At 44.3% G+C, this 1,146,086-nt stretch overlaps 3 protein-coding genes across 6 annotated transcripts in view; all 3 read right to left on the minus strand.

The window, feature by feature from the left end:
* Positions 1-88,225, minus strand: part of dgkb (diacylglycerol kinase, beta) — a 975,484-nt gene extending 887,259 nt beyond the window's left edge. For all 3 annotated transcript variants that reach the window (XM_041184471.1, XM_041184469.1, XM_041184470.1), the window contains exon 1: positions 88,156-88,225. In XM_041184471.1, coding sequence (XP_041040405.1) covers positions 88,156-88,225 — 70 coding nt within the window. The remainder of the gene's footprint in view (positions 1-88,155) is intronic.
* A 377,993-nt stretch (positions 88,226-466,218) lies between these two features.
* On the minus strand, positions 466,219-954,204 carry agmo (alkylglycerol monooxygenase). Of its 2 annotated transcripts, none has more exons than XM_041183159.1 (13): positions 953,986-954,204; positions 923,776-923,906; positions 836,505-836,656; positions 677,621-677,724; positions 671,916-672,011; positions 652,668-652,734; positions 636,307-636,372; positions 624,519-624,598; positions 610,070-610,204; positions 596,801-596,917; positions 594,446-594,528; positions 592,824-592,917; positions 466,219-467,021 (listed from the first exon to the last, which is right to left on the minus strand). In XM_041183159.1, exons 1-13 carry the CDS (start codon positions 954,106-954,108, stop codon positions 466,965-466,967), a joined length of 1,305 nt encoding a protein of 434 aa, XP_041039093.1. In that variant the 5' UTR covers positions 954,109-954,204; the 3' UTR covers positions 466,219-466,964. The 2 variants fall into 2 exon arrangements, with proteins under 2 accessions (XP_041039093.1, XP_041039094.1); XM_041183160.1 differs by lacking the exon at positions 953,986-954,204 and adding an exon at positions 948,534-948,590.
* Positions 954,205-992,435: 38,231 nt separating this feature from the next.
* On the minus strand, positions 992,436-1,056,395 carry meox2a (mesenchyme homeobox 2a). The gene is made up of 3 exons (XM_041185174.1): positions 1,055,629-1,056,395; positions 1,051,777-1,051,949; positions 992,436-994,931 (listed from the first exon to the last, which is right to left on the minus strand). Exons 1-3 carry the CDS (start codon positions 1,056,131-1,056,133, stop codon positions 994,707-994,709), a joined length of 903 nt encoding a protein of 300 aa, XP_041041108.1. The 5' UTR covers positions 1,056,134-1,056,395; the 3' UTR covers positions 992,436-994,706.
* Between the last annotated feature and the right edge of the window lie 89,691 nt (positions 1,056,396-1,146,086).

Below are 1,146,086 nucleotides of genomic sequence, written 5' to 3' on the forward strand. Positions count from 1 at the left end.
CAGGTCTGGATGATTTGTGTCCCAGACTGCTGAGGGAGGCAAGGGAGAAGATCGCAGGGCTCTGACCCAAATTTTTAATTCCTCTCTGGCCATGGGGGAGGTGCCAGAGGACTGGAGAACAGCTAATGTGGTTCCGCTATTTAAGAAGGTTGTAGAGATAAGCCGGGGAATTACAGGCCAGTGAGTCTCACATCAGTGGTACAGAAACTATTGGAGAAATTTCTGAAGGAGAGTATCTTTCTCCACTTGGAGAGGCAAGATTTGATCAGGGATAGTCAGCATGGCTTTGTCAGAGGGAGGTCATGCCTAATAAATTTAATTGAATATTTTGAGGAGATGACCAAGTGTGTAGATGAGGGTAGTGTAGTTGATGTAGTTTATATGGATTTCAACAAAGCCTTTGACAAGGTCCCACATGGGAGACTTATAAAGAAGGCAAAGGCACATGGGATACAGGGTAATTTGATAAAGTGGCTTCAAAATTGGCTTAGTTGTAGGAGGCAGAGGGTGATGACAGAAGGATGCTTTAGTGACTGGAAGCCAGTCTCCAGTGGCGTACCAGAGGGATCTGTGCTGGGTCCCCTATTATTTGTCATTTATATAAACGACATAGATGACTATGTGGGGGGTAGGATTAGTAAGTTTGCGGATGACACAAAGATTGGCTGGGTGGTTAACAGTGAGGTTGAATGTCTTGGGCTCCAGGAAGATATAGATGGGATGGTCAAATAGGCAGATAAGTGGCAGATTGAATTTAACCCTGAAAAGTGTGAGGTGATACACTTTGGAAGGAGTAATTTGACAAGGAAGTATTCAATGAACGGCATGGCACTAGGGAATTCTGAGGAACAAAGGGACCTTGGCGTGTGTGTCCATAGATCTCTGAAGGCGGAGGGGCATGTTAGTGGGGTGGTGAAAAAGGCATATGGGACACTTGCCTTTATCAATCAAGGCACAGATTACAAAAGTAGGGAGGTCGTGTTGGAGCTGTATAGAACCTTGGTGAGGCCACAGCTGGAGTACTGTGTGCAGTTCTGGTTGCCACATTATAGGAAGGATGTGATTGCACTGGAGGGGGTGCAGAGGAGATTCACCAGGATGTTGCCTGGGATGAAATATTTAAGTTATGAAGAGAGGTTGGATAGACTTGGGTTGTTTTCGTTGGAGCAGAGAAGACTGAGGGGCGACCTGATCGAGGTGTACAAGATAATGGGGGCCATGGACAGGGTGGATAGGGAGCAGCTGTTCCCCTTAGTTGAAGGGTCAGTCATGAGGGGGTATATGTTCAAGGTGAGGGGCAGGAGGTTTAGGGGGGATGTGAGGAAAATCTTTTTTACCCAGAGGATGGTGACAGTCTGGAAAGCACTGCCTGGGAGTGTGGTGGAGGCGAGTTGCCTCACATCCTTTAAAAAGGTACCTAGATGAGCACTTGGCACGTCATAACATTGAAGGCTATGGGCCAAGTGCTGGTAAATGGGAATCGGTAGGTAGGTCAGGTGTTTCTCACATGTCGCTGCAGACTCGATGGGCCAAAGGGCCTCTTCTGCACTATGATTCTGTGATTCTGGTGATTCGTTCCACCAACATGATATGTCCTTTAGAAATTCTACAGTATCTTCTTCATAATTCCCAATGCTTTCAAGTTCGGAATCATCTGCAAATTTTGAAATTGTGCCCTGTACACCAGTTTGAGGCCATTAGAAAAGCAAGAGTCCCAACACTGATCCCGAGGGAACACCCAATACAAATCTTCCTCCAGCCCGAAAAACATACATTATCACCGCTTCCAGTTTACTGGCACTCAGCCAATTTTGTATCCATGTTGCTACTGTCCCTTTTATTCCATGAGCTTCAACTTTGCTCACAAGTGTTGTGCAATACTTTCTCAAATGCCTTTTAGTCCATGTACACCACATCAACAGCATTGCCCTCATCAACCCTCTTTGCTACCTCTCAAAAAAGTTCAGCAAGTTAGTTAAGCACGATTTTTCCTTAATTAACCCACATTTGTCCATGTGACTATTAATTTTGTCCCGAATTATTGTTCCCAGAAGATCCCCCACCAGCAAAGTTAAACTGACTGGCCTATAGTTGCTAGGCTTATCTTTGCACTCTTTTTTTTGAACAAGGGTGTAACGTTTGCAATTCTGCAGTCCTCTGGCACCACTCAAGTCTAAGGAAGAAAAATTATGGCCAGTGTCTCTGCATTTTCCACTTTCAATTATCTCAGTATCCTTGGATGCAACTCTGCCGCTTTATCAGCTTAAAGTACAGACAGCCAATCCAGTAACTCCACCAGATGAATTTTAAGTCCTTCTAGAATTTCCTCTTCTTTCACCGTAGCCTGGGTAGCATCTTCTTCCTCGGCAAAAACAGCTATGGCCTCTGCCTACATGTGTATATCCCCTTTTTGGCCCCTAATTGGCCTTACTCCTCCTTTTCCTAGCCTTTTACTATTTATATGGCCGTAGAAGACTTCGGAATTCCCTTATGTTAGCCTTCAGTCTCTTTTCATGCTACCTCTTTGCTTCTCTTATTTGCTTTTTCACCTCCCCTCTCTATATTCCGCCTAGTTCTCAAGTGCATTTTCTATGTAGCATCAGTCACAAGCACACTATCTTCTTTGCCTTAATTTCCTTTTTTTAATCATCCAGGGAGCTCTGTTTGCCCAACTGTTCCCTTTCAAGGGAATATACCTTGATGGCCCAAACTCTCTCTTCTTTGAAGGCATCCCACTGTTCAGCTACCGTTTTTCCTTCTAACCTTTGAATTCAATTTATTCAACCCAGATCTGTTCTTACCCAACTGAAGTTGGCTTTCATCAAGTTAATTTTTCTTACTCTGGAATATTCTTTGTCCTTTTCCATAGTCAGCCAATACCTTAAGATACAATGATCATTCTCCACTAAAATGTTCTCCTACTCACATTTAACCTACTTGACTCACCTCACTTCCAAGAAGGAGGCCTAGAGTCCTTTCTCATTGGACTGGTACCATAATGCTGTAGAAAATCTTCCTGAACATGGTCTAAGAACTGTTGGCCTTCTCTGCCCTTTACACTATTACTATTCCAGTCTATATTTGGATAATTAAAGTCCATTCTTACCACTCTATAATTCTTGCACCTCTGTGTAATTTCAAGATAAATTTGTTCCTCTACATCCTTTCCACCAGCTGGTGGCCTAAAGACTACACCAGAGTAATGTAATTGCACATTTTTTGTTCCTTAGCTCTAGCCAAATAGCTCTAGCTCATATCCAGAAATATTTAACATCCAGTCCTGCCCGTTTTGTTTCTTGTTTTAATGACACACATTACAGACTATTGACATTGTAGCTGAGCTTACTTTATTGATAATAAATTTTCCTAACATGAACACATATCTGCAGTGTCTGAACTCTATCAAGGCAGGCTCCTACATGTGCTATCTGACCTTCAACTCCCAGGTCAAGTGACTCCATATCTAGTACACAGTAACATATAGTATCTAATACTGGAATCCACAACTACCATTAGTTATTATCATGACATTTTCTTTTTTAAAAAAACTTTTATGCAACTCAAGTACACAAAGTCTCTTACCTATTCTTTCTCATTATGTTTAGATCAGTCTGTTTTGTTTTTTACTTATCTCTGTATCTCTGGTTTTTTTCACAATTCTTCCACTGGATGCTCTGAATGGTGACTGAAGTGATTTTGAAGGGCAAGGGGCTTTTTACAGCTCTGTGTCACTGTCACCCATTGGATAGTTTTCAGGACATTCAGGCTTTGTCTGGTTATCCATTGCTTCACTGGTGCATTCTGGTTTTTGATCTTCAGCTACACTTTCTGGTTCAGAACAGGGTTGCGTTTCATTTGTTTTCCGTAAGAATTTCCGGTTTCTCCTGTACTGTTACCTGTTTGGAGTCTGTACTATGTAAGACGGTGGTTCTCCTGTGATTCCTGTGACGACAGCAGGACTCCAGATCCCTTCATGCTGAATCCTCACCATCTCTCCCATGTTCAGGTCAGGCAGAGGTCAGGCATCTCGATCAAAGTACTGTTTCTGCTTCTGTTGTCTCAGTTTGAGCAGGTACTGCACGCTGCAGCTCACTGGCTGTGGAAATAACAGTTGGGGCGCAGTTGGAAACTTAGTTCTTAGTCTTCTGCCCATCCGAAGCTGTGCTAGAGATGATCCAATGCCCTCTAATGGAGTTTTCCTGAAAACCAGCAGAGCCAGGTAGGAGTCTCTTCCGTCTGCCTTTGCTTTCTTCAACAGGTGTTTTAAAGCCTGTACAGTACGTTCCACCATTCCATTGGATTGTGGATATTTAGGACTTGATGTAGTGAGGCAAAACTCCCAGTCCTGTGCAAATTTGCAAAGCTCAGTGCCTGAGAATTGTGGACCATTATTGGATGAGCACTTCAGCTATGCCGTGGCGAGCAAAAATGGATTTTATATTATTTATTACAGCAATGCTCTTACTCTCATTTCTCAGCAGCACAGATTCAAAAAACTTTGAGTAATAGCCTACTGCTAGTAGGTACTCTTTTTTGTGAAATGCGAACAAGTCCACTCCAATTTTCTGCCAGGGCCTCTCTGGAGCACTATGTGTTTGAAATGGTTCTTTTTGTTGTGATTTACTGTACTTTTGGCACACTGCACATGCAGTGACCATTTCACTGATTTGTGCCCCCATTCCAGGTCAATACATTACATCTTGAGCTCCTCTCCTGCATGTTTCTATGCTGAGGTGACTTTCATGCATGCGCTGCAGCATTTCTTTCCTCAGTGTTGCAGGAATTTTGATATTTTCTCCCTTGAAAAGTGTTCCTTCTGCTACATGAAGTTCCTCACGAAAGTTCCAGTACTTCTGTACAGCAAAGGGGCTCCACTCCTATGTGCTGGCCAGCTAGTCTGCACGAGCTGCTGCAGTTTTCTCAAGATGGCGTTGTTCTTGGTTGCTTCCCTGATCTCATCCAGTTTGGTTACAACCACAGATAAGGTCTGAAGAAGAGTCATATGCAAGCGAAACGTTAACTCTGTCTTCCTCTCCACAGATGCTGTCAGACCTGCTGAGTTTTTCCAGCAATTTTTGTTTTTGTTTCAGATTTCCAGCATCTGCAGTATTTTGCTTTTATATTATACAGGTAAGTTCTTTGTCAGCTTGTGAACCTGTGCTTCTGTTTCTTTATCCTCTTCCTCTGTGATGGGTAGATATTCACGTGACAGAGTGTCTGCAATGTACACTTCTTTGCCCGGCTTGTATTTCACTCTGACCTGGTACCTCTGCAGACCAATTAGTAATCTTTGGATTCTTGGTGGTGCACAATTCAGGAGCTTTTTTAAGTATAGCTTCCAAAGGCTTATGGTCAGACTCTACCTCCATGTCTTTGCCATAGACAAACAGGTGGAAGTGTTCTAGGCCAAACACAATTGCGAGCATTTCTTTCTCCATTTGGGGACACTGCTACTGTGTTTCAGTCATTGCCTTTGAAGAGTATGCCACTGGTGCTTCATTTTGCAAGATGACAGCTCCCAGGACAGGCTTTTAAGTATCCACTGAGATCTTGACCAGCTGACTGACATCGTAATACTTTAACACTGGTGCCTGTGTCAGTGTTCTCTTCAGGCTGGTCAAAGCTTCCTGGTGATTTTGTTCCCAGTGCCATTCCACATCATTTTGTAGAAGTTCTGTGAGAGGTGCTGTCAAGTCGGATATGTTCAGAATGAATTTCCCAAGATAGGTCAACATTCCCAAAAACCTCTTCAAGTCTTTCTTTCATTCTGGGGTGATATGTTCACAACTGCTTCAATTTTACTCGGGTCCAGCTTCAATTCCTCATTTGTTAGCATATGACTCAAGTACTTGATTTCATGCTGTACATTTTGCAATTTTCCTTCTTCAACTTGAGATTCCTTTCTCTAGCTCTGGCCAGCACCTGCCTCAGTCTGTGGTCATGTTCTTCTCGTGAGGCTTCCCAGACCAGCACATCATTGATATAGATTTCCATGCCCTCTAACCATTCAAACAGCTGCATCACTGTTCTGTGGAACACCCCCGGACCTGAATTAATAGCAAAAGGTAAACATAAAAACCTGTATCACCCGTATGGCATGTTGAAGGTACATAGATAGGAGCTGCGTTCATCCAGCCTGACCTGCCAGAAATCTGAACTGACATCCAAGGCTGAATAGTATTTAGCATCAGCTAGCTTACGTGTGATCTCTTCTACTGTGGGCAGCTGGTAATGTTATCTTTGTACTTCCTGGTTTAGGTCTCTGGGATCCAGACAGACTCTCAGATTCCCATCTGATTTTTCTACAATTACAATTAGATTAACCCGCTTCATCGATACATCAATTTTCTTGATGACATGAAGTTTCTCCATTCTGTCCAACTCTGCTTTTAGTCGATCTCTCAGCCTTACTGGTATTTTCCTGGGTGGGTGTATTTTGGGTGTCACAGTTTTTTCAATCTTGATGGTGTGTTCTACTTTTCAGCAACCAATCCCCTGAAACACATCTTTATACTCGCTCAGAATGTCATCAATGGTGACAATCATTATTCTCTTGATTAGCTTCAGATTTTCACAAGCTTTGATTCCAAGAATCGTTTTGCATCAGTTTTCACCACAATGAACGGAAGTGCTTGAGACTTTTTTTGTAGTTCACTTTAAGTGTGCATTTGCCTTCTACTGCAATTTTTCTACCTGTACAAGCAGACAGCTTCACTTTTGTTTTAGTTAGCTGTTTATCTTTGCTTATCTTATGTTACAGGCTTATGGGATTGACATTTGCTTGTGCACCTGTTCAAGCTTGATGTTCACCATCATGTTGACAATTTTTAAATCAACCTTTCATTCATCTTCTTTGGAATCTGTTGTTTTTGCACCAATAAGAACTTCAGTTTCAGCTTTCTACCAGCTGCCCACAGTAGAAGAGGTCACAGGTAAGCTAGCTGATGCTAAGTACTATTCAGTCTTGGATGTCAGTTCAGGCTTCTGGCAGGTCAAGCTGGAGGAACGCAGCTTCTATCTATGGACCTTCAACACACCATACGGGCGATACAGGTTTTTATGCTTACCTTTTGTGTCATCATCTGCAATCGTGTGCACTTCCTTCAATTCACACATCTTAGTGAAGTGATTTAGTTTATCACAGTTCCTACACTGCTTTCCGTAGGCTGGACAACTATGTGGTAAATGCTCCATTCCCCATTGGGTGCATTTAAATGTTTTAATAGTAGTATTGTTCTTTTCACTTTTAGGCTGTCTATTTGTTCTTTCCCGGGATTGTTTCTGTTTAAATGCATCTAACTGCTTGCGCATGTGCGGCTTACCTTTGGCATCTGTTTAATCTAGTATTTTATTGGCTCTGCTGCTCTGCAGGTATTTATTGCTTTCTCCAGCTTGCGATCAACTACTCTCAAAAGCCGTACTATCAGAGTCATTTGCAATCCAGCAAATGATTCTATTTTGGATTAGTGATTCTTCAAGCTCTCTAAATTCACACGATTTAGCTCATTTTCTCAGCCCAGTTACATACTGACTAATGTTATCACTGCCTTGCATGTACGTAAAAAAATTGGTATCTTTCATACATGATTTTTTTTCGGGCTGCAGGACGCTTTGGATTTTTCCATTATTTCTTTCAAGTCATTTTGTTTTTCATCACTTTCAAAAATGAATGTGCTATAGACTTATAGGGCTTCTTCCTCGCTATGTGAAGACAGATGGAAGGCTGTACCTGAGGGCCTTTTTTATCACTGCCTGTCACTGTGAGGTACAGCTCCAATCGCTGCTAGTACCTCCTCCATTTTTCGACGAGATTGCCCTCCAAACTGAGCTCTGTCGGTGGTTTCTGAACCTCCATTGTTGGGTTTAGTTTACTTCTGACACCATGTCTTATTTCTTTTTTTAATGATGCACAGAGGCCGTCGACATTGTAGCTGAGCTAACTTTATTGACAACACGTTTTCCAACATGAACACATATCTGCAGCATCTGAACTCTATCAAGTCAGGTTCCAACATGTGCTATCTGATCTTCAACCCCCAGATCAGGTGACCCCGTATATAGTACAGAGTACTGTACAGTATCTAATACTGGAATCTGCAACCACAATCAACTATCATCATGACACTGCCCTTCTTTGAGCCAGGTATCTGTTATAGCCACAATATCACATGGCAATCTGCACCAGTAGTTCACCAATCTTATTAACCATACTCCGTGCATTCATATACACGTGCATTAGATTTAGGCTTTATCACTTTCTCCCTTAATCTGGCCCCGCATACTAATTTACCATTTCTTACTCTAGTGCTATCTGAGCTATGTCATACCATTTATTACCTTAAGTTGAGCTCATCCAAGTCGCATGTGCCTCTACCCTAGCACACACTATTATGATCCTTGTAGGGGTCCTTAACATTTAAAAATAAATCCCTACACCTCTTTTAACTAACAGAACTACACCACAAAGTTTTGCTTTTTTTAAAACAAAACAAACTTTGTTGTATATAAAAGGCAAACAAGCACAATTAACTTAATAATATGATTTATAACTTTGTAGGTTACGCAATCAGGCTTACTCCTTACCTCTCCCAAGAATTCCCTTATAGGGCACTTCAATCTTAGTTACTTACTCTTGTAGGGAGCACCCATAAGTGTGCCACTATCCTCTAGATGCTAGCTTTAATTTTCCTCAGCTCCAGCTGTTCTCAGAAGTAAAGCTTTCATTTACCATCTCTTGACTGTGGATGCCTCAGCCTCTTGTTCCGGTTGCTTTTTGAGACTTCCAAGTTATTTATTTTGCAGTAAGACACTATGAGGTCCATTATAGGTTCTCCCACTAGCTTCAAACTGGTAATCTTCCAGTTTCTGTTCCCTCAAGATCTAAACTGAGATTAAGCCTTGACCTTGACTTTGTGTGCATTCCACACAGCCAACAATGATGTTAGGCTTTTACTCTGATTACAGTGCAGGTCTATCTAATGGTCATTTACTTTGGCTAACTTCTCTGAGTGAGCTGCAAACCACATGAGGTCCAAATTGCAACTAACTCTCTTAGAAAACAGATAAATTGAAACCAGAGGAACTCCCTAGGTTCTGCCCATCTTGCATGACAATGTAACCTGCTCTGACCACTCCTCAAACTGAACTTCAGATTAATTAGCCCTCACTTACAATTTCTTATTCGATCTGATGAAGTGAATGGGTTTTAAAATTTTCAGAGTTTGATGAATGTTTTTAAACTGGACTTCCTTACAAGCATTGCAGACATCCCACCTTCAGCTCTTTAGCTAAGTCCACCTGCTGCTTTATAGCTCTATCTCTTCTATTCTGACTTTATTAAAACAAACATGTATCACCTTTTGAACTGATATTTCTTTAGGTGTTCTGGCAATCTCTAAAGCTCAGCATTTTAAACATCTTACCTTTTAAAACAACATAGCCCCAACATTTTAAGTATAACAGATTCCAAGTTTGCTCTAATTGCACCTATCCCATTTTATATAAGTAAACTTTAACTCCTAATACTAAAAGATATAATCTAAAACAAATGAAGAGATTTGTCCCATTCACTCATTATCCCTGCGCTCATTGACATAATTTGGCTCCCGGTCCACCAATGCTTCAAATTTGAGATGCTCATGTTTACACTCAAATCCCTCCATAACCTCACCCCTTCTTAGCTCTGCAACTTTCTCCAGCACTACAGTCATCCAAGAAGTCTAAATCACAGTATCTCAGTACCTTTACAGTGTAGAAGGAGATCATTCGGCCCTTTGACTCTGCACTAGCTCTCTCAAAGAGCATTGCACCTAGTCCCACTCCCCTGCCTTGTCCCCATAACTTTGCAGATTCTCCCTTTTCAGGTAGCAGCCCAATTCCTTTTTGAACATCTCGATCGAACCTACCTCCATCACCCTTTCAGGGAGTTTGTTTCAGATTCCAACCACTCTCTGGATGAAAAAAAAATTCCTCACATCACATTTACTCCTTTTGCCAATTATTTTGAATCCATGCCCTCTAGTTCTTGATATTCTCTTGAGTGGGAACAGTTTCTCACTATTTATCCTGTTCATACCCCTCAGGATCTTGAACATGTCTGTCAAATCTCCTCTCAGCCTTCTTTTCTCTAGGGAAAACAATTCCAACCTCTCCAATCTATCCTCATGGCTATGGTTCTTCATCCCGAGAATTATTCTCGTGAATCTGGTCTCTTGTATAGAATGTGGAACTTAGATTGAAGGAGCTTATTCTGCCACTGTATAGAAAATTGATCAATCACAGTTGGAAGTATTCTGTGCAAATCTCAAACTGTATACTGGTGCAGAGAAGAGCTCCTAGAATGATTAAGGAGCTGCAGAATAAAATACATAAGGATAGACTCACAGGCTTGAGACACTTGTAATTGGAGAGAAAACTGAAGGTAAATATTTAAATTACTGAGGCTCAGACAGTTGATTAGTCAGAGTTTTTTTTTATATAAAGAGGATAGCAGAATAATGTGCCAATGCCACACAGACTGCAACAGTCCAAGGGAGGAGCTTACCACCACCTGTTCAAGGGCAATTAGGGATGGGCAATAAGTGTTGGCCCTGCCAGTGCCACTCGCATCCCATGAGTGAATAAAGAGAAAGGGAACAGGAGTATACAATGAAAAGAGGTTGATTTTGGAAGGGCACAAGAAAATAATACTTCTCTGGGAGGCAGCTCGGTTTCTGAAATAGTGGGGAGAATTTTCGGCTCGGCGAGTGGGGGCAAGGCCCACTCGCCAAGGCGTAAAATGTCATAGGGTGACATCAGGCGTGCGTCCTGACTTCACTGCGCGTCATTTTGAATTTCAGTTCGGCGGGCGCGCAGCCGACTCGCCAAACTGTCTAAGGGCTGTTAAGGCCATTAATTAACAAATTAAGGCTATTGAGAAAGCTACCTGTCCAACCTTAAGGCTGGTGGGCAGGCAAAGATCCCAGGCGGCCTTCGCATTTTTCATGGAACCTCATCCACAGGCGGGATGAGGTTTCATGAAGGGTTTATAAATGAAATAATTTTTTTCTGAAGTTCGTTGACATGTCCCAGCTGATGTGATACTGTCACATGAGGGGGCATATCTTAAATTTTTTAACTTCATTAAAATTTTTAAAACTTAGAACTTATCTTCCTCAAACACCTTTGTGCCTCAGGGAGATTTCTGCGCTCTTACATGCGCATGTGCTAAAGAGAGCACTCCCAACTCAGGGACCCCCGCCCCGCCCGCACAGGGAGCGCACAGCACTTCTGGGCACGCATCATGCTAGGCGGGCCTTAATTGGCCCACCCACGTAAAATGGCAGTGCAGCCCTGATCAGGAGTGCCTATTCGGTTCATGCCTGCCTGCGCCCACCCCCACACAGCCCCCCGTCCCCCCACAACGGGGGGAAAATTCACTCCAGTATATCCGATTGCCCAAAGATGTTTTACCAGTACATTAGGAGCAAGAGAATAACTGAGGAAAGGGTAGGGCCTATCAGAGATGTGCATGGTAACTTGTGCGTTGATGCTGAAGATGTGGGCAAGTTCTCAATGAATACTTTGTCTCCGTCTTCACTAAGGAGAGGAATGATGCACACATTCTAGTTAATGAGGAGGAGTGTGAAACATTAGATACAATAAGCACAGTGAGAGATGAAGTACTGGAGGGACTGACTTGCTTGAAGGTGGATAACGTCACCAGGGCTGGTTGGATTGTATCCCAGGCTGTTAAAGGAAGCCAGGGAGGAATTCAGAGTGGATGCTCTGAGGATCATTTTCCAATCCTCATGAGATACAGGCAAGGTACCAGAGGACTGAAAATGTTGTACCATGATTTTAAAAAGGTGCAAGGGTTGAGGTCAGAAAATTAGAGACCGGTCAGTCTGACTTCAGTGGGGGGCAAATTATCGGAATCAATTCTGAGAGACAGGATAAACTGTCACTTAGAATGGCACAGGTTGGTCAGTGACAGCATGGTTTTGTTAGGGGAAGATCATGTCTTACTAACTTAATATAATTTTTTGAGGAAGTAACAAGGAAGGTTGATGAGGGTGGTGCAGTGGCTGTTGTCTACATGGATTTCAGTAAGGTATTTGACAAGGTCCCACATGGCAGACTTGTAAGAAAAGTGAGATCCCATGGGATACACTGGAAGGTGGCATGTTGTATCCAAAATTGGCTCAGCGACAGGAAGCAAAGGGTAATGGATGTCTTTGCGAATGGAAAACGGTTTCCAGTGGTGTTCTACAGGGCTCAGTGTTGGGGCCCTTGCTGCTTGTTGTATATATTAATGATTTAGACATAAATGTGGAATGGGAAATTTACAGATGACACAAAAATTGGCCATGTAATTGATAGTGAAGAGGATAGCTGTTGACTCCAGAATGATATCAATGGTTTGGTTGAGTGGGCAGAAAAGTGGCAAATGGAATTCAAGCTGGAAAAAGCATGAGATAATTTATTTGGGGAGGGCAAACAAAGCAAGGGAATACTCAATAAATGGGGGGTTATTGAGAGGCATTGAGGAGTGAGAGATCTTGGAGTGCAGGTCCACAGGTCCCTGAAGGTGGCAGGACAGATGGATAAGGTGGTAAAGGAAACATATTGAATGCTTACTGGATGAGGTATTGAATACAAAAGCAGAGATGTAATGTTGGAACTGTATAAAATGCTGGTTAGGCCACTGCTGGTATTTTGAGTACAGTTCTGGTTACCACATTACAAGAAGGAAATAATTGCTCTGGAGAGAGCACCGAGAAGATTTACAAGAATGTTGCCAGGGATTGAAAATTGCAGCTATGAGGAAAGGTTGGATAGGCTAGGGTTGTTTTCCTTAGAACAGAGGAGGCTGAGGGGTGACTTAATTGAGGTGTAAAAAATTATGAGGGGCTTAGATATGGTAGACAGGAAAGACTTGTTTCCCCTAGCTGAGGGATCAATTACCAGGGGTCATAGATTTTAGGTGATTGGTAGGAGGATTAGAGGTGGCATGAGGAAAAACATTTTCACGCAGTGGGTGGTGGGCGTCTGGAATTCACTGTGTGAATTGGTGGTAGAGGCTGAAATACTCAACTCATTTACAAAGTACTTGAATCTGCATCTGAAATGCTGTAACCTGCAATGCTACAGACCAGGTGCTGGAAAGTGGAATTAAAATGAGCGGCTAGTTTGTTTTTCTGGCTGGCACAGATGTGATGGGCTGAATGGCGTCTTTCTGCACTGTAACTTATCTTTGGTTCTATTGCTTCAGAGTCAAAATGGACAAGCATTTAAAAATAAGAGATGCATTGGCTACAACTGCCAGGAAGGTAGACTGGACAGAATTATTATCTTTGCCAGCTTTGAGATTTCCTATCATTTAATTCTGTGCAAAGTCACAACGAATGTTTATTTTATCTGAATGATTAGAAATGAAATTTAGATTGCCTTGGTTAGGTTGTTAATTTAAACAGTGGTACAATGTGGAAATTGTAACCAGCACTGTAATTGTAACCAGGCCAACTGTAAATAAACTCCTTAGTTAGGCACGTTGAGATAAGTGTTGAATGCGTGACTTTTGTGTTTAAAAAGGCTTACAGCGCTCCAAAAATAGATTCATGACTGTGTTCAGGTTTCGTGTATAGCTATGGATGAAGGGGCACTCAAGTATCATATTTGCTAAGATGTTAAAAACTCCATCTTTGAAAGCTATCACTTTCTGATAAGTCCAATGAACAATAATGAAACCTGTGAATAGCATTCTGGTAACAAGCAAAGAGTTCAGGGAGGTTTCCAGGAAGGGTTTTTAGAATCAACAATAAGATATCTTGTTTGAAGAAATAATTGCACTGGTCTACATTTACTGTTCATTTAATTACATTAATATGGGAACAGATTACTGTGAAGGTTCCTTTGTCATTCACTATACAGCTCCAAATTGCCGAGCCAACTAACTACCAATTTATAAGAACTTTAACAGGAGCTACATGGATAATTGTTGGGTGGGGTGCAGACCTAATTGTTACAGCAGTCAGGTATTTTGAATTTCCTCCTCCCTCCCCAGTTTTGTCCCTATTATACTTTGTTTAATTGCACAGAACTGAATGCTGTGAGTTATTATGCAGCAGTATGTGGAAATGCTCTCAAGTCATGCTCACATTTGGAAGTTGATTTGATTCAATGTGCATGTGTAGTGACATATAGATCAGGTGTTATAGGATTCAGGTCTTTGAGTACCTTCGGGATGATAGCAGTAAACATGAGTGACTGTTGGGGCAAAGGGTTGACTTTAGAAATTAAAGTTAATGTAAAGCAGGGATTCTCAACTGGGGATCCGTGGCTCCCTCAGAGTCCATGGAAAGGTTTCAAGGGACCTGTCACTAGTTCCCTGTATCCATGGCAAATTTAAAGTCAACTTAACACCAAACTGAAAGGTTACTGTAGCATAAGGATCTGGCACATGTAGGGTTAATGTGGGACTGAGTACAACATCACCCACACAATGATGTAAGAGAGAACCTGACCTGCACCAGAGTCAGTTGAGTATTGGACAGGGCTGTGTGTACCAGCAAGTATGGAGACAGTTCCTGGATTGTACCCTTTACTGTATATTTGTAAATAGTTCTAAGAGTCAGTAAAGACTTACAGTTAACCTACATGTGACTACAAAGACCTCTTCAGGCCCTCCAAACTGTATACAACACTCTGCAACATGGTGGCAGCTTGTGAAAAATCCAAATTGTTGCAGAAAATGCAGAGAAAAACGAAAATGCTGGAAGACTGACAAAAAATTAACAAAGCATTCTGACCTAAAAAGAAGCTTCAGAAGCAGAGAGAGAATTGACAGGAGAAAACTCAAAAGAAAGGCTTTAAAGCTGAATGCGGAAATTTAAAATGCTTTACTGCAGCAGAAAACTCCATTGAATCTCCTTTGGAAGTCCAGCTTCAAATCCCAGAGTCAGCATTCCAAGTAGGGGTGAGCAATATCTTTTAGAATTCCAGACTACAGCAAGTCCTGAGGAAACTTTAAATAATTCAGAGTCAGGAATGCAGTTTGGAAAAACCTGTCACTAAAGCTCGATGCCCGAGTTGGCATCTGAACATGTAACATCTGAGCTCGCTGCAAAACAGAAAAAATAGTTAATTAAAAAATCAGGGAAAATCGCAATTTCTAATCTGAGAGCATGCAAAAGCCAGGATTTTTACAAATGTGTGCCTGAGCAGGAGAACTCTGCAGACAGTTGATCCAGACAGCCATTGTTCAAATTTGTTTTATCAAGCAATCACCACTGTAGCAGAGCCCGCCAAAACCAACAAGCGCAGGAAATCCCTTTGTCCTCCAAGTGAATGGCAACTCCATCTTAAAAAGTCAGAAGCAGAGCAGGTTAACACACTGTTTTACTCGGTAAGCCTGATTGCGGATGACATTATTGCAAGACAGGGAATCAACGAATCAATGTTAAATCTGAAGAAATACTAAGATCATTTGATATTTATTTTAATCTAAGAAGCAATAAAATACTTAAAAGAACTAAATTTAACAAGTGAGTCCAGCAGCCAGGAGCACCTGTTGGTTCATTCATCAATGATCTGTACAGAATGGCAGAAGGCTGTGAATATAGAGATTTCCAGCATCCGCAGTATTTTGCTCTTACCCTACAAGAGGTACACCCCACTGCATGCCTTCCAGCCCGAGTCACCGATCGAGCCCAGCATAGTATTATTCTAGTTCCTGGTCCTAGACACGCACAGGATGAGAATAACTGGAAACTGCCACTTGTCCCCAGTGGTCAATGGTTATCAGTTGTCAAGATGACAGTGACCAATCTCAGCAGGCACACTCTGCTTGGCTTGGTAGTAACAGCCAAGAGGAGAAGTGATAGTTGGTTGTCAATACCATCAGTCTCATCAGCACTTTATCAACTCCAGTGACACTTTATCAAACACAGTGACAGTCTACTAACATCAGTATAACTCTACCAACTCCAATGACAGTCTGTGAGCCTCAGTATAACTATCAACCTCAATGACAGTCTAGTAATTTAAGCAGAACTCCACCAACTTCAGCGATGATCTACTAACATCGGTATAACTGAGTCAGGTTGACTGTTAACCTTAGCTGTTGTTTCTGCTCGCTGAAGTCACTGCAAGGTCTTGACAGAATTGTTGCTCGTCACAAGAAAGAAGATTCATATTGAGAAATATAATGAAAGTAATAATGAATATTTTATAACTAGTCTTTATACAGAAAAAAACAATCCTGTTATGTTACAAGGAGTGTGTGAAATTTCTACATTACTGTAAGGGGTCCTCAGAAGCATAAAGGGTGAGAACTCCTGATGGGAACCTCAACTTGATGGGATTGTAGAGGACATCCGAATTCATCTAAAAAACACTGTATCAATAAGTTCTGATGCTTCAATTTTCTGTTTGATTAAGTGTTTTTACAAATCAATTTAATCATTTTTTTCATGTTTAAAATCTTTAATAATAGACTTACAGGAGCAGTCACCTAGCTACCCAACAGAACCCTACCAGATACCCCAGATGATGAACATGGTCACCGACAAACAAGAGACAGTAAAAAGATGTTAGAGGTGCTGGATTGAATGCTTATTATTCCAATTATTCAATAGTGCAAAGCTTAAAATATTGGAGGTGAAGTCTGTAAAAAACAGATTCAAAGGTTTGTTATTCTGAAGACAAAGGCCTTGAAACCTCTTGGCACCTGTAAAGAGATTAGCATGAAGGAAGAATGCTGTTATGACGTGGCAGATGATGTGTGCCAGGCAGATCAAATCCACGAGGGAAACTTGATTATGCAGTCACAACTGCTTTGCAATTTGTATCTTATTTTGAGATGCATGCCCTAAATTCAGAAGTTATAAGACTACCACGACTTCAGAGGGTTTAGAAAACTAAATTAAACATTTATCAACAAAAGAAAATGTTTCAAACACATACATAGGTCTACAGATTACTACTATAACTCCTAAAAACCCTAATTAATCTGGCTTCCAGTTACACCCCCATTAAGGCAATAATAAAAACAAATAGATTTAAACAGAGCCACGCAAAGCAACACAATATCCTGGACAGTGATATCCAAAGTGAGTTTTCTCAGCTACGGTTCCTGTATACATCAGCTTGATATATAGAGGCTGGAGGCTTTTCACATTTTAGATCTTAGGATGCCTTCACCACTGACACAAAGCCTCATTTTCTTTAGACATGTTTCTCCCTTTATATTGCAAATTCCATTGTTCCGATATGTCTTTGGAACTTTACCTTTGTCATAACATAAATCTTATCATAATGTTCTTATTATCAGTAACCTTTGGGGGAAAATAAACACACTGTTTAGTTTAGCTCCTCTAGCTAGGTGTCACATCCTACCACCTCTTTGAAATTTAAACTATCCTAATTTATCTAAAAATGCTAATTTCCTCACACCTCACATTCTAAAACTTTAGCCATGTTTATGTATTTAGCATTTCAAACCTAGCTTCTTGTTGATGACTCAAAACCTCCAGACCAGCTGTCTCCAATTCAATTACATCCCACACACAGACACACACATAAACACAGGGAAACTATCCAAACCCCACTATTAATCTACCTTTACAATAAATCCAATAATATTATGAAAATCATTATATTTCCATGACAATGCAAAGGGATAGATTGTGTCAGAAGGTGGTCAACAGTAGGAGGAGAAAAGCCAAATTCTGAAGCACCCCATGTCAATAATAGCTAAACAAACTCAACTGACTTTAGCTATTCTGTTTAGCTAATCAATATTCTCACTTGAAAGCTCACCTGCACACCTATAATCAAAAACCTACTGTCATTCAATGGTATTTTCCTTGTTGGTGACACATATCTTGTGTCAGTTTACATAACCAATATTTTTATCACTTGTTGCTGACAATTTTGACAGTGGTTGTTCACTTCACCATAAAATGTTCCAAAAGCCCTCATTTTAGTATTCTCATCCTTGGGTTCAAATCCCTTCAGGCACTTATCCCCTCCATATCTTTAATCTCTTCCAGCCCTACAACCCTTTGAGAAATCTGCATTCCTCCACCTCTGGCCTTTTGTGTATCCCCCACTCACTTTTCCTCGACCCCTTTGGCAGCATTGCGTTCAGCGATAGGACCAAAGCTCTAGAATTCCTTTCTACATCTCTCCATCTCTCTCTCCTCCTTCATGACACTCCTTGAAACTTATCTCTTTCACAAAACTTTCAATACAATCCTAGAATAGCACAGAAGGAGGCCATTTGAGGTGGCTATCACCACCTTTCTTATTTACTATTTTGACCACTTATCTTAATGTCTCCTTCTTTGGCTCTGTGCCATTGAATCTGCATTAATTCCTTAAGGGCAGTCCAATTCAGCCAACTCCCTGGTTCCTTCCCCATGTTTTTATCCTTATATTGTTCCAATTCCCTATTGAAAGCCCCAGTTGAACCTGCCCCCATCACCATGTCAGGCAGTGCATATCAAATCCCAAACACTTAAATGTTAAGAAAAACTGTTTCTTCATGCCATCTCTGGTTCCTTCCCTGTGGCCTAAATCCATGCCCTCTGGTTATTAACTCTTCAACCACTGGAAACAGTTTCTCTTTATTTACTCTTTTGGCCACTTAATCTAATGTCTCTCTCTTTGGCTCTGTGTTAGTTATTTAATCTGGCTATGCTTTTCTGAAATGCTTTGGGGTATCGGGGTATGTTATGGCATCATATAAATGCAAATTGCTCTTAATTTATTAAAAGAAACTCCATTCTTTCCATCGGTCATACTAAATCAAAGTTGGTTTCATTCTTTTTTTATTCTTTCCAATTTTGCTTCACTCCTTTCTTAAAAGCTTTGACTCCTTCTCAAGTGTGTTTCCATGGCAACTGCCACCTCAGCACTACCTTAATCTAACATAACTGGAGACAAAACTGAGCTAAATCCTCTGCTCACCTCATCCAGCATCCTCCAACATGCAATTCCAGCAAGAATGGTGATGGTGAGCTAGACATCTAGCAAATCAGATTCCCACTAACCTTGCAATGGACCCTTCCCTTTCCAAACCTCATCTCCTTGGTGACATGGCTCATGTGGACCTTGTATCCAGATAGAAATGCCAATTAACTATAATTTAACAACACCGCCCCCCCCCCCCCCCCACCCCCCACCCCACCCACCTCACCAACTCTATTCTATCTTGGAATTACACAGTTCAAAGTATAACCATTTATAAAACTTGACATTCCTAACACCTCCCTGTGAGACCTGGACAGTAACAGTTTACCCACAGTCAGAGCAACTGCCTTGCTATTTTCTATAGCTATTAACATCTGGCACACTCTTTCCAGTAAGACAACCTGGGGCCCCCTTTAATAACCAACCCACCCAGGCTTGTTGTTGGACAGAATTCAGAGAAGGTGACAAAGCCCCAGCATTCCTTCATTTTACCTTAAAGAGAGAGTCCCAAAACATAATAGTATTATAAACTTAATATTTATATCATAGGACATACACAAGATCGCAGATGACTTTGATGGGCGACTTTTAGAGAAGGCTGATAGACATACACATGAAGATGCTTGGTATACTGGCAAGCCTGGTGGATGGCATGTTGTCCCTGTCAAGGAACACAGTGGAGTCTGGCTCCAACTTGGCAAAGAGCTTTGTGCAGAGTTTGGAGCCCATCCTTCCCAGCGTGGAAGAGATAGCCACCTCAGTTTCTGCACTTGTGGATCGAGTTGTGATGCACATCTGATGACTGCTGGATATCATGAGAGCCATGCTAGGTGCCATGCAGGATCTGACTGCTGCCATCATGGCTGCTGATTTCGGTGCTCAAAAGGGGCATGCAGCTTCATCCAGCAGTCCAGCAATTTGTCCTCCAGCAGATTGCTCGGATTGCTGAGGCACCACCCCAGGGGTAAGGTGGATCCGCTTTAGAGCACAAGCCTGTGTCCTCTCTCACAATAACAACATTCATCTTCCCACTGCTGCCACTCTGCCAGGCCCTTGCTGTGCATCTCAGACTGGACTGTTGCTGCCCATGTTGAAGTGATGCAGGTGAAGCTAGACAGGCCATCTATCAGTGAAAGTCAGCAGCCTTTCACCTCCTCAATGGGATAGCACTGCATGGGAGCACTAGGTAAAGTCCTCAAAGTTTCTGGAATAAACATTTGATAAGAGCATACTTCCAGAGCTATTTAAAGGCTGCTTGAGTAATATGATAAGAAAAGCAAATCAAGGCTCTGGCAGTTACCGTCCTTCCCACTGTTGCAGTAACCTCCTGCCTTCTGCACCACACCCTGAAGTAGCATCAAAATATAGAATTGTCTGAGCAGGGAATCATGAGGATACATACAAGCACATGAATTAGGAGCAGGAGTAGGCCATTCAGCCCCTCGAGCCTGCTCCGCCAAGGTTACATAACACTCTACATCACATACATCACTACATCAATGAATACGGTAAATTTACAGATATCAAAACAGTCTGCCACCATCTCGCACAACACTGGCAGATATCAGGGAGTTTGTGCGACCCACCATGAGGAGGTTAGCCACTTAATTCACATATTTAAATTGGGCTCCTACATTGCAATTGGGAGTCTGATTACAGATCACAATTGCAGATCTAAGAATGTCCAATGAACTATGAAAACTATAATTTATCAACCTTTCCAAGGGTGCAATTACATTCCTACTTTCACATCGATGTTAACTAGTGTTCAGTAATCCAGCCAGAAATGCTTGAATAACTGAGGCGTCTACTCCATTCCTCCACTCATCACTATCCTCTGCCTCCATAAAAAGTGAAACATGTAGCACAGTACTTCCTTTTTACGAAACCAAATAATTGGGGTATCCAGCTTTCCTGCCATGAAGAGATGGGGCCCATGCTCAAACCTAGCTCTGACAGTGCGACCAGAAGGCTAATTTACAACTTACTGCTGCTGCAGGACATGAAACTCAGCAACTGAAGGGAAATGGGAGCTGCTGGTTCCACAGTGGGCCAGGAGGGACAGGAGTGCTTCCCCAGATCTGTCAAGGAAGCCTTAAGCTTCTCCCAAGCCCAACTACGCCACCCGCTCACTAACCCCCAGATCTGATTGCCAGCATCCCCCCAGCCCCTATTTTGCAGCGAAGACAAAATGGTTGCAATGAAATCAGGACAAATGTGTCACGGCCTATAGGATGCCTAAATGATACCCGACCCAATACTGTGTCAGGTGATTTTTCAAGATTCCTGGCAGCTACACAAAACAGGAAATAGATCCCTGTCATATGTAAACAAGGGGCCTCAGAGCAGAAGAGGAGCCAAACCTTAAGTGGTCACTGGATGGCAGCCGCCAAAAAGTGAGTTTATTTGCTAAATGATGTATTTCACAGGTGCCCTTATTGAAATATTTATGGGGATGACGGTTGTGCTTGAATTGGGGAGATTCATCATTGAGCTGGCTGCTAAGAGTAAGAATTGTGCAAATCTCATCATGCACACTTCCCTGCTCATCCATCAAAATATGTTAACCCACCCAATAGCCAATCGTACACATTAAACTAAATGCAAGTGCTTAGTCATTCGCGATGCATCATGACTCATGGTACTAGATAAGCCTTGAATATCTCCAGAAAAACAGAAACTCTGCAAATCTTATTTGCTATTTTCATTGTTACTTGGTGCAAAATGACGACAGTTGAGGTTTAGCTGTTTTGTACTCATTGCAAGCAATTTTTCCATCTGTACAAAATGGTTCTGCTTTTGTTATCGGGAGGAGGCGGGATGGTGGGGGGGAGCGGGTGGACTATGGCATAATTTAGCCGGTCTCAGTTTCAAGATTGAGTTAGAGATGAACACACTAGCCAAAGCAGATTATTTTTTCCCCCAAACCTGTCACTGTTGACATCAAGGAGAACACAATTGGTTAGAAAACAGTCCACACCACTTTTTTTGGGAGCAGGAATCATGATTCATGACCTGATCGTGCCATTGAGGTAGGTAGTGTGCATTCTTTGTGCTGTCTCCCCATTTATCCAAGCGTAGTGCTGGTCTAAGCAGGGACCATGTTGCTGGGTGCCTGAGCATTCAGCAGGGGGATGAGCAGTGTTCACAAACAGAACAAGGTGCAGACAGGCTGCTTCTCTGAAAGGCAGTCTGTCCCTTTTAAAGTGAAGCTGCAGTAAATCACAGGATGCTACTATTAAATATGAATGCTGCAATTCTAAATAAGGAAAATAGGACAGAGAAAGGGTTAAGGTTAGAGAGGAGGCTCTCTCATGGATGCGGTGCATGGGGCCTTAGTGGTGGAGAAGGAGAGAAGCCATATTTCTATGGTAGACCAGAAGGCCCTCAAGAACCACCCTCAGAAGGAAATGTGCCGGGTCTCAATTCCCAGTATCTGGGAGAATCTGGCAGTAGCACCACATGAAGTATAATGATCTCAAGTCAATGGTCAAAGTCAGTGAATGCACCTGCACAATACATCTCTCACCCAGCACTCCACTAACCTTTTATACTGCTCAATGCACACCTTCACCAACTGGCAATCTCTGGCACTCAGAACTACACCTAACATCACCTCACCCTCCACCTCAGCATCACATCTACCTCTCGCTGCTTCCACATTCCTTCAACTGTGGCTGGCCCATCACCCAAACAGTGCAGCACAATCACGGACATTCTTCCTCTTCTCTTGCAAAAGGAGGTTGCTCCTAACAGGAGGGAGCAGAGCAGAACAGGTGGAAGCCTGCATCTCCGGAATCTTATGGAGGAGATGGTTCCCCATCTCATGGGGCAGACTGCAACACAGCCTGTGGTACCTGACATTGCTGAGAACTTTGAAAATGATGGTACTGCCTTATGCCTCTTCTAAACTTTCAGCTCATCCTTGTCCTGCTATTTAACATGAGCGAGCTGCAGGATTTTTTTCATGGAATGAGGGCATGGCCATCACTGACTGCCCAATCTTAATTGTCCTTGAGAAGGTGAGGGTGATTACAAGAGCAGGGAGGTTATGCTAAATTTAAATGAGACACTCGTTAGACCTCAGTTGGAGCACTGTGTACTGTTCTGGGCAGCACACTATAGGAAGGATGTGATTGCATTGGAAAGAGTGCTCAAGAGGTTTACAACAATGGTTCCAGGGATGAGAAACTTTAGCTATGAGGATATATTGGAGAGGTTGGGCCTGTTCTCCTTGGAGAGAAGGCAGCTAAGAGGAGATTTGATAGAGGTGTTCAAAATCATGAGGGGGCTGGACAAAGTAGATAGGGAGAAGCTGTTCCTGCTAGAAAAGGATCAAGAACAAAAGGACCCAGATTTAAGGTGATTTGCAAAAGGAGCAAACATAACGTGAGAAAAAATTTCTTCTCACAACGAGTGGCTCGGGTCTGGAATGCACTGCCTGGAAGTGTGGTGAACGCAGGTTCAATCGAGGCATTCAAGAAGGTATTAGATGATTATTTGAATAGAAACAATGTGCAGGAGTACGGGGAAAAGGCAGGGCAATGGCACTAGACAATGATGTTTATTTGGAGAGCCAGTGCAGACACGATGGGCCGAATGGCCTCCTTCTGTGATGTTAAAATTCTGTGATTCTGTGATTCTTGAATTGCTGCAGTTCACCCACAGTGCTGATAGGAAAGGAGTTTCAGGATTTTTTTCCAATGATAGCAAAGGAACAGAGATATAGTTCCAAGTAGAATGATGCATGACTTGGAGGGGAACTTGCAGGTGCTGGTGTTCACGAATGCCTGCTGTCCTTGTTCTTCTAGCTGGTAGAGGTCACAGATTTGGAAAATGCTGTTGAAGAAGCCCTGGCAAGTTCCTACAATGCATCTTGTAGATAGCACACACTGCAGTCACCGATGCTGCAGGGAGTGAATATTTAAGATGGTGGATGAGGTGCCAGTCAAGCAGATTGCTTTGTCCTGGATGCTGTTGAGCAACTTGAGTGTTGCTGGAGCTGTACTTGTCCAGGCAATAAGGGAGGATTTCATCATATTCCTGCCTTGTCGATGATGGAAAGAAGTCGGGAGGCAAGTTACTCACTGCAAAATACCCAGCCTCTGACCTGTTAGTGCAGCCACAATATTTACACAATAACATCTGCCAAACGAAGTGGAAAATTGCTCACATATATTCTGTCCACAAAAAGCAGGAAAAATTTCATCTGGCCAATTACTGCCCCTTCAGTCTATTCTCAATCACCAGAATTGTGATGGAAAGTGTCATTGACAATTCTATCAAGCAGCGATTAATAGTCCATTAGGACAACTTGACGACGGAAACAGATCTCTTGCTTTCCATCCCATCTCCTCTTCCCTCACCCCAACCCTTTCCCTTTTCTCTAGGCCTGCTCACAATCACTTGCACAGCCAGGGCATGCCCAGGGGGAAGAGAGAAAGCAACAAAGCACTGATGACAAGGAACCATCATTTGATCTGACATTCACAGCCACCAACAGATACTGACATTACATGTACCTTAGAGGCTAACGCAGAGTTGGAATCTGCATGCAAGTCAGCAAGCATGAGTGGGTTGCAGACAGGCAGGCGGTGAGTGTGCAGGGAGCAACGGGGAAAAAACAAAAGTTGCATGCCAGCTCACTAGATGGAGAAGCCGCAGATGAGTTCTGCAACAGTGGACTCCGATGAGCACTTCAATGCAACGAGATCTCCAATGGACCGGAATTTCATACTCGAGGCATCCTGGCAGAATCTCAACTTTTAGTAAATCATGTATAAAATTGCTAGGAAAAGTAAGAAGACCTATTATAATTAATGATAAGTGTTAAGAAAATAGTTTGCTATAGCTAAATTTCTCTCCTGAAAAACAATTACTTGAAAAATATATTTATCTAATTAACTAAATAACAAAAAATGTACTTTTCATACAGATGAGGAGGTAGTCAAAGAGGGTCAGGCTGAATAGTAACAGTGCATATGATTACAGGCAAAAGTAACTCGATGCAGAATTAGGGTTGGAAGGATTGACACAGCCAGCTCAACTGCAAGCTGGGGAGTTCAATAGGATTTCAACATCTGATGCTGGAAATCAACTTGCCTAAGTATATTTGTCAGATGAATTTGCTATGCCTGTCCTAGTTAGTGATCAAAGGGAATTACTCAGAACCCAGGATGCTGTAACCAATCTCTAGTGTACTTTATGGGATAAAAGCAGACAGGCAGCTCAAGTTCGAGACAATTTTTGCAGACTGCCAAATAATATGTGCTACATGGAATCATGCTAAAGTTTTGAAATAATACTACTAGGATGATCTTTCTCTCAATCTCCCACTCGGCTAAAGCCTCTTATCCTCCGCAGCAAACTTAAGGGCACTAATGCAACAATTCCTTCATTGATATAGGTGAATAGAGCAGAGATACTCATTCAAAATCATCAACAAGAAACCTACACAATGTGCTTCCTTCTGTTGTATGTATGAGGTGAAAACAGCTCTAGGAAGATCTGCAGTCTGATCATCTCTACACTCTAGACTTGCCACCATTGTATGAATCAGTATTCATTGAACTATGAACTCAGCAACTTGCAAAGTTGAGCTCAGTTTTAATGACACCATGTATGCCCAAATAGATGGTTTTGCCATGGGATCCCCTCTAGGCCCCGCTCTTGCAAACACCTTTGTTGCGTTCATTGAAACATGTGTCTTCGATAGAATAACACCTTACCTCCTGCTCCTCGCATATTTCAATACGTGGATGATACATTTCTTATATTTAAATTCGCAGCTGCACATAACAATTTCCTTACATGTCTTAATGGACTCCATCCTGCGCTCAAATTCACCTTTGAAATGGAGCAGTCAAATGAACACCCTTCCTTGACATACTAGTGGAGAAATCTGCCAGGGGATTCTCTACCACAGTCCACCGCAAGCCTACCTTCACTGGTCAATACACGCATTGGCATTCTTACAGTTCCATATGCTATAATATTGGTCGTGTTGGCAACCTTGTAAATAGGGCCCGAACTATTTGCTTACCATGCAAGCTTGATGCTGAAATAGGGCACATCAAAGACATCCTGCAGGATAATGGCTACCCTGATCAGATCATTTCGCACTATGTATTGCACAAACTCACGAGCGGGCCTAAGGCCTTCACTTTCAGACCTGAAAAGTGTCCATTCTACCTCAGATTACCCTGGAAGGACAAGGTCTCTCAAAATTTGAGCAACAGTTGAAGCTAGCTGTTTCACGCTGCTACTATGCAATAGCAGTATGAGTGGTATTCGGCACCAGCAGGATGCTGCCGTCAAGCCAAAAAGATTCTGCCTATCACACAAATGAGTAATGTGGTAAATGAATTTCAGTGCCAGTGTGATGCCAGTAGGCCATATGTCCAAAAACTGGCGGATCGTATAAAACAGCACGTCCCAGCCACAGTTCGCAACAGGCAAGGTACAAACTGTACTCAACCAGCCCCTGATTGCAAAACTCTAAACACATGATAGATGTGATTCTGCGATTTTAACATTTGCTAAATAACTCTCAGAATGCTAAGAATAATGCTGACAACCAATTCAAGATTGCCAGTCAGGCCACAACGTGGCACATTTGCGTGTACCGGAAGCTACATATATTAATACACAGGGCCCTGTACCTTGCAGACAGAAAGAACACGTACATACTTTGTGCCTGTTTCAGCTAAACAAAGTAAGTGACAGCCATTCGCTGACTCATTCCCAAGGGTAATGCCTTGACCAATCAGGGCCAAGCCACCTGGTTTAACTTTCAGGCAATGCATGGCATTCTTCCATCAACATCTCAGTTGCTCAATATACCATACTCTATCATTCACCCATTAGCAGTTCTTGGCACTCAGGAATCACACACAACATCCAGATACTGCACCTCAGCCTCACAAACCAACAAAGCTGCCAGCCTCACAACCACCTCTTGTTGCCTCTGAATGCCCCCAGCTATTCAGCTATGGCAGGCACACCACTAAAACACAGTACTACACGACCACTGACATTCTGGCCTCTCTCTTGCAGGCCAAGGTGGCACAGTGTAAAAGGAGCAGAGCAAAACCAGCAGTGGACAAGGACATTGGCACCCCCTGAGCACTACAGAGGAGATGTCTCTCAGCATCATGGGCCTGCCTTGGAGCTCATGGTACCTGCCATCACGGAAGACATTGAAGATGACATTACGTTCTTGCCTTATGCTGTTAATTGTATCAATTGAAGTTAATTATATTTGGATGGAGGGCCTGATTGGATGGTTACTTCAACACTTATAGAGAGACACTTACTGACACAGGGTGTGGGTCATATGAAGAGGTATAAACTGTACTGTATCACTCTGTGAATAAATCTAATCTAAGTAAAGACCAGCTGTTGTTTCTTCTTTCATTTAATTGGCTTTCAGGAATAAAATATGGTACCAGAGGATGGTTGCCTAAAGGTAAAGGCTGGAAACATGAAAAATGAACAATTTTCTTCAAAAATAAGATTACAATTCTAGTGGCCATTATGGAAAAATGGTGGAGAGCAAGTGTAAATTGTCATGGTAGGATTATCCATTGATGTACTCAGAGACTGGGCCATATGACTTGTACAAGAATGAATGGATATGTGAACACAGAAAATATCCCTAAAAAGGAGGAAACAAGATATGGCCCTGGTGGTGTTGCTACTTAACAAAATAATTAATCAGAAGTGATGTATTTTGTGAGCTGGTTGACTGCCAGTTGACTACTGATGAAGGTTTGGATCTTCTATTAGGGTTCATGGTTGAAATTCGCAAGATGACCTACTGGATGCCTACGAGGCATAGTCAGATTTGATAGATACTGAAAGACAGATGGTCATTCAATGGAGGAATATATCAGGGACTTTGAAAGACTATATAGAACACTGAAGTAATTCATTTCAGAGATCCCTGGTTCAGTGCTAGCATTTAAATTTCTGGCTTGTGCTAAGGTGAGACAGGAATGCACAGATTCTTTAGTAGATCTGTATATCACAGCAGAAGACAGGATTGAAACAGCAATAATAGGCAAATGAACCCAAGGAATGCCCAGGCAACAGTTAACAGGTGCTTCAGCTGCGACTCAAAATATCGTGCTGAATCGCCCAAGGCAGAAAGTAGGGTCTTTGAAGTTACACCTGACACCTAGAACTCTAAGGCTGAAGATGATAATGATCAATCAAAAGCAGTTGTACTAGTCACAAGGAGCTTTAGTCCGGTGATGAGTGTTAGTCATGGTGTTATGGCAGGCAGATGGTAAATGCCAAACTGCTCAAATCACAGAGGAAACTTGAAGCCACAGCTATTTGCAATTTGTATTTATTTCGAGATGTGGCTTTGAATTTAGGAAGGACACTGAGGCTTAGAGGTTTCTTACAAAACTAAATTAAACCTTTATTAACAAAAATGATTTTAAGCACATACTTAAGTTTACAAATTACTACTATGGTAACTCTTAGCTCCTCTAGTTCATTTAAGTTCCAGTTACAACTCCATTAAGGCAACAATAAAGCACATAGGTTTTAAAAGACCCAGGCAAAGTAACACAATACCCTGGACAGTTGAATTCAAAGTGAGTTTTCTTCACTTCAATTCATGTGGACAGCAACTTGAAGGTTAAAGGCTGGAGGCTTTTTGCACTTGTTAGATCTTAGAATTCCTTCTCTTGCACTCAAACTTCTCTCTTTTATACATATTTTTCCCTTTGAATGCAAATTCCTATTGTTTCAATGGGAATTTGTCTTTGCAGTTTACCTCTCTAATAATAAAAATCTATCATGCTACCAATTTTACCAGTAATCTTTGGGAAACATAAACACACTGTTTCTTAACTTCTCCTGGCTGGGTGAAACATTTCACCCCCTCTTTTGAATTCAAGCTACTCTGGTTTATTTAAAAATGCAAATGTTCATTTTTTACACCTCACATTCTAAAATTTCACCCATGTTTATCTATTTAGCGTTTAAAACCTAGCTTTTCTTCTTACATCAAAGCCTTCAGACCAGCTGTCTTTAATTCAATTAAGTCCCACACACACACACACACACACACACACATGGACATAGACCCCACTATTACTCTACAATAAATTCCAAATAATATGAAAATTATGATATCTTTCTGGCATACCCCTCCTTATTGAAAAATGAACTGTCATAATTTAAAAATACGGCTTCATTTTATTAACCCACCTTACACTACCTCCTATACTTATCTATATACTTAGACTATTACATCACCAGAGGCATGCATTCACATAATACATATAAAAATCCTTTGCATTAACATAAATCATTCCAATTCAGTGTCCAGGTTTTTAAATGTCCAATTTCCCCTTTAACCTTTAAACTCTTGACAATGCATCTGCAATCAAATTTCCTCATCCAGCCACATGTATAATTTGTAGATTAAATGGTTGCAGTAATAAACTCCACCTGAATATCCTTGCATTTCATCCTGAAATTTGTCCAGAAACATTGAGTGATTGTGGTCCGTATAAACAATTATTTCTGACGAATTATTTGCAACATAAACCTCAAAATGCTGCAACGCTTACACCATCCTGAAGTTTCCTTTTCGATCGTTGAATATCTTCTCTGTTGTACATTTCATTTTGTGAAAAATACCCTGTCAGCTTTTCAATTCCAGTGTCACATTCTTGTAACAGTACAGCCCTAATGCCTATATCACATGTGTCAACAGCCAAGTTAAATTTCTTGGCGTAATCGGGTAATGCCAAAACTGGTGTCATAGTTAATACAGTTTTCAATGTCAAATGCCTTCCGACATTCCTGTGCCAACTGAACCTTCTTGTCTTTTTTAATAGTTCAGCCAATGGAACAACACACGGCGAAAATTTGGTACAAATTTCCAGTAAAACCCACTCATGCCCAGAAATCTCAAAACTTCTCATTTTGTTTTAGGCACTGGGAGATCCATGATAGCTTTGACTTTCACATCTCTCGGAGCCACCTTACCATGTCCAATAGTATGGCCTAGATATGTAACTTTTGCTTTTGCAAATTCACTTTTAGTTAAGTTCATCACCAAATAAGCTTCTTGTAGTCAACAAAACAATTCTTCTAGATGCTATAAATGCTCCCCCCCCCCACATCTAACTGAAAAATATCGAGACATGAATATAAACAGTACAATGGGCGGAAGAGCCTCTTCTGCACTGTGATTCTGTGATTCTGTGAATTACCCAGACATGCAATTACTTTGTTACTTTGAAATGTTGCAGGTGCATTTTTCATACTAAACGACATGATTTTAAACTGATATGGTCCATCTGGCATCCCAAAAGCCAATAGCTCCTTTGCTCTCTCCGATAACGGTGCTTGCCAATATCCTTTTAACAAATTATAAATTTTGATTGTCCCACTTTCCCAATGCAATCTTCCAACCTTGGTATAGAATATGAATTTACTTTTGTCACCACATTCATCTTTTGAATGAACACAGCCTTTGTGTTCCATCCTGTTTCAGTACCAGTACAATAGGTGAACTTCCCAAGCTTGGCCTAAATAGCCAAGTGGTTATGGTACTGGGCTCACAACCCCAAGCTCAAGAGTTCAAGTCTCACAATGGCAAACTATGAAACAATGTAACTTCATCTGAAACAGATGGAAATGGGTTTGTACTCAAAAGAGTTACAATAGGTGAACTCCAGTTACTGCACCTAGACTCAATGATATCATTTTGAAGCATAAATGCAATTTCTTTCTGTACATGTGATGACTTTGCCAGATTTAATCTATAAGGTTGTTGCCTTATCGATGATGAAACTTCTACACATACATCATGTATAGCTAAATTTGTCCTCCATAGCTTATTCCCACAAATGTGTGACTGCAACAGCTTCACCAAATCACTGACACTTGTCTCGAAGGTAACTCAATATTACATTTAAATTTTTAAGTGCCCCCTCATTATCCAACTTGATTAGAGGAAAATTAATTTCAGAATCCTGAATTCCTACCTCTTTCTGCCCCCACTAATATCTCCTTTTGGTCCTCTTCCCTGTCAAAGTACTTTTTAAGTATATGTACATGGCACCCTCTGCTTCTTTCTTCTATCTGGAGTGTTTATTAAATAATTTACTTCACTCAGCTTCTTTCCAATCCTGTAAGGCCCAGTAAACTTTGCCTTTAACAAGTCATCCAGTACTGGTAACAGGGCTAACACTGTCTCCCCAGGAACAAAGCTATGAGCTGTAGCTTTCCTGTCTGCCTTCACTTTCAACACTTGCTGTGATATCTATAATTGTTCCCTAGCTAATTTACATGCTCTATCCAATCTCTCTCTGAAGTTTGATACATAGTCCAAGAGAGTAGTTTCTGAATTTTGACCCACCAATCTCTCATGAATTAATTTCAGTGGTCCCCTTACCTCATGACCTTAAGAATGAAAGCCAGCCAATGCATTAGGAGCATCCCTAATAGCAAATAACAAGAATGGAATTCCCCCAGCTCAATCTTGGGGATAATCCTGACTATACACTCTCATCATAGTTTTTAAAGTTTGATGCCATCTTTCCAAAGTCCCTTACAATTCAGGATGGTAAGCTATTGATTTAAATTGTTTCATCCTCAAACTGTTCATTACTTATTTAAACAGCTCTGACATTAAATTTGAATGCTGATCTGATTGTATTTCCTTAGGTAAACCATATCTTGTAAAAAAAAATGTATTTAACTCTTCCACAGTTTTTTTGTTGTAATATTTCTCTAATGTATCACTTCGGGAAACCTTGTAGACAGATCCATTATTGTAAGCAAGTACTGATTTCCACTTTTAGTCTTAGGGAGGGGTCCTACACAATCAATCATAACCCTGGTAAAAAGTTTTTCACATGCAGGAACGGGAAATTAAAGATACCGTTTTAATCACTGCTTGTAGTTTCCCTATCACCTGACATGTGGGACACGTTCTACAAAATTTGACTACATCCCTATGCAATCCATTTCCTCAAACTTCAGAACAGCTTGTACAAATTTAAACATCTCCCCACTGGTTTTTATCTTAAATGTTTTTTCATCATAGAACTTTCCTCAGAATCAGAGATCTCTTTGTTAATTTCCAGCCTTTTAAGCTAGTATTCCCTTTCTTGTTCCTTCACTCTTTTCCTTGGGCAGGATTTTCCCCTCAGCAATTTGGGGGTGGGGCCCACTCACCAAGGGGAAAATGGCGTGGGATGACATCAGGAGGAATCCCCAACATCATCCCGGTCCCTTTAAATTTTTAGAAAAGCGGGCAGACAGCGAAATCAGCTGTCCGCCCGCCGACCGGTCAATGGTCAATTGAGGCCACTGACACACTCATTAAGATAATTAAAGACGTGCCCGTCCAAGCTTAAGGCTGGCAGGCAGGCCAGGAACCCCAGCGGACTCCAGATTATTCATGAAACTTCATCCCGTCCGTTTTATAAACATTTAATAAATTTTATGCATTTCTTATTAACATGTCCCATCTCGTGTGACATTGTCACATGAGGGGGACATGTTAACAATTTCAATATTTATCTATTTTTAGACTTTACTTACCTGTCACAAATCTCCCTGGGACAGGACTTTGCCTCAGGAAGCAGTGCGCTCTTTCGCACGCATGCACGAAAGAGCACATGTTGACAGATGGGGATTCCCTCCCCCCTCCACACAGGAAGCGCATAGCACTTTCTGTCAAGCAGGCCGCTGTGCGGGCCTTAATTGGCCCGCCCACTCAAAATGGCATCGGGCCCCGTTTCAGTGCCGGGGGTCGGCTGTCCACCCGCCACCGAGCCGGTGGGGCCTGCAAGCCATCCGAGGGCACAATTCTGCCCCTTGCCTCTCTCCCGTTATCCTTCTCTCTTGCCTGGAATTCCAGTCCCAGCTTCCTTTCTTTCTCCTGCCTTTCCGCTTGCTCCCTTTGAAATGCCTTTCACTTTCTTTTTCTTTTGCCTTTGCACCTAATTCATGCTTTTTCAGTTCCTTTGCTTGTCCAAGTTCAAACTTCTTCATTTGTAATTGAAGCCTCAGTAACTCCAGCTGTGACTCACTAGTGTCAGGTATCACTTCCAACTTTAAATGCTGTGTTATCACTTCGATTATGCCTGCTTTCTTTGCGCCGACAGGTAGCTTCAACTGCAACTTATGCGCCAACTCTGTTAACTTACCCTTAGGTAATTTTTGTAACCCAATCAGTGTTATATCTTCTACTTCCAAAAATGTTTTAGCCATGGATACATATTTGCAGTCTCACCACTTTAAAAATCCCTCACACCAACTCCTGAATTCAAAGTGCTTCTCACACTCGTAACCTTAAGATTCACCAACTCTAAACCAATCAGGAAATTTCAAATATATCCCATAAAGATCCCCCAATTTTGTTATGGCAGGCAGATGGTAAATGCCAAACTGCTCAAATCCCAGAGGATTGAAGCAACTTGAAGCAACTGCCACAACTATTCACAATTTCTATTTATTTCGAGATGCAAGCTTTTAATTCAGTAAAAAGACCACCAAGGCTTAGAAATTTCTTACAAAACTAAATTAAAACTTTGTTAATAAAAAAAATGATTTTAAGCACATACACAGGTTTACAAATTATTACTACGATAACACCTAGCTCGCCTAGTTAATCTAACTCACAGTTAGACCTCTGTTAAGACAACAGTAAAGCACATAGATTTTAAAAGACCCAGGCAAAGTAACACGATACCCTGGACAGTTGAATTCAAAGTGAGTTTTCTTCACTTCAGTTTGTGTGGACAGCAACTTGAGGTTTCAAGGCTGGAGGCTTTTCACACTTGTTAGTCCTTAGAACGCCTTCTCTTGCTTACAATCTTCTCTTCTTTATATATACTTTCCCCTTTGAATGCAAATTCCCATTGTTTCACTATGTCTTTGCAGTTTACCTCTCTAATAATAAAAATCTATCATGCTACCAATTTTATCAGTAATCTTTGGGAAACATAAACACACTGTTTCTTAACTTCTCCTGGCTGGGTAAAACATTTCACCTCCTCTTTTAAATTCAAGCTACTGTGGTTAATTAAAAAATGCAAATGTTCAATTTTACACCTCACATTCTAAAGCTTAACCCATGTTTACCTATTTAGCATTTCAAATCTAGCTTCTCTTCTTACATCAAAGCCTTCAGACCAGCTGACTTTAATTCAATTAAGTCACACACACACCGACATACACACAGACGTAGACACAGACCCCAATATTACTCTACTTTACAATAAATTCCAAATAACATGATAAAAATTATTATATCTTCCTGACAATTGACTGATTTAACTGTGTTGTCAGATAGTGCTTGAACCATGACAGTATGTGGAACAAGTTGGTTAAAATGTTATCTAAATTCACTTAGTAGTGAGAATTGAGGCTAGGTTAAGGAGTATGAAATTTTGATTTACTTTTGTTTTGATGATGACAACATATTGAGTTCACTAGAAAGACAGGTGATTCAATGCAAACTGGCTGGAGGAAGCCACTTTCTCAGTACTGACGTAGTCTCTACTGAGATCCCTTGCTGTTGAGTAAGCCTTCCATGAAAAGGCACAAATGAAACTGGACAGGAAGCATGATAAGTCACTGGATCTGCAGTTTACTCAATCAGGGCATTATAGAATCCCCCAACAGTACCTGATATTTCTATCAAAGTGTTAGAGAAATTTTAGTGGCATCAGATAATAAGAATGAGAGAGAAGAAAAAACACAAACTGTCTTAAAGTTACACAGACAATGTGCTCACCCTTCTTGTCAAAGAATAAAAATCCTACTAAAAAGTGCAGGTCTGGTTAAAGAAGAGTATATGAGGCTCAGTTAAGACAGTTGTGCAGTGTGAAATCTGGATAAAATATTGAAAACACCACCATGTCCACTGTAAGCCTTCCATTGGCTTCAATTGGTGAACTCAATGAGGCACTTGTCCTGGATCTAAAGGAACAGGACAAGGATAGGACAGTTTTCATTGTACCCTTTATAGACATGGTAACTAGATTTAGTCTTTCTGCATTTATACATGAGGAGGAAAAAAGAGTGATTATGGACAAAGTTCAGAGGGAAATGGATAGGAATAGACTTGGGGAACTGTCTAAGTTTCTGACCAATAAATGAGGGGAATTAGCTAATGAGTTCAAAGCAGGCTTGTCCAAACTTCTCACAAGGGGGGAGCCACATTTCATTTTTGCTCACATTCAGGAAGGCTGATCAGCAAATTTCGGAAAGGTAAAGTTTGGCACAACATTAAACATGGATTTCAAAAAAGAAAAGCTGATGTTTGAAAAGAAACAAATTGCTGAGCAAAAGTCAAATCACCAATAAATTGATTATTTCTTACTACTTTTTAAAAAAAAATGAATATGACCATTCGAGTCTGAAAACGAGAGAGCTCCCTCCCTGTCCCGGGGCACTCACTTCCTCACACACAACACCAGGAGAGTGGGTGAGAGTGCCTGTTGGTGTGTGGGGGTTAGGGTGAATGACAATCCTGAGGCTGTCTCGCCCACAGGCACACAGACACTCTCACCCTCACCCACACACACACACACACTCACCCCTCCCCCCCCCCACACACACACACACACTCACCCTCTCGCACACACACACACTCACCCTTTCCCCCACATACCCTCTCACCCTCTCCCACACATACACACACACAAACACACACTCTCACCCTCTCCCAAACACACACACACACACACCGTCTCACCCTCTCCCACACACACAGTCTCACCCTCTCCCACACACACACACCCTCTCACCCTCTCCCCCCCACAAACACCATCTCACCCACTCCCACACACACACACTCTCACCCTCTCCCACACACACACACACACTCTCTCTCACCCACTCCCACACACACACACTCACCCTCTCCCACACACACTCTCTCACCCTCTCCCCCACACACGCACACTCTCACCCTCTCCCCCACACATGCACACTCTCATCCTCTCCCCCACACATGCACACGCTCACCCTCTCCCACAGACACACACTCTCACCCTCTCCCCCACACACACACACACTCTCTCTCACCTTCTCCCCCCCACACACATCCTCTCACCCTCTCCCACACACACACTCTCACCCTCTCCCACACACATACACACACACATACACTCTCTCTCACCCTCTCCCACACTCACTCTCTCTCACCCTCTCCCCCACACACACACACTCTCACCCTCTCCCCCACACACGCACACTCTCACCGACACACACACACTCTCACCCCCTCCCACAAACATACACACACTCTCCCTCATCATCTCCCACATATACTTACTCTCTCACCCTCTTCCACACATACACAAACAAACATACTCTCCCCATCTCCCACACACTCGCACTCTCTCACCCTTGCCCACAAACACACACACACATGCTTTCTCAGCCTCTCCCAGACCACACACTCTCTCTCTCATCCTGTCCCACATGCACACACAGACACACTATTGCCTTCTCCCACGCCCACACACTCTCACCCTCTGAGGCCCAGACCCACACATTCTCACATTCACACATGCATAAACACTCTCTCTCTCATCCTCTCCCACATATGCACTCTCTATCACCCACTTACACAACACACACTCTCACCCTCTCCCCACTCCCACACACACACTCTCTCTCTCACCCTCTCCCACACACACTCTCTCCCCCCTCTCCCACACACACACAATCTCTCTTTCATCTATCCCACATGCACGCATGTACACACACACACTCGCCCTCTCCCACGCCTACACACTCTCACCCTCTGAGGACCAGACCCATACACTCTCACATTCTCACACACACACACACACTCTCCCTCTCTCATCCTCTCCTACACATGCACTCTCTCTTTCCCACACTCACAAACACACACTCTCACCCTCTCCCCAATCCCACACACGCACTCTCTCTCACCCTCTCCCACACACAGTCCCTCTCACCCTCTCCCAGACACACACACTCTCACCCTCTCCCCACTCCCACACACGCACTCTCTCTCACCCTCTCCTACACACAGTCCCTCTCACCCTCTCCCAGACACACACACTCTCTCTCTCATCCACTCCCACATGCACACATACACTATTGTCCTCTCCCATGCCCACACACTCTCACCCTCTGAAGCCCAGACCCACACACTCTCACACTCTGCCCCCCACCACAAACACACACACAAATACACACTCTCACCCTCTCCCCATTCCACACACACACTCTCACCCACTTCCACACACACTCAGACACACACTCTCTCTCTCACCCTCTCCCTTACACACACACTCTCTCCACTCTCTCCCACACACACACACACACACCCTCTCACACTCTCCCACAGACACAATCTCTCACCCTCTTCCACACATGCACTCTCTCTCTCACCCTCTGCCATACACACAGAAGCTCTCTCACCCTCTTCAATACACACACACACTCATCTTCAGCCTCTCCCACACATACACACACATTCTGACTCTCTCCCAAACACACACACACGCAGACACTTTCTCACCCTCTCCCACAAACACACACTCTATCACCCTCTCTCAGACACACACACACTTTCTTTCATCTCTCCCACATGCACACATATACACACACACACTCTCGCCCTCTCCCACGCTCACAGACTATCACCCTCTGAGGCCCAGACCCACACACTCTCACATTCTCCCACACACACACACACACACACACACACATTCTCTCTCTCTCATCCTCTCCTACACATGCACTCTTTCTCACCCACTCCCACAAACACACACTCTCACACTCTCCCCACTCCCACACACGCACTCTGTCTCACCCTCCGCACACACACACACTCTCACCCACTCCCACAAAAACACACACACACCCAGCCACTCCCACATACACACTCTCTCTCACCCTCTCGCACACAAACACACTCTCTCATCTTCTCACACACATATACACACTCTCACCCACTCCCATGCCCACACACACACACACACACTCTCTCTCACCCTCTCCCTTACACACACACTCTCTCCACTCTCTCCCACACACACACACACACACTCTCTCACCCTCTCCCCCCCCACACACACTCTCACCCTCTGTCACACCCATGCATTCTCACACTCTCCCATGCCTACACTTACACACTCTCACCCACACCTACGCACTCTCACCCTACACACACACACAAACTCTCTCTCTCTCCCCCTCTCCCACACACACTCTCACCGTCTCCCGCACACACACACTCTCACCCTCTCCCACACCCATGCACTCTCACCCTGCACACACACACTGACACACACTCTCTCTCACCCTCTCCCACAAATATACACACTCTCCCATACACACACACACACTCCCTCACCCTCTCCCACACACACACACTCTCTCTCACCCTCTCCCCCACACACACATACTCTCACCCTCTTCCACATACACACACCCTCTCACTCTCTCCCACACAGACACAACCTCTCACTCTCTCCCCAACACACACCCTCTCACTCACACCCTTTCACTATCTCTTACACACACACCCTCTCTCCCACATGTACACACTCTCTCACACTCTTTCTCTCACATACATACTCTGCCTCTCTCTCATATACATACTCTTTCCCTCTCTCACATACATACTATCTCTCTCTGTCACATACATTCTCTCTCACACACCTACTCTCTCCCTCTCACACATACACACACACAAACGCGTGCGCGCACACTGAATGGTGCTAAGCTGAGTGATCCTGACGTATGCGACAGGACTCCCCCTTCTTCAAGTACCATGCCTTAAGAGGACATTGGCAATCATGGACTTCCTTTGGATTGGTCCATGATCATGCTGGCAAAGTACTACAGTGGTTTGCTGCATTGGACAGGACAATCAGACTATAAGACCAAATGCCTAGAGTAGGAAATTAGATGACGTATATTCCAGAGTGGTCTAGAGCATGGAGGAATGTAATATTTGAAGGACATGCAAGAAAAGCTACTGCAACTTTAAATACTGGTTGAATGTTCAGGACAATGGCCAAGAAGTGAAGTCCATGGCTGAGCAGAAAGGGGCAAAAGAATGAAAAGTAAGGAAGTGCAGTGCAAGTTCTAATAATGGGTCGGAGATGGACTTATGTTAGAAAATGATCATGTACCAGTGAAACAGCCTCTGATAATGCAAAAGAGATCTTACAAGTATTAGTCCTGAAAGACATCAAAGTGCAAGTAGAGGCCATAGCTTGAATAGATTACACAATGACTGAGGATTAGAGAACAGTCGCAAAACAGAAATAGAAGCAGAAATCCTCATGAGGTGAATTTTTGATGGCTGCCATTAAACTTAAAGATAAACTAAAAAGAAAAACAAAAGGAATTGGATAGTTGGAAAGAATTTGGGGTTTTTTCTGAAGTACCAGATAGGAGGCAGCCACCCTTTTCACATCGATGAGTTTGTACTGAAAAACGTCCTTACAGTTGGGGGTTAAGGCCAAAGTGAGGCTGGTTGCTTGGGACTTTGAAGAGCAATTGGGCAATCCAGATGTTAGAGCGGACTCTCCCACAATGGGTAATGTAATTCTCAATACACTTTTAGCTCTTTTGGCTACAAATTTGCGTGAGTGTAGATCAGTCAACATAAAAGCCTGTGTGTGCAGGCAGTGTTTTTGAAACTGCCGAAAGAGGCGGGTGATACAGCATGGAAGCTGTGGAAATTAAAGAAATGTGTTATAGTGTATTAAAAATTGCATTGTGCAGTTTGTCACTTGAGGCTACCAAACACATATGTACCAGCAGAGGGAGTCTGCAAGGAAGAAATAATAAAGGATCCACATATAACAGTTCATGCAGTTCCAGTTCTAAATGTCTCTGGCTAAATATATAACTCTGTCTGTCCCAAAAAACTTCACAATGGTGACAGTATGGTGAAAAATAAGAAACATTGCTTTTAGGTACGAAACTTCTGGAGGTATTAGCCTACTTTCTGCAAACAGCATTTTAAGTTGTAGATTTAGGGGTACACTGCGACAGTGCTAGAGGCACACACAAAGGGAATTGTAGCTTGGGTTTAGCTACAGGAAAGCTTGCCACAGACCCACACACAGACTGCATGATGGCATTGCTGATGAATATTGCATTGTCTATGCTCAATAATAACATGTTTTGATGTGCAATTGAAGCAAGCATCTATATTCCCATATTGGCAAAAGTGGCTGTGATGCTTCAAAGGCACGATGGCAGGTTTTGCGATCACAGATGATAAAAGGTCTTAACAAGAAAAATACAGTTTACAAAAAAATTTTCCTCAGACACACTGAGCAAAAAACAAGCAATTGACCAATATTCCAGAGAGCATGTTTGAGGTAACTAGCAACCAGATGTGACTTTGATGAAGTTGAATGGGAAATCAAATCACAAATAACCAAAGGTTGTCCCTCTAGTCAGCTATGCCAAAAAGCACTCAAAAAAAAAGACAAAGCTGCAGGGAGTTAGCAAGATCATTATTGCTTTTTTGAATGAGGGCAATTAGGAATGGGCAATAAATGCTGGCCGAGCCAGTGGTGCCAATGAACGAATAAAATAAAGTCCTGAGTTACTAAAGTTGAGGCTGCCAAAAGTAACTTTCACACTCCCATGTTCAACTTCCGAGAAGAGTGTTCGGCACTCATCTGCAAAGCAACAACAGCCTTAAAAACAGAGCTCCAACTTGTCCAAGCAATGTTTCCACTGTGGCGGTGTTTACCCTTACTGAACAGAGTGTCCCGCTACTGGTAAACAATGTAAAACCTGTGTAAAAACCAACCACATTGCACGTGATTATTGCTCATCAACAAGGTCAGCTACTCAGACCAATACCAACACCAACAGAAGGGTGCCACGTATGTGTACTACAGCAAAAGGGTGAGAGGATGTAGCCAATGTAGAGGTGGTTGACCCTGAAAGTATTTTAGTGCTCTTTTTTGGATACAACAACCAGCCACATGTGACAGTGACCACTGGCTGCTTGAATGTAGATGTTCTCATAAATATCGGAGCATCTGTCAATGTCATGGGAGATAAAACATGCAACAAATTTCAGGATTGCCCCATTCTCTGCAAACCAAGGAATACGAAAAATTTCCCTTACAACTGAGACAAACCACTGAAAGTTCTCAGGACTTTTGAAAGAGACTAAACCAAATGTTGTGTTCTACATCACATCTGGAGAATGTGACACGCTCAACAGTTTCCACACAGCAACAGATCTGCACATGATTGTAGTCACATTTGCAGTTCCTACGCATACCAACAACATTCTTGAATTGTGTGCTGACCGCTTCACTGGTATCGCCAAAGTGAAAGATGTTACATGCAAGCTGCATGTAGACCCCAATATGCCTCCAGTCGCGCATCAGTGGCAATGAATGCCATTTCGCTGCAGGAAGCAGACAGAGAAGAAATTTCTGCTCCTACTTGACTTTGACATTTTTGAGAAAGTTGAAGATGAGCCTATCCATTAGGTCTCACCCATATAAATCATCAAGAAACCCAAGAGTGAGAACTAGATTAGAATCTGTGTTGATATGTGGGCACCAAACCAAGCCATACCACAAGACACTTGACACTGACAGTCAATGATATCATAGAGAAAGTGCATGGTGATAAACACCACTAAACTTCACCTCAATGCAAGATACTACAAATCAAGCTTGCAGAAGAGCTAAGGTATCTTACAGTATTCTCCACTCACAATGCACTTTTTCAATACAAGAGTCTCAACTTGGGAGTCATCTCAGCAGCTGAAGTACCTCAGCATATGATTCAGTCTGAATTTCAAGGGTTTGAAAACATGTTGAACATAACAGATGACACTCTCATCTACGGTCATGCTGAAAGTGAATTCGAGACACACCTGCATGCATGCCTACATCTCAGAATGTAAACTTGCCTTGAACAAAGGCAGTGCTTGTTCAATGAAAGCAGAATTGAATCTTGCAGTCCTGTGTTCAGCGGTGAAAAGGTATTACCTGATCCATGGAAAGTTGAAGCCATCGCAAATGTTATGGATTTCTGCAAATGTGCAGGAAGTTCGGAGTCTGCTAGGACTTGCAATGTACTCTACTCGCTTTATTCCTGACCTCACAAAACTACCTGTCCCCAAATGCGATCTGACAAAAGAGACCACTAAGTGGGAGTGGACTACATGGCACACACAGGTTGTATATCAGGTCAAACAATGGTTGTCAGAAAGCTGCACAAACACCTATTTTGACACTGAGAAAACCACCCAGCTAGTCATGGATGCAAGTCCAGTTGGCTTAAGCACAATTATCATTTAAAAACAAGGCAGGTAACCCAACAACTGTTGCATTGGCAAGCAGGTTGCTTACTCCCGTAAAGCAATGTTATTTGCAGAACAGACAGTAGCACTCTATATCACTTAGGGTATATTTTCATCTCTATTTGTATGGAAACGATTTTGAAATTATAACCCATCACAGACCACTAGTAAGATTGTCCAACAAGTGACATAGCAAACCATCTACTCAAATAGAGCATGGAAGGCTCAAACTACAAGAGTATGAGTTCCATGTTCAGTATCAGCCAGACAAGTTCAACTCAACGGTCTGTCTCTCGCGACATCCATTGCTGGTTTCCAGTCCTCCGAGACATGAGGAAAAGGTTGCCGAGCAACATCTTAACTATGTAAGCTTATATGTGGTGCCAAAGTCACTAAAACTAATTGACATTAAAGCAGCAACAAAACAAGATGAGGTGTTGTAACTATAATAGCTATGGAAATACAAAACTGGAAAGACATGATCAAGAGAGCATCTTGATATCAAAATATATTAAAATATTAAGAAAGGTAAACAGATGTCCCAACTGTCACAGCACACACATGCACGCATGCGCACAAACACACTCACATGCATTATCAAGTAGGAGGTTAACTTTTGACCAAATTAAGATTCAATGATAAAAGGCGATACAAAGAGTTAATTGATTATGAATCCTTTGCTGTTGTTCATGGCTGAGGCATTTCTTAAAGCTGTAGTCCTTGTTTTCTTCCCTCTCCTGGAAAAATTGCTTTGGATTTGAAGTTTGCTTAGGAATTTCTCTGTCCACTGTCCACTGTACAATATAAGCGGGCAGGGTCCCGGTCATTTGAAAGGAGAGAGAGAGAGAGGGAGAGAGAGAGGCAATGAGCCTTTTAGCTGCCTTCAGATGTTCCTTCTCCAGACTGCTCCAAGGACTGAAGGATTTTGTAATAAAAGACATTCAAAATCAAAGCCTGAGTCACTTGATGACTAGCCACTGATACGTGAAAGAAAACAACCAAAACGAAGGAGTTTCCACCTCCCCCAGTCAAAACTATCGACATACAATAGAGGCAGATAGGCATCCTTATCGCTCCTCTTCTGTGTAATCAGTTCTGTGATTTCTCCTTTGTTACATGGTAATCCTGGAGACATAAAGTCTGAGACATTATTGCCCTTGTTGTTTTGGGCTAAGTCCTGACAAAGGCAGGTGCGATATTTCGCAAGGATGTGGTCCAAGCATGTGCATTGTAATCCACCTTTGAGAGACTTCCAGAAGCTGGGCCAACTTGCAGTCCCAAATGCCAGGTGATATGTAGCAGCCATCTTAAATCAGTATTTCTGTTTAACAGTTGAAACTGCCATTTTTCAAAAAGTTCCATATTCGAGTCCAGCAGATGAAATTAAAATTTAATACTTGACATCAACACACCTCTATAACAATGGTAACCGTTAATTTTTATTTAAAGAAGGGAATCTTAATTGTAACAGTTGAGGTTGAATATGTACATGCATGTGGAGGGCACTGATTGCATGGTTATTTGAGCACATAAAAGAGACACTGACACAGAGCATGGGTTGTATGAGGAGGTATATCCCTGTAAGGTTTCATACTGTGGGAAAAAAATGATTCTAAATAAAGACTGGCTCTGGTTTCTTCCTTCACTATCTGGCTATCAGGAATAAAACATATGCCTCTTCTCGATTCTCAATTCATCCTCACCCTGCTATCTGACATGATGAGAAAGCTGCAGTTGATATGACCCATGGACTGTTCTGCACCAACCCCTCCCCTCTCCCCTCACCCCAACCTTTCCCTTTTGAATTTCTGATTTCAGAAACCCAAGAACTGTTGCCTCCAGCCACAGCAGCTCCTAAGGGAAGGAGATAGCGAGAGAATGACACTGATGAAGAGGCTGCTGGGCAAGAGTAGACTGCAGCCAAGCAAGGAGTAATGGATGGTTCATTTGCCAGCTGAAAAGAGGGCAAAATCCCAGGCTCATCTCCTACAGAGGGCTCAGATGAGGAGCTCGATAGGAGCGGCATACATGAAGGGCAAGCACACTGAGGTGCTGGGTGCATTGGCTGGCCTAATTGACAGCCACCTGTCACTGACAAGGAGCATGGAGGAATCCAGTTCTAACTTGGCAGGGGGCATCGCACACAACTTTTCCTCTCGAGGACCCCTGCTCCATCTCCCCTTTGTGCTGCTGATCCAGAGGCACTGGCACTGCAGCCCCCATACCTTTAGCAATCTTTCTCTGGACTGGTCACCTACTCCTGTGGCCTCCTTTTGAGGATGCAATAATACTTCTTGCCAAATCCAGGAACTGACCACAACACCTCCAAGAACACACCACAGTACTTATGTAGCTACAAGTTGCATGTCTGACTCTTTTACTGGTCCTGGACTCAGCTTGCAACTGAATGCTTGATCTTTGGTGAGTGATGTGTGAATTCTTTAAATGGACTTACTTTGTCCAAATTTGGAAAGTGGGCATCACATCAACTGTTTAAACTGTATGATATCATATCACTAGCTCACCTGCTACCAGTGCACACAAGGGACATTCTCACAATCTCTTTCCCAGCATGGTGCATCAAATGAACCATGCTGGAAATGGCTGTCACTGCAGCACACACCCCTTGGAAGGGATTCACTCCTGTTGTGCCATCTCCAACAGTGCCAAAGCAACAAATTTCATGTCCAAGCTCTTGATTCCTTTAGTTCTGCACTCATGGTCTAAATCTAACAAGTTGATTTACATTCAAAAGCAACGATGGAACATGAAAATGCCATCTAACAATGAATAAGGAGTGCTGCAAAAATTAAAGATTTGCATCAGCTTCTCAACAAAAATATCTGGAATCACATTTATATCGTATGCCATTGCTTAACAAGCGGACATAGATATAAGATTGCCACTAATAAAACCCATCAGGATTTCAGGGGAAACATCTTTTGGAAGGATCTGTTTATAGGTGAGATGAAGTTAGACTTGTGTGGAGCATGAACACAACATGGACCAGGTGGGCCAATTCACATTATCAAGGGCAATATGATGTTCTTCCTCTTCTTTTTGAAACCCAAGAGGGTGACTTGCACATTCACTGGTATGGGAGCCAGATCATGGGACAAGAGGTTATAGGGCAACCAGAAGGTAACTGCTTGTGCTCAGCTTAGTGATGATTAGCACGTATGCAAGCTCATATTTGTAAGTTTAGGGGTTTTGAGGTATAAAACCCTTTGAATTAAAATCTCTAAGCTCCAAATTCTTAATTTCTAACAATGGTCCGTTGTACTTAGTACCTTTTTGTGGCTAGTATTTATGAATCAAGTAGAATTTATTAAACAAGATGTTCCATATACTTAACAAGAACCGTGAAAATAACATGGAGGTTCCTTATCCCTCAAGGTCCTCAGATTCCGAGTGCTACCAGCACAGGTGATGCTTTTCTTCTTTTGTTTCTGGAGAAATGTTACATTGAACTGTGTCTCAGAAGAATTATACCACAAAAGCCATGGTAAAACTGTGCCAATGAAGACTTTGATTTTCCAACTATTATCCCTACTTCTCATCTCTTACTCAATAGTACAAATTAATCCCTCTCATTGGTTTAGGATGAGGATCATCTGGTGTCACCCCACATTTGTAAATACAATCATGTAGACTGAAGACAAATGTCCATCCCTTATTCTTTGGGCCCTAGAGGTACATTCCATTGTGAACAGATGACACATCCTCGTGGATACAGAGTTGTACAAACAATGTTCCATCCTCTTATCAATAACACAACCTATCGTAAACAATTCACATCAACATGTTTTAACCCAAGTCCCACAATACTAAAACAAAAACAGAATTACCTGGAAAAACTCAGCAGGTCTGGCAGCATTGGCGGAGAAGAAAAGATTTGACATTTCGAGTCCTCATGACCCTTCGACAGAACTGGACGACAGTTCTGTTGAAGGGTCATGAGGACTCGAAACGTCAACTCTTTTCTTCTCCGCCAATGCTGCCAGACCTGCTGAGTTTTTCCAGGTAATTCTGTTTTTGTTTTGGATTTCCAGCATCTGCAGTTTTTTGTTTTTATCCCACAATACTAAAGCCATTAAGAACAAATAATAATAAGCTTCCTACCATAATATCAAGAAACAAAATACCTTTCTGTAGTACCGATGTTGTGCCCTACAGATATGGTTAATCAATTAACCCTAATAACACATGGCTTTGTTTAAAGATAAGGTGTCATCCTAAATTCACCTCGCTGAGTTCAAACCTTTTGTTTATTCCTTTAAAGCTGACAAAGAAGCCTTCAATTGAGCAGTGTAATTAGAACAAATACAATTCCTTGAATGCTGACTTTTCAGTACCTTTAAAGTAATTAAGTAAGTAAACAGCTGCCTTAACTGTAAACTGGTCCACTAACAGAAATTCAAACTGAACTTTAAAAAGGTGGTTAAGATAAAATCCATAAATGTTACTTCAGACTAACATGGAAACTTAAAAATTGGAGGTATTATCAAAATCCTACACGTTAAAAATACGTTTCAGATTGTAGTGCTGGAGGTAACAGTTAAGCCAAGAAATTGAAAAGGAAGGAACAAAGCAAGAGGACTAGCTTTTGCTAAAGGCTTGAAGGATTACTAGATCAATAGGAGCTACAGGAACAAGAGAAGCTTTGAATATTGTATGCGAACAGCCTTCTAGATTAGTGTTGGCAAATAAAGAATAAGTAGCCCAAGTACTCTTAATAGGCCATAACCCCAAATGGAGAGCTCAACAATTTGGGGAGCAGGAATGAGCAAGTCTGGAATCAGTCTGGATTTGCTCTGTCATCTCATTTCCAGTGAATAACAATAGCTGGTGAAGAGTGGCTGCAAGATGAACTGGCATGAATGCTGTGGTTGGATTTAAAGGCTTTTGGAGGACTGAAGAAATTTGATTGGCTGTCAGCAAAAGGATAGTGAGCTGGAGGAAATCAAGTGGTGGTGGGGGAAAGCTTTACTTAGGACTGAATTATGCAGAGTCTCAAACAGGAACATAGGAAAATGAAAGAGATGGACAGGGCAGTGAGCAAGAACTTAAACAGCCACTACAAAAGCATTTAATGTAGGAAAAGTTGCGAGGTCAAGCAAAGAAAGAAGAGCCACCAACATCTCAAAGAATGCACATAACTGAGCACGTCTGCCATTTATGATGATCACCCCTCACATGTGTAAAAGTACTAAAAGTGTTTATCCTCAATGCTCAGAAGGAACACAATGATCTCTTCATTCTCAGTTTTCTCCTCCAAAGGTTCGTTCATTCACATTCTTAATATTTGCACAGTATATCGATGTCTGTTGGATGCATACATCTCATCACACCTGTCAATGGTGGCATGCACATTGAGAAATCTGCATTACAGCATGTCATACATTACAAAAGGCCACTGACTCTCTTGCTTTGTTTTTCAAGTGAAGGCAGTCCGCAAAAGGTAGGAGAGTTCAGTCATGAAACTCATGAGCTCTCACTGGCCATGAGGAGGAATCACTTCAAATCCTGGGAAAGAGGGCCAGAGTGTGGGAGGTAGGAAATAAGGATGGGCATATGTTATCTGTAGGTTCTGCTGCTCTTCCTCAACCAATTATACTCTCCATTAATAGTCAGTGAACCATATCATGAGATAAAAACAAAAAACTGCGGATGGTGGAAATCCAAAACAAAAACAGAATTACCTGGAAAAACTCAGCAGGTCTGGCAGCATCGGCGGAGAAGAAAAGAGTTGATGTTTCGAGTCCTCATGACCCTTCAACATAACTGAGTGAATATTAGGAGAGATGTGAAATATAAGCTGGTTTAAGGTGGGGGGGGGGGCGGTGGGGGGAGAGAAGTTGGGGGGGCGGTTGTAGGGACAAGCAAGCAGTGATAAGAGCAGATAATCAAAAGATGGCACAGACAAAAGAACAAAAAGGTGTTGAAGGTGGTGATATTATCTAAACGAATGTGCTAATTAAGAATGGATGGCAGGACACTCAAGGTACAGCTCTAGTGGGGGTGGGGTGGAAAGACTAGCAGGGCATAAAATATTTAAAAATAATGGAAATAGGTGGGAAAAGAAAAATCTATATAAGTTATTGGAAAAAACAAAAGGAAGGGAGAAGAAACAGAAAGGGGGTGGGGATGGAGGAGACGGTTCAAGATCTAAAGTTGTTGAATTCAATATTCAGTCCGGAAGGTTGTAAAGTGCCTAGTTGGAAGATGAGGTGCTGTTCCTCCAGTTTGCGTTGGGCTTCACTGGAACAATGCAGCAAGCCAAGGACAGACATATGGGCAAGAGAGCAGGGTGGAGTGTTAAAACGGCAAGCGACAGGGAGGTTTGGGTCTTTCTTGTGGACAGACCGCAGGTGTTCTGCAAAGCGGTCACCCAGTTTACGTTTGGTCTCTCCAATGTAGAGGAGACCGCATTGGGAGCAACGAATGCAGTAGACTAAGTTGGAGGACATGCAAGTGAAATGCTGCTTCACTTGAAAGCGGTGTTTGGGCCTTTGGACAGTGAGGAGAGAGGAAGTGAAGGGGCAGGTGTTGCATCTTTTGTGTGGGCATGGGGAGGTGCCATAGGTAGGGGTTGAGGACTAGGAGGTGATGGAGGAGTGAACCAGAATGTCCCGGAGGGAACGATCCCTACAGAATGCTGCCGGGGGGGGTGAAGGGAAGATGTGTTTGGTGGTGGCATCATGCTGGAGTTGGCGGAAATAGCGGAGGATGATCCTTTGAATGTGGAGGCTGGTGGGGTGATAAGTGAGGATAAGGGGGACCCTATCATGTTTCTGGGAGGGAGGAGAAGGCGTGAAAGCGGATGCGTGGGAGATGGGCCGGACACGGTTGAGGGCCCTGTCAACGACCATGGGTGGAAAACCTCAGTAAAGGAAGAAGGAGGACATGTCATAGGAACTGTTTTTGAAGGTAACATCATCAGAACAGATGCGACGGAGGCAAAGGAACTGAGAGAATGGGATGGAGTCCTTACAGGAAGCGGGGTGTGAGTAGCTGTAGTCGAGGTAGCTGTGGGAGTCAGTAGGCTTGTAATGGATATTGGTGGACAGTCTATCACCAGAAATTGAGACAGAGAGGTCAAGGAAGGGAAGGGAAGTGTCAGAGATGGACCACGTGAAAACGATGGAGGGGTGGAGATTGGAAGCAAAATTAATAAATTTTTCCAAGTCCCAATGAGAGTATGAAGCAGCACCGAAGTAATCATCGATGTACCAGAGAAAGAGTTGTGGGAGGGGGCCGGAGTAGGACTGGAACAAGGAATGTTCCACATACCCCATAAAGAGACAGGCATAGCTGGGGCCCGTGCTGGTCCCATAACCATATCATGAGACTTATACTGAAAATGTCATGTGAAATGCCCTCAGGCAACCATTAATCACTCTTTCTGCTCTAGACTTGCCAGAGGAAAATGGCACAGACCCACACTTCACCTATTGCTGCCACTGCTCACTCCATCCTCCCCATGCACCAGCTCAAAGATCTTCAGGCAGAAAACATTCAAGTGATCCAAAGAGGAATGCACAGAGTGATACAAAGAGCATCACTGATGAGCAGTAGCTAGTGGTGAAACTTGAGAAGGATATTACTGTCTGGAGGGCAAGCATATGTGGCCTTTTGACTGATGCCGTAATGACAGTCTGCACTTATTCCATGTATGCTCGTACTAATGCCATAGAGGCTGAGGAAGCAATATGGGAAAGGACTGTTTCTCCCAACCACAACAGATTCACTGACAAAGCAAGGCTTCAGTAATCTCATTGGTAACATTTAGTCAGCTTTCCTATACACAATGCCTGTACTGAGCCATATCTAGAAATGGTATATCAGGTCAGTAAGAGATACTGTTGTCTCTGAATGGCAACATAGGCATGTTCTCTCACAGGCTCCCCATTACACGTGTGAAAAGGATGTATGGCAAAGCTGCCTGTGCAGCAATAAAAGAGATGCTACCTGCAACAAAACTACTTGGAACTTTGCAGCCCTAAAACAAGGGCCACCTCAGTCAACCAGGAGATTCTTATTGTTACACAGCAGACTGTGACCTCTTCCACCCCTTTCACTGATGCAGCAGTTGTGGGATGCACAAGACTAAAGTTATAAGCATACAACTAATGCAATGAACCCAAGAATCATACACCCTAAGATAGTTTCAAATTAAAATTACAATAGCATTAAAGTTGTTATGTGAGTAAGCAGTGGCCAGGAATTTTCTTGTAGCCTCTCCCACCCTGCTGCGCTTATAACAAAGTTACAGCAGTGAACAGGATCAGCTGAAAGAAAATTGCTGGCCTTCATTCCTGGAAAGCTGTAGGAGCTGCATTCATGAGCTAGCATGAAGAAGAGCATTCTGAGATGTGCAAAAAAGATAAGCCTGTATCTGATAACATATTGTGGAGGGAAGAGAAGGATGCACACAAAACTTTTAATGTACTGGTCACACAATTTCACATGAAGTAGCCTCATTTATAAGAATGCCATGAATGCTTCTTACAACCAGCAAGCGATTGTTCTCCATTTCATCTTCATGTTGCTGCTATTATGTTGATGAACATGCCAGTCATAGAGGTCTTTCACCTCTGAGGTCTCATTATAAGGTAAAAATGTGTAGCTGGAGCATACAACTATAATGCTTCAAACTCTGGTGAGACTATATTGAAGAGCATCCCTAAGCTTATCCAGACATCTGAAGCATGACCCCAAAAATCCAATGATATGCTTAATTATTTCTCTGGCACACAAATAAATTTCATGGTACTGATGTTCAACTCAAACTGAAAGGGCAGATAATTATTATGATTCAAAACAAAATAGAACATACTTGACCTATAAGACTGGTAGGGCAGTGGATTGCCCAAAATATATTGTCTCAATTTTCAGGGAAATGAGCATTCACATGCTCGATGTTATATTGCTGGTCACAAGTAAACTGCACATAAAGAAAGTGGCATAGGTTGTGGCATTGAAAAGGTAATCCATCTACAACCACAAACTGTAACTCCTTGCACCTTTCTGAATCCTGCCACTTCGTAAAAGTGAAGTGCAGTGCTGTTACTCCTCTTGGCTGTCTGTGGAGAAGGAGATGATTTGATTGCTCTGAAAAACAATGCATCCAAGATTTGCTTAACACATTGGTGCATAGATGATTTGCTAATCTTCATCGTGCTTCCCAGCAGCAGTCTGGAATAACCCTACTGCACAAAGGGTAGGGTGGTTGAAACCGTAACAACCACAAGCAACATGGTGCCTGGATGAGTGCGGCTCAACCAGCACTCCAGAAGCTCGACACTATCCCAGACCAATTAGCCTGCTTGATTGGTAACCCTTCCACCACCTTAAACATCCACTCCCTCCACCAATGATGCACAGTGGCAGCACTGTGTAACATCTACAAGATGCACTGCAGCAACTCACCAAGGCTTTCCTGAGACAGCACCTTCAAAACAAGCAATCTCTATCACATAAAAGGACTGGGGCAGCTGATGTATGGGAATATCATTGCTTGCAAGTTCCCCTCAAAGCCACATACCAACCAGACGTGCCTCTCCTTCACTGTCATGAAGTCAAAATCCTGGCATTCCCTTCGTAACAGCACTGTAGGTGTACCTACACCACATGGACTGCAGCGGTTCAAGGAAGCAGCTCACCACCATCTTCTCAAGGGCAATTAGGGGTGGGCAATAAATGCTGCCCTGGACAGCAATGGCCACAGCCCATGAAAGAATAAGTTTTTAAAAAATGATAAGGTCGGACTCTGTGCGGTGTAATGAGGTGACATAACTCAGTGACAGTTTTCTTTCTAAAATAAGCTTCTGCAGTCTCTGCTCATCCGTTAAGTGGAATTTCTGCCCATAAATTCTGGTGTCAGAGTATTGACAGCTGGTTGCTGTATGCTTCCATTGCTACATGACCAGCCTGGTAGCCTTCTGTTCCTCTCCATCTTCAAAAAAACAAAAGACTGGGCAAATTCTAATGGGAAACTCATTGTGCCCATCTGAAATGGTGGAGCCAAAAATGGTAGCTCCATAATAAGTAACATCAAACAGATGATGTTAGCCATGTTCGATATATTATGATGACCTAACTCAAAAACCATTTTGCATGGACTTATTAAATAAATTCTTTGAACTTTGCAGATAAGAGCTACAAGTTCTAACATTCCATTTATTTTGTTAATAATGTGGTAGCAATTACCACCACTGTCAGCACTTTATCAACTCTCTTTCGAGCACCACTTTAATTATATATCCATCACTCTGAATCCCATGTTATTCTTAGCATCAATAAGCATCACCTTATGGTTTGAAATTTAAATGTCATTCTCAATGCATCTAGCTAGCTGCCAAGTGACTACTATTTTTGATTGAAATATAGTAGTATCTTCTAAAATTCTGCTAGTATCCACAAATCCAGATGACTTGACGTATCTTCATTGATGTCATTATGTTTAATAGGAGGCACTCCAAATCAATCTTGCAGGGTTTACTGGTCACAGTTACTTAAACAGAACTGTTACTATCAAACAGATACATTATCCAATTTTCACCTGATTTAATGAGCTTTCACTGTAACCCAAGTCTTTGCTTCACAGACCATGTCAAAATCAAAATAGAGCTAATATCTGCCACCTTACCCTCATCCACTAAATTTGCAATGTATGGTTTATGTTACAGTTAATTTGCTCTACAACCTTTCAGAGGTAATCAGGCAAGTCCAAGAAGGTGCAACCCTATTTGCTATTTTCCAGAATTTTTAGATATACCTTTCACATGCCATGATAATTAATTTTTTATAAATGCATTAAACACATTTTGAAGAACTGCAATAACCTAAAATAAAACTGAAGTCAAAGGAAAGCAAAGGGGAAACTATCCAGTGGCTGGACCTATACCAACAAGATGTCATTTTTGTTAGAGGCCAATAGGCTTAGCCCCAGGGCATCACTACAAGAGGTTCTCAGGGCAATGTCCAAGGTCCAAGTGTTGTCTATTACTTTGTCAATGATTCTCCCTCCATCACAGGGTTAGATGTGGGGCCTTTCACTGATGATTGCACAGTTCATTCACATTTATAGCTCCTCAGCTATGAGGCAATCCATGCCCACATGCAAGATCTGGACAACATCCAGGTTTGGAGTGATAAGTGGCAAGTAACACTCCCACTGCACATGCCCGGTAATGTCAATCTCCAACAAGAGAGTTTAACCACCCCACACTTGAAATTCAGTGGCATTAGCATTGCCAAATACTCCACCAATGTCTTGGTAGTCACCACTGACCAAAAACTCAACTGGGAAAAACAGGGCAGTGCAACGGCTACTAGAACAGTTCAGAGGCTGCGTAATCTACAGCAAGTGGCTCACCTCCTGATTTCTCCACCATTCACAAGACACATGCAAGAAGTGTGTACTTGGGTGTGTACAGCTGCAACAAAATTCAAGAAGCTCAACATCATTTCCTTGCACTGCAAGAGAAGGTGTTGTTGGAAGGGGAGGTGTTGGGAAGTCTCCATCAACAACACATGAATTTGATTACACAAACTCACATCTCACAGGCCAAAGCAGTCCACTTGATTAGCATCCCACTCACCACCTTAAACACACATCCCCTCTATCACCAGTGTCATGGCTGCAGAGTAAACAATCTATAGGAACCACTGCAGTAACTCACCATGACTTCCTTGAAAGCGCCTCAAATGGGCCCAGAGGAGCTGTAAGTGATAACAGAGAAACCACCGCCAGCACCTGTTAATTTAACAAATGAAACTATTAATGAAGGGTGGAACAGGCTATCATGGAGGAAACAGTCTTTTTGAAATGCTGAAAGGGAAGAGAAGGGGCAGATGTGTTTGGAGGTAGAAACACACTGGCAGAAATGGAGGAGGATGATCCATTGCATGTTGAAGCTGGTGGGGTTGAAGACAAGGGAAAGGGGGAACCCTACTGTAGTTCTGGGATGGAGTGGTAAAAATTTAGGAAATGAGATGAACAGGGTTGAGTGCTCTGTCAATCCTGACAGAGGGAACACTGGGGAAGAAGGAGCCATATCAGAAGTACTGGCATGGGAGGTGGCATCTTCACAGCAGATGCAACAGTGAAATAAGGGGCAGAATCTTCTGGTTGGCATGGGCCCAGCACGTAAAATGACACACATTCTGACGTCACCGCACATCATTCCGATCTTCAGTTCGGTGGGCGGGCACGGGAGTCGGCTGCGGCCCTCTCAACTGTCAAAGGCCTATTAAGGCCATTAGTCAAGTAATTGAAGTACTTGTCAGGGCTGCCCATGGGCAGGCGAAGAGGCCTTTACATTTTTCATGGAACCTCATCCACGGGCGGGATGAGGTTTCATGAAGGGTTTATTAATTTAATAAAATGTTTCATGTAAATTCAGAAACATGTCCCAGCTCATGTGACAGGTAGCGCTGAGCGCTTCTGGGTGCGCATCACGCTGGGCAGGCCTTAATTGGCCCGCCCACATCAAATGGCAGTACGGTCGCAGGTGGTGATCGGCTGTGCACCCGCCCGCGCCCACTCCTGCCCAGCCCGCCCAACAGGAAGAAAATTCTCCCCATGGAGAATGGAATATAGCCCTTCCAAGAAGCAAGATGTGAGTTTGTGCAATCAAATTCATGTGTGGTTGACCTCCGAATACCTGTTCCCCTTCCAACAACACCTTCCCTTGCAAGTACAATTGATGCAACACCCTAACTCCATCCCATTATAAACGTTCCTTTTTGATCTTTCTTTATCAACTCCCCAGCCCCGTTTTCCCTTTTGCTCAACAACTGTTAAATCTCTTTTTCCAGGTCTGATGAAATGTCATCAACCTCAAACCTGAACTCTCCACAGATGCTGATTGACCTGCTGAGTATTTCTTGCAATTTTTCTTCTTAATGCACATGTATCTACATTGAAAGAGATATCTGCCAATCTTGGACATATTTACTCAATCACAGAATAATAGAATGGTTGCAGCACAGGAGGAAGCTACTCAGGCCATCCTGTCTATGCCAGTTCTCTGCAAAAGCAACTCAGTTCCATGCACAGCCACCACCACCACCCCAGCCCCCCATCCTGCCCACCCAAACACCACAGTGTCAGCCTGCAATTTTTTTCTCTTTTCCTCATGTTGCTGTTGCTTCTTTTGCAAATCTCTTGAACCAGAGGACACTGATTTTCGACCATCCCACTAATGGGAACAGTTTCTCTCTATCCACTTTGTCCAGCCCGCTCGTGGTTTTGAACACTTCTACCAAATCCCCTCGAAACCTTCCCCTCTCCAAGGAGTAACAGCCCCAGTTTCTCCAATCTATCCATGTCCCCAACCCCATAAATATTTGCTGGGCCCCCTCCTCCTTTCCTTCCTTCCCTATCTCCCCTGAACACCTTGAATCCAGGAATATTCAGTATACAGTTTTTGCCCTTCTTTAAGCCAAGTCTCCTTTATTGTCACAGCATCATAATCTCACGTGGGTATTTGTGCCTGGAGCACATTAACTTTATTTATCACACTATGTGCTTATATACATACTTCCCATATGTCTCCACATCCAGTGTATTCAGGTATTCTTCTAAATTCCAGATAATTTGACATAATGCATAAATATTATCACTGTACAGCCCAAAGGTGACCTAGCTCCAAATCGTTGAGCACCCTACTGATGGCCAAACCCCATAACAAAGCTAAAAGCAAAATACTGCGGATGTTGGAAATCTGAAACAAAAACAAAAATACCTGAAAAACTCTGCAGATCTGACAACAGAGAGGAATACAGTTGACGTTTCAAATCCGTATGACTCTTCATTAGAACTAAGGAAATAGAGAAATTAGGTGAAGTATAAGCTATTTGAGGGGGGTGGGACAGGTAGAGCTGGATAAAGGGCCAGTGATAGGTGGAGGCAAAGAAGAGATTGCCAAAGATATCATAGACAAAAGAACAAAGGGGTGTTGACTGTGGTGATATTATCTAAGGAACATGCTAATGAGGACAATAAGGATAGCAAGCAGGACAAGCTAGTAGCAGATGGCCCTAGTGAGGGTGGGTTGGGGTGAAGGGATCGTACTGGGCTAAAAGGTGGAGATAAACCAATACATCAAAATAAACTTAAAAATAGGTGGGAAAAGAAAAATATATATGTTTTTAAATTATAAATTATTGGAAAAACGGGGATCGGAAAGGGGATGGGGATGGAGGAGAGAGTTCATGATCTGAAATTGTTAAACTCAATATCAAGTCCAGAAGGCTGTAAAGTGCCTAGTCAGAAGATGAGGTGCTGTTCCTCCAGTTTGCATTGAGCTTCACTGGAACATTGCAGCAGGCCAAGGATGGACATGTGGGCATGAGAGCAGGGTGGTGTGTTGAAATGGCAAATGACAGGGAGGTCTGGGTCATGCTTGCGAACAGACTGAAGGTGTTCTGCAAAGCAGTCACCCAGTCTGCGTTTTGTCTCTCCAATGTAGAGGAGACTACATTGGGAGCAGTGAATGCAGTGGACTAAATTGAGGGAAGTACAAGAGAAGCGCTGCTTCACTTGAAAGGAGTGTTTGGGCCCTTGATGGTGAGGAGGGGGGAAGTAAAGGGGTAGGTGTTGCACCTTCTGCTGTTGCATGGGATGATGCTGTGGGAGGGGGTAAAGGTGTAGGGGGTGATGGAGGAGTGGACCAGGGTGTTCCGGAGAGTGAAGGGAAGATGTGTTTGGAGGTGGCATCATGCTGGAGTTGGCAGAAATGGCAGAGGATGATCCTTTGAATGCAGAGGCTGGTGGGGTGATAAGTGAGGACAAGGGGGACCCTATCATGGTTCTGGGAGGGAGAGGAAGGTTGAGGGCGGATGCGCAGGAGATGGGCCGGACACGGTTGAGGGCCCTGTCAACCACTGTGGGTGGAAAACCTCAGTTAAGGAAGAAGGAAGACATGAAGAAATTCCAGACATGGAACGTGGCATCATCAGAACAGATGCAACGGAGGCCAAGGAACTGAGAGAATAGGATGGAGTCCTTACAAGAAGCGGGATGTGAGGAGCTGTGGTCGAGGTAGCTGTGGGAGTTGGTAGGCTTGTAATGAATATTGGTGGACAGTCTATCACCAGAAATTGAGACTGAGAGGTCAAGGAAAGGAAGAGAAGTGTCGGTGATGGACCATGTGAAAATGATGGAGGGGTGGAAATTGGAAGCAAAATTAATATATTTTTCCAGATCCAGGTGAGAGCATGAAGTGGCACCGAAGCAGTCATCGATGTACCAGAGAAAGAGTTGTGGGAGGGGGCCTGAATAGGACTGGAACAAGGAATGTTCCACATACCCCATAAAAAGACAGGCATAACTGGGGCCCATGCAGATACCCATAGCCACACCATTTATGAGGAGGAAGTGAGATGGTTTTAAGGAGAAATTGTTCAGTGAGAGAACAAGTTCAGCCAGACGGAGGATAGTAGTGGTGGATGGGGATTGTTCGGGCCGCTGTTCAAGGAAGAAGCTGAGAGCCCTCAGAACATCCCAGTGGGGGATGGAGGTGTAGAGGGATTGGACGTCCATGGTGAAGAGGAGGCAGTTGGGGCAAAGGAACTGGAAATTGTTGATGTGATGTAGGGGGCATGAGAGGAATCATGAATGTAGGTGGGAAGAGACTGGACAAGGGGAGAGAGAATGGAGTCAAGATAGCAAGAAATGAGTCCCATGGGGTAGGAACAGGCTGACATGATTGGTCTGCCAGGATGGTCCTGTTTGTGGATTTTGGGTAGGAGGTGGAAGCAGGCCATCCGAGGTTGGGAGACTATGAGGTTGGAAGCTGTGGAGGGAAGATCTCCAGAGGAGATGAGGTCAGTGACAGTCCTGGAAACAATGGCTTGATGTTCAGTGATGGGGTCATGGTCCAGGGGGAGGTACGAGGAAGTGTCTGCGAGTGACGCTCAGCCTCTGCGAGGTAGAAGTCAGTGCGCCAGACAACAACAGCACCACCCTTGTCAGCGGGTTTGATGACAATGTCAGGGTTGGACCTGAGAGAATGGAGTGCGGCAAGTTCAAAAAGAGGCAGGTTAGAGTGGGTGAGAGGAGCAGAGAAACTGAGATGACTGATGTCACACTGACAGTTCTCAATTTTTCTTTTCCCACCTATTTTTAAATTTAATTCAAACAATTGTTTTTTCTCCACCTTTTAGCCCTTTTCAATTCCTTCCTCCCACCCCACCCCCACTAGGGCCATCTGCCACTAGTTTGTCCTGCTTGCTACCCTTAATGTCCCCATTAGCATATTCCTTAGATAATATTACCACCATCAACACCTCTTTGTCTTTTTGTCTATGACATCTTTGGCAATCTCTTCTTTGCCTCCATCTATCACTGGCTCCCTATCCAGCTCTACCTGTCCCAACCCCCCTCTACCAGCTTATATTTCACCTCAATTCTCTATTTCCTTAGTTCTAACGAAGAGTCATACAGACTCGAAACGTCACCCATAACATAGCTATTCACATAAAATCACCTTCTACTTAGCCAGTTTGTGATCCACATGATTATCTTGCCCTTTGCATCATAAACTAGTTCTTGCATACAATTCAAAGTATTTCGCCAAAAGTCATTTGTTCATAAATCCAAATAGAGGATGTATATCTCCAGTCTGCAGGACTAATTTTTCTAATTGTGGAGGTACTCTCTAGCCAAGCACTTGCTTTTTGCAACAAAAATAGAAAATGCTGGAAAAACACAGCAGGTCTAACAGCATCTGTGGAGAGAAAAGCAGAGTTAATGTCACAAGTCTGTTTGGCTCTTCTCCAGAGCTAGAGAAGTAAAAATGTGATTAAATTTATACTGTTTAAGGGCAGTGGGGCCAGTGAATCTGGACAGAAGGCCAGCGATAGGTAGGGGCAAAGGAAAGATTGACAAAGATGTCATGAACTAAAGGACAAAGGAGCGTTTAATGGTAATGGTAAGGGCTAAAGGAGGTGCTGATGGTGGCACTAAAGTAAGAAAGCAGATTAGTATCTAACATTTCCAGAATCTGCAGTATTTTGCTTTTATACTTGCTTTTTGAGTTCCCTTCCCAGTCAAATATACTGTTGGAGTTCAGACAACAAAATAAGTAGCCTTCTTCATAAGTTAGTCTGCAAAATGAAGGGAAATGGGTATATGATTCCAATGCCTCGGAATTTACAATGAAGCTATTTAATTTTCAGTTTTGTGACTTAAAGGACCAACAAGCCAACGTGCAACCTCACCAAAATAGTAAAACAAAATATGACTGAAATTCTTCACACTAAGTTCCGAATTTTGGCTATACTATTAGGGTTGTGTGTAAAATGGATTGCAGGCACATCCCACAGGGAGGGACAGAAATATGTAATTGAAAAGATTAGGATCTGACATTGTCAAGGGATATGACAGTTCTAGAAACAAATGAATAATGGATTTTAGACCTAAATATAGAATTACAAGAATAGAACCACAGATAAAAATACTCAGTGCAAGTTTTTCCATTACTTTCTGTCTCCATAGAGCTTGCCTGAGGCAGCTCATTAGTAGGAATCGTACTAAACCTGCATCACAGAAAGGCACCAACTGAAAATGAATATGGAACAAGCACACTGTGAACAACAAAGTAATTGTGTTCATGCTGCCTTTAATTATCCTTGAGGTTAATTTCAGAATAATTTGACCTATTTGGGTACATTTTATTGAGACTGTCCATTTTGCGCTCATCAATAAATGAGAACATTTTTAGTTTTATTGTGACTTATGGTTATGGTAAGATGGCAACCTAGTATTAATGTCACTGGACTAGAAGTTCAAATCCCTTGAAATTCAGAAGCACTAGCCAATATCTGGGGGACATGGGTTCAAATCCCACCAAGACAGCTGGTGGAATTTAAATTCAATGAATAAAATCTGGAATATAAAGCTAATCTCAGTCACGGTGACCATGACAACTACTATGGATTGTTGTAAAAACCCATCTGGTTCATTAATGTCCTTCAGGGAAGAAAATCTGCCATCCATATCTGGTCCAACCTACATGTGATTCCAGACCCACAATAATGTGGCTGACTCGTAACTGCCTTCTGCAATGGCCTAACAAGTCACTCACTTCAAAGGTAATTAGACATGGGTAACAAATGCTGGCCTCGTTAGTGACACCCTCACATCCCATGAAAGTATAAAAAAAAATAAATTGAAAGTTACGAGTGATTATTTATGGAATTTGGGAAATATCCTATTCTGGAAAATAAAGGCTTATGTTATGGAGTTATTGTAGTGTGGCCTTGTCACTTATTTGTAATAGAGTTGATCTGCAGACAACTTTACAAGTAGAAACATTTGGTTTATTAACAATACAGCCAGCAGCAACTATACATGTTGCTTTCAACTCAATCTCTATCTCTTCATTGCCTATGGAGGTAGCCCACGCTACTAACACATTGGTTTAGATTGGTCATGTGATCTTACATCATAGGGCTATTCTTAAAGGTATGGACCAAAATTTAACAAAACTATAATTACTACAGGAATCATAACTGAAACAAGTATCAATCAATGTATCTCATCGGTAGCTCGAAGAAAAGCACAGAATTGGGGTCAAAGGTTTTCTGCCTCTGAAGTGTCAACTTTGCAGGACAGAGCCAGGAACCTCACAGCAGTAAATTTGAATGATGTTGCTGGTTTTGGCATAAGGTATGACAATATGAAACTAGACCTGAGCAGTAACGAAAATGGATGATGGCAATTTAGAAAGCCAGTTGACATCCTGAAATGTTAACTTCCAAAGGAAATCAGGCAGGGTGTAAAACAAGTTGCAGGCTGTTTACAGACCAAGACCAGTTTTGCTCTCAAAATATCTGAAAAGTGAGAATTAATTTCACAAGCTGTTGTTGGTTGGTATTAACTTTATCTAACCAGGTTTGACCTATTTAAGTTCTCATATATTTTGGCCATTAGGAATAAACTCAGCACATAATTGATCTCACTGAATTTACTCCAACTAGCAGAGAGAGAATTACTGTTTCCACCATTATGACTCTCACCAACTTATGAGATAAACTGAGAAAGGTGACTAAGTGCAAGTAAAATTTGTAAAGGTGATTTCATTGAGAATGACATTTTAAAAACTGATAAGATGCCACATAAAAATGTTACTGCACAAAATAAGAGCTCATGGCACACTGGCTGATATATTAGCATGAATAGAGGATTGGCTAACAAACAGGGAAACAGAGTCAGGATAAATGGGTCATTTTCAGGTTGGCAAACTAACTAGTGGAGTGCCAAAGGGAGCAGTGCTGCAGCCTCAACTGTTTACCTTAAATATTCATGATTTGGATGAATGAACCAACAGTATTGTAGCCAAAACAAAAATAAAAATAAAAATACCTGCAAAAACTCAGCAGGTCTGGCAGCATCTGCGGAGAGGAACACAGTTAACATTTCAAGTCAGTATGATTGCTGATGATACAAAAATAGGTAGGTAAGCAAGCAAAAATGTTGCATATTTATCTTTATGCTTCCTTCTCTGCCTTTGGAATTTCTACACTAGCATTGCTCCAACAACAATAGTCTCTTTTTATGCTAAAAATATTCCATCAAAAAGTGTTAGTTACAACATTGTTGAAAGTGATTAGACGTGCAATTGCTTGGTGATAGCAAAGACCGATAGAAATAACAAAATGTCTACTGTCAATCTGGTCATTAAATTGTGGTAGCCTTTGGATTAAAACATTAGCGATTTCCTGTACCAAACTGTAAATTGATTTATAAAGACTTACAATTTTGCTAACTGGATTACATAAAGGAAACCAGTCCACCTTGTTTGATAGGAGAAATGGATAGTATATTTTTAAAGGCTGTCAGCTGTAGTCAGCATTTGTCAGTAAAAGGGGAATGGTCCTTCACTTTGCACTGAGATGCGCAATTATTTTCTCACCATATACTGCACATGGCAGCATCTGTGCCACTGATGACAGAATCCAGCCAACACGATTGTTTTTATTCTTTCATGAGATGTGGGCGTCGCTGGCAAGGCCAGTGTTTGTTGCCCATCCCTAATCTCACTTGAACTGAACATTTCAGAGGGTACTTAACAGTCAACCACAATACTGTGTCTCTGAAGTCACACGTAGGCCAGACTAGGTGAGGACAGCCAATTTCCTTCCCTAAAGGACATTAGCGAGCAAGATGAGATTTTACAACAATCAATGATAGCTGAGATCAGCTTTATATTACAGATTAATTAACTGAATTTAAATTCTACCAGCTGCCACAGTGGGATTTGAACTAAATTCCCAGTATCTCACAAAAGACATTTACAAACCAACATGATATATCTTTTTTGACAATAAACATAAGGAAAAACAGTAGCTCTCAATCCTTTTTACAATCTATTCTATCAAATAAAAACTCAGCCTCTCATATGCTTATAACTAGGGTTATAGTAACTAGGGGAAAATAACATAGCCTGGGCTCCCAGATTACTAGCTCAGTGACATTATGACAACGCCTGAAATTCATAACTGCTGTATAACCTTCAAAAGTTGCATCCAACACCAGCCCTGGTGCCCAAAAAACATTCCTCTTTAAGGTTGCTAGTACTAACAGGTACTTCTCTCTGAGACAATTACCCTGTAATGTTCAAATGTTAGATATACTGTTCAATTACACTTGTGTGTTTATCTTAGAATCATTTCTGCACAGAAGGCAGCCATTTGGCCCATTGTGCCTCCATACTGGCTCTCCACAAGAGCAATTCATCTAGAGCCACTCCAATGCCTTTTCCCCATAGCCCTGAAATTGTTTTTCCACTTCAGATAGTGATCCAATTCTTTTTTGAAAGCCACAAATGAATCTGCTTCCACCAGACTCTCAGGCAGCACATTCCAGAACCTAACCACTCACTGCGTAAACATTTTTTCCCTCAGGTTTCTTTAGCCAACCACCTTACATTGAGAACCAGAGGACACCAATCTGTCCATCAGTGGGAACAGTTTCTCCCTACCTACTCTGTCCAGACCCCTCATGATTTTGAATATCTCTATCCAATCTCCCCATAACCTTCTCTTCTCCAAAGAGAACAGCTGCAGCTTCTCCAATCCATCTAAGTTCCTCATTCCTGGAACTATTCTTGTGAATCTTTTCTGTGCCTGATCTAATGCCTTCACATCCTTCCTAAAGTCTGGTGTCCAGTACTGGACACAATACCCCAGTTGGGGCCAAGCCAGTGTTTTACGCAGGTTTATCATAGCTTTCTTGCTTTTGTACACTGTGCTCCCATTTAAAAGGCCAGGATGTCATCTGCTTTATTAACGGCTTTCTCAACCTGTCTACAACCTTCAATGACTTATGCATTTATGTAAGCAGATCCCTTAGCTTCTGCACCCCTTCAGGATTTTACCCTTTATTTAATATTGCCTCCTCACATTTTTCCTACCAAAATCAATCACTTCACACTTCTCCGCATTAAATTTCATCTGCCACTTGTCCACCTACTCCACCAACCTATGTCTTTTTGAAGTTCGATACTATCCTCCTCCTCCTCACAGTTCATAATAATTCTAATTTTTGTGTCATTCACAAACTTTGAAATTCTGTCCTGTACACCAAAGTCTAGATTATTAGAGAGCAGTGTCCTAAGATCAATCCCTGGGGAACTCCACTATAAACCTTCCTCTAGTCCGCAAAATAACCGTTAGCCACTACTGTCTGTTTCCTGCCGCTTTGCCAATTTCATATCCATGTTGCTACTGTTTCTTTTATTCCACGAACTCTTAACTTTGCCCACAAGTCTGTTGTGCAGCACTTCATCAAATGCCTTTTGGAAGTTCATGTACATCACATCAGCAGCATTATCTTAATCAACCATTTCTGTTACCCCAAAAAACTCAAGCAAGTTAGTTAAACATGATTAGCTTTGTTATTGAAGACAATGCTATAGCATTGCTTGTTGCCCACTTTATCAATAGCATGTATTTATTCCAGGGATCTAATCTTTGCACATATGTATGTGGGTGATTTTTCAGATCATCTCCAATGTGCTTTGTGATGTGTTATGTGAATATTTGTTGAGTACAATCATTTTTCACTTAATACAATTTTATTTGAATGCAACAATTTGATTTCTAACAAAATAAATGGTATTTTGCAGTCCATAAGAATCATGTGAACTTCATTGCGTCTTCATGGCAATTTAACTTGGATTGCAGATAAATATAAAATAGAACTGTATCATTCACGGGCCAAGACTTCTTGTTTATTTCACAAAACAGCACATACAAGAGAAACCCTGCAGAAGCAACAACTAAATTCCCATTATCTCACAAAATACATTTAAATACCAACATCATATATTTTTTTTAACAATAAACATTAGCAAAACAGTAGCTCTCAATACTTTTTACAATCTCTTCTATCAAATAAAAAGAGCCTCATTTGCTTATAACTAGGGTTATGTAATTAGGGAAAAATAACTTCTATGTATGTACTTTTCTCATACTTTCCCTTTTATTTTTGTCCTGCCTTCACTTGTATTTACCTCTCCTTTTTTGTTTTTCTCTTTCTGTATCTCTCCTTTTTCCATCTCTCCCATCTTACATTCCATATTCTTTATTTTTCAATTGCTTCCCTATTTGTCACCCTCTTTGTTCCATCTCTCCCTTTGCTCGTCCTCATCTATCTGGCTCTCTTCTGCTTTCCTTTTCTGTCTCTCGTCTGTTTCTATTCTGTACATCCTTCCTGTCTCTTATTGCTCTCTTTCTTGTTGCTCCTGTTAGAATTGTATGTCTAAGACTGAAGCTTCTCTTTTACAAAATGGAAGGATTTAGCATGATCTGGACATGCAGATGCTAACCTGGGATTTTTTTAAAAAGGTCATAAGTTCACCTTGGAACTGTAAACAAGCAGCCCTCTTCCAAGAAATCACCAGGCTGATATGGTACTTGAGAAGGAGTTGTTTGTTTGAGCTGAACTGCAATGCTCTTTAATTTATGAAAAGCTGAGAGACAAAAGGCAATCACATGGGAGAGAGAAAAAATCTCAAGTTGTGAACCTGCTTGTTTTGAAGGCAGTTTTGTTAGAGACTAAGCTGAGGAAAGAAGGCTACCTGACTGGCTCCGTCTCTCTCTACACTGCCTAAAATTGTGTGTGGCTATTAACTTGTAGCCAGAGAACCCTCATCTGAGTGTAACTAGTCTGCACTTGGGCCGGCAAAGCCAAGACTAGTGGTGAAAACATTCAGGCATCCACCAGGACAAGCGGCCCAACTTCACACGAGAGATCTCCCGGTCGACAGGGTCAAGACCCTCCAGACTTTATCCTTTATTTTATAACGCCCATCCTCTAACGCTTATTTCTGCAGAGACTCTATCTGTTTGTCTTTTGTTTGTCTGTACGTATGATTGTGTGTGCTGGGGGAATTGTTTAGGAAGAGACAGATAGTTGTACTTCCCGATTACCATTGTGTGTTAATCAACTTGTTAAATGAAGCTTTGTTTTAGAATTAATTATTCATTCTTAGTTTTTGAAAGAAGCCTGATCAGAGTCTCTTTTCTTCTGGGTACTAGAGGTATAGGTACACAACTGACCATTTTGGTGAGAAAATTAAACATTTTAATTAATGGTATGGCCTGCAGAGTATGGGGCTGGATCATACACGCACTCCTCCCATCCTGGTCGTAACACTCCTTTCCTTTCAGCACCGTCCCTCTGCTCCTTCCCGCACCGTCCCTCTGCTCCTTCCCTTCCATCTCTCTCAGATCACCCCATCTTTCTCTTCCCTCCACCAAGTCTTTCTCTGCTTGATCCCATTTCATCTCTCATGGTTTTGTCCTTCTTCTCACTCATCAGTTTCTTGTATTTCACTTACTCGCTTCCCTTCTGTATACTCTATTTCCCCTCTTTTGTTTATGTCCTTCTCTTGGGTCACTTCTCACACCCTTATTTTTTTCCTCCATTTTGTCTCACAGTTCTCTGTCTCGCCATCAATAGTTTGCTCATTTTCCATTCTTGTTCTCTCTTTGTCTGCTTCAAGTCTCAGCACCCTTTTTCCACTTTGGTCTCTCTCGCCCCTTTTCTTGTTTACTTTCTCTCAATCCCTTCAAGCTCCTATCATTTTAAAACAACACTAAAATGAGAGCAAATTACTGCGGACACTGGAGATCTGAAATAAAAACAGAAAGTGCTGAATAAACTCAGCAGGCCTGACAGCATCTGTGGAGAGAGAAACAGAGTTAATGTTTCGAGTCCGTATGACTCTTCTGCGAAGAAGAATCATATTGGACTCAAAATGTTAACTCTGTTTCTTTCTCCACAGATGCTGCCAAACCTGCTGAGTTTATCCAGTTTTCTGTTTTTATTTTAAAATACATTGTCTTCCAACTCTGCATTAGCAAGCAAGAAGAGAAATGCTAGTATTTATAAACTTAAAGGAATAGGTAAAATACCTAAGATTGTCCAAGGATGAAAGTTAGCACCAAATGGGGTTTAATAGCAAATTACGACTTACACGGAAATTGAAAACCCAAATGGAAAAGCTTGGAAAGAAAACATCTCCTTTAAATAAGTGAGGATAATTGCAAACTTAAAGTTAATTAACATTTCATAAAGGACATATGTACTTTGAATTTTTTTGAAGTTTAAAGCGGAAATAGTATCTGCATGTAGCATTTAATTGGAAAAGGCAGCAATAGCGGTTGGGGCGGAATTTTCCCCCCGTTGGGGGGTTGGGGGGGGGGGGGGGTGGTGGTGGAGTTCAGGAGCAGGCACCTGAAGGCGCACCCCCAATCGGAGGCGCGCTGCCATTTTACATGGGTGAGCCAATTAAGCCCTGCACAGCATGACGTCCACAAGGAAGCGCTATGCACTCCCTGTGCGGGCAAGGGGGGAGGGGATTCCCTGAGCTGAGAGTGCACTCTGTCACGCATGCGCGTGAAGCAGCGCACTCATCTCCCTGAGGCTAGTGCTGCCTCAGAGAGATCGGCTCCACAATAAAAAATCATAAAAACAGAAAAAAAAAATTCCCTGACACTGTCATATGAGTTGGGACATGTCCATCACTTTTCAATACACTTTTATTAAATTTTTGTTATTATTAAATTATTAAACCTACATGAAAACTCATCCCGCCCGTGGATAGGGTTTCATGCTTTTTCCAATGCCCACCAGGGCTCCCGGCTTGCCCGCCAACCTTGAGGTTGGACAGGCAAGTTCATTAATTACGTTAATTACTTTGACAATGGCCTCAATTAGCAATTGACAGGTCGGCGGGCACACAGCCGATTCGGCTGAGCCCTTGCCGACCTGAAAATTGAAATGGGGCACAGTGAAGTCGGGAGTTCCACCGAACGTCATCCCGCATCAATTTACGCTTCTGCGAGCAGGCCCCTCCCCACCGATCGCCGACTGAGAAATCCTGGCCTTGGTCAACACCCACAATCAATGGAAGGATTGATTAATACTTAGGAGCCTGTTTAAAATTAAACGCAACAGTGAAGGGAAAATATTGTTTAGACACTGGCAGAAACTTGCATCATTGCAGCATAATTAATGTGATGAATGAACTGCAGCAATTTACAGAAGAGGTGGAGTAGAGGCTGGGTGTGGAGACAGTTGTACAGAAGGCCACCACTAGAAGAAAAGGAAGTAAGCTGGGATGTCACAACGAAAGTTGGTGTCGAGTTTAGTATAAACAACTTTGTCAATGACCTCATGGAGCCGGATTTTATAGGGCACCATGGCACCTGCTGCTCCCACGGCCACCACTACCCCCCAGTCCCCCTGCACTCAGCTAAAAAGTCATTGGGGGTGGAGCCCACCCACAATCATGATGGCTACCCAACAGCAATTTAACACTGGAAGCTGTGTTAATTGCTTTAAGGCAGGATTTCCACCCCTTTCTCGGGAGGAAGTCCCGCCTCAGAGAGATACTGGCTCATTAGATGGCTGACAACTCTGCTGTCCCAGCAGTGACAACAATAGCCACTGCTGGGATTACAAGCAGTCCCCAATGTTGAGGAGCATGGGCTGACAGACAAGTCCAGGATTGGGGGTCACGGTGAGGGATTTGAGTGGGGGGGCAAGGGGGATGAGTGAGGACCCAGGTTCAAGAGGTCAGGAAGGAGGGCTAAATGATTGGGGGGGGGGCGCGCGGCAGGAGAGTGCATCTGATGGACCCAGGCAGTCCCCAAAGGAGGTTCCCCCCACCACCTTTGCCTAATACCAGCCTGCGCAGCTAAAGGTATCGGACTTCCTGTGTAGCTTGGGCCTCCCCATTACAAGTAAAATACCTGCAGCGGTGCCATGCAATGAGGCCCTTAAGTGGCTATTAGTTGGCCGCTTAAGGGCCTCAATAGGCAAAAGGATCAGCGGGCCATCCAATATCTCCAAGATCCCACTCCATAAAATTTCAGACAGGTCAGAAGTGAGCAGGTAGGTAGCAGGAAGGCCACCTACTGCAAATCCCCTGTCAGGAGTGTGGAACGTTTGATCCATGATGTCTCAGAGTGGTTCATAGCCAATGGAGCACTTTTGAAGTGAAGTCACTGTAGGAAATGGAGCAAGCAATTTGAGCACAATGAGGTCCCACAATAGCAATGCAATAACGACCAGGTCATCTGTCTTTGTAATATTGGTCGAGGGATAAATATTGGCAATGACATCATGACAACTCCCTTGTTCTTTTTCAAAATAGTGCCATTGGACCTAGGTGGGGCTAGAGTACAAATTGCTTTGGCTCTGGTACTACATTGAATTTGCTACATAAATGCACATTTCTACTAGAATTGACTCAATATTTTCCCTGAACTGCTGGAGCTTGCATATTAATCAATCGCTCCATAGTTTGTGGATGTTCATGAGCTGCATTAGGATCTATGAACAAGTACAAATCACTCTGATGGAGAAAAACTACCACTCGCATCTGCTGAACAAAAACCTAGAAGCTGTATGTATTATTGTGCTATATCTGATAAATTCATGTCCGAACTCAAAACATTAAATGAAAGAAGAAAGATTGTATTGTTTTGCACTCAATGTTGGCAGATTTTTAAAGTAAATGTACACATGAAGTGCTGTTTTGTATGAGGCCCAGTTTAAACTCAGATTAATGCAATGGTTAAAACAATGTCACCAAAGCGATACATGTGAGTAGTCAACAATTTCTACTGAACTAGAAGAATAAAAACTGATAATGCAGGTCATACTCAAAGTCTAACAACATATGTAAAGAGTAAAACAGAGTTAATGTTTCAGGTCTGTAACTTTTCATCGAAACTGAGAAAAGCTAGAAATGCAATAGGTTCTGAGCAAGTGAAAGTGGTGGAGGTGGTGGAGGGTGATGGGGGGAGGGGGGAGCAGAACAAAAGGGAAGCTTGGTGATAGGGCAGAGGGCAGGAGAGAAGGCTTCATGGTACAAAAGCCAAAGGGAGTGGTAATGGGTAAAGTAACAGAGCAAATGATGTGTCCAAATGAAGCGTAAATGGCTGTATAGCAGCAGTCTAAATGCAAAGTAAAAGAATAAAGAAACAAGAACAAACCAAACCAGCATAATAAAGGACCACAGACAAGACAGAGACAGAGGTTATAATCAAAAATTGTTGTACTCATGAGTCCAGAGTTCAAATTTTTCAGACACAACCTTTAGTTCCAGGAACTGTGTGAGATGTCTATAATGATATCTTCTCTACCAAAGGTGTCATATAGGGAACTCAGGGCCCCTCAGGGGTTCATGAAAAGGTTGAGGGTTCTGCGAAAAATGATTACAGGATATAGAGCCTCATTTGTATTTGGGAAGTCCTATTGGCAAGTCCCAGAATTGATTACACTATGGGAAATATTTTCCCCTCATCGGGTGTGTGTGGGGGGGGGGTGAGTACGGGAGTGGGCACGGGCGCGCCTCCAATCAGTGCCCCTAATTGGGGCGCATCGCTATTTTACATGGGTGGGCCAATTAAGGCCCACCCAGCATGATGTTCACTCGCAAGCACTATGTATGGGCGGAGGAAGATTCCCTCAGCTGGGAGTGCGCTATTTTACGTGAAAGAGTGCACAGATCTCCCTGAGGCTAAGTGCTGACTCAGGGAGATTGGCTCAGAATTAAAATTTTTAATACAAATGATAAAAAAATTTCCCTGACATGTCCCCTCATGTGACACCGTCACATGAGTTGGGACATGTCCATCACTTTTATTGAAAGATTGGATAAAAATTTAATTACTCTCATGAAATCTCATCCCGCCCATGGATGAGGTTTCATGCTTTTTTCGAAGCCTGCCAGGGCTCCCGGCCTGCCCACCAACCTTAAGGTTGGACGGGCAGGTCCATTAATTACCTTAATTAGTTTCTCAATGGCCTCAATAGGCTGTTGACAGGTTGGTGGGCACGCACCTGACTCGGCTGCGCCCCTGCCGACCTGAAAATGGAAATGACGCGGGGTGACGTCGGGAGATCCACCCGATGTCATCCCATGTCATTTTACGTCTCAGTGATTTTGTCTCTCCTCTGGTACAGGGCAGTGATTTTTTTTAAATTACCAAACTACTATATCTCCCTTAGTAATCTTTCTCTAATCACCAAAAATATCCTCAACAAAGCAATTCAATTTTTTGATAGACAGATTCCTTTTCCTGCTATCTTCACATCACTACACCCCCGCTCTCCACCAACCACTGTACATTTACTCCTTTTTACACGGTTATCAAAACTCATCTAACTCAACTTTTAAAACAGATAAGGGTTGGATTATATCTATCCATTCTAAAACTTACTTTTACTATTTGCCTGTTCTTAAATCAAACATTTGCCTTCGAAGAAATATGTACACATTCCTCCCCTTTATTCATTCAACTTGCTGCCAATCATTTTCACACTTTTAATATCCATGTTCAACAATATTCAACCACAGTTTTTATTGTTTTATCATCGCTGTTCAGATTTTTAAAATAAAAATGTCATTGTCTCAGAATTTACCGTTGCAAGAAAAAAAATATTCAACACAGGGACCAAGCTGAATAAATGTCCATCTTTTATCTGTCAATCAGTTTTAGTTCTTATTTCCTAAAAGTCTGCATCCTCTTGCATATATTTTTCAATCCAAATATCTGATCTTTGGATACAGGCCCAACCTCCCCTTTCCTCACAGGATAATGCCCTCATTCAAGGGATCAGTTCAGTGAATCTTTTGTGAACTGCTTCTCATCAAATTATGCTCTCTGTTAAATAAGAAGGCCAAGCTATACATAACAATGCGGTCTCACCAATACAACTGTAGCAAAACATGCTTACTTATATATTCCATTACCTTGCAATAAACAACAGCATTCCATCTGGCTTGCTAATCACTTTTTTTATCCATTCATGGGATGTGGGCTTCACTGGCTCAGCTAGCATTTATTGCCCATCCTTTGTTGCCCTTGAGAAGGCTGTGGTGAGCTGCCTTCTTGAACCGCTGCAGTCCATGTGGTGTAGGTACACCCACAGTGCTGTTAGGGAGGGAGTTCCAGGATTTTGACCCAGTGACAGTGAAGGAACAGCGATATATTTCCAAGTCCGTGAGTTACTTGGAGGGGAATTTCCAGGTGGTTGCATTCCCATCTATCTGCAGCCCTTATCCTGATAGACGGTAGCGGTTGTCGGTTTGGAAGGTGCTAATGAGCCTTGGTAAGTTCCTACAGATGTTGTAGGAACCTTGTAGATGTTGCACACTGCTGCCACTGTGTGTCGGAGGAAGGAGTGAATGATTGTGGATGTGGTGCCAATCAAGCCAGCAGATTTGTCCTAGGTGGTGTCGAGCTTCTCAAATGTTGTGGGAGCTGCACTCATCCAGGCAAGTGGGGAGAATTCCATCACACTCCTGACTTGTACCTTGTGGACATTGGACAGGCTTTGTGGAGTCAGGAAATGAGTTACTCGCTGCAGGATTCGTAGCCTCTGACCTGCTCCTGTAGTCACAGTATTTATATGTCTAGTCCAGTTCAGTTTCTGGCCAATGGTAACCTCCCGGGATGTTGATAGTGGGGGATTCAGTGATGGTAATGTCATTGAACGTCAGAGGACGATGGTTAGATTCTCTCTTATTGGAGATGGTCATTGTCTGGGACTTGTGTGGCACGAATGTTACTTGCCATTTGTCAGCCCAAGACTCGATATTGTCCAGATCTTGCTGCATTTGGACAGGGTCTGCTTCAGTATCTAAGGAGTCGCGAATGGCGCTGAACATTGTGCAACCATCAGCGAACACTCCCACTTCTGACTTTATGATGGAAGGAAGGTCACTGATGAAGCAGCTGAAGATAGTTAGGCCTAGCATATTACCCTGAGGAACTCCTGCAGTGATGTCCTGGAGCTGAGATGATTGACCTCCAACAATCAAACCATCTTCCTTTGTGCTACGTATGACTCCAACCAGTAGGGAGTTTTCCCCCTGATTCCCACTGACTCCAGTTTTGCTAAGGCTTCTTGATGCCACACTTTATAAACGCGGCCTTGATGTCAAGAGCAGTCACTCTCACCTCGCCTCAGGAGTTCTGCTCTTTCACCCATGTTTTAACCAAGGCTGTAATGAGGTCAGGAGCTGAGTAACCATGGTGGAACCCAAACTGGGTATCAGTGAGCAGGTTATTGCTAAGCAAGTGCCACTTGATAGCACTGTTGATGATCCCTTCCATTACTTTACTGATGATGGAGAGTAGACTGATGGGGCAGTAATTGGCCAGGTTGGATTTGTCCTGTTTTTTTTCTGTTCAGAACATATTTGGGCAATTTTCTGCATAGCTGGGTAGATGCCAGTGTTGAAACCCTACTGGAACAGCTTGTTTAGGGGAGTGCCAAGTTCTGGAGCAAACGTCTTCAGTAGTAATGCCGGAATATTGTCAGGGCCCATAGCCTTTGCAGTATCCAGTGCCTTCAGCCATTTCTTGATATCACGTGGATTGAATCAAATTGGCTGAAGACTGGCATCTCTGATGCTGGGGGCCTCACAGATGATGGATGGATCATCCAATCGGCACTTATGGCTGAAGACTGTAGCAAATGCCTTATCTTATGTATTGATGTGCTGGGCTGCTCCATCATTGAGGATGGGGATATTTGTAACAGACTCCTCCTTCAGTGAGCTGTTTAATTGTCCATCACCATTCACGTCTGGATGTGGCAGGACTACAGAGCTTAGGTCTGATCCATTGGTCTGTCCATCACTTGCTGCTTATGCTGTTTGGTGTGCAAGTAGTCCTGTGTTATAGCTTCACCAGGTTGACACCTCATTTTTAGGTATGCCTGGTGCTGCTCCTGGCATGCCCTCCTGCACTCTTCATTGAACCATGATCGATCCCCCGACTTGGTGGTAATGGTAGAGTGGGGGATATACCGAGCCATGAGGTTACAGTTTGTGGTTGAGTGCAATTATGCTGCTGTTGATGGCCCACCGTGCCTCAGATGCCTAGTCTTGAGTTGCTAGGTCTGTTTGAAATCTATCCCATTTAGCACGGTGGTTGTGCCACACACATGATGGAGGGTATCCTCCATGTGAAGGCAGGACTTTGTCTCCACGAGGACTGTGCGGTGGTCACTCTTGCTGACACTGTCATGAACAGATGTTTCTGCGGCAGGCAGGTTGGTGAGGATGAGGTCAAGAATGTTTTTTCCTCTTGTTGGTTCCCTCACCACCTGCCGCTACCCAGATTTGCTCTACCACATATTAACTTTTTGTGATTCACGTACTAGATCCCGCTAACTACTGAGTTCTACAAATTCTCCCCATTTAAATAATAAGCAGCTTTTTCATTCTTCCTGCCAAAGTGGGCAAGTTTGCACTTTCCTACGTTATAATCCTAACTGCCAAATTTTTGCCCACTTAGTTAATCTACCTATATCACTTTGCATATTCCTTATGTCCTCTTCACAACATACTTTCCTACCTATCTTTGTGTCATCAGCAAATTAGCAACCATACATTCTGTCACATCATCCAAGTCGTAGTTGAGGCCCCACTCGTTACATCTTGTCAACCTGAAAACGACCATGTATGCCTTCTCTGTTTCCTGTTAATTAACCAGTCCTCTAACCATGCTAATATGTTACCTGCTACACCATGTGCTCCTTTGTGTAGTAACCTTTGATGTGGCACAATGTCAAATGCCGTCTGGAAATCTAAGTACACCACATCTGCGGGTTCACCTTGGTCCAGGTTGCTTGTAACTTCCTCAAAGAACTCTAATAAATTAGTCAAAACCAATTTCCCTTGCACAAAGCCATGTTGACTCTGCCTGATTTCATTGAGATTTTAAGTGCCTGATTTAACCTCTTCAATAATAGATTCTAATATTTTCTCCATGCTGGATGTTAAGCCAAGTGGCCTGTTGTTTCCTGCTTTCCATCTCCCTCCCACCTTGAATAAAGAAGTTAGATTTACTATTTTCAAATTTAATGATACCTTTCCAGAATCTAGGCAATTTTGGTCTTTTAAGACCCTAGGTTGAAGTTCATCAGCAGCCAAGGACTTGTTGGCTTTTCATTCCAATAATTTTTTCAGTACTCTTTCCCCGGTGATTTGAATTGTTTTAAGTTGCTCCTCCTTTTCACCTCTTGATGCACACTTACTTTTGGGATGTTATTTGTATCCTCTACACTGAAAACATACTAAATATCTGTTTAATTCATCTGCCATTTCCTTGTTTTCCATTATTAATTCCGCAGGCTCTCTTTCTGTGTAGAGGATCAATGTTCACTTTACTTACTCTTTTCCTTTCTAAATTTCTGTAGAAACTCTTACTGTCTGTTTGTATATTCCTAGCTAGCTTTTTCGCATATTCTAATTACTCCCTCCTCATTTTTTAAGCCATTCTTTGAACAGAATATAATAAAAAACAATCTTCTAATCTGCCACTAGTCTTTATGGAATTGTGTGTTTTTCTTTCAATATGATACTGTCTTAGTTAGCTATGGATGGTATGTCCTTCCTCTAAAGTCTTTCTTTCTCACTGGCTGAGTATGATGAAATATCTCCTTAAAATGTCTGACACATCATCTCAACTCTCCGTTAACCTAATTTTCCAATTTGCTTTAGCCAGCACTCTCTTCACACCCTCATAATTGCCCTTATTTAAGTTCAAAACACTAGTCTTAGACCCACCCTTCTCTACCTTAAACTGAATGAGAAACTCAACCATGTTATGATCACTTCCACCTAGGGGAACCTTTATTATGAGGCTACTGTTATGTAGAGGTGCTTTTACTATAAGTCCACATGCATGACAGCTTTCATGCTTGGGCTAGTTAGTGGCAAGTAACATTTGCATCACACGAGTGCCAGGGAGTGACTGTCTCCAACAAGAGAAAGTCTAACCATCTCTCCTTGACATTTAATAGCATTACCAGCACTGAATCCCTCGCCATCAATATCCTGGGAGTCATCATTGACCAGGAACGTATATAGACCAGTCACATTAATACCATGGCTACAGGATCAGGTCAGAAACTAGAAATCCTGCAACAAATCCTGCCTTTCCAAAACTTCTTCACCATCTATAATGCAGAATTTAGTTGTATGATGGAATATCTCCCACTTGCCTGGATGAGCTCAGCTCCAACACCACTCAAAAATTTCAATGCCATCCAGGAAAAGCAGCCAGCTTGATTGACACCCCTTCCACCACCTTAAGCACTGGCCTGGATTTTCACAACAATGGAGAGCCTCTTCATTGTTGTGAAAAATGCAAAAGAGATTGAAATCCAGAAGTTCCACCCCTGAACATGGCACCTACCAGCTTCATGGGGACAGAATGGGCCTGGATCAGGATTTGCAAATGCACATTCCGTGCAGGTAGCTGTCCATATAAATCAGCAGCTGCTCAACTCATGTCTAATTTTGATGACCTGGACTTGTGAAACATGACATGCACAAATTAGACCTGTTAGGAGCAGGTCTAAACTTTTTGGGCTTCATTGGAGAGGTGTGATACCCTTTGGATATGGTCCTGGGGCATCCTTCAGAGATCAGGTGTCCCTTGGGATTGTTAAAATTAGGCAGCAGTGTGCAGAAAAAGTGTATAAACTCATTAACTGTCCAGTTCAGTGGAACTGTCAAAAGTGTCAACATGAAATGTCAGTCTGTCAAGGCATTTACAACTCCTGCTATTTAAATTTTTCCAAAAAAAATCTGGAGTATTTTGAAAATAAATCATTGTTTGCTATTTCACTCTGTCTGATGGCATACACCTGAGGGTCACCATTACTGAATTAGTGCTGCATGACTGATTTCACAACCTTCCATTATCACAGTAGGGTGCCTCCCATTTCCTAGTTTGATTGACAGCTCAAATGGTTATAGACTCTTTGAAGTGGGACAATGAATTCCAATGCTTGTTTAGTTGAACAAATGTAAACGTAGTGAATGAGTTTTTTTGAATGAGTGCTTTTTTAAAAAAATGGTAAATCTACATTAGACAGTAAGAACCTTATTTGATTTCATTTCAGCATGGCTCCTGATGTCTGCCCTCTGTGGATACTGGGTGAGTTGGCATGGTAGGTATAAGGGCAAAGAGTAGTGATTTGGGGGCATGGGCTTGCATGAGTTGGCACTAAGTTGGCACTGGGTCAATAAAAGGCTATGGGGTGGGCACAAGGGCATACATTGGCATAGAAGGTATGGGGCCCATGGGATTGGATGGCAGGCATGAGTTGGCATGGATGGGGATTGGGAACTGCATATGTGAGGTGGGGGGTGGAGGGTGGGTGAGTGCTGTTTTACATTTTACTTCTGCCCAGCCTGCCTCTGCACCCAGCAGCGTCCATGCTCATTCCAGGGCCTCCCTGCCCATCTCTCAGGGAACCCCACCACCCTGGAATGAAAATTCCAACTTCTGGAGCATTTTCTTCCAAATCAAGTTTGCAGAACTAGGAAACATCCCAACTTGCGATCCCAACCCAGGAGTGAAAAATCCAGGCCATTCACTCCATCCACCATCGGCAAACCACGGCCGCAGTGAATACCATCTATAAAAGGCACTGCAACAACTTACCAAGGCTTCTTCAACAGTACTTTCAAAACTCACTCCCTCTACCACCTAGGAGGATGATGGCAGCAGATGTATGGGAACACCATCATCTGCTAGTTCCCCTCTAAGCCACACACAATCCTGACTTGAAACTATACCACCATCCCTTCACTGACACTGAGTCAAAATCTTGGAACTCCCTTCCTAACAGCAAACACCGGATGGACTGCAGCTATTCAAGTCAGCGGCTCACCACTATCTTCTCAAGAACAATTAGGGATGGGCAACAAATGCTGAGAAGTCAGGTGACTTTTTCTTTCCTGTCAATACACATAGAGCTGCACAAGACCACTTAACTATCCTTCATGTCTAGACAAGACATTAAATTGCAAATGAACTTGCAGGATATACATTTGAAGAGTCATTAAAATGCAACAGACCTTTCCTATGGTTTCACTCTACTGCTTGGAGGTTTTTCAACTTCGGAGTTGAAATCCAGAGAACGGCTGTGGAAGAAAACCCTATTCTGTCACAACGGTATGCAAGTGGGTGAAATTCAGGTGCCAATATTTGACAATGGCTTACCTGTCAGAAACCATTTGTGGGAACAATGGACAGAAATATCTGGTCATGTGACAAAAACCAGGTTTGGATAAGGAGCAGCAAGAGGAGAAAGCTCCAGACCAGGAAAGGAACAACACGGTGCTTAAGAATCATCAGTGGGCAGAGAAATCGGATCAACCTTTATCTCTCTATTTGAGAAGCCAAACCAGGGCTCTGTTACAAGGCTTCAATTGCACTTTACTGGGGTGGAATAACAGAAAGCTTCTACTGCAAGCAATAAATCACAGCAAATTCATCTTCCCAAATCACCAGTGGACCAGAAAGGAATTACAGGCATGTAACATTTCAACACTTAATCTCAGGAAAAGCAAGTGTGAAAGAGAACTCTTGAACTTAAGACCTAAATGCATGCTGCCTCTTGTAATCACAGTCTTTTTTCGAGTGTATATTAATCTATGTTAGCTGTAAATGGGCATGATAGCATATCCATTCGGGTGTTGAATAATAAATATTTATCTTTCTTCTAAAACTTACAAGAAAACCTATCTTTTGTCTGTTCTTGAGAGCACTCGGAGTTAAAACAATTTTTATTTTAAAACACATCATGAAGGGTGGGAAAAGGAGGAACCATATTATCATCTCTCCCCTGTCCGTAACAATTTTGCTGTGGACAAAAGAGCAAGTCAGAGTTTGGGAATACTGCGGTGAGTAACTCACCTCCCAACTGTCCAAAGCCTGTCCACCATCTACTAGGCAGAATTCAGGAGTGAGATGGAATACTCTCCACTTGCCTGGATCAGTGCAGCTCCAACAACATTCAGAAACACCATGTAGGACAGAGCAACCAGCTTGATCGACACCCCATCCACCAAGGTAAATATTCATTCCCTCCATCACTGCAGCAGCGGTGTGTAGCATATACAGCCACTCACAAAGGTTCCTTCAAAAGCGCCTTCCAAACCTACGATCTCTACCACCTAGAAGCACAAAGGAGCAGACACATGGGAACACCACCACCTGCAAGATCACTCCCACAAACCACACACCATCCTGTCTTGGAAATATATCGCCATTCCTTCATTGATGCAAGATCAAAATCCTGGAATTCCCTTCCTAGCAGCACTGTACTGCAACAGATGGGCTACAGTGGCTCAAAGTGGTGCTCAAGGACAATTAGGGATGGCAACAAATGCTGGCCTTGATGGTGACATCCACATCCCATGATAGAAAAAAGCATCTTCTTCCCTGCAATATCAATTTTTCTGCAGCAGCAGCATGATTTTTGCATTTGTAAAACAGCACAGTTTATGCTTTATTATCCACATTTACATACATGTTAATCTTATCTAAATTTAGAGTTCTCTTTGTGTCATTTACATTCTCATCCACTGGTTCAGTTCCATCTTTCTCCACAGGAGACAGTTCTTGTGTAATTATTTGGCTTGTGATAACATAATGCTGGCATTAGTTTCTGATAGGCAATCCCTATTCTGAAAGCTAGTAATCACCCCTATTAGAATGCCTGATATTGCACTGATCAGGAGACATCTTTCAAACCTCTCAGTATGCCCAATCTCGCGATCCAGAGACAGGGTGCAGCTGACTATTTTAGGGGACAAGCTATCCTTGTTGCCCAAGGGGGTTGCTGTGTTTGAATCAGGTTTGCTAAGTTAATCTTTCTCTTGCCTTGACGTGCACTTGTTGCATTCCTGATACGTAACAATTATATTCCTGGACCAACAGTGTGGAAAAATTCTGATGTCACCAAAACTGTTACTGTTGGCATGCCACACATACATTTGTGAAATGCCTAGTTTTCCCAGATTTGCCAATATACAATAGAGAACTATACTATCGTTCATACAGGAATGGAGATGCTCCTAGCTATTTTTATTGATTAAGTATTCCTTCTCTTTAAAGCCACATTCTTGGTTAAGAGTTAGGGAAATAGGCTAAAAAAAACACTATTTTGATCAAACAAAAATGCTTCATATAAAGAAGCAATAACATGGAAAGCTTAAAATGGCAAATCATTTCCATAAGTGATGCTATTGATTCTACAATTGATCACCTGAAACACAGTAATATGCTGCTTCATGAAATTCTACAGCCAGACAAATATTTCTGAACAAGAATCAAAAAAATCCATGTTGTCAAGCAAACGGTCTTGCTTTTCTGATGGAAATCATCCTACTGGCAGTGTTGTTCTTTGTTCCGTCGGATTATGGCTGCTCTGTATTCTGTTCCCTGTGATTTTCCTTTAAACTTTTATTGGAAAGGTTACGATAGATGTTCCTAATCTTTCCTTCTTTGCATGGCATCCATTTTTCTTTGCATATCCCAAATGTTCTTCTACATTAAAAGGTGCTACACAAATGCACAATGCTGTTCTTACCTGAAAGCATTAAACTTCTGTAATGTCACGGCTTGAAGCTGAAATTCTCCTTTAGTTATTTGAAGGAGCTGAACAGCTTAGCATTATGAAGTTGACCAAGGCCAGAGGAAGAGGAAGCACTGCTTTGGTCAGTGAAACACGCAGAATCAATTAATTATGTGCCAGCAACACTGAAATTTCAAGAATAACAGATGTCCTCTGCCAACACCAACTGAAGCCTGCAAATGTGGTGAATAAATTGCTAAAAAGTCACCCCTGCTCCTGATCTTGGTCAGCCATCAGGAGTGCTCCAGTGGAGACAATCTATCTGATATTCTCCTTCCTGTCTCTCACCATCTCATGATGCAGCATTGAGACTGGAAATTCAGCAAAGTGGAGGGAAAATCAGCTTCTATTCCACCATGCCCTGACTCTGCGAGTTTGGGCTCCAAAAACAACATTGTGAAGGACCTTTTAATGGAGTATAGTGTATCCTAATCCCCTCTTGAAAACCTTGTTCTAGAATGTTCTTTTAAAAAAAATCAAAGTGTCTGCTGCACTATGTCAGCTGGTTCCATAACTCCAAGCCAGATGACATGACAGGTTACAGCAAGTTTCATTCCAACAGCCCTGCTGCACAATGACCTTGCACTGTAGATACGCAGCAAAACTCAAGAACATAACTAAATGTGGATTAATTTACCTTAACATATCTGTTCTCCCTGAAGACCATGTAAAAACTGCTCTATTACTAACAAGATAGAAGGAACTCTTAGTGCAAGGCATAGCCTCTCTGCCTCTGAGCCAGAAGCTCTGGATTCAAGTCCCAATCCAGGACTTTATGGTCAAGGAAGGTGCATTCACAATGTGGCCAGAGTATCAACCCGTAAATCCTTCCAATATGTACCAATGACAGCGGTGAGAGCAGAAGAGATTCCTGATCAACCGTGTGATGGAAAGAAAATTGGAGCTTCTATCATCACTATCCATAGCTCCATAATACAACGTGTAAAAGTGCATGTTGCCACAACACCTCAGACTCCTCAGTGGCCAGTTGGCTCAGTTAGCTGGATGGCCAATGTGGATCAGTTTGGTGCCAACAGCACTTGGTTTGATCGCTGCAACAGCTGGAGTAGATTCAGGACCTGCCTCCTTGTTGTACCCATGGTGGAGCTTGCGGTGTTGTGGGTTGATCCATCCTTTGAGCAGAGAACTGAAGATGATAACTGACATGGTTTAAACCCATTTAATCTCATAAGACCATAAGACATAGGAGCAGAAATTAGGCCATTCGGCCCATCGAGTCTGCTCCGCCATTCAATCATGGCTGATAAGTTTCTCAACCCCATTCTTCTGTCTTCTCCCCATAACCTTTGATCCCCTTACCAATCAAGAACCTATCTATCTCGGTCTTAAATACATTCAATGACCTGGCCTCCACAGCCTTCTGTGGCAATGAATTCCATGGATTCATCATTCTCTGGCTAAAGAAGTTTCTCCTCATCTTTGTTCTAAAAGGTCTTCCCTTTACTCTGAGGCTGTGCCCTCGGGTCCTAGACTCTCCACCTAATGGAAACATCTTCCCCACGTCCACTCTATCCAGGCCTCTCAGTATTCTGTAAGTTTCAATCAGATCCCCTCTCATCCTTCTAAAATGCATCGAGTATAGACCCAGTCCTCAAGCATTCCTCATATGTTAAGCCTTTCATTCCTGGGATCATTCTCCTGAACCTCCTCTGGACCCTCTCCAGGGCCAGCACATCCTTCCTGAGAAACTGGGCCCAAAATTGCTCACAATATTCTAAATGTGGTCCGACCAGAGCCTTATAAAACCTCAACAGCAAATCCCTGCTTTTATATTCCAGTCCTCTCGAAATAAATGCAAACATTGCATTTGCCTTCCTAACTACCGACTCAACCTGCAAGTTAGCCTTAAGCAAATCCTGAACTCCCAATTTGCTTTGCACTCCAGATTTCTGAATTTTCTCCCCATTTAGAAAATAGCCTATGCCTCTATTCTTCCTACCAAAGTGCATGACCTCACACTTCCCCACATTGTATTCCATCTGCCACTTCTTTGCCCATTCTCCTAACCTGTCCAAATCCTTCTGCAGACTCCCCACCTCCTCAATACTACCTGTCCCTCTCACTGCTCTTCGCAGTATGCTTTCTCTTTAGCTTTTATGCTGTCCCTGACTTCCCTTGTCAGCCATGGTTGCCTCGTCCTCCCTTTAGTATGTTTCAACTTCCTAGGGATGAATTTTTGCTGTGTCTCCCAAATTACTACCAGAAACTCCTGCCATTGCTGTTCCACTGTCTTTCCTGCTAGGCTCATCTCCCAGTCAATTCTGGTCAGCTCCTCCCTCATGCCTCTGTAGTTGCCTTTATTCAACTGTAATATCGTTACATCTGATTCCAGCTTTTTCCTCTCAAATTCCAGGGTAAATTCTATCATATAATGGTCACTTCCTCCTAAGGGTTCCTTCACCTTAAGCTCCCTCATCAAATCTGCCTCATTACACATCACTAAATCTGGAATTGCCTGTTCCCTAGTGGGCTCCACCACAAGCTGCTCCAAAAAGCCATCTCGTAGACATTCCACAAATTGCTTTTCTTGGGATCCACTACCAACCTGATTTTCCCAGTCTACCTGCATATTGAAATCCCCCATGATCACTGTAGCCTTGCCTTTCTTACACACCTTTTCTATCTCCTGGTGTATCTTGTGCCCCACATCCTGACTACTGGTCGGAGGCCTGTACATAACTCCCATTATGTTTTTTTTTACCTTTGGAGTTCCTCAACTCTACCCACACAGATTCTACAAAATCTGACCCTACATCATTTCTTGCTATCAATTTAATTTGATTTCTTACTAACAAAGCAACCCCACCCCCTCTGCCAACCTGCCTATCTTTTCGATAGGATATTTAGCTCCCAGTCCTGATCCCCTTGCAGCCATGTCTCCATAATACCCACCACATCATACCTGCCAATTTCAATCTGCACCACAAGCTCATTTACCTTATTTCGTATACTGCGTGCATTCAGATACAACACCTTCAGTCCTGTATTTCCCATCCCCATTCTCATTGTCGTCCCTTTATCTGATGTGCTTAAAGTTAGATTCCTGGCCCTTTCCAAACATTCTGTCGTATTTTGTGTTCTGAAGATTTTAATAGCCTCTCCTGGGCTCTCCTTTCTTTTCAGTTTTTTCATAATTTTCCATGAAGTTGAATCCACCCCCCCCACATGCTAACCTGCTGCTTTGTTTCCCATTAGTCATACTTCTTGGAGTTTTAACCCCCACCCCCCGACACTTTCTAGTTTAAAGTCCTGTTGGCCACCCTATTTACGCTTTTCGCTAGAACATTGGTCCCAGATCGGTTCAAGTGGAGACCGTCCCAACGGTACAGATCCCTCCTGTTCCAATACTGATGCCAGTGCCCCATGAAATGGAACCCCTCTTTCCCGCACTACTCCTTTAGCCACGTGTTTACTTCCCTTATTCTCGCGTCCCTATACCAATTTGCATGTGGCTTGGGTAGTAATCCGGAGATTATAACCCTTGAGGACCTGTTCTTTAATTTAGTTCCTAGTTCCTGATAATCCCCAAACAGGTCCTCCTTCCTCTTCTTACCTATGTTATTTGTCCCGACGTGGAGCACAACAGCTGGATCCTAAGGTTAATTAGTCACTGGCAAAACCAAGTAGTAAAATTTCTCTTCAAATATAATCATGATATAAATTCAACACCCCAGCCAATCGGTTATCATAAAAAATATAGCCTGAAATGGGCTCCCTGGAGCATTTGTTTATCAATATTATTGACTTATCCCGATAACCTTTTCAATATATTATCATGAAAATGTAGATTCTTTCTCTAATCTCATCTGAACCTCAGTAATGTTGTACTTTGTCCTCCAGTTTTGCAAACACAACCTACATTAATGATATACTTATATATGTGTTATTCATGCCTCAAAATTTTAAGGGCCTAGATCATATCTCCTTTCAATTTTCTTTTCTTCTTTGAAAATCAGTTCTGATTTGCTGGTTTTTGCAACATAAAGCCTCACGTGTCGGAATCATCACTATTGTCCTTCTTTGATATCTCTACAATGCATCAGTGTTCCTCTGGAGGCAGAATCCCAACATTTCAGTCAATGTTAATCTTGATTCAAAGTCAAAATAGATTGCATATCCATGTGTAACTTAAATGTCTTTGAGAAAAAATCTAGTGCTTGATAAGTTCTACTGATAAAAATATCACAATGCCTGGACCCTTTCAGTAAATGGTGTATAATCAGCACAACAAAATCACTAAGGCATCCTTTCATTGTGTACATTTTAAGATTTCTGCTCTGACGTGCATTACCTTGCAGAGAGCTGCATTTAATGCTGCATTTGTATTACAGAAACCGATTCCATTCTGCAAATGTTATTAGCAACTACAGTTGTTATATAGTCCACACACACCATTTCAGCAGAGCAGGTGGTCACTCTCAAACTCCCAAACCAAATTGTTGTACTTTTGCACTTAAATATATTTATGATGCAAAATGCTCAATGGTTGTTAACTGATGCTGCACTAGCTACAGGGGTTTAGGAGTAGGAATATCGGGTATGCACTTGAATGGAAGGATGTGATTAGTAGTGTTGCACAAGGATGTGTTCTGGAGCTTTAACTATTCATTATATTCATTAATGGCTAACTTAATACAACAGACAACCATATACACATGTTCACCAATGGCAATGATTGGCAGCAGAGAAGATAATGTAGATGGCAGCAGAAAATTACAAAGGGGCATTGATAAAATTAAGTGAGTGAACAAAACTGTGGCAGATGGATTTCAAAGCAGGTAAGTGTGAGGCTATCCAGTTTGGTCCAAAAAAGATAGATCCTGACATCTAAAAAAAGAACTTGGTGAAAAGCTGAGGACAGTGGAGATTAAAACATTTTAGTGATTCACGTACACAGATCTCTACACATAATTTGTAATGAAACCATAAAGACATTCTCTGTACCTCTGCTAATTGTAGCAAATAAGCAAATACAAGTACCTTTATGACTTCAGTACAAATAGCAAATAGAGATACGTTTCCTCCATTGTACTTTCACTTCACACTTACATCCTTCCTGACACAGCAACTTATTCCAGAGAACTGTACTGTTTATCCTACTCAGGTGAAAACCAGTTTCCATGTCATAATAGTGACAGAAGAGTTGCGCAAATTTACCTTTTTCTCCACACGTGGAGAAATATTGGACCAATTCCTCTGATCAGGATCAGAATCCCTATTTCCCAACCCAGATCAGAAAAAAAATGCTACTTACCTTCCTCTGATTTTTCTAAGCAATCTTCAATTGAAGGATACCTCCAAACTGACTCAGCGCAGGAAACCTCAGAGACATCAGCAGAGAGAATCCGCGCCTTTTTACAGCACTAGCTGTCGTATTCTTCTAAGAGTTTAAATATCCCAAAGCTTCTTCAGAAAGGAGAGAACATAAGTGTGTATGGGGTTAGGGTGGGTAAGGTTAGTGGATAAGGGGATAGGGTGGCAGCTGAGTAGGGTGGTAAGGTTGGATCGGGGGGAATTAGGGAGTCATGATTGGGGGGGTGGAAGTCAGGTGGTGGGGTTGGGTTGTGGTGGGGGGGAGCTATTCGGAGGGTGGGGTCAAGTCGGGTTGGAGGGGACTTGGGTGGTCCGGGGGTGGCACTTGGGTGGTGGGGTCAGGTCAGGCTGAGGAGGCCAGGAGTGGGGAATCAGTTGTATAATTACGCAAGAGTTAGACTAGGGTTTTTCTGATTAAACATTTCCTGGGCAACTATCCAGGTGAGTAAGTCGGAACTATCCAAAATCTCCAACTCTAACTCAGGGTTGGAGACTTTTCTGGAGGGTCCTGAGGAGCAGGGGAGTTGCCCATGAGGGATCCCTTAGCGCATCTTAGTTGGAGACGGAGCAGGTCACCCATCTGAAGACCAGAAGATTTGGGCCAATAACAGTTTCTTCAATGGCGCGAAACCACCTAAAGGTGGCGGTCACTTGCTGTTACTTATGTGCATTAATGGACCTCCTCCCATTCCTGTGTTTACAGGTTTTCCTCTGCTATTTCTGGCAAAATGGTCAATGTGGACACAAAGGATGTGTATATGACTTCACTACAAATAACAAGTGATGACTTGTGTACATGGACCTCTAAATCTTTTTAACCTCCATTGTTCCCAGCTTTTCACCATTAAAAAAAAAGTCAGGATCTATCTTTTTTGTCGAAACGAATGGCTCTCACACTTACCCACATTGAAATCCATCTGCCACAGTTTTCCCCGTTCACTCTATCAATGTCTCGGTGCTCCCATCTGCACTACTTACTATGTTACCAATCCTTGTTATCAGCGGTAAAAGCACATTTTTGGTGCTCCATTACATTAACTAAATTGTTAATATAGTGAATAGTTGAGATCCCACAGCACAGATTTTTGTGCGGCACCACTAATTACTTCCTTCCAATTCAAGTTCATACTCTTAATCCCACACTACCAGTTTCACTGCCACTGACAATTAAAACATGAGTTTCTTCATAGCAATCTTACAAGAAGTAGGAGCTGTTGGAGTTTGAGTCACTGTTTTCAGTAACAATCAAAATTGTTTGTTGTAGTTTCACCACAAAAATTTCAGCAAGATTTTTTCTGACAGGACCAATTTGGTTTGAACCTGGTGTGAATTGATATTTTTTGACTGATTAGTGCATTCACAAAATTGTTGAGGATAGCAACAACTGGTAACTTATTCTATTACATTCATAATTCTGTTTGGCTAGTCACACAGACTATAAAGAGGGATATACTTTGAACCCATTTGAAGAAACAGTTCACAAGCCACGAACTCTGGTATATATACCATGGGAATGTCAAAGTCCCCCTAATACATCAACTGCTGGGGCAAAGAATAGAAATAACTGAGGCTTTTCCAAAGCTACACACTGATTTAAAGAGATAAAAATAGGGATTGAGGTTTTTTTCATGCACATGGACAGCATGTGGACACTGAGGAAATATACTACCCTATTAAAATGAATAATTCAGCGCTTTTTTCCAAAACTGAAGTATAAGAAAAATAGGTACAAATAAAACAAATTTGAAAAACCGTTTAAATCCAATGCAGCTGGTTTCCTCTTCCTGGTTCTCTCATGAAATAATTGGTGGCTGCACTTCAGGCACAGGCAATTGCGCTTTAAATAATTGTGATCCTTAACATTGCAGCACAACATTACATAACATGTACCAAAATCTATGAAGCTGTTGATGCTGAAGCGAGTTGGGGTTCACAGGTACGCTACTGTTGCTGCTCTAGGTCGACGGGGGAATATGAGCAATGCTCTTGTTTCGTGAGCAAAAATTCAAAAATGTGAATTTTAACAGTGCTCCTTCACTTAACAGCTTGGGAATGTGCTCTTAGTGCAAACGCACATGACGCAAAGTGGAAGGATGGGAGCAATGAGCAACATTCACCAAGAGCAGGCAGGTGCTCAGGGGCTACGAAATAAGATTCATATAAGGCTTTGTTTGAAATGCAACCCTGAGTGAAAGTAATTTAATTTGCAATGCAAAAATAAACAGTTCATTCACTATGTTAATAAAGGAAAAGGGCACTGCATAATTCATAAACACTAATATACAACACTCTCAGTTGTTATATCTCAATAATGCAACGGTTAGCAATCTCAAGTGTAGACATTAAGTAGCACTTGGGTTTGTATTACATATCACCATTCCCCTCCTGTCACATCGCGATTTCTTGTACGCTGTTATCCCTCAATGTGATTCTAATCTATTTTAAATCAAATCTATTACTGTACAATCAACCGGCGAAACGTGCATACAGCGTGAGCTTCCGAAGCAGCAGCCTTACCAGATCAACTGAGTGTCTTGACGGATTCTTTAATACTTACACTGGGCGTACTTCTGTAGCTGCGAGAATTCTGCAGGGCTGAGGGTGATCCACTTTTCCTGGTTAGTCATGGTGGTCCTCACACTCATTTCCGTGACATCCCAGATCCGCGTCTGAATCAACTAATCGCTCCGCGTTGGGATTCCTCCTCTCCAGCACCCACCTTGGGCTTCCGAAGATTTCATTTGTTGAGTGAAACAGGGACTGTGACTGCACAGAGTGGTGGCGTGAACCGGTCTGCGGGAAGAAGCGCCTCCAGATTGAGCTGCTGCAAAGATCTAGGAATAAACAAAAAGCGAGGGGCAGTGATGCATTTGTTCATCAGACTAGAACTTGTTTCAGCAGTGAGCACAAACCCACGGTAAACATGTATCCGTGGTGACCCCAAGCCTCAGTCTTAACGCAACATTTACTACAGCTTTAATTTATAAGCAATAGTTCCGGGCCATTTTTGCTCTTGCTTTTGCGTTTCAACATAAACATATCTGCTACTCTTAGCCAGTTCCAAAAGTCGGTATAAACTAAGAACTTGTAGGAAATCACATCAAACGGTACAGTAGTTTCTGCCTTTACCACCTTGGGGTGCCCAACCCTGGCAGTAATAAGCCACATTTCTTTGAAAGCACTCTGTTCCTTCATCGCTTAAGACATTAAAACAAAGTCTGTAATTGATGAAGAATGATTTGCTGTGATTAGTCAACAATCCTATTTTATCATTCACCCTGTGACCACCAGAAAGACCCTGGCCCCTTTCATTTAACAGTTTCTATTCCCCTTTCTCTAACATTCTCTTTGTAGAAATCAATCCATACAAACATATGCTGCATTGACAATTTGCAACAAAGTATGTAAGCCCCTTTCATTTAACAGTTTCTATTCCCCTTTCTCTAACATTCTCTTTGTAGAAATCAATCCATACAAACATATGCTGCATTGACAATTTGCAACAAAGTATGTAAGTTGTATATTGTGGTTGCTGTGCTAATGGCAGTTTATTTTAACAGTGTTAATCTCTAAAGTGTGAATAACTTACAGTATTCTTAGAGCTCTATAGATTGTTCCAAAGTGGGCGTGAAAAGGTAACAAAATGATAACTATTGTGGGTTGCCTACTCTTTACAGCTTTGAAAACACATTCATTTTGCCCTGATATAACCACAAAAAGTTTTGACAGACTGGAATTCTAAGTTGTATTGTCTATTCATGGCAATATTTTCACTACATACATGAATTGCATTCTTCCTCCATAATTCTAAACAGTAGATACATAATAACTGGTAAGAATTCTTTTAAAATGATGCTTGGAAATGATGTATTGTATCTCCAACAAGAGATCATCTAAACATCTCCCCTTGACATTCAATGGCATTATCATCACTGAATCCCCCACTATCAGCATCCGGGAGGTTACCATTGACTAGAAATTTAATTGGACCAACCATATAAATATTGTGGCTACAAGAGCAGGCCAGAGGCTGGGAAATCTGTGGCAATAACTCACCTCCAGACTCCCCAAAACCTGTCCGCCATCTACAAGGCACACAAGTCAGGGCTGTGATGGAATACTCCCCACTTGCCTGTCTGTGTGCAGTTCCAACACTCAAGAAGCTCAACACCATCCAAGACAAAGCAGCCCAATGAGATTGGCACCCCATTTACCACTTTCAACATTCACACCCTCCACCACAGATGCACAGTGGCAGCTGTGAGCACCATCTACAAGATGCACTGCAGCAACTCACCAAGTCTCCTTCGACAGCACCTTCCAAACCAGTGACTTCTACCACCAAGAAGGACAAGGGCAGCAGATGCATGGGAACACCACCATTTGCAATTTCCCCTCCAAGCCACACACCATCCTGACTTGGAACTATATTGCCATTCCTTCACTGTTGTTGGGTAAAAATCCTGGAACTCCCTCCCTACCAGTACTACAGATGTACCTACAACACATGGATTGCAGCTGTTCAAAAGGCAGCACACCATCACTTTCTCAAGAGCAATTAAAGATGGGCAATGAATGCTAGTATTGCCTAGCTGGCAATACCCACATTCCATGGACAAATAAAAAAATATATAGTTGTACCGCATGAAAGTGCTGACAGAGGATTTGATCCAGGATGCTAAGTCCAAAATACAATAAAACGCATTGATTAGCCCATGATTAAATTATCCAAAAGTACGCTACATCCCAAATAGAAGGCAGAGTGCTTAGAAATATAGATAAATATGCATATTATAACTAAGGCTAAATTGCAAACATTTGCTAGTAGTTAGTCCTATATAGTCAAGGAAAACAGTATTGAGAAAACTAGAGCATCAAGAGATATGGGAATAAGGCAAGAAAGTTTATCCATGATCTTATTGGATGGTGAAGCAGGTTGGAGGCAGCCTATGGTGTATTCCTGCCTCTATTGCTTACATTCTTAGAGCCAGAAAAAAAAATAAGAGAGTAAAGGAGAGTCAGGGTTGTTTGGTGGTCCAGTGAATGTGGGAAAAGATTAAGGAGTGAGTTAAAATCCAGTTTTTGGATGGCAACTATATTTGTCACTGGTCCATAGAACATTAAATTATCTATTGCGCCCCTCTACCCCCAGATGATAAACACTTTTGAAGTGTTCAGTTATTGCAAGGAAATTCTTTCCAAGATCTGAAGCGTTAAACTCTTTTAAATTGTTTGTCTTTTTGTAGCGTGGACTTGTGCTCTATTATGAGAACATAATTTTTAAATAAATTTGTAGTGCAGCTGGGTTCATTTCACATTCCTGTCAGGTGCGGAGTGCGTAGTTGCTTGCTGAAGTGTAGCTCCCTGCCATTTGAAAGAAAATCAGTTGCATTTATCTAGAACTTCAGCACTTCACACACTGTCTATTAATTTGAAGTCTAGTACCATTAAAATCTTTGCAGTATCCTGTATATACTGAACTTCGGAAAGAGAGAAATCAGATTTTGTTTATTAGTAAGTTGAAGCATTGGTCAGTACCATTTCCAGAATGGACCTGTACTATTAATTATTGAAGAAAACTGCCTACAGTGAATTGGAATGTGTTTCACTCTCTCAATAACAGGCTTGTGGCAAGAACAGATAAACTGTGCAGCAGTTCTGCTACTGCCAGTGCCACAATTAGGATTTTGGCAGCCTCCAGAGTCAATTATGCAAGTTCTGTATCAAGCCTGAGTACTTAGTTATTAAATGTATTATCAGTCTCACATCAGTCATGCCACAACCAATGTCAGACAATGCTCACTTTATCTGAAAGCCACAGTTTTACCAAATTAAAGTAATTGATTCCTAACCCTTTGTAATAATCTCAGTCCATACTAACTCCACAGTCTTGGGGCACAATTTTATGGCTGACGTGTGGGAGGCGGAGCCCGAATGTTAGCACTTAAAATGTCGCACGCTGATGTCAGGCGAGCGTTCCGATGTCAGCGCATGGCATCACGATACTTAGGTGGGCAGGCGCGCTATGAAGCGCGATGCGTGCCCGCCACTACTTAAAGGCCTTGTTAAGGCCCTTAACTCGGCAATTGAAGCCAATTTTGAGGAGCCCATGCGATCTTCGCCTTGGTGCACGGGCCCAACGGTCAGGCGGGTAACTGATTTTTTAACAAATCTCATCCACAGGATATGTGTGCTCAGGGGGGTTGTTAATGTTTTTTCTGAAATATTTAATGCAGAAAGTGTTTTAAACTTGCCTGTGTGATTGGTAGCAGTTCAGATCGATTTCCAATAGCTTTCTCTGTACTTTGAAGCTTCAGCTCAGTAGTCTGCAGACAGTAATCTTTATTGGGCCTGCAGCTTTCTGGAGGCCTCCATTTAGCCTGGGTATAAGTTCTAACATCTCCACTAGAGGCAGCTCCTCTGAGGAGGAAGGGAGGGATAGAATAGCATCCAAGGTGGAAGGGGCCGCAGAAGATGCCACTATCCTGCTGCCAGGGTGTACAGGCAGTGAAGCAGCTACCTCAATATGATTAAGGTGCAGTGCCAAAGGAGGCTCTGTCTGTCAAGGGAGACAGTCAACTATATCTGTCAGATGATTGGCCCTGAGATCTCTGCTAACTGTGTGGGTGAACACCCCATGCCAGCAGCTCTGAAGTTCACAGTTGCCCTCCAATTATATGCCTCTGTCTCCTTCCAGGGCTCAGTGGGTGATCTTTGCAGTGTCTCCCAATCAGCTGTACACACTTGTGTCAAGCAAGTTACAGATGCTCTGCTCAGATGAGCATTGACCTTCACCCACTTCCGCTGCGACTCCGCAAGTCAGATGTAGCGAGCCAGAGACTTTGCAGCCATTGCTGGCTTCCCCCGCATCCAGGGTACTACAGACTGCACACATGTGGCCATCAAAGCACCAGCAGGTGAACCTGGTGCCTTTGTCAACAGGAAGGGCTTCCATGCCATGAACGTGCAGATATTGTGTGATCATTGGATGCTGATTCTGCAAGTCTGTGCAAGGTACACAGGCAGCTCCCACGACGCCTACATCCTCAGGCACTCCCAGGTGCTGAGGCTCTTCAGTGCTCCGGCTCGGCTGGATGGATGGCTGGTGGGTGACAAGGGCTATCCCCTCCGAAGGTGGCTCATGACGCCTCTCCGCCATCCAAGAACAGAAGCTGAGCAGTGCGACAATAGGAGCTACGGCACCACAAGGTCTGAGGTGGATAGAGCCATTGGTTTTCTCAAGATGCGCTTCCGTTGCCTGGACCGCTCAGGGGGTGCACTCCAGTACCCCCCAGATCGCTTCTCTCTGATAGTGGTAGCATGCTGCGCTCTGCACAAACTTGCGCTGGAAAGGGGGGGGATGCAGTTGACGATGAAGACATTGACGCCCTGGATGAGGTTGCACAGGATGAATCCAGCAGTGGCTCAGGGGATAAGGAAGCACAGGGCAATGTTGAGGGGCAGCACGCCGACCCACTATTACACCAAGGAGGCAGGGACACCTGGGACACTTTAATCCAATGAACCTTCAGCTAGCTCCACACACATGAATCAGCAGGACCAGCATTGCCTGATGCTTCCACACGTGGCACTTAGGTACCACATCTTCCACCTCATCAGCTGCAACTAAGGGCTTAGTACAGAAACATCAATGTCCACTCAAACACTCATGATATGTCTGTGAAACATACAAATGCGGCACAAAGGAAACACTCTCAGCCATGTTCAGAAAAATGGACTTTATTCCATCCAAAATAAAACACAAACGTTGCTTAGACGTACATAAGTATTTTTTCCCTAATCTAGGGCCAACACAAAATCACCAGCGACAAACACATGGAGTGCCTAACATGCTTTCATTTGTCTAGGTGCCGCCCCATCGCTCATAGTGGCTTGAGAGACAGCCTGCTGACTCTGCTGTCCCGTTGGCCTCGAAGACCTTGGTGGCTGTCCTCTGGCCGTGGTACTTGTGCTGGACCCACCTGGGAGGGAGTGGCTAGTTCCAGAACTGGCACCTCCCCGGTTGTCACAGCCTCAATGAATGCAATGGTCACTGGCAGAGGGGCAGAGGAGCTGCTGCCCTCATCCGGAGCGCCCTGCGACGAGCTTGCAGCGATGACAGGCAGCAGCTGCATCGATGTGAGGTCCAAATCTACCTCCCTGTTCACCACAGATGGATGGGCACTGAGCGGTGACACTTGGTGCCCAGAACATCTCCCACATTGCGAATGACCACCTGTGGCCATTAGCGCTGTGAGGGCTTGCAGGTCCAAGCGTAACCCAATCACAAGAGTCTCAATCTGATCGAAGCCTCTCCCCATGAGAGTCACCAATCTCTCAGTAGAGGAAGCCTGCAGCTCTGTCCTGAAGTTTATGCCTTCACTGACACTCTGCCTAGACTCCTCCACCACAGAGACCAACTGAAGCACACGCTCATGCAACCCTGGCAGATGCTTCCGCACACCCTGTCACTTGTCCTGCAGCTGTTGCATGGCGGACATCTCCAGAGGCACATCATCACTGCTGGACTCAGTATGTGCCTGGTCCCTGCAGTCCTCCGGCTGCTGGCGCCATCGGCACTCTCTGTCCGTGCCATTTCCTCCAGCAATTGTGAAGTGCCCTTTCCACTGTCCCTGGGACACTAGTCGATGTTATATTCCCCACCAAAGTGTTTGTCCCTGCGCTGGTGCCTGGCTGGCTGAAATGATATGCTGCAAGTTGCAAGTCTTGGCCCTCAGGTGTGGAGAGGGCACTCCGGATATGTTGGGGGAAGCCATGCGGTGGTGATGCTGAAATTAACAACAAGGACAGTGCATCAGTTAGCGCTCAGTCAGTTAAACATTTCATCCCTTTCGCACCCCCTGCCGCCGATTCCATTGTACATGGGAGTCGCTAACCCACTGGGCCGGCCTTAATTGGCCTGCCCACATAAAATGACGGCACAGCCCATTTCAGCGGCAGGGATCGGTTGCCTGCCCACCACTGAGTCGGTCGGGCCCACCCACCCGTCAAACGCAAAATTCTGCCCTTGGTGTTTAACTTCAGGTACCACAGCATTTCTTCTCTTGATGCTGAAAATTTACCTTTTGAATATTCCTCTGTCTACAGATGCTGCCAGGCCTTCTGAGTATTTCTAGCATGTTCTGTAATTGTTTGTCTTAGTTTTGATTCAATATGATATGTACAATTAAGTTGGTACATTTTTGAATTGCCCTTGTTATCAGTCAGAAATCAATAAAATTAATAATCAGGTTAATTTATTTATTAACTAAATAAGGATAGTTTTTTTTTTAAATGACCATATACTATGTTTAATAAATATATATGTTAATGACATTGATTCTTTTGAAATACAATATTGGGTTCTTAATAACTAGCTAAATAAATGCAACTGCTAACCATTTGTCAATGAGAAGTGTTGACATTAGCTTCACATTCATAAACTGTTAAGAGAAATTGTGATTAGGTGCAATTAATTAATTATGTGGATCACATAATACTGGCAAAACTACATTTATTATCCATTCCTAACTGTCCTGCAAAGGTGATGGGTCCTCTTACATAGCGGTTGCTTGTACAATAAAGAGACTTACTGTACTGAATCATTTCACTGCAGCCACATGGTGAAGGACTGCAGTCACATATAGGTCAGCCCAAATAGGAGTAATAAGTTTACCAGTAAACATTAGGGAGCCATTTGTGATTTTATAACAATCTGGTAGCTTTCAGTCATTTTTTCTTGCTGTCACAGTAATAAATGCAATTTTACAGATTGCCATGGTCATGCTTGCTGGGTTGTTAGGCCAGTACAAAAACTATCAGGCTCTTCTGCCAAACGTAGTCAAGATCCTTGTTCATTTTACATAGGTGAAGATAAAATGTGCCTGAATGAATACAATGCAAATAAATTAATAAATGAATTAAATAAAATGTTCTGGTAATTATGTTTTGCTGTACTTCATAGTACACCTGGCGGTGAGTTAGAATTTAGTACATTGGATTAAACAATTCATTCTTTTTGATTAAGCCCTTTATTTGTATAGTATTTGTAATATGTCTTTGAGGTATGTGTTTCACAGTTAATTGTCTAAAGACAGCTCTAGATTCTTTGAAAATGATTATGTGGTAAAATAAACATTCCAGTTTGACCTGTTTTGTGGTCTCTTTCCTGTCTGTCCTTTTTTCCCATGAGGATAGTCAAATTCTGATATCAACCCATTCTCTATTTTTGATCTCATATTTTTCCCACAGCTTTTTACTCGATCTCAAAAGAACAACAGTCTTGAGTTGCGCACCACAGATGCTGTCAGACCTGCTGAGTTTTCCAGCATTTTCTGTTTTTAATCTTGCAAGTGCATTTTGACAGTGATAAAAATTAGCAAAGTGATGGTAGGTGTTGTTGACATTGCTATCAAGCGACACATACTCAGCCATAACCTGCTCAACGATGTACAGTTTGGGTTCAGCCAGGGCCACACAGCTCCAGAACTCATTACAGCCCTGCTCCAATCGTGGGCAAAAGAGCTGAATTCAAGAGGTGAGGTGATGGTGACTGCCTTTGAATGCAGCATTTGAATGAGTGTGACATCAAAGAACCAAAGCAAAACTGTAGTCAAAAGGACCTGGGGAGAAACCTCTCCATTAGTTTGAGTCATACCAAGCACAATGGGAGATGAGTGTGGTTGTTGGAGGTCAATACTCTCAGTCCCATAACATCACTGCAGGAGTTGCTCAGGGCAGTGTCCTCAGCCCAACCATCTTCGGCTGTTTCAACAATGACCTTCCCTCCATCATAAAGTCAGAAGTTTGCTGATGATTATGCAATGTTCAGTGCCATTCACAACTCTTCAAATATGGAAGCAGTCTGTGCCAACATGCAGTAAGGTCTGGACAACATTCAGACTTGGGCTGATAATTTGCAAATGACATTGATGTCACATAAATGCCAAGCAATGATTATTTCCGACAAGAGAGAATCTAACCACGTTCACTTGACCTTCAAAGTCATTACCATTGCTGAATCCCACAACATCATCATTAGCCTGGGGGTTACCACTGGCCAGAAACTTAACTGGACCAGCCGTATAAATACTGTGGCTACAAGAGCAGATTAGAGGCTGGGAATCCTATGGCAAGTAACTCACCTCCTGACTTCCCAAGGTTTTTCTACCGCCTACAAGGCACAAGTCAGGAGTGCAATGGAATACTCCCCACTTGCCTAGATGAGTGCAGATCCAACAACACTCAAGAAGATTGACACCATCCAGGACAAAGCTTGGTTGGCATCCCATCCACCACCTTAAACATTCACTCCCTCCACCACAGGCGCACAGTAGCAGCAGTGTGTACCATCTACAAGGTGCCTTGCAGCAACTCACCTCAGCTCCTTCAACAATACCTTCCAAACCTGCAACTTCTACGACCAAGAAAGACAAGGGCAGCAGATGCATGGGAACATCACCACCTCCAAGTTCCCCTCCAAGCCACATTTCATCTAGTCTTGGAACTATATCATTGTTCCATCACTGTCATAGGATCAAAAATCTGGAACTACCCTCCTAGTAGCACTGTGGGTGTAACTACACCACATGGACTGCAGCCAGTCAAGAAGGCATCTCAAGAGCAATTAGGGATGAACAATAAATGCTGGCCCAGCCATTGTCTCTGACATTATAGGAACAGAGATTTAAAAAGAACCCTGATTTCAAAAAAGTGAAAAAAACTGAATGGAGTCATCTGCAATGCCCAAAGATTGAAGATAATATATTGGCCCAGATTTTGCTTCAGCAGGGCATTTGCAGTGTTGCCTAATAATTAGATTAGTTCTCTGACTCATCCAGTGGACTTTCCAGCTGATAATGGGGCAGATGGGTCCTTGGTGAATGACAGGACTAACAACGTTTCTCCTAAATCAATAAGATTTTTTATTTTGTAACAAATTGAGATGGTAGGATTGAATCTATCAACTTCCAATCCTCAGCAAGGTGAGCTGCTTAATGATTCAACAATGTAACGTTCTATAAACATATTGCAGTAAAAGCTTTAGATCAATGAGAGATTTTATGTTATCTCCTTGTTCGTTAGAAGGCTACGTGATATGTTTGCAATGTTGTTGCCAAAAATAAAACCGACAGTTTGAAAAACTTACCATCAAATCGAAAATGCTAGTGAAATGTGAAATTCCACAATATTTACAATCCGCACAGCATAATGGACAAGGAAAACAGAGATATTGAGATACAATTAAATCTAAGTATGAGTGCTGATAGCAAACAATATATTGACATTTAGGATTTTAATGTTTTTTTTTCCAAAATAAAAGTATAATTTTAGATTCAAATATTCCAATGACAGACTTAATGACATCAGGACTTAAGCACAGAAAAATGTCATTACTGCACAGTGTGCCTGTGCCTCTCTTAGTTTCAAACTGGTGTTATTTACAGGACTGTGGTTCCATTTTCTAGGTCTTTTCCTATATCCTATTATTTCCCCCACTCCACTCCCAATGGCATAATTCCTTAACCACCATGATCAAATTGGCAGAAATAACTGTTGCATTATTAATGTTTTATAATCTAATAATCTTGTGCTTGGATACATTTCCTTGACCTCCATCATTATGCTTCCTCTAATAATCCTCACAAGGCTTTTAATAACTTATAAGACTTCTAAGTGAATGTCCTTAATCTTCTCTGCTGCAGTAAATGCTGCTTTGGCTTTTCCAAGTCTTTCATCATAATTTCATTTTCTCAGCCTTTAGCATCTACATGCATACGTCTAATATTAATAGTTGTTTGGTAATACAGAACTGAGTATTGCTGAAAAAAGAGACATATAATTTCAAAACTTTTCATTTTGCACTCATCAGGACAATTCACATGAATACTAAATGTAAAGTGAACAACAATTTACATTATACGAGAAGAGAGAGCTGACTGGCCCACAAGTAGACTCTGACCAGTAGTGGCGTTGCCATGGAGAATGCACCAGATGATGTTATGATAGGAAACAGTTAAGAGACAACACATAATAAAATGAGTAATTAGAGGTAAATTGGTTAAGCATATCACTGGGTGCAAATAAATGGGAACAGGTGGTGATCTAGGAAGGGAGTTTTAAGTCAGTGGAATAAAACTCTTTGGAATAAGTCACAACTTGGGTTCTTTCGTTATTACCATTGTTTGATAGTTAACTGTCAGTCACTATTAACTGGTGCATTCTCCATGGCAACCATGCCTCCACTGGTCAGAGTCCACTTGCAAGCAAATCAGTGCTCTCCTCTCATATTGTGTAAATTGTTGTTCCCTTTACATTTGGTATTCTTGCAAATTGTTCTGATGAGTGCAAAACAAAAAGCTTTGACAAAAAATGTTTCTTTTCTGAGCAATACTCGACTCCAATATTCTTTCAGCAACTGCACACAGTACTTCGAATGTGATGGAACCAATTTCTGGAACACAATCATTTCCTCCTTTCTTTCATTAACTCTACTAATAGTAGCAAAACTACTGGATTCTTTAAATCTAAAAGATTGTACTCGATCTTATTTGGTAATCATGGTTAACAGATGATCTTATTGAACAAATTAATCTTGCTACATTGTTAGTGACTTTGTTTCAAAGTGGTCCTGGAAGTGAAAAATGGTTTTAATGAGTCAATAGCTAGATGCAGAGGGTGTAACATAATGGCCTTGGCAGTGGGCCTGTCCAGTGGTTGGAGGGTTCATGGCAGCCCTGCTACAGACATTTCTGGGAGCCCCATTGGAATTAAATCCTAATTCGACAGTCTGCTGGCTGCCATCGGTGTTCCCAGCTAAACCAGGTTGATTTCCTGCAGCACTTTCTGGTGCTGTGCAGATGTCCTACCTCTGAGAGCTGCTAGCCAATCAGAGGCTGGCAGCACACCAGTACAAACAGTGTCACCGGGAGCAGTGGCCACTGCTGCTACTGCAGGAGGCCCTAGGCTGAAGCTTGTTGTCGATGCCCCCAAGAGGGTAAGCGGGGCAAGATCACTGAGGTAAGATGGTAAGGGGAGGATGTGTCATTGTGAAGGGCAGGATAGCGGCTTCCCACAGGTCCCTCATTTACCATCTCCATTGAGCAAAGGGTGGCTGGGAAGGAGGGTCCCCCACCAGGACACAGCCCTACATGCCAGGCTTTACCTGGTGGTTTACCCACATGGCCCACTTAAGGGTCTCAGTAGGCCTCTGGGTAGGATGGCCCTTCTCAATCCTTCCCGCCTGGCTTCAGTTGCAGGGCTTCAGAAAAGTGACGGACAGCCCACCCTCGCATCTTCCCACCACATTATACAGAACACACACCTCTCCATCCCTGCCCTTCAGCCTGCCTCTTAGGGGATTGTTATGTCCCACCCAGAATATAGAACCGATTATAAAAGGCATGTGAAATATTTTAAAAATAAATTAGAAGAGTTTCAGGAAAGAGTAGGGAAATGGGTTTAAATGGAGAATTCTTTCAGACCCGAAAAAGGGCCGATTCTACAATCATTAATTGTGCTCTGTATCAAATTGTCTTCGTTCACAGATGTGGTTGGCCAGCCTTTTAAATACTCCTCTGTTTTTATTGCTAGGAAATGACGAACCTAGTAATTTATCTCTTCCTGTGTAGAAGGACCTTGATTCTCCTCAGTACCTTCCCAGAGACCTGGTTAAATTCAAGAGCTAACCATTTATGAACCGAGTGTTAAACATTAATAATATTATATATTATTATTGGCATAAATAGCATTTAATCACGCAAATATTTGCCAGCAACTAAATACACAAATTAGAAATCTTTTCCATTAAAACCAAAGATCTGGTTGTTGCTCGACTATTTAAGAAAAACATACTAATCAAATAATCTATTTAAATTGGATTTCTTGGAATTTAATAAATTACACCATTAATCTGGTTGCACCAATAACTGAGTATGTTTCAAATAATTTTATACAATAGGTCAAAACAAAAATCCTAATAATGAATCATATCTGAAGTTTTTATCATTGTACCATTATTGGGTACGGAGAAGAAATGCTTTGAAGTTAAAAATGCTGCTACATTTATTGGTTAGTGCAGAAGTACACTTGCTTATAATTAAAATTAAAAAATCATATTATGCCCATAAAGGCTAGCCAGGCAGTCTCCTGGAACACAGCATGGCAAATGATTAATATGTTATCACATATTACTCTGTTTATAATATGTGTGTATGAATGTGTGTAGACCATGGAAACATTCATATTGGAGGAACATATTTCTTCACCTGGATGAGCAAAACAGGTCAACAGGTTAACATCCAAGTCAGAATTTGTAGTAGTGTTGTATTAGTCCTTTCTATTGACTCACACACTTATCAAAGCTTAGTACTTCTTCTACTTTCCCTTCCTGCTCTTTTTTCATGACATATTATCACTCCTATTCTATTTTTCTTCTTCACTGTAGTTAAGAAGGAATTTCAGCAAGAATGATCAGAAGTGGAAACAACAGCAGCATTTCGGGATATTGCAGGATCTAAGACTCAGTTGGGAGTTGTCTACAGGCCTTCTGATGATAATGATGAGGTGGAAGCAGGAGAGTGGGAACCGCAGAATCTGGTCCTGTCCAACAGTAACAAAGTGCTTTTGGCTTGTGAGGGTAAGAAAAGGTGCCAGAATGAGTGTCAGAATGCTAACCAATGGTATAATGAAGCAGGAGATAATTCAAGGGGGTGATATGTGGATATGGAGTAGCAGAATAGAAAGATTGTAGTTGTACAGAATTTGCTCATTGGGAAAAAAGAGGATATACATTGCAATCAGAACAGATACTCCCGAGGGTGGTGTCTTTAAAATGGTAAACTATTTCCTCTGTCCTTGAAAACTACCACTCTATCTCTACCCTCCCTTTCCCCTCCAAAGTCATTGAGCGTGTTACAGACTCCCAAATCCATATCCATCTTTTCTAAAGCTCCATTGTTGAACCCCCCCCAGTAAGGTTTCCACTCCACCACAGCACGAAAGGGCCTCATCAGTTACAAAAGACATCCTCTGTGACTGTGACCATGGTGCAGCAATCTTCTTCATTCTTCTCGACCTGTCTGCAGCCCTTGGGCAGAATTGCCTATTCCTGTTGGTGGCCCATGTCATGGCGGTGGTGAGCAGACAATATGGTGAGAAGGCCAAAAATTGGTTTTGTGCACCGTGAAGCCAGTTTGCGATCGTCTGCTCAATCTGTCAATGGTGGGTCACATTTCCCATCGCTGCCGCACATTGGGAACCTAATTTCAATACTTTAGTGTCTCATTATAATCCCTGCTTGCCGGAATCAATCCCCGCCATGGCAAATTACTGTCCATGTCGGCGTGACTTCAGAACAGTGTGCTTCACGGCTTCCTTACAAAAGCGTACACCTGGTGAGCTGAACTTCGAAGGGAACTCAGGGGTGAGTGCACAGAACCTTGCGCAATACTTTTGAGCATTGCCCGTAGTACATCAACGAAAAGGAGCCGTGCATGTGGGGAGGCTGGGCTGGGAGTGGGTGGGCAGGGTGTTCAGGCAAATCACTTTTTCCCTACTGGCTTTCAGTGCAATGCCAGGGCAAAGGCTGCAGTGCAGGTGAGGTTGAGGGAGGGGGGGTTGGGGGCAAGGCAGCACAGAATTAAAGAAGTGCACAAGCACATGCCGGGGACGGGGGTGGAGGTGGAGTCTTGATATAGGTGAGGGAAGTGGCCATGCACATAGAAGCTTGTCAAAAGTGAGCATTCTTCCACAGCTGAGACCGTTCAGCTGCAGCTCCATTGATATGCTTGGAGTTGAGCCTCTGAAGCATTTCTGCCACTCAAGCAAGGCAAGAGCATGAAACTGCCACCAAATGTTCTAGAACCTTTCACCCCTGATGCAGACCGTAAATTAATGTGTATTTTCAAGGGCAGAAGAACAATTGGCCGACTAGGCAAGCTGTCGAACTCCTTTGCTAAAGCTGGCCATGGCACATTCACTGATAGAGGCACTCACAGCCCCTTGCATTGTCTTTATTAAGGTTTGGACCAGTATCCCTGATGGTTCAAGCTAACAGTGCAGCCTTGCAGCATGGGTTAAGAGAATGCCTGTGCCTGAACTGAGAGCACAGCATACAGTCCAGTGGGCAAATCTGCCGCCAATCAGCCAAGTGGAGTGGGGTGGGAGTGGGTTGGGTTTCAGACAGGCATGAAGCACACTACACACTGGCCATCCAAATGGTGGCCAGCCCTCTCCTGCATGTGTGAAGGGGCCTTCAGATTTAACCAAGACAGGTTCTTAGGACACATATGCTAACCCACACATCTTTCTCCTTGATCCTGTAGGAGGAGAACATCAGGATCATGGAGTCTAGTGATTTAACGTTATGCCTCAGGGCTTACAGGGAGCAGGGAAGAAGAATGTGGCAGAGGCGCCTGGTTCGGCAATGGGCGGAGCACCTCCCTCAAGATGAAGGGGCGGGAGGGCCTGCTGCTCATGCAACTGAAGATCCACAGAGATCCATCACTCATAGGTGCTTCACTAGACCCAGGGTCTCTTGATGGCGTTTGTCATTTCTGCAGATGACTGAGAACCGGCGTCGCTGAAGACTGCGCATGTCTAGGGAACTGGTCGGACACATGTGCCACCTGCTGCAGGATTTGATGCCATGGGGACATGGAGGGCATCCACTGCCAGTGGCCGTGAAAGTGACCTTGGCACTCAATTCTTACTCCAGTGGCTCCTTCCAGGGCTCCACAGGTGACCTGTGCAGGATCTTGCAAGCCTCCATTCACAAGTGTATCCAGGAGGTCACGGACACCATCTTCGTGAAGGCACAGAGCTTTGTGCATTTCGACTGGGATCAGGAAAGCCAGGAAGCAAGAGTGCTGGGTTTGCACAGATCTCTGGTTTTCTACAGGTGCAGGGTGCCATCAACTGCACTCACATAATGCTTAGATCTCCATGGCAACAAGGGGTCAACTACATTAATTGCAAGGGCGTCACTCACTGAATGTTCAGCTGGTGGACAACCACCACAAACGCATCCTACAGGTCTGCGCACGACTCCCAGGGAGCGTTCATGACTCCTACATCCTTAACAGGTCTCAGATCCCTGGCATCTTCCAGGGTCCACAGAGGCTGCAGGGTTTGCTCCTTGGGGATAAGGGCTGCCCACAAAATATGTGGCTGAAGATGCCAGTGTGGCGGCCTCAGACTGCAGCAGAGCGATGGTGTAACGAGGCTCATGCTGCGATGAGGACTTTGGTGGAGCAAATGATAGGCATTTTAAAAATGTGGTTCTGGTGCCTTGACAGTTCTGGTGGAGCACTGCAATACAGCTCCCAGAGGATGGCACACATCATTGCCGCTTGCTGCGTGCTATACAAACTGGCGCTGCAATGGGGGGAGGACCTGGATGAGGAGGAAATGGAGGAACTGCATGTCTCCTTCAATGAGGAAGATGTCGAAGGTGATGATGGTGAGGAGGTCCTCAAAAGCGAGGATGCTGCTGATGAGGCTATCACACTGCCCAGATGAGGTAGGCACACTTGGGAGGCCCTCAGAGCCACAAGGTTCATGGGGGATGATGACGAGATGCAGTGAGTACAGTCCTGACATCCTCACCTTGCACCTGTGAATGTTTGACTCCTGTGCAGCTGATGGCAGAGCACATACCCTCAGTGCTCAGGCTCATGTCATGGAGATGCAGCAAAGGCCCTAATAGTCGATAGATTTCAGGAGGACGATGACAACATTCAGTGAGGACACTCCATAGATTTTCACATAGCCTCTGAGAATGTCTGACTCCTGTCTGGTTGGGAGCGGTTCGCTTGCGCTCCATGATCTGGGTCATATCATGGAGATACAACCATGAAATTTTAAATGCACCTGATCCTTTGTCCATCTTCAGCACCTAACCCCTTCAGGAGCGCAGCTTCATTGGTCACAGATACTGAAGAGATGGGGGCCAGCCCTACCTCAAAGGTGCTGAGAGCACACAGAGAGAACGATGGAACTCTGTGACTCCTGCCCATGACATTCTGGCAGCAATGACAAGCACCATCGAGATGCAGACATCACTGTTGTGTCCAGTGATTGTGAGGTTGGACCATCACTTTGGACTGAAGGCTGCACAAAGCACAGGGAAGAGGACCTGGACTGGGACACCTGCCTTGATCTGGTGCAGGGACTAAAGTTTGACATCTGAGTGACATGAACACAGCTCATCTGAACAAGGAGCCTAGGCAGGGAAACGTTCTTGGGAGTTTATTGAAAACAGTGAACAAGCGATTAGCACCCATGCCCAGGCTCTGCAACTATATCTTCTTAATGCTTGGCCTAAATAGCCAAGTGGTTATGGTACTGGCTTTATAACCCCAAGATCAAGAGTTCAAATCTCACAATGGCAAACTATGAAGCAATGTAACTTCATCTGAAACAGATGGAAATGGGTTTGTACTCGAAAGAGTTATATCTTCTTAACCAGGCTCCTGATTTGTTAATTTCGTTTATTTGTTTTGTAACAAAAGAGTTCCATCTTCTTAACCTTCGTAACCCTGCTGTTACGTCTGTGTGCTCCTCGGACGTACACAGCAGAGGTGGAGACAGCCTGCTGACTGCTAGGCCCTGTCTCTGATGACCTTGGCAGGTGTCCCCTGGAGGGCCAAGATGGGGAGGGCCCTGACCTGCTTTCAGGGTTCTGCTGTGTGGCAGTGGCACCCTCCTCTGCCTGTGGAGCTGGAGCTGCTGGGGTCACAGGAAGAGGGGATTCGGATGGGCTGGACACACATGGAGTCATCTGGGCGGATGGCCCCAGAGTTTACACCTGCTTATCCTCCTCCCTATGGGTGCCCAAGGGTCCCTGGTTGACTGCTTGAAGAGAAGGGGAAGCTGGAGTGAGATTGGGCTGCCCCTTGCCCCTCTCATGTACACGCTGTTGGAGGCCAACCATGGCATCAGCGGTGGAGTTCAGCCCGTGCAGCAGTGCAGGAGCAACATCCTGGATGAAGGTCTCCATGGCAGCTGTCATCCTACCAGTGTTGACCTTGGTGAGTTGGCACGTTCGCACTATCACCTCAGCCTGAAGATGGATGGACCTTTGTGCTTTGCAATCTGAGGAGTGCAGCGGACATCCCCTCCTGCTGTTTCCGAGCTTGCCTTTTCAGCTCCAGCAGCTGTGATATGACCGAATCCAGAGGTTCATCATCTGACTCAGACTCAGCAAATTTCTGGTCTCCAGCAGTCCTCCGAATGATGGACATCTGGGAAGTCCTTGCCTCTGCCTGCTGTGGATCAGACAGTGTGATGTGCTTACCAGATTGTGATCCCGAGGCTACTCTAAAGCTAGGTCCCACCGAGGTCCTGCACTGGGTGAGTGCTGTGATGGGTCTTCAAGGAGGGTACCTTCAGATTCCTCTTAAGAAGTTTCTTCGGGGCTTGATTGGAGGCCTTGAGTCATGGACTCTATCGGCTGTTCAGCAAATATGCCTGTGAAAGCAAGGGGAGTTAATTAGTGCATGGCAGTAGCCTGTGAAACAGGACACATCATACACAGTATCTGATGGATGTTGCACTGCTGGATCCTCACTGCGTAGAGCACCACCAATCTCACCATCAGCACAGGAATTGTCCAGATCTTCGCCAGCTAGCTGGATGGCTTTGTTTTCAAAGTCTGCAAGGACCTTAATTTCAGGCATTCCTCCACTGGTAAGCGACCTCTCCCTCTTGTGTGCCAGCCTGTCCTGCATGAATTGAGGTGGAGAGAGTGTAAGCAGGACAACTGCCAGGCCAGATGTAAGTATGCCTGGCATGGGTTGGTGGTGAGTGGACTCATGTACAGGATGAGGGCAATGAAGGTTTGTGTGAGAGTGTGAATGATGATGTCCGTTGAACTGGCAGTGAGTGAGGTCCCTGTGGATGTGTGCTGGGTTTGTGAGTGTGTGAGTTGAGAGTGATGAGAAGAGGGAATTACCTTCATGGAATGGAGGAGATCATTTATCCTCTTGTGGCACTGGGTGATTGTCCTCTTTTGAAGATTGTTGGCTCTGAACGCCGCTGCCACTGCCTCCCAAGCCAGATTAGTGACATTGCTGCTATAGAGGACATCACAGCGAGCCTCCACTGCATCCAAAAGGCACTCGAGGGACCTGTCATTGAACCTGGGGGCTGCAGTCTTATTGCCTTTTGGGGCCATGTCTTCTTTGCAGCAGTCCTGGGCTGGAAGCACCGAGATGTGTGTGCAAGGCCCACTTGATATATATTGCTTGGCATGATGAAGCAGCAAGATGGATGGCGTGGTGGGCGAATGAGAGCTAATCATCATGGAAACGGCATATTTCCTGGGAATGCATAATTAATGCAGTGGGTTTGGGACGATTCGGCATGAAAGGCCAACACTCTGCCCATTGTGTTCTGCATGTACCCTGAAGAAACCAGCTCCATCTCTCCATGATTTCTCATAATCCTCCCATGGCTCCTGACTTGTGAGACTGCTTGTTTGTGTTACAGTATTAGATGATCAGAAATGTCTTTAAATTAAATCTTGAGGAAGACCATTTTGTTCCATTCTGGCCACAAATTTCACCTCCACAAGACATTTACAAATCCATCAGTAAAATACAGAATGACAACAAATATACTGTGCTGGAAATCTGAAATAAAGACAGAAAATGCTGGAAAAACTCAGCAGGTCATGCAGTTCTCAGTTCTGACCAAGTGTGGGAAAATATGACTTTGTTTTGGAAGTTTCTTATATGTAGAATTGAAGAGATCAAGGGTGCCTTGCAAATCTGGTGCAGGTTGGTCAATGACACTGCAGTCATCCGCAAACTGTAGATCACGTTTTCTATGATTGTCAGTTTATTTTGACACAGAGGTGACTGAGGTTAAAGACTTCTAGATGGGATTTAACATGACACCACAGGGCGGTTGACTTTTGAGAAGAATAGCTACTGTCAGATGGATTGTAAATAGTTTGGGGGCTTTGACACTGCCTTGCTTGACCACAGTGTGGATTTTTCAGGTATCTGTTTCAGATCTCCCACTGAAGACAGTTGCAGCTATAACATCATGACACAATTGCCAGATTGTGATGAAGTTTCTTGGACATCCAAATTATTGGAGCACAATCCACGGAGACTCACGATGTCCTCACAGCTGAGTTATTGAAACTGTTATTTTCAGCTTTGACAGATGGCATGTCTCCTTAAAAGGCTGTGAATGAATAGGACCATGCTGTGCATGAAGAGGATTTTGCCCATTTGACCTTGGTCTATAGATGTGCCTGATGGCTTCAAGAAAGCTTTGCATGTCATGATGGTCAGCATATTGTTGGACCTCTCGGCTTTCTCTTCCCACCACACACCCTTTAGAATAGTGCCTTCTTGACTTGTGACCTTGTGTGGTTTTGGCAGGTAATGAAGGCTGCTTGGTTTTGTTCTAGGAAGTCACATATTTGAGCTTAATTTTCAAACTGTTCCTGGTGAAGATAGTGCTCAAACTCAGTGGTCTGGGCACAGGAGGTTAGCACAGCTGACTTTATCTGATCCCACTGTTCCAGAATTGAGTTGGATGTGCAGAGATTTTCCAGATTAGTTGTGAGCTGCTTTTGGGCTGAGATGTTGATCTTCTTCCACTTGGACTTTTGCGTCTTGTGATGTCTTGGTGCTAGATCAATGTTCAACATTGATTGAAAAAGCCAATGAATCCATCCATCAGGAATCAGTCCATCATGGATCAAGTGATGGAAATATTAATTAGCCCTTTGCCTCGAACAATGACATAATCCAGGATGTGCCAGTGCTTTGATTTAGGATGCTTCCATGTAGTTTTGTATTTGCCCCAGCGCAGAAGAGAGTGTTTGCCTAGTAAGGTCATGCTGAGCACACTTTTCCAACAGGATGACATCATTTGTATTGGCTTTTTCTTCTCTATTTTTTCTGATAGATTCGCTCCAGATCTTGGAGTCATGGCCAGCCCTGGCATTAAAGTGCCCCAGGAGGATTTTTTTTTCTTCTTTTGGGATGGTAGTGAGGACTTCAACAAGGTCAGAATAGAACTTTTCCTTAACATCTTCATCAGAGTCAAGAATTGGGGCATAAGAGCTGATGACGATGGCCTATTGTTTATGGCTGAGCTGTAGGTGAAGTGTCATGAGTCTTTTATTTATGTAATTAGAGAGCACTGGCAATGTATCCAAGATCCTGTTGTGGTTGGCAAAATCAACCCCTCGACATGAAGATCGCTGTCAGCCTTTTATTTCCATTTGAAAGTGTATACCCCGCTTGTTCCTTCAGCAGCCCCTCCCCAGGAAGATGGGTCTCACTGAAGGTGACAGTGTCAATTTGGAGTCTTGATAGCTCACGTGACACAATTGCAGTTCTTCTTTCTGAAAGATCACTCTTGAGATTGCCTATGAGTGTTCTAATATTCTAAGTTCATAAAATGTAAAGTTATCTTTTTCAACCACAGGGATGGTGATCCCAATTTGTTCCCCAGCCAGGAGAAAGTAGGACAACCTATCTTTAGGGCATCTTTTCTAGCCTCTTCACCATTTTGGGTGAGCAGAGGGTATCCTAAAGAGGACTGCTGAATCACAGATGCTGCTGCCCAAAAACATCTCTGTCCCAAAATTGCTGTACAACAACCTTAATGCATCTGTCACTTGAGTGCAGATTCTTGACTAAGGACTCCCAGATTCAGAGGCCTGTCCCTGTTGCCAATTCTCCATCACCACAGGTACAGGCAAATGATCCTGGTACAAGTCTGCACATGACCACATTAATGTGGGGACCTTGGGGAGCCCTCATTGTCCACACATGTGTTCATGGTCAGGTTTTGGTGCAATGTCAAACCAAGATGATCAGGCCCACCTAGCCGCCTTCCACCTTTGCAGTCGGTGAGATATGCAGTCTTCCTTTGCTTGTTCTGCTGTTGAGGACATTTTGGGCCACACTTTGTCTGGCACCTCCATCACCTGACCTTGCCACCATGGTGACCTCACCAGGAGCAAGAAAAGCCCGACGGCGTCGCTCATGGGGTTATTGGAATGCATAAGTTTCCTCAACACATCAAGGTGGTGATCCACAGAGAAACTTTTACCCTTTAGCCCTGTGCTCACTGACCTACATTGGCCCCCAGTCAACACCTTAAATTTAAAATTCTCTTTTGTTCAAATCCCTCTGTGACCTCACCCCCCCGCTCTCTCTCTCTGTATCTTCCTCTGGCCCGAGGATTCTCCGAGGGCTCTGCATTCTTCAAGCTTTGGTCTCTTGAGCGTCCCCAGTTTCCTTCACTCAGAATTGGTGGCCATGCCTTCAGCTGCCAAGGTCCCAATAAGGTCTGGAATTTCATCCTTAAAGCCCTCAGACTCTATTCCTTTAAGGTGACCCTTAAAACTTACCTCTTTGACTAAGCTTTTGATTACTGATCCTAGAACCTCCATACGTGGCACTGTTTCAGAGATTCTTAGACAATAGGGCAGGTAAATTGAGTGAGGGACAAATGTGACATGATCAAACAAATAGTGCTGAAGGCTGCCAACAATTTCATATCAACAATTTCCAGTTCCCCGGCCCAACCGCCTCCTCTTCACCAAGAACATCCAATCCCTTTCCACCTCCATCCCACCAGGATGGTCTGAGGCCTCTCCATTTCTTCCTTGAACAGAGGCCTGAAAAACTTCAATCCACCAGCACTCTCCTCCATCTGGTGGAACTTGTTCTCTCACTGAACAATTTCTCCTTAAACTTGTCTCACTTCCTCCAAATAAAAGGTGTGGCTATGGGCACCTGCATGGGCCCCAGTTATGCCTGTCTCTTTATGGGGTATGTGGAACATTCCTTGTTCCAGACCTACTCAGGCCCTCCCACAGCACTTTTTTTGGTACATCGATGACTGCTTCGGTGCCGCTTCATGCTCTCATCTGGACCTGGAAAAATTTATTAATTTTGCTTCAAATTTCCACCCATCTATCACCTTCACGGGTCCACCTCTGACACTTCTCTTCCTTTCCTTGACCTCTCTGTCTCCATTTCTGGTGATAGACTGTCCACCAATATTCACTGCAAGCTCAAGGACTCCCACAGCTACCTCAACTACAACTCCTCATACCATGCCTCCTGTAAGGACTTCATCCCATTCTCTTGGTTTCTTCGCCTCCATCACATCTGTTCCAATGACACCACTTTCCAAAACGCGCTTCTGACATGTCTTCCTACTTCCTTAACCAAGGTTTCCCCACCCATGGAGGTTGACAGGGCCCTTAACCGTGTCCAACCCATCCCCCATGCTTCTGCCCTCACACCTTCCTCTCCCTCCCAGAACCATGATAGGGTCCCCCTTGTTCTTACTTTTCCCCCCACCAGCCTCTGCATTCAAAGGATCATCCTCCGCCAACTCCAGCATGATGCCACCACCTAACACATCTTCCCCTCACTCCCCCTGTCAGCATTCTGTAGGGACCATTCCCTCCGGGACACCCTGGTCCAATCCTCCATCACCCCCAGCACCTCATCTCCCTCCCATGGCATCTTCCCATGCAATCCCAGGAAGTGCAACACCTGCCCCTTTACCTCCTCCCTCCTCATTGTCCAAGGGCCCAAATATTCCTTTCAGGTGAAGCAGCGCTTCACTTGCACCTCCTACAATTTGGTCTACTGCATTCGCTGCTCCCCTACATTGGAGAGACCAAACGCAGATGGGTGACCACTTTGCGGAACACCTTCGGGCTGTCTGCAAACATGACCCAGACCTCCCTTTCTCTTGCTATTTCAACACATGACCCTGCTCTCATGCCCACATGTCTGCACTTGGCCTGCTGCAATGTCCCAGTGAAGCTCAACGCAAACTGGAGGAACAGCACCTCATCTTCCAACTAGGCACTTTACAGCCTTCCGGACTTGACATCGAGTTCAACAACTTCAGACCATAAACTCTCTCCTCCATCCTCACCCCCTTTTTATCCCTTTTTGCAAAATTCATTATTTTTATATCCACTTATTTTTACTTTTATTTATTTTCATTTTTATTCATTGATTCATTGTTTTAACCCCACCTTTTTTCCTATTTTTGATCCTTTTGCCCCACCACCATCCGCTCCCCCTCACCCAACCTGCACAAGGGCCATCTGTCACTTGTTCATGTTGTTCTTTCCAGAGTGCTTACCCCTGTCCAGCCATTATCACATTCTATTTTCTTACCTTAGTGCCACTCTCAGCACGTCCTTTAGCCTTTAAAACTACTATTAACACCCCCTTTGTCCTTTTGTTCATGACATCTCTCCTTTGCCCTCAACAATCGCTGGCCTTCCATCCAGCTTCACCTGATCCACCCCTCCCCCCTTTAAACAGTATACATTTCATCACATTTTTAATTCTCTTTAGCCCTGAAGAAGAATCATACAGATCTAAATGTTAACTCTGTTTCTCTCTCTACAGGTGCTGTTAGACCTGCTGAGTTTTTCTAGCATTTTCTGTTTTTGTTTACATGCTGAAGACTGATTGGGCTACTCCTGTTCTTTTGTACCCCAGTTTCTATTTTTGATTATGTCCAAAATTGAGATCAGTGAAATACAAAGACTGTAAACTGACATTAAACAAAACAATTAATAAATAGAATAATGATCACAGAATCACAGAACCACACAATCACAGTGCAGAAGAGGCCCTACGGCCCATCGAGTCTGCAGCGACACATGAGAAACATCTGACCTACCTACCTAATCCGATTTACCAGCAGTTGACCCATAGCTTTGAATGTTATGACATGCCAAGTGCTCATCCAGGTACTTTTTAAAGGATGTGAGGCAACCCGCCTCCACCACCCTCCCAGGCAGTGCTTTCCAGACTGTCACCACCCTCTGGGTTAAAAAGTTTTTCCTCACATCCCCCTAAACCTCCTGCCCCTCACCTTGAACTTATGCCCCCTTGTGATTGACCCTTCAACTAAGGGTAACAGCTGCTCCCTATCCACACTGTCCATGCCCCTCATAATCTTGTACACCTCGATCAGGTCGCCCCTCAGTCTTTTCTGCTCCAGTGAAAACAACACAAGTCTATCCAACCTCTCTTCATAACTTAAATGTTTCATCCCAGGCAACATCCTGGTGAATCTCCTCTGCATCCCCTCCGGTGCAATCACATCCTTCCTATAATGTGGCAACCAGAACTGCACACAGTACTCCAGCTGTGGCCTCACCAAGGTTCTATACAACTCCAACATGACCTCCCTACTTTTGTAATCTATGCCTCGATTGATAAAGGCAAGTGTCCATATGACTTTTTCACCAACCCACTAACATGCCCCTCCGCCTTCAGAGATCTATGGACAAACACGCCAAGGTCCCTCTGTTCCTCGGAACTTCCCAGTGTCATGCTGTTTATTGAATACTTCCTTGTCAAATTACTCCTTCCAAAGTGTATCACCTCACACCTTTCAGAGTTAAATTCCATCTGCCACTTATCTGCCCATTTGATCATCCCATCTATAGCTTCCTGTAGCCCAAGACACTCAACCTCACTGTTAACCATCCAGCCAATCTTTGTGTCATCCACAAACTTACTAATTCTACCCTCCACATAGTCATCTATGTTGTTTATATAAATGACAAATAACAGGAGACCCAGCACAGATCCCTGTGGTATGCCACTGGAGACTGGCTTCCAGTCACTAAAGCATCCTTCTGTCATCACCTTCTGCCTCCTACAACTAAGCCAATTTTGAATCCACCTTATCAAATTACCCCGTATTCCATGTGCATTTGCTTTTTATATATGCCTCCCATGTGGGACTTTGTCGAAGACTTTGCTGAAAACCATATAAACTACATCAACTGCACTACCCTCATCTACACATCTGGTCACCTCTTCAAAACATTCAATCAAATTTGTTAGACATGATGCTTGCTTTCATGACACAAAATTGGCTAAAAAGTTGTTTTTTTCATTTTAAATAGGGCAGAATTTTGCCCTTGATGGGCGTGCGGCCCCCACCGGCTCGGCGGGTGGACAGCTGACCCCTGCCACTGCAATGGGCCCTGCCACCATTTTGAGTGGGCAGGCCAATTAAGGCCTGCCAGCGGGCTGCCCAACTGGAAGCGCTATGGCGCTTCCTGTGTGGGGGTGGGGAGGGATCCTCCAACTGTCAAAGTGTGCTGTTTTGTGCATGTACATGAAAGTGCGCACTGCTCCCTGAGACTAAGTGCTGTCTCAGGGAGATTACTGACAGTGCAAAATACTTTAAAAATAGAAAAATTTTAAAATTATTAACATGTCCCCCTCATGTGACAATCTCACACGCGATGTGACATGTTAATAAAGAGGACATAAGCATTATTACACTTCTTAAAAACAGATATGAAACTTCATCCTGCCAGTGGATGAGCTTTCATGCTTTATCAGAAGCCCGCTGGGGCTCCTGACCTGCCCACCAGCGTTAAGCTTGGACGGGCAGGGCCTTTAATTATCTTAATTGGCCTGTCAATGGCCTCAATTGGCCATTGGCGGGTCAGCGGGCGGACAGCTGATTTCACTGTCTGCCCGCCTTCCTAAAAATGTAAAGAGACTGGGATGATGTCAGGGGTTCCTCCCTACGTCATCCCGTATTATTTTCCCGTCGGCAAGCTGGCCCCGCCCCCAAATTGCCGATGGGAAAATTCAGGCCATACTCAGAATATAAATATGGCTACATAGAGTATAAAATAATTACTGGATTCTTTTAGACAACACCAGTCACTTGCATAATCAAAATATTTCTCTGTTCTTGGGTCTGGTAATAAGATCACTGAAGTCACTTACAAGAATGATTCATAATATTGCTATCCACTAAAGTGCTGCCAAAACATTGCATGTCCACCCTCTGCTGCATACAGGTGATACAAGCTGTGTTGTGAAGGTGAGCGAGAGTTTAAGACATGTCCACTCTTTGCATCAGGTGCTGATAGCATTTCAAAATGGTGACCACCCACACACCCACACTGATTGTTCATTTTTATACTTAACATATAAGTTGATTCCCATTTTTAGAAGGACATTTTCGAGGCTTCAAAGCTCTTGTATGCCGACATCTATGGTAACGTTTAATTGCAATGACACACCTAAAGTATGCAGTTAAACCTTATGTTTCTGTGGTATAACATTTCACCTTATTTCCGATAGTATTTCTCCACATTCATTGCTATTCTTGTTCTTAAGATCTTTAAGAGGTTAGAAAACAAAAGGACCAATGTTTCATAATTTTTTTATATAAAAGTTCATAACCCCATTAACAAAGGAATGATTATGGATAGAATGTACTGCTTTATAATATCTAGCAGGCATGTATTCAAAACACTGTTCTTTTCTGTCATTGATGAAAATGGATGGTCTTCACCTCCAGAAAGCATAACTCAGAAGTAGCTGAGGGTATAAGCAATAAATCAAGTAGAATTCAAACCCATTATGAGGGATAAGTGATAAAGAGGGAGTGCTCAAAAATACAGGAACTGTTTTTGTTCACAGGAGAAAGACATTAGTCTGTGGCACAAAAATATTTATAATTTAGTTTCCTGCTGCTGGGTGGATTGAGAAGAACATTGAAAGAAGAAACAGTATGCAACTTTCTTTTCAAACAATTCAGCATAGTTTTTATTTTTCAAGGCATCATCTGAGTGCCTAATACAGTTGCAACCATTCTAATGTCATTTCTGACCTCAGGTAACTTGTGAGCAATCTCAACAGGAGAGGAGTAGTTTAATTCTTCAAGTGCTCCTCAAGACCCACATTTTTTATACACTTTGTAATGATCCCGTATTTGTTGGTTGACAGGAAGAGTTTTCCCTGAGTGCTCATTGACTAGTGTGTGAAAGAACAACAGCTAACAATTGAGACGCTTCAGCAAAGTTTTGTACCATGAAGGTAAACAGCATTAATTCCGGAGTCCCCATTTTGGGCTTCCACCATCAGTATTGAACATTTCCATCTCAATACAGTTGATTACATGATCCAGTGGAAGTTCTGTACATTCCACTTTAATTTTGTACCTGTGTGGAATTCCTTCAAACTGGAATAGCTCCATGCTAACAAAGTAATTTTCTAAGGCTGGACACAGGGCTTGGTTCCACCAGCATGGGATGCAGGTGAGGGAAAGGGCATCATGGAAGGTGTGAATGGCTTAATGAAAGATGTTGATGAAAGGTCATCCACATGAAACTTTGACTCTGTTTCTATCTTCAAAAATGCTGCCTGACCTTCTGAGTACCTTCCAGTAGTTTCTGTTTTTACATCAGAAGTACCTTTTGCCAAATCTCCACTCAGTTCGGACAGCAAGGCCTGAATTTTTCCCTCGTCAGGCATGCGTGATCTGCAGGCCAGACAGCAGTTGAGAAACGGGTCCTTGAGCATGGTCAGCCCCTGACCACGATTTCACATTGGCCGGACAATTAACGTCCAGCCAGCATGAAATATGCGCTGAAAAGCTCAGCGCTGCTGGAGTGGGGGTGGGAAGAGGGGAGGTGAGGATGTCACCGTGGGCGTGGGTGAGCACTTCCACTGAGCTCCTTGAAAGCACACAGCTGCCTCAGGAGCTGCAGACCTCCAAATAATAAAATAAAGTGCAAAAAAGCTGCAAAAAAAAATACATGAAGCACAATCAAGCATCTGAAAATGTGTCTCATAAAAATGCGATCCCCAGATATTTATTTTTATTTTATTTCCTAATGGAGATTTCATCCCACCCTTGGATGAGGTTTCATCAAAAATGTAAAGACTGTCTGGCCGATTGGCCTGTCTGCCAACTGTAAGGTTGGACGGGCCATGAGGATTCGCTGACAATTGCACTGTTAATGGGCTTAATTGCCTGCTTAGTTGTCAGCAGGCGCGGTTTTGACTGCTGCGTGCTCCTGCTAAGCAAAATATCGTGTGAGTGGGCGATGGTGTTGGGACACTCGCCTGACGTTATCTCGCACAATTTTATGCCTGTTCGGGTCAGGCATGCACCCACCTGCATAACATAAAATTTTGCCCCAAGTGGTTTTGCAGGTGGCTTGTTTGGTCAGCCCTAAAGTATGAAAGCTTCATTTTAATATGATCATACACGTTAATAACCTGAGTCTATTTCCTATCTGTTTAGGGACACTGTGTTCTCTGCTTGACAATTTGAACTGATTGAAAAGGGAAGTCTATTGTGCAAGGGAGCTTTTGAAAGGGGGAAGGTTTGTTTTCCCTGATTTATTGATTTCAGTTTCTCAATGACATCTAACTGCTTTTTTGGCATCAGTACATTTTGAAAATGTTTGTGTAGAATCAAAAACAGATGAAGATTGCAAAATCATCAAAAAGTCAACTGTAATTGAAGCATGAAGCACTTATAGGAACTCAAAACCAGATGAATGCTGTCTGCACAATCATCAGAAAGTCAACTGCAATTGAAGCATGAAATATTTATAAGAACTCAGTAGAATAGGAAAAGGATAAAGGAAAAGGAAACAATGCTAACTTCCATTATACTGCAGGACATCGGAACACAACAGAGTTCCATCCATTTGAGTTAAAATTAGTGATGCGGCTTGCTTTCAAAGTGCCCCAAGTACAGCACTTCATGGGAGCAGATTTTCATTTTCAGCACTTGGGCAGTAATCTGGTGCAGCAAATGACTGCTCATTATAGAGCCCATCTTATTTTCATTCCATCGATTTCAATGGAATTTAAAAAAAATCAGAAGAGAAAAGATATAAGATAGCAAGCACTGAAAATTTCTGGGTATTCACAGTGCTAAGAGGCATAGATAATACACAAGTGAGCAACAGGCAACAAGACTTTGAAGGCAAGGATAAAGCTAATAGGCTTGAAATCAGGCTAGAGATTAAAAGAATTTCTTCTTCCGTTGTGAAATGTTACAGGCTCCCAGAACAAGCTAATATTCAGAAAAGAGCTGGATAAATATGGAACTAGGATCGAAAGTTATGATGTCAAGTATAAACAAAGATGATCAATGATGCATAGAATAGAATGGTTTCTGTAAAACAGAAGGAAATAAAATCATAAACTGCACTGTCAGCATCTTAGAGAGACATTATGACATTTCAGCTTATGATATTTCAGGCAGTCTTCACCAGAACAGAAGACCTAAAAATAAACACATTTTAAAAGGAAAAAAAGGGGAGGGAAGGAAAAAGAACCAACAAATACACCTGTCATAGACAGCAGTTAGTTAACTGGCCTGAAAACTATTTGATAGTTAACCATTGATACAAAAGATCACCATTGAGATAATACTGACATATAAAAAGGAGGAAATAATATATAAATGATGTAAGATGAAATGAAATAGAAGAGGTCCATACAATCAATGAGGAAATAGGGCAATATGGTGAAAAATAATTAAGGTACCAATGGTGCAGATCTGAAAACACACCAGAAAATGCAGGTGACACATACTGGGACTATCAATTGTAAGAAGAAAAAAGGTATACATCCACATTGTGGGCTCAGAACTCAACCATTGTCAATGCCTCACAAATCTTCTCTGAAGCCTCCCTCAACACTCTAAAATATATAGCCTATTTTGGGAAATTCCTTTTTAATCTGCCTGGGAAAATCTGTCAAAGTCTTTAATTTTGCAAGTTACAAGCAAGGGGGTGAAAAATTATCGGGGTTAGGCTGGAATGTCAAGTTAAGATTACAATCAGATCAGTCATGATCTTATTGAATGGCAGAGCAGGCTCGAGGAACCAAGAGGCTTGCTCCAGATCCTAATTCGTATGTTATCTCTATTTGTTTGCTTTTATTATGATTCTTTGGGGTGAAATTGGTCTTTAATAGTAGTATCAAGCAGGTTTTAATTGGCTGAACTTTGCCACAGACTGACCAGGAATCTCTCCCATGTTTACCCCCTGCCATTGGTGCATGTTGGAAGGATTTGCAGTTTAGTACTCAACCTCTATGGCCACATTATGAACACGGCTTCCATAACCATCAAGTCCTAGGCTGGGAGTCAAACCCAGAGATTCTGGCTCAGAAGCAGGGACACTCCCCACCGCTCCACAAGATCTCAAATTTGCAGTATGCATCCAGGTGGTAGAAAGAATGTCAGAGTCTCTACCATCAGTATCTATAGCTCCAGACTACGACTTGCATGTAAAAGTGTATGTTGCCATAGCAACTTGGACTGCCTGAGTGAACTGTAACACCATCAATATTGCAGATTTAGGCAAAGATTTTAACAGAAGTGGGTAAGGCCCAACATTGTGATCATATGCAGGTCCTAAGCCCACACAAGTGGGATCCAGGACCACAGCAGCAAATTTCCCAGAGGTAGTCTCATGATCAGCTACCACCAGGCCTGCAATCCAATTTAGGATGGCAGGCTGGCTCTCCACACTGCTAGCCCAATTAGTGGGCCAGCAGCTCTGCAGCTCCAGCAGTGTCACTGAGAGTGGTGTCCACTTCTGAGGGTGCAAGGAGAAGGAGAGGGTGCCTGCATTTTGAGATATCCTTGCAGGGGAATCAGAATTATTTTTCTCTCTGCTGGAACCAGGCAATTAATGGGGTAACTCTTCCAGTGGGGAGAGGAGTGGTCTTTGCCGCCAATGTTCCCTCGGGCCTTTAATTGGCCAAAGAAGCCAAGCTAGGAATCTTCCCCTGGAGCTGGACTGTATTAGGGAGCTTCCAACTCAGCTACCTGGCATTTTATTGGCCTCCCCCTAACCCAGCACCTCCTAGCCTGCCATAAGGGAGCTGGTAAAATCTGACTCTTCATCCCACCAGGGCCAAATATAGGGTTAACATGTTTTCTCTGCTATATATGCCAACATTGTTTTTGTAACCTTGGTAAGATTGTGCTGATGATTTCAGTGACCAGACTACAAGATCTCTCTCCAGCTCCAGTACTCCTCTTCACATTTAGCAATCTACATCAACCTTTCCTCTGCCAAAATATATACCTTACTTCTGCCCTGTTACTAAATTCTATCTGCCATTTCTCTGGCCACTGATCAAGCTTGTCAAGATCCTTTTCAAGTCTTTGATCATCATCATTTGCTAATGGTCCCATTTTGGTATCATTTTGTATATTCAGCTTTATTTCTATATGTCTCTTTGCTCCTTTGATGCATTTCTGCATATTTCGCTATTCATTGCACAAAATACTTTCTCCTTAAACTACTTATATGTTATTTTCTCTATTTCAGATTTTTAAAAATAGATTTAGAGTAAGATTTGTTTAGTCTGAATTGGATCACTCTAGATGTATAGTTATCCTGCATGCTCAATGTTATCCTTTGAAAAATATTCCAATTGCCCTGAACTGAAATGTTATTGAACAACTACCCATAATCTCTTTGCTGAAGTTATTTCCTCATTTCTTTGAATTCAGCCCTTTTAAAGTTATATACCTGGGTTCTGGTCTTTAATATTTCTCAATCCTACCTCATTTCCCACTCACTCATTCAGTGATCATTGAACCCAAGTGGCCATGACTTTAATTTTCTGTACACTGACAGCTTCATTTAAGAATATCAGGTCAAGATATGAAGATCTTCTGGTGGATTCCCTGAGTCACTGGGTTCATGAAGCAGTCAGGCGTTACATTTACCAACTCTGACTCTAATCCACTGAGATTTTCTAGGTTATGTCTGGTTGATTGAAGTTGTCCATTAAAATGACTTTCCCGTTTTCACACAAAATCCTTCTCTCTTTCTAGAGCAAACTATCTTTGTTCCTAGCCGATGTTGTGGTCTGTAACAACATGGGTGCAATGAGCAAATGACAGGACAGATTAAAACCCCATATGACTATCTCTTCAATTTAATTAATTAGAGATGCTTTCAATCAAAAGAATGTTCATCAATTGTGTGATGCTAATTACTTTATTGCATAAATTAATAACTGATATCCAGGAAGCTGTCATGACAATTTTACTATGCAACAATTCACCACACCAGCCGTGGTGACTCAAAGCCATATATCAGGATGGCTGATTGATGAGGTATATCCCCATAGCTTACAGCCCCACTAATGTATCTGCAAGCAGATGGCAAAAATGAAATGAGGAGGCCAGTGAGATTATGGGCAGAATTTTCCCGTTGGCGTGCAGGGGCAGGCCCCGCACGCTGACGCATAAAATGACATGAGGTGGCATGCATCCCGATGTCACCGTGCGCCATTGCAATATTTGGGAAGGTGATCGCTCTATAAGTTCAGATGCTCCCGCCATTATTCAACAGGCAGATTAAGACCCTTGCGGCAGCAATTGATTTTGATTTTTTGCTGCCCGTGCGATCTTCAGGACGTCACATGGGTGCAATGGGCAGGCAGGTAGGAGATATTTGTATAAACCTCATCGATGGGTGGGATAAGAGGGGAAGTGGTATCGCAAATGTGATCTTTCGGGTATTTAAGTGTGAAAGTTACTGATACTTGCCTGTGTGAGCAGGAATACTTCAAAACTCACACCAGCTGCTTGGACAGGAGTAAAAACCTTGGCCAGGACTCTACAGTAAGGATCATTTTTGGGGCCTGCAGCTTTCAGGAAGCCTTCCCTTAGCCTAGGAATGGGAGTTGTGCTCTCCACTAGAGGCACCTCCTCTGAGGAGGAAGAGAGATGCAGAAGGGGGAGGAGGCCAGGAGTTCACATTCAGCCTCCAGGGTAGCCACCTTTGGGAGGAGAGGTGCAGACACAAGGGGCACAGGGCCAACAGGAAGTGCAAGGCGGAAGGAGCCACAAAATACACCAATATCCTGCTGCCAGGGTATACAGGCGGCGATAAAGCAGCTACCTCAATATGTCTGAGGTCCAGTGCCGAAGGAGGCTCTATCTCTCAAGGGAGACAGTCACCTCCATCTGTCAGTTGATAGGCCCTGAGGTCTCCGCAAACTGTGTGGGTGGATACCCCATGCCAGTGGCTCTGAAGGTCACAGCTGCCCTCAACTTCTATGCCTCTGGCTCTTTCCAGGGGTCGGTGGGTGACCTCTGCGGAGTGTCCCAATCAGCTGTGCACACTTGTATCAAGCAGGTGACAGACACTCTATTCAGGTGTGCATTGACCTTCATGCACTTCCGCTGTGACCAGGCAAGTCAGACAGAGCGAGCCAGAGGCTTCGCGGCCATTGCTGGCATCCCCCACGTCCAGGGTGCTATAGACTGTACACATGTGGCCATCAAGGTGCCAGCAGGTGAGCCCGGTACCTTTGTCAACAGGAAGGGCTTCCACTCCATGAACATGCAGATAGTGTGTGATCACAGGACGCAGATTCTGCAAGTCTGTGCATGGTACCCAGGCAGCTTCCATGATGCCTACATCCTCAGACACTCCCAGGTGCCGGGGCTCTTTAATGCTCCAGCCCGGCTGGATGGATTGCTGCTGGGTGACAAAGGCTATCCCCTCAGATGGTGGCTTATGATGCCTCTCCGCCATCCAGGAACAGAGGCTGAGGAGTGGTACAATAGGAGCCACATCTCCACAAGGGCTGTGGTGGAGAGAGCCATTGGTTTTCTCAAGATGCGCTTCCGATGCCTGGATTGGTCAGGGGGTGCACTCCAGTACCCCCAGATCTTGTATCACTGATAGTGGTTGCATGCTGCACATGCCCCACAATCTGGCGCTAGAAAGGGAGGACGCAGTGGACAATGAAGATGTAGATGCAGTTGGTCTGGATGCACACTATGAATCCAGCAGTGAGTCCGAGGATGAGCATGCACAGGGAAATGCTGAGCGGGTAGACGCTGACCTGAGCATACTCCAGGGAGGCAGGGACACCCGGGAGGCTTTAATCCAAAGAACCTTCAGCCAGCCCACCACAGATAGACCTTCAACACATGTCTGGGTTGCAGGCTCCATACTCGATGCCTGAGTGCTAAATCTGCCTGGATAATAGCATTAACTAAGGCCCTTGTCAATAAAGCTCAATATCAAACAACTCACTCATAACATCATGGGTTCCCGTTCACTTGTAGAAGAAAAGAATCACTGTGAGTCATGGCAACCATGTCAAAATTTATTGAGGGAACAAATGTAACTTCATAAAGCAAAAAGAAAACGGTGTTGGACATCACACCAAGGCTTCCAGAAAGTACTATGGACCAACATCAAAACACCAGTGAGAAACCTTGGTGCCTAAGGTGCCTTAAATTTACGCTTATTGGTGCTACGTCTAGGTGCTGTCCCCTCAGTGGCACTGGCACCTGAGACCGCCTGCTCATTGAGCTGTCCTGTTGGCCTCGATGACTTTGGAGGACATCCTCTGGCCTGTGGAGCATTTGATGGCCCTGCCTGGGAGGGAGTGGCCAGTTCCACAGCTGGCATCTCCCCAATCGCCTCAGCCTCATCGGATGCCATGGTCACTGGCAGACGGGCGGAGCAGCTGCTGCCCTCATCTGGAGCACCCTGAGAGGAACCTGCAGAGACAACAGGCAGCTGCTGTGCCAATGTGAGATCGCTTCAGACCTCCCTGCTCACCGTAGATGGATGGGCACCGAACTGGAATACCTGGTGCCCAAACCATCTCCCACACTGGCATTGACCAGCCGAGCTCAATGCCGCTGTGAGGGCTTGCAGGTCCGAGCACAACCCTAGGAGGCCCTGATTTGTCTCCTGGAGGAGCCTCTCCATGAGAGTCACCACTCTCTCCATGAAGGAAGCATGGCACTCAGCCAAAAGGGTCATTGCATCGGTGATGTTCAGCATGGGTGACTCCAGCGGCACATCATCAGCCATCATCCAAACATGTACCTGGTCCCCAGCAGTCGCTGACTGCTGGTGCCCTGGGCACTCTCTGTCTCTGCCTGCACCTCAAACGAGTGTGAAGTGCCCTCACTGCCGTGCCCCAGGACACTAGTCGGATATCTGATTCCCACTGAGGTGATAGTATCTGTTCTGGTGCCTGCCTGGCTGGGATGGTGTGACGCTAGTGAGTGGAGTTCCTCAGGGGCCTCAGGGGTGAGAGGTGGGCCCTCTGCTCGTCCTCCCGGCCCTGCTTCAGTGATGCTAAAAGGAAGAAAAATAACATTTGATTAGTTACAGTGCAGACAATGTCAATGCGTATCCCTGTCCCCCAGATCATTTTGCGCTCATCCTTCAATAATCAATGGTCAACCCATGTTGCAAACTTTAATCACTGAACATTCAGCAGTGCCACGGTTTCTGTGACACAAATGGTGACCTGCATGCTCACCAAACATACCTCCCCATGGCACCCCAGCCTCACCACCACTGGTGGACCTGGGTGCATGGCGCCTCTCCAGACCCATGGCCTGCTACTCGTAAGGTGTTAGGATTGCCCACTGGGCCTGGCCTCCGCTAGTCCCACATCCACCCTGTGGAATTGTGCGCAGTCTTCTCCTGAAAAGGAAAGAGGAGCATTGATTGGTCCAGCCTGTCCCTGAATTCCCATTGCATCCCTGCCAACCCAGCCAGACTAGGACATTGCAGGACTCCAGTTCTTCATCATCCCACAGCTGCCGCACACTCACCCAAACAAGCCAGGGCTGACTCCCCCACCCCCCAGCATAGCCCATTTTGCTAAGCAAGAAGGCACAAGCATGTGGAGCGCAAAGACCAGCAGATGGATTGGGGGAAAGGGTGACGGCTGCATTAAGTGAGTTGAGGCACATGGTACTCACCCTTCCTGAGCGCATGAATCTTTTGCGGCACTGGACCCATTTGTGACGCACCACACCATGAGAGCTGACACTTTCAGCCACCTCCTCCCACGTACGTTTGGTCAGGTGGGAGGGGGCCTCAGCCTTCCATCCCTCGGAAGAAGGACCTCCCGCTGCGCTGCCACCTCCTCCAAGAGGGCAGCTAGGCACTCGTCTGAAAAAAGGGGGGAGCACACTGCCCCGCTGGTCTACCCTCCGGCCTGTCCTGCCCCGATGGCCTACCCTCCAGCTTGGCCTTCCCCGCTGGCCTACCCTCCGCCCTGGCTTGCCCCGATGGCCTATCCTCCGGCCTGGCCTGCCCCGATGGCCTATCCTCCGGCCTGGCCTGCCCCGATGGCCTACCCTCCGGCCTGGCCTGCCCTGATTGCCTACCCTCTGGACTTGCGTCAGGCACATTGCCCCTCTGATGTGCCCTTCTTCCAGCCATTGTGAGCAGCCTTGAAAAGACTGTCAGGCCTTCATTTAAAAAGGCTGCAGGGTCACCATTGGACCCGGCGTTCTGAGTGCACCCGCTGCCGCCTGCCCACTCCCGCTATCCACAGGAGCAGTGAAGTACACTAGGCAAGCCTCAATTGCCCGTCTGCGTAAAATAGCAGTGCGGACCTGATCGCGGGCGGTGATCAGGTCCGCGCCTGCTCCAGCACGGCCCACTTGACATGGAGAAAATTCTGCCCTACAAGAATTTCCACAGAGCAGACCATTTTGAGGACTACTTTTAACCAGGATATATCTGGTGGAACCTTGCGTACTGTAATACAAGAATATTGTTGTTGCTTTTATGTTTTAGATAATATCACTATGCAGGAATGATCGGTATTCTCTGAAGTGGAAAAGGAAGATGACGACAATGAAGATTCTCCATTCCCACATCAGGTGGAACGTACGCATAAAAAAAAAGGAGATAGAACAGGAGAGTTGATCTGAAACAAAATCCCAATCTCTACCTATTCCTCTCCCTATCGCTTACTGCCTCAAAGAATCACACGTTCAGAAATGGTCATATCACACTTTAATTTAATTAGCTGCTACTTCACTGTTCATCAAACGATGAATTACAACTGAAGAAATAGAGAACAATTGAAATTGACAAAGCAGGCACAGGCCCTGAAAAAATATATTCACAGTGCTGGGAATAGCTAATTCAGAAAAGGCTTCCAAAAGAGAGGGGAAACCATGAAATTTGAGAAGTACTAAATTAAAATAGCTTCAACTGCCATCATAGCGTGGCCGCTCAGCTTAGAAATATGAGGGCCAATTTTAATTTGGGCCAGAAATCAAGGGCCAAAGTGGGTGATGCAATTCAAAAGACTCAGGAGATTTTAACTCACAAGCCCTATTGGCAGGGCTAATTCTGCCTCCCAGCCAAAGCCGTTGACCGGGTGTGGAGGATGGGGATTAGATCACTACTGGGAACCCAGAGAAATGTAGCTTTTGATCTGTAGTAATGGCGGAGGCCATTGATTTGTATTGGCACAAATTTTCAAGAAAATCCTGCTCAAAAGTTTTGGCATTGATAGCAAACTTCATCAGAAATATTTAATTAAATACTGCAAAAATAGCCCTTTATATTTGTAATCTTTGTCAACTTTAATTGGCATCTCTTCAACTCCCACTCCAGGAGACGTACAGGCAGTATGTGAACGTTGGTAACCCTGGACTGCTAACACATGTCCACCTTAGGCTTTTTAGTGCACCCTTGGGCCACAAAACCAGGAAAATGAGGCGGGAAACTGGGAATGCACTTTCTTTGTTCACATACATATGTCCGTTGGGTCTGCGCCTATCACGGGCCCATTTCCTCCTCTACCCCTTGGGAACATAAGAAGAGCAGTCTGAACCAGACAAGTCTCTGCTGATCTTTTTATCCCTTGATCTGAAAAATGAATTGTTTTCTTGGGGAAATGACAGGAAAAGCACCCTCACAACATTGTTCTAGTTAGTTGATCAGCAAATATGGATAAAGCTCAGTTGTGAAGGGCGAAATTCTGACTTAGCAAATTGGAAGAAATTTGTGTTTATCTACTGAGACAGAAGCCTGTGTTTAATTTTCACCTGAGTTTATAAATTGTTTCCAATGATAATTAATCTACATCAGGGCCTAAAATTATGGGTCAATGTTTTATTTATCTATAATTATTTACTCGCTAATTTGTTGACAGTTGGTAAACAATCCTTATTCCCAAAGACCAGCACATGCATAAGATAGCAATCTTGTGTGTATCTGATCAATATAATTCTGGGAAAATTTAAAATACATAATTTTATGTCTTGGGTAAATGGGTTCATTGGCCAGCTGAACTCTAACTGCACACCTTCCTATGTTCTCATCAATTGCTGCTTGCAATCAATAACGGGGAATTAACAGTGATGGCTTATTGAGACATAGGTCAAAGCACCAGGTCATTTGTGCTCGCTCAGAAACCTCTGGAACTAGATTGACAGTTCCCAGTTCCCACACTGTACAGTGATTCATCAGTGCTGTCACATGATCGGTACACTTGCATTCTCTTAAAGGGACAGGGTGCCTCACTTTACCACATCCCTCCACCTTTACTTAAAAGTACAGCTAACAAGATTAAAACCCATTAACAATTTATACAATAACTATTTGCAGATCAAGTCTCTCAGGAGGCTTTCAGTGACGTGTCCAGTGCCTCAGTTCCACCTCAGCTGGTTTTTCCAAGACCTCCTTTTCAGGGGACAGTTGTCCACCAGGTTCCTCATTGGAAATTGGCAGGTTTGTCTCTCTGACCCACTCGGGTCCCACAGGCACACCAGTATTTCCCAATTGCGTGACCTGTCCTCTGCATGCGACACAAAGTCAAGCATAGATGAAGACTGCATTTCTTCTTATGGGATTGGTATTGTTTTGCGGAGATGATCATGTGTCAAAAAATTATTTGGATACATTATAGGAGAGGCGTCCAGTTACGGCACTCACCTCTCCTAACAGCCAATTGGACCCATGTCCAAAGTTCTTCATGAGGACTGCATCTCCTGCCAGAAAAGTTCTTTCACAACCATGACCATTGTGCCTGGTCTTCAGCGCCACTTGGCTTTTCTCCACCTCCCCTCAAAATTCGGCCAGTTAAGGGTCAGGTGCGGAGATGCCTCTTCATTCGTAGTTCTGCAGGGGCAATGCCGGTTGTCGTGTGTGGTGTGGCCGGGTAAGAACAAGAACCAGGACAATCTCATGCTGATGGGAATGCCTTCCATCCTTTGCATCCTGGATTTAAAGGTTTGGACTGCCCGCTCAGCCATGGTGCTCGATGCTGGGTGGTAGGGTGAGGTTTTGATTTTGGTAATGCTGTTAAGAGTCATCAACCTCTGGAACTCCCCACTGTTAAAAGCGATCCCCTTGTCAGACATGAGGACCTCCAGCAACCTGTGCACTGCAAAATGCTTCTGCAAACAAATACGGTGGCAACTGAAATGGGAGACTGGACTTCAGAGATGTCCATCCGATTGGAGTGGGAGTCAATCAGTGAAAGGAACATTGTGCACAAGAAGGGTCCCTTGTAAGCGACATGGAGGTGGACCCATGGCCTCCCCAGCCATTCCCATGGTGCAATGCAGCTAAGGTGTGGTGGGGGGAGCTTTTGCACCTGCTGTCATTGAGGACAGCTTTAGACCAGGGTTTCTATGTCCAAGTCTATGTGTTGCCACCACAAATAGCTGCATGGAGCATCTTCGTTCTGCTAAAGACCGGGTGAGTGCTACGTAGCTTGGCTAATAATGGCCTGCGCCTCCTCGGGGGCATGATAACCCTTGCTCCCCAGAGTAATATGGCCTCCTGACAGGAGAGCTCATATGTGCGATCAGAATAGGGCATCATCTCCTCAGCTGTAGATCCACCTGACCAACCATTCAAGACCTGCTCCCGGACATTAGACAATAATGGATCCCGTCTTGTCCACTCACAGATTTTTCTGGTCTGAACAGGGGAGGAATCCAGAAAATCTATCACTATGACCAGTTTCTGGGGAATTGGAGCCTCCCTGTTATTAGTTGGCAGGGGAAGGCAGCCTAGTGCGTCAGCATGTGCAATTTGAATTCCCAACCAGTGAACAAAAGTGTATTCATAGGCAGTTAATATTAGTGCCCATCACTGGATGCGAGGCGATGTGATAAGTGGTATCGCTTTATCTTCTCCAAATAATCCCACTAGGGGCTTGTGGTCAGTTATAATATGGAAATGGAGACTGTGGAGATGTCAAAGAAGCTTCTGGATGCTGAACACAATAGATAAGCCCTCCTTTTCAAACTGGAAATATTGTCATTCTGCGACACTGAGTGCGCGAGATGTATATCCAATGGGCTGTTCGGAGCCATCTGCCATCCAATGTGAAAGGACAGCTCCTATTCCATAACCCATAAGGGGTTGTATTACATGTTAAAATTAACTACTTCTTGGGTTCAAAGCGGATGTAGGTGGGAAGAGACTGGACAAGGGGTGAGAGAATGGAGTCAAGATAGCAAGAAATGAGTTCCGTGGGGCAGGAACAGGCTGACATGATCGGTCTGCTGGGACAGTCCTGTTTGTGGATTTTGGGTAGGAGGTAGAAGCGGGCCATCCAAGGTTGGGAGACAATGAGGTTGGAAGCTGTGGAAGGAAGATCTCCAGATGAGATGAGGTCAGTGACAGTCCTGGAAACAATGGCTGGATGTTCAGTGGTGAGGTCATGGTCCAGGGGGAGGTAGGAGGAAGTGTCTGCGAGTTGGCGCTAAGCCTCTGCAAGGTAGAGGTCAGTGTGCCAGACAACAACAGCACCACCCTTGTCAACGGGTTTGATGACAAAGTCAGGGTTGGCCCTGAGAGAATGGAGTATGGCAAGCTTAGAAAGAGACAGATTATAGTGGGTGAGAGGAGCAGAGAAATTGAGACAACTGATGTCATAGCAACAGTTCTCAATGAAAAGATCAAGAGAAGGTAAGAATCCAGAGAGAGGGGTCCAGGTGGAGGGAGAATATTGGAGGTGGGTAAAAGGGTCCGTTGAATGGGGAGAGGACTCCTGCCTAAAGAAGTGAGCATGGAGACGAAGACGGCGGAAGAAGAGTTCAGTATCGTGCTGAGCCCGAAATTCATTGAGGTGAGGGCATAAGGGTATGAAACTGAATCCTTTGCTGAGCACTGAACGTTCACCATCAGAGAGGGGAAAGTCAGAGGGTATGGTGAATACACGGCCAGGGCTGGGATCGGAAAATGGGATAGGGACAGAGGGATGAGCAGGGTGGAGGGTCCTAGATGGGTTTTGGTGTCGATGAGTTGTTGGAGCTTGTGTTCCTTTACATCTGAAAGAAAGAGACAAAGTTTCTTGTTAAGGTGTCGGATGAGATGAAGAATAAAATGAAACTGGGGGCAAGGACAGCTTAGAGATAGGGTGCATCGGTGCTGCTGGAGGGAGAGGTCGAGTATGTTCATATGGCGGCGCATGGCACTGAGTGTGGATCTCAGGATGTGACAAGAACAGCAGTCCGAGAAGCGTTGTATGTCCTGGAGATATCTGTAATCCTGGGTGGGTTCGAAACGTGAGGGATGGAACTTCAGTTGGAATCCACGTGGGGTAAGTCGGAGATGGAGACAGTCACTGAGGAATGAAATATGGCTGTCAAAGCGAGTTTTAGTAAACACCTTGTCAAAGACCAGAGAGAAATTGAAAGCAATGAAGGTGAACAGGGCAAAAGAGACAGGTGGAAATCCTGCCAGAGAGAAGAGCAATACTTCTTCAAGGTAGAAATTCCTTGAAGAGAGGTGGCAGTCAATTAAACACTAAGATAAAAGCAAAATACTGAGGATGCTGGGAATCTAGAACAAAAACAAAAATACCTGGAAAAACTCAGCAGGTCTGACAGCATCTGCGGAGAGGGATACAGTTGATGTTTTGAGTCCATATGACCCTTCATCAGAACTAAGACATATAGAAATGAACCATATTAGCAGTTAGCTTATAGTCACCGCATAAACACATGCTTTGGTCCAGCTTCAGTACAGGTACAATGGGTGCCGCCCACTCAGAAAAATTGCACTGGTTGTAAGATGCCCAATTTTCCCAGTCTGTCCAGTGCGGTTTCAAATCTGTCCCATAGAGCATAAGGGATTGGCCTGGCTCTTAGAAATTTGGGGGTTGCATTTGGGTGTGCATGGATCTTGGCCTGTAGCCCTTGAATCCTTCCTAACACATCATTGAAATCAGAAATAAAATAATAGAGATAAAAACAAAAAACTGCGGATGCTGGAAATCCAAAACAAAAACAGAATTACCTGGAAAAATGCAGCAGGTCTGGCAGCACGGGAGGAGAAGAAAAGAGTTGACGTTTCGAGTCCTCATGATCCTTCCACAGAACTGAGTGAATATAAGGAGAGGGGTGAAATATAAGCTGGTTTAAGGGGTGGGGGGTGGGGTTGGGGGAGAGAAGTGGGGTGAGGGGTGGTGTGGTTTTAGGGACAAGCAAGTAGTGATAGGAGCAGATAATCAAAAGATGTCACAGACAAAAGAACAAAAGAACACAGAGGTGTTGAAGGTGGTGATATTATCTAAACGAATGTGCTAATTAAGAATGGATAATAGGGCACTCAAGGTACAGCTCTAGTGGGGGTGGGGTGGAAAGTGAAGGGGCAGGTGTTGCATCTTTTGCGTGGGCATGGGGAGATGCCACAGGTGGGGGTCCACTCCTCCATCACCCCTACTCCTCAACCCCCACCCTATGGCACCTCCCCATGCCCACACAAAAGATGCAACACCTGCCCCTTTACTTCCTCTCTCCTCACCATCCAAAGGCCCAAACACTCCTTTCAAGTGAAGTAGCATTTCACTTGCATTTCCCCCAACTTAGTCTACTGCATTCGTTGCTCCCAATGCGGTCTCCTCTACATTGGAGAGACCAAACGTAAAATGGGTGACCGCTTTGCAGAACACCTGCGGTCTGTCCGCAAGAATGACCCAAACCTCCCTATCGCTTGCCATTTTAACACTCCACTCTGCTCTCTTGCCCACATGTCTGTCCTTGGCTTGCTGCATTGTTCCAGTGAAGCCCAACGCAAACTGGAGGAACAGCACCTCATCTTCTGATTAGGCACTTTACAGTCTTCCAGACTGAATATTGAATTCAACAACTTTAGATCTTGAACTCCCTCCTCCATCCCCACCCCCTTTCTGTTTCTTCCCCCTTCCTTTTGTTTTTTCCAATAATATATAAAGATTTTTCTTTTCCCACCTATTTCCATTATTTTTAAATCTTTTATGCCCTGCTGGTCTTTCCACCCCTCCCCAACTAGAGCTGCAACTTGAGTGCCCTACCATCCATTCTTAATTAGCACATTCGTTTAGATAATATCACCACCTTCAACACCTCTGTGTTCTTTTGTTCTTTTGTCTGTGACATCTTTTGATTATCTGCTCCTATCATTGCTTGCTTGTCTCTACAACCACACCACCCACCCACCCCACTTCTCTCCCCTCCCCCCCGAAACCTTAAACCAGCTTATATTTCAACCCTCTCCTTATATTCACTCAATTCTGTGGAAGGATCATGAGGACTCGAAACGTCAACTCTTTTCTTCTCCGCCCATGCTACAAGACCTGCTGAGTTTTTCCAGGTAATTCTGTTTTTGTATTGAAAACAGAAGCATGCTTTTGCAACAATTCTGTCAGCTTTTCATTGCAATTTGAAAAATTTCGGCTCATTTTAATTGAAACTTTTCAAGCCAATTGTGCCCTATTAAGCTGGGACCCTCTTCAGCTACCACGAACAAGCAACCTTTCAGATTGAACTCCATACATTGCCGAGAGTTGACATAACCCTTTCTGTCTTATTTCTTCACCCGTGTATGTCCTCAGCTTTGTATCTGAAACTTCTAACTTCAAAGGATGGGTTTCTTTATTCAGATATCTAAATGTATACTCTCCAATGACTGACATCAATGTTCCTGTATGAACTTCCATCATAATGGGTTGCCCGTTAACTGTATTGATTATGTGGATTGGCTCGGTTCTACACAGTCATATAAGGAATGGATGTCTGATTCTGTTTCTTCTGGCTTTTCCATGAGGCATATTTCATGGTTTTGCCTTTTGCCTTTATGGTGTTATTTTTAGCGTTTCTCTGCAGTGCCACCTTATGTGGCCAGATCGGTGGCATAAAAGGTGCTCGACTTGTTTGAGTTGCCATTCAGTCACTGGAGGCCTGGATGCATTTCTCTCATTCATTTTGTGGGTTTTCACTGCAGAACCATTGTTTTTCAATGGTCTGGAGCTAAAGAGCATTTCCCGCCTTACCGTGGAGTCCGAAGTTTTTGCACCTTTTGTTGCCAGATTGTCCCGCTTGACCAGGTGGATGGTACCATTTTATGTCACTTTTATAACTTTGGAATTTCTAACAGCACTCTCCATCACGGTAGCTAATTCTAATGCCTTATTGAAGTCCATACTAAGTTCGGCTAGCAAAAGTCTTTGGGTAGTATCATCTACAATCCTGTATATCAGCCAGTCTCTCAACATCTCACTAATGGACGTTCCAAATTCGCCTTCAATTAATGCCTTTAAAATGGCCACATAGACAACTATTGTCTCCTGTAGAAGCCTGTTCTTTGAATTGAACTTGAAGCACTGCATAGTGACTGAGGGCTTTGGTCTCAGTTGGCTCATACAATTTTTATTAACTCATCGAAAGGCTTCAAGTCTGGGGTGCTAAGGCTGTGGATCAGCCCGTATGTTTTGCTCCCGCATGAAGACAAAAGAATCGCCCTCTTCTTCTCCTCCCCCGCGATGTTGTTAACGATAAAAAAGATATCTAGGCATTCGATGTACTGAGGCCAGTCACCTGCAATGGGGTTGAATAGATTGACATGCCCGAACTGTGGCATCATGAATGACTGCAAGGGGACGGCACTTCTGATAGGCTTCCCAGTTAATGATGAATTAAGGTGTTTGGCTTACCACCTCTCTGGGGTCTCATAATTTTCTGCCCATAGCCATTTTTCGTGTATTTGCCAGTTTAAATGCATTGCCGCTTTAAGAATGGTCACTGGCTATTTTTAGACTGTCTCTGCAGCTGTCAGCTTTTCTCTGCTGGGTTTCACGCTTTCTTTGAGTTTTAGCAGGATCCCCACAATCGCGATTCTGCATGGTTTAAAAAAATTTTTAAACTGCAGAACTGCTTTCTACTCAATTGCCAGATGTTGCCCATTTTATAACAGCAGTACAGATGCTCTTTCCAATGCTTTGCTCACCGGTCTCAAAATTTATTTTCTTTTGTTTTTATCCTTGTTGTCATTTTTATGTCTTGGGTAAATGAATTTCTTGGCCAACAAATTCTAACTGCATGACTTCCTACATTCTCCTCAATTGCTGCTTGCAATCAATAACAGAGAGAGACTGATGTAATAGTAAACAGTGATGGTTTATTAGACATAGGGCAGAGCACCAGGTCATATGTGCTCCCTCAGAAACCCCCAAAACTGGACTTACAGTTCCCAGTTGCCTGTGCTATACAATGATTAATCAGTGCTGTCACATGATCAGTGCACTTGCATTCTCTTGAAGGGATAGGGCACCTCATTTTACCATATATAATTAGAGAAATTATTTACGTGCTGTAACCTCAATACATCTATGTTGGCACAATTGTATTGTGAGATGGCAATAAAACATCTTTATACATTGTTTATTATCTTGTCGTGAAATGTGACTTCAAAATGTAATATATAATGGACATTATTTCAATGCAACTAATGTAAATGTTATATGTTTATGTTTTGATTTTTGATTCTTGCATGGAACAGAGACAAAACGGAAAGGCAAAATACATCAGACTGGATATATGCATTTGTCTCAGTTCTATACAATACTTGGAAGTAAAAGGAAGGTCTAGAAGAAACCAGTCACTCAAAGGAAAGACAAGTGTTTGATGGTGAAAGGTAGTAACTAAGAAAGTTGTCATGAAAAATAAAATACAAAAGTGTGGAGAGTGAGAGAAAAACATAATGGAATTGGTAACCAAGATTGGAAGTCAATGAAGATAAGACAACAGAAAACTGGAACAAAAGGATAGAGTAGATGAATATCCATCTGGTGAGGGGGAGATAAGAGCAAATATATATACTACAGGGTGGAGAAAACAAATAGATCAAAATGGGAAGGAAACAGAAAACAAATGAGTAACCAGGAAAAGAGTAAAAAAAATTGAAGTAGATATTTTGAAGAAAAAGAGTAAATAGATATCTGAGGAGAAAGTTATAGATTAATCAACTTCCCAGGGAGGGAAGAGATACAGAAAATGGATCTGAAGATGGAGAAATTGAATAGTTACCCAGGAGAGGACCGAAAGATTGATAGCTAGCTTTCCTGGTTTTTGAACATAATCAAAAATACTGAAAAGAGAGACATGTTGCTAAAGATTTTCATCTTGTCCTCATCAGGACAAATGCAAGAATGCCAAATTTCAAATTATCACAATTTATACCGGAGGAGAACAGGATGCTGATTGGTTGATAAGTAAACTCTGATTGGCTAAAGCATTGCCATGGAAAAAGCAATAGAGAACTACAGGCTCCCCAAGCTTCTGGATAATTCAAATAAGGTGCAAACCTTGAGCATATTCCTTTTGTGTACAGAAAATGGTTCCCTGAGTATGAATGGAAGTAGCTACTATCAAGCGTAAATGAGCCACATTATGAGTTTGACTGATCATCTTGAATTGGACTAGAATTTTCTGGCCCCTTTGACATCGGGCATCATGGTGTGTGGGGGCGGTGCAATGTTGCAAAAAAGCAAAAAATCAGTTTCGCGCTGTTGTGAAACTAGTTTGTGATTGTCTGCTCCACCAGTCAATAATAGGACGTGTTTCCCACCACCACCTGTGAGGACCCTAATTTCAATACTTTAGCAACCCATTATAAGTCCTGCTTGCCGGAATCATGCCCCCACACTGGATCATCCAAGCACGTGGGCATGATTGCATGGCAACGTATTTCACAGCTGTACATAAGCAAACTGCACATGGCGAGCTGCAATTCGCTCAGAACTTAGAGATTTGTTTGCCTACCTTGCTTCGAACAGCACTTGCAGTCTTCAGCACCAGGACTTGCAGGCAGCACCACATCACTTTTAGGTGTCTCACGGGCAGGTCTCTACTACCAGGTCAGCCATAAGGTGGAGGTGGCTTTTCAACGGCTGCAGGGCTAGGGCTTGCTGGGGGAGGGGCTGAAGTGGCCTCAGGCAAGGGAAGAGGCTGAAAGGTGAGGGCTATATTGGGGAAGGGGGTATCCCAGGGTTTTTGTGGGGGCTACATGTTGATCTGTGCAAGCGGCTTCAAGATGGTGAGGGCTGAGGAGACCGTTTCCAGAGGAGATGAGGCCAGATGGAGATGTGAGGGCGTGTGTGAGAGAGTGGTGATGTCCCTTGAACTGGCAGTAAGTGAGATGCCAGTGAATGTTTGATGGCCTTGGGATTGTGTGTGTTTAGAGTGATAAAATGGTTTCCTTACCCTGGTGTATGAGATAATTCATTTGTTTTCTGCACTAGATGGCCAACCTCCTGTGGTCAGTGCCAATGCTGCACACCTCTGCCACTGCATCCCAAGCTGGAGTGGTGAGATCGATGGGCCTCCTTTGGCCAGAGCGGGGGGTAGAGGACATCATGATGGGCCTCCGCGGCAGAAGATGTCCCAGGGATGTATCACTGAATCGGGGGGCTGCACTCTATTTGACTTTTGGGACCATGTCTTCACCAGACCAGTCCTGGGCTGCAAGCATTGAGAAGTATGCAGGCGGCTGCAGTTTAAATATGGCGTCCTGCGTGAGGAAGCAGTGTGGTAACAGCATGTCGGGCAAATCGGAGGCCACCTGCCAACAAGGCAGCGTGTTTTCTGTGGCTGCATGATAAGTGAGGCAAGAAGGGTACAATACAGTGCAAAAACCCGTCATTGCAGCCGGCTGGTAAAACGACTCTTTTCCTGTCTGCCACCCTACTTTGTACAAATCTGGGACGATTCCGCCCTTGATCTTCAGTGTGGCTATTAGTGCACTCAGGATTGTGCAGCTGCCCAAATGCAGAATCACAACTGATGGTCAACCTTTTTGTGGAGGTTTTGCCAGGCATGGGCTGGTTGAGTACAGTTTATACTTTGCTGATAATGAACAACCGAAGGATTGTGCTAAAATGAAAGCAAAATACTGTGAATGCTGGAGATCTGAAATAAATTGGAAAGGCTCAGCAGGCCTGGCAGAATCTGTGGCTTAGTGTTTTGAGGTGATGGTGTAATGGTATTGTTGCTGGACTAGTAATCCAGAGACCCAGGGTAATGTTCTGGGGACCTGTGTTCAAATCCTGTCATGGCAGAGAGTGGAATTTAAATTCAATAACAATCTGGAATTTAAAAAAATAAATTAAAAGTCTAATGGTGACCATAAAGCTATTGCTGATTGTTGTAAAAACCCATCTGGTTCACTAATCCCCTTTAGGGAAGGAAATCTGCTGCCCTTACCTGGTCTGGCCTACATGTGACTCCAGATCCACAGCAATGTGGTTGACTCTTAAATGCCCCCTGAACAAGAGCAATTAGGATTGGGCCATAAGTGCTGGCTCAGTCAGTGATGCCCACATCCCATGAACAAAAAAAAAATCCTGTATGATTCTTCTTGAGGATTGAAGAAGGATTCCAGAGGTGATGGCATAAGGCAGGGAGGAGAGACGTTTACTGGAGATGCATTGGTATTATCCAAATAGATTGGAGTTGAACCATAGACAGCAGTCCCAACAAAGGAGAGGCATGGTAACCTTTGTCAAATGCTATGGAAAGGCTGAGGATAACAAAAAGGAATAATAAGTGATACAGCTCAGTGATCAGGAATGGAATGGAAAGGAAATCAAGGGAACAGGTTGTGGGACACGTAGAAGAGATGAGATTGGAAAATACAAGAGTTCAGGAGTGGTATGGGGGTGAAGTGCCAAAGCAGCAGGAGGTTAGGTCTAAAGTGGTTGGTAATCTGAGAGAAGATTTAAGGATGAGTGAGAGAAAAATAAGAAAAGGTGGCAGAGGCAATTGTGCAAAAGCGTCAATGTCAAGAAACACAACAAAAAAGCCATGGGCAGGATTTTATGTTCCATGGGCAGGCATGCGCCTGACCCGATCAGGCGTAAAATTGTGCGCAATGACTTTGGCCAATATTTTGGTCAGCAGGCCACGAGATTCGGCAGCATGCCTGCTGACAATTAAGAGGCCTATTAAGGCCGTTAATTAATTAACTTAAACATATTTTTCACTGCCAGGCCAATCTTATGGCTTTTGGGCTGGCAAATCGGCCAGGCGGTCTTTTGATTTTTTAGTAAACCTTATCCACGGACGGGATGAGGTTTCCACAATTAAATATAAAATAAATATAAATTTTGAGGCAGAATTTTTATTATGCTCATGTTATTTTGAGTGAGTCCCAAGTTAGGACATTTTTTTCAGATTTTCAAAATATTTATTCTTGATTTTAAAATTGTTCAGCTCCCTGCCTTCAGGGAGCTTTCGGTGCACGCTCCCCTGCACATGCGCAGACTTTTGCTCGTACCCTCCTCCTGCCCCTGCCCTGACAGCGCTGAGATTCTCAGTGCATCTTTCACGCTGGCTGGCCGCTCATTAGCCAGCCAATGTGAAGTCACGGTCGGGGACCAATCACGGGTGGCTGACCTTTTCCCGGCCACTCGGGGGCCCGCCTGACAACCCAAAAATCCTGCCCCATGAGTTCTTCACACTTGGAAAGTGAAAGAAGAGGTGATGGGTGATAAGAACAGTTCAGGTCACAGCACACGCTCTGGCACCAATTAAACTCAAAACTCAAAGGCCCCTATTGCATTCCAGCTCCTGTGTGACTACCCTTTGCTCCCAATTAATAATCCACATCTTAGCTTTTGCTACTATTTTAAGGAGTCTCTCATGCAGTGCTTTGTCAAAGCCCTTTTGCAAGTCATGGTATACAACATCACTGGCTTTCCTGTGATTAGAGTCTAACTTCTTTTCCAAAATCCCAGATGCAAAACCCTTAAAGATAATGCCAGGGATAATCAGGTCTGAGAATATAAGAAATAAGAAAATTTGGATATGCAAGTATTGAAGTATAATTATAACAGTTCTCGATCATTTAGGACCGATGAAGAGAAACTACTTCATTCAAAGGGTTGTGAATCTTTAGAATTCTCCATCCCAGAGGGTTGTGGACGCTCTATCATTAAACATATTTAAGGCTGAGATAGATTTTTGGTCTCTCAGGGAATCAAGGAATGTGGGGAGTGGGAAGGAAAGTGGAGGTGAGGCAGATCAGCTTTGATAGTATTGAATGGTGGATCAGGCTCAAGGGGCCATATGATTTACTCCTGCTCCTATTTTTTAAGTTTTTATGTTCATTGAGAGTGCACGTTCTTTACATCTGAATATTCATTAGTAAGGTTTGCTGGGATTCTGGCACCAGCAAGCATTCACATTGTATGCAAATATTTATTCTTTTCCTCCTTGGAGCAGCGAGGATGTTTCATCCATTAACCTTGTAGACATATATGGTGAGTAAAGTGCCTGCGGGATGAAATTTCAAGGTGACTCTTGCATGTGTCAACAGGACAAAAACAGGCAAACGTACTCCCAAAATAGTTTCCATCGCTCAACCAAGCAATTGACATCCCTGGACCAGAGCATTTTTCAAAATCTGTAGCGACTACTGTGACACTTTGAGCTACACAATGAAACTACATTCAATTAAATCTGACCTTTAATGTTACATACAAAGATGGAAGATGAAAAAATAGTTGCAGTAATGAAAAATAGTTCTGGAGTACTATTGACTCTTTTTTTGTCCCCTTTCCAAATACAAGTGTAGTTTTGAAATTGTATTTCACATACTCACTCATCCTCCAGACCCTTTCTCACAATGCATTCTACATAACCAGGTGAATATGCATTGTCAGAAAGATCAACAACACAATAATTAAACTTGCAGGTCATTTTTTAAAAATATATTCATGGGTTGTGAGCATTGTTGTAAAAGTCAGCATTCATTGCCCAGCCCTATTTGTCCTTGAGAAGGTGGTGGTGAGCCACCTTCTCGAACCCTTGCAGGTACACCGAGTGCTGTTAAGTAAGAAATTTCTTGCATTTTGTTCCAGCAACAGTGAAATAGCAATTAAATATTTTCAAGGCAGGATTTTATACTGACAACCTTCAATCCCAGTGAACAAAATATTTTTGTATGAAATATTCTCCCAGTTGTCCACCAACCCCATCTCCATACACTCGCACTAGCACCCTTACCTGCAATGTAATAAATTCATACATAGGAACACTGGAGCAGGAGTAGGCCATTCAGCCCATCGAGCCTGCTCCACCATTCAATACGATCATGGCTGATCATCCATTTCCCCAATCTCTCTTCACAGGACAGTCCTGCCATCCTAGGAACAAGTCTGGTGTACCTTCATTGCACGTCCTCTATGGCAATAATATCCTTCCTAAGGTAAAGAGACCAAAACTGCACACAGTACTTGAGGTGCGGTCTAACCAAAGCTCTGTACAATCAAAGCAACACTTCACTACACCTGTACCCAAGTTCTCTTACGGTAAAGGCCAACATACTATTAGCCTTCCTAATTGCTTGCTGCACCTGCATGATAGCCTTCAGTGACTTATTGGCGAGAACATCCAGGACCTTTGATGCATCTACACTTTCTCAGCTTTTACCATTTAGGAAATACTCTGCACATCCTTTCCTCCTACCAAAGTGGATAACCTCCCATTTTTCCACATTATATTCCATCTGCCATGTTCTTCCTCACTCACTAAGTCTATCCAAACCCTCCTGAAACCACTTTGCATCTTCCTCACAACACACATTCCCACTTAGCTTGTGTCATCGGCGAACTTAGAAATATTACATTTAGTCCCCACATCCAAATCATTGAACACTAGTTTTGCACTACAAGTCCCTCCTTGGCTTTGTCCCACCCTATCTCTGCAGTCACACCCGACTGTATTTACCTTCTGAATGCTCCTCTGACACCAGTCTTCTCCTCCCTTTATTCCAATATTGACAGAGTTTTCAGCCACCTTAACCATACACTCCGGTGTTCCCTTCTTGCATACACTACTCAGCCTTCTATCTCTCTCCACCTTTACAGGCCTCAAGTCCAATACCTTTGACTGAGTCACCCTTGCAAAATGAGCAATTGTTTTTTTCTACTACCTGGTTGTGAAGCTTCTGATCATTCACAAAGGGAGATCAGCACAAGGAAATGGACTTAACTTAGTTCAGGGAAGGCCAAACTTCTGGAATTATTAACTCACAATTTGATTTTGTAAAAGTTAAGGGGCTGGGTTGTAGTGCATTTAGACATGGAAGGGAAGACAGTAGGATCATTTTTGATAAATGATTTGTATTAAACGTGTAAATTCAACAGGAATTGTGCATGGAGGATATATCACTGCTTCACACTTCAAGCTTGCAAAAACATTCCCCTATATGTTCATGATGGCTCATTAGCTGGCTTGTTAATCACTAGTTTATTCACAGCACTTTCAGTGTACCTAACTCAATGGATAAGTTTATTATGACTGAGTGCTTCACTAAACACTGGAACTTCGGCCGATCATACCTTGAGTGCAACTTTAACATCAAGCTCTAACTCCCTCAACAGTCTCTCTCCCACACATTAGTTTCTAATTCCATTTTATCATGAATTTCACTGACTCTTTCAGTTCATCAAATTCTTCAAGGTGACAATCAATCATCAGTTCTCCAGTCTCTTGAATTGAACAGCCATTTTCTATATATATAGTTTTCTATCCTGGAAGCTATAATTTTAAAACTTCCTGTATTTTTTTATAATCACCTGCTATATCCCAAGTATGCTATATCCCACCAAAAGATTTATCACATAACAAGGTAAAAAGTAAAATATTTCTGTTTGCTCTGCAGCACCTATAACTGGTTTAGAATTCATCCACCTTTGCATAATCTTTGTCCAGTTCTGCATTGTTTCCCAGTTAGAAGTTGCAATTGTTCCTCCTGCAGCCATTTTTGACAGTCTCTTCTAATTACCTTTAGTCAAGACCGCTTCTCACTTCTGTCAGTAAGTATGACTCCCTTTCACAGTATGCTCAGCAAATACTTTTCTACAACTTTAACTTTCTACACCATCTGGTTCAAAGCAGTTGTACACTTAACTGATTACACCTGATGACCAGCGATTACAAAGAATATACTGTTGCCAGGTGTCAGTTTATTCCTATCTGTGAATTATGCAGACTTTGTTACATGGCTTAGGAAGAATATTGAGAAATAAATTACTTTTTGACCGTCTTTTGCTTTCTTACCTATACCTTGCCAAAGTGCTTAACTCCCATATGTGAACATAGGTAATAAATGTTGATAAGCAATTCCAACATGGGAAAATCACAGTCAAACCTGGCCCTGCACACAGCTAATCTCCTTTTCTGCATTGTCCAGCAGAAGTCACTACATAGCAAAGGCAGGGCAGATTGAAGTCCCTTGGTACCCCAGGGACACTGATATCAATTGTTTCACCGCTACTGCCACTCTGCTGAAGTCGACCAGTTCCATATAGACTGGAGATCAAACCTGTTAATGTTCAATCTGTATGGCTTATTTCCATGCTGGATTTTTACCAACTGAGACACAGAGGGATCCTTATCTAGTGAGTATTTAACAATCAGAGAGCCCCGCTGAAGGGTCCAGCCTGGGCTGTTATTTTGTTATCTGATAACTGATTTCAGCCACCCCAACTTACTATTAAATCAATTCACTTTGGTTTGGACAAGACTTAACTAATTAAATCAAGACAACTCTTTGGATAGTATGTTTTAAAAGAAGTTTATTCAAAATAAAAAGCTTCACTTAACAACTTTAAGACAATGGCTGGAATTTTCCACTCCCACCAGAGGCGGGAATCATGAGGCCTGGAGGCACTTAATTTGGCAGGAGGTAAAAAATCTATTTCCCAACGGTGGAATAAACTATGCAAATTTTGTTCTCTCGACTTTCAAGGCAGGTTAAAGGCAGGTCGAATTCCCCGATGAGGAAAGTTGGGACCCCCATTTGCATTCATTAGCATCCTGCACACACTCATTGAAAGATCACCCTGCTGGAATTAAGTTCACCCTCAAAATTAAGTTTTCCACCAGTGAGAATTTAGTGCGTTCAGTTTTACGACTGTCTATAAGTGGTGTGCATCAGGCAAGCTTAATTTCTTCCACAATTTTGAGGTCTGTAGATGTTGCTTTCACCTTCTTGGGGCCTCACATAACTTCACTCGAGTGCCTTTAGCAAACGCTGTGCCAAGGCTGGACAAGGGGGGCTGGTGAAGGCTGGAATGGGGGTGGGTAGGGCGGAAGGGTGGAGCAAAGGCTGGGCAGGGGAGGCAGGCTTGCAGGGAAAGGGTGATGAGAGTGCCTAGGGGAAGAGCGAGAATGTCTGGGGAAGGGGAAGAGTGTCCGGAGAAGTGGGGGGGATGTCTGGAGAAGATGGAAAGTGTCTGTGGAAGGGATGGAGGGGGGAGAGTCTTAGTGGATGGGGTCAGTGGTGTGAACTCAGGATATTGGTGATAGAGGGAACAGTCACAGTCAGAGTGGGGAGTGGGGTGCGGTAGGGTGGCAGGTCCAGAGTGAGAGTCTGGTAGGTGAAGGTCTCATCAGGTGGGTCATGGAGGGGGACTACACAGGCAGCTTGGATAATGGAGGGGCTAGAATCAGGATGGGCATGGGGATAATAATGGGTATTAGCTCTGAGGGTAGGAAAGTCATATAGAGGTGGATCGTGATAGGCTCCAGGGTAACTGGGGAGGTTCAGAGGGGAGGAAAATGGTGACATTGGGTAGGTCTATGATGATGCAGGGAAGGTGGGTGGGTGACAGTGGGAGGGTAGAAGGTGGTGGGGTGAGTTTGAAAGGTAACATGCACCATTTTTCCAAACTGATTTTGACCATGCAGATAGTCAGTCAGTGAGATGCCTCGAGGTGGGAGAAGGGTCTTTTTGGGTGGGTGGAGTTCACGGTCAGCACAAGTGTCCAACTAAATAGACATCTTAATGATTATGAGGCAACTGGATGTCAAAGATGCTTGGTTGTGTTAATCTCTCTATGGTGAAGCCCACACAGCAACAGGTTTGTTCCCAACTCCTGGGTCTCATAACATCAAGATCCCAGCAAGGTATGGAGCTGCCGTTCATTCAGTGCTATTTACCATTTGCTGCAGTCAGAGGTAGGGATGAAGGGAGGGAAGGATGTGGAATGCTTTCAAGGGGCACGGCTGGTGGAGGGAGGCCAACTCACTTCCCAACCTCCATCCTAGCAGGTCAGTCATCATCATGGTTGTTGAAGGCTCATGCAGTTAGTCTTTCTATGCTGCTCAGGCAATGGTCTCTCTATAGAATCTCGAGGATGGTGGAAACAAGCAGGAAAGTGTCCAAGTGAGGCATCTTGCACTTGGATCTCATCACCCTGTTCAAAGAGCAATGTCTGCATACACATTCATGTATGAATGACATGAACACCCATTTCTGGTCCCTTAGGATCTCCTTGGTATGGAAGGATTGGGGGTTGGGGTTGGAATGCCATGTCTAGATGTAGGCACATCCACTGATGTGTCGATGATGCAGGCTGCAGGCAAACCTGCCTTGGTAATGGCTGTCATCCAGATAAGAAGAAGGAGGGCCCGTCGTCAGTTGGTACAAGACAATGCACAACAAAGGCCTGAGCAGCAAGTGACAGCTTGGCCTCTAGACAGTCAAGAGGCTGACAAGCATGGACCACTGCAATGGCAAGCATTGGTTCAACCATGGGTGAGATGCCAGAGGTGCTTTTATCTCAGGATGATGCTGGAGGTGCCCTTACATGTCCCTGATCCAGGATGAGCTATGGTTGTAAGGACCTTGGACAAGTAATTTGAAGCTCCTGGTCTGCTTTGAGTGATGTCCAGATGCTGTTTAAATGTAGTGCCAGGACATTTGATCCCAAGAGGTAACAGCTGTGTGGGCGACTTCCTGCCCATCGCACCACGAAATTTGCTGAGCTCGTTGTGGATGCATAATTAATGAGCTGAAAAGTGGACGATGAAGTGTGTTCACCCACCCCGCCATCCAGCGGGAATCGCGCCAACTATCCTGTTTACCACTGGACTTCAGGTGGAATTTTCCATGCCCGCTGGCATCAAGCGTATTCGGCAGCAAGAATGCCAAAAATCCGTTTCACGAGTTTGTGAAACCAGTTTGCAATCATCCGCTCTGCCCGTCAATGGTGGCCCGGTTTTCCTGCTGTCAGACATCGGGAAACTCATTATAATACACCTGCATATTATCATAAAGCCAGCCCACAGGAATAATCCCCCCACACTGGATCATCCGAGCACTTTGGCATGATTGCGTGCCAACATATTTCACAATAGCATATGTAAGTGGTGCACTTGGCGGACTGCACATTGAGGGAAACTCGGAGGTGAGTTCACAGTAATGTTGTGGAGTGTTCGCGAGTGTCGCCTATTGGACTTCAAGGTTGGGGCAAGTTGAGCAAGGAGGGAAAGGGCTGCTCCATGGTTGAGGTGAGCGGGGGCGGGGTGAGCAATGGCTGCACTGTGGTTGACGGTAGTGCACAAGCTTGTGTGGCATTGAGGGGAGGGAATCAGCCAAATGTCAGGGAAATCGTGTATAAAGAGACCATTCCTCCGCAGCTGATATAGTTCAAACACAGCAATATTAATGTGCTTGGAGTCAACTTATCTGCCCAGCCAAGCAACACAGAGGCATGAAAGTGCCAGCAAGTGCTCCAGAGCTTTTCACCCCTCAGGCCACAGACTGAATGAGTGATTTCGTGGATTGCAGAACAGTTGGATGACTGTGCACATTGTACAATCTTATTGCTAAAGCTGGCCATGAGGCAGGCACTGGCAGAGGCATTTATAGCCCCTTGCAAAGTCAGCATTCTGGCTTGGACAATCTTCCTCATTATTCAAGCTAACAGTGCAGCTTTGCAATGTGGGTTTGGAGAATGCGTCTGCCTGAGCTGAGAGCACAGCATGCAGTCCAATGGGCAAAGCTGCTGCCAATCAGTCAGGTGGAATGGGGCAGAGGATGGTGGTGTTTTGGGCAGCCATGCAGTCCACTAAATTCCAGACATCCATGTGGTGGCCAGCACTCTTCAGGTTGCGTTAAGGGGCCTTCAAACTTAACCAACGCATCTGTCTCTTTCTTCCTGCAGGAACATGGAGCCAGGTGAACCAATTGTATGCCTTATGACATAAAAGAGCAGAGACAAAGGAGAAGAGAGCAACAGAGGCTCCTGGCTGCACAGAGGGAGGAGCAGCACCCTCAAGAAGAAGGGGTGGCTGGGGCTCCTGCACATGCTGCTGAAGAGCCACAATGAGCCATTGCTGGTCAGCGCCTAGCTCAACCCAGTGTCTATAGACTATGCCTTTTATCCCTGCAGATGACTGAGAACCAATGTTGTCGAATACTGCACCTGTCTGGTCACATCTGCCACCTGCTGCAGTATTTGGTGCCACAGGGATGTGGAGGACATCCACTGTCTGTGGTTGTGAAAGTGACCATGGCGCTCAATTTCTACGTCAGTGGCTCCTTTCAGGGTTCCACAGGTGACCTCTGTGGGATATCACAAGCCTCTACCCACAAATGCATCCTTGAAGTCACGGACGCCATCTTCATGAAGGCACAGTGCTTTGTGCATTATGCCTGGGACCAGGAAAGCCAGGATGCAAGAGCAATTGGATTTGCCCAGATCTTGGATTTCCCACAGGTGCAGGGTCCCATTGACTGCACTCACATGGTGCTCACATGTCCATCACAACAAGCGGTCAGCAATGTCAACCACATGAGCTTCGACTTGCTGAATACTCAGCTGGTGTGCGACCACCACAAACACATCCTGCAGGTCTGTGTATGATTCTCAGGGAGTGTTCACAACTCTTACGTTCTCAGTGGTCAGGGACAAGGGCTACCTGCAGAGGACGTGGCTGATGACACCAGTTTGGTGACCTCAGACTGCAGCACAGTGAAGATTTAATGAGGCTCATGCTGCAACTAACAACTTGGTGGGGTAGACCATCAGGAAGCTGATAATTAGTTCCCGGTGCCTGGAGCGGTCTGGTGGAGCCCTGAAATATAGTCTGCAGAGGGTGTCAAGCATCATCGTCGCCTGCTGTACCCTTTACAAATGGCACTGCAACAGGGAGAGGAGCTGGCTGAGGAGGAGATGGAGGAGCTGGAGGCCTCCTCGGATGAGGAGGACGTTGATCGACTAAGGGTGAGGAGGTCCTCGAAGGCGACGATGATGGGGATGAGGCCATCACACAGGCTAATGAGGCAGGTGCGTTTGGGAGGCCCTCATAGCTGCTAGATTTGTGGAGGATGACGGTGATATGCAGTGAGGAGACACCTCACAATGCCTCTGTGAATGCTCGACTCCAGTCTGGCTAACGGCAGCGCACATACCCTTTGTGATAATGCTCCTGTCATGGAGATGCAGCGGAGGCCCTAATTGTCACTCAATTCCAGAAGGATGATGACAACGTGCACTGAGGACACTCCATAGATCTTCACAGATCCTCTTTGAATATCTGACTCCTGTCTGGCCGAGGGCTGCTCACTTGCCTGTGATCAGGGTCATATTATGGGGACGCAACCATGAGACTTTAAATGCATCTGATCCTTTGTCAGCTTTCAGCACCTGACCCCTTCAGGAGCACAGTGTCACTGGTCACAGCTGCTGATGAAATGGGGGACAGCCCCACTCCAAAGGTGTTGAGAGCCACACAGAGAGAATGACGGAACTCTGTGGTGCCTGCCCACAACATTCTGGCAGCAATGACAAGGACCATCAAGGTGCAGGCATCAATAATGTGTCCAGTGAATGTGAAGGCAGACCATCACTTTGGTCTGAAGGCTGCACAAAGCACCGGGAAGAGGCTCTGGACTGAGACACCTACCTTTATCTTGTGCAGGAACCAAGGGTTCACATCTGAGTGACAAGAATACTGCTCATCAGAACAAGAAGCCATCGGCAAGGAGACATTCTTAGGAGTTTATTTACAATAGTGAACATTATGTAGAAGTGATTAACATCTGTGCCCAGGCTGTGCAACTATATCTTCTTAACCATCCTAATCCAGCCATCTTGGTGCTCCCTGGATATCCACAGCAGAGGTGAAGGCAGCCTGCTGACTGCTATATTCTGTCTGTGATAACCTTGGCAGGTGTCCTCTGGAGGGCCCTGACCTGCTTTTGGGGTCCTGCTGTGTGGCAGTGACACCGTCTTTGGCTTGTGCAGCTGGATCTGTGTGGGTCACAAGAAGAGGGGACTCGGATGGGCCAGACACTCACTGAGTTACCAGGGTGGATGGCCCCAGAGTGCACACCTGTTCATCCTCCACCCTATGAATGGGCGAGAGTTCCTGACTGACTCCTTGGGGAGCAGGGGTTGCTGGAGTGAGATTGAGCTCCCCTACACCTCTCTTGTGCACACACTGTTGGAGGCCAACTATGGCATCAGCGATGGAGTTGAGCCCATGCAGCAGTGCAGTAGTGATGTCCTGGACTAAGATTTCCATGGCGTCGCCATCTTAACAGTGTTGACCTCGGTGTGTTTCAATGCCGGCACTATCACCTCAACCTGAAGGCAGACAGACTCCTCCCGTGCCTTGCCATCTGAGGAGTGCAGCAAAAATCCCTTCCTGATGTTCCTGAGTTTGCTTTTGCAGCTCCAGCAACTGAGGTGAGACAAGGTCCAGAGGCTCATCATCTGACTCGGACTCAGCAGCTTTCTGGCCTCCGGCTGCCCTCCGAGTGCCGGACACCTGGGAAGTCCCTGCCTCCGATTGCTGTGGATCAGAGAGTGCGATGTGCTCACCAGATTGCGATCATGAGGCTACTCTAAAGCTAGGTCCCACTGAGGTGTGTGTCTCTGCGCTGGAGGGCATGGGTGAGCACTGTGATGGGACTTCAATGAAGGTGCCTTTAGCTTCCTCTTCAGAAGTTTCTTCAGGGATTGATTGGAGGCCCTGGGTCATGGACTCGGTTGACTGTTTCCCAGATGTGCCTGTGAAAGCAAGGGGGGATAATTAGTGCATGGCAGTGGCCTGTGAAACAGGACACATCACTCACAGCATGGTTGTCTGATAGATGTTGTTCTGCTGGATCCTCACTTGTAGAGCACAGCCGACCTCACCATCAGCACAGGAATGGCCCAGATCCTTGCCGGCCAGCTGGATGGCTCTGTTTTCAAAATCTGTAAGGATCTTGATTTCAGGCATTGCTGCACTAGTCTGTGACCTCTCCCTCTTGTTGTGTGCTAACTTGTCTTGCATGATAGGAGATGGGGAGAGTGTAAGCAGGACATCTGCCAGGCCAGATTATAAGTATGCTTGGCAAATGTGGGTGGTGGGTGGTCCCACATATGGGATGAGGACAATGAAGAGAGTGAATGGTGATGTCCCTTGAACTGGCAGTGAGTGAGGGTCCTATGGATGGTTTATGAGTGTGTGAGTTGAGAGTGATGAGAAGAGTGACTTACCCTGGCGGAACGGAAGAGATCATTCATCCCTTTGTGGTACTGGGTGGCTGTCCTCTTTAGTTGGGCATTGGCGCTGACCACCACTGCCGCTGCCTCCAGTGCTGGATTGGTGATGTTGCTGCTACCCATAGCTAGAGTGGAGGTAGAGGACATCATGGCGAGACTCCACAGCATCCAAAAGGCACTCGAGGGACACAGCCGTAAACCCATGGGCTGCAGTCTTCTTGCCTTTCAGGACCATGTCTTTTGTGCAGAACTCTTGGGCTGGGAGCACTGAGAGATTGCACATGGCTGCACTTTAAATATGGCGCCTGACATGATGAAGTGGCGAGGTGATGGCATGGCATGCGAATGAGACCCCGCCCGCCATCGGAACGGCATGTTTCCCAGGAATGCATAATTAATGTAGCAGGATGGGGACGATATGACATGAGAAGCTGCCATTACGGCGGTGGGTAAAACTTCGTTTTCCCTTCCGCTACTGCACTTAGTGCAAATCTGGGACTATTCCGCCTTTACTCCCCTCAATGCAAAATTCCACCCAATGATTTTATAAACTTCATCTGGTTGATCAGTCCTTTGAAGTGTAACCCTCTCCAAATCCTTCTTTGACAATAGTTCTCTTGGAAATCTGTCTTGGGAGTTTTCAGTATTGGACTAGCAAAGAAGCCCCTCGGAACCTCTGCTATTAAACCCTAATGGACCAGTACTTTACATCAGAATTGGATTTGTTCTAACTGAATAATTGGTCCTCACTGTAGCTGAGTAAATATATTTTGTTGCGAATTATATACCTTGCCTGTTCCCATTATCTTAGGCAAGACTAGAATAGGACTGTTACATATTTTCTCTTTGTCTGGTCTTGTAAAATTCACTATTAATAACATATTAACCAATGTTTCATTTAATTCAGTTCTTCCTAAGATCTGAGGCTGATCAGAGTTTGAAGGTACAATTGCTTACTCATTTCATTTGCATTACACATTCCTTTTCATTGACACAGAGGCTTTCAATTAATTAGTGACTTTTTGCAGACTTGCAGTAAAAATGCCTTGAATAGAATAATGCGTGTTTTAACAATAATTTGCCTTGTCTGATCATGTATGGGTGAGATGATGGTGTAGTGTTATGTCATTGGATGCATAATCCAGAGATTTAGGCTATTGCTCTGGGCAGCTGGTGGAATTTAAATTTCATTAATCGATCTGGAATATAACGCTAGTCTCAGTGATGGTGCCCATGACAACTATCATTGATTGTTGTAAAAACCCATCTGGTCCACTGATGTACTTTAGGGAAGGAAATCTGCCGTCCTTACCTGGTCTGGTCTACATGTGATTCCAGGCCCACAGCAATGTGGTTGACTCTTAAAAGCCCTCTGAAATGGCCCAGGAAGCCACTCAGTTCAAGGGCAATTAGGAAGGGGCAATAAATACTGGCCTCGCCAGCGACATCCTTATCCCATGAAGAAATGAAAAAAATCATGATCTACAGTAGTCAGGATTGTTGGTACAGAGGAGCAGATAGCAAGTTAGTTAAGTTTAAAAAATACCCAGTCTTTCTAATATTGATTCACTATATTGTAACTGAGTGAAGTTGCACTACTTATTCAATCATCTGTTTCTGACTGTTAAATATCTCAATACAGTAATTTTATTAAGACGTTTGCTTGATACAAAACACAAAATATAGACTATAAAATGTTTTCTCAACTCAGTATTAGTATTAAAATGGCTTCCTTGACCTTATCAGTTTACTACAGTGGATACAAAATGAAAATGCCTAAAAATAGTAAGGCTAAACTAAAAGCTTACTACTCAGAACAACTTACAGGGCTCAGAGTATTATTTTTTTTTTTCTATTTATGCTGTATATTCTGTTGTGCATTTTCAGTTTTTGTTAGTTTTATTTAATAGCCATGCAGTGTTTTTTTAAATATGATCCTGATTAATATTGCACCATAATGTATAGCAGATTAATGCAGCAAAGATGCAAATTCTGTGGAGTCTAAATAGCCACCAGATATTTGGTTTGCTCATTATACATCTGTCACTGTACAGGACTGTATCAAACATGCCATCTGTGAACTACCACATTGGAATCAACCACATAGGTTGAAAGAGGAATCAAGTTCTGCTCAGAGAGTTTGAGAAGCTCGGGTTGAAATTAAAATGTGAAATCACAAAAGTGATAATTTCTGCTATGTATAAATTGGAAAAGGGAGAAACAGATTAGAAAATTAAAAGTATGGCTGAGGAATGGTGTGGAAGGCAAGGGTTCAATTTATGGGCCTGTATTGGTGAAAGAAGGAACTGTTCCATTGGGATCAGTTCCACCTAAACCAGGCCGGGATCAGGATCCTGGCAAATTGAACAACTAGATTGGATTTCGAGCTATAATCTAACAATGTGGAGGTGGTAAGAAGATTTAAGAAAGCATAAATTTGAAAGCAGGAGAAGAAATGTCAAGGCTGTAAAGTTGTGAATTTGGTAAAAGATTAGCAAAGGGAGTCAGGAAGGTAATTGGGCAATAGAGACTAATCTGGCACCAGGGAACAAGAGAAAAAAATTCAAACTAATGGCATCATAACTCTGAAAGCACAAAGCATTTGGACAAAATAGATGAATCTTTAACACTGGAGGCAGGGGTTCCTGGTAAAATAAGGGGAACCATGTCAGAGTAGCCTGGGAAGCAGATGGGTACCTGCTGGAGGCAGAGAGCCAATTAACATAGTTAAGGCCCAAATTAGGGATGATTTTGCTGCTTCACTGGCAATTTACAAATGGCCAAGTGGCCCTCTGCTGTGTGGAGAGACCATCATCTCATTGGATGCAGCCAACCTGTCGCAGGCCAGGGAACCAATGAAGCCAGAGCCTCCATGCTGCAATGATGGGCATGTGAAAAGCAGTGCCCACAGTCCAAACAATTCTGCTGGAGGATTTCTTCTCTGCTGCAAGGGTCCTGCCAGTTTTGACCCCATGAATTTGTCATTTAAATCAATGCCTCCAAGGGTGCTTCTATTTTGAGAAAGTTGGAGGAGAGAGAAAACAGGTATTATAGGCCAGTTAGCCTGACTTCAATAGTAGGAAAAGTGATAGAACCTATTATCAGTAATATAATAACAGGGTACTTAGAAAATCACAATATGATTGGCCAGAGCCATATGAAGGGAAATATGAGGTGACCGTGTAATATATCCATATTTGCTGCTGATGTACATTTAAATGGGAAAGTAGGCTGGAAGGAGGATGCAATGAGTCTGCAAAGGTATAGGGACAGGTAAAGTGAGTGAGTTGGGAAATGACAGGTTGAATATAATGACTAAAAATGTGAAGTTCAGGATCTGGGTAACCTAGTACACAAATCATAAAAGTTAACATGCAGGTATAGCTATCAATAGGAAAGCAAATGGTATGCTAGCTCTTATTACAAAGGGTTTGGAGTACAAGACTGAAGAAGGCTCACTGCAATTATATAGGGCTTTCGTGAGACCATACCTGGATCCTGCCTTAGAGGAAATGTGATGAAGATTCACTAGACTAATTATTGGGATGAGAGGATTGCGCTATGAGAAGAGATATGGGTGGAATTGTCCCAGATTGTGGTAATGGGCGTGAAAAAAGATATTCTATCCATCGGCCGCAATGACGGATTTTCATGCCGTGTAATCCCATTCATAGCACAGCCCACCTCATTAATAATGCATTCATGGGAACCACTCTGGATCACTGTGGGTGGGCTCGGATTTGCCCGTCACGCCGTGACCTCAGCGCTTCCTTGCTCTAGGCGCCATATGTAAAGTGCACCAGAGTGCATGCCTACTTCGGGTCTACAGACCAGGACTGTACCGGGTGACAGATGGCCCTGAAAGCAAAGGTGTGGGTCGCCCTTAAATTTAGTGATGCCTCTTTCAGGTGCCTGCTGGACTCAGCCCACTGTCTTCGTCTGCAGCAAATGCGGCTGAGACTGCCATGCCAGAGTGGGGCTCCTGAGCCTCACCAGGCGATGCTTAACACTGAGTTGACCACCACAGTGCTTATCTTCTTATAAGACAGAAAACTGTCATCAGATATTTTTCTGCAGCAGTAATGCTGTTATGTTATGGAAAAGGATAACAAAGAAAAAAACTGCCCTCTTCTTGTCACAACTGCACATATGTTACAGAAAGAATATCATTGTGAGCATTGAGCAAAATGGCCCAAAACTCTTCTTGACTTACTGCACAAAATCTGGCTTAGAGAGTGAGAGGCAAAAGACATTGTTTCAATGCTTTCCTCAACAATTTCTGCAATGAGTTTTGCACACCTTTTGTTTTCAAAAAGGCATTGGCCATGAAAATCAGTTCCTTCACAGGACAGAATGTGAGTAGTGGAGCCATCGCAAGTTGGAGTGGAATCCATTTCCTATATGGCTCTGTCCTCTTCTTGTTTCATCACTGAACTTTGTCAGAGAGGATGGGTGCTTCTTTTACCTGTGCCCCTCTCTGTCCAAGCTTCAGTTTGAGGGCATGGAATAGGGTCCCTGGTTGTCTCAGAAATCCTGTCACGTACATTGTTGTTATCGCCCAATGGTAAGTATAGCTGCACGTCCTTCAGGGAGAAATCAAATACCTTCCTGCTTTCTCTCCTGAATGAGCCAGCTGTAATTTTAAAATTATGCCCAATTTTTCTTGACTCCCCCACCATTTAGAAAATTCTCATATTTATCTTTCTTAGGTCAAAAGGTGATGCCCTAACACATTCTAAACCCGAATCACTTGTTGCATAAAAAAGTTTTTCCTCATGGCCAGGATTTTTCAGATGATGTGGCTTCCAGCCCTTCAAGGAGCATTGATTGACTGAAGGCAGGACTTTTGCCCCTCAGCCAGGAAGAAATCCTGCCTCAGAGAGCTCCAGTACGATTGGCCAGCAGCTCTGTAATCCTAGCAATGCTAGAAGCAGTAGTGGCCAAGCTGGAACTACAAGCAGTCCTCAAACTCCTGGAGTCCAGAACCAAATAAGTGTAGAGGGTTGGGAAGGGTAAAGTGAGGCCTGGAGGGCTGGCAGAGTGGGTGGTGGGGTTTTTATAGAGAGACCAAGGGGTGAAGGAGCACCCAAAGGGGGAAGACCATGTGGGGTGGGGGTGCCCGATGTTGAAAGGAGACCATTAATGGAGGCCCCATGCCTCCCATTCTGCCCAAGGCCTAAGCAGGGTCACTTTCTAGCCTTCTCCACTACTCCTGAACTCCTCTTGCATGCATCAAAATTGAGGTTGGGTGAGAATTGACCCTTAAGTGATCATTAATTGCTGACTTAAGGGCCTCAACTGAGGCAAGGGTGGGTGGGCTGTCCTTGGCCTCCCCGTCCCACCATAAAATTGAGGACAGGTCCAGGAGAGCGGGAAAATGTTGGGAAGGCCATCCACGGAACCTTATGCCCCCCTCCCCACCTGCAAACTCAAAAACTATAAAATTATGCTCCATATTACTGTTGGCTCTTTTGCCAATCTCCTCAAATTGGTGTCATCTGGTTCTTAATCCTTCCATGAATGGGAACAGTTTCTCACTATCAACTATGTCTAAATCCCTCGTGATTTTGGATGTTTCTATCAATTATCCTCTCAACCTGCTCTTCTTCATGGAGAACACATCCCAGATTCTCCACTTTATCCAAATAAATGAAGACCCTCATTCTTGGGACAATTCCCATAAATCTTTTCTGTATCCTCTCTAAAGCATTCATATCTTCCCTAAAATGCACTGTCCAGAATTGGACACAATACTTCTGTTGAGGCTGAATCAGAGTCTTGTAAAGGTCCTTCATAACTCCTTTGCTTTTGTACTCTTTCTATGTCCCTATTTATTATGCCCAGGATCGCATAATCATTTTTAGCCACGTTCTCAACCTGCCCTGACACATTCAACAATTTGTGTATATTTATCCCCAGGTCGCACTGCTCTTTTGAACCTCTTTAGAATTGTGTCTATTGTTTTATATTGCCTCTCCTCATTTGTCCTACCAAAATGTATCACTTCACACTTCTCTGCATTAAATGTCATCTGGCACATGCCCACCCATTCCACCAGACTCTATATGCCCTCTTGAAGTCTAACACTATCCTCCTCACAGTTCACAATACTTCCAAGTTTTGAATAGTCTGCAAATTTTAAAATTGTGTCCTGCATAAATCTAAGTCATTAATATATATCAAGAAAAGCAGTGGTCCTCGTACCTACCCCTGAGAGACCACACTGTATACCTTCCTCCAGTCTGGGCACCACGCCTCTCCATTTCCTGGCACTCAGTCAACTTCTTATCCATGCTGCCATTCTGACATTAACAACAAATTGTCTTTTACAGTGCATGTTTGCATATTTTAGATCAGAACGACTGCAAGGGAAAAATTGCAGGCTTGAGTTAATATCCTACCACTCTGTGGCACGACATTTTGGTGCAGCAACACATTTTAACGCCAAGCAATTTTGGCACATTTTAAAATGGAGCTTTTCAATGCTATAGTGTTCATTGCGTATCAATTGCAGTGCAGAAGGAGGCCACTTGGCCCATCATGAATGTGGTGGTCCTCTGAAGGAGCAAAGTATTTAATATTAGTAACTTTATATTTTCAAGTTTGTTGACAGTGTCAGTGAAAACCAAGTGAGCACACCTAGCAAGTGAAAGGATTATTTTATACAATGCAGCTTGCACTGATTTGATTCAGACCACAACATACAATGTATATTAACTCATTAAATAATGGCTTGTGAAAGTAGATTCTAAAAAAAATGCAAATTAAAATATTAGCATAATTCCATGTAATAAACACAATTTCATTTTAAGCTTCAATTATAATATTTGATTTGCATTAATAAACTTTAACTTAATTGACCTGGCAAATGGACAACAAATGAAATGAGGTTATACAAAACAATAGTTTGGCTGCAGTCTTATCAACCAGCCCAGATTCTACCAATATCTTTAATCTGAGCCATCTGTGCATTTGAATATCATTTTAAAATTGAACAACATAAATTGAAACAATCCATGTACTCACAAACCAACTTTATGACATACCTTCAATATTGTCTGAAAGAAGTAGAAGAGAACTTATTTTTCTGTTCACCAAGAAGGCACTAAATAAGAAGGCTGCTGTAAAGTGGCGTGGTCCACAAGTGACACTGCTAAATTACATGAATGCCTCAAATCTGAGCTGCTATTAGCATCAGGAAACCATCCCAATTTCACAGAACAATGTAAAAACAGGACCCACAACCAGTTGTCTTTCGAATGGGTGCAAAAATCCTGTCAAAGCTAGCAGACAGTGAAGCAGTGGCTTGCTAACGATGAACTGTGGGTGTGTAATTATTTCTCACAGTATTGACGTCAGACTCAGCCTCCAAAGCTTATAATGAATCTATTTGATTGATGTTTTGGGCTAAAATACTTTCAGGAAAGGCAAGATCTCAGGGCACAGCCAAGTGTCGTGCAACATTATTCTTCAGCATCCATACATCTGCCATGTTTTAAGTTTATTGATCATGCTCATGTAAAGGATTTCTCAAGCGATTTGTCGAGCAACCTTGTGAAACAACTCATTGTGTAATCTGCATTAGAGTCACTGGAGCTTTTGAAAATTAGCCAGAGGCAACTATCAGACAAGTTAATGATAACATCACATTGATATGCTATCTAGTATATAGTGGGCCTTAGAACAGGCTGTCAGTCCTCAAATGTATTTTCCTTCACTTTTCAATATAAAACTTAATACAGCTTGAACAAGGATCTACAATAGAATATGCCAATGCACAACTGGAAGGATGGTGCAGAGGTGAGGGATTCATATTCCTGGGGCACTGGTGGCAGGCATGAGTTTACAAATGAGATGCCTTTATCTATATCGGGATGACACCCATGTTGTTGCAAAAAGGGCAATGGAAAAGATTTAAATGAGGTGGGGGAGAGGTGGTGGTGAGAGGGAAAACTCAACAGAATAAAGCAAAAGTATAAGAAAAATAGCAAAAATATATATCAGCAAGATGTGGACAGCTACTCAACTAAGAGTTATAAACACAATCAGATGTAGCACAAAAAATAAACCACGTGAATTAGAAACACAAATTTAGCCTAGAGTATGCTACAGCAGCTGTCACAGAGACCTGGATATAATCTGAGCACAAATGGGACTAAATATTCTAACAACAGGATCTTTAGAAAGAGCAGAAAATTGGGAAAAGGCTAGAGTAACAACATTGGTAAAAGACACAATTATGGAAGTAAAAAAAAGACATTTTAGTAACGCTAATGGTAATAGTGCAAACCCTATGCGCAAAATCAAGGGATAGGAAAAGATGCAAAGCTTTGCTGGGAACTGTCTACAGCCCTCCTGATAGTAGTAATGTAAGTTAGTGATGTAAAAATATGGAGCCCTGAGAAGCATGCAGCAAAATGGGAGATTTTACATTTTCCACTTAGTTTAGGTGAGGCAGAATAGTCCAATTAGTAAAGGCAGTACCTTTCTGGAACAGTGACCCCAATATTTAGAGGGACGTGGGGAGGATAGTTTAGCCATCAGGAAATCCTGAAGAAAGGATTTTGTTCAGGCTCTGACTAATTTAACAGCAGGACCAGAATACCATTTTTGGAATTTGCTTCCTGGCTGTAGCCAATCAGATTGAGAAGCTGGCAGCTCATTGGTTGGGTAGGCCTGTGGCACCAAACTGCAGCCAGGAAACTTAGAGAAGGGGGTGCAGATTGATAAGCCAACCAGAGAGATAGGGGAACATGAGGAGAAGATTGCAGGAAGGCCCAGAAAGGGGTTTGTAGGGAAGCCATTGAGAAGTTCATGGTGAGGCTGTGGAGGAGCTGCAGGAGAGCTATATAAACTGGGAAAACTAGGGAAACTGTGTACAAAGGGAGGAGGAGGGCTCTCAATTAAAGACCATGCCCACTTAGGGTCTTCAGAGAGAACTTCTTCTAGCTCCATCTCAGCCACGACCTGTGTCTGGATTGGCTGCTGTTCACCAAGGAGGTGGTCACTAAACTGTGCCACCTCCTCCAACCAGGCCTGAAGCTGCAGAGGAGTGTGAGGACAACATTGCCAGTGGTTGTCAAGATCACTGTGCCCTTCAATTTCTACACCTAGGATCCTTCTGGGTTGGAGCCAGCATTTCACAGTTTGCCATGCATTGCTGCATCAGGGAGGTCAGGAGTCCTGTGCATAAGGAGAGGGACTTCATTGTATTCTCTCTAATCAGGCACGTCGTTTTGCCCAGGTGCAGGGGATCACTGACTGCACCCTGGTGGCTCTGTGGGCCACCCATCTCATAAGGCAGCTGTACAGGAATTGAAAGGGGTACCACCTACTTAATGTACAGTTAATGTGTGACCATGCACAGCGCATCAAATTGGTGAATGCCAACTATCCTGGCAGTAGCAACAATACTTTTATCCTGTGACAGTTAGCCGTTCCTGCTGTATTGAAGCCATTGTGAATAACAAGAGAGTGAGTGCTTGGTGACAAGGGCTACTTGCCCTACGTGGCACCTCCTGCCTCTAGTGTGCTTCTCCATTTATACTCATCCCTTCCCTGAAACACTTTTTGACATGGCTCCACCATCTGCTGTAGCCAGAATGCACCTCTCCTTTAAGAAATGCAGGCTGGCTTTAAGAGCTACTAGCTAGCTGTACATTGTGTTCACCACAGAAGCACCTGAGCCCCCTGCTAAAGGTACAGCCAATCAGAAGTTAGTGCCAGACTGCACACAACAACCATGTCGATGAGCTGCAGCACAAAGTTTGTCCGCCGCCTGTATCATCCTGACAGGGAGCATTGCAATGGTGCGTCATGTTGTAACACCTGAAAACCAGTACCATCAAATTTATAGCCCATTCATTGGCTTTGGAGGGAGTACAACAAAGATTCATTAGCGTTATGCTTAAAGATTTATTCTATTGAGGAAAGGTTGTATAAATTTGGCTTATATTGCTTTGAGTTTGAAAGTTTGAGGAATGATCTGATCAACATTTTTAAAATGACAGGGATTCAATAATGCAGACCCAGAGAAACTATTTCCTCTGAAACAAAAACAAAAATGCTGGAAAAGCTCAGCAGGTTTTCCAGCATTTTTTGGTTTTGTTTCAGATTTCCAGCATCCACAGTATTTTTCCCTTAAACTATTTCCTCTGTTTGGGGAGTCTAGAACAAGAAGATTTGGCTTAAAATTAAAACTAGGAAATCAGTAAGCATTTTTGGACAAAAAGAGTAGTGGAAATCATGATCTCAGTGTGGATGTTGGGTCAATTAAAATGTTCAATATTGAAATTGATAGCTTTTTGTCAGGCAAGGCTAAGAGCTATTGAGAAAAGACAGGTAAATAGAGCTGAGCAGCACACCAGCCAATATCTAATTTAATAGGGTCAAGGTGCTGAATGGTCTACTCTTGTTCCTGTATTCCCATCACATATTACCTTCATACATAGATAAACACATATTATTGCTGCTTTAACATTGGAGTTATAGCAGTTGATGCTTTCTTTGATATATCTGATATAGAAATGGAACACTTCTTTCTACAAGCCCTACAAAAAGAAATATTTATGACTGCTTGGTGCGAGGGGCTGCTGCCCTTATGAAGACATCATACAATGTACATACAAGGCTTGTATAGTGTTACAATCATTTTCCAAAATAACTTGAATATTGCTGAAAAGAGAGACATGTTGCTAAAGCTTTTCATCTTGCTCTCATTAGGACAAGCGTACGAATTTCAAATTTCAAATGATCACAATAATTTATACCACAGGAGGGCTCATAAGTGGCTCATTCACAGTTTCTAGAAGTGACGTACATTCATACGCAAAGACGCGTTCTCTGCAAACAAAAAGAATATGTTCAAACCTTGCATCTTTTTTGAGAGTTTGGAGAAGCTTTAGTTCCTTGTTGCATTCTCCATGGCAACACCTCAGCCAATCAGATTTAATTTGCTAACCAAGCCTCACCCTTGTCTCCTGCAGGATAAATCATTGTGGTTTTATTTATCTTTTGTTGAAAATATCACAAGCTATTGAACTATACTTCATTACATTTGAATCAAGCATCCTCCCTACATTGCAATAGCATCCTTTCATTCGGACTGCACCCACCCTCAGTTCATTCCCAAGGAGGCAATCATTGTCTCCCCAGACTCCTGCCTTGCACGTTCAGCTGGACATCCCCCTCCCCTTCCTCTCTCCTCCAAACTTACTGTCTCCTCTACCTTTACTCCCTCCAAACCCCTGAATACCTTGCCCCCTTCGAACTCTCTCCTTCCTCTAGATACCTTGCCCCACCCTCCACCCCTGAACTCCATCCTACTCCCAAACACCTTTCCCCCTCCGAATAGCCCCTCTTACATCTTTCTACCCCCTTACACCTACCTCCCCACTTGCTGCATTCTCCCCCAAAACACCGCCCTCCTCCCCCTGCTGTTCTCCCTCCACCACCCAAGCTCCACCTCCCTGACACCTTCATTCTCCCGCCCCAACCTCACCACCCCAACAACTTTGTCTCTCCCCACCACTCCAGTACGCCTTCCTCTTCCACCCACAGCTGGACCTTCCTCTCCTCCACTTCACTGATCATCTGTGGCAGCCCACGGCCAAGACCGTGATGTTCCAAAGCAGACACGAATCATCAACAGAGACTTCCCACCTTCCGGAAGCAGCCTTGTGGTGGAGCCATATCCATGAGGATCCACCCAGCACGTGATGCATGTGTTCCTCCAGGGTCCGGTATCTGTAGGGCTCCAGCATTTTCTTCTCCTCGGATGCCATCCTGAAGTTGTGAAGGCATTAAATAAATGTAAAAGTTTCTTATTTCTCAAAATGCCACTTGCAATTATAAATCTAGGAGTAAAATAATGGACAGAATTTTCCGTTCTCATGAATGGAAGAATCATCCAGTCCCGTTGGCGATGAGCGTCATGGCAGGCAAGGGGGAATGGCAATTCAGTGTGAGGAACAGAAATCGGTTCCACTCTGGCATGAAAACACAGCGGAATCCTCCAATGGTGTCCACCACAGTGGGACGTGAATGCTGCTGGAGGCCGGAGTGAACCTGATTTCCTTCCCAGCAATGGGATGCAAAGTGAGGCCTGACCGGAAATGCCTCTCCACGCCCAATTTACCGCTATGCCAGCGGGAAAACACAGTAGCCCAGAATACGTCTGGACAAGCGAGAGGTGCAGAAGTCGGGACTCACCTTTAGGGCCTTGCTCAGATCACAGGCATCCGAGGAGAAGAAGATGCTGGATACCTACAGATACCGGACCCTGGAGGAACACATGCATTGCATGCTGGGTGGATTCTCATGGACATGGCTCGGCCATGAGGCAGCTCACGGAAGGTGGGAGGTCTCCGTTGATGCTTCAAGTCTGCTTTGGAACATCATAGTCTTGGCCATGGGCTGCAACAGATGATCGGCACATTGGGCAGATGGGGGGGGGGGAGAGGAAGATCCAGCTGTGAGTGGAGGAGGAAAGTGTACTGTATGTGCGGAGGGGGCGGGGGGAGGTGTGGAGACAAAGATGTCGGGGGTGATGAGGTTGTGGGGGGAGCAAAGGTGTCAGGGAGGTGAGGTTTGGGGGGTGTGGGAGGAGGATGGGGGGGCGTTATATTGGGGGAGAATGCAGCAAGTGGAGAGGTAGGCGTAAGCGAGTAGAAAAGTGTAAGAGAGGCAGTTCAGAGGGGGAAACGTGTCCAGAGGAAGGGGGGAATTCAGAGGGGGAAAGGTGTCTGGGGGGAGGAGGGAGTTCAGGATGGGGGGAAGGTGTCCAGAAGAAGGATGGAGTTCGGAGGGGGCAAGGTGTCCTGGTCGAGGCGAGAGTAAGCGTGGAGGAGGGAGTAAGGGTGCAGGAGGGAAGAAGGGGAGGTGGATGTCCAGCTGAATGTGCAAGGAATCTGTGGAGCCAATGACTGCCTCCTGGGAAGCAAACTCAGGGTGGATGCAGTAGGAGGGAAAAGTGAGCGACAGAGGGGTCAGAGGGAGCCAGTAGTGTGGGAGATTCTGGGTGTTTTGGTAGAGCTAGAAGGGATGGCGAGAGTGGTTGATGGGTACTTGGAGGTAAACACAGACCCAAGGGTGGGAAGGAGGAGGTCGGGGATGTCAACGTGGATGGGGTTGAGATTCTCAGGAAGGTAATAAATGTGTACATTCGGCTGGACATCCTGGAACAATAGGGGTTCAGGTTTCTAGTGATGCTGGGGAGTTGATGGCAGGGGGCTCGATAGTGATGTGGGAAAGGACATGGGTGACTGGGGGTGGGGAAAGGATGGGGAAGCTGATGATATATTGGTCACAACCATGGCTGTTGAAATTGAAAGTGAGCATAGCCTTGTGTTGGACAGGCACAGGTGCTACATGGGAGTGCAGTGAGTGGGTGGGCAGACATGCAGGGCAGTCAGATGGCAACTGAAAGAGAACCCCATCAGGCAGCAGGACATTGAGATGAGTGTGATGGATGAAGGCTCTGCGTGCGTGGGACAGTGCTTGCACGAGGCTCTGCCCCACACACACACTTCTCTTTCCAGAATCACTCGTGGTCTGGCTGCATGCAGCTGAACTGCTAGTGGTGGGGGAGGGATAGAGTGGGAGGACTCGTGAAGCTGACAATGAAGCTGAAATTACACATTATTCAGTGAAAGTGAATATATTTTCAGATTATAAAGTGACAAAATGTGTTCACCTGTGCAACCACTTGTGATCAGAATTGCTTAACATTTCTGTGCCTACCACTTCTTCTAGGTGCAGCCCTGACATCCGCAGCAGGGGTGGAGAAAGCCTGTCCAGTGGCTGGCCCTGTTGCCTCTGATGACTTTGGCATGCATCGAGAGCAAAGACCTTGAGGGTCCTTGCTTACTTTGGCTGTCCTCATGTGGGCCAGCTGCTCCCTCTGCAGTGATAGAGGCTAAGGTTGAGGGAGTCACTGGAAAAGGGGACTTGGAAGGAGGGGACAGCTCTGAGATTTCTGAATGGATGACCCAGGGTTGTCCAGCTGCTGTTTCTCCTCCCTATGGGTGCCTGAGGGCCCCAGCCTGACACCTTGAGCGGAAGGAGCACCTGGAGGGACACCAAGGTGCCACACTTCCCTCTTGTGTTGCCACTGCAGGAACTCACCCATGACTCCCATGATGGAGTGCAGGTCTACACACATCTGCTGGACCAGGGTCTCCATGCCATCAGCCATCGTCTACATGGTGACCTCCATGTGCGCATATGTGGGCACCACTTCATCAAAGAGTAGGCAGACACACTCCTCCAACTCACATGCCACTCTGTTGAAGGCTTGCTTGATGTTCACCTGCCTTCTGCTGAATCTCAATGATGAGTTGGAAGGCTGAATCCAAAGACTCGTCATCTGACTTGGACCTCGCAGGTGCCTCTTCGCCAGCAGCCTCCAAGTGCTGGGGAGCTCAGCTGAACCTGCTTCCTTCTGCTGTGGGCATGTGTCTGTTCAGTGATCACCAGATTGTGAGCCCAAGCCTGCTCTAGATCTAGGTCCCACCGAGGTGCATGTCCCTGTGCTGGTGTAGGGTGTGGGTTAGCGCAGCGACAGATCTTCCAGGATGCTTATTTCCCGTTCTTCAATGGAAGAGGTGGCCCCTTGGCTGGAGGTGAGGACATGGATGGAGCTGAGTGACTGGCTGGCTGAGGGTGTCGGTCACTTGGCAGAGCTCCCTGTGAGCCAAAGTAGAGGTAATTAGTGCAGGGCACCAGATTCAAAAGAAGGAGAGAGACCACTCACAGTTGCATTGAGGGAGGGATGATGTGATGCAGGCTTCTCATGTGGGTGTTCACCGCCAACCTCACTGTTGCTGCAGGCACAGTCCACGTCCTCACCAGTTATTGTGAATAAGGGGCCTAATGTGGGCTACTGCACCACCAGCTGGGACCTCTCCCTGCTTTTGTGAACCAGCTTCTCCTGCATGAAAACAGATGGAAAGTGTGTGAGCAGGACACATGGCAATGTGTGGAATGATTGTGTGGTGAGCAGAGCCATAGAGGGCATGAGGACACGAATTCCAGAGGATATGCACCTGTTGGAGATTTGAGGGTGTGTGTGAGAATTAGTGGTGTTGTCCCTTGAGGTGTGAGATCCGTGTAGATGTGTGATAGGTTTGTGCATGTGTGAGTTGAGAGTGATGAGGTGGTTGATTTACCCTGGCAGAATGGATGAGAACATTCATCCTCTTCCTGCACTGGATAGCTGACCTCCTCTGTGCTCCGTTGGCACTGACCCCCACTGCCGCCATCTCCCAGCTGGATTGATGACTCTGTGGTTCTCATGTGGCCAGAGAGAGGGTAAAGGACATTGTGGTGGCCTTTCACTGCGCACAGTAAGTGCCTCAGAGGGGCGTCACTAAATTTACTGGCTTCCATCTTCTGTGCTTTCAGGGTCATCTGTTGCCTGGAGCAGTCCTGATCTGAGGACATGAAGTAGGCATGCGCTCTGGTGCGCTTTAAATATGATGCACGGAACAAGGAAACGCTGAGGTCACAGCGTGGTGGGAAAATCTGAGCCTGCCTGCCAGCGATCTGGAGTGTTTCCCGTGAATACGTTATTAATGAGGTGGGGCACACCAGTAAGGTGATGATATGGCACGAAAACCTGCCATTGCGGCCGGCGGGTAAAACGGCTTGTTTCTCACTCTCTACCACAGTTTGTGCAAGTCTGGGACAATTCTGCCAAAATAGTCAAATGAGAACAGTTCACTTTCCCCCATTTGAACTTGTGTACATGATGAGAGCCATGTGCCAGAAGCGTCACGTAGTCAGCTTTCTGCTTCTCTCTACTACACTCAGACTCTATAGAGAGACCATTGACTTGGCAGCATAGAAAGACTAACTACATGATCCCTTGTCAGTCATGGGCATTCACCCGGGAGGATGGAGGTTTGAAGTCGCAAGCTGGCTGCCCTCCAGCAGCTGTGCCCCTTGGGGGAATTCCCCCTCCATCCTTCATCCCTGCTTCTGACTGCAGCCGGTGGCAAAAAGCAGCTCCACACATTGCTAGGATCTTGATGTTATGAGACCCATGAGTCGGGACCAAACCTGCTTCAATGCTGGCTGCACCATAGAGAAGAGAACATAACCGAGCATCTTTGACATCAGTTGCACATAATCATTAGGATGTTCGTTTAGTCGGTCACTTGTGCTGACCTTGAACTCCACCCACCCCCAAAAAGAGCCTTCTCCCATCTCGAAGGATCTCACTGACTGACTGCGCGGTCAAGGTCACTTTAGAAAAATGATGTGCTTCACCTTTCAAACTCACTCCACCACCTTCTACCTCCACCTCCCTGTGATCCACCAACTTCCCCCCCCATCATCATAGACCCACCAATATCACCATTCCTCTCCCCTCTGTCGTTCTTGAACCCCACCTGTTAACCTGGACCCGATCCACCGCCACAGGCCTTTCCTCCACTCAGAACTGACACTTATCACTGTCCCCACACCCAGCCTGACCCTTCCCCTTTCCATTATCGGAGGCACCTACCTTGTCCCCCTCCATGACCCACCCAATGAGACCTTCATCTACCGGTCTCTCACCTGGGACCTGCCACCCTATTGCATCCCACTTCCCCCTCTGACTGTTTCTCCTAGCACCAGTACCGAGTTCTCCCCTAAGGACCGCACCATCGGCACCACCGACCCCACTCTCTGAGACACTTCCCTACTTCCCTGGACACTCTCCCCACCCTTCCCCCATAAACCTGCCTCCCCCGCCCAGCCTTCGCTCCACCCTTCTATCCTACCCCATCCCTTCCAGTCTTTGCCTGCCTCCCTTGTCCAGCCTTGCTGCAGTGTTTGCGAATGGCACTTGTGAAGTTATGTGAGGTCCCCAAGAAGGCCCAAGCAGCACCTACTCTCAAAGTCATGGAAGAGGTGAAGCTCGCCAGGTGCACGGTACTTATGTACGGTCATGAAACTGAATTTTCTAAATTCCCAGTGTTGGGGAACTTAATTTGGAGAGGGAGCTTAATTCCAGCAAGGTGGCCTTTTAATAAGCATGCATGAGATACTAATGTGTGCAAATGGGGTTCCCGACATTATTTGATGGGAAACGCGACCTACCTTTAACCCACCTTGAAAATTTGGAAAACAAAATTCCAACAGTTTATCATACCATCGGGAAACAGATTTTTTTTGCCTTCCCACCAAATAAAGTGCCCCCACCTGCTATGATTCTTGCTGCAGGCAGGGCCGCAAAATTCCACCCAATATCAATGACAATTTAAGAACAGCATAACAATAGTAATAACGACTCGGTTGCTATGCAGTTCCTGATGGCTACAGAAGTGGTTCATGGAACTCATTAAATAATCAGGAGGAATTGTTCCTCAAAGTCTACTGCACAATGCGTCATGTAAAATACAACCTTTAGAAACAATCTAAATTTTCACCAGCTGTTACTTTCAGAATTGTGAGCTTACTCAGTAACAAAGACCTTTTCTTCCCTCATGTTCAATGATTTATTATTTATCATAAACTTTTAATACAGCAATAACTTGTACTTTTTAAATACCTTTAATGTGGACAACTGTCCCTAGGCAATCCTAAAGGGAGGAAATTGACACTGAGGAATTGGTTAGAGTTAGAGGATATGATTGAAGTTGTGGTTAATGGAGGGGTTTTTTCTCCCTGTGTGTGGAATGGGCAGTTCCAGGGCTGGATTTCAGTCTGCTCCTCTACACTCACTCCTGTCCTAAATTATTTTTGTGGAATGAGGTTCATTAAGTATGCGCGTTGGTCTCCCAGCAGGAGGCTGCCAGTGTAAAGGAGGAAACTTTGATGAAGCTCTAGTGAGACACTATTGCAGCAACAGCAAAACCAACAAGGATCTTAAAAGAGTATAATCACGCCAGAGATCAGAAACGAAGACCCACTGTGGCCTTGGCAGAGGTTGGGGCTTTCTGCAGGTTACCCATTAGAGACAGAATGGTGGGATAGGAGGCTACTTCATGATAATTACCACCATTTCCTGTGGTCTATCACCACCTTCCACATGGTGGACCTGGGAAGTAGCAGAAGCAAGGGTGAAAGGATTGAAAATATGCCATTTTTATGCAATGGCTGGAAAAGGAATGTGAAGCAGTGCCATTGTTGGGATTGGTGGGGTAGAAATTTTGATCAGGCAGTATAGGCCTCATTGCCCCATTTATACCCAATTTCAACAAAATCCCATCTGATTTGTGGTGTGTTGTGGCGGGAAATCCACCCCGGGTTCTCAGGAGCCAGTTGAAGACTGTTGGAGGTCTTGAGAAGGGAATTTCAGAATGCAGGGCCGCTGATGGTGGGAACACACAGTTGGCTAAAGCCTATCTCACAGATGGTACAACCTGGTGGTGCTGGAAGGCTGATGGAGACATGGTGGGCCAAGAACATGAACTGAGAAATTGCATGGCCTGTTTTGAAAACTTGAAACAGACATCTAGCTGTCTAAAGATGTGGGCAGGGTGCACATGCACATCTCAAACTGGAAGTACACCAGCTGCTATATTGTAGCAAGTGCCATCCTGGTCTTGCCTGAAGTATTCAAAAACTGTCATTATCATTAAAATAAAAAAAGGTCCTATGCTGGTTGTGGGACCCTTTTTGTGAAATTGTCCTGCCCCAGAACCTGACATGTTAAATGATTAGAAGTTAAAAGCATGAGAACTTGAGAAAAAGGAGGAGAAATAAACCATATGGGCCCTAACGTCTGCTCTGCCATATCATATGATAATGTCTGTCCTTTAGCTTCAGATCCACTTCCCCACTCATTCCCCATTTCCCTTGATTCCCTGAGAGATCAAAAAACTGTCTACCTCAGTATTCAATAATGGAGCATCCACAACCCTCTGGAGTAGCGAATTAGCATATCCAGCAAATCAATGCACTGGTTCACCAAGGACCATGCACGAGTCCTATTTAATGGGCTTATCCCCCCAAACCATCCCCCGGCATGCACTTCCCTTCTCAGATGAGGGATAAGAGGGTGTGCAGCTGTCCCTGAAGTGTATTTTCCACCATATTTCAGAATTTTTGGCAGGAATTCAGTCTGCACCAGAGGCCTTGTTGTTCAGCTGTCATCGGTTTTTGTCAACTTCACTCAGGGCTGAGGTAGTGCTGAGACTGAGCTGGTTGGGTATTGAGCAATGGAGCTGAGGAGACAGTCGAAGACCAAGGCCCAGATTTTCGTCCCCAGGTCGGGTTTGCAGAGTTGGGAGATTTCCCAGCTCTGAAAACCAGGCCTTTAAAAATGTCTGCCCGCAGATTGGATTTGCGGTCGGGGGACTGCTACCCCAGCAGTGGGGCAGGCTGAAATAGGAGTCCGGCAGGCCATCCTGGAATGGGTGCAGAAGCAGCCTGGTGTGGAGGCGGGCTGGGTGGAAGGTCTGTCTCTGTGCACTGGCACTGTGTTTAAATTTGAAAAAAGTCAAACAAAATACATCCCTCCAGTTCTTACCCCTCACCCACCCACACCTCCCCCAGGCCCCATCTATGCCAACTCATGCCCTCGACCCAAGCCCATGGTCCATCATATCCCCTATGTCAACCCATGCCCCCCCCCCCACCAAAACCCCATGGAGACCCATGGCTCCTATGCCAACCCATGTTCCCTCTACCCACCCCCAATGGCCTTTGCACCCTCCATACCAACTCACCTAATATTCCTTTACAGCATTGACACTTCCTTGGCAGTTTCTTGAGAGCTGGACATTCTTCAACAGCTGGATAATTTCTTGACAGCTGGGCAGTTCCTTGACAGCTGGACAGTTCCTTGACATTTCTTTGACGGCTTGACAATGAGATTGTGCGTTGAGAGTGCATAATCATCCTTAATTTTAAAAAATACCTCTCCCAAAGGGTGCCGTAACAGTGCCTTACCTCTCCCAAAGGTGTCATAGGACTCTTTCCAAAGGAGTGCCTTACCTCTCCAAAGGGTGCCCTGGCTATCTAAACTAATCCATCAAGGTCATACCTCCTCTTGCCTTGTCTAATTAACCCATTCTGGGTTTCACACTCCAGGCCTTCCACATTCCTACCTCAGTGGAGGCAGCTGCCTCCCCAAATCATGCATATGCAAACCCTGGCCCACTCCAGTCCCGTCCCTGTGAAGATGGAAAATGACACGATCAAGGGCAGGACTTAGAAGTTTCGGCTATTTCTGAGATTTTCGCCATGATAGAGACGCTCTCCACCATGGCAAAAATCTAGGCCAGAGTCTCTGTTGAGGAGTTCTTCAAAATGTTCCCTCCACCAGGCACTGACTGTTTGCCTGTCCTTGATGAGCTCCCTCCATGTTTGGCTCTCATGGTAGAGGCCATAGATCATCTTGACGGGGCAGAATAAACTGCGCACGTCATTGGTGTCTGTGAGTGATTGGATCTCCCACACTCTTCTTACCCACCATTTGTTCTCTATGCTACGGTTTTTATGCTGTACCACTGCCTTCAGCTACCTGTTATTTCTTGAGGTGTGATGAAGTTTTCAGTCAATGGAAACTTTGTGCTTATGCTTGATTAGATCTTGTACCTCCATTTTCATCAAACCAGTCATAAAGTTTCCTGGTAGAGAGACCAAGGACCTCTTCACAGCTTCTTGTTGTGGTGGCCTTTATTGTTGACCAGGCACTGTCACTCATGGTGGCTGAAGGCTGAGAGGTTGGCAGTGAGACACTTGTTGTGAAGGGCTCCCTTGATGGGATCTTTGAGGCCTTTAATGTTAATATTCTTGTGGCAGTGCTTCTGTTGTCGTCGCTGTTTGGGGGCCAGGCTGATGGATGTGGTAGTCTGGATAAGGTGATGATTTTCACTGAAAAGACATGATATTTGTAAAGCAGCAAAATCAAGAAAAATAGAAGGAACAGCACTAATTCCTGTACATGGCCTTTTCCAACACCACCAAAGCCTTTTACTCTGTTAATCACAAAGGCTTATGAAGTATCCTCCCTAAATTTGGCTGCCCTTGGAAATTTGTCAGCATCATCCCCCAGGTTGAGATGCTATGATCCTCATCAATGGAACCACCACAAACCCTATCTCAGTGAAGACTGGGGTCAAACAAGGATGTATTATTGTACCAACCCTCTTCCACATTTTCTTCACTGTAATACTGCACCAGCACAACAAAGTACCCACAGGCATGGAGATAATTTCCAGAACAGGCAGGAAAGTTCAACCTGCGCTACCAAAAATCCAAACTCAAAATCACTCCAACCTCAGTCATTAAGCTTAAGTATGCAGATGACATGTGTATGGGAGCTCACTCAGAATTTGAGCTCCAGGCCATTGTCGATTCCTTCTCTGAATCATGAGAAAATGAGCCTTTCAGTAAACAACAGGAAAACTAATCTTCTTCCAACCAGCTCCCACAGCAAAGCACTTCACATCATTGATTAAGATCAACAGCAAGATTTGGGAAAATATGGGCCACTTTCTGTATCACAGAGTCACAGTGCAGAAGAGGCCTTTCGGCCCATCGAGTCTGCACCAACACATGAGAAACACCTGACCTACCTACCTAATCCCATTTACCAGCACCTGGCCCATAGTCTTGAATTTTATGATGTGCCAAGTGCTCATCCAGGTACTTTTTAAAGGATGTGAGGCAACCCATCTCCACTACCCTCCCAGGCAGCGCATTCCAGACTGTCACCACCCTCTGGGTAAAGATTTTTTTGTCACATCCTCCCTAAACCTTCTGCCCCTCATGTTGAACTTATGCCCCCTCATGACTGACCCTTCAACTAAGGGGAACAGCTGCTCCCTATCCATCCTGTCCATGCCCCTCATAATCTTGTACACCTCGATCAAGTCGCCCCTCAGCCTTCTCTGCTCCAATGAAAACAAACCAAGTCTATCCAACCTCTCTTCATAACTTAAATATTTCATCCCAGGCAACATCGTGGTGAATCTTCTCTGCACCCCCTCCAGTGCAATCACACCCTTCCTATAATGTGGCGATCAGAACTGCACGCTGTACTCCAGCTGTGACCTCACCAAGGTTCTATACAACTCCAACTTGACCTCCCTACTTTTGTAATCTATGCCTCAACTGATAAAGGTAAGTGTCCCGTATGCCTTTTTCACCACCCCACTAACATGCCCCTCCACCTTCAGAGATCTATGGACACACATGCCAAGGTTCCTTTGTTCCTCAGAACTTCCTAGTGTCATGCATTCATTGAATACTTCCTTGTCAAATTACTCCTTCCAAAGTGTATCACCTCATACTTTTCAGGGTTAAATTCCATCGGCTATTTTTCTGCCCATTTGACCATCCCGTCTGTATCTTCCCATAGCCCAAGACACTCAGCCTCACTGTTAACCACCTGGCCAATCTTTGTGTCACCCGCAAACTTACTAATCCTACGTTGTTTATATAAATGACAAATAATAGGGGACCAAGCACAGATCCCTGGACACTGGCTTCCAGTCACTAACCCATCCTTCTGTCATCACCCTCTGTCTCCAACAACTAAGCCAATTTTGAATCAACCTCATCAAATTACCCTGTATCCCATGTGCATTTGCCTTCTTTATAAGACTCCCATGTGGGACCTTGTCAAAGGCTTTGCTGAAATCCAGATAAACTACATCAACTGCACTACCCTCATCTACACACCTGGTCACCTCCTCAAAAAATTCAGTCAAATTTGTTAGGCATGACCTCCCTCTGACAATGCCATGCTGACTATCCCTGATCAAACCTTGCCTCTCCAAGTGGAGATAGATTCTCTCCTTCAGAATTTTCTCCAATAGTTTCCTTACCCCCTGACCTGAAACTCACTGGCCTGTAGTTCCCTGGCTTCTCTCTACAACCCTCCTTAAATAGTGAAACCACATTAGCTGTTCTCTGGCACCTCAGCGTGGCCAGAGAGGAATTAAAAATTTGGGTCAGAGCCCCTGTGATCTCCTCCCTTGCCTCCCTCAGCAGTCTGGGACACAAAACATCCAGGCCTGGAGATTTGTCCACTTTTAAACCTGCCAACACCTCCAACACCTTGTCACTCCCTATATCAATTTGCTTAAGAAACTCGCAGTCTCTCTCCCCGAGTTCAATACCTTGAATATGTGAAATATCCATTCAAAACTCTACTGATGTCCTCTAGCTCCACCCGTAGATTGCCCCCTTGTTCCCTAATGGGCCCTACTCTTTCCCTGGTTATCCTCTTCCCATTGATATACTTATAGAATATTTTGGGATTTTTCCTACTTTTACCAGCCAGAGCTTTCTCATATCCCCTGTTTGCTCTTCTGATTGCTTTCTTAAGCTCCACCCTGCACTTTCTGTACTCCACTAATGCCTCCACTGATTTCTTTCCCTTGTACCTGCTAAAAGCCTCTCTTTTCCTTCTCAACATATCTTGGGAGCCTCCTCTTGATGAAAATAGACATAGATGATGAAATTCATCATTACCTCCATTGTGCCAGCTCAACCTTCAGCTGAATAAGAAAAAGATTATTTGAGGATTAGGTTCTCAAACCTGAGACTAAATTCATGGTTTACTGGGTAGCAATGATGACACCACTATGCTTTGAACACTTGGAAAACCTACAGCAGGCCTATCGAAGCACTGGAGCAGTACCACCAGGGCTGCCTTCTCAAGATCCTCCAAACCTGGTGGCAAGAAAAGTGATCCAACAGCAGTGTCCTCTCCCAAGCCAATACGCCCAGCATCGAGGCGCTAATCACTTAATACCACTGGGCGGGACATGTCATTTGTATGCCTGACACCGGACTCCTAAAGCAACTGTTCAACTTGGAACACAGTCATGGCAGGAGACAAACAGAAATGCTTTAGGAATGTCCTCAAAACATCCCTGAAGAGATCAAACATCCCCACTGACTTATGGGAGACCCTGGCTTGTGGCTGACCAAAATAGAGAAGGCTTATTCCAGAATGGACTCAACACATCAAGGGACTTTGTCAGGAACATGCTGAGGTGATGTCAAGGTATCAGAGGGAGCGCACTGTCCTCCCAACACCCCATCCACCCAACCCTTCATGCCCCGCATCTGGCAAAGTGCGCAGATCATGAATTGGACTCTCAAGCATCTCAGAACCCATCGAACCAAAATGGAAGCAAAGCATCCTTGATACGAGGGATAAGAAGAATCAATCTGTTCAGTCAGACAGATCACAGACTTTTGGCTATTCTGCTGGCTTATTGCTTTTCACACCCAACCACCACTTTAAAAAAAACAGAAAATTTGCTAGAAAAATCTCTTAGACAGTTTCTGTGTAAAGAAAACAGAGTTCAGGGCCAGAATATTGCCGTCACCATGCGGGGGTGGGCACGGCACGCCCTGATACGCAAAATGATGTGCAATGGTGTCAGGGGTGTATCCCAACGTCATTGCGCATCATTTAGATATTTTGTTCGGCGGGCGCGTGCCGGAGGTGGCTGCGCACTGGCCAAACTGTCAACAGCCTATCTAAGGCCATTAAAAAAACAATTAAACTTATTAGCAAGGCTACCCATCCAACCTTAATGTTTGTGGCAGGCGAAGAACCCACGAACAGGATAAGGTTTCCTGAGCATTTAATAAAATAATTAAATAAATTTTGGGAGATGCACAAACATGTCCCAGCTCATGCGACGCTGTCACATGAGGGGACATGTTTAAATAATTTTTAGGCCTTTTATTCAAGATTTTCATTACTAACTTAATCTGCTTGAGGCAGCTCCGTGCCTCAGGGAGATTGCTGCGCTCTTTCGTGCATTACGCGGGGTGGGTCTTAATTGGCCTGCCACCTAAAATGGGGACGCAAAGCCAATTACGGGCGGCAATCAGCTCTGCACCCGCCCCGGCTTGCGCCCACCCAGCCTGCCTGACATAGGTAAGATGCTGCCCCAGGTCTTTGGTTCAGGCTTAGGTCAGAACTGGGAAAAGTTGGAAATAGTTGACAGGGCCCTCAACAGTGTCTATCTCATTACCCACATTTCTGCTTTTACCCCTCCCCCTCCTTTCCAGAAACACAATAGGGTTCCCCTTGTTCTCACCTTCCACCCCACAAACCTCCATATTCAACAAATCATTATCTACCATTTCTGCCACATTCAGCATTCAACATGAAACCACCACCACACACATCTTCACCTCCCCTCCCCTTTCAGCATCCTAAAGGGACCATTTCCTCTGTGCTACCCTGGTCCACTCCTGAGTCATGCTGAACACTCTGTTTCTTCCCACGGCACCTCTCTATGCAATCACAGGAGATGTAACACCCGCCTTTTATCCTCCTCTCTCCTCACTGTCCTAGGCTCCAAACAGTCTTTCCAGGTGAAGCTATGATATACATGTACTTCTTTCAATCTAGTCTAGTGTATTTGCTGCTCATAATGTGGTGTCCTTTACACTAAGGAGACCAAACACAGATTGAGTGACTGATTTATGGAACACCTCCGTAAGCATGACCCTGAAATCAGGTGTGGCCTGTAATTTTAATTCTTCACCTTGCTCGCACACTGACATCTCTGTCCTTGGCCTACTGCACTGTTCCAGTGAACCTCAGCTAAGCTTCAAGAGCAGCACTTTATATTTCAGTTAGGCCTTTTACAACTTTCCGGACTCAACACTGAGTTCAACAATTTCATTCTGTAAACTTTGTCCTCCCATCATCCCCACTCCCCATTCTGTTTTGTTTCCTTTTCTTTACTTGTTTTGTTGTTTTTCTTTCAGTCAGCAGCACACCTGTTCTAGGCACAACTTTTGTTTCTTTGTTTCTTCTCTTGCTCCATCACCATCCCTTTGGCCCTGGAAGACCAACTCTTCTGTCATTCAATCTCTCCTGTCTTTCACCCGATTGCAGACCTTCCTTAGTCTTTATCCCAACCACCCCTTGCTCAAAACCTATTAATTTATAATTCTGATGAAAGGTAACAGATCTGCAACATTAACTGTTTCTCTCTCATGTGGTGGTGGTGCTGCCTGATCTGCTGAATTTTTTCCAACATTTTCTGTTTTTATTTCTGATTTCCAGTATTCTGCTTTTCAATTAATGCCACCTCAAATAGCTTGGCTCCAAGTTCTTTCGAAGAGTGCCTCACATGTGCCTGTATATTTTGCATCTATTTAGCATTTCAAAGATATGAGGGAGTTTATAATGGAATTAACTTGTGAGCATATACAATGACTACCCTCCAATAAATTGGTTGACCCAGATGGTTTTCCATAAAAATATAGATACACCTAGATAACATGTATGCAATACTATCTTGCGTATAGAAAAGAACATGTTTAAACATGTACAAGGGCTAATTTTAAACAGGGCCAAATGGTGGTAACTGGGTGGGCAGTAAAAGGCATTGTGGCACTTACCCACACTGATACTGCTACCTTCCCTCCACTTAAAATCTTAAGCAAGAAAGAGGGACAGCTGCTGAAAGGCACCTTCTTTAAATACGCAGATCATTAGGGCTGGGCAATAAATGATGGCCTTGCCAGTGATGTCCATGAATGAATTAAAAACAAAAATCAGGCTGCAAGGATATCACCAGGCCATTTGAATTGGATTCCTGCCTTGGGAAGCTGTTGTGTCGCCACCATCAACGCAATCTGGAGATAAGAAGAGTTGGGGCCATGCCTATAAAAGACAAGAGGATTATATTTTTGTTTAGTACTGATGTGGGCTAGGAAGAACACATGTGCTCCTTTGGCCCCGCAAAGATATCTTAGGTTTCCCCTGCCTCAGGCCTTCTTCCCCTTCCAGCATTTGAGATCTCGATGCCGAGTTCACTGAATGGAGCACATGCAACTTTGTCATGTCAGTAAGCACTACTGACCTGCGGTGCTCCTGATTCTTTATGATTGGGCAATTGTGTGTGCAAGAAATCAGGGGCTGAACAGTACAATGTAAAAACGGGAGTGTATACGCCTGTGTTGACCTATTATTGAGCGCGATGATGTTGGGTCGCGTTCTTGACCTCACCACGCCCGATCTGAATAAAACAGCAGATGGGCAGGGCTAGAAATCGAGGGCCCACCCACATTATTCAAACTTAATCAAATGGAATATTTAAGATTTTAATGTCCCAAATGACTCCAACACATGGTGTGAGGTTATCCACTTTGGTAGCAAAAACAGGAAGGCAGATTATTATCTGAATGGCTATAAATTGAGAGAGGGGAATGTGCAATAAGACCTGGGTGTCCTTGTACACCAGTCACTGAAGTTAAGCATGCAGGTGCAGCAGGTGGTAAAGAAGACAAATGGTATGTTGGCCTTCATAGCCAGAGGACTCGAGTACTGGAATAAGGATGCCTTGTTGCAATTGTACAGGACCTTGGTGAGACCACACCTGGAATATTGTGTGCAGCTTTGGTCTCCTTATCTGAGGAAGTATGTTCTTGCTTTAGAGGGAGTGCAGCGAAGGTTTACTCAACTGTTTCCTGGGATGGTGGAACTGACCTATGAGGAGAGATTGAGTCGGTTAAGATTATATTCACTGGAGTTCAGAAGAATAAAGGGGGATCTCATAGAAACCTATAAAATTCTAACAGGACTAGACAGGGTAGATGCAGGAAGGATGTTCCCGATGGTGGGGGAGTCCAGAACCAGGGGTCACAGTCTGAGGATATGGGGTAGACCATTTAGGACTGAGATGAGGAGAAATTGCTTCACCCAGAGAGTGGTGAGCCTGTGGAACTCACTACCACAGAAAGTAGTTGAGACCAAAACATTACTTTCAAAAAGGAGTTAGATATAGTTCTTGGGGCAAACGGGATCAAAGGGTATGGGGAGAAAGCGGGAGTAGGCTATTGAGTTGGATGATCAGCCATGATCATAATGAATGGTGGAGCAGGCTTGAAGGGCCGAATGGCCTACTCCTGCTCCTAGTTTCTATGTTTTTATGTTTCTATGTGTGAGCAATATAATGCTTGGAGAGTGTGTTTCATGCCAGGTGGGTTTCTTGTTTTTTTTTTAAAGTTAGCTTGTCAGGGTGGTGTAATAATTATGGTTTTATTTAGTATGTAATGTATCTTTAAGAATAATACTTGTTAGGTGAGATCACATGATCTGTAGTAACCAATAGGAGAGCAGTCACTGTGGAGCGATCATTAGAGTTGAAAGCACATGTGTAGTTGCTGCTGAGTATATTGTAAATAAACTTAATGTTTCCACCCAAGAATTGTCTGCAGATCAACTCTATCAACAATAGCACAACTCGACCACCCTACAACAAACTGATGATGAGGATAAAACAGCATTGAACAGGAGAAATCAAGTCAGAAGGACCCAGTGATTGTAAGTAGCAAGCTCTGTTAGAATTGAAGAAGTTATCTCTTCTAAAAATGCCACAATTTGGGAGAATTGATCCTTTCGAATCTGCCACGGATAATTGGTCTCAATACATAGAACGCCTCATGTTCTTTTTTAAAGTGAACGAGATTACGGGGGAAGAGAAGAGATGAGTGATCCTCTTGAGTACTTGTGGGAGCAAAACCTACATTCGAAGTTTGACACACCCAGTGCCCCAGATTCAAAGAATTTTGATGAATTGGTGGACCTCGTGAAGGGTCACTTTCGACCCAAGCCCTCAGTCACAATGCAGAGGTTCAGGTTTAATTCACGATATAGAGCCCTAGGTGAGACAATTGCATCCAAGCGGCAAATTTCAAACAGCTAACGGAACATTATGAGTTTGGTACAACTCTGAACAACAAGCTCAGAGATCATTTAATATATGGTGTGAAAGCCGACACTATTCAGAAAAGATTATTGTCCAAAGTGAATCTGGATTTCAGGAAGGCGCTAGAGTTAGCGCTGGCCATGGAAGTCGCAGTTAGAGATTCAAAAGCAATACAGGGTGCGCAAAATGGTGCCATGCTCCACATCGGGCGGAAAACCCCAATGGAAAGAAATGTGAAAAAGTGAGACTCTGCCGAGAAGTGGGAAACAGCCACCACTAGCCAAAGAATAAAGAAAAATAACATAGCAGCGAAATTGAAGATAATTTTGATAGAGGCGGAAACAATCAGTCTTTTAGCCATTGGCTGTTTAAAAAAATCGAATGCTGCTATTATCATAGAAATGTACATATGATGAGGCAGTGCAAGGAAAGATTCAAGCAGGCTTATAAACAAAATAAGAAACCTAATGAAATCCACAATGTAGAAGAGTCTGAAACAACAAATTCAGACATATATTCTAATTCAGACTGTTAGACCTGCTGAGCTTTTCCAGCATTTTCTGCTTTTGTTTCAGACATTTGCTCATTGTTTAATCTGAAAGCTGGAAAGACAGAACCAATGTTGGTCACTGTGAAATTAAATGACAAACCTGTTAGAATGGAAGTGGACATGAGAGCTTCCACTACAGTAATTGGGGAACATACCTCAGACATTTGAATAATGGTGAACATCAATTATGTTTAGAAGAAACAGCCGCCAAGCTAAAAACATATATGGGTGAAGACATTCAAGTAAAAGGCATAAGCAGAGCAACTGTCCATTATGGAAGCCAATTGGCAAAGCAACCAATATTAGTATTGAGAGGCAGAGGACCAAGCCTTTTAGGGTGAAATTGGCTAAGAGAAATTGATTGGCCACTGAGATTCCAAAAAGAAGCTGGAAGCATTCCTGTTTTGGAAAAGGAGTGTGTAAGGACTCAACAGCCTGAAGAAATGAAGGCTGTCTTAAGCCAAAACCTGGACGGACAGCAGGACGAACTCAAAGAGACCCTGCTTGATGACAGAGTTCAAAACGAGGTGAGTAATCTTTGAAGGGAAAAGGGAAACCTGTTGAAAGACTTTCACACACTACAAGATTCCCTCTGGTCAAAGTTTGTACCTCTGGAAAAGCATGAAGAGAAATGGAAAGAACTCAGCACTTCTCTGAACAAACTGACTAATGAGTTGGGAGAGAAGACACAACAATGTTCAATTTTTCAGGAGGCAGCAAACAAGTACAAAAAAGAGACTGAAGAGCTGAAGAATCAGCTAAATGAAGCCAAAGAGGCCTTGGAAGCAAAAGTCGCAGGATTTTCCAAGAAACAGACAGATAATGAAATTTTCAGAGACTCAGCCATTGAGGTCAGACAAGTTGAGCTTGCATCAGAGAGAAGTCCAGCCAACAGTGAAGTCAAAATGAAGTCCAAGATTAAAGTCTGCACTAGAAAGACGGCGCGTAGAAAGAAGTTACAGAAATACTAATAGTGCTTTAATTCTGGCAGCGTACAAATACAATTTCATATGTAGGCATTGCAATAAAACCGCAAATGCCAATGCCCTTAATTGTTTGCCTTTACAAGAAAATGATGAGCACGTTGAAATTCCACAGGAGCTTGTTTTACTGTTAATTTTCTTAGATTCCTCATTGGTATGTGCTCGTTGGAGGAGACAAGATTGAGGGGCGACCTGATCGAGGTGTACAAGGTTATGAGGGGCATGGACAGGGTGGATAGGGAGCAGCTGTTCCCCTTAGTTGAAGGGTCAGTCACAAGGGGGCATAAGTACAAGGTGAGGGGCAGGAGGTTTAGGGGGGATATGAGGAAAAACAGTTTTACCTAGAGGGTGGTGACGGTCTGGCATGCCATGCCTGGGAGGGTGGTGGAGCCAGGTTGCCTCATATCCTTTAAAAAGTACCTGGATGAGCACTTGGTATGTCATAACATTGAAGGCTATGGGCCAAGTGCTGGTAAATGGGATTAGGTAGGCATGTCAGGTGTTTCTCACATGTCGGTGCAGACTCGATGGGCCAAAGGGCCTCTTCTGCACTGTGATTCTGTGATTCTGTGTGACAGATCAGAGACAGGACAAATCAGGACCTAGTCCTATTTCAAGTATGAGAACCAGTACTACATGGTTGGTCACAGGAGCCCTTACCTGATGAAATGAAACTGCACTTCAGCTGAAGGCATGAAATAACCAGCCAGGAAGGCATCTTATTGTGGGGAGCACGAGTGATAGTTCCTCCAAAGGAAAGACAGCCACTTTTAATTGAACTTTAAAGTGCTCTTCCAGGTATTTCCTGAATGAACATAGCACACAGCTATCTATGGTGGCCTGGAATGGATGGCGAAATAGAGTGTTTAGTAAAGCACTGTGTGCAACGTTAACAACTGTAAAAGTTGCCAGCAACAGCTCCGTTACACCCATGGGAGTGGACAGGTAGACCCTGGGTGCAGTTACACATTGACTACATTGGATCTTTCCTGGGAACAATGTTCCTGCTTATTGTCGATGCCCATTCAAAATGGCTGGACATATATGAGGTGAAGTCACCAACGCTGGCCAATACAATTGAGAAACTATGTCAGAGTTTTGCCATTCACAGACTACCAGAAGTAGTTGTTTCTGACAATGGCACGGCATTTATGAGTGCTGTGTTTCAACATCTTATCAGCCTCAACAGTATCACTAATTTGTAAACTGCACTGTACCTCCCTTCCTCAAACAGACTGGCTGAAAGGGCAGTTCAAACGTTCAAGGCAGACATAAGAAAGCTAACTGGTGATTCCTTGGCAACCAAGCTAGCATGCTTTCTTTATCATTATAGGACTACCCCTTATACAACAACAGATGTCACATCTGCGGAGCTATTGTTAAAACACTGTCTCAGGACGAGATTGAGCTTAATAATGCTGAATTTAGAAGGGAAGGTGGAAAGGAGTCAGGGCAGCCAGAAAACTAGACACGAGCTGATATATATGAAAAATTTCAGGAAGGACCAAAATGGTTACCGGGTGAAATAAGTGCAGTGACTGGACCTCTATCTTACCACATGGAGCTGGAAGGCTAGATCATCCATAAGTATGTGGACCATTTAAGGAAGAGAGAGACAAATCACCAAGATTTGGTTCCACCAGTGATCATGACTGAGTCTGCATTACCTGATGAGAACACTGAACACAGGACTGACATGTCCGATTTTCCTGTAAGAGTTGAGGATACAGAACTGCAAGTGCCCATCGAAACACCTGATGTTTGGGCAACTCCGGAAAAGAAGGTTCCTGACAAAGAACCTGAAGTTGTGGAGCTGCGACATTCCCCACGTACCAGGAAACCACCTGAAAGACTGAACTTGTAAATTCTTTACCCAGTGTAAATATTACATGCCTTGAAAAATATGTACTTGTAAATATAATATGTATAGCCGAGTTAAAGGGGGAGGAATGTAATAATTATGCTTTTGTTTAGTGTGTAATGCACCTTTAAGATTAATACTTGTTAGGCAAGATTACATGATCTGTAGTAACCAATAGGAGAGCAGTCAGTGGAGAGATCGAGTTGGAGTTGAAAGCACGTGTAGATGCTGTTGAATATATTGCAAATAAACTTAATGTTTCCAAACAAGAAGTGTCTGCTGATCAACTCTAACATTAATATTACATCTCGGCCACCCTACAACAGGTGGGTTTAAAATCTCCAGTTGAATCCTTTGTTTGAACTCAGCAGTTCAGGGTGCTATGACTGCTGACAGTGCTTTGTAAAAAAAAAACAGAGCTTCCATTTGCATACTTCTCTTATTTTGAAACCTTATTTTCCTGCTGAGAGGTCAATTTTGACTCTCACCAACACCACAGCCTTCTTATGAGGGAAAACGTGGGAATAGTTGTGGCAGAGAGGAGGATGAGGAGGAGATTGAGAGTGAGAGGAAGAAGGGCAGATCAAGAGGCCCAGGATGTTCTGGTGGTGTATGAGGGTGCAGAGCTGTGACAGATGAAGAACGTGATGCAGCGAAAGTGCAGAAGGACTTGTGAAGCCCTCAAGTATAAAGGCAGAGACTGAGCTGCCTGCAGATGACTGAGATGCAATGCCAGAAGATGCTCAGGCACTCAAGAGCCACAGTCAACTCTATTTGTGACATGCTGGCAGGGGAGATCTTGTCCAAACGCATTGGGGCTCACCCAATGCCTGTAGCTGTAAAGGTCACTGCTGCGCTGAATTCCTTTGCCACAGGATCATTTCAGGCTGCATTTGGAGAGCTCAGTGGCATTACACAGCCTGCTGCACACCACTATATCAGGGTCTTCACAAATTCAATGTTCAAAAGGGCAATTAATTACATTACGTCCTCAATGGACCGCCAGAGTCAACTCAAAAGAGCCAGAGGGTCTGTAGCAATCACAGGTCTCCGCAGGGAGCAATTGACTGTACACATGTCATCCATAAAGGCTCCAGCTGGCCAGCCTGTACATTTAATAACAGGAAGGGATTTCACTCATTGAACATCCATCTTGTCTATGACTACAATCAATGGATTAAGCGGGTATGCGCGAGGTACCTGGGCAGCAACCATGACTCGTACATTCTGTGTAACTCTCTGGTACCAGGCCTGTTCAGTGGCCCTGGTGCCCTGAATATTTGGCTTCTAGGTGTCAAGGGTTATCCATTGAAGAGATGGCTCTTGGCTCCATTGTGGGCCCCCAGAATAGACATGGAAAAGAGCTAAACAACAGCCATGGAAGCACCAGAGCCATCGCAGAGCAAATAATTGGGCTTCTGAACATGAGGCTCAGATGCTTTGACAGATCAGGAGGGGCGTTACAGTACACTCCATCATATGTGTCATTCATGGTATGCTGCGTCCTTCATAACCTTGCTATTCAGAGGGGATGCCCTTGAAGAAAAGGAGGCGCTAGTGAATAGACATTTGTCCAGGGCTGAGGGGAAAGAGGAAGGGCACAGTAATCCCAGATTAGCACTAAATGTGGTAATGGGCAGGTAAAACAACATTTTACTCGCTGGCTGCAATGGCAGTTTTTCACACCGTATTGTCCTAAACCCGCCGCATTAATTAGGCATTCCCAGAAATCTTTTCCATGGTGGACGGACTCTCGTTCGCCCACAACGCCATCACGTCGCCACTTCATCAAACCGGGCACCAGATTTAAAGTCCTCTAACCCTCTAAAGAGCTCTGAAGAAGAGTCATATGGACTTGAAACGTTAACTCTGTTTTTCACTCTCCACAAATACTGCCAGGCCTGCTGGTTTTTTCCAGCATTTTCTGTTTTTATTTTATATTATATTTAAAGTCCAACCACATGCATAGCTCCCGGAGCTCCCAGCTCACGACTACTGCCGTGAACACAGGATGGCTGCGAAAGGCAAAACGACTGCAGCCACCAGGTTCAATGATGCATCCCACAAGTGCGTTTCGGAGGCCTGGAGGCCCACTGTGATGTCCTATACCCCTGCTTTGGCTGCAGGAGGGGCAGCTGCATCACCAATTCAGCATGGGAGTTGGTGGCAGCGCTGGTCAGTGCTAATGCCCTGCAAAAGCGGACAGCCACTCAGTGTCACTACAGGATGAATGGTCTCATCTGTTCTGCCAACGTAATACAGTCTTCTCATCATCTCACTCACACACTCACAGATCCATCACACATCCACAGGGATCTCACACCTCAAAGGACAGCCTTGGTGGAACTTAGATCTAGAGCAGGCTCAAGTTCACAATCTGCTTGTCACTGCACAGATACATGTCTACAACAGCAGGGGGCAGGATTGTGTGAGCTCCCTGGCACTCAGAGGACTGGGAATCAAGCATCTGTGAGGTCTGAGCCAGAAGACGCACATCTAGATTTGGCCTTTCAACTCAGCCTGGACAGTAGGCAGAATATGGGGAAACATCACACAGAGCTGTTAGAAGCCCTCAGCAGCATGGCACATGAGTCAGAGTGCGTACCCCTGCTCCCTGATGAAGTGGTTCCCACATGTGCGCATATGGAAGTCTCTTTCAGGAGGATGGTGGATGCCATGGAGCCCCTGGCCCAGCAGAAGGCGGAGATGCACGCAGACCTGCACTCTATCGTGAGACCCATGGCTGAGTTCCTGCAGTGTCAACACGAGAGGTGGCAACAACGCGACACCCCTCCAGGTGCTCCTTCCCCTCAAGGAGTCAGACCAAGGCCCTCAGGCACCCGGAGGGAGGAGAAGTGGCAGCTGGACACCCCTGGGGCATCCACTCAGGAATCTCAGACTCTCTCCACTCCCTCTGATTCCCTTTCCCCTGTGAGCCTCTCAAGCTCATCCTCTGTCACCACAGAGGGAATATCTGGCCAAGGAGTGAGTCTGGAGGGAAAAAAGTGCTTATGACAGGGCCTTTTGGAGCTTTGTGCAAGCACTCTCCCACACACGCGGATCCTCCATGTATCACACTCACCTGAATGTCCTGAGCGTTTTCAATGCTGCCTGCTGGGGTTCATTTTCAGTTGACCACCTGAGCTGAGCTGCATCTCCACCCACCCAATGATCACCATCCCATGCAGCACCTGACCTCACCCACCACAACTCTTGTTTCACTTTCGATTTGGACAGCATGGTTTGGGTTCACTTTTTCTTCAGCTCCCCTGGCTTTTCCCCTCCCCTAGTCACCCATTTCCTTTCCCCCATCACAGTTGACCCCCCTGGCATCACCCTCCACCTCCCCTCCGTGACCTACCAGCCACAACCCTTTTCTTTCAGGAACGTCCAGCTGAATGTGCACATTCCCTTCCTTTCCAAAAATCCTAACCCCATCCACATTCACCTCCCCAACCTTGTCCTTCCCACCCCCAGGGTCGCTGCCTGCATCTGAGTCCCCAACAGCCACCCTTGCTGTCCCTTCTACTGCTACTGTCGAACCCTCACCTTCCCACCCTACCACCTCACTCTAAGCTCAGCCATTCTCACTATTTCCTCAAACGATGCTCACCATCAGTTCACTCCCTAGGAGGCAGTCATGGACCCATTAGAACCCTCCCTTGCACATTCATCTGGACATCCCCCTTTCCGGACCCCTTCACCCGGAACCCCACGCCCCCCTCCAGACCCCTTCTCCCCTGGAACCCCTCCACTCCCAGACCCTTGCCTCCCAAGAAACCCTGCCCCCTTCTGGACCCCTAAACTCCCCAGAACTCCTTCCCCCCTCGGGACCCCTTCCCTTCCCTCAATCACTTTCTCCCACCTTAGCCCTCCCACCCTGCTGGAATCCCCCCGATTTGTCCCTGCCCCTTCTTGACTACCTTAGGTATCCTTAATTCTTGCACCACCCTTAGTCCTTCCTCCCTCCTGATTCCTTCCTCCAGCCTCACTTCTTCCTCTAGCCTCACTTCTTCCTCCAGCTTTACTCCTTCCTCCAACCTTACTTCTTTCTCCACCTTTACTCCCTCCCCTCACCGCACTCCCTCCCCCCTCCAAATTCCTTCCCTTACACCTTCCACCCCGCTTACATCTCTCTCCCCAGTTGCCGTCTTCTCCCCGTTTTCCCCCCTTCCCCCGTACTCCCTCCCCCTTCCAACCTCACTCCCCCGGCACCTTCATTCCCCCACTCCACCTTCATTATTCCCCCCAGCCTTAACTCCCTGGCACCTCTTCCTCTCCCAGTCAATCCTAGGCCTTCGCCTCCTGCCCCCTTGACCATCGTCTTCCATGAGCATCAACAGTGACTTTCCAACTCCTGTGAGCTACTTCACAGCAGAGCCATGCCCATGAGAATCCACCCATCATACAATGAACGTTGCTCCAGGGTCCCGTTGCCTTCAGGCTCCTGCTCATCGGATGTCCGCGATGTGAGTGAAGCTCTGGTGGTAAGTCCCGACTTTTGTGCATCACAGTTATGAAGATGTGTTCTGCACCGGCCTGGGGTGATGAGTTCAGTGGGCTGGCCTTATAATAATATGCTAATGTGGTTACAATGAGGTTCCCGATGTCTGATGGCGGGGATCGCAGCCCACTGTCGACTGGCTGATGGACGATCGCAAACTGGTTTTACAACATCATGAAACCAATTTTTGGCTTTCTCGCCATATTGTCTGCTCATGCCACCAAACATGCTTGACGCCAGTGGGCATAAGCGATTCTACCCAAACTGAGGGAACACCCTGTTTTGGAGATGCAAAGCCCTGGGCATGAGCACATGGATAGCCATGACACAAGGGATTCCTTGATAAAGCAGAGGGTCCAATAGTTTATGAAGTCCTGGCCTCAGAGCTGTATGCACTGCATGTGTCTCAATGTCTTTCCATGTGGAATGTGAGATTCATGTCACAGTCCTGTTAGCATACTAACTATGCCCAGTCCTTGCCATTCGATGCATCCTGCCCCATCTCCAATTATTAAAGGTCACGCTTATCTCCCAAAAGAAGTTCAAAGGCAAAGACATATTGAAATAACCTCTGTATGAGGGACAGTAAAGTTAGTAACAAAAACAAAAATAGCTGGAAAAACTCAGCATGTCTGACAGCATTTGCGGAGAGGAATACAGTTAACGTTTCGAATCCGTATGACTCTTCATCAGAACTGAGGAAAAATAGAAATGAGGTGAAATATAAGCTGGTAGAGGGGGGTGGGACAGGTAGAGCTGGATAGAGGGCCAGGGATAGGTGGAGGCAAAGAAGAGATTGCCAAAGATGAAGAGTCATGCGGACTCAAAACATTAACTGTATTCCTCTCCGCAGATGCTGTCAGCCCTGCTGAATTTTTCCAGCTATTTTTGTTTTTGTTACAGTAATGTTAATGTTTATTCACATATGCAAGATGAGGCTATCAAGAATAACCAGGCTAAACGCACCCATGTGATACTTTTGGCGACTACTGTGGAGTTTTCTTAATGTGTCTCCAGTGCCATGCTCCCCCTCCCACTTGCTGCTGTACTGGAGAGATGCTCCTGATCTGCTTCTCCCCTTGCCCTGGATGACTTTGGGGGGTGTACTCTCTGCGGCTGAGGCCTTGAGGGCTCTGCCAAAGTAATCTAATTAGGAGACTCCTACAGACTGGCAGGAGGAACACCTGCCACTGTGGCACTAGACCAGGAAAGGAAAGTGTCAATAGCAGATGGATGGAGGAGAGGCTGTAAACAGTAAGGTGAAGGATGCATTTGCAATTTGTTGAATAAGTTATTCAAAGATTGAGGGTGAAATCTTGCACCTAACTAGGAGACACCAAGCAATATGTTTATATTACTATTAAAATTGGTACTATGAAAGGGGTTTTATTATTGGGAGAGATGGAGTTCAAAGGGACTAGTGACACAATGAGAATTTGCATTCAAAGGGAAGGCTGGGTATAACAAAAAGGAATTTGTGTGTGCAGGACAGAGGCATGTAAGATCTAAGCAGCTGTAAGCCTACAACTGTCTGCAAAGGAACCTAATTGAAAGGAACCTCATTTTGAATGCATAAGTTGAAAATGCTTTGCCTGATGTCTGCTTAAAGTCTATGGGTTGTTGTTTCCTTAGTGGAGATTAATTTGGGAATTTGTTAAAAGTTATGGTGGTAGTAATTTTCAGCCAAGTGTATATGTTTAACTTGTAAATTAATAAATGTTTCATTTAGCTTGATATAAGAACCTTTTGAGAACTGATGGTCCTATTCCTGAATTTAGAGCTGCAACTCGAAAGATACCAATTGAAAATATAGGTTATGACAGTTGTTTAACGTTTCCCTCTGGGTTTTTAAATAACAGCCTTTACAAACTATTGTGTTATAACACTGAGCTTATGTGATTGTGTGCAGGTTAGGGCGCATACCCACGCTTGTGTCCACGGCATGTTTGGTTTGCCCCTGCAGGGCAGTCACCTGCCTGTCCATGGAGGAAGCTTGGCATTCCGAAGAGTGGGTGATTGTAGTGCACATGGCGTGGATGGACACTTTCACAGTCCGGTTTAGAGCACACAGACCCTCTGGCACACCTGTCAAATCTCCATGCACCTCATGCTGGTTCTCCAGCATCTTCCATCTTACGGATGAATCCAGGGGCTCAACATCTGACTTGGAATTAGTCTCTGTATCACCTCAGACTTTCATCTAACTGCCCAAGGCCTGCTCCATCACACTCCCCAGCAGCTGCGAGTGCGACTGTGAAGTGCCTACACCAGATTGTGCCTGCCCTTGTCCTCATGCGCTAATCCCTGCTGAGGTGCAAGTATCTGTACTGGTTGTTGGCACAGAGAGAGAATGTGATGGTGCTTCCTTCGAGGGTGCTTCTTCATCCCCGGAGGGAATTGTTGATCTGGTATCAATATCATCGTTCATGGAAGAGGCTTCACCTGTACAGGAGACACAGAAAAAAGGGCACTAGTTGTCACTGGAAACCTTTCACGGCCATCCAAGGTCACAATGCTCAGCACCATTACAGCCATGTGCAAAATGAGATATGACACAATGCAATCATTATAGCGCACTTGCAGCCACATCACAAGCTTTCTTCTAGGATGTGCCCCTGGCTTTGAGCACTGAGATGACAGTTTTTACATTTGTTGAATCACGCAAAGGATCAGTCCCCTTCCCACTTGCCTTCTCCCCCTGTGATTCAGTTTTAGCCACTTGCTATCTCACCAGACCCACGCCTTCCTCCAATCTCACCTCTGCCAATCGACCTTGAGGAATCAGCTGAGGAGAGCAGGTGAACCTGCTCCTTGTGCGGCATCAGGTTGGCCAGTTCAGGGACACCAACTCCAGTTCTGCCTCTCTTCCTGTCACTGTGGGCATTACTCCTGAAAGTGGGTGTAACATTGCAATGACTAACACTGTTAGGTTAACTGATGTTATCCCACCTTCAAGGTGACAGAGAAATGCATGATCAGCACAATGCTGTGCTCCTTCCTCATATGTACAGGCTACCTCCTCCCTCCCCTCACACTGAACCAAAACGGCAAGCCCACAGAGGCGTCATGCTAACACTAATACCATTGCTTCATAATGCTGCCTTGGACCTCCGAACATGTCACAAGCCATGGGCATTCTTGAGGCTACCGTGTAGCTTTCAGGTGCAAGGATACACATAGTGAGGACTTATGTATCCTAGTCAACCTCTAGAGGTCATTGAGCCATTTCTGGCATTGTGGCCCAGAGAGAGGCACTAGCCTTATGCTGCTGACCTCCACTGCAACCTCCTCCTAGGCTGCACATCCAACCAAGGGTGCTCTCCTCTTCCCGTCAAATGGTATTATTTGCTCACGCCTGGTGGATGCGGCCTGGAGGAGGGCGCAGAGAGATTCTTCATCGAACCTTGGGACTGCTTTTGCCCTTCTTCCCAGCCTTTCCCCTCACTCCCTTGCGACAGCCATCTATAGAGGAAAGTATGTTATATCTAAGATCTTGAAAACATGTTCATGTTCAAATTGAATGCCACCTATGGTCAATGGCAATAAACAACTTAGACAATGGACATTTCAGTGAAATATTAAAACATTCACACTTAACTTAAACCAAGCCTGATAATATATCCTCGATATAAAATCTCCAAATATATGTAGAAGGCACACATTTGCTGGGTCACCTGACACTGCCCCCATGTCAGGTGGGCCTTTAACTGAGTGGCTGTGACCTCTTTCTGGGTCACAGCCAATGACTTTGGACACTGGACATTTTTATTTATTTATTCAAGGGATCAGGTCATCGCTGGTTCAGCCAGCATTTATTGCTTATCCCTAATTGCCCTTGAGAAGTTGATAGTAAGGTGCTGGATAGAGGGCCAATGATAGATGGAGGCAAAGAAGAGATTTCCAAAGATGTCATAGACAAAAGGACAAAGGGGTGTTGACGGTGGTGATATTAGCTAACGAATGTGCTAATGGTGACATTAAAGGTAGAAAGCAGGACAAGCAAGGGGCAGATGGCCCTAGTGAGGGAGGATGGGGGGAAAGGATCGAAATAGGTTAAAAGGTGGAGATATAACAATGGATGGAAATAAATTTAAAAATAATAGAAATAGGTGGGGAAAGAAAAAAATATAAAAAAATATATATATATAAAAAAATTAGAAAAAAGCAGGATCGGAAAGGCAGTGGCGATGGAGGAGAAAGTGCATGATCTGAAGTTGTTGAACTCAATGTTAAGTCCAGAAGGCTGTAATGTGCCTAATCCTCCAATTTGTGTTGAGCTTCACTGGAACATTGCAGCAGGCCATGGACAGACATGTGGGCATGAGAGCAGGGTTGTGTGTTGAAATGGTAAGCAACAAGGAGGTCTGGGTCATGCCTGCAAAGTGGTCACCAAGTCTGCGTTTGGTAGAGGAGAGTGCATTGGGAGCAGCGAATGCAGTAGACTAAATTGAGGGAAGTGCAAGTGAAGTGCTGCTTCAATTGAAAGGAGCATTTGGGCCCTTGGACGGTGAGGAGGGGGAAAGTAAAGGGGCAGGTGTTGCACCTTCTGTGGTTGCATGGGAAGGTGCCGTGGGAGGGGTTGAGGTGTAGGGGGTGATGGAGGAGTGGACCAGCATGTCCCGGAATACTTAGCTTTAAACATTCAGGGCGAAAAATTGGATAAGATTTGAAAACTGGCGTAATGATCTTGATGTCCAATTAACCCTCACCTCAGTGCAGGCAGCATATGAACTTCATACTACCTGCCTATTTACATGATTGTCTCATGCAGACGGCACCGAGTGCACTGCTGAGTGGCTGTGCATCTGAGCAGGGGTGCAAAATCGTGAGAGGCTAGCATGAGATCAAACTAGTCTATGCTACTTAAAGGAATCCTCCATGTCTTAAAGAGGAGGTATATTTTGGCTGGAGCCAGCAAGCTCAGGAATTCTTGCACAAGGAAGACACAACATGGCAGAGTGTGGACTCTAATGTTCTCTGCTGCAGCACTGATGATCTTGGTGCAGGAGGTTGACAGGAGGAGAAAGGTCCTTTATCCTCAGGGGGCCAGGTGGCCCTTCAGACAAACTCTGAGAAGGCAATGGGAGCAGACAGCCGCTCAGGTCAATGTCAGCAATGTAGCCCTGAGGACCTGGATGCTGTCCAGAAAAATGTTCAATGACCTTGCATGAGTGGTCAAGGTCAGCCAATGCATCTTCAAATTTCACCAACGGAATGGCTAACTTCATGGTTCTGCATATAATTCTGGGTATATGCATAAACATATATATCTGATTTATGATGAAGCATTTGCTTAAGAGCATGGATTGTTGATAATTCATATTTTATGATACTACTTATTCCAGAAAAAATGTGCAGAATATTGAAGATTAATGTGTTTTAGTTATTTCCACCCGTATTGTTTACATTATTTTACATAGTAATGTGATGTAGCTATTCAATTAATTGTGAGCAAAATTCTTATTGCACCAAAAATAAGGTTACTGCTGAAGTAACAATTCCATTACTAGAGTAATCAGCAATACCTCTATAACAGAGCAACAGTTACAGAATGCAAGGAGATTAAAAGAACAAATAATATATCAAAAATTAAATTAATTCAATATACAATGGTGTTTTAATGACAAGCTTGCAACATTAATAAACTTAAGTAACAGTCTTTATTAGCCAGCTAATAAGTGCAAATCAGCAGTTCAAAATGAGATAAGCATTATGGTGAGAGACTTGATAAGAACTAACCCTATTTCGGTCAAAAATTGATAGATGTGGTGGTTGGAAATAATTGACATAGAGCTTGCAATACCTTGGCATGACTTTCAGATCACGCAAGTTTGTATTCCAGCAAATTTCTTTCCAAATAGAAAGCACTTTTAGACAGAGTTTAAAATTTAAAATGTGACACTAATGAACTGACACCTAAGAAGAATTTCATCCCCGATGTTCACTGTGGCAAACAGTCATAGTCAAGGTGAGCATGTACGGATAATGGTGTGATGAAGGTGAAAACACAATAAAGATGATAGTTACATAGAACTGATAGTTCATGAATTATGGCTGCTTCAAAAGGGCAATAAAGAAGTCTATAAGACAACTATGTAGAGCAGGCTGGGTTTCAGTAAAAAGACCACATGTCTGCATAGGTATCTGTCATAAAAGGATACTAATGAGTATAATATTATTGGAAATTATTTTTAAATTGGACTAGTAGTAAGACCTGTGTCTATATAATTGTCTGATTGCGTCTTAACTGGGTTAAAGCCAGCTAGTCTGGGATCTTTGATGTATAGTAGATGTTAATTAGATAAAAGTAAGGGTAGAAGGTAAAGAGTGCATTTGCATTGGTTGAATAAACCATTCAAAAGAATGAGTAAAATCTTACACTGAGCTGGGAGACACCAAGCAATGTCTTTATATTACTATTGAAATTGGTGGAATGAAGGGACTATTGTTAAGAGAGGTAAAATTAAAAAACCTTGTAATACAATGGAAAATTTATATTCAAAGAGGAAGCTAGGTATAAATCGAAAGGAGTTTTGTGTGTGCAGGCCAGAGACATGTGAGATCTAACCAGCCTGTAAGCCAACAGCTGTATCTGCAAATTGAAAGGAACTTCATTTTGAATTTGTAAGGTCAAATGTGCTTTGCCTGGTATCTGTTTAAAGTCTATGAGTTATTGTTGCCTTGGTGAAGATTTACCTGGGAGTGATTAATTTGGGATTTGTTTAAAAGTTATCGTGGTAGCAATTTATAGACATCTGTATGTATTTAAAGTTATTGTTAAATTAATAAATGTTTAAGTTAATTTTATATTAGTAAAAACCTCTTGAGGCTTGATGTTTTTATTCCTAAATTCAGAGATGCATATCAAACACACCAACTGAAAATATAGGTTATGATAATTGTTCAAGTTTCCTTCTGGGATTTAAACAACTCAGACTTTACCAACTGCTGTGTCATAACAGTGTCTCTCTGCTACCTCTTATTTTTAAGAATAAAAATGGAGTACATTCCATGTCCTAAACCATTCTCTGGATAGGAAGAGTGGGAAGAGATTACAGAGTAGAAATGGGTCCTCATTGCGCCTCGCTTCTAGGCAGAAATTGCCCAATTTCAAAGGGCTATGCCCTGTACCCCAAGAATGCCTGAAATGGATCCAATGCCATACATTGACCTCAGAGGAGTTTCACACATCTTGAGTGGCTGCCTTAAACTCATGTTGGATCTCTTTAATATGTTAATGAGGAGCACAATGCTTCTTTAGGTGCCATTTATGAAATTATTCAGTGACCTGCAGAGCAAGCCTTTGATTCTATGGGAAAAAAGGGTGTTTTACCCGCCAGTTACCATGACAGCTTTTCATGCTGCATCATCCCATTCCCACTTCATTGAAAATGCATTCCCAGGAAACATGCTGTTTCACTGGTGCGCAGCCTCCGATTCGTCCAGCAGACCACCGCCTTGCCACTTCCTCATGCTGGGCACCATATTTAAAGTGCAGCTACGTGCACACTATTCAGTGCTTCCAGCCCAGGACTGCTGCACAAAAGACATGGCCCCAAAAACTAAGGAAGACTGCAGCCCTCTGATTCAGTGACGCGTCCCTGGAATGCCTTTTGGATGCCATGGAGACCCACCATGATATCCACTACCACTGCTCTGGCCATAGGAAGGGCAGCAACATCACCAATCTGAGTTGGGAGGTGGTAGCAGCAGTGGTCAGTGCCAACAGTGCCCACAAGAGGTCGACCATCCAGCGCAGAAAGAGGATGAATGATCTCATTAATGCCGCAAGGGTAAGTCAACCAACCATCCCATCACCCTAAACTCACAGCTCATAAGCCCATCATAAACTCACTGGTATCTCACCTTCTGCCAGTTCAAGGGACATCACCACTCACTCTCTCACACTCACTCTCACATCTCCATCTGGCCTCATGTCCTCTGGAGACTGCCTCCTCATCCTGTCAATGGCTCCACTCAGCTCATAGACACACACACCTGACATGCTTCTCATTTGGCCGGGCATATGCCTTGCTCACACTTCCTCCATTTATCTTAATGCAGGACAAGATCATGCACAATTAAAAGGAGAGGGCTCAGGCTGGGGGGTGGAGTGCCAGACACAGGCACATCTGCCAACTCGCTCTCAGGCAACCTTGGCCCCAACTCCAGCGCTGACAGCACCTTGGATGAGGACCCTGAGGACAGCACTCTCGAAGGCCCATCACAGTGCTCACCCATACCCTCCACCAGCGCAGTGACACACTCAGTGGGACCTAGTGGTACTGCAGGCTTGGGTTCACTATCTTTTGGGCACAGCACACAATCTTTACTACAGCAGGCGGAGGCAGGGACACCCGAGGTTGCTGGCACTCAGTGGACTGCTGGAGGCAAGGGATCTGCTGAGTCTGAGTCAGATGATGAGCCTCTCCATTCGGTCCTCAATCAGTTGGTGGAGCTGCAGCAACAATCACAGGAACAGCAGGAAGGGATGTCGGCTGCACTCCTCAGATTACAAAGTACGATGGAGGATGCTGTCCACCTTCAGTCCAAGGTGATTGTGCCGTCACACCAATGCACTGAGATCAACACTGGTAGGATGGTGGCTGCCATGAAAACCTTGGTCTAGGACATGGGCTCTGCAATGCTGTGCGAGCTGAACTCCATCGCTGATGCCATAGCTGGCAGGGCAGCTTGATCTCACTCCAGCTTCCCTTTCTCCTCAAGGAGTCAACCACGGTCCCTCGGGCACCCATAGGGAGGAAAATCAACAGGTGCACACCCTGGGGCCAACAGGCTGACTCCGGAAGTGTCCGGCCCATCCAAATCCCCTCTTCGTGTGACCCCAGCAGCTTCAATCCCAGGCCGAGGAGGGTGCTATCACATATCAGGACACTGAAAGCAGGCTGGGGCACTCCAGGTCTCGGCCCTCCAGCGGATGCCCGCTAAGATCATCACAGACAGGCCGTGGCAGTCAGTTGGCTGCCGCCACCTCCACTGTGGATGTCAGGAGAATAACAAGATGTAGCAGCAAGTTTAGGAAGGTTAAGAAGGTGTAATTGGGCATGGATGATAATCACTTGTACATAATATTCACTATTGTAAATAAACTCCCAAGAATGTCGCCCTGCCTATGGCTCCTTGTTCTGATGAGGAGTGTTCATGTCATTCAGATGTGAAACCTTGGAGCCCACACAAGATAAAGGCAGGCGTCTCAGTCCAGGGCCTCTTCTCTGTGCTCTGTGCAGCCTTCCCAGCACATTGATGGTACGCCTTCACTGTCATGGGTCACATCAGTCATGCCTGCACCTTGATGGGGCTTATCATTGCTGCCAGAATGTCCTGGGCTGGCAGCACAGAGTTCCGTCCTTCTCTCTGTGTGCTCTCAGCACTTTTAAGGTGCAGCTGCCCCCCTTTCTCATCAGCATCTGTGTCTGGTGACAGTGTGGTCCTGAAGGGGTCAGCTCACGAAGGATGCCCTAGGATCAGGATCTCCATGAAGTGATAAAAGCAAAATACTGTGGATGCTGGAAATCTAGAACAAAAACAAAAATACCTGTAAAAACTCAGCAGGTCTGACAGAGAGGGATACAGTTGACTTTTCAAGTCCGTATGACCCTTCATCAGAACAAAGATATCTAGAAATGAGATGAAATATTAGCTGGTAGAAGGGGATGGGACAGGAGAGCTCAATAGGGGGCCAGTGATAAGTGGAGGCCAAGAAGAGGCTGCCAAATCTGTCATAGACAAAAGGACAAAGGGGTATAATAGGTGATATTATCTAAAGGATGTGCTAATGGGGATATTAAGGGAAGCAAGCTAGTGGCAGATGGCCCTAGTGTGGGTGGGGTGGAGGGATGGGAGTGAAATGGGCTAAAAGGTGTAGATGAAACAATAGATCGAAATAAATTTAAAAATAGGAGAGAAAAACAAAAAATATTGTTGTAAAAAAATTATAAATTATTGGAAAAAGGGGGATCGGAAAGGGGGTGGGAATGGAGGAGACAGTTCATGATCTGAAATTGTTGCACTCAATATAAAGTCTGGAAGGCTATAAACTATATATTTTTTCTTTTCCCTCCTATTTTTAAATTTATTTCGATCTATTGTTTCATCTCCACCTTTTAGCCCATTTCGATCCTTTCCCCCCACGCCACCCGCACTAGGGCTAGCTGTCACTAGCTTGCTTCCCTTAATGTCCCCATTAGCACATCCTTTAGATAATATCACCACCATCAACACCCTTTGTCCTTTTGTCTATGACATCTTTGGCAGTCTCTTCTTGGCCTCCACCTATCACTGGCCCCCTATCCAGCTCTACCTGTCCCACCCCCTTCTACCAGCTTATATTTAATCTCATTTCTAGATGTCTTCGTTCTGACGAAGGGTCATACGGACTCGAAATATCAACTGTATCCCTCTCCGCAGATGCTGTCAGACCTGCTGAGTTTTTACAGGTATTTTTGTTTTTGTTCTCCATGATATGACCCTGTTCACAGAGCACAAGCAATCTGCCACCAGCCAAACACGAGTGAGACATTCACATAAGCTATTTGAAGACCTATGGAGTGTCCTCACTGCATGTTGTCATCATCCTTCTGGAGTGTAGGGACTATGAGCATCCACTGCGTCACCATGACAGGAGCCTTATCACAGAGGATATGTGCACTGCCATCAGCCAGTCAGCAATCAAACATTCACAGATGCAATGTGAGGATTTATGGTGTCTCCTCATTGCATGTCATCATCATGAATCTAGCAGCTATGAGGACCTCCCGACTGCGCCTGCCCTGACTGGTCCGTGCAGTGGCCTCATCACTGTCATCCTTGCCTTTGAGGACCTCCTCACTTTCATCCCCTTCAACGTTCTCCTCATCGGAGGCGATGTGCAGCCCCTCCATCCCTTCCTGAGCCAGCTCCTCTCTCCATTGCAGTGCCATGTTGTGAAGGGCGTAGTGACGAAGACGATGTGTGACACCCTCTGCGGATTATATTGCAGGGCTCCACCAGACCAGTCCAGGCACCGGAACCTCATTTTCAGCATCCCAATGATGGTCTGCCCCACCAAGTTGTGAGTTGCAGCATGAGCCTCATTATATCTTCGCTCTGCTGCAGTCTGAAGCTGTCGCACAAGTGTCATCAGCTACGTCCTCTGCAGGTAGCCCTTGTTCCTAAGGAGCCATTCCTGCAGCCTCTGGGAACCCTGGAAGATGTCAGGGACCTGAGACCCACTGAGAATGCAGGAATCATGGGCACTCCCTGGGAACCGTGCGCAGACCTGTGGGATGTGTTTGCACACCAGCAGCATATTCAGCACGTGGAAGCCCTTGTGGTTGACATAGTTGATAACGGTATGTTGCGATGGAGATCTGCCATGTGAGTGCAGTCAATGGCACCCTGCGCCTGTGGGAAACCTGGCTACTGAGCAAATCTAACCGCTCTTGCTTCCTGGCTTTCCTGAGCATGGACAAAATGCACAAAGTTGTGTGCCTTCACAAATATGGCGTCCGTGACCTCATGGATGCATCTGTGTGTGGAGGCTTGTGATACCTCACGGAGATTACCTGTGGAGCACTGAAAGGAGCTACTGGACTAAAAATTGAGCGCCATCGTTACTTTCACGGCCACTGGCAGCTGATGCCCTCCATGTCCTGGGGCCCCAAATCCTGCAGCAGGTGGCAGATGTGAATAACCAGTTCCTGAGACTTGTGTAGATATTAGTTCTCAGTCATCTGCAGGAATGAAAGACCCTGGGTCTAGCTAGACACCGAGCAGCGACGGCTCCCTGTGGCTCTTCAGGGGCATGGGTGGGAGCCCCAGCCATCCCTTCTTCCTGGGGGTGCTGCTCGTGCCTGTGTCCAGCCAGGCACCTCCACTGCTCTTTTCTCCATTGTCTCCTTAAGGTAGCAGGACAGGTAAATAAGGTGGTTAAGAAGGCATATGGGATACTTGCCTTTATCAGCCAAGGCATAGAATATAAGAGCAGGAAGGTTATGCTGGAACTGTGTAAAACACTGCTTAGGCCACAGCTAGAGTATTGCGTGCAGTTCTGGAACCTGCATTATAGGAAGGATGTGATTGCACTAGAGAGAATGCAGAGAAGATTTACCAGGATGTTGCCTGGACTGGGGAGTTTTAGTTATGAGGAGAGATTGGATAGAGTGGAGTTATTTTCCCTGGAGCAGAGGAGATTGAGGGGGGGGACATGATTGAGGTGTATAAAATTATGAGGGGCATCGATAGGGTAGACAGAAAGGAATTTTTCCCCTTGGTGGAGGGATCAATAACCAGGGGGCATAGATTTAAGGTAAGGGAAAGAGGTTTAGAGGGGATGTGAGGAAGAGTTTTTTCACCCAGAGAGTGGTGGGGATCTGGAACCCACTGCCTGAAAGGGTGGTAGAGGCAGAAACCCTCATAACATTTAAGAAGTATTTGCAAGTGTACTTGTGATGCCATGACATACAAGGCATGGGCCTAGTGCTGGAAAATGGGATTAGAATAGCTAGGTACTTGTTTGACTCGATGGGCCAAAGGGCCTTTTCCTGTGCTGTAGACCTCTGTGACTCTATGACTCTATGACTCCTACATCATGTGGCACACAGTTAGTTCACCAGGCTCCACGCTCCTAAAGTACTTCTCCTGCAGGAAGAAAGAGAGACGTGTGGGTTAGCATGGGTGTACTAAGAACCTTGCTTGGTTAAGTCTGAAGGCCTGTTAACCATCCCGGAGAGTGCTGGGCTTCACTCTAATGACCAGAGTTTAGTGCACTGCATGGCTGCCTGAAACCCCACCCACTTCCTCTCCGTTCTACCTGACTGGCAGTAGCTTTGCCTATTGGACTGCATGCTGTGCTCTCAGCTCAGGCACAGGCATTCTCCTAACCCACACTGCAAGGCTGCACTGTTAGCTTGAACCAAAGGAGAGATTGGTCCAAACCTGAATGATGCCATTACAAGGGGCTGTGAATGCCTTCACCAGTGACTGCTGCATGGCCAGCTTTTGCAAGGAGATCATACAATGTGCCCAGTCATCTAATTGTTCTACAGACCACTAAAATACTCATTAGTCTGTCCCCAAGGGGTTAAAACTTCTGGAGCATTTGGTGGTACTTTCATGCCCCCATAGCTTGAGTGGGCATATAAGTTAGAGGCCCGACTCTAAGCATGTCAGTGTGGCTGCATCTGAACTGTCTCAGCTGCAGAGGATTGGTCACTTTATACAAGGTTTCCCTAACATGTGACCACTTCCCTCACCCCCGCTCCCATATGTGCTTATGCACCACCATCAGATCTGGCTGTCTTGCATCCCCAAGCTCACCTCAGATGTAGTGCAGCGCTTGTATTTCCCAACTCGTCCAACTGCAGGGCAGCCCTTGCCCTGGCAATGCACTGTCAGCCATCTGGGAAAAAGCGACTGGCCTGTGCCCTTGCATAATTTGTGGTGCCTCCACCTTGAAGTCGAACGGGCAACCTTCGTGAGCGCTGCGCACTGTTAGTGAGCACTCGCTCCCTAATTTCCCTCGAAGTTCAGCTCGTGAGGTGCATGCCTTTTAAATGCTGTTGCAAAACACATAGACATGCAATCACGCTGACATGCCCAGAAGATCCAGCATAGGGGGATGATTCCGGCTAACAGGGGTTATAATTAGATGCAGATGTATTACAATGAAGTTCCCGACATGCAGCAGCAGGAAAGGTGGCCTGCCATTGATGGATGGAGCGGACAATCACAAACTAGTTTCATGTCGTTGTGAAACCGATTTTTGGCCTTCCCACCATATTGTCTGCTCACGCCTGCCACGACGCCTGATGCCAACAGAGACCGGAAATTCCATCCTGCATACCCAAGGTAAATAAAGTTTTTGAAGCTTACCTTTACTAGAGTTATCTAGACTACACCATTCCTGAATGCTGCTTCTTGCCCATCTTTAAACTCCTCCCATTCACTTGTCCTTCCTCTAAGAAGCTATTAATTGTTGCAGAGATTTTCAGTCCAAACTGATCCTTGTGGAACTGGTTACTCGATTTGTATCCACATCTTTCCAACAATTTGCTAATGAGGTTCAATCCTGAATGAACCTTGGCCTTCACCTTCTGGTGCACAATCTCAACATACCATTTATTTTCACCCCCGCCTGCTCCAACACCTCGGCTTATGCAAATGCCTCTGAGAGGATTGCCCTGATGGCTTCCTTGGTAAAGACAATGAATAACACAGCCATATAAATCAGAAGATTCAATTTCCAATTTGTGCCAAATTAGCTGATCTCAATCACGGTGACAGTGCTTTGTAAATTAAGACCTTTAAAAGAACTAGCTGCATGGAAGTTTAAAGTTGTGTTTCCACTACTGTAGTATTGATTAAAGGTGGTCTAACTTTGCACTTATTCTGGAGTTAGTGTGTTCTGAGGTTAGGCTGAATCTGGAGTTGGTGGTCTGGAGTAGGTAATCACAGTTTGTTGTCTCATTTGAGCCAGATCAGGCTTTACCATTCAATTTACACTACAAGTTACACATCAAAAACAGAATTACCTGGACAAACTCAGCAGGTCTGGCAGCATCGGCGGAGAAGAAAAGAGTTGACGTTTCGAGTCCTCATGAACCTTCAACAGAACTGATCTTTCTTTACAAGGAGAAGGAAATATAAGTTTCACATCACATGAATTTGCAGTGTAATTGTCCCTTAAGATCAGAATGAGGTTTATAGGGAAAAAAACTGATTTTCTAGTACTCATTATAGAGGCTCCTTTTAGGAATGGCTGTGAATAGCTAACTTCCCCTGTTCTTGTTCTGTTTTCTCATATAGATTTAGACCTTCCATTAAAGAAGAAAGGATGACTGTAATAATAAAAAGGTTCATTTTTATTGTCAGAAAGTTGTTTCTTTTTCTGATTGTTTATTACTGCGACAGGTGTAAAATGGATGCAAGTGTGTAAAAAAAACAATTTTAAGCTGTTTCTTTTCAGTATCTTAGAAGCAATTATCACTCTCAATGCATTCGGAAATTTGGATGTGGATGTTGGGAATTGTGCACTGTGTTTCCTCCACATCGATTATTGTATTCTCCTTTTCTATTCTAACTGATGTGAATATAAATTATGTGCTATGTTCTTTGGGGATAAATAAGATGATTCAAATCTGCACAGAAGCAGCAAGATTCAATATTCACATAAATGCTCTTTTTATTTGTTTCTCTTCCTGTTTCTGATTCTGCTTTCCGTGAACTGTACCTGAATGCGGTGTTGACTCTTTCTTATTCTATTGATTATGCAGCTGTGCTCACGAACTAAGCTAACATTGCTTTTCGGAAATAAATTTGATCTGACAACCAGGGACCATTACTTGTTCCACCAATGAAAGCAGGTTAAAAAAAATCTGTAATGGTTCTTACTTCTTGTGGATTATACTGAACCAGGACTAGGCAAGAAAAATGCCAGCAGATTTCAGAAGGTACAAAGGGCAAAACAAACATCCTTCTTGTTGGACTACAGCCTATTTATGGAAGCATAACCTTTTAAATAAAGAAAATCAGAACCAAGTAACAGCATGCATAATCCACAAATTTAAAATACTTCTGATTACAAAAGTTAAAACTGTGTTAAAGAAGCATTTCATTAAATGATCTGTATATTCTTCATAAGGAACTTATTCAGTTAAATGACTGTAAAAACAGATAAGTACAGGAGGCACTTTCTGTCACTGAATGAAACCAGATTCAAAAACATAATTACAGCTCAGTTATTTTTTGTAAGTCATTAAGCATGAGAGGGAAGCACACTGATTTTGTCATGATAGTTTCTATGTTACACATTGAAAGCAAACAACTCTGATTATCTCCAACATCTTCAATACTTTTAAATTCTAATGACTTGTTGGCTTATTTAGAACTTGTTCCAATATGTTATTTGTGTTGCATTAAAATATATAAATAGATTTCTAATAGAATTTTAACTAGAAATCATGGTATCTATATTGACGGAATGATGGTTTCAGGAACAATGGCTGGAATTTTCCGTGCCCGCTGGTGCCGGGCATGTTTGGTGGCGTGAGCAGACAATTTGGCGAGAAGGCCAAAAATCGGTTTCACGATGTCGTGAAACCAGTTTGCGATCGTTCTCTCAGCCCATTAATGGCGAGTTGCATTCCCTGCCATCAGACGTCGGGAACCTCATTGTAATACATCGGCGTATTATAAGGACAACCCGCTGGACTCATTCCCCCTGCCCCTGACTGGATCGTCTGCCCATGTTGGCAGGAGGACACACCGGTGCAGAACACATCTTGATAACTGCGACGTACAGAAGTCAGGACTTACCGCCAGGACCTTGCTCACATTGCAGACACCTGAGGAGTAGAAGATGCTGGAGTCCGACAGCAATGGGATCCTGGAAGAACGTCCATGGCATGCTGGGTGGATTCTCATCGACATCGCTCTGTTGCAAAACAGCTCACGGAAGTTGGAAAGTCATCGTTGATGCCCACAACAAATGATGGTCAGGGGCAGGATGCGAGAGGAAGGTCTAGGATTGACTGGGAGAAGAAGAGTTGGGGGGGGTGAGGTTGGGATGGGGGAATGAAGGTGTTAGGGGGTGAGGTTGCGGGGGAATGAGGTTGTCGGGGGAGTGAGGTTGGGAGGGGGGAATTAGGACGTCAGGGTGGTGAAGTTGGGAAGGAGAGAATGAAGGTGTTGGAGGGGTGAGTTTTGGATAGGGGAATGAAGGTGTAGGGGGGACGAGTTTGGGAGGGGGGAAAGAAGGTGTCAGGGGTGAGGTTGGGAAGAGGGAGTACAGGAGAGGAGGGGTTAACTGGGGAGCAGATGGCAACTGGGGCAGTAGATGTAAGGGGGCTGGAAGGTGTAAGGGAAGGAGTTTGGAGGGTGAAAGGAGAGGGGAAGCAGTCTGGGGGGAGGAAGGACTGTAGAGACGGGTTGGAGTCTGGGGGGATGGAAGGAAAGGTGGAAAAGAGAGGGATTCCAGAGGAGGAAGGAGCGCGGAGAGGGGAGGGAGTCCAGGGGGAGGAAGAAGTGCGGAGAGGGGAGGGAGTAAGGTTGGAGGAAGAAGTAAGAGTGGAGGAAGGAGTTGGGAAGGGGGAAGGAGTAAAACAGGAGGAAGAAGTGAGGCTGGAGGAAGAGGTAAGGCTTGAGGAAGAAGTCTGGGGGGAGAGGATAATTGGTGGCGGAAGAAGTAAGGGTGTCTGAGGGAGTCAGGAAGGGAAAGGGGCTAAGCGTATATGGAGTCTAGAAGTTTGGAGGACTAAGTGGGCGGAAGGGGTTGTGAGGGGGGGAAGGAATTCCGGAAGGGGTGGAAGCAGACTGGATGGGGGGAAGGGATTCCAGGTGTGGAAGGGGTTTCGGTGGGGTCAGGGGGTCCGGGTAGGGCATGTCCAGGTGAATGTGCAAGGGAGGGGTCTTATGGGTCCATGACTGCCTCCTGCGGAACAAACTGAGGGTGGGTGTGGTATGAGGGAATGGTTAGAATGACCGATGGCAAAGTGAGGTGATAAAGTGGGAGGGTAAGGATTTGCTGGTAGCGGTAGAAGGGACGGCGATCATGTTTGGTGGGGACTCGGAGGCAGACATGGATCCTGGGGGTGGGAAGGGGGAGATTAGGGAGGTGAATGTGGATGGGGGTGGGATTTTCAGGAAGGAAGGGAATGTGCACATTCACCTGGCCATCCCCAAAGGAAGAGGATTATGGCTAGTAGGTAATGGAGGGGAGGCCAGGGGGGTTAACTTTGATGGGGGAAATGAAATGGGTGACTGGAGGAGGGGAAAAGACAGGGGAGCACACGAAAAACCGATTCCAGACCATGCTGTCCAAATCAAAAGTGAAACGGCGGTCGTGATGGGTGAGCTAAGGTGCTGCATGGGAGTGTGATCATTGGCACAAACACACTTCTCTCTCCAGAATCACTCATTGGCCAGCTGCTCCCTCTCCAGTGATAGAGGACGAGGTTGAAAGGTTCACAGGCAAAGAGACATGGAGGGAGAGGACAGCCTCTGAGATTCCTGTATGGATGGCCCAGGGATATCTAGCTGTCATTCCACCTCCCTTTGGGTGCTCAGGGGCCCCGGCCTGACTCCTTGAGAGGTAGGAGCACCTGGAGTAATGTTGAGCTGCCCCGTTTCCCTCTCGCGTTGCCATTACAGGAACTCACCCATGGCTCCCATGATGGAGTGCAGGTCTGCACACATCTCTGCGTTCTGCTGGACCAGGGTCTCCATGGCATCCTTCCCATGGAGACCTCCATACATGCACATGTGTGCACAACTTAGTCATGTGCCACTCTGCTGAAGGCTTCCAACAGTGCTGCATGATGTTCCCATGCTTTCTGCTGACTCTCCACGATGAATTGGAAGGCCAAATCTAGAGGCCCATCATCTGACTCAGGCCTTATGGATGCCTGAGCCCCAGCAGTCCTCCGAGTGCCAGGGAACTCATACAAACCTGCCTTCTGTTGCTATGGATATGTGTCCATGCCGTGACCGCCAGAATGTGAATTTGAGCCTGTTCTAGATCTAGATCCCACCGAGGTGTATGTCTCTGCGCTGGTGCTGGGTGTGGGTAAGCACTGTGACGGGTCGTCCAGGCTGCTTATTTCCAGCTTTTCAATGGAGGAGGTGTCCTCTTGGCTGGAGGTGAGGATCTGGATGAAGCTGAGGGACTGGCTGGCTGAGGGTTTTGGTCGCTTGACAGAGCTCCCTGTGAACCAAAGTAGAGATAATTAGTGCATGGCAGCAGAGTCAAAAGCAGAAGAGAGAGGGATGATGTGGTGTAGGATCCTTACGAGGGTGTTCGCCGGCAATCTCACTGTCACCGCAGGCACGGTCCACGTCCTCACCAGTCAGCGTGATGGCACACTCCTCAAAGTGAGTGAGGGGCCTATTGTGGGCCAGTCCACTCCCGGTTTGGGACCTCTTCCTGCTGACGTGAGACAGGTTCTCCTGCATGGAAACAGATGGAGAGAGTGTGAGCAGGACGCATGACACAATGTGAAATGTTTGTGTGGTGAGTGGAGCCATGGACAGGATGATGATGCGAGCTCGAAAGGCTATGAGCCTGATGGGGATGTGAGGGTGTGTGGGAGAGTTAGTGGTGTTGTCCCTTGAGGTGTGAGATCCTTGTGGATGTGTGAAGGGTTTGTGAGTGTGTGAGTTGAGAGTGATGAGAAGAATGAATTATCTTGAGACCATTCATTCTGCAGTGGCACTGGGTGGGTGTCCTCTTTTGCAGGGCAGTGGTGCTGACTGCCCGCTGCTACTGCCTCCCAAGCTAGGGTAGTGAGATTACTGCCCCTCCTGCAGCCAGAGCAGAGGTGGAGGACATCACAGCGAGCCTCCACTGCATCCAAAAGGTTCTCAAGGGGCATGTCTTTGAACCTGGGGGCTGCAGTCTTTTTGCCTTTCAGGGCCATGTCTTCTTTGCAGCAGTCATGGGCTGGAAGCACTGAGAGGTGTGCATGTGGCTGGACTTTAAATATGATGCCCGGTGTGATGAGGCAGCGAGGTGATGGCGGGCAAATGAGGGCCCACCCACCGTGGAAAAGGTGTGTTTCCCGGCTACGCATAATTAATGCAGCAGGTTTGGGACAATACGGCGTGAAAACGCACCATTGCAGCTGGTGGGTAAAACATCGTTTAACCTGCCCGCTACCGCACCTAGTGCAAATCTGGGATGATTCCACACAATATGTAGTTACATTAAAACACATGCAGGAGAAAGACTTTTATTACACGTGAGTAAAAAATGATGTATTGTCTCTTTGGACAAATGAATATTATCTCTTAGGCCAAGGAATGAATCAGTCATCAGTTAAAATGAATTCTTTAATATGGGTGGAACTCCTATAGAGGATGGAACTCAATAAGAAGTTGATTTTTTTTTTGCATATTGTGCTTACCAGATGGGCTGTGGGCTGTGTGTATGTCTGATGAATGTTCATGGGCCTCCTTTGATTGCAAATTGGTCAGCTGGCATCAGCAATTGCCCTTATTGCAGAACAGGCCTGAGGGGGCTGAATGGCTCCTGTTCCTATAGGTAGCTTATCAATTGGAAGCGTGGAAAATCTGAAAGGACAGTTGCTACATAAATACAGCTTGCAGCCCCTTATAAGGAAGATGCACTTTGCAAAGATGGTTAATGGAGAGCAAGTAATCTCAGTTATAGGCAGACTGATATTGCCCAGACCCATGGATTCTCAAATGCTTCATAGAGATTCTTGTGGAGCAAATGAGGAATAGGAAGAAGGTCTTCTTTCCTTCAGGTGGGCAACAAGTGTACTGGCAACTTAACGAAGAGAAGTGGAGAAAGATGTCTGGGATGTCAGCAGCATAGTTCATTTGATCTACTAGTTCTGCCAAAGTAAAACTCTTCTTCACTGTAGTATAAAGAATTAGCAGAATGGATATACTAATATATCAAGTAGGTTATGATAAATCACAGATATCAGTCAATAATATATTAGACTTGAGAGAGAGTGAAGCTGGAACACCATGCTCAGGATCAATATGCCTACAATATGAAAGCAAAAAACTGCAGATGCTGGAAATCCAAAACAAAAATAAAAATACCTGGAAAAACTCAGCAGGTCTGGCAGCATCTGCGGAGAGGAACACAGTTAACGTTATGAGTATGACTCTTCAACAGCACTAAGTTAATTGTGTTCCCCTCCGCGGATGCTGCCAGACCTGCTGAGTTTTTCCAGGTATTTTTATTTTTGTTTTGCCTACAATATGACCTGCTTAGATCTTGTACTAATAAACAAGTGTTAAGCAAGTACCAGAGCATGACTAGTCTGCGCAGTAACCATGCATAGAGTCCGCAGATCAGGAGGACCATCTCGAAACATGGTGGCAGTAGTGCAGACATCAATATAAAAATACTTTGGTGTTATCAAAGGAACCAGAGAGAGAAGGAAAACTTGATAGCAGCTCACACTTACAACTCGATGGAAGGGTTATTCAGTGCAGTATTCCTAGCCTCTGACCTGCTTTTGCAGCCATAGTATTCTGTGGCTCAAATGTGGCCTAGTTCAGTTTCTGGTAAATAGTAACCCCCAAGATGTTGATAGTGGGGGATTCAGTGTTGGTAATGCCATTGAATGTCAAAGGGAAGAGGTTAGATTCTCTCTTGTGGAGATGGTCATTCTCTTGCATTTGTGTGTTGCGAATGTTACTTTCCACTTATCAGCCCAAACTTGAATGTTGTTCAGGTCTTGCTGCATAGGGACATGGACTGCTCCAGTATCTGAGGAGTTGCAAATGGTGCTGAACATTGTGCAATCATCAGCGAACATCCCCACCTCTGACCTTATGATATGAGGAAAGTCATTGATGAAGCAGCAGAATATAATTGGGCCTTCAACTACCACTGTAGTGTAAAGGGTTAATAGATGGAAAATGCTAATGTATGACATTAGATTATGTAGATGATGATGTATCACTGACACTCATCAGTCATGTGTTAGACTTGAGAGAGGTTGGAATCTATCTAAGAGCTACGTGCCTACACTGGAACCCGTTTAGAAGTAATGCTAATAAACATGTGTTAAGCAGAGATCAGAGTATATCTACAGTCTCAAACATGGAGTCCAAGACAGAAGGACCCAATCTCAGAGCATGGTGGCAGCGATGGAGACATCGATGTAAAAGACACATGGGTGTTAGCAAAGGAACTACAGGGTGAAGAAACCATTGAAAGCTGCTCAAAAAATTTTGGTAGTTGAAAGATGCACACTGGTAGAGCCAATGATGACCATACCAAGTGAGCCCCTGCCCTTTCCCCTCCCGTTTGACTGCCCCATGGGCCTGCAGAGAGGCCAATAGTGGGAGATATGGAAGTACCATTTTCTGCAGCACTGAGCAGCATCAGGTCCTCAAGGGAAGGAGCCAAAGCTTCGAGTTCCTTTCTTTATGCGTCCAGTAGCAGACGACGCTCTCTTAAGGCAGCGTGTGCAGGAGTCCACCACGGATTTTTATTCCGTTAGTAAAGCCTTTGATGGTTTAATTGCCAAGGAACACCATTATCGAGCAGGCCGTTCCGTGAGTGAAGCAGCCCCAACTCAGAGCACAGGGCTATAATTTGTGGCGACACAGACTTCATATGACTCCATAGGTTGGATAGGCCCACAGGCAGCGGCATATACAAAAGCCCACCAAACAAACCAAAACGGCGGGAAACTCCATACCGGCAGCCATGTTGTAGTGCGAAAACCGAGCTTAGACACATAGACTGTACAGCAGGGGACACAAAAGGCATCCAGTATGGCAAAAATGGATATTTCAAGTGTTTCTGCAAATACAAAATCACAGACCAGCAAGTATTTATGACATTTCTTCCCAGAAATGGAAAGTCTGGAAAAAGATAAAACCACAGATCTCCTAGGGGAAGCAGTTGGTCTTAATCCAGGTTGTTGTAATATGGCTTTAAGTGATAGCAGCATGACATCACTTGAAGGGAAGTGTGTCTTGCGATTCAGTCGGAGTTTTTCTTTTGCCTTTGAGCAGAGCACACACACACATACGCACACAGAGCCCTGCTGCTGATGTCTTCAAGCTTTCTATCCATGTACAAATGTTCCCATGTGCCTAGTCTAAATAAAGTAACCCACAACATGTTCAGCCAGTCCCTCTTGAGTGATTCATGCCTTTGTATCATTATAACAACACAATGCAGTCTACTGGTCAGTTACAGTCCAAGTTCAAGGCCCCAGTACTACTTTTAAAATTCATACAGGAGCAGATAACCTCAACTGGCTTCAGCCAATGGCACTTCATTCATCAGGCATCAAGTTACAAGGTCTAGGTGGCATGGACCTTCCAATTAAAGGCAGGATTATTGCTCCTGTTGGCTACAGGCGGGTGACAGGTTATTGATTCTCTTTATGTTCTTAATCAAATACATCCTTATTGAGAGGTGATGTTGGTGTGCTTCTAGGAATCCTAGAAAAAACAGATGATGCCCATCATTTGAATGACTCACTGTATTTCATGCAACAATCTTCAACCTTTCCTTTAGAAGCCGTGGAAATTGGGTCTTCAGAAGCTGAGGAAGTTTATACACTCAGCAGCAAATTATTTTCTTTCACAGAGACACCATCCACTAGACCCAGGACAGACATGGAATTTATGAATCTCTCAGTGCTTTACCAAGTAAGGCCATAGATAGAGAATACAGAAAGCACTACAGCAGATGGTAAATACCCCCATGAAGAGCAGCTGGACTTGAATTAGCTCTTGCTAGAGAGTGATGAGGAAGAATCCCTTGCAGCATTGAGTGATCTCTGGGAGATTGAGGTCCTAAAGAATGATCCATTTTTCTCGTTATTGGATGCATCTTATGATGTTTCTGTTTCTCTTTAGAAGAGTCAGCTGTGCTTTTAGTGGCTGAGCAGCATTCAAATCTTAGCTCCACTGAATCTACCAATGTATTGCTTACTTTATCTCCTGGTGTCCATGAAGAGTCTCTCATAGAGAGTGCATTGCCTGAGTCCAGGTTAGAGTCCATAGAGGATGACATTGCTAAAGAGCTGGTACCTTCCCAGAGTGAAAGTCAATGGGTAGCCATACTTCAGTCCCAGTTGAAAGACTTTTTCCCTTCAGAGCGGTGGTCAGCACAGAAGCTGCAGTAGAATCTTTAGCAACTCTGAAACTGCAGAATCCTATACAGAAATCTTGCCTTTGAGTTGATTTCTTATGAGAAATTTGTCCCATTGCAATGCCTATAGTGGAGCAGCAACGTCCTACAGAGAGAAATGTGGGTCTCTTACTACTGCCTACAGAAAGTAGACAGTTCTCCAGTAAACCTATTGAGAAATCATCTCCTCTTTTCCTGAGAGCCTTATAAGAAGTTGGTTGTTTTTCCCTTTGTCATCTAAGTTAATGGAAATCTCAGATCTTTACTGCTCTTTCTGTCTTTGATAAAGCTGTGATTGTCTTCCCTGAGTTTGAAGATCATTCCCCTTCTGAAGCTTCTTCCAAGGCATCTTTTGAGGGAGCAATAAGTTCCTCAGAGTGTCCTGAGTTCTTCTCTTTTGGTCCCCAAGGGTCCAAAGGTCCATTCTCTTCAGTCCTCTCTTTTGGAGCATTTGTCCATTGCAAAGTCTTTGTGGTCCTTGCAGTTCAGTCATCCTGAGGTGCCTCAGGGAGATCAGTTTGATGTTTAAAAACTGAAATAAAGTAATTAAAAACTTTTAAAACATGTCCCCTCATGTGACAATGAGCTGGGACATGTCAAAGAATTATTTTTTAAAAGTTTATTGAATTTTAAAACACTTCATGAAACCTCATCCCGCCTTAACGTTGGATGGGCGGCTCATTTAATTGCTTAGGTTCGGCGGGTGTGCAGCACACCCGCCGAACTGGGAGTCTCAATGACGCATGGTGACATCAGGACATCTGCCCGATGTCACCGTGCATCATTTTACGCATTGGCGAGCAGGCCCCACTCCTGTTCGCCAACCGGAGAATTCAGCCCATAGTTTTCTGTTGTTAAAAAGTAGGATAGCATACTTGTGGGGATATGCAGTATAAAGGGTTAACAGATGGGATATGTTAATGAGTGACATAGATGATGATTTATCACTGCCATCAGTCAGCTGTGCGTTAGACTCGAGAGAGAGATGTTTGAATCATGTCTAAGAGTTATTTTTAGATGTAGTACTGATAAACAAGTGTTATGCAGATGCCAGTGTATGTCTACAGTCTGTCTACAAACAAAGGCCTGAATTTTTCAGTTGGCCTACGGGGGTGGGCCCGACACGCCGGTGCATAAAATGACGCGCGATGACATCGGGTGTGCACCCAGATGTCACCGCCCTGTTTCTCAATGTTTCATTCAGCTGTGTGCCCGCTAATATTTAAATGGTACATTAAGGAAGTAATTAAGGTCATTGTCTACGCTGCCTGTCCAACCTTAAGGTTGGCGGGTAGGCGAAAAGGCCAAGCGGCCCTCACGATTTTTAGGAAACCCCACCCACAAGCGGGATGAGGTTTCCTAAAGGTTTTATGAATTAAGTTTTAAAAACTTCTGAAATATAAAAACATGTCCCAATTAATAAAATTTTTGATCCACTTATTTATTTATTTCAAAAGCACTTCAATCTCCCCGAGGCAGCTCTGTGCCTCAGGGAGACTGAAGCACTCTGTTGCGAGCATGTGCTAAAGAGTGCTGACCCTGAATCTCCCTCCTTCCTGTGACCGCACAGTACTGCTGCTCACATCTTATGCTGGGCGGGCCTTAATTGGCCCACCAGTGTAAATTGGCAGCACGGAACCAATCGCGGGTGGCGGTCAGCTCCACGACCACTCCCATCCGTTCCTGCTGAGCTCCCCCAGCTGACTGAAAAGTTCAGGCCCAAGTCCCACACCGAGAGTCCAAGACAAATGGACCCAAGCTCAGAATAACCACGACCATCATCTTTTGTGCTAGGTATGACTCCAACCATGTTAATGCAGTTGATATCCAAGAAAACATGGCATTATTGAAGTTATGCCTTAGGAATATAGGAACATAACAATCGGAGTAGGACATTTAGACACTCAAGCCTATTCCACTATTCAGTGAGACCATGTCTAAGCAGGGAACTAACTCCAGATACCCACTTTTGGCCCATAGTCCTTAAATTCTTTGGTTAACAAAAATCTTTCAATCTCAGTTTTAAAATTAACTACTGATCCAGCATCAATTGCCATCTGTGGAAGAGTTCCATACATATATTGCCTTTTGTACATAGAAGTGTTTCATAATTTCACTCCTGAAAGGTCTGGTTTTTATATTTGCATTATTTCCCTATTCCTAGGCTCCCCAACCAGTGGAAATGGTTCTATTTGCTCCTGTAAAATCTTGAAAACTTCAATCAACTGACCTCATAACATTCTAAATTCTAAGAAATACAATACTAATTTGTATAATTTCTCCTCAAAATTTAACCCTTGGAGTCCACGTATCATTCTGGCAAACCCACACTGCACCCGCTCCAAGGCCGATATGTCCTTCCTCAGGCATGCTGCCCAAAACTGCTCACAATACTCCAGGTGTGATGTAACCATGTCTTTGGGCTCGATAATAGGTGGTGAAAATGGCTCTGTACCGCACCCATACTGATGTAACTCTTTCCAGTACAAACACTTTTCCATCTGTTTAGTCAGATGAAGTTACGTTGTTTCACAGTTTGCCATTGTGAGATTTGAACTCTTGATACTCTTTTGAGTAAACCTGTTTCCATCTGTTTCAGATGAAGTTACATTGTTTCATAGTTTGCCATTGTGAGATTTGAACTCTTGATACTCTTTTGAGTAAACCTGTTTCCATCTGTTTCAGATGAAGTTACATTGTTTCATAGTTTGCCATTGTGAGATTTGAACTCCTGATTTGAACTCTTGATCTTGGGGTTACAAACCCAGTGCCATAACCACTTGGCTATTTAAGCCAAGCCACCTGTACTGCTGTATTATTACAGGTTGTGTTCCTGACATCATCATGCTGTAATAGGGAGTCCACTCACCTTATTCAAATTGATTTAAATTGGTTTGTTAAGCTTGCTAAAGTGGCAATTGACTGGAAGAATGCATGCTGGGAGCAATGAAAGAGAGTGTGAAGCACGCCAGGTGGGGATCTTGTGTTTTGCACCGAATGATTGTAAGGGTGAGTTAAAAGTCACCAGCTGGGTCCTTTGTATGTCCTCAGCAATTCAGGCTGCTGTGGGTGCTGCTATCATTTGCTATTGGAAGCTATGGTTTGAGAAGATACCTTTGCTGTTTTAAGTTCAATGAACCTGCAGAAAAGCGTAGTTAGTGACACATTTGCACCTCAGCTGTTTAGTTTTTAGAATATGGGGATAATGGTCTCTGTGGGAGACATATGTTCCAATGAGGAGGAGAGGAAAAAGAGGAGATTGAGAGGGAGAAAGCCAGATGGGCAGGAGCAGGATGCACTTGAGGTGCATGAGGGTGGCAAACCTGTGCCAGAGCAGATAGCTGATGAAGGCTGTGCTGATAAAACAGAAGTGCAGAGCAAGGACTTATGCTGCCAATAGGGTATATAGGTGGAGAATGGGTTACCTTCAGATGTCTGAGACACAGTGCCAGAGGAGACTCAGGCTCTCCAGAGCCACAGTGACCTTCCTCTGTGAGATGCTGGCAGGGGAGATAGCATCCAATTGCATTCCCTTACCACCGCCACAAACCACCCCACTGCAGCCCCCCACCCCGCCCCCCCCCCCCCACCCCCCCCCCCACCAACCCTTTCCACCGTCCCTCTAAAATTCCCTATGCCTCATGGTGGTGTCAGAAAACTGACACACCATCCCTAGTGCACTATTTCAAAAGCGTGCTTGTACCTCACCTCACCTCTTTAGGAGATTGAAAGTCCAGCCCATTCTCTCTGCAATGCTTTCAAAACCTCCAGAATACAATCTGCAAGGACAACCATGAGGTACTGAAAAAATGGATTTGGGACTTTTGGAATGCCTCCAGTGCCACTAACTGTTAAGGTCGTTGTGGCGCTGAATTTCTTTGTCACCAGATCCTTTCAGGCAGCCTGTGAGGATTTCAGTGGCATAATGCAGCCTGCTGCACACTGCTGCATTAAGGTCTTTTCAGATGCAATGTTCCGAAGGGCAGGTCAGCACATTGCATTTTCTTCAGATCTCCACAATTAACTTGAACAATCTATAGGTTTTGCGGAGATCGCTGGTTTTACCAGGATTCAGGGAGCAATAGATTGTACTTATGTCACCATAAAGGCTCCAGCAGGTCAGCCCTATATATTTATAAACAGAATGGGTTATCACTCCTTAAATGTCCAGTTGGTATGTGACTACAACCAGAGAATTATGCATGTCTGTGCTAGATACCTGGACAGCAGCCACAACTCCTGCATTCTCCAAAACCCTCAGGTGCCAGGCATGTTTAATGAACCTGTTGCACTAGATGGTTGGCTTCTGGGTGACAAGAGTTACCTTTTGAAGAGATGGTTCTTGATGCCAGTGAGGGCTCCTTGAGCAGACATGGAGAGGAGTTATACCAATAGCCATGGCACTACCAGGGCCATCATACAGCAGACAATTGGGCTGCTAAAGATGAGGTTCTGATGCCTGGATAGATCAGGAGGAGCATTGCAATATGTGCCATCCAGAGTTACACTGATGATCGTTTTGTGCTGCGCTCAGCATAACCTTGCCATTCAGAAAGGGGATGCCCTGGAAGAAGAGAAGACACAAGATGGCAGGCATTCCTCTGATATTGAGGTCAATGAGGAGGTGAGGGAACGCCCCAACAGAGAAGTGCAAGGGAATGTACAGGAGCACATGATTGGCAATGACACATGGGAGGCCTTAATGAAACAGAGGTTCTGGCAGGTCAGGTATTCTTGGCCTCTGAAATGCCTGTACTGCCTGTGCCTCAAAGTCATTCCATCAACACTACAATCTCACTGAGGAAGTCCTATCAGTACATTCACCATCATGATGCCTTGGGCATTGCTGCATCCTGAATAACGTTCACAAATGAAAATGTATGAATCTTTTCTCCAGACATTTCAAAAATCACTCACAGATAAACTCAACCTCTGCATGAGGGATAATACATAGAAGGTTTATTAACAAATGGGCAATGGCCCATCATGAGAACATCTACAGAATGCACCCATGTAACCCAGTTTGTGACTACTGTGAAGTTTTCTTAATTCTTTTCCCTTTGCTGTGGCACAGTGCTCCCCCCTGGCTTGCTGCTGCATTGGAGAGAGGCTGCTGATCTGCTGGCCTCCTTGCCTTGGATGTCTTTGCTGGGTGATCTCGATGTGGCTGAGGCCTTGAGGTCTCTGCCACATTAGAAAACTCCTGCCGAGTGGCAGGAGGACCTTCTGTCACCCTGGCAATTGAGGTGGACTGTGTCAATGGTGGAGGGGTGGCGAAGAGTCTGCCCCCATCAGAAGTGCCCTATTGGTCCTTCCTGCCTTCCCATGAGGTCCCAGGATCTGGCACAGTATCCAGGCTCCCAATGCCCCTGTTGTCCTTGCTCTGGGCCGCAGAGCTCAGACCCAGGGCCTTGGTGCGCATGACGGACTGCATACCCATAATTGCTTCTGCAATCTAGTGGTACTGCCCCTTGAGGATAGTCGTCAGTCTATCCATGGAGGAAGCTTGGTGCTCGGGCATGGGTGACTGCACTGCATATGGTCTGGATGGACACTTCCACAGTCTGGGTCAGAGTGTGCAACCCTTCTGGCATACCTTCCATACATTCATGCACCTCGTGCTGAACATCCAGCATCTGCCATCTCATGGACAACTCCAGAGACTCATCATCCGACTCCAACTCATTGTCTGGATCACTTCGGATACCCTTCCAACTGCCCGCGGCCTGCCCCAATACAATCTCCAACAGCTGCGCTTGCGAATGTGAAGTGCCCTCACCATGTTATGCTTGCCCTCACCCTACCATGTCAATCCCTGTCGAGGTGCCAGTATCTATGCTTGGTGCAGGGTGAGGATGTGATTCTGCATCCTCCAAGGCTTCCTCTTCCTCCTCGGAGGCTAGTGTCCGTCCCTCAGAACTGGTGGGGTCAGCAGCAATAGTTCAACTGCACAGGAGACACAGAAGAAAGGGTGTTAATTGGCCTTTTGCAGCCTTCATGGGGTATGCAAGGACACAATATTAAACACCATTAGCAGCATGTGGTTAGGAAATATGACATTTTGCAACCATTAAGCCACACTTGTAGAAAACTCACAATGTTTTTACCAGGAAGCTTCCTGGCATTTGAACACATAAACCACACATGTTCAATTCATGTAACCAGGCCTCAGTCACCCGCCTCCAGTTATAAATAGCAAACAGATTGATTCAAGAGAACATAGTGACGGACTGTTATAAGTCACTGTTTGTAACTTTTTTTTTCTATAGTAGCAGATGCAGTGGATGCAGCTAAAGCTTTACAAAAGGATTTTGATCCATCATACAATTAGGCAATCATATGGTAAATGAAAGTGAATTACAATAAACATTAAATAATTCAAATGTAAAAAAAATGTAGGTCATAAATATAAATTTGTGGAATTGAATTAGTACAGGTGAACTCAGCAAGGGACCTTGCAGTGATCATTGACGCACTGTTTTGATGTCTAGAGAATATACAATGCTATTTAAAAAGCTAATAATGAAATATATAACTGTAATAGTGGAATATGAGGTAAATTTGCAACATTATGTCCAGGCGTAGATCTTAAATTACATATTGGCTGCTCATTGTAGAAAATACCCGATTTTCATTTCCATTAATTTTAAATACAACAAACTTTGAGGTTATTGGCAAAGTAATTAATGTAATTAGTGGACCTGTCTATCCAATCTTAAGGTTGGTGGGCAGGCTGTGAGACCTGGTGGGCATTGGAAAAAACATGAAACCTCATCCACAGGCGGGATGAGGTTTCATGTAGGTTTTTAAAAATTTAATAAAAGTGTAACTAAAAGTGATGGACATGTCCCAACTCATGTGATAGTGTCACATGAGGGGACATGTCAGGGATTTTTTTTCTTCTGGTTTTACCAATTTTTAATGTGGAACCGATCTCCCTGAGGCAGCACTTAGCCTCACAGGGAGCACATAGTGCTTCCTTGCGGACGCCATGCTGGGCAGGCCTTAAATGGCCCGCCCACATAAAATGGTGGCGCGCCTCCACGCTCCCACTCCTGAGCTTCCCCCCCACCGATGAAAATTCTGCCCATAAAGATTTATGGTACAAATGGAGGCTGTTAAGCCCATTATATCTGTGGCAAACAAGAAAGATGTATCCCATTTTCTTGGTTCAAGGCCCTGGAAGTGACAGCTCTTCAAGAGTGTAAGTACTTTTTAAATGTGATGAGGGTTTTCACCTCTATCACCCTTTCAAGCAGTGAATTTCAGAACACCAACACTTCTGGGTGAAAAATATTCTCCTCAACTCTTTAATCTTTCTACCAATTACTTAAATCTATTTCCTTGGTTATTAACATCTCTGCTGATGGAAATAGGTCTTTCCTATCCAATCATAATGTAATGTACCTCAATTTAAACTCCCTTCAGCCCCTTCTGTTCAAAAGAAAATAACCCAGTCTATCCAATCTCTCTTCAAAGTTAAAATTCTTCAAGCTTGGGAATATCTTTGCAAATCTCCTCTTTCCTCTCTCAAGTGCTATCACGTCCTTCTGGTAATGCCATGGCAAGAACTGTATTCAGTACTCTAGTAATCATTTAACTAGTGTTTTGTGCAGTTTTAACATAACCTCCCTGTTCTTATACCCTAGCCCTCAGCCAATTAAGGGAAGTATCTGCATGCCTTCTTAAACATCTTATCTACCTATCCTGCTACCTACAGAGATTTGTGCACATGTGCTTCAAGGTTCCTCTGGTCCTCTACACTTCCCAGTGTTTTACCATTCATTGTGCATTGCCTTCCCTTGTCTCCCTCCCTAAGTGATTAGCACCCACTTCTCTGGATCGAATTCCATTTCACACTTTTCCTACTACCTCATCAATCCATTGATATCTTCTGCCTACAGCTTTCTTTCCCACATCAACCACTATCACCTGCAAGCTTCTGAATCAGCCTTCCACATTTAAGTCAAAATCATTGAAACATACGACAAAAAGCAAGGGACCTGGTACTGAACCCTGAGGAATCCCACTCAAAATAGGCTTGCGGTCACAAAAAGCACCTGTTGGCCTTTGCTTCCTGCCATTGAGCCAGGTTTGGATTGAACTTGAAGTTTTAGATTAAATTTGATGGAATTTTACTTTTTTCGCCAGTCTGCCATGTGGGACTTTGTCAAAAGCCTTGTTAAAATCCATGTTGACAACATCAAGTGCCTTACCTTCTTCAACTCGCATTGTTACCTCCGCAAAAAATTCAATCAAGTTGGTCAGGCCCAACCTTTCCTTAACAAATCCATGGTGACTGTCCTTGATTAATCCATGCCTTTTTAAATGGCAACGGACACTGCCCCTCAGAATTTTTTTCAGTAATCTGTATCACTGAGGTTAGGCTGATTGGCCTGTAAGTACTCATGCTATCACTTTCTCAGTGTTCAAACAATGGTACAACATTAGCAATACTCCAGTTCCTGAGCACGACATTTATGGCCAGAAAGGATTGAAAAATTATGGTCAGAGTTTCTGCTATTTCTTCCCTTGTTTCTCTTAACTGCTTGAGATACATTTTATCTGGGGTTAGTGGTTTATCTGCTTTCAAAGGTGCTAAACCCATTAATATTTCCTTCCTCACTATGCTTACCCCATCCAATATTTCATAATTGTCCTTCTTAACTACAATGTCTGCATTGCACCCCCCCCTCTTCTGTGAAGGCAGCTGCAAAGTATTAAGTAAGAATGAGAACTTCCACCTCCACAGGTGGAAGAAAGGAAGTTGAGATGGATCATCCACTTGGCATACCTGGCTGAAAATGGTTACAAAAACCTTGTACTTTGCACTTAAGTACAAGCCTCCCCCATTGTTGAAGATGGGGATGTTCTTGCAGCCTCCTTTTCCACTCAGTTGTTTGATTGTCCACCACCACTCACAACTGAATGTAGCAGGACTGCAGAGTTTTGATCTGATTATTGGTTATGGAATTGCTTAGTCCTGTTGCTGATGTTGTATGTTATTTCTGCTGTTACCATGCATGTGGTCCTATGTTGTGCTTCACCATGTTGGCACCTCATTTCTCAGTGCACCTGGTGCTGCCCTGGCTTGTTTCCTACACTCCTCATTGAATCAGGGTTGGCCCCTTGGCTTGATTGTAATGGTAGAGTGAGGGATATTATAGAGCATGAGGGTACAGGTTCTGGTTGAATACAATTCTGCTGCTGCTGCTAACTCCAACCCGGCCAAATACCTCCCCATCACTCTCCATCATGAGTAAAGTGATGGAAGGGGTTATCAACAGTAATATCAAGGGGCACTTGCTTAGCAAAAACCTGCTCACTGATGCCCAGATTGGGTTCCACCAGCATCACTCAGCTTCTGACCTCATTACAGCCTTGGCTGAAACATGGATCAAAGAGCTGAACTCCTGAGGTGAGGTGAGAGTGACTGCCCTTGACATCAAGGCCGTATTTGACCAAGAGTGTCATCAAGGGGCGCAACCAAAACTGGAGTCAATGGGAATCATGGAGAAAACTCCCCAGTGGTTGGAGTCATACCTAGCACAAAAGAAGATGGTTGTGGGTGTTGGAGGTCAATCATATCAGTTCTAGGATATCACTGCAGGAGTTCCTCAGGGTAGTGTCCTAGGCCCAACCATTTTCAGCTACTTCATCAAAGACCTTCCTTTCATCATAAGGTCAGAATTGGGGATGTTCACTGATGATTGCACAATGTTCAATGCCATTTGCAACTCCTCAGATACTGAAGCAGTCCATGTCCAAATGAAGCAAGACCTGGACAATATCCAGGCTTGGGCTGACAAGCGGCAAATAACACTACACCACACAAGAGCCAGGCAATGACCATCTCCAAAAAGAGAGAATCTAACCATCACCCCTTGACACTCAATGGCATACCTTTGCTGAATCCTCCACTATCAACATCCTGGGGGTTACCATTGGCCAGAAACTGAACTGGACTAGCCATATAAATACCGTGGGTACAAGAGCAGGTCAGAGGCTAGGAATCGTCCAGCGAGTAACTCACATTCTGACTCCCCAAAGCCTGACCACCATCTACAAGGCACAAGTCAGAAGTGTGATGGAATACTCTCCGCTTGCCTGCACAGGTGCAGCTCCAACAACACTCATGAATCTTGACACCATCCAGGACAAAGCAGCCCACTTGATTTGCATCCCTTCCACAAATATTCACTCCCTCCACCACTGACGCACAGTAGCAGCAGTGTGCACCGTCTACAAGATGCACTGCAGGAACTCACCAAGTCTTCTTAGGCAGCATCTTCCAAACCCATGACCACTACCATCTAGAAGGACAAAGGTAGCAGACACATGGGAACACCACCACTTTGAAGCTCCCCTCCAAGCCACTCATCATCCTGAATTGGAAATATATCACCATTCCTTCCCTGACACTAGATCAAAATCCAGGAACACCGTCTCTAACAGCACTGTGGGTGTACTTACACCACAGGGACTGCAGCATTTCAAGAAAGCAACTCACCACCACCTTCTCAAGGGAAATTAGAGAAGACCGTGAAGAGGAGGACCTAGAGGAGAGTGCGAGAGAAAGACCCTGGGACAGGCAGTCAGCAGCACCTTGAGGATCTAGTCTGTCTAGAGGATTTAGCATCTAGCCTATACTCAGGTAAAAGTAAAAGTAAAATAAAAGCAAAGGTCCATATTCTGTTTAATTAAGATATGTCTGGGGGGCTCAGTCCTGTGATTTGCACACCCTGTGCTATGTGGGAAATCCTAGATACTCCTGGCGGTCTGGATGACCATGTGTGCAGGAGGTGCCTCTGACTGGAGCAACTCGAACTCTGGATTTGGAGCTTGAGCGGCAGCTGGGGACATTTTGGTGCATTTACGAGGCTGAGAGGTTCATGGATAGCACATTTCAGAACGTGGTCACCCTGCAGCTTAATGAAGTGCAAGCAAAGAGGGAATAGGTGACCACCAGACAAAAGAAGGGGACCAGGTGGTAATGAGGGAATCCCCCGATTGCACCTCACTCGCAAACTCATTTTTGGCCTTGGAAAATGGTGAGAGTGATGGTTCCTCTGTGGAGGCCAACCAGAGCCAAGGCCATGGCAATGTGGGTGGTCCAGCTGCTCAGTGGGGCAGGAAGAAAAGTGGAAGGGCAATAGTGGTATGGATTCATTAGTGAGGGGAATAGACAGGTGCTTCTGCAGCTATAGACTTGACTCCAGCATGGTATGTTGCCTCCCATGTGCCAGAGTCAAGCATATCATGGAATGGCTGAAGGGCATTCTGAAGGGGGAGGGTGAACAGCCAAAGGTTGTGGTCCATGTTGGGATCAATGGCATAGGAAGAAAGAGAAACAAGGTCCTGCAAGCAGATTTTAGGGAGTTAGGTAGGAAATTGAAAAGCATGTCTTCAAAGGTAGTAATCTCCAGATTACTCCCGGTGCCACGCAATAGCAAATATAGGAAAAGAAGAATAGAGCAGATGAATACATGGCTGGAGAGATGGCGCAGGAGGGAGGGCTTTAGATTTCTGGGACATTGGGACCATTTCTGGAGTAGGTGGGGCCTGTACAAGTTGGACGGGTTACATCTGAATAGGAATAGGACCAACATCCTCGCAGGGAGGTTTGCCAATGCTGTTGGGGTGGATTTAAACTAATTTGGCAGGGGGATGGGATCCTGAAAAGTAGTTCAGAGGGGAAAGAAGCTGAGATGGAATTAGATGTTAAAACACGAGTAAGTGAGTCTGGAACGCAGAGGAAATATAAGTAGATAAGAAAGAATAGAGTTTAGCAAGGCTAAGTGGAATATATTTTAATGCAAGGAGCTTGAAGAATGAGACAGATGAGCTGAGGGCACAGATAGGCACATGGGAGTATGATATGACAGCTATGATTGAGACTTGGCTGAAAGAAGGGCAGGGTAGGCAGATTAATATTCCTGATTATAGGGTATTCAGATGAGATAGAGAGGGAGATAGAAGAGAAGGGGGCATCACAATATTGATCAAGGAATCAATTATAGCAGTGAGGAGGGATGACATCCTGGAAGGATCATCAAATGAGGCCTTAATGGTAGAAGTAAAAAACACAAAAGGGGCAAACACACTGTTGGGTGTGTACTATAGGCCCCCAAACAGTCAGGGAGAGATAGAGAATCAAATATGTAATCAAATTTTAGAGAAGTGTAAGAATAATAAGGCAGTAACAGTAGGGGATTTTAACTACCCAAATATTAACTGGGATAGTTTTAGTGTACAAGGGTGGGGAGCAAAATTCGTAAGTTGCATACAGGAGAATTTTTTAGCTAGTACGTAGAAAGCCCAACAAGGGAGGGGGTAGTTCTGGACTTAATATTCAGAAATAAGCCCAGGCAGATGGAAGGCGTATCAATAAGGGAGCATTTTGGAGATAGTGACCATAACTCAGTTAGATTTAGGGTAGCTATGAAAAAGGACAAGGTTGAGCCTGGAATAAAAGTTCTATACTGGGGAAAGGCTAATTTTACTAAGATGAGATATGATTTGGCCCAAGTGGACTGGGAGCAATTACTTGTAAATAAAACTGTGTCAGAGCAATGGGAGGCATTCAAAGAGGAAATAGCAAGAATACAGGTAAAGGCAAAGTGGTGGGACCAAGTCTGGAGAACCCTGATGTCAAGGGATGTAAAGCTTAGGATTAAGAAAAAAAGGAAATGCTTATGGCAGATACCGAGGGCTTAATATGGCAGAGTCCCTAGATGAGTATAAAAAGTGCAGGGTGGATCTTAAAAAGGAAATTAGAAAAGATAAGAGAGTGCATGAGAAAGCATTGGTGGGTAGAATAAAGGAAAACCCAAAGGAGTTTTTTAAATATATAAAAAGCAAGAGAATAACTATGGAAAGAGTAGGGCCAATTAGGGACCATAGAGGTTATCTATATGTGGACCCGGAAGATATGGGTACAGTCCTCAATGAATAATTTGCATCGGCCTTCATAATGGAAAAGGACGACACAGGTATTAACATCAGAGTGGAGGACTCTGAAATATTGGAGGAAATTAACATAGAGAGAGAGGAGGTATGGGTGGGTTTAGCATCTTTAAAAGTGGATAAATGCACAGGCCAGGATGGGATGTATCCCAGGTTGTTGAGGGAGGCAAGGGAAGAGATATCAGGGGCCATGGCAGTAATTTTCAAATCCTCTCTGGCCACAGGTTAGGTGCCAGAGGACTGGAGGGCTGCTAACATTGTCCCATAATTAAAAAAAGGAGGAAGGGATAGACCAGGAAATTACAGGCCAGTCAGTCTAACCTTGATGGTGGGGAAGTTACGAGAAAGAATTCAGAGGGACAGAGTATATCTGCACTTGGAGAGACACGGATTAATCAGGTATAGTCAGCATGGATTTGTTAAGGGAAGTTCATGTTTGACAAATTTGATAAAATTTTTTGAGGACGTAACCAGGAGTGTTGATGAGGGTAATGCATTTGACGCTAGCTACATGGACTTTAGCAAGGCTCTTGATAGGGTCCCTCATGGCAGACTGGTCAAGAAAATAAGAGCCCATGGGATCCAAGGCAAAGTAGCACATTGGATCCAAATTGGCTGAGAGGCAGGAAGCAGAAGGTGATGGTAGAGGGATGCTTCTGTGACTAGAAGCTTGTTTCCAGTGGGATTCTACAGGGCTCTATGGTGGGGCCCTTGCTGTTCTGATGTAAATAAATGATTTGGACTTAAGTGTAGGGGGTGTGATCGAGAAGTTTGCAGATGACACGAAAATTGGTAAGGTGGTAAATAGTGAGGAGGATAGACGTAAACTGCAGCAGGACGTCAATGGGCTGGTCAGGTGGGCAGAGCAATGGCAAATGGAATTCAACCCGGAAAAGTGTGAAGTGATGCACTTGGGGAAGGCTAACAAGGCAAGTGATTACACTATGAATGTAGGGCCCTGGATAGTTCTGAAGATCAGAGGGATCTCGGTGTGTATATCCATAGATCCCTTGAAGGTAGCAGGGCAGGAAGATAAGGTGGTTAAGAAGGCATATTGGATACTTTCCTTTATTAGCCGAAGCATAGAATACAAGAGCAGGGAGGTTATGCTGGAACTGTATAAAACTTTGGTTAGGCCACAACTGTAGTACCGTGTGCAGTTCTGGTCACCACATTATAAGAAGGATGCGATTGCACTGGAGAGGGTGCTGAGGAGGTTTACCAGGATGCTGCCTGGGCTGGAGGGTCTGAGCTATGAGGAAAGCTTGGATAGATTGGGGTTGTTTTCCTTGGAGCAGTGAAAGTTGAGAGGGGACCTGATGGAGGTGTATAAGATTTTGAGGGACATATATAGGGTGGATAGGAAGACACTTTTTCCATTAGTAGAGGGGTCAATAACCAGGAGACATAGAGTTAAGTTAAGAGGTAGAAGGCTAAGAGGGGAGCTGAGGAGAAATTTTTCACCCACAGGGTGGTGGGAGTCGGAAACTCTTGTAACATTAAAGAAGTATTTAGATATTTGCTTGCATTGCCATAGCCTCCCAGGCTATGGGCCAAGTGCTGGAAAACAGGATTAGTGTAGTCAGAGGCTGAAAGGCCTCATTCTGTGATATAAACGTCTATGAGTCTATGGGCAGAATTTTGCCCTTGGAGGGCGGTTGGGCCTCACCGGCTCGGCGGCGGGCGGGCAGCCAACCCCCGCCACTGAAATGGGGCCTGCCGCCATTTAAAGTGGGCGGGGCAATTAAGGCCCGCTCAGCACCATCCCTGACGGAAAGCGCTATGTGCTTCCTGTGCGGGAGGGGGAGGGAATCCCCATCTGTCAAAAGTGCGCTCTTTATGGGATGCGCATGAAAGAGTGCACTGCTCACTGAGGCAAAGTCCTGTCTCAGGGAGAATACTGACAGTGTCAAAGACATTAAAAATAAAAACATTAAAAAATTATTAACATGTCCCCCTCCTGTGACAATGTCACACAAGATGGAACATGTTAATAAAGAACATATACATTTTATTAATTTTTTACAATACGGACATGAAACTTCATCCCGCCAGTGGATGAAGTTTCATCAATAACCCGGAGCCCGCCGGGGCTCCTGGCCTGCCCGCCAGCCTCAAGGTTGGACAGGCAGGTCTTTAATTACTTTAAATAGCCTGTCAATGGCCTCAATTGGCCATTGGCAGGTTGGCAGGCGGTCAGCTGATTTCACTGTCTGCCCGCCTTCCTAAAAATTTAAATGGACCAGGATGATGTCGGGGATTCCTCCCAACATCATCCTGCGTCATTATCCCCTCGACGAGCAGGCCCCGTCCCCAAATCACCGAGGGGGAGATCCTGGCCTATGAGTCTAATTAGGGATGGGCAATAAATGCTGGCCTAGCCAGTAATGCCACATTCTGTAAATGAATTTTTAAAAACTTCAGTCGGAATCCAGAAGTTTAAGTCAGAGACAGACACGATGGCTGAGGAAGGAGATGTGGCTGTGAAAGTGAGTTTTGGTAAACACCTTGTCAAACACCAGGAGGGATATGGAAAGCAATAAAAGTGAGCAGGATGAAAGAGACAAACGGAAATCTTGTCGGAGAGAAGAGCAGTACTTCAAGGTAGGCATTCCTGGAAGTGAAGTGGCAATGAATTAAACATTAAGATGAATGCAAAGTACTGCGGATGCTTGAAATCTGAAATAAGAACAAAAAGTGCTTTTGTCATGCCCAGTGCCTGGGTTGATTTGGGTCATCCATCCGGGTTTATTCTTCTTAGGCATTTGCATAGCAGCTTGATGTAACTGAATTGTTGGAAGGCCAATTCAAAGGGCAGTTATAAGCCAACTACATTATTGTTGGTTAAAGGCAAAATACTATAGATGCTGGAAATCTGAAACAAAAATAAAAAAATGCTGGAAAAACTCAGCAAGTTTGACAGCATCTGTGGAGAGAAAGACAGAATTAACGTTTCGAGTCCATATGACTTCTTCAGAGTTGAAGGGAAGTAGAAATGTGGTGAAGTATATACTTTTTAAGGGGGTCGGAATGGGTGAAGCTGGATAGAGGGCCAGCGATAGGTGGAGGCAAAGGAGAGATTACGAAAGATGTCGTAAGCAAATGGTCAAAGGGTTGTTAACAGTGGTGGTGCTGGCGGCTAAAGGAGGTGCTAATGGTGACATTAAGAGTGGAAAGCAGAGTGTGATAATGGCAGGACCAGGGTAAGCACTCTGGAAAGTGACAGATGGCCCTAGTAGGGGTGGGGTCGGGGGAGGGGACGGTGGTGGGAAAAAAGATTGAAAAGGCTAAAAACTGGGGATAAAACAATGAATAAAATGGAAATAAATTTAAAAAATAATAATAATGAAAATAAAAGATAAAAAATAAATAAAATAAATAAATGAATAAAAATTTTAAAATAAAAATGAATAAGAAAAAAGGGGGGATCAGAAAGGGGTGGGGATGGAGGAGAGAGTTCATGGTCTGAAGTTGTTGAACTCAATGTTAACTGCGGAAGGCTGTAAAGTGCCTAATCGGAAGATGAGGTGCTGTTCCTCCGTTTGGGTTGAGCTTCCACTCTTAATGTCACCATTAGCACCTCCTTTAGCCAGCACCACAGCTATTAACAACCCTTTGACCTTTTGTTTATGACATCTTTTGCAATCTTTCCTTTGCCTTCACCTATCGCTGGCCTTCTATCCATCTTCACCTGTTCCGCTCCCCCTTAAACAGTATATATTTCACCACATTTCTACTTCCCTTCAGCTCTGAAGAAGACTCATATGGACTCGAAATATTAACTCTGTCTTTCTCTCCACAGGTGCATTATTGTTGGCCTGGAGTCTCATTTAGACCAGACCAGGTAAGGACAGCAGACTGTCTTCCCAAAAGGATGTTTGTGAAGCAGGAGGATTTTTACCAGGATTCAATAGTTTCATGGTCACCATTACTGGTACCAGGGCTTTGGAGGGTATATAGAGAATAAATCTCAATGTTCCAATAGAATGATGTGATGTTTTGACTTCCTATGGTGTAATATATATATGTACATATTTACATGCACACAAGGTTTAATAATATTTGAATGATTAATACCGATTAATAATAAGTTTGTCTAATTTCAGATCTTTACTCACCTTTCATTTTCTTACTGAAATACTCTCATTGCATCTTGCCTCACACTTTGGGCAGTTCCCCTTGCTGTTTGAATATAATCCAAACTAAATTGTTGTTAAAACCAGATTAATTTCCTCTAGTTCTTTCTTAAATTTCACCTAATGGCATATTTTGGTAGGCTGAACTAGAAATCTATGTTGTCAATGCAAAAAGGTATATTTCAAAAATCTTAGACTCTGTACAATTGCTTCAGAAGCTAAGAGTGTAACTAATATATATGAAGTTCTAAAATACAAATATTCACAGTAGTAAACATACAGCTCTCCAACACAGTTATCCAACATTCAAATTTAAAAAATTGATAAAGTAGGCAGCAATGTTTTTCCTAAATACATCGATAGTAACTTGCCATTGTGAAAATCTGACTTTGGATGATAACACTTTCCTTCTGCATCTAACTGTTGAGGAAAGGACAAAATAAATGTTTCACAATACATAAATATTAATTAATAAAAGCTTTAAAGGAGTCGGGGAGGCTGCAGAAGGATTTGGACAGGTTAGGAGAATGGGCAAAGAAGTGGCAGATGGAATACAACGTGGGGAAGTGTGAGGTCATGCACTTTGGTAGGAAGAATAGAGGCATAGACTATTTTCTAAATGGGGAGAGAATTCAGAAGTCTGGTGTGCAAAGGGACTTGGGAGTCCTAGTCCAGGATTCTCTTAAGGTTAACTTGCAGGTTGAGTTGGTAGTTAGGAAGGCAAATACAATGTTAGCATTTATTTCGAGAAGACTAGAATATAAAAGCAGGGATGTGCTGCTGAAGCTTTATAAGGCTCTGGTCAGACCACATTTAGAATATTGTGAGCAGTTTTGGGCCCCATAACTCAGAAAGGATGTGCTGGCCCTGGAGAGGATCCAGAAGAGGTTCACGAGAATGATCCCAAGAATGAAAGGCTTAACATATGAGGAACGCTTGAGGACTCTGGGTCTATACTCGATGGAGTTTAGAAGGATGAGGGGGGATCTGATTGAAACTTACAGAATACAGTGAGGCCTGGATAGGGTGGACGCGGGGAAGATGTTTCCATTAGTAGGATAGACTAGGACCCGAGGGCACAGCCTCAGGGTAAAGGGAAGACCTTTTAGAACAGAGATGAGGAGAAACTTCTTTAGCCAGAGAGTGGTGAATCTATGGAATTCATTGCCACAGAAGGCTGTGGAGGCCAGGTCATTTAGTGTATTTAAGACCGAGATAGATCAGTTCTTGATTGGTAAGTGGATCAAAGCTTCCAGGGAGAAGGCGGGAGAATGGGGTTGAGAAACTTATCAGCCATGATTAAATGGCGGAGCAGACTCGATGGGCCGAATGGCCTAATTTCTGCTCCTATGTCTTATGTCTTAAAGGAATTTGTTAAATCTATCTAAGTGAATCTCGAGTCTTTTATTGTAATATTAAAAGGTTTATTTAATGAAAAATAATAAGACAAAAATTGTGAACTACCGCTTAGGGAATGGCTGTAGTGGATTCCACAATTATTTCTGCAAGCAAACTGAGGAGGCAGATTGCTTTTTTATTTATCAATGTTTTTAAAAAAAATTAATTTCATATTTCTGTAAAGCAGCACCTTCAACTAATTTGTAACTAATTCATATTTTTTAAAATGATAGGTGAAAAACAATGGATGTCCATGTTGCATTTTACCGGGAGATGTCTACAACATCATTTGCTGGATCTACCAATGTCATAAAATGGGCTGTATCAATTCAAACGCCTATTATACATCTCTCCCAGTTTTCCTTTACATTTAAGTCCATGGAAGAAAAAATTGGGTTGGGTGTATAACAGTCACCCATTACAATATTTCTTATTTTATATCCTCACCGAAGTTAAAAGCTCCACCTATTATTTTGTGACTGTGTTATTTAGTTTCTGACCAGCCTAATAGTCAATCGAATACTGCATTTGGCTCAGTTAGCAGGTCTGATCTATATTTATATGTAAACAGAACTCGACTTAAGACACCATGCCCTTATCAGTTCATCTCATATAATCAATGAGTATTAAAGGGAGTCATCAGTTTAATCCACACACTCACTATAGAGCAACCCAATCTCTTCACCTTGACCTTGCCTCCACTCTAAGTCCTGTTTGACTTGGTTGAATCGGGAATGTCACCACTGTTCCAGATGAAATGTTTAGCACAGTCCTACAAACAAGTGCAGTATATATATTTTTATTTATTCACAGGACGTGGGCTTCACTGGCTGGGCTAGCATTTATTGCCCATCACTTGTTGCCGTGGAGAAGATGGTGGTGAGCTGCCTTCTTGAACCGCTGCAGTCCATGTGGTGTAGGTACCCCCACAGTGCTGTTAGGAAGAGAGTTCCAGGATTTTGACCCAGCGACAGTGAAGGAACAGCGACATATTTCCAAGTCAGGATGCTGACTGGCTCGGAGGGGATCTTCTAGGTGGTGGTGTTCCCATTTATCAGCTGCTCTTGTCCTTCTGGATGGTAGTGATCGAGGGTTTGGGAGGTACTGTCTAAGGAGTCTTGGTGAATTCCTGCAGTGCATCTTGCAGATGGTACATACTGCTGCTACTGTGTGTCAGTGGTGAAGGGAGTGAATGTTTGTGGATGTGGTACCAATCAAACGGATTGCTTTGTTCGGGATGGTGTCCAGATTTTTCAGGGTTGTGGGAGCTGCACTCATCCAGGCAAATGGGGAATATTCCATCACACTCCTGACTTTTGCCTTGTAGGTGGTAGATAGACTTTGGGGAGTCAGGAGGTGAGTTACTACGATTCCTACCCTCTGACCTGCTCTTGTAGCTACAGTATTTATATGGCTAGTCCAGTTCAGTTTCTGGTCAATGGTAACCCCCAGGATGTTGATAATGGGGTTTCAGTGATTATAATGTCATTGAACATGAAGGTTGGATTGTGTCTTGTTGGAGATGGTCATTGTCTGACACTTGTGTGGCACGAATGTTACTTGCCACTTGTCAACCCAAGCCTGGATGTTGTCCAGGTCTTGTTGCACTTAGACATGGACTGCTTCAGTATCTGAGGAGTCGTGAATGGTGCTGAACATTGTGCAATCGTCATCGAACATCCCCACTTCTGACATTATGATGGAAGGAAAGTCATTGATGAAGCAGCTGAAGATGGTTTGGCCTAGGACACTACCCTGAGGAACTCCCGCAGTTATGTCCTGGAGCTGAGATGACTGACCTCCAACAACCACAACCATCTTCCTTTGTGCTAGGTATGACTCCAACCAGCGGAGAGTTTTCCCCCGATTCCCATTGACTCCAGTTTTGCTAGGGATCCTTGATGCTTCACTCAGTTAAATGCTGCCTTGATGTCAAGAGCAGTCACTCTCACCTCAGGAGTTCAGCTCTTTTGTCCATGTTTGAACCAAGGCTGCAATGAGATCAGGAGCTGAGTGGCTCTGGTAGAACCCAAACTGAGCATCAGTGAGCAGGTTATGGCTAAGCAAGTGCCGCTTGTTAGCACTGTTGATGACGCCTTCCATTACTTTACTGATGATTCTGGGAAGTGTATCCTCTGCAGTCACTGTCACCATGAAGCAGTCTGGGAAGAGTGTCCTCTGCAGTCACTGTCGCCGGGAAGCAGTCTGGGAAAAGTGTCCTCTGCAGTCACTGTCGCCGAGTGAACAAAAACCAAGGAGTAACATCACAGGAAACCTGTAAGTTCATTGGTTGGTAAGTAACTGCTAGTTTGAACTACCTATTCTAAGTTGATTTCAGATTAAAGGTGACTACTGGGGCCAAGGATCGGAGGCCTAACGCTTCAGCTTCAACTCAGCAGAGAGAGTGAGTTCCAGTTGATTTTAAAAAGTGTATTTTGAATCTCTATTCTAACTTGCTTTCAGATTAAAGGTAAATAGGAGAAATATTTTACAGATTGATAAACTAAAATCCAGTGGGAAATTTAAAAACAAATTGAAAAACTAATTAAATAAAATAGAGATGCAGGGCCAGGTGATGTGTTGTAGCTACATGATGTGGGAGCTGGTGGACCCCATTGTGGTTCCTAGTGACCATATCTGTAGTAAATGTTGGTTGCTCGAGGAACTCCAGCACAGATTAGCTGGAGTCAGAGCTTTGGACACTGTGACACATCAGGGAGGGAGAAAGTTACCTGGACGCTGTGTTTCAGGAGACAGTCATGCCCCTTAGATTAACTACCTTAAATTTGGCCAGTGGTCAGGGACAGAAGGGTGTGACTATGAGTGAGGCAGGTAGAGGGATCCAGGAAATAGCACTGCAGGAGCCTCAGCCCTTGCCCTTATCCAACAGGTTTGAGATTCTTGCTTACTGTGTGGACGCGAGCAGGTACTGTAGGGAGGATGAGCAAACTGACCATAGTACATGGTACAGGGAGCCATTCAAGTGGAGGGAGAAAAGTGAAATGTAGTTGTAATTGAGGATATTATGGTTTGCGGAATAGATACTGTTCTTTGTAGCCAGGATCGAGAGTCCCAAAAGCTGTGTTGTCTACCTGGTGCCAGGGTTAAGGATATCTCATCTGGGCTGCAGAAGAACTTGGAGTAGGAAGGGAAAGATCCAGTTGCCGTGGTCCAAGTAGGTACCAATGATATAGGTAGAATGAGGAAAAGAGGTTCTGCTGAGGGAATACGATCAGCTAGGAGCTAAATTAAAAAGCGGAACCAAAAAGATAATAATCTCCAGGTTATTACCTGAGCCATGGGCTAATTGGCACAGGGTCAATAAGATTAAAGAGGCTCAAAAATTGGTGTGGGAGAAATGAGTTCAAATTCATGGGACATTGGCACCAGTACTGAGGAAAGAGGGAGCTATTCTGTTCGGATGGGCTCCACTTGAATCATGTTGGGACCAGTGTCCTGGTGAATTGCATAACTAGGGTAGTAGATAGGGCTTTAAACTAAATAGTTGGGGGGAGGGTTCAGTTGCATGGAAATATAAAAAATCAAAGTTTAAGGAGAGGGTAAGAGTGCAGGTTAGTGACGAGGCTGATTGTTGCCAAAAAGCGAAAGGAAGGGACAGAATGTGTGAACGCTATATTGCACCAAAGAATCATATAGGAGTTGGGAAAATTGACAATAGGGCAAACTTAAAGGCTTTGTATCTGAATGTGCATAGCATTCAGAATAAAACTAATGAGTTAACAGCGCAAATAAAGATAAATAGGTATGATTTGGTGGCGATTACTGAGAAGTGGTAACAGGGAGAACAGGTTTGGGAGTTGGATATCCAAGGGTACTCAGTGTTTCGGAAGGATAGGCATGAAGGAAAATGAGATGGTGTAGCTTTGTTAGTAAAGGAAGAGATCATTGCTATGGTGAGGGATGATGTAGGTACTGGAAAGCAAGACGTAGAGTCAGTCTGGGTAGAAATAAGAAATAGCAAAGGAAAGAAGTCCCTGGTGGGAGTAATCTATAGGTCCCCAAAGAGTAGTTCAGCAGTACGGCACAGTATAAACCAGGAAATACTGGGAGCATGTAAGAAAGGCATGGCAATAATCATGGGTGATTTTAATATGCATATAGACTCGACTAATCAAATTGGCAAGGGTAGCCTCGAGGGAGAGTTCATAGATTGTTTCTTGGAGAGATATGTTGAGGAACCAACCAGGGAGCAGGTGTTCTGGATTTGGTTTTGAGTAATAATATTAATTAATGCTTTCAGAGTAAAGGATCCCTAGGGAAGAGTGATCATAGCATGCTAGGATTTCAAGTTCAGTTTGAGAGCGAGAAGCATGAGGCCCACACTAGTGGAGTTAAACAAAGGTAACTACATAGGCATGAGGGCTGATTTGGCCCTAGTGGACTGGGCAGGAAGACTACAAGATAGGATTGTTGATGAACAGTGGCAGATATTTAAGGAGATATTCAATTCCTCCCAAGTAAAATATATTCCAAAGAGGAAGAAAGATGGTAAGAGGGAGAAAAAGCATCCATGGCTAAGCAAGGAAGTTAAAGATAACACAAAGGCAAAAATAAATTGCAAAGGTCAGTGACAGGCTGGAAGATTGGAAAACTTTTAAAGATCAACAAAGGTAAATAAAAAGGGCAAAGGTAAATTATTAAAAAAAACTAGTGCAAAATGTAAGAACTGATAGCAAAAGCTTCTACAAGTATATAAAAGGAAAGAGAGTAGCTAAAGTGAATGTTGGTCCTTTGGAGGATAAGACTGGGGAATTAGTATTGGGGAATGCATAAATGGCAGAGACACTTAATCAATATTTTGCCTCAGTTTTCACATGGAGAACACTATTACCACCCCAATAGTAACAGGTAGTGCAGAGGGTACAGAGAAGGAGGAACTTAGAACAATCAACATCACTAGAAAAAAAGTACTGAGCAAACTATTGGGATTAAAGGGTGACAAGTCCCCAGGACCTGATGGTCTACATCCCAGGTCTTAAAGGAAGTGGCAGCAGAGATAGTGGATGTATTGGCTATAATATTCCAAAATCCCCTGGATTCTGGAAAGGTTCCAGTAGATTGGAAAAATGCTAATATAACGCCCTTATTCAAAAAGTGGGGGAGGCAGAAAGGAGGAAAGTATAGACCCGTTTGTTTAATGTCTGTCATTGGGAAATTGTTGGAATCCATTATTAAGGAAGTAGTAATGGGGCATTTGAAAAGTCAAAATGCAATCCATCAGAGTCAGCATGGTTTTATGAAGAGTAAATCATGTTTGACTAATTTGCTAGAGTTCTTTGAAGATGTGACAAGCAAAGTGGATAATGGGGATCCTGTAGATGTAGTATATCTGGGCTTCCAGAAGGCCTTTGATAAGATTAACACACAAGATAAGATCACTCGGTGTTAGGGGTAATATATTAGCTTGGAAAGAGGATTGGCTAACCAACAGAAAGCTGGGAGTCTGGATAAATGGGTATTTTTCTGGGTGGCAAGCTGTAACTAGTAGGGTGCCACAGGGTTCGGTCCTTGGGCCCCAACTATTTACAATCTATATTAATGACTTGGATTCAGGGATAGAAGGTACTATAGCTAAATTTGCAGATGACACCAAAATAGGTGGGAAAGTAATTTGCAATGAAGAAATAAGAAATTTACAAATGGATATGGACAGGTTAGGTGAATGGGCCAAAATTTGGCCGATGGAGTTTAACGTGGATAAGTGTGAGGTTATCCATTTTGGTCAGAAGAATGAAAAGGCGACTTATTATTTAAATGGAGAGAAACTTCAGAATGCTTCAGTGCAGAGGGATCTGGGTGTCCTTGTGCATGAATTGCTGAAAGCTAGTATGCAGGTACAACAGGTAATAAGGAAGGCAAATGAAATTTTGGCATTTATTGCTAAAGTAATGGAGTATAAAAATAGGGAAGTGTTGTTGGTGAGGATAAGGTCAATTATGTTTCTCCCTCTTGTTGGTTCCCTCACCTTCTGCCGCAAACTCAGTCTAGCAGCTATGTTGTTTACGACTCAGCCAGCTCGGTCGGTAGTGCTGCTACTGAGCCACTCTTGGTGATGGACATTGAAGCCCCCCACCCAGTGTACAGTCTATAGCCTTGTCACCTTCAGTGCTTCTTCCAAGTGCTGTTCAACATGGAGGAACACTGGTTCATCAGCTGAGGGAGGGCAGCACATGGTAATCAGCAGGAGGTTTCCTTGCCCATGTTTGACCTGATGCCATGAAACCTCATGGGCTCCGGAGTTGATGCTGACATTCCTCTTGACTGTACACCACTGTGCCACCACCTCTGCTGAGCCTGTTCTGCCGGTGGGACAGGACTTACCCAGGGATGGTGATGGCAGTGTCTGGGATATTATCTGCCATGTATGATTCCATGTCGGGCTGTTGCTTGACAAGTCTGTGAGACAACTCTCCCAATTTTGACACTAGCCCCCAGATATTAGTAAGCAGGACTTTGCAGGGTCGACAGGACTGCAATTGCCTTTATTGTTTCCAGTGCCTCGGTCGATGCCAGGTGGTCCGTCCGGTTTCATTCCTTTTTCGAGACTTTGTGGTGGATTTTTACAACTGAGTGGCTTGCTAGGCCATTTCAGAGTCAACCACATTGCTGTGGATCTGAGTCACATGTAGGCCAGACCAGGTAAGGACACCAAATTTCCTTCCCTGAAGGGCATTAGTGAACGAGATGAGTTTTTTTTTATACAACAACTGGTCATCCTTAGACTTTTAAATGGCAGCTTTTTATTGAATTCAAATTCCACAATCTTCTGTGGCAGGATTCGAACCCAGGTTCCCAGAGCTTTACCCTGGGTCACTGGATTACCAGTCCAGCGACAATACCACTACTTCCTCACCTCCCCCTAACATGCAAAGTGTTGCATGTTCAGTAAGTCTCATAAAGAGGTTCTGAGTCTTGTATGGTTGAACATTAAGTGTTTATTGATAACACATAACTATGTACATATATACAGGGTCTAGCCTGAGCTATGAGCTTCTACACAGGTTTCTGTCCAGACCACAACTTATTCCAGTCTCAAGTCATGTGCCTCTTTACATTACTGTGGGCGGTGCTGTTTCCCAGTTCCACATTAACCCTCACTTCCCACATTCCCTTATACTACACAAAGAATTGGCCTTTTCTAGAACTAGTAAAATAAAGGCAAAATACTGGAGATGCTGGAAATCTGAAACAGAAACAAAAAGCGCTGGAAAATCTCAGCAGGTCTGACAGCATCTATGGAGAGAAAGACAGAGTTAACGTTTCGGGTCCTCAAACAGAGGCCCGAACAATCCCTAACCACCAACACTCTCCTCCATCTGGCTGAATTTGTTCTCTCACTTGTTTCTCACTGTGGTTTCTCCTTAAACTCGTCTCACTTCCTCCATTACTTTCACATGGTCCATCATTAACACTTCCCTTCCCTTCCTTGACATCTCTGTATCAATTTCTGGTGATTGACTGTCCTTCAATATTCATTACAAGTCCATGACTCCCACAGCTACCTCGACTACAACTCCGTTGCATTTGTTCCAATGATGCCACTTTCCAAAATATTTCTTCTGACATGTCTTCCTTCGTCTACTGAGGTTTCCCACCCACAGTGGTTGACAGGGTCCCCAACTATGTCCAACTCATCTCCCGTGCCTCTGCCCTCACATCTTCTTCTCCTTCCCAGAATCATGAGAGGGTCCCCCTTGTCCTCACTTTTCACCCCACCAGCCTCCACATTCAAAGGATCATCCTCTGCCATTTCCGTCAACTCCAGCGTGATGCCACCACCAACACATCTTCATTTCACCTCCACCTGTCAGCATTCCATAGGGATTGTTCCCTCTGGGACACCCTGGTCCACTTCTCCATCACCCCCAATACCTCAACCCCCTCCCAAGGCAGCTTCCCATATAATCGCAGAAGGTGTAACATCTGCCCCTTTACTTCCTCCGTCCAAGGGCCCAAACACTCCTTTCAAGTAAAGCAGTGCTTCACTTGCATTCCCTCAATTTGGTCTACTGCATTCACTGCTCCTCTACATTGGAGAGCCCAAACGCAGACTGGGTGACCACTTTGTGGAACACTTTCGGTCTGCCCGCAAGCATGACCCAGACCTTCTTGTCGCCTGCCATTTCAACACACCACCCTGCTCTCACGCCCACATGTCCGTCCTTGGCCTGATGCAACGTTCTAGTGAAACTGAACCTAAACTGGAGGAACAGCACCTTATCTTCTGACTAGGCACTTTACAGCCTTCCAGACCTAACATTGAGTTCAACAACTTCAGATCATGAAATCTCTCCTCCATCCTCCCCCCTTTTTGATCCCTTTTTTTCAAATAGTTATTTTTTAAATTTTATATATATAAATATTTTTTTCCCTCCTATTTTTATTATTATTTTTTAAATTTATTTCCATTTTTTTCATTGCTTTATCCCCATCTTTTAGGCTATTTCGATCTTTTTCCCCCACTTTGTCCCCTCCCCCCACCCCACTCCCACTAGGGCCATCTGTCACTTGCTTATTCAGCTTTCTACTCTTAATGTCACCATTAGCACCTCCTTTAGTCAGTTTCACCACCATTAATACCCCTTCAACCTTTTGTTTATGACACCTTTTGCAATCTCTCCTTTGCCTCCACCTATCACTGGCCTTCTATCCAGCTTCACCTGTCCCACCCCCCCTTAAACAGTATATATTTCATCATATTTTTACTTCTCTTTAGTTCTGAAGAAGAGTCATATGGACTCGAAACATTAACTCTGTCTTTCTCTCCACAGGGGCTGTCAGGCCTGCTGAGTTTTTCCAGCACTTTTTGCTTTTCTAGAACCATTTTACCTTCAACCAAAATGGTTATAACAAAACATAACAAAAAAATCAAAATGGCATAAAACAAATATAAGTGATACTCCTCATCTTGTACTGAGCATAAAGAACTATACAATGAGAATAGATCATTCATCCCATCTAGGTTGTTCCTTCCACTGGCCATGAGCAACCTACTCTTTCCTTGTAAGAAAGTTCAACATAATAATCACTGATCCCCAAAGGCAATCAAGCAAACTGCAGAACATTTATTCATGTCCACATCCCATTCCTTGACTCTGGCTTGCTCTCATCCACAATTATCAGCACCTGCACCAGCATCACAGAAAATAAAATGCCCATGCAGAGCTTGATCATCCTGGTCCAAACTCCCAGTAAATTTCCACATTTTAAAAGAAACACCAAAGGAATAATAATTGTCGGAAAATCTCAATTACATAGCAAATCCACATTCCTTTTTTCATATGGTTTTCTGTATCATCTCTATAATCACTGACAAGGTTGAAATATAGAAGGAATATGATGTGTTTAGCTTACATTATTTTCAGTGGTAAGACATTATCCATTGCTGTAAAGTCACTCAGAAGAGAATGCAAGGGGAAATCAAAATCTTCCCTGTACAAATGCTAGAGGCACAAATCATGCCAGAATATTGTAGTGGACACTAATACATTCCCAAAGATCAAATTCTCCAGCTTCTAATATCCAAAAATACTAATGAGTCGTTTAGCATAGCAGGTCCTGGAGTTCACACTCGAATTCTTCACCCAGATGGAACATCTCTGTTCACTACTAGGTAAGCGTTTTAAATTTACACTGCTGCTGTGAAATTTATCCACTAAGAGTGCACATTAAAAATTCAAGAAGGGAAGTCAATGGGTCCCTAACAACTATACACCCATCAATTTTATTTGATGCTAAATACTTCAAACCCCAAGTCAAAATTCCTGATATGCAACCTCAGCAAGTGATGATATGTGTAGGGTTGCAAATTCATGAAATCTACCATTATTTGGAATTAAATTGTAAATCCATTGAAAAGAGTGCATTTATGTTTTTGCTAACCACAGCACAGAGAGTAAACTTTCGCCCATGGCGAGCCTTGAATCTCATCTATGTTAGGGTGAAGCGTTGATATACAAGGGCTAATTTCCTCATTGTGAACTTCCAGTTTGAACTGGTGTTCACAAAAAGGGCACCGGTTAGGAAATGATGGGCTCACATTGAATGATTTTTCATCCATCTAAATTAAAGAATGGAAAATCAGAACAAGGACAATTTGCACTTACATCACACATTCCAAGGAAATTTGCAGAGGTATAATCAGATAAAAAATGGACAGTGAGAAAAAAGAAATACTGGGAAAGGCGACTAAAAGATTGGAATCAAGGTCGTGTATTTATTGATAGAATTCAAGAGTGTAAGGCCTAAATAGATGAAGGCGTTGGAGAGAGTGCAGAAGAGATTCACGAGAATGGTTCCAGGGATGAGGAACTTCAATTATAAAGACGGATTGAAGAAATCGGGATTGTTTTCCTTAGAGAAGAGAAAGCTGATAGGAGATCCGATAGAAGTATTCAAAATTATGTGGAGTCAGAACAGAGTAGATAGAGAGCGAAACTGTTCTCATTTGTGAAAGGATTAAGAATGAGAGGGCACAGATTTAAAGTAATTGGCAAAAGAAGCAAATGTGGCACGAGGAAAATCTCTCACACAGTGAGTGGTTAAAGTCTGGAATGTACTGGCTGAGAGTATGGGCTAGACAGGTTCAATTTAAGCAGTCAAAAGGGAATTAGACTGTTACCTGAAAAGGGAGAATATGCAGGGTTATGGGGAGAAGGCGAGGGAATGGCACAAAGTAAATTACTCATTCAGAGAGCCGGTGCAGATACAATGGGATGAATGGCCTCCTTCTGTGCTGTAACAATTCTATAATGCTGTGAAGGTCCTTACAGACCCTCAATTTCCCCACAAGCATGCTCCATGTACCACTCAGTATCGGGAATGCTAGATCAGGAAGTCAGCCCTATACAGAATATATAGCCCTATACAGTATATATGAAATATATGAAACATGAAAACATTTCCTTCAAGAACTGTCTGCAATGTCATGAAGATATTTTTATTATTCACTTGTAAATATGTGTCATGTCCATGGATCATAGCCCCAAATTGCTTTTAAGTAAGACTTTTTAAAAAAACGGAATTTAAGCAAAAGCTGGTTGAGACTGTAAAGCAACCACTTGCTGGAAAATTACTATGTGGATTACCCTTGGCCAACTAGTCCAGAGAATATGTGGCATCTAAAAATGTGTCAAGAGCTACTTTGGACAGAGACACTTCAAAGGAAAAGATGCAATGAAAAAACTGAACTAATGAACTGTAATCTCCTGTAGTTGTGAAGAGAGTGAAGTCCGATTACCATCTCAGCAGAAACCATTTCCTCGGAGTTATATCCCAAACTGTGGACATGATGTGAGTTGAAAAGAAAGCAGATCTGGGCGCAAATCATGTTTGTTTTTTCTATTCCAGGAATACACAAGAAAGGGTGTTCAAAAGCCAACTGTGTTAGTTTAGGTGTTGCAGGCTTGGTGTGCTGTGAAGAACATCAATTAGGCATCCCTGTGCCCACAGGTAAAAAGTCATCTCTCTCTCTGATTGCTAGAGGCAAGTCACAAGTCAGCAAAGCCACAGTTGAAAAGGAAACAGGGCAAATCTTTTCAGCTAACCTGCAGAACCAAGAATCTCCAAACCCACCGCTTAACTTCCAAAGTCAGCTCTACCGGAATCTTCTAACTTAACAGCCGCAATGTTTCGCCATCTACTCCTCAAGGACATGCTAAAGACTGATTCATACATCTTTTTAACTTTTATTTCTGGGATCACTTCTCATTTCTAACCTTAGTGTATGTGCGTTGCATTTTTATTAATTTTTCTTGCATTTTAGTAACTGATAAATTCACTCTTTCTTTGACACAAGAAAGCCTGGCTGAATTAGTACCTTCAAAAACACAAATATACCTCGACTGGGCAAAGGTGTCCATGAGGGAAGGGATCATCTTTAAGTTAACCTTGTTGTGGCCAACCGAAGCGATTGAATAAAGAAGGAGAGCCAGTTCATCCCTCCTGACCTGGGAGCATAACAATTTGGGGTACCTTGTCTGGGATCACAGCAAATTGTGAGACCTCAACTGGGTACCAGTTGTAACAAATGGTATTTTGTATAATACTATTTGGACTATAATGGTGTACGTCTGATTTTGTGGCCATAAAGAACTGTAGTTCAAAATATCGTAACAAACAAATTAGACCTATATACTACCTTAAACAGAAGACCATGAGACAGCTATTGATGAAGAAAGCCATTCAGCACATCCTAGCTCATTTTTGCAGGACAAACCTGGTTGACATGAGTCCTAATTTTGCCTGATGCATCTTTCCTACCGTCATTTTATAACTTAAAGTGCTGTTGTAGCATTATGTTGTCAATATTGTTTACTATAACATATTACTATGATATCCTGTTTATGTTTTCATGTTTGGTTACCCTTTTAGTTTGGATGTTTATAGCTTTTGTGTTTCACATTATTCTTATAGATGATCTTCAACTCTTGTGTATGTTCTTGCTTTTTCAGATAGCTAATAGTGTTTGCATTAGTAAGCACTATAACAGGGAAGGATCCCAAGTCCTCCTTGATTTGATCTTTCAAGGTGTTCATCACAGAACGCAATGCATGGAACTCAAAACCTCCTCCATCATTGCAGCTGTGAAGTAGCTGAGCTGAAATTGTGACGTGTGAGTCTGCATCACATCCAGTCAGATGCAACATAGACAAGAAACCTAGAAGTAAAGTGATATTGTGGCAGTCCACACTCTCCATGAAGCCTGAAGCAAGGAAAAGGTAAGGAGACATAAGAAATCAAGTGAAAAATAAAATAAAAAGATATTAGAATAAATAGGAGGAGCTTGGAATCCACATCATGAAGCTATGTATAATGTAAGTGGGTGTTGAAGGTCATATAGGTACTTGAACAGGAACATTGGAATGAATGTAATGCCCTCCACCCTGGGGAGTATGGTGGTGGGGGAAATTTAATTGGGTGAGAGGGTGGTGTATGGGGACCCCAACATCTTCCCTGGTAAGTCGTGGTGGGAAGGCCCACGGACGGACAATTAATACCCATTAAGGGCCTCATCCTGCCACTACCGTATTCACCCAGCAGTGGGTGGGGAACTTGTCATGCTGAGAGTCCAAAAAACTACCCCTGTCAGAGTTGCTTGTGGGCTGCAGTAGAGAGTCTCTTGTTCAAAGATGCTCAGTGCCTGATTGAGGGATCCGGCATCTGGAAGGGCAGAGGGCTCGCGGATAGCCCTTTCTGCTGACTTCCCTTCCCCATCCCCGCAAGCCCCGCCCCATGAATCCCACCCCTCCTGTCATGACTCACCTTGCCTGGGTCCCTTAGCAATCCTAGGCCTCATGTGGATATAGTACTGACAGGAGCCACTACCTACCTGATGGCGCTGCTGAACAATGAAAAAACTGTGGGCCTTTGATTGGCCGGCAGCTCTCAGTGGGCAGGACGTCTGCCCCAGGGTCTTTGATTCCAGGGAAGACCCGCCACTGTGCCCCTGAGTGATAAGTGCCTGGGTGGCACTTAATAGAGCACAACTTCCAAAAACAAGTGATGCAGAGCTCTTGCTGACTCTTCAGCCAGTGGGAAAGAACCCCATCGTCTCCATTAAACATTGCCCATAAGGGAAACCTACCTAGCAGCCTTTTTGCTGGCTGAGGGGGGAGAGTGATTTGGGTTCAGGTATCCTGTGCCCAACTGATGCCCTCTACCCTATATACCCCCACACTGCCCTCCCAAACCAAGTACTCCATCCCCCTCACTGGGCCTGCCAGACTGACCCCTGCAAAAGATCCCAGCTTACCTTCTCATCCAGTTCCAGTAATGATTGCCACTGGGACTGCCTGCAGTCCCAGCAGTGGCCACAGTTTTGGGTGGCACTGTTGCAGCTAGAGAGCTGCCAGCGATCTGATTTTCAGGCCTCAGAGACAGGACATCCTCCAGATATGGGTGGAAATCTCACTCCAAATCAATTAACAATGTGATGGCCATAAAATCGGCTTGAGGCGATCCAGCCAAGTGGAGGCAGTCACGTCCATCTTTTCATCCTGGCGGGTGGAGCCATCGCCTCAACGTAAAATTCAGCCCTTTGCATGGGAAGGTCAGAGCAGGTTGAAGAAAGACAAATATTTTAAATACATTTTTCACACCAGTCTTCACAAACCAAAGACTATGAATAGCATATAGGTCCAACAAAATGACTTTGGAATTTATAATTGAGATAGAGGTCAACAAATCAGGAGTTGTGACAAAGCTTAAAGAATTAATTATTGTACCAATGAGACATTTAAAATACAGACAAAGCTCTCTCTTCTCCTTAGAGAAATAAATGAAGTAGGTTAGGTCCTGATTATTATTTTTGGAAGCTTCACAAATACAAGAACTGCAGTCAAGAATTAGAGGGCAATTTTTATAATCCCAAGATTGAAGAAAGAGAGTTTGATATGAATGAGGCTAAATAAGGCTAACAACAATCTTGCAAAAATGCTGAAGAGCATTTTACAAGACATTATTGGTGGTTATCTAAAAGAAGCACAGAGTAGCATCTGTTGCTAGCAATAGGTCATGCTTCTTAAGCCTTCTGGAATAATAGGTAATAAAAGCAAAAGGGGCTGTCACATGGATCTAATATACTTGGAATGAATTTTACCTAGCAATTGATATATTTCTACATTATAAGCTTTTAAAAACAATCAAAATACATGATACATGGAAATTTACTGGATTAAATTTGTAAATAAAATGCTACTGCATGATTTTACACAAAACCAAGCAGGTAAGAAAAGTTCCTGTTTGATTCCAAGTGCTGAGTTTTGGTCATGAAGATGGGAAAGATGAGCCAGGTTTGATTTCACGTCAGGAACCCACGTCCGGTGGGAAACTGATTAAATTTAAGATTTTCAGAGGGGGATCCCTTACTTGAATTGGAGATGGGGTTCTTGTCCCATTAGAGCCAATGGGAGAAGGAACGGAGGCAGGCCAGATGAATTGGGGGAATGATTTAGACTCCCCAAAGCAGTCATTACTGAAACTTCTGGCTGTCCTAAGGGAGAAATCTGTTGATCGTAACAAAGCCTTCCACAACACCAGATGGCAGTAAGGTGGCAAAGGAGACCCAGAGAGACCTGGAATTCAGAACAGGTCTGTCCCACATTTCATCACTGCCAACTTGGGTCTAATGTTGGAGCATGTCAGGGAGAGGAGGGTGGTCCTCTTCCTAGAGGGTGGCTGGAGGATAAATTATGACACTTTAAGCCACACATCTGTGACTCCTTTTATTGCTGAAGTAGGTTAGGTTGTGAAAGGAAAAATAGGGTTAGGTTGTGAAAGAGATAACAGGTTCTTCGACAGTGAGGCAAGACCGTGAGACAGATGTTTTCTTCATTGGCGGTAAGTGATTAAATGCTCCAGGTTGAGTCTTCCATGCATATGTGAGCATATGTATCTCAGACTCCATTCCCTGCCATGTCCCTCAACCTCAGTCAGAGGGACTCAATTGAAACATTTGTGAATCTGGACATTCATTACATTCTCATGAGCCCTTCTTTCCTTGAGCCTTGCCCAGCTGCCTCATCATACAGGAGGGGTAGCAAGTTCCACAGCTGATCCTTGGAAGGGGCCAAAAGCAAAGAGGTTCAGCCATGGTGACTTAGATAGCTACTGGAATAGCATGGCAGCCAGTGCTGCGGGTTGCGACGTCTTGGTCTGGGAAGAGTGTCCTGCAGTCAGCATCGCAGTGAAGCAGTCTGGGAAGAGTATCCTGCAGTCAGCATCACTGTGAAGGAGTCTGGGAAGAGTGTCCTGCAGTCAGCATCGCAGTGAAGCAGTCTGGGAAGAGTGTCCTACAGTCAGTTCTTGTTGAAAATAACATGGGTGAAAAAAACAAGAGTGACATCACAAGACAGTGCGAGAGAGCGGCAGAGAGATCAGAACCAGTGCGAGTGTGGGTTCAAAAAGTGATGTCAGCACAAAGGTGAGAGCTGATTGGTGAGTAGTGGGTAAGTGCTTTACTCCAGTTTTTTCTCCAGTTTAAAATAGATTAAGCTAAGGAAAGTTAAGAGTTCTAGATCTTATTTAAAGTACTTAAATAATGTAACTTTTTCACTGTGCTTAAGTTAAAGTAAGAGGTTTTTTTTCAACTAGAGGCATGGCAGGGCAGCTCAGTCCCGTGTTATGCACCACCTGCAACATGTGGGAAGCCCTAGACGCTCCTTGCACTCTGACCAACCACGTGTGCAGGAAATGCCACCAGCTGCAGCTACTTGAGCTCTGAGTTTAGGAGCTTGAGCAGCAGCTGGAGGCACTGAGGTGCATCTGCGAGACAGAGTTTTGTGGATGGCTCGTTTTTAGACATGGTCAGCCCACAGCTTATGGAAGTGCAGATAGAGAGGGAATGGGTGACCATCAGTCAGAAGAAAGGTGTCAGACAGGTAGTCAGGAAATCCCCAGGTGCATCTCACTTGAGAACCATTTTTCTGTGTTGGAAAACAGTGAAAGTGACGGTTCCTCTGGGAAGTGCAGCCTTGCTCATGGCACTGTGAGTGGCTCAGCTGCACATTGTGGTGGGGGGGGAGGGGGCAGGAAACAAAGGGGAAGAGTAATAGTGGTAGAAGACTTGATAGTAAGGAGAACAGACAGGCATTTCTGCGACCATAGACATGACTCCAGGACGGTATGTTGCCTCCCTGGAGCCAGGGTCAAGGATGTCACTGAGCGGCTGCAGGCCCTTCTAAAGGGGAAGGGCAAACAGACAGAAATTGTGGTACATATTAGTACCAACAACATAGGTAGAAAGAGAGATGAGGTCCTAAAAGCAGAATTTAGGGAGCTAGGAAACAGATTAAAAAACAGGACCTCAAAGGTAGTAATCTCTGGATTACTTCTGGTGCAACACACTAGTGAATATAGAAATAGAGGTTATTTCAGATGAATGCATGGCTAGAGAGATGGTGCAAGAGGGAGGACTTTAGATTTGTGGGACACTGGGACTATTTCTGGAGACAGTGGGACCTGTACAAGGTGGATGGGTTGCACCTGCACCTGAGCCAGAATGGGACCGACATCCTTGCGGGGAAGTTTGCTAGCGCTGTTGGGGAGGGTTTAAAATAACTTGGCAGGGAGATAGGATCTTGAGAGGAGGTTCAGCAGGCGGACATGCACAGCCAAAATTAGAAGCGGAGCAAGTGAGTCGGGAAGGCAAAGAAATTATAGACCAGTTAAGGCACAAGGGAGTTTGGCAAGGTTAGATGGTATTTATTTTAATACAAGGAGCCTGACAAATAAGGCAGATGAGTTGAGGGCACAAATTAACACATGGAAGAATGATGTCATTGCTGTCATGATTGAGAGAGGAGCAGGATTGGCAGCTCAATATTCCAGGATATAGGGTCTTCAGGCGAGACGGGGAAGGAGGAAAAAGAGGAGGGGATATTGCAATATTGAGCAAGGAATCAATTACAGCAGTAAGGAGGGATGACATCTTAGAAGGCTCCTCAAATGAAGCCACATGGGTAGAACTGAAAAACGAAAAAGGAGCAATCACATTGCTGGGAGTGTACTATAGGCCCACAAACAGTCAGAGAGAAGTAGAAGAGCAGATATGTAGGCAAATTTCAGAGAAGTGTAAAAATAATAGATTAGTGGGGGATTTCAACTTCCCCAACATTAACAGGGTTAATCATAGTGTGATAGGTTTAGAGGGAGCGGAATTCTTAAAATGCATCCAGGAGAGCTTTTTAAGCCAGTACGTAGAAGGTCCTACAAGAGATGGAGCAGTCCTGAGCTTAATTTTAGGGAATTAAGTCGGGCAAGTGGTAAAGGTATCAGTGGGGGAGCATTTTGCAGATAGTGATCATAACTCCATTAGATTCAAGGTTGTTATGGAAAAGGACAAGGATGGGCCAGAAATCAGAGTTCTAAATTGGGGGAAGGCCATTTTTAATAAGATCAGATATGATTTGGCCAGAGTGAACTGGGAGCCACTACTTTTAGGTAAATCTGTGAGAGAGCAGTGGGACTTATTCAAGAAGGAAATAGGAAGAGTACAGGTCCAACATATTCCAGTAAAGATAAAGGGTGGGACCAGCAAATCCAGGGAACCCTGGGTGTCGAGGATTGGATAAAGAGAAAAAGGGAGGCTTATGGCAGATACAGAGGTGTCAAAACAGCGGAAGCTCGAGAGCAGTATAGAATGTGCAGGGGGGCTTTTAAAAAGGAAGGGCAAAAAGAGGGCTTGAAAAAACATTGACAGGTAAAATAAAGGAAAGTCCAAAGTTATTTTACAAGTACATTAAGAGTAAGAGGATAACTAGGGAAAGAGTAGGGCCCATTAAGGACCATAGTGGTAATTTGTGTGTGGAGCAGGAAGACGTAGGTAGGGTTCTAAATGAACATTTTGTGTCAGTGTTCACAAGTGAGAGGGACAACTGGGTATGGAAATCAGGCAGTAGGACTGTGATATAATTTTAAAAATTAGCATAGAAAGGGAAGAGGTTCTAAGTGGTCTGGCAGGCTTAAAAGTAGATAAATCTCCAGGCCCGGATGAAACGTATCCCAGGCTGTTGAGTGAGGCAAGGGAGGAGATAACAGGGGCGCTGGCAAAAATTTTCAATACCTCTCTGGCCACATGTGAGGTGCCAGAGGACTGGAGGACAGCCAATGTTGTACCTTTATTCAAGAAGGGAGGAATGGATAAACCAGGGAACTACAAGACAGTCAGTCTAACCTCAGTGATGGGGAAAATATTAGAAGCAATTCTGAGGGACAGAATTAATCTACATTTGGAGGGACAGGGATTAATCAAGGACAGTCAGCATGGTTTTGTTAAGGGGAGTTCATGTCTGACCAATTTGATTGAATTTTTTGAAGAGGTGACCAGGTGTGTAGATGAGGGCAATGCATTTGACATAGCCTGCTTGGACTGCAGCAAGGCTTTTGATAAGGTCTCGCAAGGGAGGCTGATAACAAAGATAAGAGCCCATGGGATCCAAGGCAATTTGGCAAATGGGATCCAGAATTGGCTGAGTGGCAGGAAGCAGACGGTGATGGTCCAGGGTTGTTTTAATAACTGGGTGCCTGTGTCCAGTGGGATTCCACAGGGATTGGTGTTGGGTCTCTTGCTGTTTGTGGTATATATAAATGATTTAGATTTAAATGAAGGAGGGTTGATTAGTAAGTTTGCGGATGACATGGAAATTGGTGGGGTGGTAAATAGTGAGGAGAATAGTCTTAGATTACAGGAGGATATAGATGGGCTGGTCAGATGGGCTGATCAGTGACAAATGGAATTTAATCCAGATAAGTGTGAGGTGATGCATTTGGTCAGGACAAACAAGGCACAGGAATACACAATGAATGGTAGGACCTTGGGAAGTACCGAGGATCAGAGGGACCTTGATGTGCATGTCCACTGGTCCCTTAAGGTAGCGGCAGAGATAGCTAAGGTGGTTAAGAAGACATATGGGATACTTGCCTTTATTAGCCGGGGCATAGAATATAAGAGCAGGGAGGTTATGCTGGAACTGTATAAAACGCTGGTTAGGTCACAGCTAGATTACTGCATGCAGTTCTGGAATCCACATTATAGGAAGGATGTGATTGAACTGGAGAGGCTGCAAAGGAGATTTACCAGGATGTTGCCTGGGCTGGAGATTTTAGTTATGATGAGAGGTTGGATAGACGGGGGGTATTTTCCCTGGAGCAGAGGAGATTGAGGGGGGGCATGATTGAGGTGTATAAAATTATGAGGGCCATAGATAGGGTAGACAGGGAGGAACTTTTCCTCTGGTGGAGGGATCAATAACCAAGGGGCATAGATTTAAGGTAAGGAACAGGAGGTTTAGAGGGGATGTGAGGAAGAATTTTTTCACCCAGAGGGTGGTGGGAATCTGAAACTCACAGCCTGAAAGGATGGTAGAGGCAGAAACCCTCATAACATTAAAGAAGTATTTGGATGTGTACTTGCAATGCCATGGCATACAAGGCCATGGGCCTAGTGCTGGAAAATGGGATTAGAATAGTTAGGTACTTGTTTGACCGGTGCAAACGTGATGGACGGAAGGGCCTTTTTCTGTGTTGTAGACCTCTATGACTCTAGGACTCTAAGGTCACATATGTCTGTGACCATCGGGCTGGATAGTCACAGTCTCCTGTGACATTGGGTCTCAGACATCTGCAAGTAGCCCCTTCTTTGCTGATCGATCCTGTGTTGAGAATTTAGCCTCCATTGCCTTCCTGCCCCTTTTTCCTCTCCTATGTATTCCTGCTGATGGAGATCTCTCCTTTCCTGCAGAGTGTGTTGCTCCTCATTTCTACTGGACCCATATCTGACAGTTATGCTCCATTGCCAACTGCAGTCATCCTTTTGGAAAGATAACTGGTCAATTATCCTTGGCAGCCCTGCCCCGGACGTTCTGCCACATGGTGCGACTGTGGATTGGGGGGGTGGGGGTGGGGCGGAGGGGGTGGGGGGGGCGCGATGAGGAGTGGGTTTCAGCTCCATTCAATGCCTGAGCACTGAGTGCCCACTCTCCCTGCCACCTGCACAGCACCAAAGACACCTCCTTATTGAATGCTGCCTTCCTCTTTGCCTGGCTAACCCTCTTATGGGTCAGGATGGTGATTTGGGGCAGAAGTGACTGGCTCCCCACTTTGTCCCTTAATCTGCAACAGAAACCTCCTGAAACCCATGCCGCCACCACCCCACCCTTTCAAAATTCCACCCTCCCCCTCCAACAAGTTCTTCACGAGCTTGTCAGGGAGAATGTTAAGGAGGACAGCAGGATCTCTCTGCCACTCTTGCTCCGCTCTGTTTCACATTGCTGATGCTGATAACAGCATCCTGAAACTGACGCATTGGCTGGCACTGGTGTTTTTGGGCTCCTCACCTTCCCCCCTCCATTCTCGCCCTTGAGGGGTGCCCAACTGTGTCAAGTCCCCAGTGATGAGGAGGAGGGTGTGGTAATGATTAATATCAATGGAGGAAATCCTGGGACCCTAGTTTTTCTTGTGAAGCCAAGAAATGTTTTCCTGCTCCTTCTGCCCCTCAAGCAAACATTTTTTTTTTAAAAAATTGAGTTACTTCCCTTTTGTCCCTCTCTGGTACTGCTGAGTGCTCATGCCGTGTGCTCCTGGTGCAATTGGCATGGGGCAGCAAATATAGTTATTCAGCATTAAGATATAGATAGCATCTCAAAAGCATCATCAAAGTTTGACATTCGCATTTCAATGAGACCCTCACCTGTCTGGTGTGAGGGCCTCACTGGCTGGGCGGACTGCATGTGTCTGTTAAAATGGTACATGGTGGGAGGCCAGGATGAATCGGGGGAGTAGGTCATTGCAAATATTTTAATCCCCTGGAAACACTCTTCTCATGGGCAGGGGCCATGGAAGGATGGTTAAAATCAAATCATTCAGAATTACTCCATATATCCTTTTCATTGGTGTCTCAGTACAGTACAGAATTAATATCTGTCACAGGATTAAATTCATCTTGACATGGCATTGATCATAATTCCGCATTTTTTGTCTCATTTTGATTATTTTGACATTTTCCTCCCAATTATTGTTAATGTAAGTTTTAGAGACATTCCCAGCATTCACCGGGATCTTTGGGGCTACTTGCAAATGCTTCAACTTCCCAACTTCCAGTTGCATTCATCTGGGCTATTCAGCAAATTATTTCCCTCCAGTTTGGGATACTTTCCCTTAATAATTCATATTGCATGCTTATCATCAACAAGGTCTAATATTTATATTGGCCAACACTTTAACTATGTACTTGACTTAGTCTGAATAATATTTCAATCCTTACTCAGCAGGAAGAACTGGCTTTCACTTTGCTCACAAATGAGCTAGTAAGTGTGGCGTAGAAAAATTATTTCGACAAATTATGAAGGTCAGGGCAATTTCACAAGGAAGCTCCCAAAATCCTATGTTCTATTGATTATTAATTTACCAAAAGAAATAACAAAAGCTTTATAACTTTACTTAATTGTAATTCACAGAAAGGAGAGAGAATTGATTATACAAGTTAGGTGTTGATGTTTGAGCAATATTTTACAGGCTCATAGATACATTAGAAAGTTAAGTGATAAACAACAAATAAGGTCAATAAGCCCATTTAACAGCCTGCTCCAGGGCTATTTTATTCCCGCTTCATTTAATTTATTCCTGTTAATTTTAGATGTGATATTGATTAAGTGCCATCTCAAGACTGCTGTGAGTAATTGAAATATTTAGCATGGCATAGGGATAATACAATGAATAGACTTTAAATTACATTGTGAAAATGAAGACTTATTTGTTACATATTCCAAGATACCTTCCTGTACAAAAGACATACAATTTTTTACAGAAAAAGAACGTGATTAGGACTCTCAAGAGAATAACAGGCATCCTAGGCAAATAGCACACAGAACTTCATGGATTGTTAGACAGTAATTTAAATAAAGTGGATTGTCTAAATAAAGCCTTGTATGTCAATACAATTTTCACAGTTAATCCGTACTTTGCAAATATAGCATAATCATCTTTTCCATAGTCTTCTTATTCTTAGCTGAGGTGAGGATAATAGAAAAGGTGGAGTGTTCAAATCAGTTAAAAATGTTTTAGATTCTAATAATTAAACAGACTTTTAAAGGCAAAATAAGCCTACCAGGTGATATTTTCAAATAACCTATTATGCAGGGAGGGGGCATTAGGAATTAGCAAATATGTTGAAATGAATTCATTGCATCAGCTTTCACAATTGTAATTTTAATAGATTCCTGATCCACTCAAGTAGGTTCAGGAAACTGTAGCAAACACAGTATTTGAAAGAAATCCAAGAATTTGAATATTTGAATTGTTGTTAATGAGTGGAAAATTACATATTAGGTAGAAGGGATACTTTTAATGGTGTTTCTGCTAAAAGCATTTTTTCTGGTATAGGTTCAGCATTGTGGAAAGCAGCACTTATTAAATATCAAGTCTGAGAGAGAAAGGGAAAGGGAGAGATGCTTTTCTTTCAGTATCTATATATTGTATATTTCTAATTCTGCTTTGCTCTCTCTCTCTGCATTTCTTTGACTTCCACATCATTATTTCTGTGTTTGCGAATGACTCTTTCTCACTTTTTTTTGCACAAATTTCTTCTCATCTATCTTTTCTGTGTGTATTATTATTATGCTGTTGGTCCCCAGCAACCTCTTCTGCATTGTCCATGTCATGAGTGTCTCATGAGGCTGAAGGCATTCTTCTCGCCACAGCTCCTTGTATAATTTTTGTTGCAGAAAAGATTGTGAAGCACAGCAAACCATAATGCTGCATGACACTTTTAATAGGCTGCATTGAAGGATGCCCCAGACTCTTCATGGTGTCAAATCATTAAATGGGCTGAATTTTAACTTTCAGACCTGCTCACAGCAGGGGAGCTTGCAGCATGTTGGGAGTTAGAAAGTTTCGGCAGCACGTTTTTTAGTGGCTTTTTAACCCAGCTATTAAATTTGCATCTGACTTCCAGTTTCCCTGAACAATTAGAGCAAGTAGGCGTAATGCACAAAACATCAGCCAATCTCCATCGTTACAGCCTCAAAATTATTCTGTACAATTTGGGCAGTTAACATGTTCCTAATCAAATTGCTCGGTTTGCGTCAATGCATTTAAAACAAATAAGCTAACACTTAATTAATTAAGTGGTTGAGGAACTTAATATGAGCTCATGAAGAATTCAAATGATTACACAATATAATTTCCAGTTTTATATCTGCGTGTTTACGGAAATGGTAAGCATTAACAAAGGCCAGAGTGGTACTCATTACATGATTTTGCAACAAACCAGTTCATTTTGGCATGGTTTACCTTGGATAACTCCGAAATTCCTGTAGCCTACCAAAAATTTCCAAAACAACCTCTTAACACATGTGTGGCTTCATTGACCATAGCAGCTCGGAAGATATTTCAAGCCGAAGAGTGATTTATTTAGTACCATGTCTTCTCGCCAAATGTATGAAAAAGTAATCAAAAATTTCTAACGAAGAATTATGGAGCTGATTCATTTTTTTATAGATGACAACTGCTTTTGACCTACTTTTTGGAACTTTTCTCTTAGCTTCTCTAACAGGAACAGAAATTTGGCTGCAAATCTATCAAAAAGTTCAGGAAAGCATAAACATTTGGTCTGGCTGTGGCCTCGACTGGCTACACAATAGAAATGAGCATCTAGCGTTGTTCAAAATTCAACTGTACTGATGGCAAAAGTAGAATGATCAGAAGTAGCACAGAAATTACAACAATGAACTGTGGCTCACAGCTGTCAGTTCCTTCTCCCTCACTGGAGTCTCCCTGACCATCTGTACTTTCCTCCATTATTTTTCACACCTTCCCCCATTCTTCTGGTATCTTTCCACCTTTCAGCATCTCATCCTGTTCCGTCCTTCACGCTTCAATCAAAATGCTTGTCATGCACCATTGTCTCATGCTCTACACACCAGCTGAAAAGTCGGGGGCATCCCTGCCTCCACTGACCCTGGAAGCCACAACTGTATTTTACATTAAGCTGGCAGTTAATTGCCTGCATTTGTGGCTTCCACCCCTCTAAGGCAGGATGTCCCACTTCCAAGAGTTGCTAGCCCCGATCCCAGCAGCACAACTGGGAGCACTGGCCACTGCTGGGACTACAGTAAGCCCTGAAGCAGCAGCCATTGAGGAGGCCCAGAGTGCGGGTAAGTGGGGTTGGTGCTGGCTTGGGCCAATCAGATAGGTCCAGGCATAGCAGATGTGTCTACTCACAGGGGTGGGGGAGGGCCTCCCCTCTTCTCACCTTGGCTCAGGGAGTCACCAGGTTTTCTGGGCAAACATGGCAAGAGGCCCATTCGCTGATGGTAAAATACCAGCGGTGTTGTGGAGTACCTAAAGATACTTGACAAAGAGTCAGCTGTGGATGAATCAAGCAACAGTTTATTCAATACAAATATGTGCACAGGGAAATGCACTCTCAGAATGCTCTAAGAGGCTATTCAAAGATACAGAGTTTCCATCATGTATTTATACAATCTTTGTGACACTTCGGATTAACTCTCATAGTTCTTATCCTGTATGTCTAGTTCGGTATGTCCACAATTACAGGTGCATTTCAAAATAGTTACGGAATGACTTGAACTTTAACGCAAGTGATGCCCACTGTTTAGTGAATAACGAATTTTGCTTTATCCATTCTGACGATTTACTATATTGTCCAGTCATCTGCATATCTTAGGCTGTTCCTGAAGGTCACATTCCATATCATATCATGGCCTGATCTATAGTTCAGTCATCAACTTCCTGGCTTGACCCAAAGGTCATATTCCTTGCTACATCTACATGACTATTTTTTTACTGCAAGAACTTTTAAATCTTAAAACAGAATTTGGTCAAGCCTGGGTAATCCCATGGTACACCAATTAAGTCTCCTCTTTTGGCCCTTGGCTACTAACCCCCAAGATGGCCTAGTAACAGTAAATTACCCAGTGCTCCTCACTCAATCACTGCTGGCCATGGAAGCAGGGTTAGATTCGCATGGTTGCATTTTCCTAAACTACATCTAGCATTTTCTGTTTCTTCTCAGGATTGCACAGTGCTTTGGTTACTTCTCCAGCAATGGCTAAGTTCCAGTGTCGCTGGTATCAGGCACAACATTTAGTCATTAGTCTGGTAGCAATTGGCAGTTAGTTGCACCCGTAACTATTTTGAAACTCATCTGTAATTGGAGAAATAGCAAACTAGACTCACAGGATAAGAACATTCAGAGTTAGTCCAAAGTATCACAAAGATTGTCTAAATACATAGGAAGCAATTCTGATCCAGGAGTGAATATCCACCCTAATACCCAGTCCCAGATTACCCACCACCATGATGCATCTTCCAGTTCCATTTCCACATCCTTACCCAGGTGCTTGACTTCCTGTTGGATTCAATGATACTGCTTCATTGCTGCCTGGGCCTCTTTCCTTAAATTCAGTGGATGTGTCAGCAGCTTTAGGATTCGCTTCCTCTTGGAAAGCAGGTATCTCAGTAAGTCCTCCTTGAATCATCAGTTATATTCATCCGTTACCTATGAGGAGGACAGATGTGTGTTATTGCTGAATGTCCAATTGGTGTTGGGGCCTTGGGATGGAAGCAGAAACTTGAGTCACTGGGCAGTGGATGTTACCATTCTGATATTGAGGTTTGTTGGTGGTCATGCAGAATTTCCCTTCTCCACAATATGCCACCTATGTCAGTTCATGGCGGGCAATGGAAATTTCAAGGGGATAGTTTAGGATGGAATTGAAATCGCACACAGCTCTCACCCCTATCCCACGGGATGGGGGCAGACAACATTTGAGTACAGGATAGTACCTGAGCCAATTGCCACATCTTATGACCCCAATATTTTCTACCTCAGAGGGGCTTGATGCCTCTTCCTGCAAACTTGGCATAAGCAGGACCATTCCCATTAATCTCAGGTGGGTGGTGACCCAGTGTTTAGCTATCAGGTAAGCTTGTATCAGTCCTCTCAGGGTACAAGGAGCAATTTCCATTTTTGGGCACCCTGATCTGCAACATGTTATCTGTGATCCAGTCTGGCACATCACCGTTGGGAAATTGAGCTTGATTGTGCCGGACCTCTCCTACCAACCATATGCCATAGGCCCTGCATGTACAGTCTCTGCCCTTGTGTGTGTAAGCCTGGCAGAAGGATGCTGAGTCCTGTTTGATAGTGTGGGCATGGTCTTCTAGAACCTGCATGGATTCTAATAAGGTTCCGGCCAGACTTTCTCCTGTTTGTCCCTGCTGCCTTTCCAACTGATTGGCTCTTAACATAAAGTCCCACAATGTGGAGGTCAAGTGATTAACCTTGCCCACGCTATGTCCAGGGAGTTAACAGTGGGTGTCCCTGTGCCATAGATGGTAGCCACATCATTAACTAGCTCTTGTTTACGGTGGGACGTATTTGGCTGTGAGTGTGCCCCGGGGGTTCCACAGGGTTTGGAGACTACCATTTTGAGAAGTCAGCGATAGAAATACGTCATCTGTGTTTTGCACCATTCTGGCAGTTCCATCTGATTATTATTTAGTATGAACAAGACTATCTTGTGATGTACGTTCTCAAACAAGGTTCTACCAGAGTCCCAAGCCACAAGCCAACTCTGGCAACATGGCAGACTCGGGGGCACCTTAAGGGCTCCTCAGTGGTTGTAGTTGTAGTTCCAGGGGCTGATGGTCCCTGTCTGGACACAAATCTCCCAATCCCTTTGGTTACTGCGTGGAGAGAGTGTGGACCAGCTACTAGCTGATACATGTGTAAGGTTAAAACACCTACTATGTTTAATACCAATTTGTTATTACATATTCTTCCTTAAATTTATCTCCTACCTCAAAAACCTATTGCTCATACAATTTACACATCGTATTAGTTAGTATCTGATCTCATACATGAGCATTGAAGAAACTTTGCTGTCCACTACAACAAAAATGTTTTTTTTTAAAGAAATCAAACATTTCATCTGATTCCAGGCCTTGGAATGTCTGTTCATTTACTCATTTAATTCCTTAGATAATAATCCTTTCTTTTGTCTTTGTCATAGCTGTGTAGATCCAAACTGGTTTAAAACAGAAGGTAGATTTCCTTATAGCTGAACTAATTCTTGACCCACCTCTGCACCTTCATACTATAGAGGAATGTTTAATTATCATGAGGATTGATTTAAGCATTCATAAAAGCATTCTCAGAAACTTAAGTTTCCTACAGGACAAGACCTTACTCTTCCATCATCTCATCATTATTGCTGACAACTCTTTCTTTTCTATTGTTGAAAAAAGAAACTTTCTTTGTCAAAGCTTTTCATCTTGCACTCATCAGGATAATTCTCAAGAAAGTATTAATGTCAGGGGAAATAACATATTTATCCTGTATGTGAAGAGAATGCTGATTCATTGGCAAGTAGACTGTGATTGGTACAGGCATTGCCACGGAGAATGCAGCAGTTGATGGTGATTGACAGTTAACTGCCATGCATTATTTGAAATTTAAACCAAGCGGCTTGACTCTAATTGGCCAAGACATTGTGCTGGGGAATAAATCAGCAAATGACTGTCACTTATTTTGTTTAGCTGAAACAGGCACAATGAAGCTATTAATGTATATAATGTTTTTGGATTTTTTTAAAATAGTGGTTTAGTCTGTGGGTGTGTCTGTGTGTGTTTTAACTGGATTAAAGCCAGTCAGTCTGGGTGCTTTGATATATATTAGTTTTGAGATGTAAACAGAGGTAGAGGTACATTTGCATTTTGTTGAATAGAGCATTCAAGAGTGGGAGTGAAATCTTGCACCTAGCTCGGAGACACCAAGCAATGTTTATATTACTAATAAAATTGGTATTATGAAAAGAGTTCAAAGACTCTGGTGATACAATGGAAATTTACATTCAAAGAGAAGTGCTGAGTATAACAGAAAGCAGTTGTGTGTGTTCAAGGCAGAAGCATGTAACGTCAAAGCAGCTGTAAGCTGATAACTGTTTGCAAAGGAACAAAAGTGAAAGGAACCTCATTTTAAATTTGTAAGGTGAAAATGCTTTGCCTGGTGTCTGCTTAAAGTCTATGGGTTGTTGTTGCCTTAGAAGAGATTAGGTTGAGATTTTTTTAAAAAGTTATGATAATAATAATTTGTAGCCATGTGTATGTGTTTAACTTGTTTAAATTAATAAATTTCTCATGTAGTTTGATATGAAAACCTCTTGAGAACTGGTGGCCTTATTCTTGAATTTAGAGCTGCATCTCAAACATATCACTTGAAAATATAGGTTATGACAGTTGTTTAAAGTTTTCCTCTGGGATTTTAAATAACAGCCTTTACCAACTGCTGTGTCATAACAGTGTACATGCTCTTTCTGTTTGCAAAGAACAGGGCCCTATGTATTCCAATACATGTAAACGCACCACACTGCGAGCCCAACTAGCAATCTTAAATTGGTTGTACGCATAATTCTTAGCAGGCTGAGGATTATTTAGCAAATTCTGTCCAATTGTGGAATCACATCTAATGTTCGACACTGTGTATTGAGTTTTGTAAGCACGGGCTGGTTGCTTATGGTCTATACTTTTCCTATTGCAAACAGTGGCTGGGATATGCTGTTTGATCCAATACGTCAGTCTTTGGGATGTACGGCCTACATACCTAGCATCACACTGGCACTGAAATTTATACGCCACATTACTCATTTGTGTGATAGGCAGAACATCTTTTGACTTGACAGCAGCATCCTGTTAGTGACAAATACCATTCATGTTGCTAGTTCTTTGTGGTCTGGTTCCTGAGTGGTCTGATCTGCTCAAACTTTATATTTCTTCTTTTTCAAAAAAAAAACTCAGTCTCCTTTCCATAACCCTGACCCATTATTATTCATTACATCTTTACTCCAAATTACCTTACACAACAACATGCCTAATCATTACAGGAGTAATGTTAATTCCCAAGCTATTAGCAAATAAGTACATAAAATCATGGTGGCTTGTTCTTTACCTTAGTTAACCTTTTACTAGGTAACCCACTAAATTATACTGGCTACAAGATATTGTTTCTCTATAAATTGTCTGAAATTCAAACCATAATATCATTGTCTAACAATATATTCAATTTATTTATCTTCAAGTAATAAGATTCTTCCTTGAACCACCTGGACTTATTATTAAATTATTTTAAAAAATAAAAATACCATTTATCTCTTTAAGCTCAAATAAATTCCCTTTTCTTTTGAATGCTTGGAACAGCAACTCATATCAATTTAAATTTCAAAAATGTCCAGGCTTGGTCTTTTAAAATCAACTTATCAAGGTCAAATGTGAGTGTGCTAGACCTGTAAATGGAGTATAATGTGGGAAAATGTGGAATTGTCCATTTTGGCAGGAAGAATAAAAAATAAGCTTACCATATAACTGGTGAGAGATTGCAGAGCTCTGAGATTCAGAGGGATCTGGGTGTCTGAGAGCATGAATCACAAAAGGCTGGTATGCAGGTACAGCAAGTAATTAGGAAATTTAATAGGATGTTATCATTTATTGCGAGGGGAATTAAATACAAAAGTAGGGAGGTTATGCTTCAGTTGTACAGGGCACTGGTGAGACCACATCTGGAGTATTGTGTACAGTATTGGTCAGCTTATTTAAGAAAATATGTAAATACATTAGAAGCAGTTCTGAGGAAGTTTACTAGACTAATACAGGAATGGGTGTGTTATCTTGAGGAAAGATTGGACAGGTTAGGTTTGTGTCCACTGGAGTTTAGAAGAGTAAGAGGCAACTTGATCGAAACCTTTAAAATCTTGAAGGGTCTTGACAGAGTGGATATGAAGAGAATGTTTCCTCTTGCAGGAGAATCTAGAACTAGGTTCAGGATTTTCCAGCCCCGCCATGGCGTGTCTCCCCTCCCCCCCCCACCAGTTGGATGCTGCTAGCCACTTACATCTCCATTCAGTTTGGCAGGACCATAATATCCCACCAGGCAGGAGGGGCCATAAAATCCTGGCATGGGGGTCACGTTTAAAAATAAGGGGGTTGTGAGCCTTTGGAAATCCCTTCCTCAAAAGGCAGTGCAAGTAGGGTCTTTGAATATTTTTAAGGCAGATCTAGATAGATTCTTGATTAACAAGGGGATGAAAGGTTATCAGGGGTAGCGGGGAGGTTACGATCAGATCAGCGATGATCTTATTGAATGGTGGAGCAAGCTTGAAGGGCCGAGTGGCCTACTCCTGCTCCTAGTCTGTATGTTCATATGCACATATGTAGGGAAGTCGACTATAACTGAGTTACAAACACTTTAAGCCTCGAACAATAACAAATAGTAACAAATCTGAATGAGTTTAAAGCCAACTCTTTTTTTAAAAGAAAGGCAAATCCTTCAGTGCAAACTATCACAATACTGATCTTTAAACACGTTACAGTTGCTTGCGCATAGCATATCAGCATATGATTGCATAGTCCATCTAGTTAAAAACAAACACAAGATCCATTTCTGAAATCCACTTGGAGAAGCATGGTTTGATCAGGGATAGTCAGCATGGCTTTGTCAGAGGGAGGTCATGCCTAACAAATTTGATTGAATTTTTTGAGGAGGTGACCAGGTCTGTAGATGAGGGTAGTGCAGTTGATGTAGTTTATATGGATTTCAGCAAAGCCTTTGACAAGGTCCCACATGGGAGACTTATAAAGAAGGCAAATGCACATGGGATACAGGGTAATTTGATAAGGTGGATTCAAAATTGGCTTAGTTGTAGGAGACAGAGGGTGATGACAGAAGGATGCTTTAGTGACTGGAAGCCAGCGTCCAGTGGAGCACCACAGGGATCTGTGCTGGGTCCCCTATTATTCGTCATTTATATAAACGACATAGATGACTATTTTGATGGGGGGAGGATTAGTAAGTTTGTGGATGACACAAAGATTGGCCAAGTGGTTAACAGTGAGGTTGAGTATCTTGGTCTACAGGAAGATATAGACGGGATGCTCAAATGTGCAGATAAATGGCAGATGGAATTTAACCCTGAAAAGTATGAGTTGATACGCTTTAGAAGGAGTAATTTGACAAGGAAGTATTCAATGAACAGCATGACACCAGGAAGTTCTGAGGAACAAGGGGACCTTGGTGTGTGTGTCCATAGATCTCTGAAGGCAGAGGGGCATGTTAGTGTGGTGGTGAAAAGGCATATGGGACACTTGCCTTTATCAATCGAGGCATAGATTACAAAAGTAGGAAGGTCATGTTGGAGTTGTATAGAACCTTGGTGAGGCCATAGCTGGAGTACTGTGTGCAGTTCTGGTCACCACATCATAAGGAAGGATGTGATTGTACTGGAGGGGGTGCAGAGGAGATTCACTAGGATGTTGCCTGGGATGAAACATTTAAGTTATGAAGAGAGGAGAGGTTGGGTAGACTTGGGTTGTTTTCGTTGGAGCAGAGAAGATTGAGGGACGACCTAATCGAGGTGTACAAGATTATGAGGGGCATGGACAGGGTGGATAGGGAGCAGCTGTTCCCTTTAGTTGAAGATTCAGACATGAGGGGACATAAGTTCAAGCTGAGGGGCAGGAAGTTTCTGGAGGATGTGAGGAAAAACATTTTTACCCAGAGGGTGGTGACAGTCTGGAATGCACTGCCTGGGAGAGTGGTGGAGGCGGGTTGCCTCACATCCTTTAAAAAGTGCCTGGGTGAACATTTGGCATGTCATAACATTCAAGGCTATGGGCCAACTGCTGGTGAATGGGATTAGGTAGGTAGGTCAGGTGTTTCTCACATGTTGGTGCAGACTCAATGGGATGAAGGGCCTCTTCTGCACTGTGAGTCTGTGATTTGGCTTGAGGCCAAATTAATTAGTTCAGTCTAAATATATCTTAGCAAGCGACTGGGGTACATCATCACCTGTGTGAACAATATTTTGATTTGATTTTGATTTGACGTTTTGAGTTTTGCTGCAGTGCCCTATCAAGTGCTGTCTATCCCCTTTTTGATGATTTTGTTTTACTGATCATTTGCTTTTGTTTATTGTTCTTAAAAATACCATATATCTTATCAATTTAAAAAACTTAAAATTCTATATGTTCCTGCAGGCAGCTGAAGGCTGCATTGTAAAAATGGGCGGAGCTATTCAACTCAGACAATTTCCAAATTGTCCTTTTTTCCCAACTTTTAAACCCTTTTTGTCAAATTATCCCTTTTTTCAGTCTGAGCTTAAAACAGTTTGGGCTTTTTGTTAAATTCCAATTAACCACCGCCAAACTTAAAAAGATTTACATGTAAGAACATATGTCCAGATTAAGATTCCCATGTGTTTAACAAAATAAAATTTAACTTTTATCCTTGATCAGAAATGTTAACTCGAATTTATAACTTAAAACATTTACTTTGTTTCAATTACTCCTTCCTTAATCTAGATAACAATTCCCATCATGAAATTGATTTTAAATTCAAGAGTGCTGAGACAAAACTTAAAACATTCATCAACCAAACAAAATCTTTTCTTTTTGACACACACATGTTTTCTCTGGAAGCTTCTCAGACTGCACTTTGCATTCTCCGTTCACACAACTTAACACCTTAAGATTAAATCAAAAACAATAGAAATAGTATGTGCTTTTTTAAAAGAAGAAAGCAAAGGATTAACTTTAACTGTGACTCTTAATTCTTTCCTCTTTAGCTCTTCTTTCTTCAAGGTACCTTTTCAAACAATGTAAGTAAAAACTCAAGACAAAGTAAATTTTTGACACAGGCTTAAATCTACAAACTTTAACAACAGCCTCACACAGCATAGGGGAGACAAAAGGCGTCATCGAGAGTTCACTTACAGAACAAAGTAACACAGCCAAGCTGCCCCTAAGCGCTATTGCTCACTGACCACCAAGAGAAGTCCCATCGCTCTCTCTCAGAAAAAACAATTGCATTCACTCCTTAATCAGCAACTGAAACAACAACTGATTTGACTGTCCATGACAGTATCAGCAAGAGTGACCACCGCGCAGTTGTTGTGGAGACAAAGTCCCGCCTCCACATTGAGGATACCCTCCATCGTGTTGTGTGGCATGACCAACATGCTAAATGGGATAGATTTCAAACTGATCTAGCAATTCAAGACTGGGCATCCATAAGGTGCTGTGGACCATTAGCAGCAGCAGAATTGTACTCAAACGCAATCTGTAACCTCATGGCCAGCATATCCCCAACTCTACCATTACCATCAAGCCAGGGAATCAATCCAAGTTCAATGAAGAGTGCAGGACGGCATGCCAGGAGCAGCACCAGACATACCTAAAATGAGGTGCCAACCTGGTGAAGCTATAATACAGGTCTACTTGTGTGTCAAACAGCATAAGCTGCAAATAATAGACAGAGTAAAGTGATCCCACAACAACAGATCAGATCCAAGCTCTGCAGTCCTGCCAAATCCAGCTGTGAATGGTGGTCAACAATTAAACAACTCATTGGAGGAGGAGGCTCCACAAATAGCCCTATCTTCAATGATGCAGGAGCCCAGCACATCAGTGCAAAATATAAGGCTGAAGTATTCGATACAATCTTCAGCCAGAAGTGCCGAATGGATGATCGATCTCGGCCTCATCCAGAGGTCCCCAGCATCACAGATGCCAGTCTTCAGCCAATTTGTTTCACTCCACGTGATATCAAGAAATGGCTGAAGGCACTGGATACTGCAAAGACGATGGACCCTGACAATATTCCAACAAAAGTATTGAAGACTTGTGCTCCAGAACTGGCTGCGCATCCAGCCAAGCTGTTCCAGTACAGCTACAACACTGGCTATGTGGAAAATTGCCCTGGTATGTCCTGTACACAAAAAGCAGGACCAATCCAACCCAGCCAATTACCGCCCCATCAGTCTACCCTCAATTATCATTAAAGTAATGAAAGGGGTCATCAACAGTGCTATCAAGAGGCACTTGCTTAGCAATAACCTGCTCACTGATGCCCAGTTTGCATTCCGCCAGGGCCACTCAGCTCCTGATCTTACTAAAGCCTTGGTTTAAACATGGACAAAAAAGCTGAACTCCCGAGACGAGGTGAGAATGACTGGCCTTGATATCAAGGCAGCATTTGACCGAGTGTGGCATTAAGGAGCCCTACAAAACTGGAGTCAATGGGAATCAGGGGAGAAACTCTCTGCTGGTTGGATTCATACCCAGCACAAAGAAAGATGGTTGTGGTTGTCGGAGGTCAGTCATCTTAGTTCCAGGGCATCACTGCAGGAGTTCCCCAGAGTAGTATTCTAGGTCCAACCATCTTCAGCTGCTTCATCAATGACCTTCCTTCCATCATAAGGTCAGAAGTGCGCATGTTCACTGATGAGTGCACAATGTTCAGCACCATTCACGACTCCTCAGATACTGAAGCAGTCCATGTCCAAAAGCAGCAAGACCTGGACAATATCCAGGCTTGGACTGACAAGTGGCAAGTTAGATTCATGCCACACAAGTGTCAGGCAATGACCATCTCCAATAAGAGAGAATCCAACCATCACCCCTTGATGTTCAATGGCATTACCATCATTGAATACCCCACTATCAACAGCTGGGGGTCATCATTGACCAGAAACTGAACTGGACTGGCCATATAAATACTGTGGCTACAAGAGCAGGTCAGAGGCTAGTAATCCTGTGACAAGTAACTCACCTCCTGACTCCCCAAAGCCTGTCCACCATCTACAAGGCACAAGTCAGGAGCGTGATGGAATACTCTCCACTTGCCTGGATGGGTGCAGCTGCCACAACACTCAAAAAGCTTGACACCATCCAGGACAAAGCAGCCCACTTGACTGGCACACATTCACTAACATTCACTCCCTCTACCACCGACACACAGTAGCAGCAGCAACTACAAAATGCACTGCAGGAATTCACCTAGGCTTCTTCAACAGGACCTTCCAAACCCACGGCCACTACCATCTAGAAAGACAAGGATAGATGGAAACAGCACCACCTGGAATTTCCCCTCCAAGTCACTCATCATCCTGACTTGGAAATATGTCACCGTTCCTTCACTGTCACTGGGTCAAAATCCTGGAACTCCCTACCAGCTCTGTGGGTGTACCTACACCACATGGACTGCAGCGGTTCAAGAAGGCAGCTCACCACCACCTTCTCAAGGGCAACTAGGGATGAGCAATAAATGCTGGCCCAATCAGCGAAGCCCACATTCTGAGAATGAATAAAAAAAAACTTAAACCAACACACAGAACCATACCACAAAGAGTTAATCAACCTTTAAAGTCAGTGACAAACATGTGGACACTGTCTTACAAACACACAAGGAAAATCAGACAGACACAGTAATTACAAATATCCTTATAGCTTATGCACACAAAATTTCCTTTTTACATTTTCACATGCAGCAAAACTTGCCGCGGGTTATTTCCAACTTAACTTACTTTAACCATTATCTTTAACTTCGAAGCTTACGTTATTCTCTCACCTTCTCCGTGTACAAAAAAAACCCTACAGCTGCAAAACTAGTCAGTTTAATGTTAAAAACACTTAAGCTGTATCACCCATTTTATACATTTACTGAATCCTTAGCAGCTACAATTAGCTATAATCATGCCTTTTTCTTCTTTGTCCACTTTCTGGGCACCCTACCATCCTTTCTGCTTAACCGTGGGTAGTGGAGGGGGGCGGGGCGCGGTGGTGGTGGAGAGGTGGGATGTGGCGGGGGTGTCTCCTGGATTTTATCTTTTCTTTCTCATCTTTATTGGTTTAACATGTTTATCTGTTATAAATTTGCTTGTCAACCCTTCTAGTCTCCATTGATTCTTGTCTAGTCCGGACATGGTTATATGGTACCTTGCCTCTGGCCTGTCACCTCGGGATAGGTCTGACCTGCCTACTAGCAGCTCGTGGCTACCTGTGCAGTTCCTGCTTCTTCACCTTTCAACCAACTCTCAGATTTGAATCTCCGTCGACTGTATCACATGAATGCTGGACTTACTATGGCTTGTAATAGGTATTCAGCTGCCTGGTCGCTAGTGGAGTCCCTGCTCGCAGCGCCAATTATTTTGGAGTATTTAAAGCCACTCGACATAGAGTCAGCTGTACGTGAACCCAGAAGCAGTTTGCATTCAGGTGAGTGCACTCTCAGAATGTTCTAAGAGGCCATTCTAATATACACAGTTTCTTTCACATATTTATACCATCTTTTTGATACTTCACACTAACTCTCATTGTTCTTAACTTGTATTTCGAATTCAGTACGTGTGCAATTACAGTTGAGTTTAGAAACTAAACAGGGAATGACGACTCTTAACACAAATGATGCTCACAGTTTAGTAAATCAAAAAATTTGCCTTGTCCATTCTGACGATTTACTACATTGTCCAGTCATCTGCATACCTTAGCCTGGCCCTGAAGTTTACGTTCCTTAGCTTGTCATGTCCTGACCCATACTTCAGTCATAAACTTCTTAGCCTGACCCAAAGGTCACATCCTTATTACATCCACACTTTTGTTTTATTGTGAACACTTTTAAATCTTGAACCAGAGTTTGGTCAAGCCTGATAATCCCATGATACACCACTTCAAGCAGCAATGGGAAGAGGCTCTTAAGTGGCCATTAATTAGCCATTTAAAGCCCTCAATTGATCTAAGGGTGGATGGACCATCCATCACTTACCCTGTCACTGATAAAAGCCCTGTAGGTGCAGGAAGATGATGGACATGGTACCGCTCACCATGTCAGCCAATTTTATGTTCCACCTGACACTCAGCACACTCCAAGGGAGTTGTGGGGGGCTAAACACCCGCCCAATATTCCTCTCCAAGATAACCTCCCTTGTTCTTTAATAATGTTCGTTGAGAAATAAATGTTGGACAAGCCGCTCCTAAAGTAATCTACCTGAGTATAAAAGGACAGAGAATTCATAGAAGAGAGCAACTAAAGTTGTTTTTACATTAAGGTCACTGAGAACCAGAAGATGTTCATTGTAGATTGTGAAGGGAGAAGGGAGGTTACTTCAGTGATGTTTGTGGAATCTTTGCTGTGCACCAAGCCACTCAGTTCAAGGGCAATTAGGTAAGGGCAACAAATGCTGGACTTGCCACTTCTCATGAAAGAATAAATTTTTTAAAAGTGCAGAAAAAGTGTGAATGACCTACCCCACACCATAAGGGTGAGTTTTAGTGAGTGACATGCACACTGTGGTTCCAGAGTGGGAAGGAAGTGAAGGGTCGCCCCTTGGGAAGCGACCAGCCATGCAGCTGCGGATCCAGAAGATTCCGTCTGCAGCTAGTTGCATGTGGGTAAAAGGTATTTCTCAGTGCCAGTGTCTTCCATGACCTGCGGCAATGATTGTGTGGGTGACGTGTGCAAAAAGACCCAGCATGAGCCTGAGGGAGGGGGAAATAAGGGATCCAAATCATCAAGCTCTGGACATCCACTCTCCCCTTCTGCCTGCAGGAGAAGAGGGCCCAGAACAATGATGAAGGAATGATTGGAGGAGGAGAAAGAGACATCTGAGCCCTCACCTGCGCTGACATGGAGGCACTGAGATGAGAGCAGGGCAGCCGTTTCATCTCTGATGCTGGTGGATGGTGCAAAGTAAGGGGCATGGAGATTGAGCAGGACTAGAGCATATTTACCACCTCTGGGCACAAAAAGAGAATGCTGCACATGTGGGTGGGATTAGGTCAGTGAAGGTCAGAGGAGCTAATTGTTTGAGTTCTAATTTTCAGGATTTAAAGCTCCTGAGGGATGAGGAGGGACAACCACAGAAGCTGTTTGGACCCCTTCTGAGGAAAAGAGTGATTACATCTCAGAGGATACGGTGTCCCATTTTTTCCGTACCATCCACCAGCACAGATACAATCATCTTGGTAGGAACGCGCTCACAATTCAGCTGGGGGTTACAATCTGGAGAGGAACTTAGTGAAATGCAGATTCAGTTGACGGAAGCTGTGACAACTGAGGGCCCCGACAGTCAGAGGATCATTTGAGGCCAGGTTCATGCTGCACTTGAGGCTGGTGAAGGGCTTCTGATGTTGGCTGCACACGATATCTCGGAGCTGCACCACCAAACAAGGGAAATACTAGTGGAGGCATTGAGCAGACATACATTTACAAAGGAGGATTCCATCTAGACCATGGCCTTTGTCACGTTTCAAGCATATAAGCACATGGCTTCCTCCGTAGAAAGATTGATGAGTGTCGTGGAGAGGTGTATCCAACAGAGTACTCAGTGGATACCCGGTGTGAGTGCTCACGTGCAGTACATCTCTGAGGCCAAGAGCTCAGTGCAGCAACGGGCCAACGAGAGGTGGATGATACCCCTGGACACCCCTCCAGGTGCACCTCCATCCACAGAAAACAGGGAGGTACCATTGCGCATCAAGAGGTCAGAAGACCTGCGGATTGACACACCCTCTCAGGGCTTTTCAAGGTTGAAAGGAGCTCCCCAGCCCCCCTGCCAGTGACTCCAGTGGAAGTGACCATTGATGCAGGAGCACCCCCTGTTTATCAGAGCCCTCCTGGCCTCGACGACACAGAGAGTGCCCAGCATGGTCATCACAGGGCACAGGGCATGGAGATGAGCAGCCTGTATCCACCCCAACGGCAGGTGCTGGGGATGCACCTCACTAGAGCAAAAGAAAAAGCTTTAAAAACAGTACTTAGGTGCAACAGGCTGACATGGGTGTTTACATCTTTGTGTTAACATAATGCTGCTTGTCTATGATTGAACTGTGATTTTGTCTTTACCAATATATTATTCATTCATTGGTGGCTGGTTACTGACTAAATGATGAACCCTTGAATGCCCATATACAGATGGGCAAGGTGCATCCTGGCACTGGCTCCCTCGAGGAATGGTACGTCAGAAGCAGAGGCTGTCCTATAAGATTGCTTCATTCCAAGGAAACCTGACATTTGAAGATGTCGATCCGGTTTGAAGTGCGGCTGCACCATCATGAGAAAGATGGAGCTGGAAGCTGGCAAGTATTACGTTTTCACAGGCCTCCTGAGCACATATCTCCATCTTCTGATCTCTAATGTTGAACTACTGCCTGCTAAAACTCCTTTCTCCATCGTTCTTGTTCAGTGAGGATTTGTATCCTGCATGTCCACCGGGTGCAAATCTTCATCCCTGTGCTGTGTCAGGCTGAGCAGGGCACAATAGACAATGATGATTCATGACAACCTGGATCACACTATAGAGCTCTCCCAGAATGGTCCAGACAACGGAATTGCATTTTGAGCAGGTCCATCATCTGCTTTTTATGGCCCCTGGGGAGCCGTGACTTGCTTTGTACCTTTCCTCAGCCTCACTGCGAGGGTTCCTGACTGGCAGCATGAGCCAAATCTAGAGAGGGTGACCCCTGTCACTGAGGATCCATCCCTGTAGCTGCAGATGTGGCAGAACACATGTGGCACCTGGGAGTGCTGAAGCACTGAAACATCATGGCTGCTCCTGGAAATCAAACACAGACCTGCAGAATGCACTTCCTGTGGTCGCACACTATTTGAGTATTGATTGAATTAAAGCCCTTTCGATTGATGAATTCTGATGGATGGTCAGGTGGTGCATTTATTGCCACGTGTTCAGTCAATGGCACCCTGCATACATGGAAACTCAGCTATGGCAGCGAAACCTACAGACGTCTCCTCCTGCCTGTTGGGGCAGCATGTAAAGGCATTAATGCTCTTAATAGGACATTGATGACCTCCCTATATGCAGTGCTTTCTGGAAGATCCCACACATGTCCCTGTTGGAAAGAGCCAGAGTGTTGAATTTGGGCCATCACTGGGATAGGGTGGCCACCCAATTGTAAGAGATTCCATTCCCATCCCCCCCTCTTACTATAGTTCTTGGACTCCAGGAATTATGAGAACATAATGCACATGACACAGGGTTTGGCTCAACCTCAGATTCATTTATTTATTGAACTCACAAAAGTCACCCCCAACAACCAAACGCAAACCTCTCTGTGATTTGACCAGAAATTACAACAGTACCTCACAGTACAAACCTCGATACAAAAGGTTGACTGAAATTTACAAAATACCTCACAACACAAAGCCCCTGACGATTTGGCTGAAACTTACAATCACCCACACAACTGGTCGTTTCCAGTGTTGATTGTAGGCCTGGATGTGGAGATAATTGGTCTCCATCCTTCTTCTCCTTGACTGCGGTGTGTGCTCTCTGATGTTGTCCACTTTTATGATGATTCCTATCACGCTGTCATAGGCACAGATCATGTTACCATTCCGCTGACTCGCACCTCTTTACCTCTGGTCATTCACTGCCCTGGCCTAGAGAGGACTGTACGGACATAGCCAATTCTTCTGCTATTTACACAACAGAAAACAATGTGGTCCCTGCCCCATGGTGAGGGATACCTGGATCCAAGGTTGACTGATGTGTGAATGTTTCTTTCTTTCCTGGCAGGAGCTAATTGGTCTATGTAATGGCAGTTTCCCTGTGTCATTGTCCATGATGGCTCTCTTTGTCTCTTGATGAGCCAGAGTTTCAGTTAGCTCACTCCTGTGTGTTACAGTTAACCCCTTAGCTTCTGTACAGTTCACCTCTGTGTCTGGTTTTGGTTTAGCTGCTATATATTCTTACAGCTTGGGGGTCATGTCCTCCATTTGTTGCACTGCCAGATCTCCACTGAGGGCCAGGCCGAAGGAGTTCCTTACCCAGAGACACTTTGTCCCTAGCTTCATGCATCCCCGCTTCTTATGCTGATGGCTTTGTAGGGGTGGGCTGTGGCTTCAGCAAACTTCACCTGGACTCGATGTACCCAGTACCAGGGCTCCAGCAGAGCTTGAAGCATTCTGTCATGTTGGAAAAGTCATGCATATCAGCTCCAAATTTTTTTTTACAAGTAGAAATTTAGCAGATCCTATGTTACCTTGAATTTCATTGTGGAAATTAGGAAGACAAATGGCATGTTGGCATGTCAATTATAAGGGGATTGGAATACAAAACAATGGAAGTCTTGCTACAATTGTACAGAGCTATTGTGCCACCACACCTAGCAAACTGTATGCAGTTTTTGTTCCCAAATTTAAGGAAGAGTATACTTGCATTGGAAGCAATGCTGCAAAGGCTTACTAGATTGGTTCCTGGGATGATAGGGTTGTCGTATGATGAGAGGCTGAGTAAATTGAACCTATATTCTCTGAAGTTTAGAGGAATAAGAGGTGAAGTGACTATAACATACAATGTTCAGAAGGTGTTTGACAGAGTAGATACTGAAATATTGTTTACCCTGGCTGGGGAACCTAGAACACGGGGCACAGTCCCAGCAGGAGGGGCCAATCATTCAGGACTGAGATGAGGAGAAAGTTCTTCCCTCAAAGGGATCTGAAGCTTTGGAATTCTCTACCCCAGAGGGCTGCGGGTGCTCTGTCGTTGAGGATGTTAAAGGCTGGGATAGACAGATTTTTGGCCTCTCAGGGAATCAAGGAATATGAGGAACAGGTGTGAAAGTGAATTTAAAGCTGAGGATCAGCCAAGATTATGTTGAACAATCAAGCTCAAGGGGCTGTATGGTTTACTCATGCTCCTATTTCCTAAATTCTCGGGTTTGCCTTGAGGCTTTTCTGCTTCAAGTTGAATGAAGAGCGAAGAATAGTAATATCTGATTCTGAGTGACCCTTTCAAATGATCTGGTTGTTTCTAACAGCCTTCAGTCATATCTATTCATCAAAGGGACCTCCATTCACGTAGATATAATCTGTTCATAGCTAGACCTGTGGAGTGCCGATGTCATCTGATTATATCCATTTTCCCCCTTCCAGCCCCCATCTCTTTCCCGAAAGGTCCTGGGGGGATGGGAAGCTGTTTTTTTGTGAAGCACTAAAACGCTGATTGAAAGATTTTCAGCTGAAATGATGACTGTTGCTATGTAAATTATTTTCCCATTTTGGGTTGCCAGCGTAACTTATATATAGATGTGTTTTTTTTTCAAAAATGGCAACTGTAACATAAAGGAGAGGAGAACATTGCTGATCCAAACTTACATTATTTATGTCTTGTCAATCATTTGTGTTATTCCCAAAAATAACATGTTGAACAATTCAGCTGAACTAGGCATATTCATGAATATTTAAAATAAATCAAACAAAATTGGTCAAAGACTATTTGACTTAACTCCAGTAATTTATCAAATGATTGCAAAAGAATCTCAGTTACAAGGAAATGATTGATTGTTTGGAAATGGAGCGGTGATGGGGAAGAAAGTTAAGCTACAATTGCAAACAAATTGGTTCAGCTTGTCTTAATTCAATGAGATTAGACAGAAAACTGGAATGACTTCTGATTCTTTAATCACTGCTAATCATTAATAACTGACAACTTGAAATATTTGAACCGGCCTTGGATCTTTAAGATGAAATGCAAACATTAATTTAAAGAAATTCCATTCGCTTCCCCAAAAAATATGTTCTTCTGACTTCGAAGATTCATGTTACTGCCAACTCCATTCACAGTTAACCTATTATCCTTACATATTCACATACTATATCCAAAACAATTATTCTCAAAGTGTAGGTAACTGAAAACCAGCATTATCTGTGAAAAGGCAACCTTGACAGTTCTCTTAACTATGGCATCTGGGGATGGGGACCTCAAGTGATAATGTTGCTCTGGTGACAGTGACGTCAATATATGTGTGTAGCCATCAGTGCTGTAATTTGTCGGAAGCATACATCAGAGGGGCTTTAGTTGCACATTTTGCACAGATCTTTTATACTTTGACTTTTTTTTGTTCAGTCATGGGATATTGCCATTGCTGGCTAGGCCAGCATTTATTGCCCTTGAGAAAGTCGTGGTGAGCTACCTTCTTGAACCGTTACAGTCCATGTGGTGGACTGTGGGGGTGTGTGGAACACAAAAGCGGAGGGGGGAGAGAGAGGTAGGGCAGGGGGGAAACGCGAGAATGGAGGTAGGAGACAGAGGCAGGACTGGCGGGGGTGAGGTGTTGTGTGGAACACTAGGGGTTGGAGACGGAGACAGAGCAGGGGAGTGTTATGGAATACAAGCGGGGAGAGGGAGATGGAGGAAGGACTTGGGGAGTGTGTGGAGCACGAGAGGGGGAAGATGGAGGCAGGACAAGTAGGATGTGTGGAACACAAGAGGGGAAGGGGGAGACAGAGGCAGGACTAAGGGGTGGCCAAGGAATAGAATTGGTTAGTGAGCGATTGTCCTGGGCCAAGAGTTATAAGACTGTCCAAGGAAGACCGCCCTGGGCTGAGACCACACTGTCGGGGGCATATTGAAGAGACCATCCTGGGTCTGTGCAGGCCATGTTAGAGGGCTCTGCAGGGCAGTCATGTCTTGGTTGCAGTCTTGGGTGGAGGACGCCTCTCTGGGCGGTGACAGTTGTGCACAGTATGATGTGCAGGGCGTGGTCAGTCACCTAAGGAATTTGGTCCAGGCAGTCTGAATCATGGTGTTGTGAGGCAGAGGGTCCAGTAATGTTCAGGGGAGGCATTTGGATCCTGTAAGTCGGTGGCTGAATAGTCATGGGGGGTATTGGATGGTCTCGTGGCAGGCGGTCCCAAAAAGTAAGGGTGCATGTGGCCTCAAGAAGAAGAGGGGTCAGGATGAAAAAGAACATGGGGTCATCAACATTAAAGGGTTCGGGGGAAAACAGGAATATCCTCATGGACAATGATGGGGCTAAGGGTAACAAGGGAAGATTGGATAGTAACTGGAGGAAGAGGACTTAGGAGGCAGTGAGAATGGTAGAGAGTGGGATGAACTTGGTGCCTGATAGCAGGTTAGAAGCTGGTCTCATGGATGAAAGCCAGCACACCATTTTTGATTTCATCTAAGAATGACACAGTCCAAAAAACAAGCTGGAAAAAAATTGATTGGGGAGGGGTGTCAGGGAGTCTCAGGAATTCAGCAAAGCAATTTTTGGCTGATTGGAGGGGCACCCTATAAATGTCCTGCTCAAACCATGGAGAATGTGGCTCAGCTGAGTGCTGGACTTGGGGGTCAAATGCTCAATGAACCATCTTGGCTCCTTTAATCATGTTTTACACCTAGACGAGAATCTTTAAGTTTAGGTGCTGCTGTGCATATGGTCTTCATTGGCATTTGATACTGACAGAGACACGTGGGAATGGATGTAGGTTCAAACAATCAAGGGCCATGGCTGTTGCACAAAGGCAGCATGGACCCTTCAAGCCTCCATGTTCCCAGCGCACTGGTCATGGCATTCAAGGCACCACGCTTGCAGTCATGACATAAGTGCAAGATTGGATATCGATAGTTATTGTCAAGGCCACTGAAGGACAACCACCAGAAGCCTGACTGTGGACCCAAGACTTGGGTTTTTTGACTCTAATTAAGATCCTCATTGTGAATATGCAGTCACCTCTGAGGGGGAAGCTCAGCCACCTGTCATCCTCCAGGATGATCTCATCCTGCAAGGAATTGGCCTTGGTATGCCAAGTGCAGACTGAGGACAAGTCAAGGGCTAGAGACCTTCCTCCCTCCCAGATGGAGGGAGACCATCCCAATGGGAAGTACCATTGATTTCTCAATTGTATCCATTCACAGATACAAGTAGGAGTGGAGAATACAGGCTGCATGCAATGTTGCCTTCTTGATAGCTTTAATTAGAATGAGGAGAATAAGGGCCAGTTGCAAATTCACACAGCTCAAGGAAGACCATCAGTCTGAGGAACAAGAGCCAGCAGTGCCCCAGAAGTCCCAGATGCTGACAAGAATGAGCGAAATCCATGAAGATGTTTGGCATAACCAAGGGCCTGCTGAAGACACATATGTGGAGATGAGTGAAAGACAGCACTGCAAGCACCTTTGCTTATCTAGGGATGTGGTAGCTCATATTTGCCACATTCTCTGTGAGGAACTCATGCCGCACAGACTTGGAGGACATCCAATGCCAGTTATTCTGAAGGTTACCGTCGCACTGAACTGTTTTGTCAGCAGGTCCTTCCAGGGCTCCACTGGGAACCTTTGCAAAATCTCACAATCAGTGACACACAAATGCATAATGGAGGTGACAGATGCCCTTTTCAATAATGCTCACTATTACATGCAGTTCCACATGGATGAAGCAAGTTAGGCTGCCAGAGCTGTGGAATTCATTGAGATCTCAACTTTTCCACAAGTGCAGGACACCATCTACTGCAGACATGTGGCCTTGAGAGCTCCCTGGCAACAGCCTGTGGGATTCATTAATAAAAATGGATTTCACTGTCTGAACATTCAGATAATTTTTGACCACACAAAGCAGATCCAGCATATTTGTGCTAGGTACTCAGGGAGCTCACAAAACCCTATATTTTGAGTCACTCCCAGGTGCTGAAGATATTTTAGGGAACTTGGTACTTAGAGGGTTGGCTCCCCAGTAATAAAGGGTACCCCCTAAAGACATGGCTAATATCTACGGAGTACATCTGAGGAGAGATACAATACTGCACATTCCACCAGAAGGTCCTTAATAGAGCAGATTATTGGCTTGTTAAAGATGCGTTTCCAATGTTTGGACCAGTCAGGCAGGACTCTTCAATACTCACCACAGAGAGTATTCCACATCATTGTTGTTTGCTGAGACCTGCACAATCTAGCACTGTAAGGGGGAATATATTGCCAGAAGAAGTCCTTTAAGTGACTTGAAGAAGCTGGACATCCCCTCGGATGAAAAGGACTTGAAAGGGGATGAATCTGAAGAGTGCAAGGATTCAGGTAAGCCACATGAGGATGCCATTGCATGGGCACAATATGGTAGACATGCCCATGACAACCTCACTGCTACAGGGTTTCAAGATGAATAAGGTGAAGACAAGCTTTCATGATCGAAATTCTCTTCAGGCTTTGATGCAGAGGACACAACAAAACCTTCATTGTCAGCATCAACATAACATGTAAGGTCATCAGTCTCACAATGATCATGGAGGCAGTATTAGTCACCTTCATCCCTAAAGATGGGGACATCCGTGGAAGGTGCAGTGGCCTAGGGAACATGTGGCCACTGTAGAATGTGATCAGCACTCCACGCACACACCTCCTTAATATAGTGCAATCCTTTCAACGAGGGTGTCAGCAAGTCAGTGGGAATGACAGCCATTCATGTGAACATCATTCACTGTGATGAGATTGAGTGAGACTTAATGGAACTGCAGCTAGGGGCTTCCCCGACTTCCGCAGCAGAAGTGGAGGCAGCCTGCTGATTGTTATTACCTGATATCTGAGATGACTTTGGCGACTGTCCTCTGGTGGTCCAAGGCCTGGAGGGCCCCGGCCTGATAAGGGTCTCCTGGTCTGGGGCAGGTAAACCCTCCTCGCCTGACCTACTGGAGTTGATGGGGTCACAGGCAGAGGGGATTTGGAGTGGCAGGACACTCTTGGAGGAAGGTCTAGAGGCCCCGGCCCCTTTTGCTTAGCCACTGCTGGAATGCACCCATGGCTGGAGCAATTATGTGTAGGTTTGAGCACAAATCCGGCAGTTCCACATCTGCGACATGAACAAAAGCATATGTGAAAATGATGGCTGGACAATATACCTGTGGCTCTTGCATCTCAGGCAGACACTATGTGGCCTCAGGAGAATTGGTCATCAAAGTTAGTGATTATCCTGATGTTGTCGCACTGAAGTCTGGAGTTTGTGGATATAACAAGTATTGGTCATGACCAACATCCACAAGGATTGAGGGGTTCAAAGGCCATTGCACACATGGATGCACTCATGCCAGTATAACAGCAGCTTAACAAGGCAGCGCCAACAGGAAAAACATTAGTCAATGTTAGCGCTTGACTGTCTCAAGAAGGAGCTACATCCAGACAGCACCATCTCTCCAAGCCACAGATCTCATGCATCAATAAAGCAGAGGCCTCATCTTGCTACTGAGCCACAATATACCTTTGGACAGCAGGATGCAGTGACCTGCCATTCTACAGCATGTGCCCAAAGCTGAAAATTATGTTACATTGTCCTCACAGAGAGTGGCTCAGCAGGACCATAGTTTGATTATTTGCAAATGCTCATGACTCTGCATTCATCAGAAACCTGCCAAGTTTATGTCCTGCATTTCCTTGGCATTTTGGAGAGAGGTGGCCCAGTCAGTATTGACTCAGCAATCATTGCCAACTTCTTCCCTTCGTAGATCCCTGCTGAGCACTCAAGAGAAGTGCCGGAGCATCACTTTCATAGCATTGCAGTCCTCAACATTGTCTGTCTCACAAAGGGCAATCCTTTCTATCTACCCTAAGTCAATGAGTCCACAGTCACGCACCGAATTCCATATCAAGTTGTCTTTACTGAAGGATTCCATAAAGCACCACTCCGCAGCCATTCAGGAGCAAAGTGTGATCCTCACAGGTAAGTAGACAGCTTCATTGGGACGAGAACACATTCTGACATCACACACTCATTCCCCTCAAACAGATATTTCAAAGGACATCGAGTGGAAACTACTTTAATCGTTAAGCATCATGCATGGAGAGAATGGGAACTAGGGAATGAATAATGTTCAGCCTTAAACACGGAGATGAAAATACGTTGCAGGGAGTCATGAAAGTGCTTGATGATGAATACGACTTTTCTGAAAAACTCAGTCATAAAATAAATGGCATTGCAAAGTACACTTGGGAGAAAAGACTCTAACGTTGGTCATGACAAATACTTGTTACATCCACAAACTCCAGACTTCAGTGCGACAGCATGTGGATAATCACTAACCTTGATGACCAATTCTCCTGAGGCCACATAATGTCTGCCTGAGATGCAAGAGCCACAGGTATATTGTCCAGCCATCATTTTCACATATGAAGTGCTTTTGTTCATGTCGCAGATGTGGAACTGAAGGCGTTCACTGTGATGAGATTGGGTGAGACTTAATGGAACTGCGGCTAGGGGCTTCCCCGACTTCCGCAGCAGAAGTGGAGGCAGCCTGCTGATTGTTATTACCTGATATCTGAGATGACTTTGGCGACTGTCCTCTGGTGGTCCAAGGCCTGGAGGGCCCCGGCCTGACAAGGGTCTCCTGGTCTGGGGCAGGTAAACCCTCTTCGCCTGACCTACTGGAGTTGATGGGGTCACAGGCAGAGGGGATTTGGAGTGGCAGGACACTCTTGGAGGGAGGTCAAGGGGCCCCAGCCTCTCTTGCCTAGCGACTGCTGGGATGCACCCATGGCTGGAGCAATTATGTGTAGGTCTGAGCACAAATCCGGCAGAAACTGCTGGACCTGGGTTTTCATGGAAGCCATCACACCTTCGATGCGCTCTCATGTCAGAGCCACGGCTACAGACAGAATGTGGATAGACTCCTCCATCCGACGGTCCAGTCTGCAAACGGCCTCTGACAACTCTGCCGCTGTTCTCCTGTCTGTCTCTACATCTCTAACATTTCTCTCAGGGCTAATTCCAGAGCCTTGTCATCAGACTTGGACTCAGCAGGGGCCTGGTCTCCATCAATCCCTTGAGTGTCAGAGACCTCAGCTGCCTTTGCCTCCATCTGCTGTAGACACGGGTCAGTGAGGTAATCACCAGATTGTGAACCTGAGCCTACTCTAGAACTAGATCCCACTGAGGTGCATGTATCTGACTGGTGGATGGTGCAAGTGAACACATTGACGGGTCTTCATCTGATGGTTGCTCTGCTTCCTGAGGTGTTCTGGGGGCTAGGGCTGAGGTACTTGCTGGAGCTTTCCCTAGGCCTTTTCTTGCTGGTAGCTGGAAAAGGGAGAAGAGATAATTAGTGAATGACTAGGCAGGCTCCAATATTGTACGTCAGACACAGCCATTGTCCACATGTGGCTAATGTATACCAGATACATCTTCATAGGCTTGTTGGAGGATGCAGATCATATCTACCTCACAGCAATGATCCTGATTCTCTCCAGCGAGCTCTGTTGACTGCACCTTATGGGAGGAGATTATCCTCAGCTCTAGGGTCCCCCACTCCAGTCTTCACCCTCTCCCTTCTATTGTGGGAGATCCTATCCTACATAAAGACAGAGATGGGTTGACTGTGAGCACTATGGGTGAAAAAGCATTTCAGAAGCATCAATAGCTGGCGTGACTGCTGGGTCCTCCCCATTCAGGGATTAAGATGACATTTGTGCAGGATCTTACATGAGATGGAAAGCTTAAAGTGGCTGGCAGACAATCAGTGCGGATGTCCCATCTGCTGGTTGTGTGTGACATCTGTGTGGGCTCTAACTCTTATACTGCCTGATGCCATTATGGGAGTGTGAAGTTGGAGTTAGTGGTAGTTTTATTTACACTGGCAGAGTGCACCAGATCGTTCATTCTTTTTCTGCACTGTAGGGTGGTATTTTTTTATTGGCCATGAGTGCTGACCTCCATGGCGACCTCCTCCCAGGTCAGTGTGGTCAGGTGGGAGGACCTCTTGCTCCCATCCTGAGGAAAGAGGACCTCCCGTTACCTGGGTGGCCTGAAGGAGAATACCCCTAGCAGAACCATGGAGAGGAGGGTTTTGTTCTTTTGGATGCCATGGTGAAGCCGAACTAAACAACATACCTGGCCTGCAGTGAGTAAATGTCTGTGCGGGTGGCTTTTAAATATGGCGCCAGGACCTTTGACTCCATGAGGTAATGGCAGGGTGGACAAATCCCTGCCCACCCCGCCATGAGATTCGCTGAGCTCCTCTTTGGTACATAATTAATAAGCTGAAAAATGGAAAATCGCGCTGATCAACCTGACCTGCCGCCCAACAGGAATCACGCTGACTTTCCTGCCCACCACTGGACTTAGTCTCCCGAATGGAAAATTCCGCCCTATGGCTGGGATTTTGGGGCCCCGTCTTGTTGGGACCTGCCTCAGGGTTGCAGTGGGCTAGTCAAAAGTCCACTGACTTTCAGCAGAACTGGAAGATCCTGGCAATGGGCGAGGCTGGAAGATCATGGCCTATATTTCACATCTAGAGGTAAGTTGGAGAAATGGATGCTAAGCAAGGAAAGTAAAGAAAAGGAAGCTTGTTTTAAAGTTTGATCAAAAAGGTGGCTTTTGAGGACTTTTATTTTAAATATGAAGACATTTCTAACCAGTTGATAATATATGATAAAAACAGAAAATGCTGGAAATACTGAGCAGGTCAAGCAGCATCTGTGGAGAGAGAAATAGAGTTAACATTTCACGTCAATAACTTTTCATCAGAATTGATTGTGATGAAACGTTATCAACCTGAATCATTAACCCTTTCTTTCTCCTGATCTGCTCAGTATTTCCAGCATTTTCTGTTTTTATTTCAGATTTACAACATCCACAGTGTTGCACTTTTCAGATAAGAATAAACGTCTGTTTCTGATTTATTTTACCCAAAGCATCCAAAGGAAATCTTCCTTTCATGGCTGCTTGTGGCACTGAATATCTATGTGATACAAGCTGCAACATAATTGAGCTATGCAGACAATGATTCAAACTGAGACACAAATCCAGCATCATAATCCCAAAATGGTGTTGCATGTGACATACTGAAATATTCCCAGCAATATATTAACTTGATACCACAATATATCCAACCATTCACCATCTTTCTCCACTGAGTTCTGGCATTTAACAAATAGCGAATATAACGTGATACAATACTCATGGCCACTCTTATTCACTGTTAGCTGCTAAGAATGAACGTTTACAAGGAAACAATGTTGAAACTGTCAATGACATATTTTCCAATGTAATCAAGGATCTCGTATTGAATCAACTCTGCAAAGGTGTTGCATTGATTTAATTGTGTTGCTTTGGTGTGTTTGCAGAAGATTAGTAGATTGTAATAGGTTATTGGGTGGGAAGAACCAACACTTAAAAAATATAAGGAGAGTTTTGAATCTCTTGACATTAATGTTGATATTCATTTGTAAGGAGCTGAGATCAGCACTATAATAACATCTCATAGTTTATGTATATTATAGGTTTCTCATAATTGTGATTATTGAGATTTATTTGTATACATTTTGTCCATAAGATGATTCAGCATGGATAATCATTTTTAAAGAATATATTTTACCCTTTTAGTTCTTGATAATGTCTTCAGATATAATGTCCATCTCGTGTTCGTAGCTTCATTATTACAGAGAAAGACTGGATCCTTTTAGGTAGAAAGTGCAATTCTTTAATATTTGGAATTTAGTTTTGTGCTCAGCCTAGACTACGAGATAAAATGCGTTGACAGGTGTAGTAATTATGGTTTTGTTAAGTGTTGGACTGTACCTTTAAGAATAGTCTTGTGATGTAAGATCTCATGATCTGTGTAAACCAACGTGTTAGCGGCATGGGCTACCTCCACAAGCAGTGTAGAAATAGAGATGGAGTTGAATATACATGTGTAGTTGCTGCTGCCTCTATTGTAAATAAACCTAATGTTTCCACTTAGAAGGTTGTCTGCAGATCAACTCTATTACAAATAAGGCCACACTCTAACAAGCTGGCAATGAGGATAAATCAGAATAAATCAAGATAAATCGGAATCGGTACTATACCTCACCTAGTGATTGTGAGTATCAACGTCTGTTTAAAATAACAGAAGATATACCCAAAATGCCACAATTTGGTAGAGTCGATCCCTTTGACCCAGCCACAGACGATAGGTCTCAGTATATAGAATGCCTCGCGTTCTTCTTTCAAGTGAACAAAATCACAGAAGAGAAGAGAAGAGGTGAGCAATCCTCTTGAGTACTTGTGGCAGCAAAACCTAGAGTTTGATTTGAAGTTTGACGGCACCCAGTGCCCCAGATTTAAAGAATTTTGGAGATTTGGTGGACCTCGTGAAGGGTCATTTTCAACCCAAGCCCCTCAGTCATGATACAAAGGTTCAGGTTCAATTCGCAAATAAAGCCCCGGGTGAGACAATTGCTAGCTACATGGTGAACTTGAAGCAATTAACAGAACAATGCGAGTTTGGTAAGACTCTGAACGACATGCTCAGATGTTGTTTAGTGTGTCGTGTGAAAGAAGATGCTATTCAGAGAAAGATTGCTGACTGAAGTGAATCTGGATTTTAAGAAGACATCAGAAGTAGCGCTGGCCATGGAAAGCACTGTAAGTGATTCACAAGCAATACAAATGGTGCCGTACTACAAATCAGGTAGGAATAGTCAGCCAAAAGTAATGCGAAAAAGCCAGACTCTGCTGTGGTGGAAAACAGCCCCCGCTAATTGAAAAATAAGAAGGAATAATTTAGCAGCTAAATCAAAGAACAACTTTAACTGATGTGGAAATAATCAGTTTTTAGTGATTGGCAGTTTAAAAAAGTAGAATGTTACTTTTGTCACAGAAGTGGACATATAATGAGACAGTGCAAAGAGAAATTTAAACAGGCTTGCAAACAACAGAAGAAGCCCAATGAAATCTACAGTGTAGAAGAGCCTGAAGCAACAAATTATGACATTTATTCATTGCTTAACATGAAAGTTGGGAAGACAGAGCCAATATTTGTTACTGTACAAGTGAATGGTAAACCATTAAAAATAGAAGTAGACATGGGAGCTTACACTACTGTAATTGGAGATTACACTTTCAGATATTTAAATAAAGGTGAACATCAATTAAATTTGGAACAGACATCTGCCAAGTTGAAAACTGTGGTAAAGTGGAATACCATCTACCTTTTAAGTGAATGCAAGTGGATTAACCATGTTACAGTACTATCCAATCACTGTACAGCGCGGGCTACTGGCTAACTAAGTCTAGAGCTGGAGGTGGTTGTGGGAGCACACAAGGGTTTAGTGCTCTGCCTTCTGTTGCAATAAACAATCACAGTTTGTTCTTATGTTGGTCTCTCTCCATTATTGATAGTGAGCATCAACTAACAGGCGTATATGAAGGTGTGGAATTCGAGTTTACTTGACTAGTGAATTCAGAATCAGGACATAAAACTGACAACGAGGATGAAAATAACAGAAAATAGCATCCTGAGTGAGAATTCATAAGACGGGTGAGCAAAACATTAGAAAGAGGATCTATACTCTGTTGTAAAATAGACGGCAGTCAAGAAAGCCGTGGTAAGCCAAACACCTGAATTCATCATTAACTGGGAAGCCCATTGGAAGTGCAGTCCCCTTGCAGTCATTCATGATGTTGCAGTTCGGGCATGTTGATCCATTCGACCCCGTTTCAGATGACTGGTCTCAGTGTGTCGAACACTTAGTGTTCTTTTTTAGCACTAATGACATCACGGGGGAGGAGAAGAAGAGGGCAATTCTTTTGTCCACATGCAGGAGCAAAATGTATGGGCTGATCAGCAGCCTCACATCACCTAACACCCCTGACTTGAAGCCTTTCGCTGAGTTAATAAAAATTGTACAAAGGCACCTGAGACCACAGCTCCCAGTCACAATGCAGTGCTTCAAGTTCAATTCAAGGAATAGGCTTCCAGGGGAGACAATAGCTGACTATTTTAAAGGCATTAACTGAACATTGTGAATTCGGAATGTCCATTAGTGATATGTTGAGAGAGTGACTGATATGTGGGATTGGAGATGACACTATTCAAAGGCGTTTGCTAGCTGAAGTTAACCTAGACTGCAATAAGGCATTAGAATTAGCCACAGCCATGGAGAGTGCTGTTAGAAATTCAGAAGCTGTAAGGGATGCACAAAATGGCGCTGTCCATCTGGTAAGGCAGGACAGACCGGCAACAAAAGACACAAAAACATCAGACCCCACAGAAAGGCAGGAAACACCCCCTGTGTACAGGTCAGTAAAAACCAGCAGTTCTACAGTGAAAACCCACAAAATGAATGAGAGAAATGCATCCAGGCATCCAGTGGGAGATCGACAATTCAAACAAGTCGAATAATTTTTCTGCCACCGCTATGGTTATATAATGTGGCATTGCAAAGATAGGCTGAGACAGCATTTTAAAGGCAGAACTCATTTAAAGAGAAATCATGAAATATGTCTCATGGAAGAACTAGAGGAAATAGAATCAGACATCCATTCATTATATAACCTGAAAGTGGATAGAATTGAGCCAATCCAAGCAGTCATTATAGTCAATGGACAACCCGTTAAGTTGGAAGTTGACACTGGAGTGTCGATGTCCGTCATTGGAGGACACACATTCAGATACTTGAATAAAGGAGCCTATCCTGTAAGATTGGAAATTTCGGACACTAAACTGAGAACATACATGGGTGAAGAAATAAGACCAAAATGAATATGTCAAATCAAGGTGCAGTATGAGGAACAGTCTGCAAAATTACCCCTATTTGTAATGTCAGGCAGGGGACCGATTCTCCTTGTCTGTGAGAGATAAACCTGGAGGGCCAATTAAGCTCCCAATTCGAAACCAGAAACGTTACTGCAGGAAAAAATGAGTGCGCGAACAGGAGAAGCCCATAGAAGTGTTACACTGGGACAGAATTCAAGCTGAAGCCAGCATCCTTCAAAAAGAAAAGGAAAACCTATTAAAGGACTTTCATGTGCTGCAAAATTCAATCAGCTCCTAATTTGTGCCACTGAAAAGATATTAAGAAGAAAAGGAAGAGTTAAGGCTCTGGCCGAGCTAAGGCTTGAATTAGCTGAGAAGGGGGCAACAATATGAGATTCTCCAGAAAACTATTAATGAGAATTGGAAAGAAATGAAAAAGCTGAAGCAGCAATTACATAAAAGCCATGAAATTTTAAAACTAGAAGGCCCTGAATTTTCAGAAGAGCTGACAGTAAACTCGACTATTGAGCTCACTCATGTTCAGTTCACGCCTGATTCTAGTCCAGCCAATAGCGATTAATATCCATTAAAGAGAAGACCGAGATACAGATCAGTGCTACCGAGAAAAGGACACGCAGGAAGAAAAAAGGAATTATTGACAATCCTCAAAGAATTTTTTTTTTTTTCATCCTGTATTGCTTTGTGCTTGTTGCCCTTTGTCTGTTTCAGCTTGGAGGGGTGGGGCAGCAGGAGTGAATGTGACTGCACCCGGAAGATGGTGAAATGATCTACTCAGGAACCTAATGGACAACCGTCCCCTGAAAAGGAGGTCTTGGAAAAACCAGCCAAGGTTGTCGAACTGTGCCGCTCAACACATCCGACAAAGCCTCCTGAGAGATTGATTTGTGAGTAGTTATTACTGTAAATAGTTCACATATTATTAAGTTTGTCAACTGCATTTTTTAAGTAAAGGGGGAGGGATGTGGTAAATTGGAGTACCATGCACCTTTAAGAGAATGCAAGTGGACTAACCATGTGACAATACTGACCAGTCACCGTACAGCGCAGAATACTGCTTAACTGCAAGTCTAGAGGAGGTGGTTGTGGGAACACACAAGGATTTAGTGCTCTGCCTTCTGTAGCAAAAAACAATCATAGTTTGTTCTTATGTCAGTCTCTCTCTCTATTATTGATAGCGAGCATCAACTAACAGGTGTATATGAAGACGTGCAATCCGAGTTTACTTGACTAGTGAACTCATTGACTCAAGACATAAAAACCGTACACAGACAAAGAAATCCAAGTAAAAGGTATCAGCGGAGCACATGTCCATTATAGAAACCAATCAGCATAGCTAGCCATGATGGTATTGAGATGACCAAGCCTTATAGGGTGAAAGGGAAATCAACCTTGATTGGTCGGTGAGATTTCAAAAGGAAGTTGGAAGAGTTCATATCTTGAAGAAGGAACAAGGCAAAGCATGGCAGAAAGAGCCTGGAGAGTCTAAGTACGGCAACAGGATGAAAAGGGATTGTGTAAGGACTCAACAACCTGAAGAAATGCAGTTTATCTCAAACAAAAACATGGAAGAACAGCAGAAGAAACTTAAGGAGACCCTGATGAATGACAGGGTTCAAGACAAAGTGAGTAACCTTCACAAGGAAAAGGAAAACCTGTTGAAAGACCTTCACACTACAAGATTCCCTCAAGTCAAAGTTTGTATCTCTGGAAAATTACAAAGAGAAACAGGAAGAATTTAACATCTCTCTGAACAAACTAAAGAACCAGTCGGCAGAGAAGACACATCAATGTTCAAGTTTCCAAGAGGCAGCCAACAAATACAAAAAAGAGACAGAAGAGCTGAAGAATCAGCTAAATGAAGCCATAGAGGCCTGGAAAGCAAAAGTCGGGGAGCTTTCCAAGAGGCGAGAAGATATTGAAATTTTGGGAGACTCGGCTATTGAATTAAGACAAGTTGAGATTTCACCTGAGAGAAGTCTGGCTGACAGTGACGTCAAAATGAAGGACAAGAATAAACTCTGTGGTAGAAAGAAGATGACAAAAAGGAAGACGGTTCCGAAAAGACAATAAAATCGTGGCTGGTAGAACCTATTAAACACTTGAAGGAGGCAATAAACAAATGATCAAACTATACCTACTTTGATATTATTTCAGTCCCTCACAATGGTTTGCTAGATGATGATGCTGAAGATAAAATCAAGAGGTACAAGTTACTTCCAAGGCCTTAACTGGAAAGAATTCTAGATGCTGTAGATAGAAATGAAGATGTTAACGGGGGATTCGTTGGAGACCAAGCTTGCATGCTTTTTTTTCACAACAGAATGACGCCCCACAAAATGACAGGAGCAACACCTGCAGAATTGTTGATGAGGTGCCACCTTAGGACAAGACTAAGCCTAATATTTCCAAATTTGGAGGGGAAAGTAGAGAACAGTAAAGGAAACCAAAAAGCTACTCATGACTTGTATAGCCGTGAGAGATTTTTTACTGTTGGAGAAGCAGTATATGTAAAGAATTTTGGTAGAGGACCGAAGTGGTTTCCTGGTAAAGTAAGTTCAGTGACCAGATCATTATCATACCACACGGAAGTGGAAGGCCGGGTCACCTGTAATCATGTGGACCATTTAAGAAAAAGAGATATATCTTAACAAAATATTGTACCACCTGTAACCATTAGTAAACCAGTGTTTCCTGTTGAAGATGCTCAACCAAGGACTAACATGTCTGATGTCACTATCAGAGCGGAAGACACTGAACTGTACGTGCCCACCGAGGTACCTGATGTTCATGCAGAGAATGTGGTTCCTGAAAAAGAATCTGAAGTCATGGAGCTACAACGTTCCACGCGAACCAGGAAATCACCTGAAAGACTGAGCTTGTAAATTTCATGACCAATGTAAATATTATAATGTCATGATATAAATATACTTGTAAATATAATAAGTACAGCAAAGTTATAGGGGGAGAATGTAGTAATTATGGTTTTGCTAAATGTTGGACTGTACATTTAAGGATAGTGCTGTGATGTAAGGTCACATGATCTGTGTAAACCAATGTGTTAGCAGTGCGAGCTACCTCCACAGACAGTGTAGAGATAGAGATGGCGTTGAATACACACATGTAGTTGCTGCTGGCTGTATTGTAAATAAACCTAATGTTTCCACTTAGAAAGTTGTCTGTGAATCAACTTTATTATAAATAGGTGACAAGGTCACATTATAACAACAGGCAAAGGGATTCAAGTAAAAGGTGACTGATCACCTTAATCTAGTTCCTAAGGTTTGTATATTAACAGTGTAAATCTGCCCATAATTATCTACAAAGTTAACAATCTTATCTGGAGACACCATAGATATGTCACTGTGGCTTTCTGCATATTTTCTCTCTTGGTGAATTTCCTAGACAGGTCTAGGGAATGAACTTTTTTCCAATGTTCTCCCCTCCCCAAAGGATATTTTTATAAAATTATATTCCCAGCTGGAAGCTCTGTGCTGGGAGCATAACTTTACAAAGTTACTCAGTTTTAATCTTTGTCTTCATTCATATATGACAATTATGTCAATCCTGTTCAAAAATATCTCTTTGTGTAAGCTTACTATACAGTTACAAATGTTGCATTGCTGTTTTCTAAAAAATACAAGAGAAACAAAAATATCTTTCAGAAACGTCAAATCGACTTCCAGAAAGACAGCCAAATTAGCTAGTGAAATGATTACATATTTAAAACAAAAATTATAAAAATAGCAATTGTGGATAGGTCATTTAACCATTATTTGGGAGAGTGTATCTGAACAGATTAGACAGTCACAAATTTTAAGACCTTTTCAGCAAATACCTCACACAAATTTTAAACAATTGTCAATTTGATAACCATAAATTAGATATTAAAATCTCTAATGTTTTCTGAAGTAGTGTTAAAAAAGAAAATAGAAAATTTATGTTTATTTAAAAGTAATAAACAAATACAAATATTTATGCATGTCACATTATGCTATCATGAAATTATTGAATTAATTTGCAACCTTTTATACTTTGAGAAATTTAAATGGCATTGAGCTAATGATGGTCAAGCTATTTTGAACAGCTAAAATTAATTTCTATGTGAGGTACAGTGGTATTCGTGTCTCTTTTAAGTTTTATTCATTTAAATTAAGAATACTCCTAATTTCCATTTAATTTATTTTTATTAAGAAATATGCAAGTTAATTCATTACAAACTGGTTTCAACAGTTTCTGAGCTGCAAATCTATGATGTAATTATTCAGTCATGGAATGAAAAATGCACCATCTGCTTGCTTGTTGCCAGTGAATCAGTAGATCACACATGTAAATATAGTTCAATGTGCTGCAGTTAGCTTATCACATCAGTAAAATAACTAATTTTAATATTTGTCGCTTTCACTGAAATCTGTGAAACTATTTTGGAATGACGCACAGTGGCAGTAATGTGAACCATATACAAGATGTACTGCAGCAACAACTCACCAGGCCACCTTCGACAGCACCTTCCAACCCATCTACAACATCTCCAACCTGGAAGTACAAGGACAGCAGATGCACGGGAATGCCACCACCTGCAAGTTCCCCTCCAAGCCACACACTATCCATATTTGGAACCATATCGCTGTCCCTTCACTGACACCAGGTCAAAATCTGATCCCTTACAGCAGTGTGGGTGTACCTGCACCAGGACCAGCTGTAGCGATCCAAGAAGGCAGTTCACCACTGCCTTCTCAAGTGCAATAAGGAATCGGCAACAAATATTGGCCTGTCCAGTGATGCTGGAATTAAAAAAAATGCATCTAAATATGGGCTTGCAAAAGCTTTATGAAACAATGGCTGAAATAGATAAAGATAATGCCCATCCTTGTGACTGAAATTAAAGGCCTTCCACCAGTTGCACTCCCAAGTGCTAACAGCTCCAACTCATAGAATATATTTCATGAAAATTCCCCAATCATTCCCATATCACACAACAAGAACATTAATTAATGTGTTGTTGCTTCATGGTGCAGTGTTATTTCTGGAGTGACATGTTCATTTACATTTATTGATGCTAAGAAAAATACACTAATAGATGATGCATTGGTACAGTGAAAAAAATACGTACAAAAAGAATGGCAAATTAAACCAAAGACCATAAAAATCAGTGCAAGGACAGGTCTAACATCAATAGCAAGTGTATTCAAAGGTGTTAGGAGAAACCAGGAGGATAAGCAGAACTCTTTCAACATATATTCTGAATGCGTGAAGAATACAAAACTGGAAGGAAACTGTTATGTTTTAATATTGGCATGGCCGATAACTTTTTAAAGACAAATCAATACTCAAGGAGGCATGAAGGTGATTGGGCATAGCAGCTTTCATTTACTCTACTGCAGTAACAGAAATAACAAAACAACATGAATTCTGAAATCCCATAATGCACTGGCGTGCAAATTACGGCAAGCTAAACCAGACATTCAATTCATAACATATTCCACCCCCATATTGGAAACGTCAGTTTAACAAAACATTTTCTGAACTAGGGAAAGAGGGTAGACTGCCTCTGTTCCTGTTGTACCCATCTCAAGTCTCTGACCTTATAAATTCAGATGCTCAGGAGGTATTCTCTCTCGGTGTGGGGTGCAGCAGATTTCTGGTGCTTTTACAGGGTAGTGTTCATCAGAGACTGTTGGCAATTTAGGACCTATAGCGGAATTTGAAGTTGTGCCTAATGCAGGTTAAGGTGAGACAACTTCAACTTCAGTTGAGGTAGACAGAGGAGGTGAGACTGGAGTCGGCATTCCTTGACTTGAAGATAGCTCTTTTTTTATTCATTCATGGGATGTGGGCTTCGCTGGCTGGGCCAGCACTTATTGCCCTTCCGTAGTTGCCCTTGAGAAGGTGATGGTGAGCTACCTTCCTGGATTGCCGCAGTCCATGTGGTGTAGGTACACCCATAGTGTTGTTAGGAAGGGAGTTGCAGGATTTTGACCCAGCAACAGTGAAGGAACGGTAAACAAAAACAGAATTACCTGGAAAAACCCAGAAGGTCTGGCAGCATCGGCGGAGAAGGAAAGAGTTGACGTTTCGAGTCCTCATGACCCTTCAACAGAACTGAGTGAATATTAGGAGAGGGGTGAAATATAAGCTGGTTTAAGGTGTGGGGGGGGGGTGGGGGAGAGAAGTGGGTGAGGGGTGGTGGTGTGGTTGTAGAGACAAGCAAGCAGTGATGGGAGAAGATAATCAAAAGATGTCACAGACAAAAGAATAGAAGAACACAGAGGTGTTGAAGGTGGTGATATTATCTAAATGAATGTGCTAATTAAAAATGGATGGTAGGGCACTCAAGGTACAGCTCTAGTGGGGGTGGGGTGGAAAGGCTAGCAGGGCATAAAAGATTTAAAAATAATGGAAATAGGTGGGTAAAGAAAAATCTATATAAATTATTGGAAAAAACAAAAGGAAGGGGAAAGAAACGGAAAGGGGGTGGGGATGGAGGAGTGAGTTCAAGATGTAAAGTTGTTGAATTCAATATTCAGTCCGGAAGGCTGTAAAGTGCCTAGTCAGAAGATGAGGTACTGTTCCTCCAGTTTGTGTTGGGCTTCACTGGAACAATGCAGCAAGCCATTTTGTTTAGATAATATCACCACCTTCAACACCTCTGTGTTTTTTTGTTCTTTTGTCTGTGACATCTTTTGATTATCTACTCCTATCACTGCTTGCTTGTCCCTACAACCACACCACCCCCTCCCACTTCTCTCCCCCCACGCCCCCTCCGCCCCACCCCCCCCCCCCCCACCTTAAACCAGCTTATATTTCACCCCTCTCCTAATATTCACTCAGTTCTGTTGAAGGGTCATGAGGACTCGAAATGTCAACTCTTTTCTTCTCCGCTGATGCTGCCAGACCTGCTGAGTTTTTCCAGGTAATTCTGTTTTTGGTTTGGATTTCCAACATCCGCAGTTTTTTGTTTTTATCTCTGTGAAGGAACTGTGATTTCCAAGTCAGGATGGTGAATGACTTGGAGGTGTTCCCGGCTATCTGCTGCCCTTGTCCTTCTAGATGGCAGTGGTCATGGGTTTGCAAGGTACTGCCTATGGAGCCTTGGTGAAAAACTGCAGTGCATCTTGTAGATGGTACACACTGCTGCTACTGTGCATCGGTGATGGAGGGAGTGAATATTTGTGGATGTGGTGTCAATCAAATGGGCTGCTTTGTCCTGGATGGTGTCAAGCTTTTTGACTGTTGTGGGAGCTGTACTCATCCAGGCAAGCAGGGAGTATTCCATCACACTTCTGACTTGTGCCTTGTAAATGGTGGATAGGCTTTGGGTGGGAGGGGGTGTGGGGTGGTCAGGCGGTGAGTTACTCATCACACGATTCCTAGATCCTGACCTGTTTTTGTAGCCACAATATTTATGTGGCTATTCCTGTTCAGTTTCTGGTTAATGATAACCCCCAGAATGTTGATAGAAAAAGAAGAGGTGTATCCTTAGATGGTACTTGACTTGTCAACAGTTGGTCAACATATCTCTGTCAGGTGAGATCTTTCGCAGCTTGGACTGTGTACGAAAAAAGTCCTATCTGAGCAATTTACATAGCAGGAATCCATTTGGCTCCGGTAGCATAATTACAAGCTAGAATGTCTAGTCCAGAACAGAAAATTCTTAGCTTTGATCTTTGTGCTCTTCTCTCCACTTAGTCGTGCTGTTGATCTTGCACAACCTGTTGTGTTATTGTTGGTTTCAGCAGATCAAAGCAAGTGTGCAGTAGCCGTCCCATTAGTAGGAATGCTGGAGATGCTTTCGTGTAGCATGTGGCGTGTTTTGGTATGTCGACAGAAATGCATCCAGATGTTTTTGAATGTCCTTGTGCCGAAAAGATCTCTCAGCTAATCCATTGGTGGATGGCTGATATGGTGCTCAGATGATATGATAAGTTCCATTACTTCTCAAAAAAATTCTCACATTCCTGTCTGACAAGCTGAGGTCCATTGTCAGTCACAAGTTGTTCTGATAACATGTAACAACTGTACATATCTCTTAACATTTGAATTATACTGTCAGCTGTAGTACAGGACATCACTGAAACTTCTAGCCATTTAGAATAAACACCTACAACCACCATGAACATTTTTCCTTCAAATGAACCAGTGAAATCGACATGGATGCACTGCCAAGTGTTTTCAGCTAAACCCATGGATGGAGGGGTGCCAATTGAAGCATGTTTCTCATACTCTGAAATGGAGAACACAATCTTGCCTTGGCTTCAATGCTTTGGTCCAGGCCAGGCCACCAAAAGTAGCTCCTTGCAATCTCTTTCATGTGAACTATTCCACAGTGTCCAAAATGCAGTAGGTCCAACACTGATTTCTTCAATGTTGGTGGAATAATAGCTTCTCTAAGAGCTGCATATGTAGTCACTACCTTTAATGCCCATATCCACCTGTCAAATTTACTTTGTTTTACTCTGTTAATCTCAATATAATTTTGCCCAGGCTGTTTCCTTATATTCCTAAATTTCTGCCTGTATGTCACAGGAACCACTCAAATGGACTCAAAATAGCCTTTTTCTACTACATCATAATCCACTGACACTACTTCTGACAGTGAAGCATAAACCTCATGAGCTCTACCTACTAAGCTAGACGGTAAAGGCAATATTCAATTTTCTTGTGGCCATTTCATCTGTTTAGCTATCTTTTCAAATGAAATGAAGAACGCCTCTACACCCCTTTCTTCAAACTTCAGAAGCGCTTACTCAAATTTAAACATCTCCCCACTGGATTTTAATTTGAAAATGTTTCCATCATCAGAACCTTCCATAGCACCTGAGGTCTGTGTTTTTAAAGTCCAGCTTTTTAACGCCAGTATTCTCTTTCTCTTTCCTTCTCCCTCTCCTCCATTGCTAACTTCTACCTCTGGAGGTCAAGTTTCCATTCATCTTTGAAACACTCTCTTTTCTCTTTTTTCTGTTGCCTCTAGTTCAAATTGTTTTCATTTCCATTGTTTGTGCAAGTTCAAACTTCTTCATTTCTAACTGAAGTCTGACTACCTCCAACTATGACTCACTAGTGTCAGGTATGACTTCCAACTTCTTATGGTTGCTATCACTTCAACTATGTCTGCTTTCTTTGCCCCGACAGGTAACCTCAACTGCAAATTATGCACCAATTTTGTTAACTTACCCTTAGATACTTTTTGTAAACCAATCAGAGTTATATGTTCCACTTCCAAAATAATTAGCCATAAATACAGCCATTTTTGAGTCTCACCACCATTAAAATCCCTTACACCAATCTCTGAATTCAATGTGCTTCTCATACTCATAACTTAAGATTCACCAACTCCAAACCAATCAAGGATTTTCAAATATCCTGCAAACAGCCCTCAATTTGTTGTGACCTGGCAGATGATGTGTGCCAGGCAGACTAAATCCACAAGGGAAACTTGGTTGTGTTATCACAATGGTTTTGTAATTTGTATTTATTATGAGGTGTGTACACTGAATTCAGAAGTAATAAGTCCACCAAGACCTTTCGAGATTTGAAAAATTAAATTAAAATATTTATTAATGAAATATAGATGATTTAAAGCACATATGTAAGACTACAGTTACTTCTTACTATAATAACTCCTAAAATTCCTATTTAACCTGATTCCCAGTTACATTCTCTTTAAAGCAACAGTCCGAAATAGATTTTAGATATAAAACAAACTCAGCAAGTTAACAATACCCTGGACAGTGGAACTCCAAATGACTTTTCCCCAACTTCAGTTTCGTTATATAGCAGATTTATGCACAAATGTTGGAGGTTTCATTAAGGCTATTGCACACACTCCTGTTAAGATCTTACATGACCTTTGACACATAGCCTTTCATTCTCCTTTACATATGTTTCTCTCTTTTTAATATGTAAATTATATTGTCCTATATGTCTTTGAAACCGCATCTTCCTCACAACATAAATACTTTCATATTGCCACTATTGCCAGTAACCTTTGGGAAAAATAAGCACATTCCTTAGCCTTGCTTATCTGGCTAGTTGAAAACAGATTAAGATCCCTTTGAAATCCAAATATCCCTTCATTTATCTAAAAATGCAAATTCCCTTCACACCTTACATGATAAGCCAGCATCCATGTTTATTCATTAGCATTTCAAGCACCTAGTTTCTTTTCATGATTTCAACTTGCAGTTTAATTGACACTAAATGTAATTACATCACACACACGCCCAACTATACTTACTCCCATGAAAAATATTATGAAAATTATTATTCTTTCATCACAAATGCCCAATGCTGCATCCTGCTTGCAGTTAAAGAAGGGATGTCTGTGTATGGATCGAATATCGAGGTGAGTGGTCGATGATCAGTCAGCAGTGTGATTTCCATCCAAACAGGTACTGGTGAAACTTCCAGATTCCAAAAATGATTCCTAGTTCTTCGCATTAGATTTGAGTGTATTGGCTCTCTGCTTTGCTTAAAGTCCATGAAAAGAACGCTATGGGCCTCTCCACACCCGAGGGCGTTATGTGTGAAATAACGGCCCCAACTCCATCAGGCGATGTATCACATGCAAGTTGTAGAGGTAGGGAGGGGTCATAATGTGTCAATACCTTGGAATCTGTCAGCGTTGCTTTAGCCTTGTTGCAGTGTCACAGGCTTCTATCCATTTCCAGGCTTTGTGTTGTCACAGAATTTCATGCAGAGGTTTCAGGAGGGTTGCCAGCTGTGGAATAAATCTCCTGTAATAATTCAGCAGCAATGAATGAGCGAAGCTGGTTGGTTTTCTGAGGAGCTTGAGCATCAACAATAGCCTTGACCTCAGAGGGTGCTCTGTGAAACCCAGCAGCGTCAATGACATGCCCCAAATATTCCACACAGTGCTGAAAAAAACTCGCATTTGTCTTTGTGAACCCATAGGCCATACTCCTCTAACCTTTGTAGGGTGACATACAAGTTCTTGAGATGATCCTCATCAGTCCTGCCCATTACCAAGATATCATCAAGGTAGCACTGAACCCCAGGCAAGGCACTCAGAATCTGGTCCATGGCCTTCTGAAACAAGGCTGGAGCTGATGTTATTCCAAAAGGCAAACAGCAATATCGGTACAGTCTCTTGTGTGTTGTTATGGGCAGGTATTCTTGTGACTTCTCATCAACATGCATTTGTGAGTAGGCCTGGAATAGATCTAGTTTGTTGAGTTTCTGTCCACCAGCGAGGCCAGCAAAAAAGATTCTCAATACGGGGAAGTGGATATTGTTCAGCACACAACACAGAGTTAAAAGTAACTTTGAAATCTCCACAGGTGCGTATGGAGCCGTCTTCCTTGATGGGTGTTGCCCATTTGCTAAGGGAGGCAGGTACTGTAGTAACTGAAGGTATAACCTCTCCAGCTGTCTATCAGGGGTCACCTGATGTTCTTGGAGGCTCCGACCAATGAGCCCTAAACACAGGTAATCTGGGGGCAATGGGGGCCGGCGGGGCTTCCTGACAAGGGTCCTGATTGAGCAAGAAGCATCTGAAAAGCTCCCTGTAATAAAAGTTTATCTGTTTCTTGTTGAAACATGTCTGGCCCATCAAGTTATGACATTTGGCGACAAATAGCTCTGACGCTGCACCTTGCCTTGTTAACCTGAGTAGATAGAATCTTAAAAAAAAAGAATAGACTACTCACCAGCCATGCCATTCCTCGGCAGAATCAATCCTTATGATGCAGGTATGGGATCCTAGAGCCAGTATATAGAGTCCCTTGGTTTTTGTTCCATGGCAAACAAAATTATCATGGAGGTATATGTGATAGGAAGACATACAATCTCACCTGCAGTCTGATGGCCCCGAACACTCCCAATTCTAAATCCTTTAATGAATTAGTGGACTTTGTGAAAACGCATTTCCAGCTGAAGCCATCAGTAATAATGCTAAGGATTAAGTTTAATTCCAGAGTAAGGGCCCCAGGAGAGTCCAATGCAACCTATATGGTGAAGTTGAAGCAGTTGGCATAACACTGCCACTTTGAACACACACTCAACGATATGTTGTGGGACCAGATCGTTTGTGGAGTTTATGCCGACCCATTCAGTGCCGTTTACTTGCAGAGATCAACAACAATTTGAAGCGTGCCCCAGAAATAGCACTAGCCATGGAAAGTGCTGCAAGAGACTCACAGGCTGTACAACATATACAACATGGCGCTGTTCTACAGTTAGGGTGGGAACCTACCGCTGGGCCTGGTGCAAAAACCAGAGACACAGCAGCGAAGCGAGAGGCAATGTCCCCTGTTAGAAACATGAAAAGGCCGAATAGGAACACTTCAGCAGCAACTCCAAGGTTAACTGGTTATAGATGTGGGGGTGACCATGGACTGGACACCTGCAGATTCAAGGAGGCAGAATACCATTACTGCCATAAGAAAGGTCACATAGTAAGGCAATGCAGGGCAAAGTCAAAACAGCCCATAAAGCAGCAAACCAACAAGACTGAATTGAAAAATACCCCAGAACCTGAAGCTGCTGATACCGACATCTATTAATGTATAATATCTGTATAATGTTACCACTGTAAAAACAAATCTGTTACTGTCACAATCCAAGTGAATGGGGAGCCATTATTAATGGAGGTAGATATAGGAGCCTCAACCACAGTGGTGGGACAGCACATATTTAAATACCTAAATGAAGGTACCCAGGCACAGAATCTGCAATGGACAACTGCTAAATTGAAGACTCACTTGGGGAACCTAAACAGGGAAGGAGCATCACCACAGTACCAGTGTCTTATAGCTAACAGACAGCCCAGCTTCCAGTGATCATAGTGACAGGTGAAAGACCTAGGGCAGAATTTTCCATGCCCACTGGTGGCAGGCGTGATAGGTGGCGTGCGTGGAAAATATGGCAGGACCCACTTCACAATGGCGTGAAGGCAGGTCGCGATCTTGCGCTCAGCCCGCCTTCCTGCCAGGCTCTTGGAACCCCACCATATTGTTCGTCCATGTCGACAGGAAAGCACGCCGATGTATTGCACAACAGCACACAGGTGACATGTACTTGGCGGCTTTCACTTTGGGGGGACTGAAGTGAGTGAGGAGCAGTGTTCACCACAGCTCGCCCATTGTTTACAGGTCCCAGGGGCACCGGGGGTCTGGGGAAACTGATGCCTGACCTTGCAGGCGACTGCAGAGGGGTAGGTGTGTCTGGGGGCAAGTGCTGGCCAGCCTCGCAGGCGACTGCTGGGTGGGGGTGTGATCAAGTGCTGCCCTGGCACTCCATCCCATGGATAGGTGGGGGGGCAGGGTAAGTGAAGGAAGTGGCCATGCATTAGGGACACCTGTATAAACTTACCATCCTCATCAACTAAGACAGATTAGGTGCAGCCGCAGTGAAATGATTGGGTTGAGGCTTCTGCAAGCAACGCGGAGACACCAAAGGGCCACCAAGCGCTCCATACCTTAGTACCATTGTCCCCCAACCCCCTGGCACAGACGTCAAGTCTGTCACCACTTTATTGGACTGTGGAGCAGTTGGACTGCACACGTTGTAAATCTTCTCGCTAATGCTGGCCATGTAGCAGCTACTGGTGCAGTCACTCACAGCCCCTTGCAATCTCAGCATCCTGGTTTGGATCAGGATGTCCTCCATGTCTCAGATTGACAGGGCAGCCACGCAGCGCACTCATCTCCGGCCATCCGAGGGGTGACCAGCACTCACTGGGAAGCGTTAAGGGGCGGTCACACAGGGCTAGGAAAGGTACTAAATACGGCCATGATAACCACATCTCTCCCTCTTTCATGCTGCAGGAGGACCACGTCAGGATCATGGATCCTGGTGACCTAGCTGTGTGCCTAATGGTCTATGGACACCGTAGAAGATGGAGGAAAGAGTGACTGAGGCTCCTGGCTGCACAAAGATAGGAGCAGCAACCTCATGAAGAAGGGGCAGCAGGGGCTCAGGGGTGACAGCGAGCCATGGCTGGTCAGTGCCTAGCAACACCCACGGTGTATAGACACCGCCTGCCATTCCTGCAGATGACTGAGAACCAGTGTCACCAACGACTGTGTATGTCTAGGGACCTGGTGGCTCACATCTGCAACTTACTGGAGAGCTTGGTGGTGCCAAGGGGACATGGAGGGCATCAACTGCCAGTGGCTGCAACCACTAGAAATGCATCCTGCAGGTATGCACATGGCTTCTAGGGTATGTACACGATACCTACATCCTGAGTTGCTTGCAGATCCCTGCAGTCTTCCAGGGTCCTCAGAGGCTGCTGGGATGGCTTCTTAGGGACAAGGGCTACCCACAGAGGCTGCGGCTGATGACATCCATGCGGCGGCCTCAGACTGCAGCAGATTGATGCTATAATCAGGCTCTTACTGCAGCTCACACCTTGGTGGAGCAGACCATCAGGATGCTGAAGATACAGTTCTGGTGCCTGGACCAGTCTGGTGGAACCCTGCGATACAGTCCACAGAGGCTGTCATGCATTGTCGTCATCGTCTGCTATGCCCTTTACAACCTGGTGCTGCAACGGGGAGACGAGCTGGCTGAGGAGGAGATGAAGGACCTGCATGTCTTCTCTGATGAGGATGACGCTGACGAGGATGAGGGTGAGGGGGTCCTCAGTGGTGACGACGATGGGGATGAGGCTCTCGCTCTGCCTAGATGAGGCAGGCACACTTGGGAGGCCCTCATAGCTGCCAGATTTGTGGAGGATAATGACAACATGCAGTGAGGTGTCCCCATAGATCCTCACATCGCAGTTGTGAACGTTTGACTCCAGTCTGGCATATCGCAGCGCCAATACCCTCTGTGAGAATGCTCCTGTTATGGAGATGTAGTGGAGGCCAAAATAGTCACTCAATCGCAGGAGAATGATGACAACATGTAGTGAGGGCACTCCATAGATCTTCACATAGCCTCTGAGAATGTCTGACTCCTATCTGGCTGAGGGCAGCTTGCTTGCGCTCCATGGTCAGGGCCATCTCAGAGACATAGCCATGAAACTTTAGATGCATCTGATGCTTGTGTCCACCTTCAGCACCTCAGCCCTTCAGGAGCTGGTGCACAGTATCACTGGTCGCAGATGCTGGTGTGATGGGGACCAGCCCCACCTTAAACGGGCTGAGGGCACACAGAGAGAATGAAAGAAATCTGTGGCGCCTGCCCACTATATTCTGGCAGCAATGACCAGCACTGCTGAGGTGCAGGCATCAGTAATGTTTCCAAGGAGTGTGCCACCCCACCTTCACCTTGGTCTGAATGCTGCATGAAGCACAGGGAAGAGGCCCTGGACTGAGACACCTGCCTTTATCTTGTGCAGAATGGTCTCACACCTGAGTGACAAGAACACTGCTCATCAGAACAAGGAGCCATAGGCAGGTTTATGTTTCTTGTTGAAACCTGTCTGGTCCGTCAAGTCATTACAGGTACAAGAACTCCAATCTTGACCAGACGTTCTAGGTCAGCTTTGACTTTTGGTCCTATGGCATAAGGCACGGTTCGGGCCTCCAGAAATTTTGGTTGAGAGTCAGCTTTGATATTCAAATTTACAAACTAAAGAGGAGATGTGTGGGGCAAGTTTTTTACGCAGAGGGTAATGAGTGTCTGGAATTCGCTGCCAGAGAAGGTGGTGGAAGTAGGTACAATAGTGGTGTTTAAGAGGCAGATCGACAAATACACGAATAGGATGGAAAAAGAGGGATACGGACCCCGGAAGTGCAAAATGTTTTAGTTGATGGGCAATATGATCGGCGCAGGCTTGGAGGGCCAAAGGGCCTGTTCCTGTGCTGTACTTTTCTTTGTTCCTTGTATACCTTCTTTGAACATGACAATATTTATAACAGCTGTCAGACCAGTTTCTTCTTTTGCAATGCTATGTTTTTCTGCACAATTTATCTGCAACTTTTCAAGTCATGACCATCCAACTGAAGCTGGGTAGTTGTCTTTCACCATAAACAATGATACCTTAGCAGTCTGTCCATTTAGTTCCACTGTAACTTCTTTTCTACCCATTATAGGTACAGATTCCCCTGTACATGTTTTCAGAATGATTTTTGCAGGCGCCAATGGAAGATATTTAAGCCTCTCCTAATATACGGTGTCTGGGAGCAGAGAAACCACTGCCCCTTGTCCAGTTCCATATGTATTGGTTGGCCCTCCAGCAGTGGTGTTACCTGTGAACCATCCGCTACTGACAAGATGTTTGAGGGGCCCTTCTTCTTAAGGGCCTGTTCCCGTTCCTGCTTCATGAGATGCAGATTTTTCTTCTTGCTATGCCAGACAGCAGATTCCTTTTTCGCTGGTTTGTCTTTCTGATTCACTGCTACTTTTTGCTTTTTACAGGCACGCTCAATGTGTTCCTCCTTGCCACACTAACAGCATTCAATGTCCCTGCACCAACATTCAGATGGATGGTGACTGGGCTTCCTGCAATAGTAACATTCCCGGCTGCTTGCTGTCTTGTGCGCACATTATGCACTCAAGTTGATACACTCAGCTGCTGTGCTTCTTTTGCACCATGGAGACAGCTACCTCTATTGCTTTCTGCAAAATGAGGTTAGCCTCTGTCAGGAGGTGTTTCTGGATTGCTTCAGTATGAAGGCCACAGACCAACCTGTCACAGAGTGTATCGTTCAGTACTTGAATTCACAATGTTCAGTGAGCCTTTTAAGTGCTGCAACATACTGCGCAATTGTTTCCCCCTCTTGGTTTCTTTTGTGAAGCCTAAAACTTTCTTCTATGACAAGTGGCTTAGGAGAAAAATGTGTCTCCAGGACTTTTACAATGGCCTCATGGAATTTTGTGTTAGGTTTGTCAGGCTATACCAAGCTCCTTAATAAGGCAAAGGTTTTAGCTCCCAATTCCATATGCAAGAACAAAAAACTCAAAATGTTCAGTGTACATGCTCCACTGTTCCAACAGTGTCATTGAAATGTTCCATAGGTCTGGTAAGTGTAGTCATTTTCCAACTTTTTAGTTTCATTTCTTCGTCAGTTACTTTTTGTTCACTGTCATTTCTTTTTTTTTTTGCAGTTACCATTTTAAATGTTGTTACCGCTTATAGACAGTAACCTTTTTTTAAACTCAGGCTGTCAGCAGCTGTCGATTATGTCTCTGGTTTTTTCCCGTGCTTTTTGGGTTTTTGATGAGCTCTGCAGCGATTGTGGACCTTCCCTTTCTATGAGTTTTTTAACCTTTATAAACTACAGCACGTTCTTCTTTTTGGTCCCTGCATGTTCCGAATATTTAGAATTTCAGAGGGTGTCTGCAGCCGGTAACCCTGTGGTTGTATTTTTCCCGCGCTTTCTCGGGATACCCATGACCGTGGGTCTCTTTTTTTTCTGCAAAGGTGGTTGCTTCGCTTTTTTCATATAAGCTTTTTTTTCTAAATTTCTTTCCTGTTCAGAAAATCACAGCAGCAATTTATTTTCTTTTTGTCCTTTCATCTCCGCTTGCAGGTCCCTTTTGCCTGAACTTCAGGAGTGCTCCAAGAGAGTAGGAGTGCTTTATTTTTACTAATAATTTCCTTCTGCTAGTTGTTTCACTTTTTGAGTATCTTACTACAAATGTCCATCGTCCTCTTTGCCAATTTGTTATATTTTAATATTGGTACAGCCGATAACTTTCAAAAGACTAATCAATACCCACAGAGGCAGGGAGGTGATTGAACATTCCAGCTCTCATTTACTCTACTGCAGTAACAGAACTAACAAAACAACATGGATTCTGCAATCCCATAATGCACGGGCTTGCAAAGTACGGCAAGCTAAACAAGACAATCAATATACTACAGAAACAACTATACATTGTCTTCAATGGCTAGTCATCAAGTCACTACTCAGCTGGCCTTTGAAATTCCCTAACCAATTCCCTCCAACATGCTTTCTGTCTCCCTACAGATGTCTCACAGCCTTCCTGTTTGACTGTTGTATCACTTCCACATCTTAGCCTTTCCATTCTGCACCAGTTTTCCCCTGCTCAGACCTTTCTATATTCCTTTCTCCTTATTGTCAAGTACTTGCCTGGATTTCTGAATTAAATTCATATATAAATCACCATCTGTTTATAAGGAAAGTCTTCACTTTGGCCCCAAGATAAAAATGTGTATGTCCAAGCTTTTTAAAATCACAGCAATTGGTCTGTCATTCCTCACAGTGTATTTTCCGAACAATTTAAGGACAGGGCAATTAAGACATTAATATCATACTTTATATCTGAAGCAATCCATGACCAATGGCATGGGGAATCAGTCAATAATAATAAACTACCATAATAAACATTCAGAAGCTTGTACTGAAACAATCAAAAATGTTGAGTAATTCAGCTTTCTCATACCAGGCCAGTGTCCAGTTGACTGTGTATGGAACAGGTGCAGCCAAAAAGAATGGATATAGCCACTAATGATACGGCTGTTGATTACCCTGCAATGCTGTTTTTTTTCCTTTCATGGGATGTGGGTGTTGTTGGCCATGCGAGCATTGTTGTCCATTTTTTATTGCCCTTGAGAAGATGGTGGTCTGCCACCATATTGAACGGTTGCAGTTCTTCTGGTGTAGGTACACCCACAGAAGTTCTGGGAAGGGAGTTGGGATTGAGAAAGTTTTAAAAGTAGAGGATTGGGAAAGTTTTAAAAACCAACAAAAGATGACCAAAATTAATAAAGAGGGAGAAAATAAATGTTGAGGGTACACTAGCAAGTAATATAGAAACGGACTGTAAGAGCTTCTTTAAATATATAAAAAGGAAGAGAGAGGCCAAGGTGAACATAGGCCCCTTAGAGAATGAGGCAGAGGAAATAATTTTGGGGAACCAGAAAATGGCAGAGGAGTTGAATAAATACTTTGCATCAACTTTCACTATAGAAGACATTATTGGCATTCCAAAAATACTAAACAATCAAGAGGCAAAAGTCAGGAAGGGGTGGGGGAAACAGTGGTGGGAATACATACAATAACTATCACTAGAGAAAAAGTACTAGGGAAACTAATGGGGCTAAAAACCAATAAGTCCCTTGGACCTGTTGGGTTCCATCCTAGGACATTAAAGGGAGCAGCTACGCAAATAATGGATGCACTGGTAGTAATCTTTCAAGAATCCTTAGATTCTGGAAAAGTTGCAGAAGATTGGAAAACTGCCAATGTAATGACTTTATTCAAAGAGGGAGGGAGACAAAAACAGGTAACTATAAGCCAGTTAGCTTAACATCCGTCACTGGGAAAATGTTAAGAGTCTATTATAAAGGATGAAATAGCAGAGCATTTAGAAATGCATAATCTAATCAAGCAGAGTCAGCATGGCTTCATGAAGGGGAAATAATGCCTAACAAATTTATTCAAATTCTTTGAGGAGGTAACAAACGTGATAGATAAAGAGGAACCAGAAGATGTAATATATTTGGATTTCCAAAAGTTGTTTGATAAGGCTACTTATCACAAGGCTACTTAATAAGATAAGAGCCCATGGTGTTGGGGGTAGTATAATTAGCATGGATAGAGGACAGAGAATTGGGATAAGGGGGGCATTTTCAGGATGGTAACCTGTAACTAGTGGAGTGACACGGGGATCAGTGCTGGAGCTATAATTATTTACAATATATATTAATGACTTGGATGAGGGAAGTGAATGTACTATCGACAAGTTTGCAGATGACACAAACATAGGTGGGAAGGCAAGCGATGAGGATGACACGAAGAAACTACAGAGGGATATAGACAGATTAAGTGAGTGGGAAAAAAATTGCCAGGTGGAATATGGTGGTGGAAAGTGTGAGGTTATGCATTTTGGCAGGAAGAATAGAGGACCTGAATGTTATTTAAATGGAGAAAGACAGCATAAAGCTACAGCATAGAGGGATTTGGGAGTCCTCATGCATGAATCCCAAAAAGCTAACATACAAGTTCAGCAGGTAATAGGGAAGGCAAATGGAATGTTGGCCATTGTTTCAAAGGGAATGGAGTATAAAAATAGGGAAGTCTTGCTAAAACCAAACAAGGCACTAGTTAGATCACACCTAGGATGCTGTAAACAATTTTGGTTCCCTTATCTAAGGAAAGATACACTGGCATTGGACACAGTCCAGAGAAAGTTCATTAAGTTGTTCCCGGGTATGGAGGGATTTTCTTATGAGGAGAGGTCGAGTAGGTTGGGCCTGTGCTCATTGGAGTTTATAAAAATGAGAGGCAACCTTATTAAAACATATAAGATTCTTAGGGGGCTTGACAGGGTAGATGCTGAGAGGTTGTTTCCCCTTGTGGGAGAGTCTAGGACCAGAGGGCATAATCTCAGAGTAAGAGGTTGCCCGTTCAAGACAGGGATGAGGAGGAATTTCTTCTCTCAGAGGGTTGTGAATTTGTGGAATTATTTACCGCAAAGGGCTGTAGAGGCTGGGTTGTTAAGTAGATTCAAGGCTGAGATAGATTTTTAATCAGTAAGGGAATTAAGGGTTATGGGGAAAAGGCAGGAGAGTGGAATTGAAGATTATCAGATCAGCCATGATCTCATTGAATGGCCTACTTCTGCCCTTATGTCTTATGGTTTTATGGAATTCCAGGATTTTGATTTTGATTTTGATTTTGAAGAAATATAGATTCAAATCAAGATGGTGTGTTAGCCTGGAGGGGAAGTTGCAAATACTGATGTTTCCAATCAGTTGCTGCCCTTGTCCTTCTAGGTGATAGAGGTCATGGAATTGGAAGGTGCTGTCGAAGGAGCCTTGGTGAGTTGCTGTAGTGCATATTGTACATACCGCTGATACTGTGTGTCGGTGGTGGAGGGAGGGAATGGTTAAGTTGGTGGATAGGGTGCCAACCAAGTGGCTGCTTTGTCCTGGAAGAAGTTGAGTTTCTTGAGTGTTGTTGGAGATGCACTCATCCAGGCAAGTGAAGAATATTCCATCGTACTCCTGACTTGTGCCCTGTAGATGATGGACAGGCTTTGGGGGTCAAGAGGTGAGTTACTCACCTCAGAAGTCCCAGCCTCTGACCTACTCTCACAGCCACGGTATTGAAATGGCTGGTCCAGTTCAGTTTCAGGTCAATGGTAACCCCCAGGGTGTTGATCATGGAGGATTCAGTGATGGTAATGCCATTGAATGCCCAAGAGAGATGATTAGATTCTCTCTTACGAAGATTATCGTTGCTAAGCACTTATATGGCATGAATGTTACTTGCCACTCATCACCCCAAGCCTGAATGTTGTCCAGGTCTTGCTGCAAATGGGCATGGACTGCTTCAGTATCTGAGGAGTTGCGAATGAACATTGTGTAATCATCAGTGAACATCCCCACTTCTGGCCTTATGATGGATCATTGATGAAGCAGCTGAAGATGTTTGGGCCACTACCCTGAGGAACTCCTGCAGTGATGTCCTGGAACTGAGATCATTGACCCCCCACAACTACAACCATTGTGCTTTTCCTTTGTGCTAAGTATGACTCCAATCAGAGCAAAGTTTTCTCCAAGCTCCCATTGACTACAGTTTTGCTCGCGCTCCTTGATGCCACACTCGGTCAAATGCTGCTTTGATGTCAACGGCAGTCATTTTCATCTCTCTGCTTGAGTTCAGCTCTTTTATCCATGTTTGGACCAAGACTGTAATGAGGTCAGGTGCTGCATGGCCCTGATGGAGCCTAAACGGAGAATCAATGAGCACATTATTGCTATGTAAGTGCTGCTTGATAGCACTGTCAATGACACCTTCCATCATTTTGCTGATGTTCGAGAGGAGGTAATTGTTTGGCCATCAACCAAATTGGATTTTTCCTGCTTTTTCTGGACAGAACATACTTGGGAAATTTTCAAAATTGTCAGGTAGGTGCCAATGCTGTGGCTGTGCTGGAACAGCTTGGCTAGGAGCACAGCTATTTCAGAAGCACAAGTTTTCTGTACTATTGCTGGGATATTGTCTGGGCCCATAGCCTTTGCAGTATCCAATGCCTTTAACCGTTTCTTGATATCATGTGGAGTGAATAAAATTGGCTGAAGACTGGCATCTGTCTTGATGCTGGTGACCTCAGGAGGAGGCTGAGATGGATCATCCACTCAGCACTTCTATCTGGGAATTGTTGCAAATGCTTCAGCCTTATCTTTTGTACTGATGTGCTGGGCTCTCCCATCACTGAGGGTACAGATATTTGTGGAGCCTCCTCCTCCAGTTAAGTGTTTAATTGTCCACCACAATTCATGACTGGATGTAGCAGGACTGCAGACCATAAGACATAGGAGCAGAAATTAGGCCATACGGCCCATCGAGTCTGCTCTGCCATTCAATCATGTCTGATAAATTTCTCAACCCCATTCTCCCGCATTCTCCCCGTAACCTTTGATCCCCTTACCAGTCAAGAACCTATCTATCTCAGTCTTAAGTACACTCAATGACTTTCTGTGGCAATGAATTCCATAGATTCACCACTCTCTGGCTAAAGAAGTTTCTCCTCATCTCTGTTCTAAAAGGTCATCCCTTTACTCTGAGGCTGTGCCCTCGGGTCCTAGACTCTCCTACTAATGGAAACATCTTCCCCACGTCCACTCTATCCAAGCCTTTCAGTATTCTGTAAGTTTCAAACAGATCCCCTTCATCCTTCTAAACTCCATCGAATATAGACCCAGAGTCCTCAAACATTCCTCATATGTTAAGCCTTTCATTCCTGAGATCATTCTCGCAAACCTACTCTGGACATTCTCCAGGGCCAGCATATCCTTCCTGAAATGCGGGGCCCAAAATTGCTCACAATATTCTAAATGAGGTCTGACTAGAGCCTTATAAAGCCTCAGCAGCATATCCCTGCTTTTATATTCTAGTCCTCTCGAAATAAATGCCAACATTGCATTTGCCTTCCTAACCACCCAATCAACCTGCAAGTTAACCTAAAGAGAATCCTGGACTAGGATTCCCAAGTTGCTTTGCACTCCAGATTTCTGAATTCTCTTCCCATTAGTCTATGCCTCTATTCTTCCTACCAAAGTGCATGACCTCACACTTCCCCACATTGTATCCCATCTGCCACTTCTTTGCCCATTCTCCTAACCTGTCCAAATCCTTCTGCAGCCTCCCCACCTCCTCAATACTACCTGTCCTCCACCTATCTTTGTATCATCTGCAAACTTAGCCAGGATGACCTCAGTTCCTTCATCTAGATCATTAATGTATAAAGTGAAAAGTTGTGGTCCCAACACTGACCCCTGTGGAACTCCACTAGTCACCGGCCACCATCCTGAGAAGGACCCCCTTATCCCCACTCTCTGTCTCCTGCCAGACAGCCAATCTTCTATCCATGCTAGTACCTTGCCTCTAACACCATGGGCTGTTATCTTACTGAGCAGCCTCCTGTGCGGCACCTTGTCAAAAGCCTTCTGGAAGTCCAAGTAGATAACATCCATTGGCTCTCCTTTGTCTAACATACTCACTACCTCCTCAAAGAATTCTAACAGATTTGTCAGGCATGACCTCCCCTTGATGAAACCACGCTGATTTTGCCCTATTTTTATCATGCACTTCCAAGTATTCTGAAATCTCATCCCTAATAATGGACTCTAAAATCTTACCAATGACTGAGGTCAGGCTAATCAGCCTGTAATTTCCCGTCTTTTGCCTCACTCCCTTCTTAAACAGGGGCATTTCATTAGCGATTTTCCAGTCCTCTGGGACCCTCCCTGACTCCAGTGATTCCTGAAAGATCACCACTAATGCCTCCACTATCTCTTCAGCTATCTCCTTCAGAACTCTGGGGTGTAATCCATCTGGTCTAGATGATTTATCCACCTTCAGACCTTTCAGTTTTCCTAGCACCTTCTCCTTGGTAATGACCACCATACTCACCTCTGCCCCCCGAGTCTCTTGAACTTTGGGGATGTCACTCGTGTCTTCCACTGTGAAGACTGACGCAAATTACCTATTCAGTTCCTCCGCCATTTCTTTGTTCCCCACTACTACTTCTTCAGCATCATTTTCCAGTGGCCCAATGTCCACTTTTGCCTCTCTCTTACCCTTTATATATCTAAAAAACACTTTTATATTACTGGCTAGTTTACCATCATATTTAATCTTCTCCCTCCTTATTTCTTTTTTAGTAGCGGAAGAGGGAGACTTCTTAGTTGCATAAGGGGAACACTTTGTTGTTTATAACAATACCAATGTTATTTTGTCTGTGGAAATTTAAATGCATCAAACACTTCATTTGGACTCTATCTTGTCTTTACATTTCCATTGTTGCATCCCAAATTGCAAATGGACACTAGGGGCGGAATCATCCCAGGCTTGCACTAAATGTGGTAGTGGGCAGCTAAAACAACGTTTTACTCGCCAGCCACGATAACGGCTTTTCATGAAGTATTGTTCCAAGCCTGCTGCAATACTTCTGCATTCTCGGAAAACACGCCATTCACCACACCTACGCCATATTTAAAGTCCAGCTGTGCGCACATGTCTCATTGCTTCCAGCCCACAATTACTGCAGAGAAGATGTCCATGAAAAGCAAAAAGACTCCAGCCCCCAGGGTTTAATGGTGCTTCACTGGAATGCCATTTGGACACTGTAGAGGGCCACCATGATGTCCTCTCTCCCTGCTCTGGCCGCAGGATGGGCAGTGGCATCACCAACCCAGCATGGCAGTCGGTGGCAGCGGTTATTATTACATTCTGTGTCCTGTTCTTATCAAATAGTAAACTTCCAATTTACAAACTTCCAACTTATTAGTTATGGCCATACATTTCCTGTTAGTATTATAAAGATGATAGAAACAATTTTAAGGCAAGAATTTCACTCTTGGGTTCAGTTAATGAAAAGAATGTTGATTGAATTTCATGCTTGTGGTTTATCCTTAATGAGGCTTTTGACTCAAAATCGCTCCTTGGTGTTAATAGTTCTTTATACATAATCTACATTTACTACAGGAAACTGTGGTAAACATGTACTTGGTAAAATCAGGTCTCCTTCTCACTAGATGCTGATATCATATGTATCTCCATCTGTGTTACTGAAGCTCCCTTATCTTTGTCATGAGTGTTTTGTACACAATGAAATAAAATCAATGTCCCAACAAATATTACAGAATTAATTGCAGTATTATAGTGTTGATGCTCAGCCGACTATTTATACTTTTTGTCATCCTTGCAAATCGCTTAATTGGTGCAAAAGGGTGAACTGGAAAGCAGAGTAGGCTGCAGGTATGTACTGCTGATGCCTCACATGAATATTCCCCAGGCCTGGCTGGAATACAGAGAAGGAGCAGAAAATTGCTTGGAGATCAAGTGTTCCATGCTCCTGAATAAAGGAAGAGTTTGTGGTAAGAAGGAAACAATCAAAAACAGGGATAAAGTTCAAATGGCCATGAGGAAATAATGTGTTTTTTATACAGTGCCTTTAACTTCCTTTGAATACTTGCCACCAATTGCTTACCTTTGAAGTACAATTATTGTTCTTTAGACAAACGTAGCTGTCCATTTTCTCAATGCAAGTACAACAAATAAATGAATTTATTTTTGTTGCTTTTCTTTGAAGAAAGAATGTTGGTTAAGACTCTAGGGGAACTCATTGTTCTTCTTCAATAAGCACCATAGGATCTTATATATCCTCCTGAGCAAGCAAGTTTGAAATAATGAATTAGTTTGAATCAAGCTGACATTCAAAAATGAAGAATCACTCCAACAAATAGAAACAGACAATTTAGAAGCTCTCACTGCTGATCCCCATCCTCTCACCTAACATAGCTGCCATTCCTTCAGGCATTCCTCCACTTGTGGTTCCTGCTGTCACAATGGACATTAAGTGCCGTGTTTTGATGATGCATCAGCAGTTTTCCTCCTCTCTAATGGAATAAACTAATGAGAGGTCAAATTGCTACTCCCAACCTACCCTGCATACGTAAATAGGGCCCCTGGACTCCTAGAAGAAAAGCCGACAAGTTAGTAGCTGAGCCCCTTGGGCAGGTGAAAGTCCCACCCACCACCAATCAAAAGAAAATCCAGCATGCTGGTTCTGATTTAGAGCTCACATCTGAGCTAGCTGTAGCTGCTTTAATAGCAATTAAAAGCAATTGAGATTGCTGTGTGCTCCATTTGTTGATACTTCTACAAATAGAAAGTTGGAAGACGGCTTGAATTCTTCCCTGCTGTTTAGTTATTATTATTACCTGTTTCCACCATTTAATCCTTCCTTGTCTTTATTTCAGTAGTGTCTCATGTCAATCTGCATGTTCTGCTAATTCAGCACTCTAGTAACAGTACAACAGTTTCTTACATATTTCCTCAGCCCATTACTCAACTTTTACTGATAATTTACTGATAATTACTAAATAATTCATTAGTTGCTCCATAATACATGTTGATGCTATTCACAGGTAATCAACTGTTCACCAGTGCTCAGAAACATGCAGTAATTATGCGACAATCTTTATCAGCCAGTCTCGGAGTTACCACCTATGAACATGTAAAATAAGAGCAGGAGTAGGCCATTCAGCCCCTCAAACTGCTCTGCCATTCAATAAAATCATGGCTGATCTGTTTGCATTTCTAATTCCACATTCCCATCTACCCCTGATAACCCTTGCCGAACGAGAATCTATCTACCTCTGCCTTAAAGATATTCTGTAATCCCACCTCCACCGCCTTCTGAGGCAGTGAGTTCCAAAGTAGCACAACCCTCTGAGAGAAAAAAATTCTCCTTGGACGGGATTTTACATGCGGCGAGCGGGGGCAAGGCCCACTCGCTGAGGCGTAAATGGTGCGCAGTGACCGCCCCATTTAAATTTTCAGGTAGGCGAGGGCGCAGCAAAATCAGCTGTGCGCCCACCAACCTGTCAATGGCCAATTGAAGCCATTGACAGATCAATTAAAGTACATAGTGTACCTGCCCGTCCAACCTTAAGGTTGGGGGGCAGGCCAGGAGACCCAGCGCGAATTAGAAAAAGAATGAAACTTCATCCACGGGCGGGATGAGGTTTCATGTAGGTTTTATAAAATTTTAATAAAGATTTTGTAAAAATTATGGACATGTCCCAACCCATGTGATGGTGTCACATGAGGGGACATGTTAGGGAATTTTTATTTTCTATTTTTAGTTTTTTGACATTTAGAGCTGATCTCCCTAAGGCTGCACTAGCCTCAGGAGATGAGTGTGTTCTTTTGTGCGCATGTGTGAAAGAGCGCACTCTTGATTTTGGGGTTCCCCCAGCCCGCACATGAAGCGCATAGCGCTTCTGTACGGATGTCACGTTGGGCGGGCCTTAACTGGCGTAAAATGGCACCACGCCATTGGGGGCACCGATAGGAAGCATGCCTGTGTGTGTCCGCCCTTCAACTTCACCCCAAACAGGGGAAAATTCTGCCCTTCATCTCTGTCCTAAAGGGGCACCCCCTAATTTTAAAACAGTGCCCCCTAGTTCTGGACTCACCCACAAGAGGAAACATCATTTCAACGTCCACCTTGTCAACAGCATTCAGAATCTTATACACTTCAATCAAGTCACCCCTCACTCTTCTAAACTCCAGTGGAAACAAGCCTAGCCTGTCCAACCTAACCTTATAAGACAACCCATTCATTGCAGGTATCAATCGAATAAACCTCCCCTGAACCACCTTTGACGCATTTACATCCTTTGTTCAATAAAAGGGCCAAAATTGCACACAATATTCGAAATGTGGTCTCACCAATGCCTTGTATAACTGAAGCATAATATCCTTGCTTGTTCAATTCCTCTCTTGTAAATGAATGGCATTCCATTAGCCTTCGTAATTACCTGCATACTAACCTTTTGTCACTCATGCATTAGAACACCTAGATCCCTCTGCACCTCAGAATTCTGCAGCCATTTTCCATTTAAGTAAAATCCTGCTTTTTTATTCTTCCTGCCAAAGTGAACAACTTCACATTTTCCCACATTATACTCCACCTACCGGACTGTTGCCCACTCTCTCAACTTAGCTATATATATATAATATATACAGGTAATATGTTGCCCCCTACACCATGAGCTTTTATTTCAGCAATAATCTTTGATGTGGCACCTTATCAAATGTCTGCAACATCCTTATGTCCTCTTCACAGAATATTTTCCTATCTATCTTTGTGTCATCTGCAAATTTAGCAATCAATGCTTCTCTCCCCTCATCTAAATCATTGATGTAAATTGTAAAAAGTTGAGGCCCCAGCACATACCCCTGCTGGACTCCACTTTTTTTTTCCTGCCAATCAGAAAATGACCCATGTATGCATACTCTCTGTTTCCTGTCAGCCAGCCAATCATCTATCCATGCTAATATGTTGCCCCCTACACCACGAGTTTTATTTCAGCAGTAATCTTTGATGTGGCACCTTATCAAATGTCTTCTGGAAATCAAAGTACAGTACATCTTCAGGCTCCCCTTTATCCACGGCACAAGTTACTCCTTCAAAGAGCTCCAATGAATTGGTTAAACAGGATTTTCCTTTCAAAAAATTATACTGACTCTTCCCAATTTCCTTGGGCTTTTTTAAGTGCCCAGCTATAACATCCTTAATGATTGATTCTAGAACCTTCCCCATAACAAACACCAAGCTATAGTTTCCAGTCTTCTGCCTTCCTCCGTTCTTGAATAGAGGGGATATATTTGCTACTTTAACACCACCGCATCTACTACCTCATTAACCACCACTTTTACGACCCCAGGATGAAGTCCATCAGGACCCGAAGACTTGTCAGCCACAGCTCCAACAGTTTGCTCAGCAAGTCTTCCCTAGGGATTGTAATTTCACCAAGTTCCCCTCTTCCTTCCACCTCTTGATTTACAGCTATTACTGGAATGTTTTTGTATCCTGTGCAGTGAAGACAGAAGCAAAATATTTGTTCATTTCATCCATCATTTGCTTTTTATATACTATTAACTTTCCATTCTCACTCTGTAGAGGACCAACACCCACTTCACTTACTCTTTTCCTTTTTAGATATCTGAAGAAGCTCTTGCTATCTGTTTTTACATTTCTAGCTAGCTTCCTCTCATGGTCTAATTTCTTTCTCCTGATTAATCTTTTAGTCATTCTCCGCTGTTTTTCACATTCTGACCAATCACTGGATCTGCCACTCATCTTTGTGCAGTTATATGCTTCGTCCTTAAGTTTGTTGCTTTCCTTAGCTTTTTAAGTTAACTAAGGATGGTGGGTCCATCCCTTAGAATATTTCTTTTGAGTAGGAAAATACTTATTCTGAATATTCTGAAATATCCCCTTAAATGGTTCCCACTGCGCCTCTATTGATCTATCCTCCAGCCTAGTTTCCCAGTTCACTTCAGCTAGCTCAGCTGTCATTCCCACCTAGTGGCCCTTATTTAAGTTTAAAATACTGGTCTTAGACCCACTCTTCTCTCTTTCAAACTAGGTGTAAACTTCAATCATGTTGCGGTCGCTGATACTGAGAGGTGTCTTTACCCTGAGGACATTAATTAATCCTGTCACATTACGCAATACCAAGTCTAATATAAACTGCTCTCTGGTTGGTTCCAGAATATGCTGCTCTAAGAAACTATCTTTAAAACATTCTATGAACTCTTCATCCAGGCTACTACTACCAATCTGATTTTTCCAGTTTACATGTAGATTAAAATCACCTATTATTATTGCTGTCCCTTTATCACAAGCACCCAATATTCCTATTTGCTCCCCCTACTTGAGCAGCTTCCTGTACTATGGTGCATGGCCAGCCTACTCATCCACCTTGCAGATCTCGCCTTTGTCCACACCTCAAAACTGTTCCACAATTGCAAAGTATGAGGCTCCTCTACTCCTGCCTGCTTTGTCCCTTTACCTGCCTCACTCATGATCACATCCTCCTGTCCCTCGCTGCTGGCCAAAACAGTTGACCTTATTCTAATAGGTGTGACTGTCTTCTAGAACAAAGTGTCCAGGTATTTCTCCCCCTCCCTTATCTTGATCAGTGTCTGCAGTTCAGCTTCCAAATCAATAATCCTGATCCAGAATTTTTCTAGCTACTTACACTTTCTGTAGACATGTTTGTCCTGGATCGCTTTGGCATTCAAAAGCTCCCATATTCCACAGCCACAACATAATACCTACTCTGACATTGTTACATATGTTATTTAGTTAATTTAATTACTTTCTTACTTAATTTATTGTGCTCACTAAGTCCTAGTACCACCCACAAATAGAACTAAAAGTTATACAATTCTTAATTGCATTGTTATGTGCTTTAGGTATTTATTTTAATTATTTTATTTTAATTATTTTATCTAAACACTTTTATTTTATATTTATTTTTATTTTACTTTAGTTTTTTTTCATTTATAGATCTATCTTAACTCCTGTGTTCGAGCTCGGTTATTAATATGCTGTCCCTTCCACTAAGGACTTACCAGCCAATTAACTCACTAAGTTTCCTGTGATGTCACAATTGTTTTTTACTCAATTTCTTAGCAGCTGAGATGCTGCTCCCAACTCCTGACTGTCTCTTTTCAGCTCCCAGGTAGGAAAGGCTGCTCTCCGATCCCCGGGCTCTATCTACGCTGTTCCCAACTCCTGACTGCCTCTGTCTAGCTCCCAGGTAGGAAAGGCCATGCTCCAATCCCCAGGCTATAGAGTCATAGAGTCTTGGAGCTATACAGCACAGAAACAGGACCTATGGCCCGTCATGTCTGTGCCGGCCATCAAGCACCTATCTATTCTCGTCCCATTTTCCAGCTCTTGGCCCATAGCCCTGTATGCTATGGCGTTTCAAGTGCTCATCTAAATACTTCTTAAATATTGTGCGGGTTCCTGCCTCTACCGCTTCCTCTGGCAGTGTTCCAGATTCCAACCGCCCTCTGGATGAAAAAAGTTTCCTCAAATCCCCTCCAAACCACCTGCTCCTTATCTTAAATCTATGCCCACTGGTTATTGATACCTCCATTAAGCGGAAAGGTTTCTTCCTATCTACCCTATCTATGTCCCTCATAATTTTGTGTACCTCTATCCGGTACGCCCTTCAGCCTTCTCTGCTCTAAGAAAACAACCCTAGCCTGTCCAGTCTCTCTTCATAACTGAAATGCTCCAGCCCAGGCAATATCCTGGTGAATCTCCTTTGCACCCTCTCCAGTACAATCATATCCTTCCTATAATGTGACAACCAGAATTGCATGCAGTACTCCAGCTGTGGCCTAACTAGCATTTTATCCAACTTCAACATAACCTCCCTGCTCTTATATTCTATGCCTTAGCTAATAAAGGTAAGTATCCCATATGCCTTCTTAACTATCTTACCTACCTGTGCTGCTGCCTTCAGGGATCTATGGACACGTACACCAAGTTCCCTCTGATCCTCTTTACTTCCTAGGGTCCTACCATTCATTGTGTATTCGCTTGCCATGTTAGTTCTCCCAAAAAGCATCACCTCGCACTTCTCAGTATTAAATTCCATTTGCCACTGCGCTGCCCATCTTACCAGCCCACCTATAACATCCTGTAATCTAAGGCTTTTCTCCTTACTATTTACAACACCACCAATTTCATGTCATATGCAAACTTACTGGTCATACCTCCTATATTCACATCTAAATCATTAATGTACACTACAAACAGCAAGGGTCCCAGCACTGATCCCTGTGTGCACCACTCATCACAGGCTTCCAATCGCAAAAGCAATCTTTGACCATCACCCTCTGTCTCTTGTCACTAAGCCAATTTTGGATCTAATTTGCCAAATTACCCTGGATCCCATGGGCTCTTACCTTCTTTACCATGCAGGACCTTGTCAAAAGCCTTACTGAAGTCCGTATAGACTACATCAACTACACTACCCTCATCTACACAACTAGTCACCTCCTCGAAAAATTCAATCAACTTTGTTAGACATGATCTCCCCCTGACAAAGCCATGCCAACTATCTCTGATTAATCCCTGCTCTGCCTCTCCAAGTGGAGATTAATCCTGTCCCTCAAAATTTTTTCCAATAGTTTCCCTACCACTGATGTTAGACTCACTGGCCTGTAATTACCTTGTTTATCCCTACTATCTTTCTTGAATAATGGTATCACAATCACTGTCCTCCAGTCCTCTGGCACATCTCCTGTGGCCAGGGAGGATTTGAAAATTAGTGTCAGAGCCCCTGTAACCTCCTCCCTTGCCTCAGATAGCAGCCTGGGATACATCTCATCTGGGCCTGGGGATTTATCCACTTTTAAGCCCACTAAAAACGATAATACCTCCTCCCCTTTAATGCTAGTTTGTTCAAGTATATCACAGACCCCCCCTCCCAGATTTCTACATCTACATCATCCTTCTCCATAGTGAATACAGATGAAAAGTAATCATGTAAAACCTCACCTACATCCTCCGGCTCCATGCACAGATTGCCTCTTTGGTGCCTAATGGGCCCTACTCTTTCCTTGGTTATCCTCTTACCCTTAATATATTTATAAAATGCCTTGGGATTTTCCTTTATCTTGCCCACCAGTGTTTTTTCATGCCCATTCTTTGTTCTCCTTATTACTTTTTTTAAGTACACCCCTACATTCTTCTCTAGGGCTTCCTCTGTTTTCAGCCCTCTGTATCTGCCATAAGCCTCCTTTTTTTGCCTTATCCAATCCTCTATATGCCTTGACATCCAGGGTTCCCTCGACTTGTTTCTCCTACCTTTCACCTTTACGAGAACATGTTGGCCCTGAAATCTCGCTATTTCCCTTTTGAATGATTCCCACTGGTTGGATGTAGGCTTTCCTACAAGTAGCTGCTCCCAGTCCACTTTGGCCAGATCCTCTCTTTTCATATTTAAGTTGGCATCCCCAAATTCAGGACCTTTATTTCTGGTTCACCTTTGTCCTTATCCATAGCTACCTTACATCCTACAGAGTAATGGTCACTATTCTCGAAATGCTCCCTTGCTGACACTTCTACTACTTGCTCGGCTTCATTCCCTTAGATTAAGTCCAGTACCGCCCTTTGTCTTGTAGAACTTTCTACAAGCTGGCTCAAAAAGCTGTCCTGGAAGCACTTTAAAAATTCCATCCCCTCTAAGCCTTTCACATTAAGACTATCCCAGTTAATAATGGAAAAGTTGAAATTCCTACTATTATTACCCTATTATTTTTACACTTCTCTGAGATTTGCCTACATATCTGCTCCTCTATCTCCCCGTGACTGTTTGGAGGCCCATAGTACACACCCAGCAAAGTGATTGCCCCTTTTTGTTTTGAAGTTCCACCCATATGACCTCATTTGAGGAACCTTCTAAGATATCCCCTTTTACTGCAATAAATGACTCCTTGAGGAATAGTGCAATGCCACTTCCTCTTTTACTACAAAACCCCCCATCCCCACCCAGCCACCCTGTCACACCTGAAGGTTCTATACCCTGGAGTATCGAGCTGCCAGTTTTGTCCTTCCCTCAACCATGTCTCTGTGATAGCAACAATATCATGTTCCCATGTGTTAATCATTGCCCTCAATTCATCTGCCTTACTTGTAAGGCTCTTTGCATTAAAATAGATGCAATCCAGCCTTGCTTATTCCCTTGTGCCTTAACAGGTCTATATTTGCTCTGCCTTCCAGGCTGAATTAGTTTCTCTTCTTTATTTGGCTATGCATCACCCCCTACTGTGCCTCCACTCTGTATCCCATCCCCCTTCCAAATTAGTTCAACCACCCCCCACCCCCCACCCCCAAACAGCATTAGCAAATCCCCTGCAAGGATGTTGGTTCCATTCTAGCTCAGGTGCAACCCGCCCAACTTGTATGGGCCCCACCTTCATCAGAAACAGAACCAGTGATCCAGGAAACTAAAGCTTTCCCTCCTGCACCATCTCTTCAACTATGTATTTATTTTCTCTATCCTCCTATTCCTATTCTCACAAACAAGTGGCACAGGGAGTAATAGAATCTTTGAGATCCTGCTGTTTAATCTGCAATCTAGCTCCCAAATTCTTGATGCAGGGTCTCATCCCTCTTTATACCTATGTTGTTGGTGCCACTGTGAACCACAGCTGTTCAATCTCCCCCTGCAGCCGTTCTGTGACATCCTTGACCCTGGCACCAGGCAACATACCATCCTGGAGTCACATCTATGGCCACAGAAGCGCCTGTCTGCACCTCTCACTATTGAGTCTCCTACCATTATTTCTCTTGCACTCTTACTCCTTCTCCCTTGTGCAGCTGAGCCACCCATGGTGTCGTGAACTTTACCCCGGCTGCACTCTCCAGAGGAACCTTCACCCTCGCTGTTTTCCAACACAGAAAAATGGTCCTTGAGTGAGATGCACTCTGGGGCTTTCCTGACTATCTGCCTGCCTCCCTTCTTCTGACTGGTGGTCACCCATTCCCTCTCTGACTGCAGTTTCTTAAGCTGCGGAGTGACCACATCTGAAAATATGCTATCCACGCAACGCTCAGCCTCGCGGATGCACCGCTGTGCCTCCAGCTAACACTCAAGCTCTGAAAACTGTTGCTCAAGCTGGTCAAGCTGGTGGCACTTCCTGTACATGTGGTCATCCAGACTGCAAGAAGTGTCTAAGAATTCCCATATGCTGCAGGCCGTACAACACATGGGGCTGAGCTCCCATGCCATACTTTTTGTTTGTTTTTAATTAAAAGGCTATTTCCTTAAATTTAAGCCAAGTAGAAAACTATTTAGTCTTTCTTAAAAAAACAAATGCTGAGACTCTTACCTTGTGTAAAATTGTTTTAAAGTGGACAAAAACAACTAACCCACTACCTACCAATCAGCTCTCTCCCTTGTCCTGGCATCACTCCTTTCGAATTCCAGTGCCTCCGAGTGTCTGGGTGAGAACCAGCTCCCTCACAGGTAAACTCCACTCCGCTCTTTATATAGACACTCCACTCCCTCACAGATAAAGTCCCGCTCTTTATGCAGCCACTCCGCTCTGCTCTTTATACAGCCGCTCCGCTCTCACTCTTTTCGTTGTTTTACCTTTATTGAAATACTCACCAGCCAATCACCTGCCTACTCTTCTGTGACGTGTCATGTTTTCAGTGTTGGTTTGAATCACTGTTTTATACTGTAAAATTGTGGCTCTCCTCTCACTATTTTAAGCTGTAAAAATCCCAGCTCTCCTCTTGCTGCTTTAAACGGTGAAAATCCCAGCTCTCCTCTCACCATTTGTGCCGCTTCCAACTCCCGACTGCCTCTGTTCAGTTCCCAGGTAGAAAGGCAGCACTCCGATCCCTGAACTCTATTTATGCCATTCCTGGCTGTCTCTGTTCAGCTCCCAGGTAGGAAAGGCCACACTTCAATCCCTGGATTCTTTTTATGCCGCTTTCAATTTACGATTGCCTCTATTTAGCTCCCAGGTAGGAAAGGCTGCACTCTGATTCACTGGCACTATTTATGCCACTCCCAACTCCTGACTTCCTTAAGATAAAAGCAAAATACCGCGGATGCTGGAAATCTAAAACAAAAACAAAAATTGCTGGAAAAACTCAGCAGGTCTCAAAGCATCTGCAGAGGGAACGACAGAGTTAACATTTCGAGTCCATATGACTTCTTCATAACTAAAGAGTAGTAAAAATGTGGTGAAATATATACTGTTTAAAGGGGGTAGGAAAGGTGAAGCTGGATAGAAGGCCAGTGATTGGTGGAGGCAAAGGAGAGATGGCAAAAAATGTCATAAACAAAAGGTCGAAGGGTTGTTAATAGTGGTGGTGATACTGGCTAAAGGTGACATTAAGAGTAGAAAGCAGGATGAGCAAGAGACAGATGGCCCTTGTGTGGGTGGGGTAGAGGGAGGGGATGGTGTGGGAAAAAAGATTGAAATGGATCAAAAGGTGGGAATAAAACAACGAATGGAAATAAATTAAAAACTAATAATAATAATAAAAAAGGTGTAAAAATATATATATAAAAATTTAAAAATAAATATTTGAAAAAAGGGAATCCAAAATGGGTGAGGATGGAGGAGAGAGCTCATGATCTGAAGTTGTTGAACTCTGTTAAGTCCTGAACGCTGTAAAGTGCCTAATCGGAAGATGAGGTGCTGTTCCTCCAGTTTGCATTGAGCTTCACTGGAACATTGCAGCAGGGCAAGGATGTGGGCATGAGAGCAGGGTGGTGTGTTGAAATGGCAAGTGACAGGGAGGTCTGGGTCATGCTTGCTTCCTTGACCTCTCTGTCTCCATTTCTGGTGATATACTGTCCACCAATATTCATTACAAGCCCATTGACTCCCACAGCTACCTCGGCTACAACTCCTCACACCCCGCTTCCTGTAAGGACTCCATCCCATTCTCCAGTTCCTTTGCCTCCATTGTATTTGTTCCGATGAGGCCACTTTCCAAAACAGTGCTTCTGACATGCCTCCCTTCATCCTGAACCGAGGTTTCCCACCCACGGTGGTTAACGGGACCTTCAACCGTGTCTGACCCATCTCCCTCTGCCTCGGCCCTCACATTTTCCTCTCCCTCCCAGAATCATGGTAGGGCCTTCCTTTGTCCTCACTTTTCACCCCACCAGCCTCCACATTCAAAGGATCATCCTCCGCTCTTTCTGCCAACTCCAGCAATGATGCCACCACCAAACACATCTTCCCTTCACCCCCCTGTCGGCATTCCATAGGGATTGTTGTCTCCGGGACACCCTTGTCCACTCCTCCATTACCCCCAACACCACAACCCCCTCCCATGGCACATTCCCATGCAATCGCAGAAGGTGCAACACCTGCCCCTTTACTTCTCCCCCTCCTCGCCGTTCAAGGATCAAATGCAGGCTGGGTGACTGCTTTGCAGAACACTTTCACTCTGTCTGCAAGCATGACCCAGACCTTCCTGTCACTCTCATGCCCACATGTCCTTGGCCTGCTGCAATGTTCCACTGAAGCTCAACACAAATTGGAGGAACAGCACTTCATCTTCTGATTAGGCACCTTACAGCCTTCCAGACTTAACATTGAGTTGAACAACTTCAGATCATGAACTCTCTCCTCCATCCTCTCCCCTTTTTGATTCTCTTTTTTTCAAATATTAATTTTAATTTTTTACATATATATTTTTTTCCACCTATTTTTATTATTATTTTTAAAAAATGTATTTCCATTCATTGTTTTATCCCCAACTTTTAAACTATTTTGATCTTTTTTCCCACACCATTCCCACCCCCTACCCCACCTTACTTGGATCATCTGTCACTTGCTTATTCTGCTTTTTACTCTTAATGTTACCATTAGCACCTCCTTTAGTCAGTATCACCACCATCAACACCCCTTCAACCTTTTGTTTATGACATCTTTTGCAATCTCTCCTTTGCCGCCACCTATCACTGTCCTTCTATCCAGCCTTCACCTGTTCCACCCTCCTTAAACAGTGTATATTTCACCACATTTTTATTTGTCTATAGTTCTGAAGAAGAGTCATATGGACTTGAAATGTTAACTCTGTCTTTCTCTCCACAGATGCTGTCAGACCTGCTGAGTTTTTCCAGCAATTTTTGTTTTTATTCCTGACTGCCTTTGTTCAGCTCCCACGTAGGAAAATATGTTGGAAAACATGAAACATCTGGAAACTGACCTTCACTGAAAATCCTTTGCTGCAAAATTAATGAACTGAAAACAGGAAAACTGCACCAATTAACTCCACAGCATCTACAATTTCTTTCTATTAAGAAGGGAGAAAGGGTTCAGGCTCCTGCCCCTTACCCTGGCTTCCTTTTCCTTAAGATCCTCAACATCTCCAACCCCTCTTTTCTCATCTCCCCTGTTCTAACTCACAAAGGCTCTAACTCCACCACATTGCATCACACCTATTCTCCTTGACTTCCACTGGCTCCCAGGCCGTCAGCCATTTAATCCAAAATTTTGGTCTTCTTGGCAAATGCCTTCATAGCTTTGACCTTCCTCAACTCCTCAACATATTCCAGTACTATATCCCAGTCCTATGGCCCTCTGACTCTGGTCTCCATTGCACCTCTTCCTTTATTGTGCTGTTCCTCTTTTGGTGGTCGATGCTTCATTCATTCATTTCAGGCGTACCTTCAGGAACTCCTATCGAAATATGTTACTTCTCTAAACTTCTCAATAACCTTTCTGTCTGACCATATGTTTGGTTATCTGTCCTAACTCTTCTATTTGTGCTTGGTGTCAATACTCTCCACGTTAGGTATCTTGGGATGCTTTATTATGTGAAAGAGACTGCAGAGAGGCAAGTGGTTGACATTTATTGAGCTATGCTAGAAGTATGCATATGTAGATGTTGGGCAAGGACAGGATCAGGTTAAAATGTGATTCGCCATGTCTAAATGACCATTCACTGTCTCAATTCACATAATAGTAAAATACCAGATGGTGGCTTACAGCTGTGAATCGATACTCCAGCACAAAGTCAACAAATTGAAAAGAGAAAGGGAGAATATTGATGATCAAATGCTTTTTAAAAATTACAATGCCTTATGAAATACAAAGAGGTGACCATTAGAATTCTTTGAATAAAGCTGTATGTTTGACTGTAACAAATTGTTAGAAATCATTTTGACTTTAAAAGGCAGACAAATATTATTTTATTCAGTTATATATATATAGAATCTAGATAATCAGCTGTGATTATAGCAGTTTAATTATGCAGAAAATGGTTTGTGAAGTATACCATCAGGGCATTAATACTTTTAAGTAAAATGGTTTGAGAAAACAGTGTTAAGAATAAATTTAGATTTTCACAGGAATTGATGAAATCTCAAAGCAACAGCTTCAGTGAAATCTGTAATGATTGTAGCTGAAGCTGTAGTTCTAATTAAAACATGAACTGTGAGAAAAAAAAACAGCAGGAAATGATATTCAATGAAGCATGTGCTGATCCAGTTACCTCATATGCTGGCAAAACAACAAGGAATTAATTAATTCATCTTTTGTGTTTCACATCAAGCTAAAATTCCACATGTTTTGGAAGAGTTTGATTTTTAGTTTCCAACTCTATTATCATAATGATGCCTCCTAAGCATTACCTTTGATCATATTCCTTTGCAGTTCATGCATTCACTTATGATGCTATTGTGTGTTATGTGGTGTGAATCACCGATGATGCTGTTTAACCAGAAAGACAAGTCATGTTCCTCCTTTCACCTCTATTTAAAGAATGCTCATATGGTGTTCTCATCCCAGACATAATTGGTTACAGTTTCTATTCTTTACCAAAATATAGTGGCCCAAACACTACACAGCAGCCGTTATTTTTTTTTTGCACACTGTGCAGGCAGCTAAGTTCAGTGCCCATTATTTTCTGCGGAAGATTATCCTCAATTAGAATCAAAGTTGTGCGTTACTTAATTTCCTTTGGCATGCACAGGACATCCTTGTGGCAACCCTATTCACTACTCAATGGGTGAAGTGCACGGGAAGAACTCAGTGACAAGATACAACATATTATTGGATAGATGTTGAATACTGTCACCTGCTGAAGTTTTCACCAGAGTTTACCCAGATTTATTAACAGGCACATAAATTAACAATGGAGGTCGTGTGGTAGCTTCCCTGCCTCTGAGTCAAAAGCTCCAGGTTCAAAACACACTGCTGGATTTTTTAGGTGCGAAAGGTGAGTTTTTAATGCTGCCAAACAGGTTGAGGGTCAACTTATACATCCTTCCAACATTTGTCCCAGGTGGTAAGAGCAGGAGAGATTCCTGGTCAGCCATGTGATGCAAAGAAATTGCAGCCTTTACCATCACTATCCATTACTCCAGGCTACAATATGTATGTAAAAATTTGTGTTGCCACAACAACTCGGTCTCTGTGTGTTGGGGGGTGGTGGGGTTGTGGTTGGCTAGGTTGGCTGGACAGCTGGTGTGGATCAGGTTGATGCCAACGGTATGTGGTTTGATCCCCATTTTGGTTGGGGTGGATTCCAGACATGCTTCATGGCATTATGGATCGGACCTGCCGACGGGTAGAGAACTCAAAAAGAAGAAGAAATTAATAAAGAGATTCAAAATGTAACCAAGCTAGCTCAACAATAATCACTTCTATCATGGGACTTTGAGTGGCGGATTCAACTAGAATCAACATGGATAGAAATATTTTGAGAAAGGTTGAAATGCAGCAGATTTAGTATAAAAAAATTAAAACATCAGTTTACATAGGCTACAGAATAAGAAAAAAAACATTTGTGGCTGAAAGGATCATGACTAAAAGCTAATGGTTGCAAAATTCAGTTCCATAGTGCCCAGTTTCAGCACTATGAGTGTTATTTTGCCCCTAAAATATTGTCTGCAGAGCATGGCCATACTTCTGGTGCTAGCCACATCAGATGCCATTTTGGTGAAGGTGTTAGTGCATTGTAGAGGGAGTGTCCACCAGAAGAATGCAGAATAGACGGGTTTTAACATCAATCAGCATGTAATCCTAATTTGTTGGGATTCCACTCCCCCAGTATCCAACTGGAGTGTGACCATACTCAGCCAATCAAGAAAGCCAATGCCCTGTATGCTGACAGCATTCATGGGACTTTCATTGTGTGGCAGTCCTGTTATGATGTGGCAGGTGATGTGTGCCAGGCAGACTCATATCCATGAGGGAAACTTGGTTCTGTGGTCACAACAGTTTTGCAATTTATATTTATTACAAGAAGACTGAGCACTGAAATCATAAGTAATGAGTCTACTAAGACCTTTAGAGTTTTAATGTTTTAAATTAAAATATGTATTAACAAAAGAAAAGATGTCAAATATATACATAAGACTCCAGTTACTTAATACTATAGTAAATACTAAAACTCATACCTATCCTGACCCCCAAAACATCTCCTTGTAAGGCAACAGTCCAAAATAGATTTTAAACTTAGAAAAACAGGTCAGCATAGGTACCACCTTTAAGGGCTGGATGCAGCAGACTCATACAGACATGGCTAGAGGCTTTCCTGAGGCTGTTTCACAAGCCTCTGCTAGATGTCACAGGGACTCTCCCAGCATAGCCTTTCATTCTCCCTTATATATGTTTTCTCTCGCCTAAATCTTTCTGTCAACGGGCAGGCTCAGCAGGAGCGGGCGGGGATGGTTGCTGAGCTGACCGCTGTCTGCGATCGGCTCCACCAATTAAGGCCCGCCCAGTGTAACACGTGCTCTGTGCTACTTGTGCGAGCGGGGGGAAGGTGGGGCCAGCGCTCTTTCACACGTGCTGCTTCAGGGAGATTGAAGCGCTTTTGAAATAAATAAATAAATGGTCTAAAAATTTAATTAAACATGTCCCCTCATGGGACTGTGTCACATGAGATGGGACATGTTTCTTTTTTTCAGAATTTTTTTTAAATTTAATCACTAAAAGCTTTAGGAAACCTCATCCTGCTCATGGATGAGGGTCCTAAAAAACATAAAGGCCACTTGGACATTGTGCCTGCCCGCCAATGTTAAGGCTGGACAGGCAGTGTAAACAATTATATTAATTAATTCGTTAGTGGCCTTAATAGGCCAATCAGTTATCAGCGGGCACGCAGCTGACTCTGGCACACCCACCGAACAGAATATCGCAAGACAGTGCGATGACATCAGGACACACACTGTCATTTTATGCACTGGCGCGTCGGGCCCGACCCCGCATGCTGACTGAAAAATTCAGGCCTCTATTTTAATCTGTAAATTCCATTATCCCATATGTCTTTGAAAATGTACTTTCCCATACTATAAAACTTTTCATGGTGTTAATATTATCAGTAATTGTTGGGGAAATGTAAACATACTGCTTAGCCTTGCTTATCTGGCTAAGTGAAAATATTCTATTAACTCTTTGAAATTCAATCTGCCACAATTTATCTAAAAAAGCAAGTTCTCCTCAGCCCTTACATTCTAAGATTTCACCATGTTTACGTATTTAGCATTTCGCTACCTAACTTCTTTTGATACTTCCAAACCTCCATACCAGCTAAGCCAATACAATTAACACACACAGAAACTATCTAAACCCCACTATGAAGCTACTTTTACAATAAATCACAATAATATTATGAAAATTATTATAATTTTCTAATAGTCCGCTGTGCTGCCTGCATTCAAGCCATCACAACAAACCAAGTGGCTACTAGGCAGCAAGGGACAACCTTTGACAATACAACTCATGGAGCTGAATTTTTCCGTCGGCAAAAATTGAGGTCATTGACAGGATAATTTAAGCAATTAAAGGACCTACCCATCCAACCTTAAGATTGGTGGGCAGGCCAGGAGCCCCGGCGGGTTTCTGAAAAAACATGAAACCTCATGCACCAGCGGAGTGAGGTTTTATGTGTTCTTAAAAAGTTTATTAAAATTTTTGTGCACTTTATTAATTTGTCCCATCTCATGTGACATTGTCACATGAGGGGGGCAAGTTAATGATTTTTTTATTTTTCTATTTTTAAACTTTGAAAACCTTTCAGCGATCTCCCTGAGGCACTACTTAGCCTCAGGGAGATGTGTGCTCTTTCGAGCACAAGTGCAAAAGAGGGCACTATCGCATTTGGGGAATCCACCCCTGCCCACACGGGAAGCGCAAAGCGCTTCCTGGTGGGCATCACGCTGGGCAGGCCTTAATTGGCCCGCCCACGCAAAATGGCGGCAGGCCCGTTTCGGTGGCAGCGATCGGCTGCCCATCCACCGCCAAGTCGGTTGGGCCCACCCACCCGTCAAGGGCAAAAGTCAGCCCATTATTGCGCCAAGCAACTCACACATATGTAAGCAGATTGTATATAATGAGAGCCATACTGCCACACTGTCATGAAGCTATTAATGTATATAATATCATTGGAAAATGTTTTACTTTTAAAATAGAAGTTTAGTTTGTGGGTGTGTCTTAATTGGATTAAAGTCAGCTAGTCTGGGTGCTTCGATGGTTACTAGTTTTGAGATGTAAGAGAGGTAGAGTGCATTTGCATTTTTTGTATAGAGCATTCAAGAAGTGGGGTGAAAACTGACACCTATCTAGCAGATACCAAGCAATATGTCTGTATAATTAATAAAATTGGTACTATAAAAGGGGTTTATTGTTAGAAGAGGCTGGTGATACAATGAGAATTTACATTCAGTGGGCTGTGCTAGGTATAACTTCAACAGTTTTGTGTGTGTAGAGCAGAGGCAATGTAAGATCAGCAGCAGCTGTAAGTCTCCAACTGTCTCCACAGGAACCAAAGTGAAAATAACCTAATTTTCAATTTGTAAGGTGAAATTGCTTTGCCTGGTGTCTGGTTAAATCTATGGGTTGCTGTTGCCTTAATGGAGATTAATTTGAGAATTTGTTAAAATTTATGATCATAGTAATTTGTAGCCATGTGTATATATTTAACCTGTATAAATTAATAAAATGTTTAATTAGATTAATATAAAACCTCTTGAGAACTGGCGGTTTGATTCTTGAAGTTGGAGTTGCATCTCAAACATAAAACCTAAAATTATATGTTATGACAGTTGTTTAAAGTTTCCCTCGGGGATTTTTAAAAATAACTCAGTTTGACCAACTGCTCAATCATAACACACACAAACACATTATCAAGCAAACCTTTGGTGTGCTTCAGCAATGCTTCAGGTGTCTGGATCACTCTGGAGGACTTCTGCAGTAACTCAACAGAGTGCGTGTCAAGATTTGTTGTGATTTGTTGCATGCTGTGCAATCTGACCATCATGAGGGCATAGCCTTGCCAACAGGTATGCACCAAGCAGCTGAGGAGGAGGAGGAGGAGGAAGGAACACAATCACTTTCTAGTCGGGTTGGCTGTGATCAAGTTATTTAACTGCAATGCCAGTAAACACAACCCCAGTTCCCATTCACCAACCATCCCACACTTTACCTTCCCTCCATTACTGACTATCATTGAATCCTCTTGGCCATAATGCAAAAGTAAAAGCCACAGCAAAATAAACATTGCCAAAATGTATAATTCAACCATGCCATGTTACACACAAATGTCAATTAATCATTCTTCTGTAATTCCCTAGCCTCTGTCTTCCCTTTGTCTTTGTTTGTCCTAGTGCTTCTATGCAGTTCTACCCCCCTAGCTATAGTTTGGTTGATTGTAGCCTGCTGAGGTCCAGTGCGGGAGATTCTACTTGGCCTTGCAGGATGATTTCTAACAGCTTCTAACACCTAGAAGGTTTGGCTTTGGACTGTGCCATCTCGACATGGGTAACAGTAGTCTCAGCTGCCTGATTGACATGCAACAGCAAGTGCACTGGTAGGGCGACAGTGGTGAGAAGATGAGTCCTGAGACAGGACAGCAGATTCACATGCCACAGAAGTAATGCAAATCCTCCAAGGCAGTGCCTCAGCAATCCTAGTGATATGTTGAAGGACAAATTGTTGGACTGCTGTGACACCCTGCAAGCAAAGACAAAAAGACAAAGAGAAGACAGAGGAAAGGGACACTTTGAATAGTGAAATGGGTGGCCTGAGTTTGAGTGCTTTCCTTCTGAGCTTCCACTATAGCGTTCTGCCAGTGCTAAATAGAAGTTGAGCCTTGGTGATTAGATGCAGCATCATGGATGGATCACAAGCTATTGGAATTTTCCACCACTTCCAGAGCAGAAAGGGTGGGCTCCAAGCTATACACAAAACCCTATGACATTCAGTGCAAGCTTTCTGGTATGCCTGACAGTGCACCAATTAATTGTGAACACCACCACACACTGTTCCCCCACACTACACACTGTTACACTGCCCCCGCCACCACCACCACCAACATCTCTGGCAACAACCATTTCCTCTAGGATGTTTCACCCAATCCTCTGCAGTAGAATTTGTTTGTGCCCTCCGCCTTCAACAAGTTGGCGCTTGTGCTACCCTTATTCAATGCCCTAGCTGCAGCTAGACCACTCATACCCACAGTCTCACCACATTCAGCTGCCATTTCTGAGCTACTGTCTAAATTACAGACAGTGTCAGTATCTGAGCTAACGGCTGCAAGTGTGAGAGCAAGTGTTTCTTCTTCCTCACCGTCTTCCTGCTTTTACATCTTCCTGGCCACTACCTGGCCAGATTACAGTTCTTAGGTAATTGAGAGGTGAAAGCTTATAGCGTACGGTTGTGGTGAGGGGAGGAGGCAGGAGCATGCTTACACCAGCTGTAGCTTGCAAATCAAAAGAGATTGTGCACTGAATGAGGAATGGGATGTGAGAAGGAGGATTAGATATGAGCACACCCGGCCTCTTCGATGGTTTCAACTCCAGCACTGGCCACGCCTCAATCATGCCCACTCCTCCACTGGGATGAGGACAAACATTCATGCCTGTCCCCTTCTGGTTAAGTGGTGCTGCCTTTGTTGTACCCCCTTTTTACCCTGCAACAGGGAGGGAAGTTGTCAATGAGTGTTGTGAAATGTGTTTGGGTGATTGTCAAGAAGATATAATAATGTCCATAATGTTATTGGAAATTATTTAAAAATAGAGTTCTAGTGGCATCTGTGTCAATGTGTGTGTGTGTCTTACTTGGATTATAGCCAGCTGGTCTAGAAGCTTTGTTGTATAGAAGAGAAGGTTTCAAATATTAATTAGGTAAACATATGGATGTTACAAAATGAAGTGGAAAGGGGGCAATTTGCATTTTTAAATAAACCATTCAAAAGAATGGGTGAAATACTACACTTAGCCTGAAGAAGCCAAACAAATGTGTTTACTTTTTCTAACGCTTGCTAATAAAATTGGTGTTATGAAAGGGTTTTAGTGTTAGAAGAGGTAAGGTTCAAAAAAACCTAGTGATACAATGAGAATTTACATTCAAAGAGGAAAATACATATAAAGGAAGAGAAGGCTTTTGGTAAAAAGGGGGATTCAAAAATCTAAAGCCTCCAGCCTGTAAGCCTCAAGCCGTTGTCTGAAAGGACCCAGAGCTGAAAGAAACTCATTTTGAATTTGGCTGCCCACAGAGTGTGTATTGTCAGGGGTTTGTTTAAACTTATGTGTTTTACTGTTGCCTTAATGGAGGTGTAACTGAGAGTCAGATTAATCAGGGGGCTTTTTTGGAAGTTATTATTGTAGTAATTTTTATACATATATGTGTGCTTACAATCTTTTAATTAATAAATGTTTAATTTAGTTTTATAAAAACTCCCTGAGACCTGGTAGTCTTATTATAATTGAATTCAAAGCCTGCCTCTCAAAACATACAGATTGCAAAAATTGGTTAAGACAGTTGTTTCAAGTTTCCCTCTAGGATTTTAACAGCTCAGGATTTAACATCGGCTGTGCCATGATAGTGATGTAGCTGCCATGGTTGAATAGCTGGCATTGTGTTGAGCTGTGAGATTTTGGGGTGTAGCTTGTAGCAGTGCTAAGTCTGTGAGGGTGAAGCTTTGAATGTTATGTTTGAGTTGTAATTGATAGAGATTGTGATAGGGGTGTGGTGCTTTGAGCTCTGTGTGAGGTTAGAGGAACAGTTGGTGGGATATGACATTCAAGGATGCATTGCATCCATGTGCTCAGCATTGACCTCCTCAGCTGCCTGGTCCCACTGTCTTTGCAAAGTTTGTTTGGAAGGCCCCCAAAGCTCCTATGGATAGGTGACATCACTCCTCCTCTTCACCTTTCTTAATGCCTCCAGTGCAGCATTGAAAATTCTTGATGCTTGCTCTTTCTCAGGTTGTGCCATTCTTGTATCTTTTCCATGGCAATATCATTCCATGATCTGCTCCATCTTTGAGAAGTGCAGGTTGCTTTTATGTAGTGCAGGCTCACTTTAACTCATGCTAGCCCCTCACAATCTTGCACCCCCTGCAGCGACTCAACAGCACGCTTAGCACTAGCTGCACACCACAATAATTTATATTAGCATGCAATACAAAGCTCGTGCCTGTATTGGAAGCAATGAGCACAGGTTGATTGTGCTTTGCAATTTCTGCACCTATTTTCAGAGGTCATCAGGTTTTGCAGTCAATGTTTCAGCCTCTAGCCATTGGATAATAGTAGTTTTGTTTGAACTGACAATCTTCTTAACAGAATGTACATCTCAAAATGTAAAGGTCATCTACCAGCTGCTCCATTCGCCACCTTAGGTTCAAAGTATTTATATACAATTTTGACCAGTGGTCAAAAAACCGATTGTGGGTTAATTAAGGGCCTTCTGACTTAAAATGCATTAGAGCTGCCACCAGGTTTTTGCATTTCAAATCTTGTTGTTTAGTCAAAAGCAGCAGGTGGTGTTGTGACAGGTTGTTTTGGAATAGCTTGTATTGATTATTCTCTAGGATAGGGGCTCTAAAACTTTTTGCTTTTGATGGTCCTCCCATCTCACATCATAAAGTTTTCAAAGATTCCCTATAATACAGCACAATCATTTATTCCATATAAAACTCAGCTACACAGTAAAACAAAGAGCTGACATAGGCACAATGGGCCAATCGGCTACCTTCTATGCGCTGTGATTCTGTGAAATGCAGAACTATCACTTCTGTACAGCCTGAGTAGAAGTGATTTCATTCTTCAAATAGATGCAGGAAAATGCAGGAAAAGCTCAGCAGGTCTGACAGCATCTGTGGAGAGAGAAACAGAGTTGATGTTTCAAGTCCGTATGACCCTTCTTCAGAGCTACAGAGAAGTAGAAATGCGATGAAATTTATACTGTTTAAGAGGGGGCTGGAGCGAGTGAAACTGGATAGAAGGTCAAGGATAGGTGGGAGCAAAGGAGAGATTGACATGAACAAAAGTATAATGGGAGTGTTAATGGTAGTGGTAAGAGCAAAAAATGTGCTGATAGGGGCACAAGGGTAAAAAGCAGAATGTGATAATAGCAAAACAGGAGTAAGCACTCCGGAAAGAACAACATGAAGAAGTAACAAAAATAAAAACAAAAAACTGCGGATGCTGGAAATCCAAAACAAAAACAGAATTACCTGAAAAAACTCAGCAGGTCTGGCAGCATCGGCGGAGAAGAAAAGAGTTGACGTTTCGAGTCCTCATGACCCATCAACAGAACTAGGTAAATCCCTAGGATTCATGAGGACTCGAAACGTCAAGTCTTTTCTTCTTCGCCGATGCTGCCAGACCTGCTGAGTTTTTCCAGGTAATTCTGTTTTTGTTATGAAGAAGGAACAGATGGCCTTCGTGGGGGTGGGGTGGGAGGGAGAGGGCAGTGGTGGGGAAAAAAGGGTTTAAAATTAGATAAGGGGGGAGAGTAAAAAGGAGATAAAACAATGAATAAATGGATAAAATATAAAAATGAATAAAAATGAAAGCAAATGGATAAAAAATTGAATTTTGAAAAAAGGGGATAAAAAGGGGTAAAGATGGAAGAGAGAGTTCATGGTCTGAAGTTGCTGAACTCAATGCTAAGTCATTGAGTTCATTAACATTAATCAACATCAATCTCTCCTTTGCTCTCACCTATCGTTGGCCTTCTATCCAGCTTCACCTGCTCCACCCCCCTTAAACAGTATAAATTTCATCACATCTCCACTTCTCTGTAGCTCTGAAGAAGGGTCATATGGACTTGAAACGTTAACTCTGTTTCTCTCTCCACAGATGCTGTCAGACCTGCTGAGTTTTTCCAGCATTTTCTGTTTTTCTTTCAGATTTCCAGCATCTGCAGTATTTTGCTTTTATCATTCTTCATATAGCCTATCTGGATGGAAGACTCTCAGTATTTCATATAACAATATCTTAAATCCATTTATAAAGAGCGGATATATTATTTTAGCACAAATACACAGAAACTACACTCCCCCTCCCCAGAAGCCCCAGTAAAATAGAAATGTGTGACTCGGAAATATTGCAAAAATATTAGCATTATTTAGCAATAATTCTAGAAATTCCCCTTCCAGGAATGAGCATCTCCAGCAACATTAGATCTAAACTGATTTTATTTTTAGACAATTTATTTGCAAATAGTATTGAATTTATGCAAAGATTTGATTAATTCTGACATTATAGTCAGGGTGTACACATTGGAAAATTAATTAATCCGCGGCACAATCATTTACTCATATTTACATCTGTGATTTCAAATTTCTTAAATTCACAAGCTTAACTTACAAATCTCAGATAGAATCAAGAAGTCATGTGAGCATATTTGTTAGGATTCTTCATGATTTATTTACTGAAAATTGGCAAGCAAGCAATTAAGGTCTTTAATAAGTTAACACATCTTTTTAAACTTAACTACACTAGAACACATTATTTTTATTTGTAATCTATGATTTTAAAATGTTTGGTAACCAACATGCACCTATCAAACTGATTCCCAATCAGATAATTATTTGAATCCACACTTTGCAGTAGTCTCACAATGATATATTGGGATTCAGTTTCTGATGTCTGAAAACTTCCTGCAATACCAGATCAGTGAAACCTAGTATCCCAACATTCAATCTTAATATTTGTAAACTAAGCAGGATGATTGCAAATTGAGGGGGCTGGGGGTGCTATGTGACTTTAAAGCAGTAAATTATAGTTTTTAGCCAGATTGTGTCAAGCTTCTTAAGTGTTGTTGGAGCTGCCCTCATCCAGGTAAGTGGTGAGTATCTCATCACACTCCTGACTTTTGCCTTGTGGATGGTTGACAGGCTTTGGGCAGTCAGGAGGTCAGTTGCTCATCACAGGATTCCTAGCCTCTGGCCTGCTCTTGTAGCCACAGTATTTATATGGATAGTCCAGTTCAGTTTCTGGTCAGTGGTAACCCCCAGGATGTCGATAGCGAGGGGTTTAGCAATCCTAATGTCATTGAATGTAAAGGGGAGATAGCTAGATTCTCTCTTGTTGGAGATGGTTATTGCCTGGCACTTGTGTGGCGAGAATGTTACTTGCCACTTATAAGCTCAACCCTGAATATTGACCTGGTCTTTCTGCACTTGGACATGGACTGCTTCAGTATCTGAGGAGTCATGAATGGTGCTGAATATTATGCAATCATCAGAGAACAACCCCATTTCTGACCTTATGATGGATAGAAGGTCATTGATGAAACATCTAAAGATGGTTGGGCCTAGGACATTACCCTGAGGAACTCATGCAACAATATCATACAAGCATATGAAATAGCAGCAGAAGTAGGTAACTTGGCCCCTTGCGTATGCTTTGCCTTTCAATAAGATCATGGCTGATCTGTTTGTGTTTTTTTTTTAGTTTCGCATTCCTATCTACTCCCGATAACCTTTGGTTCCCTTGCCTAACAACAATCTATCTAGCTCTGCCTTAAAAATATTCAATGACCCCATGTTCACCACCTTCTGAGGCAGAGAGTACCAAATTCACACAACCCTCCTCATCCCTGTTCTAAAAAGGCAACCCCTAATCTTAAGACAGTGCCTCCTAGTTCTGAACTCACTCTCCAGAGGAAACATCCTTTCTAAATCCACCTTGTCAATACCATTCAGGATCTTGTATACTTCAATCAAGTCACCCCTTATTCTTTTAAAATCAAGTGGAACAAGCACAGTTTGTCTAACCTTTCCTCATAAGACAACCCACTCAATTACAGGTATCAATTTAGTAAACCTCCTTTGAACCACCTCCAATGCATTTACATCCTTCCTTAAAGAGGGAAACCAAAATTGCATACAGTATTCGAGATGTGTTCTCACCAATGCCCTGTATAACTGGAGCATAACATCCTTACTTTTATGTTCAATTCCTCTCGTAACAAAGGATAGCATTCCAGTAGCCTTCTTGATGATTATCAGTAATCACAACCATCTTCCTTTGTATTAGGTATGGCTCCAACCAGTGGTGGGTTTTCCCTCGATTTCCATTGACTTCAGGTTTGCTAGGGCTCCTTGATGCCACAGTCAAATGCTACCTTGGTGTCAAGAGCAGTCACTCTCACCTCACCTTTGGCGTTCAGATCTCTTCTCCATGTTCGAACAAAGTCTGTAATGTGATCAGGAGCTGTGGGGCCCTGGCAGAGCCCAAACTGAGGGTGGGATTTTCTATGCTGCTGGCGTTGGGCGTGTTCGGCAGCACAAGCGGACAATATAGCGACAAGGCCAAAAATTGGTTTCACAACAGTGTGAAACCAGTTTGTAATCTTTCGCTTTGCCCATCAATGGTAGGTTACATTTTGGGGACCTAATTTTAATACATCAGTATATAAGCTCAGTACACCAGAATCATCCCCCCATGCTGGATCATCCGAGCACGTCGACGTGATTGCACACCAATGTGCATATATAAAGCGTGAACTTGGAAAGCTGCACTTCGAAGAGACTGGGAGGTGAGTGCCCATTAACATTGCGCAATGCTTGCCAGTGTCGCCTATTTGACTTCAAGGTTGAGGCACATTGTGGGGGAAAGCGCTGCACTGCAGTTGAGGTGAGTTGGGAAGGGGGGCAATGGCGGTGAAATGGGCTGCACTGGAATTGATGGTAGCGCACACATTAGGGAAACCTTGTATAAAGTGACCAGTCCTCCGCAGCTGAGACAGTTCAGACGCAGCCACATTGACATGCCTGGAGCCCGGCTTTTAGATTATTTACCCACTCAAGTAATGCAGAGGGATGAAATTGTCACAAAGTGTTCCAGGGTTTCTCACCCCTTGGGTGCAAAGTAATGAGCATTTTAGTGGACTGCAGAACAGTTGCATGACTGAGCAGGTTGTACGATCTCCTTGAGAAAGCTGGCCGTACAGCAGTCACTGGTGGAGGTGCTCACAGCCTCTTGCAATGTCACCATTCCGATTTGGACCAGTCTCCCCTATGGTTCAAGCTAATGGTGCAGCCATGCAATGCGTGTTAGCAGAATGCCTGTGCCTGAGCTGAGAGCACAGCATGTAGTCCAGTGGGGTGGAGAAGGGTGGGATTTCGGGCAGTCACGCAGTGCACTAAATTCTGGCCATCTAAGTGGTTGCCAGCACTCTCTGGGATGCTTTAAGGGGCCTTCAGACTTAAACAAGAGAAGCTGTTAGAACACCCAAGCTAACCCACATGTCTCTCTCTTTCATCCTGCAGTTAAGTACATCAGGAGCATGGAACCTGGTGACCTAGCTGTATGCCTCATGATTTACAGAGAGCAAAGACGAAGGAGAAGAGGGTGACTGAGATGCCTGGCTCTGCAGAGGTCCTGCACACACCCCTGAAGAGTCACAGCGAGCCGTTGCTGTTCAGCACCTAGCTCCTAGCTAGACCCAGTGATGAAAGGCACTGCCTTTCATTCCTGAAGATGACCGATAACCAGTGTCGCCGAAGACTGCACATGTCTATGGAACTAGTCGGTCATATCTTCCACCTGCTGCAGGCTTTGACGCCACAGGGACATGGAGGGCATCCACTGCCAGTGGCTGTGAAAGTGACTGCTGCGGTCAATTTTTACACCCCAGCTGCTTTCAGGGTTCCATAGGTGACCTCTGTGGGATATCACAAGACTTCACCCGCAAATGTATCCATGAGGTTGCGGATGCCATATTTGTGAATAGCCAGGAAGCAAGAGTACTGGGGTTTGCCCAGATCTCAAGGTTCCAACAGGTGCTGGCTGCCATTGACTGCACCCACGTGGTGTTCACATCTGCCTGGCAACAAGCGGTCAACTATGTCAACCACAAGGGCTTCCATTTGGGTGTCCACGACTCCTACATTCTCAGTCAGTCACAGATCCCTGACGTCATCTAGGGTCCACAGAGACTGCAGGGATGGCTCTTCAGGCACAAGGGCTATCCGCGGAGAATATGACTGAAGACTGCAGCAGAGTGACAGTATAATGAGTCTCATGCTGCAATTTGCAACTTGGTGGAGCAAACCATTAGGATGCTGAAAATGAGATTCCAGTGCCTGCGCCTGTCTGGTGGAGGTCTGGAATATAGTCCACAGGGGGTGTCACGTATCATTGTCTGGCAGCAATGACAAACACCATGGAGGTGCAGGTATCAGGGATGTGTCCAGTGAGTGTGAGGCCAAACCATCAATTTGGTCTGGAGGCTGCACAAAGCACAAGAAAGAGGCTCTGGACTGAGTCACCTGCCTTTATCTTGTGCAAAAAGGTTTCTCAGAACACTGCTCATCAGAACAAGGAGCCATAGGCAGGGAGGCATCCTTGGGAGTTTATTGACAATAGAGAACATTATGTACAAGTGATTAATACCCATGCCCAGGCTGTGCAACTACATCTTCTTAACCTTCCTAACCCTGCCCCTATGTCTTGGTGCTCCCCAGACATCCACTATGAAGGTGGAGGCAGCCTGCTGACTGCTACGCACTTTCTGCAATGACCTTGACAGGAGTCCTCTGGAGGGCCGAGACTTGGAGGAGCCTGGCCTGCTTTGGGGATGTTGTTGTGTGGGAGTAGAATCCTCCTCGGCCTGTGGAGCTGGAGCTGCTGAGGTCACAGGAAGAGGGGATTCGGATGGGATGGACACCCCCGGAGTCAGCTGGGTGGATGGCTCAGTGTATGCACCTGATGATCCTCCTCCCTCTGGGTGCCCAAAGGCCCCTGACTGACTCCTTGAGGAGAAGGAGCAGCTGGAGTGAGGTCGAGCTGCCCTACACCTCCCTTGAGTAATACAGTTGGAGTCCAACTATGGCATCAGCGATGGAGTTCAGCCCACACAGCAGTGCAGGAATGATGTCCTGGACCAACATCTCCTTGGCAGGCTCTGTCCTACCAGTGTCGACCTTGGTGTGTTGGCTGCCAGCTCTATCACCTCAATCTCAAGACAGATGGACTCCTCAATCATGCCTTGCAATCTGAGGAGAACAGCGGACATCCCTTCCTGATGTTCCTGAGCTTTCCTTTGCAGTTCCAGCAGCTGTGACATGACCAAGTCCAGAGACCTAACTCTGACTCAACAGAATTCTAGCCTCCAGCAGTCCTTTGAGTGTGGCGGATGTAGGAATTACCTGACACTGCCTGCTGTGGATCAGAAAGTGTGACGTGCTCACCAGATTGTGATTCCCAAATCTACTCTAAAGCTAGGTCCCACTGAGGTGTGTATCTCTGTGCTGGAGGAGGGTGTGGGTGAGGGCTGTGATGGGACTTCAGGGAGGGTGCCTTCAGATTCCTTTTCAGAAATTTCTTCAGGGCTTTATTGGAGGCCCTGGGTCGTGGACTCTGTCAGCTGTTTCCCAGATGTGCCTGCGAAAGCAAGGGGAGATAATTAGTGCACGGCAGTGGCCTGTGAAAGAGGACACATCACTCACAGCATGGTTGTCTGATGGATGTTGAGCTGCTGGATCTTCACATGGTAGAGCAGTGCTGACCTCACCGTCAGCACAGGAATGGTCCAGATCCTCGCTGGACAGCTGGATGGCTGTTTTCAAAGTCTGTGAGGACCTTGATTTCAGGCATTCCTCCACCATTCTGCGACCTCTCTGTCTTGTTGTGTGTCAGCTTGTTCTGCATGAATGGAGATGGAGAGAATGTAAGCAGGACACCTGCCAGGCCAGATGGTATGTGTGGCTAGTGAGTGGTCCCACTGATGGGATAAGGACAGTGAGGTTTGTATGAGAGAGTGAATAGTGATGTCCCTTAAATTGGCTGTGAGTGAGGACCATGTGTGATGGGTTTGTGAATGTGTGCGTTTAGAGTGATGAGAAGACTGGGTGGCTGTCTTCTTTTATAGGACGTTGGTGCTGACCACAGCTGCTACCACCTCCCATGCTGAATTAGTGATGTTGCTGCCCATCCTGTGGCCAGAGTGGAGATAGAGGGCATCACTGCGTCCAAAAGGCGCTTGAGGGATGCAGCATTAAACCTGGGGGCTGCAGTCTTCTTGCTTTTCGGGGTTTTGTCTTTTTTGCAGCAGTCCTTGTCTGGGAGCACTGAGAGGTGTGCACATGGCTGCACTTTAAGTATGGTGCCCGTTGTGATGAAGCAGTGGGGTGATGATGTGGCAGGTGAATGACAGCCCGCCCACCATGAAAATGACATGTTTCTCAGGAATGCATAATTAATGAGGCGGGAATGGGACAATATGGTGTGAAATGCTGCCATGGCGACCGGTGGATAAAACGTCTTTTTTCCCACCCGCTACTGCACTTAGTGCAAATCTGGGACAATTCGTCCTGAGTGTCAGTGAGCAGGTTATTTCTGAATATTTGCTCAGTTATTGCTTGATAGCAGTGCCAAAGACACTTTCCATTGCTTCGCTGAAGATCGAGAGTAGAACATAGGAATTAGGAGCAGGAGTAGGCCACTTGGCCCCTCGAGTCTACTCCACAATTCAACAAGATCATTGCTGATCTGATTTTAATCCCAGCACCACATTCCTGCCCACCCCTAATAGCCTATCATCCTGTTGCTTATCAAGGATCTACCTCAACCTTAAAGATATTCAAAGAATCTGCTTCCACTGCCTTTTGAGGGAGAGAGTTCCAAAGTCTCACAATCCTCTTAGAGAAAAGAAATTTCCTCATCTCTGTCTTAAATATACAATCCCTTATTTTTTAACAGTGACCCCTAGTTCTAGATTCTCCTACAAGAGGATACATCCTTTCCACATCCACCCTGTCAAGACCCCTCAGGATCTTAAATGTTTCAATCAAGTCGTCTCTTACTCTTCTAAACTCCAGCGGATACCAGCCTAGACCGTCCCACCTTTCCTCATAAGAAAACCTACCATTCCAAGTTTTAGTTAGTAAAACTTCTCTGACCTGCTTCCAATGCATTTACATCCTTCCTTAAATAAGTAGACCAATACTGTACACAGTACTCCACATATAGTCTCACATATAGTCTTATACAGTCCTCTATAACAGAAGCATAACCTCCTTACTTCTGTATTCAATTCCCCTTGCAATAAAAGATAATATTCTATTAGCTTTCCTATTTACTTGTTGCCCCTGCATACTAACCTTTTGCAATTCATGAACTAGAACACCTAGATCCCTCAGCATCTCAGTGTTCTGTGATCTCTCAACATTTAGATAATGTGCTTATTTTTTATTTTCCTTCCAAAATGGACATTTTAACATTTTCCCACATTATATTCCATTTGCCAGATCTTTGCCCACTCACCTAACTATCTATATCCCTTTCTAGCTTCTTATGTTCTCTTCGCAACTTACTTTCCTACCTATCTTTGTGGCATAAGCTGATAGGGCGGTAATTGGCTGGGTTGAATTTGTGCTGCTTTTTGTAGAAAGGACGTGCCTGGGCAATTTTTCACGTTGTTGGGTAGAGACCGGTGTTGTAGATGTACTGGAACAGATTGGCTAGGGGCGTGGCTAGTTCTGGAGTATGATCGCCGGAATGTTGTCAGGGCCCAAAGCCTTTGCAGTATCCAATGCCTTCATCCTTTTCTTAATATCAGGTGGAGTAAATTGAATTGGCTGAAGACTGGCATCTGTGATGCTGGGGACCTGAGGAGGAGGGGGAAATGGATCATCCACTTGGCACTTCTGGCTGAAGAACACTGCAAATGCTCCAGCCTTGTCTTTTGCACTGATGTGCTGGGCTCCCCTGTCATTGAGGATGGGGATATTTGTGTAGCCTCCTCCTCCAGTCAGTTGTTTAATTTTCCACCACCATTCATTACTGGATGTAGCAGGATTGCAGAGCTTAGATCTGATCCTTTGGTTGTGGGATCACTTAGCTCTGCCTACCGTATGCAGCTTCAACTATTTGGCATGCAACTTCACCAGGTTGACACCTCATTTTTAGGTATGCCTGGTGCTGCTCCTGGCATGCCCTCCTGCATTCTTCATTGAACCAGGGTTGATCATCTGGCTTGATGTTAATGGTAGAGTGGGGGATATGCCAGGCCATGAGATTACAGTTGAGTACAATTCTGCTGCTGTTGATGGCTCACAGCCTCTCTCATAAATGCCCAGTTTTGCACTGCTAGATTTGTTCAAAATCTATCCAACTTAGCATGGTGGTAGTGCCACACAACATGATAGAGGATGTCCTCAACAGGAAGTCGAGACTTCATCTCCACAAGGACAGTGTGGTGGTCACTTCTACCAGTACTGTCTTGGACAGATGTACCTGTGACAGTTAGATTAGTAAGGATGAGGTCAATTAGGTTTTTCCCTCTTGTTGGTTCTCTCGCCACCTGTCGCAGGGTGCGATCGACTGCACCCACATGGTGCTCAGATCTCCATCGGAACAAGCGGTCAACTATGTCAACCACAGGGGCTTCCATTTGCTGAATGTGCAGCTGGTGTGTGACCAACACAAGTATATCTGGCAGGTCTGCATATGGTTCCCAGAGAATGAGCATGACTCTGTCATTCTCAGTCGGGCCCAGATCTCTGTCGTCTTCCAGGGTCCACAGAGGCTGCAGGGATGGCTCATTGTGTCAGGGGCTACCTGCAGACGCCGTGGCTGATGACACCTGTGCAGCGGCCTGAGACTGCAGCAGAGCGATGCTTTATTGAGGCTCATGCTGCAACTCGCAACTTGGCAGAGCAAACCATCGGATGCTGAAAATGAGGTTCCGGTGCCTGGTGGAGCCCTGAAATACAGTCCACAGAGGGTGTCACACATCGTTGTCTGCTGTGCCCTTTACAACCTGGTGCTGCAATGGGGTAGGAGCTGGCTGAGGAGGAGAAGGAGGAGCTGGAGGTCTCCTCCAATGAGGAGGATGTCGACGGGGATGAGAGTGAGGAGGTATTTGAAGGCAACGATGATGCCCCTAATGGGGCAGGTATGCTCATGAGGCCCTCATAGCTGCTAGATTTGTAGAGGATGATGAAGACATGCAGTGATGAGGCACCATAGATCCTCAAATTGCACCTGTGAAAGTCAGACTCCAGTCTGGCTTATGGCAACGCACATACCCTCTGTGATAAGGCTTTGTCATGGAGATGCAGTGAGGGACCTAATATTCGCTTGATCACAGGGGGATGATGGCAACATGCAGTGAGGACAATCCATAGATCTTCACACAGTCTCTGAGAATGCCTGACTCCCATCTGGCTGAGGGCAGCTCGCTTGCGCTATGTGATCAGGGTCATATCATGGAGACGCAGCCATGAAGCTTTAAATGCACCTGATCATTTGTCAGCCTTCAGCACCTGACCCCTTCAGGAGTACAGTGTCACTGGTCACAAATGCTGAAGAGATGGGTGTCAGCCCCACCTTAAGGGTGCTGAGAACTACAGAGAGAATGATGGAACTCTATGATGCCTGCCCATGACATTCTGGCAGCAATGACAAGCACCGCCGATGTGCAGGCATCAGTAATGTGTCCGGGGAGTGTGAGGCTGGACCATCAGATACCTGCCTTTATCTTGTGCTGAAAACTTTCACATCTGAGTGACACAAACACTGCTCAAAAGGACAAGGAGCCATAGGGAGGGGGACATAGGGATGTGGCCAGTTTGGTCAGTAGTGGTGCTACCGAGCCACTCTTAGTGATGGACATTAAAGTCCCCCCACCCAGAGTACATTCTTCATCGTTTCCACCCTCAATGCTTCCTTCAGGTTGTGTTCAACATGGAGGATGATTCAGCTGAGGAAGGATGATAGGTGGTAACCAGCTGGAGGTTTCCTTCTCCATGAGACCTAATGCCATGAGACTTCATAGGGTCCAGAGTTGATGTTAAGGATTGCCAGAATTTATGTTAAGTAACTCCCTCCCCACTGTGCCACCATCTCTGGCGTGGTGATGGGGGTGTCTGGGGCATTTCAAGGTACGATTCCTGAATATGACTATGTCAGGCTGTTGCTGGTCTAGTCCGAGGGATAGTTCTCCCAATTGTGGCACAAGCCCCTAGATGTTACTAAGGAGGACTTTGCAGGGTCGACAGGGCTGGGTTTGCTGTTGTCATTTCCGGTGCCTAAGTCAATGCCAGGTGGTCCTTCCAGTGTCATCCCTTTTAGGCTTCCTAGCAGTTTGATACAACTCTGTGGCTTATTAGGTCACTTAGGAGTCTGCTGTAGATCTGGAGTAACATGTAGGCCAGACCAGGTAAGGACAGCAGATTTCCTACTTAAAACAGTATTAGTGATCCAGATGGGCTTTTACAAAAACTGCATTACCACCATTAGACTAGCTTTATTAATTGAATTTTAATTCCACCAGCTGCCATGTTGGGATTTGAACCTATGCCCACAGAGTATGACCCTAGACCTCTAGATTACTCAGCCAGTGCTGTTACCACTATGCCATTGCCTCCTCTGTAGCTTCAGAGTGAGATTAAACTGATTATACTCCAATGTCTGATAAATTCACCTCTCAAAATCAATACCCTGACATTACAATCATATTTGAAACCAGGCGGTCTGTAACTTCATTGCACGGGCTGTCAAATCATTTCATGGGCAATAGGCTGTGTGCAGACTTAAAATGAGAAATGTTGCAAAACTGCACACCTTAACAATCATTCTGGCAAGCGTCAGGGTAAGATATTTGGTTAATCCCTTTGCATCGATCTGACACATTCAGGAATTAATTTTATTTAATAAGCTGACTACAAGGGCAAAATTCAAAGCCTGTCACACAGAATGGAAAAGGCAAAGGCGCTGCTGAACCAGAAATATCAGATCCTTCACTGGTCTGGGTAGCAGGCTGCCTCTGCACAAATGGACCTCTTTGTCTCTCCTGCATACAAGTACTAAAAGTCTGCCTGACAACTTCATCCTTGACAGGGGTTTTTCAATTCTTTAAATTGTAGGTCGAAAAGGTCTAAGGAATTGTTTCATCACCACGGTGGTGATCAAATATAAAGTGTCAGCAAGTCAACATGAAATAGTTTTAAAACAATCTGAAGATTTGGCGGACCCCTTGAAACCTTCTCATTGACCTTTGCAGGGCTGTGGACCCTCCTACAATAGGACACACTCTGAGGTGGCAACAAAACTTTCTTGTATAGCAGCCACAGGAAATACCTCTGACCTGTATCTTATGACAACTTCTGCAGGTATTGGAATGGGATGTCATACTTTGGGACAGAGTAGTCATGGGATCAGACTAAATTCACCCTAACCTAAAACCCTTCTTCCTGGATTGGGATTAATTAACCATGCAATGTAGCACCAAGTGGGAAGAGCCAACTTCAAGAGGGAGCTGACTGGTGCAGCAAGAGAAGACATCTCCTGGTGCAATGGAAGGGGAAGAAGAGGCCCATAGATATAAATGGACACATCTGTTTCTAGGTCTTGGCAGAGGCTATCTCTAAAATTAAGAACTGGGACTCTGAAAAAAGGGGAGGCCTCTTTTAGAATGCCACCACCTCCTCCATCAGCAGATAGTGGTATCAATGCACCAATACAGGTGGACCTACTGCCACCTTTAACCTGGTCACCCTGGAGAAATGCTGTAAAAGGGGCTGACTGAAGTAAATGCAATGGGAACCTGATCTCATCTACTGACCAATGGATGGCTGGGGATGGGTGGTGGGGATGGGGGAAGTGGTGAGGGAAAGAACAGTGAGCTGCAGCTGTGGCATGACTGTGAAAAACTGAGGTGTGGGTGGGGCAGCAGCAGTTGGAGACATCACCCAACTTTTCCACGATCCCTACCGCTATCCAACAATTTGAGGTGAAATAACAGAATAAAACCTAGCCCCATGCATTGTAGTTTTGGACAAACCCTTGCTAAAAGGTGAATCCAAAGAATATTTACTACTTATTTATTCTCTTTTTCTCCCACTCAATAGAGCAAAACTGATAAACATCCCTTATATTTTATGGTATTTACCAGCGTTGCTCTATGAAGATAAATATTGTCTGTTTGTCAACACCTGCACAGATTGCACCATCCATTTTTGACCTGGGAAATCTGCTTTCTCATGATCTGGATCAGCAAATGCTGAAGTGTGCTATATGCAGTAAGCAAACCTGCAGATGTTGACTCAGGGAGATATCACATATACGTAAAGCCAGCTTTACGTTTGGTTGCACCTTCTTGGTGGCATGATGCTGTTTTTCTTTATTCGTTCACTAGATGTGGGCGTCGCTGATACACCAGTATTTCCTACCCATTCCTATCCAATTACCCTTGAGAAGTTGGAGGGGAGCTGCCTTATTGAACCGCTCCAGGCCATGTGTTGATCTATTTGATTGCACTTTGATGGAGCAGAGTGTAATCCTTGCAAATTTCTCATGTAGGGCTGCTTTAACTCCAGTAGCCATCAAAGAGGACGTCCTGTGTTAACTTGCACCATCACTGGTCTGCAGACTCATATCTGTACTTCCCTTTGGCCAGCTGCATCTTCATTCTTTGACCCTTTAGCCGCGGAAAAGGCTGTGGAAGGGTTTGTAATGGTCTCCAGAAACTTTCAGAATTTTTATCCCTTTCCATGCGATACTCTCCTTTAATTGTCCCCAGCCTTAAATTTGACTTCTAAAACATTTCTTCACCAATAATATCATTCTTAGAGCCATCTGAATTTGCACCTGGAGTTGTGAATAATTATTCAAACAAGTTTAAACCATACAATTAAGCACAATTAACACTTAAGATTCTATTGAAGCTTAAAGCATTGCAAACTAATTTAGAACTGCTTTACACCTTGAGATGAAAATTTGTCTCTAAATTTGTTACTATACGATAAATGTGAAAAATACATTATTAATGATTTATACTTGCATGCTACCTTCTAATCATAGTTGCTGGTGATTTCCATGAGGTTACTTCCAATATCCCACCATAATCTCAATGGAACTTCCAGACTTTCAGTTTCTCTGACACTTTGTCAATCTTCCATCAAAGTTGCTGCAGGGATTGGGGATCCCTGGTGGAAATTCCATCCCAGCATATTTCTGTTCCATTTTTGTAGACATCAGCAGTGTTACATTACTTTCTGACAAATATCACCTCAGTCCTGTGCTGCAGAGACAGTGAAACATGAAAAAAATACACATTTTTTGGTAAATTTGGAATTCCTTTCAACCTGATATGTGCTGGATTTCATTCCCTAATTTGCATAACTCTGTGGAAAGTAAATGTCAGTAATTAATTTGTGCCACTACTAAAATCCCAGCACTCCATCACAGGATTATTATTCTCATCCATAACAAAAGGAGTTCTAGAAGTTATCTGCCATTGTAATTGTGACTACTCTATATGCTCGACGGACATGACACAAGACCAATTATCTCTGCATGTGGCATATTTACTGTAGTCAGTGATGTGGAGGTCAAGCAGGCTTTTTGTTATGACATTGCCTGAAAATTAAGATTCTGAGCAAGTTGATGTAGAGTTTATGTGCGAAGTGAGCTCAGTGAGTTCATTAATGATATGTGTCTAATATTGTCATTGTGTGAAGCACATGAAGGAATGGGCAAGAACAAAGTGTCCATTTGGAAGGCACACAGTGAATGATAACAATGATAAAAGCAATTAGATCAGTGGAATAAGGCAGAAAATTGGGACTCCAAACCAGTTCAAGATACTGGACAACGCTAAAGGTGCTGCTGAGGAGAAAAAGAGTGATTTTATTTTTAAAATTTTCATGGGGTGTGGGCTAGGCCAGCATTTATTGCGCATCCCTAATTGCCCTTGAGAAGCTGGTGGTGAACTGCCTTCTTGTACCCCTTCACCCCATATGCTGTTGGTATACCCACAGTACTGTTGGGGAGGGAGTTCTCGGGTTTTGACCCAGCAACAGTGAATGAACAGTAATATATTTCCAAGTCAGGATGGTGTGTGGCTTTGAGGGGAAATTCCATTTGATGGTGTTCCCATGCATCTGCTGCCCTTGTCCTTCTAGATGGTAGAGGTCTGGAAGGTGCTGCCGAACAAGCCTTGGTGAGTTCCTGCAGTGCATCTTCTAGATGGTAGACACTGCTGCCACTGTGCATCGGTGGTGGAGGGAGTGAATGTTGGAGGTGGTGGATGTGGTGCAAATCAAGCGGACTGCTTTGTCCTGCATGGTATCCAGCTTCTTCACTGTTGTTGGAGCTGCACACATCCAGGCAAGTGGAGAGAATTCCATTACTCTCTTGACTTGTGCCTTGTAGATGGTGGACAGGTTTTGGAGAGTCAGGAGGTGAGTTACTATCCACAGAATTCCCAGCCTTCTACATGATTTTGTAGCCACAGTACTTATATGGCTGCTCCATTTCAGTTTCTGGTCAATGGTAACCCCCAGGATTTTGAAGTGGGGAATTCAGCGATGGTGCCATTGAAAGTAAAGAGGAAATGGTTGGATTGTCTCTTATTGGAGATGGTCATTGCCTGCCACTTGTGTGGTGCAAATGTTATTTGCTGCTTATCAGCCCAAGCCTGAATGTTGCCCAGGTCTTGCCGCAAATGCTTCAGTACCTGAAGGGTTAGAAATGGTGCTGAACATTGTATAATCATCAGTGAACATCCCCACTTCTGACCTGATGAAAGAGGAAAGGTCATTGATGAAGCAGCTGAAGATAGTTGGGCCAAGGACACTACCCTGAGGGACTCCTGTGGTGATGTCCTGAAGCTGAGGTGATTGACCTCCAGCAACCACAACCGCCTTCCTTTGTGCTAGATATGACTGCAACCAGCAGAGAGTTTTCTCCCTGATTCCCATTGACTCCAGTTTTGATAAAGCTCCTTGATGCCATACTCAGTCAAGTGCTGCCTTGATGTCAAGGGCAATCACTCTCACCTCATCTGTTAAGTTCAGCTCTTTTGTCATGTTTGGACTAAAGCCGTAGTATGATCAGGAGCTGAGTGGCCCTGGCAGAAGCCAAACTGAGCGTCAGTCAGCAGGTTATTGCTAAGCATGTACTCCTTGTAGCACTGTCGATGACACCTTCCATCACTTTACTGATGATCAAGAGTAGATTGACAGGGTAGTAATTGGTCGGGTTGAATTTTTCCTGTTTTTTTGTGGACATTACATACCTGAGCAATTTTCCACATTGTCTGGTAAATGCCAATGTTGTAGCTGTACTGGAACAGCTTGGCTAGGGATGTGACAAGTTCTGGAATACTATTGTTCGAATATTGTCAGGGCACATAGCCTTGCAGTATCCAGTACCTTTAGCCATTTCTTGCTATCACGTGGAGAGAAGCAAATTGGCTGAAGATGGGTGCCTGTGATGCTGCGGATCTCTGGAGGAGGCCGAGATGGTCCATCCACTCAAAATTTCTGGCTGAAGATTGTTGCGAATGCTTCACTCTTATCTTTTTCACTGATGTGCTGGGCTCCTCCATCATTGAAGATGGGCATATTTGTGGAGCCTCCTCTTCCTGTTAGTTGTTTAATTGTCCATCACCATTCATGACTGATGTGGCAGGACTGCAGAGCTTAGATCTGATCCGTTGGTTGTGGGATCATTTAGCTCTGTCTATCACAAGTTGCGTTTGATGTTTGGCATGCATGTAGTTCTGTGTTACAGCTTCACCAGGTCGATACCTCATTTTTAGGTATGCCTGATGCTCCTGGGATGCCCTCCTGAACTCTTTATTGAACCTGGGTTGATCCCCCGACTTGATGGTGATGGTAGAGTAGGGGATGTGCTGTGCCATGAGCTTACAGATTGTGATTGTATACAATTCTGCTGTTGCTGATGGCCTGCAGCGCCTCATGGATGCTCAGTTATGTGTTGTTAGACCTTTTTGAAATCTATCCCATTTAGCACAGTGGTTGTGTTACACAACACAGTGCCGAATATCCTCAATGTGAAGATGAGGCTTTGTCTTCACAAGGACTATGCAGTGTTCAGTCCTACCAATGCTGTCATGGGCAGATGCTTCTGTGACAGGTAGAATGGTGAGGACAAGTCAATAGGTTTATCCTTCTTGTCGGTTCCCTCACCATCTGCTGCAGACCTAGTCTAGCAGCTATGTCTTTAGGACTCTGTCAGGAGTGTTGCTACTGAGCCACTCTTGGTGATGGACACTAAAAGTCCCCCACCCAGAATACATTCTGCATCCTTGCCACCCTCAAAGTGATGTTCTCCACAGAGGAGTACTGATTATACAGCTGATGGAGGGCAGTACATGGTAATCAGCAAGAGGTTTCCTTGCCCATGTTTGACTCCATGAGACTTCATGGGGTCCAGAGTCAATGTTAAGAACTCCCAGGGCAATTCCCTCATGACTGTATACCATTGTGCCCTCACCTCTAGTGGGTCTGTCCTGTCAGTGGGACAGGACACACCCAGGGATGGTGATAGTGATGTCTGGCATATTGTCTGTAAGGTATGATTCTGTCAAGCTGTTGCTTGACTAGCCTGTGAGACAGTTCTTCCAATTTTGGCACAAGTCCCCAGAAGTTAGTAAGAAGGACTTTGCAGTGTCAACAGGGCTGGGTTTACCATTGTCATTTCTGGTGTCAGGTGGTCCATCCAGATTCATTCCTTTCTGTAGGCTTTGTAGCAGTTTGGTACAACTGAATGGCTTACTAGGCTATTTCAGAGGGAAGAGGGAACCACATTTCTGTGGGCTGAAGTCTTTTGTAGTCCAATCTAGGAAAGGATGGCAGATTTCCTTCCCTAAAAAGACATTAGTGAACTAGATGTGTTTGTAACAACAATTGACAATGTTTTCATGGTCACTGTTACCCAGGCTAGCCTTTTAATTCCAGATTTATTAACTGACTATAATTTCCACCAGCTGCCATAGGGGATGGATTTGAACCCATATCCCCAGAGCATTAGCTCCCACCTCTAGATTACTAGTCCAGTGACATTACCACTATGCCACCGCCTCCCCTTAACAAGGCCACAGTGATACCCGGGGAAATAAAAAAGAAACAATTGATTAGAACGCAAAAACAATAAAAACTGAGAAATAAGAATATTGGTCTGAACTGTTTTTCCTTCCGTGAGAGAAGAGAAATGAGACAAAGGAATCTGAATTCTAAAATTCTCAATCCAGTATTCAATTATCTCCAGGGCCTCACCCACCCCTATCTCTGCAACCTTCCCCAGTCTTTCAACCCTCCAAATGCTCTGTGTTCATCCAGCTCTGGGCTGTTTTGCTTCCATCACTTCCTTCATGTCATCTTTGGAGGCCGAGCCTCCAAAATGTATGCTGGTAAACTATTTTAAACCTTCTTTAAGCTTATTGATCTCTTTCCCTCTCTCCTCCTTCTTTAAAATTCTCTTTAAATCTAACTGGCCAAGTTTTTATTTACCCTCTTACTATTATCTGGATTGGCTCATTGTCCTTTTTTTGTCTGATTATGCTCTTTTGAAGCTTTTTGAGGTGTTTTCATACATTAAAAGTTCCTATATAAATGGAAGTTGTTTCTGTTGAAAATCTGGTAGATTCTTTAAAAAATGTGCGATCCTCCTAGTCAGATTACCGTGAAGGCAGTCGAGACAAGAATCTACCCCTGTATGAACAAGAGATTTAGAAACTTTGTTTTGTCATAAGAAGTTGGCTAATAGGACAGTGATTTATTTGACAGTGCAAAAGTTGAAGATACTGAGGAGAGAGCGGATCAGTTACTATATGGAGGATGAGGTGAACTAACGGTGTTGCATATGTAAAAATTAACAAAAAGAGATTGATACTGAGCGATTACTCAAACGTGAGTTTGGCTACCTAGCTTGGAAAGTGACTAAAAAGGGATGCAAAAACTTCCTTTTACGCCTTGTTACAGATATTAATGAAATTACTGGCTAGAAATTTGGAGGCAAATGAACGGTTGCATCATCTGATGCCTTTCAGAACCATTCAGTATACCATGGTGATACATTTTAATCAAGTATGAGCAGTTAAATGGTCTTAAAAAATACCTGACATGTTTAAATAATGTGGCTGACTAGATCATAAGATAAAGTGCTTACAATGCAATATATATAGAAAAAAAACAGAGAGGCCCAAGAAATGTGGTTTATGCAGGGTATGTCCAACTTCATGTCGCCCCATAAGCTTTGTGCAGCAACCACCTCCCCCCTTCCTCTGCCACTCGTCCCCTGTGTAAGTGGCGGACCGCGCTTAGCTGCCCTTTGTGGGGTGGGGGCGGTCATCCCATTCTCCCGGTCTGAACAATCCTGCCCACACTTTGTTCTTTGAACACTATCATGATCAGCAGCTATTCTGGATTTAGTCTTTATTAACCAGGTATAAAACCTAGTTATCTAAGACAAGGGCAACAGATGCATGGGAACACCGCCATGTGCAAGCTTCTCTCCAAGCCACACACCTTCCTGACTTGGAACTATAGCGCAGTTATCATATAGACAGGAATCATCTCATCATTATAACTGCATGCTTATGCAAAAAGATCGTGCCAGCAAAATACGAGACACAAAAATATTAGACTTAAAAAGAGTGTACTTCACAAGAATGAAACAGGTTTTTAAAAATAAAGGTCAATTTGAAAAGAACAATGGTTGGCAGAACTATTGTAGAAAACTGGGAAGTATTTAACAACATATTTCCAAGGTTACCATCAAAATTATTTTAGCCTAATTAAAAAAAGACAACAGATATGTTTAAAATGGGAGAGAAGTATTAGGAATAGGGATAAGTGAAAGGTTTTCAAATCATTCAGAAGATTACTAGGCAGGAGGAATGGTTATATTACAAAGACAATTGAAAGAAAGTGATAAAGAATGTCAGAGAAGATAAGACAAACATTGAATGTAATTATTATTTAAAACATCTTTGGGATAATATAACATCTTGGTCCAATTAGGTAATCTCATCTGCTGGAAGTTTATAGCAGAAGTTCAGGTATCTGGTACAGATGCTTTTCTCATGCTCCATAAAAATTAGGCTACTTCGCAGAAGTACCAAATTGATTAATTGCCCCATTAATAAGAGTAAAAGGGCTTAAACCGCATTCCTGTGATCCCAGCAATACTCTTATGTATCCCTGCTCAGAGTATCAGGTCTACTCTGTTGTTATCCTATCTCTTACCCATGCTCCATGAAAGCATGGCTGCCAGCTGCCCAGGGGAACATTACACAAAGGGATTTCTTTTCTTTCATGGGATGTGGGTGCTGCTGGCTAGGCCAGCATTTTTATTGCCCTAATTGCCCTTGAGAAGATGGTGGCATGCTACCTTCTTAAACCGCTGCCGCCTCTGTGGTGTAGGTGCACCCACAGTGCTGATAGAGATGGATTTTTGAATAATTTGTTCATAATCAGTGCAAATGGAAGCGCAGAAGTATTGATTTGCTTAAATATTTTACAAGAACACTTGAACTTGGGAACATTAGAAAAGCTATTTGAATTGGCAAGTCACATTTGTCATTATGTGGACAAAGGAGGGAAAATTCAGACATGAAAGAAATAATTTTCTGACTTCACATTGTTGGTTTTTGCTAGTCAAGAAATTGTGCATGTGGATTTCTGATATGTGCTTCCAGTGGAAGAACTCAGCAATGTGAAGGCAGCAAATTGACCTCCATAGTTTCAGGAATAGCAAAGGAGAAGTAAGAGAGAATGCCAGTAAAAAAAAGGATATGGTAAGGGAGGTATAACATTCTCAGTAAGCAAAGGAAAGCCATAGGAAATGTGGAAGGGTGGCATTTCAACATGCTCAACATCACAACAACCCATTTCACTGTAGTTTCTGTTGTCAGCTAAATATAAGTATTGAGATCCAGATGTTCCAAACATATCTCACTTGCAAGTTATCAGCCATGTCTCAGTTGGTGGCACTCACACGTCTGAGTCAGGGTTGTAGCTTCAAGCCCTGCTTCAGAAACACCAGCACAAAAATCTAGGCTAATACTCCAGCGCTGTACCGGGGGAGTGCTACACAGTTGGAGCTGCTTGTTTCATAGAAGACATTAAAGCAAGACCTTGTCTGGTCTCTCAGGTGGACATAAAAGATCCCATAATGCAACTTCAAGGAAGAGAAAGATAGTTATTCCCAGTGTCCTGGTCAATATTTATCATTCAATTAACCACTAAAAAAATATTATTTAGTCATTATCAAATTATTCATTGTGGAAGTATGCTGAGTGCAAATTGGTGATGGTGTTTCCTTAAAAAACATTTAAAAAGTACTTCAGGCTGTAAAGCCCTGTTGGGGGTTGATTCATTGTGTGGTCAGTGTCTAGACTGGGGTTTCCAAGAATGTCTATTCTCCCAAAGAATGCTGCTCGAACGTATAGTTTCTCAAAATCATTACTCTATAATTACAGCATGGATTTACACATTTGGATCTCTACCTTCCAGGTCTCGCTTACTTCTCAGTCATGTGATCTGACATCATTATTACATCAGCATCATGTATGCTTCTGATGTTAACCCTTTACTCTACATCTCCCCTCAAGTCTTTGTCACTTTGGTATTTACATTCTCCTACGTCTGTCTCCAAGTCCTCAGTCTTCACAGGGTTAATCTCTGAGGTGCCTTGACCTATCTCCCTGCTCATATTCTAATCTCCTTTTGAGGTCAAGGATATTCCAGACTCTCCCTCTTTCAGTGTGAGTGTTCTTCTCCTGGGTGACTGTAAATGAGCTTATAGCCTTTGACCAGAAACTGAACTGGATTAGCCACATAAATATTGTGGCTACAGGAGCAGGCCAGAGACTAGTAATCCTGTGACAAATAACTCACCTCCTGACTCCCAAAGCCTGTCCACCATCTATAAGACAAAGTCAGGAGTGTGATGGAATACTCCCCACTTGCCTGGATAAGTGCAGCTCCAACAACTCTTAATACCATCCAGGACAAAGCAGCCCACTTGATTGGCAGACAATCCACAAACATTCACTCCCGCCACCACTGACGCACAGTAGCAGCAGTGTATATCACCTACAAGATGCACTGCAGGAACTCACCAAGCCTCCTAGCAGCACCTTCCAGAACCATGACCACTACCACCCAGAAGGACAAGGGCAACAGACACATGAGAACATCACCACCTGGAAGTTCCCCTTCAAGTCACTCACCAGCCTGACTTGAAACTATATTACCATTCCATCACTGTAGTTGGGTCAAAATCCTGGAACTCCTTCCCTAACAGCATTGTGCGTGTACCTGTGCCACAGGTACAAGAAGCGGTTGCAGCAGTTCAAGAAGGCAGTTCACCACCACATTTTCAAGGGGAATTAGGAATGGGCAATAAATGCTGGCCTAACCAGCGATGTCCACATCCCGCAAATTAATTTTTAAAAATTCCTTCTTCTTCTTCATCAGATTCTGAGTAGTAAGCCCAAGTTGGCTTTCTCTCCAAGAATATTAAGACGCAACAGTTTCTCTGTATGTTATCCTTGTCTGTCTCAATCTTGGCTTATGGAGTTTTTTCAACAACTGTGCCTTTTTTTAAATTTGTTCATGGGATGTGGGTGTCTCAGGCTAGGCCAGCATTTATTGTCCATCCCTAATTGACATTGTTCAGGGGGCATTTAAGAGTCAACCACATTGCTGTGGGTCTGGAGTCACATGTAGGCCAGATCAGGTAAGGACGGCAAATTTCCTTCCCAAAAGGAAATTAGTGAACCAGATGGGTTTTTACGATAATTGGTAATGGTTTCATGGTCATCATCAGACATTCAGTTCCAGATTTTCTGTTATTGAATTCAAATTTCACCATCCCAGAACATTTCCCTGGGTCTCTGGAATACTAGCCCAGTGAAAATACCACTATGCTTTCTGTTGGTCTTGGACCCATACGCTCTTTCCTTGGGCTTCAGCGCTGGTAACTCACATGCTCTATGCTTGTGATTAAAGTTCAAAGTCGAGTTGTTTCTCTGTCCTTCCTAACACTGTTTTACCCTCTTATGGTCATTCATGGTGATATTGGGTTTAAGTTTTTGTTTGAGAGATGGAGCTTTGTTCTCAATTTCCTACCCATTTGTAACTCTGATGGTAAGAAGACATTTTGTAGTGGTAAGGTTCAATAACTCAGAAGAGCTAGGTTAAGGTAATCATTTTTCTTGAATAAATCTTTGACAGTTCATACCTCTCTCTCTGCTCCTCCATTCTCTTGAGGATAGCGAGATGAACTGGCTACATGAATGAAGCCATGTGCATTTGCAAAATTGTAAAATAGCTCATTAGCAAATTGTGGCCCATTGTCAGACATTACGATGTCCTGGATGTCATGTGTTGCATAAATTCTCTTGAAGGATTGGATGATTGCTTCTGCATTTTTTTTCTTCAATCCACCGAGAGTAGTAAACAAGGACACTAAGGAAGGTTTTCCCTCTGAGTTCAAATAAGTCCATTCCCAGACATTCCCATGGCCTTGATGGAAAAGTAGAAGGTAATAGTGGGTTCTTTTGTTCTTGGCTGTTTACAACACAAGTAAGACAGTTAGAAATTATTTCTTCTACAGAGGGAGTAATGCCTGGCCATCAGATTGATTGTTGTACTCTCACATGACATTTTGCTATTCCTAGATGACCTTGGTGAAGTCTTTGAAGAATATCAAGCCAAAGTGTTCTCTGTATGACTATTCTCTCATTGATGACTAGTAAGTAGTCCATAACAGTGAGGTGCTTGCGCTCTTCAAAGTATTATCACATGATTGGATTAGAGGGGATATAGTCTGGCCATCCTTCTAGTCAATATTCTCAGATTTGAAATGATGAATGTTGATAAAAATAAAGTGTTGTCCGGCATGAGTGCGCAACATGTTTCCTGCTGGTTCAGTTCTTTTATGATATAAATATTGGAACTACACAGTAGGATTTTTAGATTTGTTGGATTCACTCCAGCATCTCTCTCAGTAAAGGCCTAGCTGTGTAGTGTAGTGATGACAGTTCTCCCTTTCATTTTGATAGGGGTATCTTGCTAGACTCAGTAGCTTTCTACTCAGGGATTTAAGGTAAATATTACTTTAAATATTGATGGCTATCTTAAATATTTCTCTGTATTATTAATAAGACTTGTATTCTCTAATAGGAACAAGATTCTACTTATCTTTCCTAGAACTGTCAATGTTGTGATTCCCACCAAAAGTGAATTGCGTATTTGCTTCTCTAATAAACCTTATGGGCAGAATTTTGCCCTCATTGTGTGGATTCAGCAGGGGCGAGCAGGAGTGGCCGTGAAATGGACTGCTGCCCGCAATCGGACAACTGCAATTTCATGCTGGAGGGCCAATTATGGCTTGCCAAGCATGAATGCCGGCTGCAGAATGTTCGAGAAGGGGCGGGCGGACTGGGGTGAAGTCTGAGTACCAACTGTCAATGACGCCAGAGCTGGCCAAAGGGATGAGCTCTGGTGGCTTGGACAGAGTGCATTGCGGCTCGAGGGCCACAACTCGGATGTGGTCTGCAAGGTGCTCCTCAGGTCGCAATGGCACTGCAGATAGAGAGTGGACTAATCAATGCTCCTCTGTCCTTTCAGGGAAGACATCCCATAACAATATTGAGAGGTCACGGGCTGGTGGTGGACCCACACCTCCTCATCCTCTGCAGGTACGAGCCTTGGAGCTCAAGAGATGCCATGAACCTCGGTCAACTGGCCGTGGAGAGGCTGGGCTGTCAGATGAAGGTAAGAGTTGAGAGTTTTGGATGGTGTAAACATTCTTCTGTTGTCTCATCACTGATGAGAGCCTCCAGGCTGGATTTCCCATTGATGATTGAAAGATGATGGCACCATGATGCAGATCTTCATTGTCTCACCAGAGTGCCTGGCATGCACAGTGACCGTGTGATGACTTTAACTAATGACATGTCCTTGTTCTCCCTTAAACCTGCCACCAAGCAGCCATTCTCAGGACCTCCAGGAGCTACCCCTGACACCGGAGGTCCACCAGGCTCCAGGAGTACTTGCATCACACCCACTCTTGGAAGCAGGCATCAGCGCAGGTACCTGAACATCAGTGGGCATTAGATCAGCAGCTAGTATCTCATTGCACATTGGTGAGGGCACTTCACATTCACTTGAGGTGTAGGTGGAAGTAGAGAGTACCCAGGGCATTGGCAGTCAGAGGACTGCTGGAGACCAGGATGATGTTCACTTGAAGGCTGATGCTGAGCTTCTGGAGTTGTCCATTAGGTGGCAGATGCTGGATGTCCAGCAGGGTGTGGGGAGGATCTGGCGGAGATCCATGAGGATCTGCGTGTCATGGTCTCTGTTGTGCAAGAGTCCATGTGGAGCATGAGCACTGCATTGACCCTCATTGAGAGAGTGGCGACTCTCATGGAGATGCTGCTCCAGAAACAGAACCAGGGGTTCCTGGGGTTGCGCTCGGACCTGCAAGCCTCACACAGGCACTGACCTCAGGTGGTCAGCGGACATGCGTGGGATGGACGAAGCACCCAGCATTCCATCTAGCTGCCCATCCATCAATAGCAAGCAGGGAGGTCCACAGGGACCTTGCATTGGGACATGAGCTGCTTGTCATCTCTGCGGGCTCCTCTCATGATGCTCTGGATGACGGCAGCAGCTCCTCTGCCCCTTTGCCAGTGGCTGTGGCATCTGATGAGACTGCAATGACAGGGGAGATGCCAGCCATGCCACTGGCTGCTCTCTCTCAGGCAGGGCCAGCACAGGCTCCACTGGCCAGATGACGACCGCCAAGGTCGTCAAGGCCAACGTGACACCACAGTCAGCAGGCTGGCTCCAATGCCGGTGCCAGCGAGGGGGTGGGGGACACCTAGATGTAGCACTGACAAACCTAGGTTTAAAGCACCATAAGCACAAGAACGGCTGGTCACGGGTGATCTTTTGTTCTCACTTTTTTTTTAATGGTGTGACCATCAACACCGTTTACAGTGGTGTTCATAATCTGTGAGTGCCAACATTTTATTACGTTTGCTTTTGTGTTATTGGCCTGAGTATGCCTCATTTGTTTTGTAGGTGCAGGGTACGCCTGCCTGTAATGCTGGATGTGAGTGGCTCAAAGCTTTATTGCAGAGGAATTGAGTGCATCTTGGGGCAAAAGAAAGGGTAATTTCTGAGATCCAGGATGGAGGCGGCAGCCCTGGCATGAGGTGCTGGCTCTTATTTGGCAGCGTAGCTGATGGAACGTTGGATCAAGGCATCCCTGGTGTCCCTGCCTCCCTGGAGGTTCCTGAGGTCTGCCTCCACACCCTCAGTTTTCTCCTCACCGTGCTCCTATTCTGACTTACTACTGGATTCATCATCTATTGCTTGTGGGGCTGCATCAAGATCCTCTTCCCCCAGTGGATCCCCCCTTGCCAGTGCCAGATTGTGGAGAACGCAGCATGCAACCACTATCAGCGACACCCACTCTGGGGATTTTTGTAGTGCTCCCCTGAATGGTCCAGGCATCAGAAGCGCATCTTGAGAAGAACAATGGTCCTCTCTACCACTGCCCTTGTGGAGGCATGGCTACCGCTGCTCTACCTCTGCTCTTGGATGGTGGAGAGGCGTCATAAGTCACCTTTTTAGCCCTCGTCATCCAGCAACCATCCATCTAGTCGGGCTGGAGCACTGAACAGCCTCGGCACCTGGAAGTGTCTGAGGATGAAAGCGTCATGGGAATTGCCAGGGTACCTTGCACAGACTTGCAGAATCTGCGTCTTGTGGTCACACACTATCTGCACGTTCATGGAGTGGAATCCTTTCCTGTTAACAAAGGAACCCGGCTGATCCGCTGGTACCTTGTGTGCAGTTGATGGCACCCTGGACCCGGGGGAACCCAGCGATCACTGAAAAGCTTTGGTTCGCTCAGCCTGGCTGGCCTCGTCCATACGATAATGAAGGAAAGTCAATATCCATCTGAACAGAGCTTCTGTCACCAGCTTGATGCAACTTTGGACAGCTGATTGTGACACTCCATACAGATCCCCCACTAAGCCCTGGAAAGAGGCATTGGCATAGAAATTGAGGGCCACTGTGACCTTCAGAGCCACTGGCATGGGGTGTCCACCCACACAGTCGGAGCTGATCTCAGGCTCAATCATCTGACAAATGGAGGTCACTGTTGTCCTTGAAAGGTGGAGTCTCCTTTGGCATTGCACCTCGGACATGTTGAGGTAGCTGCATCGCCGCCTGTAAACCCTGGCAGCAGAATAGTAGCATCTTCTGCAGCCCTTTCAGCCTTGGGCTACCTACTGGCCCTGCGCCCCTTGTGTCAGCACCTCTCCTCCCACATGTCACTCCACTGGAAGCTGCTTTGGGACACCTGGCCTCCTCTCCCTTCTGTCCCTCTCTTCCTCCTCAGAGGAGGTGTCACCAGCAGAGACCACAATCCCCATTACCGGGGTTACAGAAGGCTGTCTGATACCTGGAAGGGTCCTCATAGTCAAAATCCTCCGGGGGCCTTGGAGACACCAATGAATCCTGAAATGAAGCCCGGAAATGCTACGGCTGAAGCTCAGAGCTGAGATGAAGCTGTCAAGTTCAAATAAGCAACCAGCAGCAAACTATCCCCTAAACTCCTCTCTGCTCACACTGGCAATGCTGCTGACCATTTTTTATCCTGCCTGTGGATGAGGTTTCACAAATTGTGGGCTGCCCGCCTGAGCATTTTGCCCGTCCAACGAATGCAAAATCGCACTGGCAACGATAGATCAGTGTCAGTTGGGTTCTTAAGGGACTTAACTTGCCTCTTAATTAATGGCAGGCAGGACTCTAACTCCCGCGCACGCCCACGAACTGAAATATCATGCATTGGGACGTCATTGCGCGTCATTTTACGCTCGGTCGGTTGGGGCGCACGCCCACCCGACAAGCGAAAAATGGTGCCCTGTATAATTTTAAAATTATATTGTCTCTGATAGTCTTCTGTATCCATACTCAAAAAACTCATCTCCATACACTCTTCAGTGAAGAGGTACATTGTTGCAGAGAGGTGCCCGCACCCTTATAATATCCGAGTTGTTATAATCCAGCTAAAACTTGTTAAAAAGGCTATCCGGAGGTTGGTAATATTCTCTGGTGGTTCCTTTCCTTCAGGGAGAGTTCGATCACTTCTTCAGACCATTTAAGTGTCTGTGAGGCCTGTCTTTCAACCTCAGGTGAGAATCATTGTCTGAGAGATATGCCTGATCGAGAATAATCCCACATAGGGGCTAGGATTACAATCCGCTTCCGCACCCCTCTCATTGGTTCTCAGACTCATCACTGGAGGTAATGGTGAATGCTGTCAGAACAGAAGTCCTCTTCCCTGAGGATGGGAGGAGGAGGCCAACCAGCCTGACCAAACACGCATGACTGAAATAGCAAAGGGAGTGTGCGCACAGGACCTTATCCTTCCCTGTCAGATAGAGCTGCACTTTCTGCCTCCTGCCCCGATGACTGAGTCAGCCCCTGCATAGGCGCAGATGGAGCAGTATTGGAACCCTCACAACCTCCAAAATCTAGAGGACATCCGCCACAGGCATTTCATCTGTCAGAGCTGGGTAATGAGCAGCCTGCTGCTAGCCCTGCTGAAGCCATAGGGATAGTAACACACAGGAGTGATAGACAGTGTAAGAGGAAGGTGCAAGATGCACTGCAGCAATCTCTAAGGCTCCTTCAATAGCACATTCCAAACCCACATCCTCTACAACCTAGAAGGTCAAGGGCAGCAGATGCATGGCAATACTACCACCTGCAAGTTCCCCTCCAAGCCATACACAGTCCTGACTTGGAACTATATCATTGTTCTTTCATTGTCGCTGCATCAAAATCCTGGAGCTCTCTTCCTAACAATGCTGTGGGAAGGGCAATTAAGGATGGACAATAAATACTGTCCTAGCCAGAGATTCCCACATCCCATGAATGAATAAATAAAAAAGGGATGTCTTAGCTGAATAAGAGGATTCATCTGGGTGCTTATAGCAATGCTTCAATAATGCTTTTAATTTCAATGAAAACAAAAGCTGATGTGAACTCATTCCCAGGGCCTCTACATTGTTGTGCCATGTTGTGAAGGGCACAGCAGACCACAATAATCTTGGAGACCTTTGCTGGGCATATTTAAATGTGACTAAAAATCTGTCAAAGCACTGGAATCTCATCTTGAGAAGGCCAATGACTTGCACTATTGTTGCCTTGGTGCTGACATGGCTCCTGTTATGCATTTCCTGTGCCCCTGTGGAGGGGTTCCTCACTGTGGTCAGCAGTCAGATGTTCAGTGGGTAGCTCTTGTCTGACAAGAGCCAGCTGCTGAGGCTGTGTGGTGGAGAGGACACCTATGGTATATGAGGCTGCCAAAGCATGAAAGAGTCATGGAAGCTCCCTGGATACCTGGCTCAGCCTTGCATGATGCTTTTGTGGTAGTCGCAGGCCAGCTGCTCATTAAGGGAGTGGAAGCTTTTCTGATCCATGAAAATACTGCTGAACTGATGGCACCTTGATTGCGATATGACATGTGAAAATCCTGCCAACTATCTGAAACTGACAATTTTTGGCCTTGAGTGATTTCATCCATGCCAAAATGGATATAGTTTGGGACCTTGCAAACGAGGCATCAGTGACTCGGTGAGCCCTTTGTGAACTGCAGACTGGGAAATCTTGCAGATGTTACCAACAGATCACTGGAAAAAACAGGTTGCAAAGAAATTTAAGGCTGTGCATGGTGACCTTGACCACCATGGTATGTGACCACCTGCTCCTCTTGGCTGGAAGTCTGCTTCCAGAAGGCTGCAAATGTCTGCCACAAGAGTCGAGTGAACTCAAGCTGAAATAACCACTCTTGCCAACACAAAACCTTACACTGTGGCTGGACTCCTAGACATGACTCCTCTAATCTGATGAGATGTCAAAGCAGTGTGGAACCCTTACAGTGGCAGGGAAAATCAGAATGCAGGGTGAAAGAGAGACATAATTACTCCTTTGCGTTTTGTTAATGTGGTAATCTGATGAGTAATATATCTTTAAGAAGAATATTATAGTGGAAGATCACATGATCTTAGCATGCAATAGCAGAGTAGCATGGGCTACTTCTGTAGTTAGTAGTATGTAGTCAGTAGTTAGTAGCCAAAATAGTATAGAGATAGATTTTGAAGTGTTAGCACACGCTTAGTTGCTGGTGCGTACCTTTGTAATTAAACACAGCGTTTCTACCTATGAAGTGTCTGCTACTCAACTCTATCATCAGTACCAAATCAGCCCCCCATTACAGCAAGCGTGTGAACAGGATCCAACAAACTGGTGACTAAGATCCAACAAACTGGTGGCGAGGATTAAACAAGTTAAACAGAAGCAAGCAAGAGAAACAAAATTGGCACAGCAATTGTAAGTAGAAGTTCTATTGAAATTGTTGAAGTAACTCCCTCACAGCAAGCCGCAATTTGGAGGAATTGATCATTTTGATCCAGCAAAGGACACTTGGTCCCACTATACTGAGCGCCTCTCATTCTTTTCCAAGCAAATAAGGTTATGGGGGAAGAGAAAAGACGGGTAAACCTCCTAAGTACATGTGGGAATAAGACTTATGGTTTGATTCTAAGTTTGACAGCACCCAGTGCCACAGACTCGAGAAATTTTGATGAATTAGTGGATGTGGTGAAGGCCATTACCAACCAAAGCCCTCAGTAACAATGCAAAGGTTCAAGTTTAATTCAAGATTTAGATCCCCGGGGGACACAGTTGCAAGCTATGTGGCGAGCTTGAAGCAATTAACAGAGCATTGTGTGTTTGGTACATCGTTAAATGATATGCTTAGAGATTGTTTAGTGTGCGGTGTGATTGAGGACAAGATTCAGAAGCGATTGATATCCGAAACAAGTTTGGATTTTAAGAAGGCTCTAGAGATTGCATTGGCAATGGGAAGTGCAGTTCGAGATTCGAAAGCCATACAGGACCCAGAAAATGGCGCCGTCCTCCACATCGGACGGAAAGCCCCAGGCAAAAAGAGTGCAAAAATGCAATACTCTACTGAGAGGTGGGAAACAGCCTCAGCAGCAAAAACAAGGAGTAATATCAATGAAAGTGGAATTAACAATTGGCACTTTAAAAAAGTAGAATGTTTTTATCATCATAAAAATGGTCACATAATGAGACAGTGTAAGGAAAGAGTCAAGCTGACTTTTAAACAAAATTAAAAAAAAGTGCGATTTACAATGTAGAAGAGCCTGAAGCAACAGATATTTCTTTGTTGTATAACTTGAAGGTTGGAAGAACAGAACGAATCTATGTAACAGTGAAAGTGAATGGTAGAACTGTTCGAATGGAAGTGGACACAGGAACTTCCACTACAGTAATTAGGGAACATAGGTTCAAATACCTGAGTAATGGCGAACATCAATTACATTTGGAAGAAACAACTGCCCAATTAAAAACATACATGGGTGAAGGCATCCAAGTCAGAGACATAAGTAAAATAACTGTTCATTATGGCAGCCAATCAGTAAAGCTGCCAGATAAAAGCAAAATACTGCGGATGCTGGAAATCTGAAACAAAAACAAAAATAGCTGAAAAAACTCTGCAGGTCTGACAGCATCTGCAGAGAGGAATACAGTTAACATTTCGAGTCCATATGATTCTTCATCAAGAAAGCTGCCAGTGTTGGTATTGAGAGGCAGAGGACAAAGCCTCCTAGGGCAAAACTGGTTAAGGGAAATCAACCTTGAGGGACCATTGAGATTCCAAAAGGAAGCAGGAAGTGTTTCTGCTTTGGAAAAGGAGTGTGTAAAGACTCAACAACTTGAAGAACGGCAGGCTGTCCTGAGCCAAAACATGGAAGAACAGCAGAAAGACCATGCTTAAAGACAGAGCTTGAGACGAGGTGAGCAACCACTGAAAGGGAAAAAGAAAACCTGCTGAAAGACCTTCACATGCGACAAGATTCCCTCAGGTCAAAGTTTATACCATTGGAAAAGTACGAAGAGAAACAAAAAGAATTCAGCCCCTCTCTGACCAAAATAAAGGATGAGTTGACAGAGAAGACACAACAATGATTAATTTTCCAGGAGGCAGCAAACAAATACAAAAAAGGGACAGAAGAGCTGAAGAATCAGCAAATGAAGCCAATGAGGCTTTGGAGGCAAAAGTGGCAGAATTTTCTAAGAAGCAGACAGATAATGAAATTCTGGGAGACTCAATAACTGAGTTCACTCAAATCGAGCTTACGTCTGAGATTAGTCGGGCCAACATTGAAACCAGAAGGAAGGCCGAGATTAAAGTCAGCGCTAGGAAGAAGAAGGTACGTAGAAAGCAAACTCAGAAACACAAATAAGGCTTTAATCCTGGCGGCAGACAAGTATACTTTCATACATAGGCCTGGTAGTCAAATTGCAAACGCCAATACACTTAGTCATTTTTTTATTCATTCACGGGATATGGGCTTTGCCGGCTGGGCCAGCATTTATTGCCCATCCCTAGTTGCCCTTGAGAAGGTGGTGGTGAGCTGCCTTCTTGAGCTGCTGCAGTCCATGTGGCATATGTACATCCACAGTGCTGTTAGGAAGGGAGTTCCAGGATTTTAACCCAGCGACAGTGAAGGAACGGCGATATATTTCCAAGTCAGGATGTTGACTGACTTGCAGGGGAACTTCCAGGTAATGGTGTTCACATGTATCTGCTGCACTTGTCCTTCTAGGTGGTAGTGATCGTGGATTTGGAAGGAGATGTTGAAGGAGCCTTGGTGAATTCCTGCAGTGCATCTTGTAGATGGTACACACTGCTGCTACTGTGCACCGGTGGTGTAGGGAGTGAATGTTTGTGGATATGTGCCAATCAATTGGGTTGCATTGTCCCGGACGGTATCAAGTTTCTTGAGTGTTGTGGGAGCTGCATTCATCCAGGAAAGTGGGGAGAATTCCATCACACCCCTGACTTGTGCCTTGTAGATGGTGGACAGGCTTTGGGGAGTCAGGAGGTGAGTTACTCATCACACGACTCTTAGCCTCTGTCCTGCTCTTGTAGCCACAGTATTTATATGGCTAGTGCAGTTCCGGTTCTGGTCACTGAATCCCCCAGGATTTTGATAATGGGGGATTCAGTGACGATAATGCCATTGAACATCAAGGGGTGATGGTTGGGTTCTCTCTTGTTGGAGATGGTCATTGTCTAACACATGTGTGGTGCGAATGTTACTTGCCACTTGTCAGCCCAAGCCTGGATATTGTCCAAGTCTTGCTGCATTTGGACATGGACTGCTTCAGTATCTGAGGAGTCGTAAATGGTGCTGAACATTGTGCAATCATCAGCAAACATCCTCACTTCTGACCTTATGATGGAAGGAAGGTCATTGATAAAGCAGCTGAAGATGGTTGGGCCGAGGACACTACCCAGAGGAGCACCTGCAATGATGTCCTAGAGCTGAGATGACTGACCTCCAACAACCACAACCATCTTCCTTTGGCTAGGCATGACTCCTACCAGTGGAGAGTTTTCCTTCTGATCCCCATTGACTCAGTTTTGCTAGGGCTCCTTGATGCCACGCTCGGTTAAATGCTGCCTTGATGTCAAAGGCAGCCACTCTCACCTCACCTCTGGAGTTCAGCTCTTTTGTCCATGTTTGAACCAAGGCTGTAATGAGGTCAGGAACTGAGTGGCCTTGGCGGAACCCAAACTGGACGTCAGTGTGCAGGTTATTGCTAAGCAAATGCCGCTTGATAGCACTATTGATGACCCCTTCCATTATTTAACTGATGAGTGGGCTTTACAAGGAAAGGATGTGGAAGCCCCAGTTCCACAAAAACTTATTTAGTTGTTACATTTCTTAGATTCATCATTAGTATGCGCTCGACAGATCAGAGATTGGACAAGCAGGGACCCAGTCCTATCACAAGTATGAAAACAAGTACTTCGTGGTTGGTCAGAGGAGCCCGTAACTGATGAACTTTAACAGAAGACATGAAATAACCAGACAGGATGGTATTTTAATTTGGGGAGCACAAATGATAGTACCTCCAAAGGCTAGGGAGCCATTGCTAATTAAACTACACAGCGCACATTCAGGCATATCCCGGATGAAGACCATAGCAAGCAGCTACCTGTGGTGGCCTGGGATGGATGGTGAAATAAAGAGTTTCATGAAGAATCGTGTGCAATGTCAGCAACTGCAAAAGTTACCTTCAATAGCTCCATTACACCCTTGCAAATGGCCAGGAAGACCGTGGGTGCCATTACACATCGACTATGTAGGACCTCTCGTGGGAACAATGTTTCTGCTCATTGTTGAAGCCAACTCAAAATGGATGGACATATATGAGGTGAAATCACCAACATCTTCCACTACAATTGAGAAGCTACATCAACGTTTTTCCATTAATGGACTACCAGAAGTAGCTGTATATGATAATAGCACTGCATTTACAAGTGCTGAGTTTCAGCTGTTTATCAGCCTCAACGGTATCACCATGTAAAAACTTCACCATACCACCCTTCCTCAAATGGACTGACCGAAAGGGCGGTTCAAACATTCAAGGCTGGCATGAAGAAGTTAACTGGAGTTTTCTTAGCAACCAAGCTAGCACGCTTTCTTTTCCATTATAGGACCATGTCTCACACAACAACAGGCATCACACCTATGGAATTATTGATGAGACACATCTCAGGACGAGATTGAGCTTAATAATGCTGAATTTAAGGGGGAAGGCGGAAAGGAGTAAGGGAAATCAGAAAACTAGACATAACTGGCAGATTCCCCATAAGAAATTTACCATGGGAGAAAGGGTACACGTGGAGAACTTTGGAGAAGGATCAAAGTGGTTACTGGGTGAAATGAGCATAGTAATTGGACCTCTATCTTACCACTTGGAGATGGAAGGCCAATTCATACAGAGACATGTGGATCATCTGAGGAAAAGAGAAGCAATGCACCAAGAAATGATTCCATCAGTGCTCGCGACCAGGTCAGCATTTCCTGTTGAGAGAACTCAACCCAGTACAGACACCTTTGTTGTTCCTTCAAGAGTAGAGAATACAGATCTGCAGGAGCCCACCAAAGCACCTGATGTTCAGGCAACTCCGGAAAAGGAGATTCCTGATAAGGTATCTGAAGTTGTAGTTCTGCACGCATAAGGAAACCCCCAGAAAGACTGAATTTGTAAATTACTTACCAGTGTAAATATTTTGCTATTTTGAGAAGATTGTAAATGTAAGTATCAAATGTGTTTCTGAGTAAAGGTGGAGGGATGTGGTAATCTGATGTATAATATACCTTTAAGAAGAATGTTATAATGGAAGATCAAATGATCTTAGTATCCAACAACAGAGTAGCACAGACTATCTCTGTAGTTAGTAGTCTGCAGTTAGTAGCCACAGTGGTATAGAGATGAAGTTTGAAGTGTTCACACACGCTTATTTGCTGCTGAATACCTTTGTAAATAAACACAGCATTTCTACCTATGAAGTGTCTGCTACTCAACTCTATCATCAGTACCAAATCGGCCACCTCTTACAATAAGTGTGTGAACAGGATCCAACAAACTGGTGACTAGGATCCAACAATTAATGAGTTTCCTGACAGCTTGACAGGGGCTCCATCCTTGCATTAGAGTGCACCTGGGTGAAAGAAGGAAGGAGGTGGGATTATGTCAGAATCCCGACCCAATGCCACTTTTAGGGGATTTAACTACCTACCACACATATTCCCACTTCCCCTTGCCTGGGAAGACTCCCCCTGAGGTCATGAACACTTAAAAACATTAAATTTCCTAGAGGAAAATTTCTGCTCGTTTACCACATCAGCCAATTTAATTAGCAATGATTTATCCTGCTTTACAGTCAAACAATAAAATCTATGTAGTAAATATGGCAAATATTTAATGGGATTTCACATTTTCCTTGACACTTGCTATATATTTATGATGCTTATTATATGAGGCAATTAGCTTAGTACTTCCATTTACTGATTTTATTACAGATTTTATTGCAATATTTAGCCGTTTAGTGCACATAAACATTTTTCAAATGTGCAGATGTAAATTTGATGCTTATTTTAAACTGTTTAACCTATCCTAGTAATTACCAGTCATGTCATGCATATGGTCTTTAATAGTGCCAAAGCTTCAGTTCCTAATGTTACTCTTTAATCACTGTTACCATCTTCACTGCACTGAAAGATGCAATGATTTGTGAGACCATGAAGGAACAAAATAGTGGGCAACAGATGGAGGAACAGTCCATGTATTGTAAGTTGGTTTGCTTCTATGTCCTCAATCACTGTACCACAGATATAAAAAGAAGCTCCTCGTTTGTATGAGATCTATCAAACAAACAGCCAAACTGATGCTACTGTTGATTTCAGCAATATCCATCCCTCCACTGAGACCAACCTTATTAAATGAAGCCTCAATAGCCTGCTATTAATGGTTATTTGGTAGTACAGAACTTGAATATTGCCAAAAAAACAGACATGTCAAAGCTTAATGTCTTGCACTCATCAGGACACTTCGCAAGAATACCAATATAAGGGGAAAAATTTATATCTTTGTAGGCAGAAAGGACATGTACACATGCTGTGCCTATTTCAGCTAAACAAAATAAGTAACAGCCATTCGCTGATTCATTCCTCAGGGCAATCTATTGAAGCCACGGGGACTGCAGCAGTTCAAGAAGGCAGCTCAGTACCACTTTCCAAGGGCAGTTAGGGATGGACAATAAATGTTGCCTTAGCCAGCAATGCCCACATTCCGTAAAAAATGAATTTTAAAAGAAGCCATGTTCTCTGATATTTGTATAAATATTTATGACAACAGAAAGATAAAAATGATACATTACCATTATTAGTAGAAAATGCACTTTATCCACTAACCAAGGGTACAGAGTACTAAATGTGGACTTTTCAATCATGTTATCAGAGCCTTGAATGATCCACCTGGCAAAAAACATAGCCAGCTTGTTTTATCTTCACTCGCTATCTCCACCAAAGCAGGGCTGTTACTCTCCTACATTGTTCTTGCTCTATGGGCATTAATGTGATAACATTTTGTGCACTATCAGAACCAGGGCTAGGAATTATTTTATTCACTAAAGAGTTCAACAAAAGCTATGAACAGATTTGTTTCTAATTTAGGAATAATCTTTATCTACTATATATGTAATGACGTCAATAGGTTTTTTAAAATTCTGTCCTACAAACCATGTTTGAACCAATTAAAAGTTGCATTCAAAGCCATGGATCACAGGACAATGGAGGAACAATTCTTGCATGACAAAAGTAGAAACGTACAGTTTTGCACAGTTTTAATTAGCTCCAGTAACTCTAGTAGAAATGGTGTCAACATCTTTGAAATGTCGTTATGAAATATCTTTTGCCTTGCTATGAGGTTAATCCACATGGCTGACTGTGAATTTAATTAAGAATACATTGACCAAGAAATAAACTTGTGCTGGTCTGCCAATACAAACTAAGCACTGGGATTAAACACTGTGCTTGAATGTATAGATCCCAGGTACACCCAATATTGGGCACTGGCCCTTATTTAATTGAGATTAGCCAGCAGTGGAAGGGCCACTGATTAGGCCACATTTTCCTGAAAAAAGTTGGCTTGACAGCTGCAAGGATAAGAGTGGCCCAATTTTGGGAAAAGAGCCTCATAGAAACATAAGGATCTGTTTGCATATGCCAAGTGCTTTTCTTTCTCTTTCTCTTTTTCTGCTTTTACCCAAAGTAGCATGAACTTCACATCTAGTGCAGAATGTGTGCGGGCTTGCAGGTCCAAGTGCAACCCCAGGAACCCCTGAGCCTGCTCCCAAAGCTGCGTCTCTATGAGAGTCACCACTCTCTCAATGGAGGAGGCTGTGCAATCAGTGTTAAGGGTCAAAGAATCTATAGAGAGAAAGATTCTATTGAATGGTTACCTCAAGTACTCTGTATTTCAAATTGTCCAATTCAGCTGCATAATATCTTGCCTGGGAATTTACTTCCATAAATTATTGACCCCGTTATGAAGGTGGCTTACAAGCGGAGAGGGATGGGGTAGAATTACAAGCCAGAAGTCAACTGAACACATTGCAACTTGTGATCTCAATTCAACTAAACAAATTCATTTTGACCTCCAGGGTTTGCATCTGATGCTCAGTGAGTTTGATTTGACAGATGATGCAATTTCACCCGTAAGGGACAATGTACAGTGTAACTTGTAAGTGTTCGGTATAAATGTTGGGCATAGAGCAAGGGCTTCACTCAAATTCAATGAAGCCTTGTTGGAACTTCCACTGGGTACAGTCAGGATGAAGAGGAAGGGCATAATGTTCTTCAGAAATGGGAAGGACAAAGCAATAGCCCTCAGGAAGAAGGCAGACAAAGTGAACAGCAGGAGCATTGTGCTCAGGTTATTAATGTAATATGGAAAGAGTTTTAATGACCCAACCAGGTCAGAAGAAGTGAGTATATTTGTTGATTCAACTACATCCTGTGCTTTAAGCAGCCTGCAACCCACCACCCTACTCCATACCTTTCACTCTGTCCTGCTAAATGCTCTCCATGTGCCTATTGATCTTGCAGCAGCACCGAGGGTGCACTTCAACACCGCCTCATTTATCCATCCACTGTTGATATTCACCCCAATCCTTAGGCAATTTGATGTATATCCCATGCGGTCACCCCCACGGAATGCACCTGATTTGGCCTCACTCACACATCTGCTTTTCAGCCCCTTCGTAGAGAGCACAAAACATGGGGTGAGAGGTGGGACAAGAGCTGAAAAGCCATAAATAGTCTAGCTCACAGATGATTAGGAAGACACCCTAGAGATAAATGATAGATCTGCATCCTTTCAAGTTGGTGATGGAGAAACAGGGAGCTCACTGTTAGCTGGTGACAGAATCACAAATATCTTTTGTGAACGCGAGGTTTTATAAGAATTGTATTTTCAGACTGTCTCTTTAATTCACGGTAAGATAGGGTAGAGGAGAGAGTCATGTGACCTGTTCAGAATTCTGCCCAACAAGAAGCCTGGGCAGCTTGGTTACTTTGGGGGCGGTGAGGCCCAGGGTGAGACTTACTAGGAGCAAAGTGTAAAATGTCAATACCCGAAAAAGCAAAAGCAGCTAAGCTAACTATAGATACACTTGCACCTCCAAGTTTTTGGACAGAAAAGAGAGAGAGGAGAAGTCTTACAGAGTGAGACAAAGTCTGCAACTGGTGTGGTCAGCAGAGAGACTAAGGCTGCGAGTTCTCTGCGAATTACCAGGCAGAAAGTCAGGAAGAACAACAGTCTCTGGTCAGGGAGATGCATCCTGTGGAAATCTAAGGAATCTGGCAGCTTTGTCCTGGGGTGGAAGAATTGCGCAGTGGACCGCACCACTGGTATTCGGTTTGGAATTCTTCTATAAGCTGAGAGAAGCACCTTTTGATGCTCACTCAACATTATGACTTGGCAAAATGGAGAGAAGCGAACCCAATGGGCACTGGGAATGATGCTGGACTGGTTCCTATAAAAACTGCAATTGTGAGGATAGTGGGAGGTGAAATTTAACTGTTGTAGGGTTTTTGGTCATGTTCAAAGTTAAAAGGGGGATATTGTTTCTGTAGTTTAGCACATTAGTTGCCTACTAAATTGTACTTGGACATTGTTGCTTTTAGTTCATTTGTTACAGTAAAAATCTTATGATTTGAAATCTTGTTATGTGGTTCTTTCAGTCAGTCACTGGGAATTCAGATTTCCTGGTTAAAGTTATTGGTCTCTACAGGGATCGTAAAAACTCTGACAATTTTTTAATGACTGAACTATATGAACATTGAATTTGGTGACTGCAAAGATTGTGACTTTTTCACAATCATTTCATATCCCTTTCTTCTATCTTCCAAGGCCGTCACTCATGCAGCAAGAGTCACAGGGTATCCAACAGGATGATTCCTCAGATCTTACTCCTTCCGTGGGTGCAACATCACAGGACCTACAGTGTAAATGCTCGTATTTCAGTGGGTCCACTTCAACAAATAACTGGATTCTCACCTATGAATTCATACTGCACAAGTGAGCATGAGCAAACACTGGTGACAGGGACAGCTGTGGAGAGCGTGCATCGGGCTCCAAGCTCTGCTCAGCAGGACAAGATTCTGAGCTCCAGGGCTACTGTTAAAAAGGAGAATGCTAGAGTTAGCCAGGTACTGACATGTGTTAGGCACACTCTCTACTATAGCAGAGATGGTGAAGGAGTTCATCTCAATTGCTAGTGGATTGGTGACATAGAGCATTGTGAAAATGTTTGCCATGGGAACAGTGGCCGCCTCTTTGGAACTTCAATCACTGCTTCCAAATGAGTCCGTGTAGACCATGACTAGATCCATGCAGACTTTATGCCAACTTCTTTGTTGCCTTAGACAAGATGATCTAAAATGAATCCGTAGGGCTGGAAGCCCCATTCCCATATGGAAAATCTGGGGGCAACCCATCTCCAGTTGGTGGGCTCACCTCACAGCAATTTAACGGCTGACTAGACCCCTCAACAACTGAAGGTTCCGCTTCACAGAGCTGCTGACCAATCGGAAACTAGCAGCTCTCCAGTACAGGCAGTGCCACTAGGGGAGGTGGCCACTGCCAGTACTGGAGGGGAGATGGAACTTCACTTAAAGGATCCCCCTTCACACCTGTTGTTTGCCATCCCGCCTGCCCCCACCAAGCAGTACCCCATATGCTGTATCATCTCTCAATGGCTGAGCTGGCCTCTGCACAGGTACAGTTGGAATAGTCTTTAGCAAGGCTTCAAAACCCAGAGGTCATTGACCAAAAGCAGTTCAAAGGTCAAAGCAGGGATCTAAGCTGCATGCCTTTATCTATGTCGATGTGATAGGGAACACAAGTTGAAAGAATTGTAATTTACCAAAGGTGTGCACATGGATTTTTGTTAAGATGTTTGCAGTTAAGACTCTTTTATTTTAAATGATACCACATAAAATTTAATGATTTGCACCACTTTGTGTCCATTATTATGCCTGAGTGCCAACTCTCCATTTCATTTGTTTCCTGATGGATGCTAATACATGACAGGATTCACTGGACAGCTGTGCAATGGGTGGATGAATCTTTAGTGCAAAGGGCATCTTGGTGATGGGAGCGTATCAGAGGATTTCATTTGTGGGCCTGAATTTTCGCAAAATCAAAAGAGCTCAGCACCTTGTTCAAAATGGCGATAGAGCCTGGATTCGGGAAGTCCCACCTCTGAACCTGACACTGACTATTTTCACCTGGGGGTGGGAGCAGAGGGGATGACGGTGGGAGAGTCAAGTGGTGGAGGATGGGGGCAGCTTGTATATCCATGGTTCATGGATGCAGCTGCACATGTAAAAGTGCATTTGCCTTCAAACGGATGTAATTTTCTTAACTGGGATGTCCAAAACACAACTCATGGCCTTTCAACATTTGAAGAGAAGATCTAAAGCTGCAGGAGTTATTTGGACAGGTAGGGTGCCCTTTTAGAGAGGTCCAGATAGCCCTTTGGGAGAGCTAAGGTGTCCCTTTGGGAGAGGTGATGTACCCTTTTGGGAGAGGTCAGGTGCTTTTAGGATTGTTAAGACTGGGCATGAATATGTGTAAAAAGTAGATAAACTCAATGGAATTGTCAAGCTGTCAAGCCATTTAAATCTCCTTTAAATTTTTGAAAAAAACAGCTTGCTGTGGCTGCTTACAATTTCACTAGCTGTCTATTGACATAAGTTTGAGCGATTTCATTATTGGATTAGTGCTGCATGACTGATTCCACACTTATGATTATCACAGTGGGGGTGCCTGTAAGCTCCAATGGTTATCAAGTCTTTGATGTGGAGTTATAAATACAAATGATTGTTTCCATAATGTATTAACTGTGCAAAGAAATTTAAATATATTGAATGGGTTTTTATGAATGAGTGTTTTTTTTTAAATAGTGAAATCTGCAATGGGCACTTAGAACTTTATTTTATTTCATTTCATCATGGCTCCTGAGGTCTGCCCATGGTGGATACTGGGTGAGTTGGCATGGAAAGTGTAAGGGAAAAGGAGGTAGGTGGAGGGCTCATGAGTTGGCACTAATTTGGCATAGGTATGATAAAGACCCATGGTGTGGGTAGAGGGGCATAGGTTGGCATGGAGGGTATGAAGAACCATGGGAGTGGGGGCCTAAGGTGGCATGAGTTGGCCTGGATGGGGCATGGGGAGTGTGTGGGGGATGAGGGGATGAGGAGGTGTGTGAAGTGAGGGATAGTGGGCTGTATTTTTTCTTGTTTTTATTATAACCAGGATGAAGACCTAGAGCACCAGTGCAGGCCTTTTAAACAAGCCCGCCTTGGCATCTGACAATGCCTGTGGCTATCTCCTCACTGTTTCCGGGGGTGGCGGGCCAAATTCCTGTTAACACCCAACTCTCTCCCAGAACGAAAATCCAAAGATCCGGGGCACTTTCTCACCAGTCGGGTTTGCAGAGTCCAGGATTTTCCAGCCTCTGAAGTCTGAACTCGGGAGCAAAAATTCAGCCCATTATGTTTCACATGAATTGGTCCTTTGCAGTATGGGGTCATCCCTAACATTTAATTTTGTCTAATTTCTATTACCTTTCTAGTTTCAAGATGATTTTCAATTACATTTTTGTAAAGACACCTTTGTCTTTCCTATAACTGATGTTAACAGGTCTATGGTTCCCTGGACTGGTTCTTGTTTATTTTTTACATATAGGAATCACATTAGGGCTTGAATTTTCAGTCTGGGGTTGGGAAACTGACACTGGGATACCCACCCACATCCCCACCTCCGCCCCACCACCCCATGTCCACTGCATCAGTCATATGACAGTATTTTCATTGAAAAAGGCCCTACTTGGTCAAGAATTGACTTCTGTTACACCTCTCTTGAGTTCCGAAGAATAGTCATATTGGACTCGAAATGTTAATTCTGTTTCTCTCTCCACAGATGCTGCCAGACCTGCTGAACTTTTCCAGCATTTTCTGTTTTTATTTCAGATTTCCAGCATTCGCAGGATTTTGGCTTTTATTTATCAAATTCAGTGCCCAATACGTGGTTTCAGGCTTTGGGAGAAGGCGGGAACTAGTACAGCAGGGCAAGTTTAAAAGGCAAACAGCAGCCAAATACTGGGCTTGCCATTGCCTGGAGGAATAGAGCAGGCTGGAGAGCAGAGGGCCAGCAGCCTCACTGTAAACATGTGTCCAAAAGCTCAATCTTCAAGTACTAAGGCCGCTCTGTTTAAGTAATGGCAACTTTGTGCCACTCCATCAACAGCTCAGTTTGGTTATTCCTTTTGGATACAAGATTTCTCAGCAGCAGCCACTATCAATAATGGCTCCCTGCTGTACATCTGAAAACTGTACTCTGCCTCGGACCATGCACTCTTCCTCTATTAACATGGAAAATTTAATTCTGTCCCTCTCCAGCCTGTTAACAAGCTCTTCAATGAACTTAACAGGCAGATAATTGGAGGGGTGCAGATTTCCAGCTCCTCTGTCCACTCCATTACACCCTCCTTTTAAAAATTCCACACTTCACAAAGATGATGGAAGACTAATCCGCCATCTGAGTGCACTATTTTCAGAGTAGAACACACCCATCCTTGACCCCGCATCCATCCTGCCCTCTGTGTCCAACATTTTTACCTTTTCTAATCATTTTTTTGTGGGTAATATAGGTCATGTTGGCCATAACTTCTTTTAATTTGTGCAGAAGTAATCTATTTGGTCCAGAGGTGTTTAGCTTCCCAAGTTTGATCAGTTTATCAATTATTTTTCCTAATGTATCTTAAGAGTGAGAAAAATAATTGAGCGCATTGATCACACACTTTTATACCTTTTGTTTCAAGTTCTAAACACTTCAGGAAGCATATCAAATCAAGAGAGAGAAACAGATACATTTCCTCATTCTCATTTCATTTTACACGTAATTAAGCAGAATTTTGAAGCAAATAGAAAGGCACTTGTTATCTCAAACAAAAACAAACATAATGGAAAAACTCAGCAGGTCTGGCAGCATCTGCCGAGAGCAACATGGTTAACGTTTCGAATCCGAATGACTCTTCATCAGAACTAAGTAAAAATAGAAGAGAGGTGAAATATAAGCTGGTTTAGCGGGGGGGGGAACAAGTAGAGCTGGATAGAGGGCCAGTAATAGGTGAAGATAACCAAAAGATGTCACAGACAAAAGGACAAAGAGGCGTTGAAGGTGGTGATATTATCCAAAGAATGTGCTAATTAAGGGTAGAAAGCAGGACAAGCAAGGTACAGATAGCCCTAGTGGGGGTGGGGTGGGGTGAAGGAATCAAAAAAGGCTGAAAGATAGAGATAAAACAATGGATGGAAATATATTTAAAAATAATGGAAATTGGTGGGCAAAGAAAAATCTCTATAAATTATTGGGAAAAAAAGGAGGGGAATCGAAAGGGGGGTGGGGATGGAGGAGGGAGTTCATGATCTAAAATTGTTGAACTCAATATTCAGTCCGGAAGGCTGTAAAGTGCCTAGTCAGAAGATAAGGTGCTGTTCTTCCAGTTTGCAGTGAGCTTCACTGGAACAATGCAGCAGGCTAAGGATGGACATGTGGGCATGAGAGCAGGGTGGAGTATTGAAATGGTAAGCGACAAGGAGGTCTGGGTAATGCTTCCGAAGGTGTTCTGCAAAGCTGTCACCCAGTGTGCGTTTGGTCTCTCCAATGTAGAGGAAACCGCATTGGGAGCAACGAATGCAGTGGTCTAAATTGAGGGAAGTCCAAGTGAAATGTTGCTTCACTTCAAAGGAGTGTTTGGGCCCTTGGACGGTGAGGAGAGGGGAAGTAAAGGGGCAGGTGTTGCACCTTCTGCGGTTGCATGGGAAGGTGCGGTGGGAGGTGATTGAGGTGTAGGGAGTGATGGAGGAGTGGACCAGGGTGTCCCGGAGGGAATGATCCCTGCGGAATGCCACCGGGAGGGTGAAGGGATGATGTGTTTGGTGGAGACATCATGCTGGAGTTGGCGGAAATGGCGGAGGATGATCCTTTGAATGCGGAGGCTGGTGGGGTGATAAGTGAGGACAAGGGGGACCCTATCAAGTTTCTGGGAGGGAGAGGAAGGTGTGAGGGTGGATGCGCGGGAGATGGGCCGGACACGGTTGAGGGCCCTGTCAACCACCGTGCATGGAAAACCTTGGTTAAGGAAGAAGGAGGACATGTCAGAGGAGCTGTTTTTGAAAGTTGCATCATCAGAACAGATGCAACGGAGGTAAAGGAACTGAGAGAAGGGGATGGAGTCCTTACAGGAAGTGGGTTCTGAGGAGCTGTAGTCGAGGTAGCTGTGGGAGTCGGTAGGCTTGTAATTGATATTGGTGGACAATCTATCACCAGAAATTGAGACAGAGAGGTCAAGGAAGGGAAAGGAAGTGTCAGAGATGGACCACGTGAAAACGATGGAGGGATGGAAATTGGAAGCAAAATTAATAAATTTTTCCAGATCCAGATGAGAGAATGAAGCAGCACTGAAGCAGTCATCGATGTACCGGAGAAAGAGTTGTGGGAGAGGGCCGGAGTAGGACTGGAACAAGGAATGTTCCACATACCCCATAAAGAGACAGGCATAGCTAGGGACCATGCAGGTACCCATAGCCACACTTTTTTTGGAGGAAGTGAGAGGAGTTTAAGGAGAAATTGTTCAGTGTGAGAACAAGTTGAGCCAGACGGAGGAGAGTAGTGGTGGATGGGGATTGTTCGGGCCTCTGTTCGAGGAAGAAGTGGAGAGCCATCAGACCATCACGGTGGGGGATAGAGGTGTAGAGGGGTTGGACGTCCATGGTGAAGAGGAGGCGGTTGGGGCCAGGGAACTGGAAATTGTTGATATGATGCAGAGTGTCAGAGGAATCACAGATGTAGGTGGGAAGGGACTGGACAAGGGGAGAGAGAATGGAGTCAAGATAGCAAGAAATGAGTTCCGTGGGGCAGGAACAGGCTGACATGATTGGTCTGCCGGGACAGTCTTGTTTGTGGATTTTGGGTAGGAGGTGGAAGCGGGCCGTCCGAGGTTGGGAGACTATCAGGTTAGAAGCTGTGGAAGGAAGATCTCCATAGGAGATGAAGTCAGTAACAGTCCTGGAAACAATGGCTTGATGTTCAGTGTTGGGATCATGGTCCAGGGGGAAGTAGGAGGAAGTGTCTGTGAGTTAACGCTCAGCCTCTGCGAGGTAGAGGTCAGTATGCCAGACAACAACAGCACCACCCTTGTCAGTGGGTTTGATGACAATGTCAGGGTTGGACCTGAGAGAACGGAGTGCAGCAAGTTCAGAGAGAGACAGGTTAGAGTAGATGAGAGGAGCAGAGAAATTGAGATGACTAATGTCACACAGACAGTTCTCAATGAAAAGATCAAGAGAAGGTAAGAATCCAGAGGGAGGGGTCCAGGTGGAGGGAGAATATTGGAGGTGGGTAAAAGGATCCGTTGAACGACTTGTTAACTCATCTCTGTTTGGTTGACTGTTGGAAAATGTAAACATAGCTGACATCTGAGAGATAGATAAAATGGTGTGAGTACCAGTCCCTTGCTTTGCCTTATCCTATACCAATGCCCTTGTTTAGGATTAAAAAAGGAATAAGACTGGCATATATATATAGAGCCTTCATGATCTTAGGATGCCCCAAAGAACTTTACACAAATTACATCTTCTTAATATAGAAGCAAAATACTGCGGATGCTGGAAATCTGAAACAAAAACAGAAAATGCTGGAAAAACCCAGCAGGTCTGACAGCATCTGTGGAGAGAGAAACAGAGTTAATGTTTCAAGTCCACAAGACCCTTCTTCAAAGCTGTTGTTGAATTATATCTACTTGTTCATTCTTCAAGGCGCAGATGGCTGAGCTCATCATCTGGGGTGTTTAGTAGGGTTCCAATGGGTATGTAGGTGACGCCAAGACTGATCTGCACCTGGAAGGTCCTGCTGCAAGTCAGAAAGGATACCACAGATGACTGAGTTTTGGACAGGTTGCTGGCTCAGGATTTCTTCTCCTTGTATTTTCTCTCTGTCTCTGGTGTGCGCTTGCTTTCAAAGGAGGCCACACTGCTTTTTATTTGGTTGCACCAGGTACAGCAATCCTGGGCAAGCTTCTCCCAGGACTTGAAGCCATTATTAAAACATGTAAGTGATTCCTTCATATTGTCTTTGAATTTGATGTACTTTAGAAGTGTAGTCGTTGTGACTGTCAATTCGCACACAGCTGAGTGGAGCTCGCTCTCACTAACAATAATGTGAAAATGAACTGATAATCTATTGTAGTGATGTTGGTGAGAGATAAAAGTTGGCCAGGTCACCGGGAAAATTCCCCTGCTCTTCTTTGAATAGCGCCCTGGATTCTTTTATATGCATTAATACAACAATCCTGTATTTCTAATACCTGCCTTCCCAATTGCCTGCCGTACCTACATGTTAGCTTTCTATGGTTTTGTACAAAGACAAAATTCCTCTGAATACTAACATTTACTAGTCTTTCACTTTTTTTGGAAAAAAATCTGCTTTTCTATTCTTCCTACCAAATTTCAAACTTCCCCGCCTTATACTCCACTAACCATCTTCTTGTCTATCACTTAACCAGTTTAAACCCCTTTGTACTCTCTTTGCATTCTCATCAAAGCTTACTTTCTACCTAGTTTTGTGTTTTTAACAAACTTAGATACATTACACTTGGTACCCTCATCTAAGTAATTGATGCACATTGTAAATCGTGTAATATGGACAGAAAAGCCTGAATTGGTGATTTAACTGATTAATTTTCAGCTGCACATTATGACTAGAGTGATGCCTGTCACACTGTAAGAATGTACATAAGACACAATGTGGTTAAGTCAAATTGACCACTGTTGAATCTGTTAGCTTGATCTTTGTGAGAACACAAGGGATAAGTGAGTGAAAAATAGTATTGGTCAGTTAACTCATGCAGGCAAGCACTTAAACAGAAGTGCATTCCTAAAAGCAGTATATAGGCAACAAAATAACCAAGAAGCCTGTCAGGAGTCAGGAAGAATGTCAGTGATACTTACACCTATGATTATCAAGACACAGGAAGAATCTCATTAAGGAAATCTTGAAACTTCTTCTGACTTCATGGGGTAATCATTGTGGTCAAGGGAATGAGAAGCCTTGAAACAGTGTGAAGATACACCTGCACGATCCTTATCAATGTTATCAATCTGGAATGTTTGGGCATCTTGTAACAGTTAAAAAGGGTATTTTGAAATGGTTCATACAGACTCTGTTTATGAGGGGTGACATCACCTTTATCCACTCACAGAGTTGACCTTTCAAAGAGTAGCCAATCCCTGATTGCCACAGGTTCTGAACACATATACAGACGGGTATAAGGAAGGTATAGCTTTCCTTTGTTCCTTGCTGTACAGCCAAATATAGGCCAATATGTCTGAAGTTATGTTTTTCCCCTGTGGCTTATCAGTACCCCAGGTGTGAACAGGGTCTAGGGTGTTGTGAATATTGCTCAGGAAATATATAACCCTTTCATTTCTTTGTTGAATTAAAGAGAGACGGCCTGGCGAAAGAAATCAGTAGGCTTTCTGTGAGTTAAAGTAAAGAAATTGAAGTGCAAGGCTGGGGACTGTGTGAAATATTCAGCTTTGTGGTTATTGGCCAGAGAACTAAATCGATAAACTTTTGGTCTCTGTTTAAAATAGGAAAGGGAGCTGGCTGAAAGGGGCCAGTTGTTCGTGTAGTTTAAAGGGCAAAAAAAAAACTGGATTGGGAGGATTCAGTTTTCTGTGGGGCATTTGTAAAACGAGGGCACAATTGAATTGAAAGAAATCTGTTTGTAAGTTTTGTTTTTCATTGCTTGGTCCTTCATGGTGTTATTCACCTACTCATCAGCAATCTGTGTGCTTTCATATCCTTGTGATTTTGAAACATTTTTCGATAAAATTAGTTCAAGAATTTTATAATCAAGTACCTTTACCAGCATCATTATTTATTCTATTCAAGTCTGAAATCTTGTAACAGTTCAAGCGTTATCATAGCTGAGATCAAAGCAATGAGCAGAATTTTCTCCATTTCGGGCAGGCTGGGCGGGAGCGGGCGTGGGCGGATAGCCACCCACGATCAGTTGCGCGCCACCATTTTACATGGGCAGACCAATTAGTCCAGCGTGACATGCACCCAGAAGCGCTCAGTGCTGCCTGTGAGGGCTGGGGGAGGAGGGAGAGTCGGGGCCTGCGCTGTTTCATGCATACGCATGAAAGAGCACAGAAATCTCCCGGATGCACAGAGCTGCCTCGGAAATTATTCTGATCGTGAAAACTTGAAAAAAAAATTTTTTAAATTATCCAGACATGTCCCCTCGTGTGATAGCGTCACATGAGCTGAGATATGGCAACGGATTTTAATAAAAATTTTTATTGAAGTTATAAACCCTTCACGAAACCTCATCCCACATGTGGGTGAGGTTCCATGAAAAATGCAAAGTCCGCCTGGGCTCTTCACTTGCCCGCCAAGCTTAAGCTTGGATGGGCAGCCCTGACAGCTACTTCAATTAGGTGAGTAATGGCCTTAATAGGCCTTTGACAGTTCAGCGGGCGCACAGCCGACTCCGGTGCATGCCCACTGAACTGATGATTAGAATGATGCGCGGTGAGTTCGGGATGAATGCCCGATGTCACCGCGCACTGGTGTGTGGGGCTCGCCCCCACATGCCAACCAGAAGATTCTGTCCAATGACTCTTGCAGCACTCCACCACTTACACTCAGCCATCGCAATTCTCTTCCTTTAACAAACCCTCAATCCATGATAATATATTATCCCCAATCCCATGAGCCTTAAGAGTTACCATTTGATGGAAGACAAAGGACGAAATTTTCTTTCAGTCACAGAACTGTTGCAGATTTATCCATTCACTCTTTAGACTCCTCAAACTACTTGCATAATCTCCAGTCTCCTTGCATACCAATGATTATATTTCTGCATCTTTTCTTCAATGAGCATTTAATTGTTTTCTTAGGGACAGCCTGCATGCAACCATTTCAGCCCAGACACTGAGGGGACCACCTAATCTCAATGCCTCAACCATTGAACTGGATTTTCCAAGTTAATAGGAGGTCACATTGGGATGGCTTACTGATGCATTTCCACTATTGGGGAAGTTTCCAAAGAGTGGGCATGGAACAGGATCAGATTCCCTCATCACGGAAGTGGGCAGCCAATTAAGATGATTAAAGCCCAAATTAGGGGCGATTGTATGGTTTCACCCTTGTTTTCCGAGTGGTGAGAGGGGGCCCCTGCCTCATGCTGAGTCCACAACAGCTCCATAGAGGCAACCTCCCAACAACAGACTAACAGTCATCAGAGCCAGAGGCTCCGTTCCCCAATGACAGGGTTGAGGGATAACAAACTGTACCCGTGGCCCAAACAATCCGTCTAGAGAGATTTCCTCTCTACTCCAAGAGGCCTTATCAGTTTTTGCTTTCAGGACAACCTCCACTTTGAGGTGCCCTTGTGCTCCCTGACTTGACCTGCCCTTTAAATATTAGAAACAAATGTCTGCAGTATTTAAAAAAAATCAGTGCTTATGATTTCACTCTGTCTGTTGACATAAGCTTGAGGGTTATCATTACTGGATTAGTGCTACATAACTGATTTCACAGCCTATCATTATCACAGTGGGTTGACTGTCAGTACAGATTGATTGACAGCTCAAAATGGTTATAAACTCTTTGAAGTGGGGCAATGAATACAAATGCTTATTTTCATAAGGAATTAATGGAAATTAAGTACAATGAATGGGTTTTATTCAATGAGAATGTTTTTTTTGAAATAGTGAATTCATCAATAGACACTTGAGGGCATTATTTAATCTCAGCATGGGCCCTGCAGTCTCCCATGGTGGACACTGGATGAATTGGTCTGGTAGATGTAAGGGCAAAGAGTGATGGGTGGTGGTCATTGGTTGGTATGAGTTGGCACTAAGTTAGCATAGGGGATGTAAAGAGCCATGGGAGTTGGTGGAGGGACATACATTGGCATGGAGGGGATGAGGGGCCATGGGGGAGGGTGGGGGACAAAGGCCAGCATGGAAGGTACGAGGGCCATGGGGGTGGGTAACATGAGGTGGGTGTTAGCATGGATGGGGCATAGGAAGGGCATTGGGAGTGTGAGGGGTTGTGAGGGATGAGAGCTGGAGGGCTATTTTAGTTTTATTAAGTTTTGATAACGTCAATAAGGTGCCGGGGCACTGAGGCAGGCCTTGCATCCAGCCCGTCTCCACACCCAGCAGCCTTCAAACTCTTCCCGGGGTTGGCCAACCAGACTTCCATTTTTACCTGCACCCCCTCCCCACCACGCACCCCATCCTGGACCAATAATTGGAAATTTCAGGGTGGGGTTTATGGAGCTTGAAATTGTCCTGAGTCTGCGCTCACACCAAGGAGTGAAAATTCAGGCCTCAGAGTCTGCCCAGTGTGAACTCAGGGATTACTACCATTATCACCATCACCACAGGAACACAGGGTGGAATTTTACACCAGCAGGATTTTATGGTCCCGCTGAAGTCAACGGACTTTTGAATGGCTCAACGCATTTTATGGCCCCACCCCTGCCATGATGGGGCAATAAAATTTTATCCACAATTTGTGATTCCCTTTGACCTTTAGCTGGTCCAGGCTGAATCAGAACAGGTCACATGACTCCCTCCCTTTTACCTTAAATGTAAAGAAACAGCCCAAAACATAGCAATCTTACAAACCTCATAATTGTAACTTTGCAGATTTCTCATGAGCAACATGAGACACTGAGTTGGAGGTTTTATGAAAATCAATGAAAGCAATTATGGACAGGATTTTCCCTTCGTTGGGTGGGCACAGCGGGTGGGCCCAGGAATGGCTGCAAAACAGACCAGCCCGCGATCGAGCCTCAGCCTCGATTTTACGTTGGTGGGCTAATTAAGGCCCGCCCAGTGTGAAACACTGCTCTGCACTGGCCTATGGAACGGCCATGCGGGGGGAGGGGGCCTGTCGGTCCAATGGCAACCCGTCGGCCGGTTCAAAAGCATACCAGGCAGCCCCTGGAATTCTGCCATGGAGGGCATTCCCTGATGGACTTAGAGTGCAGCTGGACACAGCAGGCTGGGTGGGCATTTGGCACTCCGCTTCTCTGATGAGTACCTCGCCATCCTCCTGGAGGAGCTAGCTGCCAGGAGAGACACCCTTGTCCCTTAGGATGGGAGGAGGAGGACACTCTAGCTCACCAAGAGGGCATGGGAGAAGGTGGCAGCACTGGTTAGCAGCTATGATGTGGTATGGTGCTCCTGGGTGCAATGCTGGAAACGCTTCAATGACCTGCTGCACTCAGGAAGGGTGAGTAACATGTTGGCATGGGTCAGTGGGGAGAAGTGTTAAGGTCTGGCCCCAGTGGGCCTCAGTGGTGCTAGAGTCTGAGTGCCAACTGTCAATCATGCCGGAGCTGGCAAAGGGGGTGAGTCCTGGCTGCTTGGACTGTGCCTTCTGGCTCGAGGGCCACAACTCAGAAGTGACCGGCCAGGTGCTCCTCAGCTGGGGTTGGCCAGGCTGCAATGACACTCAGGCAGAGAGTGGACTAATTAATGCTCCTCTGTTGTTTCAGGAGAAGACGGCCCACAACAATATAGAAAGATTATGGACTGGCGGAGGCCCTGCTAGCCTCCTAGTCCTTTCAGGCATGAGCAAGATGCCCTAAAGCATGAGAGCCAGCACACCCCACGTGCAACCAGGCATGGTGAGGTGTGGTTGCCAGACGAAGGTAATAGTTTAGTGCACAAAGGTGAGAATTTCGGTTTGTGCAACCATTCTAGTGTAGTCTCTTCATTAATGTGATCCTCGAACCTGGAGTCCCCATTGATCATTGGAAGGTGAGGGCACCGATGATGCAGATCTCCGTTGTCTCACCAGGGTGCCTGGCATGCACAGTGATGGTGTGATGACTCTAACTAATGACATGTCCCTCTTCTCCCTTTAGGACTTTCCAGCACAGGTTTGATCTCTGGACCTTGAAGGGCCATCCCTGACACTGGAGGACCACTGGGTATCATTTTCACCAGCATTACACCCGCTCTCTGAAGCAGGCACCAGCACAGATACCAGCAAGGTGCTGGGCATGACTAGTATATCAGTGCACATTGGTGAGGGCATTTCACAATCACTTGAGGTATAGACGGTGGCAGAGAGTGCCCAGGGCAGTGGCAATCAGGGTACTGCTGGCGACCAGGATGATGCTCAGTGGAAAGCTGATGATGAGCCTCTGGAGTCGTCCATTGGGAGGCAGATATTGGATGTCTAGTGAGTTGTACGGGAGGATCTGGTGGAGATCCATGAAGATATGCATGCCATGGTCTCCGTGATCGAGGAGTCCAGAGCATGAGCACTGCGTTGACCATCATAGCCGAGCACACTGCCTCCTCTATTGAAAGAGTGGTGACTCTCATGGAGAGGCAGCTCTAGGGACAGGATACTGGAGCTGAATATTATTCAGAGTAAGGGGTCGGGGTTACGTTCAGACATGCAAGCCCTCACACAGGCGCTGACACCAGGTGGTCAGTGCCAGTGTGGGAGATGGATGAGGCACCCAGTATTCCAACTAGGTCCTGTCCATCAATGGCGAGCAGAGAGATTCAGAGAGACCTGACGTTAGCACACGAGCTGCTTGTCATCATTGGGCTTCTCTCAGCGTGCTTCGGATGATGGCAGCAGCTCCTCTGCCAGTGACCATGGCATCTGAAGAAGCTGTGAGAACTGGGGAGATGCCAGCCGTGGACTGGCCACTTCCTCCCAGGTCGAGCCAGCACAGGCTCCACTGGCCAGAGGACGACCACCAAGGTCATTAAGACAAACAAGACAGCAGAGTGAGCAAGCTGTATCACTACACCCCCCTTCCACTTCTCTCTCTTTCTCTCTCTCCGCCGCCCCCCCCCCCCCCCAAACACACACCTTAAATCAGCTTATATTTCAACTCTTTCTTGGACTCGAACTCAAGTTCTGTCGAAGGGTCATGAGGACTCGAAACGTCAACTCTTTTCTTCTCCGCCGATGCTGCCAGACCTGCTGAGTTTTTCCAGGTAATTCTGTTTTTGTTTTGGATTTCCAGCATCCGCAGTTTTTTTGTTTTAGTTTTTATTTTTAAGCTGTATCCAATGCTGGTTTCAGCAAGGAGGGAGCGCCTAGACATAGCACTCGCAAACATAAGATAAAGGCACCATAAGCACAAGAGGGACAAGTCATGAGTGATTTTGCATTCACTTTTGTTAACCTTATGTATACTGGTCCGATGTCGAATGCCAGAAACATTTCTGTTAAGGCTATTGAATTGTCAGAATGACCGATAAGACCATAAGACGTAGGAGCAGAAGTAGGCCATTTAGCCCATCGAGTCTGCTCCGCCATTCAATGAGATCATGGCTGATCTGGCAATGCTCATATCCACTTTCCTGCCTTTTCCCCATAACTCTTGATTCCTTTACTGAATAAAAATCTGTCTATCTCAGCCTTGAATATACTTAACGACCCCACCTCCTCAGCCCTCTGCGGTAAAGAATTCCACAGATTGACTATCCTCCGAGAGAAGAAATTCCTCCTCATCTCTGTTTTAAATGGGTGACCCCTTACTCTGAAGTTATGCCCTCTAATCCTAGGCTCTCCTGCAAGGGGAAACAACCTCTCAGCATCTACCCTGTCAAGCCCGCTAAGAATCTTATATGTTTCAATAAAGTCACCTCTCATTCTTCTGAATTCCAATGAGTACAGGCCCAACATACTCAACCTCTCCTCATAAGAAAACCCCTCCGTACCCAGGATCAACTTAGTGAACCTTCTCTGGACTGCCTCCAATGCCAATATATCTTTCCTTAGATAAGGGGACCAAAGTTGTTTGCAGTATCCTAGGTGTGGTCTAACTAATGCCTTGTATAGTTTTAGCAAGACTTCCCTATTTTTATACTCCATTCCTTTTGAAATAAAGGCCAACTTTCCATTTGCCTTCTCTATTACCTGCTGAACTTGTATGTTAGCTTTTTGGGATTTATGCACAAGGACCCCCAAATCCCTCTGTGCTGCAGCCTTCTGCAGTCTTTGTCCGATTAAATAATATTCAGCTCCTCTATTCTTCCTGCCAAAGTGCACAATCTCACAATTTCCCTCATTATATTCCATCTGCCATGATTTTCCCACTCACTTAACCTTCTATATCCCTCTGTAGTCTCCTTGTGTTATCCTTACCACTTGCCTTCCCACCTATGTTTGTGTCTTCCACACATTTGTTGATAGTACATTCACTTCCCTCATCTAAGTTATTAATATATATTGTAAATAATTGTGGCCCCAGCACTGATCCCTGTGGCACTCCACTAGTTACAGGTTGTCATCTTGAAGATGTCTCTTACCCTAACTCTCTGTCTTCTATTAGTTAGCCAATCCTCTATACATGCTAATATACTACACCTAACACCATGGGCTCTTATCTTAATAAGTAGCCTTATGTCTGGTATCTTATCAAACGCCTTTTGGAAATACAAATATATTACATCTACTGGTTCCCCTTTATCTATCCTGTTTGTTACCTCCTCAAAGAATTCTAATAAATTTGTTAGGCATTATTTCCCCTTCATGAAGCCATGCTGACTCTGCTTGATTGGATTATGCATTTCTAAATGCTCTGCTTTATATCCTTTATAATAGAATCCATCATTTTCCCAATGACAGATGTTAAGCTAACTGGCCTATAGCTACCTGTTTTTTTGTCTCCCTTCCTTTTTGAATAAGGGTGTTACACTGGCCGTCTCCAATCCTCTGGGACTTTTCCAGAAACTAAGGATTCTTGGAAGATTACTACCAGTGCATCCACTATCTCTGTAGTTACTTCCTTTAATATCCTAGGATGCAACCCATCAGGTCCAGACACTTATTGGCCTTCAGCCCCATTAGTTTCCCTAGTATTTTTTAGACTGAAGCAAAGTATTTATTCAACCTACATGCTGCTTTTTTTTATGTCTGTCACTCTGTCCATTCCTGTCACACTCTGGGTATCATTACCTAAATAACTGCCCTGCAAGGCTGCCATATCTTTATGCTTTGTAAGCCTACATATCCGCTTTCCAAAGCAGTCCCCCCTCTAATCAGTTTAAAGCCCTCTCTACAGCCCTAGTTATTTGGTTTGCCAGGACACAGGTCACACATGGTTCAAGTGAAGCCCATCCCACCAGAACAGCTCCCTTCTACCCCAGTACTGGTGCCAGTGCCCCATGAACTGAAACCCATTCCTCCCACACTAATCTCTGAGCCACGTACTTAACTCCTTGACTCTATTTACCCTATGCCAGTTTGCCTGTAGCTCAGCTAACAATCCCGAGGTTATTACTTTGGAGGTTATGCTTTTTAATTTAGCTCCTAACTGTTCAAATTCTTTCAGCAGAACCTCCTTTCTAGTAAATTATGTTTTTGTCTTCATGACCTGAGTATGCTTCATCTTTTTATTTCATTGGTGCAGGGAACACCAGTATATAATGCTGGATGTATGTCCCTCTGAACTTCATTGCACAGGCACTGAGAGTTCTTTGTGTTCAAATTAAAGGGTCCTTTCAGACATCTAGGATGGAGTCAGCAGCCGTGGCATGCGTTCAAAGCTGATCTTTGGTAGCCTAGCTGAAGGAGCGTTGTATCAAGGCATTCCTCATGTACCTACCTTCCTGGAGATTACCGAGGTCTGGCTCCACACCCCTAGCGTTGTCCTCACTGTGTTCATCTTCGGACTCACTACTGGGCTCATCATCTGTGGACTGTGCAGCTGCCTCAAGATCCTCTTCCTCCAGTGGGTCCCCCTTTGCCACTGCCAGATTGTGGGTAACTCAGCGTACGACCGTGATCAGTGATACCCACTCTGGGGGGTATTGTAGTGCACCCCATAAATGATCCAGGCATCAGAAGTTCATCCTCAGAAGACCTATGGTCCTCTCTACCACCACCCTTGTGGAAGCATGACTCATATTGTAATGCTTCTCTGTGTTTCTTGTATGGCGGAGAGGCGTCATGAGCCATCTTTTGAGGGGATAGCCCTTGTCACCAAGCAGTCATCCATCCAGTCGTACTGGAACACTGAACTGCCTCAGCACTTGGGAGTGTCTCAGGATGTATGTGTCATGGGAGCTGCTAGGGTACCTTGCACAGGCTTGCAGAATCTGCATTCTGTGGTCACACACTAACTGCACATTCATTGATCGGATTCCCTTCCTGTTGATGAAGGCACCCTTCTGACCCACTGGTGCCTCGATGGCCACATGTGTGCAGTCGATGGCACCCTGGACACGGGGGACCCAGCAATCGCTGCAAAGCCTCTGGCTTGCTTGGCCTGGCTGACCTCATCCATATGGTAAAGATTAAAAGGTCAGTACCCGTCAGAAGAGAACTTTTATCACCAGCTTGACGCAACTGTGGACAGCTGATTGGGAGACTCCACAAAGATCCCCCACTGGTCCCTGGAAAAAGCCAGAGGCATAGAAGTTGAGGGCTGCTGTGACCTTCAGAGCCACTAGCTTGGGGTTTCCACTCACACAGTTGGAGCTGATCTCAGGCCCAGTCATATGGCAAAGGGAGATCACGTTCTCCCTTGAGAGGCGGAGCCTCCTTCAGCATTGCACCTCAGACATATTGAGGTGACTGCATCGCTGCCTGTAAACCCTGGCAGCAGGATAGCTGCGTCTTCTGAGGCCCCTTATGCCTTGGACTACTTGCTGGCCCTGCGCCCTTTGTGCCTGCACCTCTCCTCCCACAGGTCCCTCCCCTGGAAGCTGCAATGGGACACCTGGCCTCCTTTCCCTTCTGCCCCTCTCTTCCTCCTCAAATGAGGTGCCTCCAGTGGAGACCACAAACCCCATTACCAGAGTAAGGGAAGGCTGTCTGATATCTGGAGGGGTCCACATGGTCTGAATCCTCTGGGGGCCTGGCAGACAGCAACAAGTCCTGAAATAAAGCCTGGAAATGCTAAGAATGAAGCCCCAAATAGCGATGAAGCTGCCAAGTACCAATAAGCAACCAGCAGCAAACTACCTGCAAAACTCCTCACCACTCACACTGGCAATGCTGCTGGCCCTCTTTATCCCAGCCTTGGTTGAGGTTTTTGAAAATTTGGACTGGCTGCCTGTCCAATTTGCTGGTGCAACGAGCAGGAAATCGCACAGGCAAGGAAAAATCTCATTCAGTTGGACTGTTAAGGGCCTTAAGTGGCTGTTTAATTAATGGCAGGCGCCGGTCTGGCAACTGTGTGCGCCCGCCAACCAAAATATCGCGCGAGTGCGCATTGACATCAGGACCATCACCTGACATCATCACGCACTATTTTACCCCCGTTCGGGCCGGGCGCGCACCCACCTACAGGACGAAAAGTTCTGCCCTATAAGTTCATTTGCTCTGAACATCACAATCTCACATAAAGCCACAATCCATCCTAAAAATTCCCACAAAGCTACAATCAAGTCTGTTTAGTCTGATTTCTCATTAAACCGAAAGGGTCATCTTAAAAGGTGTTATATCTGCATTCCTTCAGCTCACTAGGTTTTCCCTTATGAATACCAACTACAAACATGCTTTGGAACTTTAAAAGTTATGAGCTCCTTTTGGGCCATTGGGCCTTCATATTATGTGGTCAACTGCGAGTGTACAGTCTAGGCCCAATATTCCTTCAAAATAAAGTGTCCCAACCTGTGAAGAGCTGAGGCCAATACTTCCTTTACTTTTTCAGTTGCTTTTTCTAGCTCTTGGAGATTTGTAGGGTGGGCTAACATTATCAGCAGAGTCATCAGTTGAAAGTTTAAAATAATTGAAGGACAGAATGCATTTTAATTCAGTGTGGAAAAAATTTGCTGGGATATGGAAAAAGAGCAGAGAAGTGGGACTAATTGGATAGTTCTTTAAAAGAGCAAACATGTCACAGTGGGCCGAATGGCTCCTCCTGTGTATGATTCTGTGAAAATTGTATTAAATTATCTTCCATGAAGCATTTTGACTGTACTTTCCAAAAATAACCATTACACATCTTGCAGTATAATTTCTACATTAACAAAACCTAGCTGTGCACCTCAATATGATTACTGTATTGATATTTCTCTGAAGATGCAATCAAAAATGGACCATGAGTTTCTGGGAAACATTTTTTTATTGACAATCATTCATCTAGTCAGCCTGAGATTGCTGGGTTTTTATTATTCTGAAATAATTCCAACCTAAATTACCGTTATTTCTGACTGTTCATGTATTCAGCTTTAAGGTCAGGCACCAACTGATTCTTCCACTATATTTATCTTTCTTGCATAAATAAATCCTCTGTTGCTAAGGGTAAGTGAATCCAAAAAAGTCTGATATTGAAAATGTCAACAGCACACACAAAGGGCAGAATTTTGCCCTCGCCGGGAGGTCTTGGCGGGGGCGAGCTGGGGAGGTCGGGAAGTCACCCGCTGCTCGCAATCAGGTCAGGACCATGATTTCACACTGGTGTGCCAATTAAGGCCCGCCCAGTGTGAAATGCGCATGGCAGCGCTCAGTGCTGCCTATGTGGAGGGGGGAGGAGGCCGAGCATGCAAGTTCACTCATGCATGCAGGGGGATGCAGGAAAAGCTCCCTGAGGCACAGAGCTGCCTCAGAGAGCTGAAGGTGTAAAAGTGAAAAATAAAGAATTATAACATGTTTAAAAAAAACACATCCCCTCATTGACAGAGTCACATGAGCGTGCACATGGTCTTAATGAAATTTAATTTTTTTTTTAATTGCCATTGGAAACTTCATCTCGCCCATGGATGAGGCTCCCTAAAAAAATGCAAAGGCCGTAAGGTTGGATGGGCAGCAAAAAATAACATTTAATTGGGATTATAGTGGCCTTAACAGGCCTTTTAATTGTCAGTGGGCACGCTGCCGGCTTCCATGTGCACCTGCCGAACGAAATATGGCACACATGCACGATGATGTCGGGACGCTCACCTGATGTCATTGCACATCATTTTACACTCATTCGGGTCAGGCGCTCGCCATCCCACCAAGCATAATATTCTGTCAAAAACGTCGTTTTTATTCACAGTATCTTTGAACTGAAAAAAATTGCAATACAAATGTGAATGTACAAGCACTCCAGTCAAGAATAATATTCATATAAACAACAATATAACTAAATCTAATTTTAAAACTCACTGAAATCTTTTCTTTATCTTGAAAGGTGGACAAATGATACAATGATATTCATACCAAGTATCAGCATAAGTTGAAAACTTATCCTGCGGTAAGCAAATTTTCAATGTTAAGTATTTGTGTCAGTCTAACATGATTTCTAAATTCCCAAATACTGAAGTTAAAAATTGTCATTCACGGCACAGCTCTAATGTTGCTGAGATCAGAAGAAAATGAGGCGAGGGTTGCAAACCAACCTGCCTTGCATCAGATCAGGTTCATATTTCAAAGGACTGCAAGTTCTATTACCATACAGCTCTGCATGCAATTTAGTGATAGTGGTTCAAAATTAAGCTGTTTACATCTGGTGTTGCACCCTACCTTTCACACCACAGCTCCTCTATGGTCGTGCTGCTACATATAACAAAAAGGTTAAGAGAATGAAAAATTCACATTTATAAAACTTCTACTCCTCCTTCCCCCTTATCTCACACCCCATCACCCAGCTGCCATGCTCCCCCTTCCAGCCTCTCCCCACCCCGGCCCACATTCAACAATGTGACAAAGATCACACTTTTTCCAAATTGTTTATGGTGCGCTGCCAAACCCACCTTTTTTGTTACGGACGGAAAATGTAGGTTGGATGATTGCCCCACTGAACATCTCTGATCTGTCCAAAAGTGTGACCCTGGATTCCCTGGGGTTCTCCACATTAATTCCCCCTTCCATTTTGACCTTTCCATTTTCAGTCTCCTGCACTATTCCACTGAAGCTTAACACAAACTTCAGGAACAGTGGCTCATCTTTCTTCCGGGCATGCTACTGCACTCTGAACAGAACTTAATGGAGGGAGCCTAATGCACCATTAACTGGAGGTTAATGGGTTCCCAGTTATCTTTCTCCTGCCCCCTATTTGAAAACCATGGTGCTTTATGGAGGTGTTGGGATCCAGGGATGATGTGCTGGATTTTCATGGAGTTGGGAAGATTCCATGGGGAGTGGGACCACATTCCTGAATTCTCGACTCTATTCCCAGTAGTCCCAATTCTCACCACTGCAGCTAAGGGTGTGGGTTGGTGCGGGTCGAAAGATGGCACCCTGCACTCCCAACCTGGTAGGCTCCATAGTGGGGGATAAGCATGCCCTAATACCTCCAACTCCCACCCCTGCAATTTTCATGGAGTCAGGCCACCTTTTAAAGGACTCTTGTTTCACAGCCCCTCAGAGGGGTTATGAACCATAGCCTGGTTCAGAGAACCTTTTGATAGATAATTTCAAAAAGTCTCACCCATTCTCCCATGCCAAGCTATGCCCCCAACCCCCATGGGCTTTCATGCCTTCCATACCAAGTTATACCAACCACCCTCATGGCCCCTTATGCATTCCATGCCAACCTGTAGCACTTCCATTCCCATTCAACCACTATACACTCTGTACAATACTATATACAATCAACCTATTGCAACAACAGGATGCGTGAAAACGTGTTTAAAAAAAGTCATTCATTCATAACTTTCTATTTTATTAAAAATAACTTTTTGCTACTGTCCAATAAAAGTGTCAATCATTCAGACCCTTTAAAGTATCAATAGTAGAAACTGCAAGCACTGAAACCTATTTATCTTGTGCAAGTAAACATTGTGCAATTGATAGAATAGAATGCAGAGCAAAAGCTGTCAGTCGAGCAATATTTTCCTTGGGGTGCAGCTGTTTCAATAGTCTAGTGGATGTTTAGGGTGTCAACCAAGAATGCATAATGAGGCTTGCCCTGTTACCTGCAGAGATTTGTGGACTTGCACTGCAGTATTTTTCAGAATTCTACTCCATATTGGATATTCCTTTGCCTTTTTTATCCCCTAAAAATCATTACCTTACACTTCTCCAGACTGAATTCCATTTGTCACTTGTCTGCCCATCTGACCCATTCATTGATATCTTCCAGCAGTCTACAGCTTTCTTTCTCACTTTTAACCATAGACTGCTCTCATCCAAACAAGTGGTGCACATTCCATTATCCACCTGATTTGAGCTTTTGCAAGTCATGAAGAGATGGAAAATAAATCATACATCACAGGGCACCCAATCTCTCTCCATTTCTTGTAGCCCCATTGTTTTATATGGCTGAACAAGTTAAGGTTATGGTCCATGCTAACCACAGAATGTTAGTAGCTGGAACATTTGCAATGATGGCACCAATTCCGAGTTCTATAATTCCAAATTCTGTTACTCCTTGATTATTTTTGTGCTTTCATACACTCCACACAACCTAAACCCCAATGTCAAAGGGGTTGTGTTGTATTGAGTTTAAATTATTAAAATGTCACTGGCTGCTGTCTCACATTATGAGCTCTTGCCCCTCAGACTGTTCCATCAGGCCATCGCCCTCTGAACTGTACCCCTCGGACTGTTCCATTACTCCCTCCCTCTGAACTGTACCCCTCAGAATGTTGCATTACAAACTCCTTCCAGCCTTCTGAGAATGGTAGCTGCAAAATGGCTGACCTTGTAGCTCCCTGCCAGCTTTCATTTGTTGGGGATCTGACAGCCTATGATCCCTGCTTGCCACTCACTTAATTGCCAAAGGTACATTTAATCCAGTTCACCAGATACAGGTTATCCTCAACAACCTTCTAAACAATCTCATTTGGCTTCTCTCCACATTGAGTTGGGTTCGTCACCTTGCTGCCTTCCTGCCAGCTGTTTATTCATCCGTCATTTCCCACCATTCGGAATCCTTCCTGCCCACTCCTACCTGATTCTAAGGCCTTTCCCGCCATGAAATCTGCTTCAGTGTGTTGCACTAAATTCCTCCTGTGGTCTTTTTCTTTTGTTGGAATTGACCATTGATTGGCATTTATGTGGCATCAGTTTGGTAGATGTTGAATTTGGGGTCAAAAGCTTTTTGCTTCATTGGTAATTTGTAGTATTCATTGACCTCATTAAAGCTCCTAATTATAATTTCCTATATATAAATTGCTTCTATGCTTTCCCCTCCTCACTCTCCTAGTGCTGCTTGTCCACCTTTAACCATAGCTGCTGACCTTCAGAACTTGATATTCTTAAACCTATGAGTGATAAGTCACTATAGTGTGAATGAGGGATGATTTTATTTGTGGACTTTTCATGCTGTAGCTCCTGTATTATTTTTAGACCATCATTTTCTGCTGTTGTTTGTTATTTGCTGCATCATTCTTGCCCTGCAAGACTCTTTTTGCTGTGACTTTTGTCACAGCTGTTTTTCACAGCAGCTGTTTCCTTCATAGTAACCACTGTGCTCAGCATGTAATTTCCATTGGGCAGAAGGCAAGTTCAGGAAGAGGGAATAAAGACACATGCAGCTGTACCTTAACTGTACAGGCATACATTAGACTCCATCAAAGACAAAAAAATACACACCTAAGTTGAGAAATCTAAGGATACCTGTCATCTATACTTCATGAGGACAATTATCATGGAATTAATCCCATCTGCTCACAGCTGATGTGCAAATAAGATCTACCACATGGACAGCCCTATCCTTTACAGTGAAAGTTATTGCAGCTTATAATTAAAACACAACTTGATCCTTCTAAGCCATCACTGATGACATCTGCCACAGTAACTGGCAATAAAGCTGCAGACTACATGGTAATGAAGACACAAACAGTTTATTTCTTTATTGCTATTTAGCATATATGTGCTTTAATATTATTTCCTGGGGCTTGATGAGAGTGTAGGAGGTGCCTCCTGAGTAATCCTATGCTTCTTTTAACTTCTACCTCAGTGGGAAGAATAAGTGTGGTCATAGCCTTCTGTTCCTCAATGGAAGCCTCTTTATATGACTGTAACATTATATATCTTTGCCCTGAGTCATAATTAATTACAGCAGGCACTTTGATCCCTGCATGAGTTGGTTGCTCCTGCCCAGACTGACAGCTATAGCCCATTCTTTCCCAGATATGACTACCATTCCTTGTTCCACAACTTAAAACAGAACATCTCGAGACTCCTCATTGAATGACAGCCAGAGAAAACAACATTAGGCTGAATTTTATGAGCGGAAGCAGGTCCCCAACCCTGGCTTAAAATTTGGGCTAAGCCCGCCACTGGATTGGCCAGCCCCGTAGCCATTTAAACACTGTCAGACCTTTAATTGGCTTGAGGTGAAACTTCTGCCCCCATTGGGAAACCCACCTCTAAGGGCTGCCAGCCAATCAAATGGCCAGCAGTTCTCTGGTTCCATCAGGGCCACCAGGAGCAGTTGCCACTGCTGGGACTGCAGCAAATCCCCGTGGGAAGTGAGCTGTGATGGGGCCTGACCTGATGGTAAGTCCAGGGCTTCACTGGGACGAGGCTGGCAGGTCCAAATGAGTTGGGCGAGGGTGATGAAGGAGCTAGCGTGGGAAGGGAAATACACAATTGGCACAGGGCCCCAAAAAGGAGGCACCCCCCCCCCCGCCCCCCCTTGCCCAGCCACCAATTTGTCAGGTTTCACTGGGTGGTCTGAACACTTGGCTACAGTCATGTCCACTATAAGTAAAATCCCAGCAGCAGTGGGAGGATGACCATAATTGGCCATTTAAGGGCCTTAATTGGTCCACAGGCAAGGCCCCTCCCACCCCTCACTCCGCATGCTTCCCCACTGCTCAAATTGCAGTATGGTTATGTAGGCATCGGGAATGGCATGGCTTGGATGGCACCTAACTTTTTGGCCACCACTTTCTGCCATCCTGCTCCTAGGGGGGCCCTAAAATTCTGGCCATTGTTTCTGAAGAACAGCAGTGTTTTGAGAGCAAATATTGCTATTTTTCATCAACCTACAGCTGTTCTTGTTGAAAATGAAAGGAAAACAATGATAATTATTCAAATTGATGGACTTTACGAATTCAGCTCTTTACTCTCCTTCCTCCTGCCATGGTGGAAGCAGTTGGAAGCACAGAGCAACCCCTAGGAGTGCATTCAACTTCACCAGTGCCATCACTCATCTCCCTCTCTCTTGTCTACTGTGCTAGCTTCTCCTGCAATGGGAAACTACAGATCTATGAGTAGCTGTAAGGCATTCATTACACAATGAATGCAGTACATTTGGTGAGGGTGACTATAAGGCTGATACATTGCACAAGGGGTGGGGTGGGTGGCAGTGGGGGGTGGATATATGTGGAGATGAGGAATTGCATAGAAAGTGAATGATGAATATTCTTCAAACTCAACTGAGTGTGAGGGTGATGTCATGGAATTCACCAAAGCAGAGTCGATGCAGTACAGGATATTGGTGAACTTGCAACAGTACACATCTTACCTGAACAAAAACAGAATTACCTGGAAAAACTCAGCAGGTCTGGCAGCATGGGCGGAGAAGAAAAGAGTTGACGTTTCGAGCCCTCATGACCCTTCAACAGAACTAGGTGAATCCAAGGAGAGGGGTGAAATATAAGCTGGTTTAAGGTGGGGGGGCGGTGGGGGATGGGGGGAGAGAAGTGGAGAGGCGGTGTGGTTGTAGGGACAAGCAAGCAGTGATAGGAGCAGATAATCAAAAGATGTCACAGACAAAAGAGCAAAAGAACACAGAGGTGTTGAAGTTGGTGATATTATCTAAACGAATGTGATAATTAAGAAAGGATGGTAGGGCACTCAAGATGTAACACCTGCCCTTTCACTTCCTCTCTCCTCACCGTCCAAGGGCCCAAACATTCCTTTCAAGTGAAGCAGCATTTCACTTGCATTTCCCTCAACTTAGTCTACTGTATTCGTTGCTCCCAATGCGGTCTCTTCTACATTGGAGAGACCAAACGTAAACTGGGCGACCGCTTTGCAGAAAACCTGCGGTCTGTCCACAAGAATGCCTAAAACCTCCCTGTCGCTTGCCATTTTAACACTCCACCCTGCTCTCTTGCCCACATGTCTGTCCTTGGCTTGCTGCATTGTTCCAGTGAAGCCCAACGCAAACTGGAGGAATAGCACCTCATCCTCCGACTTGGCACTTTACAGCCTTCTGGACTGAATATTGAATTCAACAACTTTAGGTCTTGAACTCCCTCCTCCATCCCCACCCCCTTTCTGTTTCTTCCCCCTTCCTTTTGTTTTTTCCAATAATTTATATAGATTTTTCTTTTCCCACCTATTTCCATTATTTTTAAATCTTTTATGCCCCCCACCCCCACTAGAGCTATACCTTGAGTGCCCTACCATCCATTCTTAATTAGCACATTCGTTTAGATAATATCACCAACTTCAACACCTCTGTGTTCTTTTGTTCTTTTGTCTGTGACATCTTTTGATGATCTACTCCTATCACTGCTTGCTTGTCCCTACAATCACACCCCCCCTCCACTTCTCTCCCCCCACCCAACACTGCTCCCTCCCCCAACCGTAAACCAGTTTATATTTCACCCCTCTCCTTGGATTCACCTAATTCTGTTGAAGGGTCATGAGGACTCGAAACGTCAACTCTTTTCTTCTCCGCTGATGCTGCCAGACCTGCTGAGTTTTTCCAGGTAATTCTGTTTTTGTTTTGGATTTCTAGCATCCGCAGTTTTTTGTTTTTATCTCTGTGTTTAATTGACTGCCACTGCTCTTCAAGAAGTGCCTACCATGAAGAAGTTCTGTTTGTCTCTGCGACAAGATTTCCATATCTCTCTTATGCCTTGTTCACCTTCATTGCTTTCCATTTCTCTCCTGGTGTTTGACAAGGTGTTTACTAAAACCCGCTTTCACAGCCATATCTCCTTTCTCAGTGACTGTCTCCGTCTCCGACTTACCCCACGTGGATTACAACTGAAATTCCACTCCGCATGTTTCGAACCCACCCAGGATTACAGGTATCTCTGGGACATAAAACGTTTCTCGGACTGTGGTTCCCATCACATTCTGAGATCCACACTCAGTGCCATGCGCCGCCATATGAACACACTCGAACTCTCCCTCCAGCAGCACCGCCATACCCTTTTTCAAAGCTGCGCGTGCCCCCAGTTTCATTTTATTCTTCGTCTCATCCAAAGCCTCAACAAGAAACTTATTCTCTTTCTCTCAAGTGCTAAGGAACGCAAACGCCAACAACTCATTGACACCAACACCCATCTAGGACCCTCCACCCCTGCCTGTCCCTCCGTCCCCACCCCATCTTCCAATCCCAGCCCCAGCTGTGTATTCACTATACCCCCTGACATTCCCCTCTACGACGCTGAACGTTCAGTGCTTAGCAATGGACTTAGTTTCATACCCTTATGCCCTCATCGCAATGAATTTCGGGCTCGGCACGATGCTGAACTCTTCTTCTGCCGTCTTTGACTCCGGGCTCACTTCTTTGGGCAGGAGTCCTCTCCCCGTTCAACGGATCCTTTTACCCATCACCAATATTCTCTCTCCACCTGGACCCCTCCCTTTGGATTCTTACCTTCTCTTGATCTTTTCATTGAGAACTGTCGGCGCGACATTAGTCGTCTCAATTTCTCTGCTCCTCTCACCCTTTCTAATCTCTCTCTCTCTGAACTTACTGCATTCCATTCTCTTAGGTCCAACCCTGACATTGTCAACAAACCCAATGACAAGGGTGGTGCTGTTGTTGTCTGGCGCACTGACCTCTACCTCGTGGAAGCTGAGTGTCAACTCACAGACACTTCCTCCTACCTCTCCCTGGACCATGACCCCACCACTGAACATCAAGCCATTTTTTCCAGGACTTTCACTGACCTCACCTCATCTGGGGATCTTCCTCCCACAGCTTCCAACCTGATAGCCGTCCAACCTCGGACGGCCCGCTTCTACGTCCTACCTAAATCCACAAACAGCACTGTCCCGGTAGACCGATCGTGTCAGCTTGCTCCTGCCCCACGGAACTAATTTCTCGTTATCTTGACTCCCTTTTCTCTCCCCTTGTCCAGTCCCTTCCCACCTAGATCCGTGATTCCTCTGACACATTACGTCACATCAACAATTTCCAGTTCCCTGGCCCCAACCGCTTCCTCTTCACCATGGACATCCAATCCCTCTACACCTCCATCCCCCACCAGGATGCTCTGAGGGCCCTTAGCTTCTTCCTCGAACAGAGGCCTGAACAATCCCCATCTGCCACTACTCTCCTCCGTCTGGCTGAACTTGTTCTCACACTGAACAATTTCTCCTTCAACTCCTCTCACTTCCTCCAAATAAAAGGTGTGGCTATGGGTACCCGCATGGGCCCCAGCTATGCCTGTCTCTTTATGGGGTATGTGGAACATTCCTTGTTCCAGTCCTACTCCGGCCCCCTTCCACAACTCTTTCTCCGGTACATTGATGATTACTTCGGTGCTGCTTCATGCTCTCGTCAGGATCTGGAAAAATTTATTAATTTTGCTTCCAATCTCCACCCCTCCATCATTTTCACGTGGTCCATCTGACACTTCCCTTCCCTTCCTTGACCTCTCTGTCTCAATATCTGGTAATAGACTGTCCACCAATATCCATTACAAGCCTACCGACTCCCACAGATACCTCGACTACAGCTCCTCACACCCCGCTTCCTGTAAGGACTCCATCAAATTCTCTCAGTTCCTTCTCCTCCGTCACATCTGTTCTGATGATGGTACCTTCAAAAACAGTTCCTCTGACATGCCCTTCTTCTTCCTTAACCGAGGTTTCCCACCCCCGGTCGTTGACAGGGCCCTCAACCGTGTCCGGCCCATCTCCCGCGCATCTACCCTCATGCCTTCTCCTCCCGCCCAGACACATGATAGGTCCCCCTTGTCCTCACTTATCACCTCACCAGCCTCCGCATTCAAAGGATCATCCTCCGCCATTTCCGCCAACTCTAGCATGATGCCACCACCAAACACATCTTCCCTTCTCCCCCCGTGTCGGCATTCCGTAGGGATCGTTCCCTTCAGGACACCCTGGTCCACTCCTCCATCACCCCCTACTCTTCAACCCCCACCTATGGCACCTCCCCATGCCCACGCAAAAGATGTAACACCTGCGCCTTCACTTCCTCTCTCCTCACCGTCCAAGGGCCCAAACACTCCTTTCAAGTGAAGCAGCATTTCACTTGCATTTCCCCCAACTTCGTCTACTGTATTCATTGCTCCCAATGCGGTCTCCTCTACATTGGAGAGACCAAATGTAAATTGGGCAACCACTTTGCAGAACACCTGTGGTCTGTCCGCAAGAATGACCTAAACCTCCCTGTCACTTGTCATTTTAACACTCCACCCTGCTCTCTTGCCCACATGTCTGTCCTTGGCTTGCTGCATTGTTCCAGTGAAGCCCAACGCAAACTGGAGGAACAGCACCTCATCTTCCGACTTGGCGCTTTACAGCCTTCTGGACTGAATATTGAATTCAACAACTTTAGGTCTTGAACTCCCTCCTCCATCCCCACCCCCTTTCTGTTTCTTCCCCCTTCCTTTTGTTTTTTCCAATAATTTATATAGATTTTTCTTTTCCCACCTATTTCCATTATTTTTAAATCTTTTATGCCCCCCCCACCCCCACTAGAGCTATACCTTGAGTGCCCTACCATCCATTCTTAATTAGCACATTCGTTTAGATAATATCACCGACTTCAACACCTCTGTGTTCTTTTGTTCTTTTGTCAGTGACATCTTTTGATGATCTGTTCCTATCACTGCTTGCTTTTCCCTACAACCACACACCCCCTCCACTTCTCTCCCCCCACCCAACACTGCCCCCCACCCCCCCAACCTTAAACTAGCTTATAGTTCACCCCTCTCTTTGGATTCACCTAGTTCTGTTGAAGGGTCATGAGGACTCGAAACGTCAACTCTTTTCTTCTCCGCCGATGCTGCCAGACCTGCTGAGTTTTTCCAGGTAATTCTGTTTTTGTTTTGGATTTCCAGCATCCACAGTTTTTTGTTTTTATCATCTTACCTGACCTAGTTGGATCATTAAAACTCTTCCTGTACTGGATTCAGGTATGGGGCACAACGTATCTGGTGCTGACCGCCTTAACCTCACCTCCTTTGTGACTGCAGCAGGTTTCTTCTTCCCATTGTTGTGGAAAATTATCTCCTTCCAACTCCATATTGTTTGCAACAGTGCATCCTGTGAGGTGCTATTAAACCAGGGTGCAGTTGCTGAATGTCCTGAGTACATCTTGTAGTTTTATCATCTCTTTCCAAACTGTCCAAATCTTCCAAGTTTCATCTTTGGATCTGCCATTCTGATAGCCAAGTTGAGATCATGCCATGTGAGGGCTCATCACACCCATTGACATGCACTGGGGACCTGAAACCCAGAAATAAAATGATAATTGCACCAAAACTTCTTGCAAATCTTGCGCCTGCTATTGCCCCCCACCACTCAGAACCCAGTGTTACATTAGAAATAGGCCCTCTGAATAACATTGCTAATTTGATGTTGAATTGTTATCAAATTTGTAATGTTACCTTGCTAGAAAATGATCCGACATGTCCCGTCCTCACTTCTTATGCCCAAAATACACAAAGTCTATGAAAGATGCGCTAGTAATATTAAACATATAGTGGGAGAATTTATGTCTGATTCTCTCAATCTCCCATTAACACCTTGGCTGGAGGTCAATGGACAGACAGAGAAATGGCATAAAGAACCATTTTTAAAAATTCATCTCAGAATGTGGGCATCACTGGCAAGACCAGCATTGAATGCCTTTCCTTAATTATTTAATGTGCTGGTTCAGTTCAATGGGCAGACATTGCTTAGTTACATTTAGGCCAACCTGAGTAACAACAGCAGGTTTCCTTCCTGATAGGGCATTAGTGATCCAATTGGGTTTTTGTGACAAGCTAATAGCTGCAATATCACTCATGTCATTTTTTTACTTCCGGGCTCTTTAATAAATTGAATGTAAATTTTCAGAATTGCTATGATGTTGATGGTCAGGCTCATCCCGACTTACCGAGATGAGGTTTGGGCCATTTTAATTTGCTAAGCAATTGTGAATTGTGGTCGGGATCAGGAAGAGGGAAAATCTGAGGCACTAAGTTTTCCTGTGAGTCCCAGAAGCACTCATTCTCCTCCACAACACACAAAGACAGCATTTAGAAAGAAAATTACTAACTTCTCCAGCAGCTTCTGGGCCGTCTTGCCTGATACTCTTGGCAAGGTCTGAACTGAGCTCTGATTTCAACAACTGAAATATAGTTAGGGCCTGAATTATGCCTTTTGAATTTAAATGAGGCCTGTGCCTGCCTGGTACAAGTCTCATTCTCATCAAAGGTGGCAGAATTAAATTGAATCAAGAGCAGCACGTGACTCTAGGGAGATGCTGCTGAGATCAGCGGTAGCTTGTCTGTGCCAGGTTACTGACTCGCTCCACTGCCGCGGGGGCATCCCTGTGAAGAACACCTCCATTGAACCTGCCATCCTTTCTCTTTCAATCCTGAGGAATGATGCTCACACATTCTTGCCTCCTACCCTTCCTTCCTGCAGATCCAACACAGCAGTGGGCAGCAGATGAGGAGGAAAATGATGGTGAACAAGATGATAAGAGCCAAGGCACATAGAAGTCACAGTTGCATAACAGTTACAGGGGCAGATGATGGTGTAATGGCAAAGTCACCAGACTAGTAATCTAGAGGCCCAGGCATATGTGCTGGAGCTATGGGTTCCAATCCCGTCATGGCAGCTGGTGGAATTCAAGTTCAATAAATCTGGAATGGAAAGATAGTCAAAACTGTCATCAATTATTTTAAAAACCCACCTTGTTCACTCATATCCTTTAGGGAAGGGAAGCTGCCAATCTTATCTGGTCTGGCCTACATGTGACTCCAGATACAAGCAATATGGTGGACTCTTAATTGCTCTCTCAAATGACCTAGCAAGCCATTTAGTTCAAGGGCAATTAGAAATGGGCAACAAATGCTGATCTTACTAGTGACACCTACATTCCATTAAAGTATTTTTTTATTCTTTCAGGACAGCAGCATATACCATTCCCCTCAGAACATCATGCCAGTGGAATCTGAGAGATGAGACCAAGCTGCCCAGAAGCAGCCAGTAGAGATGCAGCTGGAAGTAGCTCCATGCTATAAGGCATCTGGAATGGGGCAAAGCCAACTTTGTTCCATGATCATTCTGTGCAACATGAGAAGCTAACCAATTGCCCTGATCCTGGCAGTCAGCTAGGCAAGGCATGAGAGCTGGTGCCCTCAGGGAACTCTGTACTTTTTCCTCAGTACCCATAATGTTGGATGGGAGGGGTTCCAAAATTTTGCCTGTGCTCTGACCCTCTATAACGTAGTCATAAATAAGTTCAGGTGTCTCTACACAGAATGCAAAACATTTTTTAAAAATACCTTCACTCCAGATCTTCAACCTGTTTTGTTTCAGGGGCTCCTCACTTCCTTTGTAACTACTGATTCTCATAGCTGCCGCATGACATCCCAGCAGTTGTAGGTTACCCTGAATGTAATAACAAATAAATCCAAGAAAGTCAGCCACACAGCATCACTGTGATTGAAGCTAGTGGGAACCCGCAGTAGAAATCCAATCATCTTAACAATTAAAGAAAATTTCAGAAGAGTCTTTTGATGGTGTACTAGCATCAGAAGGGCCTTCTTCATGCTTTCTATCATTAGAAAAGTTTCCAATGCCGTTCCAGTGCTGCTCAAGCATTGGAAACAATGAAGAACCTCTGGACCAAAATATAATACAGATTAAGTTTTGAACAAAGCTTTGTAATTTTAAATTGTTATAGCCCTTTTCTAACATAAAAATTTTACGAGCCACTGTTTTTACATTATATAGAACATTTCAGCCCTGTGTTTATCTGGGATGGATTTGGCAAGGCAGGGTGGGACAGGTGAGACTCTGCCACAGACTTTTGTCAGCATGATGACTGGATCATATAACTCCTAGGCCTCATTTTAATATTTGAGATGTATCTTCCACTTGAACCCAGCAGGATTGTTGTCAAGGCTGGTGATGGCGATCAGGATTGAGGTGGGAGCAGAAAGTGGGTAAGGAGTCAGATCTGGGATGGAGCAGGAATTGAGCTAAGAGTGAGAATTGGAGTCGGAGCAGGAATAGGACAGGAGCAGGAGTTGAGATGGGAGTAGGAATTGAGACAGGAGCAGGAATTGAGATGGGAGCAGAAACTGGAGTGGTAGCAGGAATTGGAACCAGAGCACGAAATGGGTGGGAGCGGGAGTTGGGACAGGGGCAGGAATTGGAACCAGAGCAGGAATTCGGTGGGAGCAAGAGTTGAGATAGGAGGCGGTGGTGTAGTGGTATTGTCACTGAGCTAGTACTCCAGATACCCAGAGTAATTCTCTAGGGACCTGGGTTTGAATCCCTCCATAGCAGATGGTGAAATTTGAATTCAATGAAAAATCTGGAATTAAAAGTCTGATGATGACCATGAAACCATTGTCAATTGTTGTAAAAACCCATCTGGTTCATTAATGCCCTTCAGGGAAGGAAACCTGCCATCCTTACCTGGTCTGGCCTACATGCGACTCCAGACCTACAGCAATGTGGGTGACTCTTAAATGCCCTCTGAAATGGCCTAGCAAGCCATTCAGTTCTCAAGGGCAATTAGGAATGGGCAATAAATGCTGGCCACATCCCATGAATGAATTTTAAAAAAGGGAGCAGGGGTTGAAGTGGAAACCATTGAGATCCAAGGGATCAGTTTCCAGCTTAATGTAGATGCTGTTTTTTTGGGGGGGGCTTGGTGGGTGGGGTTTGGGCAGAGGGTTGTGGAGGGTGCACAATTGATATGGGTCAAAGGAGGGAAAGGCACACTTGTGCCAGAAGAGTCAAAATTTCAAGCTCGGCCTCGAGAGCAGTCCTCATCTTCCAGGCACCCGCCACCCCACCCCCCTGCCACCCCCACCCCACACAAAGAACCTATCCAAAAATTAATTTAACATGGCCTCTGTTACTCCACGTTTGGTTTCATTGGCAGATTAACACTATTTGGACATCCCCCACTTTGAAATTAAAATCGCGTTGCCATGCCCTGGACATAATCTGGTCACAAATTTCATATTTTATTTCCTGCTCTATTCCTCTCAGTAGCAACTGGGAAATTAGTCTTCGCAAATGCTGGGAGAGCAATGTCAGGGTCATATAACTTTGAAAAAAACATGGTCTCAAGGGGTTCATGTGTTTTGCAAGCTTTGTTCTTACAATTTATGACATCCACACTCTCTTTAGTTTGTTACATCCTTGTAACACATTCCAATCCATCTACTATTATACATTATCATGTATCAAAAGAATTTTTCAAAGGCTGTTGAAATGATCCTGTAATCCATTAAATATTGGGCTAATGGGTTCATAAAAACAAAGTCCCCAAGGTGATAAAAATGTGATAAATTCAACAGCAACTAGCTAAGGCTCATCATTCATTTTCTTTTCAATCATTTTCATGACTATAAGCAATCTATACTGTGGAGAAGTGCATAATGCTTATAAGGCAATCAGCACCAGATAAAATGCCTACAATCCAACTGTATGAGGCATCTATTATTCAATGCGAGATGGAAATTAATAGATGTAAAATGTGAACATTAAACTTAAATAGTTGGATCCTACATTAGATTCTTGTGCATTTAATTTTCAGAGCCTCTGGCACAATTTGCTTATTACAGTCTTAACTCAGACTTTGTTCTTCAGTTTTTATGGTCCATGAATATAAAGAGTAATAACAGTAGCCCTTCCATTGAATTCCAGTATTTTGCTTACAACAGTTAAAAATATAAAAGAATACAAACAAATGCATTAACGTTAAACAAATTATTCATTGCATCAAACACTCTTTATACATGCGGGAATTAACAGGTGCGAGAGTAGCCTCAACAGCCGAATCAGATATATTTATCAGCATGTTTATAACACACTGGGTTAAAATGCTCTACATTTCTGAATGGACTGATATTTCAATTTCAATCATGGATGGTAGGGTGTTTTCATGGATGAAGCCTTAGTGGCAGGTAGGTTAATGCGGGATGGAGGCAGGCAAAGTAATGATGGGGATGGAAGTGCAAATCAGATTTAAATGAGATGAAACAAAGGCATGGGAAGAGGATGGAATCAATGGTGAGGAAACATTGTTCATGGCGGTGGCCAAAGACAATGGCTTTGATCTTCTTAATGTAAACTGTTTTAGATTTTAGATTTTATTTTAGTAGGATTTAGTGTGCTTGCTTAACTTGGCCATTTTGTACTAACATGTGAACAGAAAAGAAGCCATGTTAATGCTGCTAATCTTTTTCAACTAGCTAACTTAATATAGTACTGGGAAGTAGTCACTGACTAGCCACATATGATCGTATTAGAAGGAAATACCTCAATTACTCTGTAATCGAAGGATAAGCAATTAATAATAAAATAAGTGTCGGATTATATTTATTTCTATATTTTTCCATTAACACCCCCATGAAAGGATTAAAAATACGGTTACAGGGTCTGGGAAAGAAAAAGCCTGAACTCGTGGCATCCCACCTTGACTTGCTCAGTTCTGGTCTGATGACTGGAATGCTTGTAAGGCATTGTCTTAAGTTGAAGACAATTTACGCAATTAGCTAGAACCAATGAAATGACCAATTAGCCATTTCCAGCAACATTGGCTAAGGTGGGGGTGACACGTCATTTTAGGTATAAAAAAGGGTTATGGTAACCATGCAACCAATTTTACGCAGGTGGGATTTTGCAGTTCTGCTGAAGTCGATGGACTTGTGAGCGGCTTGCCACATTTTACAGCTTGGCCCCTGCCACAACGGTGCCATAAACTTCCACCCCATCTTGTTGTGTACAACAAATGAAGGGAAACCAGTTTAGATATTCAGTGATAGAGGTGAGAATTTCTGTCAGTGTGGATCCTAGGAAGGCGCAGTGTTCTTCAGAGTTAGTTGAGATAATTAATATCCTCGGGGACAGAGGATTTTCCCTGTCAGCACAAGCCTCAAGTCTGTAGGGTTTGTTTGAAAAGCATACTTATGTTTTCTTTTTGTTAGTTAACTGATAAGTCTTTAGTTAATTGCTAAGTGTATTGCTGCTTTCTTTTGTTCATGATCAGTAAATGTTTTATTATTATTTGCTAATTGAGTGTCTGAGTCTTTGCCTGCTGGTTATATCTCTGTCGAACTCAAACAGTTTAAAGCAGGCTTGTGCAACCCTTTTGCATGGGTTGGGGGTGTGGGCATATTTCAATTTTTTCTCACTCAAGGGGTGAATTGGCAACTTTTGGAAAGATAAGGTTTGGCACAAGTTCAATAAAATGTTGAGGAATGAGGAAAAGAAGTAGCTTGCTGAGCAAAAATAAAACAATGTCTGAGCAATAAATTGTTCATTTTTTAAAAAAAGAGTAATTAATAAAGATGGCCATTTTAGTGTGAGTGTCAAATTGTGTTTGTCCGGCTCAGGATGCTTACTCACTCCCACTCACCCACTGTTTGAGCTGGTACAAGTGTGTTGATATATGGGGGCGAGGGTGAGTGTGAACCCTAACAGTTGGAGTGAGCCAGACACACAAATTCTCATTCACACACTCTCATTCACACGCTGTCATGAAGCTATTAATGTATATAATATTATTGGAAATATTTTTCTATTAAAATAGAGGTTTAGTCTATGGGTATGTCTTAATTGGATTAAAGTCAGCTAGTCTGGGTGATTTGATGTACATTAGTTTTGAGATGTAAGAGAGATAAGTGTGCATTTGCATTTTGTGAATAGAGCATTCAAGAAGTGGGGTGAAAACTGATATCGATCTAGCTGCTAACAAGCAATATGTTTATATTACTAATAAAATTGATACTTCGAAAGTTTATTGTTAGAGAGGTTTAGTTCAGAAGGTGGTGATACCATGAGAATTTACATTCAATGCGGGAGGTAGGTATAACTTTAGCCCTTTTCGGGTGTGCAGCAGAGGCAATGTGAGATCAAAAGGCAGCTGTGAGCTTCCAACTGTCTCCACAGGAGCCTAAGTGAAAGGAACCTCATTTTGAATTTGTAAGGTGAAAATGCTTTGTTTGGTGTCTGGTTAAGTCTATGGGTTGCTGTTGCCTTAATGGAGATCAGTTTGGGAATTTGTTAAAAGTTATGATCGTAGTAATTTGTAGCCATTTGTATATATTTTTTAACCTGTGTAAGTTACTAAAATGTTTAATTTAGTTTAATGTAAAGCTTCGAGATCTGATGGTCTGTTTCCTGAATTTAGAGTCGCATCTCAAACATAACAATTAAAATTATAGGTTATGACAGTTGTTTAAAGTTTCCCTCTGGGAATTTTAGATAACTCAGCTTTACCGACTGCATTGCGATAACGCATATGCACACTCTCACACACATACATGCACTCAAGCGTGCACACTCATTCTCACGCAAGCACATTCACAATATGCACTCTTACACACAACACATTCTTTCACTCACACACACTCTCACACACACGATCTCACACACACACACATATGGTCTCACACACACACATACTCTCTCACTCTCTCACGCATGAACTCACTCTCTCACTCATGCATTCAAGCGCTTACTCACTCACACACTCAAGCACTCACTTAACCAAACATGCACTCACTCTTTCTCTCACACATACATGCACTCACTCTTTCACTGATACACACACACACACACACACGCACACACTTTCTCACACACATAAGCACGCATTCACTCTCTCACTCACATACGCACACAGTCACTCTCACTCACGCATGCACACACTCACTCACACACTCAAGCACTCACCCAAACACGCACTCACTCTCTCACATACACACACATGCATTCACTTTCCCACACACACATGCATGCACTCACTTTCTCACTCACACACTCACTCTCACTCACGCACAAACTCACTCACACTCACACATTCAAGCGCTTACTCACTCACATACTCAAGCACTCACTCAATCATCCACACACGCACCCACTCTCTCTCACATATACACACACGTACATGCACTCATTCTCTCACACACACACTCTCACATACATGCACTCACTTTCTCACAGACACATACGTGCACTCATTCACACACACATACACGCACACACTCTCACACACACATACATGCACACACACACACACATACATACACTCTCACACACATGCACTCACTCTCAAATGCACACTCATTCTCTCATTCACACACATGCGCTGACTCTCTTACATATGCACATACGTGCACTCCCTCTCTCATACACACACATACGTGCACTCACTCTCTCACACATATATACATGAACTCACTCTCTCACACACACGTACATGCACTCACTCACACACACGTACACACGCAATCACTCTCTCACACACACATTCACTCACTCTCACACACAAACACATACATGCATTCTCTCTCTCACACACACACATACATGCACTCACTTTCTCACACACACACATATATGCACTCACTCTCTCACACACGCACATACATGCACTCACTCTCTCACACACACATACATGCACACACTCACACACATACATACACTCTCACACACATGGACTCACTCTCAAATGCACACTCATTCTCTGACTTACACACATGCACTCACTCTCTCTCTTACATATGCACATACATGCACTCCCTCTCTCATATACACACATACATGCACTCACTCTCTCACACACACATATATGCACTCACTCTCACACTCACACATACACACACAATCACTCCCTCACACATACATGCACTCACTCTCACACACAAACACATACATGCATTCCCTCTCTCACACACACATACATGCACACACACACACATACATACACTCTCACACACATGCACTCACTCTCAAATGCACACTCATTCTCTCATTCACACACATGCGCTGACTCTCTTACATATGCACATACGTGCACTCCCTCTCTCATACATACACATACGTGCACTCACTCTCTCACACATATATACATGAACTCACTCTCTCACACACACGTACATGCACTCACTCACACACACGTACACACGCAATCACTCTCTCACACACACATTCACTCACTCTCACACACAAACACATACATGCATTCTCTCTCTCACACACACACATACATGCACTCGCTTTCTCACACACACACATATATGCACTCACTCTCTCACACACGCACATACATGCACTCACTCTCTCACACACACATACATGCACGCTTTCTCTCTCATACACACATACATGCACTCTCTCTCTCACACACACACATACATGCACTCCCTTTCTCACACACACATACATACATGCACTCCCCTTCTCTCACACACACAAATACATGCACTCCCTTTCTCACACACACACATACATGCACACCCTTTCTCACACACACATACATGCACTCCCTCTCTCACACACACACATACATGCACTCTCTCTCTCATATACACACATACATGCACACACTCTCTCACACACACACATACATGCACACACTCACACACACACACACGTACATGCACGCTTTCTCTCTCACACACACATACATGCACACACTTTCTCACTCACACACACGCAATTATTCTCTTACACACATGCACGCACACACACACACACACACACAGACACACACACTCTCTCTCACACAAAGATGCACTCACTAACTCCACCTGCAGATCCTCTTTTCCCCACCCGCGCCTATAGCCACTCTCCCTCCCCCCACCAGCAGCCACTCTCTCTACCCCACCAGCAGCCATTCTCTAACTGTCACCCCAACTAGCAGCCACTCTCTCTACCCCACCAGCAGCCACTCTCTCTACCCCACCAGCAGCCATTCTCTGTCACCCCCACTAGCAGCCACTCTCTCCCCCTCACCAACAGCAATTCTCTCTCTCTCCCACCAGTAACCACCCTCTCACCCACCCTTACCAGCAGCCACTTTCTGTCATCCACCAGCCACCTGTCTCTCCCCACCCCACCAGCAGCCACTCTCTCCCTGCTTGGTAGTCACTCTCTCTCCAATCCTGGCAGCCAGTCTGACTCTTCACCACTCCCTGAAAACCTCTCTCCCTCCCCAAGTCACTCACTGCTGCCGCTGCGCTATATTTTCAGGCCTCAGGCTGAAGGAAGCTGCCCCTCCAATCACAGACTGGTTCTCTCCCACATTTGCTGCTGATGGGGTCACTAGTAAGCCTATCAACAGCAAATGCGGGAGAGAAACAGCCTGTGTTTGGAGGAACGGAAACTCACAGAATCTTCAAATTTACTTAACAATATTTCAAACATGGGGTCCATGGACTGGATAGGAAGGCCTGTCAGGTCGCAAAGTGGCTGTAGATTGGACAAGCCTGATTTAACTGGTTAATTCTGGACCCAATAATTAAGCTGCATGCAACTAAATTAAATCAAGTTTAAATTTATCAAAATACCCTCCTTTAAAACTTATGAGTCGGAGCGTTTTTAAATTTTACTTTGACAGGGTTAACTACAATAAAGATTATCCTCTCAAGAAAACTCAAGAAAATCTGTCTGATCCTGTCTTTTATGGTCACAGCACATAAACCGTTAAACACTCATGAGGCAAAATTTTACACCTCGCGGCAGGCGCACGCCTGACCTTAATGGACGTGAAATGACATGAGACGACATTGGGCGAGTGTCCCAATGCATCCCGCTCACGAGAAATATTCAGGTCGGTGGATGCGCACGGGTTTCAGAGCCGCCAACAAGTAAAAGCCACTTAAGGCCATTAAAAAGGCAAATTTGCACGATTTTATGTTGCCCGTGTGATTTTGCCCTTGCTGCACAGGCAGGCGGGCAGCCCATTTTTGACAAAACCTCATCCAAGGGCGGGATAAAAAGGGTCAGCAGCATTGCCCAGTGTGACTAGTGAGGATTTCAGGGAATAGTTTGCTGCTGGTTGCTTATTTGAACTTGACAACTTCGTCTCTGTTCTGAGCTTAAGGCTTAATATTTCCAGGTTTCACTTCAAGACCCATTGTCAGGCCCCAGGAGAATTCAGACTGTGTGAACCCTTCCAGGCACCAGGCAGCTTTCTGGTAATGGGGTTTGTGGTCTCTGCAAGTGGCACCTCCTCTGAGGAGGAAGAGAGGGGCAGAAGGGAGAGGAGACCAGGTGTCCCAAAGCAGGTTCCAGGAGAGGGACCTGTGGGAGGAGAGGTGCAGGCACAAGGGGCACAGGGCCAGCAGGAAGTCCAAGGCGTAAGGGACCACAGAAGACGCCACTATCCTGCTGCCAGGCGATGATGCTGCTACCTCTACATGCCCGAGGTGCAATGCTGAAAGAGGCTCAGCCTCTCCATGGAGACTGTGACCTCCATTTGTCAGATGATTGGGCCTGGAATCAGCTCCAACAGTACGGGTATCACCCCATGCCAGTGGCTCTGAAGGTCACAGTAGCCCTCAACTTCTAGGCTTCTAGCTCTTTCTAGGAGTCAGTGGGGGATCTTTGTGGACACAGTTGTGTCAAGCTGGTGACTGATGCTCTGTTCAGACAGGTAATGACATTTATTCTTCACCATGCGGACAAGCCAGCCAGGCTGAGTGAGCCAGAGGCTTTGCAGTGATTGCTGGGTTTCCACATCCAGGGCACAATTGATTGCACACATGTGGCCATCAAGGTGCCAGCGGGTCAGACGGGTGCCTTCGTCAACAGGAAGGGATTCTATTCGATGAACATCCAGATGGTTTGTGACAACAAGTTGCAGATTCTGCAAGTCTGTGCAAGGTATCCTGGCAAGCCCCCATGACTTTTGCACCCTCAGACACTCAAAGGTGCCAAGGCTATTCAGTGCTCCAGCCCAACTGGATGGATGGTTGCTGGTGACAAGGGCTATCTGTTGAAAAGGTGGCTTATGACGCCTCTCCACCACCCAAGAACAGAGACAGAGCAGCGTCATAAAGAAGTCATGCCTCCACAAGGGCTATGATGGGGAGGAGGATAGGTCTTCTGAAGATGTGCTTCTGATGCCTGGACCATTCAGGGAGTGCACTACAATGCCCCCCCAGAGCGGGTGTCGCTGATAGTGGCTGCATGCTGCACTCTCCACAATCTGGCACTGGCAAGGCGGGACCCATTGGAGGAACAGGATCTTGATGCAGCTCCACAGGCCAGAGGATAAACCCAGTAGTGGTCAGAAGAGAAGCACGGTGAGGAGAACGCTGAGGGCATGGAGGCCTTCAGGGAAACAGGGACACCAGGGACACCTTGATCCAATGTTCCTTCAGCTAGGCTGCCAAAGATCTGCTTCTACCTCCTAGCAGAGCTGCCAGTTCCATCCCAGATGTCTGAAAAAACCCTTTCATTTGAACCCAAAGCCCCCTCAGTGCGTGTGCAATAATGTTTATAGCTACTCATATCCAGCGTTAGATATTGGCGTGCCCTGCACCTACAAAACAAGTGAAGCATGCTCAGGCCATTAAAACAGAAGCAAAATTTATATCATTTTGACACTCACATCAAATGAGCATAACAATTTCTGGCCACACCAGTAAATATATTACAAAAACATGGCAGAACAGATCAGCCGTGAACAGTACCTCTTGTGCTCATGGTGCCTTAAACTTATGCTTGGGAGTGCTGCATCTTGTTTACCGTCCCGCACCCCACCACCCTTCGCTGGCAGCGGCATTGGAGGCAGCCTGCTGACCCTAGTGTCCTGTTGGCCTTGATGCCCTTGGTGATCGTCCTCTGGTCAATGGAGCCTATGCTGGCCCTGCCCGGGAGGGAGCAATCAGTGCCATGGCTGGCATCTCCCCAGTCATCACAGCCTCATCAGATGCCATGGTCACTGGCAGAGGAGCAGAGGAGATGCAGTCATCGCCCAGAGTGCCCTGAGAGGAGCCTGCAGAGACAACAGGCTGCTCATGCGCCAACATGAGGTTTCTCTGGACCCCCCTGCAGTCTATTGATGGTCAAGCACCTGGCTGAGATACTGGGTGCCTCATCCATCTCCCACATTGGCATGACCACCTGAGGTCATTGCCCGTGTGAAGTCTTGCAGGTCCAAGTGCAACCCCAGGGACCCCTGATTCTGTCCCTAGAGCTCACAGCGGAGGAGGCATGATGAGGGTCATGCACTTCTCATGCTCTGCATGGACCTCTCCACAATAGAGACCTTGGCATGCATATCCTCACAGATCTCCTCCAGATCCTCCCACACATCTCACTGGACATCCAGCATCTGCCGCCTAATGGACAAATCCAGAGGCTCATCATCTGCCTTCTGGATTTCAACATGGTCCTGGTCTCCACCAGTCCTTCAACTGCTGGTGCCCTGAGCACTCTCTGCCTGCACCCCAAGTGAGTGTGAAGTGCCCTCAGCACTGTGTGCTGCCATTCTAGCCGATGATCTAACGCCCACCGAGATATTGGTATCTCCGCTGGTGCCTGGTTCAGAGAGTGGGTGTGATACAGGAGCATCTAAAACCCTGTGTTCCACTGGCATCAAGGGGGACTCTTTGGGGTCCTCCATTCGAGTGGGTGTTGGGGAATCTAAGGGAGAACAAACACATGTCATTAGTTTAAGTCATTACACAGTCACTGTGCATGCCGGGCACCCTGGTGAGAGAATGGAGATCTGCATCATGGTGCCATAGTCTTTCAATGATCAATGGGGATTCCTGGTTTGAGGCTCCCATCAAAGATGAGCCTACACAAGAAGGTTTGCACAATCCGACACTCTTACCTCTGTGCACTGCACTTTTACCTTTGGCAGAGACTCCTGCCTCTGACCAAGGTGGGTGGCGACTCTCCAGCCTCGAAGTGTCCAGTTCAAACCTCGTCATGATTAGAAGGTTTGGGGGTCCTCTCCCTGCCCTTGACTTCTAGATGGTGTTATGGCTTCTCTTCTGAAAGGACAGAGGAGCATTGATTAGTGCATTCTCTATCTGCAGCGCCATTGCATCCTGGCCAATCCCAGCTGCGGAGCACCTCACAGGGCACATCTGAGTTGTGGCCCTCGACCCGCAAGGCTCTCAGTCTAAGCAACCAGGGCTCACCCTCTTGGCCAGCTGCAGTGTCATTGACAGAACTCAGAGTCTAACACCCCTGAGCCCCATGAGAAAAGACCTTAAAATTTCAACACATGGATCCATGCCAAGTTGGTACTTGCTCTCGCCAAGCGCAGCAGGTTATTGAACCTTTTGTGCCATTGCACGCATGTGCGCTGCACAGCATCGTGGCTGCTGACCTGCTTCCAGGATTTCTTGGTTTGGTGTGGTGGCCTCCTCCTGCTATCCCTGGGCATGAGAGTATCCCTTCTGACACTGACCTCCTCCACAAGGACAGTGAGGCACTAATCCGAGAAATGCGGGGGGTGGGGGGGGGGGGGGGGGTGCAATTGCCCACCCAACTTGCCCTCTTGCCTGATGTTTCCTGCTGCTGGTGAGACCATTGTTCCAGTCTCCGGACCACCTCTAAAGATTCTCCCCTGGAAGCATTCGGGGAGCTTTGCCTGTTTTAATCTGACCTCCGGGTCACCATTGAACCCAGCACCCAACAGGTGCCCGTCCCCACTCGGCCCTTCCCCACCATTCAGAAGATACGTTCCATGCTGGGCAGGCCTTAGTTGACCATCCAAAGTGAAATCGCGTTTGCAACGCGACCGCAGCCCAAAGCAGATTCCACATCTGCTTTCGCTCCCGCTTCATTCAGGCCATGGAATTGGCAAGTATACCTGTTTAAATCAAAACTGTTGTAATCAAACATTGAGATGGAAGAGGGGAGCCATCCAACCCTCTTCACCTGATTGTAACAGAAATTTTGAGGCTGCATCCCATAGATAAATGAGAAATTGAAAACGGGAAACTAAAGTGATCGCTGGAACCCATTAAAAAATTTCCATACAGGTTTCTTTCTGGTCTGCAGTCAGTTAATCAATATCTTCCTAGAACAGAGTGAAGTAACTTGGACCATTTAAAAGTCCAATCCATTAAAGAGTTAAAGAGTTTAGCTTGGAATTTCAAGATAAATATCCATCCAAAAAGTAGGAAACCTGAAATCCTAAAACTTGTGACCCACCATTTTGTAATTGAACTTGAAGAACAGGAGACAGGCATAGAACCTAAAATGGACAGGTTGGAATTAGAAAAGCCACAGCAGGATAAGGGGAGCCTAAAGCTAGAATTCTAAGAAAAAAAGAAAGAAAGAGGCAGAAACTGTTGTAGGGTGGCTGAGTTGTACTATTAATAATAGAGTTAATCAGCAGACACTTCTTGGGTGGAAACACTCAGTTAATTTACAATATACTCAGCAGCAGCTACATGTGCGCTTTCAACACCAGCTCTATCTCTACACTGACCCCTGAGATAGCCCGTGCTACTCTCCTATTGGCTACTACAGATCATGTGATCTTCATTAACAAACATTATCCAATTCTAGTTGTTGATAAGCATGACTTATGTCAAGCTTCATGTACGCTGTCCCGCCTGCCAGCTTGGAATTTTTGGAATGGGGTGTTTGTCTAGCTCAACTACTTTATTAACCGTCAGTTTGTAGTCTCCACAAATTTGGACACTTTGGTCCCGTTTAACGACAGGAATTATGGGTGCTGCCCATTCTGAGAACTGAGCAGGTTGCATAGCGCTCAGTTTCTCTAGTCTGTTCAGTTCAATGTCGACTTTGTCTCACAGGGCATACGGCACCAGTCACGCCTTCATGAAGTGAGGGGTTAGTTCCAGATCCACATGAATCTTGGCTTGCAGGCCCTGGATTTTCCCCAGTTCGTGATTAATGATGGTGGCATACTTTCTAAGTAGCTCTGGTAGCTCACTTGCTCTCAACTGGAAAATTTCAGCCCATTCTAACTTTATCTCCATTAACCAATTTCACCCCAGGAGGCTTGGCCCTTCATCTGCTACCACCATCAAGGGTAGCTTTGCCGATTGGCTTCCATAATGGACAGTTGCTCTGTTTACGTCTTTTACTTGAATGCCTTCTCCCGTATATGTTTTTAACTTGATGGCTGTTTCTTCTAAACTTAATTGATGTTCACCATTATTCAAATATCCAAAGGTATGTTCCCCAATTACTGTAGTGGAAGCTCCTATGTCCATTTCCATTATAACAGGTTTGCCATTTTCTTTCACTGTGAAAAATATTGGTTCCAACTTGCCAACTTTCAGTTTAAACAATGAGTAAATGTCTGAATTTATTGCTTCAGGCTCTTCAACATTGTAGATTTCATTGGGCTTCTTATTTTGCTTACAAGTCTGCTTGAATCTTTCCATGCGTTGCCTCATTATATGTCCATTTCTATGACAATAGTAGCATTCAATTTTTTTAAACTGCCAATCACTAAAAGGCTGATTGTTTCCACCTCTATTAAAACTATTCTTTGATTTTCCTGCTGTAGTAATTATGGTTTTATTTAGTGTGCAATGTACCTTTAAGAATAATACTTGTTAAGGAAGATCTCATGATCTGTAGTAACCAATAGGAGAGTAGCACGGGCTACCTCATGAGGCAGTGCAGAGATGGAATTGGAGTTGAAAGCACATGTATAGTTGCTGCTGAGCATATTGTAAATAAACTTAATGTTTCCACCCAGAAAGTGTCTGCAGATCAACTCTGTCATTAATAGTACAACCTGGCCACCCTACAACAGCTGCTAAGTTATTTTTCTTTATTCTTCAGCTAGCGTGGGTTGTTTCCCACTTCTTGGCAGAGTCTCACTTTATCGCGCCTCTTTCGACTGAGGTTTCCTGCCTGATGTGGGGGACGGCGCCATTTGGTGCACTCTGTATTGCTTTTGAATCTCTTACTGCACATTCCATGGCCAATGCTATCTCTAATGCCTTCTTGAAACCCAGATTCACTCGGACAATAATCTTTTCTGAATAGTATCGTCTTTCACAGCACACACTAAACAATCTCTGAGCATGTCATTCAGAGTCATACTGAGCTCACAATGTTCTATTAACCACCTCACATTTGTTACGTAACATTCAATTGTCTCACCTGGGGCCCTATTTCACAAATTGAGCCTGAACCTCTGCATTGTGACTGAGGCCTTTGGTTGAAAATGAGTCTTCATGATGTCCACAAATTCATTGAAATCTCTTCGAATCTGGGGCACTGGGTGCTGTCAAACTTCAAATCAAGCTGTAGGTTTTGCTTCCACAAGTACTCAAGATAATCGCTTGCCTTTTCTCTTCCTCTGTAATCTTGTCGCTTGAAAAAGCATATGAGGCGTTCTATGTATTGAGACCAATCATCTGTGGCAGTTTCAAAAGTATCAGTTCTCCCAAATCATGACATTTTGAGAGGAGATAACTTCTTCAATTCTAATGGAGCTTGCTACTTACAATCACTGGGTGAGGTACAGTGACAATTTCTTTCTAACTTGATTTCTTCTGTTCAATCCTATTTTATCCTCATCACCAGTTTGTTGTAGGGTGGCCGAGTTATACTATAAAGTTGATTTGCAGACACTTCTTAGGTGGAAACATTAAGTTTATTTACAATATACTCAGCAGCAGCTACACGTGTACTTTCAATTCCAATGCTATCTCTACACTGGCACCTGAGGTAGCCTGTGCTAATCTCTATTGGTTACTACAGATCGTGTGACCTTCCTTAACAAGTATTATTCTTAAAGGTACATTATATACTAAATAAAACCATAATTACTACAGAAACATAAGGAGGAGAGAAAATTCCAGGAAAGGGAGAAAGAATGAGCTTTCCAGGGAGTAAAGCAAGAAAGGGAATGAAGGCAACTCAGTCGGAGCAGGGAAAGGCTCCCTGCATCCAGTAAGGACAGCACCAGTGAGGTAACTGTCCCCAGTTTAGGACTGAATGGTGTGCTCTTAAATACTCACAACTGATACCAAAGTTGGGTAAGTGGAATGTGGAAGCAATTTTTGTTCCATTTGAAAAGTTTACAAAACAGCTAAGTGTCCAGCAGAGGTTTGTACCTTTCTACTGAAATCAGAGAAACCCAGGCAGTTTTTTTCTCTATTGTCCAAGTTTGTTAAACAATGAGATGATCAAAAATACTATCCTGAGTGTGTAGTCGCTGGTAGCGGATGTAACCATCAAAAATTCCAAACTCACCAAAAATGGCCTGAGCAAACATACATTGAGCTTGAACTGGTTAAGTAACTTGCTTTCAACTGACAGGCATGGGCACTTAAGATAGATCTCACCTATGAGAACCTGACAGAGGTGATTATCATTGAGGAGCTCAAAAACTCATTTGCCCTCTCCATAACTCTGGAGCAGTGGTGGATGGGGTCTGATCCTTGCTAATAACCTAGTCTGGGGTGTGGGGTGGGGGTGAAGGTGTTAACTTCTCCAATGGTCTTAGTGCAACTCTGGCTGACAATTGTGAGCTTGTCCGCAAGTTCTTGTCCCAGGGAAAATCCTTCCCTAGTAATGCCCAAAAATCTGAAAAGGGTGGAAGGTGGGAGGGTGATAGGGGAATGAACAGCCATGGGCAATAAGGAAAAGCTGGAAGCACAGGGGGCCCTCCTCAGGCAAAAATTAAGTTGCTGAGAACAGGAGTGATGCCAAAAGCCTGAGTTTCCAATGCAACAAGGCAGGTTACCCCTGGGCTGTCTGCTGGAAGTTACAAGGGTGACAGTTAGCTTTGTCAGGGTACACCAGACTGGCGCAGGCAAAGGGGCCCTGATGGAAAGCACATCAGACAAGGCTATGGCTCTAACAGCAGAAGTTTATCCCTGTAAACATACTGCTCTGAGTGTGGTAGACTTTAACAAAATCCCTGGGAGTTACCAGGATCTTGCATCTAAAGGAGAACTGACCCCCATACCCCTTGAATGAGGCAAGTAAGCCCATAGTCATAATTAGAGATATCAGGGCCGCTTAATCCCTTCTGCTGGGAAAAGCGATGACCTCTCCACAGTGTTGAATGCCAAAGTGTTAGTGAAGAGTTGATAGAATGCATGGGGCCCCTGCCACAAACAAAAGGGAGCTAGAGTATCTTCTCATCATCATAAATGGGGTTACCCAATTTCCAGTGGCCATTCCCCTAAGAACTATCTCAGCCAAAGTAATGGCTGAGGAGCTGACTCAGCTCAGTACCTGATATGGGCTGCCTACTGGTGTCCAGTATTTTTCAAAAGGTCATGAGTAATCTGGACATACACAGCTATAGTGTCAGACTAGCACCCATAGTCATAAGGGGTTTGAAGTGATACCACCACACCCTTAAGGCAATGGTCAGAGCATAGCTATGAGGACCCCGATCACTGGGAAAAAGGCTGGGATTCCTCCTGTTTGCAACCAGGGATTAACCCAAAGAGTACACCGGTTTTAGTCCTTTTGAATTAGTTTATGGAAATGAGGTGACAGGTCCTCTTAAACTAATCAAGGAGAACTTTTTTGAGCCAAGGGAAGAATCTTCCTTCTGAACGGCTCATGAGATACTGTGGCTTAGGAGTACCTTAAAACCTCCCAAAGATCTATGAAATAGCAGGCAGATAAACATGCCATGGTCAGAATATTCAAGCCAGGAGACCACATGTTAGAGCTACTACTAATACAAGGTGAAATGCTGAAAGCCAAGTTCAGTGACTCATACAGTGTAGTAAAGAGGATTGGCAAGGTGAATTATTTGATTGACACCCCAGTCTGTAGGAAAAACAAAGTCTGTGCCACATCAATATGTTGAAGTAATATCACAGCTGGGAAGGGGACAAACAAGCAAAGGTTTGTCAGGCAGTGAGGAAAGAAGAGGGTGAAGGGGATAATAAGGACAAGTTAGAGGGAGAGGGAGGCCTGGGTGATTCTCAAATCAAACCCCCTATGATCCGGTTGGCCAACACAGAACTGTTAGAGAAGTTGGACACAATGCAATCTTAAACACAGGGCAGAGAGGAGACTTGACAAAGTTACTCACAGTGTTTACAGAGATCTGTAGAGACAAACTAGAATGCATCACCCTGGTTCCACACAATGTGGATGTTCCAGATGCTCCCAAAAAGCAAAATCCCTATCCTGAGAAACTGACCCAGGTTGGGGAAGATATTCAATACACACTGGAGCACAACTTGATTGAGCAGCTGGAGTTCCCCGGTTGTATTTGTGCCCAAACCCCATGTCTCAACAAGGCTTTACATTGATTACAGAAAGGTTAATGCAGTGACCAGATCTGACTCCTAACCAATTTCTCAACTGGAAGACTGTATCACTAAAGGAGGAAACACTACTTCCATAACAAAAATAGATGCATTAAAAGGGTTTTCGAAGGCCCCATAACCACCCAAGCTAAAGAGATCTCGGTTTTTCTCACACCTGATGGCTCATTCCAATGCCAAGTTATGCCATTTGGGTTAAAAAATGAACCTGCCACATTCCAAAGACTGTAAAACCAGTAGGGGCTGCCTGCTATCACCATGGCGGGAAATTGTGACTGAGTGAGATCTACCTAGAACTTCACTAGATAACCAAAAACATATTGAACTGCTTAAAGAGGACCTGTTTTTAAAATAAAAACAGACACTGAACAAAGATGTCTACCACCTGATGTCTGATATTGTAGATTGACAGCTTTTCTGGAAAGTTCCTTTATGGATTACCTGCAGACCTGCCCTGACATGTTGCATGGAATTTCACACCTGGGGGATGTCAAGGCCCACTTCAAAAAGGGGCTCTTAAAATGAAGGCATTAAAAATGCAAAGTGCTGGACTTTAATCACCTATAATCCTATCAAAACAATGGGAACTGCTAACCAGCCAGATACATTCAACAGACACCCAAAACCCCTGTGGGGGGTGAAATAACCCCATTTCCTGTTGGTTTCTATTATCTTGAAATGTGTCAAATATTTCTGAGATGAAAGATCAAAAATGTTATTACTTGTTCTACAACAATGACTGCAAGACATGTTAATTAAACTCCTGTCTTGAAACATACAATCAGGAGGTTTAAGAACTGGTTTTGCCAAGCAAGACACAGAGAGATGTCATTGAAGTCATCTGGAAAAACTGATGAAGGATATAATAAGGAATCTCTCTCACACTCACTCTCTCTCTCTGAAGCTAAGATTGCCTCCAGTAAAGTGCACTTACCTGAACTTCAATTCAACTCCAGGGTTTTAAAGGAAACAGCAAACTTCAAACAGCTGCAACGTTCAACAATGTACGATTCAAATCCGCTTGTAAAGGGGAAACAATGTTTTTTGGGGATACATGGGTCCTACTATAAGTTCATACCAAACTTCAGTGCTATAGTCATTCCACTGATGTACTTGTTACAGAAAAAAGTAAAGGTAGTGTGGTCCAGGAGGTGCGAAACAGCTTTTGAAAGGCTGAAACCCATACTAACCAACAAACCCATCCTGGTGGTTCCAAACATTAACCAACTCTTTAAAGTGGCAATCGATGCTCGTGACATAGGGATAAGGGGCCGCCCTGATCCATCCTGACCTGATGGATCAGGCATCAAGAGACCAGTTGAATTTTTCTCAAAAAATATTGAACAGACACCAAAAAAGATATTCCACGATAAAGAAGGAAATTCTGGGGCTGTTACTGGCTCTTAAGCACTTTGAAATATATGTTCAAAGTTACTATAGAGATACCTTAGTATATACAGATCACAACCCCTTAACATTTGTGGAGAAATTCAAAACCCATAATGCAAGGCTATGTCAATGGAGCCTGCTTTTGCAAGCATATCACCTAAGGATTATCCACATTGCAGGGAAAAACAATGTGATAGCATTGTGATAGGGGGGTTGTGCGAGGGCGAGCGGGAGCGGGTGCAAACCCGATTGGTGCCCCCGATTGGGTCAATGCCATCACTTTACATGGGCTGGCCAATTAACGCCCGCCCAGCATGACACTTGCCCGGAAGTGCTGAGTGCTCCCTGTCCGGGTGGGGGGATTCCCTGAGTTGGGGCCTGCGCTCTTTTGCGCATGCATGCGAAAGAGTGCAGAAACCCCCCTTTTGTGCCTCAAATAAAGGGAAAAAAAAACTTTTAAAATATGTCCCCTCATGTGACAGTGTCACATGAGGGTACATGTCAATGAATTTTTTAAATAATTTTTACTGAATTTTAAAACACTTCATGAAACCTCTTCCCGCCCGTAGATGAGGATTCATGAAAAATGCAAAGGTCACCTGGCCTATTCACCTGCTTGCCAACCTTAAGGTTGGACGGGCAGCTCATTTAACTGCTTTAATTAGTTTTTAACAGGCCTAAATAGGCCTTTGACAGTTTAGCGGGCCCTGCCGCAATGAAAATTGAAATGACGCGCAGTGACATTGGGACGTGTCATTTTACGCATCGGTGATTGCCCCCCACCCCCCTCCCCATTCACTGACTGGAAAATTCTCCACCCAGAGTTTAACTCAGCACAGAATCTTCCCAAAAGCTGTGGATAATGTGAAGCCAGTTCTGAGCTATACAGCATGTAGCCACATGTCTGATGTACATGTGAGTGAATGTTTAAATAAGAATGTATTTATTTTTTCGCAACCTTGTAATGAAATACTAACGTCGTAGCATTTCATTCCGGCTGTTGCAGAGATTTTTGAATTTACTGTTAGAAACCCCTAACTGATTTTTGAAAAAAGACTAAAGATACCTTCCGGTGACCTGGGATTACCTCCAAAGATGGTTACGCATTTTCGTCATGGTACATTCCGCATTCCAAAGCTATTGAATTGGAGACAACCTGTCTGCAAAGCTGCACTAGGCATAATGGCTTTAACAGAGATGAATGGGGCCAATCCCCCATCCCATTAGCAAGCATAGTGATAATCACCTGCATACTCAACTGGGTGGAGACAAACCAGTAGACATGACGAGTTGGACAATGGGACCTTGACTGAGGAAGATATTCCCGGTCATGATTAATCAAGTTAACTGGAATACAATAGCCATGATCATACTTGGTTCACTAGGTAGTTGGAGAGAGAAGGTCATGTGATAAGCCAACCCTTTGTGTGATTTAAGCACCTGTTTTCTCTGCAGGACAGGACATTGATGGACAAAGGCCTTGTGTGGGTTCCTTCCCCCTCTCTCTTTCTCTCTTTCTATCCAACTTTCAAGTTGAACCCTGCCTGTTTTTTTGACTGTCCAGATGAGATAGACAGAGATTTTTAAAAGACCTCAACCAGCCTGTTGTCTCTAGAAGAAGAGATAAATTGTCAGTCTACAGCTTGAAAGCACCTCAGTGCTGAAAAGCAGCAGTGCCACCGAGGTCAGTCTGAAGCCAGCTGAGTCACCAACATTCAAGAGCTGTATGCCTCTTTAACTTTACTGGACTTTAAATTATTGAATTTATCCTCCCCAGTATGTAACCTATTTGTGTGTCTGTGTGGACTTTGAATGTGTGACTGTGCGTGTGTGTGAAAGGCAGAGCATTTTATTATTTTATTTAGGCCAGGTTAAGTACTGTAAAAAATTTCTTCTCTTTTTTAAAACTCAAGACAACCTGTCTGGTTGTGTCTTTTATGTTCACAGCACCTAAACAGAATTGGCAAGTATATCTGTTTTAAAAAAAACCTGTTGCAGTCAAACAAGGAGAAGGGAAAGAGGGGAGCCGTTTGACTCCCCCTTGACCAGATCGTAACAGTTATTTCTTGTTAAATGATGATATTTTTGTTAAATATGTACTGGTGTTAAAGAAAAACTTTGTTTTTAGATGTAAATCACTCTGGTAATATCAATCATATACACTTGAGTTGTTATTACAGTAAAAATGAATAAGCAATCTAACCTGTTAAATTTCAGGAATTGTTGATGTTGGTTTAGTCATATTGTGTTCGAGGGAATTATGTATATATTGTATTTTACATTTCAATGTAGGGAATGTAGTATATTGCAAGATCTAAGACCCCTCTGTTGGGAAGGTGTAAATAAAGTTAGTTCAATAATGGCTGCCTACAGTTGAGCATGTATTAGTCTTACGCAGTGCAATACGCAATAGTGTCTGCCTCTCCACCAGAGCAGTGCCTCAGCAATTCTAGCAATATGTTAGAAGACAGATTGCTCAACTGCTGTGATACTCTGCAAGCCCATTTGAGCACTGGTATCTGCAGCTGATCTTGCATGACATCAGTCTGAATTCAGATATTGGGTAGTTTCTGCTTATGCTACAATGGGAGCTGAGACATGAGTAGAAACATTGTTCCCAGGAAAGATCCAAAGTAGTCAATGTGCAACTGCCATGAAGAGATATCATTGTCCATAATGTTATCGGAAATTATTTGTAAAAAGGAATTGTAGTGGGGTCTATGTCCATGTTTTTGACTGTGTCTTAATTGGATTAAAGGCAGCTAGTCTGGGTGCTGTGATGTATAGTGAGTTTTGAGATGTTAATTAGATAAACGTAAGGAGGAAATAAGGTAAAGTGTAAATTTGCATTTATTGAATAAAGCATTCAAGAGTGGGAGTAAAATCTTGCATCTAGCTGGGAGGTGCCAAGCAATGTCTTTATATTACCAATAAAATTATTGTGATGAAAATGTTAATGTTAGAAGATGTGAAGAAAAGCCGCGTGATACCACAGAAAATTTACATTCAAAGGGAAAGCTAAGTATAAAGAGGGAAAGGAGATTGTGTATAAGTCAGGGGCATTTAAGATCTAACCAGCCTGTAAGCCTCCAACTGTGTCTGCAAAGAAACCAAATTTCAAGGAACGTAATTTTGAATTTGTAAGGTAAAATGTGTTTGGCCTGGTGTCTGTTTAAAGTCTATGGGTTATTGTTGCCTTGGTGGAGAGTTACCTGGGAGTGATTAATTTGAGGATTTGTTTAAAAGTTATTATGGTAGTAATTTGTAGACATGTGTCTGTGTTTAATTTGTTGTAAATTAATAAATGTTTAATTTAGTTTTATATAAAAAACCCTCTTGAGGCTCAGTGGTCTTACTCCTGAATTCAGAGCTGCATGGCAAAAATGCCAATTGAAAACAAAGACAAAAATACCAGGAAAAACTCAGCAGGTCTGACAGTATCTGTGGAGAGGAACACAATTAAAGTTTCGAGTCCGTATGACTCTTCAACAGAACTAAGGAAAAATAGAAAAGAAGTGAAATATAAGCTGGTTTAAGGGGGGATGGGACAAGTAGAGCTGGATAGAGGGCCAGTGATAGGTGGAGATAACTAAAAGATGTCATAGACAAAAGGACAAAGAGGTGTTGAAGCTGGTGATATTATCTAAGGAATGTGATAATAAAGGTACAGATAGCCCTAGTGGGGGTGGGGTGGGGGGAAGGGATCGAAATAGGCTAATTGCCAAATTGAAAATATAGGTTATGACAGCTATTTCAAGTTTTGTTCTGGGATTTAAACAACTCAGCCCTTACCAGCTGCTGGGTCATAACAGTAACCGTGCCCAGGGTCTACCTGCCCACTCCCATGGATGGAATGGAGCAGTCTCTGGCAACTTTTGCAGTTGTTGACATTGCACACAGTGCTTTATTAAACTTCCTATTTCACCATCCATCCCAGGCCACCATAGATAGCTGCGTGCTGTGGTTGTCGTTCCAGAAATTCCTGGATGGGCACTGTGTAGTTCAATTAAAAGTGGCTCCCTTCCCTTTGGAAGAACTAGCACTCATGCTCCCCACAATAGGATGCAGTCCTGGCTGGTTGTTGTCTTCTGTTGAAGTACAGTTTCACTTAGTCAGATCCTGTGACCAACCATGTAGCACTTGTTTTTATGCTTGAGATAGGACTGGGCGCTGACTTGTCCAGTCTCTGATCTGTTGAGTACATACCGGTGAGGAATCTAAGAAATTTAACAGTAAAACAAGTTCCTGTGGGACTGGGACATGTTCATTAGTTTTTATAAAGGAAAATGAGTAAGGGCATTGTCACTTGCGATTTGATTACCAGGCCTATGTACGAAAGCATAATCGTATACTGCCAGAATTAAAGCCCATTGTTGTATTCTTGCTGAGGGTATGGGTGGTAAAGCCTTGTCCTCACTAAACAATGCTAGCAATGGTTTGTGGTCTGAAACAATTATAAAATGAAGGCCGTGTGCCTACTGGTGAAATTTCTTGACACCAAAGATGATGGACTGGCTTTCTTTTTTCTATTTGCAAGTATCCCTTTTCCACTGTGGTGAGCTTTCTTAATACATACCCTATTGGCCATTCCATGCAGTCGTCCATCCGATGGGAGAAGCTCCCACTTCATAGGAGGATGTGTCACATGTCAGCACCAACTCTTTTGTCTGGTCATAATGCACTAATAGATTGGACGAATGCAACAATTGTTTCACTTTTATGAAAGCTTATTTCTGGGGCGCCTCCCAAGACAAATGTTGGTTCTTTTTGAGTAGAGAATGCAGGGAGGGGAGGGGCCAGCACTATAGACAAATTGGGTAAGAACTGCCCATAATAGTTGATCATTCTTAGGAATGATTTGAGCTCTGAGGCTTTCTTTGCTGCAGGTTCCTCTCTTATGGCTCTCACTTTCTCCTCAACTGGCTGGCGGCTGTGTGAATCTACCCGGTGACTCAAATAGACTACCTCCCTCCCTTGGAACATGCACTTTTCTTTTCTCTAGCACAGACTTTAATCTCAACCTTTTTGGCTTCTCCATTGGCCAGACTTCTCTCAGATACAAGCTCAACTTGTCTGACCTCAGTGGCTGAGTCGCTCAAAATTTCATCATCTGTCTGCTTCTAGGAAAACTCTGTGACTTTAGCTTCCAAAGCCTCTTTGGCATCATTTAGCTGATTCTTCAGCTCTTCCATCTCTTTTTTGTATTTGTTTGCTGCCTCCTGGAAAATTAAACATTGTTCTGTCTTTTCTGCCAACTCATTCTTCAGGTTGTTAAAGCAAGTGCTGAGTTATTTCTGTTTCTCTTCATACTTTTCCAGAGGCACAAATTTTGACCTGAGGGAATCTTGTAATGTGTGAAAGTCTTTCAACAGATTTTCTTTTTCCCTTAAACTGTCATCAAGCAGGGAATCTTTGAGTTCCTCCTGCCGTTCCTCCAGGTTTTGGCTTAAGACAACCTGAATTTCTTCACATTGTTGAATCCTTACACACTCCTTTTTCAAAACAGGAATGCTTCCAGCTTCCTTTTGGAATCTCAGTGGCCAATCAAGGTTGATTTCCCTTGGCCAATTTCGCCCTAGAAGGCTTGGTCCTCTGCCTCTCAATACTAACGCTAGTAGCTTTGCCAGTTGGCTTTCATAATGGACAGTTACCCTGCTTATGCCTTTTACTTGAATGTCTTCACCAGTATATGTACTTAGCTTGGCATCTGTTTCTTCTAAACTTAATTGATGTTCACCATTATTCAAGTATCTGAAGGTATGTTCCCCAATTAATGTAGTGGAAGATCTTGTGTCCACTTCCATTTTAACAGGTTTGCCATTTACTTTCACTGTGACAGATATTGGTTCTGTCTTTGCTAATTTCAGTTTAAACAATGAATAAATGTCTGAATTTGTTGTTTAAGGCTCTTCAACATTGTAGGTTTCATTGGGCTTCTTTTGTTTATAAGCCTGTTGAATCTTTCCTTGCATTGCCTCATCATATGTCCATTTCTATGAAATGGTAGCATTCAATCTTTTTAAACGGCCAATCACTAAAAGACTGATTGTTTACACCTCGATTAAAATTATTCTTCAATTTTGCTGCTGTTATTTTTCTTTATCCTTTGACTAGCGGGAGCTGTTTCCTGCTTCTCAGCACAGTCTCGCTTTTTCGGTCCCCTTTTGGCTGAGGTTTCCTGCCCGATGTGGAGGATGGCACCATTTTACACATCCTGTATTGCTCTTGAATCTTCTACTGCACTTTGCATAGCCAGCACTACCTCTAGTGCCTTCTTGAAATCCAGATTCATTTCAGACAATAATCTTTTCTGAATGGTGCCCTCTTTCACACCACACACTAAACAATCTCTGAGCATGTCATTCAGAGTCGTATTAAACACACAATATTCCATTAGCAGCTTCAAATTTGCTACATAGCATGCAATTGTCTCACCCAGGCTCTACTTAGCAAATTAAACCTGAAAATTAGCATCCTGACTAAAGGCTTGGGTTGAAAGTGACCCTTCATGAGGCCCACAAATTCATCGAAATGCTTCGAATCTGGGGCACTGGGAGCCATCAAACTTTGAATCAGGCTGTAGGTTTTGCTCCCATAAGTATTGAAGAGGATTGCTCGCCTCTTCTCTTCCCCCGTAATCTTGCTTGAAAGAAGAACGTGGGGGGCATTCTATGTATTGAGACCAATCATCTGTGGCAGGTTCAAAAGGATCAATTATCCCAAATTGTGTCTTTTTGAGAGGGGATAACTTCTTCAATTCTAATGGAGCTTGCTACTTACAATCACTGGGTGAGGTACAGTACCAATTTCTTTCCAACTTGATTTCTTCTGTTCAATCCTATTTTATCCTCATCACCAGTTTGTTGTAGGGGATTTGTACTATTAATCATAGAGGTGATCTGCAGACACTTCTTGGGTGGCTCAGTTTACTTACAATATATTCAGAAGCAATTACACGTGTGCTTTCAGCTCCAACTCTATCTCTGCACTGATTGCTGAGGTAGTCCATGCTACACTCCTATTGGTCACTACAGATCATGTGATCTTCTTTAACAGGTATTATTCTTAAAGGTACATTACACACTAAAATAAAGCCATAATTACTACATCTGCCCTCAAGATCTCCCAGCCTATCTAATTGGCCAGCAGCTCTAGCAGTGCCAGAACTTAGTTGTGTGCACTGCTAGGACTGCAAGCAGACGCACAAAGAAGGCAGCCATGATGTCTGAACCCAAGTAAGTTGAATGCCTTGGATGGGAACAGATTGGGCAGCCCATCCAATGGGAAAAAAACAGTAAAAACTGGGAAGTAAGAGTACTGGTCCAAACTGACATTCCATTTCAGGGTATGCAAGACCAGTTTGAACCCTGCCGAACAGCAACAAGGTAAAGCTGCTTGGCTCTAGCCCTGCGCTACCCTGCAGTCATGCCTTGAAGATTGTAATTGTGACTTGGAGAATACAAGCAGAGACAGCAAAGGGGATAAAGAGGAATTATGCAAAGGATGACTCCACTTCAAAGGAACCAGCAGCAAAAATATAGAGTACAGTGATGACTTCCTTTTGTCAAGCTGAATTATTTGTCTCCTTGTTTCTAAATGGTAATATGCCACTAGATGGTGCTGTAGTTGAATCAGTTAGGTCACACACTGGGGTGTGGATCCTGGAACTGCTGATTTGCATGACTTATTTCTTTTCATACATACTAAACAAATTGCACCAAAGATATTTAACCAATATCGGCCTCCCTAACACAGGTTTAATTTTTAACATTAATTCCCCCAAGGCTGTCACCACCATGTCTAAATACCTCTCCCTAGAAAGACCTAAACTTCATTCAATTTAATGTGGGTAAGCTAAAGCTTTCTTCTTCAAGTTCCTTAAACATCATTACCCATATACTTGAATGCATCTCCTTCCCTGCTAGTTATTTCAGTTTTAGTCCTATGTTGATAACTCCAATAGCATTGACCATATTGAAATGATTGTAATGTTCATTGATTGTATTGATGCACCTTGCTGTCAGACCTGCTGAGTTTTTCCAGCAATTTTTGTTTTTGTTTTAAACTCTGCAACTTCTTATCCAAGTTCTTTCTAATCTCTACTGGTTTCCTGTGTCCCAGTGAATCTTAGAATCATGAGTATCTTACTGAACAAAGCAGCTATTCAGCGAATCAAATTTAATAGTCTTGTCCCTGTCACCATGATATCCTCTAACCCTATGTCCCTGCAAATGCACACCCCAGTTGTCTATTACTAATGTACCTCTTGTACCTCTTGTACCCCAACATCAGTGTCCTTTCCTTTAACTTTTTGTACCTACTCAATCTTCTTCCTACAATAACTGGTCAAATATGCCATCTCCCTCTCCATGTTCAAAAATCTTCACTAACTATGCTTTTCTGGTCCACCTTTTCTTCCTTTAATACATCCTTTCCATGCCCATTAATTATTCACAGCCTTATAAGGCACTCTCAGTTTCTCACTCTATCACTCTATACAGAATGAACCCTATAGACATGCTGAACAGTTGGTGCTATGCTGCCACATTCACTTTATTAACAGTATTTGTGTCCATTGAAATACAGAAAATCGATCATTCTAAAACAACTTTTTAGATTTGATTGTCCTTCTCAAGTAGCATGGTTAAACTAGTTCATAAGTTCTGATAAGCTTATAAGTGGTAACTTTTTGATTTTTTGCTCCTTCCCCATCGTAAGTACTATCAGAGACTATCAGACACAGACATACCCACAACTTTTTGTCCATGTAATATATTGAGTACCAACATTGCAAAATATATCCCTCTCACGTGTATCTCTGTTTTGCTGTCTATAAAGCAAAACAGCTCAAAAATCTTCATTAATAACAACTGAGTAAAATGAAAGCGCTTTAATCAACAATCCCTGAATCGTTAGTGAGTTAGAAGTTTGCTGTCCAACATTACTTTCTAAAATAAAGCACAATGCTTTGCATATGAAACAAATCAGCAACAATGTAATGTTATAGTACAATATAATAACAAGTTATTATACTGATTCAGCTGAACTGTAGATATCACTTTAACACACTTCTTCACTATGTAGCATCTTCAATTATTTGAGCGTCGACAAACCACAGCTTTTGCTATGGTTTTGCTAGAGATCAGGGTGAAGAGAAAAGCCTCCAAGTCTACCTCAGCCGAAACAGGGATCAAACATCGTACCATTTTAAACCACATACTAGTCATCTAGCCAACTGAACTAACCAGCCCTACTTTTATACTAGTCACTGTTTTAATGATACAAGGCAGTAGTATGGAGTTATACCATCGCAAGACTGTCAAGTTAGCAGAAGACACAGCAGTGAGCATGTATATGTAAATAATTGCACAGAACTCTGGTAACCAATATGCATTTGAGGGGTTATTGTTTAATGTGTAGGAAGGGCTAACTATCCAATCAGGTCTTAACTAACACTAACACTTTAACAATACTCCGGTGCACTACAATTGTAAAAGTCAAGCAAAGCCTACCTCCCTTAACTTTAACTTCATTTAATCTACACATTTGTTTAGCTGCAGAGTAAATTTACATTCACTTAACACAAAACACACTGCATAAATTGTTCTATTATTTAAAAATAAATTTTAAATACATTTAAAAAATAAAGAGAACAGAAGAGTAGAGAAAATTTGTGGGTATGTGTGGGCCTGATAGTCTCTGATATTACTTTCGATGGGCAAGGTCACAGACTCACAGAGCAGAATCTTATGCCCTTTGAAAATTTCCTGATGTCACGACAATTTCCACACAGGTCAGAGGTGAGATTACAGGGGGGGATATTCCCAGAGGTGACCCATTAACAGGCCATCTCTGCGTTTGCCAGTTTAGAATGGCTGGTGGGTTTCTGAGGTGGGAAGTCCCATCCTCAGGTCAGCAGTAATGGACGGATCAGTGGGAGGTTTGGGCACTGCTGAGGCATGTAGGGGAGCACAAGGGCTCAAAATAGAGGAACCCCCAGAAGTTTGCTCTGCCTGATATTTAAAAATGCATTTTAATTTCTTTTTTCACAGGATTTGGATGCTGCTGACTAGGCCAGCATTTGCTCTCCATCTCTAACTGCCCTCTGAAAGGTGGTGGTGAGCTATCTTCTTGAAGCACTGCAGTTCATGTGGTGTCGGCACACCCACAGCACTGTTAGGGAGTTCCAGGATTTTGAACCAGCGACAGTGAAGGAATGGTGATATATTTCCAAGTCAGGATCATGCAGTGCATCTTGTATGTGGTAAACAATACTGCAACTGTCCGTCAGTGATGGAGGGAGTGAATGTTAAGGTGGTGGATGGGGTGCCAAGCAAGCACGCTGCTTTTTCCTGGATGATGTAAAGTTTCTTGAATGTTATTGGAGCTGCAGCCATCCACTTAAGCGGAGAATATTCCATCACATTTGTCACAATCACATAAAAGGCATTTCCTTAAAGTGGTCCATGACTTAAGAATTTGTGTGTGTATATGTAGCCCCCTCTTAATTTTATGAGTGATACAATTTAAAAATAGTCCAGCAGACAAGATTTAGTCTTAAATGTGATAAAGGTTACTTAGTTTATTATAGAGCTATTGCTGAAAGTTATTTAAATAAAAGTGATAATGTCATTCACTAAAATGCAGAAACAAAGATTAAAATGCAGATGAAGGAAAAAATAATTAGAGACTCCAAACCAGTCTATGTGAGATATTGTTGTGGGCTCATTGTTTGACTTCCTTCTTTCCGAAGTGAAGGGGTTGAAACTTGAGGTTCTGTCTTCTGCAGCAAACTATTCAAAGACTTGCCTTTTCAGCTGGACTCAGCAGTTTAGCATATTTTTGGCAGAGACTAATTCTGCAGTTATGGCACTTATAGATTGCCTGATCTCCTTCAGCAAGTTAGCAGTTGATTTCTTAATACTTCCCTCTTTGTCCTCCCTTGGCCAAGAACCCTCTCTGAAGCTGTTTCTCAGAGCTCTTCCTGGGGATCTGAGCACAAAGTGACTGTTCTTAAATAGATTTTATATAGTTCCAAAACTTAAAATGGCTGCTATGTTAATTTTCAGGCAAAGAAGTGAGTTATATTGAGGTCCTTTGAAGTCTCTTCCTGTCTCCATTTCCCTCAGAAGTAAAAGGGTTTTTCACAGCTTTTAGAATTCAGTGGACATACCTGCAGGGGTCTTTGCATTTTAATGACACTTTGTAGACAGCTCTAGAGATATGAGTCTGACAAGTTTTGAGTAAACACCAGGGGCAGAATTTTACATCCCACAGGCACGTACCCGACTGAATCGGACATAAAATAGCACATGATGACATTGGGCAAACATCCCAATGTCATCGCACACTCGCATGATATTTCGGTTGGTGGGTGCATGCGGGAGCCGGCAGCACACTTGCCAGCAGTTAAGAGGCCTATTAAGGCCATTAATGTATTAATTAAGGGCGATTTTTTGCTGTTCATCCAACCTTACGGTAGGCAGGCAGGGGAATCGGCCAGACAGCCTTTAGATTTTTAAAGAAGCCTCATCCACAGGTGGATGTTTTGACAGAATTTTTATTTTCCATATGTTCAGGTGAGTGAGTCCTATGTGGGGACATTTTTTTCCAGCATTTCATAATCTTCATCTTTGATTTTAGAAGTCTTTAGCTTCCTGAGGCAACTCTCTGCCTTCAGGGAGCTTTCATTGCGCGTTCCCCCATGCCCACGCTGACTTCAGCGCTCGCCCTCCTTCCGCCCTCACTCCGGCAGCGCGGAGCTTCTCAGCGCGACTTTCACGCCGGCTGACTGTTAATTGGCCAGCAAGTGCGAAATCGCAGTCGGGAGTCAATTGCAGGTAGAGACCCATTTCCCGGCTGCTCCCGGGCCCACCCATCCACCCCAACCACCTGACAAACCAAAAATCCTGGCCCAGAAGGTGCTATGTTGTCTGTCCATACCTCCTTTTTGATAAACATCTTTAAACTCAATGTTAATGTTTGAAACCAGATATGTGCCTATAAACAGCTGTCCTTACAATATGTAATATTTTGTTTGTGACACACTCCTAGTTGTGCCTTGTAGATAATGGACAGGCTTTAGGGATTCAGGAGATGAAATATTTTTCACAGAATTCCCAGCTTCTGACCTGCTCTTGCAGCCACAGCACTTATATGGTTAGTCCGATTCAATTTCTGGTCAATGGGTTGATAGCGGTGGGGAGGAGGGGGAGTGTTCAGTGACGGTAATGCCATTGAATGTCAAGGGGAAATGATTAGGTTCATTCTTGTTGGAGATGGTCAATATTTGGCATTTGTGTGGTGCGAATGTTACTTGCCACTTATTAGCCTAAGCCTGGATATTGTCCGGGTCTTGCTGCATGTGCACTTGGACTGCTTCTGTATCTAAGAAGCTGTGAATGGTGTTGAACATTGTGCAATCATCAGTGAACATCCCTACTTCTGACCTTATGATAGAGGGATGGTCATTGATGAAGCAGCTGGAAGGCCCAGTGCTCTTAGGGCTATCAGGTTGATGGTTCAGTTTCGGCCTTTGGATTCATGTGGCTCAATGATGAACCCAGTGAGATGAGGCACTGCTGGCCCTTCAGGCTGTCATGTGGCGGCTGCGTCCCAGTTGCTGTTGGCCTCCCAAATCGGAGGGTAGCTGCTCCAACATCAAGGGAATCCCAGCAGTGTCTGCATCTTGATCCAAAATGGGTCCATAATCGAGCCGAATTGGATCTCTATTGCTGTGGCAGGGATCCCACCTCCAGCAAGATCGCTCAGAGGCTGGTCCGTGTTAGGGTGCCAACCTGAAGTGCAACTTTCAAAAGTTACTCCCAGCCCTGCCTCTAAAGCTGCCTCAATGGGGCTGGGAAGATTCCGCCCAAACACAACACACACAGACACAGATGTATACACAACTTCAAAGGGACATTACCTACCTTTATATAAAATAATTTATTGATCCCTGGAGACGTGTAAGTTGCTGGTGTATTGCTGAGTAGACAGGTGTACTTTACAGTTCATTCTAAACACAGCAGGGAGGAGAATATATTTTTCATGAAGATTATTTTTCACTCCACAGACCCCTGTTTACAAGTTTCTGAGATGACTAATTGAGCATCATACTGGAACTACTGATTTCTGTGCTACAGCTGTGTGCTGTAAGCTGGATTGATGCTAACAACAAAGCAGCATTGGAAGCTGCTATTTTTCTTGAGAGTAGAAACTGTTGAAAGCCCAAGTTAACAGGTGCAACTAGGAATGAACAGTATAATGTGTTCCTGAATCTGAAGTAATGTATTCAGAACTAGCTGAATGTTTCTCAACTGATTCTGGGGGGATTTGCATTTTGATTTGAGTGCCCCACATGGACAATTGAGAATTCAGAGTCAACACGAAGGCCCAGAAATTCCAACAGACCAAAAAAAGGGTGTTCACAGGCTAAGGAAGGCATTGAACTTGTCTATTAGTGTGCCAGGCAGCCTGTTATACCCATGCTGCAAACTCAGCCAGCACTATCTGTAATATTCATTGGCCACGCACCCGTTTGGGGAGGCTCGAAATCAGGGCCCCAACATTAACTGGGACACAGGGAGAATTCAGGAAGCTCAATAGCAAGCAATGAACTTGGCAAAGTCAGAGTTGTGGAGGCCCTGCTGATCCCCATTTAAATAAAAAAAATACAGTCCTTGAGCAAAACTAAGGAAATGGACAGACTGGCAGGAGTAGGAATTCATGGCAAGAGGCTGCCTTTGTGACTTAGGGTACAGTCTGTGGTAGGACGGGGGGAGCTGGGAGAAGTGTTCTGACTGCAATATGGGAAGATTATGGCCATGAATTGGAGTCGGCCATGGTGGCAGCTAGAATCACTGAATTGCAGAATTTTAACAGCACAGAAGGATGCCATTCGGCCCATCGTGTTTACACTGGCTCTCCAAATGAGCTAGTGCCATTGCCCTGCCTTTTCCCTATACCCTTGAACATTGTTTCTATTCAAATAATCATCTAATGCCCTCTTGAATGCCTCGATTGAACATGCCTCCACCACATATCCAGGCAGTGCATTCCAGACCCGACCTGAAGTTGTGTGAAAAAGTTTTTTCTCACATCACATTATTTTGCAAATCACTTTAAATCTGTGCCCTCTCATTCTTGATCCTTTTTACGAGCAGGAACAGCTTCTCCCTATCTACTATGTCCAGCCCCCTCATGATTTTGAACATCTCTATCAAATTTCCTCTTAGCCGACTTCTCTCCAAGGAGAACAGTCCCTACCTCTCCAATTTATCCTCATAGCTGAAGTTTCTCATCCCTGAAACCATTCTTGTAAATCTCTTCTGTACTTTCTCCAATGTGTTCTCACCCAGAACTGTGCACAACACTCCAGCTGAGGCCTAACAAGTGTCTTATATAAACTCACCATAACCTCCCTGCTCTTGTGATCTATAACCCTATTAATAAAGCCAGGATACTATATTTATTAACTGCTCTCTCCACCTGTCCTGCCACCTTCAATGATCTATGCATATATACACTCAAGTCTTTCTGCTCCTGCACCCCTTCAAAATTTAACCCCTTATTTTATATTTTCTGTCCTTATTCTTCCTACCAAAATGCATCACCTCACACTTCTCCACATTGAACTTCATCTGCCATCTATCTGCCCACTCTACCAACTATGTCTATGTCCTCTTGAAGTTCCACACCATCCTCCTCGCAGTTCAGAACACTCCGAAGCTTCATATCATCTGCAAACTTTGACATTGTCCCCTGCACACCAAGATCTAGGTCATTAGTATATATCAGGAAAAGCAAGGGCCCCAATACCGATCCCCGGGGAACTCCACTACAAACCTTCCTCCAGCTCGAAAAATATCCATTGACAATTACTCAATGCTTCCTATTTTTCAGCCAATTTTGTATCCACATTGCTACTGTCCCTTTCATTCCATGAGCAACAACTTTTCTCACAAGTCGGTTGTGTGGCACATATCAAATACCTTTTGAAAGTCCATGTACACCACATCAATAGCATTACCCTTATCAATCTTTTCTGTTACCTCTTCAAAATACTCCAGCAAGTTAGTTAAACACAATTTCCCCTTTAGAAATCCATACTGGCTCTGCCTTATCAATCCATACTTTTCCATGTGACTGCTAATTCTATCCTGAATAATTCATTCTAGAATCTTGCCCACCACTGAAGTTAAAATGACTGGTCTATAATTGCTGGGCTTATCCTTACAACCTTTTTTGAACAAGGGTGTAATGTTTGCAATTCTCCAGTCCTCTGGCATCTCCCCTGAGCCTAGGGAAGACTGAAAGATTATGGCCAGTGCCCTGCAATTCCTACTCTCACTTCCTTCAATATCCTTGGATGCATCTCATCCAGTCCCAGTATCTTGTCAACTTTAAGTACCAGCAGTCTATTCAACACTTCCTCCTTATCAATGTTGAACCCTCTCATCTGTCACCATAGCCTGGGTAGCACCTACCTCATTGGTAAAGACCTCCCCCAAGCCTCCCTTCTGGCCTGGAGGAGCATACCTGTGTTCCTGGCCCACAAGGAAATCTGAAAAATTAAGTTACAGCCTGCCCTCCAGTCCTCTTCTATCCCAGGATCCAAGCCTCCAGGATATTGGCCTGATGGTTGTAGCTGACACTGAGCCCCAATCTCCCAGACCCTCCTGTTCAGGCCTCTATTCAAGTTCTGCCATCATCATTGGAGCTGATCTGCATATTTACAACAAAAACCTGCTTCTTTCCTGTGTGTGTCCTGTTCACCTGCCAGACAGAAAGCAAATTATGTGAGCATGGTGGAAATTGGGATCTGAGAGGGTAGGACGCTCGCTATTTTAACAGCTCCCAGGCCAAGTTTCAGCCAGGTGGATTCAGTTAAAATCAAGCATTTCTGACACCATTGAAAGGCACCTGTTCAAGGGAAAGTGCACTTTAGCTTCAGAAGGAAGGAAACAGATGCATGGAGAGAAATGGCTGCTTGACCACTTTAAAAAGCTCCTCCACTTTAAAAATTTTCAGGCATGCTGTCCATCTGTGGGTCCCAACCCTGCCCATGTTGGAGGTGTACCAGGTGAGCAGATCTTATGCGAGGCAGCCAACTAATGGGCTGCTCTACGTGGCTATCTGTGGGCAGGATAGGATCATGAGGCCCAATGCAAGGGGCCTGTAGGACTGCCCAGCCAGTAGCCCACTGGGAAAGTTGGGCACTGTTGATTTGGATGGAAAGCACACGGGGCCTCAAAAATGAAAATTAAAATGAAAGCCTGGAGCTGTTAGGGCAATCAACGTATAGGCGGACCCCGCACAGGAATGTTTTTGGCCACAGCTGTGCTCATTTAACCCTTGTGGCTTCATGATAATGCCGTGGATAACAGCCTCTGATGTTTCTCTGACATTCTGCTTTGAGGCCACCTCCTGACATGGCACCGGGCCTGTGTACCTTCCTTAAAATGTAACGCTGCACACAGTTAAGGGCTAACTTCCTTTTAAAGTATCTTGATCGCCTACCTGCCTCAGATGGGCAGGCAGCCACTGCTGCAGGGAGCACAGCTACAGAAAAAGCTCTTGAAGTGAGAACATGTCAGGAAGCTTGCCACACCCTTGAAGTCTAGTGCCCTCTTATCCTGCTTTGCTGTATATTCATGAGGAAAGTAATGTTCATTCTGGCGTAGAGGGTCTTGATGACTGACCTGATACAGCAATGGACCAACAAATGGAAGATGCCACTGCTGTCTCCTGCTGCAGTCTGAAGATAGCCAGTGGAGTAAGTGTTCAGGACTACTTTGAGCTTGACATCCACAGGCACTGCTGTCCATACCCTGGTGTGTAGCTGCAGCAGGTGACATTGCTCAGTGACAGCACACATTGCTCCTGAATATGCACTGTGGATATGGCATTGGACAGCATACCTTTATCTGCCTCCCTCTTGATGCAGCAGCTCCGCCCATTTATGAATTGTCTCTTTCATCAGGTTGAAAGGCAGTCCCAGAATTCAACCTGTATAGAAATCAGCAAAAAAACAGCATTACACTAGCAAAAGTGGTGATGGTTAAAGGCCATCCCAGCCTGTTTACACCATGAGTTACTGCTGGTGAGACAGTCCAAAAAAGGCATCACAAAAAGGTCCACTTCCATAATTGGAATATTTTAGTCATTGATTCTGAGCAATTGTTATTTATTTAGTGACTCTGGGAAGAGTAGATTCTACTGATTCTGCATTAGCTTACATCATGTGCAAAATACCAAAGGGCAGATGTCCAAGGTTCCTAAAGGTCATAAAAAAATTGGAGCAGGAGTAGGTCATTTGGCCCCTTGAGTCTGGTCTGCTAAAAAGATCATGGGTGATCTGAATGTGGCCTTAACATCACTTTCCTGCCTACCTACCCCACCTCCTCCCCCATCCCTAATAACCTTTGACTCTCCTGTGGATCAAAAATCTATCTAACTCAGCCTTGAATATGTTCGATGACCCAGCCTCCACTGCTCTCTGGGGTAGAGAATTCCAAAGATTAACAACCTTCTGAAAGCAGAAAGTGCTCCTGTAAGGAATACATCTTTTTATTTCTGTTGGACTGTGGATTAAAATTATAGTGGCTGCAGGGTGAAAGATATGTCTACTGGAACAGGATGAGAGATATATACAATGTTGCAGTCCTGGAACAGAATGTGCCATGAAAGACAGGATGGTGCCAGAAAGGAGTCCTGGATCAAAGGAGCTGCCTGTCAACAATGTTTTAATTGGCTCCTGACCAGGGTTTGTGTGAGAGCAGTGCAGCAGATTAGCTCCTAGCCTGAAAGGAACAAGACCTAAAACCTCGTTTCCAATGTGTGCAGGATTCCAGCAATTCCACAATATCTTCTGTTTTTTACTTTTCATGCCTCAATGACGCGCTCTCTCTCTCTGAAAACTCCTCTCAAGAGGCAAAGGGGGAAATCACTGTTAGAGATATTGAAAGGCAAGTGCTCAACCAGCGAAGTAAATACTGAAAGTGCTGGAAGACCACCTCGTTTCATCAACAAAAACTGAAAGGAATTTGGAAGACGTCGATCAAAATCAATCCATCGAATCCTGTACTCTGGAATTGGTGCTATTGAATTGTTTTATCCCATCCTTAAAATCCATGTCATTGTGTGTCTTATGTGTCTTGTATGTGCATGTATAGGGATTTAAGAAGGGGTAGAGTTTAGGTTACAGAGTTAGAAATTAGCTGTTCATATTTCTTTCTTTTGCCACTGGCACATGACAGTTTGTTCAATAAATGGTTATTTACTTATTAAGTTTACAAACCTGGTGCTCGTATTCTGTTAACCAAAATTAAACAGTTAGGTAGAATTGGGGCAATCTGGTGGCTTGGTCAAACTTTGTAGTCACAGTTTGGGGGACAGTGGGGCTTAATATTACAGCACACTATCCCCAGTGAGTCGTGACACTCCTCATCGCCATCTTTGATGTGAGAACCCATATTTTGAACCAAGTCCTAGATTCCTTCTCAATTCCTCCATGTTCTATCAGCATCTACCCTGTCAAGTCCTCTCAGCATCTTATCACAGAATCAGAATCACAGAATCACAGTGCAGAAGAGGCCCTTCTGCCCATCGAGTCTGCACCGACACGTGAGAAACACCTGACCTACCTACCTAATCCCATTTACCAGCACTTGGCCCATAGCCTTGAATGTTATGACATGCCAAGTGTTCATCCAGGTACTTTTTAAAGGATGTGAGGCAACCCGCCTCCACCACCCTCCCAGGCAGCGCATTCCAGACCAACACCACCCTCTGGGTAAAAAGGTTTTTCCCCACATCCCCCTTAAACTTCTTGCCCCTCATCTTGAACTTATGCCCCCTAGTGACTGACCCTTCAACTAAGGGGAACAGCTGCTCGCTATCCACCCTGCCCATGTCCCCCATAATCTTGTACACCTCAAACAGGTCACCCCCCCCCAGGTCATCTCTGCTCCAACGAAAACAACCCAAGTCTATCCAACCTCTCTTCATAACTTAAAAGTTTCATCCCAGGCAACATCCTGGTGAATCTCCTCAGCACCCCATCCAATGCAATCACATCCTTCCTATAATGTGGTGACCAGAACTGCACACAGTACTCCAGCTGTGGCCTCACCAAGTTCCTATACAATTCCAACATGACCTCCCTACTCTTGTAATCTATGCCTCAACTGATAAAGGCAAGTGTCCCATATGCCTTTTTCACAACCCCACTCACATGTCCCTCCACCTTCAGAGATCTATGGACACACATGCCGAGGTCCCTTTGTTCCTCAGAACTTCCTAGAGCCATGCCATTCATTGAATACTTCCTTGTCAAATGACTCCTTCCAAAGTGTATCACCTCGCACTTTTCAGGGCTAAATTCCATCTGCCACTTATCTGCCCATTTGACCATCCCGTCCATATCTTCCTGTAGCCCAAGACACTCAACCTCATGCTTAACCACCTGGCCAATCTTTGTGTCATCCGCAAACTTACTAATCCTAACCCCTACATAGTCATCTATGTTGTTTATATAAATGACAAATAATAGAGTACTCAGCACAGATCCCTGTGGTACGCCACTGGACACTGGCTTCCAGTCACTTAAACATCCTTCTGTCATCAACCTCTGCCTCCTACAACTAAGCCAAATTTGAATCCACCTATCAAATTACCCTGGATCCCATGTGCCTTTGCCTTCTTTATAAGTCTCCCACGTGGGACCTTGTCAAAGGCTTTGCTGAAATCCATATAAACTACATGCACTGCACTACCCTCATCTACAGACCTGGTCACCTCCTCAAAAAATTCAATCAAATTTCTTAGGCATGACCTCCCTCTGACAAAGCCATGCTGACTATCCCTGAGCAAACCTTGCCTCTCCAAGTAGATACAGATACTCTCCTTCAGAAATTTCTCCAATAGTTTCCCTACCACTGACGTGAGACTCACTGGCCTGAGGTTCCCTGGCTTATCTCTACAACCCTTCTTAAATAGTGGAACCACATTAGCTGTTCTCCAATCCTCTGGCACCTCCCCCGTGGCCAGAGAGGAATTAAAAATTCAGGTCAGAGCCCCTGTGATCTCCTCCCTTGCCTCACTCAGCAGTCTATGACACTAATCGTGTGGACCTGGAGATTTGTCCACTTTTAAACCTGCCAACACCTCCAATAACTTGTCCCTCCCTATATCAATTTGCTTAAGACACTCGCAGTCTCTCTCCCCAGGTTTGATACCTTCATCCTCATTCTCTTTGGTGAAGACAGATGTGAAGTATTCATTCAACACTCTAGCGATGTGCTCTGGCTCCACCCATAGATTGCCACCTTGCTCCCTTATGAGCCCTATTCTTTCCCTGGTTATCCTCTTCCCATTGGTATACTTATAGAATATCTTGGGATTTTCACTACTTTTACCAGCCAGAGCTTTTACATATCCCCTCCATGCTCTCCTAATTGCTTTCTTAAGCTCCACCCTGTACTGACTGTACTCCACTAATGCCTCTGCTGATTTGCTTCACTTTTACCTGCTAAAAGCCTCTCTTTTCCTTCTCGTCGTAACCTGAATATCTCTGGTCATCCATGGTTCTCCGGGCTTGTTACTTCTTCCTATCACCCTAGAGAGAACATGTTGCACCTGTACCCTCCCCATTTCCTTTTTGAACATCCCCCACTGATCCTCTGTAGATTTCCCCACAAGTAACTGTTCCCTGTCTACCTTGGCCAGATCTTGCCTTATTTTACTAAAATCTACTTTCCCTGAATCCAAAACATTTTTTTGCAACTTGTCGATTTCTTTGTCCATAACAAACTTAAACTATACCATGTTGTGGTCATTATCACTAAAATCCTTGTCCACCACCACCTCAGCCACCTGTCCAGCTTCATTCCCCAGAATTAGGTCCAGCAATGCACTGTCCCATGTTAGACCCTCTACATATTGACCTAAAAAGTTCTCCTGTACACATTTCAAGAAATCCACTCCATCCAAGCCCTTAACACTATGGCCAGGATTTTCCCCTCGGCAATTTGGGGGCGGGGCCTGTTTGCCGAGGGGAAAATAACGCGAGATGACGTCGGCTGGAATCCCCGACGTCATCCCGGTCCACTTAAAGTTTTAGGAAGGCGAGCGAACAGCGATATCAGCTGTCCACCCGCCGACCTGTCAATGGCCAATTGAGGCAATTGACAGGCTAGTTAAAGTAATTAAAGGCCTGCCCGTCCAACCATAATGCTGGCGGGCAGGCCAGGAGCCCCGGCGGGCTCCAGATTATTGATGAAACTTCATCCACTGGCGGGATGAAGTTTCATGTCCGAATTGTAAAAAATTAATAAAGTGTATATGTTCTTTATTAACATGTCCCATCTCGTGTGACATTGTCACATGAGGGAGACATGTTAATAATTTTTTAATGTTTCTATGTTTAATGTTATTGACACTGTCAGTATTCTCCCTGAGACAGGACTTTGCCTCAGGGAGAAGTGTGCTCTTTCACGTGCATGCGTGAAAGAGCACACTTTGACAGGTGAGGGATCCCTCCCCCACCCCCTGAACAGGAAGCGCCAATTAAGGCCCGCCCACTTAAAATGGCGGTGGGCCCCGTTTCACTGGCGGGGGTCAGCTGCCTGCCTGCTGCCAAGCCAGTGGGGCCCGCACGCCATCCAAGGGCAAAATTCTGCTCTATGTCTATCCCAATTAATGTTGGGAAAGTTGAAATCACCTAATATAATTACCCTACTGTTCTTGTTTTTACACACCTCCACAAATTGTGCACATATTTGCTCCTCAATTTCCCGCTGACTATCTGGGGGTCTATAATAAACACCTAATAATGTGGTTGCCTCTTTTTATTCCTAAATTCTACCCACAAAGCTTCATTCGATGCCCCCTCCAAGATGTCATCTCTCATTACTGCAGTAACGGATTCCTTAACTAATAATGCAACACCTCCTCCTCTTTTACCCCTTCCCTTGCCACGCCTGAAGATTCTATATCCCGGAATGTTGAACTGCCAATCCTGCCCTTCCCTCAACCATGTCTCAGTGACAGCTACTCTATCATAAGCTACTATATCATAATGTCAATCCTCACCCTTAACTCATCTGTTTTACCTGTAATACTCCTGGCGTTAAAGTAGAGGCCATCCAGCCTTGCCTTACTCCCTTGAAGCTTATTACAGCGGTACTCCCTCTGACTTGATTGTTTTACTGTATTATGATGTGTCCCTATTCTGCTAACATTCCGTGTCCCCTGCCCCTGCCGAATTATATGTGTCATAATATCACCTCTCATTCTTCTGAATGTCAATGAGCATAGGGCTAACCTGCTCAGCCATTCCTCATAAGACAAACCCCTCATCCCAGAAATCAGCCTAATGAACCTTCTCTAAACTGCTTGTTATGAAACTATGCTCTTCCTTAAGTAAAGGGACCAAAACTGCCCGTAGCACTCGGTGTGTGATCTCATCAATGCCCTGTACAGCTGTAGCTAGGCCTCCCTACTTTTATATTTCATCCCCACTGCATTGAAGCTAACATTTCATTTGCCTTCCCAATTATTTGCTGTACATGCATGTTAACTTTTTGTGATTCATGCAAGAATTGTGATTTTGTGATTCATGCAAGGATGCAAGATTCATCCAATTCCCTCTGTACCACAACTTTCTGCAGTCTCTCTCCATTTAAATAATAATCTACTTTTCTATTTTTCCTGCCAAAGTGGACAAACTCACATTTACCCCCATTATACTCCATCTGCCAGGTTTATTCCCCCGCAGTTAACCTATCTATATTCCTTTACTGACTCTTTGTGTTCTCCTCACAGCTTGCTTTCCTACCCACCTTTGTATCATCAGCAAATTTGGCTACAGTACACTCGGTCCTTTCATCCAAGTCATTCATATAGATTGTAAATTGTTGTGGCCCCAGCACAAATCCCTGTGGTACCCCACTAGTAACAGTTTACCAACCTGAAAATGACCCAATTATCCTTTCTGATTCCTGTTAGTCAGCCAAACTTTCATCCATGCTACTGTGTTATTGCCATCATCATGAGCTGTTATCTAGTATAGTAACTTTTCTTTGTGACACCATATCAAATGCCTTTTGGAAATCCAAATATACTGCATCTACTGGTTCCCATTTGATCTATATTGGTTGTTATATCCTCAAAGAACCGAATAGATTAGTCAAACATAATTTCTCTTTCATAAAACCATGTTGACTCTGCTTGATTGTTTTATGATTTTCTGCATGTCTTGCTATTACTTCCAAAATAATGGAGCCCAGCATTTTCCTAATGACAGATAAGATGGCTGCTGCGGACCACATAATGGTAGTCCTGAAAGTTTCTGAGCAGTTTAAAAATGGACCAAGGCTAACACATCAAGTCCTTGGAATGTAACACTCCTTGCATTGTCTAAACATTCCAGCCAAGCCAATACAAAGGATAGTGGGTGAGATGTCTGAGCCAGCTAGCTATGGACAAAGGCAGAGCTATTAGTGACTCCACATCTCCAATGTTGTGCTAATGATTCCACAGTTACCTGCTCAAAACACAATGGCCAGGATTTTCAGCTTGGCATGCGGGTGCAAATCCGACACGCACAAGCATGAAATAGCATGTGAGGACGTCAGGCAAGCGTCCTGATGTCATCGCGCACTTGCATGATATTTCAGTTGGTAGGTGTGTGCTGGAGCCGGCAGCATGACCGTCGACAATCAAGAGCCCATTAATTAATTACATTGAATTTTTCCCTGCTCGCCCAACCTTATGGTTGGTGGACAGGCGAATAGGCCAGGTGACCTTTGCATTTTTTGTGAAACCTCATCCTTCAGTGGAATGAGGTTTTGACCAGTGATTAAAAGAAAATAAAACGTTTAAAACTCATTTTTAACATGCCCCTGCTCATGTGACAGATCACATGAGGGGACATGTTTTCCTTATTTTTCAATTCTTTATTTGTAATGTTAAAAATCTTCAGCTCCCTGGAGGCAGCTTTGTGCCTTCAGGGAGCTTTCACTGAGTGCACCCATGTGCATGTATACATTTAAGCATTTGTGCTTCTCCAGCCCCCACCCTAGCAGAGTTGAGGCTCTGAGCGTGCCTTTTACACTGGCTGGCCGTTAATTGGTCAGCCAGTGTGAAATCGCGGTTGGGGCCCGAACGCGGGCAGCGGTCAGTTTCACAGCCACTCCCAGGCCCACGCGCCGCACCAGCCTGAAGAGGTAAAAATTCCGCCCAATTCGTTTTAACAAAGGGCCTTGTTAGCTGAATAGCTAGACCCAGAATCACCCAGCCCGAGTCTTGAGCTGTTTGCATTGCTTTGATTATACAGCTTTTGAGTTTTGTCTTCAGTTGCTGTTCAACCTCAGAGGAGAACCAGGCCCTGAATTTTTGCTGCGTTGGGTGGCCTGAGCAGGAATGGGCGGGGCGGTCGTGGAGCTCACCCGTGATCGGCTCTGCACTGTCATTTTACACGGGCGGGCCTCTTAAGGCACGGAGCTGCCCCGGGAAGATTGAAGCGCTTTTGAAAAACATAAATAAATGTAACAAAAATTTATTGAAACATGTCCCATCTCTCGTGACTGCATCATATGATTTGGGACATGTTTTCATTTTTCAGAAAAACTTTTTATTTCATTCGTAAAAGCTTTAGGAAACTTCATCCCACTCATGGATGAGATTTCCTAAAAATATAAAAGCTGTTTGGCCTCTTAGCCTGCCCGCCAACCACAAGGGCAGCATAAACTTGAAATTAATTACCTAGTTAATGGCCTTTCAATTGTTGGCGGGCGTGCACCAGAATCGGCGGTGTGCCCGCCAAAAGACACATCGCAATGACGTCAGGATGCATGCGTAATGTCATCATGCGTCATCTTATGCACCAGCATGTTGGGCCTGCCCCCGCAAGCTGACTGAAAAATCCTGGCCCAGGAATCCAGGCTAGCAGCCTACCTCTGCCTGCCATTTACCGCCTAACAGAGCAGCAACGGAATCAGGGCTCTCTCCAGATTTTAAATTACCTGGCCCTCATCTACACTGGAACATCTGAACTTCTGTATCTGTGCCTAGAAGACTAATTCTGGAAAAGCAAATCACCCTGTAACAATTTCAGCTTATTAACCTCTAAAGGAATGCACCATTGGACTTTTTGATTCTGGACTCTAGACTCAGATGAAACCATAATTCTTATTTTTGTCTGTGGTCTTGGCCCTGAACCCCTTTCTTTCCCTCATCTCTCTTTACTTGTATGATTGCAAAAGTGGAAGACACTGCAAACTCATCTTCCCCTGCTTGAGTGTGTGTGTAAAATAAACTAACCCTCTGCTTTTACCCTATCTCAAGTTTGCTGTGGGATTAACTGGACAGGTAATGAGTGAGAGATCAGGGCCGTTCCAAATTAAGCGCCTCCTGCCCATAACACTATATTCTATGAACTCATCCTCAAGGCGACCTTTGCCAATTTAATTTGTCCAATCTATTTGAAGATTTAAATTGCCCATGATTATTGTAGTACCTTCCTTACAAGCCTCCATTATTCCTTGATTTATACTCTGTCCTACAGTGTAGCTACTTTTAGGGGGCCTATAAACTACTCTCACTAGTTTCTGCTTTCCTTTGCTATTTCATATTTCCAACCCAAACTGATTCTACATCTTGATCTACTGAGCCAGGTCATTTATCACAACTGTGCTGATCTTGTCCTTTATCACCGGAACTAGCCCACCTCTTTATCCTTTCTTCCTACTCCTCCGAAATATCAAAAGCCTTTGAATATTCAGTTCCCGGCCTCACTCACCTTGCAATCCCATCTCTGTTCTGGCTATCATATAATAACCATTTATGTCAATTTGTGACATCAATTCACCCATCTTGTTACAAATGCTGCATGCATTCAGATAAAGAGCCTCTAATTTTATTTTTTTTACCATTTTTCCCTACTCTGACCCTAATTGCTGGTGCATTTATATGTTTGTATGCTCCGTCCCTTCCTGTCACACTCTGGTTATTATTTCCCATATTATTACCCTGCACCATTGCAGGTCCTCTTCCCCAGGGATGGCACCAGCATCTCAAAACTAACACAGCAGCAATCCTAGAAAGAGCTTGCTAGGTTATCAATGCCCACAGCTTCATTCGAAGGACATGGGTTCAGAGTAGGAAGAAGTTTATTGACTTGACCAGAACAGTAAGAATGTGATGCAGATCTTCTTGTATGAGTCACTTTCCCATTACAAGTTTTTGCCATCCTACCATCACTGCCACCCCGATTCCACCCCATTTCATGCATAACTCGACTCTGAACAGCAGTCTAAAATAAATACCAACTTCCTACAACACTTTCTTCAGGAGAAAATGGCCCATAAAATAGTTAAAGGGAATGAACTGGTTACGGAGAGGGAGACAGGGCAGTGTGGAGGTAGACTGCTAGGAATCTCTGCCTTCAGTTACTGTCTTACTAAGAGGGAAGAGATCATGATCAAAATACCAGAGCAAGGAACAGGCAGAAGGAGTGGAGGTTTTGAGGCTGGCCAAGCCCACAGTGGCATGTCTGTCTCTGTTACTGCAAACACTCTCTCCTCTCAATATCCTGGGGGTGTGACACCTGCATAATTCATAGATGATGGTCACAACATGAGCTGCACATTGAGGGAATGGAATCTCCTCCCATTCATAAAAGTTGCTGGGTCACATGGCAGTGCCTTAATAGGAATATGACTACAAAGCCTGGACTTGTGGGATCCTTCCAATTGCTGCAAACTCCACTGCTCTGTCACATTGACTTACAGCATCCATAAGGACCTTGGTGTACTGGTTGTCTTATTGAACAGAGCATCTGTTGTTAGCTTAATGTTAGCTTGTGCAGCTACCTGCCTAATATGTGCCATGTAGCCCACTGCAGCCAGGAAATACCTTGGATCAAAAGAATTGAGCATGATTACCACATTAACTGCTACCGAGAGAGGAGCCAGGCCCCAGCATCTCCTGCAGAAGGTGCAGAGGTCTCCTCCTGTCTGCGGAGAGAACCTGAACCTCCTTACACAATGCCCCCTTGTGATGTTTTGGTAACTGATTCTGTGTCAATAGACTTTATGCGGGTGATAGAGTTGCCTGCAGATAGCCCTCCTCAGGAAGCATATGCTGTTGCTGCAGCATGTTCTGCCTGCTGATCCAGCTGGTAGTGCTGCTGCTTTACAAAAACAAAAACAGAATTACCTGAAAAAACTCAGCAGGTCTGGCAGCATCGGCGGAGAAGAAAAGAGTTGACGTTTCAAGTCCTGATGACCCTTCGACAGAACTTGAGTTCGAGTTTGAGCCTTGGACTCGAACTCAAGTTCTGTCGAAGGGTCATCAGGACTTGAAACGTCAACTCTTTTCTTCTCCGCCGATGCTGCCAGACCTGCTGAGTTTTTTCAGGTAATTCTGTTTTTGTTTTTGTTTTGGATTTCCAGCATCCGCAGTTTTTTTGTTTTTATATTAGTGCTGCTGCTTTACTTGCTCTTTCTCCCCCTCTTACACAATTGAATAGTCAAAATAGTTTTGATCCTTCGTCTCCCTACTGACCACACTCTTAAGATGCAAAAAGAATTCTGGCAGTGCAGATCAGGGTGCTTGTTCCTGCCTCTTTAAATTCTGTACCTAAATTTCAATTCTATCTTAAGCGCTAATGGTTGCTGGTCTGGCCTATCTCTCTGTGCCATTTCGGGTTTGATCACCATAAATCACAATGGAGTCCTAATCGCATCAAGGCACCCTTTTTAGTGTAACATTAGGAGGCACTTGTTGCCTTTAGGCAGCTGCACAGACCAACTAATGTAAGGACACCTGGAAAATAACACATCAGCATGATCAACAGAAATGCGTGTAAAGCCTTTTCGTGTGATTGCAAGGCCCTACTGCTCCGTTTGCACCAGGGCAGAAGCCTGATAATTCAGCTCATAGTGTCAGCTGAAGGGCGATAGTCAACTCGCACATAAACAGGCAACATATCAGCCAAAGGGTCATTCTCAAGTGACATACAAATATGATTAGCTGATGGGTCACAGTTGAACAGCATGAGAAGCCAGCCAAGAGTCTGACACAAATCAAAGCTAAAGCCCAAATTCCTGAAGATTGCTCCATTCTTGACATTGGCTGCTTTGCACTAGCTACTCGCTTTAAATTTTATTCAACTATGGCTATATTATTGTTCCAAGTATCTTGTTTCAGAGATCAGAGGTCCACTGTTGATGCTCATCATGCTGTATATGAATCATGCTGATTTTCAATTATGATTACACAGATATAATTGGGTAAAAACACTGAAGTGACATAAGAGCTCCTCTAGGGCAGAGGGGATCATAGAGCCTCATGAGGGTGTTTTTGGGAAGCCATGTTTCCTTGAACAACTGATTCCAATTGATCCATTGTTTGCTGTTGGGGAGAACTTGTGTTAGACCAGGAGCTTTATCTCTTACGATAATAACTTCCTTGTATTTATATAGCTTTTTTTTTTTACAAAAGCAAAGACAAAAAGACACATTGACAAAGAAATTACCAAAATTTTGATTAAAATATTGCAATTATATTTCAATTTACCACTTTCCGAAGAGCACGATGTGCTAGTGAAAGATTTAACATACAATTTTTTGCAGATCTAGAAAACTGTGTGCAGAGCTGACCTCCCCCTGAGGATGTGCGCCTGGCAGAAATTCATTTCTGTCATTAAATCAACACAACAAAAAGTTAAAGTGCACAAGAAATTTTTCAGGGCTCTAAATATCAAACTGTGGAAATGGGACAAAGTAAACTCTCAAGGCCCAGGGACCATTCATGCTTCACTGTTCCACTTTTGTATCATCCAGTGAGAATTAGCATTTAACTGCAATTCCTAACTTCCCGTAATTTTTAAGCCCCTTTGTGAGCTTTGGCTCCAGTTCCTCAGGGTCTGAGAATGTTCACAGTATTTGGGCTCGTTATCTTAAAGTGTCAGCCATGGCTGAATGGTAGCAGTACTCTGGCCTCTAAGTCAGAAGGTAATGGATTCAACCCTCACTGCAGAGGGTTAACACTACAGGACATTATCAAGGGGGTGCTGTGCTGTCAGAGCTACTGTGACTCAAGCAGGATGTTACGCTGAGATCCTGGCTGTCTCTTTAGGTGAATATAAAAGATTCTGCACGTTATTTGATTGAGACCAAGGGAGGGATTATTGCCAACATTTAACCCTCAACCAACATCGCTGCTTGTGAGACATTGCAGTTTAAAAATTAGCTGCTGTGTTTCCTACCTTACAAAAATAACTACAAGTAAAAATACTTAATTAACCATAAAGTGCTTTGGAATATCCTGTGGCTGTGTAAGGTCCAAGTATGTTTCTTTTACAGCACTTCAGCAATGCAATTAAAATTTAGGGGTGGAGTCGTCCCAGATTTGCACTAATTGGGTTGGCAGTTGGGATAAAGTGCGTTTTACCTGCTGGCCGCTATGGTGGGTTTTCACGTCATATCATCCCATTTCCGCCTCATTAATTATGCATTCCCAGGAAACACGCCAGGTCGCTGGCAGGACATCATCTCATTTGCCTCGCCGTCACCTCAGTCCTTGACTAAACCATGTGCCATTTTTAAATGCCGCCCCTGCACAGAGCTAGCACTCTTCAAGGGATAGGAAGCTCCTGGGAACTGATGGCTGCCAAAGGGAGGAAACATGCTGCCCCCAGATTTAGCGACACCTCCCTGAAGCACCTACTGGACACAGTGGAGGCCCAGCGCAATGTCCTCTTACCCATGCTCTGGGCAAAGGCCAGCAAACAAGGTCACCAATCCAACATGTGAGGATGTGGCAGCGGTGGTCAGTGCCAATACCCCACAAAAAAGAACAGCCATCCAGTGAAGGAAGAAGATGAATGATCTCATCCGTTCTGCCAGTGTAAGTCACTCTTCTCATCACTCACATCACACATCCACAGGGATCTCACACTTCAAGGGACAACACCACTAACTCTCACACACACCCTCACATCTCCATCAGGCTCCATCAGAATATGTGCGTGTACGGAGGTCTCCATGGGGAGGTGGTGAACACCATGGAGACCCTGGTCCAGCAGAAAGCAGGATGTGTATAGACCTGCACTCCACCATGGTAGCCACATGTGAGTTCCTGCAGTGGCAACATGAGAGGGAAAGGGGGCACCCCAGCATTCCTTCAGGTGCTCCTACCCCTCAAGGAGTCAGGCCGGGTCCTCGGGCACCCAAAGGGAGGAGGAAGGCAGCTGGACACCTCTGGGTCATCCACTCAGGAATCCCAGAGGCTGTCATCTCTTTCAAGTCCCCTTTGCCTGTGACCCTTCTCAGCCTCATCCTTTGTTACCACAGGGGAACAGTAAATGATGCATGTGTTCTTCCAGGGTCCCATAGCCGAAGGGCTCCAGCATCTTCTGCTCCTCGGATGTCCACAATGTGTGCAAGGCCCTAATGGTAAGTCCCAACTTCTGCATGTCCCACTTGTCAAGATATGTTCTAGGCTGGCATGTTTTCCCACCGACATGGGTGGTAAATTTGACGTGGAGAGATGTTTCCAGTGAGCAGGTTTATAATTAGAAGTATATGTATCCAAGTACCCAAGGCCTTGGCTCTCCAGGGGACCCACACAGAAGTCATCAGAGGCAACAGGGCCAACAATTACACAGGCTGTCTCCACCCCTGCTGCAGATGTCAGGGCAGCATCTAGAAGAAGTAGTAAGCCTAGAAAAGTTGAGGATTTCTGATCACAAGTGGTTGCATGGGTGAACACATTTGTCACTTAATAATCTGAAAATATATTCACTTTCACTAAGTAATGTGTAATGGTGTCTTTCAGCTTCATTTAAAGGCTTTGTGAGTAATCCTCCTGCACCCCCTCCACCGCTCAGCTGCCAGTCCATGAGTGAATTTTGAGGGGGAGGCGTGTGTGTGGCAGTGTCTTTCGGAGCCTCATGCTAGCATTCTCCCACACACGTGGAGCTTTCCTCCATCACACTCATCTCAACATCCCAAGGATTTTCCAAGCCAGGGATCTCTTTCTTTTTTCCATCTGAACTGACCTGCATCTCCACCCACCCACTGATCGCACTCCCATGCAGCACCTGTGACCGCCCAACATGAGGCTCTGCTCACTTTTGATTTCGCAAGATGGTTGTTGTGGGATATGTCTTCAGCTCCCCTATTCTTTCCCCTCTCCCAGTCATCCAAGTCCTCTCCCCCAGCTGGCCCCCACGGCATCACCTTCCACCTGCTCACCATCACCTACCAACCTTTTCTTTCTAGGATGTCCTGGTGAACCTGCAAGTTCCTTATCTTCCTGAGAATCCACTTTGACATCCCCTTCCCCTTCCTTCCCACTGCCAGGGTCCATGTCTGCCTCCGAGTACCCACTAACTACGCTCACCGTTGCTTCTACCGCTACTGTTGCACCCTCATCATCCCACCCTACCAGCGTACTTTGCCCTGTCTCATTCTCACAATTCCCTCCTACCATGCCCAATCTCATTTCACTCCCCAGGAGACATTTATCAACTCCACAGACCCCTCCCTTGCACTTTCACCTGAACATCACCCCATTTACTCCTTCCTCCACCTTTACTCCTTCCTCCACCTTTACTCATTCTTCCACCACTATTCCTCCCTCCCCCCAACTCCCTCCAGCCCCTGGAGTCCTCTCACCCTCCAAACTCCTTCCTCCCCTGAGTCCTTCCCCCCACTGAACTCCTTCTCCCTCCTGGACGCTTACCCCGCCCCCCCTCCAAACTCTTTGTTCTCCACGAAGTCATTCCCCCCTCCAATCTCCTTCCTCCCTCTGAATTCCTTCACCCCTCCAAACTCCTTCCTCTGCTTGTACTCCTTCCCTCCTCTGAACTCTCTCCTCCCCCAGAAGTCCTTCCTCCTGCACTCCTTCACTTAACTTTCTTTCCCCCTTACACCTACCTCCTCAGTTGCTGCATTCCCTCTGGTTACTCCCTCCTCCCTGCATATTCCCTCTCCCCCTTCCCAACCTGACCCCCCAACACCTTTGTTTCCCCCCCCCTCCTAACCTCACCACCCCCCTAACCTCACACTAACAGCCCCCCCACCTGCCACCGACACCTTTGTTATCCCCACCTCCAGTACACCTTCCTCTCCCATTCAAGCCTACACCTCCCTCTCCACCCCCTCGATGATCATCCGTAGCAGACCATGGCCAAGACACTGATGTCCTGAAGCAGATCCCAGATATCAACGGAGACTTTCCATCTTCCGTGACCCTCTTCATGGCGGAGCCATGTCCATCAGAATCCATCCAGTAAATGATGCATGTGTTCTTCCAGGGTCCCATAGCCGAAGGGCTCCAGCATCTTCTGCTCCTCGGATGTCCACAATGTGTGCAAGGCCCGAATGGTAAGTCCCAACTTCTGCATGTCCCACTTGTCAAGATATGTTCTAGGCTGGCATGTTTTCCCACCGACATGGGTGGTAAATTTGACGTGGAGAGATGTTTCCAGTGAGCAGGTTTATAATTAGAAGTATATGTATTAAAATGATGTCCCTGATGTGTGGCGGCAGTAAAGGCAGCCCACCTTGACAGGTGGAGAGGACGATCGCAAACTGGTTTCACAATATTGTTGAATTGATTTTTGACCTTCCCGCCATATTGTCCACTCACGCCTGCCATGACGCTGATGCCAACAGGGATGGAAAATTCCGCCCTCGGGCCAGATTCCTCCATTTGTTAATTAGAGAGTGTTAGCCAGAAAGCTGAATTCCTGGGAGAGCCTGGTCTGAGAATTCAACTGAAAACGTTGCCTGCTGCTGCTACTCTGCATCACAGTCCTACTGCATTAGAGTGAGTATTAATTTTTGCAGTGTGGCTTACACAATTTGAAGTATGAACACATACTCTTTAAAACCAGTGCACTGTCCCATTACTGTTTTGCCTGCCAATCTTCATTCCAATTTACCCAGGGCAAGCCAGTGAAACTGCTCCTCATGAAATAAGTATTTTTACTCTTGATTGCTCCTTGTCCTTCCCTATAGCTAATCTAAACCTTATGAATTCTGATGACTGTTCTTAAATGTTCTTCTCCTGACATTGATCCACTTGCCCCAACTCGTTCCCCAGAACCAAATCCAGAGATGCCTCCTTTCTCATTGGGTCAGAAATGCAAAGGTAAAGAAAATTCTCCTGAGCACATTTGAGAAACTCTTCTCCCTCTCTGCCTTTTACATTATTATTATCATCCTAGTCTACATTAGGATAATTAAAGCTCCCATTTTAACTAGTCGATGGTTCTGGCTCTACTCGGTAATTTCCCTGTAAATTTGCTCCTCTGTATCTTTCACACTAATTGCTGGCCAATAGAATACACCCGTAGTGTAATATATCTATTGCTTTATTTTAAAATAATAAGGTACCTGAAGCAGGTTTCAGACCTAAATTTTATAAAATGATGCAGTTTGCATCAAAATAGAATTCTGCAACAACAGTGACTTTTAGTCATATAGAAAACATCATCTACATTAAGGCACAGTACGCAAGAGGTCAGGATTATGTACCTAGGAATCTTTGTATTTACAGGGATGCAGGCAGCAAGTGGTGAGCATATTTGTGGGAGAAACTTAGAAATGCCGGGAATGGAAATGTCTTGATGAATTTAATGACAGAACCTTATGATCTTCATTTTACTCCATTTATTGGCTTACAGGCTGCGGATTGAGAAAAGGCCACAGCCTGGAATGGTTGGGGTCCCAGAGAACAGCAGATATAACAGGGCTTTTAGGTGGTGTCAAATCAGTGATTATGAGGAAGGGGGACCAGAAGAGATCACTGGGTGGGTGGGGTGTGCTGCCCAATTACAGAAAAGTACTTGCTTGATGGGCACAGGCCATGGATTCAGCTACTCCGACGTCCTTTTAGCTGCCTGGTTTTCTGAGCCCTGGGAAGCCATGCAAGAGGTGCTAAACTCAAATCATTGTCAATATATGAGGACGGAGCCTCATTTAAATATGATAATGATGGGCCTGCCTCTCCAGAGTGGGTCACATAGAGGGCCTGAAAGCCTTTGTGGTTAAAATGGAAATAGGTGGGTTCATGGACGGTTACCTGAATTTGACAATTAAACCAGTTCCCTCCGAATCCTCATGTGGGATTTTCACGGAAGAGGTGGGAAGGTTGAGTCTGTAAGCTTCCTGACACGGCATACTCATCCCCTTTAAATGGGCCCATGCCCACCATATTTTCATTCCAGTGGTATAGAGTTGGGCCTGCTGACTCCAGAGGCAATTTGGAGGCGATAAGTGCTGAGGTGAGCTGGTTAGAAGACCCACATCTGTCTTCTAGGACTTCAGACCAGTTGTATTAAAGGCTGCTAGACCCTCTGGCCCTCACCCCTCAGACCCTCTGATGCCCCACCCATCCCCTTGTCCCCTCCATGCCCCTAAGCCACCTCCATGCCCACTCATATCCCCATGTCCCTCCATGCCTTTTGTATTTCCCATGTCCCTCCATATCCCCATACCTCCCTGCCACTGCCATTCCCCCTATAGCCCCCAAGCCTCCTCTATGTCCCTCATATATCCTCCATAACCACCAAACCAGTATCCGCTATGGACAGACCTCATGAGCCATGTGTAGATGAAAAACAAACTTATAACAATCTAATATAGGCCTCACACAAACACACTTGATACAGAAAAAACTCTTATTCATGAACTCATTCAAAAAATTTAAATCCTCTTAAGTGGTCAATCTGTTGTAAAAACAAACACCTATTGCACTAATCATGTCAATGGCAGTGAATCCCTTAATAACCTCTTAAAACTGCCATCAAAATGTCAATACAGCCCACTGATGAGTAAAGTGGTTCTGGGCCTTTTGAAACTCAGACAAGCATTCATCATGACCTTAGCCATAATAACAAACCTTGGGAAATGTAAACAATGAAGCATGTTGAAATTGCAAAAAAAAAGATGGTTAATGGCTTTTTTCTAAGTTACTTCAGATGGCCTATCAATGAATGTACTCCAAGAGTGGGTCCCTGATTTATTCTATACTTAGTGAAAGCTGTAGATTTTTTTAAAAATTCAATTTTAAAGGGCTGGGGGTTTAAATCACTTCAGATTGAAACATTGAAACAAACCTTAAATTTGCCCTTCACAACTTTTATGTCTCCTCCATAAAATTGTGGTTCCCACACTGCAGGTTAAGACCCTTGGAACAGCAAAAATGGGATCTGTTTGAATTCACACTTATTTCAAATGGCCCAGTAGACTTGTGTGTCATGCCTTTGTGATTTATGCCCTGACCCCCTCCTACAGCTTGCAAAAGTGGAATTTCCCAGAAATTGGGGTAGGACTCTGCATCCGGGTCCCTCCTGCCATTTTTCAAGGTCTCCAGAATCATTCCGCCTCAGCAAAAATCCAGGCCAACATCTCCATTCCTCTCTCTACCCCAGATGAATTCATATGTTGCCAGACAGTGTTCAATTATTAGTCTGACATTATGCAATGTTTTTCTTTGAATATAATATGACAGCTGATGTTTATTAGCTTGCTTGTAGGAGCCGTGTGCAAATCCCTTGAGTATGGATGACTTCAAACTGAGTCTCCAGGGGTAGGAGTTTTCACTCGGAATTTTGACTGGTGCAAATTTGTGCCATTTATACTCAAAACTGTATTTTCAGCTTCAAAAGGGCTGTTTTCAATCCAGAAGTCAGGGTCATTACTTCAAAGTATATTTCAATACTTCAATGCCTAGGGATTTATAAAAAGCTGCTAAAAGCTGTTGCATTAGAAGTGAGCCATTGGCTTAGTGATATCATTCTTATGCCAGAGTTAGAAGGTACGGAGATCAAAACTCACTCCACACAATCCTGACCAGAGCTCCAGCTCTGAATTCCTGATTGACATCCAGAAGGACGCTTGTACCTGGTGGATATGGGTGACTCCCTGCCTTCGCTGTATGGGCTACAGGAGCCCAGAGAATTCTCCTGAAGTATTGGATGGTATAAAGATGGTTTCAGTCATGGAAGGAGCATTCATTATTGATCAAACTACAATTTTCTTGTTACAAATGCTGGACTTGATAAGGCAGATACATTTGAAACTGCTTCCTTTAACTCAGGTAAAATGGAATAGTGGGGGATGTGACCTCCTTTAAAATCTGCCCAGAGACAAGTCTACGTGACCTGGTTGCCATGGGAACAAATGTCCACGTCAAAACTTATTAAAAAAGTTCTAATATCTGGATACAAGAGAGAAGGCAACTGTTACAGACTCTCAGAATCAGCCAGAGGTATTTTGGAGAGAAGACTCACAACAGGTGCTGCTATGCCAGGCAGAAGAAAGAAACTGCTTTTGCTTAACCTCCATGCACAGTTCTGTTGAGGAAGAAACAAAGCTTGTGGAGTGTTAAAGATCAAAGAATCACCAGTGGGTGTCTTGCTCCTGGAAGCTTATTCGAATAGTCTCATCAAATTGGGTGAAGGGGACTTCGTTTAAAAGAACAGTGGAGGATTCAACCTGCTGGGACAGAGAGAAGAGATTGTGTTAAAGCTGGGCAAAGCTTGGAGACTTAATGCACAAGATTACATTTATGCTGAGAGTGCGGCTTAATGTATAAAAATGGCATGGGATTTTTGGTTGTGTTATGAAGTTACTATGGGGCAGAATTCTCCGTCTGGCAGGGGGGGTGGAACGGGAGCAGGCCCAGACCCAATCGCTGCTCGTGGTTGGGTCTGCTCCGCCATTTTATGCGGGCGAGCCAATTAAGACCCGCCCAGTGTATCTGCTGACTCCCGAGGATAGTGGGAGTGGGAAGGTGGTGTCGGGCGTGCACCGTTCGCCGGGCTCAATGGCAACCCAGCAGTCTGTTTAAAGAAAGGCCTGCCAGCCTCCTGTAGGCTGCTCAGAATGGTCAGTGCTAGGCTGCAGCAGAGGGGTTCAGGTGAGCAGGCCAGGCTGGAGGGTAGGACAGTGTATCCCTTGTTTTTCTGATGACTGCTTTGCTGCCCTCCTCAAGGTGCCTGGGAGGAGGTGGTGAGCTCCCGCCATGTGGTGCGGCCCACCTGGATCCAGTGCGGCAAGCGCTTCAATGACTTGTTGCGCTCTGGCAGGGTGAGTACCATGTTGGCATTGGGCATTTAACCCAGCAGGTCGGCTTACCCCCCTGCTTCCCGCCATCCCCCCCGGCACCAAGTCCGAGTGTCATAACTGCATTGAATCATTGACAGCATTTTTTCTTTGCTGAGTGGGCAAGCAGATATTGCCCATGCTGAGGTCAGCCTGAGTGGGTCATGAGGAGATGAGTTTTCCCCCGCAGCATGTGTTACACTGAATCCCACATGACTGAGGAGCTGCACCTTGACGCTGTGTTAGAACTGCAGGACATGTCCAAGTCAGGGTGATTACCTGCTGGGAGGGGAGCTTCAAGGTGGCGTGGCAATGAACCATCTGCTGCTCTCTACGCTCCATGTGCTTGCGCCTCAACAAAAACAAAAACAGAATTACCTGGAAAAACTCAGCAGGTCTGGCAGCATCGGCGGAGAAGAAAAGAGTTGACGTTTCGAGTCCTCATGACCCTTCGACAGAAATTGAGTTTGAGTCCAAGGTCCAAGGTTCAAATCCTTGGACTCGAACTCAAGTTCTGTCGAAGGGTCATGAGGACTCGAAACGTCAACTCTTTTCTTCTCCGCCGATGCTGCCAGACCTGCTGCGTTTTTCCAGGTAATTCTGTTTTTGTTTTTGTTTTGGATTTCCAGCATCCGCAGTTTTTTTGTTTTTATCTATGTGCTTGTGCCTCCTTGCTATGGAAGGATATATCGTGTGGTGCCTAACGTGATGTAGGCAGCATGTAGCCAGGGGAGGGTGGAGGGTGGGTGGGGAACAGACCTAGCACCTTTGTGTGAATGTTCGGCAGTAGCGGGGTGAAGAGACACTGGAGTCCTGATATGTCCCACTCTGCTTGGGGTGGGCCGTCCACGAAGAGAGTCCAGGTACAATTTGCGTAACTCAATGCACTTCTCTCATTTTCAGGAGAAGAATGCTCATAACGCGGCAGAGCGTGTGAGGACTGGCGATGGCCAGGCGCAGTTAGCCATTCTCAGCAAGCTTGAGCAGGAGGCCCTGGATTTGGAGAGGCGGCATGCGCCCAGGTGCACTGGTGTCGGTGAGGGTGGAGTGTCACGGCCAGGTATTTATGCCCAACAGTGAGGTCACCATTGTTCCCCCAACAGCCATGGCACTGCTGAATGTTAAATGATTTAATTTTGTAACATGGCTTGACCATTGCATATGGAAGGATGAGCGCAAAATGATTCGGGGGACAGGGATGCACTTTGTCATTGTCTCCACGTTAACTGATCCAATGTCCTTGTTCTTCCTTTTAGCATCAGCGGAGCAGGGCCAGGAGGAGGAATAGCATAGGCCCCCTATCACACCTGAGGGCCCTGAAGTCTCACCGGCATCACACCATCTCTGCCAGGCAGGCACCAGCGCAGCTACTAACACCTCAGTGGGAGTTAGTATCCCGGGACACAGTGGTGAAGGCACTTCACACTTGCTGGAACAGCTGGCAGGGACAGAGATTGCCCATGGCACCAGCAGTTGGAGGACAGCAGGGGACCAGGCATATGCTCAGTTGGTGCCTGATGATATGCCTCTGTGACCCAGCAGGCGCAGGAAATGCAGCCGGGTATGTGGGAGCATCTGGCGGTGATACATGAAGCTATGCTTGGCACGGTCTTTGTGGTGGAGGGGTTTACGTGGGTGCTCACTGAAGCAATGAGCCACATGTCTGAGTGCCAAGCGTCCTCCATAGAGAGAGTGGCGACTCTCATCGATAGCCAACTCCAGGAGACACACTGGGGCTTCCTGGGGATGTGCTCTGACGAGCAAGCCCTCACATCGGCAATGACCTCAGTTGGTCACTGCCAGTATGGGAGGTGGTGTGGGCATCAAACTTCCCAACTCATTGCCCATCCAGCCACGGCGAGCAGGGAGGTCCAAAGTGACCTTACATTGGCGCAGCTACTGCTTGTCATCTCTGCAGGCACCTCTCAGGGCGCACGAGATGAGGGCAGCAGCTCCTCCGCCCCTCTCCCAGTGACCGTAACATCCGGTGAGGCTGCGACGACTGGGGAGATGCCAACTGTGGAACTGGCAGCTCCCTCCCAGGTGGGGCCAGTACAGGATCCACGGGCCAGAGGATGATGGCCAAGGTCATCGAGGCCAACAGGACAGCAGAGTCAGCTGGCTGTCTCATATGCCACTCTGAGCGATGGGGCAGTGCCAAGATGTAGCACCCTTAAATGAAAGCATTAGGTGCCTTCGGCACACCAGGGGTTTTTCACTGGTGCTTTGTGTTGGCCCGAGATGAGGTCCTTATGATTTCTTTTTCATTGTTAACATTATTGTTTTCTCTTTGTGATAAGTTCTTTTGCTTCACACATTAAATGCAGATGTGTGACCATGGCTGAGGGTGCCTCATTTCTTGTTCATGTGTAACGAGTGATTTGTTTGACATTCAGCTTTATTTACAAGGCCCTTAGTTAGTGCTGCTGAACTGGCAGATTCTGCACTTTAGTGTCGAGTATCGAGGCGGCAGTGCAGGCTTGTCCTGGTGGTCCTTCTGTGTTGTGCTAGCTGAAGGTTCATTGGATTAAAGCATCCCAGGTGTCCCTGCCTCCCTGGAGTAGTCCGGGGTCAGTGTCTACCCCCTCCGCATTTCCCTGTGCATGCTTATCCTCGGAATCATTGTGTGCAGCTGTAGCCACTGCGTTGACATCTTCGTCGTCCACTGCGTCCTCCCTTTTCAGTGCCAGATTGTGGAGAGCACAGCGTGCAACCACTATCAGCGACACATGATCTGCGGGGTACTGGAGTGTGCCCCCTGAGCGGTCCAGGCAACGGAAGCGGATCTTGAGAACAGCAATGGCTGTCTCCACCACAGCCCTTGTGGAGTCATGGCTCCTATTGTACCACTGCTCAGCTTTTGTTCCTGGATGGCGGAGAGGCATCATAAGCCACCATCTGAGGGGATAGCCCTTTTCACCCAGCAGCTATCCATCCAGCCAGGCCAGAGCACTAAAGAGCCTCGGCACCTGGGAGTGTCTGAGGATGTAGATGTCGTGGGAGCTGCCTGGGTACCTTGCACAGACTTGCAGAATCTGCATCCTGTGATCACACACTATCTGCACGTTCATGGAGTGGAAGCACTTGCTGTTGACGAAGGCACCGGGCTCACCTGCTGGCGCCTTGATGGCCACATGTGTACAGTCTATAGCACCCTGGATGCGGGGAAAGCCAGCAATGGCTATGAAGCCTCTGGCTCACTCTGTCTGGCTGGCCTCATCCCAGTGGTAGTGGATGAAGGTCAATGCTTGCCTGAACAGAGCGCCTGTGATCTGCTTGGCACAAGTCTGAACAGCTGATTGGGAGACACCGCAAAGATCACCCACTGAGCCCTGGAAGGAGCCAGAGGCATAGAAGTTGAAGGCAGTTGTGAGCTTTAGAGCCACTGGCATGGGATATCCGCTCACACAGTTAGCGGAGATCTCAGGGCCTATCATCTGACAGATGTAGTTGACTGTCTCCCTTGAGAGACAGAACCTCCTTTGGCACTGCACCTCAGACATATTGTGGTAACTGCTTCACCACCTGTAAACCCTTGCACCAGGATAGCGGCATCTTCTGTGGCCCCTTCCACCTTGGCCTACCTCTTGGCCCTGCACCCCTTGTGCCTGCGCCTGTCCTCCCAAAAGTGAGTCCCCTGGAGGCTGAATGTGCCTCCTCCCCCTTCTAACCCTCCCGTCCTCCTCAGAGGAGCTGCCTCCAGTTCAGCTCCCATACCCAGGCTAAGTGAAGGCTTCCTGAAACCCGCAGGCCCAGAAAAGATTCCTCACTGCAGAGTACCGACCTGAAGATTAAGAGTCCAGAAAAAGCAGTTGGGATGTGTTCTGAAGTACTGCAGGTCACACGGGCAAGTTTGAAAAACTTTCAACAATAAATACTTCACAGAGCAGATTCATGACCCCACTGAGCCCTCTTATCCCGCCCATGGCTGAGGTTAATGCCAATGTCTCCTACCCGCCTGCTTGTTGCACCCATGCACCGACCTGAAGATCGCACGGGCGCCAAAAAATCGGCGTCGATTGAAGACTAAAGGACCTTAAGAGGCCTTTTAATTAATGGCGGGCACGCATCAGACTTCATCGCATGCCTGCCCAGTGAAATACCGCAATGGCGTGCAGTGATGTCAGGACGCTTGCCCGACGTCACCGTGTGTCATTTTACGTGCGGTTATGTGTGGCCGACCTCCCACACATCAAACGGAAAATTCTGCCCATGGAATACCTATTCTGCAGTTTAGTGCATTAGCTGCCTACTAAACAATGTTTAGTAAATGTTGATTTTAGCTTGTTTGCTACAATAAAATGCTTAAAACATGAAACCTTTTGTTGTGTGATTCTTTGTGTTGGGCACAGGAAAATTGACATCTCTTGTTAAAAGTTGTCTGTTTCTATGGGGATTTTAAAAACCTTCTGCTATTCTCTGAGGGAAAAGTGTGAAAATATGATAACGATTTGTAACATTTTTTAAGATGGGCAGTAATTATTTTGCTACAGGGTATCCCCATCTCAATGGGAGATTCCAACTGAAATTTCGATTTAATATTGGAAAAACTAGTCATTAACAAGGCTACATGACTTGGAGCTGTAGTAAATGACACTAATTCAACTTCCAGTCTCAACTGTCTCATGGGCTGCTCCATATTCAGTACAACATGATAGAATTGGACCCCAATTGAAACATTCCAGTTCTAATCCTAATATTGTTTGACACTGAGGATACTTTTCCTTTAGAGAATAGCAGAAGGTTTTTATAATTCCCACAGAAACAGACAACTCTTAACAAGAGATATCAACTTTCCAGTGACCAACACAAAGAATCGCACAACAAGGTTTCATGTTTTAATACTTTTATTGTAGTAAACAATATGGCAGTTCCCATTGAGAGACCCTGGGTTGGATTTTAAATCCCGATGGGAGCGAGCACAGACATGCGCAGGTTCGGAAACTCATGCCGCCGGACAGCGTGCCGGTTTGCCAGCGCCAACACATCTCCAGACCATTTTCCCGCAGGCGTGATTGGAGATGGCCTATAAGCAGCAGATAGCCAATTGAGCCACTTAAAGGCCAATTAAGACCCACTGACAGGGAAATGGATCAGTCATGTGGAAGTGGCTGCAAATTAAGGAGCTAGAGCTCCAGGCAAACTTTGAAGCCCTCACTGCCAGCCTTCTTCAGCTGCAGCATCAGGCCTCCATGTGGATGGTTACCCCCTCCAAAATGATGGCCTGGCTGCTGAGGGGAATTTTTATTTAACATTTTAAAAAGTTGTCAAGATGGTGCCTCCATCCTGAGACGTCCTCTCCCTTCCTCACCTGAAAAGACAGTGAGCTAGAGGGCCTTCTATGAAGAGGACATGAGGAGGTTGCAGATGGATATAGATAAGTTGAGTGAATGGGCGAAGATCTGGAAAATGGAGTTTAATGTGGGAAAATGTGAAGTTGTTTACTTTGGCAGGAAGAACAAAAATCCAGAGTGTTACTTAAATGGAGAACGGCTGCATAATTCTGAGGTGCAGAGGGATCGAGGTGTTCTAGTACATGAGTCACAAAAAGTTAGTGTACAGGTATAGCAAGTAGTTAAGAAGGCTAATGGAATGCTATCCTTTATTACGAGAAGGATTGAAAATAAAAGTAAGGATGTTATGCTTCAGTTATACAGGGCAATGGTGATTGAAGTATACAAGATCCTGAACAGCCTTGACAAAGAGGACGTTGAAAGGATGTTTCCTCCTGTGAGTGAATCCAGAACTAGGTGGCACTGTTTTAAAATTAGGGATCGCCCTGTTAGGACAGGGATGATGAAATTTTTTTCTCTCAGAGGGCTGTGAGACTTAGGAATTCTGCTTCAGAAAGGGGTGGAAGTGGGGTCATTGAATATTTTTAAGGCAGCGGTAGGTAGCTTCTTGTTAGGCAAGGGAATCAAAGGTTATCGGGGTTAGGTGGCAATGTGGGCCAGGATTTTACATTGGTCGGGCGGGCTCGGAGGGAGCAGGCGGGGGTGGTTGCGGAGCAGATAGCCACCCGCAATCGGCTCCGCACCGCGATTTCACACAGGTTGGCCAATTAAGGCCAGCCCAGCGAGGATCATGAGCGTTAGCGCTGAGGGCAACTATGCGAACAGGGGGAGGAGGAAGAGTCGGGTCCAGCGCTCTTTTGTGCGGAGCTGCCTAAGGGAGATTGAAGTGCTTTTTAATAAGATAAATAAATGCATTAAATATTTAATGAAACATGACCTCTCATGTGACTGTGTTTTTATCTTTCAAAGAAAGTTTTTATTTAATGCTTATTTGTTTTAGGAAACATCATCCCGCTCATGGATGAGGTTTCCTTAAAAAAAGGTAAAGACCTGCTTGGCCTTTTCGCCTGCCCACCATTAAGTTGGGCAGGCAATGTAAATCTGATGTTAATTAGTTAGTTCATGGCGTTAATAGGCCTTTCCATTATCAGTGGGTGCGCAGCTGACTCTGGTGCATGCCCGCTGAACAAAATATAGCAAGACAGCACGGTGACTTTGGGGCACATACCCGACGTCATCAAATGTCATATTACGTTCTGGCTTGTTGGGCACACGCCCACATGCCGAATATAAAATTCTGCCCATGGAAATCAAAACACAAGAAGATCAGCCATGATCTTATCAAATGGTGGAGCAGGTTCGAGGGGCCGAATGGCCTATTCCTGCTCCTATTTCTTATGCTCTTATGACACCCCACCTGCTATTTTCAATTGGACAGCGAGTTTGCCCTCTGACTACTGACTGGCTAATTCAGGGAACATTACTGCTGGATGACTGTTTCTTCCACAGTTTGGGCTTTTGAACACCATCTGATCCTCACGTCTGGGTCCGGAAGCCTGTGAGGAAAGTTTTGCCTCCTGTTTCAAATCCCAGTCTACAACTTGTGTCCATGGCTCGGAAATCCTAAATTCAAATTGTATTCTTGACAAGCATGTCAAAAGTGTGAAAAGGAATGGGATAAATCAAGAAGTGGCAATCATGAAGCCAATTTAGAGAGTTTGCAGAAGTAACATTTCTAATGAAGGAAAGTTTTAACAATATCCAGAGGTAGACTGGGATAAGGCAAAGATAGTGAAGAAAATGGAAAGGCGTTCTTAGAATACATTCAGAGTTTCCTTACTCAGAATGTTGCATGTCCAACAAGGTAAGATGGAAGTTGACTATATGATTTTGAGTCTAAATGGCATGAATTAGTTCCAGCAAAAGATCAGGGTAAAATTTTACACCACTTGATAGTGGGTTTAAAATCTGCCATAGTCAAGGGGTTTGAACATGACTGCTGTGGGGAGGCAAATCTGGTTCTGAATAAAACGGTAGGACAAGCAAGTGACATGAATGTGGGAAAGCACTAAGCTAACAGTGACCAAAAATTTACATTGAAAGTAGATAAAGAAAAAGAGCAGTTCAAGAAAGAAGTGTTGAACTAGAGTTTAGATCATGTCAGTGGTATGAAAGATAATCTCACCCAGATTAACTGGTGAGAAAAAAGGCTGATCAAGTAGTGGGATATTTAAATATTAGGTGCATAATGTTAAATATATTCTGACTTGGTTCAATATTTTCTGAGTAAATGGGAGCACCAAGATCCCATTGACACATATTGAAAGGTCAGAATGAAAATGGAGTTCAAAAGGAAACATCTGATAAATATAGGACAGATAATACAGAAACAAACTACAAGAAATATAAAAAGTATAAATGGAAGCTGTAAAGGAGACTGGGAAGACTGAGGGACCAAGAAAACATGTCAAGAGTTACCATAAAAGGAAATAGCAAGGCCTTTTATCAGCAGATAAGAAGTAAAAGGATGCTTAAAGAAGGGGTATCATCACTCAGAGGCAAAGGAACCACCTTGTACTTGAGGGTGTAGGGATGATTAATAAATATTTTTCCTCAGTTTTTATCTGAAGAAGGTGAAAGCAAGACATAAATATGGAACTATGATTACCTTCCAATTGATGACCAAAAACCATGCTAGAACTAACATTTCACTGTGATCTGGAAACATTACCAGCTATTCATTTCATTAGCACTTTCTGTAGAAATAAGTAGTTGGTCAAGTTTCCAGATCACAGTGAAATGTTAGTTCTAGCATGAATTATTTATTTATAGAAAAGACAAGGACCACAGAATCTTATGAGACAGGACACAAAAATGACACAAAACACCAAAATAGATCTCTAAGACTGAGGTACAAATGTAATCACATTGTTGCAGAGATTCATGAAATGTTTATTTGCATTAATTAAATTAGGTTTCAACAGTTATGGTTCATTTTTTAAAGTCGTAATATACTAACAAAATTTCAGGTTACCTTCAGCATTTGTTAATTTCATGCAAGCTACCAAATTGATTTTTTGAAATGATTGTTTGGTGTGCATAACAAAACTCTTCATATGATTTTTTAAAACAAAATTGGAGGTTTTGAACAGAATTTTATGATATATGTGCTACACAAATCAACCCTATTAAGAAGCACTATGCAGAGGGCAGAGAACAAATGCAGAGAATCCATAGTGGTACTATACTGCTGTTCTCAGTCATTGACTTTTGTTATATAAAATAACGGCCTGAGTTCGTATAGCCTGTGCTTAAGTTTTGTAAATTTTAGTATAGTTGGAATTAAATATCAAGAAAATTTATAGTCAATAAATATCACAACATAAATTCTTTCCATTATCTAATGCAAAATATCACAAATTACTATTCTTGTTGACTTCTGATTCTAAAATGTTAAATTATTTTATTTCCTATTAAGTTATTTGCAGTCAAAAACATATTTCTTGTTTCCCCTAAAATGTTACATTGTAAAATTATTTCTTTTTTGCTAATTTATATAGAGCCATGACACATTTATTACTGTCCCCAAGCACTTTGTGAGCTATGCATGCTGAAGCTGACCATGTTACAGTGTTGCTGCAGAGGTGGTTCATTCTCATACTGGTGTCCATTGGTAGATGTTAGATTTTCATTATACTTCGTATACCCCAGAATGCCAGGCATAGAGAAAATCCAACCTGAAAAAAAAATACAATTTAGTGTCTTGTTCTCGTTTTCATCACCGTAATTTAAGATCCAGTTGTCAACTAGTTTCATTAAATAATGGTTTACATTATGTGAGTGCTCTACTCATTATCTGCTGATTAATTGATACCATATTTATAATTTTTCTAGTTCACCTCCTATGGCATTGTTCATGGAAGTGAAGAAATAAAAAAGCCGCTTTTCCTGTTACTATCCCTTGTCCCAGGAAACAGCTAATGATGATTAATTCAAATACAAATCAGGCGGATTTCTTTCGGAAAATAATTTTCTGAGACACCATTTATGAGTAATTTGAGACAGGAGGTGTTGTAATTGTTTATCATTGTTGGTTGTTTCCTCACCTCATATCACTGTCTCTTGTAGATGACTGGATCACAACCATAGTTGAGTTGGAAACTAAACAAGGTAACACTGTAGCACCAGAAGGGATGGTGGGGGGTTGTAAATGGATAGAAAAACCCAGAAGATGGCAGGAGGTACAGCCATTGTAAACCTCAATAGAGGCAGATGCCAACACATTGAAGTGAATTCCTCTGCTGTCCATACAAATTCCTTGACTCAATGCAGCCCTAGTGTAGCAACAATTGACTAAATCTTTATAATCAAGGGACAGCAGGTTTTGGTACAGGATGGGAGGTAAATCAATATATATTGATGTTGGGTTGGAATCCCAATATCATTCTGCTCTTTTCCAAGTTTCGTTGAGACAGGATTGAAAGCAAGCAGCTAACCCCCTTGGATCTGTTGGTTAAGTAACTGAGATATTAAAAAGCCATTTTAGAACTTTTTTAACTCCAATTTCAGATTTTAAAACTAGCAAACCAGTTTCCTGATCTGTCATTAACTTGTCAGGGTGAGTGTAAGGCGGGAAGAGCTTCTTCAGTGTAGCTGATAACCTGGGAAGGCTTTGACCAGTGAAACTGAAGAGATCCAGCCATGGCCAGATGGAATATTTCTAACATGGTTTAGAATGTAGGCCGTAAGTTCAAAGCTCACATGGGACAGAATTTTGCCCTTGGCGGGGGTGCTCGGCGGGGGCAGTCGGGAAGCTGACTGCGATCAGTACAGCACCGTGATTTCATGTTGGTGGGTCAATTAAGGCTCACCCAGCGTGACACGCAAGTGGTAGCGCTGCGTGTGTGGGCGGGGAGAGGGCAAGCGGGCTGAGCATGAACTTTGTACATGTGCACAAGTGAGCACTGCATAATCTCCCTGAGGCAGCTCTGTGCCTCAGAGAGATGACGAGAGATGAATAAAAAATGTAATGAAATTATTTAAATTTTAAAACTTTTATTTTATTTTTATTTGCTTTTGGAAACCTCATGCTGCCCACGGGTGAGGTTTTCAAAAAAATGCAAAGGTTGCTTGGCCTTTTTGCCTGCCCGCCAACAGTTAGATTGGACAGGCAGTGAAAAAAATAATTTAATTGATTGTTTAATGGCCTTAACATGCCTTTTAATTGCCGGCAGGCACACTGCTGACTCCGCTGCGTGCCTGCTGACTGAACTATCACACGACTGCGCGCTGATGTTGGCACACTTGGCCGATGTCAACGCACGTCGTTTCACGCTTGAGTGGGTCGGTCGCATGCCTGCCCATCGAGTGAAAATTTCTGCCCATGAATGTTTTATATTACACACATTTTGGTAAGTCATCCCAGAATTTTTAAAAGTTCTTTCACGGGATCTGGGCATCACTGGCTGGGTCAGCAACCATTACCCATCCCTAATTGCCCTTGAGAAGATCGTGGTGAGCTGCTGCAGTCCATGTGCTGTACATGCACCCCAATGCTGTTTGGAGGGCAGCTCCAGGATTTTGACTCAACAATAATGTAAGAATGGCAATATAGTTCCAAGTCCAGGTGGTGTGTGGCTTAGAGGGAACTTGCAGAAGGTGATGTTTCCATACACCTGTTTCCCTTGTCCTTCTAGGTAGTAGAGATCTGGAAGGGTCTGGAAGGTGCTGTCAAAGGAGCCTTGGTGAGTTGCTGCAGTGCATTTTATAGATGGTGCACAATGTTGCCCCTGTGCATTGGTGGTGGAGGGAGTGAATGTCTAAGGTAGTGGATGGGGTACCAATAAAGCGTTAAAAGACCAGTCGGGATGATCTGCATATTTAAAGAAGGATCTTGGTGGCTTTGGGAATGTGTGAACAACTTAGATGTATGTCGAGAGGGTGGCTAAAAATCTCAATTAGCAGGATCCGACAGCTTTCCATCTCATAAGTAACTCGGGGCATTTTAACTGCCCACCTCTCCGGTTTCTGCCAGTTGGTAGCAATATGCCAGGCTTGGCAGTCCCTTATCTTCCTCATTTCAATCATGTCTCAGCTATGGGCCCTGCTGGGCTTTCAATTAACTGGTTAAAATAGTGCACTTCCTGTTTGCAAACCTCGTTTCCTATTATTATGAGTTTTAGTTACACGTTTATGTCAACATTTATCATTAAAACTGCCCTTGACTGATATAATTTCCTATGTAAACAATTGATTGTCATGGTTTTTTGATTAATCGAATTACTCAAACAGCTTTTTACAAAAAACTTCTAATACCCAAACTAAGTTTTTTTAGTAAAATTAGTAAACAAAAACCTCATTGCTTACATTTCCCAATTGAACTGTTTTTGTACATTCTAATATCTTCATAATGTTTTTACTTGAAAACTTCAAGTTACCTCTGTTAACTGAAGGCAGTTCTTGTAGTCTGAGTGTATTTCTTTTTTTTTATTCATTCATGGGATATGATATGTCACTGGCTAGACCAGCATTTATTGCCCAACGCTAATTGCCCTTGTTCAGAGGGCATTTAACGCCTGAATCTTCTGGTCGGCGTGTGGGGGCGGGCGCAGCTCGCCGATGCGTAAAATGATGCACGGTGATGTTGGGCATGTGTCTCGACGTCACCGCATGTCATTCAGGTCTTCAGTTCGGTGGGCGTGCACTGGAGTCGGCTGCGCGCCCGCCGAATTGTTAAAGGCCTATTAAGGCTGCTAATAATCTAATTAAGCTGGCTGTCTGGACTGGCAGGCAGACAAAGTGTCCAGGCGGCCTTTGCATTGATCATGAAACCTCATCCAAGGGCAGGATGAGGTTTCCTGAAGTATTTAGAAATTGAATAAAAAATTTTTATTATAATTCATTGACATGTCCCAGCTCATGTCAGACTGTCACATGAGGGGACATGTCTGAATTAATTTTTTTTTTCTTTATTTAAGCTTTTCATAATCAAATTAATCTCCCTGAGCACGTGCGAAAGATCGCAGGCCCCAGCTCAGCCTCCTCCCCTCCGCCTGCATAGGGAGCGCTCAGCGCTTCTGGGTGCATGTCAGGCTGGACTGGCTTTAATTGCCCCACCCATGCAAAATGGTGACGCGCAGCCAATCGGTTGCGCATCCGCTCCTGCTCAGACCCCCGACGGGGAGAAAATTCTCCCCTAAAAGTTAACCACATTGCTGTGGGTCTGGAATTACATGTAGGCCAGACCAGGTAAGGATGGCAGATTTCCTTCCCTAGAGGGCATTAGTGAATCAGATGCGTTTTTACAACAATTGTCAATGGTTTCATGGTCATCTTTAGACTTCAAATTCCAGGGCCAGAATTTTCTGCTTGGCAAGCGGGGTTAGGGCCTGCTCGCCAACACCTAAAATGATACATGGTGATGTCGAGTGTACGTCCCGACATCACCGCACGTTATTCAGCACTTGAGTTTGGTAGGCACGCACCGGAGTCGGCTGCACGCCCGCCGAACTGTCAAAAGCCAATTAAGGCCATTTAAACACCAATTAAACCAACTAACTGAGCTGCCCATTCAGCCTTAACTTTGGCGGGCAGGCTAAGAGCCCAAGCGGCCTTCACATTTATTATGAAACCTCATCCACGGGTAGGATGAGGTTTCATGAAGGTTTTTAAAGTTTAATAAAATTTTTTAATACAATTCATTGACACCCAGCTCATGTGACACTGTCACATGAGTGGGAACATATCTTAATTTCTTTTTCTTTATTAAAATTTTCAAATCTCAAACTAATCTCCCTGAGGCAGCTCCGTGCTGCGACTCCCAGACTCAGCCTACTCCCCCTGCCCGCACAGTATCACGGAAAATAGCGGCATGCAGCTGACAATCAGCTATGCACCTGCCCACTCCCATCCAACCCCCCCTGACAGGGAGAAAATTCACCCCCAGATTTTTATTGAATTCAAATTCCACCATCTGCTGTGGCAGGATTCAAACCCTTGTCCCCAGAGCATTACACTTGGTTTCTGGATTACTAGTCCAGCAACAATACCACTACACCATTGCCTCCCCCTATATGCAGCGTAAGAAACAGAATGCTGATTCCGCAGGGGACAGTGGAAAAGCAAATCTATCTCGTCTCCCATTTTAGTCAGAATTCTGTAGCCTTCATGCTGCAAGATGGTGTACATCATACACTCAGTGGTGCTAGTGAATCATTTGAACAAACTGCACACCAATCCAAATACAAAACTCTGCTGTTCATTGACAAAAGTTGTGTTTCAACATTTTTGTTGATTTCTGGAACCAATTTATTCTATGAACAGAATCTAAATGTTACAAGGTGAGAAATGCTTTGAATAGATGACTTTCCTGTGTCTGACAATAGGCCTTTTTCCAGTCAGGTCACAGGTTCAACCAAATGGTGTTAAGAGGGGTGGAATAATGAGACACATGTTCTCCAAGCTTATCTAGAGCCCAGTTTTATTCTCCCTGCCAGAAAATTATTTTAATGTCCCTCAAGTCTTTAAAGGAGTGACATTAACTCTGCAGAAACTAGGTGTGCAGGCAGTTAAAATCTGTTGGTGGATGTCCCCACAGTTGTCTCACTCTCTTCCTGTGGTCTTGAATTTTAACCTGCTCTTCTAAGCAGACAGGTAAGATGTCAATCTTATGTTCATGGTCTTTTGTTAAATATGTAGTTTGAGTTGTGATGATGCCTTTGGAACCTGACTTCTATTTTAACCAGTGGGGAAGTATAGAGGAAAGAAAGCTCTGGGCAACAAGAGGCCAAAGAAGGTAAGCATTTTGAAACATTTTTCTACCTAAATTGTGGGGCCTGGAGGTGAAGGAGTACTCCTCCAGGCCTCGCAAGGAAGGCTGAGGCTTCCTTTGCACTAGCTCGCCCTTTTCCAATCATGAGATCATTTGTGTAATGTGACAAGATTAATCAATGACCTTGGAGTAAAGGCACTCCTAGGTAGCAGTGACCACATTACGATTGAATTTTACATCCAATTTGAAAGAGAGAAGAGTGGGTCTAAGACTAGTATTTTAAACTTGCATAAGGACCTCCATCATCTCCTACACCTCAACCCCCTCCCATGGCACCTTCCCATGCAACCACAGAAGGTGCAACACCTGTCCCTTTACTTCCCCCCTCCTCACCGTCCAAGGGCCCAAACACTCCTTTCAAGTGAAGCAGCATTTCACTTACACTTCCCTCAATTTAGCCTACTGCATTCGTTACTCCCAATGCGATCTCCTCTATATTGGAGAGACCAAACGCAGACTGGGTGACCGCTTTGTGGAACACCTTCGATCTGTCCGCAAGCATGACTCAGACCTCCCTGTCACTTGCCATTTCAACACACCACTCTGCTTTCATGCCCTTATGTCTGTCCTTGGCCTGCTGCAATGTTCCAGTGAAGCTCAACGCAAACTGGAGGAACAGCACCTCATCTTCCGACGAGGCACTTTACAGTCTTCTGGACTTAATATTGAGTTCAACAATTTCAGATCATGAACTCTCTCCTCCATCCCCACCCCCCTTCTGATCCCCCCTTTTCCAATAATTTATACATTTTTTACAACTATATTTTTTCTTTTCCCTCCTATTTTTAAATTTATTTTGATCTATTGTTTCATCTCCACCTTTTAGCCCATTTCGATCCCATCCCCCCAGCCCACCCACACTAGGGCTATCTGCCACTAGTTTGCTTCCCTTAATGTCCCCATTAGCACATCCTTTAGATAATATCACCACCATCAACACCCCTTTGTCCTTTTGTCTGTGACATCTCTGGCAGTCTCTTCTTGGCCTCCACTGTCCCACCCCCTTCTACCAGCTTATATTTCATCTCATTTCTATATGTCTTAGTTCTGATGAAGGGCCATACAGACTCGAAATGTCAATTGTATCCCTCTCCGCAGAGGGATACCTGTTGAGTTTTTCCAGGTATTTTTGTTTTTGTTCTATAAGGGCAACGATGTCGGCTGAGCTAGCTGAAGTGAACTGGGATACTAGGCTAGAGGATTGATCAATGCAGAAGCAGTGGCAGACATTTAAAGGGATATTTCAGAATACTCAGAATAATATATATTCCTACTATAGAGAAAAATTCTAAGGAGGTGACCCACGATCCCTGGTTAACTAAAGAAGTTATGGAAAACATCAAATTTAAGGAAAATGTATATAACTGTGCAAAGATGAATGGCAGGTCAGATGATTGGTCAGAATATAAAGAACGGCAGAGAATGACCAAAAGGAGAAATCAGGAGAAATAAATTAGAGTATGGGAAGAAGCTAGCTAGCCATGTAAAAATGGATAACAAGAGTTTCTACAGGTATTAAAAAGGAAACAAGTAAGCAAAGTGAGTGTTGGTCCTCTGGAGAGTGAGAATGGGGAATTAATAATAGATAATAAGGGAATGCAAATGAAATGAACAAATATTTTACTTCTGTCTTCACTACATAGGATACAAAAAACATTCTAGTAATAGCTGTAAATCAAGAGGTGCAAGGGAGAGGGGAACTTGGTGAATTTACAGTCACTAGGGAAGTGGTACTGAGCAAACTGATGGAGCTGCGGGCTGACAAGTCTTTGTGGCCTGATGGACTTTATCCTGGGATCTCAAAAGAAGTGGCAAATGAGATAGTGGATGCGTTGGTGTTAATTATCCAAGATTTGGTAGACTCTGATAAAGTTCCATCGGACTAGAAAGTGTGAAATATAATCCCTCTAATCAAGAAGGGGGAAGGCAAAAAACTGGAAACTATAGGCCAGTTAGTTTGACGTCTGTCGTGGGAAAGGTGTTAGAATCAATCATTAAGGAGGTTATAGCTGGGCACTTAGAAAAACTCAAGGTGTTTGGGAAGAGAAGGCATGGCTTTGTGAAAGTGAAATCATGTTTAATTAATTTATTGGGGTTCTTTGAAGGAGTATAATGTGCTGTAGATAAAGGGGACCCTTTAGTCGTATTGTACTTGGATTTCCAGAAGGCATTTGATAAGCTTACACATTAAAGGTTATTGTGAAAAATAAAAGCTCATGGCATGGGGGTTAACAGATTAGCATGGATAGTAGATTGGCTGGCTGGTAGAAAACTGAGAATACGCATAAATGGGTCTTTCCTGATTGGCAGTATGTGACGAGTGGAGTCCCGTAGGGGTCAATGCTGAGGCCTCAACTTTTTACAATTTATATCAATGACTTAGATGAGGGAAGCGAAGGCATGGTAGCTAAATTTGCAGATGACACAAAGATAGGTAGGAAAGGAGGTTGTGAAGAGGACATAAAAGGGTGCAGACAGATATAGATAGGTTGAGTGAGTGGGCAGCAATCTGGCAGATGGAGTAAAATGTGGGAAATTGTGAAGTTGTTCACTTTGGCAAGAAGAATAAAAAGGCAGAGTATTACATAAACAGAGAACGACTGCAGAATTCTGAGGTGCCGAGGGATCTAGGTGTTTTAGTGCATGAGTCACAAAAAGCTTGTATGCATGTACAGCAAGTAATTAAGGAGGCTAATGGAATGCTTTTTTTATGAGAGGAATTGAACATAAAAGTAAGGATTACCTGGAAAAACTCAGCAAGTCTGGCAGCATCGGCGGAGAAGAAAAGAGTTGATGTTTCGAGTCCTCATGACCCTTCGACAGAACTTGCGTTCGAGTCCAAGAAAGAGTTGAAATATAAGCTGGTTTAAGGTGTGTGTGTGGGGGGGCGGAGAGATAGAGAGACAAAGAGGTGGGGGGGGGGGGGGGGGGGGGGGGGTGGGGGGGGTGTGGTTGTAGGGACAAACAAGCAGTGATAGAAGCAGATCATCAAAAGATGTCAATGACAATAGTACAATAGAACACATAGGTGTTAAAGTTAAAGTTGGTGATATTATCTAAACGAATGTGCTAATTAAGAATGGATGGTAGGGCACTCAAGGTATAGCTCTAGTGGGTTTTTTTTATAATGGAAATTGGTGGGAAAAGGAAAATCTATATAATTTATTGGGAAAAAATGGAAGGGGGAAACAGAAAGGTGGTGGGGATGGAGGAGGGAGGTCACGACCTAAAGTTGTTGAATTCAATATTCAGTCCGGAAGGCTGTAAAGTCCCTAGTCGGAAGATGAGGTGTTGTTCCTCCAGTTTGCGTTGGGCTTCACTGGAACAATGCAGCAAGCCAAGGACAGACATGTGGGCAAGAGAGCAGGGTGGAGTGTTAAAATGGCAAGCGACAGGGAGGTTTGGGTCATTCTTGCGGACAGACCGCAGGTGTTCTGCAAAGCGGTCGCCCAGTTTACGTTTGGTCTCTCCAATGTAGAGGAGACCACATTGGAGAGACCAAACGTAAACTGGGCAACCGCTTTGCAGAACACCTGCGGTCTGTCCGCAAGAATGACCCAAACCTCCCTGTCGCTTGCCATTTCAACACTCCACCCTGCTCGCTTGCCCACATGTCTGTCCTTGGCTTGCTGCATTGTTCCAGTGAAGCCCAACGCAAACTGGAGGAACAACACCTCATCTTCCGACTAGGGACTTTACAGCCTTCTGGACTGAATATTGAATTCAACAACTTTAGGTCATAAGCTCCCTCCCCCATCCCCACCCCCTTTCTGTTTTCCCCCCCCACCCCTTTTTTTTTTCCCAATAAATTATAAAGATTTTCCTTTTCCCACCTATTTCCATTATATATAAAAAAAAAACCCACTAGAGCTATACCTTGAGTGCCCTACCATCCATTCTTAATTAGCACATTCGTTTAGATAATATCACCAACTTTAATTTTAACACCTATGTGTTCTATTGTACTATTGTCGTTGACATCTTTTGATGATCTGCTTCTATCACTGCTTGTTTGTCCCTACAACCACACCCCCCCCACTCCCCCCCCCCCCACCTCTTTGTCTCTCTTTCTCTCCGCCCCCCAGACACACACCTTAAACCAGCTTATATTTCAACTCTTTCTTGGACTCGAACGCAAGTTCTGTCGAAGGGTCATGAGGACTCGAAACGTCAACTCTTTTCTTCTCCGCCGATGCTGCCAGACCTGCTGAGTTTTTCCAGGTAATTCTGTTTTTGTTTTGGATTTCCAGCATCCGCAGTTTTTTTGTTTTTATAAAAGTAAGGATGTTATGCTTCAGTTATACAAGGCATTGGTGAGACCACACATCAAATACTTTGTGCAGTTTTGGTCTCCAATTTAAGGAAGGCTGTAAATGCATTGGAGGCGGTCCAGAGGAGGTTTACCAGATTGAAACCTGGAACGAGTGTCTTATGAAAAAAGGTAAGACGGACTGGGTTTGTTTTCATTGGTACTTAGAAGAGTGAGGGGAGACTTGATTGAAGTATATAAGATCTTGAATGGTATTGACAAGGTGGGTGTGGAAGGGATGTTTCCTCTTGTGGCTGAATCCAAAACTAGGGGGCACTGTTTTAAAATTAGGGGTTGCTCTTTTAGGACAGAGATGAGGAGAATTTTTTTCTCTAAGAGGGTTGTGCGACTTTGGAACTTTAACTCTGAAGGCGGTAGAGGAGGGATCATTGAATATATTTAAGGTGGAGGTAGATAGGTTTTTGTTAGGCAAGGGAATCAAAAGTTATCAAGGTAGAAGGAAATGTGGAATTTGGAACACAAACAGATCAGCCATGATCTTATCGAGTGGTGGAGCAGGCTCGAGGAGACAAATGGCCAACTCCTGCTCCTAATTCGTACGTCCATATGTTCATATGAAGCACTTGTATTCTTGACTTAGCTGATTTTCCTGCTATTCATCATTCCGCTCTCTTCTCTCAATTACCTGCCATTTCCTGCTAAATTTTGGGCAAGAAACTAAGAGGGCTATGTGGATCTACCTTGGGAGTTAAAGTTGCCAGGCTTCATTGCTGATGTCGAGGAGGTGTGTCACTTGCTTCTGCCCTGCCTTCCAGACATCATCTCTAAGTTAAAATCAGAGATTCAATAGGGTTACTGCTTTTTGTCAAGTCCAAAATTAAATAGGTAACGGGATAGGGTGAGCTTCAATCAACAAGGCTGATGATAGCCATTTTTCTTTGCCTGTTCCATTCACCTTGTAGCTATTAAAAGTATCAGCACTGTGCAAGATGACTTGAAACCAGCAAAATATAAGTTTTAAAGGCCTCTCAATTCCTTTTAAAATCTATTTTAAATCTACTGCCATAAAAGTGCAGGAGAACTCTCTGCCTTCCCAACCCTAATACATGTTGGTCCACTAGTTGAGTGCTGAGAGCTTTGCTTTACAATCTGGTAACATGGCAACAGCTGAAAGAACAACTCGTGCAAGGGTGAGGTAGGAATACTGATACTACAGGGAAGACTAAAAGGAATAAACGGAAACCACAACAGCAAGTGCCATTTCATCACCTTCACCTCCACTGGCAAGTGTGAAGAACTACAGACCCAAAGGGCTAAATTTTTATTCACCCCGATGCCTGGATCATTTCCATCCCTGGCCTGCTCAATGTCACGGCTGGAGGTCCGCCGGTATTTTGAATCATCTGTGATACTGGGGGCCTCCAGAGGAGGCCAAGATGGATCATCCACTTGACACTTCTGGCTGAAGATTGTTACAAATGCTTCAGCCTTATCTTTTGCACTGATGTGCTGGGCTCCCCCATAATCGACGATGGGGATCTTTATGGAGCCTCCTCCTCCAGTGAGTTGTTTAATTGTCCACCACAATTCACAACTGGATGTGGCAGAAATGCAGAGTTTAGATCTGATCCGTTGGTTGTGGGATTGCTTAGCTCCGTCTATCACTTGCTGCTTATGCTGTTTGGCACACAGGTAGTCCTGTGTTACAGCTTCACAAGGTTGACACCTCATTTTTAGGCATGCCTACTGCTGCTCCTGGCATGCCCTCCTGCACTCTTCATTGAACCAGGGTTAATCCCCTGGCTTGATGGTAATGGTAGAGTGGGGGATATGCTGGGCCATGAGGTAACAGATTGTGTTCAAGCATAATTCTGCTGCTGCTGATGGCCCACAGCACCTCATGGATGCCTAATTTTGAGTTGCTATATCTGTTTGAAATCTATCCCATTTAGCACAGTGGCAGTGCCACACAACACAATGGAGGGTATCCTCAATGTGAAGGTGGGATTTCGTCTCCACAACGACTGTGCGGTGCCACTCTTACAATACTGTCATAGACAGATGCATCTGTGGCAGGCAGTTTGGTGAGGATGAGGTCAATTATGTTTTTCTCTCTTGTTGGTTCCCTCACCACCTGCCGCAGATCCAGTCTAGCAGCTATGTCATTTAGGACATGGCCAGCTTGGTCAGTAGTGGTGCTACCAAGCCACTCTTGGTGTTGGACATTGATGTCGCCCACCCAGAGTACATTCTGTGCCCTTGTCACCTTCAGTGCTTCCTCCGACTGGTGTTCAATATGGAGGAGCACTGATTCGTCAGCTGGGGGAGGGCGGTACGTGGTAATCAGCAGGAGGTTTCCTTGCCCATGATTGACCTGATGCCTTGAGACTTCATGTGGGAATTAAGGCACCATCATGATGCAGTGGCTGTGTAACACAAAGCTGGATGCTGGGGTCATTGTGTGGCCTGTGGTGATGTATATTTCAGGTATTGTGGGGAAACAGCAGATGTATCTGTGTGGCAGACATTTTGTACATGGCCACTTCTTGTGAGAGAGGTGTGGTACTGAGTCATATGTAATCCAGTGTGTGTCGCCTTCAGGAAAAATGTGCGGGGATCTGTGCAGCCCAAGATTCCCTGCCATCCCAGTCAATGGTTTGACACCTTAGCCAGCCCCCTGGGAGGCCTTGCAGCTCAGGATCATTGCCTCCACCACAGTTTCCCCCTCCTTCTCCAAGGACGTGTGCCACTGCTCAAATCTCCCTCTTCGAGTTCCATATCTCTCTGGAGGGCCATGTTGTGAAGAATGCAACAAACTACCACCATGGGAGAAATTCAAGGGAGAGTACTGGAGGGCACCACCTGACCCATCAAGGCATCAGAAGTGCATCTTCATGTGTCCAAAGATCTGCTTAATGGAGGCCCTTGTGCTGAGATGACAGCAGTTGTAGTGACTCTGAGTTTCGATTGTGGGGTTGCGCACAAGTATCAGCAGCGGTTTGTTCAATGGGTAACCTTTTACCCCTAACAGTCATCCACATAGTCTATCTGGTGGCATGAACAGCTGTGGTACCTGCTATTTCCTCAGAGTGAAGGTGCCATGGCAACTGCCAGTAAATTGTGCACAAACTTGCAAAAAATACTGTGGCGGTCGCACACCACTGGACATCGAGGGAGTAGAATCCCTTCCTAGTCATAAAAGCCCCTGGCTGCTTGACCAGGACTTTAAGGGCCATATGGCAGCAGTCTATCTTGCCCTGTACTTTAGAGAATGCTGCCATTTTTAAGATTTTTTTATTCATTCATGGGATGTGGGCATCAAAAGCTAGGCCAACATTTGTTGCCCATCCTAACTGTCCTTTTTCAGAGGGCATTTAAGAGTCAACCACATTGCTGTGGGTCTGGAGTCACGTGTAGGCCAGACCAGGTAAGGATGGCAGATTTCCTTCCCTCAAGGGCATTAGTGAACCGATGGGCTTATACAACAATGGTTTCATGGTCATCATCAGATTTTTAGTCACAGATTTTTTATTGAATTTAAATTTCACCATCTGCCTCGGTGGGATTCGAACCAAAGTTCCCAGAGCATTAGCCTGTGACTCTGGAATACTAATCCAGTGGCAGTGCTGTGCCACCACCTCCCCTATAAAGTTAAAGCCATAGTCCTCCGGGTGTGAGCGGCCCCATCTGTCTGGAACTAAATGCCCCGATATAGGGCATCCATCACCTGTCTGTTGCAGTGTTGGGCAGCCCTTGCGAAATACCACTCAGTCTGATGCCACTCTTTTGAATGACTCAGAGGCAAAGATGTTCAAGGCACTTTTGTAGTTACTTGTGGAGTGAGCCCACGCGACTAGCAAGGCCTGTGGTCCTCCTCCATCAGGGTACACAAATCAGCAACCACTTGCCTCAATAGGCACAACCTCCAGCGGCACTGCTGCTCCGACATGCTCAGGAAGCTGAGCCTTTGACTCTATAGTGAATGGAGAACATTTGTGCCCTCTCTGTCCCTCGGACATCATCTCTGCATCCCTCTGCAACAAGAGACTGCATTTGTTGGTGGTAGAGATGCTTTTCATCACTACTCAAGGTCACCTCAGAGTAGCTGAGCCCCATTTCCGGGAATGGACTCACTTACCACAAGCGTTAGCAATATCTCCTGCTTCTGAACTGTATCTGCGAACCTGTCAGTAGTGCCACAAAAGGCCTGATGGCCTCATTCAAATGGTCAAGGTCAGTGAATGCATATTCACAAGACATCTCGAACGGACCACAACTCCAATCTGTCACACAGTTCAATGCACCTCATCCCATCACTCATTCATCAGTATTCCCTGGCACACAGGACACACTTATAACATTCAGATACCCAACGTAGCCCTCACAGGCTGCCAACGCCTTGCATCCAACTCTAATCCTCCAGCTATTCAGCTGTGGCAGGCACATCTGTCGAACACAGTCTTATACAGCCATTAACATTCTGCCCTCTCTCTTGCAAGATGATATGTTACGTAATAGAAGGGAGCAGAGCAGAGCCAACAGGGGACAAAGACACCTGCTTATCCTAAGTTATAGAGGGGAGATAGTTCTCTGCATCATAGTGACAACTGCAATGAAATCGGTACCATCCAACATCATTCAAAATATTGCAGATAACATAATTTTACTCCCTTATGTTCCTTCTCAACCCCCAGCTCACCCTTATCCTGCTATGTGGAATGATAGCCAATCATGATGGAGCAACAACAGACCTCCTGCTTTCAACCCCAAATCCCTCCCCTCAACATCTAACCTTCCCCTCTGAATTCTTGCTTTCAGACACTTGAAAACTGCTACATGCCCAGCCACAGCAACACCAGGAGGAACAGAGAGCAGCAGCACAGCAGTAGTAAAGAGGCCCTGTCCTTTGAACTGACACTCAGCCATCAGCTTAGACATTGGCCCTACGTGTACCTTAGAGGCTAGTATGGAGTCAGAATCAGTGCTTGGTGAGAATGATGGGGTGCAACCAGGCCAGGGATAAAGGAAGAAGTTGGTGTGCCAGCTCACTGAAGGGCATGTTCACAGACAAATACTGTTGCAGAGGACTCAGATGCGGTCCTCAATGGAGCTGCATAAAGTACAAAGCTGATGGGCATGTGCACAGAGATGCTGACAGCCACCTGTCAGTCAAGCAGCAAGGATGAGTCCAGCTCCAACTTAGCAGAAGGAGCTGCATAGAGTTTGTTCTCTCCACAGCTTCTGCTCTATCTCCCTGTTGTGTTGCAGACTCAGAGACATTGTCTCTGCTTCCCCCATACCTGTTGCAGCCTTTGTCTGAACAAGTTACCTACCTCTCTGCCATTTCTGTGAGGATGCAGCAACATTCCCTACCAAAACCAGGAAAGCACCACAACACTTCCAAAAACCCTCCAGAGACACTTTACAATGGAAAAAAGTTCCACAAATTTACTGCAATCAGGTGCTTGGCCCTTTCAATAATGCTCCTGCAGGGTCCACCTTGCTGCTTCACCTTTTTATTTTCAAGAGTGGACGTTGTAGGCATTGCCAGGGCCAGCACTGTCCAAATCTTGGACCCCGGTGTCACATCAGCCAGGTCAACTGTGTGACATTAGGATAGTGCCAAATCAACATGCAGAAGATGTCCAAAACCTCAGGGAACGCAGTGTGGGCTATGCAGGTAGCGATGCTACACATTTAAATATCATAGTCAGAGAATGTAGAATCTCAACACAGGAAGCGTTAACCAGAGAGCTTGGAAAAGACTTGGTGGTGGGGGAAATCGGGAGGGACCAATTAAATGCAGCAGGGAAGTTGCTGATTGCAACTTTAATCAGTCGGTAGTAGTTTCCCTGCCTTGCCAATGCTTTGCTTCAAACCGGGGGTGGTGCAAGGCAGGCAGATCAGTTATATTAACTGGTGTGAAGATGAAATGATCTGAAATTATGTTCTGGAGAAATATATATGTAACTATATGAGTAGTATTCATATATATATACTGTATATACTAATTTAGTCATATGATACATATTAAACATGCTGATTGCAATACTTAAGAGGCCAATTATTTGTCATTTGGTAAAGTTTTTGATATGGCTCATAGAATAGAACATAAATCCCTCTTGAGAAGCATTTTTGTGAGGTCAGTAAAGGCCTCTCTGTCCTCTAGGGAACCTGCTGTCTGTTTGTCAGGAACGGACCATCTGAATGGTTTGCCTCAAAAGCTTGAAGCTAGGAGCTGCATCCGACGCAGCTAGTTGTGCCAAGCCAGGCCCAATACTTTCCAAGTTATTGGACTGATGGGAAGAAACAGCATTTCCTCTGCAAACAGCTGTGTTCCTGAGAGAATGCAGATGCCTAGACATTTCTCTGCCTTCAGCCTTTCAACTATACCTGTTCTGGTTGCAGGCCCTTCTGGGAATGGGGGAGGAAGGGAAACTGCAGGCACCCAACTGTTTCAATAAGGTAGCAGCAAACCTGCAGAAATCACAGTAAAAACACTTTGACCCACAGAGATTCAGTAAGAGATCGCTTACCATTTTCTGCCTGTGTCATTCCATTCCAGTGCACAAAAATACTTTGTGACTTGTTCAGCCTCATTTGGCAGCCAGTTACAAATAGCAGCTCAAAATGAGAATGCTCAGGTTCCAGGTGGAATGAAAAGAAAATGGTTGGGGGAAGTGAGACTTATTGTAAAGCTTTCAGCCCCCATTACTAGAGTTTCCTTTCATTTTGCTCAGTGAACCCTCGTATAGAAAAGTTTCAGTTTTATACCTGAAACTTCCATAGACTTAGTGATCTGGCAGAAGATTTACCGGGGACAGCCTGAAAATGATTAATGGAAAAAGATCACTCAACTTTTTAATGGATTCCACCACCCCACCCGAAGTAATTTTCTGGCTGCAGAGCCTGATTGCTGTTCTCCAGCAGCAGTGAGCAGATTCTGAGACAGGCAACCAGGCCTACAGGCAGCTCCAAAAACATTCAAGAAGCTCAACACTTTCCAGGACAAAGTAACCCACTTGATGAATGGCCCATCCACCACCTTAATCATTCATCCATGGCTGGCGCAGAATGGCAGCAGTGTGTGCCATTTACTAAATGAACTGCAGCAACTCACCAAGGCTGCTTCGGCAGTACCTTCTAAACCCTCAACCTCTATCACCTAGAAGCATAAGGGCGACAGACACATGGGAACACAACGCCCTGAAAACTCCGCTCCAAGTCACACACCATCCTGACTTGGGGGAGAATTTTCTCCCCGTCGGGTGGGTTGGACGGGAGCGGGCACGCAGCCGATCGCCGTCTGTGATCGGCTGCGTGCCGCCATTTTACTTGGGTGGGCTAATTAAGGCCTGCCCAGTGTGATGCGCACCTGGAAGCACTGAGCGCTCCCTGTGCGGGCGGGGGGAGTAGGCTGAGTCAGGTCCTTCGCGCGAAGGAGAGCAGAAATCTCCCTGAGGCACAGAGCTACCTCAGGGAGATCAGTTTGAATTTTGAAAATTTTAATAAAGAAAAAAAAATTTTTAAGACGTCCCCTCATGTCACAGTGTCACATGAACTGGGACATGTCAATGAATTTTATTAAAACATTTTTATTAAACTTTAAAAACCTTCATGAAACCTCATCCCACCCCTGGATGAGGTTTCATGATAAATGTGAAGGCCGCCTGGGCTCTTTGCCTGCCCGCCAACCTTAAGGTTGGACAGGCAGCTCAGTTCATTAGTTTAATTGGCCTTAATAGGCCTTTGACAGTTCGGCGGGCGCACAGTCGACTCCGCTGTGTGCCCACTGAACTCAAGACCTGAATGATGTACAGTGATGTCGGACACACGCCCGATTTCACCATGTGTCACTTTATGGATCAGCGAGTGGGCTCCGCCCCCACTCACCAATCCGAAGACTTTAGCCTTGGAACTATATCACCGTTCCTTCACTGACGCTGGGTCAAAAACCCTGGAACTCCCTCCCAAACTGAACTGTGGGTGTTCCTACACCACATGGACTGCAGCAGATCAAGAAGGCTGCACCTGCACTATAACTGTTGAACTGTTGGCCCCAGCACATTAGCCCTTGACAGGAAAACCACAGACACTCTTTCCCTCACAGACACAGCACATATCTCAGGTATACTGTATATGTTAGTTGTCCAGCAGACACCTGATGAAGTAAGTCAGCCCTTATGGTTTAAGTTCAATTACTTTTGTCAATTGTCCTCTTTCAGATTGTAAAAGGGAGGTAATAATGGGTCAGAACCCGGGTTGACTGGAAAATCGGGTGGGTTTCTTTACAAGGGAGCACAACAGTCTGGTTGATTTTCCAATATTTGCTGTGCCTGACTAATCCAGTCTGCTTGGGCACAGACTCTGGAAACTCCTGGTGCAGAATTTTTAGCTTGTCAGGCGGGCGTGTGCCCAACCCAAATGAGTGAAATGATCCGGGATGATGTTGGGCCAGCGACCCGACCTCATCGCGCACTCGTGCAATATTTTGGTTGGCGAGCGGGAGTCGGTGGTGCTCCCACCAACAATTAAGCAGCCTATTAAGACCCCTAACGACGTAATTGATTGAAATTTTTCACTGCCCGTCCAAATGTTCAGCTGGCGGATGGCTGAAAAGGACAAGCGACCTTTGCATTTTTGTTGAAGCCTCATCCATGGGCCGGATGAGGGTTTCAACCGGTGTTTAAAAAAAGTTCAAAACTTTTCAAACTCATCTCTAAATGTCCCTGCTCATGCAACAGATTCACATGAGGGGACATGTTTTTAACATTCCTAATTTCTTTATTTTTATTTTAAAAATGTTCAGCTCCCTGAGGCAGCCCTGTGCCTCAGGGAACTTGTACTGTGCACATCCGCATGAACATCTATGCTCACACTCTTCCTGCTCCCACATCAGCAGTGCTGAGCGCTGCAGTGTGCGTTTCAGGCTGGCTGGCTGTTAAATGGCCAGCCAGCGTGAAATCGCGGTTGAGGCCCAATCGCGGGCGGCAGACTGTTTCACGGCCGCTCCCATTCATCCCTACCGAGCCCGCCCGACAACCAGAAAATCCTGGTTGTATAGTTTATATTCGAAATGTTAATAATGGTCTGCCTATTGATTATTTTGATCGTTAGCTATTTTAACATTGTTTTCTTTTTTACTCTTTTCATGTCATCATGTATCACTATTGCTGTGGTTAAGGAAAATATTAATTTGAAACTAAACTTTAACAGGTTCCCTAAATGCAACAAGCAAATGCTGCTCCACCTTATAACTCCACTATGAGATGTATTGAGGAAAGCTTATGCTGGAAATATCCATTGTAATTTCTCTATTACAATCGTTGTTGTCTTTCTCCACTTTATCAAGTCTGCTGGGTTTCCCTATCTTGTTCCATCCAAGCTTCAAACCCACCATTCTAAAATAAAGACAGAAAATGCTGCAAAACCTCAAGAGGTCTGGCAGCATCTGTGGGGAGAGAAACAGTTAATGTTTCGAGTCTGTATGACTCTTCTTCAGAGCTCACCATTCTATATGATTGCCTTGGCTTCTCCCTACATCCTCACTGTTGAATTGAGACTAAGGGGCCTGGAGGAGATGGCTGGGAGGTGGGGGGGGGGATGGTTTTGATATGGGCTGGAAACAGAAAACTCAGGAGGGAGGGCAGTGTTGTGGGGGTCATCTTTGAGTTCTTGTTTCCTTCCTGCCGCTATGGCACTTTGCCAGTTGCGGGTCATGTGCAGGAAGGCTTTCCTGCCTAGAGACCGATTGTGCCACTTATTTGACCACTTAGGTGTCTTTACTGCTTTACTGCCACAGCTAGCATTTTACCTTTGCAGCCTCCCTGCAGTGATGGCCACCACATGGCTGCAATCCCACCACCACCACCCCCCCCCCACCACCGAGTCCCTTCCAGCCCCACTGACCAGACCAATCATGCCCTCATGTTGCTGGGGTCTGCCTGACTGGCCCTGGTGAACCCCAATCCTACTTGTTTTTCTTTATTCATTCATGGGATGTGGGCATCGCTGGCTGGGCCAGCAATTATTGCCCATCCATTAATTACTCTTGAGAAGGTGGTGATGAGCTTCCTTCTTGAACCGCTGCAGTCCATGTGGTGTAGGTACACCTATAGTGCTGTTGGGTAGGGAGTTCCAGGATTTTGACCCAGTGACAGTGAAGGAACTGGGATATATTTCCAAGTAAGGATGGTGTGTAGCTTGGCTTGAAGGGGAACTTCCAGTTGGTGGTGTTACCATGTGTCTTCTCCTCTTGTACTTCTAGATGGTAGCGGTTGTGGGTTTGGAACGCGCTGTCTATGAGGTCTTCATGAGTTCCTGGAGTGCATCTTGTAAATGGTGCACATTGCTGCCAATGTGTGTTGGTGGTGGATAAAGTGAATGTTTGTGGATGGGGTGCCAATCAAATGGGATGCTTTGTCCTGGATTGTGACAAGCTTCTTGAGTGCAGTTAGAGCTGCACTCATCCAGGCAAGTGGAGACTGCTCCATCACAATCCTGACCTGTGCCTTGTAGATGGTGGACAGGCTTTGGGGAGTCAGAAGGTGAGTTACTCACCACAGGATTCCTAGCCTCTGGCCTGCTTTTGTAGTCATGGTATTAATATGGTAGTCCAGTTCAGTTTCTGGTCAATGGTAACCCCCAGGATGTTGATAGTGGGGGATTCAGCAGTGGTAATGCCATTGAACATCAAGGGGCAATGGTTAAGTTCTCTGCGGTTGGAGATAGCCATTGCCTAGCAATTGGGTGACGCAAATGTTACTTGCCACTTGTCAGACCAAGCCTGGTATTGAGTGTCTTGCCGCATTTGGACATGGACTGCTTCAGTATCTGAGGAGTCGCGAATGCTGTTGAACATTATGTAATCATCAGCGAACATCCCCACTTCTGATCTTATGATGGATGGAAGATCATTGATTAAGCAGCTGAAGATCGTTGGGCTTAGGACATTACCCTAAGGAACTCCTGCAATGATGCCCTGGAATTGAGATGATTGACTTCCAACAACCACAAGCTTTCTCCTTTGTGCTAGATATGGCTCTAATCAGTGGAGTTTTCTCCCGATTCCCACTGACTCCAGTTTTTCTAGGGCTCCTTGATGCTGCATTCGGTCAAATGCTGCCTTAAAGGCAGTCACTTTGACCTCACCTCGGGAGTTCAGCTCTTTTGTCCAAGTTTGAACCAAGGCTGTCATGAGGTCAGGAGCTGAGTGGCCCTAGTTGAACTCAAACCGGTTAGTGAGCAAGTTATTTCCAAGCAACTGCTGCCTGATAGCACTGTTGATGACCTCTTCCATCACTTTACTGATGAACGAAAATAGGCTGATGGGGCGGTATTTGGTCAGGTTGGATTTGTCCTGCTTTTTGTGCACAGGACATACCTGAGCAATTTTCCACATTGCTGGGTAGATGCCAGTGTTGTAGCTGTACTGAAACAAGTTGACTAGGGGCACATTAAGTTTTGGGGCACATGTCTTCAGTACTATTGCCGGAATATTGTCAGGGCCCATAGCATTTGCACTATCTAGTGTCTTCAGCTGTTTCTTGATATCATGTGGAGTGAATTGAATTGGTTGAGAACTGGCATCTGTGATGCTGGGGATCTCCGGAGTAGGCCGATATGGATCATCCACTTGGCCCTTCTGGCTAAGGATTGTTTCAAATGCTTCAGCCTTGTCTTTTGCATGGATGTGTTGGGACCACCACCCCCCCCCCCCCACCTCCCCTCATTGAGGATGATGTTTGTGGAGCCTCCTCCTCCAGTGAGTTGATTAATTGTCAGCCACCATTCACGACTGGATGTGGCAGCACTGCAGAGCTTAGGTCTGATCTGTTGGTTGTGGGATCGCTTAGCTCTGTCTATTGCATGCCGCTTATGCAGCTTAGCATGCATGTAGTCCTGTGTTGATGCTTCACCGGGCTGACACCTCATTTTTAGGTATGCCTGGTGCTGATCCTGGCACACCCTCCTACACTCTTCATTGAACCATTACTTCCCTTGCTGAGAGGCCGGCATTCCTCACTGAGTCTCTCGGCTGGGTGCAGTGCAGCAGTGGCACAGCTGGGACTGAAGGCTGTCTTTCCTTAAAGGGACTGAAGGCCTGACCGCAGCTCAGTAGTTGCTAGATTAGCATAGAATCTACCTGGGGCTCCCCAAAACAGCTGAGGTGGGGTTGCCCCTGACTTCATAGCCCATCGCTGTTACCACTGTTGCCCTGACAAAATCCGGCCCCTACTGTGCAGTCACTCACATAAACTATAGCCTGATCTGCCTGTACCTTGTGCTCTAATGAGCACGGGGTAGTGGGGAGTCAGGGAAAGAACTATGGACAACACCATTTCCAAGGTTATCACAAGCACCACTTTTTTGTTAAAACAAACATCATCATCTTTGGGTTTAGAATGTTACCTTTTTCTCAGGAAACCAAAGCCAATTCTTATAAATATCAGTCACCTAAATGATTATCTACATTTCATATCAAAATGAAAGATTTTTCAAAACTGGAGATTATTTTTACACTCCAAGCTTATATGGACTATGTGTGTGGTTACAGGTACTTACTTAAATAGGGTCTTTGGCCCTGTTGCAATTCATAATACACTGTTAAAAACAAAAAACTGCGGATGCTGAAAATCCAAAACAAAAACAGAATTACATGGAAAAACTCAGCAGGTCTGGCAGCATCGGCGGAGAAGAAAAGAGTTGACGTTTCGAGTCCTCATGACCCTTCAACAGAACTGAGTGAATATTAGGAGAGGGGTGAAATATAAGCTGGTTTAAGGTGGGGGGGGTGAGTAGGGTGGGGTGAGAAGTGGGGTGGGGGGGTTGTAGGGACAAGCAAGCAGTGATAGGAGCAGAAAATCAAAAATGTCACAGACAAAGGAACAAAGAGGTGTTGAAGGTGGTGATATTATCTAAACGAATGTGCTAATTAAGAATGGATGGCAGCACACTCAAGGTACAGCTCTAGTGGGGGTGGGGTGGAAAGGCTAACAGGGCATCAAAGATATAGATTTAAAAATAATAGAAATAGATGGGAAAATAAAAATCTATATAAATTATTGGAAAAAACAAAAGGAAGGGGGAAAAAACGGAAAGGGGGTGGGGATGGAGGAGAGAGTTCAAGATCTAAAGTTGTTGAATTCAATATTGAGTCCGGAAGGCTGTAAAGTGCCTAGTCGGAAGATGAGGTGCTGTTCCTCCAACACTCCTTTCAAGTGAAGCAGCATTTCACTTGCATTTCCCCTAACTTAGTCTACCGCATTCGTTGCTCCCAATGCGGTCTCCTCTACATTGGAGAGACCAAACGTAAACTGGGTGACCGCTTTGCAGAACACCTGCAGTCTGTCCGTAAGAAAGACCCAAACCTCCCTGTCGCTTGCCATTTTAACACTCCACCCTGCTCTCTTGCCCACATGTCTGTCCTTGGCTTACTGCATTGTTCCAGTGAAACCCAACGCAAACTGGAGGTACAGCACCTCATCTTCCGACTAGGCACTTTGCAACCTTCTGGACTGAATATTGAATTCAACAACTTTAAATCTTGAACTCCCTCCTCCATCCCCAACCCCTTTCCATTTTTCCCCCTTCCTTTTGTTTTTTTCCAATAATTTATATAGATTTTTCTTTTCCCACCTATTTCCATTATTTTTAAATCTTGCATGCCCTGTTAGCCTTTCCACCCCGCCCCCACTAGAGCTGTAACTTGAGTGTCCTCCCATCCATTCTTAATTAGCACATTCGTTTAGATAATATCACCACCTTCAACACCTCTTTGTTCTTCTGTCTGTGACATCTTTTGATTATCTGCTCCTATCACTGCTTGCTTGTCCCTACAACCACACCCCCCCCCCAACTTCTCCCCCCCCCCAACCTTAAACCAGCTTATACTTCACCCCTCTCCTAATATTCACTCAGTTCTGTTGAAGGGTCATGAGGACTCGAAACGTCAACTCTTTTTTTCTCCGCCGATGCTGCTAGACCTGCTGAGTTCTTCCATGTAATTCTGTTTTTGTTCATAATACTCTGTATCTGACTTTATAGGGGTATATAAACTGTCAGAGGTATAAGACTTCACTCTATATTTTTATAGTATACATATCTGAATGGCTCATTTAAGAAATCTTTAAAAAATGGACAATGGCTTCAAAATGGCTGAAGCCATGACTCAAACAAAAGGAACTTCCTGGCATTCAAAGAAGCTCACACCTCATTATCTCTAAAAATACACTAATGACCCCAGAGATAAAATCCAAGGAAATTGTACAAAGGCCATTTACATTTATGAGGCCAGTCCTGGCCAACAGAGACAACAAATCTGCAAGGACAAAGGACCCTGAAGCCTCTTTTGAAGTCCTTAATGCTTGAAACATTACCAATCTCAAAGATCCAGAGTAAAGAATATACATCCTTTGTTCAAGCCAAAGTGGATAAATGGAAGTCATATCACATGAACCCCCCTCCCCCCGCCCAAGCTCCCCCATTCCCCCCCAAACATCTGGCAAAACCAGAACCAGTTACCCTGCCTTGTGGAGTTGCAAAGCAGACTGCTACCTCTCATTTAGCAACAGCAGCTCACAACAAATGCAGAAGGATTTATCAATCAGATTGAGTTTGTCTCAGTACTGGTTGAAATAACAGCCAAACTGGAATTGAGTAACAGATCATTGGACAATGTTTTGTAGTTTATATGTCTATACATTAACCTCTATCTGTTGATTACTCCTGTGTTGCTTTGGCTAGTCCTGAAAAAGCTTCTCCACCTTGTCATGCCAGTTCTGATCAAGAGTCTCAATTAAACCCTTATCCTATTTTTCTCTTTTGAATGCTGACTAACCTGCTGCATGCTCTAATTATTTTCTGCTTTTCTTGAACAAGTCCAGCATCCCAGAGTTTCATTTGGAATTGTATTTATTCTGTGCCTCCTGTTTGTACTCCTGGTGCAAATAGAAAGCTACTGCTACAACAAATATGATGAAGAACAGTGAAAAATCCACGTACTTAGTGACTCTGTCTCGTAACCACCATTATCTAATTATGACCTGCAACTAATACATGTTGCAAAGAGTAATATTTTTTGCTTGCAACTGTTTTCGCCAAATTTTCTACTTTCATTTTCTAAAGGCACTAATTGCTTTTTTAGTTTGCTCTTGTAATGTGGGTGATGCTTAGAAAGTTGACATTTATTCAGCTGAGAAGGTTGTGGTGGGCCCTCACTTGAACTGTTGCAGCCTGGTGCTGATGTTATTAAGTAGAGCATTCCAGGATATTGACCAATCAAAGATTAAGATGTGTGAATTGAAGGGGAATTTGGAGGCAATGATGTTTCCATCATATTGCTGCTCGTGTGTTTTTTGGTATAAAATTCCATTGGCTTCAGTCAGCCTCTAAATAGTCATTCTTCATTATGGAACCTAAATATGCAGTATAGACGATGGCACAGGTAAACCCAATCTGATCCTCACTTAAAATTGACATATTATCCAGAAGGAAAATAAGGAGACTGTAAGTCATGTCTTTGTTTTCTTCCCAAACTCACAGATACTATTAAGGTAAGTACCTGTAACCACATACAACTCACACATCCTTCTGCAGCACAATATTTGAATGTAAAGTTAGCTGCTAATTTTGAAAAGTTCTTTCATCTTAATATGGTATGCACAGACTCATTCAGGTGAATGATATTTACTTATGAATATTCTGCCTTGGTTTCCTGAGAAAAAAATCTTATACCCAAAGAAGGTATTTTTCACTTTAACAGGAAAGCAGTGTTTGCAGTAACCATAGAAATGGTGTTGTCCATATATCTTCCCTTGATTCCTCACCAACGTCTGTTCATCATAACACAAGACAGTAGCTGATCAGACTTCAGTTCATGTGAGTGACTGCACAGTATGTCCTTATTTCAACAGTGAGGAGGTAGAGAGGAGGCAAGGAAGATCGTCATAAGCAATGGTGGGTTTGTTGATTTTGTCACCTCTGAGGCCACTCCAGCTGAGATCAGCTGAAGTAGTACAGAGCGCTAAGAACTGGTTGGTCAGTAAAGCTCAGTGCCATACCGGGCACTGTATTCACCAATGATTTGAAGCGTGCATTTAACTTTTCAAAATCTATCCAGAATTTATTCTACTTCAGTGGAACAATACAAAGGGACCTTTGTGATGCTTAAAGCTTCAATTAATTTTCTGTGCTCATGGGTTTTTGCCTGAACTGGACTTCACAGTAATATCTCATGGGCCTCCAAGTGTACAAAACACTTATGATGCAGCAGAATTTGAAAGGTAATCATTGCGGTGTGCAAGACAGCGACCTGCTGTTTGGAAATATAAGCACAAGCGTCCAACAGAGCACAAAGCAGCCCATTTCTCTACTGCAGCCATAAAAATTTTAGACACGATTTTGAGGTCGTCGGATGGGCGCGATGGGAGGGTCCAGGAGCAGACAGAAAAAAGTCCGCTGCCCATGATTGGGACCTGACTGTGATTTCACACAAATTAAGTGGGCAAATTAAGGCCCACTCAGCATGAAACGCGAGTGGGGGCAGGGTCCTGTCAGCCGCCGGGTGCAATGGTGACCTGGCAACTAGTTTGAAAACGGCCCCGGCAGCCCTGGAAGGCTGCCACAGAGGGACATGTGTTCAGCGTTCCCAATGGAGTCGAGTGCAGCTGGACACAGCAGGCTGGAGGGCAGGTTGGGTGAGTACTCGGACCCCTGCTTTTCCGATGAGTGCCTCACTGTCCTCCTGGAGGAGGTAGTTGCCAGGAAGGACACCCTTGTCCCCAGGGATGGGAGGAGGAGGCCACCACACCTCACCAAGAGGGCATGGGAGGAGATGGCAGCAATGGTGTGCAGCCATGACGTATTGAGGTGTACATGGGTGCAGTGCGCTCAGGAAGGGTGAGTACCATGTTGGCATGGGTCAGTGTGCAGAAGTATTAAGGTCTGGCCATCCCCTGGCCAGGGGTACTAGAGTCTGAGAACCAACTGTCAATGACACCAGAGTTGACCAAGTGGGTGAGCCTTGGCTGCTTGGACTGAATGCCTTACGGCTCAAGAGCCACAACTCGGATGTGCCCTATGAGGTGTTCCTCAACTGGGACTGGCCAGGCTACAATGGTGCAGCAGGTAGAGAGTGGGCTAATCAATGCTCCTCTGTTGTTTCAGGCAAAGACAAGACATAATAAGGCAGAGAGGGCACATACAAGCGGAGGGCCGTCCAACCTCCTGCTGCTCAGCAGATTCAAGCAAGATGCCCTGGAACTTGAGAGCCAGCACGCTCCCCGTGCAATCGGGCATGGAGAGGTATGGGTGCCAGATGAAGGTAAGAGTGCCGTGCACAGGTGAGACTTTTGGAACTGTGTAACCATTCTAGTGTTGTCTCTTCATTGATGTAAGCCTCGAACCTGGAGTCCCCATTGGTCATTGGAAGATAATGGCGCCATGATGCAGATCTCCACGGTCTCACCAGGGTACCTGGCATGCACAGTGCCAGTGTGATGACTTTAACTAATGACATGTCCTTGTTCCCCCTTTTAGGTTTGCCTGCAGGCATTTGCTCTGTGGATCCTGAAGGGCCACCTCTGACGCTAGAGGACCACCGAGCTTCTGTTGCACCTGCATCATACCTGCTCTCTGAAGCAGGCGCCAGCACAGACACCAGCACTTTGGTGGGCATTAGACCAGCGGGTAGTATCTCGGTGTAAATTGGTGAAGGCACTTTGCACACGCTTAAGCTGCAGGCAGAGGCAGAGAGTGCCCAGGGTGTTGGCTGTCGGTGGACTGCTGGGGACCAGGACGATACTGATTCAAAGGCTGATAAGCCTCTGGAGTCATCCATTAGTAGGCAGATGGTGGATGTCCAGCGACATGTGCAGGATGATCTGGTGGAGATCCTTGAGGGTCTGCAGGCCATGGTCTCCATTATGGAGAAGTCCATCCGGAGAATTAATACTGCGTTTCCCTCATGGCTGAGCGCACTGCCTCCTCCATTGAGAGAATGGTGATTCTCATGCAGAGGCAGCTCCAGGGACAGAACCAGGGTCTCCTGAGGTTGCGCTTGGACTTACACATCCTCACACGGGCATCGACCTCAGGTGATCAGTGTAATTGTGGGAGATGGATGAGGCACCGGGTATCCCAGCAACATGCCCACCCATCAACAGTGAGCAGGGAGGCCTATAACAACCTCACACTGGGCACGAGCTGCTTGTCGGCTCTGCGGGCTCCTCTCAGGGTGCTGAGGATGATGGCAGCAGCTTCTCTGCCCCTCTGCCAGTGACCATCACATGTTATGAGGCTTCAAGGACTTGGGCAAAGCCTGCCGTGGCACAGGCCGTTCCTTCCCAGGCGGGGCCAGCACAGGCTCCACTGACCAGAGGACAACTGCCAAGGTCATCAAGGCCAACAAGACAGCAGGACCAGCAGGCTGTCTCCAAAGCTGCTGCCAGTGAGCGGGGAGATCCTACATGTAGCACTCGGAAACGTAAGTTAAAGGCACCATAAGCAGAAGAGGGACAAGTCATGGGTGATTTTATGTTCATTTATGTTTACTTTATCAATACTGGTCTGGGAGTGAAGACCAGAGAAGTTTATGTAAATAGTCTGGCATTGTCAAAATGAGATTTGGCTTTTGTTATCATGGCCTGAGTATGTTTCACCTTTTTATTTTATTGGTGCAGGATATGCCAGTATGTAATGCTGGACATAAGTGGTTCTGAACTTTATTGCAAAGGCTCTGAGTGATCTTTGTGTTCAAATGAAAGGATCCTTTCAGATATCCAGGATGGAGGAGACAGCTTTGGCATGCATTTGAAGCTGATCTTTGGTAGGTTAGCTAAGGAGCTTTAGATCAAGGCGTCCCTGGTTTCCCTCCCTTCCTCGAGTTTACTGAGATCTGTCTCCACATCCTCGGCGCTCTCGTCACCGTGCTCCTCTTCTGACTTGTTACTGGACTCATCATCTGTGGCTTGTGAAGCTGCATCAAGATCCTCTTCCTCCAGTGGGTGTCCCCTTACCAGTGCCAGATTGTGGAGAGCGCAGCATGCAACCACGATCAGTGACACTAGTTCTGGGGGTATTGTAGTGCGCACCCTGAACAGTCCAGGCATCAGAAGCGCATCTTGAGAAGACCTATGGTCCTCTCTATCACTGCCCTTGTGGAGGCATGGCTCATATTATAACACTGCTCTGCCTCTGTTCTTGGGTGATAGAGGGGTTTCATGTCTTAAATGAATAGCACTTGTCACCCAGCAGCCATCCATCTAGTCGTGCTGGAGCACTGAAGAGCTTCGGCACCTGGGAGTGTCTCAGGATGTAAGCATCATGGAAGCAGCCAAGGTACCTTGCATAGACCTGCAGAATCTGCATCCTGTGGTCACACACTATCTGCACGTTCAATGAGTAGAATCCCATCCTCTTGACCAAGGCACCCGGCTGACCCACTGGCACCTTGATGGCCATATTGTGCAGTTGATTGCACCCTGGACGCGGGGGAGCCCAGCAATCACTGCAAAGCCTCTGGCTCGCTCAGACTGGCTGGCCTCATCTATACAGTAAAGAATAAAGGTCAGTACCGCCTGAACAGAGTTTCTGTTACCAGTTTGTCACATGTCGCAACTGTGGACAGCTGATTGGGAGACTCCACACAGATCCCCCACTGACCCCTGAAAAGAGCCAGCGGCATAGAAGGTGAGGGCCACTGTGACCTTCAGAGCCATTGGCATGGAGTCTCCACCTACACATTCAGAACTGATCTCAGGACTAATCATCTGGCAAAGAGAGTTCACACTCTCCCTTGAGAGTGGAGCCTCCTTCTTCATTGCACCCGGACATATTGAGGTAGTTGCATCGCTGCCTGTAAACCCTGGTAGCAGGATGGTAACATCTTCTGTGGCCCCTTCCTCCTTGGGCTAACTGCTGGCCCTGCACCCCTTGTGCCAGCGCCTCTCCTTCCACAGGTTGGTCCCCTGGAAGCTGCATTGAGACACCTGGCCTCCTCTCTCTCCTGCCTCTCTCTTCCTCCTCAGAGGAGGTGTCTCCAGCAGAGATCACAATCCCCATTACTAGGGTAAGGGAAGGCTGCCTGATACCTGGGAGTGTCCACATGATCTGAATCTTCTGGGGGCCTGGTAGACAGCAATGAGACCTGAAATAAAACCTGGAAATGCTAAGAATGAAGGCCTGAACAGAGATGAGGCTGCCAAGAAGCAATAAGCAACCAGCAGCAAACAATCTCCAAAACTGCTCATGACTCACTCTGGCAATGTTGCTCATCCTTTTTATCCTGCCCTTTGATGAGGTTTATGAAAATGTCAGCCGGCCCCCTGCCCATTTTGCCCATGCAACGAGCTGGAAATTGGACGGACAAGGAAAAATCCCACTCAACTGGACCCTTAAGTGCCTTAAGTGGCTGCTTAATTAATGGCGGGTGCCGCTCCGGCACACGCACACGTCCACCGAGCGAAATATTGCGCATGTGCGTGATGATGTTGGGATGCTCGCCCAACCTCATCGTGCACTATTTTAACCCCGATCAGGTTGGGTAGGCGCCTGCCCGCGGGATGAAAAATTTGATGCAGCCAGTGTAAAGCAGGAAGTGCACCCTTGGATTGGAGCATTGCAAGACCTCAGGCAAGTTGTGCAGTAGAAATGCCAGAAGATGGCAGTTGCCACATTCAATGGTCTTACCAATTTAGTTAAGGTGATAAAACATACACTGCTCCATTAAATCAGCCTAGCAAGCATATCCATGACCCTTCACACTGACATAAACTACTTTCCATGCTTGCTATGTAGGCCCATTAAATATAGGGTATATGTTCCACTATTAACTTTCCCCGGAGGTATTTTCTCATTCACATCCTTTCATACACTTGGCGAAAATAATTGTCCCATCTAATATAGCTGCTTGATGCAAGCATGGCATCACGGCAACTGGTATTTTCTATTAGTGTCCATCATCAAGAAAAGTGCAACCTTCCAAGGCTAAACTATTTACATGAGAAGGAAGTACTGGCAATCTTATGGAAAGAGGACACAGAGAGAATTCCAGCTGGATGAGAACACTGCCCTCAGTTAAAAGTTCACATTAGTCTGGAGGACTGCCCCATCACTGAATTCCTGTGCAACACTTTCCCCTGCTCATTCTTCTCTTATTCACTATGGTCTCTCAAACCATGTATTGAAACACATTCCTCTGATGCTGCTTCCACTGATGGCTTCTCATAAGTGGTATAGAAAGTCTGTGTGTTGCCAGAGACCGGAGGATTGCAAATGCAGCACCCCTATCCAAAACAGATAAAATGGATAAGCTTGGTAACTACAGGCCAGCCAGTCTAATGTCAATGTTGGGAAATCTGTAAGAGGCCACTGACAAGGATAAAATTCATTCACAATTGGAGAAGCATGGGTTAATAAGAAACAGCCATCATGGATTTGTCTGATTAATCTGATTGAATTTTTTAGTTAAGTGGGTTGATGAAAATAGGGTAGTTAATATACACGTAGTCTTTCAAAATGCATTTGACAAAATACATGACAGATCTATTCGAAAAATAGAAACATATGGGCCAGAATTTTTGGCTCGGCAAGCGGGGGCGAGGCCCGCTCACCGAGCATAAAATCCCACTGGGTGACATTGGGTGTGCGTCCTGATGTCACCGCGCGTCAATTAGATTTTCAGTTCGGCAGGCACGCAGCCTATTAAGGCCATTTAAAACCTAATGAACCTAATAAACTGAGCTGCCCGTCCAACCTTAATGTTGGTGGGCAGGCGAAGAGCCCAAGCAGCCTTTGCATTTATCATGGAACCTCATCCACGGGCTGGATGAGGTTTCGTGAAGTGTTTATAAATTGAATAAAAATTTTTATAAAAAATCATTGACATGTCCCAGCTCATGAGGGGACATGTCTTAAAATGTTTTCTTTCCTTTATTTAAAATTTTAAACTTAAACTAATCTCCCCCTCTGTGCCTCAGGGAGATTTCTGCGCTCTTTCGCACATATGCATGGAAGAGTGCAGGCCCTGGCTCAGGGAACCGCCCACCCACCCACCCCGCACACTCAGCAGTTCTGCGTGGACCCGATTGGGGGTGCCGATTGGGTCCACGCTTGCCCCTGCACAACACCCCCCCTCCCCCAACGGGGGCAAAATTCTCTCCACGGAATTAAAAGGATAGTGGTAACTCGGATACATCATTTGCTAAGGGATGGGAGGTAGAGAGTGGTGGTGAACAGATGTTTTTTTCTGACTGGAGATAAGTATGGTGTGGGGTCACCAGGAGTCTGTATTAGGGCCATTGCTTTTCTTGTTATAAATAAGTGACCTGGACTTGGATATAGTGAGTACAATTTCAAGAATGATGATGATATAAAACTTAGCAAAGCAGTAATTAATGCCCGCCGGATAGTAATAAGCTTCAGGAGAATATGACTACTGAAATGGGAAGACACATGGCAGATTAAGTTTAATGCAGATAAGTGCGAATTGATGCTTTTTTATGGAGAGACAATATGATCTAAATGGTAATATTTGAAGGGGGTGCAACAGCAGAGGGACCTGGTGGCACACATTTACAAAACTTTGAAGCTAGCAGGGCAAGTTGATAAGGGGGTTAGAAAAGCATTTGTAAATTATGAGCTTCAGATGCAAAAAAACAAGTCATGCTAAGCCTTTGTAAATCATGTTCTTTTTTTACAAATCACTGATTTGGCCTCAGCTGGAGTATTGTGTATAATCCCAAGCACTGCACTTTTGGAAAGATTTCAAGGCCTTGGAAAGGGTACAGAGGATGTTTACCAGGATGATACCTGGGATGAGGGACTTCAGTTATGTTGAGACATTGTGCTGTGATTTTGTATGCATGCCAATGCAGGCAATGACATGTACCTTTAAGAAACTGCATAGTGACATCACTATGATATTGCCATGTATAAGGCGAGAGGATAAGAAGTACAGCCTCCATGTTAGATGTTGTCTGTTGCCTGTGATTTCTACTGCAGATGTTCACAACTGTCCGTGACTGTGTATCAGTAAGACTTTATGTATACCTTATGAGTCAGGAATTTGGTCAAGTAATCAGCCTATGTAACTGTTCGGACCCAGGCTAGATCAAGGCCTGTGTAGGGCTGTATATAATTGTTGCTAGTAATAAAGTTTATCCAGTTGTGTTCAGCCAGAACCCACATCATTCTCAATATCTTGCTTAGCATGGATAGCATAGAGATAGATCTGTTGCGGTCTACATCAAGAAATTCAACATATATGGTGGCAGCAGATCGCAAGAGATGACAACAGATTGGAGAGCTTACAGCAGAGAAGGTTAAGGGGAGACCTAATTGAAGTATTCAAAATTGTGAGGGGTTTGGCTAAAGCAAGCAGGGAGAAATGGTTTCTTCATGCAAGTAACCAAAGACCACAGATTAAAAATAATTGGCTAAAAACAATGGACAAAAAATGAGGAGAAAACTTTTTACACTGAGGGCTGTTGAGATCTGGAATGCATTACCTGAAAGGGTAGTGTGAAAACTTTCAAAAGGCAACTTAACACATACTTGAAGAGGCTTAATTTACAAGGTTATGAGGGGAAAAAGCTAGGTCACAGCACAAATGTGGACAGCTCTTTTAAAGATAGGCTAAGTAGTCTCATTTTATGCTATAAGATTCCAGGGGCAACATTGTGATGTCTTTCCTACTACTAAGTATATCACCCCAAGTGCCACCGGCCCCATTCGTATTTCACACCACACATTATCACACTCACTCTATCCCTCCCAAACAACAGCCAGATTCATGTACCCAGGGGACTTAGTTAGTGAGTTAGGGGAAAGAATACTGGCAGAAACATAGAGGATAACATGCAGTTCATCAAATCTGAATGTTGATTTCGCCTGCAACCATTAGTAACAGATTATGCAGATTAATGCTTGCTTTTTGGCAACTGTGAAAGTAATTTGCATGTTTTTGCACAGGAAACCTGCTGTCTTTGAAGTGAGGCCACTGCATCAAATCTTCCTGGCAACTCACAAATTTTGCATTCTTTCCACCTGATGTAATGTGTTCACAAATTTTACACATTTCAGCGAAACCTATTTATAATTACCATATATGTCAGGTGTGTGGGTGCCTACTGTTTGTCTTCATAATGTTTTCTCTTAATTTCAGTGTATGGGTGGAATATTCCCAGACAAGGGGAGGTGGGTTTGAGTGCATGTAGGGGAGATAAATGCCCTAAAAGTGACATTGGGTTGGGACCCTGACATCATCCTGCCCTCTTCCAGTTTCAACAGGGCACGATTGAAGGCAAACAGCAAACACCACGCAGCTGTTGGGTAAGTCATTTGAATATTCAAATAGGCAGTAAGCTGCTTTTTTCAGCATTCTGGATTTCCCAGCCAGGGCACCTGTTCCCTGATGTGTCAGCAACTCGCAGGGTCACCATGGCAAATGCACAATGGTAAGGGCTTCTTCAATGAAACTGACAGGCTGAAAAGGTTTCGATCAGTTACACATTCCTAGTGATGGTCAGGTGGTAGGCTGTTGTTCATAGCACTTCCCCTCTGAGACTGTGCTATTACTGCTTGACGAGTGACTGCCAACATCTTGGGAGGTACTTATTCTGTCTTGCACTTCACTCAGTAGTGGCACTTCCCTCCTGTCAGCCTTCAACACACCTTATGCAGCTCCACTGATGAAGGACAAGAGGAGTAGCAACAGCACTGCCAACAGCACCATCAGCAGCAGGAGCAACAGCAGCACCAGCTGTCTTCCCCTCAGTCACATGCCCCCCCACCACAACTGAACAGAGTGGATGGACACAGTGATCCAGCGCAAAGGAGGTGAGACTCCAACACATAATCTATGGGCAGTGGATCAGTTCTCTTGGCATGTGTGAGCACCAGTGTCTAAGGAGACCCAGACTTTCATGGCAGGTCGTTGCTGACATCTGCAGCCTCCTGGAACAAGAACTCCTTCCCAGTGGAGCAGGTGTACATGTATTGCCAGTGGCTGAAAAGATGCCTGTCAATGGAGGGCTATTCCCTGTGCCTCCCACAGATCTCTGCCTCTCCCTGAGGCTTTGTGCTCTCTCCTGCAAGCAGAGAAAGCAACAAAGGTATGAGTGTTCATAATGGCTGATGTAGGTAGCAGGGAAGGGCAACATTTGTGGAGGCATGGGTGCAAGAGGACAGTAGGATAAGGGTGAATATGAGTGCTGGCTATTCAGATAGGAATATGGAGTGCCTGGATGAGCTGCAAGATGTGTTGTTCTGAGGAGTACTGTGCAGGAGAATGCTGTGAAATTCAAAATGTGGGGATTGACAGGTGAAAGTATTGTGCCACTCATTGTCAAGCCGAAGGATGTCCTGGATCCTCTTGGTGCATTGACTCCAGGTTGGAGGAAACACACATTTATGCTGCTGACTTCCTTGGCCATTTGCATCCATACTTGCTTGCTTGGGATGATTGTCCCCTTCTTCCTTTCCTCAATTCACTGCAGTCTCTCAGATCCACACCAAGCCTTCCAAGCAAGAGTGAGAGATCTGGGGATCAGCTTCCCAAATCTCATTTCCATTCCTGTGATTGCCAAGTCCAGGTAAGCCTTTCTGACCCACGTCATGGTCCCTTTATGGAAACCCTTCCATTGACAAAATTGACATGTCATCCCGCTCACCTTCCCTGATTGGTCGGTCAACCCAGAGGCAGGATGACAATTCCATGGCTCAGTTAAAGAACCTTGGAAAAGCCTAGCTCCTTCACCACTTGCTCCTTCACCATTTGGGATCCTGCCCTGCTACTGGTCCCACCATTTAGCCAGGGACTAAGTTGGGAAAATTCCACTTGAGTTTTGAAACCTTGGGTGGGATTTTCTGGCCCCATGCACCACTGGGATTGTGCGGTCCTGCCTAAAGTCAATGGACAGTTGGCTCGGCTGCCAAATCTCTCTACAGCACGTCCCGCCAAAATAGGGCCAGGAAATCCCAGCCTTATTCATGTACTCCCTGACTGGCAGGAGTATGTCAGGTGGCTGGCTGCTGTAAGCATATAATAATTTCTTGGCATTGAGGTCGTCGAAGCTCCTATAGCTGAGTCCTGAGGTGGACCAGCTCCATATTTTGCCATTTGCATTGCATCGGAATGATGGTTCTACATGCTATTTAAAAATGTTTAGCATTAGATGAAACTGGCAGGAGTCTAGAGAGATGGCCCATTCCACCCGTGCCTCTGCTAATTCATGTAGCATTGTCTAAAGTAAGGATGATATTTATAACTTCTGGATCTTCTAGACTGAAATGGGATATTAGTAGTTGGGATATTAATATTTCTGAGTCCAAAGTTGAAAGGTTTAAGCCCCATTCCAGATTGTCCTGTCCCATGAAGACTAGAATAAAGTCTCTAAGTAGGGTTGTCTTCCAACATCCAGAGTTGCTACTGGCTCTGTGGAAGTATTCCACATCTGAATCAGAAGTTTTGTGTTTGTGCCCCAATATAGAAAGCCCATCGGTGTCAGTTCTCAATTCTGGACTGATGTCCAAGGGGGTTATGTAGGTCTAATGGATGCTGGTACATGTCCCAATCGTAAGGGCAGGTGGGACTCTTTAACCTTGTTTTCAGCCCACCGAGAAAGTGGTACTGTGAAGATAAAAAACATGAGGAAACACCTCAGCCACTGTCCCCCATGAACCGGATCAAGAATATGATGCGTGAGACTCGAATTACAAACGGTTTTACAACAGGAAGTATGGATCTTCATGGGTAAAATTTTTAGCTCGGCCTTCAGGCGGGTACGCGCCTGACCGGATTGAGCGTAAAATGAAGCACATTGAAGTCAGGCGTGCATCATGTCATCGCGCACTCGCGTGATATTTCGGTTGGCGGGCGCATGTCAGAATCGGCAGCGCGCCCACAGACAATTAAAAGGTCTAGTAAGGCCATTAAAAAGTTAAATAAAATACATTTTTCACTGCCCGTCCAATGGTTGGCGGGCAGGAGAAAAGGCCAAGCGGCCTTTGCACTTTTTTGGAAGCCTTATCCATGGGCGGAATGAGGTTTCCAAAAGCAAATAAAAATCAAATAAAAACTTTTTTTTTCATTATTAACATGTGCCAGAGTCATATGAGGGGGCATGTTTAATCACATTTTAATTTAAAAAAAATTTTTTTCATTATATTTTTCATGTATCTTCATCTCCCTGAGGCAGTAAACTGCTTCAGGGAGATTATGGGCTGAATTTTGCCCTTGATGCGCAAGCTGGCCCAACTGACTCGGCGGCGGGCGGGCAACTGATTGCCGCCGCCGAAACGGGCCCCGCCACCATTTTAAGGGGGCGGGCCAATTAAGGCCCGCTCAGCGTGACACCCGATGGGAAGCACTATGCGCTTCCTGTGCGGGTGGGGGGGGCGGATTCCCCAAATGCGAGAGTGCGCTCTTTCACGCATGTGCACAGAAGAACTCACATTTCACTGAGGCTATGTGGTGCCTCAGGGGGATCGCTGAAAGCTTTTCAAAGTTTAAAAATAGAAAAATAAAAATATCATTAACATGTCCCCCTCATGTGACAATGTCACATGAGATGGGACATGTTAATAAAGTGCACAAATAAACTTTATTAAACTTTTTAAAAACTGACATGAAACCTCATCCTGCCGGTGGATGAGGTTTTATGTTTTTTCAGAAGCCCACCAGGGCTCCAGGCCTGCCCGCCAACCTTAAGGTTGGAGGGGCGGTTCCTTTTATTGTTATAATTATGTTGCCTTCCTGAAGATTTAAATGGGGCGGGAACCCTCGACATCATCCCGCGTCATATTCGTGTCGGCGACCAGGCACCGCCCCCTTCTCATCGATGGATAAATTTAGTCCTATGTATTGTGCGCTCACCCCTTTCACCCGCCTGCTCCCACCTACACAGGCAGCGCTGCCGCTTGCGTTTCACACTGAGCAGGCCTTAATTTGCCCATCAGTGTGAAATTGACTTCCAGGTCTGATCGCAGGCTTCGATCGGCTTCCCAACCGCCCCCACCCACCTCAGCTGAGCCCGCACACCAAGGGCAAAATTCTGCCCCACGTATTTTGCTGTGCTCAAATTGGCTGCCGTGTTTCCTACATTACAACGGTGACTTCAGTTCAAAAGTACTTCATTGGTTGTAAAGCACTTTAGAACTGAGGTCTTGAAAAGTGCGATATCAATGCAAGTCTTTTTTTTTACATTTGTTGCCAGCACTGTGTCTATGGACAAATTTGGCTCCAGATCAATCTATAGTAGGTTCATAATTTAATCACAATTGTTAGAATCCACAAATCTCCTTTCTTTTTCCTCTACAGATGTACAAGTATCAGGAAAAGTTTACTGTGGAATAATGTTAATAATGATTCTTATAATGTTAGGATAAATATTTGACTTGACTTAACAACTGCCACAAATGAACCTGACTACCTAAATGAAACCAAGAATGCAAAAAGAGAAGAATAATGTTAGCCAATCCAGTGCAAATCCTCCTTGCGGTGTTCAGTTTGAACTCTTTAACAATGTTTTCATCAAGAGCTCAGGCACTGGCATCAATGGACAGCCATAATATATTTAATGGGAACACCAGGAAAATGTTTGAAAACTATCAAAATGTCATGGAGGCCTGATTAACATATACAAGGTATCAAACTGGTAGGTGCCAACAGTACCAAGAAGAAAATACCATTGTGGCCTTCAATGGAGGGAGCGAAAATGCCATTCTTCAAATGAATATTCATCAACTTTTTGGAAAATTTAGGCTCCATCACATTCTGTAATTTCTTCCGTTCCTGTGCCCCAGACTTCTCATAAATATCCAGATACTTGGAATAAAGATCAAAGTATTTGATAATAGCACTGGAGAAACCTGCAGCCATCTGTTTTACTAGGCCATAAAAATTAAACTGTAGCCTGTAAACTTAATTTGTAAAGAAACCACATGGAACATTTGTGCAGTCCTGCATTTGTTAATAGTTAAGATCCGTCAGGTTCTACATTTTTAAAAATCTGTGCCTGGGTAACAGAGCTGTCATCCTGGAGAACCGTCAGCATTGGTTAACACCTGAATTAATAAAAGTTGGTTAAAAAAACAGCTGCTTCAAAACCATTCAACTTCTAATTACTGGTTGTAATGGCAGCAATAAATAATAGAAAATTCTCTAAAAGGAATCTTGAAATGGCAACTCAAAGGAAAATACATCCAAACAAAGGAAAACTAGAGATCGTCTGTAATTTGTCTGATGGCTAGTGCTCACTATGGTATAAACTATAAAGTCTTGCAAAACCCTTCCTCCTTTAGTCCAGAAAGGGTTTAAATTAACAACTTATTATTGTGATTTGAATGAAAGTTAGAATCAGAACTGGAAAATCAAATTGCAATAAGGGTTTTGATACATGGAATAAATACCAGTATTTACAGAGAGGGAATGGGATGTCTGTCAAGGGCCAGGAAATCCTGAATACTGGGAAGATGGAGATCTGCTGAATTTAATGGCAGGACTTTTTACTCTCTTTTTTGCCTACAGCTGGTGAACTTTTCAATCTGAGATCAGCCGGTTGCCCGCAGCTATTAATTCCAAACTGGTGATCAAATTTGAGGCACACAGCCTCATTTAAATATTCTAATTCATGCCCTGCCTCTCAGGAGTGAGTTACTCATCCAACACCAATCCCGCCCCCTTAGACCTGAAGGCAGTGCATTCCTGGTGAATTGGGGTCAGGTTTCCCATTTTTAACTATTAGAATCCCTCTCCTCCAATTATTCTCCTATTCTACTATGGGATGGATCTCCCTGGTGGCAGCAGAGTGATGTTGCCATGGAGTCATCAGAGTAGCCCATTCCACAATGAGAATGTCTATTAAGACTCTCCAGATATGGTGATATTCTCTCAACCAGGAGTTTTCAAACTTTTTGGTATGGGATACTGTCTGCAAATATTGAGCTGTGCTTTAGGGCCCTATTGTCCTAGCTTCTAAAAAGCAGTGAGAGCTATGCAAAAGAATGCATGTGCTTTCTTTGCAAAAAACCTTCTTGAAAATACTGTATGGCAACAGAAATCTGATGACCTTGGTGGCCTGTGATCCCTCAAAGATCTCTTAAATTTTCATGGGCAGGATTTTTAACTTGGCGGGCATGTGCCCAACCCGCTCGAGTGTTATGTAGAGCGCATTGCCGACATCAATGTGCGCACTCGTGATATTTCGCTAGGCAGACGTGCAAGGGGGAGGGAGGCACGCCCGTGATTAATTAAATGGCCAGTTAAGATCCTTGAGACACCAACTGTCTCTGACTTTATGTAGCCCATGCGATTTTTCGGCGGTCGAATGGCCAAGCGGGCAGACCACAATTTGCAAAACCTTACCCACAGGTGGGATAAGAGGGGTCAGTGGCCTTGTCAAAGGGATTAGTGAGGAGCTCAGGATATCACTTGTTGCTGGTTGCAACTGTGAACAGGATGTTTTCATTTTGCTTCAGAGCTGCATTCAGATATTTTAGAGGCTTCTGTTCAGGACTCAGCTATTGTTTTCCTGGCTCCCGAAGGATTCACACCATATGGGGCCTTCCAGCTATCAGACAGGGTATTCCCTTACCCTGATAATGGGATTGTAGTCTTCGCTGAAGGCACCTACTCTGAAGAGGAAGAGAGGGCCAGAAGGGGGAGGAGGCCTTGAGTCCATATTCAGCTTCTAGGGGTGCGACCTGTGGGTGCAGAGGCACAGGCACAAGGGGCACAGGGCCAGCAGTAAGTCCAAGGTGAAGGGGCTGCAGAAGATGCCAATATCCTGCTGCCAGGGTTTACAGGCGGCAATGCAGCTACCTCAACATGTCTGAGGTGCAATGCCAAAGGAGGCTCCGCCTCTCAAGGGAGATTGTGAATTCCATCTGTCAGAGGATTGGCCCTGAGATCAGCTGCGACTGTGTGGATGGACACCCTATTCCAGTGGTACTGAAGGTCATTTTGGCCTTCGACTTCTATGCCCCCAGCTCTTTCCGGGGTCAGTGGGAGATCTTTGCAGAGTGTCCCAATCAGCTGTCCATAGTTGCATCAAACTGGTGACAGACACTGTTCAGGCATGCATTGAGTTTCATTCATTACCATAGGAACAACGCCAGTCAGGCAGAGCGAGCCATAGGTTTTGCAGTGATTGCTGGGTTCCCCATGTCCAAGGTGCAATCGACACATGTGGCCATCAAGGTGCCAGCAGGTGAGCCCAGTGCCTTTGTCAACAGGAAGGGCTTCCACTCCATGAACGTGCAGATAGTGTGTGTTCACAGGATGCAGATTCTGCAAATCTGTGCAAGGTACCCTGGCAGCTCCCATGACGCTTACATCCTCAGGCACTCCCAGGTGCCGAGGCTCTTCAGTGCTCCAGCCTGGCTGGATGGATGGCTTCTTGGTGACAAGGGCTATCCCCTCAAAAGGTGGCTCATGATGCCTCTCTGCCACCAAGGACAGGGGCCAAGCAACAGTACAACAGGAGTCACGCCGTCACAAGGATGATGGTAGAGAGGATCATTGGCCTTCTCAAGATGCACTTCCGATGCCTGGACTATTCAGGGGGCACCCTGCAATACCCCCCCAGATCGTGTGTCACTGATAGGAGTTGTACGCTGCGCTCTCTACACTCTGGCACTGGCAAGGGGGATGCAGTGGAGGAAGAGGATCTTGATGCTGCTGCACAGGCAACAGACAATGAGTCCAGTAGTGAGTCCGAGGACAAGCATGGTGAGGAGAGCACTGAGGGCATAGACGCAGACCTGGGTAACCTCCAGGGAGGCAGGGACACCCGAGATGCTTTGATACTATGCTCCTTCAGCTAGCCTACCAAATAAGAACCACCAGCACATGCCAGGGCTACAGGCTCTATACTCGATCCCTGACAGGACCAGCTCCTTGGTCAACAACATACACTATGTTGTAATAAAGTTTCAAGAGGCACATGTCCATCGTAACATCATGGCCTACCCTGCACCTACAGAACAAATGAAGCTTACAGAGGTCAGTTACACAAAATTACATATCATTTGCTTGTGAATGTTAAATGTTGAAGAATTTAACATGAACCAGTGTTTCGCATCACACCTTTAAAAAAAAGAAAAATGGGGGAACCAAATATCACATGATAAATCCGTGTTGCGCTTAAGGTGCTTTAAGCTTTCACTTGTGGGTGCTACGTCTAGGTGCTTCCCCCCTCGATGGCACCGGCATTGGAGACAGCCTGCTCACTCTGCTGTCTTGTTGGCCTTGATGACCTTGGCTGGCATCCTCTGGCCCGTGGAGCCTGTGTTGGCCTTTCCTGGGAGGGTGCAGCCAGTGCCAAGGCAAGCATCTCCCCAGTCGCTGCAGCCTCATCAGATGTCACAGTCACTGGCAGAGGGGCAGAGGAGCTACTGCCATCATCCAGAGCGCCCTGAGAGGAGCCCACAGGGACAACAGGCAGCTCATGTGCCAACGTCAGGTTGCTTTGGACCTCCCTGCTCACCATTGATAGATGGGTACCTAGCTGGAATACTGGATACCCAATCCATCTCCCACACTGACACTGACCAACTGAGATCATTGCTGGTGTGAGAGGGCTTGCAGGTCCGAGCGTGTCCCCAGGAACTCCTGATTGAGTCCCTGGAGCAGCCGCTCCAAGAGAGTTGCCACTCTCTCCATGGAGGAGGCATTGCACTCAGCCATGAGTGTCAACACAATGGTCATGCTCCGCAGGGACTCCTCCCAACGGACACCATGGCACAAATTCCCTCATTTTTCTTTGCCAGATCCTCCTGCACACCCTGCTGGACATCCAGCATCTGCTGCCTCATTGACGACTCCAGAGGCCCATCATCAGCCATTGACTGAGCGTTGTCCAGGTCCCCAGCATTTCTCCGACTGCCGGCACCCTGGGCACTCTCTGCCTCCGCCTGCACCGCAACTGAGTGTGAAGTGCCCTCATCAATGTGCATCAATAGATTAATTGGCGATGTTATGCCCACCGAGGTGTGGGTATCTGCGCTGGTGCCTGCTTGACAGAGCGGGTGTGATGCAGGTGCGTGGTGAGCATGGCAGTCCTCAGGGGGTCAGGGGTGGGCCTTCAGACTCCTTATAATGAGAGGCTGCTAGTAAGCCTAAAAGGGAGAAGAAGGACATGTCATTAGTTAAAGTCATCATACCGTCACTGCGCATGCCAGGCACCCTTATGAGACAGAGATATGCATCATGGTGCCCTTGCCTTTCGATTATCAATGGGGATTTCAGGTTCTAGGCTCACATCAATATAGAGACTACAGTAGAATTATTGCAATAACCAACATTCTCACCTCAGTGCACTGCACTCTTACCTTCCTCTGGCACCCCAACCTTACCGCAGCCGCTTGACCGAGGCGCATGGCACCTCTCCAGCTCCAGGGCCTCCTGCTCATATCGCAAGAGGATCAGGAGGCGTGGGGTCCCCTGCCAGTCTGCGGCCTCTCAGCATATTCATGGGATGTTCTCTCCTGAAAGTCCACTCTCTACCTGCAGTGCCATTGCAGCCTGGCCAATCCCACATGAGGAACACCTCGCAGGGCTCAGCTGATTTGTGACCCTGGAGCCACAAGGCACTCAGTTCAAGCAGCCAGTGCTCTCCCCCTTGGCCAGCTCCAGCCTCATTGACATTTGTCACTCACACTCTAACACCTCTGAGATCCACAGTGGGGATGGGCAGCTTTTAACTGTTCTGCAAAGTGACCCATGCCAACACGGTACTCACTCTTACCAATGCAGCAGATCATTGAAGCGCTTTCAGCACTGGACCCATGTGCACCTCACCACATTGTGGCTGCTGACCCTGGATGCCACCTCCTTGCAGGCATTTTTTGTGAGATGGGGGGGCCTCCTCCTCCCGTCCCTGGAGACAAGGGTTTCTCTCTGTGCCACAGGGCTGTGAGGCACTCGTCTGAAAAGCGCGAGGCTGACTGCACCATTGGCCCGCCCTCCTGCCTGCCGTGTCCACTCACTGCGGTTTCCATCCGCAACACTTCCATGTCTTTTGGTGGCAGCCTTCCAGGGGCTGCCGAGGCTGCTTTTGAATCAGCCACCAGGTTACCATTGGACCCAGTGGACATCATGCCCCCGCCCGCCCCTTCGTGCACATTCTAGGCTGCGTATCATTCTGGCCTTAATTGGCCCGTCCGCATAAAATCATGGAGCGCTGCAGATTGTGGGTGGCGGTCGGCTTCCTGTCTGCCCCCGCCCACCCTCACCGATCCCGCACGCCAAGCTAAAATTCCTCCCCATACCATCAATCTTAAAACCTCTACGTCATACAAAAGGACTTAAACATTGAAATTTTGGTAGGGCCACTCTGCCAGTGGAGTGATGCAGAAGATTCCAAGTTTTCCCGAATGGAGGGACTCAGGCCCCAGTGTGCCCTAAATAACAGGGATGGAGTCATTAGCATGTGGAGGAAGGGTGCATTGTGCCCACCTGATTGAGGCACCAAGAAAATCAAAGCAGCGTGCTCTGTGATGGAGGAGAAGCTGAGGAAGGGCCCAACAATATTAACAGTAAAGTAATTCTTTCACTCATTTCTGCACTTGAGCATGTAATCTTGTCTGACTGAAGTGAGTGTTGCACTGTCCTAGATACCATCATTCAGATGAAATGTTAAACAGAGTTCCTTACTATTGCTTTAGATGGATATTTAAGTTCCCATAGCACTATATAGTAATCTGATAATCATTATTTTTATAAGGTTACAATTTTCCAGGATTGTCTTAGAGTCTTCAGGAGTTAAAAATTAATTTACTGCTGTGAGAAACCAGGGAGAAAAATCATATGAATATTAAAAATTGTGTGTTTTTAATTTCCTTACCTTATCTGACTGCTCCTGCACTATTACCTTTGGTGCCCCCAAGGTCCCAGGCTTGGGTCCTCCTGTTTCTCTTCTACATGCTGCCCCTCAGCAACATCATCCAAAACACAGCATCAGGTACCACATGCAGACAGCCCCCAGTTCTACCTCACCACTAGCTCTCTTGATCCTCCACTGCCTGTCATTTGTCATTCTGTTTGTCCAACATCCAATACTGGATAAGAATTTTTTTTTTTCCAACTAAATGTTGGGAAGACCAAAACCATTGTCTTTTATTCACAATACAAACTCTGTTTCCCAGCCACTGACTTTATCCCTTTCCCTGGTAACTGGTACAGAATCAGATAATATGCAACCTTGATGTCATATCTGACATCAAGATGAGATTCCAGCATCATAACTTTTTCAACCAAGACAGCTTACTTCTGTAACATCACCCAACTCTACCCGCGCCTCAGCTCATCTGCTGCTGAAACTCTCATTCAGGTCCTTGTTACCTCCAGACTTGACTATTCAGCACACTCCTGGTTGGTCTCCACCTTTCATAAACTTAATTATTGAGTCATAGGGCTGGATTTTCATCTTTGAGGTGGCAATCAGGAGATGGGAGATTTGCCAACATCAAGATCCCACCTCCTACCCAGTAGTGCCTGCCAATACTATTTTCTTCCAGCAGGCGCTGGGACAGCCTGGAGTTGAGCATGTTCCCTGCAGCAGCAGGCCTGAGACCAAGAAGGAGGCAGGCCAATGCCAAGAGAGCCTGGTTAAAAGGCTTTCCTCCATTAATTGAAACATTGACTCAGTTCTGGAAATGAGTGGGAGCCATCCCCTCCCCCCCCACCACCCCCACCAACCCTCACCGCCAACCCCTTACCACTCCTCACCTGCCCATACATATCTCAAAATAAACAGAAAATACTTGAATAGCCCATTACCCTCTTTGAAAAGGGCATAAATCAGCCAAAATCGACATGATCACATTTCCCTTGACAGATATGTCAACAAACCCTGCTGAGCAGAATCCATTAGTGGGTTAGAAGGTAACCAGGCATTCATAATGACATTCCCATGAACAAATGTATAAACAATCCTTGCTGAGCATTAGAGCCTTTGAACAAAGCCAGAAGCTCAGCCATCTGTCAATGCTTTAAAACGGCCAAACAGGTTGTTGAGTGGAGCTGACCTTCTAATAATTAATGAAAACTTGCCATCTGTCAAAGTTTTGAAGCAGCCAAAGATATATCTGAACTGAACTTCAAGAAAAAAAAGCAATGGGGACAGATTCAGATTTGGATTTCAATAGTGTGCAATGCGGAAAATCACATTATCCATTGGATAATGTACTCTAACGCATCTGGAGATGTTTCTACTCTTACAATGTTGTTCTTTCTCTTGAACAACTTGCCAGTTGTCAGAAATAACAACCTTGCAACAATATTATTTAATGGTCACTTCCCTTTACAAAACAAAACACTATGATCAATCACTACAGTAAAGTAGACATAACTTATGCTACAGCATTTTATAATGAAGTAGGGAACACATTTTGTATTTTCTTTTCATATGCTTCCCACCTCCAAACCAAGTTTCACCCATGGTTCACAACACTTCTCTGCTGGTGTGATTCATGTTGCCTACTAAAACCCACCCTCCTCCACCAAAAATGAAGAGGTTCAGAAATGCCCACTTCCACACTGGTGCCAGCAACACTGGGACAACAGCATGTGGACTGCTGACCCATCCCCTTATCCCGTGCCAATGAAAATTACAGTGCTGCTTTTGAGGAGCAGGATTCCCAAATGTGGGTCCCTTCTATTTCTAAAGCCTGCCTTGTACAATTCAACCTCGCTTCTGGAAGGGAAAATCTAGCCCATAGACACAATGCAGCATTGAATGAGTCCATTTGGCTCATCCAAAACTTGGAGATGGGAGAATAGGCTCTTTGAGCGGGCAAGATGTTTGGAGGTTGGAGGTCATGTGATGACACCTACAGGAATACATCCAACCAGAGGTGATAATCACATTCCTTCAATCAAGACCACCAAAATAAATTACCTGTCTTGGGATATTTCTGAGAGATGTATTAAGGTTCTACATCAATGTAAATATTTTAAAATTTAATCTGTCAAATTCAGAATTATAAGGAAGCGAGTTCAGTGACTTTGGGTTAATATCAAAATGTGCAAATGTTATCCGATTTGAACAATGTCAGGCTCCGATTGTTCTGTTCTTTTGAAATTTGGCAGTGTGCATAAACAACAGCAAAAAGTTCCCCTTTGTCCAAGTGTGCAAACCCTGGGAGACATTGGGTGGAATTTTATGACCCCTCCCACCAGCGGGATTTCCTGGTTCCGACGAAGTCAATGGAGCTTTGAAGGGGTTTGCCGCATTTTCTGACCCTGCCCCTGCCACAATGTGGCTGTAAAATTCCACCAACTATCTTCCACTATCATGCTGGGAGGCAGATAAAACTGGGAGCCACACCGGAAAGTGTAGTGTTATTGTTGTTTCAAATCACCTAGTGGTATCATTGGTATAATCCAGTTCTTGCTTATTTACAAGGGGAGGAAAGAAGGAAGAAAAAGAAGAGCATTTAACAAGAATGTCTGATACTTGACCATTTGGTGTGCAGTACACCAATCTTGCTAGTTTAATGGTAAGTGGACACCTCCTTGTAGGCAAATTGATTGTGGCAGGGACAGACATTTCAACATCTAAATTGGGGTTTTGAACATTTGAGTATGCATCAATTTTCCCAAACAAGATTTTGGAAGGGAGGACAGCATAAATGTGTATTCTATGGTGACCTAATTTTTTTAATACATTCATGGGATGTGGGTGTCACTGGCTAGGCAGAATTTATTGCCCATCCCTAATTGCCCTTGTTTAGAGGGCATTTTGAGAGTCAACTACATTGTTGTGGGTCTGGAGTTACATGTCGTCCAGACCAGGTAAGGACAGCAGATTTCCTTCCCTAAAGGACATCATTGAACCAGATGTTTTACAACAATTGATAATGATTTCATAGTCATCACTAGGCTTTTAATTCCAGATTTTTTATTGAATTCAAATTCCTCCATCTGCCATGGCAGGATTCAAACCCAGCTCCCCAGAGCATTATGTTGGATCCCTAGATTACTAGTCCAGTACGCCATTGCCTCCCCGCCGAGCTAATGATACTCAGCCAGGGTGAATCAAGTGCAGGCACTTGAATTTTAAGACCTGTCCAGGCAAAATTAAAGCCTGGAGAAATTCCCAGCCTAATTTCTATAAAACTATCATCAGTCCTGAAATGGAAGCAATTCTTTGTTGAGTAACAAGGAAACAAAGGAAATCAAGTGGAGAATGAGAGAAAATAGTGTGCAATGAATCCTATTATCACATGAATGCCCTGATTGGGATTTCCCTTCCCTGCAGTGTCCAGGAACCTTAGAGGATTTGCCTTCCAACATCATGTGGAACATAGCAGTCAGCCTCAGGAAATTCGCAGTTCATCCATGGAGAAAGAAGTCTTTGAAGCAACCTCCCCTACTTCCAGTCTGGCATGAAACAATTATCCGCTGAAGGCTTCAAAAGAACTGCAATCCCAATCTTTGGGGTCCTTCTGCCCTTTAAGGTGGCTTTTCTAGTGCTCTATTCATTTTTATTTACAGTTACTGGTGGATATGCTGTGTGTCTCCGCAAGTGTTGGATATTATTTGTTGAGTATTAATGGTAAACTTTGTGAGACCAACCAGTCACAGTGGGACCTCACATGCAACCAGTGCAATTTGGAAAATCACTGGTTGCGTCCTTGCAGTTTTCCAGTCCACGAGGCCTCAGCAACATGAGGCCATACAAAATCTGCCTTACAACCTCATTCAGAAGCACTGTGAACACATAGAAAAATATTTGGCGCACATAGGACAAAAGCTCAGCATTCAATGCAATGAAACAGTTTGCTTTGAAGTCTGTTCTATTATTAATGGCACTTCAATTGCAATGCTTATATGACACCTTCACTATAAACATGATCTGAGGCTGTTATGGCTCTTGTCTCTCCCTGGCGATGAAGACACTGACCCTTTCAAAACCAAAGCCTAATGTCTCTTTAAGAGAACTCAGTAAGAGATTAAGCAGGAGTAAAAGGGTTAATCTTTTTTCTACATAGACTGTTGAACAGCTGCATTGACGATTCAAATGAAAACAGCCTTAAATCCTACATGTCACACTGATGATATATTACTTGTAATGGGATGTTTCCAACACTTCTTCCATGTGGCTGCTCACAGTCATGTTATGCTACACATACACAGCCTACATCTGCACCTCATTTTTCTGATAACAATTGAAAAACCACCCACTTATTAAGTAAGAATCACACACAGCCACATCCCAAAATCTAATAAATAAAACAGATTGATTCACCGATAATGTCACTGCATGTAACAATCGGAAATTGTAACTGGTCAGAATAGTCAAGATGATTAATGGAATGAGTGCAGTGCTTGTATTTTCCCAGCAAACATTGTGAATTATTTTTATCCATTTGAAAGATATCTTTTTAAGTTGGATGTCAAACCCACTGCAGTCAAATTCTGATAAACACATAACTAGCTTGCCAAGAATGCTATTCTTGTATAAAAATCTCTTTAAGCTGCAGATACAAAAAGCAAATTTGCAGTTCTTTGTCCCTGAGCTCAGTCAATAATTCATTAAGTACCTCAGCAGAAATTAATCTTAATAAGAATGTAATTTATACAAAATAATTAATCTCTGAGAGGTGCTACTGTCTCCAAGCAAAATGCTCTGGGATGGAATTATTTGATGTGTGCAGCATTAAGATTGCATCAATAGGGATTCTTATGCTTGAGTACTTTTACACATTGATATTAAACCCATTAGTATCAGGTAGTAGTTTAGTTTGCTGGATTCTATACTGAGAGTAGGATAACATATACAAACTGTAACATCCCATCACTATTCTAATAAACCTTGTTTAAGTATATTATAAGAGGTTGACTATACATTTCTATGAATAACAAAATCCAAACCGATTACTGAAATTATTTTGTTAAAATATAGCATACTAAAAATGAATTTGACTCAGAATACTTAGGTAGTTAGTTATTTTTGTGTAAACTCCCTTGATGAGTTTGTGGGTTAAAGTCCAGAAGGTCTCAAGTTCGGTTCCTGACCCGTCTCCTGGATTACACATCAATAACAACATGTGACAAATAGAGATAAGTGATCCCACAACCACTAGACGAAATGTAGCCCACATCCAGTCAAAAATAGCGGCGGATAAGCAGGCAAATAATAGTTGAAGGTAACTCTTTGAATATTCTCATCCTAAGCCATGATTGAGCCCAACACAAGTGCAGTGTATGAGACAAGGCTGAAGTACTTATGTGTCTCAGCCAACATGCTGAGCAGACATGGCCTCCTCCCAAGATTTCCCCAACATAGATGCCATGTCCAGCCAACTTGGTTCATTCCACAACAAGAAACAATTGAGTGCGCTGTAGACAAGAAAAGCTATGGGCACGAACAACATTTCACCTGTAGCACTGAAAACCTGCACAGCAGTGCTAGCCTTGGCTCTAACCAGGCCACTGCAGTGCATCTATGACATTGGCATCTAAGTAACAATGTGGGAATCTGTTCAGCTGTTTCCTATCCACAAAAACCAGGACAAATCTAGCTCCTCAATTATGGCCAAGTTGCCATCCTGCAAATCATCAGCAAAAATAATTGAAGTTTCATCAATAGTGGCAATAGCTTTTTCATAGATATTCAGTTCAAGCTTTGCAATTGGCATATTGTGGCCACAGTATGTATATGATGCACTGCAGTGGCTCAGAAAACTTGCCTCAACAACTCTTCCTCACCCCAACTCTAGCACTAAGAAGGAAAAAGGGAGTGAAATCACGGGAATACGATCACCTGTGTGTTCCAAAATTGCATACTATCCAAATTTGGGTATACATCTCTATTCCTTAATCTGCAGTGGCTCAGTTCAAGGAAAATATCTTCTCCAACCCCACAAACCTTTGATAACTCAGCTTTCCTCCAAGATTGCCTCTTCTGCATCCTGAAAACTCTTTGCCCATCAATGGCAACCTTGCCTTCAGCAATCTAGGCCCTGAGCTCTGGAATTGCCTCCCAAAGCCTCTGCCTCCTTACCTCCCTCACCTCCTATAAGACTCTCATTAAAGCCCAGGTCTTTGACTAAGTTTCTAATCAACCCTCCTAATAATTCCTTCTTTGACTCAGGGTCATTGTTGGTTGATTAAACTCAACCCACAACACTCATGGTTCTTTTGCAAGTTTCAGCACTTTGGGCACATTGATGGAGAAGCAGAACATAAGTGCAATTCGAGATTCAAAGAAAAGGGCCAGTAGTACCCATTGGGTGAAGCTTAACCTTGGTGGGGAACAAAAAGGGTAGGAGTGAATTGGCTGCTTGTTAAACATGCGGTTTGATAGTCCTGTGAAGAAAAATTCTGCAGGGTATATAACAAGTGGTTGCTCTGCTACTGCCCACTTTGTATTGCCCTCAGGGTTGAATTATGTCCTCAGTGCCAGTCAGAACACATTTTCTACTGCAGGCAACAAAACTACCTCAATCTCAATGAGGTACATAATGTGAGAAGCTACATTTGGAGATGGCGTGAAGAAATATATTACCTTCTGGAATCACATCTGCAGCTAAGAAGCAATATCAACATGACAGTCAGTAGCAATCAGTATGATATTGGCATGTAGATTATATGCCACTAGATTCTTTACACTATAATAGGGGGCCTCATAGTTGTGATTTTTTTTATTCATTGATGGGACGTGGGTACCATTGGCTAGACCAGCATTTATTGCCCATCCCTAATTGCCCTTGAGAAGGTGATGGCGAACTGCCTTCTTGGACTGCTGCAGTCCACGTGGAATAGGTACACCCACAGTGCTGTTAGGGAGGCAGTTCTAGGATTTTGACCCAGTGACAGTGAAGCAATGGCAATATATTTCCAAGTCAGGATAGTGAGTGGCTTGGAGGGGAACTTGCATCTAGTGGTGTTCCCATGTGTCTGCTGCCCTTGTCCTTCTAGATGGTAGTGGTTGTGGGTTTGGAAGGTGCTAAGGAGGCTTTATGAGTTCCTGCAGTGCATCTTGTAGATGGTACACATTGCTGTTACTGTGCATTGGTGGTGGAGGGAGTGAATGTTTGTAGATGGGGTACTAATTAAGTGGGCTGCTTTATCCTGGATGGTGTCAAGTTTCATAGATGTTGTTGGAGCTGTACTAATCCAGGCAGGTGGAGAGTATTCTATCACACTGCCTTGTAGATGGTGGGCAGACTTTGGGGAGTCAAGATGTGAGTTACTCGTCACAGGATTCCTAGCCTCTGACCTGGTCTTGTAGCCACAGTATTTATATGCCTAGTCCAGTTCAGTTTCTGGGTAATGGTAACGCCCAGGATGTTGATAGTAGAGGTTTCAGCGATGGTAATATCATTGAATGTCAAGGGGTGATGGTTAGATTCTCTCTTGATGGAGGTGGTCATTTTCTGGCACTTGTGTGGCATGGATGTTACTTGCCACTTGTAAGCCCAAGCCTGGATATTGTCCAGCTCTTGCTGCATTTGGGCATGGACTGCTTCAGTATCTGAGGAGTCGTGAATGGTGCTCAACATTGTGTAATCATCAGCGAAAATCCCCAGTTCTGACCTTATGATGGAAGGAAGGTCATTGATGAAGCAGCTGAAGATAGTTGGGCCTAGGACACTACCCCCAAGAACTCCTGCAGTGACATCCTGGAACTGCAAGGACAAGATCACTGATGCACTTTTGTAATATACTTTTGAATATATTACATTCAGCAGTGGGGCATAACAGCGGCTAGTCAAGTAGATATGATTTTTTAAAATAAACTTTTCATATTCAAGCCCCTGTCCAACATCACAAAATATTTATCAACAGAAAAATACCCTATTTTATGAACATCCAAGTGGTTTATAACCGCAAGTTTGCATGTTACTGCAAACAATGTTCTAGGAAATTCAGATGTTGAAAGTCTGATGGGCTCCCCACCTATACCAGAGTGAAGCTTGTTGGTGATATTTGTTACCTGCTTGAAACATGTACCATTTATTCTGGAAAAATCAGGTACCATTGTTGCAATTGAGTTGTGACTGGCACTCCAGTTAATTTACCCAATCTTGCTGTGAGTGAATTGAGTTAATTTGGACAAAATAAATTTCCTGGCAATGCCTTAAAGCAGGGAGATGAAAATTAACTACCATTCAATACATTCTTTGTGCACTATGACTACTTTCTGCAACCTAACGTCTACAGCTGTATAAATAATCTTCAATGCCCAACATGTTGATGCTTTAGCAAAGTTTTCCAGGGAAGCTGTTCTTGTAACTAAATCTGTCCGTAAAGTCTCTTCTATGGTAACATCATCTCTTTAGTAATATTAATATTTTTAACCGGCCCAGGGAAATATCAGTGTTCTTTGCTAACTTCTTTTTCAAAATGTTTTAGTTCATAAACTGCTAATGTTGAAACATGTGGGTATCACAATAAAACAAATTGTATCATAGGTTGCTTGAACACTGTCACATATGGCAATTAAAATTAGAACAAAAAGTTCAAAGTAATTGTTACCACTTGACTTTTCCTTATTTTTATTTTCTCCCCCTTTGTACCTTCGGCTGGTCAATCTCCCACGGCACTGCACATGCAGATTCAAGACCAAGTGTGGCTTTGAGATGAAGTAGGATGACAGGATAAATGGATAAAAGCAAAAAACTGCAGATGCTGGAAATCCAAAACAAAAATCAAAATACCTGGAAAAACTCAGCAGGTCTGGCAGTATCTGCAGAGACGAACACGGTTAACGTTTTGAGTCCGTATGACGTTTCAACAGAACTAAGGATAAATGGACCTCGAGGCACAGAAGCTAAGTGGCACTATTGCATTCTGGGAAAGTAGATATGCTACATGAACTCAGATTGCAACATCCAAGCTCAGCTCATCAAGTCATGCCTCTCGGTCCTAGTTTAAACCTTTCAGGGAATCAAGGACTGAAAACTTAAATGAAGGAATTAAAGAAACAAAAGACGTTGAGAATTTTTTTTTTGATTCTTCAATTCTACTTAAAACCTTACTTTAGCTGCTAGAAATTCAGTTGCTGAGAACAAAATGGCACATGAAAAAAATGCAAAGGGATTTTGAGTAATTTGTGAGAATCTGTTAGGCAGATTTTGTAATCAAAGTAACAAACTTACGTAAGTAAAACACTATAAACGCGGTTATAGGAATTTAAAATGTGAAAAATGAGACAAAACATGCAACAAAGAAGCAACATCATGAAGCTAAGTTACGAAGGTAGGAAGTGGGTGCCCATATAAGATTTTAATAAAATATAAATGTTGGTCAACTTTTATAATTTAATGCTCCTGCTGCCTGATGGGCACACATATTAGGACATTCTGCACTCCCTGCCCTCCATCGGGGAAGAGATTGTGATTTTTCCTGAAATGCACACTGGGGGCAGGATTTTTATCTTGTCGGGCGGGAGTGGTAGGTGGGCATGGGAGTGGCCGCGAAATCAACCGCTAGCCCACGATTGGGCTCTGACCACGCTTTCATGCTGGCTGACCAATTAATGGCCAGTCAGCGTGAATCGTGCACTAAACGCTCAGCGCTGCCTGGGTGGGGGTGGGAGGAAGGCGAGCGCAGAAGTCAGCGCATGTGCACAGAGCTGCCTCAGGGAGCTGAAGATTTTCCGCTATACAAATAAGGATTTTAAAATTAAGGAAAACATGTCTCCTCATGTGAATCTGTCACGTGAACAGGGACATGTTAAAAATGAGTTTTCAAAGTTTTTATTGTTTTTTTGATCAGTGGTCGAAACTTCATCCCGCCCGTGGATGAGGTTTCGCAAAAAACGCAAAGGCCGCTTGGCCTTTTCACCACCCACCAACCATAAGGTTGGATGGGCAGCGAAAAATTCAATTCAATTAATTAATTAAGGGCCTTAATAGTCCACTGAATTGTCGGTGGGTGCGCTGCCGCCTCTCGTGCGCCTGTCAACCGGAAAATCGCGCAAGTACGCAATGACGTCAGGATACTTGCCCAAAATCATCGCGCACTATTTTTTCCCCTGTTCAGGTCAGGCGCACACCTGTCCGAAAAGGGAAGAATTCTATCCAAAGAGACAAGTAGCAAAGCTGATTCAAACTTAAGGGAAGAATGGAGTTACAAACAGACCTTATTTTGCAAAAAGTGCAAGGGGAAGTGACACAGATATTTAAACAACTGAGAGATAAGAATAATATCAACAGGCCATTTAATTTTCTGATTAACCAATCAGAATAAAACTAAATCTTGAAGTAGTTGGAAGTATCACCAAGGATGATGATATTCCCAAGTTCAGGGGAATGGTGTGCAAAACCATTCATTCTTCTAGCCTGTAGATTACAGGTCCTCAAACTTCATTTGGCATCCATAGGCAGGGCCTATTTTGAGGGAAATTGCTCATGTAAGATCATTAGTTGAAGAACATCAATATTAAGGGACAGAATATTTTCCCAGTGCAACATCAAGCATTAGCCAGGTCAACAATAGTGCGGCCAGATAAGCAGTATAACTCCCACTATTCTGGCTGAACAACATGCATTAACTTCCAACCAAAAAAAAAATCTTTTTTGCACTATTGTGTTTTACATTTCCCAGACCAGCAATATTTATGGCCTCTTCAAATAAAGAACAAATTGATGCCAAATTTTGAGCTGTAGTTCTGGCTTTAACAGCAATTGGACTAAAATTTATCAAACTTCCTTCAGCCAGAAGCTACCACTTGGTACCTGGCTTAAAAAGATTTTCATCCCATCATTCTGTGGCTGGATTAAAATTGTATCGATATAGTTACAGAATCATAAATGATTACAGCACAGAAGGGCATTTGGCTCATTGTCCCCGCATTGGTTCCCTGCAAGAGCAACTCACCTTTTGTTTTATTCATTCCTGTGATGCGGGTATTGCTGGCTAAAGAAACGGCAATATATTTCCAAGCCAAGATGATGAGTGGCTTAGCAAAGATGTGGTGTTCCCATGTGTCTACTGCCCTTAACCTTCTAGATGGTAGTGGTCATGGGTATGAAAAGTACTGTCTAAGGAGTCTTGATGAATTCCTGCAGTGCATCTTGTAGATGGTACACACCGCTGCTACTGTTCATCGGTGGTGGAGGGAATGAATGTTTGTGGATGAGGTACCAATCAAGTGGGCTGCTTTGTCCTGAATAGTGTCAAGTGTCTTGAGTGTTGTATAGCTGGTCCAGTTCATTTTCTGGTCAATGGTAATCCTCAGGATAGTGGGAGATTCATTGATGATAATGTCACTGAATGTCAAGGGGCGATGGTTAGGTTATCTCTTGTTGGAGACGGTCATTATGATGGAAAAACCCTGGCAGAATCCAAACTGGGCATCAGTGAACAGGTTATTGTTAAGCAATTGTCACTTGATAGCAATGTTGATGACCTCTTCCATCACTAAACTAATGATCAAGAGTCGAATGATGCAGCAGTTATTGGCTGGGTTGGACTTGTCCTGCTTTTTGTGTACAGGACATACCAAGGCAATTTTCCACAGGGTTCACTCAGCTCCTGACCTCATTACAGTTTTGGTTCAAACATGGACAAAAGAGTTGAACTCCCAAGGTGAGGTGAGAGTGACTGCCCTTGACATCAAAGCAGCATTGGACCAAGTGTGGCATCAAGGAGCCCTAGCAAAACTGGAGTCAATGGGAATCAGGGGGTAAACTCTCTGCTGGTTGGAGTCATACATAGCACAAAGGAAGATATTGACCTCCAACAACCGCAACTATCTTAGTTCCATAACAACACTGCAGGAGTCCCTCAGGCTAGTGTCCTAGGCCCAACCACCTTCAACTGCTTCATCAATGACCTTCTTTCCATCATAAGGTCAGAGTGGGGACGTTCACTAATGATTGCACAAAGCTGAGCACCATTCAGGACTCCTCAGATACTGAAACCGTCTATGTCCAAATGCAGCAAGACCTGGACAATATCGAGGCCTGGGCTGACAAGCGGCAAGTAACATTCACACCACACATGTGCCAGGGAATGTCTCCAACAAGAGAGAATATAACCATTGCTCCTTGACATTCAGTGGCATGACATTCAGTAGATGCCAGTGTTGTGGAGAGTATTCCTAGTCCAGTACCCCCCACCACCCCGCCCCCCACCTTTTCCCTGTAGCCCTACAAATTTTCTCTCTTCAGATAATTGTTTAATTTTCTTTTAAAAGACACAATTTCATCATTTTCCACTAGACTGTCTGGCAGGGAATTCCACACTTGCTGTGTGAAAAAGCTTTCCCTCATGTCACCATTGCTTCTTTTGCCAATCACTTTAAATTGGTGCCCTTTGGTTCTCAACCCACAGGAGCAGTTTCTTCCTATCTGCTCTGTCCAGATCCCTCATGATTTTGAATACCTCCATCAAATCTCTTCTTAATCTGTTCTTTTCTAAGGAGAACAGCCCCAGCTTTTCCATTCTATCAATTGCTAGGAAATAGAGATAGTTTAAGTCAGTAATACTTGTATTTGTGGGTGCTCGGAATGAGTTTTAGCTTTAATGTTTAAGTTTGATTTGTATTTCTGCATATGTGTGTTAAGAAAGGTCAAATGGAGTTTTAGTTTCACTTTAAAAAGGTGCTTACATTTCTAATGAGAGTTTATGACTTAAGAAGTTAAGCAAACACAAGGGTAGAAGAATTTGGTTGTTGCCTAGGAACAGGGGCCCAAATAGTCAAGTCTCTCCCATGGACACACAGAAGAGAGACAGCAGTTTTGATTTGAAAGCTGTTGGAGTTCAGCAGGTTTTGAAGATAGTTGCCAGGCAGGAGCAACCTAGAAGAGACAGATAGCAAGTCCTAAGCTAAAGAAAACACCCAAAATCCAGGGGAATGGAAGAGGAGAAAGTCCTAAGTAGGCCTTCTAGTCAAAGGAAGGACAGGTACCTGGAAAAGGTCCTGTTATGCGAAGTTAAGAGTGAGGGGCAGAGAGAAAGGCCCCAAGCTTCAGATTTAAAGAGACAAAAGCTGCAGAAAGCCAGAATTAAAGTGAGAACAACTTGCACAAGGTAAGAAGGTCCAAAGAGACAAGTGAAGGTCTGTAACTCTTTGCTATGGGCATGTGAAGCAGCGGTACTGTTGACGGCTGAGTCAGTGAGAGAGAGTGTGTGGAAGACAACTAGAATGCATGTGGTGACCCAGGGGAGAGGAACATCAGAAGCAGAATTCGAAACCCTGGAGATGAACCCTTTTGCAAGGCGTCTGGGAGAAAGCATTGGTTTGGGAGAAGATTCCAAGGCGAGGTCTTGGAGAGTGGAAATTGGAAAACCTTGCATGAGAGATGGAGTTCAGTGAGACTGGCTGGCTCACAGTGTGACAAGCATCTGGGGGGAAGGGGGGCTGAGAAGAGATCCATAGTATCTGGTTGAGGAGGCATCTGTCACTTGGTTTCAAAGTGTGGTGTGTCTGACCACAAGGTGCCTATTGGTACATGGACTGTGTACTTATTGTGGACATTAGAGTATAAGATAGCTTTCATAACTTGTGTTATCCTTACAAATCTTAAATATCCGTGAAGGTATTGTTGTCGGTGAAGGAGTATTGCAATATAGTTCATCTTGTCTTGTTTAATAAATGTTTTATTCTTTTGTTAAAAGTTCATCAGCTGACTCCTGTGACTGTTCAGCAGCTACTCTCCATGTATCTAAACAAACAAATAAAAGTTAGGGGGTAACCTCAGCTGGGATCATAACACTACATAATTGAAGTTCCTTATTCCTGGAACCACACTTGTGAATCTTTCCTGCACATCTCTAACCTCTTCACACGTTTCCTAAAGTATGATGCCCAGACCTATGCAATAGTCCGCAATACTCCAGTTGAGGCTGAATCCGGGTTTAGTACAGGTTTATTATAACTGCCTTGCTTTTTACTCTACATCCCTACCTAGAAAGCCCAGGATGCCGAATGCTTTATTAACTGCTTTCTCAATCTCCCCTGCCACCTTTAATGATTTGTGCACATATACCTCCAGGTCTTTCTGCTCCAATACCCCCTTTAGAATTGTATCCTTTATTTCATATTGCTTCTCCTCATTCTTCCTACCAAAATGAATCACTTCACACTTCTCTGCATTAAATTTCATCTGCCACTTCTCTGCCCATTACACCAGCCTGGCTATCATTATCCTCTTCATGATTCACAATATTTCCAAGTTTTGTGTCAGGTGCAAATTTTAAAATTGTGCTCTGTACACAGTCTAGGCCATTAACATAGACCAGAAAAAGCAGAGGTCCTTACAATGACCCCCTAGGGAATCCCACTGAATACCTTCCTCAAGTCTGAAAAGCAACCATTTACCACCACCCTGTTTCCTCTTATTCAGCCAATTTCATATCCATTTTGCTACTTTATTTTTTATTCAATGAGCTATAAATTTGCTGACAAGCCTGTTCTTTGTCACTTTCTCAAATGCCCTTTTGGAAGTCCATGTACACCACATCAACCATATTACCCTCATCAACCCTTTATGTCACCCATCAAAAAACTCAAACAAATTAGTTAAACACAATTTGTCCTTAATAAATCCAGGCTGGCTTTTCTTAGTTAACCCAAATTTTTCCAAGTGACTGTTAATTTTTGTCCAGAATTATCATTTCTAAAAACATTCCCACTACTGATGTTAAAATGACTGCCCTGTACTTATTGGGTTCACCATTACCTCCCTTCTTGAAGAAGGGTGTAACATCTGCAATTCCAAGTTCTCTGACACCAGTCCCATATCAATGGATGATTGGAAGATTATGGCTAGAGCCTCTATAACTTCCAGCCTTAATTCCCTCAATATCCCTGGATACATCTGATCTGGTCCAGGTGAATTATCAACTTTAAGTACAGCCAGTCTATCTAATAATTCTTCCTTATCAATTTTTAGTTCATCTAGTGTCTCAACTACCTCTTTTCTCGTTATAACTTGGGCATTACGTTCTTCCTTGATAAAATCAGATTCAAAGTACTCAGCTAGAAACTCAGCCTTGCCTCTTGCCTCCACTCATGAATTCTCTTTAAGGTCCCAATAAGCCCCACTCCTCCTTTCACCACCCTTTTACTATTTATATGCCAATAGGCTTTTGGATTCCCTTTTAACAGGCCTAGGTTTATTTGTCTTACCTTCCCCCACTAACCCCCACTCCCTCAAGCTTTGATTCCAATTTAATTGGCCCAGATTCAGGCTCAACTTATTAAAGCTTGCTCTTCCACTATTAATTAGTTTTTCCATCATGGATTGTCCCTTCTCCTCTTCCAAAGCCAGCCTAAATCTTGTGATACTATGATCACTGTACCCTAAATGTTCCCCTACTGACACTTGATTCATTTGACCTACCTCCTTCCCCAGAACCAGATTTAGCAATGCCTCCTGCCTTGCTGGACCGAAAACATACTGATGCAGAAAATTATCCAGAGCACACTCTCACCCCTCTTTACCCTTTGCACTTTTACTATCCCAGTCTATATTTGTATAATTAAACCCCTTTTATAACTGCTCTAAGGGCTGGATTTCATGAGAGGAGGGGCGGGGAAGCACATTGCTTACAACCCCCATTTCATAAGTTTGAAAGAAGCCTGCCCCACAGCCATAATGTGCTGTTGGCGGGCAAAATGAGTAGACAGCGGGACTTCCAACTCTCAGTGGGATGACGTCCTGCCCTCAAGAGCTGCCGGCCATTCAACCAGTCCCAGGAGCACTAAAACTCAACGGTGGACACTGCTGGGACTCTAACCAGGCCCAGGGATGAAGAGGACATAGACCTCGGAGTAAGGTAAGTTGGGGTATTGGATGGGGAGGAATTGGGGAGCTAAGGGAGGGGCACGGGGAGGGTGTGGGGGGCAGGTTTTGGAGGCCAGACCGGGAAGAACAAATAGGGAGTATCATCATCAAGTGGGTGCCCCCGATGTGTACCCCCCAAAGGTTGTACCCCACCTTGCATCCTGACAGTTAAGCAATTTCCTTAAAATAATAGCCTGCTCACTCCCGCCCACCTGCCCACATTTTATGGCATGGGCAATGTATTATTCTGGCCAATTTTCTTGGTAACAAGCTCAATTAACAATTAATTATTTATTTTAAAATGGCAGGTGGGCTCCTGATTCCGGCATTCGCCCACCTACCATGTTATGATCAACAGCTCGGGGGCAGGCGGGAAGGTGGTAGACTTGGCACCCCTTGCGTTTTACGTGCTCCCAGCTGAAAACACAACCAGTGGGTTTGGTGGGGGGGGGGGCTGTAAAATCCATCCCTATAAATCTTGCACTTCTTGTAATTTCCTTGCAAAATTATTCCTCTGCATCCTTCCCACCAATTGGTGGCCTATTGAATATGCCCAACAATGTAATGGTATCCCTATTGTTTCTTAGCTCTAACCAAATAAATTCTGTCCTTGATATAAAAGCAGAATATTGCGGATGCTGGAGATCTGAAATAAAAACAGAAAGTGCTGGAAAAGGTCAGCGGGTCTGGCAGCATCTGTGGAGGGAGAAACAGAGTTAACATTTCAGTCCTATGTGACTTTATTTCAGAACAGTTCCAGGCTCTTCAATCTCCCCCCTCAGAGTGCACTTGGTGACGTTCTTGACCAAGGCATGGGGAGGTAATATACCACCCTGGATCCATGTTTGCAGCTGCAGGAATGCCTGTCTGTTCTCCTAAGTATCAAATTCCCTATCACAATTGATTTTTCAATCTCTGTCCTCCCACCCCTTACCCCATCCGGTACAGCTGAGCCAGCTGTGGTGCCGTGGACTAAGTTCTGGCTGTACACCCCACAGAAAACATTACTCTCCCCAGGATTCAAATTGAACACTGGTTATAGAATGAATTGCACTCACAACACTCCTGCACTGCCTATTTTTATATTCTTGACCGGCTGGCGGCCACATATTCAATCTCTGCCTGTATACCCATTAGCTGTGGGGTGACTACATCTAGAAATGTGCTATCCATGAAACTCTCATTCTCACAGAAGCATTGCAGTGACACCAGCTGCTGTTCAAGCTTAAAAACCAGAGCTGGAGTTCCTGCAGCTGGCAAAACTTCCTGCACATATGGTTGTGCAAGACACAAGAAGCATATTGGAATTCCCACATGAAGCAGGATGCGTACTCCACAGGTTCGAGCTGCCCTGCCATGCCTCTATTTATTAGACTAATAAACTTACCACTGAAATAAATACAGGGTCATCAGCTACTAACCATTCATCTGCTTTTCCTGTGCTGATGTCACTTAATTTCATAGGAAGATTAACTGAAATGTTTTTACCTTATTATCTAAAAATGTTAGGTTTTAACTAACTGAACACTTTAGACTTCTTAAGTTCTACTATCCCTTACAATCTATTTTTAATTTTATCTCCTTGATCTAATTGATTAATTGAGAACATATTTTAATTATATGATAAATTATCAAATTGTATTTAGTATTAGTTTTATGTTAATTAATCAATTGGGTCTTAGTTTATAGTTGTTTAGATTTTTTTTTAAAAGGTTAAAGATTTGTAAACTCAAATTGATTTAGTTTATGAAGTGAAGGAGAAATGAATGGACACAGAGGCCAAAATTTTTAGTTCATTGGGCGTGTGCCTGATCTGACCCAGTGTAAAAAGACACGTGATGATGTTGGGCAAGCGTCCCAACATCATCACGCACTCGGCAATATTTCGGATGGCGGGCATGCGCCAGTGTCGACTTCATCCCACCGACAATTAAAAGGCCTATTAAGGCCATTGAAAGAAATTTTTGCCGAAAAGGCCAAGCGGCCTTTGCATTTTTTAGGAACCCTCATCCACGGGCAGGATGAGGTTTTCTACAGCAAATAAAAATCAAATAAAATCTTTTAAATGTCTTTTATAACATGTCCCTGCTCATGTGAGAGAGTCACATGAGGGGACATGTTTTATAACGTTTTTAAAATCTTAATTTTAAAATCTAAAATTTAAAAGCTCTATGCCTCAGGGAGCTTTTCCAGTGCGCGCATGCATGCCGTGAAGTCCGCACTCACCCTCCTCCTCCAACACCCCTCAGCTTCCCAACCGTCCTCACCTGTCTCCACCCGACGAGGGGAAAATCCTCCCCGGAATGTTTTTGAATCTGTATTATTCGGACAATATGATAAATTGAGAAATTTAGGCGAGAATTTTTGTGCGTGTCTGTGTAAAAAACAGCAAATAAAGAGGTGGAGATTCCCATTATGATTGCAGAGGCATTGGAACAACAACAATTTGCAATTATTTAGTGCCTTTAACATGTAAAAATGTTACAAGGTGCTTCACAGGGGCATTATAAAGCAAAGTCTGACACCAAGCTACATAATAAGATATTAAGGCAGCTGACAAAAGCTTAGTCAAAGAGGTAGCTTTTAAGGAGTGTCTTAAAGGAGGAACACAAGGTAAAGGCATAGAGGTTTATGGAAGGAATTCCAGAGTTTCAGGCTAAAGCAGCTGAAAGCATAACCACCAACAGTAGAGCAATTAAAATTGGGGACAATCAAGAGGCCTGAATTAGGGAAGTGCAGATATTTCGGAGAGTACACCATGCCAGAGGAGATTATAGTGATGGAGGAGAGGCCATGGTGGGATTTGAAAACAAGGAGGCGAATTTTTAACATTGATGCATTAACTGGGAGCCAGTGTAGATCAGCAAACACGGGGTGAGTGGATGAGCAAGACTGAGTGCAAGTTAGGACACAGGCAGCTGAGTTTTGGATAATTTCAAGTTTACAGAGGGTAGAACATGAGCGGCCAGCCAGGTATTAAAATAATAAAATCCAGAAGTAACAAAGGCACGGATAAGTGTTTCAACAGCAGATGAGCTGAGGCCAGGGTGGAATCAGGCATTGTTATGGGGGTGGAAATAGGCAGTATTATGATGACACTGATATGCGGTTGAAAGCTCTTCTCCAGGTTAAATATGACACAATCGTGTGAACAGTCTGGTTCAGCCTCAGACAGTTGCCAGAGAATGGGCAGATGGTGGCAACGGAATGTAGTTTGCAGCAGGGTTTGAAGTTTGGGATGAAGTGAATGGTATATTTCAGTTTTCCAGTACTGAATTAGTTAGATTTACTGAGCACCAGCTTCCAGCTGGAGTTTATGGTGCATTGAGAGGGAGCTATCTCCATGGTTTGAGCCTACCAGAGGCAACATACACTTAGGGGAGGGAAGATTTCCTGCACCTGAGAATAAATTTATGTGCTGCATAATTAAAGGATGTACGTGCATTTAAAGTGAAGCAGTGAAGTAACACATAAAGGATAAACAAGGTTTGCAAGTGGAACTGCTGAATCAATAAGTGTCCAAAGGAAGGTTTCCCTATTTGCAGTGCAGGTCACTCTCTTCACAAAACAAGATTACAGAGTACCTGGAAGGAAATGGAGACCTTGGAAATGACTCTACTTCCATATACTGCATATGGAGATAGATGTGCAAAAAGTTGACAGCCATCAAAAATCTCTGAAGCTAAGTACCACATGTTTAGGGCATTGTGTTTGAATATTCCCTCAGGTAGAGTGGTGCTAGCAAAAAGCCTGAGTATTTTACATTTAGGAGTTTGCCCATGCTACCCAATCTCTAACTGTATAATAGTTTAGCACAAGAGTGCAACAATAGTTTTTATTCCCTTGTGATCTGTATTATATATTTGTGGTTTGTGCTTCTTCACTCTTTTGAAGGCACGCTGAGAAAACAATTGAGATGATGAGGCCCAATACAAATCATTAAACTGCTTTATTTCGCAGCAAATGAGCAAACCGAGAACCAGTTATGATGGAACTTACTTAGTTTAATCATTACTATGCGTTTTTCACTTTCTTTTCCTTTTGGGAAGTCCCCCCAAATTAAGTACCAATGGAGGGCCATTCACAGGATCAAAGATGCATGAGGTCAGAAATTCCACCCCCTGAAAGCTGCCAGCGAATCAGAGGCCAGTCTAGGGGCTTGGCAGGCAATGGCAGTGGAAGTGGTGCAACTGCTGGCAATGCGCCCACACGAGATCAGGATCGCCAAGGGATTAAAGACCAAGGTGAGTGTGGAGAAGGGGATTGGAGTTGCAAAGTTGAGGATTGTGGTGGAAAGGGGTGAGGGACTGGCAGCAACAGAAGTTGGGCAGCTCTCAGCAGTCCCCCCCTTCCCGATGCTAGGTCTCTCGATCAGGCCCTGTGCCTATGAATGTGGGACCTACCCTGGCGGCCCACAAGCAATGACAGGGTTGAATACCAATGGTATTGGGATGAGGCCCTTATTTAGGCATTAATTGCCTACCAAGATCTTCAATTGATGTCAGTATGGGAAGGCCATCCATGAACCTTTCTGGCCCATATGTAATTGTGACAGAGGCAGGAAGGCGAAGGAGTGCTCATTCATCACCTTTCCATTTTCAAACTTGCCTTGGGGAAGAGCATTAAATTCAGCCCACCAGCTCATCGCCTATGGAAAGCTGGGTGGGGAGGGTGGCGGAGTGCAGGTGGTAGTGGGGGGGTGGGGGGTGGGGGCGTGTGCAGATCACACAGTCCAATGAAGATAAACAATTACGGTTCTTGGAGGTTATCAAAATAAAAGTACCGGCCATAAATGCATTGGGTACCCCACCCTAGTAAGATGTAGATGTGAGATTAGCAGCAGTGCTAAGTGTGTGAGGGTGAGATAAAGCAATGAATGTGAGATATATTGATGGAGATTATTAGCAGGTGAGATATTGGGGTGAGGTTTACGGAACAGTGTATGAGGCTCATGAGGTAGTTGGTGGAATGTGGCATCTGAAAAGGCATTCACTGACCTCGACCACTCATGTGATGTTATCGAACATTTTTTGACACTGCATCCAGGTCCTCAGTGCTACTATCCTGGCAATGACTTGCGTGGCTATCTGCTTCCGTTGGGTTCTCAGAGTTCATATGGCAGCTTGTGGTCCCCTGTGGTTACAGGGCCTCCTTCTTTTTGTGCACCTCCTGCAGCAAGGTCTCCAGAGCTGCATCAGAGAACCTTGCAGCACGCTCTCTGCAATTTTTTTGTGGCACTCCTGCTTCTTTGCCAGGTGAATGAATTCTCAAACCTGCACCAGCCAAAATGTACCTCCCTCTAAGAGGCTTGCTTTAGGTGGTGCAGGCAGTTTGAACTCATGTTAGCCTCTCTCAATTTTGCGCCTCTTATACATGTAGCCACTCAACAGCCTACTCAGCCCTGCTGCATGCGGCAATCATGTAAATGAGCAGGTAGTAAGAAGTTTGTGTGCTCTGCCTGCAATAAAATGAATGGACATGGTCAATCACAGATTGTGATCCCCACATCGGTTTTTTGAGTCTTTTCCAATTTTCCCTCCACTGTAGCTTAGGCCATTTTAGGCCTCAGGCTCCCATGCTTCAGGCAACCAACTTGTCTGCTCCAGCACATAGAGTCTCATTGCTGCTCAGAAATCTATCATTATGCAGGTCAGTGGTCATATTGAGAGGGTAACCAGCAGGATTTTGTTTCTAAACGTATATTCACAGTTTCTAAGCGCTGGATATTACTGAAACTGATCTGTAGATACTGAATCATCAATAAAATGTTAGTGAGTAACCTTAGTTTATTATTTGAGTTTATATATATATATATATTATATATATATATAATCTTCAATCTTACTGGTGCAGGAAATCCTGGATAAATACTCTTACAATTGGAGAGGAATACTCCATATTGCCACCATCTAACATTTTCACTAAACCGCGCAGATGCACATCGATCCAGGTCGTGCTGCAAAGGTAACAACAGGACATGCACAACCAGCTTGGAAATATGTAAGCATGGTGGTCCCAGAAAAAATGACATCTATTTTGCTTCTTGAAATATTTTGAAATTAAAAACAGGCCTTATCCTGAAGTATTCCTTTAAGACAATTTTCCTTCAGAAAAATGAATATATCTATCAATATGTCATGCTGACTTATTGTTAGTGAGAAGGGCTATTACTGTCTCCTTAAACATACTGGCAGCAGTTTTTTTGTTGAAGATCTGCAGCCTCTGGAGGTTAATTTGAGACTCTGCTCTCATAGCCTGCAACAATCATCAATAGCAGGAAACTTTCATTGTTCGCTCTTGAAATGGTTCTGAATCCTGGTTCCCAGAGGTAAAAGATGTGTCGTAGGGCCCTGATAACAACAGTAAAGGGAAATCAAAAAGCTATGGAGAGGCAAAAAAAAGACATTCTGCAAGTTTAAATTCCCCCATGTGCACAATCCTCAACTGTTCACATAGCAACCCTGGTAAATAGGGTGTTATACAGGAAGATTTCATGGTTCCAAAAACAACAGTGCTTCAGGGCAGGAAGCAGGAAGATACCTCTACCTTTGTGAACACTATGGAATATTTGAATGATTAGTCTACAGTGAACCTCAAATACCCCATATATTGTTAGACCTAGCCAGGAGACTGGCTGCTTCCATCAAGCATTGAGAGGCGAGTGGAGAGGTTGGAAAGGAAATAAAACTTCAGCAAACTCTCTGAAGTTCTATGTTGTATCTGAACTGAGACATCAAGGATTTAAAGCTACAGGGTTTCTTTGGGCCAATCCAAAGGTCCCTTTTTGGAATCTCCCATCAGAAGAAACAGGTCCTCTATCTATCCTACCAAATCCTTTAATCACCTTAAGCACCAAAATTAGATCACGCCTTAGCATTCTATGTTCAACGGAATACAAGACTACTATATGCAAATTTTCATTATAATTTAACCCTTTTGTGCTCCTCTCTCACTTTTATGATGGCTCAGTGCAAATTATTTTTCCCACTTGCAGCTGACGACTCCAGCAGCTTTCTTCCAATGTGAACACATTTAATTGCCCTAGGGCCTCTTCATGCCACTTTCTCTCCTTAAGCTCCTATAGTTTGGATAGAGATTATTACTTCTTTGACCAAGCTTTTGGTCATCTGACCAAACATCTCTTTAAGTGGCTCGGTATCATACTTTGTTTAATAATGCTCCTGTGAACCGCCTTGGCATGTTTCATTATGTTAAAGGGCTATATAAATATAAATATAAGTTGTTGTTCTTTTACTGCATGGGACATTTAGCCAAGAATATCACCTTTGAAAGTCTAAATTGCTGAGCGAAATTTCTTTTTTCTGATCCATTTGAGATTGTAGTTGATCATGCTGGACGGGGTCATCGATAAATTAATTAAACAGAAACCTGAGGAGGAAAGAAAATCCTTCTCTTTTTATTTTCATGGATACAATTAACAAATTTAATTGCTACTTTTGAACTGTACCTCTAATTAGCATTCGAATCTATGATTCTAAAGAAACCTGCTAATCTTCATTGTTATCAGTACTAACCAACCTCAGGTAACCAAGAGACATCAAATGGGTTTAAAAACCAGTGAATGGCATCATTGCCCAGCAATGTTTGGAGTTTTTCAAGCCCCTGTGAGAAATGAAGCCAGTTGTCAACCATGCTACAACATTTTTAAATATTAACTCATTTCTGTCTTTTTTGTTTTTATTGTTTGTCCAGCAGTGCAATCGAGGAACTCTTCATTTAGTGCACTTTTGCAATCCTTAGTAGAAATCTGGTCTGACTGATCACAAGGCACCTCATTTTTCATTTTGCATGGCTGGTTGCAGATTGGAAGCATAGCTGGAGGATATTATAAGGTCTGGGTGCATTTAGAATTGCTGCATATCCTTCTTTCATTCCAGGAGTCTGTTCCACACGCCCAGCATGTTTCTGTAAGATTTTGTAATCAGAAACATGTGTGGTTCTCTCTTTCTCTTCTGCTCAGAGAAAGTGGCGGTGAGGGCAGGATGGAGTTGGGCCAGCCAAACCCAGAAGTGGATCAGAGGCAAGGGAGGTCCTGATAACCAGAAGGACAGTTCATGTCTTGGGCCCAGTCTAAAGGGTGGACACAGTTCCTACTGTGAAGGAGGAAACTGTTGTATTGTTGCTAGTTTGTGGTTGGATACATCTTTCAGCAGTCCGGTCATTAAGAATTGTAATTGCTGAAAAAAGGGACATGTTGAAGCTTTTTGTCTTGCACTCATCAGGACACTTCGCAAGAATACCAATATAAGGGGAAAACAACAATTTATATTGTGTATGAAGAGAGTGCTGATTGGTTGGCAAATAGTCTCTAATTGTTAGCTGCGATGCCATGGAGAATGCACCAGTGATGGTGACTGACAGTTAACTACCAAACATTGTTTGAAATTTAAAACCAGCAGCTTGGCCCTGATTGGTCAAGGCATTGCCCTGAGGAATGAGTCAGCAAATGGCTGTCACTTATTTTGTTTAGCTGAAACAGGCGCAATGTATGCAGATGTTCTTTCTGTCTGCAAAGAACAGGGCCCAGTGTATTAATATATGTAGCTTCCAGTACACGCAAATGTGCCACATTGTGAGCCCGACTGACAATCTTAAATTAGTTGTCAGTGTAATTCTTAGCACATTGAGGATTATTTAGCAAATGTTGTCCAATTGCAGAATCACGTCTAAAGTTGGACACTGTGTTTTGTGTTTTACAAGCACGGGCTGGTTGGGTAGGGTCTGTACCTTGCCCTTTGCAATTAGTGAAAGGGACACGCTGTTGATACAATCCACCAGTCTTTGGGACGTATGGCCTACATACCTAGCACAACACTGGCACTGAAATTCATTTCCACATTACACATTTGTGTGATAAGCAGAATGTCTTTTGGGCTTGATGGCAGCATCTTGTTAGTGGCAAATACCAGTCATGTTGCTACTGCATAGTAGCAACATGAAAGCAGTGTCCACTTGTTAACCAATCAGCGCTGTCTTCTCATGCAATAAAAATTGTTGTTTTCCCGTTATATTGGTATTCTTGCAGTGTCCTGATGAGTGCAAGACAAAAAGCTTCGACATGTCACTTTATTCAGCAATACTCAAGTTCTGTACTACCAAAGGACTGTAATTGCTGACCAGCTGGTTAGTTACACTGGAAGAGATGGCTTTCCATAGCAAACTGTAGAGTATAATGCTGCCTATTGACTTTATCTAATGAAGAACCACACAGCAGTAACATAATGCTGGCAAAGCTTCACAAGATCCAGTCATGGGGATGGTGGCATCTTGGCAGCTTCAACATTCTGCATCAAGTGACATTACCATAGTGCCTCAGTGGCTGAATTTTAGACACCACATGAAGGAACTTTGCCCTTCCAATTACCCTGTCACCACCCATCTACCAGGTGTGGGCACCCAAATGTGCTTTTGTCCATTACCCTCACAGCAGCCCACTGTCATCACAGACAGTATGACTCAGAGAGGGCAGGCCATCAGGACCATGTGGACTCAGGGACATATCATGCCAGAATGACATGAAAAGAACAAATACCAGGCCACCCAGAAATCAGGGTGCCCCCTCCACCACCCCCGCCCCCCCCACCCCACCCCACCACCCCACCCCCACCCCCCCCCCCACCGACCCCCCAACAACACTGCCAGCAGCATCAGTCTGTGCGAGACAAGATAACTAAGTTCCTGCATGAGTAGACGCACAGGTTATGTATTGCACTGAATGAAGCAAGAAACATTACTTTCACATGTGCTTTCTTCATTGTCATGCCAGCATGTCACAGGAGAGGACAAGTACAGAAGGTGTTGGAGGGACAGCATCCCAGTTATGTGGCCAGGACTTTGAGATTCTGGTCCAGGAGGTGCAATGCAGGGGGGGCATTCTCTATCCTAGAGGAAAGAGGAACATTGCCAGTGTAACCAAGCAAACTTGATAGGAGATTGCAGTCAATGTGAGCAGCGAAATGGAATACCACCATTCATGGATCGAGTGACAGAAGCAGTTCCATGACCTTGCACATTCCAGCAAGGTGATTTGCTTTGCAGAAGCACACAGATGTCCCTGTGATGGATGGCAGCCAATTGTTGCACCAGCTGGGGCACACTTGGCACATGCTGTACCTGTAACATGGATGAGTGTATGGCCAAGGTGCTCATGCAGGCCCGAGCAATTATGGGGTGCCATGTGAATACCCAGGGTGATCCACTGCCACATTGATGAGCTTCATCCCTGGGATGCAGAATGGGCTTACATCACTTTGTATTTTGTACTTGGAGGAGAAGTGGGCTCACAACATCAGAGAGGTGGCCTGGACTGTGGGTCAGTGCAGCTAAGGGTGATTCACTCAGTTGAGGAGACAACAATGGAGGTTGCAAGGTACCCTTCAAGCTCATTATTGGAGATGGTGAATCATTTGTAGCAGGTGCCAGAGGTGGTGTAACAGGCACTTTCAATCATGCTGTCAATGCTGAAGGTGACACTTATGTGGCAACAGCACACCAGGCACTTTTTGATATTTATATTCAGATCCTAAAGGCTGCTTAGGTGAATCACCTCTATATTAAGAGCTCCCTGGTGACAGTGGTGTCCTGTATGGGTCTGGCCATGGGTGCCCAGAGCTGCTCCTCAGGATGTCTCCCATTGTCACCCTCCTCCTCAGTGTAATCTCCATCAGGGTCAACAGGCTCCTCATCACCCTCCTTCTCCTCCTCCAATGATATAGTTCTTTCACTAGCCTCTGGCCCTCTGCTGCGCTATATAATGGAGCATGCAGCAAATGACATCATCCTCGATACCCTTGCAGGTAAGTACTGAAGAGCTCCTTCCAAGTGGTCAAAGCATCTGAATCACATCTTAAATGTGTTGCACCGGTCTGTGGCAGACCCCTGGAAGGAGCCGGCCACATAGAAATTGAGGGCCATGGTAACCTGGACTACAATTAGCAGGACATGCAGATTGGTTGACTGTGATGCAAGATCTTCCTCCATCATGGCACAGATGTCTCTAACCATTTCTTTTGACATTCGGAGCCTTTGCCAGTAATTTCTCTTGCTCATGTCCAGGTAATCTCTTCACAGAACGTATACCCTTCATTTAGAGTAATACCTCCTCCTCTTCCACCTCCTTTCTGCTGCACTCTGTGATGGCTCTGCCAACTCCTGGTCAGGTATCCTGGCTCTGACTGCATATTGCTGCCACTGTCCTCCCACTATTGCGCAGATATGGGAAGGTGCCTTGCCCATTTTTTTTCAACTTCATTCCTTCACAACACACTCTTCATCCAGCAAGCCTGACAGTCTGTCCTGTCTCCCACTTGACTGCCCAAGGCAAGAAATACTCTTGTCAAACCACACAGGTATTCCCTTTCACTTTCACAAACACAGCACCTTCTGATCTAGATCCAATCTCTATCTCTAAAGTAAGGTTTCTGTGTTCAAAGTTTAACTTTGCAGAGCTCTGTACAGGGGAAACACATCTTTTTACGCTTCCACCATAAATTCAAGGCTCCCACACTGTGGGTTAAGGCACCTGCAGCTGTGAAAATTGTGCCTGTTTAAACTCTTCACTAATTTTGAATAAACCACCAGATCCATGATTTGCACCTGTGGTTTTGGCCAGAAGTAGGAGCGGAATCTCCGCATCCAGGTCCCGCCCACCATTTTTAAATGCGTGCGGAGTCTTCCCGACTCCACGAACATCCAGCACAAGTGTAGCCGTCAGGTTACATATGGTTAGAGGTAGAAGATAAAAATAAAAAAACACTGTAAATACTCAGCAGGTCAGGCAGCATCTGTGAAGAGAAAAACAGAGTTAACGCTTTGAGTCCATATGACTCTTCTTCAGAGCTTGAGCTTGTTCTTCGAGTCGTACGGACTCGAAACATTAACTCTGCTTTTCTCTGCACAGATGCTGTTAGACCTGCTGAGCTTTTCCAGTATTTTCTGTTTTCGTATAATGAATGGCTAGATAGCAGCCATCTGAATGCAACATGAATGGATAAAGAAAAAACAAACCAGCAAAAAAAAAAATACAAAGAGAAAGAGATTGTGATCTAAAGGTATATAACGAATTCTTCTTGTCTGAGATACATGAGGTCATTAATGGCGGGATTTTCAGCCCTATTATGATGGGTTCCCTGCTGACAGACGTAGTGAGTCAGCCAAAAATCCATTAACTTGGCGAGACCAGAATATCTCGCCGGTGGGCGGGGCCAGAAAATTCCAGCCTGAGCTTCTATAAATTCAGTTCAATTAAAAGGATTTTAATTTATTTCATTGCAAGCAGTGTCCCTGCTCATAGCCTTTTAATCAAGGTTGTTTTTCAGTTTTATAATGCTTTTTGCAATTTCAGCTGTGTTAGAGTGGTGCCAGCTTTTTTAAAGTCATTCATTAACTACTCTGAGTCTTGAAGGGATTGGCATGTGTGTAAAGGCAAGTGCAAGTGATTAAAAAATAAGGAAGACAATCCAGGAGTGATACCCTTTATAAGAGCAGTAAAGTGTGCAAAGTTTAGATCAGAGTAAGAAGAAACAATCAAACTGGCCTCCTGCAGTTCCCTCATCTCCACTCCCTTAATCTAAGGGACACAAACTTGAATGGATAAGGTGGGTAACTGGTTTAATCATTCAGTGCCAGGTCTGGTTGGACCACATAAAATATTATTGGGTCCTGTCCTCGTCTGCTAAAACTACTCACTATTCCAGGATCATCTGAGAATGCAAGATAACCCCTGGCTTATTTTCTCTACTGCAAGCAGTCTTCTCAAACCCCTCTCTCTGGCTACCACTGAGTGGTGACCTGCAGTGTTTCTTGACCAGTGGCACTGCTTTTTGGAGGCACAACACAGTCCATAGTGCTAAAAGTCTCACAGTGAATATATTAGATTCAAAGGCGATGTGTGGGCCTGTGGTGCTGCAGGCTGCCCTTATTGACATGGATTCAGATCTGATCATTGTTGCAATATCTGCCTTCATCACCTACTCAGATTCTTCCACAAAATACACACCAAAGGCTGTATTAATACCAGATAATGCTGGAAAAATTCAGCAGGTCTGGCAGCATTTGTGGAGAGAGAAACAGAGTTAATGTTTTGAGTCCGTCTGATTCTTCTTCAGAGATCTTCTTTTCTGTAGAAGTGGGCAGTGCGGGGTTGGGGGACTATGAGGTTGGAAGCTGTGGAGGGAAGATCTCCAGAGATGAGGTCAGTAACAGTCCTGGAAACAACGGCTTGATGTTCGGTGGTGGGGTAATGGTCCAGGGGAAGGTAGGAAAAATTGTCTGAGAGTTGGTACTCAGCCTCTGCGAGGTAGAGGTCAGTACACCAGCATCACCATTGTCAGCAGGTTTGATAATAAAGTCAGGGTTGGACCTGAGAGAAAGGAGTGCAGCAATTTCAGAAGGGGACAAGTTGGAGTTTTACTAAAGGCTGGATTTTTGTCTTCAAGGCAGGTAACTTGAGTTGGGGAATGTCCCAACTCCACATATCCACTTCCATAGAAAGTGCCCCGTCAGATCCAATTTTTGCTCTGGGAGGGCAGAATTTTGCCCTTGATGGACGGGCACTACCTCGGTGCCGGGTGTGCCACCGATCATCGCCTCCAAAATGGGCTCTGCCACCATTTTAAGTGGATGGGCCTTAATCGGCCCATCCAGCGGGAAGCGCTATGCGCTTCCTGTGCGTGGGGTGGGGGGGTATTTCCCAACTGTCAGAGTGCGCTCTTTTGTGCATGTGTGCAAAAGAGTGCACATCTCCCTGAGGCAAAGTGCTGCCTCAGGGAGATCGCTGAAAGGCTGGCAAATATAAAAAATAGAAAAATAAAAAATTTAATTACATGTCCCCCTCATGTGAAAATGGCACACGAGATGGGACATGTTAATGAAATAAACAAAACCTTTATTAAACATTTTTAAAACCGCTATCAAACCTCGTCCCGCCACTGGATGAGGTTTGTAAAAAAACCACTTACCCGCCTGCCCGTTGGGCCTGTACGCCGAGCCAAAGTTCGCACAGGCACCTCTAAATCGTCGATGATTGGCAAGTTAAGGGCCTTAACGAGGCCTTTAATTAATGGCAGACGCTCATCCCACTGCATAGCATGCCCGCCGACCGAAATATCGCGATGCCACGCTACATCAGCATGCGACATTTTAAGCGCTGGCATGCGGACTCCGCCACCCACACGCCAGCCAGAAGATTCTGCCCATGGAGTCAGGCCTGCCACTCCCCAAAAGCAAGTCTGAGGTGGCCACATGTGGGAGCCGAGTGCCAAGGTGGGCTGTTTAAAAGGTTCCAGTTATTGATTATATTTTAGGCCCTGGAGCACTCACCTCTCACAACTACTTCCCATCCATTCCCCATGCCCTCTTCAGACTAACACATGGCCCCTACCCGCCCGCAATGATCCCTCCTACCCTCCATGCCAACTCATGCCACTTCCATGTGCATTCACCCAGTAAACACTCTGTACAGAACCAATTAAATCTATAATAATAGTAGAATGTGTGGAACTGCTTAAAAAACTCCCATTCATAATTTTCTTTCATAAATAATTACTGTTGCTACAACCCTAAAAAAAATCAATCAGACCTTTAAAATATCAATAAGAGAAGCTACCTCTTTATTTTGTGCAAATAAACATTGAGACATTGGCAAAAGAGTTCACAGAGAAAAAAAATAGCCTATTATAACATCAGATTGGGCTTGAGTTTAGAGTTTACAAGAACGATGGGTCATCTGATTGAAACATATAAGATCCTAAGGGACTGGACAGGGTGGATGCTGAAAGTATGTTTTGTTTCCGGGGGAGACTAGAACTAAGGGACACAGTTTAAAAATAAGGGGTTCCCCATTAAATATGGGGATGAAGAAAATATTTTTCTCTCATAAGGTTGTGAGTCTGTGGAACTGTCTTCCCCAGAGAGCGGTGGAGGCAGGGTCATTGAATATTGATAAGGCTGAGTTAGGGAGATTCCTTATTGAAAAAGGAGTCAAAGGGTATTGGGGGTAGGAAGGAAAGTGGAGCTGAGGCCACAATCCATTCAGCCATGATGTTACTGAATAGCAGAGGAGGTTCAAGGGGCTGAATGACCTATTCCTGCTCCTAATTTGTATGTTCATGTCATAAAGCTGTCAGGGTTCTCTGCACTTGTGTTAACAAACTCACTGAAATAGTCCTTTAATGAGATTCTGGGCTCTTGTGCGCTTGGCAGAGTTGGGATGGAGGGTATGGGGGGGGGCATTGGGGGTGGTAGAAGGCATGGAAGGAATATAGGGGCACAGAGGGATTTGAGGGGCATGAGTAAGACCTTTTGAACATATCTTTCCAACGATTTCTGAATCCGGACACTGAGATCCGTGAACCACAAGTCATGCGGGAGCTACCCTGACTCCATGAAAATTACGAGGGATGGATGGGTCTAGGAGATGCCTACCCTGCAATGAAGCCTGCCAGTTCATAGTGCAATGTGCTCACCACCCGTACTCTTAGCCCACATCTGCGAAAATTGGGAGCGTTGAGAAAGGGGACGGGAATTCTGAAATCCTAGCCTCTGTTCCAACATGGTTGACGATATGAAAATCAGGGCCTAAATGAAAGGAAAATCTAAAGTTCTGACTGACAAATGTACAAGCATTGGAATGCTAAAATGTTTACAGGCAACTATAAAAATGATATGGCAGCAATAAAACTGTTTTGTAATAAACGCAGAATAATCTGCCAATCTTTTTATATAAACCACTAATAGAAGGTGTATTTTTAAACCCTTAAAACAAGAGGCCAAACTCGCCCACTGCATGCAGCATAACCAGCTGAAAGAGACATCTGACCTACAAAATCAAACTAGCTTCACTTTGATGATGCAAACGGGAAAGCTAAAGCCATCAGACCTTTGTCTCCTTAGGTTCTTTGTAAATCAGTTCAATGAAATTCCAAAGAATGCACGTATAGATTTATTAATCCCAAAGGGCCAGTAAACTGACTATTTTTTTCCTTATTCAGCCTCTTCAATGACCCTATCTCCTTATTAATAACATTCAGTCCAAGGATGAGCCAATGTAATTTCTGTCATCTACCTTTATCCTGTAAGAATGTGTTTAAAAATGAGTGGATAAAAGTTTGAGAATCACTTACTGTCAAAAAAGAAAGCATTTGATGAAAGTTTTTTTTTTCTTTTTCCAGATGTTGACCTCCAATTCTTCCCCCACTTTCTAAAAGTAGTGCTTGTAGCAATATCTTAAACTGTACAGAATATAAAACCTTCATATGCTGGGGTTGAAGTGTTCTGTCTAGCTGTTAAATAGGTTAGCCATGCGCTTACTTCAGCACTAGAACTAGTTACACTCAACTCAGAGACACAGCAACAGTCTTTCCTTTGCTATTTTCTTCTGATTTTGGGTAGGGCTTGTGGGGTCGGGGGAGTGGGGGGGGGGGTGTGGGGAGGGGATGCAGAGGAGAAAAAATGGGTAGAAAACCATATTCCGTCAATTCCCTATAATCCAATACCACATCTGGAATTTTCCTCCAGAACTGAAGTTTACCATATAGTACATGTTCATATATATTATAATGGGTTTCAAATGATGCGGTGACATCATATGATGTATTTCCCATCAATTGCATTGTGACATTAGCGAAAGGAATGCATTCTGTTCCCAGCATCCAGTGCTGTTGTGCACAGAATTGGAAGGGTTAAAATTTTGCCAGGAGTGCTGTGCAGGAGAATGCTGGGAAGACCAGAGCGTAGGGTACTTGAAAGTGTTATGCCACTCACCTTTCCTGTTCTCCTGAGGTTGTGAATCCTCATGGGGCACTATCTCCAGGTTGGAGGGACCACATTCCTGTTGTTGACTTCCTTGTTCACTTTCATCCCTGTCTGCTTGGCTGAAGAGGTTGCCTTTCTCCCATCCTTGGGAAATATCACCACACTACAGCCCCTCAGATCCTGCAGCAGGACCGCCCTGTAAGGGTGGGAGATCCCGGGGGTGGGGGGTGAGGGGTGCCTGAGGGTGCAGCCTTCCTATGTCTCCTTTCCATTCCCATGGTTGTGGCTGTCTCCATATGCAGTTGAGCCCTTGTAACCCATGCTGGTACCCCTTCAATTGTAACTACAGTAACAACATGTTTTCTATGGAATCTTAAATGTAAATAATTATCCCAAGGCACCTAGAAGTCCTTCCTTGACACATTCTTCATCTCAGCATGCCCACCCTCTCCGATTGGTCAAGGAACCTGGAAGTGGCATGCTAATACTGTGGTTCAGTTAGAAGAGCCATGGCAAAGCCCACTCCAGCTGTCAACAGGTTCCCACACACAAATAGCCCTACTGTTTGGTCAGGGACTATCATTTTAAAATTCTGCCTATTATCTTTGGACTTCCATCGCCACAACAATGTTCCACTCCTGACCATCCTCCCACATTCTACCCTCTATAAACTTGATGTCATCCAAACTCTGCAGCCCATGCGCACCAAGTCACGTTCACATATTACCCTGTGCTCTCTGACAATTGGCTCCCAGTTAAGCAAAGCCTCAATATCAAAATTCTCATCCTTGTTTTTGAACCCTTCATGGTCTTGTCCTTCCCTATCTCTGTAATCTTCTCCAGTCTCACAATCCTCCGGGTTATACGCACCCCTCTAATACTGATGTCTTGAGCGTCCCTGCTTTTACTCACTCCACTATTGGTTGCTGTGCCTGCAGCTGCTTGGACCTAAGCTCTAGAATCCCCTCTGTGGACCTCTTCACATCTCTCCCTCTCTTTCCAGCCTTAAGCAGCTCCTTAAAATCAAGCTATTACTCATCTGTCCTAATATCTCCTTATGTGCTTGGTATGATATTTTGATTTATAATGCCCCTATGCATCTAGCCATAGTCCCATAGGACCACAGGCATCTGTCTCCATCAGAGATACATTTTTGGCTACTTGTAGCTTGTGGGACACCACGCTGCAAGTGTGGGGCATGGCAAGGAGGCAGGGCCTCCATGAACTGCCGCAGCCAGTATGGGAAGTGAACCCGCAGGCTGTCAGCGACATTCTGCATCACACTCTAGCCATCTAGCCAACTGAGCTAACTGACCCCCAATGCCCTGTTGAAGGGCCTTTATTTTATTACAATTATTATATAAATATAAGTTGTTGTTTACCGTCAACAGCACATTTTGTGGCTCTAGCAATTCTGGCTCTATAATTTCAAGCACTACTTGAACTTGGGTACATAATCTATGTCATTACTTCAGTGTTGGACTCAGGAAGGACTACAATCTCAAAGCTGTACTGTTCTTCAGTTGAGTTATTAAAAAGAGGCTGTCAACTTGTTCTGATAGTTCAAATTACGAGCAAGTTCTTGTCCCAGTTGCTCTTCCCAATAAAGACATAACCAAGAAGACAGTAACTGGTCTTTTATTTCATGGCTTTTTGTGGGATCTTGATTGTAAAAACAGCTTTCTTCTTTGCATCTCAAATCAGCTTTTAAAAGAGGGGCCTTACATCCTTCTTTAAATATTAATTATAAGGCACCATCAAGGAGGTAACCTTTGGATTATTTTCAGTATGCTACTCATTGAGTCCAAAGCAAGCACAGTATCTAGTAAAGATAGTGATTTCAACACATTTGACCAACAACCAGCTAATCAATGGAACAAGTTTGTGAGAAGTGTCATGGGGAGGTTGCCAGGGTTGTTGGAGTGGTCGGGTTTGCTGCTATGCACAGAGGTCTGTGTGGACAACAGGAACTTACACCTAGAAATGTTTTATGGAAGAGGATGATAAAGTGGAACAATTGGTTTCACTGGAACCTGGGCTCTTAAACTCCCAAATATTTGCAAGTTAATAAGTGATTGAAGCTGCAAAATTTAATAGGAAAGCAATATGTGTAAACTGAGCTTACCAGATTGTTTCACCATTTAAAATCCAATCAAAGTTAATGAAAGATATAAATTTAATTTGAAACAGTAACCTTATTAATCTGGCTCTGAAGAATGTGCAAAAGGGAAATAGAGTCGATTCCATGCAGCAGATTAAATTTGTTGACTTAAAAAAACACATTTGATGGAGGAAATTGAAATTTTGTAATCAGCTAAGCAAGCTTATGAATGCACATTGTTGAGTGAAAGAAAGAAAACAACTTATATTTTCATAGCATACTTCACGACCTTGGGGTGTCCCAAAGCAATCATAACCAATTATGTATCTTAACCGTGCAGTCACTGTAGGAAAATGCAGCAATTCATTTGCATGCAGCAAGGTTCCACAAACAGCAATGAGATAAATAACCACATAGTCTGTCCTTTGTAATGTTGGTTGAAGAATAAATATTGACCAGGACTTGAACAACAACAAATACTTGCACTTCTATTGCTCATTTAACATCAACACCGGCATATATTTATATGGTGCCTTATGTGTAATGAAATGTCCCAGGGTGCTTCCCAGGAGCATTATAAAACAAAGTATGACACTGAGCCACATAAGGAGACATTGGGTTAGGTGACCAAAAGCTTTGTCGAAGAGAAAGGTTTTAAGGAGCTTCTCAAAGGAGGAAAGTGAGATAGAGAGACAGAGGTGTAGAGAGGAAATTCCAGGCTTAAGGTCTAGGCAAATGAAGGCACAACCACCAATGGTGGAGCAATTAAAATTGAAGATACACAAGAGGCCAGAATTAGAGGGGCACAGATATCTTGGAGGTCGTGAGGCTGGAGGAGATTGCAGGGAAAGGGAGGGATGAGGCCATGGAGGAGTTGAAAACAAGGATGAGAATTTTAAAATCACAATGTTGCTTGACCGGGAGCCAATGTAGGTCAGTGAGCAAAGCGGTGATAGGGAACGGGACCTGGAGGGCACAATATGGGAGACCAGCCAGGAGGGCATCGCACCTGGAGGTAACAAAGGCATGAATGACAATTTCAGCAGCAGATGAGCTGAGGCTGGGTCAAAATCAGGTGTTGTAATGGAGTTGGAAATAGGCAATCGTAGTGATGGCATGAAAATGAAGTCAGAAGCTCACTTCACAATCAAATCTGACACCAAGGTTGCAAACAGACTGATTTAATCTCAGGCTGTTGCCAGGGAGAGGGAAGGAGTTAGTAGCTACGGAACAGAGTTTTGAGTAGGGACCAAAACCATGGCTTTATTTAATTGAAGGAAATGTAATTAAATTAACAAATTAAAGTGACCCAAAACATGTGACAGGAGAGTTATCAATCAAAATTTGACCAAGCCACATAATGAATAAAAGCTTGGTCGAAGAATTAAGTTTTAAGAAGTATTTTAAAGGAATTGAGAGGTGGAGTAGTGCAGAGGTAAGGTAGGGAAATTCCAGCGCATCAGCGGAACCTCCTTTGAATACTGTCATGGGGATTCTCTTAGATGCCTCTGAGGGAAGGAAAGCATTTCGCTTAATATCTCATCAAAAATACAGCACCTTCAACAGTTCAGCATTAGTCAGTACTGTACTAAAGTGTCAGACTAATGTGCTCATGTCTCTGGAGTGTGGGTGGAACCTACACCCATCTAACCTAGAAGTGAGTGTAAGCACTGAATCAAGGCTGACATAATATTAACAATATAAAATTCATAAGGGGTTTGACAGGGTAGGTGATGAGAAAATGTTTCCCCTAATTGGGTAATGTAGACCACGAGATCAAAGACATAAAATAAGGGATTGGCCATTTACGACTGAGATGGGGAGAAATTTCTTCACTCAACAGCATTATGAATCTTTGAAATTCTCTATGCCAGAGAGCTGTGGATGCTCAGTCATTGGGCGGAATTGTCCCAGATAAGTGTGGTAGCGGGCAGGTAAAACAACGTCTTACCTGCCGGCAGCGATGGCAGGTTTTCACATCGTATCATCCTGATCCCACCTCATTATTTATATACTACTGGAAAACATGCTGTTTCCGTGTTGGGCAAGCTCTCATTCGCCCGCCTGCCATCACTCCGTTGATGCATCCTGCCGGGTGCCATGTTTAAAATTCAGCTGCAGGTACACATCTCAGTGCTTCCAGCTCACCATTGCTGCATAGAAAACATTACCCTGAAACTGAAGAAGACTACAGCCCCAGGTTCAGCAACGCATCTCTCGAGCGACTTTTGGATGCCGTGGAGACCCGCCGGGATGTCCTCCACCCCTGCTCTGGCCGCAGGATGGGCAGCAACAGCACTAACCCGGCTTGGGAGGCAGTGGCAGTGGTGGACAGTGCCAACACCCTGCAAAAGACGACAGTCACCCAGTGCTGCAAGAGGATGAATAATCTCCTCTGTTTCAACAGGGTAAGTCACTCATCTCATCACTCAACTCACATACTCACAAACCCATCACGCAGCCACAGGGTCTGCACTCACTGCCGGTTCAAGGGACATCACCATTCACTCTCTCGCACTCACAGTCATTGTCCTGATCCCGTCCATGGGGTCACTCACTACCCACACAGGCCGGGCATACTTGTCATTTGGCCTGGCAGGTGTCCTGCTTGCACTTTTGCATCTATATTCATGCAGGACAAGCTGGCACACAAGAGGGAGAGGCCACAGACCGGTGGTGGAATGCCCGAAATCAAGGTCCTCACAAACGTTGAAAACAGAACCATCCAGCTGGGCAGCGAGGGTCTGGACTGGTCCTGTACTGATGTTGAGGGTCAAAGCTACTCTACCAAGTGAGTATCCAGCAGTGCAACATCCATCAGACAACCATGCTGTGAGTGATGTATCCTCTATTATAGGCCACTGCCTTGCACTAAGTATTTCCCTTTGCATTCACAGTTACATCTGCTAAAAGCCGATAGTGATCATGATCCAGGGCCTCCAGTCAAGCCCCGAAGAAACCTCTGAAGAGGAATCTAGAGGAATCTTGAAGTCCCGTCACAGCGTTCACCCATACCCTCCACCAGTCGCCTCAAAGGCAATGCTGCCATTAACTACTAACACCCCCCACCCCGCTTCCAGTTGCCTCAATGTCAGGGCTGCACTTGTCCCCTGATCGCCATTCCCCCCCCCGCCATCAGTTGGGCAAGGTGACACTTAACCCCGACCCCCTGGCGCCCGTGAAGCCTGCAAAACAACAGCAACCCTATGGAGCACTGCAGGATGTTGCTGTGCATTCACCTCCAGTTCACTCAAAGTGAACTTGGGTGAACTGGAGGTGAGTGCTGTTGTGAAACACGTTGACCTACTTTCTCAGCGACATGGACAGACGATCCATTGGGAATGCAAGAACCTGGCAGGGTGGCCTGATAATGATATGCTGATGTATTACAATCAGGTTCCCGATGACCAATGGCAGGAAATGTGGCCCGTCATTGGTGGGCTGTGCAGACAACAGAGACCTGCCTTCCCGCCGTCATGAAACCTATAGCACCATATTGTCTGCTCATGTAATCTATCACGCCTGGCACCAGCAGGTACAGAAAATCAGCCCATTGAGTGCATTAAAGAGAGAGGTTGATATTTTTGGGTTCTAAGGGCCTTAAGTGATATGGGGATGGTGGTGGAATTGAAGGAGAAGATCAGCCATGATCTTGTTGAATGGCAGAGCAGGCTCAAGGGGCCAAATGGCCTATCCCTGCTCCTATTTCTTATGTTCTTATGATTAAAACTTGATCATTATATATTTTAGCCTTAGCTTCAGCCTTCAGCTGGGACTTTATAAGGCAGTGGAATTTTTCAGGGAATTGAGAATCAAGGAGATTAACTGTACAAAGTACCATGTTAATGTTCTCATACTTGATAAGAAAAAGAGAGATGTATGCACTTCTAGTCTGAAATATCTTTGTTTAATTCAAAACAGGAAATGATTTCTGCACATAAAGCAAAGGAATATCCATACATCACAGACATCCCAACTAGTTTGGCTGCAAAATGAGTTCAAGAACTTAAAGTTCTGGTCAACGACCATTAAGGAAGCTGCAAACAGCTATTTGCAAAGTGTAGTATTCCATGTAGAACTGAACAACCTTCAGGCAGAATAATGATGTACAGCATATTATATTATAGTTTTTAATCTATGTTCAGAAAGCAGTACTATCATGGCATCTTGTGCAATATCCTCATCAGGGCAGGAAAAAGGCATAAGTTAAAAAAAAATCAATCTAGCTAGTTTCTCTCACTGCATAGGTCAATATATGAAATCCATCAGATCCCTTTGCACCTCCTGTCTTGGTATTGAGTCCACAATTCTCTAATCAATCATAAATCAGAAAGTGGTACCGTGTTTAGTGTTTCAACTAAGTCCAAGTGATCCTTTTCCACAAAACTAATCTTACTGAGTTGTTATTAAGCATGGCACATCATTTTGCACTTTGGTTATGGTGGGGGAGATTTCCTCTCAGTACTATTTACATTTAAGCAAACTGAAAATTCCTTTTTCATCAGATTTACACTTTCATTAAATTTGGTTCACATGGGAAATGTTCACTGGGTGTAACATTATTATCCTTAAAATGCACACAACAAGAATTACTGAAATGAGGTACTAAACACAGCATTAATTACTCTATAGGAACAAAACTGCACTAAGCAACTACTGTATAATGTAACAAAGAATATAAGAAATATTAAAAAGCTTTCATGCAGTAAGGGTCCAGGAAACTTTTAACAAAAGAACGAGATGCATGTCTTGCACATTCCCCTTCCATATGGAGATCAGTAGCTCAAAGAGACAGAGTAGTGCATCAGTATGCCATTTTGTTTAGGTGTATATATGTATATAAATATGTATACTATAGACATGTATATAAACTCTTAAAATTTGAAAACTGATTAATTTAAAGTTTTTTGATAGTTACATTAAATAAGAAACATTATGGCTATGATCACTGCAAGGAATGACTAGAGATGACAGTGATGTTTACTTTACAAAAGTGCTTCATTCAGTTCAAATAGTTCACTCTCATGATGACAGGATTACTTGCTTAAAGTTAGTGTTTATATCTATATGGTGGGGGCTGGGACTTGATTTCCCTGCTTACTTACTCTTCATAGGTCAATTCGGACAATTGTAACCACTTATCAACTCTTTGGTCGTCCAGACGTAGTTCCAACTCCTTATAAATTTCAACTTCTAGGTCAATGGTTTCTTTTTAATCTTTGTTTTGCACTTGTAACAAAGTTGAAAAGTTGTTCACAATATTGGGCAAGAATTTAACTCACTCAAAATCAATTCACTTACACATAGGGCAGGATTTCCTGGTCAGAGTGAGGGGGAGAGGGGACCCAAATGCCGACTGTAAAATGATACAGGATGACGTTGGGCTGAACTCCTGACGTCACCCCGCATCATTTCAATTTTCAGGTTGGCGGGGGCACAGCCAAATCAGCTGGTAATGCCATGGACTAGAAATCCAGTGGCCCATGCTTGGGGACAGGGATTTGAATCCCACCATGGCAGTTAGTGGAATTTGAATTCAAATAATAAAATCTGGAATATAAAGCTAGGCTCTGTAATGGTGACGATGAAACTATGATCGATTGCCGTAAAAACCCATCTGGTTCACCAATGTCCTATAGGGGTGGAAATCTGCCATCCTTATCTGGTCTGGCCAGATGTGACTCCAGACCCACAGCAATATGGTTGACTCTTAACTGCCCACCGACAGGCCTAACATGTCACTCAGTTCAAGGGCAATTTGGGATGGGCTACAAATGTAGGCCTTGCCAGTGACGTCCACATCCCATGGGAGAATGAAGGAAAAAAACCTACCACCTGGCACCCTAAACAACCTGCCACCTCACCCAACTGCCACCCTACTCACTTACCTTAACCACCTAACTACTCACCCATTCACAAACATTCACACTGGTCATTTAAACTTACCGGACATGCTCTATGCCAACCCACACCGCAGCCAGAAAGCACTGCGGGGCTGAATAACAAGGGCTGAGTGGCACTTCCACCAGGAAGACAGGAGAAGAGGAAGATCAAGACCCATGGATCCCTGGAGCAGGTAAGCCTGCTGTCTTGGGCCAAGAGGGTTTAGGTAGATTTGGGCGGGGGTGGGGGGGTGTGCAAGTGGAGAGGTGGGTTTAAGGGAGGGAACGAGTGGGAAGGAAGAGGGGTTTCAACCTAAGTGGGGGCTGCCCCACAATCATCCAAGGGCAGTCCCCAAAGAGTGACAACCCCCTTCCTTCTCACCCTTTAAACATTTAAATAAAAAAAAATGGGCTTCCTGCCCCTGCCCTGCTACCCATGCCAAGCATTTTAAGGCATGGGCAGCATATTATCAGAGTCAATTGATAACAAGCCTAAGCTGATTTCATCACCCGTCCACTCCCCATATTATGAGGGAGAGTTCGGGGATGGGTGGGAAGGTGGATGGACACCCACCCCATTTTACATGCCCCTGCCATGTGAAATATGCCCATCAGAGGCATGTAAAATTCGGCAGCTAGTGCCATAGGAAGGTGGCGTGTCTTTTCTGTTCTATGCCGACTATTCAGTGCTGCGCCCTGCATTTCTGGAGAAGCCAGACTTGGAGAAATGTGGAGCAGGGTCGGGGCATGGAAAAGTTTTAGCAGAGCGGCAATCTGATAATGATTGCTGCATCATGGAAGATTTGGGCAATTATGTCCGTCTTCCACTGGGTAAGCTTGTTTAAAATTACCTCTAAGGTTTTTAACATAGAAGTATGAAACTGTTCATTCAGTGGTGACTGTGACCGAATCATCCAACCTCACTCTGCTTAAATTTGCACCAATTCCTACTGGCTTGGTTAAAACAAAATTACGTGCTACATTTTTACCAAGCAAGCCATTAATTTTGATCCCAGGCCTATCTATTACTTGAACCTGCTTGTTAGGTCACTTGCGCTCAGCCAGGTTGCCTTGGGGAGTGGCTAATTTCATGCAAATGAAAAGTAGCTTGTTCCACTCCGACTGGATATTTGGCTAATTATTCTGCAAGTGTTGACAGCGGCAACAAAAGGATAACGTCATGTCCCTAAGACATGAAAGAGATCATAAACTGTTTAAACAAAATCTTACTTTGTTGCTATTTAAAAAGTATACTTTGCTAAACCAAAACAAGGCTGCTACAGGTCACATGATTCACAAAGACACTTTCTGGAAATTCCTAACAGCAGTTACAGAACAAAAGCTTAACCCTCATCCTTGTGGAATTTCACACCTTTGATTGTGAGGACACATTGTAATCAACAAAACCAGGGACCAGCAAATGATCTGTCTCTAGCCTCCTGGTGCTTTAACAAAGGGAGAGCCATAATACCTGCAGAGCCACCACCTATCTCCTAAGGTGAACAATGTATGTTGACCAGAGGCAAAGAAATTGCTTGTTAGCCTGCAACTCACTTATTAATGGGCAATATCACAGGACCTAAGCTTCTGGCCTTTGCAAAGTTTTAATATTACATTTCTAAACTCAAAATTCAGCCTGCAAACACCACAGCAGGACTCCAGACTGACCAACAGTTTGCATCAAATCTAAGCCTCCTTGAAACCTGTTTCTCTGGAATATTCCTGCCATTGCCTGCTAAGCAGACTTCGTATACCAACCTCATCTCGCTGCATCACCATCAACTTTAAAGGAATTCTGTAACTCCTGCTTCAACTAGCCAAACCGGCCTGAACTGTAACTCCTCCATGAAGGAACCCTCACTGGACTCTAACTTTCTGAACTCTGGCAATCACATAAATGGATATCCATTTCTCTGGTTCTTTTTCTTTACATTATTCATAGTTGTAAATATTCCTCTTTCCTATCTTCTTATTGTGTGCTTGTGTGTGTGTACATGAAGTTGTGTCCATCCCCTGGATATGAATATTTGAATAAACAATGCTTCTGATTTAACCACAAAGGGAATAAGAAGCAATTCACTTTAAAAATTGACCTCACAAACTGAGGGTTTGCGGAAGCATGCCACAGCATATCTCAAAAATTAAAACACCTCTGCTTACAGACAGACGGCAAGAAAATAAAGAAGTTCAGGTTTTCATCTCTACACTGTCCATAACAATACCAAAACTTGTTTTCTATTACGTATGAAGGGAATTGAATCCAGTAGGAGAATAAAGAGGAAATATGAACTTTCAATAATCTAAATAAAAAGAAAATTATTTAGTTTTCAAGAGTGAGCAATGAAGATTTCCATAAAGTGGAAATAGGAACATGAGAAATAGGAGCAGGAGTAAGTGGAAATAAGAACATGAGAAATAGGAGCAGGAGTAGGCCATTTGGTCCCTCAAGCGCGCTCCACCATTCAATATTATAACGGCTGATCTGATTATGGCTTTAATTAACTTCACTTTCCTGCCTAATCCTTATAACCCTTGGCTCCCTTGTTAATCAAAAATCTGCCTAACCCAGCCTTGAATATATTCAGTGACCCAGCCTCCACTGCTCTCTGAGGAAGATAATTCAAAACACTAATGGCTGTCTAAGAGAAGAATTTCCTCCTCATCTCCATCTAAAATGGGAGACCCTTTATTTTGAAACTGTGCCCCTTGTTCTAGATTCGTGAATTCTTTATCAATACTGAGTTGCTCTATCAGCCAACATGCATTTTAAAAAGGGGACCTCATAGCAACCAAGTGTAGGACTAAAATGGCACCCATGTAAGGGACACAGTACAGTCAAATATGACCTTTATTAATTCTAAATCAACATGCTGAGCACAAATGATCAAACATTTAATGACATTGCACAAATAACCAACAATAGTTACTGTTCATTCCCTTACACTTAGTTGTTGGCCCGTCAATTTGTTCTGTTCTGTCCTATTTTTGCCTTTCCTCATACAAACAATAAGGAAGGAATACTGCTGTATTGTAATGTACACAGGAGTCTTGAAGGATAAGGAAACTGATGGAATAATTATACCCTTGGTAGCTATTACTTATAGCCAAAATAATTATCTGTAAATATTACATTTAATGGGCTTTGAATCAATAGGCCTTGCCCACACTGTGCTTCAGTGATATCAGCTAAAGAGTAATTTTCATTTCCTTGTAAATGCTTCCAAAATAATTCACTTGTTGCACCCATCTGTGGATAACCATTATCTTGAGGTAATAGGTTGTAGTGTAAAGGGTTAACAGAGGGGATATGCTAAGATATGACTTAGTCACGTGTTAGACTTGAGAGAGAGAGATTGGAATGATGCCTAGGGGCATCAAGGATGCCTGCTCTGTAACCTGTTTAAAAGTAGTATTAATAAACAAGTATTAAGCAGATACTAGAGTGTGTCCACAGTCTGTCTACTAACCAAGTCCCACACCTGGGTCAGAATTTTTAGCTCATCAGCGGCCATGCACCCGACCCAGCCAAGCATAAAATGATGCACGATATTTCAGTCGGCAGGCACGCATGGGAATTGGCAGTGCACCCGCTGACAATTAACAGGCCCATTAAGACCATTAAAGTCCCAGCTGAATGAAATTATTTGCTGCCATCCAACCTTACGGTTGGCAGGCAGGCGAAAAGGCCAAGTGGCCTTTGGATATTTTAGGAAACCTCAACCACAGGCGGGAATGAGGTTTCCAACAGCTATAATTTTTTAATTTTAACATTTCATTAATAACTAGTTCCTCCTCATGTGACATGAGGGCACATGTTTTTTTTTAACAATTTAGAATTCTTTATTTTAGTTCTTCAAATTTCATCTCCCTGAGGCAGCTCTGTGGTTGAAGGAGGTACACTGGAGAGAGGTAAGTCCTTACCCTTGCCTTATCCATATGACTACCCCGGGGGCCTGCAAAGTGGCCACATATGGGATTATGGAAACACCATTTTCTCTGAGCAGTGTCAGGTCTTCATGGAAAAGAGCCAAAGCTTCAAGTTAGTCCCTTTTTATATGCAGTAGGATCAGCAGCAGATGGTGTTCTTCATTTCAGGGTGTGCAGGAGTTCACCACCAACTTTGATTCCATTACTAAAGCCTTTGATACCCTTTCTAATATGCCACAGAAACCCTGTTATCGAGCAGATGGTTTTATGTGTGCTACATTCCAAACAAGTGAAGATTCAGGCTATAATGCATGGCTCCGGATATTGAGTAGGCCCATGGACAACGGCTCCTCATGTACAAAATCCTGCCAAACAAACCAAAAGGGTGGGAAACTCCACGCCAGCAGCCATTTTGAAATGCTTGCATTGTGGCACGAAAACCCAGCTTAGACACCAAGACTGCCCAGCAGGGGGCGCAGAATGCATCCTGTGCAGCAAAACTAGACATTTCAAGCATTTCTGCAAATCCAGCAATTTTAAGACGCAGACTAGCAAATATTTATGAAACACTTTCCTTCCGAGAAATAGGAAGTCCAGAAAATGTTGATCCTATAGAATTCCTACGGGAAGTAGATAGTCTTAATCCAGACTATTGGTCAGTTACAGTCCAAGTTCAAGGCTTCAATACTACTTTTAAAATGCATACTGGAGCTGCTGTTAACATATTAGCAGATGGCCTTGAATGGCTTCAGCCGGTGACCCTTCATCGGTCAGAGAAGATCATTCTGAGGGAGAGATGTCAGGGTGCGGTAAAACCGGAGGCAAAGGGCGCACCAAGGCCAAGACCCACTCCTCCAGAGCCGGGCTGCAGTTCCTCGTCGGCCGGATCCACCAGCTGCTGCGCAAGGGCCACTATGCCGAGCGGGTCGGGGCTGGAGCTCCCGTCTATCTGGCCGCCATCCTCGAGTACCTGACGGCTGAGATTCTCGAGCTGGCCGGCAACACGGCCCGGGGACAACAAGAAGACCCGCATCATCCCCCGCCACCTGCAACTCGCCATCCGCAAAGACGAAGATCTCAACAAGCTGCCGGGAGGGGTCACCATAGCCCAGGGTGGGAACCTGCCCAACATCCAGGCTGTGCTGCTGCCCAGGAAAACCAAGACGCCCCAGCAAAGTTTACGCCTGAAGGGGCAAGACCAGAAAAACATCAAGTTACAAGGTCCAGGTGGCAGAGACATTCCAATTAAAAGCAGGGTTCTTTCTCTTCTTAGCTACAAGGGGTGACAGATCATTTATTCCTTCTACGTTCTTCACAATCAACGTAGATCTGTATTGAGTGATGATGTTGGCATACTTCTAGGAATGTTAGAAAAAAACAGATGATGCCCATCATTTCAACGACTCACTGGCTGAATTTTGAGCCAGCGGGATTTTACATTCCCGACAAAGTCAATGGAGTTTAGAACGGCTCACCATATTTTATAACCCCACCCCGACCGGGCCATACAATTCCAACCACTGTCTTTCATGCAAGAATCTTTAACCTCTTATTTGGATGTAGTGGAAATTTAGCCTTCAGGAGCTAAGAAAGTTTAGACACTCAGCAGTAAGTTCCTTTCTTTCACAGAGAACCATCCACTAGACTCCAGGCAGAGAGTGAAGTTATGAATCTCTGAGTTAATCATGAAGTAAGGCTGGAGGCGGTGGATACTGAAGGCAGTACAGCAGATGGTGACCATCCCCATGGATTTCTATTGGACCTGAAATGGCTCTTCCTAGAGAGTGATGAGGAAGAATCCCTTGCAGTACTGAGTGATCGCTTAGAGATTGAGTTCCTAGAGAATGATTCATCTTTCCCCTTGATGGATGCACCTTATGTTGTTTCTGTTTTTTTTAGAAGGATCGGCTGTGCTTTCAGTGGCTGAGCAGCATTCAGATCTTAGTCCGCTAAATCTGCTGATGTATTGCCTACTTTATCTCCTGTTGTCCATGAAGAGTCTCTCATAGAGAGTGCATTGCCTGAGTCCAGGTTAGAGTCCATAGAGGATGACATTGCTAAAGAGCTGGTACCTTCCCAGGATGAAAGTCAATTGGTAGCCATACTTCAGTCCCAGCTGAACGTCTTCTTCTCTTCAGAGCTGGTGGACAGCACAGAAGCTGAAGCAGAATCTTTAGCAACTCTGAAGCTGCAAAATCCTGTACAGCAATCTTGTCCCTGAGATGATTGACTACAGGAACTCTATCTCATTACAGAAGATCAAGCTGTCTTGTCTCCACTCCTCAGCAGTTCATAGTGGAGCAGCAACCTCATACAGAGAGAAGTGTGGCTCTCTTCCTGGGAGCAACAAGTTCCTCAGAGTTTCCTGAGTTGTTCTCTTCTAGTCTCAGGAGGTCCAAATGTCTATTTCCTTCAGTCTTCCCTTTTGGATCAGTCTTTCATTGAAAAGTTTTTGTTGCCCTTGAGTTCAGTCATCCTGCAACCTGTACTCTGCATCTCAGCTATGCTGACAGCAATAGAACTATTGTTCTATCCTGTAGATAATGGTGTCCTTCCAGGTACAGAAGAAAGCCCTCATGCCTCAGACATTTTTCCTAAGGCCAAGAATACTGTTTGAGATTGAATCCCCAGCACCGTGACTTGAGGAGGGGAAGAATAGGAGTTGGAGTTGAGTAGAATCAGCAGTTGTAAAAAGGGAGTTACAGCAATGCAACACAGAATGTCTCTCTTCCTCTGGCTCCTTGTTCTGATCAGCAATGTTTGTGTCACTCAGATGTGAAACCTTGGTTCCTGCACAAGATAAAGGCAGGTGTCTCAGTCCAGGGCCACTTCTCTGTGCTTTGTGCAGCCTTCAGACCAAAATGATGGTCTAGCCCCACACTCCCTGGACATATTACTAATACCTGCACCTAGATGGTGCTTCTCATTGCTGCCAGTATGTCATGGGCAGGTGTCACAGAGTTCCACCGTTCTCTCTGTAGAAAGCCGCTCTCAGCACCTTTAAGGTGGGGCTGAGCTCCATTTCTTCAGCATCTGTGACGTGACGCTGTGCTCCTGAAGGGCTCAGGTGCTGAAGGCAGACAAAGGATCAGATGCTTTTAAGGTTTCATGGCTGCGTCTCTATGCTATGACCCTGATCACAGAGTGCAAGCGAACTATACTCGGCCAGACAGGAGTCAGACATTTTCAGAGGATATGTGAAGACCTATGGAGTGTCCTCACTGCATGTCGTCATCATCCTCCTGCAATTGAGTGACTATTAGGGCCTCCACTGCATCTCCATGACAGCAGCATTCTCACAGAGGATATATGCGTTGCCATAAGCAAGACTGGAGTCAAACGTTCATAGACACAATGTGAGGATCTATGGTGTCTCCTCACTTCATGTCATCATCATCCTCCACAAATCTAACAGCTATGAGGGCCTCCCGAGTGCACCCGCCTCATCTGTCCCATGTGAGGGCCTCATCGCTGGCATCGCCGCCTACGAGGAACATCTCACTCTCATCCCCATCAACATCCTCCTTATTGCAGGAGACCTCCAGCTCCTGCATCTCTTCCTCAACCAGCTCCCCTCCATGTTGCAGAGCCAGGTTGTAAAGAGTGCAGCAGGTGACAACGATGCGTGACACCCTCTGTGGACGGTATTGCAGGTCACCAGCTGACCTGTCCAGACACCGGAAACTCATTTTCAGCTTCCCGATGGTCTGCTCCACCAAGTTGCAAACTGCAATATAAGCCTCATTATACTTTCGCTCTGCTGCAGTCTGAGGCCGCTGCATGGATGTCATCAGTCACGTCCTCTGTGGGTAGCCCTTGTCCCTGAGGAGCCATCTCTGCAGCCTCTGTGGACCCTGGAAGACATCAGGGATCTGTGACCGACTAAGAATGTAGGAGTCGTGGACACTCCCTGGAAATCATGTGCACAGAGCTGCAGGATGCGTTTGTGGTGGTCGCATAGCTGCTGCACATTCAACAATTGGAATCTCTTGCAGTTGACATAGCTGACCACGTGTTGTGACAGAGATCTGAGCACTACATGAGTGCAGTCAATGGCACCCTGAACCTGTGAGAAACCTGAGCTGTGAGCAAATCCAATCACTCTTGCATCCTGGCTCTCCTGGTTCCAGGCGAAATGCACAAAGCTGTGTGCCCTCGCGAAGATGGTATCTGTGACCTCATGGATGTATTTGTGGGTGGAAGTTTTTGATATCCCACAGAGGTCATCTGTGGAGCCCTGAAAGGAGCCACTGGTGTAGAAACTGAGAGCCATGGTCACTTTCACAGCCACTGGCAGTGGATGCCCTCCATGCCCATGTGGCACTAAATCCTGCTGTAATTGGCAGTTGTGTCTGACTAATTCCCTAGGCTTGCTCAGTCTTCAGCGACACTGGTTCTCGGTCATCTGCAGGAATGAAGGCGGTACCTATAGACCCTGGGTGTCACTAGGCGCCGACCAGAGATGGCTCACTGTGGCTCTTCAGTGGCATGCGCAGGAGCCCCAGCCGCCCCTTCTTCCTGAGGTTGCTGCTCCTCCTTCTGCGTAGCCAGGTGCCTTGGTTGCTCTCTTCTCCATTGTCTTTGCCCTCTGTATGCTATGAGGCATATAGCTAGTTCACCAGGCTCCGTTCTCCTGATTTACTCCTCCTGCAGGATGAAAGAGTGTGGGTTAGCATGGGTGTACTAAGAATCTCTCTTGGCTAAGTCTGATGGCCCCTTAATGCATCCAGGAGAGTGCTGACCATAACTTGGGTGGCCTGAGATTACTGTGTTGCATGGCTGCCTGAAACCCCACCTTCCTCTGCCCCACTCCACCTGAACAATTGGTGGCAGCTTTGCCTATTGGATGCATGCTGTACTCTCAGCTCAGGCCCTTGCATTTTCCTAACCCATGCTGCAAGGCTGCACTGTTAGCTTGAACCATGGGGCAGACTGGTCCAAACTGGGATAATGACATTGCAAGGGGCTGTGAGCACCTCCACCAGTGACTGCTCCACGGCCAGCTTTAGCACAGAGACTCTACAATGTGCCCAGTCATCCAACCAGTCTGCAGTCCACTAAAATGTTCCATAGTTTTCAGTCTTGGCCCAAGGGTGAAAAGCTCTGGAGCACTTGTTGGCACTCACGTGCCTCTACGTTGCTTGAGTGGGCAGGTAACTTGAGACCTGATTCCAATCATCTCTATGTGGCTGCACCTGAACTGTCTAAGCTGCAGAGGAATGGTCACTTAATACAAGGTTTCCCTAATGCATGGCCGCTTCCCTTGCCCATTCCCCCCACCCACCCTGCATGTGCTTGTGCTTGTGCGCTACCTTTAACCACAGGGCAGCCTTTGCCCCCCGCCTCCTCCCAAAGTCACCTCAACCACAGGGCAGCCTTTGTGCCCTCCACCATTGAGGTCCAAGAAGCGTCCCTCATGAGCGCTACGAAACATTTCTGTGCACTCACCTCCAGGTTCCCCTCAAAGTGCAGCCCAAGTGCACGACTTTTATATGCAGTTGTGAAACATGTCGCCATGATAGGCGGAGGTCCAGCAGGGTGAGTCTGGCGGGCTGGCAGATGTATTACAATGAGGTTCCCAACATCTGATGGCGGGAAACGCAACCCACCATCGACGGGCTGAGCAGATGATTGCAAACTGGTTTCTCGATGTTGTGAAGCCGATATTTAGCCTTCTCGCTATATTGTCTGCTCACGCCACCGAATATGCCCAACGCTAGTGGGCAAGGGAAATTCTGCCCATAGTTTCATGTTGTTGTTAAAAAATAGGATAGTAAACTTTGAGGGAGTTGAAGTATAAAATTCTGGGTCACTTAAGACAGGGAAAGCAAATTCCTCAGGGGTATCTGTGCCTCTCCAAAGGGGTATCCAAAGAAATGCACAAAGTTCAGACCTGCTCCTACCAGGTTTATGCTACACACTTCACATTTCAGACACTGAGAGACCAAAATCTGACTTGAGTGGAGGCAGTTGCTGATTTATATAGGCAGCTGCCTCTGTGAAACACAGATGTGCAAATCCTGACCTGGGCCCATTCCTGTCTCTGTAAAAATGATAGTTGCTGTGTTTGGGGGCACGATTACCGATTTCCAGGCATGTCTGCCATTTTGCCCTACATTCTAGTGAAAACTCAGGCCTAAGTTTATGATTTATTATTAAGAACATTAGGAATAAAAGCTGGAGTGGACCCTGCACTCCACTCAAACCTGCTCCAGCTTTAAAAATGGTCATGACCGAACTTCTAATTCAAATTCATTTTCCTATCCTATCACCATATCCAAACAGTTATTTGGTGGTACAGGACTTGAATATTGCTGAAAAGAGAGACATGTTGCTGAAGCTTTTCACCTTGCCCTCATTAGGATAAACACAAGAATGCCAAATTTCAAATGATCGTAATAACTACAAGAGAAAAGGGTGCTGATTGGTTGCCAAGTCAATGCCGATTGGCCGAGAGATTGTCATGGAGAAAGCAATGGGAAACTATAGGCTCCCCGAGCTCCTGGGTAATTCAAGTAAGGCTCCAGGCATGAACATATTCCTTTTGTTTGCAGAGAACAGGTCCCTGTGCCTGATTGAATGTTGCTTCCAGCAAGCGTAAATGAGCCAAGTTATGAGCTTGACTGGTTATTTTAAATTGGTTGTTAGTGTAGCTATTAGTGCGCTCCAGTTTATTCAGTAAGTGCTGCTGAATCGTGGAATCACATCTGTTACAATCCCAGCTGATGTTCCTACTGGATCAATCAGGTTCCCGAGGGGAACCTGGCTTGATAGATCCAAACAATTTTTGGAACAGTGGATGAAAGTGATTGAACAAATTCACAGGGGTCTGCTGATGAGCTTTTAACACAAATAATAAAACATTTATTAGGTAGGAAAAATAAACTATATTACACAAGAAAAAAAGTTGGAAAGATCTCAATACGAACACAAGAATATGATTCAAATATTCACTATTCCTTCAGCCAAGCTATATCTTTACAGGCATATACAAAGTCAGACAGATGAACAATTTACAATAACTATCTTACACTCTAATATTCAGGGTAATTTTGCAGTACATGTGAATTAACAGACAAACTATGGTCAGATGCACCACACTCCAAAGATGTGACCAAAGGAGATTCTATGGCCACAAATCTCCCCCTGGGGTGTTGTGCAGGGACGGGTGCGAACCCGATCGGCGCCCCCAATCGGGGACACGCTGCCATTTAACATGGGCGGGCCAATTAAGGCCTGCCCAGCGTGACGCTCACCCAGAAGCACTGAGTGCTCCCTGTGCGGGTGGGGTGGGGTGGGGGGTTCCTTGAGAGGTTCCTGTGCTCTTTCACGTATGAACGCAAAAGAGCACACAGATCTCCCCAAGACACAGAGGTGCCTCAGGGAGATTTGTTTCAGAACAGTTTTAAATAAAGGTTTTTAACACTTTTAAAACATGCCCCCTCATGTGACACTATCACATGAGCTGGGACATATCAAAGGATAAATGTATAAATTTTTTATAGATTTTTAAAACACTTCATGAAACCTCATCCCGCCCTTAAGGTTGGACAGGCAGCTCATTAAATTGAATTAATTAGGTTTTAAATGGCCTTAATAGGCTGACTTGGCTGCGCGCCCGCCGAACTGAAAATCTAAATGACACGCGGTGACATCGGGACACCCGCCTGATGTCACTGTGCATCATTTTATGTGTCGGTGAGTGGGCCCCGCTCCTGCTTGCTGATGGGAAAATTCTTCCCTATGGATTTCTCAACAACTCACTCAGGTGCTTGCCACATCGTGAGTCGAATGGTCTCACTGAAACTCTGTCTTTCCCACGAGGGTTTCCAATCTCCACATTTGAAGAACTCGCCTTGGAATTCACTCCAAACATTGCTCCAACTCAGGTGTCTTCAACAAGAATCCACCTCCAGTGTTTCATTCTCACCTTCTGAAATTCCTTTCCTCTGGATCTCCGAGTACACTCATGCTTCACCTTCCAAGCACACTTTCAGATTTCAGCCATGCCAAGCAGAACACCACTGCTCCAAAAGGATAGCTTTGCCGTTAAGGCCCACAGCACAGAGTCACCAACTGCTGCTGCCTTCTCGGATCTTCTAGACTTCTCTTAATGCTGCTTTGTTTCCAGTCTGCTCGTTGCAGCTCTTCCTTTAACTTGGAGCCTTTTTCCTTGCTCCTGTCGTTTATCTTGACTCGATGGATCTATCTCTGATCCTTGTCTTTGCCCCTGCCTGGGATTTTCTTTTGGGACCTCTTACTGTCCCACTCATTCTTGGTTTGGGACCTTCTCCCTGTCCCCCTCTCTGAGTCCTGCTCCCTAGGGCACCTTCTCTCTGATGGTGCTCCGGTTCCAGGTCACCTGATCCGCTTTTCGCACCATTTGTTCTTCTTTGCTTGCGTAGGACCAATTCCCGGCCCAAAAAATGTAAAAAAAGACACTAACTGTGCATGCGCAGCCATCTCCCGGCCAACACATGTGCAAATATCCCAAGGCCTGCTGGGAATTGTAGTTCCCGAGCTATGACTGCTGATTTAAGTAAGTATTTGAGTTTTAAGTTTCATCACACATCTAACATTAGATGCTTTGTTTTGAGTTTTGCAAGTGTGGGTTGGTTCATTACAGCTTGTACTCTACCTATTACAAGCAACTGAAGAAACATGCTGTTCATTCGACAAGCCAAACACTGCGACGTATGGCTTACGTACCTAGCATCACACCAGCATGGAAATTCATGCACAACTTTGCTCAATTTCATGGTTGGCAAGATAAATTTTTGGACTGATGGCAGCATCTTATTAGTGGAAAATGCCACTTGCGAAGTCACTGCATAGTAGCAGCATGAAATGGCTTCCTTAACCTGTTGTTCAAGCTTTTGAGATCCTTTGCCTTTCCAGGGTAATTTGAGGTAGACCGGGCACTTTTCAGGTCTGAAAGTGTCAGCCTTTGGCCCATTTGCAAATTTGTGCAATACAGAGCGAACAATGATTTTTTTTCAGGATGGCCATTGTCTTCTGCTTTAGTTATGTCAGCATCACAGATTATTGTCTATATTCCATTCTATTTTGATTCACTCTATTTCTGCATCAAGCTTACAAGATGAGCAAATGGCTCGGGCTCTATTCACAAGATTGCTGGTAAGGCCAAACTTACAGTATGTGGAGTGATATGAATCCCAATGTGTATAGTGACCGGTGAAGGTAGGTTTGTGATAGACCATAATGGAGAAGCCAAGAGCAGATTTCTCAAGTAGCACATCACAGAAAGGAAGAGCGTTAGTAAAAATTGTTGTGAGTATTTTAAATTTGGCATTCTTGCATTTGACCTGATGGAGGCTGGACAAAAAGCTTCAGCAACAAGTCTCTTTTCAGCAATATTCTCCATATCCCTTGATGGTGTCCAAGATTCTATAGATCTCAGTCTTACATATATTTGATGACTGATCAGCCACAGCCCTGTAGTACAGATAATTCCAAAGACTTACTACTCTCTGATTGACGAAAGTTCTCATCTCTGTCCTAATTGGATGATCCCTTATCCTGAGCCAATGGACTAGACTTTGCCATGGAGGTAGAGGCAGGTTTGGAGGCAGGCATGGCAGCAATTTCTTGCTGCATCGCAATGATCCATCCTCCATTTTCATGAAGGTGGCTTCGGTTGGAGGGGTGGGGGAGGGTGAAAGTACCCACCCACCACTGGGAAGTAGCCAATTCAAGTGCCAACTTAGGGCACTGTTCCTACACACCTGGATTTTCCAGAGGGTAGCTGGGCCCCCCAATGTAGCTGCAGCCTGTAGTTGGGAGGTTGCTGGCCTCCCAGCAGCAGGTGAATCCTGCAAAGTATTCCAGCATAGATCTGTTGGGCTGCATGGTCACAGCCTCAGCTAAAGCTGTAGGCTGTGCTGTGGTGTGGTTCCCTCTCTGCAATGATGGTCTGGCAGCACTGGCCTCAGTTTATTTATCTGAATGTTCAATTCTTCAGTGGGAAACTCCATGTTGAGTCACCCTCGTGGTCCCCGACCTGCCACAGCAGCCCCACCTCTCCTAGTGGGGCTGTCGATGTGTGATGAAACTTAAAACTCAAATACTCACTTAAATCAGCAGTCATAGCTCGGGAACTACAATTCCCAGCAGGCCTTGGGATATTTGCGCATGTGTTGGCTGGGAGATGGCTGCACATGCACAGTTAGTGTCCTTTTTTTACATTCTTTGGGCTGGGAATTGGTCCTACCGCTGGCCCTCTGAGCCTGCAGCAACAAGAGCCTGCCGGCTGTCCTAAATTGGATGGTAAGTGAGGAAGTGGCCAATTAGGTGGGCATCTCCTAGAAGATTGCTGACCCAGTCTTGTCACCAGTGACCCTGGGCTTGGGACCCCCATTTGGTCCCCCTATCAGGATGCTGAAACCCGCAGGAAAATCGTGCCCTATGCCCCCCTCATTCTCGATTCTCCAGCCAGGGGAAAGAATTCTAAGCCATAACCAAGTCAAACCCTCTAAGAATTATACACTTCTTAATTAGATCACCTCTCATTCTTCTAACCTCCTGAGACTATGGGTTGGTTTTGTTCAATCACTTTTCACAGGTCACTACATCCACAAACATTCACTTCCTCCACCACAAACGCACAGCAGCAGCAGTGTGTACCATCAACAAGATGCACTGCAGGAATTTAGCAAGGCTCCTTAGACAGCACCTTCCAAACCCATGACTACTACAATCTAGAAGGACATGGGCAGAAGATAGATGGGAACACCAACACCTGGAAGTTCCCCTCCAAGTCATTCACCATCCTGACTTGGAAATACATCGCCGTTCCTTTACTGTCACTGGGTCAAAATCTTGGAACTCCCTTCCTAACAGCACTGTAGGTGTACCAACACCACATGGACTGCAGCTGTTCAAGAAGGCAGCTCACCACCACCTTCTCATGGGCAACTACGGATGGGCGTTAAATGCTGGCCCAGCCAGCGAAGCCCACATCCCATGAATTCAATTAAAAAAAAGTCCTTTCATGCCAGGAATCAATCAAGTGAGCCTTCATTGCATTCTCTCTAAGGCAAGTATATGCTTCCTTAAGTAAGGAAACCAAAACTATACACATCACTCCAGATATGGTCTCATCAAAGCCCTGTACAATTGCAGCAAAGCTTCCTTACTTATATTCTCCAATGAATCAGTAAAGGCTAAAATACCATATGCCTTCCTAATTTCTTATTCTTACTGCTTATCAGCTACTCTGTGATCTGAATACAAAAACACCCAAATTCCTCCAAACACCAATGTTTACTCATCTCTTCTCTCTCATAAAATATTCTGCTTTTCTATTCTCCCTACCAAAGTGAGTAATTTCACACTTCCCACACTATACTCCATTTGTTACCTTCTTGCCCATTTACTTAACCTAATTATATCTGCTTGCAGCATCTTTGCATCCACTTCACAGCTTACTTTCCCACCAAGCTTCATACAGTCAGCAAACTTGGATGCATTACACTTGGTCCCTTCATTTAGATAAATGATATAGATTATAAATAGCTGAGGCCCAAGCACTGAAACTTGCAATGTTCACCTAGTTACAGCCTGCAACAAGAAAATGATGTGTTTATTCCTATTCTCTGTTTCCTGTTCGTTAACCAATCCTCAATTGAAGCTATGAAATCCCAACCTCAATCCCATGAGGCCTAATCTTGGGCACCAACCTCTTGTGTGGGGACTTATCAAATGCATTTTGATGGTCCTAACATACTACATTCACTGGTTCGATCGCCCTTATCTAACTTGCAAGTTACGCCCTCAAAAAATTAGTTGATTTGTCAAACATGATTTCCTTTTGAGTTGACTCCTGGTATCTGTCCAAAGCAAATACAAGAAAATTTAGCTTCACCATGATTACATGGTACAGGTCAGCTCTTCAATTATCTCTGATATATGCTCACCTGATGTCAGGTTTATCAGGAACACAGGAACTGCTAGATAAGACATAAGACATAGGAGCAGAAATTAGGCCATTCAGCCCATCGAGTCTGCTCCGCCATTCAATCATGGCTGATAAGTTTTTCAACTCTATTCTCCCGTCTTCTGCCTGTAACCTTTGATCCCCTTACCAGTCAAGAACCTATCTATCTGTCTTAAATACACTCAATGACCTGGCCTCCACAGCCTTCTGTGGCAATGAATTCCATAGATTCACCACTCTCTGGCTAAAGAGGTTTCTCCTCATCTCTGTTCTAAAAGGTCTTCCCTTTACTCTGAGGCTGTACCCTCGGGTCCTAGTCTCTCCTACTAATGGAAATATCTTCCCCATTTCCACTCTATCCAGGCCTTTCAGTATTCTGTAAGTTTCAATCAGATTCCCCCTCATCCTTCTAAACTCCATCGGGTATAGACCCAGAGTCCTCAAACGTTCCTCATATGTTAAGCCTTTCATTCCTGGAATCGTTCTTGTGAACCTCCTCTGGATCCTCTCCAGGGCCAGCACATCCTTCCTGAGATACGGGGCCCAAAATTGCTCACAATATTCTAAATGTGGTCTGACCAGAGCCTTATAAAGCCTCAGCAGCACATCCCTGCTTTTATATTCAAGTCCTCTCGAAATAAATGCCAACATTGCATTTGCCTTCCTAACTACTGACTCAACCTGCAAATTAACCTTAAGAGAATCCTGGACTCAAGTCCCTTTGCACTCCAGATTTCTGAATTCTCTCCCCATTTAGCAAATAGGCTATGCCTCTATTCTTCCTACCAAAGTGCATGATCTCACACTTCCCCACATTATATTCCATCAGCCACTTCTTTGCCCATTCTCCTAACCTTTACAAATCCTTCTGCAGCCTCCCCGCCTCCTCAATACTACCTGTCCCTCCACTTATCTTTGTACCATCTGCAAACTTAACCAGGATGCCCTCAGTTCCTTTATCTAGATCATTAATGTATAAAATGAAAAGTTGTGGTCCCAACACTGACCCCTACGGAACTCCACTAGTCACCAGCGTCATCCTGAGAAGGACCCCTTATCCCCACTCTCTGCCTCCTGCCAGACAGCCAATCTTCTATCCATGCTAGTACCTTGCCTCTAACACCATGGGCTCTTATCTTACTGAGCAGCCTCCTGTGCGGCACCTTGTCAAAGGCCTTCAGGAAGTCCAAGTAGATAACATCCATTGGCTCTCCGTTGTCTAACCTACTCGTTACCTCTAACAGAATTCTAACAGATTCGTCAGGCATGACCACACCTTGATGAAACCATGCTGACTTTGCCCGATTTTACCATGCACTTCCAAGTATTCTGAAATCTCATCCTTAATAATGGACTCTAGAATCTTACCAACAACCGAGGTCAGGCTAATCGGCCTGTAATTTCCTGTCTTTTGCCTCACTCCCTTCTTAAACAGGGAGGTTACATTAGCGATTTTCCAGTCCTCTGGGACCCTCCATGACTCCAGTGATCCCTGAAAGATCTCCACTAATGCCTCCACTATCTCTTCAGCTATCTCCTTCAGAACTCTGGGGTGTAATCCATCTGGCCCAGGTGATTTATCCACCTTCAGACCTTACAGTTTTCCTAGCACCTTCTCCTTGGTAATGGCCATCATACTCACCTCTGCCCCCTGACTCTCTTGAACTTTGGGGATGTTACTTGTGTCTTCCACCGTGAAGACTGATGCAAAGTACCTATTCAGTTCCTCCGCCATTTCTTTGTTCCGCACTACTACTGAGCTGCCTCAGGGAGATTAAGGTGCTGTTTAAAAAATTAATAAAGGCAGTAAAAATTTAATAAAACATGTCCCCTCATGTGACTCTGTATTTAATATTTATTTGCTTTAGGAAACCTCATCCTGCTCGTAGATGAGGTTTCCTAAAAAATGTAAAGGTCGCTTGGCCTTTTCGCTTGCCCGCCAACCATAAGGTTGGACGGGCAGTGTAGATTTGAATTTAATTAGATTGTCAATGGCCTTAGTAGGCCTTTTCAATTATCGGCAGACGCACAATCGACTCTGGTACGCACCCGCCGAACAAAATATCATGCGAATGCGTGGTGATGTCAGGATGCACGCCCAACGTCATTGTGTGGCATTTTACATTCACGCATGGTGGGTACGCACCTGGACGCCAAACATAATATTCTGCCAATGGTGACCAGAACTTTACAAAGTGTCTAGGTACAATCACACCAATTACTTATTGCAATCATTTAATCACTGCCACCGTACCTTGTTAAGATAGCTTCCAAATTATTATCCATGAAGTCTCCATGTCTTTCATTTTCCATACACAATATTTTCTTCCCATCAGTAATGCTCTTGCTTAGATATTTTGTCTCCAAATACAGCGCCTTGAATTGCTTGAAGCTGAATTTTATCTACCACCATTTGACCCAATTCCCAAGATCTTATCTTTCATAAGGATTTTCATAACTTTAGCCACAATGGATGCTAAACTGACCAGTCTATAATTTCCTGAATTACTTTACCGTCCCAAAGCACCTGTCTAGTATTGAAGGGTTTCTGGAAGACTTGTGTCAGAGTTCCTGCAATTTTCTCCTTTATTTCCTCGGATGATTTTTTCCAGCCCCTGAGACTTATTCACCTCAAGTTTGCACAGCTGTGCAGCAACCATATTGGTAGTAAAATGAATAGTGTCACAACTAAGCTCCACAACACCTTTAGTCCCCTTTTATGATTAAATGTTACTTAAAACTTGAGACAAAAACTTATTTGGCATTTTTGCCATATTCAGTTTGATTTTCTTTGCCATTCTGTTGCCTTTTTTCATATTCCAGGTATACAAACGTTGAGTATCAAATTCATTGGTCTGTAGTTTCCTGTATCAGTTTTGATGCAGAACAAGGCTGATCCCTCATTGGAACAAGGATTATTTACCACTTTTGTAGGCTGGCTCTAAGTTTCCTGAGCCCCTACCTACTGGAAATGTAGTGCAGAGAAACTTGTGCCACCCTTAGCCATATTGACATAGGGCAGGATTTTTAGGTTGGCATGCGGGCGCAATCGGTGGGCCTTGGAGTGACCGTGGAATGGATTGCCACCCGCGATCGGCCCCCGACTGCGGTTTCACACTGGCTGGCCAGTTAACGGGCAGCCAGCATGAAGCGCACGTTGAAATGCTCAGCGCTGCTGGGGTGGGGACGGGAGGAGGGCAGGCACTTGCGTAAGCATGGGCGCAGGTGAGTGCTGAATGAAAACTGTCTGGAGGCAGGGAGTTGCCTCAGGTAGCTGAAGGCTTTAAAACCAATAAATAAAGTCTTTTAAAATCTGGAAAAAAATGTCCACGCATCGCAATTAGTCACCTGAACATATACATGATGAAAATTCTGTCCACACATTTTTATTTTTTTAAATTTGATAACGGAAACTTCATCCCACCCTTGGGTGAGGTTCATGAAAAATACAAAGGCCGATTCATCCATCCGCCAACTATAAGGTTGGCTGGATCATGAAAAATCCGAGACAAATACAACTTTAATTGCACTAATTGGCCTCTTAATTGTTGGTGGGCGTGCTTCCAACTTTTGCGTGTGCCTGCCGACTGAAATATTGCTTGGGCGCAGGATGATGTCGGGATGCTCGCCCAACGTCATGCCGTGCGATTTCGTGTCCAATTGGGTCAGGCGCATGCCCACACACTGACCTAAAATATCTGCCCATAGATCCCATCCTACATGACAGGATGATTTTCACTATCAAGATGAACAGTCTATACCTGCACAGGCAAATTAAATGTGCCCTATCACTGTGTCAAAAGCACTTGTAGTGAATCCACCCATCTGACAATGGAACACCAGGAAGCAATAAAGATTAGTAAATTCATCTACTGCTCCTAAGTGATTTTAAAGTCAAGCAATCACCTATGGGATTAATCTTCGACTTGTGGCCTTTACTCCATCCTCAGTAGAGTCAAACCAGCTGTCAACCAACAAATGTTCCACTGGATCTCAGGAGGGCTTAATTTGTGGAATTTCTGATTTAGCTTGGGTACTCCCCAGGGGCACCCCACTAAGTAGCATGCAGTTCAGGCAGGGAGAAGAATTGTCCCCTTCTCTCCAAACTGGAATTTGGGCTGCTTGTTACGTAGGATGGGAAGCTTCCGGATCTGCTCAAATTGAGGCCCTCGCCAACTTCTGGGCAGTTTATTTTAATAAACATTGCAATAGTAGTAACATTGGCATGGCAAATGATATATTACATGTGTAGAAAACATCATAAAAATATTTATCAGCTTTTTTGAGGGTTGATTTAAAAAATACTTCATATTTTCTGGCTTTTAAGAGTGAAATGTATCTCCCAAAATTACTCAAACACAAACATTGTTGCAAACGTTACATTGTTTGAACTCCTTAAAAATTAGGTATATTTTCTTCGACTCATGGTAATGAATATTTAGATGTTATACTGTTGCTGACTTTTTGTAACAAGAGTCAATGGAAGAAAAAAATAGAACCTAACGTTCAAAAAATCACTCCATTTATGACATCGGAAGCTACCACATTGTTACTACTATTGTCAAACAGCCACTATAACTGCTACCCTCACTTCTCCTAAACCAAAATTGGCTTACTGAATTTTAAAACAAACTATAAAACAGGTTATTTTAGGTCTGTTTGAGAATTGATTTTTACCATTTGCTTGGCTGGGAATTCTTAAAAAAGTGTTAATAAAATTTGGTTCGGTATATTCAATGTAATAACATTCAATACTCTAAGTGACAGTATGCTAAATTAACACCAAACAAGTCTGGAGCACTGTTACTTTATGTATCCTAGATTCAAACAAAGAATGGAGGTTTAAGAATGAACATTACCCCTTTAATGGACGATGAATGTACAATGATTGCAACCCTACCATGCAGTATAAAGAGCTTCCCTTCCCAACCAGAATCCCACTCACGTGCAAATCTCATCAGTCTATTAAGTTAAAAGCAGACATTCCTAATTGGTTCCAGAAGTTTTTCTTTCACTGAAGAAGGAGAAGAGGAAGCTGATAATGAGCAACTTTTTACAGGAGGTGGCTGTGAGCAACAGCTAGTTACATTGGTAGAAATAAAAAGCAATTTTACGGTCAATTGGTCTGAGCATCTGGAATTGTATATTGCAGAGTAAGGTAGTGGAAGGCAGTGGAGCTCACACACAGCGCAGAGCTCCGTATTAACAAACTCTAGCATAAACTATTGCAAACTTGGAGATTCTAAAAAAATAGCTAGCACTATTTTGTGTGGTCTAACAGTCACCTTCAGCACATGTAAACATCTAGCAGCTGTAAATCCCTTATATGAGTAGTACACCCGACAGCACATTCCCACATTTATATAAATTTACTATGGATACACAACCCTCCTACTGAGAGTGGTGTTGCCTGGTACTTTAAATTGCTGCATTAAGTGTACCCCTAAGAGAACATAGATTTCTTATAACTTCATAAGCAATGACATTATTAAGAATTATTAGTAGTATTTTCAAGCACAGTATTAAGCAGAAATGAGTAATTGTGCCTCTCTCCCATTACAGATGATTCATGGTGCTGCAGTACTGCATGTACCACAGAAATTAGCATTCTGCTGAGGCTCTGCAAGAAATTCCACTCTGGGCTTGGGCACATCACCCGGAGTAATTCTTGAATGGAGCCTGTAAAATGGAGTGAAATTTAGTTCTACCAGGGTTCCATTCAGAGGTGAAGAGGTTAAACAATTCCAGTGAAGGACCCAGCAATGAGGGAGGAGGGATAGTGGTGCATGTCACTGTATGAGAGTGTGTCAGTAGGAGTTCCCTGGCTTCCAGAGGAAAATATCCAGTATGCCACCTCACAGGTTCAACAGAGTCATATGTAAGTGCAATACACTGACTCCAACAGTGTTAGTGAATCAATTCCCACAATTTGGGACAAGATCAGCATTCCTGGAAGTCAGCAGATTTATGCCCCATTTGTCCTAACCTTCTGTCAACAGAGCTGGAATATTGAAATTTTGGTCATGAGGGGTGTATTTTGTGGAGCCTGCAAGAACAGGAAAGGTGGCATGCAAGCTGACTTAATTAGGCTGGATGCAAAATTTCGATTTCCTTATGGCAGGTTGAGATGCAGGGATAAAGTCAGCTGTGCATTTGCGGTGTATCATTGGCATGTGGTGGGTTCTTACTTGTATTTTTTTTTATTCACTCACAGGATTTGTCTTCGCTGGCTGGGCCAGCATTTATTGCCCATCCCTAGTTGCCCTTGAGAAGGTGGTGGTGAGGTGCCTTCTTGAACCGGTAATACAGTTGCATGCCATGAATACTCATCAACTTGAAACAATAAAGTCCTACCCTCGGGATAAAGTCCGTGGCACACGAGAATTTCATGGCACCCAGCTCATGATTGTTTAAAGGTAGCATGTGCAGTTGGCTTTGCACATTTGTGTTAACCCAGCATTTTTCCTTGTTCAGCTCTATGACACAGAGGGGAGATGGAGAATGACAGCATGCTTGGAGGCTTGGGACAGGCAAGGGTGAGTCAGTCATGTGGACGGTTATGGAGTGGAATTGGGGACATGGAGGAGTGAAGTGGGAAGGGCATGGCATCCTGGGTGTGGTGGGGGCTCCATCCCAGGGTGTTGCAGGCAGAGTCCCTGCAGGGTTTTGAGTTCACCTACAACATTTCAACTAGCCCCACTGAGAATGATCTTGGGCAATGTCCTTTACAATGCATAGAAGAGAGGGCCAGCTGAGCCTGCAAGTTCAGTCATGTTCCACAAAGTACAACACTGGACACTAACATGAACCTTCAATAAAGAATGAACAAAATAAACACAATATTGTTTCTTCCACAATAATGGAAATGTCCCTAACTCCCTTGTAGCCATTAATGTGTGCCAACCATGAGGCATGCCAACACATTTAGCTCTCTGACTAAGCTAGTCTCAACAAATAACTCTGATGCGCACAGTTAATGCATTGTGAAACATTTACAAGTGAAATTTAGTTTTGACAAACACCCGGGTCACCTTTGTGCCCTCAAGTCTTAAGTTAATTGCAAACGAGTTGGGCAGCAAAGTTTCGGCTGTGATGCTGAGTCTCCCTGTTTGTCCAAGAGGCTCTTCTCCAGCCCTCCCTTACCTGCTGCATTGTCAGCTGAGGGCAGGTTTCATCAACAGAAAGTTTCCCTCACTGCTGAATCACATGTGTTTTCCATGCACGCCTTTGGAACCTAGAATTTTAATTGTAATCGTGTGGGAAGCAGGAAAACGAGGGAGTGCTTACATTGCGCACAGTTCTGATTATGAAGTCAGGAACGGCATGCTGTTGACAAATTCCCGACCTCAATCTTTAGAAGCAAAAATAGGTACTTTAACAATCCGAAAATGCAGCCATCGTGGATATTCTATTCTCTCCATCAGCTACACGATGAGCTAAAATTTACAAATATTACAAATATAATTACAAATATAAATATTACAAATATAATATAAAATTTACAAATCAGTTCCAGCAGTAGAATGAAAATGCAAAGTATACAACATGGCAGGAGAAAGGTCAGAATTAGCTGCCCAGTTTTGCATAAAACTCTACAATTTCCTTTACAGATTATAATATTGAATACGTTACTGAAATCTAGTTGAAGATACCATAGTTTCAAAGTTGCATAAGTTAAACCAAAACTGTCATGTTATTGAAAGTATTTTTTATTCATATTTTACTCTATCCTTAAAATGCAGTCTAATAATAGAAATGATAAGTGAGCTGGCAGATATTTGTTCACAGTGCAGCTGGCTTTTAAACCATTGCAGCTTGAGAGTCCTCTGGTTCAGTGGCAGGAAATGCAATATGCCCACATCCAGAAAGGGTTTTCCTTTTGTTCAGATATTTTCCCCTCACAAATTCATTACCAAATGTTGAGTCCCAGAGACTTGGGAACTATTTCTAAACTTTATTTCATAGGGTTTTACTTTCTTTCTTCCGTCTTTCCATCCTTAATTGTTACTTTTTCTCACTCTGCTTTGCTTCTTTGCTGTTTTGTTTCTTTCTTCTTCCATTTCTCCTTTTATTTATTCTACATCTCTTAGGTCCTTCAAGCCTCCAGCTCTGTTTTCTTCACTTTTAAGTCTCACTTTTTCAAATTGTAGATAGCCTCAGTAGCTCTTTATTGCCTTATTTTGTCATTTGGCACTCTTGCTCATTCCATTGCTTTTAATGGCAGATATCACTTCCAAAACCCCCCTCTCCTGTCCACCAACTTCTCTACAGGTCCTCTCAAACACAATAAAACTAATTTCAACTACAACTTCAAGATGTGTAACCCATACCACAACAAAATGCAGCAAGATCATAAGAGCATCATCAACTTCACATTCTCCTCTAGATCATGCTGCATCCTGACTTGAATGCACCTTGCTGTTCCTTCATAGATTGAATTCTCTACCCAACACGATTATGGGAACACCATCAGCACAAGAACTGCTGTGCTGCAAAGTAAAGGCCCACCATTAACTCCTCAGCCAACAGAGATGACTTAGCTAATATCACAAATGGGGGTGTGATGGGTGGGGGGAGAATCCAATGTTTCTTAGTGTTATGGACAGGGAAGGGAGGCAAAACTGAACTCCTTTATTTTCTCGCCTTTTGTCCATAAGCAGAGGTGTTTTAATTGTTGAAACAGTCTGTTTCCTCAAACCCTATGTTTGTGAGGTCAATTATTAAAGTGACTTACAGCAAAGTCTCTTTTGGATTAAATCAGAAGTATAGTTTATTCACACATTCAAATCCGAGGAATGGTCGCAACTTCATACATACACACAAGCATACAATAAGATGATGGGAAAGAGGAGTTTTTACAACTATGAATAACTTAAAGCAAAAGCACCACAGGGGTGGATATTAGTTCATAAGATTGCCAGAGTCCAGAAAGCAAGAATTCAGTGAGGAACATTTTGCAGAATTCCTTTAAAGTTGATGGTGATGCAGTGAGATTAGGTTGGTACACAAAAATTTGATATGCTCAGCAGGCGATGGCAGGAAACTTCCAGAGAAACAGGGCTTGAGGAAGCTTAGTCTTGATGCAGACTGTTGGACAACCTGGAGTCCTGCTTTGATGTTTGCAGTCTGGAGTTTAAACAGCAGACTGAGTTGTGAGTCTAGAAATGTAATATTAAAAATTTCTAAAAGCTAGAAGCTTATGTCATGCAATGTTGCCCATTAATGAGTCAGTTGCAGGATAACAAGATAGCAGAGATGCCTCTGGTCAAAATTCATTGTTCATCTTAAGAGATAAATGGTGGGTTTTAGCACCTCTGCAGGTATAACAAGTTTCGATGGCTTCCCCTTTGTTATAGGGCCAGGCTGGGAAATGGTCCTTGGTTTCATTGTTTGTAATGTGTCCTCACAATGAGAGGCGTGAGATTCCACAAGGATGAGCTTTTGTTCTGTAACTGCTGATAGAAATTTCCAGAAACTGTAGTAACTTATGAATCATGTGACCTGAAACAGCCATCTTTGGGTTCAGCAAAATCCATTTTTAAAATAAGTAAAAAGGTAAGGTTTTGTTTAAATAATTTATAATCTCTTTCATGTTTTAGGGACATGATACTTTGTTCCACTTTCACAACCTGGGAGTAATCTTGACTTTGGACAATAGTATAAAATAGGCAATATTGAATTGGCATCCACTTTTATGACTTTCCCAATTGTAAATTGCAATTCCCAAATGTAAAATGGATTTCCCATTCGCTATTACCAATTTTAAACTATCACTTACAGTCAAAGCTAACCACATAAGTCAGGAATGTTACAGGGCAGCAGAACTACCTTAAACTCTCCTGTGGCATTATACTGGTATATTGCCTACGTTGAGAAGATACTGGTTTGACAGCTTCCAGAATCACTGCCTGAATCTTGGGGAAGAATTTTCCCGTCGGCGAGCCGGGGCGGGGTCCGCTCGTTGACACATAAAATGATGCACGGTGACATTGGGCGGGTGTCTTGACGTCACCGCGGGTCATTTAGATTTTCAGTTCAGCGGGCGTGCAGCTGACGAGGCTGTGCACCCACCAAACTGTCAAAGCTCTATTAAGGCCATTAATAAAGTAATTAAAGCTGCTAAGAATGCTGCCTGTCCAACCTTAAGTTTGGCGGGCAGGCAAAGAGCCCAGGAAGCCTTCGTATTTTTCATGAAACTTCATCCACGGGTGGGATGAGGTTTCATGAAGGGTTTATTAATTAAATAAATGTTTTTGAAAAAATTAATGAACGTGTCCCAGCTCATGTGACAGTTTCACATGAGGGGACATGTCCTTAAAGTTTTTTTTTACCCTTATTAAATTTTTCAGAACTTAAACTTTCGCATGCGCAAAAGAGCACAGACCCCGACTCAGGGAATACCCCCCACCTGCACAGGGAATGCACAGCGCTTCCGGGTGTGCGTCACGCTGGGTAGGCCTTAATTGGCCCGCCAATGTAAAATGGTGGTGCACACCCGATCAGGGGCGCCAATCGGGTTCGTGCTTGCTCCTGCCCGCACCCGCTCAACCCCCCTGATGGGGGGAAAATTCAGCCCTTGGTGTGAGAGCAGGGGCCATTGGTCATTCCCACAGCCGAATTAAGTGACAGGGAGACTGGGTTCTAAGGTAGAAATGTGGCCCAAGAAATATCTCTTGGTAGAACTGCACAGATTCCAATTATTAGAGTTGAAATTCCTTTTCTTTTCTTCCCATAGTTCCATGTCTGAAATCAAAACCTCAGAAAATGTGGAAATTATGGTAGGCGGAAATGTCACTAGAAAATGTGCCAAAATAAAAGAAAAATGATACACTGTTTAAAATAAAGAAAATCTGAGTTGTTGAGAGACTTTTCCTTCTAAGTGGCAGCAGTGCAAGCTATATCCACAAATGGAGCCTCTATTGTTAAACATTAATTTCGCAGAATAAAATCTCAAAAATTTCCAAAGGATGTGATAAGATTTGAAAATAATGGGAATGACTTTTACGAGGGACCCAAGTATGAGTCACGAATGTGTTGCACATTCATTGAAAATGAAGTTCATTGCCCCTAATGTACAGGCCTAGTTCTCATATTCCACGGTTGTTGAAGAGCATGATGTATAAATTAATCACCATTGTTTAAAATGCATGAAGTATCATCCTGAAAGGTTACAATCAAGTATTTATTCAATATAAATGTGAAGTGAATATTAAATTACTGCTGAAACACTCAGAAGATTTAAGATTATTGTAATATATCATTCATAATGCTCATGAATTTCATTGTTCTTCACTGGTGTAATTGTAGTTTTTTTCCATCTGGCTAACATATTTCTTCTTCTACTTAAAAATAGAATGAAGAAGCACAATAGTTTACTGAGTACAGTTCATACAAAAATCAAACTATGCTTATAATAATTTTAGCCTCAAGCCAAAACAGCTCTTTGCATGAAAAATTCCCACTCTTGTCAGTCATTATTGGTTAAATAACAGGCTGTTTACTAAAAACAACAAAGAGACCACCTATAAATAACATTGCTGTTTGTTGGGCCAAAGCCTTGTCAAACACATAATGGAATAGGAAAAGCACTAAATTGCATAATTTGCAACCTCATTCGGCTTCTAGTCCAAATAGTGATTTAGTGGCTTATATTCATCAAATCCAATATCCAGCTTGGTTTTAGTAGTTTGGCAACTGCTTTGAGCTACCTCTTCTAAACTTAGAAAACTAACAGTTCAATCTGCACCAACACTTTCACTGCTTTTTCCTTAATGTTTATATGATACAGCAATAGTTCTCTGCTGCCCTGCTGTCTTCTGAATTCCTCAAGGTAACTGGCACTGCATGCAGATAATTCATTTTAATTTATGTTTTTATGTTCTAAGATACAAATTACAGAGATGGCACTGAAGCTAATATTTGCTATAATGTTGGTTCTGTAGTGCTCCGGAATGAATTGGGTAATAGAGCTCCATTGATGCTATTCCTTTATTCATACACAATGTGTGTAATGTCGTGGCAAGACAGCTCAAAGTTCAAAAGCAAAATACTGTGGATTCTGGAAAACCAAAATAAAAAACAGAAACACTGGAAATATTGGTTGTGATGAAAGGCCTACGATTTAAAACATCGGGCTGAATTTTTGCCACGGAGCGAGGCGGGAGAAAAGAGCTGTGTCTGCTTTTGTGTTAGAAACCCGCCTCCTTTGTAAGCTCAATTAAAGTTAAGATTTTCATGGGGAAATGAACCTTTAATTGGTATGGAGGTGGGTTTTCTGTTCAATTAGAGCTAGTGTGGGTGGGAACGGAGACGGGTCAAATGAAGTGTGGGATTCATTTAGACTCCACACACCAGCCTTCACTGAAAACTGCTGGTTGTCCAGAGGGAGAAATCTGCTGATTGTATGAAACCTTCTACTGCACCAGAGGTAAGTGAGAGGTCACAGGGGAGCCAGGGCAGGGCAGTACCTCACTTCAGCAATGGCAACTTGGACTTTATTTGAATAGAGACAATGTGCAGGGGCACGGGGAAAAGGCAGGGCAATGGCACTAGGTCATAATACTCATTTGGAGAGCCGGTGCTGAAGTGATGTGCCAAATGGCCTCCTTCTGTACTGTTAAAATTCTGTGATTCTGTGATCTAATGTTGAAGGCCATGAGGAGGGAAGGGAGGTCCTTTTCCCAGACAGTGAAGGAGGAGGCCACTGCATTGTGCAGCAGGGGTACCTCTCTATTCAGCATCATCTCCCCTGCCTCCTCTTTCTCCTCCTCTCTCACTTCCTGCTCCTGCTCATCCTCACAATGAGCTGTACCCTTATAGAGTGTCACCATCCTCATGGTCCACACACCTCTGTTGGGCCATATTATAGAGAAGCAATGAGGCTACCAAAATGACCAAGACCCTTGAAAGACGATATTGGAGGGCAACACCTGACTGGTCCAGACACCAAAATTGCATCTTGAGAAGCCAATGGCCTGCTCAATGGTTGTCCTACTGAACAGGTGTTCATTGCATCGTCACTGCACCTCAGTCTGAGGCTCCCCTACAGTGGTCTGTCAGGGGAATCCGGACCTCACACTGGAGCTGAAGCTAAAGCTATGTCTCTCTGTGACCCTTAAGATGGAGCTGTTTGGCAGTTTCAAAAAAGCTTGCATGCTTGCATCTCATTATGTCTGAAGAGACCCAGCAATCCTCTTGTGGGCTGCAGGGACCAAATTCAAAGAGAACTATACAAAGGCCATCTGCATTTCAGAGCCCAGACTGGCCAACTAGTCTGTACCTCTGCTAGATCGAAGAGTCCTGCAACCTTCTTTTCACTTCTTAATGGCTGGGTCACTTAACCATTTCGGAAACCCAGGTGAGGAATATAGGTTCTTTGATAAAGGATGGTGTGGAGAGATGGGAGTCATGTGACATGAACCCCTAGCTGGGGGAACCAGTTATACTGCCTTGCTGCAGTGCAAACTCAGTCCGCCATTTTTACCATCTACAAGCAACAATAACAGAACACAGAAAAGGGGCTCTGTCCAGGTTTGAATGTCTGTAACCTCTGCCACACTGTTCTACTGGAACTTCTGTACCATTGCCTACAAGACTGATCCATCTCCATATGTCTACCTCATCGTGGGAGTCAACTCTACTAGAAAAGTGAACCATACAGAATCACTTTTCAACCTGCTGACCTCTATGAAGGAATACACTCTTGGACTTTTACTTTGGATTCTGGACTCACATGAAACAATAATTATTTTCTCTGTGGTCTTTGCCCTATAAATCTCTCTTTCTCTACAGGCAGAATTTTCCTGTTGGCAACAGGGTCGGGCCCCACACGTCCGCACATAAAATGACGCACAGTGGCATCGGGTGAGCGCCCCTACATCACTGAGTGCCATCGTGACATTTCATTGGGTGGGCACGCAATGATGTCCGATGCACGCCCGCCATTAATTAATGGGCCACTTACAGCCCTTGACTCACCAATCGATGCCGATTTTTCTGCGCCCGTGCAATCTATGAGTCAGCGCATGGGCGCAATGGGCAGGGCACATTCGTGTAAACCTCATCCACGGGCAGGATAAGAGGGCTCACTGGGGTTGCGGGTGTGCTCTGTCAAGTATTTATTTTTCGACGTTATTGAAACTTGCCTGTGTGATCTGCATTACTTAAAATGCATTGCAGCTGCTTTGTCTGGGAATGGGAGCTGAACTGTCTATTGGAGGCAGCTCCTCTGAGAAGGAAGGGAGGGCCAGAGCGGGAGGAGGCTAGGAGTGCACATTCAGCCTCCAGTGGAGCCACCTTTGGGAGGACAGGCACAGGCACAAGGGGCGCTGGGCCAAGAGGAAGTCCAAGGTGGAGGGGACCGCAGAAGACGCCACTATCCTGCTGCCAGGGTATACGGCGGCAAAGCAGTTACCTCAATATATCTGAGGTGCAGTGCCAAAGGAGACTCCGTGTCTCAAGGGAGACTGTCAACTATATCTGTCAGATGATTGGACCTGAAATCTCCACTAGCTGTGTGGGTGGACATCCCATGCCAGTAGCTCTGAAGGTCACAGCTGCCCTCAACTTCTATGCCTCTGGCCCTTTCCAGGGCTTGGTGGGTGACCTTTATGGTGTCTCCCAATCAGATGTCCACAATTGTGTCAAGCAAGTTACAGACGCTCTGATTAGGCATGCATTGACCTTCACCCACTTCTGTTGGAACCAGGTAAGCCAGATACAGCAAACCAGAGGCCTCCTCCGCATCCAGAGTGCTATAGACTGTACACATGTGGCCATCAAGGCTCCCGCAGGTGAGCCCGGTGCCTTCATCAACAGGAAGAGCTTCCACTCCATGAATGTGCAGATAATGTGTGATCACAGGATGCAGATTCTACAAGTCTGTGCAAGGCAACCAGGCAGCTCCCATGACGCCTACATCCTCAGGCACTCCAAGCAACGTGACTCTTCAGTGCTCCAGTTCGGCTGGATGGATGGTTGCTGGGTGACAAGGGCTATCCCCTCAGAAGGTGCCTCGTGACACCACTCCGCCATCCAAGAACAGAGGCTGAGCAGCGATACAGTAGGAACCACACCTCCACAAGGGCTGTGGTGGAGAGAACCATCCATCTTCTCAAGATGCGCTTCCGATGCCTGGACCACTCAGGAGGCGCACTCCAGTACCCCCCAGATCGAGTGTCGCTGATAGTGGATGCATGCTGCGCTCCCCACAATCTTGCGCTGGAAAGGGGAGACGCAGTGGATGATGAAGATGTGGACGCAGTGGCTGCAGCTGCACAAGATGAGTCCAGCAGTGAGCCCGAGGATGAGCACACACAGGAAAATGCTGAGGGGGTAGATGCTGACCCAGGCATACTCCAGGGAGGCAGGGACACCTGGGAGGCTTTAATCCAATGAAGCTTCAGCTAGCAAACCACAAATGGACCACCAGGACAAGCCTGGGCTGTAGGCTCCATACTTGACACCTAAGTGCAAAATCTGCCAGGTTAGGAACAGTAACTAAGGGCCTTGTTAATAAAGCTGAATGTCCAACAAAGCATTCCTAACATTTTTGGAAACCATTCACATGCAGAAGAAAAGAGGCACCCTCAGCCATGAATTGAATATGTCAAGCAAACAAACTTATGCCAAAAAAAAGACAATAGTGTTACAAATCAGAACAAATCATAAGGATCTCATCTCGGGCCAACAGAAAAGCACCAGTGAACACTTGGTGTGCCTAAGGTACCTTATTTTTTCATTTACGGCTCCAGTGCCTTGGTGCTGCCCCATCTCTGGGAGTGGCATCTGAGACAGCCTACAGACTCTGCTGTCCGGTTGGCCTTGATGACCTTGGCGGTTGTTCTCTGGCCCATGGAGCCTGTGCTGGCCCCTCCTGGAAGGGAGCTGCCAGTTCCACAGCTGGCATCTCCCAAGTCATCGCAGCCTCACTGGATGATACGGTTACTGGGAGAGAGGTGGAGGAGCTTCCGTCCTCATCCAGAGCATCCTGAGAGGAGCCCGCAGAGAGGACAGGCAGCTGCTGCGCCAAAGTGAGGTCGCTTTGGACCTCCCTGCTCACTGTGGATGGATAAGCACCGAGCTGGGAAACTTGATGCTCAGACCATCTCCCACACTGGCAATGACCAGCTGAGGTCAATGCCGGTGTGAGGGTTTGCTGGTCAGAGCGCATTCCCAGGCACCCCTGATGGGTCTCCTGGAGGACCCTCTACACGAGAGTCGCCATTTTCTCCATGGAGGACACATGGCGCTAGGACATGTGGCTCATTGCTTCGGTGAGTGTCCGTGTAGACTCCTCCACCACGGACACCAAGCCAAGCATAACCTCATGTATCTCCCCCAGATGCTCTTTCACACCCAGTCGCCTTTCCTGCATCTGCTGTGTTGCGGGCGACTCCAGAGACACATCATCAGGCACCAACTGAGCATGTGCCTGGTCCCCTGAAGTCCTGCTGGTGCCGTGGGCACTCTCTGTCTCTGCCAACTCCTCCAGCGACTTTGAAGTGCCATCACCACTGTGCCCCGGGACACTAGCCGATGTTCTAATTCCCACCGAGTTGTTAGTATCTGCGCTGGTGCCTGCCTGGCAGAGATGGTGTGTCGCTGGAGAGACTTCAGGCCCCTCAGGTGTGAGAGGGGGCATCTGCTGCTCCTCCTCCCGGCCCTGCTCCAATGATGCTGAAAGGAAGAACACGGACAGTTAATGTGGAGACAATGTCAAAGTGCATCCCTGTCCCCTGGATCATTAGGCGCTCCTCCTTCCATAAGCAATGGTCAAGCCATGTTGCAAAATTAAATCGATTAACATTCAGCACTGTTATGGCTGTTGGGATAACAATGCTGACCTCACTGTTGGGCATAAATATCTGGCCGTGGTACTCCAGCCACACTGACACCAGTGGATCTGGATGTATGATGCCTCTCCAGATCCAAGACCTTGTGCTCAACCGGCTAAAAATGGCGATCTGCACCTGGCCGCCGCCTGTCCTCGCACACTCTGTCACGTTATGAGCATTCTTCTCCTGAAAATGAGAGATGAGCATCAATTAGTGCAAATTGCACATGGACTCTGTTCACGCACGGCCCACCCCAACCAGAGTGGGACATATGAGGGCTTCAATGCCTCCTCACCCCGCTACTGCCAAACACTCACACAAAGATAAAAACAAAAAAACTGCGGATGCTGGAAATCCAAAACAAAAACAGAATTACCTGGAAAAACTCAGCAGGTCTGGCAGCATCGGCGGAGAAGAAAAGAGTTGACGTTTCGAGTCCTCATGACCCTTCGACAGAACTTGAGCCTGGACTCGAACTGGGTTCAAACACAACACCTAGGTGCAGCCTCTCCAGGTTGCCCCAAAACCAGTCATGTGGGACGCAGTGTAACACATGTTGTGGGCGCAAAATGCATCTCCTCATCACCCTGAGTTGGGTGCAGCGGGGGTGGGTGGGGGTACAGCGGAGGGGGTTGGGGGGGAGGGGGGGTTGGTTAGCTGACTTGCTGGGTTACATGACCAATGCCTACATGGTACTCACCTTTCCAGAGCGCAACAAGTCATTGAGGCGCTTGCGACACTGGCTTCAGGTGCACCGCACCACGTGGCGGGAGCTCACCACCACCACCATCTCCTCCCAGACACATTTCTTCATGTGGAGGGGCCTCTTCCTCCCATCCTGGGGAACCAGCACCTCCTGCTGTGCTGCCACCTCCTCGAGGAGGGCAGCAAGGCAGTCATCCGAGAAACGGGGCGGGGGGGGAACCACTGGCCCCACGCCCTGCCCTCCGGCCTGGCCTGCCCCAATGGCCTACTCTCTGGACTTGCATGAACTTCATAGCCCCTCTGCACTGCCCTCCGCCCAGCCATTGCGAGAGCCTTTCCGAGGCTGCCAGGGCCTTCCTTTACACAAGCCTCCAGGCCTGCCACTGCCCACACACTCCCACTTTGCACGAGAGTCGTGAAATACGCTGGTCGGGCATTAATCGGCCCGCCTGCGTAAAACGGCAGCGCCTGCTCACTCCGCCTCCCTTGCCAACCAGAAAATTCAGCCCTATCCCTCTTTAACTGTATGAGTGCACAGGGGGCTATGTAATGACCCACCCCCTCCTGCATGATGTAAATAAACTAATTCTTTGAGTTCACCCTATATTGAGTTTGCTGTGGGGTTACTGATAGAGAATTGGATCACATCAAAACTGAAGGTTTGGAAAACATGTCACCACTTATAAAGGGGGAAGGAAATCAAAACACATTTCTGTTTACAGGTGGGTGTGAGACGAGAAATCAGGGCTGTTTAAATTAACCACCCTCCTATCCGTAACAGGTCAGTGACCATATGTCTTTAAGGGGTTTCCCTAGTCCCCTTGGATCCATCCACAGACTTGCCCCTGCTCTGCTGCCCCCATGATGTCAGGGACTGATGACCTGGTTTGATCCTGAATGGTGAGTGCTCACTCTCCCTGTCACCTTTGCAGTGCCAAAGGCACCTCCTTATTAAGTGCTGCAATCCCTTATATCCCACTGACTCTCTTATGGGGCTGGTATGATGCCGTGGGGAAGCCATGACTGGCTCCCCACTCTCCTTCCCCTTCAGCTGAACTGCAACAAAAGAACCCATGCACCCCTTTAAAAATTCCACCCTATAACAAACCCTTAACGAGCCTTTAAACGGCTTTAATTGCTCTCAAAACAGTGGAGAACAGGGTCCCATGCCATCCTGGTTAACAATACCAGTGCTGGGAATGGCATCCTGTAACTAACACATGAGCTAGTGCTGGTGCTTTCTGGGGATCCCTCTCCCTGGGCACCAATCCCAAGTTTGGGTGTTAGAGTGGTAGTTGATGGAAGCTGAAAATTCAGCCCATTAACTTTGTTTTTCCCCACAGATGCTGCCTGACCTGTTGAGTGTTTGCAGTATTTTCTGCTTTTCAACTCTGCCGAAGCCAGTGCCAAGCCTGGCTGAATAAGGAAGAGAGATGAGCGCGGGGCTAGAACCCTCACCCTCACCGCAACAGAAACAAGAAGTAGCCATACGAATAAAACTCAGAAAGGAAGGAACTGCACATCCAAGGATGTATGAATGACTGGATGAAAACAGAAAGAAAGTCTGTTTCTTGACAAGCCCAACTTCAATGCTAAAACCATCACCAGAATCCACACTTGGAACATTCAAATACTCTCCCTGTGTGGGGAGATGTCCCAGATGAGGACCTATTAAATTGACGTATTAGACATCAGCAAGATACAATGGACAGGCCAAGGACAAATCAGCAGTGAGGGCATGATGATTCAGTACTCTGAGCAAGAAGCACACCTCACCCATGGGGTTAGCCTCATGCACTACAGATGCTCGGCACACGTTAGTTGGGTGGAAGCCAGTAAATCATCACATCATCACCACCAGATATCACACAAGGCACGTCAAAGTCACTGTGCTGCAAGTTTATGCACAAACAGGATGAGAAAGATTAATTGAACCACCAATTGCAGGACACACTGGATGAGTTACCCAGCTATGATATCAAGCTACTGATCGGTGACCTCAATGCAAGCTCGATGGCAACTGGCGAGGGCTGAACAGTACAACTGTCTCCCATGGGACAGCAGGTTTGCCCAATAGAAACAGTGACCATCTGCTGGCCTCCTGCAACAGCAATGGGCTCAGCATTGGGAAAACCTTCTTCAAATACATTGACATCCACAAGAAGTCATGGGGCAGAATTTTCTCTTTGGCATGTGGGACGGGCCCTGCACACTGACATGTAAAATGATGTGCGGTGACATCGGGCATGCGTCATTCCAATCTTTATTTTGGCAGGCGTGCGCCAGAGGTGGCTGCGCACCCGCCAAACTGTCAAAGACCTGTTAAGACCATTAGGAAACTAATTAAACTCATTTTCAACACTGCCCATCCAACCTAAGGACCCGACTCTCCCTCCTCTCCCTGCTGAGCACTAACAGGCGCGTGTCACGCTGGGCAGGCCTTAATTGGCATGCCTGCATAAAATGGCAGCCTGCAGCCGATCGTGGGCAGCGATCGACTCTGCGACTGCCCACGCCTGCTCCCAACCGACCCTCCTAGATGTACACCAGAGTGGCAGTAGAGTGGACACCAACAGGCAGAAGCAGAAGACGGGGCTGGCCAAAGAAGACCTGGTGAAGTACATTTAAGGAGGACCACGAAGAGTGGGACATCACCTGGGCTGGAACAAAAGAGACTGCGATGGACCCAGGCCAGTGGCAGAGTCTTGCTGCCCATTGCCCTGTATGGGACTGAGGAACGTAAGGTGGAATTTTCCATGCCCGCTGGCGTCGGACAGCATGGTAGGCGTGAGCAGATAATATGCTGAAAAGTCCAAAAATTGGTTTCATGCCATCGTGAAACAAATTTGCAACCGTCCGCTCCGCCCATCAGTGACGGGCTGTGATTCCCACTGCCGCACATCAGGAACTTCATTGCAATACATCTACATAGCAGTATAAGCCCAGCTCGCCAGAATCATTCCCCCACGCTTGATCATCCGATCAATTGTGCAATCACACCGACGTGTTTCGCAACTGAACATAAACAAACTGCACCTGGAGAGCTGACTTCACTCAGGACTGAGGTCAGTTTGCCTACCTTGCTTCAGGCAGCACTCATGGTCATCAGCGCCAGGCTTCACAGGCAGCACCACATCACTTTTAGAGGAGCTCATGAGCAAGTCTCTACCTACCAGACCAGCCAGAAGGTGGGGAAGCCTTTACAACAGCTGCAGAGCTAGGGCTTGCTTGGGGGAGGGGGAGAAGTGGCCTCAGGCGAGGGAATAGGCTGCAGGACTAGGGCATTATTGGGGGAGGGGGGTATCCCAGGGTGAGTGTGGAGACACATGTTGATCTATGCAAGTGGCCTCAAGAGGGTGAGGGCTGAGGAGACAGTCTCCAGAGGAGATGAGGCCAGATGGAGATGTGAGGGTGTGTGTGAGAGAGTGTTCCTTGAGCTGGCAGTGAGTGAGATGCTAGTGAATGTGAGTGTGTGAGTTTAGAGTGATGAGGTGGTTGCCTTACCCTGGCAGCACAGATGAAATCATTCATCCTCTTTCTGTACTGGATGGCCAACCTCTTCTGTGCAGTGTTGGCACTGACCACCTCTGCCACTGCCTCCCAAGATGGAGTGGTGAGACTGATGGGCCTCCTGTAGCCAGAGCAGGGGTAGAGGATATCATAGCGGGCACTAATGGTGTCCAGAAGTGATCCCAGGTTTGTGTCATAGATTGAAGGGGCTGCAATCTTCTTGCCTTTCAGGGCCATGTCTTTTGTGCAGCAGTCCTGGGCTGGAAGTACTGAGAGGTGTACACGCTGCTGCACTTTAAATATAGCGGCCAGCATGAGAGAGCGGCGAGGTGACGGCGTGGCAGGCGAAAGGGAGCCTACCTGCCATTGAAATGGAAATTCCTGGGAATGCATGATTAATGAGGCAGGACTGGGATGATAAAGCATGAAAAGCCGCCATTGTGACCGACAGGTAAAATGTTCTTAATCCCACCCGCTACCGCACTTCGTGCAAATCTGGGACGATTCTACCCTAAGTCTTAGTAGGTGTGCTTTTCTTCAAAGTTCAAGTCATTTTCACAACTGTGGTAGTTGACACAGTTAGCAGCCAAGGTCACCAATAGTCACTTACTGTTTAAGCAATCACACGAAGCACATATATTTCCAAAGCAGTGGGAATTTTTAAAAAAGCTTAGATAATTCATTACAGTTCTGCTGCTATAATAATTTTCAGCTGCTTTAATTCTGCTTTTCAATGTAAAATTAATGATCTGAGGGAATATTTAAAAATGTAAGTGCACAGAGTGGCCTGGCAAAGATGAGGTATGAATGGCTAGGTTATGTAATAAGACCATAATTTAGTCTGGGGAAATTCATTACCTCACTAGCCACAAAACACAAATTCTTAAATCATTTATGGAAATGCAATGAAATCCTTGAGTTAAATGAATGTCTTGTTACTAACTCACTATCCATCATTTTTAAATATTGTAGGCTAGAAATTCATTATGGTCCATTTTCAGGTGCTGGAGTCATGGCTCATGACCTGCTGATGTGCTCTGCTGTTAGGCAGGCAGAATGCAAGCTTGATGCTGTCGCCTCACTTACTTGATTGTATGGTTGATCTGAGCAGGACCTCCGCTACTGGCTGCTTGAGTGCTCAGCAGGGGCTGAGCAGTGTGCGTTGATCTCGTACTCGTATCGTACAGCCAGTCCACTCCTCTCAAAAGCAATCTGAACTTCTTCAAGGGAAATTGCACTCAATGGAAGGAACCTGCGACTGACTGCCTGGACTGACACTGGCTATATGTAGGAACTGCACAAATGGAGGAAGAGAGAGGGATCCTCAGCTGTCGAGCTGGAAGCCTTAATGGCAGAGGTGGACAGGAGGAGAGAAGTCATGTTTACAAGGTGAAGCCAGACGGCCCTCAGGACCACCCTCCAAAAGGAATGGGAGCAGATGGAAAGGGAGGTCAATGCAAGGAATCCTTTTTCAAATTTATGCTTTCATGGGGTATGGGTGTTGCTGGCAAGGCCAGCATTTCTTGCCCATCGCTAATTGCCTTTGAGCCAAGTGGCTTGCCAGACAATTTCAGAGGACAGTTAAGTGTCAACTACATTACTGTGGGTCTGGAGTCACTGTAGGCCAGGTCAGTAAAGATGGCAGATTGCCTTCCCTAAAGGACATTAGTGAACCAGGTGGGCTTTTACAACAATCGACAATGGTTTCATGGTCACCATTACTAAGACTAACTTTAAAATTCCAGATAATTAATTGAAATTAAATTTCACCAGCTGCAGTAGTGGGATGTCCCCAGAACATTAGCCTGAGCCTCTGGACTACTAGTCCAAAGACATTACCAGTGTGCCACTATTTCCCCATCTGGCTCCAAGTAACGGGCAGCAGTGCCACAAGAGGTTTAATTACCTCATGCAGATAGTGAGTGCATCTTCAAAGGATTTCATATCCACCACATGACCCAATTCTCACTCTACTCAATGCACCACACCCACATCACTTGCTCATCACCAGTCCCTGGCACTGAGGACTCATGTCTAACATCCACATTCTCCACTTTACCCTCACAAACATTCCAGTGATGCCAATCTCACGTCAGCTTTTGCTGCTTCCACAGAGCTTCAGCTTTTCAGCTGTGGCAGTTACATCACCCAAACACAATGCAGCATGACTGACATTTTGCCCTCTCTTATACAAGATAAGATAACCCATAACAGAGCAGAACAAGTGAGGGACAAGGCCACCTGCTGAGCCTGTGGAGGAAATGGTGCTCTGCATCATGGGGGCTGGCTACAACGGAGCCCCTGGTTTCTGACATCACTGAAAATGTTGAGGGCGGTGCTATGTTCATGACTTATTTCCCTTCCTGACTCTCAGCTTATCCTCATCTTGCTCACTGGCGTGGGCAAATGGCTGATGGACCTCTTGCTTTCCATTCTACCTCTCCTCCCTCCCCTCAATCTTTTCCTTCTGATTTTCTGCTTGCAGACACCCAAGAATTGCTGCCTGCCCAGCCAAAGCAGCCAGGGGAAAGAAAGAGAAAACCACAGTACTTATAAAGAATTCCTGTCACTTGATCAGCTGCCTCCTTTAATTTAGCAAAATGAGGTATTTCAAACAAGTATATTACTTTGACCAATACGAACATCTCTTGTAATTCAAACCCATATTTCTGGACACTGAACCAGAGCAGTTTTCAGCCAAGAAACAGGCCACTTAGTGCATCATGTTGTGTCAGTTTTGAATATGCTCACCCTCTCCCTATAGCCTTCTATCTTATTGTTTCAAATATTCATTCAATATTCCTTTAAATGACCATTTCACATCACAAAATATTTCAACACACATGAAAAGTAACTTCTCCTAAATTCTCTTCTGTCTTACTGACAATTTTAAATGGATGAATGGCTCCCTGCCCTTGGCATACCACACAGATGAAATGGAGGTAGAAACTGGGATGCACTGCACTCATTTCTTTGAGCATAAAATATGTACATTAATAAATTTAGCAGTTGGGCAATCTGCATCCAATCTCCATCTGTATTTGAGCCACTGCAAAATTCATTGAGCCTGTTTAGTTAAGGCGTCCTGGGCAGCAACCCAAAACAGGCATTGGACTGCTCACCAATATTTCATATGACAATGCTATTGTCATGAAGCAATTGTGACAGATTTCGGTACAACTGAAAGGAAAATCTTTGGCTTTTCTTTAAACTCAAGAATGATTAAGACCTGAACTTGCTGCCAAATGGCTCCAGTCATCTGGGCTGCCCTATGATGATAAAGTCAGATAATTTCCTTAATTGACTTGAGCTCCCCCCTCAGCTAACAAGCCTTCCATTTGAGTTTATTCTTCTACATTTCCCTACCTTGCCCCGAATCATTGTGTCTATTACCAACAGAAGCACGTCATTTACAACAAAACTGGCCACCTTTCCACTGTTTAAGACAATCCTGCCTCCCCATTTCTCTCATAAATCCTTGCACGCTCAGTGCCCTGCAGAAGTAATCACCTCCAGGAATGCAGTGAGTACATCGTTGACCTTTACAGTTGCAGCACTGTTTGATTATGAATTTTCCTCCTCCTCCTCAGATGCAGACTACCAATGAATAATATTAACAGCACCAAGAGTCTATCATGAATATGGATTGAGCTTACACTGAGGAAAATTGGGCTCATGCTTGATGAAGTTAGAATGACATGCACAATTGCAGTTCTGGTGCAATTTCAGTGCTATGCCAGTTACCGAGAAAAATCCAATCCTTCATCTTTTGCAATCTCCTGGAGAAACACCACTGCAACTTTTCCATTGCTTTTATATTCTTTCCACAATGACATATCGAAAAGTATAATACTCTATTCAGCAAATATCTGTATGGAATAATTTCAGCAGTAGTGCAACTTTAATCATAAATACTATTACTGGCATTTTACAAATTTTGCTACAAATACATTTTAACTTTTCTATTACTGTGCTCAGTTAAATGAAAAAAAAAACACTTACATCAATCACCAGTTTTAAAGGACCAGTCAAGGAACCCAGTTCAAGAAAAAGGAAAACACAGCATCGGATGGTTTCCAAAAGAGCCACGCTTGATCTGTTGACATTGGAAGAAATACAGTTAATGATTAGTGAACATTAACAAACCTAAACTGCAAAAATAAGCAGAAACATGCAATTCTACTCATAACAGAGCATAATGTAGGTGTAAAAATGATCTAACGTCATAAATAGGAAAATATGCAAAGCATGTGAGACTGAAAAAACAATGGAAGACTGAAGTAATGGGGGCAATTTCTAATGATGGGTCTAAGTCATTTCCAAGAGGTTAAAAACTAATACAATCACAACTAAAAGGTCAAGTGTAATTGAATTTACTGCTAGGGCCTGAGGTGATTTTTGTTATTCATATCACAAGGTGCAAACTCAGACAGTCTATGAAGGACATTAGTTACATGAGAGAAAATTATGTAAGTCCATTTGAAAGGGATGGAAAATTAAAGAAGCACATCACAATAAGTCATTATGACTTCAGAAAACCTATGGCCTGTCTAAAATGGGATCTCAACCCATTAGCTATCTTTCCACAGATTTAATGGGAAGGGAATTGAGAATTGACAACAAAAAGAGAAAGGGAACCCATGTGCAGAGATAAGTCTGCAGGTCACACTGAACAGCACAGCAACACATTTTATGGTTGATGAAATCAAAGAGATGATTGCAAGGGTAACACCCTATGCCACTCCATGCTGTCACCCCCTTGGGTCAGCATACCATCAGGAGATTCAGCCAAGTTGCATGTTACAACTGACTGGCACTATCCTTGCAACTGCCAACCCAGTTGTGGGTGAGGACACAGTTCTCCACTTGCCCTTTTTGTTGAAGCAGATTCTGAGAACACAGGTCGATGTAACATGTCTTGTAAGAATGGCTGGTGGCATCTTGGCAGATACAGTACACCAGGCAGTATTGGCTCTCGATCATCCTGGTATGCCTTCTTTCATGCTGTATTGCATGACAAATGGCATGCAGGATATGATAATGGTTATTCAGGAATTCATATATGTCTTTAGGAAGAGGACACTTCACTGGCAGAGCAAAAATATGAGCTGATTTCACATCTACATGAATTATGTAGATATTAGTTAAAGAGCATGGACCAACTCTTGGGTATCCTGCCTTTCTGAGATCCATTTATGATTCTTTCTCTTCCTCAGGTGTAAGCCTTGGCTCAATGTTACCACTCTTGCCTTTGAGTCAGAAGATCATGGGTTAAAGGCTACACTCCAGAGATTTGAATAGATAATCTAGGCTGACTCATCAATGCAGTACTTTAATGAAGCACCCACCTGCTTCGTATTAAGCTTGCACCCCAAACCCCAGATTCAACCAAGAACTTGTGCAGGGCTGAAAATAGATAGAAATCAATCAGAACAGATTTCTACCCAATTTAGTGCAAAGTTACAACCCTCTGCACCTGCTTTCAAAGTGCAACAGAGATTAAAAAAAAATCAACTCCAATCTGTTGGAAATGAGGAATGAAGTGATTAACAGAAAGAAAACGATGAATAAATAGGGAAAAAGGAGAACCAATTGTTTTGGTAACATTTAAAAAAAAATCTTGCCTGTTCTCCATCATCAATCCAACAGAAGTCAGCGTCAGCATTATATACCCAATTCCTAAGAGGATTGTGATTTCTGATAGAGCCTGTTTAATCAAGCAAAAAACAAATTATTTTGCAAAAGGAAACTTACTGTGAACAACTGAGGTTGAAACTATTGGATTAAAAGATTTAAACATATTTAGAAACAAAGTTGATCCAAACTCCAAGGCAATTTAGCAGATGCAGAGTATGTTTCAGGTCATAACAGCATGTCATCCATTTAGGACATTTAAGCTAAATTATAACATTATTTCATTTGGCAATCCTACCCATTAAGTATGCAAATGAATGCAACATTTTGATTTTATGTTCTTTTCTAGCGGAAAGTAGAACCATTTCAATTCATTTGCATTATGCTTCAAGAAACTGAATGTTGCACAACGAACTGTGAAGAAGCTAAACTAAATATCTTTATTTGGCAATATAGGAGCAGTAACATGCACACCAAAGGAATAGAAAAGAAAGGATTTACATTAATATTGCATGTTGCCATATCCTCAGAGAATTCCAAAACAATCTACAACCAATTACTCTGATTTTATCTAGACGAATGCAACACCAAATTATGCAGAGCAATGTCCCACAAGACCAATTGAGAAGAATGACCAAACATGATTATTGCTGAAAAGAGAGACCTGTTGCTGGAGCTTTCATCTTTCACTCATCAGGACACACGCACGAATGCCAAATTTCAAAAGATCATAACAATTCACATTACAGAGAAAAGGGTGCTGATCGGTGGGCAAGTGGACTCTAATTGGTCAAGGCATTGCCATGACAAAGCAACTGGGAATTATAGGTTTCCCAAGCTCCTGAATAATTCAGAAAAGGCGCAAGGCTTGAACATATTTCTTTTGTTGCTGATGCAATGCCAGTGCATAGGGTGCACATGCCATGACTGGCTGGATTAAACAGCATATTCCTACGGTTGTTTATAATAGGCAGTGTACAGACTGTGCTCAGCCAGCCCATACTTGCAAATTGTCTACTGTTTGATGTGATTCCCTGATTGTGCAGTACTTGCTGAACAATCCTGAATGCGCTAATAGCTACACTAACAACCAATTTAAAATAATCAGTCGAGCTTGTAATGTGGCTCATGTACACTTGCTAGAAGCAACATTCATTCATAGGTAGGGATCCTTTCTCCGGGGTAACTGCCTAGGTGAGAGAGAGTAATGGTGTTAGGATCTAAAGCATTGAAGCTAGAGGTAAGGGTGTATTTGAGCAGATGAGCAGCTGCAGAAACATTGTAGCTGTCAGAGAGGAAAAGACTAGGCAGTTGGGACTTTGAAAGTGAAGTTGTAAATTAGTTGGGGGAGATTATTTCTCAGGAGAGAAAACAGTAGGAAAGGGAAGTGGGTGGAGGGTGATACAGGGAAATGATCAGAATTGCCTCATCTATGACAAATACGATGGAAGTAGCAAGGCAATGTGAAATGTCAAAATCCAGGGATGACCATGAATATGTGGAATTTAGATGGAAAGTGAGATTAAGGCAGAAAAGGAGGGTAGTGATTTCAGGGAGAGACAGCATTATGAATTTAGTCAACCAGACCTGCTTTTACATAATTGATGGAGCCAATTTTCCTGGACCCACACTGATGTTGGAAAGCTGTAACATGCCAAAGAATACCTCTTGCCTATGCAGGCTGAGCTACTGGTCCATTAACATGGGGCTTGGTGTTTAATAAAGCCCAGTTAACCCCCTCAGTACTGGACCCCAGTCTGAGAAATAGAGTCAGTAAGAAAAGCAGGCTTGCTAGTTGGCTTCAGCACCTTGGGCTGCTGTTTGGAAGAAATAAGCTCACTTTTGGATCTGTCTCCTGCTTGCTGTCACGATTCTCACCCTGAGGAGGATCTCACCACCAATGTCTTGAATTCCTCTACATTTGGATATCCCATGGACGTTATAATAGTATGCAAAGTTGGGGGGCTGAGAACTTCCTATTGCTCTATTAATGTTGGGCCTACAGCTATGAAAGGCATGGGCCCAGCTGGTTCATCTACTTGAAAAAAATTCCAGAAATCCGAGGACTACATAACAGAGGCAGTCACCCAAGATCACAGGTCTTCATCTAAGTCCTCCTGATCTTTCCATTCAGAGGATGTGCATTTCCAGACAGTAAAGGTTTGGAGCATCAGCCCCTTAATCTTTGAAAGTCAGCTCTGCAGCCATTTTCAGAACTATTTCCAAATACCAGTCATGACAACCTATGTTTTGTTTCAAGTTGACTCTAATTGTGACTTGATCTAGAGTTTTGTGTTTCTTATAGTGAACAAAACACATTATTACGTTAAAGCACAAATACTTACTGACTTATTGGCAAATATGTGCATGTAAACACCCAGAATGAAGGTAAAGTGCAGCATTGCATATAATTGAAGCCAAGCAGGGATTTGGGGATTATGTGGCATCTCCTTCCCATTAATCTGAAAAAAATGAAACAATTTTAATTAATAAAGTGCTATGTATATTGTACTTCTAGATTTCACTCCCTAGCCAATTCACTTGACTCCATGTGACATTCGGAAATTGTTATATACATTGAATACAGCAAAGTTTAAGTCACATCAACATCTCAGCTGTGATGCTTTATACCAGAATTAGGCAGCTCTGATGGAAGATCAACCCTGTTCCTCTCTCCACAGATACTACATGACCTGTTGACTATTTCCATTATTTTTAATTTCAGTCTTCGAACATCTGCAGTATTTAACTTTACTACCATAATTAGCCAAACTGTTTCAGTACAGATATGGCATCCATCTGCCAATGTAATAGATGTCCCAAACTGGTCCCATTCACAAAAAGAAAATCAAATTCACCTGAGACAATTACAGTCCTATCAATCTCCTCTCAATCATCAGCAGTAATGAATTGATCCATCAAGGGGCACCCATTCACCAAAATGACTTTCGCTCACAAGAGTTCCTCAGGGCAGTGTTCTCAGACAAATACCCGCTTCACCCTTCTTTCCAACATAATGTCTACAGTGAGACTGTTCACTGAAGATTCCAGAGTCCAAATCCAATTCAAACTTCTCCAAAAATGAAACAGCCTATCGCAGCTAGAGTACCACCGAGACAACAACCAGGCTTGGGCTGATAGGTGGCAGCTTCCATTAGGCAAGAGCAAGAAAGGATTATTTTCTAGTCATCTCCAATTAAAAAAGCCCAACCACCTTCTGCAATCCCAATGGGCATATTCATCACTGAGTCTTCCAGCATCAACATCCTGGAGTCACTATTAACCAGAAGTTTATCTGGACCCTCCCATTTCCACATCATGTGCAGAATCTTGCCCTTGCTCGGCGGGGGCGTTTGGGAAGCCCAGCGTGAAATGTGCCTGTGCAGGCGTGTAGAGGAGGGTGAACGGGGCCAGTGAGGACTTCTTGATAATTTCCTTGAGGCATAGAACTGCCTCAAGGAGATGAAGAGTGTTTTAATAAAATAATAAATACATGAAAAATGTAATAAGACATGTCCCCCTCACGTGACTCTGTCACATGAGCAGGGACATATTATTAATTAAATTTTAAATTTTTTATTTTATTTTATTTGCTTTAAGAAACCTCATCCTGCCAGTGCTTGGGCCTCAGCTATTCACAATATATATCAATGCTTTGGATGAGGGAACCAAATGTAATATTTCCAAGTTTACCGATGACACGAAACTTGGTGGGAATGTAAGCAATGAGGAGGATGCTCAGAGGCTTCAAGGTGATTTAGGCAGGTTGAGTGAGTGGGCAAATACATGGCAGATGGAGTATAACGTGGATAAGTGTGAAGTTATCCATTTCAGTAGGCAAAACAGAACGACAGAGTATTATTTAAATGGTGATAGATTGGGAAATGTGGATGTACAAAGGAACCTGAGTGTCCTTGTACACCAATCACTGAAAGCAAGCATGCAGGTGCAGCAGTTAAGAAGGCAAATGGTATGTTGGCCTTCATTGTGAAAGGACTTGGGTACAGGAGCAAGGATGTTACTACAACTGTACAGGGCCTTGGTGAGACCACACCTGGAGTACTGTGTGCAGTTTTGGTCTCCTTACCTAAGAAGGGATATATTTGCCATAGAGGGAATGCAGCAAAGGTTCACCAGACTGATCCCCGGGATGGCAGGATTGTCATATGAGGAGAGATTGGGCTGACTAGGCCTGTATTCACTGGAGTTTAGAAGAATGAGAGAGGATTTCGTTGAAACGTACAAAATTCTGTCAGGGATGGACAGACTGGATGCAGGGATGATGTTTCCTCTGGGGGGTCTAGAACAAGGGGTCACAATCTCAGGATACGGGGTAGACCATTTAGGACTGAGATGAGGAGAAGCTTCTTCACTCAGAGGGTGGTGAACCTGTGGAATTCTCTACCACAGAAGGCTGTGGATGTCAAATCACTGAGCATACTTAAGAAGGAAATAGGTAGATTTCTGGACTCTAAAGGCATCAAGGGGTATGGGGAGAGTGCGGGAAGACGGTGTCGAGATAGAGGATCAGCCATGATCATTGAATTGCAAAGCAGGCTTGAAGGGCCGAATGACCTACTCCTGCTCCTATTTTCTATGTTTCTCGTTAGCCAATCCATAAAATAACATTCACTGCAGTAGTCACTGTGGACTACTCAAACAGCACTCCTTATTTTTCTCTTCCATTGTGAATATGTCGGAATGAGGGAGAAAAAAACATTAAAATAAACTTTACATAAAGGAAGCTTTAGGATATTTTGTGCCTCCTCTATACTGTGATGTAAATATATATAACAACAATTCTGCCCAGGGTCTTCTTAGACATGACTTTCTGCAAAAACACATTCAGCCAACAGCCACTGTCTGCTGTATTTTCCAGGAATCTTTCAATCCAGTGTTTTCTCCACTTCCTTATGGAAGTCCTGTCTTATGAAATTTGGGAGTTTTCAGCACATCTAAACAATGCTGATTGAGGGCAGGGCTTCATCAGACTTGTTATACCAAATTCCTCTGATTGTACTTTTGGTACCTTTATATTGGCTCCTCTGCGGTTAGTTGTGAATGTTTTCATTAAAGCATGCTTAACCCTGGCCTATTAAATAAATGGGAGTTAGCATGTGACTATTAATTAATTATTTGTATAAGTACTTTCAACAAATCATTGCAAAATAACCCCAGACGTCTGCGGAGTTCATTCTGACAAATTTCTGATTATCAACAAAGGCATATGACTAATCTTATGACCAGATGAGGAGGGATAGACTGGTTTTCCTCTTTTCCCACTCTCTATTTGGTTATAGGAGAGGTTTTTAAATTTTAAATGAATTCTGTATTGCCAATGCAGTAAGTACTTGAGTCTTGTAAGAAATAAGTCAGACAGGTATTCTTGAGTTAAACGCATAAGGGGTTAGTTTTATTGTACTAAAGCCCACTCAGGTAAAACTATTAAAAATAAACAAATATCTCCTACTTGCTAATAATGTGCACAAACACACACCCAAACCCCAAGCATGCACAGAAGAGTGCACTATTACAGAGTATCAGATGTTAAACTTGGCCATGTAAGATGCAGATAAAAAGGTAAAGTCAATAAAGATTCACTGATTGTGCCTCAAGGCATTGGCTCTTCAGTTGAGGCCATTGGCTTAAAGTTGTGGCTGATTTTCTTTTCTCCTGAAGTCACTGTTTTAACAAATCCAACAGCTTTTAGTAGAGTCTCTGATTGCTGCACGGATATGGGCACTTTTCTCAGCAAAATAGGGTGCAGACTTAAATGAAATATCGTATAGAGAGAGAGAGAGAGAGGAGGGGGGAACCCCTGTTCCCTGTAGCAGCCTGTGTGTTCTCTGCCTAGATGCCAATTCCAGCATCCACACAAAATAGTGCATCACATGACCTCTCTCCATGTCAGTTAAATATTTCAAAGAACATAGTGGACTAGCTCATGTTTCACGTATCTTCCCTGTAGCCATTGTTTCATTGCCGAGGTGATTAATTTTTTTAAAGTTCCAGCCATTAACTTCCGAATTACCTATCCTCCATCTTGATGCGAGAAGGTGCTGTTCACACCTTCAGGGGAACCACTTTCTTTGTTGGGGTCTCCATAGACTTTGCATCTCCAAGGGATGGAACGTAACTTCACAGGTGCAAAGTAGCAGCTGCTTCAAGTCAGTGTCATTTGTTTAGCAAGAGTGTCTTTTTTTCCTCAAGCTTCAATATACATCTATATATATAAAAACAAAAAAACTGTGGATGCTGGAAATCCAAAACAAAAACAGAATTACCTGGAAAAACTCAGCAGGTCTGGCAGCATCGGCGGAGAAGAAAAGAGTTGACGTTTCGAGTCCTCATGACCCTTCGACAGTTCTGTCGAAGGGTCATGAGGACTCGAAACTTCAACTCTTTTCTTCTCCGCCGATGCTGCCAGACCTGCTGAGTTTTTCCAGGTAATTCTGTTTTTGTTTTCAATATACATCTAACCAGCTGAGGAAATTACAAATTAATATTCTGTGTAACACAGAAGTAACAGTAACTATCAAAATAAGAACAGACACTATTTTTTTACAAACATCCTGGAACCCTATAGAATATGCATTGAGTTATTAACAAAAGAAAATTTTAAACATAAAAACAAAAAACGCTGGAAAAACTCAGCAGGTCAGGTAGCATCTGCACAGAGAAACAGAGTTAATGTTTCAGGTTGAATGCCTTTCGTTTGAACTGAAGAAATGGATGAGGCCCTTAAGTGGGCACTAATTGCTCGCTTAAGGGTGTTAATTGGAAGCGGAAGGCTTGTGGGAGCCTTCCCACCCTGAACTTAATTGCGGCAAAGGCAGGAGGGTCCCAACGGCCACCTTCCTGCCTGATTAAATGTCACAGCCGCACCCCACCGCGACACCCCCCCCCCCACCCCCCACCCCCCCCACCCCACACCCCCAGCCCACCAACCCTTGCCACCAAATTCAACTTGGGGAAGGGAATTAGATTCTGCCCACAGCAACCAATTTGCATTATCTAAGATTTCACAAAAAACAAGTGAGATGAATGACCTAAACAGCTATTTTTGGTCATACAGGTTGAAGGGTGAACTTTGGGCAGAGCATGGGAGAATTCCCTGCTCTCCTTTTAAGATCTTTTACATCCCAAGAAGACGGCAGATAAATGGGCATCAATTTAATGCTCAACTGAAAGACAGGACTCTGATAATGCAGAACTTCTGTACAGAACTTAAGTGTTAGCACAATACCAGTAAATTCAATAACTTGTTTGTACAATAATAATAACAAATGTATTACATGTTTATCCTTAATAGTCACAGAACATTATTGCCAGACCTCTGTGCATATATGGTAGCCTAAGTTTATTTAAGTTGGATTGGGAGGTACATAAGCTGTGTGTTATGAATGATACAGTTGGTAAAGCTGAGTTATTTAAAAATCCCAGAGGGAAACTTTAAACAACAGTCATAGCCAATAATTTTAAGTGTTATGTTTGAGATGCAATTCTAAATTCAGGAATCAGACCACCAGTTCTCGAGGTTTTACATTAAACTAAATGAAACATTTTATTCAAAACAAAAACAGAAAATGCTGGTAAAACTCAGCAGGTCTGACAGCATCTATGGAGAGAGAAAAACAAGTTAACATTTCAAGCCCGAGTCTGAAGAAGGGTCTCCACAGATGCTGTCAGACCTGCTGAGTTGTTCCAGCATTTTCTGTTTTTGTTTCAGATTTCCAGCATCCACAGTATTTTGCTTTTGTTTATGAAACATTTTATTAATTTACACAGGTTAAAATATACAGACACATGGTTTCATTTAACTATTATCATACTTTTAACAAATTCCCAAATAATCTCCATTAAGACAACAGCAACCATAGACTTAACCAAACACCAGGCAAAGCATTTTCTCCTTACAAATGCAAAATGAGGTTCTTTTCACTTTGGTTCCTTTGGAGACAGTTGGAGGCATACAGCTGTCTTTTGATCTCACATTGCCTCTGCTACACACAAGAAAATTGTTGAAGTTATATGTACCACCGCCCATTGTAAATGTAAATTCTCATTGTATCACCAGCCTCTTCTAACAATAAAACTCCTTTCCTGGTACCAATTTTATTAGTAATATAAACATATCGCTTGGTATCTGCTAGATAGGTGTGAGTTTTCACCCCACTTCTTGAATGGTCTATTCAAAAAATGCAAATATATTCTCTCTTATATATCAAAACTAGGACACATCAAAGCACACAGACTAGCTGCCTTTAATTCATTTAAGACACAACCATAGGCTAAACCTCTATTTTAAAAGAAAAATATTTTCTAATAATATTATATAGATTAATAGCTTCATGACATCCCCCTCCTTATCAGAAAATGAATCATCATAATTTGAAAAGACGGCTCCATTTTAATAACCCATCTCACACGATCTCCTACACTTATTACACTATTAAATTACCAGATGCATGCATTAGCATAACAATATATACACACATGTCACTGGTATCAACAGAAATCACTCCAGTTCAGTGTCTAGGATTTTTTTTAAAAAATGTCCCATTTTCCTTTAAGCTTCAAAATCTTGATAACACATCTGTGAACAGATTTTTTCTTCTAGCAATATGTATAATATGTAGATTAAATGGTTGTAACAATAGACTCCATCTGAAAAGCCCTGCACTTTTGTCTCGAAATTTGTCCAAAAACATCAAAGGATTATGGTCTATATAAACAATTGTTTCCGATGAATTGTTTGCAACATAGATTTCAAAATGATGCAAGTCTCAAACTCAAAGTCTCTTTTTTGATCGTTGAATATCTTCTCTGTTGTACATACAGCTTCCGTGAAAAATACCCTATCGGTTTTTCAATTCTAGTGTCATCTTCTTTTAACAGTATAGCCTCAATGCTTATATCGCTTGCGTCAACAGTCAACTTGAATTGCTTGACGTATTTGGGTACTGCCAACAATGGTGTCATAGTTAATAGAGTTTTCAAATTATCAGATGACTTCTGATGCTCCTGTGTCCATTGAAACTTCTTGTTCTTTTTTAATAGTTCAGTCAGTAGAGCAGCCAGTTGGCTAAAATTTGGTACAAATTTCTGGTTAAACCCACTCATGCCCAGAAATCTCAAAACTGCTCATCTTGTTCTAGGCACTGGGAAATCCACGATAGCCTTGGCTTTCGCATCTCTTGGAGCAACCTTACCATGTCCAATGGTATGGCGTAGATACGTAACTTGCACTTGTGCAAATTCTTTTAGCCAAGTGCCTCACCAAATTAGCTTCTTGTAGTCGAGTAAATAATTCTTCCAGATGTTGTAAATGCTCCTCCCACGTCTGACTGAAAATGATTAGATCATCAATATAAACAGCACAATTGCTTAGACCTGCAATTACTTTGTTGCTAGTCTTTGAAATATCACAGATGCATTCTTCATACCAAATGGCATGACTTTAAATTGAGATAGTCCACTTGGCGTTACAAAAGCTAATATCTCCTTTGCTCTCTCCGACAACGGTACTTGCCAATATCCTTTTAGCAAGTCAATCTTTGTGATAAATTTTGCTTGTCTCACTTTCTCAATGCAATCCTCCAACTGTGATATGGGATATGAATCCGCTTTTGTCACTGCATTCACCTTTCGATAGTCCACGCACAGTCTTTGTGCTCCATTTGGTTTTGGTACCAGTACAACAGGCAAACTCCAGTTACTACAACTAGACTCAATTATATAATTTTGAAGGATTAAATCAATTTCTTTTTGTACTTGTGATAACTTTACTGGATTTAATCTATAAGGTTGTTGCCTTATTGAAGATGATATTCCTATACATACATCATGTAAAGCTAATTGTGTCTTCCCCAACTTATTTCCACAAATAGGTTTGTGTGACTGCAGTAGTTTTTCCAAATCACTTTTTGAATTTTTGAATTTTGACCCACCAATTTCTCATGAATCAATTTCAGTGGTCCCCTTACCTCGTGACCATAAACTAGTTCAAAAAGGCTAAAACCACTCGATGCATTAGGGGGCGTCTCTTATAGCAAATAACAAAAATGAAATTCCTGTATTCCAATCCTATGTATAATCCTGACAGTATGTTCTTATCATAGATTTTAAAGTTTGATGCCATCTTTCCAAAGCTCCTTGTGACTCCGGATGATAAGCTGTTGACTTAAACTGTTCTATTCCCAAACTGTTCATTACTTCCTTAAACAGCTGTAACATGGGGCAGAATTTTCTGTTCAGCAAGCGAGAGGCGGGGCCCATTCGCCGATACCTAAAGTGATGCAGAGTGATGTCAGGCATGCGTCCTGACGTCACCCCACGTCATTTAGATTTTCAGTTCGGCAGGCGTGCAGCTGGGCCAACTGCATGCCCGCCGAACTGTCAAAGGCCTATTAAGGCCATTTAAAAAGTAATTAACATGATTAATGGACCCCAGACGGGCTTCTGAAAAAACACGAAACCTCATCCATGAGCGAGATAAGGTTTCATGGGGGTATTAACATTTTTATAAAATGTTTAAATAAAAGAAATTGACATGTCCCAGCTCATGTGACAGTGGCACATGAGTGGACATATCAGTAATTTTTTTCCCCTTCCTTATTGAAATTTTCAAACCTGAGCCTCAGGGAGATCTGTGTGCTTTATCGTGCACATGCGTGAGAGCGCACTCCTGGCTCAGGGAATCCCCCCCTGCAAGCAGACGTCATGCTGGCAGGCCTTAATTGGCCCACCCACATAAAATGGCGGCGATCAGGAACCCACCCGCTCCCACACATCCCCCTCGATGGGGGGAAGATCCTGCCCATGAAATTTGACCCTTGATCTGATTGTATTTCTTTAGGTAAACCATATCTTGTAAAAAATTTAATGAACCCCTCCACAATCTTCTTAGTTGTAATATTTCTTAAAGGTATTGCTTCAGGAAACCTGGTAGTCACATCCATTATTGTCACTAAACACTGATTTCCACTTTTAGTCTTAGGCAGTGGTCCTACACAATCAACCATGATCCTGGTAAAAGGTTCTTCAAATGCTGGTATTGGGACTGTTCACTCCTTGTGGTTTTTCTGTTACTTGACATGTATAACAGTTTCTACAAAATCTGAATACATCCCTGTGCAATCCTGGCCAAAAATAAACTTCTGTATCTTTTCCTGTGTTTTCCTAATTCCTAAATGACCCCCATTGGATTTCATGAGTAATCCGCAGAATATCATTTCTATACCCTAATGGGATAACAATCTGATGCAGCTCCCTCCAGCCTTCATTTGCCGAGACATGATCCAACCTCCACTTTCTCAATACCTTCCCGAAGATAATAACGTACTAGAATACATTTTATCTTCTGATATAATTGCTTTAATTGCAAATTATTTATCTGCATCTCTGCAAATCTCTTTGAGTTAAACATTTCAACTGAACCTTCCTTCCTCCTGAACAATGTTATCAAATAAGTGGCCAGCTGCTTGGATTTTGACACCCTCTTCCTGCCTTTGATCTGCTTGCTTATCTTGTTTATCTTGCTCTTCCCTATGGGCCTTTAATCTCATTATAACACAATCAGGAAATAACCCAGGATGTTCCTTCTGTAACACTTCTGTTGAAAACACCTCTACAGGCTGCTCAACTACCATAGGCATCACCCACATTTGCAATGCAGCTTTATCATTACCAAGAATAAATTGAACCCCTGCAATGGGCAATTTTTCCACCATTCCAACTATAACTTCACCCGTCTTCCATCTGCTCTTTAAATTTACCTTCCACAACAGAATAGATTTAGCATCTCCATGATTACCACTTACTTTCTCCTGCAACGCTCCACCTGAACAACAAATATCACTATCCCACAATGTCAAGGTTTGACTAGCCCCTGTGTCTCTTAATATTTTAACATCTTTACCTACTCCACCCTGAAGATTTAGAAAGGCTTTCCATTCACACACAAAGTTTTTAAACATTTCTGCAACCCGCTCCTCAGAATTCTCTCGAGTAAATTGTGAACACATTCCCATTTCTTCACCTTTCACTGATTCTCCCTGTTTTATCTGTACACAAACCATTGGTTTCTCCTGTGTCTGAACCTCAGAATCCACAGTGCTTTTACTTCCAGAGCATTTCTGTACCCCAACAATTCCTACAGATTTTTCCTGCAATCTCCAATACACTGACTTTGTGTGCCCCACTTCATTACAATGAAAACACCTCAATTTTTGAATGTCACTTCTACCTTCAGCACCTTCCTTTTTATTCTGAGAAAAAAATTTCCTGGGAACTTCGAGCTACTCCTTCTCTTCCCTGACTACCTACCTTCCTTTCACCTTCCCAATTTTTATCGTTTTCCAATTTGAAAGGCTGACGAGAAAAAGGTTTAGCTCTATGAACTAACTCATAATCACCAGCTATCTCTACTGTTTGTCTTATAGAATTAACCCTCTGTTCCCCCACATGAGCTCTCACCAGCAAAGGGATTGAATCTTTAACTTCTTCCAAAAGAATGACTTCCCCAAGAGCTGTATATGTTGTCTCTATTTTAAACGCCCGTATCTACCAGTCAAAGTTACTTTGTTTTACTCTTTCAAACTCAAAATAAGTTTTCCCAGACTGTTTTCTCATATTCCTAAATTTCTGCCTGTGTGCTTCAGGATCCAACTCATATGCAATCAAAATAGCTTTTTTCACCACGTCATAATTCACTAATATTTCTTCTGAAAGCGAAGCATATACCTCAAGTGCCCTACCAAACAACTTAAACTGTAATAATAATGTCCAGTTTGCATGTGTCCATTTCACCTGTTTAGCTAGCTTCTCAAATGAAATAAGGGATGCTTCAATATCTTTTTCCTCAAACTTTGGATGAGTTTGTACAAATTTAAACATATCCCCATTGGGTTCTACTCCAGAGATAAATCCTTCCTCACCTAATGGCATCTCTTTTCTAACTGCCAACATTCGCAGTTGGAATTCTCTCTCTCTCTCTTTCCTGCTTCTCTATCTTCACAATTTCTAATTCCCTTTTAAAAGCCATTTCCCTGTCCTTTGCTTCAAATTCAAGCTTTTTCAGTTCCTTGCTTGTTCAAATTCAAGTGTCTTCATTTGTAACTGAAGTCTCACTACCTCCAGCTGTGACTCACTAGTGTCAGGTTTCAATTGCAACTGTACATGCTGTGCTATACTTTTAACTATATCTGATTTCCTAGCACCCCCAGGTAACCCCAAACAGAGCTATCTCTTCTACTCCAAGACAGGTCTTAACAATTGCCAAAGCCACCTTGCAGACTCACCACTTCTAAAATAGCTCATCAACTCCTGAACTCAAAATGCCTCTCACACTCATTACCTTTAAGATTGACCAATTCCAAACCAGTCAAGGAATTAGAAATACATTTATCCTGCTAGAGCCCCCAGTTATCATGACCAATGCATTTGGTAAAGCTGAGTTATTTAAAAATCCTGGAGGGAAACTTTAAACAACTGTCACAACCTATAATTTTAAGTGTTATGTTTGAGGTGCAACACTAAATTCAGGAATCAGACCACCACTTCTCAAAGTTTTACATTAAACTAAATAAAACATTTTATTAATTTACACAGGTTAATATATATATATATATGGCTTCAAAATACTACAATCATAACTTTTAACAAATTCCCAAACTAATCTCCATTAAGGCAACAGCAACCAATAGACTTAACTAGACATCAGGCAAAACATTTTCACTGTACGAATTCAAAATGAGATTCTTTTCACTTTGGTTCCTGTGGAGATATTTGGAGGCTTACAACTGCCTTTTGATCTCACATTGCCTCTGTCCTGTACACACAAAACTGCTGAAGTTATACCTACCACCGCCCATCGAATATAAATTCTCATTGTATCACCAGCCTCTTCTAACAATAAAACTCCTTTCATAGTACCAATTTTATTAATAATATAAACATATTGCTTGGTATCTGCAAAATAGGTGTCAGTTTTCACCCCACTTCTTGAATGCTCAATCAAAAAATGCAAAAGCACTCTCTCTTACATATCAATACTCATATATATCAAAGCATCCAGACTAGCTGTCTTTAATTCAATTAAGACTAAACCTTCATTTTAAAAGAAAAATATTTTCCAATAATATTATATACATTAATGGCTTCATGACACCATGAGAGACTGCAGTATTGATATGTCATGGTATCAGTTAGTGTGACTCTGTATATTTCTGTTGTTCCAATGCCTGACACCAGACTGCCAAAGCTACTGCTCTACCCGAAACTCGGTTGCAGCAGGAGATTCCCAGGAGGACAGCGGAATTGCTTTAAGGGTGTCCTCAAAGCATCCCTGAAGAGGTCAAACATACTGTTGACTCATGGGATTCCCTGGCTTGTTACCGGTCAAAATGTAGAAGCCTCATTCAGCATGACACCTAATACATCAAAAAACTTCATCAGAATGTACACAGGTGAAGTTGAGATCTCGGAAGGAATGCACAAACTACTAAACAGCCTATCTACCCAACACTGCAAACACCACCTGCTCCATGTGTGGCAGAGTCTGCAGATCGTGCATTGGCCGCCTCAGAACCCATTGAGCCAGAGTGGAAGCAAGACATCCGAAGGGACGTCCTAAGAGCGAGAGAGAGAGTTCTCAGATGATGCATTATTATTTTGAGTGTGTCATCATTTGGAAGTGAAGCTTTGTATTTTAATAAACTCTATTGGTTACGATTTGCAACCACCTATCTTTTTGTGGGAGATTTTCACTTTGAAATTTGAGATAAATCATAAGAAACAACTTAAATTATGCATTGTTCCAGCTAATGTACAGGGCGTCACAACATTTTTAAGCAATAACATTGACGATAATGCACTTCTGATGGGTTAAGATGTAAACATTTCCGATGGAGGTAGGAATTACTGGAAATAAATTGAAGGTCATTTAGTGTACATCTCCCCTCTCTTATCCCCGATTGCATTTTGTCAAGTATGAGCTGTCAATGAAGTCAAACTTTGAACAAAAAAGCAAATCATTTCAACATCCATTTCAAATCTTCCACTCTTAATGCTCCAAAATTTATTTCAACATTCCGTGATTCATTCTGTTTCTGAAGACCGGTCTATAATTTTTCCCTCAGAAAGGCAGAATCCAAGATAAACAGGGAAGATTAATGACGGGAATAATTAAAAGGTGTACTGTTGAAATACTTAAATTGGTTAAAAATAAAAACAGGTTTCTGTGTGTCATTTTTCCCCAAAAAATATGTGCGTTCTGTAGCTTCCACCAACACATAGGTCACTGTGGATTCAACCACAAATAAAAACCTCCACATCTGCAGCCACTATCACCCCTAAATCTGTTATATAAACAGGAACAAATTGCAACATCGTCAACATATAAATGTTGTAGATTCTTACATTTTGATTTGTTTTTCATTTCTGAAATACTTGAGTTGTGTTAAGAAAGATGGCATAACTTTAACAAACTGAATTAGAAATTCCAGCTTATCCACCAACTCCCACCCTCCACGCCCACCAACACCTCCCTATCATCACAACCCTCCCACCCCCCCACCCCTCCACTTAAGTGAATACTATGTTCCATTACATACTGTGGGAATATCTTCAAGACAGCCAAGTCTGGGTTTGCCTGGTTCCCACCCTGGTCCATTGAAGATGACAGAAATTTTGTTGTTTATGCCAGGGGTAGCCCAAAATGTCTTCCAAATGTAAAGCAAGTGATGGCACTGAGTGAAAAAAAAAGAAATTAACAAAAATTAAACAAAATTAAATTATGTCAGCTTCTATTCACCTCATTCTTCAAAATGCATATTCCCAGTCCAGTCTTGAGAAGCCTCATTGATCAGTATGAGAAGAATTTTAACTCCCAAGAACAGATCTGCTGGGGAAGGATGAGAAGCAAAATTACTTAAATTCTCAAACCTGACTCCATCCTTCCCATGTCCAATTTTAACAGAGGTAGGTTGAGAGTTGCGCGGACGAACTACTTTCAGCAGGCACTGCTAAAATCTTTTAAGAAGGCAGAGTTCCCCCTTTCTGACTCAATTTCATCTTTAACGTTCGGGTACAAAAGGAGATTAAGTGTATTTATTGAACTGCTTGTGGGCCAAGAGTGTTTCACCCAGGCCTAATAATCTTGCCTTCATGCAATCAGGCTCTTGTGATCGGTTGACACCCATTCCCCCACAATGTCAGATTCACCCCCAGCCCTGCCATGTCCAAATCAATGACCTTCCTCCATGATGTCAGCCTTACCTAACATTTGCCCCCTGGCTCTTCCCAGCACAATGGACAGCCAGCCTATCAATCAGGCTGGCTGGTGTGCAGGAAATCTGTTGAAAATATTTAAAAGGCATCCAGCCGTTAAATTTGGCAGGACATGTGGAAACCCATACCTACAGGTTTCCCTTCTGAAAATCGGACCCCTCTTCTCAATTTTCAACCTGGATTAAATATCATGGCCCACGGGTTGGTTAATATGTCAGCAATCATAATGAAGTCATTGTTCAGACCAACTTGTTTATGATCAATGAGATATTTTTAATACCCTGCCTTTCTTTTCAGAAAACAAGTAGAATAAGCAACATTCCACGACTAATCTGGAAAGAACATGTTTGCAAAAACCTCACATGCATGTCGAATAAGACAGTCTTTTCTCCCCATATGACACTGATATGCACAAAACTCAAAGATTAAGAGTCATTTTTTTATTTTTTAACAGCTATAAAACAAGGGCTTGCAAAATACTTTAAATTAGAAGCAGGGATGTCCATCCAGGCCAAATCCTAGATGTGAAAATTTCTGTTGCAAGACATATCCTTAAGGAACTGAAGGAAATAACATAAACATTGCTAAAAGCAGCTAGATGCCCTTCATGGGATGTCAAGTGCTACATATATATTGGCCTAGATTTCCCTGGGGACTTGCACCATTGCATTGGCCGTTGAATGATGCAAAAGGAAGTGGAAATTATGAACTCAGTGTTTAATGCCATTGACAGCATAACTCCATGTTTTCTGGAATTTTGCAACCTTCCATTGTTAACCTGACTGGAAACAGAAGGTACTTACTGTAGCTCTGCACCTACATGAAATACATGCTGATCACGATTTCACGCATTTAAGCCGGTTTTCACATTGCTGCCACTTAGACTTTAAAGATAATAAATTGGTAGTCTGGCAGTGGTGTGATTTATGGCTTTGAGATGAGTAAGAAAAATAGAAAGCCAAGGTTAAACTATATTCAATAGGCAATATTTGTCCCTATAATTTTGTGCTGGTGACTAGCCCGGGAACATTTAATCTGCCTCAAGTCATAAAAGAAAAGGCAATTTTTAACTTATTTATTTAGTCCTGTAATTAGCTGAGTAAATCAATTGTCTTGATCTCATACGTGTACAAGTGTACTTGACCAGTACATCAGCGTTTAATACAAAGCTTGATCGTGAAATAATGTTTATTGGAGAAGTTACACTTTCATTCACTGGAAGCCTCCCATGGTTCCAGATGGTGAATGTGCTGCTTTAACTTTCGGAGTAGCACTGAGTGCCTGATTTGCTTCTATATTCCTAATGTTGTATCCTAATTGAAAAACAAAATTTGGAGTAAGTTAGCAATTGCAAAGTTGTCACACTAGATAGGGAGATTTACAATATATATAACAAATGTTGCCATTTCAGGAAAATCTGGGTCATTCTTGCCCATTCCCTGAGCTGCTTTTCTTTCTCTTTATCTCTGTCTTCTTCTCTGTGATCTTCTCTCTCACCTCACACCTCCCTGGCTGTGAGATTTAGGATGGTTTTCCTTTGACTGCTGTCACTGATGAGTGCAAAGTACCAACAGAATGGCAAAGCAAACCAGCACAATCCATATAGCTTTGGAGTCATGTTTCTGAGACAGGAGGATGTAACATCACACTCTCACACATGTGACTCCTCATGAATTTGGGAGTGTTGGTACATCTACTTAGAATGCTAGATCCATATATTCTATACTATTTGAAAATCTTAAGTTATTCACTGAAATGGAAACTTGAAAGTTCTTGTAGGAATTTTAGATTCTGTTGTCTGGAAACTTGGCTTGGTAGCATTGCAAACGTGGATGGATGCAGGCTGCAATTTTATCTGTTTTCCTCATTTATATCTGACTGGAAACGTGTGCTTGTCAGTAGCTACTTTCATTGCAACATATGCATCTATTGTTGAAGGAGTGAAGACTGCACAACTCAATTACTCAGGAGTGTATAAACAGATGTCAATATTTTTCCAATATGCTTATATGTTGATACATTAGAGTAGAGACAAGTATAGCTTCCAAATAAAACTGATCAAATGTTGGATGCTAACTAATGTGAATTCAAGGGGAAAAAAATACAAGAAAGAGATGGAGTTGAGGCAGCCTCTCCAAGCTGGTTGGTAAATAGATACCTCTGAATTTTCCCAGGCAAGCGTTTCTCACCTCGCCATCTGAAGAATTAATAGCCTTATAGCCATTTAACGCTCCATAGAGTGGGGTCTTAATGAGAGGTGAGGGGAAGGCAGCACTTGCAGGAAGGCAGATCTGGGGCTGCACCTGATTTGGGAAGAGGACCTCTGATGGAGACGCATCCGCCGCCCGCCCATCTCTCCCTGCCCTTCCATCTGAGGCCTGAGCAAGGTGACCTGCTGGGCTTCCCCCGTGCCCCTGAACTCCTCAAGGTAGCCTCAAAATTGAGGCCAGAAATGAAGCAGCCCCTAAAAAGTCAATAATTGGCCACTTAAAAGCCTCAATCGGGGTGAGAGCCAGTGAGCTGCCCTAAACCTCGTCCATCCCCTGTAAAATTGCAAAAAGGTCAGGTGTGGGCAGGAAGACACAGGAAGGCCACCCAGGGACTTTTACGAGGCACGTCCCTCCCACCACCATCACTAGCACCCACCTACAAACCAACCGGTAACCACCTAATAAACTGATTACCTTAACTTTAAACTCAAAAGAAAAGATACCCCTTACGAGAAATGAGGTTGCAACCCAATCTGAAATGTGGTATCGACGGCTGATGGATCAAATACCGAATTGCAAAATCGTAATGCACAAAAGATGGCAGAGGTATATAGGAGATGGATTTTCAATTGTCAACGGGGTTGGGAATGGGAGCAGGCGTGATTTAAAAAATCGTGATCCCAGAAGCATCTCTGGGTCCTGCACCTCTGGAGTGCACTCCAATTTTCAAAATGAAAGCAGGGAAGGAAACAGGGAACCCGCTTACCTCCAATAATTGGCCTATTAAGCTCTTTGAGGAGCTTGTTAATGGCTGGAGAGATTGGGACTATAATTTTTTTAAATGCATTTGACAAACCCCAACAATCTGGTGCATGTTAGTGTGGAGTGTCGGGTTAAAAGCGGGTCAGAAGGAAAGTTTTTTTTAATGAATAGAAAATTATCAGTTCCTAAGGGATCTTGTGCTGAATCATGTGTATTGCCTCTCATTTGGCCATATCAACAATTTCTTAAGCTTTTATGCTGCTGGCCCTCTGAGGTGCTGCCTGCCCTCTTCAGCAAGACAGCAACAGGCTCCATCATTGCTGACGGCGACCTTGTTCGCTCGTGCTCTGCCGGCAGCGCCAGCTTCCTGGACACGCTCGGTGCCACTAATCAGAGCATTTACATTTCAAAATAGTGCCGCTTGTTGAGGTGCGGGGGTGAGGACCTGGAATTTTTCAGGGCGTCAGGTTCCTGACTCCACTTTGAAAAGTCCAGCCTAGAGCATTTGCAGATATTAACAAGTGCATAATCGATCTGTTCCACCTTTCCCAGTGCATGGTGAGGACTTTCCATTTTGTTTAAATTGTATTGTAAGGGGGCATTTCCTATTGTCTGTTCAGTCACTTTTGGAAAATTATTTAAAATTATAGCCATATTCTATCTGTTTGGGATTCCTTTCCTTGTTGAACTGTCAGGGTATTTAAGTATTTAGAAGTTAGTATTCAAAAATTATATATTTTTAAATAATTCACTTTGGTTCCTTTCAGTTGATGAAGAACATAGAAGATAGGATGGTCCGGGTCATACGGAGTTTGGATTTTGTGTTTTCTATAGTGTGTACTTCACCAACATTAATAAATATTTTCTCATTTTAAATTGAAACTAACCACATTTACAAATGTCCATAATAGGAGAGTGAAGTACTATAGATGCTGGAAATCTGAAAAATAAACAGGAAATGCTGGAAATACTCAGCATGCCAGGAGGCATCTGTGGTAAGAGAAACCGACTCAAAGCTTCAGGTCCACGATCTGCACTAGTTCTGATGAAGGGTCACTGAACTGAGTTTCTCTCTGCACAGATGCCACCCGATGTGCTGAACATTTCCAACACTTCTCGTTTCTACTGGAGCAAAAATAACCTTTCTTCTAACCTTGTAAGCCTCTTATTCCCTTTCAGCAAGAAACCCAGCAGCAACTGCTTGAGATCTGGTTTGGCACAACAATATGATTTTTTTAAAAAAGCAAAGACATGAAGAAAACATAAACAGCTTGCTGACCAATAAAATCAATGTCAAAGCAATAAATTGATAATGTAAAAAAATGAGTGATTAATAAAAATGGCCATTAAAAATACCATTCAGCAGGACTAATTAATGAAACCTTTCTCACCTTTTCATTTAAGAAGCACAGCTAGAGAAAGAGAGACAGACTAGGCCTGAGTTTTTGGTCACCAGGGAAGTGGAAGGAGGCAGGAGCCAAGCTAAGGGGTTGGATCTAACTAACAGCAACCTTGTGATCACCTCTGGTGCCCACACTCCAAGCTGGCCTCAGTGGAATTAATATGAAAGTGGGGGTTGGAAGCGGGTTGCCTTCCAGCCTTGGTTTTCCTCCTCTCTCCACCCTGTGGGCAGAATTTTCCCAAATTTGCACTAAGTGTGGTAGCAGGCGGGTGAGATGACGTGCTGCCCACCTTCATTAAATGGGGGCTGCAGTCTTCTTGCCTTTGAGGGCCATGTCTCTCTCGCAGCAGTGGTGAGCTGGAAGCAATGAGCGTTGTACTTGCGCCTGGCCTTTAAACATGGTAGGTTGATGGTGGGTGGGTGAATGAGGAGCGTGCCCACCTCATTATTTATGCATTCCAGGAAACATGCAATTTCAACATTGGGCATGCTCCTCATTTGCCCCCTCCCATCACCCCGCCACATTTAAAGGCCAGCTACAAGTACAACGCTCATTGCTTCCAGCTCACCACTGCTGCCCAGGAGACATGGCTCTCAAAGGCAAGAAGACTGCAGCCCCCCCCCGCCCCCCCCTTATAATGACGGGTCCTACAAGGGACTGCTGGATGCTGTAGAGGCCCGCCGGGATCTCCTGTACCCCTGCTCAAGGGCACAGGACAGGCAGCAACATGACCAATCTGGCTTGGGAGGCGGTGGCAGCAGTGGTCAGTGCCAACGCCCTTCAGAAGAAGACAGCCACCCAGTGCTGCAAGAAGATGAACGATCTCCTCTATTCCACCAGGGTAAGTCACTCTTCTCATCACTCTCAACTCACACACTCACAAACCCATCACATAGCCACAGCGTCATCACTCACTGCCAGTTCAAGGGACATCACCATTCCCTCTCTCACATACACCGTCATTGTCCTCATCCTGTCCTTGGGACCATTCACCACCCGCACTGGCCAGGCACATTTATCATCTGGCCTGGCAGGCGTCCTGCTTACACTCTCTCCATGTCTATTCATGCAGGACAAGCTGACACAAAATAAGAGGGAGAAGCCACAGACCGGTGGCAGAATGCCCGAAATCAAAGTCCTCACAGGCTTTGAATACAGAGCCATCCAGCTGTCCAGTGTGGTCTGGGCCATTCCTGTGCTGACGGTGAGGTTGGTGCTGCTGTACCAAGTGAGGATCCAGCAGTGCAGCATCATCAGATAACCATGCTGTGAGTGATGCGTCCTGTTTCACAGGCCACAGCCGGGCACTAATTATCTTCTCTTGCTTTCGCAGGCACATCTGCCAAACAGCCGACAGAGTCCATGATGCAGGGCCTCCAATCAAGCCCCGAAGAAACCTCTGAAGAGGAACCTGGAGGCACCTTCCCTAAAGCCCCATCACAGCGCTCACCCACACCATCCACCAGTGCAGAGACACACACTAGTTGGGCCCTAGCTTTACAGTAGCCCTGGGAGCACATTGCACTGTCTGATCCATTGCAGGTGGCGGCAGGGACTTCCCAGGTTTCTGACACTCGGAGGACTGCTGGAGGCCAGAAATCTGCTGAGTCCAGGTCAGATGACGAGCCTTTGGACTCAGTTGTGTTACAGTTGCGGGAGCTGCAAAGGCAAGCTCAGGAACATCAGGAAGAGATGTCCACTGCACTCCTCAGATTGCAAGGCACGATGGAGGACTCCATCCACCTTCAGGCTGAGGTGATAGTGCTGGCATTGCAATGCACTGAGGTCAACACTGGTAGGATGGTGGCTGCCATGGAGACCTTGGTCTTGCACTGCTGCATGGGCTTAACTCCATCATTGATGCCAGAGTTGGCCTCCAACTGTGTGTAGGCGAGAGGGGCATCAGACAACTCGATCTCACTCCAGCTACCCCTGCTCCCCAAGGAGTCAACCTGGGGTTCCTGGGCACCCATAGCGAGGAGGGTCTGCAGGAGCACACTCCAGGGCCATCCATCCAGGTGACTCCGAGAGTGTCCAGTCCATCCGACTCTCCTCTTCCTATGACCTCAGCATTTGTAGCTCCACAGGCCGAGGAGGATGCCACTGCCACACAGCAGGGCCCTGAAAGCAGGGTGGGGCCCTTCAAATCTTGGCCTTCCAGAGGACATCCACCAAAGTCATCACAGATAGGGCGCAGTGGTCAGTGGGCTGCCTCCACCTCCACTGTGGATGAACGGGGAGCACCAAGAAGTAGCGGCAGGGTTAGGACAGTTAAGGAGAATTAGTTGCACAGCCTGGGCATGGGTGTTAATCACTTGTACATACTGTTCACTATTGTCAATAAACTCCCAAGAATGTCTCCCTGCCTATGGCTCCTTGTTCTGATGAGCAGTGTTCTTGTCACTCAAATGTGAATCCTTTCTGCACAAGACAAAGGCAGTTGTCTCAGTCCAGGACCTCTTCTCTGTGCTCTGTGCAGCCTTCAGACCACAGTGATGGTCCAGCCTCAAAATCCCTGGAAATATTACTGATGCCTGCACTTCGGCAGTGCTGATTATTGCTGTCAGAATGTAGTGGGCAGGAGTCACAGAGTTCCATCATTCTCTCTGTGTGCTCTCAGCACCTTTAAGGAGGGGCTGGCCCCCATCTCTTCAGCATCTGTGACCAGAAATGCTGTGCTCCAGCTCCCAAAGGGCTCAGGTACTGAAGGTGAACAAAGCATCAGATGCTTCTAAAGTTTCATGGATGCATCTCTCTGATATGACCCTGATCACAGAGCGCAAGCGAGCTGCCTGCAGCCAGACAGGAGTCAGACATTCTCAGAGGCAATGTAAAGATTTATGGAGTGTCCCCACTTCATTTCATCATCATCTTCCTGCAATCAAGTAACTATTAGGGCCTCCACCACCTCTCCATGACAGGATCATTCTTAGAGGGTATTTGCGCTGCCATAAGCCAGACTGGAGTCAAATGTTAACAAATGCAATGTGAGGAACTATGGCGCCTTCTCACTGCATGTCTTCATCATCCTCCACAAATCTAGCAGTTATGAAGGCCTCCTGAGTGCGCCTGCCTCGTCTAGCCTCATCCTCTCATCCTTGCCTCTGAGGACCTCCTCAGCCTCATTCCCATCAGCGTCTTCCTCATTGGAGGGGATGTGCAGCTCCTCCAACTGTTCCTCAGCCAGCTGGTCTCCTTGTTGGAGTGCCAAGTTGTAAAGGGCACAGCAGACTACGACGATGCGTGGCACTCTCTACGGACTGTATTGCAGGGCTCCACCAGACTGGTTCAGGCATCGGACCTCATCTTCAGCATGCTGATGGTCTGCTCCACCAAGCTGCAAGCTGCAGCATGAGCCTCATTACGGCGTCACTCTCCTGCAGTCTGAGGCCTCTGCAGAAAGCCCTTGTCCCCAAGGAGCCACCCCTGCAGCTACCGTGGACCCTGGAAGACTCCAGGGATCTGTGAGTGGCCGAGGATGCAGGCATCGTGCATACTCCCTGGAAACTGTGCGCATACCTGCAGGATGTGTATTTAGCGAATGGGAGCCATCGTGGTTCATGTAGTCTACCTTGTATTGTTGAGCACCACATGAGTGCAGTCAAACGCACCCTGTGACTGTAGAAAACTAAAATTCTGGATGAATCCAATCACTCTTGCATCCTGGCTGTCCCGATCCTAGGCAAAATGCAAAAGTTGTGTGCCCTCGCAAAGATGGCATCTGTGACCTTAATGATGCATTTGAGGCTTGTGATATCCCACAGAGGTCACCTGTGGAGCCCTGGAAGGAGCCACTGGCATAGAAATTGAGCACCACTGGCACTTTCTTAGCCACTGGCAGTGGATGCCTTCCATATCCCCGTGGCACCAAATCCTGCAGTAGCTGGCAGATGCAAGCAACCAGTTCCCTAGACCTTCGCAATCTTCGGCGACACTGGTTCTCAATCATCTGCAGCAATGAAAGGCAGTGTCTACAGACCCTGGGTATCACTAGGCGCTGACCAGCGCACTATGGCTCTTGAGAGGCGTGTGCGGGAGCCCCAGCTGCCCCTTCTTCCTGAGGTTGCTGTTTCTGCCTTTGCAAGGTCAGGAGCCTCAGTCACTCTCTCCTCCATCGTCTTCACACTCTGTAGGCCATCAGGCATACAGCTAGTTCACCAGGCTCTATGACCCTGATGTACTCCTCCTGCAGGATGAAAGAGAGAGACACATGGTTAGCATGGTTATACTAAGAACCTGTCCTGGTTAAGTGTGACAGCCCATGAACGCTTCCAGGAGAGTGCTGGCTACCATTTGGATGGTCAGAAATTAGTGCACTGCATGGCTGCACTGTTAGCTTGAACCATGGGGGAGACTGGTTCAAACCGGGATGATACTGTGCACTCACCTCCAGTTCACCCAAAGTGCAGGCCGCCAAGTGCACTCTGTGCTGTTGTGAAACATGTTGGTGTGCTTTCCCGCTGATGTGGACAGATGATCCAGTGGGAACGCAAGAGGGTGTCGAGCTGCTAGTCCTCCTCCCTATGGGTACCCGACGACCCCTGGTTTGACTCCTTGTGGAGAAGTAGAAGCTGGAGTAAGATCGAGTAGCACCATATCCATCTCACACTGACACTGTTGGAGGTCAACTATGGCATTGGCGATGCAGTTCAGTGCAGGACCAATGTCCTGGACCAAGGTCTCCATGGCAGCTGCCATTCCACCAGTGTTGACCTCGGTGCATTGCAATGCCGGCGCTATCACCTCAGCCTGAAGGCAGACATACTCCTCCATCGTGCCTTGCAATCTGAGGAGTATAGCGGACATCCCTTACTGATGTTCCCGAGCTTGCCTTTGCAGCTCCAGCAACTGAGATTTGACCGAGTCCAGAGGCTCGTCATCTGACTCAGACTCAGTAGTCCTCCAAGTGTCGGACACCTGGGAAGTCCCTGCCACCACCTGCTGTAGATCAGACAGTGCGATGTGCTCATCAGCTTGTGACCCCAAGGCTACTCTAGAGCTAGGTCCCATGGAGGTGCTTCTCTGTGCTGGTGGAGGGTGGGGTGAGTGCTGTGATGGGACTTCAGTTAGGGTGTCATCAGATTCTTCTTCCAAGCTGTCTTCAGGGCTTGAGTGGAGGAGCTGGCTCATGGACCCTCTCGGATACTTCCCAGATATACCTGTGAAAGCAAGGAGAGATAATTAGTGCATGGCAGTGGCCTGTGGAACGGGGGAACCGACTCACAGCATGGCTGTCTGATGGATATTGCACTGCTGGATCCTCACCGAGCAGCACCGACCTCACCGTCAGAACAGAATGGTCTGCATCGTTGCCAGGCAACTGGATGAATCTATTTTCAAAGTCTGTGAGGGCTTGATGTCCAACATTCCTCCACCAGTTTGCAACCTCTCCCTTTTGTTGTGTGCCAGCTTGTTCTGAACGAAGACAGATGGAGAGAGTGTACGCAGGACACCTGTCAGGCCAGCTGAGAAGGATGTCTGGCATGTGTGGGTGGTGAGTGGTGCCGTAGGCAGGATGAGGACATGATCCGCAGAGCAGGTGAAGGTGTATGTGACAGAGTGAATGGTGATGTACCTTGAACTGGCAGCGAGTGAGATCTCTGTGGGTGTGTGATGGATTTGTGAGTGTGTGAGTTGAAAGCGATGAGAAGAATAACTAACTATATCGGAACAGAGGAGATCATTCATCCTCTTTATGCACTGGATGGCTGTCCTCTTTTGCAGGGCGTTGGCACTAAGCACAACTGCTACTGCCTCCCATTCTGGATTGGTGATATCGCTTGCTGGTCTTCGCCCAGAGCAGGGGTAGAGAACTTCACGGTGAGCCTTCACTGCACCCAGTAGGTGCCCAAGGGAGGCTTCACTAAATTTGTGGGTAGCACATTTCCTCCCTTTGGCAGTCATGACTATCCAGCAGCTTTCGATCCCCTAGAGAGCGATTGCTCTGTGCAGGGGTGCCCTTTAAATATAGTGGCCGGATTATTGAAAGTCTGAGGTGACGATGGAGTGGACGAATCAGAGGCCGTCCCGCTAGCGATCTGGAGTACTTCCCGTGCATGCATTACTAATGAGGCAGGACGCGCTGTGAATGGGACGATACTGCACGAAAACCCACTTTTCTCACGCCTGCTACTGCATATGATGTAAATCTGGTACAATTCCGCACCATTCTTCGGGTTCTCACATGCTCTTACTTTCAAACATGCTTTCTCACTCTCTCTCATTCTCCCATTCTCTCACACTCACTCACTCTCATTCTCCCATTCTCTCACACTCACTCACTCTCATTCTCCCATTCTCTCACACTCACTCCCTCTCTCACACACTCGGGATTTTAGGAGGTGCAGCGAAGCAGCCAAAAGTCCACTGACTTCGACAGCACCAGTAAGTGCTGCTGGTGGGTGGAATCAGAAGATCCTGCTGTCACACTCACACATTCTCTCACTCACATACTCTCACATTCACACACTCACTCTCTCAAACTCTCTCACTCACATAATCACACTCACACCCTCACTTTCTCAAACTCTCTCACTCACATACTCTCACATTCACACACTCACTCTCTCAAACTCTCGCACTCACATACTCTCACATTCACACACTCACTCTCTCAAACTCTCTCTCACATGCTCTCACACTCACACCCTCACTCTCTCAAACTCTCTCACTCACATACTCTCACACTCACACCCTCACTCTCTCAAACTCTCTCACTCACATACTCTCACACTCACAACCTCACTTTCTCAAACTCCCTCATTCACATACTCTCACACTCACACACTCTCTCACTCACATACTCTCACACATACTCTCACACTCACATACTCACTTTCTCAAACTCTCATTCACATACTCTCACATTCACACACTCACTCTCTCAAACACTCTTACCACATACTCTCACACTCACACACTCTCTCACTCACATACTCTCACACATACTCTCACACTCACATACTCAATTTCTCAAACTCTCATTCACATACTCTTACGCCCACTCACCCACTTTCACATTCACATACTCTCACACTCTCTCATAGACTATCACACTCTCTCTTGCACTCGCACATTCTCTCACTCTCACACACTATTACTCGCACATTCAATCACACTCATGCACAAGTGCACCTATGCACTTGTACTGACCATTGAAGGAAGACCGTTGAAGGTCAGGAGGGAACATATAACCCTTAGAAGAGCACATTCAGAACCAGAACCAGATCCACCTGAGGAAGATGTGAAGCCTGAGCCTATATTGGAGCTAGGCAAAAGTTGCCGAGGGCCTTGTGGTATAATCTCCACCCTCTCCACCTGCTGATCCAGCACCCGTTCTGGCTGAGGATTCCAGGACCTTCTCCTGTGCTTCAGGAACAAATAAGAATCTGCCTGCTTATGGCATTGTCTCCATTACTAGGATTCCACCTTGTGTTGCCAATGCCGCGACACCACAGCCCAAACCGGAGGCAAAATCAGAAATGTAGATCAGTGAATTAAAGAATGATAGGATGCCACCACAGGGCCCAGGCCTGAAGTTAAAATGAACTAGGGGATACAGACACAATCTGATAACCAGGCATCATCAATTATTTGTCCGGAACTTGCCTCATGATATTAATGAGATGAAGCTGAAAGAATTTTTCACATGCTATGAGGTGGTGGAAGGAACTCTGTATTAACACTAAGGGTAACATTTTTAGCTTGGCGGGCAAATGCCTGCCCGACCCAACGCGCAATAACATCGGGCGAGTGTCCCAGCATTATCGAGCATGCGCACGATATTTCGGTTGGCGGGCGGGCTTCCAGCTCCAGTGCATGCCCGCCGACAATTAAAGGTCATTTTTTTTTCAAATCTGTTCATCTCCCTGAGGCAGCTCTGTGCCTCAGAAAGATTTGCAAATGGCAGTCGGGCACATACACGAAGTTCACACACTCATCCCACTTGCACTACACCCCCCACCCCACCCCCCACCCACCTGCACAGGCGGCGCTGTGTGCTGAAGTTCACGTTTCACACTGGACGGGCCTTAATTGGCCCACCAGCGTGAAATCGCCTTCTGGGGCTGAATGTGGGCACCGGTCAGCTTCCCAACCAGCCTCGCTGTGCCCCACGCCTGATATGCGTGAAATTCTGCCCTAAAAGTAGTGGCTGGAGGGGTTTGGCAAGGGCCAGAGAGGTGAAGCACTAGGCACTTTACCTTGTACCACGTACTCCAGCAGGCTCAAGCCAGGTCTGAAGAAAGAAGCAGCGTTTGCCGATGACACGGCCTGAACAGAAGTTCATGAGGTAGGCAAGGAGGGTCTGAGGAATCTAGTGCGTCCTACTGCTTGGCCAATGATTGCTGTTGTTGGCCAATTAGCCTGTCAATTAGGATGGTCTTTGCACCAGAATGGCTGCTTTGGACACTAACACCCAGATTGATAGGCTACTTGTCCAATGAGCCCAGGCCCCAGTAGAGGCATAGGCCCTGGCGATTAACATAATCTGCACCCCCACTTTCCTGGGCTCTAGGTGACAGCTAATAGGTTTCACTGTTTGAAGGCTTCCCAGCCTGTCAGTTTCACTGAATAAGCACTTTCTGCTGTGCACACATCTGGGTGACTCTTGTGAGTTGCAGATACTCAGGAAACCTGTGCGCTGGTTGTTAAAGGCAGAATGTTGGGTTAAATCTTCAGGTAATTACGTCTCTGAATATTTCAGTTCCTTACCCGACAGCTCTATGGGGTTTCAGCTGCAAACTCCACGAGTTAAGCCCGGAAGTCGGTTTTGTGACCTGACGTTACAGTTTGGAGCTTTAGCATACCCATCCCACCCCACTTCCCCCCAACACCTCTTCCCCTCTCAAACCCACACCTGCCTCCCCTTGGCAGTTAAATCTCTGCCCAATGTCTATCATCTAAAGAACACAAATGTGACAATAAATTGCAGGGAGAAAATATATTCAGAAATAAAATTATTTAGGTTTAAAATAACGATCAGCTATTTATATCTCAATTAATAAAAATGTATTTAGCAATAGGTACAACCATGAAAAAAATATCATTACATATGATAGAATTCAACTTCAAAAATCAAGGGAAACTTTAAGGCTGTGAATAAAACTGTCCACTGGGTGAAATGTATGATGCTGCTTTCTTTTTAAAACACATGTTGGAATTATTAAGTGTCTTTCTGTGCAAACTAGTTTGCATTGCCTTTTTTTAACCCTAACCCCCATGTTAAAATATGCATTCTGTTAAAAATCAAGTTGCCTCAAGGGAATAATTTTTGCCTCACAACATAAAAAGCAATTTGTGGTTCAACGCTGTAGCAGAAGAGAATGCTCTTGAAACAAACTTTACAGATGAATTTAATAATAAAATAAATATTAATTCCAAATTAAGAATATATTTACCTGCACCCAGAGAGGTTCAAATGCATTGATTGGGTGAGTCAATCCATAGGTCACTTTCTCATTCTCTGGCTCAAAGGTACCTGTTACATCAAAGAAATAGTGATAAGAATGACCTACCTACACGCATCATTATTTGATTCCCCACATATGAAAGGAAGGGAAATTTAATTACATTAAAGAATCGTTGTTGCTATCTAGCTTTTGCTGTAAGTTCTAAGCTGCTGCAGAAGTGTGTTGCTTTCTAAGTTTGACACGTTAGAAACTGGGAGAAACTCATGGAAACACATTCTGGCCTGAATTTTCATGGAGACAGAAGGACTCCATGCCTTAGCTAGAATGGCGCCATACCCCCGATTCCAGAAGCCCTGCCCTGAACCTGGCACCCACCATTTTCCCCAGGGAATGGGGTGGGTTGTATTGTGCACATCTGTGGTTCACAGAGGCAGCTGCACATGAAAAAATGCAGCTGCCTTCAAACAAATTCAATTTTCATTACTGGGATTTCTAAAACATAACCAAGGGATTTAGACATTTGAGACAAAGGTCTAAAGCTGCTGGAGTTATTTAAAGAGGTAAGGTCCCCTTTTGGAGAGGTAATGTAACCCTTTTGCAGAGGTAAGTTGCCCTTTGGGAGAGGTCAGATGCCCCTTTTGGAGAGGTACGGTGTACTTTAGGAGAGGTCAAATATCCCTTTGCAATTGTTAAGAGTAGTTATGAATGTGTGTAAAATGTGGATAAGCTCTGTGGAACTGTTAAGCTCAATCCTTTAAATTTTTGTAAAAAAAAAATCTAGCTTGCACTTGAAAAAAAGGGCATTTGCTACTTCATTGCTAGTTGGCATAAAATTAGTGCTGCTTGATTGTTTCCACAACCTATCAAAATCACAATGGGGAGTCTGTAAATTCAGTTTCATTCATAGCTCCAAGTGGTTATAAAGAGATTTGTGGGGTCTATGAATACAAATATATGTTTCCACATGGGATTAAGATCTTTGAAGGAAAAGGTTTGTTTTATAAGGGATTAAGTACTTGAAGGGATTTAAATGCCATCAGTGAGAGTGTTTATTTTAAGTCTGCAATAGACACATAGAATATTATTTTATTTCATCTCATTATGGCTTCTGAGGTTGGCCTGTGTGGAATACTGGGTGAATTGGCATGGAGGGTGTAAAAGCAAATGATGGTGGGTGGGGGGATACACTGGCATGAGTTGGAACTAAGTTCACATAGGGGCCATGGGGATCAGTGGGCGTGGGAGCATGAGGTGACATGAGTTAGCAAGGATGGGGCATGGGAGTGTGTGGAGGTGTGAGGCTTTTACTGTTTTTATTGTAACTGGGACAAAGTCCTTGAGCACCAAACTGGGTCTTTTAAACAGCCCATCTTGGCACCCAGCAAACCCCTGTGGCTGCCTCCGAACTCTTTTTGGGAACAGCTGGGCTGACTCTAGTTAGCACCCACACCGCTAGAAGGAAAATCGTAAGATGCGGGGCACTTTCTCCAGAGTTGGGTTTGCGGTATAGGGAATTTTTCCAACTCTGCACGCCCAACTCGGGAGGAAAAAATTTGGCCCTCTATCACACCAGTGCAAAATAAGAAACTGCATTTATATGGTGCCATATCAACATCTCAGAAAATTTCCAAGATGCTTAATGTGCTCTTCAAGCATGATGACTGTTGTGGTATTCCAGCCAGTTTGCACAGGGCAAGATTCCTAAATCACCAATGAGTGATAGCTGAAGACTTGCTGAATGTCAGCATTGATATGTTATTTGTATGACTCTATTTAACCTCATGAATCACTATTACATAGGCCAGAATTTTGAAGTTGGCAGGCGGACCCGGGGTGGCCAGGAAATGGCTCACCACCCGTGATCGGCCCCCAACCACAATTTTACACTGGCTGGTTAATTAACAGCCAGCCAGCATAAAAGGTGCACTGAAATGCTCAGCCTGCTCCGCCATTCAACAAGATCATGGCTGATCTTCACGCATTCCACATTCCCATCCACCCTAGATAACCTTTGATTTCCTTGCCTAATAAGAATCTGTCTACCTCTGCCTTAAAAATATTCAATGAACCCACCTCCACTGCCTTCGGAGGCAGAGAGTTCCAAAGTCGTACAATCCTCTGAGTGAAAAAAATTCTCTTCATCTCTGTCCTAAAAGTGCGACCCCTAAGTTTAAAACAGTGCCCCCTAGTTCTGGACTCACCCACAAGAGGCAACATCCTTTCGTGGTCCAACTTCCCAAGTCCGTTCAGGATCAAATCACCCCTCACTCTTCTAAACTCCAGTGGAAACAAGCCCAGTCTATCCAAGCTTTCTTCATAAGACAACCCATTCATTCCAGGTATCAATCTAGTAAACCTCCTCTGAACTGCCTCCAATGCATTTACATCCTTCCTTAAATAAGGAGACCAAAACTGCACACAGTGTTCAAGATGCAGTCTCACTAATGCCCTGTATAACTTAAGCATAACATCCATTTTTTATGGTTCAATCCCTCTCGTAACAAAGGATAGCATTCCATTAGCCTTCTTAATTACTTGCTGTACCTGCAATCTAACTTTTTGTGACTCATAGATCACCTAGATCCCTTTGCACCTCAGAATTATGCAGCTGTTCTCCATTTAAGTAATACTCTGCTTTTTTGTTCTTCCTGCCAAAGTGAACAACTTCACATTTTCTCACATTAAGCTCCATTTGCCAGATCTTTGCTCACTCACTCAACCTATCTATATCCACCTGCAACCTCCTCATGTCCTCTTCACAACAAAGTTTCCTACCCATCTTTGTGTCATCTGCAAATTTAGCTACCATGTATTTACTCCCCTCATCTACGTCATTGATGTAAATCGTAAAAAGTTGAGGCCCAACACAGATGCCTGTGGGACTCCACATGACACATCTTGCCAATCCAAAAATGATCCATTTATGCTTTCTGCCAGCCAGCCAATCTTCTATCTATGCTAATATGTTACCCACTACACCATACGCTTTTATTTTCCATAATAATCTTTGATGTGGCACCTTATCAAATGCCTTCTGGAAATCTAAGTATCGTACGTCTACAGGCTCCCCTTTATCCACTGAGAACGTTACTCCTTTAAAAAACTCCAATAAATTGGTTAAACATGATTTTCCTTTCACAAATTTATGCTGACTCTTCCTGATTGCCTTGAGCTCTTCTAAGTCCCCAGCTATAACCTACTTAATGATCAATTTTGATAACTTCCCCACGACATGGGGAACTTTTAATGACATGACGTGAAGTTAACTGGCTTATAGTTCCCTGTTTTCTGCCTCTCTCCCTTCTTAAATAAAGGGGTTATATTTGCTACTTTCCAGTCTGATGGAACCTTTCCAGAATCTAGCGAATTTTGGAAAATTAATAGCAGCACATCGACTACCTCAATAACCACCTCTTTTAAGACCCCAGGATGTAATCCATCAGGACCCAGAGACTTGCTAACCTGCAACTCCATCAATTTGCTCAGTACCATTTCTCTAGTGATTTCAATTTCACCAAGTTCCTCTCTCTCTTTCACCTTCTGATTTGCAGCTATTACGAGAATGTTTTTGTATCCTCTGTAGTAAACACAGAAGCAAAATATTTGTTTATTTCTTCTGCCATTTCCTTTTTATCTAATATTAACTCCCCGCTGTCACTCTCTCGAGGACCAACATTTATTTTACTTACTCCTTTGCTTTTTAAATACCTGTAGAAACTCTTGCTATCTGTTTCAGGGTGAGTACTGAAGTCAGCGCGGGCGCGGGGAGCGCTCACAGAAAGCTCTGTGAGCTGCCTCAGGGAGCTGAAGAATTCAAATCCAATAAAAACAGATTTTAAAATCCGAAAAAAATGCCCATGCGTCAGAAACAGTCCCCTGAACATATACAACACGAAAATTCTGTGCACAGATGTTTATTTTATTTAATTTAATGACAGAAACCTCATCCCACCCTTGGATGAGGATTCCTGAAAAATGCAAAGGTTGCCTGGCCAATTCGCCCACTTGCCAACTGTAACGATGGACGGGCAATGAAAAATCCCAGTTAATTGCACCATTAATGAGCTTAATAGCCATCTTAATTGTCGGCGGGCATGCTTCCGAGTTTAGCGCACACCCGCCTAGTGAAATATCATGCGAATGCATGATGATACCGTGATGTTCACCCAGTGCCATCACGAGCTATTTTACGCTCGAGTGTGTCAGGCAGAAAAATTCTGCCCATAAATATGAATGAAGTTACTTGCTTACATTTTGAATAGACTTTTACATCACTGCTGCTGAAGCTCTGTTGGGAATGCTAGAAGAGAAATTGCCTTGCACAGGATAATTGATCCCACTCTCCACTGGCAACAAAAAATAGTGCCTTACTTGTTCACCTTCAGAAACCAAAACATAGACTATTTTATACTTTCCTAAATTTATTTTCACTTAACTGATCTCAAGGAATATTGGGCCACGGACATACAAATGAACACAAGAATTAGGAGCAGGAATGGGCCACTCGGCCCTTCTAGCCTGCTGCGCCATTCAATAAGATCATGGCTGATCTGATGTTAATCTCAACTTCACAACTCTGCCATCACCAATAGCCTTTCAATCCTTTGCTTATCAAGAACCTATCTACCTCTGGCTTAAAGATTTCAAGGGGCATAATTTTCTGCCTGTCGGGAAGGCTGGGTAGGAACGGGCGCAGTCAGGCACTGTCCCGATCAGGTCTGCGCCGCCATTTTACATGGGCAGGGCAATTAAGGCCCGCCCAGCGTGATGCGTATCTGGAAGCGCTGTGCGCTCACTGTGCTGGGGGGGGTGGGGGGGGGGGTGTAGATGGGAGGTGCCTCAGGTAGATTAGTTTTAAGTTCAAAAAGTTTAATAAAGTGGTGAGAAAATTTTAATGACATGTCCCATCATGTGAAACTATCACATGAGCTGGGACATGTGCATTAATTTCAATAAAATTTTTGTCAAAATTTAAAATCATTCATGAAACCTCATCCCGCCTGTGGATGAGGTCCCATGAAAAATGTGAAGGCCACCTGGGCTCTTCGGCTGCCTGCCAACCTTAAGGTTGGACGGGCAGCTCCGTTAATTACTTTAATTGAGAGTTAAATGACCTTAATAGGCCTTTGACAGTTTGGTGGGTGTGCACCCGAGTCAGCTGCATGCCTGATGAACTGAAAGTCTGAATGACGTGACATGGTGTGCTGTCGGGACTGCCCCCACTTGCCGAGCTGAAGATTCAGCCCAAGGATTTTGCCTCAACCACCTTTTGAGGCAGAGAATTCCAAAGTCTCAGAGCCCTCTGAGAAAAACAAAAATTCCTAATTTCTATCCTAAATGGATGACCTCTTATTTTGAAACAATGACCCCTCCGGTTCTAGATTCTCCCACAAGAGGATCCTTCCCACATCCACCCTGTCAAGTCGCCTCAAGATCTTATATGTTTCAATCAAGTCGCCTCTTACTCTTTAAATGCCAGTGGATACAAGCCTAGCCTGTCCAGCCTTTCCTCATCAGACAATCTGCCCATTCCAGGTATTAATCTAGTAAACCTCTCTGAACTTTTTCAAATGCATTGGCATCTTTCCTTAAATAAGGAGACGAATACTGTGCATGGTGCTCCAAATGTGGTCTCACTAATGCCCTGTATAATTGAAGCATAACCTCCCTACTCTTCTACTCAATTTCCCCTGCAATAAACAATAACATCCTATTAGCTTTGCTAATTACTTACTGTACCTGCATACTAACCTTTTGTGATTTATGCATTAGGACATCCAGATCCCTCTGCAGCTCACAGCTCTGCAATCTCATCGTTTAGATAATATGCCTCTTTTTTATTCGCCCTGCCGAAATGGACAACCTCACATTTTCCCACATTATACTCCATTTGCCAGGGCTTTGCCCACTTACCTAACCTATCTATATCCTTTTCTGGCCTCCTTATGTCTTCTTCACAGCTACTTCCCCACCTCATCAAGGCCTTGGGCATCAAGGACAATGCATTCTTCAGGTCAAACAAAGTGGTAGGCCAAGGGAGATAACTGGATCCTTGCAGGGTTGGTGGATGAGGGAGGCAGGGACAGGCAAGTGGGTGAGATAAGAGAGAGAGAGAGACGAGGAGCTGATTACATGGACCTTTAAAAATGGTTGGTGGGACTCAGACGCAGAACTCCAGCTCACATTTCCAACAGATCCAATTTTTGCTAGTGGGGGAAAGGCATGGGTGTGATTCACAAAGGTGGAAAACCCGAACTCAGCAATGCCATTTGAACTCAGTGCTGAGTTCACACAGACCCCGTTTTGGCTGTTACAAGGGCCTTAACCCACAGTCTGGGTGTCACAAGTTGATGGAGTAGACATAAACACTGTTGAAGGGCAGATAAGGTCTGTCATGATCTAGAGTTTCTTTAAATATCCCACTTTTTAAACATTTAAAAAAGGGCTGTAAGCTCTCAGTAAGAGTTAACAAAAACCCTCTGCTGGACTGCTTTGAATGACATGCCATCGGAGTAAGTTAGAAAACAATTATTATCCTTGCAGAGTTGGTGGAGATTCCCAAGGGCTGTTATTATGTCATTATGAATGCTTTCCCAAGTTTCAAGAGCTACAATTATCTCAGCAGGGAGTTCACAGTTTAATTGGCAGTTTAAAGATGCTATTAAAGGATTAGCTGTCCTTGATATGGGGTCTGAATAGAACTTTATTTGTTTTCATAAGAGATCAACCATGTGAGAAGATTTAAGAGCTTTGAATGGGTTTCATGAATGGGGTTTTCTCTCACTACCAAGTGTGTATGAGTGAGAGTTGTATTGGATTGTCATAAGTTTAGTTTTTTCATCTCCACATGGCTCCCGAGGTTTTCCTATGGTGTATACTAAGTGAGGGAGGGAGAAAGGTAGGGAGGTGGCTGGTGGGTATGAACGTGTCATGAGGGATGCTGGGGGGAGGCATGAGTTAGCATAGAGGTTGCATGGGGGGAATGAGATGCAATGGGGATTGGCAGGGTCATAAGTTGGCATGGCGGTATGAAAGGGGCATGGGGTTAGGAAGGGTTAGGGCTAGAGGGCCTAGCATCTTGTAAAACAACTGGGGTTATGTCCTGGGGAACCAAGACAGGCCTTCTAACCAGCCTGTCTTGCACTTGCCCGACTCCATGGCTACCTGGGATCTGCTTCCAGGGTCACGGGACCCAACTCTAACCTACCCCCGCATCGCCAGATGAAAACTGGATCTAATGAGGCCCTTTAATCTGCAGTGAGTCTGCCGAGTCAGGAAATTCCCCAACTGAAGCTATCTACCTCAGTAGTGAAAATCTGGCCTGGAAAATGAGGTATTTGACCATGTGGAAGACAGACAGTGGAAGAAGAAAATTCTATCAGAGAGGTGGAAGGAGTGGAGGGGGCAGGGCAGACAGAAAGGAACAGGGAAAGCAGTAGAGAAGATGAGGGAATGATGGGAGCAAAGGTGTAGGGGCAACACAAGTGATTGAGGAAGGAGATAGCAGGGGAGATGCTAGGGATGGCGTTCAGTCTCAAGCCCACCCAAAGGCCTCTGGTCATTCCTTTACCCATCATATCACATCATACTTGCCAACCTCACATCCAAGAGGAAAGAAAAGACAAAAGCAAAATTAGTTAAGGGAAGAGAAGCAGAGGAGAAGAGAAAGAGAGACAGAAGAAAAACAACACAAAGAAGCAGCAACATAAAGACAGTATTGCATTCCTCCCTCAAAAAACAAAACCTGCTTGCTGCCTGCTTATCTACCTCCTTCCACCCGGGACTGAAAGCTGACCTGTGGCCCTGGTCAACTTCCTCTCTGTGCCTCCCTTTCTCACAATACAACAGTGACTACACTTCAAAAGTAATTAATTGGTTGGAAAAGCATTTTAGTGAATCCTGAAGTCATGAAAGCTGCTATATAAATGCAAGGTTTTCTTTGGAATAGTTGAATCTGGAGGTAACAATGTTTTGCTTATCAGCCTCTAACCTTCCATAACCGCTAACACATAAAACCCTACTGCCTGTATCCTATCCTGCACCAAGTCTCAAGCACGCATCTCCTTTGTCCACATTTACCTAAATTGGCTTCTGGCACCTCGATGCCTCAAATTTATAATTGCCATCTTTTTGTTTAAATTCTTCCATGGCCTTGCACCTCCATATCTCTGTAACCTCCCCCAGCCTTACAACCCCCCTCCCTTCATTCCCTGCAAAACTCCCTTAGGACTCCGCCCTCTTCTGCATTTCCCTCCTTACTCTACCATTGACAGCAGAGCTCTCAGCCCCATGTTCTGGAATTTAGAAGCTCTAGGTTTCCCTCCCTTAAATCCCTCCACCTTCTTCTTCTCTTTTAAAACCATCATCAAAAATCATCCCTTTGAACAAGATTTTGGATATCTACTTCTTTGGATTAATGACTATTATTTCCTTATGCCTCTGTGAAGTGCCTTGGGTTGCTGTTTAAGCAGTTTGACTGAGAAAGAACTGTGGAACTGGGAGGATCAAAAATCAGGTGAGATGAATTAGCTAATTAAAGTACAAGAAATAATCTTTAAAAAAAAATCAAGATAAATAATGTTGAGTGTTACAGCCAGATATGATTAAAATAATGACACAAATGGAGTTCCTGGAAGTACAGAAACTATAGCCTGGAATTTCTAGCATCATTGTGGTGGGGCCCGCCGCGCAAGATTTGGCAACCCAACCAAAAGTCATTTGACTTTCGGCAGGACCGGGCAATCCTGGCGGCAGGCAGGGCTGGAATATCCCACCCTATATTTTACGCAAGATTTTTAATTCTCATTATAAATATTGAGAGAATTGTTGTGCTAAATGGCTCAAAAACTGATGGCAACAGGAAATTATATTTTTGAGACAGGAAGCACATTTAATGGTTCAGAATCATTTGCCTTTATATAAATGGTTTTAATGTGTTTTCAATGGAAACTGGCTTTAAAGGGAGTAGCTTCTCCAGAAAGCGTTATGCTCGGTATGGTCATCCATACAGTTGAAAGTGTAATTTAAGTGTGGGACAGGCAATTGCTTTGCACAGATCCCAACAGTGGCCTGCTGGTGAATAATATCTGGCCATTCAGAAAGACATCTAACACCATGGTGTTAGCAAACTGTTTTGATTTCTGTGGATCGGGGCAGAGCCTATTCATGAAACTCAAGCCCCAGACACCAAAAAGGTCTGTCAAGAGCAAACAGCAAGAGAAAAATAGTGCTTTTCCATTAAGTAAAGGTCTCACCCAATGGGCTGGTGTGCACATGTTCTTTATTTTTGTAACAGTAGGTGAACAGAAAATTAACTCCTCATACTAAGTGGCATTCATCATACTCAAGTATTTTGTATGTTTTGTCTGTTTTGGAATAAAGCGACTTACACACCAAATTAAACAATGCCTTGCCTCATGTTAACTCAGTCAGCCATTGGCGAGATTAATGAAGCACACCTGCTTAAGACCCAGCGGGTCAGAGGATAAGGAAGTTTCATTGCTTCACATTGATGGGCATTAGGAACAAATAATTTTTTAAAAGCAGGCAATCGGGTGGCTTCGGGGAGTGACTGACCGCACCGATTATTTCAGGAGGGGAATCAGGACAATCACATGATTCGAGGTTATGTGATAATTGGAGCAGGACTTGACTGAGTCACCATTTTAAAGTCATGTCTTCTGTCCTTATTTTTATGCTTCCATCCCCAAAAGGCTGTGAGATTATGTCAATTAAAAATTTTTAAAACTGAGATTGATAGATGGGTCTTGCCCACCAATCAGAGAACTAGTAAGAAACCCCTATAAATTCCATGGCCAGGGGGGTGGTGAGGAGGGGGGTGTTGTGGGGGGTGGTGGGAGGAGGCCTGATAGAATCAAGTGCCCTTCAGGTACTAATTGGCCACCAGTGGGCCTTCCCCGCAATAGAGTCTCCACTGAATTGCGGTGGGCTCAGGTATAATATTTGTCAATTGGCTAATTAATAAACCTAAATTACATGCCGACACCAACAGCTGGGAGTCCCATGTCAGTCTTTTCCGCCCTCCAACTTCATCAGGGGAGGTTTTCCTGCCCCAGGGTATTGACACAGGGTCCCTCTCAGGATTAAGCGGGTCCAGCAGCAATAGCTCCTGCAAGTAGATACAGTTAGGTTATAAACCAGCTCTGGTCTGATGAAACCAACTCCAGGAGGTAAATGGCATACTTCTGTTCCTATTCACCAGTTTTTGGCATGAAAATAATGGGGTGCAATCCCAAAGCCAATAGCCAGACACCCACAACTCTTGCTCCTCCAAGCATTAATAATTTTCCTTACCCTTTTTGTATCAGCCTCCAGAAGTCTAGAAGTCTCTTTGAGGACTGCTAGTTAGGTTGCTGAAGATCTGGAACAATTGGGTGGAGCACATGTAACCCATGCTTCGTACACTTTCTGACCAATTTTGATTGAGGTCCTACAAGTATCATTAAAACACTTATCTGCAGGTTGCCAGTGGACATTTTGAATGGCCACCCTCTACATCTAGACTTTGCCAGCTTCCAATTTGGCAGACAGCACACATCCATATGCAATTGGACACGGTAGATTGCGACCTGAAATTTGTCTTTGCAATAATGATTTAACACCAAAAGACAGGCATAATAATATTCAATTTCTCTTCACTGCTATCCACATTTATAATGGAAACTGTCCTAATAAAGTTGCCATACTTCAACTACACTTTCCCACCTATAAAGGGACTGCACACTACAAATGTTCTTAAAAATGCAAATATAAAGAAAGCTTAAGAATCACAGAATTTTAACAGTACAGAAGGAGGCCACTCGGTCCATCGTGTCTACACTGGCTCTCCAAATAAGCATTATGCCCTGCCTTTTCCCCATGCCCCTGCACATTGTTTCTATTCAAATAATCATCTAGTGTTCTCTTGAATGCTTTGACTGAACCTGCTTCCACCACACTTCCAGGCAGTGCATTCCAGACCCAAACCGCTCATTGTGTGAAAGAGATTTTTTTCTCACGTCACATTTGCTTCTTTTGCAAATCACTTTATATCTGTGCCTTCTCATTCTTGATCCTTTTACGAGTGGGAACAGCTTCTTTCTATCTGCTCTGTCCAGCCCCCTCATGATTTTGGACACCTCCATCAAGTTTCCTCTTAGCCTTCTTCTCACCAAGGAGAACAGTCCCAACCTCTCCAAACCTTCTCTCCAAGAAAATTTTACATAGTACTTTATTCTTTTATTCCCTAATATAATTTCTTTATATTTGCCTTGCCTTAAATTTATTCATTATACATTTTATGTTAATTGTCTCAGACTCATTTGTTCCATCGGAGGGGCTTGAGTAAGGTGGAGCATCTGGCTGGGAACATTAATTCAGCAGGTGTGGTTCCTGGGGACTGCCGGGTACCATAGTACAGCCTTGGAACATTTATGGAAATCATCCCATGAGTATACTCCCCACTATGTGTGTTGACATTTTTACATTCATTTTACGCACTTTTATCCTGCTCCACAAAATAGAATATGCTGAACTGGGATGTGGGGCAGGGAGAATGCCACAGGACATTTAACTTCTATGGCCCTTAAAAGCTTTCATGAAATGGGATGTTTCTCTGCAGCTGTTTTCAACTGTTTTCGATGTACTATGTTCAAACACAGCATTGGTTTGTGAAGTGAATATGTGTTAGAGATAACGGTCTTTGCACACTGCCTCACTGAATAGCCTTTGAGAAACTCAAATTTTCTACCAAAACAGACCAGTCTCTGCTACTTACCAAAAATCCTGTCCCAAATGATAAGAGTTCCAGCATAATTCTTGTCGACGCAGTATTTGTTCCGTCCTGAGGAAAGGGTCAGCAGAAACATACAAGTTATTTTAACACTTGGACTCATGAAGTATGTCACAAATTAGCAGATAGGCAAAGAGTGATGGATTCTCCTGTGGTTTCGACGGATCAGTGCTCAGCAAAAAAAAAAGACCAGTTTAAAGTCTAGGTTGATGTCGTCTCATGTGTGACAAATAATAACAATTAAATTACAAGGGCATGCCAGGATAAAAATTCAACGAAGGATTCTTTGCAGTTCATATTAAGCATGGAGAATAAGGATTTAAAATCTGCAATCAGTCTTTTAAATTTATAATGAATTGAGATTGTCAAGAAAAAGAATGTCAGCACTTAGAAATAAAACTTTCGCCCATTTCAATACGTATCAGGACTTGCAGGTCAGATATAGTACAACCATTTTCAAATAATTGTTTCTTCTACTCTATCCCAGCAATGTGTTTTAGCTCCACTTTAACTTTGGAGAAGTACATTTTACTGCTCTTTCCCATGGATTAGGGAGAAGAAAGTCAGTCAGAGTTCCCAGTCTTAATGGGATTAATCCTTGCTGGTAGTGCATGTGGCTTTTGGGTATAAACAGGATTGGTCTCAGCCATGCTGTGCCTGTGGTTTAGGAGCCTGATGACATTCACTGTTGAGACTTACACATGAATGCTTGGGACCACATGGGCAAGGTACTTGAGGTTGCCCAGCAACCATGGGAAGTAACCAATTTAGTGTCAAATGCAGAACAATTTTCTGCTGTAAATCCAGACTGTCTAAAAATATGCTGTGCAGGTACCTTACCACTTGCAGAAATTAGGAGGCATGAGCCTAGGGCCAAGAGGTAAAGGCAGATATCTCAATGTCAGGAAAATGTGAAGAGAGACACCTGTGACAGGCAAGAAAGACATAGTGTGCAAACAGTGTGTTCATCTTTTAAATTGAGAGAACAAATCAAGCCCAATTTTCCACAAATATGAGTGACACGTAACAGGTATGGAAATGACAGCATGCTAGCAGTTTCTACCATCCTTCCCTCCTCCCAACAAGCAATTAAAATGAAAGGAATTCACTCTGATAGAATACAAATAAGCATTTGTAAATTTTACATTTAGATTTGACTTCTGAATTTGGGTTTTCCAAATCCAAGAGAGTTTTAACACAGCACCAGGTCCCTCCCTGTCGGTAAAAATGTCAAGCTTCATAAACAATAACTGGTGGTCCTCATCATGCAATAGGCAAAGCCATTAACACAGTAATTCCCTAGTTGAAAATCATATGTAAGAATGCTTCCTTCTGGACTTGCAGTTTGTGTCCTTTTTAGTATAGGTAAAACAGTCAGAATAGTTCCATTTATGCAAGGAGTTTAAGTAATGCTCTGGATTGCATTCTCATCCATACCAAGAGATCAGATGAAGAACGGTTTGTTAGCAACAGGTGTGAATTATTTTTTAAAATTAATTCAGGGGGCGTGGCTGTCACTGGCTAGGCCAGCCTCATACTCCTGACTTGTGCCTTGTAGATGGTGGACAGGCTTTGGGGAGTCAGGAGGTGAGTTACTCATCACAGGATTTACTAGCCTCTGACCTGCTCTTGCAGCTACGGTATTTATATGGTTAATCCAGTTCAATTTCTGGTCAATGGACACCCCCAGAATGTCAATAGTGGGGGATTCAGCAATGGTAATGCCATTGAATGTCAAAGGGTAATGGTTAGATTCTCTCTTGTTGGAAATGGACATTGCCTGTTACTTGTGTGGCACAAGTGTTACTTGCTACTTGTCAGCCCAAGCCTGGGTATTATCCAGGTCTTGCTGCATTTGGACATGGACTACTTCAGTACCTGAGGAATAGCAAATGGTGCTGAACATTGTGCAATCATCAGCGAACATCCCCACTCTGACCTTATGATGGAAGGATGGTCATTGACGTGGCAGCTGAAGATAGTTGGGCCTAGGACACTACCCTAAGGAACTCCTGCAGTTAGTGTTTATTTGGCCAGTCGTCCATTTATTTATGTCTATAAACTACAGGTACGATGTCTCAAATCCAGCTGTCTGAAAGCTGGATTTGTCCAAAAACAGGGCATTTCTATATGCTGCCATACAACAGTTTTCATTGGTACTAATGTGTAAAATAACTTACTGGGACAATTCAGCTTGGTGCTGCAATGGCAGATTGGACTAGTTCTTGGCTTTGCGTGTCAATGTTACTCCTTCACTATTCTGTATAACTTTTTTTAAACCTTAATAAAAATAAACTTATTCCCTTGATTTTACGTGTCTCCTATTATTTGAATTAAGGTTCTGAATATTTTATCCAAAAACTGGCAAGATCTGAAATCCGGCATGGTCTCGGTCCTGAGGTTGCCAGTTTTGAGACATTGAAGCTGTATTATATATTGAAAATGCTGAGTGTGTTGTAACATTAAATATAAAAAACATTTCAAATCTTCATGCTTTGTAAATGGGTAAACTCATTGCTAAAGCAGCAACATTTACTTGCAGTAGCTCGGTATCAGCTGTGACGAATATCTAGTTTATGGTTCATGTTAATATTTTAGAAGTAATGTTCAGTCCTGAGAAAATTAATGTGTAACTGTAGAAAATCGGATAACTACAACTAAAGGAGCTTAGAGTCTATTACGTTGAAAAGCTTGGGGCCATGTTGACTTAGCGGTTAACAGCTAGAAAGGTAAGATCCCAAAACAGCAGGTGGGCTTATGTAGCTGGGGAACTGGAGATGTGGTGTCTACACTGCTTGGGAAGAAGTGAAGTCCAGAGAGATGATTTGTTTTTGGAGTTAGATCTAAATTAGTTTAAAAGCAGTCAGTGAATTGTGAAAGGCTACATTGTCATTGGAGATGGGTGAAGCTTAAGCAGGTTTTCTGGTTTTAATTTATTCCTGTGTTTGCTGGGAGAGGGGGTTAGTTGCAGTTTGGACCTCATGTGGCTTGCAGCTCACAGAAAAGCACTGGGAGCTGTTAGTAGGCTCTAGGCAGTTAGGGCTTAGAGAAGTCCTCGGGCAGATGAGAAGGTTGCAGAAGGTCAGTGGTTCCATGCCAGGCAATTTGGGCTCAGAGAGGCCCAGGGAGCTATTTACAAATCAGTGAAGCCAGGAGACTGGAGTTCAGAGAAACCCACAGGCAGTGCCAGCTTAGTGAAGCTAGCAATTCACAAAAGTGCTGGAAATGTTCTGGTGGGAGTGCAGCTTTGGGAATCCTGTGGAATGCAGTCTCAGGAGAAGAAATTGAACCATCTGAAAGTGAGCAGTGGATGAAGCAGTCCATGTTGGAGCAGCTTTTGAGGGAATTCAGATGCTAAATCTTCGAAAGTGAGGAGTTAAAATCCCTCATGAAGGTGACAGAGTTTTAATGAGATTTTGTGACTCACTGTGGCCGCTGAGTCTGGATGCATTGTTGAGAAATCTATGGGATGTGTCTTGATTACATCTGCCATTTAATGTGCAGTGTGGCGTGTTTGGCCACAGTTTGCCCATTAATTCATATTTCGCTCATGTTAATTCTAAATGTTAGTATAAGATAGATATTGTAGATTGCTTTGCCTTTCTGACTTTGTTTGGTAAGATTTATTTTGTTTGTTTAAAGCCATGGAGCCTTATGGCTTTATTCTCCTGTGGGTAGCTAGGATTTCAAACTTTGTCTACTTTCAACAAAAAGTTACTGGTCCTTAACTGGATAGTAACACAGCTCTGTAAATCTCCAATTTCCATTTTAAATGTATTACATATTTAGATGGAAAAGCAAATGCTGAAATTGAGAATGAGCCCTGCTTATAACTCACGGTGATAGACTTGTGCACAGTTAGTAAACATTCCTGACCTCAGCAGCATGAGGCCTAGCAACAACTGACTGCCTCAAATTGTCAGAGTCTGCTGCCAGAGCCCAAATAAATTCTCCCCAGCACTCTGCAAGTGGCTGGAAAGGGGTGTGGGAAATACAGGGCAGGGGAGGCCTGAACTTGTATTGTGCAACCCAAAAGAATACTTCTGTTCCTCCTGGTCCTGCAAAGAGAGTAAAGTAGAAATTTATCCCTTTGGGCCTCTTCTGACCCCAATGCCTTTTCCCACTAGGTTGGTCTTTGGAAAAGCCACAATTGCTTCACCACTGGTTTAATTACCAATTGAAACTCAATGATCAGAGTTCAAAATACAAAAATAAGCCCTACCAGTTTCCAGCGTGTGAACCTCCTGCTGCTCAGGAATGACTTGAGCATAGTGAACATTAACTCCCGATTATCTACATCTTTTAGCATACGAACATACAGATAAAGCAGGAGTGGGGCCATTCGGCTCCTTGAGCCTGCTCCACCATTTAATAAGGTCATGGCTGATCTGATTGGGGCCTCAACTCCACTTTCCTGCCTACCCTTTATACCCTTTGACTCCCTTGTTAGTCAGGAATCTATCTCTACATTACAAATATTCAATGATCCTGCCTCTATAGTTGTCTAGGGAAGAGAGTTCCACAGGCTAATGACACTCTGAGAGAAAGAAATTCTCCTCATTTCCATCTTAAATGGGAGATCCCTTATTTTTAAACTGTGTCCCTCATTCTAGTCTCTCCCACAAGAGGAAACATCCTCTCAGCAACGACACTGTCAAGTTCTCTCAGGATCTTATGTTTCCATAAGATCACATCTCATTCTTCTAAACTCCGATGATTACAGGCCCAGTCCGTCCAACCTTTTCTCATAGGATAACCCCTTCATCCCAGGAGTCAGTCGAGTGAACCTTCTCTGAACTGCTTCTATTGCAATTATGTCCTTTCTTAAGCAAGGGGACCAAACTGTACACAGTATTCTAGATGTGGTCTTAATAATGCCCTGTACAACTGTAGCAAAATATCACTACATTTACATTCCATTCCCCTTGCAATAAAAGACAATATTCAATTTTCCTTCCAAAGCACTTGCTGTACCTGGATACAAACTTTTTGTGATTTATTTACCAGGACACCCAGAATTCTGCAATCTCTCTCCACCTAAAGAATAAAAATAGATTCCAGCACTTTCCCTATGACAGATGTTAAGCTAACTGGCCTGTAGTTTCCTGTCTTCTGTTTCCCTCGTCTCTTGAATAGAGCATATTTTCATTAAGTGTATACTGTCAGTCCTGGTTATTCCTCTCCAAAATGTATTGCTTCATTTAAATAAATTACACCATCCATTGATCTGCCCATTCAATGTTAACCAGTTAATGTTTCCTGACAGTTTTTTACAGTTCTCCTCACTGTTTGCTGACTTTCCTACTTTTGTGCCCTCAACAAATTTTGAGATTGTGCATGGACACGATTGATTGAACGGCTTCCATCTTCACCGTAAATCTTTTTATGTTTCTAAATAATAATGAATTTGTACAAAGCATTGGTTCAGTTACCATTAGAGTATTGTGTACTCTATTCGGTGTTCTATTAAATAAAGGACATCAGTGTTACAGAATGTGCACGATGTATATTCACACAGATAGTGCAAACGATGGGAAAATATATTTATAAAGATAAGCTTGCCAGAGATTTAATAGAAACATTCAAAGCATGAATGGTTTTAATAAGAGTAAATAAAGAGAAATGGTTTGCAGTGGCAGAAGGACTGGTAATTAGAGGACATAAAGGGCAGAATTCTCCGTGCCCGCTGGTGCAGGTGTGTTTGGGGCATGAGTGGACAAAATGGTGAGAAGGCCAAAAATTGGTTTCACAGTGTCCTGAAACCAGTTTGCGATCGTCCACTCTGCCTGTCAATGGCACTTTCTGCCGTCGGATGTCAGGAACTTCATTGTAACATATCTGCATATTATTATAAGCCCAGCTCACCAGAATCATCCTCCCACTCTGGATCATCCAAGCAAATCGGCATGATTGCATGCCAATGTGTTTCGCGACTGCATCTAAGCAACTGGCACTCCAGACTTCGAGGTTTGTTTGCCTAACTTGCTTTGGGCACCACTCGCTGTCATCACCACCGGACTTCATAGGCAGCACCACATCATTTTTAGGGTGGCTCACGGGCAGGTCTCTATCTACCAGACCAGCCATAAGGCAGGGGTGGCTTTCCAGTGGCTGGAGGGCTAGGACTTGCTTGGGGAAGGGGGAGAAGTGGCCTCAGGCAAGGGAAGAGACTGCAGGGCGAGGGCTGTACTGTGGAAGGTGGGTATCCAACGGTGTGTGGGGGACACAAGTTGATCTGTGCAAGTGGCCTCAAGATGGTGAGGGCTGAGGAAGCAGTCTCTAGAGGAGATGAGGCCAGATGGACATGTGAGGGTGTGTGTGTGTGCTAATGTCCCTTGAGCTGGCAGTGAGTGAGATGCCAGTCAATGGACGCCGTGGTGAACTTGAGTGGTGAACGGCTTGAGTGCATGAGTTTAGAGTGATGAGATGGTTGCCATACCCTGGCTGCACGGATGAGATCATTCATCCTCTTTCTGCATTGGATGGCCAACCTCTTCTGTGCAGCATTGGCACTGATCTCCACTGTAGTAACCTACCAAGCCAGAGTGGTGAGATTGCTGGACTTCCTGTGGCCAGAGCAGGGGTAGAGGACACCACAGTGGTTCACCACGGCGTCCAAAAGGTGTTCCAGGGACGTGTCACTGAATCAAAGGCCTGCAACATTCTTACCTTTTGGGGCTATGTCTCCTGTGCAGCAGTCCTGGGCTGGAAGCACCAAGTGGTGTGCACGCGGCTACACTTTAAATATGGCACCTGGTGTGAGGGTGCGGTGAATTGTTGGCGTGGCTGGCAAATGAGAACCCGCCTGCCATCAAAACAGTGTGTTTCCCGGGAATGCATGGTTACTGAAGCAGGATTGAGATGATACGGCATGAAAAGCCGCCATTGCGGTCAGCAGGTAAAACATTCTTTTTCCCACCCGCTACCGCACTTAGTGCAAGTCAGGGACAAGTTCAACCATAAATATATTTATTAGCAGCAGAACCAGAGGGGAGATGAGAAGTTTCTTTTTCTGCAGCATATTATGGCCTCGAATTCACTGTCTTAAAAGGCGATGGAAGAAGATTCAATAATGCCTTTCAAAAGGAATTGGATAAATACTGCCATGAAAATATAATAATTTTCATAATATTGTTGTGGTTTATTGTAAAAGTGGGTTAATAGTGGGGTTTGGATGATTTTCTCTGTGTGGATGTGTGTGTGGGATTAAATTGAATTGGAAACAGCTGGTCTGGAGGCTTTTGAGTCATGAAACAGAAACTACGATTGAAATGCTAAATGTGTAAACATGGCTGAAGCTTTAGAATATGAGGTGTAAGGAAAATTTGCATTTTTAGATAAACCAAAGTAGTTTGAATTTCAAACAGATAGTAAGAAGTTACAGCTAGTCAGAAGAAGCTAAGCCAAACTGTGTGTTTATTTTTCCCAATGGTTACTGATAAAATTAGTACTATGAAAGATTTATATTAGGAGAAAAGTAAAGTTGAAAAAACATTTGGGAAAAATGGAAGTTGCATTAAAAAGGTAGAACTATGTATGAAGGAGATGAGGCTATGTGTCAGCGGGGAGAAGGCAATCTAAGCTCTAACACAAGTGTGAAAAACCTCCAGCCTCTATGCGTCAAATTGCTGTCTACAGGAATCGGAGCTAGGAAAACTCACTTTGAATATCACTGTCCGGGATATTGTGTGATTTGCCTGGGTCTGTTTAAATCGATTTGTTTTTTCACCGTTGCCTTAATGGGGGTGTAACTGGAAGCCAGATTAATTAGGGGTTTCAGGAGTTAATATAGTGGTAATTTGTAGACCTATGTATGTGCTTGAATTATTTTCTTTTGTTAATAAATGTTTAATTTAGTTTTGTAAAAAACCTGTAAGTCTTGGTGTACTTATTACTACTGAATTCAAACTTTGCATCTCGAAACAAAATAGAAATTGCAAAATCGTTGTGACTGTGTGATTAAGTTTCTCTCATGGATTTGATCCGGCTGGCATATATCATCTGCCACATCATAACAATACTTGAAGGGGAAATGAATTACAGGGCTATAGGTAAACAGCAGAGGAATAGAACTAATTGGATGGGTCTTTCAAAGAGCTAGTACAGGTATGATGAACCAGATGGTTTCCTTCTATGCTATATGATTCTATGGTCTTATATCCACTGGAATGCTGAAAGCTAAGAGTGCATTTAATTGAGGTTTAGGAAATTATGCATATTTGATAGGAAATAGTGACAAGGGGGCCCCAAATCTAAAATAACCATCCAGTGAGGAGAGCTTTGGAAAAAAATCATATACAGAGGTTTACTAGAGTGTTTTGGCACAGGAAGGGGAGGCAATTAGATTATTTATTACTTGAAAGGAAAGGTACAGGACTGTGCAGAGAAATCAAATCAATAAAAATTATGGGCAGAACTTTCCCAAATTTGCACAAAGTGTAGTAGTGGGCGGGTAAAACAGCGTGCTGCCCACCAATGTGGATGGACAATCCAGTGGGAATGCAAAAGCCTGGTGGGATGGCCTGATAATGATATGCTGATGTATTACAATGAGGCTCCTGAGGACCAATAAGCGGGAAACACAACCTGCCATCGGTGGGCTGAGTGAACAATCATGCCCTACCTTCCCGCCGTCATGAAACCAATCACGCCATATTGTCCGCTCACACCACCTATCACGCCCGCCAGAAGTGGGCACGGAAAATTCCGCCCTATGGTTCTGGAATGCTTGAGCCAAAGGCAGGCAGAGGCAGATCGAGATGAATGGCCTGCTTCTGTGCTGGAAATGTCATTGTTTCAATTTAAACTGATCCAAGTATTGCTTCTGGAACATCACCATATACATCTAAACAGCTATAAATCAACAGCATAGCAAAGTACACTCCATGCTCCTATCCACACTAACAGAAGCCAATGCATGAAATTTTGAAGTAGGCTTGGGGTCTTTTTCAGCCAAAGTATGTTATCAGTGGGAGGGAGGAGGCTAAACAAAAAATTGCCTGTAGTTTGCAAGGAAGTAGGGATTGAAGCAAGGTTTATCAGTCTCCCGGGATCAGGTATTGCAAATTGAATCATCGTTTGTTTCTTTTTAAATCTCAGCAAATGTGGAAAATATCCTAAGTATATGTGACGGTGCCTAAATCCAAACATTTTTGTCTTTTCTTTCCCTTTGGGATGCTGCCATGACCTACCTCCAAGTTTCATCTCATGGCCAATGTGCACAAGAAACTGGTGGGAAAGAAGCAATAGATCTCAGCATTTTATTTTTCACATCAGACTTACTGGAGGAAGCCTTGCTCCCTATGGCCATTGCTACCAAAATCACACAGAGTGTGGGAAAGCCAAGGTTACACCACAACCACCTATTTCCACTAAGAAGAAAAGTAGATTGAGGGAGTAGAGGACAGTTTCCTGCATGACCCATACATGCTTAGCACTTTTCCCTACTGAGGTAGTGGCTCTGTTTTCCCTTCTCTGACCCCATCCGCCATGTTTTGTCACCCCCTCTGCACCTACACTGTCTCGACCTTCCTCTCCCTCCTGATCCTCACATCTGTTCCGCTTCCACCGCATTCTGTGATTATTATTGCTCTGTCCTCTTTAATCTGAATACTGTTTTCCTTTTTTTTTGGGCTGAAGTTTTGTGCTGGGGTTGGGATGCTGATTTTTGAGTTCCGACCAGAAACAGCATGAGTGTGACATGCCCGATTTTTGAATAAATGACCAATTAATAGCCACTCCAGGATCACAGGCGGGCTCACCATCTCATTAAGGATGATAGTTGGGCTCCAGAAGTGTGAAGGCCGCTAGTTGGCCTTCCGGCACTGAAGGAGTTGCAGCCTGCTGATGCAGCGAAGGGAGAGAGAGGGTACCTCAAGATGGAGGCACCCTCTCAGCACTTTAAAATCTTGCAACTTAAAAATGGCCAAAGCTTCCAGGCCACTCTCAATCACAGGGTGGCCTGCAGCCATTTGTAAGCTGGCTGCAGCAGAAATACTTAAACAATGAAATAGAGTACTACCGCTACCGCTCCCATACCTCTGCCCCCTCCCCCCACCCTCACCTGCTCGGCCGCTGGGAGTCTGCTTCCTTTCTTTGGCTATGTTTCGGTCATTGTAGGGGTCTGTCTGCCAAATGGAAATGTCCAGTTGGCGTGGGGGAGGGACCTTATTAGGTCACTTAATTGGCTCAAGTGGCTAACCTGGGTAGCCATTCCTGGCCTCTTGGAAAATGGGCGGTGGCAGGATCATGCCGACAAACTGGCACACGGGCCAGCAGCTGGAATTTCCAGGCTTGCCCGCCTCCTGTCCAGCCTTGGGAGCCCAGTAAAAACTCAATCAAAGAACTATCTAAAATAACAACGAAATGTATGGGCGGAATTTTCCCTTTTTGAAACTCAGTACAGAGGCCAGCGGGTTCCATGATACGTTTCCCACTGGTCAGAATGGTGGGAAATCACGCCTGGTTCTGCGCTCGGAAGTTCATTAATTATTCACAGGTGAACACCTCTCTGAATCACCTGGCAGGTCGGGAACTGATTCTTCCGTCCGGCTGTTACCTAATGGGGCTGAAGGTCCGGGCACCACATTTAAACATCACATGAGCACACACATCTCACTCTCTCCAGCCCAGCTGTCTCCAGGAGACCTTTAGAGGTGTCTGCCAATCAGAAGAAGGCTGCAAATCAGAAGAAGGCTGCATCCCAGTTCTACCACAACGCCCTCCAGGCCTTGCTCAGAGGAGTAGGGCAGCATAGGCACGTGCTGTACATGAGGGATGGCTCCAAGAAGCACACCAGCCTCACCTCTCCGGCCTGGGAGGCTGTCGCAGAGCAGGTCAGCGTAGCGGGCCACCACACCCTCAACGCCATCCAATGCAGGAAGAGGATGAATGATCTCATCTGCTTCATCAGGGTAAATCATTCTTCAATTCCCTCCAATATCAAACTCTCATCATGGCATCATGCACTCAAATGGCTAAAATCGGGCAAAGTCAGCATGGTTTCATCAAGGGGAGGTCATACCTGACAAATCTGTTAGAATTCTTTGAGGAGGTAACGAGTAGATTAGACAAAGGAGAGCCAATGGATGTTATCTACTTGGACTTCCAGAAGGCCTTTGACAAGGTGCCACACAGGAGGCTGCTCAGTAAGATAAGAGCCCATGGTGTTAGAGGCAAGGTACTAGCATGGATAGAAGATTGGCTGTCTGGCAGGAGGCAGAGAGTGGAGATAAGGGGTCCTTCTCAGGATGGTGACTGGTGACTAGTGGAGTTCCGCAGGGGACCATAACTTTTCACTTTATACATTAATGATCTAGATGAAGGAACTGAGGGCATCCTGGCTAAGTTTATAGATGATACAAAGATAGGTAGAGGGACAGGTGGTATTCAGGAGGCGGGAAGGCTGCAGAAGGATTTGGACAGGTTAGGAGAATGGGCAAAGAAGTGGCAGATGGAATACAATGTGGGGAAGTGTGAGGTCATGCACTTTGGTAGGAAGAATAGAGGCATGGACTATTTTCTAAATGGGGAGAGAATTCAGAAATCTGGAGTGCAAAGGGACTTGGGAGTCCTAGTCCAGGATTCTCTTAAGGTTAACTTGCAAGTTGAGCCGGTAGTTAGGAAGGCAAATGGAATGTTGGCATTTATTTCGAGAGGACTAGGATATAAAAGCAGGGACGTGCTGCTGAGGCTTTATAAGGTTCTGGTCAGACCGCATTTAGAATATTGTGAGCAATTTTTGGCCCCGTATCTCAGGAAGGATGTGCTGGCCCTGGAGAGGGTCCAGGGGAGGTTCACGAGAATGATCACAGGAATGAAAGGCTTAACATATGAGGAATGTTTGAGGATTCTGGATCTATACTCAATGGAGTTTAGAAGGATGAGGGGGGATCTGATTGAAACTTACAGAATATTGAAAGGCCTGGATAGAGTGGACGTGGGGAAGATGTTTCCAATTAGTAGGAGAGACTAGGACCCAACGGTACAGCCTCAGAGTAAAGGGAAGACCTTTTTGAACACAGATGAGGAGACACCTCTTTAGCCAGAGAGTGGTGAATCTATGGAATTCATTGCCACAGAAGGCTGTGGAGGCCAGGTCATTGAGTGTATTTCAGACAGATAGATAGGTTCTTGATTGGTAAAGGGATCAAAGATTATGGGCAGAAGGTGGGAGAATGTGGTTGAAAAACTTATCAGCCATGATTGAATGGTGGAGCAGACTCGTTGGACCGAATGGCCTAATTTCTGCTCCTATGTCTTATATCTTATCTGGCAGTTCCTATGTTCCTGATAAACCTGACATCAGGTGAGCAGATATCAGAGATAATTGAAGAGCTGACCTGTACCATGTAATCATGGTGAAGCTAAATTATCCTCCTGCACTTCACCCTCTAGCAAAGGGTCACCTCTTTTCAGTGCCAGGTTGTGAAGGGCGCAACACACAGTGATGATGGGGAAACCCCATCAGGTGTGTACAGGTGTGTACAACCCGAATGGTCTAAACACCTTAAGTGCATCTTCAGAATGCCAATGGCTCGATTTGAGACCATGTGGAACTGTGAGCAGTGTTATACCTCTCCTCTGAACCACTCTGAGGCCAGCAGACTGGTGTCATCAGCCAGCGTTTCAGTGGGTACCCATTATCCCCAAGCAGCCATCCCTGCAGATGGTCAGGCCCTTCGAAAATCTGAGGCACCTGGGAGTGACTCAGGATGTATGAATCATGGGAACTCCCAGGGTACCTGGCACAAAAGTGCACTGTGTGCTTCTGATGATCACACACCAGTTGAACATTGACGGAATGAAACTCTTTACGGTTGATAAACATTAGGGGCTGCTGCCATGGAGCCCTCAAAGCCACATGTGTTGATTGCACCCTGCACTCTTGGGAAGCCTAAGATAGCTGCAAACCAATTGAATCTTGCAGCCTGACTATCTTCATCAAGTGTAAACCTCACATAGTGATGTGCCTACAGTAGAGCCATCTGTAATTTCCTTGATGCAACTATCTGTGGCAGACTGTGAGATGCCATACAGGTCCCCTGTAGATCCCTGGAACAATCTGCAGGCAAAGAAATTCAAGGCCACTGGCAGGGGATAGTCTCCCACTCCATGGGGAGTTAGTTCCTCCTGAATAATAATGACAAATGTAATCCACCAGAGCTCAGGACAAGTGCAGACAAGCACGGCATTGTCTCTCACCCATCTGTAAATAGGAGAGTCTTCTTCGGTAGACCTTTGGTCTAGGATTCACCTCCGTGGTCTGAGTCTATCTTCCTGAGCTTCATATTCTTGCTGTGTCTCCCCTGTAGCCTGGACCTCAGGTGGGGCTCCTCCCAAAGTTGTGCTCAGCGATGCCTGTCCCTTCTCCTCCTTCATTGTATTAGAACCTTCGAGAATGCAGCATTGAGCCCTGGATTCATATTTTGTTTTGCCCTTCTCTCTGACATGATTGAATAGGTTAAGGAATAACGAGTAAAAATAGTGAAGCTCATAATCTTGAACCAAAGGCAACTGTAATGGTCTATCGTGGCTTCTGCTCTACCAGCCCTATCGCTGATCCAGCCTTGCATCTGAGGCGCTCACAGCCACATCGGGGTGAACAAGATGCCATCCCTGAGACTTAACATCTGAATCCCACAGAGGTTGGAGGAGGTTTAAATGATATGCGCTACCTAACCTAGCTCAATGCTCCAATCTCTGATCTGGCATTCTGATTAACAATAAGTTGCTCATGGATGCCATCTGGCCCATTATGTTGCCAATTCTGGAAAGCACGAGAGTCTTTCATTGAAGAGATTCCATATATGCAGAACCTGCGCCTCCTTAATAGCTGCCTGCATTCCCAAATTTCACATTCCAGTGTGTTAATGTTGAAAGGTGGCAACTGTGATGTTAAGCCAGTGACTCCTACATTTCCCTGTTCTTATGGAGGTCATCCTACTTTCTCTCAGCTCTGACTCAATTATAATCTTGAGGCACCAACAAGCTAGAGGGCACCCCCTGAAAGTGCCCCTTAGTCCAGCAGTGTGCTCCTCCCACACAACCTCAGACCCCTCCCATTCAGATCCGCCTCTATTTTCAATTTTTAACTGCACTATAGCTCCGATAGAGCAAGATGGTGGTTCTGTGTTATTACTTCAAGACCAGGTTCGATGCTCCCCCTTCACTGTCCGCGTCCCAGAAATTTACCTGAAACCTCATGATATGCAGGTAGAGCTCCCTTCTGTCATTCTTCAGCCTTCCCTCCCAACCTCTTGAAATGCCTCCCTGCCCCTTTGCCCCCACTATGGGTCCCCTTCCCCTCCCAAACCCTTGCAATGCCTTCCTGCCGCTTTTCCCCCTGTGTGTACCCCCTCCTTCCAACTCATTACAATACCTTCCTGCCTTTTTGCCCACCATGTGTCTGTTATCCTTGCCCCCACCTCACTCCCTGCTCCCCACCCCACCCCCCCTGTCCCCACTCCCCTGGCCAAAATGCTGATTGTTGTTGGAGTGTTCAGCTTTGCCTGAGTACCACTGCACAGTGGTGTCCTTCAGCACTATGAAGGCAACCATCGGGAACAGACCAAACCTCCAGCCCCAGCAGTGTGGTGTTCCACTGGCATCTCAAGAACAGCAAGACCAGCACAGCACTGTGGTGAGTAGGCTATGAATGTTCCAGTCACCTTGAAGTCATGAGAAAAGCGAGGCCTGTCTGCTGCACACCATCCTTTTTTAAACATGTTTCAGATCAGCATGACTTCCCGCTGGCTTGAAGCAAGGTTGGAAGGCGCCATATAATTCCAGTGCGAAGCATATTTAATCAGCAGTCATGAGATGGTAATGAATGCAAATGGCGTTCATGTCACGAGTCAGCAAGATACCTGACCTGCCATTAACCCACCATCGGGAGAATTTTCACGCTGGCAGGAATCTGACTTCTTGGCTCCTGCTAGATTCTCTGCTCCCACTCGCCACGTAACCCGCTGTAGGCAGAATGGGAAAATTCTGCCCTGTGACTTCAAAGTGGTAACTGGTCCAATTATCCTCCACCATCTCACCCTGCTTCATTTGAAAACCACATTCAATTTTGTCTGTCCAATGCCCCAGCTAACTGAATAGCATTATTTAAAAAGACAGGTTTCTTGAAATCTCTACGAAGTCAGAATTATTTTTTCCACCTAAATTAATCAAAAGAAGTCAATTTGGTCTATTTGGGATTCAAGTTTTTGAATTGACATTTATGCTTATAACACAGTGATTATACTCCAAGGGCATGGTTTTGGAGGTAATTTCAGCTGCAGTGTGATGTTACAAGTGTCTGCAGACTTCATTTCTACAGGTTTACTTTTCACTTGCATGGCTAAAATATACCAACTATTAATATGGGTATGCAGGTGTATAAGTATATGTACGTACCAAAGAATTAAGTGTACGCTTGCAAATTAATGTATATGTCTGTTTACATATGACTGAGCAAGTGCGTGAATGCATACATTTATAAACTAATGTGTGTACATTCCACTTACCCCAACAATTCATTGCTTTCAGCACTCAGGTTGGACAATGCTATAATGATCTAAAACTTTAAACTTGATGTTTAATTAGTTTTTTTAAATAGTATAATTATTCTCCTCACTCCTGAATCAAGAAACAAACTAACAAATACATCTTTTCCAAACCCTGCTTTGGAACATTATATATTTAACTGTATTCCAATATTTAAAGCTCACCAGGTATGCAGGGATCAATATTTACGAAAATGGGATTTTGCTATTTGAAAAATAAAAGTCAGCTAGATATCTTTTATGAAACATGGAACAACATTAAAATATGCTGAATGCAAAGCTTATTTGATAAATATCTACTTAATTGAGCCCAAATTGCTATCCATTTTATATAATTCTTGAAAAGTGCTGCTCAATAATCTGCTTTTTAACACTCTACACTGTCAGCACAATAAATATTGCCAGTACAGCAATGAATCTCATTGGGACAACAACTAATTGCTTTTAGACTTTAAAAACAATTTGTGTTTTTTTCTGTCATGTTTTCTATTATCTTTGTTGAAACTGACTTGCTGGATAAATATTTATGAATCAAAATTTTGTAAACTGCCTACTTTTAGCACACAGTTTTCAACATCTGATCCAAACATAATCTGTATTTTAAACATGAAATTCCTGAGAAATATTATTATTCGATTGAATTAAGTTCTTTCAATACAGTACGTTTGTGAAATAATTTCAGAACTGTTCAACTAAAAAAAATAACCTTGAAGATGTTTAGTGACAGGTTTCCAGACAGCCGGAAAAATGACACATTTTACAAGACAGAAGTCCAGTCTATCAAGGCAAACTCACCATGATGGACTCTGTGGTGACTGGGTGTGTTGAGGATCAGTTCCAGAGGCCCAAGGTTACCAATTATCTGCAACAGAGTCAGGAAACCATTTAACACTGGGCTTTAATGCCAAAATCGAAAAATAACTACCCACAGCCAGCTCAAGGGATTAGGAAACAATTTTATTTTTAAACTCAAAATGACAGAAAAGCAGATGTTAAAATAATAACATCACATTGTAATAGCTACCATAAGGACTATTTTGAGTTTTATTTAAACTGAATATCCCTGAACAGCCTGCTAATTAAAATTGTTTTATTTTAGAGGAAATAGCAAGGTAGAAGACAAGTTTAGTCTGTGGCTTAGATGATATTCTCAATGTGTGGAAGTCCCAGAGCAGCTCACCATTTTCTCAGATGGAAGCTCCAGTTTCTTTTGAACAATCTGAACCTAGCGGTTTTGTTCATTTTTCTTAATAATATTTTGATACTTGTACAAGAACAAAGAGGTTATTTAGAAAGCAATGTATACATCATTAAAATCATTACCTGTCTGAGGAAAGTATGTTTTTTTTAAACTTTCAGTGTCAGAAATAATGACAGTTAAGAACAGGCTGGGCTCTATCCAACATTTTTAGGAATCCCATTTTGAAAGCTTGAGATCTCTAAGCAGCATGGATATTCCATTATGTACAAGCCATAAGTCATCTTCTTTCAATTCAAAAATGATATCAATAAACATTTTGATTGACAATGACCATGAATTATGATTTGGGACCTGTCTACTTGCATTTGATAGAAACAAGGTCCAAATTTGTTTCACTCATCTCATGTACTTTGCACAGCTTCTACGTCTCAAAACATAATGGGCAGAGTTTTGCCCTTGTCGGGCGGGCTTGGCGGGGGTGGGCAGGGGCGGTCGGGAAGCGGACAACCGCCCGTAATCGATGCCAGTGCTGAGCGCTACCTGTGTGGGCAGGGGGAGGAGGGCGAGCGGGGCGAGCGGGAACATTCGCACACTTGATAATTTCCCTGCCTCAGGGAGATGAAGAGTTTAAAAAAAAATAAAGGCCAGGATTTTGCAGACATCAGGCAGGCTCGGCGGGAGCGGGCAGAGGCGGTTGCGGAGCCGACTGCCACCCGCGATCAGCTCCTCACACAATTTCACACGGGATGGACAATTAAAGCCCGCCCAGTGTGGATTGTGAGCAGTAGCGTTGACCTGTGTGGGCGGAGGGGTGGAGGGAGAGCAGGCCTGGCGCGCATTTTGCGCATAAGCGCGGAGGAGCGCTTCAATCTCCCTGAGGCACAGAGCTGCTTCAGGGAGATTGAAGTGCTTTTTAAAAAAATAAATAAAGACACAAATAATTTAATGAAACATGTCCCCTCTTTTGGCTGTGTCATGACGTGCGATGGAACATGTTTTTATTTTGAAAATAACGGTTTTAAGTAATTTGTATTAGCTTTAGGAAACCTTATCCCGTTTGTGGATGAGGTTTCCTAAAAAATGTAAAGGCCGCTTGGCCTCTTCGCCTGCCCACCAAGTTGGACAGGCAACATAAAATGCAACTTAATTACCTAGTTAATGGTCTTAATAGGCCTTTCAATTATCAGCGCACATCCGCCGAACTAAATATCATGCGAGTTCGCGATGACGTTGGGACGCATGCCCAATTTTATATTCCAGCGTGTTGAGTCCATACCCGCACGCCCAAATGTAAAATTCTGCCCAGGGGGATTGAAGCGCTTTTTAAAAAAATAGATAAGGACTTTAAAAATTTAATGAAACATGTCCCCTCGTGTGACTATATCACATGAGATGGGACATGTTTTCATTTACAAAATAAAGATCTTATTTCATCAGTATTACCTTTAGGAAACCTCATACCGCTCGTGGATGATGTTTCCTAAAAAACGTAAAGGCCGCTTGGCCTTTTCACTTGCCCGCCAGCCGTAAGGTTGGACGGGCAGAGTTAACAATGACTTCAATTAATTTCTTAATGGCCTCAATAGGCTGACTCCGGCGCATGCCCGCTGAACAAAATATCACGGGACTGTGCGATGACATCAGGATGCACGCCCAATGTAATCGTGTGTCATTTTATGCGTTGGCGTGTCGAGCCCATCCCCGCACACTGACTGAAAAATCCTGCCCTTGGATAAAGAATTTTGTACAACGGGTATGAACAGAGAGCTGTTCAGTGTTTAGGAATTAACACTAAGGACAGGTACAACTTTGATGCAGTCAAACTGCATTGAGTGTGTGTGTGTGTGTGTGTGTGTGTGTGTGTGTACAAGGGGGAATCCAAGTGAGATTCATAATCATTATCTAATACAGCTACATTAGCTGAATTAATTCATTATGTTTTTAAACGAGCTGCGATTCTCACTCCAGTGAAGGAAACACATCTTTAGGGTTCGTATGGTGCTCCCTAGAATTTAAGTTTATATAACATCAGTATGTGTGAGTTGGGAATTTGTGCAACTGGTCTTCTCAAGAGGTTTGCATTTTTTCAGACATCTAGAGGACCCAAGTTCATTTTTATAAAATCCAACACTGTAGTTAGAACAATATTAAGAATAGGGAAGTGCTGCTGCAGTGCCAAAAAACATCTTTTGATCATGTAAAACTGCTGAAACCTGATTTTTTTTCCCACCAAGGTAGCATGAAAACTATTAAAGCATAAACTAGATTTTAGAGAAAACTCCTTGATATGAAAAGCAACAGAAAATTCATTGTTGGACTGTTGTCATTGTGGATACAACATTAAATTTAATTAGCACACTAAATTAAACCTAGATGTTGTGTCAATGTTTAACACTGCATTTTGTATTTACACAGATGGGCTTTGTGGCCACACTTTTTGTGTATGCTCTCTACAGGGGAGGCAGTAAGGGAAGAATAATCTATAGGAGATGTGAAAGCCTACAGTTTCACTCTTTGAAATTCATTCCAAGGTCCAACTTTCATGAAGCCAGCTGTTTTCTTATCTGATGAGGCATTTTTTAATATTTAAATCAACATAAAATAGTCAAATTTCCCAAATAGAGAGACTGAAACAGCAATATTTGTGGACTGCAATGAAAACAGGCAATCTGAAGGTATCTCACCCAACTATCCACCCAAGATCGTAAATGTCCCATTGGGGAATGAACTATTACTTGGCACAAAGCTAACAGCAGAGCTTTTCTTTGCTTCCCCCAAAAAGGTAGCATTAAACTAAGGATTTCCAAGTCTGAAATGGAAAATAAATCAAGTGAAAATTGCTTATGCACTTGAAGTACGCTGTAAATTACAATTGTTGTTTTATTATCACTTCTCATATATTGTGATGTGTGAATTAAAGCACATTGTCTGCTTATCAACAGAGAACTCTTTTAAATGCTTTCTTTAAATGCTCAGCATTGGGCATTGGAATAGATTTGGGGCAGAATTTTGCCCTCGTCAGGTGGGCACGGCAGGTCGCAAAGCCGACCGCTGTCCGCGATTGGGCCCCAGCCGTGATTTCACGCTGGCCTGTTAACAGGCAGCCAGTGTGAAACATGCGCTGCAGCACTCAGCGCTGCCGGGATGGGGAGTAGGAGGAGGACAGGCGCAAAAGTCCGTGCATGCACACAGGTGTGTGCGGTAAAAGCTCCCTGAGGCACAGAGCTGCCTCAGGGAGCTGAAGGTTTTTAGCAATAAAAATAAGGATTTTTAAAATAATGAAAACATGTCCCCTCATGTGCCTCTGACACATGAGCAGGAGCATGCTAAACATGAGTGTTAAAAGTTTTTTTTTAAATCACTGATTGAAACCTCTTCCCGACCGAACAGTTGGATGGGCAGTGAAAAATTCAAAACAATTAATTGATTAAGGATCCTAACAGGCTGCTTAATTGTCAGCAGATGTGCTGCAGACTCTCGCGCGTGCCCGCCGACTGAAATATTGCGCGTCATTTTACGCTCGTTCGGGTCAGCCCAACACGGGAAAAATTCTCCCCATAGGCTGAATTTTACAATCGTATGCTGACAGTGGGTCCCTCACCCAGACGTCGATGGCATTCCGGCTTCAGGGTTTGCCGTCGCTGCTCGCCCGATAAACTCTAATTGCTGTCAATTAGCAGCAAGAGCAGGGGACAGACAACCATCCCTCACAATGTGTTTGGGAAGGTGGGATTTTGGCTCTGAGGCTGGCGGTTGTGACCCGGAACTAAGTCACGGCCAGCTGCTTAATGCTTGCCCTGGCAGCGGACAGTTTTGGGTGAGCCCTCACATCATCCAAGAGGAGATCAACGTTTTGAACAGTGAGGATTTTCGTCTTTTGCAGTGTATCCAGTTAAGTAAATTTTAATTAGTGCTGATGTCTGTCAGCCATCTCCAGCCTCACAGTTACCCAGATTTTTCTAAATCAGCAAATCTACCAGCTTTAGGTGTTGAGCAGTTGTGCATTGATTGTTTCTTTCCATGTATAAATGTCCTCACCATCAGAACAAGGTGAGAGGGGCTCCAAAAGGGGCAAATCTGCCCCAGGTTCAGCGAGGCTGCCCTTAGTGCTCTCCCCCATGCTTTAGAGGAGAGATGGATCAGCTCATTCCGAGCAGTGGGAGGAGGAGGAGCCACAGGCAAACTTGTGCTGCATGGAAGGAGGTGGCCGAGGAGGTCCCCGGTGTTGGTGTCATGAGGAGTTTGCAGTGCCATAAAAGATTCAATGGCCTCGTGAGGTCGACAAGGGTGAGCATGGCAACGATATGAGCAAAATCTGTTCAGCGTGACACGTTCCAAACATTTAAATGCTAAATACTGTGGATACTGGAAATCTGAAATAAAAGCAGTGAATGCTGGAAAAAGTCAGCAGGTCTGGCAGCATCTGTGGAGAGAGAAACAGAGTTAACATTTTGAGTCCGTATGACTCTTTTTCAGCGCATTTTCTGCTTTTATCTCAGTTATTAATTTGAATGGTGGGTGTTTGGCAGGATAACCTTCTGACACCTGAGCATAGGCTTCAGCAGGGCATGTGCTGATCTGATAATGGGATTGCGACATGACATGTGACTATTTGAGTTTGTTGATGCCAACTCCGTGTCAAATCTTTTCATGAGAAGCGAGCTAAGAATGCCCACGAGTATTCCTGCACACGTATTGGAATGGCAAAAACCTGAAATCCTGACCCAATTTGAGGAAACAAGTACTGTCCCTGGTCAACAATGAGAGTACCAGGAGTATAGGCAGTGCCGAGATTGGAGGGAGGTCTGGTTCTGGTGAGGTGGCAAAAGTATCAGATTGGGTGATAAGATGAGATGGTCAGTGTGGTTTACAGGTGTAATGGAAAAATGCACAGTGTTTGATGCTGGGGTTGCACACTCTGGACCATTGACGAATGTCATGATCAAAGGTTTCACATCTCTGTTCATGGCTTCATTGTTTCCATGGAATTCATCCATGCATGTCTGTCTGTGAAAAGGTGTATGTGAGTCAAGAGTTAGACATGATGCGTTAAGTAATAAGATAACTGATTACCCCCTTTAATTATTTCTATCTGTTGCAGGTGAAGCCTCTTCAGCACAGCCTCCAGCGGAAACAGTTCAACAACCTCCCTCCTCTTCCAAGGAGGAGGAACCCTTGGCGGGTGCAGGGTCACATCCTCTGTCTGCACTCAGCACCATCGCAAATACTGGCACTTTGGCACAGTGTAACCCGTTGGCCGGGGATCATGCACACACTGATGAGGGCACTTCACATTCACAAGTGCAGCTGCCGGACAGTGTGCTGGAGCAGGCCTCGGGCAGTCAGAGGAGTGGCTGGGGTGATCCAGAGACTGATTCCAAACGGATGATGAGACTCTGGAATCATCTGTAAGGCGGCAGATGCTGGAGGTGCAGTGCAAGGTCCATGAAGCTATGGCTGGTACACCAGAGGGGCCATGTGCTCTGGCCTGGACTGTGGGGGTGTCCATCTAGGCCATGAGCACTGTGATCACCCAGAGAACCATGCCTCCACTGTGGACTGACTGGCAACTGTCCTGGAGGGGCAAACCGAGCGCATTGCAGATATGATTGTCGGGATGCGCTCTGACCTCCACAACATCGCCCTGGCCATGAGCTCAGGGACTCTGGACAAGGACAACAGAGGAACTGTGAGTTTGCTCATCCACCCAGCACCTGGAACCTCACCAGTTGGCAAGGAGGATCAACCAACTCGAGTGGTGGGGGGGTGAGCAGCAGCTAACTCCATCTGTGAGTTCCTCTCATGGCACTTGTGAGGGAGGCAGCACCTCCCCTGTCTAACAGCTAATTACACAGGCCTTGATCTTTGCCATGGCAACTGAAGACTCACATGCATCTGCGCAAGAGTCTCCTGAAGGGAACTGGGAACTGCCGAAGTCATCCAGGGCAAGGGAGGTGGCAAATCAGGCGTCTCTGTTCAGTGCAGTCACAAGCCGGGGGGAGCACTGTGCTAGAGCAATCATAAACATTTTTGTCCATATTTACTGCAGTCATGAATAGGGGCACATGGATGATATCTCTCTAACAATGTATTTTAATTGTTATTTCTTGCGATTAAACTCAAAAGTCACATTACCTCATGCTTGTGTTTTTTCTCATAGCTGCGGAATGTGTGACTAGTGTCTGTAGGTGAAAGTAGGATATCCAAAGCTGAGGTAGGGTTGGGTTATATGTGTATTCTTGTAGGTGAATGGAGAAGTTTGGCATGTAAGAACTTCACGAGTTGCTCACTTAAAGTGTGAGATAGAGGCATATATTTCCTGAAATCTGTTATATTGGTGTATTGCAAGGCTCTACATAAACAGTTGCCCTATTAAGGCATCCCCAGTGTCATGGTCATCTACCTGCTCACAGCCAGGGGCATTTTCAGTGGCATCGCTGTCTTCCCTTGCCTCATTCTCACCATCATCTTTAGACAACTGGCTTTGGGCATTATTGGTGAAAGCTATGTAATTGCTGGCCCTCCGGAACATTGCATCCGTAAATACCTTGATGTAATGGTGTGCAGTCGGCTGGGTTATTCCTGTCTGGTCACTGGATGCTGCCTGAAAAGAGCTGGTAGGGAACAGTTTCAGTACCACTGTAACCTTCAGGGTGACAGGCATCAGGTGGCCCCCAAGACAGTTTGAGGAGGTCTCTCCAGCCAGCATCTCACAAAGAGATGTGACAGTTCCGCATGAGAGTCTCAGTCACCTTCGGCACTGAGTCTCAATCATGTTCATAAGAACATAAGAACATAAGAACTAGGAGCAGGAGCAGGCAATTCAGCCCCTTCAGTCTGCCACGCCATTCATTACGATCATGGCTGATCTCATTTCGGCCTCAGGCCAAATTTGCAGGCAGCTGAATCGCTGCCTGTATATCCTCGATGCAGCATAATGTCTTCTACATCTCCAAGGAGGCTCTCGAGGTTCCTCCTGACCATCAGGACCTGATGCAACTATGTCCCCATCCTGAGGGCCCACAGACTCCTGGGTCACTCTCTGAATCCTTACTCCTCTCACCCGTCTCCTCCTCCTATTCCTCCTCATCCTCCTGTCCTCCTCGCTGGGGTTGTGTCTCCTACTGAGAGCATAATCCCCATCTGTGTATGAGAGTTGATACCACTCGCCCCTGGTTTATGGACAGAATGGTAAATGAGGTTTCAGAAGACCCCTCTCAATGAGAGGAGAGTACTTCTGAAGATAGAAAATCTGAAAATCTGCAATGCCCAGTCAAATGAGCACTCCCTGCAGCCATAGGTTTCTGAACTACAAGGCTGAGACTCTGCTCTCAGCTGCAGTTTAAAAACCTGTCCTAACAAGTTTGCCTTTAAAAAACACCTTTTACACTTGACATGAAACTGACCTTGAGGGTGCTTTATTGCCTTCAGTCCGTATTATTACAATCTGAATGGTTGTTAATTGCCTCAATAGGCATTTAATTTGATATCTGAACAATGCGGACAGGTTCCCGACTTCTTGACCTGCCCGCACATGGTATTTTGTGAAACCAGCTTAATGACATTGGGAACTGTGCCCGATGTCTTCACACCACATAATACTCTCCGCAAAGTGGGAAATGCTCCCACTCATGGAAGCTAAAATTCAGCTCCACGAATGTGGATCAGAAAATAGTGAGCGTGGGATTTTCTGGTCTGTTCTTGCATAAGGCCTGATACCTCACTATAAAGGGGAACTTGGAAAGTCTATCATATTGCGTGACAGGCCTTTGCTCAGCAAATTAGGGACTGGATATAATCAGCGAATAGGAATGCTCCCTCATTTTGGGCAAACTCTCATTTCTTATGCTGAACATTTATATATTCACCCTTTCCTGAGTTCAATTTTGTTAAGTTTGTGCTTCATCAAAATGTTAATGGCAGAGGAATTACCATGTACCACCTTTTCTACTCTGCTACCACAGCATCATGGACACCTGACCACATACCTGCAACACCAGTAAGACTGCCTATTTCCACCTCTGTAACATTGCCTGGCTTTGTCCCTTCCCTAGTTCACCTGCTGCTGAAACCCTCAGCCATGTCTTTGTTACCTCCAGACTTGATTATTATAGTGCATTGGCATGCTCCCATGCTCCCATGCTCTACCCTCTGTAAAATTGAAGCCATCCAAACTCTGCTGCCCATATCCTAATTCACGCCAAGCCCCATTCACTCATCACACCAGTGCTCGCTGACCTACATTTTCTCCCAGTTAAGCAACACCGTAATTTTAAAATTCTCATCCTAGTTTTCAAAGTGCACCATGGTCTCATGCTTCCCTATCTCTATAACCTCCCTCATCCTCACTGACCTCCGAGATACCTGTACTCCTCTAATACTGTCCTCCTTAAAATTTATTTAATTCATACTAAGTCACAAAATACAAGAAATATAGGCTGATAGACAGCCCAACTTGCATAACATCAGCACCAAAAAGCATGGTACAAATGGTTCAGCGTAGTTCAATTCCCCCTTGACTTTGGACCTGTACCACACAATGAAAATAAACAGGAACCAAGTTCCAGAGTTCAAAAAATATTGTGTGTACATGCTCCAAGATGAGGGTTGACATGATCCCCAATTTACAGTATTGCCACATAGAGGACTGCTCAGCAGTTTATCAAATTCTTTTTCTATTACCCTCTGCCAAGTTTGAAAAGAACAAACTAGATTAGAATCACAGAATCGTAAAACACAGAAACAAGCTATTTAGCCTGCAGTGCCTATGCTAACTCTTTGAAAGAGCTGTCCAATTTTGTCCCACACCTAAGTTCTTTTCCCCATAACTCAGCAAATTTGTCATCTTCAAGTACGTATCCAATTGCCTCTTGCAAGGCCTATGGAATCTGATTCCTCCATCCTTTCAGCTGGTGCATTCCAGATCTTAACAACCCTCTGTGTGGAAATGTTTCTCCTCATTTCCTCTCTAGTTCTTTTGACAATTATTTTAAATATATTACCTCTGACTACAGACTTGCCAGAGAAAGCTGTTTCTCCCTACTTGTTCTGTCAAATCCCTCATCATTTTGAATACCTGTCTTACATCTCTACTTAACCATGGCAGAAAAATCCCAGCTTCCCCAATCTCTCCACAAAACTGAATTCCCTCATCCCTGGTCTATCCCTTGACATCCCTCCTAAAATGTGGTGCCCTGAATTGTACATAATGCTGCAATTGATGCCTAACCAGTGATTTGTAAAGGTTTAATATGACCTGTTTTTTCTCATATTCAATGCCCCTATTCACAAAGCTAAGTATTCCATATCCTTTCTGTCTTATCAGCTTGCCCTGCCACCTTCAAAAAATTGTGAATATGCACTCTGAAACCCCTCTACTCTTGTATCCCCCTCAAAGTAGTATTTAAATTACATTGCCTCTCCTCAGAAAGTGCATCACTTCAATATCTGCATATTTCACCAGTTTACCTGGGTAATGGCTATAAGGAACAAAGCATGAGTTTTAAATGCCTAAAGATTGTAGCAAAAAGAAAGACTGAGGGAATAAGAAATATCCCATTTTAAGATACAAGAAAGAATAGGTTAGAGTAGGAAATAATGCAGTGAGTCTTAGGTGACAATTTTAACGCAGCCTGGTGGGTGAGAAATGGGAGGATTCAGGGCACCCACCTGCTTTACACACCTACCCATTTGAGTCTCATTCAGGTCAATGTAAAGCTAAATTGGGCTGCATGTAAAGCAGGTGGCCCACCAGTTCCAGGTAGGTGGTTAAAGTTACCCTTTTAATTTCAATACAGTGCAGGGAGAGGGAAGGCTGTGGGCCAGCATGTTTTTCTTCCTGAGGCATGATATGGCCAGTAACCATACTCTTATAGCTGTTACCTTGTACAATGTACTACTTTACAAATCTAGCAGCAGATTTGATTAGGAGGCTCCCAGACAACTAGCACCCATGATTCAAGCTGTCATCAAATTGTACACAATGATTTGCAACACAGTACTGTACAGTTTTATTTTACTCAATGCTAAAGTAATAGTATACTTTGTACAGTCATCATTTGAAAAGTTATGCTTCTGTCTTCATGGATAAATTGACAAACTTGTTTTACCTTGATTGTAAGCACAATCCACAATGATGGAAATCATGTTTTAAAAGGATTATAGTTGCGGAGTCACACAAACTAAGACACTCTGATATCACTTACAGAAAAAAAATAGCCTGCTGCCATTCAATACTGTGGTACACAGGTGACCACATCAGTTTGACCACTGTTTAAGAGGGTGACCGATACTTGCAACATACCACAGCAAGGATTTTTCAGCTAATATATATAAAGGAAGGGAAGAAGGTTTCCATAGAGAAGACAAAATATATCGCATGTCACTCATACAACTGGCACTTTAAAAATAATTAATAGTCCTGCTAGCTTCTGAACAAAAATATGTTTATCACCCACTTTTCTACAGAGAAAGTGACCTTTGAAAGTGATACCACATCCAGTGGGTCAAGTAAAGTCTCGGGGACATCGGGAAGCACTGTATTCAGGTTTGAGGTCTTCTGTAGTTAGGCAGTCTGCTAACACTCAGTCATATATAGAAAAATCAACACTTGGGTTGAGGAACTAGATGGCATTCACTACCCATGAAACTATATTTCAGTGAGGGAGATTATCTGTTTAGGACAGGAGAAATAAGAGAGTTACACAGAAATATTTTGGTGTGGGAAAAATATATATTTTTGGTTCTCAGAACATTGTAATAGGATTAGATTATTCAGCCCCTCAAGGCTGCTCTGCTATTCAATGAGTTCATCACGGATCTGTATTTTAGCTCCTTTCAGGCGCCTTGGCTCCATATTCTTCATATCCTTATCTACCAAAAATCTACTGATATCACCCTGTTTAAAATTGTCAGTTGATTTAGCTGCTACTGCTTTTCATGGGAGAAAGAGCTGTTAAGGAATAATCATATGTTTCCAAATAGCATTGTGGGATATTTTAAAACAGGTTTGTGTGTGTGTGTCTGTGTGTTTCTGTGTGGCTGATTTAATTGGGCTGTAGACAGGTAGACTGCAAGGTTTAAATTATTGAAGAAGTGAAGTGTAAATCAGGCATTTGAAATGAAGATGAGTAGAGTTAGGATGAGGTCAGCAGGTATGGTGTAAATGAAATTTGCATTTTTAGATAAGCGGAGAAGTGCTTGATTTTCAAAGGGATAAGGGAAATGTTTGCAACTGGTAAGGTAAATAAGGCAAGGTTATTATGTTGCTTTTTCCAAAAGTGATGGTCATAATGATAACATGAAAGATTTTTATATTCTGGGGAAAGTAACTTCTAAAGATAAGAGGAAACAGTGGGATTTACAAATCAAAAGGGATAAAATATATTTAAAGAAGGATGGAAGGCTGTCTGAAGTGTGGCCATGTGAGATCTTAAAGGATGACTGAGTGAAACAGACATGGGGAAAAAAGCCTCTAGTCACCCTGCATAAGTTTGCTGTTCCAGTAACCAAAGTTGTGTTAAAAGCCTTTGAAAGTCCATTGTCCAGTGGGTGCTTTTGGTAAACTTGCTGGGTGACTTTATAAATTTGTAATCTATTTGGACTGTTGCCTTAAAGGGGATGTGAAGTTGGGAGTTTGCTTAAGTGAAAATTTTGGAAGCTGTTATAACTATGTAACTGTAATCTTGTGTGTGTTTAAGCTTTTTTTCTTCTTTTGTTAATAAGTGTTTTAATTTAATCTTTAAAATCTCTAAAGGTGGTAGTGGACTCATTACTTCTGACTTCAATACACAAGCCTTCTTGTAATAAATACAAATTGCAAAATCGTTGTGACAGGGTGACCAAGTTTCTTTGTGGATTTGGTCAGCCTGGCAAATACCACCTGCCATATCATAAGAGAGTGCCACATTTCTACTAACCTTTGAATGAAGAAGTGCTTCCTAAGTTCACCCCTAATGGCCTATGGCTCTGATTTTATGGCTATGTCCTTTGTCCTTGACTTCCCCCCCTACCCCTGATCCTGCCCCACCACAAATAGTTTCTCCTTATCTTCCTTATCCATTACTCCCAAAAGCTTAAAAGCGTTGATCAGTTCACTGCTTAACTTTCTATATTCCAGGGAATAATCCCTCCTCATAATGCCGGTAGCATTCTGAGGAATCTGCTTCTGCACTCTTTCTAATATATAAAGTGCAGTGCCCAGAACTGTACACTGTACTCGAGATACAGTCCAACATTGGCTTTGTATAGCTACAGCAAACCTTCCTCCCCTTTAGCAGTGACAACAGTGGATTCATATCCTATTCCACGGTTAGCAGATTGTATTGAGAAAGTGGGGCAAGCAGAGTTTATCATTAAGATTGACTTGCTGTGAGAATATTGGCTAGCACTGTTATCAGAAAGAGCAAAAGAGATATCAGCTTTTGTGATGCCATATGGACTATATCAGTTTAAAGCTATGCCATTTGTACGAAGAATGCACCAGCAACATTTCAAAGACCAACAAACAAAGTTATTGCAGGCCTGAGCAATTGTGCTGTTTATTTTGACGACTTGGTAGTTTTCAGTCAAACGTGGGAGGAACATTTAAAACATCTGAAAGAACTGTTTGATCGATTGTAAGAAACTAAGTTGCTGGTGAACATGGCTAAGAGTGAATTTACAAAAGCACACGTTACATATCTAGGTTATATCGTTGGACATGGTCAGGTGGCTCCAAGAGATGTGAAAGTAAAAGCCATCATAAATTTCTCAGTACCTACAACAAAATAGGAAGTTTTGAGATTTCTGGGCATGAATGGATTTTACCGGAAGTTTGTACCAAATTTTAACAGTGCGGTTGCTCCAGTGACTGAGCTACCGAAAAGTAACAAGAAATTACAATGGACACGGGAAAGTCAGAATGCATTTGACAGTTTAAAAACTGTGTTCACTACAACACCAGCTTTGGAAGCATCTAATTATACCAAGCAGTTTAAGTTGGCAATTGATGCAAGTGATTTGGGTATTGGTGCTGTGTTGTTACAAGGAGATGAAACAGGAATTGAAAAGCCAGTAGGATACATTTCACAGAAGCTGAATGTACATCAGAAAAGATATTCAACTCTCGAAAAAGGGACTCTAGGTCTGGTGTTAGTATTGCAGAATTTCGGGATTAATGTTGCAAGCAATTTATCAGAAATGATTGTTTATACAGACCACAATTCTCTAAAATTCCTGGACAAATTTTGAGACCGAAGTGCAAGAGTGTTCACATGGAGTTTATTACTGCAACCATTTAATTTACAGATTATACATGTGGATGGATGAGAAAGTTTAATTGCAGATGCGCTGTTAAGAGTTTAAAGTTCAAAGGAAATTGGACATTTGAAACGTGGACATTGGACTGAAATGACTTATGAAGATACAAAGGATTTGTATATTTGTATATTTGTATATATTGTCATGTTAATGCATGCAGCAGGTAGTGTAATAGTTTTGTGTATATAGGTAAGTGTAGTAAACCAATGCAAGATGGGTTGAGAAAATGAAACCTTTTAAAATTATGATGGTTCATTTTTTAATAGGGTTAGAGGTGTATGACTCTTCCTCAGAGCTAAAGAGAAGTAGATGTGATGGAAGTTTCACTGATTAAGTGGAGTGGAGCAGGTAAAACAGGATAGAATGTCAGCTATAGGTGGGGGGCTAAGGACAGATTAACAAAGATGTCATGGACACAAGGCAAAGGGAGTGTTAATGGAGTGACCAAGACTAAAGAAGGTGCTGATAGTGACATAAAAGTAAGAAAGCAGAATATGTTAAGGATGGAGGGTCTTACTCCCACAGCTCTTTCTTCAGTATATTGACAACTGTATCAGTGCCGCATCATGCTTCCATCTGGACCTGGAAAAAATTATCAATTTTGCCTCCAATTTCCACCCTCTATCACCTTCACTTGGCCTATCCCTGACACTTCCCTTCTCTTCCTTGGCCTCTCTGTCTCCAATATTCATTACAAGCCTATCAACTCCCACAGCTACCTTGGCTATAGGTCTTTGCCTCCGTCGCATCTGTTTTAATGCTGCTGCTTTCCAAAACGGCGCTTCTGACATGTCTTCCTTAACCAAGGCTCCCCCCACTACAATACTTGAAAGGGCCCTCGACTGTGTTCAACCCATCTCCCGCGCCTTGGCCCTTGCCCCTTCTTCTCCCTCCCAGAACCATGATAGGGTCTCCATTGCCCTCACTTTTCATCCCACCAGCCTCCGCATTCAAAGGGTCATCCTCCACCATTTCCGCCAACTCCAAGATGATGCCACCACCAAACACATCTTCCCTTCATGCCCTCATCAGCATTCCATAGGGACCATTCCCTCTGTGACACCCTGGTCCACTCCTCTGTCACCCCAACATTTCATTCCCTTCCCACGGCACCTTTCCATGCAATCGCAGAAGGTGCAAAACCTGCCCCTTTGTCTCCTCTCTCTTCATCATCCAAGGGCCCAAACACAGTATTTTGCCTTTATCTTAGTGTTTAATTCACTGCCACTTCTCTTCCAGGAATGCCTACTTTGAAGAAGTACTGCTCTTCTCTCCAACGGGATTTCTGCTTGTCTCTTTTGCCCTGTTCACCTTCATTTCTTTCCATTTCCCTCCTGGTGTTTAACAAAACTCGCTTTCACAACCATGTTTCCTTCCTCAGTGACTGTCTCCATCTCTAAATTACCTCACATAAATTCCAACTGAAGTTCCATCCCTCACGTTTCAAATCCATGCAGTATTACAGTTACATTTGGGACATACAACGTTCCTCGGACTGCTGTTCTTGCCACCTCCTGAGGTCCACACTTGGTGCCATGCACTGCCATATGAACACACTTGACCTCTCCCTCTAGCAGCACCGAATCACCCAATCTCAAAGCTATCCCTGTCCCCAGTTTAATTTTATTCTTCATCTCATCCAACGCCTTAACAAGAAACTTTTTTCTCTTCCTTTCAGGCATTAAGGAACGCAAGCTCCAATAACTTATTGCTACCAGTGCTCATCCAGGAATCTCCACCCTTTCCCATCTTCTGGCCCCACCCCTTTTTCTAATTCCAGCCCTTGCCGTGTATTTACCATACCCTGATGCTGAACATTCTGTACTCAGCAGAGGACTCAGTTTCATACCCTTATGCCCTCACCTCAATGAATTCCGGGCTCAGCACAATGCTGAACTCTTCTTCCGCCGCCTTCGTTTCTGTGCTCATTTCTTTGGGCAAGTGTCCTCCGCCCATTCAATGGATCCTTTCATCTGCCTCCAGTATTGTCCCTCCACCTGGGCCCCTCCCTCTGGCCTCTTACCTGTTCTTGATCTTTTCAGTGAGAACTGTCGGCGTGACATCGGCCGTCTCCATTTCTCTGCTCCTCTCACCCACTGTAACCTGTCTCCTTCTGAACTTGCTGCACTCCGTTCTCTCAGGTCCCTGACTTTGTTATCAAAACTGTTGGCAAGAGTGGTACTGACTTCTACCTTGCAGAGGCTGAGTATCAACTCTCAGACACTTCTTCCTACCTCCCCCCTGGCCCATGACCCTACCACCGAACATCAGGCAATTGTTTCCAGAACTGTCACTGACTTCACCTCCTCTGGAGATCTTCCCTCCAAAGCTTCTAAACTCATAGTCTCTCCAACTTCTTCCCAAAATCCACAAACAGGGCTGTCCCAGGAGCCTGTTCCTGCCCACAGAATTCATTTCTTACTATCTTGACTCCATTCTCTCTCCCCTTGTTCAGTCTCTTCCACCTACATCCGCAATTCCTCTGATGCCCTATGTCATATCAACAATTTCCAGTTTCCTGGCTCTAACCGTCTCCTCTCCACCATGTGCATCCAATCCCCTCTACACCTCCATCCCCCACCTGGATGGTCTGAGGGTTCTCCATTTCTTTCTTGAACAGAGACCCAAACAATCCCTATCCACCACCACTCTCCTCCTTTGGGCTGAACTTGTTCTCTCACTGAACAATTTCTCCTTTAACTTGTTTCACTCCCTCCAAATAAAAGATGTGGCTATCGGTACCCGCATGGGCCCCAGATATGCCTGTCTCTTTATGGAGTACATGGAACATTCCTTGTTCCAGTCCTTCTCAGGCCCACAACTCTTTCTTCGGTACATTGATGACTGTATCGGTGCCACTTTAGGCTCCTTTCTGGACTTGGAAAAGTTTTTCACATTTGCTTCCAATCTCCACCCCTCCATCATTTTCACATGGTCCATCTCTGACACTTCCCTTCCATTCCTTGACCTCTCTGTCTCCATTTCTGCTGATGGACTGTCCACCAATATTCATTACAAGCCTACCGACTCCCACAGCCACCTCGACTACAGCTCCTCATACCCTGCTTCCTATAAGGACTCCATCCCATTCTCTCAGGCCCTTTGCCTCCATCACATCTGTTCCAATGATGCTACTTTCCATGTCTTCTTCATTAACAGAGGTTTCCCAGCCACTGTGGTTGACATGGTCCTCGACTGTTTTCAATCCATCTCTTGCGCCTCTACCCTTGCCCCTTCCCCTCCATCCCAGAACCAGAACTCAACTTTTCACCCCACCAGCCTCTGCATTCAAATGATCATCCTCCACCATTTCTGCCAACTTCAGCATGATGCCTCCACCAAACATAACTTCACCTCACACCACCAACATCCCTACCCCGACTGTCAGCATTCCATAGGGACCATTCCCTCTGTGACACCATGGTCTATTTCTCCATCTCCCCCGACACATCATCCCCTTCCCATGGCACCTTCCCATGCAAGCACGGAAGGTGCAACACCTGCCCCTTTACCTCCTCCCTCCTCACTGTCCAAGGGCCCAAACATTCCTTTCAGGCGAAGCAGCGCTTCATTTGCACCTCCTTCAATTTAGTCTACTGCATTCACTGTTCCCAATGTGGTCTCCTCTACATTGGAGAGGCCAAATGCAGACTGGGTGACCGCTTTGCGGAACACCTTCGGTCTTTCCACAAGCATGACCCAGGCCTTCCTGTTGCTTACCATTTCAACACCCACCCTGCTCTCATGCCCACATGTCTGTCCTTGGCCTGCTGCAATATTCCAGTGAAGCCCAACTCAAACTGGAGGAACAGCACCTCATCTTCCAATTAGGCACTTTACAGCCTTCCGGACTTAACATTGAGTTCAACAACATTAGGCCATGAACCCTATCCTCCATCCTTTTTTAATTCCTTTTTTTTTAAATTATTTTTATTTTTTATTCACTTATTTTTATTGTTTACTTATTGTTTTATCCCCTTTTTTAAAAAATCAATGTTTAAACCCCTTTTTCTATCCTTTCCCCCCAACCATTGCCCCCTCCCTCCACCCCCACCCCCCAAAGGGCCAACCATCACTTGTTCTATGTTGTTCTTTCACAGGGTGCTGACCCTTGCTCTGCTATCAACACATTCTACTTTCTTACTTTTATGCCACCATCAGCACCTTCTTTAGTCTTCACCACTACCATTAGAACTCCCTTGGTTTTATGCCCACAACATATTTGTCAATCTCTCCCTAGCCACTACCTATTACTGAGCTTCTATCCTGCTTTACCTGTGCCACCCCTGCCCCCATTTAAACAGTATAAATTGTATCACATCTACTTCTCTTTAGCTCTGAAGAACAATCATACGGACTCAAAACATTAACTCTGTTTCTTTCTCCACAGGTGCCGTCAGGCCTGCTGATTTTTTCCAGCATTTTCTGTTTTTACTTCCTCCCCTTTATATCTGAGCCCTCTAATTATAAAGGCTAATATTCCATTTTAATAATCTGTGTATATGGGCCCTTAAATCTCTTCTCAAAATGTCAAGAGTAAAGTCTCATTTTTATATGAACGTCTTCCCAATTTTTGCCAAAATTGAAAACATAGGGGGAAGCGCAGGAGCGGGCATGAGTGGGCGCGCTTCTGATCGGCGCCCCCGATCGGGAACGTGCTTCCATTTTATGTGGGTGGGCCAATTAAGGCCCACCCAGCATGATGTGCGCCAGGAAGCGCAGTGTAGGCAGGGGGGTGATTCCCTCAGCCGGGAGCGCGCTCTTTCGCGCATGCACGTGAAAGAGCGCACAGGTCTCCCTGAGGCAAAGTCCTGCCTCAGGGAGATCCGCACCGATTTAAAACTTTCGATAAAGATTAGAAAAAAATTTCCCTGCCATGTCCCCTCATGTGACACTGTCACATGAGCTGGGGCATGTCCATAACTTTTATTGTAAAATATTCTGCATTTTTAAATCACTCATGAAACCTCATCCACCCATGGATCAGGTTTCATGTTTTTTCACAAGCCTGCCTGGACTCCCGTCGTGCCCATTAGCCTTAAAGTTGGACAGGCCGGTCCCTTTGTTTTATGTCCATGACATATTTGTCAATCTCTCCTTAGCCACTGCCTATTACTGAGCTTCTATCCTGCTTTAGCTGCTTTACCTGCACAATTTCTGATTCAAGACTTATTAATTTGTCAACAATTCATTTTGATTTGAATGCTCATTAGTTCCTTAAACTTCCAAGGACCATACTGGTGCATTTAGATGAAAAAACAGTTGCACTTTCTTTTAATTTTTCAAAACAATGATAGAAAAAAAAATGGACTTTTTTGACTTCCTGATTTATTAAGCTATGTATAATTTTCATAAATAAACACACAAATTCATTGGAAAATATGTATCTTTTGAAAGCCTCAAAACTTTCATCTCCATTGAGCCATCCACCTTATAGAACCTGTACCATGACAAAGCACAAGGGCAATTACAAAAGGAAAACAGTTTAATAAAAGGCATTAATATTTAAAAGGCATTTATAATTAATGAAAACAAAGAGTTACCTCCGTGTGAATCCAGAACTGATACAACAGGTTAAATTGGAGATGTACAGCAAAAACTGAGGGAGGAATGAAGAAAGCCATTGGAAGATTGAAGACCTGAAAGAAAATAAACATTGTAGAAATTCAAATAGAGTTTTTTTTTAAAGAAGTTAATAATGTACACAGGTACTCCTCGAGCAGGTACAAGATCACAACCAAGCTCATTCTTTGTTAACAACAGGCAAACCCCACCTACTACATTGCTCACTGATTGAGAATAAGACTGTGGTTGACAAAGATGCCTGTGTGTAAAAGAGTGGGGTCCTGGCAGGGCAGAGCAAACTGCAGTCAGGAGGTAAGTCTGTCAGAGATTAGGAAGCATGGAGTGAGTGACAGAGGGAGGCAAGGGAAATGAAACCAATTGGCAGGCACTATGGGGATAAATTAGACTCTACTTTTATATCTTTGCTGGGCAAGTTGGGAACTGGCACTGTGGTTTGCTCTTGGGAATTCTTTTTAGGGACTGATGGGGTTGTGGCAGCATATCCCTCATTCCCATACACCTGGATTTTCTTTTTCATGTAAAGGATGAGGTGGTGATCTTCTCTCCCCTCGTCCTGTTTATGCTCAGTGCCTGGGGAAGGAGGGGGGTTGTTGGATTTGGCCTTCACCTACAATCTGCTTCTGCATTCAGGGGTGAGACAGTTGGGGGAGCTTTTATGGCTCTACCCTAGAATGACCCTTGTTTTCAGCTCAGAAGGATGGGGGTTGAAGAGACAGGTCTGCCCATTTACCAGTCTCTTTCTGCTCAACTGGAGTGGAATAAGGACACGTGGATCCAAATTTTCATGAGGAAAGATATCTGGCATAGCCAAAATGGTGCCAGAGCCACAATTCAGGAAGACCCACACCAGAACCTGGCACCCACCACTTTTGGCAATAAGTGGACGGGTTGGGGGTGGGCGGGGGGAAACAGAGCCGGATTGTACTTTCCACATGCATGGTTCACGGTTCAAATAGATCCAATTTTCATTAGTGGGTGTCTGAAATACAACTCCAGAGGAGGTCTCGCCAATGCCCTGTATTACTTCCCTACTTATGTATTCAATTCCTCTCGCAATAAACAAAAACATTCTGTTAGCTTTCCTAATTACTTGCACTAACTGCATTCTAACATTTTGTGATTCAACAATAGGGCACCCAGAGCCATCTGCATCTCAGAGCTCTGCAATCTCTCACCATTTATGTTATGCATCTTTTGTACTCTTCCTGCCAAAATGGACAATTTCACATCTTCCCACATTATACTCCATTTGCCAGATCTCTGCCCACTCACTTAACCTATCTATAGTCCTTTGTAGCCTCCTTATGTCCTCTTCACAATTTACTTTCCTACCTATCTTTGTGTCATCAGCAAATTTATCAACCATACCATTCATCCCTTCATTCAAGCCATTTATATAGATTGTAACAAGTTGAGGCCCCAGCACTGATCTGTGTGGCACACCACTTGTTACATCTTGCCAATCAGAAAATGACTTATTTATGCCTACTCTCTGTTTCCTGTTAGCTAGCCAATCTTCCATCCATGCCAATATGTTTTCTGATACTGATCGTTCTGTTGAAGGGTCATGAGGACTCGAAACGTCAACTCTTTTCTTCTCCGCCGATGCTGCCAGACCTGCTGAGTTTTTCCAGGTAATTCTGTTTTTGGACAGGGCTAAGTGTTCAGTTTTAAGGTCAATCTAACTGTGACAAATTGACAATTGTCTTGCAAAAAGTTGCAAGCCACCCAGTAGGGTCATTTAATAGTGAATGGGGTAAGGGCAAATGAACAAAAGATGGAATTTCAATAAGAAATCATTTAAAAACAAGTACTTTTACTTAATAAAGGAGATTTTGTTGGGGGATTTTTATTCTGTTTTCAATATAATCTAGAAAGGGAAGAAGCATGATTGGGTGTGTTCATCATGTGGATAGCCTCATCCCTCCCCATAAAAATTTCAAGGGGAGGATTTTCCCCCTGTCGGGGATGAAGTTGAATGGTGGGTGCGCACAGGTGTGCCTCCAATCTGCACCCCAATCGGGGGCGTGGTGCCATTTTACGTGGGTGGGCCAATTAAGGCCCACCCAGCGTGACGTCCACACGGAAGCGCTATGCGCTCACTGTGCGGGCGGGGAGGGATTCCCTAAATTGAGAGTGCGGTCTTTTGCTGCCTCAGTGAGATCAGCTGGACTAAAATTAAAAATAAAAAAATAAAATTCCTGACATGTCCCCTCAGGTGACACTGTCACATGAGTTAGGACTTGTCCATAATTTTTACGAAAACTTTAATAACATTTTTAAAAACCTTCATGAAACCTCACCCTGCCTGTGGATGAGGTTTCATGCTTTTTCTAATTCCTACCAGGGCTCCTGGCCTGCCTGCCAACCTTAAGGTTGGATGGGCAGGTCCACTATTTAGCTAAATGACTCTGTCAATGGCCTCAATTGACCATTGACAGGGCAGCAGGTGCACATCTGATTTTGCTGCGCCCCCGCCTAGTGGAAAATTTAAATGGGGCACAACGACATCGGAAGTTCCGCCCGACATCACTGTGCGTCAGTTTATGTGTTGGCGAGCGGGCCCTGCCCCTACTCGCCGACAGGAAAATCCTACCTCAAAGTACAATCTCGCTCTATATATTAGAAAGCAATAACAGAAAATAATAGCTTCAGCAACCAAGTGAAATTGATGCTGTATGTACAACTTACCTAAATATTTATAACCATAGTGCAGCATGAAATGCAAAATATTGACCTGGATTCTTGGGAGTCAGGTTGACTTGGGAATCCTTTAAAAATAGCAGGCGGGTCCTGATTCCAGGTTTCCCACACCATTCCTGGGCTGTGCGATTTTTGGGAGTGTCTTTAAAGGGTGTGAACTTGTTCTTGTCAGAAGCCCGCATCCATCATACCCGACCTGGCCGGCTCCTACTCCTCCACAAATTTCTATTATTATAATAACTGTCTGGGCTCTCAGTCAAGCCTTATTTTGTACGCTTTGTTGAAAGGCCAGACAGCTGTTATAATAATAGAGCACCTACTCCCCAGAGGAAACATTGTTTGATTGACAGTTCAGGCTCTCTGATCTCTGCGGTCAATTTCACAATGTTTATATTAACAAAAGTAGTTTCAAGGGTTTATGGTTTGTGATTTTTGGAATTTCAAAGAGCCTGGATGAGTAACACTTTTACTAGCTTGTACTTCAGACTTTTTTCAAACATAGGAGAAGGCTCTGAATGAATGACTTCTTTTCAATTTTTTTATACAACCCACTTTAAACTATAGGGTTCATTGGTTCTAGAAACTGCACAGTGGGTCAATAGGCATATCTTGGAATAGAGGGCATGAGGGGCCCAAGGATGTGGGTAGCAGGGTAGAACTTGGCATGGGAGGCATAAGGGGCCATGGGCAGGTGGATGGGGGCATAAGGTGACATGGATGGGGCATGAGGAGTGTTTGAGGGGCTGGAGGGGCTATGAGGGTTGAGGGTGGAGGGCCTTTGTGCTTTTATTTTAGCTGGGACAAAATCCCACGGCACCAAGGCTGGGCTTTTAAACAGCCCGCCCCTGCACCTCTCACCCCATGTGGCTGCCTCTGCACTTTCTCCAGGGTCAGCTGGCCCAACTCCAGCCTGCATCTGGTCCCCAGCAATGAAGACCTCACCTTGGCAGTCACATTCTCCACAAGGTGGGTGAGCCAAGCCAGGAATTTTCCCAAAACTCCTACCCACCTCGAGGATGAAAGTCCAGAAAATACAGTGGACTTTACAGCAATGCAAAATACAATTATATAAGTAGGTCCACTGAATGTAATTAGTGTTATGCCCAGTAAAAGCATGTCAGATTCATAACTTTAGGTTTGGACTGTGTATCTGTATAGAAGTTTCTGGAACTGTCTTCTATTTAAAATGGACACTGATGAACTGTTAAAATGACTGCCAAGCATCAGGTGACCTTTGCAACTTCAACACCGACTATCTGAAGTTTCCAAGAAGTTCCTAATTGCATCACCCTGGGTTGAGGCCTCCCCCTGGAATGGATATATCAAGACGAATACTATCTGTAGAACTCACACTTGCATTTGTTTGGGAATTTACCCAAAACAAAAAAGTGATCCAAGTGCCCAACACTGCTTTATGCCCTCATCTCTTTTTAATAAAATGGACAAATGAGAAACTTATGCCTTTTAGGGTCAATTTGTAGCAAATTTTGGAAACTCATTTCATACAAAACCTTTGCAGCCAATGGACTTTCACCCCCATCTGTCTGAACTGATTTTGTAAAAATTGCGAGATAAAAAGACCTTTTCCCGACTTCATCCAGAGAAAAAGTTACAGTCCTATTTTTCCTTTGTTACAAAATCAGCTTAGGCAGATGGGGATGAAAGTCACATGTCCATTGGCTGCAAAGTTCTTGTATGAAATGAGTTTCCAAAATTTGATACAAATTGACACTAAAAGGCATAAGTTTCCAGTTCATCCATTTTAGCAAAAAAGGTATGTGTGTATAAAGCAGTGTTTGCCACTTTGAAAAATTGCACCACTCATGCAAAGCTTTGCCTGCAAGGAGTATCGGGATTTTCCTTGTGGAGACTACATGATCACTGTTGACAATGTGACCCTGTGGTAATAATGGTCCAGACTCCATGTCTCCGAGTGGGAACCCGAGCTTGAGAGAAGAAAACTATTCATCCTAAGTAAGTGTGAAGAACTCATTCATTATCTCCATTATATAGCAATGATTTCTAGCTAAGCCGTTCTGGACAATACCAGTATTGATCATGTGACTGAAACTGCATAGGAAAAACAAGTTTTTGCTGAAGACTCAGAAAGACCTGGGAAATCAGCAGAAAACACTGAAAGAGACAGCAGTTGCAGCAAAAGGCTATGTCTTCTTTGTCTTTAAGGACCTGTAGGCCTTAAAAGAGCCTCCCAGTCTGATTCCAAAATTTCAACTTCATCTATAAAGAAATTTGACCTCCTGATATGAAAGCCACAAGTGCCTGGTTTGTGAATGTTTACCGAACATTCATCTCTTCAAGAGAATCCTGCAACAATCTGGATATTTGACTACCATATTTGAACCCATCTGAGCTATAATTCAATAAAGGAAAAAGACCCTTTTCTTTATTGGGCCTGCAGCAACTTCTTCTACTGAATCCAGCATGTGACCTACAAACTATTCTTTTGGTTTACAACTTGTAAAAATGTACTATTTTCTTCATCTGTACCTATCTTGTGTACGTGGAAGTGATTGATGTAATGTTTAAACTTTCGGGTTGAATGTATGAATAAAAAAACCCGCTTTATTTAAACACACAAAGGTTTGCTGCAGTCATCCAAATTGACTACATACTCAAGGGGGTGAAGGGATGTAGACACACCTCCCTTTCCAAATTCGCACTGATTACAGACCGTAAGGGAATAGAATTGGGGGATTCAGTTTATCTCTCCTTAACATTAATTAAGCTGTAATCATACAAATGAATATATATCAAGAGGGTTCAGAAGACAAATGCCCTTGAAGATAGCATCCTGGAAAATCTAGAGTGGCTGTATCATACAATTAACAAATCCTCAATGCTTTTTAACTGACTGAACAGACCACCTATTTCACAGTTAATAATGATAGTGGACTTTTCTTCCAAATACATCCAGAACGATATTTCACAAATGACTTACCCAGGAGAAGTATTTCTGTAATGCAGACTGCCGGAGGGCTGTAGACAGATTGTAGTCTTCAGAGCTGTGATGAACTTGGTGTGCTGCCCACAAGATATTCACTTCTGCAATACAAAGCAAAAAAATAAGAAATATCACAAAAATTGTACAATGCAGAGAAACACATTAGTCACAAAATTCAGCTCCTTTGCGCTGGCTTTTCAGTGTTATAAGTGCCATTTTGCATTTAAAATGTTGTCACGGTGCATGGGTTCATTTCTGATGCTAGGTGCACTGGATGCTATTTCGGTGAGAGTGACAGCGAACACACTGTGACCGTTCACCAGAAGCATGCATTATAGACTGGTTGTGTCCTTATTTGAGGCCAGCACTGCCATTTGGGAGCTCAGTAGTTCAACTAATGCTGGCTCCTAATCTCATACTGCTGAACGTTCATTCAGCAGCAGAAAGGACCCCCTGCCAACACTTCATGAAAGGGATCATCAACTATTTTGCACAGTGTTCAGGATTATTTGCAACTCCTCAGATTTTGAAGTCTGTGCCCGCATGTAGCAAGGCCTGGACAACATTCAGGATTGGGCTGCTAAGTCGTAAGTAACATTTGTACCACACGAGTGCCAGGCAATCTCCAACAAGGGGGAAACTAACCACCATCTCCATCACTAACTACCATCAGTATTATGGATGTTACCATTGATCAGAAACTTAATTGAACCAGCCACACGTGCTTTAGCCATTCTATGATTCTAAGGCTAACAATTTAATATTATGGCTACAAGAGCAGATGAGAAGCTAAGAATTCTACAACAAATAACATACCTCCAAATTCTCCAAAGCCTGTCCACCATCCACAGAGCACAAGTCAGGAGTGTGATGCCATTTTGGTGAGAGTGACAGTGAACTTGCATTGTGGACAGATCGGGTACCTTATTTGATGCCAGCACTGCCATTTGGGAGCTCAATGGTTCAGTTTGCCTATATGAGGGCTGCTCCAACAACACTCAAGAAACTCAGAACAAAGCAGCCTATTTGATCAGTGCCCTATCGACCACCCTAAACACTCCCTCCACCCACCGCTTGTTCACATTAGCAGCAGTGTGGACCATCTACAAGATGCACTGCAGCAATTTGTTGAGTCTCTTTCGACTGCACTACCAAACCTGGTATCTTCATCACCTAGAAGGACAAGGGCAAAAGAAGCATAGTGATGCCTGCAAGTCCTCCTCCAAGTCACACACCATCCTGACTTGGAACTATATCAAAGTTCTTTCACTGATTCTGGGTCTAAATCCTGCAACTCACTTCCTAACAGCACTTTGGGTGTACCTTCACCACATGGATTGCAGGAGTTCAAGGAGGTAGTTCATCATCACCTTCTCAAAGGTATTTAGGGATGTTCAATAAATGTGGGACTTGCCAGCAAGTCTCACATTCTATGTATGATTAAAAAAAGCTTTCCTATTAGTTGATGATTAATTTCTCATTGCTGAAGCTGCAGTTGTAGGAGTGGTTAGTTTTTTGAAGATGCTGAAGTCCACAGGGAGGGGTCCACAGCAGGAAGCAGAGGGTGATGGTAGAGGGATGTTTCTGTGACTGGAAGTCTGTTTCCAGTAAGGTTCCGCAGGGCTCAGTGCTGGGGACTTTGCTGTTTGTGGTGTACATAAATTATTTGGACTTAAATGCAGGGGATAAGATCAAGAAGTTCGCGGATGACACGAAAATTAGTAGGGTGGTAAATAGTGAGGAGGATAGCCCTAACGTGCAGGAGGATCTCAATGGACTGGTCAGATGGGCAGAGCAGTGGCAAGTGGTGTTCAACCTGGTAAAGTGTGAGGTAATACACTTGGGGAGGGCTAACAAGGCAAGGGTTTACATTATGAATGGTAGCGCCCTGGAAAGTACTGAAGATCAGAGGGACCTTGTGTGCATATCCACAGATTCCTGAAGGTAGCAGGGCAGGTAGATAAGGTGGTTAAGAAGGCATACGGGATACTTGCCTTTATTAGCCGAGGCAGAGGGTACAAGAGCAGGGACATTATGCTGGAACTGTATAAAATGCTGCTTAGGCCCCAACTGGAGTACTGCATGCGGTTCTGGTCACCACATTATAGGAAGGATGTGATTGCACTGGAGAGGAAATTTACCAGGATGCTTCCTGGGCTGGAGGGTCTGAGCTATGAGGAAAGCTTGGATAGGCTCGGGCTATTTGCCTTGGAACAGCAAAGGTTGAGAGGGGACCTGATAGAGGTGTATAAGATTATGAGGGCCATAAATAGGGTGGATAGGAAGGCACTTTTTCCATTAGCAGAAGGATCAATAACCAGGGGGCATAGGTTTAAGGTTAAGAGGTAGAAGGCTAAGAGGAGAGTTGAGGAGAAATCTTTTCACCCAAAGGGTGTTGGGTATCTGGAACTCACTGCCTATAAGGGTGGTTGAGTCAGAAACTCTCATAGCATTTAAGAAGCCTTTAGATGTTCACTTGCATTGCAATAGCCTCTAGGACTATGGGCCAAGTGCTGGAAAATGGGATTAGTGTAGTCAGACCTTTGTTGACCAGCATGGACACGATGGACTGAATGGCCTCCTTCTGTGCTGTAAATGTCTATGATTCTATGGGGAGAATTTTCTCCCCGTCAGGAGGGCTGAGCGAGAGCGGGCACAGGTGGGCACACAGCCAATTGCCACCCATGATTGACTGCACGCTGCCATGTTATGTGGGCGGGCCAATTAAGGCCCACCCAGCGTGACGCACACCTGGAAGCGGCGCTCGCTGTGTGGGCAGTGCGAGTAAGCTGAGTCGGGGCCTGCACTCTTTTGCGCATGCGTGCAAAAGAACGCAGAAATCTAATTTCATTTTTCAAAGTTTAAATAAAGGAGGAAAATATTCAGACATGTCCTCTCATGTGACAGTGTCACATGAGCTGGGACATGTCAATGAATTTTAATTTAAAAAATTATTTGATTTATAAATCCTTCATAAAACCTCACCCCACTCGTTTCGTGATAAATGCGAAGGCCGCCTGGGCACTTCGCCTGCCTGCCAACCTTAAGGTTGGACGGACAGCTCCGTTAAGTCTTTTAATTAGTTTTTAAATGGCCTTAACAAGCCTTTGACAGTTTGGCGGGTGCACAGCCGACTCTGGTGCGTGCCCACCGAACTGAAAATCGGAATGATGCGCGGTGACATCGGGCCCGCCCCCTTATGCCGACCCAAAGATTCTGGCCCATGAGCTGAAAGACTTTAGTTTCCACTTGACATGTTCTGCCCCTGCCACTTGCTCTTAGACGTGGGCATACTGTTCGGCAGGCCCCTTGGGAAATATGATAATAAACAGAGGCCAAGCAGAAGTGGATAAGCTCCTGTAAGTGGGAGGAGGAGGAGAAGGGCTCTCAGCAAGAAGCACTAAAGACATCCTCACTGAAATCTACCATTTGCTGAGGCCACAACCTCAGAGCAGGGTAAGGATGTCATTGTCAGTGGTTGTGAAGGTGACTGTGACCATGAACTTTTTTACATCTGGTTTTTACATCTGGTGGCTGAAACTCAGCATGCACAGGTTAGCAAAGCCATAAAAATGCAACTAAAGCACTGGAATTCATTTTCGGGAAATAGAGCTCAAAAGCAGAGAAGTTATACTAACTCATACACAACCTTGTTCAGGTCGCATTTGGAGTGCTTTGCTGTGTTTTAGTCTGCTTATTATAAAAAAGAGGGTAGGAGGCTTTAGAGAAGTTGTAAAACAATTTACAAGGATGGTCAGGAAAGGCTGAACAGACTGGGGCTCTTTAGAAAGGGAAGACTGCAAAGTGACCTACCTGATAGAGGTTTTAAAATTATAAAGGGATTCAATAAAGTAGGCAAAGAATAGTTATTTCCTGTTGTGGAAGTGCCCAAAACTAGGGACCACAAAGTAAAACAGTCAGCACTAATAAACAATAAGGGTTACGCAGAGTGGTGAGAATGTGTAATTCATAACCTGAAGATTAGTTGAGACAAATATTTACATGGTATTTATACAGAAATAAGCCATTCGATCCAACTGGTCTATGCCAGTGCTTATGCTCCACATGAGCCCCTGCCCACCCTGCTTCACCTAACCCCATCAACAAATCCTGATATTTCTTTCTCCCATATATGTTTATAAAGCTTTCCCTTAAATGCACTTATTCTACTTATCTCAACTAACACTGATGCATCTAAAGGTGAGCTGGACAAGTACTTTCCCTTAGGAGAAGCTGAGAATTATGTTTTTTTGTGCCGGGGAGGCTCAATGCAATGCTTTGGCAGGGAAGAATAATTATGGAGTAGAAAATACTAGGAGGATTAGAGAACAAAAATGTCTTGGTGAACTATGAATAAAATTAAGCTTCCTGTCCCGGTAGTTGAGTGTGTTGGGGTGGGTGGGTGCAGGCTAAGGCCAATGGTTTGCAGGGAGAAGAATTTGCCAATATTACTGGGGAGTGGAGAAGGAGAGTGGAAGCAGTGTCATCACAAGTTAGAGGAAAAGGGGAGATCCCAGCATGAAACTGAAGGTGAAGAGGGAGAAAATACCAGCACAAATGAGTCTACAGAAGCAGGAAACAAAGTGTCTCTATGAACTCTGAGTCTGCCATTTACAGGTACAATACAAATGAAAGCTGGTTGAGTGTATCTACAGCTTTAAGTTACAACCCATGTCCCACAGCACTTTTCAGGTAGTTATTTGTTTTTTTTTTAATGTGTATGCTTATACTCAGCACCATTTTTGAATTGCCAGCATTTTTTAAAAGTTGCTGGTCTGTTTTTGTTACCTTTCTAGGTTGGCACACATGGGGCTTAAATCCACAATCAACAGCAGTCAACGCTACCAACTAAGCTATTTTGTTTACAATGATGCAGTTAGCTCTGAAGTATAGCTGCATCTACTCTCCTTCAACAATAGCCCTGAGATAGCAGTCAGGAGTGAAGCAATGGTGCGTGCTGCTAACCTCAAAGCAATTCTTGCTGTGAGACCTAGCTATCCCTGTAGTGAGAAATTCACTTCTATCACTGTGCAAGTGGTACTGCAAATGTTTGTAGTGCTCATTACTGGGCAAACCCAGTGCAGGTAAGCAAGTATATCATCAAGCTGTGTAAACAGCCAAACATATTAAAGGATTTTCACTGTGTCCCAACCAGGAAAGGAAAAACACTAAAACAAAATCATTTACAATAATTTATCCTATTTTTAAAAATAAAGATTGGAAAATACACAAGGGGTGTAGGTAGAAGCAAAAATACTTTTGTTAAAAACAAAAAGAAATATGAAATTCTGGTTATTTACTAAAACATGGAGCTATGAGATTCCACGGTTTAAAACCAAAGATTTTTTTACTATATAAGAGTCAATAAAACACTAAATACTATCTATCCTGTACTCTAACATGAATTAACAAGCAAATTGTGGTTGAATATAAACTATAAAATGCACATAAAATGGCAGGTACAACTAAGACAGATCTGATGAATTGGCTCAGGAGCCCGCTCAGATTTTGATGAATACCCTCGATCACAGGGCGAATCGTCCCAGGTTTGTACCAAGTGTGGTAGGGGGTGAGAAAAAAAATGTTTTACCCACTGGCCACAATGGCGGCTTTTCACACCATATTGGCCCAATTCCACCTCATTAACTATTAATCATGCATTCTCGGGGAACACATCGTTTCAATTGCAGGTGGACTCTCATTCACCCGCCACGCCATCGCCTCGCCACTTCCCCACACCAGGCGTCATATTTAAACTGTAGCTATGCACACACATCTCAGTGCTTCCAGCCCAGGACTGCTACATAGAAGACATGGCCCGAAAGGTAAGATGACTGCAGCCCACTGATTCAGTGATGCATCCCTGGGATACCTTCTGGGCAACTTTGGAGGCCTGCCGTGATGTCCTCTACCCACGCCCCACCCCCCCGGCTCTGGCCGCAGGATGCCCGTCAGTGTCACCACTCCGGCTTAGGTGGCAGTGGCCAAGGTGGTCAGTGCCAGCGCTGCACAGAAGAGGTCGGCCATTCAGTGCAGAAAATGGATGAATGATCTCATCTGTGCCGCCAGGGTAAGGCAACCAACTCATCACTCTAAACTCACAGACTCACAAGTCCACCACGCATTCACTGACATCTCACTCACTGCCAGCTCAAGGGATATCACCACTCACTCTCTCACACACACCCCCACATCCCCACCTGGCCCCATCTCCTCTGGATACAGCATCCTCAGCCCTCACCATCTTGAGGCCACTTGCACAAATCAACATGTGTCCCCATACACATCCTGGGATACCACCGTTCCTCAGTACAGCCCTCACCCTGCAGCCTCTTCCCTTGCCTGAGGCCAATTCTCCCCTTTCCTAAGCAAGCCATAGCTCAGCAGCCATTGGAAAGCCACCCCCTCCTTATGGCTGGTCTTGTAAGTAAAGACCTGTCCATGAGCCTCCCTAAAAGTGGTGTGGTGCTGCCTGTGAAGCCAGGTGCTGATGCTCGCGAGTGCTGCCTGAAGCAAGGTAAGCAAACAAACCTTGAAGTCCTGAGTGAAGTGCAGCTCACCAAATGCACGTCGTTTATGTTCAGTTGTGAAACAATCGGCGTGCAATCACGCCTACATGCTCGGATGATCCAGCTTGGGGGGTGATTCCAGTGAGCTGGGTTTATAATCACATGCAGATGTGTTACAATGAAGTTCCTGACATCCGACAGCAGGAAACATAACCCACCATTGATTTTTAGCCCCTTTGCCATATTGTCCACTCACGCCGTCAAACACGGCCGCTGCCAACGGGCACGGAAAATTCTGCCCACAAAGTCCTTCAAACTTTGTATTCCTCACAGGGAATTTCAGGTCTTCTGCTCTTAGGAGCCAGTCTGATCACCAGCCAACAGCAGTGCACAAACAACCCAAGTTCCATGTTCACATTCTTCACCACAAATGCAGATCTCTGCTCAGCTTGGTCTCTGCCTTCTTTTACAGAATCACACAATCATAGTGCAGAAGAGGCCCTTCAGCCCATCGAGTTTGCGCCGACACGTGAGAAACACCTGACCTACCTACTTAATCCCATTTACCAGCACTTGGCCCATAGCCTTGAAAGTTATGACGTGTCAAGTGCTCATCCAGGTACTTTTTAAAAGATGTGAGGCAACCTGCCTCCAGCACCCTCCCAGGCAGTGCATTCCAGACCATCACCACCCTCTGAGTAAAAAAGTTTTTCCTCACATCTCCCCTAAAACTCCTGCCCTGCACCTTGAACTTATGCCCCCTTGTTACTGACCCTTCAACTAAGGGGAACAGCTGCTCCCTATCCACCCTGTCCATGTCCCTCATAAGCTTGTACACCTCGATCACGTCGCCCCTCCGTCTTCTCTGCTCCAACAAAAACAACCCAAGTCTATCCAACCTCTCTTTATAACTTAAATGTTTCATTCCAGGCAACATCCTGGTGAATCTCCTCTGCACCCCCTCCAGTGCAATCACATCCTTCCTATAATTTGGCAACCAGAACTGCACACAGTACTCCAGCTGTGGCCTCACCAAGGTTCTATACAACTCCAACATGACCTCCCTACTATGCCTCGATTGATAAAGGCAAGTATCACATATGGCTTTTTCACCAACCCACTGACATGCCCCTCTGCCTTCAGAGATCTATGGACACAAACGCCAAGGTCCCTTTGTTCCTCAGAACTTCCTAGTGCCATGCCATTCATTGAATACTTCCTTGTCAAATTACTCATTCCAAAGTGTATCACCTCACATTTTCAGGGTTAAATTCCATCTGCCACTTATCTGCCCTTTTGACTATCCCATCTATATCTTCCTGTAGCTCAAGACACTCAGCCTCACTTTTAACCACCCGGCCAATCTTTGTGTCATCCGCAAACTTACTAATCCTACCCTCCTACATAGTCATCTTTGTAGTTTATATAAATGACAAATAATAGGGGACCGAGCACAGATCCCTGTGGTACGTTACTGGACACTGGCTTCCAGTCACTAAAGCATCCTTCTGTCATCACCCTCTGCCTCCTACAATTAAGCCAATTTTGAATCCAACTTATCAAATTACCCTGTATCCCATGGGCCTTTGCCTTCTTTATAAGTCTCCCATGTGGGACCTTGTCAAATGCTTTGCTGAAATCCATATAAACTACATATCAACTACACTACCCTCATCTACACACCTGGTCACCTCCTCAGAAAAGTCAATCTAATTTGTTAGGCATGACCTCCCTCTGACAAAGCCATGCTGACTATCCCTGATCAAACGTTGCCTTTCCAAGTGGAGATAGACACTCTCCTTCAGAACTTTCTCCAATAGTTTCCCGACCACTGACGTGCGACTCACTGGCCTGTGGTTCCCTGGCTTATCTCTACAACCATTCTTAAATAGTGGAACCACATTAGCTGTTCTCCAGTCCTCTGGCACCTCCCCCGTGGCCAGAGAGGAATTAAAAATTTGGGTCAGAGCCCCTGCGATCTCCTCCCTTGTCACTCCCTATATCAATTTGCTTAAGAAACTCGCAGTCTCTCTCTCCGAGTTCGATACCTTTATCCTCATTTCTCTTGGGTGAAGGCAGATGTGAAGTATTCATTCAACACTCTAGCGATGTCCTCAGGCTCCACCCATAGATTGCCACCTTGCTCCCATATGGGTCCTACTCTTTCCCTGGTTATCCTCTTCCCATTGGTATACTTACAGAATATCTTGGGATTTTCTCTATTTTTACCAGCCAGAGCTTTCTCACATCCCCTCTTTGCTCTCCTAATTGCTTTCTTAAGCTCCACCCTGCACTTTCTGTACTGCACTAATGCCTCTGCTGATTTGCTTCCCTTCTACCTGCTAAGAGCCTCTCTTTTCCTTCTCATCGTAACCTGAATACCTCTGGTCATCCATGGTTCTCTGGGCTTGTGACTCTTACCTATCATCCAGAGGGAACATGTTGAGCCTGTACCCTCCCCATTTCCTGTTTGAACACCCCCCCACTGTTCCTCTGTAGATTTCTCCACAAGTAACTGTTTCCAGTCTACCTTGGCCAGATCCTGCCTTATTTTACTAAAATCCACTTACCCCCCAGTCCAAAATATTTTTTTGCAACTTGTCAATTTCTTTGTCCATAACAAACTTAAACTGAACCATGTTGTTGTCGCCATTGCTAAAATGCTCGCCCACCACTACCTCAGCCACCTGTCCGATTTCATTCCCCAGAATTATGTCCAGCAATGCACCGTCCATTGTTGGACCCTCCACAAATTGACTTAAAAAGTTCTCCTGTACACATTTTAAGAAACCCACTCCATCTAAGCCCTTAACATTATGTCTATCCCAATTAATGTTGGGAAAGTTGAAATCCCATAATATAATTACCCTATTGTTATTGTTTTTACACACCTCCACAAATTGTGCACATATTTGCTTCTCAATTTCCCGCTGTCTATCTAGGGGTCTATAATAAACACCTAACAATGTGGCTGCCCCTTTTTTATTCCTAAGCTCTACCCACAAAGCTTCATTAGATGTAACTGATTCCTTAACTAATAATGCAATGCCTCCTCCTCTTTTACCCCCTCCCCTGTCTTGCCTGAAGATTCTATATCCCAGAATGTTCAGCTGCTAATCCTGCCCTTTCCTCAACCAAGTCTCAGTGATGGCTACTATATCACAATTCCACATGTCAATCCTCACCCTTAACTTATCTGTTTTACCTATAAAACTCCTGGTATTAAAGTAGAGGACATCCAGCCTTTCCTTACTCCCTTGAAGCTTATTGCAGCTGTACTCCCTCTGACTTGATTGTTTTACTGTATTATGATGTGTCCCTATTCTGCTAACATTCTGTGTCCCCTCCACCTGCTGAATTAGTTTAAACCCCTCCCAATGGCACTAGCAAACCCGCCCGCAAGGATGTTAGTCCTGCTCTGGTTCAGATGTAGACCGTCCCGCTTGTACAGGTCCCAACTTCCCCAGAAACGGTCCCAGTGATCCAGGAATCTAAAACCCTCCCTCCTGCACCAACTCTTAAGCCACATATTCATCTGCACTGTTCTCTTATTTCTGAGCTCGCTATCATGTGGCACTGGGAATAATCCAGAGATTACAACTCGAGAGGTCTTGCTTTTTAGTCTACTGCCTAACTCCCTGAATTCTTGATGCAAGACCTCATCCCTCTTTCTACCTATGTCATTGGTACCAACATGTGCCATGATCTCTGCCTTATCACCCTCCCCCTTCTGAATGACCTGCAGCCATTCAGTGACATCCCAGACCCTGGCACCAGGGAGGCAACATATCATCCTGGAGTCACATTGACGGCCACAGTAGCGCCTATCTGTTCCCCTGACTATGGAATCCCCTATTACTATTGCTCTTCCTCCTTTCCTCCCCTCCTGTAAAGACAGGCTGCTTGTGGTGCCAGAAGCTTGGCTCTGTCTGCACTCCCTGGAGGAACCAGTGCCCTCATCAGCCTCCAAAATGGAATACCGATTTGCGAGCGACAGCCCAGGGGACTCTTGAACTACCTGCCTCTTGGACTGCCTGGTGGTCACCAATTCCCTTCCTTTCTCAAGTCCCTTCATCTTCAGTGTGACCACCTCTCTATACGTGCTATCCATGATGCTCTCAAACTTGCATATGTTCCACAGTGTCCCCAGCCGTCGTTCCAGCTCTGAAACCCAAGCTTCCAGGAGCTGCAGCTGGACACACTTTCAGCACACATGCTGGTCCCGGGCACTGGAAATGTCCCCGGCTTCCCACATGGAACACGAGGAGCACACTGCGGCTTTGAGCGCTCCTGCCATGATTTATCACTTTAAATTTTTTACGTCAATTACTCTAGGGCCCTTCTTTCCTGATCCTCGTTACTGTAGAATATACAAACTGTAAACCACAAAAAGATCTTAAACTATAAGTGATTAAAGTAGTAAATACCTTACTCACTACTTACCAGTGATTCCTTTCCCTTGTAGCCTCTATTGCTGTAGCATGCTTTGAAGATTTAAGAAGTTGGATAACAAGAAAAACATGCAAAGAGCACCTCATCCCCTATGCACCAAATTCCCGCTTTGAACCAAATTGCCAATATCCACTCTGGCTGTGCCCTACTCAGGATGTGCTCTCTCTCCTGTTTGTGTGCAAGCACACTTCTTTAGCCTTCTTCAGCTTACCTGGACTGAACCAATGGACTCATCTGCTGCTACTGCCTAGCTGTATCCTTCTATATCTTTCAATTAGGTCAGTTTGCCCAAAAGTTTTGGTTTCCAAACTTTGGTTTGTTTTCGTTTCCTTGGAAACTGAGATGGTTAGTTTCCTTTTTATGGGGAGAATTTTCCCCATGTCGGGGGAACGTGCAGGAGCAGGTGCAGGCAGTCATGGACACGATCACCATCACATCGCCATTTTATGTGGGCGGGTCAATTAAGACCTGCCCAGTGTGTTCGCCGACTCCCAGGGATGGCAGGAGTGGACGGGTGGAGTCCGATCAGCAATCGTTGCCGGGTCGAATGGCGACCCGGAGGCCTGTTTAAAGGCCAATTTGCAGCCACCTCAAGGCTGCTGTACATGGTCAGAGGTTGGGGCCAAGGCACATCGAGGCTAGACATGTATGAGGGTAGGGCAGGTGCCCACTGTGCGCCCAGGTTTTCAGATGAGTGCCTTGCTGCCCTCTTTGTGGAGGTTGCAGCACGGTGGGAGGTGCTCATGCTCCAGGATGGGAGGAGGAGGCACCTCACTTGACCAAGTGTGAGTGGGAGGAGGTAGCGGAAGTCGCGAGTTCCCACCACGTGGTGAAGCGCTCATGGACCCAGTGCCACAAGTACTTCAATGACCTGCTGCGCATGGGAAGGGTGAGTAACATGTTGGCATCGTTCACTTCACCCATCATGTAAGCTTCTCCCCCACTGATGCCCCACCCATGTCTGAGTGGCCTAAGTGCAATGAATCATTGATGGTATGTGTCCTAAGCAGGGTGAGCTACCAGATATTCCCTATGTGTTCATCAGCCTGAGAGGGTGGTGATGAGATGGGTTCTGCACCCGCAGTATGTGGTGGACTGAGACCCACATGACTGTGGTGGGGGCAACCTGGAGGATCCACACCCAGGTGCACTGCTCGAACTCCAGGACTTGTCGAAGTCAGGGTGACAACATGGTGTGAGGGGATGTTCAAGGTGGCATGGCACAGATGGATCTGTTACCCCCTGTGCTCCACGCCATTGTGTCTCCGTACTACGGCAGGTTAAACTTTGTGCTCCCAACTGTGATGAAAGCAGCGTGTGGCTAAGGGCGGGTCGGGGGATTGGGGTGGGGGAGGACACATTCAGCATATTTGTGTGAGTGCTGGCCAACATTGGGGGAAGGATGGCACTGCACCCCTACAAAGGACAAGTGGGCTTGGGGTGGGCTGGCCACGAGGAGATTGACAGTACAAGTATCATTTATCGATGCTATTTTGTCATTTCCAGGAGAAGAATTATAACAATGCCGAGTAGGTCAGGACTGGCAGTCGGCCAGGCTAGATTTTGCCATTTAGCCATTTTGAGCAGGAGGTCCTTGACCTGGACAGGCAGCACGTGCCCAGCTCCATTGTAGCCGGAAAGGCTGGGGTTCCACAGGCAGGTATGTGTGGCCAGCACTCACTTCACCAGTCGTCTCCCAACATCCATGCCATTGCTGACTGTTGAGTGAGTGACATAACCAACATGGCTTGCCCACTGCTTGTGGAATGATGATCCGGGGGACAGGCATGTACGTTGACATTGTCCGCAGGCTAACTGATCGAATGTCCTTACTCTTCCTTTCAGCATCAGCGGCGCAGGGCCAGGAGCTGGAGCAGCAGGGACCCCCTCTGACACCTGAGGGGCATGAAATTGCATGATCAGAAGCTTCACACTATCTCTGCCAGGCAGGCACCAGCGCAACTTGGTGGGCATTGGGTCACAGCGGTGAGGGCACTTCATAGTCGCTGGAGAAGCCATCGGAGAGTGCCAATGGCACCAGCAGTCAGAGGACTGCAGGTGCCTAGGCACATGCTCAGTCCATCACTGATGATGAGACTCTGGAGTCGTTGGTGATGCAGCCATCTGATGAGATGCGGCCGGGTGTGCGGGACCATCTGGTGGAGATGCATGAGCCTGTGCTTGGCTTGGTGCCAGTGGTGGAGGAGTCTACGTGGACCGTAGCTGATGCATTGAGCCTCATGGCTCAGCGCCAAGCTTCCTCCATGTGGTGACTCTCATGGAGAGGCAGCTCCAGGGACAGGATCAGGGGTTCCTGGGGTCACTCTCGGACCTGCAATCCCTCACAGGGGCATTGACCTCAGGTGGTCAGTGGCCGTGTGAGTGGTGGTTTGGGCACCAGGTATCTCACTTTGGTGCCCATCCATCTACGGTGAGCAGGGAGGGCCGAATGGTCATCCCTGCTGATGCCTCTCAGGGCACTCTGGATGAGGGTGGCAACTCCTCTGCCCCTCTGCCAGTGACCGCAGCATCCAATGAGGCTGAGACGACTGGGGAGATGCCAGCTATGAAGCTGGCAGCTCCTTCCCAGGTGGAGCCAGCGAGGCTCCATGGGCGAGAAGACATCTGCCAAGGTCATTGAGACCAACAGGACATCAGAGAGAGCAGGCTGTTTCGATGCCAGTACCAGCGATGGGGCACCACAAAGACGTAGCACCTGCAAACATAAAATGAAGGCACCTTAGGCACACCCTGGGTTCATCACTGATGGTTTTTTGTTGTCCCCCCTATGAGTTCCTTCTGATTGTGTGTGAAGTGCAACACCATTTTATTTCTGTTACATCAAGAGACTTTTGTTACAGCATTAAATTTATGTTGTCTAAAATGGCTGGGGGTCCCCCCTTTCTCAGGCAGGTGCATAGATTCCTGAGATTTGATGAGTGATTTGTGTGTCATTTACATTTATTGACTGGGCCCATTGTCAATGCTCCTATTCAGACAGATTTTGCACTATGGTCTCCAGGATGGAGGCTACAGTCCAGGCTTGTGTTGGAGATCCATATGTGCTGTGCTAGCTAAAGTTTCCATGGAATTGAGCACCCCAAGTGTCCCTGCCTCCATGGATTATGCCCGGGTCAGCGTGTGACCCTCATCATTTCTCTGTGCGTTCTCATCTTCGGACTGACTGCTGGACTCATTGTGTTCAGCCGCAGCCACTCCGTCTACATCTTCTTCGTCCACACGTCCCCCATTTGCAGCACTAGATTGTGGAGAGCACAGCAGCATGCAGCCACTATCAGCAACATTTGATATGGGGGGTATTGGAGTACGCCCCCTGAGTGATCCAGGCATCGGAAGCACATCTTGAGAAGACCGATGGCTCTCTCCATCACAGCCTTGTGGAGACTTGGCTCCAGTTGTACCGCTGCTCAGCTTCTGTTCTTGGATGGTGGAGAGGCATCAGGAGCCACCTTCTGAAGAGATAGCCCTTGTCACACAGCAGCCATCCATCCAGCCGGGCTTTAGCACTGAAAGGCCCCGGCACCTGGGAGTATCTGAGGATGTAGGTGCCATGGGAGCTGCCTGGGAACCTTGCACAGACTTGCATCCTGTGATCAGACACTATCTGCATGTTCATGGTGTGGAAGCCCTTCCTGTTCATGAAGGCACCGGGCTCACCTGCTGGCACCTTGATGGCCACATGTGTAGCGTCTTTATCGCCCTGGACACAGGGGAAGCCAGCAATGGCTGCGAAGCCTCTGGCTCACTCTGTCTAGCTGGTCTCGTCCCAGCGGTAGTGGATGAAGATCAATGCACATCTGAACAGAGCGTCTGTCACCAGCTTGACACAAGTGTGGACAGCTAATTGCGAGACACTGCAAAGATCACTCACTGAGCCCTGGAAGGTGCGGGAGGCATAGAAGTTGAGGGCAACTGTGACCTCCAGAGCTACAGACATTGGGTGTCCACCCACACAGTTAGCTGAGATCTCTGGACCAATCATCTGACAGATAGTGTTGACTATCTCCCTTGAGAGATGGAGCCTCCTTCGGCACTGCACGTCAGACATATCGAGATAGGTGCTTTGCCTTCTGCTTACCCTGGCAGCAGGATAGTGGTGTCTTCTGCGGCCTCTTGTGCCTTGGACTACTTCTTGGTACTGCACCCCTAATGCCTGCGCCTGTCCTCCCAAAGATAGCTCCCCTGGAGGCCGAATGTGCACTCCCAGCCTCCTCTCCCTTCTAGCCCTCCCTTCCTCCTCAGATGAGGTGTCTCCAGTGGAGAGATCACCTCCCATTCCCAGGCTCAGGGAGGCTTGCTGAAACCTACAGGCATCAAAACAAACCCTCACTGAAAAGTGCTGACCTGAAGATTATGAATCCAGTCCAAGCAGCTGCAGTGCGTTTGCAACTTTCCCACCTCACACAGGCAAGTTTCACTAACTTCTGAGCAGTAACTTTTAAATGTCTGGATTCACTGAGCCCTCTTCACACGCCCGTGGATGAGCTTCATACAAATTTCTAATACCCGCCTGCCCGTTGCGCCCGTGCGATCTTTGGCTCATCGCCATAAAATCTAGGTCAATTGGAGCCTCAAGGGCTTTAAGTGGCCTGTTAATTAATGGTGGTCGCGCAACGGACATCGTCGCACACCCGCCCACCGAAATATCGTGATGGCGCGTGATGACGTCGGGATGCGCGCCCAACATCACCGCACGTCATTTTACCAGTCAGCATTTGGGGGGGTTCCCACCCCCTGCATGCCTACAGAAAAATTCTGCCCTATGTTAACCTATTTTGCTTCCTTTTCTGCTTTCACTTTTCAGTTCAGTTTCTGTTTTAGTTAGGGGCTCAAAAAGCACAAATTAAATTTAAAAACACAGATTCCCTCACATTTTGAAAAACCTTCTTAACTGTAGTTATTATTCAAGCATTGCCATTAAGAACTCAGTTACACCTGATTGAACAAGGTGCAACATTTTAAGGGGGTTTCTAACAGCAAAAGCTAAGAGGGGAAAAGTAGAAGTTCTCAATGATTGCCCACTCTGGCAGGGTTCACTACACAGTCTGTAGCATAGCACTGAATGGCAGACCACAACTTCAGGATTTCTGTGCTGATCTGCACGTGCACTACATTCTGAAGTTGCTTCAGAGGAGTATTGGTGGCAAACACTGACAGTTAAGTGTCAACCCTCTCTGTCCCCTCCTAACCCCAGCCATCCTGCCTTCACCCCCACAAAATCCAGGCTACTATGTCTTACCTTCAAGCTCAGAAAATATTTGTTATTCTACATTGAATCGAGACAAATAGTTGCACTATACAGATTGCCAATTCTAATTGCAGCGTAGCTGATGCTGTGTCAACTTGGGTTGATGTGAGCAGAATCTTGATCTAATTGTAGAATTTGAGTGCAAACATCTATTTCCATTTATTTCCAATCCAAACATGACAGCAAAAAACAAAATTCTCATCTCGCAGGATATTTATTCGCCCATCATTTTCTATTTGTCAACAAATTGAACATAATCTAGCTTCTGCCAAATTTTACCTTGAGTGAACAACAAGCATCATCAATTTTTATTAGCTTTTTACAGCCAAAAATGATTTCCAAGCTTCTGATTAGATTTCACAAGAATTATGTTTGCAATTATATTTCAATTTGTCAGAAGTCATATTTTACTTTGCAGCAAACCAGAGACTCCTAATAAAATGCAGATTATTTAAGATGTTGATATAGAAATTATAATGATAAAACACAATTATATAAATAAACATTTTTTTACACTGAACATAAATATCTTCATAGCATTATATTTATGGAAACCAATTCTAAAATGCATTTCTGTTTTCCAGTTTCTAATGCTCTCTCCCAGTTTTACACCAGCTGTAACTGAGAAGAGAGATTAATTCCTTATAGGGGAGACAACAGTGTAGTGGTATTGTCGCTACACTAGTAATGCAGAGACCCAGGGTAATGCTCTGGGGACCTGGGTTTGAGTCCTCCCACGACAGGTGGTGGGAGTTGAATTCAACAAAATTTGGGAATTAAAAGTCTAATGATGACCACGAAACCATTGTCAATTGTTATAAAAAAACATCTAGCTCAGGGAAGGAAATCGACTGGCCTATGTGTGACTCCAGACCCACAGCAAGGTGGTTCACTCTGAAATGTATCAAACTGCTACAAAGCCTCAAAACAGGAATGAAACCGGACAGACCACCAGACATCGGCCTACGCACTGGAATCAACTGCAAACTCAGCCCTGTTGACACTGCAAAGTCCTCATTAATGACATCTGGGGGCTAGCATCAGCCTGACATAGTCATCCTCCTGGAGTCATATATTACAGATAATGTCTCAGACATCACCTTCATCATGTCCTGTTCCATGGGCAGGGCAGAGGTGGCAGCACAGTGGTGCACAACCGAGACGGAGTTGCCCTGGGAATCCTCAACATCGACTCCGGACCCCATGAAGTTTCATGACATCAGGTCAAACATGGGCAAGGAAATCTCCTGCTGCTTACCACGTACTGCTCTCTGATGAATCAGTGCTCCTCTGTGTTTAGCACCACTTGGAGGAAGCACTGAAGGTAGCAAGGGCATAGAATGTATGCTAAGTGGGGGAAATCTGAGCCCCACACGAGTGCAGTCGATGGCATGCTGCACCTCCGGGACACCTGAGATCTGGGCAAATCTCAGCACCCTGGCTTTCCTGATCTTGGGCACAAAGCACTGTGCCTTCGCAAAGATGGCATCCATGATCTCTTGGATGCATTTGTGGGTGGAGGCTTGCAATATCCCACAGAGGTCACCTGTGGAGCCCTGAAAGGATCCATTGGACTAAAGACTGAATGCCGTGGTCACTTTCACAGCCACTGGTAGTGGATGCCCTCCATGTCCCTGTGGCACCAAATCCTGCAGTAGCTGGCAGGTGTGACCGACAAGTTCCCTGGGCGTGCGCAGTCTTTGGTGAAACTGGTTTTTGGTCATCTGCAGGAACGAAAGGCGGCATCTATTGATCCTAGATCTTGTTAGGAGCCGACCAGCGATGGCTTGCTGTTGCTCTTCAGCGGCGTGCGTAGGAGCCCCACCCGCCCTTCTTCCTGAGGGTGTTGTTCTTCCCTCTGCTTAGCCAGGTGCCTCGGTCACTGTCTTGTCCTTCATCTCTGCTCTCTGTAAGCCATCAGGCATACAGCTAGGTCACCAGCCTCTATGCTCCTGATGTACTCCTCCAGCAGGATGAAAGAGAGAGAAAGACATGTGGGTTAACTTGGGTGTTCTAAGAACATGTATTGGTTAAGTTTGAAGGCCCCTTAACATGTCCCAGGGAATGCTGGCCACCACTTTGAGGGCCAGAGTTTAATGCACTGCATGGCTGCCCGAAACTCCACCCACCTTTGCCCCATTCCACCTGACCAATTAGCAGCAGCTTTGCCCACTGGACTGCATGCTGTGCTCTCAGCTCAGGTGCAGGCATTCTCCTAACACAGACTACAAGGCTAAACTGTCAGCTTGAACGATGGGGGTGACTGGTCCAAACCTGACTGATGGCATTGCAAGGGGCTGTGAGCACCTCCATGGCCAGCTTTTGCAAGGAAATTGTACAACAGGTCCCAGTAGTCCAATTGTTCCGGAGTCTATTAAAATGCTCATTAGTTTGCAGTCTATGCCTGAGGGGTGAACAGTTCTGGAGCATTCGGTGACACTTTCAGGCCTCTGCATTGCTTGAGTGGGCAGATAAGCTAGAGGCCCGACTCCAAGCTTGACAATGTGGCTGCACTTGAACTGTCTCAGCTGCAGAGGAATGGTCACTTTATACAAGGTTTCCCTAATGCGTGGCCACTTCCCTCCCCGCCACCGCAACCCCCACCCTGCACGTGCTTGTGCACTACCGTCAATTGCAGTGCAGTTCTTGCCCCTCCTCAACTCATCCCAACCGCAGAGCAGCCCTTGCCCCAGCACCACACTGTCAACCAGCCGGAAAAATGCGTCTTGCCTGTGCCGTCGCCTGAATGCGCAGCAACCTAACCCTGAGGTCCAACAGGTGACCCTTGCAAGCTCTACACGACATTACTGTGTGCACTCACCTCCGAGGTCCCCTTGAAGTGCAGCTTGTCAGGTGCACACCTTAATATGCTGTTGTGAAACACGTCAGTATGCTCAGATGATGCAGGGTGGGGGGATGATTTTGGTGAGCAGGACTTATAATGATATGCAGATGTATCAAAATGATATTTGTGATGTCTGGCGGTGGGAAAGGCCATTGACGGGTGGAGCGGACGATTGCAAGCTGGCTTCACAACGTCGTGGAACCAATTTTTGGCCTTCCCGCCATATTGTCCGCTCAAGCCACCTGACGCTCGATGCCAACAGGCACAGAAAATTCCGCCCTGAGTCACACAAGGAGACGTTCGGACAGCCTTAGGCAAAGAGGTTGGTCTTAAAGACTGTTTTAAGGGAAAAGAGAGAGTAGAAAGCTTGTGAGGTTTTGGAAGGCAATTGAAGAACCGAGGGCCTAAGGAGTTGAAAGAACTGCCACAATGGTGCAGCAATGAAAATCAGGCTTGTGCAGGAGACCAGAGTTAGAGGAATGCAGAGACCCTGACTTGCTGTAGGTCTGGAGGAACTTGCAGAGATAGGACTGGACGAGGCCTAGGGCTGTTTAGAAAACAAGGATGCAAACTTTAAAATCGAGGTTTTGTGAAACTTGAAGCCAATATCAATCAGTGAATGGGACTTGGTACGAGTTAGAATATGAGCAGCAGAATTTTGGATAAACTCAAGTTTACGGAGAGTGAAAGGTTACAGAGGAAGGCCTCTCAGGACAGCATTGAAACTGTCAAATCTGGACATGGATGAGGGTTTTAGGAGCAAATGAGCTGAGGCAGGCGCTGAGGCATGCAGTACTATTGAGGTGGATGTGGTGGTATTGGAATGAATATGGGATTGGAAACTCAGGTCGGGGGACATAGGGAGCAAGGTTGTGCAAGGTTTGGTTCAGCCTTAGACAGTGGCAGGGGGAAGGATGGAGTCAGTGGCTAGGGAACACATTTCATTACAGGGACTGAAGGCAATGGCTTTAGTCTTCCCAATATTTAATTGGAAGAAACTTCTGCTCAGCCAACACTAGCAGTCAGGCAAACAGGATTGCAAATCAGAATCAGTGGAGGCCTCAAGAGGTGTAGTTGGAGAAATAGAACTGGATATCATCAGTGCACACATGGAAACTGACTGTGTTTTCTGATGATGGTGCAGATGTAGAAATCGGAGGGGGCCAAGTCTAGATATTTGAGGAATTCCAGAGCTAACAGTGCAGGAGCAGGAAGAGAAGCCTTTGCAGTGAATTTGCTAGTTATGACTAGATAGGAATGCAACCACGTGAGGGAAGTCCAACCTGCTGAACCATGACGGAGAGGCATTGGAGGAGGATGGAAAAGAATGTAGGCAGTCAACAGGGGGCAAGACACTTTACCATGTTCACAGTCACATGGCATGTGAGGATTGAAGAGGAGTGGTCAAAGAGGTGAAATTTAAAAGAGGACCTTAAAGAAGGTAGGTTAAAAGGTGGAGGAGTTTGAGGCCATCATTCCTGAGAGTAGAATATTGGGCACTAAAGACATGGACATCAAACGTAGGCTGAAAGTTGGAGACGGAGGACCAGAGGCTGGAGTTAAAGGAACACAGGTAGGGTTTGTGAAAATTACAAACAAGGAGAGGTAATGCCAAAGGGAGGATTAAAGAGAATGGCAGTCATTTAAAGTGTGAGATGTTGATAGACTTCAAGCCAATGTAAATCAGTGGCAATGGGTTGATGGGTATATCTGATTTGCTGTGGGACAAAATGTAGGTAGCAGAGTTTTGGGCAAACTAAACTTTGTGGAGGGAGGCTGGTATGCAGAGCATTGAAATAACTGAGTCTGGAATTGAATGAAACATGAATGATGATTTCTGCTGTTGAAATCCTCATTCAAGTGTGATTGGAGATGGCAATGTTAAGAGGTAGTAGGTAGATTTTCTTTCCATTATTCCTTCACTTCCTATGGGGAAGTACATGGCTTACATTTTTCAACTCTTAATTGTGGCTCTCTAAGAATTTTGCCTGTAAGCAGTCACAAATGGAGGCCAGCACCCTGCTGCCCTAGTGTGCTATATCCCTGCATTGTTGACCTTTGGTAAACATTTAAACACATAAAAGATTCAAGATATTTTTTGTTATAAAACCTGATCAAGAAACTATCAACTCAGTTCTCAAACTTTGTATTTTGTTTCAATGTCCAGCTTAAACTTGGATTGTACTAGATTCTCTTTACTGCAAAGGGCCACCAGCCTAAGGCTGAGTCCTATCAGTTAGATTACATCTAAGTACTAAATAAATTATGAGCAGAAGGGAATCACAGGTTTCTATGAAAGATGAGTGACATGAATCAAATGGCTTCTCTCATCTGTATTTACCTTTCTGATCTTCATGTTTGCGATCTGAATATAATATTAGCCTCTGAAGTATATCAGTGCACAGTTCTGGTGAGCAACTAGAATCAAGCAGCTAAGTGGATGCTGAATTTAGGGGTACCAGAGAATCCCAGATGGCACGGCAGCAGGTTTGTAACTGAAAATACCAACAGGGTATATCTCCAATCCCACTGCACTATTACTATGAGATGCTTTTCCAAAATTGGATACAGAGCAGACCTCTTAAAAAAACTGGTAATCATCCAGATTGCTCTTGCCTGCCATCTACTGATTAGGTTTCATCTTGGAAAAGGCTTACAAATGAATGGCCTCTATTAGGTTTAGTGCTTGGCACTTGTTGAGAGTTCTAAGAAAGGCAGGGAACACTTTCTTTTCACATTAAAACGAGAGAAGTTCAATAAAAACACTCTGAACTCTGAACCAGAACCTAGAGATTACAGAAAGTTTAAAATGAGCAGAGCACTGTCAGAATTTGGGGGGGTGAGCCAAAGTCAAATTCTTGTGAATTTAAAGCAATTTGTAACTTACCAAGCTGAAATCCTTGCAGAAAGATAAATGTGAAAATGCACCGAGCCAGCCTGCAAACATTCTGAGATTTGAATACTGACAATATTAAACAGCTGGAATAATTGGTGAGTATTTAAGTGAATAAAAAGCCAGTCTGTTCTCCCAACTAAAACTGGCAAATCAATTATAGTATACTGGAGGAAGATTTCCTTTGTGTGCTATGTGTAATGGAATCATAAACCTGTTTACAAAGAACACTTTGTGATTTGCCACGTATGGTACCCAAAGGCATTCTTCCCCCAAATCATTCCAAGTTAGACAATTTTAGCATATATTAAAAATGGCTCAGTAATTTTCTCTTGCTTATCATCAAACAGAATTTAAATCATTTTTGTGACTTAAGGGGTAAGGCAGCGCTCCCAGGCAAATCAGAAAATGGGGACTACAGCCTTCTAGTCCTTTGTCAAATTGTGCCCCCTACAAATGCACTTCACCATGAGAATGCCAGATGATAGGATCATGTGTATTGTCACACCTCATGCTTGTTTTTGAGATATCATTATTGTGCCAACAGTAGTTGGATTATCTTCCTACATGTCTCTGTTTACCCACCCGTAAGAGAAATTGTGTCAAAATATCTCATAAAGGAGGCAGCATTTCATTGAATACATGTGAAATTCTGAACAATCACTGATTATTAAGGTAATTCTCCAATGTACCACACCCTTAGCTCTAGATGGGTTGAAGTATAGCTCTCACTGGTGGAGATCACAGAGACTTACAAAACTGAAGAGATGTTTGGGGTTATGATGCATGATGTCTTGAAAATTCAACTGAAAAGCCCCTTTCCCCATAAATCATTTAAAATCAATTACAAGTAAATATTTCTGTTTAATTCATAATAAGGCCAGGTGGAGAGACTATCTTCATATTTCAAAGGCTAAGACCTGAAATATGCTAAAAGCAAAAAAACTGCGGATGCTGGAGTTCCAAAACAAAAACAAAAATACCTGGAAAAACTCAGCAGGTCTGGCAGCATCTGCGGAGAGGAGCACAGTTAACATTTCGAGCCTGAATGACCCTTCATTCGGACTCGAAATGTTAACTGCGCTCTTCTCCACAGATGCTGCCAGACCTGCTGAGTTTTTCCAGGTATTTTTGTTTTTGCCCTGAACTATGCTGTTTCTTTGATTAGCCTTGATTCCAGTCACTTCACCCTAACCTGATGCTCATAGCTTCCAAAGGAACAGCAGAGTTAAAAGGTTAAGTGAAGGAAGATCATACCGTGGAGTTTAGCCTTGAGGGTAGCACAAAGATAGTACCTGTTAACTGTCCTCCTTTACAAGGAAAAAGTTGTGTCTAATTCTTCTAAGTTGGACGTGGATGTGAAGTGTTTGTTTTTTGATAAATCCTATATTTACGAAGACAGTCATTACAAGGATTATGCTGCCACATATTTTTTAAGTATGATAAATAAAGTGCACTCTGTCATCCTCAACAGTTTAAGAATCTGGATGTCATTACTCTAAGCCTTTAACATTATCAGTGCCAATTTTTGTCAGTGTGTTAGAGACACAATGAACATATTTTGAAAGTGGGGATAAAAAAAAAACACACTGTAAATGAAAACCTAAATTTTTGGGAAGGTGATCTGGTGTCCCTCAAGGATCTATCTTTGGCCCCCTCCAATTTCTCATCTACATGCTTCCCCTTGGTGACATTTTCCAAAGGCACAGAATTAGTTTTCACAAATACGCTGACAACACCCAGCTCTACTTCACTGCCACTTTTCTCGACTCTTCCACTGTTGCTAAATTACCAGACTGCTTACTGACATCTAGTGCTGGATGAGCAGAAATTTTCTCCAAATAAATATTGGGAAGGTTTTCAGACCCTGCTCCAAACTCCATTCCCTAGCTACCGACTCCATCCCTCTCCCTAGCAACAGTCTAAGGTTAATACAAGGAACAAGAAATTGGAGCAGGAATAGATGAAGCAGCCCACTAGGCCTGCTCCACCATTCAATGCAGTCATGATATATCTTGGGCTTCAGCTCCACTTTCCTGCCTGCTCCCCATATCCCTTGATTCCCTGAGAGACCAAAATCTGTCTATTCCAGCCTTAGATCTATTCAACAATGGGGCACCCACAACTCTCTGGGGTAGAGAATTCCAAAGATTAGCAACCCTTTGATCACAGTAAGTTTTCTTCTCAGTCCTAAATGATTGACCCCTTGTCCCGAGTCAGTGCCCCGTCATGATTTTAAAATTCTCATCCTTGTTTACAAAGCCCTCCCTATCTCTGTGATCTCCTCCAGCCCCACAACCCTCTGAGATATCCGTGCCCCTCTGACTCTGACCTCTTCTGCTTTTCCAATTATAATTGCTCCACCATTGGTGACCGTGTCTTCAGTGGCTTAGGCCCCAGGCACTCCCTACATCTCTTTGCCTCTCTACCTCACTTTCCTCCTTAAGACACCTCAAAATATACCTCTTTAACCAAGTTTTTGGTCATCTTGCCTAATATCTCCTTTTATGGCTTTGTGTCATTCTTTGTTTTATAATGCTCCTGTGAAGCACCATGAGAGATTTCATTACATTACAGGCACTATACAAAGATATATCTACAATGTTGTTGTGACTATAAACAGACAAAACAGACATTCATGTATCTATCTCAAAGACACCAATCTGCATTCTCTAAAAGGAACAGTTCAGATGGAAAGCTTTATAAACACAAAATATGAGGAAAGTAGAGGCTGTCTATCAAAACACAATTAAAGTGCAGGTCGATTATAAGGATACACAATGAGTGGGTAAAGGGTTAACATCAGAAGAATGCATGATGCTGATGCAATAATGATGTCAGATCACATGACCAGAAGAGAGAGCTAAAAGGAGGAGAAGCTCCAACCTCCTGTAGAGATCCAAATGTTTAAATATGTGCTGTAAATAAAGAGCAATGGTTTCGAGAAACTATATATTCAAGCAGCATACTTTGGGAGAAGAGACAAATCCCAAGACCCCTACCACACAGAGAAACATGGTGCCAGCCACTAAAATATCCAGTAAACCTTAAAAAGAAGATACAGGGCTGACAAGAGATCCTCAAAGGAAGAACAAAACAAAAGAAATTTAAGACTCACTAAGGCTTCAGGGATATTGCGGGAGCAGCAGATGCAGGGTGAACCACAGACCCAGACCAGGCAGCAGGGAGCACAGGCCTGAAGCAGCAAGACACAGCACAGAAGCAGGAACAATTCCAGGGCTCAGCAGAAGCATAAATCCACACTACCACTCCCAGAACCATTTTAGAGTATAGAAAATTCACAATGGACCCAGAACTGGGACAATTGGAGAAAAAGGTTCACAAGGTACAGAACTTCAGGATTAAAAAATAGATCAAAAGTACCAGGTCAAGTATCCAGTAGGATCTATCGCTGACAATGTGATAGTAAGGATTTGAACCCTGGTCCCCAGAGCATTACCCTGGGTCTCTGGGATACTAGTCCAGTGACAATACCACTATGTCACCACCTCCCCAAAGATGACATTTGATAAGATGTCACATCAAAGTTTATTGTGGAAAATAAAAGCTCATGCTGTAGGGGGTAACATATTAGCATGGGCAGAAGATTGGCTGGCTGGCAGAAAACAAAGAGAATGGATCTTAGCCTGATTGGCAGGATGTGATGAGTAGAGTCCTGCAGGGCTCTGTGCTGGGTCCTCAATTTTTTACAATTCACATCAATGACTTAGATGAGGGGAGAGAAGGCATGGTAGCTAAATTGCAGGCAACATAAAGATAGTTGGAAAGGATGTTGTGAAGGCATTTGCAGATTGATATAGATAGGTTGTTTATTTGGCAAGAATCTGGCAGACGGACTATAATGTGAAGTTGTTTACTTTGACAAAAACAATAAAAGAATGAAAAAGCAGAGTATTATTTAAATGGAGCACGACTGCAGAATTCCGAGGTGCAATGGGTCTAGGTGTTCAAGTGTATGAGTCACAAAAAAGTTAGCATGTAGGTACAGCATGCAATCAAGAAGACAAATGGAATGCTATCTTTCATTACAAGAGGAATATAAAAATAAGGATGTTATTCTTCAGTTATACAGGGCATTGGTGAGACCACTCCTCAAATGCTGTGTGTGGTTTTGTTCTCTTCCGAGGAAGGACATAAATTCTTTGGATGTGGTTCAGAGAAGCTTTACAAGATTGATGTCTGAAATGAGTGAGTTGTCTTATGAGAATAGGTTAGACAGACTGGGCTTGTTTCCACTGGAATTTTGATTGAAGTATATAAGATTCTGAATGGTCTTGATAAGGTGAATATGGAAAGGATGTTTCCTCTTGTGGGCAAGTCCAGAACTAGGGGACACTGATTTAAAATTAGGGGTCGCCCTTTTAGGACAGAAATGAGGAGATATTTTTTCGCTCAGAGGGTTGTGCAACTTTGGAAATCTCTGCCTCAGAAGGCGGTGGAACTGGGGTCATTTCATATTTTTGAGGCAGAGGTAGATCAATTCTTGTTAGGCAAGGGAATCGACGGTTATCAGGGGTAAATGGGAATGTGGAACTCGAAACTCAAACAGATCAGCCATGATCTCATTGAATGGTGAAGCAGCCTCGAGGGACCTAATGGCCTACTTCTGCTCCTATTTCCATATGTTGTTTGCTCGTATGTTCATAACGACCGAGTACCATGTCACCATATGAGCTCATGCTAAACCAAGGGAAGTCGCTCACCCACTCTTGGACAAATGCAAGGGTGAAATTGAAAAGATGTAGCAGCATGGGGTTATTTTACTGGTCACCATGCCAATAAAATGGCATTCAGGAATGGTTACGCTCCTAAGGCCATGGCAGAATCTGCATGGTTTGACTCAACTAACTAATCAGCTGAATGTGAAATCCAGCCAAATGCCTCAGTGGATGAGAGCCTTGCCAAACTAGTTAAGAGCACTTTCTTTACCAAATTGGATGGAAGCAGTAGATTTAAGCAGTTGGCTCTTGACAAAGATTGCTGACCACATTTATAATATCATTTGGTTGTTACTGTTTCAATAGATTGCCCTTTGGAATAGCATCGTTCCAGACATTTTCCAAAGAACAATATCTCACACTCTAGAAGGCATGGAAGGAGAAATGTGCCAAATGGACAACGTACATATAAATGGCTCCATGAAAGAAGAGCATGATTGCAGAGTCAGAGCAGCCCTGAGAGTTTTATGGGATGCTGGTCTAACATTGAATGATTAAATGGCCAAACCTATGATCAAGTTTCTAGGTCACATAGGACAAGCCAATGGAATCTCAGTTGATCAACAAAAACTAAAGTAATCAGGGAATTTCCACAATCCAGGAACATAACTGAGCATCAAAAATTCCTTGGGATAGTCAACCAAGCAGATAAGTTCCTACTGAATTTAGCCGAGGTCAGCAAGTCCTTGAGACAGTTATTTGAGACAGAGTCAACAGTGGTGTTGAAATGTGCACTAGCAAAATGCTTTCAAAAGGATTAAAGATCTTCTAATCTCTTATGAAATTTTAGCACATTACAACCCAGAACCACCAACCATAAAAGCAGCAGACGCATCGGTTACATGTCTGGGGGCAGTTTTATTTCAAGTGCTGAGAGACGGCAAGCGTAAACCAATCTAGGTTACTAACAGAAACAGAACAATCCAAGCCCACCGCCAGGGATCTGGAGTGTTTCCCATAATGAGGCAGGATGTGCCAGGAATGGGACAATATGGCATGGAAACCCGCCATTGCGGCCGGCGGGTAAAATGACATTTTTCCTGCCCGCTACCACACTTTGTGCAAATCTGGGATAGGGTTTAAGTTTCCGTGCCCGCTGGCATCAGCCCTATCGGTGGCAAGAGTGAACAATATGACAAGAAGGCCAGAAATTGGTTTCACGACATTGTAAAACCAATTTGTGATCGTTCACTCAGCCCGTCAATGGAGGGCCATGTTTCCTGCCATTGGATGTCGAGAACTACATTGTAATACATCTGCATATCATTATAATACATCTGCATATCATTATAAGACCAGCCCGGTGGAATCATCTGCTGGATCCAGATCTGCCGACATAGTTGGGAAAACACGCTGATGCAGGGCACATCTTGACAAGTGTGATGTGAAAAAGTTGGGACTTACCACCAGGGCCTTCTCAGATTCCGGACATCTGAGGAGCAAAAGATGCTGGAGCCCAGCAGCAATGGGACCCTGGAGGAACGTCCATCACATGCTGGGTGGATTCTCATGGACATGGCTCCACCGCGAAGCAGCTCACGGAAGTTAAAAAGTCACCGTTGAGGGTCTGCTCACAATGGATGATGGTTGAGGGGGTGGAGAGGAATGTCCAGCTGTGTTTGGGAGAGAAGGATGTACTGGAGAGTGGGAGAGGGAGGTTGAGGATTGACTGGGAGAGGAAAAGGTGTCAGTCGTGGAGGATGGGGGGTAAGTTTGGAAAGAGGGGAACAAAGGTGTCAGAGGGTGTGAGGAATGATAGGGGGAACAAGAGTGTGAAGAGGGTGAGGTTGGGAGGGGGGAACGAAGGTGTCGGGGGTGAATTTGGGAGGAGGGAACAAAGGTGCGAGGGAATGAAGTTGAGTGGGGGAGGGACTATGGGAGGAGGAGGAGCTAACGCAGGAGAAGATGGCAACTGGGGAGGTAGGTGTAAGGGGGGGAAGGTGTAAGGAAAGGAATTCAGACGGGGGAAGGAGTGCGGAGAGGGGAAGGAGTGTGGAGAAGGGGGAATTAAGGGTGGAGGAAGAAGTAAGGGTGTCTGAAGGAGTCAGGAAGGGGGAAGTACTAAATGGAGAGAGTCCGGGTCGGGGGTTGGGGGGGTGGGGTGTGGTTGGGGGAGGAATTCCAAGTGGGGTGAGGGATTCCAAAGAGGGGAAGGAGTTCCAAAGGGTGAAGGAGTTCAAAAGGGGGAAGGAATTGGACGGGGGGATGGAGTACAGAGGGGGGGATGTCCAGGTGAATGTGCAAGGGATGGCTCTGATGAGTCCATGACTGCCTCCTGAGGAGTGAACTGAGGGCGGGCGTGGAATGAGGGAATGGTGAGAATGACCAAGGGCAGAGTGAGGCGGTAGGGTGGGAAGGTGAGGGTTCGACAGTATCAGTAAAAGGGACAGCGAGAGTGGTTGGTGGAGACTCAAAGGCAGTCACGGACCCTGGGGGTGAGAAGGAGGAGGTTTGGGAGATCAATGTGGATGGGGGTGGGATTATCAGGAATGAAGGGAATGTGCACGTCCACCTGGACATCCCCAAAAGAAAAAGGTTATGGCTGGTAGGTCATGGTGGGGAGGTAGAAGGTGTTGCCAGGGGGTCAACAGTGATGGGGGAAAGGAAATGGGTGACTGGGGGAGGGGAAAGGATAGGGGAGAGGAAGAAAAACTGTAGCACTGCTATGTTGGCTAAATCAAAAGTGAAACGAGAGTCGTGGTGGGCGAGGTCGGGTGCTGCATGGGAGTGTGATCAGTGGGTGGGCCAAGATACAGGTCAGCTCAGATGGTCAACTGAAAGCGAACCCCAGCAGACAGCATTCAAAATGCTCAGGACATTGTGATGAATTTGATATAGGAAGGATCCACGTGCGTGGGAGAGTGCTTGCACAAGGCTCCGAACGGCCCTGCCATAGACACACACACAATTCTCCCTTCAGATCACACATGGGTCATGGAACTTCCAGAGGGGGGTGGGGGGGGTGGGGGCGGTGTGCATCAGGTGGGCAGGGGGTGGGCGGCTGGTGGGCAGGGGGGGTGGCTGGTGGGCAGAGGGGTCGGCTGGTGGGCAGGGGGGGCGGCTGGTGGGAGCGGGGGGCTAGTGGGTGATGCAATGGGAGGACTTGCAAAGCCTGTCACCGAAACTGCTGCCATCCTGCGTTTAGAGCGGGAGTACAGGACATCACAGTGGGCCTCCATTGCTCCAAAAAAGGCTCTTGAGGTACGCGTCATTAAACTGGAGGGTGGGGGGGGAGGGAGGGGGTGCTGCAGTCATTTTGTGTTTTGGGGCCATGTTTTCTTTGCAGCAGTTGTGGGTTGGGAGCACTGAGAGGTGTGTACACGGTGCACTTTAAATGTGGAGTCCAGCATGAAAGCCCAGGCAGCCTTCGCATTTATCATGAAGCCTCACCCACGGGCAGGATGAGGTTTTTGAATGACTTATAAGTGAAATAAAGATTTTCATTAAAATTCATAGACAGGTCCCAGCTCATGTGACACTTTCACATGAAGGGACATGTCCTAAATTTTGTTTTTCTTTATTAAAATTTTTGAAATTCAAACTGATCTCCCTCAGGCAGCTCCATACCTCAGGGGTATTTCTGAGCTCTTTCCCGCGGATGCACGAAAGATCGTAGGCCCCCAACTCAGCCTCCTCCCCCCTGCCCGCACAGGGAGCGCTCAACGCTTCCGGGTGAGCATCACTCTGGGCGGGCCTTAATTGGCCCACCCACGTAAAATGGCAACGCGCAGCCAATCGCGGGCAGCGATCGGCTCCACGCCGGCTCCCACCCAGCCCCCCTCCCCAGACCGGGAGAAAATTCTCCCCCATTAATACCATCAGAAGGAGCCACACATGAGTATTTACATTTCATTGAGGAGGTTGAAGCATATGCATTCTTAATTATTAACGGCTTACCAGCTACTGCAAAAAAGTTGTAGGAAATAAAACAAGTCCAGCAACAAGATGAAAAATATCTCCAATTCCAAGAATATTGTCGGGAACAATATTCCCACTGATCTGATACGAAGGCAATAATTTGAACAGCGCAAGCACTTCACCGTCATTGACAGCTTACTAGTCTTTAATGAGAGAATAGTCATTGATAATCTTCAAAGACTTCACCAAGGTCATCTAGGAATAGCAAAGTGTCATTCTAGAGCACAGCAATCGGTCTAGTTGTAAGGCATTGCTCGTTCTGTAGAAAAATGATTTCTAAATATCTTCTGCAAAAAAGAGCCAAGAACAAAAAGAACCACTATTACCTTTTACTTTTCCATCCAAGGCCATGGGAGTGCATAGGAATGGACTTATTGGAATTTAGAGGGAAAACCTTCCTTAGTGTCATTGATTACTACTCATGGTGGATTGAAGTAAACAGATTGCAGTAATCACAGCAGAAGCAGTCATACAATCCCTCAAGAAAATTTATGCAAAATAAGGAATCCAAGACAATGGGCCACAATTTGCCAATGAGCTTATCCACAATTTTGCAAACTGATATAACTTTGTTCCTGTAGTTAGTTCTCGTTACTATCCTGAAACGAATGAAGAAGCTAAGAGAGGGGTACGAAAGGTTTAATTAAGAAAAACAAAGACCTTAATCTAGCTCTTCTGAGTTATCAACTACACCACTACAAAATGGCTTCTCCCCATCAAGGTTACCAACGGGTAGGAGATTGAGAAATCAGCTTCCATCCCAAGAACAAAACTCAAACCCAACAACACTACGAATGACCATGAGAGTGTGAAACAGTGTGAGGAAGAATAGAGAAGCAGCCAGGGTCTGAACTTTAATCACAGGCCTAGAACACTTGAGCTACCAGTGCTGAAGCCTGGGGAGAGGGTATGGGTCCAAGACCAACAGATGGAAGTTCCAATCATTGAAAAATCTCCACAACCAAGATCATACAGGATTGAGACAAACCAGGGTATCATAAAGAGAAACCTCAGTGCCTTAATATCTTTGGAGAGAAAGCCAATAGAAACTTAGCTTTACTACTCAGATCCTGATGAATAAAAACAAAGACTTCTACTAGCTCTACAGGCTCTTAGGTGAAGATCACTCACACTGACAGAAGGGAGAGTACGCAACATCCTAGACCTCAAAGGGAGATCAGAATGAGATCACGGAGAGTGGTCAAGGCACCTCAGAGACTAACCCCATGAAGTCTGAGACTTTGTGGGGAGGTGTCGGAAGAGGTAAATATAATATGGATAAAGACTTGGGGGCAGTGTAGAGTAAAGGGTTAACATCAGAAGTGCTCATGGTGTTGATGTGACAATGATGTCAGATCACATGAGAGGTTTGGAAGGAGAAGCTCCAGCTTTATGTTGAAGTCCAAATGTGTAAATACTTGCTGTAAATGAAGACTAATGGTTTTGAGAAACTACAGCTCAAACAGTATACTATTAGAGAATAAATGATCCCCAAAACCCCTGTCTAGACCCCAACCACAAAACAAAACAGAGGGAGAGAGAACATCTGCATTTTTAGTGCCTTTAATGAACTCGGGATGTCCTAAAGTGCTTCACAAGCAACAAAGTCTTTTGAAATGTGGTCTCTGTTTTAATGTAGGAAAACACCGTAACCAATTTGCACAAATAACCTGTTTCAGTGATATCTATCGAGGGGTAAATATTAGGCAGGACACCAGAAGAATTTCCATGCTCTTCTGTGAATTATGTCCAACTGAGAAGGCAGACTGGGTCTCAGTTTAGAGTCTCAGCCAAAAGATGGTACCTCTGACAATGCAGCATTCCCTCACTACTGCATTGAAGTGACAACTATATGGTCAAATCTGTGGCCTACACCTTCTGACTCTGAGGTGAGAGTGCTAACAATGAACTAAGCTTGGCAGCATAATAGGGCAACAGTTTGGATTATGTAGGTGTAAGAATGTGAATTCCTTTCAACCTATATTGGGGGAAATGTTAGAACTCATTGTAAAATGGCTTTGACAAAATAACGCAAAAATATTTTATACAAGGCGACACTAAGCGACAAAAGTGCAATTCATAAATCACTGGATACTCATGAATTGCAGCTGTCAGTTATTACAATGAGATTTCAGATTATGAGCTACACTTGAATGTAACAAGGTAAAATGTTAAAATATGCAGCAACGCAACAGTTTTTAGCAAGGGGAAAAATATTGAATTTTGTACCTTTAATTTCAATATGGAGCAATTTACTCCCTTGGTAAGAATATCTTCAGGCATGTGTGTGAGCATAGGAGACATTTGCCATATTTTTGTTTCAGCTTTCTCTCACTTCTGCTGAAGATACTGTGTCACACCAGGGTGCAGTTCCATGGCCAGCGGCCAAGCCTAAGTATGTTAGCCAAATGGCCGTACTTCAAGTGAGTGCCTAGATAGTGAGTGTCAGAATGTATTTGATCATGGGAAGCATTAAAACCCAGCCTGATTCTCTTCTCATTCAATGTCAACACATTGTACTTTCTAGCAGGGATTACTTGTGAGGACTTGCAGCCGTAACTGAGTTTCCTTTCTGAGCTTGACAGTGCCAAGGCTAGTTGAGGTGCTCTTACTGCTGTTCTCAATGAGATCAGTTAATTCAGTGCAGACCACAAAGTGAATCCAGAGTCTTTTGTTCTTTTTAGCTTGATTCCACATTAAGCTGTGCATTTGCAAATGAGTCATTGAGGGAGCCATCTGTGTGTGATGGTGTGATTGCACGTCTGTGTATGTGTGGGAGTGTTTGGAAGCAGAAAACCTGTGACCTGTCTAACAGCACTAACATAAACATTGCTGATGCAGTCATGAGATTCAGCTCACTGACTTTCCAATACAGTACAATGTAGCCCTAAACAAATCTATTTTTCAATGTGCAGTACAATTATTTTATCAATATAAACAGAAGGAATGATCTCTTTACAAGGACAATTTCCTCTGTACAGTTCAGGATGCTGAGGATAATTACAAGATAATGACCTTAATTTTACAGTCAGCAGAGAATGAATGGTGTCAGCCGTTTATTACACTTAACTTGCCCACAGGCTTTCTATGGGCTTTTGCACTAGGGCTTGTTGTGATTAGAAATCCCTTTCAGTGTAGCACCCTCTACAGGGGATCTAGAACCTGTGTGAGCCGGACAAGTAACCGAATACCTCTTTAACCAAGTGTCAGAGAGGTTGTGTGGTAGTAATTAAGACCTATCATGCTGTTAAAACATTGAAATAGACAGGAACTAACTTTTTCTGATTAACTTATTGGATATCGCTCACATTAAGTATCACAACTTCATGCCCTTCCACAAGTTTCAATATCAAATCCCTCAAGTCGCTGGAAGCTGCTGTCCGATTTACAGTTTAATAATGGCGAGCGCTGATATTCTTACTGTTACTTTTATCACAAAATCTGGACCATTATGGTATTGTTATTCTACTTTTAAACACTAAAAGGTCATAATTTGAAAATAAAATCATCTCTTCAAAAATAGCTAAGCCTTCAAGATCACTGTATATTAAACTGCTCAGCAAGTTTGTTTCTGCTGTATATGGGGGACAAGGGCCACAGTGGATGTGCGGCAAACTCATTATCATTCTGAAGGGCCTAAATTGCCACATGCAGAGCCTTACTAAGACATAAACACAGGCCAAAGATAGGACCAGGACACTACTGTCCCAATAATTTGACCAGTGCTCTTCCCAGTAATTTCCAATTACAGGCTTTGAATCAAACTTTCATGAAAGGGAGCATTATAACAGTGGTTTGTAAACAAAAAAAAATGTTCCAAATATTTTATCCTATACGTTGGATCTAATGGCATTTTTGAAAACATACATCATCTCCAAAAAAGGCAGAAAAACAAAACAAAGGAGAGATTGAAGTTAATCAGAATCCTCAGTAATTAATTTTTAAAGAAGTGCTTATGGCAAGATTCTTTTTAGTTGACTGCAGAAAATATAGTGACTGAATGGTTAATGGTCAAGCACATTACACATTTTATTCATTATATGGTTTAGTAATTTCTGTCTCCGCAATTTGCTTCAAACATTTGGTAGCAAAGGAAACAAAGTAAAATCTGCTTGAATACAAGGAGAAAATTGATGGCAGTGCATTCCTTTTGTAGTTGTAATTCTCCAAAGAATATAAGAATAGCGTGTCAACTGTTTCCTAATGCATTCCCCTACCAGCAGGCAGTGCATTGAGGCTTAGTTGTCCAGGGTAGTACCTGAGGATCGATGAATGATGTAACCTGTTAAACATAAGTGCACACACTCGCTGTTGCTCCCCCCCCCCCCCCCGAGGAAAAGTGGCTGGGCTTTCCATGCAAGGTTTTCAGTGTGCTTTTAAAGAACTATGCCTAACTTAAACTGCTTTCCACTTGAAACCAAGCTAATTGCAATCCAGGAGTTTTTTTTTAAAAAGAACAAAGTCTCTCAATATGTCAAGGCGTCTGATACAAGCTATAGTTTATGTGTCTTTCAATAATTAAAAAGCTGTCCAAAAGCACAGTCTCTAAAAAAATTCCCCTCCCTGTGTAACATTTTCCAAACTGGTTCCAATGATCAAGCGATGCCGTCAAGCTTATTTTAACCTCTTCCCCTTAAATACAATCTCATAACAAAAATAAACAAAAATAAACTGAGAATTCCCATGGCAAAATCTAGAAATTCCTGACATGTGGGAACGGAATAAGTTTTTTTTAACATGCACAAAAATGGTACTAATGATACCATTGCACAGCCAAGTTACACAATGTTATGTAAAACAATCCAGTTGCCAGGAGATTGCTGTGGAGGACTAGGTAAAGAAGTCTGCAATAATTCTTTTCAAATGGGTTGACTGATTTGAAGATGTACCATGACAGCTTTTACTTAGCAATCTGGCACACTGAATAAGCCAGTGTGGTTCATCCATTGACCAATTTAAAAAAAAATTATTTACTGTATTGCTTATTCAGGGCAATGTTGCTGCATATTTATAAATGTTAAAGTTATCATGGCTGATAATTGAGCACGTGATCATTTTATTTTTAAAAATAAGTTGCTTAGCAAGGATTACTGCTTGACAGTGTGAGAGATCACTTTGGTTTATACAATCAGGTTACAGATCAACTGGAAAAAAGGAATAATTGGCAGTTAAGTAAACAGTCTACAGATTTAAAAGATAAATGTTAAAATTCATTCTTTCTCAGCCCTTGCAGACAGCATCATTAGAAGGAACAGAAGTCTTAATATTCTGTAGGCATCTCTGACAATCCAGTATGATATTCTCTTTTTCCCTTATGGCAATTGTCCCTGTTCTTCAGCATCCTTCAATAGAAAACATGATTTGGATAGAATAGCAATAATTGACTAATAGATGTGGCATATTTTACTCAATCACAATACCGTTTTGACTTTGTAGATCATTTGGGCTTCACAGTTGGTGCAAAGCAAACTATTTAGCTGGCAACACTAAAATTTCGCAAGCGTCCAATTGATTTGCTGGACAATCTTTAAGTTATTGATGTTAGTAAAGTGCCAACATTATTCAGATACTGGTTAACAGAACTTATAAATGCACTGGCACCCACATACAAATGATTTGCCACATTACTGATCCTACAAACTCAACAGGCTGGTTCTGGAGAGCACCAGCAGATGCAATCACACCATAATTGTTGGATTGGGTACCATGACTCTTGAGGCCTTAATTTCCCCTGGACCACTTGAGAAATGGATGCCATAAAATATATTGCTTTGGGCCACTGCAGAAAATGGATAAAATGGATATTACAGAATAAATTAAAACAACAACTGCAATTATTTCTTAAGCCACTCCCTTCAAAACATCTGACACTAGAAATCAAAGCATTTGAGGGCGCGATAACACATTTAATACAGTATGATCAATGTGAGATAAGATTTTCTCCATGTACCACAGGTACCAAACCTCTAAACCTATTTTCAAAGACTGAATTGACAATTTTGCTACAAAGGAGAAACATTTCAATCTGTGAATGTGACAAAAATATATTTTTTGTTTGTGTTAGATCTTTTTTGCTAGAAACAGCATATGAAGGGTTAATAGTCACAAGGGATAATTCAGAAACCTGATGGGCCTGCTATGATTTTCATTGGTGTAGGTTGACAACGGCATTTAACCATTGTCAAAGATTGGCTATATAATATTGATGTTGATAATAGAAAGGAAGTCCTGTTTGTTTAGATATTGAATTTTACAGCTTCAAAGACTGTTGAATTATATAAATAAAAAGCATAAAAACACCAAGACAGGAAATCTGAAACAAAAACAGAAATGCTGGAATCACAAAAATGTTAGTCTGCATCAATGGAGAGAACAGACAAGGTAACATTTCTAAGATAAAAACAAAAAAACTGCGGATGCTGGAAATCCAAAACAAAAACATAATTATCTGGAAAAACTCAGCAGGTCTGGCAGCATCGGCGGAGAAGAAAAGAGTTGACGTTTCGAGTCCTCATGACCCTTCGACTCAAGTTCTGTCGAAGGGTCATGAGGACTCGAAACGTCAACTCTTTTCTTCTCCACCGATGCTGCCAGACCTGCTGAGTTTTTCCAGGTAATTCTGTTTTTGTTAAGGTAATATTTCTGGTATACAGCCCTTCATCACAACTGCTCTGATGAAGGGTGAGGTGTCAACACCCTGCCTTTGCAACACTAGAGGGGTGTCTACTTCAAGTGTAGATTGCCCTTGACTACACTGTTGTAGTGTGCCACCTTTTAGATGAGATCATAAACTATTCGAGTGGTCATCAAGGATCCTGTGGCACTATTTCTGAGCAGATCAGCGGAGTTTTCGCAGGTAACCTGGTCAATATTTATCCCTTAACTACTAAAACAGATTAGTTGCTCATTATCTGATGGTCATATGTAGGGCCTACTGTGAACAAACTGACTGACAAGTTTCCTACAACCGTGACTACACTCCAAAAGTAGCTGTAAAGCATTTTGGGACATCTGAGGTCATGAAAGGAGATGATTAAATCAGTGGCGGAGTGCCAAATTTTGAGGTGCAGGGGCTCTAAGAAAATGTGGTGGCCATATCATTTCTAAATCCAATATTACATTGTTTTCCTATGTATTAATCATTTGAGTTCTCAAACGTCAGTAAAGCAATGCTTTTTAAGTGAAAAGTATTAGTGCTGATAGGCATTTCAAACGGTGTGGTATTTTGAATAATTAGTCTTTAGCATAGCAAGAATTTCATTATGCAACAGTTTAATTATTTAATTCAAGCCTATTAAAAATGAATTACAGAAAGCTTTACTTAATTCTGACTGGGGGATGGCATTTGGAAGGACCACTGCTTTTCTTGATTTACATTTATAACCTAGACCTGGGTATACAGGGCACAATTTCTAAATTTGAAGATGATGCAAGACTTGGAAGTATTGTGAACTATGAGGAGGACAGAGATAGGCTTCAAAATGATATAGACAGGCTGGTGGAATGGGCAGACAGGTAGCAGATGAAATGTAATGTAGAGAAGTCTGTAAAGATACTGTGAAGTCTGAAGTGATACATTTGATCAGGAGAATGAGAGCTGACATAAAATAAAGGGTACAATTCTAAAGGAAATGCAGGAGCAGAGGGACTGGATTGGTGCATATGTGCATAAATCATTGAAGGTGGCAGGGCTGGTTGAGAAAGCAATTAATAAATTATACTGAATCTTGGGCTTTATAAATAGGGGCACAAAGTACAAAAGCAAGTAAGTTAAGAACCTTCTAAAACACTGGTTTAGCCTCAACAGGAAGGATGTGAAGGTTTTAGGAAGGGTGCAGAAAAGATTTACAAGAATGATTCAGAGGATGAGAGACTTCAGTTACGTGGATGGATTGGCAAAGCTGTGGGTGTTCGCCTTGTAGAAGAGAAGGTTGAGAGGAGATTTGTTAGACGTTCAAAATCTAGATTGTGGGAGACTGCTAAAATCCTGACTTACCTGGTTTCCAAGCAGAGGTTGGGAACTACTAGTCCCAACAGGCCATAGGAGGTTCCTGCATGCACGGACTGTGAGCAAGCTGCGTGTGCACAGTTCAGCACTGTGCGATCTTCGGGCCGGGGGCAAATGCCCAGGTTGTCTGCATGACGGTAGTGGCATCAAAACCCGACCTAAGAGTTAGGCGCCATAGCGTAGGAAATTCTTGGGCTGACAGGAGGAAACCCAGAGAAGGGGACCCCAGGGAGAGGTCTCAGATAGATAGGACCCAAGGGCAAGGAGACACCAGGAGGGGGAAATCACTGGAAGGAACCACTGGGGACTGAAACCACTGGACAGAGTAGCAAATAAAGTGACCTTGCTGGTAGGCTGCAAGTAGTGAGGCCTTGGGAGAAGGCCTGGAGAGCTGAAAAGGCAGTGGAATGTTGGTGACTCTGTGCTGTGGGCCGCTGGGGCAAAAGTAACCCTTTGGAGCAGTGGTGTTCTTCTTGGTATGGCTGAAGAGTTGGAGTTGTGCCTGAGAGTTGGTGCTGGAGTGCAGACTAGGGAAGCCAAGAGAAAGTAGTCTCAGGAGAAGAGATTAACCATCAGAAGGCGTGCAGTCATTAAGGCGGTCCGAGGTGGAGCAACTTTTGGAGTGAATTCAGAGACTTGATCTTCGAAAGTGAAATGTTTGGAATCTCTCATCGGGAAGACAGAGTTTTAAAGAGATCGATTAACTCAGTGTTCACTGACATCTGGGCGGGTTGCTGAGAAATCTGTTGGATCTGTCTTGGTTGCATTTGCTATTTAATGTGTACTGTGAGTGTTCAACCACTGTTTGCCTGTTAATTCACATGTATCTCATGTTGATTCTTAATGCCAGAGTTGATGATAGATATTGTAAATTGTTTTACTTTTCTGACTTTGTATGGTAAAGCTTATTTGTTCAGAAACCATGGAACTTGTGGTTTTATTCTCTTAGTCTAACTTTGTCTATTTTAAACAAAATGTTACTCGTCCCTAAACGGATCGTACCAAAAATTTGGGGGTCTGGTCCGGGGCCATAACAGAACCCAAAGTCCAACTATAGCAAAGATGGTGAAGTAAAATATCTAATATAAAAACATAAAACCAAAGCAACTTTCTTTACTTTCATTGGGTTAAAACCCGTCTTAAAATAATAGTAGCAAAAATTGGACGTAAGAGCCTAAATTACCTACACCAAATAATTGTCAATGTTGTCTAAGCATAGATTTAGCTAGTGTACATAACACATAAAAAATAAGAAATAGGAGCAGAAATAGACCAATTGGGCCTTCAAGCCTGCCCCACCATTCTGTAAGATCATAGCTGGTCTCCACTTTCCTCCCTGCCCCCCATTACACTTGTCTCCCTTGTCAATCAAAATTTGTCTAACTCAGCTTTGAATATATTTAATGACCCAACCTTCATTGCAGACTGGCAAGGATAATTCCAAACATCAATGACCCTTTCAACAAACAAATTCTTCCTCATTTCCATCATAAATGGGAGAGCCCTCATTTTGAAACTGTTATCCCTGGTTCTAGATTCCCACAAGGGGAAATATATTCTCAGCATCCACCCTTCAAGACCCCTCAGAATCTTTTATGTTTCAAAAAGATCACCTCTCATTTAAACTCCAATGATATAGGCCCAACCTGCTCAACCTTTCCACATAAGACAAAACCCTCATCCCAGGAATCAGCTTAGTGGACCTTCTCTGGACTGCTTCCAATGTAAGTAAGGAACCAAAACTGCACAGAGTACTCTAGGTGTATCCTCACCAATGCTCTATACATTTATAGCAAGACTTGCCTACTTTTATACTCCATTCCCCTTTGCAATAAAGGCCAATATTCAATTTGCCTTCCTAATTACTTGCTACACCTGCATGCTGACCTTTTGTGATTCATGCACAATGACACCCAGGTCTCTATGTACTGCAGCATTCTGAAGTCTCTCTCCATTTATATAGCATTTTCTTTTTCTATTCTTCCTGTCAAAGTGGACAACCTCACATTTTCCTAATTATACTCCATCTGCCGAATATTTGCCCACACACTTAACCTATCTATCATCCCTTTGCCAACTCATTGTGTCCTCCTCACAACTTGCTTTCCTACCTATCTTTGTATCGTCAGCAAATTTGGCTACAGTACACTCGATCCCTTTGTCAAAGTCATTAATATAGATTGTAAATAATTGAGGCCCCAGCATTTATACCATGTGACACTCCACTAGTTACAGTTTGCCATTTGTAAATGACCCATTTATCCTGATTCTCTGTTTCCTGTTGGTTAGGATGTGTTCTATCCATGCTAATATATTACCCACAACACCATAAGCTCTTATCTTGTGTTGTAACCTTTTAGGCAGGAGCTTATCGAATGCCTTTTGGAAATCAAAATATGTTATATCAACCAGTTCCCCTTAATCCATCCTGTTTGTTACAGCCTCAAAAACCTTTAATAAATTTGTCAAATATCATCTCCCTTTCAAAAAACCATATTGACTCTACCTGATTGTATTATAATTTTTTAAATGTGCTGCTACTACCTCTTTAATAATGGATCTTTAGAATTATCCCAATGACAGACATTAGGCTTTTCTGACTTCCTCCTTTCTAGAGGTTTTGCATTTGAAGTTTTCCAATGAGCTCGGACCTTTCCAGAATCTAGGGAATTTTGGAAGATTAAAACCAATGCATCCAATACCTCTGCAGACACTCTTTTAAGACCCTATGATGCAACCATGAGGTCCAGGGGACTTGTCAGCCTTAAGTCCCATTATTATTCCCATACTTTTACTCTAGTGATAGCAAATGTTTTAAGTTCCTCCCATCCTTTTGCCTCTTGATTTTCAATGCCTCTTGGGTTGCATTTTGTGCCTTCTACTGTGAAGAGGGATACAAAATATTTGTTCAGAGCCTGTGGCATTTACTCATTTCTCATTATGTTATGACACAGCAGTTGGTAAAGGCTGAGTTATTTAAAATCCCAGAGGGAAACTTTAAACATCTGTCAAAACCTATATTTCAGTTGGTATGTTTGAGATGCAGCTCTGAATTCAGGAATAAAACCATCAAACCTGGAGAGGTTTCTTATATAAATTAACTTAAACATTTAGTAATTTAACAACAAATTTAAGCATATACACGTCTCCCAATTACTACCATAATAACTTTTAAACAAATCCCCAAATTAATCACTCCTAAAATCTTCACCAAGGCAACAATACCCCATAGGGTAGAATCTTACAGATGTCGGGCTGGCTGGGTGCGAGTGGGAATGGGCGGCGGCAGGCACAGAGCCGATCGCCGCCTGCAATCGGCTGCACATCGCTATTTTACACGGGCGAGCCAATTAAGGACGGCCCAGCATAATGCGTGCCCGGTAGTGCTCAGCGCTCCCTGTGCAGGCGGGGGGAGGAGGGAGAGTCGGGGCCTGCACTCTTCCACGCATGTGCGCAAAAGAGCGCAGCAATATCAGTTGATGATAAAAGTTGATAATAAAACTTTTTAATAAAGGAAGTAAAAAATGATTTGAACGTGTCACCTCGTGACAGTATCATATGAGCTGGGATATGTTTGTGAAGTTTACAAAATATGTTTATTAATTTTATAAAACCTTCAAGGGTTGAGGTTTCCTGGAAAACGCGAAGGCCGCTTGGGCTCTTGTTAATAAGTGTTGTTAATAAGGTCAATCACTTTCTTAATGGCCTTAATAGGCCACTGAGAGCTCGGCGGGTGCACAATCACCTCTGGCGCATGCCCACCGAACACAATATCGAAATGACGTGCAATGATGTCAGGAGGCACGCCCAACATCATCTCGCGTTATTTTACGGGTCGGTATGTCAGGCCTGCTCCCGCAAGCCAACGGCAATATTCTGCCCATAGACTTAAACAGACATCAGGCAAAGCACATTTTATCTTACAAATTCAAAATGAGGTTCCTTTCAATTTGTTCCTTCGCAGACACAGTGGTAGGGCTTACACACAGCATGCCTCTGACTCACATACAAAACTCCTTTCTGTATATATCTAGCCTTCCCTTTGAATGCAAATTCTCATTGTGTCACCAGTCCCTTTGAACTCCACCTCTTCTAACAATAAAACCCCTTTCATAGTACCAATTTTATTACTAATATAAACATATTGCTTTGTGTCTCCTAGCTAGGTGCAAGATTTCGCCCCCAGTCTTTGAATGGTTTATTCAAACAATGCAAATGTACTCATTACCTTAACTTCCTTCCTGTTTAACATCTCAAAACTACTATACATCAAAGCACCCAGGCTAGCTGGCTTTAATCCAATTAAGACACACACACTCACACCCACAGACACAGACCCTACTACAAGTGCAATTTAAATTAATTTCCAATAACATGATATACATTAATATCTTCATGACAATTATTAATTTCCCAGTCTCACTCTCTAAGGCACCAATGCTCACTTTAGCTACTCTTATATTTTTTAAATGCTTGTAGAAGCTTTGGCTGTCTGTTTTTATATTTATTGCTAATTTCCTCTCATACACCAATTTCTCCCTCTTTTTTTAGTCACCCTGTGCTGGTTTCCAGAACTTGCCCAATCTTATGGCCTACCATTAATCTTCACAGCATTGAATGTCTTTTCTTTCAACTTGAGACCATCCTTAACTTCCTTAGTTAGCCATCCATCTGGTAGAATCTTTCTTCCTCAATGGGATGTATCTTTTTTTAGAGTAATGAAATTTCTCCTTAAATATCTGTAACTGCTTCTCTCCCATCTTAGCTTTTAACCTATTTACTCAGTCCACTTTAGCCAACCCGTCTTCCTACCCCTGCAATTGCCTTTATTTAAGTTTAAGACACATTTCTCACTCTCAAACTGAATGCGAAATTATATCATGTTACGATCACTCTTGCCTGAAGGATCATTTACTGGGAGGTCTTTAATTAATCCTGTTTCATTACACATTACTGGGTCCAACTGATGTGGAGATTAAAGTCATCCATGATTATCACAGTACCATTCTTGCTACCTCACATTGTTTCTTGATATACAATCTGTCACATCATGTAGCTACTGTTAGGGGGTTTACAAACTACTCCCACCAGTGATTTATCTCTGCCCAAACTTATTCTATATCTTGATCTTCTAAACCAAGATAACTTCTCACTATTGTACTGATCACATCCTTAATTAACAGAGCTACCCCATCTCCTTTTCAGAAGGACAGGAAGAATATCCATGAGTATTCAGGTCCCAGCCTTGGCCACTTTGCAACTATGCCTCTGTAATGGCTATCATATCATACTCATTTATTTCTATTAGTGCCATCAATTCATCCATCTAGCTATAAATGCTGTGAGCATTCAGATAAAGAGCCTTCGGGCTGAATCGTCCCAGATTTACACTAAGTGCGGTAGTAGGTGGGTAAAAACAACACCTTACCTGTCGGCCGTGATTGCAGGTTTTCATGATGTATCATCACAAACCCGCCACATTAGTTATGCGTTCCCAGGAAACATGCTATTTCTATGATGGGCAGGCTCTCATCCACCAGCCGTGCCATCACCTCACCACTTCATCATGTCTAGAGCCATATTTAAAGTCCAGCCGCGCACACACATCTCAGTACTTCCAGCCCACGACTACTTCAGGGAAGATATCCACGGAGGGCAAAAAGACTGCAGCTGCCAGGTTTAATGATGTGTCACTGGGATGCCGTCTGCATGCTGCGGAGGCCTGCCATGATGTTCTCTACCACTGCTCTGGCCGCAGGATGGGCAGCGGCATCACCAATCCGGCATGGCAGGCAGTGATGGCAGTGGTCAGTGTCAATGCTGAACATAAGAGGTTGGCCATCCAATGTAGGTAGAGGATGAATGACCCCATCCATGCAGCCAGGGTATGGCAACCATCTCATCACTCTCAACGCACACATTCAAACCCATCATACATTCACTGGCATCTCACTCACTGCCAGCTCAAGGGACATCACCATCCAATCCCTCATACACACCCTCAAATGTTCATCTGGCCTCATCTCCTCTGGAGACTGCCTTCTTAGCCCTCGCCATCTTCAGGCCACTTGCACATATCAGCATGTGTGCCCCCACACACCCTTGGATACCCTGCTTCCCCAGCATAGCTCTCATCCTGCAGCCTCTTCCCTTGACTGAGGCCACTTCTCCCCCTTCCCCAAGCAAGACCTTGTCCTGCAGCCACTGAAAAGCCACCCACATATGGCTGTCTGGTAGGTAGAGACCTACTCATGAGCCCCCCTAAAAGTGTATGGTTCTGTCTATGAAGCCTGGCACTGATGACTGTGAGTGCTGACCGAAACAAGGTAGGCAAACAAACTTTGGAGTCCCAAGCAAAGTGCAGCCTGCCAGCTGCACATCGCTTATGTGCTGTTGTGAAACACATCGGCGTGCTTTCCCGCCGACCGTGGGCAGACGATCCAGCATGGGGGGATGAGTCAGGCGGGCTGGCCTTATAATGATACGCTGATGTATTACAATGAGGTTCCCGATGTCCGATGGCGTGGAACACATCCTGCCACTGGTGGGTGGAGTGGATGATCGCAATCTGCCAATTTTTGGCCTTCGCGCCATATTGTCCGCTCACACCCAACACTGGTGAGCACAGAAAATCTTGGCCTTTAATTCAGTCTTTTTCTCATTTTTTTCCTACACTGATCCTATTTGCTGCTGCACTCTTATGCTTATACAATCTGTCCCTTCCTATCACACTCTGGTTATCATTACCTCTATCATTACCCTGCACTATTACCTTGTCCCTACTATTCAACTTTCCAAAGAGGCCTTCACTATTTAGTTTAAACCCTCCGTTCGGCCCTAGTTGTATGATTCTCCAGAACATTGGTCCAAGCATGGTTCAGGTGAATACAGCACCCCATGAATCAAAATCCATTTCTCCAACGCCAATCTTTAAGTCATGCATTCAACTCTCACATCTTATTTGCCCTATGTCAAGTTACTCATAGCTCAGGTAGTAATCCAGAGATTATTAATTTTGCGCTTCTGCTTTATCATTTAGTCCCTAGCTGCTCCTACTCCTTTAGTGAAACCTCTTGCCTGGTCCTATCTATGTTGTTGGTACCCACGTGGACCATGAAAACTGGATCCTTCCTGTCCCATTCCAAGTTCCTCTCCAGCCCTGAGGAAATGTCATTAACCCTGACACTGAGCAGGCAGCACGTCCTTTGGGACTCACTCACTCAGCTGCAGAGAACAGTATATATCCCCCTAACTATACTGACCCTAGTCATTCCTTTTAACTCCCTCCACTTGAATGGCTCACTGCACCACAGTCGCTTGGTCAGTCTGCTCATCCTCACTGGGGGTCCTCATCCACAGAAGCTGCAAGAACAGCGAACCTGTTGAACAATTGCAAAGGCTGAGGCTCTCCAGTGCTACCTTCCAGGCTCTTGTTCCAGCCACACTCACAGTCACACCCTTCTGTCCCTGACTGGGAGAAAATTTGAAGTACCTAGCCTATGGTACGTGACTGCCTCCTGGAACAAAGTGTCTAGATGATGTCCCCCTTCCTTGATGCATTACAGTGTCCAAAGTTCAGAATCCAGCTCATCAACTCTGAACCAAAATCCCCCAAGCTGCAGATTTGGTTGCTATGGATCACACTGGTGTCCACCAGCTCCCAAATACTACAACTGCAACACCTCACCTGACCTACCATCATAACTGTGTTTTTTTTAACAAATTAGATTTAGAAAAAAATCACAACAATTATCTGTAGTTATATCAAGTGGGATAACCAGTTAAGCTATACAGTTAATACAATACTTATATCTCCCCAACTACTCACCTAATTAATGCTTCTGAGCTTCAGCTTTCACGTCCCGTTGCTGGTCTCCAGCTCTCCCTCTCGGGCTACTCCTTTTTAGCAAAAGTTCAGAACAACATCTCCTTTCTCACTGCACAGAATTCCCTCACCTAATTCCCAAGCTCACACTCTGTTTCCAGCTGCACTCAGTCATAAGCTGCTGTAAGAAATGCTTGCTTACTAAACACTGCCAATCGGAATTTTATTAATGTAGTGCACAGAGGTAATCTTCTATGCAACGCAATAGGAACAGAATGGACCACAGTGATTTAAAACATGACCTAAAATGACACAGCACAGAAGGATGCCATCTAGGGGAGGCAGTGGAGTAGTGGACCTACTGGACTAATAATCCAGAGACCCAGGGTAATTCTCTGGGGACCAGGGGTTGAATCTTACCATGGCAGATGGTGAAATTTGAATTCAATAAAAAAAAATTAGAAGTCTAATGATGACCATGAAACCATTGTTGATTGTCAGAAAACCCATCTGGTCCACTAATGTTCTTGAGGGATGGAAATCTGCCGTCCTTACCTGGTCTGGCCTACATGTGACTCCAGGCGCACAGCAATGTGTTTGGCTCTCAAATGCCCTCTGAAATAGCCTAGCAAACCATGCAGTTCTCAAGGACAATTAGGGATGGGTAACAAATGCTGGCCTACCCAGCGATTAGCACATCCCATGAATAAATGAAGAAAACAAATTCTCCCTATCATGCCTGCAGAGCTATCCAATAAATCCCACTCTCCTCCTTTTCCATCACAGCCCTATCTGCCACCTTCAGGTACCATGCCCTGAGAAGGCACTGGCAACCGTGCACTTACATTGGATTGGTCAATGATTATGCTTGGCAAAGTACTGCAGTTGTTTGCCATTGTCCTCTGCAGTTTGGTTGACCAGGAATCTTTCTTGCCCTTAACATTTGCCATCTGGTGGAGCAAAAGATTTACAGGCTAATAATCAACTTGCTTGGCTACATTAGGTCCATAGCCATCACATCCTGAAGTAGGACTTGAAGCTGAAGTTCCTGACCCAGAGGTAGGGACACTACCACTGCATGACTAGACCCCCATAACTCAATTATTTTTTTTAACAGAAACTTTCTTTTGAATGTTACTATTTAATATGCTTCCATCACAGTTCAAGCAGTGTAATCTTTGTCACAACAACTTGCTGTTTAAAAAAATGTTTCCCCATGTCACCTCTGGTTCTTTTGCCAATCGCCTGAAATTCGAGTCCTCAAGTTACCAACCCTTCTGTCACTGGAAACCTTCTCTGCCCTATGGAGGACAAGTCCAGTCTCTCCACATAACAGAAGTCCCTCATCCCTGGTTCCTTTATAAATCTCTTCTGTACCCAATCCAAGGCCACAACAAACTCTGTAAAATGTGCTGCTCAGAATTTAACAAAATTCTCCAGCTAAGGCCGAACCAGTGTTCAGCGTAATTTTTTTCTTTTGTACACTAATGCTCCATTAATAAAGCCAGGAATGCTTTTATAACAGCATTCTCAACTTGTCCAGTAACTTTCAAATATTCACTCCCAGGCACCATTTAATTTATATTACCTCTCCTCATTCTTCCTACCTAAATGTATCATTTCATACTTCTTGGCATTAAATTTCATCAGCTATGTGTCTACGCATTTCACTAGCCTGTTGATGTCCTTCTGAAGTCTGTTACAGTCCTCCTACATTTCTGAGTTTTGTAGCATCTGCAGACTTTGAAATTATGCCCTGTATACAAAGTCCAGATCATTAATATACATCAAAAAGGGCAGTGGTCCTAATACTGATCCCCTTGGCAGCACCACTATATATTCCATCCATCTGAAAAACCATTGTTGCTTTCTGTCCATTAGCCAATTTAATATCCACTGCCTGTTTCCCTTTAATTCTGTGCCTTGAATTTTACTAACAAGTCTATTATGTGGTAATATGATTTGGCTTTAACAAATCTGTATTGACTCTCACTTATCAATCCATACTTTTCCAATTGCCAAATAATTTTGTCTCAGATTACTGACCCTAGAAGGTTCCCTGTCATTAATATTAGGCTGACTGGCCGTTAGTTGTCAAATTTATCCCCATTCTCTTTTTTAAACAGCTATAAGAGCCAGATGCTGGTAGAGTCGGGCCGACTCTGGAGGCCTCTAAAGATAACGGACGGGACTCGATTCCAAGATTCCCGACACAGGATAAGAATGCAGGTAGTTAGCCCCCACTCTGCACTCCTGACTTGAATGGTTCTATTGCTAGGGTAGGCACCTCATATTTATCCACGCATCCCTCCCCCCTCACTAGCCCGGAATTTTAATGGAGTCCAGCCAGCTTCTCAAGGACTTGGGGTTCACAGGCCCTCAGAGAAGTCATGAGCCATGGTCTGGATCCGGGAAACTTTTGAAAACTAAGTTTAACCTAAGAAAGCTTACCCATGCCCCCTCCAAGCCACCCATGACCCTTCCATGGCCCCAATGCCCACTCACCCAGCATGCACTATGTACCGAATCAATGAGCTATATAATAACAATGGCAAGATTTCAAATGCTCATGAGAAAATACTCATTCAAAAATCTGCCTTGAAAAAACTGCAGCTCTTACAACCTTGTAAAAAGGTGTCAGGCACTGCCATTCATCATTTCAATAACAGAAGCTTTACCCCACTTCATGCCTTTTAATCATGTCCAAATAAACATAAATACATTGAAAGAAACAGAGGAAAGAAAGAATCATTTCTTATAACCTCATAAAGAGGTCAATCAATCAAAACTAACACTCCATTTCAAACTATGTAAACAGACCCCTGCTAAGTTAATCCACAAGTGAGTCTTGGAGCTCAGCTAAGCATTCATAATGAGGCCATCTAGCACCAGTCCTCTGGCACCACCCTCATAGCCAAAGAAATTTGGGAGGAAGTGGTCATAACCTCCATAATTTCCAACTATACTTCCCTCAGTAAGCTAGGCTGCATCCCAACTAGATCAGGTGTTTTTTTCTATTTTTAGAATGCGAACCTTGCAAATACTTGATCTTTACCTATTTTTATCCTATTCAATATTGCTACTGCTGCCTCCTTTACTGCTATATTGGCAGAATCCTATTCTCCAGTGAAAATGGATGCATAGTATTCATTTAGCACTACAGCCATAATCCCTATGCGAGAGGATCTCCTTTTTGGTACTTAATCAGCCTCACCCATCCTCTAACTATGCTATTACCACTTATATTTTGATATTAGACATTTTTGGTCCCCTTTATGTTAGCTGCTAATTGATTCACATGCTCTCTCTTTGCCCCTGTTAATTGCTTTTTTAGATCTCCTCCGTACTTTCGACATTCAGCTTGGTTTGCGACTGTATTATGAACCTTACAATTGACAAAAGCCTCCTTTCTCTGCCTCACTTTATCTATGGGCTGGATTTTACAGCCCCCTGCTGGGTGCATTTTTGGTGAGGAGCATGTAAAATATGACAGGGGGCAAGCCCAATGCCTTCCTGCCCACCCCCGACCCACTCCCCATAATGAAGAGGATGGATAAGGCACCCATTAGTTCACCCACCCTTAGGCTTATTGAGGCCATTAAGTGGCCAATTAATCAGGCTTGGGCTCATAAATGGCAAGTAACATTCATGCAACACAAGTGCCAGGCAACGACCATCTCCAACAAGAGAGAATCCAACCATGTCCCCTTAACATTCAATGGCATTACCATTGCTGAATCCCCCACTATTAACATCCTGGGGGTTACCAATGGCCAGAAACTGAAATGGACCAGTGATATAAATACAGTGGCTACAAGCAGGTCAGGGGTTGGGAATCCTGTGGAGAGTAGCTCACTTCCTGATTCCCTAAAGCCTATCCACCATATAGAAGTGTGATAGGTTATCAGGGCTAGGTGGGATGCAGATTTCTGGTTACTATCAGACCAGCCATGATCTTATTAAATGACAGAGCAGGTTTGAGGGGCTGAATGGCCTACTCCTGCCCCTTGTTCGTATGTGCTCTCCACTTGGCTGGATGAGTGCAGCTCCAAGGACAGTCAAGAAGCTCAACAACATTGAGGGCAAAGCCACATGCTTGTTTGGCACCCCATCCACCACCTTAAATATTCACTATCTCCACTAATGACACACAGTTGCAGTGTGTACCATCTACAAGAGGCACTGCAGTAACTCACCAAGGCTCCGTCGACCGCACCTTCCAAACCAATGACCTCTACCACCTAGAAGGACAAGGGCAGAAGATGCATGGGAACACCACCAATTGCAGGTTGCCCTCCAAGCCACTCACCATCCTGACTTGGAACTATATCACTGTTCATTCACTGTCACTGGGTCAAAATCCTGTAACTTCCTCCCTAACAGCACTGAGGGTGTACCTACACCACATGGACTGCAGCGGTTCAAGAAGGCAGCTCACCACCAATCAGCATCAAATGTGAGCTCAATCCTGCAGTACAACTCAAACCTACAACCTTCTTAGTTAGAGTGCCACTACCTGAGCCAGGCTGGTACTCATGAGATCCCATAGCTGGTCAGTTAGCATGGGCTGGAAAAACTGAGAAAGAAAATAAAAAGGGAGGAAAAATACAATTAAGACAAAAAAAAGGAGTAAATGGCAAATAAAGGAGTAAGAAATTTGATAACAAAAGGAGACAAAAGAGCAAATAGGGAGAAATACAGACAGACAGAATCCTCCTCGTTACCATTATGATTTATTTTGCTCTGTTCCCTTTGCCCTGAGAGCCACCTTTTCTTAGAAAATGGGCTGGAGACTATGGTCCTAAACCTCTGTTGTATTACCTTATCGTCAGCCAAAGGTGAAATGAGATGTTCAAGTAATTCGGGGTGATTGATAATAAACTCATTTTTTTTGTTCTTTCCTGTAGGGTAATTGCATCCTATTGCACTGTATTTCAGATCAAGGGCTCATTGCAAGGGAAGCAAGGTTCAGGCTTTTACCTTCTGGTTCTGTATTGAACCATGGGGACTGATTAAAATGAGGAGGGGGCTGCACACAGTACTTTGTGAGTTCCTCCATTTCCTTTAATACTCACAACAATCACCAAGATCAAAAATCTGAGAGGTTAGCTAAAAGATACAATTTGCCATTTTGTTATTGTCCACTGAACACAGTAAGAAGAACTTATTAAATATTATATGTAAAGGGCGTGGTTACTGTTATAAAGATAACACAGCAGCCATTTTGTGCACAGAAAAGTTAGCAAGTGACATAACGGACTAATTAATCATATTTTGAGGGATGAATGAGGTCACTAGAACTCTAGCTTTCATCGAATTATGGCATGAGATACAGATCATTCAGCTCAGCTCACAAACAGGCCGATGAGGGATTTAGTTTTGTATCATTCAAAAGGTATTTGATGAAATATCAATAAAATAGACTTGCTATCAAAATTAAAGTCCTCAGAATTAAAGGAACACTAGCAGCTTGGAGGCAAAATTGGCTAGTAGGCAGAAAGCAGAGAGCAGTAGTGACAAATTGCTTTGTAGACTGTGGAGGAAGTATTTCAGAGGGGTTCCCAAGTTTTAAGACCACTAGTCTTTTTGATATATATCAGTGACTTGGACTTGAGTATATGAGGCATAATTTCAAAGTTTGTAAATGAAATTCAGAAATGTAGTAAACAATAAGGAAGACAGTAACAGACTTCAGAAAGACATAAACAGACTAGTAAAATGGGCAGATGCATGGCAGGTGAAGTTTAACACAGATAAATGTGAAATGATAGATGAGCAGCCGCAATATAAATTAAATAGTACAATTTTAAAGGGGATGCAGGAACAGACAGTCATGGGGGTGTATGTACACAAATCTTTGAAGATGGAAAGACAGGTTGAGAAGGCTGTTAAAAGGCATGTGGAATCCTTGGCTCTACTAAAAGAGGAATTGAGTACAAAAACAAATACAATACAAAATGCATTACAAAATACAAGAATGCAATAAAGTATAAAATGCAAAATGCCTTTCTAACTACTGGCTTAGCCTCAGCCAGAGTACTGTGTTCATTTCTGGGCATCACATATTAGGAAGGATGAGGGGGAAGGAGTGTGGGGTTGAGGTATGGCCATGGGAGGGTGGGGGGGGAGGGGTGCAGGGGGTAAGGGGAGATGGTTAGAGGAGATTTACCATAATGGAACCAGGGATGAGGAACTTCAGTTATGTGGAGACACTGGGGAAGCTGGGCTTATTCTTCTTAAAGTAGAGAAGGTTAAGAGGAGGCTTGATTGAAGGGTTAAAAATTATGAATCCTGATAGGGTAAGTAAAGAGAAACTTTATTGGCAGAACAGTTGGTAACTAGAGGAAAGCATATTAAAGATTTGTGAGAAAATAGGCAGAGACGACCTGAGGAAATAAAAATTTACACAGCGAGTTATGATGATCTAGAATGAATTGACTGAAAGGGTGGTGGGAATACATTCAATATTCAAAACAGAATTGGATAAATAATGGAAGTGAAAACATTTACAGGGCTATGGGGAAAGAGCAGGAGAGTGAGACTAATTGGATTGTTCTAGAACTCAGTGCATGGCATAGATGCAGCACAGACCCAACGGCTCAAATGGTCTCCTTCTGTGCTGCATCATTCTATGACTTTATGATCTCAATTAGAGAATGAGATATTAAAGTGAATCTCCAACAATGCAGCACTCTGACAATACTACACATTACCCATTCAAGAATAGTGACGACAGTTCATAAGACAATTTGTTGGCCTTGAAGCATTTCAAAGATCTGGAGGTTTTGGAAGTTGCCTTATGAATTCAAATTCTTTCTCTCTCAAGTGTCAGCCGAGATTTTATGCTCGGGTCCTGTGGGAAACCTGGGGGCTGGTGGACGGTGGTGTGGAATAGCAAGAATGGGAATGTTTCAGTGCGACAATGGAAAATTGGAAAAGAAGTATCATTTCCCAGCACTAACATTCTTCATAGAGATGAGTAAAAAGTATTCAAACAAAATACATTTTAACATTTGAATAGATTTTTCTTCACTCTGCAGATATATATACACTATTAAAATTTGTATAGGTTGAATTCCTGAAATCTGGTAATTTGAGGGAGTTTAAGTTACTGAACATTACCCACAGTGTGGCAACTCCCCAGGATTGGCTGCAAGAGATATAGAAGTTCTTTAGCAGAATATTTCTTTCGTTAGAACAAAATGATGTGGCCTCAAAATCTCAGATAATACAAACTCCACTGACTTAGAAAATGAGAATAAAGTCAATTTTCCCAGCAAAAGAAAATAAAACAAATCTAATTCAGAGCAATTAAGAGAAGAAATGTGAGAACCAAAGGAAGTTTTTGAGCCTGGGAAACTGAGGTTTTTTTCCAGCATTTGGAAATTGTGTCTGCATATTTTGCAATGTTAATCAGACCCAATCAGCAAGCCTGGATCAAACATCTCAGAAATTGATTTAACTATGTGAGTAGTTGGACATTGTTCATGTTAGCAGTTTTCAACCTCACCTCCAGAGAAAGAAAAAGAGCTTTCTGCAGCAGACCGAGGTCCAAATGGGATTTTCAGTTTGTCAGCCCTTTTCATTTTTAAACTTTAAAATGGTGTTGGTTGATTTATGGGGCATTATGGCTTTGAATCACAGGAAATAACTTCTGTGATGTAAGGCTTGTTTTATTTGCTGTCTAATGGCATGTGACTATCAGAGCTCCACAGGAAAGAGAACCTAATGCGATTGAGAGCTGGACTTGTGTGTGTTAAATTCTGCCAAAGGCTTTAAAGTTTTAACTAAGCTGCTAGGATCATTAAAGTGAGACTGGGGCCACTTTCACCAGCAGCTTTTATAACTGTTTTCAGTTTGAAAATGTCCTTTTAAATCCAATAATTCTATGATCTGATTTATTATTGAAGTCACAATATTCCCTTACCTTTATTCCCACAGTCCAAGCGTGCAGTTAGCTGAAGGGAGGGAACATATTTTCTTAAATGAAAGCAAAATACTGCAGGTGCTGGAGAACTGAAATAAAAAGACGAAGTGCTGGAAAAACACAGCAGGTCTGGCAGCATCCGTGGAGAGAGAAACAGAGTTAATGTTTCGTGCCCAATATTATCCTTCTTCAGAACTTCTTCTTTGAGTACTTTTATTTAAAAGTTAAATGGACTGAATGAGAAGAAACTACTGTGGTTTTTATGTTTAACAAAACTGTAGACACATTTACGAAAATTTCCCCTGATCAAAATTTAAAGTGACCAGTCGCTTTTTACTCTCTATTTGGGCATTCATCACACTTCTAACCATCTCTTCTGCCCTGCTCCCATAAAAATGAAATCATGTAAACCTCTTAGAATGATCTCTTGGTTGAACCTTGATGATTCTTGTTTCTTGCTCACCTTCTGCTCAGATAATGTAACCTCAGAATACTGAAGCTATTATAATGCTGAGCTGTTCAATATCAAATATATACTTAATGTTAAATATCTACTTAGATGTTGGTATAATTCTACAAGGTGTCCTTTGTCTAAGTTCACCCAATAGTTTCTGCATTCGCAGGTCAACTTCCACCATTTCCGACAACTACCTGGCACCATCATTAAATTTGCTTCTCCACCCGCCTTCTCCCTGCTTTCTGAAAGGACAGTCCCTTCTAACATAGCCGTATTCATTCTTCTTCATTCATTTCCAGCTGGCCTTACTGTGAAACCATAGCAAATTCAACACTGTTCCATTCATCACACATGTGCATTCCCTACTTTACGCAGTCTGTGGGACTCAAATGCTCCCTCCATGTGAACAGCAAGCTACATGTGGTTCAAATTGGAAGTAATTTTTAGGCCACTTTTAAGCTAATTCACCTAACTTTCAGCGAATCATGTCAACATAGCTAGAAACAACCATCTTAGGTACAGCACGTGACCTAGAAGACATCTTAGAATGGATTTTTGCATTTCTATGGTTCAACAAAAACAGTATGTACTCTTAATATTTAATGTATTTAGTTGTAGAAACAGTGTAGAGGTATGTGTGCCTATAAGTGTGATAATGTACTGAAACGCATGCCAGAAGAAACAGATTAATTGAGAGCAATGTTTCTTGGCAGTAAGCCAAGGAATTAACCCATTCAGCCAAGCTGACACTGAATATTCACACTTATAAGTTTATAAGTATTATTTCAAATTTTTATGTTTTACACTTAAGATGGAATAGTTTCTTAAAACCTATTTAGATATGTATGGTTATTTTCTTGTAAGCTTAGTGACCTGACCATAAAATAAAGAGTTTGAATATGTTAAGACAAATACTGCAAGCTAAAGCAAATGACCCTTCATTTCAATGCCCAAATTGACAACAACAGATAAGTACAACTGGCAAAGGACTCAGTCCTTGATTAACAATAATCATTAATTCTATTATAAGGATTGACTTTAAATTCACACAACTTTATTTTAAATATGTTTGTGAAAAAGTATTTTGCAGTAAAGATAGTTTTAAATACATAGGCAAAATGGTAGCAAAGAGCTGACAGCAAGACATTTATGCTTAGATAAAAGGACAGTGAACACCCTCAATGCAGGAGGCTTGGCTGAAAGCCCAGACAGCTATTAGAATGTGAAGACACATTGTTGAATGACACCTCAAGCTCACTGATCTCTGCTGTCAATTTTCACAATGTTTGTTTACACAAGTTAAATGGTTTCAAGGGTTTGTGGTTTTAGAGACTTCAAAGGGCTGGATGATTGACATTTGTATTAGCTTGTAGTCGAGAATTTTTTCAATCATAGGAGAAAATTATCAATTAATTATTTTTTATTAAAGCTTTTTTTTTTACACACACAACTTTACACTACAGCGCTCATTGGTTCTAGAAAGTGTTCACTGGATCAATGGGCATGGATGTGCCATAGCTTGGCATAGGGGGCAAGAGGGGCCATAGGGGGAGGGTGTTAAGGGCAGAGCTTGGCATAGGGAGCATGAGGGGGACCTTTTGAACTTACCTTTCAACAGGGTTCACAAATCCTCAAAGAGGCTGTGAACCATGCTTCTTTAAAAATCTGCTCCAACTCCAAGAAAATTGTGGAGAAGTAGACATGCCTATCATTGCGATGGAGACAGCCAGGTCAGGAGTGTCAGGTGCACATTTTTGACAGGAACCAGCCCACACCCTTTAAGGGCACTTCTGAAAATCAGAGAGCCAGGGAATGGGGTTGGTAATCCTAGAATTGGGGCCTGCTCACCATTTTGAAAATGTTGCCGTGTCAATCTGACTCACTGAAAATCCAGGTCATGTTCCATGTACTAAAACTGAGAGAATTAATTTGTGTGGGCATATGATTATTATACATTTAGACTTAACTAATTCTACATTATAACCTTGTACAAATTCATACTGCTCTTTTAATAAAACTTTTTAAAAGTTACTATCTGAAGGGTATTGTCTTATCCTGTGTGTCTAAGTCTCATTCGAATGAGGGAGTTAAAACAAATTACTGGTGAATTGAGTTGATTCCAATTGGGCACCCATCCAAAAATCCTTACAAGCAACAATATCTTGCATTGACATAGTGCTACCTTTAGCATAGCAAAATTTGCCAAGGTGCTTAAAAAGAGCATTATCAAGAAAAAAATAAAGAAAATTAACATCGAGCCACAGGGGAAGATTTCAGGGCAGATAACCAAAATCTTGGTCAATGAGGAAGGTTTTGAGGAATGTTTTATGAGAGAGAGGTGGAAAGGTTTAGGAGATGGATTCCTGAGCTTAGGGCCAAAGTGGCTAAAAATGCAACTGCCAATGGTGGAGCAATTAAAATTGGGGATGTGCAAGATGCCTACAGTGGGGCACAGGGGAACCAATTGGTGATGTCACACATATGCTGATAAGTTAAAGCAGTTGCTGGGAGAGTCATAGGGACAGTGGTGAGGGAAACAGAGTTTGTGGTGGTAACAAGCAGAATAGTTTTTGTTATCCTAATATAGTATTTAGTTGGAGGAACTTTCAGTTCATCCATTACTGGATGTTGGATAGTGCATGAAATTCTACAGCGAGGCAGCAGCCCAAACTCCCAGCTTAAAAGTCAGGGGCGAGCCTCCCTCTGCATGGTGGGGAAACCCAAAGCCTATTTCATAGCTATCAGGCCATTATTGGCTCAGAGTGAGACTTTTGCTCTCATCTGGGAGGAAATCCTGCCTCTGAGAGCTGCCAGCACATCAAATGGTCAGCTGCTCACTAGGGCCAGCAACACCACTTGGAAGTGGTGGTCATTTCTGGAATTGCAGCCAGTCCCAACACTGATTGTTGTTAGAGCAGGATAATAATGTTGTGAAGGGGGTGTTCGCTGAGGCCAGCTAGACAGGCCCTGACAATGGGGATGGGGAGCTGGGATTGGGAGGACAGAGCCAAGGAACATGCAGGGCAGGCAGTAACATGGAGTGGGCCTCCATTGGGCACAGAGTGCCCGAACAGGGGATCACCTCTCAAGCCTGCAATGAGGCTGCCAGAACTCACCTCCACTGCAGGAGGACACCCTTAAGTGGTCATTAATTGGCCACTTAAAGGCCTCAACTGACCTGAAGGTGAATGGGTCACCTAATGCAACCCCTCACACTGCTGCCAAATTTTACCCTGCCCTTTCTTGCTGCCTTCCAGTTTGCTCCTGGGGTGTGTTAAATTCCACCCAGTGCAGGGGTCAAGAAAGCTGTATTCTACTGTATTCTACTCTTTGTTCATTGTGCAATCTTCTCTATATTATTAATTCATTGAATACCCTGGGCTGGATTTTTACTTAGCTGACCCACCTGGATTGGGTGGCTCAGAAAGGTGTGAGGAACCTGGCACTTCAGATTTTCTGCATGTGTGTAAGAGAGAAGGGAGTAAATGTGATGAACCTAAAGAGATATCTACAAGAAGGTGTCTCGATTGAAAGTGTAAAGGTGAGCAATCAGGATAAATGTGAATAAATGTACACAGCTCCATGTGTCGCATGCAACTTTGGCAATCAAGTAAAATTTAGATGTTGGCATGTTTGCTTTAGTAGGTTATTATATTTGACTTGAGTTGATCCAAGACCAACTAATCTGTCTACCTGATTTACCATTAGATTAGACGAAGAAAGTATAAAAAGACAGTTCAGAACATTTATTACTATTCAACATAATAGCTGGTCATTCCAATACACTCATGCAGTTCCTCAAAATGCTACAGTTAAGGTACTTAATATTCAAGCAAGCTTCGCATAAAGCCATAAAAATGTGGAGTCTAAAATACAAAGGTCATAATACATACTTAATCAATTCATATATGGGTGAAATCATACTGTGCAAGGTTAAATTCCACTGCCTAACTTATGAAAAGTGTTCTTAAAATGTCAACAATCAAGGACTTGAAATGCCAAAAGTATACAGTTGATGCCACTTTGAGCTATGGGAGGTGATGGCATCATGGTAATGTCACTGGAGTAGTAATCCAAAGGCCCAGGCTAATGCTCTGGGGACATGGGTTCAAATCCCACCATAACAGCTGGTGGAATTTGAATTCTGTTAATAAATCTGGAATATAAAGTCTTAGTAATGGTGACCACGAAATTACCATCTGGTTTGTTAATGACCTTTAGGAAAGGAAATCTGCTGTCCTTATCTGGTCTGGCATATGTGTGACTCCAGACCCCACATGATTGGCTCTTAACTGCCCTCTGAAATGGCCTAGCAAGCCACTCAGGGAAGGGCAACAAATGCTGGGCTTGCCAGTAATGCACTAAACATCTCATGAAAGAACAAAGAAAAAAAGGCCACCCCTGTTGCTGATTCCTCTCAATGGTGAACTTAATGTGGTCATTTACATGTCAAGAAAGGACATCTGTGATTTCAGTAATGAGGCAATAAATCACAGCCTGTGATCCTTGACAAGTCCCATGCTAGCTGTTAGAAGAACCCAATAAAAAAAAAAATTCTGACTCATCAGATTTTTTTGGCAGTTTAAAATAGCAGTCTTGCTCAGATGTAGCACTGGAGAGGTACAGCAGGATACTGTCAGTGTACATGTGGAACCCTATCCTATTTCTGTACATGATGTCACCAAAGGGCAGCATGCCGATAAGGAAAAGGATGAGACAAGAATTCCCTATGAATTCCTGAGGTGACAGTGGAGGGAAATATGCCATGATTGAATAGTTAAACATAAGAACATAAGAAATAGGAGCAGGAGAAGGCCATCCGGTAGGTTGAGCCGACTCCACCATTCAATATGATCATTGCTGAGGTTGGGCTTCAACTCCACTTTCCCACCCACTCCCCATTTCCCTTAGTTCCCTGAGAGACCAAGAACTGGGTTCTCTTGGGAACGCAATTTGCAGGCCAGGCCATTTTGCGGCTTGCAAACTGTATTCCCAACTGACATGCAACTTTGCCCAGGAATTTTGTCTTTCCCCATATGGCTCAGGTTCACAATGCAGCTTGCGAGCTGTGAACCAATGTGAAAGGAATGCGGGAATGCCCACATTCGATTTTCAGCGATTGCAGCTTGGCTCCTAACATTGTTTAAAGGCCCCTAAACCTCAACTCTTACCCCTTCACACCCTCACCTCCCCCCTGCTACCCCATGCACCCTCCATGCACCCCATGTATCTTCCATAGCCACTTACCCAGTATCCGCTATGTACAATATCTATGCAATATCAATGTGAAATATTTTACATTCCATGGGAAAAAAAACCTTTTAACATTTAATAAAAGCCTCCATCAAGCACACTTTCAATTATACTGAGAAGAAATGCATTTTGCCTTGGGAAGAAAGAACCTTGCAATACATGTAACCCTATTAGTTTGTGTAAACAAATGAGAAACCACATCAAAGGCCCACTCTGCTATTACAACCTCTTAAAATTGTCATTCATTCTCAGATGAATGGAACACCTACTGAGCTGAAACCCATTTGCACTTGAAACTCAGTCAAGAATTCATAATGGCCATAGCTTTCAAATAATAGTTCTCTCTAAGATGGAAAGAACAGAAGGTTCTCATTTCAATTTCAAAGCATAATGTCTGTAAATCAACAGAAGCAGGTGGTTAGTTTATTTTCAAGTGCTAAATCAGTTTTTTTTTATCAGCCAGAGCTGTCATTCCATCTAAATCAAACTACAAAAGATGACAAGAACAGGCCGACAGGACATTTTGTAACATTTTTCACAGCATCATGATACTTTCCCCATTGGAAAAGCACTGTAATGCATGTGAACAATTATACAATGCTAGTCTTTGCAGGACATATCCTTATGATGAATAACTGCATTAAAAACACATCTACATTTTAATATAGCACCTAATAGTGACATCAGAAGGTGTGAAAGGGTTTTACACTTGCCTTTGTCACGCTCATGTCATATGCCCTTGAATGTATGATGACAATGGAGCTCTTTGCTTTTAAAAATGCAACATGGAATATGGGCAATTTACCTTGATCCAATATGGTGTCCAGGGGATCAGATGGCTTCTGAGGATTTCTGTACAGATAGGGACTTATCATGTCTCTGGAAAGTTATTAAGATGTAAATGTCTGTGTGGAGGACCTATTCTTGGAGAGACATTAAGGATGCAAGATCACTTGTCAAATTTATAGCTACTATTGTCCTGATATTTACAGAAACTCAAAAAAATGGTCACCCCAGACTCGCTGTCTGCAAACTCAAAGCCTAAGAAAGCGGGATGTGATTAAGAACATGTGAGTTGTTTCTGGTTATGCTGTTAATAATCTTGCGTGCATGCTTCATCTCTAGAACTCACCTTTTCTTGTATATACATATCTGTGCGTTTGATGGAGTTGGCATTTCATAGTGTTTGCATTTCAGGTGTAAAAATAAAAGCTTGTTCTTTCTTTTGAATTCAACTTGATTGAAAATAGGCTGAAAAGTGGTGATAAAAAAGAGTCTGGGAAGAGTGTCTTACAGTCAGCATCACGGTGAAGCTGCCAGGGCAGAGTGTCCTGCAGTCAGCATCGCAGTGAAGCAGTCTGAGAGGAGTGTCCTGCAGTCAGCATCATGGTGAAGAAGTCTGGAAGAGTATCCTGCAGTCAGTTCTTGTTGAAAATAACAAAGTGACATCACAAGACAGCGCAAGACAGCGGTGGAGAGATCAGAACCAGCATGAGTGCAGGGAAGCTTCAAAAAGTGAAATCAGCACAAAGGTGAGAGCTGATTCGTGAGTAGTGGGTAAGTTTTTTTCTTCAGTTTAAAATAGATTAAGCTAAGGAAAGGTAAGAGTTCTAACTTTTATTTGAAGAACATAAATAATTTAATGTTTTTCACTGTATTTAACTTAAAGTAAAGGTTTTTTCAACTAGAGGCATGGCAGGGCAGCTCAGTCCAGTATTACGTATCGCCTGCAACATGTGGGAAGCCCTAGATGCTCCTTGCGCTCTGACCGACCACGTGTGCAGGAAGTGCCACCAGCTGTAGCTACTTGAGCTCTGAGTTTCAGAGCTTGAGCGGCAGCTGAAGACGCTGAGGTGCATCTGCAAGGCTGAGTGTTTTGTGGATAGCACGTTTTTAGACGTGGTCACCCCACAGCTATTGGAAGTGCAGACAGAGAGGGAGTGGGTGACCATCAGTCAGAAGAAAGGTGTCAGGCAGGTAGTCAGGAAATCCCCAGAGTGCATCTCGCTCAAGAACTGTTTTTCTGTGTTGGAAAACGGTGAGAGTGACGGTTTTCTGGGGAGTGCAGTCTCGTTCATGGCACTGTGAATGGCTCAGCTGTACAGTGGGGGGAGAAAAAAGAGGGAAAGGGCAATAGTGGCAGGTGACTTGATAGTAAGGGGAAGAGAAAGGTGTTTCTGTGGCCGTAGGCGTGACTCCAGGATGGTATGTTGCCTCCCTGGTGCTAGGGTCAAGGATGTCACTGAACAGCTGCAGGGCATTCTAAAGGGGGAGGGCAAACAGACAGAAATCATGGTACATATTGGTACCAATGACATAGGTAGAAAGAGGGATGAGATCCTGCAAACAGAATTTAGGGAGCTAGGAAGCAGATTAAAAAACAGGACCTCAAAGGTAATAATCTTTGGATTACTTCCGCTGCCACGCACTAGTGAGTATAGAAATAGCAGATTAGTCTAGATGAATGCGTGGCTGGACAGATGGTGCAGGAGGGAGGGCTTTAGACTTCTGGGACATTGGGATCACATTTCTGGGGGTGGTGGGACCTGTGCAAGGTGGATGGATTGCACCTGAACCAGGAAGGGACCAACATCCTTACGGAGAGGTTTGCTATTGCTGTTGGGGAGGGTTTAAACTAACTTGGCAGGGAGATGGGATTCTGATAGGAGGTTCAGCAGGGGGAGATGCACAGTCAAAATTAGAAGAGAGAAGAAGTGAGTCTGGAAGGCATAGAAATTATAGGCCAGTTAAGGCACAAGGGAGTTTGGCAAGGTTAGAAAGTATTTATTTTATTGCAAGGCATCTGACGAATAAGGCAGATGAATTGAGGGCACAAATTAACACATGGAAGTATGATGTCATTGCTGTCACAGAGACATGGTTGAGAGAGGGGGCAGGATTGGCAGCTCAATATTCTAGGATAGTGGGTCTTCAAGTGATACAGGGAAGGAGGGAAAAGAGGAGGGGGCATTGCAATATTGAGCAAGGAATCAATTACAGCAGTAAGGAGGAGTGACATCTTAGAAGGCTCCTCAAATGAAGCCATATGGGTAGAACTTAAAAACAAAAAAAGAGCAATCAGATTGCTGGGAGTGTACCATAGACCCCCAAACAGCCAGAGAGAAATAGAAGAGCAGATATGTAGGCAAATTTTGGAGAAGTGTAAAGGTAGTAATAATGGGGATTTCAACTTCCCCAACATTAACTGGGTTAGTCATAGTGTGATAGGTTTAGAGGAAGCAGAATTCTTGAAGTGCATCCAGGAGAGCTTTTTAAGCTAGTACATAGAAGGTCCTATAAGAGAAGGGGAGGTCCTGGACTTAATTTTATGGAATGAAGCCGGGCAAGTGGTAGAGGTACCTTGGGAGAGCATTTTGCAGATAGTGATCATAACTCCGTTAGATTCAAGGTTGTTATGGAAAAGGACAAGGATGGGCCAGAAACAAGAGTTCTAAATTGGGGGAAGGCCAATTTTAGTAAGATCAAGATATGATTTGACCAAAGTAGACTGGGAGCAGCTACTTTTAGGCAAATCTGTGTCACAGCAATGGGACTCATTCAAGGAGTAAATAGGGAGAATACAGGGCCAACATTCTCCAGTAAAGGTGAAGGGTGGGACCAATAAATCCAGGGAACCCTGGATGTCAAGGGATATACAGGATTGGATAAAGAGAAAAGGGGGGACTTATGGTGGATACCGAGAGCTCAAAACAGTTGAAGCCCTCAAGGAGTATAGAATGTGTAGGGGGGGGTGGTGAATCTTAAAAAGGAAATTAGAAGAGCAAAAAGAGGGCATGAAAAATCATTGACAGGTAAAATAGCGGAAAATATAAAGTTATTTTACAAGTACATTAAAGGCAGGTTTTCCCCCTTCACGGGGGTTGTGCGGGAGCGGGCGCAAGTGGGCATGAAAGAGCGCACAGATCTCCCTAAGGCAAAGTGCTGCCTCAGGGAGATCGGCTCAGGTTTCAAACAGTCAATAAAGATGAGAGAAAAAGTTACTGACATGACCCCTTGTCATATTGTCACATGAGCTGGGACATATCAATTTCCTTTATTTAGACATTTCATACAAGTTTTCATACCCTCATGAAACCTCATCCCACCAATGGATGAGGTTTCATGTTTTTTCAGAAGGGCTCCTAGCCCGCCCGCCAACCTTAAGGTTGGACGGGAAGATCCATTGATTAATTTATTAATGGCCTTAAGTGGCCGTTGACAGGTTGGCGCCTGCCGACCTGAAAATGTAAATGACAAGGGGTGACATTGGGACCCCCGTCCGACGTCACCCTGCATCATTTTACGTGCGGCGAATGAGCCCTGCCCCCCACTTGCCGACCAGAAGATGCAGCCCTAAGAGTAAGAGGATAACTAGGGAAAGAGTAGGGCCCATTAAGGACCATAGTGGTAATGTGTGTGGAGCTGGAAGATGTAGGTAGGGTTCTAAAGGAATATTTTGTGTCGGTGTTCACAAGTGAGAGGGACGATGTGGGCATGGAAATCAGGCAGAAGGACTGTGATATAATTAAAGAAATTAGCAAAGAAAGGGAGGAAATGGGCTGGCAGGCTTAAAATTAGATAAATTTCCAGGCCCGGATGAAACGTATCCTAGGCTATTGAGTGAGGCAAGGGAGGAGATAGCAGGGGCACTGGCAATAATTTTCAATACCTCTCTAGCCACAGGAGAGGTGCCAGAGGACTGGAGGACAGCCAATGTGGTACCATTATTCAAGAAGGGAGGAAGGGATAAACCAGGGAACTACAGGCTAGTCAGTCTCACCTCAGCGGTGGGGAAACTATTGGAAGAAATTCTGAGGGACAGAATTAATCTACACTTGGAGAGGCAGGGATTAATCAATGGGAGGTCATGTCTGACCAATTTGATTTATTTTTTGAAGAGATGACCAGATGTGCAGATGAAGGCAATGCATTTGACATAGTCTACTTGGACTTCAGCAAGGCTTTTGATAAGGTCCTGCATGGGAGACTGATAACGAAGGTAAGAGCCCATGGGATCCAAGGCAATTTGGCAAATTGGATCCAGAATTGGCTGAGTGGCAGGAAGCAGAGGGTGATGGTCGAGGGGTGTATTTGTGACTGGATGCCTGTGTCCAGTGAGGTTCCACAGGGATTGGTATTGGGCCCCTTGCTGTTTGTGGTATATATAAACAATTTAGACTTGAATGTAGGAGGGTTGATCAGTAAGTTCGTGGATGACATGAAAATTGGTGGGGTGGTAACTAGTGAGGAGGATAGCCTTAGATTACAGGAGGATATAGACAGGCTGGTTAGATGGGCTGATCAGTGGCAAATGGAATTTAATCCAGATAAATGTGAGGTGATGCACTTGGGCAGGACAAACAAGGCACAGGAATACACGATGAATGGTAGGATATTGGGAAGTACCAAGGATCAGAGGGGCATTGGTGTGCATGTCCACCGCTCCCTTAAGGTAGCGGGACAGGTAGATAAGGTGGTTAAGAAGGACATGGGATACTTGCATTTATTAGCTGAGGCATAGAGTATAAGAGCAGGGGGGTTATGCTGGAATTGTATAAAATGCTGGTTAGGTCACAGCTAGAATATTGCGTGCGGTTCTGGAGTCCGCATTATAGGAAGGATGTGAATGCACCAGAGAGAGTGCAGAGGAGATTTACCAGGATGTTGCCTGGGCTGGAGAGTTTTAGTTATGAGGAGAGATTGGATAGACTGGGTTTATTTTCCTTGGAGCAGAGGAGATTGAGGGGGGGCATGATTGAGGTGTATAAAATTATGAGGGACATAGATAGGGTAGGCAGGAAGGAACTTTTACTCTTGGTGGAGGGATCAATAACTATGGGGCATAAATCCAAGGTAAGGGGCAGGAGGTTTAGAGGGGATGTGAGGAAGATTTTTTTCACCCAGGGGGTGGTGGGAATCTGGAACTCACTGCCTGAAAGGGTGGTAGAAGTAGAAACCCTCATAACATTTAAGAAGTATTTGGATGTCATTTGCTTTTGTCATGGCGTATAAGGCTATGGGCCTAGTGCTGGAAAATGGGATTAGAATAGTTAGGTACTTGTTTGACCAGCGCAGACTCGATGGGCCGAAGAGCCTTTTTCTGTGCTATAGACCTCTATGACTCTATGACTTACGAAAGCCAGTTATGTACTTATTCTTTAAAGTCACAACACTCAAAAGGTTTAAAACACTCCTCCAAATATATATCTTGTTGCAGTCACGAAGAAGTGAGGAAAAGTTCTCCTACCATCTCTCCTCACCCATAACACCTTTCAGAGTGCTCATGACTCCTCAGCAAGCCTTCTATTTTCTTCATGAACTCTCAAATCCGGTGTGCTTTTAATGGGCTTCCAAAACCCTGCACGAAAATGGTGTGCGGGAAGAAATCTGATTATGGTCTCCCATGTAAAATGGGGAACCCGATCTCAGTGGGGGAAGGTGTGAGTTTTGCACTCTAGGCATTCCTGAACCACCAAAAGGCCAGAAGAAAATTGTATGAGTTTGAGAATGTGGACGAAAATTGGATTTCCTCCAAAAAAAATCTAATTTTGGGCATTCGCTTCCACACCCAGATGAAAATCTGTCTATTTCAGCCTTAAATATGTTCAACGATGGTGCATTCAAACACTTTAAGAAAAGAAATTTCTCCTCATCTCAGTCCTAAATGATCGAACCTTTATCCTGAAACTGTGGCCCTTGTTCTAGATTCCCTAGCCAGGGGAAACAAGACACAATATCTAACCTGTCAAGCCCCTCATAATCTTGAATGTTTCAATGAGATCAGCTCTCATTCTTCTAAACTCCAGAGAACATAGATCCAATTTGCACAGTCTGCTTTCATAGGATAAACTTCTCAACCCAGGAAATAACAGAATCAGAGGAGGCTAGTTCCACTGAGCTGGGTATTGAAAGAGGGCTGTTGAGGACAATGGTTTGGTCAACTGTGTTAAAGGTTGCAGAGACATTGAGAAGGATGGAGGAACATTGGTATTAAACCAGTGGTGGCAGGAAGAGGCATTTAAGGCGATGGGCTCTCTGCACTGCACCTTTGTGATTAAATGCACATACCCTACCTCTCAGACCGCTCCCAGGGGCAAGGCATGAAATTCTGCCCAATTTGCCTGAAGGAAGTCTTGAGAAAGTTTGCATGCCTCATTGTAATAACAAGCATTAGCCTACATTAGATAACTTCATTGCCAGAAGCACTTTAGGTAAAACTTTTTAACTACCGTTACGTCTAATGTAGATATTATTTCATCCCAGCATGAATCTATCACATGCACAAGCTCTAATGATAAGAAATTAGTCTCCTTAAGATAGTAGACCTGATATTAATCTCAAGGTATGTACGGTGCAGTGCATGGAATTTTTATATATCTCCCAATTTCCAACCCACCTGTCCTGATGGGTTAAAAGTCTCCCCTTAGTCTCTGCAGCTACTGTGGAAGCCACATAGTGTTGTGCATTACTAAACAGGACAGTAAATAGATCTGAAATCAAATAAAATGTTATTCTTTCAGGCTTCCATATGAAAGCCTGAAAGAACAAAACTGACTAGTGGCCTCCTTTATGAACATAATTAGCAAATCTTGGTTTATTTCCTTACATTAATAATAGCAAAATCAACCCCTGTATATTCAAGCTGTGACACTTTCACCTACTACATGCAATAGATTTCACAATATAGTAAGTTTTGGATTTAATCATGCACTTGATTCCTAGTGTAGCTATTATGGGCAGGATTTTGCTTTCGGCGAGCGAGGGGCGGGGCCCACTCACCGACACGTAAAGTGATGCGTGGTGACATCGGGCGAAACTCCCGACATCACTGCGCCCCATTCAAATTTTCAGGTAGGCGGGAGATCAGCAAATTCAGCCAATTGAGGCTATTGACAGAGTAATTAAACTGATTAATGGATCTGCCATCCAACCTTAAGGTTGGCGGGCAGGCCAGGAGCCCTGGCAGGCATTAGAAAAAGCATGAAACCTCAACCACAGGCGGGATGAGGTTTCATGTAGGTTTAAAAAATGTAATTAAAGTTTTTTAAAAAGTTATGGACATGTCCCAACTCATGTGATCGTGTCACATGAGGGGACATGTCAGGGATTTTTGCTATTTTTAATCATTTGTACAGTAGAGCCAATCTCTCTGAGGCAGCACTAGCCTCAGGGATATGAGTGCGCTCTTCTGTGTGCATGCGCGAAAGAGCGTACTCTCGGGTTTGGGGATTCTCCCCCACCGCCCGCACAGGGAGCACATAGCGCTTCCTGGCGAACATCACACTGGGCTGACCTTAATTGGCCCACCCAAATAAACTGGTGGCACGCCCCCAATCGAGGGCGCCATTTGGAGGCGCGCACGCACACTTCAACTTCCCCGCACCCCACCCCCCCGCCCCCCCCCCCAACGGGAGGAAAATCCTGCCCCATGAAAAGTATATTAAATTCTGTTTATCTGGCTTAAGAACAATCTAAAATGCTTACCATTTTGCCTACCAGAGGAAAGCCTTACTACTTCAGTAATTTTATAAGGATGGAGAAAGTGCATTCTTTGATGTTCCATGATTATGAAATTGCTGACACAAGCTACAAAGAACCTTCAATGAGTATCCAAGCTAGAATATAAATGTGCAAACTCTGATGAAACTTCCTCATGAAAGCACTTTGAAGTTTGTCAGGGAGGTAAAAATGTACAGGTTAAAGACATGTCTCCCACTTTATAAACATTTACTTCCCATCATAAATTGTGCATAATACAACTTTGCAGAAAATGGTACCCAGCTGTATAAATATCATATTCACACTGTTCTTCACTTCTCCATCATTGTCATTTCCAGTACTGCACAAATCTCATTCAGGCACACGAAGCAAGGCAATTATGTCACTCAAGAGTGAACTCTGTCTCAGGCACTTGGAGGGCCTATCTGGAACTCCAAAAGAAGTTTCAAGACTTAAAGAGCACAGAGCAAGACATGAATATAACTGAAGCATGAACAGAGGAAATGCAGGTATATGAAAGAAAGCAATTATTGTTAAAGACAAATGTACAGTATGCTATACCGACAAAGTAACAACAACTAATGTATTAAAATGCGAGGACTGTATGAATAACATTACTCATACACATGCTATGATGAATTTCCACAGGCAAAATCATCAGCTTAATCCTCTTTGCTATTAAGTTTAAAACAAACATTCCACAGACTGGAGAAATCAACCTGGAACTTGCATGGCTCTACAACATTTAAGTAATTCATTTTACAGGAAGAAGCTACCAGTAACTTATCTGGCAAGTAGAATTTAGAGAGCAGTGAATCAGTTGTCCATGAGTGGAACAGAAGGCCTAGCCACCAGTGTGACTGAATTGGTGAGGGGGGGTGCAGAAATTCCTGTGAATCAACAGCTTTTAGAGTGTTCCTCCATGAGTGAAATTTTACGGCTGGGTGCATTTGAGGTGGCGTGAGCATGTAAAATAGAAAGGATATCTAGCCCACCGCCTTCCTGCCCACCCCCGAGCTGTCTCCCATAATACAGTGGGTGGATAAGGCATCGGCAGGCCTACCCACCCTTAGGCCCATTGAGGCCCTTAATTGGCCAATTACGGCTCATTTAAGGGCCTAATTCTGCCTCTGCCCCCATAATACAGTGGATGGTGGAAGGCAGAAGAAAGAGCCGGCCAACTTTTTCACCAATTTTGGTGAAAAGATGGAAAAGAAGGTAGGAGGGCATACCTTTTGGGGCAGACAGGTGGTTGGGGCCCTTTGCAAATCAGGGGTACCCTTTCCCAAGATGCTATTCCCCCTTTGTGCCTCCCCTTCCCCCCAGGCTGCCAAATCCCAACCCCCCCACCCCCTTCCCCCTCCCTAAGGTTTCCAATCCCTCCCTGCCCAAAAAGCCCTGAGTAACCTTAGTCTGGTATCCCTGACACTTCTTCCCAGGGAGTCCCTTGTAGTAGCGGTCATTACTCACTCAATCAGATTGACGAGCAGCTCTCAAGGGTGGGACTCCCTATCCCTGAGAGGTGGAAGTCCCACACTCACCTCATTAAGGCCACCTCCAGTTTATTATCCAGCTCCATGTATTTAAAAAGGTGCCGCATTTCTGATACTAAATCTATTTCACCACCACTGCAGCAACTAGTAATTGCTGTTTCCGGAGCTTTCACAAGTCTATTCTAAAAAAGCCTGTACAGTAGAATTGTATCTTGTGCATTTACCAATGATGCTTGGGTGAACACGCTGTAGGAGGTGTAGACAAGGAGGGAAGCCTTCTTCGGAGCAGAAAAGCACCCAACAGAGGAAGCAGGCATGCAAGCTGCCTGAAAAGAAATTAAGGAATAGGTTTTTTGATGTCTGGGTGGATGCCAAGGGAAGTGCACTCAACACAACCAACATGACTACTTTAGTTGGGTCTGTTTTCAAAAGGAGGCTGTTACAGCAACGGTTGTTCAATCATTTGCCAATATTCACACTACATTGGCAGATGGTCTCAGTAGCATGAGGGAGACCAACATCCTTTTTTTATTTCCCTTGTTCAGAGGGCAGTTAAAAGTCAACCACATTGCTGTGGGTCTGGAGTCACATGGAGGCCAGGCCAAGTAAGGACAGCAGATTTCCTTCTCTATGGGTTTTTATGATAATTGGCAATGGTTTCATGGTCATCATTGAACTTGCAATTCCAGATTTTTACTGAACTCAAATTTCACCATCTGCCATGGCAGGATTTGAACCCAAGTCCCCAGGGCATTCCCTAGGTCTCTAAATTACTAGCCCAGTGACAATGCCACTATGCCACCACCTCCCCAAGCAGGCATTATAAGTCCACAAGTAATGTCCTGGAGCACTAACTGTAGTGATGTCAGATCATTTGTGCACAGACACGCACATTGCCTGGATAGTGGTGACACTGGCAATGCTGCATGGTGGCCATAATAACTGTCCTTGTAACTCCATGTTGGACTTTGAGCTCACTAATACTCATTTTTAATTTGACCATCGTTGCAGAATACTACTGAAGCTCACCAATAATAAGGGAAGGTGAAACTTTCTCCCCGCTATTTTGTACCATTTTTTGTTACGTATTTTTGGGTGGTAGGAATCCTCAGGGCAGCAATAAACAAAAACATGCAATTTCTTGACACTTTCCCTCAATAATGCGCCACTTTTTAATTCATTTCTCTCTTTATTACAATGAGTAATTATTGGAAAGTCATATGCTTATTAAATAATAGAAATAGACTGGTAAAATGTGCTAACAGTCCTGTCAATAACTGATGCACAGTTCTACCCAGAAAATGTGAAAGTGTTTTTATCACTACATATTGATATCTCACCTCTAGACCAGGAAGGAAACTGGCACTTTATTCCTCTTGATAATGAATGTATTTCCATCCCAACCCCACAGAGAAAAATCAGTGGTTGAACTGCAGAACAGACTTGAAGACAAGTAGCACCATTTCCTATCTTCACTAAATCAGCAGTTTAATGCCAATGCTATATGTGTGATAATGATCATTACTGTCAAGAATGTGATACAGTGCTTGTGTTCCGCCCTTTTACTGTCCATTTCTGTCTTGGGGATCATCTTATATAGCTCAAGTGCCAGTCTACTTAAAATGTGATGGGTCAATTAGCCTGGTTGGAATCAGCAAATTAAGTAAGAGTGATGTGCTCAATATTGCCATGCTAATGCAGTGCTTGTTTGATGGATTTATCTTGCTGGAGAGCTTCCAGCAAGAAAGCTGGAACTTTTATTTAAAGATGAGTCTCTGCATATTTTCTTTGCACACTATGAGGATTGTATTCAGTGCCTCACTAGCAAGAGCAGAAAGGGGTAGTCATGATGTTGGCAAACAAGGTGTCTTGTTAAATCCTGAAGTTCTGCTACACAATGAGTTGCATCAGGGAATTGCATTTGGGAATGATATTTTCCCAAGAAGGCTGTGATCCAGCACAGATCAGTGACAGAGCTGTGGTATCTCCTTCAGAAAGATCTATGGACAACAAGTTATAACCTTATGGCACTACAGGGGCTGCCAAAGTCCTCCACATTTTCCATTTTTTGCTTTGGACTCCTTTGAGTGACATCAGCAGTGTTAGCCCACTTATTGTCCACATACGTTTCAAGAAAGCCTCAGATTTATTATTTATGGGGTCAATGATTTCATCATTTTTTCCTTAACCAAGAGAGACAAAATTCCAGAGCCTCCAGTAGTCATCAACTGAACCGCTGCTGTCATTCAAGCCTTCTTGAAAAGAGAATTTTAAAATATATATATTTCGTCAGACTCTTATTATAGAACAACTGCCACAAAATTATTCAGGTTAATACCTGCCTTTCTTATCTTATCTTTATCTTAAAGTAATCACCAGTGTACCTTTCTTTGAAGGGAATGAAGAGGCAAATGATGGCTCCTGCAAAGCCAAGGTTATGGAGCTACAGTTCAGGACAGCAATCAAGGACAGAAACAAACACAACAAACTCCCTGCCACAACCAGCATTATTATGGAAGATAGGGCTGCACGCTGAAGCAGTGCATTGCACAGCCTTACAATACCACCACCATACCCACCAGCCCTCTCTAACTAGAGTATCTAGGTTACATATCATTTTCAGCATGCTCCATAACTTTCCTTAAACAAAGGATCCTGAACATGCTGGTTGATGACGAGGCAGGTAATGCCATGCAAACTAGGAGGTTGAAAATGTCATCAAGGAATTAACAGCAATACTGCCAAGAAGAATCATGCACCAGTTATTAATTCTTGTCACCTTCCAATGCCTTTCAAAAAAGCCTAAAATCTATATTTTCTTCTTTTAAAACTACATCAGGAGTAAATGACACCTGTGAGGTAAAATCATCTCGTCCCACACTGGTACTCCGAGTTCTTCAAGGAAAACATATTGTTATTTACCACAGGATTCCCACTACATTCTAAGTAACAAAAAATAATTACTCAGCACAATCCTCACATCAACAGCAAAGCATTTGCCCTGTGCAGCTTGTGAATGTTGGCAGCTTAAGTTCACTCAGCCCTGTGGAAGGACTAAGTGTGCTTTCTAATTGGCTAAAAGAATAAACAAAACTTGCATTTACATCGTGCCTTTCATAATTTAGAAGATATCAATAAAAGCAAAATACTGTAGATGCTGGAAATCTGAAAAAACCCCGAAAATACTGGAATACGCAGCAGGTCTGAGAGCACATGTGAAGAGAGAAAAACAGAGTTAACAGGTTGGATTTTACAACCCACCATTCTTCCCCCATCCCCGCCAGGCATGTTTTCTATGGGGCGGGGAGGCACATAAAATATGATGTGTGGGTAGTGCACTAACATCCCGCCCATTCCCGACCTGGCCCCGATTATACAGTGGATGAGTAAAGCGCCCACTAGCCTGCCCACTGTTAGGCCTATTGGAGACCATAAGTGACTATTAAAGGCCATTTAAGGATCTCAATCCACTTGGACTGCCATAATATGCTGGGCTGCCCCCAAAAAGGGGCCAAAGAAAAATGCCACCAAGAAACACGGCAAAGGTGAGAAGAAGCGCAAGAAAAGCAGGAAGGAGAGCTACAGCATCTACATCTACAAGGTGCTGAAGCAGGTCCACCCGGACACCGGCATTTCCTCTTCAGCCATGAGTGTCATCAACTCGTTCGTCAACGACATCTTCGAGCGCATCGCCTGCGAGGATTCCCGCCTGATCCGCTACAGCAAACGGTACACCATCTCCTCCCGGGAGATCCAGACCACCATCCGCCTCCTGTTGCCGGGGGAACTGGCCAAACACGCCGTCTCCGAGGGCACCAAGGCGGTCACTAAATATACCAGCTGCAAATAGAGCTTCTTGACAGATCTATTTAAAATTCATAATATGCTGGGCAGTGGAATAGTGTGGGGAGAGTGGGAAGGCCATTTTATCACCAAAATTGGTGAAGGAGCAGGAAGGAAGGTGGGGTACATTTTTTGGGGGAGTGCCCTATGCATATCGGGGGCACCCTCCTCTAACGTTGTACCCCCCTTCCCTTTGTGCTTTCCTGCTTGGCCTCCAAAGTACCCCCCACCCCACTCCACCCCCCTTCCGAGGACACCTTATCCCCCCTCCTACCCAAAAAGCCCAGGAATTAACTGGGTCTGGCGTCCATGGAACTCCTTTGTGAGCCTGCTTGCTGGCCCAGCAATGCCCAGCAACTGAATTTTGGTGTTGCTGGGACTGCAAGAGCTGCTGCTCAATCTGATTGGCCTGCAGCTCTTAAGGGTCAGACTTCCTTCCACTGAGGGGTGGAAGTCCCACTCTCTGCTTGTTAAGGCCATCTGCAGTGTAATATTGCCAAAATGACAAAATGGCTGGCAAGTCGACAGGAAGCGGAAGACTGGTTGCTAAAATCAAGTGGCAGGAGGTTGCCGGGATGCTTGGGAATGATCTCTGGCACAAGGTAAATGTTCCTTTGGAATCCCTGTCAGGCAGGAAGAGTAAAGACTGGGAATGAGAGGTATTCTTGGTCTTCTTGGCCAACAAGGAAACTGAAAAAGAAATTAGGTTTTTTTTTGTTAAAAATATTTAACTTGCTGGGTACTTCTGGCCATGGGAGGTTTTTAAAGTCACCACTACCTCCTATCTCAAGTCTCAGTTTAGAATAGCACATATATTAGAACCCAATATGCACAATATCTTGAGTCACTCCCAGGTGCCTTAGATTTCCGAAGGGCCATTACACCTGCAGGGATGGCTGCTTGGAGATAAGGAGTACCCACTGAAACACTGGCAGATGACAATGGTGCATCGCCCTCAGAGTCATTCCAAGGAGAGGTATAACACTGCTCACAGCTCCACATGGTCCCTAATTGACAATTGGGATTCTGAAGATGCACTTAAGGTGTTTGGACCATTCAGGTGGTGCATCATAGTACACTCCCAATAGAGTTTCATACATCACTGCTGTGTGTTGGGCCCTTCACAACCTGGCTGCAAAGAGGGGATTCCTTGCTAGAGGGTGAAATGGAGAAACATAGAAACATAGAAAATAGGAGCAGGTATAGGCCATTCAGCCCTTCGAGCCTGCTCAGCCATTCATCATGATCATGGCTGATCATCCAACTTGATAGCCTGCTCCCGCTTTCTCCCCATACCCTTTGATACCTTTTGCCCCAAGAGCTATATCTAACTCCTTCTTGAAAGCATACAATGTTTTGGACTCAACTACTTTCTGTGGTAACAAATTCCACAGGCTCACCACCCTCTGGGTGAAGAAATTTCTCCACATCTCAGTCCTAAATGGTCTATCACATATCCGCAGGCTGTGACCCCTGGTTCTGGACTCCCCCACCATCGGGAACATCCTTCCCGCATCTACCCTGTCTAGTCCTGTTAGAATTTTATGGGTTTCTATGAGATCCCCTCCCCCCCATTCTTCTGAACTCCAGCGAATATAATCCTAATCGACTCAATCTCTCCTCATATGTCAGTCCCGCCATCCCAGGAATCAGTCGGGTAAACCTTCGCTGCACTCCCTCTACAGTAAGTACATCCTTCCTCAGATAAGGGGACCAAAACTGCACACAATATTCGAGATGTGGTCTCACCAAGGCCCTGTACAATTGCAGCAAGACATCCCTGCTCCTGTACTCGAATCCTCTGGCTATGAAGGCCAACATATCATTTGCCTTCTTTACCACCTGCTGCACCTGCATGCGTACCTTCAGTGATTGGTGTATGAGGACACCCAGGTCTCGTTGCACATTCCCCTCTCTCAATTTATAAGCACTCAGGTAATAATCTGCCTTCCTGTTTTTGCTACCAAAATGGATAACCTCACATTTATCCACATTATACTGCATCTGTCATACATTTGCACATTCACTCAGCTTGTCCAAATCACACTGAAGCATCTCTGCATCCTCCTCACAGCTCACCCTCCCACACAGCTTTGAGTCATCTGCAAATTTGGAGATATTACATTTAATTCCCTCATCTAAATCATTAATATATATTGTGAATAACTGGGGTCTGAACACCGATCCTTGCGGTACCCCACTAGTCACTGCCTGCCATTCGGAAAAAGACCCGTTTATTCCTACTCCTTGTTTCCTGTCTGCCAATCAGTTTTCTATCCATCTCAATACACTACCCCCAATCCCATGCGCTTTAATTTTACATGCCAATCTCTTATGTGGGACTTTGTCGAAAGCCTTCTGAAAGTCCAAATAAACCACATCCACTGGCTCCCCCTCATCAACTCTACTAGTTGCATCCTCAAAAAATTCCAGTAGATTTGTCAAGCATGATTTCCCTTTCATAAATCCATGCTGACTCTGTCCGATTCTGCCACTGTTTTCCACGTGCTCAGCTACTAAATCTTTTATAATGGACTCTAGAATTTTTCCCACTACCGACGTCAGGCTGACTGGTCTATAATTTCCTGTTTTCTCTCTGCCTCCCTTTTTAAATAGTCGGGTTACATTAGCTACCCTCCAATCTGTAGGAACTGTTCCAGAGTCTATAGAATCTCAGAAGATGACCACCAATGCATCCACTATTTCTAGGGCCACTTCCTTAAGTACTCTGGGATGTAGATTATCAGGCCCCGGGGATTTATCAGCCTTCAATCCCATCAATTTCCCCAACACCATTTCCCAACTAATACTGATTTCTTTCAGTTCCTCCCTCTCACTGAACTCTGTGTTCCCCAACATTTCTGGTGTTATTTGTGTCCTCCTTTGTGAAGACAGAACCAAAGTATGTATTTAGATGGTCAGTCATTTCTTTGTTCCCCATTATAAATTCCTCTGTTTCTGACTGTAAGGGACCTACATTTGCCTTCACCAATCTTTTTCTCTTCACATACCTATAGAACCTTTTACAGTCAGTTTTTATGTTCCCTGCAAGCTTACTCACATACTCTATTTTCCCCTTCTTAATCAATCCCTTGGTCCTCCTTTGCTGAATTCTCAAGTGCTCCCAATCCTCAGGTCTGTTGTTTTTTCTGGCCAATTTGTATGCCTCTTCCTTGGATCTAATACTTTCTCTAATTTTCCTTGTAAGCCATGGTTTGGCCACCTTTCCTGTTTTACTTTTGCGCCAGATAGGAATAAACAATTGTTGCAGTTCACCCATGCGCTCTTTGAATGTTTGCCATTGTCTATCCACCATCATCCCTTTAAGTAACATTTCCCAATCCATCATAGCCAACTCACGCCTCATACCATCGTAGTTTATTTTATTAAGATTTAGGACCCAAGTCACAGAATCAACTATGTCACTTTCCATCTTGATGAAGAATCCTACTATATTATGGTCGTTCATCCCCAAGGATGGACTCTAGGGGCCACGCACAACTAGATTGCCAATTATTCCTTTCTTATTACATAATACACAGTCGAGGATGGCCTGTTCACTCATTGGTTCCTCAATGTATTGGTCCAGAAAAACATCCCATATACACTGCAGGAATTCCTCCTCTACGGTTTGTTACTAATTTGATTCGGATGAGAGCTCTTCCGAGGATGAAGATCAGGAGGCCCAAGAACCACAAGAGGGTGAGGAGGGTCAGTTTGAATGTGACAACACCACAAAGGCAACAAGACCTGCCCATGACATATTAATTGCTGCCAGATTCCAGGAGGAATAAAGTTAAGGCAAAATGAGATGGCCACATCTTGGCCCTGAATGCCAATCCATTTCATTGAACGGGATCTTCAAACTGTCACATCGAGAGCTAGTTCAGCATTCATACTTGCAAATTCTAGCCTCATAATTCACCAGGCTATGATCTCTAAGGAGGTCAGCAGTGCCCTCTATATATGCTCACTCTGGGAAGCAAGAGTCCACTCAACAACGATAACACTGCAAAAATTTACTTGAAGCAGATATTGCCACGTAAATGAGAAAATACAGTGGCCAGTAAGATGAGGACATGGTTGGGGATCTCCTGCTCCCATCCACGTCTCGTCCTTTGGCACTACCAGTGAGGAGACACAATGGCCGGTAATCCCTCAAGACTGCTGACCTGTCTTCACACAATGGTGTTTCATGAGGAAGAAGGGTTACAAGCACTTTAATCACACAACTGCAATAAAAAATTTAATGCATCTCCTTGATATCACACAAGACTGCAGAAACTATCTTCAGTGAGGTTGACATCACATGAATGCAAAGCTCACAGAAGGAGATGATCGCTAAGTGGGTGGAAGGCTAAATCCTGAAATAAGAGATTTCAAGTGTACATAATTACAACACCTTCAGTTGACCAAGCCATTCACATAAACATCAAAAGTGCAATATCTTGACAGAGGTAGCATGCCTTTGACCCAAAAGTCAATTCGATATTTCTTCATTTTCCTAACCCTACCATTACGCCTGGATGCAGCCTCGACATCCGCAGCCTGCTGACTGCTACATCCTGATGTCTGTGATGACCTTGGCAGATGTCCTTTGGTGGCCCAAGGCCTGGAGGGCCCCAGCCTGGCCCCAGTCCTGATCAGGGCAGATGCATCCTTTGTGGGGTCACAAGGAGAGAGGAATCTGGACAGCCTTTAGTGAGAGGAGCACCCCCCCCCACCCCACCCCGGTGTCCGGCTAATGTTCATCCTTCCTATGGGTGCCAGAGGACCCCACCCTGACTCCTTAAGGATAAGGTGTCTTGTCCTCCTCTCACCTACATCTTAATGGTGACCACTGGGTGTGTGGCCATGGAGTCCAGGGCCTAGCACAAATCTGGCAAAACCTGCTGGACCAAGCTCTCCATGATGGTTGCCAATTTTCCCATACTAACTTTGAGGCGCTTGCATGTCGGAGCCATGACATTAGACAGAACACAGCTGGACCCCTCCATCCTTCACTCGAGTCTGCTGAGTGAGTGCTGAATCTCTGCCTGATGTTCCACCAGCTGTTGTTGCATTTCTGGCACTGGGTTGGCAGCAGTTCACAGAGGTGCGTCATCTGACTCAGACTGAGCAGGTAGCTGGCCTCCAGCAGCCCTCCAAGTCCCGGGGATCTGGGCTGACCCTGCCACAGATGGCTGTGGACGTGTGTCAGTGAGGTGCTCTCCGGTAGGTGTGCCTGAGCCTAATCTGGAACTATGTCCCACTGTGGTCTGTGTCTCTGCGCTGGTGAAGGGTCTGAGTGAGCACAGTGATGGGTCTTCCTCAGCTTCCTCTTCAGTGGTGGTCTGGGGGTTGGAAATTATGGTGGGCAGCAGTGGCCTCGATCTGCTGGTGCTTATCAGAGAGAGAAGAGAGCTTTAGTTGATGAGCAAGCGGATTACAAAATTGCATGTCACTTACTGTGATTGTCAGGATGTGATGAATTGGTGAAGCTGGGATCCGTACTAGGTTGCTGAGTCAATCCAACCTCCCCCACAGGAGCAACCCATGATGAAGACAACAGAAAGGCATGTGATGAGAAGGATGGAGCAGAGGCTGGGAAAGATGCATGCCCTGTGTGGTGACCACCCCACCCCCACCCCCCCACCACCCCTGCCACCACCTCCACCCCCCCACCCCCCCCCCCCCCCCCCCCCCCCCCCTCCGAGAGGTCTGAGGTTGGAGTTTGAACAGCCTGATAGATGGGATGGTGGTGATGTGAAAGTTTCCGTGAGACAATCAGTGGTGACCCCTGCAAATGGTGTGAGATCGCTGAAGAGAGTAGCCCTTTGAGTACATGGTGCCATGATGAGAGTTTGATGTTGGAGGGAGCTGAAGGATGACCCACCATGGCGGAGCAGATAAGATCATTCATCCTCTTCCTATCCTAGATGGCTTTTCAGATGCGGTGGCCAGCTGCACTGACATCCTTAGCGGTGGTCTCCCAAGTCAGAGGTGAGGCTGGTATGCTTTCTGGAGCCATTCCTGGGATAGAGTACATCTCTATGTGCTTGCACTCCTCTTATAAAAGCCTGGGGGGCCTGGTGGCTGAAGCAGGATGCACCCTTCTTCCTCTGGCTGCCAGACATTTCTGTGCATGTCCTGAGACAGTTGGACTGGAGGGAGTGAGACGTATGTGCTCAGGTGGCATTTAGATATGGTAGCTTGACCTTCAACCTCATCAGGTAACAGCCGGCTGGACGAATCAGCTCCTGACCCACCAGGTGATTTAGATGAGATACTCACCTATGCATAATTAATGAGCTTCCAATCATGGAATTGGATGCGATTTCCCGCCATTCCGAGCAGCAGGATAGGTGCCATGAAACTTGCCCACCATCACACTTACATTCAAGAAAGGGAAATTCCACCCATTGGGTGGCTCTGAACTTTGGAACTTGGCTCATCCCCTGGTTTTCCCAATTTGAAATGCAGCAATTTAATGAATCAGTACAGAACTACACAGTGTTTATCATAAATAAAAATTAACATAACATTTAACCACTTTCTTCAAATTATTAACCAGCTGATATACTTACAATACAATTAAAATTGTTGTACCAAGCGAGATTGAATTTATAAAAAGGATTCCACTCTATAACTCAGTGTCTGGCAATGTGAGACATTTCTACCATGCGTCCAGCCCCTTCTTAAACCCTTTCAAAGTAAGATGAGGTTAAAAGCTTAGGAATGGCTAGGGATTGTACCTTCTGTTAAGAGTACTTCTTTTTATTTTAATTCATTTTAATAGGGATTACAACTTTAAACCTGACCAGAAGCTTATCCTGGGTACATTATCCCAAGGAAACCACACTTGGGGTGGTGCATGCAGCAGCAACTAGCCAGGTCAAACCCACCCCATCCCCCCACCCCCTTCCACTTCTCTCTCTCTTTCTCTCTCTCTCTCTCTCTCTCTCTCTCTCCCGCCCCACCCCCCCCCCCAGCCCAACACCTTAAACCAGCTTATATTTCAACTCTTTCTTGGACTCGAACTCAAGTTCTGTCGAAGGGTCATGAGGACTCGAAACGTCAACTCTTTTCTTCTCCGCCGATGCTGCCAGACCTGCTGAGTTTTTCCAGGTAATTCTGTTTTTGTTTTGGATTTCCAGCATCCGCAGTTTTTTTGTTTTTAACCTTTTTTGGACCTGTTTATCTATGTGAAATTGCGGCCCAAGAGTGGAGGCACAAATGCTTTCTCAGTGTTAAATATACATTAAACATAAATTGATAGAAACTATAAAATCAGCAAAGAATGTGGTATAGAGAACAAAGCATTGGACGATTCAGATAATGTGGTGCAGAAAACAGGCAAGATAAGATAAAGGTGACACTGCACTTTTAAAGCTGCACACCATTCCAGTCATGCTTAATCTCCCAGGAACTCTTTATTTTGTGGTCATTTATCACAGGTTGATATATTTCACCTAGTTTAATCCTAGCTTCCCACAGTCATTGCTAAAGCTGACTGTATTACATTACATTACAGTTTGCCATGGAGACTGTATATTAGGTGTAATCAAAGAAGCTTTATTTCCCCTCTATTTGCCCAAACCAAGAAGAACAAGCATGAAAATCTTTTCTTCTGAGATTAAACACCAGCAAACGTAGACAGAAAATCTTAACAAAATCACGTTTTCTGAAACCAAAGAAGCAACTTTACATTTTAGGTCTCTGACATTTGAGGATCATGGCTAACGGGCATAAACAGGTCACAAGCACATTAAGCAGCAAGGTGCTGATTACAAGTAATGGGTGTAAACAGAGACTGAAAGTAAAAATACAGAAGTTCATTAAATTAACACATAATGTCGCAATCATGGCACTAAAGGTTAAGATAAAAAAATTGACTATAAAAATACAGATATATTCTATTAATGATAGGTTAAACTCTTTTCTGCTGCAACAGAAATGCATTTTGTGACAATACTACGATATCACAAATCAAATTCCAAGTCACGTTCACTCTCTTTCATTTGTTATAGTGCATTAAATTTGCAGCATAGGAGGGCATGACAGGAGTACTCCCACAGTGCTATCACTGGAATTCATTAGTTTTTTGTGGAGCATTTGTCACAACCATTATGAAGATGGAAGAATAGAGTACGTGTGGTGAACCAGCATCATTCCTATTATTTCTTTAAATTTGTTTTAAACTACTCATTTCCTCTCTTAAGTCCCAAAAAGACACCCATAAATGGACAAGTACTTGGCTTTTTTCACTTTCAAACTCTACTCCTTGTTGCACTCCACAGGTGGAAGTGCACTCTATATTCTACATGTCATGTGAAGCAATTTACAAAGTGGTAGTTCAAGAATTTGCCTTGCCTCAAAGTGAAAGCATGGAGACAAAAAAATGTGGCAGCCTCATGAATATTTATTTGTTGGGACAAAAATGGCAGTTCATGTAACTAAATAAAGTAGACAAATCAATGCCTCAAGCCTGTGGAAGGCATAGTAAGTATTTGATGTACTAATTAATTATCAAGACCTGCATAACATCAAGTATGAGATTTTATAAAACAAAGTGAAGAAATTCTGAAGAACCATGTTTCTTTAATTGTATTATCAGAATGAAATTGTAGTCTATGTACTAGTTTGGATTATTGCAAGAAATATTGTTTCAGTCCTGAAGGGTTAACCTAAATTTAAGCTAAGCATTAAAATGATTACACTATCTTGATGCTATTTCCTTAACAGGAAACTCAGCTCTATTTTTAAACATCTGCAGTAAAGTCAGACCATTAAAAGTAACATTTACACCATATCATTTTCACACTTTATAGCAACAGTTAACACAATTTTTCAAGAAGTGAAAATGAAAAAAGCTACATGCTGATTCCATCTACGAACTGTTGATCTTTTTGTCTCTAAGTTCTCTGTAATGAGGGAGGAGAATGATGGAAAATGATTCAATTCCCATCATGCATCACAACTGGTTAACATATACTTCCAAGATATTTACGTTGACGGTGATATGTAATGCAAAACCTTGCTTCTTCCTCTAATCCCACTGCTTCAAAAACTTACTCCTTTACTGAATCAGTGACATTTTCAGATACTGTCTAATTAGTATCAAACCTGTATTTGCAAAAATTGTTACTGGCCTTAGGGAGGACGTTATAATACACCCTCAAAAAACCTCAGATTTTTAGTACCATCTGTTACAAGATTAAACAATCTTCAGGTTGTTATACTTTAGGCAGCACTGGTTGCATGCATTTGTCATAACAAGCAAATTGCTTGAGCTATTTTCCCAAGTGGCAGTTATTTTTAAATTGACTTAATGCCGAGCTGAAAACAGTAAACTTTGTGTTAAAGTTTAATTTTTGTGCTTTAACACTACGCTGCATTTTTTAACAGAAGTTTAACGCAGCGGCAAATGCTTACTTTGAAGGAATAATACTGCCAAGCCAGCCAGTTTTTAATAGGCAGATACACTTCACATCATTCCACTATCATTCTCTGAAATTACTGAAAGGTTGTGGAAGTTATAACAAAGCAGAAATTGAGGTATTCTAATTGAAGTTTATTTTAAGATTATAACGGAGATTGACAAAATGTATCTATAAAAATTGGTCATTATGGCAAAAGGTTCAAATAGGAACAACAAAAGTTACACATTAGGCAGTTAGGGAGTGCTAAAGAAAGTTATACAGAATTGTTCTCACAAAAAAGGAAACTTCCAGGATGAATTCTCAGGAAAGGCCACTGAAATGAATAATATAAAGGAGAATTTGGGTCCAGGGAAGTTCTTCTATTGGACACAGGATTTCAGGACTGGAAGACACAGTTTAAAGTTTAGGGTGATAAAAAGAAAGTAGGAAATGATAGATAAGGTGAGATGATAGGAAGATAGTGCCACGATCAATCAAAAAAGGGTAAGCTTATTGGGTGTTATTTTCTTTTACTCCTCACAAAAGGCCTTTGCCGAGGCCTTAGCGCCTCTGTAAACAGTCTCACTTTAACCAGGCTTTGATTTGTTGAGCAAAAACAGAATTACCTGGAAAAAACTCAGCAGGTCTGGCAGCATTGGCGGAGAAGAAAAGAGCTGACATTTCGAGTCCTCATGACCCTTCAGCAGAACGGGGTGAATCCAAGGAGAGGGGTGAAATATAAGCTGGTTTAAGGTGGGGGGGTGGGGGGGTGGTGGTGGGGGGAGAGAAGTGGAGGGGGGTGGTGTGGTTGTAGGGACAAGCTAGCAGTGATAGGAGCAGATAATCAAAAGCTGTCACAGACAAAATAACAAAAGAACACAGAGGTGTTGAAGTTGGTGGTATTATCTAAACGAATGTGCTAATTAAGAATGGATGGTACGGCACTCAAGGTACAGCTCTAGTTGGGGTAGGGGGGCATAAAAGATTTAAAAATAATGGAAATAGGTGGGAAAAGAAAAATCTATATACATTATTGGAAAAAACAAAAGGAAGGGGGAAGAAACAGAAAGGGGGTGGGGATGGAGGATGGAGTTCAAGATCAAAAGTTGTTGAATTCAATATTCAGTCCGGAAGGCTGTAAAGTGCCTAGTCGGAAGATGTTTGCGTTGGGCTTCACTGGAACAATGCAGCAAGCCAAGGACAGACACGTGGGCAAGAGAGCAGGGTGGAGTGTTAAAATGGCAAGCGACAGAGAGGTTTGGGTCATTCTTGCGGACAGACCGCAGGTGTTCTACAAAGCGGTCGCCCAGTTTACATTTGGTCTCTCCAATGTAGAGGAGACTGCATTGGGAGCAACGAATGCAGTAGACTAAGTTGGGGGAAATGCAAGTGAAATGTTGCTTCACTTGAAAGGAGTGTTTGGGCCCTTGGACGGTGAGGAGAGAGGAAGTGAAGGGGCAGGTGTTGCATCTTTTGTGTGGGCATGGGGAGGTGCCATAGGTGGGGGTTGAGGAGTAGGGGGTGATGGAGGAATGGACCAGGGTGTCCCCGTTCATTCCCTCCGGGACGCCCTGGTCCACTCCTCCATCATCCAAACACTCATTTCAAGTGAAGCAGCATTTCACTTGCATTTCCCCCAACTTAGTCTACTGCATTTGTTGCTTCCAATGCGGTCTCCTCTACATTGGAGAGACCAAACGTAAACTGGGCGACCGCTTTGCAGAACACCTGCGGTCTGTCCGCAAGAATGACCCAAACCTCCCTGACGCTTGCCATTTTAACACTCCACCCTGCTCTCTTGCCCACATGACTGTCCTTGGCTTGCTGCATTGTTCCAGTGAAGCCCAACGCAAACTGGAGGAACAGCACCTCATCTTCCGACTAGGCACTTTACAGCCTTCCGGACTGAATATTGGATTCAACAACTCCCTCCTCCATCCCCACTCCCTTTCTGTTTCTTCCCCCTTACTTTTGTTTTTTCCAATAATTTATATGGATTTTTCTTTTCCCACCTATTTCCATTATTTTTAAATCTTTTATGCCCCCCCACCCCCACTAGAGCTGTACCTTGAGTGCTGTACCATCCATTCTTAATTAGCACATTCGTTTAGATAATATCACCAACTTCAACACCTCTGTGTTCTTTTGTTCTTTTGTCTCCTTGGATTCACCCAGTTCTGCTGAAGGGTCATGAGGACGTGAAATGTCAACTCTTTTCTTCTCCATCAGTGCTGCCAGACCTGCTGAGTTTTTCCAGGTAATTCTGTTTTTCTTTTGGCTTTCCAGCATCCGTAGTTTTTTGTTTTTATCTCTTTGATTTGTTGATAATAGTAATTCCAAACACTTTCTTGGGTGTGCTGTAAAGGATCTTCTATGGTATTTCTCACAGGCTGTTATTTTCTGCTGCTCATACTTGTAAGAGTTCAATAACAGGATGATGATCTTAGACGCAACCACATTGGAAGATGAGGAGGCAGAGCAGCACAACTGTATTTTCAGCTGGAGACCATTGTTCCATCTCGCCTACCATTCCAAGCCATCCATTAGATTCCTTACCTGCAATTCCAGTATTAATAGACATATATCCCTTTGCCTAATGAGAAGTGCATTCCATTTCTTCAATAGCCTCTGATGTCTTCTATTCCACCATCAACAGTGCTGTTACACAGTTTCATTCCTCTCTTACCAATAAACCTTGCTTAAATTTACTGCTTTCTTTTGAAATTCTAAAATTTAAGCTGTGTCGCCCAGTCTTGAAATCCTATAATAAAATAATAGAACATTCCTGGATCCAAATTCTCCATATTCATAGTCATTTTGGAGAGCTCAATTTAATCCTTTGTCATCCTCCAAAGCTCCAGCCCTTTCAAAATTCAGCTAAGTATTCCATATGATATCCTGGTTAATTAAAACAATTAATTGGAAAAACAAGTACAACATGCACCAGACCAATAGTAACTGTAATTTTCTTCTATCATTTATGTGTCCAGGGAATCTATGCTTTTTTGTTTCCTAATTCATTGCTTCCCCAATTTCTATTCCAGAAATAACCAAACCATAGTTAAAAAGTCTGATGAAAGGTCACGATCTGTTTCGCTTTCCAGACTTGCTTCCAGACCTGCTGAGTATTTCCAGCATTTTCTGTTTCTATTATAGATAAAATATGCTTTTCTTTCTGAGGGGACTTGTAGTCTCTCAGTGTTAAGCAGTTCTATTTGAAATAAATTCCCTCATATGGATAAAACACAAAGTATTATACTCCCTAAAAACATTATGGATGGTCTAGGGTCTTGTGTCTAAAAAGACAGATGAAAGCCAGCACTTAGAGGTGCTGAAAATAAAGATCGGCTTCACATTAAAGGGCAACTGAAGTCTTTGTGAATGGACCTAAATCTATTTTCTCTAAATACGAATTGAATATAGCAAAACATCTCTTAAGTGATAGACACATCTCCTCCTGGGGAGTAAAAGATCATGTTTGACGGCAGGGAATTAAATCTCACATTAATGTATAAAACATTAAACAAACACTTTTTTTTTGAAGAGTTAATCTATTTTCTTTTTTTGGTTGTCCGCCCGCTGCTGAGCCGGTGGGGCCCACACGCCATCTGAGGGCAAAATTCTGCCCATCAGGGACGTTATTAATTAAATTTTACATTTTTTATTTTATTTTTATTTGCTTTAGGAAATCTCATCCTGTCCATGGATAAGGTTGCACAGGCAGCGAAAATTTTAAATTAATAACCTTGTTAATGGCCTTAACAGACCTTTTAATTCTCGGCACCCGCTGACCAAAATATCACGCAACTGCACATTGATGTCAGGACACTCGCCCAAAGTCAACACACTTCATTTTAAATTCGAGCGGGTTGGGTGCGTGCCCACCCACCAAGCTAAAGATTTTACCCACAGAAAAATTATTGCTTGTGGCTGAAATACAATTCCCGGTCGGTTGACAAAGTGGTTATAGGTATTGCAGAGTAACTTTTTAATAAAGATTTTCTTGATTTCAACTTTGATTTGATGGAATTTTCCACTTGGAAGGACAATCACAATAGGCCAAATGAAATTAATAAGGGACTTGAAAAGTTTTGAGAATAAATGCTTTGTTCTATTGCACCTCAAAACACAGTACGTGTCATGCTCCATGTTTAGCTTTGAATCTGCATCCATTTCACAACTGTGAAAAACTGATGTCCATTTGATTTTCAAAAGATACTCAACACTGAGTGGTTACCAGACTCGGTCTATTTCAGCATACAAGAGGCAAGCTTATACATTTGCACTCCCGCAGGACATGAATGGACAAAAGATCCTTTAGGGCCTGCTGATCTCTGTATCAAAAATATCCCGACTTATCCCCAGTGTCAAATGTCTAATTTGCACTCTCAGTGGGTGTGACTCTGCTGGGCGTGTGAGTTTGGAAGAATTACCCAGTATAATGTTGCCTGTTGTTATGTGAAGAATTCTATATCATCAGTATGTTTGGGGCATGTCTGGTGCACAGGAGCATCACATCCCGAAAGCAGCAAAAGACCTGAGAGAACATGTACATCAATCTTTGAAGGTGGCAGTACAAGTTGAAAAATCTGTTAGAAAAATACAAATGGAATCCTTTGCTTTATTGATAGAGGCATATATTACAAAAACAGAGAAGTTATGCTAAACCTTTATAAAACACTGGCGAGGCCTCAGCTGGTGCATTGTGTTCAATATGGGAATTGTAGCATAGTGATAATGTTACTGAACTAGTAATATAGAGGCCAAGGCTTTAGAGGCATGAGATCAGAACCTAGCACAGGAGCTAGGGGTACATAAATGAAATTAATTAATTGATCTGGATTTTTTTAAAAGCTAGTCTTAGTGATGAACTCAGCCAATGAGTAAATGTTGTAAAACCCATTCGGTTCACTAATGTCCTTCACAGAAGTAAATCTGCTATCCTTACCTGGTCTGGTTTACATGTGACTCCAGACCCACAGCAATGTGATTAATTCTTAACTGACCCCTGAAATGGCCTAGCAACAGCTGCAGAAAGGTCAGAAAAGAGAAAACCAGGTGGGCCGCCTGGCACTGACAAAAGCACTCAATCCTGCCGACTCCTCCTCCTCACTATCCCTCCATATGATATAAAGAAATAGCTAAAGGCACTGGATACACAAAGGCTAAAGACCCTGAAAACATCCTGGCATTAGTACTGAAGACTTCTGCTCCAGATCAAATCACACCCCTGTATAGTTACAGCACTGCCAGCAACCCGACAATGTCAAAAATTGCTCAGGTATATCCACAAAAAATAGGACAATTTCACTGCAGCCAATTACTTCCCCATAGCCTACTCTCAATCATCAGCAAAGCAATGGAAGGTGAAAACAGAGGAACCCCAGTCCCAGGTGGAGAACCAAAACAAAAACAGTCACCTGCTCTGGAATTCTTTCATTGCTGATGAAATTTTTAAAAATTGCCATTCAGTTTCAATAGTTGGATGCTGCATTGTAAGTTAGATTGGTTTTTACTGTAGTGATTAATTATTGGATTCTATCCTGCAAAAGTAAGTTGCCCGTTACATTGATCAGCCGTGTGCAAGTGTTGTGATGCATTAGAGTACTTTTCCCTTTGGAAATAGCGCTATCATGTATTCAAACCTGAAGAAAATACTGCTTGGGAACTCTGATATAATAATCGGAAGTGATTTAAATTTCCAAAGCTTTTTAAATTGAAAAAACCTTCAGCAGCTTTTGCTTAGAGAAAAACAAAGCCACCTTTTGCTTCTCGACTGCTTTGATTGACCGGGCATCTAGTGTAGCTTAGAAACAAAGGTCATCAGATTTTTCAGTTTCAATAGAATCCATTGTTTATATTTCCCAGCGTTTGTTATTAAAGCTGAGCCATTATGAATGCTTGGCTGAGTTTCAAAATTTATAGAACCGCTTACCTCAGCAGGAGGCCATGTTCACATTTTGATTGACAGTTTTAAGAGGTTATTAAAGAATTAATAAGTGAATTAATAAGTGAATGAATGTTTGCTAGTTTTCACAACAGAGTGACCACTTGAGGGGATTTAAATGTTTTTGAATGGCTTTTACGAATGAGAATGTGTGTTCAGTATGACATGTGTTTGAACGACAGCTCTATTAGATTGTGAGAAGTTTTTTTTACTGTCCCTTTCAAAGACATCCTGATGTCTACCCATAGGGGATACTGCATGAGCAGCTATGAGGGAATACATGGAAATGGCATGGGGAGAATGAGGGAGATGGAGGGTGCATGGGGGGGTGGTGGTGTTGGGCAAGTGGGGTGGATGGGGGTTGATGCATCATAGTTCAAGGGCCTGACATTCATCATTACAACTCGGCAGATGTCCCGGTAATCAAAGATGGGTGTTCCAGTCTGCCGGCCTGGCCATCCATCTGCCTCCGTCATCACCTCAGGCTTGCCTCTGGAGGTGGCGGACTCAACTCCATCCCACACCACTTTCCTGGAATGAAAATATTGCAGGAAGTTTCCCAACTCAACCTTCCCACCTCAACAAAAATCCAATTCTATATTGCCATCCCTTCACTGTCATTGGGTCAAGATCCTGGAACTCTCTTTCTAACAGCACCGTGACTAACATCGCACGGACTGCAGGGGTTCAAAAAGGCAGTTCCCAACAACTTTTCAAGGTTAATTAGGGAGGGGCAACAGATACTGACCTTACCAGCAACGTTCTCATCCACAAATGAATAAAAATAAATTCTATGGACCAGAATTTAGGAATGATGCCAAAGTTTTAGGGAGGATGCAAAAGAGATTTACCAGAATGTTACAAGGGATGAGGGGCTTTAGCTTTCTGGAGAAGCTGTGTTGTTTTGCTTAAAGCAGAGAAGATTAAGAGATTGATGAAGAGTTTAAAATCATGAAGATTTTAATAAAGTAAGTAAGGAGAAACTGTTTCCAGTGACAGGAGAGTTTGCAACTAAAGGACACAGGTTTAAGATCACCAGCAAAAGTACCAAAAGATGATTTTTTTTAAAACCCCAAGTTGTTGTGATCTAAAATTCATTGCTAAAAGAATGGTGGATACAGATTAAATGGTAACTTTCAAACCGAAACTGGATAAATACTTGAAGGAGAAACAATTGCTGGGCTATGGGGAATAAGCAGAGGAGTGGGACAACTTCAACAATGTGCTACTTGTTGACTTGCATTTAGCCCAGTTCCAAGAGAATTGTAGGATTAAATATGCATCCTTTGTACTACTGCCAGGTCTCTTGATTCATTGTCTGCTTCAGATCTACAATTATCCATTATTTCAAGCTGTATATCAGAGTGATGCTCAAGAATAATTTTCCTTTTGGTGCAGCTTTATTCTACTTTGGAAATTATGTTAATCAGCTTTAAAACATTATCACTGGTTTTATGGACACCAACAGCACCAGGAATGTTGTCCAACTGTGGAAAGTTGATAGAAACTCTCTCTCTCTCACACACACTTCTCCGTTCATTTACACACACACACACACACACACACATTTGTTCATTTGGATATTGTCCAATTTTTCCAACATTCTTGAGACTAAGAACTTAAATGTTTCTTTTTACAAAGCTCTGAAAGTTGGTTACCTCTTTGATGGTCAAATGGCAAGGCATAGCTCACTGTTGTACACACACATACTTCATGCTTTTCCTTTTATCAGTTTAAGCATTAAGGATGTGCTGGCAATAAAACACTAGGAGGTTCACATCCATGACAAGCACTGTTGGCTTGAAGTCAAGTTTTGACAGCGTAGATTTCTGTGCCAGCTACTGCAGTGGCAAGTATCCATCCATCAGTTTCTCTTTAAATTCAGGCCACTTGTATTTTAAGCCAGCTCACGCCTTGTTTGAGGCAAGCTCTCCTTCCGCCAGTCCCAGATAGTAGGCCCACTTTTATTAACCACGGCAGCTTATAACTCTGTTCTTCCCAAAATTTCCAGCAATTTCAACTGAAAGGCAATGCAATGGCTCTAGCTTCTTTGTACTATTTTCCTTCAAATAGTCCACAGCCTGGCAAATCTTTCCTTTCAAGTTTTGATAGTGTGAATGGTGAAATATTGAAATCATTAGCAAATTAATAACGGATCCTGAATTATCACTCGAAGGGTAAATGAAGAGATCAGAAGAAATTTTGTCACATGCATTGTGGGAACATAGAATGTTTTACCACAAGTGACTAAAGAGCCATGGACCGGGATTTTCCACTCCAGTTGGCGGTGGGCATCATGGCAGACATGAGCAGACGATATGGCGAGAACGTGAAGAATCGGTTTTGTGCCATCGTGAAACCAGTTTGTGCTCGTCCGCTCTGCCTGTCAATGGCGGGCTGCATTTCCCAGTGTCCAACATTGGGAACTTAATTTTCATGCATTTGCATTTCATCATTGTGCCCATAAGCCAGAATCATCCTCCCATGTCGGTCACATATGACACCTGTGGCAGGATTTGGCAGCATGGGGATATGGAGGGCATCCACTGCCAGTGGCTGTGAAAGTGACCACTGTGCTCAATTTTTATACCTGTGATTCCTTCCAGGGTTCCACAGGTGACCTGTGTGGGATCTTACATGCCTCCATCAAGTACACCCAGGAGATCATCTTCACAAAGGCACAAAACTTCGTGAATTTCGACTGCAATCAGGCAAGCCAGGAAGCAAGAGCACTGGGACTTGCATCGATCTCTGGTTTTCCACAGGCTTGCTGCATGCTAGACAAATTGGCCCTGGACCTGGCTGAGGAAGGGACATTTGACTCCTGTGTGACTGATAGCAGCACAAATACCCTCAGCGCTCAGGTTCATGTCATGGAGATGCAGTGGAAGCCCTAACAGTTGCAAGATTCCAGGAGGATGATGATGACATGCAGTGAGGCCACTCCACAGATCTTCATATAGTCTCTGTGAATGTCTGACTTCGGTCTGATTGAGAGCAGCTCACTTGTGCGCTGTGATCAGGGTCATATCATAGAGACGCAGCCGTGAAACCTTAAATGCACCTGATCCTTTGTCCACCTTCAGCACCTGACCCCTTCAGGAGCACAGTGTGACCACATCTGGTCACAGATGCTGAAGAGATGGGAGGCCAGCCCCATCTCAAAGGCGCTGAGAGCACAAAGAGAGAATGATGGAACTCTGTGAAGCCTGCCCATGACATTCTGGAAGCAATGACATCGAGGTGTAAGCATCACTGATGTGTCCAGGGAGTGTGAAGCCAGACCATCACTTTGGTCTGAAGGCTGCAAAAAGCACAGGGAAGAGACTCTGGACTGAGACACCTGCCTTTATCTTGTGCAGGAACCAAGGTTTCGCATCTCAGTGAAGCAAACACTGCTCATCAGAACAAGGAGCCACAGACAAGGAAACATTCTTGGGAGTTTACTTACAATAGTGAACATTATGTACAAGTGATTAACACCCATTCCCACAATGTGGAACCACAAATTCTTAACCTTCCTGACCCTGCCGCTATGTCTTGCTACTCCCCCAACATCCACAGTGGAGGTAGAGGCAGCCTGCTGACTGCTATGCCCTGTTGTTTGTAATGACTTTGGTGACCTTCCACTGGAGGGCTGAGACCTGGAGGTGCCACAGCCTGCTTTGATGCTGGAGTTGATGGGGTCGCAGGAAGAAGGGATTTGGATTGGCTGGATACTCCCAAAGTCACCTGGATGGATGGCCCTGGAGTGTGCACCTGTTGGTTCTTCTCCTTGTGGGTGCCTGATGGCCCTTGGCTGACTCCTTGAGAAGGGGAAGCTGGAGTGAAACTGAGCTGCCCTGCACTCCTCGCGTTTTGACACTGTTGGAGGCCAACTATGGCATCAGCGATGAAGCCAAGCAGTATAGGATGGATGCCCTGGACCAAGATCTCCATGCCGGCTATCATTCTACCAGTGTTGACCTTGGTGCATTGACATGCCAGCGCTATCACCTCAGACTGAAGTTGGACGGACCCCTCCATCGTCCATTGCAATCCGAAGAGTGCACCAGACATCCCTTCCTGGTGTTCCTATGGTTGTCTTTGCAGCTCCAACAACTGATTGAGGACCGAGACCAGAATCTCATCATCTGACTTGGACTCAGCAGATTCCTTGCCTACAGCAGTCCTCCAAGTGCCGGCGACCTCAGATATTCCTGCGTCTGTATGCTGTGAAACAGATTGAGTGGTGTCCTCACCAGATTGTGATCCCAGGCTGCTCTATATCTATGTCCCAAAAAGGTATGTGTCGCTGCACTGTTGGTGGATGTGGGTGTGCGCTGTGACAGGTCTTCAACCGTGCTGCCCTCAGGGTCCACATCTGAGGTGCTCTTGGCGCCGGAGTTGGGGTCAAAGTTGCCTGAGGGCAACGTGTCAGATGTGCTGCGGATAGAAAGCAGTGATTATTAGTGCTTGGCAGCCGCATAACAAACAGAACCATGGACTCAGATTAGTGTTGACAGAGGGATGATCTGATTCAGGATCCTCATGTGGAGGCTTGCCATTGAACTCACCAGCACCACAGGAATGGTCCACTTTTTCTCCGGCCAGCTCCAATGTGTGACTCTCGAATGGAGTGAAGACCTTGATGTCTGGCACTCCACCCCCAGCCTGGGACCTCTCTTGTTGATTGTGCAAAATCTTTTCCTGCATAAAGACAGATGGAGAGAATGTGAGCAAGAAGCATGTCAGGTCAAATGAGAAGGATGCCAGGTGTGCATGTGTGCTGAGTGGAGCCATGGATGAGAGGAGCAGGCAGTCTCCAGAGGAGATGAGGCCAGATGGAGATGTGAGGGTGTGTGCGAGAAAGTGAGTAGTGATGTCCCTTGAGCTGGCAGTGAATGAGATGCCAGTGAATGTGTGATGGGCTTGCAAGTGGGTGAGTTGAGATTGATGAGATGGTTGACTTACCCTGACAGTATGAATGAGATCATTCATCCTTTTTCTGCACTAAATGGCCCTCCTTTTATGCGCAGCATTGACAATGACCACCACGGCCACCACCTCCCAAGCCAGAGTGGTGAGATGGATGGGCAGGGGTTGAGGGCATCGCGGCAGCCTCCACGGCATCCAGAAGGCATCCCAGTGATGCATCATTGCATCAGAGGGCTGCACTTATCTTGGCTTTTGGGCCATGTCTTCACTGGATCAGTCCTGGCTGCAAGCACTGAGAAGTGTACGCACAGCTGCAGATTAAATATGGCACCCAGAGTGAGAAAGCGGCGAGGTAATGGCGTGGCAGGCAAATTGGAGGCTGGCTGTCAGCAATCTGGCATGTTTCTCATGCCTGCATAATTAATGAGGCAGGACGGGGATGATACAATGTGAAAATCAGCAATTACGGCCAGCGGGTAAAACATCTTTTTTCACACCCGCTACTGTACTTAGTGCAAACCTGGGACAATACGGCCCTTATTCTGGAACATAAATTAAAATGGAATTAGCTAAGTAATTGAAAAAGAACATAAAAGGAATGTATATCAAGGAAATAGATCAGGAAATAAGAATAGAGCTGATAACTTTCATTGAAGAGTTCCCAGCATCAGTTCACTGATCATAGGCAAAATACCAAAGGTATACCACTGGACATGAATCTGTCCCTGAGAATCTTTACGAAGGGAAAAGGACCAAAATTTGTAAACAAAAATCAATTTATTTTAAAGGCTTTTCAGAGCTTAGTATTTATATTCCATGCACATTATTGTCTGCTACTGCGTGTATACACAGAAAAAATACTAAACTGGTAAATGTGGGATATGCTCTACATAACCAACCCATGATGACAAAGGAAGCTGCAATTGTTATGGGGCCACCTTTTTACATGAAGCATCATTGCACCTACTTTACTTGATTTTTTTTATTGTATGCAGGACAAAGAAGATACATCCAAAATTTTAGTTACATGATGGCATCATGGGGGATTTTGTAAATCAGTGCTTCTGGCACAAAGCCTCAAGTGATGGGGGTAAGGAATTCAGTTAAGGCAATCAAAGTGTCTGGAACAAATTTATGTCTGATAATTTCAATAAAAAAAATCATGACTGAGCATTCTGAATTCCCGATGTGAATACTTGCCTTGTAAAGTTCCACACCTCGAGAGCTAATACGTGGTCAGAAATTGATTTTTCCATGAAGAGTGGGTACCCTTTATCTTCAAAAAATGTATCCAGACTAAGTCACACACTTGTATTCAACTCAGAGCTGCATGTAACAAAGCTGGACACTTAGAGAATGTTGGCCTCCACACAAATGATGTTCTTCACAAAACAATGATTGATGTTGAACTGCAGCCTTTACAACACTTATAAGCCTCTTAGGATCACTTTGAGCTTCCTTAAGTTATTGTGCTAGAGGAGATAAATCAGATTGCAAGACAAAAATTTCATGGGGAAAACGAGGAGATACGACACTCGTCGTTCAGCTTGTTGATAGTTTGCACAACAACATTGCTTTTGAATAGGTCCAAAGGGATGAAAGAACAAATCTTTGAAACCACTGAAAAACAAAATTATACATGACATGTTTCACAGAACACATGAACAATCTAAGTTATCTGTTAAGTGAACACAAATTTCCACACATTCAAGATGATAGCTCAATCAGCATTACCTTTCCATATGCTATTTTTGTTATTAAATTGCAAAGAAAACTGCATGTGCACAATGAACTGGTCGTGTAACTATAATAACTCTCTTGCCATGAGTGCCTGGGAGGATTCTGAAGCATTTATAAGTAACTTGTGTCCCACAGCTGATTCAGAAAAAGTTAGACAACCTCCGACAAACTTGTATAAACTCCACCCAAATAAAACTGAACCATAATTATCATTGAATATTACAGCACAGGAGAGAACTGAACCCATTGAAAGAACTATTCAATTATTCCCAGCAACAAACACAAGCCCCAATAATAAGTACCTGCCTCATGCACAGAATGCTTTTCAGTGAACCAAGAGCAACCGTTGCCGTGCTGCTGCATGCTACTTCACATCACAGAACAAAACTAATACATCAAACTAAAACTCAATTTACTAAATACAAATTTATTTTTAAATTAATTATCCCACAACACAAGTCAGTTGTGAATTTATGATTTCTCCCTAAGATTTCATACACAACACCCTCTATTTATTTCAATTTCTGCTGATCCATCATCTTGTGTGATCACATTGGATATCCCCAGTTTGATCTATGAGTTTCTGCTTTAGGCAACATAGCCACTTTAAATACAACTACAGCAATTATCAGCTCACATTAGATTTTCAATGTAAGTGCAAAACCATAAGACCATAAGACGTAGGAGCAGAAGTAGGCCATTCGGTCCATCGAGTCTGCTCCCCCATTCAGTGAGGTCATGACTGATCTGATAATCCTCAACTCCACTTTCCCTGCCTTTTTCCCATAATCCTTGATTCCCTTACTGATTAAAAATCTGTCTATTTTAGCCTTGAATATATGTAACGACCCAGCCTCTGCAGCCTGCACGTTGAGGCATCCCACAGATTCACTACCCTCTGAAAGAAGAAATTCCTCCTCATTTCTGTCTTAAATGGGCGACCCCTTACTCTGAGATTATGCCCTCTGGTCCTAGACTCTCCCACAAAGGGAAACAAACTGTCAGCACCTACCCTGTCAAGCCCCCCTAAGAATCGTATATGTTTCAATAAGGTTGCCTCTCATTCTTCTAAACTCCAATGAGTACAGGCCCAACCTACTTAACACCTCCTCATAAGAAAATCCCTCCATACCTGGGATCAACCTAGTGAACCTTCTCTGGGCTGCTTTCAATGCCTGTATATCTTTCCTTAGATAAGGGGACCAAAACTGTTCAAAGTATTCTAGATGTGGTCTAACTAGTACCTTGTACTAGTTTTAGCAAGACTTCCCTTTCTTTATGTGCTATTCCCTTTGAAATGAAGGCCAGCATTCCATTTGCCTTCCCTATTACCTGCTGAACTTGAATCTGTGAACTTGCTGCACCAACAGCTATATATTACATTCTGTAACAAATTATCACACTATCGAATTTGCAATGGCATAAAGTAAATTTTAAATTAAACAATTTCAATATTGTCTTTATAATGTCGTTGGAAAGCCAGTCAAAGTGCACAATTTAAATATTAGACTTGGTCATGTTTCAAAGATGTTTTTCAACCAATGCTGTTCAGTTAATATTGAAGATTTCTAAAACGATAAGGTTTACATTCAGACAGAGGCACTAATTACAGAATCTCCTCATTCTCTAAGCAGGAAGAAAACTACACATCAAGACATTGAACAGGGCAGCACTGGGATGTAGTGCCACAAAGTGGCAGAATGAAGGTCTGCACCCACAATTCTCTATACCAAGCTCCTCATCTGAAGCATACCAATGTGAGAGTATATTGAGCAGCAAGCAAGGAGGTTAGGGCAATGAGCAAATTGGAGAAATGTTCATCTCCAAGAGTCTAGAGACAGCGCAGCATTGATGGTGGCCCATAAACAGCAATCCAGCTTGTCTTAAATAAAGTGAAGTAGTACAGGAATACATTGAGGAGGGAGAGAGACAATTCAAAACAAAAATATGAAAGTTCATTACAAGGGCAATTAGGGACGAGCAATAAATGCTGGTCTAGCCAGTGACGCAGACATTCAGTGAAAGAGTAAAAAAAGATAAGTCTAGAAAGTTCCAATTGTTGGAAAGAAGAATGTGGGACAATTTGGAGCATGTACAGGCATCCATAAGTATAGATAATTATTATCACTTATGATATTTTGTTGTTAAGTATAACAAGGATTATTGGAACACTTAAAATTATATAGCATTTCAAGAAATGGAGAAGTGAAACAGGAAGTAGAGATTTAGATGATATAAAGTTTAGATTTTAAGATCTTGTCGATTGCAGGAGAAGAAATGACTCGGGTAGATAAAGGCCCAGGTTCTGTGATGGTAATGAGGGTGAAACTGACAAGGTTCGCTATCAGTGTTGCACTGATGCCGACAGCAACTTTGGGAGTCTCTACATATGCAGAATAGCACTGAAAATCCAAAATTGCTGTCAGTGATGCTAGACCCCTTCACAGCAGTATGATGCTGTGCTACCCCTAGATTGAAACCCCACGCTTTTAGTCTTGTAAAAACTTTTGAAAAAATTACATCTTATAACTTATAACTGGGGTTATAACAGCATACTAGATTCATAAGGCAAAATTTAATGCCCTACCCCTTGGCACGTTAGGTAGCAGGTGGGTATTTAATCAGGCAGGAGGGTGGCAGCCTTACCACCTCTGACCCAGTTAAGTCCGTATTGGATGGACCACCAACAATTAAGGCCTTTAAGTGGATAACTAATGCTGACTTAAGGGCCTCGTCCTATCACTGCTGGTATTAACCCAGTGGCAGGCAGGGGACTTGCCATGCGGGAAGCCTGAGAAACAAACCCTGTCCGGGTTGCTTGCAAGCATTCATTGGGTGGGGTTCCCTCATTCAAAGGCACTCAGTGTCTGATTGACGGAGCTGACATTGGGAAAGGATGGGCCAACAGCCCTCCCCTCTCCCATGTGACCCACACCCCATGAGCCCCCTCCCACCATCACTCACCTGTGCCTGGGTGTTTTGGCGATCCTAGGCCTTGAGTGATGTAGTATCAGCAGCAGCCACTGCTCCACGGTGGCACTGCTGAGCAATGACTAGCTGCCAGCCTCTGGTGACCATCAGCTCTCAGTGGGCGGGGCTCCTTCAGAGTCCTTGATCCTAGGGAAGGCCCGTCACTGCCCAGCAAAATGCCTCAGTGGAACTTAATCTGGCAGGCATTCCCAAATATAGGTGACACGGGGCTCTCCGTCAGCCAGCAAGAACCCCCCTCATCCACCAGTGCTGCTGAACCTCTCTGGCCCTGAAAGCGTAATTTTATATTTGTACAGTGTCAAATGTCTCCCTGATGATAAAAATATCATCTTTTTTTAAAATAAATGTTTAAATATTTCTTTTTTCTTATTTTACTTTATACCATAATCCAATCTTAAAAATTAATTTCACAATTTGAAAATGTACATTAAACGTAATGATGGCCAGTGGTTTTAACTTTCTGGTTTGCTGTCTGTGAGAATACTCCAATGTGACCGGTTTCTTACCCTGCTTGCTAACATTACTGCTACTAGATATCTGAAAGTCTCCTTAACTTGGTGTCAGATTTAAAGTGTCATCAGGAAACAGAGGTCACTAGATCATTGTGAATAGCTTTCTTCAAGGTCAGTGGTAGGTGGTGTTGTTTCACCAATGACCACAAAATCCAGACCATACAGTTCCACAGAAAACAATAACTGGAAGCTATGTATTGATTCTCGGTCTAAACACAGTAAGGATGTTTGCTCCTGCGATAATGAACAATGCCATTTCTGTACATGGAAGAAGCTTCTAAATAAAGATGGTGCTTTCTTTCAGTTTTCAGAATCTACATAATTGTTTTTCTATTTTTATATCCTCATCTGTGCTGCTTTCCCATCTCTGCAGTGACCATTAGCTAACTGGATCAGATCATTTGTTTCACAAAGAAAGAACAAATTTGCATTTGTGTAGTGCCTTTTAGGACCTCAAGACACCCCAAAGCACATTTTTAAAGGCAATGGAAATGTCTAAGATGTTTCTATCTATGCACAATCCACTCATGCAGTAAATTATTGAGCCGAGGCCCCACAAGACAGAGTTTCATCTCTACTTCTGACTCCTTCCTTGACAAATGGTTGGGCTGTGGAGCTGCAAATTAAGCAAGTTCACCAACTCCTCCTGGATATAAACTCTTTGATTATTACTTCCTACTGTTTTCAGAATTAATATAATCATTCCAACACAATGGGCCGGATGGCAGGTGCAGCCTATATCTTCTCTCTTTCATGATTCTAGTTTATTAATGATTACAGCCTCAGTAATTGGATGATTTCTGGGGCAAATTTATCAAAAAATATAAGTTCAATTCATTTCAGTGCACCAAGCAAATTCCATTTACCAAAAAAAACTGCATATGCTTTATAATGATTCTTTCATAGGATGTGGCCATCCCTGGCTAAGCCAGCATTTAGTGCCCATCCCTTATTGCCCTTGTGAAGGGGGTGGTGAGCTTCCTCTTGAAAAACTGCAGTCCATGTGGTGTAGATACACCCACAGTGTTATCAGGGAGGGAGTTCCAAGATTTTTACCCAGCCACAATGAAGAAATGATGATATAGTTCCGAGTCAGGATGATATGACTTAGAGAGGAATTGGCAGGTAGTGGTGTTCCCATGCATCTGCTGCTCTTGTTCTTCTAGATGGTAGAGGTCGTGGGTTTGGTAAGCCCTGTCAAAGGGATTTTGGCAAGTTGTCACTATGCATTTTGTGAATAGTACACACTGCCGACACAATGTTCTAATGATGGAGGGGGTGAATGTCTAGAATGGTAGATAGGCTGCTGATCAAGTGGGGTGCTTTGTCTTAGAAGTTATCAAGCTTCTTCAGTGTTTTTGGAGTTGCATTCTTCCAGATAAGTGGACGGTATTCCATCACATTCCTGACTTGTGCATTTCAGACAGTCTTTGGAAAGTCAGGAGGTGAGTTATTTGCCACAGCATTCACAGCTGCTGACCTGCTCCTGTAGTCACAGTATTTCTATGACTGGTCCAGTTAAGTTTTTGGACAATGGTGGCCCAAGGATGTTGGTAGTGGGAATTCAGCAATGCTAATGCTACTGAACATCAAGAGGTTTTGGTTAGAATCTCTCTTCTTGGAGATGGTCATTACCTGACACTTGAGTGGCAGGAATGTAATTTGCCATTTGCAAGTTTGAATGTTGTCCAGGTCTTGCAGTATGTGTGCAGGGTTACTTCAATATCTAAGGAGTTGCAAATGGTGCCAAAAGTGGATTAGGTGGGTAGGTAGGTGAGGTGGGTAGATGGTGGAGGGGGTAGTAGGATCTGGGCGTGGTGAGGAAAGATCAGGAGGGGTAGTCAGGTCGAGGGGGTAGTCAGTTGGTCAAGAGGGTATTCGGGTGGTTGGGAGGGATAGGAAGTCAGGTCTGGTCGGGTGGTCAGGAGGGAGCAATATTCAGGTCGGGGGCTAGTTAGGTCTGATTGAGGGTAGTCAGGTTGACAGGGAGGCAGTTTGGGGGTTTGGAGGGGTTGTTAGGTCTCATCGGTGGGGCGGGGGATGGTAGTCAGATGGCCAGAGGGATAGTCAGGTTGAGTTGGGAGGGTAATCAAGTGGTCAGGAGGTGTAGTTGAGTTGGGTTGGGTAATTGAGTGATCAGAGTGGTTGGGGGTGTAGTCCGATTGGGCAGTAGTCAGATCTGGGTGAGCAGGTAGTCGAATAGGCAGGGGCTAGACAGGTGATCAGGGGTGGAAGTTAGGTGGTGGGAGCTCAGAGGGTAGTCAGAGGGTCGGCTGGATGATTGGCAGCTCAGCTGTTTAGTTACCCAGGTGTTAGTCTAGATTTTAATCTGCCTACCATTTCTTATGTAACTATCCAGCTAAGAACCGCAGAACTGTCTAAAATCTCCAAATCTAACTCCATGTCCAAATGCAGCAAGACCTGGACAATACCCAGGCTTCGGCTGACAAGTGACAAATAACATTCGAGCCACACAAGTGCTAGGTAATGACCATCTCCAACAATAAAGAATCTAATCATCGCCCCTTGACTTTCAATGGCATTACCATTGCTGAATCCCCCACTATCAACATCCGGGAGGTTACCATTGATCAGAAACTGGTCTAGCTATATAAATACTGTGGCCACAAGAGCAGGTCAGAGACTAGGAATCCTGCGATGAGTAACTCACATCCCGACTCCTCAAAGCCCATCCACCATATACAGGGCACAAGTCAGGAGTGTGATGGAATACTCTTCACTTGCCTCGATGAGTACAGCTCCAATAACGCTCAAGAAGCTCGACACTATCCAGGACAAAGCAGCATGCTTGATTGGCACCCCGTCCACAAACATTCACTCTCTCCACCACTGATGCAAGTCGTAGCAGTGTAGATCATCTACAAGATGCACTGCAGAAACTCACCAAGCCTCCTCAGAGAGCACCCTCCAAACCCATGACCGCTACCATCTGGAAAGACAAGGGTAGCAGATACATAGGGCCACCACCCCCTGGAGATTCCACTCCAAGCCACTCACCATCCTGACTTGGAACTATATCACCATTCTTTCACTGTCACTGGGTCAAAATCCTGGAACTCCCTCCCTAACAGCACTGTGGTTCAAGAAGGCAGCTCGCCATTGTAAAGAGAATATCATTTTTTCCAATACTACTGTGGGATACTTTAAAGCAGGCTTGTGGGGGTTGTGTGGGTGTGTGACTAATTTAATTAAACTGAAGGCAGTCAGGCTGCAAGGTTTAAGTCATCAAAGGGGTTAAGTGTAAAAACAGGCATTTTGAAATGGAAATGCACAAGCTACCAATTGCATTTGCAGATAAGTCAAGAGGTTGTTTGAATTTCAAAGGCGAATTAGAAGATGGCAAGGAAAATGTTTGCATCTTGCAGGAGTTCATAGGTAAACAAGTAGTGGGGATATCATATTTTTATTGACCCAAAAGTAAAGACAAGGTAGAAATATGAAAGATCTTATATTTGGAAGAGTTTGAGTTCTAAAGAAAGTTTAGAACAATGGGTTTAGAGATAAAAGAGAAAAAATATATTTAAGGCAAGATTGTATGGTAAGTGGCCATGTGAGATCTTGAAAGGTGGCCTGTGCGAAGACAGACTTTAGAAAAGCAGCCTCTAACCATCCCAGAGAAGTGCTTGCTTGTTCCAGAAAGCACGATTATGTTAAAAGCTTTGGAGTTCCACTGTTGAGCGAGAGGAGGAGAGAAGCTGTGAAATACCTCCTTTATAGCTACAGTGAGTTCCTTGCAGTAATAATACTGGATGTTTTATAGATTAAGAATCTATTTGGACTGTTGCCAGGGAGAAGTGTGGTTATTTGGGAGTCTAGCCAAGTAGAAATCTTTTGGGAAATACTGTAAGACTAAATGTAACTATGTAAATGTAATCCTGTGTGTTTAAGTTTTCTTTTCTTTTGTTAATAAATGTTTTAATCTAATATTTTAAATCTCCAAAAGTGGTAGTGGAATCTTTACTTCTGACTTCAGCGTACATACCTCCTCATAATAAAAATACAAATTACAAATCATTGTGATAGCTTGGCCAAGTTTCCTTTTGGGGTTTGGTCAGCTGGCAATTGCCACCTGCCATATCATAACACCATCACTTGTCAAGGGCAATTAGGGGTGGGCAATAAATGCTGGCTGAGCCAGCGACTCCCACATCCCATGAATAAATTGAAAGAAACTAAGAGCCGGAGGCATTCACAGAGGGTCCCAGGGATCAGGGCACTTGTTCTGTGGAAGCTTAAACTTCCCGGGCAATTCCAGAAAGATCCGGAGACTGGATGATTTGGCCCAAAGAAATTTATACACACCATGCAGCTTTTTTTGTCCAATATGGTAATGCACGTTTGCTCCCTGCAAGGACACATTTATTTACAGCAACAGGTTTGCTTGCAGGCTCTCAGCAGGTGTCCCTTATTGTCAGGCATTAAGCAACAGGAAAGGAGGGGCCCGCTGAGAGCCATCCCCACCCTTACCTCCAACCCCACTTCCCCATGAGCATCACCCTGCAACTCCCCACTCCCATCATCACCCACCTATAGTCTGAGTCCCTCCCTGATCTTGGGCATCTGGTGGATGCACTACCAGCAGTTACCATCACTTCCCTGGGGCATTGACGGCAACACTCAGCTGCCAGCCTCTGACTGGCCAGCAGCTATCAGCGGGGAGGGATGGGATTTCCATTCCTCAGGCCCATGTTCCAGGGGAAGGCCCACCACCTGGCCACTTAAATGCCTGAAAAGCACTTAATATGACAGGCTTTCCCTAAAGAGGTGATGCAGGGCTCTCGCCAGCTCTCCAGCACGCAGGCAAGATCCTGTCACCTGGATTAATCCCGCCTTTGGTCTGCAGGTGCATCTGGAACTTAGCAGAAAAAATTTAAGCCTCTCAAAATCAAGTTTACCCCTCCAACATTCATAAGCCAACTGGCTGGTCAATTTTGCAGCCCTAGCTCAGATGTCAAATGATCAAATCTGCCATGGAGGGTTGACTTGATTCTGAACTTTCATCACGAGGTACATCATCTTGAAAGCACTTTGACCTCAAAAAGAGATCCCCTAATGGTGACTCTAGCTGATTGTTAGCCAGGTGGCAAGTTCAGGTTCGACTCCTCACTCTGTGGGGGGCAAACATGAACAACTCCACACGAGCAGTACTGTGATCCACATAAATCACTATAAAATGTAATTTTTTAATTATTCGTTCCATGGGATGTGGGCATCACTGGCTAGGCCAGCATTTATTACCCATCCTGAGTGCCCTATTTGCCCTAGTTCAGAGAGCATTTCAGAGTCAACCACATTGCTGTGGATCTGGAGTCACATGTAAGCCAAAACTGGTAGGAAGGCAGCTTTCCTTCCCTAATGGACACTAGTGAACCAGACGGGTTTTTACAACAATCGACAACGGTTTCATGGTTATCATTAGACTTTTAATTCCAGATTTTTATTGAATTCAAATTCCACCATCTACCATGGCGGGATTCAAACCCAGGTCCCTTGAGCATTATCCTGGGTCTCTGGATACTAGTCCAGCAACATGACTCCATTGTTACCCCATCCCACACCCCCACCCCAACCCCCTGTCCCAACCTCAACATCCACCTGGCAACACAAAGGGTGGAATTTAATGGTTGTGGCAATGGGCGTATCCACTCTGCTGAGGGCGTTTCCAGGAGGCCCATTTCGATCAAGTCCCAATCAACAAGCTCACTGACTGCTGTTGGGGTTCCCAGCTCCACCAGGAGCAATTTCCCATTTCCCACCAGACTTCCTGGTATCAGCAGCTCTTCAGTACCAGCAACACTACCTGGAGTGATGGCCACTGCCAGTGCTGCACTGGGGTCTAGTGGAAGGATTCTTCAGAGTGCAGGTAAGTGGGGTGGGAGCAGCAGGGTCAGTCTTGGAGGCCCTGGTGAGGTGGGAAAAGATGGAGGTGGTCATTGTCAAGTGACTTCCCAAGGGTCTCTCCGTTTCCACTGGTTGGTCCCTCCATTGGGTTCAGGATTCCAAAGGAGGAAGGATGCCCCCCTCACCCCACCAGGCCCTACACATACCCACCAGAGTGTCCCTGCCATTTGCCCGCATGGCATGGTTCCTGCTGGCCGCTGGTTAAATATCAGCAGCGATGGGATCAAATTCTTAAATGGTCACCAAAGGATCTCAATTGACCTCCAGGGAGGAAGACTGTCCTTGACCCTTCCTGTCTATGATTTAATCGAAGGGAGTCAGGAAGGTGAAGGGGTTTCTATCCTGCATCTTCCTGCCCCATGATAAACAGTCCCCTCCAGCCACCTCCCAGCCCACCTCCAGGGGAGCATTACATTTGCTCACAATTTTCCACTAAATGTTGGCTCTACCTGTTGCAGGTGTAGAGTTTCAAGATGTTGAGGCACATTCAGCCTGCCAGAAGGTGATTGCTCAACTCCCACTACTCCGCTCAAACATTTTTCTCTAACATTTCAGGCAGAATTTTCACCTCAGCGGGTGGACGTGCGCCCGACCTGCTCAAGTGTGAAATGACGCGCCATGATATCAGGCTAGCATCACGACATCAACGCACAGTCGCGCGATAGTTCGGTTGACGGGCACGCACAGGATTCGGCAGCACACCCACCAACAATTAAAAGGCCTGTTAAGGCCATTAAATTATTATTTAACTTAAATTTTTCACTGCCCATCCAACCTTATGGTTGGCAGGAGGGCGAAAAGGCCAAGTGGCCTTTGCACTTTTCAGGGAACCTCATCCACAGGCAGGATGAGGTTTCCAACAGCAAATAAAAACAAAATAAAAAATTTTACATCTCATTCATAACATGTCCCTGCTCACATGAGGGGACATGTTATTTAATATTTAAAAATTCTTTATTTTTGTTTTTCAGAACTCTTCATCTCCCTGAGCATCTCCCTCTCTACCTCAGGAAGCTTTTCCAGTGTGCACCTGCACAAATGCGTGAAGTTCCCCACTCACCCTCTTCCCCCTGACAGCGCTGAGCACTGCCACCGCTTTTCACACTGGGTGGGCCTTAATTGGCCCAACAGCGTGAAATCACAGTTCGGCCCTGATCATGGGCAGTGCTCAGCTTCCCCACCCCACCCTCGCTAAGCCCTCCTGGATGAGGTACCCCAAATTGTTATGCTCCTGATTGAGGAGGGATGAACTGGCTCCCTTTCTTTATTCAGCCCACTCGGTTGGTCATAACAAGGTTAATTTGAAAAGGATCCCTTCCCTCATGGATACGTTTTATCTGTAAGTGCAGGGGTGCCCAGTTGGGATTCTTCAGCTGTGACCATCACAGCACACAGACACCAGAACAGAGCACCAGACTAGCACAGAGAACTAAAGTTGTAGTTGGCTTTTTTTCCCTGTGTATTCCTAAAAGGGAAAAAATAGCTCTTTTGCCCAAATGTTTTCTTTTATAATTCAGTTCATGTTTACAGTCTGGGATATAACTCAATAGCTGGTGGTTTTGGCTAAGATGGTAATCATTTTTTTCATTATCTCCACAACCACAGGAGATTACAGTTCAGTTTGCATTGTCTGTTTTCCTTTGAAGTGCCTCTGTCTGAAGTAGGCCATGTCACACCTTTTAGGTGCCACATTCCATCTGCACTAGTTGGTCAAGTAATCCACATAGGAATTTTCTAGCAAGTGGTTACCTTACAGTCTCAGCTAGCTTTTGCTTATATGTCCCTTTTCAAAAAACACATGTCTTAATTAAAAGTTCAATATGTCCATAAGTAATTCTGGGATGGGATCTGTGTTGTGATACAGTTAAAACTGGTTGCCTTCTGCATTTGAGAAAAATCCCAAGGTTTCCCATTACTTTCTGACTAAAACTCATCTCCAAAGGTACAGACAAGTTGCATCCATCGTGTCTGGACACACATTGAAAAAGCCTTGATAATTTTTTTACATTCATTCATGTGATGAGGGTATCGCTAGCTAGGCCTGCATTTATTAACCATCCATAATTGCCTTTGAGAAGGTGGTGGTGAGCTGTCTTCTTGAACAGCTGCAGTCCATGTGGTGTAACAGCACAGTGCTGTTAGGAAGGGAGCTCCAGGATTTTGACCCAGCGACAGTGAAGAAATGGTGATATATTTCCAAATCAGGATGGTGAGTGGTTTGGAGGGGAACTTCCAGCTGGTGGTGTTCCCACGTGTCTGCTGTCCTTGTCCTTGTAAATGGCAATAGTCGTAGGTGTGAGTCAAAGGAGGCTTGGTGAGTTCCTGCAGTGCATCTTGTAGACATTACACACTGCTGCGACTGTGCATTGGTGTTGGAGGGAGTGAATGATTGCGGATGGGGTGTCAATCAAGCGGGCTGCTTTGTCCTAGATGGTGCCAAGATTTCTTGGAGCCGCATTCATCCAGGCAAGTGGGGAGTATTCCATCACATACCTGACTTATGCCATGTGGACAGGCGTTGGGGAGTCAGGAGATGAGTTATTCACTGCAGGATTCCTAGCCTCTTACCTGCTATTGTGGCCGCAGTATTTATATGGCTAGTCCAGTTCAGTTTCTGATCAATGGTAACCCCCAGGCTATTGATAGTGGGAGGTTCAGCAATTGTAATGCCATTGAATGTAAAGGAGTAATGGTTAGATTGTCTCTTGTTTGAGATGGTCATTGCGTGGCACTTGTGTGACACAAATATTACCTGCCACTTGTCAGCCCAAGCCTGGGTATTGTCTAGGTCTTGCTGCATTTCAACATTGACTGCTTCAGAAATTGAGGAGTTGTGAATGGTGCTGAACATTGTGCAATCATCAGCAAACATTCCCACTTCTTACCTTATAATGGAGGGAAGGTCATTGATGAAGCAACTGATGATCGCTGGGCCTGGGACATTACCCTGAGGAACTGCTGCTCTGATGTTCTGGAACTGAGATGATTGACCTCCAACAACCACAAACATCTTCCTTTGTGCTATGTATGACTACAACCAGAAGACTCCCAATGACTCCAGTTTTGCTAGGGCTCCTTAATGTCACATTCAGCCAAATGCTGCCTTGATGTCAAGGGCAGTGACTCTCACCTCACCGCTACAGTTCAGCTCTTTCGTCCATGTTTGAACCAAAGCTGTAATGAGGTCAGGAGCTGAGTTGCCCTGGCAGAACCCAAACTGAGCATCAGTGAGCAGGTAATTGCTAAGCAAGTTCTGCTTGATAGAGCTGTTAATGGCCCCTTCCATCACTTTACTGATGATCAAGGGTGGACTGATGGGGCGGTAATTGGCTGGGTTGGACTTGTCCTGCTTTTTTTTAAAGGACACACCTGGGCAATTTTCCACTTTGCTGGATAGATGCCTCTGTTGTATCTGTAATGGAGCAGCTTGGCTAGGGGCGTGGCAAGTTCTGGAGCACAATTCTTCAGTACTATTGCTGGAATGTTGTCAGGCACATAGCCTTTGTAGTATCCAGTGCATTCAACCATTTCTTGATGTTATGTGAGTGAATCAAAGTAGCTGAAGACTGGTGTCTGTGATGCTGGGGACCCCCAGACGAGGCCGAGAGGGATCATTCACCCAGCACTTCTGGCTGAAGATTGTATGTAACAAATGCTTCAGCCTTATCTTTTGCACTGATGTGCTGGGCTCCCCCATCATTGAGGATGGGGATATTTGTGGAGTCTCCTCCTCCAGTGAGTTGTTTAATTGTCCACCACCATTCACGACTGGATGTGGCAGGACTGCAGAGCTTAGATCTGATCTGTTTGTTGTGGAATTGCTTAGTTCTTTTTATCACTTGCTGCTTATGCATGCAAGTAGTCCCGTGTTGTAGTTTCACCAGGTTGATATGTCATTTTTAGTTTTGCCCAGTGCTGCTCCTGGCATGCCTTCCGTCACTCTTCAATGAACCGGGGTTGATTCCCTGGCTTGGTGGTAATGGTAGAGTGGGGAATGCCGGGCCATGCGGTTACAGATTGTGGGTGAATACAATTATGCTGCTGCTGATGGCCCACAGCACCTCATCATTGCCCAAACTTGAGTTGCTAGATCTGTTCAAAATCTATCCCATTTTGCATGATGGTAGTGCCACACAACACAATGGAGGGTGTCCTCAATGTGAAGATGGGACTTTGTCTCCGCAAGGGCTGTGGAGTGGTCACTCCTACCAATACAGTCATGGACAGATGCATCTGCAGCAGGCAGGTTGGCGATGATGAGGTCAAGTATGTTTTCCCTCTTGTTGGTTCCCTCAACTATGACTCTAATTATGCGATTAGCAAAGTAGATTCCCTGCTGTAACAAGTCGCTACCGAATAACCTTATGCAATTTTAAGAAATCATTGAATATTATAAGAATAGCTCTCTGTCTTATGAAGAAAGCTTCCCAGATTGAAAAACACAGGATTGCATTAGCCATTATCTCTACCATGGACATGTCTCCAGCACAGGCTTTGAAACAAGACCTTCTTAACCTGATCAGTGACAAGAGGGTGTATTGTGACCCAAACGTAAACCAATTGTCTGAGTAAAAGTTAAACAGGATGGCCTAGCAAGCGATGAGCCACAAAATGACTTCATGGGCTTCTGACAGAAATAGGAGGGATTGCCTTGAATATCTGTCCCTTGCTAATGGGCAATTGAATAAGTGATTGACATAAGGCTCCCAGAAATAAGGGAGAAGAATTTATCAAGGTGGACCAATGCTGGCTCCAGCCAGCTAGCCTTTGGCTAGCTCAAGAAGATTGAGAACAGCAGAGACTGCCACTTCTAGCTTCATCCATCCATTCACCCAATCCAGGACCAGTAAACTATTCTGAGGAGACTGCCACTACCAGCCACAGAGATCAGCATTCCTCCACTTCCCCCATCCATTTGCCTGATTGGGAACCATTAGATCGTTCTCACCTGTTGTGGGCCCTATGTCTATTCTGACTATTTACCTTATGTATTATATAAAATCATTTATGAGCTTGACCTCCCATTTTGGGGTAATCCGTAAGTCCCAGGCCAAAGCCTTACACTGTGTAAAATGATAACATCATATCATGCTTAGCACAGTCTACAAAATTAGATTTTTGCATTAAGTTTTCAATATTCCAGCCAGAGTTTAAGAATAGCTGTGTTTCCTAAATACAATGGGCAGAATTTTACATTCGGCATGCGGCACGTGCCTGACATGTTGGAATGTAAAACGACACGCGATGACATTGGGCGTGCGTCCTGACGTCATCGTGAATCCGCGCGATATTTCATTCGGTGGTCGCACACCGGAGTCGGCTGCACGCTCGCCAATAATTGAAAGGCCTGTTAAGGCCATTAACTAGGTAATTAAGCTGAATTTTATGCTGCCTGTCCAACCTTTACGGTTGATGGGCAGGCAAAACGCCAAGCAGCCTTTACATTTTTTAGGAAACCTCATCCACAAGCGGGATGAGGTTTCCTAAAGCTATTACAAATGAAATAAAAACTTTCTTTGAAAATAAAAACATGTCCCATCTCATGTGACTGTGTCACAGGAGGGGATATGTTTCATTAAATTTTACTGTAATTATTTATTTTTTTACAAAGCTGCCTCAGGAAGATTGAAGTGCTCTTTCGTACACTGGACCCGACTCTCCCTCCTCCCCCCCGCCAGTACAGGTAGCACGCTATCACTTGCAGTGCACACAGGGCGGGCCTTAATTGGCCCGCCCATGTGAAATTGCGGTGTGGAGCCAATCGCGGGCGGTGGTCAGCTGCACACCCGCCCCCACCCCCACCCGCTCCTGCCAAGCCCACCTGACGAATGAAAAATCCTGACCTATGTGTTAATTTAAACGTTAATTTTAGCAGTCAATAATTTTCAGCAAACAACCCATTGGCAAATACTGTAAATGCTTCTAATAGCAAAGAAAGACGCAACAGAATTTTGTGATTATACGTAACTTTAGAGTTATTGATGTTACAATTTAATACGTTAAAAGTCATGTATATTTTAGGGGCATGTGAAAATAAGAATTCTGAGGAGAACAATCATTTAATGTCAATTATCAGATGGGGTAACTACACAGTACAACTTGAATACTGTTCGGCTTCCAGCTTGTAATTAAATTGGGGACCTCAAATAACATTGTGCTGGAATGGACCAGATCCCTGAAGTGTTTCACTGTGCAGTAATTGTAAAGCTGAAATTTTTCCAGAGCTTCCCGATTTCCATATGGGCTAAGCATGTTGAAACAAGTTAAATCTTTAACATATGGTCTGAAGAGAGATGAATACTCCACAAAACCATGTGTTAAAAGCATGATTTATTTCAGCAGGTTAAGCAAACAAAAATATATTGAATAGCAAATCTAAGCCAATAAAAAACTATCTGTATCTTCTACCCCATGTTTCTTCATTATATCACAAGTGTGAAGAGATGACATCCTGTTGGGGGTGGGGCTGAAAAGAGGAGGAGAGGATTTTTGATTTCATTGCTATGTGCTGTCACATTGTGAATGCATTCATGGAAATTCCCTCTCTTTTGGCATTTCTTAGTAAAATCTCTTTTACAACTTTCTAGAAGAACTGCTCAGAATCTGCATGAACGCATTAACCATCTTAATGGACACAAATAACTGGAATTCACAGGGCACTGTGTCTCCATATGCCCAGCTAAAAAGTCCTAGGGCGAGCCCAACCAAAATCCTGATGACTGCCCCACAGCAATTTAACACTGAGAGCAGCATGAATTGCTTTAAGGTGCGACTTCCACCCCTATCTCAGAAGGAAGTCCCACCTTAGAGAGCTGCCGACCAATCAATGGCTGGCCGCTCTAACCCCAGCATTGCCAGCTGGGAGCCGCGACCATTGCTGGGACTAAGGCAGTCCCATCATTATGAGAAGCCCAAGCAAGCCTGGGGTCAAGAGGCCAGGGATGGGTTAAAGGTGGAGGGATGACCTTGGGGAAGGGGGTGCCTCCAATGGACCCAGCCGGTGCCTAAAGGAGGGCCTCCTTAATTCCTGACAGCAGCCCAGGCAGATAACACTGCTGGACTTCCCAAATGGCATGAGCTTCCCTCTGCTGCGGGTAAAATACCAGCAACTGCGGGATGAGGCCCTTAGATGACTATTAATTGGCCGCTCAAGGGCCTCAATTGGCCCAAGAGCGGGCAGGCCACCTGCCGCCTTCCCTGCACCCCCCTGCCTTAAAATTTCACACAGGTTGGGGTGGGTGGGTTGGCGGTAGGCCAACTACTGAATTTTATAAGACCCCGGGCAGAATTTTGACCTTGATGGGACAGGACCCACTGGCTCAGCAGCAGGTGGGCAGCTGATCACCACTGCTGAAACAGGCCCCGCCGCCATTTTAAGTGGGCAGGCCAATTAAGGCCCGCCCAGCGAGCTGGCCGATGGGAAGCGCTATGCACTTCCTGTGCGGGAGTGGGAGGGATTCCCCAACTGTGAAAGTGTACTCTTTTGCACATGCGCATGAAAGAGCGCACTGCTCCCTGAGACTAAGTGCTGTCTCAGAGAGATCACTGACAGTGTTTTAAATATCAGAAATAGAAAAATCAAAAAATTATTAACATGTCCCCTCATGTGACAATGTCACACGAGATGGGACATGATAATAAATCTGACTAAAATTTTCTTAAACGTTTTAAAAACAGACATGAAACCTCATCCCACCAGTGGATGAGGTTTCATGTTTTTTCAGAAGACGGCTGGGCCTCCTGGCCTGCCCGCCAGCCTTAAGGTTGGACGAGCAGGTCATTTAATTGTTTTAATTATCCTGATTTCGCTGTCCCCCCGCTTTCCTGAATATTTAAATGGGGCGGGATGATGTCGGGGGTTCCTTCCAACGTCATCCCGCGTCATTTTCGTGTCAGCGAGCAGGCCCCGCCACCAACTCGCCGACGGAAAAATTCAGGCCCCTCTGTCTTCAAACCCACGACAAACCCGCAAAATCCAGCCCAAAATTCCAAAGCAATTCTGCCCCCATAAATTCTCCCACCATCAGGGCTCACACAATGTGCAAGGTTTTTCCCTCATCGGACACGAGCCTGAGAACGGCCATGAGACTGACCGCCGCCCGCAATCGGGCTCTAACCGCGATTTCATGCTGGCCGGCCAACTAACAGCCAGCTAGCGTGAAAGGCATTGTAAAAGCCTCAGCACGCCAGGTGGGGGCAGGGAGAAGCGCGAGCACTGAAGTCTGTGCATGCATTGGGGAGCTCCCTCTGACAGCTCCCTGAAGGCACAGAGCTGCCTCAGAGGGCTGAAGGATTTTAAAATGAAAAATAAACCTTTTACATATTATAGAAATATGTCCCCACATGTGACTCAGTCACATGAAGAGGGACATGTAAAAAAGGATATAAAAAATTTTTATCGATTTTTTTGTCGCCATTGGAAACCTCATCCTGCCCGATGAGGTTTCGTTAAAAATGCAAAAGCCACCTGGCCGATTCACCCACCCACCAACCAAACAGTTAAGCAGGCAGCAAAAAATACTACTTAATTAATTACTTAAGGGCCTTAATAGAGCACGAGGAGAGTGGATAAAAGAGTGTGAGGAGAGCGGCGGAGGCACAGGATATAAGAGCACAAAGAGAGCAGAGACGCAGGGTAAAAGAGCGTGATACAGAGCGCCATTCAAGTGGGGGGAGAAAAGAGAAATGTAGTAGTAATAGAGGATAACATAGTAAGAGGAATAGATACTGTTCTCTGCAGCAAAGACAGAGACTCCTGAAGGTTGTGTTGCCTACCTGGTGCCAAGGTTAAGGGCATCTCTTCTGGGCCGGAAAAGAACTTGGAGTAGGAGGGGAAGAATCCAGTTATTGTGGTCCATGTAGGTACCAATGACATAGGCAGGATTAGGAAAGAGGTTCTGCTGAGGAACTACGAGTAACTCAGGGCTAAATTAAAAAGCAAAACCACAAAGGTAATAGTCTCCGGATTACTACCTGAGCCACATGTAAATTGACATAGAGTAAATAAGATTAGAGAGGTAAATGTGTGGCTCGAAGGTTGGTGTTGGGAGAAATGAGTTCTGATTCATGGGGCACTAGCACCAGTACTGGGGAAGGAGAGAGCTGTTCCATTGGGGTGGGCTTCATTTGAGCCATGCTGGGACCAGCATCCTGGTGAATCGTATAACCAAGGTTGTAGATAGGGCTTTAAACTAATTAGTGGGGCATGTGTCCCAGCGTCACTGTACATCATTCAGATTTTCAGTTGGTGGGCACGCAGCTAACTCGGCTGCGCGCCCGCTGAACTGTCAAAGGCCTCTTAAGGCCATTAAAGAACTAATTAAGGCTACTGAGAAAGCTGCCTGCCCAACCTTAAGGATGGCGGGCAGGTGAAGAGCCCAGGCGGCCTTCACATTTTTCATGGATCCTCATCCGTGGGCGGGATGAGGTTTCATGAATGAATTAAAATTTTCAGAAAAATTTTTATTAAAATTAATGCAAATGTCCCAGTTTATGTGGCAGTTTCACAAGAGGGGACATGTCATAAATATTTTTACAACACTTCATTAGATTGTTTAAACTTAAAACTAGCCTCTCTGAGGCACCTCTGTACCTCAGGGAGATTTCTGCACTCTTTTGCACGCATGCGCAAAAAAGCGCACTCCCAACTCAGACAACCCCCCTCACCCGCACAGGGACTGCTCAGTGCTTCCAGGCGCAGGTCATGCTGGGCGTAAAATGGCTGCACATAAAATGGCGGTGCCCAGCAGATGGGGGGCACTGATCGGCTCCACGCCCGCCCCCACACAATCCCCCCTGACAGGAAGAAAATTCTTCCCCGTGTTTGACAAATTTGCTAGAGTTCTTTGAGGATATAACCAGCAGAGTTGATAAAGAGGAACCGGTAGATGTAGGCCTGAATTTTTCAGTCAGAGTGCAGGGCGGGCCCGACATGCCGGTGTGTAAAATGATGCATGATGATGTCGGGCATGCATCCGGACGTCATCGCGCTGTCTCACGATGTTTCAATAAGCGGGCGCATGTCGGAGTTGGCTGCAAGCCTGCCAATAACTGTTAGGCCTGTTAAGGTCATTAACGAATTAATGATTGTAATTCTTTATGCTACCTGTCCAACCTTACAGTTGGTGGGCAGGTGAAAAGGCCAAGCGGCCTTCACATTTTTTCAGGAAACCTCATCTATGAGTGGGATGAGATTTCCTAAAGCTTTTATTAATTAAATATTTTTTTCTCACATATAAAAACATGTCCCACCTCATGTGACAGGGTCACATGAGGGGGCATGTTTAATTAAATTTTTGCACATGCATGAAAGAGCGCTGGCCCCAACTCTCCCTCCTTCTCCAGCCCACACAGTTAGTGCTGAGCGCTACAGCTCACATCTTACGCTGGGCGGGCCTTAATAGGCCCACCCCCATAAAATGGCAGCGCACAGCCGATCACAGGCGTTGGTCAGTTCCATGGACGCTCTCGCCCACTTCCACTGAGCCTGCCCGCCGACTGAAAAATTCAGGCCATAGTGTGTTTGGGTTTCCAGAAGGCATTCGATAAGGTGACACATAAAAGGTTACTGCATAAGATAGGAGTTCACGTACTGGGGGTAATGCATTAGCATGGATTGAGGATTGGTTAATACACACAAGACAGAGATCATATATGGATCCCCATAGGGGGAGATGATGGCATAGTGGTGTTGCTGCTGGACTAGTAATCCAGAGTCCCAGGGTAATGCTCTGGGAACCCAGGTTTGAATCCCGCTATGGCAAATGATGAAATTTGAATTCAATCTAGCATTAAAAGTCTAATGATGACCATGAATCAATTGTTGTAAAAACCCATCTAGCTCACTAATCCCCTTTATGGAAGGAAATCTGCCATCCTTACCTGATCTGGCCTACATGTGACTCCAAACCCACAGCAATGCCTGCTGAACTAGCGATAGGGATGGGCAATAAATGCTGGCCTAGCCAGCGACACCCACACCCAATGAATAATAAAAAAAAGAATTGGGATTAATGGGTCTTTTTCAGGTTGGAATGCCCCAAGCATCAGTTGTAGGACCTCAATTATTTACTATCTATATTAATGACTTGGAGGAGGGGGCAGAGTGTAATGTATCCAAATTTGCTGACAATACAAAAATAGGTGAGAGGGCATGTTGTGATGAGGACACAAGGAATCTGCAAGGGCATATGGACAGGTTGAGTGAGTGGGCAAAAACTTGGCAGATGGAGTTTAATATAGGAAAGTGTGAGGTCATGTAGTTTGGTAGCAAGAATCAAAAGGCAGGCAATTATTTAAATGGAGAAAGACTCTAGAAAAGTGCAGCACAGAGGGATCTGGGTGTTCTTATGCAAGAAATACAAAGATTTAGCATGCAGGTGCAACAAATAATTAAGAAGGCAAATGGAATTTTGGCCTGTATTGCTAGGGGGTTGGAGTTTAAAAATAGGGAAGTCTTGTTACAACTGTACAGGGTGTTGGTGAGGCTGGACCTTGAGTACTGTGTACAGTTTTGGTTCCTGTGTTTAATAAAGGATATACTGGCATTGGAAGCAGTTCAAAAAAGATTCGGTAGGCTGATTCCGGGGATGAAGGGGTTGACTTATCAAGAACAGCTAAACAGGTTAGGCCTTTATTCATTAGAGTTTAGAAGAATGAGGGGTGATCTTATGGAAATGTTCAAGATTCTGAGGGGGCTTGACAGGGTAGATGTTGAGAATATGTTTCCACTAGTGGGGGAATCTTGAACTAGGGGACATAGTTACAGAATAAGGGGACACTCATTTAAAACCGAGAGGTGAAGGAATTTCTTCTCTCAGAGGGTGGTGAATGTCTGGAATTCTCTACCACAGAGAGTGGTAGAGGCTGGATCACTGAAAATATTTAAAGAGGAGGTAGATAGATTTTTGAAATATCGGGGAGCTGAGGGCTACAAGCAGCTGACACAAAAGAGGAGTTGAGGCCTGGGGCAGATCAGCCATGATCTTATTGAATGATGGGCTTAAGGAACCGAATGGCCTATTCCTGCTCCTACTTCTTATGTTCTTATTAATTGTCGGCGGGTGTGCTGCCACCTCTTGCGCACGCCCGCTGACCGAAAGATCACGAGAGTGCACGATGACGTCTGGAAGCTCGCCCATTGTCATCACACGTCATTTTATACTCGAGCGGGTCGGGCATGCACCCGCTTGCTCAGCACAAATTTCTGCCCTATGTTTCTGCTGTAATTTGAGCCCAATCTGGTCTTCAAATACCTGCACATTACTCAAAAGAGATGACTGATCACAAAAAAACATTAAAATCTGCAATTATATAACACCGTTCACTGCCTCAAAACATGTCAAAGCGCTTTACAATCAATGAATGAAGCACTTAAAGTTTAGTCACAGGTGTAAAGTAGGAAAGACAGCAACCATGCACAGCAAAGTCCCACAAACAGCTATGTGATCATCAGCAGATAATCTGTTTGTCAATATTGCTTGTTTGTAGATATTGCTTGAGGGATAAGCATTGACCAGGATGCCAGGAGGCATCTCTGCTCTTCCTCAAATTGTGTCGTGGGATACTTTATGTCCACCTCAGAGGATGGAATGCTTGATTTAACACCTCAGCCAAAAGACCACACCTCCAACAGTGCAGCATTCCCTCAGTACTTCACAGGGGTGTTAGCCTAGATTTTATAATCCTGCTTTGAAATTGCTTTACTCCATTCAGCTTGGTGAGACTCACACAAAATTTATATCATTCTTTAGTTGGGTAGCAAGGACATGAACAGCAACAACCCCCAGAAATGTCAACCTACCCCAGATCATTGTCCACTAGGAACCATAGAAACATAGAAGTGTTACAGTGCAGAAAAAGGCCATTCAGCCCATCATATCTGCGCTGGCCAAGAAAAGAAAAAAAAGGCACAGAAATCCTTTGCTATTTTGCAGCTCTATTCAATTCATTACCATGCAGAAAATTCAGCCACATGCTCAGTACCAGAAGGGTGCTACTTTTAAGTTTCTGTTCAGTTCCACCTGCCTTACATGGGATGTATTGTCACTAATCTAAACAGTGAACACTGTTCATTGTTAGAGAATTCCAGAGTGGCAATGCATCAGGTTCTGAGACATATGTTTATAATCCATGCTTTAAAATACAGGAGTTAAAGCTTGACCATTCAGGTAAGATGATGCTGAATGACAGATAAATCCTTACTGACAGCCATATGTGAGCCCTGCTCGCCTGCCAGCTGAGCTTCCCAGAAAGTAATGTAAATTGTCTCATATGAATGCACTCTAACTTCATGCACATGCAAGAGAGCTGAGTTGTAGTACCTTATGTGGTAATTTGACATTGTCCATGCAGCAAAAAGTATGAACTACAGTCAAAAACAACTGTCATGTAAATGATAAACAAATGGTTGGCAATTATGTTGACCTTAATAATAATTTGAAATTGGAAGAAAACAAAATTATGGCGCTAAGAGACAATAATATATAACAGCAAGAAACATCCTCAGCAAAATTAGAAATGGAAAACACAGGGCTGGATCTTCCCAGTCTCATGGAGACAAGGATGGAGGTGGGTGGGAGAAGGGGGTGCAGGTGAGGAGTTGAAGTGGTAGCAGGGAGCTGCATTGGGATCGCTCCATGGGGGAAGGCAGGCTATTAGCCCAAATTAAGACCCCACTCAGGGGCCATTTTAAGGTAGTGCCAGTATTTTACTGACATCAGAGGAACCTTCACCTTATCCTGAGGCCACCCGTTCAATTGAGATGGGCTCCTGGTGGCAGTCCAGAGAAGGTGGAGGTACCATGCGCCAATGACAGGGCTGTTGGGATGAAAGGTCACAGATCCATCGGTGAATAGGCCTGGAGAGAGAATCCCCTACCAACTTTGGAAATCTTCAGTGCAGCCCTCCTGTGTTGGACAGCAAGGACGCCTCAATGTTAAGGTTGCCTCAAGGTCTCCGACCTGTCCAAACAGCATCCTCTCTACCAGAAGGGCTGCTGAGGTTCTAGAGCTGCCACCTTCTCGTTGTGCCTGCAGCATCAGGAGCCCACTCGTCATCCTTAAAAGGATGTTGAGCAGAGACTCAGCCAATTAGGAGGGCACTTCCCTGAAGATTGCACCACTGGTCTCATTGCCAGCAAGAGCAGGCTCTGGGCAACAGTTTAGTGCCAAAGTCAGGGTCCCAATGACCAGGGGCAAATCCAGCCCAAATTATCAAACCATCTTAATGAAAATAGACAAAATAAATAAGGTAATCAATTTAAGAGACAGGCTATAGAAACTGCTTGTGCACTATGAAAATCATTCCAGTAGCTCAATTATTTGCTAAACACTGAGCCTGTTCTATAGAGGGTTGTAATTCCCAAATTATTCCTAGCTTTCAACATGGAAGATAAAATCTACCTCAGAGGTCTGAAGCAAAGCCCTTCCCAGGGACCAAACCGAGGGTGATTTACTTGGCTTTCGTTCTACCATTACTCTAATATGGCCAGGCACTGGAAAAAATGAGAGTACTCATAATGGTTTAACCACCACTAAATCCACGAAATTTGGCAAATGTTGAGATTTGTTATCTCATAGCCAAAGAGAAGGTTGCCCTGAAAGCCATATTCATTCTAAATTATCTTGTGCATTCACCTTAGTACAAGTCACATAGCTAGGTACTTAATGATAACATTCATGAAAACTGCAATCTGTGTAGAAGGCAGAGAGTTAGCATCTATATTTCAGTCCAGGGGCACAGCAACCAACTGTAGTGCCTAAGGTTAGTCAATGAATTGTTACAATTGTGAGGTTGATAAGATGATTAATTTTTGGGACTGTATCTTTAAATTTTGGGTAAATAAACAGGGTCAGGTGACAAGTTCTGAACTCTGTCTGACAGTCAGCCTGGGTGGTTTGATTGTTAGAGATCAAAGGAAGGCTTAGATTGTTTTACTGGGAAGAAGGTGCAAGGTATTTACACTTGAGGCAGAATTTTGCCCTTGGCGGGTGGGTTTGGCAGGAATGGGCAGGGGCAGTCGGGACAGTCGTCCACCATTGGCACCGCACCGCAATTTCAAGCTGGCAGGCCAATTAAGGCCCGCCCAGTGCGAAACGCAAGTGGCCGTGCTTGCTGTTTTTTTTTGCCGGGGGGGAGGGCCAGCGGTCCGAGTCCAAACTTCGCACATGCACGCAAGTGAGCGCTGCATAATCTCGCTGAGGCATGAAACTGCCTCAGGGAGGTGGAGCACTGTTTAAAAAAAGTAATGAAGAAAATAAAAATGTAATAAAACATGTCCCCTCATGTGACTCTGTCATGTGATTCTGTCACATGAGCAGGGACATGTTATTAATTCAATTGCAAAACTTTTATTTTTTTTTGCTTTTGGAAACTTCATCCCGCCCATGGATGAGGTTCCAAAAAAAATACAAAGGCCGCTTGGCCTTTTCGCCTGCCCCCCAACTGTTAGGTTGGATAGGGAGTGAAAAATTTAGTTTAATTGATTATTTTTTAATGGTCTTGCCAAGCCTTTTAATTGTCAGCAGGTGTGCTGCCGAGTCTGGCACACGTCCAAACTAACCCATGACTGCGCATTGACGTCGGCAAACTCGGCCAACATCAACGCCCATCATTTCACACTCAAGTGGGTCAGGCACATGCCCACCCACCAAGCGAAAATTTCTGCCATTGGAGACAATGGCAGCAGCCTTTGAGTTTACAATGAGTAGACTCTAAGGGTAGCATTTTCCAGTTCTGCCCACCGCAGGAATCGTCACAGACAGGATGGAAAATCTGATGGACCAGCGGCAGCAAGAGTGGAAAATCCTGGTCTGAGTTTCTCAATGTCCAAAAAAGATGTTGAAGGTACAAAGATGGAAACAGTTATGCTGTAAACTGTCCATTTATTTCTAAGAGGAAAGGAAGTTGGGGTCAAAGATAGCTAATTAACAGTTCTACCTGAACGCAAAGTTAATGTGTTTCATATTGCCATGTGGCAAAGGGCAGAGAAAGCCATTGTTGTTATTGGCTTCCCTACCAATCAATGACTATCACAGACAGACAGTAGAGATTCTGTATGGTCAGCAGAGAGAAGAGGCTGCTTGGTTTTGTGAACTACCACAGTCAGGTGGAGTGAGATGGTCTCTCATCAAAAAGATGCATTCCACCATCATCTAAGGATTCCAGAAGATACCTCCTGGTAAGGCAGGGGAAAAACGAATCATCAGAACAGGCTGTACTGCTGGCGGTGGATTTAAGGAACTCTCTAAAATCTGAGGAAAGTGCCTAGAGACGGTCACTCGAAGTTATTGCTCAGTGAAACAGGCATTAATGAGCCCATTAGAAGCTGGGACTAACTATGCACTGTTTGCTAAAAGGGCCATAATTCCGTGGAGAGTGCAATGGGTGATAAGTATAAAAGAGGAGTGTCACTCTCCATAGTTTAAAGTATAAACTGACTACAAAAAGGAAATAATGTTTAGTCTATGGTGTTTCCAGTCATTTGTTGCAATAGAACTTTTAAACCATGAAATTTGCTGTGTAATTCTTTCAGCTAGCAAGTGGAAAGTTATTGCTCTCCATGAATATTGTAACAGAAATTGGAACCTACAGCTCAATACCACCCTGAACATTAAAGTTACGCACTGACCCCTCAGGAAAGTCAACAACATATTTTCATTAGGTTAGCTACATCTGGGGGTAAAAGGCTAGAAATAGTCGTGTCTTTGTTGAATTGGCTGCTATTACAATCTTATAAGGGGCCATTAACATTTAAAGAAGAAATCCAGCAATTAACCGACACAACTACTCCATGAGATTATGCGTTTTTAAATAAAAAAAAGCTTTACTGCATATCAATGAGAATTAAACAAAGTAAGCAATGTTAACAACTCTATAGCTTAACTTACAAAACAGGCCAAAACAGGGGAAACTGGTAGACAATTGAATGGGTCATAGTAATAGGAACAGCTTCTTTCAGTTATATACACAATCCCATTCCGTATCCTATATCGTAGATAGAAAATAGAAAGTCGCGCTTTGCAGTTGGTCACCCATCTCACCATACAACTAACATTAGTGTATGCGCACTTGCTTTGCAGCCTTTAAATGGTTGGTTACAGGGCAAGGAGTAACTATGATATAAGGCATGGCTTCCAGCTTCTGATACCTATCGCTTCTTCCCCAACAACTATATGCAGTGAGGGCGTGGTTGAAAAGAGAAAGTTAAATTTTGCATCCGTTTTTTTTTTAACTTGTGATGTGTTCAAAGAGTTCAAAGGATGGCATGCCAAATTCTAAGAGATAAATTACCCAACTTCATAATCTCAAAACACTACCAAATGAACTTACACTGGATTCAGGAGATTCCATTTACTCTCACAATCTCACCCAATTTTAATATAATCCAGTGTTTTGTCTTTTTATCTTCTTAAGTCCCAGCTCCCAGCATGCCTTATATTTCCTGTGGAAATTGCTGCCCTAGTTACAAGAGGAAATGCTATTAGTCATTTTTCCTCCAGGAACCCTTCCATCAACTCACTAATGACAAATTCAGCCTTAATGCATGGAGTGAGCATTATTTGTATTTGCATCTTCATTCTTTTAAAATAGAATCTATTCAGAAAGGGCAAGTTGTACAAATGATAATGTGTAGTTACCTTTTTGCAGGGTTATTGTGAGTGACTTTGAGATATTTACTTGTAGATCTTCTAAGTGAAAACATCAGAAAACATAAACATTCAACAATGAAAAAAAAATCAACTCTCTTCAATGCTCCATTACTATTGAGTAAGTAATGAGATTTTGAGGTAGAATTTCCACTGGTAATATCTGTGCAATTCAAGCAGAATTGGCCAAACCAATGGAAAAAAGAATTCAGGGAATTTTAGAGATATGGAAGTTACACCCAAAATAATATGCACTTGGATATTCTGTGATCTTTTACACTGGTTTAAATTTAAATTCGACAGATCAGACCCTACCCACAAAACTGCACACACCCCTAAGTCAACAGTGTAAGTTTCCATCAAATACATTGCTTAGGGAAGTCTTTACAAATTGTACTAATTTTCTTAGCCACGCAGAAGATAAGAGGCACATTATTTTCATATCAAATTATATTTCATTTACAAAGAAATTAATATACTGGTGAATACCAACGGACGCAGCAAATAGCGCAGTATAGGCTTTTTAAATTGTTTTCAATGATTTTAAATCAGATCACTCATAGATCAAGGACTAGGCTTGTATTAAACATGCTTATAGATTCTGATGGATCCATTTTCTTCTATATTAATAAAAGTGGACCAGGTTACCATTCTTAGATACAAAATACACTTTTTAATGTACAAGAATAAATGATTATATTCTATTATGCTGCCTGATGGTGCTGGTCTGTGGAAGATTTATGTTTGTAATTATACTATTGTTTGTTTAATCGGAAGCTTGAACGGTAACCTAATCAGTTCATTTTTGAGCACCCAAAGTGGAATCTCCACCACCATATATACAGTTGTATAGATACACTTTAGTCTATTGATTATATTTATAGTTATTTTCCAAATCATTGAGCATCATAACACCAACATTCTTAAAATCTATTATTGATCTCAATGTTGTTGGAAGAAATTATCCTGGATGAAATAAAAATAGAAAGCATTTTAATTATGCATGTTTCAAGAACTCAATAAAACAAATCGCAAGGTGGCTTGATTTGATCTGTTTTGCCTTTTGGAAAGATTTCAACTTGGCACTCATCTTTTTTGAAAATAAAATCTTTGCTCACTCAGATGATGCTGATGAAGTGAATTGCTGCATTTTGATGATGGTCTATTCAAGACATCTTCCACTTTGCAGGGGATGAAGTATGCTTAATGTTGCTTAAAGTTCATTATTGTTACACTTGTGTCCTCTAGCTCACAGCACAAGTTAAATATTCTACTTTAATTTCATTGTTTATGAATTCTTTCAATGTTATTCTGTCAAAACAAGTTGACTTCTTTGAAAAATGCTTTGGAAAATTTAAATCTCTACTTTATTTTTAGTAATTTAATGACTGCACTCCCCATTTATATTCTTGCAAGTATCACTTGAGATTGGCATGTACTAGCCTGCAGAATTCTCTGCCTTCACTGATCACGTTATGTTATACTTCCTGATAGAAAACTGAATCTTAGGGATGGTATATGCATCAATCTTCTGCCTTTTTCTCTCATCGAAAATAGATTGTTCCACTATTGTGAAAAAGCTCACGGAAGTCTCAATATTTAGGGAAAGGTAGGGAAGGAAAGTAGTTTAGCTTGCTGGAGATCCAAAAACATGGGTTTCCCTCAGGTCATGCTGAATTTAACAGCAGGGATTGATTTATGGACTCTGTTACCTGGCCTCAGTCAATCAGATTGACAGGGGTTGACTAGATGGCTGCTGGGCAGGTAGGCCTGCAGAACCAGGTCACACCATGAGATCATGGATGCAGGAAGAAGAGAGATCAAGGGGGCAGGGGAGAAATTTGCAGGAGCCTCATGGTAGAGATCACAGCCCTTGGAGAACATCAGGAGGGCATTGAATCACAGGGTGGTGCAATTGCTTAAAAAATTCACAAAGTAGCTCAGTAGGCCTGGAAGGAAGCATCCTGTTCTTCCTGGCCCACAATCAGTTTGGGAAAGGCACTTAACTGTTCCATCCGGCAATGTTTGCCTCCGTCAAATGCCAGAGACCCGGCAAACCCCAATCAGTGTAAAAGCTGGAATGTAACAGAAATCTTCAGCACCCAGCTTTATTAGAATATTTAAATGAGAGACTGGCCGCCTGAGGGCAGATTAGTCATCCGCATCCTGTCCTGCCTCCATTAAGAACCAGAAGTTGGGGAGGAATAGTTTCAGGCTTGAATTTTTTTAAATTTAAAGCTCCCACACAACTCAAACTCAGCCACTTTGAAATGTTAAACTTGCTCGCACAGAATCTTGGTGCGAGGTTTTCCAGACCTGCCCATTGTCAGGATCTTCCAGTCCCATTGAAAGTCAATGGGCTTTTGGCTGTGCTGCCAAATCTCCTGTAGCGGGTCCCACCACAACGGTGCTGGAAAATCCCAGCCATAGTATGATACAGCACAGAAGCAGACCATTCAGTATGTCTGCAAATAACAGAGTTTAAATTGTTTATGTTGCAATTAGAATATGCTGCCCATATTTTTAGGGAGGATGTAAAGGCCGTGGAGAACGTACTGAAGAGATTCACAAGGTTTATGCAAGGAAAGACCAGAGAACTGGGGACTGTTCACACAAATAGATCAGACGTAATAAAAGTGTTCAAAATTATGATGGTTTTGATAAAGTAATTAGGGATCAACTACTTCCACTTTTTGTCACAAGAAGAACACAAAGAGAGATCTTATTGCATTATCAGGACATGGACCAAAGGAACAATGGTGCAAGCAAAATCTGTAATAGCTCTGAAAAAGAGGGAAAACGATATTTAAAAACAAAAAGATAAGTATTAAAAGAATATGTGGAAGAGGCAGAGAAATAGGATGAAATGTTCAGCTATTTGAGAACTGACACAGGTACAATGGGTTGAATGGGCTCCATCTGTGCTAAGAAATTCTATAATTCCATTTCAAATGGGAATTGCAAACTCAGGTAAGAACATATGTTTTCTTTAGTTTGGAATGCAATATTGTACTACAGAATTGCCAGGCTTCCATTAGAAATAAACTGCCTTTCCTTGCATTTGTGCAATGACACAGCATAATAAAACTGCACCATGATATTGCACTCATGATATTCAATACAAAACGTTACTGATCTCAGCTGTAAAGTTGTGGGAATGTGTAGGCTGGAGAGGCCAAGCATGTCCCAACAAGGAGAGTGACTCTTGGGCACCAGTGAGAAGCCACCTGGAAGGAAGCCATTTCCCTATTTGTAGCACCAGAAGACTATCCACAGTAGTAAGGGACAAAAAAAAAGCATCAAAATCTTACAGAGTAAATGGGCAGAATGTGTTTATTATCCATATGTGCATGGTATTTATAAAGTCTCACTGGAATATCCTGCAAAGAACAATTTATGGCTAGAAAGTATAAAAACAGCCTATTTTATGTCATTAGGTTTTAGAAAGCTGGATGTCAGGAAGATTTGTATTTGTTAGGCCAATAACTACATCACAATTTGGCCAATTATCAAGTTCCAATAAACTTTTAAAAGTCTGTACACAGTATTCATACCAAAAGGTGTGAAAGTGTATTCATATTGGGCTTTTAACACATGCTTAATCATGAAAATTCCTGCAATAAACACACGCTTCTTACTGCTTTCATCCCGTTTCAAATATCAGTAAACATGGTGAATTTCAGTCACAGAGTACATGTAATATTGAGCTGGTCAGATATTACATAAGCTGTTATATTAGCACAAAGAGACAAACAGGTTGAACTCTAATGTTGAGCTACAAACTTGGCAATTGTTGTGTTATTTTAGAGTCCCAGATGTAATTCTCACATGTACAGTAGAGACTTCACTTCCTGAGCCCTTTGATTGTTTTGTACATGCTCCAATCTGTGTGTCTTCAAAATTTCAGACAAAGAAAACAGAAGTTATTAAGTGTGTGCCAGTAGGGTTAAGGCTGTTTTATCATTACAGACATCTTCTCAAAACAATAACATCCATCTAATTTCCACTCAAAACAACTTTTTTCACATTTTACAGAAGAGATTTTTCTTTTTCCAGGCCCACAAAACATACAGAAACTTACAAACTTAATCCAATATGCCTTCAAGCCCTGCTCGACTCCGTAGCCATAATCTTTGGCATCTATCAGCTTCTGTCATCTGATACAGCCACTGGGTCGAGCAGCTGTTAGTTGGAGAGTGATTTAGGAGTGTCCTCTGTTCGGCTTTCATGATAGCAGCTTTCAAGAAGTCAGCTCTACTCCTTCAATCATTCACAGTGGCAGAAGTCCAAACCCCTGGATGTAACACCACTTCCCCCACCACCACCCCCAACAGTGAAAGTATGCAGTGGACAGCAAGTAACAGTCCCAGATGGACTCAGATTTCAGGACCTGTGTTCATGTGGAATTACGTGCTAAGTTTTCCATGAAAACACCAAGAGACTGCCATGAATAGATGGCTTTCATTCAGTTTTGAAATGATAGGAATAGAAGAGGGTTCCTGGTGAATTGCATGCTGACGCAAATGTCAAGCCAAAGCAAGGCCTTTGGAAAATATTTCCTTGAAGTTTCAGCAAACCTGTTTCCCATAATCCTATCTAATTGCACAGAGGGTGCCAAGTCTTATATAAAACGAGAAGGTTTTTGTACTCGAGAATGAGAAAGAAGAATCTTATACTGTAGTCCTAGCAAAAGAAAATTAATGTGCTAAATCCTAATACTTCCTCTCAGAGGACAAAATTATGATGCTTAAACCCCCAAGAATATCTGTCAAGGAATGCCAAGTGTGCATCTGGATTTTAATCATCTTTCATCATTTCCTTCACCAGGTCCAAAAGTCTCAGTTATTTCAGCTGAGGCCTGACCCAACTGACATTTGCTTTTTACCCTTAAAAAGAAAGCACTTTTCATTGGCTGAAACTTGCTCTTCTCTTGGATTCACTGTATCACAGATTAGAGCAAGTAGAATATATTTTCTATGCAGTGAATCAATTCTTACTAAACTGTGAATACTCTCTAAGGTACACCACTCCAAAGAAGCTTCAAGCAAGATCGTGAAACCAAACCTTGGCGTGGAATTTCTGCTCGGGCCGCAATTGGGGAAATGAGCCTAGAATGGTCAAGGCTGGTTTGTTGAGCTGAAGTTACACTGAAGCCTCCTTGCAAAGTAATTAGCATAAACTCAAACATAAGAGACCTGATGCGCTGGCAGGGCAAAAATGGCTGAAGAACCTTGGTCCTGCCAAATTTACCGGCACAACACCATAATCTGTTTGATCGTGTCCCGCCCAACAATGGGGACTGTTCCCCAGAAATCAGGGCTGGGTTGGAGGGGGTCAGCATTACGGCTTGAGGCATGGAAGAGATCACCACTGGGGCTAGGGAAAGAGGCCATCAGAACTGGTATTTTGGTGGAGTGGGATGGGATGGGTGTGGTTGATTTAAACACGTTAAGAATATGCCCCCTCCACCCCTCTATGGATGCGGAATTCTCAGACGCCACAATATCCAGCCATAAAAAAAGGCAGGGATTGCATGCATGGCATCTTAGGGGTGCATTCCCCATACTTACATCTCTGAATTGAAGCCAAATCTCACATGAATCAGTGCAGTCAATCAAACATTATCAATATAATTGATTAGTGACTGGAACGGGACCATAGGGGCCTCAAAGATGGCAGGTGGGTTTGTATAAAAAGGTGAGGGAAGAACGTTCTCTGCAGAGTAAAGCTGAAAATCACAAGTCCCGATTGTCTGCTCACCACTGCTGTCTTCAATTAACTAATCACTGCAGTAGAGCAGGACACACCTGTGAGGCTTCAGTTCACTGCTGGTCACAGGCCTTACATATGAAGGTCAGATCAAATGACTGAACTTAAATTAATTTAAGCTAAACTTAAAGTAATTTTAAGTAATTTGCAGTGGCTGCATGAGAAATATCCCTAGGTCAGTGTTTTCAATTGATTGCTGGACACTGCAAGTCAGTGGTTAACACTGGATTCCTGTTGCCAAAGGCGCCCATGCACCTGAGAAGCTGGGCGTAATGTGATAACCACACCCAAACTGGCGCAGCTGGCAGGAGCTCACCATTGTGACCTGCAGCATGGTGAGTTTTCACGTCGGGGGCTGTTCTGGGCAAATGGACTTTCGGATTATTGCGAAAAATTACAGATCCTTGAGTGTTAAGTGCTTAAAGTGGCTTTGGGCAAAACTCATTTTCACTTAAAATTCCAGCATCTTTAGTGTGATCTCATTTGATTCTGCTCAGATTATGCCAATATCTGACTGGAAATTTGCAGCAATTGAAGATCCTAATCTTTCTATTAAGCACTTTGCAAAGTTCTTGCCTTAATATTGTGTTTAATAACTTCAGATGTTGACTACAGACTTTCTTCTAGGCAGAAAATGATAGTATTGTGAAACAAATGTGTCAACATGTTTGGGTGGGGATGGGGCAAATTGGTGCACAGCAGGGTACCAACCCTCACACCATGCTGGCACAGCAGTCCGCACCATTAGTGGCAACTTACTTTTTATCTTCTCTCTAGCTCTTAAGCTACTAAAGCCTTTTTTGCTTTGTCATTTTTAAATTACCTCCATTTCTGCCTATCATACCTCCACCTCATCAGATTTTGCCACATTCTCTGTGTCTCAAGTATGCTTAATTGACACGTTATACCTTCCCTTGGTGCGAGTTAATGTCAATTCAGTTCCTGTTTTCTATTTAAGCACTTCACTGTATGGCTGTGAGCTTTTCCTCCCCCTTCCCTTAGTTTTCTTCCCTCTTACATACTGCTCATCTGTAATTTCTTCCAGGTCTGATGAAAAGTCTACACCTCAATCATTAATATATCTGTGCTTTCCACAGATGTTGGCTGACTTGCTGAGTGTTTCCAATATTTTTTGTTTCTATTTCCAGGATCAGCAATTTTTGAGAGGTTTCGAAATACATTGTAAAAAAATGTAGAAATGCTTTTCAATGTTTAAATTGATTTGAATACAGTTAATTTTTGATGGGAGCTGGAAAAGAGAATTTTCAGTAAATAAGGTTGATGCCACCTCCTTGAAGTCCAAAAGTAAAACAGCAGAATCTCATTGTAAAACATCATCATTCATATCATTTCTTAAACTTAGAAAAGTGCCCCAATGTGCTTTATAGAAACATAAACAGACACAGTCACTAAGGAAATCATTTGTGACTTCTTTTAGGACTTTTTCAGTGCTGTGGCAGGCTGGAAATCTGACGAAAGAGACTCAAACTTGAAATTACTGGAGAAATGGGCACATTTGAAGACATTGGAGAGAAAAGGAAGATTAGAGATGGTACAGTTGTTTAAAGCACAGAGATGTCCTGGATGAATCTTTTTGAGGAAGGGACGCCAATTATGAAAGAAAGGAGGACAATATCTGAGAACAGGGAGCCATCTACAATCTTAGTTAATATGGGGTCATTATTTTCAGAAAGCCATTTAGCGAAAGGTATAACTGGAGCCAATCTTTCCACAATTTCACAGGCATTTATTTACACAGTTTTAGATTATAAGCAAGTACCTCCTAAATCAACCTCCACAGTTTCAGCTGCTGTTTATTTATAGGGATATAAATGAATCCGCAGTTAATTGTGTTCAGGTGGTGGGCATTAAACACAGTTAAGCACAATTAATATACAATTAATATACAATTAATAGATTCCTTTCTTTTTAAGATAAAAATTAGAGTTTGTGGGTGGAATCTAATGAAGCTCCCAAGAGTGGGAAATGAGGCAGGCCGGGGCATTTAATTGTGCAGGAAGCAAAATATCAGCTTCCTAACAGTAAGATAAAAGTTGGGAAATAGGTTTGCAGCAGATAAAATGCAGATCGTATTTCCAACAGCAAATGGCACGTTATTCAAGGTGGCCAGATTAAATTGTACCTTTATGATTAAGTCAGCAGAAAACAAGGAGCATGTGCCTTCAGTTTCACACCTGATTAAAGGAGGTGTGCAGCAGGCAAGGTCGTCTTCCTGGTGGATTTGAAATGAGTACCAGCTGCTTTTCTTGTGTGGGGAGCTTTGTTGGGCTAGAGGAGAGGAGGCCGAGCTGGTGCATTGAGCTCTGGTTGTGGTTGTCTGGGGAGGTTGGGTCATGGTTCTCCAAGCGAGGTTGGTTGGGTTGTGGCGATTCTAGGAATGACTGTGGGGGACAGAGGGAGGGAGCTGGATGAATGAATGAATGGTCCATCTCTACCAAAGACAGAACAAGCATGATAAAGAGGGGATCAAGTGTGATTGAGGGCAGATCAATGTGTGAGGCTAGGAGAGTCGAGGATAACTGAGGGCAGATCAAAGGTGGCAGAGGGAGGGTCGAGGGTTGGTAGTTCAAAGTGATGGGGGTTTGGGGCAGGAGCATCGTGCTGAGGAAGTGGTGGTGGTTAGTGGTGGGACAGCTGATGGTGATGGGAGGGCAACTCCAGGTTTACAAGAGTGATGGGGGGTGTTTGAGGCTCACAAATGGCAGGGCTAGGATGATGACGGAATGATCAAAGATGATGGAGAGAAGACAAAAGTGACTAAGGGAGAGTGCAGGATGATGGCTTATGGCTCCAGGGATCCAAGTGTGGCAGGTGGGGAGGGGCCGGCAGCAGTTCTAGTTCAAAATCCTCATCTCAGATGGGCTGAATGATGTTGTTGGCTTGTAGAGATTGGATGCCTGTCTGGGTGCCATTTAAATATGGCACCCGGGCCTTTGACTACAATGAGGCAATTGCAGGGTCAGCAATTTCCTGCTTTCCCCCGCCGCACAATTGTCCAGGCCCCTTGACTATGCATAGCTAATTGGCTGGCTGCCATCTCCGAGCAGAAGTCCTGTTCACTTCCAGTCCCACTGTCAGAATACTCAACACTAAAGCAAGATTCCACCCTATACATGAAACCAAAATTCCAAAACGAATAAATCAAAAATTTCCATATTCTATACAAAGCATTGCACGGTGAGCCACCACTCCTCTGGAAGCCCTAATGTCTTTATATATGCATATCAGTTTGTAAAACAATCAGAGTTAATAACTTGCATCCACCCATTTAAATTTAGAGGTTTCCTTTCCAGCACGTTTCAAACCATCACGTTTTCTCACTCACACTTCTCATAGACTGTGTATTATACAATAAGGAACACATATCTACATAATATTTAATGGGTATACTACCTTCTGTACACCCGCTGTACAGAATCTCACTTGGAACTTTTGACAAAGAATCCCATATCCACTGCCCCCAAAAAAGTCAATGTTTCAGCAGCTAAATTACTTTTAACAACATTTTTTTTTTCTCAGCTTCCCAAGCTAAGGAACAACATCTCCCATTTTCACCCATCAGAAATGTTAAGAAACCAAGCGCACTAGGAAGATTTGCAAGTGAAGCATCGCTAAAAATTACTAGTTTCATGACCTTTGGTCACCTAAGGATGAGAGCTTAAGTGCACATTTTCCCCTAATTGAATGCTTTATTGTTTTATTTGCTCTTAAAACATTCTCAAATTTAGGGTATTTCATCATAGAAATTAACTCCAACACATCAAAACTAACAACTGATCTAATCTGAATGGCCTACCAAGCTTCACAATTGCTCTGTCTCTTATTTAGATATAACATTATCTTTTTGTGAGAACCTAGCATGATTACCCAGGATGGAAGTAACTTTCTCTAAATAAAAATCTTAAATTAAAGTTATTCCAGGCCTCCTCTGCTTACTATCTAAACCAATATATTTTAAAGCCCCACAAGCCTGACTCCCAATTTTAAATTCCACTCTAATCTTATGAATAACATTTCTCAAATTTCACAGTACCAACCCATGATAGTTTATCAACGTGCATCATGAAGATGCCTGAAAGTTTTCCTTCATGACACCCATAAAACATCATGGGACTTGCTTTAAGTTGAACACAGACTGTTTTCAGCAAAACAGATCTCGCCAAAACATACCATACCCTGGAAGTATCAATCAGGCCATAAACCCATTTGGTTAGTTTCTATAATTTTGCTTCTGCACATGCTGTCTCCATGGGTAGTTGCAGAAACACTTCCCTCTGAAAAGTTTCACCCTGCTAACTTTTATGTTGATTGATATACACCCCCATGAATGTGTGGCCAAAAGAGCTAAACACATTTTCAAGATTACTTTTCCAGCTGTGGGAGACTCCACTCTAACATCTGTATCACCCAGTCATTCTTCAAAACCCCTAACAACCAGCCTCAGTTTAGCTTTATAAATTGATCTGCAAGGACTTTTTCAGGACAAAATCCACATGTGACAAAGTTGCTTGCCCCTTTTCTGGTACTTCAGAATAAACTCCAAGCTCCTCCATCTAACTCCTTTTCATTTAGCTCTTTCAGCTGATCCCTAAGTTCATTGGCAGCCACCAAAACATCAGTCACGAGGACTTCTGCTTCTAGTCCTGTCCAAGGCTGTACTGTGGCCTTTATTTCATTGTCTAACTTATTCAGGCTACGGCCATGATTTTGTACTTTTCTATCTGAGATCTTCTGTTTGCAGTTTCAGAGAGTCTTTCTGCATTACATCATTGTCTTCTGATGCAACAGTCACTTCTAGACCACTGCCTTACTCACCACTCTTTCACTCCATTCTGTCAGTCCATTGACTTCACTTCTTGGCCATCATCCTGAACATTCAACCAATATTTAAACTTGCCAATAGCTTTCCCTGTACATCCTACAACTGTCACATTCCTCCATCTACTAAACGCCCTCTTAAATACATGTCTCCCGAGTAGCCACTCTAGGCAATTGGTCTTTGGATGTGAAAGCTTTGTCCTTGATGTCATTATAACTCATATTACCACTGCCCAGGTCTTGATGTACTATGTTCTGTTCTTCAGGACCTCCATCACAAAGCATATGAGCCTTTAAGGTCCAAGGCATCTCATTTAATTCTATCAGCTACTCAGAGTCCAAGATTTTTTAAGTAATTCTAATTAATCATGAGGAATGAACTTTAACAGTTTGATTGCCATGTTTGATAAGTACTATCTTACCATCATCACCACTTAACTTAAACAAGCCTTTCCATTCCCTATGATCCTCTCTTTTATCGTACACCAAATCTCAGGCAAGTTCCACCTCAGATGGTCTTATACGATGCCTTTATGCTCTCTGAAATTTCTTTTGAGACATCAGCCTTAATGAAAACTTGTCTTCCTTTAAGGAAAGCATCCATGTGCAGACAAAAAATTGAACTAATTGCAGTACCTTCCGTCTGAGGAGGAACTACTGCACAGAACAGAAGACAATTTGGCATTCCGCCCATGGACTAATTTATAGCAACCATATTCTCCAATCATATGGAATCAATTGTTTACACGAACAGCTTGCAGTTTGATTGATCAGCTAAAATTTTATGCAGCATTTCATGAATCACCATATCATTCCTGTCACAGAGTCCATTGCTGAAAGAGCTTTCAGCTATGGTGTTTATTTTTAGAAATTATTATTTATTGATAGGATATGGGCATTAGTGGCTCCGCCAGCATTTATTGCCCATCCCTAATTACTCTTGAGAAGGTGGTGCCGAGCTGTCTTCTTGTGGTGTAGGTACACCCACAGTGCTGTTAGGGAGTTCCAGGATTTTGACCCAGTGACAGTGAAGGAACGGCGATAAATTTCCAAGTCAGGATGGTGAGCGGCTTGGAGGGGAACTTCCAGGTGGTAGTGTTCCCAAGGGTTGAATCTTCCGGTCGGCGTGCAGGGGCGGGCCTAACATGCTGACATGTAAAATGACATGTGATGACATCGGGCGTGCGTCCCGACATCATCGCGCACCATCGCGATATTTCATTAAGCGGGCACACGCCAGAGTCAGCTGTGTGCCTGCTGAAATGTCAATGGCCTATTAAGGCCATTAATGAAGTAATTAAACTAGTTAAGAACGCTACCCATCCAACCTTAAGGTTGGCGGGCAGCCGAAAAGCCCAAGCAGCCTTCGGGTTTTTCAGGAAACCTCATCCACGGGCAGGCTGAGGTTTCCTGAAGTTTTCATAAAATCAGTAAATTAATTTTCCCACATTTACAAACATGTCCCAACTCATGTGACACTGCCACATGAGGGAACATGTTTAAATACATTTTCGCATCATTTATTAAACTCTTTCATTATCTATTCAATCTCCTGGAGGCAGCTCCGTGCCTCACGGAGATTGCTACGCTCTTTCGCAAGTATGCAGGAAAAAGCGCAGGCTCCGAACTCCTTCCCTCCCCCTCCTACACAGGTAGCAACCGACCGTGCATTACGCTGGGCGGACCTTAATTGGCCCACCCGCGTAAAATGGCAGCGCGCAGCAGATTGCGGGCAGCGAACGGCTCCATGCCCGCCCCTACCTGCTCCTGCCCAGCCGGCCTGCCATAGGCAAAATCCAGGCCCATGTATCTGCTATTTCGTCCTTCTAGATGGTAGTGGTCATGGGTTTGGAAGGTGCTGTCTAAGACAGCTTGGTGAGTTCCTGCAGTGCATCTTGTTGATGGTACTTACTGCTGCCACTGTTCGTCTGTAGTGGAGGGAGTGTTTGTGGAAGGGGTGCCAATCAAACAAGCTACTTTATCCTGGGTGGTGCCTTCTTGAGTGTAGTTGGAGCTGCAGTCATCCAGGCAAGTGGAGACTATTCGAGCGCACTCCTGACTTGTAGATGGTGGACAGGCTTTGGGGAGTCAGGAGATGAGTTACTCACTCAGGATCCCTAGCCTCTGACTTGCTCTTGTAGCACAGTATTTATATGGCTAGTCCAGTTCAGTTTCTGGTCAATGGTAACCACCCACGATGTTGATATTGGAGGATTCAGCAATAGTAATGTTCTTGAATGTCAATGTCAAGGGGTGATGGTGGATTCTCTCTTGTTGGAGATGGTCATTGCCTGGCACTTGCGTGGCGTGAAGGTTACTTGCCACTTGTCAGCCCAAGCCTGGATATTTTCCAGGTCTTGCTGAACTTGGATGTGGACTGCTTCTGTATCTGAGGAGCTGCGTATGGTGCTGAACATTCTGCAATCATCAGCGAACACCCCCACTTCTGACCTTATGATGGAAGGAAGGTCATTGATGGAGCAGCTGAAGATGGTTGGGCTGAGGACACTACCCTGAGGAATTCCAGCAGTAATTTCCTGGAACTGAGATGATTGTCCTCCAACAACCACAGCCCCCCAACTTCCTTTGTGCTAGGTATGACTCCAAACGGAGGAGAGTTTTCCCTCTGATTCCCATTGACTCCAGTCTTGTTAGGGCTCCTTGATGCCACACTCAGTTGAATGCTGCCTTGATGCCAAGGGCAGTCACTCTCACCTCACCTCAGGAGTTCAGCTCTTTTGTCCATGTTTGAACCAAGGCTGTAATGAGGTCAGGAGCTGAGTGGCCCTGGCAGAACCCAAACTAAGCGTCAGTGAGCAGGTTGGTGCTAAGCTAGTGCTGCTTGATAGCAATGTGATGATTCCTTCCATTACTTTATTGATGATTGAGAGTAGACTGATGGGACATTAATTGGCTAGTTTGGGTTTGTCCTGCTGTTTGTGTACAAGATATACCTGTTCAATGTTCCACATAGCCGGTTAGATGCCTGAGTTGTAGCTGTAACGAAACAGCTTGGCTAGGGTTATGGCATGTTTTGGAGCACAAGTCTTCAGTACTATTGTCGGAATATTGTCAGGGACCAGTGCCTTTGCAGTATCCAGTGCCTTCAGCCCTTTCTTGATATCCCATAGAGTGAATCAAATTGGCTGAAAACTGGCATCTGTGATGTTGGAACCTACGGAGGAGGCAGAAATGGTTCATTCACTTGGCACTTCTGGCCGAAGATTGTTGTAAATGCTTCAGTCTTATCTTTTGCACTAATATGCTGGGCTCCTCCATCATTGATGATGAGGATATCTGTGAAGACTCCTCCTCCAATGAGTTGTTTAATTGTCCATCACCACTCACAAACGGATGTGGCAGGACTGCAGAGCTTAGGTCTGATCCTTTGGCTGTGGAATCACTTAGCTCTATCACTTGCTGCTTTTGCTGATTAGCATGCAAGTAGTCCTGTGTTGTAGCTTCACCAGGTTGACACCTCATTTTTAGGTATGCCTGGTTCTGCTCCTGGCATGCCCTCCTGCACTCTTCATTGAACCAGGATTGATCCCCTGGCTTGGTGATAATGGTAGAGTGGGGGATATGCTGGGCCATGACGTTACGGATTGTACAGCTTGAGTACAATTCTGCTGCTCATAGCTTCATTACAGTGCCTCATTGTTGCCCAGTCTTGAGTTGCTAGATCTGTTTGAAATTTTTCCCATTTTTTTCCCAGTGGTAGCACGACACAACATGATGGAGAGTATCCTCACCATGAAGACGGGTCTTTGTCAATACAAGGACTGTGCGGTGGTCATTCTTACTGATACTATCATCGGCAGGTGCATCTGTGGCAGGCAAGTTTTTCCCACTTGTTGGTTCACTCACCATCTGCTGCAGACCCACTCTTACAGCTATGTCCTTTGGATTCAGTCTGTGGTGGTACTACAAAGTCACTCTTGATGATGGACATTGAAGTCCCTCGCTCAGAGTATATTCTGCACCCTTGCCACTCAGTCCTTCCTCCAAGTGCTGTTCAACATGGAGGAGTACTGATTCATCAGCCAAGGGGGGAACGGCAGACAGTAATCAGCAGGAGGTTTCCTTGTCTATGTTTGAACTGGTGCCATGAGACTTCATGGGGTCTGGAGTCGATGATGAGAACCCCCGGGAAATTGCCTCCCGACTGTATATCACTGTGCCACTATTTCTGCTGGGTCTGTCCTGCCTGTGGGACAGGACATGCCCAGGGATGGTGTAAGGTATGATTCTGTGGGTATGACTATGTCAGGCTGTTGCTTGATTAATCTATGAGACAGTTCTCCCAATTTTGGCACAAGCTCCCAGATGTTAGTAAGGCGGACCTTTCAGGATCAACGAGACTGGGTTTTCCATTGTCATTTCCAGTTTCTTAGTGACTCAATTGACTTCTTAGTGCTAGATCCACAGTTGACTCTTCCCTCTGAAATATTACTGCAGACCTTGAGTCACTTGTAGACTAGACCAGGTGAGGAGAGCAGATTAGTAAACCAGATGTGTTTTTAACAACGATTCATGGTCATCATTAGACTTTTAATTCCAGGTTTTTATTAAATTCAAATTCCACTGTGGCGGGATTCGAACCTGTATTCAGAGCATTACCCTGGATTTCTGGATTACCAGTCCAGTGATAATATTACCATGCCATTGCCTCCCCTGACCATAGTGTTCATTTTTTCACATATCTCTGAATGCATCATTTGCAAACTCCACGCTCAATATCAGACAGAAATTTCACTGGTGCCCAAAGACTGGTCCCTATGCATTTCTCCATGATTTTATCTATAACAGTCTTTCCTTTCTTAATAAGGGGGAGGTGGTGGCATAGTGGTATTGTCACTAACTCATATTCCAGAGACCCAGGGTAATGCTCTGAGGGCCCGGGTTTGAATCCAACTGCAGCAAATGGTGAAATTTGAATTCAATAGAAATCTGGAATTAAAAGTCTGATGATGATCATGAAACCATTGCTGATTGTTGTAAAAACCCACCTGGGTCACTAATTTCCTTTAGCAAAAGAAATGTGACTCCAGATCCACAATGTGGTTGACTCTTAAATGCCCTCTGAACAAGGGTAATTAGGGATAGGCCATCTGCTGGCCTAGCCAGTGATACCCACATGAACGAATATTTTAAAAAAATATTAGAAAGACTAAACCAGTGCTACAAAATGCAGAATGAAAATATTTATTTGTCACTTGCCTTTCGATCCATAACAACCATCTTATTAAAGCTACATGCCACGAAAGGCTTACATTAGGATGTGGTGCCATCCACCGATATTTTATATAGATTTCACACTTCTCACTTATCTCTTCTATTAGCATTGTATACTCTCCATCAACCACATCTTTTAGCACAAGTTTTTAACTATGGACAAGTAGGATGAAACAAGTGCGATGGAATTTTAAGATCATTGTTTTTTTATCTCTCTGATTCTTTTATCACTTTATACCATTAACACGCTGATAAGAAACATCAGATTTTGTTAAGGGTATAAAATAATATCAAGAAAGGGTACTGCAGATCCACTGACTTACAAAAATAATTACTTTCTTATGCTCCACGCAAATTTCATTTGTACTTTCTTCATAGAAGATTTACTCAACAGCAAAAGGATCTCATCATGCCGGGCGCCTTATTTAAAGTCCATCCGCACACACACATCTCAGTGCTTCCAGCCCACAACTACTGCAGGGAAGATGTCCACGAAAGACAAAAAGACTGCAGCCTCCAGGTTTAATGACGTGTATCCTCCATCCCCCTATGCCCACAGGAGGGGCAGCAGCATCACCAATCCAGCATGGCAGGTGGTGACAGTGGTGGTCAGCACCAATGCCCTGCAAAAGAGGACAGCCACCCAGTGCCACTACAGGATGAATGGTCTCATTCATTCTGCCAGGGTAACTCACTCTTCTCATCCCTCTCAACTCACACACTCACAAACCCATCACACATCCACAGGGATCTCACACCTCAAGGAACAACAACACTAAATCTCATACACACCCTCTCATCTCTTTAAGGCTCATATCCTCTGGAGATCATGTCCTCATCCTGTCCATGGCTCCACTCACCACACAAACATTCCACGCAGTGCCATGTGTCCTGTTCACACTCACTCCATCTGTTTTCACGCAGGAGAAGCTGGCTCACAACAGCAGGGTTAAAGTGGCCCATGTTAGAGCCCTCACTCACTTTGAGGAATGTGCCATCACGCTAATTGGTGATGATGTGGACCCTGCCCGTAGCGATGGTGAGGTTGGCGGTGAACACCCACATGAGGATCCTGCACCACATCATCCCTCTTTCAACACAACTGTTTTTGAGTCTGTTGCCATGCACTACTTATGTTTACTTTGGTTCACAGGAAGCTCTGCCAAGGGATCTCAGCTCCATCCAGGTCCTCATCTCCAGCCAAGAGGACTCCTCCTCTAATGAAGAGGTGGAAATAATCAGCCTGGAAGAACCATCAAAGTGCTTACCCACACCCTCCACCAGTGCAGAGACACACACCTCATGGGACCAAGATCTAGAGCAGGCTCAGATTCACAATCTGGTGGTCACAGCACGGACACATGTCTGCAGCAGGAGGAAGCAGGCTCGGCCGAGCTCCCTGGCACTCAGAGGACTGCTGGGGAAGAGGCATCTTTGAGGTCCGAGCCAGATGGACTTAGCCTTCCAACTGATCCCGGAGAGTCAGCAGAAGGCGGGGGAACATTATTCAGAGCTGTTGAAAGCCCTCAACAGATTGGCACACAAGTCAGAGGAGTTTGTTTGCCTACTCTCTGATGCAATGGTGCCCACATGTGCGTGCATGGAGGTCTCCAAGGGAAGGATGGTGGATGCCATGGAGACCCTGCTCCAGCAGAACGCAGAGATATGTGCAGATCTGCACTACATTGTGAGATCCATGGGTGAGCTCTTGCAGTGGCAACACGAGAGGGAAATGGAGCACCTCGACATCACTCCAGGTGCTCCTTCCCCTCAAGGAGTCAGGCTGGGGCAACCCTTCCTCCACCCGGAACCCCTTCCCCCCTTTAGCCCTCCTAACCCCCCTACCCAGACTCCCCCTCCTCCATGCTTAGTCCCTCCCCCTTCCTGATTCCTTCCTCCACCCTTACTTCTTCCGCCACCCTTTGTCCTCCCCCCCCAACTTCTTCTTCCAGCCTTACCTCTTCTTCCAATCTCACTTCTCGCTCCAGCATTCCTCCTTCCCCCTTCCCAACTCCTCCTCCATTCTTACTTCTTCCTCCACCTTTATTCCTCCCCTCACCACACTTCTTCCTCCCCCCCAGACCCCCTCCCCTCTCCACACTCCTTCCTCCCCCCCTGGACTCCGTCTCCTCTCCGCATTCCTTCCTCCCCTAGGGCCCTGGACACCCTCCCCTCTCCACACTCCTTCCTCCCCACACCCCTCCCCCTCTCTGCACTTCTTTCCTTACACATTCCACCCCCACACATAACACCTTCCACCCCAGTTGCCATCTTCTCCCCCATTACCTCATCCTCCCCTATTATCCCTCCCCCCACTCTCATATGCCCCCCAACGCCTTCATTCCCCCTCCCAACCTCACCACCAACACTTTCATTCCCCCCCTCGCAACCTCACCTCCCAACATCTTCATTCCCTCTCTCCCAACCTCACCCCCCTCAAACACCTTCATTCCCCCTCTCCCAACATCACTCCCTGACACCTTCATTCCCCTTCTCCCAACCTCACCCCCCGACACCTTCATTCCCCCTCTCCCAACTTCACCCCCCCCCCAACAACTCTTTCTCTCTCAGCCAATCCTACCCCTCGACCATCATCCCATTGTAAGCATCAGCAGTGACGTTCCACCTTTCGTGAGCTACTTCACAGCAAAGCCATTTCCATGAGAATCCACCCAGTATGCCATGGACGTTCCTCCAGTGTGCCATTTGTGTTGGGCTCCAGCATCTTTTTCTCCTTGGATGCCTGCAATGCGAGCAAGACACTGGCAGGTAAGACCCGACTTCTGCTCATCACACTTGTCAAGTGCTCTTCACAAACCTTTTTTTCCCGCCGACATGGGACGACGATCCGGGGTGTTGAGGGGGAAGGGGGGCGGAATATGTCCAGCAGGCTGGCCTTATAATGATATCTTGAAGTGTTACAATGAGGTTCCCAGCATCTGATGGAGGGGAACGCAGCCCACCAACGGCGGGCAAAGCGGAGGATGGCAGACTGGTTTCACGATGTCGTGAAACTGATTTTTGGCCTTCTCCCTATATTGTCCACTCACGACACCAAACACTCATGCACCAAACATGCTGGGGACACAGAGGATTCCACCCTTTCTTTCTGAATTTATTTCTTGTAGGAAGTGACAAATCCAAGACCATAGCTTGTTTCCTCTTTGAAGGGATGGAACACGTGTCCACATATCCACTTCATTCTTCCATTTGTCAAATGGTTCAGACTCAGAGAGCATCAGAAGGTAACGATAAACTAACAATTCAGACATACTTTAGTGTCATTTTCAATTATGGCTACTATAGAATTGTAGGTTTCTGTCTGAAATTGTTTTTTTTAACTCTAACCTTCATGCTTAAGCAACCATTCTCTTGCTCCCATCTTATACTCCAGAAATCCAGTTGGTAAAGGATATAATTGCGCCAATCTTTACGCACATTCATAAACATTTATTTACACATACAGTTAGATTACAAGCAAGCACTTCTTAGGCCAACAGACAAGTGAATCTCCAGCTAATGCCCACCACCTGCTGACAATTAAACATAATTAATATAGTCAATTGGTAGTATAGAACTTGAGTATTGATGAAAAAAAAGACACATGCTATTGAAGCTTTTCATCTTGTACGCATTAGGACAATTCAGAAGAATACCAAATTGTAAAGGGAACAAGCATCTAACAACCAATTAGCACTTCTTTCTCATGCAGTATACATTATTGTTCCCTTTATAATTTGGAATTCTTGTGAACTGTCCTGCTAAGTGTAAGACGAAAAGCTTCGACAGCTTTTTTCAACAATTAATAGACACTCAACAGTCAGAAAGTTTGGTGGCAATAGGTTAAGAGTGCAGGAGGTGGGTCCCACAGGTAAGATGAGCTCAGACAGAACATTGCGGAGATAGGAAAGAGATTAGGAAAAAGATATGGGTTCAGGGCTTGTACAGGGAAGAAATGTGGGGAGGTTTGGCTTGGTTGGCAAGCAGAACAGGGGAATCCAGAAGAAGGTCTTAATCTTAGTAGAAAGAGATTCATGAACCCTCTACTAATGTCACTAATTCTTTTCATGACCAAAGAAAGACCAATGAGTATCAGGCTTTATAGGAAAACTAATTGAATTGTGGAATTGTATCCCAAAATGCCACTAAAAATACAGAAATCCAATGTAATAAAAATGAATTTAACTTATTCAGTCATCATAAAGCTGTGGCCTTGGCTATTGGTCAGTTTCTTTGAGCTGTGTCAGCTTTTTTTGAAGAAGTTGTTTTCTTTTTTATTTTTGCCAGTTGATATATGGTTTTCTCACCATATCTGTGCTCCCAACACACTACTCTCAGAACATGGAACTTCCCTCCCAGTACTCTTGAGACCCCCAGAACCCCCTTCCTAATATTCTCAAACCATCATCACACTTCACTGCATTATCAGTACCATTAAGCAAGTAAGCCCTACGTATATCAAAGTCCAATGGTTTTTTAAAAAGCGTAACTCATTCCCTTCCACTGCTCCGCTCTATACCCACATGCTGCACTGTATTCCTACCCTTCACCATGGAGCTTATACAATGTTTTCAAGATTGTTTTTAGAGCAGCACATTCTGGAACCAACCAGACAGCAGGTTATTTTAGATTGGCAGTGTGTAACGTGACAGGATTAATTAATGACCTCAGAGTGAGGCTGTGACCTTAGGTAGCAGCGACCACAATACGATTGAATTTTCCATCCAGCTTGAAAGGGAGAAGAGTGGGTCTAAGACTAGTATTTTAACTTAAGTAAGGGCAATTATGTGGGCATGAAGGCTGAGCTAGCTGAAGTGAACTGGGATACTAGGTCAGGGGATAGATCAATAGAGAAGCAGTAGCAGACATTTAATGAGATATTTCAGAATAAATATATTCCTATCATAAATAAAAATTCGAAGGGGAGAACCTAGCATCCATGGATAACTAAATAAGTTAAGGAAAGCATCAAATTATGTAAAACATATAACTGTGCAAAGATGAGTGGCAGGACAGATGATTGGACAGAATTTAAATAATGACAGAGAATGGCTAAAAGGTTAATCAGGAGAAAAATATTAGGGTATGAGAGGCACTAGCTAGAAATGTAAAATGGATAGCAAGAGTTTCTATGGGTATTTAAAAAGGAAAAGAGTAAGTAAAGCGAGTGTTGGACCTCTAGAGAGTGAGGATGGGGAATTAATAGTAGATAATAAGGAAATGAACAAATATTTTGCTCATGTCTTCACTATAGAGGATAAAAATCATTCCAGTAAAAGCTGTAAATCAGGAGGTGGAAGAGAGAGGGGAATTTAGTGAAATTACAATCACTAGGGGAACAATACTGAGCAAACTGATAGAGCTGCAGGCTGACAAGTCTTCAGGTCTAGATGAACTTCATCCCAGGATCTTAAAAGAAGTGATTAATGAGGTAATAGGTACATTGGTGTTATTTTTCCAAAATTCCCTAGATTCTGACAAGTAGCAAATGTAACCTCTCTATTCAAGAAAGTTAAGGAGGCATAAAACAGGGAACTATAGGCCAGTTAACTTGACGTCTGTCTGGGGGAGGTGATCATTAAGGAGGTTATAGCTGGATACTTAGGGAAACACAGGGTATTTGGGAAGGGTAAGCATGATTTTTTGAGAGGGAAATCACAGAATCACGCAGGGCAGATGAGCCCTTTGGCCCATCAAGTCTGCACCGACATATGAGAAACACCTGGCCTACCTACCTAATCCCATTTACCAGCACTTGGCCCATAGCCTTGAATGTTATGATGTGCCAAGTGCTCATCCAGGTACTTTTTAAAGGATGTGAGGCAACCTGCCTCCACCACCCTCCCAGGCAGTGCATTCCAGACCGTCACCACCCTCTGGGTAAAAAGGTTTTTCCTCACATCCCCCCTAAACCTCCTGCCCCTCACCTTGTATTTGTGTTCCCTCATGACTGACTCTTCAATTAAGGGGAACACCTGCTCCGTTTCACCCTTAATTGTTTAACCAATTTATTGGAGTTCTTTGAAGGAGTAACATGCACTGTGGACAAAGGAGAGCCTGTAGACCTAGTGAACTTGGATTTCAAGAAGGCATTTGATAAAGTGCCACATCAAAGATTATTGCAGAAAATAAAACTCATGGTGTAGGGGCTAACATATTAGTATGGATAGAAGATTGGCTGGCTGACAGAAAGCAGAGAGTATGCATAAATGGGTCTTTTCTGATTGGCAGGATGTGATGAGTGGAGTCCCACAGGGGTATGTGCTGGGGCCTCAACTTCTTACAATTTACACCAATGACTTAGATGAGGGGAGTGCAGGCATGGTAGCTAAATTTGCAGATGACACAAAGATAGGTAGGAAAGTATGTTCTGAAGAGGACACAAGGAGGTTGCAGGCGGATCTCGATCGGTTGAGTGGGTGGGCAAAAATCTGGCAGATGGAGGAAAATGTGAAGTTTTTCACTTAGGCAGGAAGAATAAAAATGCAGAGTATTACTTAAATGGAAAACGGCTGCAGAATTCTGAGATGCAAAAGGATCTAGATTTTCTAGTATGTCACAAAAAGTTAGTATGCGGATACAGCAAGAAATTAAGAAAGATAATGGAATGCCATCCTTGATGTCTGGGATGAGTGGGCTGTCTTATCAGGAAAGGTTAGACAGACTGGGCTTGTTTCCACTAGAGTTTAGAAAAGTGAGGGGTGGCTTGATTGAAGTATATATGTTATTGACAAGGTAGACATAGAAAAGATGTTTCCTCTGGTGGATGAGTTCAGAACTAGGGGGCACTGTTTTAAAATTAGAAGTTGCCCTTTTAGGATAGAGATGAGAAGAATTTTTTTCTCTCAGAGGGTTGTGTGAATTTGGTCCTCTCTGCCTCTGAAGATGGTGGAAGTGGGGTCATTGAATAATTTTAAGACAGAGATAGATAGGTTCTTGTTAGGTAAGGGAATCAAAGTTTATCGGGGTTTGATGGGAATGTGTACTTCAAAGCACAAACAGATCAACCATGATCTTATTGAATGGCAGAGGAGGCTCGATGGGCTGAATGCCCTACCTCTGCCCATATTTCATATGCTCGTACATATCATTGTCTGTGTTCCTTCACCCTTCTACACTCAACACTCTTCCCCATTGCCCAAGCTGTGCTCCTACTGGGGCCCTTCCCCACTCTGCTTTGTTCCCCAACCCTCTAATGCACCATTCAACATTTTACAATAGCGTTACGCAAAAGATCTGACCAATGATCTATACCCTAGGCCATCCGAAACAGCATCACAAGAAATCAACTAGCCAGTAAGTCTAAAACTTGTAAAATATACACAAATTTTCAGAAATATAATTTAGAATATTAAATAGATTTTAAATGTTCTTTTTAAATATAAGCATTGCACTGCAACAAAAAAAAATCATGATCAGTAAGTTTTTGGGTTTTGAGGTTGCTTCTTTCAGACATTGTCAGTTTTGTAAAATCTTTGCTCTTTCTCTGGAGCAGTAATGGGGAGGGAACTAACTAAGGGCACAGCTTGGGACCAACGAGCAAAAAACTGTAGAGTTAAGAGATTATGGGCAGAATATTGCCATTGGCGTGCAGGGGCAAGCTTGACACGTCAACACGCAAAATGACGCGCGATGGCATCGGGCATAAGTCCCAACATCATAGCGCATCATTTAGATATTGCGTTCGGCGGGCGCCAGAGGCAGCTGTGCAACCGCCAAACTGTCAACAGCCAATTAAAGTTGTTAACAACACTGCCCATCCAACTTTAAGGTCAGTGGGCAGTCAAAGAGCCCAAGCGGCTTTCGCGTTTTTTAGGAAACCTCATCCATTTGCGGGATAAGGTTTCTTGAAGGTTTTATGAAATAATTAATTAAATTTTGCTAAATTCACAAACATGCCCCAGCTCTGTGACACTGTCACATAATGGGACATGTTTAAAGAATTTTTTTCCTCCTTTATTAAAAAGCTTTACTATCAATTTAATCTCCCTGAGGCACAGAGCTGCCTCAGGGAGATTGTTGTGCTCTTTTGCGCGCGTACGCAAAAGAACGCAGGCCCCGACTCTCCCTCCTCCCCCCGCCTGCACAGGTAGCGCTGAGCACTACGGAACGCGGAATTACACTGGCTGGTCCTTAATTGGCCCGCCCACATAAAGTGGTGACGCGCAGCTGATCACGGGCGGCGATTGGCTCCGCGCCTGCTCCTGCCCGACGTAGGTAAGATTTAGCCCTTTGGGAAAAGCAAATTTCCTCAGGAGTTCCATCACAAATTTTCTGTATTTTAGTTACAGATTTGAGTTTTATTTGACTGATATTTATGCTTCTATTCCCTTATGAAGAATTTAATGCCTATTCCACGGGAAATTTTTCTATACATATATAAAATGCAGATATAATATAAAATTAAATTAGAACTTATCCCATCCAGAATTGTTCGGCATTAAATGCATTTTAACTGAATTTAAATGGAAAAAAAAACAAAATTTGGCGTGCTCATATATTTATTCAGTTTGATGCTCTCCAGTACAACGTATTCATGTTTTACAAACATGCTATCCAATACCTTCATGTATAAGAAAATAAAATATACTTGAGATGAGCCTGTTTTCCTGTTAGATGGCTAAATAAAATCGATATGGTTAAAAATAGTACAATAACGTGCAGTTATATATTATCTTTCAAATTCTCACCATGTCCCAAAGCATTTAGACATGACTGTTATATAGATAAATTGAGCAGCCAATTTGCAAACAGCAAGTTCCCACAAACAGTATATGGAATAAATGAACAGATAGTCTGGTTTGGTGGTGTCAGTCAGTTATTCTGCATGCCATGCATATAGGTTTAAAGGAGATTATGCTGAACAGGATGCTATATGCGTTTGTGATGCTCTGTTGGAAGCTTGGCTGAGAAAGTTTGCTTATTTGCCAATCATTCAGATTTTCCTTGGACAATACAAACTTAAAGACTTGCCAGGAGTCCAGATTTGCTGTAGCCTTGTCCAAAGTTTAATGAATGCACATCAAATTTCATTTTGGCAGCAGAAAGTTGATGAATGAAGGGAAAATTATTAAGACATGATTTAGTGTATTGCATAAATACTGAAAAAGACAGCGGGTAATATTTTATTGCATTATGTGAGGCAAATTGATCTGATCAATCCTTATTTTTTCACTGCAAACCTCACTGGCAATGCTGCTTAGTATAACAGAGGGATGGGCAATATTAATGCTCAGCTCACACAACCATAAGTTATTACATTAATGGGTCACTGATTTTCCAATGAAATGTACAGGAACCTTTTTGGTTTGGGTGAGGGAATAACTAAACAATTCAGGAATCTTTTGTCTCACAATATTGCTATGAAAAGTGATGTGATTAAAACTGTTACAATTCATGCTTCTTCCCAAAACCTATTATTCAGGCTCAGCTCAAGCGCCAAGAATTTCATGAACCAGTGATAGTGTTCACCCATATATTTGAAAATCAATAAAATTGTTCATAAATTGACAAAAAAATTTCCACAAACTAATTACACTTTTTCTTCATGACATGTGGGTCATTGCAAGGCCAGTATTTCTTGCGCACCCTAATTTCGCTCGAGAAGGTGGTGGTTCGTCGTTTTTTTGAACTGTTACGGTCCATAGGCACAGCTGTAGTGCACTTATATAAGTAGCCCTTGTCGGCGGCTGCGGCGGGCGGACCCGGGAACGGTCATGAAGCCAACCCCCGACCGTGATCGGGCCCCGACATCTGTTTCACGGTGGCTGGCCAATTAGCAGCCAGCCAGCGTCAAATGTGCACTCTGGCGCTGCCGGGGTGGGAGCAGGAGGAGCGCAAGCGCAGAAGTATGCACATGCGCAGGGGCGCATGTAGTTAAAGCTCCCTGAGACACAGAGCTGCCTTAGAGAGCTGAAGATTTTTAACAATAAAAATAAAGATATTAAAAATCATGAAAACATGTCCCACACATGTCAGGTGGGGCGCATGCCCACCCAATGAGAGAAAAAATCAGCCCCAGGAGTTTGATTCAAAGAAAGTGAAGAAACAACAATATATTTCCAAGCCAGGATAGCATGCAACTTGGAGTGGAATTTGCAGGTGGTTGTGTTCCCTTGAGGTTTCGCCAGAAAATGCAAAGGTCACTTGGCCTTTTCGCCCGCCCGCCAACCAATTGGTTGGGTGGGCAGTGAAAAATGCGTGTCAATTCATTAATTAAAGATCTTAACAGGCCACTTAATTGTCGGCACGTGCGCTGCCACCTCTTGCACGTGCCTAATGAATGAAATATTGCAAGAGTGCCCGATGACGTCGGGATGCTCGCCTGACATCATCACGCACTATTTTACTCTTGTTCAGGTGGGGCGCATGCCCACCCAATGAGAGAAAAAATCAGCCCCAGGAGTTTGATTCAAAGAAAGTGAAGAAACAACAATATATTTCCAAGCCAGGATAGCATGCATCTTGGAGTGGAATTTGCAGGTGGTTGTGTTCCCTTGATGCCTGCTGCCCTTGTCCTTCTAAGATGGCAGAAATCACAGGTTTTAAAGGTGCTATCCAAGAAGCCTTGACAAGTTGTTGCATTGCATTTCACAGATAATACACACTGCAGCCATAGTGTGCTGGTGATGAGAGAATAAATGTTTAAGATGGTGGATGGGGTGTCAATCAAGCAGGCTGCTTTGTTCTGGATGGTGTCAAACTTCTTGAGCGGTCGGGCAAGGCAAGTGGACATTCTTGACCTATGCGTTGTGGTTGCTGGAATGGCTTTGAAGAATACCCAAGCCTCTGAGTTGTGGCCACAGAAAACGTGGCCGATCCAGTCAAGTTTCTGGTCAACAGTAACCTGCGGGATGTTGATGGTGGCAGATTTCGTGATGGTAATGCTATTGAATGTCAAGGAGAAGTGGTTCGAATCTTCTTGTTGGGGAAGCCATTGCTGGGCATTTGCCACTTATCAGACAAAGCTTGAGTGTTGCCCAGGTCTCGCTGCTTGCAAGTATGACTGCTTCATTACCAGGAAAGTTGCAAATGGAATTGAACATTGTGCAATCATCAGCAAACATCCCCAGTCCTGACCTTATGATGGAGGGAAGGTCATTGATGTAGGAGCTGAAGATGGTTGGGTCTAAGACAGTGGTTCACTCCACATCCTTACAGCAGTGCTTCTCAAACTTTTTCGTCCATGGACCACTTAAGTAAGGCAAAAGACCCCGTCTGCCTGTCCTACTCTAACCGCTTTGCTGCTTTTTCACCAATAAACGTAATAGATTTATGTGCATTTTTAATTAACTATCATAAGCAGGTGAATGTGGAAAGGATATTTCTTCTTCTGGGAGAATCTAGAACTCTGTGTCACTGTTTCAAAATTAAGAGTCGCCCATTTAGGACAGAGATGGGGATTTTTTTTCTCTCAGAGGGTTGTGAGACTTTGGAATTCTCTTCCTCAAAAGGTGGTTGAGGCAGAGTCCTTGAATATCTTTAAGGCAGAGGTAGGTAGATTCTTGATAAGCAGGGGGTAAAAGGTTATCAGCGGTAGGCAGGAATATAAGGTTAAAATCAGATCAGCCATGATCTTATTGAATGGTGGAGCAGGTTTGAGGGGCCGAGAGGCCTACTCCTGCTCCTAATTCGCAAGTTTGTATTTAAGTAAATTAATTCATGCCAAAGAAAAAAGTATAGACCTTTTCATATTATAAATAGTATGACAAGAGAACATGTTTATATGAATCATTCTAATATGTGACAAAATATTCACAATAATTTTATTCTGGAAACAAATGCTTATCTTACATCTATCTATATTAATTAAACACAATGAACAGTAATATAAAAATCATGCTTATAAAACTGTATTGTTCCGTTGCTTGCAATTTGGACAACTCGTGCATGCACAGAGGAGTCTGGTTGTGTGACATTATGCAAGCCATAGCTAGAGTTCTGGCCTTTTCTCTCTTATGGCCTCAGCCATGGTGTTGTGCATCAGGGAACTGTATTTTGGACCAGCGTGCAGATCAGCTACAGGACCCTTACAGACCACCACTGCTTCGTGGGCAACACCTTGAGAACCACTGGTCTAGGAGACCGCCCTGAAGAACTCCTGTAGAAATGTCCTAGGCCTGGCATATTTGGCTTCCAACAACTACAACAATCTTCCTTTCTGCTCAGTTTTCCCTTGTGCCAGGCATGACTCCAGTTAGTGGGGAGTTTTTCCCAATTCCCATTAATTTCAATTTTAAAAGGGCTTCTTGATGCCACAGTCAATTTCTGCCTTGATATCAAGGGCAGTCACTCTCACCTCATCTCTGGAATTCATCTCTTTTGACAATGTTTGTGTCTCTAATGGGGTCTTGAGCCAAGTGATCCTGGCAGAACTCAAACTGAACATCGGTGAGCAGGTTATTGATGAATAAGTGCCTCTTGATAGCACTGTCAATGGTACCTTGCATCACTTTGCTGTTGATTGCGAGTAGACTTATGGAGCAATAATTTACCTTTTTTGGAGAGGATAAACCTGAGCAATTTTCCATTTGGTCAGGTAGATGTTGGTGTTGTAGTTGTACAGGGACAGCTTGGCTGGAGGTGCGATTAGTTCTACAGCACAAGTCTCCATCACCAAAGCCAGGATGTTGTTAGGGCCCATTGCCAGGAGCTTATTGGGGCCCATAGCCTTTGTTGTATATAGTGCGCTCAGCTGTTTCTTGATATCATATGCAGTGAATTGAATTGACTGAAGGATAGCTTCTAGCTGAGGATAGTTGCAAATGCTTTTCTACATTACTGAGGGGCTCTCCAATCATTGAGGATGAAAATGTTCATAGAGGTTCCTCCTCTCATTAACTGTTTAATTGTCCACCACCATTCATGGCTGGATGTTATAGGGCTACAGAGCTTTGATTGTTGGTTGTAGGGTCGCTTAACTCTTGTCTATAGCATGCTGTTTTCACTATTTAGCAAGAATGTGTTATAGCTTCACCAAATTGGCATCTCGTTTTAGGCACACCTCGTGCTTCTCCTGACATTTTCTCCTACACTCCTCATTGAACCAGGGTTGATCCCCTGGCTTAATGGTAATAGTAGAGTGAAGGATATGTCGGGCTATGAGGCTGCAGATTATGGTGGAATACAGATCTGCTGCTGATGATGACCTAGAGTGCTTTATCAATGCCCAGTTTTGAGCTGCTAGATCTGTTCTGAATCAATTCCTTTTTGCACAGTGGTAGTGCCATACAACACAATGGAAGACATCCTCAGTGTAAAGGCAGGACTTTTTCTCCATCAAGGACTGTGCTCTTACCAATACCCTTATAGATAGATGCATCTGAGAAAGGTATATTGGTGAGGACGAGGTAGAGTAGGTTTTAGCCTTGTGTTGGTTCTCTCACCACCTGCTGCAGGCCTATTCTAGCAGATATGCCCTTCAGGACCTGACCTGTCAGGCAGTGGTGTTAGTGAGCCATTTTTGGTGATGGATGTTGAAGTTCACTACACATAGTACATTGTGTGCCCTTTACACCCTCAATGCTTATTCCAATTGGTGATCAACATGGTGGAGGACTGATTTATCAGCTGAGAGAGAGCTCAGTGGTAATCAGTAGGAGGCTTCCTCGTCTGTGTTTGAACTGATGTCATGAGACATCATGGTGCACAGAATCAATGCTGATGTTGCCCAGGGCTGCCCCCACCAACTCCCACAGTCCCCTCACAAACCAACTGTATATCATCATACCACCACCTCCAGTGGGATAATACATACCCATGAATGGTGCTGGAGGGGTCTGGGACATTGACTAAAAGGTCTTGTTCAGTGAGTATGACTATGTCAGACTGTTGCTCACCTTGTCTGTGGGACAACTTTCCAATTTTAGCAGAAGTCCCCAGATGCTAGTGAGGAGGATGTTACAGGAACAACTGGGCAGGTGTCATTTCCAATGCTTAGGTTGATGCCAGGTGGTCAGTCCAATGAATTTCTCATGCTCTGTTGTAGCAGTTATATACAACTGAGTGCCTTGCCAGTCCATTTCATAGCGCAGTTAAGGATCAATCACATTGCAGTGGATCTGGTGTCACATGTAGGTCAGATTGGGTCAGGGCACCAGACTTCCTTCTCTTAAGGAAAGGACATCCATGCATCAGATTGTGTTTTGCGACAATCCAGTAGCTTCATAGTCACCATTTCCATCATTATTTTTTTATTCCAGATTTACTAACGAACTAAATTTAAATTCCCGGGACACCATTTACATAATAAAACAAAGCTACTATGCTATCATACAAATATCCTGTAATTTATCAGCAATTAAAATTTGAAGTCACACTTCTATTATCTGAAATAATTCCTCACAAGACAAGGAGTGTGTCTTTCCACCATTGAGTAGGCACTGGAAATAATACAATCTGTGTTCTCCAGCTTTCTCCAAATCAGTGAAGAACAACGACCTAAAAGATCATATTGCTCAAGCTGAATATTACTACACAAGTTTATTTATATATCGACTATGCCTCAGTCAAAGCACTGTCACCTCTGAATCTTTGTGTTAAATTCATACTCCTGGAATTCAAGAACAAAAATCAAGACTGGCATTCAAGTGAAGTGGAATTTTGGTAGTGCTGTCTTTCTAATGAGATGTCTTCCCTCTCAGGTGGGCATAAAAGATTCCATTTCACTATTTTGAAGAAGAGCAGATTAGTTCTCTCCACTCTCCAGGCCGATATTTATCCCTCAATCGTCACAAACAAAAATAGATTATCCAGCCATTCTCATTGTTGTGTATTTGCTGGTTTGTTGTGCATTTTATATGTCACAGAGAAATGAGATGATACTAGTTTCTAAGTGTAGGACTAGTTTTATTTACAGTGCTTTAAAATACCTCTGAACTCACAAAATGTCTACACCATACTTATTCAACTCAGTGTCCAGGTTTTTCTGTGGTGTTTGATTACTTTAGCTCTGAGTCAACACCCAGGCTTAATAGATCAAGCAGTGATCATAGATCAGTTACCAAACTAACATAATCAACCAAAGAAGAACTGAACAATTGAACACTACACTCACATTGTCATTTATGATACCTTGCTGTATGCAAGTTGGCTGCTACATTTCCTGTGCCATTTGGCAAGCTCCCAAGCTGCAGACTTTCCCTTAACTTTGAAATATGGCCACTTTATTACAATCCTAACAATTTTCATGTGTTCCAACAAAATGCCTTAAATCTTGCAGGTAACTCACAAACATCACAATCCTACTACTTGTTGAAATATGCTTGCAAATCTTTGTGAATGACTAATATTTCATTCCATGGGGCTTTCCTATGGGGATGTTGTGTGATGTATACATTCTTAAACCTGGTCTGCTCATTCATCTAGGTGCTAATAGAATGGCAGGAATACATGATATGGTTGGCTGTTATATGCAGAAAAAAAGCCTCTTTTGATCGACTGCCAATATCCCAGAAGTTCCCAAACATTATATGGTGCTATACAACGTTGTGACAATGTCCTGTTCCATGTGAGCAACCATCCCCAGCAAGTTGCCTTGGCCCAAGGTCCTCAATCATTGTATCATTGCATAGTGATCAAAAAGTATCCACTTGAAAACAGGTCCCATGGAGTCCTGGAATCAGAACTGAGGACACTCATAAGTTGGCCCATGGCCAGTAGGCATTTGGTCCTTCTCTGCCATTTCCAGCTGATCATATTCACGTGTGCTCTGTGGATCACCAAACACACTCCCTGTCACTATCAAAATCTCCATCCAGTATTTAAGCTGTGCTTGGGGAAGAGAAATAAAAGAGTGACAAGGTATGGTGCAAAGTGCTAGAGCTAGGACCCGCTGTCATTTGGGAGCCAGGTTTAGCTATTTCTTACACAAGTAGAGGAGTTTATGATTAAACTATGCTACCATGGTGCCCTTATGTGACTGTCATGTGTACAGCTTCTCTTGGGGGAATGACATAGTTTAAAGGGATTCAGTGTGCAGTTTATCACCAGAAGGGAGGCTAAGGCCTCAATTTTCACTCTGGAGTCAAGAATACAGAGTTGAGAGAATTCCTAGCTCCGCAAACACAACTCGGGAAAAAGTGCCCTAGAAGCTTGAAATTTCATTGCGGAGTGGTGAGGGGTGGAGGGGGAATGGTGCGCAGGAGGGAGTGAAAGTGGAAGCTATGGCCACTGCCCCTGAAAATGTAGAGCGGCTGCTGAGTGCAATTGTGGGCTGGGCAAAAGTCCAGTTCCAGTCTTCTGGCATTTTGTCGAAACCATAAAATAGCCCTCCAGCCCTCACATCCCCTCATCCTTCCACATACTCCCATGCCCATGTCCCATCCATGTCCACCTCATGCCCCACACCCAGTTGCCATGGCCCCTCATCCTCTCCATGCCAACCTATGCTGCGCTACCCACCCCTCATGGACCATCATACTCCCCATGCCAACCCGTGCACCCCACTTTCCACAGCCCTTTATGGACCCCATGTCAAATTTGTGCCAACTCATGCCAACCCATGCCCCCTATCACCACCCTTTACCCATACATCCTCCAAGCCAACTCACCCAGTATCCACCATGGACAGACCTCAGGACCCATGCTGAGATTAGATAAAGTTAATTGTCTATTGGTGAATTCATAGTTTAAAAAAAATTCTCTCATTGATAAAAACCCATTCACCACATTTAATTTCCTTTAATCTCTTAAAAAAACAAGTATTTGTATTCATAGTCCCACTTCAAAAACTTTATAAGTATTTGGAGCCGTCAATCATACTGTGAACTGACAAACACCCCAATATGATAATGACGGGTTGTGAATTCAGTCATGCAACACTAATTCTATAATGGTAGCCCCCAGGCTTATGTCATCAGACAGTAAAATAGCAAGCACTGATTTTTTTTAACACTACAGTTCTTTTTCCAAATATTTAAAGGGCAGGAGATTTAAATTCCTTGACAGCTCCTGTTGACAGACTGCTTTGACAGTTCACTTGACTGCTCTTTTGACAGTTCTCTTTAAAGCTCCTTTGGCAATTCTCTTGACAGCTATCTTGTCAGTTCCAATGATCTTGACAGTTCTAGTGAGTTTATGCACTTTTTATGCACCTTCATGCCTAATTTTAAGAACCAAAAGGCACTTGACCTCTCCCAAAGGGCACCTGACCTCACCCAAAGGTACCCTGGGACCATATCCAAAAAGGTACCCTACCTCTCCAAAAGGGTACACTACTTCTCCAAAGAAGTCTGGCAAGTTTAGACCTTCTCCTACCAGATCTAAAGAGCACAAGTCATGTTTTTGACACCCCACAAGCAAACATCAGATCAGACTGAGGCAGCTGCACTTTAACATGTAGAGTTGACTCTATTAACTACACATGGGCTATCTAGAACCCGTCCCCATTCCCCTTCCCCACAAAAATGGCAGGGGCCAGGTTTGGGGGCAGGACTTGTAGATTCATGCCTCTGTAGTAATTTTTGCTAAGACAAGAAGCCTCTCCGTATGTGCAAAAATTCAGGTGTAAGACAAAAAGGGCAGGAGAAATTTGCAGAACTCCTGGAGCCCAACCTTCTGCTGCCCCATGTCTACCCATTCTCTATGGCCATCTTGTCCCATGATTTGCGGGGCTACCCCTCCTACAGAGTTATTGCACAAAGCTTGGTGTACATATTTCTGCATGTGCTTTTCTTGACTGACCTGATAAAGTTTAATAACTTCATCATTGCCTCCTAGTTTGAGAGATGTCACTCAGGGTATCGCTGCCATTCTTCTTAAGCAACTTGCCTGGAAGCCCTGAAGTGCTCAATCAACAGGCTGTTTCGTGTAATGCCGAACAATTTGTAGCTTTCAAATAGACAAGTATTGTGCTAAAAACTGTGACAATTGCCCCCATTAAGCTGTCTCACTACTTTACACCTTGCTGCAACATGGGATTTCCGATCCAGCAATAGGCAAGAATTTCAAGAGTGAGCTCCATTAGACTATGCAGATGTAGACAATCCAGTAAATATGCATGCAGCCAATATACCACAGGTCAAATGAGTTCCCTCATCCAATCAGAAAGCTGGATTTGGAACTCCGATCAATCAAATACATCCATGGCATCCACTTCAAGCTTTTCAGTGCTTAGGTCAAATTAATTTTAAAAGGTAAAATACAGAATTTCTTATGCATTTAAACTGGATACATTCTTGAAGGCATCATAATTCTCACTGTGCCATATACTTGTAAATGAACAAGTTAAAACCTTCCAAAAACTGCATGTGAATTAAGCTTCCCTTTAAATGGCTATTGTGAACTCAGTATCATATAACACTCCATGAAACAGTAGAGGTATACATGTAGGTTTTTAAAATACTTTGTTTATGTATAAATTATTCAATTCAGTATCACAATGCACAGATGTTTCATTTGCTTTGTTCAACGTGATCTTCATCTATTTGCCTCCTGGTCCAGCAACATTTTAAAATTCTCATCATTGGTTTTAAATCCCACTATAGTCTCACCCTGGTCTACATCTACAATCTCCTCCAGTCCTATAACGCTCCAAGGTCTCTGTGCTCCCCCAATTCTGGTCCCTTGTGCATCCATGAATTTAATTATTCTGTGCCTTCAACTCCCAAAGCCCTAACCTCTGGAATTCTCTCCTTAAACCTCTCTGCGTCTCTAGTTCTTCTCCTCTTTCACAAAGCTTCTTAAAACCTACCTCTATAGCCAAGCTTTTGTTTGCCTATAATAATATCTTTTTATTTGACTGAGTGTCGAATTTTTTTTGACAACGCTGCTGTGAAAAAGTGGTGGATGTTTTACTATGTTAAAGGTGCTATATAAATGCAAGGTCTTGTAGAAAAATAATAGCTTCAGTTCCATTTTAAGGCTCTCTTTTCCAATACCTACCAAAAAGAGGGGGAGTGAGTTTACAAGAAACCACCAGTAAAAACATGATGGGTTAAGTGGTCCATCCTGAGCTGTAACACTCTACAGCCAGGATTTTTTCGTGGGAGATTCAGAGGTCCAGCCAAAAGTCCTTGGACTTATGGCAGGACCGGGTGATCTTGGCTGTGGGTGGGCCAGAAAATCGCACCCAATGATTCTATCGTACCATGAAATTGCTGTCATATCTGCAGCAGAACTATTCTTCACACAATCATTGTTATGGCCGATGCAGTTGATAAAGCGGAGTTATTTAAAAATCCCAGAGGGAAACTTTAAACAACTGTCATAATCAATAATTTTAAATTTGTATTTGAGATGCGACTCTAAACTCAGGAATCAGACCACTAGTTCTCGAGGTTTTACATTAATTAAACAAAACATTTTATTAATTTATACTGGTTAAAATATTTATACACATGGCTACAAATGACTACTATCATAACTTTTAACAAATTCCCAAACTAATCTCCATTAAAGCAACAACAACCCATAGACTTAACCAAACACCAGGCAAAGCATTTTCACCTTACGCGTTCAAAATGAGGTTTTTTCCACTGTGGAGCCAGTTTGACCAGTTAGAGACTTGCAGCTGCCTTTTGATCTTATTTTGCCTCTGATCTGCACACCTGAAAACTACTGAAATTATACCTACAACCACTGATTGAATTCAAATTCTCATTGTCTCACCAGCCTCTTTCAACTATACTTTTTAACAATGAAACCCCTTTCATAGTACCAATTTTATTAGTAATATAAACATATTGCTTGGTATCTGTTAGAAAGGCATCAAGTTTTCACCCCACTTCTTGAATGCTCTATTCAAAAAATGCGAATGCACGCTATCTCTGTTTACATTTCAAACTAGTGCATCAAAGCACCCAGACTAGCTGCCTTTAATCCAATTAATACATACTCGCAAACTAAACCTCTGTTTTAAATGAAAAATATTTTCCAAAATACTATATACGTTAATAGCTTCATGACAATCATACATAAAGAATCTCAATTTAAAAGTTGAAATACTCAAAGTAAAGACATAAGTGTGTCGTAATGTTTAATAATATATAAGCACTGCCTATCAGCAAACTATTGTTTCAAAATTTTCCTACCATGTGACATTCGATGCAGCCAGTAGTAAGCAAAGTCAACTCCTAAAAATGCGAGCCACCATGTCCAGGATGAATCCCATGGGAGTACAAACAGTCTAAAATTCTCCCAGATGTAAATGTAGCCAGTCAGCTCAATGCCACGGTCCAGTAATCTACACAAAAGAAATAAAGATAAATTGTGTTACTCTCGTGTTGAACAGTGTTACTCTGTTCCAAACGAGCTGGAAACAGTAAATACATTTTCAGTCTCTCTTCACCTCTCTTCTATTTTTCCTTAGTTCTGTTGAAGAGTCATATGGACTCGAAATATTAACTGTGTTCCTCTCTGCAGATGCTGTCATACCTGCTGAGTTTTTCCAGGTATTTTTATTTTTGTTTTGGATTTCCAGCATCCACAGTTTTTTGCTTTTATATTAATACATTTTCAGTCACTGCCTGTACACCCACGGCATTACTTTCCACAAATTAGAAATATACATAAAAAACAGCAAGCTGAAAAGATAATGTGATTCATGGGAAAAGGATTGTCAATGCTGACACATGTTACTGAAAATGCGACACTTGTGAAGCATTCATTGGGCTCAGCCTCTTAATAAAATGGAGAATAAACACAAATTAAACAAAAATCTCCTTTTTTAAAACAAGTTCAGAATGACATCTGTTGTATCTATGCAATTTCTTGGTACATTTCTGATAGCTATATGAAATTCCAGTACAGAAAATGAAAATTCACGATTTTAGGCACTAATTCATTTTTCTGATAGGGAACTTCATTCATGGCTTATACCAGCTTAATCTCCTAATGGAATACCAAAAGCAAGACTGTTCATTTCATCCTCCAAGTGGTCGACTATTTTATGTCCAGTCAAATAGCATTATTACAAAGGATTATGTGGAATTCTCTAAGCTAAGGTAAAATATCATAGGTGCTGGAAATCTGAACAAAAAACAGAAAATGCAGGAAATATTCAATATATCTGGCTGCATCTCTGGAGAAAAGAAGTAAAGTTAATTCTGCCCTTGACTTAACGCGCACAAAGATCCAACGCTCCGGTGTTCCTTGATCTACATTGGCTCTCAGTCAAACCAAATCTTGATTTTGAAATTCTCACCCTTGCTTTCAAATCCATCCATAGCTGCTTCCTCTCCCTATCTCTGCAGTCTCATCCAGCCCCACAAACTGCCAAGATCTGAACTCCTCTAATTCTAGCCTCTTGAGCATCCCCAATTTTAATCGCTCTGCCACCAGTGATCATGCCTTCAGTTGCCTAGGCCCTAAACTCTGGAATAAGCTCCCTATATCCCTCCACCTCTCAACATCACTTTCCTCCTTCAAGACGTTCTTTGAAGCTCAGCTTTTTGACCTAGCTTTTGGCCACCTGACCTAACATCACTATTTGTTGCATGGTGTCACATTTTGTTTTATAATGCTCCTGTGAAGTACCTTGGGGCATTTTATGGTTAATGGTGTTATATAAGTTGTTGTTGTTTCAGGTTTGTGACTTTTCATGTTCTGATGAAAGGTCACAGACCTGAAATGTTAACTCTGTTTCTTTCTCCAAAGATGCTGCCAGACCTGCTGAATATTTCCAGCATTTCTGCTTTTATTACCTGAGTTTTTGAGTTATGCAGAAGAGAAAGAAACAAGTGTTTCCAAAATTGAACATGGACACCATTGGGCTGGATTTTCCTGGTCCTGTACAGACAGGGTTGGAGGTGAGAGAGCCAGGGGAAAATAGTGGTGAGCTGCATCAAACACGTTTCCTGGCACATTCCTGCCTCCAGGAGACTTTCATAAGGATGGGCTTGAAACTAGGTTGGCTGTTCGCTCCATGGAGATAGGCAGCCAATTGGTCCAATGAATGCCCCACTTAGTGACCATTTTTAGCTGGCACCAATATTTTACTGACATCAGAGTGGGCCCCCCACAGTCTGCAGAGGTATCCAGCTCCATGGAAGTGGTCTCCTAGCGGCATTCCAGGGGACCACCAGACCCAGAGACCATGCCCCCAATGATGGCAAGGATGAAAGGCCACAGGCCTGTCTGTGAATAGGTCTGCAAGGGAATTTTCTCTCTGTCCTGATGTCTTTTCCATCTTTGGGATTCTTCAGTGCAGCCCTTCTGTGTTGGCCAGCAAGGGCATCTCGATGTTGAGCTGCCCTCATGATCTCCAATCTGCCTCGGCAGTGCCAACTTTTCCCAGTACGGCTGCCAAGGCTTAAAAGTGCCTGCTCTCTGATTGCGCTTGCAGCATTGAGACCCTGTCCACCATCATTAACAGAATGACAAAAGTGAAGCTGGCCATTTAGAAGGGCTCTTCCTGGAGGGCTGCACCGCCAGTACTGCTCCAGCAGTACTGAGGATCCCCATTATGTCCTGAAGCAAGGTCCCACGCCCGCAGGAAAATCCAGCCCAATGGCCTAGATTTTTGCCAAGTCAGGGCAAGGTGGAACACCTTGAAAAATGGCAGATGAGACCAAATTCCTGGATTCCCACCCCCATTCCCATTTCCAATAAGGGTGCAGGTAGCTAGCCCACAAGCAGCACAGCCGCCCTTGCCAGCTCTTTTGGTGGGTGGGAAATTCAAATCCCCTGCAATTTTGATGGGGTTGGGCGCCTTTCCATTAGTAGACATAGTTTGAAGCACCTCAGAGGAATTGTGAACCATGGAGAACCAGAACCTCGAGTGGGGAACCAAAAATAACAGCCACTCGCTATTGAAATTCTTTGATTGACAGGCTACTTCTTTGAAACAGAAAATAAAACATCTGTCTTTCAGTTTCATTAGGCACCACTGTCTGGAACTGTAATGGTTTAATTTGACAGCTGAGCCTATAATGAATGTTACAGTTTTAAGAGGTTGTTAAAGGATTCTCTGTCTTTGATATGTTTTCTGAATAGATGTCTATTCTTACAACTGAATTTCTACTTGAGGGGATTTAACTTTTTTCAAAGGCTCCAGTTTTTTTTAAGTATGAAGCATGTTTGAGTGACAGCTCTATTAGATTGTGAGAAGTTCAATTTTTTATCACACCCATTTCAAAGACTTTTCAATGCTACTACTGAGGTCTCTCTGTAGTGGATGTTGGGTGGGTGGCTATGGGGGACACATGGGGACATGGCGGAGGCAAGGGGTTGCATATAGGACACGGAATGTTGAGCATGTTGAAGGTCTGACAGTCATGATTACAACTGGGCTGATGTCCCAATAAACAGAAACAAGCCTTCTAGCCTGCCTGCCTTGTCATCTGCCCATCTCCGCTGCTGCCTTGGGCCTGCCTTTGTAGGTGGTGGGCATGATTCCATCCCACCCCCACCTCACCGGAACAAAAATATGACAGGCTGGGCCTCCTTAATGTAGATGTGTTTTTGGGTTTGGGAACTTCCCATCATGACATCATATAAGCACCAATGACACTGGAAAATAATGATGGAGTCTTGGACTTCGATGCATGAACAGGACCTTCAAACCTGAAGCTACTTTGAGGGGAGGAATTCACTGAAGTTCCTGTAATTGGAATAGGAATGCAGTGGAAGGATCCTAGATCTCACAACTTCATCCTTTGTCATTCATGATGTACGTGGGTGGAACAATAACCAGACAAGAATCAATACATTCAGCAATAAAAGAGGTGTGTGCCTGTGCCTGTGTATGCATGCATGGGTATGATGATAAGGTTGGGTGGCGGGGTTGGGTGCAGAGGTAGAATTGGTGCAAGGTTCAGTCCTAAATTCCAACCTGAGTTCATAAACACACAGGGATTTTCAACAGCATTATTTCTCAATTTAAACATTCAAATGTTCTGTCCTCTTCTTTCTCAATGTTACTGATGTTATTATATTCAGTGATCCTCTAAACCAGGGGTTCCTAAGCGGTGGGTCATGACACTTAAGGAGTCGGAGAGGTCACATTTGGGGTTGCAAGTTCCTCCTCCTCTGAGGCAGCAATGCAATGCTAGACAGGAGACTGCCTAGTCTGGAGGCTCTGGTGGGACAGTTCTGGATTCACCAGGCTGATGCCACCAAATAGCATGGGGCAATGGTGAGTTCAAAGCACCCTTTAACATTAGAAACCACTTTTGGCAGCAATTTCAAGTGCGCCAGGACGTTTGTGTGCTGACTTAGTGCAGGCAGCAGTCGGCAAGTGTAACTCACCGACTGAGTGCAGGAAAAACAGGAAGTCATGCGCCTGAGCCAGGAAGATGAATGACAACTTCAAACTTTGCTGTATTGCTGCTCCTTTCTGTGTGTTTTATAGGCTTCTTACTCCCAGGATGGCAACTCCGCTTCATGGCAACTAGGCCTAAATAGGGAATTGGAGAGGGGCTGATGTGCATGTGCGTGTGTGTGCGTGGGGTGGGAGGGGGTGGTGAGGGAGTGGGATTGGGAAGAGGGCTGCTGAGTGAATGAGTGAGTGGGGGGAGAGGGTTGGGAGGAGTGTTGAGTGAGTGAGTGATTGAGGAGAAGGGGATTGGGAAGTGGGGCTGCTGAGTGAGTAAATGGGGAGGGTTTGGGAAGAGGGACTGGTGTGTGTGTGGGAGGGAGGGCATTGGGGAGAGAGGCATGTGTATGTGTGTATGTGTGTCTGGTGGGGGGAGGGGAGTTGCTTATAATGTGTCTGGGGTGTTCAGGGGAAAGGGGCTTCATTGAAACCTCTGGCACCAGGAAATATGGAGAGCTTGGCTGAAACCTACATCAGTATATAAAATAATAACATTTTTACAAAGCACTTTAAAAACTCAGATTTTCACATTTATATGATATGCTGATATGCAATATGTGAACTTTAATAATTACATACTATATGTTATGCTGCTTTATGTTGTTTTGTTTTTGCTGGCATCTGAGGACAGAGGTGAGTGGCAGGCCACATGATTGGTCAGAATATAAAAGGTGGCAAAGAATGACTAAAAGGTTAATCAGGAGAAAGAAATTAGACTATGAGAGGAAGCTAGCTAGAAATGTGAAAATGGATCGCAAGAGTTTCTACAGGTATTTAAAAAGGAAAAGAGAAAGTAAGGTAAGAGAAAGTCGGTCCTCCAGAGAGTGTCAGTGTGGAGTTAATGGTAGAGAAGAAGGAAATGGTGGAAGAAATGAACAAATATTTTGCTTCTGTCTTCATTATTGAGGATACAAAAATCATTCCAGTAATAGCTGTAAATCAGAGGTGGAGGGGAGAGAGGAACTTGGTAAACTTACATTCACTAGGGAAGCAGTACTGAGCAAACTAATGGATCTGTGGGCTAACAATTCCCTCGGTCCATCTGGGCTCCATCCTAGGGTCTTAAAAGAGGTGGCTAATGAGGTGGTAGATGCGTTGGTGTTAATTTTCCAAAATTCCCTAGATTCTGGAAAGGTTCCATCAGTCTGGAAAATAGCAAATATAACCCCTCTATTCAAGAAGGGACGGAGGCAGAAATCAGGAAATTATAGGCCAATTAACTTGACATCTGTCGTGGGGAAGGTGTTAGAATTGATCATTAAGGAGCTGGGCACTTAGAAATACTCAAGGTAATCAGGAAAAGCCAGCATGGTTTTGTGGAAGGAAAATCATGTTTGACCAATGTATTGGAGTTCTTTGACGGAGTAACATGTGCTATGGGTAAAGGGGAGCCTGTAGACATACTATACTTGGACTCCAAGACTCCAAGACGGTATTTGATAAGGTGCCACATCAAAGATTATTGCGGAAAATAAAAACTCATGGTGTGGGGGTAACATGGATAGAAGATTGGCTGGCTGACAGAAAACAGAAAGTATGCATAAAAAGGTTCTTTTTGTGATTGGCAGTGTAGACCCGCACTGTGCTGGGGCCACAACATTTTACAATTTATGTCAATGACTTGGATGGGAGGAGTGAAGGCATGGTAGCAAAATTTGTAGATGACACAAAGATAGGTAGGAAAGTATGTTGTGAAGAGGGCATAAGAGGACTGCAGATGGATATGGATAGGTTGAGTAAGCAGACAAAAATCTGGCAGATAGAGTATAATGTAGGAAAATGTGAAGTTGTTCACCTTGGCAGGAAGAATAAAAAAGCAGAATATTACTTAAATGGGGCATGGCTGCAGAATTCCGAGGTGCAGAGGGATCTCGGTGTTCTAGTACATGAGTCACAAAAAGTTAGCATGCAGGAACAGCAGTAATTAAGAAGGCTAATGGAATGCTATCTTTTATTACAAGAGGAATTGAATGTAAAAGTAAGGATGTTATGCTTCAGTTATTCAGGGCATTAGTGAGACCACATATTGTGTGTAGTTTTGGTCTCCTTATTTAAGGAAGGATGTAAATGCATTGGAGGCGGTTCAAAGAAGGTTTACTAGATTGATACTTGATACCTGTAATGAGCAGGTTGTCTTATGAGGAAAGGTTAGACAGACTGGGCTTGTTTCCACTGGAGTTTAGAAGAGTGAGGGGTAACTTCATTGAAGTGTATAAGATCCTGAATGGTATTGACAGGTGGACATGGAAAAGACATCTCCTCTGGTGGGTGAGTCCAAAACTAGGGGGCACTGTTTTAAAATTAGGGGTCGCCCTTATAGGACAGAGATGAGGAGAATTTTTTTCTCTCAGAGGGTTGCGCGACTTTGGAACTCTTTGCCTGCAAAGGCAATGGAGGTGGGGGTCAATGAATATTTTTTAAGGCAGAGGAAGATAGATTCTTGTTAGGCAAGGGAATCAAAGATTATCGGGGGTAGATGGGAATGTGGAATTCAAAACACAAACAGATCAGCCATGATCTTATTGAATGGCGGAGCAGGCTCAAGGGGCCGAATGGTCTACTTCTGCTCCTATTTCATACGTTCACATGAATGTCATGTTAATTCTCAAGTCTTAAAACAGGATTGTACTGGAAAATAGTTTGGGAAGCACTGCTCTAATTTTTTCTATCTCTTGCCTCCTGAGCTCCAATTGCACCTGTCATTCCTTCTCCCAATATGAGCATTCTGTTGAAATTCTACTCTAACTTGTCTTCTCTGGGATCTCAAAACTGTGCAGCTATTGGCTTCCCCAAGTCTTTCCTTTTTCCAGAGATCCTCAGGCTTTTAAAATCAAAGCTTGGCTCCCTAATTCCTGATTTGTCTTATCTTTTCTTTTGCCTTTCTCATTCTTGGTGGTTTCCTGAACATCTTGGCCCTTCGTTTTATTTCTCAATTAAACACAATCATACCTGCAAAGCATAACTGCCACACCGGAACACTGATATTGGGGGTTACCGATTGTTCAGATGGCTATCAGGATTCCTCAAAAAGGAAGTGAAAATTTATTGGTATTTGTTTCTTTTAAAGCAACCACAAATTTTTTCAAAGCTCTTTCTTCGATGATGGTTTGCAGGCCTTCAATTTTAAATAGTCCTTGAAGAGGCACCTTTATGAAACTGATGCACAGAATCACATGGTCTTGCTTGTATTTTGATTTTTAGGATGCTCTTTCTCTTTAAACAAAAATGCTAGAAACATGGGAGTATTGGTGTGTTACAGATCACTCAGGAAGTCTGAGTTGCTGTGGCAACATGTACTTTTACATGCATGTTCTAATCTGGAGCGGTGGGTAGTGACGGTAGTAGTTCCATGTTTCTTTCCATCACATGGCTGATCAGAAATCTTTCTTGATCTTACTGTCTGTCATTGGCATCTGTTGGGATATTCACAGGTTGATAATCAGTCAATTTGGCCGCATTATGAACACACCTTCTTTAACCATCAGGCCTTTGGGTGGAACTTGAATCTAGAGCTTCTGAGTCAGAGATAGGAATGCTACCCACTGCACCACTAAACCTCGTAAATACACAGACGTACATAGGTGAAATGATTCTGCAGTTCTTGCATTGTATCCCTAATGATCTCATGCATATGTACCTTGGTACTGTGCACATGAACTTTGCCCTCTTTAACTTTTATTAACATTAGCCTAGACCCTATTAAAGACTAACTTCTTGACTTTTTTATCACTCGCAACAGCTGGCTTACATAATAAGTTAAACTCTAAGCTGAAGAAATACAAGGAACAAAGAACAAAGAGAAGAACAGCACAGGAACAGGCCCTTCAGCCTTCCAAGCCCGCGCCGATCATATTGCCCATCAACTAAAACATTTTGCATTTCCAGGGTCCGTATCCCTCTATTCCCATCCTATTCATGTATTTGTCAAGCTGCCTCTTAACACCACTATCCTACCTGCTTCTACCACCTCCTCTGGCAGTGAATTCCAGACACTTACTACCCTCTGCGTAAAAAACTTGCCCCGCACATCTCCTCTATAGCTTTCTCCTCTCACCTTAAATCTATGTCCCCTAGTAATTGACTCTTCCACCCTGGGAAAAAGCTTCTGACTATCTACTCTGTCCATGCCACTCATAATTTTGTAAACTTCTATCAAGTTGCCCCTCAATCTCCGTCGCTCTAATGAGAACAATCCGAGTTTCTCCAACCTCTCCTCATAGCTAATAACCTCCAGACCAGGCAGCATTCTGGTAAACCTCCTCTACACCCTCTCCAACGCCTCCAGATCCTTCTGGTAATGTGGTGACCAGAATTGCACACAATATTCCAATTGTGGCCTAAACAAGGTTCGATACAGCTGCAGCATGACTTCCCAGCTTTTATACTCAATACCCCGCCAACAAAGGCAAGCATGCCATATGCCTTCCTGACTACCTTATCCACCTGCGTTGCCACTTTCAGTGACTTGTGGACCTGTACACCCAGATCCCTCTGCCCGTCAATGCACTTAATGGTTCAACTGTATAATTCCTGCCTGTATTAGACCTTCCAAAATGCATTACGTCGCATTTGTCCGGATTAAACTCCATCTGCCATTTCTCCGCTCAAGTCTCCAACCGATCTATATCCCGTTGTGTCCTTTGACAATCCTCTTCACTATCTGCAACTCCTCCAACCATAGTGTCGTCTGCAAACTTACTAATTAGCTCAGTTACGTTTTCCTCCAAATCATTTATGTATACCACAAACAGCAGAGGTCCCCTAACTGATCCCTGCAGAACTCTACTAGTCACAGCTCTCCATTCAGAAAAGCACCCTTCCACTGCTACCCTCTGTCTTCTATGACCAAATACAGTATTTCATAGGCCAGAAATTTCCCCCCGTTGGGGGGGCTGTGTGGGGGCAGGTGGGCGTGAACCCAATCAGTGCCCCTGATTGGGGCCATGCCTCCACTTTACGTGTGCAGGCGGGGGGATTCTCTGAGTTGTTCCCTTCGGAAGCATGCGAAAGAGCTCAGAAATCTCCCTCAGGCACGGGGATGCCTCAGGGAGATCAATTTGATATTTAAAAACTGAAATACAGTAATTAGAAACTTTTAAAACATATCCCCTCATGTGACAGCATCACATGAGCTGGGACATGTCAAAGAAATATTTAAAAAATTTTTATTGAATTTTAAAACATTTCATGAAACCTCATCCCGCCCGTGGATGAGGTTTCATGAAAAATGCGAAGGCCGCCTGGGCTCTTCACCTGCCCGCCAACCTTAAGGTTGGATGGGCAACTCATTAAATTGCTTAAGTTAGTTTTTAACTGGCCTTAATAAGCCTTCGACAGTTCGGCGGGTGCGCAGCCAAGTCGGGTGCACGCACGCCGAACTGGAAATCTAAATGACGCATGTATGACATCGGGACGCCCGCCTGATGTCACCGCACATCATTTTACGCAGCAGCGAGTGGGCCCTGCCCCCGCTCACCAACCAGAGAATTCAGCCCTTGTCCTTTCCCTTGATTTTATTAAATTTTAATTAAACATATTAAAATGTTAACAGTGATGGCTTGAATTAGGCCTCTTCATTCTTTGCAAGATCAAAAGCTACATTCATCATTCTGTAGCTGGACTTGCTGGGTAACACAGACACACAACCACATGCTATTTAAGTAGGTTAGATAAAATGGCACTATAGGAGAAAATCTGTTTAATTTAAACTAAAGAATAAAGCAGCTGATAGCGGTGGTGATTGCCACAGAATGTACAGTAGTAAAATTGTCCAGAGGAATTAATTTATATTTGTAAAGTGAAAAATTATCCAAGGATAAACAGCCATAACAAAAAAAGATAAGGGGCGGTATCGTCCCAGATTTGCACCAAGTGTGGTAGCGGGCAGGGTCTCATTCACCCGCCACACCATTACCTTGCTGCTTCATCATACCAGGTGCCCTATATAAAGTGCAGTCACACGCACACCTCTCAGTGCTTCCAGCCCAGGACTGCTACAAAGTAGACATGGCTCTGAAAGGCCAAAAGACTGCAGCCCCCCCGATTCAATGACACGGCCCTCCAGCACCTTTTGAATGCAGTTGAGACTCGCCGTGATGTCCTCTATCCCTGCTCTGGCAGGATGGTAATAACATCACCAGTCCAGCTTGGGAGGTGGTCAGCGCCAACGTTCTGCCAAAAAGGACAGCCACCTAGTGCCAATAAAGAATGAATGATCTCATCCATTCCACGAGGGTAAGTCACTCTTCGCATCACTCTCAACTCACACACTCACAAACCCATCACACGTCCACAGGGCCCTCATTCACTACCAATTCAAGAGGCATCACCATACAATCTCTCACCATCATTGTCCTCATCCCATCCATGGGAACACTCACCACCCACGCATGCCAAGCATACTTATCATCTGGCCAAGCAGGCATCCTGCTTACACTCTCTCCATCTCTGTTCATGCAGGACAAGCTGGCACACAACAACAGGGAGAGGTCGCAAACTCGTGGAGGAATGCCTGAAATCAAGGTCCTCATGGGCTTTGAAAACAGAGCCATCCAGCTGGTCAATGACGATCTGGACCGCTCCTGTGCTGATGGTGAGGTTGGTGCTGCTCTACCAAGTGAGGATCCAGCAGTGCAACATCCACCAGACAACCATGCTGTGAGTGATGTATCCTGTTTCACAGGCCACTGCTATGCACTAATTATCTCTCCTTGCTTTCACAGGCACATCTGCCCAACAGCCAATGGACCCCATGACCCAAAGCCTCTAATCAAGCCCCAAAGAAACCTCTGAAGAGGAATCTGAATGCACCTTCATTGAAGTCCCATCACAGCACTCACCCACAGCTTCCACTAGCGCAGAGACACACCTCGGTGAGTCCTAGCTTTGGGGTAGCCTCAGGATCACAGTCTGGTAAGAACATCGCACTTTTTGACGGGCGGCAGGGACTCCCCAGGTCCCTGGCACTCAGAGGGCTGCTGGAGGCTATAAATTTGCTGAGTCTGAGTCAGATAATGAGCCTCTGGACTCGGTCATGTCACAGTTGCTGGGGCTGCAAAGGCAAGCTCAGGAAAATCAGGAAGGGATGTCCACTGCACCACTCAGATTGCAAGACATGATGGAGGAGTCCGTCCGCCTTCAGCCTGAAGTGATAGTGCCAGCACTATCACTGGTCAAGACTGGTAGGATGGCAACCGCTATGGAGACCTTGTCCACTGCTACGCAGGCTTAACTCCATCGCTGATGCCATAGTTGACCTCTAACAATATGTATGCGAGATGGTTCTGGGGAAGCCCAATTTCATTCCAGCTACCCCATCTCCTCAAGGAGTCAGCTAGGGGCCCTTGGGCACCCATAGGGAGGAGGATCAGCAGGCGCAACCCCCCCCACCGCCACACCCCCCCCCCCCACACACACACTCTCTCAGCAGCTTTAAGCTGGGGTTGGCCCCCATCTCCTCAGCATTAATGACCAGTGACGCTGTGTTCCTGAAGGGGTCAGGTGCTGAAGGCTGACAAAAAATCAGATGCCTTTGAAGTTTCATGGCTGCGTCACTATATGACCCAATCACAGAGCACAAGCGAGCTTCCCTCAGCCAGACAGGAGTCAGGCATTCTCAGAGGCTATGTGAAGATATATGGAGTGTCCTCACTGCATCATACTGCAATCGAGTGACTATTAGGCCTCCACTGCGTCTCCATGACAGGAGCATTATCACAGACAGTATGTGCGCTGCCATAAGCCAGAATGGAGTCAAATGTTCACAGATGCAACATGAGGATTTATGGTGTCTCCTCACTGCATGCCGTCATAATCCTCCACAAATCTAGCAGTTATGAGGGCCTCCCGAGTGCGCCTGCCTTGTCTGGCCAGTGCGAGGGCCTCAGTCCCATCATCATCGCCATCAAGGACCCCCTCACTCTCATACCCATTGGCGTCCTCCTCATCGGGGGAGACCTCCAGCTCCTCCATCCCCTCCTCAGCCAGCTCCTCTCCCTGTTGCTGCGCCAGGTTGTAAAGGGTGCAGCAGATGACAACAATGCATGACACCCTCTGTGGACAATAATGCAGGACTCCACCAGACCGGTCCAGGCACCGGAACCTCACTTTCAACATCCCGATGGTTTGCTCCACCAGGTTGTGAGCTGCAGTACGCGCCTCATTGTACCTTCACTCTGCTGCAGTCTGAGGCCACCGCATGGGTGTCATCAGCCACGTCCTCTGCAGGTAGGCCTTGTTCCCAAGGAGCTTTCCCTACACCCTGGATCCTGGAAGATTTCAGGGATCGGTGACCCATAATGTAGGAGTCGTGCACACTCCTTGGAAACCGTGCGTAGACCTGCAGGATGCATTTGTGACGGTCACACAGCTGCTGCACATTCAGTGAATGTAATCCCTTGCAGTTAACATAGTTGACTGCTTGTTGCGACGGAGATCAGAGCGCCATGTGAGTGCAGTCAATGGCACTGTGGGAAAGCTGAAATCTAGTCAAATCCAATTGCTCTTGCATCCTGGCTTTCCTAGTCCCAGGCCAAATGCAAAAAGTTGTGTGCCCTCGTGAAGATGGCATCCGTGACCTCATAGATACATTTGTGGGTGGAGGCGTTTGATATCCCAGCGAGGTCACCTATGGAGCCCTGAAAGCATCCACTAGTGTAGAAATTGAGCATCACTGTCACTTTCACAACCAGTGACAGTAGATGCCCTCCATGTCCCTGTGGCACCAAATCCTGCAGCAGGTGGCAGATGTGACCGACCAGTTCCCTAGACATGCACAGGCTTTGGCGACACTGGTTCTCAGTCATCTTCAGGAATGAAAGTTAGCATCTATAGGTCCTGGGTCTAGCTAGGAGCCAACCAGTGGCGGCTCGCTGTGGCTCTTCGGTGGCGTATGCAGGAGCCCCAGCCATCCCTTCTTCCAGAAGGTGCTGTTCCTCTCTCTGTGCAGCCTGGCGCCTCCTTCACTCTCTTCTCCATCGTCTTCACTCTCTGTAAGCCTTGAGGCATACAGCTATTTCACCAGGCTCCATGATCCTGATGTACTCTGCCTGCAGCATGAAAGAGAGAGACACGTGGGTTAGCGTGGGTGTACAAGGAACCTGTCTTGATTAAGTCTGAAAACACTTTAATGCATCCCGGAGAGCGCAGGCCACCACTTGGATAGCCAGAGTTTAGTGCACTGCATGTCTGCCTGAGACTCCACCTTCTTCCGCCGCACTCCACCTGACCAATTGGTGGCAGTTTTGCCCATTGGACTGCATGCTGTGCTCTCAGCTCAGGTGCAGGCATTCTCCTAACACACACTGCAAGGCTGCACTGTTAGCTTGAACCATGGGGGAGACTGGTCCAAACCAGGATGATGGCATTGCACGGGGCTGTGGGCACCTCCACCTCCACCCCCATCAATGACTGATCCATGGCCAGCTTTAGCAAGGACATGCAACGTGCAACTTTGTACAATGTGCCCAGTTGACCAACTGGTCTGTAGTCCACTAAAATGCTCATTACTTTGCAGTCTGTACCCAAGGGGTGAAAAACTCTGGAGCACTTGGTGGCACTTACATGTCTCTGCGTTGCTTGAGAGGACAGATAAGCTAGAGGCCCAATTCCAATCATATCAATGTGGCTGCGCTTGAACTGGCTCAGCTGCAGAGGAATGGTCACTTTACACAAAGTGTCCCTAATGGGTGGCCAGTACCCTCCCCAACAACCCCCCACCCAGCACATGTTTGTGCACTACCCTCAACTTCAGGGCAGCCTTTGCACTGCACCCACCCCCCTCAAAGTCACCTGAACCCTCATCCGCAGGGCAGCCTTTTCCCCTATCCAAAGTCACCTCAACCACAGGGCAGCCTTTGCCCCCGCCAACCCCTAACGCACCTCAGCCTTGAAGTCCAACAGGCGACACTGGCGGGCGCTGCACAACGTTACTGTGTACTCACCTTTTGAGTTCCTCTCAAAGTGCAGCCTGCCAAGGGCACACCTTTTCTATGCTGTTGCGAAACATGTCGGCATTGGTGCACGATTCCTCCAGGCTGGCCTTATAATGATATGCTGATGTATTACAATGAGTTTCTTGATGACCGACGGCAGGAAAAGTGGCCCCTCCATCAACGGGCTGAGCGGACGATCACAAACTGGTTTCACAATTTTATGAAACCAGTTGTTGGCCTTCACACCATATTGTCTGTTCATGCCGCCGAGCACGCCCAATGCCAGTGCGCATGGAAAATTCCACCCAAGAAGTCCTGCAGTATACTAAAAACACAAGAAATATCATTGTTAAGAGACAGTGGGCATTTGTCATCACATACAACAGAAAATCAAAGATGTCAATTACAATATTTTCAAAAGAATACAAAAGCACACACGATTCTGCAGGAAAAGCAAAAAATATTGTGAAAAGATTTGTTGTCAGAACACCGGCATCTGAACTGGATGTAATCACCATATGTCTTTACCAGCTGGACAGCAATGATCATAAGCATTTAGACCATCTGGCCTGGTTGAACTGCAGGAAATTCATGAACTAACTGTTTGAATTTGCCCATTGTGTTCTGGGGCAACAGAAATTAATAACCACATCACCAAGGAGATGCAAAAAGAAAATCTGCAACCAGATTAAAGCAATTCAGAGTAAGGTATCAATTTCAAATGATAAGTTTCTAACTTGAGCAACAAAACTACCCCACTGGCATACAGTAAAAGATGCTGATAAAAGGATAGCCCTTATTACATGTTTTTAACCCATCCAACTCAGAACATACAATGATTGCCGAGAGCTTGCTTCAGTCTGAATGATCATGGATTCAATGACACACATATTTGTCATTAGATCATATAACAGCTTGCAGTATTGCTATTATAGTAATTCTGGGCCAAACAGCATTGTCCAGCACCTTTCCGATAAACATCCAAACATATTATATGGTACTAAATAATCCAAATGCTGCCCCTTAGCACCAACTCTCTCAACTCCTCCACTGCTTCCAATTGTCAAGTTGCTTGTCTAATACTGAATTAAAAGAAACTTCCTCTAATTAAATATTACGAAAACCAAAGCCATTGTCTTCAATTCCATAAACACAAGCTCTGTTCCTTACATACCCACTCCATCCATTTCCCTGGGCACTGACTGACTCTACTTGCAACTTTGGTATCCTGTTTGGCTCCAAACTGAGATTCCGATCACATACCCTCACTATCACTAAAACCTCTGATTTTAATCTCGCCAACATCGGCTGTTCCCACCCTGTAAAGTTTCAGAACAAGGAGCACCTAACCAACCGTTCACAGGGAAAAGTTCCAAGTTCCCCAGTCACAGGGTCTACTTTCCAATACATGGGACTTCACCATGTTACAGCCTTCCATCAGCCATGCTGCAGCTCCTGGGGTCGGGGTGTGTAGGAGCATCAACAGGCAAAGGCACATAGAAGACAGGCACTAAGGGAATGCACAAGGCTGGTTGGTTGATGTTTGTAGAAATACAGCATTGTTTGATATATAAAGTTGGGTTGGAATGTTTCATTAGTGATTTCAGAATGTTTTATCTCAGCATTGTGGCCAAGGGAACACTGTGGTGGTCAATAACAAAGAAGGTAAGATTTGGGGCTATTGGTGAGTGGAAAATTTATCAGTATCACAATCAGATAAATTGATCAGAAAGAGGTTATGCTGCTTATCTCCTCCCGTCCTCCTTCTGCTCCTCTTCCTCCCTCCGGGCTCTGATGACTTTGGCAGCCAAATGCAAGGTGTAACCGCATGGTCCACTTGGAAGGAGGTCTTATCACAGGAGGCTGCAAATGTTAACAGCAACCTGCCATGAAAAGATGCCTCTTCCCCATTAGTCCTCCGAGTGTCAGGGAGCTCGGCTGAACGTGCCTCCTCCTGCTGCGGACTTGTGTCCCTGTGGTGACCACCAGATTGTGAACCTGAACCTGCTCTAGATCTAGGTCCCACCAAGGTGTGTATCTCTACACTGGTGTGGGTAAGCGCTATGACGGGTCTTCCAGCCTGCTTATTTCCAGCTCAATGAAGGAGGTGTCCTCTTGGCTAGAGGTGAGGATGTAGATGGGGCTGAGGGACTGGGTTCTGAAGCACTAGTGCTCAGTCATGTCCAGGAAGCTGATCCTCTGCTTGTACACCCTGTATTGAAGTAATGCTTCCTGTGAGCTGGAGCTGTCCTACAGAGCAGCAGGTGGCTGAGAAGAAAGCTGCTGCTGTTCCTGATTCCTTGTTTTATTTTTTTTAAATCACCCACTATATAACATAGTTTTAAAAATATCTTTTGCGCAAAAACTCCCATTGCACTCAATTCATTCCCATTCCTCCCAATATTCCTGAACTTACCCATACCAGCCTCATCAAAGTAAAGAGATCCACCAAAGAGGATTTTTACAGAATTGAATCGTTGCAAAGCCACCAGTGGTCAGACCCTGGAACATCACACAGACTCACTTCATCTTTTTAAATAGGAAATTTGCAATCGCAGGGTTTTGCGACTGAAAAAAATGGGCCAAAGGGTTGCTTGATCAAGATGGGAAACCCTATTAAAGCACCACACACAATTATCACAGCCAATTACAAATGTCTTGAGAATTATATTAGAAATGCTGACCGCTGACTGTCTTGTATCCTGCATATTGATCATATTTCAGACACCATGGGCGGAATCGTCCCAGATTTGCATGAAGTGCGACAGCGGACGTGAAAAAAGACGTTTTACCTGCCAGCTGTAGAGGTGGGTTTTTACTCCATATCGTACCCTTCCCAGCGTGTCCTGCATCATTAACAATGCATTCACAGGAATTACGCTGGATCGGTGGTGGGTAGACTCAGATTTTCCCGCAACGCTGTGACCTCAGCGCTTCCTCAATCCAGGCACTATATTTTAAGTGCACCAGAGTGCAGCCAACTCCATGTCTATAGACGAGAACAGCTCCAGGCCTTGAAAGCCAGGAAGATGGTAGCCACAAAATTTAGTAACACCTCTCTGGGGTGCCTGCTGGACCCAATGGAAGGATGTCGTGATGCCCTCTACCACCGTTCTGGCCACAGGAGGTCCACCAGAGTCACCAATCCGGCCTGCGAGGCAGTGGCAGCTGAGGTGATCACCACCAGAGCACAGGGCAGGCCAGCCATCCAGTACAGGAACAGGATGAATGCTGCCATCCGTTCCACCAGGGTAAGTCAACCACTCTCAACTCACATACTCCCAAACCCATCACACATCCACAGGGATCTCACACACGCAAGGGACAACACCACTAACTCTCACATCTCCTTAAGGCTCATATCTCCTGGAGCTCACGTCCTCCTCCCATCCATGGCTCTGCTCAACACATAAATATTCCATCAGGTGTCATGTGTCCTGCTCACACTTTCTCCATCTGTTTTCATGCAGGAGAAGCTGGCTCACAACAGCAGGGAGATGTCCCAGACCGGGGATGGAGTGGCCCACAATTGACACCTCACTCACTTTGAGGAGCATGCCATCATGCTGACTGGTGAGGGGCAGTAAGTGGTGCATGATTAGCGAGGGGAGACTTCGGCCTGAGTAAGACAGAGACCAAGTGAATACATTTGGATCAAAGTGGGAATTCAACTGGTAAATATTTTTCAGTTCAATTTTGGAGTAAGAGTCAGATTCTGACCAAGAGCTAACAACCCAGAATTAACAGCCTTTAAGTTAAGTTGCCTAGTTAAACAAGCAACTGTTTTAGTAGCAGTTAACTGTCAATCACCTGAAAGCCCTTTGCCTGAATTAGGTGTTGGTAACTGTGGCAGAGAGTGACTCATCACAGATCTATATAAGAAAGGGACTTTTTAAGTGCACGGTCAATAAGAAGCATACAATGTCCCTCCAGGGAGTTCCTCTGAAGAAGTCAGACCAGGACCCTTGGGCACCCAAAGGAGGAGGAACAGCAGCAGGGCACCGCTGGGACATACACTCAGGAATCTCAGAGGCTGTCCGTGTCACCTTTGCCTGTAACCCCCTCAACCTCATCCTCTGTCCCACGCATGTGGAGCCTTCATCCATCATGTTCACCTCACTGTCTCGAGCATTTTCAGTGCTGCCTGCTGGGGTTCGCTTTCAGTTGTCCATCTGAGCTGAGCTGCATCTCCACCCACCAACTGATCACACTCCCATGCAGTACCTGTACCCGTCCAACACGAGGCTCCGCTCAGTTTCGATTTCAACAACCACAGTCATGATCAAGTATATCGTCAGCTGCCCCATCCTTTTCCCTCCCCCAGTCACCCATGTCCTTTCCCCCATCACTGTTGGTGCCCCCCCCCAGCATCACCTTCCACCTCCCCACCGTTAGCTACCAACCTGAACACTTGTCATTCCAGGATGTCCAGCTTTTTGTTCCTACCTTCCTGAGAATCCCACCCCCATCCACAATGATCTCCCAGGCCCCCTCCTTCCCAGCTCCACGGTCCGTGTGTGCCTCTATATCCCCACCAACCACTCTCGCCGTCCCATCTACCGTTACCAACTCACCCTTCCACCCTCTGCATTCCCTCGCTCACCATTCCCTCCTACCACGCCAACCCTCAGTTTGCTACCCACGAGACAGCCATTGACTCCACAGACCTTTCCCTTGAATGCTCACCTGTACATCACCTCCCCACCCCCAACTCCCTCCTCCACCCTTACTCTTTCCTCCGCCTGGACACCATCCGCCATCCAAAACCCTTCCCTTAAACCTTGCTCCCCCCTTACACCTACCTCCCCACTTGCAGCATTCTTCCCGTTACACCCTCCTACCCCCTACTGCCTCTTCTCCCCCAGACACCTTTGACCCCCCCCAACCTCACCCTCCCAACACTTTTGTTCCCCCCATCCCAATCTCACCCTCCTCCCACCCCACCAGTACACCTTCCTCTCCCACCTTGCCAATCACCTGTAGCAAGCAGCCATGGCCAAGACCGTGATGTTCCAAAGCAGACCCAAAGCATCAACTGAGATTTCTCACCTTGCATGAGTTCCTTCGCAGTGGAGCCATGTGCATGAGGATCCAGCCAGCATGCGATGCATGTGTTCCTCCAGGGTTCGGTAGCTGTAGGGCTCCAGCATCTTCTTCTCCTCATTTGTCCGCTATGTGAGCAAAGCCCTAAAGGTGAGTCCTGACTTCTGCACGTCACGCTTGTCCAAATGTGTTTTCCCACCAGCATAACAGTAAATCGGGCGTGGGGGGCTATTCCAATCAGGCCCTTACTCTGCATCCCACGAGTAGGATGCAAATAGTGTTCACACTGGATTCCATTGGAATTCAGATTCTGCCATGGTGGAAACCATTGAATGATCCTCCCGCTGTGCTTTCATGCCAGCATGAAACCAATTTCTGCCCCTCACCCCAAATTCTCCACCCACAACCCACCCCCCCCGCACCCCCCCCCCCGCCACCAAATCCCACCCCCCTGGCCGGCCGCCATAATGCTGCCGCCAACTGGACCAATTGTTTCCACCCCATATTTGCATAAAACACCTCAAGAAAACATAATGCAACAACAAAATAGCTCACAAAACAAGAAAGGCAGCCAGTTATCTCCTGGTGATCTTTCTGACATTGAGATAATTGGATCTCTGCAATCTAAAGAAACTTTCAGCAGCAAACCTGTCTTCAGGATGTGCCTATTTGGACATTTTTAAAAGCACCAGTCAGCTTAGAAGCTAACCATCAATCTGATGCTCCAGGTCCAATAGGAGATCAGTAAGTCCAATAGGTGTAAATCTAACTCTGTCATTATTAAGCATATAATAGAGAAACAGGAGACCACCCTGGGAAACCGGCCTCGATGAGCACAAACTCATTTGTGTAAAAAATCTAAACCTAACACGCCAATAAAGTTCATTGGCAAACTCCTCACTATATCTTTGGTAAAAGCCATCAGATACTATTCCACTGAAATAAGGGTGTCATGAAGTTAGGAAAATTAATGGAAGCTCCAACTGGAGAATCCTCTGTAGTAATTGAAGCAGACAATAAACCAATATATAGTAGCTGTTTATACTCATTTAAGTTGTAAAGCTTTAAGACAGTAAAAAAAATTGTTACAGACAGCATGGTCAGATTACAAAATTCTTTGCCAGAAATATTTGTTAAAGTAAGTTCTTTACAAATAAACCTTGTATACTTGCTTAAAAAGATACAAATGCCAGCTTGACTTAATTAGAAGCACTCCCATCTAATAGAGTTGGAGTCATTGCAAACCAGGAGAAGACCATTGAGTCCATGCCAGCACTTTACAGAGCAATCCAGTCAGTCCCATTGCCCAGCTCTATTCTCATAGTGCTGTAAGTTTATTTCCAAGCGCCCATTGTGATGATCCCAGCTGATGTTACTACTGGGAAAGCCAGATCTCAGGTTTGAACCCGGCTTGATAGATCCTACCACTTATTTTTTGTTTAGATATGTGGAGAGTGGCTACTGAACAAAGTCACAGGAGTCAGCTGATTAACTTTTAACAAAAGAATAAAACATTTATTAACTTAGAAAATATGAACTACATTACAAACTCCTTCACCATAACTATACTTTCACAGATATATACAGATTTGTAAGGATAACACAAGTTACAAAAGCTATATTATACTCCAATGTTCACAGTAAGTACACAGTCCGTGTAAACTAATAGGCAACCTGTGGTCAGACAAGCCACACTCTGAAACTAAGTGACAGATGCCACTCCAAACAGATGCTATTGGATCCCTCATCAACTCCCCCCAGACGCTTGCCACATCATGAGCCAACCAGTCTCACTAAACTCTGTCTTTCACATGAGGGTTTCCAATCTCCACTCTCCAAGAACTCACTTTGGAATCTTCTCCTAAATAGATGCTTTCTCTCAGATGCCTTCTGCAAGGGTCCATCTCCAGAGTTTCAAACTCTCCTTCCAATGTCCCTCTCCCCTGGATCACCACGTGCATTCAAGCTTTCCTCTACACACACACTGTCACTGACTCAGCCGTGCCAACAGAACACTGCTGCTTCACATGCCCATAGTAAAGAGTTACAGACCTTCAGCTGTCACCTTGGACCTTCTGGCTTCTTGCAAGCTGTTTTTGGTTTAAGTCTGCTTCCAGCAGTTTTCTTCTTTTAAGCTTGGAGCCTTTCTCTCTGCACCTCACTTTCACTTCCACTGAATAGGACCTTTTCCAAACTCCCGTTCTTCCTTTGAGTAAAAGGTCTTCTTGGGGTCCCTCCCTTCTTTCTCACTCCTTGGCTTTGGGACCTTTTGGTTCTTTTGGGAAATCTGCTCTCTCTGCAGTTCACTATCCCAGTATTCAGCCTTTCTGGAATCCTGGCTTCAGCTTGAGTTTGGGACTTGCTATCTGTCCCTCTGCTATGCTGCTTCTGCTGGCAAAATCTTTCAACCTTGGACAATAGACCAGCCGCACTCAAACTGAACTGAAATTACTTTTCTGTCTCTGTGGGGCCTCCTGTTGCTCGGCAATTTTATTTTCTACCTGGTTTGTTTTACCTTTCCTTCAAGAGTCTTAAAATCTCATTATAGTGCAGGCATCTTTTAAAGTGAAACTAAAACTCAACTTTTTTTTATGCACCTAACACCATCCAATTTCATTCAAAGACTCTACTTGCATCACCCTTTTGGGTAGCGAGTTCCAGGTCATAAGCACTTGCGGTGTTAAAAAAGTCCTTCCTCACATCCTCCCTCCATCTCTTTCTCAAAATCTTAAAGCTACGCCCTCTAGTCATTGTACCATCAGCTAATGGGAACAGCAATTTTTTGTCTCTCTGACCTAAACCTACCATAATCCTCTATTTGATAGAGATACACCGCTATCAAATCTCCACTCAATTTCCTTTGCCCCACAGAGAACAACCCCAGCTTCTCTAAGCTAACCTTGTAGTTAAAATCCCTCATCCCTAGATGATTCTGGTAAATCACATCTGCACCTTACCATGTCCTTCCTCTCATGTGGCGACCACAACTGGGTGAAACACATTAGTTGGGCATAATTACACAGGTGCAACATAACTTCCCTGTTTTTGCACTCAACACTTCTATTTATGAAACCCAAGATCCCATATGCATTGCTAACTATTCTCTCAGTGTGTCCTGCCCACTTCAAAGATCTAAGCACATCAACTGCCAGGCCAGACTTCCAAGTTTGGCATTATCAGCAAATTTAGAAATGTTCTCTGTATTCCAATATCCAAGTTGTTTATAGATCAAAAAAATCTCCATCAGAAGGCTGCAGATTTAAGCTGCACATATAATACTGGCTGATACATCAATGTAATGCTGAAGGATTGCACTGTTGAAGGTGTCCACTTTTAAATGATACCTGTTCAGAAGGGTAAAAAAGACCTTAAGGCACTATAAAAGAGCAGGAAGTTCTCTCAATATCCATCCATTAGCCAATACTACTAAACAAAACAATGACCTGATCTTTATTTATATGCTGTTTATAGGTCTTAACTGTGTGCAAATTAGTTGCTGTGCTTGCTTACGTAACAGTTACTAATGTTCAAAAAAGAATTTGGCTGTAAAACACATTGGAACATCCGGAGTATGAGACAAAACACAATATAAATGCAACAGTAAAGCGATACAACGTGTATATGTAATTAGACTTGGGGAGGCTCATGCGCAGTAAAATATAGGCATTGATTTCATAGGCCAATACCTTGTCTCACCCGCAGCTTGAAACAGCAAGTAGCTGATCATCCACCGGCAGCTCCCACTGCTGCTGATGACTTCCAGGCTGGTGATTCTAAATGGTGGCTCTAACTGCGTCATCAATGTAGCCGGGCAATTCAACAGGGCCAGCAGCAAACTGGATACCATGGGGAGAATTTTCCGGTTGGCGAGCAGGGACAAGGCCCGCTTGCCAACGTGTAAAACGACGCACGGTTATATTGGGTGGGCGTTCCGACGTCATCGCGTGTCATTTAGATTTTCAGTCCACCGAACTGTCAAAGGCCTATTATGGCCTGTTTAAAACTTAATAAATAAATTAAATGAGCTGCCCGTCCAACCTTAAGGTTGGCAGGCAGGTGAAGAGCCGAGGTGGCCTTTGTATTTTTCATGGAACCTCATCCACGGGCGGGATGAGGTCTCATGAAGTGTTTATAGATTAAATAAATTTTTTATTTAATATTCATTGGAATGTCCCAGCTCATGTGCCACTGTCACTTGACGGGACATGCCTTCAAATATTTTCAATTGTTTATTTAAATATTTGAACATGAAACAAATCTCCCTGAGGCGCAGAGGTACCTCAGGGAGATTTCTGTGCTCTTTCACACGCATGCGTGAAAGAGGACAGGCCTGGGCTCATGGAATCCACCACCATCTGTACAGGAAGCACTCAGCGCTTCCGGGCGAGTGGCACGCTGGCTGGGCCTTAATTGGCAGCATGCACCCAATTGGGGGTGCCGATCGGGTTCACGCTCACTCCCGCCTACCCCTGCACAGCCTCCCCCGCCCCCCTAACGTCTATTGTCCTGGGGCAGAATTTTTCAGATGGCAAGGTTCCACACACCACCACTGAAAAAGTCGACAAGGAATGTACCCCCTTGCCCACCCAGCCACCTTTACGGCCATTCTGCAGCCGTTTAACATTCTCTGGAGCATTAATTGTCAGGAGGTGGGCCTCCCACCTCCCTTTGGGGAGGAAGCTTCACCTCAGAGAGGAGCGGTAGCCAATCTTTGGACTACAACAAATCCTGCAGGACAAAGTGTTGGGAGCCCAGAATGCAGTTAAGTCCAGGGACCTCTTGGCAGGGCCAGGGGTGTAGGCCCCAGAGGATGAGGAGGAACGGAATGTTGGGGGTGGAGGGGAGTGAAGGATTGGGGTGGGTTGCAAAGGCCAGAGCTGGAGAGGCAACTAATGGGAGGACCAGAATTTGGAGGAAGCACCCCCTCCACGCATGAGGCCCTAGCAGGTTAATTTCTCTCCCCACAACCTCCATCTCTGACCTCCTCCCACCAGTCTAAAAATTGCAGCCAGGAAGGATACGGCTGCTAAGTGGCCATTAGCTGGCCAATTAAGGGCCAAAATTGGTGTGAGGGTGAGCAGGCCACTCTAGGCCTCGTCCGCCCCATGTAATGTCACTGCCAGGTCAGGGCAGGCAAATAGGCAGCAGGAAGGACACCTTCAGAATTTTAGGGGCCTCCGCCTGCAAACTCGCCAGGGGAAACCTTAAAATTCTGCCCTTGAAGTGAATGGTAAAAGACACAAAGCTGCACAGCACCCTCATCAACCTTTGCTTGCAGTAGCATCAAGCTGTGCATGGACCCTTGGCATGCAAACACCAAGTGTCACTACATGCAGTCCCTGGTGTTTCGATGGATGGGTCTGGCTAAGTCATTGCACAATACTCCATTCAGTTGAACCACTCGATACCAATTGTCCCTCATGGAAAAGTTAGTTTGGAAAAACACCTTTCACCACAAGTCCATTCAGCAGTTGTCTGCAGAGGGAAGTCCTCGAATCCCTGCTGGAAAAGGAAGTGGATCCTGTCAAATGGTTTCCTTAGCAATCCATCAAAGTAATTTGGCAGAATGTCTCATGGCTAGAACTTTCAAGTAAGTGCCAAGACATAGCTTGGCTGGAGGTGAGAAAGGCCCTCCTTTTCCTGCACACTGGAGTCTCACCATAGTCACCTCTACATTTTACCCTTGGGTTGGCTGCAGTGGGGAAGAGACCATTGCCCACTTCATTCTGGGATGAAAAGAGATGCAGTGATTTTTGTCATGGTTCATCCTGACTAGCTCTGTAATGCAGGACTCTGTGCCCTACAGACTGTTCTCAGAGATGCACATCAACCGCTGCTGAAGGAGCATCAACTCAGTGAAAGACGATCTTTGATTTACCCAAAACTTGTTGGTCTTCCAATGCAAATAGCTGTCAGGTGATCAAGTGTTGCAGACTGGCACATTCCAAGATCCAGGTCTACACACCGAGGAATATACTAAAGCTTGGGGCAACTGTCACAAAGGCCTGGATTTTGAGGTCGCGGGCGGATGCAGTCAGTGGGCCTGGGAGTGGCCGGGAAACAGTCAGCCATCCGTGATCAGCCTCCGACCGCGATTTCACGCTGCCAGGCAAATTAAGGCTTGCCCAGCGTGAAACACGGCTCCTCACTGATCGGGAAAGGACAGGGGCGAGTGCCTGTCAGCGACCCCGTGGTCGGTTTAAAAACAGCCCAGGCAGCCCCTGGAAGGCTGCCATGGAAGAACATCTCCACTATGTCTTCAACATTCAAGTGATGGAGTCAAGTGTGGCTGGAGAGGGCAAGTGGGAGGGCAGTTGGGTGGGCACTTGGCCCCCCCGCTTTGCCAATGAGTGCCTCACGGCCCTCCTGGAGGAGGTGGCTGCCAGGAGGGACACTCTTGTCCCCAGAGATGGGAGGAGGCTGCTGCACCTCACCAAGAGGGCATGGGAAGAGGTAGCAGCAATGATGAGCAGCCATGACGTGGTATGGCATGCCTGGGTCCAGTGCCAGAAGAGGTTCAATGACCTGCTGTGCACAGGAAGGATGAGTACCATGTTGGCATGGGTCAGTGTGGAGAAGTATTAAGGTGTGGCCGTCCCCCGTGGACCTGAGGGGTGCTAGAGTCTGAGTGCCAATTGTCAGTGACGCCGAAGTTGACCAAGGGGGTGAGTCCTGGCTGACTGCCTTGCGGCTCAAGGGCCACAACTCAGATGTGCCCTGTGAGGTGTTCCTCAGCTGGGCTTGGCCAGGATGCAATGGCGCTGCAGGTAGAGAGTGGACTAATTAATACTCCTCTGTTTTTTCAGGAGAAGACGAGTCATAACCAATTGGAGAGGTCACAGACAGATGGAGGCCTGCCGAACCTGCTGCTGCTCATCAGGTTCGAGCAGGATGCCCTTGAGCTGGAGAGCAGGCACGCTCCACATGCAACCGGGCTATGAGAGGTGGGGGTGCCAGACGAAAACAAGATCACAGTGTGCAGAGGTGAGAGTTTCAGATTATGCAACCTCTCTAGTGTAGTCTCTTCATTGATGTGAACCTCGAACCTGGCGTGCCCATTGATCATTGGAAGACGAAGGCACCATCATGGGGACTTCCATTGTCTCACCAGGGTGCTTGGCATGCACAGTGACAGTGTGATGACTTTAACTAATGACATGTCCTTGTTCTCCCTTAGATTCACCAGCACGCACTCGCTCTCTGGACCCCGAAGGACCACCCCTGGCACCAGAGGACCGCCGGACTTCATTTGCACCTGCATCACATCCGCACCAGCGCAGATACCAGCACCTCGGTGGGCATTCGATCAGCAGCTAGAATGTCGGTGAACAGCGGTGAGGGCACTTCACATCTGCTTTAGGACCAGGCGGAGGCAGAGAGTGCACTGGCAATCGGAGGACTGCTGGGGACCAGGACGATGCTGAGTTGAAGGCTGATGATGAGCTGCTGGAGTCATCCATTAGGCAGCAGATGCTGGATGTCCAGTGGGATGTTGGGAGGTTCTGGCGGAGATCCATGAGGGTCTGGTTGCCATGGTCTCCGTTGTGGAGGAGTCCATGCTGAGTATGCGCTCTGCATTAACCCTCATGACTGAGTGTACTGCCTCCTTCATTGAGAGAGTGGCAACTGTCATGGAGAGGCAACTCCAGAGGCAGAATGAGGGGTTCCTGGGGTTGTGCTCGGACCTGCAAGCCCACACATAGGCAATGACCTCAGGTGGTCCGTGCAAGTGTGGGAGATGGATGAGGCACCCAGTATCCCAGATAAATGCCCATCATCAATGGTGAGTAGGGAGGTCCAGAGCTGCTTGTCATCTCTGCGCGCTCCTCTCAAGGTGCTCTGGATGAAGGCAGCAGCTCCTCCGCCCCTCTGCCAGTGACTGTGGCATCCGCTGAGACTGTGATGACTGGGGAGGTGCCGGCTGTGGCACTGGCTGCTCCTTCCCAGGCGGGGCCAGCACAGGCTCCAAGGACATCAAGGCTAATAAGACAGCAGAGTCAGCAGGCTGTACCAAATGCTGGTGCCACAAGTGGGGAGCATCCAGATATAGTACTCGGAAATGCAAGTTAAAGGCACCATGAGCACAAGAGGGACAGTTCATGGCTGATTTTCTGTTCATTTATGTTTGTTTTATATTTCTGCTGTTGTGGACATCAACACAGTAATGGTAATGTCATTATGCTTTCAATGTGACAATAACATTAAATTTACTTTGGTTCCGATGGCCTGAGAATGCTTCACCTTTTTTCTTTCTGTTGCAGGCACCCCAGTATGTAATGCTGGATGTGAGTGGCTGGATAATACATTGCACAGGCATTGTGGACTTTGGATGCAAATGAAAGGGTCATTTCCGACATCCGGGATAGAGACAGCTGCCCTGGCATGAGGTGGAAGCAGACCTTTGGCAGCCTAGCTGAAGGAGCGTTGGATCAAGGCATCCCTGCCTCCCTGGAGGTTAGCGAGGTCTGGCTGCACGCCCTCAGTGTTCTCCTTACTGTGCTCCTCTTTGGACTGTGCAGTTGCGTCAAGATCCTGAAACCACTATCAGTGACGCCCGCTCTGGGGAGTATTGTAGTGCTTCTCCTGAATGGCCCAGGCATCGGAAGCGCATCTTAAGAAGACCTATGGTTCTCTCTATCACCGCCCCTGTAAAGACATGACTCCTATTGTAACGCTGCTCGGACTCTGTTTTTGAGTGGCGGAGGGGTGTCATGAGCCACCTCTTCGATGGATAGTCCTTGTCACCCGGCAGCCATCCATCCAGTCGGGCTGGAGCACTGAAGTGCCCACACAGTCGGAGCTGATCTCTGGCCCGATCATCTGACAGACGGAGGTCATGGTCTCCCTTGAGAGGCGCAGCCTCCTTCGGCATTGCGCATCGGACATATTGAGGTAGCTGCATTACCACCTGAAAATCCTGGCAGCAGAATAGTGGCATCTTCTGCAGCCCCTTCTGCCTTGGACTTCCTGTTGGCCCTCCACCCCTTGTGCCTGTGCCTCTCCTCCCACAGGTCCCTCCCATTAAAGCTGCATTGGGACACCTGGCCTCCCCTCCCTTCTGCCCTTCTCTTCCTCCTTAGAGGAATTTCCACCAGCAGAGACCACAATCCCCATTAACAGGGTAACAAAGGCTGTCTGACATCTGGAAGGGTCCACATGGTTTGAGTTCTCTGGGGGCCTTCAGACACTAATGAGTCCTGAAATGAAGCCTGGAAATGCTAAGAATGAAGCCCCAAACAGAGATGAAGCTGCCACATACCAATAAGCAACCAGCAGCAAACTATCTACCAAACTCCTCACTACTTACACTGGCAATGCTGCTGACCCTTTAAATCCCACTTGTGGTTAAGATTTTTCAAATAGTCAGCTGGCTGCCTGCCCGTGAGACGAGCGTGAAATCACACGGGCAACGAAAAATTGGCATCAGTTGACTTTTTAATGGCCTTAACTGGCTTCTTAATTAATGGCAGGCACGGCTCCAGCACCTGCACCACCCATCGAACAAAATGTCGCGCAAGTGCACAATGCCGTTGGGACACTCACCCGATGTCATCGCACGCTATTTTATGCTCAAACGTGTCAGGCGTGCGCCTGCATGCCGAGCAAAAAATTCTGGCCAAAGGCTCAATCGGGAAAGGTCACTGTCTAAGGCCTGGCCGTGATAGTATAACTAGAGGCTGGAAACCATGTAAAACCCCTCAGGCTGCATGCACCTTTCAGAGAGAAAGTTTGACATGAAATGTAAATGCATATTGTTAATATAGCCTGTAATGACAAATGTAAGGAGGCACCTCACGTAGTGTATTGGAGGAAACTGATCTGTATTGCACTTTATGTGGTGGCAAATTTGAACTGTTATGTAATGTACTTTTACAAATTATATATATTTTTGGAAAAAAAGCCTATTTGTATTTTGTAACATTCAATGATTATGCCTAAGAAAAGCTCTGAAAAAATGATGAAAAAGCTGCAGTCTTTGATGGCAATGAAAAATTAAACTGGTCTAAACAAGGGGAAGGAAAGGTTCGGATCTAGTTCTGTTCAACAAAACCCCAAATTGCTCTTGAGGCAAGATTCCAAGGTTTGCTTTGACACACAGCCCCAAGAAAATCTAGCTTTATTGAGGGCAGGGGCTCTTGAATGTTTTGGTTTGTGTATTTACTCACCCAGCTCAGCATTTGTGCATCACTCAATGTGATTTGTCAAAAGGAAGTATCGTGGCTCTCCAATGGATACTTTTTTTCTAAGGTAAGGTGCTTTGTGTTGTTTGAATAAACAAGGATAGCGATCTTCCAGGATACGAAATATTGTTTTACTCACTCTCACTAGGAGATATATACGGAAAGTGATGGCGTAGTGGTATGGTCGCTGGACTAGTAATCCAGAGACCCAGGGTAATGCTCTGGGGACCCGGAGCATAAATTACAGATAATGTCCCAGACACCACCATCACCATCCTTGGGTATATCCTGTCCCACCGGCAGGACAGACCCAGCAGAGGTGGTGGCACAGTGGTATACAGTTGGGAGGGAGTTGCCCTGGGAGTCTTCAACATCGACTCCAGACCTCATGAAGTCTCATGGTGTCAGGTCAAACATGGGTAAGGAAACCTCCGCTGATTACCACGTACTGCCCTCAGCTGATGAATTAGTGCTCCTCCAAGTTGAACATTACTTGAAGGAAGCACTGAGGGTGGCAAGATCCCAGAATGTACTCCGGGTTGGGGACTTCAACATCCATCATCAAGAGCGGCTCGGTAGCACCACTACTGACCAACTGAGCTGCTGAGTTCTAAAGGACATAGCTGCTAGACTGGGTGTGCGGCAAGTGGTGAGGGAATCAACAATAGGGAAAAACATACTTGACCTCATCCTCACCAACCTGCATGCATCTGTCCATGACAGTATCGGTAGGAGTGACCACCGCACAGTCATTGTCGAGGTGAAGTCCTGCCTTCACAATTAGGATACCCTCTATCGTGTTGTGTGGCACTTCCACCATGCTAAATGGGATAAATTTCAAACAGATCTAGCAACTCTGGGCATCCATGGTGCACTGTGGGCCATCAGCAGCAGCAGAACTGTACTCAAACACAATCTGTAACCTCATGGCCCAGCATATCCCCCACTCTACCATTACCATCAAGCCAGGGGATCAACACTGGATCAATGAGGAGTGCAGGAGGGCATACCAGGAGCAGCACCAGGCATACCCAAAAATGAGCTGTTAACCTGGTGAAGCTATAACACAGGACTACTTGCGTGCCAAACAGCATAAACCACAAGTGTTAGACAGGGCTAGGCAACCCCACAACCAAAGGATCAGACCTAGGCTCTGCAGTCCTGCCATATCCAATCATGAATGGTGGTGGACAATTAAACAACTCACTGGAGGAGGAGGCTGCACAAATATCCCCATCTGCAATAATGGAAGAGCCCAATACATCAGTGCAAAAGATAAGGATGAAGCATTTGCTACAATCTTCAGCCAAAAGTACGAAGTGGATGCTCCATCTTGGCCTCCTCTGGAGGTCCCCAGCATCACAGATGCCAGTCTTCAGCCAATTTGATTCACTTTACGTGATATCAAGAAACGGCTGAAGGCACGGGATACTGCAAAGGCTATGGGCCCTGACAATAGTTCGGCAATAGTACTGAAGACTTGTGCTCCAGAACTTGCCACGCCCCTAGCCAAGCTGTTCCAGTACAGCAACAACACTGGCATCCACCCGGCTATGTGGTAAATCGCCCACATATGTCCTGTATACAAAAAGCAGGACAAATCCAATGCACCCAATTACTGTTCCATCAGTCTACTCTGGATCATCAATAAAGTAATGGAAGGGGTCATCAACAGTGCTACCAAGCGACACTTGCTTAGCAATAGCCTGTTCACTGATACTCAGTTTGGGTTCTGCCAGGGCCACTCAGCTCCTGACCTCGCTATATCCTTGGTTCAAACATGGACAAAAGAGCTGAACTCCCGAGGTGAAGTGAGAGTGGCTGCCCTTGACATCAAGGCAGCATTTGACCAAGTGCTGCATCAAGGAGCCCAAGCACAACTGGAGTCAATGGGAATTACGGGGAAAACTCTCCGCTGGTTGGAGTCATACCTAGCACAAAGGAAGATAGTTGGAGGTCAGTCATCTCAGCTCCAGGACATCACCACAGAAGTGCCTGTGGGTAGTGTCCTCGGTACAACCACCTTCAGCTCTTCATCAATGACCTTCCTTCCATCATAAAGTCAGAAGAAGGGATGATTGCTGCTGATTGCACGATGTTCAGCACCATTCGCGACTCCTCAGTTACTGAAGCAGTCCATGTTCAAACACAGCAAGACTTGGACAATATCCAGGCTTGGGCTGATAAGTGATAAGTAACATTCACGCCACACAAATGTGAGCCAATGACCATTTCCAATAAGAGAGAAGCCAACCATCACCCCCTGATGTTCAATGGCATTACCATCACTGAATCCCCCACTATCAACATCCTGGGGGTTACCATTGACCAGAAACTGAACTGGACTAGCCATATAAATACTGTGGCTACAAGAGCAGGTCAGAGGCTTGGAATCATGCGACGAGTAACCCACCTCCTGATTCCCCAAACCCTGTCCACCATCTACCAGGCACAAGTCAGGAGTGTGATGGAATACTCTCCCCTTGCCTGGATGAGTGCAGCTCCCATGATATTCAAGAAGCTTGACACCACGCAGGAAAAGCAGCCCGCTTGATTGGCATCACATCCGTAAACATTCACTCCCTCCACCACTGATGCAGCAGTGGCAGCAGTTTGTACTATCTACAAGATGCACTGCAGCAACTCACCAAGGCTCCTTTGACAGCACCTTCCAAACCCACAACCACTACCCTCTAGAAGGACAAGGGCAGCAGATAGATGGGAACACCACCACCTGGAAGTTCCCCTCCAAGTGACTCCCTCTCCTGACTTGGAAATATATCGCCATTCCTTCACTGTCGCTGGGTCAAAATCCTAGAACTCCCTTCCTAACAGCACTGTGGGTGTACCTACACCACATGGACTGCAGCAGTTCAAGAAGGCAGCTCACCACCACCAGCTCAAGGACAATTAGGGATGGGCAATAAATGCTGGCCCGCCAGTGAAGCCCACATTCCATGAAATGAATTTTAAAAATAACCACATTCACTAAACCCAGTCATTGATTCATTAAAAATGAGTCAAACACATCATGTTCCATTCTATGAACCCAATTCAATATCTCACAGATTCCATAGAATGACCCTTCCATATAAACAATTTACCTACCTGTTTACTTTCTTATAGCATTATGTTTTCATATGGGTTTATTTTGCCTCGTCTATCTGAACTGAATTTCCCTGTTTGAGGCAGCCAGGTTTCAAACACAAGGGCCTTTTGATAACATGGTTTTAATAAAACGAGGGGAGCCAAAATCTTTAAAAACAAATCTCGCAGCTGCAAAGTAGAGTTAACCTGAAGCTGTTTTAATTTCAGTTTTATATCCTGTCAGGTGCAAGGATTTAGCACAGACTTCCAATTTATTACCCAGACGGCCAGCTACAAAACATTAGCACAGATGTTTTAAACAATTACCCTGCAAGGTAACTGGTGACTATAATGTAATGTAATAAAACATGATTATGCCTAAATTAAATGAAACAAATAGGCTTACTCAGTTCACAAACAGCAATAATAATAAGGCCTGACAAACTTGCTTCTCACATGTGCAAACCTCATTTCCTTGTGCAGTCATTACCTACTATGCAATATGCTTTTCTTTGCTCATAATGCTGGTTACATCTGTACTGTTTCTTGCATTGTCCAAAAAAATGTTCTGCATAAAGTACAGCATAAAACTAAGTGAGTCAAGTTCCTTGCGTTGACAATTTTAATGAAACAGCCCAAGAGCAAGATGAAAAATCCCAGCTTATTCACTAAAGTTATTGAAAGGAGGAATTTCAATCCCAAGTAGCCTCCAAGATCTGCACTCAAAACAGTTTATTAGACCAGATGGACTTCACCTTCAGTGAGATCTCTTACTAATTACTAATTTAATACATATGTACAAATAGTGGGCTGCATTTGCATTTAAGGGAAAGATTGCTCTGGCTTCAAGACCGTAGCAAATTAAACTTGGGAGCTTGCAAAGACACAGGCTAACTCTGATTGGTGGGCAAAACAACCTTATACATTAATGCTGACAAATACACATCTCCCTGCCCACTACAGCATGAGAAAATATGACTTCCTACTCACCTGTGTGCATGCAGAGAATAAAGGACAACATCAAGCCAGTTCAAAGAGACCGCCAGTGCAGACCTCGCAATTGTAGATGTTGATCACCTAGGAGCTGAAAATACGCTAAGAACACCTTCTCCCACTGTGGATCATCATGGATTTGAAAATAAATTCTGCAAAAGACATGTACTTCAATAGCACCACCACCTCATTGGAAAAATACACCACATGATTTATATGGAGGCATGGAAATCTGGAAGATCCCAAATTCAATCCCTGGCATACACTGAATTAGTGAAGTGTTGTCCAGGACAGTGCTGGAAGGAATACAGTTGACATCAGAATCTCCAAGGTAAACAGAGGAATGCATTCAGGAAATGTTCCTACTCTTGACTGTCCACTACTTCTGCTGCAAAGTATACACATGTGAATGACTCGAAAGGATTTTACGGTTTTCACAGTTAAACATTCTCCCATAATCTATGCTCACACATGAGGGATGGCCACTTGACTGAGGTCCTGAAAAACTGTCTGCAGTACCGTATTTGAGCATGACTCTCTGCTTTCTGTTGGTTAGCTTCTATCCAAGCTAATATAATACCCCTAACTCTGTGTGATCTTATCTTGCGACACCTTATCAAAGGTCTTCTGGAAGTCCAGATATACAACATCTACAGGATCCCCATTATCCACTTTGCTTGTCATATCTTCAAAGAACTCTAGCAAATTAGTCAAACACAATGTATATATTGGAAAAACTCAGCAGGTCTGGCAGCATCGGCGGAGAAGAAAAGAGTTGACGTTTCGAGTCCTCATAATTCTTCGACAGAACTTGAGTTCGAGTCCAAGAAAGAGTTGAAATATAAGCTGGTTTAAGGTGTGTGGGGGGGGCGGAGAGAGAGAGAGAGAAGTGGAGGGGGGGGGTGTGGTCCCACGCATCCGCCCTCACGCCTTCTCCTCCCTCCCAGAAACATGATAGGGTCCCCCTTGTCCTCACTTATCACCCCACCAGCCTCCGCATTCAAAGGATCATCCTCCACCATTTCCGCCAACTCCAGCATGATGCCACCACCAAACACATCTTCCCTTCACCCCCCCTATCGGCATTCCATAGGGATCGCTCCCTCTGGGACACCCTGGTCCACTCCTCCATCACCCCCTACTCCTCAACCCCCTCCTGTGGCACCACCCCATGCCCACGCAAAAGATGCAACACCTGCCCCTTCACTTCCTCTCTCCTCACCGTCCAAGGGCCCAAACACTCCTTTCAAGTGAAGCAGCATTTCACTTGCATTTCCCCCAACTTAGTCTACTGCATTCGTTGCTCCCAATGTGGTCGACCAAACGTAAACTGGGCGACCGCTTTGCAGAACACCTGCGGTCTGTCCGCAAGAATGACCCAAACCTCCCTGTCGCTTGCCATTTTAATACTCCACCCTGCTCTCTTGCCCATATGTCTGTCCTTGCCTTGCTGCATTGTTCCAGTGAAGCCCAACGCAAACTGGAGGAACAACATCTCATCTTCCGACTAGGCACTTTACAACTTTCCGGACTGAATATTGAATTCAACAACTTTAGGTCTTGAGCTCCCTCCTCCATCCCCTCCCCCTTTCTGTTTCCCCCTTCCTTTTTTTTTCCAATAAATTATATAGATTTTTCTTTTCCCACCTATTTCCATTATTTTTAAATATTTTAAAATCTTTTATGCTCCCTCCACCCCCACTAGAGCTATACCTTGAGTGCCCTACCATCCATTCTTAATTAGCACATTCGTTTAGATAATATCACCAACTTTAACACCTATGTGTTCTTTTGTTCTAGTGTTGTTGACATCTTTTGATGATCTGCTTCTATCACTGCTTGTTTGTCCCTACAACCACACCCGCCCCCCCTCCACTTCTCTCTCTCTCTTTCTCTCTCTCTCTCTCTGCCCCCCGCCCCCCCCCCCCACACACCTTAAACCAGTTTATATTTCAACTCTTTCTTGGACTCGAACTCAAGTTCTGTCGAAAGGTCATGAGGACTCGAAACGTCAACTCTTTTCTTCTCCGCTGATGCTGCCAGACCTGCTGAGTTTTTCCAGATAATTCTGTTTTTGTTTTGGATTTCCAGCATCTGCAGTTTTTTTGTTTTTATTTTTGTTTTTATGACAATGTATATATTATATGATAAAATAGAACAAAAATTACCATCTGTGGTATACTTATATAAAGGCTTATAAATGCATACCAAATTCTTCTGTGCTATTTTATACCAGTTTTAACCCTTAGCAATTCAGAGGAATTGAGAAATGTCTAACCTCTATCCTCATCTAGCAGAATTTGCTCCCTACTCCTTGTAAAATCCAAGTTAAATTCTATCCGAAGACTCACAGATTAATAGATTCTATGACTATTGGAAGCTTCACAACAGAGGTGCAATAAACAGTCCACAGTCTAAGGAGAGCTGCAACATTTCTAACAATTAGTAGGACTAAAGCCACAAAACAATGGAGGTAAACAGTGCAACTGTCACTGTGGTGTATTTGGCCATTCTGATTGGAGCTGACATTTTGCTGGTTTATTAATTCAGAAAAGTCAGCCAGAAGAAAACAGGATTTCCGGGTTTTAATAAATTCACTGACATTTTGAACAAAGGTATCAACAAAAGCAATTTCACAATTTCATCACCCTTGTGACTTCAAGAAATTGTTGCGGTAGTTTCACCTCAAACCAGGCTATGAAGTGCGCACAATAACCATCATTAGTTGTTTCATCTGGGAGACTTTCTGTTTCCAGTGGGACCTAATAAAATCAGGGAACAACTCAGCTTGACCTAACCGTTCAGTAACTGGGTTATAGAACCAAAGAAAAGTTACAGCACAGAAGGAGGTCATTCGGCCCATCTTGTCTATGCCAGCCTGAGGACACCCAGGTGCCCTTTCTAATCCCACCTTCTTGTACCTAGCCCGTAGCCCTGCAGTTTACAGCACTTAAGGTGCAGATCCAGGTACTTTTTAAAAGAGTTTAAAGTTTCTGCCTCTACCACCAACTTGGGCAGCGAATTCCAGACACCCAATCCCCTCTGCATTAAAAAGTTCTTCCTCATGTCCCCCTGCCCCTAGACCTTCTGCCACTTGTCTTGAATCTATGTCCCCTTGGTTCTAGAATTCTCCACCAAGGGAAACAATTTTATTCTGTCCACTCTTATCTATTCCCCTCATAATTTTGTACACCTAAATCAAGTCACCTTTCAGCCTTCTTTGTTCTAAGGAAAATAACCCCAACTTATCCAATCTCTCCTCGTAGCTACACTTTTCTAACTCTGGCAACATTCTTGTAAACCTCCTCTGCACTCTCTCCAGAGCTATTACTTCCTTTCTGTGATGTGGTGACCAGAACTGCACAATGTACTCCAGTTGTTGCCTCACCAGTGTTTTATACAATTCCAACATTATATCTTTACTTTTATATTCTATACCTCTGCCAGTGAAAAAGAGCATTCCATTTGCCTTCTTTACAACCTTTTCTACTTGAACTGCTGCATTCAGGGACCTGTGTACTTGTACGCCAAGATCTCTCATTTCATCTACCCCTCTTAGTATATTCCCATTTATTGTGTAATCGCTGTAACTGTTTGACCTCCTTTAATGTATGACCTCACACGTCTCTATGCTAAAATCCGGCTGCCACTTTACCGCCCCCTCCATCTCTATCGTTTTGGAGATTATGGCTATCCTCTACACTATCCACTACTCAACCAATCTTTGTGTCATTTGCAAATTTCCCTATCATGCCCCCCATGTTCACATCCAAATCGTTAATATATATCACAAACAGCAAGGGTCCCAACACCGAGCTCTGTGGAACACCACTTGAGCAACTTTCCATTCGCAAGGGCATCCATCAGCCATTACCCTTTGTTTCCTGTTACAAAGCCAACATTTTATCCGGTTTGCCACATTACCCTGAATCTCATGGGCTTTTACTTTCCTGACCAATCTGCCATGTGCTACCTTGTCAAATGCCTTGCTAAAATATATGTGCACAACATCCACTGCACAACCTTCATCAACCCTTCTTGTCACTTCCTCAAATAATTCAATCAAATTTGTGAGGCAAAACCTTCCTTTAACAAATCCATGCTGACCATCCCTGACTAGTCAATGCCTTTCCACATGACAGTTAATCCTATCTCTCAGGACTGATTCTACTAATTTGCTCACCGCCGATATAAGACTAACTGGCCTATAACTGTTTGGCATTTCCTTTGCTCCCTTTTTAAACAATGGAACTACATTTGTATTTCTCCAGTTTCTCCCATCCCCCTGCCACACTAGTTTAAATACTCCCCAACAGAACTAGCAAAAGCCCCCACAAGGACACTGGCCCCAGCTCTGCCTGGGTGCAGCCCGTCCGGTTTGTACAGGTCCCACCTTCCCCAGAAGCAGTCCCAGTGCCTCAAGAATCTGAATCCCTCCCAGCTACACCATCTCTCCAGCCACATGCTCATTTGGTCTACCCTCTTATCCCTGCTCTTGTTAGCACGTGGAACTGGGAGTAATCCTGAGATTACTACTTTTGAGATCCTGCATTTTAATTTATCTCCTAATTTCTTGTACTGAGCTTGCAGGTCCTCATTCTTTAGTTTTCCTATGTCGTTGGTACCAGTGTGTACCATGGCCACTGGCTGTTTACCTTCCCTTCCCAGAATGTCCTTCAGCCCGATCCATGGACATCCTGGACCCTGGCACCAGGGAGGCAACATACCATCCTTGATTCATGTTTGCAGCCACAGAAGCGTCTGTCTGTGCCCCTAACTATTGAATCCCCTATCACTATAGCCCTGCCACTTGTTTTCCTCCCACCCCTCTGAGCAGCAGAGCCACCCACGGTGCCATGAACTTGGCTGTTGCTGCTTTCCCCTGCAGGGCCATCCCCCCCAACAGTATCCAAAGCGGTATATCTGTTAGAGAGGAGGATGACCACAGAGGATTCCTGCACTACCTTCCTGAGTCTTTTACTGTTCCTGATGGTCACCCATTCCCTTTCTGCCTGTGTAATCTTCACCTGCGGTGTGGCCACCTCACTAAACATGCTATCCACGATTTGCTTAACATCACAGATGCTCCACAATGAGTCCGCCCGCAGCTCCAGCTCCGAAATCCAGTTAGCCAGAAGCTGCATTTGGACACACCTGCCGCACACATGGTCACCAGGGATGCTGGAAGTGTCCCTCATTTCCCACATCCTGCAGGAGGAGCATATCACGGGTCTGAGTTCTCCTGTCATGACGTCCCTCTTGATTAAGTTAGTTACTCCCTTAAAAAATACACTAGCTCAGGACCTTATTTATGTTAGCTAGGAACCTTGTTTCTTGACTAATTATACTTGTACAGTACTACTCTATACTTTTCCTTAGCTCCTACCTCAGTATTAAGCAATGAATTACTTTAATAGATTGAAAAAAAAACTCACCAGGATTTACGCACCAATCAGCTGCTTTTTTTTAAAATCCACTTTCAGAAGAGTGTCCCTAGCAGGTCTGGTGCACTCCAAAAGGTACTGCCTCTCCCGCTCTCTCTTTTTTTGGTTTGAGAAGGAGGGAGGGATGGAAACACTACAGCAATGTAATGTTTGGGGCTATTCCATTCTTTGACAGTGGGTCCTCCTCGATCCCCTTCTGAGTGGCGGTGACTGCGCTGATTTCTCCCAGAATGCTTCTCAGTCACTTCTCACTATCGTCCTCTGTTGCATGCTCTTCCTCCTGTTGAGTGCAAGGGTCCTACTCCTCGATCCCCTTCTGAGTTGCAGTGACTGCACTGGCTTCTCCCAGAATGCTTTTTTTTTTGCAAAAATATACTTTACTCATAAAATATCTTCAACAACATTCTAAACCATTTCAAAATCACCATCACCAAAGTACAATCAGGTTCAACTTTTACAATATGCATCACGAAATGCATCAATACAATAAATTAATATTACAGGGCCTTTCTCACCACCAGCCAAGCTATGTTTTGGTGCTTCTTGGAAAGTTCTGGCAATGAGGAATTCTGCCAAATGACTTTGACAGTCTGCTCGGGGAACCATCCCACAGGATCCACCATCTCCTTTTCCTGCAGGGCCTCTAAGACGTTACATGCTGACCACTGCCTGATGGACTTGTGGCCAAAACTGTTTCTCTGCATAAATTTTTCCACGAGGGACAGGTAGTACGGCACAGTCCAACTACTTGGAGCGTTCCGCGGCAGCGTGGCCAGACTCATCCTTCACAACACCGGGGACAGGTAGAACCTCAGCACGTAGTGACATTTGGTGTTTTCGTACTGAGGGTCTACGCACCACTTGATGCAGCCACACACAAAGTTGGCCATCAGTATGAGGGCGATGTTGGGCACGTTTTTTCCCCCTTTATCTGGAGGCTTGTACATCACGTCCGTGCGGACACGATCCATTTTCGACCTCCAGATAAAGTGAAAGATGGCTCGGGTGATCACCACCACGCAGGAGTGTGGAATGGGCCAGACCTGCGCCAAGTACAGCAACAGCGAGAGTGCCTTACACCTGATGACCAGGTTCTTACCCGCAATGGAGAGGGAGCGTCGCTCCCACATGCCCAGTTTCCTTTTCACCATAGACACTAGCTCCTTCCAGTTTCTAACGCATGCCCTGGTCCCTCCAAACCATATCCCCAGCACCTTCAGGCCATCAGCCCTGACAGTGAAGGGGACAAAGGATCGGCCAGCCCAGTTCCCAAAGAACATGGCCTCACTCTTCCCACGATTTACCTTGGCTCCCGAGGCCAGTTCGAACTGGTCGCAGATGTGTATCAGTCTGCGCACTGACAGCGGATCCGAGCAGAAGACAGCAACATCGTCCATGTACAGGGAAGCTTTGATCTGAGTGCCTCCACTGCCTGGGATCGTCACTCTGCTTCTCAGCCACTTCTCACTACCCCCTCTGTTGGATATTCTTCCTCCTGTTGAGTGCAAGGGTCCTTCTCCTCGATCCCCTTCTGAGTTGCAGTGACTGCGCTGGCTTCTCCCAGAATGCTTCTGAGTCACTTTGCACTTATTATGAAAGCTCTGAAGCCCGACTGAACACACCGGGTCTGATAATAACACAGCGATGGGTTCTGAGCTTGGGCAATGGCAATAGTCATTGAAAAACATTTCAGCACATTGGAATGTGCAATTTCAACATGGATACAGATTTACAATTTTACTTCTGGGTTTCCAATATGCAGCAGCAGACATGATGAGCATCCAAATGATGCGATCTCAATGGAACTAATTTAAGGACCAATATGAAGATCAAATTTTAAGGAGCGGGGAAGCTTAGGAAAGAGATGGCAAATTTACAAAATGGACCCATGATGTTCAAAAGCTATCCTATTTCAACAAAGCCACACTTGCGATATTGATGAGAACAAGAAATTTACTGCTGTCCCCAAGAAGGATGTTTAAAGATGGTTGAGCAAGTCAACAACAGGGTTATTGTGCCCCATATCTAGATCTAGTGAAGGAAGCATTTTAATGACCAAACCACAGATAGGTTTGGAGTGTACATGTGTAAGTGCACAAAGTGCAGTTAATAGAGCTGGTGAGATGCAGGCATAAAATGATATGATGTAATTGTGATAACTAAGACCTGGTTCCAAAGGGAGCTTTTTGGATGCTTAATATTCTTGATGCAAGAAATTAAGAGAAACATTACAGTGCTAGAAAGATAGAACACCCTTGAGAGGTGAAAGATTTAAGAATTGTCTCATCTCTATCCTCATCTTGGTTTGAGTTGAGAAGCAGAAAAGAAGCTATTGTGCAAGTTGATGTCTTTCATAGGCTGTCAAATAATGGGAATGAGTAAGAGGACCAGTTTTGTAAAGAAATTACTCAGAGGTGTGAGAAATAGAGGGTAGCACTAAATGGAGACTTTAGCTATCCCAATATTGAATAGGGCAGTGATTGTGTTAAGGGCAGAGAAAGCAAGAAATTCCTGAAATGTGTTCAGGAAAATTTTCTTGATCAGAGTTTCCTGCTCAACAATGAAGGAGGCATTGCAGGATCATGTTCCAGGAATGAAGTAGGTCAAGTGGAGGATGTTACAATGAGAATGAGAATAATACTCTTCAATGGTTTGGAATTTCCCACAGAGGCTGGAAACAGAAGTCGGGATTGTTTCCAGGTCCTGAATCCTGCTGCCCCCCCACCCCCGCACCTCCCCTCCAACCCCCCAACACCCCCGCTGCCCAGGGGATGGGGGTGTGGGTTAGGGACAGTATAAGAACAAACAGCAGTGGGTGGAGGGCAAGGGATGGCATGAATCGGTATTGATGGCATGGAAATATAAGGGGTCATGGAGGTTGGGGGGAAATGAGTTGGCATTAAGTTGACATCAGGGCTATAAGGGGCCATGAGGGTTGAGGGGGATGAGTTGATATGAAAGGGGAATGGGAAGTGGATTGGGGTGAGGAGATGATGCCACCTCAGCCAGTATCCACCACAAGCAGACCTCGTGGGTCATGTTGAGATGAAATAAAATAAAGTTCTAAATAATTACAGCCTTCTCTATAATAAACAGAACTCCCACTCATGAAAGCCCATTCAATACATTAAAAGCCCCCCAAATATTTAATCCCTTAACATGACAAACAGACATACATTTATAACCTCTCATCAAATACAGCTAATCCTTTAATATCCTTTTTGAGCTGTCAATCAAACTATGAACTTATAACCCTCTGCTGGGATAAAGGTAGGTTGTGGAAGGCAGCAACCATTAATAATTATATAATGATGGGGTGTCAGAAATGAGGACTAGAGGGCCTAATATTTAACAAAACAGTTGGGACAAAGTCTCAGAGAACCAAAGCGGGCCTTTTACACAGCCCACTTCAACTCTCGGCAGCCCTTTTGGCCACCTCCGATCTGTGTCTGGAGCAGGTGGCCCGACTCCGTCCCATACCTGATGCCCAGAATGAAAATTAAACCATTCAGGGCACTTTCTCCTGAGGCACTGCGCCGAGTCGAGAAATTTCCCAATTCACACTCCCGACGCAGAGGCATAAATCCAGGCCTCTGTCTTGTGAAATGTGGCTGCATGCTCTCATTCTAACTAGGCATTATGTAAGCTAGTCTAGATTTTAGATTTTATTTTAGTAGGATTTAGTTTGCCTGCTTAGCTTGACAGTTTTTAAAGTCTTTTACAACGCATGTATTCTGAAATAGGCTAACAAGGTCAGTTTGCCATTTAGTACTAACACACAAGAAACCATTTTGTGATTTGAACACCTGTTGCCAAACTATGCAACATTTTCATACACTAACCATTGGTATCGTAAAGTAGTAACCAAGAAGATGATTGTATTAGAAGAAGTAGCTCAATTACTCTGTAATTGAAGGATAAGTCATTAATAATCAAATAGTCAATGAAAGTTGGATTATATCTATATCTGTATTTTTCTACTAACATTCATGCAAACATACGAAATAGGAGCAGAAGTAGCTCATTCAGCCCCTCAAGCCTGCTCCGCCATTCAATAAGATCATGGCTGATCTGTTTGTGTTCCGAGTTCCACATTCCCATCTACCCCCGATAACCTATGATTTCCTTGCCTAACAAGAATCGATCTACCTCTTCCTTAAAAATATTCAGTGGCCTATCTCCACCACTTTCTGAAGCAGAGAGTTCCAAAGTCACACAACCCTTTGAGAGAAAAAAATTCTCCTCATCTCTGTCCGAGAAGGGTAGCCCCTAATTTTGAAACAGTGTCCCCTAGTTCTGGACTCACCCACAAGAGGAAACATCCTTTCCATATCCACCTTGTAAAAACCATTCAGGATTTTATATACTTCAGTCAAGTCACCCTCACTCATCTAAACTCCAATGAAAACAAGCCCAGTCTGTCCAACCTATCCTCAGAAGGCAACCCACTTATTCCAGGTATCACTCTAGTTAACCTCCTCTGAACTGCCTCCAATGCATTTAAATCCTTCCTTAAATAAGGAGACCAAAACTGCACATAGTATTCACACCAATGCACGGTATAACTGAAGCATAATATCCTTACTTTTATGTTCAATTCCTCTCGTAATAAAGGATACCATTCCATTAGCCTCCTTAATTACTCGCTGTACCTGCATGCTAACTTTTTGTGACTCATGCACAAGAATACATGGATCCCTCTGCACCTCAGAATTCTGCAGTCGTTCTCTGTTTAAGTAATACTCTGCTTTATATTCTTCCTGCCAAAGTGAACAACTTCACATTTTCCCACATTATACTCCATCTGCCAGGTTTCTGCCCACTCACTCAACTTATCTACATTTGTCTGCAAATTCCTTAAGTCTTCTTCACAATTACTTTCCTACCTATCTTTGTGTCATCTGCAAATTTAGCTACCATCCCTTTGCTCCCCTCATCTAAGTCATTGACGGAAATTGTAAAATGTTGAGGTCCCAGCACAGACCCCTGCGGAACTCTACTCATCACATCCTGCCAATCAGACAAAGACCCATTTATGCATACTCTCTGTTTTCTGCCATCTAGCCAATCTTCTATCCAGGCTAATATGTTGGCCCCTACCCAATGAGCTTGTATTTTCTGCAATAATCTTTGATGTGGCACTATCAAATGCACTCTGGAAATCCAAGTACAGTATGTCTACAGGCTCCCCTTTATCCACAGCACATATTACTCCTTCGAAGAACTCTAATAAATTGGTTGAAAATGATTTTCCTTTCATAAAACCATGCTGACTCCTCCCAATTACCTTGAGTTTTTCTAAGTGCCCAGTTATAACCTCTTTAACGATTGACTCTAACTCCTTCCCCACGATAGACATCAAGCTAACTGGCCTTTCCTTTTACTTTCCTTTTTCTTCCTCCCTCCCATCTTGATCAAAGGGGTTATATTTGCTACTTTCTAGTTTGATGGAACCTTTCCAGAATGTAGGAATTTTTGAAAAATTAACACCAACACATCTATGACCTCATTAGCCACCTCTTTAAGATCCCAGGATAAACTCAATCAGGATCTAGGGAATTGTCAGCCCACAGTTTGCTCAGTACTGCTTCCCTAGTGATTGTAATTCTACCAAATTCCTCTCTCCCCTCCACTTCCTGATTTACAGCTATTACTGGAACGTTTTTTCGTATCCTCGATAATGAAGACAGAAGCAATATATTTGTTCATATCATCTACAATTAACTCCCCATTCTCACTCCCCAGAGGACCAACACTCATTTTACATATTCTTTTCCTGTTTAAATGTGTGTTGAAGCTCTTGCTATCCGTTTTTACATTTCTAGCTAGCTTCCTCTATACTCTAATTTCTTTCTCACGATTAACCTTTTATTCACTCTCTGTTGTTCTTTATATTCTGACCAATCATTTGACCTGCCACTCATCTTTGCAGTTACATGTTTTTTCATTAATTTTGATGCTTTCCCTAACTTCTTCAGTTAACCATGGATGTTGCGTCCTCCCTTTAGAATGTTTCTCTATAGTATAAATACACTTATTCTGTGTTTTCTAAAATAACCCCTTAAATGTCTGCCACTACTTCCCTATTGATCTATCCCCTAGCCTAGTATTCCTATGTTAGAATCAAAGTCTGAGACTTAAACATGCCATGACAGCAGTTGTGGGAAAGAAACCTATAGCCAGAGGCTCCTATCAGAACGCACTGTCCTTGACTGGTCAAGTACTGGGGCTGACAAAGAAGGAGTCCATCCAGTTTAAGATAAGGGATACATCTTGAAATAATCCATTGTCAAGACAATGTGCGCAAATGGCTAAAACCAATGGAATTAACCTTAAAGCATTATTGGCCAATTAACTATTAACAACATCTGTGGGCTAAGGTTGGGTGATCCCAGAATTAGGTATAAGTTTTGAGAACCATCTTGTTTTATGTACAACAAGACCAGAGTTTTACATCACGCGGGCGGGCTCGCACCCGACCACTCCAGCCGCGAAATAACACGAGATGACGTCAGGTGAGCATTCCGACGTCATTGGCACTCACAAGATACCTCGCTTGGCAGACGCGCACAACAGTCGGAAACGTGCCCACCAACAATTAAGCGGGCAATTAAGCCCATTAAGGAGGCAATTGAAAGCGATTTTTCATGGCCCGTCCACTTGTACAGTTGGCAGATGGGCCAATTGGCCAGGCGGTCTTCGGCCTTGACATTTTTGCTGAAGGCTCAATCCAGGGCGGATTGAAATCTCCATGGGGAAATAAGATAAAAAGAGATATCTGGGGACTGGTATTTTATGAGGTATACTTTCAGGTACTTGAGTGTGCTGCATGGACATATTTTGCAGTACTTTTGTTGTTTCGTTTATTCTGTGGAGGTCTGCAGCTCCCTGAGACAGCTGACTGCCTTCAGGGAGCTAACTGGAACCGCTCACCAGTACCCATGGTGACATTGGCGCCCACCCCCACTGGCAGTGCAGAGCCTTTCTCAGCGCGTGTTTCACACTGGCTGGCTATTAACTGGCCAGCCAACATGAAATCGCAGTGAGAGGCCTATCGCAATCAGGGGCCTATTTCCCGTACGCTCCTAGGCCCACCGATCATGCATGCCTGACAGGCGAAAAATGCAGGCCCAAATAAAGGGGAACTGTATTATGTTTTGTCGGAGGCAGAGGTAGCATTCCTGTCAGGATGAGAATGGTTTATGTAGTACTGAAGCAAGAGACAGAGACACAATTTCCATTGGCACGGACCACAGATAGTGCAGTTTCCTTCCAAGACAGAAGCAGAATCCCTATCGGCAAAAAGGGTTAAGGTCATTTTCCGCTTCTTCTGGACTGGCCACCTATTTGAAGTTGTGATATCTGTAGTGTATTATTGATAAGTATATCTTTTGTTCTTTTGCACCTTTAGTTAATTGATAAGTGTACTGTTGTTTTACTTTATCATTTACTCAATAAACTTTGGTATTAATCATTAATTCAGTGTCTGAGCCTTTGCCTGATGGTTATATCCCTGTCAAGCTAAAACAGTTTAAAGGGTTAATTTGGGATCCAGTTATTAGGCTGCATGCAAATTAAATCAAGTCTAAATTCATCAAAACACCTTTTTTAAAACCTAAAATAGACCCAAATCATAAAAATTGATCACAAGTCAACACACTGAGAAGGAGATTACAAAAGAGTTAATTTGGATGTGCTGATCTGCCTGAAATGCATTTAACAGTAGAATTAGATGATCAACTGAAATTTGACAGGATTCCTTCCTACAATTAACTATGCAACTTAAAGCAAAAACTTCTTGGAATGATCAATTAAACATTGTTTCCTGCTGAAACCAAGATTCATTTTCATCCACCTAGCCAAGGGAAACATAGAGCATTTCATATCAAGACACTGGAACAGAATAGGTGCTGGATGGACAGCCATCAACAGTGGGAACTGAATCTAACAGCCGATTGTGATATCCCACTGTTACCCCCGCTTAAATCAGCAAATTTATGAACCTATGATCTTCCTAGTCTGCATGACAAAACCAACCAGTGAACTCATAGGATGATTGGGGAAGTTGATTTTACAGAACTTCTTAGGACTGTAGAATACTACGGCACAGAGTCGACCCATTGAGCCTGCACCAGCTAATTTTGAAGAGCAACCCAATTAGTCTAATTCATTACCCTTCTGCTTTCCCACATTTTTTTCTCCTTCAGGTATTTATCTAGTTCCCTTTGAAAGCTACAATTGAATCTGTTCCTACCACATAGATTCAACAGTGTCTTCCAAATCCTAACCAGATTAAAACAAAAATGATGCATCTCATAAGCAAGCAATATGACCATCTTTAATAAAGCACAATTAGTTTAATTGATAATCATGCCAGAGACCCCAGATCAATGTTCTTTTCTAAATCAGAATCAGTATTCACTTCCCCTCTTCAGCACTGAAGATAAAACAACCACATAACCACCAACAGTCTAAATCTTGCCTATATCTGCTTACAGTGACAGAGTTGCTATTTGTCTTTCAGATACAACAGCTAAGCATTCATCAGCAAAGACAACACCATCACTTTTGATCATATTTACCAGGTAACTAATGAAGAGAAAACAGACATGAACTAAATGTGCTTTCCTGAGGAACCCTTAGCCCATATTTTAAATAGGTTAACACCAGTCTTAAAATAATGCTGATTGGAAAAATCCAAGTTAGTCAATGTCTTTCACAGAAGCTACATAAATCTTCAATATTATGTTTACAATTATCCATTTGTCAATTTTAAATCCACTTTAAAGCAAACAACTTGTGATGAACAAGTATTTGGAAAATTTTTAAAAATAAGAATATAAAATCAGAACCGTTATATTTAAATAAATTTGAAATACATGACCTCTTAAAGTTATAATTAGAGGACAAAGTAGATTTTGTTGTGAGGGGATACAAGCCACTAATAACAGTTTTGCTTCCACTACAGAAGAAACATCAGAAGTGATGGTTCTGATCCAATATCGACTGTGATTGGAAGCGAATCCTTTCTGTATGTAAAAGGTTTCAAGTGAAGGAGCAGGGGCAGTGTGGGGTTGGGGGATGGGAGGATGGCAAGGGCTGGATTTGACTGGCTGGATTCCTTGAACAGGACAAAAATATTTGCTGCAATAAGCCAAGAACAGTTATACCAGAGACAGAAAGTTATTTCAACAGTCTAGGTATCTTTATTTAAAAAACAAAGTGGCTCATCTGCAAATATTCATAGAAAAATCAAAATGCACAGGACTGGGAGACAGCATTGCAACTTTCTGGCTGGTCCCAAACTCCCAAATAAGTTGTCCAGGCACATTCAATGGCCACTTTCCGTCTGGTGTTAACTCTAAAATTGGCCAAAGCAGTTAAACAAGTTAATAACATTCCTACTGGCAATCACTAATGGTCAAGTAACGTGGTTCTATTATATTTGCAGTGGGGACAAAGCTAGTACCTTTCAAATGGAATATTCCAGCAGAATGTTTTTTTTCCCACTGGGATAGGTCACATTGTTACCAGTAGTCACACAACTCCATGTCCAAGAGTTGACATTAATATGTGTGCTTAGTAATTAATAAGAGTATTTGAAAATCTTTCATATTTCAACCCATCAAATAAAGCACACTCTAAATATCCATAACTTTAATATACCTGTGCAAATAGAGTAGGAATAAATGTCTTTTAATTCATTTCAGCAACAACAATTGTTGTTTGTGTAGTTTCATTGAAAGTTTTTTTTTCCCAAACTGATCAGAAAATTGTCACTATTTGCTTCCATTCTACGTATAAATGTATATTCTGTACTCCCAAGTGGAACATTGCATAAAATTGCAGAAATAGAGCCTACATTTTCCATGGAAGGGTTAGGTAATGAAACTAAACCATTGATATATTTACAATTTCATTAGAGTGACCTACTAGAGGAAACATTCACACAGAAGCCCAAATGGCCCTTATGCTTCTAGAAAACATTAACAGATATAAAATGTTGGCCTCTACCCTTGGCTTCCTTGGACATGGGCTGCTTTGTCCTGGTCAACATTTTAAAGGCATTTCTTCATATGGACCCTGTTAGTTCTGATGAAGAGCAAATCCCACCTTGGTCTAGTTTTTTTTATTATTCATTCACAGAACATGCTCAACACTGGCAAGGCCAGCATCTATTGCCCAATCCTTAATGCCCTTCAGAAGATTATTGTGAAGGACCTTGCTGAATTGCTGATGTCCATTTGGTGTAGGTACATTCACAGCATTGTTAGGAAGGGAGTTCTGGGATTTGGACCTAGCAACAGTGAAGAAATGGCAATATAGTTCCATATCAGGACAATGTGTGGCTTGGGGGGAATTGCAGGTGTTGGTCTTCCCATGTGTTTGCTGCCATTATCCCTTCTAGGTGGTAGAGGATTTGAAAGCTTGCTTCTTTGGATAATAATCAAATCATTATATCCTCTTTTTACTTCACATTTTCTACATACCTAAATTAGACTCATTATTTCCATCCATAGTTCTGCCAGTGAAGGAGAAACAGAGTGTCAAAGTGAGTTAGAAGAAAGTATTTTCACCTCTGGGTTTTGGTTCAAACCGAAACTAGACTGAATGGGATTTCATGTTCCCGCCAGCTGGTCCAAATCCAATCTGAGTTTGGGCAGTGTTATCCCAGTTTCCATTGGACATATGTCAACATTCTGAAGCTGCTTCTAATTTGCCACAATTGGCACAGATTCTGCAACCCTAATCAGATATGCAATGTGGGGGGAAAATATAGTCATATTGATGCTTTAGCAGGAATCCAGATGACATGATTTATGAATTTTGACTAAGTAACAGCTCTGCATTGCATCTAAACTCTGCTCTGCCATCCTAAAGAGCAAGTACAAACAAAGGGTTTGATTTTTAGACCCTCCTGGGGCCACGATCGGATGTGGGCAGGTGCTAAAAATAGTACCGTCAGCCTACATGTCAGTTCCCATCTCCTTCCTGCCCTCGGGCCAGTTTCATGGAAGCAGGATTGGGGAAGGCGTTGTGGGAGGAGTGTTGGCAACTCTACGCACACACACATGGTAATTAGCCAATTAAAGTATTTAAAGACCACTTTAGGCTAATTAAAGGAAGCTGACTGGAATTTTCCAGATGGCCTCAAGAACACCACAAGTGGCAGGGGCCAGTCTAATTGCCAAGAGGTGGCCGCTGAATGGCAAGCCAAGGGGCCAGCATTCCAACCCAACCTGCCTTGCCTGCCTAGGTGCTGCCACAGCCACAGTCTGCTTGATAGAGTGGTTCTCTCTGCCCAGTCCCCACGCTCTGTGACCTCAACATTCCATAATGGTGGTGTGGCGGCAAAACCCATTTTTTTCAATTTAAACTTTAAAATAGTTGAAGAGAGGGCCCTCTTCCTTACTTACTTTCCATTACAACCTGCTGCTCCTTTCAAGCTTGAAAGCCTCTGATTGGCTCTCCCGCTTCAGGTGTCCACCCACCATTCTTTAATGGACAGTGAGCCCATCCTCTGGCCTTTAATTGGCTGCCTGGGGAAAATCACAGGTGAGTGATTATTGCTTACAGAGGGTTTCTGACCCACATTTCAGTCTGTTGGCAGGGTTCAGAAGTCCGCTGGGAAAATCTTCCCCAAGGGGTAGAGAAAGCAATATGTTTTCTGCACCACTCCAGAATAGCTCTTTGCGCTACTAACCAAAATCTCACCTGCACTCCTGCCATTATACTTGATGCTACTCCAATTAGTAATTAGGTAAGGAATATTCTGTTCTACAAAATAATCGATCATCCTCAGAAGCACCAACATATATGCATAAAAATAAATCAAAGGTGCCTTCTCTGGGATTTTGTCTAGAACAAAATTAAATACTGTTTATTTTATTTGGCATTAATTACTGAACCATAAAAATGTTTAATCAAGCAGATATCTACAGTGTACACTCAACACTGATTAAAAACTGCTGTTGTAGAATAGATTAACCCACAGAGTACCTCTGGCTGACCAGCACATTTCAGGAAGTATATTAAATATTAGGGGTCAGAATTTCAAAACAAAGATGTTAGAGGATTAATGAAGAGAAGTCAGTTTAATACCAAAGGTACAAATTTGTGGAATAAGCAATCCAAGGAACACAACTTCAGTGGGTTCAAGAGGCAACTGGGTGCATTTCTGGAAGAAGAAGGGATTAGGGAATGGAGAGAGAAGATGAGTAGGTGTGATTGATTTGTTAAATAGGGACCGGCTTGTTAGTCTTTTTTATACTCTAAAGAGCCACAATGCTGCTACGTGCATGAACTTGGCAATATTGATAGCACTAACCTCTAGGTCAGAGCTTCTGAGATCAAGCCCCACTCCAAGGCTTGAGGACATGGTCTAAACTAACACCCCAGTGCAACAGAGGATGTTCCACCATTATAGATGCTGTCCTTTGCATGAAATATTAAACCAAGACTCCACCTGTCTTTTAGGTGGATTTTAAAAGGTCCCATGGAGTTATTTGCAAAGCAGTAGAAAAGTAATTTGCAGTCTTGGGCAACGTTTCTTGATCATTTATCTCTTTACTGCTTTGAGTATTTTGGTATGTGCAAAAATGGAAGCTGCATTTAAGTCCACTCAATAAGAGTAACTGCAATTTAAAATAATTCATTGTACATGGTGCATCTTGAGAGATTTTTTTTTAATTCATTCACAGGATGTGGGCTTCACTGGCTGGGCCAGCATTTATTGCCCATCCCTAGCTGCCCTTGAGAAGGTGGTGGTGAGCTGCCTTCTTGAACTGCTGCAGTCCATGTGGTATAGGTACACCCACAGTGCTGTAAGGAAGGAAGTTCCAGGATTTTGACCCAGCGCCACTACATAAATCCAAGTCTTTCTTATATCTGGTATTCTGTGTATGAACACAAAACTAAACTACACAACTGCTAATGTGCTTCTGAATGACTTCAGATATAAGGACAAGGCACCATGAAGCCCAATTTGGATACAGTACTAACTGAATTAACTTAGCAAAGCCACAAATTATATACTCTGTGACTGTGACAAAGGTAACCTTTCCCTCCTCGTCCTTCTTGACCTGTTTGCAGCTTTTGAGATGATTGACCACACTATCCTCCTCTAACACTGCTCCCCTGTCATCCAGCTGGGTGGGACTGCTCTCATCTGGTTCTATTTTTCACTATCTATTTGTAGCTACAGGAACCTTTGCAAGGGCTTCTCTTTATGCTCCCACACCATTACCTCCGGTGTCCCATAAGATCTATTTTTGGACCCCTCCTATTTCTCATCTACATGCTGCCCCTTGTTGACATCATCTGTATGAACACCGTTAGTTTTCACATGTACACTGACAACACACAACTCTACCTTCACCACCGCCTCTCTCAACTTCTCTATGAATGCTAAATTATCAGACTGTTTGGGCTGAATTTTGAGATGGCCATGGAGGTAGGACTGGAGATGGACAGACCTGCAATTTGCTGACATTGGACAGCGTGCCAGTCTCCCACCATAGTCCCATCTCCAGGCAATTTTCATCCGGGAGGAGAGGGGTGGTGTCAGCTACCTGCCCGCAACTGGCAGGTAGTTCATTAGGCCAATTAAATGAATTATCCAGTTGGTTTCGGTGCCCCCCAATGAGGCAGAACTAGGGACTACCCCTCCTTAACCCCTGCCATGGCAACTGGGCCACAGATATCCATCCAATGGAGGAGTTGCCCCTCCACGATGACAGCCTGGCAGCTGTGGCCTTTTAAAGGTGAACATTTTTAAAACTCTCTGCAGGGTACAGCGTCAATGTCTGTCTTTTGGGTAGTGGTGCTGCCATTGCATCATTCCTGGAGAGCTATTTATTGGTCCTCCAGCCTCACTCTCCACAACTGGATGGCAAGGATGCACCCTAGTCACTAATCGGCCTGCTGAGATCACATTGGGCATCAAACAACAATGTAACTTGGGGTCGGGTCCCTGAGATTCACCCAACACACAGCCCTGACCCAAGGACAAAAATCTAGCCCCTTATTCAACATCCTGTACTGGATGAACAGAAATTTCCTCAAACACTGGGAAGGCAAAGCCTTTGTTTTCAGACACTGCTCCAAACTCCGTACCCTAACTCCCAACTTCATCGCTCTCCATGGAAACGGTCTGAAATTAAGCCTGTCTGATATCTACCTTTGCATCAGAATTGGTCTCAAGATGAGCTGCAAACCACATATCTGTGCCATCACTAAAACCACTTCCATCTACACAACATTGCCCTATATCATCCCTGTCTTAGGAACATAGGACTTAAGAGCAGGAGCAGGCCATTCAGCCCTTCGAGCCTGCTCCACCATTCAATAAGATCATGGCTGATTTGGTTGTGGTCTCAACTCCGTTGTCTATCAAAAATCTGTCTAACTCTGCCTTGAATAAATTCAACAATTAATTTCTTAGCTCATCTACAGCTGGAAACCTCATTCATTCCTTTGTTATCTCTAGTCTCGGCTATTCCAATGACTCCCAGCTGGTCTGCCACATTTTGCCCAACCAAACTTGAGGTCATTCAAAATTCTGAACCATCTTCAACGAATTCATCAATGTCCTCCCCTCCAACATAAGGTCAAAAGTGAGGATGTTCACTGATGATTACATAACATTTGTTATCATTCTCAACTCCTGAGATCCTTGGCAGGATTTTGCCCTTGGCTTGTAGGATCAGCGGGCGGGGACAGCCGGGAAGCCGACCGCCACCCACAATCAACAGCACAGCCCAATTTACGCTGGTGGGACAATTAAGGCCCACCCAGCGCGATACGCGAGTGGCAGTGCTGAGCGCTGCCTGTGCAGGCAGGGGGAGGAAGGCGAGCAAGCCTAGCATGAAATTCATGTTTGCGTGCGAAAGAACACTGAATAATCTCCCTGAGGCACGGAGCTACCTCAGGGAGATGAAGAATATATTGAAAAAATTAGTGAAACATGTCCCCTCATGTGACTCTGTCATATGAGCAGGGACATGTTTTTAATTCAAAATTAAAGTTCTTATTTCACTTGTATTTGATTTTGGAAACCTCCTCCTGCCCACTGATGAGGTTTCCAAAAAAATGCAAAAGATGCTTGGCCTTTTCTCCTGTCCTTCAACAATTAGGTTGAACAGGCAGTGAAACATTCAGCAAAATTGATAACTTAATGGCCTTAATAGGCCTTTTAATTGTCGACGGGCACACTGCTGGCTCTGGCGCATGTCCGCCGATCGAACTATCGTGCGACTGCGGATTGATGCTGGCACGCCCGGCCAATGTCATTGCCGTCATTTCACGTTTGGTCAGGTCAGGCACGCGCCCACCCGCCGAGCCAAAAGCCCTGTCCATTGAAATAGTCTGTGCCTGCATCCAGCAAGGCCTAGACAACATTCAGGCTTGTACTGGTAAGTGGAAAATAACATTCATGCCACACAAATGCCAAGCAACGACCCTCTCCAACAAGAGGGAATCAAACCATCTCCCCTCGACATTTAATGCATTACTATTGCTGAATCCATCATCTTCAGCATGCTGAGGAGTTACTATTGACCAGAAACTTAACTGGACCAGCCATATAAATACTGTGGCTATAAGAGCAGGTCAGTGATTGGGAATTCTGCGGAGAGTAACTCACCTCCTGACTCCCCAAAGCCTGTCCACCATCTACAAGGCACAAGTCAAGAGTTTGATTAAATACTGTCCATTTGCTTCAATGAGTGCAACTTCAATAACACTCAAGAAGCTCGCTATCATCCAGGACAGTTAAACTGCTCAGCATCCCATCCACCATCTTAAACATTCGTCCCCTCCACTAGCAAAGCATAGTGGCAGCAGCGTATACTATCTACAAGATGTACTGTAGCAATTCCCCAAGCCACCTTTGACAGCACCTAACAGATACATGACCTCTACTACATAGAAGGACAAGGGCAGCAGACACATGGGAACATCACCACCTGCAAGTTTCTTTCCAAGCCACTCAACATTCTGACTTGGAAATGTATCGCTGTTCCTTCACTGTTGCTGGGTCAAAATCCTGGGACTCCCTTCTTAACAGCATAAAGGGTGTACTTGCACCGCATGGACTGCAGGAGTTCAAGAAAATGGTTTATCACCACCTTCTCGAAGGCAATCAGGGTTGGGCAATAAAAGTTGGCCTTGTCAGTGGCGCTTACATCCCATGAACAAATAAAAACACTCTCCTGCCTGAGACTTAGTTCACACCAAGTCCGGTTCATCTATCACCCCTGTGCTCACTGATCTATGTTGGCTCCAATTCAAGCAATTACTTGATTTTAATTCCTTGCCCTTGTTAAAGCCCACCATTCTTTCCCTCTCCCTACCTCTGCAATCTTTACCCCCACACCCCTCCAAGATATCTGCACTCATCTAATTCTGGCCTCTTGAGCATCCCTGATTTTAATTGCTGCCCTATTGGTGGCCAGGCCTTCTATTGCCTGGGCCACAAGTATTGTGCTAGGAGGCATATATACCTTTAAGGGAAGGTATCTTAAACTGCTGTCAATCACTGTTACCTTGACAGAATGTGATGAATTTGCTCCATGAATTGTATTCAGTCTACAAGCAGCAGCAGTAGAGATCAGATGTATTATGCTTAGCCTCTTAATTAACATTATTTGTATATAGTCTTCCCTTCAAATATGGAACCATATTATTGTTTACTGATCATTGTTATATAATTGGTACAATTACCTCAAATAGAAGGATACAACATGGTGGCAGCAGGTTTTAAAGATAAGACTATGTACAAATAATTTTAACTAGGAGGTTAAGTACAGCACATCTGATCTCTACTGCTGTTGATTGTAGACCGAATACAACTCATGTGACTAATACATCACATCCTGTCAAGGTGGCAGTGACTGACAGCAGCTCAAGACATGACCCTTAAAGGTACATGTACCTCATATCACAACACTAAGTTCTAAAATACTCACCCTACACCTCTCCTCCTCTCTACCTGACCTTCCTCCTTTAAGATGCTTCTCAAAATCACCCTCTTCGACCAAACTTATGGTCATCTGACCTAGTGTGTCCTTCCACTGCCTGGTGTCATAATTTGTTTAGTAATGTTCGGGTGAAGTGCCTTGGGGAGTTTTGTTAGATTAAAGGTGCTGCATAAATATCGGTTGTTGTTATAGTATTTGGATTCACTTAGGAATCAAGATATAGACAAACTCCATAAAGTGTCTTCCCTAAGGTTAACCGATTAGGATAGCTAATTTGATTTACCTATAAAACATGTCAAGTGAAGAATGTCAACAAATTTGTAACTGATTTGCAAATTGTTGCAAACCTCTGATATACTCCTCAGAATATATGGATTCAGAATCCTGTGGAACTAAATGTGCAAAGAACTCTGACTGTTCAGATTCTTTTCTGTTGCTATGATCTGTATTCAAGGTATAAACAAATCCTCTTAAATCTCTGCCCTAAATGAACAGACAATGATTTACAAGTGAAATATTAAAATATTAACATTCCTGACCTAACGCAAGAGCAAAGGAATTTTAACACTAAAAAAAACTGCATAACAGTGGTGCCTGTTTTAATAGCTTGGCTGTCTCATGCCAAAGTATAGCATGTGTTAAATGTTGATAAAAATACTCTTTCATTATCACCTAATTAAACATGACTTTTTTTTAAAAATGTTCCACTTCTAATGAAAATAGCTGGCTGAGCTGACAATACCCTAGAACATCTTTTCTGAAGCTACGGATTCTCAGTGTTGGATATCTGGTAAAAATTAATGTTTAGCATTGCTAACAGCTACTTTGAAAACAATGCCAATAATGGTTCCTCAACAGCACCTTCCAAACCCACGATCTCTAGCAACTAGGACAAGGGCAGCAGATGCATGGGAACTCCACCACCTGCAAGTTCCCCTCAAAACAACACACAATCTTGACTTGGAACAATATCACTGTTCCTTCACTGTCACTGGTTCAAAATCCTAGAACTCCCTTCTTAACAGCACTGAGGGTGCATGGACTGCAGCAGTTCAAGGAGGCAGCTCGCCACCACCTTCTCAAGGGCAATTAGGGATGGGCAATAAATGCTGGCCTAGCCAGCAATGTCCACGTTCCATGAAATAAAAAAGTCACTAACTATATAGTAATGAGATTTTAAACATTTCCTTAGATTTAATGACCGAAATTGTACCAGGAGTACCTAAATGCCCCATTGAAATAAACATAATTATTCATTTATAAAACTGAAATGCAGAATAAACTAAATAAATAAGCACAGAGATTACAATTAGATTGTAATTAGTGGGCTTGCATTGTAGTTATGCTCCTAGCACAGCTGTAAATCTGTACATTTGTCCTACAGATGTCTCTACATCTGGTAAAAATCAGACCTGAGGAAATGATAATACTCCACAATTACAAATTTTATATCACGGTGGCTGATTGAGGCTCTGATCAGATGCTATTGTTTCCTAACTCTAACGCAAAGCAATTCAGAAATAGCAGATCTACTCAAGCTGCTACGAAAACCAAAAAGGGTACACGGGGAATTAGATCAATGAGTAACTTGACACCTTAGTATGTCAAGATGGGAAGTTAATAATTAGCAGAAATATCTAACCTTTCACTTTAGGTGAAGTCTTCACTTTTTTTGTAATGTGAGTAGGCATACAAGCAAATTGACATTGGCAAAAGGGCACAACTAGTTTCTATGATGGCAAGATTTTTGCAAGACTATAATTCCCTTTTAAGACTGATGCAAAAGCAGATATTCCAAACTGAGTGCACTAATAGCTGTACTAACAGCCAATTATAATTTAATCATTCAAGCTCGTAAAGTGGCTCATTTACACTTGCTCGTAGTGACATACATTCATACAAAGGGGGCCCGTTCTCTGCAAATAAAAGGAATATGTCCAAGCCTTGTGGCTTTCTTGAATTACCCAGGAGCTTGGGTAGCCTATAGTTTCCTGTTGCTTTCCCCATGGCAACACCTCGATTAATCAGAGTTGACTTGCCAACCAATCAGCACACATTTTCTCCTATGGTATAAATTGTTGTGATTGTTTGAAATTTGGTAATCTTGCGTTTCTCCTGATCAGTGGAAGACAAAAAGCTTCAGCAACATTCCTCACATTTCAGCATTAAAAAAAATCTAATACATCACAAAATGTGATTCTGTTGTATGCCACTGATTGTAAATATATGATATGTAGACAACATCTTCTGATTGCTGAAGCTTTCTGGGAATATAATATGGAGAGTAAGTGAGTTGATGAATCATTTTACAGCCTTGCAGCAGTCAGTCTGCACAGTAATATGTTATCCAAAAGAACGGAGTGGCAAGAATGGAGATGAACTGCGGGAACTGACCAAGGCTCCTTAGACAGCACCTTCCAAACCCACAGCCACTACCATCTAGAAGGACAAGGGCAACAGACAGATGGGAATACCACTACCTGGAAGTTCCCCTCCAAGTCACTCACCATCCTGACTTGGAAATATATTGCCGTTCCTTCACTGTTGCTAGGTCAAAATCCTGAAACTCCCTTCCTAACAGCACTGTGGGTGTACCTACACCACATGGACTGCAACAGTTCAAGGAGGCAGCTCACCACCACCTTCTCAAGGGCAATTAAGGATGGGGCAATAAATGCTGGCCTAGCCAGCGATGCTCACATCCCATGAATGAATAAAAAAAATGTTGAACCAAGGCATTTCCTCGCGTAAGGGTGCATGAATAGTACCTACCAGTACTGACAGAGGCCTGCAAGCAAGTTGCAGTCTGACTTATAAGTTGGAAATAATGCATGGGGTATAAAACTATAGAAAGGAAAATGAAACAAAGTGATCCACAGAACAATGCACAACCAAAATTATTGAATCAGCAATAAAAATACAAACTGTAATTGGGGCTCCAATGATAATGGAATCGCCACGCTGTCCTCTGAGGGAGAGGTAGGAATTCCATGGATGTTCTATCAATCACCCATTGTAACTTCAGCACGAGATCAATAGAAACCTCAGAGATTTACACCATTTCATCGGTGTTTCCACTGATGTCTTACTGTGGAAGATCAGATATGCCACTGAAGATCATCAGGCACTGAGGTTCTGAGCAAGAAAAGGCCATTTGCTTCATCAACCTTGCTCATTTCGCAGTCAATATATGCCCACCTCCTTCATGTTCACTCTTCCTTAAATTCCTGCACTCTCTTTCTAAAGCATGTGTAAATCAAACTGTTCTGGGAATATCTCCAGAACCCTGGTATTCATTTTGAAGGAACTCTTTGGGCTTTAAAAATGTTTTATTTATTTAAATACAGTCATGCCTGCTACTGCTAATTTAAAGTATTTTTTGCTGAAAAAAAATTTAAGTTAACCAATAGCATTTATTAAGTAATTTTAATAATGCATCATAAAACTTTCTGCAAAATGTAATTTTAAATTAATAGATATTTTGAATACATATATTTGAATTATATTGACTGATGAGGAGTATATTCTCTTCCGTTGAACACTGGTTCATAGGTTCCCAGCATAGCTCAACAAGTTCATCTAGTGCATCAATGGTCCAATGTTCAACCTCCGGGGTGATTATCTAGTCATTGCTAATCAGTGGCTGGGGAGAGGATGTACTAGAATTGGCCTTGGCAGGTGTAAATTGGACACAGTTTCCTCTTCTGATCACTATCCAATAGCATCTCTAGGAAATATACATGTATGGGATGTTAGCTTTGAACATGATCAAATGCAATTGTGATGCCCATCCCTGTCCCATAGTCTGCTCATATTCACTTGCATATTCATGGATCACATATGAGTAATGGTACTTATTAAAGCTAATTGGCCTCTTAACCTTATTTGTCTTAACTTCTGCAATCTTTTCATCAAAAAATGTGGTCTTTTATTTCTGAATGTTGAAGACATGTGTTCCAACAAGGAATCAATACTTTCAGGAAAGGAGAGGGGACAGAAAATTAAAATAATTAAATCATCCAACAAAAAGCTGTGCCATGGTGAAAATATGAAGTAGATAGATGCAGCTTCAAATCCATGTCCAAAATTTGAGGTCTCAGGCACTAATGTGAAAGTGCTTCCAGAGAAAGAAAGGGAAGGAAGAAATTGCAAGTGGGGTTGCTTTCACTCACCTCCAGGTAACAATTACAGAATAGCAGAAAGGAAGACTGGAAGTGGATTGCTTGCAGTTGGAGTTTCATGGCGGGAAGGAGACAAGAAAATAGATGAAGTAGAAGGAGCCTTTGCCCTCAAATTGAAATGGAATTTTAAAACTGAAAAATATCAGATAAAGCATGCAATGTATCAGTTTGCTGTGTACCAGTGTTCAGAGACATAGGGCAGAATTTTCTGCCTGTTGAGCGGGCAGGCCTGACCCAACCTCCGGCAGGTGGGGAGCCGATCCCTGCCGGAGAAGCAGGTCCCACTGCCATTTTACGTGGGCGGGCCAAATAAGGCCCGCCCAGTGTGACGTCTGGCAGGAAGCGCTATACGCTCCTTGTGAGGGTGGGGGGGATTCCCCAAATGTGAGAGTGTGCTCTTTTGCGCATGCACACGAAAGAGCGCACATCTCCCTGAGGCAAAGTGCTACCTCAGGGAGATCGCTTACACTTTTAAAAGTATTAAAAATAGAAAAAAATAAATGTGACAATGTCATGTGAGATGGGACATGTTCATAATTAACATAATAAGTTTATTAAAAATTTTAAAACCCTGCATGAAATCTCATCCCGCCCATGGATGAGGTTTCATGTTTTATCTGTTTGCCGCCGGGGCTCCTGGCCCGCCCGCCAACCTAAAGGTTGGACAGGCAGGTACACTAAGTACTTTAATCGATCTGTCAATGGCCTGAATTGGCCATTGACAGGTCGGCGGGCGCGCAGCTGATTTTGCTGTGGGTCCGCCTTCCTGAAAACTTAAATGGACCGGGATGATGTCGGGGGTTCCACCCGACGTCATCCCGCATCATTTTACGTGTTGGCGAGCAGGCCCCACCCCCTGCTCACTGACGGCAAAAGGCAAAACTCTGCCATAGTGGTGGCTACAGAGCTGCTAGTTCCAGCTCTTGCTATGAGCATCGCTATTGCAGCAGATAAAAATAAGCAATAATCTCTTAACTTTGAGTTTTATGCTATCTGATAATATTTTTGTCTGGTAGGTTGTATACCAATTCCCTAATGCTCAACTGGGGCAGCTGCTTACATTGCCTAGTAGTCTTGGCTGAAAGGTGTCTTATCCTGTGATCAGACATCTAATCCATCTAACATCATTGGCAGTCTGTACGCCAGGGATTCAAATTTCATTGATGGTTTATCAGCTATGGACTGAATTTTCCCATCCCCGCGGAAACAGGGTAGAAACTGGGGTTGGGAAAATTGGGAATGGCCATTTCGAGACAGCTCCCCTACACATTCATGTCTCTGGGGGCGTTTCATAGTGGGGGACTGGGAGCTGGGTTAGCTGCCTACTCCATAGGGCAATTAAAGCTCCACACAGGGACAAAAGGTCAGATGGCCATTAGGGACAGTGGTTCCACATCCCAATGATAGGGTCACTGAGGTGAAAGGCCGCAACTGCATCTATCACTATTCCTGCAGAGGGGTTTCCCCTCCACCCCAATGACCCTACCGCCTTTAGGCCTCTTTATTTGATGACTTCAATGCAGGTAACTGAGGGGGCCTCCACATTGAAGTGCCCTCATACTCTCCCACCTGCTTCAGCAGCATCCATCTCTCCCAAACAGGCTGCCAGCCTGACAGCTCTGTGGGCCCACTGATTTGGGCCTCCAGCCTCGGCTACCTACCCTTCATGCTTACTAGGGTGGCAACCAAGGAGATAGTCAATTAAAAGGCTGTTGCCTGGCAGGGTGCACCAACCAGCTTGCTGACAACATGGGCAAGCTTAGGAACCTGCCTCATGGGCCTGACACTGAAGCCTTGAAACTTGCCAGAAAATTCATCCCTATTTATCCTACCAGTCAAAAGGACCATGGCTGTTTGATTCCTCTAATGATCTAATCAGTTTGGTCTGCTGATTTATGTGGTGTTCTTGTGGCTTTGAATGGATTCATCCAACTTAGTTACTTCTCTCAATTACATTGTTGCGTTCTCAACTGATTTACCTTCTAAATTTCAATGCTCTGAATCTGAATCTGAAGTCCTAAAGCATTTAACTATTCTTCATTACTGTGCATGGGTACCTTTTCGGTCGGAATGTTCATTTAAAGGCAATGCTTGCCCAGAATCAGATTAATTTCTCACTTAGTTAAATGGAAAAAAAAGCTTATTGGAATAGTGGGTTGTTGCTTTATAGGAATCATTCTTAGACATTGCTGCAATTGATCCATTACTGGGTTGGCAGATGTAAACCCAGTGAAAGGCATATTATATGCAGCAAGAAAAGGAGGAAAGACATAAATACAAATGCTGCTTATAGCCAGATGTACAAGTCATGGCTTGAACAGACCCGTATTTACCACATGGAGATAAAACAAGGATGAGCAATTTGCAAATATTAGGGGAAGATTTTTATTTAAATGTCATATTTTCTCTCCATTTCTCTCTGTGTTTAAGACTAACTTATGTTAAGTCATGTTAGAGATGATGAGTACATATGCATTGACAGATTGCTGTTCCTTAGCTAAAGAGATTCAAAACATCATGGCCAGAATTTTATGTTTTTGCTGGTGCGCGCCCGACCCGAACTCGTTTGAAATCATGTGAGACGACGTTGGGCATGCGTCCTGACATCATTGTGCACTCAAAGAATATTACAGTCAGCAGGCGTGTACGTGAGTCAGAAACGTGCCTGCCGACAATTAAAGGGGCCATTAAGCCTTGAACAAAGGCAATTGTTTAGAATTTTACATTGCCCATGTGACTTCATGGTCGGCGCACGGGCAACACGGGCAGGCGGCCATTCCATTTTGAAGCATTTCTCATTCAAGGGCAGGATAAAAGGGGTCTGGGCATTGGCAGTGTGAGTCGTTAGGAGCTTAGGTGAGAGTTTGTTATTGGCTTGTTTCTGAGATTTGAGAGCTTCCTGTATGATTTTTGCTGCATTCTTTGCATTGGTTGGCTTTTTTTGAGGACTCATTGTTTTTTCAACTTTCTCGGAGGATTTCTGCAAAGTGCGCCCTTAAATGTATGAGACAGTAACTCCTGCATCTCTGCTAATGGGAATTGCATACTCCATCAGTGGGACCTCCTCAGAAGAGGAAGAGAGGGCCAGAAGGGAGGGGAGGCCAGGTGTCTGCAGGCAGCACCCCAGGGAGCAACCTATGGGAGGAGAGGCGCAGGCACAGGGGCTGCAAGGGCAGCAGGGAATGCAAGGCAGAAGGGTCTGCAGAAGACACCAGTATCCTCCAGCCAGAGTGTACAAGCAGTGCTCCAGCTAGCTCAACAACGTCTGATGTCCAGTGCCAAAGAACCCTACATCTCTCTAGGGATACTGTCACCTCCATATGCCAGATGATGGGCTGGAGATCGCCTCCGCTGTGTGGGTGGGCACCCTATGCCAGTGGCTCTGAAGGTCACAGTGACCCTCAACTTCTACGCCTCTGGTTCTTTCCAGGGGTCTGTGAGGGATCTATGTGGTGTGTCTCAATCTGCTGCCTATAGTTGCGTAAAGCTGGTCACTGACTCTCTCTTCAGGCGAATCATGACATTCATTTATTTTTAGATAGACGAAGCCAGCCAGGCTACCTGGCAATTGCTGGGTTCCCCCTTAACCAGGGTGCCATCGACTGTACTCATGTGCCACCAAGGTGCCAGTGGGTCAGCCAGGTGCCTTTGTGAACAGAAAGGGCTTTCACTCCATGAACATGCAGATAGTCAGCGATCACACAACACAGATTCTGCAAGCCTGTGCAAGGTACCCTGGCAGCTCCCATCATGCATACATCCTGCAACACTCCCAGGTGCCAGGCTGTTTGTTGATCCAGCTCAGTTGGATGGTCGGCTCCTACGTGAGAAAGACTATCCCTTGAAAAGGTGGCGCATGACACCACTCTGGCACCCAAGGGCGGGAGCAAGAGGAGAAATACAATAGGAGTCATACCTCTACAAAGGTGGCTATCAAGAGAATCTTTGGGCTGCTGAAAATGAGGTTCTTATGTCTGGACTGATCAGGGGGATCACTTCAATATCCTCCAGAACACGTGTTGTTTATAATTGTTGTATGCTGCATTGTGCAGAACCTGGCACTAGCAAGAGGGGAACCACTGGAGGATGAGGACAGCAAAGCAGCTCCACAGGCCACAGAGGATGACTCAAATGATGCATCTGATGAGGAGCCAAAGGAGGCACAGGGTGAAGATGTGGAAGCAGATGTAAGGAACCTTCAGGAAGGCAGGAACACCAGAGAGGCCTTGATTCTATGCACATTCAGCTAGACTGCCAAGGCATTGCTTCTATCATGCCAAGGGCGCTGCCTCCACACCAGACATTCGAGATGAGCCAAACCTATGATCCCAAGGTCGATCATAACCTCAGTAATTAAGTTTCCAGCCTCTGCCAACTATCATAAGCCATTGCCATATCCTGTGTCATTTTATGTGGGCGGGCCAAATAAGGCCCGCCCAGCGTGACGTCCGGTGGGAAGCGCTATGCGTTTCCTGTGTGGGTGGGGGGAGATTCCCCAAAAACAAGCATGAGCATGAAAGAGCGCACATTTCCCTGAGGCTAAGTGCTGCCTCAAGGAGATAGCTTACACTTTTAAAAATATTAAAAATAGAAAAAAATAAATTCCCTAACATGTCTCCCTCATGTAACCATGTCACATGAGATGGGACATGTTCATAATTAACATAATAAGTTTATTAAAAATGTTAAAACCCTGCATGAAACCTTATCTTGCCAGTGGTGAGGTTTCTTGTTTTATCTGTTTGCCGCCAGGGCTCCTGGCCTGTCTGCCAACCTCAAGGTTGGACAGGCAGGTACACTAGGTACTTTTAATTGATCTGTCAAAGGCCTCTATTGGCCATTGACAGGTCGGCAAGTGCGCAGCTGATTTTGCTGCGCCTCCACCTTCCTGAAAATTTAAATGGGGCGGGATGACGTGGTTCGGCCTGATGTCACCGCGAGTCATTTTACCTGTCAGCGAGCAAGCCCCGCCACCCACTCACTGACGGCAAAATTCTGCCCATAATGTGCTCTTAACATCCACACCAAAAATATACATAACTCTGATTAAATGAAATAATCTCACTTGTAAAAACCCTCTCTTGTGCTCACAGTGCCTTAAACTCATGTTTACGAGTGTTGCACCTTAGTGCCCCTTCCCACCCTTGCTGGCAGCAGCATTGGAGGCAGCCTGCTGACTGTGCTGTCCTGTTGGCCCTGATGAACTTGGCAGTCATCTGCTGGTGGAGCCTCAACAGCCGCTGGCTGGGAATGTGTGCCCAGTGCCATGGCTGGGCACTCCTCAGCCATCACAGCCTCGTCAGATGCCATGGTCACTGGCAGAGGGGCAGAGCAGCAGCTGCCATCATTCAGAGTGCCCTGACAGAGCCTGCAGAGATAGCAGGAAGCTCGTCCGCCAGCATCTGGCTGGTTTGGACTTCCCTGCTCGCCATTGATGGATGGGCACCAAACAGAGAGACGAGGTACCTCATCCATCTCTCACTGCTGCCTGTGTGAGGTCTTTAGGTCTGAGCACAACTGCAGGAACCCCTGATTCTGTTCCTGGAGCTGCCTCTCCATGAGAGTCGCTGATCTCTCAACGGAGGAGGCTATGCGCTCGGTGCTCAGGGTCAACACAGTGCTCATGCTCCTCATGGACTCCTCCATGACAGATACCATGGCACACAGACCATCAGGGATCTCTGCCAGATCCTTCTGAGCATCCCGATGGACATCCAGCAGCTGCTGCCTGATTGATGACTCCAGAGGCTCATCATCTGCCTTGACTCAGCATCATCTGGTCTCCAGCAACCCTCCAACTGCTGGCACCCTGGGCACACTCTGCATCCGTCAGCTCCTCATGCAAGTGTGCCGTGCCCTCTACCGTGTACACTACCATTGGAGCCAACAAACTAATGCCCACCGACATTGTTTGTACCTGTACTTGGTTTCGAGAGGAGGTGTGATGCAAATACATCTGTCTGCTGCGGGTCCTCAGGGGTCAAGGGAGGGTCCGCAGGGTCTTGGGTGCCTCTGGAGTATGGCACATCTGAGGGAGGAAGACAACATGTCATGGTATCAATCATCACTTTGTCAATGTGTATGCTAGGCGTGCTGGGAGAGCTGCATCATGGTGCCATCATGATTGGAGGATCAATGGGCACTCGCTTTGAATTTTTGATTTCAGATGAGACGACTCTACATTGTTTACACTCTCCATCACTCTCCTATCTGTCCACTGCACTCTTACATCTCCTGAGACCCCTGCCTCGCCAGGCCAGTGGACTAAGTTTTGCAGCAGCATCCCAGCTCCAGGGCATCCATTTCGTACCTTGTGAGGGTGAGTATGTTGGGCAATCCATGCCTATTCTGGTCCACTCGATTCAGTTATGACTTTTCTTCTCCTAAAGAGGCAGAAGGGAATTCATTACTGCTCCCTCTCCCTGCAGTACCATTCCAGCCTTGCCCACACCCCCTGAAAACCAGGTTGCGGGGCACATCAGAGTAGCCCACCTCACTCTTCAATGCACTCAGGTCAAGTGGGCAGACCTCCCAGCATTGGCTGGTGCAGGCTTCAGTGTGAGTTGGCAAACACACTCTTACACCCCTGAGCACCATGAGGAATGGCCATCTGTCAACACATCTCTACAAAGTACTATGTGAACCCAGTACTCACCCTTGCCGAGCGTAGAAGATCGTTAAACCTTTTGCGGCACTGGGCCCATGTGCAGCGCACCACATCATGCCTGCTGACCTGGGCTGCCACCTATGCCCAGGCCTTCTCGGTGAGATGTGGGGGCCTCCTCTTGCTATCCCATGGCATCAGAATGTACCGCCTGACACTTACTTCCTCCACCAGGATGTCCAGGAGCTCATCAGAGAAACAGGGGTGCAGAGTGCCCACTGAACTTCCCCTCCCGCCTGAGATCATTACAACAGGACAGTTTGAACTGATCACATTTGTTCTATGCAGCTCCCTGAAGCTCCTCCCCAATCCTGGCAGCCTTCAGGGAGCTGCCGACTTTTAAAACCCCCACCAGGCCCCCAGTGGACCCAGCTCCCATCCAGACCAGCAACTCTCTCAAAGGATGCGCTCCATGCTGGGTGGGCCTTATGGCGATGCTGCCTGGGAGTGGATTCCACAACCACTTCCCAACCCATCGCACACATGATCCCCTCAGGCTATTTTTCGCTTCCGTTCAGCTCTAGCCCCAGCACTGTTGGCAGCTTAAAATCAAGCCCTGGGTTCCTGGACTGCTTTCCAGTACACCACCAGCTTCTCTTTACTTTACTATTGTTTTGAGTCCTGGGCAGATTCCATTTTCTCCTAGATTCCACTGGCTCTGGGTTTTTTTACACTTATATTTCATCACTTCTTTCTGTGGAGAATGTAGAGGCTGCCGCTATTACACAAATTAACCTGCTTCTGCTGGCTTCCATGGGCTTTTTCTACCCCTCTAATAGGATTTCACACTCCTTGCTGGGCTCAATTTAATCCCTTCCATTTAGTTTCTAACGTGCTCTGGATGATCTTCCCATGCTGTTGAACTCCTTCTCGAATCTGCTGCTAATCACTTGAATTTGGTGGACACTGAACCTAGTCTGCTCCACATCCTTCCGAACTCCTGCATCATCCTTTACGGGGTTGGGTTAAATAAGCTTAGGGTCTGTTATTGCTTCCAAATTTGAGCACACTTCACCATCCTGCGGCCACTCTTCACACCATTCTTCTCATTTCACAGTTCTGGTGATGTACCCTTGAACTTTCCCTGGCTCCTTGGTCTTTACCAATCTTTGCCCTGTAGCTTCATTCTCATCATGCCTGGTCCTCTGCTGGTCCACAAACTAGCATCACTATACGCATCCTCTGAACCCCAGGATCAATCTCTGCTACCACGGTGGACACTCCACACTTCCTTGGTCCTCAGATTTCATTAATGACTGAAATGATATTCTGCCTGTCAAATAGTTCCTAGAAATAGCCCCTCTCCACAAATGGCTTTAAACCTGGACATGTGTCCACACAGTTTACACTGACCAGCTGCAGGCTCTCAAATGTTATGTTTGGACTGGCCCTTATTATCCTATTCTCTGTTAACAATACATCTCACACCATCCACTCTTTATACTCAGTAACCTGGTGATGCTGCACAAGGGCTAAATTGCCACCAATGTCAATTTGAAATGTCTTTGAATTTTGGAGTCAATCATTTATCTAGGTTGAAGCTGCCAAAACCCCTTTCACGCACAGTGTGGGACGGCCCTGAGGTGAGTCAGCAAAGAAATCTGTGCTATTTGTCCAATTTGGGTGTAAATACAGCTCCGAGGTTAAAGGGCAGCATTTAGGCAAACTCATGTATTCAAAATGGTACACAAACTTTTAGATCAGTAAATTATTTTCAATACACTGGCCCAAGTCTACCAATTAGCGTCAGAACAGTTCCAACTGGTGCTAATCACAGGAGAGAATAAACACTTACTTGCCAGAAGTTTTTAAGGCCAGATTTCTAATGCTGGCTGCTCCAGCGTAGAAAACCAGGCAGGTCTTGGTGCAGCGCAGGAGAGGCCAAGCCACCACCAGCACTCACTCCCCTTTTGTGACACAAGCTGCCATATTCTTGTAAGAGTTTAAATGTCCCAAAACTTGTGTTAATTTTGCTATTTCCAGCTCTGTTTCACAGTACAAAATGTAATTTTCAGTATCTACAATTGTTAAATAACCCCAGGCCAGCATTGCTAAATCAAATTACTTGCAATTCTTTGAATGAACAGGCTGAGACTGAAAGAACAACTTATGGGTTTAAGGTTGGAGGTGTCAACTTCCAATTAAGAATGCAGCTGTCAACCTCCGAAACTACATAGCTTCATCCCATTGATAATGCAAGTCCACCCTTACCCCAGACAATGTTCACCCCCCCTCACCTTGGACAGTATTCTCCTGCCTCCCTCACCCTCAATAGTATCCTCCTGCCTCTCTCACCCTCAACAGTATTCTCCTACCTCCCTCACCCCCAACAGTATTCTCCAACCTCCCTCACCCCCAATAGTATTCTCCTGCCTCCCTCACCCCCAACAGTGTTCTCCTGCCTCCCTCACCCTGGACAATGTTCACCCTCTCTCACTCCCAACAGTATTCTCCTGCCTCCCTCACCCCCAACAGTATTCTCCTGCCTCCCTCACCCCCAACAGTGTTCTCCTGCCTCCCTCACCCTGGACAATGTTCACCCTCTCTCACTCCCAACAGTATTCTCCTGCCTCCCTCACCCCCAATAGTGTTCTCCTGCCTCCCTCACCCCCAACAGTGTTCTCCTGACTCCCTCACCTCCGAAAGTGCTCGCCTGCCTCCCTCACCCCTGACGTGAGAAACACCTGACCTACCTACCTAATCCCATTTACCAGCACTTGGTCCATAGCCTTGAATGTTATGACGTGCCAAATGCTCATCCAGGCACTTTTTAAAGGATGTAAGGTAACCCGCCTCCACCACCCTCCCAGGCAGCGCATTCCAGACTGTCACCACTCTCTGGGTAAAAACGTTTTTCCTCACATCCCCCCTAAACCTCCTTCCCCTCACCTTGAACTTGTGTCGCCTCCTGACTGACCCTTCAACTAAGGGGAACAGCTGCTCCCTATCCACCCTGTCCATGCTCCCCATAATCTTGTGCATCTCGATCAGGTCGCCCCTCAGTCTTCTCTACTCCAATGAAAACAACCCAAGTCTATCCAACCTCTCTTCATAACTTAAATGTTTCATCCCAGGCAACATCCCGGTGAATTTCCTCTGCACCCCCTCCAGTGCAATCACATCCTTCCTGTAATGTGGCGACCAGAACTGCACACAGTACTCCAGCTGTGGCCTCACCAAGGTTCTATACAACTCCAACATGACCTCCCTACTTTTGTAATCTATGCCACGACTGATAAAAGCAAGTGTCCCATATGCCTTTTTCACCACCCAACTAACATGCCCCTCCGCCTTCAGAGATCTATGGACACTCATGCCAAGGACCCTTTGTTCCTCAGAACTTCTTAGTGTCATGCCGTTCATTGAATACTTACTTGTTAAATTATTCCTTCCAAAGTGTATCAACTCACACTTTTCAGTGTTAAATTCCATCTGCCACTTATGTGCCCGTTTGACCATCCTGTCTATGTCTTCCTGTAGCCCAAGACACACAACCACCCGGCCAATCTTTGTGTCATCCACAAATTTACTAATCCTACCCCCCACATAGGCATCCATGTCAATTATATAAATGACAAATAATAGGGGACCCAGCACAGATCCCTGTGGTGTGCCACTGGACACTGGCTTCCAGTCACTAAAGCAGCCTTCTGTCATCGCCCTCGGTCTCCTACAACTAAGCCAATTTTGAATCCACCTTATCAAATTATCCTGTATCCCATGTGCATTTGCCTTCTTTATAAATCTCCCATGTGGGACCTTGTCAAAGGCTTTGCTGAAATCCATATAAATTACATAACTGCACGACCTTCATCTACACACCTGGTCACCTCCTCAAAAAATTCAATCAAATTTGTTAGGCATGACCTCCCAAACAAACCTGACAAAGCCATGCTAACTATCCCTGATCAAATGTTGCCTTTCCAACTGGAGATAGATTCTCTCCTTCAGAATGTTCTCCAATAGTTTCTCCACCACTGACGTGAGACTCACTGGTCCGTAGTTCCCTGGCTTATCCCGACAATCCTTCTTAAATAGCGGAACCACCTTAGCTGTTCTCCAGTCCTCTGGCACTTTCCCCATGGCCAGAGAGGAATTAAAAATTTGGGTCAGAGCCCCTGCGATTTCCTTCCTTGCCTCTCTCAGCAGTCTGGGACAAAATCGTCCAGACCTGGAGATTTGTCCACTTTTAAGCCTGCCAACACCTCCAATACCTTGTCACTCCCTATAACAATTTGCTCAAGACCCTCGCAGTCTCTCTCCCCGAGTTCCGTACCTTCATCCTCATTCTCTTGGGTGAAGACGGATGTGATGTATTCGTTCAACACTCGACCGATGTCCTCTGGCTCCACCCATAGATTGCCCCCTTGTTCCCTGATGGGCTCTACTCTTTCTTTGGTTATCCTCTTCCCATTGATATACTTCTAGAATATCTTGGGATTTTCCCTACTTTTACCAGCCAGAGCTTTCTCATATCCCCTCTTTGCTCTCCTAATCACTTTCTTAAGCTCCACCCTGCAATCCACTAGTGCCTCCGCTGATTTGCTCCCCTTGTACCTTCTAAAAGCCTCTCTGTTCCTTCTCATCGTATCCTGAATATCTCTGGTCATCCATGGTTCTCTGGGCTTGTTACACCTTCCTATCACCCTAGAGGGAACATGTTGAGTCTGTATCCTCCCCATTTCCTTTTTGAATGCTCCCCACTGCTCTTCTGTAGATTTCCCCACAAGTAGCTGTTCCCAGTCTACCTTGGCCAGATGCTACCTTATTTTACTAAAACATGCTCTCCCCCAATCCAAAACATATTTTTGCAACTTGTCTATTTCTTTGTCCTTAACAAGCTTAAGTTGTACCACGTTGTGGTCGCTAACACTAAAATGCTCCCCTGCCACCACCTCAGCCACCAGTCCGGCTTCATTCCCAGAATTAGGTCGAGCGCTGCACCGTCCCTTATTGGACCCTCCACATGTTGACCTAAAAAGTTCTCCTGCACACATTTCAAGAAGTCCACTCCATCCAAGCCCTTAATACTATGTCTATCCCAATTAATGTTGGGAAAGTTGATATCACCTAATATAATTACCCTATTGTTATTGTTTTTACACACCTCCGTGAATTGTGCACATATTTGCTCCTCAATTTCCCGCTGACTATCTGAGGGTCTATAATAAGCACCTAATAATGTGGCTGCTCCTTTTTATTCCTAAGCTCTACACACAAAGCTTCATTCGATGCCCCCTCCAAGGTATCATCTCTCCTTACTGCAGTAACTGACTCTTTAACTAATAATGCAATGCCTCTTCCTCTTTTACCCCCTCCCCTGTCTCGCCTGAAGATTCTATGTCCTGGAGTGTTTAGCTGCCGATCCTGCTCCTCCCCCAACCATTTCTCTATGATGGCTACTATATCACAATTCCACGTGTCAATCCTCACCTCATTTTGAATTCGTAAGGTGAAAATGCTTTGCCTGCTGTTTGGTTAAGGCTGTTGTTGCCTTAACGGAGATAAGCTTGGGAATTTGTTAAAAGTTATGATAGTAGATATTTGTACATATATTTTAACCAGTGTAAATTAATAAAATGTTTCAATTAGTTGGTATAAAACCTTGAGAACCAGTGATTCCTAGAGAAACCTCTGATTCCTGAGTTTAAAGTCACATTTCATACATAACACTTAAAATTATTGATTATGACAGTTGTTTAAAGTTTCCCTTTGGGATTTTCAAATAACCCCGATTTACCAACTGCATCAGTCGTAACGACTGGGGGGCTATGCCGGGATAAATTATATTTCTAATTCTTCGATTGGTTAGGAATTGTTGAATCATAAAGCTTACGGGTACAAGGGGCACTTTGAATTCAGGAGTTGGTGAGGTATTTTAGAAGTGGTGAGATTGCAGGATGGCTTTGGCAATTGCTAAGATTTGTCTGGGAGTAGAAAAGATAACTCTGAATGGGTTGGAGAAAATAACCAAAAGTAAGTTAACAGAGTTGGCGGATAAGTTACAACTGGGGCTACCTACAGGAGATAGGAAATCTGATATAGTTAAAAGTATAGCACAGCATCTACAGTTGGAAGTGAAACCTAACACTAGTGAGTCACAGCTGGAGGTAGTGAGACTTCAATTGCAAATGAAAAAGCTTGAATTAGAAGCAAAGAACAGAGAAATGGCTTTTAACAGGGAATTAGAAATCGTGAAGATGGAGAGAGAGATAAAGAGAATTCAAACTGAAAATGTTGGCAGTCAGAAAAGAGACTTCAGTAGCTGAGGAAGGATTTGTCTCCAGAGTAGAACCCAGTGGGGATATGTTTAAATTTGTACAAGCTCTTCCTAAGTTTGAGGAAACATATATTGAAGCATTCTTTATTTCATTTGAGAAGCTGGCTAAACAGGTGAAATGGCCACAGGAAAACTGGGCATTATTATTACAATCTAAGTTATTAGGTAGGGGGCTTGAGCTTTATTTCAGAAGAAATGTCGGTGAATTATCATGTGGTGGAAAAAACTATTTTGGGTGCATATGAGTTGGTTTCTGAAGCATACAAGCAGAAATTTAGGAATATGAGTAAACAGCCCGGGCAAACTTATATTGAGTTCGAAAGAGTAAAACAAAGGAATTTTGATGGCTGGATACGGGTGTTAAAAATAGAGACAACCTATGAAGCTTTTAGGGAAGAATTTCTTTTGAAATTCTTTTGCAAGAATTTAATGATCCAATCCCTTCAATCGTGAGAGCTCATGTGAAGGAACAAAGGGCTGATTTGTAAGACAGGCAGCAGAGATAGCTGATGATTGTGAGTTAGTTCATGGAGCTAAACCTTTTTTCCATCTCTCTTTCAAATTGGAAGAGGATAAAGGTGGGAAGGTGAAAGGAAGGCAGGCAGTCAGGGAAGAGGAGGAGTAGCTGGAAGTTTCCAGGCAGTTTTTTCTCACAATAAAAAGGAAGGTGCTGAAGGAAGAAGTGACATTCGAAAATTGAGGTATTTTCATTATAATAAAGCGAGGCACACAAGTCAGTGTATTGGAAATTGCAGGAAAAATCTGTAGGAATTATTGGGGTACAAAAAGCCCTGGAAGTAAAAGTACTGTGGGTTCTGAGGTTCAGGCACAGGCGAAACCAATGGTTTGTGTACAGGTGAAACAGGGAGAATCAATAAAAGGTAAAGAAATGGGAATGTGTTCACAGTTTACTCAAGAGAATTCTGAGAAGCAGGTTGCAGAAATGTTTAAAGAATTTGAATGTGAAGGAAAAGTCTTTTCATGTGTACGTGGTGGGGTAGGTAGAGATGTTAAAATATTAAGAGGTACAGGGGCTAGTCAATCCTTAAAATTGTGGGATAGTAATATTTGTTGTTCAGGGGGAGTGTTGCAGGAGAAATTAATAATAAGTGGTGTTCATGGAGATGCTAAATCTAATCTGTTGTCAAAGGTAAAATTAAAGAGAAAATGGAGGAATGGTGAAGTTATAGTTAGAGTGGTGGAAAAATTGCCCATTGCAAGGTTCAATTTATTCTGGGTAATGATATAGCTGGATTGCAAATGTGGGTGATGCATGTGGTAGCTGAGCAGCCTTTAGAGGGGTTCTCAACAGAAGTGCTACAGAAGGAACATAACAAAAACAGAATTACCTGGAAAAACTCAGAAAAGAGTTGACGTTTCGAGTCCTCATGACTTTTCAACAGAACTAATTAAAAATAGAGAAGGGGTGAAATATAAGCTGGTTTAAGGGGGTGGGGTGCGGTTGGGACAAGAAGAGTTAGGTAGAGGGCCAGAGATGGGTGGAGATAACCAAAAGATGGCACAGACCAAAGGGCAAAGAGATGTTGAAAGTGGTGATATTATCTAAAGGAATGTGCTAATCAAGGGTGGAAAGCAGGACAAACAAGGTACAGATAGCCTTAGTGGGGGTGGGGTGGGGTGAAGGAACCAAAAAAGGCTCAAAGGTAGAGATAAAACAATGGATGGAAATACTTTTAAAAATAATGGAAATAGGTAGGAAAAGAAAAATCTATATAAATTATTGGAAAAAAACAAAAAGGAGGGGGAAAAATCAGAAAGGGGGTGGGGATGGAGGAAACAGTTCATGATCTGAAGTTGTTGAACTCAATATTCAGTCCAGAAGGCTATAAAGCGCCTAGTCGGAAGATGAGGTGCTGTTCCTCCAGTTTGTGTTGAGCTTCACTGGAGCAATGCAGCAGACCAAGGACGGACATGTGGGCATGAGAGCGGGGTGGGGTGTTGAAGTGGCAAGCGACAGGGTGGTCTGGGTAATGCTTGCAGACAAACCGAAGGTGTTCTGCAAAGCAGTCACCCAGTCTGCGTTTGGTCTCTCCAATGTAGAGGAAACCGCATTGGGAGCAATGAATGCAGTAGACTAAGTTGAGGGAAGTGCAAGTGAAATGCTGCTTCATTTGAAATGAGTGTTTGGGCCCTTGGACGGTGAGGAGAGGGGAAGTAAAAAGGCAGGTGTTGCATCTTCTGCGGTCGCATGGGAAGGTGCCATGGGAGGGGGGTTGAGGTGTAGGGGGTGTTGGAGGAGTGGACCAGGGTGTCACAGAGGGAACAATGCCTACAGAATGCTGCCGGGGGGTGAAGGGAAGATGTGTTTGGTGGTGGCATCATGCTGGAGTTGGCAGAAATGGCGGAGGATGATCCTTTGAATGCGGAGGCTGGTGGGGTGATAAGTGAGGACAAGGGGCATCCTATCATATTTTTGGGAGGGAGGAGAAGGTGTGAGGGCGGATGCGTGGGAGATGGGCCGGACACGGTTGAGGGCTCTGTCAACCACCGTGGGTGGAAAACCTCGGTTAAGGAAGAAGGAGGACATATCAGAGGAACTGTTTTTGAAAGTGGCATCATCAGAACAGACGCGACGGGGGCGAAGGAACTGAGAGAATGGGATGGAGTCCTTACAGGAAGTAGGGTATGAGGAGCTGTAGTCGAGGTAGCTGTCGGAGTCGGTTTGTAATGCCCGCTTGTAATGGATATTGGTGGACAGTCTATCACCAGAAATTGAGACAGAGAGGTCAAGGAAGGGAAGGGAAGTGTCAGAGATGGACCATGTGAAAATGATGGAGGGGTGGAAATTGGAAACAAAATTAATACGTTTCTCTAGGTCCTGACGAGAGCATGAAGCAGCACCGAAGTAATCATCGATGTACCGGAGAAACAGTTGTGGGAGGGGGCCGGAGTAGGACTGGAACAAGGAATGTTCCACATACCCCATAAAGAGCCTGTCTTCCGACTAGGCACTTTACAGCCTTCCGGACTGAATATTGAGTTCAACAACTTTAGATCATGAACTCTCTCCTCCATCCCCACCCCCTTTCTGATTTTTCCCCCTCCTTTTTGTTTTTTCCAATAATTTATATAGATTTTTCTTTTCCCACCTATTTCCATTATTTTTAAATGTATTTCCATCCATTGTTTTATCTCTACCTTTTAGCCTTATTCGATTCCTTCACCCCACCCCACCCTCTCTAGGACTATCTGTACCTTGCTTGTCCTGCTTTCTATCCTTAATTAGCACATTCCTTTAGATAATATCACTACCTTCAACACCTCTTTGTCCTTTCGTCTGTGACATCTTTTGGTTATCTCCACCTATCACTGGCCCTTTACCCAGCTCTTCTTGTCCCAACACCACACCCCCCCCCCCAAACCAGCTTATATTTCACCCCTTCTCTATTTTTAATTAGTTCTGTTGAAGAGTCATGTGGACTCTAAATGTCAACTGTGCTCCTCTCCACCAATGCTGCCAGACCTGCTGAGTTTTTCCAGGTACTTTTGTATTTATTTTTGTTTTCAATTCAGTTGAAGTGTTTAACTCAAAGAGGTTTGTGGAGTTACAGAAAAATGATTTGCAATTAAAACAGTTATATCAGAAAGCTTATTCAGAAACCGAAGCAAAATGTATTCCAATATATTATCTTCGAGGGAATATATTAATGAGAAAGTGGCGATCAGATCATGTCTCAGCAAATGAAAGCTGAAGGGAGATGCATCAGATTGTTATCCCATTAGGTTATAGAAATGAGATTCTGAGGATTGCTTATGAAATTCCAATGGACGGGGGGGAGGACATTTAGGAATTAGGAAAACGCAGGAAAAGATACAGAGGTTTTCTCTGGCCAGGGTTGCATAGGGATGTAGTCAAATTCTGTAGAACCGGTCATGTATGTCAAGTAACCGGAAAGTACAAGCAGTGATTAAGCCTGCACCTTTATTCCCAATAACAGCATTTGAAGAACCTTTTACCAGGGTCATGGTTGATTGTGTAGGATCCCTCCCTAAGACTAAAAGTGGAAATCAGTATTTACTGACAATAATGGATGTGTCTACTAGGTTTCCTGATGCGATACCTTTAAGAAATATTACAATTAAGAAGATTGTGGAGGAGTTAATTAAATTTTTTGCAAGATTTGAATTACCTAAGGAAATGTAATCATATCAGGGGTCAAATTTCATATCGCAGCAAGCAATGCAAGTGAAAGCAGGTAAGAAGGCTAAAATTTGCAGCTTTGTTTCTGGAGACAAAGTATTAGTTTTGTTACCAGTACTAGGGGATTCATTAAATGCAAGTGCCTTATAGGATTGAAAAGAAATTGACTGAAGTAAATTATTTAATAAATACTCCAGATACAAGAAAGAAGCAGAGGGTGTGTCATGTAAATATGCTTAAAAAGTACGTTGACAGGGAAGAGGAGCAAAAAGGCGTTAGTGATGGTGGATGATGAGAAAGAGGTGAAATTGATTTCCCTCTAATCAAATTGGATAATGAGGGGATGCTTGAACATTTAAATGCAATATTGAGTTACCTTCCAAGCAAGTGTCAAAGTGATTTGGAAATGCTATTGCAGTCACTCAAACCTATTTGGGGAAGACACAATTAGCTTTTCATGATGTATGTAAAGAAATATCAATTTCAGTGAGACAACAACCTTATAGATTAAATCCAGCAAAGTTATCACAAGCACAAAAAGAAATTGATTTTGTGTTTCAAAATGATATCATTAAGTCTAGTTGCAGTAACTGAAGTTTGACTGTTGTACTGGTACCAAAACTGGATGGAAGAGGAAGACTGTGTGTGTACTATCGAAAGGTGAAGGTGGTGACAAAAGCAGCTTCAAATCCCATACCACGTTTGGAAGATTGCATTGATAAAGTGGGGCAATTAAAATTTATCACAAAGATTGACTTGCTAAAAGGTTATTGGCAGGTACTGTTGTCGGAGAGAGCAAAGGAGATATCAGCTTTCATACTGGCAAGTGGACTATATCAGTTAAAGGTTATGCCATTTGCTATGAAGAATACACCTGCGACATTTCAAAGACTGACAAACAAGGTAATTCCAGGTCTAAGCAATTGTACAGTTTATATTGGTGATCTAATTGTCTTCAGTCAGATGTGGGAGGAGCAATTACAACATCTTGAAAAATTATTTACTTGGCTACACAAAGCTAATTTGGTGATGAACTTGGCTAAAAGTGAATTTGCAAAAGCGCAAGTTACGTATCTAGGCCATACCATTGGACATGGTAAGGTGGCTCCAAGAGTTGTGAAAGTCAACGCTACCATGGGTTTCCCAGTGCCTACAAGAAAATGAGAAGCTTTGAGATTTCTGGGCGTGAGTGGGTTTTACTGGATATTTGTACTAAACTTTAGACAAGTGGTTGCTCCACTGACTGAACTATTAAAAAAGAACAAGTTACAATGGACACAGGAGTCTCAGAAGTCATTTTATAGTTTATAGTTTTATAGCAAGTCAATCTTTGTGATAAATTTTAATTGCCCCACTTTATCAATGCAATCTTCCAAATGTGGTATGGGATTTGAAGCTGCTTTTGTCACCACCTTCACCTTTCGATAGTACACACACAGTCTTCCTCTTCCATCCAGTTTTGGTACCAGTACAACAGTCAAACTTCAGTTACTGCAACTAGACTTAATGATATCATTTTGATACCACTGATAACTATGACACCAGTGTCGGTAGTACCTAATTATGCCAAGCAATTCAAGTTGGCCGTTGATGCAAGCGATGTAGGCATTGGGCTGTACTGTTACAAGAAGATGACACTGAAATTGAAAAACCAATAGGGCATTTTTCACGGAAACTGAATGTGTAACAGACAAGCTGAAAAAGAGACTTTGGGCAGAATTTTCTGCTTACCAGGCGAGCGGGCCTGACCCAATCTCCGGCAGGCAGGGAGCCGATCCCCACGGGAGAAGCGGGCCCCGCCACCATTTTATGTGGGCGGGCCAAATAAGGCCCGCCCAGCATGATGGGTTTCTGTGCGGGTGGGGGGGGGGGAGATTCCCCAAAAGCGAGAGTGCACTCTTTCGCGCATGCGCACGAAAGAACGCACATTTCCCTGAGGCTAGGTGCTGCCTCAGGGAGATCGCTGACAATTTTAAAAACATTAAAAATAGAAAACAAAATTCCTTAACATGTTCCCCTCATGTGACAATGTCACAAGAGACGGGACATGTTCAGAAATAACACTAAAACTTTATTAAACTTTTTAAATCCCTCATCCGCTGATGGATGAGGTTTCATGTTTTTTCCTATTGCCCGCTGGGGTTCCTGGCCTGCCCACCAACCTTAAGGTTGGACAGGCAGGTCCTTTAATTGTTGAAATGATCAATTGGCCTCAATTGGCCATTGACAGGTCGGTGGGCCCACAGCTGATTTTGCTGTGGACCCGCCTTCCTGAAAATTTAAATGGGGCGGGATGATGTCAGGGGCTCCCCGATGTCATCCTGCATCATTTTACGCGTCGGCGTGTGGGCCCCGCCCCCGGCTCACCGACGGCAAAATTCAGCCCTTTGAGTTTGGTGTTAGCATTGCTCTATTTTGAAATTTATGTTGCAAACAATTCATCAGAAACAATCATTTATACAGACTATAATCCTTTGAAGTTTTTGGACAAATTTTGAGACAAAAGTGCAAGGCTTTTCCGATGGAGTTTATTATTACAACCATTTAATCTATATGTTATACATATTGTTAGAAGAGAAAATCGCAGATGCATTATCAAGAGTTTGAAGCTTAAAGGAAATTGGGACATTTAAAAAAAACCTGCACACTGAACTGGGGTGATTTCTGTTGATACCAAGGACTTGCATATATATATTTATGTTAATGCATGCATCTGGTAATGTAATAATGTAATAAGTATAGGAGATAGTGTGAGATGGGTTATTAAAATGAAACCACCTTTTAGAATTATGACGGTTCATTCTTCGATAAGGAGGGGGATGTAATGAAGCTATTAATGCATATCATATTTTGGAAAGTATTTTTCTTTTAAAAGAGGTTTGGTCTGCCTTAATTGGATAGCACCCAGCTAGTCTGTGGGCATCACTGACTTGGCCAACATTTATTGCCCATCCCTAATTACCCTTGTTCAGAGGGCATCTTAAGAGCCAACCACATTGCTGTTGGTCTGCAGTTATATTTGGCCAGGCCAGGTAGGGATAGCAGATGTCCTTCTCTAAAGGACATTAGTGAACCAGATGGGCTTTTACAACAATCAACAATGGTTTTGTGGCCAACATCAGACTTTTGATTTGAGATTTTTATTGAATTCATGGCCATCTGCCGTGGTAGGATTACCCGAGTCCCCAGAGCATTACCCTGGGTCTCTAGAATACCAGTGCAGTGATAATACCACTACGCCATTGCCTCCCCCTGAGATGCAAACAGAAAGATAGCATGTATTTGTATTTTTTGAATAGAGCATTCAAGAAGTGGGGTGCAAACTTCACGTCTTTCTAACAAATACCAAGCCATATGCATATATTACTAATAAAATTGGTACTATGAAAGGGGTTTCATTGTTAAAAGGTAAAATTCAAAGAGACTGGTGATACAATGAGAATTTGAATTCAGTCAGTGGTGGTAGGTATAACTTCAATAGTTTTCAGGTGTGCAGGCAGAGGCAATGTAAGATCAAAAGATAGCTATAAACCTCTAATTGCTCCAACTGGCTCCACAGTGGAAAGAACCTCATTTTGAATTCATAAGGTGAAAATGCTTTGCCTGGTGTTTGGTTAAGTCTATGGGTTGTTGTTGCCTTAATGGAGATTAGTTTGGGAATTTGTTAAAAGTTATGATAGGGCAGAATCTTCGGCTTGGCAGGCGGGGGCGGGGCTCGCTCGCCGAGGCGTAAAATGACGCGCAGTGACGTCAGGCTTGCATCCCAACGTCACTGTACGTCATTCAGATTTTCCGTTCGGCGGGCACGCGTCCAAGTCAGCTGTGCACCCGCCGAACTGTCAAAGGTCTATTAAGGACAGTTAACTATGAATTAAAACAATAAACTGAGCTACTTGCCCAACCTTAAGGTTGGCGGGCAGGCAAAGAGCTCAGGCAGCCCTCACATTTTCATGGAACTTCATTCACAGGCAGGATGAGGTTTCATCAAGGTTTTTAAAGGTTTGAATAAATTTTAATAAAATTCATAAACATGTCCCAGCTCATGTGACAGTTTCACATGATGGGACATGTCCTAAAACATTTTTTTCCTTTATTCAAATCTCGCTGAGACAACTCTGCGCCAGGGAGATTTCTGCACTCTTTCTCATGCAGGCATGAAAGAGTGCAGACCTCAACTCAGGCAACATCCCTCCCCCACCCACATAGGCAGCGCTCAGCACTTCCAGGTGCTAATTAGCCCGCCCACGTAAAATAACCCAGCGGCGCCCACTCCCGCACAACTCCCCCAAAGGGGAGAAAATTCTCCCCATTGTAGTAATTTGAAGCATGTGTAGATATATTTTAACCAGTGTAATTTAGTAAAATATTTTAATTAGTTAATGTAAAACCTCGAGAACTAATGGCCTGATTCCTGAGTTTAGAGTCACATCTCAAACATAACACCTAAAATTATTGGTTATGACAGTTGTTTAAAGTTTCCTTCTGAGACTTTTAAATAACTTCGCTTTACCAACTGCATCGGTCATAACACCCCCCCACCACCGCAACCCCCACCCAATTCCCTGACAATGCTGATGCTTCCGACATTAGCCGGGGAGCCAGGGATTCCAGAAGGTGAGTTGGGAGAGGGGGTGCAGCATGGGGTGAGCACTGTCCAGGGGGGGAGGGTGAGCACTGTCTGAGGAGGAGGGGTTGAGCACTGTCCTATGTGCAGGAGGGGGGCAAGCAATGTCTGGGGGGAGGGAGTGAGCACTGTCCTATGTGCAGGAGGGGGTGAGCATTGTCTGGGGTGAGGGGATGAGCACTGTCTCGTGGGGAGGGTGAACATTGTCAGGGGCGGTGTGGGAGTGGTTGTGGGAGGGATGAATATAGCTGTGGGTGCTGGAGTGCTTTGACACTCCAGCTGATGGACATAAGAGTTTCGCTGGTTTTATACCTGCTATGACAAACCCTAAGTAAATCTGTGTAAAAACTAAGGAAGTATTGGGCAAACAACCCAAGTCTGCATGGTTCTGGCCAATCACGGAGCAATCCGGACAGGGTAAAACTGGCAATCGGAAGTTTAAACTTCCTGTGTAAGTACCGGGGATGTGTACACAATATGACTTCCAAATGGTCCCACACGTGTCTTTCAGAGTACCTCCAGTCTCTGACTATCTGGAGACCAGAAGATCTGGGCCATGATCCTTGAACAGTAAAATTTTATCTGAAATAAACTGAGCCAATTATGTCAAGTTATGTAGCCCGCTCTGGCAGACAACTGGAGACCAGGCCTTTTATGCAAAAGTAATAACCACACGAGTCAGTTTACTAAAGGTGCATCCACACTGCACTGTGATATCAGTGCCAGTATTTTGGTGCAATGTTCCCTCTAAGCTGGGCAGCTGCACAGCAACCCCAAAGTTCCTGCATTGGCCAGGCACAAGTGGCCCCTTTAATGTATCATACATGTGCAGTCACACAAAAAAAGTTAAAGGTTCCTCACACATAAATGAATAGGCCTGGCATTTCAAAAAACATTAGTGTGGTCGTTGCTTGGGTGTCACCTTGATGTTGTAACTAATAGTGTAAGGGCCCAACCTGACACCAGAAGCAAGTTGAGTAAGAATCTCGGGAGGAGATAAACTTGCTCCTTCAGAGTCCTTTTGGTCATGGTATCAAACTCACACCAGAAGCAAGCGTCACTGTCAAATGTTTTTGACTTTGCACTGATGATAAGCTTGTGGAGCTGGATTTTTGAGATCAGAGATGGATGGACATACAATTTGGTGCCACTGGCCTCCATGCTGGTTCACTGCCATGATTCTGACCCCAACCTATTTTGAGAGTAGCCAATTGCCATTAATTAAATGTAATTAAGGGGCCTATTAAGGTCTTGTTCCTGCGCTGACTGGAATTTCCAGTTGCCGATGTGGGCAGCCTACATGGGCCTGGTCCAGGATAATTGCCAGTCAGCTGCAGCTCTCTTAAAACTAAAAAAAAACTTACCTCCACTTTTCCCTTGCTGTCTCTATGTTCACATTGGCAGGTTCCACCTCAACTGGTAGGGCTGTGATACCTGAGTAGTGGAGGGCCTCCCGTTGGTCCTCCAGCATCAGGAGCCCACCGCCATCCCTGAATGGATGGCAAGCCTGCTCCCTGGCTTTTCAACAAAGTTTGCATTGGGTGTGCCTAAAGCACACTTTGTGGGGTCAGATCCTGGAACAAGGTCTCATTTCCAGTTTCAAACCCCTGATTGAAAATCCAGCCTGTGAAGTGTGAACACACTCCAAAAATGTATATCTCATATGCAATTGCAAAGAAAAGATTAATCATATTAAACAGTACAGGAGGGAATTAGGTTACTGACTATGCACTTGCATACTGTATGACGGTTTTAATGTAACTAAACTCCCCAGCACTCGCCTAGGCAAGTGAGAAAATGCCAACAAACAGTTACTGATTTTACTATCTGAAAGAACCTAGCAGGGATAAACACTTTGGAAAGTACTTATCTCTGAATAAGTTCCACAACATCTGCCAAGAGGATCCCCAAGTCCACATTTGGGATTGTCATCTGGTGTGCCTGATCTATTAAATGAAATTTCCAGTCCCACCGAGACATTTTTCTCATCCCACTCCTAATGCATTTTCACTGCAAAAAACAAAAGTTAACATGGAATTCCCCCAGTGGCTCCATCTGCACATCAAATACAGTAAATTTTGCCCCTGAATTGGATTAATCCTCTTTTGTCTAATAACTGTTTGGTTATTTTCTTTAAACTCCAATGATAATATTCATTCAAATACCAAGGAAGAGAAAAAGTTCAGCTGGAACCAAGAAAATTTCTAAGAAAGCACAATATCAGGATGATTATTCAAATGAAACATGGCAAGAAGCAACTGCTTTCACATGTGAGGTAACTCATTAGAATCGTTACCTTTCACTTAAACGTGCACCCTGGGACAGATATTGTTTTTTATTATGATTGAACTGCAAATCAGGCTTAAGGATCATGTGTACCTAATGAAGTTAGCTTTATTTTTCAATTAATTTAAATTACAGAAGTGAAATTGTCCCTGCCTAATCTTTTTCCTCGTTCTGCACTTGGAGGATCCATTGAGGAGCAATCCTCCCTTTTAAATCCAAACAAAACTCACTCTTCATAATCAGTATGTGAGCAACAAATTAAGTTTTTTTTTATTTGGAGATTACAATGCAAACAAGATTTGATAAGCAAACCAAGAAGCTGAATGTTTAAGTCTGAGGGTCTTTCTAACTACAAGGGGCAAAGCTGGAATAGAAAAATCATGGTCCATCATTCAGAGTTACAAACTTGCTCAATCTACTCAATGCTGAAGATAGCAACAGTCATCAACTTCTAAGCAATTCTGTTTCTATTTGCCATTTGATTCCATTACCAGTTGTATTTTTAGACAGTTGCTTTATATACTTCATAACAATTTTGTCAAGCTAATCGAGTATTGCTCTTTGAAAAGTTAAAAAACTCAAAGTGATGACATCCTCTTCTTTTTTATTATATTAATGCAATGATATGCTTTGTCATGCTCACACATCATAGATTTCTGGAGTCTCATTTCAAAATGAGCATTTTATCTTAAAGCAAAATGGAGAATGAACACATTATTTTTAAAACAAAATGAAGTTGAGAGGTCAGGTGACCTTTTCTTTTCTGTCAATAGGCCCCGGAGCTAATCTCCAATTCTGGATGAGGCATTAAAAAGCACGCCAACTTTAGGGACACCACACACAAGACATTAAAATGTAACAGACCTTTCTTGTGGATTAAAGGCTGCCCTTATCCAAATAACTAACAAAACTGGTTCACAATAACTCTTGCAGACCTTTTGGATTTGGAAAGGAATTCCCAAGAATTGGTGTGAATAAACCCTGTTCTATCACAATGATAATGTGATTATGTGAAACTCAGACACTATTGTCTGTCAATGACCCAGTCGTCAGAAACCATTTGTGACAATAATGGACATAACCCTTCTGGTCACATGACAGAAATTCAGTTCCTGGTTAAGGATATTTAATAAAGCACATTTTGGGGCAGAAGAAAGAAACATCCAGACCAATGAAGGAACAGGGTACTTTCTAAGATCCATCAGCAGGCAGAGAATTTGAGATGGCCTTTACCTACCTATGTGAAGAACCAAACTAGGTTTTTGCCACAGGGGTTCCAATGTGCCTTGACTGCATTGAAGCAAGAGAAACCTGCTCCTGCAAGCAGTAAACCACTGTAAACCCATCTCTATCAACCTCCAGGCTCTATTCCTTCAGTGGACCAAAAAGAAATCACAGACCTGCAACATTTCATGACTTCATTTTGGGAGAAGCAAGTGTGAAGTGAATTTTTGGACTTTTAAGACCTAAGTGCATGCTCTTGTAATCATCATCTTTCCTTGCATGTGTGTCTGTCTGTGTGATTGAGTGGGTGCGGTTGTGAATACATTTTAGGTGTTGAGTAATAAACATTTATCCTTTTTTAAAACTTAGGAGAAAACCTGTCATTTGTCTGTTCTTAACAGTTACAGCACAGGGCTTAAAACACTTTTTTGTGTTTAAAAACACACCTTTCTTTGGTCAATCGAAAAGTGGGAAAAGGCGCAACCATCCTGCTATCTCTCCCCTGTCGTTAACCACTTTCAATGGAGAGGCCTTATCACCAAAGAAAATTTAGTCCCAGAAGAATACAATGCATGCTTCCCCTTTGTATAATGTTATTCACATATTATTTGACTAAGTGGATTTTGTTGTATGAAACATCATATTCTTACACTGAGGTACACAGAGAAAAATACATTGGAAACATTGGTGTTGAAGAAATTGTACATTTAAATTGATAGTGTGTTTGCAGTTACTGAAAGTTCATTCCTGGCGATCTTGCATTTCTTGACAGGAGCTTTCAGCTGGCTCAACCCTGAATCTAGATTATTGCATTCATTAAAGCTGTGGGCCCAAGTTCATGCACGGTGAAGAATGCATAAAAATCAGATTTTTGTGTAGGGTCTCACTTAATCTTAAGCATCTTCAGCTTTGTCTATAATTGCCTCCAATTTTATCAGCCCAGGCTCTTAGATTGTTCCCTATTGCTCATCCTTATGAGTTAAGCTCCCTGTAGAATGTACAACTTCTTTTAATGACGCCTAGACTATGTGAAGCAAGTTACTCATACTTAGCTGACCTCCTTGACCCAAGAATTTCTTGGATGGCTTCACAGTCATACCACATAAATTCCAGACAATGAACTGTTCCAACAAGATGAAGCAGAATCAGTCCCCCAAGCTTCAACAGCACCATAATCATCAAGTTCCTCACCACCAACATCCTGGCAGCCACAATGACTGGAAGTCTAATTGAACAGTAACATTCAGCAACATGCTACAAGAGCAGAACAGTGATCAGCAGGTCACTTTGCAGCTACTGGCTCATCTCCTGACCCTTCAAAGCCTGTTTATTGCCTACAAGACTCACATCAGCAGTGTGATGAATGGCTGTAGCTGCTGCAACACTCAAGAAGTTCAACATCATTCAAGACAGAATAGTCTGCTTGATCAGCATCCCAATTAGCCACCTTTCCATAAACAGTGCACTGTGACTGCAGTGTATAACAACTACAGGATGCAGTGCAGCAAATCATCAAGCTTACTTTGATGGCACCTTCCAACCCCAAAAAGGATAAGAAAAATAAGGTTATAGAAACATCAATATCTCCACAATCCTTCCAAGTGGCACACCTTCATGGCTTGGAAATATTGCACAGCCTTCAACATCACTAGATCAAAATCTTCCAACTCCCTACCTAATACCATTGTTGGAGCATTGCAGCAATTCAAGGAGAAGGCCCACCTTCACGTTCCCAGGTTAAATAGAGATGGACAATAAATACACCCTTGCCAAGGTCACCTTCATCCAAGAACTTTTATTTTAAGCATGTATTTTCTCCTCACTCAAACAACCAACTTGATCAAAATTTCTACTTTAAGTTCCTTGACCGTTAACAATCTCAACTGACTGGCTTAGAAATCTTCCCAATTACTGGCATTTGAAATTTATTTCCAAGAAGGCAATAAGGTGACTATTTACTGTACTTACTCTGGCAGTCTTGACAAGATGCCGGCACTGATGGATGTTAGTGCATCATTCATTCGCAATACAGTTTGGCCCTTCTGAAACCAGGTGATCACTAGCTCTATGATCATTAAACCCACGAAATAGGGTGTAGCCTACAAAACATAAGCCAGAATTATTATTTATTCATCTTTTGCTCAGGCAATTTATCTACATCACTGAGCTATAAATGAGTGACTTAAAATAGCACAAGAACTACATTTCAGGTATTCAAAGATTTCCTGCATGTTATTATTTTGAGACTAGTGGCTACAACAGATTATGCAGTAGAAAAGATGCTTTAGTGTTTGAATAGTAATAATTAAATTAGTAATCGTAGAATTTGTTTCATAAATTGTGAAATAACAATGATGAACCAAACACAAAATGCAGCACCCAACAAGGTTGAAAAGAGTGAGTGATAAACAAGTTAAGGAACAGTAATCAGATGATGCCAAGTTTGAGGTTTAAATGGTTATAGTAGAAAGGAAAGCCTGAGGAAGGTAAGGAGTTCCATAGTTTTGAGATCCTAAAACAGAATCGTTTTGAGTTCAAGGCTGAGTAGCATATCCCAATTTGTTATAAGCGAGAAAGTCTTGCATTGGACTGCACAATATTGGGATGCAAGCATTTAACACTTTGACTCAAATGCTTCTTATCCTAAAATAAACAAGTTAATGATTCTGCAGAACAAGTGGAAGGAAAAGTTTTAGTCAAAGGCATTGAGTAAACTGAATATGTTCATTCCACAGCAAAATTTCGATGCCTACTTATAGAAAGAGTGAATTAACAAATGTATTTATAGAAGTGTAATAAATATGGCTTTCTGAAACTACTTAGTACTTCATTTATATAGCACCTATTTTAACATGTTTAAAACATAGTTGGAGATAAAAGTTATATAGAAATTGTGACAAGTGTAGAGGCTACTTCAATGCACCTGGAGGTTCTCATCATTTCTCTAGCAGCTTTTGGTGCCCTCTTTCGCAATTCTAGGGCAAAAAAAATTATATTCTCATTACTCTCACTTGAACATAACACTGTTAATGTCTCAGCATAAAATACACAATAAAAAGTAAATTGTTCATTTAGTTCAGTAGTGACTTCAGCATTGCAAGCTTCCATTTTAGATAGTCTTTGTACAGTTCACCAAATAAATTACATATGCTATGTTCTTATCTGGTTGATAACCTGGTTAAAATGTTAACAACATAAAAGTAAAAAATAATTGTTAATTAAACATTAGTTTATAGTCTTACTAGTCCACCAACAGTACTCACTTTCAGAAGCTCCTGGTCAAAATTAACAAGTTATGTGAGGCAGATCTTTGATGGTTATTTAGCTTAACCCCATTTTTACAGCCTCTCAAACTCTGCTGCCTTCAGTCTTGAAATTAATTTAATCAGTGTCAAGCCTGGAACCCATCATCACGCCTTTCCACATTTTGGAACAGGTTTATACTTTAAAGTCCGTAAAATTTTGAGGAAATGCAGATTTCGAAAAATGGGGGATTTTTTTCTGTTCTTCATTTTTGTCACCCAGTGTCAGAATCTCACAGAAGTATGTTGTGGGAAGGGGATGCAATTCAGAATAAAGCCTCCCAGTTCTACCCAAAAATTATATATCTTACAATCACACCTCAGTAGGCTTCCCCACTCCATCTGACATGACATTAATCTATTCCCTCATACTACATTCTAGTGTCAGCCAAGATTGTGTATTCAGTCTTTTGGAGTGGCTACCGTTAGACTCTCTCTGAAGTTGTCTGTGTGTCACGTTGTTGCCAATTTTGTGCTATAGGCACAAACCCACCAGGAACTGGATTTTTAGACTATTCCAACTCATTTCAGATGATCACATCAACAAAAAGATAAGATATGCACACCAAATACATTGGGCCAGATTCAATAGAACACAAACGTGTAATAATTCCTTCCATCAAGGGATTATTAGCCAAGTTTTATGCAGCCATTTTTTATTCATTCAAGGGATGTGGGCATTGGTGGCTGGGCCAGCATTTATTGCCCATCCCTAATTGCCCTTGAGAAGGTGATGGTGAGCTGCCTTCTTGAACCACTGCAAACCATGTGGTGTAGGTACACCCACCATGCTATCAGGAAGGGAGTTTCAGGATTTTGACCCAGCGACAGTGAAGGAACGGCGATATATTTCCAAGTCAAGATGGTGAGTGGCTTGGAGGGGAACTTCCAGGTGGTGGTGTTCCCATCTATCTGCTGCCCTTGTGCTTCTAGATGGTAGTGGTCATGGGTTTGCATGGTGCTGTCTAAGGACCCTTCTTGGTGAATTCCTGCTGTGCACCATGTAGATGGTACACACTGCTGCTACTGTGCGTCGTGGTGGAGGGAGTGAATATTTGTGGATATGGTGCCAGTCAAGCGGACTGCTTTGTCCTGGAAGGTGTCAACCTTCTTGAGTGTTGATTGAGCTGCACTCACCCAGGCAAGTGGAGAGTATTCCATTACACTCCTAAATTGTGCCTTGTAGATTGTGGACGGGCTTTGGGGAGTCAGGAGGTGACTTACCCGCAGCAGGATTCCTAGCTTCTGACTTGCTCTTGTAGCCAAAGTATTTATATGACTAGTCCAGTTCTGGTCAGTGGTAACCTCAGGATGTTGATAGTGGGGGAATCAGTGATGGTAATGCCATTGAATGTCAAGGGGCTATGGTTAGATTCTCTCTTTTTGGAGATGGTCATTGCTTGGCACGTGTGTGACGCAAATGTTACTTGCCACTTGTCAGCCCAAGCCTGGGAATTGTCCAGGTCTCGCTGCACTTGGACATGGACTGCTTCAGCATCTGAGAAGTCACAAATGGTGCTGAACATTGTGCAATCATCAGCAAACATCCCCACTTCTGACCTTATGATGGAAGGAAGGTCATTGATGAAGCAGCTGAAGATGGTTGGGCCGAGGACACTACCCGGAGGAACTCCTGTGGTGATGTCCTGGAGCTGAGATGACTGATCTCCAACAACCACATCCACCTTCCTTTGTGCTAAATATGACTCCAACCAGCAGAGAGTTTTCCCCCTGATTCCCATCAGCTCCAGTTTTGATAGGGTTGCTTCATACCACACTGTGTCAAATGCTGCCTTGATGCCATGGGCAGTCACTCTCAGCTCACCTCTGGAGTTCAGCTCTGTTGTCCATGTTTGAACCAAGGCTGTAATGAGGTCAGGAGCTGAGCGGCCCTGGCGGAAACTGAACTGAGCGTCAGTGAGTAGGTTATTGCTGAGCAAGTGTCGCTTAGTAGCACTGTTGATGACCCCTTCCATCACTTCACTGATGATCAAGAGTAACTGGCTGGGTTAGATTTGTCCTACTTTTTGTGTCCAGGACATACCTGGGCAATTTTCCACATTGCTGGGTAGATGCCTGTGTTGTATCTATACTGGAACAGCTTGGCTAAGGGCGCAGCAAGTTCTGGAGCACAAGTCTTCAATACAATTGCTGGAATATTGCAGGGCCCTTGGCCTTTGCATTATCCAGTGCCTTGCTCTGTATGGTTTACTATTCAACCTCTGATATCATTCTGCTGAAGCTGAACTGTACCTCTTTCAAGGTCAATGTTTTTTTTTTGAGGCTCTACGCCCAAAACAGAATGAAAAACTCCAGAAGGGGTCTGAGCAAGGCTGCAATTGAAACATTGGGCCGAATCTTCCAAGGAGCAGCAATCACCATCGGATTCCACTCCACTCCCATTGTTTTACACAGCTATGGAAATTTGGGTAAGCCTTCATTCACTAACACAGTAGAAAGCTTTGGGACATTTGGGTGTCAGTGTCACACATGCTTTTCGGTATGTTGGTGAATGAGTGTAAGTGAGGTAAGTGTGTAGGGGTGGCTGGGTGGCTGGCATCATCCTACAATAAAGATAGAAGCACCAATTGCTCATAAGGGATTGGGCAAACATGTGAGTTCATTTATTAAGGCTATGCACATGAGAACAGAGGAGTGGGCTGGCGGCGGCAGGCACGTTCAGACCGCCGGGTCCATTGATGACCAGACGACCTTTTTAAATGAAGGCCTGGCAGCCTTTGCAAGGCTGCTCACAATGGCCGGCAGAAGAGCACAGCAGAGGGGCAACGTGCCCGACGCAAGTCTGGAGGGTAGGCCATCGGGGCAGGCCAGGCCGAGGGGTAGGCCAGCAGGGCAATGTGCCACTCGTTTTTCAGGCGAGTGCCTAGCTGCCCTCCTGGAGGAGGTGGCAGTGCAGTGGGAGGTCCTTCTTCCGAGGGATGGGAGGCAGGGACCTCCCCACCTGACCAAACGTGCGTAGGAGGAGGTAGCTGAGAGTGTGAGTTTCCATGATGTGGTGCGGCACACATGGGTCCAGTGCCACAAAAGATTCAACGATCTGCTGTGCTCGGAAAGGCCAAGTACCATGTTGGCTGAGATCACTTAATGCAGCCGTCACCCTTTGACCCCCAACCACACCCCCCCTGGCAACTCTGAGTACAGTAACAGCATTGAACCCTTCTCAGCATGTATCCCTCGCTGGGTGGGCCAGCAGATATCGCCCAAGCCCAGTTCACCCTGAGAGGGTTGAGCTAGGTTGTGTTCTGCATCCACAGCATGTGTGACACTGACACCCAGAGTATAGGATGTGGGTGAAAGTCAAGGTTCTGCACCTAGGCAGAGTGCAGGAACTGGGGAGCATGTCAAAGTCAGGGTGCTAAAATACTGGGAGGGGAGCTTCCAGTTGGCGGGGCATCAGTCCATCTGCTGGTCTTTGCGCTCCACATGCTTGTGCCTCCTTGCTTAGCAAAGTGACACCTTGTGGTGCGACATGTGAGGGAGGCAGCATTTGGGCAATGGGGATGGGGTCAGCCCTGGCTTGTTTGGGTGAGCGGCGGCAGCTGCGGGGTGATGAAGAACTGGAGTCCTGCAATGTCCCACTCTGGCTGGGTTGGCAGGGATGTGATGGGAATTCAGGTACAGGCTGGACTAATAATGCTCCTCTCTCCTTTTCAAGAGAAGACTGAACACAATTCCGCAGGGCGGATGCGGACTGGCGGAGGGCAGGCCCAGTTGGCCATCCTACCGGTTTACGAGCATGAACCTGGAGGGGCACCATGCCCCCAGGTCCACCAGTGGTGGTGAGGCTGGGGTGCCATGGGGAAGTATGTTTGGTGAGCACTCAGGTCACCATGTGTGCCCCGGAAGCCATGGCACTGCTGAATGCTCAGTGATTGAAGTTAGCAACATGGGTTGACCATTGATTATGGAAGGATGAGCGCATCATGATCTGGGGGAGCAGCATGCAAGTTGACACTGTCTGCACTGTAACTAATCAAATGTCCTTTTTCTTTCTTTCAGCATCACTGGAGCAGGGCCGGGAGGAGGGGGCAGAGGGCCCACCTCTCACTCCTGAGGGTCCAGAGCAAATCCACTCACCAGCGTCACACCATCTCTGCCAGGCAGATACTAGCACCTCGGTGGGAATTAGATATTCGGCTAATGCCCTGGGGCACGGCGGTGAGGGCAGTTCACACTCGCTTGAGGTGTGGGCAGAGACAGAGAATGCCCAGGGCGTTGCCAGTCGGAAGACTGCTGGGACCAAGTACATGCTTGGTCAGTGACTGATGATGTGCCTCTGGAGTCGTCTGTGAGGCAGCAAACACTGGAAGTGCAGCAGGGTATGCGGGAGGATCTGGCGGAGATACATGAGGCTACACGTGGCATGATGCCCGTACTTGAGGAGTCCACGTGGAGCATCATCAATATAATGAGCCTCATGGCTGAGCGCCATGCTTCCTCCATGGAGAGAGTGGCGACTCTCGTGGAAAGGCTCCTCCAGGAGACTAATCAGGGCCTCCTGGGATTACGCTCGGACCTGCAAGCCCTCACAGCATCATTGGTCTCAGCTGGTCAGTGCCAGTGTGAGAGATGGTTTGGGCACCAAGTATCCCAACTTGGTGCCCATCCATCTACGGTGAGCAGGGTGCTCCAGATGAGGGCAGCAGCTCCTCCACCCCTCTGCCAATGACCATGGCATTCTATGAGGCTGTGGCAACTGGGGAGAAGCCAGCTGTAGAAATGGTCGCTCCCTCCCAGGCAGGGCCATCAAAGGCTCCATGGGCCAGAGGACGACCTCCAAGATCATCGAGGCCAACAGGACAGCACAGTGAGCAGGCTGTCTCAGATGCCAGTGCCAGCAAGGGGACAGCACCTAGATTTAGCATCCATAAGCGTAAATTTAAGACACCTTAGGCACACCATGGGCTTCTCACTGGTGCTTTTATGTTAGCCCATCGTACTTTCTGGAAGACTTGATGTGATGTCCAACATGGTTTTCTTTTGGCTTTATGAAATTACATTTGTTCACTCAATAAATGTTGACATGTTGCCATGCCTCAGGGTGATTCCTCACACCTGCAAGTGGATAGGAAGCCATAATGTTATGAGTGAGTTCTTTGACATTGAGCTTTATCAACAAGGACCTTAGTTAATGTTAGTATCCAGGCAGATGTTGCTCTCAGGCATTGAGTATGGGGCCTGCAGCCCTGACGTGTGCTGAAGGTCTATCTGTGGTGGACTAGCTGAATGTTCTTTGGACTAAAGCCTCCCGGGTGTCCCTGCCTCCCTGCAGTGTGTCCTGGTCAGCGTCTACCCCCTCAAAGTTCTCCTGTGTATGCTCATCCTCGGACTCACTACTGGACTCATTGTCTGCAGCAAGAGCATCTGCGCCTACATCTTCTTCCTCCACTGCATCCCCCTTTCCAGCGCCAGATTGTGGAGAGCGCAGCATGTAACCACTATCAGTGACACAGATCTGAGGAGTATTGGAATGCACCTGCTGAGCAGTCCAGGCGCGGAAGCGCATCTTGAGACCAATAGCTCTTTCCACCACAGCCCTTGTGGAGGCGTGACTCCTAGTGTACCGCTGCTTAGCTTCTGTTCTTGGATGGCGGAGAGGTGTCATGAGCCACCTTTTGAGAGGATAGCCCTTGTCACCCAGCAGCCATCCATCCAGCCAGGCTGGAGCACTGAAGAGTCTCAGCACCTGGGAGTGTCTGAGTATGCAAGCGCTGTGGGAGACTTCGCAGAGATCACCCACCGACCCCTGGAAAGAGCCGGGAGGCATAGAAGTTGAGGGCAGCTGTGACCTTTAGAGCCACTGGCATAGAGTGTTCACCCACACAGTTTGCAGAGATCTCAGGGCCAATCATCTGACAGGTGGAGGTGACTGTCTCCCTTTAGAGTTGGAGCCTCCTTTGGCACTGCACCTCAGACATACTGAGGTAGCTGCTTCGCCACCTGTAAACCCTGGCAGCAGGATATTGGCCTCTTCTGCGGCCCCTTCCGTCTTGCATTTCCTGTTGGCCCTGCGCCCCTTGTGCCTGCACCTCTCCTCCCAAAGTTACCTCCCCTGGAGGCGAAATGTGGACTCCTGGCCTCCTCCCCCTTCTGGCCCTCCATTCCTCCTCAGAGGAGGTGCCTCCAGTGGAGAGCACAACTCCCATTCCCAGGCTAAGGGAAGGCTTTCTGAAAGCTGCAGGCTCCAAAAATGATCCTTACTGCAGAGTCCTGACCAAGGCTTTTGCTCCTGTCCTAGCAGTTGGTCTGAGTTTTGAAGTCTTCCTGCTCACAAAGGCAAGTATAAGTAACTTTCACATTAAATACCTGAAAGATCACATTCATGACCCCACTGAGCCCTCTTATCCCACCCGTGGATGAGGTTTATACAAATGTCTCCTACCTGCCTGCCCATTGCACCCGTGTGATGTCCTAAAGATCACATGGGCTGCGAAAAATTGAGATCAATTGCTGCCTCGAGGGCCTTAACTGGCCCATTAATCGATGGCGGGAGCATCCGAATCTATAGCGTGCCCGACTTCCCAAATATCGCAATAGCACACAGTGCTGTTAGGAAGCACGCCCGACATCACCACGCGTCATCTTACACGTTGGCGGACAGAGCCCACTTCCACACGCCAGCGGGATAATTCTGCCCAGTGTGTTTCTCAGGAATCCATGATTATCGAGGCGGGATTGGGATAATGCGGCGCAAAAACGCATTAGGTAAACAGACCAACAGGTAAAACCTTTTACCCGCCCACTACCATACTTAGTGTAAATCTGGGATGATTTCGCCCTATGACTGGATTACACGGCATACTTCGCTTCCAGTGCTGTCATGTTGATATCCCCTAAAGGCATATTTCAACACATTCCCCTTTCTTTTTAAAGATGCCTTCCCCCCTTCCAAAGAAGTATAACTATTTACAATACATTTCCATGTTTAGTTCCCATTACAGAACTGATCAATCTATGGACAGAGTCAGCTGTGCCTGCTGGCATCAGGCATGCTTGGTGGCAAGAAGGCCAGGAATCAGTTTCATGACATTGTGAATCCAGTTTATGATCATCTGCTCAGCCGGCCGAGGGTGAGACGCGTTTCCCGCCGTCGGACATCAAGAACCTTATTGTAATACATCTGATATCATCATCAGGCCAGCCTGCCGGAATCATTCCTCACCACACATCCCCCACCCCCCGCACCATCCACCGCCCCCCCCCAACCACCACCCCGCCCCAGCTGGGTCATCCATGCACGTCGGCAGGAAAACACGCTGGTGCAGGCATGTCTTAACAAGTGTGATGTGCAGAAATCGGGACTTAACACCAGGGCATTTCTCACATCGCGGACATCCGAACAGCAGGAGATGCTGGAGCCCAATGGAACACTGAGGAACATCCATCACATGCTGGGTGGATTCTCATGGACATGGCTCTGCTGCAAGCAGCTGACGGAAGGTGGAAAGTCACCATTGAGGGTCTACTAACAACAGATGATGGCCGAGGGAATGGAAGGGAAGGTCCAGCTGTGTTTGAGAGAGGAAAATGTACCGGGGGATAGGACAGGAAGGTCTGGGGTTGACTGGGAGAGGAAGAGGTGTCGGGGAGTGGTAAGTTTGGGAGGGGGGGAGCAAATGTGTCAGGGGAGGAAGGTTGGGAGCAGGGAAGGGAGTACGGGGAGAGGAGGAGGTAACGGGGAGAAGACGACAACTGGGGAGGTACGTGTAAGGGGGGGTCGAAGGTGTAAGGGAAGGAGTTTGGAGTGGGGAAGGAGTGCAAAGAGGGGTGGGATTCCAGGGGGAGGAAAGAGTGCAGAAAAAGAGGGGACTGAGTAAGGCTGAAGGAAGACATAAGGGTGGAGGAAGGAGTCGGGAAGGGGAAGGACTAAGGGCAGTGAAAGAAGGAAGGGTGACTGAGGGAGTCAGGAAGGGGAAAGGAGTAAGCAGGGGTGGAGTCCGGGTGGTGGTGGGAGGACCAAGGATGGGGAGTCTAGGGTGGGGGGAAGGGGTTCCAAGGGGATAAGGGGTTTGGAGGGGGGGATGTCCAGGTGAATGTGCAAGGGAGGCTCTGGTAAGTCTATGACTGCCTCCTGGAGAGTGAACTGAGGGTGCGCATGGTATGAGGGAATGGTGAGAATGACCCAGGGCAGAGCGAGGTGGTAGGGTGGAAGGGTGAGGGTTTGACGGTAGCTGTAGAAGGGGCAGCGAGTGTGGTTAGTGGGGACTCGGAGACAGACATGGACCCTGGGGCTGGAGAAGAGGAGGTCGGGGAGGTGAATGTGGATGGAGGGTGTGATATTTGGGAAGGGAGGGAATGTGCATGTTCACCTGGACATCCCTGAAGGAAAAGGGTTGCAGCAGGTAGATCACAGAGGGAAGGTGGAAGGTGATGCCAGGGGATCAACAGTGATGGGGGAAAGGAAATGGGTGACCAGACAGGGGAAAAGAAGGGAGGGCTGACAAAAAACCGAATCCAGACCATGCTGTCCAAATCAAAAGTGAAACGACAGTTGTGGTGGGCAGGATCAGGTGCTGCATGGGAGTGTGATCAATGTGTGGGCGGAGATGCAGGTCAGCTCATATGGACAACTGAAAGTGAACCCCAGCAGGCAGCATTGAAAATGCTCAGGACATTGAGGTGAGTGTGAAACATGAAGGATTCGTGTTTGTGGGAGAGTGCTTGCACAAGGCTCTGAAAGGACCTGCCACACACACACTTGTCCCTCCAGAATTACTTGTGGGCTGGCTGTTCCCTCTGCAATGACAGAGGGTAAGATTGAGAGGCTCACAGGGGCTCCCTCTCTTGGAGGGAGAGGACAGCCTCTGAGGTTCCTGAGTGGATGACCTACGAGTGTCCAAATGTTGCTCCTCCTCCCGTCGGCTGCCCAGGGGCCCAGCTTGGCTCCTTGAGGGGAAGGAGCACCTGGAGAACTGGGGGGATATCAAGGTGCCCCATTTCCCTCTTGCATTGCCACTGCAGGAACTCACCGACGGTTCCTGCAATGGAGTGTAGGTCTGCACATATCTCTGTGTTCTGCTGGACCAGGGTCTCCATAGCGTCCGCCATCCTCCCCATGGACACCATCATATGTGCACATGTGGGCACCACTTCATCAGAGAACAAGCGGATACACTCCTCTGACTCATGTGCCACTCTGTTCAAAGCTTCCAGCAGCTCTGCTTGATGTTCCCCTACCTTCTGCTGACTCTCTACAGTGAGTTGGAAGGCCGAATCCAGAGGTTTGTCATCTGACTCAGACCTCACAGGTGCCTCTTCCCCAGCCGTCCTCCTAGTGCCAGGGAGCTTGGCTGAACCTGCCTCCTCCTGCTGTGGACACGTGTCCGTGCAGTGACCACCAGATTGTGAACCTGAGCCTGCTCTATATCTAAGTCCCACCGAGGTGCATGTCTCTGCACTGGTGCAGGGTGTGGGTAAGTGCTGTGACGGGTCTTCCAGGCTACTTATTTCCAGCTCTTCAATGGAGGAGGCGTCCTATTGGCTGGAGGTGAGGACTTGGATGGAGCTGAGGAACTGGCTGGCTGAGGGTGTCTGTCGCTTGGCAGAGCTCCCTGTGAACCAAAGTAGAGATAATTAGTGTCTGGCAGCAGAGTCAAAAGCAGGAGAGAGAGCCCTCACAGTTGCATTGAGAGAGGGATGCGGTGGGGCAGGAACCTCATGTGGGAGTTCACCGTCAACCTCACCATCACTGCAGGCACGGTCCATGATGGGGCACCTTGACGTCCCTCCGGTTAGCACAATGGGACACACCTTAGGGTGTGAGATCCCTGTGGATGTGTGATGGGTTTGCGAGTGTGTGATTTGAGAGTGATGAGAAGAGTGAGTTACCCTGGCAGAATAGATGAGACCATTTATCCTGTCACGACACTGGGTGGCTGTTCTCTTTTGCAGGACATTGGCACTGACCACCACTGCCACAACCTGCCATGCTGGCTTGGTGATACAACTGCCCATCCTGCGGCCAGAATGGGTGTAGAAGACATCACGGTCGGCCTCCATTACGTTCAAAATGCGCCCAAGGTACATGTCACTGAAGCAAGGGGCTATAGTCTTTTTATCTTTCAGGGCCATTCTGTCTTCCGTGCAGCTGGAAGCATGGAGAGGTGTGCGCACAGCTGCACTCTAAAAGAGGTGCCCGACGTGATGAAGCAGCAAGGTGATGGCATGGCGGGTGAATGAGAACCCACCTGCCATGGAAACGGCATGTTTCCCAGGAATGCATAAGTAATGTGGCGGGTTTGGGATGATTCGTGAGAAGCTGCCATTGCGGCCAGCGGGTAAAATGTCATTTCACCCACCCACTACTGAACTTAGTGCAGATCTGGGACGATTCCGCCCTATGAATCTCTAAAGCCTAAAGGTAAACTGCTGGTACACCCAGATGCCCAGGTCTTGAAATGGTAACCTTGTCTGGAGGCGTCTTTAATTGCTCACAGTGACCTGTGGGATTGTCGTTCTTGGATGTTGTTCCTGGTTGCATTTGGGATCTTGTCCTATATGCAATAGGACGGTATGGTGGTTAAGGTGCTGGAATGGATCTGATTTGTCCTTGGTTAGGTCTCACCGTTGCACCTTTGTATATAATGACTTCAAAGGGCCTTAGTTCTGAACAAACCCTTGCAACCTCAGCTGGTTGCCTCGTAATTTCTGTGGGATCTTGGATGTGAACTTGTTGTCCCAACTGTAAACTTGGCAATTCTGTACCCGCATTTTTGTCATACACATTGGTTATCTTCTCTTGTTGTTTTAAAAGTTGCTCTATAGTTTCTGAGAAAGCAGAATGGGTAAGAGTAGGTAACTTGGTACACACTGGTCTGCCAAACGTGAGCTCTGCCAGTGATGGAATAGTTGCACTTCAAGGTCCTTCTCAAATATAACATTGCAATGTGTAGATCTTGCTTGGTCTGTCTGCATTTGAGAATTAGGGATTTCACTGTCTGAACCATTGCTTCAGTTAAGCCATTAGATCTAGGGTAATGATGAGAGGAAGTCATGTCATCAATATTCCACGTCTCATATATCCTGAAATGGCTTACCAATAAATTGTGGACCATTATCCATAATGTTCCTCCAGTTCCCTCTAGTACCAACAATAGGTTGGTATGAGAATTGTAATACTAGAATTCAACTAACAAAAGCAATTAAATTATACATTTGAAATCTATCATACAAAATGAAAATTGTTAAAAGCTATGTGTAAATATGAAGTAAACACATAGCTGCAGCCTACAAATTTAAATATGCATCGTCAGGTTTACAGTTGGGTTTCATTACTTATTCAGTTCATTTTATTAGCACCATTCACAATTACCCTTAAATGTTAGTGATATAATTAACAAATGTTGGGCTTTACCCAGCTGCATACTTTACACTCAAACAAGCAATTCCTGCAAGATTTACAATGTGAACGATAATTACCAGGAGCAAAACAACGTAGCTTTTCTTTATTTTATTGCCAAACTTATGCATCTATAATTACTACAGTCGAAGAAACATTGTTCTGAATAAAACCTAAAGATGTCCAATGGAGTTGCACCATTTCCTCTCCAGCAGAAACAATTAAAGAACAATATAGATCAAAAATCTAAGAATCATGTATGTACAAATATAAACAAAAATGGCCTAACTGGTAACAAATTCAATATGACTACATTAGTAAGGAGCACTTCAACTCACTCACAATTATAAATTCAATTTCAACGAGACCTCATTGCAAAGGAACTTCAAGCAGGTAGCATTATATTACATGGGACAAAGTCAATAAAACAGCTGGTTTTAGTGCTACGGCCATCGGAGAAGTTAGAAACTCTTCATTTAAGCAAATTCCCTGTTTGGCAATACCCTACATGGAAATCAGGCTGTGAGCTGACTCTGATCTTTTAATAACTAAATTTCAATGAAGAATGGAATACGATTTTAACTCTTCAAAGACAATTTTATAGATATGGAATTGATCACAACGCTATTATATTGAGTTGTAGTTACTAGTAAACAAATAAGGCTGTTGTGAGATTACTCACTTGACCAGTCTTCTTAATGGAAAGCAAGTGCAAGTGAATTATTAACCATTAAAGAAACAAGTTTACTTTATTTTCCCAGTTGTACACATTATTTCTCAAAAGGTGCCAAGAATCTGATCAATACACAACCCCTTTGTGGTTTAATTTTTTTAAGTATTTTTAATGGCTAGCCAATGACAGATGCTGATTATTTTCTGCAGTCATGCTGCCAGTTATAAACAAAGCACCCGTATCCCTACAAAATAAGGTTTCCTTAACACGGCAATATCAATTTATTAAAAAAATAAACATGACACGTGATAGATTGTCCAATTATACACCCATTGGCCAAGCAAGTTTCAGGAAATAAGCCAAGCTGTTACATAATGTAATGAAGCATCAAAAATCACTTGGAAAAATCTGTTTTTTGACCTTTCTGCTATAGGTCAAAAACAAGCTCTTGCACAAAATTTCATTTCTGAATCTCTCTCATCTCTCTTTCTCATGAGAGAGAAAAATTAGAAACAGTGTCATACGAATAAATGCACAAATGAAAAATAAATACAAATTGATTGCATGCAGTATTAAGGCTCAGGAAAGATAAGGAAAACATCTACCCTAATTAGCTCAGTATTATGGCAAAAAAATATAAATCTATAACCTAGTGGCAACAATGGACTCAAAAGGTTGTTTGGATAGATCAAAATCTCATTAACATTTGGCTGTACCTCATACCAGAATTCTCCAGAGTGATACATTATGACAGACGTGGGCCAGAATTTTTCCGGTGGCGATTTGGGGGCGGGGCCCACTCGCCGATGGGAAAATGACGCGGGCTGACCTCGGGAGTAACCCCCGACGTCATCCCACCCCATTTAAATATTCAGGAAGGCAGGCGGACAGCGAAATCAGCTGTCTGCCTGCCGACCTGTCATTTACCAATTGAGGCCATTGACAGGATAATTAAGGTAATTAAAGGCCCTGCCCGTCCAGCCTTAAGGCTGGCGGGCATGCCAGGAGCCCCAGCGGGAAGGAGAAAAAACATGAAACCTCATCCACTGGCAGGATGAGGTTTCATGTCCGTTTTAAAAATCTTTAATAATGTTTATGTCATATTTATTAACATGGCCCATCTCATGTGACATTGTCACATGAGGGGAACATGTTAATAATTTTTTTATTTTGCTATTTTTGATATTTTTTAAACTGTCACCAACCTCCCTGAGACAGCACTTAGTCTCAGGGAGCAGTGCGCTCTTTCGTGCGCATGCGTGAAAGAGTGCACTTTGACAGTTGGGGAATCCCTCATCCCCTGCACAGGAAGTGCATAGCACTTCCTGTTGGGCAGCCCGCTGGGTGGGCCTTAATTAGCTCGCCCTCTTAAAATGGCGGTGGGGCCCGTTTTGGCAGCGGAATTCAGCTGCCCGCCCGCCGCCGAGCCACTGGGGCCCGCCCACCCATCGAGGGCTAAATTCTACCCATAGAACACAGATAATTATCATTTAAATCATCAGCATCAAGCCCATACCAGCTATTACCAGAAATATGGTATTTATTTATATAGACTTGCATAGAAATTATAACATAGAGACATAACTTTACCACCCAATCCATCCTACTGTTTTGCCTCCACCCAAGCAGTAGGCCAAATCTCATGTGTCTAATTCTGTCCCCTTTACCCACCCCTTTCCTTCAATCTTCCATTAATATGTATGAAATCCGCAAACAACTTCTTGTCTGAAATACAAAGAGGAATGTTGTCCTGTCAAGGTACTTGGCATGAGGTAACGTTCCTGAAAAAGTCCATCTTCAAATTGTTGAAACTCAGTACAGTTGGCTGTTAAGGCAGATTCATAATGCAACACACACTACATCAGAGTGAATTTTTGCAATGCACCCTTTTTCAAAAACAGACTCTCCTTGGCATTTCATACCAACCAAGAGGCTAGAAGACGCAATGTGCCATGTACCTATCCATGACACTTTCAGGATCTAATGACGAGATACTGTACCATGAATTCTGCCATTGCTTGCAAGTTTATCAGATAAATAACAAAGATAGTAATGGATTTTGAAACTTGTGTTCAGTTGCAACATTTCAAATAGGCTCCGTGATCCATACAATGACATCAGTCATGTCACTATGTACTTGTGTGTGCAGAACTGGTGGAATCTCTTGCAGCGGTGCTCCTTTAATTTTAGACCCCTGTTCAAATATGCCTCCTAGACATGGTCACCTACATACTCACTGTTAAAACCAAGACTCAGTGCACAGTTTTCTACTTTGATTGTGTCTCTGATTCATTCTCTGTAATCAATCATTCCAGCCTTATTCTTGGCTTCAGATCACCTAATCACAACTTCTCAACTAACAATGCCTCTCCCTCCCTTTTACTGTTTCCAATGACAGTGAACTCCCACTTCAATAATTATAAAAGGTTTCTCATGTTCAATTGGTGCACAGACATATTTGTCACGATAAAAAATATAAAAAAGTATAAAACTAGGTCAAGGTTGTTACGATTATTGGATAATTCCTTTTCTGCTCAAACAAAAATCTCACATCACATTGGGTGAAATTAAATAAACAAATGGGATTGGTAGCTTTAAGAGCCATAAACCACGACCAGATGTTGTTTCTTCTGTGTTTATAAGTGTGTAGCATTGTTATGGTTAAGGATAAAATAAATAGGAGCAGTTGTTATGCAAAATCAATAAACTTAATGACATTTCACAAGTATGAAGTTAATAAAACTTGGGGAAATCTATAATTGTTACAAGGCATGTTTACTTACACATAATAATCCTTCCTTCTGCAATAAAAAAAGTTATAGCAAATGCCTATTAAATTACCTTCTTATTCTTCCTCGATTGAGATTTGGGCATGCTTTTTGTGAAATCAGGAAGACTCTATGGACCTTTAAAAATGGTCGGCTGGGCTGGATGTGGCAGTCCATTTTTGCTAGATCCAATTTTTGCCGGTAGGGGAAAGAGGGTAGGGATGTGATTCACACAGGAAGGAAACCCAAACTCATCAGGGCCATTGGAGCTCATGTTGAGTTCAAACAGCCCCATTTTGGCTGTTGCAAGAGCTTTAAAACTGCAGTGTAGTGATTGTGAATTGATGGAGTAGACACAAACACACTTAAAGGGTAGATAAGGTCTGTATAACTGTCGTGATCTGATTTTTTTTTTGAATCCCCTGCTCTTTAAACTTTAAAAAAAACAGGCTATAGCTGTCACTCAGAGTTTTAAAAAAACTCTCACTGGGCTGCTTTGATTCACAGCTCTTCTGCTGCTGGATAAAAAGAATAGTAGCATCTGGTCCTGAAGTTGCAATGGAGCTCTTTGTCTATATTTCGCCAAGGGCTATCATTATATAATTATGAATACTTGGCTGAGTTTTAAATGCTACAATTATCTCTCAGCAGGGGTTTCTGAGTTCACAATCTGACTGACAGTTTAAACAGCTTATTCAAGGATTAACTCTCTTTGATGTGAGATCTGAGAAGTTTGTTTTATAAGAGATTAATCACTTGAGGAAATTTAAAAGCTTTTGAATGATTTTTATGAGTGGGAGCTTTTCTTCACTAGCAAGTGTGTATGAGTGAGAGCCATATTAGATTGTTTGAAGTTTTTTTTTATTTTCACTTGGCTCCTGAGTTCTGCCCATGGTGGATACTGAATGAGTGGCTATGCAGTTGGCATGGAAGGTATGAGGGGCCATGGGAGGTGGATGGAGGTCATGAGGATGGCATTGAGTTGGCATGGAGGGTTTAAGAGGCTCCTGGGGTATGGGGGTAATGGGGTGTGAGGGGTTAGGGCAATAGGGCCTAACAACTTCTAAAACAACTGGAACAAAGTCCCAGAGAACAAAGGCGGGCCTTGTAACCAATCCACTTTGATATTCGCATGCCCCCTTGGCTACCTAATCTCTGCTTCCAGGGTTAGTGGGCCCAGCTCTATCCTGCACCTGTCTGCCTCTGGTCAGAGCAAATAATGTGTGTTTCAGGGTCATTTTTATCGAAGTGGGCCCGGCAACAAGCTATCTGACTCAGTAACCAAAATCTGGCCCTCGTACTGCAGTGGTAGAGCATGCTTTCTACCTAAAATGTTGATGTAAAAAGAATGAGAAGCTTCAAGTATCATTAAATCTGAAGCTTGACAGTCCACTAAATTAAACAGAGAACACTGTGAAACTGCATATGAAGGGAAGAATCAGTCAACAAAAGTGAAGTTAACCAAAGATATTTTTTTGCCTATGAAGAATGTTTATATCTAGCATTAGATTTATAGAAATATTGCAATATATGTCACCAAATCATAAGTTTTGCCTTTGGGTGAAACTTTATAACAGCAGATGCAAAGATGAATGTTTTGGCTTATTATAGAAAGTAAAGTGGCATTGAAGCATGAAATGAAAGCAGAAAATGCTGGAAATACTCAGCAGGTAAGGCAGCATCTATGGAGAGAGAAATAAAGTTATTGCTTCAGGTCGATGACCTTTCATCAGTTCTGATTTCCTAGCCTCATCGATCAAACTTATCACGTAATGACTGTGTACAAAGAGTAAAAAACTCAGATATGTTTCAATAGTGGGCACAGGGATTGTGATGTGCAATGACCCAGCGCCAATGAAAGCAATGCAGGCAGCACACAAACCACATGCTGCCTGCTCTTGTCCATGTGCAGCTCAGGGCGGGACATGATGAAGAGTGGCTGCACACTCAGCAAGGGGCCCAAGTTTGTGTGAGGCTAGAACCAATTAAAGGCAACCTGCACTGATTAAAGCCAGCCTGCACCGCTTAGTGATTTCCAGCATTCAGAATATTTTGTTTTTATCCTCTGAAAGGGGAGGTGTATTCAGGCTGCAGCAAATATCGGAAGTGTCTGAGGAACAATGTAGGAGCAGGAAGAAACAGGGGTAATGGTGCACAGGCCAGAGAGAAGACACCTAAGTTCTCAGGTGCAGCACTGGAGACTTTAGTCCAGAAGGTTAAAAGGAGAGAGATGCTCTATCCACAGGGGATCAGGAGGTTCTCCAGACATACAAGACAGTGGGAGAAGATAACCATGGAGGTTGGTGTCAGGAGTATGGCCCCGAGAACTTGGGTAGGAGTGCTAGAGACGTTTAATGACCTCACACGAGTGGTCAAGGTCAGCAATTGCAACTCCTTATCCTGCCAACAGCACCATCATCCTCACACATTGCTCACTTCAGCACACTCCCATCACTGATCTATCAACAATCTCTTGCAATCAGGATTTATCCTGACTTCTATATGCTCCGCCTCACCCTCATGCACTACCACTGCTGCAAGCTTCATACCCCACTTCTTGCAGCTTCTGCACAATTTTAGCTATTCAACTATGATAGGCATATCACCCAAACACATTGCAACACTCAAACACAATTCCCTCTTTCTTGCAGGAAAAGGTGGCCCATAACAAGTGGGAGCAGCCACAACCCAACAGAAGAAAAGCACAGCTACATCTCCTCGTTCCTTTAGAAGAGACTGTGCTTAGCGTTATCGATACAGCCATCACTGATGCCGTGGCAACATCATCACTGAAGTCATGTAGGATGATGTATGTTTCTGCCTTATGCACCTTTTGAAACTTCACTTGCATTCCGTAATTCAATATGATGCACAAGCTGTAGATGCTGTAATCAAGCAGCTCTCCCTTGGCCCCCAACCCTCACCCCAGCCCCATCTTCATGCATTTATGCTTTCAGATACCCAAGAACTGTTGCCAGCAGATCTGTGGGGAAGAAGCATTGTCACTTGGTGTGACATTCACAGACGCCAACTCAGATACTGGCATTGCATGTAACTTAGAGGGTAGAATAGAGATGGGATCAGCTTGGAGCAAGTCACCAGGTACAGGTGGGCTGCAGTGAGACCATGGCGAATGGATAATGCAAGTGCCAGCTCCCCAGAAAGTCAGGTTGCAAATGAATTCTGTTGCAGAGAACTCAGATGAGGACACTGATGGGTGGCATCTGGGAAATGCTTATGGTCGTGCACAGAAATGCTTGGTGCATTGGCAGGCCTGCTGGTGGACCTCATGACACTGTCAAGTGTTTGGGGCATCCTAATGCAGTTGAGCACAGAGATAAAAACAAAAAAACTGTGGATGCTGGAAATCCAAAACAAAAACAGAATTACCTGGAAAATCTCAGCAGGTCTGGCAGCATCGGTGGAGAAGAAAAGAGTTGACGTTTCGAGTCCTTATGACCCTTCGACAGAACTGTCAAATCAGCACTAGACGCTGACTGACATCATAACCTGCCTACTCTGCATGCTTCTGGTGCTAGCATAATACACCTGCACTATTGACTTTCAAAACAGGGCAATCGGCATCATCATTGGCAGTATTCAAGGGTGGGCAAATTACAATTTCCTTCCCAAGCCTGCTCCTGTAGCGTCGTATTATCATACTACAGAGCCCAATTTTGTGACCAAAATGTTTGTGGTGCTCTCTTTTCCAGGTTCAACAATGTAAAAGCCTTTGCATAAGTAGGATCAAGGAGAGAATCAGGATGAAGTTACTTAAACCTGAATCTGAAGATGCAAAAGACAGCAAGCTTAGCATGCACATCTATCCCACTTATCTTATTCATACGACTAGCATTATCTCTTAACAGTTGTGCCTATAGGCCTCTCTAAGGTGGAAGACTGCTGTATCTTTGGATTGAAGTAAGTTAGAAGTGTATGTATTTACAGAGGCAATCAATGCAGCCATTCCCACTTTCAGACATCCTCCTCATCGTTAGCTATATAGCACCACGTTCTCTCGGTTACACCCTAAGTCCCCATTGATAATTCTTGAATAATTTTTACTTTAATAAGTACCAAACCAGAGAATATCGCTTCTGTGAGCTGCAATCTGTGGTGACATTATAAACAGCAAAATAAAAAGGATTAAAAGAATAAAATGGAAAACAAACAGAAATATTTAGTGCCCTAGATTTTGTTTGTCTGAGTGGGGTGGGGAACGGGGAGTTGACAGTGCACACTCACTGTCTGCCATCATTACCCCTCTGAAACTTTCTGCTTCTTCAGGATGTCGGGCGTGCAAATTAGCAAAGAAGTGAAGACTTAGGAGAAGCTGGTGAGTGGGAAGCAGCGAGAAGGCCGGCGAGCGGGAAGCAGCGAGAAGGCCAGCGAGCAGGAAGCAATGAGAAGGTTGGTGAGTGGGAAGCAGCGAGAAGACCGGCGAGTGGGAAGGAACGAGTTGGAAACAGCGAGATGACCAGTGAGCGGGAAGCAATGAGAAAGCCGACAAGTGAGAAGCAGCGAGAAGGCTGGTGAGCAGGAAACAAGAAGGCCAGTGAAAGAGCAGTAAGCACAAACAGTAGTAAATAGTAATAGTAACAATCTGAAAGGGCATTGATTTATTGTTACCTTTAAATTAGTGTGCAATTATACCGGTGCGCATAAGTCTAATATCTTACAATCAGTTTGTATAACTATCGTAAACGATTTGAATTTTCCATGAGGAACAAAAAATTTACAATATATATATGGCGTATTTCCATTTGGCATTTGTGCTTTCTTATCTATCTAAAGAAGAAAACCCTAAAAAAAACACAAATACAGAAGATAACGGTACTACATTGACGGCATCACCTAGTAAAGGAGTTAGTGAAAATGGAACAGGAGCCCCGTAAGGCCAAAACATAGCCCCCCAAAATCAAAACGTAGCCCTCGAGAAAACCAAGCTAGTAAGTTTCTTTCCTCAAAATGTGCCTTTGAAAAAAATCATTTTGAGCCTTGTTCTTAGCATTGCACTTTTATACTCTATCCACACATGCCCTACACACATTATGGATTTATGGCACAATCAAAGAAATGAGGCAAGTATAAACAGTGGGGAGTTAATTTCTAAGATCAAATTTCATGGCAAATAATGTTCACCTCCTGCTCAAAGCCCTGTGTGTGGCTACAAATTGGAACATTCACATCAGAATGGTATAAATGTGTTGTAAATCTCCTGTGAGTTTAAGCTGAATTCCACCACTGGTCCTGTCATGCATCAATGCAAATAATGGGATAGATGCCTGTGCCTTCATTATAATGTCAGGCAGAAATCTCAGCCAGGCTGCTTTTATCAAAGACCAGAGTGAATACAATCTTAACAGGTACAAACATTTGACTAGCTTTTTAAAAGTTATATCTGTTGCCTTGGTAAAGGAAAGCAGGAAAAGTCACAAGTCATAAACATACCATGTTAAGTGATACTAAAGCATTGTGTTCTGACAAGTATTGTAATTCTTCACAGTGGAAGATGCAAAGAACATATTGGAAAATGTGGGGAACCAAAGATTTTATGTGTGCAGAATTTAAAGTAATTAATATTAGTAAAGAAAAAGTACGAAGGAAATATTAGCACTAAAAGCCAATAAATCCCCTTGATCTCATGGCCAAATGCTCGGATATTAAAAGGGATGACTGCAGAGATAGTGGGTGCACTGGTTCTGATCTTCCATAATTCCCTAGAATCTGGAGCGGTCCCTGGGGATTAGAAGATACCAGATACCATCTGATGTTCAAGATAGGGGAGAGAAAACAGACCAGTTAGCTGGAAACCAGCAGTAGGGAAAATGCTAAAATCTATTATTAGGGATGTGCTAACAAGGCAATTGGAAAATGATGAAGGTATAGCTGACAGGGTAGATAAGGAACAATCAATGGATACAGTATATTTGGATTTTCAAAAGACATTCAACAAGATGCCACAAAAGAGGTTCTTACATAATATTAGGGCTCATGAAATAAAAGCTCAAGAAAAAAAATACGAGCAGGAGTCTGCTCTGCCATTTTTTAAAGATCATAGCTGATCCTCAAACTCAACTCTACTTCCCCACTTTGGCTCGCTTAGTAGCTCTGAGTCAGAAGATTTCAGGTTGAAGTCCCACGCCAAGGTTAAGCACAAAACTAAAAGCTGACACTGTGCAGTACTGAGGGAGTGCTTGGAGGCACTGGGCAGAAATTTCCGTGACCACTGGCATGGGGCATGTTCAGCAGCATGAGTGGCTAATATGGTGAGAAGACTAAAAATCAGTTTCCCGACGAAACCAGTTTCTAATCATCCACTCTGTCCGCCAATGGCGGGCCGCATTTCCTGCGGGAACCTCATTGTGATACATCAGCATATCATTGAGGCCAGTCCGCCCGATTCATACCCCATACTGGATCGTCGGCCATGCTGCTGGGAAAACATACTGGTGTAGAACATGTCTTGACCAGTGTGACGTGCTGAAGGTCAGAACTTACTGCCAGGGCCTTGCTCACATCTTGGTCATCCGAGGGGCAGAAGCTGCTGGAGCCCAACAGCAATGGGACCCTGGAGGAACGTCCATGGCAAGCTGGGCGAGTTTTCATGGACGTGGCTCCAGTACGAAGCAGGTGGAAAGTCACCGTTGAGGGTCTGCTCACAATGGATGATGGTCAAGGGGGTGGAGAGGAAGATCCAGCTGTGCTTGGGAGAGGAAGATGTACCGGGCAGGTGGGAGAGGAAAATCTAGGATCGACTGGGAGAGGAAGAGGTGCTGGAGTGATGAGGCTGGGGTGGCGAGAAAGTGAAATGAAACTGTCAGGGGAGGGTGAGGTTGGGATGGGGGAAATTAAGGTGTTGCGGGGAGGTTGGGAGCGGGGAGGGACTAAGCGGGGAAGAAAGGGGTAACGGGGAAGAAGACAGCAACTGGGGAAGTAAGCGTAATAGGGCTGGAAGGTAGAGGGGGGAAGGAATGTGGAGAGGGGAAGGACTCCAGGGGGAAGAAGAAGTGAGGGTGGAAGAAGTTGTCAGGAAGTGAGAAGGACTAAGTTAGTCGGTGGGGGGAGAGTCCAGCAGGGAGGGGATGGATTAAACGGGTGAAGTGCTGTGATGGGGGAGGACTAAATGGGAGTGTGCGGGTGGGGGCAAGAGTTCCAGTGGGAGAAGGGGTTCCAAGGGAGGACGGAGTTCCAAAAGGGGAACGGGGTTCCAAGGAGGGGAGGAACCCAAGGCGGGGGGGGTTGTCCAATTCAACGTGCAGGGGAGGGCTCTGATGAGTCCATGACTGCCTCCTGGGAAGTGAACTGAGGGTGGGCGTGGAATGAGGAAATGGTGAGAATGACCAAGGGCAGAGTGAGGTAGTAGGGTGGGAGGGTGAGCGTATGATGGTAATGGTAGAAGGGACGGTGAGGGTGGTTGGTGGGGACTCGGACACGGACCCTGGGGGGTGGGAAGGTGGAGTTCGGGGAGGTTAATGTGGATAAGGGTGGGATTCTTGGGAAGGAAGGGAACGTGCAGGTTCACACGGATCCTTCCTGAAAGAAAAGGGCTGTGGCTGGTAGGTCACGGAGGGGAGGTGGAAAGTGACACGAGATGGTGTCATCAGTGATGGGAGAAAGGAAATGGCTGACTAGGGGAACAGAAAGGACCAGGAAACAAAAGAAAAACTGTATTACCACCATGCTGGCTAAATCGGAAGTGAAAGGAGAGTCGTGGTGGGCGAGATCAGGTGCTGCATGGGAGTGTGATCAGTGGACGAGTAGAGATGCAGGTCAGCTCAGATGGTCAACCCCAGCAGGCAGCAGTGAAAATGCTCAGGACATTGAGGTGAGTGTGATTCAGGAAGGATCCACGTGCGTGGGAGAGTGCTTGCACGAGGCTCCAAAAGGCCCTGCTAAAAAAAACACACACACACACACACACACAATTCTCCCTCCAGATCAATCGTGGGCCGGTTGCGTGAAGCTGAATACGAGCGGGGCTGGGAGGTGGGGCATGGGGGTGTAGGGGTGCAGTTGGAGGACTTGTGAAGCCTGTTAATGAAACTGAAAGACACCATTACACATTATTCAGTGAAAGTGAATATATTTCCAGATGGTAAAGTGACAAAATGTGTTCACCCGTGCAACCAACTGTGATCAGAATTTCTTAACTTTTGAACGCCTTAGGCTCCTAGGTGCCCTGACATCCACAGCAGGAGTGGAGACTGTCTGTGCAGTGGTTGGCCCTGTTGCCTCTGAGCCTTTGTCCTCTGGGGAGCCGAGGCCTTGGGAGCTCCTGCTTGCTTTGGCTGTCCTGCTGTGGGCCAGCTGTTGCTTCTGCAGTGACAGAGGATGAGGTTTAGGGGGTCACAGGCAAAAGGGACTCGGAGGGAGAGGACAGCCTCTGAGATTCCTCACTGGATGATCCAGAGGTGTCCAGCTGTCACTCCTCCTACTTTCGGGTGCTTGGGGGCCCCGGCCTGACTCCTTGAGGGGAAGGAGCACCGGGAGAGACGTTGAGGTGCCCCGTTTCCCTCTCACGTTGCCACTGCAGGAAATCACCTTTGGCTCCCACAATGAAGTGCAGGTCTGCGCACATCCTCACATTATGCTGGACCAGGGTCTCCACATCATCCACCTACCTCCCCATCGAGACCTCCATACTGGCACATGTGGGTACCACTTCATCAGAGAGTAGACAGACACACTCGCATGCCACTCTGTTGAGGGCTTCCAACAGCTCTGTATGATGCTCCCCCGCCTTCTGCTGACTCTCCAGGATGAGCTGGAAGGCCAAATCCAGAGGTTCATCATCTCAATCAGACCTCACAGATGCCTCCTCCCCAGCATTCCTCCAAGTGCCGGGAGCCCGGCTGAACCTGCCTCCTCCTGCTGCAGACACATGTCCGTGCGGTGACCACCAGATTGTGAACCCGAGCCTGCTCTAGATCTAGGTCCCACCGAGGTGTGTGTCTCTGCACAGTAGCAGGGTGTGGGTTAGCACTGTGACAAGACTTCCAGGCTGCTTATTTCCAGCTCTTCAATGGAGAAGGAGTCTACTTGGCTGGAGGTGAGGATCTGGATGGAGCTGAGGGACTGGCTGGCTGAGGGTGTCAGTCGCTTGACAGAGCTCCCTGTGAACCAAAGTAGAGATAATTAGTGCATGGCAGCAGAGTTAGAAGCAGGAGAGAGAGCCCTCACAGTTAGATTGAGATAGGGATGATGGGGTGCAGGATCCTCATGAGGGTGTTCACCGCCAAGCTCACCATCGCCGGAGGCACGGTCCATGGCCTCACCAGTCAGAACGATGGCACACTCCTCAGAGTGAGTGAGGGGCCCAATGTCAGGCACTCCACCCCCAGTCTGGGACCTCTCCCCGCTGATGTGAGCAGGTTTCTCTTGCATGAAAACAGATGGAGAGAGTGTGAGCAGGACACATGGCACTGAATGAAATGTTTGTGTGGTGAGCAGAGCCATGGACAGATGAGGATGTGAGCTCCAGAGGATATGAGCCTGATGGAGATGTGAGGATGTGTGTGAGAGTTAGTGATGTTGTCCCTTTAGGTGTGAGATCCCTGTGGATGTGTGATGGATTTGTGAGTGTGTGAGTTGAGAGTGATGAGAAGAGTGACTTACCCTGGCAGAACAGATGAGACTATTCATCCTTTTGCGGCACTGAGTGGCTGTTCTCTTTGGTGCTGACCACCACCCCACATGCTGGCTTAGTGATGCAGCTGCCCCTCCTGCGGTCAGAGCGGGAAGACATCACAGTGAGCCTCCACTGCTTCCAAAAGAATCTCAAGGGACACGTCATTAAACCGGGGGGTGGGCAGGCCACAGTTTTCTTGCCAATCAGGGCCATGTCTTCCATGCACAAGTCCTGGGCTGAAAGCACTGAGAGGTTTGCATGTGGATGCACTTTAACAGCGTGAGGAAAAGGCGAGGTGATGGCATGGCCAGCGAATGAGAGCCTGCCCACCATTGAAACATGGTGTTTCCCAAGAATGCATAATTAATATGGCAGGGCTCGGACAATACGGCGTGAAAAGCCGCCATCACAGCCGGTGGGTAAAATGTTGTTTTCTTGCCGCACTTAGTGCAAATCTGGGACGATTTTGCCTACTGTCTTTCAGATGAGACATTAAATCAAGGTCCTGTTTGCTCTCTCAGATGGAACTAAAATATCCCTTGGCACTATTTTGAAGAAGAGCAGGGGAGTTAGCTCTAGCATACTGACCAATGTTTATCCTTCAATCAACATCACAAAAAAGTATCTGGTCATTATCTCTTTGCTGTTTGTAGGAATTTGCGCAAATTGGTTGCCACATTTCCTACATTATAAAAGTGCCTGCTCTTCAAAAATACTTAGTAGCTGGAAAGTGCTTTGAGACATCAGTGGTCATGAAAGTCTTTCTTTCTTTCAAATGCCTTGATTCCCCCTTAGAGTTCAAAAATCTATTTATCTGAGCCTTGAATAAACTCAATGACTAAGCATTCACAGGCATCTGGCGTAGAAAATTCCAATAATTCACAACTCTCTGGCTAAAGAATCATTTTCTCACCTCAGTCCTAAATGGCCAACCACTTATCCTGAAACAATGTTCCCTATCTCTATGGTCTCCAGTCAGGAGAAATAGCCTATGAACATCTGCCCTGTCGAGCTCTCTGAGAACCTAATAGGTTTCAATTAGATCACCTCTCATTTTTCTAAGCTCCAGGAAGTATAGTCCCATTCTATTCAACTTCTCATAGGACACCCCTCTCATCCCAGGAATCAATCTGGTGCACCTGTACAACGCCCCTCCAAAGCTAATGTATCCTTCCTTAGGTACAGAGACCAAAACTGCACAGTACTCCAGGTGTGGTCTCACCAAAGGTCTGTACAATTACAGCAAGACTACTTACTCTTGTACTCCAACCTTACTGTCTGTACTCTCTGGAGTTTAGAAGAACAAGCAGTAATCTCAATGAAACATATAAAACTCTTAAGGGAGTTTGACAGAAGCTAGTACCTCCAGAATAGGGTTAGTAATTCCAGGCTAGGAGGTTGCCCTGAGTTGAGGAGAAACTTCTTCAGTGAGAGGTTTATGATTCTTTGGAGTTCTCCACCTCGGAGGATAGTGGATGTTCAGTCATTGAGTATATTCAAGACTAAGACCAATAGACTTTTGGGTACTAATGGACTCAAGGGATATGGGGATAGAGCAAGAAAGTGGAGTTGATGTGGACGATCTGCAATGATCTTGCTGAATGGTGGAACAGGCTCCGGGCTGTATGGCCTACTCCTGTTTATTATATTCTTATGCTGCCCTGTTCACACAGGTCCCAGAACCTCTGTAGTGGGCACTGCAATGTGCAAGATATCTGATTACAGTAAGTTACTGCTCAAAGGCCCAGAAAAACTCAGGACAACTGTAAGCGAAATGAACAGTGAGCTCCCTTCCTTCACAGCTGGTTGCATGATCCAGATTTCCAGCCTTTCATTGCTCCTTTGACATGAAAACCTTGCAGTTTATGTGACAGTCTGCTATTTAAGATAACTGTCTTCTGCTGGACCAGATTTCCATTTCTAGAAATTGATTTCTTTGTTGGACAATGCCCACCTACATCAGCCAGTAACATGTCTTGCCACATTTTGGATTAGTCACTAATTGTTGAAAGCATCTTACTAAAAAGCACTCCTGTGATACCACATGATACAGATAGTAGCAACAGTGCATTAAAGGTATATTCCTTTAAAGGTATACTACTCCTATGATCTCTGATAAGAGTGAGTTTGTTTACTTCAACCTTTTTTTAAAATGAACAAAAATGCATGGGTGTTGAATTCTCAAGAGGGCAATAAAATCCTACACTCCTCTAGTTATTGGTTCATCTGGGATTCTCTACTGGATGCTGAGGGAGCATTTTCAGTTTGTTTTAGACTTGAAATTTGGCTTGATCATTGTTGCAAAGCTAAATCCAAAAAATGTAGTACTGATGGCTGGTGTGCAATTCTTCCCATTAAAGGAAAAGGACATACTCTGCCTTCTTCATACTCCTCCCAATTCTAACCACCACTGAGGAAAATCAATGCATAATTACTGTCAGATTGCCAGACACTTCCCTCGTCCCTGTCAACAACAACAACCTGCATTTATATAGCTCTCTAAATGAAATAAAACATTTCCCAAAACACTTTACAGAAGTGTTATGAAATTTGACACCGAACTACGTGAGATATTCAGCCAGATTATCAAAAGCTTGGTCAAAAGGTAAGTTTTAAAGGGCACCTTAAAAGAGGAAAGAGAGGTAGAGAGGCAGGCCTATTTAGGAAGTGAATTCCAGGTCATAAAACCTAGGCATAGCCTAGTTGAAGGCACAGTGGGAATGCTTGAGAGGCTATAATTGACTGAATGCAGGGTTGTAGGGCTGGAGGAGATCACAGAGATAGGGAGAGGCAAAGCAGCCATGGGGAGATTTGTAAACAAAAAGGAGAATTTTAAAAACAAGGCATTACTTGATTGAGGGCCAATGCAGATCAGTCAGCACAGTGGAAATGAGTAAACAGGACTTGATACAAGTCAGAACACAAGCAACAGTGTTTTCAATAGCCTCAAAGTTGTGGAGGATAGAACTAGGCAGGCCAGAGAGGAGTGCTTTGAAGTAACCAAGTCGAGAGATAGCAAAAACCAAAAAATGGATGAGGATTTAAGCAGCAGAAAGGCCGAAGCAAGGGAAGTATCAGGCAATGCCATGGAGGCGTAAACCAGTGATCTTAGGAATGATCCTGATTTGTGGCAGGAAGCTCATCTCAGCATCAAATATTACACCAGGCTGCCAACAGTCTGATTCAACCCGAGACAATTACCAGGGAGAGGAATGGAGTTGGTGCTTAGGGAATAAAGTCTGTGACAGGGACCAAAAACAATGGCTGCAGTCTTCCCGATACTTAACTGGAGGTAACTTCTGCTCATCCAGAAATGGATGTCAGGCAAGCGAGCTGATAATTTAGAAATAGTAAAAGGGCCAAAATCCACGGTGGTGAGGTACAACTGGGCGTTACCTGTGTACATGTGGAAACTGACAATGTTTTTGGACAATGTTGCCAAGGAGCAACATTTGGGTGAAAAATAGGAGGGGATCAAGGGATGGCAGTCATAAGGAAAAAAAGCCATTGCAGATGATTTTCCGGCTACAGCTAGACAGATAAAAATTAAACTAGGCAAGGGCCGCCTCATCCAGCTAGACTGTGGTGAAGTGTTGGAGCAGAATTTCATGGTTAACTGCATTAAAGGCTGCAGACATGCTCAGAAGAGGAGAGATAGTTTACCTTTATCCCAGTCACATAGCATGTCACTTGTGACTTTGATAAGTCCTTTTGACACTGTGGTGGGGGATTGGTGGGCTTCAAACATGTAGTTCCAAGAAAGATGGGCACAGATTTGGGAGGTGATAAAACGTCATTACTACTGCAAAGCCCTGGCCAATTTTCTGTGACAACAATAATAATTTCATCTAGAACTTCACTTGTAAATATTTTTCAGAATACAGGGTTTGGAGTGTGTGTCAAGTGTAGGAAGGAACCTGCAGTTCAGAAGTTGGTAAGCACCATGGTTGATGCCATCATGTTAATCCTTGAATACATTGCTGCCTTTCAATGTTGCAGCTGAAACCAGTGATAAAATAAATTTTGGGTTACTTGAGGTCTAGCTATATGATTCAGGCTGAGTTGCAATCACATTGGGCACACAGGAAGTGGAGCTGCCCATTTGTCACTATCTGTCTAAGCCTAGCTGTAAAGCAAGAATGGGAATGGTAAAGGGGCTGAGATGAGAAGATATTGGTATGTTTTTACATAATATATAGAGTGCAAGAGCTGCCTCCTGTGTTTTATATCGGCGCAACTTTTCAACCTGTCACTGACTTGTAACACAGGAATGTGTCATATCCTGTACTGTGCAGTCCAGTCTACTTGGCCTGTTACTTATTTAACTCCCTGGTCAGATATTGACATTTAGGAAGGAAAACTGTAACAAGTCCCTGTCCTGAAAGCTGACAGGCAAGAAAAGAAACCAACCTGTTGACAGGTTGGGGCAAAACCGGGCAGCTCACCTGCTGGACGTAGTCCTGTACTTCCCCCACCTCTCTGAATGTGGATTCACTGGGGGTCAAGCCGTAAAACATCAGCCTGACCCCCTGCGAAAGAGTCAGGTTGGATTGCAGTTGCAGCACCATATTCGGTGGAGGAATAAAAGAGACTCGGCTCGCGGAACTCTTGCTCGCAAGTGTTTGTAATGGATCCGCTTTGGGAGGCGAGGAACAATTTTTAATTGCGCAGCCTGGGAGAAGAGAAACAGGGAAGTGAGGAGAAGAGGCGGGTCGGAGTTTGGCAATTTCCAATCATCACATGGTTGGAGTGGCCGGTGGCAGCCGGCCCACTGGAACATGACGTGCCCCGAGTCCGCGGTACAGGAGAGTAAACACCAGTTGCACCATCAGGGTTTTCATTTAAAAGATTATCAGCAAGTAAACATTATTTACAAAGCAAAAACAGAATCACCTGGAAAAACTCAGCAGGTCTGGTAGCATCGGCGGAGAAGAAAAGAGTTGACGTTTCGAGTCCTCATGACCCTTCAACAGAACTGAGTGAATCTAAGGAAAGGGGTGAATTATAAGCTGGTTTATTTCACCCCTCTCCTTAAATCCACTCAGTTCTGTTGAAGTGTCATGAGGACTGGAAACGTCAACTCTTTTCTTCTCCGCCGATGCTGCCAGACCTGCTGAGTTTTTCCAGCTAATTCTGTTTTTGTTTTGGATTTCCAGCATCCACAGTTTTTTGTTTTTAGTAAACATTAGTTACATGCTTTACTATTTGGGAATTGCTAAAGCTGGACTGCAATTCCTTTAAAAGCTGGAGTTTTCACTAAATGCATAATGCTTTTGTTTACATGCATCTCTTCTATTTAAGAATTCCCTCTCTCACCCACAGATGCACTGGAGAAGGTACAGAAAGATTTGCAAGGGTGATGCCGACAGGTTATTGTTATCTGTTACTATTACTAAGAGCTGCGGTTCTTTATAAAGGACAAGGCCGAGTGGCGACCTGATAAAGGTCTCTTGTGGGAGAATCCAAAAGGAGCCAAAATGAAGGAATCAAATAAGGAGTTCAGAAGTAGCTTCTTTATCGAGAGACTGTTTAGAATGTGGAACTTGCTATCACATGGAGTAGTTAAGGGAGAAAGGAATAAAAGGATGTATTTGATGGGAATGGGTGAGTAGGGTGGTTGGAGGACTGTGGGGAGCACAAATACTGGTATGGATCTGTTGGGCTGAATGGCCTGTTTCTGTGTTGTAAATTCTATGTGACTTAATTATCTCAGATTGAGTCAGTAACTCATTATATTTAATTTTAAAATCTTGGGCCATATGAACATGCTTCCATTACAGTGTAACTAGCCTTACTTGGACGTGTCAACCTCTAACTCCGAGCACCCTCACCTCAAGTCGGAAGACTATGAATTCAAATCCCACTCCAGAGAATAAAGCACTTAATCTAGGCTGACCCTTCTTTGGAGTACTGAGGGAATGCTCCACTATCTCTAAATTATCAGACCCCTTGTCTGAGATCAAGTACTAAATGAGCAGAAATTTCCTTCAATTAAATATTAGGATGACTGAAGCCATTATCACCGGTCCCAGGACTGTGCAATTAGATATTGTTCCTCAACTCCTGATCACCACAAACCAGATCGATTACAAACACTTAGAAGCGGGAATTCCACATTGCTCCTTAGCCCACTGATTCCATACCGCTCCCTGGCAACTATATGAGGCTGAACCAAACTGCTCATAACCTTGGTGTCACACGTGACCCTGAGATGGGTTTCCAATTACATATTCATGCCTTCAATGCCATAGCAGGAAATGTCTTTGCTCGCATCATCCTGAACAGACTTATCATTGTGGCAGAATTGAATCTAACTGAGGCTCAGTGTGGCTTTCGACCAGGTTGCAGCACAGTGGATATGAAGCCTGGTGTGGAGTGATGCTCTGATCCGGCAGGTTACCACAAATCCTGTGAAATTTAGAAATCAAAAGAAGTAGCAGGTGCAGTGACATGTCTATCATAAATGAGACTTGTAATGAGCTTTTCTTTAAAAAGTGGAGGATGCGATGTGACAAAAATGCACTTTTGGCTGGTTGCATTTTTAACATATTTTTATAGTTGGTGCAACCACCAAGCAAACCAGGAAGTCACCTATAACAGCAAAATTTGGGCAGGGGGAGCAAAGGGGGGCAGTGGCAAGGGAAAGGGGTAGCAAAAAACTGAACAATCTATTCATCAAACTATATAAGTATACAAACAGGCTTCAGGAGCAAGAATGAATGATATGGATCTACTGAAATACATCCATATATATTGAAGTACCAATAGATTTCCATGTATTCACATTGCAGTCTTTCCCAAAGTTTCATATTACATTCCTCATTCTATTTATGCAACAGTTTTACAAATTTGGACATCAATATGATTATTCCAAAATTGAAAGCCAATAAATAATATCAAAGAACATTATTTAATCTAGCATGAATACTCTATCATGATGATTATCGATTGTGTAAAATTGCCCATAAAATCATCTGTTGCAGGAGCACAGCGTTACATCATGTGTGCCATATTACAAATTATAATGTGCATTTCTCCTAGTACATATCCTGTGAAAGTGTAGAACAATGAGAATGTATTCCATATTGATGGATGACTGTTAAATCAGTGTAATTATGAGGGCTGCATTCATCTACTGCCTTTTGGTATGGCTTCAAAGGATTATAGATCATATTTCTGTGGATAAGCTTGTCTATGAAATGTAGTCAGTAGTAACTGTTGAATTTGAAATCATCAGCTGTAAAGTTGTGTGCTTTAAGTTTTGTGGCATATAGCACAGAAGCTAGACATGATTGAAGCTACAATATGTAAACTTCTGTTTGAGTCTATGGACAGGATTTTCCCCTGTCGGGGGCAAAGTTGAATTGTGGGCACACAGCCCCGCCTCCGATTGGTGCCCCCAATTGGGGGGCATGATGCCATTTTGCATGGGTGGGCCAATTAAGGCCCGCCCAGCACGACGTCTGCACGGACGCGTGATGCGCTCCCTGTGCGGGGTGGAAGGGGGGAATCCCTAAACCCGAGAATGTGCTCTGTCACGGATGCGCACGAAAGAGCACATTCATCTCCGTGAGGCTAAGTGCTGCCTCAGGGAGATTGACTGTTCTGTCATAAATATTAAAAATAGAAAAAAAAATTCCTGACATGTCCCCTCATGACACGGTCACATGAGTTGGGACGTGTCCATAATTTTTTTTAAAACTTTAATAACATTTTTTAAAACCTACATGAAACCTCATCCCACCCGAGGTTTCATGCTTTTTCTAATTCCTACTGGGGCTCCTGGCCTGCCTGCCTACCTTAAGGTTGGACGGGCAGGTCCATTAATTAATTAAATGACTCTGTCAATGGCCTCAATTGGCCATTGACAGGTCGGCGGGTGCACAGCTGATTTTGCTGAGCCCCCGCCTGCCGGAAAATGTAAATGGGGCACGATGATTTCGAGAGTTCCGCCCGACAACACCACACGTCATTTTACGCGTCAGCGAGCGGTCCCCGCCCCCACATGCCGAGCAGGAAATCCTGCCCTATGTTTGAAGGGGTTTATTCAGCAAGGTGGGTTGTGGGTCTGAATTTTACAAGGGAGTGTATTGCTTGTCCCCCATTTAAAAAGCAGATCACAGACTGATAACATGCTGCTAGAGGCCTTAAGGAACAGAGACTGGGGCTTCCGCTCCTCCGTGGGAGGAAGTCCCACTCTCAAGAGCTGTCAGCCAATCTGATTGACAAGCTGCTCCAGCAGTCCCAGCATCGCCAGAACTCAGTAGTGGGCACTGGAAGGACTGCAAACAGGGCCCAGAAGGAAGAGCAATGGATTCCAGGCTAAGTTAAGTCCCGAACCTTTAGGACAGAAAGGAATGCTATGGCCAGAATTTTTAGCTCAGCTGGTGGGCATACGCCCGATCCGACTGAGGATGACATAACGCGCGATGATGTCAGCCAAGTGTGCTGACATCAATGCACAGTCGCACGATAGTTCGGTCGGTGGGTGCGTGCCAGAGCCAGCAGCACACCCGCCAACAATTTAAACGCCCATTAAGGCCATTAAGTTATCAATTGATGTTAATTTTTCACTGTCCACTCAACCTAATTGTTGGTGGGCAGGCGAAAAGGCCAAGCAGCCTTTGCAATTTTTTTGGAATCCTCATCCAAGGGCGGGATGAGGTTTCCAAAAACAAATACAAATAAAAAAAATGATTTTTTAATTAAAAACATGTCTGTGCTCATGTGAGGTCATGTTTCATTACAGTTATCTGCTCTTTACTTTTTTAAAATATCTTTTCATCTCCCTGAGGCAGCTCCATGCCTCAGGGAGATTATTCAGTGCTCTCTTGTACTAGGTCTGCTCGCCCTCCTCCCCCCGCCCACACAGGCAGCGCTCGCGTATCACGCTGGGCGGGCAAGTGTGAAATCGCGGTGGGCTGTTGATCACAGGCGGCGGTTGGTTTCCCAACTGCCCCCGCCCGCCCCCACCAATCCCACATGCCAAAGGCAAAATTCTGCCCTGTGGTTGGGGGTGGAAGGGCCGGCGTTGGAGGTCAAGAAGGGAGGCACAAAGCACAGTACATCATATTGGTGGCATGCCCCCGATGCACACAGGACACATCCCCAAAGGATGCACCTTCCCACTTTTTCGTCTCAGATGGTGAAAAAGCAGACTCCCCACTCTCACCAGCCTGGCCACGCCAACCTCATTATGGCTTGGGCAGAGTAATATTTGGGCCAGTTGCCTTGTTATCAAGCTCAATTGCTGTGAACGATTTTTTTTAAATGGCAGGTGGCTGCTAATTTCGGCGCCTGAGGAGCAGGATTAAAGGGGTGGGCAGGAAGTCAGTGATCTGCGCCATTTAAGTTTTCTTGTAATGGAATAAGACTCCACGCTTGTTGAATTAATTTTTGTGGACTGGAGAGGTAGCTCAGTAGTAACTAGAACTTAATATTCTGTTCAAATCTCAGTTACTCCTGAATGAACAAAGCTTAACTTTTCTTGCTATCTTGACTCCATTCTCTATCCCCTTGTCCAGTCCCTTCCCACCTACATCCATGATTCCTCTGACACCCTACATCATATCAACAATTTCCAATTCCCTGGCCCCAACCGCCTCCACTTTACCATGGACGTCCAACCCCTCTACACCTCCATCCCCCACCGGGATGGTCTGAGGGCTTTCCACTTCTTCCTCGAACAGAGGCCCAAACAATCCCCATCCACCACTACTCCTCTCCGTCAGGCTGGACTTGTTCTCACACTGAACAATTTCTCCTTTAACTCCTCTCACTTCCTCCAAATAAAAGGTGTGGCTATGGGCACCTGCATGGGCCCCAGCTATGCCTGTCTCTTTATGGGGTATGTGGAACATCCCTTGTTCCAGTCCTACTCCAGGCCCTTCCCATAACTCTTTCTCCAGTACATCGATGATTACTTCGGTGCTGCTTCATGCTCTTGTCTGGACCTGAAAAAATTTAATAATTTTGCTTCCAATTTCCAGCCCTCCATCATTTTCACATGGTCCATCTCTGACACTTCCCTTCCCTTCCTTGACCTCTCTGTCTCAATTTCTGGTGATAGACTGTCCACCAATATTCATTACAAGCCTACCCACTCCCACAGCTACCTCGACTACAGCTCCTCACACCCCGCTTCCTGTAAGGACTTCATCCCATTCTCTCAGTTCCTTCACCTCCGTCGCATCTGTTTCGATGATGCTACCTTCAAAAACAGTTCCTCTGACATGTCTTCCTTCTTCCTTAACCGAGGTTTTCCACCCGCGGTCGTTGACAGGGCCCTCAACCGTGTCCGGCCCATCTCCCACGCATCCGGCCTCACACCTTCCTCTCCCTCCCAAAAACTTGATAGGGTCTCCCTTGTCCTCACTTATCAGCCCACCAGCCTCCGCATTCAAAGGATCATCCTCCGCCATTTCCGCCAATTTTAGCATGATGCCACCACCAAACACATCTTCCCTTCACCCACCTGGTGGCATTCCACAAGGATCCTTCCCTCCGGGACACCCTGGTCTACTCCTCCATCACCCCCTGCACCTCAACCCCCTCCCATGGCACCTTTCCATGTGACTGCAGAAGATGCAACACCTGCCCCTTTACTTCCCCTCTCCTCACCATCCAAGGGCCCAAACACTCCTTTCAAGTGAAGCAGCATTTCACTGGCACTTCCCTCAATTTAGTCTACTGCATTCGTTGCTCCCAATGTGGTTTCCTCTACATTGGAGAGACCAAATACAGACTGGGTGACCGCTTTGTAGAGCACTTTCGGTCTGTCCGCAAGCATTACCCAGACCAACCTGTCGCTTGCTATTTCAACACTCCACCCTGTTCTCATGCCCACATGTCCGTCCTTGGCCTGCTGCATTGTTCAAGTGAAGCTAAACGTAAACTGGAGAAACAGCACCTTCCGACTAGGCACTTTATACAGCCTTCTGGACTGAATATTGAGTTCAACAATTTTAGATCATGAACTCTCTCCTCCATCCCCGCCCCCTTTCCGATCCCCCCCTTTTTTTCCAATAATTAATACAGATTTTTCTTTTCCCACCTATTTCCACTATTTTTAAATGTATTTCCATCCATTGTTTTATCTCTACCTTTTAGCCTTTTTCGATTCCTTCACCCCACCTCCCTAGGGCTATCTGTACCTTGCTTGTCCTGCTTTCTACCCTTAATTAGCACATTCCTTAGATAATATCACCACCTTCAACACCTCTTTGTCCTTTTGTCTATGACATCTTTTGACTATCTCCGCCTATCACTGGCCCTCTATCCAGCTCTACTTGTCCCACCCTCCCTTAAACCAGCTTATATTTCACCTCTCTTATATTTTTATTTAGTTCTGTTGAAGAGTCATACAGACTCAAAACATTAGCTGTGTTCCTCTCCGCAGATGATGCCGGATCTGCTGAGTTTTTCCAGGTATTTTTGTTTTTGTTTTAACTTTTTCATTGGTCTTTCCAGTGAGAACAGTGGGTAATTAGTTTAAGTTAAAGCCAAATCACTGATTTCTATGTTATTTCATCTGTTAAAAAAAAGAACTCTGGGTTGCTAGCTATTTTCAAACAGTTTTGAAGCATTAAACAAATGTGCTTTTAAAGGCCACTGTTTCAAATCCACCACAAAAGCTGCACCTGAATTCTCCTCCCAAAAAACCCCAGTTCCATTTGAAGCCTACCTCAAGCTGGTTCCTCCACATTTAAATTTGATCAAAGGGGACTGTTAGTGTTAATAGGTCTGTGGTCTGTATATTTTATATGTGTTAACTGCATCATGTTCTGTCTTATTGATCTGACTTTTTTGGTGCATCTGGAGCTTACGCAATGCAACATTCCTTCCTGAAGTGTCAGTCTAGATAATGCGCTTAATTTGTAATGGGGTGTGTGGCCTAATAAAAAAACACTCGAAATGACAAACACCAGTTTAGATCAGCAGTTTACTCCAAGTATGAGCCTCTTTTAGTTCATTATAGTTCATATGACGTGAGTAAAGAAACTGCAGCATTTTTCTTTGCAGGTTAGGGGATAAAATTCACACAAATTTCCAACAACAAAAATATGGGAAGCCAATTGCCTACTTATTTATGCAATGTTAAAACACTCATTACAACAATAAATGTTTTATTTGGGTCATCATGCTGCAACAATGTGATGATATCTGTTCTGTTTTTACCATTTCCATGTTTGTCATTAGACTAAATAAGTTTTGATGGAACAATCGTAAAAGATTGTCACTGTCTTCATTCAGCATCGCAACTTTAAAATACTAAATACAAAAAAGTCATTGTATAAGGTTTGAATAAAAAAAGATGTGAAAATCAGTTAATAACTAATAGCTTCAGCTAAAAATGCAGGGGCAGCAATGGGAGAAAAGGAAGATTCCTATGAAAAGGAGATTGTCAACTAGCAATGGGAGGAGCATATAGTCTCCTAAACCCCAAGGTAAAAGATGGACTTGGTTCCTGGCACCATCCACCATCTCTAATTGAGAAACAAACAGACGTCAGCACATTAGTGTAGTGGTTACCAAAGAGAGCATTTATTGCTACAATGAACATGGTCTACTATGAAACAATTTACAAATTATTTGCATATTTAATCACTTAATTTAAACAAATCTTATTACTCCAGCAGGGTAAATAGAACTTTTGTAGCATAGAATAATTTTCCCACATCAATTGGAAAGAAGACAATATCAAATCTTGGAAGCATTGTCCTTCTTCACCAGATAAAAGAAACTGCTGAAAAAATAACAGCCATGAATGTTTCTCTAAATAGAACATGCTGATTTGCTTCTTGGCCTGTACCACGATTGGCCATGTTAATAATTGTAATAAATTTTTTATGATATGCAGCCAATAAGATTGCCTTAGATTTTTTGGATCAGCTAAATAACAAATATGCACAAAGCTTGAAATAGTCTTCATTTCAGGTTCTTCTCATGCAGCTCAGACTCTCATTTAGCAGTAGCTTGCTGAACAATCCCAGTTTTCTGCTATTCCTTTTTACTAATGGCTGCTGGCTTCATCTTATAACTGTAATTCATTGAATTTTAAAGAACATAGAAATTATCTGTGACATACTTTGACATTATAAGGCATTGCATTAATGCATATATTATTTTACACTAATATTCATCCCTAAGCTAACATCACTGAAATAGATTATCTGGTGATTATAACATTCGGTATTTGTGAGAGCTGACTGTGTGCAAATTGGCTGCTGTGTTTCCTACATGACAACACTTCAAAAACATTTCAAAGGCACTATAAAAATACAAATCTTTCTGCATTTTTCCCCCTGTAGTTTCACATATTTTGTGCAAGACTGTCTACCAGAATACATTGTCTGCCAACTGGAGTGATTGACATGGCCTAAGTGGCCACTTCCTCAATCAATACAACGCTGTGATTATCCAAAAGAGACACAGTGTAGACTGAACAAAGAAGATAATGTAACATTTATTTTCCCTTTTTCCTTCAACAACCTACCTCTTAAGCTGAAATACTTCCCTGTCAGTTTATTCCTGCATCTTGGAACCAGTTCAATATTTGATAATATTTATTCAACCAAGACAAAACAAGTTTAAGTGATGTGAGACTTTCAGTTTTATGACTTGAGCAATGTATTGTCTTCAGTTCACACAGTTACAATTTTAGTTTAGTCACTCCTCAAAATAACTTTTATCCATGAGTTATGTGGATTTCTTAGATTGATAACAGATGTCTTGAAGTTTCTCTAACTTGAGCAGTTGGAGGCAAAGTACTTCATCCATAAAGTTCTGATATAACATGCACCCATTTTGACAATTTGTTCTCAGGATTCAGTGTCATTCTATATGATATCCCCAGTGCAGACATGTCATATTCCTAACTTTCAAGATATGAACTTTATTCAATATGGACTCTGAAATGAACCTTTTATTTTTAAAATGTACAATGTGTTGCTGCAAATATGGCCACCAAATGTCAGGTGACCTGGCTTGTGTATTCAAAAGCTGCCTCATTGTCTCACAAGGACAAAAGGACATGGGGCAGAATTTAGCCTTAAGCTTGGACGGGCAGGTCTTTAACAAGGTTAATTAGCCTGTCAATGGCCTTAATTGGCCATTGACAGGTCGGCAGGCGGACAGCTGATTTTGCTCCCGATGTCATCCCGAGTAATATTTCCCTCGGTGACCGGGCCCTGCCCCCAAATTGCAGACGGGAAAATCCTTCAGCTAATCCAGACCAAGAGGTGTCCGATACCCCGTCCTAAAGACATTCCTGAATTGAATTGGGTTTTTTTCCTGAAACAAAGAAGATGATTGTCTTAACCCCCTCAGGGTGAATGTCTTCAAACAATGGTGTGTGCTAATCAACCCCAGACCTCTATCATATTTGGACAAGGAACTGCAGTGGTGAGGAGTCACATGGTAAGGCAGCCATGTTTGTCCCTTTGAAATTTGTATGAGGCGCACGTTCAGTGAGGGTAGACTTTGGCCTGAGTGAGACAGAGACCGAGTGAGTACATTTGGGAATTCGGTTCAAAGTGGGAATTCAACTGGTAGATCTTTTTCAAGTTCAATTTTAGAGTAAGAGTCAGATTCTGACATAGAATGAGCAGCCTTTAAGTAAATTAAATAGCCTAGTTAAACAGGCAACTGCCTTAGTAGCAGTTATCTGTCAATCGTCTGAAAGCTCTTGCCTGAATAGGTGTTGATTACTGCAGCAGGAAGCTAAGCTAGAGAGTAACTCATCACAGCTCTACTTAAGAAAGAGATTTTTAACGCATACAGTCAGTAAGAAGCAAATGGTGAGTGAGGGGAGACTTCGGCCTGAGCGAGACAAAGATTGAGTGAGTGTAGTTGGGAATTTAGTTCAGAGTGGGAATTCAGTGCGTTGGGGAAAGAGGTGCTTTAGGTAAGGTTTACTGCAAGAAGCACAAATTGCTGAGTGGGGAGATCGGTGAAGGGGAGGGAGGAGGTGCTTTATTCCCTGTACTATTTTTCAGCCTCCAGTATTTGATTTCCACTTTGGCGCAGCAGAAGGAGCAGGTAAACTAGTAACTGGTATTATTAATTTTGTCAGAATTGTAAGTATTGTATTGTTTTATTGGTATTGTAAAGTTTACTGGCAGTGCCAAAACCTATTGGGAGGTGTAGGCTTTATTGATTATAATCAATTAATTAGCAATTGCTAATTAATTATCACATATTGGAAATGGCAGGGCAGGTGATGTGCTGCGATTGCAGTATATGGGAGATTCTGGATACCGATTTGATCCAGGGCAAACACATCTGCAGTTAGTGTTTGTGGCTGCAGGAATTTCGGCTCTGAGTTATTGAGCTGGAGTCCAAGCTTCAGGCACTGTGGCATATCAGGGAGGGGGAAAATTACCTGGACACTTTATTCCAGAGGCGGTCACACCTCTTTGGATAGAGTCTTCTGATTTGGTCAGTGGTCAGGCATAGGAGGGTGTGACAGGGTGTGACTGCAAGTGAGGCAGGTAAGGGGACCCAGAGGGCAGGAGTGTAGGAGCCTCGAGCCTTGCAATTGCCCAACAGGTTTGAGGTTTTTTCAGCTTGTTTGGATGAGAGTGGGGGCTGCAGGATGGATGAGCTAACTGGCCATGGCACTGTCGTACAGGAAGCCATTCAAGCGGGGGGAGTTACAAGGAATGTAGTGGTAGTAGGGGACTGTATAGTCAGAGGGATTCACACCATTCTCTGCCGCAAAGAGCATGAGTCCAGATAGCTGTGTTGCCTGCCTGGTGCCAGGGTTTGGGACATCTGCTCGGGGATAGCGAGGAACTTGCAGTGGGAAGGGGAGGATCCAGCCATCGTGGTCCAGGTTGGTACCAATAACTTGGCAGGACAAAGAAGGAGGTTCTGCATCGTTAGTATGAGGAACTTGGTGCCAAATTAAGAAGCAGAACTTCAAAGGTCATAATCTCTTGATTATTAACTGAGCCATGTGCAAATTGGCATAGGACAAATCAGATAAGGGAGGTGAATGCATGGCTCAAAGCCTGGTGTGGGAGAAACGGGTTCCGGTTCATGGGACACTGGCACCAACACTGGGGAAAGTGGGGTCTGCACCGTTGGGTTGGTCTACACCTGAACTGTGCTGGGACTGGTGTTCTTGCAAGCTGCATAACTAGGGGCAGAATTTTTCACATGGCAGGAGGGCTCAGCGGGAGCGGGCCGGGGCAGGTGCGGAGCCAATCACTCCCCATGATTGGCTCCGCATCGCTATTTTACGCGGGCGGGCCATCTAAGGCCCACCCAGGGTAAAACACGACCGGTTGCAGAGGGAGGAGGGAGAGTTAAGGCCTGCATTCTTTTGTGTATGCGTGTGAAAGAGCGCTTCAATCTCCCTGCAGCACGGAACTTATTAAAATTATTAAATAAAAGGTTTAAAAATTTATTTAAACTTGTCCCCTTATGTGACTGTGTCACATGAGTTGGGTCATGTTTTTATATTTATGAATTTTTAAAAATTTATTTAATAAAAGCTTGGGATGAGGTTCCTAAAAAAATGGAAAGGCCACTTGGGCTTTTCATCTGCCCACCAAACTTAAGGTTGGATGGGAAGCATTAACAATTACAATAATTGCTTTGTTAATGGCCTTAATAGGCTGTTTACATTTCGGCAGCTGCGCAGCTGACTCTGGTGCGCGCCCGCCGAATGAAATACCGTGGGACTGTATGGTGATGTCGGGACGCACGCCTGATGAAATTGTGCGTCATCTTACACGCCGGCATGTCAGGTCCACCCTCGCTCGCCAACTGAAAAATTATGCCCTAGGGATGTAGCGAGGGTTTTAAACTAAGTAGTGGGGGAAAGGGTACAAATTTGGGAAGATGTGGTAAATCAAAGTATAGAGGCAAGGCAAAAGATAAAGGTTTTATTACGGGAGCTGAAAAACAGACTGTGACAGGAAGGGATAGAGAGTACAAATCTAACAGTAAATCAACAGATCAGACTAGACGTTATAAGAAAAGTAAAAGGTTAAAACTAAAGGCCCTGCATCTGAATGCACGAAGCACTCAAAACAAAACAAATGAACTGAGAGTGCACATAGAAATAAATAAATACTATTTAATAGCAATTACAGAGAAATGGCTGCAGGAGGACCTGGATTTGGACCTGAACATTAAAGGATATATGACATTTAGGATGGACAGGAAGCAAGGAAAAGGTGGCGGGGTGGATCTGTTAGTTAATAATGATATTAGCACAATAGGGAGGGGTGGCCTAAATTCAGGAAACTAGGATATGCAAACGGTTTGGGTAGAGATGAGAAGTGGTAAAGGCAAGAGGTCACTTGTGGGAGTCATGTACAGGCTCCCTAATAGTAACCACATGGTAGGATAGATCATAAAGGAAGAGATAATCGGCGCTTATCAGAAAGTCACGGCAATAATCATGGAAGATTTTAATCTACATATAGACTGGAAAAATCAGATGGACAAAGGTAGCCTAGATGAGGAATTCATAGAATGTTTCTGGGATAGTTTCTTAGAACAGCATGTCCTGGAGCCAAGCAGACAGAAGGCTATACTGGACCTGGTATTGTGCAACAAGTTGGGATTATTTAATGAATTCATAATGAAGGCACCCCAGGTAGCAGCGACCATAATGTGATTGAATTTTACATTCAGTTTGAGGGAGAGAGGGGTGGTTCCAAGACTATGTTTTTAAACTTAAATAAAGGCAATTATGAGGGCATGAGAGCAGAGCTGGCTAAAATGAATTGGCAAGTTAGGTTAAGGGATAGGTCAATAGGGATGCAGTGGCAAACATTTAAGGGGATATTTCAGAATACACAGAATAGATACACGCCTATGAGGAAACAAAAGTCCAAGGGACGGACACACCATCTGTGGTTAACTAGAAAGGTTAAATATAGTATCAAACTTAATGAAAAAGTATATAATTGTGCAAAGATAAGTGGAAAGCCAGAAGATCGGACAGAATATAAGGAACAGCAAAGAATGACTAAAAGATTAATAAGGAGGGAAAAAATAGACCATGAGAGAAAGCTAGCCAGAAATATAAAAATAGGTAATAAGAGTTTCTATAAATACTTTTTAAAGAAACGAGTTAACAAAATGAGCATTGGCCCTAAAGAAAGTCAGTCTAAAGAATTGATAACGGAAAACAAGGAAACGGCAGATGAATTCAACAGGCATTTTGTATCAGTCTTCAATATTGAGGATACAAGTAACATCCCACAAGCAGCTATAAATCAGGAAGTGGAAGGGAGGGAGGAACTCAGGAAACTTACAATCACCAGAGAAGTGGTACTGAGTAAATTGTTGGAGCTGACAAGTGCCTGGGTCTTGATGGGCTTCATCCTAGGGTCTTAAAAGAAACAGTAGTGAGATAGTTGATGCATTGGCTTTAATTCTACGAAACTTCCTAGATTCGGGGAAGGTCTCCTTGGATTTAAAGATAGCAAATGTTACTCCATTATTCGAAAAGGGATGGAGACAGAAAGCATGAAACTACAGGCCAGTTAGCTTAACATCTGTCATAGGAAAAAGTGTTAGAAGCTATTATTAAAGAAACTATAGCAAGGCACTTGGATAAGTTCAAGGTAATCAGGCAGAGTCAACACGGTTTTGTGAAAGGGAAATTATGGGCAGAATTTTCTGGTCGGCACGCGGGGTTGGGCCTGACATGCTGATGCGTAAAATGATACGCGATGATGTCAGGCGTGTGTTCCAACGTCACTGTGATATTTCGGAAGGCGGGCGCTATGAGTTCCAAGGAGCACCCGCAATTCATTATCGGGCCAATTAAAGCCCTTGAGGCAGCAATTGAAGACGATTTTTTGCAGCCCGTGCAATTTTCGGTGCATTGCATAGGCACAACCGGCAGGCGGGTAGGCCATATTTTTATAAACCTCATCCGTAGGCAGGATAAGAGGCTAATGCGAGTAGTTAGAACTTTAGTTTATGACTTACTGTGACTTGCTTGTGTGAACAGGACAAATTCAAGTCGCTTCAGAGCTGCTTTGACAGAAAGAACAGGCTTCAGTTCAGGACTCTGGAGGAATCACAACACTTGGAGTCTTGCAGGTATAAGACAGCCTTCCCTTACCTTGGGAATGGGGATTGTGCTTTCCAATGGAGGCACCTCTTCTGAGGAGGAAGAGAGGGCCAGAAGGGAGAGGAAGCCAGGAGCCCAGATTCAGCCTCCAGGGGAGGCACCTATGGGAGGACAGGCAGAGGCACAAGGGGCGCAGGACCAACAGGAAGTCCAAGGCGGAAGGGGTCACAGAAGATGCCACTACCCTGCTGCCAGAGTTTACAGACAGCGATGCAGCTACCTCAATATGTTTGAGGCGCAGTGCCGAAGGAGGCTCCCTCTCTCAAGGGAGACAGTCACCTCCATCTGTCAGATGATCGGCCCTGAGATCAGCTCCAACTGTGTGGGTGGACGCTCCATGCCAGTGGCGCTGAAGATCATGGCTGCCCTCAACTTCTATGACTCAGCTCTTTACAGTGGTCGGTGGGTGATCTTTGTGGAGTCTCCCATTCAGCTGTCCACAGTTGTGTCAAGCTGGTGATAGACGCTCTGTTCAGGAGTGCATTGGCTTTCATTCACTACTGCTCGGACGAGGCCAGCCAGGCAGGGCAAGCCAAAGGCTTTGCCGTGATTGCTGGGTTTCCCCGCGTCCAGGGGATTGCATACATGTGGCCATCAAGGTACCAGTGGGTGAGCCGGGTGCCTTCGTCAGCAGGAAGGGATTCCACTCCATGAACGTGCAGATAGTATGTGATCACAGGATACAGATTCTGCAAGTCTGTGTAAGGTACCCAGGCAGCTCCCACGACACCTACATCCTCAGACACTCCCAGGTGCCAAGGTTCTTCAGGGCTCCAGCCCAACTGGATGGATGGCTGCTGGGTGACAAGGGCTATTCCCTCAAATAGTGGCTCATGACGCCTCTCCGCCATCCAAGAACAGAAGCCGAGCAGTGGAACAACAGGAGCCACATCTCCACAAGGTCCGTGGTAGAGAGAACCATCAGTTTTCTCAACTTGCGTTTCCAGTGCCTGGACCATTTGGGGTCACAGTCCAATACCTCCCAGATCATGTGTCACTGATAATGGTTGCATGCTGCATTTTCCACAATCTGGCACTGGAAAGGGGGGCGCAGTGGAGGAAGAAGATGTAGGCGCAGATGCTCCAGTAGTGAGTCCGAGGATGAGCACGCTCAGGAGAACGCTGAGGCGATAGATATCAACCCCGCAACCTACAGGGAGGCAGGGACACCCAGGAGGCTTTGATCCAATGCTCCTTCAGCTAGCCTAGCAAAGATGAACCACCAACACATGCCAGGGATGCAGGCTCCATACTCGATACCTGACAGGAACATTTGCTTGGTCAACAGCGTGAACTATGTGTCATTTCAATAAAGCTCAAGGACAAACAAGTCACTCATAACATCATGGGTTCCCCTTCACCAGAACTAATGAAGCACCCAGAGGCTTGTTGAGAACCAAAACATTTAATAAATTGCAGCTTGGCATACAGAAATCAAAGTACATTAAAAAGTGTTGAACAGCACACCAACTTAACAGTAACCTAAAAGCAAGGCAAAAGTAAACCACTAGTGATAGGCCCATTTTGTTGCCTAAGATGATTTACATTTTTGCTTGTGGGTGCTACGTCGAGGTGCTACTCCCTCGCTGACACCGGCATTGGAGACAGCCTGCTCACTCTGCTGTCCTGTTGGCCTTGATGGCCTTGGCGATCGTTCTCTGGCCCGTGGAGCCTGTGCTGGCCATGACTGGGAGAGGGCGGCCAGTGGCACGGCTGGCATCTCCCCAGTCGCTGCAGCCTCATTGGATGCCACAGTCACTGGCAAAGGGGCGCAGGAGCTGCTGCCGTCATCTGGAGTACCCTAAGAGGAGCCCACAGAGAAAACAAGCAGCTCGTGCGCCAACGTCAGGTCGCTTTGGACCTCCCTGCTCATTATTGATGGATGGGCACCTAGCTGGGATACTGGGTGCCCAATCCATCTCCCACACTGACACTGACCAGCTGAGGTCAGTGCCGCTGTGAGGGTTTGCAGGTCCGAGCGCAACCCCAGGAAAACCTAATTGTTCTCCTGGAGGAGCCTCTCCATGAGAGTCGCCACTCTTTCCATGGAGGAGGCATTATGCTTGGCTATGAGGGTCATTGCATTACTCTCATGCTCCACATCGGCTCCTCCATCACGGAGACCATGGCATGCATTCCTTCATGTATCTCCGCCAGATCTTCCCGCAAACCCTGCTGGACTTCCAGCATCTGCTTCCTCAGGGACGACTCCAGAGGCACATCATCAGCCACCGACTGAGCATGTTCATCCAACCACCGGTGCCCTGGGCACTCTCTGCTCCAGCCTGTACCTCAAGTATGTGTGAAGTGCCCTCACCACTGTGCACCAAGATACCAGCCGATGATCTTAACCCCACTGAGGTGCTGGCATCTGCGCTTGTGCCTGCCTGGCTGAGAGGGTGTGATACTGGTACAGTAATGTCCTCTGTGCCCTCAGGGATCAGTGGCGGTCCCTCTGCCTCCTGAGTCTGGGTGTACTCTGGCGAGCTTGAAAGGAAGAACAAGGACATTTTATTAGTAGAATTTGTTACACTGTTAATGTGCATGCCTGGCACCCGGATCAGGATGTGTTCCTCCTTCCATTATCAATGGGGATCCCATGTTGGAGGCTGAAATCAATATACAGTCAACAGTGGAATATCTGCATTGACAGACATTGTGACCTCAGTGGATGGCACTCTTACCTACCAGTCGCACCCCAACCTCACCACGACCGTTTGACCTGGGCACATGGCGCCTTTCCAACCCCAACCCCTCCAGCTCGTACCTGGTGATGATGAGAAGGTGGGGCTGCCCTCTGCCAGTTCACAGCCACTCTGCATTATTTTGGGCTGTCTTCTCCTGAAAGGAGAGAGGAGCATTGATTAGCCCACCCTGTACCTGCATTGCCATTCCAGCCTTGCCACCCCCACCTGAGTGAAACATTGCAGGGCTCATCCGATTCATGATCCTGGAGCCACCATACACTCATTCCAAGCAGTCAGGGCTGACCCCCTTGCCCAGATGCTGCCTTCATCACATTTGCCACTCACACTCTAAGACCTTCCAAACCCACGAACACTACCACCTAGAAGGAGAAGGACAGCAGATACATGGGTACACTGCCACCTGGAAGTTCTGCTCCAAGTCACTCAGCATCCTGACTTGGAATTGTTTCACTGTTCCTTCACTGTCGCTGGGTTCAAACCCTGGAACTCGTCTCCAAACAGCACTGTGGGTATTCCTGTACCACATGCAGCGGTTCCAGAAGGCAGTTCAGCACCACCCTCTCGGGGCAACTAGGGATGGGCAGTAAATGCTGGCCCAGCTGGTGAAGCCCACATCCCATGAATTAATGAATGCAAAAACAAAATTCTGACGTGGTTGAGGGGGGCAACGTAACTGCTGTGCTAAGTGACCCAGGCCAACATGGTATTCAACCTTCCCGATCACAGGTCATTAAACCCCTTGCAGCACTGCACCCAGGTGCATCTCACCACATCGTGGGAGCTGGCCCGTGATGCCACCTCTTCCCACGCATGTTTTGTTAGGTGGGGGTGCCTCTTCCTCCCATCCCTTGGGACCAGGATCTTACAGCGTGCTGCCACCTCCTCAAGGAGGGCAGCAAGGCACTCATCGGAGAATCTCGGGGCCGACTGCCCTGCTGACCTGGCCACCCGCCTGGCCTGCTCTCCAAAGATGTTCTCAACCATGTAACCGGTATCAGTGGCAGCCTTAGGACAGCTGCCTGTAGTGTTTTTGAACAAGCCACCGGTCACCATTGGACCCAGCGGACGTTGGACTCTTGCCGCCACCCCCCCCCTCCAGCTGATCTCGGGGGTCATGAATTCCGAAGGGCAGGCCTTAACTGGCCCGCCTGCACAAAATGGCAGCATGGAGCCAATCCCGGGCAGCGATCAGCTCCACACTTGTCACTGCCGAGCCCTCCCACCATATGAAAATTTCTGACTTATGTTTAACCAATTTATTGGAGCTATTTGAGGAAGTAACATGTGCTGTGGATAAAGGGGTATCAGTAGATGAACTGTTCTTAGATTTCCAGAATGCATTTCATAAAGTGCCACATCAAAGTTTATTGTGGAAAATAAAAGTTCATGGTTTAGGGGATAACATATTGGCATGGATGGAAAATTGGCTGCCTAACAAGAAGCAGAAAGTAGGCATAAATGGTTTTTTTTTCAGGTAAGATGTAACCAGCGGTGTGCCACAGGAAATAGGGCTGAGACCTCAACTGTTCACACTTTGTATAAATGACTTGGATGAAGGGATGGATGGAATGGTTGTCAAATTTGCTGATGACACAAAGACAGGTAGGAAAGTAAGTTGTGAAGAGGACATATGGAGGCTACAAAAATGTTATAGATAAGTTAAGTGGGTGGGCAAAGATCTGGCAAATGGAGTATAATGTTGGAAAATGTGAAATTTTCCATTTTGGCAGGAAGAATAAAAGAGAAGCATATTATCTAAATGGTGAGAGATTGCAGAGCTCTGAGATGTAGCGGGATCTGGGTGTCTTAGTGCTTGAATTGTAAATGGCTAGTGTGCAGGTTCAGCAAGTAATTAGGAAAGCTAATAGAATGTTATCACTTATTGCAAGGGGGACTGAATACAAAAGTAGGGAGGTTATGCTTCAGTTGTACAGACATATAGCAAGACAGCTTGTGAGACATATAAAATCCTGAGGGGTCTTGACAGGATGGATGTGGAGAGGATGTTTCCTCTTATGGGAGAATCTAGAACTAGGGGTCACTGTTTAAAAATAAGGGGTGGCCCATTTAAAACGGAGGCAAAATATTTTCTCTCAGAGGGTCATGAATCTTTGGAACTCTCTGCCTGAAAAGGCAGTGGAGCTGAGTCTTTGAACATTTTTAAGGCAGAGGTGGATAGATCCTTGGTAAGCGGGGGGGATAATAGGGTATCGGGGATAGGTGGGATGCAGATTTGAGGTTACTATCAGGTCAGCCATGATCTTATTAAATGGCAGAGCAGGCTTGAGGGGCCAAATGGCCTACTTCTGCTCCTTGTTTATATGTTCATGTGTTTTTTAAATGCTGACTGCAGAAAGTAAGACACAGCAGCAGCAGCATCTGTGCCTTTAAGAATTGGACCCTGTAACACTGTTACATCTCCAAGCCTTTTGCTTTTGGGGTCTACCAATACAACAAATTGATCTTCTGCTAGCAAGAATACAAGCAACTAGCTTCGTGACCTGCAGTAAGTCCACCACTTCAAGAAAATCCTGAAAATGATTTTGGCTATTGAATTCACCATAACTATACTTAAGGAGTGAAGACGTCTTTTCATCAGTCCTGCAATACTTGTTTTCCAGAACAAGACAATCATGTGAAATATGAACTATTCTTTTGTTTATAGTTTTAAAGGTGCACTATTCTCTTCGACTGTACTTTCCATGATTGTGTTTGTATGTGAGCTTGTATAAGTGAAGGTTGTAGCATTAGATTTCAGGGTGAGTGCTTAAATAAACAATTATCTTTATTTTAAACCCACAAAAAGCTTGCTGCTGGTTAATCAAATCATCCACACACTTGGGGGTTTAAAAAATACACACACACATAACCTCTCAAAAGCTTACTGATTATGGACAGTTAGGAAGAAAACAGAGATTTCAATGGTTCTCTGTCACCCTGTCCGCAACATTTAAAACTGAAAGAAGCTATGCATATCTCCTTCACATAAACACATGCGCACACACACAAACACTAAAATAGCAACCTGCTGCAGTTTCCTAAATTATCTGTTAATGTTCTGTCAAGTGACTACACTTCAAAAGTATTTCATCAAATAGTAAAGCAATTTCTCTCTTTTTTGTGAGTCTTATACTGAAACAATATCCATTTGAATTAACCAATATAATGCACTTTTCAGTACTTTTCACAGTCAGCACATGTATATTCACTAAAGTTATGCATCTATTTTTATTTTTTTAATTACAGGAGCAGCAGGGTGCTATCTTCCCAAATCGTCTTTCCTCAGATTTTGCTCTGAATGCCAACTATTTATCAGACATATCCTTCACCATAGTCTTTCTCTGGAGTTTTACAGTGGAAATCCCTGTCAGTCAACTATCCAAAGAGTACATCAGCCTCCATAGGCATCTGCTTCCTGTACGAAAGGGAAAAACAATTGTGTATCTCCTTAACCAAACAGATTTAAAAGTCATTATTGAGCAGAGCAGATCATGCATCAGATAGTGTGAATTAGAATGGTGAATTTACTGTCAAATATAATACAGTAAGCAAACTAAAAACGGGGAAAGATTGGATTATGAGAGAGAAATAAAAGAGACATAAAGAAAAAGTTTAATTTTTAAAATATTTTTAAATCTTCAACAATCATTTAAATTTGAAGGAATGAGACCCCACATTTGTAAAAGTTAATTTCAGTGCTACAAAAGTTGTTTGGCAACAATTAAGACTTAGAATGCCTTTAAAGTGATTAATTATACTGGAATGGACAATCTCTAACTTGTTAGTTTAGAGTTTAGTCTGTAACTATTACAGAAATTTCACATCATTAAATGTACTTGAATGGCAAGTCAGATGGCAGGATTCCATCTCCAATGAGCAAACAAAGGAGCAAGGCATCTCAGATAGAACTTCTGAATTTCCCTGTTTAACTGCACATACAGTCAGCTGTCTGATTTGCATATAACTAATAGTGAAGTGTTTTAGCCTCGTCATTACCTTTACAGGAAAATCTTGCCCATTTTAAAATGCAGTGGTGTCATGCATTGTAGCATAAATGCTTTGATGCTTTGTGCCACCCAGTGGCAGTTTATAGATTTGCAGTGACAGTGTTTCATGCAATGAGTCCTCAGTTCAAAGGAGAGTTGCCAAGTGGAGGCCAGCGGTTTCTCCACAGGAGTGGAAGAGAAAACTAGAGACCACATCATCTTCAGGTTACTTCAGTGTACCTTGTAACATAATTATTGACAAAGGCATATTACGAAAAGAATTGACATCCATTTATATAACAACCTCAGAGCATCTTAAAGTGCTTTACAGTTAATGAGGTATTTTTGAAGTCTAGACGTTGTTGTTACATAGGGAAATGTGGCATCCAATTTGCATCTGGAATGGCCCCAGAAAGAGCAATGAGATAATGACCAGATAATCTGATTTTAATGATGTTTGTTGAGGGATAAATATTGGTGAGTACACCAGGGAGTACTCTCCTGCACTTCATCAAATTGTGCCATGGGATTACTCACATTCCACCTAAGAGGACAGAAAGAGCCTGGGGTTAACTTTAAGATGACACTGCCAACAGAACAGCACTGCACTGAAGTGACATTCTAGATTATGCACTCAAATCTCTGGATAGGGCTTGAACCCACGATCTTCTGACGCAACAGAAGGTTACCACTAAGCCAAGTTTGGCAGTCCAGGACATCAGTTTATCCCTTATATCCAATGAATGGACTGTTACCTTGGAGATATGAATAAAATAACTTACAAAATTGAGGATGGAGATAAATAAGTCTCAGTGATAATGAATTTGATTATCACCAATTGTCACCAAGTAAACCTTGTAAAGTAGCATTGTTTTGAGACTTACACTTCATCAAGAATTAACTGTGAGAGTATGTTCACCCAGATTTTAGGGAAAATGCTTCCACTTCTCAGCAACACAGTTTTAGTGTTAACTGTTCATTCTACATACTGAGCATTAAGCAGCATTTCAACAATCACCATTGATTCCCAACAACCCTCAGTAAAATTAACTGGTGCCAGAAAGATTTTAGAAAATGATTCACAGACATGTCAAAATTATATACCATTTCACAATGTGTTTATTTTCAGATTTAAAATGTCAATTTTTATCATTTGAATGTTATTGTAAAATAAATAAATATGCTAAAGATCCAGACATTTAAATAATACTGAAGAATTTTTTACCAATGTTTAATTCTTAACATTGTAGCAGATGTGCCATTGTGTCACTGTGAAGATATTTTCCATTTTCAAATAAAATATTAAAGTAATTTTATGCCCTCAGTGTTATCAAAACTTAGTTTTACTCATAAATTTTATTTTAAATAGAAATGGCAGGGTTAGCTGTGAAATTATACATATCCCTTTATTTGTGAGGATGACTATACCTATCACTATGTTGATCATGAATGAACTAACCAGCCTCACATGTGGATTCTTTTTTTTAACCATTCATTGGTTTTGATTGTGACATACAGAATAATGAATATTCAAAGCCTTACTGAAAAACTACTCATGGACCAGGATTTTTCCTATGGTGGGCGTGCTGGGTGGGAGCATGTGAAAGAGTGCAGCAATCTCCCTGAGGCACGGAGCTGACTCATGGAGATTGAATGAATATTAAAATAATGAAAAAAATGACGTAAAAATTTACTTAAACTTGTCACATGAATGGGGACATGTTTTTATATCTATGAAAATTAATTAATTAATTTAATAAAAGCCTCAGGAAACCTTATCCTGCTCATGGATGAGGTTTCCTGAAAAATGCAAAGGCTGCCTGGGCTTTCCACCTGCCTGCCAACCTTAAGGTTGGAAGGGCAGCCTTCTCAGGTGGCCCAATTGATTTCTTAATGGCCTAAATAGGCTGTTTGCATTTCGGCAGGCATGCAGCTGACTCCGGCACATGCCCACCATACGAAGTATCGCGATGTTGCGCAATGACATTAGGACGCATGCCCAATGCCACCACACATCATTTTACGCATCAGTGTGTCGGGTCCACCCCTGCATGCCAACCAGGAAATCCTGACCATGGTTCTAAATTGATTTTGAACTGATACTCACAAACATGGTATGCTAAAAATAAACATAGGCCAGAATGTTTCCGTCGGCAAGTTGGGGGCGGAGTCTGCTCGCCGACGCGAAAATGACATGGGATGACGTTAGGGGAAACCCCCCACGTCATGCCGCCCTATTTAAATATTCCGGAAGGCAGGGGCACAATGAAATCAGCTGTCTGCCCTCCGACCTGTCAATGGCCAATTGAGGCCATTGACAGGATAATTAAGCCACTTAAAGGACCTGCCCGTCCAACCTTAAGGTTGGCAGGCAGGTCAGGAGCCCCAGTGGGCTTCTGAAAAAATATGAAACCTCATCCACTGGCAGGATGAGGTTTTATGTCTGTTTAAGAAATCTTTAATAAAGTTTTTGTCATATTTATTAACATGTCCCATCTTGTGTGACATTGTCACATGAGGGGGACATGTTAATGATTTTTTTATTTTTCCATTATTGAAGTTAATAAACCTTTCACTGATCTCCCTGAGACAGCATTTAGTCTCAGGGAGCTATGTGCTCTTTGGCGTGCATGCGCGGAAGAGCACACTTTGACAGTTGGGGAATCCCTCCCTAGCCCCCCCCCCCCCCACCACAGGAAGCGCATAGCGCTTCACGTCAGGCAGCCCACTGAGTGGGCCTTAATTGACCCACCCACTTAAAATGGCGGCGGGGCACTCCTTATTAATCTACCCTTGACCATCTATGTTTAATGAGGAGTACAAGAATCCCTGATTCATTTGGGCTACTGTGTACATTCTGAGCTGTGAGCATGTGAATTTTAATTCAAAACCAATTCAGAACCAGGAGTAATTTTACCATAAGTCTTTGATATCTATATATATATGTCAGATACACAATAATTTTTGTTAGTTTTGCTGACGAGTTCTCTGATTAAATTGATTTAATGAGCGTATTGTTTACCATAAAAAATGAAGGATGAATGGCAACATAACTTACAGGTTTATTCCATTGTGATAGTCAGATTGTTTAATATTAAATTATTTTTCAATGGTTTTTTTAACTGATATTATGCCTTTTCCCCCCATGATCAGTGCTCAGGGAATTCAGTCTCTGTTAGTCAAAATTTCACACGCGAAAAAGTAAATTTAGCTTTTACAACATCAGTATTTATTTTGGAAGCAAGCCAGACTGTCTGCAAAAGCTGACAGAAATTTGAGACAGGCTGCTGAGAAACAGGCAAAAATTAATATCATAATTAAGAAATTAACCTCCATCAGTATTGCTTGGAAATATTACATTTCTTATTAAATATTTCCGAGTTGCAGCAACAGTAGACCTGTTGAAACTAAATCTGAAGAGAAAATATGTTTAGATAATAGCATAGGGTTTTGTCAGATAATGGAATGATGAGACATTAGAAGAATTACATAAATCAATGAAAATGACCTGTGCAATTCTGAATATTACAATATGAGACATTTAAAATGACAGTTACTTAAACCAGCAAATTAATGTGTGATTTTTTTAATGCTATCTTGAAGAGCAGTATTTTCATGAGTGCTGCATACTGGTAATTCTGCTCAGTTTATACTGCATCAGAAAATTACCCCTGGCATGAAGTAGATACTCAGTGTTGAAATGCTGAAGTAATGTGCTAGTGTTCTCAGCTTTGTACGTGGCTTGCATAATATTGCAGTAGCTTTTTCACTTTGTATGTGTAATGTTCTGAGAGTGGTCACTTAAAAATGGCATTGCTGCAACTTCTTCATTTTAGTTACAGTAGATTGCCAACAAAAACAAGGATGAATTTTGACTGTTGGTGTTGGATTCAATGAGCCAGTCATACTGCAATTGGCTGAGGAGGAACAGCAGAGTGCAGGACATGAGATGAGATGCCACAGAAATTGTATTGGTTGGTAAAGTTGGGTACTGTATGGGGGCCTGAGTCTGCACTTCATAATCTTCCTGAGGTAAGGAGCTGCCCCAGGGAGATGAACTGATTTTTTTTAAAATTAAAGATTTTATAAATGTTATGAAACATGTCCCCTCATGTGACATGTTATTATTGAAAAAATTAAGTTTTTATTTGGATTTTATTTGTTTTTGGAAACTGTTATGACTGATGCAGCTGGTAAAGCGGAGTTATTTTAAAAATTCCAGAGGGAAACTTTTGAGATGCAACTCTAAACTCAGGAATCAGACCACTAGTTCTTGCGGTTTTACATTAAACTAAATGAAACATTTTATTTATTTATACAGGTTAAAATATTTATACACATGGCTACAAATGACTACTATCATAACTTTTAACAAATTCCGAAACTAATCTCCATTAAGGCAACAGCAACCCATAGACTTAACCAGACACCAGGCAAAGCATTTTCACCTTACGAGTTCAATATTAGGCTCTTTTCACTGTGGAACTAGTTGGAGGCTTGCAGCTGCCGTTTGATCTTACTTTGCCTCTGCTCTGCACACCAGAAAACTATTGAAGTTATATCTACCCACTACTGACTGAATTCAAATTCTCATTGTCTCACCAGCCTCTTTGAATTTTACCTTTTAACAATGAAACCCCATTCATTGTACCAATTTTATTAGTAATATAAACATATGGCTTGGTAGCTGCTAGAAAGGCGTCAAGTTTTCACCCCACTTCTTGAATGCTCTATTCATAAGATGCAAATGCACGCAATCTCTCTTACATATCAAAATTAGTACATATCAAAGCAGCCAGACTAGCTGGCTTTAATCCAATTAAGACACACCTGCAGAGTAAACCTCTATTTTAAAAGAAAAATATTTTCCAAAATATTATATACATTAATAGCTTCATAACAGAAATCTTATCCCGCCTGTGGATGAGGTTTCCAAAAAAGTGCAAATCCCGCTTTGCCTTTTTGCCTGCCTGCCAGTCCTTAGGGTTGGCGGGCAGCGAAAAATTTACTTTACTTAACTTTTTAGTGGCCTTTTAATTGTCATTGGATGTGCTGCTGACACTGGTGTGTGCCCGCCAACCGAAATATCGCATGACTGTGCGATGACGCCGGGACGCACGCCCGACATCATCACGCGTCATTTTAAGCTCAGTCGGATCGGGCGCGCATCTACCCGCTGAGCTAAAAATTTTACCCCTGGTGTAGATGCACCTATAGTGCTCTTTGGGAAGGAGTTCCATATTTTTGTCCCAGCAACAGGGAAGGAGCAGCAATATCGTTTCAAGTCAGGATGGTGAGTGGCTTCAAGGGGAAATTGCAGGTGGTGGTATTCCCATGTGTCTGCTGCCCTTGTTCTTCGAGATGATAGAAGTCACTAATTGAAAGTTTTTGATGAATAAGCCTTGGCAAGTTGCTGCAGTGCATCTTATAGATGGCACACACGATGGAGGGAGTGAATGTTTAAGATAGTGCATTGGATGCCCATCAAACGATCTGCGTTGTCCTAGATGGCATCAAGCTTCTTGAGTGTTGTTGGAGTGCATTCATCCAGGCAAGTGGACAGTATTCCATCACACTCCTGACTTGTGCCTTGTAGATGGTGGACTGGTTTTGGGGAATGAGGAAGTGAGTTACTTGCTTAAGAATACCCTGCTTCAGATCTGCTCTTGTAACTGCAGTATTTATATGGATGACCCAGTTAAGTGATTCCCAAGATGTCGATAGTGTGGGATTCACTGATGGTAGTGCTGTTAAATCTCCAGAGAACATGGTTAGATTCTCTCTTCTTGAAACTGATCATTGCCTGGCACTGTGTGGCACTAATGTTACTTGATTAGTCCAAGCCTCAATGTTGTTCAGGTCTTACTGCATATAGACACAGACTGCTTCAGTATGTGAGGAATCATTGTGCAATCATGAGCAAACATCACCACATAATAAAGATGGATGAAGCAGCAGAAGTTGATTGAGCCTAGGACACTAGCCTGAGGAACTCCTGCAGCGATGTCCTGGGATGAGATAATTGGCTTTCAATAGCCACAACCATCTTCATGATAGGTATGACTCAAGTTATGGAGAGTTCTTCTCTTGATTCCCATTTTGCTGGGGCTCCTTGATGCTACACTCAGTCAAATGTAGTTTTCGAGTTTAGGGTAGTCACTCTCAGCTCATAACTGGAATTCAGCTCCTTTGTCCATGTTTAGACCAAGGCTATAATGAGGCCTGAAGCTGTGTGGCCTTGGCAGAGCCAAAAATGAGTTTCGGTCAGCAGTTTATCGTGAAGTAAGTGCCGCTGGATAGTACTTTGTGATGGCCCATGTGCTTTTGGGGGATAAAAACTATATTTTATGTTGGGGTGGTAGAACTAGGTTCCTCTGAAAGGGGATTTCTGGTAAAGCAACTGGCTGCCAGTAAATGACCATGTGACTAACTTGCCTGGGAGATAAACACGAAAATAGCAAAATATCAATCATTTGTTAATTATAAGGTTCAGTCAGATTGTGGCTGTGGTTCTGTTTTCAGGCTGCTCAGTTTGAGGTTTAGAACAAGCTGGCTGCAGAAGAGGGAACATCCCTTTCAAACAGAATTCACTTGAAATACTGGATGTTGGTTAACGGAGCTTAAACCTCTTGTTAACCGAAGGACTGCTTCAACAGTGAATTGAACTTCTGGGATAGCCAGAGAGTTCTAGACACAGGACTTCAGAGTTAATTCAGAGGATATTAGAATGCGGAGAGTTCTGACCTGAGGTGGCTACGCTTAAGACATTAGTGATGTCTGTGCTGAATGAGGAGTCTACAACTCTGGGACGGTTGGAGGAGATTTCAAGGGACAATCTTGCAGAAAGTAAGCAGAAGGCTCAAGAAATCTCAACCCAAATATGAATCTTTGAAATTAATCCTCAGACAATTTCTGATAAGCATCTGATTTGAATTATTAGGGGTGTAAGTCAAATTTGAGTTAAGAAGTATGGTTTAAATTATAAGTAACCGTGTTCATTGTACTTTTAATATCTTTACAGACTATTTATGATAGCGTGTAGTCATTAGTGTTCATGTTTTCTTATTTTGATGTAATAAAATTCATGAACCTTGTGGCTTCATTCTTTGAGTTTTTGAATTTGAAACGAAAACTAAAAATGTTATTTGTCCTGACTGAGATCATAACAATTGTCAACAACACCTTCCCTCACTTTGCTAATGATTGAGAATAGACTGATGAGATGATAATTGACTGGTTTGGATTTGTCCTGCTTTTTGTGGACAGGACATACATGGGCAATTTCCCACATTGTCAGGCAGATGCCAGCTTTGTAGCTGTACTGGAACAGCTTGGCTAGAGGCGCAGCTAGTTCGGGAACACAAGTCTTCAGTACTATTGGCAGAATCTTGTCACAGCACGTAGCTTTTGCTGTATCCAGTGCCATTTCTTGATTTCACATGGAGTGAATTAAATTAGCTGAAGATGGCATCTATGACGCTTGGGATCTTAAGAGGAGGCCAAGATGTATCATCCACTAAGCAATTCTGGATAAAGATGGTTGCAAATGTTTCAGCCTTGTCTTTTCACTGATGTGCTGGTGTCCCCCATCATTGGCGATGTGGATATTTGTGGAGCCTCCTCCTCTGGTTAGTTGTTTAATTGTCCACCACCATTCATGACTAGATATGGCAGGACTGCAGTGCTTAAATATGATCCATTGGTTGTAGGAATTGCTTTGCTCTATCTTTTGCATGCTGTGTCCTCTGTTTGGCATGCATGTAGATTTGTGGCATAGCTTCATCAGATTGGCACCTCATTTTTCGGCATTCCTGATGCTGCTCCTGGCATGCCCTCCTACAACCAACAGATCATATTTAAGCACTGCAGTCCTGCCACATCTAGTCATGAATGGTGGTGGACAAATAAACAACTAACCAGAGGAGGAGGCTCCACAAATATCCACATCGCCAATGATGGGGGAGACCAGCACATCAGTGAAAAGACAAGGCTGAAACATTTGCAACCATCTTCATCCAGAATTGCTTAGTAGATGATACATCTTGGCCTCCTCTTGAGATCCCAAGCGTCATAGATGCCATCTTCAGCTTATCATTGATTCCCTAACTTGATGGTAATGGTAGAGTGGGGATATGCCGGCAGTTACAGATTGTGATTGAATCTATATTGCTACTAATGGCTCACCGCGCCTCATGGATGGCAGATTTGAGCTGCTAGATCTGACCTGAATCAATCCCATTTAGCATGGTGGCGGTGTCACACTGAGGGTGTCCTCAGTGTGAACACATGACTCTGTCTCCACAAGGACGATGTGGTGGTCACTCCTACCATACCAGTGCTGTCATTAATGGATGCTTCTGTGATAGATAGATATCTGGTTCTCGTACTACCTGCCACTGACCCAGATATGTCCTTCAAGACTTGGCCAGCTCGGTCAGTAGTGGTGCTACCAGGCCATTCTTAGTGATAGACGTGGAAGTACCCCACCCAGAGTACATTCTGTGCCCTTGCTATCCTCAGTGCTTCTCCCAAATCATGCTCAACATGATTTATTATGCTGATTTATCAGCTGAGGGAGGGCAATAGGGATGCAGAGTCAATGTTGGGGACTCCCAGTGCAACACCATTCTGACTGTATAATGTACACCTTTGGTGGGTCTGTCCTGCGGTGGGATAGAACATACCCAGGAATGGTGCTGGGTCAGTCTGAGCCATTAGCTGTAAGGTATGTTTGGCGAGTGTGACTATGTCAGGCTGTTGCTTGACCAGTCAGTCCTGTGGGACAGCCCTCCCAATTTAGCACAAATCCCCAGATGTTACTGAGGGGGACTTTGGAATGTCAATTGAGCACAGTGTGCCTTTGTTGTTTCTGGGTGCTTAAGTCAATGACTGGTGGTATGTTTGGTTTATCCCTAATCAACTTTTCTGTAACAGTTTGACACAACTGAATGCCTTGCTAGGCCATTGCAGATGGCAGTTAAGTCAACTACATATTGCTGTGGCTCTGGAATCACATAGAGACCAGACTGGTAAGGACAGCAGGCTGCCTTTCCTAAAGCACGTTAATGAACCAGATGAGTTTTATGACAATCCAGCAGTTTCATTGCTGAGACTAGCTTTTTATTCCTTTTTTAAATTAATTAATTGAATTTAAATTCCATTGGCTGCCATGCTGGAATTTGAGTTTGTGTCTCAAGAGTATTATCCTGAGCCATCAGCACCAAATTATGCTGGAAAATGTCTTACTGTTCAGAGAGCTCACATAAACCCTACATTTTAAGGCAATTCAGTTGTCACCATTAATGAAGGGAATGGGAGGTTGGTTGTTTGCAGAACCTGCTGCAACCACAAATGATAACAGTTTTAAACTGTTTATGTATTGAGATCTTGAAGCACTTCAGATATTTGAACAGTTCATAGAAGGGTTTTGCAATACTCCACAGTGTCTGTGGAATGATCATTGGTTGTATTTTGCATAACTTCACAATTCAACAAGTTATTATAATACGGGATGAAAATCCTGACAAACTAAGAAGTTGAGATTGAAAATGATGAGCAAGTCACAGCACTAGAATGATCTCCTTTTGCGCTGTAATTTCTATGGTTCTAAAAGAAGAACTTCAGGATTCATACATAGAACCATAGAAAAGTTACAGTGCAGAAAGAGGCCATTCAGCCCTACTTGGCTGCATGGGCAAAAAAGAGAAAAAAGAAATACATGAAAAGAATGAGAATGCCAAGTGTCATGAAAATATAATAATTCTCATAATATCATTGTGATTTATTGTAAAAGTGGATTAATAGTGGGGCTTGGATAATTTCTCTGTGTGTATGTGTGTGAGGGGGATTTAATTCAATTGAAGACAGCTGGTCTGGAAGCTTTGAGTCATCAAAAAAGAAGCTAGGTTTGAAATGCTAAATACGTAAACATGGCTGAAGTTTTAGAATGTGAGATGTGAGGAAAATTTGCATTTTTAGATAAATTAGGTTAGTTTAAATTTCAAAGAGCTGGTAGGATGTTACACATAGTTAGAAGAAGCTAAGCCAAACAGTGGGGAGAATTTTCAGCTTGGCGAGCGGGGGCTGGGCCCACTTGCCAAGGCGTAAAATGATGCGGGGGTGACGTCAGGCATGCGTCCTGATGTCACCGCGCGTCATTTAGATTTTCAGTCCGGCATGCAGGCAGCCGACTCAGTTAGGCACCCGCCAAACTGTCAAAGGCCTGTTAAGGCCATTAATGAACTAATTAAACCAATTGAGAAAGCTGCCCGTCCAATCTTAAGGTGGGCAGGCGAAGAGCCCAGGCGGCCTTCGCATTTTTCATGCAACCTCACCCATGGGCCGGATGAGGTTTCATGAAGGGTTTATAAATTAAATAAAGTTTTTTTATTAAAGTTCATTGACGTGTCCCAGCTCATGTGACGCTGTCACATGAGGGGACATGTCTTAAATTTTTTTTTTCTTTATTAAAGTTTTTCAAACTTAAATCTTATCTCCCTGAGGCACCCTTATGCCTCAGGGACATTTCTGCGCTTTCTTGTGCACATGCATGAAAGAGCACACTCCCACCCACACAGGGAGCACACAGCGCTTCTGGGTGCGCGTCATGCTGGGCGGGCCTTAACTGGCCCACCCTTACACAACCCCCCCAATGAGGGGAAAATTCTCCCCAGTATGTTTATTTTTCCCAAAGGTTACTGATGATATGACCACTATGAAAAGATTTATATTATGAGAAAGGTGAAGTTCCAAAGACATATCGGAACAATGGAATTTGCTCTATAATGGGAGAAACATGTATAAAGGAGATGAGGCTATGCATCTAAGGGGAAGGAATTCTAAGATCTAACATAAGTGTGAAAAGCCTTCAGCCTCTGTGCATCAAGTTGCTGCCTACAGGAACTGAAGCTGAGAAAACTCACTTTGAATTCCACTGTCCAGGGTATTGTGTTTTTTTGCCTGGGTCAGTTTAAATCTATTTGTTTTTACTGTTTCCTTAACAGGGGTGTAACTGGAAGCAGAAATTTTTAATAACCTAGATCTTTTATGGTGCAGTGCCCTCTACACTCAGAACCTATGAGATCTGTGGCATCTTTGAACAGGATGAGCAACAGCAAAGCTCATGAACCAATTAGATTGAAGAATCTTTGGTGAGTCACGCAGAGTCCAAACTAGTAAGTAAAAACAGGAAATATAAATTACATTTAAATCATGTACAGAAGATGAAATAAAAATGGGTAAATACAAATGGGATTAAAGGAGCAAAATAAATGAAGCAGACGGAAAAAACTTTTAATCAACTTTAATTTTATTATTTTTAAAGAAACTCCAACATTAATTTTCTTGTGAGGGAATGAGGCTCTACAATTTTAACACTAACTTTTCCAGGCCAGAAATGTTGGTCATCGCTCATTATCATTATGACACTGTTAACAACTCACATACTCCGAAACACACTAGCCCTAGCTTTTTCAGCCATCTTGAGTGCAGTGAGTATTAACAATCAATGTCACTGCCAAGTCTATTGGCAAAGACTGCCATTAAGGACTTAGTGAAGGAGCAGGGTATATCTGACAGGAGCTTCTGGATCTCCATGTATAACTGCTACCTGAATTACCCTGTAACAACAGCGACACTAATATCTATACCTTTATTATTACAGCTAAATCTGGGCCAATATAGCCAATCTAGTATACTATGGCCCAGCAATTCTCCAAAACCTCTGTCTATCCCAAACATAGCCCATAATATTAGGAATGGGGTAATGCTGGTACTTGTCTAAGCCCTAGCCTCCCTCACACCCAGTTATCTGGACATTTTTCCATGCCAGCTATCCTGTACCTCTCTGAGTGAGAATACCAAATGTCATTTGGTTCAGTTGTAACACTTTCACCTCTGAGTTGGAAGGCTATAGATTTAGGTCCCACTCTAAAACTTAAGCCAGAGTCGATGTTGGTGCCTCAATGTAGTACTGAGAAAGTGTTGCATTTTCAGAAGCAATTTATTTTGGATAAGATGTCACACTGAAGACGTGTCTACCTACATCGGTAAGTATTAAAGAACCGCATCACCTTTTTGAAGAAGGACAGGGATTTTGACTGTTGTTCAGTTCAGAGTTCTTCCTACAACTATAGCAGCAAAACAGATGACCTGGGTGTTCATCTTATAGTTGTTTGTTGTGTTCAAGTTGGCTGCTGCATTTCCCTGTAAAACCAATGTCCACACTTCAAAAGCAATTAATTGGCTCAGTGATGCTTTTTTATGTCCTGAAGATGTGAAAAGCATCAATAATATATAGGTTCTTTTTAAATTCTGCAACATGAGACAGTATTGAGCTTTACTTTTTGTGTTGTTGTATCTTATATGAGGTCAACTCACCAAGCAGTACTGAAGTCATAGTTGTCTGAAATTGGAGAAGAAGTGGGCTCATTGCTAAAAGAAGGTTTATCAGGAGTGAAGGTTGTCATTCAATATGGTCACATGCAGATGAAAGACAGTGTTTATCCTCAGTGAATGCAGTACACAGAATCAGCAACATGATAGAGATGTTAGCTCTGAGGTCATTGATGTGTCAATGATGTCTGAGAATCCTAGCACTATCCAGTTTCAGCATTCCCCTGATGACATTAAACTCTCATTGGAGATGTCTCTGTCCACTTTATGTTTATATGTCCAGATATTAAGAAGTGTTGCTGTTGCTGCTTTCCTCCCTCCAAACTACAAACACTCCTTTGGATGTGACTTTATCTCTCGGTAATACTGGCACCATTGACAATTGCAAAAGATGCATCATAAATTATAAACTTTTAGGGGCCAATTTTCAATTTAACCACCTGGGTGGTAACCAGGCAGAGCAGATCACCTGAACATTTTAGAACTTACCTGTTTTTATCTCATATGGATTTTAAGGGGATGAAAGTCAGGAGGTTTCTACAACAGGCAGGCAATTGGCTTTGCAGATTTACTACCCAGATAGTGAAGTTGACAGTTCCCACATTTCAAATAAAGATGAATTCACACATTAAGAACAGACATAATGGCCCAGATTTTGCAATCAGCAGCAAAAGAAATGGCACTTGCTTCGATTCACTGACTGCTGACAAGGTTTCTGTAGGTTTCTCAGTGTAGATTTACTCTAATCCAGCATATTTTCCAGTACAGCAGCCTCTGCAGTGGATCTTTGACATTTGTAAGCAGAGCAAGGAACATTGAGGTTCTTCACCCAATCAGATTGAAGAATCTTCACCGAGCTATCCAGAGTCCAGATAATGAGGCAGGACATTTTTTTTAAATCATTTAAATGATGTACAGGAAGTAAAATAAAAATTGGAAACTACAGAAGCGATTAAGAGGGATAAAAGACACAGAAAGAAAAAGTAAAAAAAACTGCTTGTCTCTTGTTTCTCTCAATTTTCTTTTATAAACCCATGCATTACTACGGAGAATGAATCATTTCAAATTTCATGGATGTGCACTCACTTAACATTGCATCTGACATCATACTTACTGAATGAACACATGTGCAACATGAGCAAAGGAAAACATTAACCGCAAAAATAAATATATCATCCATGTTACGATTTAGAAGTGCCTCAATGGCTGAAGGTAATTGAATCCATTTCCCAATAATTGGATTAATTAGTCTTGTTAAGCTAACAATTGCCATATGTTACAACCCTATTGAGCCCATTGGGAAATCGCAAATCCCAAGAATTTGGGATCCACCCAAGAAAACTTGAAAGCAAAATTAGATGATGGGTAGCTGGTATTAAAGTTACCAACAGGTGCATTATCAAACTGACAATCACTTGACTGTGAACAGAACCTTCTTCTAAATCCCACAGAGGTAATTGAGGCTCCATCAACTAAACAATGGCTAAAAGTATCAAAATAGATATGACAAACATTGGGAGACTTGCATGGTGGATATAGATACATTAATCAGAGACATTGTTATGAGGTTCAGATATGTTATACTGAGATTATAGATCATGGCTAAAAAATGATTTCAACTGGGCAATTGATATTGCTGTTACAATCCAGAGCATGGTATACATAAACCAGGTTTCAAATGTTGTAGTTTGAAAAAGATAAACCATTGATTGTAGGCAGAAATTTGCTCTCAACCATTTGTTACAATTTCAATTACCCCCAGATTTTCTATAGAGTTTTTGCATGAAAAATTACTGTGATTAGCACCTTCTACTGGGATTCTGAGAATAATGGCAAGCAAGGCAAGTTTAACCAATCAGATTGAAGAACCATTAATAAGTTATGCAGTCTGAACCAGGAAGAAACTTAGAACAGTTAAGTCAATGTCAAATCAGGTACAGAAACTGAAATAAAGAGAAACAAAGAAAAATGGGATTAAGAAAAAAAGGAGGCAAAATAAAAAGTTAAAAAAGTAAATCTCCAACAATCATTAAAATCTGGAGGAATGAGACTCTGTGCTTGTAAAAGTAAATTTTCAATGGCAAAAATGTTGATTGACAGTAATTAAAATTTATCACACTGCCAAAAATTTACTTACACTGGAATGGACAACCCCAACTTTTTCTGGTGAGTTTAGTGGGTATCTGGTGGGTAAATTCCTTCTTCGTAGCTGGGTCAAAATCCTGGAACTCCCTCCCTAATAGCACAGTGGATGTACCAACGCCACATGTACTGCAGCAGTTCAAGAAGGCATCTCACCCCCAACTGCTCAAGGGCAATTAGGGATAGAAAATAAATCCTTGCCTAGCCAGTGATGCCCACATCCCATGGAAAAAAAGTACAGCAACTATGTGGCATTCCTTTTGTTTTATTGCTAATTTTCTCAGTGACGTACTGGTGTACAGAAGCTTCCAGAGCAGGGCAGCTTTTAACTGGTCATGTATGATTGTAGGAAACTGCTGTTCGATTTAGGCTTTAATCTGTTAGCCTCACCATTATTTCTCCATCAAAATTCTGTCCATTAATATTTTAAATTGAAAAGAAAAAAGGTGCATTGGTACAGTGTATTAACAGTAAGCAGTTTGTAGAATCATAGAATGGCTACAGCATAGAAAGAGGCCATTTCAGCTGACATGTCCATACTGATTCTCCACAACATCAACTCTAACAGTCCCACTCCTTTCACCACAGCACAGCCATTTTTTTCACTTCACGATGCCATAGTTGAATCTCCATCCACCCCAATCTCAGGCAATGCATTCCAGACCCTAACCACTTGCTATGGAAAACATTTCCATTTTGAAATCAAATCATTTGTTTGAGTGTTCAGAAGGCATTCTTGAGCTGATCGTGGAAATGAGTCAATCCTATATTCATTCCAAGATGTTCACTCCATTGCAGTCAGTTGCAGTGAAAGTTTTTTGACTTATTATGGCGATGAATACGTTCCACAAATTGATTTTTTTTCTCTATCAGTAAGAAGGAGGGAGATCCCAGCAAAATCCTACAGAGCTCTCAGATTGCAAAAGATCACTACCCATTAGTGTGAATTTACTGCTACAGGTGCCCAATTTAAGCCTGCACCTATCCAGATTTGTTGATCATGAGCATTAATTACAATGCATGTCAATTACCAATGTTGCACTGGTAGAAGACTTAAATTGGGAGAAACTTAAATGACACCATGTTAGTTAATACATAATTTACTGGTATTCTGGATGCAGCTTTCACAATGTAACAAGCTGACTGCACAGATCATAACTTCTGTTTCCATTTTTATGTGTTTGTATTTGGATTGCAGCTGTTAACGGTTCCTCTAGATACATCCTTTATTTCCTTACTTGCCTCATTGCCACCCCCACTTTTGCTTTGCACCATCATCTTTTGCCATTTAACCTCCCCCGTCTTCCACCCTATCACCAACATTCCTTTTTGATCCTTTTCTCCTCCACCCGTTCCCCTGCCTTTCACTTTCTTTAAATCTGGTACATCTCTAACTTTTCCAGTTCTGATGAAAAGTCACCAACCTAAAACATTAACTTTGATTCTCTCTCCACAGATGCTGTCAGACCTGACGAGTATTTCCAGCATTTTCTGTTTTCACTTCAGATTTCCAACATTTTTAGTATCTTGCTCTTTGTATGGAGTCTCTGATGCTCGTGTCAGAGTGCTAGAGCAAGCGTAGGGCTGAGGCGTCCAAATTTTTTATGGAAGATGTCCATCCTTCACTTTTCTGAAAGGTAGATGGGCAAATAGTACTAAATTATATAAAGCAGATAAGACATGATGCATTGTTTCCATGCTGTTCTCTTTATATTTTTCTCAAAAGCCAGCAAAATTGAGGCAGTGAAATCCAATTTATGTGGTCCTGTAAGTATCTAGACTTGCCCAAAATAAATCAAAATCAGTTGTGATTCTTTTTTGGGGAAAAAGCCCACATTAGAATTCTTAAAATAACATGTTCCCTGGTGATTATGATTTCAATGTGAATTGATTAGGGGCATATTTCAAAATTGTTTTAAAATCTTTTCATTAAACAATTGCAAGAAATAGTATTTCTTTTACAAGACACAGCAAAAAATTAAGAGACATCATGTGCAAGCTTTGTATGAAGGCAAAAGCAATTGGGGCATTATAAACAATACGCTGCCAAAGGTTTGGCTGTATCATTGTTCTGCTGCACCATCAGGAAGCCAGCTTGGCCTAAATAGCCAAGTGGTTATGATACTGGGTTTGTAACCCCAAGATCAAAGGTTCAAATCTCACAATGGCAAACTATGAAACAATGTAACCTCATCAGGAAGCCATATGTTTCTCAGGTGATTACTGTCAAGCTTGAAGTTCATTAAGCCAATTGTATAATTATCATTCAGGGCTGGTAATTAATTGAACTGATTTGCTTTGATGCCATCAAGAGCTGTTACTTCAGAAACCATTTGAAATTTACCATTAGCTCTTAGTTTAGGAATTGTTATATAAGCAGAATTATCCAAGAGACAGAACAAGGAGTTTCAGTATTATTTGCTGAAAGGGACAACATCTTATGAACAAGTCCTTGACAACCCTTTTTTCATTTCTTCACTAACACATTATTGCCATAGTGTACATTGTGTTGAAAACTGTAATTACGTCACTTGCATATGATATCAGCATGCCAAACTCTTTTATTTTTTGAAGACAATCCCATTTATTACATTCCTGCAATTCTTACACAGAAGCTTTGAACATCAAACCAGATATGTTTTTTATACCAACGATGTTTTCATCCTTTCTCTGGTCATTTGTTATTTTAAATATCACAGTTGCTGAGGCAAAATCTTTTCCTGGGATTGCATATCCAGATTTATGAAAGCATATTTCTATCACTGTCAAATGTTCTATTTTAGAAGACTAATGTGCAGCACTACTGCAATGCTGAACTCACTGTGAATCAGACTTTCTCAGAATTAACACATAATCATTTACTCAGAACATTGAGTCATATTTACCAAGTAATTCATGAAACTCTAAGTTTAAAACATTATTTACAACTATTTATATATTTTGATTGATGTATGAAGCACATTGGTACTACAGAAAATATGATAATATATATTGTGTATGAAATTTTCCTGCAATCCATTGCAAGTTATTCACCTGTTAACCTGTGAAGGAATGCATAACCACATTAGGAACACACTCAAAATGTCAATTTGACGATTTTTACCAAAATATCATACACAGTAAATATAATAAAACATACCAGCAGGAGTGAGGTAAAAGCTGTAACCTAATCTCTGAATCAGACAGCATTTGTAAACCTTTCTGGTCTTACTTTTACTACTTATACATAATATAGGAATGAAAACATTCAGCCATCTAGTCCACCCTGTCATTAAGCATTACATACAAAACCCACAACCCAGTTGTAACTCAACCCTATTCTGGCATCAAGCTCATATCTCTCTACTTCCTGGTAGATCAGGAATTATATCCTCAATTTTCAATTGAGGTACAACCTTGTATTTCACTCCTGAGTACCCATTATACTACATTAAATACCATAGAGAAGACATTGATTGAAATTTGGTTGGGTTAGATGTGCACATTATTCAACAGTTTATTACATCTCAATAAAATATGTACGATCTACTTAATAAATCTATCATTTGTATTGAAAGTTCTTCCCAAACAGAAATATTAAGCATGAGAGGGCCAAAAAGAATTCCAGGATGCTATTAGACATTCATGTTTTACATCACCTAACCTTGACATGGATTAAACATCAGTGCAAAAAATTGCATTATCAACATTTTACATTTTAGAAGTACTCTAAAAAACTTCTCAAATGTTGGACAATGCCAATAGGTTATTTTGATAACACTAGATGAAACTGTTTTTATCGTCACTTGGCTAAGACTGATAACTAATTAGTTAAACTAATGGTCTTTATTGATCAATATCAAATTTCCAATTACACTTTGTTTTTCATTACGTGTGTTTGACTGTTATTAATAACTGAAGTAAAAATAATTTGACAAAAACAGAATGGAAACAGGACTTTCTGTTTGATCTTTGAATAAGAACAATGAAAAAGGAAACAATATTTGAACCTTGGGCTGCACTGAACATTTCAATTTTTATTTAACATTCTGCTAATAACTAGTTACATATTATTTTCATTTACTTGATAGAATTTGATAAAATTTAGCCTTGGAAATAATATTAATATTTCCAACACAGTTGACTTTTGATTGATATCTCTGATATGTATGAAATGACTACTGACAGGGCAACAAATTAAGCCTTTATTATTACTGCATGACTTTGGTATCATTCACTAGAGTAGCAGTATATCAAAGTTTCAAGCTTTTGTTGATCTGGCCAAATATTTACTAACTTCAGCAGGTTTTAAAATACATGACATGGCAATCCTATAAATATCAATGCCTTGTGTGTTGCTGCTGTCTAACAAGTTATTTTTCTATTTGAATAAGTATTGCACCGATGTTTAAGAATACTGGTGAAGGTGACTGCATTTTCTAGCTGTCTCTTTCAAAGCACTATTTTTAAATTTCAATTACATTGAATTGCTACATTTCCTATTACTGGGTGAAGATTTCTTCTGTGGCAAGATTGAATTATTTGTAAATGTGTTTATTATTTTGCTTCACTGATTACATAGAAGAAACCTTCCCTATTGTTCTCTCTTGAATTTCTGATAATATTTCTTTTGCTTTTTTGCATTAATTCCTGTTCTTATTTACAGTGGAAGTCAAGGCATAAACTTGCAAACTGTCTGATTGTCATATGCAAATATGGAATGTTCAGAGGCTCTGATGTTTGCACTATGTCCACAAGGAGTCATTCACACAGAGGCTGTAAGACAATGTTGTTTGCATTCTCCTCATGCCATTTCTTTCCTGAGAATCTGTCAAGGTGTTTTCTTTCTTTGTACATCACAAGTGGCCGAGTTCAGTGCTATGATCACTGTCTTGGCTTTCATCATTTGATAGAATGTCTCCAGCATGATGAGCTCCTGACGTGGAGATGCCAGAGAGCTCAGAGGGCAGTAATGTCCCTTTCTTCACATTAACCAGTTCTTTTTCCCTTGCGACAGCTCCTTGTTGGCCTCCTTTAACACGTTTCCATTTCATCCTCCGGTTCTGGAACCATACCTTGACCTAAAATAATTAAGAGCTGATTATCATGTGAAGGAATTTATCAATTGTGCCTATATATTACAATGGTGACAAGTAAATGTAGCATCATCTTAATGATGACCTTTTTATAGTTCTGAATTAACACAGTGACATTGAGGTTCATTAATATCAGATGTCAAAATGCCAAAAAATAACTCATGCTCTTCTTGCTTTTCTCTGTCTCCCAAACAAAAACATCACAGTTTGCCAAGCATTTCCATGAAGATAGTGTTCATTTAAAGCTGAACAGGTACAGGTTATTGTTTATTAACAAATAAGGCAGATTGTGTGGTGTTCATTCATTCATGTGTGCTCATTGTCTGCTGATGTTCCATTTTGAGCTGCTTTCCTAGGCAGTTTTTGTCAGGGATGGTTTGAGTGCCTTCCACTCTCAGGGGCAGAGTGAAGATACATGTCACAGCTCTACCTTGACTGGGATGGTAACCGAACCCCCATGCTGTTGATGTTATTCTGGACCAGGTGCTAACTGTATAGCAACTCAGCTAACCAGCAGCCCCCCACCACTACCCCGCCCCCCCCAACTGTGTGGTGTATAGGGTTAGAAATTGGCATTTCACCTTTTAGACCTGTGTTCAAACCAAGCCCAGGTGGATCAGAATGAAAGTGTCCAGTGCAAATAACCCACAAGGAGGCAGCTTATGTAGGCTCAGCCCAGTATTTTCCTGAGGTTGGGACTGTGTCATATTGTTGGAGCAGAATAGTATCATCTAATGATGTTATACCAAGTGGAGAATCTTTAATACTGACACTGGGTGACAAAATTGGAAAATATTCCAAACCTAATCTAAATCAACTTGATTAGAAAAATTACACTTAAATTCTGAAACAAAAAACAAAAATAACAAAGCTACAAAACAAAGCAGACAAGTTATGCTAAACCTTTATAAATGACTAGTTAAACTTCACTCTGAAGAAATATTGGACTGTTTCTTTTTCCACAGACACTGCCAGACCTGCTAGGTATTTCCAGTACTTTCTGTTTTTATTTATATTGGAGAAGCTGGGTTGTTCTTCTTCGTGCAGAGAAGGCTAAGGGGAACTTTAACAGGGGTGTCCCAGGTGGATCAGTAATTGGAGGAAACAAATTTAAGGTAATTTTCAAAAGAAGCAGAGGAGAGATAACGAGAATTTATTTTATGCAGCAAATTGTTAAGATCTTGAATGCACAGCTTGAAAAGGAGGTAGAAGAAGACTAAATAATAAATGTCAAGATGAAATTAGATGTAAGCTTGAAAAGGAAACATTTTCGGGGCTATGGGGAAAGAGCGGAAGACTAGTACTAGTTAACTACCTCTTCCAAAGAGCCAGAAAAGCATGATGGGCTAAATGGCCTCCTTCTGTGCTGTAAGATCCTATGATTCTTTGAACAATGAGATATAAGTGAGGAAACTTATATTCATGTAGTAATTATTTGCAGGTAATTTTCCGTCTCAGAGAAACATTCCACCAGTGTCAAAATGCCTGTTCTCTATAATCAGTGGTACCAGTCTCAGCAACATAATATTATGCCGACTGTTAACAAGTGTCTACACAGAGAAACACATGAACAAGTAAAAGCTAGCTCTTTAATATGTCTGTAGTGTTTGCCTTCAAAACTAAGAAAAGGAAGGGCCCCTTACATTAAAGGGACTCTAAGTTAAAGAAATTTTAATGAAGCTGCTGCTTACTGCAATGTATTTCCTTTTTGTATATTCTTGGTATTTCTTGGACTTTCTTTCTCAGATAAATATGATCCACTTAGATACTAATAGAAATGTTTTGTTAGGAAATCCTGAAGGATTACATGAGCTAACAAAGTGTAGCTGTCGGGTATTTCTGGACTGCAAGCCAGGAATTCCTGATGTAAAATAAACTGCCTGCTCGGCATTATCCAACATGGCACTGAGCTGGACATCTGCTGTGATCATCAGTTTCAGTGACATTTTTACTGTTGTAGAGAAAGAGATATGTCGTCACGCAACTATCGGATCACTGAGATCAGTTAGCTCTGAAGAAGCTTTCATCTGAAGATACTGTGATCACTCTTCAAAAATACAGTGATTGTTCTGTTTATTTTCCTACAGTTTTTGGATAGGGCTATTGTTGCTGCCAATTAAACTAATCTAACAAGTTGAAATAATCACTTATTTCATCAGACTGTTGGATGGGGTAGAATTGTCCCTATGTATACTCACTGTAGGTGAGGTACTGACACATTAACATGCACACGAGCACACAGCCAGGCTGGAGGCAATTTCAAACCTGCCTTGCTTAGTTCTCAATCTCAGCCACAACGTACAGAGTCAATTAACATGGAAGCCAACAAAGAAAGAGGGCAAAAATAGATCAAAGAATGGGCTGCTTTTCTCTACAGTTAACTGCGATTTTTAAATTTTCTCTCCTAGCTTTAGCTGCTCTTCCTTAACAATCAATCCATGGCTAAGCCATCCTCCTCTGAGGTCTCTTCCGATGTCACTCTTGAACCACCAGCTAAGGAAGTTTGCAAAAATGGCCACAATTAGTTTTTGATGAATGCCTCTGTCCTTGTGAGGAAGTGCTGAGCTTCTGCATAGTAACTACCCTTACATTGCACAGCTAACACCTTCGTGTGGGCAGCGCAGCTGGAAGGAGTGATATGGAACAGTTTACTTTCACTGATTGGGTTTCACAAGTTTATCTTGATACAAGTAGAGAAAAATGGGCTTAGACTATAAGACATAGGAGCAGAAATTAGGCCAATCGGCCCATCGAGTCTGCTCTGCCATTTAATCATGGCTGTTAAGTTTCTCAACCCCATTCTCCCGCCTTCTCCCCGTAACCTTTGATCCCCTTACCAATCAAGAACCTATCTATCTCGGTCTTAAATACACTCAATGACCTGGCCTCCACAGCCTTCTGTGGCAATGAATTCCATAGATTCACCACTCTCTGGCTAAAGAAGTTTCTCCTCATCTCTGTTCTAAAAGGTCTTCCCTTTACTCTGAGGCTGTGCCCTCAGGTCGTAGTCTCTCCTACTAATGGAAACATCTTTCCCACGTCCACTCTATCCAGGCCTTTCAGTAGTCTGTAAGTTTCAATCAGATCCCCCCCTCATCCTTCTAAACTCCATCGAGTATAGACCCAGAGTCCTCAAACGTTCTTCTTATGTTAAGCCTTTCATTCCTGGGATCATTCTCGTGAACCTCCTCTGGACCCTCTCCAGGGCCAGCACATCCTTCCTGAGATACGGGGCCCAAAATTGCTCACAATATTCTAAATGTGGTCTGACCAGAGCCTTATAAAGCCTCAGCAGCACGTCCCTGCTTTTATATTCTAGTCCTCTCGAAATAAGTGCCAACATTGCATTTGCCTTCCTAACTACCGACTCAATCTGCAAGTTAACCTTAAGAGAATCCTGGACTAGGACTCACAGGTCCCTTTGCACTCCAGATTTCTGAATTCTCTCCCGATTTAGAAAATAGTCCATGCCTCTATTCTTCCTACCAAAGTGCAGGACCTCACACTTCCCCACGTTGTATTCCATCTGCCACTTTGCCCATTCTCCTAACCTGTCCAAATCCTTCTGCAGCCTTCCCGCCTCCTCAATACTACCTGTCCCTCCACCTATCTTTGTATCATCTGCAAATTTAGCCAGGATGCCCTCAGTTCCTTCATCTAGATCATTAATGTATAAAGTGAAAAGTTGTGGTCCCAACATTGACCCCTGCGGAACTCCACTAATCACTAGCCGCCATCCTGAGAAGGACCCCTTATCCCCACTCTCTGCCTCCTGCCAGACAGCCAATCTTCTATCCATGCTAGTACCTTGCCTCTAACACCATGGGCTCTTATCTTACTGAGCAACCTCCTGTGCGGCACCTTGTCAAAGGCCTTCTGGAAGTCCAAGTAGATAACATCCATTGGCTCTCCTTTGTCTAACCTACTCGTTACCTCCTCAAAGAATTCTAACAGATTTGTCAGGTATGACCTCCCCTTGATGAAACCATGCTGACTTTGCCTGATTTTACCATGCACTTCCAAGTATTCTGAAATCTCATCCTTAATAATGGACTCTAAAATTTTACCAATGACCGACTTCAGGCTAAGCGGCCTGTAATTTCCCATCTGTTGCCTCAGTCCCTTCTTAAACGGGGCGTTACATTAGCAATTTTCCAGTTCTCTGGGACCCACCTGACTCCAGTGATTCCTGAAAGATCGCCATTAACGCCTCCACTATCTCTTCAGCTATCTCCTTCAGAACTCTGGTGTGTAATCCATCTGGTCCAGGTGATTTATCCACCTTCAGACCTTTCAGTTTTCCTAGCACCTTCTCCATGGTAACGGCCACCATTCTCACCTCTGCTCCCCGACTCTCTTGAACTTTGGGGACGTCACTCGTGTCTTCCACTGTGAAGACTGACGCAAAGTACCTGTTCAGTTCCTCCGCCATTTGTTTGTTCCCCACTACTACTTCTCCAGCATCATTTTCCAGCGGCCCAATGTCCACATTTGCTTCTTTCTTACCCTTTATATATCTAAAAAAAACTCTTGCAATCTTCTTTTATATTACTGGCTAGTTTACCCTCATATTTAATCTTCTCCCTCCTTATTTCTTTTTTAGTTGTCCTCTGTTGGTCTTTGTAGGCTTCCCAATCCCCTGATTTCTCACTGCTCTTCGCCACATTGTATGCTTTCTCTTTAGCTTTTATGCTGTCCCTGACTTCCCTTGTCAGCCATGGTTGCCTCATCTTCCCTTTAGTATGCTTCTTCTTCCTAGGGATGAATTTTTGCTTTGTCTCCCAAATTACTCCCAGAAACTCCTGCCATTGCTGTTCCACTGTCTTTCCTGCTAGGCTCATCTCCCAGTCAAATCTGGCCAGCTCCTCCCTCATGTCTCTGTAGTTGCCTTTATTCAACTGTAATACCACTACATCTGATTCCAGCTTTTTCCTCTCAAATTGCAGCATAAATTCTATCATATAATGGTCACTTCCTCCTAAGGGTTCCTTCACCTTAAGCTCCCTTATCAAATCTGCCTCATTACACATCACTAAATCTAGAATTGCCTGTTCCCTAGTGGGCTCCACCACAAGCTGCTCCAAAAAGCCATCTCGTAGACATTCCACAAATTGCTTTTCTTGGGATCCACTACCAACCTGATTTTCCCAGTCTACCTGCATATTGAAATCCCCCATGATCACTGTAACCTTGCCTTTCTTACACACCTTTTCTATCTCCTGGTGTATCTTGTGCCCCACATCCTGACTACTGTTTGGAGGCCAGTACATAACTCCCATTATGGTTTTTTTACCTTTGCGGTTCCTCAACTCTACCTGCACAGATTCTACATCATCTGACCCTACATCATTTCTTGCTATCAATTTAATTTCATTTCTTACTAACAAAGCAACCCCACCCTCTGCCAACCTGCCTATCTTTTCAATAGGATGTATATCCTTGGATATTTAGTTCCCAGTCCTGATCCCCTTGCAGCCATGTCTCTGTAATGCCCACCACATCATACCTGCCAATTTCAATCTGCGCCACAAGCTCATTTACCTTATTTCGTATACTGCATGCATTCAGATACAACACCTTCAGTCCTGTATTTCCTGTCCCCTTTCTCATTATTATCCCTTTATCTGATGTGCTTGAAGTTAGATTCCTAGCCCTTTCCAAACACTCTGTCCTATTTTGTGTTTTGGAGACTTTAATAGCCTCTCCTGGGCTCTCCTCTCTCTTCAATTTTTTCATAATTTTCCATGAAGTTGAATCCACCCCCCACCCCCACCTCCAACACATGCTAACCTGCTGCTTTGTTTCTCATTAGTCATACTTCTTGGAGTTTTACCCTTCCCTCCCCCCCCACCCCCCACTTTCTAGTTTAAAGTCCTATTGACCACTCTATTTACCCTTTTTGCTAGAACATTGGTCCCAGATCGGTTCAGGTGGAGACCGTCCCAATGATACAGATCCCTCCTGTTCCAATACTGATGCCAGTGCCCCACAAAATGGAACCCCTCTTTCCCGCACCACTCCTTTAGCCACGTGTTTACTTCCCATATTCTCACGTCCCTATGCCAATTTGCACGTGGCTTGGGTAGTAATCCGGAGATTATAACCCTTGAGGACCTGTTCTTTAATTTAGTTCCTAGTTCCTGATAATCCCCAAACAGGTCCTCTTTCCTAGTCTTACCTATGTTATTTATCCCAACGTGGACCACAACAACTGGATCCTCCCCCTCCCTCTCCAATATCCTTTCAAGCTGGTCAGAGATGTCCCTCACCCTGGCACAAGGCAGGCAACATACCAAGCGGGACTCTTCAGCCTGCTTACAAAGGAAGCTATCAATTCCCCTAATTATAGAATCCCCTACAACTAGCACTTGTCTTTTTGCTCCCCACTCTTGAATGGCCTCCTGTGCCACGATGCCGTGGTCAGCTGGCTCATCCTCCCTACAGCCCTCTTCCTCATCCACACAGGGAGCAAGTACCTCGTACCTGTTGTACAAGGTCACGAGCTGAGGTTCCTCTGTTCCTGAACACAGGATTCCTCTACCTGCCTCACTTGCAGTCACACTCTGCTGACCCTGACCACTGACTGGACTTGAGGTACTTAATCTACTGGGTGTGACCGCCTCCTGATACAAAGCATCCAGGTAACTCTACCCCTCCCGGATATGCCGCAGCGTCCGGAGCTCGGACTCCAGCTCATCAATTCTGAGCCGGAGTCCCTCCAGCAACCAACACTTGCTGCAGATGTGGTCACTGCGGCTCGCAATGGGATCTGCCAGCTCCCACATCATACAGCTACAGCAAATCATCTGCCCAGCCACCTCTACTTAGATAAATAATTTATTAATTAGCTTTGCAGTGTTTTTTTTTCAAATTTGGTGCAGATTTCCTACCAACCAATCAGGTCACAACTTTCCTGTGATGTCACTTTTTCAGTTTTGGCTTCAGTTACTTTGTGCCCCAAGGTCACCGCTCTGGTGCTCCTCCCTCCAAGTTTGCTCCCTAGAGACAAGGCCGCGAATCCCTGAGGTAAGCTAGATTTATACTCATCGCTCCGGTGCTCCTCCCTGGAGAAAAGGCTGCGAATCCCCGAGGTAAGCTAGATTTATACTCACCGCTCCAGTGCTCCTCCCTCCAATTCTACTCCCAGGATTACTCACCAATCAGCTGTTTTTTCTTTAAAATTCACTTTCAGAAGAGTGTCCCTCGCAGGTCTGGTGCACTTCTGAAGGCACTGCCTCTTCCTTTTTTTTTTAGGTTTGAGGAGGAGGGAGGGATGGAAACACTACAGCAATGTTTGATTTTGATCTAATAGCCATTATGAGACGTGGTTGCATAGTGCCAAGGTTGGGATCTAAATATTCCAGAGTACTTGACAGTTTGAAAAGACAGACAAATCAAAAAAGGGGAGAGGGTAGCCCTAATAATAAAGAATGACATTGGCAGTACTGAGGAAGGATATTGGCTCAGAAGAGCATGAAGTAGATTTAGCATGTGTCGAGATAAGAAATAATAAGGGGCAGAAAACACTGATGGGACTAATTTATAGGTGCCCTGACAGTAGCTATATTCTTGGACATGATATTAATCAAGAAATAAAAGGAGTTTGTAACAAAGGTAATTCAGTAAATATGGGGGACTTTAATCTTCATATAGACCAGACAATTCAAAATGGTGGAAGTAGTTTGGAGGACGAGCTCATGAACTGCATGTGAGATGGTTACCTAAAACAATATGTCACGGAAATGTCCAGGGAAGAGATTATTTTAGATCTTGCCTTGTGTAATGAGACAGGGTTAATTAGTAATCACATAGTAAGGGATCCTGTGGGGGAGAGTGATCATAATGACCTGAATTTTCCTGCTGGTGCGGGGTGGGTGTTGAGGGGAGGGCGGAGCAGGCGCAGGTGGCTCTGGACCCTATCGCCGCCCAGCGTATTTCCCGACTCCCGAGGATAGCGGGAGTGGGTGGACGGTGGCGGGTGTCCACAGGCCATCGGGTTCAATGGTGACTCAGCAGCCTGTTTAAATGAAGGCCTGACAGCCTTTTCTTGGCTGCTCATAATGTCAAATGCAAGGCCACAGCAGAGGGCTTCTGGTGAGCAGGCCAGTCCGGAAGCTAGGCCAGCGGGACAGCCAGGCTGGAGGATAGGGCGCGGGCGGTTGACTGCCTTGCTGCCCTCCTCGAGGAGGTGGCAGCACGCCAGGAGGTGCTGGTGCCCCAGGATGGGAGGAGGAGGCCCCCCCACATGAAGAAATGTGCTTGGGAGGAGGTGGCGGAGGTGGTGAGCTCCCACGATGTGGTACGGCGCACCTGGATCCAGTGTCACAAGCGCTTCAACAAATTGTTGCGCTCTGGCAGAGTGAGGACAATGTTGGCATTGGGCATTTAACCCAGTAGGATGGCACTTCCCCCCCCCCCCCCCCCACCCCCCACTCCACTGCCTGCTACCTGAAACCTGCAGGTCCAGAAAAGATTACGCACTGCAGGGTGCTGACCTGAAGGTTAAGAGTCCAGAAAAAGCAGCTGGCATCGGCTCTGAAGTATTGTAGATCACACAGACAAGTTTGTCAAACTTTCAAAAATAAATACTTGACTATGCACATTCACCACCCAACTGAGCCCTCTTATCCCGCCCATGGATGAGGTTGATACAAATGTGTCCTACCCGCCTGCTCGTTGCGCCCGTGCGCCGACCCAAAGATTGTACGGGTGTCCACAAATTGACATCGATTGAACACTTAAGAGCCTTAAGTGGCCCGTTAATTAATGCTGGGCGCCTGCCCGACCTCACCGCATGCCATTTTACACATGGATGTGCCCCGCACGACAACGGAAAAATTCTGCCCAATATGATAGAATTTGCAGTTTAAGTGTGACATACTTAAGTCCAAAAGTAGCATATCAAACTTTAATAAAGCCAATTACATAGTTAAGAGGGGCAAGTTGGCCAAGGTAGAGTGGGAAATTAGCTCAAAAGGTATGATGGTAGAGGAGTAATTACAAACATTTAAAGAAATATTTCATGATTCTCCATGAATATACAATTAATATATTGAGAAATAAAAACCCCATGGGAAAAGTGATTAAAAATAAAGGGTTAAGGATGGTAGTAGATTAAAAGAAAAGGTTTATAAGGAGATAAGTTCAGTTTGTTCGGATATGGGGACTATGATTTATAATTAGCCCACACCCAATCCTGTTGAGACAGAAAGCACATAAACTTTGTGCTGCTTCCTCACTTCAATAAATGTAGCATTCAGCCAATTTCAGCCCTCATCAACAGAGGGCTCAGCAGCATGCAGGGAGAGCATCTGCTTCAACTAGCCTTCATGTCTTAAAGGTAGCCTGCCTCTCTTAAAGGGAGCTACATTTATTATAAGGAAGTTGTTGCTGACTCTCTTTGTAAGGATTGGTTATTAGAAGAACCATTCAAAATGGAGCAGCAGCCAAGAGAGAGGGGCAACTAGAATTTCCCATCCTGCACTGGAAGTTTTTTTGCATGAGGTCAAAAGGAGGAGAAAAGCAAAGTTTCCAGAGTGGCCTGGAGACCCACAATGTACACCCTGAGAAGGGAATGGGAGCAAATGGTCAGGGAGGTCAATTTCCGAGTCTCACCCCGAGGAACTGCAATGCCGCAAGAAGTTCAATGACCTCACATGGGTAGTCAAGGGCAGTGTATGATTCTTCAAAGAGATCTCCTACCCACTGCACCATCAATCACTCATGTTGCTCAAGGCACCACAAGCCCATCACTCACCCATCGGCAATCTCTAACAATCAGGACTCAGGACTAACTTTGAGCTTTTCCACTTTACCATCACACACTTCCCAATGTTGCCAGCCTCACTCTGACCTCTTACTGCTCTACATACCTCCAGCTATTCAGCCATGGTAGAGACATCACCCAAACACACTCACTGATGTCCTTCATTTTCTCTTGCAGGAAGAGGTGACACATAACAGGAGAACAGGAGGGGGACAGGTGCCTCCCTTAACTGAGACCTCTGGAGGAGACAGCGTTCCTCACCATGGGGCCAGCAGTGGCTGAGGTTGTTGTATCCAGTGTTGCCAACAACCTCCAGGAGAACAGTATGCCAGTTTTCAAGTATCACCACCTCCTCATCCTGCTATCTGGCATGACGGTGTGACCATCTTGCTTGCCAACCCACCCACCTTCCGCCATTCCTGGGGTGAAGGAAACCCAGATGCTTCCCTCATGCTTCCTTCACCCCATGAGATGGTCCCCAAATGCCCAGTAGCAAGGGCTACACCCATATGGCAGTGAGGTTGTGAAGGATGCAGCAGATCACCACAAACTTGGACACAGACCCTGGTAAGTACCAAAGTGCTGCCCTGAGTGGTCCAGACATTGGAACTGTTGCTTAAGGATGTCGATGATCTGCTCCATGAGGTTCCTTTTGGCTGCAGGACTCTTACTATAGGTGCATTGTCCTTGTGTGGCCAGGAGGAGGAGGGGAGTCACAAGTTAGATGTACAAAGGTTATACCTTGTCTCCAGACAGCTAGCATCTGGTTTGTGGTGATGGCTGTCAGGGCAAATACCGTACAGTCACTCAGCATACAATCATCACTTGATGTTAGCTGGCAATGAAAAATTATGATCTGCACAATGAAGACAGAAAACACTTTTACCTTGTTGGTTCTAATTCATGTCTTTCATCTCTCAGAGGTCATGCAAGTCTCCCTCAGAAGCTGATATTGGAGGAGGACAAAGACTGTTTAGAGGAGGTTGCATACTCTGATGAAGAAACATCACATGACTCATGCACACCCTCCCCCAGCTCGTATACACATAATGATGGGAATTTCAAGATAGGTAGTTGAGTTGTCACATGGCAAGACACACAGCTTAAGTGACCAGGAGCAGATGATGGACACATGGACATCAGTGGAGAGACTCTATCAGAGGGCACAGGAGATTCCATACTCAACAGCTGGACACAGATGCTGAGCCTCAGGGGTCACTGACAATGAGGACTATCCTGAACAGCAGCAGAGAATGTGTAAAGTTTTGCACACAAAAGTTTTACACACTGCACACAATTGGAGAGACTGGGGGAGTCCATCTCCTTCATGACTGCCATGATCTCTCAGGCCTTTTTGCTGATGTTTAGCTCCACAGAAGGAATGTCCAACTGCATGAAGAATCAGAGACAACAGGCAACCGGGTGCATGCTAATCATGACCAATGGCCTGCTCACACTGTCTGCCACTTTAAATACAATGGAAGGAAAGCCTCACTTCGGCCTTTCAGTGCCTCACTGAAGTGCAGCACAGTGCTCTCCAGCTCTTGGCTAGCAGGGATGTGCAGGTGGGCCATGAGAGGGAGGTTGGAGAAAGGGGAAAGTGGGGACTCTGCTCAAAGCCACTCCCAATCCCCCCTACTTGCCCCCCACTCCAGTTGCAACCATGCAAAATGGCCTTCTGATGCATAGGTGCAGCTGGACAGTCTTTGATGGTCTTCAAAGCCCAGAGGACGACAGCTAAGAGCATCTGAGCTGTCAGAGCAAGGAAACAAGCAACTTGTCTCTCGCTCTGCTGCAGCCACAGGTGTAGCACCATGTAAGAGTAAAAAGTATTTGTAATTACATTGGGTTTTTAACACCGTGTTACATTGTCAACCTTAATTTCAAAGCTTCATTTCAAAATTTCATTGTGCAACCACTTTCACTGTTGCCTGTTGCCTGCCAAGTGACCTCAGCCTTGAGGAAAATGGTGCCGTAAGTAGAAAATGAGCGATGGGTGTCAGTGAGAGGGATGGATTGTTGACTGTGGGAATGCTTTGGGTCGGAGGCTCAGTGTGCGGGACAATGGGTTTCAGCATTGATGTGCCAGATAGGCTGCACAACCACAGATCAGCTGAAGTGTGCCTGAATGAGTTGAATGCAGGCATCCCTGGTGGTGAGCCCCTGCAAGTACCCTGGCCAAATTGGGTTCCTCCTTCTCCTCATTTTGCTCCTCCTGTTGCTCTGCCTCTTCCTCCTCCTCCTCTGAAAATGCAGAGCAGTCATCACCTTCCACTTTCTGCACTTGTTGCCATCTCTGTTGTGCCACATTGTGCAAAGTACAGCAGGCCATTATCATCCTGGAAGCCTTTGCTGGTCAATACTGAAGGATGCCCCTAGTTCTGCTCAGACACTGAATCACATTTTCAGAATCTAGATGCTTTTCTCAGTGACCTATCTTGATGCTTCAATTGTACCTTACAGCTGCATCAAATGTAAAGCTCCTCACTGGTGTCTTCACCACATCCTCAGAGGGTAGCCCTTGTCTCCAAGAAACCATTGCTAACACTGCTTGGAGGTGCAAATATCTGTGTGAAATGTGACTGGCAGAGAGTAAAGGCATCATGGCAGTTTCACGGGTATCTTTCCTAATTGCTGAACAGTAATGGAATGGAATCCCTTTCAATTGACAAATGCTGCTGGTTAGCCTGAGGGCATCTTGATTGCCACATGCATGCAGTCTGTGACTACCTGGACTTCTGGGAATTCAGCCAAAGCAGCAAATCCAAGTGTCCTCTCATTCTGACTGACCTCATCCGTAGCAAAGTGGACCCAAGTGGCAGCCCTGGCAAACATGGCATCTGTCCACTGGGAGATGCACTTGTGCCCAGCAGATTATATGATTCTACAGAGGTCACCATCTTATTCCTGGAAGGACTGTGATGATTTTGACTATCACTGGCAAAACTTGCCTGCCTGGTCCACTTAGCAGGAGGTCTTCCTCCAGAAAGCTGCAAAAGTCAGGAACAACCTGTCATGAAAGTCTGAGCTTCCTGAGGCACTGGTACCCGCTCATACACAGAAAGCTGACCCTCTGCCTGGATTCTTTGTGTATCACTTCCTGCGAAAAGGAGTTCTGTGTTCATCCCTTCTGTCCTGTGGAACAGTAGGTGGCTAAGGACAAGGCAGCTGCAGTTTCCGCTGTTGCTGCTCCTCTTGTTCCTCATCAGAAGTCCAAGGTAGAGATGCAGAAGCTACTCCCATGCTGCTGAGAAGAATAACAGCTGGAACGTGAAGGACAAAGGTAAAAAAAAGACTCCAACGTAGCAAGAATGACCTCCAAAGTCACTCCAAAGCAGTGAAAGCACGATTTCAGAATAAGTCCTGTGAGCAAAGGCCCTTCACCTGGGCAAAGCAACAACTATCATTTCTCACTAGTTAAAGGCTTTCTGACCTGTTAATTGCTCAGCTCCATCAATCTTTGTTGTACTCTGGCCTAGTGAGTTTTAGATAGCCTGGGAAATCTGTGTGCTGGTAATTAAAACCAGAATCAATGGTTAATGATGCAGCCAGTTGACCTTTAGCATATCTTAACAGCAGAGTCAACTGTTCCATTTGAGTTTCCCATGCACTCATGAATGCGCTCGACTTAGATGCGGAAGTCTGTGGGTTCCTGCCCATTTCCCAACATGCCGGAATTTTTTGATGTTTTAAGTGCCCACACACGCTGACATTCACCCACCCTGGCAAGTTAAAATTCCCCACGAAGAGTCTACAAAGTGATGCTGACAAGTTAAGTGATTGGACAAGAAGGTGGCAGATGAAATCTTTTGTGGGGAAATGTGAGGATATTCACTTTGGTAGAAAGAATAGGAAAACAAAAGTTTTTTTAAATGGGTAGAGACTGTTAAATGCTGGCGTGCAAAGGGGTTTCAGGCCCTTAGACAAGAAACACAGAATGTTAGCATGCAAGTATGGTAAGCAATTAGGAAGACAAATGATATGTTGGCAGATGTGAAATAAGGAACTCTTACTTCAGTAAGGCTTTGGTGAGACCATACCTGGAGTATTGTGAACTGTTTTGGTCTCCATACCTAAGGAAGGATATACTTGCCTTAGAGGAAATGCAACCAAGGTTCACTAGGTTGATTCCTGGGATGAGAGAGCTGTCCTATGACAAGACATTGATTTGAATATGCTACCCGAATTTGGAAGAATGAGAGGTGATCTCAGTGAAACACATAAAATGCTTGAGGGGCTTGTCAGTGTATATCAAGGTTGTTCCCCCTGGCTGGACAGTCTAGGAATTATAGTCTCAAGGTAAAAGGTTGACCATTTAGGACTGAGGTGGCTAGAAATTTCTTCACTAAAAAGGTTGTGAATCTATGGAATTTTCTACCCTAGAATGCTCAGTTATTGAGTATATTCAAAAACTGATTTTTATACAGTTAGGGAAAGGAGGGTAATGAAAATCAGACAGGAAAGTGGAGTTAAAATCAAAGATCTGCCATGATCTTTTTAAAATTGCAGAACAGGTTTGAAGGCCCAAAAGGCCCAGCTGCTTCTGCTCCTATTTCTTTTCTTTTAATGTAAATCAGAAAAATAACCAAATGCCAAATGTACATGCTGGGAATTTCCTCAGGTATCCTTCCGATTGGCTGTCATATCTTCAGTGAGAGATCAGTGGAAACAAAATTGCTGTCATTTTTCTATGAAGTCAAACCAACTAATCAGGAGAATCCCCAAGGAAGATCCCAGAGGTAGATGTGTTAGATGTTGGAGATTGCATCCATTGTGGACACAGGATTCCAGGTTTTATTTAAGAATGTTCTAAGTTTTACATAGTTTTAATTTTTTAAGTGAAAATTTATCTGCTGCTAAAAATAAATTAAATTTCATGTTTGAACATGCCATAAATAAACACATTTTTAATGTACTGATTTACTTTAAGCACGGGGGCAAGTGCTTGACAGGGGTGATTCTGAATCCATGGAACCAAAAGGAGCAAAGCTGGCAGTGAATGCATCTCAGGATATCACACGTACACAGTCCATGATCTTTTTGTCCGTTAATTTTGCTAGATGGAAAAACATGGGCCGTGCCTGCTTAATTTCCCTTGATGCAACCCCTCCAGCACCTTCCCTGCTGCAGATTCACTAATAAGTTGTAAATTACAAGTGCATTTGAGAAGAACAAGTTCACAATTTCTCTACACATAATATACAGCCAAAATCATTTGCAACAAGATGAACTGAATGCAACCCTTATGAAATAATTGATGCTCCCTAAGGAGATGTATGATGTAAGCCCTAAAAGTAGCGGGGGATAAGTTTCCACTATAATCAGAATAAGATAACTGAGCATAAGTGCCACTAGTTAAGTTATCATTCAAATTTTTGATAAAATGCATTTGCAAAATCACAAGCATCAAATCTTTCATAAAATAGCACAATTGCTTAATGTAATAAACATAATTATTGTTTTTCCTTTGATGTTAAAAAGCATTCCTTGAAATAGTTAAGAGTAGTAACCTTGTACAATCTTATTAATTTGGTTCATCACAAAGTAGAAGCATTCTTAATAATAGCATCTGGTACTCCACCATGATTATTTTGAATCAATGGAAATGACTTTAAAAAAAAACTATAATGAATCATTTACTTGTTTAGTTGGTGTACATTGGCCAGTTTCTTAAAAAAATTAAATATTTTTTAAAACGCAAAAACTTTTAAAATGTGCCTGCAATTGCAGCTGCTTCCATTCTTGAAACATGCCCAACGTATCTCAGTCATCTTTTGTAGATCAGTTACTTTTTCTTCAAAGCCATGTTGTAATATTCAGTTTCAGAAGTTGAGAATTCACCAAGAGTTTGAGCACTACTCATTGACTACTCTCAGTAGAATTAACATGTCAAATGAGGCAAGGTTCCAGAATGTGGCACTTGGAGCCCGGGGTGAAAGCTGGGTGAGTTGCCACGACCAACTGCAAGTAAGACCAGCCTCTGGGTTGATTGTTTACATGCAGAGATGTTGGGGTAGAGTTTTGTTGAGATTGTGACTGTGTGCCCAAGAAAATTAATACAAATTGTAAACTATCCTCGAATAGCCGCAAACAGTGCAATTAGCAAAAACACGTAATTCTCATTATTTCAATCTGGACAGTTTTGTGGAAAGGATTTGCTTTTGGTGAAATGATTTTTACAGTGTTAAGAATTTCAGAATGTTAGTTTATGCTTTATGTAGCTTACACTTAAAATTCCCCAATCTTTTGCATTGGTTCGATTAATTTCAACTGGATTGCACTGAAAATTCTACCCCAGCATCACTGCATGGTAAACAATCGCACCCAGAAGGTTAGTGTTACGATCAGTTCGTTCTGACGACTCACCCAGCTTTCACCAGTGGCTCCAACTGCCACACTCTGGATCTGTGCCTCATTTGCATGCTAATCCTACTGAGAGTAAACATACAAAAACATATGAACATACGAATTAGGAGCAGGAGTCAGCCACTCGGCCCCTCGTGCTTGCTCCACCATTCAATAAGACCATGGCTGATCTGAATGTAATCTCAACCTCACATTCCTGCCTACCCTCAATAATCTTTCACCCTCTTGTTAATCAAGAATCTATTTAGCTCTGCCTTAAAAATATTCTAAGACTATGCTTCCACCGCTTTTTAAGGGAGAGAGTTCCAAAGACTCACAACCCTCTAAAAAAAAAGTTTCACCTCACCTGTCTTAAATGAGCAACCCTTTATTTTTAAATAGTGACCCCTAGTTCTAGATTCTCCCAAAGAAGAAACACCTTCTCTACATCCATCGGGTCAGGACCCTTCAGGATCTTAAAGGTTTCAATTAAGTCATCTCTTACTCTTCTAAATTCCAGCAGATACAAGCCTAACCTGTCCAGGCTTTCATCATAAGACAACCCACCCATTCCTGGTATTAGACTGTGGTAGTTGGAGCCACTAGTGAAAGTGTATTATTAAGTATTATTGAGTTTCATTAAATGAGTAATGAATGAATTAACTTCACTGTAGTTGGTTCTGAACAAATCAGCCGGGTCTCCTGAGTCATCTGTAACCTTTTCTATGAACTGTCACTTCATATTTTCTATCCAATGCTTCCTTGGTCTTCCTTGACTTCTTGTTCCATGCAACCCTATATTCTAGCTGTCTTCATTCTTGAAACACATCCAAACTGTCACAGTTGTCTTTCCAGAGCTGGTATTTAGAAGAGTAAGGCGACTTAATTGAAACCTTTAAGATCCTGAGGAGTCTTGACAGGATGGATGTGGAGAGGATGTTTCCTCTTTGGGAGAATCGAATTATACACCTCTGAAACCGAACATAATATAAGAACACTGCTTGGATAATAAACTGAGCTGATACGAAAGCTCTGGAAAGACGACTCTGACAGTTTGGATGTGTTTCAAGAATGAAAACAGCTAGAATATAGGGTTGCATGGAACAAGAAGTCGAGGAAGGCCAAGGAAGCACTGGATAGACAATATGAAGTGAATGGTCATAGAAAAGGTTACAAATGACTCAGGGTACCAGGCTGGTTTGTTCAGAACCAACTGCACTGAAGTGAATTCATTCAGGCGCATCATTGTTGCTGAGCAGACGAATGGGAATTTAGTAGCTCAATGCCTCAGGCAGAATTCACCCTTTCAGATCTGAAAGGGTTCCATTGGTACCTAGTCATTGCTGATCTTAGCCAGGACAGGGGTAGGTGGGCACTAGTCCACATCAGAGCCCCTGGGCTGAAGAAAAGAAAGATCATTTCACAGTTATTTCTCCTGATTGCTACAAAATGATATAAAATGAACACTGTAGGGATTATTTTTGGAAAATGTGCATAGATAAATATCATGTGAGGAAAGGGTCAAGTTAAGTTGCGACACCCACCATGATAGAAGAAGCCACTTTGCAGGTTCACACAAGCGGAAGTGCCATTAGGCGTAGTGTAGTTGGCTTCCAGTGCCTGTGGAACCAGATTCCAACAGGCTTCAGTGCTTTCAGGAAAGAAGGAAAAATATTATAAGGGGCAACACTTTAAAATAAAGATTGAGAAATGTAATCCTGGAAGTTATTATGAGTAATGCTAATGTATGTACACTTAATGTGTTTGTATCAAATTCCTCTGCTATTTTTACAGTGACATTCCCCTTTTATGGGTTAACACATCAGTCAAAATAACAGTGAAGTGAAATAAATGGTGAATGAAATAAGTTTGGTGCATACATTTTGGGAGGCAGTGGCATAGTGGTATTGTCACTGGATTAGTATTCTAGAGACCCAGGGTAGTGCTCTGGGGACCTGGGTTCAAATCCCACCACAGCAGATGGTGAAATTTGAATCTAGTAAAAATGTGGAATTAAGAGTCTGATGATGACCAGGAAACTGTTGTTGTAAAAACCCATCTGGTTCACCATGCTCTTTAGGGAAGGAAATCTGCTGTCCTGACCTGGTCTGGCTCACATGTGATTCCAGACCCACAGCAATGTGGTTGACTCTTAAATGCCCTCTGGACAAGAGCAATTAGGGATGGGCAATAAATGCTGGCCCAGTCAGTGACACACACATCCCATGAACAAAGAAAATTGCTGAATATAATTTTCAAGCTGTAATATTTAACCGTTTTGATTGATTGCTGAAATAAAATGTAAAATCAGCTAACAGATAATTCTCCCATCCTAAGTTAATCAAAGAGAAAAACAATGGTAACACTAATTTAACCTTTCCATCGTTTTCTTATGGTGTGATCTAATGCAGTGTTCTGGATTAGCTACTATTTCTACACCAGTATAATATGAAAGATTGATGTATTAATACACCTGTTGCAGAATGTCATAAGCTTCTTCTATTTCCTTAGTCAACAAGTTGCTTCGTATTTATGTCTTACAGAATGATGAATAAGCTGTTACTTAAAAAAGTCACCAAATAAATAGCCATAAGCTGAGACTTCTGCTGCCCATGTGGGACCAGACTTTGACCATTTAATTTGCTATCGTCAAATGCATATCTACAGTTTGGATTATGGATTGAGGAATAGCTCAACAGTCAGATTTTGTTTGTGTGATTCAATCATTCTAATGTAAATGTTCCAATTACAACAAATTTTGTTTCAATAACTACTTCCAGACTATTTTATTTATATTTCCTTTCTCAAAATTCTTCCTTATTTGCTAATACCTATGGGGGCAATAAAATAAATTGGACAATATTTGTCCAATGCAAAGCTACATTTTATGAAACTCAATGTTTTGTGTTTAACCTGAATATGTCTCATGTAAAAGTTTTATTCTTAATATGGCACATTTAAAATGTAAATTGGGCACGCGACAAAATCGCTGGAGCAGAATTTCCTCTTTTGCTCTCTAACGTTGTTGCTTTCATGATTCTGGGGCACTCATTTCCAAAGAAAAGGTTTGAGAATGAACTACATTTGTTTTGTGTTTTAAAAGAAAGTGAATTTGTACAGATTTTAAAATTAGGAAAGGAAAGCAGATTGGCTGGCATGGTGATTGGGTGGATGCCCATTTGGGAGAGGGGTGTACAGGACAGGCTTTGCTTGGGGCATCAGGACAGGACAAATTGGGATGTGGTGCAATCAGAAATTTGGGACAGGGTTTGAGGTGGCAATCTGATGAGCATGTTTTGGGGATTTTCAGGCAGTGATCCACAGCAGGAAGTGCTATCTGGCAGTGGCCCATAGTTTTAATGTGGAATTGGAGGGAGTCCTCCCACATGTCTTGGCTTCGTGTTCAGTTTGTTTTTTTTTTCACAAACTTTCCTCTTGGCTAGCAGCCTGCAGTATTCCCTCTAAGGACTGGTAGTTAGACAGAATGGAGACCTTGGGTGGAATCGTCCCAGGTTTGCACTAGGTGCAGTAATGGGCCAATAAAACGCCGTTTTACCCACCAGCTGCAATGGCGGCTTTTCACACCATATCGTCCCAATCCTGCTGCATTAGTTATGCATTCCCAGGAAACATGCCATTTCTATGGCAGGCTGGCAGGCTCTCATTTGCCTGCCACACCATCACCTCACTGCTTCATCACGCCTGGTGCCATATTTAAAGTCCAGGCGCGTGCACACATCTCAGTGCTTCCAGCCCAGGCCTACTACAGGGAAGATGTCCAGGAAAGGCAAAAAGACTGCAGCCTCCAGGTTTAGCGATGCATTACTGGAACGCCTTGTGGATGCCACAGAAGCCCGCTGCAATGTCCTCTACCCCCGCTTTGGCCGCAGGATGGGCAGCGGCGTGACCAACCAGGCTTGGCAGGTGATGGCAGTGGTGATCAGTGCCAATGATGCACAGAAAAGATTGGCCATCTAATGCAGATAGAGGATGAATTTTCTCATCTGTGCAGCTAGGATATGGCAACCATCTCAGCACTCTAAACTCACACACTCAAGCCCATCGCACATTCATGGGCATCTCACTCACTGCCAGCTCAAGGGACATCACTACCCATTCTCACACACATACCCTCACATATCCATCTGGCCTCATCTCCTCTAGACTGCCTCTTCAGCCCTCACCAACTTGAGGTCACTTGCACAGATCACCATATGCCCCCACCATATACCCTGGGTTACCCTCCTTCCCCAGCACAAGCATCGTCCTGCAGCCTCTTCTCTTGCCTGAGGCCACTCCTCCCCCTTCGCCAAGCAAGCCCTAGCCTGCAACCATTGAAAAGCCACCCACATATGACTGCTCTAGTAGGTAGAGATTTGCCGTGAGCCCCCCTAAAAGTGATGTGGTGTTGTCTGTGAAGCCTGGTGCTGATGACTGCGAGTGCTGAATAAAGCAAGGTAGGCAAACAAACCTAAAAGTCCTGAGTGAAGTGCACTAGGTGCATGTCGCTTATGTGCTTATGAGAAACACATCGGCATGTTTTCCCACCGATGTGGGCAGACGATCCAGCATTGAGGGGGGGGAAACGATTCCAGCGGGCTGGCCTGATAATGATATGCAGATGTACTACAATAAGGTTCCCAATGTCCAATGGTGGGAAACGCAACCCACCATTGGCGGGCTGAGCGGCCAATCATGAAACCGATTGCGCCATATTGCCCGCTCATGCCACTGAACATGCCTGATGCCGGCAGGCACAGAAAATCCCGACCCCTGTTTCTCTGACTGCAACCAACCCAGCAGCAGCTACATTGAGGACAACTCAGATTTTGCCCAGAGAGGCTCTAACAGGCACTCGGTCCTTCATTTCAATGCACAATAGACCTAAACCTTGTTTCAGTTATGGGCCCTGGATGCCTTTTTTGTTGTCTTCATCAATATGGCAGACAGCTCACTCCTAGCTTGTAATAAGCACACAATTTATGCCCACCATTATTGGAGGCTTTAGCACCTTTTTAGCACCCAAATAACAGGTGCAGCACCATCATTTCTAGGCCATGATACCCATTTCACAAGGGAACTTTGGATTACTTGGTCATACACTTATATATATTGGAGAGAACCAACACACTCCTGAACATAAGATGCTCAGACCACTTATAGGAGTGAGTAGTACTGAGAGAATATCTAAGGCATAACTGAAACTTGTAACGGGGTGCCTGGGCAGCACACAAAGACATTCGGGAGAGCTCCAGTCCAAGCATGGGATCCCTTGCCCAATTTTTCTCTATGTATTCTGCCCCAGCAATTATTTACACTCAGGTGCAAAAGAGAAAAATCTGCCTCACTTTTCTAAATCATGCTGACAAACAAGTCCAGTTCCAGATTCCATCCCTGGACTGTGTTGAATTAATGTATTTCAGGGGGTCAATGCTTGGGATGTTACAGTGCCTTGGTTAGGATAGGCAAAATTGGCCAGGGTTCTCACTTCTTGACTGCTATGCAGCAACTCCGTTTGAAAATGTGGCTATAAGATGAGTATTCTGCAGTTAGATGGCTTGCCAAAGCTCACTGCCAAGGCTGACACATGAATAAAGGGCACTAGGTTGAGATACTATTGTATGGCATGGAACTTTATCTTAGTAAGAATGCTAATGCCCTTGGAAAGGAAGAGATTGGAGAAAAAGGGAAAATAAAAGCATTCTGTACCATAGGGGAAACTATGTCCCATGTTTGATAACGTGCCACAAAGCAGGTTTGTCAACAAAGTTGAAGCTCATGGAATAAAAGGGATAGTATGAATAGGAAGTTGACTGGATGACCAGGAAATGGAAAATAGTAGTGAACAGTTGTTTTTTGTAGACAAGAGGAAGGTATAGAGGGATCAGTATTGAGACCACTGTTTTTCTTGATCAATATTAATGACTAGGCCTTTGGTGTGCTGGGCTCAATTTCAAAATGTGCAGTGGCACAAAACTTGGAATTATTGTGGACTGTGAGGAGGATAGTGATAAACTTCAAGAGGAGATGACAGACTGGTGAAATGCACAAACATATGGCAGAAGAAATCTAATTGTGAAGTAATACATTTGGTAGGAAGAATGAGGAAAGGCAATGTATAAAATTTGAAATGGATTGGAGGATTGGATGGACCCAGGGCATATGTGCACAAAGCATTGAAGGTGGAGGAAAGATTGGGAAAGCGGTCAATGAGTCTTGAGGGATCCAGGGCTTTATAAAAGGAAGCAGAAGGTGCAAAAGCAAGGACGTTACAATGAACCTTTGTAAAACACTGATTCAGCATCAGCTGGAGTATTGTATTCTTTAGGAAGAATGTGAAGACTTTAGAGACGGTGCAGAAAACATTTCAGAGATTTTTCCAGGGATGAAAGACTTCAGTTACAAGGATAGATTGGAGAAACTGGGGTTGTTCTCTTTAGAGGATAGAATGTTGAGAGGAAATTTGATAGAGGTGTTCAAAATCATGGGGGTTCTTGACAGAGTGAATAGACAGAAACTCTTCCCATTAATAGAAGGGTCAAGAACCAGAGGACACTGATTGGCAAAAGAACCAACAGCAACATGAGGAAAAACTTTTTAACACAGTGAGTAGTTAGGACCTGGAAAGCACTAGCTGCCTGAGAATGTGGTGGAGGCAGATTCAATCATGGCTTTGAAAATGAAATTGTATGATTATCCGAAGAGATAGGCTATTGGGTAAAGGGACGGGAGTGAAACTGGCTGAGTAGCTCTTAAAGAAACCCAGCATGGATGTGACAGGCCAAAGGGCCTCTCCCTGCGCTGTAACCAAACCATGATTCTATGGGCGGAATTTTATGGCCCCGTCATGGCGGGAGCGGGGCCATAACTTGCATTGAGAAATTCAGAAGTCCATTGACTTTGGCGGGACCATAATATCCCACTGGCATAAAATTCCGCCCTATGGATCGAAAATTGTGGGGAGTGAGTGCCCAAAATCCTAACATCCACTCCTGTTGGGGAAAGGTCCATAATATGACAGGACATTTTTTAAATGACACACATTGACGGGGATTTTCCAGTCCCACCCATGATGGGAACCATCGCAAGCGGGAACAGAAAATTTGGCAACCAAAAGTCCATTGACTTTCAGCAGGACCAGAATATCCCTGTCATGGGCAGGATCAGAAAATCACACCCGTTGTCCAATAAACCACTGAGCCCATTAGTTTGCTGCAAAATTTTGAATTTAATTAACGCAGCATTATTATTTACCTGCTGTTGTTGGAGTGAACTTTTGAGTTAGTGGTAACAGTTCCACCTCCAACTCAGAGGGAAACTTGGTTGGAAACGTGCTCCAGATGCTCCCAAATGAGTGGAGACTGGATCTGAATTCTGGATTGATATCCATTGGGATACTCACATTCCATGGGAGACCCACACGATCCCTGCACCCCCCTCACTGTATATGTTGTGGGAATCCATAAAAACACCGCTGCTGTACAAGAGCTAATATGGCTATGACCATGGAAGAAGCATTCAAATCACGGCCTGTTGATCTGTTAATTGTTCTGTGCGTATTGCCACTAGTTCACATAATTTTTCAACATCCTGCATTAATAGAAACTTTTATCAAAGCAAACCCTGCCAATTTATCAAGCAAAATTTGACAGAGTCATGTAAGTAGAAATAAAGACAGGTGACAGAACACTTGGGGCAACATTTCCCTCCATCGGGGGGGTTGTACAAGAATGGGCAGGTTCCCAATCAGCGCCCCCAGTCAGGGGCATACCGCCATTTTGCATGGGCAGACCAATTAAGGCCCGCCCAGCGTAACGTCGGCCAGGAAGCATTATGCGCTCCCTGTGCGGACGGGGGTGGGGATTCCCTGAGCTGGGAGTGCACTCTTTCACGCATGCCAATGTAAATTTCTTTTATTTAGAGATTTTATAAAAATTTTAATAACCTCATGAAACTTCATCCCGCCCAATGATGAGGTTTCATGCCTTTTCTGAAGCCCCCCATCCACCCCACCCACAGCCCCCACCCCCTGGGCTCCCGGCCTGCCCACCAACCTTAAGGTTGGACGGGCTAGTCCATTAATCATGTTAATTGCTTTTTTAATGGCCTCAATAGGCCTTTGACAGTTCGGCGGGTGTGCAGCCGATTTGGCTGCATGCCCGCCAAATTGAAAATCTAAATGACACAGGGTGATGTCAGGGCGCACGCCCGACATCACCCTGTGTCATATTACACGTCAGTGAGCGGGCTCCGCTCCTTGCTCGCCGACCGGAAGATAAAGCCCTTGGTCAAAGAGGCTGGCTTTAAGGAGTGGCTTAAAGGAAGAGAGAGATCTAGAGAAGCTTAGAGATATAGGGAGGGAATTCCAGAGATTAGACCCTAGGCTGGCAAAGACACAGCTGCCTAGGGATAAGCAATCAAAATTGAGGACACACAGATTTGGTCAGAATTGGAAGAACACTGAGATTTTGGATGGTTGTAAGACCAGGGGAAGTTACAGAGCTAGGGAGGGGTGAGGCTAGGGTGGGATTTGAAAACAAGGGTGCAAACTTTAAGATTAAGATTTTGCCAGAACAGGTGGCAGTGTAGGTCAGTGAGCACAGAGTGATGGATGAATGGAACTTGGCACAAGTTAAGATATGGGCAGCATAGTTTTGGATGAGCTCAAATTTATAGAGGATGGGAACGTGGGAGGCCAGTTAGGAGAGTGTTGGAATAGTTGTCTAGAGGAACAAAGACATGGGTGAGGTTTCAGCAGCAAATGTACTGAGGCAGAGTCAGAGACAGTAGATGTTTTGCGGGTGAAAGTAAGAAGATCTTATGATGGAGTGGAAACTCATCTCACAGTCAAGTAGGATTGTGAATGATCTAGTTCAGCATCATAGGAAGGGTATGAAGATATGAAAATATAATACAGAAATATGAAAATAACTACAACCTTTTGAACTTAGTGAGAGTTGGAACAACGTGCTAAAAGGCATGGCTTGTTAAATAGTAACGAATGAAAAATTTGGTGAGGGTGAGAATTTTCTAGTAGAGGGTCAGTAGCATTGAGTGTGCTTTTATTAAGATGAAAATTAACCAGATTTTCTAATTTATAAAAATTGCAAGCCACTGGAAGTTAACAGCCAGTCAGCTCTAAATGTGTTCCTAAGTGTGTTAATTATTGGCATGAACTTCCTGGGAGCAGCAGTCTGCGGCAGATTGTCACACCACTCCCAGTTTCTCACCCAAAATCCTGTCTCACCCAACCTTCCATTCAGGCCGGGCAAGATTGGAGTGGTGCAGCGCATCCCCAGGGCCTAGCGTCGAGTGCAGCTCTGTCGAAGGGAACGAAACCAAGGTCCAGTCAAGCTCAAAAGTCCTTGACAGGCCAGGGAGAAGGTAAGTGGATAGGATTTGGGAGGGGTCAGAGGGTCAGGGGGGTGGGAGGTTGGTCAGTCCTGGGGATGGGGGGGAGGGGGTGGTCGAGCCTTGGGAAGAGTTGGTGGGGCAGTCAGGCCTCAGGATGGGGGGGGAGGTCAGGCCTTGGTAAGGGATAGGGGGGGGCGGCAGGCCTCACTGGAGCTGGGCCTCGGGGGTGCTAGGGAGGGTGATCCTCAGGGGGATTGGAGGGGTCAGGCTTCAGGGGTGGGGGTTCAGGCCTCGGGGTTGCGGCGCCAGGCCTCGGAGCAATGGGGGGCAAGGGCTTGGGGTGGGTTTGGGGATGTTGGGCTTCGGGGGTGGGTAGGAGGGTTGTCGAGCCTCGGATGGGGTGGGGGGGTGAGTCAGACCCTAAGGGGGTCGGGGCTAGGGCGGAGTCAGGCCTCGGGTGGGTTTGCGGGTGTTGGGTTTTGAGGGTAGGGGGTGGGGAGGTTGGGTTTCAAACAGGTAAGGTTCAGGCCTCAGGGCAGGATGGGGGGTCAGACCTTGGGTGGGGGTGAGGAGGGCATTGAGCCTCGGGGGGTTGGGGTTTTCAGGCCTAGAGGGTTTGGGGTTTTTGCGCCTTGGGGGTGAGGCGGGGGTGTCAGGCTTTGAGGAGATGGGGGTTGTCGGACCTCGTAGGGGTCGGGTCCGGCCTTGGGGGAATGGATGTTGGGTGTTGAGTCGGACCTTGGGTGGGTGTCAGGTCAGGGCCTTGGGGGGAGGAGTCAGGTCAGGTCAGGCCTCAGGGTGCGGTGGGCGTGAGAGTCCATCTGGCGAAGATTAGAGTCCCCCTCGAGATGGGGCGATCCTCTGGGTTGGGAAGCTGTCGGGTGGAGTAGTGCCATGGATGTGGGGGTCTCCTGTGGGGGGAAGGGCAGCCAGGGGTGGTGGAGAGAGGCCTTGGGGCGTCGGGGGTGGGGGTGTCCCTTGGGGGGGCACTGTGGGGAGTCCCTGGGGGTTCAGAGTGTTGTGGGAGTCCTGTGGGGGCTTGGTCTCGGTCTGTGCAATAGTCATCCGGAAGGTAGAAGCAGCTTTAATCCTCCTAACTTTTTCTGGGTAACTATTGGTGTAACCCAGTCGGAACCATTCAAAGTTTGTGACTTAAATCACATTTTTGAATGCAGGGTAATTGCCCAGGGGAAGTTTGCACTTCTGGGCAATTGCAGTTCAGACATTACCTGTGAGCTTCCAAAGGGGATTCCCCAGTGCACCTTTGGAGTACAGCAGCCACACACTCCCCCCCCCCACCCAAGTACTGGTGGTATTTTATCCAGATATGTGATATGGAACTGCCTGATGGTGAATGAAAAAATTATGGTTTAGAAGGGCCTTTGGTTTGCTTTTTTTAAGTGCATCAACATGACACTAGAACCCCAGGTTTGGGCTAAATCAGCAATCCACCCATCCACAAGTATAAGGTGTACTGTCAGGGACCAAGAGGACCATGAAAAAGCTGTCCTGTAACCTCTACTCCATCAGCTGCAGGATGCCATGTAAGATAGTTAGGGTGAATCCTTTTTAAAAAGTTGACTTTAGTTGGCTAGACAAACCCAATTTTTTGTGATATTGGTGAACAATAACACATAATTAGCAATGAGATCAGTCCTTTCTAGCTTATTGAGTGGGAGACATTTGTCCTAAATGGGTATTCTTATTTCTTGAGATCAGAAAATTCTTAAAACATTCTCGGCTATGTAAATATTAACTCCGCCGTGGCAGCTGTGGCTCAGTTTGGAGAAACCTTGTCTCTTAATCACAAAGTACAAGTTCCACTCCAGGGCCTGAGCACAAAAATCAAGGCTGGTGCTCCCGTGCCATACTGAGAGTGTGCTGCACTGTCAGAGGTGCTGTCTTTCAGATGAGATGTTAAACTGAGGCCCCATCTGCCTGCTTGGGTGAATATAAAAGAGCCCATGGCACAACTTTGAAGATGAACAGGGGAGTTATCCCCAGTACCCTGGCCAATATTTATCCTTCAATCTATATCACAAAAGCAATCTGGTCATTATTACATTGCTGTTGGTGGGAGCTTGCCATTTTCCTACATTGCAAAATTGCAGATACTTCAGACGTACTTGGCTGTAAGGCACCTGAAACCTCTGGTGGCAGTAAAGGCACCATGTAAATGCAAGTCTTTTCCTATTTTTCTTTAAATCAAAAAATTGCTTGATTTCCAGAAAAGCCTTTTGAGATATCATCAATGAAAATTGACAAATTGATAAATTTAATCTCTTGTGCTACTGAATTATTAAGTGAAACATATGGAGGAAGTGACCAAATAGAGTTAATTCTTTTCTCCCCATCGGGGGCGCTGGGCAGGAGTGGGTGCATGCTGCCATTTTACGTGGGTGGGCCAATTAAGGCCCACCAAGCGTGACGCGCACCCGGACGCGCTGAGTGCTCCCTGTGCAGGCAGGGGAAGTAGGCTGAGTCGGGGCTTGAGCTCTTTCGTGCATGTGCATGAAAGAGTGCAAAAATCTCCCTGAGGCACGGAGCTGCCAAAGGAAGATTAGTTTGAATTTTTAAAATTTAAATAAAGAATGAAAAAAAATTTTAAGACATGTCCCCTCATGTGACAGTGTCATATGACTTGGGACATGTCTATGAGTTTTATTAAAAATTTTTACCGAAATTTAAAAGCCTTCATGAAACCTCATCCCACCCATGGATGAGGTTTCACAAAAAATGCAAAGGCTGCCTGGGCTCTTTACCTGCCCACCAACCTTAAGTTTGGATGGTCAGCTCAGTTAATCACTTTAATTAGTTTTTAAATGGCCTTAATAGGCCTTTGACAGTTCGACGGGCGCACAGCCGACTCTGATGCATGCCCGTCGAACTGAGGATCAGAATGACGTGAGGTGACATCGGGATGCATGGCCGACGTCACCACATGTCATTTAACGCGTCAGCGAGTGGGGCCCGCCCCCTACACCAACTCGTAGATTCTGGCCCATCAAAACTGAACACATTAGCTCTTCATTCATCCAATTTCTGTTTGCGAGATCTTGCTCCTTGCAAATTGTTGCTATGGTTACTCACATAACAGCAGTTACAACACTAAAGTAATTAATTGCAAAAGATTGAGGCCATTAATTCAGCTGCTTCTGCTGGTTCCCCCTTTTTGTTTAGCCCGCTAGGTCAAACTTTCTCTATTTTCCCTCTGCTCTAGGCCTGAACTTGTATCTTCATCTGGTTTTTCTTCTATCGCCCATCATGCCTCTTTTGAGCTCATCAGTCCAAGGTCCACTTCCTGCTCCCTCAATCCCTATTTCCACCAAACTGTGAACACCCTTTCTAGCCCTCATGTTAGTTGATATTGTTAACAGTTCCCTCTCCTCAGGTACTGGTCCTGCTCCCATTAAAATTCACTATCATAATCTGCTTTTTCACAAGGTGTATTCTTGACCCCTCCATCCGTGCAAATTACCACCCCATCACCAATCTCCCTTTCCCCTAGAAAGTATTGTCATCTCCAAAATCCATGACAACCTTAACCATGGCTCCATGTTTGATCCCATCGAATTGGGTTTTTGCCAGTCCACAGCACTGAAAAGACATTTGATGTGCCTTTATGATCATGGTAAACTACCCTTCTTCATCTTTTTCAATCTCTCTGCAGTTTCTGACACAGTTGACCACTACATCCTCTTCCAACACTTCTCCATCACCCAGTTGGGTCGGACTGCCATCACCTGGCTCTATTTCTATCTTTCTACTCTTAGCCAGAGAATACCTGTTCTTGTTTCTCTTCCTGCTCCAACATTGTTATTTCTGGTGTTTCCCAAGTATCTATCCTTGGCCCCCTCCTATTTCTCATCTACCTGCTGCTTCTTGGTGATAATATCTGAAAGCAGTGTCAGGTTCCACATGTATACTAATGACATCCACCTCACCACCACCTTTCTTGACCTCCCCACTATCTCTATCTTAACGTGCTGCTTTTCTGACATCCATGCTGGCTAAGCAAACAAATCCTCTAACTAAACATTGGGAAGATCAAAGCCATTGTCTTCAGCCCCAGCCACTAACTCCATTCCCTGATCACCAACTCCAACCCACTTCTTGGTCACTTATGTGGTGAATCTGACCATTCTCATCCTTGGCATCCTACTTGATCCTGAGATGAGCTTATGACCCCATATCCACTCTGGTACCAAGACTACCTACTTTCACCTTCATTACATTCCCTGATTCCACCTCTGCCTCAGCTCATCTGCTGCTTTAGCTGTCATCCAAGCTTTTGTTACCTCTAGTCACAACAATACTATTGCCTTCCCGGCCGGCCTCCCAACTTCCCTTGCAGGAACCGCTATAGCTCCAGATACTTAAGTCCATCCAAAGCACTATTTCTATATCCCATCTTGCACCAAGTTCCATTTACCTATCACCCACATGTTTGCTAACCTATATTGGCTCCAGCTCTGTCGATGTTTCTATTTTAAAATTCTCATCTTTGTTTTTTAATCCCTCTGTGCCCTCATTCTTCTCCATCTCTGTAACCTTGTCAAGTCCTACAAACCTCTGAGATCTCTGCACTGCTTCAATTCTTGCTTCCTGTGCATCCTTGAATTTCACTACCATTGGTGGCCATCCCTTCAGTTGTCGAAGTCTAAAGGCCTGGAATTCCCTCCGTAAACCTCTTCATCCTTCTCCTTTAAGATGTTCCTTAAAACCCATTTTGTTTGGTAATAATCCTGTGAAATACCTTAGGCTATTTACTGCATTAAAAGCACAGCAAAAATACAAGTTGCTTTTGTCAAAGTTGTTAAAGATGTTTCAAGATCCATGACATACTTTCTTTCTCTCCCTCCATTGCTTTCTCACTACTTAGTAATCTCTAATAAATGCCCATATTGTCACAGAGCCTTTATTATTCTTCAATTCAATCCAATCCATCACCAGATTTGATAATGGCAGGTGGAATTGTCCCAGATTTGTACTAAGTGCAGAAGTGGGCTCGAAAAAGGACATTTTACCCATTGGCCGTAATAATGGTTTTTCGCACCGTATTGTCCCAATCCCACCTCATTAATCATGCATTCTGAGGAAACACACCGTTTCGCTGGCAGGCAGCCTCCGATTTGCCTGCGACACCGTAACCTTGCTGCATCCTGACGCCAGGCGCCATATTTAAAGTACAGCTGTGCGCACACCTCTCAGTGCTTCCAGCCCAGAATTGCAAAAAGACATGGCACCGGGAGCCACGAAGACTGAAGCCCCTCAATTCCGTGACAGATCTCTGGGATGCCTTCTGGACACTGTTGGAGCCCACTGCAATGTCCTCTATCCTCGCTCTGGCTGCAACAGTCACATCAGCGTCACCATTCTGGCTTGGGAGGTGCTGGCAGTGGTGGTCAGTGCCAACGCTGCGCAGAAGAAGTCCGCCATCCAGTGCAGAAAGAGGATGAATGATCTCATCCATGCCGCCACAGTAAGGCAACCATCTCATCACTCTAACCTCACCCACTCACAAGGCCATCACACATTCACTGGCATCTCACTCACTGCCAGCTCAAGGGGCATCACTACTCAGTCTCTCATACACACCCTCACATCTGCATCTGGCCTCATCTCCTCTGAAGACTGCCTCCTTGGCCCTCACCCTCTTGAGGCCACTTGCACAGATCAACTTGTGACCCCCACACACTCTGGGATACCCCCTTCCCCAGTGCAGCCCTCACCCTGCAGCCTCTCCCCTTGTCTGAGGCTGCTTCTCCCCCTACCCCAAGCAAGCCCTAGCCCTGCAGCCATCGAAAAGCCAACCCCACCTAATGGCTGGTATTGTGGGCAGAGGCCTGCCTATGAGCCTCCCTAAAAGTGATCTGGTGCTGCCTGCAAAGCCTGGCACTGATGACTACAAGTGCTGCCCAAAGCAAGGTAGGCAAACAAGCCTCAAAGTCCCCAGTGAAGTGCAGCTTGCCAGGTGCACATCACTTAAGTTCAGTTGTGAAACATGTCGGCATGATTGCCCAGATGATCCATCGAGGGGGGATAATTCTGCTGAGCAGGGCTTATAATGATATGCAGATGTATTAAAATGAAGTTCCTAATGTCTGGCAGCGGGAAAGGCAACCCACCATCGATGGGCAGAGAAAATAATCACAAACTGGTTTCACAACGTCTTTTTGGCTTTCCTACCATATTGTCCACTCATGCCCACCATGACGCTTGATGCCAATGGGCAGGGAAAATTCTGCCCATCCTTTCTTATTAATGCTGCAGTCATATCAATAAATGATTACTTATTCGGCTGTTGTTTGTGAGGCCTAGCTTGCTAAAAACAAGTTAGCTGTCCTGTTTGCCACAAAACAAAACGTGAAATGCCTTACATGTCTGAGAACAAGACAATGCACTAATAAATCAATTTTCTTTCTCAATTAATAGCCTGCCCCTTCTCCCTTTTTGCCTTCTCCATCAATTCAGAATATTTTACAGCCAGGGGCATTTAGTCTCCGGTCCTTCCTGGCTGAAGCCAAGGTTTTGTTAAAGCTGTGACAGCATAGCTCTCCAGACTAATTAAATGTTTCTAGTTTGCGAATTATTTTTTCTATTTTTGTACATTTATATCCACAGAATTCAGTTAAAGCGATATCTTGCATCTTTTCGGGAGCAGTACTTTGCAGAAGGGAGATATTTTCCAGTCATATTTCTTGGAAAAGCACTGAAAAGAGCTCAGATGTTGCTTATGTGCCTCATTGCAAACTTTGGTGTTATAGTTTATTAGGACTGTGTGACATGGATTTAAATCCTGAATCTGTAAACTTCTCACTTAAGGCTATATTTAACAATGGTGAGACATTGAAAGGCTCCTTCTTTCTTGCTATACCACCTCAAGAAGACCGAATCGTACAGGCATGGAGGTTGACAAGATGTTAGCATAATGCTAAGAGAATTTAAGTCAAAGTTTTAAACTGACAAGGAATATTGGCAAAGAACCATTCCAAGTTTGGAACGCCAGTGGTTGCATTTTTAGAGCATTATCTAATAAATCACAGTAGGCACAATCATTATAAATAGTTTGCCAAGAAAGGTTTTGCTGGCATCTGGATCTTCATAAGTCGCAGATAAAATTACCAATTTCCAACTTATTACAGCAAAGCCTGTATGATCATTAATGCAAGAATGTAAACAAAATAGTACAAAATGTTGAACAAACAGGCATTTCCATAATGTTTTAACTGCCTACTGCAGTAGCTAGCCGTTGGACTATCTTTCATCGACTAAACCAAGAGTTAAATTTTATGCTGGGGGCAGTGTCCCCACCTCCTAGTGGAACAGTCGGGGGCAAGCCTGCCCCTGCTTGGCCAGCTTGCCCCACAGCCATTTAACAGGCTGTTAATAGGCTTGAGGTGAGGCTTTGCTCCCCTGCCCACCCCTCCCCATCGGGGTGGAAGCCCCATCACCAGGGTCAAATAGCTGGCAGCTATCTGTTCCAAGCAGCGCCACCAGAGCAGTGGCCACCACTGGGACTGCAGGGAGTCCCCGAGGGAAGCGTCCAGCGCTGGAGCAGGACTTAATGGTGAATCTGGGGTCTTGCCAGGTTCAGGCTGGCAGGCTCCAATGAGGGGGTGGTAGGGAGCTCAGGTGGGCAGGGCAAGGGGGAGGGGAAACGTGGTAGGAGGAATAACTTGCAGCGGCCTCCAATTGGCAGAAGGGGCCCGAGAAGGAGGCACCCTACACCCGCCCGATCACCAAGCTACCAAGTTTCACTAGATGAGCTGGACACTTGGTGCCAACCTCCCCCTCCCTGGTTAAAATCCAAGCAGCAACAGGAGGAGGTCTTTAAGTGACCCTTAATTATCCACCTAAGGGCCTCAATTGGGCCACATGTGAGTGGGCTGCCCCACACCCCCTGTGCAGCTGTTAAAATTGCAACGGGGGTGGGTAGGTGCCAGAAATAGTACTGCTGGCATGGCACCCAATTCTACAACCTCTCCCCCCACCTGCCATCACACCCTTGGGGGTGGGGGAGGGTGGGGGGCGCAGGGGGGCATAAAATTCTGGCCTATGAGTATGGGGTTTTGGAAGTGCTGTTGCATAAAGTTGATATGGAATGGTTGTTTTGTGGTGTCTTTTATCTCACAATAATAGCTAAAAGGGTGCTAGCGATGTTCTGTAACAGAAGCGTGATGAGACAAGGAAGTGTTGAGCAATGGGAACCTGGGGATTTTTTCAGGGGTACGAGAGTCTGAGGCAACAGATGTGCTAGCTGCCTCCTTTCCTTCTCCTCCTCCAGCATAGCTGTCATTTTATGAGCGCTGGACACATGTGGTTGGGGACTAGAGGATAGTTATTAGCCATGTGAAGAGCAGATAGCCGTTGTACTGAGCAGCCACCCCTGATTTGACGTAGAAGCTTAAAGATGGCTGGAACTTTGAGCTCACGCAGGAGGAAAACATTCTGGCTGCTGCCAGGATAGTCAGCATTCACCAGCATGATGTTCTCGACGTGGTCATTCACCAGCTGCACATTCAGCGAGCAGTAGCCTTTGTGGTTTCGGTATATCTCCCTGTTGAGACAAGACCACATGTGTGCAGGCGAAGGTTTCCTACACAGTGGGAAAGGCCACTATCCTGGCAAAGCCACATTCCTATTCCTTGTGCTTTTCTCTGCTGAGGGAGAAGATAATAAAATCCTCTCTCCTAGTGAACAGGGATTCTGTCTCCTGGATGCTGAGATGAATGGCAAATTGTGATATGTTGCTGTTGCCACCTGCTCCAGCCTAGAAAGATCTAATGGTGTAAAAATTGAGGGTCATGGTGACCTTGATGACCTTGCTCAGCTGTGCATGTTTAAGAGATGGTGTTAACAGCATGTCAGGTCCAAAATGGCAGATCGGGTGCCAAATCAGCATTAGACACTGACAGATGTTACCATCTGCCCACTCTGTTTACTTCTGGTGCACATACGGGACGCCTACACTATTGCCCTCCACAACAAAACAATCGGCATGGGCTTTCTGGAAGTGATTGGGAGCAGATCCCTGCCATTTTTTCCTCAACTGGCACTTGCAGGAATCACAAAGCTTTACTATAAACTTTCCACAAGAATATTGCTCACCAAAAATTATAAGTATGTGTTTGGATTGTGAACTAAAATTCTCTGGGAGCTATTAGCAGAAGTTGGCTCCATTAACATCATTCTTGATGTCATCATTGATAGCTCCCAGTTTACTGCCAATTTTAATGTAGTTTTTGTGAACCTTGCCATTAAACAGCATTGGAAAACCAGATGAATTTCCATAAGAGAGAATGACATTATTCAGGACATTTGAAAGAGGACATTCTCTTTGAAATTTATTCTTTAATAATATGCATTATAGAGGGAGATCTTCTCTGGTCTGCACCCAGCTGCATTGGTAAACATCAAAAGATTGGGCAGGTCAAAGATCATGCCTGTAAAGGAATCCAACCCACTTTCCCTCCATTTCAATTAATTGAAGGAAAATTGAGTGCTCTTTCTCACCTACTTGATTTTCTGTTATTGTTGCCCTCAGGGGCAGACTCAGGAAAATTTCCTCTTATTAGTTCCAAAACGATTATAAATCTACTGTGTAGAATTTAGACAAAAAACTAACATAAAGTAGTAAGAGTTGGTTTTCACATTAGCCTGTTTAGCTTGGATTGTGATTATATTAATTTTGGTGTTCAATAAATTCAGCCTGACTCAGTTGGTAGAATTCCCATCTGCGCAGAGGTCTATGGGTTCAAGCCCCACACCAAAATGCAAACATATGAATTGTACAATTACTGAGGGACTGCTGCACTGTTGGGGGTGCTGTCCTTCAAAGGAGATTGTTAAACTACGATCACAACCGCCTACTCTAGTGGTTCAGGTGGATGTTAAAGATCTCATGATACTCTTTGAAGAAGACCAGAGGCTTCTCCTAATATCATGATCAACATTCTATTCTTAATTCATACTGCAATAAAAAAACTGGCTAACTGGTTATTTATCCCATTGCTTCTTGTGGGGCATCACTGCCTGCCGTTTTTAACCAAACAACAGGAGTCTAAAATCGGGTTCTAAAAACATCAGTTCACAGTGTGATGTGTTTTAAGACATTTCCATGGTGTGGATGGCAATTAAATTATTTCTTTTACTTGTAAGCAAATATTTTGCTTTAAAGCTCATTTCCATTGTGGAATGTAGCAAAAGAACTTTCCACAGTGAACATGTCATAGTATTAACTGCTCAAATGCTGATCTATTACTTTTGAAGGTAGGTCCCAAGGAAAGAAAGCATTAAATAAAGTAATTCCATTTTGTAAGTCATAACAGTGAAATTGTAAGTCACCTAAGGGATTTTCTCAGTTCTTTAACCAAAGTTGTGACTCATGGCTTTCTGCCTCCCACTTTCACTTACATGGTTAGCTTTATGAAATTCTATGCAACAAACATGATCATAACATGTTTTTCTGAGATGTATAGTGTGAACGAGCTGTGATTTGAAACCTCTAATGGGGCTATAGAATACTTTGTGAGGTAGGGCTGTTATTATACAGCTTTGTACATACTTCCATTAACAAACAAGAGGATTGAGGGAAGGTACAAAATGCAAAATAGACTATCGATCCATAAAGGGAAAAAGGAATCTGTAAAAAATCACAATCGCTTACAAAACATTAACAGGTTTTGACTTTGTATGACAAGTTTTCCAAACTAATCTTGTACCCAGATCTATGTCCTCATTTGTACAAGGTACATCTTATTTTAGAGACTAAGACCTCACCCTGTATCTTTTTCTAAATAAAATATATATAGCGATGGGGTGCAGTGGTTAGTGCTGCTGCTTCACAGCACCAGGAACCCGGGTCCAATTCTCACCTTACTTGTCTGTCTGTGTGGTGTTTGCGCATTCTCCCCTTGTCTGTGTGGGTTTCCTCCGGTTTCCTCCCATCGTCCAAAGACTTGCTGGTTAGATGGATTGGTTACGGTTAAATTGCCCCTTAGTATGTGTGTGTGTGCCATGTGATGGACTGGCATCCTGTCCTGGGTGTACCCTGCCTAGCATCCATTGCCTTTTAGGGTAGGCTCCAAATCCCTGCGACCCTGAATTGGATAAAGCAGTCCTGGAAAAGTGAGCGATATATAACGATATGCTCATTACTAACTCTAAAAATTTCAAACTGGACAAAGACCTAAAATGACTAAATCTATGTCTGTCTGTGACCTTGGAAAAAAATAAGCTACCTTGCAGTATTGGGGAAGCTCATACATAGTTATCCCTGAAGAGTCACTAATGACCCCCTGTGGGCTGCACAGACCAAATTCAAAGAGAGCTATACAAAGGCCATCTGCATTTCATAGCCCAGGCTGGCCAACAGGAATCTGCTCAGACAAAGGGCCCAACAAACATCATTTCAACTCTTAACAATTGAGGCATTTAGCAATCTCAGGGACCCAGATGACAGATACACCTCAGAGAATACCTTCATTGTGATTAGTGGGTATTCTTCTAACTTAATTGTTGGAGACTTGTATTTATTTAAAGTGACTAACAGCGCACTGAAGGTTTTGGAGAACTGAGAGCAGAAAATGAACAGGCATAAAGAAGAAGGAAACACATAATATGAATGCAGACCAGGGGCGGAAGTTTCTGTGTCCGCTGATGGCGGGCGTGTTTGGCGGCGTGAGTGGACAATATGGTGAGAAGGCCAATAACTGGTCTCACGACATCGTAAAAACAGTTTCCATTCATCCGTTCTGCCCGGACAATCACGCCAATGTGTTTCACAACAGCATATATAAGGCGTGCACTTGGTGGGCTACACTTCGAGGGGAAGCCGAAGGTCAGTGCACAGTAATGTTGTACAGCACTCAACAGGGTTGCCTGTTAGAATCCAAGATTCAGATGCTGCGCATCATCAACAGAACAGTCAAGTCACTTTTTGTCAGCTGGCTGACAATGCAGTGCTGGGGCAAGGGCTGGCCTGCAGTTGAGACATGTTGGGGGTGGTAAGGGCTGCACTGCAGTTGATACTAGTGCACAAGCACATACTGGGTGGGGGGTAGGGAAGTGGCCTTGTATAAAGTGGCCATTCCTCCATAGCTGAGACAGTTCAGACTCAGCCACATTGACATGCACGGAGTCGGGCCTCTAGCTTATCTGCCTACTCAAGCAACACAAAGGTATCAAAGAGCCACCAAATGCTCCTGAACTTTTCAGCCCTCGGGCACAGACTGAAAACTAATGAGCATTTTAGTGGGTTGCAGAGCAGTTGGACGACTGGGCACGTTGTACAATCTCCTTGCTAAAGGTGGCCATGGAGCAGTCACTGGTGGGTGCGCTCACAGCCCCTTGTAATGTCATCATCCCGGTTTAGACCAGTCTCCCCAATGGTTCAAACTAACAGTGCAACCTTGCAGTGCGGGTTAGGAGAATGCCTGCGCCGAAGCTGAGAGCACAGCATGCAGTCCAATGGGCAAAGCTACCGCCAATCAGTTGGGGCGGGGGTGGGTGGGGCTTCAGGCAGCCATGCAGCGCACTAAACTCTGGCCATCCAAGTGGTGGTCAGCACTCTCCTGGGTGCATTAAAGGGCCTTCAGACTCTTATATTGTGCAGGAGTACATCAGGAGCATGGAGCCTGGTGACCTAGCTGTAAGCCTCATGATTTACAGAGAGTAGAAATGAAGGTGCAGACAGCGACAGAGGCTCCTGGCTGCGCAGAGGGAGGAGAAGCACCCTCAGGGAAAAAGGGGTGGCTGGGGCTCTAGCACACGCTGCTGAAGAGCGACAACGAGCCATTGCTGTTCAGTGCCTAGCTAGACCCAGGGTCTAGAGATGCCGCCTTTCAATTCTGCAGATGCCTGAGAACCAATGTCGCAAAAGACTGCGCATATCTAGGGAACTGGTCAGTCACATCTGCCACCTGCTGCAGGATTTGACGCCATGGGGACATGGAGGGCATCCACTGCCAGTGGTTGTGAAAGTGACAGCAGCACTCAGTTTTACGCCAGTGGCTCCTTTCAGGGCTCCACAGGTGACCTCTGTGGGATATCACAAGCCTTTACCCACAAATGTATCCATGAGGTCACGGATGCCACCTTCGCGAGGGTGCACAACTTTGTGCATTTCACCCAGGACCAGGAAAGCCAGGGTGCAAGAGTAAGATTTCCCGCAGGTGCAGGGTGCCATCGACTGCACTCACATGACACTCAGATCTCCGTCACCACATGCAGTCAACTATGTCAACCACAAGGGCTTCTATTTGCTGAATGTGCAGCTGATGCACAACCACCACAAACACATCCTGCAGGTCTGGGCAAGATTTCCAGGGAGTGTGCATGACTCCTACATTCTCAGTCAGTCACAGATGCCTGAAGTCTTCCAGCGTCCACAGAAGCTGCAGGGCTAGCTCCTCGGGGACAAGGACTACCCACAGAGGACATGGTTGATGACACCGGCGGCCTCAGACTGCAGCAGAGTGAAGATATAATGAGGCTCATGCTGCAACTCACAACTTGGTGGAGCAAGCAACCAGGATGCTGAAAATGAGGTTCCGGTGCCTGGAGCAGTCTGGTGGAGCCCTGCAATACAGTCCACAGAGGGTGCCACGCATCGTTGTCACCTGCTGTTCCCCTTACAACCTGGAGCTGCAATAGGGAGAGGAGCTGGCTGCGTAGCAGATGGAAGAACTGGAGGTATCCTCCTATGAGGAGGACAACGACAGGGATGAAGGTGAGGAGGTCCTCGATGACGACAATGACATTGATGAGGCCCTCGTACTAGCCAGATGAAGCAGGCGTGCTCAGGAGGCCCTCATAGCTGCTAGGTTTGTGGAGGATGATGGTGAAATGCAGTGAGAAGACCCCCATTGGTTCTCACATTGCATCTGTAAACGTTTGGCTCCAGTCTGGGTTAGGGCAATGCACATACCCTTTCTGATAATGCTCCTGTCATGGAGATGCAGCGGATACCCAAATAGCCACTTGATTCCAAGAGGATGATGATGACATGCAGTGAGGTCACTCCATAGATTTTCACATAGCCTCTGAGAATATCTGACTCCTGTCTGATCGAGGGCAGCACGCTTGTGCTCTGGGATCAGGATCATATCATGGAGATGCAACCATGAAACTTTAAAATCATCTGATCCTTTGTCCTCCTTCAGCACCTGGCCCCTTCAGGAGCACAGCATCAGTGGTCACAGACGCTGAAGAGATGGGGGTCGGTCCCACCTTAAAGGTGCTGAGAGCACACAGAGAGAATGACAGAACTCTGTGACACGTCCCATGACATTCTGGCAGCAATGACAAGCACCTTCACGGTTCAGGCATCAGTAATATGTCCCGTGAGTTTGAGACCGGACCATCACTTTGGTCTGAAGGCTGCACAAAGCACAGGGAAGTGGCCCTGGACTGAGACACCTGCCTTTATCCTGTGCAGGAACCAAGATTTCACATCTGAGTGACACAAACACTGCTCGTCAGATCAAGGATCCATAGGCAGGGAGGCATTCTTTGGAGTTTAATCACAATAGTGAACATTATGTACAAATGATTAACACCCATGCCCAGATTGTGCAAATACATCTTCTTAACGTTCCTAACCCTGCCACTACATCTTGGTGCTCCCCAGACATCCACAGTGGAGGTGGAGGCAGCCTGCTGACTGCTACGCCCTGTCTGTGATGACCTTGATGGGCATCCTCTGGAGGGCTGACAACTGGAACCCCTGGCCTACTTTCTGTGACCTGCTGTGTGGCAGTGGCACCCTCCTCGGCCTGCAGAGCTGGAGCTGCTGGGGTCACAGGAAGAGGGGATTCGGATGGGCCGGACACTCCTGGTGTCACCTGGGTGGATGGCCCTGGGGTGTGCACTGCTGATCCCCTATGGGTGCTTAAGGGCCCCTGGCTGACTCTTTGAGGAGAAAGGGAAACTGGAATGAGATTGAGCTGCCCTGCACCCCTCTCCTGTTGACACTGTTGGAGGCCAACTATGGCATCAGTGATGGAGTTCAGCCCACAGAGCAGTACAGGAACGATGTCCTGGACTAAGGTCTCCATGGCAGCCACCATCCTACCAGTGTTGACCTTAATGCATTGGCATGCCAGCGCTATCACCTCAGGCTTAAGGTGAATGGACTCCTCCATCCTGTCTTGCAATGTGAGGAGCGCAGTGGACATCCCTTCCTGATGTTCCCGAACTTGCCTTTGTAGCTTCAGAAACTGAGGTATGACCGAGTCCAGAGGCTCGTCATCTGACTCGGACTCAGCAGATTTCTGACCTCCAGCAGCCCTCTGAATGCAGGAAACCCGGGAAGTCCTTGCCACCGCCTGCTGTGGATCAGATAGTGTGATATGCTCGACAGGTTATGACCCCGAGGGTACTCTAGAACTAGGTCCCACCGAGCTGTGTCTCTCTGTGCTGGTAGAGGGTGTGGGTGAGCGCTAAGACGGGTCTTCAATGAGGGTGCCTTCAGATTCTTATTCCGATGTGTCTTTGGCAGCTGATTGGAGGCCTGGGTCATGGACGCCCTCAGCTGTTTCCCAGATGTGGCTGCGAAAGCAAGGAGAAATAATTAGTGCATGGCAGTGGCCTGTGAAACAGGACACATCACTCACAGCATGGTTGTCTGATGGATGTTGCACTGTCTGATGGATGTTGCACTGCTGGAGCCTCACTTGATACAGCACCACCAACCTCACCATCAGCACAGGAACAGTCCAGATCCTCGCTGGCTAGCTGGATGGCTCTATTTTCATGAGGGCCTTGATTTCAGACATTCCTCCACCAGTCCGTGACCTCTCCCTCTTGTTGTGTGCCAGCTTGTCCTGCATGAATATAGATGGGGAGAATGTAAGCAGGACGCCTGGTGAGGCCAGATGATAAGTATGCCTGGCATGTGTGGGTGGTGAGTTATCCCATGGATGGGATGAGGACAATGATGGTGTGTGTGAGAGAGTGAATGGTGATGCCCTTTGAACTGGCAATGAGTGAGATCCCTGTGGATGTGTGATGGATTTGTGAATGTGTGAGCTGAGAATGATGAGAAGAGTGAATTACCCTGTCAGAACAGAGGAGATCATTCATCCTCTTGCGGCACTAGGTGGTTGTCCTCTTTTGCAAGGCATTGGCATTGACCACCCCTGCCACTGCCTCCCAAGCCGGATTGGTGATGTTGCTTCCCCTCCTACGGCCAGAATGAAGGGTAGAGGATGTCACGGCGGGCCTCCACAGCATCCAAAAGGTGCTTGAAGGATGTGTCGCTAAACTGTGGTTGTCGGGGGGGGGGGGGGGGGGGGGGGGGGGGAGGCAGTGGGGGGTGGTGGCTGCAGTGTTCTTGCCTTTCAGGGCCTTGTCTTCCATGTAGCAGTCCTGAGCTGGAAGTGCTGAGAGATGCACACAAGGCTGCACTTTAAATATGGTGCCCGGTGTGAGGAAGCGGTGAGGTGATGGTGTGGCAGTCGAATGAGAGCCCACCCGCCATCGAAACGGCATGTTTCCCAGGAATGCATAATTAATGAGGCGGGATTGGGACGATGCGGCGTGAGAAGCCATCATTGCGGCCAACAGGAGGAATTCTCTTTTTCCCACCCGCTACCACACTTAGTGCAATTCTGGGACAATTCCACCCTACAGCTGTAGCCTAAACCTTTGATAGCATGGTTATTCTTTAAGGACTTCTTCTGGTGAGACACACTATGGTGATATAGCAAAGAAGATTTCCTTGAAGTCTCTTGGGTTTCTATTATTGGTGTTAGTAAGTTCAGTCACCTTTGAATCTGATCATGAGCCATCTCCCTTTTATTTTCTCTCTGCCTGTGTGAATGAAGGCTTCCAACTAGACAGCAAGCAACTCAGCATAAATGAAGGACAGAAAAAACACAAATTTACAATCAGGTTGAAAACAGATCAAATTCACAATAGGCACCAGTTCAGGGAAGCAGATATCATCCAAAAGCATTTTCCTAGGTTGGCATCAGCCCAGTGTGTCCATTCCTTTAGTTCACTGAGCAAAATGAGACTAACAGACCCACGATTAAGAGGTTGTTCAAATGTGATTATCTCAACCAATAGGTTTGATTTAAGTAAAAAAAAGTCATTTGTTAAAGATTTCCCCCTATTTCCCAGCGCTATTTGGCCCTTAGGTAAAATGAAATCATGCAGCAAATGTTGTTGTAACTCAAAAAGTGGAAAAACATGAATCACTGTTCAAGAATTCAAAATCAAATAATCAATATAAAAACCTTGATTAGAAATGTGTGGTTCAGATCTAGAAGTAAGTATAAGACATTAAAGTTATGTTCTCCAAAACAAACAGCATAAATAATTACAATTATTCAAGGAACTGTCAGCCATAAATGTGATCCCACTAAGGATTCTAACTGAAAGAGCACTGGAATATTTATACTCAGCATATTTCCAGCAGCAGGATTACTTTTCAGCAGCTTTACAAATGAAGACTTTCAAAAGAAAAACATAGGTTACGGTAATGCGGTTATTCCAGATAAATAACTTGAAACTGCAGCTTCTGGTATTTGAATTCCAAAATGCGAGTCTTAGTAACTAGGGAAAATGAATATTAAAATCAATTTTATATTTAAACTATTATTCAAATGTTGTGCAGGTAGGATTTGAACATCAAATCGGTTTTCTTTGTTGTTTGAAATTATTTCTTACAGCTACATTCAGTGTAATATTAAACTAACAACATTATAGAAACACCTTATGTTGTTCAACATCTGTATTCTGAATGGTTAACGATGTTTGATTTTACTGAAGTACCTAGTTATGCCTGTCTCAAGCAATCACTTTTAATGAAGTGCAGCAATGACTAACCTAAGTATGGTTGTGATCATTGCTTTTATCTTCAATTCGCCACTATTGCTTGACACTAAACCTGTGGTTTTATTTTTAAAACACTGTTTACCTGCTCTGTTTCAAATATATCCGTTCTGCTTTAAGAGGTATGTGGCTCACTGGTACAGAATAACAACAAAATTCTCAGAGCAGTCCTGAACTTTTTTTAAATTTTCCAACACTGAATAAGTAAACATCTAAGCTCATTCCAATTCTCTCCCTCACTGGAAGCAACAATTCTTTTACCAATGATCCTATATTTCAGCACCAGTTACTGGGAGGCTTAGATTCAACATACTATCCTAGGGCATTGTTTGGTTATTGACATTGTTAGATGAGGTTATTAATATATTTTTTAAATAGTCTGTGAAAAGAATTAAGTGCACACATACAATCTGTAGTAGCTGCATGTGTACATCTAGTTATATGTTCCTGTATTTGTTTAATTTGAGATTACCTTAAATACCTTTTTTTGTGGGCCTCATGTATTCTAAGGAGTAACTAAAGATAATCTGGACAATTTAGAATCATTTAGACAAAGGTGTTTTCCTGCTACTTAACTACATCTTTACATTTTTTAATATACATTCACATTTTTGCCTATCATGCTTAACCGCGGTATCAGACATGTGGAATGGTGTGTTCTGTTGATCCTGTACAGGATTTCTTCATTGTGCATGTGTGTGTGTGTGGAAGGAGTGGTGTGAAGGAGGGGGGGTTCAGGGGGTAAAATATAGAAAAGATAAAAACATGGATTGTCTGTCCATCTCTGCTCTGGTGATCCAGCATTGTGACGCAGCTCTGTTGGATAAATAGTACATGTGAAGATATAAGCAGTCAGGTAAAGAGCACAGCATCCAGCCAAACAGAATGCAAGATTCTCAGAATGCATAGCTCAATATTTCATCATTGTACTTAAATATAGGCATATGATAACTGTCACACTTACAACATTAATCAGAATACTTTACTGGGATTTAGTATTTATTTATAATGCTTCTCTAGAAAGCAAACTGGATTTTCCTAACAAATCAGACAAATTTGCTAAGAACAAGACCTAATAGATTTGTATGTTTTTTTCAGAACGTCAGTAATTATTTAAATGATTTCTTTTAATACTAGTCTTCTTCAATCAAACTTAATTTCTCTGTTCAACATTTTGATTTTAAAAATGCAGCATTGCTCTTCAGCGCAAGCTGCTCAAGCTCACACAGCTTCTGGACACAAGCCAAACTGTAGGCTTTCTGTTCTAGCCTACAGATTGGATTCTGTGGAGAAATATGTGAGAAAGTTTGCGGTTTTGCAATTCTCACTTGGAAAGACCTAATATATAAGATTTTAAATTAAGAATGTTGTAAAAGAATTAAATGGGACATTGAGATTTCAATTAACTACAGTGCTTAGAAAGGCAGGAATTAATGCTGAGGTTTTGGGAAATGTCAGTAATAATTTAAAAGAGTGCATTTAACATTTATTTTAAAATGCAATTTATTGTTTTGTTAACACTCATATTAATTGAGTATATTTTTATGGCAATGATGAATGAATCTGAGGTTGAAGTTGAATAACCTCTGAAAAACTTTGAACAACAATTCTTAAAATCTTCAGGCTCTCGGGGCAATGTTTATGTGACATTTTTTGCTCACCAGGCTTCAACACTTTACAAAACTGACTTCTTTTCTCTGTTTGGTTTATTTATATTTATTTGTCACCAAGATGTGAAGATATAGGACCTATAATCTGACTTCATAAAAATGACTAAAGGTAAACTTTTATTTAATACTTTGATATCTTCAATTATTATTCAAAGATTTTGTGCAATTAGTTGTGCTATGGTTCAATGTTTGACACTGAGGTAAGTGAAGTCATAGAGTTGGAAAAACATTGTTTTGACCACAGTCTTGTTCCTAATCAAAATACTACAGGACGCCTGTAACCCTTGTAAAATACTCCACCCATAGCTACTTAGTTAAAATTCCAGATGGCATTGCCATTGAAACTGTTTTCATCGGACCCAACCCAGTTTTGTTCGGGAGGGTAATGTTGTCAGAAGCTTTCCTGCAAAAAATTGGGGATTAACCTTGAAGCTATCCTTCTTTTAGCTTGCTTCTGTCATGTTGGCAGCAATAGCCAGTGCCAAATGAAAAATACTAACAAAAATATGAAATGAAACCCAACCAGATTAATAACGTATCCAAGGGAACAACTTGTATTATATGTTAGTTGGTGAAATTATTACCATAAGGGAGACCAGTTTCATAGTTCTTGAGAGGTGAGCTATAAGTTGAGTTTATTGTAATATGTCTCCAAGGGATAGCAGTATGACATCACTAGAAAGGAAGTGTGTTACATGATCCAGCCTTAGTTTCACTTTTGTATTTGAGCAGGGCAAACACACACAGCCTTGCTGCTGATGTCTGATGTTCCCATGTGCCTAGTCTAAATAAATGAACCCACTATGTGTTTACCCAATCCCTTATGAGTGATTGGTGCCTTTGTATCATTATGACAACAAGACAGAGTTAAGCAGGCCTGCCTCAGTCATGCAACAAATGCGGCTTCATCCAAAATTCCAAATATTTTTGCATATCTTTTTCCAAGTTTTGTAAATTTGTTTTGTTTTTTGACACACGTTTGTTGTGATAATTTTGTAATAATCTGCGGAAGTGCAAAATAAGGGTTGGACAGTGTTCCCTCTAAACTGTACAAATACAGCAATCATAAAGGTACTGCATGGATCACTCACAAGCTGTCCCTTTTAAGATACTGCGCTTACACAGCTGCATAAAAAAAATAATGTTACCTTGTATTTATAAAAGACAGGCCATGCACAAGAAGAAAATTTAGAGGTAGCTTTGGTTGGCCAATGGATATTTTTTGCAGCACAGTATCATGCTTTTAAGAGCTGCAAATTGTACAACATTGTTGGAGAACTGATTTGAAGATTTATTTGTGAAACTAAGGGAGGTATTTGAGTGATCTTGGCACACTATGAGGCATATAGTACAAGCACTACACTACACCCTCCAACCACCACCTTAAGTGTCCACTCCCTCTACCAGCATACATGACTGCATTGTGTACCATCTATAAAGTGCACTTCAGCAACTCCTCAAAGTTCCTTCAACAGAACCTTCCAAACCTGCAACTATTACCGACATGAAGAGCAAAGGCAACAGGTGCATGGGGACAACTGCGCATTCTCTCCAAGTCACACACTACCTTGATTTGGAAAGATGTCATTGTTCCTTCGTCATCACTGGGCCAAAATTCTGGAACTCCTCTGCTTCACACCCCAACATCACTGTCAGTGAACCTACACAGCACAAACTGCAGCAGTTCAAGAAGGAGGCTCAATATCATCTTCTCAAGGGCACTTAATGATGGGTAATGTGATGTCACATTCCATGAGTGAATAAAAAAACTTACATTATCGCCATTACTTTTATTTTTAATTTGTGTGCCTTAATAAAATTTAAACTTTTTGCCACACTCTATATACTCAACTCAATAATGTAAGATTGCTCTATGTGGGAATTGCCTGGGGAGTTTGAATTTCCAATGGACAATTCCCCTGCTCCCTGAGATCTTCAGTGAATGTCTCCAACTCTGAGTTAGAATCAGAGACTTCTGACAGTTTCAATGTACTTAGCTGGACAGTTACTAAAGGCAATGTTAGAATAAAGCCTAGCCTAATTCCGGGATAACTCCAGAGCTGACCCCCAGTCACTCATGCTGGCCATCTGACTACTGCCTCCTGCTCCAACAACCCCTCCCCACCAGACCTAACTAGCCCCCATCTCCCAACTACACCACCAAACAGACCTGACTAGCCCCCAACATGATTACCCCTCCGGACCTGAACTAACTAGCCCCGACCCACCCACCCACTCACCCACCTCACCTAAATACCCATTAACCACCTAACACCTACCTACCTACCTCCTACATACCTACCCCCACCCACCTGCCACCCACCCACCTCACCTAGTTACCCACCTCACGAACATACCCACTTACCAATCTTTCCACTTACTGATGTACCCCACAAGCCACCTACCCCTTTACCCACCTATCCACATATCCACTTACCTACTTACCTCACCTATCTACCCACTCACCCACCTACCCACCCTACCCATCTACCCACTGTACCCACCAACCCACTCACCCACCTATCTAGTGTACCCACAAACCCATTCACTCACTCATTCACTCGTCAGTTCAAAGGCTGGACGTTTAAACTTATCATATTGCAGCTAGCGCTGCAAAAAGGAAGAGTGCCCTGTCTTACCCCCAGATCTACTTCACTTCGACAGCATTCCCCGAATGATGCTGCATTGCACATTTCTGGAAAATTTGGGCCCGGGGGGGCTTGGAAGAAACATGGGGCAGGATTTTATGTCCCACGGGTGGCCATGCATCTGACCTGATTGGGTGTAAAATAGCACACGATGTCGTCAGGTGAGCATCCCGATGTCATCGCGCATTTGCGACAGTCTGCAGCACGCCTGGCGACAATTAAGAGGACTATTAAGGCCATTAATCGGCTAATTAAAAGTTACTTTTCAATGTCCGACCAACCTTAAAGTTGGCTGGCGGGTGAATCGGCCAGGCGGCCTTTTGATTTTTTAGGAAAGCTCATCCATGGGCAAGACGATGTTTCCACAATTAAATAAAACTAAATATAAACTTTTGGGCAGAATTTTTATTCTGTTTGTGTTCCTGTGAGTGAGTCCCATGTCAGGGCGTTTTTTTCAGATTTTGGTTAATTTTGATTTTAAAATTGTTCAGCTCCCTGAGGCAGCTCCCTGACTTCTGGCTGTTCCCAGGCCCACCCATCACAATGCCCAACAACCCAAAAATCCTGCCCATGGAGTAGCATTGAGTCAAGGGAATTTTTCAAGCCAAGCAGCAATCCGACAATGGTTGCCGCTCCTTGAAAGATCAGGCCCTAAAAATCCTAGCTTCTTGAAACTATTGAATTTAATTCACTAAGGTTAAATAATAAATAAAAATGGGTATTTATTTTCAAACTATTTACCAATTACAAAAATAGATTAAATTGTATTGAGTGTTACATTTAATAACATAGCGTGGCTTCGTCAAATATGTGTATTTGTATAAAGATGCATGTTCATGGACATTTTAAATTTGTGCCTTTAGCTTAAAATATTTTGGAAGTGCATCTGTGATTCCTTGTGATTCTTATGATCATGAAACAGATAATAAATATTTTGACCAAAATGGCAGTGGAAGCTACTATTTTGTGTAAAGCATATTTAGTTTATACAGGTGGTATCTGCTCTGGAGCTAATGGCTCCCCTGAGTTGCCTCCAATTTTTTTTTAAAAACTGTAAAAAAAAATCAGTGTTTCACCATTTTTTTTTAAAGTTACCCTTTCCTGATGTGTCTGCTATTTATTTTTTTTAAACATATCTTACCATTACCTGAACAAAGATCTAAAATCCATTTGATGCTTTTACAATACTTTTCAGTGCGTAGTAGATGAACATTTTAATTCATTCTAACTTTTTGTTATGAATTTTAAGCAGTTACATTGCTATGATCGCTAGCCTTTCACTGTCTTCACTGCAGTAAAATAGCCAAAGATCTAAGAAATTTATTCTTAAAACAACTAAAAGTCAAGAGATGGTACCTTTTATTTTACAAGCCATTAAGAGACAACAATCAACATTCATCTATGCCTACAAGACTCTGAGTTATAGCATTTGTGTCATTCAGTGATGCATATTCATATATCATAACTCCCACCAAACATTCTATGTTTACTTCTTTATTTACTAATTGGTAATGATAACACATTGAAATAAAGCTCCAAGCCATTCTTTTTGCCTTTTTCAGAGTTTTTTATTGCTTCTCAGCATTGCACTGTTATACTCTATACACATGCACTGCATTCATTAAGAACTTAGAGCACAATCAAAGAAACAAGGCAAGTATAAACAGTGGGGAGTTAATTTCTAAGATCAAATTTCATGGTAAATAATGTTCACCTCCTGCTCAAAGTCTTGTGTGTGGCTACAAATTGGGATGTTCGTATGAGAATGGTATAAATGTGTTGTAAATCTCCTTTAATTTTAAACTGGAATTCAACAATTGGTTCTGTCATGCATCAATACAAACATTGTAATTGGTGCTTTTTCCTTCATTATGAAGTCTGGGAGAAATCTCAGCCAGGCTACTTTTATCATAGCCCAAAGTGAATACAATCTTAACAGGTACAAACAGTTAACTAAATTTTTAAAAGGTGTATCAGTTGTTTCGCTTAAGGAAAGCTGGAAAAATCACAAGCTATAAACTTATCATGTTAGATAATACTAAAGTATTGTGTTCTGATAACAAATATTTTAACCCTTCACAGTGGAAGTTATAAAGGACTTATCGGAAAGATAACCAAAGATCTAGGGCTGGATTTATGGGCCACCCGCAGTGGAAAGTAGGCAGGTGGACCCATAAAATAGGTGCTGTATCATCGGCAGCATGCCTGCCACAAGCCCACCCACCTCCCACCCCCACCACTTATAAATTTGCAATTTTATGAGCAGCGGGGAAGTTGTCAGGTGGGCTGCTCGCCTTTGGCCCAATTGAGGTCCTTATGTGGGCAATTAATGCCTATTTAATGGACAGTGGGAGAGGCCTGCACCCAATGTGCATCCTGGCAGGTTTGATCCTGCAGGCTGCTGGTCAGTGAAAGGGGGCTGTGCCTCCTTTGCAGGTCCTTGATGCCAGTAGGAAGCACCTCCACATTTTTCTCCTTCCTGCATCTACCCTCACACACTGCCCTGTCCAACATGCCCCCCACCCTTCTCACCCCCTTCACTGTGGTCTGCCAGCTGGGCCCTGGCGAGATCCGGGCTTAGCTGGAGGTCATGGTCCACTGCTGAATGTCTCCTCTTTGGCCTAGGTGCAGTACCAACAGTGGCCACCACTTCCGATATGACTGCTACTGCAGAGCTTCTTGCCTCCAATTGGTCTCTTAATAATTAAAGACCCATTGGCCAAAAAATTAAAGTAGGGCAAGCGGGCCAACTGGAGCAGGACTCACTCCTAACATTTATGCTGGGGTGCAGATAGCCTGTCCTTAGAACATAGGAACATAAGAAATAGCAGTAGAAGTAGACCATAAAGCCCATCAAGCCTGCTCTGCCATTCAATACAATCATAGTTGATCTTGGGCTTCAACTGCATTTTCAGCATATAATCCAGCCCTTAGTGATAGTGAGAAACTTGAAATAATTGATATTAGTAAAGAAAAATTACTAGAGAAATTCATAGAACTAAAAGCCAACAAATCCCTGCTCGCTGATGGCCTAAATGCTAGGGTTTTTAAAAAGATAACTGCAGAGCTAGTCTTAATAAGTTAATGTTTTTAAAGCCAAGGTTCGATAAATTCTTGACTAACAAGAGAGCCAAAGGGTATAAAGGATAGACAAGAAAGCGGAGTTGAGGCCACAGTCAGATCAGCCAGGGTCTTATCAAATGGTGGAGCAGGCCCAAAGGGCGGAATGGCCTATTCCTGCTCCAAATTTGTACATTCACATATAGAGATAGTGGGTGCACTGGCTTTGATCTTCCAAAACTCTCCAGATTCTGGAACGGTCCCCGTGGATTGGAAAAATAACAAACATAACCTGCTATATGAGAAAGGAGGGAGAGAAAAACTGGGGGGCCAAGGCCAGTTAGCCTAACATTAGCAGTGGGAGAAATAAACCTATTATTAGTAACGTGATATTAGGGCATTTGGAAAATCATAATATGATTAAGCGCAAATTTATGAAAGGGAAATTGTGTTTAATGTACCAATTAGAGTTTTTTGAGGTTGTAACTCAGGGAGAGACCAGTGGATACAGTATATTTGGATTACAGAAAACAATTGATAGTGGCAAACAATAGTTTTTTGCACAAGGTTAGGGCTCATGGGATTGGGGAATAAGAATGAGTTGGGAAAAAATGGGTCAATTTTACGATGGCAGGGTATAACTAATGGAGTGATGGAATGATCAAGGTTTGGGCCTCAACTCTAAAAATCCATATCAATGACTAAGTTGAGAGGACCAAGTAACAAATCCAAGTTCGCTAATGATACAAAGTTAGGTGGTAAAGTGAGCTATGAGGAGGATGCAAAGAGGTTGTAAAGGAATATAAACCTGTAACTGATTGAGCATGAAGGTGGCAGATTAAATATAATGTGGGAAAGTGTGAAATTATCAATTTGGTTGGAAGAATGGAAAAGCAGAATTTAAAAAAAGGTGAGAGGCTAGAAAATGTTGGCATGAAGAAGGATTTGGATGTCTTTATACATGAATCACAGAAAGTTAGCTTATAAGTACAATAAGCAATTAGGAAGGCAAATTTCCTTTATCACAAGTGGGTTGGAGTATATTCAAATCTGAGACTGATAGATTTTTGGGCATTAAGGGAATCATGAGTTTTGGGAATAAGGTAGGAAAGTGGAATTGATGTAGAAGTTCAGTCATGATCTTAATGAATATCAGAGTGGGCTCAAGGGGCTGGATTACCTGTTACTATTCCTATTTCTTATGTTCTTAAAGATAACATCATCCCAACACCAACAAGAGCATTGCATTGTGTACTTTTGAGTGGGGAGAAAGATTGTCTAACAAGTTCATGCAAAAATTAATATCCATTTAAAGATTTCCAATTCATCTCTTATCACACACTGAATGGATAATTAATTACATTTCATATTGTTTATTCATACAGGCCTATAAAAATGAGAAGAATTAAATTAACCAAATCAATGGAATACATGAAAGCTTTAAGTAACAAGAAGATAAACAGAAGCAAAAAAAGGGCCACATGTTTTCGAAGGAGGAAATTATGTAAAGATATTTGAGAAATGGGAAAAGAAAAGCAACAGTAAAGGGATCAACATTTGGACAAATGCACATGTAATCCGACCTAGTGTCACCCTCTATCTCTAGTTACATGCATGGGACAGAAGCTACTCAGTGCTCATTAGCCTTAAAATGACATGCCTTATTCATTCACTCTTCCACAACTGCTTTATTCAATTCAGGGTCACAGGGAGTCAGAGCCTATCCTGACAGGCAATGGGCAGGGTACTCCCAGGATGGGATGCCAGTCCATCAGAGAGCACACAGTCACATGCTAAGGGACAATTTTACCATTGGATGGTGGGAGGAAATTGGAGCACCCAGCAGAAACCCACACCAACACAGGAAGAACATACAAACTCCGCATAGACAGACAACTAAGGTCAGGGTTGAACCCAGGTCCCTGGAGCTGTGAGACAGCAGCACTAACCATTGTGCCACCATGCCTTATTCATTTTCAATGTAATATCTAATCTTATATAGGTGAGTAGTGATAACCAAGACCTAAGTTAACAGTTGTATCACACTTAAACTCTGATCATATCTTTTCAGTAAAGGTTAATTGATTGCTACACCTATCGGCCATTTATACGTCCGCATTGCTCTACCTATCTCAGTTGAAGTCCCAGGTGACTGTTTTCTCATTTTCAAACATATTTAAAATCAGAGATTTTGTGGTGCAGTGGTAGCGTCCCTACTTCTGGGCCAGAAGCTCTGGGTTTAAGTCCAGGACTTGATGACCATGGAAGGTGCATTCACAAAGAGGCCAAACAGGCTGATTATCCCCTGAAGGCATGTGGTCAACCAAGCTGCAGAAGGCAACAGCAGACCATTGCCATCCTTTGCCAAGCATAGGCATAGGCCAATCCAATGGAAGCCCATGGTTGCCAGTGCCCTCTTAGAGCATGGTACCTGGAGAAGGATTTAAAATCATCGACCATGAACCTGAAGAAGACCCAAAAATGGATGGGCAATTAACCTGTTCCTGCTGTTTTTGATGCAGGCAAAATGTAAATGTTCTGCTGCCTGCTCATCTACATGATTGTAGCATGCAGCCCGTGCTAAATGTGCTGTTGAGTAGCTGTATGCCTGATCACAAGGTTCAAAATTATGACAGGTTAGGTGCTCATAAAATCTTGGCGGCCTAGTAACATGGCCGTCAATAGTCAATTAATCGCTTTAATTGGCCACCCGCCATCGGGAGGCATGTGGCCAAGCTGCTGTCATTCCCACCAGTGGGAATATTCCCTAGTGGTGGGAGCGCATTGGATTTCCCTCCCTATGCCATTTTAAGACCCCTCCCACCCGCCAGCCCATCTCTAAAAGGCTGGTAAAATTCCAACTATTGGTACTGCAGGTAACTTATAAGATAACTTAGAAGCAGGATTGGCATGTGGCAATACTCTGACACAAGTGGACTGTAGCCACAACAGGAGCTGAGGCAAACAAATGTGCCAGCTCATTGGAGGATGAGGTCTCATAAGAGTTCTGCTGCAGAGGACTCAGATGGGCACTTTGTTGGAATGACCTACTGAAAAAGGCTGAGGAGTATAGACAATGAAATGCTTGATGTATTGGTGGGCCTTCCAAAAAACTTGTGGTCACTGTCAAGAAACATAGCGGGGTCTGAAACAAGATTTTGCGCAGTTTGGAGCCTGTTCTCTCCAGGGTGGAAATGGTGGCCAACTCTGCGTATCCAACCATGATGCGACAGCTGATGACTTATGTCTCAGCACAAACAGAAGCCACACAACATCTAAGTGTGAAAGTTCAGGCTGAAGTCATGCAAGTTCAGCTTGGCTGCCACAGAGATTCAGACCTCTGTCATCATAGCCACAGATACCAGTATTTAAAGGGCTTTGCTGTGTGGCACAGCAATATGATAATCATTGCTCGAGTTTCTGAGGCGCACCCCCCTTCCCCACCCAGGGAAGTGGCACAAGCCTGTTGTCCTCCCTCGGGTTGGCAGCATTCATCTTTCCACCACTGCCACTCTGCCAGTGCCTATGCTGTTGCCTGTCAGCCATTCAGCTCAGGTTGCTGACAACCCTTCCAAGGTGGTACTTTCTGAAACTGAGCCTTCTAGGTGCAGAATTGCTTGAAGTCATTCTTCAAGGCCACTATCCCCTACTGAAAATTAGCAGCTTCCACCAGCCATGCTGCATCCACTGGAGTAACGTTGCGAAGGAGACTAGGTCAGACAAATGTATGCAGAAGACAGGCACTAAGATGATGTACAAGGGTAAATGTGGCAGTGTTTGCCCAATAAATTTAGTTTGGAATGTTGTTTTGGAGTAGTTTTTATTTTAGGAATACGGTCAAGATGGTCAATAACAGAGAGAAGGTAAGGCATAAGACTCTTGGTGAATGGTGATTTGGGTTTTGTGCACCTATACCAGAGTCAGATCAGTCAATCACTTGGCCAGCCTGGTCAGAAAGAGACTGCTGCATTGTTCCAGTGAAGCCCAACGCAAACTGGAGGAACAGCATCTCATCTTCCGACTAGGCACTTTACAGCCTTCCGGACTGAATATTGAGGTCAACAACTTTAGATCTTGAACTCCCTCCTCCATCCCCACCCCCTTTCTGTTTCTTCCCCCTTCCTTTTGTTTTTTTCCAATAATTTATATAGATTTTTCTTTTCCCACCTATTTCCATTATTTTTTAAATCTATTATGCCCTGCTTGTCTTTCCACCCCACCCCCACTAGAGCTGTACCTTGAGTGCCCTACCATCCATTCTTAATTAGCACATTCGTTTAGATAATATCACCACCTTCAACACCTCTGTGTTCTTTTGTTCTTTTGTCTGTGATATCTTTTGATTATCTGCTCCGATCACTGCTTGCTTGTCCCTACAACCACACTACTCCACCCCGCCCACTTCTCCCCTCCCCACCACCTTAAACCAGCTTATATTTCACCCCTCTCCTTATATTCACGCAGTTCTGTGGAAGAGTCATGAGGACTCAAAACGTCAACTCTTTTCTTCTCCGCCAATTCTGCCAGACCTGCTGAGTTTTTCCAGGTCATTCTGTTTTTGTTTTAGAGACCATGTTGGTTGCCTTCTCCCTTCATCCTCCATCTTCTCTTGCTACTCTTCTGCTCCTCCTCCTCAGCTGGTTACCATACAACTGGTGGAAAGAGCTGTGCCCTCATTTGATGAGGTTATGCAGCATACAGCAGACATGGATAAATCTGGGCAGGTTCTCTGCTGAGGAATGCAGAGTGGTCCAGGCAGCAGAAGTATTGCTTAAGCACCCTAATGGTCTACTTGATCACATTTTGTGTAGCAACATGGTTTTCATTATATGGCTGCTGCCCATGTGTGTATTATTTCCAGAGGCTTGAGCCTGATGGCCCTTGTCACCCAGTAGCCACCCTTTGGTTTGTCCTGATAGTTCAAATGCAGCTGGTGCTGAGGACTGCCGCAGAATGAAGCCATGACTGCTGCCAGGGTACGGGGAAAGCCTGCATGAGTTGCTGCCTATGGCCATATGCCAGCTGGATGTTGAAGGAGTGGAATCCCTTTTGGCTGCGGTACATTGCAGAATTGGCATGGGGTGCCTGCAGAACAATGTGCGTGCGTTTCATGGCACCATGTGCCATGGAGAATCTTGCAATCCCAGTGAAGCAGCATGTTTGCTTCTCCTGTTTTTTTTGGGCAAGAGAGAATGAAATGTATTCAGCTCTCTTGGAATACAGGGCCTTAGTGACCTCCGTTAGGCAACAGTGGATGGCAAACTGGGAAATGTTGCTATTAACACTTACAACAGAATGGAAGCAACCCGGTGCATTAGACCTCGTGGCCAAGATTACCTTCATAGCTACTGACAATGCAGTGCTGACCCTACTCTGAGGCTTCAGTTGTGGCTGCAGCAAGTGGCAGGTTACAGTGATAACCTCCTTAGTGAATCAAAAACATCAGATACACTTTTGTTTGCTGATTTTCAGGTAGGGAAATTGGTCCTAAACACTATGGGAGGGTATGGCCTCCTGCTGAGAGCCCTTTTCTCTCCCTTTCCCCAACCGTCTCCCACCATCATACCTCTTTCAGCAACTTGTCCTGCTCTGTGTTGCTTCTGTTCATTCTCCCTGTGATGTAGTAAGCCAATAGGGTTGCAACCCACTGTGCCCAAATTTGTGCTCTGTGTGGAATGCTTGAAATCAGGACAAAGTCCTTCAGAACAGGCCATACTGCTCCCTGTCTACTTCAGCAACTTTAAACAACTCTGAAAACCACCTAACCCTCCCACAATCTCAGCAAGAGCCAGAAGAAATCAATCAGCAACTAACCTGAGAGTATTTGATGATACCTTTAAATAGCACTGGTGTGGGGATCCTTCCAGCTGCTGAACATGTGTTCAGCTGTATGAGGTTAAGAGAGGGTAGTTGTAGTGTTGAGTTCCAAAATTGCAGTGCTAGTATCAAATTATTGTTTCATACTGACTGATGTCACGATCTGCCTATTCTGTGTACTTCCAGTGCAAATCACGGACACCCTCACCAAAGTGGTATCTCGTGTGCACATCGTAGATACCATTTTGAAGGATAAACAGCTCCTATAGCACTGACAAAGAGGCGCTATGCATCCACGTTTTATGCCAATATATTTCATTTTATCCTACCTGTCTCTCAGTGAGATCCAGATTTACTGCTATCTCATATCTTCTCAGCCTGGTCAGGTAGTTGTGATGAGCAAATTCAGCTTCCAATTCCCGAATCTGTTCTTTGGTGAAGGCTGTTCTTTCCTTTCTGGGTTTGCTGTTCATCTCTCCCTTGTAGCTGCATTCTTGTGTCTCTATAACCAGGATCACAATAATTTCAGTTCAGATTTCTGATATTCATTAAACAGCTAAAATAAAGTGTACGTTTAATTGTAAGAAATAACTTGCATTTATATGGTACCTTTCACAATCTTAGGACATCTCAAGTGCTTTACAACTAATGAATCATTTTGAATCATATTCACTGTTGCAATTTGGGAAACACAGCAGCCACTTTGCGCATTGTAGTGTGCAACAATCAGCCAACCTTTAATGATCAGATCATCTATTTTTTAATTATGTTGTTTAAGGGAGAAATATTGCTCAGGACATCATGGAAAATTCTTCTGCCCTCCTCCAAAATAGTGCCAGAGGACCTTTTATATTCATGTGAGAGGACAGTGGGATCTCAATTTAATGTGTACCAATCATTGGTCTGCTACACTTTTGGAAGACATTTACTGAGCATTATACTGTAAAATTTCTAATAGGAGTTATAGGTATGTAATGCAATTTGTATACATTTTATTTGTGTACATTTAATGACAAATTTAATGAGAACACTTTATATTTGTATTGTCACAAGGCGTATGCATTATGTACGTACCTGATTGTGAATGATGACGATTTCCCTTTTTCAGCAAGCTTCTCAACAAACACAAAAATCATAATTTTTTTGGATATCAAAATATTAACAGCAGGGGTCTCCCTTCAGTTCACTGTAATTATTGTCATAAAATGGTTGACCCATCCATGGATTAATAAAATAATATTCCATAAATTAATAATCAAATACTATTTCTTTTGGGAAAAGGCCATATTTGTAGGATTAAGGAGGTTGCAAATCATTGTTTGAGCTGTTTTTATACTTAATGGCAATTCCAACTTCAACATGCTTAAAAATATATGGTTAAAATAAACCTTATCTGGTAAGTAAAGTCACATTATGGGAATTAAACATACACAAATCATGAGGGACTGAAGCTGAAATTGATATTTTCTCAACAACGTCAATGCATTTAAGTTAGTGGCATTATTGTTTTTTTCAGTTGTTTGTGGGAGCTACTCATCCCTTGTTCAGGGAGCATTTTGTCAACCACATTGCTGTGGATCTGGAGTCACATATAGGCCAGACTAGGTGAGGACAGCAGATTTCTTTCTGTCATTAGCAGACCAGATGGGTTTTTTTCAGCAATTGATTCATGGTCATCATTAAGCTTTTAATTCCAGATATTTGTATGCTTTATTTAAATTATGACATCTGTGATGGTGGGATTTAAACCTGGGTCTCCAGAGCATTACTGTGAATCACTGGATTACCAGACCAGTGACAATACCACTATGCCACCGCCTCCCCCTATTGATGAGTGAATATATTCCCTTAAAGACACAAATCATTCCTTACGCATGCTTATAATGCAGATTAAATATAGTTAGTTAACACAAATTGTAACCAAAGAGCTTTTTCTATTATCCGCCTTTGAAGCAATTTATGTTTGTTTTCAAAACATTGTATATATACTGTTAAAGGACCTCCCTCCTTCTCTCCCTCTCTCACATATATAAAAATTTATATCATAAAGGAACCAAAAAGTACTCCTTTGATTATTTTGCATTCCATTAACGTAACCGTTAATCAATTGATTGATTCGTAAATTTCTAAATTTTTGTTTCTAAATTACTACAAATAACTAAGAAAAGAAATCAGGATTACAAAACTGAATTTTAATACATTTAAAACAGCACTTGCTGGAAAGATAAATGATATATAAGATTTAAGATTATCTTTTATAATATTAAGTTCAATGCTATGCGTTTTGTAATCACAGGGGTTATATTAACTAAATGTTATTATTAGATTACATCGTATAAAAAGAGTTACCATACTTATATTTTTTAAAGTACATTTATTTACGTTAAAGAAAGCTAGTGAGGAGGAAATATCTCAGTTGAGAAATTTCCACATGGAACCCATATCTGGATTTCTTAAAAACTGACTTGTCTTTTGTATTATATGTCTGTTCCACACGACATTAATCTATTATTTGAATTTTCCAGTTCATGAAGATCTGATTTTATTTACTGCGTATGGCAATCGCTGAGTGATCTCCTGGAACGGGTTCTCCAGGGTGTGAAGCGGTTACCGTCACTAGAAGCAATTTCCAAGGGTGAAGAGTTTTCTGTGTGACTCGCTGAAGACATGCATCTTTGTTTACACCACGAAATGAATACAAATAATCCGAGGACCGAAATGGTGCTGGCAGCAGGTGTAAAAACAGTAACATGGAGTCTGGCCCTTTGCAGTTTAAACGTCCCGTCTTTGTAGTGAAACTGGAAAGGACTTTTATATTTCCTGCCTATGCTTTATTTTTGTAAGGTTTGGTGATGAATGTGTGAATCAGAGGAAATGCAGCCCATTAACCGACGATAGATTTATTGTTACAAAGTAAATTTTGGCATAAATCTTCGGAGAAAGATGATCGCTTTCATGAAGTGGAAACATTGTGCAGCGTATGTGCAATCTCCTATTATCGGTGTCTTTAAATTTAATTCGAAAGAATTATTTTTTTAAAAAACAGGGTTTTCATTTGATGTTACAGAATGCATAAGTTTTCTACTAGAATATAGAAAGCCTTTGCGTTATAGAACTTATAAAAAATATTTGCTTCAAGTAGGATAGAATGACCGTCTTTGCTCAAAACCAGACTCGAGTGCAATGTTGTACTATTATTTAATCGATGCTTGTTTTGGTTACCACGAGGTCACCTATTTAGTGGTATCGTTCATTAAATTAAACAATTACATTCATCCGGGCTCTTGAACAATCTATTGTTTTTACTACTCAGAAAAGTTAAAGATAGCAAAACCCACATAAAAATATTTTAAGGCTTCTGGAACCAGAATGTGCTCAAACACCACGGTTATCAAATTCAGTGTCATTGATGGAAAACGTTGGGATCTGTATGTAAAGTCAAAGCTGTTTGAGAAATTAACTTTGTTATTTAGGAACATAAATTCCCATGATTTCTTTCAGATTTAAAGTGTTAGTTGGTTCTGTCCTGGAGTTAAGCAACAAGCCGAAACACATTAGGATTTAAAATTTAAGTATGTGGAATGTGATTATATTGAATTTTGAATTATTAGTTTGCTTGTTCAGCAACAATTCAAATATTCTAGAAATCAACAAAACGACACATCACTGGAAACGACGATCGCAAGTCTTTAACTTTAAATTAAAAACTTTCGCCCCTCAATTTAGGTCGGCGGGTCGGTCAGATTAGAAGAGTCTGGCTGGTTGAAATGAGCTTCACACCGCTCTAGGTGTGACCTGGGGGCTGCTTAATGCTGGGTTTGTCTATGAACCATATTAAAGCACTGCTTTCTTTCAACAAATGTGTTCTAGGGGTGGGGAGAAAACCGACCAGCTCAAACCGAATCAGTTAAAGGCTGCGGAAAAATACAAATGCGTGCTTCTGGAGACGAGTGTAAACTGGTGGGAGCAACCGAATGAATCAGAACTAGACCAGGTTTGAACAATGTTACGCCAGTGACGGTAAACTGCAAACTGATTTTAAACAATTTAAGTACAATTTGGACCTGTAGAATGGAATAAAATATTCGCTTTATATCCTTTGAAAGAGGAATAGCTGATGCCTCTGCACTGTGCATTAGTAGCTGCGAATTTACTCTATGCCCCCACCCCGAGTCGCTTACCTGAGCCGTCACTTTTCCTCTTGGAATTCCTTTTCTCTGTCTCCACAGGAGTGACTGCTGGCCTCCCGTAATCTCCAGAAACACAGGACCCCGCGTTGGGGTTGTTGGGGGCCAAGCTCGGATTGCTGTCCACCAGGCTTGAAGGGTTCGAGCCCAGTTCTGGGGGTCCTGATTCCGACTGGATACAGAGTGTGTGCCTGGCCAGGGGAGGGGGCGAGGAAATCTGGGGGATGTGCCAGGTAGCCTGGGCAGCCGCTTGCTGTTGCTGCTGCTGTTGCTGCTGTGGATGGCCTCGGTGGTGATGATGTAGGTGATGATGATGACGCTGGGCTGTAAACATGTTTTCTTCATTAGGAAATCCAGTTATGATACAAGAAGAAGACAGGTCTGGAAAAGCCACATGGTCTGATCTTCCATGAAGAGCTAGTGGAGACTGAGAGAATTGGTGCAGGCTCTGGGCTGGGGCATGTGAGCTACGCAGGCAGCTAAATATTGTATGATCCATGGTAGCAGGGTTTCAGATTCCAAGAGGCTGGAATTATATCCAAAGCACCTTCGATTTCAAAGTAAACAGCTTCCAAAAAAGCAAGGGTCTTTAAAAGCGGTCTGGATCAATCGCTCTTTAACAGCCAGTGCTCTGTGAATAAACACACATACGCACACCAGCTAACCCTGATTCTCGGATGACAAGTGAAGCCAATCGCACGTTATCCCAGGGAGCTGCTTTAAGGGGAAAATCGTGGAAGATATATAAATAGTTTGTAATGTGAGAGGGGGGCTGGATCTAAGGCAAGGTCCCAACCACATGTGAAGCTACCTCCAAAAAAACATCAGCCCTATAAATCATGGCAATTAATGACCGGAAATTGGCAGGCACAGTGAAAGAGAAACAGCGTTTCTCAAAGTTAAGGGGAGGCTATATTCTTTTGTATTACTCGAGATATTGTTGATTTGCTACTGTCGATCTTAGAATTGTACATTTGCAATTAACGGGTGATGTGGAAGCGTGGGAGGGAGGTGGAGGGAGTGGGGGTGGGGGTGGCAAACTTTTCCCTAAAATTTCTTGGACCTTCGGGGTGTCAGATGTCCATAACTTGCCGTACCTTAGGAAGTGGGGGGGGGGGGGGGGGGCGGGGGAACCTGTGGCTGTCAATCAGTGCCGCGAGAGCCAGGGGAAAGTCTGTCTGCGGCTTTCCTACGAGAAGTCTTTAAGAAAAGCAGCAAGGAATGAGACAGCGAAAGAAAAAGATTGACCCTGTCATCGGAGTCCTTAAAGCAAACAGAAAAGCATATCTTCAGATGACAGAATAAATTCCTAACTGATGAAGTCATGAGAATGTAAACCAGTTGGTTTTTGAATTTTGGTACAGGGCACTTTTTAAAAACTGGGAGATTTCCCTGCCTCGACCCGCCTTCCTCAGTCGGTTGTCCCGTCCTCATTAATGATGTGTATTTTTTTTCATTTGAATGTTTTCATTTGCAAAAAATAAGAATATCATGAAAAGTTTTCTATTTAATTATCACTTTTCATTGCCCTTGAACACATTATTTTCGTTGGTCCCTGATTAATTCTCCTTTCCCGTGGAAAAATTTTCAAACAGGGAGGAATTAAAGAGGAAATTTAAAAAAAAGGATTACCCAACGAAACTGATTAGAATTACATTTAAACATGATTGCTTTGAATGAATCGTGCATTCCGCACTGCCTCCCAGCAGTCTTTCAAATACTACTTAGAAAATTCATCGTCAGAATTATTCTTAAAAACTTTGTCAGTGACATTAGTTAATTAAAATATTTAAACTACGATGGGAAATAAACCTGGAATAAATTAATACGACTGAATGCAACGCGTTTCCTGCGTAAATATATGGTCTGCCTTTATATTCTATATTCCCATCGAAGAACAGAATGTCCATGAAGTGGGAATTGTTAACTTAATCTTGCCTTGGAATCACATCGCTTTGTCCAAGTGGTTTCCACACTGTGGATAAATGCTTGAAATGTTTTCGTTCATTCGCGAAAATGAAGGTATTAATTGTTGTGAAGCTGCAAAAATAGGTATCTGAATTCTATAAATTATGCCAACCGCACTTTTATCGCACACTAATGAGTGACGGGTTCCAAAATACAGCAATTAAAAAGAGTAATAGCATCTCATTAGAAATGAATGAAGATAATAAAATCCACAATAAGAACACGTTCATTGTGTACACAAATATAATGTGATGTTCGCTGTCGGTCCAGTCTCCGTTAAGGTAATGGTGACATTGCCACATGAATCATATATTTCTACAAGTGTAGAGAGATGTTGAATGGATTGTGCAACTGGAATGGATCATATCGTAGTGAATGGTTTATCATCCACCGGGCTGATTCAGTGAGGGTTGAGATGCTCCGCTGAGTTTCAAGGATTTCTTTCTCCTCTCGACAGATGTGTGGAGGAATTTCCACTAACCCTATCCACCCCACGGTTTCACTCACATCAGTCCGACTCAGGGGCTCAATTAATATGGAATACAGAAACTCTGGAAAGTACCAAAGGACCGACTTCCAGATATCCGTCTCCTCTGAAAACATATCCATTGATAATTACAGCAGCATAAATGTACAGCAGATCATTAATCACTGAACATAATATTCAGTAACAATTATAGAATATATATATATAACTCATATATATATATACATAATACAATCAACTATAAAACAATTATTTTAAATGAAGCTGGCACTGCAGAATTCCCATTTTCCTACAGGTAACAGCACCACCATTTCAGAACTAAATATATTTTTCACATAGTGGAAGGGCAGGGTTTCCTCTTTTCCACTCCCGTCGCGGTTAAGAATTATAATCCTTTAAATAACGAAATTGAAACAATTTATAAACTGCTTTCCTGACACTTTGAGAATTTTATTGAACAAAATTAAGCCCTTCGAAATCCCCGCGACCCTCACCGTCAAATGGTTTAATCGGAGCTCAGGTGCCTCCATCCGTTGAAATGTTGCTACAGTGTTTCACTTTTATGCGGGTTAAATAGTGTCAAACATGCTGAACGATGGTTTTGTTCCCAACAGTCGGCTGCTTTAACACCAGGACTAAGACCCTCGCAGCGGGCGCTGGAATTTGGTTTAGCTCCACTTTGTGGGTGCGTTTTTTACCATCGTTTGGAGGTTGAATCGAAAACATTTCTGCCACTAATTTTCACTGCGATAATTTTCATCTAGTTTCCAAGCCATTCGCTGCCAAAGGAGCGAACCTTTTTTTCCCATGTGCGGGAGGGATGTTTTGACAGTGGGGCCAGGTTTCACTACTTTCCGAAGGGATCGCTTGTTACCTGGAACCAAGAGTTGTGGCGAAAGGGTGGCGGCGAGTAAAGGCCATTCAGTAACTGCAGGCTTCCTCTTCGAGCGCACGTTTGTTTTTATCGGTGTTACCTAATTTATTTAACCTGTCGGGGTGGCTGACCACTGGTAAGAAAATGAACCTAGTACAAAAGTGAAGCACCGCCAATGCTGAACATCAGAAATAAAGACAGAAAATGCTGCAAATACGCAGCAAGTCTTCCAGCATCTGGAGAGGGCATAAATCGAGCTAACCTTCCAGTTTGAATTCTGATGCAAGGTCATTGACGTGGAACGGTAACTCTGTTTCTCTCTCCATGCATTGCCGCCTGGCACGCTGAATGAGTATTTTCTGTCTTTTTTTATTTAACGAGCCTGCCTGCTATGAATTGTTTCCCTGACTCTCCATTTAGAAAGCTAAGTTCGAACAGGTACATGTTGGGAATCTCGCCGTAGCTTTCTGGATACCAGGCGACCAGCAAACGTTATTCCTAAATTTCCAAGGCCAGATCACTGTTTTATTCTTTTTCTACTCTTATTCTATGATCTGCGAGCTTGCCAATATGATTTTTTAAAATGAAAAATACCCTGAAATAATTCATGGTAGCATTCTTCCAGCTAGATTAAAAGCTTGTTTACCTTAACTTCAATATAAAAAATGGAAAAAAGGAAAGCCAAGCAATTGTACATTTAGTCTGATTGCGAGCTGATCGCTACCATCAGGTTTCAGAGATTAACAAAGGGATCTGGCAACAAACGCAGTGAAACATAATGATCTGGGTCCTGGAAGATGGCACAACTCAAGTAACGTGAAACAGATGATGCTAGAGCCTTTTAACACTTTCTCACGAACAACCAGGAGATTTTATATATTCCTCATCTACCAACTTGTCTGAGAACAGAGACAACTAGGGCTAGAGAGTCTGAAAGGCAGGCAGAGCTGGAGCCTGGGTCATCTGATGGGTAAACAAATAGTCAACCGAGTTACTGAACTTCCACATCGCCGGTTTATTGAATTTAAAATATTTTCAAGGGGTTCAGTGAGAGGGTTCGTCGGGGGCGGAAAACAGAAATCTCCCAATTTTCAATAGATTACCAAACATAACCAGTTAAACGAGACATACAGTGGACAGACAATTATCAGACTAATTAAAGCGAGCGGTTGAAAGCGTGACTCAGCAAGCCAGTCGGAATCTGTGGCTGGAACGAAAGAGTTAATGTAATGGGTTATGATGAGGGGCCCGCACCTGAAACACTAACTCATCCATTCTATTCAAAAATGCCAGCTGCTCAGTGTATCCAACATTTCCTCTGGAAGATACATGTTAAACTGTGATTACTAAAGATGTAATACGTTCTATAGACTTTTCCCTTATTCTTCTTGGCATGTGTGTTGCTGGCTAGGCCATTATTTGTTGCCTATCTAAGTGCCCTTGATAAGGTGGTAGTGAGCTGCCTTCTTGAACCACTGCAGTCCATGCAGTGTAGGTATGCCCACAGTGCTGTTAGGAAGGGACTTCCAAGATTTGATCCCGTGACAGTGAAGGAACGGCGATATAGTTACCAGTCAGGATGGTGTGTGGCCTGGAGGGGAACTTGCAGCTGGTGGTATTCCCATACAACTGCTGCCCTTGTCCTTCTAGGTGGTAGAGGTCACAGATTTGCAAAGTGCTGTTGAAGAAGCCTTGGTGAATTGCTGCTGTGCATCAGTGGTGGAGGGAGTGAATGTTTAAGGTGGTGATTGGGGTGTTGATCATGCAGGCTACTTTTCTTGAATGGGCTGAGCTTCTTGAGTGTCGCTGGTGCTGCACTCATGCAGGTGAGTGGAGAGAATTACATCACACTCCTGACTTGTACCTTGTAGATGGCAGCCAGGCTTTTTGAAGTCAGGAGGTGAGTTACTCACCACAGAATTCCTAGCCTCTGACTTGTTCTTATGTCATAGAGTTATAGAGCCATTATGGCACAGAATGAAGCCAATTGACCCATTGAGTCCATGCTCTCTGTAAAGCAATATAGCCAGTCCCACTCCCTCATTCTATACCCATAACCTTTGAAGTTTATTTTCCTCAAGTGCCCATCCAATATCCTTTTGAAATCACTCATTATATCTGCTTCTACTATCCTCATAGGCAACGAGTTCCAGGTCATTACCATTCATTGTGTAAAAATGTTTTTCCTCAGAGCCCCCCACATCTCTTGCTCAAAACCTTAAATCTCTGCCCCCTAGTCTTTGTACCATCAACTAATGAGAACAGCTTTACTTTGTTTACTTTATCTAAACCTGTCCTAATCTTACACATCTCTATCAAATCTCCCCTCAATCTCCTTTGTTCCAAGGAGAACAATCTCAACTTTTCCAATCCAACCTTGGAGCTAAAATCCTACATTGCTTGAACCATTCAAATAATCTCTTCTGCATCCTCTCAATGACATTCTTCCTGGAGTGTGGTGACCACAGTATTATAGCCACAGTATTTATATGGCTGGTCCAATTACGTTTCTGGTCGAAAGTGACAACCCTCCTCCCCAGGATGTAAATGGTAATGCTGTTGAATGTCGCTCGCTGGAGGTAGTGATTGTCGGGTACAGATGTTAACAGCCCAAGCCTGAATGCTGTCCACGTCTCTCCCATCACAAGCAATAATCCAGGACAGGAGTGCAGCGGGGCAGAAATCCCACTATTGCTCAAATTCAGGCCAATTAAAATAGTTTAGAAGCTTGTTAAGAGCTTTTAAGAGTCTGAAGATCTGATTTTTAAAGGGCCAGGCAGAAATGGACCAAATGAAGGCAGGCAATATAGAATGGGGAGCCAGTTATGGCTAGCTCAGGGAATTGCCTCGGCCCAGTAAGTGGGTCAGTGAGGAAAAGGGGGGCTGGGCAATCGGTAAAGAGGTACTGTTGGCAGGGAGAGACAGGTGGCAGGGAGAGTGGGCAGTCAGTGTGGGATTTGAACAGGGTTGGCACCCCCATGGCATCACTTTGTTAGAAGAGCAGGTGGCAATGCTGCCAAGGATAACTGGACAGTCAGCTGTCCAGGAGGAAGACTTCAGCTGGCAAGGGGTACAACTGTTAGGTTTTGGGCCCCATGATGATGAAGGGCAACGCCTTTCAGAGGGAAAATAACATGCTAGGCTCCAGGAGGGCACGGGAGATGGGACAGTGGAAAAAAGGCAAAACAAAAAGGTAATGCATGCCAAACCTCATCACTGAAGGTGGAGCTACCTGGAGATGACCAAGAACTAGTGCTACAGGAGACTGTGACTCTCCAGGCAGATGGTTAGACATCTGTGACCATGTTGCTGAAGATCATTGTTATATTCATAGAGATCAACAACATTTAAAAAGAAATTTGAGCTTTCAGTTAATAGCTGAAAGAATGACACATTACAATTTCACATTTTAAAACTTTCACTATAACAAATGACTAAAAGCACCAACCTCTAAACACTATTTTCTATTTGTAGGCAACTCACACTTTAAACTACAGAGAGAAGCACTTCCCTTTTATACTCTCACAATCTCCACAGAATTACAATCCTTTCAGCAGTCCATAATTGCTCCCAGCATCCAGTGGGCTCTCCATCCCCTTTTCACCAAGTAGTAACTTCGAGTGACTGTCTCCAGGTGCTTTCCTCAACTTTTGGAGAGAGAGAGCTCCTTAAATCTACCATCAACAGTACAGCCTGTTCTGATGATTTTTCTTCCCCCATGGCTGCACCAGGACCTTAATCCTTAGGTGGCTGCAGGGGTCTATCAAGCCCTACATGTCCCACCCCCCTCTACCAGCTTATATTTCACACCATTTCTCTATTTCCTTAGTTCTGATGAAGGGTCATATGGACTCGAAACATCAACTGTATTCCTCTCCACAGATGCTGTCAGACCTGCTGAGTTTTTCCAGCCTTTTCCCCCTATTGATCACACAGAACAGCTGTCTAGTTCTGATATTCATTGATTTATAAGGAAGCCTGTAATGTGATCTCAAAAATGGCTTCCTCTGCCCTCTTCCCCATGGCAACATTAGCTTTGTATCCAGGTAGAAATGCTAATTAGCTATCCTTGATCTCTACTTCCTTTCATATTAGAAGTAAATAGACAGATTATAGCACGCTGTTTGCAACTGTTACCTTCAACACCTTTCTGAGGCTTTGGGCAACTCAGGGTCTGCTCATTGCAAACTCAAGAAACTGCTGCTATTGCATCTAAGCATAAAAACCTTGCACCTTCTTTTCAGTAAAGCAATCTAAGCTTCGATCACTAAGAATTAAATCACCCAGACTTACTGTCAGGCAAACGGCAGAACAGGTTACATGTCTGCTAGAAGGCCACCAGGTTTCACTGGGTGGTCTCCCCATGTGGCAAAGGGTCTTCCAATGCAGGAAATATGCCCAGAAAGGTGGAAAGAAACCCTTAATTGGCAACTTAAGTAGCCCAATTGGGCCCTTGGAGGGTAACTGATCTGCGACCTTTCCTGCCGCTGGCATTGGCATGGTGGTGGAAAGACAATGGTCATGCCCCTGGATTCCTTCCCATGCTATTTTTCCAGTCTTCCTATCTCCCAGCCTGATCACAAAGAACCTGGAAAATTCCACCTAACATGTGCAAAGTATGATATGTTCACTGAAATCTTACAATTGCTGCAACACAAACTCACATCTCAGAGCAGGGTAAGGATCACATTGCTAGTAGTTTACAATAGGATGTGGCAGCATCTTCTGATACTCTTTACAAATTTCACAATTCTCACTCTCTCTTCGATTAGTTTTGTATACTCTGCATCAACTGTACTCAGATGTTTTAGTGGGATTCTTAACCTTTGCAAGTCTGGTGAACAAACCGTTCGTGTAACTTTCAGATAACTTGGGCTGGATTTAATCCAGCCAGATCCACTTCATCATAGAAGAGCCCCTCTCCCGGCAAATGCAAAACCTCCTCCAATTAAGTTGGTTGGCAGAACAGACTGAAGCAGAACTCTTGGCTGCCGCCAGTAGGATGTCAATTACGCTCATTAATGGGCCAATTGACACCCATTACCCTTGAGCTCACAGTGATTTGGTGGTGGGTCAGGGATTAAACGGGGCCCATGTGGCTTTCCTACATCCTTAGAAGGCCACCCAGCAAACTGCGGGGTCTGTCAGCGGCATCCCGGGGAGGTCCCATGCTACCTGGCACTCTGAGCCCAATCGAGGCACCTGGCATTGGGCAGTGGGTTGGCTGCTGAGAGTTAACCCCCTGAACTTGCCTCCAATTCCCCTGGACCCTCGTCCTGCAATCTCACAATCTCCATCCCTCCCTCACTCACCTGTAGCCTTGGGCCCCACAATAACCCTGCAACTTTGGTGGGGCATTGCTGCCAGCAGCCACCGGCGGCATGAGGAACCGCTAGCCTCTAATTAGCCGGCAGCTCTCAAGAGGCGGGACTTCTGCCACTAGGGACCTCAGTCATGGGGAAGGCCCAACAGTAGCCACTTAAGTGCCTGAAGAGCACTTGATTCGATTGGGCCTCCACTGGGACTGATGGGAATTTCACACCTGTTCACCGATATGTAGGCAAGACCCGCTTTGGCCCAACAAAATTTGGGCCTTTGTTTTTCTTTGCTTCTCTCATTCTTATTACCTGATGCCATTAATGCTTGTCCAACACTCTGATGAGAAATATACCTGGCTTTATTAAGGGGATACAATAATGTCCTGACTGGGTAAACTGCAGATGAACTGACTTTCCAAAAATAATTGCCTTATATTGCTCAGCGTCAAGTTTCATTTGAGGTTTTTTTATAAATTGTTTACTGAACAGTGTAGATTTCTCACTAGAGACAACTTCAGTACTTAGAAAGTGGCTTATTCCAGCTATTTTACATGGAATTACAACTCTCTTTAGTGAACTCAATGTATGTCATTGCCAAACCTAAAGCAAATAGTACTTTTATATTTCTTAACCTTGCACGATCCTCCCTACTTGGTCAATCAAGACAACATTTTAACCAATCTATTCTATATACTGTTGAAATACAAGCACTATCTTGCACTGCACAGTTAAAGGAGTATCAACTGACACATTTACCATAAGCTAAAACTCCTCATGACCAATATAGTTTGTTCAGATTCATCATTATCTCCATCCTCTGCCTCAGAATTTTCTTAGCCATGTGTCATTTTAAGGACTTTACCTCTTCGCTTCACCACAAAATGATACTGCGAGTTGCACCTGAAACATTTATTATCTGTTCCTTGGGTATTCCTGGGATTCATTCGTCCATTATTGCTGTTCCCATTTTGACTTCTGCTTCGTCAGTAGGTCTGCTAAAGGCACTTTTATCCTCTTTGATATTTCCATTGTATTGACTTCTACATCCAGTCCCTGAACTCCTATGAAACCTGCCTTTCATTTATTTTTGAGTATTCTTGATAACTCTATTTTACACTACTCTTTGGCCTGAATCTTGCGTTCTGAGTTTAGGCATGCGCCTGACTCAAAAGCACGTGAAATTGCACGAAAAGATGTCTGGTGTGCAATATTGAGGTTGTCGGGCGAACACAGGAGTCAGAGTAGTGCCCACCTCCAATTAAAGGGCCAATTAAGGTCATTAAAAATCCTATTCATCGCGATTTTACATTGCCCACTCGATTTTTAGCTCGTCACACAGGCAAAACAAGTGGGCAGAATTCATGTTTTAATAATTTCCTCATCCACGGGCGGGATAAAAGGCCCCCAGGACAGCAGCACTTTGTCATTGGCTGTTCTTTGCTGTGTGAGTACGGAGTTGTCGACGAGTTCCATGGCATTTTGTTTGATTGTCAAGCCTGCCTTTCAGCATCTCAGGTCCTCATCTTCCCTGGAAGGTTCCCCTGAGTATTGCAGCACAGTGCTCCTTCATTTTCAAGGCACTGCTCCTCTGCATCCCATCCAATGAGGATAGTGTATTCTGCCAGTGGAACCTCCTCTGAAGGGGAAGAGAGGGGCAGGAGGGAAAGGAGGCCGGGTGGGTGTGGGCAGCATCCCAGGGACAGGCCTTTAAAAGGAGAAGCATGGGCTCAGCTGGGCAGGGCCAGCAGGGAGGCCAAGGTGGGAGGGTACACCGAAGATGCCACTACCCAGTGTCCAGAGGGTTCAGGCAGCGCTCCAGCTACTTCCAGATGTCCAAGGTCCAGTGCTGCAGGAGACTCCACCTCTCCAGGGACACAGTGACACCAGTATGTCACATGATAGGTCTGGGAATCGCCTTGCGTGGGCGGGCACCCCATGCAAGTGCCTCCAGTTCTTTTCAGGGTTCAGTGGAGATCTGTGCGGCATTTATCAATCAGCTGCACATGGTTGTTAAGCTCATGACTGATGCTATCTTTAGACACATCGGCATGTTCATCCACTTCCGGACAGACAAGATGAGCCAAGCAGAGAGATCACTTTTTGCGATAGCTGGGTTCCCCCACGCCCGGGGTGGCCATCAAGGCACCAGCCGGTGAGCCTGGAGCTTTTGTAAACAGAAAGGGTTCCAACAATGATTGTTCAAATCATCTCTGACCACAGGACATAGATTCTCCAAGTTTGTGCCTGTTACCCTGGGGGCTCACACGATGCTTATATCTTCCGGCACGCACAGGTACCAAGGCTGTTCTTGACTCTTGCATGAGTGGATGGATGGCTCCTGGGTGACAAGAGCTATCTCTTGAAGAGGTAGCTGGTGATTCCACTCCGTTAACCAAGAACTGAGGCCGAGGAGAGATACAACAGGAGTCAGGCCTCCACAAGGGCAGTGCTGGAGAGGACCATCGGGCTGCTGAAGATGCGTTTCAGATGGCTGGACCAGTCAGGGGGAGTATTGCAATATCCTCCAGAGCATGTCTCCCTCATAGTTGTCACATGCTGCGCCCTGCACAGCCTGGCTCTGTCAAGAGGAGACGCACTGGAGGCTGAGGAGAGCGAGACAACTCCACAGGCCACATGACTCAAGTGATGGATCAGAGGAAGACCCTGGGGATATGCAGGGTGAGGACCTCGAGGCAGAGGACAGGAACACTCATAGAGGCAGGGACACCAGGCATGCTTTGATCCAGTGAACCTTCTGCTAGGCAGCCAAGGCATCAATGCCTCATCAAGCCAATGTCAGTATCTCCTTTGCTAACAATCAATAAATGAGAACCCAGCCCAGTACACCAGCACCAAACAACGCCATACTTTTATAAGCCTGTGCTGCATCTGGCACCTATTCACACCATCCAGCTAATTCAGCCTGGTTAAGTCAAATAAATGTTTATGTTACTTCACATGAACAAACAAAGAACAAAGTGTCCATCCCTAACACAAGAGTCAAAATAATTAATGCAAAAAATGTCACCCATGACATGCCCCTGCTGTGCTCAAGGTGCCTTCAACTTACGTCTTGCATTTTGGTGCTGTTTCTTGGTGCCCCCCTCTCACTTACAGTGGCTGGGAGGGTGCATCCAGCCCCATGGCTGGGCACTCCTTAGTCATCACAGAATTATCAGATGTAGCAGACACTGGCAGAGAGTTGGATGAGCTGGTGCCCTCACCCAGAGTGCCCTGAGAGAAGCCCATAGAGACAACAGGCAGCTTGTCTGCCAGCGTGAGGTGTGTTTGCACCTCCCTGTTCAGCACTGATGGATGGGCACCTAGCAGGGAGACTAGAGGTGCCTCATCCATCTCTCACACTAGCAGTGACCTCCTGAGGTCACTGCCTGTGTGAGGGTTTGCAGGCCTGAGTGCAACCCCAGGGACCCCTGGGTCAGCTCCTGGAGCTGCCTCTCCATGAGAGTCACCATTCTGTCCTTGGAGGAGGCTGTGCACTCGATGTTAAGAGTCAATGCTGAACTCATGCTCCATACGGATCGCTGCCACTTCTCCCTGCACATCCATCATCTGCCGCCTGATGGACGACTCTAGAGGCTTGTCATCTGCTTTGGTCTCCAGCTGTGCTCCCACTGTCAGCTCGCTGGGACCTTTCTGTCACTGCCAGCTCCTCATGAGAGTGTGATGTACCCTCACCGCTGTGCATTACCATGGATCCAAATAATGAATGCCACCAATGTGTGAGTATCTGCACTAGTGCCTGGTTCAGAGAGACGGTGTGATGCTGGTGCAGGTCTGATGTCTTCCTCGGAGCTCAATGGGAGGTTCCTCAGGGTCACCAGCAGCTCCTGCTGATGGTACATCTGTGGGAGGAAGGCAAAAGATCAGTACATTCAATCATCATAGTCACTATGCATGTTAGGCAGGCCGAGGACACAGTAGAGGCATGATGCATCTGCACTGGAGTTTCAATGGGCTCTCTGGCTATGACTGTTCAGTTTCTGATAAGAGAGACCATCATGTTTCCAGTAGCCACCACACATTCATCTGTCACCTGCACCCTTACCTTCATCTGCGACCCCAGCCTCACCATGACTGGAGAAACGAGCTGGCCAGTGGGATTCCAGGTATGGTGCATCACTTTTGTGCTTCATGAGGATGCACAGATTTGGCATTCCTCCACCCATTCTGCAGCACACTGCAGCGTTATGACTGCTCTTCTCCTGACAAGGAAAAATAGCTTCATTATTGCTCTGCATACCTGAAGGTCCTTTCCTGGATCCCCCCCCCCCCACACCCCCCTCCACCCCGACCCTCCCAGCCAGGCATTAGGCAGGTCGTGTCACTGTGGCACATATGACCCTGTACTGAAGCCAGTCGTGCTGACATCCCAGCCTTGGCAGGGGGCGCTTAAGTGCTAGTTGGCGTCCACACTCTTAGACCCCTGAACATTCTAAGAAATGGGCACCCGACCAAAGTTCTCTGCAAAATCCATGCCATTTCTGCACTTACCCTTGCTGACCACAGCAGATCATTGAACCTTTTGCGGCACTAAAGCCCCATGCGGTGCACCACGTTGTACCCACTGACCTGGACGGCGACCTCTGTCCAGGCCTTCTTGGTCAGGTGGGGCAGCCTTCTCTTGCCTTCTCTAGTCATTAGCATATGCCACCTGGCACTGACGACCTTGACCAGCATTCCCAGGCATTCATCTGAGAAATGGGGTGCAGAGTTCCCACACAACTTGCCCTCCCAGCTTCCAAGACCACCAGGTGCTGAGGCCATGACTGCACACCAGGACATTTGTTAGGTTGCTTCCAAACAGCTCCTTCAGCCTCCCCGATAACTCCCGGCAATCTTCAGGGAGCTGTCCCTTCTATTTTTTGAACATCCCATCGAGTCCCCATTGGCCCCAGCATCCAATGTGTTCCCACCCAAGCACAGAAAACACATCCGGCAGTTGCATTTCATGCTGGGCGGGCCTTAATTGACCACCCAACGTAATATTGTGTTCACTGCAAGAACTCAGCCGGACGTAGGTTTTATATCCACTTCAGGCCACACCAACTTTGGGTACATCCCAAGGGTAGAATTCAGGCCTCTGTGTCACGAAATCTGATGAAAATTATCATTTGCCAAAGAATTCTTTTGAGGCAGTAGACATCTGATCCAACAAGGTCTCTTTCTCCAAAGAACCAAACACCAGTTCAAACCAATAGCCCGTCCAAATTAGACACATTAGCACAATCCAATAATCTGAACATTAGCACCAACCCAGGGACCCCTACATTGGATTTTGTGAATCTTTCATGCAACCTCCTAAATTCCATGACATCATAGAATCAGACAGGAGGCCATTCAGTCTGTTATGTCCATGATGGTTTTTAAGTCAGCTAACCCCACTTGCATGCTCTTTCTCCATAGACCTGAAAATGTATTCCCTTCAAGTGCTTATCCAATCCCCCTTTGAAAGCCATGATCATCTGGCTCCACCACACTTTCAGGCTGCACATTCTATGACCTCATCACTCAGTACATAAAAAAGAACATAAGAGCATAAGAAATCAGAGTAGCAGTAGGCCATTTGGCCCCTCAAGTCAACTCCGCCATTCAATAAGATCCAGGCTGACCTGATTGTGGCTTTAACTCCACTTTCCTGTTTGCTGAACCCTCCCCACCCCCAAATTTTGACTCCCCTGTAGATCAAAAATCTGCCCAACTCAGCCTTGAATATATTCAATAAGCCAGCCTCCACTGCTCTCTGAGGTAGTGAATTCTAAAGATTAAAGACCCTCTGAGAGAAGAAACTCCTTCTCATCTCCCTCTTAAATGGGAGACCTCTTATTTTGAAATTGCGTCCCCTAGTTCTAATTCCCCCACAAAGGGAAACATCCCTCAGCATCTACCTTGTCAAGGCCCCTCAGAATCTTATATGTTTCAATATGATCACCTCTCATTCTTCTAAACTCTAATGTGTATAGGTTCAACCTGCTCAACCTTTCTTCATAAAAGAACGCCTTCTTCCCAAGAATCAACCTAGTGAACCCTCTCTGAAATGCCTCCAAATACATGCCTCCTTAATTAAGGAGCTTTTGCTCAGTTTGCTGTTGGTTCTCTTGCTAATCACCTTAAATCAGTGTCCTCTAGTTCTTAACCCACTGCAAATGGGAACTGTTTATTTTTATCTACTCTGTCTAGACCCCTCAAGATTTTGAACATCCCTACAAAATCTCCTGTCAACCTTCTCTTCTCTTTAGTGAACGGCCCCAACTTACCAATCCATCCTTGTAACAGAAGTTCCTCATCCCTGGAACCACTCTCAGATCTTTTCTGCATCCTCTCTGAAATGAACTTACATTGAAATTTCATCTGCCAGCCTGTCGTGACCTCTTGATGGCCATCATTGCCCTTCCTGAAGTGCAGTGCCCAAAACTGAGCACAATATTCAACTTAAGGCTGAACTTCAAATATAAAAGTTCATTATAACTTCTATGCTTTCATATTCTATACCTCTACTTATATAGTCCTGCAACCTGTGTGTTTTTTTTAACCACTTTGTCAACCTACCCTGGCAGCAGGTGAGTGGTGGGCATGTGATAAATTCAGCAGGTTCTCAGAGCAAGACAGCCATTGATTTCTTCAACTATTGGCTCCCACTATCTTTTCACCACGTGTCTGGAGGACCTCCTAGCTCCCTGAAGATGCAGGATGTCTCTTCTCCTATCCACCTCCTCCGCTAAGTCCTCCAGTTGAGCCTCCAAAAATCATGGGGCATGCTTCTCTGCCATATTGTGCCATTCATATGTTTTTCCCTAGGTCAGGTCTCACAAAACTGCCAGCTCTTTAAGAAGTGTAGACTAGCTTTAAGCAGGCTGGCTTCAACTGGTTCTAGCTGCTCATACTATTGCCCCCCTGCTCAGGTGTCCACCCAATTAATAGTGGTTAGCACTGGTTGAATGCTGCAGTGCTGCCTGCATTGAAGTCAACAGGCCCAGGTTAATCACACATCACAATGCCTGTGCCCGATTTCACGGGCTATTGAATTTAGCCCCATTTATGTTTTTTTAAAAATAATTTATCCATCTTTCTTAGATGCTATTTTTAAATTGTATCCATTTTTGATATATTATCGTATTTGCTTTACACTTGGGAGTCTATAATGCCAGTATTGAAGGGCAGCCCCAGATCAGCCAAGGCACCCAAACCTCATTTTGAGCAAGCTAATGGCTTGCTCTGTTGTGGCCCTGGTCATTAGGAGGCTCCGATTGTACTTCTTTTGTGCCTCTATGGTGGGGTTCTGCACGGTGTCAACAGTGAGATCTTTGGTGGGTACCTCTTGTCACCCAGGAGCCATCTGCTGAGGCTGTCTGGTAGAGTGAAATGCTGCGGCACCTGAGACACTGAAGGATAAAGGCAGCTCCCTGGATTGTCACACACATTGGATATCCTCTTGGTCACGTGCCACCTGCACATTGAAGGAGAAGCTCTTTCCAAATGGCAAAGACACCTGGCAGTTCCAAAGCAGCCTTGATCACCACTTGGGTGCAGTTTACAACCCCAACCCCCTACCTGGACCTAAGGAACTCCTGCCAGAGAGGTGAAGCCAACAGCTCTCTTGCCTTGATTGGGTGCGATCTTCTCAAGCTTAATGGACTGTGATGCTCTCTCAAACAAGGCATCCACCTCCCAGCTGATGCAGTTGGGGGCTACAGATTATGAGACGCTGCAGATGCCAGCAGATGAGCCTTGGAATGAATTAGATACAAAAGAATTGAGGACTGTGGCCACCTTGACCACCATGGGCAATAGGTGGCCACTGCTTTAATTGGCCTTAGGTCTTCCATTAACAGAAGAAGAGGTCTGTGACCACCTGAGGCAAGAGTCACAATCTTCGGAGGCACTGCTGCTCTGAGAGACCCAAGAAGCTGATCTTTGGCCTAAAGTCTTTGTGCTGAGGGCATCACCTTCAATGAGATGCTACCCTGTGGCCATCCTGCCTGATCTGTCCATCCTTACGTGGTTGTGGAGAATGCTGTATCTGTTGCTCATCTTGCAGTTTCTGCCCTGTCACTGTGGTTACTGATCTGGAGGACCCCACACCACCTCCTCAGTGATGCAACCAACTTCAGAATGTGCACATAAAGTGCAAAGGTCATCAGCCCCTTAGAGGTCTCCAAGTCCTTTCTAGGCAATGTCATCAAATTGCTTCCCCACCCCTCCCCCACCCCACCCCACACACACACACACACACACACACACACACGCACAGTGAGATTAACCTAAGGTCAGGGTTTATTGCAAGTCTTTGGCAGTAGCTGACCTCGAATGCCACTTTCTCCCTTTATACTGCTGATATCATGTCAATTTCAGGACTTCTCGCTGTGCACTTCCCTTCCCTAACCATGCAGCATGTGACCCATGTGCTTTTGGGAAAAAGTCATTGCAAGTAGAAAATGGCTTCTAATTGCCTCAATTGGCTCCCTGCATCAGCCACGGACAGGTTTCCAACTTCACCCCCAACCCGCCCCAGGAAAGACAGAAGAAGAAAGGAACAAGTCAGGATCCTGATGGCATTTATTTTCTGTAATTTTCCTAATGCGTCTGCACTGCCCCTCCCACCCCCGAATATAAAGCCTCCCCTCGCCTGTGAAAATCCCACCCTCTGGCCGAGATTTTTCATGCCCGCCGGTGTCAGGCGTGTTAAGTGGCATGAGCGGATGATATGGCAAGAAGGCCATAAATCGGTTTCACGACATCATGAAAGCAGTTTGCGATCATCCCCTCCACCAGCCAAAGGCAGGCCGCATTTCTAGCCATTGGACGTTGGGGACCTTATTGTAATACATCAGCATTTCATTATAAGCCCAGCCTGATGGAATTATGCCCCCCTGCTGGATCATCTGTCCACGTCAGCTGGAAAACAGCCTGAGGTGTTTCACAATAGCGACATATACCTGGCGGGCTGCACTTCACTCGGGACTTAAGGGTTTGTTCATTTGTTTACAGGAGGCAGTGGTATAGTGATATTTTCACTGGACTGGTATTCCAGAGACCCAGGGTAATGCTCACGGGACCCCAGCAGATGGTGAAACTTGAATTCAATAAAAATCTGGAATTAAAATCCTAATGATGACCATGAAACCATTGTTGATTGTTGTAAAAACCCATCTGGTTCACTAATGTCCTTTAGTGAAGGAAATCTGCTGTCCTCCCCTGGTCTGGCCTACATTTGACTCCAGACCCACAGCAATGTGGTTGACTCTTAAATTCCCCCTGAACAAGGGCAAATAGAGATGGGCAATAAATGCTGGCCTAGCCAGAGACACCCACATCCCATGAATTAATAAAAAAAACCTTGCTTCAGTCAACACGCTCAGTCATCAGCACCAGGCTTCACAAACAGCACCACATCAATTTTAGGGGGGCTCATGGGTATGTCTCTACCTCCCAGATCAGCCATATGTGGCTGGCTTTTCAATTGCTGCAGGGCAAGGTGTTGCTTGGGGAAGGGGGAGAAGTGGCTTCAGGCAAGGGAAGAGGCTGCAGGACGTGGACTGTACTGGGGAAGGAGGGTAACCCAGGGTGTGTGTGGGGCACATGTTGATCTGTGCAAGTGGCCTCAAGATGGTGAGGGCTGAGGAGGCAGTCTCCTGAGGAGATGAGGCCAGATGGACATGCAAGCGAATGTGTGTGAGAATGGGTAGTGATGTCCCTTGAGCTGGCAGTGAGTGAGATGCCAGTGAATGTGTGCTAGGCTTGAGTATGTGAGTTTAGAGTGATGAGAAGGTTGCCATACCCTGGCTGCACGGATGAGATCATTCATCCTCTATCTGCACTGGATGGCCAACCTCTTCTGTGCACCATTGGCACAGACCACCACTGCCAAAACTACCTGCCATGTTGGATTTGTGATGCCGCTGCCCATCCTGTGACCAGAATTAGGGTAAAGGGCATCATGGCAGGTCTCCTCTTTGTCCAAATGGCATTCCAGTGATGTGTCACTAAACCAGGGGGCTGCAGTCTTTTTGGTTTTCGTGAATGTCTTCCCTGCATTAGTCATGGGCTGGAAGCACTGAGATGTGTGTGTGCAGCTGAACTTTAAATGTGGCACCTGGCGTGATGAGGCGGCGAGATGATGGCATGGTGGGTGAATGAGAGCCCGTCCACCATGGAAACGGCTTGTTTCCCAGGAATGCATAATTAATGCAAATCTGGGACAATTCCGCCCTCTGTGTTCATGGTAACCAGTGAATCAAATCAAAATCACTAACATATACATTTTTATTTTCACTTTAGCTCTTCAAAGGTTAAGATCATGGAAACCATCTCAGTTACAGAGACAGTAAACCTAATCATTGATTGGTTCTAACAAATCTCTTCTGGGAGAAAGAGAATTCCGTTTTGAAATTATTATATTGTGTATGTGACAGTTTGAGGGTCAAGTACACACTGCATAATGTTTTAAAAATGTTGAGGTGTCAGTTGTTGAATACCCATCTGTCAGGAGCAACACACCACTGCAATGAACTTCATCATATTTTTACCAGCTTCTCATTTACATTAGCAACTTTGTATTAATATATTTCTCAAAAGTATGTGCATAAGTCTCAGATGTATACAGATTACAACAGAGGCCTACACCTAAGAAGGCTTGTGACCAGTTCAGCTAAAGATTATGTAATATTTCTCTGTTGTTTTCCTTACAAGGAGGGCAAGAGGAGAATGTTAATAATCAGAGAGATGATTGGATACTCCTGGAAGGCCTTCCTCCACCCCATAAATAATGGATGTTCATTCATTCCTTCTATTTTATATCAGCATAGAATACCTATCGGTCTTCAGTAAATTTGCACATTGGATTCTGAGCCTAAGGTTCTTTTAAGTATTTATCAAATTTTCACTGATAAATATCCAGATTTCTTCATTATTGTTAATCACCTTTCACCATTTTCAGCCCAAAATCGGTAATTTTCTGTCACATGGCTTTTCTAAATCTCAAGAGGTTGCTGTTGTGCCACCTTCAACAACACATGGCAATGATATTTGTTGTGGTTCACAATGAATCCTCAGAACTCTTCTTCAACTGACCATCAAAAACTATTTATGAAATGATAACATTCAGACTTGGGCTGTTAAGTGGCAAGCAAAGCACATGCCACACAAGTGCCAGGCAATGACGATATCGGTGATCGGCCATTGTCGTATTGAATGGCAGTGCAGGCTTGATGGGCTGAATTATCTACTCCTGTTCCTATGTTGCTATATTACAATATTCCATGTGATGGAATACGCTCCACTTGCCTGGATGAGTGCAGTTTCAACAACATTCAAGAAACTCAACATCATCCAGGACAAAGCAACCTGCTTGATTGGCACCCCATCTACCAGCTTCAACATTCACTCCCTCCACCACCGACCCACAGTGGCAGCAGTGTGAAGAATCAACAAGATGGATTGCAGCAAAGCATCAAGGCTCCTTCGACAACACCTTCCAACCCTGCGATCTCTAGTATCTTGATGGACAAGGGCAGCAGATAGCAACACCACCACCTGCAAGTTTCCCCCCAAGCCACTCACCATCCTGCCTTGGAACTATATCTTGGAACCGTTCCTTCACTGTCCCTGTGCCAAAATTCTGGAACTCCCTTCCTGTGGGTGTTGCTATAAGTCCTTTAATCGTGGAAAATGGTTCATCTTCAAGACCCAAGAATGTTCTGGAAGAATTTGTGTTTTTTAAAAGACACTGTCCCTTAAAGGGTTAATGCAAGGACTTGGGTTGCTGCTGTTCCTGAAAAAGACAGCATTTTACAAGAAAAGACAATTAAGCAGTTTTAGAGAAACTGGAAACCTCTTGACCCTGGTGGACTGCTTACAAAAGGGTCACATGGTGCTTTATGGCTTTGGAAAAAAACATGCTTGAGAAAACTGTGTTTAAAAGCTGGTAGACTGCTTTACTTTGGGGGAAAAACAAGAAGGATCAACTGCTTGGGTAAAGAAGACAACAACTCCTGAAGCTCCAGACCCAGTCAAAAGCAAAACATGAATGGAAGTTGCTCCAAAGTCTCTCTATGGGCAGAATCTTCTGTGCCTGTTGGCATCATGCATCATGTGTCATGATGGGCCTGAGCAGAAAATATAGTGGGAAGGCCAAAAATTGGATTCATGACATCGTGCAACCAGTTTGTAATTGTGTGCTCTGTCCATCAATGACGGGCCACATGTCCTGCTGCCACATGTTGGGAATTTCATTTTACTGCATCTGCATATCATTATAAGCCGGGCTTGCTGGAATCACCCCCCCCCCCCCACCAACCCCCCCCCACACCCACACCCACCCGCCTGCTGGATCATCCGAGTACCGGGGGAACAAGACAAGTTGCAGGGGGTGTGGGGAGGTAAGGACTGCATTGCGGTTCATGTTAGCACACAAGCACATGTGGAAGCAGTCACACATTAGGGAACCCTGTATAAAGTGGCCAATCCTCCGATCTGAGACAATTCAGGTGCAGCCACATTGACATACTTGGAGTCAGGCCTCTAGCTTATCTGCCCACTCAAGAGGTCTGAAAGTGCCACCAAATGGTCAAGAGCTTTTCACCCCTCAGGCACAGAGTAAAAACTAATGAATGTTTTAGAGGACTGCAGAACAGTTGGATGACTGGTCACATTGTACAATCTCCATTGGCCATGGAGCAGTCACTGGTGGAGGCGCTCACAGCCGCTTGCAATGTCAGCATCCCGGATAGGACCAGTCTCCCCCATGGTTCAAGCTAACAGTGCAGCCTTGCAGTGCAGGTTAGGAGAATGCCTGTGCCTGAGCTGAGAGCACAGCATGCAGTCCAGTGGGCAAAGCAACCACCAATCAGTCGGATGGAGTGGTGTGGAGGTCAGTGAGGTTTCAGGCAGCCGTGCAGCACATTAAACTCTGGCCATCCAAGTGTGATCAGCACTCACTGGGATGCATTAAGGGGCCTTCAGACTTAACCAAGAGAGATCCTTAGTACACTCAAGCTAACCCACATCCCCTTCTCTTTCATCCTGCAGGAGAAGTACATCAGGAGCATGGAGCCTGGTGACCTAGCTGTATGTCTCATGATTTACAGAGAGCGAAGACGAAGGAGAAGGGAGCAACAGAGGCACCTGTCTGGGCAGAGGAAGGAGCAGCACCTTCAGGAAGAAGGGGCGGCTCCCGCATACACTGCTGAAGAGTCACAACGAGCCATCGCGGGTTGCAACCTAGCTAGACCCAAGGTCTATAGATGGCACTTGTCATTCCTAAAGATGACTGAATACAAGTGTCACCGAAGACTGCACATGTCCAGGGAACTGGTTGACACATCTGCCACCTATTGCAGGATTTGGTGCCACGGAGGGCATCTGCTGCCAGTGGTCATGAAAGTGATCACGGCACTCAATTTTTACACCAGTGGCTCCTTTCAGGGCCCCACGGGTGACTTCTGTGGGATGTCACAAGCCTTCACACACTATTGTATCCAGGAGGTCACAAACGCCATCTTCGCGAAGGCACAGAACTTTGTGCATTTCACCTGGGATCAGGAAGCACGTGCTGAGATTTGCCCAGGTCTCAGGTGTCATTGACTGCACTCATGTGGCGCTTGGAAATCCATGGCAACAAGCGGTCAACAACATCAACCACAAGGGCTTCCACTCACTGAATGTTCAGCTGGCCTGCGACCACCAGAAATGCATCCTGCAGATCTGTGCACGATTCCCAGGGAGTGTCCACAACTCCTACATTCGCAGTAGGTCTCAGACCCCTGATGTCTTCCAGGGTCCAGAGGGGCTGCAGTGTTGACTCCTTGAAGATAAGGCCACCCACAGAGGCCGTTGCTGATGATGCCCAGGTGGCAGCCTCGAAGTGCGGCTGAGAGAAGGTTTAATGAGGCTCATGTTGCAACTTGCACAGTGATGGAGCAAACTATCAGTATGTTGAAAATGATGTTCCAGTGTTTGGGCTGGTCTGGTAGAGCCCTGTAATACAGTCCACAGAGGGGGTCACACATTGTTATCGCCTGCTGTGCCCCTTCACAACCTGGCACTGCGATGGGGAGAGGAGCTGACTGAGGAGGAGATGGAGGAGCTACATGTCTCCTCCGATAAGGAGGATGTCGATGGAGATGAGGGTGAGGAGGTCCTAGAAGGCGTGGATGATGGAAATGAGGCCATCACACTGACCAGATGAGGCAGGATCGCTTGGGAGGCCCTGAGAGCTGCCAGATTCTTGGAAGATGATGATGACATGCAGTGAGGAGATACCATAGATCCTCACATTGCATCTGTGAACGTTTGACTCCAGTCTGGCTGATGGCAGCGCACATACCCTCTATGATAAGGCTCCAGTCATGGAGACGCAGTAGATGCCCATAGTCCCTACACTCCAAAAGGATGATGACAACATGTGGTGGGGACACTCTATAAATCCTCACATAGCTTATGTGATTGTCTGACTCCTGTCTGATGGCATCTCACTGGGGAAACCTTAACTTCTCCTGATCCATGGCATCCTTCCATGAACTGTACCCTTCAGGGCCACACTGTCACCAAACACAGATGCCGATGAGATGGGGGCCAGCCACACCACGAAGATGCTGGGAGCAAACAGAGGTATTGACGGAACTCTGTGCCGCTGGCCCAGGGTATTCTGGCAGCAATGACAAGCCCCATGGAGGTATAAGCAGATTGGTGTGACTAATGACAGTGAAGGCACACCATCAGTGTGCTGGGAAGATTGCACAAAGCACAGGGAAGAGGCCCTGGACTGAGACACCTGCCTTTATCTTGTGCAGGGACCAAGGTTTCACATCTGAGGACACAAACACTGCTCATCAGAGCAAGAAGCCATCAGCAAGGAGACATTCTTGGGAGTTTATTTAAAAAATGAACACTGTGTGATTAACACCCATGTCCAGGCTGTGCAACTTTTTTGGGCTTGGCCTAAATAGCCAAGTGGTTATGGTACTGGGTTTGTAACCCCAAGATCAACAATTCAAATCTCACAATGGCAAACTATGAAACAATGTAACTTCATCTGAATAGGAACAGATGGAAACATGTTTGTACTCAAAAGAGTTACATCTTCCTAACCCAGCCGCTACGTCATGATGCTCCCCCTGACATCCACAGAGGAGGTGGAGGCCACCTGCTGACAGCTTCCCCTGTCTGTGATGACCTTGACGAATGTCCTCGATGAGACCTGGAGGGCCCTGGCCTGCTTTTGGGGTCCTGCTGTGTGGCAAAGGCACCTTCCTCAGCCTGTGGAGCTGGAGCTGCTGAGGTCACAGGAAGAAGGGAGTCAGATGAACTGACACTCCCAGAGTCACCTGGATGGATTGCCTTAGCGTGCACCCCTGCTGATCCTCCTCCCCAGGTGCCTGACTCCTTGAGGAGAAGGGGAAGCTGGAGTGAGATCGAGCTGCCTGCACCCGTCTCATGTTGAAACTTTTAGAGTCCAACTGTGGCATCAGCAATGGAGTTCAACCCCCGCTGCAGTGCAGGAGCAGTGTCCTGGTCTGAGGTCTCCATGGCGGCCTCCATCCTACCAGTTTTGGCCTCAGTGCCTTGGCATGCCGGCGCTATCACCTCTGATTGAAGGTAGATGGACTCCTCCATCGTGCCTTGCACTTTTTGCAATCTGAGGAGTGCAGTGGACATCTCTTCTTGATGTTCCTGAGCTTGTCTTTGCAGCTCCAGCAATTGAGGTATGGCCAAGTCCAATGGCTTATCCTCTGACTCAGACTCAGCAGATTTCTGGTCTCCAGCAATCTTCTGAAGGCCGGAAACCTGGGAAGTTCCAGGCACTGCCTGATGTCGATCAGACAGTGCAAAGTGCTCACCAGATTGTGACCCTGCAGCCTCCTCTATACTGAGGAGACTAAACACAGACTGGGTGACCGCTTTGCAGAACACCTTCACTCAGTCCACCAGCATGACCCAGACCTTCCTGTCGCCTGCCATTTCAACACGTCATCCTGCTGTTTTGCCCTCATGTCTGTCCTTGGCCTGCTGCAATGTTCCAGTGAAGCCCAATGCAAACTGGAGGAGCAGCACCTCATCTTCAGATTAGGCACTTCACAGCCTTCCGGAATTAACATTCAGTTCAACAACTTCAGACCACAAACTCTCTCTTCCATCTCTACTGCTTTTTAACTCTTTTTTTAAAATAACTTTTAGTTTTATTCTATTTATTTTCAGTTTCATTATTTATTTATTTTTATTTATTTATTCATTTTTTAATCTTTTTTGCCTAAAACAACCCCTCAACCCCCACAGGGCCATCTGTCACTTGCTTTTAAATTGTGCTTTCACAGAGAGCTCACCCTTTTCTGCTATTAACGCATTCTGCCACTAACTGCACCTTCTTTAGTCCTTACTACTACCATCAATACTCCCTCCGTCTTGTGTCCATGACATCTTTGTTAATCTCTCCTTAGTCCCACCTATCCCTGACCTTCTATCTTGCTTCACTTGCTCCACCCCTTCTTATACAGTGTAAAACCCATCACATTTCTACTTCTCTTTAGCTCTGAAGAAAAGTCATACGGACTCGAACTGTTAACTCTATCTCTTTCTCCATGGATGCTGCTAGACCTGCTGAGTTTCTCCAGCATTTTCTGTTTTAATTTCAGATTTCTAGCATCTGCAGTATTTTGCTTTCATTTGATGAGAAGTATGCCTGGCATGTGTGGGCGGTGAGTGGTGCCATGGATGGGATGAAGACAATGAAGGTGCGTGTGAGAAAGTGAATAATGATGTCCCTTGAATTGGCAGTGAGTGAGATCCCTGTGGATGTGTGATGGGTTTATGAGTGTGTGAGTTGAAGTGATGAGAAGAATGACTTACCCTGGCGGAACAGAGGAGATCATTCATCCTCTTTCGGCACTGGGTGCCTGTCCTCTTTTTCAGGGCATTGGCATTGACCACCGCTGCTACCACCTCCCAAGCTGGATTGGTGATGTTGTTGCCCTTCCTGCAGCCAGAGACGGGGTATAGGACATCACAGCGGGCCTCCATGGCATCCAAAAGATATTCCAGGGACATGTCACTGAGCCTGGGGGCTGCAGTCTTCTTGCCTTTTGAGGTAATGTTTTCTTTGCAGCAGTCCTGGGCTGGAAGCACTGAGAGGTGTGCACACAGCTGCACTTTAAATATGGCGCCCAGCATGAGGAAATGGTGAGGTGATGGCGTGGGGCGAATCGGAGGCTGCCCACCAGTGAAATGGTGTGGTTCCCAGGAATGCATGATTAATGAGGCGGGATTGGGATGATACAGTGTGAAAAGCCGCCATTGTGGCCAGCTTGTAAGAAGTTCTTTTTCCAGCCCACTACTGCACTTAGTGCAAATCTTAGACGATTATACCCTACATTCTGAAATCAACTGACTGCAAGCTTGTCTCAAAGTCTGCCTGAAAAGTGGTACAAGGGTCATTGATTGTTTTGCAGACCGTTGCTGAGGGACCAACCGTATAACCCGGACACCATTTCAAGGACTCCATCATCTACCCTTTTCCCTTGAACAATTGTTAGGTTATTTGGAAAGAGTAATTATTATGCTTTCATATTTCATAGTGTATGTTAATAAGCTTTGCCTTCTACTTGACATGTCTGGTTTTATAATAAATTAATAATTTTGTTGTTTATTAAAGAAATCTGGGCATTGAGTGGTCATTCTGATGTTCATAGGTAAAGCACATATTTGTCTGTATAAGTCGCTGGAGAACTCATTTAAATATATGTTGTGACCCGTGGAATAGTGGAACTCGAGACAGGCAGTGCATTCCTCCCATCTCGGTCATAATAGTATACCTACAACACATGGGCTGCAGCGGTTCAAGAAGTTGGCTCACAACCACCTTCTCAAGGGCAATTCCGGATGGACAACAAATGCTGGCCATACTAATCACACTCACATTCCATGAAAGAATAAAAAAATGTACAAAGTAAATACAGTTAAGCTGGATTTTAATTAAGATTACATAACCAGTAAAAGTTTCTATTTAATAAAGCAGCATGGAAAATTTCTCCTGATGTTTTTGTAGTTCCCATTTTTATCCAGAAAATGCAACTTCTCGACTTGATTTTTTAAAATCAATTGAAAAGAAGTAATGATGGAAACGAGAAATCGACTTATGAATCATTTTATAATCTTTTACATAGTCTGAAATATATCATTCTGTCATAATTTATATATAACCGACTATAATTCCTGAAACTTTCCCCAGTTTTAAGTTTGTTTTCTTTAAGCAGAAAAATATTTAATTTTGTTTGGATTTGGCTACAGTTGGCAAATGTACAGGTAAATGATTTTGTTGTGCTGGTAAAACAGTAATCAGATTACTGGAGCCTACATTGTTACATTATATAGAAATCTTCCAATGTTGCAAGTTTTAACAATTGGAGGATATTGAGCAAAAATGTACATATAACCACTCTGCAAATTAATTAATAGATGCAAAGTTGCAGTTTGACAATTTAAAATATATTTGTTTCTCTCACCTGTCCCAATCAACATACAGAAAAGGAATAAAGCACTTTAATATCCAACTGAAATTTTGCAAATTTGTTTCCAGAAGCAGTGCCACGGAAACATTTAGAGATGTCTGAATGGTTTCTTTTCCTCTCTCAGCAGGAGTTTGGGGTGGAGGTTGGAAGGGAAGGATAGGATTTTATTCCAGGATCCTCTAAGTTCCCCAGAGCTCCATTAAGGAAGGGGGAAGGGCTTCCTGCTGAGGCAGACATCTGCAGCCCTCAGTAAGCAACAGGATCTTCATACAGCTCTTAACTACACTGCTTGGGTGTTAATAGTCTCAGATTTTGAAGAGATGATGCCCCTGAAATCTTTACCCTAATTGTGTATATTATGATAGAGTGAGATGGTTATTCATTTATTAATTTTACACTATCTAATAACTTTCAAGCTGTGCTTTCTGTGTAAACAACCCCGTTGTTCTTAATGTAATAAAATACTTCTCTCTGTACAATGCTCCTTCATTCCATTGATGATTGTAATACATATCATCCTATTTGTCTCACATCCACAGCCCTTGTCTCATACTGATCACATCAGCTTACATTATTTGTACAAAGAATGGATAAGAGGTATCAAATGTGACTTGACGGATTGTATATGGAATTATTGGTTATTATTAATTTTGGCCTGGTAACCTAGTAATTATAGTTTTTATAAACATAGGACTGTAGCTTTAAGAATAATCCTATGTTGTAAGATCACATGATCTGTGTAAACCAATGAATTAGCAGCACAGGGAACCTCAAGAAGAAAGTTCTTCTTTAGTTATAGAGTTAGATGCACACATGCTGCCGCTGTCTTGTAAATAAAGCTCAATATTTCCACCAAGAAAGTTGCCTGGAAAATCAATTCTATAATAAACTGGCGCCAAGGATAAATCAGATCCGGGTACTGCCCCTCACCTAGCGAGTGTGAGTATCTAAGATAATTAAAAAGAAAGGAAGATATACTCATCTGAGATGCCACAGTTTGGCAGAATCAATCCCTTTGAACCAGTCACAGATGCTTGGTCTCAATATATAGAACGTCTTGCATCCTACTTTCAAGCCAACGAAATCACAGGGGAGGAAAAGAGGACAGCAATTCTCCTGAGTGTTTATGGGAGCAAAACCAACTGCTTAATTCAGTGTTTGACAGCCCCCAGTGCCCCTGATTTGAAGACCTTCAGATAATTAGTAGACCTCGTTAAGGGACATTTCCAACCCAAACCCTCAGTCACAATGCAGAGGTTCAGGTTCAATTCACGGAATAAAGCCCCTGGGGAGATCATTGCTACCTATGTGGCAAAATTAAAACAACTAATAGAATATTGTGATTTTGGTGAAACCCTGAATCAGATGCTCAGGGATCGTTTGGTCTGTGGCGTGTAGGAGGATGTTATTCAATGAAGATTGCTGGCCGAAGTGGATCTTGATTTTAAGAAAGCATTAGATGGAAAGCACTGTAAGGGATTCACAAGCGATTCAAAGTGCGCAAAATAGTGCCGTTTTCCTAGTTGGGCGGTAACAGTCAGCCAAAAGTGGCGCGAAAAGCCAATACTCCACTGCAAAGTGGGAAACAGCTCCCGCTAACCGAAAATTTAGAGGAAACAGCTTAGCAGTGAAATCAAAAACTAATTTTTATCAACATGGAAACAAACATATTCCTAACAATTGGAAATTTAAAAAGGTGGAGCATTATTTTTGTCACAAAAGTGAACACATATTGAAATATTGCAAAGCAAAATTAAAACAGATTTCCAGGCAGCAAACAAAGTCCAATGAAGTATATAGCGTGGAAGAGCCAGATACAACCAATTCTGACAGTTATTCCTTGTTCAACATGAAAATTGGGAAGGCAGAGCCAATTATTGTATCATTGCAAGTGAATGGTAAACCTTTAAAAATTGAAGTAGACACTGGTGCTTCTACCACTGTAATAAGAGAACACACTTTCAGATATTTAAATAAAGATATTCAACAATTAAATTTGGAACAAACCTCTGGCAAGTTGAAAATGTGCACAGGCAAAGAAATCCAGGTAAAAGGTATCATCGGTGGTAACTGTTTATTATAGGCACCAAACATCACAGCTACCAGTCATGGTGTTAGAAGGGAGAGGACCAAGTTTTCTAGGTTGAAATCGGTTGAGGGAAATTAACCTTGATTGGCCAGTGAGATTTCAAAAAGAAGGAGGAAGAGTTCCTGAGCTGGAAAATGAACAAGGCAAGGTACTTCAGGAAGAGCCTGAAAAGTCCAAGCACCTCAACAGGATGAAGAATAAGTGTGAGGCCATTCAGCAACCTGAAGAAATGAAGACTGTCTTAAACAACGACATGGAAGAACAGCAGAAGAAACTCAGGAGACTCTACTGGATGACAGAATTCAAGATGAAGTGAGTGAGTTCCACAAAGAAAAGGAATACCTGTTGAAACTCCTTCACACACGACAAGGATCCCGCAGGTCAAAGTTTGTACCGCTGGAAAATTACGAAGAGATACAGGAAGAATTTAATGTCAGTCTGAACAAACTGAAAAACTAGTTGGCAGAGAAGACGCAGCCATGTTCAAGGTTCCAGGTGGAAGCCAAATGATACAAGAAGGAGACAGAAGAACTGAAGAATCAGCTAAATGAAGCGAAAGAGGCTTTGAAAGCAAAAGTCTTAGAACATTCCAAGATGTGAGCAGATAATAAAGTCATGGGTAGCTCAACTATTGAATTAAGACAAATTGAGATTTCATCTCAGAGAAATCTGGCCAACAGTGAAGTCAAAAAGAAGACTGAGACTAAATTCTGTGGTAGAAAGAAGAAGACACGTAGAAAAAGGATGCAGAATTACTGATGTGGCGCCGTCTTCAAACAAGGCTAAGCCTGATATTTCCTAATTTGGATGGAAGTGGGAGGTCATTTGGTGTTTCAGAGGATAATCATGGAGGTTCAGAAAGACCGTGGCAGAGATGGGCAGTCAGTGATAGCAGTGTAGTGGGGGATATCTGATCTAGAGAAACAGTCCAGCTTAGGGCGAGCCAGGGAAGGGGAGCATTGCTACTCCTCCTTGCCCATAAGCAGTGCTGGAAAGGAACCTTAGTACTTCCATGTAACAGTCCTTACCCCCCTTTAGCTGTCAGGTTTCTCTGGAAGAGAAATAAAAACCTGAGGTGCTGCAGTCTCAATAAATATTTAAATGAGTGAAATGTCTCCTGGAAGTAGGTGGCCTGCCTGTTGTCCATTCTGCCTCTGCTGAAACTGGAAGACAGTGGGTTTAAGGGAGATTTGGTTCAATTTTGAGGTTTTTTTTATATTTTACCGACCCACCCAATCCAAACCCACCTGTTTTGGGGGATTAGAATTACCCCCTAGTTCACCACCTTTGATAGAAGTTAGAAAAGCAATTTTACTTATTGTCTGTATCAGATCAATAAAAATGTAAAATCACTTGGATATTACAGTAAAATGTGTATCGCTCACACTGTTGAATAAAACATCCCCTTATTTATTAGTTATCATTCAGTAAATATATTAAAGATGACCGTATCAGTCATATTTATATTTAGCATCCACAAAAGTACAGTTTCTCCATCAGATACTATAGTACTTTCATGAAGAATTAAGATTTAACAAGCAACTCTTTTATGCTGATGGACTAAAAGGATTGCTTACCTAACTATTGAATGCGTGGGTGTGTTTGTGTGTGTGTCAGGGAGGGTATGTTAGCATTTGTAGGTATGGGGTGAATGTATCTAATTGAACTCAAGTTAAATACATCAAATACTTATTAAGTTAGAACTTTAGAATAAAGTCAAAATGACTGAAATATTTTCTAATATCATTTAAAATGTTTTGGACAAAATGATTATGAGTGCCGTCCTGGTGAAAATGGGGATGTGGGCTGAGATATATGACATGCATCCAAAATGGGGGCAAAATGCAGTGACAGCTTTGTGTAAGCTTGAGCCAAATTTCATTTAGGTGCCACAGGAGAATGGCAACATGGTGCTGTTCTTTCAAATGTAGTTAAATATTGTGAACAAATTTGAGTTGCAACTTATTCATTATTTTTTATTTCAAATGTTCTAGAAATTTCAGGATTGCTTGAGAGGATAGGCTGCAAAAAAGTGTTGACTGTAATTTTTATTTGAAAAGAGGTTGTTTTCAAGAAAAAACTGGATCTATTCTGCTGTTTTGTTCTTTATATTAAAATGTAGATTGGGATGAAACACAATAAGTTTTTTCATTCAAGCATTGATGGCTGCACCTTCAGCCTAGGCTGGCCCTAAGCTCTAGAATTCTCTGCCTAAATCACTGCACCTCTCTCCCCTCTTTTATGATGCTCCATAAAACCTGCCTCTTTGACCAAGCTTTTGATCACTTGCCCTAACATCTCCTTTTGTACTCAGTGTCAAATAACACTTCTATGCAGCTAGTTGGGCCATTCTATTTCATTAAAAACTTTATATAAATGCAAATTGATGTTACTGTTAACATTTTTTGTCTGCTGGATTCGCATTTATCTCTTTGTTTTACATATATTGGGAACCAACATAGTTAAAATATTTCTGTCAGCCAGATAAACAAAACTATGATCTATTGACCCTTTAAGCGGTAAACCAGTATCCAAAACTTGAGATTTTATCTTAATATCTCCCACTTTGCATCACTGAGATTTCAACTCCAATACACCTGATGACAGATAGGTGACAGAAGAGGGAGTGTTTCCTGGTCAGCCATATTACAGAAGGCAATGTCAAACCACTGCAGCACTTTGCCAAGCATAATCATGGGAAACCCCATCGCCTTCTTGCCTCCATCCCAATTAAGTCCATGGTGGGAAGGCGAGTAGACAGCCTTCCTGGCCCACTGACAACTAAGGCCCTTAAGTGAGCTATTAATGCCTCCTCAGGGCAGAATTTTGTGGAGATGATGGAAGTCTTGGCTGCTGGCTGGAGAGCAGCTGAGATCTTGGCATCGCTTCTTTTCGGGAAGGCCTGCAGCATCAGAGGAGGTGACAAGATTCTGCTCTTAAGGGCTTCTTCCCACTGTGAGAGGGGGTGGCTCACATATGGGGAGCACGACAAGACTTCATGGGGTTGTTTGCAGGCTCCTGGAGGTGGGGTGCCCTCTTTCAAAGGCACTCAGTGCCTGATTGAGGAACCCGTCACTGGGAAGGAGGTGGGTGCCCACTGAAAGCCAACCCTCTGCCCTTGCTTCTGAACCCACTCCCCTTCCACCACAAGAACCACCCCCTACCCCCTTCCCCCTTCTGCTATAACTCACCTGTGGCCTGAGATCCAGCACCAATACTAGGCCTCAGGTGGTTGTCATACTAGCAGCAGCCACAACCACCCAGATGGCGCTGCCATTCAATACAGCAGCTGACCTCTGATTGCCTGGCAGTTCTTGATGGGCAGGATTTCCGCCCTCAGGATTCTTGATCCCGGGGAAGGCCTGAAGCTGGCCTGTAAAGTGCCTGAGTAGCACTTAATTTGGTGAGCCTTCTCTAAAAGAGGTGATGCAGGCCGCCAGCCAGTTCTCCAGCTGGCAGGTGAGAACCCCATCACCTCCATTAAATCCAGCCCATTATCTCCCAGAATGCAAAACAGTAAAACCTGGGAAATTAGCATACTAGTTCGAACCGTTTTTTTCCTCCTGGGCTACTTCAACTGGTGGGGAACAGTTAGAAATTTGTCTTGGGCAAAAGGTAATAGTCAGAAAGAAGCAAGTTTACAACCTCGAAATGTACTGATTATTCAGGAAACTCTTACTGGCCCTCTTAGGGTCATTCTCCCTCTGCCTTTACCACCTTCTGCCCATTTCCTTTTCTCTTTTGTAGACAAAGATGCAGGCTTGCTTGCCAGCCCTATTGGCTACTTAACATTCCTCTCTTCTAATGAAAAAATTGTGCAGAACGCAACAGATGTAAATCATCTTCAAAACTTTCTCAATCCCATCTGATCTGTTGAGACAGCAGAAATGCTACTTCAAATCGCAGTGGTTTGTTCGACAAGAATTCAGGTGAAGGTATGATCTTTATTACATTCCTCTTCCTCCTGGAAATCCAGCTAGAACCCAGTGGTAGGTTGAATAGGATGCCTATGATCTGTATTGGTTGCTGCTTTAGGGATAAACAGGGATTCTGCTGTGGAAAGTGCATTAGTTAAAGGGAAGCAATAGCAAGCTTTGAGTTTACTATTGGCCCTTTGTGTGGAATTTTGTTAAATCCTTCTTGAAAGTTTTAATACACCATGTTGTCTTCACACTAGTTGTGGCCTTGGCTTTCCCAGCTCCACAAAAATAAATACAGTTCCTTTAATGTACAAGGTTCAGTTTTGTCAAATTAACAGCAGAGAACAGAATGCAATTCTCAATAATGTAGTGACCTAGGCTCCAATTAGAGCTGTTCTTCAAAGGGCAATTTGCAGGTCCCCCCACCCCCCAGTGCCTGTTTCATACAGGAGCTCAGCCAATCTATGCTACGAGGTAACATGCTGAATCCAAAGTGATATCAATTTACATTTATTTACATCAATTGCCATGTATAATGAGGCTGATATGGCCTTTTAAATGTCTATCAAACACACTTCAATGCCTTTAAGATGTGTGGGAATGGAAATTCAGCTCTGAGCACATTGATGCCTCCCATCCTGATTAAGCAGGTGCTGCAAACTGTTGGCAAGGGTCTGCTCGAGTGGAGAATTGACCATTGAACGTATTCTCTTTATCTACTTGATCATCAGAAGTATGCTCTTTTTAAACAGCGAGGAGCTACTTGGTGATAAGTTTAAAAACAAATCCCAAATGGGTGCTGTGCCAATAGGATATTCTTGTTCGAAAGTCTGGTTTTAGCATACAATTTGTTCCTAATTGCAAATTACCATAATTTGAATTTGTCTGGAGGCACTAAATCAGATACCTTCAGGTTTGGTACTCGAGCACTGATTAGGCAGGTGCAATATTTGTGGAGCAGTATATGTGAAAGTGTGGAGTGTTCTGACAGCCACCTGTTTCAGGATGGCTCAGGTACTGAGTTTCAGGATGCACAGATTCTCAGATGCAGCACTGAAGGTCTTGGTGGGAAAGGTGTGGTGGAGGAGGAATGTATTTTACCTGCAGTGGGAGGAAGGACTCCATTCACCTTCTTGTCCCTCTTTCCACCTATCCTTGTGTTCTCCTCTGGCAGACCAAGGCAGACAAGATACCCACGACCGAGCATTCTCTTTCTCTTACTGACTCCTAACAGCTGTTCAATAAGGCAGAGGAACAAGGTGCTTAAATAAAAACAAAAAACTGCGGATGCTGGAAATCTAAAACAAAAACAGAATTACCTGGAAAAACTCAGCATGTCTGGCAGCATCGGCGGAGAAGAAGAGTTGATGTTTTGAGTCCTCATGACCCTTCAACAGAACTAGGTGAATCCAAGGAGAGGGGTGAAATATAAGCTGGTTTAAGGTGGGGGTGTTGAAGGGGGGGTGGGGAGGGGAGAGAAGTGGAGGGGGGGTGTGGTTGTAGGGACAAGCAAGCAGTGATAGGAGCAGATAATCAAAAGATGTCACAAACAAAAGAACACAGAGGTGTTGAAATTGGTGATATTATCTAAACGAATGTGCTAATTAAGAATGGATGGTAGGGCACTCAAGGAATAGCTCTAGTGGGGGTGGGGGGAGGCATAAAAGATTTAAAAATAATGGAAATAGGTGGGAAAAGAAAAATCTATATAAATTATTGGAAAAAACAAAAGGAAGGGGGAAGTAACAGAAAGGGGGTGGGGATGGAGGAGAGAGTTCAAGACCTAAAGTTGTTGAATTCAATATTCAGTCCGGAAGGCTGTAAAGTGCCTAGTCGGAAGATGAGGTGTTGTTCCTCCAGTCTGCGTTGGGCTTCACTGGAACAATGCAGCAAGCCAAGGACAGACATGTGGGCAAGAGAGCAGGGTGGAGTATTAAAATGGCAAGCGACAGGGAGGTTTAGGTCATTCTTGCAGACAGACCGCAGGTGTTCTGCAAAGCGGTCGCCCAGTTTACGTTTGGTCTCTCCAATGTAGAGGAGACCGCATTGGGAGCAACGAATGCAGTAGACTAAGTTGGGGGAAATGCAAGTGAAATGCTGCTTCACTTGAAAGGAGTGTTTGGGCCCTTGGACGGTGAGGAGAGAGGAAGTGAAGGGGCAGGTGTTACACCTTTTGCGTGGGCCTGGGGAGGTGCCATAGGTGGGGGTTGAGGAGTAGGGGGTGATGGAGGAGTGGACCAGGGTGTCCCGGAGGGAACGATCCCTATGCAATGCCGCCAGGGGGTTGAAGGGAAGATGTGTTTTGTGGTGGCATCATGCTGGAGTTGGTGGAAATGGTGGAGGATGATCCTTTGAATGCGGAGGCTGGTGGGGTGATAAGTGAGGACAAGGGGGACCCTATCATATTTCTGGGAGGGAGGAGAAGGCGTGAGGGTGGATGCTTGGGAGATGGGCCGGACACGGTTGAGGGCCCTGTCAAAGACTGTGGGTGGAAAACCTCGGTTAAGGAAGAAGGAGGACATGTCAGAGGAACTGTTTTTGAAGGTAGCATCATCAGAACAGATGCGACGGAGGCGAAGCAACTGAGAGAATGGGATGGAGTCCTTACAGGAAGCGGGGTGTAAGGAGCTGTAGTCGAGGTAGCTGTGGGAGTCGGTAGGCTTGTAATGGATATTGGTGGACAGTCTATCTCCAGAGATTGAGACAGAGAGGTCAAGGAAGGGAAGGGAAGTGTCAGAGATAGACCATGTGAAAATGATGGAGGGGTGGAGATTGGAAGCAAAATTAATAAATTTTTCCAAGTCCCAACGAGAGCATGAAGCAGCACCGAAGTAATCATCGATGTACCGGAAAAAGAGTTGTGGAAGGGGGCCGGAGTAGGACTGGAACAAGGAATGTTCCACATACCCCATAAAGAGACAGGCATAGCTGGGGCCCATGCGGGTACCCATAGCCACATCTTTTATTTGGAGGAAGTGAGAGGAGTTGAAGGAGAAATTGTTCAGTGTGAGAACAAGTTCAGCCAGACGGAGAGTAGTGGTGGATGAGGATTGTTCGAGGAAGAAGCTAAAGGCCCTCAGACCATCCTGGTGGGGGATAGAGGTGTAGAGGGATTGGACGTCCATGGTGAAGAGGAAGTGGTTGGGGCCAGGGAACTGGAAATTGTTGTTGTGACGTAAGGTGTCAGAGGAATCACAGATGTAGGTGGGAAGGGACTGGACAAGGGGAGGGAGAGAAGGGAGTCAAGGTAACGAGAAATGAGTTCCGTGGGGCAGGAGCATGCTGATATGATCGGTCTACCGGGACAGTTCTGTTTGTGGATTTTGGGTAGGAGATAGAAGCGGGCCATCCGAGGTTGGGCGACTATCAGGTTGGAAGCTGTGGGAGGAAGATCCCCAGAAGAGATGAGGTCAGTGACGGTCCTGGAAACAATGGCTTGATGTTCAGTGGTGGGGTCATGGTCCAGGGAGAGGTAGGAGGAAGTGTCCTGCGAGTTGACTCTCAGCCTCCGCGAGGTGGAGGTCAGTGCACCAGACAACAACAGCTGTCAACTCACAGCTGTTCAAGAAAAGAGTTCAGCTCTTTTTGCATGTTTCAACCAAGGCTGTAATGAGATCAGGAGCTGAGTGGCCCTAGCGGAACCCAAACTGGGCTTCAGCGAGCAGGTTATTAATAAGCAAGTGCTGCTTGGTAGTACTGTTGATAACCCCTTCCATTACTGATGATCGAGAGTAGACTGATAGGGCGGTAATTGACGGGTTGGATTTGTCCTGCTTTTTATGTACAGGACATACCTGTGCAATTTTCCACATGGCTGGCCAGTGTTATAGTTGTACTGGAACAGCTTGGCTAGCACAAGTCTTCAGTACTATTGCTGGAATATTGTCAGGACCCATAGCCTTTGCAGTATTCAGTGCCTTCAGCTGTTTCTTGATATCACGTGGAGTGAATCAAATTGGCTGAAGACTGGCATCTGTGAAGCTGCGGACATCTGGAGGAGGCCGAGATGGATCATCCACTTTGCATTTCTGGCTGAAGGTTGTAGCAAATGCTTCAGCCTTATCTTTTGCACTGTTAGGAGAGGGTGTTAGGCCAAGTGTCATCCACCAAAATATCGTGCAACCTTATTAATGAGTATATTAATGAGCAGGCAGTTTAAATGGCAATCAGCAGCTTAATAATCCTCTGGGTGGCTGCTCCCTGTGCACACTTCAACTCTTTTACAAAGATTATATTAATGGTATTAAACACCAGGCTAAACCATTCCTGCAGCTTAAGCCCTCATTTTGGCCACCTCAGAGCTCTTTAATGTCTAAAGCATCAGAGAAAAAAAATCATGGTCAGAATTTTTAGGATGGCGGGGTCTTGCTTCCTGCCATCTAAAGAATCAATGGGGAACACATCCCTGCCGACTCCAACTGCCCCGCAGCCAATTTACATTCCAATGAGCATCAATTGACTGCAGGCAGGACTTGTGCTCCTCACTCGGGAGGAAGTCCAGCCTAGAGAGCTGATGGACAATCTGATTGACTGGCAGCTTTCCAGTCCCTGCAGTGACAGCACTGCAGTGGACAGAAAAGGAAGTCCAAGAAGACATTGGAGACTTAGTACAGGAACCAGAGGCTCAGGCAAGTTCAGGGGGGTCACAGGGTGGGTAGGGTAGGGGAGACTTGGGAGGTCATGATGGGGGGGTGATCATGGTCTCAGAGGAGAGGCTGGCGGGGAGGGAGGTCGGGATGCCACCGGACCTTAAGACGGAGGGGTGCGCAACTTCAGAAAGGGAGGCTTCTGATGAAGGTGCCCCCCTACCCTTCCCACCCAGGATGTAACTATGATGTTCTCTGGGCATCCCCCATGGAGGCTCAATCTTCCTGCCAGCCTAAAAATTGAGCCTGGTCAGGAAACGGCCCTCAAGGGGCCTTTAATTAGCCATTTAAGAGCCTCAACTGGGCCCAGGGTGAGCTTCCCATCCGAGGCCTTGCCCGCTCCGGCATAAAATCATTGTGTGGTCAGATGCCTAAAAATCCACTGGTGGGGGCACCTTAAAATTCAGGCCCATCTCCTGGGAATTTCCTCTGGGGAGGTTTCTCAATTGTTCAGTGTAACTTCAGTGGAAGATTGGAGGAAGTCCTGACTAGACTGCGTAAAGAGGGTGACTGCCCATATTCCACCAAATTTTCAGTGGCAGGGCCAGGGAAGCTCTGAGGAAATTTCCAGCAGAAATGTACTTATGTATTTCAGGATGATAATCTGAACAGCAGCATTCTTCTAATTCACTTACTTATTTTTCAGAACTCAGAACACCTGTGTTTAAGGCAAATAAATCTTTATAGTTATTTAGTTGCTGGCCATCACTCCAAGAAGATTCTGTAGACAAACTGAGGGATAAATTCAGGAGCGTGTATTTTTGAGCTCCTCACCTGCAGAGTTCTTTAGTTATCAACTCACCTTTTCCTTGAAAGATTGTGAGGTGTTAAAGTTTGGGGAGGCCCCCTCCAGTGGTCGATCTCTGACTGGCACTATGGAACAATTTAAGCTACAGGGAGATAAAACAAACAGAGCTAAAATAAACAGTAGAGATGCAGTGGCAGACTTTTAAGGAGACATTTAATGCCTCTTAGCAAAGATTTATCCCAGTGAGAAAGAAAGACGCTTTGGGAAGGATGCATCATCCGTGGCTAAATATGGAAATTAAGAATATCAAATTGAAAGGAACACTGTACAATTCTGTAAAGCATAGTGGTAGGTCAGAAGATTGGGCAGATTTTAAGAACCTGCAAAGAATGACTAAAAAATAATAGGGAGGGAGAACGCAGAATGTGAGAGTAAGTTAGCTAGTAATATGCAAACAGGTAGCAAGAGTTTCTACAAGTATTTAAGTAGGAAAAGAGTAACTAAAGCTGGTGTTCATCTTCTGGAAAGTGAGTGTGGGAATTAATACTAGAAAACAAGGAAATTGCAGATGTGTTGAACAGGTATTTTGTGTTTGTTTTCACTGTAGATGACTTGGAAAACTTCCCAAAGATACTTGAAAATAAGAGGTGAAGGGGAGGGAGGAACAATCACCATCATCAGGGAAAAGGTTCTAGGAAAACTATGAAATCTAAAGTCTGACCACTCCCCAGGATTCGATGGCCTACATACTAGGGTCTTAAAAGAAATGGCATTGATTATAATCTTCCAAAATTCCTTAGATTCTGGAAGAGTCCCAGCAGATTGGAAAATAACATATATAACACCTTTATCCAAGAAAGGAGCGAGACTAAAAACAGGTAACTACAGGCCAGTTAGAATAACATCTGCCATAGGAAATTGCTAGAATCCATTATTAAGGAGGTTATAGCAGGGTACTTACAAAATCATAATGTGATCAGGCAAAGTCAACATGATTTTGTGAAAGGGAAAGCATGTTTAACTAATTTATTAGAGTGTTTGAGGAAATAACAAACAAGGTGGATAAAGGGGAGCCTGTAAATGTGTACTTGGATGCCAAAAGGCATTTGATAAAGTACCAAGTCAAAAGGTTACTACACAGGAAAAGAGCACAGTATTCCAAGGGCTGGTGCCTGCTTGAGAGAGTGGGTGTGATGCAGGTGCTTGGGGAGCATGGTGGTCCTCTGGGGTCAGGTGGCCCTTCAGGGTCTAGAGTGCGAATACCTGCTGATGAATCTAAAAGGGAGAAGAAGGACATGTCATTAGTTAAAGTCATCACAATGTCACTGTGAACGCCAGGCACCCTGGTGAGGCAATGGAGATCTGCATCATGCTGCCCTTGTCTTTCGATTATCAATGGGGACTCCAGGTTTGAGGCTCATATCAATGAAGAGACCACACTAGAACGGTTGCATAAGCTGAAATCCTCACCTCAGTGCACTGCACTCTTACCTTTGTCTGACACCCCAACCTCACCATGGCTGGTTGACCGAGGTGCGTGGCACCTCTCAAGCTCCAAGGCCTCCTGCTCATAGCGGGAGAGGATGAAGAGGTGTGGGGGTTCCCCCGCCAGTCCGTGACCTCTCAATGCTGTTATGGGATGTCTTCTCCTGAAAGGACAGAGAAGCATTTTAGTCCACTCTCTGCCTGCAGCACCATTGCAGCCAGGCCAACCCCTACTGAAGAACACCTCACAGGGCACATCCAAGTCATGTCCCTTGCCCCAGAAGGCACTCAGTCCGAGCAGCCAGGGCTTACCCTCTTGGCCAACTCCTGCATCAGTGACAGTTGGCACTCAAACTCTAGCACTCCTGAGGTCCACGGGGGATGGCTAGCCCAAGACACTTCAGCAAACTGACCCATGCCAACACGTACTCACCCTTCCTGAGTGCAGCAGGTCATTGAAGCGCTTCTGGCAATGGAGTCAGGTGTGCCGCACCACGTCAAGGCTGCCTGCCCAGGGTGCCACCTCCACCCATGCCTTCTTGGTGAGATGCGGTGGCCGCCTCCTCCCATCTCTGGGGACAAGAGTGTCCCTTCTGGCAGCCAGCTCCTTCAGGAGGGCAGCGACGCACTTGTCAGAGAAACACACAGTCAATCTCACCTCACGCTTGGGTTTGCCTTCCTGGGTCGCGGCCATGTCACTGCTGGAATTCCGACGCGGGCAGCCTCTCTGGGGCTACTTGCACCATTTTTGAATCGGCTGCCGGGTCGCCTTTGGACCCAGCGGACAACAAGACCCTGCCCCCGCCCAGCCCTTCTCGGAGGTTCTCCAACCAGTTTTCATGCTGGGCGGGCCTTAATTGGCCCACCAGCATGAAATTGCCTTCCGGCCTCGATCGCGGGTGGCGGTATGCTTCCTGAATGCTGCTGCCCGCCCCACTGAGCCCACCTGCCAAGGTCAAAATTCTGCCCTTGGAACACTGTAAGCATCTCTGGTTTTCATACTGCAGAAAAATTATTGAAGGAATGGAGAAGGTTCAGAAAAGATTTACAAGAATTTAACATAATTGAGAGAATCCAACCTGATAACAGTCTTTAAAATTCCAAAGGGATTTGATAGAGTGGATGCAGATAAATTGCTTTCATTCGTGGTTGAGTACAGAACAAGGGAGGCACCAACAGAGCAAATAAGAAAATTCCTTTATACAGAGAGTGGTAAGAATGAAATTCTGATGAAAGGTCATCCACTTGAAACATTTACCCTGTTTCTCTCCAGAGATGCTGCCTGATCTGCTGAGTACTTCCAGCATTTTCTGTTTTTATTTCAGATTTCCAGCATCTGCAGAATTTTGCTTTTGAAATCCATCCCATTATGGATGACTTTTTATTTGAACAAGAGCTTCCAGATTTCAGTTCTAAATTTGCCTTTAACTAATTTGAACCTGTGTCCTCTGAATTTATTGTGCAATGCAATTGAAAGCAAAATCTTGGCTCTGCCTTTTCTATTCCCTTATCTATCTTGCACATCGCTATAAAATCAACTCTTGAACGCCTTCGTGCTCAGTGGAAAAGCCCAGATGGTTTGGTTTTGACTTTAAGTGACAGTGGCAGCCATTTTACATATCTCCTGATTTTTAAGCAGTGATTGTTGCAGGCGATTTTTTTAAAAAAAAGTTGTTTAACATAACATATTCTTGTTCAGTCGGAGGGCCATTGCCATCCCAGGATCAGCCTGCTCCCCACACCCTATTCTCCTCCTTCAGCAATCCCTTACCTGCGAACATCTGTCAATGAGGCAGGCGGCACAAAATTTGCTTGGGCAGGCTGTATCTGGGAGCACAGCAGGTGCTGGCAGCTCACATACATTTTTTTAATTCTTTCATGGGATGTGGATGTCGCTGGCTGGGCCAACATTTATTGCCCACCCCTAATTGCCCTTGAGAAGGTGGTGGTGAGCTGTTCTTGAACCGCTGCAGTCCATGTGGTGTAGGTACGCCCACAGTGCTGTTAGGAGTTCCAGAATTTTGACCCAGTGACGGAACAACAATATGGTTCCAAGACAGGATGGTGTGAGTCTTGGAAGGGAACCTGCAGGTATGGTGTTCCTATGGGTCTGCTGCCCTTGTCCTTCCAGGTGCTGGAAGTCATGTGTGCAGAATGTGCTGTTGAAGGAGCCTTCATGAGATACTCCAGTACATCTTGTAGATTATACACACTGCTGCCATTGTACATCTCTGGTGGAGAGAATGAATGTTTAAGGTCATGGATGGGGTGCCAATCAAGCGGGCTGCTTTGTCCTGGATGGTGTTGAGCTTCTTGAATGTTGTGGGAGCTGCACTCATCCAGGCAAGTGGAGAATTTTCCATCACACTCCTGACTTGTGCTTTGCAGATGGTGGACAGTCTTTGGGGTGCCTGGACGTGGGTTACTCACCGCAGAATACCCTGCCTATGTCCTGCTCTTGTAGTCACAGTGTTTATATGGCTCGTCTAGTTCAGTTTCTGGTCAATGGTTATCCCCCCAAGATGTTGATAGTCGGGGATACAGCAATGATAATGCCATTGAACATCAAGAGGAAATGGTTAAATACTCTCTTGTTGGAGATGGTCATTGCCTGACACTTGTGTGGTGCAAATGTCAGTCGCCACTTATCAGCCCAAGCCTGAACGTTAAGTCTTGTTGTCATGGACACGGACTGTTTCAGTGCCTGAGGACTTGCGAATGGTACTGAACATTGTGCAATGGTCAGCAAACATTACCACTTATGAAATTATGATGACAGGAAGTCACTGATGAAGCAGCTGAAGCTGGTTAGGCTTAGGAAACTCCTGTGGCAATGTCCTCAAACTGAGATGATTGATCACCAAAACCATAACCATCTTCCTTTGTGCTAGGTATGACTCCAACCAGTGGAAAGTTTTCCCCCTAATTCCCATTGATTTCAGTTTTGCCAGGGATCTTTGATGCCACATTCGGTCAAATGCTGCCTTTATGTCAACAGCAGTCACCCTCACATCATCTCTGGAATTCAGTTTTTTCCATGTTTGGACCAAGGCTGTAAATACGTCAGGATCTGAGTAACCCTGGTGGAATCTGTGCTGAGCATCAGTGAGCAGGTTATTGCTGTCTTAGTGCTGCTTCATAGCACTGTTGATGGCCCCTTCCATCACTTTGCTGATGACTAAGAAGAGGCTGATGGGGTGGTGATTGTCTGAGTTGGTTTTGTCCTGCTTTTTGTGCACAGGACATAACTAGACAATTTTGCACATTGCTGGGGAGATGCCAGTGTTGTAGCTGTACTTAAACAGCTTGGTAGGGGTGCAGCTAGTACTTGAGCACAAGTCTTCAGTACTAATACCAGAATGTTGTCGGGGGCCATAGCTTTTGCAGTATGCAGTGCCTTCAGTCATTTCTTGCTATCACATGCACTGAATTGAAGTGACTGAAAACTGGCATCTGTGATGCTGGAGACCTCAGGAGAAGGCTGAGATGGATCATCCACTCAGCTCTTCTTGCTGAAGATGGTTGCAAATGCTTCAGCCTTATCTTTTGCACTAATGTACTGGACCCCCTATAATTGAGGATGGAGATATTGGTAGGACCTCCTCCTCCAGTTGGTTGTTAATTGTCCACCACCATTAACAGCTGAATGTGACAGGACTGCAGAGCTCTGATCTGATCCATTGATTGTGGAATTGCTTAGCTCTGTCTATCACATGCTGCTTCTGCTGTTTGGCATGCAAGTAGCCCTGTATTGTGGCTTCACCAGGTTGACACCTCATTTTTAGGTATGCATAGTGCTGGTCCTGGCATGCACTCCTGCACTCTTCATTGAACCAGGGTGATCCCCTGGTTTGATGGTAGTGGTAAGATGAGAGATATACCGAGCCATGAGATTACAGACTGTAGTTGAGTACAATTCTGCTGCTGTTGATGGCCCACAGTGCCTCATGGATGCCCAGTCTTGAGCTGCTAGATCTGTTCAAAATATATCCCATTTACCACTGTGGCCACACAATAAGATGGAGGATATGCTCAGTGTCAGGACTTTGTTTTCACAAAGACTGTGCAGTGGTCATCATGGATAGATGCATCTATGACAGGTAGACTGGTGAGGACCAGGTCTAGTATGTAGATAAAGCCCATATTCAAATATTGGACCAGCCTCAGCCTTGAATGTATGTCATTGTCTTTGTGTCCAGAACTGGGCACCAAGGAATTTCACCTCACTGAATACAAAATCTATAAGGTACTGTTAAACTCGTAAAGGTTTGACTGAAGTTGAATAATGTGTGCCACATTATACAAAAAGTTTAAAAGTAATGGAAGACTCAGAACAGATGCAGTTGGATTTTTAAATTATTCTGACGAAGAAAGTTGTGATAAGTTAGATGATTTTCCACTGGAAGTGTTTTCCCTGACATGGCTTTTTACCCTTTCCTATAAAATGGGATATTTGAAAGTAATCTTCATTTCTTGGCAGAAACAAACATGATAACATACTTTTATTGGATCCCTTCCTGACAGCCAATAACCTTGCTTAACCTGAGCGACCATTTTAAATGGATGACCTTAGGGAGGCAGTGGACTGGGTAAGAGGAATTTGTGGGCTTCTTCCTTTTGAGTCTTTTGAAATCCAGATCTTTGGGATCTCTTCTTTTGCTCACAGGGAAGGTAAAGAAGTCATGACTGGCTTTCAAATACTAATCAGATAGACAACATATTTGAATGCACATTTGTTTCTGTGTAGCTGCTGGTGCAGTGAATTTTATCCCATAGGATAATACTAATTCTATAATATAAAGACTCAACAGTTTCTATCTTACATTACAACATCCTAAATATTACAAATTCTTGCATATACTGTATACACCGTAAAGTCCCTCTGAGACAAATTCCTTGCAACTGTAGTGATGATAAACACAGTCTTGTGATCAAAGCTAAAAGGATATTTGTCTTCCTAGCATATTCTTCAGGCAAATGAACAGATCTGTTGTAGAGCCAAATAGGGTATGGAAGTGTCATTCATTGAGTAGGCTAAATTCTATTGACTGTATTTAGTATGTTTAATTCAAAAGAACAAGTAACTCATAAATGTTTTATTGATTTGGTATGTAGGATCAAAGATTTTTTCATGTAACTGCAGCAAAGGTCATAAGCAGAGAAATAATAAAAGCAGGGAACAGGGAGGCAATTTTCATGAGTAAGCAAGATTTACGGGCAATTTGTTTTCAATCTTAAGAAGTGTTGCTCCATTTGCATGGGTCGCTGGAATAATGATGATGCTGCCAACACAAACATAAACATTATGAAATGTGGCTGTGTTAATATTACACAATCTTATGCCAAATAGTCAGCCACCATATGATAATATACAAGTTGCATACATTAGAAACCAATGATTGTTTATGTACTTATACACTACAAATTAAAATCTTTATCCTTGTTATAGAATTGATTTTCCAGGCAACTTTTCTTGATGGAAACATTGAACTTTATTTACAAGACAGCAGCAGCAGCTCCATGTGTGCATCTAACTCTATAACTAAAGAACTCCCTCTAGAAGTTCCCCATGCTGCTAACTCATTGGCTTACACAGATCATGTGATCTTACAGCACAGGATTATTCTTAAAGCTACAGTCCTACGTTTATCAAAACTATAATTACTACATTCCTCCCCCTTTACCTTTTCTGTACATTTTGATTTACAAGGATATTTATCTTGTGATAATGCAATATTTACACAGGGTCATGAAATTACAAGTTCAGTCTTTCAGGTGGTTTCCTGATCCATGTGGAATGTTGTAGTTCCACAATTTCCGAATCTTTGGCAAGAACCACATTCTCTGGAACTACATTAACATCATGTACTTCATTAGGCACAGCAAGTTCAGTGTCTTCCACTCCAACAGAGACATCTGGCATGTCTATCCTTGGTTGAGCAACTTCAACAGGAACTATAGGTTCAGCAATAGTTACAGATGGAACATCATTTTGTTGGGGTATCTCCTTTCTTCTTAAAGGATCCACATGCTTACGGGTGATCTGGCCATTCACTTCCACGTGACATGACAATAGTCCGGTCACAGAACTTACTTTACCAGGTAACCACTTCGGTCCTCCACCGAAATTCCTTAAATATGCTGCTTCTCCAACAGTAAATTGTCACTCACAACTATGCAAATCATGAGTCTCTATTTGGTTTCCTTGGCTTTCCTCCACCTTTCCCTCCAAATTGGGAAGAATCAGGCTTAGGCCAGGATTTTCCCCTCGGCGATTTGGGGGTGGGGCCCACTTGCCGAGGGGAAAATGACACAAGATGACGTCGGGAGGAATCTCCGACGCCATCCCGGTCCCTTTAAATTTTTAGGAAGGCGGGCAGACAGCGAAATCAGCTGTCCACCCGCCGACCTGTCAATGGCCAATTAAAGCCATTGTCAGGCTAGTTAAGATAATTAAATACCTGCCCGCCCAAGCTTAAGGCTGGCGGGCAGGCCAGGAGCCCCAGCGGGCTTCTATAATACATGAAACCTCATCCTCTGGCGGGATGAAGTTTCATGTCCGTTTTTTTAAAAATGTAATGAATTTTAAGTGTTTATTATTAACATGTCCCATCTCGTGTGACATTGTCACATGAGGGGGACATGTTAATAATTTTAATATTTTTCTATTTTTAGACTTTACTTACCTGTCACTAATTTCCCTGAGACAGGACTTTGCCTCAGGGAGCATTGTGCTCTTTCGCAGGCATGCGCGGAAGAGCGCACTTTGACAGATGGGGATTCCCTTCCCCCCCGTACAGGAAGCGCATGGCACTTCCTGTTGGGCAGGCCACTGGGCAGGCCTTAATTGGCCCGCCCACTCAAAATGGCTGCGGGCCCCGTTTTGGTGGCGGGGGTTGGCTGTCCGCCTGCCGCCGAGCCAGTGGGGCCTGCATGCCATCTGAGGGCAAAATTCTGCCTTTAGTCTTGTTTGAAGATGGCGCCTCATCAGTAACTCTATAGGTGTTGCACCTGTCATAGTGTCGGGGGGGGGGTTGTTCTGTAGCGAAATAGGAAATGAACAAGTTTAGTTTTCAACTATTCACCTGGAAACTTTTTCATTCCGACCTTAAGAGTTTGTACTGTTCTTTCTGCCAGTCTGTTAGATGATGGATGGTATAGTTCACTCTTCACGTGGCTGATACCATTCAGGCTGACAAATCCTTGAAATTCAGCACTAGTAAGTACACAGCACTACTATCTGAGATGATTACTTCTGACAATCCATGGATAGAGAACTTTGGCATAGTTTCTATAGTAGCGCCTGACATTGGTGACTTAACCTCATAAAAGTCTAACCACTTGGAATGAGCATCAATAATCAGTTGAAACATGGTTCCAAGAAAAGGACCGATGTAATCCATGTGCAATCTCACCCAGGGTCTACCAGGCCACACCCATGGGGCTGCCACTGGCAACCTTTGTAGCTGTTGGCATTGCACACAGTGTTTAAGCACCTTCTCAATGTCGTCATCCATTCCCGACCACTAAAGATAACTTCGTGCTATCATCTTCATTCTTGAGATTTCCGGATGGGCACTGTGTAACTCCACTAAGAGTGGTTCCCTTCCTTATGAAGGAACTACTACTCATGCACCCCATAATAGAATACCATCTTGACTGCTCATCTCATATCTTGGGTTGAAAAATGGCTTCAGTTCATCCGAGACTGGTTCCTGGGACCATCCATGTAACACTTGGTTTCTCACTTGAGACACAACTGTTCACAATTCATCCAGTTTCTTATCTACCCGGCACAGACTGGTGAGGAATCCAGGATACTCATCACTAATATGAGCTCTTGGGGAATCAGAACACGGTCACTGTTCTCTTGAAAAAGGCTTAGGGCATTGGCATTTGCTATATGAATCTCTGGTCTATGCACAAAGGTATATTCATATGCTGCTAAAATTAGGGCCCATCTCTGAATTCGTGCAGAAGATCTGGGAGGGATAGCCTTTTCCTCGCTAAACAGACCCAAAATTGGTTTGCGATCTGATGCTATTGAAGTGTCCCCCATGCACATATCTGATGGAATTTTTTTACACCAGAAATAATCGACAGACCTTCCTTTTTGATCTGAGAATATCCTTTGTCAGCTGTGGTAAGTGTCCTGGACACATAACCTATTGGCCTCTCTGTACCGTCGTCCACCTTGTGAGATAGTACCACTTCCATTCTATAGGGAGACGCATTGCAGGTTAGCGCCAATTCTTTAGTCGGGTTGTAACGCACTAACAAATTTGAAGAGTGCAAGAGCTGTTTTACTTTCATGAAGGCTTCTTCTTAGGGTGACTTCCAAACTCAACGCTGGTTTATCATGGAAATGAGCTAGAACCGTTGATAAATTTGGAAGAAATTGGCCTTAATAATTTACCATCCCTAAAAAAGATTTAAGTTCAGAGACGTTTTTAGGTGCAGGTGCCTCTCTGATTGCTTTAACCTCCTGCTTAACAGGGTGTAACCCTTGGGCATCTATCCGGTGGCCCAAATAAATGACTTATTTTGCCTGAAAAATGCATTTTTCTTGCTTTAGGTGCACTCCTGCTTCCAAAAATCGATTCAGATCTTCCTCTAGATTAATCAAGTGTTCTGTTTCCATGAATCCAGTTATTACTACATTGTCCAGGGAGACCACAACTTGAGGTAGTCCTTGTAGCAAGCTCTCCATTGTCCTCTGAAAAATGGCATTGGCCGAAGAAACACTGAAAATGTTTACAAGTGTGTATTGATATAACCCTTTGTGGGTGTTTATGGTCACAAATTCTCAGGAGGCATCATCCAGTTCCAGTTGCTGATATGCGTGACTCATGTCAAGCTTTGTAGACATTGTCCCTCCTGCTAGTTTGGCATAGAAGTCTTCAATCTTGGGAATAGGGTACCTGTCCAGTTTGGTGGCTCTGATGACAATTAATTTATAGTCCCAACAGATCTGGATGGTCTGGTCTGTTTTATGGACAGGGAATATGGGTGCTGCCCACTCTGAGAACTGAACCGTTTTTATGACACCCAGTTTCTCTAGCCAGTTCAACTCAGTGTAAACGTTCCCTCTCAGGGCATATGGTACTAATCTTGCATTCAAGAAATGAGGACTTGCTTCTGGGTCCACGTAAATCTTTGCCTGTAAGCCTTTGATTTTTTCCAGTTCATCTTCAAAGACGGTGTTTTTTTTTTTAGCAACTCTAGCAGTCCTCCTGCTCGCAACTGGAAGATTTCGGACCAGTTTAATTTAATCTCCTTCAACCAATCACACCCTAGAAGGCTTGTCTTTCACCTTCTACCACCATCACTGGTAGTTATGTTATTTGGTGTCTATAATATACAGGTACTCTGGTGATACATTTTACCTGGATTTCTTCACCTGTGTACGTTTCCAACTTGGCAGATGTTAGTTCCAAATTTAATTGTTGAGCACCTTTATTTAAATATCTGAAAGTGTGTTCTCCTATAACAGTGGCAGAAGCACCAGTGTCTATTTCCATTTTTAAGGGTTTACCATTCACTTGCAATGTGACAGTAATTGGCCCTGTCTTCCCAACTTTCTTGTTGAATAAGGAATAAATGTCAGAATTGGTAGTTTCTGGCTCTTCCACGCTATATACTTCATTGGACTTTGTTTGCTGCCTGGGAGCCTGTTTTAATTTTGCTTTACAATGTTACAATATGTGCCCATTTTTGTGATTAAAAATAGCACTCCATCTTTTTAAATTGCCAATCGTTAGAAGTATGATTGTTTCCACATTGATAAAAATTAGTTTTCGAATTTGCTGCTAAGCTGTTTCCTCTAAATTTTCAGTTAGTGGGGGTCATTTCCTGCTTCACAGTGGAGTCCTGGCTTTTCGCACCGCTTTTGGATGACTGTTCCCACCCAACTTGGAAAATGGCGCCATTTTGTCTACTTTGACAGCACTTTCCATCACAGGTGCTATTTCTAATGCTTTCTTAAAGTCAAGATTCACTTCAGCCAGCAATCTTCACTGATTAGCATCCTCTAGCATGTCACAGACCAAACAATCTGAGCATATCATTCAGGGTTTCACTGAAATCACAATATTCAGTTAGTTGCTTTTATTTCACCATGTAGGTAGCAATGGTCTCCACAGAGGCTCTATTCCATGAATTGAACCTGAGCCTCTGCATTGTGACTGAGGACTTGGGTTGGAAATGTCCCTTAATGAGGTCTACTAATTAACTGAAGGTCTTCGAATCAGGGGCACTGGGGACGATCAAGCTTTGAATTAAACTGTAGGTTTTGCTCCCACAAATACTCAGGAGAATCGCTCCCTCTTTTCCTCCCCTGCGATTTCGTTGGCTTGAAAGTAGAACTCAAGACATTCTATATATTGAGAGCAGTCATCTTTGGCTGGCTCAAAGGGATCAATTCTGCCAAACTGTGGCATCTCAGAGAATATATCTTCCTTTCTTTTTAATTATCTTACTCACAATCACTGGGCAAGGATAGCACCAGATCTGATTTATCCTCGTCACCAGTTTGTTGTAGAGTTGATTTTCCAGTGAACTTTTCTTGGTGGAAACATTGAACTTTATTTACAAGACAGCAGCAGCAGCTATATGTGTGCATCCAACTCTATGGGCAGGATTTTACGTTCGTCTTGTGTGTCCGTACTGATCGGGTGTAAAATCACGCATGATGACATTGGGCAAAGGCCAATGTCAGCATGCGCATGAAAGAGCACACTGCTCTCTGAGACTAAGTGCTGTCTCAGGTAGAGTGCTGAATGTTTAAAAAATTTTAAAAATAGAGAAAGAAAAACATTATTAACATGTCCCCCTCATGTGACACTGTCACACGAGATGGGACATGTTAATAAATATGAATGAAACTTTAATAAACCTTTTAAAAACTGTGTGAAACCTCATCCTGCCAGTGGTTGAGGTTTTATCTTTTTTCAGAAGCCCGCTGGGGCTCCTGGCCTGCCCGCCAGCCTTAAGGTTGGATGGGCAGGTCTTTGAATGAGCTTAATGATCCTGTCAATAGCCTCAATTGACCATTGACAGGTCGGTGGGCGGTCAGCTGATGTCGCTGTCCCCCGCCTTTCTAAAAATTTAAATGGACCGGGATGACGTCGGGGGTTCCTCCCGACATCAATCTGCTCATTTTCCCATTGGTGAGCGGGCCTCGCCCCCAAATCACAGAGGGGAAAATTTTGGCCTTTATTTTCGCTTCTCCAATTCCTCAGCTCCCTGAGGTACCTCTGTGCCTTCAGGGAGCTTTCTGCATGCTCTCCCCCATGCATGCACAGATGTCCTACTGCCTCCACCCCTGTAGGACTGAGCTCCTCAGCATGCATTTCACACTGGCAGGCATTAATTGACCAGCCAGTGTGAATTCATGGTCGGGGGCCAATCGTGGGCGGCGGGCTGCTTCCAGGCCCATCTGCTGTGCCTACCTGCCGAATAGAAAATTCTGTCCTATAACTGAAGAAGAACTCCCCAGTGCTGCTAACTCATTGGTTTACACAGATCATGTGATCTTACAACACAGGATTATTCTTAAAGCTACAGTCCTACATTTATCAAAAATATAATTACTCCAGCCATTACCTGAATAACAAGTACAAACATGCAGCAGTAAGTCAACCAGAAATGCTAGTTGGGTAATAGCTAAGTGAGATGCATGCAAATAAGAACATAAAAACATAAGAAATAGGAGCAGGTGTAGGCCATTCAGCCCCTCAAGCCTGCCACGCCATTCAATAAGATCATGGCTGATCTGCCCCAGGCCTCAACTCCTCTTTTGTGCCAGCTCCTCATAGCTGTCAACTTCCCGATATTTCAAAAAATCTATCTACCTCCTCTTTAGATACTTTCAGTGATCTAGTCTCCACAACTCTGTGGGTAGAGAATTCCAGACATTCACTACCATTTGAGAGAAGAAATTCCTTTGCATCTTAGTTTTAAATGACTGTCCCCTTATTCTGTAACTATGTCCCCTAGTTTGAGATACCCTCACTGGTGGAAACATCTTCTCAACATCTACCCTGTCAAGACCACTCAGAATCTTTACTTTTCAATAAGATCACTCTTCATTCTTCTAAACTATAATGAATAAAGGTCTAACCTGTTTAGCTGTTCTGATAAGTCAACCCCTTCATCCCAGGAATCAGCCCAGTGAATCTCTTTTGAACTGCCTCCAATGCCAGTATATCCTTTCTTTAAACAAGGGTCAAAACTGTACACAGTACTCTAGGTGCAGCCTCACTAACAACCTGTATAGTTGTAACAAGACTTCCCTACTTTTAAACTCCAATCCCCTAGCAAAATCCAGGCCAAATTTCATTTGCCTTCTTCATTATTTGCTGCATCTGCATTTTAACTTTTTGTGTTTCATGCACAAGAACACTCAGATCCCTCTGTGCTGCACTTTTTGGAGTCTCTCTCCATTTAAGTAATAGTCTGCCTTTTGATTCTTTCTAACTGCCTGACATTACACTTTCCTACATTAAACTCCATCCACCAAGTTTTTGCCCACTCACTCAACCTATCTATATCCCCTTGTGCATTCCTTATGTCCTCATCACAATATGCACATCCACCTATTTTTGTATCGTCAGCAAATTTGGATATATTAGATTCTGCCCCCTCCTCCAAGTCATTAATCTAGATAGTAAACAATTGAGGCCCTAGGACTGATCCTTGAGGCACTCCATTAGTTACAACCTGAAAAAGACCCATTAATCCTGACTCTCTGTCTTCTGTGTGTTAACCAATCCTCAGTCCATGCTAATACATTACTCACAATATCATGAGCTCCTATCTTGTACAATAACCTTCCATATGTTACCTTATCAAATGCCTTCTGGAAATCCAAATACACTACATCTACTGGTTCCCCTTTATCAACTCTGCTTGTTATACCCTCAAACATGATTTTCCTTTCGTAGAACCATGTTGACCCTGTTTGATTGCATTCTAAATGTCCTGCTATTTCTTCCTTAATAATGGACTGTATCATTTTTCCCAATGACAGATGTTATGCTGACTGGCCTATAGTTTCTTGCTTTTTGTCTCTCCCCCTTCTTGAACAGGGGTATCACATTAGCAGTTTTCCAATCTGCTGGGACCCTCCCGGAATCCTGTGAGTTCTGGAATATTTCGAATAATGCCTCCACTATCTCTGCAGCCACTTTCTTGAATACCCTTGGATGCAGGCCATCAGGTCCTGGCGACTTGTCTGAATTTCAGATCCTACTAAATACAAGTCAAAGAAAAACTGGCACCAATTATCTGTCTATAGGTGCTTGGCTGTAATTTGGGAGAGTGTACTCTTTGATTGATTCTGATGTGTTGCAGACCGACAGAAAGAGGTTGGATTGTGATGTCTTCAGTTGAAGCACCTGGGAAATGGTCTCCAATTGACAGGATGTTTGAAATTAAACCATCCCAACAAATACAAATTACTTCCCATTAGGATAAAGTCCAATGTCACTATCTATTTTAATTGGGGGAAAAGAGTGCCAGCCTGCGGTATTTATGCCCTGGCGCCAGAAATGTGCAATATTTTCCACATTTGTTTTGTATTTTGGGAAAATGGCCAGCTCGAGGAAGACCCACTTTGAGGCCACCAGCAGAACCTCACCTTGGGAGGACAAATGCAGTCTGCCAATAGAAGTGGCACATATTAACCAACAGCAAGGCTCAGCTAATGAACTCTGCTCCCAAACAGCATACAAAACTAACTGCACTGAACTTATTCATATTTGGCAGGCACTCTCCCTGTTGGTGAAAGTTGAAGATTGCATCACATTACATAATGTGTTGCTTTGCAAAAAAAGGTTAATCTGGAACCATAGGCTATTTGAGAGAGGGTATGTGTTGAGGGGGTTAACATTTCTACTGACAATTCTTCATGGATGGATTTGGTAATTCAAGAATAATTTACTTTAGACAGGCATATCTCTTACTGGATTGCATTTTCAAATTCAAACTGTGATAGACATTCTGCTGCATCAGTGTTTAATGTCACAAATGCACGTGCATGTTCATTCATGTGTATATGCATGATATGTGCACCTATACCACAGATTTCTATGTTGGGCATATACTAGTTGTGGGATTCTTAGTCATGAGTCAATTGCTTGTCAGGGGCATTGCCTTATGATGAAAATATAAATGTAGTTAATAGTGGCAAGCTCCATCCATCACACAAATGTGTAGAAATGATAGCCCACCGGTATGCGTAGTATCCTGCTGGTGTTGTGCTATGTCCAAAATACTGAAATAATTAAATTCCAGCATTGCCCTTGTAGCTTTCTGTTCAAGAACATGGCTGTTAGTATGTGGCTCTGTTCTTCATCTTCCTGTGTTCACAACTTAAGGGGGATTGGAATTGGGGTGGGGTAGATATGCTATATTACCCCTGCCGAGTGCTGCAAACCAGGACTCCACCAATACACTGGGTATTCTCAAATGCCAGCACAGATTAATGAATGATTTATGGTTTACAGTCTCTGTTGCGACAACTTCAAAGTCTAGCATCTTAGTCAAAGTCCCTTGATTTTTTATTGGTAAAGCTGTGTGTGTACATTCTGTTTCTAAACACAACCATAAATAATTCTGACCACAAATGGAATCTGCAATGGGGATATTGATAAATTGGTGAAATGTGAAAAAAATTGGGTTGGTGGAATTTGTCAGTGGTTCAGAATTTTCTCAGAGCTGCTCTCACTTTGATGTTGTAAGTACAGCAGAAGTAGTTCTTGAGAAAATTCTAAGTCAGTAAACTTGAGGATATGATGGTAAAATATAGAAGTGATCATTATACTTTGCAAAGGGAGAAACTGGGTGTTGTAGAAGAGTAAACATTTTTGGAGATCCAAATTTACAAGGTATTAAAAGCAGAACTTCAAAAAGAAAAAGCTAATGGAATGCTGGCATTTATGGAAAGAGGTTGATTAAACTATTAAAGGATCAAAATTATAGCAATGGGAATATTGAGGGAAAAATATAAATTAAAACTTCAATACAGGCAAGAATACATGTTTGCCACACTTTCTCCTTGCCATCATTCACATCCACCACCCTTTGCCCCCACCATTTATCCTTCCCCTCACTATTGGTATCCAATTCTCCTTTTCTCACCCACACTTGAATTAAGTGGCTAAAGTGTCAACTGACCCTGTTCGTCATCTTCACTCATTCGCACTGGTGCAGGCCCAATTTCCATATCTAAATACTGGAGATGGGAGCTCTTGTCCTTATGAGAGTTCTTCCCTTCAATGCCCAAAGATGACAGGCAATTGGATATGTAAACATGTAAATATGAGGAGTGATGTTTTCCCATTGCATTAGCCATTGATTGCCTTGACATTGAGCCAACATTTGACCGAGTGTGACATCATGGAGCCCTTGTACTGGGAAATCGGAGACAGCTCTCAAATGGTTGGAGTCATGCCTTGCACAAAGGAAGATGATTGTGATTTTTGCAGGTCAGTCACCACAACACCAGGACATCGCTGCTGAAGTTCCTCAGGGCCGTGTCCTAAGCCCAATCAACTTCAGCTGCGTCATCAATGACCTTCCCTCCATCATAAGGTCAGGCATGGGAATGCTCGTCGATGATTGCTCAGTGTTGAGTTCTATTCACAGCTCCTCAAATAATGTGTTTGCATGCAGCAAAATCTGGACAACATTCAGGTCTAGGCTGCTAAGTGGCAAGTACCATCCATAAGCGTAAGGCAATGGCTCCAACAAGGGATAGACTTCTACTTCCTCTTAACGTTCAAAAGCATTACTATCACCAGACCATCAACATCCTGGGAGGTTACCATTTCCCAGAAACTTAACTGTACCAGCTACATGAATGCTGTGGCTACAAGAGAAGGTGAGAAGCTGGGTGTGTTTTGGCAAGTGTCTTACCCCTTGATTCCCCAAAGCCTATCACCATCTACAAAGAACAAGTCAGGAGTGTATTGGAATATTTTTCACTAGCTTACATGAGTATAGTTCCATCAAGCACCATGGCAGCAGTGTGTAGCACCTAGAAGATGCACCATAGCACTCTTCAAGGCTTCTCCAAGAGCATTCCAAACCCGTAATCTCTACCACCTAGAAAGACACCACCACCTGCAAGTTCCCTTCCAAATCAAAAACTATCCTGACTTGGGCACACATTTCCATTCCTTCATCGTTGTTGGATCAAAATCCTGGAACTCCCTCCCTAACAGGACTGTGGATGGACCTTGAACACATGGACTGCATTGATCAAGAGAGCAGCTCATCACCACCTTCTCAAGGTCAAATAAGGATGAGAAATAAATGTTGGCATTGCCAGTGATGCCCACAAACCCATGAATGAATAAATATAAAAATAAACTGGATTCAGATAGGAGCATAACTTGGTTGTGTAAGGAATTCCAGTTGCCCAGAATAGTATCATCAAGCACTGACATGCTGACTGGAATCATGTACTTCTATATCTTTCAGCTTCTTCAGAGGGGCTACAATGGGGAACTAGGTCAAAAGCCTTACCCAATCAATGAAAGCAAAGAGAATGGGTTATAGATTATAAATGTCACTCATGTCAATCAGCCCCATGCATTCCTCACAAGAACAAATCCAACTGTCCCTTTCTGATTGCATCATAAACCTCCAACACATCTCATCTGCATTGCATAAAATCTCAAAGGTTTATATTAACATTGTAAGATATCATTGAGATTCCTGGCTATAGGATCTCGCTATTTATGACTAGAAGCTATGATTGAACTCTGGAATACCATGTGTTTTAAACAGAATTCTATAATCCCAGCCTCAGAGGAGGAGTTCCAAGACAAGGCTACTGTGTTTACATTATATTGGCCATCGCAAGCATTGATCATTAAAGCAATCAGAATATTTTGTTTGTAGTCATTCTGTCTTCATGTACACACCAGATGTTGGGAAATTCCAGAGCTTGTCATTAATCCTAGGTTTATGAAAGAACAAAGATGTAGAAATGTAAAAATGTAAAATATTATTTCGATATAGGTAAGTAAAATTTATCCTGTTCTGCCAACTAAGTTCCAATCAATCAACTAAGAAATACGGTGCTCCCAACTGCAAATAAACATGACAACTGGAAAGATTCCTGCATCTTCAATGTATTGAGTTACAAACTTGTAAATAAAGCACACAAGACACAGAAGAAAAAATCATGTGGTGTGGACCCCTCAGATTGGTAATTGAATGTATACCACATCAGCTTGTTAATAGGAAACAGGACTTCACTGTTTAAAAGTCTGATTACTAGAACACTGTGTCCAGTCCCAGCACAAAAACACTACCCAAACAATGTGGCATTTCTAGATTTTATTTATTTCTAAATTATCTCCTTGATTGCTAATGATACTCATATATTGCAGACAGAAATTGCTTCTTTACCTAAGGCTATTATAAAGCTAAACTATGAAATGTGCCATAGACAAGCAATTGCGCCAAATTCACTGGTGCTGCACATCAGAAGACAAAACATATAATTGGCAAAGGGGGTGAGGTGGCACAGAATTAGGGCAATAAGCCCTATATCAATTTCATTCCAACCTACCATTCTCCATTCTACTATGTTTAGCAAGCTAAATTGATTGCAAACATTTCCTGTGTGTGTCTACTGAAGCAGGAACTCCTAATATTTGGAAGGGTACTTTTGTAATGCTCATAGTGCCTTTTTAGTGAATATATTTTGTTTGGCATTTCTTTTGTTTTTTTGAATTTTAACTAATAATTTGTCAACCACTTTTTAAGATATGTTTATAAATATATTTATACATTTCATTATGGCCTGGTTAGGGACTGTTAACATTTAAAGGGAAATCCAAACACTTTGTTTGAACCAATGGAACAATGCCACAAGAATTCACCTTTTTTTAAAACAAAACAAGCTTTATTGTATAACTTAACAATATGGTTTGCAACTTTGTATGTTACGCACTCAGTTTACTTATTATTTGTCATGAATTCAACTCATTATGTCTGTGTGTGCTATGTAAGTTCACAGTCAATGGACATTGTAACATTTAAAGGTACAGCATGTTCTAATACAGCTACATTGGTTTCTGCCAAGTAACAAGGGTGAGACCCTATGGGAGTGTGTTGATAGATCACCTGACCAGTTTAAGGGTCAGACAATTTTAGTCAGTCAGGCAGTCAGCTTTGAGGGACCTGCCAAAAATTGTCACAAACAAGACAGGGACATAGGCAGATCATTCATCCTCTTCCTGCACTGGGTGGTTGATCTCTTTTGTAGTGCAATGGCGCTGACCACTGCTGCAACCAGTTAAGTTAAATTAAAGAAAGAGCTGCAGTTAAATAGGTGTCTCTATACTGTGGGTTGTTGGGGCAAAGGAAGTATCCCTTTGGGAGTGGTAGTGACTTTTGGAGAGAATTCCAAGACAGGATCTTCAAAGGTGGAAATTGGAAACCCTCGTGAGAAAGACGAAGGTCAGGATTTTAACTGAAATCGGCAAGGTGCGTTAGCAGGTGTAAAAATTGGCATTGCACCCGTTGGCCACAATGTTGTGTTCTTGCACCATAGTGTGCGCTCCCAGCTTAAGTAATTAGTAATCCACAGGGTTCTTATCATATCGCTGGCAGGCACCCTTGGATTGCCTACCCTGCTGTGACCTCAGAGCTCCTTAACTCCAGGCACCATATTTAAAGGGCATCCCTGCACAGCGTTCGCACTCTCTCAGCTCAGGAAAGCTGCAGAATATAAATGGCATCCAAAGGAAGGAAGCATGCAGTGCCCAAATTTAGTGACACCTCACTGGAGTGGAAGCCCGCCACGGTGTCCTGTACCCCCACTCTGAAAGCAAGTTGATCAAACCAGCTTGGGACATGGTGGCAGTGGTGGTCAGTACCAACGCACTGCAAAACAGGTCCGCCACTCAGTACAGGAAGAGGATGAATGATCTCCTCCGTTCCACCAGGTTAAGTCACCCATCTCATCACTCTCAACTCACACATTCACAAACCCATCACACATTCACAAGGGTCCCTCTCGCTGCCGTCACAAAGGACATCGCCACTCACTCTCACATACCCTCACATCTCCACCTGGCCTCATACCCTCTGAAGCTTGTGTACTTATCCTGTCCAGGGCTCTACTCACCACTCACACATGCCATCTGCGTTCATATATGTCTTGCTCATGCTCTCTCCATCTGCCTTCATGTAGGACAAACAAGCTCACAATAAAAAAGAGAGGTCCCATACTGGTGGAGGAGCCACCAAGATCAAGGTCCTCTCTGACTTTGAGAATAGAGCCATCTAACTGGCTGGTGATGATCTGGACCATTCCTGCACTGAGGGAGAGGTCGGCGGTGCTCAACCGAGTGAGGACCCAGCACTACAACATCCATCAGACAACCATGCTGTGAGTGATATCTCCTGTTTCACCGTTCCTGGCCATGCACTAATTATCTCTCCTTTCTTTCACAGGCCCCTCTGGAAAGCTGCTGAGGTCAGGCATGAGCCAGGCCATTGACTCCAGTCCTGTGAAACCTCAGATGAGGAATCTGAGGGGAGTCACATTGAAGACCTGTCACCCTGCTCACTTTCGCCCTTCACCAGTGTGGAGACACACATCTCGGTGGGACCAAGCTTTAGAGTAGCCTCGGGGTCATAATCTAGTGAACATATCACACTGTCTGATCCATAGCATGTGGAGGCAGGGACATCCTAAGTTGCTGGCACTCAGAGGACCACGGGAGGCCAGGAGTCTGCTGAGTCTGAGTCAGATGACAGGCCTCCGGACTCGGTCTTCAGTGACAGTCAAGGGAATATCACGAAGGGATGTCCGCTGCACTCCTCAGATTGTAAGGCACACTAGAGGTGTCTGTCTGGCTTCAGTCTGAAGTGATAGCGCTGGCATGGTAACACTTCGAGGTCAGCACTGACAGGATGATGGCTGCCATGGAGACCTTGGTCCAGGGCATCAGTCCTGCACTGCTGCATGAGCTGCAGTCCATCACTGGGGCCCTTGGTGGCATCCATCAGTGGCAATGCAAGAGTGGTGCCAGGCATCTCACTCCAGCTGCCCCTTCTCCTCAAGGAGTCAGCCACAGGCCATTGGGCATCATAGGGAGGAGGACCAGTAGCTCAGGACCCTGGGGCCATCCACCCCCAGGTGACTCCAGGAGTATCGACTGGGCCAAAGCCCCTATTCCTGTGATGCCACCTGCTCCAGCTCCACAGGCTGAGGAGGGTACAACTGGCCCACAGCAGTACCCCGCAAGCAGGTCAGAGCCCTCCAGGTCTTGGCCCTCCAGAGGACGGCCGCCAAGGTCATCACAGACAATAAGGCATAGCAATCAGCAGGCTGCCTCCACCTCCGCTGTGGATGTCGGGCGAGCATCAAGACATAACGGCAGGGTAAGGAAAGTGAAGAAGATGTAGTTGCATTATGTAGGCACGGGTATTAAACACTTGTACATAGTGTTCACAAATGCAAGTACACTCCCTATCATTTCATGTCTCCTTGGGGATGCCTCCTTCTTATGTTGAGCTGTGTTAATGTCAATCAGATGTGAAACCTTGGTTTCTGCACATATTAATGGCAATTGTCAGTATCTTGGGCCTTTCTTCTGTGCAGTTTGTTACCTTCTGACCGTAGTGAGTGTCCCATTTCAACACCACTCTCCAAATCAGTAATGCCTATACCTTAATGTAAAATGTGGTTGCTGCAAGAATCTTGTACCCAACCGTCGCAGTGACCCGTGAGATGCTAGGTTGGCTCTGCATCATTGAGGCATAGGTGTCCCACTATCTTGTCTGCATTCTTGAGAGGTGAAGGTGTGGTGTTGAATGGTGACGCTTGCAGAAGGCTCATGTATGTGCCAGCTGTCTCTTAGCAGAGCCTCCATGCTTCCTGGGGTCCTACCATTCATCATTTATTCCTGTACCTTGTTTGTCCTGCCTAAATGCATCACCTCACACTTATCCAGATTAAATTCCATTTGCCACTGATCAGCCCATCTGACCAGCCCATCTATATCCTCCTGTATTCTAAGGCTATCCTCCTCACTATTTACCACCCCACCAATTTTCATGTCATCCGCGAATTTACTGATCAACCCTCCTATATTCAAGTCTAAGTCGTTTATATACACTACAAATAGTAAAGGACCCAACACTGATCCCCGTGGAACCCCACTGGACACAGGCATCCAGTCACAAAAATACCCCTCGACCATCTCCCTCTGCTTCCTGCCACTCAGCCAATTCTGGATCCGATTTGCCAAATTGTCTTGGATCCTATGGGCTCTTACCTTCGTTATCAGTCTCCCATGCAAGACCTTATCAAAAGCCTTGCTGAAGTCCAAGCAGACTACATCAAATGCATTGCCCTCATCCGCACACCTGGTCACCTCTTCGAAAAATTCAATCAAATTGGTCAGACATGACCTCCCCTTAACAAAACCATGCTGACTATCCTTGAATAATCCCTGCCTCTCCAAGTATAGATTAATTCTGTCCAATGCTTCCAATAGTGTCCCCACCGCTGAGGTTAGACTGACTGGCCTGTAGTTCCCTGGTTTATCCCCTCCTCCCTTCTTGAATAATGGTGCCACATTGGCGGTCCTCCAGTCCTCTGGCACCTCTCCTGTGGCCAAAGAGATATTGAAAGTTATTGTTATGCCCCTGATATCTCCTCCATTGCCTCACTCAATAGGCTGGGATACATTTCATCCGGGCCTAGAAATTTATCTACTTAGAACCTCCTTCCTTTTTATGCTAATTTCTTCAATGACATCACAGACCTTCTGCCTGATTTCCATACCCACGTCGTCCCTCTCACTTGTGAACACTGACACAAAATATTCATTTAGAACCCTACCTACGTCTTCCAGCTCCACACACAAATTACCACTACAATCCTTAATGGGCCCTACTCTTTCCCTAGTTATCCTCTTACTCTTAATGTACTTTTAAAATAACTTTGGATTTTCCTTGATTTTACCTGCCAATGATTTTTTCATGCCCCTTTTTTAATCTCCTAATTTCCTTTTTAAGTTCCCCCCTACACATTCTATACTCCTCTAGGGCTTCCGCTGTTTTGAGCCCTCGGTATCTGCCATAAGCCAACCTTTTTCTCTATATCCAATCCTGTATATCCCTCGACATCCAAGGTTCCCTGGATTTGCTGGTCTCACCCTTTGTATTTACTGGAATACGTTGGCCCTGTACTCTCCCTATTTCCTTCTTGAATGAGTCCCACTGCTCTGACACAGATTTACCTAAAAGTAGCTGCTGCCAGTCCACTCTGGCCAAATTATATCTGGTCTTATTCAAATCGGCCTTTGCCTAATTTAGAACTCTGGTTTCTGGCCCATCCTTGTCCTTTTCTATAGCAACCTTGAATCTAACAGAGTTATGATCACTATATGTAAAATGCTCTCCCATTGATACCCCTACCACTTGCCCAGCTTCATTCCCTAAATTAAGTCCAGGACTGCTCCCTGTCTTGTAGGACCTTCTACATACTGGCTTAAAAAGCTCTCCTGGATGCATTTTAAGAATTCTGCTCCCTCTAAACCTATCACACTATGACTAACCCAGTTAATGTTGGGGAAACTGAAATCCCCCACTATTACTACCCTATTATTTTTACACTTCTCTGAAATTCGCCTACATATCTGTTCTTCTATTTCTCTCTGACTGTTTGGGGGCCTATACTACACTCCCAGCAATGTGATTGCCCCTTTTTTGCTTTTACGTTCTAACCATATGGCTTCATTTGAAGAGCCTTCTAAGATGTTATCCCTCCTTACTGCTGTAATTGATTCCTTGATCAATAATGCGGTACCCCCTCCTCTTTTACCTCCTTCCCTGTCTCGCCTGAAGACCCTATACCCAAGAATATTGAGCTGCCTATCCTGCCCCTCTCTCAACCATGCCTCTGTGACAGCAATGACATCATACTTCCATGTAAATCAAAAGACTCTATCTTGGTTGCACCCATCATTTACTCTGTAGGGTGGTGTGTCCGACCACAGCTTGTCTGTCGGTGTCTTTAATCTCAACCTTAACTACTTTAAACAAAATGTTACAAACCCCTAACTGAACCTCCTCCCACAAAGTCCCAGGGTCTTCCCAAAGATCATAACACTTCCCCAAGAGTACTGTTATAAGATACATCAATCTTAAAGTTGTTTACTCCTGTAGGGACCACACATAGGTATGTCACAGTCCTCAGTCAAAAGATCTTACCCATGCCTCCATGCCAAACTATGCCCCTCCATCTACCACCCCATAGCCCCCATATACTCCATGTCAAACTATGGCACTTCCATGTCCATTCACTCCAATAAACCTGATAGAGACAATTTGGCTGAATGCCCAGATATCCATTAGAGTATTCAAACAGCTTTCCCCAGGGAAAACATTGCTCAACAGCTCTGGCTCTCTGATCTCTTCTGTCAATTTCACAATGTTTTCTAACACAAGATAAAGTTCTTGCAGTCTCGGCTATTCATATTTAAAGGACCTGGATGATTGACACTTTTATTGGGCTGTAATGAAAGCAATATGAATGAATGAATGACTATTTTAAAGCTTTTTTAACACTTCCTATTTTCACTCTAGGGTTCATTGGTTCTATACAGAGTGTATAGTGGGTGACTGGGCATGGAATGCCATAGCTTCACATGGAGGATATGAGAGGCCATGGGGAATGGTTAGAGGACATGAGGTGGCACAGATGGGGTATGGGGAGTGTGTGAGGTCTAGGAAGCCTTACCGTTTGCATTATAACTGGGACAAAGTCCCAAAGCACTGAGATGGGCCTCTTAAACTGCCCACCTCCACAACTGGCAGCTCCTGTGGCTGCCTTCGAACACTTTCCAGGGGTGGTGGGCCCAACCAACCCCAGCATGACATGCCCCCCTCCCCAACCTAGAACGAAAATCCTGCTTTTGTGTGCACTTCCTCCCAAACCAAGCGTGTCAAGAAAGAAAATTTCCCAACTCCTGCTACCCGCTTTGAGGATGCAAATCCAGCCCATTGAAACCAGAGAGCTTCTCTAAGCTCCACCCATCTCCATAATGATGTAGCCTGCTCTAGGATGCTCAAACCAACCTTTAGCTTAATTATCACTCATTTACAATTTCTTCTTTAATCTGAAGTAAATAGGTTTTACAAACTTTTAGCTTTCACTAAACGGTTTAAAATTTATTTAGCTCTAACTCCCAAAACTAAAACATCTCTCTGGAATGCACTTGCAAGGATTGCAGACATCACATCTCCAGCTCTTTAGCCAAGTAAGCCCACCTGCTGTTTAATAGCTCTGTCTTTTCTACATTAAAACAAACATGGGTCACCTTTGAACTGCCATTTCTTTAGATGTTCCGCAATCTCTGGTTTGTGGTTTGGTTTCCATTTTGAATAGTATTTGGATCTCTCTTCGGGTAACTTGTGGCCTGATCTGGATTGGGAAGGTTTTCCACTATTTTTGAGTGACTTAGGTCTAACACCAGTAGGTTTCTTCACAAAACCCATTTATTTACACCAGAGTACATTCTAAGCTTCTAGGTAAGCACATCTCTCTCTTGTACAGACTATCCCTCTTATCTTCTCAATCTCTTGCACATGACTGCTGATGTTACTGTTACGTCATGGTAGAAATCACAACACATTATCATAACTATTAACCCAACATTCTATAATGTCTAAAGCCAGAATATTAATTGCCTTCCCACTACAACTTAAATCTTCTCAGAACTAAAAATTACCTCTAAAATATTAACATGAGCTAGATATTCATAATATATATTGAAATATGTATTTCATGATGGAGTGATACAAGATGGGAGAAGGCATATCAAGGAGGTTAGCAGGCTCCAAAATATTCTTCAGTCCTCTGTGCACAAATAACCCAAGACCAAGTACCTCAGCATAGAACGTTATCATCTGTATCAGGGAAATTTGTAGAAAATTTACAACATAAGGATAGCACTACCAGGACTTGTTAAAAGCACCCCTACCCTCAATTGTTATGTTTATGAATCATTCTCAGCAAATACAACAACATCAACTACTGTGCTCCTCACAAACACATCAGAAAAATGGCTAGTGCATTAGAATGCATGGCCAACTATTTTATCTCCACTCCCATTGAACACTATGCCACCCCTGCTCAAGGTCACCACTGATGTTGCTTTATACAACCTGAAGTACTTGAATATTGTGAGTAATACAATGTTTTTAAATGTATATTTCATCTTCACTGTGCTCCCTACTCAGAAATGGATACACATGAGATGCAAAGGGTGGACTGTTGAAGTTCCAGTAAAGTGCCATTAATTAGAAATCACTGAACTGACGAGAACTTCCCATTTTACACTGTAGTGTTGCTGTTAAAAACCACCAACAAAGCTATGCCTTGCTAATGAGGAGTAACTAGGTTTTTAACAGTGTATTAAGTCATAACTACTAGAACAACCCTATCTGAGAGATCTGACATTGATTCAGCATTCAATAAAAGCTTGAAGCGATGACTACTAATCTGAAATCAAATGCTGTAATTTGGAATGATTACTGATTACAGATCATTGAAGCACTCAACAAAAAAGCTATCACAGCTTGTTAAATTAATGGAAAGCAATCATTCAAAGTGATCATTGGGTGTTATGGGCAGTAAGTGTAATCATTAGGCATCAGAGTGATCAGGATGATATCAATGCAGCTGGCTTGGCCTGAATAGCCAAGTGGTTATGGTACTGGGTTTGTAACCCCCAGATCAAGAGTTCAAATCTCACCATGGCAATTTATGGAACAATGTAATTTCATCTGGGCAGAGAAAAGATCCAGAATTCCTCACCTCTGACCTAGTATGTCTTCATGTGGCTGGTCCAGTTAAGTTTAGGCTTGGCCTAAATAGCCAAGTGGTTATGGTACTGGGTTTGTAACCCCAAGATCAGGAGTTCAAATCTCACAATGGCAAACTATGAAACAATGTAACTTCATCTGAAACAGATGGAAACATGTTTACTCAAAAGAGTATCAAGAGTTCACTTTCCTAACGATCTCGTGGAGGTAATTGTGGATTCAGTTGGTTTCCTGGTACTGAGGAGAGAAGGTGTGTGGTGTTGGTGTTGCTGCTCCTCAGTGTTTCAACTGTTTCTGCTGCTGCCTTTGGGGTTGTTGCTTCTGCTGTGTGCTGCTGCTGCTTCTGCTGCTGCTCCTCCAGTGCTGCCAAAGGAGAGAGAGGGAGAGAAGAGAACAGTTGCTACTGTTGCTACAGGACAGGAAGGCCAGGAGGCCAGGACTGAGTTAAAAAAAACAACATCCTAGGTGGGTGTCTGAACTGTGTATTTTTGTTTAAGGTGGGGGCAATTAAGGACTGTGTTTTTGTAGGGGGAGGCAAGAAGACTGCAGGAAGGTTTGGGGAAGGAAGAGAGGGGGGTGTGTGGTTAAAACCACCATTCTGCTACCCCCCCGCCCCACCCAGCCCTTTCCCAGTAAGGCCAGCGGTGGCTGGTGAAGACATCGCCTCCCCCTGCAGGAAGATCATCACACCCCACCCAACATCCACCTTTCACTGGAGACACCCACCTGGACTCTTCCCTTTTCCCTCCTGTGCCTCCCTGTCCTTCACTCCTCTCCCTCCTCTCCTCTCCTGTACAAAAGGGGGAGGTTATTACTACCTCCCTCCCTAGGGAGGAACATTGTATATTTAATAAAAAAAAAATATATATATTAAAAAATATATATAATTTAAAAAAAAAATGGCCAATCCTTCCCAGGGTGGGCGTGGCTCTGGCCTTAAAGCCAGTTCAACATCTCCTGTGGCCGGGCCCTCGAGGGCTAATGTGGAGGCGGCTTTGTCACCGGTGGCAGGGCCTACAAAAAAGACTTATGCGGGGGTGGTTGCTTCTGCAGCTCCTGCTGCTCCCGCTGCCCTGTCGCCATTCCGTCTCCTCACCAGGGCCCTCGGGGTAAAATGCTACGCTCACCCTGAGATGACTATTGAGGCCTGCGTTAAGGCTATGGCTGGGGTTGTCGGCCCCTCAGCCATTGTCGCGGCCTCAAAGATGTATGGGAGGGCCATCTTTTTCTTGAGGTCCGAGCGGGCGGTGCGACTCGCCCTGCAGAAGGGGCTCACTGTGGGCGGGACTTTTCTGGCGGTGGATCCCCTTGAGGCCACCGCCCAGAAGATTGTTATTTCAAATGTCCCGCCCTTTATACCATGTGGGCTCCTCCTCCCCCACCTTAATAAGCTGGGGGAGGTCAGGTCGGGGGTTGCGCCAGTCCCGCTCGGCCTCAAAGACTCGGCCCTCCGCCACGTGTACTCCTTCCGGCGCCAAGTTTTCGTCCGCTTGGCCCAGGAGGAGTGCCTGGAGGGGGCCTTCTCAGTTAATTTTGAGGGGACCGCCTATCGGGTCTTCTGGACCGCGGAGGGTGTGCGGTGCCATGCCTGTAAGGAGGTGGGGCACGTAAGAAAGAACTGCCCCGCCTCCAAGGCCACGAGCCCCACCCAAGCGGCCGCGGCTGGCACCGCCCCTCCTCCCCCCGCCACCACTCCATCTCCCTCCCCGCAAGGGGAAGCGACCCCGGCAGCAGCTGCCATCTCGGCTGCCGGTGAGGCGGGGGGAGAGCCCCCGCGCCGTAAGAAGGCGCGGAGGAAGACCCGAAATTTGGAGGCGGCCCCTGAAACGCCCCAAACCCCCCAAACACCTGCAAGCACCGGCTCGGGGGAAAAGACAACATCCGGCCCCGGCGTCGTGTCCGCGTGTGCTCCCGGGCCCGTGGGTGCTAAGGCGCCGAGTGCTGGGCCCGGCGTCGTCCCTGCGCGTGCTCCCGGGGCCGGCGGGGAAGGGACGCGGGACCCCGAGCCGGGGTATCTAACACCCAAAACCCAGAGGGTGGAGTGTCCGGGAGGGCTGGACAAGGAGGAGGGGGCCTCGGAAATGGAGGTCTCCCTAGCCCCCAGCCTGACCCGGAAGAGACGTCACGCTTCGGAGGAGGAGGTGGGTGATGCCCAAACTGAAGAAGTTGGGTGTGTCCCTTCCCCCGATGAAGAGGTGGTGGCGTCTCCACCAAGTAAAATCTCGCCCTGTCCTCTGGGGGAACTCAAAACCCCTGCACCGACTCCCACCACTATTACCCCGGTCAACCTGCTGCAGTCCCCTGAACAGGGCCCCTCGGGGGTCACTGAAGGCACCTCCCTTGAGGTGGTGCCCGACTCAGAGACCCTCGATACCCCCGAGGTACCTTCTGGCTCATCGGGGGACTGCAACTTTCAAAACTTAAAAAATGTCAACGGGTCATTGGGTGGCGGCGAAAAGGAAGGCCTTCCCGCTCCCTCCCAAACCTTAGCACCGGGCGTCCTAGTTTTAGGTCAGGAGCTTGTCCTGAGCTCCCCGGACGACCCGGTGCCGGGAGGAGAGCGGGCATCAGAACTGCCGCTGCCCTCTGACCCAAAACGTTTAGAGGAGACCAGAGAGGACCCCTCTGGCCTTGATCCTGGGGGTGGGATCGAGGTACAGGTGGGGCCAGCTGGCAGCTCCGAATCAGCCCCCGTACTCAATGCGGGGGAGGGGTCGGAAGCTGGAGGCGACGACCTGGAGGAGGACGGGGTGTCCGTGGTGAGCGCTGGAGATTACGCTGAGTCGCTCTCAAGCGAGGCGGTGGATCCCCTGGTGCCCTCCACTGACTCCCCCCTCATCCCCCCAAGGGAACTCCGGGACTTTTTGGCGAGTCATCGCGGTCGCCGAGACAGGGTTCAGTTGGCCTTGGACCGGTGGCATTCTTTTCCGCTGGTGTTCTGGTCCACTCGCGAGGCTCTCAAGTCTCCTGAGTTGGATAGGAACGCGCGGCGGAGGGTCCAAACGTTTCTCGCTGGGCTCCTGAAGGAGAGGAAGGACTAAAAAGTCCTCTTCTTCTTTTTAATGACTTAAGGTGAAGATTTGATGTACCTTTGACAATGAAGACGACTATAGCCAGCCTCAACATCCGCGGCAGCAGGGCCGCACAGCGCAGGTTCCAGAACTTCTCGGTCCTCAGGGACGGGAAGTATGCGTTGTGCTTCCTGCAAGAAACCCATACCGTTCCGGGAGACGAAGCCACGTGGCTCCTGGAGTGGCGAGGGGGGGTCTACATGAGTCACCTAGCCTCCAATTCTGGCGGGGTGGCTATCTTGTTGGCCCCGCATTTTCAGCCGGAGATCTTGGGGGTCAAGGAGCCAGTGCCAGGCCGGTTGCTGCACCTGACTGTGCGTCTGGGGGGGGCGGTGCTTCACTTTGTGAATGTGTACGCTCCCCTGGGCACGCAGCAGCAAGCGAGCTTCTTTGAAGAAGTGTCCACTCATCTCGGCTCCATCGACGCTGGCGAGTGCATCGTCCTCGGGGGGGATTTCAATTGCACCCTCGGGGTCCGGGACCGTCACGGTACCCCGCACTGCACGCGAGGTGTGAGTAAGTTGCGGGACCTGGTCAGGTCCTTCGACTTAGTGGACGTCTGGCGAAATCTCCATCCTGACTCCAGCGTGTTCACCTTTGTGTCACCTGGAGTCGGAGCGTCCAGACTCGACCGCCTTTACTTTTCGAAGGCGTACGTGTCCTGCGTTCCGGCTGCTTCTATACAGCAGGTTCCGTGCACGGACCACCGTCTGGTGTGGGCGGAGCTCACTTCGTTCTGCGCTCGGACGGGGTCCGCGTACTGGCATTTTAATAACCTGTTGTTGGAAGACCAGCGGTTCCTGGACTCGTTCCGTCGCTTCTGGGCCGGCTGGAGAAGGAAGCGGGGAGGCTTCCCCTCCTTGAGGCTATGGTGGGACGTGGGCAAGACTCACGTCCGTGTTTTCTGTCAAGAGTACGCGAAGGGGTCGACAAAGAGACGCAAATCCAGGGTCGAGGAGTTGGAGAAGGAGGTGCTCGACCTGGAGGCACGTCTCCGTCAGCCCGACGCGGACCCGGCCCTGCGGTCGGTGTACGATGAGAAGAAGGGCGCGCTGCGGGACCTGCAACTGGTCGGGTCTCGGGGCGCGTTCGTGAGGTCGCGGATCTGTTTCCTTAAGGAGATGGACCGTGGCTCTCCCTTCTTCTACTCACTGGAAAAAAGGCACGGGGTCCGTAAGCAGCTCTTTACCCTGCTGGCCGACGACGGATCACTTGTCTCGGATCCGGAGGGCATCAGGGCCATTGCCCGAGATTACTACACTGCCCTTTTCTCTCCGGATCTGTCCAGTGAGGAAGCTTGCAGAGTTTTGTGGGAGGACCTGCCGCAGGTCGGCCCGGAGTGCGCCGGAAAGCTCGACTCCCCTATAAGTCTGGGGGAGCTGACCGGCGCACTCGACGGTCTTTCTAGGGGCAAAACCCCGGGACTAGACGGGCTGACCGTGGAGTTCTTCAGGGCGTTCTGGGACGTCTTGGGGAGCGACTTCGCGGGGGTCCTGGGGGAGAGCATTGCTACCGGGGAGATGCCCCTTTCGTGGCGCAGGGCCGTGATTGCCCTGCTACCGAAGAAGGGGGATCTCCGCCTTCTTCAAAACTGGCGCCCGGTCTCCCTCCTCAGCACGGACTACAAAATCTTCGCCCGAGCCATGTCTTCTCGGCTCGGCACCGTGCTGGACCACATGATCCACCCTGACCAGTCCTACACCGTCCCGGACCGAACCATTTATGATAACATCCATCTGGTCCGGGACATCATCCACCATTCCCAGAGGGCTGGTCTGTCGAGCGCCTTCCTGTCTCTCGATCAGGAGAAGGCGTTCGACAGGGTGGATCACGAATACTTACTCGGAACTCTGCGAGCTTTCGGGTTCGGGACGCATTTTGTCGCCCGGATCCGACTTCTGTACACTGCCGCGGAGTGTCTAGTGAAGGTTAACGGGTCCCTGACGGCGCCCCTTCGCTTTGGGAGAGGGGTACGTCAGGGCTGCCCCCTGTCTGGCCAGTTGTATTCTATTTGCGTGGAGCCTTTCCTGCGCCTCTTGCGGAGGAGGTTGTCGGGATTGGTTCTGCGCGGGCCGGGCATCGGGGTGGTCCTTTCGGCTTACGCCGATGACGTGCTCCTTATGTTTAGTGACCCGGCTGACCTGCGGAGGATGCGCGAGTGCCAGAAGGTCTACTCTGCCGCTTCTTCTGCCAGGATCAACTGGGGTAAATGTTCCGGACTCCTGGTCGGTCAGTGGCAGATGGATCCCCTACCCGAGGAGCTCAGGCCTTTCACCTGGAGCAGGACCAGCCTCCTCTACCTGGGGGTCCATCTCTGCCCCGCTGAGGAATCCTGGCCGGCAAACTGGCAGGAACTGGAGACGAAAGTCACCGCTCGCCTGCGGCGCTGGACAGGACTGCTCCGAGTGCTATCTTACCGGGGTCGAGTTCTGGTCATAAACCAGCTGATCGCCGCCATGTTGTGGTATCGGCTGGTCACTTTGACCCCTCCCCCGGACTTTGTCACAAGAATCCAGAGATTGTTAGTCGACTTCTTCTGGGACAAAAGATTGCACTGGGTCGCTGCCGAGGTTCTGAGTCTCCCGCTTAGGGAGGGTGGTCAGGCGCTAGTGTGCCTACGCACACAGGTGGCGACTTTCCGCCTTCAGACCCTGCAGCGATACCTCTACGTTGAGCCTCCTCCTAGATGGTGTGCCCTGATGACGTATTTCTTCCGTCAGGTGCACGGCCTGAATTATGACGTGCAGCTCCTGTTTATAGAACAGCTGGGCCTCGGTGGCTCCTTGCAGGCGTTGCCCGTCTTTTACCAGGACCTGATCAAAGTCTGGAAAGTGGTCGCCTCGCGACGCAGCTCTCCCCCGTCAGGAGTAGCGGCTATCGTCAGAGAGCCGCTGCTCAGGAATCCGCCCCTCCGTCCTTTTCAGTGGTTGGCGGAGAGGAGGGCTGTGGCCGCAGGGGTGACCAGGATCGGGGACGTGCTGGGTGGCGGAGGACTGGGCTGGATGCTCCCGCAGGAGTTGGCGCGACGCGCGTCTGTGAGTGTCCAGGTCGCAGCCGATGCCATCCAAGACCTGAGAACGGTCGTGCTCGGACCCGACGTTATTTTGGGTCTTGAGGCGGCCCAGGTGCGCGGTGGTCTTCCGTCTGAGCGTTCCCCTGTTCGGACGGAATTCCACATTGGCCCCAAGCCCCGAACCCTCCCTCGGGTGCTGGTGCCCCGCAATATGAGCCGCCTCGGGGACATGCCCTCTGTGCCTTTTGGCACAGCAAAGAGGGGCTTTTTGTATGGACTGCTGCTGCACACCTTCCATTTTCTCGCCCTTGTCCGTCGACCGGACACGCCCTGGCGTGCCTTGTTGCCGTCCGGCGGCGGAGGCCCTCGATGGGAGGCCCTCTACGGAGGTGTCCTCCCCCTTTCTATCGGGGACCTGGGTTGGAGGGTGTTGCATGCAGCAGTCCCTTATAATAAGAGGATGCATAGGTTCACGGACTCTCAGGACACATGCCCTTTTTGCGGTCTTGTGGAGTCCGTGGACCATGTATACATAGGGTGTTGTAGGCTGCACTCCCTTTTTAGTTATTTGAAAAACCTTTTATTGATGTTTTGTTTGCACTTCAGCCCCACGCTCCTGATCTATGGGCACCCGGTGCGGAAGGGGGTCGGGAAGGAGGAGGACCTCCTCGTGAACCTGCTCCTGGGCCTGGCCAAGTTGGCCATTAACAGGTCCAGGCAGCGGGCGATCGACGGGGGAGTCCCGCCCGATTGTTTGTCCCTCTTCCGCGGCTACGTTCGCTGCCGGATGTCCCTGGAGAAGGAGCACGCGGTGTCTGCTGGCACTCTCGAGGCCTTCCGTGCTCGGTGGGCACCGCGGGGACTGGGGTGTTTTGTTGACCCCTTTAATCACATTTTGATTTAAAGTTTGTAAGTTTCCTTTAAACTTTGTTCTTGGTTTTACAGCTGACCTGAATTAGGGGCTGTGCCTGATTTATCCCAATTTTGTTGATTTGGTTTTCATTTAAAAGATTATCAAGAGTTCACTTTCCTAACGATCTCGTGGAGGTAATTGTGGATTCAGTTGGTTTCCTGGTACTGAGGAGAGAAGGTGTGTGGTGTTGGTGTTGCTGCTCCTCAGTGTTTCAACTGTTTCTGCTGCTGCCTTTGGGGTTGTTGCTTCTGCTGTGTGCTGCTGCTGCTCCTGCACTTGAGGGTGTTTGCTGCTGCTGCTGCCCCTGCACTTGAGGGTGTTTGCTGCTGCTGCTGGACCTGCACTTGAAGGTGTTTGCTGCTGCTGCTGGACCTGCCCGTGTGGAGCAAAAGGAGAGAGAGGGAGGCCAGGAGGCCAGGACTGTGTCTGAAAACAACATCCTAGGTGGGTGTCCAACATTATTGTTTGTGTAAGGTGGGGGCAATAAAGGACTGTGTTTTGTAGGGGGAGGAAAGAAGACTGCAGGAAGGTTTGGGGAAGGAAGAGAGGGGGGTGTGTGGTTAAAACCACCATTCTGCTACTCCCCCCGCCCCACCCAGCCCTTTCCCAGTAAGGCCAGCGGTGGCTGGTGAAGACATCGCCTCCCCCTGCAAGAAGATCATCAGGCCCCCCACCCAACATCCACCTTTCACTGGAGACACCCACCAGGACATTTACCTCTTTCCCTCCTGTGCCTCCCTGTCTTTTACTCCTCTCCCTCCTCTCCTCTCCTGCCTAAAAGAGGGGAGGTTGTTTCTACCTCTCTCCCCCACCCCCTTTCCTCCCTATATTTCTAAAAAAAAATAAAAAGAAAAAAACAAAATGGCCAATCCTTCCCGGGGTGGGCGTGGCTCTGGCCCTAAGGCCAATTCACCATCACCTGTGGCCGGGCCCTCGAGGGCTAATGTGGAGGCGGTTTTGTCACCGGTGGCAGGGCCTCAAAAAAAGAAAACTTATGCGGGGGTGGTTGCTTCTGCGGCTCCAGCTGCTCCCGCTGCCCTGTCACCTTTCCGCCTCCTGACCAGGGCCCTTGGGGTAAAGAGCTATGCTCACCCTGAAATGACAATAGAGGCCTGCGTAAAGGCTATGGCTGGGGTCGTCGGCCCCTCAGCCATTGTCGCGGCCTCTAAAATGTATGGGAAGGCCATATTCTTCTTGAGGTCCGAGCGGGCGGTGCACCTCGCCCTGCAAAAAGGACTCACTGTGGGCGGGACTTTTCTGGCGGTGGACCCCCTTGAGGCCACCGCCCAGAGAATTATTATTTCGAACATCCCGCCTTTTCTATCCGGTGAGCTCCTCCTCCCCCACCTTAATAAATTGGGGGAGGTCAGGTCGGGGGTTGCACCAATCCCGCTCGGCCTCAAAGACTCGGCCCTCCGCCATGTGTACTCCTTCCGGCGCCAGGTATTTGTCCGCTTGGCCCGGGAGGAGTGCCTGGAGGGGGCCTTCGTTATCAATTTTGAGGGGACCGCCTATCGGGTCTTCTGGACCGTGGAGGGCGTGCGGTGCCATGCTTGTAAGGAGGCGGGGCACGTGAGGAAGAACTGCCCCGCCTCCAAGGCTACAAGCCCCACCCAAGCGGCCACGGCTGGCACCGCCCCTCCTCCCCCCGCCACCACTCCATCTCCCTCCCCGCAAGGGGAAGCGACGCCGGCGGCCACTGCCATCTCGGCTGCCGGTGAGGCGGGGGGAGAGCCCCCACGCCGTAAGAAGGCGCAGAGGAAGACCCGCAACCTGGAGGCGGCCCCTGAAACGCCCCAAAACCCCCAAACACCTGCAAGCACCGGCTCGGGGGAAAAGACAACATCCGGCCCCGGCGTCGTGTCCGCGTGTGCTCCCGGGCCCGTGGGTGCTAAGGCGCCGAGTGCTGGGCCCGGCGTCGTCCCTGCGCGTGCTCCCGGGGCCGGCGGGGAAGGGACGCGGGACCCCGAGCCGGGGTATCTGACACCCAAAACCCAGAGGGTGGCGTGTCCGGGAGGGCTGGACAAGGAGGAGGGGGCCTCGGAAATGGAGGTCTCCCTAGCCCCCAGCCTGACCCGGAAGAGACGTCACGCTTCGGAGGAGGAGGTGGGTGATGCCCAAACTGAAGAAGTTGGGTGTGTCCCTTCCCCCGATGAAGAGGTGGTGGCGTCTCCACCAAGTAAAATCTCGCCCTGTCCTCTGGGGGAACTCAAAACCCCTGCACCGACTCCCACCACTATTACCCCTGTCAACCTGCTGCGGTCCCCTGAACAGGGCCCCTCGGGGGTCACTGAAGGCACCTCCCTTGAGGTGGTGCCCGACTCAGAGACCCTCGATACCCCCGAGGTACCTTCTGGCTCATCGGGGGACCGCAACTTTCAAAATTTAAAAAATGTCAACGGGTCATTGGGTGGCGGCGAAAAGGAAGGCCTTCCCGCTCCCTCCCAAACCTTAGCACCGGGCGTCCTAGTTTTAGGTCAGGAGCTTGTCCTGAGCTCCCCGGACGACCCGGTGCCGGGAGGAGAGCGGGCATCAGAACTGCCGCTGCCCTCTGACCCAAAACGTTTAGAGGAGACCAGAGAGGACCCCTCTGGCCTTGATCCTGGGGGTGGGATCGAGGTACAGGTGGGGCCAGCTGGCAGCTCCGAATCAGCCCCCGTACTCAATGCGGGGGAGGGGTCGGAAGCTGGAGGTGACGACCTGGAGGAGGACGGGGTGTCCGTGGTGAGCGCTGGAGATTACGCTGAGTCGCTCTCAAGCGAGGCGGTGGATCCCCTGGTGCCCTCCACTGACTCCCCCCTCATCCCCCCAAGGGAACTCCGGGACTTTTTGGCGAGTCATCGCGGTCGCCGAGACAGGGTTCAGTTGGCCTTGGACCGGTGGCATTCTTTTCCGCTGGTGTTCTGGTCCACTCGCGAGGCTCTCAAGTCTCCTGAGTTGGATAGGAACGCGCGGCGGAGGGTCCAAACGTTTCTCGCTGGGCTCCTGAAGGAGAGGAAGGACTAAAAAGTCCTCTTCTTCTTTTTAATGACTTAAGGTGAAGATTTGATGTACCTTTGACAATGAAGACGACTATAGCCAGCCTCAACATCCGCGGCAGCAGGGCCGCACAGCGCAGGTTCCAGAACTTCTCGGTCCTCAGGGACGGGAAGTACGCGTTGTGCTTCCTGCAAGAAACCCATACCGTTCCGGGAGACGAAGCCACGTGGCTCCTGGAGTGGCGAGGGGGGGTCTACATGAGTCACCTAGCCTCCAATTCTGGCGGGGTGGCTATCTTGTTGGCCCCGCATTTTCAGCCGGAGATCTTGGGGGTCAAGGAGCCAGTGCCAGGCCGGTTGCTGCACCTGACTGTGCGTCTGGGGGGGGCGGTGCTTCACTTTGTGAATGTGTACGCTCCCCTGGGCACGCAGCAGCAAGCGAGCTTCTTTGAAGAAGTGTCCACTCATCTCGGCTCCATCGACGCTGGCGAGTGCATCGTCCTCGGGGGGGATTTCAATTGCACCCTCGGGGTCCGGGACCGTCACGGTACCCCGCACTGCACGCGAGGTGTGAGTAAGTTGCGGGACCTGGTCAGGTCCTTCGACTTAGTGGACGTCTGGCGAAATCTCCATCCTGACTCCAGCGTGTTCACCTTTGTGTCACCTGGAGTCGGAGCGTCCAGACTCGACCGCCTTTACGTTTCGAAGGCGTACGTGTCCTGCGTTCCGGCTGCTTCTATACAGCAGGTTCCGTGCACGGACCACCGTCTGGTGTGGGCGGAGCTCACTTCGTTCTGCGCTCGGACGGGGTCCGCGTACTGGCATTTTAATAACCTGTTGTTGGAAGACCAGCGGTTCCTGGACTCGTTCCGTCGCTTCTGGGCCGGCTGGAGAAGGAAGCGGGGAGGCTTCCCCTCCTTGAGGCTATGGTGGGACGTGGGCAAGACTCACGTCCGAGTTTTCTGTCAAGAGTACGCGAAGGGGTCGACAAAGAGACGCAAATCCAGGGTCGAGGAGTTGGAGAAGGAGGTGCTCGACCTGGAGGCACGTCTCCGTCAGCCCGACGCGGACCCGGCCCTGCGGTCGGTGTACGATGAGAAGAAGGGCGCGCTGCGGGACCTGCAACTGGTCGGGTCTCGGGGCGCGTTCGTGAGGTCGCGGATCTGTTTCCTTAAGGAGATGGACCGTGGCTCTCCCTTCTTCTACTCACTGGAAAAAAGGCACGGGGTCCGTAAGCAGCTCTTTACGCTGCTGGCCGACGACGGATCACTTGTCTCGGATCCGGAGGGCATCAGGGCCATTGCCCGAGATTACTACACTGCCCTTTTCTCTCCGGATCCGTCCAGTGAGGAAGCTTGCAGAGTTTTGTGGGAGGACCTGCCGCAGGTCGGCCCGGAGTGCGCCGGAAAGCTCGACTCCCCTATAAGTCTGGGGGAGCTGACCGGCGCACTCGACGGTCTTTCTAGGGGCAAAACCCCGGGACTAGACGGGCTGACCGTGGAGTTCTTCAGGGCGTTCTGGGACGTCTTGGGGAGCGACTTCGCGGGGGTCCTGGGGGAGAGCATTGCTACCGGGGAGATGCCCCTTTCGTGGCGCAGGGCCGTGATTGCCCTGCTGCCGAAGAAGGGGGATCTCCGCCTTCTTAAAAACTGGCGCCCGGTCTCCCTCCTCAGCACGGACTACAAAATCTTTGCCCGAGCCATGTCTTCTCGGCTCGGCACCGTGCTGGACCACATGATCCACCCTGACCAGTCCTACACCGTCCCGGACCGAACCATTTATGATAACATCCATCTGGTCCGGGACATCATCCACCATTCCCAGAGGGCTGGTCTGTCGAGCGCCTTCCTGTCTCTCGATCAGGAGAAGGCGTTCGACAGGGTGGATCACGAATACTTACTCGGAACTCTGCGAGCTTTCGGGTTCGGGACGCATTTTGTCGCCCGGATCCGACTTCTGTACACTGCCGCGGAGTGTCTAGTGAAGGTTAACGGGTCCCTGACGGCGCCCCTTCGCTTTGGGAGAGGGGTACGTCAGGGCTGCCCCCTGTCTGGCCAGTTGTATTCTATTTGCGTGGAGCCTTTCCTGCGCCTCTTGCGGAGGAGGTTGTCGGGATTGGTTCTGCGCGGGCCGGGCATCGGGGTGGTCCTTTCGGCTTACGCCGATGACGTGCTCCTTATGTTTAGTGACCCGGCTGACCTGCGGAGGATGCGCGAGTGCCAGAAGGTCTACTCTGCCGCTTCTTCTGCCAGGATCAACTGGGGTAAATGTTCGGACTCCTGGTCGGTCAGTGGCAGATGGATCCCCTACCCGAGGAGCTCAGGCCTTTCACCTGGAGCAGGACCAGCCTCCTCTACCTGGGGGTCCATCTCTGCCCCGCTGAGGAATCCTGGCCGGCAAACTGGCAGGAACTGGAGACGAAAGTCACCGCTCGCCTGCGGCGCTGGACAGGACTGCTCCGAGTGCTATCTTACCGGGGTCGAGTTCTGGTCATAAACCAGCTGATCGCCGCCATGTTGTGGTATCGGCTGGTCACTTTGACCCCTCCCCCGGACTTTGTCACAAGAATCCAGAGATTGTTAGTCGACTTCTTCTGGGACAAAAGATTGCACTGGGTCGCTGCCGAGGTTCTGAGTCTCCCGCTTAGGGAGGGTGGTCAGGCGCTAGTGTGCCTACGCACACAGGTGGCGACTTTCCGCCTTCAGACCCTGCAGCGATACCTCTACGTTGAGCCTCCTCCTAGATGGTGTGCCCTGATGACGTATTTCTTCCGTCAGGTGCACGGCCTGAATTATGACGTGCAGCTCCTGTTTATAGAACAGCTGGGCCTCGGTGGCTCCTTGCAGGCGTTGCCCGTCTTTTACCAGGACCTGATCAAAGTCTGGAAAGTGGTCGCCTCGCGACGCAGCTCTCCCCCGTCAGGAGTAGCGGCTATCGTCAGAGAGCCGCTGCTCAGGAATCCGCCCCTCCGTCCTTTTCAGTGGTTGGCGGAGAGGAGGGCTGTGGCCGCAGGGGTGACCAGGATCGGGGACGTGCTGGGTGGCGGAGGACTGGGCTGGATGCTCCCGCAGGAGTTGGCGCGACGCGCGTCTGTGAGTGTCCAGGTCGCAGCCGATGCCATCCAAGACCTGAGAACGGTCGTGCTCGGACCCGACGTTATTTTGGGTCTTGAGGCGGCCCAGGTGCGCGGTGGTCTTCCGTCTGAGCGTTCCCCTGTTCGGACGGAATTCCACATTGGCCCCAAGCCCCGAACCCTCCCTCGGGTGCTGGTGCCCCGCAATATGAGCCGCCTCGGGGACATGCCCTCTGTGCCTTTTGGCACAGCAAAGAGGGGCTTTTTGTATGGACTGCTGCTGCACACCTTCCATTTTCTCGCCCTTGTCCGTCGACCGGACACGCCCTGGCGTGCCTTGTTGCCGTCCGGCGGCGGAGGCCCTCGATGGGAGGCCCTCTACGGAGGTGTCCTCCCCCTTTCTATCGGGGACCTGGGTTGGAGGGTGTTGCATGCAGCAGTCCCTTATAATAAGAGGATGCATAGGTTCACGGACTCTCAGGACACATGCCCTTTTTGCGGTCTTGTGGAGTCCGTGGACCATGTATACATAGGGTGTTGTAGGCTGCACTCCCTTTTTAGTTATTTGAAAAACCTTTTATTGATGTTTTGTTTGCACTTCAGCCCCACGCTCCTGATCTATGGGCACCCGGTGCGGAAGGGGGTCGGGAAGGAGGAGGACCTCCTCGTGAACCTGCTCCTGGGCCTGGCCAAGTTGGCCATTAACAGGTCCAGGCAGCGGGCGATCGACGGGGGAGTCCCGCCCGATTGTTTGTCCCTCTTCCGCGGCTACGTTCGCTGCCGGATGTCCCGGGAGAAGGAGCACGCGGTGTCTGCTGGCACTCTCGAGGCCTTCCGTGCTCGGTGGGCACCGCGGGGACTGGGGTGTTTTGTTGACCCCTTTAATCACATTTTGATTTAAAGTTTGTAAGTTTCCTTTAAACTTTGTTCTTGGTTTTACAGCTGACCTGAATTAGGGGCTGTGCCTGATTTATCCCAATTTTGTTGATTTGGTTTTCATTTAAAAGATTATCAATGCAGCTGGCTTGGCCTGAATAGCCAAGTGGTTATGGTACTGGGTTTGTAACCCCCAGATCAAGAGTTCACTTTCCTAACGATCTCGTGGAGGTAATTGTGGATTCAGTTGGTTTCCTGGTACTGAGGAGAGAAGGTGTGTGGTGTTGGTGTTGCTGCTCCTCAGTGTTTCAACTGTTTCTGCTGCTGCCTTTGGGGTTGTTGCTTCTGCTGTGTGCTGCTGCTGCTTCTGCTGCTGCTCCTCCAGTGCTGCCAAAGGAGAGAGAGGGAGAGAAGAGAACAGTTGCTACTGTTGCTACAGGACAGGAAGGCCAGGAGGCCAGGACTGAGTTAAAAAAAACAACATCCTAGGTGGGTGTCTGAACTGTGTATTTTTGTTTAAGGTGGGGGCAATTAAGGACTGTGTTTTTGTAGGGGGAGGCAAGAAGACTGCCAGAGGAGTTGGGGAAGGAAGAGCGGGAGGGTGTGTGTGTGTGCTGAAACCATCTTTCTGCCACCCCTCCCCCCAACCCAGCCCTTTTCCCAGTAAGGCCAGCAATAGCTGGTGAAGACATCGCCTCCCCCTGCCTGAAGAACATCAGGCCCCCACCCACCGTCCATCCACCATTGAGGACACCCACCAGGACATTTACCTCTTTCCCTCCTGTGCCTCCCTGTCTTTTACTCCTCTCCCTCCTCTCCTCTCCTGCCTAAAAGAGGGGAGGTTGTTTCTACCTCTCTCCCCCACCCCCTTTCCTCCCTATATTTCTAAAAAAAAAATAAAAAGAAAAAAACAAAATGGCCAATCCTTCCCGGGGTGGGCGTGGCTCTGGCCCTAAGGCCAATTCACCATCACCTGTGGCCGGGCCCTCGAGGGCTAATGTGGAGGCGGTTTTGTCACCGGTGGCAGGGCCTCAAAAAAAGAAAACTTATGCGGGGGTGGTTGCTTCTGCGGCTCCAGCTGCTCCCGCTGCCCTGTCACCTTTCCGCCTCCTGACCAGGGCCCTTGGGGTAAAGAGCTATGCTCACCCTGAAATGACAATAGAGGCCTGCGTAAAGGCTATGGCTGGGGTCGTCGGCCCCTCAGCCATTGTCGCGGCCTCTAAAATGTATGGGAAGGCCATATTCTTCTTGAGGTCCGAGCGGGCGGTGCACCTCGCCCTGCAAAAAGGACTCACTGTGGGCGGGACTTTTCTGGCGGTGGACCCCCTTGAGGCCACCGCCCAGAGAATTATTATTTCGAACATCCCGCCTTTTCTATCCGGTGAGCTCCTCCTCCCCCACCTTAATAAATTGGGGGAGGTCAGGTCGGGGGTTGCACCAATCCCGCTCGGCCTCAAAGACTCGGCCCTCCGCCATGTGTACTCCTTCCGGCGCCAGGTATTTGTCCGCTTGGCCCAGGAGGAGTGCCTGGAGGGGGCCTTCGTTATCAATTTTGAGGGGACCGCCTATCGGGTCTTCTGGACCGTGGAGGGCGTGCGGTGCCATGCTTGTAAGGAGGCGGGGCACGTGAGGAAGAACTGCCCCGCCTCCAAGGCTACAAGCCCCACCCAAGCGGCCACGGCTGGCACCGCCCCTCCTCCCCCCGCCACCACTCCATCTCCCTCCCCGCAAGGGGAAGCGACGCCGGCGGCCACTGCCATCTCGGCTGCCGGTGAGGCGGGGGGAGAGCCCCCACGCCGTAAGAAGGCGCAGAGGAAGACCCGCAACCTGGAGGCGGCCCCTGAAATGCCCCAAAACCCCCAAACACCTGCAAGCACCGGCTCGGGGGAAAAGACAACATCCGGCCCCGGCGTCGTGTCCGCGTGTGCTCCCGGGCCCGTGGGTGCTAAGGCGCCGAGTGCTGGGCCCGGCGTCGTCCCTGCGCGTGCTCCCGGGGCCGGCGGGGAAGGGACGCGGGACCCCGAGCCGGGGTATCTGACACCCAAAACCCAGAGGGTGGAGTGTCCGGGAGGGCTGGACAAGGAGGAGGGGGCCTCGGAAATGGAGGTCTCCCTAGCCCCCAGCCTGACCCGGAAGAGACGTCACGCTTCGGAGGAGGAGGTGGGTGATGCCCAAACTGAAGAAGTTGGGTGTGTCCCTTCCCCCGATGAAGAGGTGGTGGCGTCTCCACCAAGTAAAATCTCGCCCTGTCCTCTGGGGGAACTCAAAACCCCTGCACCGACTCCCACCACTATTACCCCTGTCAACCTGCTGCGGTCCCCTGAACAGGGCCCCTCGGGGGTCACTGAAGGCACCTCCCTTGAGGTGGTGCCCGACTCAGAGACCCTCGATACCCCCGAGGTACCTTCTGGCTCATCGGGGGACCGCAACTTTCAAAATTTAAAAAATGTCAACGGGTCATTGGGTGGCGGCGAAAAGGAAGGCCTTCCCGCTCCCTCCCAAACCTTAGCACCGGGCGTCCTAGTTTTAGGTCAGGAGCTTGTCCTGAGCTCCCCGGACGACCCGGTGCCGGGAGGAGAGCGGGCATCAGAACTGCCGCTGCCCTCTGACCCAAAACGTTTAGAGGAGACCAGAGAGGACCCCTCTGGCCTTGATCCTGGGGGTGGGATCGAGGTACAGGTGGGGCCAGCTGGCAGCTCCGAATCAGCCCCCGTACTCAATGCGGGGGAGGGGTCGGAAGCTGGAGGCGACGACCTGGAGGAGGACGGGGTGTCCGTGGTGAGCGCTGGAGATTACGCTGAGTCGCTCTCAAGCGAGGCGGTGGATCCCCTGGTGCCCTCCACTGACTCCCCCCTCATCCCCCCAAGGGAACTCCGGGACTTTTTGGCGAGTCATCGCGGTCGCCGAGACAGGGTTCAGTTGGCCTTGGACCGGTGGCATTCTTTTCCGCTGGTGTTCTGGTCCACTCGCGAGGCTCTCAAGTCTCCTGAGTTGGATAGGAACGCGCGGCGGAGGGTCCAAACGTTTCTCGCTGGGCTCCTGAAGGAGAGGAAGGACTAAAAAGTCCTCTTCTTCTTTTTAATGACTTAAGGTGAAGATTTGATGTACCTTTGACAATGAAGACGACTATAGCCAGCCTCAACATCCGCGGCAGCAGGGCCGCACAGCGCAGGTTCCAGAACTTCTCGGTCCTCAGGGACGGGAAGTACGCGTTGTGCTTCCTGCAAGAAACCCATACCGTTCCGGGAGACGAAGCCACGTGGCTCCTGGAGTGGCGAGGGGGGGTCTACATGAGTCACCTAGCCTCCAATTCTGGCGGGGTGGCTATCTTGTTGGCCCCGCATTTTCAGCCGGAGATCTTGGGGGTCAAGGAGCCAGTGCCAGGCCGGTTGCTGCACCTGACTGTGCGTCTGGGGGGGGCGGTGCTTCACTTTGTGAATGTGTACGCTCCCCTGGGCACGCAGCAGCAAGCGAGCTTCTTTGAAGAAGTGTCCACTCATCTCGGCTCCATCGACGCTGGCGAGTGCATCGTCCTCGGGGGGGATTTCAATTGCACCCTCGGGGTCCGGGACCGTCACGGTACCCCGCACTGCACGCGAGGTGTGAGTAAGTTGCGGGACCTGGTCAGGTCCTTCGACTTAGTGGACGTCTGGCGAAATCTCCATCCTGACTCCAGCGTGTTCACCTTTGTGTCACCTGGAGTCGGAGCGTCCAGACTCGACCGCCTTTACGTTTCGAAGGCGTACGTGTCCTGCGTTCCGGCTGCTTCTATACAGCAGGTTCCGTGCACGGACCACCGTCTGGTGTGGGCGGAGCTCACTTCGTTCTGCGCTCGGACGGGGTCCGCGTACTGGCATTTTAATAACCTGTTGTTGGAAGACCAGCGGTTCCTGGACTCGTTCCGTTGCTTCTGGGCCGGCTGGAGAAGGAAGCGGGGAGGCTTCCCCTCCTTGAGGCTATGGTGGGACGTGGGCAAGACTCACGTCCGAGTTTTCTGTCAAGAGTACGCGAAGGGGTCGACAAAGAGACGCAAATCCAGGGTCGAGGAGTTGGAGAAGGAGGTGCTCGACCTGGAGGCACGTCTCCGTCAGCCCGACGCGGACCCGGCCCTGCGGTCGGTGTACGATGAGAAGAAGGGCGCGCTGCGGGACCTGCAACTGGTCGGGTCTCGGGGCGCGTTCGTGAGGTCGCGGATCTGTTTCCTTAAGGAGATGGACCGTGGCTCTCCCTTCTTCTACTCACTGGAAAAAAGGCACGGGGTCCGTAAGCAGCTCTTTACGCTGCTGGCCGACGACGGATCACTTGTCTCGGATCCGGAGGGCATCAGGGCCATTGCCCGAGATTACTACACTGCCCTTTTCTCTCCGGATCCGTCCAGTGAGGAAGCTTGCAGAGTTTTGTGGGAGGACCTGCCGCAGGTCGGCCCGGAGTGCGCCGGAAAGCTCGACTCCCCTATAAGTCTGGGGGAGCTGACCGGCGCACTCGACGGTCTTTCTAGGGGCAAAACCCCGGGACTAGACGGGCTGACCGTGGAGTTCTTCAGGGCGTTCTGGGACGTCTTGGGGAGCGACTTCGCGGGGGTCCTGGGGGAGAGCATTGCTACCGGGGAGATGCCCCTTTCGTGGCGCAGGGCCGTGATTGCCCTGCTACCGAAGAAGGGGGATCTCCGCCTTCTTCAAAACTGGCGCCCGGTCTCCCTCCTCAGCACGGACTACAAAATCTTCGCCCGAGCCATGTCTTCTCGGCTCGGCACCGTGCTGGACCACATGATCCACCCTGACCAGTCCTACACCGTCCCGGACCGAACCATTTATGATAACATCCATCTGGTCCGGGACATCATCCACCATTCCCAGAGGGCTGGTCTGTCGAGCGCCTTCCTGTCTCTCGATCAGGAGAAGGCGTTCGACAGGGTGGATCACGAATACTTACTCGGAACTCTGCGAGCTTTCGGGTTCGGGACGCATTTTGTCGCCCGGATCCGACTTCTGTACACTGCCGCGGAGTGTCTAGTGAAGGTTAACGGGTCCCTGACGGCGCCCCTTCGCTTTGGGAGAGGGGTACGTCAGGGCTGCCCCCTGTCTGGCCAGTTGTATTCTATTTGCGTGGAGCCTTTCCTGCGCCTCTTGCGGAGGAGGTTGTCGGGATTGGTTCTGCGCGGGCCGGGCATCGGGGTGGTCCTTTCGGCTTACGCCGATGACGTGCTCCTTATGTTTATTGACCCGGCTGACCTGCGGAGGATGCGCGAGTGCCAGGAGGTCTACTCTGCCGCTTCTTCTGCCAGGATCAACTGGGGTAAGTGTTCTGGACTCCTGGTCGGTCAGTGGCAGATGGATCCCCTACCCGAGGAGCTCAGGCCTTTCACCTGGAGCAGGACCAGCCTCCTCTACCTGGGGGTCCATCTCTGCCCCGCTGAGGAATCCTGGCCGGCAAACTGGCAGGAACTGGAGACGAAAGTCACCGCTCGCCTGCGGCGCTGGACAGGACTGCTCCGAGTGCTATCTTACCGGGGTCGAGTTCTGGTCATAAACCAGCTGATCGCCGCCATGTTGTGGTATCGGCTGGTCACTTTGACCCCTCCCCCGGACTTTGTCACAAGAATCCAGAGATTGTTAGTCGACTTCTTCTGGGACAAAAGATTGCACTGGGTCGCTGCCGAGGTTCTGAGTCTCCCGCTTAGGGAGGGTGGTCAGGCGCTAGTGTGCCTACGCACACAGGTGGCGACTTTCCGCCTTCAGACCCTGCAGCGATACCTCTACGTTGAGCCTCCTCCTAGATGGTGTGCCCTGATGACGTATTTCTTCCGTCAGGTGCACGGCCTGAATTATGACGTGCAGCTCCTGTTTATAGAACAGCTGGGCCTCGGTGGCTCCTTGCAGGCGTTGCCCGTCTTTTACCAGGACCTGATCAAAGTCTGGAAAGTGGTCACCTCGCGACGCAGCTCTCCCCCGTCAGGAGTAGCGGCTATCGTCAGAGAGCCGCTGCTCAGGAATCCGCCCCTCCGTCCTTTTCAGTGGTTGGCGGAGAGGAGGGCTGTGGCCGCAGGGGTGACCAGGATCGGGGACGTGCTGGGTGGCGGAGGACTGGGCTGGATGCTCCCGCAGGAGTTGGCGCGTCGCGCGTCTGTGAGTGTCCAGGTCGCAGCCGATGCCATCCAAGACCTGAGAACGGTCGTGCTCGGACCCGACGTTATTTTGGGTCTTGAGGTGGCCCAGGTGCGCGGTGGTCTTCCGTCTGAGCGTTCCCCTGTTCGGACGGAATTCCACATTGGCCCCAAGCCCCGAACCCTCCCTCGGGTGCTGGTGCCCCGCAATATGAGCCGCCTCGGGGACATGCCCTCTGTGCCTTTTGGCACAGCAAAGAGGGGCTTTTTGTATGGACTGCTGCTGCACACCTTCCATTTTCTCGCCCTTGTCCGTCGACCGGACACGCCCTGGCGTGCCTTGTTGCCGTCCGGCGGCGGAGGCCCTCGATGGGAGGCCCTCTACGGAGGTGTCCTCCCCCTTTCTATCGGGGACCTGGGTTGGAGGGTGTTGCATGCGGCAGTCCCTTATAATAAGAGGATGCATAGGTTCACGGACTCTCAGGACACATGCCCTTTTTGCGGTCTTGTGGAGTCCGTGGACCATGTATACATAGGGTGTTGTAGGCTGCACTCCCTTTTTAGTTATTTGAAAAACCTTTTATTGATGTTTTGTTTGCACTTCAGCCCCACGCTCCTGATCTATGGGCACCCGGTGCAGAAGGGGGTCGGGAAGGAGGAGGACCTCCTCGTGAACCTGCTCCTGGGCCTGGCCAAGTTGGCCATTAACAGGTCCAGGCAGCGGGCGATCGACGGGGGAGTCCCGCCCGATTGTTTGTCCCTCTTCCGCGGCTACGTTCGCTGCCGGATGTCCCTGGAGAAGGAGCACGCGGTGTCTGCTGGCACTCTCGAGGCCTTCCGTGCTCGGTGGGCACCGCGGGGACTGGAGTGTTTTGTTGACCCCTTTAATCACATTTTGATTTAAAGTTTGTAAGTTTCCTTTAAACTTTGTTCTTGGTTTTACAGCTGACCTGAATTAGGGGCTGTGCCTGATTTATCCCAATTTTGTTGATTTAGTTTTCATTTAAAAGATTATCAAGAGTTCACTTTCCTAACGATCTCGTGGAGGTAATTGTGGATTCAGTTGGTTTCCTGGTACTGAGGAGAGAAGGTGTGTGGTGTTGGTGTTGCTGCTCCTCAGTGTTTCAACTGTTTCTGCTGCTGCCTTTGGGGTTGTTGCTTCTGCTGTGTGCTGCTGCTGCTTCTGCTGCTGCTCCTCCAGTGCTGCCAAAGGAGAGAGAGGGAGAGAAGAGAACAGTTGCTACTGTTGCTACAGGACAGGAAGGCCAGGAGGCCAGGACTGAGTTAAAAAAAACAACATCCTAGGTGGGTGTCTGAACTGTGTATTTTTGTTTAAGGTGGGGGCAATTAAGGACTGTGTTTTTGTAGGGGGAGGCAAGAAGACTGCCAGAGGAGTTGGGGAAGGAAGAGCGGGAGGGTGTGTGTGTGTGCTGAAACCATCTTTCTGCCACCCCTCCCCCCAACCCAGCCCTTTTCCCAGTAAGGCCAGCAATAGCTGGTGAAGACATCGCCTCCCCCTGCCTGAAGAACATCAGGCCCCCACCCACCGTCCATCCACCATTGAGGACACCCACCAGGACATTTACCTCTTTCCCTCCTGTGCCTCCCTGTCTTTTACTCCTCTCCCTCCTCTCCTCTCCTGCCTAAAAGAGGGGAGGTTGTTTCTACCTCTCTCCCCCACCCCCTTTCCTCCCTATATTTCTAAAAAAAAAATAAAAAGAAAAAAACAAAATGGCCAATCCTTCCCGGGGTGGGCGTGGCTCTGGCCCTAAGGCCAATTCACCATCACCTGTGGCCGGGCCCTCGAGGGCTAATGTGGAGGCGGTTTTGTCACCGGTGGCAGGGCCTCAAAAAAAGAAAACTTATGCGGGGGTGGTTGCTTCTGCGGCTCCAGCTGCTCCCGCTGCCCTGTCACCTTTCCGCCTCCTGACCAGGGCCCTTGGGGTAAAGAGCTATGCTCACCCTGAAATGACAATAGAGGCCTGCGTAAAGGCTATGGCTGGGGTCGTCGGCCCCTCAGCCATTGTCGCGGCCTCTAAAATGTATGGGAAGGCCATATTCTTCTTGAGGTCCGAGCGGGCGGTGCACCTCGCCCTGCAAAAAGGACTCACTGTGGGCGGGACTTTTCTGGCGGTGGACCCCCTTGAGGCCACCGCCCAGAGAATTATTATTTCGAACATCCCGCCTTTTCTATCCGGTGAGCTCCTCCTCCCCCACCTTAATAAATTGGGGGAGGTCAGGTCGGGGGTTGCACCAATCCCGCTCGGCCTCAAAGACTCGGCCCTCCGCCATGTGTACTCCTTCCGGCGCCAGGTATTTGTCCGCTTGGCCCAGGAGGAGTGCCTGGAGGGGGCCTTCGTTATCAATTTTGAGGGGACCGCCTATCGGGTCTTCTGGACCGTGGAGGGCGTGCGGTGCCATGCTTGTAAGGAGGCGGGGCACGTGAGGAAGAACTGCCCCGCCTCCAAGGCTACAAGCCCCACCCAAGCGGCCACGGCTGGCACCGCCCCTCCTCCCCCCGCCACCACTCCATCTCCCTCCCCGCAAGGGGAAGCGACGCCGGCGGCCACTGCCATCTCGGCTGCCGGTGAGGCGGGGGGAGAGCCCCCACGCCGTAAGAAGGCGCAGAGGAAGACCCGCAACCTGGAGGCGGCCCCTGAAATGCCCCAAAACCCCCAAACACCTGCAAGCACCGGCTCGGGGGAAAAGACAACATCCGGCCCCGGCGTCGTGTCCGCGTGTGCTCCCGGGCCCGTGGGTGCTAAGGCGCCGAGTGCTGGGCCCGGCGTCGTCCCTGCGCGTGCTCCCGGGGCCGGCGGGGAAGGGACGCGGGACCCCGAGCCGGGGTATCTGACACCCAAAACCCAGAGGGTGGAGTGTCCGGGAGGGCTGGACAAGGAGGAGGGGGCCTCGGAAATGGAGGTCTCCCTAGCCCCCAGCCTGACCCGGAAGAGACGTCACGCTTCGGAGGAGGAGGTGGGTGATGCCCAAACTGAAGAAGTTGGGTGTGTCCCTTCCCCCGATGAAGAGGTGGTGGCGTCTCCACCAAGTAAAATCTCGCCCTGTCCTCTGGGGGAACTCAAAACCCCTGCACCGACTCCCACCACTATTACCCCTGTCAACCTGCTGCGGTCCCCTGAACAGGGCCCCTCGGGGGTCACTGAAGGCACCTCCCTTGAGGTGGTGCCCGACTCAGAGACCCTCGATACCCCCGAGGTACCTTCTGGCTCATCGGGGGACCGCAACTTTCAAAATTTAAAAAATGTCAACGGGTCATTGGGTGGCGGCGAAAAGGAAGGCCTTCCCGCTCCCTCCCAAACCTTAGCACCGGGCGTCCTAGTTTTAGGTCAGGAGCTTGTCCTGAGCTCCCCGGACGACCCGGTGCCGGGAGGAGAGCGGGCATCAGAACTGCCGCTGCCCTCTGACCCAAAACGTTTAGAGGAGACCAGAGAGGACCCCTCTGGCCTTGATCCTGGGGGTGGGATCGAGGTACAGGTGGGGCCAGCTGGCAGCTCCGAATCAGCCCCCGTACTCAATGCGGGGGAGGGGTCGGAAGCTGGAGGCGACGACCTGGAGGAGGACGGGGTGTCCGTGGTGAGCGCTGGAGATTACGCTGAGTCGCTCTCAAGCGAGGCGGTGGATCCCCTGGTGCCCTCCACTGACTCCCCCCTCATCCCCCAAGGGAACTCCGGGACTTTTTGGCGAGTCATCGCGGTCGCCGAGACAGGGTTCAGTTGGCCTTGGACCGGTGGCATTCTTTTCCGCTGGTGTTCTGGTCCACTCGCGAGGCTCTCAAGTCTCCTGAGTTGGATAGGAACGCGCGGCGGAGGGTCCAAACGTTTCTCGCTGGGCTCCTGAAGGAGAGGAAGGACTAAAAAGTCCTCTTCTTCTTTTTAATGACTTAAGGTGAAGATTTGATGTACCTTTGACAATGAAGACGACTATAGCCAGCCTCAACATCCGCGGCAGCAGGGCCGCACAGCGCAGGTTCCAGAACTTCTCGGTCCTCAGGGACGGGAAGTACTGCGTTGTGCTTCCTGCAAGAAACCCATACCGTTCCGGGAGACGAAGCCACGTGGCTCCTGGAGTGGCGAGGGGGGGTCTACATGAGTCACCTAGCCTCCAATTCTGGCGGGGTGGCTATCTTGTTGGCCCCGCATTTTCAGCCGGAGATCTTGGGGGTCAAGGAGCCAGTGCCAGGCCGGTTGCTGCACCTGACTGTGCGTCTGGGGGGGGCGGTGCTTCACTTTGTGAATGTGTACGCTCCCCTGGGCACGCAGCAGCAAGCGAGCTTCTTTGAAGAAGTGTCCACTCATCTCGGCTCCATCGACGCTGGCGAGTGCATCGTCCTCGGGGGGGATTTCAATTGCACCCTCGGGGTCCGGGACCGTCACGGTACCCCGCACTGCACGCGAGGTGTGAGTAAGTTGCGGGACCTGGTCAGGTCCTTCGACTTAGTGGACGTCTGGCGAAATCTCCATCCTGACTCCAGCGTGTTCACCTTTGTGT

Source organism: Carcharodon carcharias, chromosome 3 (assembly GCF_017639515.1).
Source record: "Carcharodon carcharias isolate sCarCar2 chromosome 3, sCarCar2.pri, whole genome shotgun sequence".
In the NCBI taxonomy this organism is placed as follows: domain Eukaryota; kingdom Metazoa; phylum Chordata; class Chondrichthyes; order Lamniformes; family Lamnidae; genus Carcharodon; species Carcharodon carcharias.

Bases quoted from the DNA above. Each gene is read 5' to 3' on its own strand.
- meox2a (XM_041185174.1), bottom strand. From the start codon at position 1,056,133: ATGGATCATACAATATTTAGCTGCCTGCGTAGCTCACATGCCCCAGCC. The intron at 1,051,950-1,055,628 runs GTAAGCGACTCG...TCCTGGTTATAG, and splicing joins GAGGAAAAGTGACGGCTCAG to AGACACAAGAATGCAGCTAC. The intron at 994,932-1,051,776 runs GTAGGATAAAAT...TAATTATTTTAG, and splicing joins TGGATCTCACTGAGAGACAG to GTCAAGGTATGGTTCCAGAA.
- agmo (XM_041183159.1), bottom strand. From the start codon at position 954,108: ATGGTGCTGCAACTGCAATCCAACCTGACTCTTTCGCAGGGGGTCAGG. The intron at 923,907-953,985 runs GTGAGCTGCCCG...TATGTTTTGTAG, and splicing joins TACAGGACTACGTCCAGCAG to GCTACACCCTATTTCGTGGG. The intron at 592,918-594,445 runs GCAAGATTTTTT...CAATGTCAACAG, and splicing joins GGATTGATGATGGAGAACAG to ATCAAGCGTGGCTCTTTTGG.